General features: G+C 41.3%; 19 protein-coding genes, 14 long non-coding RNA genes and 2 pseudogenes across 48 annotated transcripts in view; 16 read left to right on the top strand and 19 right to left on the bottom strand.

Moving 5' to 3' along the window:
• Positions 1-15,315: 15,315 nt before the first annotated feature.
• Positions 15,316-17,165, bottom strand: LOC145448769 (uncharacterized). The gene is made up of 6 exons (XM_080327225.1): positions 16,544-17,165; positions 16,333-16,483; positions 16,187-16,271; positions 15,901-16,032; positions 15,537-15,602; positions 15,316-15,479 (listed from the first exon to the last, which is right to left on the bottom strand). Exons 2-6 carry the CDS (start codon positions 16,417-16,419, stop codon positions 15,316-15,318), a joined length of 534 nt encoding a protein of 177 aa, XP_080183351.1. The 5' UTR covers positions 16,420-16,483; positions 16,544-17,165.
• Positions 17,166-39,318: 22,153 nt separating this feature from the next.
• Positions 39,319-47,286, bottom strand: LOC145448369 (uncharacterized). Its single transcript, XR_013917886.1, has 4 exons — positions 47,148-47,286; positions 45,447-45,617; positions 45,305-45,384; positions 39,319-39,881 (listed from the first exon to the last, which is right to left on the bottom strand). It is a non-coding gene; the product is annotated as an uncharacterized LOC145448369 (long non-coding RNA).
• A 30,956-nt stretch (positions 47,287-78,242) lies between these two features.
• LOC145447740 (uncharacterized) lies at positions 78,243-106,166 on the top strand. 2 transcript variants are annotated; one of them, XM_080325996.1, is made up of 4 exons: positions 78,243-78,453; positions 93,394-93,519; positions 96,941-97,066; positions 105,911-106,166. In XM_080325996.1, the coding sequence occupies exons 1-4, from the start codon at positions 78,267-78,269 to the stop codon at positions 106,159-106,161; spliced, it is 690 nt and encodes a 229-aa protein (XP_080182122.1). In that variant the 5' UTR covers positions 78,243-78,266; the 3' UTR covers positions 106,162-106,166. The 2 variants fall into 2 exon arrangements, with proteins under 2 accessions (XP_080182122.1, XP_080182123.1); XM_080325997.1 differs by lacking the exon at positions 96,941-97,066 and having other exon boundaries at positions 78,252-78,453.
• On the top strand, positions 80,237-87,831 carry LOC145448383 (uncharacterized). Its single transcript, XR_013917889.1, has 2 exons — positions 80,237-85,057; positions 87,069-87,831. It is a non-coding gene; the product is annotated as an uncharacterized LOC145448383 (long non-coding RNA).
• A 14,589-nt stretch (positions 106,167-120,755) lies between the features above and the next one.
• Positions 120,756-353,159, top strand: LOC145447834 (uncharacterized). Of its 5 annotated transcripts, XR_013917715.1 has the most exons (5): positions 121,853-121,867; positions 351,720-351,830; positions 352,755-352,816; positions 352,917-352,973; positions 353,037-353,159. It is a non-coding gene; the product is annotated as an uncharacterized LOC145447834 (long non-coding RNA). The 5 variants fall into 5 exon arrangements; XR_013917716.1 differs by lacking the exons at positions 351,720-351,830; positions 352,755-352,816; positions 352,917-352,973; positions 353,037-353,159 and adding exons at positions 239,017-239,244; positions 239,789-239,848; positions 240,818-241,318 and having other exon boundaries at positions 120,788-121,867; XR_013917713.1 differs by having other exon boundaries at positions 352,917-353,159.
• Positions 235,253-238,647, top strand: LOC145447830 (uncharacterized). Its single transcript, XM_080326108.1, has 4 exons — positions 235,253-235,468; positions 235,661-235,749; positions 236,060-236,167; positions 236,235-238,647. The coding sequence occupies exons 1-4, from the start codon at positions 235,434-235,436 to the stop codon at positions 236,405-236,407; spliced, it is 405 nt and encodes a 134-aa protein (XP_080182234.1). The 5' UTR covers positions 235,253-235,433; the 3' UTR covers positions 236,408-238,647.
• On the bottom strand, positions 241,441-242,984 carry LOC145447838 (uncharacterized). Its single transcript, XR_013917720.1, has 2 exons — positions 242,489-242,984; positions 241,441-242,416 (listed from the first exon to the last, which is right to left on the bottom strand). It is a non-coding gene; the product is annotated as an uncharacterized LOC145447838 (long non-coding RNA).
• On the bottom strand, positions 243,024-243,756 carry LOC145448962 (uncharacterized). Its single transcript, XM_080327424.1, has 2 exons — positions 243,383-243,756; positions 243,024-243,267 (listed from the first exon to the last, which is right to left on the bottom strand). The coding sequence occupies exons 1-2, from the start codon at positions 243,679-243,681 to the stop codon at positions 243,117-243,119; spliced, it is 450 nt and encodes a 149-aa protein (XP_080183550.1). The 5' UTR covers positions 243,682-243,756; the 3' UTR covers positions 243,024-243,116.
• LOC145447847 (uncharacterized) lies at positions 287,113-574,662 on the bottom strand. Its single transcript, XR_013917729.1, has 3 exons — positions 574,505-574,662; positions 287,800-288,114; positions 287,113-287,740 (listed from the first exon to the last, which is right to left on the bottom strand). It is a non-coding gene; the product is annotated as an uncharacterized LOC145447847 (long non-coding RNA).
• LOC145448683 (uncharacterized) lies at positions 294,897-296,620 on the bottom strand. The gene is made up of 2 exons (XR_013918000.1): positions 295,374-296,620; positions 294,897-295,310 (listed from the first exon to the last, which is right to left on the bottom strand). It is a non-coding gene; the product is annotated as an uncharacterized LOC145448683 (long non-coding RNA).
• LOC145448682 (uncharacterized) lies at positions 301,495-302,875 on the bottom strand. The gene is made up of 4 exons (XM_080327152.1): positions 302,244-302,875; positions 302,081-302,184; positions 301,904-301,999; positions 301,495-301,830 (listed from the first exon to the last, which is right to left on the bottom strand). Exons 1-4 carry the CDS (start codon positions 302,519-302,521, stop codon positions 301,625-301,627), a joined length of 684 nt encoding a protein of 227 aa, XP_080183278.1. The 5' UTR covers positions 302,522-302,875; the 3' UTR covers positions 301,495-301,624.
• Positions 304,880-305,864, bottom strand: LOC145448691 (uncharacterized; annotated as a pseudogene).
• Positions 310,030-311,323, bottom strand: LOC145449162 (uncharacterized). The gene is made up of 2 exons (XR_013918158.1): positions 310,204-311,323; positions 310,030-310,140 (listed from the first exon to the last, which is right to left on the bottom strand). It is a non-coding gene; the product is annotated as an uncharacterized LOC145449162 (long non-coding RNA).
• Positions 327,209-328,799, bottom strand: LOC145449144 (uncharacterized). 4 transcript variants are annotated; one of them, XM_080327613.1, is made up of 4 exons: positions 328,657-328,799; positions 328,154-328,597; positions 327,988-328,078; positions 327,209-327,924 (listed from the first exon to the last, which is right to left on the bottom strand). In XM_080327613.1, exons 1-4 carry the CDS (start codon positions 328,782-328,784, stop codon positions 327,697-327,699), a joined length of 891 nt encoding a protein of 296 aa, XP_080183739.1. In that variant the 5' UTR covers positions 328,785-328,799; the 3' UTR covers positions 327,209-327,696. The 4 variants fall into 4 exon arrangements, with proteins under 4 accessions (XP_080183739.1, XP_080183737.1, XP_080183738.1 ...); XM_080327611.1 differs by having other exon boundaries at positions 327,988-328,597; XM_080327612.1 differs by having other exon boundaries at positions 327,209-328,078.
• On the bottom strand, positions 377,575-622,882 carry LOC145447823 (uncharacterized). The gene is made up of 8 exons (XM_080326098.1): positions 622,869-622,882; positions 379,369-379,769; positions 379,086-379,121; positions 378,929-379,024; positions 378,652-378,728; positions 377,888-377,949; positions 377,731-377,787; positions 377,575-377,667 (listed from the first exon to the last, which is right to left on the bottom strand). Exons 2-8 carry the CDS (start codon positions 379,757-379,759, stop codon positions 377,598-377,600), a joined length of 789 nt encoding a protein of 262 aa, XP_080182224.1. The 5' UTR covers positions 379,760-379,769; positions 622,869-622,882; the 3' UTR covers positions 377,575-377,597.
• Positions 385,060-387,338, top strand: LOC145449181 (uncharacterized). Of its 5 annotated transcripts, XM_080327652.1 has the most exons (5): positions 385,066-385,489; positions 385,542-385,596; positions 385,675-386,134; positions 386,187-386,327; positions 386,416-387,338. In XM_080327652.1, exons 3-5 carry the CDS (start codon positions 385,969-385,971, stop codon positions 386,589-386,591), a joined length of 483 nt encoding a protein of 160 aa, XP_080183778.1. In that variant the 5' UTR covers positions 385,066-385,489; positions 385,542-385,596; positions 385,675-385,968; the 3' UTR covers positions 386,592-387,338. The 5 variants fall into 5 exon arrangements, 3 of the variants coding, with proteins under 3 accessions (XP_080183778.1, XP_080183779.1, XP_080183777.1); XR_013918163.1 differs by having other exon boundaries at positions 385,060-385,489; positions 385,675-385,771; positions 386,006-387,338; XR_013918161.1 differs by having other exon boundaries at positions 385,066-386,134; positions 386,416-386,942; positions 386,999-387,338.
• LOC145447828 (uncharacterized) lies at positions 411,880-530,975 on the top strand. Its single transcript, XM_080326105.1, has 2 exons — positions 411,880-411,889; positions 530,317-530,975. The coding sequence occupies exon 2, from the start codon at positions 530,317-530,319 to the stop codon at positions 530,857-530,859; it is 543 nt and encodes a 180-aa protein (XP_080182231.1). The 5' UTR covers positions 411,880-411,889; the 3' UTR covers positions 530,860-530,975.
• LOC145447825 (uncharacterized) lies at positions 432,055-438,543 on the bottom strand. 2 transcript variants are annotated; one of them, XM_080326102.1, is made up of 10 exons: positions 438,094-438,543; positions 437,924-438,038; positions 436,884-437,554; positions 436,772-436,825; positions 436,621-436,683; positions 436,230-436,444; positions 435,685-435,847; positions 435,505-435,599; positions 434,474-434,527; positions 432,055-433,253 (listed from the first exon to the last, which is right to left on the bottom strand). In XM_080326102.1, exons 4-10 carry the CDS (start codon positions 436,779-436,781, stop codon positions 433,248-433,250), a joined length of 606 nt encoding a protein of 201 aa, XP_080182228.1. In that variant the 5' UTR covers positions 436,782-436,825; positions 436,884-437,554; positions 437,924-438,038; positions 438,094-438,543; the 3' UTR covers positions 432,055-433,247. The 2 variants fall into 2 exon arrangements, with proteins under 2 accessions (XP_080182228.1, XP_080182227.1); XM_080326101.1 differs by lacking the exon at positions 432,055-433,253 and having other exon boundaries at positions 433,300-434,527.
• Positions 452,447-461,506, top strand: LOC145448763 (uncharacterized). The gene is made up of 4 exons (XM_080327221.1): positions 452,447-457,723; positions 457,782-457,827; positions 460,525-460,693; positions 460,759-461,506. The coding sequence occupies exons 1-4, from the start codon at positions 456,503-456,505 to the stop codon at positions 460,895-460,897; spliced, it is 1,575 nt and encodes a 524-aa protein (XP_080183347.1). The 5' UTR covers positions 452,447-456,502; the 3' UTR covers positions 460,898-461,506.
• On the bottom strand, positions 462,774-464,541 carry LOC145447840 (uncharacterized). The gene is made up of 2 exons (XR_013917722.1): positions 463,502-464,541; positions 462,774-463,021 (listed from the first exon to the last, which is right to left on the bottom strand). It is a non-coding gene; the product is annotated as an uncharacterized LOC145447840 (long non-coding RNA).
• Positions 502,439-503,652, bottom strand: LOC145448690 (transcription factor Adf-1-like). Its single transcript, XM_080327156.1, has 4 exons — positions 503,168-503,652; positions 502,945-503,110; positions 502,808-502,881; positions 502,439-502,611 (listed from the first exon to the last, which is right to left on the bottom strand). The coding sequence occupies exons 1-4, from the start codon at positions 503,307-503,309 to the stop codon at positions 502,439-502,441; spliced, it is 555 nt and encodes a 184-aa protein (XP_080183282.1). The 5' UTR covers positions 503,310-503,652.
• LOC145448988 (uncharacterized) lies at positions 508,565-512,439 on the bottom strand. Its single transcript, XM_080327445.1, has 3 exons — positions 511,084-512,439; positions 510,602-510,782; positions 508,565-509,638 (listed from the first exon to the last, which is right to left on the bottom strand). Exons 1-3 carry the CDS (start codon positions 511,232-511,234, stop codon positions 509,488-509,490), a joined length of 483 nt encoding a protein of 160 aa, XP_080183571.1. The 5' UTR covers positions 511,235-512,439; the 3' UTR covers positions 508,565-509,487.
• LOC145449081 (uncharacterized) lies at positions 524,294-525,895 on the bottom strand. Of its 2 annotated transcripts, XM_080327553.1 has the most exons (5): positions 525,444-525,895; positions 525,309-525,381; positions 524,836-525,008; positions 524,603-524,744; positions 524,294-524,542 (listed from the first exon to the last, which is right to left on the bottom strand). In XM_080327553.1, exons 1-3 carry the CDS (start codon positions 525,647-525,649, stop codon positions 524,958-524,960), a joined length of 330 nt encoding a protein of 109 aa, XP_080183679.1. In that variant the 5' UTR covers positions 525,650-525,895; the 3' UTR covers positions 524,294-524,542; positions 524,603-524,744; positions 524,836-524,957. The 2 variants fall into 2 exon arrangements, with proteins under 2 accessions (XP_080183679.1, XP_080183678.1); XM_080327552.1 differs by having other exon boundaries at positions 525,309-525,856.
• LOC145447832 (uncharacterized) lies at positions 556,866-560,935 on the top strand. Of its 2 annotated transcripts, XM_080326111.1 has the most exons (4): positions 556,866-558,088; positions 558,960-559,061; positions 559,519-559,602; positions 560,652-560,935. In XM_080326111.1, the coding sequence occupies exons 1-3, from the start codon at positions 558,076-558,078 to the stop codon at positions 559,596-559,598; spliced, it is 195 nt and encodes a 64-aa protein (XP_080182237.1). In that variant the 5' UTR covers positions 556,866-558,075; the 3' UTR covers positions 559,599-559,602; positions 560,652-560,935. The 2 variants fall into 2 exon arrangements, with proteins under 2 accessions (XP_080182237.1, XP_080182236.1); XM_080326110.1 differs by lacking the exon at positions 556,866-558,088 and having other exon boundaries at positions 558,636-559,061.
• LOC145448768 (ATP-dependent DNA helicase Pif1-like) lies at positions 590,076-591,209 on the top strand. The gene has a single exon (XM_080327224.1). The coding sequence runs from the start codon at positions 590,076-590,078 to the stop codon at positions 591,207-591,209; it is 1,134 nt and encodes a 377-aa protein (XP_080183350.1).
• Positions 610,358-611,820, top strand: LOC145449213 (uncharacterized; annotated as a pseudogene).
• Positions 622,883-646,769: 23,887 nt separating the features above from the next.
• Positions 646,770-649,360, bottom strand: LOC145447846 (uncharacterized). The gene is made up of 2 exons (XR_013917728.1): positions 646,997-649,360; positions 646,770-646,926 (listed from the first exon to the last, which is right to left on the bottom strand). It is a non-coding gene; the product is annotated as an uncharacterized LOC145447846 (long non-coding RNA).
• A 9,965-nt stretch (positions 649,361-659,325) lies between these two features.
• LOC145447798 (uncharacterized) lies at positions 659,326-659,964 on the top strand. The gene is made up of 4 exons (XR_013917709.1): positions 659,326-659,518; positions 659,594-659,717; positions 659,776-659,839; positions 659,893-659,964. It is a non-coding gene; the product is annotated as an uncharacterized LOC145447798 (long non-coding RNA).
• A 62,856-nt stretch (positions 659,965-722,820) lies between these two features.
• On the bottom strand, positions 722,821-723,273 carry LOC145447811 (uncharacterized). Its single transcript, XR_013917710.1, has 3 exons — positions 723,148-723,273; positions 723,013-723,083; positions 722,821-722,957 (listed from the first exon to the last, which is right to left on the bottom strand). It is a non-coding gene; the product is annotated as an uncharacterized LOC145447811 (long non-coding RNA).
• A 64,944-nt stretch (positions 723,274-788,217) lies between these two features.
• LOC145447797 (uncharacterized) lies at positions 788,218-791,515 on the top strand. Its single transcript, XM_080326071.1, has 4 exons — positions 788,218-789,500; positions 789,559-789,604; positions 790,434-790,602; positions 791,355-791,515. Exons 1-4 carry the CDS (start codon positions 788,286-788,288, stop codon positions 791,491-791,493), a joined length of 1,569 nt encoding a protein of 522 aa, XP_080182197.1. The 5' UTR covers positions 788,218-788,285; the 3' UTR covers positions 791,494-791,515.
• A 13,030-nt stretch (positions 791,516-804,545) lies between these two features.
• Positions 804,546-806,073, top strand: LOC145447821 (uncharacterized). Its single transcript, XM_080326096.1, has 2 exons — positions 804,546-804,885; positions 805,177-806,073. The coding sequence occupies exons 1-2, from the start codon at positions 804,835-804,837 to the stop codon at positions 805,993-805,995; spliced, it is 870 nt and encodes a 289-aa protein (XP_080182222.1). The 5' UTR covers positions 804,546-804,834; the 3' UTR covers positions 805,996-806,073.
• An 82,852-nt stretch (positions 806,074-888,925) lies between these two features.
• Positions 888,926-1,002,103, top strand: LOC145447837 (uncharacterized). The gene is made up of 25 exons (XM_080326114.1): positions 888,926-889,166; positions 899,685-899,714; positions 921,524-925,286; positions 929,000-934,098; positions 937,614-937,726; positions 937,979-938,192; positions 945,039-945,168; positions 946,048-946,178; positions 947,085-947,294; positions 947,911-948,000; positions 953,359-953,471; positions 969,489-969,614; positions 972,198-972,276; positions 975,158-975,276; positions 981,353-981,580; positions 983,465-983,590; positions 983,653-983,787; positions 990,347-990,456; positions 990,956-991,052; positions 994,594-994,704; positions 995,805-995,931; positions 995,985-996,145; positions 997,365-997,535; positions 1,000,767-1,000,902; positions 1,001,542-1,002,103. The coding sequence occupies exons 1-25, from the start codon at positions 889,106-889,108 to the stop codon at positions 1,001,544-1,001,546; spliced, it is 11,685 nt and encodes a 3,894-aa protein (XP_080182240.1). The 5' UTR covers positions 888,926-889,105; the 3' UTR covers positions 1,001,547-1,002,103.
• Positions 907,707-912,003, top strand: LOC145447842 (uncharacterized). Its single transcript, XR_013917724.1, has 2 exons — positions 907,707-910,115; positions 911,788-912,003. It is a non-coding gene; the product is annotated as an uncharacterized LOC145447842 (long non-coding RNA).
• On the bottom strand, positions 911,834-912,933 carry LOC145447844 (uncharacterized). Its single transcript, XR_013917726.1, has 2 exons — positions 912,633-912,933; positions 911,834-912,157 (listed from the first exon to the last, which is right to left on the bottom strand). It is a non-coding gene; the product is annotated as an uncharacterized LOC145447844 (long non-coding RNA).
• Positions 1,002,104-1,050,242: 48,139 nt separating the features above from the next.
• Positions 1,050,243-1,050,410, top strand: part of LOC145447845 (uncharacterized) — a 1,549-nt gene continuing 1,381 nt past the window's right edge. The window contains exon 1 of the long non-coding RNA XR_013917727.1: positions 1,050,243-1,050,410. This exon is cut by the window's right edge and continues 317 nt beyond it. This is a non-coding gene — a long non-coding RNA (uncharacterized LOC145447845).

Here is a 1,050,410-nt window from a genome sequence, read left to right as displayed (position 1 = left end):
TGTGACTCTTGCATCGATGTGGTTCCTGTACTGAGAACTACGATACTCGATACCATTGTACGCTGACGTATCGGGAAAGTTCGCCCCGTTTCGTAGGATACTGGTGGACTAATTTCGCTGAAACACCAGTTTGGGAATATTTGGCGTTATAATTGAGTAGTAGAAGACTTATCTATATGCAAGTAGACGTACCTGCTGAGTGATTCTAGCTTGCGACCCAAATTCCCAATATCTCTGTCCATAACCGATTGTGAAGTGGTGTAATGAATCAGTGATCCGAATCCAGTCCGGAATTGCTCCTGCTTCTGGACCCGATCGTAATCACCTCCGCCCAGATGTGATCAACCTGTGGGCTGATATACAAACCTGCCATCGTTGCATGTTAAGTTGACGGAATAAGACTTGAGCAATCTGTAAGATCGATAGTAGCAACGTGTTTTCTGTTTCACGGTCATACAAATTGGGGTCCAGTTAAGATTAGCAAGAAATCGAGCAGTTTCATTCTCCTGGTACTGAACCGAAACGCGATAACCACTGGTCAGGCGTAATCATCTGCCATCTACAAAAGATGTTTCATTTTGGTATGGCTGCATATCAATTGTGCATATTTAACTTGTATTTCGGCAGTCGATGAAGAAAATACGTGACCCGTTCGGTAAATATATATGTTGTTTGTTTTAGGAACACAAGAAGTGAAGTATGCCAACAGTTTGATGTTGAAGAAAATATTGTCCATGACGCAGCGTGAATAATGACTTTACCCGCTGTGTGCCGAAATAGCGTAGTGGTCGATTCCGCAGCTACAACACCAATGGGTTGCGGATTCGACTTCGACTTTAGAATTCCTACCCTAGTGTTGGAGGTTTATCTAGGCTCCTATTTGTCATATAATCCGTGTAAGCGGTGTCTTCTAGAAGCTCAGAAGTGGGTCGTGCTGCAAGTCGGCAGCTACGGAATACAAATGACGAAAATTGGTCTGGTGTAAATGACCGTAGTAGTCTACAAACACCATTAATACCACAAACAAAAAAACAAACTTATTTACCCGCCACAATATCAACTCCAGCATGACATATATTCAATATATTGAGATATGTAAATTTCATTCCTAATATTTTCAATCTTGACCTCACGCAGTAAGTTTTTACAAGTGAACCATCTTTTAGGGCGGTAATAATACAAGATTTTTCGTTATCAGCTAACGTTCTCAAGGGCGATTTGGTGTATGGAAATGTGAATATTGATTACCACGGTGCGATCTTAGACGGTTCGCTGTGGTAAGCAATCCATCATATCAGTAAATAAATATGCGCAGTCTGAAAATAATGTCGAACATTCGTACCCTGCGGCAATACCAAGCACAAAGCGTTATTGAAAAGGACATTGCGATGAAGCGGTAATCGACATGCACCGTACAAAGACGTTACAATGGTCAAACACACACACAAACACACACACACACACACACACACACATTAAAATACTAGTCAGATTACCGAACCACGACATAACATATCGAGCTAGCCCTCCGTCCCATGCCACCTCATTTTGTCGCTTGCCTTTGATATTCTCTGCTTTCGTTTTTCATTCAGTGTGCATTCCTCTTCTCTACTTTACCTATGCCAAGATGGCTGTCCGATTTCAAAGACTACCCCAACTCGTTTCGACATCTTCCTGTCTTTCATTGCATCGCAGTTTTGTAGTGTTTTGAAATGATGAAAATATTAATAAACTGACACTGATACACTAAATTGTCCCAAGAACAGCTTCATTACAGTAACGTTTGAGGTCTATATATTTCCGATTTCTTATTGCGTGCGAAGATTTTGAAAAAGGGACTAGTAGAATAGGTAGGAAAAGACTGGAAGAGCAAGCTCAGCACTTAATCGATATTTCGTCCATCAGTATTGGTGTTTGTAAGATAGGACTAGAATCTGTGTAAAATGAAGAAAAGTACTATATTATGAATGCGAGGTATTAAATAACACCCAAACAGAGTTCTGAAAAACGTGACTTGAACTGATTGGACTCGAAAATGAACAATGAGCAGTGAGAACAATGACTCAGATCCGAGTCGCAACACTGTGATTCGGAGTTGAATATTCAAACCCTAAGTTGGACTCGGTGGTGAATGGAAAATGAGTCGACTCGGCTCGAGTCCTATCCAGTGTTGGGATCAAGTCACCATCTTCAAGTGAGGAGTTGGGCTAGACACAATCATTCGTGCACCCGAATCTGAGACGAGAAATAAATGTAACGATTTTAGTCGAGTAGTAAAAGACGATTTTTTCGAGTAGGCCTACTGAAAATATACGCTTCTCGCCACTAAAAGGTAATTCATCAACGAAAGTCATAGGTTCGATACTAGTTTCCAGTGTGGAAGCTGTAAAACTTTGATTGGTCGTATCATAGCATACGAAACCTACTGGACAATGCTACTAACGTTACTGAAAATAATAAATCGCTGGTTTGCCAGCTAGTTTTATGGCTCTGCAGCATCACCAGATTTTTATGACTCCATATAGCGGGTGTTTTCAATCCGGATCCAAACATCTGGATAATAAGTAGCCTGTACAAAATTAAGTAACTCCGTCGGTCGGAAGAAGCAGGCGTATCACGCGATATACTTTTCTCGTACCATTGATAATGATATCATGCAAATTCTTCACGCGATGTCTCTTGGAAGTGGCACGTGAAACGTTGTTGTTCCACCACCAATATATCTTCTGTTGATGAGATGTCTTATTCGTTTTGATATCTGTCGCGTTTGTGGAAATCTTCAGCAACTATTACTGTTCTGAGGATCATTTTCGTTGAGCATTAAAATATGGTCTCTTGCAGAGCGTGACGGTCAAAAAATGTGTGTCTCAAATATTCAGCGGAAACCGCGGTAAATGATTATACGAGACTCCTGACTTGGAATACAGCACCGATGTCTTGTAATTCAGAGGCTTCTGTATCGAGAGCGTCCATGGCAGTTGGTCGAATAACCATGTGAGAAGATGGTCAAATATGATTGTTTACCTCTCTATTATAAATATTTTATTTCCGAGTGTTTCCTTGTATATCCCCGAAAGCGACGACATAAAGTCGATTATTACTGATCTCCCGATGTGAGAATGAAACTCGTGAAAAGAAGCTTGTGATCTATAATGGATTACAGAATATTCCGATGTCAACGCTGACGTTCGTGAAAATGGTGCGATTCGTTATAGTTCTGATCTTGTGTGACTACCCCAAACAGTAGATTATCGACTATAAAACTTTTGTGAAGCTATAATTCGTATCCAAGTTGTTGAACTAAGACATATGACGGCAGAATCGAATGTCATACATAAAAAACTTATTCAAATACCTATTAAGAGTGACCATTACAACGTTGAGTCACTTGAAAAGTTGTAGTGGTAGCAGAATATTGTTTGTGAATCGATATGGTTAGTAACAGTCGCATTGTTCGCACATTTAATGCTATTTATCGATATCGGATCGCCTTATGAAATATCAGTGTGAGAACCAAGTGCGTGCCAACTGCCCTTTGTCGATGGAAATAAACACCTGTCTCCCGTATTGCTGTCAGAAAACAATATGTTTTCATGCAATACGCATATTTGCACGCCAAGTCCTGCTAATTTTGTTGTCCGTTCGTTTTTGTATCGGCATTAAGTGTCTTGTATCGCTCCTTTGGCGATGGTAATTTTCCAGAAAAAGTCAGCTCCTAAGATTAAGAATTGACCAAAGAACGAGCTGTTTCTTCGTGACCTTTCAATATTCACCTATGGTTTTGAATTCACAGCAAATGACATTATTGTTGCCAATATGTGAATTGTTATCGAAGATTCGTAGTAATGCTTTCGTCTGTTTTTAGGATGATATATTTCTCAAATAGTTTCCCAAAATGAGAGACTGTTATGGAAAGACACTTCGATCCGGATCCGCCAGTACAGGGATGTGTATATATCGCGTCGGGCTCTCACCGCTTCGAATTATATAGACTCGCAACGTTCGCCAGGTTTTCGAGATTATCATACCCAAAACGTGTAGATTTAGCATCTGACGGATATTACTGGCTAGGGTTCGAAGACAAAATTAAATGTTTCGGATGCAGTATTTCACTCGAAAAATGGGTTGAAAAGGATTCGAATGTAAGATGTCATGAAGTGAGTTGTGTTCGAGACGTATTCAATATTCCCGTTGAAAGATCGAATTTCAGGAGTCTATTACGGGAGTTTAAGCTCCAAATCGAGACACCGCAAGTCAATAACAGCGACATAAAACTTGCGAATATCATTGACCGAGAACACGCGTGTTTGATTAAGAACCTCGACTTGAAAAGGGAATCGAAGCGACGCGAAACCTTTAAGAAATGGCCTAGCTATCCAATACCCCACGCAGTAGGCGAGTTGGCGAAACAAGGGTTTTTCTATCTCGGTAACTTAGACAGAACGCAATGCTTTAGCTGCTTCGGTGTCCTTCGCAATTGGAAACCCATAGACGACGTATCGGAAATACACCTTACACATTTTCCAAAATGTAATTTCGCGCGTGGTAGCTTTTCAGGAAATATCGCACTAGCTGAGCACGACCGCGGCAATTTGGATGACTTACTTCACGACAAAATACGACGGCTCACTATCAATGTGAAAGAACCAGATGAGACCTCCGAGGATGAAAAACACTATCTTGCTGAACTATTCCCTTGTTTTAACCCCGCGAATCCTGTAATGTCGTCATTGTCACGAAGAATAGCAACCTTCGACGAAGGTTGGGATCCCGCTAAAATCAATGCTAGCGTTGAGCAACTAGCAAATGCGGGGTTTTATTACATCGATTCGGACAAGACGAAATGTTTTTACTGCAATGGTGGACTTCGGTGGGACCGGACAGACGAGGTTTGGACGGAACATGCTAAATGGTTTTCGCAATGCGAGAACGTACTTCGTATGAAAGGTATCGAATTCGGGCGACGCAACGAAAACACATATCCAAATCTCAATCGTCCGATTATTAGAAACCCCATCACGAAGTTGGAGTTGACTAAACGCCAAAATGTTCTGCGGAATCGTCAATCAAACGATGGATCATCTTTGAATTGCATCGAAAATGGGAGAGGCCGTGGCGTGTAAACGATGTGAAATAGACATAAATGAATATGACTATAGCATGTGGACATCTTTGCGTTGTTTCTAGACTTGTGGGACTGACGTAGAACGCATTGGTGGCAGTCATGAAGTACTTCTATTTATTTCTCAGAATTGTGGTAGGTTTTACCTAATTACACTACATACTCAAGTGCCTTGTGTTGGACTACTTCTATTTCTATCAGTTTTACAACCAGTTAGAATGCCCCGTCTAATCCAACTGATAGAAATAGAAGTAGTCCAACACAAGGCACTTGAGTATGTAGTGTAATTAGGTAAAACCTACCACAATTCTGAGAAATAAATAGAAGTACTTCATGACTGCCACCACTGCGTTCTACGTCAGTCCCACAAGTCTAGAAACAACGCAAAGATGTCCACATGCTATAGTCATATTCATTTATGTCTATTTCACATCGTTTACACGCCACGGCCTCTCCCATTTTCGATGCAATTCAAAGATGATCCATCGTTTGATTGACGATTCCGCAGAACATTTTGGCGTTTAGTCAACTCCAACTTCGTGATGGGGTTTCTAATAATCGGACGATTGAGATTTGGATATGTGTTTTCGTTGCGTCGCCCGAATTCGATACCTTTCATACGAAGTACGTACTCGCATTGCGAAAACCATTTAGCATGTTCCGTCCAAACCTCGTCTGTCCGGTCCTACCGAAGTCCACCATTGCAGTAAAAACATTTCGTCTTGTCCGAATCGATGTAATAAAACCCCGCATTTGCTAGTTGCTCAACGCTAGCATTGATTTTAGCGGGATCCCAACCTTCGTCGAAGGTTGCTATTCTTCGTGACAATGACGACATTACAGGATTCGCGGGGTTAAAACAAGGGAATAGTTCAGCAAGATAGTGTTTTTCATCCTCGGAGGTCTCATCTGGTTCTTTCACATTGATAGTGAGCCGTCGTATTTTGTCGTGAAGTAAGTCATCCAAATTGCCGCGGTCGTGCTCAGCTAGTGCGATATTTCCTGAAAAGCTACCACGCGCGAAATTACATTTTGGAAAATGTGTAAGGTGTATTTCCGATACGTCGTCTATGGGTTTCCAATTGCGAAGGACACCGAAGCAGCTAAAGCATTGCGTTCTGTCTAAGTTACCGAGATAGAAAAACCCTTGTTTCGCCAACTCGCCTACTGCGTGGGGTATTGGATAGCTAGGCCATTTCTTAAAGGTTTCGCGTCGCTTCGATTCCCTTTTCAAGTCGAGGTTCTTAATCAAACACGCGTGTTCTCGGTCAATGATATTCGCAAGTTTTATGTCGCTGTTATTGACTTGCGGTGTCTCGATTTGGAGCTTAAACTCCCGTAATAGACTCCTGAAATTCGATCTTTCAACGGGAATATTGAATACGTCTCGAACACAACTCACTTCATGACATCTTACATTCGAATCCTTTTCAACCCATTTTTCGAGTGAAATACTGCATCCGAAACATTTAATTTTGTCTTCGAACCCTAGCCAGTAATATCCGTCAGATGCTAAATCTACACGTTTTGGGTATGATAATCTCGAAAACCTGGCGAACGTTGCGAGTCTATATAATTCGAAGCGGTGAGAGCCCGACGCGATATATACACATCCCTGTACTGGCGGATCCGGATCGAAGTGTCTTTCCATAACAGTCTCTCATTTTGGGAAACTATTTGAGAAATATATCATCCTAAAAACAGACGAAAGCATTACTACGAATCTTCGATAACAATTCACATATTGGCAACAATAATGTCATTTGCTGTGAATTCAAAACCATAGGTGAATATTGAAAGGTCACGAAGAAACAGCTCGTTCTTTGGTCAATTCTTAATCTTAGGAGCTGACTTTTTCTGGAAAATTACCATCGCCAAAGGAGCGATACAAGACACTTAATGCCGATACAAAAACGAACGGACAACAAAATTAGCAGGACTTGGCGTGCAAATATGCGTATTGCATGAAAACATATTGTTTTCTGACAGCAATACGGGAGACAGGTGTTTATTTCCATCGACAAAGGGCAGTTGGCACGCACTTGGTTCTCACACTGATATTTCATAAGGCGATCCGATATCGATAAATAGCATTAAATGTGCGAACAATGCGACTGTTACTAACCATATCGATTCACAAACAATATTCTGCTACCACTACAACTTTTCAAGTGACTCAACGTTGTAATGGTCACTCTTAATAGGTATTTGAATAAGTTTTTTATGTATGACATTCGATTCTGCCGTCATATGTCTTAGTTCAACAACTTGGATACGAATTATAGCTTCACAAAAGTTTTATAGTCGATAATCTACTGTTTGGGGTAGTCACACAAGATCAGAACTATAACGAATCGCACCATTTTCACGAACGTCAGCGTTGACATCGGAATATTCTGTAATCCATTATAGATCACAAGCTTCTTTTCACGAGTTTCATTCTCACATCGGGAGATCAGTAATAATCGACTTTATGTCGTCGCTTTCGGGGATATACAAGGAAACACTCGGAAATAAAATATTTATAATAGAGAGGTAAACAATCATATTTGACCATCTTCTCACATGGTTATTCGACCAACTGCCATGGACGCTCTCGATACAGAAGCCTCTGAATTACAAGACATCGGTGCTGTATTCCAAGTCAGGAGTCTCGTATAATCATTTACCGCGGTTTCCGCTGAATATTTGAGACACACATTTTTTGACCGTCACGCTCTGCAAGAGACCATATTTTAATGCTCAACGAAAATGATCCTCAGAACAGTAATAGTTGCTGAAGATTTCCACAAACGCGACAGATATCAAAACGAATAAGACATCTCATCAACAGAAGATATATTGGTGGTGGAACAACAACGTTTCACGTGCCACTTCCAAGAGACATCGCGTGAAGAATTTGCATGATATCATTATCAATGGTACGAGAAAAGTATATCGCGTGATACGCCTGCTTCTTCCGACCGACGGAGTTACTTAATTTTGTACAGGCTACTTATTATCCAGATGTTTGGATCCGGATTGAAAACACCCGCTATATGGAGTCATAAAAATCTGGTGATGCTGCAGAGCCATAAAACTAGCTGGCAAACCAGCGATTTATTATTTTCAGTAACGTTAGTAGCATTGTCCAGTAGGTTTCGTATGCTATGATACGACCAATCAAAGTTTTACAGCTTCCACACTGGAAACTAGTATCGAACCTATGACTTTCGTTGATGAATTACCTTTTAGTGGCGAGAAGCGTATATTTTCAGTAGGCCTACTCGAAAAAATCGTCTTTTACTACTCGACTAAAATCGTTACATTTATTTCTCGTCTCAGATTCGGGTGCACGAATGATTGTGTCTAGCCCAACTCCTCACTTGAAGATGGTGACTTGATCCCAACACTGGATAGGACTCGAGCCGAGTCGACTCATTTTCCATTCACCACCGAGTCCAACTTAGGGTTTGAATATTCAACTCCGAATCACAGTGTTGCGACTCGGATCTGAGTCATTGTTCTCACTGCTCATTGTTCATTTTCGAGTCCAATCAGTTCAAGTCACGTTTTTCAGAACTCTGTTTGGGTGTTATTTAATACCTCGCATTCATAATATAGTACTTTTCTTCATTTTACACAGATTCTAGTCCTATCTTACAAACACCAATACTGATGGACGAAATATCGATTAAGTGCTGAGCTTGCTCTTCCAGTCTTTTCCTACCTATTCTACTAGTCCCTTTTTCAAAATCTTCGCACGCAATAAGAAATCGGAAATATATAGACCTCAAACGTTACTGTAATGAAGCTGTTCTTGGGACAATTTAGTGTATCAGTGTCAGTTTATTAATATTTTCATCATTTCAAAACACTACAAAACTGCGATGCAATGAAAGACAGGAAGATGTCGAAACGAGTTGGGGTAGTCTTTGAAATCGGACAGCCATCTTGGCATAGGTAAAGTAGAGAAGAGGAATGCACACTGAATGAAAAACGAAAGCAGAGAATATCAAAGGCAAGCGACAAAATGAGGTGGCATGGGACGGAGGGCTAGCTCGATATGTTATGTCGTGGTTCGGTAATCTGACTAGTATTTTAATGTGTGTGTGTGTGTGTGTGTGTGTGTTTGTGTGTGTGTTTGACCATTGTAACGTCTTTGTACGGTGCATGTCGATTACCGCTTCATCGCAATGTCCTTTTCAATAACGCTTTGTGCTTGGTATTGCCGCAGGGTACGAATGTTCGACATTATTTTCAGACTGCGCATATTTATTTACTGATATGATGGATTGCTTACCACAGCGAACCGTCTAAGATCGCACCGTGGTAATCAATATTCACATTTCCATACACCAAATCGCCCTTGAGAACGTTAGCTGATAACGAAAAATCTTGTATTATTACCGCCCTAAAAGATGGTTCACTTGTAAAAACTTACTGCGTGAGGTCAAGATTGAAAATATTAGGAATGAAATTTACATATCTCAATATATTGAATATATGTCATGCTGGAGTTGATATTGTGGCGGGTAAATAAGTTTGTTTTTTTGTTTGTGGTATTAATGGTGTTTGTAGACTACTACGGTCATTTACACCAGACCAATTTTCGTCATTTGTATTCCGTAGCTGCCGACTTGCAGCACGACCCACTTCTGAGCTTCTAGAAGACACCGCTTACACGGATTATATGACAAATAGGAGCCTAGATAAACCTCCAACACTAGGGTAGGAATTCTAAAGTCGAAGTCGAATCCGCAACCCATTGGTGTTGTAGCTGCGGAATCGACCACTACGCTATTTCGGCACACAGCGGGTAAAGTCATTATTCACGCTGCGTCATGGACAATATTTTCTTCAACATCAAACTGTTGGCATACTTCACTTCTTGTGTTCCTAAAACAAACAACATATATATTTACCGAACGGGTCACGTATTTTCTTCATCGACTGCCGAAATACAAGTTAAATATGCACAATTGATATGCAGCCATACCAAAATGAAACATCTTTTGTAGATGGCAGATGATTACGCCTGACCAGTGGTTATCGCGTTTCGGTTCAGTACCAGGAGAATGAAACTGCTCGATTTCTTGCTAATCTTAACTGGACCCCAATTTGTATGACCGTGAAACAGAAAACACGTTGCTACTATCGATCTTACAGATTGCTCAAGTCTTATTCCGTCAACTTAACATGCAACGATGGCAGGTTTGTATATCAGCCCACAGGTTGATCACATCTGGGCGGAGGTGATTACGATCGGGTCCAGAAGCAGGAGCAATTCCGGACTGGATTCGGATCACTGATTCATTACACCACTTCACAATCGGTTATGGACAGAGATATTGGGAATTTGGGTCGCAAGCTAGAATCACTCAGCAGGTACGTCTACTTGCATATAGATAAGTCTTCTACTACTCAATTATAACGCCAAATATTCCCAAACTGGTGTTTCAGCGAAATTAGTCCACCAGTATCCTACGAAACGGGGCGAACTTTCCCGATACGTCAGCGTACAATGGTATCGAGTATCGTAGTTCTCAGTACAGGAACCACATCGATGCAAGAGTCACGAGTCAGAAGAAAATGACTACATTGATGTAATTAATCCACACGTGTATTTTAAACCCCGACTGACATCATCACATCACGCTCGCTCGATCACGACTGATTTATGGCCATCACTTACCAGCGCAATTATTCCGCGAGTAGCACGTAAAATTTGAAAAATCCTGGTCCGGATGAGCGTAAATCCAAATGTAATCCAGTAAAAATCATCCAATGCGCTGTACTCCCATCCGAATTCACGCTTATATGTACAGTATACGAGCCCCGATTCGTCGGCGTACAATGGAATCGAGTATCGTAGTTCTCGATACAGGAACCACATCGGTGCAAGCATAGTGTCCTATATGGTGTCGACACAAGCAAATCGCACGGTTCAATGAAATTGTATCACGTCACAGTTTCCATTTGGCTACAGGCAATTTGACGGTGATTTTTGACCGGCTTGCCGAGCATTAAATTTGATGAATCGGGTATCAATCGAAAGCTGACTCTGCACTGATTACGAAAATATAAATTTTATTCCGCTCGCGGCCCTGGAACCCCCACAATCAGCCCCCAATTATCCATTGTCGAGTAGATTGGCACTGTGACGCATCAATGCTGTCTGGCGAAACGAGAGACTATAGCTCAAGAGCAAGGATGCGGCCGAGCGGCGAGAGTGGGATCAGCTGACGTCGCGGCAATAGCGATGTGCAAACGCGCCACAGAGAAACGCTGCGCTGTTGATACTTTTTCTATGCGTTTCGGTACAAGCGAGCACACACCAGCCTTTCCTTGACTTGTAAGGGTAGAACTGGGTCCGCGGAATGTATTAGGGCCCTACCAATTTTCGCGCAATATCCTTCAGCTGATAGAGATATGTAGGCTACGTCTAGTCTAGTCTACATTGGATATGTCAGATTATTATGATACCGATTGCCTTAGCCCGCTTGTTGCGTGCGTAGGGCTCCAGAGATGCGTGGCGCTGTTGATACTTTTTCTATGCGCTTCGCTAAAAGCGAGCACAAACAAGCCTTTCCTTGACTTGTAATGGTAGAACTGGGTCCACAGAATGTATTTGGTCCCTACCAATTTTCGCGCAATCCTTCAGCTGTTAGAGATATTTCTAGTAAGAAAAATATACTTTCAAGTAATAAGATTCACTCAAGACAGCAAATTTAGATAACGTAAATATATCATATTGTAGTAATACAACTACAGTGTTGAGTTTTCACTCTAGTCCCCATAAACACCACGTCGGTGACCTTGCCAAAATCCGAGAAGGCGAAAAAGTGCAAACTCTGTTGGGCCGAATGGACAATGGACATTCAGTTATTCACAGATGCGAAAAAAATACTGCAAATCCGTTTTACGTAAGTTACATTAGGAATATATATACAGGCTACAGAATGAATAATCTGTGATACCACTGTATTACTTTTGACGCAAAAGGTCCCCGGCATTCAAAAAAACTATTTGGTGATTGAAAAATGCTAAACCAAATTCCAACGTCAACGTTTATAGTGATATCAGATATATTCCAGTGAAAAACAAACGTATGAATTTTGTGGTAACATTTTGGAATCATTTGGCAGGTATGGCCCGCAAGCTTTCTAGTAACGGATTGAATCCGGACAGCGATACCAGTTTAATTCGACACTCCTGCTGTTAAACTTTATTCAACAATCAACATTTTACCTGCTGCATTCGCGGACCAAGTCCTACCCATACGGATCAAATAAAAGCTTGTAATGTATGCTCATGTTCAATGCTCCTTGCTCACACTTAACCATAAAAGCGACTATAGAAAGTATCGACACCCGCCATCAACAGCGCGACGTGTCTCTGGAGCCCTGCGCAACAAGCGGGCTAAGGCAATCGATATCATAATAATCTGACATATCCAATGTAGACTACTTAGACGTAGCCTACATATCTTTATCAGCTGAAGGATATTGCGCGAAAATTGGTAGGGCCCTAATACATTCTGTGGACCCAGTTCCACTCTTACAAGTCAAGGAAAGGCTGGTGTGTGCTCGCTTGTACCGAAACGCATAGAAAAAGTATCAACAGCGCAGCGTTTCTCTGTGGCGCGTTTGCACATCGCTATTGCCGCGACGTCAGCTGATCCCACTCTCGCCGCTCGGCCGCATCCTTGCTCTTGAGCTAGTCTCTCGTTTCGCCAGACAGCATTGTTGCGTCACAGTGCCAATCTACTCGACAATGGATAATTGGGGGCTGATTGTGGGGGTTCCAGGGCCGCGAGCGGAATAAAATTTATATTTTCGTAATCAGTGCAGAGTCAGCTTTCGATTGATACCCGATTCATCAAATTTAATGCTCAGCAAGCCGGTCAAAAATCACCGTCAAATTGCCTGTAGCCAAATGGAAACTGTGACGTGATACAATTTCATTGAACCGTGCGATTTGCTTGTGTCGACACCATATAGGACACTATGGTGCAAGAGTCACGAGTCAGAAGAAAAATGACTACTTTTATGCAATTGATACAAACGAATATTTTGAACTCCGACTGACATCATTGCATCACGCTTGATCGACCACTGCTGATTCATGGACAATGGACATCATTTGCCAGTGAAATTATTTGGCGAGTAGCATGTAAAATCTACAAATCCGGGTCCGGATAAACGTAAATCCAAAAGTAATCCAGTAAAGATCCTTCAATGCGTTGCTTTTCCATCCAAATTCATGCTCGTTTGTACCGTATACGAGGCTCGCTGCTGGCACAAACGTCATCTACTGTCCTGAGCTGCGGCAAGTAGCTTTGGATGTCGTCAACAACCGCTTGAAAATGGCGGCTAGCAAGTAGCAACAATCGAACCCCATATGGTTATTCAAAACTGTCTGCTTAAAATCATATCAATGTGATATACCATGGACTCAATGACACAAACGAGTTTGATTTGATAACGCGTCCGCCACACAGAAAGCTTGCAGTCACACTCGATTGAACCGGAAATCATTGATTGAGAGATACAAGACAAATCATGCGTCAGTTGAGTTTTTAAATTTAAACCGGAGCATGGTTTCAGAATACCAATTTTACATCCACTCGACTCTGCGTCTGACTGACAGCGGGTTACGTAAGTAGTCTTGGATGTGACCTTTGAAAACAGCCCCCGTTCCCGTCCCTCATCGAAGTATGACAATTCAACCAAGCTGGGCTTTACATCGATTCGTGACCTTGACCGTAGGCCTGAAACATAGCATACGTTGTCAGAATATACACATCAATCAACCAACCCGCTATTACACGACGAGTCACGCCAGGCGAATTTTTCCGTTCCGTCGGGTTACACACCATAGATATCCAGAAAGATTCGATGATCATACGTGGAAAATTACAGCAAAGAATACAATAACCTTGATATTACTCGCCTGATAATAAAACTATATTCACCACAGACGAGTTTTGACACGCAGATAGCAACCGTACTCAATTGAACCGGAAATCGCGACACGATAGGTCAGCCGCGCGTTTTGAAATCAACAGACAGAACAACTTTCCAATCCACTCATAAATAACGAGTCACGCTACAACCGCGAAAATGACGTCAAAAATATTACACCAGACTCATTTCAATCGGAACTCAGACAGCCACATATCGATCAAATCGCTTGCTGCAATCCGTCACGCGGGGAACTACCCACTGCATTTCTGCAAAATGCGTAACTATGTTATCCTTTGTTTCTTTTTCATATTGGAGAAGTTGGTTTCTTTAAGTGAAAAGACTGTATGCGGGCATCGTGCTCATTTCTCTACTACTTGTAGCTATATACGCACTTCCAGTTCTACTTGCGTGTGAGGGATACGTCTTTTGCAGATATATATTGATTGTCTGATATACTGATTTGACTTCAGCCAAGTTGGCAAAATGTAACGACTTTTCCACCATCACTCATACTTCTAAAATTCAATTTGACCTGAATCGTAACTTGACTCGAGTCAAAATGTGCAATAATTCGTGACTCGGAGGTAGTGACTTGATCCCAACACTGGCCAAACTATAAAAGCAAGTGCAGTAATGTCTCTATTTTCCTTCACTGTATGGCATATTTACGTTTTACAATCCGCCATATTTTAATAACGTATACAATCCGCTACAACTTCTCCGTATTGCTCTTCGACTAAGCTATGGGCTTTACAATATGGGATAGGGTGCCATGCCATTATACATTTGAAAATGTAGTGTTCAAGTACACGAAGGATTGGCATTGCATTTCCATGTCAATAATTTGCATCCCATGATGCGGACGAATGCGTATTCTGTACGGTTTCTTAATTTCTATGAACCATACATACATAAGGTGTATATAGTAAGTAGATTTACATGAATGTGGGAGAGAATATTGGTAGTGAGATAATTTAAAAATCAGTCAATTGATTTATTACGATTTGATTTCTGTAGTCAGTGAACTTCCACAGCTCTGATTTGACACACACTTCGAAAAAGTAACTCGCTTATCATTGATAATTATTTCAAATTGCTGAAGTCCTATTCTGTTAACAACAACAACAACATCTCCCAGATCGAATCAATTATCTGACTCCTTGTTATCGCATACCAATAACGCTGCAGTCTTTGATCCAAACTCAAGTTCTGAGTTGACATGTTATTGCCAATATGATAATAAATTTATTTTTGCATTGAATCTGCCAATCGAGTTATGGAAGACATAAATTGGATCATAAGGTCTCTGTCTGCCCGGCTTTCCTGCTGTATAGCGTTTAGCTCTTCTCGCCTCAGCTTCCGCTCTTCTTCGATAAGGCCCAGTAGTCTCTCTTCAAAACTTCCAGATCCTACAAGTAGTAACGCAATGCTTTTTTTGCCTCTATAAACCAAGAAATCAAACATACGTTTTCTCTTATGTTTCGAAGCTCTTTGTCTGGATCTTCCTCTGCTGCCAACGGTTGTGGAAGACCCTGGGATCAAAACAGTGATTGCTGCAACCTTCTTAACTGAATTACATGAAAGTGGGACCCTAACCTATAGCCTATCCGCGCAACGAGAGGATACAACTACGATAACTTTTCCTCAGTCCTCCTTGATACTTGACACACTATGACACTACTGATCTTATAATTTACCTTCTAATTTATTCTTAATCAAGTCATACTTCTGATCTTAATAACTCCTACAAAGATGCTGATAAAATAACATGAATGACTAGAAATGAAACTGACAGGACTACCTTCTAATTTATTTTTAATCAAGTCATACTTCTGATCTTAATAACTCCTACAAAGATGCTGATAAAATAACATGAATGACTAGAAATGAAACTGACAGGCCTACCTTCATTGTCACTTGCGATGATGCTGTCGTCAGGGTCTCCGCTTTGGCCAGCAGCAGCTGCCGAGCAGATTGAATAGAGATTATCACACGATATAACAAACCATATTTTTGAAAACAGCTTATAAGCACTCACACTTTGCAACCTAACAAAAATCGTGCTACACAGTACTGTGGGTGTCAACACATTCTGGATTGATACTTTACACCATACCTGTGCTTTCAGAGTCCGTAAGACTGGCCTCGTCCACTTCCACAGTCAGCCTTGGGAACGACTGGAGACCTTCAGTAACTAGTGCCTGTAATGGGTTACGCATGAGCCACCTCGCAAATATCTAATTTATTAAAAAATCAAAATACCGCAGTTCTCGGCCTAGTTCGAAGCAGCTCATCTAGTTGTGAAAAGGGTGGCCAATGTCGCCCTTCTGCCCCCATTCCTGATGTCATTAGCTGTTTCTTCACTTTGTAATACTGCTTCTTCAGGTACTTCCACTGGTTCTTGACCTCTTCCCTATATTCGAAATAAAACTGTTTATCTCCCTGACAAACTCAGAAGAGATATGTACTTAACCATGTAAATACATGTCCTGCCTCAGCTAGACTTCTGGCCAAATCTTCGAAAATCGGTCGATTCCTTTGCCGACGGGCATCTAGTTGGGACAAGAGACCACGCTCGTTAATCAACCCTAGCAAGGCTCGGATAGCCGCACTGTTCCATGTTTTCTAGAAACATGCGAATAATTATGTTAGAGAACTGTGTAAATGCATCAGAAGTACCTTACTTTTTTGGGGGTATGAATTTTCCCAGATTCCGACATTCCACAACCCACAACGTAACGTGCACATGCACAATAACTGTAATAAAGCAATAACTCTATATGCAAGTAGCCACTGAGCTGCAATAAGTAAACATACATCGCGTCAAATTCTTTGAAATTCGCCTATCAATTGATACATAATCTAGCAGCTAACATTTCCCGGTGAGCGATATTACCAACATCACCCGACAAATCACGAATCTCCTGCTCCAGAGTCGAGCGACAACCGCTCGATAAAAACGCCCGACAAAACCTCAGGTCATGACGTATTCTCTCGAATCGGTCACAGTTAACTGATCAACTGGAACTCGCTCGACGCGCTCAAATGTGTCGGGATATCAAATTGATGCATGTGAAAAGGCTTATTGAAGCAAGATAGTTGGAAGTGATCCGCGCATGGATATGATTCTGTGCGCAATTTTGGTCTTCACGGTGTTCCGCACTGTTCAGCTATAGGCGTCCGGTCGGCTGCCGGCATATGGCTTGTGAAAGCGATGTAAGGACACTTTGAGTACCGCATATTGCGTATTGTAGCAGCCATACGCGACATAACGTCTACCTCCATTCCTCGTCTTCTTAACAGCTTTCATGATCACACTGAAATACTCAAATCCACAGCAACAGGGGTAACCTTATGCAAACCAGGTATCAAGACTTCTGCTTTGTCAGTTACATGACGTCATTTCATGGCTGAATGGTTCCGTTTCCGTTTTTTGGCTTTTCGATTTATAATTTAAATTACTTCAAAATTATGCAGAAATTACAATTTTTATTATTTTATTCATATTGCCAGCGACATTATGTATGAAATAAGCAAAAGTCATTTTGAAGATGCAGTTGACCTTTAAATTGACTTTCTGCTTACTTACGTAAACAATCATCATACTTTCGTATTACCTGTTCGATTAGTGCGAGGCACGAGGATAATAGTAAATACAATCATCACAGACTCCCATTTGCAGGATACTGTAACGCAAATTTTACCCCTTCAATGGTTATTGAATTTTGGACTGCAAAAGGTATAATTTTGGGTTGACACGGTGCCAGAGTTATTTGTTAATATGTATGTAATATTTGTTGAATTTATTGCAAAAATTCTGCGATAGTTTTTACAAATCTAAGGTCACGGTGTTGGGTACTGGAGCGAATAAGCGAGACACGCAGAAAATATTGCTTTATCATGATAATCCAGGATAAGATTTGCCCGACTGGTTTTTCTGGAAAACATGGTCGAAGACAGTTGGGATGAACTACTGTAGGGACTAGGGATGTGCAACGAGCGAGTTCAGGTCTATGAAACTTATTCATTTCGAGGCCAACCCCTTCTGCGTCGGGTCACAGGAAGACGGAAAGTTTAGATTAACAAACCGCTGATAAAATGCAATACCAAAACATAAGGGTCGACAAACCCCTGGCCACAAAATGACCGATACAGGATGGCCAAACCATTCGTTCTTGCAATCTAATTAGACCAGGGGTGTCAAACTCAACTAACGTCGAGGGCCGGATTCAACACTTCAGATCGCTCGCGGGCCGCACCCAAATTCCCCATTCCCAAAATACCTCAAAAATTCATGTCTTATTTTTCATTTTCATTCTCCATCAACCAGCATATAAACACAGTAGTGTGTTACATTACATGACGGATCATAGGGATTCTATTCTAGCTGTACCTTTTATTCGCAAACGGTGTAATTGGCAATGATACCATGATTTGGCAGATGAATAAAGTTATAAGCCTATAATGCAGTGGCTCTAACGATGGTTGAAGTTGGCATATTTTTATGCTCCCTTCGTTTTAGTGATGTATTGGCATCAACTCTGCGAACGCGTTGTGAGGATAGAAACTGGGACGTTGGAATTTCCTTCATTGTATTGTATCGCGAATCGAGTTTCTCTAGAGTAGTGGTTCTCAACCTTTCTTTAGACACGCCCCTTTATGATAGTGAAAAATTTCTCACCCCCCTTATCGTGATATCACAAAATCCAACCGGGATGCCAGCAACCCCAACATATTGTTTGATGGCATGCAAGGTTATGACTGTTGGTAAGGGAATTAAACAATATTAAATTCGATCTATACATAGAGAAACACGCTTGAATTGGAGGTAAATCGGGTAAAGACTCTCCAGGTTGAGAACCACTGCTCTAGAGGCTGGAGACCTCTAATATATTTCCCATGTAACCTATATATCAGAACAGACATCAGAACCTGGTCATTCAAGCACTGGTAGAAGGGTTTTCGTGAAATAGTTGAAATCAAAACGAGCGAAATTAGAAACCTTTTTAATGAGACACTAAATATCTTGAGATACATAGTAGCCAATTTGTTGCACATCTGAGCAAATAAATGTTGTATTTTCATCTTCTTTTTCTATAACAATTTTCGGTTAGTTTGTGCGAATGAAATTTATTTTACAAAAAAAGTGCGAATGAAGCTCAAAAAGGTTGAAAAGCACTGACCTAGGCTATTTATTGTATATTCAGAAATCACCAACATACATATTATTCTGTCAGTTTAAGGTCGTAGCCATAAAACCACTGAAATTAGATTGGGAAAATCAAGTTGGTGATAAAGAGCTCATGCATGTGATTAAATAAGAAATCCCTTACCCACTAGAAGTCTGATTTCATCAGGCACATTTTGCCACTTGCTGATCACCAGTCGCTGAACTTTGTCCATATTGCTGGATTGCGTGAATATGTCCATATTGCTGGATTGCGTGAATGAACGAAATTTTTCCAATATGTCAATGCCAAGCAGTAATTTCATCTCAGTGAGTATCTAGGAAAAATTCATGCAATTTCAAATAGGCTATTTAGTGACTCTGGTAATCATCGAAATGTTCAGGTAAAGAGATTATTCTGGATTTTTTTGAAAAGTAGCTGAATAATTTCTCGGTAGCTATTACTGATCAACCTCTCTTGAAGTCGTACTAGATCAACCTAAACACAACTTCGCCATCAAAGTGATTCTAGCAATTGTGCACATTTTAGTCCGAACAAGGCAATCAGTCAAAACACTTTCTCCTTGATTTGGTCTGGAATCAAGTCACTACCTTCGAGTGATGAGTCATTTACATTTCGACTAGTAAAGTCAAGTCAAGTCAATCGTTTTTCAGATGAGACTCGAATCGAGTCAAGTCAAGTCAGGATTCAAGAAACATTGAATTTTAAAAGTACGAGTTATGATGCAAAGTCCTTAAATTTTGCGAACTGGGTGAAAGACAGATTAATTGGCCATTTATCTTGCATCAAAACGAATATGAAGTTGAATAAACATGCGAAAAGGTGTTGTATCGCTCACAAACACATAGAACTGATAATAAAATATGTGAGTAGCTGTTCAGCTACATGCTACAGTCTGTTATCATAGCTAAAAGTGACGATCGAATACGAGAAGTTGAAACAAATTGATATGGTACAGCACACTACTTTGATTTTAATCGTACAAGAGGGTTGGAACGTTGCTATTAGATTAATCTACGAGCGGTCCGGTACTACTGCGACAACACATGCTGTGATCTTTTTGTTTGCGGTGATGTGATGTACCAATGGGAGGATCAGTAAATTGTACAATCAGTGAATGACTGGTTGCTCTCATCCTGACACTGGTATATTGCGAACAAACCGGAACCACATAAGATAGGGTGATTTAATCGACACCGTTCACCTAATGACTTGAAATTGACCACCAGATTTTGCTTCAGGTTATGAGTCAATCCACACTTCTGAAGCGCCGAGTCAAGTCAATCCAGGGTTGTAATGACTCGATTCCGAATCGTGTCACGATTTTCTGTTAACTTGATTTGACTCAGATAATTTTCTTAAAATAAGCAAATAAGTCGACTTGTGTATTGACTCGTGTCATTGCGCACGACTCGAACCAAGTCGTTTGGCCAAGACCAATATTTCATTGTAATTGCAGAGAATAGTGAAGTAATCAAACTATTGGGAATTCGTGTATAGGTACTGGCACTGGAAAATATGACCAGAGAGTGATAAAAGTATATTATACATGCAAACCATCGATATAACCAAGTAGCATTATAAAAAGTGGGTTTAGCAATACTTTCACTGGAACCTGAGCAGTCAGACTCGGCTGTTTGGACTCGGATTCGAACTGGAGTCAGAATACCTTGACTCGGACTCAACCTCGCTGACTTTAACTAGCACTAGACTCGGTGTTGAATTGAAAATGACTCGACTTGACTCGAGCCAAAACTACAAAAGTGAGACTCACTTGTGACTCAGAGCCTTGTGACATGGTTAGAACCATGAATCAAGCCAAGTCATTTTAGCAAAGTGACTCTATTCAAGTCAACTCAAAAGTAATACGAGAAAGTCAAGTCATGACTCGATTTATCCATCTCTGGATCACAGTAGGGCTTCTGCTTACCTGATGGTAAAACATATAGAACAACCAGCACTGCTGCTAAAACTATCGCTCCCTATATCAAATAAACGTGAACATCACATACCCATTTTGCTTCAGTAAGAACAGGAAATTCGTTAATGACTTCTTGAGTCATTTTTCCTTCCGAGTATCTTTTGTCTGCGGTATAAGAATGTTTTAATCATTCTTTCTTCAATCACGGAGAAAGCCGGTTTGGTCTTTTTTGCTTCGATTTATATCGTCTTGATATGTATTGCAATGCTGAATTCATCTTCCATACTTCTAACCAACTTTGGGTAATACTGAGTTAAACAACAACTTGATAATCATATTGTATAATAATATTTGTATAATCATAATTCACCTGTGATACTCTTGGTGTCTTACAATGTTCCAATCTATCAGGTTCCAATCTTCTTTTATTATTTTTTGAATGCCCATATTTATTTCGCATGGCTTGTTGTGTTGATGATGCCTTGTTACGCCTTCTCAAATCTTTGAATCTATCGCGGAGGAATGATCGCCACGATCCCTGTTTTACAACTAGATAATTAATTTCAAAGCTTTCTACAAGAGAACGAACGGAAAATTGTTTGGTCCATTCCACAAAAAATACATGAATGCAAACCTGAGGAAAGTCCACATCAGGGAAGTAAGGCAGTAAGCGAGACATAACAAACTAAACATTTTTTTAAAATGAGCACACTTACATAAGTTTCTCCCTGATAGTTATCTTCATCTGTTAGGACAGGGTACGCATTTACGCAGTGGCGGCTCGTGACAATATCGGGTGGTGGGGAAAGGGCTGCATGCGACTTTTCATTAAGATGACGTCAAAATGGCGTTTTCCAACGTAAGCAAGTAACTTAATGATGGTACGGTAACATGAATTTGCCGGCAACGGTGATTTTAACGTATGTGCCACGAGAGGTCCGCTGGTGAGCTGTGACTTGAAGTGTGGTAACTGCCTAAACGGCGTACGGAACAAAGATTGAACAGTCAACACGGTTCATGTTCGCACTAGACCTGGAAATGACTATAACTCGAGATATAACGTAAGCGTAACTGGAAAGGTCAACGAGTTCGGACAGATACGCAATTGTTATCTCATAGACTGGGCCTGTCAGATTGAATCCAAAACATCATGCTGAAGAACTAAGAATAGCAGCATCGGAAATTAGGTAAGCATAGGAAATTTTGGCCTTGAAACTGGAGACTGTAACACGGCACATACGGCTAGGGGTGGTGTGAACCTCTGAAAGGTTCAGGTTCGTGTGAACGTGAACCTTTTTGAAAGGTTCGTGTGAACGTGAACCTTTTTGAAAGGTTCTGTGTGAACACGAACGTGAACCCCATGACGTCACGTGATGTCATATTGCTAACTTTAACACCATATTTCAATTAGGTGATTGCCTATATTAATCTGCTGTACACGATACCAAGCGACGACTCGGGCCACATAATAGCTCAGTACTTAAGTATACATATTGACGTTTTAAACGTCGCCAAATGTGTCAACTGAGGCAATCAAATGATATAAATAATAATCCCATAAAATCAGTATCTTGCGTCGCTTTGCCATATATTTCGACCTGATCGGACAATGCATTCGGCGTCTGAATATTGCCACATGGATATTAAGCATAGTGTAAAATAAGTTTCTATACTTGCTACCGATATTACCCCATTAACAAGTTATACAGCAGTATAGCCAACACCCCAGTCGCACGGATTTGGTTTTTATGATACAGTATACATATGTAGTCAAGATTGACCCCGTACGCCTGCTATATTTTTACATCAGAAGGCGATATCAATCTCATTGATTGGTTGAATTAGGATCATTTGCTGACAAAATACAGTGTATTTTGCTCTTGATGTCATGTGATTGCGGGTCAAGCTCACAGCACAGAGACACTAAATATGTACAAACGGAAAGCTGGGTATTTCAAGCAAACTTTTGTAACAATATTTTTTGAGATTGTCAAGGGCATATACTCGTTTAGTGTAGAATGTTTATGAGGCCAGCTCCATGCATAAAGTGGCCCGCAGTTGAAACTCCATAAACTTAAACCAGAAATGTTATAATTGAAGTGAAAATTGCAATATATGAAAAAGGTTCACAGTGCAGAACCTACCAAGGTTCTGTTGTGAACGTGAACCTCAAATTTTCCGAGGTTCACACACAGAACGCGAACGTGAACACGTTCACACCATCCCTATTTATTACTGTCTATACTCATTACGTCTGCTACGAAATCGCCTTTGGAAACTATATTACCGAATAAATACGTGGATGGAAGCTATAAACTTAGTACACTGTTACATGACATCATCGAGAAGTGGTCTCATGGCCCTTTTCGGTATGGTACACTGACAAAATTAATGCGAACAGACCAACACCGAATTTTCCGCAAAATTTACTGAGGAATAGGCTGATCAAGTGATCAGCTGTTAGCCGCCATCGAAAACGAAATAGCTATCGCGGTTGACAGCAGGGGGTTGTGACTTGTGAGCAAATGGCTTGAGGGCCACAATTTAACGGTGAAATTGACATTGGAGAATATAATATCAAAGTAAATATTTGAATGCAAACTGAGAATGACATCATCATCTCAGTTAACGTTACCGCAGATACACCGGCTTTTGCGTGAAATCCGCAATGCGTTGTATGCTAAAGTGTCAGATCGGAGCACATCTCTACCATACTCGACCTTGATAAGGAAATTACTGCCCTAATAACTGAGCGTCAACCTTGAGACTTGGCGCAGCGTTCGATACTAAAACCAAGACATACCGTGCAAAAGCTTATGACGGATCTAGGTAAGGTAAGGAGCCTCGTTGAAATCAAAAGATAACAATACCGGCTTTGCGTATATAATCTGTTAGCGATGAATGACGAGTTAGCTCTCATTCGAATTAGGAAACGAAATTGCCACTAACACAGTTCAGTGACAAACTTAAGACTTTGTACAGCGTTCGATACTAACATTAAGACTTACCGTGCCAAATTTCATAACCGATCTCAGTATTGAACATCGTCAAAATCAATGGATACCAATACCGGATTTTGAGTAAAATCTGTTTGCGATACATGACGGATCAGCACACACTCAACTTCGGAAACGGAATTCCTATCCTAAACTTTAAGTAGAAACACTGAAACTTGAGGCAGTGGTAAATACCACCATCACGACATAACATACCAAGTTTCAAGAGTTTTCATGGTGTGTAACACCATCAAAATCGACCTATACCAGCAAAGGTCGACTAAACGCATATTACGGTAATCGAGTTCTGATATAGATACGATTGTTACATCACACCTTAGCGGCGACCAGGCATATTCGCCCCGCTTGCTCGGCCATTTTACGAATAGGAGAGAGTAAATCACCGTTTCTTTATTGTGCGCGGCTTTGCGAGAATAGACAGGGAAAGCTTGTTATGAGCGCTACCGGGGCATGCCCCGGCTAGGCATTCGCAAAGCGAAAACACGAAGAGAAATCGATTTTCGCAGAGACTTCGCTATATATGGGCATTTACAGGCGAAAGGACAAGAAGAATACGATTTTCGCTGTGATTTCGGTATATATAGATTGGTGTGCGTCTATAAATGGTAAAGAATTGTTATTCAACAGAATATTGGGTGGGGCAATGCCCCAGTTGCCCTATAGGACGAGCCGCCACTGCATTTACGAGTTTTTTTACATAGATTGACATATCCATGTGACCCCGGATATCTGAAACAATTAATGTAGTACAAAAGAAGCAGGATTCCAGGATGGGAACTTACAAAGTGTATTCTTTTAGCTTGTTGAACAAGATTGTGACGATTTCTTTTCTGATATGTGGAGAGAGAGTACATGTTCTGTTTTTCGTAATGTCATTGAAATGATGACGGACATGGACTGGAAATGTTAGCAATTCACATTCAGCTGCCTTTGCAGCATCTAGTTCAATGCCATGATGAGAGTGAATACTTTCATCAGACTGATATGCACCTGTAGTATGAATAAGATCACATTGTCATATTAAAATGGACCATTTTATCATTCAAGCTTACCATCACAATCATCAGTGAAATTATAAATTTGAACTGAATGATCGGAAATTGAAGTCTCAGTGGTCGTAGATGCAGGCAGATCTGTATCAAAATTACCGGCTATGATAATGTCTGTGGATCGATGTTTGTATACCAACACATTGCATGCAATGTCACACACCTCCATTTGCGCGTATACTGGTGTGGGCAAACAAGCGCGACGTATGTCTGGATGGTATTTTTCGTGGAAACACAGGGTGTAACATGTTTACTTTGAATATTGTCCATTGGTTTATCGATTCACAGTTGATATCCGGATCCGGTTACATACTTTATCAGGGTTTCCGATTTCAAACTGAATGTCGATTCATACATTGACCAATAAAGACACAATATAGTAAACATGCGGGAGGAAAACTCGACCAGGAGTTGTTATCGCGATGGGTGACATAAATCCAACCGTTTTCCGAACACCTTTATCCACATACCAACCGTCGTCGAGGAGGTGTTTTATTCAGACATTTTGACTCTGGAAAATCCAAAGCACGAACCCGGACATCACAGAACTATCGAAGCCTATTGTCCAATTTTCCAAAACATGTATTTCGGTGTACAAGAGCATATTGTATGTGGTTAACCGATGATATTGATGTGATACGACTGATGGGGGTATACTCTGAAACCGGTAGTCTGTGTATATTTCCGTCACTGTTCGTTGTAATCTATTTCAAACTATCGTCAATACAACAAATACCAAATTGTCAGGTGTGTTTGTCAGATTTCAAAATGAAAATGGTTTTGTTACTCTAGGAAAAGCTAGATGGCCAAGAGAAAATGTATTGTTACACTAGGTAAACGCCAGATCCCCAAAGGAAAATGATATTTTTACTCAGGTAAACGACGGACCCCCAAGTGAAAATGGCTTGTTGCTCAGGGAAAAAGGTTTGTTACCCGGGGAAAAAGGTTTGTTGCCCAGAGAAAAAATATATTTCCAAGTGAAAAAGGTTTGTTATCCAGGGCAAAAATATATTTCCAAGTGAAAAAAGGTTTGTTAACCAGAGAAAAAATATATTTCCAAGTGAAAAAGGTTTCTTACTCTGGGTAAACATCAGATCTCCAAAGATTTTTGGTGTGACGAAACAAGATCGTTGTTTACATGTTAATGCATTTCGATTACCGAGTAGCTGCACAACAGAGAGGAGTCTACAGTTAGTTCGTGCTGTATGTCCCGACGAAAACCACAAGACCGCATGTAAATCTATTAGCACAACTCGATGATGTTGATATAGTGTTACTTGAATTATTACCTATTTACACAACATAAAAATAAAAATTCGTGTCGTAGCAGGTTTCGTGAACTCGTGCTTGATGAAAACGATTGGCGACAAGTATGCTTTTGAGTGAAAAATAAATATTTAGAGTAGTGACAGTTTGTGACCAACGAATGCAAATCGATCATGGTATTACAATATACACTTTCGTCAACATAACGACTTGGTGCAGGAGAAACACTTTAACGTTTTTCAATAACCAGAATCTTGAAACATGTTGCTTGTGTGATTTACAGTCGGTGCACAAAGGTTAGCGACGTTTTTAATATAGTTCCACTTTCTAGTTGTTTTGATGTGAGGCTCGGCGCTTCTCGTTAGTAAAGTAAATTGTTTTGTGTGTTAGATTTGTGGTAAGTAAGTCGAATACATACTCTTTTGTGGAAGTAACTGTATTACTGCAATATCATTGGTAGGTCTCTGAAGCAGTCACCGTGGTTTTAATTTTGAAAGATGTCGCGATGTCGGTATAATGTTTTCTAAAAGTCAAACTCGGACGGATATTATAGCTATGTAGAACTTACGATAAACATTATACTTATACAACTTTGTTACAAGAACTATGATATTTCTGTAAGGTGTGTTGGATTATTTGAATATTTAGATACGTAACCATTCGTATGAAAAAGTTCTTGTGACATCAGAACAGTTTGTAGAGTCAAACCAACCATTCAGTTTCGTAGTGTGAGGATATCGAGTAAAGTCGATTACTTTGTGTGATGTAAATATCCTTCGTACTTTTGTAAGAGTTGTCAGGATGATCATTCGTATCCTACGAGGTAGCTAGTTGATACTACAAAATATTGAATGATCGCTAACACACTGAGTTCATAACCCAAGATAGTGAAAATTGTGTACTCTTAGACTAACATGATTCGTATCCAGCAAACGATAGAGACCAAAGGTTCGAAGGAGTTTAAATCTAGATTGTATTAAGCGAAGTGATGAGTATCTCCAGTAATAAAATCGAAACGACCAAAACAAATTTTCTGTGTCTTGTAAATAACTATTTGGTATGATATTACTTGAGTGTGTGACAATTCGTATCCGTCGAGGTTGAATGTTTAGCCATATCGAAATGAATCCAGATCACATGAAGTATACATTAATCACAATAGAATCGACGAGAATGTTAACCACGTAGAGTGTGTTTGTTTAAAAGTTATTTCCAATACGGTTACTTCGATCGGTATTAATTCCATGTCACACAAAAAATATGAAACCATTGTACAGTTTCGTAGTACGGGAATATCGAGTGAAGTTGATTATTTTTGTGTGACGAAAATATCTTGTATTGATATTGGACACTGGTTTCGTTACCCAAGTGAGTGAAAATTGTTCTTGGGCGGACAGATATGATTAGTATTTAGAAAAAACGACTCACACCGATTAAGTGCCGCTGTTTCCTATCCAATGACTGAGTGAAATTTCTCAGGGTTTGATTTACCGAGTTAATTGTCGGCGATTCAATCACATACAAGTAAGGTATTTTAGTGACTGATTATTGTGACGACATTTACTTTGACGAACGGCAATGGGAAAATTTCCAATTTCTTTGGTCGTGAGCGCTCTACAAATATTTCCGGCATACATTTAGCAAGCAACCTACAATATTCTTTTGTTATGGCAATGACTTTCGCAAGTTTGGTGTTATGATTACAATTACTTATTCAAATGATAATTTATGATCACTAACAACAATAGAAACACATTTCGTAGATTTCAGTGTAGCGCCTATTGCGATTTTGTTAATGCTATGAGTTTTGTGTATTACTCAAGTCTAGTAGAATAGGATGCATCCAGTAAAGATATTCCAAATTGCATATGTGTTGATCAAAGTCTTGAAGTGTAAATCTGTAGACTTCACAACGTCTTAAAGAGTGCGAACGGAATTATGTATTGATCGCACGCTTCAAACGGTACTCGATACCCAAAGTGATATTTTCACACTCTGTAAGTTGTGTATGTTTCAATGCGCTGTCACAACTCCGACAACAAATTGTATCAATTGCTGGATTCAATAGTAACGACATGAAATTGTAATATACTGACTCTATACGTAGTCGTTTCAATTAGCCGTCACGAATTTGACCAATAAAGCATTTTGCATCGGGTGTTCAATGTTTGGATAACGAAATTGTTGTGCCATCTTTAGTGTTGGTTACTGGAAACAACTACATTTGTGAAAATATTTTCTGATATCCGTAATACGCAAAGTGATTTGTACAAACACGGAATATCTTTCAAATCAAAAACATTTCAGACACGCATAGTTTTACAGCTTAATATGTTAATAACATTGGTACTGAAAAGTTTGTTGCTGTCATAACATTTACCACAATGCAGATCTAATTAACGCAAATAATTTAATAATCAAGTCATGATCAACTATTACATATGTCAAATCAATGTGTCAATAAGGATGTTTACAACATGATAACTTTCAATGTAGCACTGGCGTTCGATTGTAAGAAATGAATTCTCAACTACGACGGTTAGACTGGCAAATCTCATTTACTCAAACATATTATGTTAATCCCAAACCGCACACCGAGTAGTATTTACTTTGTCTTACAAAATATACCGAGTAATAATTAGTTTGTCTTGCAGAATATACCGCGTAGTAATTCCTCTATCTTACAGAATAGTGACGACTTTCCAAGTTGAATAAAAAAGATGCGTTGGGATATGAATACAACCGAGTTTGTTATGGATTTTAGGTTTTAGTGATTGTATGGATTCGTGTATGTTTGGTTGTTTTTCGTATTGATACTGTTTGAGTTGGTCGGTTAACGGATTTACTTGATAATGTTTTCGTGGTTGATTCTTTGAATATGGTAAGATGGTAAGATGTCGAGACGTAATACTATTTCGTTAGCTCAATTACAACAAAACATAACCAGCATTCAAATAATCCGTAAGCTACGAGTGGATTTAAAACTTGATGCTGTTTTGTGGTTAACTCAAGTCAGTGGTCATATTTGTGTTGATTTCAGGGATGATCATGACGAGTTGGTCGGGTAAATTAGTGGTAGTAACTATGACCGTACAGAGTTGCTGACATTCAAACATCTTTTACGCTGTAAGATACGTATTTTATAGTGATAAATTATTTCTCAGTTATTGTTCAGACATTCAAATCTCGTATACTCAAAATATAATATGTTTATGTCAAGTCGTTTATGTGTCGATTAGTAAATAGCTTACTTTGTCTTCAGAATAGTAACGATCTTTACAATTGAATAAAAAAGACCGAACACACGAATACAACCATGGTGAATTAATTCAAATTTGTGAGTTGCGGTGATATAATCAAGTAAGTGAAACTAGATTTTGAACACTTGTTAATGTTGTAAATAATTCTTTTGAGTATGGTAAGATGTTAAAATGTCGCTTTGACAAACGAAAAGTCGGATCGCGAATAGAGTTGCAATGTTCCATTACTTGTTTCAAATCAATGTGCGTATAATATCAATATGGGACTGTGGGAAAGTTGATAGTCATGTTTGTCAATCCTATTTCAATTCACACTACGCCAAAGTCAAAATATTTCGTTTCGGATTATCTCAATTTACCTATAGAACATCTCGCGAATGGATTCCGACACCGTACTATAACTAGATCGCTATGTCTGATGCATTATCGCGTCACCGACGTAGGATTTTACAATTATTTCACACCTTTTTTGAATAAGCGTCAACTTCACAGAGGTTGGGGCAGAAATAAGTGAAAATTTGTCGGTATTCGAATCACCGTCTACGCCGGCTCTGTTATTCGTTACTTATTATATTTTACCAGTGAAATCCGGTTCTGTGACAAACTAAGTACCAAAATAGTATCTTGTGAGTGATTGCGGGGTTTGCAACCTAATTCACACCTTTTTGAAGTGTTAGTTTGTGAACGCGGCTATTGTTGGTTTCACCGTCTACGCCGGTTATGTGACAAACTTATTACCAAAATATTACTTGTGCGTGATTCCTATCTTTGTAACATCAAACCACGAGAGATGACTATTCTGATGTGCTATCTTGTGAGTGGTCGTAGGAAATATTTCACACCTTTTTGGAGTGTTAGTATGTGAACGCGGCTATTGTTGGTATTCGAATCGTCGTCTACACCGGCTCTGTGGTAAACTAAATAGCAAAACATTACCATGCGACTGATTCGAAAATTGCGCTATCGCGGTGAAGTCACGACTGTGAACAGCAGACTATTCTGTAGGTGCGAAACAGCGGTATACAGGGTGTGAATAATCCGATCTGAAGTCTTATTCAGCTAGCGATCAATAGCGAGGAAAGACTTAGAACACGATCGGTCATTTGTCACGACTGAACTATGCCATCATATATAATAATTTACGATATACGCATTAACTAAGGACCAACCACGTGACTATTTACTTGATACATATTCAACGCCGGTCGAGAGATGGCTATACTAACACCGGTTGAGTGATGCATATACCGAAAAGGGTTACCGGTCGAGAGATGCCTATACCCACAACGTTAGTCAAATCATTTCTCCTGAAAGGTCACCATGTCGCCGCAGCCTATACCCACAACGTTAGTTCACTACCAAACATTCCATGGCAGGTCATCGCCGCAGCCTATATCCACAACGTTAGTTCACTACCAAACATTCCATGGCAGGTCATCGCCGCAGCCTATACCCACAACGTTAGTTCACTACCAAACAATCCATGGCAGGTCATCGCCGCAGCCTATACCCACAACGTTAGTTCAGTACCAAACATTCCATGGCAGGTCATCGCCGAAGCCTATACCGAAAGGGTGGGGTCACCAACACGAGTTTTCAAGGTATATCATCGCCGCAGCCTATACCTGAAAGGGTGGTGTCATCACCGCACCCATAAGAAACAATGGCAGGTCACGACCGATAGGGGGGTCTCAAAGGGTGGGGTCATCACCGCGGGTTTTCAGGCAGGTCACCGCCGCACCCATAAGAGCCCCTGCCAGGTCACGACCGATCTACTATACTACTTGCGCAATAATGAATTCCAATTCGCATGCATAATTGCATACTCAATAACACTGTCCAATTTCGCGGCCCGATTACCCACAAAAGAACGAGTATTTGCTCATCCGATTCATATCAACGATAAGATAGAATTTCTCGACTCGTGCTCGTCATATCGACTTGTGCAACGAAATGACGATTTTATCCTTTCTCCCATTTCGCGTAATATACATAGTTATCATTATTTTCGAACATTACAATTGGCCAACAAAGTTGTGCTGATGATGAAATTGCGGGTATATCGAATACCCAAAATATTCACAGGGATATCTAGCATACCGAGGTTCGGAACTCATTTATGAAAATTGACCATTGAATATATGACTGCTATGCTGTTAAATCCCCAGGAACATGGTTAGTCGGAAAATGTAGCGCCAGAGGTAAAAAATGCTTAATTTCGCGAAGGCCTGCTGTTGAATTATGTGAAATCAGCATATATGGTTGTTGCAAATAGAATAGCATCTTATGAAATACGTCGGAGCCGGAGCTACCCCTCAAATAACTATCTCCAGCTCCGGCTCCTGCTCCAAACCCCTGATCACCACCGCAACAAATTACATTGAATTGGCGATTTTGGGGTATGTACTGTACACTGCGGTACGTTGTCGTACGCGACACCTTTTTTGGTGTAGATCAGTGATTCCCAACTACGGCTCTAAAGTAGCCTTCATGTGACTCGGATTGACCTCAAACCACAAAATTATAATTGAAGACACTAGTTGTTTGTTTCTATGAATATTATTAGTCAATTGTTGTATATAAATGCGAAAATGAGGGGTAATAGTTATTTCTGAAGCCATCGAAGGCCGCTTCGGAAAACCGGGGAAGAGAATTCTTGCAGACTAGCGTCAAATTCAATAACGAATAACCGTCCGACAAGGATATATCTTGAGTTCTGCTGGTGATAGAACTTTATATGTCGTCACTACGAAGAGTCTATTTCGACACAATTTTAGTAATATCAACATAACGGCTTATAGTCAAGTCTAAGTCCAATAATGATCAGCTTCAAATCCCCCACAAACTTGTGCTGGAATGAATGAAGAGCTATCACAGAATGAAGAGCTATCACAAAACGATATAATAATAGTATGCTGTAATAATGATATGCATTTTAAGGTTATTTCAATGAACAGCACTCGCCAACCTCCATATATCAATGCTAAAATAACCGATATCGAATCTATAGAAGTTTATGCATGGTATTGGATTAGCTGGATGGTGAGGTAGGCAATAGGCATAGGCTATTATATAGGTGACTTGAAATTTTCGTTATGAGTAACCTACTCGAGTGTTTACATGCGGCTCCGCTCTATGCGTACTCTTGAACTTCTAAATGCGGCTCCGACATCTAAAAAGGTTGGGAGCCACTGGTATGGAGAGTTAGGGCTGGCCAACATGGAGTACCTGAGTGATTCGATACTGAATCGCGCATTAGGCCAGGGGTTCTCAACCTTTTTAAGCTCGCGGACCCGTAAAATGTCAAAAAATATTCGCCGGACCGGGGGTCCCCTACCTTTTTGTGGTCGCGACCCCGATACGCCTAATTCCGATTTAAAACTGTTCTGCAACCCCACCTTTCAATCTGGCGTGCGGACTAGAAAGAATGCTAAGTAGGCTACCTCACTGAAACCTATATGGGATCTGACGACTATGTGCGAAGTAATAACGATTATGTAATTATGGACACGCCAATCTCCGTCTCCGTCCAGGACTACACCAATATATAGTTGTCGGCCGCGCTCAGCATGCTTGTTTGTCTGTTTGTTTGTGCTGTTAACTCGGTGGTTCTCAAACTGATTAGAAAAATTCAAGAGACGGTCCCTTGGCAATCTTTCGAATGACTCACGGTCCCTTACCAAAATACAGTCATCTCCCGGTTAAGTACGCAACTTGATCCTGACTAGTTTGTGCGAACTTATGTGGTAGGGCGAACTTAGCAGTTAAACAGCCACCTAGGCTACGCAATGCACTAATTTTGCATTTACGTAATTCACGATGCGTTGCTCGTGTGTGGCTTTGTATGCCATTCTTTTCTGCTAGTGTACAGTTCACCGCAAGTAATTTGTTTTGGTACAATTTTCTCGTTCGCATGATGTCAGGTAAAGGTAAGCGTAGCGTTAAAGTGAATCCCAAACATTGAAAGTCATCGCCAAGTTTTGTGTGCCGTCCTCTCCGAGTAAAAGAAGTATGGCATGAGTGAAGCTGCTATCCGAAAGATTTTGAAAAACCGCGAAGTTATTCGAAAGCGTTCTGCTTTGATGTCTGAAGAGACAAAAAGTTTCGAGCATCCGTTAGTCGGTTTCCTGAGCCGAAAGATATTCTGTGACTTTGGAATGATAGCATGCGCCGTGCAAGTCTTCCCGTTTCCTTGAAATGAATGAATTGTTTAAAAATTTGAACCCGTAATTTGTGAAGAATTTTTGCGTACTTATCTGGGATGCGAACTTAAACGGGTGCGTACTTAACCGGGAGTTAACTGTACCCCAAAACAACCGAAAACGGGGGTCCTGGTCGTCATAGCGCGATCAACTTAATTTCTGTGTGAAGAATTTTCAGACCTGTCTCACCGCTTCCGGTAATTTCAACAATACCTCTTATACCAGTGGTCGGGAACATATGGCTCGCGAGTCATATATGGCTCTTTTGGGTATATAAGATGTGGCTCTTTCAGAAATTTTTAATTTTGTATTTAATTTATCAATATTGCAGCAAATTTTTTCGTAAATTCTCGTGACGGTGAGAATAATTACTCTCGTGGCAGCGCAAACATGTCTTTGAGAGGTCAATACAGATCCATTGTTAGGTGCTCGTACCGCCCTCTTCAAAATCCCCAAATTTAAGTTGCCGTCTCACCGGCGACTAGCACCACTCGCAAATTCGATAAACCAATCATCGCGCGCCTAGAAATCTTGTATTGCACGATACCTTGATTCGAAATACACAATGTCTTCCTGCTCTACGCCGGGAAATGCAATTCCGAGGAAGTGACATTAACAGTTACAATTTCAACTTAAAACCAACGCGATTCCTATTCATTTTCTTGATTGGTTATTAGTTTTTCAGCACCGCTTGCAATGTAGGTGTGTAACGCAACGTAACGCCAAGAATTCTAGGAGTCGAATATTACTTGGATTTTAAGAATCAGCGCGAGGAGTCGATTAATACTTGAATTTTAAGAATCAGCGCGACAATTACCTTTGATCAATATCGGTGATTATAAATTCTAAGCCATTTACGATGAGTTTCGCTGTCATAGGTGAGGCTTGGCCCGCCTGCATGTGCCTCATCCGAGTCTTATCTATCCTTTCGCGCTTTATTTTCGAACAGTAAATAATATACATCCAAATTGCATGATTTTGGGGATAAAAATGTTGAAACTATAGTCAGCCATAAACGTCGATAGAAGATACCAATAACCATTGATGGGTTTACAATTTTCTCTCACTCATCCCTGGTGACATCGGAGGCACTGCCTCGCTATTGCCTCCCCTAACCCCACGACACTGACGTATTTACTTACGCCTTTCCCCAACAATCACTTCCGGTATCTCGTACCCCAACAATCACTTCCGGTGTCTCGTAACTATAGTCATATCCTAACCATAGTCATATCATATTCGTAACCAAATTGATACGAGTCAGAAGACGCCATCACCATTCATGTGGTTAATATCACCCTTTATGAGTTCGTAAAAGTAATTCGATGCAGCAATCAACACAATGTGGTGGACTGGAAAACTTTCATCGTCGACCTGGATTGTCATATCACAAATTTCTTCCCTGTCTCGAAGCGAAGATATGGTCGGCGTGAGCATTTTTGCATAGATCACCGCAGCGACTGGTTCATCTCTGAAAGTTTCTGCCGTTTTAGATATTCAAAACCATGATAGGAAAGGAAAGGACGTAGTTTATTTAGTCCTTGATGTTTTTGCGGCATATACACCGACTCATGATACACATACACACGATCTTTGCATATGCATATATGATGAGTGCATGATGTGCATATCAGTGTTGGGATCAAGTCACTACCTTAGAGTCACGAGTAATTTCGAGTCATTGCGCATTTTGACTCGAGTCAAGTCAAGTCAATCGATTTTCAAAGGTGACTCGAGTCAAGTCGAGACAAGTCAAGTCAAGTCACGAGTCAAGTCACAATTCAAGTCAAGTTGCCTTTTCGAGGTATGAGGCTTGATTACGTCATTGCATTTTGCTAGCTGTCTGAAATACAGATTGAGTGGTCGTTGATATTGAACCAGTGAACGAAGATAGAGGTAAATATACACGCATGAAGGCGCTATATCGCTCACATATACGTAGAACTGCTAAACTACGTAAGTAGTTCCATAGCCTCAAGTTATATAATTACCAGCCAAAATAGAGATTAGAGAAACGAATTGATAAGATGCAATACATTAACCATTTACAAATCGATATGATACAATTCGAGCCTGCGCCAATGGTTGAGGACTATATAAACTATCGAATTCAATTTCAATAGAACAAAGAGGTTTGGTTACGGCAGTGATTCTAAACCGTGCCCCTAGCGCCCCCAGGGGGCGCTGGCGATTTTGGAGGGGGGGCTTAGGTGGCGATATGGGGGGAACTGGAGAAAAATGGCTTCGCAGTAGAAGATGTGGTGATAGGACATATCCTTGATGAGTATTCAGAGCAAATTAACACCGAATACTTCGTTACATATTGCCTTCAAAATACATATAGGTTTAATTGTCCATGGGCGCCTAAATGACTGACACCGAATGTTCCTGTCTTGGAAATCTGAACCCCAGAAGACGAATTCCATCTGGCAGGGGAAAAGTTTATTTCAGTGAAGAAATACCAATCTAAAATCGTGCGCGTCTTTTAGTTTAGTACGATCGGGCGACAGGGATATTCCTGTTGGGCGGCGATATCCCCGTTGAGCGATTCTATATCTTTTGATATTGCAGACAGCGGGGCACGAAATAACATCGTGCAACGAAGTCATACCAACGGGTTCGCCCGCCCGAATATGTTTAAATATTAGTAACGGGCCCTACAGTTTCCAAGAAACCTCACAATGTTCGCTTCAAATTTTGATGAGTCTGCGCACACTCAACAGCTCACTGCTCTGACCCCTGGACAACAGTGTGTAACGACTATAAAGAAGGTAATAACTTCGGATTTGTTGTGCGCAACGTAGATTTTCTGTGCGCAGAGACCGTGTCAGCACTGCGCACGGGCGCAGCTTAGAGGGAAAATAGCACCTCACTCAGCTCTACTGGTAAATGTGTTTACGTGAGCAGAGAGAGGATAACAATTAATCTCAATTTACATGCAATTCCCGATGATATTGACAAATTCAATCATTAATTAGTGAAATCTTGCGCGCTTCGCGCGACTAGGCGAGAATAGCTGCCACGGTAAAGAGACACCCAACGCAGATAACCAATAGGCTATCAGCAAATAGAGGAAAGCCTAATGGGGGTCTGGGAGTAAAGTCCCCCGGAAGCTTGGTTTATCACCCGATGGGGGCCCAGGACCAACGTTTTTTTATTTTATTTTATTTTTATTTTGGGAGGGGGGTGACGAAGTGCTTTTACGGCCCTGATAACGAATAATTGTACCTGCGGTACGCCCGAATATGTTTAATTATTAATTACGTGCCCTTCATTTTCCTATACAACAGCCCACCCAGTGCTACTGGTAAATCTGATTACGTGGGCTGGGAGGATAAAAAGTTTATAGCGACATATATATGTAATTACCACCTATTCATTCATGCATTATAGAAAATTTTGGCATCTAGGGCGACCACGCCACACAAAGTTTGCTGACCATCTCAATCACGATATGGGGTTCGTGGTGGCGAGGCCCTCAGAAGTTCGGTTTAGCACGCTATGGGTGCGCAAGGCAATCGTTTTTAGGGGGTTGAGGAAGTGCCCTCCCTCTTACTCATTGTCGTTATTACATTCCTTACATTATGAAGTTGGGGGGCGCTGGAGCACGATAATTATTGGAAGGGGGCGCTGGAGGAAAAAAGGTTAAGAACCACTGGGTTAAGGTAAGAACAGAGAACAGAAATAGCCTATACATTAGTTTACGACAACGTAAGCTTCGATTACTTCGTTTGCGGTTGATTTATTTGTGAGAGAGCAATGGAGACCCGATCATCGAATGATTGGTCGCTCTCACGCGAGTTACGCCAGCGTTTCGCGAACAATCCCACCATTTGCAAGATATAATTATTTTTAACGACGCCGATTACTTTGTGACTTGAAATTGAATCGTGAATTTTGCTCCGAGTCACGAGTCAATCGACATTTCTGACACACCGAGTCAAGTGAAGTCATTTTAGCAAAGTGACTCGAGTCAGGTCAAGTCATACGAAAAAGGTGACTCGAGTCTTACTCGAGTCATGACTTGAGTCATCCCAACACTGGTGCATATGCAGCCGGACAAGGAAGTGCATATATAGCCTTTACGGCTTTCCAAGTCGCGACCACCCCTTCATGCTATCCCAGTAATGCCTGATCAGGTCTTTGGCCTGACCCGGCCGGGGACCGAACCCACGGCCTGCCGACCAAGAAGCCGGACGCTTCACCATTACGCTATCTTGTCGGTAAAGCCATTTGAAAAAGCTCAATCACTAAACGCCCTCCATAGAAAAAAGTATATTCTTGGATCGGACAAAGTGATCAAGTCGTCGAATCCCAGGTTGACTCAGCGCTTCGTGGATCTCTTGGTGGCTCATGTGTGGCTGGCCTGGGGACGAACAACAAACCCGAGACAGAGTATCAGGTCTGATATTCTTGGATCCAGGGCAGTGAATGATTTGATACTTTGGCGAACTTAACTCGAGTTTCCACTCAGTGAGCTTTGCATTTTTAATATTACTCGAATTGTCTTTTTTAAATATGAAATATACGCCTTTTTGTCCGTAATTAATGTATATTCATTTCGGTTCAAGAGATAATCCCATTTTCGAAGATTCTCGACTATGGCCAAAGCTTTCTTTTCTACAGCGGGGTAAACACGTGTCTCTGTTTTTCAGGCAATGGGAACACGACATTTTCACAGAGGGGCGTCACCAAGGTGGTAATGACTCGAGTCGTGATTTGTTGATGAATGCTAATGTTTGTAAAAAAAACTTAATGGTATAGGTCAGTGGCTCCCAAACTTTTTCGGTGTGAGGGCCAAATTTAGAATTTCGGGGTACGGTCGGGGCAGCCCGAATACTACGGAAATGAAACGGACCCAAACAGTCATCGTGGCTATTTCGGAGTAGTTTTATCACCCTTACGAGATTTCGAAACTGTACACTCCCAGCAAACACTCGATGTCCAGTTGACTTCCGGTGGAATAGCTGGCAGGACATCCGGTTACTTCCGGCCGTTACCTCCCTGGAGTGGGTTTGTCGACAACTAGAGACGTCCTGTCCACTCGCTGAGTACGTCCGCAATGACGTGCTGTGGACTTGGAGAGAGCCGTCATGGACGCGGCTGACCTGGCCTGGACGTCACGTAGTTACCTATGGACACGCCTGACATACTGTGGACATGACGTCACTTCCTATGGACACGCTTGACGTACTGTGGACATGACGCCACTCCCTATGGACACGCCTGACGTACTGTGGACATGACGCCACTCCCTATGGAAGTGTCATTCGCCCCCTTTATCATCTCCACTCCATACCTGGTTCAACGCCTCACGACTAACAACATGGGATAGAACATCATATCAGCTCACACACAGCGTATATTGGGTGAGTGGGGAATGAAACTGGCAAAATACAAATACGATATTGGTTATTATCAACGAAACTACAACTATCTAATTTACGAAACACAAAATGTGAAATAAGGCGAGAACTACTACCACTTAACACAGTCAAGGCTGAAGTAAAAAATCATATTGCGACAAGCAATCACAGAAAATGTGTCACAGGAGTTTAGCAAACAGCAACTGCTAATACCACTCAAACTAATGACAAATAGTCAGGGTAAAAAAGCATTAATTACATAAAAAAAGGTGTCACAGGAATATAAGACACTGCAACTGTTGGGACAACTCGAAGCTAATGGAACAGTCCATGTGCAAAAGATTGATGAAATGAAAGAATGGTATCGCAGGAATAAAGTAACCGCAACAATTTAAAACGAGCATTACAAAAAGCGTTCAGAACAAATTCATTCTGCAAGAATTAAATCAATGCACCGTTTGCAGATGACGAGTGCCTATTCTTTTTCTTCGTCGTCAATCACAAGTGGCTGCACCAAAACGTTTTTTCTCGGCGCTTGTGGCTGAAATATATACAGCAATGTCAGTGAATTCCGTATGTTGCCTATTTCTGCTCGATGTAGTTATACAACGCCTTGGAAAGTGCTACATATGCTTCACTACAGATTTACGTTACTTACCGGTACATGTCTGCTTGAGAACTAACTCCTGTTCGACGAAGACCACTTCTCGAGTACTTATCAACTTATATTTCTACTTCCACTTGAAATAATCTTGACATACCTTGAAAATTGCTACTTCTACTTCAGTTGAAATTTATGATGTTACTTCTACTTCAGCTTAAGTACCAAAAACAACTACTTTTACTTCGGCTACCCATGTTCGGACCATTACATGGTAAAAGAATGAAACATTACAACCCAATCTACCATTTTCAAACAACTCGAGTTCCTTTCAACTTCAATTTCAACTTGGAGTAGTTTTAACATACTCCGTAAATCATTACATACTCCAGTATAAATTCCTGTTACTTCTACTTCCACTAGAGTCCCAACGTTGAATACTTTAATTTGTTAAATGCCACTTACGGTTGTATGCAAAAATCAAGCGACACCTCGTCCAAATTTACGACATCACACTAACGGCTTCCTTGAGAGGTAGGTTTAACATGTCTTGTAAACCACTACATATACTTCACTAGAAATCATGTATTACTTGAGCAGTACTGACTACTTTTACTTCGACTACCCATGTTGGCAAGAAGCCAAATTCCATTACATCAGGGCTGTCAAACATACAGACCGCCCAGCAATTCTGCATAGATTGAACAATGCTTGTTTGATGCAATGCAACGTTTGAAATTTCCGTAAGAAATACTTCCATTAAATAATCCCTTAACACTGCAAATATCGATTGCGGAAAAATGCATATTGCGTTCCGAGTTCTATGAAAAAATTACCAAAAACAGAAGCACAAACGCCAAAACGGAACTGATACATGCAAGTTACATGGTGACGACAATAGTTTCACAAAAATATAATTACAATATCTGTTGTCGCACTAGTGCAGGGCTGGCCAACCTTTTCAGCCAAAGGGCCACATTCGAACGCCGAAATATTGCGCGGGCTACTAGCCGCGCGAAGCGCGAAAAGTTTTTGAAGTTCATAGCTCAATAATATTGTCACTTGACTATATTGCGGGCCTGCAGTATATCGCTGGGCTTAGTTTGCCAGGACTGGACTATTCAGCGCCTGGACATATCAATTTCGAAAGCTTCGACCAACATGCATCAATCATTTTGTGCCTAGGTTTCATTAGAGTTGTTCAGATTTGAAAAATTATCAGGAAACTTCGACCATTGTTATCCAAATGATGGTTTAGTACATAAAAACACTTTTATGAGCAATTTTGGTCATCTTCATCGTGATCTTCCTTTTCCGCAAAGCCCCCAAAGATCAGGGTCCAATTCTCCTAATTATTGGGGATTCCCCTGACTGTGTTTACCTAGCTCATAATGCAAAGCAGTTCTCAGCGGTGATGATTGTACCTTTAGGGAAGCTTGCAGTTGATAATAACAGTATAAATGCGGGAAATATCGAGTTAAGATATATTTTTTGACAATTGCACTGAACTACATATACCTGAGCTACCTTCAGGAATATGTGTTGTAATCTGTAGGCCTACTGCTACAGCTGTTGTATGAATGAAACAAATGCATGCATTTCCAGGTGACTTTTACTTTGCGACTGTTGGTGAAAGAACTATTAAGTAGGAATGTAATGTAGGAATGTCAGTGTCTCCGCCTCAAATTCGGTTCATTTGCAAAATACTGAGTAATCTCTTTCTGCTCGAAGACGACGAAAACGCAGGACTCTCCTGTTGCCATAGAGTGGAATATGACAAGGATATCTATGGAGCAACATTGTGAAAGTACTACAAGTTCATGATACTAGGCTTGCTCTTGAAACAAGAATAGAGTCAAGTGAAGAAGATGTATGTTTCTGAAACTCAATGAATTTATTGCGAGAACATTTTGCACAATCAAATTATGAAGCAGATTATTGCCAAAAATATCAGTAGGCCTACATCATAACATTTTCGTGGCTTGCGACAATTGTTATTATCACTGAAAATATGTTATGAATTAGTAAGCATAAAAACCAAAAAAAAATGGATCGCGGCATGCTCCAGTCACTTAAGCAAGTTTTAGGCAGGGCTTAAATGAATTTTAGTGCAGATTTTTTGAAGCTCTGATACTTCTGGCGGTGTTGCGCAACAACTTGCAGCAAACTTTTCTTCCGAAGTTCATCATCTGTGATGATAGCAGCATAGTCGGTGTTGAGTTTGACTCCTCGTTCCGCAGCGTCGTTCACGACTTTAACAGTACTAACAAAACGACTCATGATCTTGTATGATTCATACTCAGGCCATTGTTTCACAGGCTGATTCAACCATTCTCCAGAACACTTAAATTCGATGAACAAATGCCATGACTGAGGGCCCACTAAATCAGCCAAAGTGGTGCTCCCGTCTATAGTCCTCTCCGACGAGAAAACAGGTGGTCCCCGTCGATAGGTTTGCGGTTTTTCAACTTCCAGTAGCCGGCTTGCAATACTTTTTCTGGTATGGTAACTTTCTTTTTCCGAGAATAGGGCATAAACCACAGTTTCTTCCACAATGTACCATGGATGTTTCATCAACTTATTGCAAGCAGATTCAGCAACCTCTTTGTCGGTAGTTGTATATCCGTGCATCTCTTGAATGAAACGCAAGTCGTTCCCTGGAGCGTCGCGCCCAATGCTGCAATCCAGCCAAGCGGGAACATAGAATAAACTTAGAAACAAGTTCATGCGTTTCAGTTGACGAATGAAACATTCTGAATATTGCATCTGATCAGCCCACATGAACATATTCTGAGAATATAGAATAGTTCCCATCCACCTGGCATGATGAGTGGGACCCGGCCTTTGATGATTTGCACGAAACTGAGCACCTAAGATAGCTAAGGTGTTGATGACGCAGAGTTTATAGTCATCCCTAGTAAAGAAATCTTTTTTGTTGAAGGCTTGTGTCAAATGAGCTATGACATTGGCAGCTCTCTCACTGTAATCCTCTGGGACTTCCAAAATTCGAGTTGGAGCAGTTCTGTCTATTTTTGTCCAGTTTTTTTTTTGAAATTGTTGAATACTGTATTTTCGGGACCCGTGGTTTGACATCCAAAGATACATTTCCAAACACTCTTTACTACCAACTCCAATACATGATGGCGACAAGCATGATACAACATTTTTTTACCTATGAGGTCTTCCAATAACTTTGCAGCCCCCTTTTTCCACCCACTATTGCTCGATGTTGTGTCAAATACCAATGCAGAAATGGAGTTCTGCAGATTCCAATCCGATATCAATTGAAATGCAGTTTTTGCTTGAATCTCGCCTGTTGCATGATCAATCTTCTGAATTCCAAGTAACATCCCATCTGTATGCTGAGGATAAGAAGACAATATCATAGCCAATGCTTCATAGCTTGTTCCAAATCTGTCTTCTGTCAACTTTCCATCCCAGTGTATAGCAGCATGATTGGGTAGGTCTTGTTGGAATGATTCAAATATTTCATGCGAAACCTCAAGGCGATTAGCCTCTCTATGTCTCTTTATACTTGATCTGGATAGCACAAAGTCGTCAATATCCCCTCCGCATGCCTGTATGAAAGCACTAAGTAGCATAGTTGCTTGGTTATCAGTCAGTTTTAGACGGTCCAGCACATCACTAATATGTTTGTCATCTAACAAGTTTCTTGGGGCTTGAAGTTTAATAAATGATGGATATTTGATTGCAGCATCATATTCAGAGGGTGGAGTACTGGTTTCCTCCCCAGATGACGAGGACATTAATGTGACAAATTCATCACTAGAACTTGTGCTCGCAGATGCTGAAATTGGTATAGTCACTGATCTCAGTTGGAATCTGTGCCTGGCTTCTTTCAAAGATATTATCTTTTCCTGCGAGTCGTGCACTGCGAGAATGCTGTTGGTCCACATAAAATGCGACGTCTTCATTCCTTTGAGATGGCGACAACTGCGAATCATTTTTTATAAGTGATATTGCTTCGGAATGTCCAATGTCCCACAACTTATCGAGTTTATCACAAAATGCTTGGCGCTTCCCCCCAACATCACCTGACCGATCCTTGCTCTTTTTAAGATCATACCAAGTGTCATGAACTTTTCGCAGCATGGAAACAATGTTCTGCAATTGTTTCATGGGTATTCTTGCCATATTCCATACTTTGGCAACCTCTTTAACAGTTTGAAGAAGAACTTCTTGCGTTTTGGTAGTCTTAGGGCAGTTTTCTTTCAGATATAGCAAATACTGTAGAATCTGACGTAGAGTCGGTAACTTGGAATGACTTATACACTCAGATGAATATCCGATCAAGTAGTGACCCGACTTTGATCTTGTTTTTGGTGGGTCTGACACAACCTTTCTCCGCTTTTCTTCAGACATTCTTCTTCAACTAAATTGCACTATACCATCAAATTATATAACTTGTTTTTTTAAAGATACACTAAAATTGAGAAAAATATTACTGACATTACACATTACAGACCTTTCAATAGCATTTACTGGCTAAAAACTAGGTGCCTTTGTTCTCAACTTGCAACCCAACGGCGCTCACTCGATGTACGATCCATAACAAACAAGTGTTACCCGTGCAACTAATACATGCTTCCCATGAACACGATAGACAGATTTTGAAAAGGAAAACGGAGATACATCTGACATTTATAAGTCAGCATTCAAGTACAATTTTGAAAACAAATATATTACCTTGCCCTTTCTTATTTCTACACAACCGTTTTCAACTGACAACTGCACAAAAGCTACAAACTGGTTACACGGTCAACACTACGGAGCACTGCGTGAACGTAAACACTCTGGTGTATCAGCTGTAGTAAGGAGAAACGACCTCAGGATCTTTAGGGGCTTTGCGGAAAAGGAAGATAACGATGAAGATGACCATAATAGCTCATAAAAGTGTTTTTATGTACTAAACCATCATTTGGATCACAATGGTCGAAGTTTCCTGACAATTTTTCAAATCTGAACAACCCTAAGGTTTCATAGTCGACGGTCTTTCTGCGAGCGCAAACGCTAGGTCGCATATGTTGAATGACACTTTGTCTCGTAATCGAGAATATAGTTGGACTCAATCTGATACATTAGGCGTTCATTCATTTTCAAAAAGGGGTAACAATATTATTCATTTTCAAAAAGGGGTAACAATATTAAAAGCAAGAAATCGAATGACTACATGTTGCGCGAAGCGTGTAGAAAATATTTACTTTTCATAAATTTATCGCAAATTATTCTGCTTGAACTTGAGCAGAAATGTATGATATGATGCTACGACTGATTGAGTACCAACACTAAATTCTTTAACCACCTTCGGTTTTTGCAAATTGTATCGAAGCTATTCATTTTACCATCGTTTGCTCTCCAACTTTCTTGCCTGGGCCTGGCGCCACACTTCGTATTGCTGATGAATGGATTTCGTATCCCGTGCCTGAGAATAGATTCTGAACATTGATTTTCGCATATGATAGGTAGGCCTACCATTCAACTTACAGAAAATGATATTATACAGGCACCACTTGTTCCGTGCTCTTTTTTGTCAAGTTGAAGCCCATGATGTATTTAAGTACTTCATTATGTTGACGGTACACTACACACTTTATAATGCATTCTTCGTGCAGTCTGCTTGACGTGGTCATCACCAACGGCGGACATTGCTGATATCTAGGTAAAAAATCAGAATGGTTGTATTAAAGTCATCTGACAGTACGCGAAACAAAAACAAACCGATGCGGGTGCAAGCATGCTGCCTATAGTACATTTACACACTAATCAGTTATCAGGTTACTGTTGGCGAGAATATTGGCTACTGTGAATCACCCAGAATATGATTACGTCATCAATGGTAATTCGATAATTCATTTTGATAGCCGAGATTCGCTGGGCGATAAAGGCCAAACCGCGGCTCTTAGTTGAGGGTTTGATTGCGGCACATGCATTTCCTCAACTTGAAGAGGGAGTCAACATAATCTTAAATAATGCCTTTTATCACGTTTAGACAATGTGCTTGTATATTAACATCAGTTGTCACGCGAGCATTTATATCTCATCACGCCGATTAATGAATTCTGCTGACGTCACAAAGCGATATCATAGTCCAGATGCAGAATGAGGCGCTTGCGCTTTACAATGAACGCAAGCAACCGTGGCATTCGCGCAACAGCGAATATACGGTGTAACTTTAGTCCGGTGTATACCAGGTCTATTTCAGCACATATTGTCGTTCAAAAGTAATTCAGTATCGAATCAGAGCGAAAAATATTTCCGCCACGCGAATGAAATTTTTCAATCACGCGAGAAATGTGTCTGTCACGCACAACATGTTGTCGAAAACAACCACCGATTCCAGTCTGGGGTGCGGCTATATATACAGGGTGAATTTGGCCACGGCAAGAGCGTATCATGTACTACAAAGGGGCCGGAGTGGAATTGGTGGCAACGTCACGCAGGATTTTCTGTTTAATTCCTTAATTATTCTATATAGAAAAGCTCTCATCACGCAGGATTTATTTCAAAAAATGGAAAGAGATTCCATATAGGCAAAGGGGCATAGTCATTAATAATGAACTACATAATAATCAATCATGGTATCCTATCAAACAAGTGCAAGTTATACTTTGATAATCAAAGTATAACTTGCACTTGTTCATAATCAATTACTCATATAGGTTGTATATGGGACATACTTTTCAGCAAATGTACTCATTTTATCCGGTTTTTGAAGGAAAAGTCAGCAGAATACTTTTAGCAAGAGTTGTTAATTGGGAATAATCCACAATGGCGGCAATCAGTCTCAGGCGCAACCAAACTAGTACAATCCATATAGAGTTAGCCAGTGATCAAGCAATATATAAATGCCTTTGACCGCGCAAATACATGAGATATTTTTATCACTATCTTGAGGAACATTCAGTCTACCGACCAGCAAAACATTGCTATTGGAATGAATCACCAAATAGGTGTTTATGGCGTTTCAATCATACTGCAGCGTGTTCACACTTCACATGCAGTATGGCGTATCTGCATTCCAAGAAATAACGAGGCGTAACAAACAATGAGTGTTCTACCATTTATCGATATTGAACACAACCTATCAACGAAAAAGGAGAAGCTAAATTACGCTCACAAGAAGTGTATACGGTGGTTAAGTCTATTTACGCATCATTCTATATCATTATTAATTAGAACTCTTACCATTTCAAACTGTTTCACTGTTGGAGCGGTTCGGGTAGAGTTTCTGTATCAACAACACTAACAACAGACAGCAAGTCTTCAGCTTTCGCTTCGTACAGCTTCTCAATCTAATCAATGACTGTTTTGTCTGCGTCCATTATCTCTAAGAATTAAGAAACTCGTCGCATCAGTCACACAGACATCAACTCAGATTCAAATGCCAGAAGCACGCGCCGTCGCGCTGCACTGAGCAGGTATCACGTGACGGAGAAAGAAGAAGGCTGTCTGGGCCGCGATTGTTGAGATACCAGACTTGACGTGTTGTGTGCTACGCTACGAATGGTCAATTGGTCCAATGATATATATCATTGATTGGTCATGGCGTATCATGCTTACTGAATCACGTTGTAATGCCGCCACATGCATCAAAATTTCACCTTGATGCTCATATTTGTTCTTGTATTTCACCATATTGGGATAGTATACATATTCAGAACACGCATTTCGCCATGATGTGCACTGTGCAGTTGTGCAGGTGCACGCCTGGGTCCTGCTATATGTCTCTTTAGGCCTATAGTTCAGCTTATTAACAATTTCATTAAATCAATACAAAGCAGGATTGCGATATATTCTATTTAAAAAAAAAAAACAGGACACCAATAAATGGCTATATAGCCTATATGTCTTACGATTTCGTCCGCGAGATGTGCATGTGCAATTGTGCATCCCACGTGGGGATGAATAATGATAATATGCCATTTTGAACAGAGAGAGAGAGAGAGTCTTTATTTTGAACAAGCCAGCTGGACTCCATGAAAACGATATCCAAGTAGGGGCATCCTGATGAACTCCCATGTACGTGGCATCCAGGTGACTGACCACCATGACATCCTCTGGAATATTCATTGGTGACGGGAATAGGAAGATTCTAAAAATTTCTTCCACTGGAAGTCACCTGGAGTTACATAACTGGACGTCCAATTTGTGACAAACTGAGCAAGTCCTCAGTAACTAACCTTGGGAGGTGGGACGAGTTGGAACAATTGTGGACATACCAGTAAATCCATGGAATATCGGGTGTTTGCTGGGCTGTTTACCGCTACTTATCTGCTGAATTGGGTGTCCGTTGAGTGAGCTTACCTGGCCTAAACGCGCAAAGCGCGAGAAATTTCTTTAGTTTCATGACTGAATCGGTCAATATTATCGGGAATTGCGTGTATTGCTATCAATTTTCATCCTGTCTCTGTTCACGTAAACTGATTTACCGGTAGAGCTGAGTGAGGTGTGTTTTAAAAGGTATAGGCCCCCTCGATAGTAGTTGAACATCTTCGGGGGTATAACCGCTGGCGGGATTGTAACAGCACTTCGTCAGGACCCCAGACACCCATAGGGTGATAAACTGACCCCGCATCACGTTGTTCGCTTTCGCAACGAAATTAAAGTTGTACTGTTTAGTGAGACAGCGGGACGCGCGAATATTTCGATAATTCATGTAAAATCGGTGAATAAGATCGGGAATTGCATGGCTGTCCTCTTTACCCACGTAATCAGATTAACCGGTAGAGCTGAGTGAGAAGTGTTTTTGAAACTGCAGTCCACGTAAAATTAAACATCTTCGGGCGGACGGGCCCCTAAGTATGAATTCTTCACATGCTGTTATTTCGTGACCTCCTGTCTGCTCTATCAAAAAATGTAGACATGCCCAAACGGACTAAACTGAAAGATCACGCGATTTCAGATTGGTATTTCTTCACTGGCATATACCTTTCTTTCTTGCGGGATGGTATTTGTCTTGTGAGGTTCAGAGTGCCAAGACAACAACATTCGGTGCCAGTCTTTTAGGCGCCTATATGGACAATTAAACCTATATGTATTTTGTACATATAACGAGTTTTCTGGTATTTCGAAGTTTTTTGTCAGCTGCCGATCGTTCTGACACACATCTTGGAGTCTCATGTTACATGGCCTAAAACTTTATATGTCTTGGTGCGTTGTGGTGCTGTCAGGGCCAATGGTGATATGCCCATTTCTATAAATCTTGCGTATTTTTTCTTGGTGAAGAGTGCCTAATAATCAAGATATGTGGCGATTTTTTTTTAAAGTTGTATATTTTTTAAAAAAAATACTCTATAATTTATACTAACTCACGAAATAATGTTGTGCCCCCTTCGAGCTTGGCCCCCCTCAATTGGGGGGTTTGGGGTGCGACAGCTACGGCCCTGACTATAGGATTACTAATCATGCTGCTTTTAGCCGACGAAGCAGTGTGCATTTCGGCGTATTCAACCGCGAGTCACGTGTTGCAAATCTAGTTATCATAGAGTTTCCATAGGTCCTCTTTTAAGATGATATGTCTTCTTTTCGGATGATTTTGGTTACATATAAGGGTAAATTCGACTAATATACTTTACGTCAGCACTGTGGGAACGCTACGGTGACTATTTCGGGAGCTGGACCGGAAAGTTGACCCTTTTTTTATCAACCACCGGTTAATGTGAAAGATGAACTGTATTTTCCGGGAGTTGAGCTTCTTTTTCTTTTTTAGTCAAGCGACCACGAAATTGGAAACATTTACATTTTTTCAGAATTTTCCTCCGGTTTTGAAAGCTATAAATGCCTATTTATATCTATAGCTACTGCCCGTTCAACTGTATTTTCCGGGAGTTGAGCCTCTTGTTCTTTTTTTTTAGTCAAGCGACCACGAAGTGGGAAAAAATTACCATTTTTTCAGGATTTTCCTCCGGTTTCAAAAGTTATCAATAGGCTACCTATATCTATTATATCTATATGTACTGCTCGTTCAACTGGAAAGTTGGGCCACATTGCATTGAAACAGCAGTGACGTAACGTTAGCAGTCTACACTTACAACTTTCCTGCAATTCTGTAATTAAAAACTATAGAGGCCAAGTCAAGCAAGAGTACTTTATAAATATATTTTATATTTATATTTTATATTTATATTCTGTTGTCATAAATCGATTTCTTAATATATTTTGGGGGCGGCAAGAAGGCCATCTGGGAGCCGCATGCGGCCCTCAGGGCCGCACTTGGGAATCACTGGTATAGGTGCTGGTAAAAATCGCCATTTTGATTATTTCGGAATATAGAATAGATGACCAACTTCGTCAATCACCATAGGACCCATCATTCATACATGCATACTTACATTGTTTGGTTGGGGCTGTCTATCCTTATGAAGATGCTTGGAAAGAACGCGGTAAAGGCATTGAACAGCAGCAGTTGCGGAATTGCTCGCACCAATTACTAGGTACATCATAACACAAACACGTTGGTTCAATCCTGTTTCAAATTCAAGACAGTTTCAGTATTAAACAAAAATGGACCTTGAATACTACCTTTTACAATGTGAAATTTTCTATGCATAAACGAAGAAACGTCACTTTTACAATGGTTCAGTATGATTTCTATATCAACCCACTCTCGTTATTGGACTGCGGTGTGACACTGAGCTAAATCTCGATGCCTGGGCTTCCGCATTTTTTTTTTCGATTTATTCTCTGTCCTATGTAGATTTAACCTTAATGAAGGTTATTTCACTCATAAAATTTGAAATGCGTATTTGCTTCAGCTAAAGCCATAACGCTTGTAGTGAAACTGGTACAATTCATCAAGACCCCTGAAAAAAGTACATTACAATTCCACATTTTATTAGTGTATAATCGAAATACCACAAATTATGCTAACCTTCGGAGTTGTTAAGTAAAGAAGTACTCGTACTTCTTCAGAGTACCCAAGTAGTTTTTTTTTGCCTACGTGCACCAAATACTCTCAAGTCCCTATGATATTGGAGTGCTTCAACTTCATGATAGTTATAGTATTAAGCAGAAATATACTTGGAGTACTGACGTTTTACTTACTCGGAAATGACTACAAGCTTCTATCTTATTTTAAAGGATTCCTCGCTCGACGCGAAATTTTATGAGGTTTTGAATAATATCCATCATGTAGGCCCACTTTGAAGGGTACTTCGTAAAACTCAAATATTTCAAATTCTCGATGTATTTTTCGTATTTTTATTGCGGTAAGTCATTCTGCAGCGCGAAAATGCATCGTAGGATATAGATGAAACTGACACCGCTCACCAAGAGCACTGAAAAAAGTACATTTCAACATTTTAGTAGCGGTAAAGTCCTAGTAATGTACAAGAAGCGATGATTTCCGAGTGAGTTAAAAAGTAAGTATTGAAGGTATAGTTTGCTCGAAAACTCAGAAATAGAAGTAGATGCAGTATAAATAGTTATTCACTTGATTAAGTATAGCGCAAGCAGGCCAAGCCTGGTCAAACTAGGTCAAGTCAAAATACACTAGATCTAGTGTAAAAACACTAGAAGTGGCACCACTGACCACTAACAACGACAACGCATGCTATGTAAGTATTGCTATCATATACCGCAATACCGGGTTATAGGTATTGCAGTTGAACACAGCATAAATGCCACAAGCAACGACAATGCAGCCTATGCGAGTAGCTATCACATACCACAATTTAACGGAAATACATAACAGCTACATAAGTAAGGGAATGAATTTATATATAATTCCCACAGGACTGTTGTATTCCGAAATCGATTGTCCAATTGTTAGCGAATAGTGCCTGAGGCAGATTCGTTTGTGCCTCACCTGGCTATTGTTTCTCTGCTATGGCATTGTTTGTAATAAAGCCGAATGTCACCTACCTTGGCGATTTTTTGAGGGTTCTGGTGCTCTGACACTGTTAATATTTGGATTTTCGGAATCAGTGTGACGATAGCATTTGATTGATACCAGTTGTTATGAATTCCGAGCAATTTATGATGAATTGCATTGTCGCAGGTCAGGCACGACCCGCCCGTGCCTCACAGGCGCCCCAATTCTCCTTCCGCGCTGTATTTTTTGGGAGAGCTCATATTATCCATTCTCAAAACAGCTGAATACGGCTAGTCTGCTCATTAGTCTAGTGGTAAGCGACGTGTAATTACACCCCAGCGAAACCGGGTTCGATTCTAGCCAAGGTAAGTTTTGACGTGACAAACGGGCGAAGAAAGTAGAAAGTCAATTTGACGTCATTTTTCCAGCCTGTCGCAGGCTCAGACGGGCTCATATACTGTATGTTGATTACGTCATAATTATAGTGCTAAAATATTAATTCATTACGACTTGTGAGATCTGCCGTTAGTGGTCCGTCGTAAGCTGAACAAGTTTTTACAATTTCGTCGCCGCTAGAAAAGTTACACTGACCTTAAATTTCCTATTCGTTTTATTATAATTATTACACATTAGAAAAATCAACAATTATTCACGATTTTCATTTGCACTATTCGCACTGTTTTATGGTGGAATGAAAATAACTTTTTTTTAATCGAAAGAAGGGGTTTCTGTAATACCGACAAATGACCTAAAACTTGAAAGAAAAATTGATGTTAGGGGATTTCCCCTATTTCCCAGCTGGCAACCCTCCAATTTCTGCGTGTGAGGGAGTGAAATTCCCCATCTCGACAACCACTGGTCGTAGAGTTATGATATATAGCTCACAAGCTGCCAAGAACCCCCTTTTTTCGATTCGAAAAAAGTCATTTTCACTCCACCCTGTGTACAAATGTACAATACATAGATGAACGAGCAGGCTTCACGGATCAGTTTATGCAGTCTATGGTTTTAATTCGCACATTAGTTTAAAAAGTAGGTTTTACATTTCAACTCCTAGGCTACTTCCGGCTGGCCAGAAAGAGTCGCGTCCCAGGCGACATTGCATCACATTTGTACAGTGAGCGTCTTGAATGGGTACAAATAATGTAACCACCGATCATGCCGCTCAGAAATTTGTATGCTTTAATTTTTGTTACACGTCGAGCTTGTTACCAAATTTTCTGGCGGCACACCACCGGTTGAGAACCACTGCCTTTCATAATGTTCTGGAATTTCCCTATTATTAGCTGGAAAGTTATATGTATTTCAACCGCTCTGCAAAGTTCCATTGACTTCTACGTGGTTTCTATGAGAGCTTCATGACTGCAGCTGGCCTGATTAGCGCGCCAGCAGCAGCGTAGTCGTATTGCTGTTCCAGTATTCAGGTTCGTTGATTTGTATAGGTCAGGGGTGTCAAACGTACGGCCCACGAAGCAATTCTGAGTAGATTTAAAAAGAAAAATGTATTATCAAGTCCATCTCTAACAAATGTTGAGATATTATAGAAAGAAATACTTCCAACACGGCAGCAAGTGTCAAGCTTATACGTCACACTTTAGAATCATCCCCGACAGCGGTGTTATGGTTCACTCAGATGTGGTCAAAGTAGTCACTGTCGCTACTCTAGTAGAAGTAGAAGTACCGCCGGAATTTCGACTCAAGTAGAAGTAGGAGTGGTGGTTCACAAGTTAGTAAGTAGGTATTCTACGCCTATTTACGCTTAAAAACTGAAAGCTTTCATATAGAAGTAGAAGTAGTCTAAAATCATAACTACTTGATAAGTAGTGCGAGTAGGCAAAATCTACTTCAAGTACTTTAAAGAGTAGAAGTACTTCGTTACTGACCACCTCTGGGTTCACTCCATAGTCACCATCAAGAACAAATTAGCTACACTGAAATCTAATTCCCAAAACTCAAAAGAGTCCACATTCAGGGCCGAAAAGGAGTTATTCGCGAGCGAAACTGTTATATGCAGGTCGCATATGGACAATATAATAGTCACAAAAAAGTAGTATTCGAATATATTTGGTCGCACCGCTGTATCACTTCTGACTCAAAAGGTCCCAGACAGATAGAGAAACCCGAATCACGATTAATGGTAGTGAGCCAACTTACCAACTTATTCCGTCGTTAGAGTCGGTGTACTTCGAAATTTTGCCAAAATCCCGTTGTTTGCGAAAGGAGTTGTGGCTAGAATATAAGCCTATGATCCGTAATGTAATGTAATGGTAATAAACTATTATGTATACAGGATTGATAATAAATTTTTCGAGCGGATAGCAAGAGGTAACATATTGTGGCCATTTGACCAGCCAGCGAACTGTTTGGAGGTGTGAATCCGGCCCGCGACGCAAGTTGAGTTTTGACACCCCCGGTATAGACCGCGTGGTTATTTGCTATCTATTTCCACGCCGGTTGGGTGAACATAGTGAATGAACCGGTGGAATGCCGATCGTTCATTCTAAATTTGATATGCGTATTTAACGGTGCATGCCGACGTAACCGCATAAGTTAGATGTAGTGAAGTGTCGACGATTCGTCAAGTAATGAAAGTTAAGCAGGGTCGGCGAAGTGTTGAGGAAGGTGCAAATAGGTTGATGATTATGTTGAACAATATATTTGTTATCGTGGTGAGTCCAACTTGTGCTAAGTGGCCTACGTATCAGCATGGAAGAACACTGAATGACATGTATTATAGCGTTGTTCATTATTCTATTTCAATATGAACCCGCCATCACTTACCTGAGACACGATAGATATGCGATGTGTATATATACTATATGGGCCAGGGTATGAAATATCTTAGGTAGCTCAGGTGTGAAAGATGTGAGTGCATTTTATCGTCTGTGTCCCATATAGTCTTACACGGAATCAAGCGCGCGTACCAGTGACATCTTAGCGCACACAAACGTTTTATCATTCGTTCAACAAGATGATTTTTCACATAGGCTAAATCCCTTAACATATTGTCATATTGAAACCCAAAATCTTGCGATATTGCTGAACAAATGTGTAGAGAATGCTGTCACTCATAAATAAATAAGTTGTATTCCATTTATTGCAATTCTATACTTCAATCTCTTTATTTGCATATATAGCAGGAATCCTCATTCGCCTTAGCCAACATTTGATGAATTTCCGCGCGTTCAAGCGAAGCTAAACACCGCGCAATGTAGGCCGTCACGTTTGGGTGAGCTTTGCCAATTAACTATTTCACCTTGCCCTTATCGAATGGATTCGCGTTTGTTATATCCTTGGCAAACTTCCGGCGGTCACCATGAGGCATGATCAGGCTCACAAGCCTGTTTGAGCCTGATGTTTAATGCTCAAGAATGAAATATTTTGTGTTAGATTGAGACCGCGCTTATCGTTCCAGCATCCTCTCCGTTCATTGCATCGTAACACGTCTTGTGTATCGCATCGCACGTTTTGTGCAGTTATGGGTTACAAATCTTTTGTCAGCTGGTTTTGTTACAAAAAGCCATTCCAGCAATTCTAATTGTTTAATATGATAGTGGTGCTCTCAGTATTGCTGACTATAAATCCACGGATTACGAAACAGTTTAAATTCGATATTTGTGTTCCGTGTAACGGTGATTTCGTTAGTAATTCGTCCTTATACTGGTGAGGTAAATCGGAATATCGAAGGTGCTGATGATTACATTGGTCTGCAAATTTCAAAATAATTTTAGGACCGAAAATTTTAATGAGTGATTTAGGCTAATTTAAGGCTGCTGAATCCGATTCTGTGCTCAGAATTTCTCCATCGCGTCAATTTTTTTTCGTATGAATTTTTCTCATTTTGATAAATTAATCAAATTTCGGCTTTTGTTAGTGACATCACTGTAAGCATACAACAGCAACAGAACAAATATTGTTATTGAAATCATCTATCATCAAACCTGGGTTGTTGTAGTTCAGAATGAGTGAGTTTTCGGTGAACTTGAATCCAGTGATTCTCTATCTTCGTTTAATCAGAAGCTCTTTTCGACCAATAAATTACACTGGTCTAAAAATTTCAAAACCATTTTGTTCTAAAAATTTTAATGATTGATGTAGGCTAACTTTAGGTTGATGAATCCGATTCCGTCGTCAGAATTTCTTTATCGCGTCAAATTTTTTCGCTATGTATTTTTCTCATTTTCATAAATTAATCAAGTACTGGTTTCCGTTAGTGACATTATGGTCAGCGTGCAACAGCAACATATCAAATATTGCTATTGAGAGCTTCTATAATAATGAAACCTGGGTTGTTCAACAGAACTTGAATCCAGTGGTTCTCTATATTTTCGATCAGGACCTCTTTTCGACCCATAAATTCATATGTGGATGCAACTATTTTTAGTCGGTAGCAGTTATCTTTATATACCACACTTCGTTTAAAGATTGTTATTAGTAGCTCCGTACCTAATTTAGCTCCATACGTTATCTATCTTCATACATCCGTCCTGCAGACTTAATCGGTCAATGCATTTGGTATATCATGTAGAAGAGAATTGTTCACTTAGGTACATGACCCGAATATGTGGTCCTTTCAGCTTGTTCTGAAACATTAAAAGAAACAGGATGTCTGCTTTTCCAAAGAAAAAAGTGCTTATCATCATGACTTAAAAGAATTTATCATCATTAAACTCCACCTGTACTTATCATGCTAATTCTTCTCCTCCGGTTTCCATATATTGTCACATTTATCAAAATCGAGAAAAGCTGTTTCTGAAATGTTTTTCTTTTGGTTTATTGCAATGATATGAAGGCATTTTTTTGCATGGTCTATTATAGACAACCAGATGAATGGAGACCGCTGACGAACAACTCAACACGAAACCTGAAGTGCATGTTACTTCACAATAAAAATAAAAATGCATCGGTTCTAGGACAGTCTATCTCTCTCGACATAGGACATTCTGTGGCCTACAACAAAGACCGCGTTATCTATGCTGGAACAGACCCATAGATTAGCATTGCCTGATTTAGAGGCTTTTTGTTAGTGTGTTGCATGATTAAACGCCAGTTACAAATAATACAAAAAGCTCTACATTTTTTGTGGTTACTGCTTTGCCGTAATATTTTACTATGAACTAGAATAGGTCGAAGTGATGAGCGTTGCTACTCAAGTAGCACAAGTATCGACTCACATTTCTTCTCAATTTACAAGTAGAAGTAGTCATTTCTAAGACATGTCAAGACTACTTCAAGTGGAAGACGAAATTAAAGGTCTGAATTACTAAAAGTCAGTAAATATTCATGTATATTTGATCGGCGGAGGGTGGTCGCATACTTTTAACAGCTAGCTGTGGTTACATATGAAATTGCGAGATGTCTCAGCGCATATAACGCGAAATGACTGTAATGACACCACCCATGGTTATAATCTTTGAAAAAATATACTCAGGTACCGTGATCCAGAGGCTATTTTACGCTTTTCTTATGGCAAATTACCTCATGATAGTGGTGCAATATTATCCCTGAACTACTTTCTACTTTACAAAAACCAAATTGCAAAAGTAATTAGTTCATCCAGAATACAGTTCAGGTAGATGTTGAAGTAGTTGTAAAACATTACCACTCCAGTAAGTACTGCAAGTAGCCAAAATCTATTTGAGTACCCCGAAAAAGTAGAAATATTTAACATATATAATATCTCAAAAACGTGTCGTGATGGAGCAAAAATAACGTCAGATTCGTTTTCACCCCCCCCCCCCCAATTAGGTAAAATTGACCAAAAGAAGTCCTGGCGTGAAAATCGTGTAGACCAGTGTTATCACTCGATAAACTCCTAATATGTAGCTCTGAGCACCTAAATCCTAAAAGTTTTGTCACCGGAATTAAAACGCTGTAATGTGAATCGCTACTTCTGTCAGCTACTCGATGCCTAGTTTGTCACGATAGCGGATCTCAGTTCTAATGAAGTGACAGATATATTTGATTTCACGTAATCGGCTCATAATTAAACACCTAGTAAATCCATCAATTGCAGACTTATATCCGTCGATTCGTATGCCCCTTCGTAAAGAAAATGAATTAAATATTAAAAACATGACATAATCAAGCGCCATATTATAAGTTTGCTTTACTTTTTTGGTCTTCACTGAAGCCTCAATCGTATCATAATATTACGACAGGGTAATTCCATGACATGAAGCATTTTGTTCATAATTTTATGTTGGTAGACCTGATTGATGCCAATTTGAGTCGTTTTCTGGTGCTTCAAGTACCCAATATTTGAGAACCTGGAATATTTAAGTCATCATATAAAAGTTGTTCGCTTCACGAGCTTTCGCAACTCCGCCTATATAGGGTGTCTTATCCAAATCGCAGCGAATCGTCTCCTGCATGTAATTAGCTGATCATTCCAGTATTTATACAACACTCCGCATCATTGGACGTTGTTGCCGATTTTATTTATTTTGATACCGGAGCTGCCGACCTAGCACAACCCACTTATAGGTGTTTCTTTAAGACATCGCTTACGCGGATGAGATGGCGTGGAGAAGCCTAGATTAACCTCTAACAGTTACGTAGGAATTCTGGAGTCGACCTCGGTCGGACTCGAACTCGCTATTCATTCGTGTTGCAGCTGTGGATTCTACCACTACTCTATCTCGCACACATCACTTGGTGTTTCAGCAGATATTTGCAATGGTGCAATGTAGGAATTTCGAATTCATCTCTTACTAGTTAATATCGTTTAGAATGTGAAGTTAACTTACCGTCGCGACGAATATGCATCATTGAATATGCAGGAACTTCGGAGCCGAAACCGTGTCGCACTTTTAATCTTGATTTCTGCTTTCGTGGGTAAGTCCTCTTGTACAGTTATATCAACCTTCTGCGGGTACTGAATGTTGGATAACTACGAGATCAGCCTGAACAATGATCCACTGGGATCAGAACTAGCTAGGAAACGAACAGAAACTAGGCTTCAGATCCTATGTTTCACACATATTACAATGAAATACCGCTGAAACATAGTCTGAAGAAGTCGGTATATTATTAATTGCAACGGAGAAATAGGTTCGTGGTATATGTGCTGAGTTACTACGGCCACGCAAATCCCAACGAAAAATGTGGCGTAATAGTCCTGACTTCGCTGCAGTCGTAGTTCGCCGCTCATTATGCTATTATCGTTTTAGTACCTCTGACTTAGCTTCTGGAAAACTATAATGGTGGAATTCATCGATGTTTACGAACAGCAGTCATCTGTTACATTGTTATCATAGTTTCCTTTGGATATTTTCGAACGCAAGGCCTACTAAAATAGCACTTATTTATGTAATGGAAAAATCAAGATATACGCTGTATTTTTGGGCGAAATGTGCATTTTACTCTTTGATGCGTTCACCAGACGGTAAATCACCATAATATTGACAAATTTGTGCCCTGGTCGTAATATTGACATACCGACGAAAGCTTGTATGGTAAAGCTCGGCCGTTCGAGCAGGTTAGTTTTCAAAATATAAGGCTCTGGCGGAAACGAATATTGAGTGAAAGCTCACTCACACACCAACATAATCCACCAACACGGGTTCATAATCCACCGAGCAAGTAAAAATTACTTTCTCCTACGCTATTATAATTTGTATCTATGACATAGAAAAATGATCCACACTGATGGCGCGATGCTGGTCAATATCATAAATTATATGATTCATAATCTGCCGAGTGAGTAAAATGTCCTTGAGTTTGGTGTGTTCCAAACGATTCGCGTGTCACACAAAATCATTATTATATTATATGTCGTGGGATATCATGGAAATAATAACGCAACTAACAATTATTTGTGTTGATCGTTAGCGTCGTCACTTCAGGTATGTCGACAACTCAGTGATGCTCTTGCGAAATTCAATCACGGATCGAATTCATATTACCCGGTTTGAATATTTTTCATCCAATATGACCAATTTTCATAGTTATTTTTAAAAATACAGCGCGAAAGAACAGGTGAGGCACAGGCGAGGTACGAGCGGGTCGGGCCTCACCTACGACAATGCAACTCATCATATGCAGCTTAGAATTCGTAACAACCGGCATCAATCAGAAGCTACCGTCAAAATGACTCGCAAAATATGAATAGCAACAATCGTAGAGCACTGCAACCCCCTCAAATCGCCAAGGAATGTAAAATTCGGGTTTATTACGCACACACAATCGGACAATTGCAGCACAGTGAAACTCGCTATTGATTTCGGAAACCGACAGTACATTCAACAATGCTGTATGAATCGTATAGTAGCGACAGCTAATACGTAATGCTGAGCCAATACATCCCCTTACTGATGAACCTGTTATGTATTTTCCATAACTTAAATTGTGGTAGGTGATAGCTACTTACATAGCCTGCTTTGCCGTTGTTTGTGGCCTTCACAGTCTTTTCGGCTGCAATAGTCATTTACACCAGTTCGATATTCCATGTTAATAACTGAATATTTCGCCATAACGGAAAAATTAAAATATGTATTGTAGAATTGAAACGGCCAACACTAAACCGTTGCTCATAGTGTGCTACATGGATAGATGAGCGGCTGATCCAATCAGCTGATCCATGAGCCAAGGATCAGAAATTACGGCGAAACAGCGACGATCCATTCAGTAACAATCGACAATGAGCTCACACATAGCCGTGCTGGGTTCATAGTCGCTTTTTTACTTCGGTACAATTGCGTCTATCTTACATAACGGAATGATACAGACATACCGTTTTAGCGTTTTCTGCATTGCTTAGTACTGTATTTGAGGAATTACTGCAATGGTTTTAGGCCTATATATGTGTGTTTACCCAGTATTACAGTATACAGAATTTGTTGAATCGTTCGGTATCGAATTACTGAATGGTGTACTTATGACGGTATAACTATGTCATCAGTGCCATTACTTTCATATATAATTCCCCAAAACGATCTGTAGTAAAATGTAGATTTTAAAAATCAACTGAGAATCACGAAAAACCATTATTAAACCCCTCCTTAGTTACTTATAGCCGATAAAGATTTTTTTCAATTATTCCAATTTATTTTATTTTTTCAAATTTGGTAAATTTAACATCTTTTTTTTCTGGGTTTCCCACAAGAGTTGAACTTCAAAATTTTAACACATGTTATAAGAGACCTTGAAAGACATATTGGTGAAGAAATTGTTTGGTAACAATGTAGTACACAGATTTGTGAAATATTTCATAAAATGCCATTACTACAACGACATCACAGACGGCTATAGCCTACCCCGGATTGATATCGACTGCACAATTTATACATGGTTACGTAGTGCGACGTCGTTGCCTATATGATAAATAACAGATAAGTGACGTGCGGCGAGGTTCATTGCTGGTGAGGCACGGACCCCTCCCACCGCACGCACACACACACAAAATACACGTAAAGTAGCCTACCTGATAAACATATATATACAGATACACAGACACAGACTACACAGACACAGACATGTTAATACCAACAGCAGAAATATAATGTGGGTAGACGAGAACATTTTCTCCGCACCCTGTTGGCCAGTGGTTCCCAAACTTTTTCGGTGTGAGGGCCAAATTTAGAATTTCATAGTACGGTCGGGCCGCACAAATACTACGGCTATGAGACGGATCCAAACAGTCATCATGGCTATTTCGTAGTGGTTTTATTGCCCTGGCGAGATTTCAAAACTGTACACTGTTGACCGCTACTTATCTGCTGCATTGGGGGTCAGCTTTTCTCGCCTTAACGCGCCAAGCGCGAGAAATTTCTTTAGTTTCATGACTTCATTGGTCAATATGATCGGGAATTGCATGTATTGCTATCAATTTTCATCCTGTCCGTGTTCACGTAATCTGATTTACCGGTAGAGCTGAGTGAGGTGTGTTTGAAAAGGTATAGGCTCCCTCAATAGTAATTAAACATCCCCGGGGATATACCTATTGGCAAGAACGTAACAGCTTTTCGTAAGGACCCCGGGCTCCCATAGGGTGATAAACTGACCCAACATCACGCTGTTCGCTTTTGCCACGAAATTAAAGTTATACTGTTTAGCGAGACAGCGCGACGCGCGAATATTTCGATAATTCATGATAAAATCGGATTCAGATTTATCGGTAGAGCTAAGTGAGATGTGTCTTTGAAACTGCAGACCCCCTACAATTAAACATCTTCGGGCGGCGGACCTCTAGGTATGACTTCTTTACATGATGTTATTTCGTGACCTCCTGTCTGCTATATAAAATAATGTAGAATTGGCTAAATCTACTAAACTGAAATATCACACGATTTCATACTGGTATTTCATCACTGGCATATAATTTTCTTTCCTGCGGGATGTTATTTGTCTTGTGAGGTTCAGATTGCCAAGACAAGAACATTCGGCGCCAGTCATTTAGGCGCCTATATGTACGATTAAACCTATCTGTATTTCGTATATATAACGAAGTTTTTGGTATTTCGAAGTTTTTGGTCAGCATAAAAGCAGTCCTTTACGGCCAAGGCTTTCTCATTGCCAATCGTTCTGACACACTTCTTGGAGTCACATGTTACATGGCCTAAAACTATTTATGTCTTGTGCGTTGTGGTTTCTTGCGTATTTTTTCTTGGGAAGAGTACCCAATAATCAAGATATGTGGCGAATTGAAATCGCGCAGAGCGCGAAAAATTCTTTAAAAAGTTGCATAAATTTTGTAAAAATACTTTATAATTTATGCTAATTCACGAAATAAATTTGGGCCCCCTTCGAGCTCGGCCGCCCTCAATTGGGGGGTTTCGGGTGCGGCAGTTACGGCCAGGGTTGCCAGACACCTTTTGCGGAAAAGGGCCAAACAGCGCCGGAAAAGGGGCCAAAGAGCCAAATTGTTCAATAACGTCAATAACGTTGCAACATTACCCATAGACACCGGGAAGTCCAGTTATATATTGTTGATACTGTTGTAGGACACCAATTCTACTACCTGCAACTACACTGGATCCAACTATAATAACTGCTTCATTATTTCAAGCCTTTTCCGACCGAATATAAAATCGTAAATAAAACTTTTTGTGCTATAATAATAGAGTGATTTAATTTTATGAGTTTTATTTGAAAATTGACAGAATAGTTTCTTTACATTTGAAACTTATCCAACTTTTCACCAAAAAACTCTACGGTTATGTTGAATTTTTTTCTTTGAAATTTCTATAAATCCTCAAGTCTTACTATAAGGGTGCTCTTTTTCAGACTTTTTCTGTTACATAGCTTCCAGCCATGTTCGATGCTTTTTCGTCCACCTGTTCACAAATCTGTATTTACAATTCCAACACAGTCTACATTCTACGAAAACAAATCCAAATCTTCTACAGTGTTTCCACTCGTATCTTTGACATTAGCATAAACATTATCAGGTCAATTTGCGAGATAGATTTATTTGGATACTTAGTTTGACAGTATGTCTCAACTGCTTCCAAAAAGGGCAAAAAATTGAAAATAAAGGGCCAAGATGCCAAATTATTATTTTTGGGGCCAACTACCTCTAAAAAGGGCCAATCTGTCAACCCTGGTTACGGCCCTGACTATAGGACTAGCAATTATGCTGCTTTTAGCCGGCTAAGTAGTATTCAACCGTGAGTCACGTGTTGCACATCTAGTTTTATCATAGCGTTACCATACGTCCTCTTTTAAGATGATTTGTCCTCTTTTTTGATTTTTTTAAAAGTGTCCTCTGCGGACGCCCATATGTCTTCTATTTTAAGATTTTGTCTTCCTTTTTGATAATTTTGGTTACATATAGGGCCAAATCCGACTGATATACATTAAGTCAGCACTGTAGGAATGCTACGGCGGCTATTTCGGGAGCTGGACCGGAAAGTTGACCGTTTTTTCAGTCAACCACCTGTAGATGTGTAAGAAAAACTGTATTTTCCGGGAGTTGAGCCTCTTTTTCTTTTTTTTTAGTCAAGCGACCACGAAGTGGGAAAAATTTATCATTTTTTCAGGCTTTTCCTCCGGTTTCAAAAGTTATCAATAGGCTACCTATATCTATTATATCTATAATTACTGCTCGTTCAACTGGAAAGTTGGGCCACATTGCATCGAAACAGCAGTTATGTAACGTTAGCAGTCTATACTCACAACTTTCCTGCAATTATATAATTAAAAACTACAGAGGCCAAGCCAAACAAGAGTATTTTATGAATATAAATTTTATTTTTTGTCATAAAATCGATTTCTTAATATATTTTTGGGGCCGCATGCAGCCCTCGGGGCTGCGCTTGGGAATCATTGATCAAGAGGGATCTTTTACCAGCGCCCCATGCAGTCCCTGTAAGAATTCGTATAAGGTTGAGTCGTTGGCTATATTTATCGGCGATTTTGTCGATGTGGTATTTGTAGGACAATGTTTTGTCGAATGTCACTCCTAAATACCTCATCGTATCGTGTACTGAATTGGATTTGCCTCCGAGATGCAAGGACACCTGAGGTAATTGCGTTTGCAAGAGAATATCAAAGTCACAGTCCTGGATTCCGAAATAATGAAGCCCCACTTTTGGCACCAGTCGTGTATGGCGTTGAGGGATATTTGCGCATTATCAGCGAGCGTCGGGATGGATAAGCCACTGTCCCAAACAGCAACATCGACTGCATACATCGCATGGTCACATTAAATAATCTGTGGTAGATCATGAATCATAATCGAAAACAGAATCGGGCTAATCACACAACCCTTAGTCAAGCAATTTGCAAGGGTACAATAGGCGTACATAGATATGAGCTAGTTCCAATACTGGAACCGTTGGGCCCTGATGAGCTTTTGCCGTTCACAAGCTGTAGTTGTCATAAAGATTGCAACGACCGAATATACAGCATCAAGAAGAATGAGGACACATGCATTTCGGCCTGTGGACTATGTAAAGGCCTTATAATGCAAAATTGCATTCACGATGATATTGAGTCCGAAGAAGGCATAGCCGATGCCTGTTGAAATGTCTGATATTGTGCATGTTAAATAGGCGAACTCTTCAGTGAAGACATAGCTGTGCGAAATGAAGGCTATTTTGCGCATGAATATAGAAGTGCGTGTGGCGTTTTTCAATAAGCAGAGCTTGTAGTGAAATATAATTGTTAACAATCAATTGAGAATCATGAAAAACTATTATTAAACACGTCCTAAGTTACTTATGGGCGTTAAAGATTTTTTATACTCTATTTATTTTATTTTTAAATTCTTCAAATTTAACAGCTTTTTTTTTTGGGGGGGGAGGTTCCAACAAGAGTTAAACTGCAAAATTTTAACACATATTGTTACGCACTTTAACAAACATGTTGGTGAAGAAATATATTGGTAACTATTTAGTTCACAGATTTTCATAAGTTTCCCTTACTGTTGTGTATAAGGTGTCGGTGTACTCCTTATTTCAGGCTATTGTACATTCCATACGAAAAATTATAATTACACAGTCCAAAGATCTTATTTGTATTCTCACCACTGTCATGTTTGCTACCTTGGATGAGTATCATTTGACGATTACAAGGAAAGATAAGATGTCTATACTGCGTTGACTTGATCATGAGATTGGTCTACCAATTGCATGCACTTGAGTAGGGTAAAAACTAAAATTACCAACGACTTATACGATTTCTCGAAAGAGTCGTTTTCATTCCACTTTTCCAGCGTTGGCGGCGATGTTTGCTACGGCAAATCGCTGAAACGCATCTTTTGAGGCATTTTATTATCTTGTACTCCGGATAGCCGTGATGAAGGCAAATAATGATGGGATACCGATTTCGGTTTCGTCAAAAGCGAATTTGTGCTTGAGAACTTTACACTTCTCCATGTGTTGAGATTTTGACGAAAACATATTTAACTTTCAAATTCATTCACAGGTCTTGGAAGTACAATTACCGAGAATGACGGTGAGTAGCCTACCGTGAAAGTGTCTCTAAAACAAACGGGAAACTACTTTCTGTTCAATATCTAAATCAGTGGCTCTTTCGGCTTGTGGGACGCTGAAAATAATATTAAACACTCGCAGCACACTAACGGTAAAGTTATTTGAAAAACATACTTTCATGTGCTGATGCGATTGCTGTACTGATTTAGGCTAGTCAAGAAGATGCAAATGGCAATAAATTTTGATCGGTTTTGTCCCTATCATGGAAAGGAATTAGGAAGGAGACGGCCAACTTCATCCAATTTTTATTGTGGATTCAGCGCGGGATTTCGTAAATCAATGAACTGTTATTCTTCTTCTGAAGAAGTTAGAATGCTTCATTCATCACTTCCAAATGGAGTCAAAGAGGTCCCAGGCCAGGGTTGATATTATTGCCAACCATTGGATTGAAGTTTGCCGAAAACTGTCATTCTGTGGCGCAACAACACTTCAGCAGAAGTTACAAACTGAAGTGAACATTATTACTACTAAATTCAGGGTTGCGAGTCAATTTGACTATATAATAGCTTTGACTCCAGTCAAGTCGAGTCACTTTCAATTCAACACCGAGTCCGAATCATAGTGTGATGACTTTAGTCCAGGTCGTAGTCATATGTTTAATGTTCAGTATTGAGTTCAAAGTCAGGTTCGACTCACTTCTGTAAAACTCTTGCGTGATATCGAATGCCTCGGATTCATATTATATTCATTTTCTCACTCTATACATGTTCATTCAAACATAATAAAGTCGAGTCATTTCGCATTTTTGAGAAAAGAACTCTAATCAAGCTTGGTCAACGTCAACTTTTGGTCATTTTTTGTCCACAATAAAAGTTTTGGCCAGGGCTTTGTCACTTTATATCTTATTCCAACAGCGACTTTGATTTGTGATATCACATGACAGAACAATTCCACTCCTCCACAAAAGTCCTATCCTAATATCATATGATGCCATTCCCATCCTGCTGCAACGATTCTATCAGGACTTGTATTACTACCTACTTGTACTACTAACTTTGAGGCAAAGCTGCCTGTTTGCAACTGTTCTTGTTCACTTCTCGATCAATTGACAGACACTGACGAATGCAACGGAACGAATCCGTGTGGTGATACCGGAAGCTGTGTTAATCTCATCGGATCATATAACTGCACATGTTCATCGGGGTACGAAGGAGGAATCGGCGGTCCCTGTGATGGTGTGATAGTACTCTACCAATCATGGTTACTCATATGAAGTATTCTCAAGTTTTTATCATGCACAGCAGTTTTTGTGAATCTGTCCTCCTTCGGTAGGCAGGCAATGATTTTGGTACAATCCCGTGAAAGGAACTTACTACAGATTTGTACTTAGAATTCGAATCCCAACGTTTCTGACATTGTCATTTCCACTATACTCTAAAACACACCCTCGGATTAGTGTGGCGCGAAGCGTAGTGGTATAATACACAACTACAAGACCAATGGTTTGCTAGTACGGCCTAAATTTCAATGTCCAATTATTGATGCTGCGGCCCGCCGCACCATAAAAAAAAACTAGGAAATTGGCCCGCGAGCGAGTTTGAGTCGGAAACTCATGATATAAACAATGGTTCTTGTGTTAGGACCATGGTCGTCACACATTCGATCTATCGAAGATATTTTGACCTCAATTGTACTGTTTTTTTTTATGAAGACATCAAGATGAACTGTCACAGCATGCATTTGAGTATTTTCCGCGCAATACTGTGTATAATGCATTTACCATGCTATTTAACATGAAGAACCTTTGCATATTATTCGTTGATCGTCAATATGTATGAAAATTTTGTACCCTAAACACTAAAACTAAAACTATGCATTGTAAAACTATGTCGCGCATGCTGCATTTTACCCCTTTTTCTTCCCTAAAATTTCAAACACAGCCCTACTTCTTTTTTTAACATTGAAGTCGAAGTTGACTTTTCTTTATCATTTAATGTTCGGAGGCGTTTAATCCAAACGGTATAAACCGGAATCGACACGGACTTATAAAAACTATAACAAAAACTACAACTACTCAATTTTTTAAAACTAGCAACTAGAACTAGAACTAGAACTAATGGCTATGAAAAATCCCCAACTAGAACTAAAACTACTCAATTTTTCAAAACTCGCAACTAGAACTAGAACCACTCACTTTCAAAATCCGCAACGGGAACTAAAACTACTCAAAAAACCGTTAGTTAGTTGACCGTCAATTCAATGTTTATATCTCTTAATATTTATTTAAATTTTGCCTCATTCACTGCTACTTGGCCTCATTCACTGCTACTCACTGACCAGCATTTATTAACAATATAATTTAGAAATAACATTAAAATACGCTGAAGAATATAGCTAAAAATTTTCACGCGGCCCGCCTACCTATTAAATTTTCTCATTTGGCCCGCGGAGGAAAATAATTGCCCACCCCTGAACTAGAACTAAAACTACTCAATTTTTTAAAACTCGCAACTAGAACTAGAACTACTCACTTTCAAAGTCCGCAACGGGAACTAAAACTACTCAAAAAACCGTTAGTTAGTTGACCGTCAACGAACTAAATGGTTAGATTGTACAAGTCTGAATAGACAGTCAATTCAATGTTTCTATCTCTTGATATTTATTTAAATTTTGCCTCATTCACTGCTACTTGGCAATATATTCAAGGGGAATGTTGGTCCTCATGCCTGAAATTTTTGACATGCAAGATTTGGAATCATATGTAATATCATTCCCATTCTCCAGAAGTTTTTCCTAGTATGAAGGGTATAACTGGATTGAAGACATTAGAAGAAATTTATTTCCTCCTGCTTTATCCATCAAATAGGCCACAAATATTACTAGTGATTAGATGGGTTATAGCTTTAATTTATTGGTAACTTCATGTCTAACGTCTGTGCCATTGACAGATACTGACGAATGTGCAGCAACAGACGATCCTTGTGGTGTTACCGGAAACTGTACCAATCTCGTCGGCTCGTATAAATGTGCTTGTGTATCGGGATACACCGTAGGAGTAGATGGTCCCTGTACAGGTGCGATATTCAGATAAGCATGCTTGCTCTTTAATTAAGTTTCAACTGCACCTGTGCCCAAGGGTACGACGCGACAGTGGAAGGACCCTGCGCTGGTGTGATAATAATTCTTAACCGATGTGTTTTTATTGTTTTGTATTTTATGTGTTGTCTGCTGTTCTGGTGTCAAATTGACAGAATACAGAAAATCAGAAATTTGTAACACTCACACATGTCATATAGAGTCTATATGACATGTGTGTGTGTTACAAATTTCTGATTTTCTGTATAAGAGACAAACGATACCAACGTAAAATGCACGAACATAACAGTCTAACTGTTATGTTCGTGCATTTTACGTTGGTATCGTTTGTCTCTTATTTGTCTAGGATTAGTAATTACCGCCAATCATTATTTCCTCGTGTGTCGTGCTTCGTATTTATACCCCGTGTTCTGTTGTCTCGTGGCCTTTCGTTGAACTGAACTCTGGATCGTGTCGCCTGTCCTAAAGTTATTCTGGTGTTAATATGTACTGATTTCATATTGCAACCTCGTCGTATTGAGTTATTGTTCTAACAAGATCAAGAACATGACAATTGGTGTCAGAAGTCTGATTCATATTTATTTCTGCGACCGAGATACATCATGGAAGCAAGTATATTGAAGCTTCTAGAGAAGCAGCAGGAAATGATGGCGAAGCAACAAAGGCAGCATGAAGAAACCATGGCCAAACAACAGGCACAGTTGGAGCAGCAAAATGCTCAGCACAAAGAAGATTTGGCGCAGCAAAAGTTACAACATGAGGAAGTTATAACGAAGTTAACGCAGAGGTCGAGTCCCGGTGCGTCAACATCTGAAGCTACCGCTCCCAAGTTTGATTCGTTCGTAAAGTCAAAAGAGAAATGGGACCAATATCTGCAACGATTCAACCATCACCTTGCAATTTACGGCAATTCCAACATGGAGAAGAAAAGGGCGTGTCTACTTTCATGGGTTGGATCTGAAACGTACTCGCTCCTACGTAATCTGTTTGGTGCTGCTGATGTCAGTGCGCAAACTATCGACGCGTTGACTGAGAAGTTTGTCTACACACTTCAGGGACTCAATTCATGTGCAAGCAGCCAGGTACGAATTTTACAACTGTAAAATGCAACCGGGACAATCGATCGCTACTCTACCCGGAATCTCCAAAGATTGCAACTTCATATGCTCAAGAGATGGCTGTGATCAGAGCTACGTTGATGAGCTAATGCGCGATCTCATCATTAAAGAAACGCCGCACGCGGATGTGAGACGGCATTGTCTAACACAGTGGTTCCCAACCTTTTTCCGCCCACGTATCATTTCGAAGTTTTATGCAGTGCTCGCGTACCACCTACATCCACCATTTATGGCGTCATAATCAGGTATTTAACCTAAGCTAGGGGTGTTAACAAATTCTATTAAACTAGGCATCACCAGCAAGGGTTGATGGGATGTATGGAATTGTTTTTTCACCACCAGTCACAAGTAGAACAACATATTGAAATAACAACAAACAACAAAAGTCTATTTTATTTGATGCGATGGCTGCATTGCTTATTTTGAACTAGCCGGTCGATGCGTGGCATCATAGTGTCCTATATGGTCGGCTCAGTGAAATTGATCTACGTCACACTTTCCATTTGGTCATAGGCAATTTTACGGCCATTTTTGACCGGCTTGCCGAGCGCTAAATTCGGAAAAAAACGGGTATCAATGGAAAGCTGCTGCCGTACTGATTACGAAAATATAAATTTTATTCTGCTCTTGGTCCTAGAACCCCCATAAACCAGCCGCGAATTTTGTATTGCGATAGAGTGTTGAATTGTGACGCAACAACTCTGTTAGCTACACTCTCGGTTCGCCAGACATAATTGATGCGTCACAATGTCAAAACTCGATCATAATGCAAAATTCGAAGCAGATTTTGGGTGGTTCCAAGACCCTGAGCAGAATAAAATTCATAATTTCGGAATCCGTACAGTAGCAGCTTTCAATAGATACCCGTTCTATCGAATTTAGCGTTGGACAAGTGGGTCAAAAATGGCCATAAAGTTGCCTTTGACTAAATGGAAAGTGTGACGTAAACCAATTACACTGAGCCGTGAAATTTGCTTGTGTCAAATGTTCCCTCTAATTTTTGACGGGTCTGCGCACACGGACCAACTTGGAAAACAGTGCGTAACGACTAAAAAAAGTTCATCACTTCGGATTTTCTGTGTGCAACTTCAATTTTTTTTCCGCGCAGAGACCGTGAAAGCACTGCGCATTTGCACACATGCACAGCTTAGAGAGAACATTGCTTGTGTCCACACCATACAGGACACTATGGTGGCATACGTTTGCTCACACCGCATTGAAAGTTATGCATGGGCGCAACAAGTCGTTTCTTCGACGTAGGCTATACCTTACCGCGAACGCTCCTTACCACGACGACGACGACGGCTTAAAAACCTCGAAATCAACCCCACGTAAACTAATAACTCCCTTCGGACGAAAGAAAAAACAGAATCTACTCGCGTACCACCCGAAGGACCTTCGCGAACCACAGGTTGGGAATCACTGGTCTAACACAAACCAATCCGTCCCTTGACGACGTTCTCAAAGTAGCCGCAACATACTTGAGAACGCTGGAAACTGATAGGGTTATACAAGGCGAGAGTAGCGGTAAAGACAATTCCGTCGTCAAGAAAATGACGGGAAGTTATCAGAAGGGGAAAAACCTTCCATATCCAACCAAGGCAACTTTCCAGAAAGACTGAAATCCTGCAGCCGCTGTTTCATCGATCACCAGAGAAAAGACTGTCAATATCGACATTCAGTATGTCAGAAATGTGGTCGTAAAGGTCATATCAAACCTGTGTGCATGTCAACCAAACCTAGTATCACGCAACAGGTCACATCCGTCAATTTCTGCTCAGTGCCGCTCCTCTCCTTCGACATCGATCAACTATATCGACGCGTAGGAAACCAGCTCTGGATCAACTCCAGCATCGACGGCATTCCGTTGCCGACACAGTGGGACACTGGTGCACCATCCGCCATGGTGAGATTGACTGGGTACAAAACTTTGGGCTCTACGAAAACTCTCAGCATACCATTGCTCTTTCGTAGCGTATGGCGACAAGCCACTGGAAGTGAAAGGTATTTGCACTGTAACCGTGCAGGTGGGTTCTGAAGTTCGAGTTGGCTTAAAATTGGTAGTTCTCGACGAACACCGTGGGCAAAACATTTTTGGTCTCGATTGGAGCGATGCTTTCTCCATGACCGCTAAGCAGATTGGATGCAATTTCCTCGCAGATGGTCAAATCGCAATCATGAAATACTATTAACATTTGTGATTCGAGCGACAAATTGATATCGTGTCAGTCCAAATTTCCCTCCGTTTTCTCTAATGTATTAGGACGATGCACCAAGACGAAGGTGACAATTAACTTGAAACCTAATGCCAAGCCCGTATTCAACAAGCCACGCCCTTTGCCTTCCGCAAAACAAATCGCTGTTCAAACCGAATTGGATAGATTAGTCAATCAAGGTATCCTCGAACCAATCAATTACAGTGATTGGGCACCACCAATTGTTGCCGTCACTAAATCAAATGGATCAGTACGCATTTGTGGTGACTTCAAAGCATTGAATCAACAAATTCAGATAGATCAACATCACCTGCCCTCCTTGGATGAAATTCTTCACAAGTTACAGGGTGGTTGTATATTCACGAACTTTTATCTTGCCGATGCTTGATTTCAGCTAGAATTAGATGATGATGCGAAGAATTTGTGTGTCATCAACACGCAATTTGGTCTATTCCGTTATTGACGCATGTATTTCGCGGAGTCGCCTCTAGTCCCGCAAATTTTCAACGCTGTATTGATGCCATGATCGCCGGCTTACCCGGTGTTGCTAGTTTTATCGATGGCATAATTGTTACTGGCACTGATGAACGCGATCATTTTCGCAACTTATCGCTACTCTTTGAGCGCCTCACCTATTTCGGTTTCACCGTCAACTTCACTGAATGTGAATTTTTCAAAAGTAGAATCGAGTATCTTGGTCACATAATTGACAAGGATGGCAAACGCCCGTCTTACAAATCCGTTGAAGCAATCAAACAGTTGCCTAAACCTCAGGATGTTCGCCAGCTACAGGCATTCCTGGGCAGAGTCAATTATTATCGCGCGTTTATTCCTAATTTCACGAATAAAGCCGCTGCCTTGTACCGTCTTCTTAAAAAAGACGCGGAATTCATTTGGAATGCGGACTGTGACGAAGCTTTTCGCATTCTCAAAAACGACGTAATCGACGCTACGCAGTTAGCTCATTATGATGTAAACAAGCAGCTCGTTTTGTCAACTGATGCTTCTCAATCGAGCACAATGGCGAAGAGAGACCGATCTCGCACGCATCGTAAACGCTTTCCGATTCGCAAAAATCCTACTCTCAAATAGAGAAGGAAGCTCTGTCAATCATTTACGGAGTCACTAAATTTCGTCAATTCTTGTATGGTAGAAAATTTACGCTCGTAACGGACCACAAACCGCTTTTAGCTATTTTCTCGCCGGACAAGAAAATTCCCGTGGTTAGCCTACAGCGCAGCGATTACAGCGATGGACACTAACGCTCCTGGCTTATCAATACGATATTCGCTATAAACCGACTAATCAGCACGGAAACGCCGACGGTTTATCTCGCCTACCAAAGGGTCCAGACCGTTTTTACCGTCTTATACTATTAGGCAGGTTATAGTAATGCGATTGAAATACTCTGTAGCAGACCCCTCAAGTTTGAGTTGAAGTTTTTGAGCTCGTCGCCGCGTTTGAATTGTTACGGGATGATGCCGTGATTAGCCAAATGCTCCAGGAACGATATTCCGTATATAATGTAGTAGAAAACGTTTAGCTGTCGTTTTGACCGGATTACAGCGAAACGTAGGATACCGCTATGCAGTGGTTTAATAATTCTTTATGGTGCGTATTATGTATGTGGCGAAGAATTGGTGGCGAGCTTCATGTGGCGTTTCTTCCAGTTACTGTTTGTATATACTTGGTGACTCAGGTTTAGCTTAAGGTAAAATAATTGATAATGGTCAATAAATGCTGTGTTTATGGTTGTATGGCTGGATATTTGACAACTAAACAAAAAGTTTCAATTTCCATTTGAGGATTTGGAGGTACAAAAAATGGATATCTTTCGTGAATAGACGTGATTGGAAGCCAACGAAGAATTCTGTAATATGTGCGTTGCACTTCGAAGCAGCAAAGTACATTAAAGACTGTGGCTTTCGAAAAAAAACTGCTCTTGGATAGCAAACCAGTTCCTACCATCCGATCGGAGCCTGAGCTGCAACGGCCTTCATTGATCCTGACTATGACCCCTTGCAGAAAACCACCGAAGAGAAGGATATTTCAAAATGATCAGTTGAAAGATTTTGAGCTGTCTGATAAAATGAGCAGTTTATAAGATTTGACCGAGTCCCACACTCCAGAAAGCTATATAACATATACAGAAGAGGGTAATCAATATGTAATTTTCTACCGTATGGAATTCAATGATGACTAGGTGTGGCGTGGCGCATTATACAACTTCCCGAAATATCTCAAAAATGTATTAGACAAATCCGAGCACAATTTACTGGAAGAACTTTTTGAGCCAACTTTTCAGGTGTATCATCACCCGGCGGATTTATTGCATGGAGCGATCTTCACAAAATCAGGGAATCTCATGATAATGATTCGAATTTGCGGAAAGCGCCAAAAGTGATATATACCTCGTTACATCCAAGCAATAACAAGCAGAATGTCAACTTAGCTCTTGCTCCATTCTATGAGTCGACTATTGCAGCTTGCAAAAGTTACTTGCCTCTCACGGAAGATATGGCTTCATTCTCGAACCTGATTAATGCTTGGTTGACAATTCTCACGGTATAGGCAAATGTGTGGGGGAGGTGTCTGGTTGGTTTAATAGAAGTTACCAATTCTGAACAGATAATACTGCTCTGTTCCATCCTAAAAATTGACGTCAATATCGTAGGTCCCGCGCGGAGATAGTTCACGCTATTAATATGGCATTCGATGGCTTACCGTTAACTCGCAATGAAATTCGCGACTCGACGCTGAAGGACAAAACCATGAAACTAGTAAAATTATCTGTCACTCATGGTAATTGGAACCCAAAGACGCACATTGATGATTTCTCTTGGTTTTCGACTCGCAAACATTCGCTTTCTCGGCACGAAGACATAGTCTTGCTCAATATTGATGGTTTTCAGCGCGTAGTAATTCCGCAGTCACTTCGCTCGCGAGTCTTGTCATTATTGCACGAAGGACATTGGGGTATCGCGAAAATGAAGCAGATGGTTCGACGTTACATCGCATGGCCTTCCATTAATCGCGACTTAAGAGTTGCGACGCTTGCCGTAAGGTAATGAAAGCGCCTCATCGTCAGTATCGCGAATGGCCTAAAACTTCTGAAAGCTTTGAACGAATTCACTTGGATTTCGCAGGTCCAATAAACAATAAAATGCTTCTTATCATAGTCGATGCGCATTCGAAATATCATTTCGGTAAAGTAATGAATGTCGGAGCTACCACAACCTTGTGTGTGGTCAACGCTTTAAGGGAAGTCTTTTCTATTGAAGGCTTGCCCGTAATAATTGTCACGGATGGTGGGCCGCAATTCACATCGAATGAATTCGATACGTTTTGTTCTAATTTCGCAATCAGCCATATCGTATCACCGTCTTTTCACCCTGCCTCTAACGGGGATCGGAACGTTTCGTCCAGACTCTGAAAGCTGGATTGATAAAAAATTGCGACGGGGGAAAAGATCTCAACTTCGCGCTCCAAACGCTTCTCGCTACGTACCGATGTGCACCGCACCCGGGCATAGACTGGAAAACGCCTGCCGAGATTTTACATGGTCGACAGTCGCGCAATTTGTTAAGTTTGTGCTCGCCCTTCGACAAATCGAAACCCGTTACGCCTGGACAATCAGTCACTCATTTCGAGATTGGTTACTCGGTTTACGCTCGCAGTTACCGAAGCGGACCAAAGTGGGTTGCTGGCGTGGTGACGGAAATACTGGGGCGTGTTGTGTACATCATAAAAACAGATCATGGGTATTGGAGGAGGCACAAAAACCAACTCCAACCACGCTTGATTTCCACTGGTCATGATACAGCCACACAGGAAGCTGCTCAGCCGCAACAGTCACAAGCTGAGCATGAGCAACCATTGGTCAGACATTAGGGCACAACGTCCTGTAGCTAATCCTGCTCGAACGTCGGGCAGACGTTATCCGGTCAGAATAAGGAAGCAAACTGATTTCTATCGGCCAATGTAAAGTACCTTGTACCTTTAAACTTACAGGGGAGGACTGTTATGTTCGTGCATTTTACGTTGGTATCGTTTGTCTCTTATTTGTCGAGGATTAGTAATTACTGCCAATCATTATTTCCTCGTGTGTCGTGTTTCGTATTTATACCCTGTGTTCTGTTGTCTCGTGGCCGTTCGCTTAACTGAACTCTGGATCGTGTCGCCTGTCTTAAAGTTATTCTGCTGTTAATATATACTGATTTCATATTGCAACCTCGTCGTATTGAGTTATTGTTCGAACAAGATCAAGAACATAACATAGACCTGCGTGGGTTGAATTCACCATTCAGTTTCATCAAGAGTTCAAAAGACATTACGACTGCTGTGCCAATATTGAGAAACATGTAGCCACCTCTATGTTTAGAGCAGTGGTTCTTGACCTTTTGTCCTCCAGCGCCCCCTTTCAAAAATTATCGCGCTGCATAGCCCCCAACCTCATATTGTAAGGAATGTAATAAAGACAGTAAGGCGGAGGGCCGTAACAGCACTTCTTCAACCCCCCCTAAAAACGATTGCCTTGCGCACCCATAGCGTGATAAACCAAACTTCTGAGGGCTTCGCCCCCAATAACCCCGTAGCGTGATTTCGATGGTCAGCAAAGTTTGTGTGGCCTGGTCGCTCTAGGTACCAAAATTTTCTATACTGCATTAATGAATAGGTGGTAATTGCATATATAAGTCGCTATAAACTTTTTATCCTCTCAGCTCACGTAATCAGATTGACCAGCAGCGCTGAGTGAGCTGTTCTATGGGAAAATAAAGGGCCAGTGATTATTAATTAAACATATTCGGACGTGCCGGTAGGTACAATTAATTCGTTACCAGGGTCGTAACAGAACTTCGTAAGACCTACTTCCGTTTGTTTGGGCCCCCATCGGGTGATAAATTAAACTTCCGGGGGCTCATCATCATTGGTTTATAAGCAATTTTATCAGTTCAATACACCACAAAAAAATGCGATACAATGAAAAGACAGGAAGATGTCGAAGCGACAGGAGTAGTCTATGGAATCTGACACCCACCTTGGCCTAGGCGATGTAAAGAGGAGGCATGCACACTGAATGAAAGTGAAGAAGATAGTATAGAAAAAGAAAGCGACAATAAAAGAAAGCGACAATAAAGAGGGCGGCATGTCATGGCTTCGCCCCCGGCACACCCTTTCGGCTGTCCGGTATTTGCTGATACTAGTCATCTACATTGGGTGTCCATTTACTGAGGCAGCTACGCTCGCCTAGACGCGCGGAAAATTTCAGTAATTAATGATTGAATTGGTCAATATGATCGGGAATTGCATGCATATTGAGATCAATTTTTTCCTCTCTCTGCTCACGTAAACAGATTTACCGATAGAGCTGAGTGATGTGTGATTGAAAAGGTAGAACCCCTCAATAATAATTTATACATCTTCGGGCGTATACCCGTTGGCAGGAACGAAACGGCACTTCGTCAGGCCCCCCGAAAAAACTTGGGTCTTGAGCTCCCATAGGGTGATAAACCGACCGCCCCCCATCACGTTGTTCGCTTTTGCCACGGAATCCGCCTCTACAAAATCGCCAGCGCCCCTTCGGGGGGGGGGGGGGGGTGGGCTGGAGGCAAGGTTAAGAACCACTGGTTTAGAGCAATGGTCTCGCAATCTGCAGGCCTTGGTTCATATGCGTTTGGTGGTTGTCAACCCGAGGCGATTTCATGCAGTTCAGCAATGCCATATCCTGGACACCTAAGGACTCTGATCTGGCACGTTTCTCAGTTTTTATGGTTTGTTGTTCATATGTCGCATTTGGAAAAAAAGATCCAATAAAGATTTGGCAAAGGATGCACACAAGGGATGAAACTGATCAAAAATAGCAGCCATGATCTATAGCAATGACACTTTTGTCATTAGTACTGTATTTCAGTAGGCCAAGGGCAATGCTGGATTGCTCGTGTAGTTTCGACATTCTCCTATTTTTTCATTGCTTTTTGTGTTACATTGTATTGTACATTGTGTGCGTTGTGCAGATGAATGTAGTGGCGTTGCGGTCTATACCTGCCTTGAATTTAAACGAGACGTGGGCTTTGTGAATGCCATTTAGCTGGAAGTCGGTAATATCGGGATATGATCGTCACAAGTCTAAGCTTGTACTTGAGTGTTTCTACAGATAAGTAGTACTTTTGCATGTGCAATGTGGAATGGTATGCGGCGTCGCTCAGCGATTCATGGCCTCTGTCGCCCTAATGTTTTATCGCCTACTAACAGATACTGACGAATGCTTGACGGATCCGTGTGGTGACACAGGAATCTGCAACAATATCGAGGGCTCGTTTTTCTGCACTTGTGCGTCAGGTTACACCGGCGGAGCAGGCGACTCGTGCGTAGGTATGTAGTAACGAATGTAACATTACGAATCTTTACTATTTATGATACCGTCTTCGTGCATCTTTTACGCTTAATCATAAAAGGTAAATTATCGAATGTTCAGATTTTCGGATATACTCACAACTATTATATACACTTTGACTTTGTTTTTACGCCGTCTCTGTTGATGAGACGCGCGTGGTTTACATGCTGAAAATGGATAATTCAAAAAGTATGTGCTCTACCAAACAAAATTGACTGGATCGGGAATATTATAGGCATCGGAGAAAGTATACCGCGGTGAGGCTATATAAAAGGAACCTTCGTCCCGGTATTTTTTCGACCATACTGGTTTCATTGCACTTCTTGGCAATGTTGTGGGATGATCATGACTTCGCAAATGTGTTATTTCGAGCAACGTTCATAGCTTTTTTTATGTATCGTATGCTGCAGCACGGTTACTCAGGGTTACAAGGCTTCCTCGGTGGAAAATAGTATCAGAACTGTAATTCTCGTGACTGAATTACCTTTCAGTTGCGAGGAGCGTATATATAATGTCAGTACTCCAAAATATCGTCTTTTACTTCTCGACTCGAATCGTTAAAATTAATACTTGATTCAGATTCGAGTACTCGAATCATTGTGCCCAGCCCTAGTCTTGGATTCAGATACACTCCTATTGCAGGAGTCGACAACTCCTGACACGCGTGCCACGAGTGATGGTGATTTTCCATGACTCGCCAAATGATATGACGCACACGATTTATTATAACCAGCATGTTCATTGCAGAAAGCGGAAAAGAAGTTCTCTCTCAGGCAGTTTTACTCGAATAGCCCGGAATCAATATTAAATATGATGATGGACATAGCGAATCTATCCTAAAATTAGGCTTGTTGGTATCACGACTGTGGAGTCGGTAAATTTTACCACCGACTCCAGCTCCTACTCCGACTCCATTTTGATCATACCGGTTCATAATCCTACTCCGACTCCACATATTCTCAATATAGCGACTCTGACTCCTACTTCGACTACAAATCTTCAAACGTACCGACTCCTACTCCAACTCCAACAGGATTACCAATTTACTTCGAAAATTATATGCCACAGTGACGCGTATAAGACTATCATATACCATTAAACATATGTAAACATATGATTACCGTTGGCAAACAAAATTGTTTCATTGTGGTACAGCTCGAATTATATTCACTATACAATTAATATGGAAGAATGCATCACTTCCTTTTTCATATTTTATAAATTTTTATAGCATTCTATACCATAATATGTATGAATTCTTCAAACATGACATATATATATATATTAGGGTTGTTCCAAAAAAAAAAAAATTTTCAAATCTCACTCGCCTACTGACTAAATCGTCAGGTCGTCCATGAAAATGATGCACACCAAATTTGACTCAATTCCAACCAGTCAAGGCCGTGCAATCTTGAATTGAAATTTTTAATTTATTTAAAAAAATTGAAAAAAAAAATTTGTCAATTTTTTCTGTCAACCCCATGAAATTGTTGCGTAGTCTTCAAAGACAATGCAAAACAAATTTGAGTCAATTCCGACTTGTAGAAGCGGAGTTATTCGCGTTTTTCGTAGATATTTGTCGGATTCTCCTTGATCCGGGGATTATCAACGAAAAACTCAAATAGCTCCGCTTCTACAAGTCGGAATTGACTCAAATTTGTTTTGCATCGTCTTTGAAGACAGCTCAACAATTTCATGGGGTTGACAGAAAAATTTGAGAAATTTTTTTTTCAATTTTTTTTAATAAATTAAAATTTTCAATTCAAGATTGCATGGCCTTGACTGGTTGGAATTGAGTCAAATTTGGTGTGCATCGTTTTCTTGGACAACCTGACGATTTAGTCAGTAGGCGAGTGAGATTTGGAAAAAAAGTTTTTTTTGAACAACCCTAATATATATACATATATATATATATATATATATTTACCTATTAGACTACTTTGGTGGACAGTCCTGTTTTGAAGCAGTTGGGCGACAATTATCGCCAACAGAAGGAGACAAGTTAGGCGTCTGAAAATAACTGGATTGGTTTTGGAATATCGATTCCGCGCTTTGTCACTGGTGATTTGCGGTTTATATCGCAGCGTTTAGAATATACACGAAATGTCCTCCAACTGCGGTCGCCCTAATTTTTCCCAACTTTTGCAATACCTAATAGACCACTTTAGTGGACATTTGTTACTTAGGGAGACAATTCGCCATTTTGAATTACCAGACCATGACCATTGCTGTTACTGAACTAAGGTGGACATTGACGTCGTATTATATGACAATGTTCGGGAACCAGTTTCGTCAAAAGAGTCATTTACCAATGACAATCACTTTTGACGTCACTATTTGAAATCCACGACGTCATCCTTGTACGATATCGATGATCGCGATACATAATTCGCCGTTTGTTTGTTTTTTATTCATGGTGTTTTGACTAATTTGGTAGTTTTAGAGTATGCCTATATTCATTTTTTGATTCCGTATTCACCGACTTTTAGCACAGCCCACTCCTAGGCTTTTATAAATCACCGCTTACGCGGATCACATGACGACGAGGAGCCTAGATAAACCTCCAACACTTGGGTAGGAATTCTCGTGTCGTCCTCAGCCGGTCTCGAACCAACAACCCATTGGTGTTGCAGCTGTGGATTATACCAATGACCACGCCATTTCACCACGCACATATTTGCGTTTGAAAACTGCTGTGAAAATACGGAACATGTGTCTTTATAAGAAGCTACAGTTGGCCATGCTGCAGATTAGATCACCAGTTCTCTACGGCTAGTATGCAAATAACTACGACATTCAATAGCTACCTTGCTGCGATAGCAGATCTCAGTTACCATAAAATAATAAATATATATTCATTTATTATAATCGACCCTAATATCCATCGGAAGCTTCTTGTTTCATGGACTTGGAGTGTATTAGCAGGTATAAGGCAATTTTCGGCTTAACGTAAGGCACACTTTTTGATCAATTATTACTAGTGCTGCAAGACAGAAACCTTCGAATAAAGACCACTTTAACATGTCTCTACCTCCTATCTCAGACTCTCGTCATGTTAAAGCCGCTTCAAATCGTTACGGATTAGCTGGAAATTAGTCAACTTGATTAAAATAACTCCATTAAAGGGTGGTGGGATAATTTTTTGAAATTAAGGACGACGAAAATGAAATGAGCTGACAAGCAGGTAAAATACGGGTAAATATATTTCTCCAGTGATAGTAACATGTATTTTCGTCGGACCAATTTAGATTTCATGAAATCAATCCCAGTTATGCAGGGCACACCGATGTCTCTCTGCCTTGATTCGAAGTTTTTACTGATTGCAAAGTCGCCATTCCTAAAATCTCATCCACAGAGACATCAATTGCATTCCTCAGCAACTCAGCGTTCGAATATTTCTCTGCCACTTGACATTGACTGATCCAGGGCGTAAATGATGCCGATTGCAATTGAGAATGGGCTATGCCAATGAATGGTATTTATGAGTTGAAAAAGCATTTATGGTACTTCACTTAGGCGTTGATACTAGAGCTGTGTATGTGCTGGAAACTTTGCGAGCTTCAGGGAAACTAAATGGTAACCCACTGAACTTATAAAGCACATTAGATATTTTCTGGTCTTTCAATATCACCAGAACCCCCTTCTTGTCATAAAGTAATAAAAAACATTGGTGATTTAACACGATATATGGATACAATTAGTTATTAGATGGTATTCACCGAATGTGGAGGATGACATGAAAAAGGACGATGACTTTTGATAGGAATAAGATCTGTCACGATGCCAATTAGTCTTATAATCCGCCTGTAAGAGTACTATAGGAGTGCTGCAGAGCAAATGATAGAATATCATAAATATCAAATTGTAGCGTGAAGGAATGCACCTTGGACCGATAAAGAATATAGATATTGACTATCACTTGAAAAATATATTTACCCGTATTTTGCGTGCTTATTGTGGTCGTGAATTTCAGTGTGTAAACTACTCTATTGGAAAATTATCTCACCATCGTTTTAACGTGTCTATTTCAATGAAGTGGACTAATTTACAGCTAATATGTGTCATCAATTTCTTTCATTTTCTGGCGATGTAGGCCCTTGTCAAGATCAAAACAAGTGTAAAAGACATTCCTGCCTCTTCAGGCATAAATGGAACACGATTTTTGGTCATGTCGGTGTGACGAAATTGGTCACCGTAAATACTATTATTTCAAAAATGACCGAAATTTCCATTTGACTGGCCTCGGCTTCTACGCAGCGGGAAATCCAGCAAACCTAACCAAACATTCGCCGCATTCATAGACACGCCTAGATCTCCAATTCAATCATGCTCGCTACCGAGTGAGAGCGTGGCGAGATAGCGTATAGTGGAATAATCCACAACCGCAAGACCAGCTGGTTGCGGTTTCGGGTCCGACCGAGGTCGACTCCAGAATTTGTACTAAGGTAATAAAGGTTTATCTCGGCTTCTACGTAGCATCTCATTCGCGTAATCGTTGTCTTATGAAGGTAAATATGGCATAAAAAACATCGGCATGGTGTAAAATGTGAACAATGTAGTCGAGCACCGTGAATATCAAACAATAACGACCACAATTGTTGCGGTACGCTATATTGCGGCGTGAAAATTGCTTTCATGAATCGCATCGATCTGATGTCGTCTATGCTCACTGTTCATACTTTCGCAGTTGAAACACATTAACCTAGATTTACCGGCTCGGAGTCGAATGAATCTTCACTAATCTATACTACAACAGTCAGAGTGGGTTTGTTGATGCAGCCATCCACCAGTAAAACCAGATTCGAAATAGTGAAGTCATGTAATATTGACCTTGATACCGATAGATTTCCTTCATGTGTAATTTCGTAACTAAAGCTATATTTGTCGCCAATACTACGTTGAATACGCGTTTTGTAAGGTATCATAAATGTTACGGGTAATAACCCTGCTCGATCAATTATAATTACAATTATCAACATGGCCAAAGCGTCAAACCCTGTATAAACCAATCCCAACCTATCTTCATTTCGAATTGCGAACCTCCTTGATTACCTTGGCGCTTGATGGGGTCATCATCATTGTAACCGAGGTATTGCACGCGACGTAATATGATTTAATAGGCTCCAGGCTCCGCCCATGTCTGCAGGCCTGTGCTTCAAATCCCGCACTGATCATAAATATCATTTAAAAAAATCCGGATTCCAGCCATTCACTTATTAAATTGTCAGCTTACTCTAAAAAAACACTGCACACCAAATTTGGTTCAATTCTAACAAGCATAGGACTCCGCAGATCAAATTAGAATTTTTAATTTATTAGGTAAAATTTAAAAAAAATCAAATTTTTCTGCCAACCCCATGAAATTGTTGAGCTGTTTTCAAAGACGATGCAAAACAAATTTGACTCAATCCCGACCAGTAGAAGCGGAGTTATGTGAGTTTTTCGATTATAATCCTCGGATTATCCTGGATCGGTGGATCATCCGAGAAGTTCACGTTTTTCATAGGCGGGCTATCCGAGGTTCCGTCTCGGTCGTTCACACCACTGGGCCATACGAGGTACCGCTGCGTTCGTCTTCGGGCCCGGCGTAGACCGATACCCGATACGATCGTATCGGACTTTCAGCCGACTCGGGATCGGCCTTCAAAAAACAGCGTATAGCGCTTTTTTCAAAGTTTTTTTAATCACCGATTTCTCGCCAACCGAATATCGTAGCCGGATAAATTTGGTACCGGCAGACGCGTAATTCGATTACGATTCCAACGATGCCCGGGAAATGGGGCTGGGACGCGTAGAAAAAAGTTTTCTTCTAAAAACCCGTGATGGTACGCCAATACGGGTTACGCAATTGGTTTTTCAATCGGTCGGTATGAGAACAGAGATCGAAATACCGATCGACAACCGCTGGTCTTAGGGGTTCGACAGAGTTATCCCCGTTTTCCTCTCGTCGAACTGAACGCGATGATATCCGATTCAACGGCTTGGGACCCGGGGTTGGCCCGGTATTGGCGTTTGAAAAGTCGGTTTTTGTCTCCCAAAGGCTACCGAATTCGCAGAATATACAAATCGATCAGTAGCTTAGGAATAGCCTACTTTTATCACAAAAAATTCAACATGCCGCCTTTCTTACAGAGATCGGCACAATTCACAATGTTGAATTAGGTCGATGACTTTAGTATTGTATACGTACGCGCGACCAATTGCGTGCCATCAACTGGTAAGGTCTCATGTCCGCTGTCACCGAGTGATTGAAAGATTAGTTTCAGCGTATTAGCAGGTTATTGTAAATGGACGTTACTTTGGACGATGGACTAGCAGATGATGTTGAATGATGCAGAAGATGTATTAGCACCTCATGGCCCTAAAGTTTCATGACAAGTATATTAGCATGAATCCTATAAACACGAATCTTATAAGAAAAGTTTAAGATGCAAACATGCGTGAATGAGTTACTTCCCAATCAGTGTTTTCATCGAACGATTCGTTCTGCGTATTGAAGAGTATTCCACATAGCTGCTGAATTCTGCGTACAATAGCGTATAAATTTGGATCGCCACGCCGACTCCATTTCCATGACAAAAAGTGAGTATTGAATATAGAACGCATTTCTCTTCTGTTGTGTTATATTTCACGCGAACGGGTAAATACTGGACAGGACAGTCGCCAAACGGATACTGCGGCCTATGATCTTTCCCTCACTAATTCAATTCATGTCGTAATAGATTTTCACTTCGTAACGCGCTTTCTGATACATTTTTAAACGTCTATGTGAGTAGCAACGGATTCAGAATCCTCCTTGATAACGTGTTCACATAACTCAATTAGTAAAATGTTGACTGCCCGCTCAATATATCTGAGAATATTTTGATCGCGTAACGTTAACTTTATATTGTTTCCCGATTAATTTCAAATAATTCAACTAGATACTGATAAATATTGATATTGATAAATCGTATTTAAACGCTGTGTGAGGGAGCATATAGTTACGATAACATCTGCATTTTCGTTTTATTGATTCTTTTTAAAATCCAGTGTGTGGCCTATGCCTGATCGATACGATTGTCTCGGTCGTGAGACGGACGCAATTGTTCACTAACACGCCTCCTTTGATCTAAGATATCTGGCGTTGTACCGGTCATAGACGGTTACAGTCTTTTTGTAATGATAATTTTTATCAATACGCGTACATCAAGCTATATATCATATACGCGAGCAGCGTATAACCTGTTCAAATGCTGGTTGAATACAGAAAAACGAATTTTGCGCGTGTCGGCAAGACCTGACATGCAAAGTCTTCCCTGAACACGCTTCACCTAATCGGAGATATAATGCGTTATAATGGTCTTATGATGTTGCAGTACTGTGCTGTGGATGGCTTCTATCGACACACATGTACCCAGCCATTTATAAGCTATTTTATGATGATAAAACCTGTTCAAAGTGTGGGTTCTATACGGCAAAACATTACGCGGCTAACGATGTCGGCAGGCTTGATTGAATTTTCACAAATGCCCTTCCGACATGGCAACATATTTGCTTTTATGAGACTTTTAGGCACTTGCAAATTGTACAAGATAGCTGCAATTCAAAAGAATTCATTACTATCAATCTATTGGACACTGGCATAGCAACAAATTGCCAACGTGACTAGTGAGGCCGTACAAATGAGCCCGCAGACTTTGCCGTAATTTAGCTGACTGGTGTATATAATAACGCGCCATAAACAGCGATATCATAAGTTCTGGATGTCATACACTATAGCTGTTCCCGCCAATGATATATGCCGATCATGACGCCAATAAATCGCACGTGGTGATGTGTATTGCCTTTCATATTGATATGAAAGAAACATCACTTATACTGCGTAGAAACGACGCCCGCGTGTCACCTATGTGAGACAATATACCCTGTATTATGATTGTCTTTCGAATTGGCAGATTTGCTAGATGTCTAATGCCATGGATAACAATACTTTATTCGTTATCATTAGTTATCATTGATCACAAAAACAATAGCATAGTGACTGTGAAGTGGCTGCCGCGTTGTGTAATCGACACGCGGTGTGAGTCATCTTACGCAAACCGCAACACGCACGCTCAAATCGCATGTACTTCTGAGTTCATTACTTGATAACTGCATAACGTAAACACACGTCACTCAGGACTCTTTCGATAGATGATATAGCTGAGAATTCGGTCAAGCGATCACTATAACATAATAAGGATTAGAAAGGGCGTCACGGCCAAATGAATACCAGTTTTCTCTTTTCTCAGATGAGAAAACGAGAACACTCGGTACAATTAAACTATGATTTCCACCGCAGTCGCCGTCAAATTAGCTCGGTTGGTTGAGCATTGAAACGTAGAATCTGGCGATACGTTAGTCGTTGGATCAAGTCTCTGGGATCGGATTTTATGATCATTTTTGTGAATCCACTTAAATTTTTGCATATAGGCCCGCCGTTCAGTAGCTCAATCTTTATGAAGCAACCTGTCATGCTGCATTTTTGTTTTGAAATTTACTGAAGTTGTGTATCATCTCCAAACGCGTGTGTACTGTGCATGTAGTTACCAATCGCTGCATTATTTTTCAGCCACTACAAACAATCGAGACGTCAAGCAAGATAGCTGGGAACTCACTCCAATGAATTTGCCGTCGAGCTGTTCAATGCGTGACCGATAAGTGCAAGCGGACTGCGGAGGCTTCATATAATCAGACGCAAATGTGAATATCACTCCCTAGTCTGCCATAATGAGCAACGATGATGACGTTATACGCTCTGATCTCTTCAACATCAGTCAGTCAATATATGTAATGTTGCCTTGCCTTGACTTGAACTGACGGGGGTCGTAATTGATACCCGAATCTGACTGCTTCTTACCGTGTTTTATTATAGGGAAACTAAAATATCTGTACTCGTGGAAATTATTAGTTAGTGCAACGTATACAATGTAGAATTGTGGGCTGTAAGCCTATATTGAGCGTTGTAACCGACGCATTGTGCGAATTCGATCCTCTGGTATTTAAAGCTGATACCATAATATGTTTGATAAGTGTTTGATTTGACGCTCTCCTGCCTCAGCATTGTGACGTTATGAAATGACAAAACAATTCAACTAATTTACTACTTGCACTTGGCTGCTTTCCAATCCTATGTTGCCACATTTCAGCCTGATCATAATTATTTGTTTATGTTAGCTTTTGCAGAGTCATTTTATCCGTGTTTGTGATGACGAATAAACCAGCTCGATTTTTCTATCAACACTCCTGCATGGTATGAGCGGATGACATGAGCTACGTAGTTGAATTTAATGTTAAACGTATATGCTTGATTGATGTCAGGCGTTTTCGACTCAGATATGTGTTTCTGGTGACGATGATAGGTTGATTACAATAATTTATGGAATTGTAGCAAACTTACGAAGGTATGGAAAGCTGTTTGGGGTCACATAGTCCGTTAGACCTTGCGTATAATTCGAAAATTACGAGATATATTTTTATTTATTATGCTAGTTGGTGCTGTTCTCCTCTCTCTAGCAACGAAATTGTTGTGGATGTGGAGAGGGGATGATTACACCCGCAGCCATATTAGGTCACATTTTATATTTATCTGCTTTGACTACTGCGTTCTGAGCAATATATTATTCTTGTATAGGTAAAAGCCATCAATCCAGGGACTGTTACATAGCATCTCGCCTCACATTGATACAATTAAGAATCCTATATCTATTCGGTGATCGCCACTTTGACCGAATGTAGCACTTTTGACCTATGCAGTCTCCATTTAGATGCGACCACGTGGACCTGGTAAAATGTTTGTATAATTATTGATTGATTAGGTCAATAATATTGATAATTGCGTTTATATTGCTATAAATTGTTTATCCTCTCAGTCCGACTTCCTGTGCGGTATGTAATCAAACGATATTGAACTCGCCTATACGCAGGCTACTAAACTAAAAGAAGCGCACGATTCAAAATTGGTATTTTTTCACTGTTCAATAATAATTCGGGATGGGATGTCAGTTGCCCTGTGGGGTCCAGATTGCCACGACATGAATATTCGGTGCCAGCACTTTAGGCACCCGTACAAATACATTTTCATATCGAAGTTTACGGTCAACATAAGGGCAATCCCTTTCGACTAATGTGTTCTCGCTGACGATCTTTTTGGCACACTTCTATGAGACCCATGCTCGCCCAAACTTCATATCTTCTTACATCTTGGCGTGGTAATGGCCAACGCTTAGATGCCTACTTTCATAAATGATGCGTATTTTTTGTGGAGGAAGGGTGCCTAATAATCAAAACATTTATCTACATGAAATCGCGTATAGTGCGAGCAGAATTAAAAAGATGCAAAAATTTTCAAATAAATAGCGTATATTAATTGTTCATTCACGAAATCATATTTGGCACCCTTAATAAATACCGCGCTTTGTAGTTTCATCATTCTCCTCTTTGTTTAATATGTCGCAATGCATCTTTTGTACCGCACTGTACATTGTCTGGCTTGAGCGGAAACAATAATTTGAGCAAAATTAGAAATAAAAGTCGGGTGTCCGCGGAGGCTCGAGACGGTCCAAAGGGGGTCCGCAAGGACATAAAAGGTTGAGAATAACTGACGTAAGGTATATTCCTTATGCTCGCAACTGACAGAGCATCTTCAAGCGGCCTTGACACAAGCAAATCAACGACCTATCAGCTCAATATATTGGGTGCGAGAAATACTACAGAATATTTATCATGCTATAACCAATACATATATTTGATAGAGCTGTATTAAGGTAAAGCAGTAATTCTTTTTCACAATGTGTATCACGGGTGTTAAACAACATGTAACAATGATGTAGTGCCTTTTCGCCTTTGCTAAGAGCTAATATGGGCCCAAATATTAGGAGTCGACATTAAAATCGTACTACCCGCGGTGTCTACCAAAATCGCAACTAGAACTTATGTTGAGTCATCACAATGGTGGTCAGCATTTTTTGTGTCGTCATTTTTTAACACAGTGTATAAATGCCTAAAATCCCTATATATACCGGAATGGTTCGAACTGAGTGAATCCTAAACAAAAACTATCATGTATGCAAAGCGGTGTCATTTTATACACGCGAAAAGTGGGAGAAAATCCCCCCTATTGGTTGTCGACTTAATGCCACTTTTCAAAATACGGGCTTTATACAGGGGTCAAAATGTCGCCATTGTAACTCTAAATTCCTGCTACTTCATGGCTTGATTTCTTTTGTAAGGGGCAAATGAGGGACTAATGAGCGTGGTCCCAAACGGATTTGCTTAACAGACGATACCAACTGAGGGAAAAATGTCGTCAAGAATTAGGGGGACACAAAATTGTCTCCCTATTTTTTTCGTCCCCCAACTGCTACAAAAATAAGTACGATTGTCTCCCAAAGTAGCCTAATAGGTAAATATATCAAGAGGACTGCCCTTATGCTGACCGAAGACTTGGGTATATATACAAAATACATATAGGTTTAATTGTCCCTGTCCATAGGCGTCTAAATGATTGGTGCCGAAAGTTCCTACCTTGGCAATCTTAACCTCACAAGACAAATACCATCCCGCACGGAAAAATTATATGCTAGTGAAGAAATAACAATTTGAAATCGTGTGCGTCTTTTAGTTTAGTAGCCTGCGTTTGGGCGATTCTATATTTTTTTATATAGCAGACCATGAATAACATCATGTTACGGAGTCATACCAACGGGCCCTACAGCTTTCAAGACACCTCACTCAGCTCTACCGGTAAATCCGATTACGTGAGCAGAGAGGACGAAATATCGATAGCAATATATATCAAATTCCTGACCGATTTTATCATGAATTATCGAAAATTTTCTCGCTCTGCGCTGGCCCACTGGGCTGTACGGCTAATTTCGTGGCAAAAGCGAAAAACGCGATTGGGAGTAGTATTATCACCCTATGGAAGCCCAACTCCCAAGTCTTTGGGGGGGGGGGCTGACGAAATCCTCTTTCTTTCTTGCCAACGGGTATACGCCCGAAGATGTTTGATTATCATTGAGGGGTCCTACGTTTTCAAACACACCTTACTCAGCTCTACCTGTAAATCTGATTACGTGAGCTGATAGAAGATAAAAATTGATAGCAATATATATGCAATTCCCGATTATTTCGACCGATTCAATCATGAATTATAGAACTTTTTCGCGCTTCGCGCGTTTAGGCGGGATACGGTGACTCAGTAATTGGACCGCAATGGAGATGATAAGTAGCGGTAAACAGCGGATTGCCTAAGGGGTTCTATCGGTTTATCATCATATAGGGGGCCTAAGACCAGTTTTGGAGGGGGCTGACGAAGTACTGTTACGGCCCTGCTATTGTGTATGAGTCAGCAACTATTGCACACTATACCAGTGATTCCCAACCGCGGCTCCCATATACGTTTGGAAATCACAAAAGTAAAAAATAAATGTATAACAAAAATAAAATTAGGTCTGGTGTTTATAAGACCAATTCCCCTGTCGTGGAGTAGCGATACTCAGCAACGATTTCGTTACTTAACTCACGCCAAAAAGTATATTCTCACTCAAAGGCGTTGGATCGGCACTCAAATGTTAGTCAGCTCAACACCTGGTTTAGTGCAGGTGGTGTTACAACACATTTTCCCAGCGGTATCTGACCATCAAACCAATGGATCATTTGATGCATATAACGGGCATATCAGCAGCTTTATTGATGAGCTGAACCGCCGCATTGACGGAATGAATGCCTTTTTGCCCATCATCAAAATGTTTTCAAATCCTATCGCAGTTAATGTCGCCAATGCCCCTAATAATTTTCAACTTAGTCAGATATCCAGCTCAAGCAATTATTAAAAAGTGAAGACTTAGTTGACTTTTGGAGTCAAGTTCAAGAGGGAAAGGATCCCAACTTGACAACCAATACCAAGAAAAACGATTCTCTATTGTGATCAACTTATGTATGTGAAGCACTTTTTAGAAAAATGGTTAGAATAAAAAATCAATATCGCAATCGATTTACCGATGACCACCTCAAGCAGCTAGTGCGTACTGCATTCTTTGCAATTACGCCTCGCTTTGACACACTTCCTGAAGCTCAAAGCCAATGCCGAATTGGATATTAAATATATTTGTAATGAACATTGTTCAGAACGAAGTTTGAGAAGCAGTCAAACAGCACATGTCAAGTATTAAGGGACTAGGACTAGTACTAATACCCGAGCAGCTGAGCTACATTACAAATTATTTTATTTTTGTCAAGGGGGAAGCAGCGTTTGGTTATATTTACTAGGGATGGTGTGAACGTGAGGTTCACGTTCGCGTTCTGTGTGTGAACCTCTGAAATTTAGAGGTTCGCGTTCACAACAGAACCTTGGTAAGTTCTGCACTGTGAACCTTTTTCATATATCACAATTTTCACTTCATTTCAACTTTTTTTTATTCGAATTTATTGCATTTCAACTGCGGGCCACTCTATGCATGGCGCTGGCAGCATGAAATATCAACACAAAACGAGCATGCACTTTAACAATTTCAAAAATTTTACTTGATTTGTTATAAAAGTTTGCTCGAAATATCCAGCTTTCCCTTTGTGAATATTTAGTGACTCTCTGCTGAGCGCTTGACCCGCAATCACAAAACACCACGAGCGAAATAAACTACATGTAGTCAGCAAATGACGCTTATTCAACCAATCAATGCGATTGATATCGTTTTTTGATGTAACAAATCTAGCAGGCGTATAAGAGTATAAGAGGTCAATCTTGACTTCATATGTTTATTGTATCATTAAAACCAAATCCGTACGATCGAGGTGTTGGCTACAGCTGTATAACTTGTGGGGTAGCCTAATATCGATAGCAAAAATAAATCTGTTTTACACCCTGCTCAATATCAATGTAGCAATACTCGGACGCCGAATACATTGTCCGGTCTAGCCAAGACCGTTACGGCGTAAGCTTATATTCCCTGGCAAGTCCTCGTCGAAACTGTTGGCTAAGCGACGGATGATATTGATTTTATGGGAGTATTATATCATTTGATTGCCTCAGTTGATACATTTAGCGACGTTTAAAACGCCAATATGTACTTCAGCATTGTGGCATTATGTGGCCCGAGTCGTCGCTAGGTATCGTATATTAATATAGGCTATCACTTCATTGAAGGATAGGGTTGGTATTAGCAATATGACGTCGCGTGACGTCATGAGGTTCACGTCCGCGTTCACACAGAACCTTTCTAAAAGGTTCGCGTTCACACGAACCTGAACCTTTTAGAGGTTCACACCATCCCTAATATTTACATCAAGTTTACAATCCAGACGAGGTACACACTCTGTCGCCGTATCATGGTATAATTCCAAAAATTGCGTCAATATGTGACTGCATCTCTAAGATGCATTTTGCGATTTTCTTCCACTATGAAACTGAATTGCTATTGGCAAATAATGTCCAATTTTATCAATATCGTTACTAATAATAACTATTTAGTAATCATTAGTAATTTACAGATACCTTTGAAAGCAATTGTTTTCATAATAAAGAAGTTGGAGTCGGAGTCAGGGTCATTTTCAAAAACTCCGACTCCAGCCACTATAGTTTTCATTTCACGACTCCGAGTACGACTCCAAACATTTTGAGACCCCGTCTCCGACTCCATTAAGCAAAAAATCAGCCAAACTCCGACTCCTCTCGCCACAGTCCTGGTTAGTATGCTTGCGGACTAGTCGTTGAGTCGTACCTCAACTCCAGTTTGGATTCTCTTTCCCATTACACAAGTGCTTGTGTGGGTTCGCATGCTTTTATAGTTCCGCCATATCCAACCATATCGTGTCAAGAATTGACGCTAATATAATAGAGAATGATCCAAAGCTGTCTTTTTGCAATTTGTCATGTTTATCAATTGTGCAATTGACAGATATTGACGAATGTGCGGCATCTGATGACGCGTGTGGTGATACCGGAATCTGTGTTAATCGTGACGGCTCATATAACTGTACTTGTTCACCGGGATACGAAGAAGGAGTTGGTGGCCCCTGCGCAGGTAGCCTACACTATCACGCGTTAATGTTACATGCCTATTCATTTAGCGTCAATGTATAGCCCAATCATCCCGTGCACCAGAATATAAATTATATGGTATATCCAGTTCTCTGGGCTCGAAGGGGGCCAGAATTATGTCGTGAATTAGCATAAATAGGAGTATTTTTTAATCAGAGCAACTTTTTCAAGAATTTGTCGCGCTCGGCGCAATTTTATGTTACCAAATATATTGGATATTGGGTACTCTTCCCCCAAGAAACAATCCGCATGATTTATAGAAATGGGCATTTCGGCTCCGGCCATTACCGCGCCGCGACGAACCAGACAGCGATTGGTAGAAACGTACTGCCCTTATGCTGACCGAAAACTTCGATATACATACATATATGTTCAATTGTCCTTAGCTGTCTAACTGGCTGGCGCCGGATATTCCTGTCCTGGCAATCTGAACCCCACAAAACAAATGCCATCTCGCAGGGAAAAATCAATTGCCGGTGAAGAAATAACAATTTTAAATCGTGTGCGTCTTTCAGTTTAGTACGTTTAGCCGATTTCAATATCTTTTGACATAGCAGACAGGAGGTCGAGAAATGACGTCATGTAATGAAGTCATTATATCAACAGGTACCTTCCGCCCGAAGATGTTCAATTATTACACTGGTCGATTTTTTTAAAACTTTTTTTGTTTATTTAGAACGATTAATTGAGTTTGTTTATTTAGAACGATTAATTGAGTTTATCTAATTTGACGATGCTGATTCTGAATTTGCCGTCAGAATTCACTCATCACGTCACAATTTTTCCAAAAAATCGAATGAAAATTTTACTCAGATACGGCTGTATTAACGACGTTTAGGTCCGTATATGACACGAAACACATCCTACAACGTTCTCAGCTCACTTTATTGGATATGACGTTTGATTATCTTGCACTAAAAACCTCAAGATAATCAGGATCCTTAGTATTTCCAAAAAATTTAGATACAACTTCAATGAAGGAGAGTCGTGCATTTTTTTTCCAGATCCGCCTTCCTAATAAGAAACAGGGGGTTCTGGGGAGTGTTCTGATTTGAGCTCCAGCAAATACACCCTCTATTGTATTACCTCAAGTGAGGAAACCTTTCGTGAATGTATTTAGGACGTACTCTCTCTTTGATCAAAGCCTTTAAAAACTTTTTCATGAGACACAGTTCAATTATAGAAATTAAGCATGGGACGGCAACGACCGATTTTGCAGCTTCGCTCCCCTTCGCCGGGGCTGGAGTGGAGAATTGTTTTGCGTAAGCGACTGTAGGATTTCTGGCAATCCAAAAGCTATCTTCCCGGGCGCAGAAATTATTGAATCTGGTCTTGATCGAAAGCTACTGTTGCACCGATTCCGAAAATATAAATCAAAATATTGATCGGGCACTGATCCACCGAGAATCCGTCCTCCAAGACTGAAATATCGGCATTGTTCAAACAATTGGAGAGTCGCAACGGGTTATTGTTATGGTCATTGTGTTGCGTTTACCCGATTGTTCTAAACAATGCCGATATTTCAGACAGGCTATGCAAAATCTCCAACTAGAACAGACCTGGGCAAAGTGCGGCCCGCGGGCCAAATGCGGCCCGCGAAGCTATTACGTGCGGCCCGCGAGAGGTTGCTTGGAATTCAAAACATAAAACCTGCTTTTTCAATGAATAAAAACATAGGCTGTATCTAATGAACAGGAAATTCGTTTACTTTAAAGACTGTTTATAAATATGCCACTATTACGCTGCCTATATCGATTACGCTGCCTACATACTTGACATGCGTAATCCAAATTCAAAATAAAGGCAATGTGCCAAAGTATGACTAGCAATTGAAGTCACAAGAAATTCCTCTTTCCATATAGTTTAGTTCAAACCTTCCTTGTTGCCATTGTCACATTACGCAGTATACGGCATGTGTTTCAATTCGTTACATGTTTCCAAATCCCTAATTCGTAAAACAAGTGAATCAGTGCTCGCGATTACTATATGACTCATCATATCTATCACCCATAATGGATTAACGAAGTCGAAACTGAAATTCAAAGAAGGTACGATACGACCAATCGAGGTTCATAGACTTCCGCAGTTAGGTTAAGAATTTTGAGCACTGAATATTTGCATACTCGAGTCAGAGGTAAACCCGTCCTTCCATGTTTTTGGATTTTATTCAAAGTCGTATGACAAAATCACGAAACACTCGGTCAGGGGAGGACGAAGTTCAGAAAAACTATACTGTACAAGCTTCGCTCAATAGAAAGGCTATTTCAGCTGCACACTGCTCGGAAGACAGCGACCAAGAAAATAAGCTTTGTACTGTTGCATATGCATTTCAGTGCAGTGGTTCTCGAACTGGGAGACGTGAAAGCATTAGAAGGGTGGCGCGAAGCCGAAGATTACTGAAAAAACTTTCGCGCTGCTCGCGATATAACACCAGCTTATAGGTGTTGCTCTGTGTATTGGCCGACTTTGATATGTCACAATTCTCTCATCAACAGCCATAATCTTCCATGCCATCAAACTATCAGTTGGGATTGCTAGCATTCTGATTGCACTTTTTATTATTTTGTGATATCATGATAAGGGGGCGCGAAATTGTTCACTGTCATAAAGGGAAGCGTGCCTAAAAAATTTTGATAACCACTATTTTAGAGTCTTGATAGAAGAGCGTGTATAGGGGTTTAAAGAGACCCAAAATGTATCATGTTTAACATTGTTTCAAATCATGACATCAAATAGATAAATTTTTAATTAGCCGACACTTTCTCATTGCCGAATATCATTACATTCACTGACCAGCATTTATTAACAATATAATTTAGAAATAACATTAAAATACGCTGAAGAATATAGCTAAAAATTTTCACGCGGCCCGCCTACCTATTAAATTTTCTCATTTGGCCCGCGGAGGAAAATAATTGCCCACCCCTGAACTAGAACTAAAACTACTCAATTTTTTAAAACTCGCAACTAGAACTAGAACTACTCACTTTCAAAGTCCGCAACGGGAACTAAAACTACTCAAAAAACCGTTAGTTAGTTGACCGTCAACGAACTAAATGGTTAGATTGTACAAGTCTGAATAGACAGTCAATTCAATGTTTCTATCTCTTGATATTTATTTAAATTTTGCCTCATTCACTGCTACTTGGCAATATATTCAAGGGGAATGTTGGTCCTCATGCCTGAAATTTTTGACATGCAAGATTTGGAATCATATGTAATATCATTCCCATTCTCCAGAAGTTTTTCCTAATATGAAGGGTATAACTGGATTGAAGACATTAGAAGAAATTTATTTCCTCCTGCTTTATCCATCAAATAGGCCACAAATATTACTAGTAATTAGATGGGTTATAGCTTTAATTTATAGGTAACTTCATGTCTAACGTCTGTGCCATTGACAGATACTGACGAATGTGCAGCAACTGACGATCCTTGTGGTGTTGCCGGAAACTGTACCAATCTCGTCGGCTGGTATAAATGTGCTTGTGTATCGGGATACACCGGAGGAGTAGATGGTCCCTGTACAGGTGCGATATTCAGATAAGCATGCTTGCTCTTTAATTAAGTTTCAACTGCACCTGCGCGCAAGGGTACGACGCGACAGTGGAAGGACCCTGCGCTGGTGTGATAATAACTCTTAACCGATGTGTTTTATTGTTTTGTATTTTCTGCATGTGTTGTCTGCTGGCGGATGATTACAGTCTGGTGTCAAATTGACAGAATACAGAAAATCAGAAATTTGTAACACACACACACATGTCATATAGACTGTTATGTTCGTGCATTTTACGTTGGTATCGTTTGTCTCTTATTTGTCTAGGATTAGTAATTACCGCCAATCATTATTTCCTCGTGTGTCGTGCTTCGTATTTATACCCCGTGTTCTGTTGTCTCGTGGCCATTCGTTGAACTGAACTCTGGATCGTGTCGCCTGTCCTAAAGTTATTCTGGTGTTAATATATACTGATTTCATATTGCAACCTCGTCGTATTGAGTTATTGTTCTAACAAGATCAAGAACATGTCAATTGGTGTCAGAAGTCGGATTCATATTTATTTCTGCGACCGAGATACATCATGGAAGCAAGTATATTGAAGCTTCTAGAGAAGCAGCAGGAAATGATGGCGAAGCAACAAAGGCAGCATGAAGAAACCATGGCCAAACAACAGGCACAGTTGGAGCAGCAAAATGCTCAGCACAAAGAAGATTTGGCGCAGCAAAAGTTACAACATGAAGTTATAACGAAGTTAACGCAGAGGTCGAGTCCCGGTGCGTCAACATCCGAAGCTACCGCTCCCAAAAGAGAAATGGGACCAATATCTGCAACGATTCAACCATCACTTTGCAATTTACGGTAATTCCAACATGGAGAAGAAAAGGGCGTGTCTACTCTCATGGGTTGGATCTGAAACGTACTCGCTCCTACGTAATCTGTTTGGTGCTGCTGATGTCAGTGCGCAAACTATCGACGCGTTGACTGGGAAGTTTGTCTACACCCGTGGTTCTCAACCTTTTTTCCTCCAGCGCCCCCTTTCAAAAATTATCGTGCTCCAGCACCCCCCAAACTTCATAATGTAAGGAATGTAATAAAAACAATAAGTAAGAGGGAGGGCCGTAACAGCACGTCGTCAACCCCCTAAAAACGATTGCCTTGCGCACCCATAGCGTGATAAACCGAACTTTTGCGGGCTTCGCCTCCACGAACCCCCTATCGTGATTTCGATGGTCAGCAAAGTTTGTGTGGCCTGGTCACCCTAGGTACCAAAATTTTCTATAATGCATGAATGAATAGATGGTAATTACATATATAAGTCGCGATAAACTGATCGAGTGAGCTGTTGTATAGGAATATAAAGGGCACGTAATTGATAATTAAACATATTCGGGCGTGTCCGCAGGTACAATTATTCGTTACCAGGGCCGTAACAGCACTTCGTCAGCCTTCCCCCCAACAAAAACGTTGGTCCTGGGTCTCTGCGCACATAAAATCGACGTCGCGCACAACAAATCCGAAGTTATTACCTTTTTTTAGTCGATACGCACTGTTGTCCAGAGGTCAGCGCAGTGAGTTGTTGAGTGTGCGCAGACTCATCAAAACTTGAAGCGAACATTGTGAGGTTTCTTGGAAACTGTAGGGCCCGTTACTAATAATTAAACATATTCGGGCGGGCGAACCCGTTGGTATGACTTCGTTGCATGATGTTATTTCGTGACCCCCTGTCTTCAATATCAAAAAATATAGAATCGCTCAACGGGGATATCGCCAAACAGGAATATCCCTGTCACCCAATCGTACTAAACTAAAAGACGCACACGATTTCAGATTGGTATTTCTTCACTGACATATAATTTTCCCCTGCCAGATGGAATTCGTCTTCTGGGGTTCAGATTGCCAAGACAGGAACATTCAGTGTCAGTCATTTAGGCGCCCATGGACAATTAAACATATATGTATTTTGAAGGCTATATGTAACGAAGTTTTCGGTGATAATTTGCTCTGAATACTCATTAAGGATATGTACTATGACCACATCATCTACTGCGAAGCCGTTTTTCTCCAGCGCCCCCCATATCGCCCCCTGAGCGTTTCCGCCCCCTTCAACATCGCCAGCGCCCCCTGGGGGCAAGGTTAAGAACCACTGGTCTACACGCTTCAAGGACTCAATTCATGTGCAAGCAGCCAGGTACGAATTTTACAACTGTAAAATGCAACAGTGACAATCGATCGCTACTCTACCCGGAATCTCCAAAGATTGCAACTTCATATGCTCAAAAGATGGCTCTGATCAGAGCTACGTTGATGAGCTAATGCGCGATCTCATCATTAAAGAAACGCCGCACGCGGATGTGAGACGGCATTGTCTAACACAAACCAATCCATCCCTTGACGACGTTCTCAAAGTAGCCGCAACATACGTGAGAACGCCGGAAACTGATAGGGTTTTCCAAGGCGAGAGTAGCGGTAAAGACACTTCCGTCGTCAAGAAAATGACGGGAAGTTATCAGAAGGGGAAAAACCTTCCAAATCCAACCAAGGCAACTTTCCAGAAAGACTGGAATCCTGCAGCCGCTGTTTCATCGATCACCAGAGAAAAGACTGTCAATATCGACATTCAGTATGTCAGAGATGTGGTCGTAAAGGTCATATCAAACCTGTGTGCATGTCAACCAAACCTAGTATCACGCAACAGGTCACATCCGTCAATTTCTGCTCAGTGCCGCTCCTCTCCTTCGACATCGATCAACTATATCGACGCGTAGGAAACCAGCTCTGGATCAACTCCAGCATCAACGGCATTCCGTTGCCGACACAGTGGGACACTGGTGCACCATCCGCCATGGTGAGATTGACTGGGTACAAAACTTTGGGCTCTACGAAAACTCTCAGCATACCATTGCTCTTTCGTAGCGTATGGCGACAAGCCACTGAAAGGTATTTGCACTGTAACCGTGCAGGTGGGTTCTGAAGTTCGAGTTGGCTTGAAATTGGTAGTTCTCGACGAACACCGTGGGCAAAACATATTTGGTCTCGATTGGAGCGATGCTTTCTCCATGACCGCTAAGTGGACGTCTGCTTTGGATGCAATTTCCTCGCAGATGGTCAAATCGCAATCATGTAATACTATTAACATTTGTGATTCGAGCGACAAATTGATATCGTTTCAGTCCAAATTTCCTTCCGTTTTCTCTAATGTATTAGGACGATGCACCAAGACGAAGGTGACAATTAACTCATATCTTCATGTTGAAGATATATGGCATATGTGGCGTAAAATAATAGAATGCTGATACAACTGGTGCAGGATAAATAGATCAGCACTCACCTGGCAAGCCATCGGCTGACATTTAGTAATAAGCCAGCGCACCACGTCTAGTAATGAGCCAGCACACCACGTCAAGGTTTGAGCCACGCGCTGGATTAGGCAATATCTATTATTCCCTGTGTGCACTGTGCAAGAATAGACCTAATCAAATCTCTGCCGCATGCAGAGACGCGATGATTATCGGATATGGGACTTTTCTAAAAAAAATCAGAGATTTGATGATGATTGGCCCATATGTATCGAATTATGTTTTCTTGATCGATACACGTAATTCCACGTTTATTCGATATAATCCTTGAAAATAGTGCTTAGACCAAACAGGGGCCCCTCTTCGGCCAGGGGGAGCGACCGCCCACCTCACCCAACCCAAAAGCCACCCCTGGTTGTGGGTTCGAGTCCGACCGAAGTCGACTCCAGAATTCGTACGTAAGTGTTGGAGGTTTATCTGGGCTCCTCCTCGCCATCTCATCTGTATAATCGGTGTCTTACAAAAGCCTAGAAGTGTGCCGTGCTACAAGTCGGCGGTTACGAAATCTAAAAAATATCGGCCTGGTGCAAATGACAATTGTGGTCGACAAACACCATGATTAGCACAAACAACATTAGGGTTGAGTAGATCGTAAATGCCGATAAAGCAAGTCTTCTCGCCTCGACGCACTTACGCGCAAGCTCCACTCTCGCACGCTGCGCGCACACGTATATAATAACATACACTCACTAAAATTTGACGCAGTAAGCAAGTAGTGGAGGGGTTGCCAGTGAACCGTCCCTCGGTGAACCCGTCCCGTGAACCCGGCCCTCGGTGAATTCCGCCCTCGGAAAATTTTGAAATTGAGTGTATTAACTAGTATTAATATGAATTATTAAACTAATGTTATTATCAACTGATTTGTCGATCTTGTAAGGAGGCCAGGACATGCGTAGATCACGCAGTCACGGAGTGATCAGATCACGGGATCACGATTGCGTGGTCGGCTCATTGTTGAATTGACTTGGCGAGGGGCGGACGTGCGACGTTCGACATCCTCGTATCTGTTCAAGTGTTCATGACATCGCATTGGGTCTTATCGCATTGTATATTGTGTGTGACTTGTTCAGATAAAAAATATATCCCAAAGATTGTTATTGCTCACATATCAACCACGCGTGGTCTGCTCGTTATTGCAACTGTAGGTTGAGGTCGGGTGTTAAGGTTGGGTAGGGTAGGGGGAGGGAGACATTAGGGTTCGGGGAGTGGGACATTGTGTTCGGGTAGGATACTAGGGTTGGGGGAGGTGGCGTATTAGGGTTGCCGGAGGTGGGATATTAGAGGGTTGCCAGAGGTGGGATATTAGGGTTGGGGTGGATATTAGGGTTGCCGAAGGTGGGATGTTAGGGTTGCCGGAGGTGGGATATTAGGGCTGGGGGTGGGGAACATTAGGGTTGGGGTAAGATATTAGGGTTGCTGGAGGTGGGATATTAGGGTTGCCGATGAATACAAAATTTCCCGAGGGCCGGGTTCACCGAGGGACGGGTTTACGGGACGGGTTCACTGGTAATCAGTGGAGGATATCGGCATACTGGTAGACGGGAAACTGTCTACGGGCCGGACAAAATTCAGTCGCGCGCCGTATGTTGCCCGCCCCTGTTCTAGACCGTTGAACCAGTACCATATGTATGAGTTCAAAATTAACGGAAACTTTGCACGTTTGAGTACTATATTCCAAATTTGAAATCGAAAGTTTCATATTCTCGCAAGTCCCCTTGATGCAAGTTGTACCAGTTACAAGGATAGGAGCACATTGATTTGTATTGTGCGACAAAACAGCTTTTAGTCTTATGCCAATGTCTTTATAAGACCTTGAACATCGGTACAATAGACTAAAGAGGGTTCGCCGGCAAAGAAGAGCGTGTATTCACGATGACGATTCATATACCAAGCAAAAGTGGTATCAGTGCCAAGTAGGCTATATGTTTGACTTTCAATCTGGAACCTACAATAAGAGCAGATTCATTTGACACCTCAGGATGTTCGCGAGCTACAGGCATTCCTGGGCAAAGTCTATTATTATCACGCGTTTATTCTTAATTTTACGAATAAACCCGCTGCCTTGTACCGTCTCCTTCAAAAAGACGCAAAGTTCATTTGGAATACGGACTGTGACGCTGCTTTTCGCATTCTAAAAAACGACGTAATCGACGCTACGCAGTTAGCTCATTATGATGTAAACAAGCAGCTCATTTTGTCAACTATGATGCTTCTCAATTCGGAATCGGAATATCAAACGATCACAATGGCGAAGAGAGACCGATCGCGCACGCATCGAAAACGCTTTCCGATTCGCAAAAATCCTACTCTCAAATAGAGAAGGAAGCTCTGTCAGTCATTTACGGAGTCACTAAATTTCGTCAATTCTTGTATGTTAGAAAATTTACGCTCGTAACGGACCACAAACCGCTTTTAGCTATTTTCTCGCCATACAAGAAAATTCCCGTGATTACAGCGCAACGCTTACAGCGATGGGCACTGACGCTCATGGCTTACCAATACGATATTCGCTATAAACCGACTGATCAGCACGGAAACGCCGACGGTTTATCTCGCCTACCAAAGGGTCCAGACCCTGAGTTTGACGAACTGGAAATTCTTGAAAACGCGGAGATCGTTCACGTTATCAATATGGCATTCGATGGCTTACCGTTAACTCGTAATGAAATTCGCGACGCGACGCTGAAGGACAAAACCATGAAACTAGTAAAATTATCTGTCACTCATGGTAATTGGAATCCAAAGACGCACATTGATGATTTTTCTTGGTTTACGACTCGCAAACATTCGCTTTCTCTGCACGAAGACATAGTCATGCTCAATATTGACGGTTTTCAGCGCGTAGTAATTCCGCAGTCGCTTCGCTCGCGAGTCTTATCATTGTTGCACGAAGGACATTGGGGTATCGCGAAAATGAAGCAGATGGCTCGACGTTACATCGCATGGCCTTCCATTAATCGCGACATTGAAAATCTCGTTAAGAGTTGCGACGCTTGCCGCAAAGTAATGAAAGCGCCTGATCGTCAGTATCGCGAATGGCCAAAAACTTCTGAAAGCTTTGAACGAATTCACTTGGATTTCGCAGGTCCAATAAACAATAAAATGTTTCTTGTCATCGTCGATGTGCATTCGAAATACCCTTTCGTTTAAGTAATGAAGGTCGGTTCTACCACAACCTCGTGTGTGGTCAACGCTTTGAGGGAAGTCTTCTCTATCGAAGGCTTGTCCATAACAATTGTCACGGATGGCGGGCCGCAATTCACATCAAATGAATTCGATACGTTTTGTTCTAATTTGGCAATCAGCCATATCGTATCACCGTCTTTTCGCCCGGCTTCGAACGGGGAAGCGGAGCGATTCGTCCAGACTTTAAAAGCTGGATTAATAAAAAATTGCGACCGGGGAAAAGATCTCAACTTTGCGCTCTAAACACTTCTCGCTACGTACCGATGTGCACCGCACCCGGGCATAGACTGGAAAACGCCTGCCGAGATTTTACATGGTCGACAGCCGCGCAATTTGTTAAGTTTGTGCTCGCCCTTCGACAAATCGAAACCCGTTACGCCTAGCTAGACAATCAGTCACTCATTTCGAGATTGGTTCCTCGGTTTACGCTCGCAGTTACCGAAGTGGACCAAAGTGGGTTGCTGGCGTGGTGACGGAAATACTGGGGCGTGTTGTGTACGTTGTAAAAACAGATCATGGGTATTGGAGAAGGCATAAGAACCAACTCCAACCACGCTTGATTTCAGCTGGCAATAATACAACCACACAGGAAGTTGCTCAGCCTCTACAGTCCCAAGCTGAGCAACGATTGGCCCGGAATAGGGCACAACGTCCTGCAGCTAGTCCTGCTCGATCGTCGGGCAGACGTTATCCGCTTAGAATTAGGACCCAAACTGATTTCTATCGGCCAACGTAAAATTACCTTGTACCTTACTTAAACTTACAGGGGAGGACTGTTATGTTCGTGCATTTTACGTTGGTATCGTTTATCTCTTATTTGTGTAGGATTAGTAATTACCGCCAATCATTATTTCCCCGTGTGTCGTGCTTTGTATTCATACCCCGTGTTCTGTTCTCTCGTGGTCTTTCGTTTAACTGCACTCTGGATCGTGTCGCTGCCTAAAAGTTATTCTGCTGTACAATATACTGATTTCTTATTGCAACCTCGTCGTATTGAGTTATTGTTCGAACAAGATCAAGAACATAACAAACTTTAAATTTATGACGCAGTTATTTAGTTCAACTTGATTCAACTTTATATAGCTGCTGATCACCATCACACACTTGCTGAGAACATTTTTCAGACAAAGACTATTCACCAAGAGAATCTTATACAACTGATGGTAAAACTTGTGAAGGCAATGGAATTGTAACATTTGGTCCATGTGAAATCGGAATTGGATGATTTTTGACATTAAATAAAAAACAAAACACATGAGCAAGAGTAATAATCTTTTCCGTGTCCATGTGGCTCTCTCCAAACCATATTGGCATACCAAATGGTAAATATTTTTGTTTCCAAATGCTTCACAGCCTCAATGTCGCTTAATTATTTATTCATTGTGCTGTGCATACCTCTTCTTTACATTGCCTAGGCCCAGGTCTGATTTCAGTTTTCTGATGTCTGATTTCAAAGACTACTCCAAGTCGTTTCTTTGTCTCCTATCTTTTCATCGTATCGCAGTCTTGTGATGTCTTGAAAGGAAGAAAATATTAATAAATTGATACTGATATCAAAAACTATGTCTAGATAATGACTTTTTACATACTTATAAAAATTAACTTTACTTCTACTTGAGTAGAAATTGACGCCGTTACTTCTGCTTCTACTTGAGTAGAAATTGATGTCGTTACTTCAATCTTCTGGAGTACTTTTACCACCTCTGAGGACGTCACAATAGTGGTAGCTAATACCTAACAGCAAGGAATACGTCACAGAACAGGTTGTTTTTAGCACTAAAATGCAAAATTTTAAATCGCTGATTGTAAAAAATCTTAACGCGAGAGAAAAAAAGCGACTTCATATTCGTAATCAGCGTCGAAAATTGACTTAATATAGTCATCATTTTGGCCAGAAAACAAAAATCATGTTGACCAGTGTTATTTACGGGTCCTGCAGTTTCCCAGACACCTCCCTCAGCTCTACTGGTAAATCTGATTACGTGAGCAGAGAGGATAAAAATTTGATAGCAATATATATATGAAATTGCCGATCATATTGACCGATTCAAACATAATTATTGAAAATTTTCGGGCTTACGCGTTTAGGAGAAATAAGCCGTCTCACTAAACAGTACAAAAGAAGTCGATCATAAGTCGTGGCATAAAGTAACAAGGCAATTAGGGTCTGGGGATGACGCCCCCATCAGTTCGGCTCATCACCCTATGAGGGGCCAAAGTCCAACGTGTGTTTTTTTGGGGGGGGCCTGAAGAAGTGGTGTTCCGGTCCTGTAACCAATCCTGTTAAAAAGTGATGTTGCATGTTTCATTGACTCCTTAAATGTCATTTCCAGATATAAATGAGTGCGTTGTGGGACAAAGTAACGAATGTGTGGATAACGCTACTTGCGCAAACACCATTGGATCTCACGATTGTAACTGCGACGCTGGATACTCTGGAGATGGAAAAGTAAATTGCACGGGTATGCATTTTTATATCTCTTGTGGTTTACATCACATAAATTCGCCTGATTCAGTGAGTAATAGTAGGCTACAACAATCATCATCACAGACAGGGATAATTGCAATTGTGTTTCATCACTAGAAATATCGGAATTTCGAACTACCTAGAACTGTGGTTCCCAACGTGGGCGATATCGGGGGCCGATAGGGGGGCGATAGGGGGGCGAAAACGGACAAAGGGGGCGATGGCACGTTGAAATGGCCACATTGGCGTCCATGACCGTAACTGCCACACCCAAGCCCCCAATTGAGATGGGGGGCCCGAACTCGAAGGGGGCCCATAATTTTTTCGTGAATTAACATTAATTATAGAGTATTATTTTAAAATTTAGGGAACTTTTTCAAAAATAATTCGCGCGACGTGCCATTTCTCGCTTATTGGCTACCCTTCCTTCAAGAAATATTACGCATGAGGTATAGAAATGGGCATCTCGGCGTCAGCCATTATCACACCATGACGCACCAAGACATACGAAGTTTCGGGCCATGTAACATGCGACTCCGAGAAGTGTACCAGAACGAGAAAACCTTGGCGGAAAAGGACTGCATTTATGCTGACCGACTTCGATATATATACGATGTACATATATATTTCATTGCGCATAGGCGCCTAAATGGCTGGCACCAAATGTTCCGGTCCTGTCCAATCAGAACCCCACAAAAATGCCATCTCGCAGAGAAAAATTAATTGCCACTGCAGAAATACCAATTTGAAATCGTGTGCGTCTTTTAGTTTAGTACGTATGGGCGATTTGAATATTTTTTGACATAGCAGACACGCCACGAAATGTCATTACGTAGCGAAGTCATTATACCCACGGGTCCGCCCGAATATGTTCAATTATTATTTACGGGCCCTACATTGTCCAAGACAAGTCACTCAGCTTTACCGGTAAATCTGAATACATGAGCAGCGAGAGGATAAAAGATTGAGAGCAATATTTATGCAATTCCCGATCATATTGTCCGATTCAATCATGAATAATAGAATTTTTTCGCGCTTCGCGCGAATTAAGCCGACTGATTAAAGAGTCCAACAATTTTTGCTGAGAAGTAGCGGTAAAGAGGTATCGGGGGAGTTGGGTCTGAGGGGTGCAGAAGTTTGCTTTATCGCCCTATGGAGGGGTTCAAGACCAAGGTATTGGGGGGGCTGACGAAGTGCTGTTACGGTCCTTTGGCAATCAAGTCGAAGAAATCACCTTTTTTGTTAGTCAACTCACCAAAATTTAGCTGGAAAAGTGTAATTTCGAGGTCGAGACGAAAAGTTGACTTTTTTCTTGGTCAACTCGCCAGGGATTTCAGTCTGTATGCCCATTTTTGTGTTCCCAATATTTGGGGGGCGATGATCGGTGTGGAGTGTGAAAAGGGGGCGATGAGTCGAAAAAGGTTGGGAACCACTGACCTAGAACTACCAATAAGCTTTTTGACGCATGTTGAAATGCTCAGCGCCCAAATACATAGGATGCAACCGCACCCCTAGAATAAAGCATTCCGACGGCTTCAAACAGTGAAACGTATTTCCATAGAGCAGGGGTGGGCAATTATTTTACTCCGCGGGCCAAATAAGATGCAAAAAACCGTTAGCGTGGCAAGTCAAACATTTTAGCTGTATTCTCAAGCGTATTAATTTTATTTTTATATTGAAAATACTGAATTGAAAACGTCGAGTAAATGACGGTCAGTGGCTGTGTTGATTATAAGGGAATGATAAATTGACGGTTAATTACCAAAATGTAATTTTTATTTTGCCGCCGTATTCCGAAATAATGTTAAATATGATACATTTTGAACTCCGTGTAAACCCCTATCCGCGTTTTTCTATAAACACATTAAAGTGTAGTTGGAATACTCAATAGCTTATTGTCTTGATCACTGCTGACTTCCTTGCAGTGTTTGTTTTGTTTGTTTGTTTTGTGGTATTCATGGTGTTTGTCGACTACTATGGTCATTTACACCAGGCCGATATTGTTCATTATTTTCCGTATCTGCCGACTTATAGCACGGCCCACCTCTAGGCTCTTTGTAAGACACCGCTTACGAGGATGAGGTGGCGAGGAGGATCCTAGGGAAACCTCCTTGCAGTGTGCAGCTTGCCGAAATAGCCTTGTTGTTGATGGAAGCTTGCAGTTCTGAAATCCCCCACTCCGTCCGAGTGCCTGTCTCCGTGTTTTTGTCATATATTGAACTTCTTAAACACGGCGACCTCGGCGCCAACTACTTAAAACAGTGGTTCTCAACCACCGGTCCGTGACGTCTTTTGTGCGGGTCTGCGAGGTATATTAGGATTTTATACCTTAATTTCAAGATAAAAGATGTCGAGCTTGTTCATTGGTAAAATAAATAAAACTGACGCAGAACTTCGTGAGGTAATATGAGGCCCGGAAACATGTTCAAGTTGTCTCCGGTGACGAAATACTAGCGCCTCGCTGAGTACGAGCTGATGCGCTAAACCACCCAATTCATACGACCATTCGTTTCCTATTCATTAATTTTGTGGATGGCAGGGTTTTTTACTCGTAGTAGGCAAAGTCTGGTAGTAGTGGGAAATGAGACAGATAGCTCGACAAGGTGCTGGGTCCTACTTCAAAACGCTTCATCTCTGGATATTGTCAGAGAGAAGAATATTATTCGAGTTGACCCGGTTGGTTAATCCACGGCATTCGGCGTGAAATGATATTATGTCTATCTGGGCAAATCAATTTTATCTCGTCTCAGCACTCAGTAGACAATACCGTAAAATCATATGAATACCATCATAAACACACAAATTACGAACAAAAACCTGAAAATATCACTCTCTAGTACGGGGTGGCTACCCTGCGCGGCCGTAGATGGGAATCTGTGTGGCCGTGGACACGTAATTTAATTAGCATGTGTTGGCGGCCGTCGTCTTGAAAATTGAATTTACGAATTGGGTCTCAAATTTTTGATCAATTTTAATTAATCTTGAAATTTTCTTCACGCTAAGCGTGATTCAATGTGACTTCATTTTTCGATACTAATATAGTCGTAGATTTAAGTCACAGAAAGCGAAATACGGCGTCGTAATATAAATACCATTTTGGCGAAAATATTTGAGTATTGAGTTGTTATTAAGCCGTGCTTATACTAATACAGACTACAGAGTCGCTATTAAAGTACATTTTGGGCCTTTTCTGCGGTATCTACTTGTAGAAAGCCCCGGTGACCTGTACCGGTACTCATCAAAAAATTGGTATTTTTCTGAGAGGTTTACACTAATCGACAGATCTCGTTTATAACATTACACATAACGACCTGGAGCAGGTCTAAACCCAATTTCAGAGCAGATACAAACCCAGAAAGACCTGAAACTTCCGATTGTTCGCATTTCAGCGAAAGCATTGTCTGAGACTGACACAACAATACAGATTGGCTTTTCTGATTGTCTAGAGTCGGAGACAGACAATCGACTTGATTGTTTAGACAGTTTTCCTTTGTGTCTATAAATCCAGACAAGCAAGCACTAAATCCCGCGGTTGTGAATACCATTTATTAAAATCTCAGAACATAGCAGTAGGCCTATAACAGGGGTGAGATAAGGAAAGATGAGAGCTAGACCAAAATCTTTGGATCTAGTCTTCTCGACAAACATCAGTTACAAAGAAGTAGTCGAAATAATTCGGAACGAGCAAACACTGCAAAAATATGCGAGCGAAATAGTAAGTGTGTTCCAAATAGGCTTACGAACCTTCAATATCACATACAAAGATGAGGAAACCAGGCTGAAAATATACAAGGAAACAGTCGGTATGATAAAGAGAAATAACAAAGAAGCGAAAATATTTCTACCCAAAAAGAACAATTGGTTTTACATCAACATCAGAGCCGTACCAACTGAAGTTGAGGATGAGGAAATGGAGCAGCTATTGAGAAATTTGAATTGTGGTAATATTGTACAAATAGAAAGGATCAAACACCGCGAAACAGGTTACTATAACGGGTACCGGAGTGTCGCAATCGAAGACGTAAACCTGGATAACATCCCCTCCTTCCTAGACATTAAGCCCATTTACATGGTCAAGTCGTCTTGAAGCCAAGTCGTCTTGGAGTGACGTCATGAGACGGCTTGCCAAAGTGATCGAGTTTACATGGTCATGTTTCTCCCATCTCGAGTGATACACAGCACTTTGGGATTCAGCTCGGGAATATGCTACGGCAGTTGAGATATTCAGAAATACTTCAACACAATTCTAGAATGACCAAATACACCGTGTATATATTCTTTCTGATAGTGAGTTGGGCAAGTTATATTGTTGGCTGTACCCGCTTCATAAGTTGTGTGACGCTGAACAAATAAGACCACGTGCATATTATAAAAGCAGTATCATGTACTGATAGAGCTTTCACATTCACCCAGTTGAAATACGTGCCGGTTTCGTGAAATATGAACATGAAATGTTGGTATTTTGCTGTAGTCTGGATTCGTTCTCAAGTACCGGTACTGTTCAAGCCGTCTCCAAGCGACTCTGCGGCAGTGTTGCCAGGTTATTTTACAACAACAAGCAAAAAAATCTGAAAAACAAGCCCAAAACAAGCGAATTTTTAGCCGAGACAAGCCAAAAAACAAGCAACAATTTTTATAATGCAAAACATTGTATTTACAATACAATTCACTCAGATATAGGCCTAACATGTTAAACGATGTCATTTTCCTGTCCAACATCCACAGTATCCTGATACATGCTTTCATTAAACCGCCCCAGCATGCATTTCGTAGGTTTGAAGTCGGTAGAGCAAACATTTTGCCGTCTCATGCCATATCGCACATGCAATATTCCAGCAAGTGTTTTGTTGGTCATGCGATTTCGGAGCTTTGATTTGATCATAGTGTCCTATATGGTGTCGACACAAGCAAATCTCACGCCTCAGTGAAATTGTACCACGTCACAATTTCGATTTGTCTACAGGCAATTTGACGGTCATTTTTGACCGGCTTGCCGAGCATTAAATTTGATAAAACGGGTATCAATCGAAAGCTGACTCTGCACTGATTACGAAAATATAAATTTTATTCCGCTCGTGGCCCTGGAACTCCCACAATCAGCCTCGAATTTTTCATTGTTATGGAGATTGACATTGGGACTAAACAATGCTGTCTGGCGAAACGAGAGAGTAGCTCAAGAGAAAAATAGCCAGACAGCATTGTTGCGTCTCAATGCCAATCTCCATAACAAAGAAAAATTCGAGGCTGATTGTGGGAGTTCCAGGGCCACGAGCGGAATAAAATTTATATTTTCGTAATCAGTGCAGCGAGTCAGCTTTCGATTGATACCCGTTTCACCAAATTTAATGCTCGGCAAGCCGGTCAAAAATGACCGTCAAATTGCCTGTAGCCAAATGGAAATTGTGACGTGATACAATTTCACTGAGGCGTGAGATTTGCTTGTGTCGACACCATATAGGACACTATGATTTGATGATGTTGACTTGGGAGCGTCTGCATGTCATCTCCTCGCTTAATGGTGACACCTCATGGCCATGGCTCAAGGGTAGAGCTGTCACACACAAACTACGACTGGAAAGTGGAAAAACATTTAAAAATATCATAATAATTTTAATAATCATTTTTTAAAAAAGCCCAAAACAAGCAAATTAAAAAATCAAACAAGCCCAAAAACAAGCAACCCGCGACTCCTGAAAATAAACCGCGAATCGCGAAAACGACAAGCCCAAATTCGCGGGAAAACCGCGAGGTTGGCAACACTGCTCTGCGGAACGGATCGAGCTCAAGACGGATTGAAGCCGTCTGCCTTTTTCTCTTTTTCAAAAACGAGAGAGTCGGATTGACGAGTCAGCTTCGAAGCTGACCCAAACGGCCATGTAAATGGGCTTATTGAGGGGACCCACTGCAAGATTTTCTTGCCGTTGACAGCAGTGAAGAAATGCGCTAGGTGCTTTCAGTCCGGGCATCTGATATCAGAATGCACGAATGAAGTAGTGTGTCTGTATTGCAAAGCCACAGGACACACGCAAAACGATTGCCCACAAAAGCAATCGGATTATCCAAAACTCCAGAGAAAAGAAAATGAGAATAAAAACAAGACTAGAGCAGAAGTAAACCACGGCGAAAGCAAACAAAATGAAGAAAAAGAGATCGAAATAACGGAACCAAAAAAAGCAAATACGATGCAAAAAGAACTAGAAATACGAGGAGAAAATACTGTCGAGGTAATAGAATCCCAGTCAGAAATCCCAGAAACTAACGAATGGAAAGAGTTACTTCAGCAGCTCTGCTCGGACGGATCTGATTCAGAATCGGAACCAAACCCGAAATCGCCAGAAAAAGGGGAGAACACACGCCAAGCCGAATCGGACCCAGAAACTAGGATACACACTTTTTCTGAACAAGAACGTAATGATATATTAGCGAAATGGAAAACTGTAACTCCTAGGAAAAAGCGGAATATTAAGAACAGAACAAGAGCGTGGAATAAACAGAAAAGAGAATCTAACACAAATCGGGCGGCCAGAAAACTAATTCCCAACCTAATCAAATAAAATGGAGGTCACCATAGCATCAGTTAACACAAATGGCCTAACAAGAGTATGGAAAACCTTCAGTGAATTGATGATAAGAAAAAAATTCGATGTAGTTTGCGTGCAAGAGACTCACAAGATAAATAGACAGCGCCTAACGACTTGGTGCAATCTAAACAATTTCATCTTGTACGATAATAGTATTGACATTAAAGATAACCATAAAGATAACAGAGGTAAAAACAGGATATTTTCTCAAGGTACAGCAATTTTTCTACATAAAAGGCTGTCAGATCGTTTTACCATCCAACACAATGTACATGTACCGTACAGATTACAAAAATTAATCCTGAACAGCCAGGACGAGTGCATGGAGATCTGGAATCTGTACGGGCCACCCAAAGTAGGAAAAACCCAAACAGAATTCTACAAACTCCTACGCAATAAAATTAAACAAGGTCAAAACAAAAAAATAGTATGCGGTGATTTTAATATAATCCGAGACAGATTAGATGCAAAGTACACGTCATACTTCAAATTGACGGCCGCAGGAAAGATTTGGAATGAGATTTGCAGAGCAAACGGACTGGTCGACATCTTCAGTTCGAGGAATCCGTACAAACGTACCTACACAATTACAAAACATAATCAACAGAGACGCATTGACCGCATATATTGCACCAAAGATCAGCAACAAGATGTACATGACTTTAGATACCAGTTGAACGTGCTGTCGGATCACACATACATGTGTGTTGTTAAAATGAATAAACAAAAAATGAGAAGATGGGGAAAAGGTGTCTGGAAAAACAATGCTGAACATTACGACGACCAAATTACCCAAAGTGAAATTGAAGAAGCATATGATCTACACGTGATAGAAAAGAAACACTTTGATGAGATAGCCACATGGTGGGACCTCATGAAGTTAAAGTTTAAAGAAGTCCTATCAAGGAGAGGTAGGGTCATAAACAGCGAAGAAAAGAGTAGGAGGAGTGCTCTAGAAGAGAAGATCATTACCGCACAGAGTGACGAGGGTGAAAACAACCTTTTGAGAGAAGAACTCAGAAAATTAGATCTAAAAGAGTTCAAGAGGCAAGCTTTCCAAGCTAGACTAAAGGACGTCGAAAAAGATGAAAAACCGACGAAAGAATTTTTTAAAAGAGTGAAAACAGCCGTGGAGAGACAGAACATCGATGTCTTAATAAACGGCAGTGGAGAGATAGTAAGCTCCGAAAATGAGATTACCGAAGAAGTAACAGAATTTTATAAAAGTTTGTGGGGGACAAAAGCAATAACTAATTCGACAATGCAAAAACGATTCGTCAACGAAATGGAAAATAACCAAATATCAGATGAACAGAAAAGGATATTAAATGAGCCAATTGATGAAAAGGAAATTAAAGCCGCCATAAGCAATATGGAAAATGGTAAATCACCGGGATCCGATGGCCTTTCCGCAGAATTTTATAAAACGTTCTGGTGGAGGATTAAATCTGAATTGAAAGAAGTTTTGAACAACGCTTTCCTCTTCAAATCAACTTGCGAGTCTTGGAATAAAGGCCTAGTGAAGTTGATATATAAGAAAGGAGATGCCAAGGACCTGAAAAATTATAGGCCCATTACGTTGTTAAACACCGATTATAAAATTCTGTCAAAAATAATAAACACGAGACTCACCAACGTACTACCGAGTATAATATTGAACACGCAGAAATGCAATGTCAAAACCAGGAATATCTTCGACGCGGCGCTAAATATAAAAACAAGCGTAGAATACGCGACGGAGAAAGGCTTACCCCTTATAGTGATGAGCCTTGACCAAGAGAAGGCGTTCGATTTGGTCAATCATGATTTTATGATGAAATTGATGGATCGCCTGAACCTAGGCAAAAACATTTGCGGATACATTAGCAAGACTTACGAATCTGCCACGAGTAGTGTTGTCATAAACGGAAAAATATCAGAAGAGATAAAACTAGAGAGAGGTATCAGGCAGGGATGCCCAATGAGCATGGCTCTTTATGCAATTGTGGCAGACCCCCTGGCCAAATGCATAATGAAAGATGATGGGATCAGAGGCATAAGACTAGGAAATCATACGTTAAAAATTCAACAATATGCCGATGACCTCACTGCTTTGGTAACAAATACCGAATCTATCAGAAGAATATTCAAAAAATGCAATGACTTCCAAGAAGCAACCGGGCAAAAAATTAATAAAAGCAAAACACAACTGCTCCCAGTAACACCGAGAGCAAGAAACATAATTGAAAACTCAGTATTCAAAGAATTTAGTAGAAACCAAATTAAGATACTGGGACATCTAATTGGGAAAAATAACGAACAAGAGATGTGGGATAAAATTAGAGACAAGGTCAGAAAAGTTTTGAACATGTGCAAATGCCGCAGACTCACTTGGGTGGGAAAGATGACGATTATAAATAGCTTGGCGGCATCACTGTTATTGCACACCGCCCGTGTATACCCGCCCAAAGAAGAGCTGATTAAGAAGATAGAAAGAGATTTTTTTGAATTTCTATATTTTCCTGAGAAAATTGAGACAATCGCGAGGAAAACACTGATTAAAAGGAAGAACGAGGGTGGAATAGCAATACCCTATCCTCGAACAAGAATACTTGCAAGTAAGCTAATAATTCTAAAAGAATTAGCAAAGATTGATAAGCCATCAGAATTTTGGCATCGATACCTCATGTATCAATTCGGCTCTAAAATCAAGAGCATAAATTCGGAACTTTACACAAATGAAATACCTCATAAATACAAACCCGACAAGCATTGGCTTGATATCATCAACGAGAATAAAAAGCTGGTGTGGAATAGAGATGAATGGAGCGAAACGACTTTCAAGTCACTCTACTTAAACCTAACTAAACAGCACGAAAAAGAAAACGAATATACAGGAACAAACAGTTGCTGGCTAAAAGTAGACAAAATAAAAAGCAATGATAAAACATACTTAACGAACAAAGAAAGAGAAATAAATTTCAGACTTGCAAACAACGGATATATATTTGGGGACCTGAAATACAGAAGAGGAATGTTGAGGGTGAGGAATGGTAGAATGGAAATTTACCGCTGTAAATTCTGTGGAAAGACTGACACCATCGAACATGTCTTCCTATATTGCTCAACGACAAGAGACGTGCTATCGAAGGCCGAAAAGGTGATAGGTATAGATAAGATTGGGAATGAAACAATTCTATACAATGAGGGCGATCGAGTCGACATGGTGACGACGCTAACAGCAGTTTACAAAAAGAGGATATTAAAAACTAAAAGAAGCTTAGACATTGAAAACTCGATGATAAAACAGGAGAAGATTTGGAAGGAAAGTACAGTAGCAAAAATACTAACAAAAACGTATAAAAGACTGGAAAACGTGCACCAAAATCCAAAAGAAGGAATAATCATCAAGAAATGGAAAGAGAACATCGCAAAATTTATGATGAAAAAGAATGGAATTCATCAAATGCACCTCCTACCACCACTGACGAGCGACCGACCAGATGATCACCTGAAGCCGATCGAAACAGACGAACCTGTCGAAAGAAGGGAAAATGACGAACCGAGCCCGAGCTCGAAACACGACGAAATTGCAAACGACGACGAGCCGCGTGAAGAGCCCTTGCTCGTAACAAGTGATGCCGATTCGACAACGGATGACGAAGCGAGCGCGTGCCCGGACCGGACGACGACGTGCAGGGATGACGAATCCTGAAAGATGAAAAAATTCGATTTTTGCAATACTATATATATATTGAATTTATTTGTATTGAAATTTTAAAGCAATAAATTATGGCGGAAGGCCGAAAGAGAAAAAAAAATTATATCAAAAAGGCGTAGTTCTTGTTAGAATAAGCCTTGAAACTTACCTTGAATCCGTGAAACTTGCTCTGCGGTTCGTCCTGGACACCGTGCAGAAGATGTGAGATCCGAAGAACCTGGAAACAGGATAAACAAATAATGGAATATCCAAAATTACATGGTAAAAGACCACTATCGGTCGACATCAAAGGAAACAATGAAATAAATTTGAAAGAGATACTAGATATCTTCAACCAAAAAGATGAGCTAAAATCATACAAACAAAAAATGGAAGCAGCCTTCCAGATTGGACCTGACGTCTTCAATCTCACAATGGTAGACGAAGATGCAAGAAACGCGCTGCTAAATGAAAATTCTAAAATCCAGCACAACGGAAAGAGCTACACGCTCATGAAACCTAGAGACCAGCCGTCGGTAATCAATATACGCGCAGTGCCGTCTGAAGCTTCCAATGAATCCGTTGCGAAAGCACTGGATCAGTGGAAAGCCGGAGTTATAGTGGGAATAAAAAAACTCTACCACAAAGGTCTAAATCTCCACAATGGATACAGATCAGTGGCAATGGTAGAATATGAATCAGGAAAGTTACCGGCCTTCATCAACATTGATGGAGCAAGCTGTAAAGTATATACACCAACAGTAGAAAAAAGGGCGCAGCCCCCGAAAACTTGCACAAAGTGCAACAGAAAGGACCATCTGGCCACGAATTGCAAAACTGTACAATGTGACCAATGCCATAAAACAGGGCATACAAGAGATCAATGCGAAGAACTTGAAAAAGAATTCCCCGCATTGGGAAATATACAAAAACACACAGTAAACAGTGAAACAGAGAAAAACCTAGCATCCGATGTCGAATCAGAGGAGCAGGATAAAGAACAAAGCACGCATGAGGCAGCGAATGAGATGGTTGAGGATGTATTGGAACGTCTGAGCTCCTCTTCAGGAGCTTCGGACTCAGAGGACACTGAGGATAGTGATACACAAGTAACGACTCCTAAACGAGATGATGGCTTCACACGGGTAGAAAACAAAAGAAAAAGACTTTCCGCCGTAAGGAGAAGAAGTAACAGCAAGAAAAGGAATGTAAATAACTCAATTGAAAATAAATAGAAATGAACCGTCCCAACCAAGAGCTCAAAATGGCAAAAAAAATACTATCAGTGAACATCAATGGTTTAATGAGAAAGTGGAATAGGATAGCAAATATGATAAAAAAATACAAAAAAAGATTTCTATTGCTTACAAGAAGTGCATAGAATCGATAAAAAGAAAATTGAATTGTGGTGCAGTAACAACGAGTATGAAGCATATATGAACTGTTTGGATATAAATGACATCTGGGTGGACAATCCAAAGAAGTGTAAGAATTACTACCAAGGTACCGTAATACTGATGAGGTCTACGCTAAAGAAAGAATTCAATGTCACAGAAGAAATAATAATTAGAAATAGGGTGCAGAGACTAGCTCTGAAGAACAAAGAAGAAAAACTAGAAATTTGGAATATTTACGCCCCACCTGGGGTCTCAAAAATAACCAACAACTTCTACAAAGATTTGACAAGAAAACTAATTAATGCTGGAGAACGCACACTACTTATTGGAGACTACAATTTGATAATAAATAAATTAGACGCCAAAATAAATCATAACTTTAAAAACACAACAGCCGGAGATATTTGGAAAGAGTTCATTAGTGTTAATGAGTACCAGGATATTTTTCGTTGGAGAAATCCATACAGAAGAATATTCACGAAGACTACAGGGAATCAACAAAGGCGAATAGACAACGCCTATGCCACAGATGCCCTAACAAAGGAGGTAGTGAGATGCACCTATAGAATTAATCCACTATCAGACCACAATTACCTCATGGAAATTAGCATAATAAATCATTCGCAAGAACGATGGGGTAAAGGAACCTGGAAATGCAATGAATCAATCTTAAATAACAAGCAAACGAAAAGTAATATAACAGAAATCATAGAAATCATGAGATTAAATAAACACAGCTATACTCATATCTCGAGGTGGTGGGACGCCTTAAAGAAAAAGATTAAATCAGCCCTGCAAGCTTACGAGAAGGCAGAAAGCAAAGCTGAAAAAAGAAAGAAAAAAGAATTAGACAAACAGATAGAGATAGCCGAAGAAAACGGCGATAAAATTAGTAAAATCTACCTACAAAATGAATTAAAGAAATTAGAGTGGAAAACTCGAATTCACGATAGTTAAAGCTAAAATAAAAGATAAAGAAATTGGTGAAAAGCCAACGAAATCATTCTTTGATCGACTAAAGAAGCGAAACTCCTTACAGAAAATAGATAGCATTCTAGATAAACAAGCAAAACAAATAAAGGAGCCACAAGAAGTCAAGCTACGAGTCCAAGACTTCTATAATAACTTATGGAAGGCACAGACCGGGTTAGACGAGAAAGGCCAAGAAGAATTCTTAGACTTGATCAAAGAAGTTAGGGTGGAGGAGGAGGAGCACACTCTCCTTGAACAGCCTATAACCAAGGAAGAGATAAAAAATACGTTAAAAAGAATGAGCAGCGGAAAAACACCGGGTAGTGATGGGCTAACGAAGGCCTTTTATACAACCTTCTGGGTGGACCTCAAAGACCACCTGGAAGAGTTGTACAATAATGCAATCTTCCTGGGAGATACCTGCCAAACATGGAACAAGGGAATAGTTAAACTCATATATAAAAAAGGAGATGCAAAAAAATTGGAAAATTGGAGACCCATAACCTTATTGAATTTAGATTACAAAATATTAACAGCAATTATCGCAAACAGACTAAAAATGGTTACTGAAGATCTAATATTAAATACGCAAAAATGTGGAATCCAAAACAGACATATATCCGATGCACTAAGAAATATAAAAGCAGCTCTAGATCAAGCCAACAGGAAGGAATCGGAACTGATTGTATTATCCATAGACCAAGAAAAGGCCTTTGATAGGGTCCATCACGGATACCTTCATAAGATATTGGAATCTTATGGTATCCCGTATGGAATACGAAGACTTATAAAAAAACTGTACGACCAGTCGTACAGTAAAGTACAAGTCAACGGAAGCTTGACAAACAAAATACCAATAACTAGGGGGCTCCGACAAGGATGCCCCCTCAGTATGTGCTTGTTTGCCATGGCAGCGGATCCGCTAGCCAGGAAAATCATGGCGAACGACAACATAAGAGGAATAAAAATAGGCAAGGAAGAACTGCGCCTACAGCAATATGCTGACGACTTGACGGCCATTGTCAAAGATGAAAAATCTGTGAATGCAGTATTCGAGGACCTAGATTGCTTTGCGAAAGCGACGGGCCAAATAATTAATAAGAAGAAAACGGAAATCCTAACCACCAAGCCAATTCAGAAAGAAGAACTCAAACAATACGTTTCGCCAACAGTAGAAATTTTAGGTCGAAAATTTGGGAAAAATTATATAAAGCTAACATGGAACAAAAGATTAGAACAAATCAAAAAAATTACACATACTTACCGAAACAGAAAACTCACCTGGTATGGCAAAGCGGTCATTATAAACAGTTTAGCAGCCTCGAAGATTATCCACAACGCCAGGATAGTCGAAGTACCTGAAAAGATCAAAAAACAAATGGAATCACTCTTATTCAAGTTTCTCTGGGCCCCAGAGAAAATTGAGCCAATAAAGAGAAAGCATTTGCTCTCCAGGGAGCGAATGGGGAACTTAAAAATAACATGCATCAAGAGCAAGATTGAAGCATGCAAAATAGAGGAATACAAAATAATAATGAACTTGACAGAGCCAAAGGAGTTTTGGCATGACGAGGCCATTTATATCCTTGGCTCAAAGCTCAAGAAAATAAATGAGAAGTTGTACAACAACTCATCGCCTCATATTGACATAATTACAACGGGGTGGAGGGGCATATTGAGTTCAGCGGGGAGGCTTGAATGGAACAGGCAGGAATGGCAAGAAGCAGAACACAAAGATATGTGTGATAGAATAAGATACAAAGATACTCCAGTGCTCCCAGAAATAACCCTGGACACAGGAGAAAAGGTAGACTGGGATAAAATAACGACAGATAACAGAAAGAAGAATCCTTTAACAAATAAGGAAAGAATCCTGAATCTAAGAGTGGCAGCCAAGGGCTACTTCTTGGGAGAAGAAATCAGAAGATTGAACATATATAATATAGGGTCACAAAGATTGCCGATCACAGATTGCAAATTCTGTGGCCATAGAGAGGAGAATCTTGAGCATATACTCTTCAAATGTCGTTTTGCAAAAGATATTTTTGACAAACTCAAGGGACTGATGAAGAATAGAAAATTAACAAAAGATGCAATATTTTATAACAATAATAATAAAAACAGAACAGATTGGACAGTAATAACTATAATCAAATCAGAAATAATGAAGAGAAAATTTGGCTTTGACAAAATCAACCAGAAAGTAACAAATTATAATTTGGCCTTAAGAGCAGCAGTCGACAAAATTCTGAAGAAAATTTTCGAAAGAGTACAGAAATTTGATAATTCGAATAATGAAACTCTATTCAGGAACGAACTAGCGTTCCTGATAGAAGAAGATAAATAGATTTTAGGGAAACAGCCAGATTTGGTAGCAGTGGCTACAAATGGATTAAACAGAGTACCAGTTCCGGTACTCAAAAATCTTATCTTGGAATTTTTCAATAAAAGTTATGTCAAACGATAGATCACGATTAGAACAACAATATAATAACTTTAAAATAGATTTTGGATTAAAATTGTAGAAATTACGAGTAAAATTAGATAAATAACGCCGATTGTCGCAAAGTGGAAAGCTGCATTGCCCCAGACACGCGAAATAATGCGATACGACTTCGCCGATTGTCTCGATTGTGTAGAGAACAATCATAAGCGAAATCATGCCTCCAGCCTAGTCAACCGTCAAATACGGCCGAATAACCATGGATGTTAGTAATGCAAACGTGAATTAATATAAAAAAGAAGAGAAGCAGAGATAAAATTATAAATTCGACATATAATACGGAAGAAAACCAACGACAATGACAAGAAAAGTATACGAATTGAAGAAACGGGAACCAATTGAATAAAAATTTCGAAACACTACAAACGAAATACTGATGACGGATGGACGACGGACGGATGGACGAACGGATGGGCGATTCAATGAACACTGGACTGACGATGACCGACGAGATGAAAAGAAGAACCTGGACTGGAAGAATTTCAATTGTGTGAATGGTATGGTATGAACGTGTGCGTGAATGAATATTCTGTGTCTGAGAATTTTCTGAATGGTGAAGTGTGTCTGAAACAGAGATAGATATATTCCTTTTTATTTGTATTGAAATTCTTTCTGGAATAAAATTGGGATCGCTGTGGCGACCGAAAAAACAAAAATAGATTTGTTCATTGGAGTATTTGGTTGTATTAAGGTAAGCATTGGCTTACTGGACGCTGGCCGGTGCGAAACCCTAGCGGTACAACCGATACTTCCAATCACTGTCACACCCAGGAGAAGTATGGCCATCAGGCCTTCATGCTCCGACCCGGGATCTGAACCAGCTTGCCTGGTCAGTATCCCAGTCACAAGTACGGTGGCGGCGGGACAAGCCTCCGCAGACGCCCCCAGCCAAGGCCTGCTTGTGACAGCTACTTGCACCTAAAACAGAGAGAAACTGATGAAGGTAAAATAGTAGCAACAAAGAAGCAACCTTAAGGGAGCTCTCGGGTACCTTCTACCCAAGAGTGACCTAAAAGGCGCTTGTGGCAATAGTCACACGGTGTAATGCCTGTGGCTGCCACAAGCGTAACGGGGTGGTGGTTTACTGCGGTTCCACCAGGTTACCCCTAAAAAAAAATATATATTTGTTCAAGCACTCAAATTATAGGCTCCTAACTGGCTTTAAGAAATAGACTTCGCGACTTTACAAGTATCATCTGTGATCAGAGGTGGTCAGTAACGAAGTACTTCTACTTTTTCGAAGTACTCAAGTAGCATTCCTCTACTTTTGGTACTTACTGAAGTAGATCTGATTTTCGCTACTTCTACTTCGTAATATTTTGTGATCTACTTACTTACTTTTCGCTATTTTCAGTTTGTCAAGTAGAAGTAGTTCAATCCTCCAATCAGGAAGATAGCCTGAGGAGTTTCGGGGCTGTTTTCACGGAGTATCAACAATTAATTTTCATAAAAGTTGAGTAATGCCCCGAATTTTCGTCTCGCTTTGCGCGTAGTGGATACGGAGTAACCAGTATAATTTCACGATAGTATCAGTGAATATAATTTAGGTAGCGGGTTGGCGTGGTTCCATTCACACCACATTGTCGCCCTTCGCCTACATGAAATATTTCATCACAGTATATATGGCTCATCATAACGTTTGAAACTGATGTTTCGCAAGCTAACATTTACTTATATCGTAATGTAGCATGTCCATGGCGTGTTCTAATCAGGGAAAGTGGACTCAGACTTTTTGCTTTAGAGCTTTTTTAGCATACCACCTTTGAAACTTTCTGGACTGAAGACATGAAATACATATTCCGCTTTAAGAAGTAGTATTTATATTTCACTTTCAATTCCCATTATCCTTTTGAGTTCTAATTGATATCGGTTCTTTTGTCTGGATAACATACATGATGAAGTATAAAAGCAAGTGTACTAATGCCTTTAATTTACAGATATAAAGCTACACAATATGGCCTTTTTACGGTCAACCATATTTTTTATTAACGTATACTAATCGCAGAAGTGTTTACACCGTACCTTATACGACTTCTCCGTATTGCTCTTCGACTAAACTACGGGCCTTATAATATGGGGGAGGACGCCATACCATATTTTCTAAAACATGCTCTTCGAGAAAACAGAGGATTAGTATCTCATTTCCATATCAATACCATTATTTTCATCCCATGATGCGGACGAATGCTTATGATGTCGAAAATTGGATACCTCCTGGTATGCATCAATATGAATGAAGGTCGGAACCTTTCGCATAGCTCAATTTGCACTTTTTGACAATCGATGTGAACGAATTAGGTTCTTTTTCACAACTACTTACTTACTTGAGTAGATTTAAAGTCAGTCAATTCTACTTCTACTTCAAGTAGTTTTAGGTTGCTTATGAAATAAGTACTTCTACTCGTACTTGAGTAGATTTTTTCGTCGGTACTTCTACTTCTACTTGAGTAGCTTTCTTGACTACTTTGACCACCTCTGTCTGTGATCCTGACGAGTTCGAGCATGTCAGTATCAGCAGTGCTGTTGGGGTCAATGCTTGATATAGCATATTGTCAAAACAAAAAATTGTGCTGGCAACTAAAATCAAATAACTAGTCAACAAATTGTTTAGTAATAAACAAATACGAAGCTTTACAATGTGACTAAAAATTGCTGTCGTTGCAATATTCCCAGTTGCACTCCCCCAGTTCGATGATTGTCAAGTGCACCATATACTGCTGTAGTATTTTATGTTCCACGTGCAGATGTGCCTCAACGACACGGACCATCGATGATCGACAAGGATATTTCGAAATCTGATGATAAAACTAGAACTGTCAAGGACACCTTGCCCATTTGCAGGATATGAAAGGATCATGGCGACCCGGAGATCTTTCATTTTACCTGGGTTTAGACTTTGTTCTCCACGGTTGACACCAAGCCGCTCACTCCCAGTTGTGTACCGGATAGCTTTGTGCATAACTGGCTAGCTCCTAGCAAATGGCGGATAAATTTGTCAATATACAATACCCAACAGAACTGTTGAATGTTACTTGTTTTGTTTATCGAGCAGATAAATGAAAGGCTTAGCGATATAAAGCAGACTCGACTTGTGTTTATGTAGCCACTATGGCCATGTGGCGGGATACCAATCAGGCATTATTAACATGTGTGCTACCATAATTTCCCCATCTGAAGGATTGGGGCATATGTTCTCCAATTTTCTCTCTACTCAGCCAAATTGTATTTCCCAAGAGTAAAATATGAAAAATTTGCCCAAGTTATCGATAACCCGCTAACAGATGCTGTAGACAAGTTGAATCGAACACCAAGGTTTTTCACTCCAAAGCCTTGGTGAATTCGACAAACAAATGAAAACAGTTCGTCTTGCAACATTGGCAGAGTTTTTGAATTTGCCTTTGCTTGAAATTCTTCAATATACCACTTTTGAGATAATTTTTAACAGCTAATAAAAGTGGAACAGTTGCAGCTGTTGATGAGACTGTATCAAAAACTTCAAAACCAATCCATAACTTGAAAATGCAGAATAATACAGAAACATATATCATCGGATGCCTTGAATCGTGCACAAAATCAGCTTCTCCAGCTCGTTACTTAAATCCTGAATTATTCCCTTTGATTTAGATGATTTTTCTTCACAATGGCTGTTGCAGATGTGGAATCTGATCAGTGCTACATGGAGCAGGAATTTCGTCTGGAGTATAATGTCCACTACCAATACAGCTAGATGCATTAATAACGTGCCGACAGAAATGAAAACATTCATGGTTACGGTATATTTACGATCAACTAACAATGGCAGTTTTTCAAGTAATAGAGCTCCTTTTCCTAAATAATTAGTGCTGGTGGCATAACCAAGTACAGAAAAAAAAATTAAAGTAAACAATCACCTGAATCACAAATGAGCCGAATTGGATAAAAAGTCTGTCAGCTTGCCACATACAAATATCACTAATAATGTTTGTCGCTGTTCTGGAGATACAGTAGCTTGGGATTGAGCTCGGGATTTTTCTGCACTAATCATAATAACCAGAAATACTTCGCGATTCTAGAACGGCCAAGCACGCCTTCGACATATTTCCTGATACTGAGTTGTGCAAGTTATATTTTTGGCTGCAATGCAATGAATCTCTCACACATAAGATACCTATCTACCATGTACCAGTCATTGTTAAGAATTGAAAGTAATTTGTAGCCTCATATCATGTCAGTTTACATTGATCTCACCTCTGATGCTTGTGCAACACCCTTCTTGATGGTGTTGTTGACTTCATCCACTTGAATATCCCAGGAACTGCTCAAATTTTCAAATAGTGACGTCCGTAAGACTTTAGTCTATAATCCTCGTCATTAAAATGCTCCCCACAAACACGTGTATTTCCAGTTATCTAGACAAAAATCAATAGCAACATTATCACGATAGAACAAGAGAGAGTATGATCGGATTGAAACACTTCTGGTAATTTACTCACATCCAAATTCAACCCGACTACAGATCTAATTTTTTATATCCATTTCTTCATGTGAAACCATAGATTCATAGCCTTTCTTGAGTCGTTGTTGCATTTCAGAACACAACAGTCATAGTGTGATCTTCCTGCCATAGTCCACGATCCCGCATCTGCATTCATGTCTGTTATCTCACAGGCAATATAGTATAATAATATATAGATTGTTTATCGTAAAAGTTCTTCGCAAGAAATCAACCTGCCAATATCAAACATAAAACTTTATTACAGGAATAAATTCACTAATTTAAATTACATATATATATCCGTTATGACCAGCCATTTTACAAATGTATATGCGCTATTATCTTAGAAGTCAAGCTAATATGCCATGATGTTCTCGACTTCTCGTGTTGTCACAAACCAGTACCGAAGACTTCGCAAAACTGCTGAATTTGACTTTATTTCGCTAAAAAAAGATTCCTTGCTAATAATAAACGTGTTATTTATTTATCATAAGTTAGCATCGATACCCTGAACTGCATCATATCGACAACTCGCGGAGATAAATAGCGAAACCAACTCCAAAACTGCCATCTGCGAGCACGAAGCAAGATTCACCGACCGCCATCCCTTGGCCATAATGGCGGCGCTCGTGAGCAAAAATGAAAATCGTGCATTGAACCAAATTTGGTGAACATCGTTTCTATACACAACCTAACACTTTCAGGGGCTGAACAGAAAATTTTCAAATTTTTTGCTATTTATTTTTACATAATAAATAGAAACTTTCTTCTCCTGTGGCAATGCGGCTACTGGTTGGAATTGAACCAAATCTGGTGTGTAGACTTAAATTAGGTAACCTAGCAATTTTCAGTCAAGTAGGCAGTACGATTTGAGAGAAAAAGTTATTTTTGAAGAGCCCTAATAGAGATAATATGATTTCACGCCGATGGCCGTGGATTAACCAACCGGGCCAACTCAAATAATATTCTTCTCTTCGACAATATCCAGAGATGAAGTGTTTTGAAGTAGGACCAATAGGTCTCTTCAAGAATGACTTTTTTCTCAAATCGCACTGGCTACTTGATAAAATTGTTAGGTTATCTAATTTAAGCCGACACACCAAATTTGGTTCAATTCCAACCAGTGGAAGCGGAGTTATCTCCGTCGAAAAATTTGGATTATGAATAAAATAGTATTTATGGTGACCAATTATTAAAGTATTTAGTATAGTGGTGCCCAACGTAAATACTATTTAATTAAAATCCAAATTTTTCGACGGCACTATCTCCGCTTGTACTGGTTGGAATTGAACCAAATTTGGTGAACATCGTTTCTATAGACAACCCAACACTTTCATGGGGTGAACAAAAAAATTTCAAATTTTTTGTTATTTATTTTTATATAATAAATAAAAACTTTCTTCTCCTGTAGCAATGCGGCAACTGGTTAGAATTGAGCCAAATTCGGCGTGTGGGCTTAAATTAGGTAACCTAACAATTTTATCAAGTAGCCAGTGCGATTTGAGAAAAAAAGGTCATTTTCGAAGAGCCCTAAGGACCAAGCCCCTTGTCGAGCCATCTTTCTCACTTCCCACCACTACAAGACTTTGCCTACTAAGGGCAAAACACCCTGCCACAGCGATAACTGGTCATCCACAAAATTAATGAATAGGAAACGAATGATCGTACGAATTGGGCGGTTTAGCGCGTCAGCTGTTACTCAGCGAGTCGCTCGTATTTTGTCACCGGAGACAACTTGAACATGTTTCCGGGCCTAATCTTACCTCACGAAGTTCTGCGACAGTTTAAATTGGACGTTTTATTTATTTTATAAATGGACAAGCCTTCGACATCTTGCATCTTGAAATTATGGTACAAAATCCTAATATACCTCGCGGACCGGCACAAAAAACGTCGCGGGCCGGAGGTTGAGAACCTCTGGTGTTCATGACGTCATAATGGTGTATTCCGACGTGAAAATGTGACTTCGTAGTTGGCGCAGAACAGATGCTTTAGCAATGGAGACTTTGACACAACACATACGACTTCCTGTCTCTGTAATTCTGCTGCGAAATCGATATTGAAAAATAGATTACCGAATAAATATGTGAATGAAAGCCGTAAACTTCGAACACTGTTAGATGACATCGTCGAGATGCAGGATACGCAAACTCATCTCCCGTTTCGGTATGGAACACCGAAAAAGTCAATACAGCCAACAGCGAATTTTGCGTACAAAATATTGAGGTATTGGTTGATCAAGTGAAGTGCTGTTTGTCGACATCGGAAACGAAATAGCTATCGCACTTGACAATGCGGATCGTTACCAAATGGATTGAAGGCTGTAAAGTTCATAGTTAAACCCACACTGGAGAACATAAAAATAAATAAATAATTGATTGCAAACCGAGAAACTTAGTAAACGGTAACATCATATCATCGACGTATACCAGGAGCGGGCAACTTCTCCAGTCGGCGGGCCGGATACAGGAAAATTAGGTACTTGGCGGGCCGGATTGCTGAATCGACACATTATTCGCCCATTTATCCACATACACAAGGAATAAATCGTATTTAATGATTGGATTTTAACGTCAGTAGTGTCACTTCAAAGCCATTTCTCGCCGATAATGACGAGGATATAATGTGGATTTGAGAACAGCATTGTCATACAGGTGCCGCCATGTCTGCTTGTCTCTGATCATAGTGTGCTATATGGTGTGGACACAAGCAAATCTTACGGCTCAGTGAAATTGTTCTACGTCACACTTTCCATTTGGTCTACGTCACACTTTCCATTTGGTCAGAGGCAATTAGACGGTAGTTTTTGACCGACTTGCCGATCATTAAATTTGATATAACGGGGATCAATCGAAAGCTACCGCGGTGCTGGTTGCGAAAATGTAAATTCTATTCTGCTCGAGGTTCTGGAACCCCCAAAATCAGCCTTGAATGTTGCATTGTGACGGAGTTTTGTATTGTGACACAGCCATGCGATTTACCCTGCTCCTCACCTGCTCCCAGGCGGCATCGTTGCGTCACAAGGCCAAACTCCGTTACAATGCAACATTCGAAGCTGATTTTGGGGGGTTCCAGGACCACGAACAGAATAGAAATTATATTTTCGCAATTATTACCGCGAGAAAATGAAGGGAAAGTGTGACGTAGACCTATTTCACTGAGCCGTGAGATTTGCTTGTGTACACACCTTATAGGACACTATGCTGTGCTCAATCAACTCACGGTGCAATCCCTAATTAATATTTCAAGGTGTTCGATAAGCCCGGTACCCCAAATTTACCAATATATCAATTCATTAGGGCTGAGTAGGTGATGAGATAGCGTCGTTGTTCATCTGTGTGGCCTATTTTATCTCGATATTAAATTCATGCGGACTGCGGCATCTACACGAAATTTGAAGTGGCCCGCGACCCGTTTAGAGTTGGCGACCCCTGGCATAAGCGGTGTCTCACAAAAGCCTACAAGCGTGCCGTGCTACAAGTCGGCGGTTACGGAATAAAATATAGAAATATCGGTCTGGTGTAAATGATCCTACCAACACCATGATTACCACAAACGATATTAGGGTTGAGTACATCGTAAATGCCGATAATGCAAACCTTCTCGCTTCGACGAACTTACGTGCAAGCTCCACTCGCACGCTGCGCATACATGCAAATAACATACAGTCACTAAAATTTGACGTAGTAAGTAAGTAGCGGGATATCTCGGCAGACTGTAGCCGCGGGCCACATTATCATATAAGACGGAAAACTGTCCGCGGGCCGGACAAAATCCCTTCGCGGGCCGGATCCGGCCCGCGGGCCGTATGTTGCCCACCCCTGACGTATACCATTCGAAATACCATCATCTATCTCGGTATGAAACACAGCTAAAATCAGCACAGACGAATACCGGCTTTTGCGTGAAATCCGCAATGCGGTGGGTAAGTGTCAGATCAGCGCACATCTCTACCATACTCGACATCGATAACGAAATTACTGCCCTAATTCAATGTTGAGACTTGGCACAGCGTTCGATACTAAAATCAAGACATGCCATGCAAAATCTCATGACAGATCTGGGCTATGGAGCATCGTTAAAATCAATAGAGACCAATACCGGCTTTTGCGTAAAATCTGTTAAAATGATGATAAATGACGAGTCAGCTCTCACTCGACTCAGGAACTGAAACTACCACCCCTCATAGTTCAGTGACAAACTCAAAACTTGGCACAGCGTTCGATACTAAAATTAAGACATGCCATTCCAAATGTCATGACCGATCTCGGGATGGAACGTCGTCAAAATCGACGGAGACCAATACTAGTTTTTGACTAAAATCTGTTTGCAATACATGACGAATCCCCACACACTCGAATTTGGAAACGAAATTACCACCCTAATCCTTGATAGCAACCCTGAAACTTGGAGCTGTGTTAAACACCAACATCAAGACATATCATACCAAGTTTCAAGAATTATCATTGTGCAAAACACCATCAAAATCGACCTATACCCGCAAAGGTCGACTCAGCGCATAGGGTGGCAACGGAGTTCTGATATAGATACCATTGGCACATCACACTGGCGGGGCAACTCGCATAATTGCCCTGCATGGTCGGTAATTTGATGAATAAGAGAAAGTAAACCACCGTTTCTTTATTGTGAGTGGCTTTAAGGAAACAAACAGGGAAAGCTCGTATGAGCGCTACCGGGGCAGGCCCCAGTTAGGCATTTACGAAGCGAAAACAAAGAAGATATTTCGGTTTTCGCTGAGCATTTCACTACAGGCATTTACAAGCGAAAGCACAAGCCAATGTGATTTTCGAAGTGATCGATATGTATCATTGCTGTGCGTCTATAAACCATTATTATAGAACAGAATTGAAAGTGGGGCAATGCCCCAGTTGCCCTATAGCAGTGCTTCCCAACCTTTTCCAGTTCACGACCCACTTTTCACGCAAATTTAATTGCGCGACCCACTATACCAGATGTCTCAAACCCGCGGCCCGCAAGAGCATTTTGTGCGGCCCGCGACGGCATTTTGGATTTCGAAAATTCGCTCTAAAACTACTCCAGAAGCCTGAAACTACTCATCAAACTTCACTATTACATCACTTTCAAAAGTTACCACGCAGTGGAAGATCAACTATCACGTGGCATTACTTGTTTATGATGGTAAACATGACCCGTTGATGATTCGTTACTAGAAATTGTGATTTGGAATTGGGCGCGACCTTCTGTAGAATTACTCGTACTCGTACTCGTCGTGTCAAACGTTACAATCAGATGACTTTTGTGACTCGGAATGACGTGACTTGGTACAGACATGGACGCAACGAACTATCAAACTGGTAGGAGAAATAGTAAACTATCAAAAGGCCGTAGCTTGCGTTGCGTAGCTTATTTAGATATCTAAGCATAGGTCGGTATGCCAACCGCCATTGGCAATGTGTCGCCCCCTTGATGTATATAGTTGGTTACATCCTGTGTCATCTTTGGTACCGCTATATATGATATTATCGCAAATTAAATGTGAACAGTATTAAATAGTCGTAACCTACGCTTCACAGCTGTAACAAGTAACACCAATGGATTCTTCGACAATTGCACATTTCTATTGCTATGACACAGTATTCATTACGTTCAAGTTGCTATTGATCTGTTCCAATATATGAAGGTAAATCTAACGCTGATTCTATTTGACTTTGGTAATGATATGATCAATATAGCCTAGTTATCAGTAGGGCTATGCCCAGGGTTGTAATGACTCGAGTCAGACTCGAGTCACGATTTCTTTGTGACTCGACTTGACTCGAGTCATTTTCTTGAAATAGGAAACTGACTCGACTCGGGTCAATATTTGGATTGACTCGACTTTTACTCGAGTCATTACGCATGACTCGACCCAAGTCATTGACTCGGCTTATTTTATATGACTTGAAGATGAAAAATTTGAAAATCGTAATGGCCAGATCGACGCATCTGACGAATTCTGCCGCCATGGCTATTTATCACCACTGCTTTCGATGCACTCGTCTGATATCAGACATGCCGCCGTAAACACAACAGACAATGGTACATATTAGCAATGCATTGCACAAAATGATCCAGTAATGAAGGTGTAATAGATCCTCCGCAATCAAAGTACACAAGACTTTTCAATTATACAAGCAAACAATCGAAGCAAAGTTCAATTAAAGCCAATGCAATGACTCAGATGGTCAAGTACCTGGAGGACATAGACCAGTGCTGGGCAAACTTTTGAGCCAGCGGGCCGCATTCAACATCTGAATTCATTCGCGGGCCGCACTATATAAAAAATTCTAAAATAATTAAACTGGAGTGGCTTTTCTGAAATCACTCTCGTGATCCGAATTATGTAAATCTCGTTTAGGATTACTGTGATGTTTAGCAGTTGAAACTTTTCAAACTGCGTGGGCCTTCAGATCGGGCTGTCGCGCCAGAAATTGAACATAAGAAAGAAAGTAGGAAGTATATACCTTGGAAAAGTGGTAATCAAACTTTTTAGGACATCCTCCCTTCTGATGGTGAAATATTTCACGCACCCTTAATTCTCAAAATACGGAAATGACTCGACTCGACTCGAGTCAATTTCTGTATTGACTCGACTTGGACTTGAAACCTATCATTAAAGCTCATGTCTGAAGTTAAGTATATTTTTGTAGAACTGCAATGTGATCGATGTGACGACAACGCAAATTGCACCAGCAGTGATGGGAATGATTTGTGCACTTGTAATGAAGGGTACACTGGAAACGGCACTTATTGCGATTTGGATGAATGCCACAGCTTATACGAAAATGAATGTCATGCAAATTCGACTTGTTCCAACGCCGAAGGCAGTTATTTGTGCACTTGCCATGAAGGGTACACTGGAAACGGCACTTATTGCGATTTAGATGAATGCCACAGTTCTTACGGCAATGACTGCCATGAAAATTCGACTTGTACCAATACCGAGGACAGTTATTTTTGCTCATGTAATGAAGGGTATGCAGGAAACGGCACTTATTGCGATTTAGATGAATGCCACAGTTCGTACGTATTTCCATGCGACGTCAACGCCTATTGTAACAATACTGATGGGAGTTACGAATGTAATTGTAAAACTGGTTACACTGGTAACGGAACCTATTGCGATTTGGATGAATGCCACAGCTCGTACGTATTTCCATGCGACATCAATGCCAATTGTAACAATACTGATGGGAGTTACGAATGTAATTGTAAAACTGGTTACAGTGGAAACGGAACCTATTGCGATTTGGATGAATGTCACAGTTCGTACGTATTTCCATGCGACGTTAATGCCAATTGTAACAATACTGATGGGAGTTACGAATGTAATTGTATAACGGGCTACAGTGGTAACGGAACCTATTGCGATTTGGATGAATGCCACAGTTCGTACGGCAATGACTGCCATGAAAATTCGACTTGTACCAATACCGAGGACAGTTATTTTTGCTCATGTAATGAAGGGTATGCAGGAAACGGCACTTATTGCGATTTAGATGAATGCCACAGTTCGTACGTATTTCCATGCGACGTCAACGCCTATTGTAACAATACTGATGGGAGTTACGAATGTAATTGTAAAACTGGTTACACTGGTAACGGAACCTATTGCGATTTGGATGAATGCCACAGCTCGTACGTATTTCCATGCGACATCAATGCCAATTGTAACAATACTGATGGGAGTTACGAATGTAATTGTAAAACTGGTTACAGTGGAAACGGAACCTATTGCGATTTGGATGAATGTCACAGTTCGTACGTATTTCCATGCGACGTTAATGGCAATTGTAACAATACTGATGGGAGTTACGAATGTAATTGTATAACGGGCTACAGTGGTAACGGAACCTATTGCGATTTGGATGAATGTCACAGTTCATACGAATTTCCATGCGACGTCAACGCCAATTGTAACAATACTGAGAGGAGTTACGAATGTAATTGTAAAACTGGTTACACTGGTAACGGAACCTATTGCGATTTGGATGAATGTCACAGTTCATACGAATTTCCATGCGACGTCAACGCCAATTGTAACAATACTGAGGGGAGTTACGAATGTAATTGTATAACGGGCTACAGTGGTAACGGAACCTATTGCGATTTGGATGAATGCCACAGCTCGTACGAATTTCCATGCGACGTCAACGCCAATTGTAACAATACTGACGGCAGTTACGAATGTAATTGTAAAACTGGTTACACTGGTAACGGAACCTATTGCGATTTGGATGAATGTCACAGTTCATACGAATTTCCATGCGACGTCAACGCCAATTGTAACAATACTGAGGGGAGTTACGAATGTAATTGTATAACGGGCTACATTGGTAACGGAACCTATTGCGATTTGGATGAATGCCACAGCTCGTACGAATTTCCATGCGACGTCAACGCCAATTGTAACAATACTGAGGAGAGTTACGAATGTAATTGTAAAACTGGTTACACTGGTAACGGATCCTATTGCGATTTGGATGAATGCCACAGTTCGTACGTATTTCCATGCGACATTAATGCCAAGTGCAACAATACTGATGGAAGTTACGAATGTAATTGTAAAACTGGTTACACTGGTAACGGAACCTATTGCGATTTGGATGAATGCCACAGTTCGTACGTATTTCCATGCGACATTAATGCCAAGTGCAACAATACTGATGGGAGTTACGAATGTAATTGTAAAACTGGTTACACTGGAAACGGAACCTATTGCGATTTGGATGAATGCCACAGTTCGTACATATTTCCATGCGACATTAATGCCAAGTGCAACAATACTGTTGGGAGTTACGAATGTAATTGTAAAACTGGTTACACTGGAAACGGAACTTATTGCGATTTGGATGAATGCCACAGTTCGTACGGCAATGACTGCCATGAAAATTCGACTTGTACCAATACCGAGGACAGTTATTTTTGCTCATGTAATGAAGGGTATGCAGGAAACGGCACTTATTGCGATTTAGATGAATGCCACAGTTCGTACGTATTTCCATGCGACGTCAACGCCTATTGTAACAACACTGATGGGAGTTACGAATGTAATTGTAAAACTGGTTACACTGGTAACGGAACCTATTGCGATTTGGATGAATGCCACAGCTCGTACGTATTTCCATGCGACATCAATGCCAATTGTAACAATACTGATGGGAGTTACGAATGTAATTGTAAAACTGGTTACAGTGGAAACGAAACCTATTGCGATTTGGATGAATGTCACAGTTCGTACGTATTTCCATGCGACGTTAATGCCAATTGTAACAATACTGATGGGAGTTACGAATGTAATTGTATAACGGGCTACAGTGGTAACGGAACCTATTGCGATTTGGATGAATGTCACAGTTCATACGAATTTCCATGCGACGTCAACGCCAATTGTAACAATACTGAGGGGAGTTACGAATGTAATTGTATAACGGGCTACAGTGGTAACGGAACCTATTGCGATTTGGATGAATGCCACAGCTCGTACGAATTTCCATGCGACGTCAACGCCAATTGTAACAATACTGAGGGGAGTTACGAATGTAATTGTAAAACTGGTTACACTGGTAACGGAACCTATTGCGATTTGGATGAATGTCAAAGTTCGTACGTATTTCCATGCCACATTAATGCCAATTGTAACAATACTGATGGGAGTTACGAATGTAATTGTAAAACTGGTTACAGTGGAAACGGAACCTATTGCGATTTGGATGAATGTCACAGTTCGTACGTATTTCCATGCGACGTTAATGCCAATTGTAACAATACTGATGGGAGTTACGAATGTAATTGTATAACGGGCTACAGTGGTAACGGAACCTATTGCGATTTGGATGAATGTCACACTTCATACGAATTTCCATGCGACGTCAACGCCAATTGTAACAATACTGAGGGGAGTTACGAATGTAATTGTAAAACTGGTTACACTGGTAACGGAACCTATTGCGATTTGGATGAATGTCACAGTTCATACGAATTTCCATGCGACGTCAACGCCAATTGTAACAATACTGAGAGGAGTTACGAATGTAATTGTAAAACTGGTTACACTGGTAACGGAACCTATTGCGATTTGGATGAATGCCACAGTTCGTACGTATTTCCATGCGACATTAATGCCAAGTGCAACAATACTGATGGGAGTTACGAATGTAATTGTAAAACTGGTTACACTGGAAACGGAACCTATTGCGATTTGGATGAATGCCACAGTTCGTACATATTTCCATGCGACATTAATGCCAAGTGCAACAATACTGTTGGGAGTAACGAATGTAATTGTAAAACTGGTTACACTGGAAACGGAACTTATTGCGATTTGGATGAATGCCACAGTTCGTACGGCAATGACTGCCATGAAAATTCGACTTGTACCAATACCGAGGACAGTTATTTTTGCTCATGTAATGAAGGGTATGCAGGAAACGGCACTTATTGCGATTTAGATGAATGCCACAGTTCGTACGTATTTCCATGCGACGTCAACGCCTATTGTAACAACACTGATGGGAGTTACGAATGTAATTGTAAAACTGGTTACACTGGTAACGGAACCTATTGCGATTTGGATGAATGCCACAGCTCGTACGTATTTCCATGCGACATCAATGCCAATTGTAACAATACTGATGGGAGTTACGAATGTAATTGTAAAACTGGTTACAGTGGAAACGGAACCTATTGCGATTTGGATGAATGTCACAGTTCGTACGTATTTCCATGCGACGTTAATGCCAATTGTAACAATACTGATGGGAGTTACGAATGTAATTGTATAACGGGCTACAGTGGTAACGGAACCTATTGCGATTTGGATGAATGTCACAGTTCATACGAATTTCCATGCGACGTCAACGCCAATTGTAACAATACTGAGGGGAGTTACGAATGTAATTGTATAACGGGCTACAGTGGTAACGGAACCTATTGCGATTTGGATGAATGCCACAGCTCGTACGAATTTCCATGCGACGTCAACGCCAATTGTAACAATACTGAGGGGAGTTACGAATGTAATTGTAAAACTGGTTACACTGGTAACGGAACCTATTGCGATTTGGATGAATGTCAAAGTTCGTACGTATTTCCATGCCACATTAATGCCAATTGTAACAATACTGATGGGAGTTACGAATGTAATTGTAAAACTGGTTACAGTGGAAACGGAACCTATTGCGATTTGGATGAATGTCACAGTTCGTACGTATTTCCATGCGACGTTAATGCCAATTGTAACAATACTGATGGGAGTTACGAATGTAATTGTATAACGGGCTACAGTGGTAACGGAACCTATTGCGATTTGGATGAATGTCACAGTTCATACGAATTTCCATGCGACGTCAACGCCAATTGTAACAATACTGAGGGGAGTTACGAATGTAATTGTATAACGGGCTACAGTGGTAACGGAACCTATTGCGATTTGGATGAATGCCACAGCTCGTACGAATTTCCATGCGACGTCAACGCCAATTGTAACAATACTGAGGGGAGTTACGAATGTAATTGTAAAACTGGTTACACTGGTAACGGAACCTATTGCGATTTGGATGAATGTCAAAGTTCGTACGTATTTCCATGCCACATTAATGCCAATTGTAACAATACTGATGGGAGTTACGAATGTAATTGTAAAACTGGTTACACTGGTAACGGAACCTATTGCGATTTGGATGAATGTCACAGTTCATACGAATTTCCATGCGACGTCAACGCCAATTGTAACAATACTGAGAGGAGTTACGAATGTAATTGTAAAACTGGTTACACTGGTAACGGAACCTATTGCGATTTGGATGAATGTCACAGTTCATACGAATTTCCATGCGACGTCAACGCCAATTGTAACAATACTGAGGGGAGTTACGAATGTAATTGTATAACGGGCTACAGTGGTAACGGAACCTATTGCGATTTGGATGAATGCCACAGCTCGTACGAATTTCCATGCGACGTCAACGCCAATTGTAACAATACTGAGGGCAGTTACGAATGTAATTGTAAAACTGGTTACACTGGTAACGGAACCTATTGCGATTTGGATGAATGTCACAGTTCATACGAATTTCCATGCGACGTCAACGCCAATTGTAACAATACTGAGGGGAGTTACGAATGTAATTGTATAACGGGCTACAGTGGTAACGGAACCTATTGCGATTTGGATGAATGTCACAGTTCATACGAATTTCCATGCGACGTCAACGCCAATTGTAACAATACTGAGGGGAGTTACGAATGTAATTGTATAACGGGCTACAGTGGTAACGGAACCTATTGCGATTTGGATGAATGCCACAGCTCGTACGAATTTCCATGCGACGTCAACGCCAATTGTAACAATACTGAGGGGAGTTACGAATGTAATTGTAAAACTGGTTACACTGGTAACGGAACCTATTGCGATTTGGATGAATGCCACAGTTCGTACGTATTTCCATGCGTCATTAATGCCAATTGCAACAATACTGATGGAAGTTACGAATGTAATTGTAAAACTGGTTACACTGGTAACGGAACCTATTGCGATTTGGATGAATGCCACAGTTCGTACGTATTTCCATGCGACATTAATGCCAAGTGCAACAATACTGATGGGAGTTACGAATGTAATTGTAAAACTGGTTACACTGGAAACGGAACCTATTGCGATTTGGATGAATGCCACAGTTCGTACATATTTCCATGCGACATTAATGCCAAGTGCAACAATACTGTTGGGAGTTACGAATGTAATTGTAAAACTGGTTACACTGGAAACGGAACTTATTGCGATTTGGATGAATGCCACAGTTCGTACGGCAATGACTGCCATGAAAATTCGACTTGTACCAATACCGAGGACAGTTATTTTTGCTCATGTAATGAAGGGTATGCAGGAAACGGCACTTATTGCGATTTAGATGAATGCCACAGTTCGTACGTATTTCCATGCGACGTCAACGCCTATTGTAACAACACTGATGGGAGTTACGAATGTAATTGTAAAACTGGTTACACTGGTAACGGAACCTATTGCGATTTGGATGAATGCCACAGCTCGTACTTATTTCCATGCGAAATCAATGCCAATTGTAACAATACTGATGGGAGTTACGAATGTAATTGTAAAACTGGTTACAGTGGAAACGGAACCTATTGCGATTTGGATGAATGTCACAGTTCGTACGTATTTCCATGCGACGTTAATGCCAATTGTAACAATACTGATGGGAGTTACGAATGTAATTGTATAACGGGCTACAGTGGTAACGGAACCTATTGCGATTTGGATGAATGTCACAGTTCGTACGTATTTCCATGCGACATTAATGCCAATTGTAACAATACTGATGGGAGTTATGAATGTAATTGTAAAACTGGCTACAGTGGAAACGGAACTTATTGCGATTTGGATGAATGTCACAGTTCGTACGTATTTCCATGCGACATTAATGCCAATTGTAACAATACTGATGGGAGTTACGAATGTAATTGTAAAACTGGCTACAGTGGAAACGGAACTTATTGCGATTTTGATGAATGTCAAAGTTCGTACGTATTTCCATGCCACATTAATGCCAATTGTAACAATACTGATGGGAGTTACGAATGTAATTGTAAAACTGGTTACACTGGTAACGGAACCTATTGCGATTTGGATGAATGTCACAGTTCGTACGTATTTCCATGCGACGTCAACGCCAATTGTAACGATACTGATGGAAGTTACGAATGTAATTGTAAAACTGGTTACATTGGTAACGGAACCTATTGCGATTTGGATGAATGCCACAGTTCGTACGAATTTCCATGCGACGTCAACGCCAATTGTAACAATACTGATGGAAGTTACGAATGTAATTGTAAAACTGGTTACACTGGTAACGGAACCTATTGCGATTTGGATGAATGTCACAGTTCGTACGTATTTCCATGCGACGTTAATGCCAATTGTAACAATACTGATGGGAGTTACGAATGTAATTGTATAACGGGCTACAGTGGTAACGGAACCTATTGCGATTTGGATGAATGTCACAGTTCATACGAATTTCCATGCGACGTCAACGCCAATTGTAACAATACTGAGGGGAGTTACGAATGTAATTGTATAACGGGCTACAGTGGTAACGGAACCTATTGCGATTTGGATGAATGCCACAGCTCGTACGAATTTCCATGCGACGTCAACGCCAATTGTAACAATACTGAGGGGAGTTACGAATGTAATTGTAAAACTGGTTACACTGGTAACGGAACCTATTGCGATTTGGATGAATGTCAAAGTTCGTACGTATTTCCATGCCACATTAATGCCAATTGTAACAATACTGATGGGAGTTACGAATGTAATTGTAAAACTGGTTACAGTGGAAACGGAACCTATTGCGATTTGGATGAATGTCACAGTTCGTACGTATTTCCATGCGACGTTAATGCCAATTGTAACAATACTGATGGGAGTTACGAATGTAATTGTATAACGGGCTACAGTGGTAACGGAACCTATTGCGATTTGGATGAATGTCACAGTTCATACGAATTTCCATGCGACGTCAACGCCAATTGTAACAATACTGAGGGGAGTTACGAATGTAATTGTATAACGGGCTACAGTGGTAACGGAACCTATTGCGATTTGGATGAATGCCACAGCTCGTACGAATTTCCATGCGACGTCAACGCCAATTGTAACAATACTGAGGGGAGTTACGAATGTAATTGTAAAACTGGTTACACTGGTAACGGAACCTATTGCGATTTGGATGAATGTCAAAGTTCGTACGTATTTCCATGCCACATTAATGCCAATTGTAACAATACTGATGGGAGTTACGAATGTAATTGTAAAACTGGTTACACTGGTAACGGAACCTATTGCGATTTGGATGAATGTCACAGTTCATACGAATTTCCATGCGACGTCAACGCCAATTGTAACAATACTGAGAGGAGTTACGAATGTAATTGTAAAACTGGTTACACTGGTAACGGAACCTATTGCGATTTGGATGAATGTCACAGTTCATACGAATTTCCATGCGACGTCAACGCCAATTGTAACAATACTGAGGGGAGTTACGAATGTAATTGTATAACGGGCTACAGTGGTAACGGAACCTATTGCGATTTGGATGAATGCCACAGCTCGTACGAATTTCCATGCGACGTCAACGCCAATTGTAACAATACTGAGGGCAGTTACGAATGTAATTGTAAAACTGGTTACACTGGTAACGGAACCTATTGCGATTTGGATGAATGTCACAGTTCATACGAATTTCCATGCGACGTCAACGCCAATTGTAACAATACTGAGGGGAGTTACGAATGTAATTGTATAACGGGCTACAGTGGTAACGGAACCTATTGCGATTTGGATGAATGTCACAGTTCATACGAATTTCCATGCGACGTCAACGCCAATTGTAACAATACTGAGGGGAGTTACGAATGTAATTGTATAACGGGCTACAGTGGTAACGGAACCTATTGCGATTTGGATGAATGCCACAGCTCGTACGAATTTCCATGCGACGTCAACGCCAATTGTAACAATACTGAGGGGAGTTACGAATGTAATTGTAAAACTGGTTACACTGGTAACGGAACCTATTGCGATTTGGATGAATGCCACAGTTCGTACGTATTTCCATGCGTCATTAATGCCAATTGCAACAATACTGATGGAAGTTACGAATGTAATTGTAAAACTGGTTACACTGGTAACGGAACCTATTGCGATTTGGATGAATGCCACAGTTCGTACGTATTTCCATGCGACATTAATGCCAAGTGCAACAATACTGATGGGAGTTACGAATGTAATTGTAAAACTGGTTACACTGGAAACGGAACCTATTGCGATTTGGATGAATGCCACAGTTCGTACATATTTCCATGCGACATTAATGCCAAGTGCAACAATACTGTTGGGAGTTACGAATGTAATTGTAAAACTGGTTACACTGGAAACGGAACTTATTGCGATTTGGATGAATGCCACAGTTCGTACGGCAATGACTGCCATGAAAATTCGACTTGTACCAATACCGAGGACAGTTATTTTTGCTCATGTAATGAAGGGTATGCAGGAAACGGCACTTATTGCGATTTAGATGAATGCCACAGTTCGTACGTATTTCCATGCGACGTCAACGCCTGTTGTAACAACACTGATGGGAGTTACGAATGTAATTGTAAAACTGGTTACACTGGTAACGGAACCTATTGCGATTTGGATGAATGCCACAGCTCGTACTTATTTCCATGCGAAATCAATGCCAATTGTAACAATACTGATGGGAGTTACGAATGTAATTGTAAAACTGGTTACAGTGGAAACGGAACCTATTGCGATTTGGATGAATGTCACAGTTCGTACGTATTTCCATGCGACGTTAATGCCAATTGTAACAATACTGATGGGAGTTACGAATGTAATTGTATAACGGGCTACAGTGGTAACGGAACCTATTGCGATTTGGATGAATGTCACAGTTCGTACGTATTTCCATGCGACATTAATGCCAATTGTAACAATACTGATGGGAGTTATGAATGTAATTGTAAAACTGGCTACAGTGGAAACGGAACTTATTGCGATTTGGATGAATGTCACAGTTCGTACGTATTTCCATGCGACATTAATGCCAATTGTAACAATACTGATGGGAGTTACGAATGTAATTGTAAAACTGGCTACAGTGGAAACGGAACTTATTGCGATTTGGATGAATGTCAAAGTTCGTACGTATTTCCATGCCACATTAATGCCAATTGTAACAATACTGATGGGAGTTACGAATGTAATTGTAAAACTGGTTACACTGGTAACGGAACCTATTGCGATTTGGATGAATGTCACAGTTCGTACGTATTTCCATGCGACGTCAACGCCAATTGTAACGATACTGATGGAAGTTACGAATGTAATTGTAAAACTGGTTACATTGGTAACGGAACCTATTGCGATTTGGATGAATGCCACAGTTCGTACGAATTTCCATGCGACGTCAACGCCAATTGTAACAATACTGATGGAAGTTACGAATGTAATTGTAAAACTGGTTACACTGGTAACGGAACCTATTGCGATTTGGATGAATGCCACAGTTCGTACGTATTTCCATGCGACATTAATGCCAAGTGCAACAATTTTGATGGGAGTTACGAATGTAATTGTAAAACTGGTTACACTGGAAACGGAACTTATTGCGATTTGGATGAATGTCACAGTTCGTACGTATTTCCATGCGACATTAATGCCAAGTGCAACAATACTGATGGAAGTTACGAATGTAATTGTATAACGGGCTACAGTGGAAACGGAACTTATTGCGATGTGGATGAATGCCACAGTTCGTACGTATTTCCATGCGACATTAATGCCAATTGTAACAATACTGATGGGAGTTACGAATGTAATTGTAAAACTGGTTACACTGGTAACGGAACCTATTGCGATTTGGATGAATGTCACAGTTCGTACGTATTTCCATGCGACGTCAACGCCAATTGTAACGATACTGATGGAAGTTACGAATGTAATTGTAAAACTGGTTACATTGGTAACGGAACCTATTGCGATTTGGATGAATGCCACAGTTCGTACGAATTTCCATGCGACGTCAACGCCAATTGTAACAATACTGATGGAAGTTACGAATGTAATTGTAAAACTGGTTACACTGGTAACGGAACCTATTGCGATTTGGATGAATGCCACAGTTCGTACGTATTTCCATGCGACATTAATGCCAAGTGCAACAATTTTGATGGGAGTTACGAATGTAATTGTAAAACTGGTTACACTGGAAACGGAACTTATTGCGATTTGGATGAATGTCACAGTTCGTACGTATTTCCATGCGACATTAATGCCAAGTGCAACAATACTGATGGAAGTTACGAATGTAATTGTATAACGGGCTACAGTGGAAACGGAACTTATTGCGATGTGGATGAATGCCACAGTTCGTACGTATTTCCATGCGACATTAATGCCAATTGTAACAATACTGATGGGAGTTACGAATGTAATTGTATAACGGGCTACAGTGGAAACGGAACTTATTGCGATTTGGATGAATGCCACAGTTCGTACGTGTTTCCATGCGACATCAATGCCAATTGCAACAATGCTGATGGGAGTTACGAATGTAATTGTAAAACTGGTTACACTGGTAACGGAACCTATTGCGATTTGGATGAATGCCACAGCTCATACGAATTTCCATGCGACGGCAACGCCAATTGTAACAATACTGATGGGAGTTACGAATGTAATTGTAAAATTGGTTACACTGGAAATGGAACTTATTGCGATTTGGATGAATGTTATAGCTCATACGACGATGATTGTCATGAAAATGCGACTTGTACCAACACCGAAGACAGTTACTTTTGCACTTGTAATGAAGGATACGCTGGAAACGGCACGCAATGTCATGATGTCGACGAGTGCGATCCAATATATTTCAACAACTGTAGCAACAATTCAATTTGCAATAACACTGTAGGAGGTTATTTCTGCACCTGTAACGTTGGATACACTGGAAATGGTCGAGAATGCGAAAGTGTTGATGAAGGTAACTCGGTTATGTTATTCCAATTGTAAATATTCGTGCAGTGGTGTGGACAATGGAATCGAGTGGACTGCAGGGACGTCTGTTGTTTAGAAGTGGTTGAACCAGTCAGACGGCAAGATCTCTATTTTGCGTCTGGTGTCTGAATGAGTGAATCTGTACATGACGCTTGGCGTTTGCCGTTTTTCTATGCCTATTATCTGCGTGACGTTAGGCGTCCATATGGTTCTATGACCCAGTACAGCGCAATGGCGTTTAGTTTTAGCGTCCATGATTTTGAGATTCCGTGTAGTTAACCAGTTGCATAGCCCCATATCGGTATTGTGTAATATATTTTGTGGCAGACATACACTCCGTAAATTCATCATCAGATCTGCTGATGTATATGGAAATAATTGCTGAGGGATCACGTTGATGGATCACTGCTGTAGATATGTCGGCTATTGATCCAATCACAGTTGCAGACTCGTTTCGTTGGTTATCAAGTTTCTTCCTCGCCAGCGGGGAAGGGGCGATGGCTTAAAGGGGCACTGCACTCAAAAAATGATGTGGTCTCAAATTGAAGAGCAGAACGAAAAAAAATTTTGGCCGCAGCCGTTTTCTTCAGAACGCCACCGTAATAGAGCTGCAATTTATTGAAATTTCCAGAGTTGCAGCAGTCGCGGCTCCGGATAATCTCTTAACCCGTTACATGGCACGATGACTTCATCGTCGCACTTGCTCGACGCGATTACGCAGTCACGCAGAGGACGAGCTTCAGATAGTTGTCAGCCGATGTTCTGAAGCAAATATGTCTAACAAATATAATGTGTCTGTATCTTCCGCAAGACCACTACTCCAAAGGTTGTGCACTGTGCAGTCAATAATACATCTTGAAAATGACAGCTGTATCTGCATCAATATACAACTGTATCGGCATCTCAGTATCATTCAACTGGCAAATACTATAGAGTCGTGACAAGCTCCAGACACAAATCCTCCTGACCTAACACCGTACGTTGAGCGCCGCCTTGGTGTGCAAGACATGAGTCATTCATAACATCGACTGACAACTATCTAAAGTTCGTCCTCTGCGTAATCGCGTCGAGCAAGTGCGACGATGAAGTCATCGTGCCATGTAACGGGTTAAGAGATTATCCGGAGCCGCGACTGCTGCAACTCTGGAAATTTCAATAAATTGCAGCTCCATTACGGTGGCGTTCTGAAGAAAACGGCTGCGGCCAAAATTTTTTTTTCGTTCTGCTCTTCAATTTGAGACCACATCATTTTTTGAGTGCAGTGCCCCTCTAAGACGCTTTTTTTGCTCAATTGTCCCCACCATCCCGTACAATACTGATCTCCAAATCTAAACGGTTCATGGGTCAGTTTCGTAGATGCCGCGGTTTGCAAGAATGCAATATAGCAGTGGTCGGAAACCTATGGCTCGCGAGCCATATATGGCTCATTTGCGTGTAAGATATGGCTCTTTGACACATTTTTGATTTTGTACTTAATTTATCAATATTGTAGCGACTTGTTGGTAAATTTTCATGACTGCCCGAATATAATATTATCGTGGCAGCATAGACATGTCTTTGAGAGGTCAAGAGAGTGGGGTAACCCCCTTTTTAAAATCTTCAAATCTAAGTTGCTGTCGCGCCGGCGACTAACACGACTGGCGAATTCGAGATACCCGCCATCGCGCGCCTCGAATTCTTGGATTGCACTATATCTTGATTGATACTTTGACATGACGACGCTTCTACGACAATGCAGTTTTCAACTACACATTGTCCTCCTTGGAAGTGACATTATTACCTATTACAATTTCACATTAAAAAAACGCCATGGCTATCCAAGTTCTTCATTGGCAACGTAAGTAGCTTTCTATAACCGCCGTAAATGTAGACGTGTAGCGATATGTTACGCCGATTAATTTAGAAGTCGATCAATATTTATTCGTAAATATTATTCGGAATCGGCGCGACAATTGCGCTATTGCAGGTGAGGCACCCCCCCCCCCCCCCAAGTGCCTCATCTGTTGCTTAACTCTCCTTTCGCGCTTTATTTTCGAACAATATGTGAAAATTCCGTGATTTAGGTAATTGAAATGTTTCAAATCTAATCATTCATTTACATCGATATAAATACCAATAATAATCTTTCAAGGTTCCACAATTTGCCCTCTCATCCCTGACATGTGAGGCACTGCCTCACTTGCCTCTCATAACCCCACGTCACTGACGGATAACACCATGCATCACCTACGCACATAGGCAGAAAATATGGCGCAAACCACGAATCCTATGCATTATTCCCAGTCAACAAAATGGGAAGCGATCGCCCGGCGTATTTTACGCATTCGATGTCAAAATGATGCTTCAAAAGATACACTTTTCGCACTTCAGCCGCAGACTCATTAACCCTTTAGTTGCCGTTCATTAACCCTCTCGCTACTGCAGCTTACAACCGCTAGTAACCCTATCGCTACCTGAATCATTATTGCTTTCTGGCAGATATATTAACCCTATGTTGCAAGACATCACAATTTGACAATATATTTTCATTATCGTGTTAGTTATAATAAAATCCACCACGAGCATATTCAAAATACCGGTAAATACAGACAGACAGTCATATAAAATGCGTAAAACGACACAGTGATTTCAGTCGAGATACAGAGAGCTGTTCTTTCCGGGACAAGTTTGATACAACTATTCCTGTTCTTGAATTGAAATGCAGACAAAATCTGTTTTATCGAACAAGTCTGTACCTTGGCGGGAAGAATAGGGTCAAGGCAACGCGGAGCTACCATCAGCAGCCAGCTCACTGTGTGGGACGCTAACTTCATTCAGAGCCCAATTGTGAATGATAAAACCCACGTTCCGGCTTGGCTTAGTCTCTGATATCTGGGTAATTCCACTGGCCTCATATTCCTCGATGTACAGAAAGCGAGATATCATTAGTAATGATAATCAGCTGATCAAGGACATTGTCGCTGCAGGCTGAAGCAATGCTTAGAGAACGATATTTTATGAACTGTTGCCTTCGCCAACGCTGCATTTCTTTCAATTCACCATCAGACGTATACGGATATTTGGGCATATGGCAGTCACTTCATGGCTTCAGTCTCCATCGTAAAATAAAGGCTAAATACAGCAATAAAATAACTCGTAGATTAACTGAAATGAGAGTATCACATATTTGAATCAGAAATTATTACAAGATATAGTATTTGGCTGAACAGTTGAAATGGCAACCGATGTAACGATTGTAAATTCAGTCACAGATAATGCAGACAGAGAAACTATATGGTCGATCATATCCCATGTTTCGTTAATATACCTAGCCTACATTAATGAATGCATTAACAAATGATGTCAAAGCCATAACCACAACACGTCAAGATTCAGCGCGCGGTAATTTCACTCTTCCGCGGTTTAGCATTAAAATATATACCAACAAGTCCGTAGTACGCATAACGGTCAGAGCACTTGACAAGTATCACGCTGTACACTGCCGCCAACCTGACACCTCAGGCCACGGAAAAGTCAAAGTCAGCATTTACATCATGTCCTATTGTACAAGCCTAACGCAAACAAGCAATTAATAGGACTGATCTGCTATTCCCAAATCTCAAAAATAACCCGAACTATCTCTTTCCTCACTTATCTCAACAAAGAACTTCATTCACATTCCACTCCATCGCTACAGTCTCGGAAATACAATTCGCCGGTACGGACGATAATTCAAAATTCAAGTGTGTACCGTGCAGCCGTAAACAACATCCGATGACTTATGACATCACAATCACTCCACGCTCAAGTGCTCACGAACCTGGAAAAGCCAGGCAGAAGAACGTCACGTTGAAGCCGCGCGATAATCAAGCGCAATTTGATTGGTTAATTACGCTGACACCGATCTCGCTGGCCGACCGATGGAAAGGAGAACAATCGATCTTCTGAATTCGAGAGCGATCAGTTTTAGTACATCAAAGGTGCCGCCTCACTGTAGTGTCAAAACGGTTGCGTTCACCTCTCTCCTACACTTTCTTCGCCTGTTTCGGCATTGAATTTACACACTTTTGTTGACTGGGTTGGTACCAATACGTCACAAATTTTCGATTATGACGTAACAGTTGATTGTCATGTATGGCTCTTTTGGAGTTACAATTGTAAATATTGGGTCAATATGGCTCTTCGGTCGAAAAAGGATCCCGACCACTGCAATAAAGATACCAAATAGACCACACAGTATACGAATCACGTTTGTGAAAGCTTACGTCAGTACAACGTCGTGCTCTCTAACATGATCAACGGGAATAGTTACCACAAAAGAAACAGCATTTTATCAAATAAAGACAAATATCACAAAATATCATGGCATTACCATATGTCCTCCTTTAGTAGAATTTGTCGTTTTTCATGAAATCGAAAATGTCGTGCGAAGGCGCCTAAATAGCCTCCTTATTGGATATTCTTTCTGCTTTACAGCTTTCACAGCTAGGCTAATGGACAGAGTCAACAGAAAATTGACATAAACGAAGGCAAATGCGAAACGGGGGCGTTCGAGCTGGTAATTCGGCAGTCGAGTTTAAGTTATTACTAGGTCAAGTTTTTGAAACTTTTTTTACAGCTTCCGGCAGCTCCCTAAATACTCGGAAGTTATGTAGAATGCTGTTTTAAGATGTTTGAAGGAATCTTATATTGCAACTTTTGTCCATTTTTTCATGAAACTTTTTGCAACTTTCTCGATTTTTCATGGAAGTTTTTTCGATTTGTTTATGCAACCAACTTTTTACTGGAAATATTTTGCAATTATGTCTCTGTGTGGTAAAATACACGGCCAAATTCGACTGAAATACCGTAAATCAGCACTGAAGTAAGGCTCTAATGGGTATTTCGGCAGTTGAGCCGGAAAGTTTACCTTTTTTTAGTCAACCACTGGATAAAGTGAATGGAAAACTATGTTTCTGGAGCGGACCTGGGAAGTTTATCTTTTTTTTGCAGTCAGGCGATCAAAATGTGATTATTTAGTGCAACTTTTGGCAAAAATAAATGCAACTTTCCACTGATTCAACTGCAACAAAAACTTGCCCTATAGATTACCTTCTGTTTTCTTGTTTGTTTTTAGTCCTCATCGCAGAAGCGTCGTCAAAAAGTGGGTAATTCGGAAGTCGAATCAAAGTGACGACTTTTTTTATCAACACCGCAGAAATCTCGTTAAGAAGTGGGTAGTTCTTAAGCCGAGGGATGACATTTTTTATTCGATACAACAAGATTTTCAGTAAATAAATTATAATCAGCTGTTTTCAATTTCGATATACTAATTTTTATCTATACTTATTCCAAAATATTTTTAATATCATCACTTTTTGTTATCATCGACCCACTACGCTGTAAATATTGTAATTAAATTGAAAAAGTGAACTCAATGAGAATCGAATGGAAAAGATACGTGCCGTTATGTAGCCTGATACATGCCTTACACTTCACATTAAAATGGTTGTTGGTTTGCTCGTGTTGAAGGTTACAAAGAAAAATGTATAAGTCGATCGAGTTTATTTAACACCCCTCAAAACATGAAACAACTGTCACAGACCCCACTCACGTAGGTCGAATATATTTGCATAGTGAGAGGGAAGATTCTGCCAGCATGCAATCGTAAACAAACGCACGGAGTGTAATCGCGATATTATCGTGGAGAGTTTATAAAATATTTTCTGTCCCAGTGTCTCGCCGGTACTACATCTCCCGTAGTGATATTGGGCACAGGAAAATAGCTAATTTGAACAGCAGTAACGATATTTTAAAACCGAAATACAATTCGTAATTTCGAAATGCTTTAATGGGCCTCCTACCGAAATCTGAAATCAGATCGCGGCCGCAAAATATCACCTCTTTGCGACCCCTGCCCTATACGGAAAGAAGGGTGCGCGAGAAATTATTTCACCTTGAAACCGTCCGCAGAGCACTAAAGATTGCCGTCACAGGTCACAGCCTTATCATAATATTTGTTTCCAAGATATTTTGAAATTGCAAAGTTGATAGAAATGTAGTATCTATTGACTTTTATATTATATCCGCATCGGTGTCCGGATTTATACCAAATGTTTTATTCAATTCCATGCATTAATCAAAATACTTAGGTACGTATCGCTTGCTTTTGTGTTTACTTGTTAACGAATTATTCCTTGCAGCCACCATCCATATGGAGTTTATTATGACTTTGGCATTTAAAAATTGTACTGACGAAATACGTAACAGCACTAATGAAGAATACCAGAAAGCCGCTGAACTCTTTACCTTTATAGTGAGTCAAATTTTGACACAATTTTTGAGATATTACAGCTTCAATATATTTGATTAAAATCTGATACAGTGAAAAAATATTTTTCGAATAAAATGCATGAAAATTGTTTGGATAAAAATATCCCATTACTTACTTGAAATCGCGGTAATCCGGCTATACAGGTTTGTATGCATACCTTGTAGGCAATGTTCCTTCTAAGCTGCGCGCGTGCGCAAATGCGCAGTGCTAAAACGGTGTCTGCGCACAGAAAATCTACGTTGCGCACAGAAAATCAGAAATGATGTTTTTTTTATAGTTGTTGCGCACTGTTGTCCAATGGACCACGCAGGCGCGCAGATTCGTGAAAATTAAGATAGAACATTGCCAGGGCCAAATAGTGTTATCACTGAAGTCTGAAACCGAGGTACAAGTGCGCCCCGCAAAGGTAACTATTGCGCTCCGTGAGGAAATTAAAATTCACATTGACCTGCGCCTCACAAAAGATATTTTTTAGTGCCGCCTCGTACATGTGAGCGATACTGATATCATTTCAATAGCGCATTATTTTCTGGGAATGGCGAAATAACCTGGTTCAACAAAGTTATAAATAACAATGGGCTAGCTCGAAGTTAATCTGCGAGAAATTAACGAATGATAGTCTTCTTCGCGTGACATGAACATTGCGTGAGATTTACTCAGGACCGTAACTTTCGCACCCCAAACCCCCCAATTGGAGGGGCCGAGCTCGAAGGGGGTCTAAAATTATTTCGAGAATTAACATAAATCATGGTATATTATTTGAAATTTTTCAAGAATTTTTTCGCGCTACGCGCGTTTTATTATTGTAAGATATCTGATTATTGGGTACCCTTTCCCTACAAAAATTAGGCATGATTTAGGGAAATGGCAGTTGGCCGTCGGCCATTACCGCACAATGACGCGGCTAGACATACGAAGTTGAAGGCTATGTAACATGCGAATCCAAGAAGTGCGCCAGAACGATCAGCAGCGAGAAAACCTTGGGCGAAAAAGACTGCCCCAGTGCTGACAGAAAACTTCGATATACAAATATATGTGTAATTGTCCATGTCCATGGGCGCCTAAAATGGCTGGTACCGAATGTTCCTGTCCTGGCGATCCGAGTCCCACAACAAGACAAAAGCCATATCGAGGGAACATTATTTTCCAGTTAAGAAATACCAATTGGAAATCGTGTACGTCTTTGACTTTAATACGTTTTGGCGATTTCAATATCTTTTGACATAGTGGATAGGTGGTCACGAAATAGCATCATGTAACGAAGTCATTATATCAACGGGTACGCCCGAAGATGTTTTATTATTATTTAGAGCAGTGGTTCCCAACCTTTTCCGACTTATCGCCCCCTTTTCAAACTCCACACCGATAATCGCCTCCCCTCAAATATTGGGAACCGAAAAATGGGCATACAGACTGAAATCACCGGCGAGTTGACTAAGAAAAAAGGTCAACTTTTCGGCTTGACCTCGAAATTACACTTTGTCAGCCCAATTTTGTTGAGTTAACTAACAAAAAAGGTGATTTCTCCGACTTGACTCCCAAAGGACCGTAACGGCACTTCGTCAGCCCCCCTCCCAGTACGTTGGTCTTGACCCCCATCCATAGAGCGATAAAGCCAACTTCTGCAGCCCTCAACTAATTGTTGGAACCCTTTAGTTAGTTGGCTTGATTCGCTCGAAGCGCGAAAATTTTTTATCCTTCATGATTGAATCGGTCAATATGATCGGGAATTGCATATATATTGCTGCTAATTTTTTATCCTCTCTCTGCTCATGCATACAGATTTACCGGTGAAGCTGAGTAAGGTGTCTTGGAAAATGTAGGGCCCGTAAATATTAATTGAACATATTCGGGCGGACCGCAGGTATAATGACTTCGTTACGTAATGACATTTCGTGGCCTGTCTGTTATGTCAAAAGATATTCAAATCGCCCATACGCACTAAGTTAAAAAAAACACGCACGAGTTCAGATTGGCATTTCTGCACTGGAATTTTTTTTTTCTCTGCGATATGGCATTTTTGTGTGGTTCTGATTGCCAGGACAGGAACATTTGGCGCCAGCCATTTAGGCGCCCATGGACAATTAAATATATATGTATATCGTATGTATATCGAAGTCGGTCAGCAGAAAGGCAGTCCTTTTCCGCTAACGTTTTCTCGTTCTGGCGCACTTCTCGGAGTCACATGTTACACGGCCTGAAACTTCATATGTCTTGGTGCGTCATGGTGTGATATAATGGCTGACGCCGAGATGCCCATTTCTATAACTCATGTGTATTATTCTTGGAGGAAGGGTATCCAATAAGCAAGAAATATGTGACCACGAAATGACGCGCAGCGCGATTTTTTTTTTGAAAAAGTTGTCTAAATTTCCAAAATAATACTCTATAATTGCTGTAAATTCACGAAAAAATTGTGCGCCCCCTTCGAGCTCGAGCCGTCCATCCCAATTGAGGGTTTGGGTGTGGCAGTTGCGGCAGTTACGTTCTCGCCCCCCTATCGCCCCATTGGCCATTTTCGCCACTGATTTAGAGGGCATATCTATTCTAACACAACTCACTGGATCACCTCTACCGGCAAATCTGATTATGTGAGCCCCTGGATAAAAATTAATAGCAATATATATGCAATTCCTGATCATATTGGCCAATGCAATCATTAATTATAGAAATTTTTTCGCGCTTCGCGCGTTTAGGGACGCCACTACTAAACGGGCACCCCAAGTACATGATCAGTACCGGAAGAAGCCTAAAGCCGTAGGGGGGTCTTGGGGGCGAAGCCCCCAGTAGTTAGATTTATAACCCTATTGGAGGGTGGTTGCGCACTGTTGTCCGAGGGCCTGCGCAGTGAGTTGGCGTGTTTGCGCAGACTCTTGAAAAATTAGACGGAACATTGCTTGTAGGCCTATTGATCTCTTCAGTTCAATGACAGGAATCACGTATTCGTTTAAGATCGGATCAATTGGAACATTCCTCAGCATCCCTGTCGTAGGAATCGATCAATTGAAGTTTCTTTGTGGGAGTATCATTGGATCTGGTCGAATGCAATTACCAAACCGTGTCACAGACGACTCAATTCAAGTTTCGAATAAGTTCAATGACGTTATTCGGAATGACCTGGTACTGGAGATATCGCAATACAAAATTTCGTCAATGACGGTGTCAGGTAATGTCCATTCAATGAGTTTTTTAACATACGAATAGCTTTTCGCGTTTGACTAAATAAGTGAGAGTGTTTTGCTGGAGCTGGTACTTGGTATAGTCAGTACCGTAACAGTATTTCGTCAGCACCCCCCCCCCCCCCCAAAAAAAAAAAGAACGTTGGTATTGGGCTGTACGCTTTTAGACGGCACTTATCATCTACATCTTGGTTTTCCGTTCAGCGAGGGACCTGGTATCGCGTACACTATAAAAAAAAAACTAGATTTACCGCGAAATGTTTGGAAGCACGGTAGCCAGACATTTCGTGGTAATGTAACATTACCGTTAGTCAATGTAAATTTAACTTACACTCGTCCGGTAATCTCACTTTACACGCCAGACTGTAAAATTACAGTCACCTCTGGTATATCCAATCTACATTTTATCCTGTATATTTGCCACTCATACTGAAATTTTACCGCCTACCTACATACATGCTGTCTGCGTAAATCAGGATTACATACCAGCTTGTAAATTCATGTACATCCTGTACTTATCGCAAAGCAACCCGATGTTAAAATATCGCAAAAGCTTCTTCACACCCCGAAAACGACATTGGAACAAACTGTATATTCATTCATGATTCACGATGAGAAGATTATCGATGGATAAGTATTGCTGCTGGAGGTCTAATTCTTGTTAGGAGACATGCAGTAACACGAGCCGTCTCTCCCACCATCGGCCAAACTTACAATAGTTTATTTTTCTCGTCCTCATTTCTTCTGTGTAGCTAGTATCTTGCAGTTCCACTAAAAAGAATTCATGCGTAAGTCGCTATATTAAGCAAAGTTCCTAACCTAGACATGACATTATTAAGACTACCAAGACAAATAGGGTAACAAAAATATAACAATTTTTGAAGTACCGGTACTGGGACATTGTGTGGTGACGGCCCCGCCTTTTACATGATATAGCTGAGATTCATGACACACTTTATCAAATGCAACGGGCAAGTTATAAATGATAATGCATCTTCGTGAGGGCCAATTATTATTAGTCATGCACTTTATTGCATGCTGTTATTTCTTGACCCTCGATCAGGATTGTCCATCGTATCGGTAGTAGAAATATATTGAAATCGCTCAAATGTAACATAAAAAAATTTCTTCAATGCTGATTCCTGCTCAGATTTAGAAGGGCGCTACTGTATTAGAATCGAAAAATTAAGCTATGTTGAATTGCGTGGAGCACGAAGAAAATTTCAAGAATAATTGAAATCTCTAAAAATTTGTGAGTGAATTAGTAATTTCAATTTGCATGTTGACGGATGCTAACACATATAGTAATTGAATTAGGTGTTGACGGCCGCACAAATTCCCATCTACGGCAGCAGGTTGCCGATCCCTGATCTAATAGTATACATATGGTATGTCTTACGCCAAGTTTGAATCCGCACTCCAGTCTTCAACACTTTTTGAAAAATTTCCGTAAACTTGTTTGAAAATAGCAAAAACACATTGGACAGGACATCAATTTGTTTCAAGGTAGATTGCACTGAGACTAATCCTGACGCTGGTAGTGACTGCAGAGAACAAGGTGTCGTTCTGTACTGCCATGCCCAATTTGATCAGTTTAAATTGCATTGAATCAAATTGTGTTGATATCAGAGGTGGTCAGTAACGAAGTACTTCTACTTTTTCGAAGTACTCAAGTAGTTTCCCTCTACTTCTGGTACTTACTCAAGTAGATCTGATTTTCGGTACTTCCACTTCTACTTCTTAATATTTTGTGATCTACTTACTTACTTTTCGCTATTTTCAGTTTGTCAAGTAGAAGTAGTTCAATCTTCCAATCAGGAGGATAGCCTGAGGAATTTCGGATCTGTTTTCACGGAGTATTAACATTAAATTTTCATAAAAGTTTAGTAAAGGACAGAATTTTCGTCGCGCTTCGCGCGCAGTGGATAGGGTGTGACCAGTATGATTTCACGAAAGTATCGGTGAATATAATTTAGGTGGAGGGTTGGCGTGGTTCCGTTCACACCACATTGTCGCCCTTCACCCATGAAATAATTCATCGCAGTATATGGCTCATCATAACGTCCAAAACTGATGTTTCGCAATCTAGCATTTTCTTGTCATATCGTAATCTAGCATATATATGTCTATGGCGTGTCCTGGAAGAGTGTTTTAGCATACCACAGTAGTATAGGAAATGTGCGGAATGTGCCCATTCGCGATTTATAATAAACAAACAAAGATTATCAATATAATAAGTAATTAAAGAATTAGCTCATTCTCATTTTTGCAGCAATACTTTTATGACCCTGTGTGCGGCAATCAAAAAAGGGGGTATAATTAACGATAGAGAGAAAACGAACAAAGAATCTGGATTGACCTTTGTACTCAGACTTGAGTCATTCTACTTGTACTTTTCCACTCGCCTCCTGATTCTACCTTTATTCTTGGTTTGCGAATATATTGAACGTAATCAGCTTCCAAAATATCGATTGACCTTTTGTACTCTGGCCAGACGTGAAACTTATTGATTAGTAATTCTACTTTTCCACTCATGATTCTGTCTCGCTTGACCTCTGAACAAGGACACGAAACTACAGCTGACTCCGGTCGTACGCGACGGTGATAATAGTTGCCTGCCCTGACCCGTCGTCTCGTGGTTCAATTTCGGGCTTGGGGGCAATAACCCGTCAAACTGGTTGACTCGTCGTTCCGCGGTTGATTCAATTTCGTTGGTTCATAATTGCCGGACGTCAGTGTAGTTTTCTCCTGATCCGTTAGATTCTGGTGCGTGTTTTAGGTGTCCATACGTCCGGCTGTGTAAAGTGACGCTTGTGGTCTGTCTCATACTGTCGTACTTGTCCGCCTTTTGCTGTTTTGTTGACTTAAATAGTGAGGAGAAATGATCTGTTATGATTATAAATATGTGTGTCATTTCGAGTCATACCGAGAATCAGATTTGGTAAAAATTTGTATTAGGCGCCCCGACACGGATTGACTTCAATAAAGTAGTATTATGAAAATAATAAGTAATTAAACAAATAGCTGATTCCCAATTTTACACGCATCAACGTGTTAACTGCCGGCATTACGTACCTAGTAATCGGCATATCGATCACGAGCTCACCACGCACTTGTCGTTCGAGGGCGAGTAATTTCGCTGCAGACACTTGTGTCCGCGAGTACCGTAACATATCCTCAACACTTGTTATGCCAACACCTCCACGCATATTTACAATATCATACTCAGGAACTATTGCTTCGGCAGCCACGCACTGTCGTATGAATTCGACAAATTTCGCTGCAGACAGTCAGTTGTGTTCGCGTATGTGTCGTAAATATATCCTCAACACATGTTATGCCAATACCTCCAAGCATATCTACAATATCATACTAAGGAACTATTGCTTCGGCAGCCACACACTATCGCTCGAAGTCGACAAATTTCGCTGCAGACAACCAGATGTGTTCGCGTATGTGTCGTATCCTCAACGCATGCTATGCCAATACCTCCAAGCATATTTGCATCATACTTAGGGTTCTGGTTTAAATCAGGCTGATTTAAATCATCACGTGTCGACAATCGATCGAAGCCCGTCAACTGGTATTTTGAAAGCTCCCGGTATGGTGTATTATTGTGTATGGATTGTTGCGGTATTAGAATTGTGGTTACGGCTCGTTGGCGGTGCGAGGATCAGGTTTATAGCATAGTGTCCTATATGGTGTCGACGCAAGCAAATCGCACGGTTCAATGAAATTGTATCACGTCACAGTTTCCATTTGGCTACAGGCAATTTGACGGTGATTTTTGACCGGCTTGCCGAGCATTAAATTTGATGAATCGGGTATCAATCGAAAGCTGACTCTGCACTGATTACGAAAATATAAATTTTATTTCGCTCGCGGCTCTGGAACCCCCACAATCAGCCCCCAATTATTCATTGTCGAGTAGATTGGTACTGTGACGTAACAATGATGTCTGGCGAAACGAGAGACTCGCTCAAGAGCAAGGATGCGGCCGAGCGGCGAGAGTGGGATCAGCTGACGTCGCGGCAATAGCGATGTGCAAACGCGCCACAGAGAAACGCTGCGCTGTTGATACTTTTTCTATGCGTTTCGGTACAAGCGAGCATACACCAGCCTTTCCTTGACTTGTAAGGGTAGAACTGGGTCCACGGAATGTATTAGGGCCCTACCAATTTTCGCGCAATATCCTTCAGCTGATAGAGATATGTAGGCTACGTCTAAGTAGTCTACATTGGATATGTCAGATTATTATGATATCGATTGCCTTAGCCCGCTTGTTGCGTAGGGCTCCAGAGATGCGTGGCGCTGTTGATACTTTTTCTCTGCGCTTCGCTAAAAGCGAGCACACACCAGCCTTTCCTTGACTTGTAATGGTAGAACTGGGTCCACAGAATGTATTTGGTCCCTACCAATTTTCGCGCAATCTTTCAGCTGTTAGAGATATTTCTAGTAAGAAAAATATACTCAAGACAGCAAATTTAGATAATGTAAATATATCATATTGTAGTAATACAACTACAGTGTTTAGTTTTCACTCTAGTCCCCATAAGCACCACGTCGGTGACCTTGCCAAATTCCGAGAAGGCAAAAAAGTGCAAACTCTGTTGGGCCGAATGGACAATGGACATTCAGTTATTCACAGATGCGAAAAAAATACTGCAAATCCGTATTACGTAAGTTACATTAGGAATATATATACAGGCTACAGAATGAAAATAATTCAAATATCTGTGATACCACTGTATTACTTTTGACGCAAAAGGTCCCCGGCATTCAAAAAAACTATTTGGTGATTGAAAAATGCTAAACCAACTTCCAACGTCAACGTTTATAGTGATATCAGATATATTCCAGTGAAAAACAAAGGTATGAATTCTGTACCACCATCACTGCCGTTTGTTATGTATTTTGGTTCGATGAAAATAAAGACTCTCTCTCTCTCTCTCTGGTAACATTTTGGAATCATTTGGCAGGTATGGCCCGCAAGCTTTCTAGTAACGGATTGAATCCGGACAGCGATACAAGTTTAATTCGACACCCCTGCTGTTAAACTTTATTCAACAATCAACATTTTACCTGCTGCATTCGCGGACCAAGTCCTACCCATACGGGTCAAATAAAAGCTTGTAATGTATGCTCATGCTCAATGCTCCCTGCTTACACTTAACCATAAAAGCGACTATAGAAAGTATCGACACCCGCCATCAACAGCGCGACGTGTCTCTGGAGCCCTACGCAACAAGCGGGCTAAGGCAATCGATATCATAATAATCTGACATATCCAATGTAGACTACTCAGACGTAGCCTACATATCTTTATCAGCTGAAGGATATTGCGCGAATATTGGTAGGGCCCTAATACATTCCGTGGACCCAGTTCTACCCTTACAAGTCAAGGAAAGGCTGGTGTGTGCTCGCTTGTACCGAAACGCATAGAAAAAGTATCAACAGCGCAGCGTTTCTCTGTGGCGCGTTTGCACATCGCTATTGCCGCGACGTCAGCTGATCCCACTCTCGCCGCTCGGCCGCATCCTTGCTCTTGAGCGAGTCTCTCGTTTCACCAGACATCATTGTTGCGTCACAGTGCCAATCTACTCGACAATGAATAATTGGGGGCTGATTGTGGGGGTTCCAGGGCCGCGAGCGGAATAAAATTTATATTTTCGTAATCAGTGCAGAGTCAGCTTTCGATTGATACCCGATTCATCAAATTTAATGCTCGGCAAGCCGGTCAAAAATCACCGTCAAATTGCCTGTAGCCAAATGGAAACTGTGACGTGATACAATTTCATTGAACCGTGCGATTTGCTTGTGTCGACACCATATAGGACACTATGTTTATAGTATACTATAACTACTTAGCTCGGGTATTATACGACGCGCTGCTATCGTTGCTTTGTCCAAGACCTAATTCACGATAATCAATCTCGCTGTCGAAAATGACATGCGGCCGCGTAGACTGCACAGCGCCATTTTGTTTTGTGATCCATCCTGCTGTGCCGAGGATCGAAACATATCCCCAACACATGTTATGCCAACACCTCCAAGCATATTTGCAGCATCATACTACGGAACTATTGACTCGGCAGAGTGTTACCGTCAGAGAATTGCTGTGTCACGCCTTCGGGCCTTGCATTTTCCGCTCGGTAACTGCGAGTGCGATGTCAGATTCAATTGTACAGTGGCGAATCGGGGTGGCTCGCTTCATCGGGGATCAGTGGGCTGACCTTATTTGGCTGAAACGCGCTCGGTGGTGCAATAATGGGAATGAATTGTGACGGATCATACGTGATGCGATCTATAGCCTGCTTTCGGTGGGGTGTAAAGATGAGTGGGAGATTTTGAAGTCTTGACTCCACCCCGACTCGGGTTGCCAAATCAAAACAAAAAATCCGGGTGGCACGTAAAGTCCTGTTATTTCCACGTGTTGTGAGGGCAAAATATAGCATAGACCCGACTCTCAAGGCCATTTGGCTGCATCCAGTCGGGCGATAGCTCGCTTCACCGTCGATCAGCTGACTGACCTTATTTTGCTCGGCTTCGGTGGTGTAATAATGGGAGATGAATTGTGACAGATCATACGTGATGCAATCTAGTCTACATTTGGTGAGGTGTAAAGATGAGTGAGATATTTCGAAATCCGAATCCACCCGCCCCCCGACTCAGGCGGCCAAATTGGGGTTAATCCCGGGTGGTACGTAAAGTCCTGCTACCTCCACATATAGCGAGCGCAAATTAGAGCATAAATCTGACTCTCCAAGACTCTTGACCGTATCGAGCCCTGGCTTCGCTAAAAACCGACGAAATTCGAGTTCTGGATACGGTCAAGTGACCACCCCAGGCACGATAGTTCTACTATCTTTACACGATATGGAGATGCCGTTGCATATTCATTTGCGTGCAGCGAAACCTTGTATCGACCCATTGGCGGAATTATGTTCAACTATACAGGTGTTATTAGTGCAATCGGGTTTAGCACCACAAGAAGTATATTAGCAAAGGCCTATCCACCACAAAACGATAATACCTTTACCCTACCAACAAACAAACAAACTTGTCGTTCGAATACTTGTAATTTCAATGTGATGCACGCAAATCAGCTGTGATCAATCGAGCGTGACAAAATCGATGTCAGTCATCAATCCGCCTGTTTGACCAAACTCGCGTTTTCGGGTTGACAGCAATGCGATCCATTTGATGTCCTCGTCGACCCTCCTATTTAATAGGGTTACCATACGGCCCCATGTCACCCCTTCGCCCAAATGTACTCTCTTTCTGTCAATTTGTCCTCCTTTTTAGCTTAACATATCCAAAAAACACCACGAGTAACGTAAAATGGGGGCCTAGATTACAAAAGTCGGGTATGTAGCCAAATCGGAAAAATGACGCTATGATGGCATTGTGCAGGCTATTACGTGGATACGGTGGCCTGTGTAAACATGTGAATAGTAAAAGCGCCCCAAACTACCGTGAAAAAGATCGAGCGCACTCGACATGTCGGGCCCACCTCAGTACAGCCAAATGATCCAATGTCGTACCGAGAATAGCCGGGGTGGTCGTATATCATTCTCACAAGATGTACCTTGGACTGCGTGTGAAATCGACCGCTACTCGACTAAAGCAGAATATAGCCTTGAAGTACTCAAGTAGTTTTAAAGAAATGTCGGTATCGTGAAATCGCTTTCTATCCTAATTATAAAGAGTAGGTCCCCATAAAACTGTCGAAATACAGTTTCGAAGCGATCCAGTAATTTGTAAATCTTATTTATGGGTTGCACGGTGTGATTAGAGAGAAGCAGACACGGCGGTGCCTGTATAACAAGGCTGTTCTCAAATCCACATTGTCTTCGTTATTATCGGGAGATATGGCTTTGCAGTGACATTGCGGTAGTTAAAATATATTGGTTAAATACGGTTTATTCCTCATATATGGGGATCAACGGGTGAGTAATGTATCGATTCAGACAATTCGACCCGCCAAGTACTTAATTTTCTTATATCCGGACCGCCGACTGAAGGAGTTGACCGCCTCCTTGTATAACACATAGGTAAATGGTACAATAGCGACAGCTAACGGTTGTTAATCACCCATAAAAATACAGCTGACCGGTAATACAGCCCTCAAGGATAAACTAGGAATATCTGTGTGAGTCGCCTCGATTGACCCATGAGGCAAGTTTAGACACGAAAGTATTTTGAGGTGCGATATAACCCTAGTAATTGTACTTTATTTTTCCAAGCACACATACCACAAACAAAAACGGGGTTCGCCCATCTGATCCCCAGCGTTTGCCTCGAACAAAAGCATCGGAGTGATCATGCATCTACACCAAGTCTCCTCACCACTTTTGAGTAGGTATTCGGAAAGACCGGGTCGTGATCACCTCCATACAAGGCACAATAGTTCTGCGTGCAGCGAAACTTTGTAGCGACCTGCGGGCTGTGCATGTGTTGTTAGCGCAATCAGGTTTAACACAGCTAGAGCGTAGTCATTTGAGGATGAATAAAATCTTACCCCACAACGATACCAACTTTACACCCCTCAGCGACTCCAACGATATGTATTTATGTGGATTTCATATTTTTATGAAAAAGCTAATCGACCACAAGATACTGTTACGTGCCAAGGTGCCATCCTTTATTGGTAGAGTTGTTAGTATTGCAACATGAGCAATGGCCTTTTACACTATAGGTCTAAAAGGGTAGGGGAATTCGCTAGTGATACACCCGTCTGACGGTGGGGTATTCGACAAAATGACTCTGTTTTTACTACCTAAACGATGATCACACCGACGGGGTCACTTGTCGTACGAGTACTTGTAATTTCGGTGTGACGTGCGCAAATCAGCTGTGATCATTCGAGTGTGACGCGATCGACGTCAGTCCTATCAGCTATTTGAGAAAACTCGTATATTCAGTAAGGTTGGCGGCAATGCGATATATTTGATGACCCCATTGATACTGATGGGGGTTGCCGTACGTCCTCCTTCGCCAGGAAAATGTCCTCGCACAAATGTACTCCTTTTTGTGAATTTATCTCCCGTTTCAGCTTAATCTAGCAAAACAGACCAAGAATAACGCGAAATGAGGACCTACGAGAGACGGGTAGGGTCTATCTTACTGTGTCGCATAATCCTGTTATTCAAATATAGGATTCGGGTGTAGGTCTGATTGGTAACTTTGTACAAGTAAGGTAACTCGTTACAAAACTACTTTCTGCTTTTTAAAGTCAAACGTCTAAAGAGTAAGCCATTTCATCTGAAACGAGTGAGGAGTAAGTTAAAACGACTTGGGTATATAACACAAGTACCGAGTACTCGAGTCAGTAGCGTGACACCATTACTCAACCCAAGTCCACAACAGACAAACCGAAGAAATAATATACAGATATGGAAATAACCCACGATTTTTCCGCTTACACGTGTCAATACAACTCGACAGTCAAGGCCACCTGGCTGCGGCTTGCAATTTGAAAGAGTTTGAAAAAACCGGGGACGGTACCTAAAACGTGGTATTGTTTTGTGTATTTCAGTGAAGCAAATTTAATTTACATCTCAAACCACTTTATCCTGTGCCCGACCTCATTAAAAATCGATCAGAACCTGGTCACCACCTGCGTAATCAATCCGCTGTGTGTAAAATGGTATACCATGTTGGTGTCGATCGTATAGTAATTTTGCGATTTGCGTCGATCTGCTGTCGAACAGATATGCTTTTGCACACCCTTGAAATATACAGTGTTACCGCGTTGTCTATATTACGGCTCTGTGGTTAGGCAATAAAGATTAGCGACACCCCCAGACTGATCAATAGCGGGATACTCAAGCCCGTAAAACTCTCATTATCCTGTGAAATTATGCGACGCGTTTGGCGCCGCGACGTTGTCTTTGTAGATCACTATTCAATTAGATCCCTCTCACCAACATACATACCGCCTGGTTATCAAGTGTTTTTATGTATGATCGACCCCCACTGTCTAGCGAGACGAGCCCACGGATTTTGGTGTCTGATTAATAATGTCGTAATAGTGTGGTAAATTCATTTACAAACTACTTTACACATTTCAAAATCCCAACACCCGAATAGTAAGTAGCTAAAACTGTTGAAGCGGGGGCGGTCTGAAACATAACGACTCATATAGCACAGATGGACAAATCCTAATCGAGTACATCGGATAGAGTTGCATCCTTGAAATCGTTATTTCCTCAACAAATCGATACAAGAATGGATGGAAATAAGCCTGAATATGTTCTGGTGACACTCGTTATGGGAAGCTAAATTCGCCTGCTATGCCCACATCCCCAACAGAACATATTGGCAATTAATATCAGTCATATACTACAGAAATACCATGACTGAATTACTGTAGTGTAGGCGAATCAGCGTCTACTGATCCTCACAGTTACCGTTTAAACAGGTTTTTGCTGGGGTCAACTGTGATCGGACACGGCTCATCTGCTACTTGCAGACTTATACGCGCGTGGGTTAAAAAAAATGGCTCGGATGCTATGTCAGCTCAGGGCGACAATTCGAAGTTTTAAACGATACGGTTGGTACGTAAAGCCTCGTTATTCCCGCGTATTGTGGGGGTAAAACCTTAAAGACAGTTCCACATCGAGCTGATGAAAATGCGTGCCCGATTCGTGGTCAACTCTAGTCAAGCCTAACAGCTCTGCTATCGGCGCGTGATATGGCGGGTGTCGCTAAACTTTTATAAACTAGTAAAAGTAAGCGGCTTCCTAAAGAAGGCTAGCCACATTGATTACTTGGTGCAGTGCGAGTAGACAGAATCGAGTACCCGGATAAAAAGTAGCGGCATTGCTGACAACCTCTGCGTAGCTGGTGGCTTGTGCGTCTCGCACGGTAACCGTCTTTATTGTCCCGCACCGCGACCCGGCAGCTGCTGTGTGCTATTATGTTTACAATTTATCGCTCGTAATCACCACTGTGTGAAACAAACCTCTGACTTCGTCAAATAAAACACGACATCTTCAGAAAGGTATTAAAATCACCCGGTGCTAAAATAAGTCATCGGAAGGGTATACCGAAAAGCCTCTTTGCACTGTGTGATCAGACTAGATGACCTTCACGTTCTTGTCGATCATTCCTATCTAGTACCGAATACTGTGCAAAGTATATTTTCTGTACCACCATCACTGCCGTTTGTTATGTATTTTGGTTTGTTTAAAATAAAGACTCTCTCTGAGTTTTTACTCGTGTGGTATTGCAACCAACCCCCATTCGCAAATCCACATCTTTCACCGTCAGACGATAAATGGAATTTTGTAGTATTAGTGTTATCAAAACTGTCCCATAAAGTTGACCTGCTGTGGTTTACTAATACTCGACTAGGGCGAGTCGTATCTATTGCAATACCGTCTCTTTTATCTCTACACCACTGAATGACTATAATACCAACATTGCAGCTTCGGACACGCTCAAACAACACGAAATTATGCAGACGCGAAAAATATTTATTGATAGACTCGTATTACAATACGATCGGTTCACGCAAAGTGAGTAGTCTCGTGTTTACGGAGATTTGCTTGTGAACCAAAAGCTTTACCGCAAACACCGCATGGATATTTTCTGAGTCCCACGTGGGCCTGGAGGTGAGTTTCTAACCCGTATTGATGAGGAAACAGTCTCCCACACACCTCACATGAGTATCCTCCCAGTCCAAAGTGTTTTTCTACGTGTCTTTTCAACCCATTTCTCCGCGACAGAAGCTTACCACACACCTCACACTCGAATCTTTCTACTCCAGTGTGCGTGGTGGTCTTTCATCGTGCGTTTCCTTGCAAAAAAACGACCACAGACTTCACAATCGTACGGTTTCACACCCGAGTGTACAGCCAAATGGGTATTTAGGTTCTGTTTGGCAAGAAACCATTGTGCGCATACCAGGCATGCATGCTCTTTCTTGCCAATGTACCATAATAAATGACTTTTGAGGCTGCATTTCTTTGTGAACTCCCGCGCACAAATACTATTTGTTTCACTCGTTCGTTTATGGCCCCCAATTAGCAGACAAAATGGACCGTCCACAGCGCTAGACCGCTAAATTACGCCGCAGAGCTGTGAAATGCTATGCGATAAGTTCACCCGCAGTGCAAAGAGGCTTTTCGGTATACCCTTCCGATGACTTATTTTAGCACCGGGTGATTTTAATACCTTTCTGAAGATGTCGTGTTTTATTTGACGAAGTCAGAGGTTTGTTTCACACAGTGGTGATTACGAGCGATAAATTGTAAACATAATAGCACACAGCAGCTGCCGGGTCGCGGTGCGGGACAATAAAGACGGTTACCGTGCGAGACGCACAAGCCACCAGCTACACAGAGGTTGTCAGCAATGCCGCTACTTTTTATCCGGGTACTCGATTCTGTCTACTCGCACTGCACCAAGTAATCAATGTGGCTAGCCTTCTTTAGGAAGCCGCTTACTTTTACTAGTTTATAAAAGTTTAGCGACACCCGCCATATCACGCGCCGATAGCAGAGCTGTTAGGCTTGACTAGAGTTGACCACGAATCGGGCACGCATTTTCATCAGCTCGATGTGGAACTGTCTTTAAGGTTTTACCCCCACAATACGCGGGAATAACGAGGCTTTACGTACCAACCGTATCGTTTAAAACTTCGAATTGTCGCCCTGAGCTGACATAGCATCCGAGCCATTTTTTTTTAACCCACGCGCGTATAAGTCTGCAAGTAGCAGATGAGCCGTGTCCGATCACAGTTGACCCCAGCAAAAACCTGTTTAAACGGTAACTGTGAGGATCAGTAGACGCTGATTCGCCTACACTACAGTAATTCAGTCATGGTATTTCTGTAGTATATGACTGATATTAATTGCCAATATGTTCTGTTGGGGATGTGGGCATAGCAGGCGAATTTAGCTTCCCATAACGAGTGTCACCAGAACATATTCAGGCTTATTTCCATCCATTCTTGTATCGATTTGTTGAGGAAATAACGATTTCAAGGATGCAACTCTATCCGATGTACTCGATTAGGATTTGTCCATCTGTGCTATATCAGTCGTTATGTTTCAGACCGCCCCCGCTTCAACAGTTTTAGCTACTTACTATTCGGGTGTTGGGATTTTGAAATGTGTAAAGTAGTTTGTAAATGAATTTACCACACTATTACGACATTATTAATCAGACACCAAAATCCGTGGGCTCGTCTCGCTAGACAGTGGGGGTCGATCATACATAAAAACACTTGATAACCAGGCGGTATGTATGTTGGTGAGAGGGATCTAATTGAATAGTGATCTACAAAGACAACGTCGCGGCGCCAAACGCGTCGCATAATTTCACAGGATAATGAGAGTTTTACGGGCTTGAGTATCCCGCTATTGATCAGTCTGGGGGTGTCGCTAATCTTTATTGCCTAACCACAGAGCCGTAATATAGACAACGCGGTAACACTGTATATTTCAAGGGTGTGCAAAAGCATATCTGTTCGACAGCAGATCGACGCAAATCGCAAAATTACTATACGATCGACACCAACATGGTATACCATTTTACACACAGCGGATTGATTACGCAGGTGGTGACCAGGTTCTGATCGATTTTTAATGAGGTCGGGCACAGGATAAAGTGGTTTGAGATGTAAATTAAATTTGCTTCACTGAAATACACAAAACAATACCACGTTTTAGGTACCGTCCCCGGTTTTTTCAAACTCTTTCAAATTGCAAGCCGCAGCCAGGTGGCCTTGACTGTCGAGTTGTATTGACACGTGTAAGCGGAAAAATCGTGGGTTATTTCCATATCTGTATATTATTTCTTCGGTTTGTCTGTTGTGGACTTGGGTTGAGTAATGGTGTCACGCTACTGACTCGAGTACTCGGTACTTGTGTTATATACCCAAGTCGTTTTAACTTACTCCTCACTCGTTTCAGATGAAATGGCTTACTCTTTAGACGTTTGACTTTAAAAAGCAGAAAGTAGTTTTGTAACGAGTTACCTTACTTGTACAAAGTTACCAATCAGACCTACACCCGAATCCTATATTTGAATAACAGGATTATGCGACACAGTAAGATAGACCCTACCCGTCTCTCGTAGGTCCTCATTTCGCGTTATTCTTGGTCTGTTTTGCTAGATTAAGCTGAAACGGGAGATAAATTCACAAAAAGGAGTACATTTGTGCGAGGACATTTTCCTGGCGAAGGAGGACGTACGGCAACCCCCATCAGTATCAATGGGGTCATCAAATATATCGCATTGCCGCCAACCTTACTGAATATACGAGTTTTCTCAAATAGCTGATAGGACTGACGTCGATCGCGTCACACTCGAATGATCACAGGTGATTTGCGCACGTCACACCGAAATTACAAGTACTCGTAGGACAAGTGACCCCGTCGGTGTGATCATCGTTTAGGTAGTAAAAACAGAGTCATTTTGTCGAATACCCCACCGTCAGACGGGTGTATCACTAGCGAATTCCCCTACCCTTTTAGACCTATAGTGTAAAAGGCCATTGCTCATGTTGCAATACTAACAACTCTACCAATAAAGGATGGCACCTTGGCACGTAAAAGTATCTTGTGGTCGATTAGCTTTTTCATAAAAATATGAAATCCACATAAATACATATCGTTGGAGTCGCTGAGGGGTGTAAAGTTGGTATCGTTGTGGGGTAAGATTTTATTCATCCTCAAATGACTACGCTCTAGCTGTGTTAAACCTGATTGCGCTAACAACACATGCACAGCCCGCAGGTCGCTACAAAGTTTCGCTGCACGCAGAACTATTGTGCCTTGTATGGAGGTGATCACGACCCGGTCTTTCCGAATACCTACTCAAAAGTGGTGAGGAGACTTGGTGTAGATGCATGATCACTCCGATGCTTTTGTTCGAGGCAAACGCTGGGGATCAGATGGGCGAACCCCGTTTTTGTTTGTGGTATGTGTGCTTGGAAAAATAAAGTACAATTACTAGGGTTATATCGCACCTCAAAATACTTTCGTGTCTAAACTTGCCTCATGGGTCAATCGAGGCGACTCACACAGATATTCCTAGTTTATCCTTGAGGGCTGTATTACCGGTCAGCTGTATTTTTATGGGTGATTAACAACCGTTAGCTGTCGCTATTGTACGATTTACCTATGTGTTATACCATAGTGTCCTATATGGTGTCGACACAAGCAAATCGCACGGTTCAATGAAATTGTATCACGTCACAGTTTCCATTTGGCTACAGGCAATTTGACGGTGATTTTTGACCGGCTTGCCGAGCATTAAATTTGTTGAATCGGGTATCAATCGAAAGCTGACTCTGCACTGATTACGAAAATATAAATTTTATTCCGCTCGCGGCCCTGGAACCCCCACAATCAGCCCCCAATTATCCATTGTCGAGTAGATTGGCACTGTGACGCAACAATGCTGTCTGGCGAAACGAGAGACTAGCTCAAGAGCAAGGATGCGGCCGAGCGGCGAGAGTGGGATCAGCTGACGTCGCGGCAATAGCGATGTGCAAACGCGCCACAGAGAAACGCTGAACTGTTGATACTTTTTCTATGCGTTTCGGTACAAGCGAGCACACACCAGCCTTTCCTTGACTTGTAAGAGTGGAACTGGGTCCACAGAATGTATTAGGGCCCTACCAATTTTCGCGCAATATCCTTCAGCTGATAAAGATATGTAGGCTACGTCTAAGTAGTCTACATTGGATATGTCAGATTATTATGATATCGATTGCCTTAGCCCGCTTGTTGCGTAGGGCTCCAGAGACACGTCGCGCTGTTGATGGCGGGTGTCGATACTTTCTATAGTCGCTTTTATGGTTAAGTGTGAGCAAGGAGCATTGAGCATGAGCATACATTACAAGCTTTTATTTGATCCGTATGGGTAGGACTTGGTCCGCGAATGCAGCAGGTAAAATGTTGATTGTTGAATAAAGTTTAACAGCAGGAGTGTCGAATTAAACTGGTATCGCTGTCCGGATTCAATCCGTTACTAGAAAGCTTGCGGGCCATACCTGCCAAATGATTCCAAAATGTTACCACAAAATTCATACGTTTGTTTTTCACTGGAATATATCTGATATCACTATAAACGTTGACGTTGGAATTTGGTTTAGCATTTTTCAATCACCAAATAGTTTTTTTGAATGCCGGGGACCTTTTGCGTCAAAAGTAATACAGTGGTATCACAGATATTTGAATTATATTCATTCTGTAGCCTGTATATATATTCCTAATGTAACTTACGTAAAACGGATTTGCAGTATTTTTTTCGCATCTGTGAATAACTGAATGTCCATTATCCATTCGGCCCAACAGAGTTTGCACTTTTTCGCCTTCTCGGAATTTGGCAAGGTCACCAACGTGGTGCTTATGGGGACTAGAGTGAAAACTAAACACTGTAGTTGTATTACTACAATATGATATATATACGTTATCTAAATTTGCTGTCTTAAGTGAAGCTTATTACTTGAAAGTATATTTTTCTTACTAGAAATATCTCTAACAGCTGAAGGATTGCGCGAAAATTGGTAGGGACCAAATACATTCTGTGGACCCAGTTCTACCATTACAAGTCAAGGAAAGGCTGGTTTGTGCTCGCTTTTAGCGAAGCGCATAGAAAAAGTATCAACAGCGCCACGCATCTCTGGAGCCCTACCCACGCAACAAGCGGGCTAAGGCAATCGATATCCTAATAATCTGACATATCCAATGTAGACTAGACTAGACGTAGCCTACATATCTCTATCAGCTGAAGGATATTGCGCGAAAATTGGTAGGGCCCTAATACATTCCGTGGACCCAGTTCTACCCTTACAAGTCAAGGAAAGGCTGGTGTGTGCTCGCTTGTACCGAAACGCATAGAAAAAGTATCAACAGCGCAGCGTTTCTCTGTGGCGCGTTTGCACATCGCTATTGCCGCGACGTCAGCTGATCCCACTCTCGCCGCTCGGCCGCATCCTTGCTCTTGAGCTAGTCTCTCGTTTCGCCAGACAGCATTGTTGCGTCACAGTGCCAATCTACTCGACAATGGATAATTGGGGGCTGATTGTGGGGGTTCCAGGGCCGCGAGCGGAATAAAATTTATATTTTCGTAATCAGTGCAGAGTCAGCTTTCGATTGATACCCGATTCATCAAATTTAATGCTCGGCAAGCCGGTCAAAAATCACCGTCAAATTGCCTGTAGCCAAATGGAAACTGTGACGTGATACAATTTCATTGAACCGTGCGATTTGCTTGTGTCGACACCATATAGGACACTATGGTTATACAAGGAGGCGGTCAACTCCTTCAGTCGGCGGTCCGGATATAAGAAAATTAAGTACTTGGCGGGTCGAATTGTCTGAATCGATACATTACTCACCCGTTGATCCCCATATATGAGGAATAAACCGTATTTAACCAATATATTTTAACTACCGCAATGTCACTGCAAAGCCATATCTCCCGATAATAACGAAGACAATGTGGATTTGAGAACAGCCTTGTTATACAGGCACCGCCGTGTCTGCTTCTCTCTAATCACACCGTGCAACCCATAAATAAGATTTACAAATTACTGGATCGCTTCGAAACTGTATTTCGACAGTTTTATGGGGACCTACTCTTTATAATTAGGATAGAAAGCGATTTCACGATACCGACATTTCTTTAAAACTACTTGAGTACTTCAAAGCTATATTCTGCTTTAGTCGAGTAGCGGTCGATTTCACACGCAGTCCAAGGTACATCTTGTGAGAATGATATACGACCACCCCGGCTATTCTCGGTACGACATTGGATCATTTGGCTGTACTGAGGTGGGCCCGACATGTCGAGTGCGCTCGATCTTTTTCACGGTAGTTTGGGGCGCTTTTACTATTCACATGTTTACACAGGCCACCGTATCCACGTAATAGCCTGCACAATGCCATCATAGCGTCATTTTTCCGATTTGGCTACATACCCGACTTTTGTAATCTAGGCCCCCATTTTACGTTACTCGTGGTGTTTTTTGGATATGTTAAGCTAAAAAGGAGGACAAATTGACAGAAAGAGAGTACATTTGGGCGAAGGGGTGACATGGGGCCGTATGGTAACCCTATTAAATAGGAGGGTCGACGGGGACATCAAATGGATCGCATTGCTGTCAACCCGAAAACGCGAGTTTGGTCAAACAGGCGGATTGATGACTGACATCGATTTTGTCACGCTCGATTGATCACAGCTGATTTGCGTGCATCACATTGAAATTACAAGTATTCGAACGACAAGTTTGTTTGTTTGTTGGTAGGGTAAAGGTATTATCGTTTTGTGGTGGATAGGCCTTTGCTAATATACTTCTTGTGGTGCTAAACCCGATTGCACTAATAACACCTGTATAGTTGAACATAATTCCGCCAATGGGTCGATACAAGGTTTCGCTGCACGCAAATGAATATGCAACGGCATCTCCATATCGTGTAAAGATAGTAGAACTATCGTGCCTGGGGTGGTCACTTGACCGTATCCAGACCTCGAATTTCGTCGGTTTTTAGCGAAGCCAGGGCTCGATACGGTCAAGAGTCTTGGAGAGTCAGATTTATGCTCTAATTTGCGCTCGCTATATGTGGAGGTAGCAGGACTTTACGTACCACCCGGGATTAACCCCAATTTGGCCGCCTGAGTCGGGGGGCGGGTGGATTCGGATTTCGAAATATGTCACTCATCTTTACACCTCACCAAATGTAGACTAGATTGCATCACGTATGATCTGTCACAATTCATCTCCCATTATTACACCACCGAAGCCGAGCAAAATAAGGTCAGTCAGCTGATCGACGGTGAAGCGAGCTATCGCCCGACTGGATGCAGCCAAATGGCCTTGAGAGTCGGGTCTATGCTATATTTTGCCCTCACAACACGTGGAAACAACAGGACTTTACGTGCCACCCGGATTTTTTGTTTTGATTTGGCAACCCGAGTCGGGGTGGAGTCAAGACTTCAAAATCTCCCACTCATCTTTACACCCCACCGAAAGCAGGCTATAGATCGCATCACGTATGATCCGTCACAATTCATTCCCATTATTGCACCACCGAGCGCGTTTCAGCCAAATAAGGTCAGCCCACTGATCCCCGATGAAGCGAGCCACCCCGATTCGCCACTGTACAATTGAATCTGACATCGCACTCGCAGTTACCGAGCGGAAAATGCAAGGCCCGAAGGCGTGACACAGCAATTCTCTGACGGTAACACTCTGCCGAGTCAATAGTTCCGTAGTATGATGCTGCAAATATGCTTGGAGGTGTTGGCATAACATGTGTTGGGGATATGTTTCGATCCTCGGCACAGCAGGATGGATCACAAAACAAAATGGCGCTGTGCAGTCTACGCGGCCGCATGTCATTTTCGACAGCGAGATTGATTATCGTGAATTAGGTCTTGGACAAAGCAACGATAGCAGCGCGTCGTATAATACCCGAGCTAAGTAGTTATAGTATACTATAAACCTGATCCTCGCACCGCCAACGAGCCGTAACCACAATTCTAATACCGCAACAATCCATACACAATAATACACCATACCGGGAGCTTTCAAAATACCAGTTGACGGGCTTCGATCGATTGTCGACACGTGATGATTTAAATCAGCCTGATTTAAACCAGAACCCTAAGTATGATGCAAATATGCTTGGAGGTATTGGCATAGCATGCGTTGAGGATACGACACATACGCGAACACATCTGGTTGTCTGCAGCGAAATTTGTCGACTTCGAGCGATAGTGTGTGGCTGCCGAAGCAATAGTTCCTTAGTATGATATTGTAGATATGCTTGGAGGTATTGGCATAACATGTGTTGAGGATATATTTACGACACATACGCGAACACAACTGACTGTCTGCAGCGAAATTTGTCGAATTCATACGACAGTGCGTGGCTGCCGAAGCAATAGTTCCTGAGTATTATATTGTAAATATGCGTGGAGGTGTTGGCATAACAAGTGTTGAGGATATGTTACGGTACTCGCGGACACAAGTGTCTGCAGCGAAATTACTCGCCCTCGAACGACAAGTGCGTGGTGAGCTCGTGATCGATATGCCGATTACTAGGTACGTAATGCCGGCAGTTAACACGTTGATGCGTGTAAAATTGGGAATCAGCTATTTGTTTAATTACTTATTATTTTCATAATACTACTTTATTGAAGTCAATCCGTGTCGGGGCGCCTAATACAAATTTTTACCAAATCTGATTCTCGGTATGACTCGAAATGACACACATATTTATAATCATAACAGATCATTTCTCCTCACTATTTAAGTCAACAAAACAGCAAAAGGCGGACAAGTACGACAGTATGAGACAGACCACAAGCGTCACTTTACACAGCCGGACGTATGGACACCTAAAACACGCACCAGAATCTAACGGATCAGGAGAAAACTACACTGACGTCCGGCAATTATGAACCAACGAAATTGAATCAACCGCGGAACGACGAGTCAACCAGTTTGACGGGTTATTGCCCCCAAGCCCGAAATTGAACCACGAGACGACGGGTCAGGGCAGGCAACTATTATCACCGTCGCGTACGACCGGAGTCAGCTGTAGTTTCGTGTCCTTGTTCAGAGGTCAAGCGAGACAGAATCATGAGTGGAAAAGTAGAATTACTAATCAATAAGTTTCACGTCTGGCCAGAGTACAAAAGGTCAATCGATATTTTGGAAGCTGATTACGTTCAATATATTCGCAAACCCAGAATAAAGGTAGAATCAGGAGGCGAGTGGAAAAGTACAAGTAGAATGACTCAAGTCTGAGTACAAAGGTCAATCCAGATTCTTTGTTCGTTTTCTCTCTATCGTTAATTATTCCCCCTTTTTTGATTGCCGCACACAGGGTCATAAAAGTATTGCTGCAAAAATGAGAATGAGCTAATTCTTTAATTACCTATTATATTGATAATCTTTGTTTGTTTATTATAAATCGCGAATGGGCACATTCCGCACATTTCCTATACTACTTACCACCATGAAACTTTCTGGACTAAAAACATGGAATACATATTCTGCTTTTAGAAGTAGTATTTATATTTCACTTTCAATTCTCAGTATCATATACTTTGAGTTGTAATTAATATCAGTTCTTTTGTCCGAATAACATACATATTGAAGTATAAAAGCAAGTGCAGTAATGCCTTTAATTTCTGGAAATAAAGCTACACAATATGGCATTTTTACAGTCCACCATATTTTTTATCAACGTTCACAAATCGCGCAAAGTGTTTACACAGTATCCTATACAACTTCTTCATATTGCTCTTCGACCAAACTTCGGGCTTTATAGGGGGATGGCGCCATACCATGCTATTTTCCACCACGCGTTGTTTGAGAAAACTGAGGATTAGTATCGCATTTCTTTATCAATACTATCATTTTCACCCCATGATGTGGACGAATGCTTAATTGCTTATGCTATCAAAAATTGGATACCTGCTGGTATGCATCAATATGAATCAAGCTCGTCACCTATCACATAGCTCAATTTGCACCTTTTTATAATCCATCCAATCAGGATCGTTTTCACAACTACTTACTTGCTTGAGTACTTTTAAAGTCAGTCAATTCTACTTCTACTTCAAGTAGTTTTACGTTGCTCATGAAAGAAGTACTTCTACTTGTACTTGAGTAGATTTTTTCGTCGTTACTTCTACTTCTACTTGAGTAGCTTTCTTGACTACTTTGACCACCTCTGGTTGATATAGGGTAGCTTAATTGAGGGCGAAACCGAGCAACCTATATTGCATCCAAGTCTGTCTTACACAGTGCAGTTCGCCAGCTATTAACAACAGCTACCCAGCGCAACGAGTTTAGGCTACTGCCCAACCTATGAAGTAATGAATGACTTACACGTGGAAATTCCTCTAAATCTTAAAAGAATATTAAAAATTTGCTTAAATGAAGTTGAGCGCGACTGCTGGAGTTTGAATGTGGCGAGCTTTCTTGAATACGAAATAAGTTTCATCTTCAACAATCGTCTTCTGAAAATGGTTGCGAATCACATGTTTAGTCAGAATTCATACAGACTTAGACAATTTCTCGCGTTCCCCAGGTTGAGAACCACTGATCTTATGTATTGAAGCAAAAGGTTCCTCATTTGAGGTGGCATGTGTGCCGAACAAATCCAGCAGTGGATGGAAACATCTCTATGCTATGGCCAAAAATGACATAAACATGGCAACAGTTTCAACTACTCCGCGGCAGAGTATGTGGTGTCACAGGCCAGTATTTAGGTCGACTAACATCCCAAAATAGAACAGAGAATGCGGCGAATGAAATATTTCAATCATGAAATCAAATTCATCCCGGTGGTGTGCACAGACGTAGATATTCACGGCAACGAATACTATGTAGTACTTTACCTATTACGATGTGTATCCCAATCAGCATTCCTAGAAATCTTCAACGATCGTGTCCACTTTCTTCAAGCACAACAAGCTTCGCTCCACAGTTCACCCTCTGTTCAAATCTCTATGATGACCAGACGCCAGACGACGATATGACACTCTAACGATTTCGAAATAAGTGGTATTCATCCGCTGACATGCCACCAATGATATTTACTGGCTACTGCGTTATAATGTTTGATTGAGGTCGTTTTCTCATACAGAAACATATATCATTACATCTAGTCCGTTTCTTTTCCATATAATTGCGTATAAATAGATATTTATTCCATGTGTAGTCACTACTGACCAGAGATGAGCATTGGATTGGACTTGGATTGGACAGGATCAGGATTATGGGTTATTCTCGTTTGGTCCGGATCGGACCGGATTGTGCTTTTGAAAAATTAGGTTGGACTTGGACAGGGGTGGGCAACATACGGCCCGCGGGCCGGATACGGCCCGCGAAGGGATTTTGTCCGGCCCGCGGATAGTTTTCCGTCTTACATGATAATGTGGCCCGCGACCCCAGTCTGCCGAGATTCCACACTATACTTGCTTACTACGACAAAATTTAGAGACTGTATGTCATTATACACGTGTATGCGCAGCGTTGCGAGAGTTCAGCTTATGCGTAAGTTCGTCGAAGCGAGAAGACTTGCGTTATCGGCATCTACGATGCACTCAACCATAATGCCGTCTGTGGTTATCATGATTTTTGTCGACTACAATGGCCATTTGCACCAGGCTGATATTTCTTCACGGCGCACTTCTAGGCAAGGCACCGCTTATGCCAGGGGTCGCCAACTCAAAACGGATCGCAGGCCACTTTTCAAATTTCGTAGAGGACCCGGGCCGCATGAATTCAATATCGAGATTAATTGGCCACACGCAGTTGAACAACGACGCTATCCCGTCGCCTACTCAATCTTAATGAATTGATATCTTGGATAATTAATGTAACCGGGCCTATCGAACGCCTTGAAATCTTGATTAGGGATTGCATCGTATGTTGATTGATCATGATCAGTGAGATGCAGACATGGCGGTGCACGTATGACAATGTTATTCTCAAATCCACATTGTCTTCGCCATTATCGTTGTCGTTAAAATACACTCATTAAAGACGATTTATTCCTTGTATATGTGGATAAATGGGCGAATAATGTATCGATTCAGCAATCCGGCCCGCCAAGTACTAAATTTTCCTATATCCGGCCCGCCGACTGAAGAAGTTGCCCGCCCCTGGACTTGGACTTTGAGCATGCCAGAATCCGGACTCGGGTACGCTGATTTCGCAACCAGTAGTGCGAGGTTATTTTTATATAGATCAGTGTTTATATGGGTCAGTGCGGGCGGATGGAGAGAGGAATTATTCCCAGTGTTGCCAATTGACGTTGATTCAAGTTGATCGTTAATGTCTGGCGCAGTAGTAGTTGCGCACCTATATATTGTGATTTGGCTGGTTCTTTCGTCTAAAATATTTTATGTGCTCATGGAACAAACTACTATGGCAAGTTTGTTGTGTATTGACCCCGGAAAGTGAATATATTAGTTGTTTGTCTGGTATGGGTAGTAGGTATAGGGTTGGATAGATAAAACTTATATATATTTTTTAATTTACTGGCTAAAGAAAGATGCTACTGGTTGAATTCCAAGGTGAATTCATTGAAGTGGAAAATTTTGGGCTAGAAAAATAGTGTTGAATAATATGTTCATATTGGAATGAACCCGGATTTTTTCGGCTGTCATATTTTGTGATACGATTGTTGATATACAACGTTCTTTTCAATTCTCTACTAATTGCTGACGATTTTCTGCCGAAAATTTCGATATGAATATACTATTCGATAGTTTATTTCGATAGTTTATTTCGTTCATTTCGATATGAATATACTATTCGATAGTATATTCAAGTTCTGTACCTCCAAGAATCTCTTCAAAGTAGTGTTGCAGCTCTATAATTATTGACGAAAGAATAACCCACAGTAAATACCATGTTTGTTGGAATTGAGTCAAATTTGTAATGCACCATTTTCTTACAAAACTTCACAGGGACGGACAGCCAGTATAATTCGAAAAAGTGTGTATACTTTTTAGTATATTGAAAATTCTCCAGTTGTAATAACTCCGCTTCTACAGGCTGGAATTGAATCGAATTTGATGTACAGTGTTTGTTCAAACCGACCTAACAATTTTATCGAATAGCCAGTCAAATTTATAAAAAAAACTTAGTATGATCAACCCTGATGTCATTGTACAATGTACATGCGTTTTGCTCATGATGTGATGGTTAAGGTATTGATAGCCATCTAGCTAGTCTAGTTATTTTTATTTGTGTTGCTAAAATGTAAAATGAAAGTTGCTGTGTTATGTAGGCCCACTGCGGTTTCGAGTGAAGGCAAACATTCGAAAAATAGATCTTGTCATAGACCGGAGTTATATTTCAGCGAGCCTAATTATTCTCTGTAACATGTTCTTCTGATTTTTCAGTTATTGATTAGGACTTGAGATTTTGAAAATATTTTTGGATCAGGATGGAGTTGGACTGCAAATTTTGAAAATATTTTTGGATAAGGATGGAGTAGGACTGAGTTGAAAATTTTCAGGATAGGACTTGGACCGAAAAATATCACAGTCCGCTCATCACTGCTACTGACTACTTACCGTACTTACATAACCAGACGCTGCTTGTGATGTCACAGTTGTGCGTTGGTTGTTTACTACGAATCTCAGAAAAAGCAGTAACGCGTAACGGTAGCCTAAAGTAATCTATACAGTAACAGGTCGCTTTGTTCGCCATTAACAAAAGGTCAACTTAGCAGTCGGTGCTGATATTTCTAGTTTCCCGAACAATATTACACATCCTAAACCAGGGGTGGGCAAACTTTTGAGCTCGCGGGCCGCATTCAACATCTAAATCTATTCGCGGGCCGCACTATCCTAAATTGAGATTATTAGGCAAAAGGCAATATTGTTATTTAATCATATAGTAGTGATTCCTAAGATTTGTTGAAATATGGACATTGAACAATAGACAGAGCAACAATCCCGAACCCGAGGCAAATTGCGCGAAGCGCGAAATATTTCTCAGTTTACTATGGCTTTGCGCCTCCTTTGAGATGCTTCCACGCCCCCCGCCCCCAGTTTGAGAACCACTGTCATGTAGTGACCGAAGAAATATGGAGATAACATATAAGTGTATCGTCCTCATAACCAGTTTGTAAAGAAAAATACTGCTGGACCGAGCATTCAACATCTAAATCCATTCGCCTTCCGCACTATATAAAATTGGGATTATAAACCAAAAAGCAATATTGGTATTTGATTATATAGTGACGATGTGCAAGTTATACATATTTTTATATAAAATAAACCAACCATTGATTTGAGAATATGGTACACACATCAGAAACTTTGGCGAGATTTGATAAGCTGCTGGTCCACCTCAATATAACCTATTTATTTTAAAAATTTAGGGAGGTAAAGTCGGTAATCCCGATTCTCAGAACAGGATGGAGATTTAAATCGGTGTGCAGTATCTGCTTGTATATTTGCTGATTCTACTTTTGTTTCAACTCCGGGACACACAATACTGACGACTTCATAACCATGTTAGGTTCAAATATGCTGTATAGAGATTTTATAAATATAAATACTTCTGCACATATAGATAACGAATCTACCAACGACACGCGCGAATCGGTTTTACGAGTAAGCTACAGCACTAAAAGTAATACACTTGCTGGAGTGACCAATGTAAAATTACACTCGTGATCTCGAAGTCATTCCCATTTTGATTTTTATTAATGTCTAGCAATTGAAACCTTTTAAAATGCGTGGACCTTGAGGTCGGGCTATCGCACCAGCAATGAAATAAGAATATACTATTAAGGATATACCTTATAATTATCATGATGAAATATAATGAGAAACAGTTTAATCGAGTCCCTCCAGAAATTAGATCTTTGCTGCGCATTTTTGCAATATTTTGAATACGATTTATGAGCCTTTCGCGGGCCGCATAAAATGGTGTCGCGGGCTGTAGTTTGCCCACCCCTGTCCTAAACTGATATTCTAACTCATCAGTCCTCTCCGTGACAACGAATGTAACCAGCGAGACCGGCCGTATTGTCATAGCCTCATAATATAATATAGTGGCTATCTACGATTGTCAGTTGTTTCTTTTACCCTACTATGTACTATCCTGAAATTGGTACTAGGGCCAACAATTTCCGTATGACCAACCCCAGTCTCGCGAATGAGGCTGAATCAGGTCAAATCACCGCGAGAATGTTATCAGTGACATTCAGTTCCACGTATACATTGGCTGCAGAGATTTTCAAGCTAATCAATTTTGCCAATAGCCTGGTAAACTTCAGTAACGAGTAACTGTCAGTAAATTTGCGAAGAAATTCTGGTAACTTGAATTTAGAGTTAAATTGAGGTAATATTACATATCAAAATGTGAAATTACAAACTACACACAGTTATTGGCAGCTACCGGCAATTGGTTGCAAAATTTACAGAGATTTCCCAGTAAATCTACCAGATTTTTTACAGTGTATAATCTTTGACGGCTCGATGACCGCTAGACTGAGAATATTGATATATTTCATATAGCTTACACTTTATAGGTGCCAGATGCACCCTTTCTAGTTATTTCATGTTCAAGCATAACAATGGATGTGAAGATATTCCAACTTCTTTGGAATACCGGCTGAATGTATTGGAGTTATCGGTCATGGTGTGAGATATCGGTTTTATCGGTATCGACCCAAAATCCAATCTCGATCGGATTCTAGAATATACCAAAGATTTTTGCTGCTATCTTTGCGCTCGAATGTCCTGCTGCGATAAAGTGCCTTAAATCCCCACTGGAAGTCGGATATGTCTGTTGTAGATGTCCCTGGCACTAACATAATAACAAAAAGGGAAGTCAAATTGATGGATTAACTTTACCGGAAGTGCAAAAGAACATATATTTGAAGATTCATTTTCTAGCAAAGAATACCTTTGAATTGTAAATTTTTTCAATGTTTGGACCAGTGTCAAAAATTGAAGTTAGTTTGTGCGGATATTTTTTCGATTTGAACAAAATGATTATAATTTTATTAATTTATACCAAAATGTTCATCAATTCCTGCTACAGGCAATTTTTTTTCAATTCAGAACCCTAGTGTACACTCCATCTGAGCGGTACACCCTTTTAAAATTTTGTTACACCCTACTACAGCGTAAGACACGCCCGGTTGAAGGACCTGGCAATAGAGGTCCGGTAAAACTAGTTTTTCCGATTGTTAAATGACTGGTTGCTCACACAGGTCACATCTGCGTGACGAGAACATGTACAATTTGTAGTCTAGATGCACTGTGTACTCCGCCACCGATTAGTCAATGACTTGACGTTTGACCAGTAAATTTGGTTTCGTGTCACGAGTCCATCCACATTTAGGAGGTTTATCTGGGCTCCTCATCGCCGACCTCACTGCTTGAGCGGTGTCGTACGAAAAGCCCAGGCGGATAAAGTGAAGTCGAGCTTTCAATAATCGACAGCAACAGATACTGAAGTGGACGCACGGAAGCGAGGGTGAAAGATGGTGAATGCGTGCGAGACTGGAAGTCGTCCGCGAAGCGTACAGAAGTGACAAAGACCAACGAACTTTACAACATTCATGTTCTGGGCACAAATGACCAAATAGGCGATAAGTGCCAAATACTCTTCAATAAACAAACAAACATTTAGGAAACGGTATGGCAACTTGAGTTGGGCCACGTGAAAAATCTGAATCGAGTGAAGTCATCGCTACCATCATACTTAGACCATTACGTGGTATAACGCACCTAATGATATATTGTATTTATTTACAGATGTTGACGAATGTGAAACCGGAGACCAAAATTGCGATACAAATGCATCTTGCTTCAATCTTGATCCAGGGTTTAACTGCAGCTGTCATACTGGGTACAGAGACAAGGGAATATATAATCCTGGAACTAGGTAATCTATAGAAATGTTGACATTACTGCAGAGGGAAGATATTGCAGTACCATTTCTAACGATGTGAATTGATTATAATATCTTAATATGCTATAGCCTTCGTGACAAAGGCCAGAAATTCACACTGTATAGTAAATCACGAAATTTTGTGTCAGCCAAATGGAAGTGCACGCTGACATGACCAATATGACCCAACTTCCTACTCTCGGCCGTTGGACAATGTACATTGTACATGGTATGGTCTGCCCCGAGCACAACCCAATTTATACACTACTATAAACCAATAAACGTAGTCCGTTTCAATTGCTTTTCGCCGTTGTTAACGCAGGTTGAATATGAAAATTACAACCAATCACAATTCCTGTTACTTATATTAGAATATATTATGTAAGTTATGATTGGATACAACCCGGATACTATCGAGACACTCTTACTCATAAGGTGATAAATGAATATAGACTTGGAATGAAAAATCTGTCCGCATTGCAACAGTTACTGATTAGACGGCGTCTACGCTTTCTCATTTACTGTCACCAAATGCGACTGGCAGTAATTGCAGGAATGTGATTTCAAAATTTTGCATCAAGTTGAGATTGTGACTACGTAGGAATGATCAAGTCATTAATTTTAACTTGAAGCAATTTGGCTAATTGCAGTTTTATAATAATTTTATCAAGTTGCACAATTAAATCACTCTTTTACACTTTCTTTTTTTTACTGTTGCAAATCTATAGAGGTACTCACGCACTTTGTACAAAGACAAATTAAAAACTTGCAGCTTAAACATTGTGCCGACACTTAAAGCTCAAGCCCACTGTAACTCACATTCTTCATTAGTTACCGTTATAATACTAGTTGCTTTATGGAGAGACCAAAATCGTAAATCCTGAAACAATTTATATGCAGATGTGAATCGCTCTGCGACTTCAATGGTGCATCTTATTGTCTCCATAATAGTTCGTGTTCGATCACCAGAGACTCTAAACCTGCATGCAACTGCACGGCGCAATTTTCGGGAGAGCGTTGTGAATATGAAGGTGAAGCTTATTTTATTCATAGTGCTTTTTTCATTTAATCAGGTACTTATTGACTGACCTGATCACGTCTTGAATATATATAGATATATGTATATAGATATATGTACATAGATAGACCTTTGCTGCGGGCAATGACCCTTTGGAGCAGTGGTTTTAAAACTGGGGGCGTAAACGCATCTGAAGAGGGTGCGAAGCTAATGTCAACTGAAATTCATAGTTATTGCCCTGCGTATAGTGTATAGTCCGAAATTATTACTTGAGAATTCTATTATAAACTGTCATGCCACCAAATTACCCATCTGGATTGCTAACATTCTGGGTGCATGTGGTGATATGACGATGCGCTAAGGTTTTCACTATCGCAAAGGGGGGGGGGTGTCTAAATTAGTTTGAAACCATGGTTTAGAGCAGGGGCTGGCAACTTCTCCAGCCGGCGGGCCGGATATAGGAAAATTATGTACTTGGCGGGCCGGATTGCTGAATCGATACATTATTCGCCCATTTATCCACGTATACAAGGTGTAAATCGCATTTATGAATGTATTTAACAACAGCAAGGTCACTTCAAAGCCATTTCTTGCCGATAATGACGAAGACAAAGTGAATTTGAGAACAGCATTGTCATACAGGCGTCGCCATGTCTGCTTCTCTCTGATCAATCAACACACGCAGCAATCACTAATTAAGATTTCAAGGCGTTCGATAAGCTCAGCACCCCAAATGTACCAAGATACAATTCATTAGGGCTAAATAGGTGACGTGATAGCGTCGTTGTGTGGCCTCTTTTATGTCGATATTGAATTCATGCGGATCGCGGCTTCTACGACATTTGAAAAGTGGGCCAGATCCGGCCTGCGGACAGTTTTCAGTCTTACATGATAATGTGGCCCGCGGCCCAGTCTGCTGAGATTCCCCACTACTTGCCTATTACGTCAAATTTTAGTGACTGAATGTTATTATATACGTGTATGCGCATTGCGCATTGCGCAGCGTTGCGAGGGTGGAGCTTACGCTTAAGTTCGTCGCAGCGAGAAGACTTGCATGATCGGCATTTACGATGCATTTAACTCTAATGTCGTCTGTGGTTATCATGATTTTTGTCGACTACAATGGTCATTTACACCAGGCTGATATCCCTTATTTTTGATCACAACCGTCAACTTGTAGGATGGCACACTTCTAGGCTTTTGTAAGGCACTGCTTATGTCAGTGGTCGCCAACTCAAAACGGGTCGCGGGGCACTTTTCATATTTCGTAGAGGATGCGGGCCGCATGAATTCAATATCGAGATTAGGCCACACAGTTGAACAACGACACTATCTCGTCACCTACTCAACCCTTATGGGTTGATATCTTGGTATATTAGGGTTACCGGGCTTATCGAACGCCTTGAAATCTTAATCAGGGATTGCCCGCGGGCCGTATGTTGCCCGCCCCTGGTTTAGAGAGTCAGATTTACAAGTATATATGCCCGAAAAGGTAGCTGATTGAGTAAGCGACTTTTTTCTCATCACATTAGCACTATTCACACGCAGGCTACGCCAGTAGCTCCTACAGTGCTTGGCTCCCTTGACCCTGTGTGACTGATCCTAAATGTCTTATAAATAGAAAATGCCGGGAATTGCAACTGTAATTTTCAAAATATCGGTGGGAATCGGCTAATCACCGGTTTGGCCACTGTAATTTCCGAACTTTTCAAATAGTTCTGATAACATGTATGCTTCAAATTTCCAAATATGCATGAGATGTTTTATTTTTATCCTGACAACCACCATGTCCCTCCCGCACTTGCTGTGTTTATTTAGTGCCCCGCTGCTGCATTGGCAATATGAAGAGTGTTGTAAGGTATTTGAGTAATGAATGTGTTCAAATTTTCATTTCATTATATTCCTAATGCGTGAAAGATAAAACTTGGTAGGTTGATTACCGCGTCTCTGTTACAATTCTACAGTCAATGCAACGACAGTCATTGAAACGCCAAACGTGACAACAACTCTGGCTCTCAATCTGACCACACAGACAACAAATTCCATCATCAGTACTGTATCTTCGACCATGACTACCTTCAGTACACCATGGGCTATTACGAACGCTATAACAAATGAGTTAGAAATCACTACCGGGCAGTCTGCATTCACGACTACATCCGAAGCAACGGGTATGTTTATAAGCTACTTGGATATGGTGGAATTTTCTACTGGGAATTATTGCTCAGTTGTAATAATTCGATAGTATCCCCCTTCCTTAAGATTGATGGATTGATTCATGCATTTTACTTGCATACTTGAGTGAGCTTCGCTATAGCACCGTGGCGGTCCATCGGCTCCAAAGTCAGGAAATATTGATGGCATCTCAAATGAAACATTGGATGTTTCGAAATCATAAGCTCAAAATTCGATTTACATATATTAGCAATCTGCTTTCCTTATGAAACATTTGCTTCAAGGTTTGTTCAAGATTTTAAATTTTGTAAAATGTGTCATATCTGCTATCTTTGAGGTGGTATTTTCAATGGTATTCATTATCGCTTGGTGATTTGAACCAAATACGGCAATAAAAATAACACCCCTGCATTGGTACGGATTTGAAATTCTGATATCAGTTCAGAATACTCAATTCATGACTGCTGTTAGCTGCTGAATGTTGATATGGAATCAAATTTATTGATTCTACATCTCTGGATTTGTGACGTACCTTAATTCTCAAATAGACTTGTATTTTGTATGTGTTGCTACGTCTTAGCTTTCCATGTTTTCAGACACTTGCAGTATTGAACAGTCTGTGGCAAATTACACTTTCCCACGGACGCAGCCTGGTATCGTTTCGTACTCCAAAGAGACATGCCCAAGTATGTACAACAATTTATTGCGGTGCTACGAAATCCTACACTCGCGATTCATGTTTTGTGCTCAAATGAACAAAGTATTGTATTGTATTGATGAGATAAGATAGTGGTGCTTATAGCCTTATGAGGCTTTGTGCTCCACGACAATGGCACAATGGCAATTAAACAGTTCAATGCATTTTTCTTCTTTTGGCGACTTCTCTTGCTACCACGATTCAGTATCTCTCTCTCTTCTACACTCACTCATTCATCGGATCGTTGCTGCCGACTTTGCAGCTCGGCTTACTGTACTTTCTGGGCTTTTCAAGTAACTGCAATCGCAGTGAGGTCGGCGATGAGGAGCCCAGATAAACCTCCGACACATAGAAACTGGGTAGAGCCGAGGCTCGAACCAACAACCATTGGTGTCGTGACGGTGTCGCTTTGCACACTACGCCACTCGCTTCCCCTAAAAATGAACAAAGTGATTATTATCCAACATAAAATGACTATATCAACGCTTTACGTCTCCTGAAAAGTGTGGTCACCCTTCTGTAACTAGAGTTGATGCTTAAATGCATATTTATGATAATGTACCGGCACCTTTTGTCCACATTCCAATCAATGGCTACATATGAGCATCCTGGCCAGTGGTTCCCAACGTGTGCGATGTCGCGCCACCAGTGGGCGATGTTGGGGAGCAGAGTGGCGAAAACACCAAAGGGGGCGACTGAGGGGCGAAAATGTTAGAACGTCCAGTAAGATATATTTGACACGTCCTAAAATAAACGTGAAAACGGCTTATCCTGCATATGACGCGAAAAAAGGTCAACCCGGAAAGTGGGCGCGGAAACCGGGTTTCCGAGCACATACTAGAAAAAATAACCTTTTTTAGTCAATTCACCAGCGATCAGAGTTAGGTGGATAAATTTCCCGTTTATTTGTCCTCTTTTTCGGATCCGTAAATATATAGGGCAAAGATTTGTGTCGAGCTTGATAAGGGGGCGATGAGTCGAAAAGGTTGGGGTATCAAACATACGGCGCCAGATGATTTCATCCGGTCCGCGAAAATATTCTGGGTAGATTAAATTGTGCTTGCATTATCCAGAACATTTATAAAAAATATTGAGATAGTTAGTATGAAATACTTCCATTAAATAATCCCTCAAGATAGTAAATGTCGAGCATGTTCATAAGTTACATTTTAATCATCCGGTGTGGTATTGTTACTCTACTCAACATTCCTGGAAACAAGTCATTACCTTCGAGTCACGACTCACGACTCACAAGTCATATTATAGTCACGTCACTCGATTTTTCGAGGTGACGCTAGTCAAGTCCAGTCAAGAGTCAGGTCAAGTTGAATTTTCAAAGTACGCGACATGATTCGAAATTATTGCATTTTGCTATCTGTGGCAACTTTTATCACAATTAGAGCAACTTTTCAATGGTTTATAACCGCAATAAACCGGCCAATCACCGTATTTTTATCAATTCGTGTATTTGTGAATAATGGTGTTGCTAGAATATAGAACCCGTACTGATCGCCATTATGATATAATGCTTTATAATAAAGCATATTCAGGTGAAAAACAAGGTCATGGACTTCGAGGTAATATTTTGGAATCATTTGCCTGGTGCGGCCAACGAAGGATCAGAAGGTTTGAATCCAGCCCGCGACGCTAGTTGAGTTTGACACCCATGATCTAAACAAAATCATCTATAGATCCATCTCATAAAAATGTTGCCGGTTGGCTAAAAATGTAGGTCGAAATTCTTGAAATATATTGGCCTACTGTTACCGCATATAACTAAATTTTATTTCGCAGTCGGCCTATTGCAAATTTGCTTTTCCGTAAAATACGTAGGAAAAGACATTAGATGATGGCTTGATCCATTTCCATCTTTCTTTTCAGATAGCGAGAATCTACCTCTTGCCTCGATTATGTGTTCGCTTCTTGAAGACTCCTACGACGCGGACACGATAAGAGTGTCCGAATGTAAAGCTATACAGACTATCGTGAATCAGGTAATGCTGGTGAAATTCATATCAACTGATGCGTGACCCGTTTTACAATTTTGGCATAGTGTCCTGCAGTGGTGTAGACGCGGGTGAATCACAAGGCTTATTTCCTCTCACCTCAGCCCGGAAACGATGAGGTCGGTTCCAAGTGCTATCACGTCGCAGCAGGCTTGTAAACAACGCTGCGGGGTCAGAGTCAGAGATTCGTTCAATTTTCTCTTGTTGTAGTCAGAGTCGGTGAAATTTTGTAGCATTCTTTGGAGTCGGAGTTGGGGAAGCACTTACTGTCTGGACTCGGAATCGGAGTTGGTTAGAATGTTCCGACTCCGACTCCAAGTACTTTGAAATCGATTCAAATGTTACTAGCATCTCACGTTGTCGAACCATCACAAAATTATAATTACTCTCATTGACTACTGTTTAATTGGTATAATTTCCTAGCTGATCCTCAGGGATGTCGAAGTTGGGTTTCTGTGAAGATAATGTTAGGAGTCTGAGTCGGTATAGTGAAATCGTCTGGAGTCGGAGTTGGAGTCGGTGATAAAAGGAACTGACTCCACGGCCCTGCTTATAACCAGGTCACAAGGTTCCGAGTCGCAGGTTATTCTCATTTTTATAGTTTTGACTCGAGTCAAGTAGAATTATTTTCAATCACTGCCGATATAATATCATATATATTTCACGCTCATGTGCGCTCACATCTACCAGTTGGAATCGAGCCAAATTTGGTGTGCAGGGTATTTTAGGGAACCTAACAATTTAATCAATGAATCCGTAAAAAAAGCTATTCTTAAACAACCCTACAGTTCAGTCTCTAGTTAAAGTCATGCTCAGCTAATTTTTTGATTCAACTCATTAGTCTCACTCTTAACCAGAGACCACCATTAAAGAAATACTTCTTTGTTATCAAGTAGGTTTTGCCTGCTTGAGCTACTTTCTCAAGTGGTTATGATTTTAGACTAAGTCTACTTCACATTTTTCATTTTTTATCGAAAAATAGGCATTGAATACTTACTTTTTTGCGAACTTGGAAATCGCTACTTCGGCTTGTACTTGACTGTGAATGTACCTCGCTACTGCTACTTCTACTTGAGTACCAATGATTACAACTCCGACCAGCACTATTCCTTGTAGGTTTTATCCAAACAGATAAAATAGTGAATAGATTACAAGAAGATTCAATCCACAAAGTGACTCAAGTTTTGTCGGGTCATTCTGCACACTTATGAAAATGACTCGAGGCAAGTCGAGTCACAGAACAATTATGACTCGATTCATTACAACTGTGCATTCCAGATAAACACCAGTTAGCGTGATACGCTAAAGCAGTAAGCGCACTGTCCTAGAGTAGGGTTACCATATGTCCCCTTCTTTAGGAGGATTTGTCCTCCTTTTTCAGGAAATCGAAAATGTCCAACGAAGATGCCTAAATGTTCTCTTTTTTGGAAATTCGTCCTCCTTCATAGCTTTGACAACAAGACTAATGGATTAGCTCAACTAATAACGCCATAAATGACGCGAAATCGGTGGTGCGGACGTTCGAGCGGGTCATTCGGGAGTAGGACTGGAAAATGCCTTTTTTCAGTCAAAACCATAGTAGCAACTTTAAAAAGTGGGGTAATCCGGAAAGATGACCTTTATTTAGTCAACATAACAAAATTTCCAGTAAAATTTCAAAATCAGCAGTCTTCTAGTTCGACAATCGTACTGTTATCGTTTGTTAAAAGTGTCCTCCTTTCCGGATTCCAAGATATGCTGACCCAACCCCGCCATCCTCCTCATTGCTCCTGACCTATGGCATAATTTGTCGTCGGCACGGAGTTTGCGACTGATTTGACGGGGTTCCAGATCTTAAGCAGAATAAAATTTATGTTTCCGACATCGATGTCTCGGTAGCTTTTGATAGAAGCATTATCATCAAATCTCGCGTGCGGGTAGCCGGCTCAAAGATTGCCATGGTTCCCTTTGGTCAGACGGCGATAATGTCGAAGACTCAGGCGCAGTGAGCCGTGCGATTAACCTGTGTCCACACCACTGCAGGTGACTACGATTTTGGGCAAGGTCAGACGTCAGTTGCCAGGTCGGTTGGTGCAGATTGATTGTGATCGATTGGTGCTGGTCTGATTGTAGTTCGCAATTTATCATTTCAGAAGTAGAGTGTTGCATTATGTACAACGCTGTGTATCTCACTGAATTTGGTTGTGGGTAGGACTACGGTGTGAAGCAAGGGTTGGCGGATTTAATATTTTTGACGTAAACGCTAGTCCGGAATGGATTTTCAAATCCATATAAAAATAAAAATCCTCAATTTATTTTGTATCGAGTATAAATCCAATTCAAAATCCGGTAATGTCTGCATTGTTTTCGAAATTCGTTAGAGAATTTACAATTATCGGCAACCAAATTCAAATCTAGCTTCAAAATTTTCCGGGTCCTTATTTGATGCAGATCCACATCCAATACCTCGCATCTTCAACTTTACCAACCTCAAACACAACTTAGCGTCCTCTCTTTTTCAGACGTACACCAACACGACATTGGAGACACTGGAATTCGCCACGGCAAACGTCACGGCGTTGAACGAAGAACTAGTCGAAGATGTGGCGGATTTTTTGAAAAAGATATCCGACGACGATGAGACAGTGGTGAGCAATATCGCTCCGTCTACACTATGGGTTTTCAACCGGTTGGCCATGGCCCACTGGTGAGCCACATGATCATTTTGAGCTAGGCCACAAAGCCATTTCGAAAAAAAATTCTGGAGTTAGTAAAAGTTTAGTTATATTTATCATATTATCCCCGCAAAACATATATATCCTTATTGTCTAATTATACGTTGGCCACAGCAAGCTTTTCAGGTAAATCGCGTAAATGAGACTTAGTGACACGCTGGATTTCACGATGTACAAGTCAAGTACGTTTGAGCTAAGCCCAAGGGAGGCTATAGAAAGTATGAGGCACTAAAATCTCTAAAAATATATGTGCTACGTCCAGAGGTGGTCAGTAACGAAGTACTTCTACTTTTTCGAAGTACTCAAGTAATTTTCCTCTACTTCTAGTACTTACTCAAGTAGATATGATGTTCGCTACTTCTACTTTGTAATATCTTGTGATCCACTTACTTACTTTTCGCTATATTCAGTTTGTCAAGTGGAAATAGTTTAATCCTTCAATAAGAAAGATAGCCTGACGAATTTCGGGGCTGTTTTCACGGAGCACCAACATTTCATTTTCATAAACTTCAAGTAAAGCCCAGAACTTTTATTGCGCTTCGCGCACAGTAGTTTTGGAGTGTCAAATATATGTTTTCACGAAAGTATCGGTGAATATGATTTAGGCACCGGATCGCGTGGTTCCGCTCACACCGCATTGTCGCTCATTTCAAATATTTCGTTTCAGTAAATATGGCGGTCCATGACGCTTGAAACTACCGTTTCGCAATCTAGTGATTGCCTATCACTTCGTAATCTAGCAGCCCATGACGTGTCCTAATCTGGAAAAGTGGACTCAGGATTTTTTGAACATTACACCTGTTCTAGCAGACCACCTTTCTGGACAAAAGACGTGAAATATATATTACGCTTTTTTGGTATTTCTCTTTCAATTCCGAGTATCATACTTTAAGTTTTAATTAATTTCAGTTCTTTAGTCTGCAGAACATACATGTTGAAGTATAAAAGCAAGTGTAGTAATGCCTCTATTTTCCGAAAATAAAAGCTCCACTGTACACAATTTTACGATCCACCATACTTTTTATTAACGTATGCTAATCGAGCAAAGTGTTGAAACCGTATTTGATACAACTTCTCCGTATTGCTCTTCGCCTAAACTATAGGGGCTTTATAATATGGGGTAGGGCGCCATGTCATGATATTTTCTAAAACGGGGTGTTCGAGTAAACAAGAGGTTAGTATCGCATTTCCGTATCAATACTATAATTTGCAACCCCTGATGCCGACGAGTGCTTATTCTGTCGGAAATTGATACCTCCTGGGATGCATCAATGCTGATCAAGCTCTCTGTACATCCCGCATAGTTCTATTTTCAGCTTTAGACAGTCCATGCGAACGAATAACGACCGTTTTCAAAACTACTTACTTACTTGAGTAGACTTAAAGTCAGCCAATTCTACTTCTACTTCAAAGAGTTTTAGGTTGCTTATGAAAGAAGTACTTCTACTCGTACTTGAGTAGATTTTTTCGTCGCTACTTCTACTTGAGTCGCATTCATGACTACTTTGGCCACCTCTGGCTACGTCCTACAATTGCACATGATTACGTTTAATAAAATTTAGAATTTTGTTTCGCGTTCCGCGCGATTCACCTCCAGCTCTTATAATTATTGCTCTGTGCATGGTCCGAATTCCATATTTGAGAAGTGTCTCAACAGCCGTACTCCTTCCATGCCACCAAACAATTCGTTGGGATTGCAAACATTGTGGTTGCTTTACTTAATACTCTTTGATATGACGATAAGGCTATTTTTCACTATCATCAAGAAGGACGTGTCTAAAAAAAGAACCCGAAGTTGGTTCATTAATAGCGAACCAAATTCGAAAAGCCCACATTTACTATTAAATAGCGTAACCTACAGTCCGTCCAACTCATACGTAGTACGGGGGGGGGGGGGGCAGCGTCCCATCACAACTATACCCAGGGTTGACATACCGTCCTTATTTCTAAGATTTGTCCTTATTTTGAAGGGCCGCGTCTTAGAAAGCTCGACAGTCCTTATGTCTAAGAAATGTCCTTATTTTCAACCACTACAGGACTTCGATTGTTTTCCTCCGATATCTGTGTTGCATAATATTCTAAAATTATACTTTTGCGTCAAGATTTTATTACAAATTAAATGAAAGGAACTCTCGTGACGTACACACCATAAGATTTGACTTCTAAGTGGTGAGATAGCTAGGGCAGTGGCTGGTATAGCAGTTTCGTCTGTAACAAGCTACCGCAGCTGACATCATTTTAGCAGTAAACAGCAGTACCAGATTCCTGCTGTTTGGTCTGCAGCAGAAAAAGCTCAAGCTGTTGGGAAGGCAGCATATATTGCGTAGTGAAGAAAGACCCAGTGCAGTCGACACACTGGTTAAAAAGTAGTAAAGCTATAAATCATTGATAAATTTATCTAAATTATATTGCACTTGCGCATAGTTTCAGCTCCTATTAGGGCTAAATCTGATTACTTAAAATGAGCAGGAGTAAGAACGTTTTTCGTGGCGTTTATGAGAGAGAATTCAAAGGTATCTAACAAAGCTTGAAGGGCGAGTGTTTCGCACATTGCAATATCTGCAATTGTGACATTAACCTGGAGGCCATAGGAAAGACTGCTATTTCAACTCACATTGATACCCCAAAACTCAAGAAGCGTGTCATAATGATTAATTTGAGCCAGTCGATGAATAATTGTTCCACAAGTCGATCAGCACCAACGACCACAGACTACAAGGCAGTGGCTGCAGAGGGTACCTGGGCATTCCATACTGTCAAATATCAGCAATCATTCCTCACTAACGATTGCACATCGCAATTGTTCAAAGCAATATTCCAACATCGCGAATAAGCTTTCTTCAGCCAGGACCAAGACTACAAGCATTGTTACTGGAGTTCTTGCTCTATACGCACAAAAATGATTTTGTCTAAATAACCTGGAGGACGGCTGACGAAGTGTTGTTTCGTCCCCGTGTAAAGATAAACCTAGACCTGAGCTGTCGTGAGATTCATGAAGAACATTCTAGTAACACGGAGCTGCTGGAGCAGATTACTTCTGGCGAAAAGTATGGAATCTGATATGACACGTCTCGAAGGCTATAAATACAAAGTATATACAAAAACAATTTTTCATGCTAATCTAATTTTTCGACTGTCTTTATTTTTGGGTCCATGTCGATGGCAACCCTGACTATACCATACGCAGAATAAAAGTTTGCTCGTGGTTTACTACAGTACACAGTCGGTCAATTATATTATTTTTGGGCAACATCATTATTAGTTACTGTATGATCAGTAGTATTACATATTATATGTATGCTCGAAAATGAAACATCCTGCTGAAAAGCAAGGGATATGGAGATAAAAATTTCCATACACACATTTGATCGGTCCGGCTCATGTGCGATCAAAAGGTTAAAGTTTGACACCCTTCTGCACACTTATACTAATATTCCGGGCGCTCACATTAACATTTTGTGTATCACCAGAACCAGCATCCACTACATTCGGAAGATAGTAATAAACATTACTTAGCCAGCAAGTGTTTCGACAACATACTGGGTGAGAGAGACTAATAGAGTTTGGTCAGCACAAATATAATATTCTCATCCGTGTAAACTGTGTCTTATATGGCATTGCGCCGAATTTTGTCAGGCGGTCAATGGTCATATAAACTGTCTGGGCAGAGTTTGTTTGTATTGTCTGATATTCTTTTACCTGAGATTCATTTGCCACTACTCTTTCATGTATCACTTCTGTTTCAGTTTACGGAGAAGCAAATAGTCGAAGCAGCGGCAATTGTGAGCCATCTGACGGAGCATTACGTAAACAAAAGCATCAAACGTATGTTACAAACCAGTATTTCTCGAACCTTTCTACACAACGCCCCCTTTACCAATAACACCGGTACCAAACGCCCCCTGACCCCTATCATATCGTTCCTTCCTCACACAAGGACGTTTGCGCTTATGGCTTTATCCGGTTACTATAATTTGCGGGCACCATGCTACACGTTATTTTTTTAAGTCACAACTTTGTAGAGATGTCGTACCAATCAATTTCCCCTCAAATGTCATTGTACTTCTTTGTGATGCATTAGAATCTTTATAATTCATCAAACTCGTAGTACAGGCTGTTATCAATGAGTATTTGATAAGCCTTGCTGGCTATGAATTACATTTGACTCCGCTTGATTCCGACAATTTTTCGCTTAATTCGGATACAGGTTCGCAATTCTTATCGTTAGGTTATGACACAATAAACAGTGCATCGTTTGTTTTTACACAAGTCGAAAGAATAATGATTATGATGAAACAAAGGCTGTGTCAGCATTATAGCCGGATTACGTCGATGCAATTCCGTCCATTATGTAGGCTTAGACGAGAATGGTGCAGTTTACCGCCTGGAGAAAAGCGTTTTTCTTTTAATTTCCTTCTAATTTGTGGAGCAATATCAGGTGAAAATACTCGTTCCGCCCGAGAACAATTACTGGAATAATTGAACCCTAAATGTGTGTTTGGCACAGTAATATAGTAGTATATATAGTTATTCTTGAAGCGTTTGGTATCGAAATACAGTACTGTACGCAGCTAAAATTCTGTAAATACGCAACATGAGAGTATTTTTAATGTGCTGTTTGTCTTAACTACTTATGACCATGAAAAGAACAATTGATTTTCCGCTATATTCGGCCGAAAGTTCGCGGAGTCGACTGTATGGCCATTGGGGTTGATTGGTTAGAAAACTCAATATTGTGTGCTAGGAGATGCACAAATGTATTCATTGATTGATTGATTATTTAATTAATTTCCTACACTTATTTCTTTAGTGCATAACGCCCCCTTTTGATCTCAGCGCACCCCAATCGCCCAGTTGAAGCTACAGTGACCCAAGGGGGAGCCGGCGCCCACTTTGAAAACAACTGTTCTAAACAGTGCATCTTTTAGGCCAGTGTTATCCCAACTGAGTCTCGTATACTTCATGATGTCATGAAATTTTCTCGCATCCCCGGTCTGCAATGTTCGGTGGATGTAAATAATATTGTAATTACAGGAATTCATCTCATTGTCATGCATGGATTCATTCAACATAGACGAATCGTTTGGGTTAAATTAACGGGGGCTCTGCTCCGTCCAATTGTATGTTAATCTCAGATCCCGGAATCAACATTGGGACATATGTCAGAACGAAGAAGGATATTCAAGCGCCAATATAATGATTGTTTTTGAATAAACGATACAGTCTGCGTGTTGAATCGGAAGTTGGTCCTTGAATAAAAATCCAGATTAAAACGCAGAACTATACTAAACATTCTGTCGAATGGTTGATGATTGTCAGCGTGGTGGCCTTTGTGGTCAATTTGATGAGAAGTTATCGTTTCATGCATTGGTAAGTTACCTCTTTGATAAATTACCCATATGATCTTCAAATTATTCAAATTACTTCCTGACTTTCACCCCCATGTCGCTTATCAAAGTGGTCATCAACATTGTCAACTAACCCGTTCTAGACATAGCAACCTATCCTGTTACACATTCAACTCTCCACGTCGTACCGCCTACTTTGGCGCATCGTATCCCCGAGTGCTAAACCTATACCCCTGGTTCAAAACCACTGTAATTGTAGCGTATGCTTGCTATGTTTTTCAATTTCCCGTGTGTGTATTTTAGCGACGGCACGAGCCACAGAAAAACAAGATATTGTGCAGTCGATAACGAAGATTTCAAGAAATCTGGCATATGAAAACACTTCCACGACCTCTGCATTGACGCCAGACATCAATCTTGAGGTTGGTTATAGGTTGCTGGGGATCACGACGCAGTAGGATCGATATGGTACAACATGTCAATTTGATTACGGCGCTGTAAAATTGAATTTAGGAGCCGAACTTGTTAACACTACGTCTATTATACTGCAACCATGCCAATATTTGATTTTGCCTTAAAAACATGAACGACGAGTCAAAAAAAACAGTGCAAAAACTACAGCAGCGTGCTTGTCACAAACAGGTCAGATATGAATAAAACGGTAGCCACTGGGCGAACGATTATTTAACACGTATTTTTTAGTAGTCACCAAAATACTAAAACACTCAAGTGTTTATCGACTACTTGAAGTTATTGGCCAAGTGATTCTGGTTTTGTGTTATTACCAGGGCATGGTATGGTATGGTATGGAACGAAATTTCAGGATGGAATATGAAAAAGTGCAAGTATGATATTGTATGGAAAATTCCCAAGTATGGCACGGACTGTTCTTTCCATATTTCCATACTTTTTCCATACTTTGACAGCTTTGCCAGAATCACGACAACGATCCTACTTTCGATTTGTCAAATTTATTCCATACCTCAGAAAATCGCTCACTGTCTATGTTCACATCTAAAATTGCGATTCATGACGGACCCAGCCCGGTCGACATCTATTTGAAGACAACAAAGTTGCTCAACGCATATATGAAGGAAAATAATATTAATAATTATACTTCCAATATAAATATCATGAAACCTCTAGGGATGGTGCGAACCCCTGAAAGCTTCAGGTTCGTATGAACGCGAACATTTTCGAAAGGTTCTGTGTGAACGCGAACGTTAACCTTAGGATGTCACGCGATGTCATTTTGCTAATTCCAACCCTACAATTCAGTTTAGTGACATATTATTGTACACGATAGCCATAGCGACGACTCATATTGCTAATTCCAACCCTACATATCGGTTAGTGATGTATCAATGTACACGATAGCGATAGCGACCTCATAATCCTCAATGCTTAATAAGTACATGCTGACATTTGAAACGTTACCAAATGTATCAACTGAAGCAATCAAATGCTATAATAAATTCAATTCTTACGTCGCTTTGATAACAATTTCAACGAGGACTTGCAAGTGAATATAAGTTTATGCCTTAACGGTCTAGGGCAGACCGGACAATGTATTCGACGCCGGACTATTGCTACATTGATATTGGGCATAGTGTAAAACGGGTTTACTTGCTACCGAAATTACCCCCTAAACAAGTTATACAGTAGCCAACACCCCAATTGCGCGGATTTGGTTTTTATGATACAATAAACTTATCAAATCAAGTTGGATCCCGTACGGCTGCTAGATTTTTTACATTAGACAACGATGTATTTTGTATATCAATTTCACTGATTGTTTGAAAAAGCATCATTCGCTGACTTCAACATGTAGTACATTTCGTTCTTGATGTTGTGTGCTTGCGGGACATGAAAAATTGTAATATATGAAAAAGGTTCGCATTGCATAGCCTACCAAGGTTAGTTTGTGAACGTGTACCTCTAGATTACTGAGGTTCACAAACAGAACGCGAACGTGAACGTCACGTTCACACCATCCCGACTATCTTCCACAACATAAACTACCAAGGGGGATTTAAAATCGTAGGCTCCGAGAATGTAGAAGTTACATGGATATTTTTATCGATTTGTTGAGCTTGTAAATAATTTTCTGCGCTATGGTAGGATGATCAACACGCAATATCTATGTCATAAGCGTCATTATAATTCAAAAATATGTAGCTTGTCTTGGAACGACGTTACTATATGCCGGACTCCAACACGCAATAAACTTCATGAAATCTAGTTATCTCTGATAAAAGAATGGACAGTGGACATCCTGATGTTGGCTAATGGATCTAATGTGTGACCCACAGATTGACGGGGAAAATGGACATTTGATCCGCTTTACCAAAATGATTCTAGTGATGTAAATATATATTCTAAGATACATTCTAATGCAGTGATTTCTAACCGGTGGGGAATTTAGGGGTTTCTGGTTGGGAATAGACTCTATGTAAAAAAAATCTTTACATTATTAACCTCTTTTATTAAACGCCTGTATGAAATGCCGATCGTATCTTTAATATTTAGGCCTATTGGCTCATTTGCAATTCAGCAATCCGTATTATCAGTGCCTTCAATTAGCGAGAATCGACTGGACAGCGGCTCGCGATTTCCCGTATATATGTTTAGGTTGTTATTATTTGGCATTTACACATGTAAATTGATGCTACCTCGCTACCTTTGGAAATATTTCAAACCCGTTCCTATTTTTCTGTCGGCTCACACATACATTTACGGAGGCGCAACATTGCGTTCACCGTTGCCAGTTCGCTGCTCATTAATTTTATTGCGTGTTGTTCAATTCTGGGGCTCGTAACTTTCACCAATAGCAAGTCTTTGCAAAACAAAGTCTTACCAGATTTCAGGTCGTGGGGAATAAAGAAAAAAAGTTGGGACCCACTATTCTAATTTCGCCTTTGGTTTATGTAATTGTCATGAGATTCTGTTGTGATTTCCAAATTATCCCGTGCGTAGACATTGATGATGACATGTGATATATAAAAATTGGTGATATCATTGGTGCATCAGGGCCGTTTAAATGGGTAATTTCATCCAAAATAATTAGAATAAAAACGGCGGAACAATTCCGCATATCACAAAATAGAATATCACTTGAGAGGTTGGGCAAGTTGCAAAACTATGGAAAAAGTATCAAATATGATATGGAAGAATGTTGCTATGGTATGGAAACTTTTCAAGTATGGTATGGGACGATTGGGGCGGGTATGAAGTATGGAAAATTCCCATCCATACTATACCAAGCTCTGGATATTACTACAGAATACTCGTAACCACACCAGCGTGTCATTCGTTTTTTGGTGATCGTTAAAGCTGAAATTGAGTGTGCTTCGACATCTAACGGATATTGACTGTTTTCCATTACACATGTTATTTGGTAATCTTCAGATATTCTCAGATTGGGTGTTCTCGCCGCTATATAAAGAGTCCTCGAACCACCAAATGTTGGTTATTTATGTTGCAGTGTTGGGATCAAGTCACAACCTTCGATTTCCGGAAGTGACTCGAGTCAGGTCCAGTCACTCTATTTTCAAGGGTCAAGTCGAGTCACGTCAAGTCACGAGTCACGTCAAGTCACGAGTCAAGTCACTAGTCGAGTCAAGTTGAATTTTCAAAGTACGAGATATGATTCAAAGTAATTGCATTTCGCTGACCATTTTAAATACAGATGGAGTCCCCATTTATTTTAGGGTTACCATACGTCCTCTTTTAAGAGGATTTGTCCTTTTTTTTACTTTTTTGAAAGTGTCCTCGTGTGACGCCCTTTTGTCCTCTTTTTTGATATTTTGTCCTCTTTTTTGAAAACTTATGTCAGAACTAGAGCAAATTGCGAGTAATATGCCGTAAATTAGCACAGAAGTGACGCTCCGGGAGTATTTCGGAATGAAAAACAGTGATTTTAAGCTCTGGGCGGAAAGATTTTTTTTAGTCATCCACCTAGGTATGCGGGGAGCAAAACGGTATTTTGAGTTCTGAGTGGAAAAGATGACCTATCTTTATAGTCAACCGATCACAAAGTGGGAAAAATTCACCGGTTTTTGAGAATTCGTCTCCGGTTTTACAAGTTTCAAATTTCTGAAAAAGTGTCCTCTTTTTAGATTTCCAAAATATGGTAAGCCTAATTTATTCTTAATCGAGGAAGGAATCAAGAGTTGATTACGCATAAAAGCTCTGTATCGCTGACGCCTACGCGCAGGGCCGTAACAGCACTTCGTCAGGCCCCCCAAAAAAACTTTGGTCTTGGGCCCCCCATAGGGTTATAGACCGAATTTCTGGGGGGCTTCACCCCCCAGATCCCCCTCTGGCGATACCCTGATTACCGCTATTTATCATATTCGTTGGGAGTTTGTTTAGTGAATCACCTTTTGTCGCCTAAGCGCGCCAAGCGCGGGAAATTTCGTGAATTCATGACTGAATCGGTCAGTATGATCGGAAATCGCATATATATTGTTATCAATTTTTATCTTCTCTCTGCTTACGTAATCAGATTTACCGGTAGAGCTGAGTGAAGTGTCTTGAAAACGGGAGCAGGGCCCGTAATTAAAAATTAAACATCTTCGGGCGGGCGGACCCGTTGATATGACTTCGTTACATGATGTTATTTCGTGACTTCCAGTCTGCTTTATCAAAAATATAGAATCGCCCTAACGTAGGCTTCTAAACTGAGAGACGCACACGATTTCAAATTGGTATTTCTTCACTGGCATAATTTTTTTCCCAGCGGTATGGTATTTGTCTTGTGGGGTTCAGATTGCAAAGACAGGAACATTCGGCGCCAGTCGTTTAGGCGCCTATGGACAATTAAACCTATACGTATTTTGTATGTATAACGAAGTCTTCGGTCGGCATAAGGGCATAGACCTTTTCGGCCAAGGTTTTCTCGCTGCCGATCGTTCTGGCACACTTCTTGGAGTCGCATGTTATATGGCCTAAAACCTGATTGTATGTCTTGGTGGGTCGTGGCGCGGTAAGGGCCCAATACCCAATAATAAAGATAAATGGCTACTTGAATTTTGAAAACATTGCATAAATTTTCAAAAAATACTCTATAATTTATGCTAATTCACGAAATAATTTTGGGCCCCCTTTGAGCTCGCCCCCCCCCAATTAATGGGGTTTGGGGTGCGGCAGTTACGGTGCTGCCTACGCGGTATAGCCCCGCTCTGAAATGATCAGCCAAAATACAGGACAAAATACAAAACCTCAGAAAGTTGAAAAAATGATATGGTACAATACCCTCCCGCACTACATGTCCATGATATACAGTAATAAACGTATGGACGATATTCGTTCGATTTCAATCATACAAGAGAGTTGGTCTAGGTGAGCACTGGGCACTGTGAGCAGTTTATACAACAGCGATACATTGCTAATATATTGCTTTCTACTAGTTTACGACAACGTAAGCTGTAAGCTCCGATCGCTGCGTTTGTCATCAATTATTTGTGACATGACAATGGAGGCTCGGTAAAACGCACACTCATTGAGTGAATGGTTGCTCTCGCAGGTCGAACCGGCGCATCGTTAACAATCCGAACTTATACAAGATGCTGCGATTTCGTCGACATCGATTACTTGATAACTTGAAATTGACTCGTAAATATTGCTTCGAGTCACGAGTCAATCTGCCTTTCTGAAACGTCGAGCCAAGTCAAGTCAAGCCAATTTGGCGAAGTGACTCGAGTCAAGTCATGACTCGCGTCATCCCAACACTGTCACGTTGTCGCTAAATTAATTGTAAATCCGCTACCTTGCTTAGCTTAATTTCCTTACTTTCGCCCTACGTTATTAACTCCATGCAGTTGTATGTTGCTGTTGCTGTACTACTTGTCGATTGTATGTTGTAAATTGTAAATCCTACTTTCGCCTACGTTCTTTAATAGTACGGGATTCAGACTGCCGCGCAAAAACGTTGACAGGGGTTAGAATGCTCCTTGTTCCTGAACCCAAGATTGCTGCCTGAGACCGAAGTCTATCGCGGCCGATTTCTCCGGTAACAATCCAGATTACATCGCATTTGCACTCCTTTATTCAGGTGCGCGACATTGCCGAAGAGAAGAACGTTACTGCTCCAGCTGAGTACACATTCAAAGCGAGATTCTACGAAAATAAAAGCACAACAGTTTTGACATACCCGATGACAATTTCAATTCCACCTAAAACTCTTACTCAAGCGAGAGCGCTGATGAAATCGCCGTTGAGAATTGTGACCGTCGCCTTTCGATCCAGCGCTCTCTTTCCATCAAACAGAACAACGGAATGGGTGAGTCTATAGATAACTAACCTACGGATAGATACGCAACTGACGTCGTCACGCTAGCTTGCCCAGACTGATGTACTGCTCAGCAATCTATAAGCAACATAATTTATGAACCTATAGCGGGTGATCTAAGCGCCCGAAATGACGAAACTGATCTTATTCGAAAGCTGCTGTCGCACTGATTCCGAAAATGTACGTTACACGCTCATCAGCGCAATAGAACCACCCTAGAACAGCCCTCAAAATCTGAAAATCGTATCAATCCGTTGGTTAGTTGTCTATAGTGAGTCTGAAGATGTATGATTAAGGATGGTTGGTGACGAGGCACTTCTACTATCCTGGAATATACTCGGGTACGATTCGCGTAATTGTACTAGTAAGTAGATATGCTTTCAGACTAATTCCACTTCTTTTTATTTCGTAAAGTAGAGAGTAGATCATCGATAGGTTTCATTTACTTTTACGAGCGCAATTGTCATGAAAACTGAGCTAATATCCCCAGGATCATGTCAACTGAATGTTTTGGAAAAGTACACATATTTTCAGTGTCAGTAGTCGTTTTGCGTTAGTCCTCGTGATGTGTCTTTTAATTTAGAAAGCAGGGCCACCTCATTGACGACTAAAATTATGCGGAGTCTAGACCAAAGGTTCTTAACCTTTTTTCCCTCCAGCGCCTTTTTCAGAAATTGTCATGGTCCAGCGCTTTCAATATTTTAGGGTTTGTACTAAAGACGATGGGGTCTTGCCGGCTTTGAACTTAAGTATTAGAAATATATCGCGCCCGATAACTCACCTAATCTATGATAAAATCCAGTGATTCCCAAACTGTGTGCAGCCAACAAGCCACAGCTTCACGAGCTTGACGCGATTCTTTTCAAAATTTCGGTAGAGAACTGAATAAATATTTATTATAAAACATCGGGAATTGTGAACCCTGTAGGGAGAGGGGCTGAATTTTCGTTACATTAACTTGCAAATGTATGTAATTATTGTATTTACTACTATCTTCGTGCGGAAGCGAGTGGCGCAATGTGCTAAGCGAAACCGTCACGACACCAATGATTATTATTGCTTCGAGTTTCGGCTTTACCAAGTTTCTATGTGTGGGTGGTTTCTCCTCTTCGCTGAACTCACTGCCGTATAGCAGTGTTTCCAAAGCCCAGAGTGGAGGTGAGCCGAGCCAAAAAGTCGGCAACAAAGTAGGACTACAAGCTATGGGCGCATGAAACGCGAGACAGACCGATGATAAAAGAGAGCGAGCATGGAAGTCGTACGAAACATTACAGAAGCCCGATGGATGTCATTAATGTCGTGGCGCAAATGACCTTATCTGCGATAAGCCCCACTGTGTATGCGTGAATAAAACAACAGCTACTATATTCGTGTCTCAGGCTAATCAAGCCGGTATTACGAAACTATAATCATCGTTGAGAGAAATAAAGCATTAAGTAAATTTGACGTCAGGATTTCCCGCGTGTCGCACACTGAGACGTGCTGATGTACTGTATGCCTGCCACAACATCCGCATTCGAACCAGAATTTTGATTACGTAAAAATTTGCAGTGTGCTAACATTAATATACTGCAGCTGGTGCGAGGGGAGCCAGTGCATTTAAATTCCCTTTTTGAGGTTTACAGTAATTATTATTGCACGTCAGAAAAAGTAGCAATGATTTACGATCTCCACCCGCATTACGTTAGTCAACCGCGCTGCAATTTTTTCACCCACACCATTGCGTTCCATCCATCTGGTTGAAAAGCACTGCGCTAGACTATTACATCATGGTTTGTTATCCTTATTTATTTATCTATCGCCAATGAATTGACCAGGTCTGCACTGTTTATTCCAAACCTCTGGGCGACAAGGATGAATACTTTTTCATATCGGGACAACCAGCCGATATAAGCGTTTATGAATTGATCTATTTTTATCGCTGTTATTGCTGTACCTTATTTTGCACTCGACAGACGACGAAATAGATCTTACCTCTCTCTTTTTCTCTCTGTTGAACGCATAAACCGCGATTTCACTAACTGGCATGCAGTTTAGAGTGATTTTTTAAGCGATTTCTACGGGGAGCCGTAATAGACAGCTACTTGTATCTTATATACAGGTCATTGCCACGACACTCGGGAATTCGACCGACACTTTGGAAAGCATCAAGCTTGAAGTTCCGGTCGTAATAGTATTCAGTTATATCAAGGAAGAGGCTGGTGAGAAGCGACCTAATAGCTTTACGGTGGGAATGACATCTGCTTTTGAATCGGAAACAGCTTTCGACCAGAGAAGTGCGTCTTTCAGAAAATCATCACGGAACTAGAATGTGTTTTCTGGGATTTTGAAATCAGAGATTGGTCACACAAAGGATGCGTTTTACAGCCGGGACTCCCGGCTAGTTGTGAGTGCGATCACTTGACGAATTTCGCGATTCTTGTGGTAAGCAGGACTTTTAACCTATAACATTGTGGAGTTGAGAGTTAATTAACTAAACATCAGCAACAGTTTGATAAACGTCCTCTTATCCACCGAGTTGCGTATTTCACGCCATTGCGGCTGACGAATAAAATTTCTATATCGGACGTATTTGCTGCACCATTGCTGGTTCTGCGTTGGTGGATCGTGCCACATGTAATTGAGTCTAAGACAATCATTTTATTAATATCCAAACCACTACTTTGATATGATTTAGAATTAACCATATTACCTAAAGAAGTGTCACGCACTGGAGCTCTGAGATCCTTTTACATCTGCGACAAACTTTATAAACTTTCTGCATATGTCCATACAACTATACTGAAAATGTGATCAAATTGTATCAAAGAGAGGTTATCAATGTGTCAATAAAAATAATCTCTGTACATTTACATTTACTCAATGCCCGAAAGAGCGACTGAAGTTATTTGTTGATAACGCAGATTTAAAATTTTGACGCTCAATAATGTTTGAAATTTGGAATATTGTGTTTGCTTGTTACAGGGGTTGGCAAATTACTACCCGCGGACAGCATGTGGCCCGTGTGAACATTTTGTGCTCCCCGCGAAAAGTTGACAAAATACGCAGCATAAATCTAATTACTAGAGCGACTTGATTAAATTTTTTCCTATTATATTTCACCATGACATTGATTAAGACATAATCCTAATATTGTATTTTATTATTTTATTGTTGCCGCAAAAGCCCAACCTCGGGTCCATGCATTTTGAAACGTTTTGATTGCTGAACATCCAGAAAAATCAAAACGAAAATGACTTAGTTCGGATCACAATAGTGATTTTAGATTAGAACTACAAATCTCAGTGCTGTTCTATGAAAAACCGGTCCATGCGTGTGTTGGGTAAATCCTTCCCCTCTATATGAGCAAATGAGCATGAGCACTGAGCAATTAGGGGCAAATCATTCGTAGCTTCGATCTCAACTCAATCATAACATGGTTTCCAAATCAATACAAAAAGCGAAGAGTTGAAGATGAATGCATTGTAGTAAATAAATAATCAACTGATAGTTACTACTGTTTCGGTGTTGGAGAGGTAATGCAATAGGTCTATATGTATAACTTGTCATAATATGACATTATTATAATGAATTCGTTGCTACAATTTAAAACACCACTTGAATCCGAACATCCTCATTATAGGCACACGTTATCAAACAACGAGGTACAAAATAAGTCAACCGAATTGATCAAATGATTTAGACAACCGTAAATTATGTTGATATCGTCGTCAAAAGAACATGAACAAGGCAAGTTTAGCACATGCATTTTGCTGAAACGTATTTAAAGGTCATATGCTGGTTATGATGACGCTGACAGCATTTTGTGTGCTGAAGCTTGACCAAACGTAGAATCAGCATATCTATGAGCAGATCGCTGCTCCACATTCATCCTGTCCTAATAATCGGCGCAACCTATAGCCTACGTCCATCCCTAATTTTGACGAATTGATTGAGGATAGCCAGCTTATGAAATCTCGGTAATGTTTCTGACGCATGTGCGTTATCATCAAATCAATATTTAAATTATTTTTTTTTCTATAACTATATATTATCTCCATGTCTTCGGCGCCTAAATATGGTTACATATAATCAACTAAAAGCTTGCGTCCCGACTAATAATTCCGATTATACTATAATGCGGCCAGCGAACGGATTCATATGTTGAATGTGGTCCGTGCGCTGTTGCCCATCCCTGGCTCAGTACATTACCCGGCTCATTATAATTTTTTTGATATTGATATTTCAGCTGTAATCGAGTGATTGTATTAAAATGTGTTGGTAATTCTGGCCAGTTTTCATTATGAAGCATACAATTGAAATTGTCGAGTAAAAATTGAACCGAAAGTGCATTTATTTCCCCGATCATGCATGCATTGATAGCGGTCATTATAATCCACTTCCACCTTACCTTTTTACGCAGTTATGTAAGAATATAATGATACATGTGCAAACCGAGCCGAGTTAGAGTTGATGGATATTGTTTGAAGCCAAACAGAACTGTCAAAATCACTCCTAATTCGTTCATCAACCATGTCCACGAATTTCACAATATGCATTCATAAGAACAAAACTTTGGAGACCAACTGGAGCATGAGTCGACAACATACGGGATTTAGAGCGGCGCGCAGATAGTTCCTACCCTGAAAGTGAAACTCTAATCCCAAAGTATGGAAACAAATTATGCGTCACAGATTGAATTCAAGTTTGCTACCCTGAGTAAGATGGTCATGAAACTAGTTCTGGTCGGGTCTACACATATTTGCGAGGAAACATTCGCGACCATGAACATCAACAAGATAAGGCTGCGTTTCAATATAACTGATGTTCACGTGCTGTCTTTACCAAGGGTTTCTTTACTTTCTACGTCTGATATGCAGCCAGAGTTCAAAGAACTTGTTGAAGACTTCGATCGACCACAGATGTCTGATAGACTGCAGCTGCTATTCAAGTGCATTAGCTTAATAAATTCATAAAATACTGTTTTGGACTACATTAAATACGACGCATTCCATGTATACGTGAATAAATACGCGAATAATATATCGAATCTGTAATCCGGCCCGCCAAGTAGGCTTACTTCATTCGTCCATATCAGGACCGCCGAATGCAGAAGTTGCCCGCCCCTGTCGTATAAAAACGCTATATCGATGTCTATAGAGAAATGGCCGAATGATAGGGACTACTACTGAAATATTTCAACATCTCACACCCAGCATGATATTCAAAATAATTTTTGAAATGTCTTATTATTACACAGAAAAGTGATTTCCTAGTCTACTACGTTTATCACTTTTCTAATCGGTTTGTATTTGCAGAGTCGTTCCAAACTTAATGTGGACGTAGCCCTAAGCCTTGTGACGTACATCGGGTCCGGGCTTTCCATCGCCGGCCTCATGCTCACCTTCATCATCATTTGTCTTTCACGGTAAGGCTACTTTCATGTAAGCTCTGCCCTTTAGATATACGTTCGTCGACAGGTGTTCTAAGGAGGTCAAAGTATTCGCATTTTACTCAGGTAGAAGTAGAGTGATGCGATGAATTTTTACTTAATTACAAGTTAAAGTTGCCATTGCTAAGATATAGAAGTATATACAAATGTTCTGATAAGTATATTGGGTCGTGTGCTTCTAGCAGACAATCAGGGTGGACTACTTCGGAAAGATTCATCTCCGCACCCAACAAATATTATTGATGACGCTAAAAATCGGTGCAATATCCAGATTTCAAGTTGTGACACAGGGGTGAATTATGTCGCATGATTGTCACGATGGATACACTCGTAAGAGTAAACAATATGGAGTATCAAGTCTTACTATGTTTAGTAAATCGATGAACTCAACACCTTTCATCTACTGCACCGATAACGGAGTATCATATGATATGAAGTAGCCTACCTATATATGAACTCACGCTTCTTGCAGGAACAATCGCAGGACATATCAAATGCAGATCGTTGCGAATATCTGCATCTGTTTAGCCGTTGCACTTACAATGTTTGTTGCTGGAGTGGATTCACAGGTTTCTTGCATTCTCATTCTAAAGTTTTTATTACGATCATCTGCATCATGCCTTTATGGGCATTTTGCTTTTGAATTCTACACTATCAACATCTAGTACGGGGTTCCCGACATTTTTCGACTTATCGCCCCCTTATTAATAACGACAAAAATCATCACCCCCCCCCCCCCATATTTACGGATCCGAAAAACAGGACATCTGAACAGGACATTTATTCACCTGATTTCGATCGCTGGTGGATTAACTAAACAAAAAGTCATTTTTCCGAGTAGGTGCTAGGAAAAGAGGTTTCCTTGTCTACTTCCCGTCGAGTTGACCTCCTTCGTTCAGTCAACTTTGGCGTCATATGCAGAATAAGCCGTCATCACGTGCATTTTTCGCCCTTTTAATTAAATATATCTCATTGGATGTTCTAAAATTTTCGCCCCCCCCCCCCTCCCCGTATCGCCCCATTGTTTCTCAAAATCGCCCACAGGGGCGCGATATCGCCCACGTTAGGAACCACTGATCTAGCATAAAACGTTTGAAGTATTCCTTAGTTACATACTTCCTACACTGCTCGACTAGTTTTGACTTTTGAGAAGCCTTGATTGAACTCTTAGGCTGAGTGGCTGATTTTAACTAGAGGTTAAAACCTGTCGGAATTCCACTCAAATCAGAACATATTTTGGAATTCATACGAATTTCTCGATATTATTTTCATCGAATGTTTCAATCTTATCACTCACTCTCTTATGTGGCAAGCTTTTCGAGATTTGATATCATCGGCTGATTATTTTGCAACGTTTGCTTCTGTTTCAGGTCAAAACAATGCAGTGCACGATAGTAACTGCCCTTTTGCAGTATTCTTTCTTGTGTACTTGGTTTTGGACAGGTGTTTATAGTTACACTATCTACCGCGATATCGTTCAGGTGAGAGCTATAGTCAGCATCTTGCCGTATTAGTCTGCAGCTTCGTGGTCTTATGTGCAACTAACAACCATTCATTTAATGGGGTACGTATATCAGCATCAGCATTAAAGTGACATAACGTTTGCAGTATGTAGCGTATTGACGTGACGAATGGGTCGTGTATATCTGATATGTTTCTAAAAAATCCATTATATAACTAAACACAGTGTGTTCACTTGCTGTCATATAAATTAACATGAAAATGGTATACCCTATGAATGTGTTTGTATCTGCATTCCTGGTGAGCCAGTGTCGTACTCCATTTGTAAATATTCGAAGGCGATTATTATGGCAAGTTTATTGAACTTATGCAACTTTTTACATCTTCCGGTAGCTGCCTGAATACTCCGAATTTATGTAGTATGAGTGTTTTGTTTCAAGCTGTCTGAAAGTATATATTGCAACTTTTTTCTGTTTTTTCATGCAAATTGTTACTGAAAATTTTATGAAGTATTTCAAAAAATGTAAAGGTATGAATTAGAAAACTTGTTATCGAAATATTTTTAGGATATGGTTATCTAGCTAACATATATTTACAATCATATCAGGTAATGGAATCATTAGGGAGAAGGTTCAAGATTCAATTTGCAGCGTGGTTTGCGTATGGAGTTCCGCTTATCATCGTCTTACTTAACGCAGGGATAACACTTGGCCATATCGACCGAATCGACGCAGGTATTAGTCGTATGCGCTATGTGATAATCCCAATCATCAGCTGTTTCATTTAGGCGCTAGTACGTCCGAGTCGTCATACAGAGCTGGGAATTTCTGTTGGCTGCGATATTTCTCGCTTTATTTTGGATTTCTGCTGCCTGTTGGTTTACTGCTACTCTTCAACATAGTAGTTTTCTGCATCGTAATCCCGAAAATTAGCTGTAAAATGGCTCAGGTGAGGTTGGTGTTGACTGGTGCCCTCACTGTATACCTATCAGTGGCGTGCAGTGAGATTCATGGTTGGTGAGGCACTGGCTCCTCTGCAGACAGATTTACAAATATAGATAAATCCAAAATGGTAGCTGATTTTGTTAACTTTAATACATTAGCAGTCTTCACACGCAGGCTATGTAAGAAGATACTATACTTACCCACAATTGACGGAATCGCATCCAGGAAAACACATAACAGCTACATCAGTAAGGGACTGCATTTGCTTTTCATTACATGTTGGCCGTTGCAATTATACAATTTATTCAACACCGACGGTTCACGCATTGTTTTTAAGCGCTGCGATTGTCGGATTGCTAGCTAGCAATCGGTGAGTTAGATTCATACGATTTTCACCAGGTTTTTGTTTCTCTGCACGGTAGTTTTACAAATCAAAGACAATTTCCACATTCTTTGGCGATTTTGAGGGGGTTGTGGTATTCTGACATTATTAATATTTAGATTTTCGGAATCAGTGTGACAATACCATTCGATTACCACCAGTCATCGTAAATTCTGAGCTGTTTATGTGAATTGCGCTATCATATGTGATGCGTAGCCAGTCTATGTTTCACATATCCTTTCAAGGTATATTTTGGAACAATACATATGCGAATTCACTGAATTTGAGTGTAAAATGGTCAAGATTTAGTTGTTCATAAAAATCGACGCAACAGACGAATCAAGCTCGACGCAAATTTTCGTTCCCCATAATTTCGGAACCAAAAAGAGGACATATAAACGGGAAATTTTATACAACTAAACTCTGATCGCTGGTGAAGTGCATGAGAAAGGTCATTTTTCGACATGACTTCCAAAACACCCGCCTCCAGGTATAAATCGATGGAAGTGAACATTCTTTAGCAGATAGAGTGCATTTCGCGCCGATTAGTTAATATATCTGTTCTAACATTATCGACGCACTATCGCCACTTCGGTATTTTCGCCACTGTTTGTCAAAATCGCCCACTGGGTAGGGGGCGAGATCGTCCACGTTTGGGACCATGTTATAAGCTAATTATAAAGGAATTTAGGCAGCCCACTATTATTTAGTATGACGACAATTGACCCCCCGCATCACTTATCTTCCCTGACTGCACGCCACTGCTACCAGCTGAAGGAGTACATGCTACATTTTAATGTGTCTAGCTCAGGGGTTCTCAGCCCTTTCTTGGCCGTGGCCCATTTTCCGGTTTGAAAATGTGTTGTGGCTCACCTCTAATCTTAAAGTCATAATCCTGTTCAATGCGTAGTAATCGACGGCGCCGATATGCCTATTTCTCTAAAATATGCGCATTTTTCTCCTTATTTACTGATGAAATTAAAATATCAACACGGCGTGGTATGAAGTCGCGCGAAGCGCGACGAAAATTTTCAAGTTGAATGAATATTTTCCAACAAAGACCAAGGAAATTATGGGCTCCTTCTAGCTCCCCAAATTCGGGGTTTGGGTGCGGCAGTTATGGCTCTTGGTAGATCATATGCTAAAACTTCTGAATATTTTATGGTCGTCCGCTGCTCCATTCGCTTCGCGAAACACAATGATCGAATTTCCGCATACACTGTGTGATTGGGATTTTAGTTCCACTATTGATGGGAATAGTATAATCATTCTGGGCCAGTTCAAACAATTCATTGGTTAATGGGGTACTACAGAGGAGTAGAGAAAGATTTTCTCATTATGCATGCTGTACAATGTACATTGTATGTCACGTGCTGAACCAACTGAAGTTGCGATTCCGGAATATTCAATCCAGTGATACTATCAATTCATGTGACTCTTACTTTATGTAGGGTACATTGATTTCCAGGTATGACATTTTAAACAGACTCCAAATACTAGCACCCGCTGCGCCCCTCTGAATCCTCAATCCATTACTATTCGTTGAGGTGGTGCAGTATACCTCCACAAGAAGTTGCTAATAGTTTGCAAGTATGACCATTTTTAACTTACAATAAGACGCCCTGCCGAAGTACAGTAAATCTATACATCAATTACACTTCCTTCCGAGTTTACCCTCTTTCAACGACTTACCATATTATGACCCTGCCGGAATACTCGGTTACTTCAGCATTACCTTCCCGCAGGTATTATAAACTCGAAATTATTTTAGTTGCTGTTAGCCATAAGTAGTCATAGCCAGTGGAAAAAGCCGGCATTTCTGCCTCCCATTTTCGACTTGAAATGCTGACTCCATACGTACCACTACGTCTCATCAGAGTCGGATGAAAAGCTTTACGTAGCATACGTATAATCAACTAATATGAATTCATTTTTTAGCGATTAACACAGCAAATATTACTAAACTTACATTATTTCTAAAATTTTCCAAATAGCTCTGTGGCCCACCTCAAATGCTCTTGTGGCCCACCAGTGGGCCATGGCCCACCCTTTGAGAACCCCTGGTCTAGCTCTATTGTTTCACGCATAATCAATCCTATCGTCCTTTAAGATTAAATCCACAAAAAGGAAAAGGACATTACGACAACACATTGTCACGTCACTTTGTTTGGCGACTACCATGGGTCTCTCTTGGATTTTCGGATATGTGATGCTTATCTCTGAAGATCAGACATTTCTCACCGCAATGAGTTGGCTGTTCGCTTTGACCAATTCATTTCAGGTGAGGGACGTCTGGAAGTAATGTGTAGTTCAATATTGAAACTGGACTTGAAACACGACTCACATTTCATATTTAGTTCATTACAGTTTTAGCTACTTAAGTTCATAACATCACTGGATTTGTAGGGTTGTAACCAAGTCCCAATGGTCGGAGTCACAAATCAATCTCACTTTTATAGTTTGACTCGAGTCTTATTCAATTCACCGCCGAATCAAGTCAGCTAGTAGAGGGTCGAGTCCGATTCGTTGTGTTTTGACTCCAGTCCAAGTCATTGTGTTCACTGTTAAGTTTTCAGTTCTATCCAGTTCAACCCACATTTTTCAACTATGCTCGAGTGATATAAATTGACTCGCATTCATAATATGCTAATTTCCCCCCGCCTTAACAGTGTCATGCCGTATTTTCTAAGTATCAGGAAAGATAGACGAAATACCACTAATGAGGTGATTATACTATTCTTCGAAGTGGCAATGTCTGTCCTGACCGTCCATGACTTGGTTCCAGTCATGCACAATGACTCGAATTCAAGTCGAGTCAATATAAAAATTGACTCGAGCCGAGTCGAGTCATTTTATGCATTTGAAAAATATATTTGCGATAAGTGGAGTCACCAAAAAATCGCGACTTGAGTCATTACAACCCTGCTAGATTCTAATAACCACTATGTTGTGAATGACACATTGATTATGAGTCAGTTTATCGTCAGGCTATGTTACAAATGTAATACTATGGTTCGGTTACTGTACGGCGTTGGGCTCAAATTTGCAAGTTTCCATTATTTTTGTGAATTAAGTTAGAACTGCGTTATTTATGCGTGGATCTTCCGTTCATTTTCATCGTTTATCAAATAGAAGCATTCATTCGTTTCTGGTAAGAGTAACGACACTGTACGCATGTTTCGAGCCAAGAAGTCCATTAAAAAATAATAGTGGTCAGATTATTTATTTTCATCCGCTTAAGACAAACACAATGTACAATGTGATACAACTGCAATTTAATTAACATGAAGAACGATGCCAAAATGACCTATTACGGTAAGAAGTGGTCATGATCCGATTCAGGATTTCATTGATTTTCAGCCAGACTGGATCAGGATTTTAGCAGGGGTTTTCAACTAAACTATGTAAAATAGGTATGATATTGGCAGGATTCTTTCGGATTCCGAATTGGAAGCTTGCCAGCCGTTTTTTTTCGGACTCTGAATTTCAAATTTACAGCCGGAGGCGGATGGATTTGCATTCCGAAATTCGGATCACTACGCTGACTCTTGCAACTCTAAATTAGGGTCCAGAGATAAGACATATATTACCCACCAGCTCCCATGAAAATTCTCTTTGACATACTGGTAGTACTAGTTGTGACATTGCTCGATTATAACCTTGTAAATCTTCCGTTTGACGCTTCCTGATTATTAAGCTGCCACAAAATGTCAAAACTTCGTTTTCTGTTAGGGGGTCTTCACGTTCTACATCACCGCAATCAGAACCGGCGAATTTCGGAAAGTGTACGACCCCGTTGTCAGAAGATTCTCAACGGTGTCAGTGGTATCAACGGGATTTTCTTCAGTGGACAACAGAAGCGAAACAGGCAAGTCGGGCTAGTACACCTGGTAATTTACGCCAGGCTCTCAAACCTATAAAGGAGGACGAATTGCTAAAAAGGTGGACAGATCCTCCTAAAGGAGGGAGGACGCATGGTAACGCTAATTTTGAATTCAGATAATCTTGAATTTAGCTAGTGCCCTTGAATGAGCTGAGAAATCGGTGAGCGCCGTGGATGGAGATTCCGTGAATTAATTGTAAAATGCCAGGGTTGTATCCAATCAAGTCACAATGAAATGCATGTCGTCGCTGTATGAGTCTCAAGTCATGCGCAATGACTCGAGCACCAGTCGAGTCAACACACAAATCGATTCATTGTCCGCATTTTCAGAAAATGGACTCGAGTTACTGAAAAGTCGCGACGCGAGTCATTACAAGCTGTCAAATATGTGCACGACCATTTATTGAATGCTCTACGTTTGTAAATGTCAATTGATGTTAACATTATATAGCACAGAATTACCGGTGTGGCAGTGCCCCATTTTCCTCGCGACGAGCCTCCACTGACGAAAAGTACTATTACATGTACTCTGTATTATTCTGAACTCGTAACAACACAATATAGCCCATGCATCTGCGTTTGATTTTGTTTTTATTCTATTTTAATGTGGCTGTGTTTTTTTTAGAATGACCGAGTTGACTCTTGGCTGCATGACGGACTGGATTCTCAATCACACCCAAGCCGTGGTGTGGTTCCCGTTTACTTACTTAGGTAGACTATTTCTAGGATTTATCATGTCGGCTGTGTCAAATATCATGTGCTTATGCTGACTTTGCGACCTTGTATTAGATTGTATTGTAAAATATTTCATATATATCAATTATAAAATAATGATGATCGCTCATGGATAGATATTATATATATATATATTTTAGTAATAATAATAATATCAAAAATAGAACTTACTCCGTCTTCATCTGGTATTAGGGGCCTGATGTTGAGGAAGAATCGATCAATTTCTGTTTCACGTGAATGTATTTTTACTTGTATACACGTACACACTTAGTCAATCAAGTTGAGCTTCTTATTCAATCCGCTGTACAGTAAAAAATTTGTATCTATATTCAATTCAGTTATGATTGAAAGGTGAGCTATAAAAAGTTGAGTGATTGGGATGAATAGCGATTTTTATAGTTTAAAAAGAGCATTGGCAAAATATATCGTTCTCAATAGAATAGGTAGGCTACCTGCTCGTAGTGGATGCTTGCCTAATGTTTGCTTTAGCAAGTTTCGGATACGCATGGGCTTCGATTACAGATCCCGGTTAGTGATGTAATGCAATGTATCAGCAGTGGTGAGTTTCTGTTTTATGCGATCGGTTCCAGTGGTTCCCAAACTTTTTCGAGCTACCCCCCCCCCCCCTGGGCAACGAATTAAGTTCCAGCGCCCCCCGACACCCCCTTACCACGCTTAAATCATAAACGAAAGTTGTTCTGCATTTATTACAGCTAGTAATGAGGCGGATGAAGCTGATGTATTATTATTATCATCATACTCGTCATATTGCGTTTGAGTTTTGATAAGAACAATCTCATTATAAAATTTCCAGTCACGGCACTGACAACACATGAGCGGGAAATAACAACGACGAAAAAGTCAACCCGACTGCAATGAGAGTATTTCTATTTGATTCCATTCTGAATCCAGAACGAATGATTGGAGATATAGAACTTGAGGTTGAACTCAAAATTGTTTTACACGACAATGTAATCACAATCAGCTCCTCAATCATTTTATGCTCGGGAGCTTCACAGAATGGATTGGATATCCAGTGAGGAAATTGTAATTGGAATATATCCTGGAATCAATCATCATATCCGCGTGCAATTTTCAAAGATAATTTATTTATGTCTCTCCGTCAAAATCGGGTATTCGAGCAGGACCGGTAGCTCATGCAAGCTTGAGAATTGGGACAGTTCACGTGTCGCCAAATTTTGCTGAAATTTCACGGGCTTATCACTGAATCCGGGCAGTGATGCCCTTTTCACCTTTATCAGGTTTCATCATTACTGAGACCGGATATATTCTAGTCATAAATTTTGCAAAATATGCCCGTCAAGATGAAACGATATCGTTTCTCGCAACCGGAACGCCGTGTCGAAAGCGCTGTGGAAAATCCACGATCGTTTGAAACGGGGAATAAAAAAACGCAAGACAGGTAAAAAGCCATCCCACCTTGCAGTGAGCAATAACTGCTTAAATAGCAGAGGTGGTCAGTAACGAAGTACTTCTACTTTTTGGAAGTACTCAAGAAGTATTCCTCTACTTCTGGTACTTACTCAAGTAGATCTGATTTCTCTACTTCTACTTCGTAATATTTTGTGATCTACTTACTTACTTTTCGCTATTTTCTGTTTGTCAAGTAGAAGTAGTCTAATCCCCAATACGAACGATAACTTGAGGAATTCCGCGGCTGTTTTCATGGAGTACCAACATTTAATATTCATAAAAGTCAAGGAGAGCCCAGAAATTTTATTGCGCTTTGCGCATAGTAGTGATGGAGTGACAAATATGTTTTCATGAAAGTATCAGTGGATGTAATTTAGGTACCGGATCGCTTGGTTCCTCTCACACCGCAATATCGGCCATATCAAATATTTCATCACAGTAAATATGGCCCACCACAACGTTTGAAATTACCGTTTCGCGATCTAGCAATTACCTGTCATATTGTAATCTAGCAGCCCCTTACGTGTCTCGATAATCTTGAAAATCCAGCTTTTTTGAACGTTACACCTGTTTTAGCAGATGACCTTTTAAGCTTTGTGGACAAAATACAGGAAATATATTCTCCGTTTTTTAGAAGTGGTATTTGTATTTCATTTTAATTGCGAGTATCATACTTAGAGTTCTAATTACTTTCATGGATGTTAAAGTATAAACATTTTCCAAAAATAAAGCTAGCCTACACTAAATAACTTTTGCGATCCACAATATTTGTTATTAACGTATAATAATCACGCAACGTAATGTAACCGTATCCGATACATCTTCTACGTATTTCTCTTCGCCTAAACTTGGGGTCTTATAATATGGGGTAGGGCGCCATCCCATGATATTCTCTAAAAACGGGGTGTTCTAGTAAACAAAGGATAAGTATCGGATTTTCATATCAGTACTATAATTTGCATCCCATGATGCGAAACAATATTTATTCTGTCGAAAATTGATACCTCGTAGGATGCATCAATACGAATCAAGCTCCCTGCACGTGCTGCATAGCTCAATTCGCAGCTTTTGACAGTCCATGCGAACGAATTAAGACTGTTTTCAAAACTACTTACTTGAGTAGATTTAAAGTCAGTTAATTCTACTTCTACTTCAAGTAGTTTTATGTGGCTTATTGAAGAAGTAATTCTACTTGTAATTGAGTAGATTTCCCCGTCACTACTTCTACTTCTACTTGAGTAGCTGTCTTGACTACTTTGACCACCTCTGTTAAATAGTTCGTAGTTCTCACAGCGCACAATGAACCACGCTTATCAGGGATACTGCCGGCTGCTAAACTAGTTCATTGCATGGCTTGATCATCATTGTCGAGTAACAATGGACTTTTCCGGTACAGCTGAATAAATAGACGAACGACCCTAAATTGCCTGGACTGAATCAATTCTGCATATTTACTGCGAATTTAGCTGCATTTTATCAATAGTTTCAACACTACGCAGCAGTTGACTTCTAAACCTACACCGACCCCAGCATTTGCTCTCAGCGCCCCCCTACCGCGCCAAGTTTATATCCAGCGCCCCCAATCGCCAATTTCATGGCCAGCGCCCCCTTAGCGCTCGCGAACGCCCCCATGGGGACACTGGCGCCCACTTTGGGAACCACTGGGTTAACCGGTTGGCATTAGCCCATCGTTTACTGATAATGCATTTCAAGTAGCTGGCTTGTTTTTAAATGTACAAATCAAAAGTTCGCACGTAAAATTGTACTAATTTTATCATTTCAACAATTTTATTTTTGATTTTATTATCTGAAAATTGAATTGTTACGTCATCGATACAAGTCACAAAACGATGGCTTCTTTTGGGAGTGACTGTTTCGATTCAACATGTTCGCACTAGGGGCCTACGATATTTACGGCCTTATCTGGTACATTACACTTGCAAGAGCTAACAGGCCGATGCTCACAAAACAGAAATTCGCTATTACTCTTGACGTAATAATGGGCGAAAGTTTTGATAGGACGATTACTCTCAACGTGACAATCGGCGATTGTCTCGATTTCGCTTCTCATACCGGACTCTTCGCATTTTGAAGCGAGTTTTCGAGTTGAAGGTTGACAGATATGTTTTAAGCTGCCGTTTTTACCGTCTTTACTATTAGGCAGGCTACAGTAATGCGATTGAAATACTCTGTAGCAGACCCCTCAAGTTTGAGATGAAGTTTTTGAGCTCGTCGCCGCGTTTGAAATGTTACAGGATGATGCCGTGATTAGCTAAATGCTCCGTGGCCGATATTCCGTATATAGTGTAGTGGAAAACGTTTAGCTGTCGTTTTGACCGGCTTACAGCGTGATGTAGGATACCGCTATGCAGTGGTTTATGGTGCGCATTATGTATATGGCGAAGAATTGGTGGTGAGCTTCAGTTAATTTGACTGATTGTATATACTTGGTGACTCAGGTTTAGCTTAAGGTAAAATAATTGATAATGGTCAATAAATGCTGTGCGTATGGTTGTATGGCTGGATATTTGACAACTAAACAAAAAGTTTCAATTTCCATTTGAGGATTTGGAGTTACAAAAAAATGGATATCTTGCGTGAATGGACGTGATTGGAAGCCAACGAAGAATTCTGTAATTTGTGCGTTGCACTTCGAAGCAAAGTACAATAAAGACTGTGGCTTTCGAAAAAAGCTGCTCTTGGATAGAAAACCAGTTCCTACCATCCGACCGGAGCATGAGCTGCAACGGCCTTCATTGATCCCGACTATGACAACTTGCAGAAAACCACTGAAGAGAAGGGTATTTCAGAATGATCAGTTGAAAGATTTTGAGCTGTCTGATAAAATGAGCAGTTTATAAGATTTGACCGAGTCCCACACTCCAGAAAGCTATACCATGTACAAAAGAGGGTAATCAATATGTAATTTTCTACCGTATGGAATTCAATGATGACTAGGTGTGGCGTGGCGCATCATTCAACATCCCGAAATATCTCAAAAATGTATGAGACAAATCCGAGCACAATATACTGGAAGAACTTTTCGAGCTAAGAAATTTGTCTTTCCTCCATTCTCATTCGCCGTTGATTCTTCAGGTGTATATCTAGCGGGTCTAGCGGATTTATTGCATGGAGCGATCTTCACAAAATCAGGGAATCTCATGATAATGATTCGAATTTACGGAAAGCGCCAAAAGTAATATATGCCTCGTTACATCCAAGCAATAACAAACAGAATGTCAACTTAGCTCTTGCTCCATTCCATGAGTCGACTATTGCAGCTTGCAAAAGTTACTTGCCTCTCACGGAAGATATGGCTTCATTCTTGAACCTGAGTAATGATTGGTATAGACGATTCTCAGGGTATAGGCAAATGTGTGGGGGGAGGTTTCTGGTTGGTTCAATAGAAGTTACTAGTTCTGAAAAGATAATACTGCTCTGTTCCATCCTAAAAATTGACATCAAGCTCAACTCATTTTTATCATTCCAAAAAAGTCATTGAAGAAGTGGCTATTGAAATTACCGAATCATTTCTATCTCGTTACAGTGAGAAGGTGTCGTGTGTAGTTCCTGGGTAAATTGGAAAGCAACTTCTCGCTATTTCGACTTAATCGATCGTGGGGGACTCCTTACTCCCTCAGAACCACTTGCCGAGTTTGTTTCATCCAGTTTTTTAATCCTAGATTGTTCTGATAAAATCATCTGCCCTCACCCTAAGTCGCAGTGAATAAGTTTTGCATCGTTTTTTATTATTATTATTTTTTTTGGGGGGGGATTTGCACTTTGCATGTTGTGATCATCAATATCAAGTTTGAAATTGGCGACAAAATCATTGTGATTATATATTACAATAACAAGCAGAAGCTAGTTAATGCCTCTGTGATACAAATGCTTTAAAAACGGACGTTAAAACTACAGTTGAGCAAGACATAGCTTGCATTCTTTGGTGATGCATTTCATTCTCGTTACCGGTACTTATGGCCGTAGCTTGTATGCTGCAAGTTTGTTTTTGATACAAGTTGGTTATTGCAAGTAGTTTCTAATATGACATGTGTACTAATTCTTCTTCACGTGCTTGAATTCATTTTACCATGCAATAAAATGGTTTACATGAGCATGTCGGTGTTGTCTCACTACTTAGCCTACTTCTGCAATTGGTGGATAACCGGATCTGAGAGGTCAACTCTTGTCACTTTCTGACGGTAAGGTACTAATTTGACCTGTTGTACGAATACACACAGCTTATCTGAGGCGAGGCGTCTGGTAGCGAGAAGCGAAATCGCGCATAATCGCGAATTTCTGTTTTGTGAGCATCGGCCTGTTAGCTCTTGCAAGCGTAATGTACCAGATAAGGCCGTGAATATCGTAGGCCCCGTCGCACCCTTTACTGGTACTTGGGGTTGCATCCTGTTCTGGTAACATCATTTTGCAACACTGAGTTTGTTTTAACTAACCAGACGATCAATGAAACAAATAATAAATAGTTATCAGTGACACTAAACGAGCTAAAGGTAAGAGCACACATTCAAACAATCATGCTAACTCGAGCAGCCATTGGTTGACTACTCCGATCAGATATGGTCTGACCACACTTCAGCGTTGCTCCTGCGACATACTTCTGCGACGAAATTCATTGCGGTTAAATCGCGGATCCAATAGCGTAACACGAGACTTGAGAATTGGGTGGTTTTCCATATTTGCATAACGAGCATAAAGATTTTCGATCAACGATACAACAATTTCTACGCAAATTCCGACATCAGTGTTAAACAGATACGATCACTGCTTTTCCAGCAGAAATTTTCTTTGTCACACAGTCTCTCACGGCTGCAAAGTCAAACACAGCTCCGTGAGCGCTTCCGATTCCAAGGACGAAATATTTTCAATGCGATAGCGCAAAATTCCGAGGCTTGCCTAAATCACGGTTATCATGTTTCGAAAATCTGAAAAGAGGACACTTTTTCAAAATTTTCCGACTTACAAGACTGGAGTAAAAAATACTGAAAAAATGGTAAATTTCCCAACTGAGTGGCCCGTTGACTAAAAAAGGTCATGTTCCCGACTCAAATCCCGAATTATCGGCTTTCTATCAGATATTGCGTTGGTTGACTAAAAAAGGTCATTTTTCCGGCTCAAGTCCCGAAAACCCGTTATTCCGCCACTTGGCCGCTGAATTCCTTCATCTTAGTTCAATATCCATTTACATTTAACCAAAATTCTCAAAAAAGGACATTTAGGCGTCCTCCGATGACACATTCAAAAAAGAGGACAAATCCTCTTAAAAGAGTACGTATGGCAACCCTACCTCAATGGATTTCTGGAGAACCCTTGTTCTGTTGAGCATTTGATACGTCGAATTCCAACGTGAGACTGATTATTTATTTTAATTTTAATACCAGTGGTCCATTATTGATTTGGGATTGGAGAGATGTCGCAAAAGTGCTGCGATAGAAATGATCAAAAATCGTTCTATCTTGAGTGTAATAGCTTTCATATTTTGAATATCTCTATGAACTACCTACTACAATGTATGAGCGAAGCATGCTGGATGCTTGAAATTGCCACTTTTCACAACATTGACAATTTTTGAAGCATATGAAGCAACTACTTTGTTTTCAATGTCCCATATCCTGGCAATGCTTAATAATTAGTTTTTCAAATTTTCCTGTGTGTGTGTCAGCCGATGTTATGAAGTAAATATGTCTAAAGTTTGTTTTCTGCCTGACTGCCTTATCTCGTCGAGCAAGTGCGACGATGAAGACATCGTGCCATGTAACGGGTTAAGCAGCCGCGGCAGCTGGAGCGTGAAGGTCCTGTGGAAATTTCAATAAATTGCAGCTTCATTACGGTGGCGTTCTGAAGAAAATGGCTGCGGCCAAGTTTTTTTTTGTTTTGTCTTTCAGTTTGAGACCACATTTTTTGACAATTCTTGGAGGCATTGCGAATTCAGGAATTTCAATATGATTGGAACGGAAGTGAAGCAGTACTGGTACTGCTGCGAATCACCCCTAAGCTTCCGAAATCTTATTCTTGATCTGCTCACATACATTGCTGCCACAATTCGAAGGTTTGTTTTCTGTAGCATGTGTACAAACTACAATTGGACCATAAGCTCGGTGAACTTTGCAACTTATTCACAGTCTCTGAATTATGACGACGAATCAGTAGAACCGGTAGACAATAGGGTTACCATACGTCCTCCTTTTTCGGGTTTTTGAAAATGCCCTGCGAGGCCGCCTACATGTTCTCCCTTTTGAGATTTTGTCCTCTTTTTGGGGAATTTTGGTCAATTTTGGCAAATTCGACTGAGATGCCGCAAATCAGCACCGAAGTGAAGCTCCGACGGGTATTTCGGGAGCTGCAGCTGAGTGGAAAGTTGTCCCTTTTTTTAGTCAACCGACTGCGAAGTGGAGAAAATTTACCATTTTTTCAGTATTTACCATCGGTATTTTAAGTTCGGAAGTTTGAAAAAGTGTCCTCCTTTCCCGTTTCCAAAAGATGGTAACCGTACTAGACAACAAGTTACTAGTCTGCGCTCGAAATTATCTGACGACGATATCCCATATGTGTATCACCCATGCCACTTCATTTTCATATTTTCCAGTCTTATCCTATATTCTGTTAGTTTTAATCAAGTGGTGCATGGGCATTAATTTTACATGTTCCATTTAGGCCAACATGTTCCAGGTCTTGGCCGGTTGTTTGTTTGAATGACCGCTACAAGTCGTATCGGTTCATGACCTATTGAGTTATTTTGTCGCCATCTCATGTGGTGAAATTATTACTGAATCAGTCAGCCAAGAAAGTCATCACGACCTCTTCGGCCGCCTAGTTCGGCAAGTCACGATCGGATTACGCCTGGTCATGGAAACACGGCCGACATGTACAACGAATGCGTCATGACCTTTCGGTCGTCCGCCGGCCGCGCATGGAAACGAAGTATATGTGCCAAATTCACAAGTAATGGGATCTCCGCAATCAATGGTTGGTCACGCACGAGTCACCTCATCCAACGAGAGAAGAAGCGAAACCTCATTTCTTTCATTCGTTCGTAGGGCGGCCGCGAAGTACGTTGGGTCGTAGAGAGTTGCCCGTAGTATGTAGTAGCGAGTATAGCAGCAAAGATAGAATAGTAAGAAGAAATAGGCAGAATAGCAAACGGAAATTGCCATTTTTTATGGCACTTAATATAGAAACCGGTCAGTTTGTAATTGCGGCCGGTTACGACGCAGCAGTAGCATATTCTGTATCCATTATATCTAGCTTAAACCTAGTGAGCAATCAGGCGAGTGCCTGGACGTAATCGGCATACAAGAGTTACCTCTGCTGTCTGCCTTGAGGCGCAACTCTTGATAATGAACAATTAGAAAGAGATGGGTCCGTTAGCAACATCGAGGCATAGTTGTCACAACATTTGATCACACATAACCAGACCGAAGTGAAGTTATCGCACAAATTGAATGGTACCTACTAAATCTGGCATGTGGCAACATGAACGGTGGTATCATATTAATGGCACAATGGCGTATCCGGATTTGGACACTGACATATGATAGAACGTAGATATAACTCTTTCCATACCAAATTTGATGTAGGTCCTTCGCCAAAAACGTGTTCAAAATAGATAATTATGAATTAGCGCTTGTAATATTTCAACCAAATACGCGAGAAGCTCTCGTGTTACGATGAGCGCAGGTGCGGCAACAAACGATTATGATGAATGTCCACGATATCCCTAGAACAGGGGTGTCAAACTCAAATTGCATCGCAGGCCGGATTAAAGCCTTCAAATCGCCCGCGGGCCGGATCACACCTTTATTCGTGAACAATTGTATTGACAAAAATACGATATTTGTCCGGTTGAATACAGCTAAGAGCCGATAAAAACAGAAGCACTAACGACGATATGTGTAGGAATATTTCTGTCCTCTCTTTGCTGCAGTCGTAATTTGCCGTTGTGAGGAATACAAGATATTTAACTGTCAACGCGGGCGTACGAATTTGGGTAATAAAAATTAAATCGCAAGTCGGGATTTTCGTCCCAAGTCCGGGGACCTATATTGGATAGGAAGCGACACGACAATACGACCATAGATATCTGAATTTTATATTTTTATAAATTGCATATAACGGTTCCGCATTAGCTTTTTCACTATTGTGAATAGTTACTTATCGGCCCATTTTCCCATAAAACACTGAACTCAGTGTGCACTTTTTGCCTTCTCGAAGTAGAGGGAGTGAAAGCACAACGCCGTAGTCGGGTGGTTATAATGTGGCCTATGAACAATTGAACATTGTCCGCACTTGTTGCCTTGGGGGAATATTAACTGAAAGTATTTAGTGCAAAAAGGCTTAAAAAAGGTATAGGAAATGTACTTCAGGTCGTAAACAACGCCGACTTCTAGAAAAAAAGACATTTTGGCGAATCGCGTGTATGAGAATAGCCACGAAATCTCAAAAAGCTCTCGTTCTACAATTAGCGTAGTTCCGGGAACTAACATTTTTGTCAAACGTCCCATGATATCCTTAGACAAAGCTTGTACAGCACCTTATTCGTACCAGATATTATTGCCATAGCCAATATATTTCAGGTCCAAAACATCGACCATTTACAGAAAAAATTACATCTTTACGGACCACCGACGAAATCGCGAACTCTCATCGATATTTACCTTGCCGTTCAGGTTGGAATTACTGCTGTACTGAAGTCCCAATACTAGGGAAAGAAATGAACGCGTTTTTGCACCAAAGAGTCAGACTGCATGGCAACGAAATACGGATGTAGCCGGGATGTAGCCATCGCGCCAGGAATCCTGCTACCTCCAAACCCCACCCGATGTAAACGTGATCTTTGGCTATCATCCATCCTGGATATGGGATTGCAGTGCAATAATGAAATCTCACAAGGCATTATAAGCGAAAGCCGGACGTTTATTGCTTTCTACGACACAAAATGTAACAGGAATTGACGATATAACTCGTACCGGTTTTGTTACTCGTCACCTACATTACTGTGAAGTAATACAATGTATCATATCAGAGAATATGAATATAGGACAGTCTGCCTTGCAGGAAAGCAGAAGCACACATAGATTACTAAACACCAGTCAGTTATGGCAACATGCTCGTCATAGCAGCATATGGAATCAATTCACAGTGGCATAATATATCAGTGCACTATTCTTCCAATTGTACAATGTACACATATGTACTGTATGTACAATAGGGCTGTTCAAAAATAACCTTTTTTCCTGAATCTTGCTGGTTACTTGATTAAATCGTTAGGTTGCCTTAAAAGACGACGCACGCCAAATCTAAATTCATTCCAACCAATATCCGCGGATATCGTAGAGTTTGAAAATTTTGAATTTGCCTAAAAATGCAAAAAAAAAAATTTTGAAATTTTTCTGCCCATGAAATTGTTGCGCTGTCTTCAAAAACGATGCAAAACAAATTTGACTCAATTCGAGGCCGTAGAAGCGGAGTTATTTCAGTTTTTCTTTGATAATTCTGGGATTATCCTTGATTGGTGGATCATCCCAGAATTATCATCAAAAAACTTGAATAACTCCGCTTCTGCAGCTTGGAATTGAGTCAAATTTGTTCTCCATCGTTTTTGAAGGCAGCGCAACAATTTCATAAGGTTGGAAGGAAAATTTGAAAAAAATTTTGTTTTGCATTTTTAGGCAAATTCAAAATTTTCAAACTCTACGATATCCGCGAATATTGGTTGGAATGAATTCAAATTTGGTGTGCGTCGTTTTTTATGGCAACCTAACGATTTAATCAAGTAACCAGCAAGATTCAGGAAAAAAGGTTATTTTTGAAAAGCCCTAATGTACAAGGATGTGGCATCTGTATGTTTATACGAAGCATCATAAACTGGCATAGAATGGAATGGTTGAAGCTAAGCCGCAATAGATTTTACAGAGCAGAACATGGGAACTTGGCAACAATTACTGAATTACTAAACGTCATTTAGTGGACACAAACTCTCTAACAGAAGAGAAGAGAGCAGCTAACAAAGGACATATATTATCATGAAATTCAACAGAATCGCCAACGCTCAAAGACCCGGCAAAATTGCTGAAAGAGCGTGCTACTCAATATACACACGATTCCAGCAGCACAAAGTCTTAACAGGCTATAAGCACCACTGTTGTGTTATAATAAGTAAGCACCACTGTTGTGTTATAATAATAACTAATAATAATAAAAGTGAATGGATTCAACTTACACCTATGCTTCTGAGAGATTCGGTGCAAACAACCAGTCAACAAAACTGCAAAATATTATTCCAAGATGTCTGGCATCGAGGGGAGGCATAGTTGTCAAAGACATGGTGCGATTGGATGTTCAGTGAACAATAATCAACGCACAGGGTACTCAGAGATATAAACAGGCCCATTGTATTTGCGGCATAATATTATAATCTTATTCACTTACGAAGACCTGATTATGCATCAAAAATGATAGAAGAGCAAGAATATAATACTAATGTCATCCTAAGTCATGTCGCAATAAATTTCACTAGCGCCGAAAACGATAAATTTACAACCCAGACTCTCTAAGACTAGCAAGGCTGCTGCTGTCGTGCAGCAGAACTGCGAGATAGGAAACTATTATACATAGCTTCTGACAAAGCATACAACGAACTAGTCAACAAAACTGCAAAATATTATTCAAAGATGTCTGGCATCGAGGGGAGGCAGAGTTATCAAAGACATTATGCGATTGGTGAACAATAATTAACGAACAGTGTACTCATCTCATACCTATAAACAGTATTTTGCGACCTAAGAGAATATTAAATACTTGAAGACCAGGCAGGGTGTATATGTTGAAATGATAAAAGACTGGCCCAAAGCCACGAGAGGCCCACTGTGGCAGACATAATAATATAATCATAATTACTTACAGGAAACCAGACAGGGCACAGGAAACCAGACATGGTTTCAGAAATGATATAAGGGCAATTGGAGAATGGCGAAGAATATAGGGAGCTCCTCAAAAGTAACGAGTTAACAAACGGTTGTAACCAAGTCACAAAGCTCCCAGTCACAAGTCATTCTCTCTTTTAGGGTTTTGACTCGAGTCAAGTCGAGTCATTTTCACTTCACCACCGAGTCAGGTCCGAGTCCAAGTCATGGTATTATGACTCGAGTCCAAGTCCACGTCATTGTGTTGACTGCTCAGTTTACTGTTAAAGTCTTGTTAAACTCACTTTTTATACCTGTTTGGTGATATCGAATGGTTGCATTTATGATATACTAATTTTCCTCACTTTTAACAGTTTCTGGTCGCATTTTCAAGTACGAGTACCAATAGACGTAATCCCAATAGGGTGGTTACTTTACTGTTCTTCGAAATTACAATGAAATGTCGGTCGTGGCCCTCTGAGTCTCGAGTCATATGACTTGGTTCGAGTCATTGACTTGGTTCGAGTCATGCGCAATGACTCGAGTCCAAGTCGAGTCAATACACAGATTGACTCGAAACGAGTCATTTCCGTATTTTGAGAAAATGACGAGTCATCAAAAAATCGTGACTCGAGTCGAGTCATTACAACCCTGGGTACACATTATCGCGAAGAACGCGTACCCAAGAAATCTGCATTCCCAGGTGTCTCAATGTGTCAAAGACACGGAACGATTAGACGTCACGCGTACAAACTACTACATATAGCTTTAGCATAAATAGGGAGCCTGGAAAATAGATTCTCAAGTCACAGGGACAGAGTGGTCAAGGATATGCCTCGACGTGATGTAATGTGAGCCAATTACTACGTCTACGTGCAAATGAACGAAAATGCTGCGGCTAGATCTGATGCGTGCAAACTATCACACTATCATTCGACGGCCGTGTAGTTAGAATGGTCATGAGTTGCTCCTCGTTTGGGAGGGCACTGACGTTAATGTCTTCCATTTTACAGTATTTGCAAGTATTTTTTAACGTCTTGTTATTATAGCTGGGTTAGTTGATCCGTACTTACTGTTCGTCAATATTACAAACTGGTCGTCAATAATATAATACAAAGTACCGAAAATACGCTGTCTCTGGACTAGCATGCTAGTTAAGAATATCGGAAGTCAGTCAGTCATACATACTCAGTCATACATACTATCAGCCAGATACTCTCGTCCAGCTCGGTCAAAGAGCTGACACTCGTCCCTCAGGACAAAGTGCTAACAATGCAATTGGGGTGGTAATTGCAAGGGAGCTGGACAATTTCATCGACGATGATCAATATCAAATCAAGTCCGGGTCCCGCTCATCAAGACTGTTTCCTAAGAAACTACGAAAGGACACTGGCGCTGAATTTACAATATACTGTAAGGTTATTTTGTTTTGTCCAGATTCACTAAAACTACCTTGTTCGCTTCATGCCACCAATTTTGCAGTTGCAAGCATTGTGAACACTGCGGTATCACTTATGATCAAGGTTTTCCCTTCAAGTCACCACACATACCCTGGCTTCCTCTATTCGATTCTCTTACTTTCTGTAGTTTACTAACTAACTTCCTCGTGAAGAAGTGACCCACCACTCTTACAAATATGCCAATGGTGTAGTCTATAACTAGTTTGGAATGGACATAGCACACATCGCTCTGTTGATGCTGCTGGTGAAGTTGAATACGTATGAACTTTTGACAATTCTGTCCTGCAAAATTGAAAAAAGCATTAACTTGAGGGATTTGCTGCTTTTCCTTATAAACTGCGTGCACTCTGCACACCGGTGGTTCCAAAACGGTTTTCAACACGCCCACCTTGATGATAGTGAAAAATTCCGTTATATCAAAAATCTAATATAAGCTCCCCAGTCTTCTGCCCCATCGAGGAATTACTGTGCCAGAGAGCTAGTGTTATTCGTAAGATATTCAAGCAAAGGTCTAACTGGTCATTGAATTTTCGATTCGCCTTTCTCAAAGTAAAATCAGCCATATATTGTAAAATGTCACTCTCCCTTCAGAAATAATGGCAGATACTAATGAATCTGGCTGAGGTGGCTTTAATCTAGTTAAACCCTATAAATTTCCTATTCTCGAGCTCAAAATTTGCCTGAGTGAAGCCTGTCGTTTGATTTTGTGAATATTATTGAATCACTGTAAACCTTACTGTAGCTCATTTCTAGGGCAAGTTTTTGTTGCAGTTAAATCCGTGGAAAGTTGCAGTAAAAAGTTGCATTTATTATTTCACAAAAGTTGCACTAAAAAAAACGTCAATTTTCCGGCTCAGCTCCCGAAATACCCGTAAAAGCGGTAATTCGGTGCTGGTTTACAGTGTTTCAGCCATGTATTTCACCAAAATCGAAAATACTTCCATGAAAAATCGAAAAAGCTGCAACATGTTGCAAAAAGTTGCATGAAAAAAATGGACAAAAGTTGCACTATACGATTCCTTCAAACATCATTTCACATATCTTGCGAGTATTTAGGAAGCTGTAAAAAAATTGCAGAAGTTGCAAAAACTTGCCCTACTCATTACAATGTCATCTGGATTTCCGTTGGAATTCATACTTGTAACCCAACCAGTAGGTAGTTCAATACCTTTTCAGAGAGTTCTGGCGGGTCTTTGAAATCCAATGAGCGCAGCAATGGTGCAAGATCAACTGGTTTTGAACCGATATGCGGTGCCATGTCCAATGTCCACGCTTTCATCATAGTCGTTGAAGAGAAGTTCATGGGCAATTTACGGAGGAATATCGTACCATTCTTCAACATTCTCACTATCGTGCGAGGCCATAGTTTCAATAGATCTAGGCCTACTGTATAAATGAGTAAGCCGTGTACCTGATGAAATGAAAATAATAATGATGAAAACACAGATCCCAAGTTACCATTTTCCCACTATAGTATTACAACCACGGACGACACAACTGTTTGCAGGCATTTCCAATATTCGATAGCTGTAAATAAGCACCAAAGCAGATCTCCAAAACATACGGATATAAATAAAGTCATATGCTACAACCAATCGTCAAAGACTTGGACAACAGAAACTTTCTCAATGCCAACTTTGCCAAGGTTTTGTTACTCGCGCGACTTTGCTTCATGCTCACTATCATCCTACCTTAAATTATTGACAGGTCACGCAGTGACCGTTCTATCCCATTCAGTTTTCTATGGTACAACGTTATTTCCAATTTATCTACCAGCTGTTTACCATAACCCATCGCTAGTGTCTGCCGAATACATTCGTTTTTTTTTAAAGTATTCGAGCATATACTGTGCAGGAGTATATGGTAACTGACAACCTCAAAAACCTATATGAACCTACTAACCGCAAGCAGATCTCATTCGATCTGGCTTTCATTCGATCAGAGACAACCGCTGCCAAGCTGTTGCAATTTATACCGCTGATACAGCTGTGTACACAGCTGTTTGCGGGACTATATGATAATATCCAACATTGTGTATTTCACGTCATATTAGGATACGAATAAGACTTCCGATTGCAATGATCACGAGTCTATATAAGCGCATGCTTAGTTGATTCGAGATGAGACTTCATGCTAACCTACTGGAATACGTTTAATAAACTGTGTATGAACATTATATCTTATACGAAGAATATCACGACTACAACAGCAGGACAGCCTCTCAGTTAAGTACCAGACAGCTACAGCCTATATATTGGACATCTATTCCGTCTGAGTTATACTTACAGAGACATAACCATATAAAGTGTTGCAACAGCCAACGCAATTGCGAAAATCAAATTGACACAAAATCGGTAATCATAGTTATGTGTCCCCGCTTTCACCACCCTCTAATGCCCTTGTGTCTTGCTCTTTTATCATTTCTGAGGCTCCTCTTGGTCTTCCTTTCGCATTGGTTGCAGTGATGAGCACCGGAGCGGAGTCGGAGTGGATTAGGAGCGGAGTTTTGCCAATTTTGTGATACCCGGAGTGGAGTCGGAGTTTACAACAGATATTTTTCCGGAGTTTTCCGGAGTATTGTTAAGTTTTGCCCCCGATATCTTTCGATAGCTTCGACCAGAAGACACTATTGATTACAAACACAGACAGTTGACACCTTGTAAAGTTGTAATATGACCGGTAATATGATTGCCAAGTGCACAAAAATCAGCCATCTGCACTGCAATTGGGGACTGGAGAGTAACCTAGTGATCTAGCAAGGCATTTCCGTTGAGCAGTGTCTGTAGTTCACAAACTTGAAGGCACCCAATATCATTCGCAGTGCATCATTTGCTCCCTGCCTTGAGATGCAGTCTTTGAATCCACTGCTGAATGTCACCATATTATGAGATAAGATCTCCAGAATCTTCCACGTTGCTGTCATTGCAGTCTTCTATAGTCACATCACATTCCTCCTTGCGTATTTGTTTCGTGACTAATTTTCATGCTACCCCAGTAATTGTGCGAAACATTTACAATCAGCAACATACAGCGGGCTTCCCCATGGTACAGCCTGTAGCTACCCTAATTCTTCCAGCAAGTTCATGATCATAACGGAATATATCCCATTATCCTGATGACATTCAACATAGTAATAGGTCCATTTTGTGAAACAAGATAATATCCGATACCACTTTTGTGATAACTTTTCGCAACTTTCATCGTACTTGCAATTTGCAGTAAGGGATATCGATAATAAGTGTTGCATCAATATTACCTTTATATCTGTGAGAAATATACATACAACAAGCAAGTATCTGGATGGAAACAATAATAACTTATGCAATGTGTTACATGATTTAATGACATTGCGACGAATTTTCGCTAGTAAGATCCGCTTACAGAGGCATACCAGCATCTAAGATCTCAACAATACATAAATCACTAAGGTAAGCTGATCTTACCCTGTAAAAACAGAATATTCCGAAATTCTGAGCAGCCACACTAAATAACTACACCCGTCTGCTTTGCTCTGCTCGCATCAACTCAACTACGCTTCCTTCAATATTGATTGACGTAGTCAGTCATCCAGAACTCTTCTGAATTTTCGTCATGTAATGTTTGGTTTGATTGAAAAATGACTTTGATGTGATAAGAAAAATCAGCACCGCAATCAAGTTTCTGCTGCTGGTCTGTCTCAGACTCCAAATTCCAGATATCATGTATCAGCTTCAAAATTGGAAGTCACTAGTCATTTAGTCAACTCCAAGGAGCGTCGATCGGTGCGTCAGTGATGCATCATGTATGTTTAGTGCAGTGCAGTTCCATCAACTGGTTCATGGCGATGCTGAACTTAATTTACTGAAACCTGTGATGTGATCGATTTCAGTGGTGTTAGTGGTAGTTAGTTCGAACTGACTGGTCTTCCTTCGTCGTTTTAATATAATGGCTGAAGCACCGTCGACTTCAAGTGGGTTACTCACAAAGACGCAGAGAAAGAGTGACTTGTGGAAGGATTTCACTCTGATGCTGCATGATAATAACGGCCAGTATACTGGGTTTGCGAGATGTCAAAATTGCAATGTTCAGCTAAAGCATCACAAGTTGACACGTGGTACGTCGCATCTTCGAAGACATATCGAAGCTTGTAAGAAGAATTGATCGCAGTTGAAATGCAAGTAAGCGAGTAATCAAAGGAGAAGGTGATCATGGGGAACACTGATCGCCGGGTGGAGAATACCGAAGAAGTGCCGGTTTGCCGTGGTGCTGTGCAGAAGATGTTTTGCCATCCAGATTTACGGTGAAACGTAAGTTGGATGAGGAGGCTTCATCTTTGAAGCAGAAGCTGTCAGAGGAACTAAGAGTTGCTATCAAGTGTTATGAGCTGGCTGGCATCACCTCAGATATGTGGACCGATCTAAAGGGTCGCAGTTCTATTAGCTTGACTGTCCATTTTGTTGGAGAGAACTTGACTCTCAGAAGTAATGTTGTGACTGTTCGGCAATTCACGGATACTAAAAAAACTGGTATGAATATCAGACAGGCTATCGAAAACATCGATTGGGATTCTTCGACAATGGTCTGGATATATTTCGAAGACTGGACAAGATTCTTCGGGTTATCTCGGAGTCTGGGATTGAGATCCCCGGAGTCGGAGGGACTTTGCATCAGAGACGAAAATTGCCGGAGGGACTCGGAGTCTCGAAAAGCAGACTCCGCTCATCACTGGAAGAGGTCCTGGTTCACGGTACTAAGACCAGAGCTGTTGAGGAATGAAGCGGCCCAGAAGCAGCAATGGCCAGCCTTCTTCTTTCTATCAGGGACCCCTCAAAAGGCGATCGTATCAAGACGTTGCTCCATAAGGAGACGTGAATAAGAAGCTGTCTCAACTTTAACAGATTTAACAGAGTAATTTATAATAGAGCCGCGATCTGCGAGAATCGTTATCAGGGGAGTGATATCATTCAGCTCAAAGGCAGAAAGCAACTGAAATTGGGGGCTCTGCCTAAGCTAAATAAAATACGTGGTATTTCTCACTCGCATCAAGAAACCAAAAATGCACCAAACGATTCCAATTGATACATTTATTCATATAAAAAATGTCGATTACTCGGTGTCAATTTTCTAAGTTGGTGACGGGCGCTTATGCACTTTCCCGTGCTACTTGGGCTCCCTTACGGTGGGAAATATGGCTGCACATACATCACAACTGATTCATTTCATTCAATCCTTCGAAGCATTCGGAAATTTCCTCCTCAGTGATTGATCCCCAATCCCCGCCCCCCACAATGATTCTTTGGCCATTACTTTCACGTAACAGTGTCGGCTGTAAAGGAATCAAAACTTCTGTGCAAACATAATGCTCAGAACGTTATTTCCGCTGTGCTAATGAAATACCAATTACAATACTGAAACAGATTCTGCTGAATGACGCGCTTGAAATTACAGCATGATCTGGTATCCTACTTCGCCTACAATGACATGCCGTTTCATTTTCATCGCATATCCTTTCATTATTTATTATCTATCCTGTATCATCATATAATAACTAAAGCATCGGTCACATTTGCGTAAAATCGTACGGCGTATAGGGCGCGTAAAGCATTTCTTTAGTTTCTTTCCTTTCTCTGCTCTTCTCTCGTTTGCTCGGCGCGTAAAGAGCCTCTTTTCTCTCGTTTTCTTACGCGGACCTTACGCAAAAAGAGCGATTCGTACGCGCGTATTGTTGACTTGACTAGTTCATTTGTGAGAATTCACACTCGCAAGGGGTCGGTCACAAGCTTGACGTTCAGCTCATTTACGAAATTCATACTCGCAAGGGGTCGCAGATTTTATAGTATTTAATACTTTTGCTACGCGGGAAAATAACTAATGAACTGCGATCGAGTTCATTTGTGATAAATCAGATTCGCAAGGGATCATCTGCGCCTGGCAGGTCTGTTTTAGGAATACCGGTATTGTCTTGTTTCAGCTGTTTACGTTTATGGGTTGAGAAGCCATGTATCGTTGTACTATAGATAACTAACCAATCTATGGTTATACTGTCAAAGTATCCTATTTATGCAGGCGAGTAATATGGATAGTTTTGATTTGAATGAGAGGCTCGTTGAGGAGGTGAGACTGAGACCATTGCTGTATACTGTCTCACTGAATGATCATCACCTCAGGTCCAAATCGGGTACGGCGTGGAGGGAGATAGCGGCTTTATTAGATGTATCAGGTATGAGATGAGTGTTTGTAGTGTTGTGCATAGCTAGATATATTGCTTGTAACGTGGAGGCCCGGATTGCAGAGTTGGTGGCGAAAACAAGGTGGAAGACGCTTCGTGACCGTTATGTCAGGACGAAGAAAAATATTCCGTCGGGAGCAGGGGCAGATGCTTTACAAAAAAGTGGGCCTTCGGTTTTCTCATGACTTTTTTGGATCCACACCTTGAAATTCGCAGGTCTGTAATGATATGAGACTTTGAAAGAGATTTGATTAGTCGAGATTTACGGAGGATTAGCAGATGAAGTTGATCTATATTTGTAGTATATTCAGAGAGTTTGTGGTTTTTATGGTGGGAATTTTTATAAGTCACCATTTCTGGTATTCTTTTGCAATGATAAATGTATTGATTATTAAACTGTAATTACAGTACATCCGGCAACATGGCGGACTGTTCTTTGGAAGTATCCGTCACAGAGGGTCCATCGACTTCCGTAGCGGCCGACGAACCATCAACATGTAAGTATACTTATAATAGTAAACAGCAGTGTTGGGATCAAGTCACTGCCTTCGAGCCACAAGTCACCTCGAGTCATTGCACATTTTGACTCGAATCAAGTCGATCGATTTTCGAACATTACTTGAGTTGAGTCAGTCACTCAATTATATTTATATATACATGTACTCATAAATATACTGGCTAAAAGGCGTTGTATTGCTCACATATACGTAGACTTCTAAAGTGTACAATATCGGTCTATAATTATAATTATTACACAGTACAGGTAGTTTGCGGATCTGAAAATTTATGTATTGTATTGTCTTGTAGCAACTCCAGCAAGAAGACCGAAACGGAAAAGGAGAGCTGTGGCAGAGGAGGAAGAGGCGGACAGTGACATTCAGGCAGTTCTGAAAGTTATTAAGGAGGGTCACCAACGTGTGTAACCTACCGATCTTGAAGACACGCCAGGATTTAATCATGTAGCACATGTCGATATTTGCAGGACAAAGTGCTAACGATGCGGTTGGGGTGGTGCTTGCAAGGGAGCTGGACAAGCTTGGCACCGACGACGACCAATATCTAAATCAAGTCCGGGTCCTGCTCATCAACACTGCTGCCGAAGCCGTCCAAAGGAAGAGGAATTTCCCCACCATCAACCCAAATGCTTTCACGTGATTTTCTATTGCAGCATTGGTATCTGTACCTTGAATTGAGTGCTACCATTGGTATTTGTCCCCCTCAGTGGTACGAAAAAGTGTAGCGGCATATTTTGGATTACGTAACTAGAATGTACATGCTGATTTGTACTGTGGTCAGAAGTGGTTGGAATAACGCTGTTATTCAAGTAGAAGCAGTAATTACAAAGACGCGTCAAAACTGCTTATATTTGATTGATGGCTAGCATAGTTTCTGCAGGTAATCGGATGTGAAAGTAACTTTTTGAAAAACAAGTAGTTTGTGTCATTTGAAATATTTTATAGCATTTGCGGTGAGTAGCTTCTACTACTGACCAACATCTACCGAGCGTACAGATGCTTCATGTTGCAATAGTGAACCTAACATGTAAGTATGCAGATGAATATTGATTAGGATAGTTCTTTATGGAAATCAGTCAATATTATTGTTAATAAATTCCACAAGATTAAAAATGAAAGTTGTAAATGACGAGCGGTAAAAATGAGATGGTATGTGTCAGAAAGCCCAGTCAGTATATCGGATCATGGTCATGTAATTTCAAGAAGGTCATTTTAAGGTATGTAGTATACAGTGTTTCTCAAACCGCTCTTCAATATTTTTGATATCACAGTAAGGGGGCGCTAAATGATGAAGGTGGCCTTGTCTAAAAGTTTGAGAGCAAATGATGTAGGGGCTAGAACAGTCGAGACTAAAGGCCATAAGTTATTTAGCATTTTCTGCTAAGATATGAGTGGATATACTCTTGTCGCTATTGTGAGTTTTACTGTTATCTTTTAGGTACAAGCAATGGATGCGGCAGCAAGAAGCAATTGTCTGGATGTTGGGAAATAGCCATAATAATGGCTGGGAGATCTTTCATTTTAACCGGGTTTAAACTTTGGTCTCCCCGGTGTTTCTCCAACTCCTACAACCAGTTGTGCCCCGGTTTGCACTTGCACATATTGGGTATCCGGCAATTGTATTAATATAATAAATGAATGGCAACAATTCTTGTTCTTTGTCTTGCTCTACCTCCGCTAGCATTCCAAGTCATGGCCACATGAAAAGAGAGTTGACAAGATTTCCATCATCTCAATGATTTATTATTAAGATATACTGTAGTGAAACTTCAACAATAAAATGTTGCCTCAGAATATGTAGTCGCATCCCTGGCTATGAGACTCCCAGATCTAAGCCTCAGCATTCCTGACAATCATCATCATGGGCAAAGCACTTAAATATTATCAGCAATTGACCAGAGAACTGCACAGATGGTTATGACAATACACATGACCGGTGGCCATAGGCGGTCTGAAAAGAAGCACTACTGCCTAAGCAAGTAGTATGGGTTTAAAACTACTTCTAGAACAGTTTAGGCAAGATTGCTAAGTAAGACTACACTGTTTTTCAATTCATCGCTTTGACTTGATGTAGTATAGACAATCCATGGTAATCCCTAGTCCAACTTGAGAGTAAAATTTCAAATAACATCAATCAGTACTATCGCATGTATATATATAAATATAAATAATAAATATATATTATACTAATATAAATATATGTGAGAGGATATATAAGAAAACGGAATTAATACTGAATAATAGTTAAAATGTGTACATATATAATACATGGAGAGGAGGGAAAAATGAACTCAATGCCTGGGTACGTAAGCACCCCGCTGGCTATTGAAATACCCAACAAAATCATTTCTAATAATCCTAGCCTCCTCCGTGTAACGTCTTCCCGTTCTTGTAAGAGACTGCCAATGCGATCCGTGTTGCTCTGGAGGTTCCTCGCCTTCATCTGCCGCAAATTCAAGGTGATGTTGATCACCTGAAAGATAATTATGCAGGACAGTACATGCTTTGACTACATGGTCAGTATTTGCAGGAGTGATTGCCAACGGCCTGCGAAACATTCTAAACCGGGAGGACAAAATGCCAAATGCATTTTCCACAACATTCCTTGCTCGCGACAGTCTGAAATTAAAATGTCTCCGCTCTGGGCAATTCAATGAGGTACCTGGAAAAGGTCGCATAAAATGTGTCTCTGCAGTGGGAATGCTTCATCTGCGACAAAAACATGAGGACTTGGACTTACACACCCAGGCAAAGGAGGAGCATCTGATGGCAGATCTAATTGGCCAGAGGACAAACGTTTTCCGAAATTTGAGTTGCTGAAGCACTTACTATCGTTGACCCTTCCAAATTGACCTATATCAACAGCAATAAATCTCCTCTGAGCATCAACAACTGCCATCAGAACTATGCTAAGGGTGGAGGCCAAAAATATAGATCAAATAAAAGATCTGGGGATTTTGCACGTTGCTGGATTTTCTGCGGACCAGAAAGGTAGATTAGTAAGATTCTGCCAGGACCGACTGAGTATAGACTGCTGCTTCTTGATCCTGGTCGCCACCAGGATTAAAGTCTAGATTAAGGTACACAAGCATACAAGTTTGGCGAGGTTTGTAATAGTTATGACATTGTAGATTGAAATTGCTTATCTGAGGCTCATTATAAAGATAGTGAACATTGCATGTTAGCGATATTTTGTTACCGGTACTCAATTGCGCTTCTCCTTATTGACTGATGATCATGTTATTACAGAATGTTTAATGATAATTGCATACAAACTATGTAATAAATGAGTTCTGCCGTTCTCTTGCATTGGAAACAATCTACCAAGCCGTGAAATGCCACATCACCAAACATGGCAAAAACAGAACAGCAATTGAAGGTTGCTTCAAAACAAGAAAAAGTCTCAAAACTGAAAATGACAAGGCCTTCAGAACATTCAATGGCATTTGACCCGGTGACGGTGCTATTTATTGCAAGGTAAGTTTGTAGACATTAATTATATCCATAATATGGCGCATATCAGTAAATTAATGGTTAAAGCTGTCATACCAGCACAGGTTCAGCCATTTGAACATCATTTTGAAAGTGATTCCACCATATTGTCTGTAGTTACTGCAGAAAATAAATCATGTAAGTTATTTTGTGAGAGAGTAATGAGAACTTGTTCGATATATTGACCACATCGAGAAGTGTTCCCCATAATGAAGATCGGTTCGTGTCAGAGGCAACTCTTCTCGTTATTTTCATCACTACTTTTTGCTAACATATCAATTGTACAAGTGTAGATGTATATTATATCGATTTCTTACCCGGTGGTGTATTGAAGGGAACGCATTCACAATATCAAACGTTTTTGTCATACATTCAGCGATTTTATAATGAAATTTTTTGCTCGTCGTCAAATGATCGGTTTCAGTATTTTTCACCATCACTAGCAAATATGCATGTGCAATTGTGCATTGTACATGTGTAAACATACGTATAGCCTCAAATCCTTCTGAAACATTCACATTTTTTTCAGAAACAAGCTACATGGAATCGCAGTCAACATGCGTGACAAAGACGAGGGATCTGCCACCTGGTATGTAGCTTATACTCATTTGGATTTCAAGTCGAGTTGATATTTTAAAATATACAATCTTGCAGTTTCGGAGGGTTTGGCAAACTTTTGCTCCACTGCCCCAACCAAATGTAAAAATTTCCCACTTTGTACTTGATTTTCTAGTGAAGTGTATCTGCGAACGATAGAGTTGGAAATGGTGTTTGACGGCTCGAAAGATTGCTGATTACCAGTGCAATGCACATAGTTACAATCCGATAACAATTGATATAAGATGGTGTACAATGGAGCCTGGCCGATTATATCGCTTTGCCGATAATATAGAGTCGATATCACTCTTTGAAAGAATTATTGGTATCGGCCATTGGAAATGAATATATATGGGCAGTTTTCGTGAGGTTACAGCATGGTGATAGGAAGTCCATAAAATATAATCTTTGACCACTAGACTGAGAATATTGATATATTTCACATATATTACACTCTACAGGTGTCCTGAGCCTTTGTAGTTTATTTCCTGTCCAAGTATAGCATTGGCTGTAAAGCTGTTCAAATAGAAGCCCTGAAGTTGTTCGAATGCGCATTTTAAGGTATTCCACACAATTTGAATATAGGCTATAGTAGTTATCGGTGAAGGAGTTAAATATTGGTTTTATCGGTATCGGCCCAAAACTCCAATATCAGTCGGGCTCTAGTATACAAATACAATACAATGAAAACTACCAATTCTGCACTTTGTGATCAGCTGGTTGCAGAATACAAGTTTTTAATGACTAGAGACTGACCGATTATTGGTTCACCGCTCATATCGAATGGATACCACACTTGGAAACAGATATTGATATCAGGCATTAGAGGGAAAAATATCAGCCAACAAGGCAAGGAGAATTTCCAAATGATTTCTTTGTGATTGGCTTCCTAATACAAGTTTTAGTTTAATCATTGGTTACTACCTCATCGCAGAGTCAATATGAACTTCTTTTAATTCAGAAAAACAATGAGCTGAGAATTAAACTGATGGTGTCCAAGATTGAGGAGCTCAAAGAAAGAAAAGACACAAGAGACGAAGAATGATATTTCAGAAAGCAAGAATTCGAAATGCGTATTGAAGAACATGTGATAAAAATGGAAAAATATAGATTAAAACTTGGACAATTGAGGAATTAGTGACATATGTAATGCAATATTTCTTTGTTCAATTATGTCAAGTTATGTAAATAGCCGAATACGCATTTTCTGAAAAGCAACATTTCTTTATAATATTTCATTGTACCTGCCTGCAAATTGTTCCTCGCCTTATAGGCAACTTGGATTTTCTGTGCGCGGAGACCATGTCAGCACTGCGCATTTGCGCACGTGAGTAGCTTAGAGGGAACATTGCTTATAGGTATTATCGACGGTGCACATTTTTTGAAATGCAACATTTCTTTATAATATTTCATTGTGCCTGCCTGCCAATTGTTCCTCTACTTATAGGTATTGTCGACGGTGCAAGTATTTCGGTACATTTTTTCAATTCATATTTGTCAATTTGAATACAAATAATGGGACACCTGCCCTTTGTTTATTATCTACAGTGCAATTGTAGTTGAATCTTTCATTCCACGATGTCATGCACATTTCATTCTCTTTATTATTTTTACACCAGCACGGTTTACTGTGTTCGTTAAAATTTTAAAATAAACATAATTAGTAGAAATATGTGTTGATCTTATTTTCAAGATAGGCTATTGCGTCAGTGTATCCAACTTCAGATGTTGTATCCGCAGCTTCCTCAGGAGTAACTGCAATATCAGGAACTGGCTCATTGGTTTTTGCAGCAAAATTGTGCAAACATATTGTTGCAATGATTGCCACGACGGTGTTTTCGATTTGCATTCGCATAGGATTTAGCAACATCTGGAAACGCTGTTTGAGAATGCCAAAGCATTGCTCGATCAGCACGCGTGTCTTTGAGTGCATATAGCTGTATTTTTTTTCTTGTTCAGCCTGTGGATTTGTTAATGGAGTCATCAGGTACATTTTTAGAGCATAGATCCTCTGTCTCCCAGCAAAATCCCATTGTATTTTTCCTGGCCGAGCTCGTATTTTAATCTGGAATTTGAAAAAGTTCTTGAGTCATGAGTACTCCCTGGCCATCTCACAACAGCATTAGTCACTACCGGTATTCTCTTGGCATTGCAGTCCATTTGACAGTTCGAAGAAAAATATCCTCTCCTGCAACGATAAGCTTTTCTGGTACAGAGTCACCTGGGAACTTTATTGGGATATGGGTACCATCAATGCAACCGATGACATTTGGAACTCCACCTATGTCAAAGAAATCACTCTTTGTTCGTAACATATCATCCAATCGTGGGATAAATTTTCTCTGTTCTCTGATAATGCCCGAGAAATGCAGTGGATGATTCGGCGTGCAGTTTTCCGGCTGCCACCAATCAAGTCAGCATCTGTTTGTTGAAAATGACCGTAGCAAAAAATCGGAGAGCACAGAGTATTGCATCATGGGGTGCATAGCTTGGCACCGTACATCCAACCATGGGCTGTCTTTAATCATGTCCAAGAATTACTGTAGCTCCCTTGTAAAATCTGTAGCGGTAATCAACGAATTCATTTTCTGGGTATTTTACAAATGAGTCCGATATGTTTGCCAAGTAATACCTGGGCATGGCAATTGTATTCTTGCCGGTCCGAACTGCCATCTACGGTACGATGTCCAAAATATCCATACTACAGACAGTAATAACAACAGTACCAGGTTGCAATGCCGTCTTTAGAACTTATCACTGTCAATAAACTACAGAGTAATATGCATTAAAGCTGCAAAGTGGCTTCAAATCAATTTCATAAGCCTACCTAGGAAACAATGGTATTCATAGCACATGACCAAAATCGACGACATTTCCAATCAGCATTGCCAAAGCAATATTTACTACGAAGTCGATGGGTTGACATGGCAACCTTCCACGGATCACTACATTTTGCGTCATTTTGACGCAATAGCGTCCTACATCCTGGATTTGTAGATCTACTAACTTCGCACGAACATCCAATGTTTTGGCGTGCGGATCATCTACTTCTAAATCGGGAGATCTTGGTACTCGCTGATTAAGCGAAAATCCAGGATGTTTTTACTCAGCTTTTTGGCCTCCACCCTAAAAGTCTTCTTATAATTAAAATACAATGACCCAGACTTTGCAGGTTTCTGAAGGACCACATGCTTGCCATCAATACTGCCAATACAAGTAGGAAAGTTCCACTTATCTCTGAATTGTGATGCACTCTCTATTCATTGTCCTTGTGTGGGTTCTGGCATGTACTCCGCTGCTAAAGCCTGCCAAATAGCCACACAAGTCTCCATGATCAAGTTGACCACTGTTGACTTGCCGCACCGATACGAGAAAGCGATTGTTTGGAATGAATCGCCAGTAGCCAGGAACCTAGAACAGTGAAAAATGCAATCGATTCAGCTTTTATGTACAGGGCCAGTTCACCACGACTGAAAATTGATTTGAACAAGGTGTATTATAATGTTGTTGTGGATGTGTCATTTACCTCAGAGTGATTGCCAGTCGTTCATTTGGAGGAATCGGTTTCCTCATCGCTGTCGTCTGCTTCGAAATGAGAGGTCCAACAATTGACAGCATCTCGTCAAACTTCTCGGGTGTCATGCGAAAATATGTAAAGAAGTCAGCAGGTCTTTCATATCTCATTTCCTGCGTAAGCCTATACTCTCCCAGCTGATCTCTTCTCTGAAGAATGGGGTGAACCCAGCATTCACGTCTTTTCTTCTGTTTCTTTTTCCTCCTTTCATCCTTCTTCAACGCCAAATAAAGCAAAGCCAGCAGGTCCATTTGGCTGCTTACCCCAGCCAAATCACCCTGCCTTCGAACAATACTAATACTTTTCAGCGAATGTTCAAGTGCAGACCGCAAACGCCGAGAACATAGATTGCTTTAGTTTTCGCGCGAAAGTGGCTTTGGCCTCAAAAACGACAACATGCGGAACAGCGCCAAAATCTATTCTCACTTTTCGTTCAGCGATGACGTAATCTCTCGTTTTGGCCAATTTAGTGAGAGAGTGAGAGTCGTACGCGCGTACGATTTTACGCAAATGTGACTGAGGCTTTATAACTAACTCTTTGCTGGCTATCGACCGACCTTGGATTAAGAAAAACTAGATGTCGCACTCTGTCGATTGTACAATAAACAAACAGAGGGTCGATTGTACAATAAACAAACAAAGGGTATGTTGAGTCACAGTAATCCGCCGTCACGCATGAATTCCGCCTGCAGTAAGTCGCCTGTTGTAAAAAACAACTGGTTTCGGTATTGTGTTTACGTTTGCGGTGGGTAGAAGCGAAAGATTAAGTCATACAATGGACGGAGAATTATGGCAAGTAGTGATTTATATGGATGAAGAGGAGGAGAGCGGTCAGCCATCTGATGATAGTGAGATAGTCACTGTGAATATTTCTATTGAAGCGGATACCGTGAGAACTGTCGTCGAAGATTTTATGGCCGAAAATCCTTTCAATTCTTTATGACATAGAATCAGCATATGCCATATAAACAGTTTAACCCCAATTCGTATTTTTCTAAATATGGAGTGCTTTTGAATCGAGCAAATTCTCTCCCAGGGATCTGTTGCTCGTACTTCAGAAATTCTACCAGTATCTCAGCAGTGTTATTAATCCTCAGAATATAGGAAGGGACGCAGTTAAGGACATCAGTGACACGGACGTTGAAATACTTGAATATATTGCTGGATTCTTGTTGAGGAAGTTGTGTTACCACCCTTCAACCACTGAGTTGGACAAGCGCGTCATTATGAAGTTGAAAGGTGAAGTCAGGAATGGATCTTTAGCCAACCAACGCAACAGAAAATTTAATGGCACATCTGACCGGTTATGGGTGGCTGTTGCGAAGTGCATAGAATTAGTTATGCACTGCGAACGGTATTTTCGCAATCACGTCCGAGGAGCCTCACCTTAGACTGGATAATGAGTTTAAGACACGACTCATGTTATTATCTGGAGTTGTCGATTTATATTCCAAGCTCATCTCTGAAGACACCACATTGGACGAATTTACAGTCAAAGCTGTGTTTCAATAATTGTTTTTAAAATTTATTAAAGTGCGGGCTCATTCTTATTCCGTGAAATTGAGGAACGTGCTGAAAAAAAACATCAACATCGCAAGGACAAACAAGGGTCTCAGGAAGCAGTTGAAAAAAATGAATAACTGAATTTGGTATAAATAAATTGAATTGGCCTAAGTTTTGAGTGTTTTCATTATCAAATTAATAAAATTGGTTCAGGAACGATGACGTTTCTTTAGCGGATCTTCGTCAATTTTTCCGTTCAACGCTGTCCCCTTCACTGACTTCTTCATTGTTATTATTCGTTCGTTGTATCCGAAGCTCAACGCAGACGGATGATCTGCAGAAGTTTGGTCGTAGTTAATTGCATCAGCCCCACCGATTGCTCTTTGCATGCTGAAATGTCGTTCCAGACAGTCTTGCGAAATCCTTGCTAGGCAAACCCATTTTATCGTTGTGTGCTGGTGGAGGTACCAGTAGTTAGTATGATCGGTCGCACATCGCCATTGGTTCTTATGGACCCGCTCGACCGGTGCCGCGAAAACTCGTGTTGAACCGGTGACCCTTTTGACCCCTCTTTGCGGTGGTGACTCGTCTTTTCAGACCCCCCTTCCGCTCGACCGGTGCCATGTGTTCTTATGTGTGTGGTGATGATGGCACCCTTTTCGGTATAGGGCCCGCTCAACCGGCGCCGCGAAACTCGTGTCGAACCGGTAACCCTTTTCGGTGTATGCATCGCTCAACCGGTGCTAGTATAGCCATCTCTCGACCGGTAACCCTTTTCGGTATATGAATCGCTCAACCGGTGTCGCGGTGGTAATTCGTACTTTCGAGTATCGGCATCTCTCGACCGGTGTTGAATATGTATCAAGTAAATAGTCACGTGATTGACCGTTACTTAATGTGTATACCGAAGATTATTAAATATGACCAATTCGAGTTGATCCTAACGTTTACGGTGAGTGCGACAATGATATATCGTTATTCTTATGGGTGCGGTCGTGATTCGTACTTTCGGGTATAGGCTGCGGCGGTGAATCGTATTGAAATACTCGTGTTGGTGAATCGTATTTTCAGGTATAGGCGTCGTTGGTGATGTGCCATGTATTCTTACGAGATCTGTGGTGACTCGCCATGTGTTCTTATGGGTGCGGTCGCATGCGGCTATTGCGTCTTATGGCGGGGGTGGCGAGCGGCTATTGCGTCTTATGATGGAGCTGGCATGCGGCTATTGTTTCTTATGGGTGCGGTCGTGAATTGTCCTTTCGGGTATTGGCATCTCTCGCACGTCGTACTTTCGCATGTCGTGCTTTCGCGTATAGGTTGTGTTGGTGATTCGCCATGTGTTCTTATGGGCGTGGCGGTGATTCGTACTTTCGAGTATAGGCATCTCTCGCGTGGTGTTGAATATGTACTAGTCACCAACAATAACCCCACAAACGGAAACGTGGCTTGCAAGAGGATTAAGCAGTGCGTGCGACCTATATTTCGAATGACCTGCGCGCTGAATTGTTTCCGTGCAGTCGTGTGCTACTATCGATTATTACACTAGACCAGTCAGTGTGAAATAGTTTGCTAAATCTAGTAATCAGTCGCATGGTGTTACTTTAGTAATTAGTTTACCACAGAGCCGGCGTAGCCGGTGATTCGAATACCGACAAATTTTCACTTATTTCTGACCCAACCCTAATCCTCTGTGAAGTTGAAGCTTATTCAAAAAGGTGTGGAATAATTGTAAAATCCTAATCCGAAACCGATTATTTCGACTTTGGCGTAGTGTGCATTGAAATAGGATTGACAAACATGACTACCAACTTTCCCACAGTCCCGTTTCGATATTATACACACATTGATTTGAAACAAGTAATGAAACATTACAACTCTATTCACGGTCTGGCTTTCCGTTTGTCAAAGAGATATTTTTACATCTTACCATACCCAAAAGAATTATTCACAACATTACCAATTGTTAAAAATCTAGTTTTCAATTACTTGATTATATCACTGCAACTCATGAATTTGAATTAATTCATCCTGGTTGTATCCGTATGCTCGGTCTTTTTTTATTCGATTGTAAAGGTTGTTACTATTCTGAAGCCAAAGTATTTACTAATCGGTGCATATACGTTTTGACTTAGACATATTATATTTTGAGTGTACGAGATTTGAATGTCTGAACAATAACTGAGAAATAATTTATCACAATTAAATCCGTATATTACAGCGTAAAAGATATTTGAATGTCAGCAACTCGGTAAGATCATAGTTACTACCACATTACCTAATTTACCCGACCAACGCGTCATGAGCATTCCCGAAATCAACACAAACATGACTACTGACTTGAGTTAACCACAAAACAGCATCAAGTTTTAAATCCACTTGTAGCTTACAGATTATTTGAATGCGGGTTATGTTTTGTTGTAATTGAGTGTACGGAAATAGTATTACGTCTTGACATCTTACCATCTTACGATATTCAAAGAGTCAACCACGAAAACATTGTCAAGTAAATCCGTTACCCGACCAACTCAAACAGTATCAGTACGAAAAACAGCCAAACATACACGAGTCCATACAATCACTAAAACCTAAAATCCATAACAAGTTCGGTTGTAGTCATATACCGCCAAATCGTATTTTATTCAACTGTAAAAGTCGTTACTATTCCGCAAGATAAAGTAATTACTATGTGGTATATTTTGTAAGACAAAAGTAATTACTTCTCGGTGTCGGTGACTTGGGATTAACATATGTTTTGAGTATATGATATTTGAATGTCTGACCAATGTAGTTAAGAATTCATTTCTTACGATCAAACGCCGGTGTTACATTGAAAGTTATCATGCTGTGAACATAAGGATTGACACATTGATTTGACATATGTAATAGTTGATCATGACTTGATTATTAAATTATTTGCGTTAATTAGACCCGGCGTTGAGGTATACACGCATGAAGTCTGGAGAAGGATTTGGTACAGTTAGACTCACATCTGAATCTTTGACTATGTATCGTGTTCCGGTTAATATAATGTTCATTTATCGCCCGATAAGAATGTTCACCGTTGCACCCCCATTTCGCGAACAGGTGTGATGGATGGGTTCCTCTACCACTGACAACACTGCGTATACACATTATACATCAGTGCCCGCTTCTTCACGATATCGGTCGGCACAGTGCTATACCTTCGAAAATTCATGCATCATTATAGCATGGCCTACCACAGTTACGATTGCACGCGCTACTTCGAATCGTCGTTAGGGCCATCTTCATGCTTAATTAGACGCGTACACCCTAGTTTATTCCATGTGGCGAGATTTGTCCTCCGTACGCGAAACAAACCGCGAGCAACGCATTTGTCGCGCGCATCGTTTCAGTAGGCTTACACCACTCATCATCGGTCGATCCGACTTGGGCGAACTGACGGGCCACAGCGTCCTGTCCTATGCTGGGCACTGCCTTCACTCCCGTTTATTACATAGGCTGCCCGCCTGGATTGTGGTTATTAGGCTATGGTAATTGCATTGTTTCATGTACTGTATCTTCTGTACTTTGTCTAGGCTTAGTAATCGTTAGACTTATTTTTTTATTATTTATCACGTTATGCTGGCGCCTAGCTTGTTTTCAGCCTACCCGCTCAATTCCCGACCCGGACGACGGTACGCCGCTCACTGGAGATGACATTGGATGCTTGGGCCACCAGGATATATAACTGCGATCGGTCAATCATGTCTACCACTCGGACAGCGTGACACGTGGACACAACCTCTACTGATTCGCTCATTCCATTGCCGACAGCCGAACGACGCACAGTTCACGGCCCTGTCTCAAAGGCACGACTTCAACAACCAGTTGTTACTCCACGTTCGCCTCAAAGCTTCGTACGAACCGATTCCTCCGGGATTTGACACCGACGTACAATGGTCACGACAGTACAGCAGAATACGGCCACGGAGTAAGACGACTAGCGCGAATCGCCCGGTTTCGATACCGAGGTCCGAGATTCAACTGTCCACACGCATGCAATATGACGCCACACGCTCATGGCTTGGTAGCGACACCAACCACCGATCCAGCCCATTCCAGCATCCCAGCACGTACCGTCGAGGGTCCTGCACATATTGACTCATTAGTCACTCAGCATGGTGACTTTGTACGAACCTTGCCCCCACGCGCGGCGCGATCGATTTAACTATCGTATTGCCACCCCTGCGTGGGTGATTTACTTGCTATGATTTTTTTAAGAACCTTGCCCCCACTGCATGTTTTTGCATTTGTTGTTAGCTTTAAATCCACGCATTCGCTATCTTCCTTCATGGCGGATACCGACAACGGTAATTCATTAATTTGACTCTTCCGCGTCACCTAGTTCCGCTCCCTCTCAAAGGGGGGTCGGTGTAGCGAACCGCTGGTCCTTTTAACCCAATGTCCCTAGCTAACGTCAGGCATTCGTTATGAAGGAAATATACTTTGCTTGTATTAGGATTTTAGTATATCATGACAACTTGTAGAACTCTACTATCTCTGCTAGTGTTGCGCAAGCTTTGTAAGCATTGTTACGCCAAACATAGTCCTAGCTAGAGTACTGCCTTCTCCTGTCACTAGAACTTTACCAACCCGTTCTCATTGGCTAACGCATTACAATCGCATTCATTGTTACGCATTTTCGGGTATATAAACCCACGTTTCTCTGTGACGGCCCTTGAGATCTGAGATTCACCTCAGCGCCTAACGTATCTCTGCTGCAATACATCCGTACCGAGTGAAACTGTGAGTTAAGAAGTCGCCAACCTAACGACAGCAAGCCAGTCGCCAGTCAGCTATCTACTGCTCCAGGCACGACACAGCCACACCGTCACAATATCAGCGCTTACCCAAGCAGTGTGCATGTTACAGCCGATGCAGCGCCGGAATATTCATAGTGACACCAGTACTTGATAGTATACTAAGGTGCATCACAAATTTGGCGCATCAAATCAGAATTACTTTACTGGAGTCGGCCGACTAGATATATGGCCTGTGAAATGTTATAATCGGGCCGAGGCAAAACAGCCCGAGTAGGCTACCAATTGAGTAATTCGATCCAATGATGAGGAAGTAGATAAACAGCTCACTAAAACGATGGGTTTTGAGTACTTTCAGATGTAATTGGAATACGTGTATGGTCTATTATTAAACTTACCGCTGCGCGACAGTTGATGAGCAAAACAAGTCACCGGAGTACCGATCAGCGTTAAATCAAGGTACTGGATCAGTTTATTGTTCATGGCCACCACTACGGACGAGTTGGACTTGACAATACTCAACTTATGCACTCTTTTCGAGGCTGAATACTCCAGATGTGGTATCGTGATATCGACGTCTACAAGTACACAAAAGTATTAACAAATCATGCGACTTGACGTCTGAAGAAGGAGACTGGCGATTTCGGCAATGATGAAGATTTTTTTCGAATGTTGTGTCGCTGGACAAAAAACAGGAGCTCAAGTCGCCCTTCTATTTACGCTATGAGAAAATGATCAACGAATTCAAGCACAGTGAATCATACAGAAATGGAAATTGTAAAGAAAAATTCCCCGAGTAAAATGCACATTTCTCCGACAATTTTATGGAAAAATTGAAGTCGATATTTTTTCCAAAACTCACAGCCACGTCCGGTCTGTTGCTTGGAGACTTATCGTGGCACGTCAATGAAAATTCAGTCACTGCATTTTATGCCAAATATGCAAAATTTTACAACAATCATGAAAAGCAAAGTAATCATAAGGGAAAACAGTCTACATATAAAAACAATCGGATATGTGCAGTATGATATGGTTAAATTAGTCAGTGATTAATAAATAGTTTTACTACTTTATAGCCCGAGTGTCGACGGCATGCACTGCACCCTTTCCAGTACGCAGTAAATGTTGGCTTCCGCACAGCTTATTCTGCTGACTAGACGGCAGACACCAGTTGCTGCTGTTTACTACTAAAGTGACGTCCGCTGCGATAGCTTGGTACAGTTGAAACTACTATACCACTCATTGACCTTACTACCTCACCACATAGAAGTCAAATGGGGAAGCGAGTGGTGCAGTTGGTTAAACACTGCAGTCAAGACACCGGTTCGAGTCACGGCTCTGCCATGTTTCTACGTGTCGGAGGTTTATCTGGGCTCCTCATCGCCGATCTCGCTGTATACACAGCGCCTTGAAAAGCCCAGAAGAAGAGAGAGCTGAACTCTGGAAAGATGGCAGCAAACGACCAGAAAAAGGCCGCAAAAGACAATGATCTTAATGCAATTTCCGTGCCGGGCGCAAATGACCCAAGCTGTTAAAAGCGCCAATTATCTGTGAATAAAACAAACAAACAAATAGAAGTCAAATCCTGTGGTGTGTACGCCACGGCCCACGGGAGTTCCTTTCATTTATGATGTCATAAAATCTCGACGTAGAAGCATAATTTCAGAATGTTACGCAACACAGATACCAGACAAAGACGATCGAAGTTCTGTAGTTGTTGAAAATAAGACAAAATAAGGACGCAAGTCGAAAAGATGAGCATTTCTTAGAAATGAGGGTAGTCTCGAGTTTTCTAAGACGTGGCCCTTAAAAATAGGGACAAATCTTAGAAATAAGGACGGTATGGCAGCCCTGCCTATATCGGTGGACCGTTTGTGCCTCACCTGGCTATTGTTTATCTGCGATGGCATTCTCCATAATAAAGCCTAAAGCCGAACGTAACTTTCCTTGGCGATTTTGACGGAGTTCTGGTGCTCTGACATTGTTAATATTTAGATTTTTAGAATCAGCGCGACGGTAGCATTTGATTGATAACAGCTATTATGAATTCCGAGCTGTTTATGATGAATTGCATTGTCGCAGGCGATGTGCGGTCCACCCGTGCCTCGCATCTCATTTCGCGCTGCATTTTTTATATAATTATGCATATTGATGATGTTGGGTGAAGAAATTGTTCAACTTCAGTTATTTATGAACATCGATGGAAAATATCAATAATCAGCGAGGGTTTCACAATTTTCTCTTACTCGCCCTGACGACAGGTGAGGCACTTCACTTGCCTCATTTGACCGCACGTCACTGGCGTAACTACTTGTAGAAAACGTGCTGTCAATGGAAGTTCTTCGAAAATGGGTTCTTTATTTGATTCTATGATTCGAGCGCTAGGATCCGAATCGAGCATTATCGTGTCGTGTAGTGAGAAATGATTTTCACTCCCGTCCACCAAAGACTGTATTATCAATGAATTTCAAGTGTTTTCCTCGCAACGCAGAAGCCTTCATACCTTGATCGGACTAGCTACACACAAGAACTGTTCAAAAACACTTTTTTCCAGAATCTTGCTGGCTACGTGATTAAATCGTTCGGGGCATCCCTAAAACACGGAGAAGCGGAGGCAGCGGAGACAGCGGAGGCAGCGGAGAACGGACCCTAAAACGCGGAAGCAACGGAGACGGCGGAGAGAGCCAAAAATGCCGATTCCTAAAAGACGGAGACAGCGGACCTAGCGGAGAGCGGAGCTTTCGGTCATTAACCTTTATAGACACGCGCGACATAGCGGACGGATACTGAAAGCGGAGTCCGGGACCACGCGAAATGGACATAGCGGACAGTTATATAATATAGAAAGCGGAGATCGGGGCGTATCGGAAGATGTTTCGAAGCAGTGGAGAATAACGGAGAAGTCAGCCATGCTATTTCAAGGCCAATTTGGCGACTGATTGCCCGTCGATGAGATGACATAGCGGGCGGTTATATAGTACAAAGAAAGCGGAGTTCGGGGCGTATCGGAAGATGTTTCGAAGCAGTGGAGAATAACGGAGAAGTCAGCCATGCTATTTCAAGGCCAATTTGGCGACTGATTGCCCGTCGATGAGATGACATAGCGGACGGATACTGAAAGCGGAGTTCGGGGCCCCGCGAAATAGACATAACGGACGGTTATATAATATAGAAAGCGGAGATCAGGGCGTATCGGAAGATGTTTCGAAGCAGTGGAGAATAACGGAGAAGTCAGCCATGCGAGTTCAAGGCGACTGATTGCCCTTCGATGAGATGACATAGCGGACGGATACTGAAAGCGGAGTTCGGGGCCCCGCGAAATAGACATAGCGGAAGGTTATATAATATAGAAAGCGGAGATCAGGGCGTATCGGAAGATGTTTCGAAGCAGTGGAGAATAACGGAGAAGTCAGCCATGCAAGTTCAAGGCCAATTGGGCGACTGATTGCCCATCGATGAGATGACATAGCGGGCGGTTATATAATACAAGGAAAGCGGAGTTCGGGGCGTATCGGAAGATGTTTCGAAGCAGTGGAGAATAACGGAGAAGTCAGCCATGCGAGTTCAAGGCCAATTGGCGACTGATTGCCCTTCGATGAGATGACATAGCGGACGGATACTGAAAGCGGAGTTCGGGGCGCCGCGAAATAGACATAGCGGACGGTTATATAATACAGAAAGCGGAGATCAGGGCGTATCGGAAGATGTTTCGAAGCAGTGGAGAATAACGGAGAAGTCAGCCATGCAAGTTCAAGGCCAATTGGGCGACTGATTGCCCGTCGATGAGATGACATAGCGGGCGGTTATATAGTACAAAGAAAGCGGAGTTCGGGGCGTATCGGAAGATGTTTCGAAGCAGTGGAGAATAACGGAGAAGTCAGCCATGCTATTTCAAGGCCAATTTGGCGACTGATTGCCCGTCGATGAGATGACATAGCGGACGGATACTGAAATCGGAGTTCGGGGCCCCGCGAAATAGACATAGCGGACGGTTATATAATATAGAAAGCGGGGATCAGGGCGTATCGGAAGATGTTTCGAAGCAGTGGAGAATAACGGAGAAGTCAGCCATGCGAGTTCAAGGCGACTGATTGCCCTTCGATGAGATGACATAGCGGACGGATACTGAAAGCGGAGTTCGGGGCCCCGCGAAATAGACATAGCGGAAGGTTATATAATATAGAAAGCGGAGATCAGGGCGTATCGGAAGATGTTTCGAAGCAGTGGAGAATAACGGAGAAGTCAGCCATGCAAGTTCAAGGCCAATTGGGCGACTGATTGCCCATCGATGAGATGACATAGCGGGCGGTTATATAATACAAGGAAAGCGGAGTTCGGGGCGTATCGGAAGATGTTTCGAAGCAGTGGAGAATAACGGAGAAGTCAGCCATGCGAGTTCAAGGCCAATTGGCGACTGATTGCCCTTCGATGAGATGACATAGCGGACGGATACTGAAAGCGGAGTTCGGGGCGCCGCGAAATAGACATAGCGGACGGTTATATAATACAGAAAGCGGAGATCAGGGCGTATCGGAAGATGTTTCGAAGCAGTGGAGAATAACGGAGAAGTCAGCCATGCAAGTTCAAGGCCAATTGGGCGACTGATTGCCCGTCGATGAGATGACATAGCGGGCGGTTATATAGTACAAAGAAAGCGGAGTTCGGGGCGTATCGGAAGATGTTTCGAAGCAGTGGAGAATAACGGAGAAGTCAGCCATGCTATTTCAAGGCCAATTTGGCGACTGATTGCCCGTCGATGAGATGACATAGCGGACGGATACTGAAATCGGAGTTCGGGGCCCCGCGAAATAGACATAGCGGACGGTTATATAATATAGAAAGCGGGGATCAGGGCGTATCGGAAGATGTTTCGAAGCAGTGGAGAATAACGGAGAAGTCAGCCATGCGAGTTCAAGGCGACTGATTGCCCTTCGATGAGATGACATAGCGGACGGATACTGAAAGCGGAGTTCGGGGCCCCGCGAAATAGACATAGCGGAAGGTTATATAATATAGAAAGCGGAGATCAGGGCGTATCGGAAGATGTTTCGAAGCAGTGGAGAATAACGGAGAAGTCAGCCATGCAAGTTCAAGGCCAATTGGGCGACTGATTGCCCATCGATGAGATGACATAGCGGGCGGTTATATAGTACAAAGAAAGCGGAGTTCGGGGCGTATCGAAAGATGTTTCGAAGCAGTGGAGAATAACGGAGAAGTCAGCCATGCGAGTTCAAGGCCAATTGGCGACTGATTGCCCTTCGATGAGATGACATAGCGGACGGATACTGAAAGCGGAGTTCGGGGCGCCGCGAAATAGACATAGCGGACGGTTATATAATACAGAAAGCGGAGATCAGGGTGTATCGGAAGATGTTTCGAAGCAGTGGAGAATAACGGAGACGTCAGCCATGCTATTTCAAGGCCAATTTGGCGACTGATTGCCCGTCGATGAGATGACATAGCGGGCGGTTATATAGTACAAAGAAAGCGGAGTTCGGGGCGTATCGGAAGATGTTTCGAAGCAGTGGAGAATAACGGAGATGTCAGCCATGCTATTTCAAGGCCAATTTGGCGACTGATTGCCCGTCGATGAGATGACATAGCGGACGGATACTGAAAGCGGAGTTCGGGGCCCCGCGAAATAGACATAGCGGACGGTTATATAATATAGAAAGCGGAGATCAGGGCGTATCGGAAGATGTTTCGAAACAGTGGAGAATAACGGAGAAGTCAGCCATGCGAGTTCAAGGCGACTGATTGCCCTTCGATGAGATGACATAGCGGACGGATACTGAAAGCGGAGTTCGGGGCCCCGCGAAATAGACATAGCGGAAGGTTATATAATATAGAAAGCGGAGATCAGGGCGTATCGGAAGATGTTTCGAAGCAGTGGAGAATAACGGAGAAGTCAGCCATGCAAGTTCAAGGCCAATTGGGCGACTGATTGCCCATCGATGAGATGACATAGCAGACGGTTATATCGTTATAATCTACTGAAAGCGGAGTTTGGGGCGTAGCGAAATATATTTCGAAACAGCAGAGAATAACGGAGAAGTCAGCCATGCGAGTTTCAGGCCAATTTGGTGACTGATTGCCCATCGATGAGATGACACAGCGGACGGTTATATCGTTATAATATACTGAAAGCGGAGTTCGGGGCGTAGCGAAATATATTTCGAAACAGCAGAGAATAACGGAGAATTCAGCCATACGAGTTCAAGGGCAATTGGCGAATGATTGCCCTTCGATGAGATGACATAGCGGGCGGTTATATAATACAAGGAAAGCGGAGTTCGGGGCGTATCGGAAGATGTTTCGAAGCAGTGGAGAATAACGGAAAAGTCAACCATGCAAGTTCAAGGCCAATTGGGCGACTGATTGCCCATCGATGAGATGACATAGCGGGCGGTTATATAATACAAGGAAAGCGGAGTTCGGGGCGTATCGGAAGATGTTTCGAAGCAGTGGAGAATAACGGAAAAGTCAACCATGCAATTTGGTGTATTTCAAAGTATTCGATAATATATAACCGGCACATATTTTTTTCGATTTGAGAACTAATAATTCACTCCAAAATTTTCTAAAAACCCGAAACTGCTCATCTAATATTACTGTCACACAGGGTTGTAACCAAGTCACAAGGCTCCGAGTCACCAGTCAATTTCAGTTTTGACTCGAGGTCTGATACGATCTGAGGTTGGATCGATCTCAAAGTGCGGCGTTGGAGCATTGAGCAAGCGCTTTCCGAGTCAAGCCCTTTGACTCGAGGCCTTACTCATTCACTTTTTTTACGGTTTGGCCAATAATATTGAGTGCATGGAAATTGTGCTGTGAGCATGTTTGGTGCCTGAATTCACAATTTCAATTGTAATATATACAGAGGTGGTCAGTAACGAAGTAGCCTACTTCTACTTTTTCGAAGTGCTCAAGTAGTTTTCCTCTACTTCTAGTACTTACTCAAGGAGATCTGATTTTCACTACTTCTACTTCGTAATATTTTGTGATCTACTTACTTTTCGCTATTTTCAGTTTGTCAAGTAGAAGTAGCCTAATCCTCCAAACAGGAAGATAGCCTGAGGAATTTCGGGGCTGTTTTCACGGAGTATTCACATCTAATTTTCATAAAAGTTGAGTAAAGCCCAGAATTTTCATCGCGTCTCGCGCGCAGTGGATGCGGCATAAATAAAGCTACACTCTATGGCAGGGGTCACCAACCTTTTTGCAACCGAGGGCTACTTTTGCGTATTGATTGAAGCGGCGGGCTACTATTTACTCCTGCCGTTTACCCGTGCCACACTGAATTTCCGCTTTGATATTTATAGCACTGGGTAGGACTGGACATCATGTTATCTGTTTCTATAGCAGTCAGTGGGATGCCTGGCATTGTATGATATCAACTAGTGCGCTGTACTCTGGTATTTAACTTGACGCGGCAATTCTGAGTGAGTGTTCCAGAAGTGCAATAATTAGGCGTGTTTTGTGTTTGTTTTTGATGAAGTTCATGTCTGAAAAGGCTGATTCACAACGATAAGTTGAACCATACACGCTTGCAACCTTCATAGTTGATACCCATACACCACTGTACTTTGTCGTATCAATAATGCGCCAAACTTTTGCCGCACAGTGAGGTGGGGTCATTTTGCAGTGTTACAATTTCAAACTCCAACTGTTCAGCATCCAGAAATGACAAGATTTCATTATACCGGACAGCAGCAACGATTACAGAAAGTTAGAAACATGGTACATTAAACTGCGTTGAGTGTAACAGAAACAAGCTGTGCCAAAAAAAAGCCAAACGTAATGGGTATACAGATACTGCAAATCTGCCAGTACTTCACGGCTGTCTGAGTCCGAATAGTAATATTGTTTACTAGCGTTGTTCTGGTTGTCAAGCTATCGTAACGGAACCCCCGCCATTTCAAGAAGACCGTGGACAGCATTCCGTCATGGCACCTGTATAGGCAATGCGCCGTGTCTTGAATTTCTGGTGATACTGCCACATACATCTATATATTACTAATTGTAATTGAAGATATTTTTAAGTGTTTATATATGTAACTAACACGTTAGTGTGTTTTAAACAAGAACAGCTGAATCAATCAATCTATATATTTAAAAGCTCACTGGTAATAATCTGACGAATATTGGTAAATTCTGCTATTCCACCTATTTTTAGAATGGGCTCGCGGGCTACTCATCTAGTCCTCGCGGGCTACCTGGTGCCCGCGGGCACCGGGTTGGTGACCCCTGCTCTATGGCATTTTTACGACGCACCATATTTTTATTAGCGTTTACTAATCGCGCAAGGTGTTTATACACCGTATCCTATACAACTTCTCCGTATTGCGCTTTGACTATACTGCGGGCCTTATAATATGGAGGAGGGTGCGATACCATGATCTTTTCTAAAACGTGCTGTTCGAGGATACAGAGGATTAGTATCGCATTTACATATCAATACTAGCATTTTTATCCATTGATGCGGAAGAATGCTTATGCTGTCGAAAATTGGATAGTTCCTGGTATGCATCAATATGAATCAAGCTCGACACCTTTCGCGTAGCTCAATTTCCACGTTTTGACAATCCATGCGAACGAATTACGATCGTTTTCACAACTACTTACTTACTTGAGTAGATTTAAAGTCAGTCAATTCTACTGCTGCTTCAAGTAGTTTTAGGTTTCTTATGGAAAACGTACTTCTACTCGTACTTGAGTAAATTTTTTCGTCGCTACTTCTACACTTGAGTAGCTTTCTTGACTACTTTGATCACCTCTGAATATATAGCAATGTTACATAAGAAGTAAATCATGCTCTATCGCCGTATGACTTCATCGTTGGCTGTGTAGGCTATTCCCAAATAGGTGGACATTTTTGACCATAAGAAAGTCTTCCAAAAGCGGTTAATTGCTCATACAACTCACTGTTTTATCATTTAGGTATAAAACGTAGCATCAGGATAGGTAGAAACGACTGTATGATGTATGTTACTGAAAATACACACACAAATTGTTGTGTACAATATATAGCGATCTTCAAATCCTAACAAGAACCGGATCCTCGGCGATGCGGGTTGACGATACGGCGCCTCAGCAGACAAATGCAATACACAATGCGGTGGATGACCTGGCGCTTTATGAATGTACGCAATGTTAGATCATCGCAATACCCCTGATTAAACCGTCCGGCCCCGCGTATATGGCTGAAATATCAGCAACGCGGTGCGGGTACCACTATACCCATTATCAGTAAGCCATACCTATACCCATTAACATGTGCTTATGCCTGAAAACTTCAGGATTAAGTATGATGTTTCATTATTTGGAAATATTTGCTCTGGCTATTACAGTATGTCAAATAGTCCTTAAATTGTTATTGAGCTTGGGAGATAATATATATCTTTAGTCTTTACCGATTTGAAATGAATTGTATATGCGGCAAGCTATAGTTGAATAATTTGAGCTAGGTTGATATTTCGTGTGTGTAGCGATTACAGATAGCAGTAATTGAAGGAAATACTGGGCAACAAACATCACATCTAAACCCGCGGATCGCCAGATCACGAGCAATTAATAAAACCGCAGAGGTCTGCGAGCAGTCATCAGCTGTCAAATCTATTGAGAGACTCGAAACTGCAGAATGATCTTCTAGCCAGTGCCGGTCCCAAGCTCGTGAAATTAGGCAGGGTAAAACTTGAAACGCCACGAGTTGAGCTATCGTCTGCAATTACAGCTAATCGTCGAATATGACAGCCCTTTCATATACTCGAGAGGACAAGCACAACTCCAGGCAGATGCGAGATATGAGGGTCGTAGCAGTACAGTATCTCTAAATTTAATATTGAGTTATTTCTATGTAGACCGACTCTGATCACTTCAACGTTTCTTGCATTGATACAATTTATTGGGGAATTAGCATATTCAAGGTATGAGTTGTAAATGGGACAGTGTCGTCTTGAAAGTGGGCTAGCCTCCACTGATTAAAATGAAAATTTCATAAATATTAGGTAGCAAAACTGGAAACATAATATGGATGTGCCGCGACCCGTATTCCGGTGTTATTTAATCGAGTTCAAAATTGGACAATGTTGAAACTAGACAGGTATCGAGAAATTCTATTTCGCTGCCTCTCCTGTCACGATCTTCATCCCGCAATAGTTTACATTTTGTCGGTGCGAAAACTTGGAATGATCTCCCTGCAGAGCTGATACCATTACCACCATGGCAGTTTAAAAAAAATATAAAAATTATTTATTCCAAACGTACTGTTGATTCTTTTCTTTTATGCAATGCTTGTTCTAATGTTATCCTTTATTACACCTTTATTAGGGCTTAATATCGTGTCGTTAGTCGTATATTTACTGAATGTTGACTCTACGTATATGTGTGTGATTTAATATATATGTTACACGCATCAAACACGCCAAACGGGTGGCGGACTTGGACTCGGACTTGACTCGGTGGGAATTGAAAATGACTCGACTTGACTCGAGTCAAAAATATAAAAGTGAGATTGACTTGTGACTCGGAGCCTTGTGACTTGGTTACAACCCTGAAGCTTATATTCCCGTGCAAGTCCTCGTCGAAATTGGTGACAAAACGACGGATGATATTGATTTCATGGGATTATTATAGCATTGTGTACATCAGCGCTATTCAACCTGTGTGATGGTTCGCACTTGTGCGAATGAAAAAAATTGCTGTGCGAATGGCGAAGGTGGTGTGAATGAAAATTCGGATGAGGCATTGTACAATATGAAATTGGTGACCTGAACTGGGCTAAATATCTACAGTGAGGTTTTGCATGACCCCAAACCACAACAGCTGCTTAAAACCTGACATATATGGCATTTTAGTAGGATAAGTAAAATCGCGCCACCCAAATGTTAGGGGAATCACCCATTTTCAGCCGATACTGTTCCAGCTCAACATGCACATTGCACATGTACACAGATGCAAGGAATGAATTACAGAAAAAGTTGCTAGAAAACGTTTTTAAGGCATGGGAGACGTACTGAAAACCATTACTTTTTGAAAGCCGGTCAATTCTGAACAACCCTAGTGTGCATGCGCATGCAACGAGCGAGTTCATAATGCATATATTCGACTCATTCATTTCGAGGCCAACCCCTTCGGCGTCGGGGCGTGAGGCACTTTATAGCTTAAGCTATACATAGATAGCCAATTTGTTGCACATCTGAACAAAATGTTGTTCAGTATCTTCATCTTCTTTTTTGTATGACAACTTTCGGTTAGTTTGTGCGAATGAAATTTCTTTTGCAAAAAAGTGTGGATGAAACTCAAAAATTAATATACCACGTAACTGAAATGTTAGACATGACGTCATAGGTTCGGGTTCACGTTCGCGTTCACACAGAACCTGAACCGTTGCGGGGTACACACCATCACTAGAGCAGTTACTTACGACGTTTAGCATTTCTACGCGTGCGTCGGCTAAACAACGCTTTTTTGCATGCATATTAAACTCTATCTTCGTTCCTCGATTTCACTGACTTGCGTAGTGGACTTGCGTAGTGGTGCGGCGCGACTTTAGTACCATGTATTTCAAACATTATCACATAGCCAGTGTATTGAATCTATAGCCTACTTGCAATATATTTCATTAAAAATGCAATGATGGCCGTTTTTCTAGTCCTATAGATAGGCCTATGCAGTTTTGATGTAAAGTTCAAAGTATGCTTCAGCTTGGAAATAGATCTCTGAGTTACGCAAGAGCAAGAGAAATTTTGGAAAATCCTGAAAATGTTTGGGATAAACTGGCAGTACTACCCAAAGGTGGCGAAGGTTATTTGTATCGCTCTCCCTGTCAATCAGGACGATCCGACTTCCAGTGCGACCAATATAGATTCATACACAAGGGGAAATGTCGCGACGTTAAAGGAGAGGTATGCAAGCGATATTATGAATTGAAGGATCCAAACGGCAAGCTTAGAGAAACGTTGCCCGGGTTTAAGCGACACGTGTATTCACTGATTTTAGAAGAAGAAAGAAATACTGAGTCCGGCACCATATATCTGGTACACTATATGGGTGACAGTACTCTGCATCGAGACAGTTCACACGGCAATGCAATAAAGAAAAAAGATTCAGTGTTCGTACACACCTCGCGGGCGTGCCTGGACGAAATCAAAAAGGACGACAAAAATACACCCAAACAAACGTATGTCGATTTACAAGCCAAAGGAATGAGGCAATCGGATCAATCTAGAATGCCCACAGACAGACCGCGGGATGTGAAACAGTGTGAAAATATGAAATACGCAAATCGGCAGTCGCTTCGAATTTCCAAGGACACGGTTTATAATGCTGTAGAAATGTCAGTTCACACCGGTGACTTTGTCAGAAAGATCGAAATAATTCCCGACATAACTATCCGTATGGCACACAGCGATATGCTTGATGAGACTAGAAATATATTGAAAATCTCAATGAAGAATACGGAACTACCCCAAGTGCTATCCTACGATACAACTTTCTCCCTAGGGGACTTTTACGTTTCCATTTTAGTGTGCCGCAATGTGCTAATGAAGGGGGACCCAATATTCCCAGTTGCATTTATGGTGCATGAGAAAAAGTTCATGACAAACCATGAACAGATGTTCCGCGACATATTGCATTGCCTCGGTATGGATAAATGCTCAAACATTCCGTTTGTGACTGACCGGGAAAAAGGCACAACTAAACCACTCCATGATTACTTTCCAGACTTGCCAAAGTTTTATTGTCTGAACCATATCCTCAATGATGCAAAAAGATGGCTTCGCGAACACTCTTTTAAAACACACGAAGTGAGCATTCTATTAGGTGATATACGCAAGTTGGTTTTGTCGGATGGAGAAGATCAATTCAACGATAAATATCGTACGCTGGCAAATGGATGGACAGGCAAATTCAGAGAATATTTTGACAAACATTTGAAGGGTGACATTTCCAGAAATACCTGCAGATTCAGAACGAAATTTTTTTCCGCTTTTAGTGAGAGCCCACCCACTAACAATATCAGCGAGTCAATGAACAACGTTTTGAAGGCTGCGAGCGGGCGTAAAGAAATGACATTGGATGCCATCATATTATGGATGCATAATCTGCAGACGAACTACTTACATGATTTACGCCGTGCGGAATGCGGACATGGGGAATATCAACTTAAAACGGAATTTAGTTACATGAGAAAAAAACTCGAACATATCAAATTTCCTAAAATGTTGACGCTTGACGATATCATAAGTGAAATCAACAATGACCAAAATGTGACAAAATTCTTCAGGTCAAACAATAAGTTGAATCAAAGATTTTCCCCGCGCGCTATGGCGAGGTGGTGCGGGATAAATAATATGGTTGGATTCTCGTCGACCAATGGTGTGTTCACCGTTGCTTCAATGACTCAACGTCAAGTTCATTGCGTCAGGTATTTCCCAAAGCCTCCCTCATGTACTTGCCCAAGCACAACAATATGCTATCATATTCTAGCTGTAGCGATGTCATTAAGGGACAACAGCACACAGAAAGCGGTCCCCTGCAATTTGAGTCAGCTCCTGAAAAATCGCAAGGGTAGGACCAGGAAGTCCGGTCGGAAAAGGCCTCGCCGGGTAGATTTTGACTATACCGTAAATAGTACACCAGCTCACCATTCAACACCAAGAAAACAGCAACCCAAACAACCGCTATTGCATTCTGATCTATCAATGATATCCGACGAGCAGATGTCTGAAATCAATGAAGAAACAGCGCCATTGGACTTGACGACCGACTCTGTGAAGCTGCCCGCCCTCAATGATTACCCTTGGCTTTCGTCGTCAAAGGAAAATAAAGATCCGCAGCATGTGATACGCCAATGCTTGAAACCTGAGCAATGGCTAGATGATGAAACAATAGAGCGAGCGATAGAAGCATTTTGTCCGAAAAACCTTTGGTTTTGTTTTTCACCTCGTACAGGTATCAGTGGACTGGACAAGATCACAACGTGCCGTCGCTATGCCGATTTGCGCGTAAGCACCAAGCAGCGAACAAAGACTTCTTCATTTTTCTAGTGCATGTTCCAAATCACTGGATACTGACAGTAGTTAACTTGAGTACCAAAACTATACTGGTGATGGACTCTTTTATATCTCCTAATCGGACGAGATATGAAGGTATTTTTCGCAACTCATTCAAAATTGTCAGTGCTTGCTTCAGGGTTGCGAATGTGAGATGCACAATTGACGAGTGGCAGTTTTTTCTGTGCAGGGACGTTAAACAACAGGAGAACACATTTGACTGCGGCATACATGTGATAGCAAATGCTTATTGCGTGACAAATAATTTGCCTTTAGCGCGTGATTTTCCGTCGGGAAAGTGCCGAGTCTGGGTAGATTACTTGGCAGGGATTCGAGAACGGTCAACTGAGAACCAACTGCCAACCGGCCGTCGACCGACTGACGAAACGCAATCAGAATCCCGTTGTATTTTGGATGATTGGAATGCGATATCAGAAAGTGATATTACATATGCAGAGCTAGCCGATTCCTCATCTGCCATTGGTGTCATGAATAAATCGAAATGGGATAACTGCGACAGCAGCTTATGTAAAGGTAGTAAAGACCAAGATCAGCAGATAATGTGTGTGAAATGTCGAAGATGGTTCCACAAGTCCTGCCTAGTCGATGAAAAGGCTGATGAGATGACATACTTCATTTGCTACCGCAAAAACTGCTTAGCTGCTAAAATTCAGCCGTGAACTTTTATTTAACCTTTTATCATGACTGTATAGTGTATATATTTTCTTCGTTTCATTCATTGTTTCATTTTGGTAACATCTGTATATAATTTGTAAAAGAGATTTCGTTAATGAAGTGACATGTGTTAGCAAATAAGAAGAAGATCGAGTCGAGCAAAGGTGGATTGTTAAGGCCAGGCAAAATGCCCCGATATTGGGTTCATAGCAAGTAGTTACGGAGTTCGCACTATAGTCACTAGTGCAGAGGTCTCAAACTAGAATGTGCTCACGGGCTCACGGCCAATTTCCTGGTTTGATGGCGTCGCACGCCGCAGCACCAATAACGCTGATCTACAGGATTTTTGCGCCAGGACTTCTTCGGGTCAATTATGCCTAATTTGGGGGCGCTGAATACGAATCTGACGTTATTTTTGCTTTATCACATCACGTTGTTCAGATATTATATATGTTGAATATTTCTACTTTTTCGAGGTAATCAAGTAGATTTGGACTATTTCCGGTACTTACTGAAGTGGTAATGTTTCGCAATTACTTCAACATCTACCTGAACAGTATTCTGGATGAAATAATTACATTTGCAATTCGGTTTTTGCAAAGTAGAAAGTAGTTCAGTATAATATTCCACAACTATCAACAGTTAAATTGTCATACGAAACGCGTCCGCTATGTCATCTCATCGATGGGCAAGCAATCACCGAATTGGCCTGAAACTCGCATGGCAGACTTCTCCGTTATTCTCTGCTGTTTCGAAATATATTTCGCTACGCCCAAACTCCGCTTTCAGCATATTATAACGATATAACCGTCCGCTATGTCATCTCATCGATGGGCAATCAGTCGCCCAATTGGCCTTGAACTTGCATGGTTGACTTTTCCGTTATTCTCCACTGCTTCGAAACATCTTCCGATACGCCCCGAACTCCGCTTTATTATATAACCGCCCGCTATGTCATCTCATCGATGGGCAATCAGTCGCCCAATTGGCCTTGAACTTGCATTGGTTGACTTTTCCGTTATTCTCCACTGCTTCGAAACATCTTCCGATACGCCCCGAACTCCGCTTTATTATATAACCGCCCGCTATGTCATCTCATCGATGGGCAATCAGTCGCCCAATTGGCCTGAAACTCGCATGGCTGACTTCTCCGTTATTCTCTGCTGTTTCGAAATATATTTCGCTGCGCCCCGAACTCCGTTTTCAGTATATTATAACCGTCCGCTATGTCATCTCATCGATGGGCAATCAGTCACCAAATTGGCCCGAAACTCGCATGGCTGACTTCTCCGTTATTCTCTGCTGTTTCGAAATATATTTCGTTACGCCCCAAACTCCGCTTTCAGTATATTATAACGATATAACCGTCTGCTATGTGATATCATCGATGGGCAATCAGTCGCCCAATTGGCCTTGAACTGCATGGCTGACGTCTCCGTTATTCTCCACTGCTTCGAAACATCTTCCGATACACCCTGATCTCCGCTTTCTGTATTATATAACCGTCCGCTATGTCTATTTCGCGGCGCCCCGAACTCCGCTTTCAGTATCCGTCCGCTATGTCATCTCATCGAAGGGCAATCAGTCGCCAATTGGCCTTGAACTCGCATGGCTGACTTCTCCGTTATTCTCCACTGCTTCGAAACATCTTCCGATACACCCTGATCTCCGCTTTCTGTATTATATAACCGTCCGCTATGTCTATTTCGCGGCGCCCCGAACTCCGCTTTCAGTATCCGTCCGCTATGTCATCTCATCGAAGGGCAATCAGTCGCCAATTGGCCTTGAACTCGCATGGCTGACTTCTCCGTTATTCTCCACTGCTTCGAAACATCTTCCGATACACCCTGATCTCCGCTTTCTGTATTATATAACCTTCCGCTATGTCTATTTCGCGGCGCCCCGAACTCCGCTTTCAGTATCCGTCCGCTATGTCATCTCATCGAAGGGCAATCAGTCGCCAATTGGCCTTGAACTCGCATGGCTGACTTCTCCGTTATTCTCCACTGCTTCGAAACATCTTTCGATACGCCCCGAACTCCGCTTTCTTTGTACTATATAACCGCCCGCTATGTCATCTCATCGATGAGCAATCAGTCGCCCAATTGGCCTTGAACTTGCATGGCTGACTTCTCCGTTATTCTCCACTGCTTCGAAACATCTTCCGATACGCCCTGATCTCTGCTTTCTATATTATATAACCTTCCGCTATGTCTATTTCGCGGGGCCCCGAACTCCGCTTTCAGTATCCGTCCGCTATGTCATCTCATCGAAGGGCAATCAGTCGCCTTGAACTCGCATGGCTGACTTCTCCGTTATTCTCCACTGCTTCGAAACATCTTCCGATACGCCCTGATCCCCGCTTTCTATATTATATAACCGTCCGCTATGTCTATTTCGCGGGGCCCCGAACTCCGATTTCAGTATCCGTCCGCTATGTCATCTCATCGACGGGCAATCAGTCGCCAAATTGGCCTTGAAATAGCATGGCTGACTTCTCCGTTATTCTCCACTGCTTCGAAACATCTTCCGATACGCCCCGAACTCCGCTTTCTTTGTACTATATAACCGCCCGCTATGTCATCTCATCGACGGGCAATCAGTCGCCCAATTGGCCTTGAACTTGTATGGCTGACTTCTCCGTTATTCTCCACTGCTTCGAAACATCTTCCGATACGCCCTGATCTCCGCTTTCTGTATTATATAACCTTCCGCTATGTCTATTTCGCGGCGCCCCGAACTCCGCTTTCAGTATCCGTCCGCTATGTCATCTCATCGAAGGGCAATCAGTCGCCCAATTGGCCTTGAACTTGCATGGCTGACTTCTCCGTTATTCTCCACTGCTTCGAAACATCTTCCGATACGCCCTGATCTCCGCTTTCTATATTATATAACCTTCCGCTATGTCTATTTCGCGGGGCCCCGAACTCCGCTTTCAGTATCCGTCCGCTATGTCATCTCATCGACGGGCAATCAGTCGCCAAATTGGCCTTGAAATAGCATGGCTGACGTCTCCGTTATTCTCCACTGCTTCGAAACATCTTCCGATACACCCTGATCTCCGCTTTCTGTATTATATAACCGTCCGCTATGTCTATTTCGCGGCGCCCCGAACTCCGCTTTCAGTATCCGTCCGCTATGTCATCTCATCGAAGGGCAATCAGTCGCCCAATTGGCCTTGAACTTGCATGGCTGACTTCTCCGTTATTCTCCACTGCTTCGAAACATCTTCCGATACGCCCTGATCTCCGCTTTCTATATTATATAACCTTCCGCTATGTCTATTTCGCGGGGCCCCGAACTCCGCTTTCAGTATCCGTCCGCTATGTCATCTCATCGACGGGCAATCAGTCGCCAAATTGGCCTTGAAATAGCATGGCTGACGTCTCCGTTATTCTCCACTGCTTCGAAACATCTTCCGATACACCCTGATCTCCGCTTTCTGTATTATATAACCGTCCGCTATGTCTATTTCGCGGCGCCCCGAACTCCGCTTTCAGTATCCGTCCGCTATGTCATCTCATCGAAGGGCAATCAGTCGGCAATTGGCCTTGAACTCGCATGGCTGACTTCTCCGTTATTCTCCACTGCTTCGAAACATCTTTCGATACGCCCCGAACTCCGCTTTCTTTGTACTATATAACCGCCCGCTATGTCATCTCATCGATGGGCAATCAGTCGCCCAATTGGCCTTGAACTTGCATGGCTGACTTCTCCGTTATTCTCCACTGCTTCGAAACATCTTCCGATACGCCCTGATCTCCGCTTTCTATATTATATAACCTTCCGCTATGTCTATTTCGCGGCGCCCCGAACTCCGCTTTCAGTATCCGTCCGCTATGTCATCTCATCGAAGGGCAATCAGTCGCCAATTGGCCTTGAACTCGCATGGCTGACTTCTCCGTTATTCTCCACTGCTTCGAAACATCTTTCGATACGCCCCGAACTCCGCTTTCTTTGTACTATATAACCGCCCGCTATGTCATCTCATCGATGGGCAATCAGTCGCCCAATTGGCCTTGAACTTGCATGGCTGACTTCTCCGTTATTCTCCACTGCTTCGAAACATCTTCCGATACGCCCTGATCTCCGCTTTCTATATTATATTATCTTCCGCTATGTCTATTTCGCGGGGCCCCGAACTCCGCTTTCAGTATCCGTCCGCTATGTCATCTCATCGAAGGGCAATCAGTCGCCTTGAACTCGCATGGCTGACTTCTCCGTTATTCTCCACTGCTTCGAAACATCTTCCGATACGCCCTGATCCCCGCTATGTCCGCTATGTCTATTTCGCGGGGCCCCGAACTCCGATTTCAGTATCCGTCCGCTATGTCATCTCATCGACGGGCAATCAGTCGCCAAATTGGCCTTGAAATAGCATGGCTGACTTCTCCGTTATTCTCCACTGCTTCGAAACATCTTCCGATACGCCCCGAACTCCGCTTTCTTTGTACTATATAACCGCCCGCTATGTCATCTCATCGATGAGCAATCAGTCGCCCAATTGGCCTTGAACTTGCATGGCTGACTTCTCCGTTATTCTCCACTGCTTCGAAACATCTTCCGATACGCCCTGATCTCTGCTTTCTATATTATATAACCTTCCGCTATGTCTATTTCGCGGGGCCCCGAACTCCGCTTTCAGTATCCGTCCGCTATGTCATCTCATCGAAGGGCAATCAGTCGCCTTGAACTCGCATGGCTGACTTCTCCGTTATTCTCCACTGCTTCGAAACATCTTCCGATACGCCCTGATCCCCGCTTTCTATATTATATAACCGTCCGCTATGTCTATTTCGCGGGGCCCCGAACTCCGATTTCAGTATCCGTCCGCTATGTCATCTCATCGACGGGCAATCAGTCGCCAAATTGGCCTTGAAATAGCATGGCTGACTTCTCCGTTATTCTCCACTGCTTCGAAACATCTTCCGATACGCCCCGAACTCCGCTTTCTTTGTACTATATAACCGCCCGCTATGTCATCTCATCGACGGGCAATCAGTCGCCCAATTGGCCTTGAACTTGTATGGCTGACTTCTCCGTTATTCTCCACTGCTTCGAAACATCTTCCGATACGCCCTGATCTCCGCTTTCTGTATTATATAACCTTCCGCTATGTCTATTTCGCGGCGCCCCGAACTCCGCTTTCAGTATCCGTCCGCTATGTCATCTCATCGAAGGGCAATCAGTCGCCCAATTGGCCTTGAACTTGCATGGCTGACTTCTCCGTTATTCTCCACTGCTTCGAAACATCTTCCGATACACCCCGAACTCCGCTTTCCTTGTATTATATAACCGCCCGCTATGTCATCTCATCGATGGGCAATCAGTCGCCCAATTGGCCTTGAACTTGCATGGCTGACTTCTCCGTTATTCTCCACTGCTTCGAAACATCTTCCGATACGCCCTGATCTCCGCTTTCTATATTATATAACCTTCCGCTATGTCTATTTCGCGGGGCCCCGAACTCCGCTTTCAGTATCCGTCCGCTATGTCATCTCATCGACGGGCAATCAGTCGCCAAATTGGCCTTGAAATAGCATGGCTGACGTCTCCGTTATTCTCCACTGCTTCGAAACATCTTCCGATACACCCTGATCTCCGCTTTCTGTATTATATAACCGTCCGCTATGTCTATTTCGCGGCGCCCCGAACTCCGCTTTCAGTATCCGTCCGCTATGTCATCTCATCGAAGGGCAATCAGTCGGCAATTGGCCTTGAACTCGCATGGCTGACTTCTCCGTTATTCTCCACTGCTTCGAAACATCTTTCGATACGCCCCGAACTCCGCTTTCTTTGTACTATATAACCGCCCGCTATGTCATCTCATCGATGGGCAATCAGTCGCCCAATTGGCCTTGAACTTGCATGGCTGCCTTCTCCGTTATTCTCCACTGCTTCGAAACATCTTCCGATACGCCCTGATCTCCGCTTTCTATATTATATAACCTTCCGCTATGTCTATTTCGCGGCGCCCCGAACTCCGCTTTCAGTATCCGTCCGCTATGTCATCTCATCGAAGGGCAATCAGTCGCCAATTGGCCTTGAACTCGCATGGCTGACTTCTCCGTTATTCTCCACTGCTTCGAAACATCTTTCGATACGCCCCGAACTCCGCTTTCTTTGTACTATATAACCGCCCGCTATGTCATCTCATCGATGGGCAATCAGTCGCCCAATTGGCCTTGAACTTGCATGGCTGACTTCTCCGTTATTCTCCACTGCTTCGAAACATCTTCCGATACGCCCTGATCTCCGCTTTCTATATTATATTATCTTCCGCTATGTCTATTTCGCGGGGCCCCGAACTCCGCTTTCAGTATCCGTCCGCTATGTCATCTCATCGAAGGGCAATCAGTCGCCTTGAACTCGCATGGCTGACTTCTCCGTTATTCTCCACTGCTTCGAAACATCTTCCGATACGCCCTGATCCCCGCTATGTCCGCTATGTCTATTTCGCGGGGCCCCGAACTCCGATTTCAGTATCCGTCCGCTATGTCATCTCATCGACGGGCAATCAGTCGCCAAATTGGCCTTGAAATAGCATGGCTGACTTCTCCGTTATTCTCCACTGCTTCGAAACATCTTCCGATACGCCCCGAACTCCGCTTTCTTTGTACTATATAACCGCCCGCTATGTCATCTCATCGACGGGCAATCAGTCGCCCAATTGGCCTTGAACTTGCATGGCTGACTTCTCCGTTATTCTCCACTGCTTCGAAACATCTTCCGATACGCCCTGATCTCCGCTTTCTGTATTATATAACCGTCCGCTATGTCTATTTCGCGGCGCCCCGAACTCCGCTTTCAGTATCCGTCCGCTATGTCATCTCATCGAAGGGCAATCAGTCGCCAATTGGCCTTGAACTCGCATGGCTGACTTCTCCGTTATTCTCCACTGCTTCGAAACATCTTTCGATACGCCCCGAACTCCGCTTTCCTTGTATTATATAACCACCCGCTATGTCATCTCATCGATGGGCAATCAGTCGCCCAATTGGCCTTGAACTTGCATGGCTGACTTCTCCGTTATTCTCCACTGCTTCGAAACATCTTCCGATACGCCCCGAACTCCGCTTTCCTTGTATTATATAACCGCCCGCTATGTCATCTCATCGATGGGCAATCAGTCGCCCAATTGGCCTTGAACTTGCATGGCTGACTTCTCCGTTATTCTCCACTGCTTCGAAACATCTTCCGATACGCCCTGATCTCCGCTTTCTATATTATATAACCGTCCGTTATGTCTATTTCGCGGGGCCCCGAACTCCGCTTTCAGTATCCGTCCGCTATGTCATCTCATCGACGGGCAATCAGTCGCCAAATTGGCCTTGAAATAGCATGGCTGACTTCTCCGTTATTCTCCACTGCTTCGAAACATCTTCCGATACGCCCCGAACTCCGCTTTATTATATAACCGCCCGCTATGTCATCTCATCGATGGGCAATCAGTCGCCCAATTGGCCTTGAACTTGCATTGGTTGACTTTTCCGTTATTCTCCACTGCTTCGAAACATCTTCCGATACGCCCCGAACTCCGCTTTATTATATAACCGCCCGCTATGTCATCTCATCGATGGGCAATCAGTCGCCCAATTGGCCTGAAACTCGCATGGCTGACTTCTCCGTTATTCTCTGCTGTTTCGAAATATATTTCGCTGCGCCCCGAACTCCGTTTTCAGTATATTATAACCGTCCGCTATGTCATCTCATCGATGGGCAATCAGTCACCAAATTGGCCCGAAACTCGCATGGCTGACTTCTCAGTTATTCTCTGCTGTTTCGAAATATATTTCGTTACGCCCCAAACTCCGCTTTCAGTATATTATAACGATATAACCGTCTGCTATGTGATATCATCGATGGGCAATCAGTCGCCCAATTGGCCTTGAACTGCATGGCTGACGTCTCCGTTATTCTCCACTGCTTCGAAACATCTTCCGATACACCCTGATCTCCGCTTTCTGTATTATATAACCGTCCGCTATGTCTATTTCGCGGCGCCCCGAACTCCGCTTTCAGTATCCGTCCGCTATGTCATCTCATCGAAGGGCAATCAGTCGCCAATTGGCCTTGAACTCGCATGGCTGACTTCTCCGTTATTCTCCACTGCTTCGAAACATCTTCCGATACACCCTGATCTCCGCTTTCTGTATTATATAACCTTCCGCTATGTCTATTTCGCGGCGCCCCGAACTCCGCTTTCAGTATCCGTCCGCTATGTCATCTCATCGAAGGGCAATCAGTCGCCAATTGGCCTTGAACTCGCATGGCTGACTTCTCCGTTATTCTCCACTGCTTCGAAACATCTTTCGATACGCCCCGAACTCCGCTTTCTTTGTACTATATAACCGCCCGCTATGTCATCTCATCGATGGGCAATCAGTCGCCCAATTGGCCTTGAACTTGCATGGCTGACTTCTCCGTTATTCTCCACTGCTTCGAAACATCTTCCGATACGCCCTGATCTCTGCTTTCTATATTATATAACCTTCCGTTATGTCTATTTCGATGGGGCCCCGAACTCCGCTTTCAGTATCCGTCCGCTATGTCATCTCATCGAAGGGCAATCAGTCGCCTTGAACTCGCATGGCTGACTTCTCCGTTATTCTCCACTGCTTCGAAACATCTTCCGATACGCCCTGATCCCCGCTTTCTATATTATATAACCTTCCGCTATGTCTATTTCGCGGCGCCCCGAACTCCGCTTTCAGTATCCGTCCGCTATGTCATCTCATCGAAGGGCAATCAGTCGCCAATTGGCCTTGAACTCGCATGGCTGACTTCTCCGTTATTCTCCACTGCTTCGAAACATCTTCCGATACGCCCTGATCTCCGCTTTCTATATTATATAACCTTCCGCTATGTCTATTTCGCGGCGCCCCGAACTCCGCTTTCAGTATCCGTCCGCTATGTCATCTCATCGAAGGGCAATCAGTCGCCAATTGGCCTTGAACTCGCATGGCTGACTTCTCCGTTATTCTCCACTGCTTCGAAACATCTTTCGATACGCCCCGAACTCCGCTTTCTTTGTACTATATAACCGCCCGCTATGTCATCTCATCGATGGGCAATCAGTCGCCCAATTGGCCTTGAACTTGCATGGCTGACTTCTCCGTTATTCTCCACTGCTTCGAAACATCTTCCGATACGCCCTGATCTCCGCTTTCTATATTATATAACCTTCCGCTATGTCTATTTCGCGGGGCCCCGAACTCCGCTTTCAGTATCCGTCCGCTATGTCATCTCATCGAAGGGCAATCAGTCGCCTTGAACTCGCATGGCTGACTTCTCCGTTATTCTCCACTGCTTCGAAACATCTTCCGATACGCCCTGATCCCCGCTATGTCCGCTATGTCTATTTCGCGGGGCCCCGAACTCCGATTTCAGTATCCGTCCGCTATGTCATCTCATCGACGGGCAATCAGTCGCCAAATTGGCCTTGAAATAGCATGGCTGACTTCTCCGTTATTCTCCACTGCTTCGAAACATCTTCCGATACGCCCCGAACTCCGCTTTCTTTGTACTATATAACCGCCCGCTATGTCATCTCATCGACGGGCAATCAGTCGCCCAATTGGCCTTGAACTTGCATGGCTGACTTCTCCGTTATTCTCCACTGCTTCGAAACATCTTCCGATACGCCCTGATCTCCGCTTTCTGTATTATATAACCGTCCGCTATGTCTATTTCGCGGCGCCCCGAACTCCGCTTTCAGTATCCGTCCGCTATGTCATCTCATCGAAGGGCAATCAGTCGCCAATTGGCCTTGAACTCGCATGGCTGACTTCTCCGTTATTCTCCACTGCTTCGAAACATCTTTCGATACGCCCCGAACTCCGCTTTCCTTGTATTATATAACCACCCGCTATGTCATCTCATCGATGGGCAATCAGTCGCCCAATTGGCCTTGAACTTGCATGGCTGACTTCTCCGTTATTCTCCACTGCTTCGAAACATCTTCCGATACGCCCCGAACTCCGCTTTCCTTGTATTATATAACCGCCCGCTATGTCATCTCATCGATGGGCAATCAGTCGCCCAATTGGCCTTGAACTTGCATGGCTGACTTCTCCGTTATTCTCCACTGCTTCGAAACATCTTCCGATACGCCCTGATCTCCGCTTTCTATATTATATAACCTTCCGCTATGTCTATTTCGCGGGGCCCCGAACTCCGCTTTCAGTATCCGTCCGCTATGTCATCTCATCGAAGGGCAATCAGTCGCCTTGAACTCGCATGGCTGACTTCTCCGTTATTCTCCACTGCTTCGAAACATCTTCCGATACGCCCTGATCTCCGCTTTCTATATTATATAACCGTCCGCTATGTCTATTTCGCGGGGCCCCGAACTCCGCTTTCAGTATCCGTCCGCTATGTCATCTCATCGACGGGCAATCAGTCGCCAAACTGGCCTTGAAATAGCATGGCTGACTTCTCCGTTATTCTCCACTGCTTCGAAACATCTTCCGATACGCCCCGAACTCCGCTTTATTATATAACCGCCCGCTATGTCATCTCATCGATGGCCAATCAGTCGCCCAATTGGCCTTGAACTTGCATTGGTTGACTTTTCCGTTATTCTCCACTGCTTCGAAACATCTTCCGATACGCCCCGAACTCCGCTTTATTATATAACCGCCCGCTATGTCATCTCATCGATGGGCAATCAGTCGCCCAATTGGCCTGAAACTCGCATGGCTGACTTCTCCGTTATTCTCTGCTGTTTCGAAATATATTTCGCTGCGCCCCGAACTCCGTTTTCAGTATATTATAACCGTCCGCTATGTCATCTCATCGATGGGCAATCAGTCACCAAATTGGCCCGAAACTCGCATGGCTGACTTCTCCGTTATTCTCTGCTGTTTCGAAATATATTTCGTTACGCCCTAAACTCCGCTTTCAGTATATTATAACGATATAACCGTCTGCTATGTGATATCATCGATGGGCAATCAGTCGCCCAATTGGCCTTGAACTGCATGGCTGACGTCTCCGTTATTCTCCACTGCTTCGAAACATCTTCCGATACACCCTGATCTCCGCTTTCTGTATTATATAACCGTCCGCTATGTCTATTTCGCGGCGCCCCGAACTCCGCTTTCAGTATCCGTCCGCTATGTCATCTCATCGAAGGGCAATCAGTCGCCAATTGGCCTTGAACTCGCATGGCTGACTTCTCCGTTATTCTCCACTGCTTCGAAACATCTTCCGATACACCCTGATCTCCGCTTTCTGTATTATATAACCTTCCGCTATGTCTATTTCGCGGCGCCCCGAACTCCGCTTTCAGTATCCGTCCGTTATGTCATCTCATCGAAGGGCAATCAGTCGCCAATTGGCCTTGAACTCGCATGGCTGACTTCTCCGTTATTCTCGACTGCTTCGGAACATCTTTCGATACGCCCCGAACTCCGCTTTCTTTGTACTATATAACCGCCCGCTATGTCATCTCATCGATGGGCAATCAGTCGCCCAATTGGCCTTGAACTTGCATGGCTGACTTCTCCGTTATTCTCCACTGCTTCGAAACATCTTCCGATACGCCCTGATCTCTGCTTTCTATATTATATAACCTTCCGCTATGTCTATTTCGCGGGGCCCCGAACTCCGCTTTCAGTATCCGTCCGCTATGTCATCTCATCGAAGGGCAATCAGTCGCCTTGAACTCGCATGGCTGACTTCTCCGTTATTCTCCACTGCTTCGAAACATCTTCCGATACGCCCTGATCCCCGCTTTCTATATTATATAACCGTCCGCTATGTCTATTTCGCGGGGCCCCGAACTCCGATTTCAGTATCCGTCCGCTATGTCATCTCATCGACGGGCAATCAGTCGCCAAATTGGCCTTGAAATAGCATGGCTGACTTCTCCGTTATTCTCCACTGCTTCGAAACATCTTCCGATACGCCCCGAACTCCGCTTTCTTTGTACTATATAACCGCCCGCTATGTCATCTCATTGACGGGCAATCAGTCGCCCAATTGGCCTTGAACTTGCATGGCTGACTTCTCCGTTATTCTCCACTGCTTCGAAACATCTTCCGATACGCCCTGATCTCCGCTTTCTTTATTATATAACCGTCCGCTATGTCTATTTCGCGGCGCCCCGAACTCCGCTTTCAGTATCCGTCCGCTATGTCATCTCATCGAAGGGCAATCAGTCGCCAATTGGCCTTGAACTCGCATGGCTGACTTCTCCGTTATTCTCCACTGCTTCGAAACATCTTCCGATACACCCTGATCTCCGCTTTCTGTATTATATAACCTTCCGCTATGTCTATTTCGCGGCGCCCCGAACTCCGCTTTCAGTATCCGTCCGCTATGTCATCTCATCGAAGGGCAATCAGTCGCCAATTGGCCTTGAACTCGCATGGCTGACTTCTCCGTTATTCTCCACTGCTTCGGAACATCTTTCGATACGCCCCGAACTCCGCTTTCTTTGTACTATATAACCGCCCGCTATGTCATCTCATCGATGGGCAATCAGTCGCCCAATTGGCCTTGAACTTGCATGGCTGACTTCTCCGTTATTCTCCACTGCTTCGAAACATCTTCCGATACGCCCTGATCTCTGCTTTCTATATTATATAACCTTCCGCTATGTCTATTTCGCGGGGCCCCGAACTCCGCTTTCAGTATCCGTCCGCTATGTCATCTCATCGAAGGGCAATCAGTCGCCTTGAACTCGCATGGCTGACTTCTCCGTTATTCTCCACTGCTTCGAAACATCTTCCGATACGCCCTGATCCCCGCTTTCTATATTATATAACCGTCCGCTATGTCTATTTCGCGGGGCCCCGAACTCCGATTTCAGTATCCGTCCGCTATGTCATCTCATCGACGGGCAATCAGTCGCCAAATTGGCCTTGAAATAGCATGGCTGACTTCTCCGTTATTCTCCACTGCTTCGAAACATCTTCCGATACGCCCCGAACTCCGCTTTCTTTGTACTATATAACCGCCCGCTATGTCATCTCATCGACGGGCAATCAGTCGCCCAATTGGCCTTGAACTTGAATGGCTGACTTCTCCGTTATTCTCCACTGCTTCGAAACATCTTCCGATACGCCCTGATCTCCGCTTTCTGTATTATATAACCGTCCGCTATGTCTATTACGCGGCGCCCCGAACTCCGCTTTCAGTATCCGTCCGCTATGTCATCTCATCGAAGGGCAATCAGTCGCCAATTGGCCTTGAACTCGCATGGCTGACTTCTCCGTTATTCTCCACTGCTTCGAAACATCTTTCGATACGCCCCGAACTCCGCTTTCCTTGTATTATATAACCGCCCGCTATGTCATCTCATCGATGGGCAATCAGTCGCCCAATTGGCCTTGAACTTGCATGGCTGACTTCTCCGTTATTCTCCACTGCTTCGAAACATCTTCCGATACGCCCTGATCTCCGCTTTCTATATTATATAACCTTCCGCTATGTCTATTTCGCGGGGCCCCGAACTCCGCTTTCAGTATCCGTCCGCTATGTCATCTCATCGACGGGCAATCAGTCGCCAAATTGGCCTTGAAATAGCATGGCTGACGTCTCCGTTATTCTCCACTGCTTCGAAACATCTTCCGATACACCCTGATCTCCGCTTTCTGTATTATATAACCGTCCGCTATGTCTATTTCGCGGGGCCCCGAACTCCGCTTTCAGTATCCGTCCGCTATGTCATCTCATCGAAGGGCAATCAGTCGGCAATTGGCCTTGAACTCGCATGGCTGACTTCTCCGTTATTCTCCACTGCTTCGAAACATCTTTCGATACGCCCCGAACTCCGCTTTCTTTGTACTATATAACCGCCCGCTATGTCATCTCATCGATGGGCAATCAGTCGCCCAATTGGCCTTGAACTTGCATGGCTGACTTCTCCGTTATTCTCCACTGCTTCGAAACATCTTCCGATACGCCCTGATCCCCGCTTTCTATATTATATAACCTTCCGCTATGTCTATTTCGCGGCGCCCCGAACTCCGCTTTCAGTATCCGTCCGCTATGTCATCTCATCGAAGGGCAATCAGTCGCCAATTGGCCTTGAACTCGCATGGCTGACTTCTCCGTTATTCTCCACTGCTTCGAAACATCTTTCGATACGCCCCGAACTCCGCTTTCTTTGTACTATATAACCGCCCGCTATGTCATCTCATCGATGGGCAATCAGTCGCCCAATTGGCCTTGAACTTGCATGGCTGACTTCTCCGTTATTCTCCACTGCTTCGAAACATCTTCCGATACGCCCTGATCTCCGCTTTCTATATTATATAACCTTCCGCTATGTCTATTTCGCGGGGCCCCGAACTCCGCTTTCAGTATCCGTCCGCTATGTCATCTCATCGAAGGGCAATCAGTCGCCTTGAACTCGCATGGCTGACTTCTCCGTTATTCTCCACTGCTTCGAAACATCTTCCGATACGCCCTGATCCCCGCTATGTCCGCTATGTCTATTTCGCGGGGCCCCGAACTCCGATTTCAGTATCCGTCCGCTATGTCATCTCATCGACGGGCAATCAGTCGCCAAATTGGCCTTGAAATAGCATGGCTGACTTCTCCGTTATTCTCCACTGCTTCGAAACATCTTCCGATACGCCCCGAACTCCGCTTTCTTTGTACTATATAACCGCCCGCTATGTCATCTCATCGACGGGCAATCAGTCGCCCAATTGGCCTTGAACTTGCATGGCTGACTTCTCCGTTATTCTCCACTGCTTCGAAACATCTTCCGATACGCCCTGATCTCCGCTTTCTGTATTATATAACCGTCCGCTATGTCTATTTCGCGGCGCCCCGAACTCCGCTTTCAGTATCCGTCCGCTATGTCATCTCATCGAAGGGCAATCAGTCGCCAATTGGCCTTGAACTCGCATGGCTGACTTCTCCGTTATTCTCCACTGCTTCGAAACATCTTCCGATACACCCTGATCTCCGCTTTCTGTATTATATAACCTTCCGCTATGTCTATTTCGCGGCGCCCCGAACTCCGCTTTCAGTATCCGTCCGCTATGTCATCTCATCGAAGGGCAATCAGTCGCCAATTGGCCTTGAACTCGCATGGCTGACTTCTCCGTTATTCTCCACTGCTTCGGAACATCTTTCGATACGCCCCGAACTCCGCTTTCTTTGTACTATATAACCGCCCGCTATGTCATCTCATCGATGGGCAATCAGTCGCCCAATTGGCCTTGAACTTGCATGGCTGACTTCTCCGTTATTCTCCACTGCTTCGAAACATCTTACGATACGCCCTGATCTCTGCTTTCTATATTATATAACCTTCCGCTATGTCTATTTCGCGGGGCCCCGAACTCCGCTTTCAGTATCCGTCCGCTATGTCATCTCATCGAAGGGCAATCAGTCGCCTTGAACTCGCATGGCTGACTTCTCCGTTATTCTCCACTGCTTCGAAACATCTTCCGATACGCCCTGATCCCCGCTTTCTATATTATATAACCGTCCGCTATGTCTATTTCGCGGGGCCCCGAACTCCGATTTCAGTATCCGTCCGCTATGTCATCTCATCGACGGGCAATCAGTCGCCAAATTGGCCTTGAAATAGCATGGCTGACTTCTCCGTTATTCTCCACTGCTTCGAAACATCTTCCGATACGCCCCGAACTCCGCTTTCTTTGTACTATATAACCGCCCGCTATGTCATCTCATCGACGGGCAATCAGTCGCCCAATTGGCCTTGAACTTGAATGGCTGACTTCTCCGTTATTCTCCACTGCTTCGAAACATCTTCCGATACGCCCTGATCTCCGCTTTCTGTATTATATAACCGTCCGCTATGTCTATTACGCGGCGCCCCGAACTCCGCTTTCAGTATCCGTCCGCTATGTCATCTCATCGAAGGGCAATCAGTCGCCAATTGGCCTTGAACTCGCATGGCTGACTTCTCCGTTATTCTCCACTGCTTCGAAACATCTTTCGATACGCCCCGAACTCCGCTTTCCTTGTATTATATAACCGCCCGCTATGTCATCTCATCGATGGGCAATCAGTCGCCCAATTGGCCTTGAACTTGCATGGCTGACTTCTCCGTTATTCTCCACTGCTTCGAAACATCTTCCGATACGCCCTGATCTCCGCTTTCTATATTATATAACCTTCCGCTATGTCTATTTCGCGGGGCCCCGAACTCCGCTTTCAGTATCCGTCCGCTATGTCATCTCATCGACGGGCAATCAGTCGCCAAATTGGCCTTGAAATAGCATGGCTGACGTCTCCGTTATTCTCCACTGCTTCGAAACATCTTCCGATACACCCTGATCTCCGCTTTCTGTATTATATAACCGTCCGCTATGTCTATTTCGCGGCGCCCCGAACTCCGCTTTCAGTATCCGTCCGCTATGTCATCTCATCGAAGGGCAATCAGTCGGCAATTGGCCTTGAACTCGCATGGCTGACTTCTCCGTTATTCTCCACTGCTTCGAAACATCTTTCGATACGCCCCGAACTCCGCTTTCTTTGTACTATATAACCGCCCGCTATGTCATCTCATCGATGGGCAATCAGTCGCCCAATTGGCCTTGAACTTGCATGGCTGACTTCTCCGTTATTCTCCACTGCTTCGAAACATCTTCCGATACGCCCTGATCTCCGCTTTCTATATTATATAACCTTCCGCTATGTCTATTTCGCGGCGCCCCGAACTCCGCTTTCAGTATCCGTCCGCTATGTCATCTCATCGAAGGGCAATCAGTCGCCAATTGGCCTTGAACTCGCATGGCTGACTTCTCCGTTATTCTCCACTGCTTCGAAACATCTTTCGATACGCCCCGAACTCCGCTTTCTTTGTACTATATAACCGCCCGCTATGTCATCTCATCGATGGGCAATCAGTCGCCCAATTGGCCTTGAACTTGCATGGCTGACTTCTCCGTTATTCTCCACTGCTTCGAAACATCTTCCGATACGCCCTGATCTCCGCTTTCTATATTATATAACCTTCCGCTATGTCTATTTCGCGGGGCCCCGAACTCCGCTTTCAGTATCCGTCCGCTATGTCATCTCATCGAAGGGCAATCAGTCGCCTTGAACTCGCATGGCTGACTTCTCCGTTATTCTCCACTGCTTCGAAACATCTTCCGATACGCCCTGATCCCCGCTATGTCCGCTATGTCTATTTCGCGGGGCCCCGAACTCCGATTTCAGTATCCGTCCGCTATGTCATCTCATCGACGGGCAATCAGTCGCCAAATTGGCCTTGAAATAGCATGGCTGACTTCTCCGTTATTCTCCACTGCTTCGAAACATCTTCCGATACGCCCCGAACTCCGCTTTCTTTGTACTATATAACCGCCCGCTATGTCATCTCATCGACGGGCAATCAGTCGCCCAATTGGCCTTGAACTTGCATGGCTGACTTCTCCGTTATTCTCCACTGCTTCGAAACATCTTCCGATACGCCCTGATCTCCGCTTTCTGTATTATATAACCGTCCGCTATGTCTATTTCGCGGCGCCCCGAACTCCGCTTTCAGTATCCGTCCGCTATGTCATCTCATCGAAGGGCAATCAGTCGCCAATTGGCCTTGAACTCGCATGGCTGACTTCACCGTTATTCTCCACTGCTTCGAAACATCTTTCGATACGCCCCGAACTCCGCTTTCCTTGTATTATATAACCACCCGCTATGTCATCTCATCGATGGGCAATCAGTCGCCCAATTGGCCTTGAACTTGCATGGCTGACTTCTCCGTTATTCTCCACTGCTTCGAAACATCTTCCGATACGCCCCGAACTCCGCTTTCCTTGTATTATATAACCGCCCGCTATGTCATCTCATCGATGGGCAATCAGTCGCCCAATTGGCCTTGAACTTGCATGGCTGACTTCTCCGTTATTCTCCACTGCTTCGAAACATCTTCCGATACGCCCTGATCTCCGCTTTCTATATTATATAACCTTCCGCTATGTCTATTTCGCGGGGCCCCGAACTCCGCTTTCAGTATCCGTCCGCTATGTCATCTCATCGAAGGGCAATCAGTCGCCTTGAACTCGCATGGCTGACTACTCCGTTATTCTCCACTGCTTCGAAACATCTTCCGATACGCCCTGATCTCCGCTTTCTATATTATATAACCGTCCGCTATGTCTATTTCGCGGGGCCCCGAACTCCGCTTTCAGTATCCGTCCGCTATGTCATCTCATCGACGGGCAATCAGTCGCCAAATTGGCCTTGAAATAGCATGGCTGACTTCTCCGTTATTCTCCACTGCTTCGAAACATCTTCCGATACGCCCCGAACTCCGCTTTCTTTGTACTATATAACCGCCCGCTATGTCATCTCATCGACGGGCAATCAGTCGCCAAATTGGCCTTGAACTCGCATGGCTGACTTCTCCGTTATTCTCCACTGCTTCGAAACATCTTCCGATACGCCCCGATCTCCGCTTTCTATATTATATAACTGTCCGCTATGTCCATTTCGCGGGGTCCCGGACTCCGCTTTCAGTATCCGTCCGCTATGTCGCGCGTGTCTATAAAGGTTAATGACCGAAAGCTCCGCTCTCCGCTAGGTCCGCTGTCTCCGTCTTTTAGGAATCGTCATTTTTGGCTCTCTCCGCCGTCTCCGCTGCCTCCGCTGTCTCCGCTGCCTCCGCTTCTCCGTCTTTTAGGGATGCCCCTTCGCGTGTGGTGCAGAGAGCTCGATTCGTTTTGATGTATCCCAGGAGGTATCAATTTTCAACAGAATAAGCATTCGTCCACATCATGGGACGCAAATTATAGTATTGATATGACTATGCGATACTAACCCTTTTTTTACTCGAACACCCCGTTTTAGAAAATATCATGACGTGGCGTCTTATCCCATATTATAAGGCCACTATAATTTAGGCGAAGAGGAATACGGAGAAGTTTTATCGGATACGATTTCAACACTTAGCACGATTAGTATACGTTAATAAAAAATATGGTGGATCGTAAAATTGTATACAGTGGAGCTTTATTTTCGGAAAAACTTGACAAACTGAAAATAGCGAAAAGTAAGTAAGTAGATCACAAGATATTACGAAGTAGAAGTAAAAGTAGCTAAAATCAGATCTACTTGAGTGAGTACTAGAAGTAGAGGAAAACTACTTGAGTACTTCGATAAAGTAGAAGTACTTCGTTACTGACCACCTCTGGTTGATAAACATTATTCCTTTATTAATTCATATAATTACTTGTGAATACACTTAACTTCAAAATTTCCCGAGGAATTCACCGAGGGCCGGGTTCTCCGAGGGCCGAGTTGGTAGGGCCGGGTTCACCGGCAACCGTTACAATGATTTAATGACATTGCAACGAATTCTCGCTAGTAAGATCCGCTCACAGAGGCATACCAGCATCTAAGCCCGCTTTAAACATTTCAACAATACATAAATCACTAATGTAAGCTGATCTTACCCTGTAAAAACAAAATATTCCGAATTTCTGAACAGCCACACTAAATAACTACAACCGTCTGCTTTGCTCTGCTCGCATCAACTACGCTTCCTTCAATATTGATTGACGTAGTCAGTCATCCAGAACTCTTCTGAATTTTCGTCATGTAATGTTTGGTTTGATTGATAAATGACTTTGATGTGATAAGAAAAATCAGCTCCGCAATCAAGTTTCTGCTGCTGGTCTGTCTCAGACTCCAAATTCCAGATATCATGTATCAGCTCCAAAATTGGAAGTCACTAGTCATTTAGTCAACTCCAAAAAGCGTCGATCGGTGCGTCAGTGATGCATCATGTATGTTTAGTGCAGTGCAGTTCCATCAACTGTTTCATGGCGATGCGGAACTTAATTTACTGAAACCTGTGACGTGATCGTCGATTTCAGTGGTATTAGTGGTAGTTAGTTCGAACTGACTGGTCTTCCTTCGTCGTTTAATATAATGGCTGAAGCACCGTCGACGTCAAGTGGGTTACCCACAAAGACGCAGAAAAAGAGTGACGTGTGGAAGGATTTCACTCTGATGCTGCATGATAATAACGGCCAGTATACTGGGTTTACGAGATGTCAAAATTGCAATGTTCAGCTAAAGCATTACAAGTTGACAAGTGGTACGTCGCATCTTCGAAGACATATCGAAGCGTGTAAGAAGAATTTATTGCAGTTGAAGAAAGTTCCTTTCTTTCTTCCAACAAAAAAGTAAGCGAGAAATCAAAGGAGAAGGTGATCATGGGGAACACTGATCGCCGGGTGGAGAATACCGAAGAAGTGCCGGTTTGCCGTGGTGTCGTGCAGAAGACGTTTTGCCATCCAGATTTACGGTGAAACGTAAGTTGGATGAGGAACTAAGAGTTGCTGTAAGTCTTATGGGCTGGCTGGCATCACCACAGATATGTGGACCGATCTAAAGGGTCGCAGTTCTATTAGCTTGACTGTCCATTTTGTTGGAAAGAACTTGACTCTCAGAAGTAATGTTGCGACTGTTCGGCAATTCACGGATACTAAAAAAACTGGTCTGAATATCAGACAGGCTATCGAAAACATCGATTGGGATTCTTCGATAATGTATTTGAATAACTACCTCTACCGATATGGATGTTTCGGAGACTCGACCAGATTCTTCGGGTTATCTTGGAGTCTGGGATTGAGATTCCCTGAGTCGGAGGGACTTCGCCTCAGAGACCAAAGTTGTCGGAGGGACTCGGAGTCTCGAAAAGCAGACTCCGCTCATCACTGGTAGGTACCTTGCAGTGTCTCGGCTATTCAAAACAACCTATATCAGATTTTGGCATAATTACTAGCCTCATCAATTATTTATTTTTTGTAGGATGCTGTTGGCAATCCTGCATTTCAATGAAAATTGCTTGAAAACTCAGAAAATGTCGAAAGAAGGAGCACCGCGGTCAAATACCCGAAGTACAAAAATGGGGAATGTACGGTCCACAAGATACTTGAAAATTCAACATTTGGTAACTGCCGTTGATCTGACTGCATCAAATGATTTCGTCATATTGTTATGCCTGTTCTAGATTACTGCAATGAGCTTGTCGAAGAAGTTCAAGCACTCATCAGAACTGGACCAGAAACTGTTGAGTTGAGCGATTGTGCTGAGACCGGTCCACCTCCCCTGACTAGCAGCATAATCAAAATTAGCAGTGAGAAAGCTATTGCCCGACATAAAACCCGATATGCTTTTCTGCCTCACACACTGACACAGTAGTTATTTTGGTCGATTAGTTATATGCGTTTATTATTTAGAATACAACTGTACAGTGTACATTCACAATGTGGCGTTACTGAACTGGAATCCTTAGTAAGAATTTTACGTGAATTTTGTTCGGACAGCAGTAACAACGCATTCAGGCAGGATTTTCCGCTGTTTTTTCCACGGAATCCTCATATGGTTGGCGGTCATAAACTTGAGTATCGCTTTCACAACTACATTCATTGCAGTAAACAATTAATTACCTCGAAGACTTTTCGTGTGCCCCTTATCGAGAGTTAACGGCACAATAATAAGCATACAGAGAGAGATTCAAACGAAAATCAAATTGGCAAAGTATGACGTAATAATACAATAATAAGAAATTAACGCTAGGCAAGTCAGCTGTACCGGTAGTCATAACAAGAGACGAGAGAAAATCAAATTATACAATAATACACGGAAGACAACACACAGACAAATAGCGGTATATATTAATGGGAGATTTTGAGATTATATAGAAACTCTTTCTGCCGACATAAATCCGGATTGGTCAATTTTATTATAGTTGACTCCAAGACAGACAGATGGAAAGCAGATCTGAATTTAGCAATCATAGTGAACATACTGTCATTGTAATGACTGGCACACACCGGTTAGTTCATTAAATGTTGACCAATTGCAGAGTTAAACGCTGAGACCTGGTTATAGGAAGTAGAGTCGACCGCTTCCTTACACCGACGAACAAGTGCAGATCGATCGATAGGTTTGTTTACTGACCAATTTCTGTAGGCAGTATTTTTCAACTTCCTGAAGAGTGAAAACAAGTGTATTAGTGCGAGACAAGTATTTGGCAACCAAATCAGAGACTCATCCCATTCATGCATCGAACTCGATGTTATTATTCTGCGGCGATATTCCTGTTGATATGGATTCCAGTACGTCAACGCCAAGACATACTGAATTGAATCCTGGCAATTCTGTGGTAGGGGAGATGTGGTACCGATGGATCAAAAATTGGAAAATGATCGCTGGCCCCAAAATGTTCAGCCTAAAACAGCAAGTCTTTTGCTGGCTCAGCACTTTGATACAAGCTCTACCTATCGCGCACATATACATGAATATCCGTCTTTTCAAAAAATATTAATGGACGTTCAAAATTTGTTGCTCGAACGTGCCATCGGTCCCCACCCGGTGGGTCCAATGGCACACGACCCGGGGACCTATGACACATATACCCTAAATACCTCAGATGTGACAACTTTTCTTGCTCAGTATTATAATCTAAGCCACAGTAAGCCAAAGAAGAATGTTTGATCGCAACCGTCAAGAAATAGAATAAATATTAACTCAAATGTTGTCATAAAATCACGTTTCGATTTAGGCTCGGACTTATAAATTTGAGGGTACATGCATATTGCCCGAAAATCGACAGTGTGACTTCCAAACACCTCGTTATAGCGATAAAACATCATATGCAATTAGTACATAAAGATTTTCTGTACGTAGGCATGTTTTATTTGTTTTATGATTAGTATGCTTGATTATTTTGCTTGATTTGGCTACTGTATCATCGGTCCCCACCCTACGAATTTTATACATGAATCGAAAAAAATTCCACTCAAGGAAAGTACTGAAAAAATAATAGGTGTTATTATATAGCCTGATACAAGCCCTGCACTTCACAATAAAAATGATTGCTGGTTTGTTCGTGTTGAAAATTACAAAGAAAAATTTATATGTCGATATAAATTTACTTTACACCCCCCAAAACAAAAAACATCTGTGAGAGACCCCATAGCTCGCGCACGTCGAATTTTTTTGTATGTGAGGAAAGATTTTGCCAGCAAGCACTTGTGGACAAGTTCACGGAGTGTAATCATGGAATTGTCATAGAGAATTTTCAAAGTATTTTCGGTCCCAGTGATCCATCGGTACCACATCTCCCCTACACTTTAATTATGTCAGTAACTCTCGGAACCTCCTTACTGCACAAAATTATCAAGATACATGACTGAAACGAGCTATTACACTACAGACTATATATACAACTGTATTTCATGTAGTCTCGACGAGCGGCTTGCGCTGAGCAAGCTAGGTTGATCATGACCCATCATATGAAGCTGCAAAGGGTTCCACTGACGTGGGATCGAGCGCATCAACACCTGAACCAATCCGGCATTAAAACGGTAATTTTGTAAGTACGTGCAAAAATGATACTTACATTCGACATCCGAGTACTCGGACTCAGTCTCAATATCACTTGGCAAATCCGTTACAATGGAAACGTTGGCCATAACTGACTAGAATAAAAACTGCGAGAACACAAACAGCCGCTGTGACCGGTGTTGATAATATGTGTCACTCACTTGACGTCACAATGCACATTCTGCTTTTTCTGTAAACATGCCAATATTGGAACTTTCAGTCTAAATAACGGCAATTTCCGATTGAGTTGAAACACGGAAAGTCGGTAATTTCGTTATGAAAAAAAATTCTGAACATGATTCCGCAAAGTTGTCATGAAGATGCAGTGGACCTTTAAATTCCCCTGCGTGTCGCAGTTGTAATACTGTCTACTCGGATTGCAAGAACGGGACTATTCCGTGCCGACAACTGAGCAATGGGCATATCAAATCAATCCCGAAAGGTTTTCCCATCCAGCATCGGTCATATTCAGACCAAGGTTTTGTCGCCGCTTATGTTTTTGGCAACGCGTTTTATCAGCGATTTATTGGCCAAAACTTGACGTCTTCATGTTTCCCGACGCATAAGGGGCTGGCCTCTAAATGAATGAGTCTCATAGGCCTGAACTCGCTCGTTGCACACTCATACACTAGTCCATCCCAACGGTCTTCGACCATGTTTTCCAGAAAACAGTCGGACAAACCTTATCATGAATTCTTATGATGAAGACATATTTTCTGCGGTTCTCGCTCATTGGCTACAGTACCCAACACAGTGACCTTGGATATGTAAAAACTATCGCAGGATTTTTTGCAATTAATTCAACAAATATTACATACATATTTCCAGATAGCTCTCGCACCGTGTCGATCAAAAATTATAGCCTTGGTGGTCCATATTTTAATAACCCTCGAAGGGGTAAAGACTTGCGTTACAGTAACGTGCAAATGTGGGTCTGTAATTATGGTATCTACTACTATCCTCGTGCTAATCGAACAGTTATTACGAAAAGATGATGATTGTTCATGTTCATTTTCAGAGAAAGGAAGCAGAAAGTCAATTTGACGTCATGTTTCCAGCCTGTTGCAGGCTCAGACGGGCTGATATACCGTATGTCTGCCACTACACCAGCGTCCAAACCAGGCTTTTGGTTACGTAATAATTATAGTGCGAATATATTAATTCACTACGGGTTGTGAGAGCTACGATTAGTGGTGCGTCGTATTATGTTTATATAATTGCGTCGCTAAAACTACAAAAGCTACAGTGACCTTAAATTTCGTATTAGGCTTATTTGAATTATTCCATGTCAGAAAAAATTAACAATTAATCTCGATTTTCATTCGCACTTGATCCGGATTTTCATTCGCACCACCCTCGTCATTCGCGCTGCATTTTTTTTCATTCGCACAAGTGCGAACCGTCACACAGTTTGAAAAGCAATACAGAATGTGAAGGTTTATTCGTAAACAATGATATTGGCATAATTCGAGGGCAAACCGATTGAACACAGTGATGTACTGGTAACACAGTGGCTCTAACTTGCAGGTTACCACAATGTAAGTTAGCATACTTTCATGATACCTTGTTTTAGTCCTAATAGTTATAATGTGGCATGTTCGGCATTTGTCGTCTCGTGGGTTTATCGTAAATATATTCCTTATCACCTTTTGATAGAAATGTGCTGAATAGCTTCGCATGCTGGATGATTGACATCACTGGGTTTACTGTATGTCACAACTGAAAGGAATCGTTGATAGATGTTGACTAGCCAAATGTGTACGATGAACCTGTTTGTACATTGATTTTAGGTGATGTGATGAAAGATTTGAATGACAGAGCAGACCGGAGAATGGAGCGCATGATTGAGTTTCAGGTAGGCAAGAATCATCAAATATGAAACTAAGAATACCGTGTCTCAATCAGATGTTTATCTATTCAATACTAATTACATATGATGGTTACTAGCTTCCTACTTATCTGGATATGATCACATTTATTGACCAACTTTGTTTGGTTTTGTAGAGAGAGCAGAGCGAAAAGGACAGAGAACATGATCTCAAAATCATCCAGATACGGATGGGGTGAGTCAATTGAAAGTTTACTGACTTTACCCCGGATTTGGCAAAAATGTTATGACAACAGATGATCTTAGATGGTCAATTTTGTTACAGACAAAGTACAGCCAGTGATCAGGGAAATTACGAGCCACGGCAGAAGGGGGTAGGCTGCATCACCAATGATGTAGAAAGGTACTCGTTGGCTCCCGATCACGAAGTCGCCCTGAAAGCATGACTTTGGTGCATATTTTAGATAAGTAAAAATGATTGCCATATTGAAATTCCATTAAGTAAAAATGATTGCCAAATTGAAATTCCATTATCACAAATTCAGAAAATATAATAAATGTTCCGCAGGACTATTTGAGCAACTGCGCTTACTGGGGGGAAAAGTGTTCCATTTTGTGCCCGTTCCCAAATTTGCGAATTGTGTAGAACTCTGGAATCGTGAGCCTTTCCTGGAAAGCCGATCAAGACATCGATGAACCTGTAATTTTCAATGACCCTACGTTAAAAAAATGTTTCTGGCATAGTTTCAGACTTAAGATAATTTGAGTTTTGGATTTCACCTTTGTGGTTAACAACGGCTTGCATGTTGATCGAATGATATCCTTTGCGGTTCCAGTAGTCATCACCATTCACGGATGGCTTGGGAATTGCGATGTGACAACCATCTATAGCCCCCACACAGTTGGGTAAGCCGCGCTGCATGCAGGAGGCATTGGCAGCAGCTTGGAAATTCCCAGGCAGCGGAACGTATTTTATTAACAGCTCCTTGGAGATGACCAACCATACGTCTAATGTAATCTGTATAAAAAGTAGCGAAAATGACAATAAATTTGTTCATGGAAATTTGGCCTCACGCTCAAAAATATGAAAAAACAAGTGTCATATTAGCAGGTCATTCAAAATTTTGCCTGGATGCTGGTAATATACAAATCTACAGGGTGGAATACTAAGGACATTTTCCATGCGGTCAACGTTACTAGTCTGGATGCTTACCATATAAACACTTGATATACCCAGTCCAAAATGCTCCCCAATCTCTCGATATGTTGCTCTATTGGCTAGCCGCCAGAGAGCGATAGCTGCCCGGCAATCGGGGGATATTGGTTTTTTATAATTTGTTGACTGCTTTTCGAATTCAGGTCGAATCTTGTCACAAACTATGCCGAAAGTTTCTCTGTAGATAAGATTACATTTACACACACCAGTATTAGGGTTGTCCAAAATTTGGAAAATCTCAAGAATAATGGGTATCAATGTCTCATTCTATAGATTATTGATAAAAAACAACAATGAGCCTGGAATAAGCTCACAGGAACGTCGTTAAGATTTGTCGCAAAGCGTTTAAAAGTAGCTACCGACGAGTGGGCGTGCTAGCGACCATAGAACGGAATCAAGACTAGTAATCACGAAATCACGGCGCTCGATTGGCTAATAGGCTATGCTTCAATGATCACGACGGCAGTAGCTTGCTGATCAGTTGTTAAAGGAGTCTACTAACGGCGGTGATTCTGAAAGCGCATTGTAGGTTGGTTGGCAGATAATGATTTAAGATCGATGAAGGACATGTTCAGTGACTAGATACATGATGATGAACAAACAGCGGCTACTTCCCACAGACTTAAAGCATGACTGGCTTACTGTGAAGGAAACCGCCGTAGCCTACATGTCTGTTTTGACCGATGGATAGCACATAACCTGCGGAGAAATATTGCAAAGGCGCTTATGCAAGTGGTGAACGAATTTCTTGTTTCAGAAGGGATGCATCATCATTGAATACAAATATAAAACTTAACAATGACACTATACTTTGTCTGAAGTCTTGAATGCCCTAACGATTGACTGAATCAGCCGTATATGCCGGGGACTGTCAAAGTCGTCAATGATGCCGCCAAAAGAGTTAAAAGGTATAAGCACAGACTATGCTAATATGCCCATTAAAAAGACAGTTTGATTGTATAGCTTAACTTAGCCTTAGAGAATTGCAGGCATGACAGAGGTGAAACGGCGAATGATTGTGCTCTTTTAGAAATAGATGGCGAATGATTGTGCTCTTTTAGAAATAGATATTAATCCAAGAAATACCTAGTTATTGTTGCAAATACGTCAGACTGAGCGTAAGTAAAGTATTAGTCATCGCAAACTGGTACAGCACACCATACGTGAGATGGATGCCGCACAAAATATTATCTGCTCAGAAGATGTTAAATTTGCCGACCATATAGCTTATATACTGGAACCACGAAGAAATGTAACTATCGCACTGCTTCATTGCATTTTAAGCTCGTTTTACATTCCAGCATTTGTAGTGTTACAGCCGGTAATGATTCAAGATTTCTTCAGGACATGCTAAGATGTACTGTTGTTTTGCTGGTCATACCAGGAACCCAGCATAGTCTGTGCTTACCTCTACATCTCTTTCTACGGCATCATTGACGACTTTGACAACACTTACGAGTGAATTCATTTTGCTGTAAGAGTTTAATGAATTCATTTTGCTGTAAGAGTTTAATAAGTCCCCAGCATAAAACTGATTCAGCCAATCCTTAGAGCATTCAAGACTTCAGTTATACAGCACGACTGGAGCCTAATAAGATCAGACCAAGTAGTGTCATTGTTAAGCTTTATATTTGTATTCAATTATGATGCATCTCTTCTGAGACAAGAAATTCGTTCGCCTCATGCATAAGCGCCTTTGCAATATTTCTCCACATGTTCTGTGCCATCCATCGGTCAAAACATACATGTAGGCTACGGCGGTTTCCTTCACAGTAAGCCAGTCATGCTTTAAGTTTGTGTGAAGTAGCTGTTGTTTGTTCATCATCATGTATCTAGTCACTCAACATGTCCTGAATCAATCTTAAATCATTATCTGCCAACCGACCTACAATGCGCTTACAGAATCACCGCCGTTGATAGACTCATTTAACAACTGATCATCAAGCCACTACCGTCTTGATCACTGAAGCATAGCCGATTAGCCAATCGAGAGCCGTGATTTCGTGATTACTAGTCTTGTTGCCGTTCTATGGTCGCTGGCACGCCCACTCGTCGGTAGCTACTTTCAAACGCTTTGCGACAAATCTTAACGACTTTCCTGTGAGCTTATTCCAGGCTCATTGCGGTGTTTTATCAATAATCTATAGAATGAGACACTGATACCCATCATTCTTGAGATTTTCCAAATTTTGGAGAACCCTAACCAGTATACATATACAGTACGGTACGGTAGGAAAACTGACTTTTTCATACGCAGATGGGATGTGTAGTTTTTTTTTCATTCCAGGACTCTAGAACTCTATCCCAATAGCCTTGGTTAGCTTTTGGACGACAATAAACAAGCCGGGAAGACGAGCGTGCACTAATGGTACTGGTGCTATACGCCCGGTTAGGTAGTGAGCCATTGATGCATGACGTCCCTGGAGACTGAGGACGCGGCTTGCCTGGTCACCGCTATTGACATCATTTTGTGATTGTCCAAGTTCAAGTATGCTAGCGTATTTTTCTCTTTGCTACGGATTCGCCAATATCTACATTGCGTAATTGTAACATTCTTTTATCGCCAGGAGATATCTAACGTGTAATTATAGTAAGTTTGATTGCTGTTTAAACATGGCCACCGGAAATTTGGTCGAAGTCGTGTTAATCTATGGCATGATGAAATATTTCGATGATGCAAAAAATGCTTTCTGCAAGGGTGAATTAAAGTATAAGTCAGGATTTGTACTTCAAGTTACAATGCGTGGCTATACAATCCATGGAGTTGTCAGGGCGTCAATGAAGGATAGGAGTTACAATGTCGAGGTTCTTGTTGACGGCTGTGGGAATATTGTAGATGCAAAATGTGCCTGTCCCAATGGGGCGGAGTTTTGCAGTCATATGGTAGCGACAGCCATATACGAAAATTGCAAAGGAGTTTCAAAGACTAATTTACCTAATTACTGGATTTCGAAGGCGAAATCATCATTCTCTGAAATGAAACCAATTTCCCAGATATTTCCTGATACCAAACCTTTCCAAGCGATCTCACGGCCAGTTAATTCAACCAACAAAATGTATCTGTTTGAGCGTCTGAAAGCTGCATCCAGTGATTGCCCAATGACATGGATTGTTGGGCCAGAACCGGAACCAGCTCATGAAAGTGGTTTCAAACCACCACACATGGAATAGTTGATTCCAATCTACATGAACGATGCCAAAGAGTTTTTGGAAATATGTAAAGTTAATGCCGGACAAATAAAATGGTTGGAAACTGTGACTGCAGCACAACGGGAGTGTCCAATTTGGGGCAAGTTCAGGTCACTACGGTTAACGAACAGTAATTTCGGAAGGGTGATACACAGTTATGACCGGCATTATTTAGATATTGATTCCTACCCACCTTCTCTTTTCAAGACCCTGCAAGGAGAGTACAACCTCGCTAAAGATGCCATCCTGTGGGGACAGGTACATGAGAGTACAGCAATACATAAATATTCCGAAGTTACAGAAAAAGCGGTCAAAAAATTGGGTTAGTATTATTTCCTTGTGGTTTTCTGGGCAGCAGTCCTGATGGAGTGGTTCTGACCGAAAATGGCTGTGTTGACGTTGTCGTAGAAGTAAAGTGTCCATGGACTTATAGAAATTTCACAATTGACGAAATGGTCAGGAAAGAACTTTCAGGAAAGTACAGCAAAAAGGGTTTTTATCTAACATCAGAATGTGAGCTAAGCAGATCACACCATTACTGGTATCAGGTGCAGGCACAAATATATGCAACTAATGCACGAATTGCACATTTTGTTGTCTGGACCTGCAAGGATTTTCGGATCGTTCGAGTGGAGAAAGACGCCAGCTGGGCAATATCAAACATTCCCAAGTTGACGGATTTTTACATCAATGTATTATTAAAACGACTATTCGCGAACGACTCAGCAGATCGACATAGCAGCTCAATCACGGTCATTGTAACCGGATGACCCAGCTGCACCTTGCCTCAGTAGAGTTGTCTTCATATCATATTAAACTTTTTTTAGTTGATTTTTTGTTAGAGTTTCGATAAAGTTTAGCAACGCAAACAACATCAGAATATTGAAACGTAGTGTTTATTACTTAAATTTAAACCAGCAGCGAGAGAACTAAATGAGAATTGAATCAACGACGAGAAATTTGAAATAAAGACATATTAAAAACCACAGTACGAGTCAAATACACCTGCAATAGTGAGGGATTAGAAGTTGACTAATAATGCGCATACTTGGACAATTTTGTCGATGTATGGTCTCATCGGTGCGCTAATACAGTGCAATATTTTATAGTTTCTCATCCTTTCGATTCCACGTTCCACGTGTATTCTACTTCTGGCAATTCGCCTCGTGAATGCTGCCTCCTGTTTTGTGAACTGCTTTCGGGTACTCAAGAATGACGGCAAATTCAGGTAAATGCCACGAGGCAGGAGGTCGTATATGAGAAAGCCTTTATCAGCTAGTAGGAGATCACCAGCCTGCAATAAAATATGAAGAGCTTATGATGGATCATAATCGGTCATAAGTTACAGGCTACTTACTTGTAAATGAGTAATGAGTCCAGATTTAGCAGTTATTTCCTTGTCCGATATGCTTCCTGGGTATCCATCTGACACAAAAGTAATTGCACCATTTGGTGCAACTGCAATAAGATATTTCACCGTTAAAGCATGCTTGTAATTGCTGTATGTTGATGCAGCTGCATTGAGATCTTGCCTTGGGCTCTCTATTCGAATTTCTGTGCAATCAATTATCGCTCGGCAACTATTGAAATCCCCAAATTTTGATGGCAGAGAACATTGATTTTTCTTCAAAGATGGTATGGTATCCATGCAGCCCACAAAAAATATTTCATGGGATGCTTGATGATATGTCCGAAAAGTTTTAATGGCGGTGGTACGGCTCACATGAAATCGTATTGCAACATCAAAGTAAGGCGGATCCAGTTTAAGCTACATCAGGAACAGAAGCAATTGATCCTCGCTGGAAACTTTTGTAACTCGGTCTCCAGACCAATAAGAGAGGGGCTGGAATTGATCAATTATATCCATAATGATTATAAAATTGGTGCGTGATAGTCCTGTGTAACTGGTGATTGCAGAGTCCGACAGATTTCCATATCTAAAAAGTTTTTCGGTAATTAATTGGGCAATTTCGGTTGCAGTGTTGTTCAGCTTCTGTAATATGGGTGATAGCTCCGAAGAATCGGAAAGGTGAATACTTTCCTTGTGAGATTTTTTGAGAGGAAACAGCTTCCTTTTAGTACCGGTTGACGGCCCAGGCATTCGTTGTGCTGTCAGGACTAAATTGTTGCCTGCCAGAACAGAAGTAGCACTTGTCCTCGTCGTTTGCCTGGTGTCATGCACTTCACCCCTCAAATTGTGGCTCGGAATAGCAGTCCGTATCAATCTCATTTTCTGAAATTGTGATGGTGTGTCCGTCTTGGACTTAGCAAAATCCTCTTTGCTGAAGTAAAATGAGCAGAAAAGTGAGGCTTATGTTGGTATGAAATTCTGTCTCCTGATTCTATCCAGCCACGCTTTCCTCAGTTTTCCGTCCCGTGGAAATTTGTTTTGTGGAAGCTCCTGCCTATTCCAGTGTCGTTTACAGCGGTAGAGTTCGTGGTGCACTTATACTCGCAACAGTAATGCGGCATCCTTATGAACTGTAGGAAACTTATAAACGCACACCGATATTGATCCCTTGAGATTTGGAATATAATAATTACGCCAGACGGATATGCTAGAATTTATCGCAAAGAGAATTTGCGCTAACATACTTGAACCAGAACAGGAGCAAGGATTTTCATTCCTGATGAATATCAAGTCGAAGAAACGAAACCGACTTGTTGCGCCCATACATGACTTTCGATGCGCTTTAAGCAAACGTATGCCACGCATCGACATGCTAGTGGAAAATAAACAAATGCAGCAATCGCATGACATAAATTAACTTTTGTTGTGTGTTTTTAATTCATTATGTTGTTCTTCTTGTGACTGGTGGTGAAAAAAACAATTCAATACATCCCATCAACCCTGGCTGATAATGCCTAGTTCAGGGGTGTCAAACTCAAATTGCATCGCGGGCCGGATCGAAGTCATGAAATCGCTCGTGGGCCGGACCAGTCAACGGAATCCAAAATGTTGCCTCGTACCATTGCTTCTCGATGGAATACTTTATTAACAAGCATATATAGATAATACACGGACCGTAGGGGTTTCATTCTAGCGAGTCGCAACACCATTATTTGCGAGCAATAAAATTGGCTAAAATACGATGTTTGTCCGGTTGAATACAGTTAAGAACCGCTAAAACAGTAGCATTACCGGCGATACAAGTAGTCATATTTCAGTGTTCCCTTTGCTTTAGTCCATGGGTGGCCAATCTGCGGCCGTAAGAGGGAATGTGTGCGGCCGTAGACACGCAATTCAATTAGTATGTGTTGGCGGGCGTCGACATCCAATTCGAATTTACGAATTGACACCCGATTTCTTTAAAGATTTCAATTAATCTTGAAATTTTCTTCGCGCTGGGCGCGATTCAATGCAACTACATTTTTCGATTTTAATATAGTAGCACCCTTTGCAATCAGAGCCCCACAATACAGATGCGAACATCAGTGAAAATGATGCGCCTCACATGGAAAGATCAGCTCGGAATCATGTGCTCCTCACTATACTAACAATCCTGATGGGAGGTCAAGAAATAACAGCATGCTACAAAGTGACTAATACCAATTGGCCCACTGAAGATGCATCATAATTTATAACTTCCTTTAAATTTTCGAAAACACCCCTACATCAACTCTATACCAGTGAATCTGATCACACGGGATGAGAAAGGATAAATGTTTGATGGTAATATGCAAAACTGCTAATATCAATGACGAAATTCACTGGTGAATCTGAATTTTTTTCGCGCTTGGCGCGACTATGAGCACTTCATTCCGTTAACATTACCAGTGACCACTCGCGATTTTAGTGCGCATAGTCAGCCTATCATTAAATAGATTAGTTCGGATTTCACCTGAAATGAACATAGACACTTCAACCTGGGTATTTGGCGTCCAGCTCGTTCATTACGACTATGCCCTGGAATGCGGCCGTAGGCTACACGAGTGGTCGAAATGCGGCCGTGAATGACAAAAAAGTTGGCCACCCCTGCGTTAGTCATAATCTGGCGTTAGCCCTGCGTATGCGTTGTGATGAATACAAGATATTTAACTGTCAACGCGGATGTTGTAATTTGCTTTATTAATGTGGATGTGATGGAAAATATAATATTTTTTCAATGTACTCAGAATGGCTATGCGGGCCGGATAAAATCGTCTGGCGGACCGGATCCGACCAACGGGCCGTATGTTCGACATCCTTGGCCTAGTTTACTAGAATTTGTTAATACACCTCGCATAGGCCAAATACGTGAGTATGACGTCATAAATGGTGGAAACGCGCGTAACTTATATAGGTGGTACGCGAGCACTGCATAAAACCACAAAATGGTACGTGGGTGGAAAAAGGTTGGGAACCACTGCCTTAGGTGAGTTATGCGCTGTTATTTTGTTACTCGTTATGTTTATAGCTTAGTTGACTAGTTAATATGGATGAAGAAATGATGTGGGAGGATTGGGAAGAGGTATTGACGGAAGCAGAAATTAATTACTGCTTCGAAGGCTTGGATAACTGGAGAGGAGCTTCGTGCGAAGAATGTTCTGCCACCTTTCCCACAATAAAGGAGCTTAAAACATGCCAAGACTCATGATCATCCAACTCCCGACTGCAACATGGATGATGATAGAGCGATCTCCATACTGAGGAATGCATGTGAGTCGGCCAGATGCTTGATCAAAGCAGTACCGCCATTTGAGCAGCTTAACCAGGACTCTGTTTTGCCATTTGTAAAGGAGCTTAATTACAGATATTGTAGAGTTGGGGTGAACCAGTTTTACCAGTATTATTCTAACATCTGTCACCATTCACCAAGCTTCTCCGTTGCTTGGCTTTCCCCAATTAGGCGCCGTGATGGTTTTGCTAAAGGTTTTTGATGAGTTGGTGCGTGGAAAAGAGGAGGAGCCTATTACTTCTCCTCCGTGAGTCGGGTAAGGAAGTTTCATTTACAAAATATATTAATTGATGTTCAATAATTTAGGGTGCTGAGATGCATAATAATTCCGGAGCAAGCCAGTAACGAAGTATAGGCCCTATTTCTACTTTTCCTGAGTAGCCTACTCTACAGTAGATTTCGCCCACTTACTTCCAGTGCTTATGTTTTTTGTTACTATCTATTATTCTTAATGTAACTGAGTCAACACCTTACTTTCGAACTCTCCATTTTGTAAAGTAAAAATTTAGTTTTGGGATGTTTCCATCTTGTTCATTATATTGGCTTAAAGATGGATTGCACTAGAAACCAGTTACTTGAGTGCATTTCAGATCCTAATTTTTTACATCCACTTGAAGTGGTTTTGTCATGTCTTTGGAATCAGTACTTCGATCTAATAAACATAAAATTTTACTTATAAACAATGGCTACCTCTGTTAATTTCAACAGATAGTTTGGAATATGTTGATGGTGTCTTACTCAAGGCCATGGAAAAATCACATCCGTCCATATCCAGCTGCTTATCTGCTTAAAAACCTGCTGGCAAACTAATCCAGATAATGGAGAGGAAGGAAAACTGCCTCAAGTATCCGTCAGATAAGTATAGTGGTGTTCTATTCAGATTGTACATTCTCCACGGGAAGGAAGTATCAAAACAAGCCAAAAATATTGATTTCTTAAGTATCCTTGAAAATATTCGTTTAGACCCTTGGTATCAAAAGTTGATTGATTTATTAGTTTTACAGACTAATGAGAGTATGGAGATTGTGGAGGATGTATTGGACAAGTCCATGATGCATTTCAATCGGATTTTAACTCATAATTTTGTTCGCTATGTCCTTCATAAGAAGCAAGCAAAAAGCTCCAAATATTCAGAAGCGTTAAGGGACGGATTGAAGGAGGTATCCAAAGTAGTTAAAATTAGCTTTTCTCCTCACAGGTTTTTTTCCTATGGGACGAGTGCTGCCTATTCCCATAGGGGTCCTTCTGTCACCAAGGAAACCATTGCAATGGTTGGAACCTTGACGTGGTGCTTTGGCTTTTTACACTAATACCGAAGGGCAGCAACTCTGTATTAGAGTAATATACAGGATCTTTATTGAAGATTGAACAGAATCTTAGAGGAACAGAACTAAAGCATATGATTAAATATCAAATCATATTTAAATCAACCCGAATATTTTCGCCTGGCACTCGAAGGTAATTGCCAGCAATTCGCCAGTAGCTGCTGACAATTACCCCTGATAGGTGTCAGCAGAACATTTTCAGGTTTATTTCAATCAAATATATTATCTGATTATTAAAAATTTCTAATCAAATTTCGAACTAGTCAATGCTCATCCACATCATCAGTTGATTTCCTTGCTTTGGGCAAGGGATCATTGCAGACTGATGTCCATGGGTTTACTGACCAATATGCATATGTTGTATTTGCATCCTTCACCCGTTTGATGGCTTAACGTTGGCACAATGTTGTCACAATGGCACAATGTTGCTACCATTGTTAAATTTTTTTCATTTTCCTTTCGTAACTAAACATTTTTTTTACAGCCAGACTGTTCTGAGTCAAGTGTACCTGTTTGATGCTGGTGTGATCAGACTAGATGACCTTCACGGTCTTATCGATCATTCCTATCTAATACCGAATACTGTGCACGCATATTTTCTGTACCACCATCACTGCCGTATGTTATGTATTTTGGTTCGATGAAAATAAAGACTCTCTCTCTCTCTCTCACTGTATGTAGCCAACCTGCCTCGCATCGGGGTTGCGACAAAATCTCATGGATGACCGCTGTTGAAAAACAATGTCATTTAAACAGACAGAACCAATGTACCTTACTCACCAAAGAACTAATAGCTGCTGACAAGACATCTTGTGTCAAGACCCGTAAAGCAACAGTTTTTAACTTATTGGTACTGATCAGTCTCTTCGCTAACCTAACCATGTTCTTGGTGGTGAAAATGAGACCTTTCAATTTTGGCCTGGCGATAAGTCGCTTCTCCCCACCTGGGTGCTGAGTCGTCACCTCCATCTGCACTAATCTGTCAAGTAGCTACAAACCATCAAAGCAAGTGATTCATCTAGATTCAAACCTCCCAATCTTTGAAGTATTTTAGAAAAGTATCCTTAAGCCAAACTAATCTGGGATCGTTTAGATCCGAAATACTTCTGGATGTCACTATGTTGAGCCACCTGTCGAACAACATCACAAAGCTTGCAGTGCCTTGACAGCCAGATAGGTCCTATTCTAATGACTTCATAACTCAATACATCCTTCGCAAGAGACACCCTCATCTGAAAGTGAGCCTTCTTAGTACTCGTCACTCAATAAATAAGTATACCTTGTCTTCTAATTTACCTTGCTATATGAATCCAGCTCCACGTGGGCCCGTGTGATTTTATTTGGCAGATGCAGAGGTTGGTCTCGGTCATTTTTGTACAGCTCTCTGATATGGGTCCACAGAATGTCCTGACCATCTTTGCACATGTACTTTGTACCTCCTGGCTTGGAAGAAAATAATGAATTTTTGCTGTCTGTGATAACAGTTTCAAAATCCCCTCTCAGATAAAGGTGTGTTCACAGAAAGCAAAGTCCCGCTGATTACCTTCAAAAGGTGACTGGTGTCTGAGCATATCAGAATAGGTTCATCGGGTCGGGTTGGTTGAGGTGCATAAAAATTTAGGTAATTAGGGGTCGAAACAGCTCCGTGAAAAGAAATTACGATTGGTTGATACACCATCAGCCACAACTGCATGGATCTGAACATTCCATTTCTCACACACCATGACAGCTTTCATGAACATAGACGCAAGTGTGAATGCCTTTGTTGTTGTTGTTGGCCACCATGAAAATGGGATGGAAAGTTTACGATCAAATGACCGCAGATAAAACACTAAAAAGACAGATTCAGCAAAAAGTATTAACATGGTAAGCTAGTCCGTAAATTCAATAATTGTGCTCCTGACTGCAACTATGAGTTGCAATTTGATCCGGTGTATGACGGTCACCGTAGTCCACAAAACCAATGATGCGAGAATCTTGATAAACCAGATTCTCTCTAACTGAAAGTTGCAATACACATTATATTATTTCACAAAAATTTGCATTGTGATATCACATATGCAATATACACAATATCTTACTTTTCATATCATCAATGGTATGGTAGGCATCAACAGGGTCCTTCAGGCGTTTTAATTGCTCGAGCGCAATTTCGCATATGCCAGGCTTTGATGATGCCAAGTTCCTAAATTAAATACCTTGTATATAAGAAAATCAAGAGATAATGTGAATGTCTATGTGCACCTGTAATGACGCAGCGAGCCAGAAGAAGGCAATGTTAGCAGTCCTGTGGTTCGAAGCATGTGATAAGCTGATGGTGCTCGGGCTCGGGCGTAAAGCTCAATCGCCAATCTGATAACATCATGGTGGTATCTGCGGGCATTAGGATGGCTTTTTGCGTTTGAACACTGCTCTTTAAAAAACATCCTCTGCCATTCGTTCATGCTTTCCGCTACACTCTCAACAATATCCCTAAAAAATCCTTTGGTCAATTTTTTTCTTGTCGATGCGTTCATTAACATCAAAACCACTATAGCTGAACGAAGATCTTCCTGGACAGTTGAACAATCATCATCTGAACCACATGGAGTACTTTTTGAATATCTTCTGTTGTATCTTGTTTTTACATCATATTTTGTGCAAATGGTGCATGCAATAGAATAGTTCCAAACTGAATATAGATATATCAATTCTAACAACTCGGCACTTTCTTCAGTGCTGCTCACCGGAGATTTGACGTCACTCAAAAAAAAATTACGAACCTACAACTTCGCACGAGGAGCTCTTGAACAAATGACCTTTCCATGTAAATGATCCCCGGGCCCAAGATAAAGTCTTATGTTGATGTGGGCTTCGTGTCCTCTCCTGTACCCCGATACAAAGTCTCATTCCGTCAAGAAAACCTATACAACATTGGGTATGACAGATTCTGAAAATTGACCGACAGTAGTAATGGCATACTTAGAAATTGCTGAAGAGTTGAAAATTTCAAGTCATAATTCGGAAGCTGGTTGGGAGGCCGCTTCCATCCATGCAATGCCGCTGAATCAATCATCAGACTGCTTATAAGGGAAATCCTGAAACAATTGTTTCATAGCAATGTAACGTAAATTGATCACCCATATTCACTTAATTTGCAAGGTACCTCGATATTGGCACAATATCTTCAAAACATTCCCATTTTTCTATAAACAATTTATCATTTCTGTCACTCAAACTCCAGATATCTGCATGAAATGAGAAAAAATTATAATGGCATAATGAAAGATGGTTACAGCTGAAGAGATTCCTTATCCCTGTATGTTTTTTTTTTCAATTTGTGGTAAGACAGGACAACATCCCTAATATCTCTATGCAGAAGTTTGTCCGGAAGTTGCTTCCGAACGACCGGTTGTTTTCTTAACTCCTTTATAACAAATTCGAGTAATACACTTATTGGACAGTTTCTAAGGTAAATTAAATCGTCTTACCTTGCTACTTCTGCATTTGGACGCCAGATTGAGCCTTGGCAATGCTCCAAATTTCAATTCCTTGCGAGATTTATATTCTATTACATCCGATTCTTCAAAGTGATTTTCGCAAATTCCAATCCTGTAATTAGGTGAGGACAATACTCAGAAAAGAACTTTTGAGAATACTGTCACTTCAAAAGTATCTCCTTTCTGAACGATAGTATAATCAGATGAATCACAGCTCAGCAAGATTCTCACATGCCGAGGCAACCTGGGAAAAGAATAGGATACCGGTATCCGTGATAAATGGTCTCGCGTTTACTTATGAAGCATCACTTTAATTTTGTCGCCACAAAAGTTACACTGTCCTTGAATTTCCTATTAGGTTTATTCGAATCATCCCACGTTACAAAAATTAATAATTTACGATTTTCATTCGCACTTGATCCGGATTTTCATTCGCACTATTCGCACCGCCTTCGTCATTCGCACTGCAATTTTTTTCATTCGCACCAGTGCGAACCGTCACACAGGTTGAAAAGCACTGAACTAGCTCAACAAGAATCAAGTATGCAAATTGCACATTATACAATCATTACTGAGGAAATTAAACGCTACTGAGGAAATTAAACGCCTAACAAAAATACACATCTTATCATTCACCAACTCCAGCATCACCAAAAAATTCAGGTATTGTTGATTGAAAATCCTCGAGACCATATTCTAAAAAATGTTATAGTACGGTGTCGGAATCCATTCGCGAGATGTACTATCGGTAAATTGAGACAATCCAAAATGAAATATTTTGACTTTGGCATAGTCTGAATTGAAATAGGATTGACAAACATAGCTACCAGCTTTCACCCAGTCCCATTTCGATATTATACGCACATTGATTTGAAACAAGTAATAAAACATTGCAACTCTATATTCGTGATCCGGCTTTCCAGTTTGTCAAAGATAGGTTCAGAAATAATATCACTATGACATCTCGACATTTTAACATCTTACCATACTAGAGTCAAAATACGAAAACCTTTTCAAGTAAATCCGTTTGCAACGTACCAGACCAACTCAACAGTATCTGTATGAAAAGTAAACAAGATTACGCGAGTACATACAATCACTACAGCGTAAAATCCATAACAAGTTCGGTTGTATTCATATTCCGAAGACGCGTCTTTTTTATTCAACTTTAAAGGTCGTTATTATTCTGTAAGATAAAGGAATTACTACGCGGTATATTCTGCAAGACTAAGTAATTACTAGTCGGCATATTTTGTAAGACAAAAGTAATTACTACTCGGTGCACGCGACTTGAGATCAGTGTTGGGATCAAGTCACTACCTTCGAGTCACGAGTCATTTCGAGTCATTGTACATTTTGACTAGAGTCAAGTCAGAAAATATAATCACGACCGAGACATGTAGTGACTAAGCATTATCTACAATAAAATATAGGGATAGCTGTTTATACTTACTTTTGAATGAGGCACCAGCTACTGTCCATCATGCAAATGATGTGTTCCTTTCCATCAACCCTACCGGTAAGCTTGGAATAATGCGTGAACATATAGTGATCTTCAAACAGGATGGGCCACTTAATCCTGATTGCAGATACTGGCGCACGCTCATTGATTATTGATCGCTGCAGCGGATAAGTTGTCGCCATTAACGATCTCACTCTTCCAGTGTATCGTACGGCTTTCTGCTTTCTTCAAGCAGCCATTGCTGGTCTATTTCTAATTCTTTCATATTATAGGTAGGGGCGACCAATTAATGCAGCCGTATTTTTGCACATCATTCTTTTTCCTTTTATTAACATTTGAATTGTTCATATTCTGGTCCTTTGATTTATTTTTTCGCTGTTCATTTTCCACTCTATAATATAGTCGACTCGCAAGTGAATCGTGACCACTGCCGATGCGAACACCACTCGCGATATCTAGGAAAGAGCTTGGATATTTTGAGATAATTGCGTGGGCAATAGTCCCCAGTTATTTCTTCTTTGGGTTGTGTTTAACCTTCATTATTTTGTCCGCAAGAATACGAACCATCTCCCTGCGTTGATCATCTGGAGGAATCTTGTTATTCATACAGCATTTGATCAGTGGTGCGGGAAAAGACTGCCAGGATACTTCAAAGGAATAGCACCATGAAGCATCACAGGTTCCAGAGTTGGTGGACGTGTTCAGTATACTTTCCACGCAGGAGGCATCAGAATCTGCCGATGCCGCCGATTCGTTCAAATCATCTTTGAGTCCAGAAATTAGTTGCCGCGCCGGAACAGGAGCTAATACTCCTCTCAAGTCTCCTTCTTTTAGAAAATTGGCCTGTTTGGCATTTTCCACACCGAGTTCATGAAGGCGAGCTTTGATATTTTCATATACCTCACTAGGTTGATCGGGTAGCATTCTACTGATTACTAACAAATCCATTTTGCACTTGCCTGTCAAGAGGAGTATGTGTGTTATAACTTATCACATCAACATATGATAAGCTGAAAATTTGACATAAGCTGAAAATTTGACATATTCATGAAAACATACATATGGCATATCCCAAAGCATGAAAAAGGCAATAACCATAGTGTAATGATACGCAATTAGACTGCAACTGATACACGTTCGGGCTTGTTGAACACGTTCGGGCTTGTTGAATTCAAGCATTATGCTTAAGTAGTGTATACAGCGACATTCCAAAAAGAGACCCATGCAGTGGAAAATAATCCAACAGCTGCGAAAAATCAACAAACCTTAGTACAGTAGCATAAGGCCCATGAATCTGAAAACAGCCGCGATGCGGCAAAAACTCATCTTTGCAAGGAGCAACAATAAGCGACTTTTATGTTGTACCAACATTCTGATTTTTCCAATTTCCAAATCAATACTATCACGACTCAGGATAACATAGCAGTTCTCCAGCCTGTACTGCGTTCCTTTGTAAGTTGCTTCTCGCAACAATTGGTAATGCTCGCATATTCCTTGTCTGGAAAGAATCGGTACAAGCCACTCAGGACATGGATCTGTATTGGCCTTTTGATTACTCGTTTTCGTTGGAAATAAGGTGGAGTTGGAAATGAGATAGGCCAGAAAAAACTGACGGTGAAAAAACTGATGATTCTCACAGAGTGTTTTAATAATATTGATGAAGTTTTTGCTTACTCTCAAAACGGAGAGTCCAAACATGTACCAATGGCCCAAACTGGGTGATCAACCACGGGTAGTGAGATAAGAAGTGATGCTTTGGAAGAAATGTCAAGCTCTAGGATCACACAGCATGAGATGAAAATATTCAGATATATGGTGAATTAATAAAGCAATATTTTCAGTTGTGATACGTGGAGAGCAAACAGTCCTGCCTTCATATCCACCGTGACCAATACCCTCCCAAGACGGGAATAGTAGTGCTTTTCTGGGGTAAACACTGAAATCATTATGTATCTACCATGGTGCACTGCTTGAACGAGTGGGGATAGTGCATCACTTGATTTTTGTGCCAATTCCCGACAGCCATTGATTTTGCTATCCTTTAGAATTTTGTAAGAACCACTCGAAGAAAGACTCATCAAACTGGCATCTCTCAATTCCACATGGCTGGGATACACGATATTAGTCGGTACGACACACAGGTGCCTACACTGAGCCGCAGGAAAGCCACATTCCCACATAATCCGCATGTAATCCATGCATTCACTATTTTTCACATTCAACTGCAGACTCACCGGCTTGGAACTCAGACACATTTTTCCTGATGTGAACAGGGTAGGGAATTCCATCATGAAAGCTTTGTCTAACAAGGTATATTCCTTTTCTCTGATCGATGCAGTTCGCAACATTTTCTGTTTCGATGCCATTAATTGTTCTGCAGTGATGATGTATCGACCGGCTTGTCATAATTTTTTGACATACTGGACATTAAGCAGATTTTTCATTTCCAGAGGTGGATTTCTTTATTTGTTCAATATTTGGATCCGGATTTGAGCCTTCGTTATCTTGCAATGAGGCGTCTGACGCTGTAGTGGCGTGCTGTTTCAGGTGATGCTTGAAGTTAGGGCGTCGCGAAATTGCTTTATCACATACTGGGCAGTGGACATGTGTATTCACGGAAGTACCATTTTTGTGATCTGTGCTGCATGGAAAGCATACATAGTTTCCAAGCGATACAGATTTACTGTAATGCCGTTCCAAGAAGTGTCTTTTACAACGCGATTGATACTGGTATGAAGACGAGCACGTGCGACATTGGAAATGTTTGTTTTTTCTTAGTCAGTCTTTGGCACGTGTGACAAAAGTTCTTCGGTAGAAATTCTGTCTTCCAGCAACATCTTCTCGGCCATACCAATATGAGACACTAGACTCGTTCGTCATATCTTTCCTCAATTACTATACATAGGTTAATGCATCTAGTGCAAAAAAAGCACAAGAACAATCTGACGTGAGTCTGACTTGAGTCAAGTCATGACTCGAATCATCCCAACACTGATCTGAGCCTCACAGTACAGATGCGAACACCAGAGGAAAATGATGTGCCCCATACAAATACAAACTTGGAATCGTGTGCTCCCAAACCGACATTCCTGATGGGAGGCCAAGAAATAACCGCATGCGACAAAGTGACAATAAGACCAACGAAGATGCATCATCATTATCATTTATAACTTTGCCCCAAATGTTCGGAAACATTCTATCCATCAAATCTACCGGTGATTCTAATCACACGGGCAGCGCAAGGATAAATGTATGATAGTAATATGTTAAACTATGCCAATATTAATGACGACATTCATTAGTGAATCTAAAAATATTTTCGCGCTGACACGACCATAGCAAGTTACATACTATGATCACTCGCGATTTCGGTGCATATAATAAGCCAATATCATTGAATGTAGAGATTATTAGTCCGGCGTTAACCGGAAATGGCAATTAACAGTTTAACGTGATGGCAGTGGCGGCTCGTCCTATAGGGCAACTGGGGCATTGCCCCACCTAAAATTCTGTTCAATAACAGTTCTTTACCATCAATCTATATATACCGAAATCACAGCGAAAATCGTATTCTTCTTGCCCTTTCGTTTGTAAATGCCCATATATAGCGAAGTCTCTGCGAAAATCGAATTCTCTTCGTGTTTTCGCTTTGCGAATGCCTAGCCGGGGCATGCCCCGGTAGCGCTCATAACACGCTTTCACTGTCTATTCTCTCAAAGCCGCGCACAATAAAGAAACAGTGATATACTTTCTCCTATTCACAAAATTACCGAGCAACCGGGGCAACATAGCCTGGTTGCCCGTAAGGTGTGATGATCCGTCAGACTGAGCTATATAAACACTGGAGTGCGCTACTCGCGATATTTACGTTGTCACTAGAAACAGTTGCATTGTGGGGAATATAGGCTGGACGATTTAGTACAGGAGCTTATGAAAAAACGTCCAGTTTTAAAATATATTTGATTCTTATTGGGTTTGTAGTATTTTATACGAATGGAAGTTTGAATGAATAATCATAGTAACATTCAGGATTTGTTTCAGCCCAATATCTCGTGTTTATATCTGTGTTATCTGTGTATTTCGACATGTCGAAGATATAAGTGGTTTCGATTGTTCGTGGTAAAATAAGGTTGTCTATGTGTCATCGTATGTATTTTTGTGGTTATATTCCTGATGTAGATTGCTTTACTTGTTGTATCCAGCATATTTTACGTGTACAGAAATAACCAAGCTGTCAAAAGATGTATAAATCCAGTTCAGTTATCTTTCAGATATATGTATCTATAGGAAGTAAAAGCATCTACGATTGCGTGCCTCAGAATTACCTATCCTGGATTCAAAATCTTCATACTTCAATGGAGCTGATGTGAATGCTGTAACTGCCAGCTACGTGGTGGCTGTGAATATTGCTGATGGAGATAATTCAGCATCATGGGACATATCAAAAGGCGCTGCTGAAATCAATTGAATGCGATTGTGGTTATTCTACGTATTTATTGGTTCAGCGTATTTAAATAAATCCAAAAAAGAGAAAGTAAAGATATGTCTGCTATGTGTAGCGATGGGGTAGTGATTTCTGGAGAAGTGACTGAATGAGTTCATTGAATGAGAGAAACAAGAAATGCATGGGTCCTTATTCAGATGTAGCTAGAATTGCCCAATTCACAGTGAAATTGAGGCTATGTTGGTTGTAACAGCAATCTGTGCACTGTGGGAGTTCATAATAAATATTAATTTTATTGAATCAAAACGGCGCAAGATACAATCTAAATGGCGTACATGTATTTTATCATAATTACACCTATAGCTACCCATATACGTGTGTACATGAAGCTTGGCTCGTTTTGTACTTTCCTGAAACCAGAAATTAGATTAGATTCAAAACTAACTGGAGATGTGAACATTCCAAGTCAGTTTTTCTGCCCACGATACTTGCCTACCCTACTAGATGAAGCACTCGAAACTGGGCTTTAGATCAACCATTTCTGTGGTCACACGCAATACCGCGCTGTACTGCCTCGTCACACGAAATACCGCGCTGTACTGTCTCGTACCAAAATGCTGAACTTTCGTTTTCAGAAACACCAGCTTTGGTTATGAGAAACGAATTTTTCTATTAAAATAACAACATAAAAAATAAAAACAGAAATAAATTAATTGTTATCGACTTTACGTCGCCTTCGGCGTAATTAACGGTGATCTGAAAGTCAAATGTGGGATAAGTTAGGGCTTAATATCTGCGAACGAGGTATAATAAACGAACCGATTCTGATCTTAGTTCCAATTTGATGGAATTTCTTCTCTTCTTACGCGGCACAGGCACAGTCACATTCAAGGCCACCCCACTGCGGGCCTACGACGACGACGGCGTTTTGGGGCACTGTTCAAGATAAATGGTCGGAGTGGTCGGAGAGGCAGCACTAGCAAAGCACATATGCCCACTGATGGAGGAGAATGGGATGGTGAAATCTGAGCGCGATACTATGCTCCATAACAAGATGACCTCCTTGAGCCAAATACGTCCAAAACCATGAGAAAAATTCATTACCGCAGGGGCATATCTGACATCCGATATCACGAAGTATTGTCTTCAGATGAAAGGAGAAGCCGCCGCAATGACTGCAGATACACTGAATGACCTATTTGGAGTGAAGAATTTCTTCAATTGGTTACCTGAGTTTCTCCTCAGTCACTCGGTCTTAGTGGTTGATCCCTTTTGCCCCTCCGGACAATGCTGAGCCGACACCGTTACGCGATATGACAGGTGAGCACCTCATCATACATCACCCACAAGGAGGGATAGAAGGGCTTTGCCAAAAGATGTGGACCATAGACAGCATAATAAAGTGCAAGAGAGTCGCAGCAGAGCTAGGGCTCATAGTCATGGCAATTTTACAAGGGGATAATCAGTGTGTTGCAGTGACCAAACAGTATCCTCCGATGACTAATCCGCGAGAAATTAGTGAGGACATCACACAACAGGCAGAACGGTTCTCCCAGAGGTTGAGTGAGGTCCTCGCAGCTCGGGGACAAAATCTCAAGAAAGAAGAGACAATGGTATCATCGTCCACCTTTGTCTACCTACAGTAAACGCCTATTCCACAAGGGAAGTCTGCTGGGTCAGGGGTACAAGGCCGTCAGCTCGATGAGACTCTGGAGTGAGAAAATAGTTAATGAAACTAGATCAGGGATATCCACCTTGGCAACCACCGCCACGAAATCCATCAACCGGGGTCCCTCATCTGTCCTCGTGTATTACTACTACCACCTGCGAGCATCCGAGCGTATGGAACATGCTTTCCATATGACCCTCAACCCAGATATTGATACGATCGTACTTGAACAAAAGCAGCACCACCTCGGTGAGAATAAACGTAAGGCATTGCGGACCTGCGCTTTTATGTCAAGCATAATCTGATCTCGCAAGATGACTTCCTACGAGTGTTCTACCAGGAGCCTGGTCATTCACCCACTGGCCTGGTCATTGACTCTGTCAAATAAAATCGACGGCGGCTCGGCCGATGGCAGCGTTTGATACGGCCTTTCATTACTCGCAACTATACTCTAGTCCGGCTCAAGCTGAGCTGTTTCAGTCCTGTGAACAATCGCTTTCGAAGTCCCACGGGACATGAGAGTTAGAAAATATGTTGGCAAATACCTTTTTTTTTGCGGCTCTCCGGATAACCAGTCCATTTTCGGCCCTTCTCTCAAAGCATAAGGACCGGCTCTGGACTGGGGTTTTGTTACATAACCTAAGTTGAAATTAAATATAACTCTGTTACGATGGTATTTTGTATACCTTCATGCAACCAACTACTCCAACGTTTTTGGAGTGGAGGAAAGTAGTGTTTTCATTTGTGGGGCAAACCTTGACCACCCGAAGCGAGTGGTTAGTGAGATTTTGCATGGCCCCTCCTCACTCCCCTGAATGGGTTTTTTAAAACATTTTCTTTTCGATGGATTTTGATACACGAGTTTTATGTTTTTTGTTTTGTTTTAGGTTCGTGCCTCGACGGGGGAGGCTACAGAATCTTATTTTTAAGGTTTTCAAGCTCATTGCAGAGGTAGGTTTTATGGGCCAATCTTTTCCTTGCTGTGGATACTATTTTTGTATATATTTCCATCGTTAAATTCATTCTGTTCTTTTGGTTTTCATTGGTTCGGTCGAGTTCGATTCTATTTTTTAGTATTTGAGTTTTGTAGATTGCAATTAGGAATTTTGCCTGTTTTGGGTTTGTTTCCGTAGGTTCTGCGTACATTATATTTTCTTTCTGTAGGGTTATTGTTTTTGGGTTTTTTTCTAGGAGTTTTTCTAGGAGAGAGATACTTGGCTTGGCTGCACTGCATTCCCACAGGATGTGGGCAGTGGTTTCTAGATGGTGTCCACACTGTCTGCAGTGCAGCCTTGCCAATTCGCCGGTTTTTGTTGTTTTGATATTATGTTTTATCCGGGTGGCTCCGAAGAGGTCCTTCATGGGCCGCTCTATACCCCATTATTTTTTCCCTATTTTTTATTAGTTGCTCCTCTCCAGGGTTATCGTAGAGGATTTTTGTCCAGTTGGCTTGGGGGGTGTCGGGGTTGGTGTTCGTGTTAATATTTCGGACGGCCCTATAAAGATGTTTTTGTGTGGCCTCCTGCCATTCGTCGGTCTTCCAGTCGAGGGACTTTTTGATGGTGAGGAGTTCTTCCCACTCCTCATCGAGGAGGTCCCTGTTGGGTCTGCTGTTGTTATGCAGACTTGGGTCTGCTGTTGTTATGCAGACTTGGGTTTAATTCTTTTATTTTTGATCCGAGATAGTAGAGTGCGTAGTGGTGCCAGAACTGTTTTGGCTTTTCTAGTTTTGTTATGATTTTAATTTTTCAGCTCTACACGCTTGCACTCTGCTTCGTACGTGGGGGAGGTTAAAGCCCCCTTCTTTCGTTTCCCTGGCTAGAGTGTCCCTTCGTATTACCTCAATTTTCTCCGGTGCCCAGAGGAATTTACATATAAGGTTTTGGACCCGGTCGATGGTATCTCGGGTGGGCGGACAGGTTTTTGCCTGATATGTGACGTTGGGTATGATCACGGTACCCCTGTCTCCATCCAGCTCTACAATTTACCGTGGAAAAGGAAACTAATGCTACCCTTCTTCCCTTTTTAGACGTCATAGTTGAGAGATCAGGACAAACGTTTTTAACGTCGGTGTACAGAAAAGCTACCTTCACTGGCCATTATATCCGTTGGGATTCATTTCGCCCGAAGCAGCGTAAATTAAACCTCATTTCATGTCTCGTCAATCGGGCCCTGAGCATTTGTTCACCGGAAAAACTGTCACGCGAAGAGGATGATATCGGATATAGCTCCCAAATACGGACCAGAGAAATGCCCAGCATTTTTACACCTACCTTGGCTAGGTAACGTGTCCAACCATTTTGAAAAACTCATTAAATCAGCTGTCCACCGTTGTTATTACAGCGTAAACTGTAAACACGCATGTAGTGTACACGACGAAACCCTTGTTGCCCAACTCTCGAAAAGATGTACTTCCTGCCTTTAATGCAAGTAATGTTGTTCACCAATACAAGTGCCACTGTGATAGTAGGTATGTAGGACGTACATCTCAAAGATTGTTTGAACGTATTAAGCAGCATACCCCAAAATTGATTCGGTCAAAAACATGCGCAAATGATCCCAGGGAGCTTGCACGTTAGTGCAAATTGGGTGCCAAAACCGACTGCTATGACGATTACCAAGCATATGCTACGTCAATTGGTCAGCATTTGCGCGTGGTAGGTCTTTGTTTCATCTTAAAGTACTGGAGTCTACTATTATTTAGTTGAGCCGCGGCCTACGATATTCACGGCCTTATCTGCAGGCCGTGTTATTTTTGGCATATGCCAAAACTGCCAAAAATAACTTATTTTTGGCATTTTTCGATTTTTATTTTTGGCAGTTTTGGCATCGTCCTCTAAATAGATAGTTTCAGCCTCGAATTAGTCACAAAAACGCTTTATTTGGGCTAGTTTGTCAAAAGACATCACAAAATGTGCAGCATCCACGTATAATCAGTGCCAACAAACAATAAGAAGAAGAAAAAAACTAACGATTTCATAGGTTAATAATATCAAACGAAACCACAAAATGTGCAGTATCCATCGGAATCGGTGCCAATAAGCAAAAAAAAGAAAGAAAAGCCTAACAAACACGCTCAACCGCTGATTGTTACAGCTGTTGAATAGACTTAATTCGTTTGCACTGTAACAGTGCTTCCAAACTCAGGTCAGCTAAGTTTCTCCTAAATTCTTTTCTCGCCCAGCGAATCTGGGAAATATCGGCTTCAACAGTAGCCGTTGAGGGAAAGAATGTTGCCAGTCATCCACAAAAGGTTTTCAGAGCTTCAAAATCTTCGGAGGGCCGAACCGGCTTCCATGCATCATGAAAAGAGATCACTTCGCCAGTGCCATCGATCTTATCGATGAAAGAATTTTCTTCCCGATCCTTTTCCAGGAGTTTCCTGTGTTGTCTCTCAACACATTCTATTTAGTAGCCCGACTATCATTTCCCCTCCAGTCTACCGATATATTTTCGGAGGACTTTTGTCACTTCAGGTGGCTTTAATATTACCAACTCGCATGGAAGAGTCCTGGGAAAGTTAGCTTGTTCGAGAACATTGACGCAACAAGACTGTCTTGCAAAACGAGACTATGTAGCTCAGAAATAGCCAGACAGTTTGTTGCGTCACAATGTTCAACTCGATCACAATGCAAAAATTGTGGTCGATTTTGGGGATTCCAGTTCCATGAGCAGAATATAATTTAGATTTTAATAATCAGTACTGCGGCAGCTTCTCATTGATACCCGTTTTATCAAAATTAGTGCCCGACAAGCCGGTCAAAAATGGTTGTAAAATTGCCTTTCGACAAATGGAAAGTATGACGTAAACCAAATGCAGGCAGCCATTCAATCTCGCTGTGCCCACACCATTTAGGAGACCATGCTTTCCCCCCTAATGGGTGGCCTGGACCCATATTAAGAAACCTGCCTTTCGCAAACGCTCTTCTCGCTTGTAACGAGGTCCTGCTAACACAACACCATGAACGAAATACACTATTTGGCAGGCCGTGTTATTTTTGGCATATGCCAAAAATTGCTTATTTTTGGCATTTTCAAATTTTTATTTTTGGCAGTTTTGGCATCTGGCTCCTGAAATGCCGAAAATAACACGGCCTGCTTATCTGGTACATTGCGCTTGCCAGAGCTAACAGGCCGATGGTCGCCAAACTGAAATTCGCGTTTATGCACGATTTTGCTTCTCGCGACCAGACGCCTCGCCTCAGATAAGCTGATTTAGTGATTGTATTCGTATAACAGGCCAAATCATTATCTTACCGCGACAAAGTGACAGGAGACGTCGTCGTAGATGCAGTTACCCACCGATCGCAGAATTAGGCTAAGTAGTGAGAAACACTGACTTGCTCATGAAAACTCTTTTATTGCATGGTAAAATCAATTCAAGCATGTGAAGAAGAATTGGTACACATGTCATATTAGAAACTACTTGCAGAAACAAACATACAAGCTTCGACCACAAGTACTGCGAATGAAATGCATCACATGCAAGCTATGTCTTGTTCAACTGCTGATTTTCAAAGTCCTTCACAGCATCTTTTCTTACAGAAGTATTTACCAACATCTTCACCTTATTGTACCACATATTCACAATAATTTTGATCGTTAATTTCAAAGATCGATCTCGATGATCATAACACGCAAAGGCCCATCAAAATGATGCAAAACATATTCACCAGCTTCCCTCACTGCAGCGTAGGGGTGCGATCAGATGATTTTATCAGAACCTTCTAGGATTAAAAAACTGGATGGATACAACAAACTTGGCTAGCGGTTCTGAGGGAGCAAGCAGTCCCCCACGAGCGAGTAAGTTGAAATAGTGTGAACTTGCACCACCGGACTGATCAAAAAATAACTTGAAACATATCTATCTGTCAAGCCAATTTTCGAAAACCTTCTTAACAATGTACCCAGAAACAACATACAACACCTCCTCACTGTCAGGAGATATGGCAATTTAAATTACCGGGTCAGTTATGACTTGTTTGAAATGGTAAAAATGTGTTGTGTCTGAGGCCTGAGCGGAACAGTATTATATTTTCACAATTGGCAACTTCTGTTAATCCACCAGAAACCTCCCCTCACTCATTTGCTTGTACCGTGAGAACTTTCGTTCAATCGGGTCACTTTCGAATTTTCATAGAATATCATATACCTCTCTGCCAACCAGTCTGCCATAATCTGTAACTGTGACTGCAGGATTTCAATCGGAGGTTCTGAGGTTTGCTTTGACAGGGATAATTTCTGGGGTTACATCCGTTCCATTGTATAAACCAACTAGCGAAATCGCGAAGAAGATAGATTTTGCTATTTTGTGGAACCACTGATTCGGCCAAGCGGTTGTTAAACATCAATGTCAGCAATTGACAACTGTCCACCAAGCATTGGTAAGGCTCAAGAATGAAGCCATATCATCCTTGCGAGGCAAGAAACTTTAGCAAGTTGCAATAGTTGACTTATGGACTGGAGCTAGAGCAAAATTGACATATTGCTTCTTACTGAACAATAAGGTATATGTCAATTTTGGCGCTTCACGTAAATTCGAATCCAGCTTATCATCATGTTTCCTGATTTTGAGAAGATCTTTCTGAAATATTCTTCTCTTCGGTGGTTTTCATCGAGTAGGCTACTCACAGTCGGGATCAATGAAGGCTGCTGCAGCTCGTGCTCGGATTATATGGAGGGAGCTGCTTTTCTATCCAAACACACTTTTTTTCGCAAGCCACAGTCTTTGATGTACTTTGATTTTAAGCATGGCAGAATTCATCGTTGGCATCCAGTCACGCCAATTCACAAAATATATCTATCCATTTTGTTGCTCCAAATCATCCAATAGAAATTGAAACTATGGAAATTTTCGTGTAGTTGTCAAATATCCAGATCATTGACGATTATTTCCCCTCAAGCACAACGTGAGTCACCAAGTTACAAGTATACAATAGGGTTGTCCAAAATTTGAAAAATTTCGAAAATGCTGCGTTGTAATGTCTTATTCTATAGATTATTGATTAAAAACATCAACAAGCCTGAAAGAAGCTCTCAGGAGCGTCGTTAAGATTTCTTACAAAGCGTTTGAAAGTAGCTGCCAAAGAGTGGGCGGGCCACCGACGGCGAAATTGCAACTAGGCGGGCAATGACGAAACCACGATTCTTGATTGGGTAATCGGTTATGCTTCAATGATGACGGCGGCTGTCAGCTCTGATTTGGGTGCTTCACCGTGTTTGACAGGAGGAGTAGGTTTTGCTGCTGCTGAGTCTGTTGGTGACGGCTGTAATACTGTAAAAGCGTGTTGTGGTTTGATGAGTCAATAGTAGTAATGTAACAGTGGTTCTTCGAATGTATCAGTTGTAGCAGTAGTTTCTGTTTTGCGGAGGTCGAGTCTGTTAGTAGAGACGGGAATTTGTAAAGCGCATTGTGGGTTGATGCATCAATAGTTGTAATGCAACACTTGTTCCTTGCTCAATGTTTTAGTTGCAGCAGCATTTTCTGTTCTGATGAGGTCGATTATGTTAGTAGTGGTTGTGGTTATGTACAAGGGCATTGTGGGTTGGTGAGTTAATAGTCGTAATGTAACACTTGTTACTTAAATGTTTTAGGCGTAGCTGTAATTTATGATAGAAGGCAAAAATATTACTGTCATGGCAGAGGCAAAACGGCGGAAGTTGCCACAGAGAAGAACAAGATCTCGATCTGAGCATTACTTGGTCGGATATGCTTGCGATTACATCTGTGGCTCGAGATTACCAACCTTGCGAGAAGTAATGAGTTACTTTCTGCATCTGAAAGACCATTGCCCTCAGTCAACCCCTACTCGTGAGCTATGTAATGTGGTGGTTCATGATGTCATGACAGTGTGGCAAATGGCGAGAATTGCCACAATACTTAAAGGAAATGCGGTGAAATTACTTGAAAAACTGAACAAAAAATATATTTTTCTGAAGGCGACCATGAAACGGGAAAGTGATCCCAAGGGTAAGAGGAAAACATTCACGGAAGATTTGGACAAGTTGTGGGATATTGGAAGTACAGATGCGATAGCAATAATACAAAATGACATTTATCTATCACATGATAGAAAGCTCGAAGACATTGCATTCTATGAAGATCAACAGCAATCTCGCAAATGCATAATGTTTGGAAGAGACAAGATTCTCGCTAAAGACATCGAAAAGAAAACAGCAACCATGGCGGATAGAACTGTTAAAAACATTCAACATGACTCAAGTCAAAAACATTCAACATGACTCAAGTGATGACTATGTTGTTTTAGCATCTTCTTCATCTTCAAAAGAGGGTGATAGTTTGAGTTCAAGTTCTGATTATGATGCTGATGTTGGTCTTGGCACCTCGACAGCAATTAAGCTGATGGCACCTAAAAATATTATGAATAATACCCATGTGTCCCAAGCTCTGGATCGATTGCAAATAACAGACAACAAGGCAACAATGCTGATCGGAGCATTTATTACGGCTTGTGGCGGTGACATAGCAATGTTCTCTCTGTCAAGATCTTCGACAAAGAGAGCCAGGGAAACAAATCGTCTTGAAATTTCCAAGGATATTTCAGAAAAATTTGCAGAAAATAAACCTCAACATGTTGCTATTCATTGGGATGGAAAGCTCACAGAGGATAGATTAGGAAATCGGTATGAGGCTCTGTCAATTGTCCTATCTTGTCATCCTCAATACTCAGAAGGAAAACTACTTGGCATTCAAAAGATGCAAAATGCTGCAGGTCAGACGCAAGCAGAAACCACTTTCAACATAATTGAAAGTTGGAATATAAAAGATGCTGTAACAGCTTTGGTTTTTGACACTACAGCAAGCAACAGCGGCTGGAAGAAGGGTGCGGCAAAGATTCTTGAAGACCTTCTAGGAAGGAAGGTGTTCTACCATGCATGTCGGCACCATGTGTATGAGCTGGTAGTGAAAGACGTTTGGAAATCTTTATTTGGAAAGGCCACAACTGGACCAGAGAATGCATGGTTTGCCCACCTTAAAAGGAACTGGAGCAGTCTTGACAGGGAACAGCAATTCAAGACTCTGACTATTCCTCTATGTTTTGCTGAACGAGCTGCAATGATAGTTGATAAGTTCAAGCTACTGTTGAACAGAAAAGATTTTTTCACACGGGATGACTACAAGCAATGTGTGACTAATGCTCTTGCTCTTCTCGGTGCAGATGAAGATATACGTCATCACAAACCTGGTGCAGCACACCATGCGAGATGGATGGGTACAATTCTGTATGCTCAAAAGATGTTCATGTGGGCCGACCAATTAGATTACAAATCTGAAGAAGTTGAACTGCTGCGCCGCTTCAATTTATTTTTGGTTCTCTTTTATATCCCTGCGTGGGTGGATTCAAGCATTGGTCGTGATGCAGCTGGTAATGACTTGAGATTCGTTCAGCACATGTTGAGTTATAAGGAATATGATGAGCAAGTTTCCACAGCTGCTTCACGAAAGCTTTTGAAGCACGACTGGTATATTGTTGAGGAAACCGCTGTATACGCCTTGTTTTCACCGACGGAAAGCAAGGAAACCCGGGAAAATATGGCAAAGGCGCTCCTGCAAGTAGAGCGAACTTCCAGTTTCAGAAGGGGCCCACCCTCATTGAATGCAACTATACAGATCAACAAGGACAGTACGTTGTCTGACCTTATTGGGCCCCAGTCGTGGTACATATTTGAAGTTTTTGAATGCTCTGGGGATTGGCTGCGTCAACCGGTTGATGATTGGCACTTTTCAGATTCATTCAATAAAATGAATTGCTACGTTAGTTCTGTCAAAGTCGTTAATGATGCCGCAGAAAGAGGTGTCAAGCTAAGCACAGACTATGCTGCAATCTTGACTGACAATGAACAGCAAAGAGACAGTTTGCTTCAAGCTGTGGAACAGCATAGGAAGATTTTTGGAGACAGCAGGAAGTCTACTCTTATCAAAGGCCAGTGATCTGCAACACTGACCCTGCGATATACTTTTTAATGATGCCTTTTGTAAATAGCATTTTTGCCTTTGTTAAATCTCGAATAAAAAGTGTAATATGCGATCGTTTCAGAGAGAGACGTCGACTTACCATAACAAGCCATAAGGAGAAATTGACTACTGGTTTGCAATTTATGAGTTACAGTCGTTGTCAACTGGTATGTTTTAGAAGGCTCGAAGGTAGCACGATGCATGCATCTAGTTCATTCTTATCTTAATTGGCCAAGCTCCTGTGCAAGAAGTAACAAAACTGTTATACACAGTGTTCAGGTAGAAAATATATTACTGGATCGTTATGCTGTTGTCGATGGCAGCATTAACAACGTCAATTTACCATATCGCCAATGCCACGAACAGAAATGGCTGCAAACCAACACAACAGAGTAGAACGAAATCGTGACCAGCAATGATCACAAAATCAGTATTTCAGCCAATCAGTAGCTTATTATTACAGGTTCCAACCAATCAAAATTCTAGGTTCGTGATTGCCCGCCCACTTCATCGATTCCCCGCCCACATGCAGACGGCTACTTTCAAACGCTTTGTAAGAAATCTTAACGACGTTCCTGAGAGCTTCTTTCAGGCTTGTTGATGTTTTTAATCAATAATCTATAGAATAAGACATTACAACGCAGCATTTTCGAAATTTTTCAAATTTTGGACAACCCTAGTATACAATCAGTCAAAATTCACTGTAAGAAAGGCCACACGAAATACCACCACGAACGATTCGGCGATAGTGCTGTGCTTGCATAATACACACCACCAAGAACTATTTAACCACTGCATACCGGTATGCTACCTCATGCTATAGGCCGGTCAAAACGACAGCCAAAAAGCAACGCCATTAAACTCAAAATATAGTCCCTGGCATTAGCTAATCACGGCATCATTCTATAACATTTCAAACGCGGCGACCAGTTCAAAAACTTAAACGTGATGGGTCAGCTACGTGATGGGTCAGCTATAGAGTAGTTCAATCATATTACTGTAGCCTGCCTACTGGTACAAGACGGTCAAAACGACAACTTGAAACATCTCTGCCAACCTTCCACTCGAGAACATCGCTTCAAAATGCAAAGAGTCTGGTATCAGATGCGAAATCAAGACGATTGTCACGTCGGGAGTAATCGTCCAATCAAAACAATCGCCCATTGTTACATAAAGAGTAATCGCGAATATCTGTTTTGAGAACGTCGGCCTGTTAGCTCTTGCAAGTGTAATGTACCAGACAAGGCCGTGAATATCGTAAGCCCGGTTGAACAAACCTATTTTATGTAGACAAAAAGATTTCCTCTATAACGTACAAATTTCTCATTAGTGCGTGTTGTCTCATACGTGTATAACTGTTTATTTATGAATTGCGTTGGTACTATAGTGCCGTATGCACGTATACTTCATAGTTTGTTACTTTTGCCACTGGTACAATGCGAATGTCATGGTCTGTGATTTTGATTGTTGCGTCATACTTTGCCTTTTTGGTTTAGCTTTTAAATCGGTTTAAATCGCTTTAGTGTGCCGTTAACTCTTGAAAAGAGGCACCCGAAAAGTCTTCGAGTTCAATGGATATTATTTTACAATTGATATTGTATTGAAAGCTATACGCTATTAGAAGACAATAGAAATAGGGCCATGAACTTTTGTAAATCAACATAATGTAGCGTCCCTGATACGGCGTGTCAAACCTAACAGGAACTTTGTCGTGTTCGTGGGCTCGGGAACTTGCCTTTCCGTGATCGCACGCACCGGTAACACAAACCCTCATTGCTTCATACGCATATATTGATATAACGACATGACATCGCAAAATATACACTTTGACACAATAGCCAACCAACTACGTTACACACATAAATCACTGCACAAACCCCAGGAGCCCTGTTCGCCCGAGACACTTCCTACTGTACTACCCCGCTTGAACTACTACTTCAACTACAAACCCCGACAATACTCGCTCATAACCAGCAACTCCAGCCACACTCCGCTTCAGTGATTTTTATTCCAGTATGTACATAAAATATCAATAATTTCATTGAGAAAATCTTTCCCCTTCATCGGGTCATCTCGTCTCTGCCGTGTAGCATCATTTTTGGCATCGTTCGAAAGTCCCTATATTACCAACCATGACGGCCGAAACCTGTGAAAAAATTACTGGATTTGCAAAATAACAAACAACCAATCACGGTCAATTCATTACCTCTTTGATCGCATTAGATACAGTCGGCTGCGTAATACCTCCCAAATCAGCAGAAAGCAATTGAAATGACCCACTGCGTGAAGCGCAGGAATATGAGCATCTTATGCAGTATTGGTAGTGCTTGTGAAGCGTAGGAATATGAACATATTATGCAGTATTGGTAGAGCAACACTTTTTCTGGAATGCCTGAAGTCATTCTGAATGACGGCAATAAAGTCATGAAGCGTTGTCTAAATTCCGCATCTGTGTTCTTTTCTATCGGGTTCTGCAAATCCGACAGTCGACGTATTGCCACTCTTTCAACAGCTTCGCCAACATATTCCTCCTCACTTAAACTCAAACCTCAAAGTCCATGTTATATCGTCAGCAGTCGTCCAATGCATCTATCGGGAATCCAGACAATGATAGATTATTCCCGATTTGGGAATTGCATTTTAACAGTATCTGGGTCACACAAAGCGCAGAAATTGATTTCATAATACAATCGCGGCTCAGGTTCCGCTCGGTATAACGAAAGTCGGCGATGTGTGACTGCAAGTAATGCCCGCATTACAAAAAAACCTATTTTCATGCGAAACAGAGGATAACTCCGCAAATTATCCTTGATTCGACTGTTACATTCGTTTCGTAATACGCGCATGAGAGTGACATCACGAAACTGAATGCCATTGAATGTTCGCAAACATGTGCGTGCTTGCAAGCGTTATTGCTTTCCGCTGATACTTCGATTCGAAAAAAAATCGAAACCACCTCATTTCATTTCAAACACCCCCTCTCAATTTTCGGCTGACTACGCGCCTGATCATGTGAATCCCTCACGGAGGAATTAGAGCGAGATATCATGTCGGCATCAATTCCAGTATCAGCAACTCGTCCTTCCAGTACTCCAAACCCAAACAGAAAACCGTCAAAAAGGAATGTAAAGCCGTTGAAACTTCCCGGAAACGACCTGTTAACCTGTAGACTCTCTACGAAGCGCTGCTTACTATTCAAGCCACTTCTGTAGAAGTTGAAAGAGCATTCAATGCATGTGGACTCTTTGTTACAAAATTTCGGTCCCGGCCACAGGGTGGCCCAATTGATGCATTGTGCTTTATAAGGAGGGCGTTGCGGAAGCATTGAACAATTTATTTGCGTGATTTTTCTCGTATTAGCTCGTACTGCGCGTGTACACAATTACGGCTGCTGCACACTGGCTCTCGCGACCAGACATGGGGTGATTACTTGATGAATGTAATCGATTGCGAATCCGATTACTTCCGAAGGACGCGATTACGATTACATTGGAAAGTAATCCCGATTAGTCACGATTACATTTATTTTGCATTTTAGAATTTATATTGGAAGACAATATCTGGATTGCGCTGAAAAGGCCTAATGAGATAACAAACTTCTTTGATGCGTTATTTGCTTGTTACGTCATCATAATGTACCCATTGCCGATTTTTATAGAAAACGATTTACCACACCCAACGATTTGCATTCTCGCCAGGTTCCTGACTGCCGCGCCCCAAATTTTCCAATAGGGTGGGGAGCGAGCTTGAAGGTGACTCAGAAGTATTTCGTAAACCAACGTAAATTATAAAGTATTCTCGAGAGATTTAATTAACTTGAAAGTTATCTTTAGATAAGCTTCATTTTGGAATGCATACGTCTCCCCCTCAACAAAAAAGAATAAATAATTTACGATTGCATATAAAAAAAATGTTTGTTTAAAACACACGGTTTAATGTTTTAAACAAACAAAGGAAATCATGTCTTTTCAAGTTGTAAAATTATGCCATAATTGTGTAAAAAAATGCTTTACACAATTACCACCCGATTTAGCTGACGTACATAGATATGGGATAGTTGTAACCCCTCAAAATAGTCCGTTCAACAGTTATACTGCGGATATTTTGTCAAAGGAGCCATATGTACGCTATATTTTCAATTGTCTATGTCAATCCACATTCGTCACGTCATGGTTTGAAAAATAAAATAAAGAACATGTTTTAAACAAGGGCCTTGTTGTAAACATGCACTCTTTAAAATTATTTTTGTTTTAAATGCAACCCTATTTTATAGCAAATGAGGTTCCAGAATACCGTGCCACGACACACCAAAAGACATGCAATTTCGACCAACACGCGACTTCACGAAGTGTGCTACTAAAGAAAGACTTGGCCGAAACTTAGGGCACGTGTCCATTGTCAATAGCCACGCTGGGTGGGCGTGACTACTGGTCCGGTCCTTCCAATCCGAGCCCACAATGCAAATGGCCCCCGTAGCTAAAATTTACTGAATCCGGTGTTGATCGATAGCTACTGTCGCACTGATGTGGAAAATATCAATCAAAATATGGTGAAGCACCGTACTGAGATGAAAAACCACCCTCAACATCTAAAATCTGCATTGTACAGAACAATCGGATGACCGCAAAACAATGACCCATTGCGGCTCCTCGATTGTTCGGACAATGCCTATTATTCAGACTTGGAGGGCGAATTCCAAGCGGTTCAGTGCCTGATCATATTTTTATTTACATTTTCGGAATCAGTGCGACGGTAGCTTTCGATCAAGACCAGATTCGGTGAATTCTGAGCTCTGGAAGACAACTTTTGAGATTGCCAGAAATCCTACAGTAGCTTCCGTGAAATAAGTCAGAGTAAAGCTTCAGCGAAGCGGAAGCTTCAGCGAAGCGGAACGAAGCTGCAAAATCGGTCGCTGCCATTCCACGTTTACAATCTATAGTGGCTCACTTCCTGCTGACGAGACTTGATTAATTCGGTCGGTTTGTAAGCTGGATGATCATTTTGCAATGTATACTTCAACTGCGGGTACACTAAATTGAAGGAACCGTGCCTGCAACTCCCTTCGGAACTCTGCTCTAGCAAGAGATATCTTTGCTGTTGAATGCGGAATCGTTCAGTAGAGAGAGAGAGAGAGTCTTTATTTTCATCCAACCAAAATACATAACAAACAGCAGTGATGGTGGTACAGAAAATATGCTTGCACAGTATTCGGTATTAGATAGGAATGATCGATAAGACCGTGAAGGTCATCTAGTCTGATCACACCAGCATCAAACAGGTACACTTGACTCTAAGCAGTCTGGCTGTAAAAAAGGTTACAGTAGTTAAAAAAATAAAATAGAAGAAAAATTAAACGATGGTAGCAAATGATTAATGAAGCAATGTCTGGGCGAGGTAGGGCAACAGTGTTAGTGTAACGACAAGAGGTGATCAAGTAGGGCTTTTTTGAATCTATTATAAGGCAATTCACGGATGTGTGGTGGTAATGCATTCCAGATGATAGGTCCCGATAAGTCGATAGATCTCTTAGTTAGGTTGCTATTGGGTGGGGGTAAGTAGATATTTCCTTTAGACGAGGATCTCGTGTAGTGGGAGTGGAGTAGTGCAGCAACATCGACTGTAGCCTCCTCTTGATATCCGTTCCTCTGTTCGCTTCCTTTTAAGCACGAATAAATCGCTCCGCAGAACTGGTGGTATTGGGACCAAATGGAGCAGTTATAATGTGCATAAAGTGGCACTGCGCCCTAAAAATGACGTGGTCTCAAATTGACGCGCAGATCGAAACCAATTATATGGTAGCAACCATTTTCTTGGGAAAGCCATCGTAATGGAGGTGCAATTGAACTAATTTTACATAAGAACCGTTCGGCTACAGCTACAGCGTTTCTTAACCTGTTGCGAAATTTCTGGCACGATATCTTCACTTATATCGCACTTGCTCGACGCGTCCAAAGGCAACCAATTTAAAGGTCAACTATATCGGCGAAAAGAACTTTGGCTAATTCTATAGAGTTTTTCTTGCTGATTCCAACAAGGCATATCTTACCTCCCAAAACTAATTATTTTCTGAGATATGAAGCCGCAAAGATGGCAAAATCCCACCACCAGCAAAACGCTGGTAAAATCAGTGAGCCGTATCGATGACGTCAGCACCATGATGATTCCTGGCGCCGTGACGGTACTGTACTGGTATAATGTCAACATCTGAAGTTGTGGATGTGGAGGCTATGGACTGAACTTATATCGACATACGATCATACATGAATCCATCTCCACTGCATAAACTAGATTCACAGTTTTTACACCGTCGATCAATTCGCATGCATTCTGACAGCTGCATTTCTCTATCATTATTGTACACAATAAAATGATCCGATTCGCAAGATTTTACTTGATACTAATGCAGATAAAATATCAATGATCATCTCGTATTAGTAAGAAATTTGCGAAAAATTCTGGCAAATAATGCAGATTCTGATGCTCTGAGGATTGGACAGTATCTTCATTGGTTCTATGCGCCAGAATGATTTCCTCTTCCATGACCGTCTACCTGACTGAAATAACAATTTAATATCAGCAAATTCAATCCCCATGTACAATCAAGAACGTTTTGTAACGCAAGTTAGATATCTAAGCAGCAAAACTCAAAATAATAATTACGTATTGCGATCATGTATCTTCATCTGCTGTACCGGCTTCTCTGCTCCCGTGGCAATCTTACTCGTGCAGCAGCAAGTGGAGGGGGATCTGGTCTTACCTCCTGATCAGTGATTGAATGTCGGACACGCCTCCAAACCTCTTTCTGCACATTAGTACAGTATCCTTTGTGGTATAGAAAAGTGTTATCACAATATGCTTTCGAGCAATCAAAGACTGTAGCGGCTTACTGTATGTAGCATCCGTCAGCACTTTTTTTTTATCTGACACCCTTCCTTGTATTTGACATACTTCACCGCAAAAAGTTGTTCTCCTGACCTGCTTCTTTTGTGATCCCTGCAGCTATTCTCTCATTAAAATGCAGAACAGCTAGTCGCATCCTAAAGAGGTGGTGGTTCCATTGGACGGATATTCGATTGAAACAGAACTGCATAGGCCTACTTGCCTTGCACGCTGACTTCTGTATCTGTAATGATATAGCGTGGGAGCAAAGTGATTCAGAAGGGCGTTGAAAGTTTCATTTCCCGAAGTGTTGCTTGAGCCAGACAACTGCTTGATGTCATTCATCATACGTCTAGAATAAATCATGTCATGCAGCTTCTGGTATTGAATTGATTCTGAAACAATAGATTTGATCATTCACATATTAGCAGCATTCTGCTTTGGTTGAGCATCATTCCGCTTGTATTTAAATAAGTGGTGCCATCATTGAATTATTTTTGCATACCTTCACTGAACCATTGCCGTGGAATAGTCAACTCCCCATGTTCACAAGCAGGAAAATGTGTTATCTGGGTGAACATGTTGGTTGGTGATGTGGTTACCAACAGCCTTCCAAACTTCGGTGTTAACCTCTCCATTTCCATCCCCTCGCCTTGCACAGAAGTAAAGTTGTGCAGTCAAGGCCTTTTGCCACAGTGCAATAAGCTTACAGTGCTCTTTGACAAGGCAGATAATTTCTTTTTCAATCCTGAAACAGCGTACGACTATGTCACTATAGCTGATGTCGTCACATTGAGCACGGAAACATGGAGAGATAAATGAATATGATACCCTTTGCAATGTGCCAAGTGTCAAAAGAATGCTTGACTTCTGGACATTCATCACGGAGGTACTTTCGGATCTGTGGATGTCTATCAGTCACAAGCTCTTTTACTGTAGCGGATTGCATTACTGAAGCTAGACAACGCCGCAGACCTTCATTCTCCATGTACGAACTTCCTCCAGTTTCGTTGGACTTGGAAAATACAACTGTGCTTTCTAAATTTTTAAAAGTGCAATATATGCTAAACATACATACCTGAACCAACTCACAACATAGAATACTCTTTGTGGTTGTGTCCATCAAAGAGTAAACCATATATTTGGCAGAGTGCCCCGGACTGTCAGCTCTTAAAACACACCATGATTTGGACAGGTTTTCATGCCTAATAAACAAGGTTAGGTAAGGATAAAAAGCATCTAACCTTCCGTCACCCGAAAGGGTTAATGAGTGTCCTGCCACCCTTGCCATACATGCTGCCTTCTCTTCGTCATAAATATAATCAACTGATGGAATTATGAAAGTTTTTTGATGCTGCATGTATGCAGCATAGGAGATAACATGCATTCCCATGAACTTGAACATCTTCAAAGCCTTTGCAGGGGAAGATCCACTCATGAATATCGCATTACTTATTGCAATATTTCCTTCACTGGTTCCTCTGCTCAGTTGCTCCTGACTTTTACAAACTCGTTTAAATCTGCAAGAATCATTGTCACATAGCTGATGAATAGTCAATAAGCTGCCAGAACAGTTCTCCCGGAGCGAAGCTTCTGAGCTACAGACTGGGCACTGTGAAAATAGATTAACCAGCTTCTTCTTTTCTACCATGACAAACGTCAGCTGAACATCTTCATCCTCAGAAAGCCTCTAACAGAAATTCATCTTGTGATTCGAAACGCTACTTCAACATTTTAAACGACTTACTCAGAAGTTTCATCACTTTCAGGCAGGTAATCATCGACTTCTGATTCACTATCAGAATTGCTACCGCTGCTGATGTACTGACTGGAAGTCAAGAAACTTTTACCGAACTGACTGGAGAAATTCGACATAGGTGGGGTTGCTGTAACTCCTAGAAGTTGCTGTAACTCCTAGAAAACTAATACGTGAGGTTCTGCTAAAACTTCAGCAAGCAATTATTTTTACCCTTGCTCCTGAAATGAATGGACTGGACAGCATGTGTTTGACAACTTCTATCTAGCGTCACAGGAGGTGAATTGCAGTGTGCTTTTATTGTACCTACTTGAGTGAATTGCAGTGTGCTTTTATTGTACCTACTTATCTCATTGAAACTTCTTATTTTAATAGATTTCTTGCTACCGGAAATGACTACCATTCCCTTGGCTATAGTTTTCGGATACACCACACAACAATCTGTAAAATCGTCCCAGAAACATGTTAGGCCATATGGAATCGCCTTCAACCTATTGTTTTACCTCGACCTACATCTTCAAGATTGAAGAAGGTATCCATGCAATTTCAATCCAGGTGGAACTTCCCCAACTGTGTCGGCGCAATCGACGGAAAACATGTGGTAATAGAGGCTCCACCAAATTCCGGCTCTTGGTACTTCAACTACAAAAAGACCTTCAGCATGGTGCTAATGGCAATAACGGATGGAAATTATAAATTTCTGTGGGTTTCAATTGGCTCTTATGGACGAAATGCTGATGCTGGGATATTTAGCCATTCCGACTTCGGAAAGCAAATAATAGACGGGACATTGGAATTACCTGCTGACCAGCCATTAGTACCCGGACTACCCAGTATGCCACATGTTTTCGTTGCGGATGAGGCATTTCCGTTGTGCCGCAACTTGATGAGACCCTTCCTGGCAAAAAAGCTCACTCAGTCAAGAAAAATTTTCAATTACCGCTTATCAAAAGCCAGAAGGACAGTTGCAAATACTTTCGGAATTTGTCTGCTAAATTCCGCGTGTTTCGCAAGCCATTGTTGTGCTTGAAACCAGAAAATGTGGATGAAGTTGTGAAAGCGTGTGTCTGTCTGCAGAATTTTCTCAGAAAAGACAATTGCTCATCTCGGCGTGAACCTAGTATTCCCAAACACCCGTCTGCAGCCTTCGAATCCTTCGAACGGGTTGGAAGAGGTGTTTCAGAAGCAAAAGCTATACGCGAAGCCTTCATGCAGTACTTTACCAGCGCAGCCGGTGAAATAAGTGGTCAAGTTGAATATGTCAATCGCGTACGCTGATTCATTAATCGCATGACATTACAATTCATTTTTTGTCTTGTTTGCAATATGCTACTGCTTGAAATTTTGAACCTGCTCGAAAATTTCACTAAAATAATGCTGCACATGATCTGCATTTTTCAATTCTGTTTCAAAATTAGAACCTGCGCCAAACCTTCGCTAAAATAATGATGCACATTGTCTGCATTTTTCAATACAAGTTTATTGCTGAATAGCATGGCCATGTTCATTGAACAAAGGTTAAAGTATTTGGTGCACATCCATCTCAAATTGAAGAAGAACAGGTTGTGGTAAATTGATAGCTCTTTTCATTAAGCCCCTAAGAACTGGTGCTTTTTCAACTACCATATTTTGAGGGGCAGCTGGAGGAAGAGGTGCAGACGTACGTAGCTGACGCGATAATATTCATTGCTTTCTGGAGTTCGCTGATGTTATTGTTCGACACAGTAGATGACCTTTTTCGATTTCTGGGAGTTTCCAACTCTCTTGGAGTTCGTAAATCATGTGGAACCGTCTCCGAATCTCTTTCTGTTATCAAATTTAAAATGTGGAAATCTTCGTTAGAACTCAGATCCAAACTTTCAATATCGGAAGTACCAGTATCTAAATTGTTCGTATCATCGGTGTTAGTGATCGTTTTTTGGCTATCCAGAAATTTCATGGTTTCATAGTATTCCCATATCGGCGAGGTACTCGCTCCTGCTCCAGATTTGTAGCTGTCATTTATTTTATTCCTCATTTTCCGGTACTTGTCCCTCAAGTGTTCCATTGACTTTTCACATTTTGAATTTGCATTGGGATTGTAAGTGAATTGGTAACTGCGCTCCATGCGTTGCCCTTTACATTCTTGCTATGGTAGTTTCCGTCGCCAGGGTCGTAAAGGCAAGGATATTGCCTAACACCATTATTGATTATTTCCTCGAAACAATTCATTTTCGTCAGTACGTGAGTGCAATCGTAGAAAAATACCCACCGAAAGAAATCGAGAACCTCTTGCCATACTAGTAGTCGGCAATTTAACATAGACTGAATACTATGCGACTGTACGTATGGTTTTATTACAGGATAAATACCCATGATGCCTTAACTTTATACACAGAGCATGTTATGCACTTGTGTTACGTCTGGTGATCTCCATAACCGTGTACTAAATTCTCCATAACCGTGTACTAACATATTAGGTTAGGTCCAATTAGCTGTTATCTGGCAAGACTGTATACGAGCATAGCTTGGTATTCAGGTCATAGGTCATCAAAGACCTCTTGCCATACCAATAGGTACCAACATATGTAGTATGCATGTAGTATGCTGTCAAATGGAACTTGAACTGAGCCTTTATCCCTACGTTACACCCTAATGCCTAATGAGTCACTGTATGGGAAAAATTGAGAATAATGACGAGTTTTCAAAACTATACTGGAAATAAATATGTTATCATTGTTGGTCGGAGAAACTTTTCCAGAACGAACCGCTGAACGAAACAATTCAATGTAATTCAACTGCTCGCTTTGATATCAAATTTGAGAACCCCACTTCTTCCTGGAGTTGGTGCTCTGAATTTGCCAATATCTTAATTGAAGGAAATATTTTCCATATCAATGTTGGAGGGATAGCAAAATATACAGCCTGTTGGTGGCCGGCTGTTTGTAGCGGTTAAACTTAATCTCCAGTGTTTCTCCTCCACCCACCACATTTTCTACTGGGCCTAGAAACCTTCCCGTCGATATGGAATAACAAGCCAGTCTAACTCTTCTCGAAGCTGCTTGTAGTTTGATTGGCTTCTTCCTCCTCGTCAACGTGACTGGTCACAACTACTTTCGTTTTTTCACCGTCATGCGTTTTTTCACCTCTGCGCCGAGCTGTCTTACTGTTTCCTCCACTCGAGATGTGACCCAGCTCTTTTCCGATGTCAGAACCTCACTTGTTTTGGCCTGAACACTTCTCCGTTCTGCATTGTGAATATCTTAAGCAGTTCTGGTTTTATTTGAAAATATCTCGTGACATGACTATTCTAATTGCCCGTGTCAGATTTTTAACCACGTCGCTTTCTTTGACAATATTTCTTGCTGAACACGGTTAACTGCCTTGTTTTTTAGTATGTCAGCAATTGGGATCATTACTATGTCAGCAATTGCGATCAATCTCTCATCGTAATTATCAAGTAGGCCTACAGTTGAGGCTCCAATGAGTTTCTCCTAAAAATTTCATATGGAAGTACTGATTCTTTCCAGACTGTATAACAGCTCCCCCCTCAATTTCCTTCACAGCCTGTCTCAATTGATGTGTTGCATATTTAGGAGTTAGCTTTTTCTTATAATTCCTGGGCATATATCTCTGACTGTTTTAAAACAGTCAGAGAGTACAGTTGTTAAGAGCTGTTCACACCACCATTGACAATATCCATAACCAGACCCTGTAGTAAGATCAACTATCACTAAGTTGAGTGAGTAATTCGTTGAACCTATAGCAGACGATATAGATTATAATAAGATCTTGGTTTCTTTCACACCCTATTTAACGTCCACTTGCAAAGTAATAATTATATTTATTACACGAGCTTTCGGAGCGCCGCTCCTTCATCAGGTGTTAAAGTGAAAGTAACGCAAAAGATTTTGAATTCAAACGTATACGCATATTGTGACAAAAGTACTTTCAGATCAGAAAAATGTGTACTTTTATTACGTCATAAACAGGAGAATCGAAGTTCGTATTTCAAACGGCTAAAGCAAGTTGTGGCACTGAAAATGAGATTTGATAGAGTGTTAACAGTAATTGAATGTACACCCGCCGAATATATCAACTGCAGCTGGGCATGGTGTAATGTGACATGCAGCCTGGTCGATGTATTTTTGTTCTGTGGCCTTGCGCATGATTGAGTTCTCGATGTTCCCGGCCAACACGTTGATTATCATGTCATTTTCCGAGTGTCCTGCTGAAGAAAACTGCTCACCGACAGGCTTCGATCTGTTGCATTTAGAAATATCGTGTCGATAACCATTTATTCTCTTATGGAGTGGTTGACCAGTTTCTCCAACGTACCAGGCATTGTCACATTCATTTCGGCAACGAATTAAATATATCAATAAATATATCAAGTTATCGGACTTGCATGTGTAGTGGCCATTGGTCTTGTGCTTGGTTTGCCGTCTCCAAATCACGGTGCTGATATCGAGAATCGCACATGTCTTACACGATGCTTGTCCGCAATTTTCTACGCCGTTTTTCTGACTTGAACGAGGTAGCCTGCTGTTCACCAAGATGCTCCGCAAGTTTCGTGGCTGTCGGATGGCAAGGAGAGGCCTTTTTGGAAATACTTTCTACATTTTGGATCATTTTCCAATATCCGTTGGTGTTTCCGTGAAATACTGCAGATTTTTCTGCTCCAGGAAAGTATGTAGTAACCAGAGGCACTCTGCGGTCTTTTTTGTCGTCGCTATTATTATTATTGGTACTGCAATTGAGAAGTTCTTCGCGTGGAACGTTGATGGCCTTGTTGATTTGAACTTTTATCAGATGTTGATCATAGCCTGGTTTTATTAGTTCATCCGTTAAAACTTGCAGATGATTATCCCTGTCGTCTTTTTTCAACAAATTCTATGTATTCGGAGAACTTTGCTGTATATTATGCCTTTTTTACAATGCATCGGATGAAAACTGAAAGTTCAAACTTTTACCGGAGTCCGTTGGTTTGCGGTAAAGTGATGTGGTAACATACCCTTCTTCGATTTGGACGAGTGTATCGATTAATGAGACTGCGCTCGTCGAGTTTTCCATAGTCAGCCTGATATTTGTATGAAAGTCATTCATCGACTCGTGAAACCTTTTTAGTGACGCTTCTCCGTGGGTCCATATCATAAATATATCATCGATATATTCTACACAAGATAAGTCCGGACAGTTTTAGCAGTCCGATTGGCTCAAGACTAGATGGCTGTGTGTCTGAATGACCCGTTGTTCAATTCATAAGCATCCCCAATCCTCGCTCTCCAGAACTGCTCAGTTTGTTGTGAAAGACTCTTGAGCACAGATAAAAAGTAATCTGCTCATTTAGGCACCGCTGTTTTGATTGGTGTAGTTGAACAAGATCTGCAATATCTGGGGGTTGGGCCGATCGTCCATTCAAGATGGTTGACTCTTGCATGGCGAATTTTCAGGTTCTATGTGGGACAGTCATTCATCAAGCAATTCGAACTATCTTGCTCAATTCAGCATCAAGGTTTATTTCCCGTCATGGTTTGAAATAAAAATGAAAAATTAGATAGTTGATGTTGCTAAAAATTTCTGCTAAAAATTTCTACAACATAGCAGTATAGTCGTAGTTTTAGTTGTTACAGACAATGATTCAAACATTGTAGACGTCGTAAGGGGTGCGAATTTCAAACGCCTTCCCAGCTTCGCTCACACGTTGAATTTCGTAGCCCAGAAAGCTATTCAAAACATAAAATCAATTACACTCAAGATAAAAACGAATTTTCATCATTTCCCGGTAGCACAATGGTGGGATCGTAATTTGCATTACCCCAATCTTGAACGAATAACGGTAAACCTGTATTGAAACTGGGAAAATGATGTGATTACTCGATGGAATTCGACTTACCAAATGCTCGAAAGAGCAACCAACTGTTCTCCAGGAACCCTCGAAATTAGCGCAGTCCCATTGATTATCTTTCATCCTTGGAATTGGAAGCACTCCACCCGAACTATGCAGGATTTTGCAGCTGTTTGACTATGTGACGAGTGAAAATCTTTGCTGAGAAAACTGTAACTATTTCAAAAATCACAGCACTGCAACTATTTCAAAAATCATTGCGCTTGCGAACGCACTTCGATCAGCTTGTGGTCGTATTACTACAACACCGAAGTCGGAATTAGCGAAGAAATTGGTGCGATTGTTGATTGAGAATCACAACGCTTGTTTCGCGAACATGGAAGTCACGCAATTATTCTGTCTCGTGCGATCCTTCGTGCGATTCGTTCAATTAATGCACACGATCAGGCGTATCGGGGACTCGTCGCAGAAGTAAGGCTGCACTTGCCGATAACGATGCTCCTTGTCATAATGAGAATTCTGTTGATTTTGACGATGTACTTTCTGGCGAATTTGACCGACGGATCTCAACGACGTCAGAAAAGAAACAACACAACAATCACTAGCCATTGTAGAAATATGAATGACATTGTTTGTCGTACAAGTGACCCACTGCTTTTTTTGGAGAAATCGGAAATTGGTGTATCCTCATCCGTCCCAAATGGCAAATGAGTATGGCTACTTCTGTTCAGAGCGAAATAATTTTATCGAGGTGCAGTCAGATCGTATCTGATCGGAGAAGTCGATTAAAGGCCGATCGAATCACCATGATTGTATTTTTAAATTATAATTTCTAGTTGGTTCATACATACATCTTTAAAATATTTGTTCATACATCTTTTAAATATTTGTTAAGTTGAAAGTTGAGTTATGAGAACAGTCCTGTTCGAGAATATGAAGCAGTGCTCGTGTAAACTCATGTAGTTGCATCAGGGCCGTAACAGCACTTCGTCAGGCCCCCCCAAAAGTTTGGTCTTGGGCCCATCATAGGGTTATAGACCTAACTTCTGGGGGGCTTTGCCCCCCAGACCCCCCTCCGGCGATACACTGTTTACCGCTATTTATCATTACCATTGGGAGTTTGTTTGGTGGATCGGCTTTTGTCGCCTAAGCGCGCTAGGCGCGGAAAAATTTCTAGAATTCATGATTGAATCGGTCAGTATGATCGGGAATTGCCTATATTGTTATCAATTTTTATCTTCTCTCTGCTCACGTTATCACATTTGCCAGTAGAGCTGAGTGAGGTGTGTTTGAAAAGGTAGGACCACTCCATTAATAATTAAACATCTTCAGGCGTACACCCGTTGGCAGGAACGAAACAGCACCTCGTCAGACCCCCAAAAACGTGGGTCTTGGGCTCCCATAGGGTGATAAAACGACCCCCCCATCACGTTGTTCGCGTTTGTCACGAAATTAACTGTACTGTATTGTGAGCCAGCGCGAAGCGCGAAAATTTTCGATAATTTATGATAAAATCGGTCAATCAGATAGGTGATTGCATACATATTATGCTATCAATTTATTTTCTTCTCTACTCACGTAATTAGATTTACCGGTAGAGCTGAGTGAAGTGTCTTGAAAACGGGATGGCCCGTAAATAATAATTAAACATCTTCTGGCGGGCGGACCCGTTGGTATGACTTCGTTACATGATGTTATTTCGTGACTTCCGGTCATCTATATCAAAACATATAGAATTGCCCAAACGTAGGCTTCTAAACTAAGAGACGCACACGATTTCAAATTGGTATTTCTCTTCACTGGCATAAATTTTTTCCCGTCGGGATGGTATTTGTCTTGTGAGGTTCAGATTGCAAAGACAGGAACATTCGGCGTCAGTCATTTAGGCGCCTATGTACAATTAAACCTATGTGTATTTTATATATAGAACGGCGTCTTCGTTCAGCATAAGGGCATAGACCTTTTCGGCCAAGGTTTTCTCGCTGCCGATCGGTCTGGCACACTTCTTGGAGTCGCACGTTATATGGCCTAAAACTTGATTGTAGGTCTTGGTGGGTCGTAGCGCGGTAATGGCCTAATACCCAATAATAAAGATAAACGGCTTCTTGAATTCGCGCGCAGCGCGAAAAAATTTTGAAAAATTTTCAAAAAATACTTTGATTTATGCTAATTCACGAAATAATTTTGGGCCCCCTTCGAGCTCGGCCCCCCCCAATTGGGGGGTTTGGGGTGCGGCAGTTACGGTGCGGAGTTGCATACAGAATTCAATTCAAGATTTTGTGACTTTGGAAAATGAACTTGCTCTTTTTGCTACACCAATGACTATTTGATGTCGGATCAGTCACCTAGCAATATCAAATAGAATTGTTGGAACTTCAATGTGACTCGGCAATGAAGGAAAAGCATTCGGAAGTAACCATGCCCGAATTTTGAAAGTACTTGCCGCAGCACAAGTGACCGAAGCTTTCTTCGCACTTCCGGAAGATCCCCGCGACGTTTCTCGACCATGAAGATCAATAAATCAGCATTACGATCGCGACTGACAGATGAGCTACGGCGGATTGGTATAATGCACTTACGCTCTCGACGTCGGATAATCCAATTAACAATCATTGCTGTTGACTGTGCGCGACCATGTCTGGAGTCCGTCTATTAAAAGAGGAGCTTCATTCGATGCTGGGGAGGGTGTCGTTTTATACCTGACAAGTGCTGCCTTTTTATCTGACGATCGACCGCCGCTGTACGACCGATGCTGTTCATTTCATCCGAAGTTTTATCCTAATTCCGTTGATGTTTTCTGCTATACAATAAAGTGCAGGACCTTTGATGTTTTTTTGCTATACAATAAAGTGCAGGCCAACGTATTCGCCGACTCTCTGCTGCAGACCCTAGAGGGAACGCGACGTAGTCTATACTAAATTAGCGTGCCATAGCACATCTCAAAGGAATTTCGGGACTGGCGAAACCACCCAACGCTCGATCAACCATAACATTGATTCTTCAGTCGCTAGAAAGTCGCTGTTATATTGAAATTTCTTCGATTAATATTTCTTGTCGCTTCGATAAATATTTTTTGTAACTATGTGTCTATTGTCCACATTAGAAAGCACACGATGAGGTAGCAGACTCGACTATGTTCCATAAACATGCTTTCCAAACTGTATATACAGCTTGTTTGCCTCGATGTTACATCATTAAGGCTCTCGACCTCTCCGTAGTCTGAAAAGTTACTAGTAGTAGTTGGTCCTGCGAACGGCTCGACAGAGGGGTACGCCTCAACCTCTTGTGGAGTACATGAGTAGCTGATACTACAGGGCAGCGACCGACCTGTACGGGGAGTGCATTGTGGTCACACGTAGTGTCCGTCAAGGCGGCCCTAATTGCCGATTTCGTTCAACTTGGTGATTGACGAGGGCTTCTGTAGTCTCAAGCCTTTTGGTCCAACCGCCGAGGGTCACTTCGTGAGCGCCATGGGGTTTGAAGATGATGTCTCGCTATTGGTTAAGCCAGTGATGGGCATGCGGTCTCAGTTGAAGCAATTCACTCGTGCCCAGCCCTGAAGCGAATGCGGCTAAGTGCAGATCACTGTCCTTCCGCTCGGATGAACGCCGAAGGCGTAGGTGCGGTCGGTGCGTTTCGGATTTCTGGTCTCTTCGTTGGGTCCAGAAGAGGTTTTCCGTTACTAGGGGCAGAATGTGGGTGCGGGGGACGTCGGGCACCTCTTGGGGACACGCTACACCGGGGTCTGCGCGAGCTCTCCAAGGCCCCTCCAAGCCCCAACAGGAAGGGGGGAGGAAGAAGTGATATAGACCCGGTGTGTCCAGCTCTGGAGTGCAGGTCGCAGTGTTTTGATCAGATACGATGCCGTGAAATTGATGTAATCTAAGTTCATTCAGGTACATGGTGCAATACAGAACTATATTTGAAAAAGTGCAGATTGAGACCGAACTAAGCTGTAGCATGTGAGCTTGCCTCTAGAGCAGGGGTTCTCAACCTGGGGGGCACGCCCCCCTTGGGGGGCGCGGGAGGCTCTCAGGGGGGGGCGCGAGAAATTGACGAAGTCAGTATAGGGGGGGGCGCGAGAAATTGACAAAGTAAGTATAAATTGTACGTGTCTGAACATGTGTTTCACATCCATTATGAGAAGACGATTATTGAAGATGAAATTTAATCCATATTCAAGAAAGCTTGCAAAATTCAAACTCTAGCGACCGCGCTCAATGGAGTATAGTCTGATTTCAACTTCATTTGAGCAAATTTTTGATATTCTTTGGAGATATAGAGAGCAATTCCCACGTGTAAGTCATTCATTGATTCATAGCTTTGACAGTAGCCTAGAGCTTGTCGCGCTGCACTGCCTAAGACAGACTTAGATGCAACATAGGTTGCACGGTTTCGCCCTCAATTAGGCTATAAATCAACACAATTTAATTAATTTACAAAACTCATCAAATTTAGCCTGGCAGGACAGAACGACGCCTTGCTCTCTGTACTCACTACCAGCCTCAGGATTAGTCTCAGGGTGACCTACCTTGAAATTAATTAATGGATGTCTTGTTCAATGTTTTTTTGTTATTTTCAAACAAGTTTGGAGAAATTTTCAGCAATGTAAAAGACTCAACAACTGGAATGCAGATTCAAAATTGACGTAAGATATACCTTATGTATACTATTAGATCAGGGGTGGGCAGCCTGCGGCCGTAGAAGGGAATTTGAGAGGCTGTCGACGCCTAATTCAATCAGTATGTGTAGGCGGCCGTAGACATGCAAATTGCAATTACGAATTCACTCCCGCATTTTCGAGAGATTTTAATTAATCTTGAAATTTTCTTCGCCCTCCGCGCAATTCAACAAGACTTCAATTTTAATGCAGTAGCGCCCATCTTAATCTGAGCCGGAATGAGAATTGGCAAGAAATAACAATTCGTTCGCGGCCCTGAAAAATTTTCGCGCTCCGCGCGACAATATGCACCTCCCGGCAATTATTCATAACATTGCCACTCGCGATTTCGGTGCGGACAATAGGCCATTGTGAAAAGTAGAATAGTCCGGAGTTCACCGGGAATGGATATGGACAGTTTACCATAGGAATTTTGCGTCCAGATCGTTCATTGCGGCTATGCCCTGGAATGCGGCCTTACGCTACATAAGCAATCGAAATGCGGCAATGATTATCAAAAACGTTGCCCACCTCTGTATTAGATGATGTGCTCTTTTTGACATGACGATAAATGAAAGGGGGGTCAGGGGGGCGCGAATTTTTTGACCATCTCCAAGGGGGGCGCGTGTCAAAAAAGGATGAGAACCACTGCTCTAGAGGCTTCTACTCAAGTTGAGAAGGTATGGAGGTTTCAACTTCAATGACACTGTGGATCAATATTACCTTTTGCATTGCAGGCTGCTCGCTTAATGACAGGAATAATGATTTTGGTAGAACGTCGTATGTCAGGAGTACAGAGTTACCAGAGTGGCCCAAATTTGGTTATTAACCAGAGAATTTTGAATTATTCCACCACCACTCTCAAAGGATGCTCTATCGAGGCTTACTTTACTAAACTTTACTAAATAGTAAGGATCGAAGACAGTTTAATAGTTGGAAAAAAGATGTGCGTGAAGGCCTGTACAGCTTTTGTTGATTGAGACTGTACACTATTTGACTGAGACTGTACACTATTTCACTGCCATTGTTAAAGCATCGATGAAGAGGTATGTCAGTTATTGGAGCAAGATAAGTTGTAAGAACAGTGGATAACTCCTCTCTTGTTTAGTGACTATGAATGCTCAGGAGGAAGCGGTCCTAATGCAAATTGGAAACATTTATCATGTCTTGCCTTGTCAGTTGAAGACTGTTCAAATTTCAAAGGCATGCACAGAAACATTGCAAACGTTCCATCATCCTCCTCAAATAAGTTCAGGTATGACTTTATAGTTCATATACATATGAAGGTTGATAGCTGTCGGATTTTTCATTCAGGTAAAACTTACAAAATCAGTGACATTTTTGGGAACTCAATTTCGCCGAATGAAGATGAAAACTCTTACGATAGCAAATTCACCGACTCTGTACGGAGCAAGACAATCAATCATTGCAAGACCTCAGGATATCTTTCAAATATATATTTGAGAGAGCAAGCAAGCATGCTGCAATGATTGATCACCATTATTTAGAAAGGTCATTCGGGGAGTAATGGATTGATCAAGCTCTTGCTGTAAGTATATTTCTCATGTCAATGCTCAATCCCAATTATGTTGATAAATTTCAAGTGCTCAGAGGCAGAAATATGAGGCGACAATCAAGCAACGTCAATCCCCTCGGTGGCATTTTGAAAGAAAGTGGCGCTCAACAGCATCAAGGTTTGGAGGAATCCTGTCGGCCATGATCGACGTGACATGTGGAAATTGTGCGAATCGATGTACAACAATAGTGAACTAAGTTCAGATGCCATTGTATATGGGAGTTTGTATGAAACAGCCGCGATAGCTGTCTTCTCATATTTGTCCAGTCGAAAAACATCGAGGTCTGGACTCGTAATACAACCACAATTTCCATATATTACCACAATTTCCATATATTGCAGCAACACCTGATGGCCTGGTTCTCCCTGATAGTGTGTCGGAGTTCGAGTGTTTGCGATTGCGCATGGTATTTATTCTCCATTTTGATGTTTTCAGAGGAATCAGTTCTCAGTTCAACTGTCTGTATTTCGTGCTTGTACTAATTGTATTTCTACGATTTTAGTGACTTAATTGTTTGATTACTCTTTAATTATCTTTTCGCTAGTGTATAAATTGCCCTCGTTACCGTTATCCCGGTCTCCATACCATCGAGCAACGGACGAGCTAGCACTATTGCGAACCTCACTCTCTTGTAATGTATTAGCATGTTGATATTCTTAAAGCAATTCCGAAGATCACATTGGTTAATATTCGATTTGGATTGCTTGATTCTATTGAAATACAAGACTGATACGCAAGGTTTGCCTAGTCCGAGGTAGCAGATTTTAGTGCAACAGACAGGATTCGACGCCTGGTAAATCGGCATTCATTAGATCGGAGTGTCGCGTCGAAACAATTCGTAATAATGCTGGTCTGGAATCAATTCGCCATAGTGAGTCTGGAAGCGATTCGCATTAAAGCTCATTCAAGCCGTTGACAAAGAATTTCCTATCCGCAAAGTCAATCGTAACACCCGACGCCTAAAATCTAAGCCCTGGATCAGTCGAGAAATTCTGGCAGCCATCAAAACAAGAGATTGGATGCATAAAAGATATTATAGTAACGGAACTGAAGATGAGAAAAAGATCTTCAAACGATATGCCAACAAGGTAACAAAAATGAAAGAAAAGGCCAAAAGAGCATTCTACATGAACCGGTTTGAGCAGAGTTTCAAGGATCAAAAGCAAACCTGGAGAACCATTCGTGAAATTGTGAACACTTCCAATACCAAAAACGAATCACAATTACAGAACATTGAAATAGCATGTGGCCATACGGTCATCAAAGATCCTGATGTTGTAGCAGAAAAGTTCAACCATCACTTTTGCCAGATTGGTCCAGAGCTAGCATCTTCTATACCTCAAAGCCCGCATGATATCCTATCATTCATGAAGCCTCGCTCCATGAACTCCATCTTTATGGAGCCAACCGACGTAGGAGAGGTAGCAACGATATTATCTGGAATGAAGGACACAAAAGCAGTAGGACCTGACTCAATACCAATCTACTTCATAAAACTAGTATTTAATATTATAGGAGATACAATTTGTACGTTGTTCAATGGCTCCATGAACTTGGGTATTTTTTCTAGTGCTCTAAAAACTGCCAGGGTTATTCCAGTTCATAAAAACGGCTGCAAAAATTCAATGTCTAATTACCGTCCCATATCTATTCTGTCAAACCTTTCCACTCTATATGAGAAATTGCTAGATTATAGGCTCAAGAAATTCTTTGAATTGCAATCGGTATTCACTCCTTCCCAATTTGGCTTTAGATCGGGTCATAACAATAACCATGCCATCCTATCAATTGTGACAAATTACTACAAAATTATTAAAGATAAAAGAGTTGGCTGTAGTATCTTTATTGATCTTCGGAAAGCCTTTGATACTGTGAACCACGAGATACTGATACGAAAACTAGAGCATTATGGAATTAGAGGGATTGCCAAGTCCCTGCTCACGAACTACCTTGCAAACCGTAAGCAGTTTGTGAAATTGGGTCTGTCAAAATCGGTAGAAATGAATGTAGAGTGTGGAGTGCCTCAGGGCTCAGTTTTAGGACCGACCCTATTTTTGATCTACATCAATGATATTATTAACTGTTCCTCCTTTTATACTACACTGTTTGCCGATGATACCCATCTTTTTGCCGATGATACCCATCTTTTTCTTTCATCCGATACTATAAGCAACCTACAAAGTTCTGTGCGGAGTGAACTTAAAAAAGTCTCTCAATGGCTTGCTGCTAACAAATTAAGTTTAAATACCGATAAAACTGTGATGATGCTCTTTAATACTGCTTCTGATACTGTGAATCTAAATAATAACTGTATCTCACTGTGTGACTCAGCAAAATATCTTGGAATCATCATTGACTCTAAATTGTCATGGAAACCGCATATTGCTCATACCATAACACAGCTTTCTAGATGTGTAGGTGTAATGACAAAACTCAAGCACATAGTTCCTAGATCTGTGCTTAAGACAATTTACTTTTCGCTTTTTTATTCGTATGTACAGTATGGCATAATTGTCTGGGGGAATGCTTGTACTTCACATTGTTCTAAAATTCGTACCCTGCAAAACCGAGCCATGCGTTTGATGGCTGGCTTGCCCCATCGAACAAGATTATCCCAGTACTACCGCAAATACAATATTCTAAAATTTGACGATATTTTTACATTTGAAGTAGCTAAATTTATGCATCAATATTTTTCAAATGAATTGCCTCCTGTGTTTAATGATTTCTTCGTCCTTGCTCAAACTGTTCACTCACACAATACCAGATTTTCTTCCCAGGGTAACATCTATTTTCATCGACCCACCAGTAGCCTCACAAAGAAATCGATCGACTATGCCGGTCCAGTCATATGGAATGCTATACCCTCTTCAATACGAGACCTCCCATACCACTCCTTCAAAAAGGAATTATTCAGTCACCTCATCTCCCATTACCAATGATCCGCTTGTCTCCCACCAAATTTGTAGTTTCTTTAGTATTTTATTTTTATGCTGAGCTGAATTGATTGATCCCAACCAATGCATCCAAATTTATAACACAATATCTGTATTTGTTAATGCACGGTGTGATCAGACTAGTTGACCCTACCCAGAGTCATATCGGTCACACCCTGTCCTATACCGTAAGTTCATTTATTGTTGTTGCATGTGCCAATGATGTTTTCTTTACGGTTGGACAAATCAATAAATATATCTCTCTCTTCAAGACTCTCGTCGAATCGGGCGCAGTCTATATTCAGGACTCTGCTGCTCATCTAGGATTGGCCAACTCTCTGCTTGGCACCGAATCTGCTATATATTTTGTTACATTCAGTTGAATGATGTCGTTTTCTATTGGAACGGAATGGACGATTGCGACCAATTTCCCAATCTACGTTTACCGTTGCGACAATCAAGATTCATTCGTTTTCGTCTTACAACGTTTGGTGAACAGTCGTTTCGATTGACTGCTATATTCAAGATCGTTACACAGTTGAATGCTGTCAGCCCCGCCTCCACGATTGCGACGATGAATTCATATTCTCCAACGGCAACGAAGTTTTCGCGACAGTGACAGGATTCTTCTGACATTGATTACCGCTATCAAGACCTTGGGACAAACGTTCTCGTCGGAGCCCACGTTCTATTCCCCGTCATACAACGTTATCAACGCTTGCAGATCTGCTGGACGCCTCTCTACCATTTAAAGGTGGTATATTCTCGTCATATATTCTCGTCACTTGTAGAGTTGCTGGACGCCTCTCTACAATTTTAAAGTGATTGGTTTTCATCACTAGAGTTGCTGAACGCCTGTCTAACATTCAGGAGTGATTTATTGAACGTCGATATGGTCGAAGGTTGTACAGTTAACTCCCGGTTAAGTACGCACCCGTTTAAGTTCGCATCCCAGATAAGTACGCAAAAATTCTTCACAAATTACTGGTTCAACTTTTTCAACAATTCATTCATTTCAAGGAAACGGAAAGACTTGCACGGCGCATGCTATCAATCCAAAGTCATAGAATATCTTTCGGCTCAGGAAACCGAAAAACAGATGCTCGAAACTTTTTGTCGCTTCAGACATCAAAGCAGAACGCTTTCGAATAACTTCCCGGTTTTTCAAAATCTTTCGGATAGCAGCTTCACTCATGCCATACTTCTTTTACTCGGAGAGGACGGCACACACAACTTGGCGATGACTTTCAATGTTTGGGATTCACTTTAACGCTACGCTTACCTTTACCTGACATCATGCGAACGAGAAAATTGTACCCAACATACTTGTGGTGTACTGTACACTAGCAGAAAAGAATAGCATGGAAAACCACACACGAGCAACGCATCGTGAATTACGTAATAAATGCGAAATTTGTGCGTTGCGTAGCCTATAGGTGGCTGTTTCACTGCTAAGTTCGCCCTACCACATAAGTTCGCACAAACTACTCAGGATCAAGTTGCGTACTTAACCGGGAGATGACTGTATGTATAGCTTCTAATACGATGGGCATTTGTCATTTAACCTCATGTGTATTGTATTGAAATGTAACTGTAACAGTCGGGGATTGCATCATCTGTTCGCCACTTCAGACCAAATTTAGTCGATCTGGGGTCGAGTCGCTTATCCTGATGGCTTTAATCGGCTGATCCACCGAACTATTTTGTATCGACGTTGACTGGATGTGATAAAGTATTACTTGGCCCTTTTTGTTGCGCTCTAAAAACCCCATGGTTCTCAGAAGTTGTGACGTGAACCAAAGGAACGTGCCATTTCGAATTGACATTTGTATTGTACAGACGTCGTACCTGTGCGGTTACAGATTTGTGTACGCTTCTGAGTACTGACTCATATTGGAGCGATTCTGTTGACTGGGTTCAGTCAAATGGGGGAGTGTTTGCGATTGCGCATGGTATTTTTTGCGCATGGTATTTTTTTCTCTATTTTGATGTCTTTAGAGGAATCAGTTCTCAAGTCAACTGTCCTTATTTCTAGTTCGCTTTATCATTCTAATTGTCTCATTTAATCCTGATTATTTGTTTACTGTTCTATCATTCTAATTGTCTGATTTTAATCTTGATTTTAATCTTGATTATTTGATTACTGTTCTAATTTCCTATTCGCTTGCCTATATATTTTCATTGTTGCTGCTGCTGCATCCTGCTCCATTCCATCGAGCAACGGACGAGCAAGCACTATTACGAATCTCTCTCGATTGCGCATCTTCATTCTTCATGTTTGAACCTAAGCCTTGTTCAATTTGGAGCGCTTGGTTGTGTAAGATTTAATACAAGACTGATACGTAAGGTTTGCCTAGTCCACGGTAGCAGATTTTAGTGCAGCATACAGGATTCGACGCCTGGTAAATCGGCACTCATTGACAACGGAGTGTCGCGTCGAAACATCAAGTGCCCCTACACGGCAAGGGATGAGCTAATAAACCCGGAAATAATTTTCCATATTTGATGACTATCATTTGAAGAAAAATCATAAATGGTATGCCCGCCCAAGTACAAGGGCTTGCGCTGAAAAAAAAAACTAAATTATTTTGTAGTATAGAGATTTCGTGATGTCCACATGGAGTTAAACAAATTCACAAGAGGCAAATAATATTCATCATTGTATACCCATATATACTTATATTCTCGATATTATTATCTATCTCAAAAGACCTGTTTGCAGATCGACATTCTATCCATCATCATTACGACTTCAGCGTCATTGCAAATTATCCTAGCCATGACCTCATCCAAATTTTCATTTCCATATGGTGTTCAGTCTAGCTCAAATCAACCTTTTTTCAATTTCTTCCACTGGCGTTGCTGATGGAACCGGTAAATAACTTTTTCAGAGAGAGGTGACTGCACAGTAACGGAAAAATATTTCATCTGTTAGTGCTGTACAGTACAATGGCGTTTCTCATCAGGAACTGTTTGTTAGGAGCCTGAAATTTGTTGTATCGACGCTTTCCACCACTTCTGGGATATCAAAGCCGTGCTATCGACTCTTCATCACACTATTGCTTCTTACGTTCGACTCTGAAGTTTTTTCCCGACTTGAACGACCCCTATATGCACAGCGAAGACAGTCACTATACTATGCGAACGGACTATATGCGACATATTGAACTCCACACTATGACTCAATACACAAGCTATTGGACTGAAGGACAAATTTTGACTATTAAATAATTATTCATACAAAGCTCTAATCTTATAGCATACTGCAAATCTATCAAGGGTAAAACATATTTATTGAAAATTTACCCGCTTTTCCATAAGCTACTGTCCTAAACCACTCAGCTTACTACCCACAATGCACCTATCCATGGTGATCACGTCAATTTACATAGCCGGAGATAGTAGTTCGGGGCTTGTTATCAATCAGCCGGAGATAGCAGTAGTTCGAGGCTTGTTATCAATCAATGATTGTGTTCGGCAATCAACTTATCATTTCCGAGCTAGCAATAACTGCCGAGTTTGGGTCAAAAAATGTCAAGACTGCAGAGCTGGAATCTTCCATCAGCTCATTCTCATCAGCACTCGAAGGAACTGCTCTGCACTGCTTGAAGTATATTAAAGCTCAGTTTAAAACACCTTGCAGCTTAGATGGAGACGCGCCCTTTCAGTAAGTTTGATATCCTTCCAGTAATAGATTATCTGATCTTCTGGAATTGGATATTTCCGATTTCGCATGACTTCTGCACCATGCTATTCTGTACTATCCACAAGACCTGGGAAAATTCTCCCTCGTTCCCAAGCTTTACATACCGGCCCACTTTTTGATTTGCTCCCGCTTCAACTGTATCATGACTCGAATCTTCCTGAAATTTTTCTGCTTCTGAAGAATCGTCATCACTTTTAAGTTGAGTACTTCCAACTCTTTCTCGTTGAGATGTTGGTTGATCAACATTTTCTCTCCGTTTTGAAGTCTTTCCTCAAGGTTACAACAATTTTTCGCCATTGTCGTTTCATGCCAGTTGCTCGTCAATTTGCAAGTTCACTTCACTTACACTCTACAAACTATCGCGACGGTGCGGCACAGCATATGTGACTCATCTATTGTGAAGATGACTGCTTTTTCAAGTCCATACTTCAGACAAGAAGAGGTGGTCATACCTTCGTCGCCACCGATATCATTCCATAATTCACGAAGGCATAATGGAAAAGTATCTTTTGAGATGACGCTGTTAACATGTTTTTGGCTTCCACCCCATTAAGTTTAAGATCTTTCTTCATTTAGCCTTCATGCTGCTGAAATATGAGACATCCAATGGCCAAGTGAGATGAGTGAAATTGGGGGGGGGGGAGACACACAAAAGCAATAAAATGTCCGTGCTGGATTAAGAATCGCTGTGGTCATGTGACATGATAAATTACCTCCAAAAAGTTCTTCACACAACTTGTCTTTTCACAGTAGGTAGAACAATTCTGAAATACCAATTTTCGAAACCGTACTGGTCAAACCAGCCTGATTTTTATCCATCATGTCCAGCTCCTGTCGCCCCCCTTCTGTACATAGAGGTAATATTTGCCCTATCTAACGTTTCCGCACAACATCAAACGTGTTCTCGATTTTGATGTATCGAGGATGTGTACTGGGTACCTCCCACCCAATGTTCCCTCTAATTTTTCACGAGTCTGCGCAAATACGCCAACTCACCGCGCAGGCCCTTGGACAACAGTGCGCATCCACGCCCACCATAGGGTGATAAACCGAACTTCTGGGGGGCTTCGCCCCCCAGACCCCCCTCGGGCTGCACGCTTGCCCCCCGCTACTAATCATCTGTGTCTGGTCTTCGTTTAGTGGGCGTTCGAATTAAACGCGCCAAGCGCTAAAATTTTCTATAATTCATGATCAAATCGGTCAATATCATCGAGAAATGCATATATTGCTATCAATTTTAATCCTGTCTCTGCTCACGTAATCACATTTACAGGTAAAGCTGATCGAGTGAGAAGTATTAGTAGTATAATTGTTCGCTCGTGAAGCGTAAAATACCGGAAGTCAAGAATGTTGCATTTCGAAACCAGAAACGCACTATTTTGAGATAGCTAGCAGTCGAAAATCAGCCTATGGAGCTTCGGAAAAGCGTCATTGTGGTGCTTCATGGACGTGCATTGTGTATTTCGTGGAACTAATTACACTGTATATCTTGCATATTGTTGATTTTCCACGATCGGTTTTGAAAACAGGTGTTTTTAATGTGTAATGACCTACATATTCCGCGGGGACAAATGACTATGGTATCCTGTCCACTGAATCACTATAGTGGTTATATCGCGAATTGTTTCCCGTGGAACAGGTTGGTCTAGAACAGTGGTTCTCAACCTTTTTTTATACACGCCCCCCTTTATGATACTGAAAAATTTCGCGCCCCCTTATCGTTATATCACAAAATCCAACCACGATGCAAGCAACCCTAACAGATTGTTTGATGGCATGGAAGGTTATGACTGTTGGCATGGAAGGTTATGACTGTTGAAGAGAGTATTCGAAAATATGAAATTCGGTTTATATATGGAGAAACACGCGTAAATTAAGGGTAAATCGCGCCGGGCGCGAAAAAAATTACAGTTGAGTGCTTCTTCGTGCCCCCATTCAGATGCCTTCACGCCTCCCGAGGGGGGGGCGCCCCCCAGGTTGAGAACCACTGGTCTAGAAGCAATCCGTGAGCGTACACAATACGAACCAAATACAACCGCTCAGCGCAAAACTGACTCACTGTGTTAAGTATATCACGAATCACAGATGTATACATTTAATGTGTTTATTAGGCAACTGTAATCAAGCTCTTTACACAAACACGAACAATTTTATCATTCTCACATTTTTTATCATCAAAATAATTTAGATACTGTTCAGTTCAACCTTGAGATCTTTTAATTAAATATGAAATACAATGATCAGCGCACATATCAGAGTTTTTACTTTGAAGCTGTTGCCTGGTAACGGTGAAGTCCTCTGGACCTAGTAACTCGACTATCTGAGGTTTTAGGGGTGGGATCATAAGCATGTTAGCTTTAAACACGCTTCTACTATATATGTGTAGATTTCGCGCCCCCTTATCGTCATATCACAAAACGCAACCAGCATGCTATAGCCAACCTAACGGATAGTTTGGTGGCATGGGAGGTTACGACTATTGATGAGAGATTTTTTAATATGAAATTCATACTAAAATACAGAGCTATAATTATGAATTGGAAGTAAATCGCGCAGAGTGCGAGAAAATTTTTCAGTTGAGCTCAGCGTCGCGATCCCCTTCAGATGCTTTCATGACCCCAAGGGGCACGGGTCCCCCAGGTTGAGACCCACTGCCTTAGAATTATCATGGTGAAATATAGCCTACTAAGAATAAGTTTGGCACCGGCGTGTCTATTTTTCGACATGCCGGTACGAGAGAAGAGTGCCGTAATTGAAACCACGATATATTACATATTAATCGTGCTAGGTCGTTGTTGTTCATTTCTGTGAATAGATATTGTTCGTACAAGTTCATTGATACCTTGTTAAGTTCATTGATACCTTGTTATCTGATATTTATTATATCGAAGACGTCAAAATCGTATATCAAACACCGTAGATAAATATGTTGCAAAATGCACTGTGTCGGCAATTCGCGCGTCATTGACCACTCTCAGATAACGTTCTGTATGTTTCGTTCTGGTCGTCTTCGGGCATAGTTGTTTCATTATGTCAATAGCTAGTGTCCATACACGTCCACACATATCTTCATATCTGATATTAGTTACATCTAAGCTGATCAAAAGCTATGTGATAGGCCGCGTGACAAAAATATCCGCCGAAGCATCATTTCGCAGACACGCGCGTTCCTCATACCCGCCATATACACTGTCGTTTAGTTGGTTTTATTCGTCATAACCAGCTGAAGTTTGTTGCTATGAATAGCGATTGTCAGTTTCTGTTTATACTGTGCTAAAGCAACTATACTAGTTCTATACCGCTCGCGGTTTCATTTGAAAACCGGGAAGCGAATCCCGTCAGACTACCGTACCAGCTTCAAGCACATGGCTGAATACCCGTCACATAACGTGAAATATATCGTGTTCTAATAGGCATACACCTTCATCGATTGTGTCTGTGAATTGTTGTTGTCTATATGATTCTAAATAACGGCTAATGGTAAAGTATAATTCGGAATACATACAATATTACTCAGCGAATATACCTACGCAAAAGCGTGCGTCTGGGTATACAAAGAGCTGTCGTACATCGATATATATCTTACGTTGTAGTAATGATAGGCATTTGCAGTATATCATTATGGTAAGAACTGTAAATATCCGTCTACGAATACTAAAATGACTAATATAGGGTCACAACAGTTTGAGTTATAAGCCTTAGAAGTTACCATACGCGCGCGCATCACTATAGCCATGACTCGCTCTCTCGGCGTCCTGCCGCGAGCTGACTAAGGGTGCGTTCTAGGTGACGTTTTCGAAATGATTTCGAAACCAATCGCGAGAACACGACCGTTCGAAGTGGACCTGGTTTCGGTAGTGGTTTCGAAATCACCGCGTTCCGACTGGTGGTTTTCGCGCCGATCTTCTCGAAAACCCAACCGTTCGTAGTGGCTCTTGCTCGACTACCGAGGGCGTTCGTAGTGGCGCGAAACGCGAAATTATTATCGTGCTAGCAGGCTACTACGAACGTGTATTTTCGCGTTTGTTGTTGACGCGAAACTACCTGTTACAGGTGGTATGAACTTGTCGACATTGGTGATATTGCTTATGGAGGTGGCAGATATTGGATACTGGTACTTGTTCTATTCAGTGAACTTGTAGTTGGTCACGGTCACAGTATATATTTATGTACGTAGTGTGATCTGGTAGTTTGTAGGGGTATATATACTGTAGATATGCGGGTTTTCGTAGTTTATATAGTAATGATATATAGTAATATATAGTAATATATAGTAATATAGTAATATATAGTTTATATAGTAATGATATATAGTAATGATATATATGAGAGTGTTTTTATTTCACAGAGTTGATCATATGCTAGATACAAGTGTACGGATGTCGAGGGGGACAACTTGGAGTGACAGGGAAGTATTGCAACTGGTCATATCATGGTCCAAATCCGAGATACAAAATATGTTAGCATCAAACCAAAAGAATGCTGATATTTTCAAGATAGTATCCGAATTGCTGTCAGAACACGCTATATATCGAAGCCCAGACTGTTGCCTTAAAATAATCCAGGCCCTCAAACGAATTTACCGAAAGTACAAGGATGAGGGCAACAAGACAGGGGGTGGTGGAGATCGTTATGCACCAAAAGTGTTGAGCCCTGTTTACGAAATCCTTGATGAGGTTCTCAGCACCAAACCCCTCACCAAACCGAAATTGTCGGCGTCCTAAACATAGAAGATATGCGGAAACTAGAAATCGCCAAGTTTATGTATCAGTTCCACTGCGGCCGTTGCCCCGAATATTTCAATGACTTCTTTACCTCGGAATCAAAAGCGCACAAGTACAACACACGCGCGTCCACGTCGTCCAAATATCATATGATCGACCGAAAAGATCATCGCTCTATCAAATATGCCGGACCTGATGTGTGGAACAGTGTCCCGCCGGCCATCCGACAGTCGACGAGCATGTCCACATTCAAGTCGAAATACAAGCAATTACTACTAAATAAATACAGTCCATCCTCAAGATTACCGGACCACGACTGACCTATCGATCTCGCTTCCCATGACATGCCGCCCTTTTATTGTCGCTTTCTTTTTCTATACTGTATTCTTTACTTTCATTCAGTGTCCATGCCTCCTCTTTACATCGCCTAGGCCAAGGCGGGTGTCAGATTCCATAGACTACTCCTTGTCGCTTCGACATCTTCCTGTCTTTTCATTGTATCGCATTTTTTGTGGTGTATTGAACTGATAAAATTGCTAATAAACCAATGATGATGATGATGATGGATTTGGAAGTATAAATCATAAAGATTCTTTCCCATATGTATGGAAATGTTCACCTATTTTTCAAGCGATAAGTGAAAAACATTGGTATTTTAGGAAAAGCAAGAAGAAAAAGAGAGGGAACATCAGATGAGAATGATGGAGATGTTGATGCGAGGGTGAATATATTTCAGTTACCTATCAGTCATTTTATTGAGCCATGACAAACTTCGTTTTACTGGAACTGATGCCAATTCTTGACTGCATATATAATTTTAGCCAGCGGACATCGACGCTTACCACAGATGCTCCAGGAACTTCTGCGGCAGAACCAAGGTTCCGAGCAATCATATTTTCTTTCCTGTTCACCGTACCAACTACCTGCACTTATTTCCACAGCATTGTTTCGGTTATCCTTGAGGACGATGGGGAACTGTTTGATACTACTGAAAACTTGCCTGCTGAATAAAAAGTATTTTTCAGGGAACGAAATTTTTCGATTCTGTCTGGCGGCTAGTACTTAAACGCGTTGAAAATTCTACATATCAATTCAACGAGGATTAGTATCACAAAAATCGGATTCAAGATTTATTGGATCAACTGATCCCACCGAATTTTTTTCTTATACAATGAAATCAACTAATGCTTCTCTGATGCGTGTTGCAGCTGTATCAGCATCCAGATTTGCATGACTTTCGGCATTTTCTTCTACAACTGCATCCAAATCGTGTATAATGTCTCTCTGCGATTCGCAGATATTATGCAGCGTTACACAAGCGCCAATAATGATCCTTGCGTTGGTTGGACTAGCATCGCATCTTTTTAGGATGCATAGCCATCGAGATTTCAGACGACCGAAGGCTTGCTCCACAACCATCCTTGCTGAGCTGTGTTTCTGAAATAAATAGGCCACTATGTTACAATCTGGGTGGACATAGGATTTTCGAAAACCTGACTGGAGTAGCCTAAGATGTAGCAGTGATTTTATAGTCATCTTAAATCTTCACTGTTTGATGACAATTACTAGGTGGGCACTGTGCAGGACTAAGTAAATCATTTCAAATCAATGACTTTATAGTCAATTTTGAACCTCAACTGCTCCACGATAATTTTAGCTGTGCCCTTGGAAGCAATTTACCAACCTTAGTGCCACATCTCATCCAATACATCTTGCTTACCTTGTTAAAGGCAGATTTATTTTCTGTGTCACAAGTTTGAAATGGTGTGACACAGAAAGTCTTGAGAGGATATGCAGAGTCGCCAAGAAAATAGTATGGTATTTTAATACCTTCGTATTCCATTGGACTCTGAAAATAGATTCGTTGTTTGAGCAATCAGCATGAGTGAGAAACTGAGTATAGAATAAATGCTAAAACTTCAAGGACATATACAAGGGAATTGATAAGAAGTCAGTAAGTAGTAGATAAGTAGTATATCAGCTTCATTCGTAACAAAAATACCATAAGATGCTTACATCGGGAAACAATGTACCGCCTTGGCATTTTTCGAACAGCGTGCTGTTGGCAAATATTCTTGCATCGTGGCATTTCCCTGGCCAACCAATTACTACATCAATGAATCTGTTGCAAACATATACACATTTTATCCGAGCAATGCTCCATAACAGAAATCTATACCCTCACCTCCCTCTATAGTCTACCAAGGCTTGCATATTGATGGAAAAGAACATCTTCCTATTGAAATAGTCGTCCCCATCTAAATGTGGCCTCGGTATGGCGATGTGGCAACCATCAATCGCACCTATGCAATTCAGCAGTCCTCTCTTAGTTGAGAATGCCAAAGCTGCTGACTCTATATCTCTTGGAATCCGAACACATGTTGGCATGACTCTTTTCACTAATATTTTGCAAATTTCAATTGTGATCTAAATACAAAATGTATGTTAATAAGAAACACATTTAGAAACGAATAGGTAATATCACCTCAAAAACAGTTGTCTTCCCAAGTCCAAAGTGTTCGCCAAGAGCACGGTAGCTTGGTGCACTACCAAGACGCCACAATGCTATGGCAAGTCGACATTCCACAGAAATCGGAATGCAAAAGTTTGTTTCGACAGTCAAAACATGTGGTTTTATCATGCAACACAGCCGCTCAAATGTTGACCTATTATTGACAGTGCTTATAAGAGAACATGTATCACAGTATCAAAATACCATTTTCCACTCACTTGTTTAATCTTAAATGGTACCTATAATCTGCTACGGACCATCTTGTGAGCACCCGCTCCCAGTAGTTACTGTTTGCTTTCAGTTGTCGTGGACGACGTACTGTGCCAGTAATACAGCAAGCAATCAAGTGTAAATGCTGCTGACATAAATCCAACAGTATTTTATTCTGGTTCTTGCGACGAAACCTTCTCCCTTTCAAAATAGTCATTACCGCATACACATGTTGTGCATTTTGACTACCGATAGGCCTACTGGACATGCTAAATACTTGATTACTGAAAAAAATGGAGAACTTTACCATCTAACCAAGCAAGCCAACTGTATATTGCCGACTATCAAAACCTCTCATACCTATCATCTACACAGACGTGGTATACGGACTGCACTAAGAACGACAGCGCCTCGGCGCCGGTTTGACAATCATGGACGTCGAATCACGTCTGCGTTCCAAGTGACTAGTTCTTCGAAATAATTACCAAAACACCTGTCGTTCGTAGTGGTGGCGAAAACAGGCCTTGCGTTCGTAGTGAGGTGTTTTCGGCATCAGACTCGAAAACTTTTGGCACGAAACCGCACCTAGAACGCACCCTCAGGGCTCTCTAGAACGATGAATTCTGAGCCTATACAATACACCAGACTGTATGGTCGTCGAATACCTATACTAAGGTTCATAAGGTCCGCAATTTAGCATTTCTGTTTCCAACAAACGTTTTCTCGGCTTGCTCATGATATAAGTGGCCATACACTGAGCTCGAAATGATTTGAGTGGCGCAATCGGATCCGCGTTGAAATTCTGAATCGAACGCTACCTTGTTTACCGTGCTCCAATCCCATTAAGGCAGTTTTTCGATTTTGAAAATTGAAGTAAAATTTTTCGAAAATTGCAGCCGATGCCATTCGGTTAATAAAGTCCCCGCATTAATTCGATTTTTAGTACGCATTTTATCAATATTTTAGTAAGTTTCTTCAGACTATCGCGGGCCGCACAGTCTAGATATCCCTGAAAGAAGGTTTGGTTACTTCTTGTGACTTCAATTGTAACGGTATAATTCGCTACTTTGACTTTACTTTGAATCTGGATTAGGCATGTGAGGTACGTTTAGGCTGCGTAATCTCGGCATGTTAACGAATGGGCTTGATAGTAAACGAATTTCAGCTTCAATTTATACATCCTATGGTTTTAGTCCATACACAGCAACATTAAAAAGTAGGTTTTATATTTTCAATTTCAAGCAACCTTTTGCGGGCCGTACAGAATAGCTCCGCTGGCCGAATTTGGCCCGCGGGTCGCACTTTGCTCAGACCTGGTATAGGGTATCTTGGGTTTGGAGTGGTGAATAAGACTTTAGATTAGTTCATCATCTCCAATCCACTACTACCATATGCATCGTAGTGCTCCGACAAGGCAAAAGTTCGTTTAATCCTGAAAGTCGTCATTTTGTGGCTATTTCCCTGAAAAATTGCGTTAAATAATCCCCAAAGGCAACACGCTTTCAATATCAAATACTGCCGCTCAATATCACCTTTAATTTTTCACGAGTCTGCGCACACTCAACAACTCACTGGCGCGGTCCCTCGGAAAACAGTGCGTAACGACAGAAAAAAAGGTCATCACTTCGGCTTTCTTGTGCGCGGGATACGTTTTTCTGTGCGCAGAGACTTCGTCAGCAGTGCGCGGCCGCGCACGCGCGCAGCTTAAAGGGAACATTGCTCCCACCCCGTTTGCAAATCGCTTTTCTGGAGCTGCGATTGAATGAAAAAATGCTATAGATGCTTTGCAAATGCACTATTTTGTCTGTTGCTGAGTTTATTCTTACGTGCCGTCATGAAGCTGGTGCATGATATTGTCATTCCTGTGTGATGCATTCCGTATTGGCAAAATAAATCCATGTAGAGGCTCTAAGCATCTTCTGTTCTTCATTTTTTGCTAAATCTGACCGCAATATTCTGAGGTACATTGTGACAAAAAACTCTGCGACTGAAGTTGCCAAGTCGCCAGACTTTGGTAAAATTCCAAAGAAATCATGGACAGAGAAAGGTACAAATCAAATTAATTAAATATTTGACTACCCAGCGAAAATACTATTTATCAAGTCGTACACATCGAATCACCGCTGCAGTTGCACCAATACTAACAAAATGTATATCGGCATAAATACTCAACTTCGCTAACGAAATCACTACACCAATCCTTGCGCGACGATCTTGAAAATCGGCACAGTGCTTCGCTACATCATTAAGGGCTAAGGCCAGAAGCTAGTTTCAAAGAAAGCTAACTTGAGTCACGAATACGAACTCGGTTGAGCCGCGTTACGATTTGCAACTCCGCGCCTAAACTCGAATGGCCAGCCGACTCGACTTAGCAGTGGCTTATATGGTAACCAGCGTATTTACGTAGTAAAATTCATCTTCAGTTCGATATAGGCTTGGTGAGAACGAAGCTTTTGATATTGTGGAAATTGAGAACTAGGGGGCGGGGGGGGGGGGTGAAGAAGTGGCAAACCCGAACTCACGACAAAAATATTTACGGAATGTACTGACTCCTCTTGAAAATATACCTGCAGTGAGTTTAAGGCAGGTACCGTTTCAACAAGGAAGTGTTTTTACGTCATTCGTGATGACCATGACTTGTATAGCGGCAAACACGCACTGCGCCGTGTCATTCAGTGGGCATGTACCTTATGCTTCCTGGCAAATGAAAACTTTCAACGTACCGAAGGCGATCTCATAGGAGCTGCTCGCCGTACTGCACAGAGAAGCTTGCACAAAGTTGTGTTGGCAATATGCCGTAAAAAATATATATTCATAAAACTGCCCGATAACTTCTCGGAGACCAAGACAATTTTATATGTTATTGCTGGATTTCCCAATGTTGCGGGTGCAATGGCACGAAACCAGAAGCAGAAGCACAGTATATTTGGGACGGTTCAAAGATAGCAGGATGCATGCAGTGCATTTTACCTATATTGGCCGAAGCACCTGTGCAATGCATAGCAATACTGGTTTACACATGCTGCAAGAAGGAAGTAATTAACTATTACACACGGGTACCATTAACTGTCGGTGGCAAATTACGATATCTGCAGAATTGCTGGAAACCAATACTAGAGAGTAAAGCGCAATCGTTACCATCGACGATCACAAATCAGTCTTTCAACCAATCAAGAATCCAAGTTTGTGATTGCCCGCCGACCTCTGCTATTCCCCGCCCACTCGTAGAGGGATAATTTCGAACGCTTTGCCCGCAATCTTGATCTTGATGACCTTTTTGAGAGCATCTTTCAGGCTCGTTGATGTCTTTATCAATAATCTATAGAACGAGACAGTCTTTATCAATAATCAATACAACGAGACACAATCACGTGGCTTGCTTAAAAAAATTGAAATTTTCACAATCCTAATGCACATACATGGAGCTTGAGAGAGAGCAATGATAACTTGTTGGAAGAAAAATGGGCATGTTATGCCAATAATGAGGTACCTTGCGAATTGAGTGAATATGGGTAATCATGTCATGTTATATTGCTATGAAACAATTTTTTCAGGATTTCTCTTACAAGCAGTCTGATAATTGAATCAGCTGCATTGCATGGGAGGAAGCTCCAGAAATTACGATATGAAATTGGAAGCGCCCGGAATTATATCAGGAAATTTTCAACGCTTCAGCAATAAGTAGGCCTATGCCATTTCTACTGTTGTTCACTTTTCAGAATCTGGGTAATCTGTCATACCCAATGTCGAATAGATTATCTTGACTGAATGAAACTTTGTGTCGGGATACAGTAGATACGCGAAACACACATCAACACAAGACCTTGGGCCGGAGATCATTTACAAAAGAAGGTCATCTGTTCAAGAGTTCCTCGGTGGGAAGTTGTAGGTTCGTAATTTATTTTTTGTTGAAGGACATCAAATCTCCGGCGAACAGCGCCGAAGTAAGTGCCAAGTTTTCAGAATTGGTATATCTGTCTTCAGTTTGGAACAATTCTGTTGCATACACGTTCGCAGAAAATATGATGTAAATACAACACACAACAGAAAATATTAAAAAAGTACTCCATGTGGTTCGGATGATTATTGTCCAGGAAGATCTTCATTCAGCAATAGTCGTATGATGGATGTTAATGGACGTATAAACAAGATTATTGACAAAGTATTTTTTAAGGATATGTTCAGAGTGAAGCGGGAAGCATGAACGAATTGCAGAGGATGGATGTTTTTAAAGAGCAACGTTAAAACTTAAACAAGGCATTCTGATGCCCGCAGATACCACTCTAATGTTATCAGATATGCGATTAAGTTTTACCCCCGAGCAACATTAGCCTATCACATGCTTCGAAGCCCAGGAGACCTAACATTTGTAACCGCTCAGCTCCGGAGCCATAATGACTCCGGACTATCTGGTTGCAAGGCCAGTCATGCGTAAGGTAGCATGCGGGATGGGGAAAGAGGAAGTGATAACAGTATTGGTGTATGTAGTTGGGTTGGATATGGAGTTGGTCTTGGAGTGTCTTTGTGTGGAGTTGTTACTGTGTTAAGTCTTGGATTGGATTGGAAGTGTTGATGTGTTCATTGTGCCTGCTTTCCTTGTAATATATCCGTGGAATCTGCAATGTGTCTCTGGGTCCAGTCGAACCTGAAGTAACTTGACCGCATTCAGTTAGATAGCGAAGACTACGACCGAACGGCTACACATTGCCTTCTTCTGGCACACTGCGTCATTACAGGTGCCCATAGACAGGCATCCACATTATCTCTTTCTTTCTTACATATATGGTATTTGGTTTAGGAACTTGGCGTGATCAAGACCTGACAAATGCGAAATCGCACTCTAAAAATGTAAAAGCCTAAAGGGCCCTGTTGATGCCTTACTTCGCCATTGACCTTACCTTACCATTGACAAGGGGTGATAATTTCATGAATGTAATCGATTACGAATACAGCAAAAGTAGTCGATCACGATTACATCTATTTTGTTTCTTGGAATTTATATTCAAAGACACAATGGAATATAATATGATTGTGATAAAAAGACATCTTGGAGAACAACTATATTTTTAAATAGGAAGTCATGACGTAATTTACTTACATATACCCATTGCATAATTAATAGGAATTAACAGCCATTACAGCGCCACGACACGCCAAGACATGAAGATTCGGCCCACATGCAACTCCACGAAGAATACTACTTAAAAAAGGAACTTAGCCGAGACATAATTTGTGTACATTGTCCATAGCCGCCGCGATGGATGGTCGCGGCGAATATTACTGTCCCCTTAATCTGGGCCCCATAATACAAATGTCACTAGGGACACACACAGAGAAAAATGATGCGCCCCATGCAAGAATAACAATTTCTGTGTGCGTGTCACGAAAGCCGAGACATAATTTGTGTACATTGTCCATAGCCGCCGCGATGGATGGTCGCGGCGAATATTACTGTCCCCTTAATCTGGGCCCCATAATACAAATGTCACTAGGGACACACACAGAGAAAAATGATGCGCCCCATGCAAGAATAACAATTTCTGTGTGCGTGTCACGAAAGATTTTTTTAGTTTTCTTGTGGTATGCTACGTGTGGGCGACTCCAATATCTTTTGACCAATAGCTGGGAGGTCACGCGCTGATTACTAATAATATTGCTGAAAGTCAGTCAATAACTCAAATCGATTTTCTTGACAGCAAATTCATATTGTATCAAAACGCCTCTGCCACTTGTTGCGAAAATCCCGATCGTACAAGAGTTGTGGGAGGTACTTCGCCCACCAAAAGTTTTATTGATCAAACTTTTAGGGACCGACCACAGTCTGAGGGAGGAATATGTGCTGTTCCGGTCCAGATCCTAGCTGCAACCCACACTAACATGGTGTATAAGCGGATGAGTCAAAAATTGCGAAATAACTTGGTAACGTAGGCCTAATTCGGATCACGAGTGTGATTTGAGATTGGCCACTCCAGTTTCAATTATCTCAGTGATGTGCTTATAAAAACGATTTGCGCGTGTCTTAAATAGATTCGTTCTCTGTATGCGTTTTTTATGTGGGTATTTATATTTTATCTACACATATAGTAGAAGCGTGTTTGAAGCTAACATGGTTATGATCCTCACAGATTTAAATTTTAATCCTGTTCTAAGAATCCGGAAAACATACTTTCATCTCTATAGTTTTGATAACTTGGTTATTCAGGTCGACCAGCCTATGAAATGTTGCCATTGTTTCCGTCGCGTCTACGATATCATCATAGCAACGTTTAGTTTGTTTTAAATAAGCATACATATTATCTCCATTTATTCACTATATAGTCAAATACCAGCAATATTGCGTTTTGATTTATAATCCCGATTTCATATAGTGCGGCCCGCGAATGGATTCAGAAGTTGAATGCGGCCCGCGAGCTCAAAAGTTTGCCCACCCCTGAAATTGCCCACCCCTGAAATAGACATATATGAAGTCGTTACAGCGAAATCAGCAACAAGGTATCGATTTAGCTGTGTGTTGGTCGCCTTAGCGACTGCTGACGCTTTCGTGAGGAGGAAGAGTGGCATATCTGTAGAATAGCCATGTAATCCGGACCTGTATGCCGAATTATGTATGTGATTGCGACTATATTCGTGTTTCGGTGGACTGCAAGTCGGAGCAGTGTAGAATATGAATTAGACTTGGGCGTTGGATGATGTTTACCGCCAGTTCATCAATTTTAAATATGTGATGTATCTGTTGCAGCTAGATGTGGCTGGTAGAGGGGGTGAAACTTCATTTGGGGCCCACATTTTCCAAATATCGTCGAATTATATGGCGGATTGCTGTAACAAATTTAGACTTGTTACCTGAATAATAACATACATAAAGGAATTTATTGTTGTTATTTGGTAGCTGTATTCATTCGTAATTTTAAGCCATTTTACATGCGTCCATATTACCCCATGTTACATATACGTTTATGCTAAAATGCCGCGAAATTTTCAAAGAAAGAGTAATGGAGTGAGTTGGGATGAAAATGATATGAAAAAAGAAATAGATGAGGTTTCCAGAGGATCAAAAATTTAGGCAGCAGCTAGAAGTTTTGACATATTAAGGACAACTCTAATCCGTCACTTGTCAGGAGATTTGACAAAAAAGTCAGGTTCGAAAAAGGTAGGCAGGTTTTGTTTGTAGGGGAGGCTAATTAGTGAAAACTTTTGACTCATAATTTAGAATCTGAGAGACGAGGTTTCCCACTTACTGTTGAAGACATAAGAAATCGGATTTTGAATTTGTGGAAGAAAATCATATTCCACATAATTTCTCCACTGGCAAAAAGATGGCTGGATTGGATTGGTGGAGGGGATTTCGTGGGCGTCACAAGGACACTCTGACAATCAGAAAGCCACAAGCCTTATCTATTCAAAGGGCCATCCACTTGAACAAGCCAATTGTGGATACGTATTTCAAATTAATTCAAGAATTAATGACGAAATATGCGATTCTAGGGAATCCCGGACGGATATATAATGCTGACGAAACAGGACTGAATTTGGTTCCTGGCGTTGAAAAATGTTGTTGGTTGCAAAAGTTCCCGGTACTGTAGCCAAATAACAAGCGGAGAGCGGGGCCAACTGCAAACTGTGATAATGGCAGTAAATGCAGCTGGTCACTACGTTCCACCAAAGGTAATATTCAAGGGGAAGAGACCCAATGCTCGCTTGGAACGTGACATGCCTCCTTCTACAATTGTAAAATACAGTGAAACTGGCTACATAAATCGTGATTTGTTTCAGTAGTGGATGGCCATGGGTTGCATACAAGATGTGGAAAAGCTCTTGCGTATGCTGCGGAGAACAATGTGGAAATTGTGAGTATTCCTCCGCATACCAGTCATTATCTTCAGCCGCTTGATAAAATTCATTTTAAACCGTTCAAAGACTACTACAAGGAGGCTGCTCGAATGCACCTACGAAATAATCCTGGAATGGGTATTTCAAGGCTGGATTTTCCCGAGAAGTTCTGCAAGTCGTACATGAAAGTGGCCACTATGAGGAATGCTGTACAGTCTTTTAAATCAACTGGGCTCTTTCCTCTTGAAAAATCAGTAATTCCTGACGTCGCATATGAGCCATCAAGAACAACTGATGTACTGATCCGAAGCTCTGATCCTATGCCGACTGAAGACGCATGTTGTAGTTCCACCATTTCAACAAGCTTCTGTAGAGATGCCAACACCATCTCATCTCGTTCATTGGACCATGAAAATGCAGCAGCGAGTTCGTTTCAGAATATATTACCATTTCCAGTGTCCACTCAGAAAAGAAAAACAAGAAAGAAGTCGATTGAGACAGGAATTCGAGTATTGACGGGTCAGACATACAGAAATTAGCTTAGTGCCTTGCTGAAGGCTCAATCAACAAAACCAGTTCAGTCAGTCGAGCAAGTTGAGATAAATCGTTGCGCTAGTATCAATGCAGTAACCTCAAGTGTAAGTTCCGAAAACAATTGTGGTACTTGTGGTGGTAATTTTTATGAGGATGAGGAGAATGAGGGTTGGATTCAATGTCACATTTGTGACGCATGGTACCATGATATATGTGCTGGTGTCTATGGTAGAGGTGTAGTAACATTTATGTGTGACAATTGTGCATAAGCAACAAGCCTATTTGCTTGTATAATTCAAATGTTTTTTCTCTCTCTATTACAGGTCAAACCTTGCTATATGGTTTCTATAAATGTCTCAGATTATTATTTTATTTATATTAGCATTTTGTATAGTTCTCTTTGAAGTTATCTCTACTACTCATGATTGGTCCTTAAAACTTGCAGACATTCTACTTGATTGTTTACTACTTTAGTTCTATGCTTTAGTGCTTACAATCTTCCTTTTTAGTAGTACTATTTATGTATTGATGTATCTATATATTCAGAGATATTTTTAGGTTATTTTGTTATCGCAGTTTTTCAGAGATATTTTTAGGTTATTTTGTTATCGCAGTTTTACTGGAGTTATCTAAAGTTTTGACATTCACATTCCGACTTGCTCAGAGCATGCAATTTCCATTGTTTGACTGATTCTTCAATAGGTAGGCAGGAGATTGGGTAATATGGACACGCAGATTATTTTCCTCTCATTGTGTGGGCTGATATTTATGAAGGTCGTGCCAGTTGTCAAGTGTAAAGTATTCACCAGATCATTACATATTGTACTTTTCATAGGGTGTCCGTTCCATCCCATTTTGGAACATATTTTAAAATATTAAAATAATTACAAATACTTCGATGGAGCGGCGCTACGCGCGACATCGCGTGTCACAAGATTAATCCACTTAATCAAAAAACAACAACGAAAAACACAACCTTGTTCAAAGGTGTCCGTATTCGACCACCCTACTATACGATACGTCACCTAGCAGTGCGGCACCTTTCACTTCGAGAAGACCGAGGGCGAGGAGAGACGTTCGTTGCCACAACAAACGCATTGTACCTGGAAACACGATGGGCGAGCTAACGTTCCATAGGTTTCTCCAGAACCTATGTTCACAACGCCCTTATAATCTACGTTCCCTGTACTAAATATCTAAGCGCTCATATGGTAGCTCTTTCCGACGGCCATACGGCGCTTGGGACTGTTTCTGGGATCACATGATTGCAAAATGGTCATGTCCCACTGTATCCCTAGAATTTAAAGCTTCAATAGTGATGCATTTTGGCTCACATTCGATAGTTGTGCCAGTAGAGGTACAGATGATCGAAAGCTTTCGTTTTGTTCAGTGTGCACGGTCGCTGTTTAAACTGACCAGACGCCTACGCGTCCGGGCTGGTCAACGGCTTCTACATTCAGCCGACTCGCTGTCAAGCATAGGACTTGAAATCGCTGGGCTTTGGTATGTCTGCTGGCAGGCTAAACGATACAAGCGCATCGACAAACGTCCACTGTACATTTTGAGGTTTTATTGTGTCCCCTGACGGCCACAACTCACCCTACCGTGGGTGAGATAGGAGCGTCAGGGGTTACACATATTCTGTTATTGGTCTTACTCCAGTTCTACTGTTGCTTTATCATCACACTCTCTCTTCAAGCTGATGTTCGAGCTCGTCGAGAATTTGTTCTGTTACTTGTTGGTTTTCGAGTCTTTTCCCTTTTTTCAATCTTATTATGGTTGATTTGATTATCCAATCGTTGTCTATGTGTTTTCCCTCTTTCTTTTTGAGGTTTTGTCCCTTCCACACTGCTTGCTTGAAGACTTATTATTTTGATCAAGGCTATGGTTCGGCTGTGTGTCAAGGTTTTCGACGGGTTCATTCGGACTACTAGTTGGTTTCCTGGTGTCCTAATTTCCCTGTTTGTTGTGCTTTTCCATGCGTTCAAGATTTTGTTGAGCACGCTTGAGCTTTGAATACATTTCACGAAGCGGTGGTCGTGAGTTTCTGGTCTCAGGCCGCAAAGTTCGCAATATGTTGTTAAGGTTGCTAGATGCGCTTCAAGTCTGAAGTTTGTTGGGAGGAGTCCCTGTGCAATATCCCAATTTAAGTTCCTTTGTTCTTAGGTCAGGTAACTTTGGTGGATATTCTCCTAATTGGTGCCTTTCATGTCTGAGATTTCTCTCTTTAGATCCCTTTCTAGAGGGTCTTTGTATATGTCTTTCCTTTTTTGTGTATGTCCTCAGTTTTGATGCCCATCTTCTTCATGTTTTTTTCGAGCCGCTTCCAGTGGAAACGGTAGTAGTGTATGCGGTGTGTTATTGGACATGGCTTCTTTCTTATACCTTCTCAATTGGAAGGCAAGTTGATGTTCTAGCCTTTTTTGCCATTCGTCGCACTGCTTTTTGTTCATTCCTGATGTAGTGGATTCCTGGTTTTATGAATGCCAGGTCGGTTTGTCTCGGAATGTCGATCAGGTTTAAGCCTCCCAGGTTCTTGGTTGGGAGTAGTTGTTTGTATTCCTTTGTTTTTTCGTTTTTTTTAGTATGAAGGATTTGACCTTTTCCCTTAGCTTTTTGGCTATGGCACTGGGGCACAGGGAGGGAGGATGCTCAGTGCTTTTCTACAGCCCCCCTTCTCCTAAAGTTATCGAGATGTCGTCAGCATATGAAGGCGTGACGATCTTATTTCGAAGTCCTGTTAGTTTATATCCTTTTATGTCGTCAATCCGGCTTTGCAAGAGCGACTCTGCACTGTAAACTAAATAAGTGTAGTTTCGGGGTATCACACCCCACTTATCCACGTGAAGGGGTGGATTTGCAGTCGATACAAATTTTGGGTGTCACTTTTGGCAATTTCACCTTAAAAAATCAGGTGATAATTGCCAGAATACACCCATAAACGAATGGCATCGGGTGTAGGGCCACGCCCCACGGGGTGTATATTATCACCTGTATGGAAGAGGTGTGTTTCGTCAAAAAACAACCGACTACGTTGGACACGAGTGGTCGGGAACCTTTTATGTCCATATTGGACCTATTTTTGCATTTTAACTCTAAAAGAGCCATACATGTCAATCAACTGTTACGTCAAAATTTAAATCCGTGGCATATGGTTGCACTAATTCGAACTCACTACATGGGATTCGTCAAGTGCGCCACATTTCCTGTAAAAACTCGTACTAATCATGCTGGTTGCCTTATTGCATTGTGTGTGCGTGCGTTGGGCTGATGAAAATATAATCCGACGATTGATTGATTGATTGGCATGATATAAACGACCCCTAATGTCGCACGAGTCATGTACTTTATTTTGATTCTACTTAGTCCGGACTGATTCCGAAAATCTACAAACTGATCGAATTCTCCGTTCTCAAAGTATTCGGCGGTAATAGATAACGTTGCGTTACACTATAGATAACTAACCTACGGATAGAAACCCAACACCCATCGTCACGCTTGCTTGCTCGGAGGAAAATACTGCTCAGCAATCTGAACTCAACGTAATTTCCAATCCCATAGCTGACGACCCTAGCGCTCAAATTAAATAAAGTTGATCTTATTAGAAAGCTACTGTCCCACTGATTCCGAAAATATACATTAAACTTTCATCAAGACAAAAACATTTGTCCTCTTCTGACTTTTTTGAAAGTGTCCTCGGAGGACGCCCTTTTGTCCTCTCTTTTGAGGTTTTGTCCTCTTTTTTGAAAATTTAGGTCAGATTTAGAGCAAATTGCGAGTGATATGCCGCAAATTAGCACAGAAGTGAAGCTCCGGCGGGTATTTCGGAGTGAAAAAGGTGATTTCAGCTCTGAGCGAAAAGATGACCTTTTTTAGTCATCCACCTGGCTATGTTGAGAGAAAAATGGTATTTTGAGCTCTGAGCGGAAAAGATGACCTTTTTTTCTAGTCAACCGATCACAAAGTGGGAAAAAATAACCGGTTTTTGAGAATTTCACTCCGGTTTTGCAAGTTGCAAATTTCTGAAAAAGTGTCCTCTTTTTTGATTTCCGAAATGTGGTAAGCCTATTCTTTGGTCATACACTGGAAAAAAGTTGGAGCAAAGCAATCATCAAATCATAGTAATCAGCATAGCAATAATCAAATCCTAGTAATCAGCATCAAATCTCAACAAATTTCTTGACTCAGCTCCTAAATTGGGCTCCTGAAATATAGTGAACCAAGCAGTGCGATTTCCATGCGTGAAAGACTATGAAACCGCGTATTCCACATTGCAGCAGCTCCATCAATGATAATTCTGACGGGATGGATTCGGCTCCTAGTCAGCTGAAATCGAACTTCAAGGAATTTATTTAGAAAGCTCGAAATATTCCGCGATGTCTATCAAGTTGACGCACGACGCAACAGGCGGAGAACATTTACCGCGAACAGGATTTCGCACAGGGAGAGTGTAAATTAGAAAATCCCATCCACGAGATATATTGCCAGTTATACCGCATCGATATCGATAGCACTCAAACTATTGAAAGTTTGAACTCCCTATACTGGGTTTTCCCAAAATATCTCAGTGGCATCTCTGGACAGTTGAAATGAGCTCGCACGGCCAGATATTCTATCACAAACATCATTCTGCAGACGTGCGTTTTAACGTTTTAGCTCTTACAAAGCTAATACATTTATATTTTTATATTTAACTTCGCTTACAAATATCAAATAAGCTTAATTATCATGTTTCAAATCCAGATAACGACTAGGTCTTGTGCAGTAACTTCGTCATCATCCATCTGGAAATATATAAATTCACGTCAGGAGATGCTATTGAGCTCGTAGTTCTTCGGGCCCCTAGTGTTTTCACTTCTTGATGATTTCACATCTGCAGTGGCTGGTATTGTGCTGCTGGTAATTTTGTGGTTTGACTTCTGTTTCATCATTCGGAAAAATTGGCCAGGTTTGCGACCAAATAACAGGTTTTGGCGGTATTGCGTTTCTCGTTTTTTAAATCGCTTCAATCATTGTGCTTTGGCGCATATTTTCATTTTTAATTCTTCTTGCAACATTGTCACATTTTCTGTTGACTGCAGTTTGGTTTGGTGCTCCAGTTCTATTCTTTCTACTTTGCGGGAAACATTTCCTTTTAGTTCTGAGAGTATCGCAACATTACACCTCGCCACCTCGGTTTTGCGATTTTGTTTTCAATTCTACGTTGCCAAGCTTGCGTATGGCTTTGCCTGTTTGTTGATAGAAAACCACTGCAAGATACCAAGACCTGATATAACTGCTTCAGTGCTGTCAATGAGGCTGTGAATGAGGTTGTTGTTCGTTAAGGGACATTGTGGTCCTTCTTGTTTTTCATTTACAATGGCAGGTATGGTTTCAGTCAAAACTTTGTTCGCTACTGCAATACTAGTTCTCAGTTTCTTTGTAATTTGTAGGTCACCTAATAAATGCACTCGGTCATTTATATCCAATGTGGAGTTCATTTGGTCGATAATTTGATTTTTGATCTCCAATTCTACTAATTCCGTGTCCATGTCCCCAAAGTCAGATGTTGTTGGTTCATTCGGATGCTCGATGGTATTTCGTAATTCTACATCTGTGCAGTTCGGGTCGTCAAGTGGTTGTTGCGGATCTTGGATGAATTGAAGTTCTGGGGTATTGGTTCTTAACCTATTTCAGACACGCCCCCTTCAAGATAGTGAAAAATTCCGCGCCCCCCCATATCGTCATATCACAATTTAATTCAACTGGGATGCTAGCAACCCCAGCAGATTGTATGATGGCATGGGAGGTTATGACTGTTGATGAGAGAATTTAAAAATATGAAATTTATAGATACACGCGTGAATTGGTGGTAAATCGTGAATTTTTTTTCCTCCCCTTCAGATGCTTCCACGCCCCCCCCCCCCAGGAGGGCGCACCCCCAGGTTGAGAACCACTGTTCTAGGGCCTCAGAATGTTCATGATTTGTTGCAAATTTCGCTCTCGATTTATGCGAGTTCTTGTTCTGATATTTTTTATTACACAGCGTCCCATAGTTGCCAGGCTATTGGCAGTCATGGTTGGAGAGTTGTTTGGTCTCTTTCCGTTTTTGAAATGTAACATCTCATTACGTCTTCACACTCTTCTTTACTCCATCTGTGTATCTTGTTTTTGCTCTTTTGTAGCAGAGCTGGTTTTTGAGCCACAGTTCGGAGTTGCACAGGCGCCCTGTTGAGAAATATCTCTCTTTGGTGTTCCTGCGTTGTCGGAGTTGACGAGTTCTCTTGCCTGTTCCTATACGGGGCGGGCCCTGGTGCGATATATTTAGATCGTTTGGCAGGCATCTACAGCAGTGCTGCGTCAGTTGGAAGTTCTAACCAAATATTATTAATATTACTAATAATATAAATATTATTAATATTACTAATAATATATTCTTTATTCACAGTAAAACTGGTAAATACACACATAATCCGGAAGAAACCTGCCCTCAGAAGGAAAATTGCCGGAATGGAGTAAATTGCCGGAATGGAGTAAATGTTTTGAATTTCAGTAAACAGTCAAATTACAGAATTGCGGCAAATGAAGAATTGGCAAGGGTAGAGATGATTGAAATTGAAGAATCAAAATTACAGAAATTAGACTATGCTGTTATTCACGCGCACAAGTGTAATTTTAGTCCAGTTCTGCATTAAAGGCCTTCCGAAGAATATGCACACTTGCACAGTGCCAGATAACGTGACCTTTGCGAATCCTGTCGAATCGAACGTGACCCGGAATCTGTTGGATATTCACGAGTCTGTTATTATTATTATTATTATTTTGATGGTGGCGCTTATGACTATGACCGATTAGGTCTTTTTTCATCACGTTCATGTTTACTAGCGTACACAAGATTTTACAGGTATTTTGCACACGATAAAACAAATTCCGCCACCGGAGTTACCAGTTGGGGAGACGTGAGAACATTTTCAAGTGGAAATACGATGCTGCAATATGTGCACGATTCTACTAGAACCGACGGTGAAAATCAAATCGAGATCAGTATAACAATTGGGGGTAAGAAACTCCGTATAATCAATCTTGGACTCGGTACTAAATTAGTGCATTCTGAAATATTATTTGTGATAGCTCCTTGAGAGAATGCTGGAAACTTCCTCGCAATGAAGTCGCAACCATGGCGAATTTGATCGCCACGCAAGATCTTTTCAGAATACTCTCTGAGAGACTCTGCCCATCTGCTTTCCAAAGACTGGACTTGTCCAAAAGTACTTCCGTACTCTGAGTGGCTATCAATTGCGCGATATCATCTTTATGTACTTTGAGATCATCTGAAGTGCACCCATGTTTTTTTATCCAGAAATCCACATCACGTATTATGTGATTACTGCAAATGACGTTGGTGAGATTTGGGAAGTGATTTCGCAATGCTTTTGGTATTCCCTTTTCTCTGTATGTGATGACAATGGGGATATTGGTAACTTTTGAGAATCCCATACCACTGAATACGACATTGATGAAATAACAATGACGTAAGAAATACTTGTGTTCATGAATCCTAAATGTAACGGGGTATAGATTGCGTCACTTTTCAATAGCACATTCCGACAAACAACTATAAGTGTAAAAGTCCCAATGTTGAAAATGTTGTGTCGTAAGATAATTGCGGTGCTTTTTCGCATTATGGCAAATATTTTCACCCTGCTGCCGGACTTGTGGCCTGTCAATTGTAGCATGTAGGGTAGAGTGGGTCAAAACGCCTATTGTAAGGGAGAAACGCCATAAAATCCTCCGTGCTATTCGAGTTGTATCAACGCGAGATATCGTACCTAATTCAATATGAATGTATGGAAAGCTTATGTATGGAAAGTTTATCAGCAGTAACATCATGACTCATCCATGTTCGTCAAAACGCACACGAAGGTGTTTTGCCCTACTAGGTCTTACAATTTATCCAGTGATACTCTGTTACGGATTTCTTTTTCATTCGCATGCAATTATACATGCCCATCATAAATCGGATCCTATACAAATGTTGCAACCCAAACAGGTAATGGACAAAAATCTAAAATCAGACGTGCAAAGGCAAATACTGTGCTGAAGTCAGTCAGAAAGGTCGTGGTCCGCAAAATCACAATTTTGACAAATGATGTCCAAGCGTACATTATTGATGTACCCAACTACCCATAAATGACAAATCAGACACTGAATGCATTTTTCCCCGGGCCTACTATTACGGAACGGCTCACTGCAAATCAAGCAAGGCCATTCTTCGCCTCTTTTGTTTTTGGGTGGACATTTTTACTTCTCCTTTTTCGATCTCTTTCCAACCGGTTTCAGAGATTTAATTTTTTCTTGCAGAGCGTTTTAGTAACCGGCTTTGATGATTTAATTTTTTTGCAGAGCGTTTGATAAGGTGATGACGTAAGCACTTCTGAGTTTTCTGCTTTCCTGGATCTTTTTCGTTTTGTGACTGATTTAACCGGCGAACATAGCTCGTCAATAGCTTCCTTCCCTTGCCTCCGAATTTTTTTGAAGTTGAAGGCATGGGAGTGGATTTAACTACCTCACAATCCGTGTTTTGGTGGTTCCTCCCACTTCAAGTATACTTGGGTCGGTAGTGGAGGAATTATCTTGGCAGTTGTTAGCATTTTCGGCATGTGGGTCTGGCTCATCGGTCATTTCGGACAGTCTTGATATGCTCATCGGAGAAGCAAGTGAAATTTACGAGAGAGGTGGTAAACGAAGATACGAAATATGAAGGAGTTTTACGATTCTTTTTGTCTTTTATGAACTTGAAGCTCCGATTTGAGTCAAAGACGAAAAGAATCGGAAAAATTATATCCAGATTAAAAGAGATCGTGAACAAGCGAAAGCGTTAGGTCGGAGAGCGTAGCGGGAAATTCCGAAATGGAGAGCGTGGTCGCGTATGGTGCTTCTCGACAAACCTCGCAAGATACGAAAACGAGATAGGAAACTGGAAGATCTTTATAGGGCCTGCAGAAAACGATGGTGGATCCTGTGTAGCCCGTGGCATCATTTGACCAGCGGGCCAACAAAACCAACAGATTTGGTCCGCGAGAAAAACCGAAATATGGAAAATCATCGACGAATTGGGCATTGAATTACAAGATGTATACCTGAAGCCGTTAAAAGCAACCAAGGAAGACTACGTACGGTATCTGTGGAAATAGATATCGAGAACATCCCCAAGAATCTACTAAAATGGATAGTTAAAAAGCACGGGAAACCACTGATCGATCGGGAATGGTATTAATTGAAGAGTTTGGCTACACGGGCGTGTCAGCTAGACGAAGCTACGACCTGTGGCCAAGAACAAAAATGACAAGAAAAAACTATTGAAGATACTAAAGAACAGAGAAGTACCAGTCATGACTGGTATGGAAGCGTATAGTATAATCATGAAGATTTTACACAACGCAGACTGGAGTATGTATGGATCAGAAATAACTGCGAAGGAAGCAGAATGCGCACTGCTGAATAGCGTGCTAGGAGCAAGATCTGGCGAAGTAAAAAGAGGCCCCCATATTCTATTGGAGGGGGCAGCTGGAGCTGGGAAGACACTTTTGGGACAATTATTGTTCCCGAAAGAATTGGCATCCATTATCCCAAACGATAGTGAGGGAGTGGGGCAGCTGGAGCTGGGAATAGATCACTGTGTGGTCAAAGTAGACGACTCAACTGACGCTTTCTGTGGATCATCGCGTTTGCTGGGTAAATTGTACACAATGGCATTAATTGAAGAGTTTAAGCTAAACGGGCGTGTCAGAACTGACGTGTAGACGAAGCTACGACCTGTGGCCAAGAACAAAAAATGACGAGAAGAAAGAATTATTGAAGATATTAAAGAACAGAATGCACCAGGATAATTGGACAGTAAAAGTGTACAGCACGAAACGTGACAAAGATGTAACAATAGCCTTTATAACATCAAATGAGCTACCTAATGTGGACAAATTCGGAGTGGTAGCGGACTCCGGAGGAGCAAAAAGAAGATTTATGGTGGGGAAATTCCAAAGAAGAAGGAAGATAAGGAAAGAAGGAGAATAACAAGCACAACAACAGACGAGCTGCAGGTGATCTGGGTGCGAAAAATAGATATGCGAAAAGAGCGGGATTTTGCAGTAGCAGACTGCAATGAAGACGTAATAAAAATGGCGGAGAATATCCACGAAACCAAAGACGAAATGAACGAAGAAAACGGGATTAACAGAAGATCTAAACGAAATTGTATTACACAACTGAGACGTACCATCAACGTCATATGGAATAAACGAAGGAGAAAACACCCGAAGAAGGACGACATGGGACGACCTAGGAGATGGAGTGGAAGATGAAATGGTGAAGGTTGCGGAGAATGCTGAAGCAAAGAAAATTCTAGAAGATATATTCTGCGAGGAGACGCAGCAGACTACGTTTAATGGATTTTAGTTGTTGTTTATAATAAATTTGCCTACCCAAAGAAAAAGGTAGTAAGTTTTAAAAGTAGAGTGGGCAAGAGAGGAAGGAGAGATACTTACACTCAGGTGTTATAAAATCACGTGAAAAAAAGTGGGTGTGGGAGGGCGGGTGTGTTTTAGACAAACTAAGAAACTTCGATCATCGGTCCAGCCGTTCGCAGTGCAGTGGCCAATTGCTCCAATGTGTGCATTTCTCATTAGCCCGTCCGCTATTCGTTTTCTTGGAAATACAATCATAGGTTGTATGTACAATGTACATGTATGCTCCCGCCGCATTCGTTGCGCAAATTATAGTGAGTTTTCCCTCTTTGCCCGCTCGCCATTTTCCCAACGTCCCGCGCACCTTTCGTCGCAATGATATTGTCAGGCTTTTGGACATTTGTAATTCCGGTTTCGTCCATATTCCAAATACGATTTGGCACATAACAGTGTGAGTATAATACGCCCCGATAAGAAGTCGGCAGCTTGCACTGTGATATCTCCAAAAATGCCTAATTTTTAAAGGTAGGATGTATATTATTGAAATCAGCATAACAAACTTTACATGATGAGCAATGTTCCCTTTAAGCTGCGCGCGTGCGCGGCCGCGCACTGCTGACGAAGTCTCTGCGCACAGAAAAACGTATCCCGCGCACAAGAAAGCCGAAGTGATGACCTTTTTTTCTGTCGTTACGCACTGTTTTCCGAGGGACCGCGCCAGTGAGTTGTTGAGTGTGCGCAGACTCGTGAAAAATTAAAGGTGATATTGAGCGGCAGTATTTGATATTGAAAGCGTGTTGCCTTTGGGGATTATTTAACGCAATTTTTCAGGGAAATAGCCACAAAATGACGACTTTCAGGATTAAACGAACTTTTGCCTTGTCGGAGCACTACGATGCATATGGTAGTAGTGGATTGGAGATGATGAACTAATCTAAAGTCTTATTCACCACTCCAAACCCAAGATACCCTATACCAGGTCTGAGCAAAGTGCGACCCGCGGGCCAAATTCGGCCAGCGGAGCTATTCTGTACGGCCCGCAAAAGGTTGCTTGAAATTGAAAATATAAAACCTACTTTTTAATGTTGCTGTGTATGGACTAAAACCATAGGATGTATAAATTGAAGCTGAAATTCGTTTACTATCAAGCCCATTCGTTAACATGCCGAGATTACGCAGCCTAAACGTACCTCACATGCCTAATCCAGATTCAAAGTAAAGTCAAAGTAGCGAATTATACCGTTACAATTGAAGTCACAAGAAGTAACCAAACCTTCTTTCAGGGATATCTAGACTGTGCGGCCCGCGATAGTCTGAAGAAACTTACTAAAATATTGATAAAATGCGTACTAAAAATCGAATTAATGCGGGGACTTTATTAACCGAATGGCATCGGCTGCAATTTTCGAAAAATTTTACTTCAATTTTCAAAATCGAAAAACTGCCTTAATGGGATTGGAGCACGGTAAACAAGGTAGCGTTCGATTCAGAATTTCAACGCGGATCCGATTGCGCCACTCAAATCATTTCGAGCTCAGTGTATGACCACTTATATCATGAGCAAGCCGAGAAAACGTTTGTTGGAAACAGAAATGCTAAATTGCGGACCTTATGAACCTTAGTATAGGTATTCGACGACCATACAGTCTGGTGTATTGTATAGGCTCAGGGTGCGTTCTAGGTGCGGTTTCGTGCCAAAAGTTTTCGAGTCTGATGCCGAAAACACCTCACTACGAACGCAAGGCCTGTTTTCGCCACCACTACGAACGACAGGTGTTTTGGTAATTATTTCGAAGAACTAGTCACTTGGAACGCAGACGTGATTCGACGTCCGTGATTGTCAAACCGGCGCCGAGGCGCTGTCGTTCTTAGTGCAGTCCGTATACCACGTCTGTGTAGATGATAGGTATGAGAGGTTTTGATAGTCGGCAATATACAGTTGGCTTGCTTGGTTAGATGGTAAAGTTCTCCATTTTTTTCAGTAATCAAGTATTTAGCATGTCCAGTAGGCCTATCGGTAGTCAAAATGCACAACATGTGTATGCGGTAATGACTATTTTGAAAGGGAGAAGGTTTCGTCGCAAGAACCAGAATAAAATACTGTTGGATTTATGTCAGCAGCATTTACACTTGATTGCTTGCTGTATTACTGGCACAGTACGTCGTCCACGACAACTGAAAGCAAACAGTAACTACTGGGAGCGGGTGCTCACAAGATGGTCCGTAGCAGATTATAGGTACCATTTAAGATTAAACAAGTGAGTGGAAAATGGTATTTTGATACTGTGATACATGTTCTCTTATAAGCACTGTCAATAATAGGTCAACATTTGAGCGGCTGTGTTGCATGATAAAACCACATGTTTTGACTGTCGAAACAAACTTTTGCATTCCGATTTCTGTGGAATGTCGACTTGCCATAGCATTGTGGCGTCTTGGTAGTGCACCAAGCTACCGTGCTCTTGGCGAACACTTTGGACTTGGGAAGACAACTGTTTTTGAGGTGATATTACCTATTCGTTTCTAAATGTGTTTCTTATTAACATACATTTTGTATTTAGATCACAATTGAAATTTGCAAAATATTAGTGAAAAGAGTCATGCCAACATGTGTTCGGATTCCAAGAGATATAGAGTCAGCAGCTTTGGCATTCTCAACTAAGAGAGGACTGCCGAATTGCATAGGTGCGATTGATGGTTGCCACATCGCCATACCGAGGCCACATTTAGATGGGGACGACTATTTCAATAGGAAGATGTTCTTTTCCATCAATATGCAAGCCTTGGTAGACTATAGAGGGAGGTGAGGGTATAGATTTCTGTTATGGAGCATTGCTCGGATAAAATGTGTATATGTTTGCAACAGATTCATTGATGTAGTAATTGGTTGGCCAGGGAAATGCCACGATGCAAGAATATTTGCCAACAGCACGCTGTTCGAAAAATGCCAAGGCGGTACATTGTTTCCCGATGTAAGCATCTTATGGTATTTTTGTTACGAATGAAGCTGATATACTACTTATCTACTACTTACTGACTTCTTATCAATTCCCTTGTATATGTCCTTGAAGTTTTAGCATTTATTCTATACTCAGTTTCTCACTCATGCTGATTGCTCAAACAACGAATCTATTTTCAGAGTCCAATGGAATACGAAGGTATTAAAATACCATACTATTTTCTTGGCGACTCTGCATATCCTCTCAAGACTTTCTGTGTCACACCATTTCAAACTTGTGACACAGAAAATAAATCTGCCTTTAACAAGGTAAGCAAGATGTATTGGATGAGATGTGGCACTAAGGTTGGTAAATTGCTTCCAAGGGCACAGCTAAAATTATCGTGGAGCAGTTGAGGTTCAAAATTGACTATAAAGTCATTGATTTGAAATGATTTACTTAGTCCTGCACAGTGCCCACCTAGTAATTGTCATCAAACAGTGAAGATTTAAGATGACTATAAAATCACTGCTACATCTTAGGCTACTCCAGTCAGGTTTTCGAAAATCCTATGTCCACCCAGATTGTAACATAGTGGCCTATTTATTTCAGAAACACAGCTCAGCAAGGATGGTTGTGGAGCAAGCCTTCGGTCGTCTGAAATCTCGATGGCTATGCATCCTAAAAAGATGCGATGCTAGTCCAACCAACGCAAGGATCATTATTGGCGCTTGTGTAACGCTGCATAATATCTGCGAATCGCAGAGAGACATTATACACGATTTGGATGCAGTTGTAGAAGAAAATGCCGAAAGTCATGCAAATCTGGATGCTGATACAGCTGCAACACGCATCAGAGAAGCATTAGTTGATTTCATTGTATAAGAAAAAAATTCGGTGGGATCAGTTGATCCAATAAATCTTGAATCCGATTTTTGTGATACTAATCCTCGTTGAATTGATATGTAGAATTGTCAACGCGTTTAAGTACTAGCCGCCAGACAGAATCGAAAAATTTCGTTCCCTGAAAAATACTTTTTATTCAGCAGGCAAGTTTTCAGTAGTATCAAACAGTTCCCCATCGTCCTCAAGGATAACCGAAACAATGCTGTGGAAATAAGTGCAGGTAGTTGGTACGGTGAACAGGAAAGAAAATATGATTGCTCGGAACCTTGGTTCTGCCGCAGAAGTTCCTGGAGCATCTGTGGTAAGCGTCGATGTCCGCTGGCTAAAATTATATATGCAGTCAAGAATTGGCATCAGTTCCAGTAAAACGAAGTTTGTCATGGCTCAATAAAATGACTGATAGGTAACTGAAATATATTCACCCTCGCATCAACATCTCCATCATTCTCATCTGATGTTCCCTCTCTTTTTCTTCTTGCTTTTCCTAAAATACCAATGTTTTTCACTTATCGCTTGAAAAATAGGTGAACATTTCCATACATATGGGAAAGAATCTTTATGATTTATACTTCCAAATCCATCATCATCATCATCATTGGTTTATTAGCAATTTTATCAGTTCAATACACCACAAAAAATGCGATACAATGAAAAGACAGGAAGATGTCGAAGCGACAAGGAGTAGTCTATGGAATCTGACACCCGCCTTGGCCTAGGCGATGTAAAGAGGAGGCATGGACACTGAATGAAAGTAAAGAATACAGTATAGAAAAAGAAAGCGACAATAAAAGGGCGGCATGTCATGGGAAGCGAGATCGATAGGTCAGTCTTGGCCCGGTAATCTTGAGGATGGACTGTATTTATTTAGTAGTAATTGCTTGTATTTCGACTTGAATGTGGACATGCTCGTCGACTGTCGGATGGCCGGCGGGACACTGTTCCACACATCAGGTCCGGCATATTTGATAGAGCGATGATCTTTTCGGTCGATCATATGATATTTGGACGACGTGGACGCGCGTGTGTTGTACTTGTGCGCTTTTGATTCCGAGGTAAAGAAGTCATTGAAATATTCGGGGCAACGGCCGCAGTGGAACTGATACATAAACTTGGCGATTTCTAGTTTCCGCATATCTTCTATGTTTAGGACGCCGACTGTTAAACTCTATACTAAGCTATTTATTACTTGGAAAGCCATCCATTTCTGCATTCTCTCTTCCTGCGCATGCTCGGCTTCCTTGACAATGTTGCTAATATATGTCCCTATGAAAATGCATGATTTTAATACAATAATCCGGAACAATAGTCATCATATATATAGCCTATATGGACAATTTGTCGCTACTTATTTATAAACATATTATGCAACATCGATGGAAATCGTCAGCTAATACTTCCTACATGGCCTCAGGAATAATGTAGGCCTACTAGTCACCTGAGCAAGATAACGGGTAAAAACTTACTCATGTCAATTTTCTTTGAAATGGGGGTGTCTTGATAATCTCCTCCCCTTTTTTTAGAAGTATTTGGTGAATCAGTAGAGGTGGAGCTAAATGAACCTGGACAGAAAAGGACACATGGACAGATTTCCAACTGTATTCATACATCAAAATGCATTACCACTAAGCTTCTCCTCGTCTGAGATTTCTCCGTTCCCTGAAAAACAGTATGGTTATAATTCATGTGAATACCCTTCACGTCTGTACTGTGGGGCTATGATTGCAAAGGGCGCCACTATATTAAAATCGATAAACGAAGTCACATTGAATCGCGCGCAGCGGGAAGAAATTTTCAAGATTAATTAGGATCTCTCAAAAAATCGAGACTCGATTTGTAAATTCAAATTGCATGTCGACGGCCGCCAACACATACGCTAAAATTGACGGGCAACAAAATTGCTTACCCTCACAGACGTGAATTCCCTCTTCCATGCTGTTCAACAATTTCGGTTTGGTGAGGGGTTTGGTGCTGAGAACCTCATCAAGGATTTCGTAAACAGGGCTCAACACTTTTGGTGGATAACGATCTCCACCACCCCCTGTCTTGTTGCCCTCATCCTTGTACTTTCGGTAAATTCGTTTGAGGGCCTGGATTATTTTAAGGCAACAGTCTGGGCTTCGATATATAGCGTGTTCTGACAGCAATTCGGATACTATCTTGAAAATATCAGCATTCTTTTGGTTTGATGCTAACATATTTTGTATCTCGGATTTGGACCATGATATGACCAGTTGCAATACTTCCCTGTCACTCCAAGTTGTCCCCCTCGACATCCGTACACTTGTATCTAGCATATGATCAACTCTGTGAAATAAAAACACTCTCATATATATCATTACTATATATCATTACTATATAAACTATACATTACTATATTACTATATATTACTATATATTACTATATATCATTACTATATAAACTACGAAAACCCGCATATCTACAGTATATATACCCCTACAAACTACCAGATCACACTACGTACATAAATATATACTGTGACCGTGACCAACTACAAGTTCACTGAATAGAACAAGTACCAGTATCCAATATCTGCCACCTCCATAAGCAATATCACCAATGTCGACAAGTTCATACCACCTGTAACAGGTAGTTTCGCGTCAACAACAAACGCGAAAATACACGTTCGTAGTAGCCTGCTAGCACGATAATAATTTCGCGTTTCGCGCCACTACGAACGCCCTCGGTAGTCGAGCAAGAGCCACTACGAACGGTTGGGTTTTCGAGAAGATCGGCGCGAAAACCACCAGTCGGAACGCGGTGATTTCGAAACCACTACCGAAACCAGGTCCACTTCGAACGGTCGTGTTCTCGCGATTGGTTTCGAAATCATTTCGAAAACGTCACCTAGAACGCACCCTTAGTCAGCTCGCGGCAGGACGCCGAGAGAGCGAGTCATGGCTATAGTGATGCGCGCGCGTATGGTAACTTCTAAGGCTTATAACTCAAACTGTTGTGACCCTATATTAGTCATTTTAGTATTCGTAGACGGATATTTACAGTTCTTACCATAATGATATACTGCAAATGCCTATCATTACTACAACGTAAGATATATATCGATGTACGACAGCTCTTTGTATACCCAGACGCACGCTTTTGCGTAGGTATATTCGCTGAGTAATATTGTATGTATTCCGAATTATACTTTACCATTAGCCGTTATTTAGAATCATATAGACAACAACAATTCACAGACACAATCGATGAAGGTGTATGCCTATTAGAACACGATATATTTCACGTTATGTGACGGGTATTCAGCCATGTGCTTGAAGCTGGTACGGTAGTCTGACGGGATTCGCTTCCCGGTTTTCAAATGAAACCGCGAGCGGTATAGAACTAGTATAGTTGCTTTAGCACAGTATAAACAGAAACTGACAATCGCTATTCATAGCAACAAACTTCAGCTGGTTATGACGAATAAAACCAACTAAACGACAGTGTATATGGCGGGTATGAGGAACGCGCGTGTCTGCGAAATGATGCTTCGGCGGATATTTTTGTCACGCGGCCTATCACATAGCTTTTGATCAGCTTAGATGTAACTAATATCAGATATGAAGATATGTGTGGACGTGTATGGACACTAGCTATTGACATAATGAAACAACTATGCCCGAAGACGACCAGAACGAAACATACAGAACGTTATCTGAGAGTGGTCAATGACGCGCGAATTGCCGACACAGTGCATTTTGCAACATATTTATCTACGGTGTTTGATATACGATTTTGACGTCTTCGATATAATAAATATCAGATAACAAGGTATCAATGAACTTAACAAGGTATCAATGAACTTGTACGAACAATATCTATTCACAGAAATGAACAACAACGACCTAGCACGATTAATATGTAATATATCGTGGTTTCAATTACGGCACTCTTCTCTCGTACCGGCATGTCGAAAAATAGACACGCCGGTGCCAAACTTATTCTTAGTAGGCTATATTTCACCATGATAATTCTAAGGCAGTGGGTCTCAACCTGGGGGACCCGTGCCCCTTGGGGTCATGAAAGCATCTGAAGGGGATCGCGACGCTGAGCTCAACTGAAAAATTTTCTCGCACTCTGCGCGATTTACTTCCAATTCATAATTATAGCTCTGTATTTTAGTATGAATTTCATATTAAAAAATCTCTCATCAATAGTCGTAACCTCCCATGCCACCAAACTATCCGTTAGGTTGGCTATAGCATGCTGGTTGCGTTTTGTGATATGACGATAAGGGGGCGCGAAATCTACACATATATAGTAGAAGCGTGTTTAAAGCTAACATGCTTATGATCCCACCCCTAAAACCTCAGATAGTCGAGTTACTAGGTCCAGAGGACTTCACCGTTACCAGGCAACAGCTTCAAAGTAAAAACTCTGATATGTGCGCTGATCATTGTATTTCATATTTAATTAAAAGATCTCAAGGTTGAACTGAACAGTATCTAAATTATTTTGGTGATAAAAAATGTGAGAATGATAAAATTGTTCGTGTTTGTGTAAAGAGCTTGATTACAGTTGCCTAATAAACACATTAAATGTATACATCTGTGATTCGTGATATACTTAACACAGTGAGTCAGTTTTGCGCTGAGCGGTTGTATTTGGTTCGTATTGTGTACGCTCACGGATTGCTTCTAGACCAGTGGTTCTCAACCTGGGGGGCGCCCCCCCTCGGGAGGCGTGAAGGCATCTGAATGGGGGCACGAAGAAGCACTCAACTGTAATTTTTTTCGCGCCCGGCGCGATTTACCCTTAATTTACGCGTGTTTCTCCATATATAAACCGAATTTCATATTTTCGAATACTCTCTTCAACAGTCATAACCTTCCATGCCAACAGTCATAACCTTCCATGCCATCAAACAATCTGTTGGGGTTGCTTGCATCGTGGTTGGATTTTGTGATATAACGATAAGGGGGCGCGAAATTTTTCAGTATCATAAAGGGGGGCGTGTATAAAAAAAGGTTGAGAACCACTGTTCTAGACCAACCTGTTCCACGGGAAACAATTCGCGATATAACCACTATAGTGATTCAGTGGACAGGATACCATAGTCATTTGTCCCCGCGGAATATGTAGGTCATTACACATTAAAAACACCTGTTTTCAAAACCGATCGTGGAAAATCAACAATATGCAAGATATACAGTGTAATTAGTTCCACGAAATACACAATGCACGTCCATGAAGCACCACAATGACGCTTTTCCGAAGCTCCATAGGCTGATTTTCGACTGCTAGCTATCTCAAAATAGTGCGTTTCTGGTTTCGAAATGCAACATTCTTGACTTCCGGTATTTTACGCTTCACGAGCGAACAATTATACTACTAATACTTCTCACTCGATCAGCTTTACCTGTAAATGTGATTACGTGAGCAGAGACAGGATTAAAATTGATAGCAATATATGCATTTCTCGATGATATTGACCGATTTGATCATGAATTATAGAAAATTTTAGCGCTTGGCGCGTTTAATTCGAACGCCCACTAAACGAAGACCAGACACAGATGATTAGTAGCGGGGGGCAAGCGTGCAGCCCGAGGGGGGTCTGGGGGGCGAAGCCCCCCAGAAGTTCGGTTTATCACCCTATGGTGGGCGTGGATGCGCACTGTTGTCCAAGGGCCTGCGCGGTGAGTTGGCGTATTTGCGCAGACTCGTGAAAAATTAGAGGGAACATTGATGATGAGCCAAAGTTGGTTTGGTCGATATGGTTGACCTTTAATGAATCGGCTACGCTTCTCCATGCATTATCCTTACGAACCGTGTCCCTATACGCACTGATGCCCATGTTGTGTAGACACTCATAACCCTTAATTCCCGCCATTAATTGCTCTTACTCCATCTTCCACCTGGTCGTAACTTCATACAACTATCTCGCACCATTTTCTAAACTGTTTCGCGCCATTGTCTCGTATCGCGTGCTGGTGCCAGTGTAGCGATCACTGTCACGGCATCAGTGAAAACGCAAGGCTCGTTCTCGCTACGGCCCAGCAGACTCACTCGTTCCCCGTGAAAACAGGGCCCATGTTAAAAAGGCTGAGAAAAATAAGATGTTCATACCTAATTTATTCGCTCGGAAACCAAGAGGACTTGATGCACTTGGCCGCTGGAAAGCTACTGAATTCGGGCAATTTATATTGAACACGGGTAAGCTTGCTCTCAAAAGGAAATTTCGGCAAGACATATGAACATTTTTAACGATCAGCATACTTGTGTCTGGAAAATCAAGTGAACAATTGATATACAATATTCCCAGAACCTTATTGAGGGTTTTGTTTGCAAAGGCATTAATTAAGCTGTACGGCTCTAGTTTTATTTGGTGTGTACGATGTTCACATGCTGCTACATTTGTCAAAAGACGCAATCACTTTCCATGGCAGGGCCTTGACAAGTGTTGCGCTTTCAAATTTGAGAACTATATCGTTCGTAAAGAATAGAAAGGGCGTATGTCCATTTTTCACTTTTTTGATATTTTTAGTATATTGATACGGCTCTTTCTGATGGCTGTGGCACTTAATCATAAAACTAATCTAATCAGTGACTTGATGTGACATAGGAATAGAAGGGGCCTATGTCCAGGATTTGGACATTTTCCATCACCGCCCATCCAACTGAAAATTGGACATAGGCCCATTTCACATAGCAATCAATGTATTGCTGTAGAGGTTTTGTGATGGACAATCAATTTTTCTCTTTGAGTTTTATGAAGAATAATGAGCATTGTCAAGTTACAGAATGTGACTGAGCATGAGCCTACAGTTCATTCTTAGTTAAGCTGGATAGAAATTGGAGCTTCATAATCATTTTTGGTTATAAGTTCAGTTGTATTCTTATACAACATCACAGGCAGGCTACCTGGTTGCAGTAGGTGATTAGACTAGACCTATAAAGCCCTAGCTTCTTAGGGTTTATGCTGCCATGAGTTTAGGAAGTTATTGTGCAAGACACAGTACCGGTATAAAGGATAGGCTCATAGTTGATGTGGAATGTCTGAATTTTTCATTGATAGATCCTATATATGAGTGAAAGAGCATCGTATAATTTATAAAAATACATAACAAGATGTCAGAACAAGATGTCAGAGGTTTACCGTACCAGAAGCTGGAAGGATGATTCTCGACCTGATATAAGCCTACATACTGGAAGCACTGTGTACTTGTCAGCACATTATATCGACAATGATTCACTACATTATATCGACAATGATTCACTATCATACTCTTCCTCTTTTCCTAATAAAGAAGACACAATACTTGTAGGTACTGTGGAAAGCGTGTATTCCAATTCAGCAAAGGTTCGGTTTAAAATTGATAACGAAGTCACATCCTTCTCAAAGAAATATTTGATGCTTACTGTTCCTGACAGCAGACGTAATTTCATCATTAATTCTGCCGGAAAAAGTGACGATGAACTTGTCTCTGATTCCGAGGTAGATGACTCTCGAAATGACCCAGATTATGACTACCGAAAAGAACTGAAAGCTTCTAAAAGTAAAAACTCAACAGCATACTTGGATTCCGATGTTGAAAATGATGACAATTGAGAAACTTTGTCGACCTCAGTCTGCAATTTGGTTTTAAATGAGGAAGGTATTTTGACAAATGACAGTTTTGAGTTGTTCCTGAAAATTGGTTCTGCAAGATGTGCAAGATTTGTGGTGACGAAGGTTTTCAAGAAAGCTCTATTGTGGAAGGAGTTTAATAGTGATGTACATGCCGAGGGGTCATTTCTGAAGTGGAAATTAACAGATATGCGGAGATTGAACAATAACACAATATAAATGATGTTAATGCAGAATGCTCTACTGCGTATGAATTCGCAAATGCTCTTCCTGAAGAAGAGTGGAAGCTTCGTGGTTTGAATGTGTTCGAGAATCTGGGGAATTGACGGTAAATGTTTCTAAAGATCATGATTTTTTGAAGGTGTAGTGGAATGTCCAGCGACGCTTACATCAATCTGATAGCGCTCAAGGCCGACGATATGCTCCTTCAGTGATTAGGTCAGTTCTTCGTGTGTACCGGTATGAACTTTCTAATATTTTCTTAACATAGATATTGCTTGATGTTAAATGCGAAATCGCCAGCCGTTTACAGACTGGTTCAAAAGGTGATGGTATTGCCGTCAGCAAGGACACTCCACCATGACAAATCGAAACCACTAAATAGGTGTAAAACCGGATTTCAGGACGGAGTGGCCAAGCGAATTTCAGCTGCCATCAAGTGCTCAGAAAATTTCCATGAACAGTTCGTTGTATTATGCTTTGACGAAATGACCATCAAATGTTCGTATTGGCCAGGCGTCGCCAACTCAAAACCATCTCCACTATAGTGATGTTGGGAACAGGAGAGTAGCTTGCTTTGAACAAGAGAACAACAAATGCTTTACTAAATATGTTCTTCGTTAATCTGAAATCATGCCGCATGCGGCCCGCGGGCATCGTGTTGGTGACCCCTGTTATAGGGGATAGGTTATTCAATTATGTGGTGCGTACTATTATATTGTCTTCGGATTTTAGAGGATCTCGTGTTTCAAACCTCAAGTGGCAATGTGATAGGTTTTGTGGATTATAAAAGTGAAGATATCAATTGCTTGTCCTCATCATCTTCCAGAGTGGCTTCTCATATGCTGGCTGTTTTTATCGGAGGTATCATCGTGACCTTTTATCCTTGAATTAAATTTGTAAATACTGTTTCCAGGTGTTACAAACCAGAAACTAGATGGTGTAGTGGCCTTTTACCCAACGGTGGGGGCATCAACTGAAGATTTATTTCTGATTTCGAGCAACTTGCTGGTTGAAATTCCTTATCGGACACATGCTACAATTATAGGAGTGGTCTGTAAGTTACTTTCCAAAATTATTCAGGCTGTTCTTGTTCAGTGTATTTTTATCGTTATAACAGTAGAGACGATTTTTTCTTTATCAAGGTGATAGCTTGCCGGCTAACCGGTCAGTCATGAAGCTGATATGCAATACCGAGGAAGATGGCAGCCCACCATATCGGATGAATAATCCCATCGAGCCTTCCAGGTTGAAATTCTTGATCAATTACCACCATGGGTTCACACCTTGTTCGATCTGTTTGCTTGATTCTCACGTGTGATGCACCCTGTAGTCAGATGATATATAACTGCAGGAACATTGACTCCACTGTGTTTTCAGGTACATCTATTTTGTGCCAGACGCAATAACATATTGCACTCGAAGAGGTGCATGTGCAACGATGGATTTATAGTGATGGAGTCCATCAAAGAGTTGACGATAACAGGGATCTGTTACAGTGAAGGTGTGTTATGGGAATGATGGTATGATTGCATTTAAAGTTACAGGCAGACGTCGCTCGTGGTGACTTACCGTTCTATTCGCATTTAACGGAGTCGCACATTTCTCCAACTCCTTGGGACAAAATGAATGTCCGGCTGGCAGCGCAGACACTTACTTTCATTTACATTAGGTGGCATATGTATTTGAAAAAAAAATGCTTTGTTCGCAATCAACTCTGGTTTCCAGGTGTAGCCATAAGAGACAATGAACCCGTTCTGTCCAAATTTATCCTTCATATGGATAAGTGGTTCGACGCGATGAATTCGGGATTCCACGGATCAAAATTCAAACCTGAGCGTCAACCATTCTATTCCCCAGATGACGACCGTTTACATTGGCTAGAGAATGACTTCAAGAACTACCTCAAGCAATGGCATGCGCGGGCACAATCCCGAGTTCTTCCGGGTGACGTGAATCGCTCGCTAATGCTCCTTAGTCGCCCTACTGAGGAAGGGCTGAGAGTGGCTACCAAGTCGATGGTAGCAATTATCCGGGAATGTCTATTAATGGGGTCCAGTATATCCTTCCCCGTCAAACAGGATCCACTAGAGTCGCTATGCAGAATTGCTTCATTTTGCCCCTATATCTGGCGCTAATATACAGCAAGCCCTCTAGTAAACTTTCTACGTTTTTGGAGACTCCTGGGGGTACAGCACATTGTATACAATTGGATAATATATTCATATTAAAATAAACCCGAACATTTTCGACTGACACTCATCTGGGGTAGACCTAATCGTCAGCAACCTGAACACAATTGCAAACAACATATGGTATATCAAATATCCTATAACCAAGTAGGATGTAACGGCCTAGTGCACCAACCTATAGTTTGTGACAATAGAAGGAATTCGTGGTATCACATAAAATGTAGGCAATAGAAGGAATTCGTGGTATCACATAAAATGTAGGCCTATTGAGCTAAAACACTTTTAGATTCGGTTATTTGATATTTGACGCTGAAGCTATATACGATTGTTGATATGCAATATGTTCTTTCCAATTCCAACACTGCAAAGAGACTTGAGCAACCTGAACAACGACAGCCTCTTACAAGATGCATATGAAAAATTTGAGCAAGCGGTTAAAACACCACGTGTCAACAGTAACGAATTGAACAAAAAGTTCAGTAACTTTATTGAGGACATCACACTCGACGACAGCAAAAAATCAAATTGAAACCATGGCTCACACCTGGCATTCTTTGAGCAATAAAAACTAGGCATTTTTTTTATCAGAAGTTTATTAGAACAAAAAATGTACAAGATATGATACGTCGTAAAGAATATGCCAAAAAATTGTGTTCAATCAAGAAAAAAGCAAAGAAGCAAGCAAAGAAGCATATTTCCGAAAATTATTTTCAAGCTGTCATGGAAATCAAATATACTTGGTTAATCAATAACAAAACTTCTGCACCCCCATATCTGAAATGTGATGTAAATGGTAGTACCACCAAAGAACCAAAGAAAGTAGCAAACGAGTTCAACGACTTCTTCGCATCCATTGGTTCAAAGTTAGCTTCTGCTGTTCCACCATCCGCAACGAAAGCGCGAGATTACTTGAGAAGAAATACGTCATCAATGTTCCTGGAGCCATCAACAGCGGATGTAGTGAATCGTACTATACATACTCTTAAATATGCAAAAGTAACAGGACATGATCAAGTACCAAATAACCTCCTCAAGATAATTGCAGGCCCACTGAGTGTTCCATTATAATATTACTTCAACAAATCGCTTGAACTGGGATGCTTTCCGAGCTCCGTCAAAATAGGTAAAATATTCCCTGTCTACAAAGCAGGTTCAAGGTTCACGACAACCAACTATAGGCCTATTTCAGTTCTACCTAGTCTAGCAATTGTATTTGAGAAACTTTTACAAAGTAAACTCACAAGTTTTTTGTCAAAATACAAAATAATCAGCAATCACCAATATGGTTTTCGGGATCAACATTCTACTATTCATGCTATTCTTGAAATAATGACAGTATACCACGATGTACAATCAACCAACATTCATGGTGTGGCTATCTCGCTTGACCTCAAGAAGGCATTTGATACTGTCAACCATTCATTACTAATTGATAAGCTAGAATGTTATGGTGTAGGCCTACGTTACACTGCCCTCGAAATATTTCGCTATTATCTTACTGGCCGACAACAATATACAGTCATCGGCCAAGAGAAATCTGACCATCGTGCTGTTTCTATTGTATATTAATGATATAACTGACTGTTCAGAATTCGCCACCGCCCTTTTTGCAGATGACACGCACTTATTCAACTGACAACCAACTTGAACTTATTAGCAACTGGCTCACATGTAACAAATTGTCCATTAATGCTAGTAAGAGCCAAGTATTACCAATAGGCAAAGAAAAAAGGAGAACAGAACTCTCCAATACTAATCCCAAATTAATTATGTCTGGTCAAGCAATGTGCATTTGCAAATCAATGAAATATCTAGGAATTTTTATTGACTATGACCTAAGTTGGAATACCCATACAAGTCATGTTTCGTCCAAGATCTCTCGCAATACTGGTGTCTTGTGGCGACTAAATAGAATTGTTCCCAGGCCTATGCTCAGAAGTCTTTATTTCTCCATCGCTCACAGCCATTTGCAATATAGAATTATTATGTGGGGATCTGCAACCCAAACTATTTTGAAAGCAGCAGAAAGTACTGCAGAATAAAGCCATTCGGGCCATTGCTGGACTAACCATCTATCATCGCTTATCTCCATAGTATAAGAAACCTCGCATTCTTAAAGTTGAAGACATATATATTTTTGAATTAGCAAAGTGCATGTACAAGAAGTTCCAAATTCACTTGTAAACTACTTCGCATACTGTATGATTATACACAACTACGGTATTCGATCTAAGAGCGCTTCCAACCTATTTATGTCTAATTCCGACAATGCTTTTCCTCCCTTGAAGCGTGCTGGAATCAATGTGTGGAATAAATTGCCCCCGCGACTCATAAGTATGAGTTTTCCGTCATTCAAGGCGGAGTTCCTTGACTTACTTCTCAGTAAGTACTAATCGCCATCGGATGTATTCCTCATGTACTAGTGCATCTAGGCATCCACTGTGTACGTAAGTATGAGTTTTCCGTCATTCAAGGCGGAGTTCCTTGACTTACTTCTCAGTAAGTACTAATCGCCATCGGATGTATTCCTCATGTACTAGTGCATCTAGGCATCCACCGTGTACTTCATTGTTGTTTTTCGATTTTCGTTTTTCGATTTTCGTTTATTTTTTTTATTTTTTACAAACCACCATAACTAGTAAGCATGAGTGTATGTATCTATTCTATATACTTGTTTGTTACCTCCTAGGTTCCGGCTTGACATGAAGATCGTAAGGATCATATCGCCGGCACCCGTCTATACCGTTATAGAGCCAGTTACATGCTATTATTACTGTGTATGTGTTGCTATTATTACTGTGTTTTTTGTTTTGTTATGAGTACTTTTTTGCATACTCATTCTGTTTATTCCGGTTGACGGAGAAATAAATCTCTCTCTCTCTCTCTATCAATCATGGCAGAAAACGATGCTGACATGATCTACATTCTACGTCATGTCCATGCGCACTACTGTGAATTAGAGATCGACCGATATTGATTTTTACAGGCCGATACCGATACCGATATTTTGACGCTCACTGGGCCGATAACCGATATCATAGGCCGATATTAATATGGAAGGAGCAGAGAACTATTTCGCCAAAAATATTATATATTAGGCAAGGTGGCACTTGTTCATGCCACAGAAAGGTGAACAACAAACGAGAAAACTGAAATCGAAAAGACTTATTGCTTAATTGTGAACATTCGTTGAAATTTGGGATAACCCGAAAATCAAAACATGATACAGAATTGCAGATCAGTTCAGAAAAGGTAGATTGTAGTTAGGTATAAAATATCGGTCGCGATATCGGCCTAGATTGGCCGATACCGATATTCGAGAAAGTTCCAAATATCGGCGCCGATAATCGGCCAAGCCGATAATCGGTCGACCTCTACTGTGAATGGAATCAAAAACTTAAAAACAGAGCAGTTCATTGACTCAAAGTAATGCAACAAGATGCCCTTTAAATGTTGATCTCCTATACAAAAGTCAAAGATGAGATTTCTCCCATTCTTTGCGAAAAAAAAAAAAAAACAGAGCAACGACTGGACAGGGTTGTAATGACTCGAATCGAGTCATTTTCTCAAAATACGGAAATGACTCGACTCAACTCGAGTCAATCTGTGTATTGACTCGACTTGGACTCGAGTCATTGCGCATGACTCGAAGCAAGTCATTGACTCGAGATTCAGACGGTCAAGACCGACATTTCATTGTAATTTCGAAGCCAACACACTGTTGGGATTTCGTTTGTTGGTACTGGTGCTTGAAAATGCGACCAGAAACTGCTAAAAGTGAGGAAAATTGATATATTTCAGGGATAGACTTGGTAGAGCGTTCGATACTAACATTAAGACTTGTCATGACCGATCTCGGTATGGAATAAAGACCAATACCCGCTTCTGAGTAAAATCTGTTTGCGATACATGACGGATCAGCACACAGTTAACTTTGGAAACGAAATTAATACCCTAAAATTTTAAGTAGCAACTCTGAAACTTGGAGCAGTGTTAAATGCCACCATCACGAGAGCAGTGTTAAATGCCGCCATCACGACATTACATACCAAGTTTCAAGAATTATGATGCTGTGAAACACCGTCAAAATCGACTTTTAGCAGCATCGGACGGTAACAGAGTTCATATATATAATATATATATATATTAGGGTGGTTCAAAAATAACCTTTTTTCCTGAATCTTGCAGGTTACTTGATTAAATCGTTAGGTTGCCTTAAAAAACGACGCACACCAAATTTGAATTCATTCCAACCAATATTCGCGGATTTCGTAGAGTTTGAAAATTTTGAATTTGCCTAAAAATGCAAGAAAAATTTTTTTCAAATTTTCCTTTCAACCTTATGCAATTGTTGCGCTGTCTTCAAGAACGATGGAAAACAAATTTGACTCAATTCCAAGCTGCAGAAGCGGAGTTATTCAAGTTTTTTTATGATAATTCTGAGATGATCCACCAATCAAGGATAATCCCAGAATTATCAAAGAAAAACTGAAATAACTCCACTTCTACGGCTTCGAATTGAGTCAAATTTGTTTTGCATCGTTTTCGAAGACAGCGCAACAATTTCATGGGGTTGGCAGAAAAATTTGAAAAAAATTTTTTTTTGCATTTTTAGGCAAATTCAAAATTTTGAAACTCTACGAAATCCGCGAATATTGGTTGGAATGAATTCAAATTTGGTGTGCGTCGTTTTTTAAGGCAACCTAACGATTTAATCAAGTAACCTGCAAGATTCAGGAAAAAAGGTTATTTTTGAACCACTCTAATATATATATATATATATATATATACCATTACATCACACTGGCAGTTGCCTCGGTAATTTAATGGATAGTAGTGAGTAGTTTGCCATTGCCATTTCTTTATTGTGAGCGGCTTTGAGAGAAAAGACAGTGGAAACGTGTTACGATCGCTACCGGGGCAAGCCCCGGCTGGGCATTTACAAAGCGAAGACAGAAGATGATTTGATTTTCGTGGAGACTTAGCTGTATATGGACATTTCCAAACGAAAGCACAAAAAGAATGCGATTTGCGCCGTGGTTCCGGCATATATTGATTGCTTACTTAGTGTCCATAAATGGTAAATCATTGTGATTGAATTTTAGGTGGGGCAGTGCCCAGTTGCTCTAAAGGACGAGCCGCCGCTGTGACTCGTCAGCATACGGCGTATGCGTATGTATGTCAGCGTATATCTGCTCGCAACATCATCTTCAAACATGTTCACAAAATGAATTCCGTGGTAAAATCACTTGGGACTTGCTTCAACTATACATAACATCATCTCAATTTTACAGAATGCCGAGGTGGAAAGTGGGATAATCGTTCAAATTCCAGGACTCGTAAACTTGGGAAATACATGCTGGTTCAATTCCGATGCACAGGCATACTCTCATGTCAGGGGCCAATGGACGGCAGTGTGCAAATTCATCCGGAAGTCACAAATATACTCGTCCCATTGACAAACTTCAAGCCGGTTGCACGTGGAGTACTGATGAATGCTCTTCGAACTGTATGCAACAGAACTAATTTGGAATTTGGTAGTCAGCACGATTGTTTCGACTTCATTTGGATGTCACCTTTGCCAACATTATTGAAAGAGCTCGGATTAAAGCACGAATTGAAATATGAAAAGATAACACTATGTGAATCATGCAATACCAATCAAGCAGAAACGGGTACCATCGAATGTTCGACGTTGATTGCGGAGTAAAACGATAGCTGAGGCATTTGAAATCTTGAAACGATCATGTGTAAATGTGGTTAAATGATGGATACTAATGTCAGTCAAATTCAATGAGACTCCAAGGATAGTGACCGTGCGCCTTCACCGTTTTAGCGAAAAAGCTCAAAAGTTGGAAAATGTCGCCATTCCCGGTAGAAATCTAAACATCCAAGGATCTAACCAAATCCAGATTGTATATATGCCAGGGGTCGGGAACCTTTTTCGTCCGTAGAGCCATATTGGGCCTATATTTTCTACTGTAACTACCGAAGAGCCTACGATAAAATTACTGCACATTGTTGTTGCTTGTTCACCAGGAGGTAGGAATATCTTACAGCTAAAGCCGCGTATTCTCATACACGGCGGCAGCTTCCCTGGCTCGTAATATGCTATTAGTATTTTGTGCCGATCAAGTCAAGGACGTTTACCACTTTCCCGCACTGATGAAGCGATATTAGAGTTAATAGTTCCATGTCCGACGCCTCTGTTGGCACAGCGCGTATATTAAATGTCTTAATCGGCTCACTGGCACTTTTTACTCTTAACCTACCTGTGCATGTCGCAATACCATCCCCATAGGTCTCTAATATCTGGTTTCTCGCTTCCTGTGTGTTGGGAGTATCCTTGACCGTGATTTTGAATAGTTCAAAGATATTAAATGGATTCTGTCTCGTTTAGCAGGTTTCAATGGTTCTTGTGTTATCACGGCATTGAAAACCTCGCTTGGAACCGTGGGTGTTGGCAGGAATTGTTACGTCCAGCGAGCGCGGTCTTTGTCTCTTCGTTGTTGTTCGTCTTCTAGATGGTAACAGCTTTAAAACATGGTAACAGCTTTAAAACATAGTATCTGCGCTATGTTTTAAAGCTGTTTCCAAGGCGCTTCAAAGGCTGTTTTAAAGCGCGTTCTGACTCGCTCATATGCGCCTTGCAGGAACCGATACTGTAGTTTTGAAGAGATCGTACGACTTCTGTCTAGCTCTAGACCAGGAGGGGTCACCAACCTTTTTGCAACCAAGGGCTACTGATTGAAGCGACGGGCTACCATTTACTCCCGCCGTTTACCCGTGCCAGACACAATTTCCGCTTTGATATTCATAGCATTGGGCAGGTATCGCATAGCGGTAAGACTTCTAAGAGATTCTTTTAAATCAAAACATCTCATCTCAACCAGCTACTAAGACTTTTTAAGAAATCACGAATTACTTCCACTTCGCACTGTGTTTATATAAATCATATAACAGCTGTAAACTCGGATTTTAAAATAAATCTCCTCGCACGTTAGACTGGACATCGTGTTATCTGTTTCTAAACCAGTCAGTGGGAGGCCTGGCATTGCATGCTATAAACTAGTGCGCTGTACTCTGGTCATGTAACTTACACTGCAACTCTGAGCGAGTGTTCCAGAAGTGCAGCGTGTTCTGTGTTAGTTATTTGATGAATGTCGTGTCCGCAAAGGCTGATTCACAACGAAAAGTTGAACCAAACACGCTTGTAACCTTCATAGCTGCTGTGCATTCACCACTGTACTTTTCCGTGTCAACAAAACCAAAAAGTTTGCTGCAGCCTTGTGGGCTTTGAGATGGAGGTGATTTTGCAGTGGTACAATTTCAATCTCTAACTGTTCAGCATCCAGACATGACAGCTTTCATTATACCAGACAGCAGCATCGATTAAAGAAAGTTGTAAACATGGTACTATAAATTGCGTTGAATGTAAGAGAGACAAGCTGTGTCAAAAGTTGCAATACACATTATGCATGCATGCTGCATCTTCTAGTACGTCACCGCCATTTGCTACAGGATAGTAATGTTGTTTACTACTTTGGCATTGTCCGGGACGTCGAGCTACCATAACGGAACCCCCACCCTTTCTAGAAGACCGCGGATGGCATGCCGTTATATCGCCTGTATGGGCAGTACGCCGTAGGCCCATTCTACGTCTTCGATATCTAGTTATTCTATTAACGCCCCCTCGTCGTCTCCCAGTCTATACTGCAATATTTGTTTCGTATACTTCTTTATTTATTGATGTGACGAATAAAAGACTATCTATCTATCTATATTACTAATTGTAATTGGGGTTATTTGATATCATCATTTTAAGTGTTTATACATATGTATTTTCATTTCTAAGTCACATGTTATAGTGTGATTTAGACAACAATAGCTAAATCGCTCAATTTCTATATTTAAAAGCTCACTGGTGATAATCTGACGAATATTGGCAAATGCTGCTATTCGATTTATTTTTAGAACAGGCTCGCGGGCCACTCATCTAGTCCTCGCGGGCTACCTGGTGCCCGCGGGCACCAGGTTGGTGACCCCTACTCTAGACAGTGACGTACTATCTAGGCGGGTAATCAAGAAGTCGAGCTACAGTTCAAGAGATAACTTGCTGACTAGAAGAAGAGAAGACTCAACGAGAATTGACTCCGAAGAAGAGTCGAAACGCGAAGAGAAAAAATAGACTCAACGAGCTCGTTAAGTCTCGAGGAGGGAGAAGGTTTGAGTCAGAAGGTGAAGTCCGTGGAAAAAAAAGGGAGAGGGTAGTAATTTTAGCCTAGTACTACCAATAAACACGTCAAAAGTTAGCTACAGCTTAAGGCTTAAAATACAACCAAATACTTCAAACCGTTGAATGAACCGAAACGATGTTCACCAAATTTGGTTCAATTCAAACCATATTTTGTATTTTACGTTCAATAGTTGGAAGAAATGTGTCAAAAAGTTTGAGCAGAGCAAGGAAATTGAGATCGGGGTTCGTAAGAAACCCAATATCGAGAGCAGCAAAGGCAATGCAAACACTAAAAAAGGTGGAGAACGCTGTGGCAAATTTAGGAAAAGCAGAAGCAGAGAGTGGAAAATTAGAAATGAAAAAAAAAAATATAGTAAAAAGAGTTTGGAAAAAAGGGCAAAGAATGAGTGAGAAATTGAACGAATGGGGATCGGGATACAAAAACATACAAATGGAAATAAGTTTATTTGGAGCAGCAGCAGGAGACTTAAATAATGGAATGGAATATCCAAGAGCAATAACAGCGGTTATACAAACGTCAATGGAAAATTGGGAGGGAGACAAACTAAATGAAGGGTTGGAAATACTAGAAGTACCAATAAGTGAAAGAAGGAGAATACATGCAAAATAATTTGAGAATTGGAGAATACATGCAAAATAATTTGGAGGATGGAGGTCAAGAGCAGAAAAAACATGCAGCAGAATTACAAGAAGCACAAGACATATGGTATGAAGGATGGGTGGGAGCATTCAGAAATGCAAGGAAGAGAATATACGAACTAACGGCGGAAAATCCAATAAGAGATCAGAATGGAGTGCCAGGAATGCAGCACTTCCTGACAGCAGTAGTATTTATAGGGGAAACAAGCATGGGAAGCATACAAGAACAGACATACAAATGGACACAAGAAGACACAGTTCTGCGACAAATGATTGACAGTGTGTTCGTAGCAGACGACACGGGACAGTCAGATTATCATGACTTGGTGGAATACCGAGAATCAATAAGAGAAATAATGGCGCCAATAATAGCACCAGAAGATACACTGGCACTGAAAAATATAGGAGAAGGGGTGACAGAAGATGATCCAACGGGGATCACAGACGGAATAGAAAACGATGAAGGCTACCTATACGAAGACGAAGACTCGGACATAGAACTAGACCAAGAGGAATTGGGGGAAGGGAGAACAAATCAAGGAGGAGAGGGGATAACAGACGAGTTAAAAGAAAGACAGAGAGAAGAATTAGAAAAATACTGTGAATTCAGAATATCAGAAGTGGAAAGAGAAAACAGAAAGGCAACAGAATTCGAAGACTTCGGACAAAGAGTGGTAGACGCTTGGAATAAAAATGAAATAAGGTTACATCAATTTGGAGTGGCAGCTGGAGGGGGTGAAATAGCACACAAAATAAGATAATGGCAGATGTCACCAAACAAGAAAATATTGGAGGGAATTGCGAGAAATTTAAATGTGGAGATACCAAGGAAGCGGACAAGAAGAGGGTGGATGCCAGGCTATTGGCGGAGACGTGACGGCAAAATAGAAAAAAAGCGAATACCTCTAGAGTGTATAAATATCGCCAACGAGCGAAGAGCAGCCAAAAGAGCTAGAGATGCAGCAGCAGCAACAACAGGAGGAAGAGACGATCAGAATCTTCAGGAAGACACCGGAACAGAAGCAGCAAGCGTACCTAGCGACACTAACACTGCATCAACCAGTGCTGGAACAAAATAATCAACGAAAGCGCGGGATGGATACTGTCACCGAATCTGGGGAAGAAACCGCAGAGTTGCTTCGGGAAGCGAAGAAACAAGGGTCGTTATGGAGGCAGACAGTTTTCGTTTAGCAAAATGGGGGGCGATCCTGGGGGTTAGCCATCTGTCAGGAGTACGGAGGTGGCGTAGGCAGCGCTGGTGGCACAGGATTGCATTAGGTCGCGGGATATCTGTGGAAAGGCACAGAGACCGCAGAATACAGAATAAAAATCATCGCCAAATCCGATAGACACATAGTGGGTAGATACTAGGGTTGGGACTTCGGGATCAAATTTGAAATCCCGGGATCGGGATTTTCCCGGGATTGGCAAAGTAGTAAAATACACATACAAGCTACACAAACTACATTTATTTCTTGTAATATTGCCGCAGAAACATGAGAGCATCGAGAGTATCATCATTAAGACGGTTTCGTATTTTATTAGCGAACTATACAAGAGCTGAAAACGCACGTTTAGCCTTGACGGATGTTGGCTTAATAGTTTTCAGTGATTCATATAACTTATTCAAGTTTTCTGGCCGTTTTTTGCTGGCTTCATATAGCAGCATTTCTTTTTGTAGTACTCGTGCGCCAACATCTTCGTTTTGTTCTTGAAGACTTTCATCATCTGTCACGAAAGCATGCAGCTCTTGTGCCGATGTCATTTGCGGAATCTGGCTAATACCGGGATCTTCGTGCTGTTCCGTAGACCGTCGATCCATTTCTATAGTGTGGCTTGGAAACAATCTTTGAAGAGCATCAGTGGCCAGGGCAACGATTTTTTGACGTTTTATTTTATGACCAAGCTGATCTTTCTGTTCGTCAATGTAGGCAGGATTCTTGAGGTACTCAAAAAGGTGAACCAGTTCAACATTCCGACGCTGGTCGATTCGAGACCTAAAGCTTTTATTCAAATCCTTGCTAATTTCCGAATTTAGTTGTTCGAGCTTCTTTAAAATAAATGCGATTATCTTTTCTGATAACAGCAAATCTGCCCCCTCGCCCGATAGTGCTTCAATACCGGCTTTAAATGGGGCAAGAGCTTCAGACATGTCTTTAATTGCCTTCAACTCTGCATCAGACAAATCAAATTGAATGTCAAGCTGCAGCAACGCCATTTTGATCTGTTTCCTCAACTCGTAGAATCTCTCCAGCATTGAAAGCAAACTGTTCCATCTGGTCTTACAATTCAATAGAAGCATCTTCTCTTTTCCAAAAGCTTCCACAACAAACGGCTGAAGATTATCGTCATTTTTGACGGGAGAACGTCTAAAGATTTTGACAGTTTCGCGCACTTTCTTAATCAAGTTCTGCAGGTTAGGTGACAGTGAAGGAGTGACTTCGTCTTCCTCTTACGAAGCGGAATCAGTGACAATTTCACAGCAATTTTCATTAGTTGAAGGTACACTTCCCGTATGATTTACTTTTATATACAGAATGTCACAAACAGCTTAATGGATCGCGTTGGCATAACAAGTCACATGGTAAGGACTGGTGTAGAGGCCTTTGCTCAGATAGGAAGTTTATTCACTCAGAAGTATTTAACCAACCAGCAGCGACGAGACCCCAAACCAGAAGAGCGCCTAGCATGAAATCACTAGAGCATCCCAAGGGCGCCAACCCAGATAGTGGGCGCACGTGGGCTGCCACATCACCCTCCCATCAATTTTGAGAGGTGCTACTCAAGTAGACTCTCACAACAAAATACAAGCCGTAACCAAGCAACAGCCACAAAGCGAGAAAATAAAAAAAATAAAACTTTCACATAACATAGTCATTAAACCGCGAGGGCATTTGTCTGCTACAACCAAGTAGGACAGTCGGTAACTCTTCCGACACAGAGATGTCGGTCTCACCGACTAAACCGTCTCCCAGAGCTGGAAGCGAGTCAACATCATCCACGTAAGGATGTAAATTATCCACATGCACAATGCGATATCGTTCGAGTCCACATGTTTTATCCGATACAGGAATTGGAGTATTTGGTTGTATTAAGCATCTACGTTAAATATTGCACATCGTCGGAAACGTTCGCACCAAGACAGCAAGTTATTATCTCTGGCTTGCCTGTGGCCACTAATTTACGGATTAATTGGAATTAACGATGCATGGAATATAGGCAGAAATCAAATCCACGAATATTTGAGAAACAGGACTCGGGCTGCATTCACTGGCGTAGCAGCATGTGCTGCCGCCCCTGGCTCTCGCTTAAAATGCCGCCCCCTCAGTAGACCGCAGCAAATTTCTACATAGATTCATGTTCAAGCAATATTTTCAAAAAATATATTACAAATAATATGCCGCGTCTCAGCCTCACCGTCTCAACGTTAATAACGCCAAAAATAATAAAGACAAGAAATAGCGAACGAATGTATTTCATTTTCGAGTCCTAATTAACACTTGTATAAATTTAAGCCCAATCTGTCAATCTAACAATTATAACCAACTTATACAGTTCCTAGGACCGGTTTACTTTCACAGCTATCTCGGTCTGCTGTACCAAATCGTAACTAGGGCTATGGGCACAATGATTCGAGTACTCCAATCTGATGATTCAAGTCGAGTAGTAAAAGACGATTTTTTTCGAGTACTGAAATTATACGCTACTCGCCATTGATGTTAATTTATCAACGATAATTATAGTTTCGATACTATTTTCCACTGTGGAAGCCTTGAAACATTGATTGGCCGTATCGCAGCATACAAAACATGTAGTGCAAAGTTATTAAGTTTAGTGGAAATACCACATTTCAGAAGTCATGATCACCCCTCAACATTGTCACAAAATGCAATGAAATCAGTATGGTCGAAAAAATACCAAAGTATCTTTAATGTGATGTATAACAGGCATTGTATTCTTTGTGGTGGGATAAAAGGTACATATTTTAACTGTGACATATTGCATTCTGTTTTGACCTCATATAGAGGGATACTGGAATACTCGACTCGACTCGACTCGAAGCATATTATTATTAATAAGTGATTCAGAATCAAATCACTCAGGTACTCGATTTTGCCAAACCCCAATCGTAGTGTAGTGTACACTGTGCACTAGGGCTCTTCAAAAATGACTTTTTGTTCTCAAATCGCACTGGCTACTTGATAAAATCGTTAGGTTCATTAATTTAAGCCTACACACCAAATTTGTTTCAATTCCAACCAGTAGCCGCATTGCTACAGGAGAAGAAAGTTTCTATTCATTATGTAAAATAAATAACAAAAAATTTGAAAATTTTCTGTTCACCCCATGAAAGTGTTAGGTTGTCTATAGAAACGATGTTCACCAAATTATGTTAAATTCCAAACAGTGGAAGCGGAGTTATTGCCGTCGAAAAATTTGGATTTGAATAAAATAGTATTTACGGTGGGGACCACTATAATACATAATTAAAGAATTGGTGTGCACTGTGCATTGTGCAGCCTCATTTTGCCGCCCCCTTGGAGCCTGCCGCCCCTGGCGCAGAGCCAGAACCGCCAGGTGGCTGCTACGCCACTGGCTGCATTATCTGTAAATAGTTATGAAGAATCGGGATTATATCAGAAAAGACATCCTCTAATATTATCGCCTAACATACGAAGAACGGGTAACGTTGACGAGCCCGAAAACGCTCGCGAGATTCCGAAATTCATGCTCGACGTATTTCGTATGTTCGATCAAGACCATTCCCTGCAACCCACATCCAACATTATACGCAGTTTCCATAACATCGCAAATCAGACTGCCAGAAATACTTTTGCTTCAATCAACGATCTCTGCACAAGATTCCCAAGGACGACGGCCTGTCACCGAAAGTACATGATCCTGTTCAACACCTCTAAACTTCCCGCTCAAGAAACAATCACAAGGGCCGAGTTGCGTTTCCGGTACATCTCGACGTTATTGAGGTCACCCTCTAGTGGCGTTAACGTGGATATCAAGGTTGAGCATGTTTTCTGTGGAGAACACGAAGAAAGCGGAATGTGCGAATCTCTTTGCAGCAGCAGACAACTGATTAAAAGATAGTCGTTAACGACAGCAAAGGAAGGGTGGCTGACTGTCGATGTGACACATCTACTTCGGAGTTCCAGGGGCAGCAAGTGTCGACGTACTTGTTAAAAATAGAGAAAGCGGAATGGTAGATATTGACATCACTCCGATGACTGCCAAAGAACCCTTGCTCGTAGTCTTCTCGGACGACCACAGCAAGCACAATCGATTCGAGAAAGAATACGAAACGAGAAATCTGATGGAACAGGAGGAACTGTTCGAAAACGAGAAAAACACCGGGTACACTCGCGCGACACGAAGTAAAAGATCCACCGAGGAACGAAAGATGAACATTCGTATGGACGGGATCAAGATAGGCGTGCGGCGTAGAGTCGATCAGAACGATCGAGGGTCGAAATCCAGGCAAAAGCGATCGAATCATATGGGCAAATGTCACAGGGAAGAAATGGAAATAAATTTTTCCCAGTTGGGATACAGTTACTTACATTCATACCCCGCGGAAATATCAGGCGTACAGGTGCGTCGAACATTGCAAGTTTCCCGTTACTAACGACGCGACACATCACGCCGTATTTCACGCGACCATGCATTTTGGGGACGGAGTAGAACATCCGCCTTGCTGCGTCCCGATAAAGCTGGGCGGTATATCAATGTTATTTTATTACGAGGAATCGGACGTTGTCGAGTACGAATATGAATATCCCGAAATGACGGTGCAAGAGGGCGGGTGCCGTTGATTACCGGATACAACAATAACTAGAGCTATTCGCTGGTGAAGGCCAAGGAGTTAAACTTCAGAAGTAGAAAGTAGGCCTGTTGGCGCCGGCCGGCTACATTGGCGAGCACGCCAGGACCAGAATGGATAGTTCACCTCAGTCGTTAATTTCCGAGGCCAGACAGATAGAAGAAGAGATCGAGTCGCATCAACTAGACGTGCTGCGAACGAAAATTGAATACCTCGAGGTGAGAATGACGAACACCGAAAGTAGAGTATCGGGACAGATTGAGCGCATCTCAGGAAAAATTCTACTTGCTGTCGAAGAGATGATCGACCGAAAAATGCAGGTGTGGGAGACCAGGGTTCTTTCAATGATTAGAGAAATGCAACGTACTGTACCGGAACAGACTGGTTCTGACAAGGGCAGTGTTGATCGTCCATGTGTTTCAGCTCCGGATAGGAATATTCCCGACGATACAATAATTTCGAGCAGCAAGAAATCAACCGAAATACTAGTGCCTGGTAAGCCTATTCATCTGGAATCGAAAATGCCAAATGTTCTGCCTAATAAGTTCAGTGGAACATCGGACGTTACGTTAGAAGACCATCTAAGCCATTTTGAGTATGTTGTTGGCTGCAACCCATCTTGGGGTGTACGTGAAATTCTTTCATATTTTGGCTGGAGTCTGGAAGGTCCCGCGCTGAAGTACGCCAAGGAGGTTTCCGACGAGGATTCTCAGAACTTCGAACTTTTGGTGGAGCATCTCAGAAAATGTTTTGGGAATGAGCAATCAGGACAAAACTACAGAGCTAAGTTCAACAGCCGAAGGAAAAGCCGAATGAGACCCCTGCTGCATTTGCTGCTGCTATCCGAGAATTGGTTCGTAAAGGCTACAAGATGATAAACGGGAATGCTGCAGAGTTACTGGTACGTCAACAATTTTGTCAGGGGTTCTCTGATGTCACACTGTGTGCTATGCTTGCTGTGCGTGAGAGTGACAGTTTAGAGGAGTTAGTTCGTGCTGCTGAAAACTATGAGTCAATGGCTGCTACTCATGGGGCCAATGCGGGCACAATAAAACCTTATATGGCAGTGGTTAATAACTCTACTCGCAAGGCTGACTTGAACTCGAAATCAGAATGTGATGAATGTATTGGTGAATTGCAAAACCAGATTAAGTCTTTGAGAAATGAGTTGACCGAGTTATTTAATAAAAATCTTGTGCCAGACTATAATGCGAGTCGTCCGAATTCACCAAATAGAAACCGTGAAATTCGCAAGTCAAAATTCTTTGGTAAATGCTTCAGGTGTGGCAAGTCTGGTCATTCTGCACGTTTCTGTAAGGCACCCTTTAGTCCACTTTGTCGAAATGCAGGGCACTATGATTATCAATGTCAATATTCCAATCAGAATAGTTCATGGCAGCATGGGCCCAATGCGCAAACACAATATTTCCCTCAACCTCAGCAAACTATGGATAATAATGGAAATTGGAACGGTCGTTTAAACTCGCAGTAGCAGGGTGCGAAACCAGTAACCCCGCTTGTAATACAGTTGATATTGATCTTGATAACTTGATTTGCTCCCTCAATGCTTCAACCAACTGGTACACACTTGTTAGTATTGCCAGGGCAGATAATAAATTTTTGGTAGATACCGGTAGTCCGGTGACATTCATAGATGTTGGGTTACGGGAGTTTATTGATGTCGGTGAGCTAGAATCGAGTCCGGACGACAATCGATTTAGAGTGGCTAATGGCAGACACCTAGTAGTGCATGGAAGTTGCACACTCAAGATGTGTATAAATAAAGTTTGTGTGAGGATGCGAGTGTTTGTGGCTGAGCTCGGAGCGAAAATTGGTATTTTGGGTATGGATGCTCTGAAGGATTTTGATGTCACCTTGTATGCCAGACGTGGAGTAATGCAAGTGGGTGATGACTCGGTTCAATTAATGAGTTCCAATAATGTCACGTGCAGCCGTATAAACATTAGGGAATCAATTTCGGTTCCCGCTCACAGTCAATTATGTGTGACTGGAGAGAATAACCACCCTTGGCCAGTGGATGTTAAGGGAGTTACTGCTGTAGTTGAGCCAGTCAGGGATTTTTCGTGGGCACAGAATAAGTCGGGAGTGTATGTGTGTCCTGCTTTCGTTACCGCATCAGAATGCTTGGTGCCAGTTCTGGTTGTGAATGATTCAGATCGTGTGGTTGAGATACCCTCTGGCACTTTTGTTGGCATGATTTGCCCTGCAGACAACTTCCAGGATGTACATGGAAGAGTTTCCGGCATTGCCAGTATAAGGAAGAGTGAAGATGAAGAGGTGCCCCCGGGTGAAGCGAAGTCCTATTTAGGTGAAGAATCGAAATCGCAAACGGGCGAATTTCCAGGTCATCTGAGTCCCATGTTAGATGGGGTTCAGGACTTAACGGGGGAGCAGCAGTCGGCAGTGCGGGATCTTTTGACTGAATTCCAGGATGTTTTCATTGGGCCGGATGGGAAACTCGGACAGACACAAGTTTTGCAGCAAAGAATCACTCTCACCACTGAACAACCTGTCAAAGTACGTCCCCGGCGCATGGGCTGGGAGAAACGCAAGTTGGCTATTCAAGAAGTGGAAAAGCTGAGAGAACAGAACGTGATAGAGGAGTCTGATTCACCTTTCAATGCACCAATTATGCTGGTTCCTAAAAAATATAATTCCTGGAGAATTGTTCTGGATTACAGGAAACTGAATAGCGTAACGGTCAAAGATGCATACTCGTTACCTCGAATAGAAGATATTCTCGATTCGTTGGGAGGCGCCTCGTGGTTTTCATGTTTGGACTTGGCAAGCGGTTTTTTCCAAGTCACAATAGATCCTAAGGATCGCCCCAAAACAGCCTTCAGTGTTCCAGGTCATAACCATTACCAATTTACTGTACTTCCCATGGGATTGGCAAATTCGCCAGCTCTGTTTCAGATATTGATGGAGAAAGTTCTTGCTGATGTATTGTGGTCGCGAGCCCTTGTTTTCCTGGATGATGTTATGGTATTTGGAAAAACTTTTTGAGCACGAAATGGAGAACCTACGACACGTTTTCTCCAGGATACGCACGGTGGGACTAAAGTTCAAACCAACTAAATACAGGTTGTTTCAAAGACGTGTGGAATATCTTGGCCATGAAATTTCAGACGAAGGGGTTAGCTGCAGTGAGATAAAGATATCGTCGATTCATGACTGGCCGGTTCCCGGGAAGTTGAAAGATCTCCAGGCCTTCCTGGGCACCGCAAACTATTATCGGCAGTATGTGAAGTCATTTGCGTCCATCGCTTACCCACTGACACATCTGACAATGAAGAATGTGCCTTTTAACTGGGACGATCAATGTCAAAATGCCTTTGACACCTTGAAGGAGTTATTGACGAAATCTCCGATACTGCCTTACCCACGTGAAGATGGTGAAGTGTTCATTCTTGACACTGATTGCAGCGCTTTTGATGTGGGTGCGGTTCTCTCTCAGAAGCAAGAGGGTCTTGAGAGGGTAATCGCTTATGCAAGTACTACTCTTAACAAATCACAGAGGAATTACTGTGCTACATATCGAGAGCTTTATGCTGCAAGATAGGCAATTGAGCATTTCAGGCATTACCTTTGGGGAACTCCATTTATTCTGAGGACTGATCAATCTTCGTTGCGTTGGCTTCTCACTTCGAGCGAACCCCATGGCCCTTTGGTGGCACGGTGGATTGCGTTTCTGAGCAGCTATGATTATACGGTGGAACATCGTCCTGGCGTGCTCGCCAATGTAGAGGCCTTTGCTCAGATAGGAAGTTTATTCACTCAGAAGTATTTAACCAACCAGCAGCGACGAGACCCAAAATCAGAAGAGCGCCTAGCATGAAATCACTAGAGCAGAGGTCTCAAACTCAAATGTGCTCGCGGGCCAATTTCCTATTTTTTTACGACGTCGCGGGCCGCAACATCATCAATTACGACGTCGCGGGCCGCAACATCATCAATAATAGGGATATTCAATGTATATTATCGGAGTAGGCTTCATTTGACGGCACCTTGTAGACAGGCATTCTACAAACATCTTGAAAATGTAATTTACTACTATACTAGTTACGCTTGGCATGAAAAAATCACATTTTCAAATATCTGAATAAAATATTTTTGTGCTGCGCATAATTGGTTACAATAATGAGTTATAGACAACATCACGCGAGAGGACGCATAATGACATCGTAAAAGCTATCGGGTTATAATATTGCAGCTAGTGGACCTTTGACGTGCCACAATATTACGTAAAATATTTTAGAATTTACTAAATATTGATCTGATATCAGAGCATGTGAGCGATGTAGCCAAATCGGGGTTTCTGATATAGTCGTGATAAGTAGGCTATTGTTACTGTCATTGCCAAAGTAAAATTAAACCAGCGTTACATTCTCTCCGATTAGTATTGGAACAGATCAATAACAAATTAAATATAATCAGTATTGTACCATAGTAATAGCATTATTTCTTAACCTTTTAAGTGATCGTATCCCTTGTGGTTTCAATAAGATTTCCATGCCCCCTCTCCATTTTCAACGCAATTTCTGGTGGTACATGTATAAAAATCAGAAAGCCCAACTTCATTTGAGCAAATTTTTGATATTCTTAGAGAAATTCCTACGTGCAAGTCATTCATTTCTTTATAGCTTTGACAGTAGCCTAAATCTCTGTGCGCTGGGTAGCTGTTGTTGATAGCTGGCGAACTGCACTGTCTAAGACAGACTTAGATGCAATATAGGTTGCCCGGTTTCGCCCTCGATTTGGCTATAAATCAACACAATTTAATTCATTTCCAAAACTGATCGAATTTAGCAAGGCAGGACAGAACGACGCCATGCTCTCTGTAGTCATTACCAGCATCAGGATTAGTCTCAGTGCAACCTACATTGAAGTTAATTGATGTCCTTTTCAATGTGTTTTTGTTATTTTCAAACAAGTTTGGGGAAGTTTGTCAGCAATGTCAAAGACTAAACAACTGTAATGCGGATTCAAAATTGGCGTAAGATATACCTTATGTATACTATTATATCAGGGGTGGGCAGCCCGTACGGCCGGATGCGGTCGTAGAAGGGAATTTGTGCGGCCGTCGACGCCTGATTCAATTAGTATGTGTTGGCAGTCGTAGACATACAAATTGCAATTACGAATTCACTCCCGAATTTTCGAGAGATTTTATTTAATCTTGAAATTTTCTCCGCGCTCCGCGCAATTCAACAAGACTTCATTTTTCGATTTTAATGCAGTAGCGCCCTTCTTAATTGGAGCAGGAATGGGAAATTGGAGCAGGAATGGGAATCCTCAAGAAATAACAATTCATTCGCGGCTCTGAAAAATTTTCGCGCGGTGCGCGACTATATGCACTCCCAGCAACTATTCATAACATCGCCACTCGCGATTTCGGTGCGTACAATAGGCTGCTGTGAAAAGTAGAATAGTCCGGAGTTCACCGGGAATGGATATGGACAGTTTATCATAGGCATTTTGCGCCCAGATCGTTCATCGCGGCTATGCCCTGGAATGCGGCCTTAGGCTACATAAGTATTCGAAATGCGGTCACGATTAGCAGGAAGGTTGCCTGCCTGTGTATTAGATGATGTGATCTTTTTGACATGACGATAAATGTGATGTGATCTTTTTGACATGACGATAAATGTAAGTGGGGTCATGGGGGGCGCGATTTCTTTCGATCATCGCCAAGGGGGGCGCGTGTCAAAAAAGGTTGAGAACCGCTGTGTTATAGTGAGCTTTAAGTCCTTAAATTTAAAATAGATATATGACACTTGAATATGTTGTCGAATACTTGAAATTCCAAAATGCCTTCGCGGGCCGCACAAAATGTTCTCGAGGGCCGCATGCGGCCCGCGGGCCGCGTGTTTGAGACCTCTGCACTAGAGCATCCCAAGGGCGCCAACCCAGATAGTGGGCGCACGAGGGCTGTCACAACTGGTGTCTTTTCCAAATTTTACCATAAGACTTGCGCCATCGGTGACTGTTGCCACTACATCTGTGTTCAGATTCAGGCCAAAGGATTCCAATCTTTCGTCAACCAATTTGATGGCCGTTGCCGAATTCATGCTCCCGTGGATATGAATGAATCCTAGCGATCGAAAGCCACCTTGATAATGAGCGTTCAAATTCATATACCGCATGTTTCGCGTAGAAGTTGATTCGTCCAACGTGATTGAAAAACGCCCATTATTCCGTTTCATTTCCATAGTTTATTCTCCCACACATTTGCGAATTATTATATTGTGCTCGATAACCAAGTCCCGAACCCGTTTGTGAGATCTTGGCAAGTCATAGCCGTCAGCCTTGAAGGCCCGACGAATTCGCTCACTTTGGGCAATTTGATTGAATGTTAGCCCGTCCACAGCAGTTAGTTGGCTAAGAAGTTGATCGAGAGGAGGTTTATGCGTTTTATAAAAGGAATCGATCTTCCCGATCTTCATTTTTGGCTGATCTTTCTTCGACGGGTCCGATTGAGGCATGCATGATTTAACTACTATCTTGTGTACGGACCTTAAATGCGTCATCAGTCCCTTTGTGCTTGACCCTGAAGCTGTCAAGATATGTTGACATAAATTGCATTTGGTATTTTCTGTCGATCTACAAAACAAAAAGTATTGCCACACATCAGACTTTCTCTTTGCACTTACATCTTCGAAACTCGCCATTGTTCCGACCTGTATTCCACCTCAACAGCACAGCCTTTTTAACGCTACGGTACTCAGTTAGACTGCTGCTACGCTCCGTAGACTACGACGTCAGTGATTGTGTAGTTCAGAGGTCTCAAACACGCGGGCCGCATTCGGCCCTCGATAACATTTTGTGCGGCCCGCGAAGGCATTTTGGAATTTCAAGTATTCGACAACATATTCAAGTGTCATATATCTATTTTAAATTTAAGGACTTAAAGCTCACTATAACACAGCGGTTCTCAACCTTTTTTGACACGCGCCCCCCTTGGCGATGATCGAAAAAAATCGCGCCCCCCATGACCCCACTTACATTTATCGTCATGTCAAAAAGATCACATCATCTAATACACAGGCGGGCAACCTTCCTGCTAATCGTGACCGCATTTCGAATACTTATGTAGCCTAAGGCCGCATTCCAGGGCATAGCCGCAATGAACGATCTGGGCGCAAAATGCCTATGATAAACTGTCCATATCCATTCCCGGTGAACTCCGGACTATTCTACTTTTCACAGCAGCCTATTGTACGCACCGAAATCGCGAGTGGCGATGTTATGAATAGTTGCTGGGAGTGCATATTGTCGCGCACCGCGCGAAAATTTTTCAGAGCCGCGAATGAATTGTTATTTCTTGAGGATTCCCATTCCTGCTCCAATTAAGAAGGGCGCTACTGCATTAAAATCGAAAAATGAAGTCTTGTTGAATTGCGCGGAGCGCGGAGAAAATTTCAAGATCTCTCGAAAATTCGGGAGTGAATTCGTAATTGCAATTTGTATGTCTACGACTGCCAACACATACTAATTGAATCAGGCGTCGACGGCCCCACAAATTCCCTTCTACGACTGCATGCGGCCGTACGGGCTGCCCACCCCTGATATAATAGTATACATAAGGTATATCTTACGCCAATTTTGAATCCGCATTACAGTTGTTTAATCTTTTACATTGCTGACAAACTTCCCCAAACTTGTTTGAAAATAACAAAAACACATTGAAAAGGACATCAATTAACTTCAATGTAGGTTGCACTGAGACTAATCCTGATGCTGGTAATGACTACAGAGAGCATGGCGTCGTTCTGTCCTGCCTTGCTAAATTCGATCAGTTTTGGAAATGAATTAAATCGTGTTGATTTATAGCCAAATCGAGGGCGAAACCGGGCAACCTATATTGCATCTAAGTCTGTCTTAGACAGTGCAGTTCGCCAGCTATCAACAACAGCTACCCAGCGCACAGAGATTTAGGCTACTGTCAAAGCTATAAAGTAATGAATGACTTGCACGTAGGAATTTCTCTAAATCTTCAAAGAATATCAAAAATTTGCACAAATGAAGTTGGGCTTTCTGATTTTTATACATGTACCACCAGAAATTGCGTTGAAAATGGAGAGGGGGCATGGAAATCTTATTGAAACCACAAGGGATACGATCACTTAAAAGGTTAAGAAATAATGCTATTACTATGGTACAATACTGATTATATTTAATTTGTTATTGATCTGTTCCAATACTAATCGGAGAGAATGTAACGCTGGTTTAATTTTACTTTGGCAATGACAGTAACAATAGCCTACTTATCACGACTATATCAGAAACCCCGATTTGGCTACATCGCTCACATGCTCTGATATCAGATCAATATTTAGTAAATTTTAAAATATTTTACGTAATATTGTGGCACGTCAAAGGTCCACTAGCTGCAATATTATAACCCGATAGCTTTTACGATGTCATTATGCGTCCTCTCGCGTGATGTTGTCTATAACTCATTATTGTAACCAATTATGCGCAGCACAAAAATATTTTATTCAGATATTTGAAAATGTGATTTTTTCGTGCCAAGCGTAACTAGTATAGTAGTAAATTACATTTTCAAGATGTTTGTAGAATGCCTGTCCACAAGGTGCTGTCAAATGAAGCCTACTCCGATAATATACATTGAATATCCCTATTATTGATGATGTTGCAGCCCGCGACGTCGTAAAAAAATAGGAAATTGGCCCGCGAGCACATTTGAGTTTGAGACCTCTGGTGTAGTTTATTGTTACGGCATAAATGGTTTTGGAATCACATAATTGCGAATCGTTTTAGACAATCAGCAGAGTTTGTGATACTGCTTTATCACTAAATTAAGAGATGTGGCGCTACTTCAGCCTTGGTAGATGCTGTTTACAAATCCCGGGATTCCATTGGGATCAATCTCGGGATCGGGATTTCCCGGGGTCCCAACGCTAGTAGATACGTATGGTGATGGCCTCTTCACAGAGAGTGGCATAAGAAAAGAATGATTCGCATTACCAGAAGAAACAGGGTCAACATCGACGCAAGTAAAAAAAAAGAAGAAAAAGAGTGGCCATGGGACACGGAAAGAGGATTTAATCCACTGAAGATGTACAGATATTTCAGAATAAAAAGCTACAAAACAACATTACGGCCTCCGTATACGTTCGTGCCAAGGCCGAAAAAATCGACGACAATATACAACTATAGCGCAGAAGGGCGTATCACAAATACAGTGGCATCAAAAGATGGAGAGTTCACTGGGAATAATGGTCCACCAATGATGTGGCTTAATGAGTGGACCGATGAAGATAAATCAACACTAAGAACGGGATGTACGACAGACGCAGTAAAAGAAACCTACCGGTAGAATCTATAAATGCAGAAATAGGGGCAACGGATGAGCCCGAGTTGGGGATACTAGGACAAGAGGGGGAAACAAAAAAAGCTTTCGGATTCGGATCGACGTGACGAGAACACGAAATGAAACTGGAAAAAAGTATATGTGTAGTGGACAGCTCGGAGCCAACAAACAAATTACTGATGGACAGCGAGGGAAATCCGTGGATGCACGTGACAGACTGGCATAAATGGCGTAGCCATAATTACTACAGCGGGTTATCGGTGTGTACACAAACATGGCCGAACTGGACAGGAGAATCAACAATGACGGTGGCAATACCGATGTATTTGGTTGTATTAGGGTAAGCATCGGCTCTCTGGACGCTGGCCGGTGCGGAACCCTAGTGGTACAACCGATACTTTCAATCACTCTCACACCCAGGAAGAGTACGGCCGTCAGGCCTTCATATTCCGACACCGGGGATGCTGGCAGATTGGTGTCCCTCTCCCCAGGCACAAGTACGGTAGCGGCGGGACAAGTGTGCGCAGACGCCCCCAGCCAAAGCCTGCTTGTGCCAACTGTTTGAACCCCTAACCCAGGGGTGGGCTAACTTTTGAGCACGTGGGCCGCATTCAACATCTGAATACATTCGCGGGCCGCACTATATCAAATTGGGATTATAAACGAAAACGTAATATTAATATTTGACTATATAGTGAGGATATGGCGATAATATACGTATGTGCTTATGTGCTATGTGCATCATTTTTAACTCTCTGACGCCATCCTGGGGGTCGGTATTGAAAAATGAAAGAGAAAGATTTTTCAGAAAAAAAGTTCGTTTGTTTAGTCTTGTAAAAAACCCTAGACATGTCTTGGGGTGTCGATCGAAGGCGAAAACGGCAGAGGCATATAGTCCGCCCACTTTTAAACTGAAACAACCCATATTTGAGTCTTGCTGAGGTCACGGTATGAATTTGAAAAGTGATGGTCAGTTTCGCGAAAACTGACCCGATTTCAAAAGGGTTAAAGGTCAACTATATCGACCAAAACAACTTTGGCTCATTTTGTAGAGTTTGTTATGCTGATTCCAAAATTAAGTATTTCTTGAGATATCGCAGTGCAAACTGCCGACTTCTGAGAAACGGCTATAAAATCAGCAACCGTGTCGATGACGTACTACCAGGATGATTTACCGATACATGGAAAACTGAATGGGATGTCTAAGTCAATCGTAGGTTGTTGTCTTCGCCTAAACTGCCTGATGCTGCGTTGTTTTGATCCGTCGTGCCCGACCGGACTATTCCATCTTCATTTTATGGTACTTTAGGTTCATATAATTTGCGATGCCTAGTGTACAGTGTACAGGGAGTACAGAAACGAACGTGCAATGCAAGAATCCAGTTCTGTTTACATCTCATGTATTGATTCCATGGAAACGCCACCCTTTTGGGATGAGGGCGGCTAGCTGCCCTGCACTTCAATGAAAACAGATGCTGAGAGCAGAAGAAAATCAAGCCCGGAGAGACGTTTTTTTGCAGAAAAATATGTAAAATATAAGGAAGGCTGTCTCGTTAATAAAAGTGCTCACTGATGTACAGTATTATTCAGTAAGCTGCTATATATAGTCATTGATTACTTTGAGGAGAACTTTGTCATCACACTTCCTCTACCACAAATGATTCTGTACAAAGGAAAAGAACGAGTTCTGAAGTCACATCTGTCATTGAATCGTTGACCACGAGGTGTGACCATAACCCCCTTCTCTCGCTGCTGCTCGCGCACGATGGTAACGAGATCAAGCCAACAGCAGAGAACTTGGTTCAACAAACACATCATGATGACGTGGTATCACAGAAGGTAATTATTATTTCAACCTGACTTTCACTAACAACTTCAGAGTTTTGTAACTTCAAACAACCACCCCTGTTATAGGCTTACATAAAAACACTTGTTCTTGCTGCTGGCTTTCACTTGGATGTTGAACCGGTGTTACAATAAAAAGAGTAAATCGAGTGTTAGTGAGTGTATATGATTGAATTTCTGCTGTAAATGATTATTTCAGCGACGTTGACAATCCTGGCTGAGGGCATCATGCTGAAGCAGAACATCAAGAAAATAAAAATCCTGGAAATATCAAGACTTATTCACACAAATTTATTGGGATGATTTCCTTCTATGACATTATAAATCTTGCGATTCTGTATGTATTATAACCTAATAAAAGGTTCTGACTGTTCCATATGTATTAGAATCGAGTAAAAGCTTTTTAGTAAAGTCATTTTATTACACACACAGATGAAGTGAAAGTAGCAGACTGTGTGAAAACTGATCAGCGGTGTCGAGATACTTCGAATCCGGTGCATGCAGCGGAGCTGAATTCCTGTCTGAGTGAATCTAATCGGATCGAGCGTCTCTGAAAAGTCGATATGTACAAGTTATATGCCTCAAGCTAAGATCCTCAGCATACCGCACCATCGTACATGCATACAGTACACCTATTATTGTTTTAGACGTGCAATACCAATCATTTGGCAAACGGTACGGTACTTTCGTCGTCCAGGAATGCCCAATGAATTGTATATACCACTCAATGGCTTACCTTTATATGAGAATTCCTCAATAGTGTCAAAATAAGATTTACTGGACACCGTGTCGCTATCAGTTGACTCCGCAGCTTCTGCAGAAGTTGACATTATCCCACTTCAATACATACACCACGGCCGCAGCATCAGAAATGCTCCTGGTAGTACGTCATCGACATGGTTCATTGATTTTACTACCGTTTTGGTCTGTGGTGGTATTTTGCGACTTTTGCTGCTCGATACCTAATTTTAGAAGATACGAGGTATATCATTGGAATAAGCATGTGAAACTCTACAGAATGAGCCAAAGTTGTTTTGGTCGATATAGTTGACCTTTAAAACAAGCCAAACATTGCTTTGATGGCATATTGTACACGCGTCAGAAATATATAGTGGCGAGATTTCCTCAATAACCAATTTGTCAAAACTATAGAGATGAAACTCGGTTGGTCCGATTCTTAGAACAGAATTGAAATTTAAATCTGTGAGTAGTGATCTGTTTATAGATTTACTAATTTCGCTTTTGATTCAGTTCCAGGACACACAATGCTGACAGCATCATAACCAATGTTAGCTTCAAACATGCTTCTAATATGTGTAGATAAAATATAAATTCTACGCACAAACGAATCTACCTAAGACACGCCCGGATCGTGTTTTATAATCTCGTTGCAGCTATCCCGCTTTGATTTTAAGTATTTACCTTAGATCAGTGATTCTCAAACTTCTCAAGACACGCCCCTCCCCCTTATGATGGTGAAAGATTTCGCGCCCCCCTTATCGTTATATCACAAAACGCAATCAGGATGCTAGCAAATCTAACGGGTAGTTTGATGGCATGGAAGGTTACGACTGTGGATGAGAGATTTCTTAAATGTGTAATTCAGACTAAATACAGAGAGCAATAACTTTGAATCGGATGGAAATCGCGTTCGTTCAGTTGCTCTCAGCTTCGCGTCCCCCTTCAGATGCTTTCCCGCCCGGGGGCGTTTCCACCAGTTTTAGAACCACTGTCTTAGAATTACCATGGTGAAATATACTAAGAAATAGTTGTTAACCAAGTCCCTGCATTAATTCGATTTTTAGTACGCATTTTATGAATATTTTTAAACAGTTTCTTTAGACTCTCGCTGACCGCACGGAACGGTGTTGCGGGCCGCATGCGGATCGCGGGCTGTAGTTTTTCCACCCCTGACCTAGAATATGTCCTCCAAGTCTGAAATATCGGCATTGTTCAGAACAATCGGGTAACCGCAACACAATGGCCATAACAGCGACCCATTGCGACTCTCTGATTGTTCGAACAATGCCGATATTTCAGACTTGGAGGACGGATTCCAGATGGATCAGTGCCTGATCTATATTTTAATTTATATTTTTAAATCGGTACAACCGTAGCTTCCGATCAAGACCAGATTCAATAATTTCTACGCTCGGTAAGATAGCTTTGGGATTGCCAGAAATCCTACTGTCGCTTACGCAAAACAATTGTCCACTTCGGCCTCGTCGAAGCAGAACGAAGCTGCAAAATCGGTCGTTGAAGTTCCATGTTCAATTTCTATACTGGTAAATTCCGCTAATTGCAAGAGCAAATGAAGGATAAAAATTTAATTGGATCTGCGGAGCCCTATACTTGTCAGAATTGAACCAAATTTGGTGTGCAGCGATTTTAGCGTAACGTGACAATTTATTGACTGAATGGCTGGAATCCGGAAAAAAAAGTTATTTTTGAACAGCCGTACTGCACAGTTAACATTATGCAGCCTAGGATTTGGGCTCATCCTGCAATTCTTATAGCATCAGATCAGTTATTAAAAGTATAACGTGATCAATACTAAATCATCCTGAAATGAAATTCTCAACATTCCGTTACATCCTGATATACACTTACGCTTTATCAATGTGGCAAAACATACCCGATATCGTACCGGCATACTGGTACTGCCGCAGCTGAACCTACGCAATCAATACTGCTAAAATTATCAACTACATGAACATCACAGGTGTCCGCTAGCTTAATAAACGATTGTAAATATTGATATCGTACGCATCTATCACCATCACCAATCATGCTGTTCGACTGTCTTCATGCGAAAAGCTCAGATAAACATGCTGTACAAAATATTCCTTTGCTTATTGCACAGCTGCGTCACTGTCACCAATGGAAATCGGGCATAAACCTTTTTAATGCACATGAGCCTTTTAATGCAAAGCCAGCAATATACTCCAGTGTTTCACTTTCGAATCGTCCAATTTCTCCCCCTACTAATTTTTCTCTACATTTTTCTAAGAGCCTCGAGTAACAATCTTGGCGCCCTCTGGTCTGCTGACAATCCCTCAAAATAGTTGGCAGCTGTACAACATTCTTTGGAGTACTCTCTAGCAACTTCTAGCAGCTGCAGGAATGTAATGTGACATGAAATGCGTCAATTTTTGCTGCCAAACGGGGTTAAATTGATCCGCTCATCAATCTTTCTGATTATCTATCTCCTCCGGAGAAGGTTGAAGAATATTGACATTCATCTTAATAACAACAGATTTAGGATTAGGGTTGCTTCTTTAGGATTAGGGTTGCTTCAACTCGGTTCTTCATCAATGTCTATATGTAGAAGCTCATGAATTATATCATCTGTCAGTAATTCCCAGCTAACCTCGTCCATGCTCATGCTATAAGTCCCGACCGTTATTGAATAACTGTTTCCTGCGGGCATAAAATAAGATAATGATATATATGAAAGTGCATTGTCACAGTATATGATGGTGCAAGAAACAGGCCTGCTGTCTGTAACATGATAGTGGCGCACAAAATGCTACAAAATATTAAAATCCCAAATGAAATAATCTAAATGACCAATATATTTGTGCAACAATATATAATGTTATATGCATTGCCTATATTTTGAACAAGAAATCCTGAAATGTGTCTTCTTAATAACTGGATCGTTTACAAAAATGATATGACCGAGGTTAACTCTTTCAGATCCGACCCACTCAATAGAGTCTGTGACATGAAGTTTACGATTAGGACGACCCGCCATTGTGGCTTAGGTGTGAAACATCCTCTAACACAGTGCTCTTCAACCTTTTTCGACGTGTTACACCCTTTTAACGTTTGCTCAAAACTCGTACACCCCTGTTCATTAGGGGTCTTCAAAAATGACTTTTTTTCTCAAATCGTACTGGCTACTTGATAAAATTGTTAGGTTACCTAACTTAAGCCTACACACCAAATTTGGTTCAATTCCAACCGGTAGCCGCATTGCTACGGGAGAAGAAAGTTTCTATTTATTATATAAAATAAATAACGAAAAATTTGAAATTTTACTGTTCACCCATGAAAGTATTAGGTTGTCTATAAAAACGATGTTCTTCAAATTTGGTTCAATTCCGACCAGTAGAAGCGGAGTTATTGCCGTCAAAAAATTTGGATTTGAATAAAATAATATTTGGTCACAGAGTCTATTCGCAGCCAGTTAAGCCGCCCGCCACGCAAATTGGAATTTATTTCGTGTCAGCCCCAAAACAGTATGACATTACGAACGATAATCAACCTAAATGTAACAGTATTGGGGAGAGAGTAGGTAAAGTTACTGCTGCAGAAGCGGTAATTCAGATCAGCGATGATAGCAGGCGCACCAGCCTACTGCGTATCAGGCCTGCCCCACACCACACACAGTCGATAGTAGCACTTGGGCTGCAAGAGATGTCAGTAACCTCAGCTCGTATGCCGCTATACACAGTCTATTGTCGCTAATTTGCATCACTAATAACAAAATACTAAATTGCAAATGTATGGCGAAATATTGGACATAAAATCGGCATTTTAAAACAAAAGGTTTTCGATTTCAACATGGAAGCTGTTTCGACCCTGGCTGGCTACGTCACTTCATTTATGTGCATTGCGGTATTTATTAACGTCGGGTAGGAAGTACCGATTCAAGAAGTCTGAGCTGTCGCGGCGGTTCCCTCAAAAATCACTAAAAGACAAATGACTAGCTGAAAACATGTTTGTTAACTGCATACTTTCCTACACCAAACGGATCCATTGGTCTATTGCCGACGGCTAAATAAATAGGAGAAATGCTTATGACATCACAGTCAAGCGGTGTACAGTATTACACTTGAGATAACATCGTACCATATTGCTCATTAACCTGTGCGTCAACCTGTACTGGCCCATAAACCTGCCTTTGTGATAGCTAGCCATCGGCTCATTGTAATTCGGATCTGGTACACCCCTGTACACCCCATCCGAGTGGTACACCCTTTGCAAATTCTGGTACACCCCAGGGTGTACGACCACCCCGGTTGAAGAGCACTGCTCTAACATTTTCTTACAGTAATGGTATTGTAACTTACGAAAATATAACCGTCACGGGATACCTTAAATAAATGCAACATAGAAAGGTCGCCGATAGTAGGTGTCAGGTATCAGTCGCCGATAGTACGTGTCAATCATGCTGAAGTATCGATCTTCTTGTTAACGCAAAATCAATAATTTGCTTTCATTGATGAACTAACAATGCCGACATGCCACGACTTTTCCAACTTCAAGTTAATTCATTTGACCGATAAAGACGGAGGGAGTAATGGATAAACGATCACTGTAGTAGTGGAAGTGAAGAGGTCGTAACTGACGATTCGAGCTCCAGTGACGAGGAGATAAGGGCGATATCACCGATCAAGCACGCGAAACCGTCAGGTGCAGTTGCTTCAGCGATCTCGCCGTTGCAGCCTGACGATTATTATCGCGGACTATCCTCACCTGCTGCGAAGAGACGAGTTAGGCCTACGGTCTTGCGAACCGGCGCAAGAGTACCTAGCCCACAGCCTGCTGATACAAACATTCTGCATCCGTATCATTGCCAAAGCTATACGGGCGCCTGGATGTGCAACTAATAAATCGCTTCACAAAAGATTTGGTGTTCTAAAAACTTATAAGATATGAAAAAGCTAGAAATTGCCAAGTTTATTTATCAGTTCTATTGCGGTCAATGTCCCTCAAATTTCAACGACTACTTCACTTCGGAGACAAAAGCGTTTAAGTACAGCACACGCGTATTATTATTATTAAAGGTTTTCAGTGACACTTATCACCTGGTCTTGTGTGCCACGGACGCAAATAGGATCCGGAAAATTCAAGAAAACGGCACTCAGATGTATCTACCACTTGATAGAACAAATTAAACAACAGCGGGCGATAAGGCTGGGTTAGGCAACACTTGAAACCGAGTAAAAATGAAGATTGAGCCTAGTACACAACCGCCGTATGATCAGGACAAAATACAAGAAAACGCATTGCTATATCAAGTATGCCGGACCCCGATGGTGGAACAGCATCTCGCCGGATATCCGACAGTCGTCGAGCATGTCCGCATTACAGTCAAAATTTCAAGCAATTTCTTCTAAATGAACACTAGCCAGTCTTCAGGATTACCGGACCACGACCAAACATCGACCTTGCCCTCCGCTACATGCCACCTCATTTTGTCGCTTGCGTCTTATATTCTCTGCATTACTTTTCATTCAGTGTGCATGCCTCTTATTTACTACGCCTAGGCTAAGGTGGGTGTCTGATCTTACAGGCTACTCCAAGTTGTTTCGACACCTTCCTATCTTTTCATTGTATCGCAGTCTTGTGATGTTTTGAAACCATGAAAATATTAATAAACCTGATTGATTGTGAAAACAGAAGTTGGATGAATAAGGTCACGTCAATTCGAAATGTTTACAAAATCCATTTTTGCTTGTGATATACACAAACACTTTTCCATAATACCTTCAAGATAAGCTGCTACATAGAAATGACCATGCTTGACAATATAGCTTCATTAAAAAAATGTTCGTCAATTTTGGTGTCATATTTGTTGCGATACCCAAGTTTGCGATACCCAAGTTTCTTCGGAAGCCTTACGTGTTGATATCAGATTCGCCACCACCTATATTTGCGGAAATAGATTTTCGGCAGTCATATCAAAATGACGGCGCGGATTTTCAGGACCGCGTATTTCAAGAAATGCAGTTGTAGCAATCTCTTTTTAAATAATAGAAGTCAACCCAATTTCTACATGAAATATTATGATCATATTTTCAAGAAACGTCATTTTTGCCGATTATCTAACTAAGCCTACAGTAGCCATTTGCGCGAGACATAACGATTGCACGATAATTGAGCTAAATTTGAAGTAGAACTTTCCGGGGGTTCGTGACGATCCGAAAGGGGTCCTCAAAGACAAAAGGTTGAAAAACACTGACCTAGGCAGTTTGCCCGCGTTGCCTCGCCTGTCACACTCCCCGAGTGCGAGTACCGGCATGCTTTTTTACCTCGATGCCTCATTCTAATCTGCCGACCCTGTGGTGTCACCGCGTACTGCTGAATACCGCTCCCTCCACTGCCAGCAAGATACGCCCTCGATGTTACATTCAAATCAATGAATGGTCTGACGATCCTGCCGCAAAACCTCAAATAATACCGTTTACCGGTGCGCCATGCTGCCGCCTGGATAACTTATATCTATCACCGGCAGTAGTCTTTGATGAACTGCTGCCCGAAGAATTTTTCAGACACATGTGCGAACAAACTAATATTTACGCAGAGCACGAAATAAAAAAGGAAGGTGCCTCAAACTAAATAGCTATGCCTTGATCTGGCGGTCCACAACAGTCATAGAAATCAGGAAGTTTTCTAGTCTGGTATTGTCCATGGGCATTAGGGTTATTCAGATTTGAAAAATTGTCAGGAGAAACTTCAATGCTTGTGACCCAAATGCTAGCTTAGTATATAAAAACACGTTTATATGCTATTTTGGTCATCTTCATGGTGATCACTATCCCTGAAAAGCCCCAAAGATCTACGGGGCAATTCTCCTTACTACTGAATCTGTAATGTTGACCATGTCAGCGGTTTATAGCTTTTGTCACATTATCAGTTGAAACCGGCCATGTAGAGATGAGATATTGCAATGAAATAGATGTTTCCAAAATTGTACTTGAATGCAGTCCTATAAAGGCCGCATGCATCTCTGTTTTGCTCTGCTTAATCTGTATATCATATTCATGGGAATCATGTATTGGTTGCACGGTTGACATCGGCTTGTTTTGGATCGTACATTGAAGAAGCGCAGTTGGGTTGCAAATCGAGAACATTCATCAGTATCTGTAATAGCATGTCCACATTGTCCAGCTAGCTCACTCTTTGTATTATGTATCGGCAGTTTAGCCATTAATTCGCTTGGTACTAAATCCTTGCTTGATGTCGTGCAGGTAACACTAGATGTAAAGGTATAATTATCGGCCCATGTGTTTTGTCCAGCATAGTTAAGAAATGAATCAGATGCCGCACAATGCTGTTCAAATTGCAAATTCCGTAGTCGAGTTCATTATAGCTGACGTTCGATTTGTTCTAACAAATGTTTTTCTAGGTTTTTACATTTGGCTTTGGCCAATCGTCTGCTTAAACATCTTCTGGTATCCTGTTTTTTGTACATGACGGATGATACTTAATTTCGCAATTCGTACACTGAATATAGGAACCGTAGTTCGAGAGTCTGCACTTTCAGTACAAGTTGACCGACAGTTTTCCCGAGGCTCTTTGACTCTTCTAGTCATTTCTGAAGATAAATTAATCATAGTTTTGTCCCTGAATCCCGCAGCAATGAATTCGCGTATATCAGTTTCACTGACACAGCAAGTTGTGGGATTTTTCCCCGGCACAGGGCTTCTGCGAAAGCTATTGCAAATGCTCCATAGTTTCCTGAGCCAGCCTTCTGCATCTGAACATGTGGGATATTGATCTCGACTTTGTCCATGGTTGGTTGAAGCAATTTTGTTATTTCATAAGGGGCCGGAGCACTACACTATCGAAAACATCGACTGTCTCGCAATTATTTGGAAGTGAAAATATGTTGGAAACGGTGGTCGGTCACCCACCCCGTTATTCTGATGCACGTTGATAATCTGAATGAATTATTCCTTTGGTGTGTAAACAGCACATTCCGTTGTTATGTAAGCATTGGAACTCTGCGGACCATCATTGTCTGGATACATCGTTGTCAAGATTTGTATGGATGTCAGGAAGGGGGCTTTGTACACCACTTGTAGCGTCTAGATACAGTATATCCCATTTAAAGATGTCATGGTATATACGCACAGACTCCTCAGAATGCAAAATGATTATCTGTGAGGTTCCGTTGATTCGTTTTTTTTCGTTTCCGTGTCCTGTTGCTCGCATTTCAACAATGTCAGCGATGTCCAGATGTTTTGATCTTTCCGACCGCTTTTAAGAGCTTCATGTCTTATTGTCTTTAAAACATCTTTCGATGGAACATGATCCCAGTTCCCCCCGAGTTATATTTTTCCGTGTCGGAGTTTTCAGTTTTTTCAAATGCAAGACTCTGGGAGTGATGTATTCAATTTCATCGATCATTTGTTTCCTCTTTAAATTTTAAATTTTTCTTCCATTCCTTCCTCGATGTTCAATTTCTCCGTGATATTATACATTGTAAAGTATGCCGTTCATAGTTGTAACCCTGACAGTGTTATCGCAATCATTTATCGTACAGTAACCATAGCAGCAGAACCTTACTTTTTTAGATACGGCGTTGAAGCGATGACGCTTGAAGGCAAAGGAGCACCATGGATTACTTGCACGGTGGTTTGCAATGACATCAGTCCATCCTGAATATGTGATGGTATTGCCTCGATCGCTTCTTATGAATCTCTCCCATGTACCAAAATCCATATAAAACGAAGAGCTTTTGGTTAGGGTAGTATAGCGGGCCGACAGGCGCGAACAGTCTTAAGAAACTCAAATACCAGTCCAGCGTTTTTGGATCATTATCATTCTCGTGCATTGTCTATATGTTTGATCCCCGGTAGCATCTACATGTAGTCCGTCAGAGTTTTTCATTCGGATATTGGAATCGATGGCGCGAGGCGTCGTAAGACCCTCAAATTCCCGTCCAGCGTCTCGAGTAGTATCATTCTCGTGCGTTGTAGAACCGACGGAAAAGTTCACTGACAAGAAATATCCATATTTCCGTCGGGGATCCCTTGAGAAATTGACTTCATTTCTTCACCAGCCTGTTCAAATTGATTCAGATCAATCGTCACGACACTGCCAAATCTGCCTCCAGACAACATTAACTGCCTCCTTCGAATGGATATATTAAAGAATTGAAGTGGATTTTAGTTTTAATTCACTGAGATGTCTTGCAACATCTCTTTGTTCAATATTCATATAATGGCACCCGTATCAATACGAGACGCCTTCATTGGGTTTCGCCATTGTTTTGTTAACGCTAATTATGTATGTTAAGTGGCTTTCCTTTATTAAAGCTGGGTATGTATCATACTTGGACAACTAGATAATTCTAGGTGTCTAATTTCACTAAATTAGAGCAAAATGCCAGTAGTCTAAATCTAATCTAATTTGTGATATGTTCCTATGCTCTAACTAATTCTAATCCAATGTGCCAAGGGCCAAAAATTCTTAACTTCGCGTTCTTCCAAATTCACAAATCACATCGCCGTCTGCATGTAGCCCGCGTGCTGGTGACCCCTGGTATAGTGGAGCTAAGCTTGGTGTGCAGACGTTAACCATTACGGAAATGCACTGTGATTTGATGTGAACTGAAGTTGATTTTGCTGTATTCACTTCTAACTCACAAAAAACTATATGTGTAGCTCTAAATCTATTCTAATCTAATTGAATTAGAGCCAAATCCTAAAACAGATTTAAGCAAAAGACTATATAGGAATTGCGTTAGTTTTTAATGTGTTCCATCATGAAATGGGTGACGCCATTTGGTTTTATTACTAAGTTTCGAGCTGGGGAGTCAATGATTAGCATGGTAATTCCCTTGATAAAGTTGATGTTTGACGGCATTACTTTTGAAGGTGTTCATCATGAAATAGGTGACGAAATTTGGCATGGTGCATTGGCAAAATGTCATACAACCGCGTACCAAGTTCACGGCGGGGACACAATGTTCAGCATGGCAATGTTTAGCATGGTAATCCCGTTATTAAATTTGAGTATGTATAGGTGCGTGCTATGCTACCGCAAACAGAATTAACGGAATAGTCGATGTTGTACGGCGTTGGTTTTGAAGGTGTTCCATCGTAAAACGGGTGACGAAATTTGGTATGGTACTCCTTAATGATGTTAGCTAACACCATTCCTAGTTTCGCAATTGGGACCGAATCAACAGAATGGTGAGTGTACAACAGTGATAAGCATCGGACGAACTCGCACAGCGTTCGGGCCGGATATTGGCCCATTTTGTGGCAGTCGGACAGGAGTCGGATATTACCAGAGATATTTTTCGGATATTGTCGCATAGTTATACGGATATACGGATATTTCCGGATTGTTGCAACCAGATGTAAGTTTTGATTACAAGACCACAGAAAAAAATCATCAATCCGAAAACCAAATACAGACAGCTGACACCTTGCAATATGACTGGTTGGTAGCACTCTAAAATGTTTGCCAAGAGTCCAAGAAAATATACAATATTATGAGGTCAACCATGTCATCACATTAATCTGCTGAAACATCAAGCATACCAGTCTAACGATATATATTATGTGAACAGATAAAAAAAAAACAATACCCTGCAAACAAAAATACGTATCGTCGACGTATATATTTGGTGGAAATTGGGGACCGTAACGTGACGCTGTATCGTCCTCTCGACGTAATTCTGTGTATACATGGGAACGTCACGTAGACGTTACGGTGATACGTTACAGAGACGTACAGCTATCCCCATGTTGGTCCCGAAATACGTTCCTGATACGTAACCTTTCCACCAATTTCTACGTTCTGGCTGTGCGAATGCTGAGTCACAAAATTGCAGTGGAAAATTTCAGGAAAATGAGTTTATTACCAAACGTTCACGAATAATCACACAAGAAACATGGCCCATTCCACGCATAGTAAATAATGGTACAAAGAGTAAAAGGCAAGCATTGTGCGAGTTTAAACAACAACATTGCAGTCTTTTATACTTAAGGTGCCGAACTCGGAGGTAAAATTGAAATATTACAGAATACCAGCTCATGGGTATTAGATAAAAATCACAGGACTTGTACCAAAGCATAACACTAGGGTTGCAATTACTGAAATATACCACACATGCACATTTATCAGAGGTGGTCAGTAGCGAAGAACTTCTACTTTTTATAGAACCGTTTTTTTGGCTACTTGCACTAATTACTCAAGTAGCCATGCTTCATCATTTCTTTTACTTACATTTTACATTGAGGATATTGTAAATTAGAATTATTTTTGGGACATATTTGTATTGTTCTCTGAATAACTGGTCTAAATTTTATCCTTAACACATGAATATGTAACTGAATATATTTTCGAGAGCAGCCACCTCTTATTTTAATGGCAACAGCTAGGCCGAATCTCAAGTACCGAAAACTATCCACTATAGTAATTTTACTACCTTCTTTTTTCATTTCTACTTGACTTAACTTAACCATGTCTTGTATATGGCTGCTTCTTTTTTCGACACCCCGCTTTGTGATCGTAAAAATTCCTGCGCCCCCTTATTGCGATATCAAAAATTATTAAATATAGCAATCAGATTGCTAGGAATCCCAACGGACTACTTTGACAACCTCAGACGATCGAATCAAGGTTCAGTTTTGAGACACAAACCTCAGGAAAAAAAAACATGAAAGGTGCACCTGATCAGGAGTAATCTCGGTTGTACTAGTAGATCATGGTCGTTTTTATTCAACAGTGTAGGACGTGTTGATAAACATGACAATATAGTGAAGAAATTCCAGTATTGGTTGGGGAAACACTTTACCCTAAGCCAATCGCACGTTACTGATACATGAAAAATGTTAGCAAAATCACTTATTTACATTTTTTACTAAGCAGAAACTTGAAGAAACGCTTTACCCTGTGCCAATGGCACGTTACTGTACATGTAAAATGAAGAAACTGTCGTCTTCTCTGAGACTACAAACGCGACTTTTAAGCTCAATCGCCCACTTCATTCTTCTTAACATGAGAACAAGCTCATCAAATCTTATCATATTCATTCCTGAAATGAAAATGTGATCATTGGTAATTCAGAAATAGGCAGTGTTGGGATGACTCGAGTCGCTTTTTTTTGTATGACATGACTTGACTCGAGTCACTTTGCTAAAATGACTTGACTTGACTTGACTCGACATATCAGAAATGTGGATTGACTCGTGAATTTTGCTCCGAGTCATGAGTCAATCCACAAGTCATCAAGTAATCGGTGTCGATAAAAATCATTGTATCTTGCATATGTTCGGATTGTTCGCGAAACGCTGGTGTAACCCTTGAAAGCGATCAATCATTCAATGATCGAACGTTTCACTGAGCCGCGATTGTTCTCTCATAAATAAATTGACCGCAAACGAAGTGATCGAAGCTTACAGCTTACGTTGTCGTTCACTCTAGTAGTAAAGCAATAAAATAGCAAAATGTCCATTTCCGTTCTCTGTTCTTATACCTTTGCCAAACATCTTGTTTTATTTGAATGAATTCGAATATAGTTTATATTGTCATCAACGCATGCTCGAATTATAACATATCTATTTGTAAATGGGTAATGTATGGCATCTTATCAATTCGTTTCTCTATTCTCTATTTTGGCTGGTAACTATAAACTGAGGCTATGCAATTACGTACATAGTTTAATAGTTCTACGTATATATGTTTTGAAACCATGAAAATATTAATAAACCTGATTGATTGTGAAAACAGAAGTTGGATGAATAAGGTCACGTCAATTCGAAATGTTTACAAAATCCATTTTTGCTTGTGATATACACAAACACTTTTCCATAATACCTTCAAGATAAGCTGCTACATAGAAATGACCATGCTTGACAATATAGCTTCATTAAAAAAATGTTCGTCAATTTTGGTGTCATATTTGTTGCGATACCCAAGTTTGCGATACCCAAGTTTCTTCGGAAGCCTTACGTGTTGATATCAGATTCGCCACCACCTATATTTGCGGAAATAGATTTTCGGCAGTCATATCAAAATGACGGCGCGGATTTTCAGGACCGCGTATTTCAAGAAATGCAGTTGTAGCAATCTCTTTTTAAATAATAGAAGTCAACCCAATTTCTACATGAAATATTATGATCATATTTTCAAGAAACGTCATTTTTGCCGATTATCTAACTAAGCCTACAGTAGCCATTTGCGCGAGACATAACGATTGCACGATAATTGAGCTAAATTTGAAGTAGAACTTTCCGGGGGTTCGTGACGATCCGAAAGGGGTCCTCAAAGACAAAAGGTTGAAAAACACTGACCTAGGCAGTTTGCCCGCGTTGCCTCACCTGTCACACTCCCCGAGTGCGAGTACCGGCATGCTTTTTTACCTCGATGCCTCATTCTAATCTGCCGACCCTGTGGTGTCACCGCGTACTGCTGAATACCGCTCCCTCCACTGCCAGCAAGATACGCCCTCGATGTTACATTCAAATCAATGAATGGTCTGACGATCCTGCCGCAAAACCTCAAATAATACCGTTTACCGGTGCGCCATGCTGCCGCCTGGATAACTTATATCTATCACCGGCAGTAGTCTTTGATGAACTGCTGCCCGAAGAATTTTTCAGACACATGTGCGAACAAACTAATATTTACGCAGAGCACGAAATAAAAAAGGAAGGTGCCTCAAACTAAATAGCTATGCCTTGATCTGGCGGTCCACAACAGTCATAGAAATCAGGAAGTTTTCTAGTCTGGTATTGTCCATGGGCATTAGGGTTATTCAGATTTGAAAAATTGTCAGGAGAAACTTCAATGCTTGTGACCCAAATGCTAGCTTAGTATATAAAAACACGTTTATATGCTATTTTGGTCATCTTCATGGTGATCACTATCCCTGAAAAGCCCCAAAGATCTACGGGGCAATTCTCCTTACTACTGAATCTGTAATGTTGACCATGTCAGCGGTTTATAGCTTTTGTCACATTATCAGTTGAAACCGGCCATGTAGAGATGAGATATTGCAATGAAATAGATGTTTCCAAAATTGTACTTGAATGCAGTCCTATAAAGGCCGCATGCATCTCTGTTTTGCTCTGCTTAATCTGTATATCATATTCATGGGAATCATGTATTGGTTGCACGGTTGACATCGGCTTGTTTTGGATCGTACATTGAAGAAGCGCAGTTGGGTTGCAAATCGAGAACATTCATCAGTATCTGTAATAGCATGTCCACATTGTCCAGCTAGCTCACTCTTTGTATTATGTATCGGCAGTTTAGCCATTAATTCGCTTGGTACTAAATCCTTGCTTGATGTCGTGCAGGTAACACTAGATGTAAAGGTATAATTATCGGCCCATGTGTTTTGTCCAGCATAGTTAAGAAATGAATCAGATGCCGCACAATGCTGTTCAAATTGCAAATTCCGTAGTCGAGTTCATTATAGCTGACGTTCGATTTGTTCTAACAAATGTTTTTCTAGGTTTTTACATTTGGCTTTGGCCAATCGTCTGCTTAAACATCTTCTGGTATCCTGTTTTTTGTACATGACGGATGATACTTAATTTCGCAATTCGTACACTGAATATAGGAACCGTAGTTCGAGAGTCTGCACTTTCAGTACAAGTTGACCGACAGTTTTCCCGAGGCTCTTTGACTCTTCTAGTCATTTCTGAAGATAAATTAATCATAGTTTTGTCCCTGAATCCCGCAGCAATGAATTCGCGTATATCAGTTTCACTGACACAGCAAGTTGTGGGATTTTTCCCCGGCACAGGGCTTCTGCGAAAGCTATTGCAAATGCTCCATAGTTTCCTGAGCCAGCCTTCTGCATCTGAACATGTGGGATATTGATCTCGACTTTGTCCATGGTTGGTTGAAGCAATTTTGTTATTTCATAAGGGGCCGGAGCACTACACTATCGAAAACATCGACTGTCTCGCAATTATTTGGAAGTGAAAATATGTTGGAAACGGTGGTCGGTCACCCACCCCGTTATTCTGATGCACGTTGATAATCTGAATGAATTATTCCTTTGGTGTGTAAACAGCACATTCCGTTGTTATGTAAGCATTGGAACTCTGCGGACCATCATTGTCTGGATACATCGTTGTCAAGATTTGTATGGATGTCAGGAAGGGGGCTTTGTACACCACTTGTAGCGTCTAGATACAGTATATCCCATTTAAAGATGTCATGGTATATACGCACAGACTCCTCAGAATGCAAAATGATTATCTGTGAGGTTCCGTTGATTCGTTTTTTTTTCGTTTCCGTGTCCTGTTGCTCGCATTTCAACAATGTCAGCGATGTCCAGATGTTTTGATCTTTCCGACCGCTTTTAAGAGCTTCATGTCTTATTGTCTTTAAAACATCTTTCGATGGAACATGATCCCAGTTCCCCCCGAGTTATATTTTTCCGTGTCGGAGTTTTCAGTTTTTTCAAATGCAAGACTCTGGGAGTGATGTATTCAATTTCATCGATCATTTGTTTCCTCTTTAAATTTTAAATTTTTCTTCCATTCCTTCCTCGATGTTCAATTTCTCCGTGATATTATACATTGTAAAGTATGCCGTTCATAGTTGTAACCCTGACAGTGTTATCGCAATCATTTATCGTACAGTAACCATAGCAGCAGAACCTTACTTTTTTAGATACGGCGTTGAAGCGATGACGCTTGAAGGCAAAGGAGCACCATGGATTACTTGCACGGTGGTTTGCAATGACATCAGTCCATCCTGAATATGTGATGGTATTGCCTCGATCGCTTCTTATGAATCTCTCCCATGTACCAAAATCCATATAAAACGAAGAGCTTTTGGTTAGGGTAGTATAGCGGGCCGACAGGCGCGAACAGTCTTAAGAAACTCAAATACCAGTCCAGCGTTTTTGGATCATTATCATTCTCGTGCATTGTCTATATGTTTGATCCCCGGTAGCATCTACATGTAGTCCGTCAGAGTTTTTCATTCGGATATTGGAATCGATGGCGCGAGGCGTCGTAAGACCCTCAAATTCCCGTCCAGCGTCTCGAGTAGTATCATTCTCGTGCGTTGTAGAACCGACGGAAAAGTTCACTGACAAGAAATATCCATATTTCCGTCGGGGATCCCTTGAGAAATTGACTTCATTTCTTCACCAGCCTGTTCAAATTGATTCAGATCAATCGTCACGACACTGCCAAATCTGCCTCCAGACAACATTAACTGCCTCCTTCGAATGGATATATTAAAGAATTGAAGTGGATTTTAGTTTTAATTCACTGAGATGTCTTGCAACATCTCTTTGTTCAATATTCATATAATGGCACCCGTATCAATACGAGACGCCTTCATTGGGTTTCGCCATTGTTTTGTTAACGCTAATTATGTATGTTAAGTGGCTTTCCTTTATTAAAGCTGGGTATGTATCATACTTGGACAACTAGATAATTCTAGGTGTCTAATTTCACTAAATTAGAGCAAAATGCCAGTAGTCTAAATCTAATCTAATTTGTGATATGTTCCTATGCTCTAACTAATTCTAATCCAATGTGCCAAGGGCCAAAAATTCTTAACTTCGCGTTCTTCCAAATTCACAAATCACATCGCCGTCTGCATGTAGCCCGCGTGCTGGTGACCCCTGGTATAGTGGAGCTAAGCTTGGTGTGCAGACGTTAACCATTACGGAAATGCACTGTGATTTGATGTGAACTGAAGTTGATTTTGCTGTATTCACTTCTAACTCACAAAAAACTATATGTGTAGCTCTAAATCTATTCTAATCTAATTGAATTAGAGCCAAATCCTAAAACAGATTTAAGCAAAAGACTATATAGGAATTGCGTTAGTTTTTAATGTGTTCCATCATGAAATGGGTGACGCCATTTGGTTTTATTACTAAGTTTCGAGCTGGGGAGTCAATGATTAGCATGGTAATTCCCTTGATAAAGTTGATGTTTGACGGCATTACTTTTGAAGGTGTTCATCATGAAATAGGTGACGAAATTTGGCATGGTGCATTGGCAAAATGTCATACAACCGCGTACCAAGTTCACGGCGGGGACACAATGTTCAGCATGGCAATGTTTAGCATGGTAATCCCGTTATTAAATTTGAGTATGTATAGGTGCGTGCTATGCTACCGCAAACAGAATTAACGGAATAGTCGATGTTGTACGGCGTTGGTTTTGAAGGTGTTCCATCGTAAAACGGGTGACGAAATTTGGTATGGTACTCCTTAATGATGTTAGCTAACACCATTCCTAGTTTCGCAATTGGGACCGAATCAACAGAATGGTGAGTGTACAACAGTGATAAGCATCGGACGAACTCGCACAGCGTTCGGGCCGGATATTGGCCCATTTTGTGGCAGTCGGACAGGAGTCGGATATTACCAGAGATATTTTTCGGATATTGTCGCATAGTTATACGGATATACGGATATTTCCGGATTGTTGCAACCAGATGTAAGTTTTGATTACAAGACCACAGAAAAAAATCATCAATCCGAAAACCAAATACAGACAGCTGACACCTTGCAATATGACTGGTTGGTAGCACTCTAAAATGTTTGCCAAGAGTCCAAGAAAATATACAATATTATGAGGTCAACCATGTCATCACATTAATCTGCTGAAACATCAAGCATACCAGTCTAACGATATATATTATGTGAACAGATAAAAAAAAAACAATACCCTGCAAACAAAAATACGTATCGTCGACGTATATATTTGGTGGAAATTGGGGACCGTAACGTGACGCTGTATCGTCCTCTCGACGTAATTCTGTGTATACATGGGAACGTCACGTAGACGTTACGGTGATACGTTACAGAGACGTACAGCTATCCCCATGTTGGTCCCGAAATACGTTCCTGATACGTAACCTTTCCACCAATTTCTACGTTCTGGCTGTGCGAATGCTGAGTCACAAAATTGCAGTGGAAAATTTCAGGAAAATGAGTTTATTACCAAACGTTCACGAATAATCACACAAGAAACATGGCCCATTCCACGCATAGTAAATAATGGTACAAAGAGTAAAAGGCAAGCATTGTGCGAGTTTAAACAACAACATTGCAGTCTTTTATACTTAATGTGCCGAACTCGGAGGTAAAATTGAAATATTACAGAATACCAGCTCATGGGTATTAGATAAAAATCACAGGACTTGTACCAAAGCATAACACTAGGGTTGCAATTACTGAAATATACCACACATGCACATTTATCAGAGGTGGTCAGTAGCGAAGAACTTCTACTTTTTATAGAACCGTTTTTTTGGCTACTTGCACTAATTACTCAAGTAGCCATGCTTCATCATTTCTTTTACTTACATTTTACATTGAGGATATTGTAAATTAGAATTATTTTTGGGACATATTTGTATTGTTCTCTGAATAACTGGTCTAAATTTTATCCTTAACACATGAATATGTAACTGAATATATTTTCGAGAGCAGCCACCTCTTATTTTAATGGCAACAGCTAGGCCGAATCTCAAGTACCGAAAACTATCCACTATAGTAATTTTACTACCTTCTTTTTTCATTTCTACTTGACTTAACTTAACCATGTCTTGTATATGGCTGCTTCTTTTTTCGACACCCCGCTTTGTGATCGTAAAAATTCCTGCGCCCCCTTATTGCGATATCAAAAATTATTAAATATAGCAATCAGATTGCTAGGAATCCCAACGGACTACTTTGACAACCTCAGACGATCGAATCAAGGTTCAGTTTTGAGACACAAACCTCAGGAAAAAAAAACATGAAAGGTGCACCTGATCAGGAGTAATCTCGGTTGTACTAGTAGATCATGGTCGTTTTTATTCAACAGTGTAGGACGTGTTGATAAACATGACAATATAGTGAAGAAATTCCAGTATTGGTTGGGGAAACACTTTACCCTAAGCCAATCGCACGTTACTGATACATGAAAAATGTTAGCAAAATCACTTATTTACATTTTTTACTAAGCAGAAACTTGAAGAAACGCTTTACCCTGTGCCAATGGCACGTTACTGTACATGTAAAATGAAGAAACTGTCGTCTTCTCTGAGACTACAAACGCGACTTTTAAGCTCAATCGCCCACTTCATTCTTCTTAACATGAGAACAAGCTCATCAAATCTTATCATATTCATTCCTGAAATGAAAATGTGATCATTGGTAATTCAGAAATAGGCAGTGTTGGGATGACTCGAGTCGCTTTTTTTTGTATGACATGACTTGACTCGAGTCACTTTGCTAAAATGACTTGACTTGACTTGACTCGACATATCAGAAATGTGGATTGACTCGTGAATTTTGCTCCGAGTCATGAGTCAATCCACAAGTCATCAAGTAATCGGTGTCGATAAAAATCATTGTATCTTGCATATGTTCGGATTGTTCGCGAAACGCTGGTGTAACCCTTGAAAGCGATCAATCATTCAATGATCGAACGTTTCACTGAGCCGCGATTGTTCTCTCATAAATAAATTGACCGCAAACGAAGTGATCGAAGCTTACAGCTTACGTTGTCGTTCACTCTAGTAGTAAAGCAATAAAATAGCAAAATGTCCATTTCCGTTCTCTGTTCTTATACCTTTGCCAAACATCTTGTTTTATTTGAATGAATTCGAATATAGTTTATATTGTCATCAACGCATGCTCGAATTATAACATATCTATTTGTAAATGGGTAATGTATGGCATCTTATCAATTCGTTTCTCTATTCTCTATTTTGGCTGGTAACTATAAACTGAGGCTATGCAATTACGTACATAGTTTAATAGTTCTACGTATATGTGAGCGACGCAGCGTCTTCTTGCGTACGTATTTAACTCTATAGTTGTTCATCGGTTCGGAATCAATGACCACTCAATCTGTATTTCAGACAGCTAGCAAATTGCAATGACGTAATCATGCCTCATACTTCGAAAAGGCAACTTGACTTGAAATGTGACTTGACTCGTGACTTGACTTGACTTTACTCGACTCGAGTCACCTTTGAAAATCGATTGACTTGACTTGAGTCAAAATGTGCAATGACTCGTGACTCGAAGGTAGTGACTTGATCCCAACACTGGAAATAGGTGACCAGCTTGTACTATGTCATATCAAATTGAGATAAAGGAGCTGTGTTTCAAAAGCAAAGCAGAAAAAATAGAATCCCATAGCAAGAATATGCAAGGAAATGGTGTGACAGGACCAACATTCAGATCTTGGTTGCTTTTAGACATTATTTAACGTCCATTTGCAAAGTAATATTTATATTTATTACACAAGCTTTCGAAATGCCACTCCATCAGGTGTTAAAGTGCAAAAAGGACCAACATTGTAAAATTCATCATGATTTCATATTAAGACCAGGCAATGCATACCTCATCCACCACTAATTCTTCATCAGCCATGCTTCCATTAGGTGATCTTGATTTCTGCAAGAAGTTCATTGTTACGGACTAGGACTTCGTAGAACAGTATATATGTACGACTAACTTCAAAAACAATACAATGACCTAAATCTTGTGTACAGCAGAATAATTTAATACTATCGAGCACTAATGAACATTATATTCATTGTAATTTAATGCACTTAAAGGGGCACTGCACTCAAAAAATGATGTGGTCTCAAATTGAAGAGCAGAACGAAAAAAAATTTTTGGCCGCAGCCGTTTTCTTCAGAACGCCACCGTAATGGAGCTGCAATTTATTGAAATTTCCAGAGTTGCAGCAGTCGCGGCTCCGGATAATCTCTTAACCCGTTACATGGCACGATGACTTCATCATCGCACTTGCTCGACGCGATTACGCAGAGGACGAACTTTAGATAGTTGTCAGTCGATGTTATGAATGACTCATGTCTTGCACACCAAGGCGGCGCTCAACGTACGGTGTTAGGTCAGGAGGATTTGTGTCTGGAGCTTGTCACGACTCTATAGTATTTGCCAGTTGAATGATACTGAGATGCCGTTACAGTTGTATATTGATGCAGATACAGCTTTCATTTTCAAGATGTATTATTGACTGCACAGTGCACAACCTTTGGAGTAGTGGTCTTGCGGAAGATACAGACACATGATATTTGTTAGACATATTTGCTTCAGAACATCGGCTGACAACTATCTGAAGCTCGTCCTCTGCGTGACTGCGTAATCGCGTCGAGCAAGTGCGACGATGAAGTCATCGTGCCATGTAACGGGTTAAGAGATTAACCGGAGCCGCGACTGCTGCAACTCTGGAAATTTCAATAAATTGCAGCTCCATTACGGTGGCGTTCTGAAGAAAACGGCTGCGGCCAAATTTTTTTTTCGTTCTGCTCTTCAATTTGAGACCACATCATTTTTTGAGTGCAGTGCCCCTTTAACACCAGCTGGGGTATAACAGAATGATTAACCAACAGCGAACTGCGTACCGTCTTGAAAAAACGATTGTAGGACTTCAGGACTTCACTAATCGCAGTTTCTATCTCTTGCATCGTTGCTTTGCCGTGGGCCTTTCTGCATGTACCTACAGTGACAGAAATATAGGGTTAGAGCTGCTTAATTACAATTCCCGCTGTCTGGGACCCTTGCCCTAAAAATTCAATACTTACAGAGCAAAAGGCTATAGATGATCTTATGGTCTTTAAAGCGTTTCTTTCCTTTCTGTCCATTCTTGGAATATTGAACGAGAAGACGTTTTGTTGCAATCTTTTTCAGCACCTCTCGAATTGTCGCCTTTACATCTCGTCCGCCAACCAGCGACAAATACGATACCTGGCAAAACAAGTAATGGAAAAAATAATGAAAATAGATCTCAAATTATATCTTTCAATACAACATCCATTGCAACAGAATATTTATTAAAATTAAACTCGAAGACTTTTCGGGTGCCTCTTTTCAAGAGTTAACGAAAAGTCTTCGAGTGTAATAAATATTCTGTTACAATGGATGTTGTATTGAAAGCTATATTCAAGTTCTGTACCACGAACCAGCTATTCAAATTATATCCTTGGAAATTGAAGTTATAGTAGCATTTTTCAGTGAACGAACAATTACACAAAGAGACATTCGGTAAATTGATCAGATGACATTATATGTTAGCAATTGCATACTTGTTTAAAAACCAGTGGCTCTAGTAATTATAGCAGCTACTTACTGCAGCATCCTTCACTGCTTTATCCTCAAGTTTCTCTTCGATGCCTTTCAATTCATCTGTACTAGTTGCAGGTTTCTCGATAATGCATTCCAAATTCTGTGTGCTGGACTGCGCTGGTAGACACTTTCCAAGTTCAAGCCGAACGAGATGCGCCTTATTTTCAACTACCTTTTCCAAGATGGTTTGCATGCAGATCAAAATTTTCTTCAAGATTTCTGAATAAAATCAAAAATTAACTATCACGCCACTGAGAACCTTCTGACAGACCACGGGTTGGCCATTCGTCTTTAATCTAGGCCCGTATGACATAAAATTGAGTTCGTGGAGTCTTCGCTTGTAAAAAGTTGACAAATGTCACTTTTTATGAAAAAAAATCATTCATGGAACATACCACTATCTGCAGAGTTTGGCCTTTCGGATACCCCGGCGCTTGACATTGCAAACGAAGAGCAACCTATAATAGATGAACAAAACAATACTATTTATTTAATAATTTAACAAAGCAAGTAAACAGCTCCCGAATAGAAAAATTTCAAACGAACCTTCCAACATCGTTTCTATTCGGTGGCGATCAGTACGTCTTGGTGTTGATGTGACTGAAGAAAGTACACAGTCGCATATCGAATGGTTTAAAAAAAAAATTATAACACAAACCTCCCCGTTTCTCCTTGGAGGGTAGCTGTGAACGTTGTTTTGAAGTAGACAATGATGGTTGCGAATGAACTGAAGTATCAGCAGGAGCTACCTCATTGTCAGGAATAACACTGACATTATGGATTCATTGTTTATTTTTATACTACAAATGAAGGTAGACACATAGAAGCATAAAATCAAAAATAATATGATTTTAGCATACCAGAGGAATCGCTATCTAGAATGTCTGCATCTCCAGAAGAATTCATTTTTCTCTGTTTCAACTCTGGTTCACTGATGCTTTCAGGTAGCTGAGGCCATATCAGTGCCGCACTATCAGATGAATCAGCGGCATTCTTGCGCTTAAGTGGCAGAGGTTGTTGGTTGGCTTCCTCGTTATCTACATGTGAACATTTTAAATCAAGATAAAATATAAAGTTAAATGTAGATTTGATTGTAATCCAGGCTGTGGTCAGTAATTTTTATAGGATTTGAAGGTGGTTGAACTGGGAACCTGGACTATTGACAAGAATACCACAAACCTGTGGATGTATTTGCCAACCCATAGGAAAATTCAGGATGCTTTTTCTTTTTAATTTTTCTCTTTCGCGATATTAGCGTCTCACTTTCACTCTCGAGTGCGGATGTAGACTCCGCTCTCTTATTCGCTGCGAGTGCAGCAGCGTACGTGTCTGAAAAGTGGAACAGAGGTGACGAAGTATAGACACAGAAGTGGTCAGCAACCATGTACTTGTACTTTCCTAAAGCATCCGAGTAAGCCTGGCCTACTTGCACTAATTAATCAAGGATAGGCATTCGGGGTACTTCCACTCTGTAGATAACAACTATGCATATGCAGATCAGGACCAGCACCTATTTGTAGAGTCAATAATCATGATACATGTGTCGCGAAAATGCACATAGCAGTTACAAAATAAGCCACCTCTTCTGTGGTAATGCAACCCCTCTACTTGTTTAAAGTACTCAAATCAATACTACTGCTTGTGATTAACTGCATGTATATATTGTATACACTATATCATAAGCTATTAATCCCATACCAGTCTCATATAATTTGCGAACTGCATAATTATCCCATGTCTGCGCATTGGGCGGGATATTCTTCTGAGCATACTGAGCGGATTTAACTGTCCCTGGCCAATAACACCACAATGTCTAAAAAATAGAAGGTGAGGATCGTCAGAGCTAGCTAGCCATAAGACAAACTTACTTTATCAGCATCAGATTGAAATAACCAATCGCTGGATACAATTGCACATGAGCAATCTATTATAAATTCTACCACAGAAAACCGCATTGTCAGGAAATATAGAACTCGAGAAGATTTAGGAAACCTGAAAATATATATAATTTTGTTAGGACGAATTTCACATATTTTTCGCAAATTCACGATATAAATCTCAAACATGCAATATTGATAAAAATAGTATATGAAAATCACTTTGCTTTATACGGATAGCCGGTGTTCTAATATCACAATTTCGTACAGATTTAATTACATATTGTCGAGAGTGAACTTTGTATACACCAATTAACCGGGAATCCATGGGTGACTTGAAATATGGCATAGCATTCAGGTACACTTTTCAGTAGCTTACATCAGAGGGGCCAGTGCTTATAACTTCACAACATGCACCACTGATCGATACAAAGGCATTTTCTGGGAATACAAGTTGTTCGAGTTTTTCGTCCATCTGCCAACTTATTAATTATTTGAATCAAAGGCTCTTTCCCAGATCGTACCATTTTTTTTAATTGGTGCAGGTAGTTTTCGAACGGAAACGCGCTACAATTGTCCAAACCCAAAAATAATTTTGCATCATCTGCAAGATGAATTAGGGCGTGAACATTGTAGACTAGAAATTGATCACCATAAAGTGATTTGCAATTCTCCACAAATGACACTAATAGTTCTTCAGCAAAATCAGCATATTTCCTTACCAAGGTTGGTGATATCAAAATACAAAGGGCAGAGCTGAATTGAAGAAAGTGATTAAACAGTTCGGGACCGAGTATTCCTTTCAGAACCACCCTACCAGTGTATAGCATAAATTGCCTGTATTCTGTGGCTTTCCAGTGTGCAATTTCACTTAATGACCTTGGCTTACGTGCAAACCACTTCGGAATGCAACTTCTCAGGTATACCAACTTGGAACTAATTTCTGCAATGTTGCTATTCGAAAGCCTCGTTTTTTTGCTTCCGTTGATCCAGGCATGCAGAAGTCGTTTCGTGACACCAAGACATGCTAGGTGCATATATTCTATAGGAAACTGCCTCACCATGTCTATTGCTAATGAAGAGAATGGGGTTTGGCCATGATGATGTTCAGGCTGTTCATGATTACGAAATGAGGCATCTGTCCTCGGAGTTATATTTACAGTTTCACGGTATATTACTTTTCCGCACCAGTCTCCCTTCTGCGTACATCTGTCGCAGCCATAATAGCCAGAACACAATTTCACGTTCTTGACCATAGCCCGGGCCGGACAATCACAAACAATACATCGCAAAATCACACGGATATTACGGTTCTTAACAGTAATGCCATTTTCCATAACATCCTTCATGTCTGAAACACAGTCCTTCAGAAAATCAAGATTACTGGGCTTAGCTAGTCCATAGCATATAGCAATGGGAACCACTACAGTGGGATTCACATGAATGGCACATAGAATGGGCCAAACACACTTTGGACTGCTTTTGAACAGAGGCAGTCCATCTATATTAAGAGAGATTTCAATTTCCCCAAGACTGCGAATTGAATAATCATCTAGTGCGACTTGGATCTGAGAACGTAGGCCAAGATATACATAGCAGACATGGGGTGATTGGACGATTAATCGCACCCAGCTATTTGCATTCTTGCCAGGTCATTGACTGCCGTACCCCAAATTTCCCAATAGGGTGGGGAGCGAGCTCGAAAGGGACTGAAAAGTATTTCGTAAACCATCATAAATTATAGAGTATTTTCGAGAGATTTAATTAACTTGAAAATTGTGTTTTTTCAAGTTGTAAAATTATGCCATATTTGTGTAATGCTTTCGAAAAGACATGTTGTATGAGCCTATGGACAATTGCCGCTCGATTTAGCCGACATATATCGATATAGGGGGTTGGAACCCCTCAAAATAGTCGGTTCAACACTTATATTAAAGATATTTCGTCAAAGAAGCTATATTTACCCTATATTTTCAATTGTCAATGTCAATTCACATTCGTGACGTCATTGCTTAAAAAAGAAACAATGAAAACATGTTTTAAACAATGGCCGTCTTTTAAACATGTTTGCTTTATATTGATTTTTGTTTTAAAAGCAGCCTTAATTTATAGTAAAAGGGATTTAGGTTCCAATCAATAACGTGCCACGACACACCAAAGACATATGCAGTTTCGACCAACACGCGACTTCACGAAGTGTGCTACTAAAGAAAGACCTTGGCCCAAACCTAGAGTATGTGCCCATTTTCAATCGCCGCGCTGGGTGGGCGTGACTAATAGTCTTGTCCTTCCAATCTGAGCCCACCATGCAAATGCCACTCCTGGGCACCCACAGAGCATTAAAGACATGACAATTTGTGTGTGCGTCGAACGAAAGTCTGCTTTTAGTCTGCTACGTTTTGGATACAACAATATCTTTTGATTATATAGCATACCGAATGCCATGAATTAACAACATACACCAAATTAATTATAACAAGATACCTGAACGTAAATCTGACCATCGGGGGCAGAGATAGGATTGAAAATTAATAATAATATAATGCAATTACCAATATAATGTTATTGACGGCATTCAGTCTTCAACTTGAAAATATCACCCTATGGGGGCCAAAGACCAACGTTTGGACTGGGAGACGAATTGCTGTTTTGGTTCTGATTCTAACTATATCCCACGCTAACATGATATATAAGCCCATGGCTATGACGGCAGGTCCCTATGTTGAGTAAAGGATAGTGAAATAACGATTGGCACCCGTTTCAAGTAGAGTCATATGAGAATAAGATGAAGAGAGCATAAAACTCTGCCTTCAACTTAATACAGATACTGTACTGCAAGCGGCCGTTACGAAAAACGGCAAAAACGGCTCGGTTATGATATTAAACAGTAGCTGTTGATGTTTAATGCTTCGTTTTATTTGACGAGTACAAAATTTCAAATCTTTGTCCGGTGTACGTACAGTCGTACATACGTACTACATGGGCCTACTGCTCGCCAATCAGTAACGGTCAGACTGCGTCTAACTAAGCATAACGAAACATCAATACACAAGTTACTATTTTAAACTAGGCAAGTGGTGAATAATTATCCTGCTGCAGTGGCGTGTGGAACGTGTTGATAAGCTGATAAACAGCACGGCGGGTGTTCTTACAATCACACTAATGTACGTACATCGAATATCTATTTACTGTGGATACTTGTTACGCAATGACTAGCAAAGCTGATAGGCTACTTCTGACGTAATAATGAGCAATGGCATTTGAAAATAAGACGTTTGTGCTATCACGTAATTGGTATAACTATAACATCTCTTCCTTGTTCACGAATATTCATTTCATTTCATAGTCCTTGTACGAATAAAAAGTAATCGTTCTTTCACCAAAAAATCGATTAGATATGGGAAGTAGTCGATTACGATTACGATTACTTGAAAATGTTGTAATCGTCGTAGTCGATTACGATTACTAATCGCGATTACCCCATGTCTGATACATAGTCAAGAGATGATCTGGTTTCTATAGTCCTTATAACACTGCTTTGATCAGGTCTTCTCAAAAGTGTAGCTGCCGTTAAAGGGAGGGTATCGAAACCATGTTTGTTCCGAATTTTCAGCATCGAAGTGACATGAGCATGAGGCACATGATTTTGAATTGCCCAATTACGCAGGTCTTCTTCTGGAGTCTCAGATTCATCAATGTCAACGGATAGCGAAGCATCAAATGACAATGTTGGGCAACTATCCGAGTCAGAGCCCTCATAAGGAGTTGAATCAGACAGAGTGACGATAGGAACAGCCGGCTCAGCATGTAATGGAGTGACAGCATGAAATTTACCAGATGGTGGACTCTCACTACCTGTAGATAAAGCAACACATGGTCATTTCAAGCATTTATCTACATAATGAAATGTTTACAACAACTGAGGAGCTATTGCAAGAATGAGCACCTAAAACATTACGTTTATCTCAAGTAAATGTGTTGTCACTCAATTTCTTTCTTTTAATATTGTTAGCCCCTCCTGATAAAAAATACCGCCTAATAAACCAGATTGAGTCGAACTATATTCCCAGCAATTGCGAGAGAAAGTGTCGCCCAATATGCGACCTCACGTTTGCGCTCGCAGAAAGACCGTCGACGATGAAACTTATGCGAGGCCGCTACTTATCTGAATGCGAAATTATAAGATCTTCCAATGTTGCGTTAATTGAAATATGATCTGCGCGCGCGTTGACGATGTCGTAACTCACTCTCAGTAATTTGAGGCGCGCCTACGAAGAGACATACTCGGGATGCTATTAATCGTAGAGTACAACATTCGCGTTATATTTTAATATAACAGGGATATGCATATGCGTATAGAGTTGTTAACACGGGCGAGGTTATCTGATTCTTGTAGTAGAAGCATTTGAGCATACAATTAGCCCCATAAATCAGGTAGAATTCAGAACATGCTTTGTTGACGAAACATCCCCCCCCCCCCTTATCCTCGGCTGGCTACGTCCAGTACCCCTGATCTATGGGCTGGGAGAAAACAGTTTCATTCCAAAATTTACACAAGTGATTTCATACCACCATCAAAAAATGATCAAGAACAATACAGTGCCAATATCAGTTGGTTTATAGAACTTGAATCGTTATTTGCAGAAACACCGAATAAATATCAACACTTATATGATACTTGATACTCTTCACACTGTGAAGTGTCATTGTTTTTGTTAGCTGAAGACTGCTTCAGTAATTTAGTAGCAGCAGTCCATCTCCTTTTGTAAGCCAAACGGCATCTTTTCCGACATTTAGGCATACTAAACTGTAGCTGATTCAACAGGGTAGAATATTATTGAGGCTGTTAGAGACTGGGTGTATCTATTTGTGTACATATCAAGACTTCACGAGTTATCAATAGAAATCCACTTTCTACTAAATATCGATATCACCAATAAATTCGACATGTTTGAAAGGAACACTGATTGGTAATAATCAATGATAATGTCTTTTTGGATAAGGAGGCATCCTTGCACACCCCATGAATTAATGTGGAACAGATGAATAGGCTACAATTACCGAAGAAATCACACACCTACACTACAAAAAAAGTTAGACAAATTTGGTCTCAAATGTAAGATAAGAGGGTGATTTGGTCTGATTTTCAGCAATTTCAGTCTTGCTGATGAAGTGAGGTCTTAAAATTGAGACTGATTCAGCTTTTCAAGACCATATAAAATTGTCACAATCATTCGGTCTTAAAAATCAGACCAATAAAGCGCATCTTATAAGACATATTGTGCTCTCTTTCATGCTTCCACTTTGCTCAACATTGAAAGGGATGCCTCCAAATCGTTGCTACTATTTTCGATCAATTGTTGTCTTACTTTTGAGACAGAAAGTATTTGGTAAGACTAATTGGTATTTAAGACTTTTTTTGTAGAAAATCTATTTGAGACAGTAAGACAAAATTTGTCTTAATTTTTTTGTAGTGTAATCATTAGTCTCGATACATTATTGCGCAAAATTCCCTCTTCAGTCTTCACTCACGCAGGCTAACACGGAGAGAATAACAGCTCTCAGAGTATACTGTTACTGCGCCCCTAAAAGCTGACTGGTAGATTCTAATCAGGTCAAGATTCAAAGTTCAAAATACTTCTTGGAGTTAAAATGCCTAGCAGGCTGGACATCCCTGCCTTTGGCTGTCATTTCAACAGATATTGCTCCGTACTTGAAAAAAACCGAATGCACTTTCATAGACACACAATTCAAATAATTAAGCTATTTTAATAAAACTCGACAGTGAAATACTAGAAAATATTGACAATCATTGTTATGTCGAAAAGACTAAGGTTTGCAAAGAAGATTGGCCTTCTTAAACTATGTGAATACAAAACGACACAAGCAGCTCACCTTCCCTGCAGTACTGTGCCTATATACAGCTCATGTGAGAGACAGTATATTAATGTCTATACTTATAAGTAACCGAACTATGTTTTATACGTAGAATATATAAACTACTGTAGCATGTACCGTTTACTTTCCGGCATTACTTTATAGCTAAATTGTTGCTCGAGCAGCAATAACTGCGATTAAACCCTGAACGCAACTAAGACCAAACCCACGGACACAACTGCTGCAAGCCACCGTAGTAAGACCGCGCTCTTTGTCTGGCGGCATCAAACCTGCGCGCCAAAATTGTTCGCGCGGGTAAAAGGCCCTACGTCACTCAGCAACATCTCGTGAAATCGGAAAAGTGAAGAATTTCAACGATGGTAGCCGCGGTACGTAATGCAGTGGATCTCGGGGCCGTGCGTGAGCATGTTGGATTTTCGTATTTGGCATTCAGTGAATTGGATCTGAATACTACAATTGCAATGGAATGAGATGGAATGACTTATCGTCTACAGGAAAAATATTGCATGATGCCTTAATTCCAGGATGCTGTGACTCGAATCATGATTATCACCGTAATGTCACTTCCGGATGACATGCGCGCTAATTTACACTCCCCCAAAGAAATATTATCATTAATTTATGATTCGCAAGCCTCACAGTTTGAATTAGCTACCAACGAAATATCCGTCACCAATTTCCCCGTTTCGCTACCTTTTTGGTAACGTGACAAAACGAACATATACGTAAATTGTTTGCGGGGTAGTGGTCGTATATGATTGTGATTGAAGCATTTCGCATATTTTCGAAATTTTTTCCATCGTGGTGACAACCTTCAGTGACTTCACGTTTTTCAACACCCTGCAAAAAGAACGGGCACCTTTTATAAAATATATAACAGTGAAGTGAAGACAGTTGTCTGCAAATATTCACAACTCAATATTGAAACGCAGCTAATTTTGAGGAGCTTTTCTCGGCGTCAGACTATGTAATCACGATCGAGATATGAAGTGACTAAGCATTATCTATATCAAAATATAAGGATAGCTATTTATACTTACTTTTGAATGAGACAGCATTTACCGTCCATCATGCGAATGGTGTGTTCCTTTACATCAACCCCACCAGTAAGCTTGGAATAATGCGCAAGCGCAACCATATACTGATCTTCAAACAGGATGAGCCACTTAATCCTGATTGCGGATGCCGACGCACGTTCACTGATTATTGATCGCTTCAGCCGATAAGTTGTTGCCATCAATGATCTCACTCTTCCAGTGTCTCGTACGGTTTTCCTGATTTCTTCGAGCAGCCATTGCTGGTCCATTTCCAATTCTTTCAGATTATTACAGTAGTATAGGGGGCAACCAATTAATGTAGCCGTATTCTTGCACATCATTCTTTTTTATTTTATCAACACTTGAATTGTTCATATTCTGGTCCTTTGATTTATTCTTTCGCCGTTCATTTTTCACTACCTAGCTATTATATAGCTGGCTCGCAAGTGAATCGTGACGACTGCCGATGTGAACACCACAGGCGATATAATAATTCCCCGATTCATAGCTCCGTTTACATTTCACAGCATTGGTATCAAGCATCCGGTCGTCTGCAATTGAACTATTCAATGCATTTTCAGTACTATAGTAAGCAGAACCATATTCTGATGGTGTTCAATAACGGTAGGATTTCAGTTAACGTGGCTCGAAAACGACGAAACCACAGCATACCTTTTAAAACCGTTGCAAAATGGACATTCAACTGTAATTCCAGATCCAATATGGCCTTTCAAGTGACAAAACAGCCCATGATGACCGGAGTTTCATTCCACATATTCTCACAGGGCATCGCAAATCCGCTTCCGTTTGTTTGTGGAATGCCACCAAATATACCGCGCCACCAGCATGAGTTTCGTTTCAATCCCAGGGCCCAGGCTAACAAACGCCCAATACTAAATTCGCGGTACGGTATACTTGAGCTGCGTGAACTAAAACTTCTCTGTTTTTCAATCAATCTTGGCGAATACTCCAATCGTCACGAGCAACCTTCCATTTAGTTCCTTATTCTGGGAAAGCAACCCTTCTGTCACACACGCAACCATTTGCTGAAAACAACCGCTGTTTCCACCCTGGTGATTCCTAACCTCAATCTTCATCGCTAATCCCCAGAGATTTTGAGCAAAAGGACTATCGCTGGGTTCCCGCCTGAATAGTTCCTGTTGTTATTAAAGTTGAAAATGACGATAAGCCTTAAAATCGATGTCCCACATTACATTCTATTCTGAAGCCTACTTGGTGTTGGAACGGCTGGCCTACAGAAATTATGTCAATATGAACCTATTGATTGTTGCGATATTGAATTCCTATTTCTATTAAATGCCTATTTTCAATATGCTGATTTTCAGCAATCTCTGACACGCCCTGCTAAAACCGCACTGGCAAGATCGTAGCACTCTACGCGTTTGTGTAACCCTACTGTATATGGAATTACAATTTTATCAAAATCTCTCCTTCTTGACCACAAGAAATGCCAACACATACATGTGACAAATGAAATAATTTACGGATTGCTTCCGTGAATCGAGTTATGATCTCATGTCCGTAATTGAATACAGCGTAAAGAACAGTAAATTTCCTTACGTCCACGTATGTAAACTCGTTTACTGCTTAAAAAGGTGTAAATTTACGGATTTTTCTAACAGTGCAGTCTCGAGTCATTTGACTTGGTCCGAGTCATGGGAAATAACTCGAGTACAAGTCGAATTAATGAGTCGAGTCATTTTTGATTTTTAAGAAAATGACTCGAGTCACCAAAAAATCGCGACCCTGCATAAGACCAACTTCAATTATGCTTCTTAAACGCGACAACCCGCTCCGCATCAACTACTAAATAACGGGTTTACCCCCGACTCCAGTAAGCAAATATTTGGCTGTACAAAACTTCTTTGAATTTAAACTTTGGGCTTCCTATTTATTTATGACATGCCCGCTCGTCCTTTATGGGTGATGAACAGAGATGGCCACAGTCCGGTTCAGGAGCCGGAGCCGGAGCAGGATTTTAATGAATTTTACTGTGGCCGGATCGGAGCCGGATTCTGAAATTGCCATATGAGCCGGATTTAAACAGGATTTGATATTCATAACAAATATTGGGTGATATATATTCAATGAAAAAAGCTGCTTCGATATTATTTCCGTAGTTAAATGCATTCATTGCTATGGATCAAGCCCAGGTTGGTTCCGACAATAAATGACAACGTTGAAACCGCTGATACCGGTCACGGCGTTGAAATGAGTAAGCAACATAAGTAAAGTTTCTGCAATGATGAGATTGCTGCTGGATGAGATGAGGACGAAGGCAGGCTCCAGCGAGCGAGCTGCAGAAGTGTTTGTTGGAATTAAGTTGTTCCTCCGATATTGATTCTTGTACTTCATGTTCATCAGCCATTAGGGTACTTGATATCAGTTGTCAGGATGACAGAAAAGCGAGGTATCGGTATTGTTGCAGAATGCTGGTGGTTCTGATTTCTGATGTCATTTGGAATGATTGTGTGGTGTGGTAATGTATGAATATATGCTGGCATGGTCAATTGGTCATGTTTATGATTTCGGAAACACACTAGAACTGAAGTACCACCGGTACTCTATGATTGATTGTGCACATCAATATGCTGATTACCGTATATAATATTATATATATTTCCTATTCATTGCTGCTCTATCAAGTGATCATTTTGATTGATTCATTCAATTTGTTTGATACATGTCTGTTCTGTGAAAATTTAGTTCCATTCTTCAGTAGTACTATAGGCCTAGTTGTCTTGGCCAAGTCACAATGCACAATATCTGATTTTGTTGTTGGCATCATGGCATGCCTGGGTTACTATGTTTACTCTCTCCGTAAAGCAACTAATATTGCTTTTTCTGTTCTCACAGTTTTTTAGCTCATTTCCCCTGCCTAGTTCCTACTACTCGTATTTATATTCAAGATACATACCGTACCTAACATTGTTGATTCGAAATGTGATATAAATCAACCCTTGTAAGGCATTACTTGATACTAATTTGTTGATTATAATGTACTTGATACTAATTTGTTGATTATAATGTTCATATCTGTTTTGCAGGCTATAATTAATGTGAAATAGCACTAAAGCAATAGCAGGATTTTTTCGGATCCTAATTTTGTTGCTCAACTGTCGGACTCCGAAATGCTATTTGACTGTCGGATCAGGACGGATACGGATTCCCAAAATATGGAATCCGCCCATCTCTGGTGATGAAGACACATAGTATTCACGCCACTGATTGACTTCATTTATGAATATTAAGCACAGACCGTGTAATTCCGATTCGGGATATGAGAATGGTGATAAGGAAGGTTTGGTGACTTCTGGTGACAATAACTGTTACGGCTTAATTTGCTACATTGACATTATTTTGATTCTGGATTACGCATCCGAGGTATGTAGGCTGCGTAATCGCTGCATATTAATCAACAGGCTTCGTTTGTTTGTTTGTTTTTGAGGTATTAATGGTGTGTGTAGACTACTACGGTCATTTACACCAGGCCAATTTTCATCGTTTTTATTCCGTAGCTGCCGACTTGAAGCACCGCCCACTGCTAGGTTTTGATAAGACGTACAGTCGTACACAACTTAGACAGATGATATGGTGAGGAGGAGCCTAGATAAACCTCCAACACGTGAGTACGAATTCTGGAGTTGACCTCGGTCGGACTCGAACCCACATCCCATTGGTGTTGCAGTCATGGATTATACCACTACGCTATTTCGCCACGATGAGCAGGCGCGAGAGTAAACGAATTGCAGGTTCAGTGTGCACAGCCTTTGGCGTTAGTGTACGCAATAACAGTAAAAAGTAGGCTTTATGTGTTGAATTCCAATCAACTTTTCGCGGGCCGCACTTCGCTCAGGTCTCTCGAAGACCATACTTGCAAATAAACGGTTGCATAGTTTATAAATTTTTGGTTGATTTCAATTTTTGAAGGTCCACCGGTCCACCAGCTATTTTTTGAAATTTCACCGGTCCGCGAGGTGAAAAAGGTTGAGAACCAGTGGTCTAAAACACCTTCCGAGCAATGTTCTCTGTGAGCCACTGGTCCTCAAACTTTTTACGACGCGCCCTTCTTCATGACAGTCAAAACTTTCGCGCCCTCTCTATCGTGATATAAAAAATGATAAAGAGAGCAAGATAGAACCTATGGTCCCTGACTTACCGTGTCTCAATCAATCATGTCTGGCCCACGAGTGCTCTGCAGGTTTGAAACCAGCCCTCGACCAGAGTCGAGTTTGACACCCCTGATGTAAGTAAAATCTAGCTGCGCACTCCAAAACAGCAGTACCTCGTTACTGACCATTGACCAACTCTACAGGTCAAGCTATATGTGAGCCAGATAGACCCTTTCGAGAATATATGTAACAACTGAGAAACTTCTTCAAGAAGAGAAAGACTTGAACAACTGATTTGTTCTCGTATATTGACCGATAGCAATATGCTTTCTGAAGCTTCGACCTACTAGGTTATTGTAGAATATCGACTCAAGAAGAAAGGCTTTCTTTGAAATTTCAATGAAACAAAAAGTCTAAAACAACGAATGAAGAATAGTAGTGTCAGTAACAAAAATGAATGAATTAGTAACAAAAATGAATGAATTCAATAATTCAATGTTACAGCACCTGATAACACACTGAAGGTTATGAATCGCAGAAATTGCAGATTAGCAAGATTTTCCTAAATAATTCACCTGTGGGGTTCAGATTGCCACGATAGAATAATTAGACACGAGCCATTTAGGCAGCTATGGACAATTAGATAGGCTTATATTTATTTCGAAGTTCACGGTCAACATAAGGGCAACCCTTTTCGGCAAAGGATTTCTCTCAGGCGATCTATTGGCACACTTTTCAGATTGCTATATTGAAAAATACGTCCTATGTTTTTGTGCATCGCGGCGTGGTAATGGTAGAAGTGCCAATTTTTATTTTCAATAAATCATGCTTTTTTCGTGAGGGAAGGGTACTCAATAATCAAAAATTTGGCCACATGAAATCCCGTCCAGCGCGAAAGAAATTGAAAAGAGATGCATAAATTGTCAATAAGAGATGTATAAATAATTTATGTTCATTCACCGACTAATTTAGGGCCTCCTTCGAGCTCGGACCCCCAATTGGACGATTTGGGATGCGGCAGTTACGGTCCTGGTAAGAGATCAAAGTTCGGTCGCTGGTTGCTTGTTGAGATTTTACTATTGGAAATATTTTGCGCTTCAATCCCATATATATATATTATTTGCATGTGCTGGTATATTCGTTGTCAAGGTTGTTATAACAGCCATCGCGGTCGGGCTCATACCCTGTGCTACGTACGAATCAGATGTACACAATCCGAATCCCCATCTGTGATTGGCAATACGGGAAATAAAATGTATTGGGTTTTGTTTTAGTGCTTTGTGTGACTATAGTAAATCAACTGGGAATGTCATGGAGATATCTGCCCACTTTGAATTTGGTACTGCACCCAGTTATTCATTTTAACGCGAATGTATTCCAAACAACGCTCCGCTCCGCGACTATGTTGACTGCATATGATTTCTTAAATATAGTAGCCTTAACAGCCCCTAAAGCACGGTAACGTAATATATTTTCGAATATTCCAACAATGCATGGGTATTGTGTTATTATAAACATTTTGCGTTAGCCGAGAAGATACACTGTAAAAAATCTGGTAGATCTACAAAGATATCTCTGTAAATTTTACAACGAATATCCAGTGGCAGCCGATAACTGGGCGTAGCATGTAATTTAACATTTTGGTATGTAATATTAACTAAATATAGCTGTAACGTCAATTTACCAGAATTTCTTCGAAAACAACAAAAAGTTTCTCGTTATTGCAGTTTACCATGCTGCTTGTAACATTGATTAGCTTTTGAATCCTTGTAGCCAGGGTATACCTGCAATTGAATGTTACTATATCATTCCCATATGGTGATTCGACCTGGTTTAACCTCGTTCGCGAAACAGGGGTAGGTTATACGGACCCGATATTGGTATAGTACAGTACAACAAATTACTGACTGGCAGCGAAGTTCATGTTGCGACATTACTGGCCTGGCGGTTGCAATTCGCGCTGGCTGTATTTCCATATACCCACCCTTGCAGGCACTGACGAGCAAAACCATTGCTTACCATGCTGCAGTGCTAGGACTAGGGCTGGGCAAAATCGAGTACCTGGGTGATTCGATTCTGAATCACGTCTTACGCTTCGAGTCGAGTCGAGTATCACTCATTATGCTGCTGACGTCACAGCAGAATGTGCTATGTCAAAGCCTCAAATATGTACCTTTTATGCCACAACAAATAACATAATGTCAGTTATCCGTCACATCAAAGATTCTTCGGTATTTTTTCGACCATACCGATTTCATTGTACTTCTTGACAATGCTGTGGGATGATCATGACTTCGGAAATGTGTTATTTCCAGTCACGCTCGTAGCTTTGTACTATGTCTCGTATGCTGCGACACGGCCAATCAAGGTTTGAAGGCTTTCTCAATTGGAAATAGTATCAAAATTATAATTCTCGTTAGTAAATTAACTTTCAGTGGTGAGGAGCGTATAATTTCAGTACTCGAAAAATTCATCTTCTACTACTCGACTCGAATCATTAAAATTAATACTCGATTCAGATTCGAGTACTCGAATCATTGTGCCCATCCCTAGCTAGGACCCGTGTCTGCGTGAATAGGTAAGGTAGCGACGGAGGAATGAAATTCACCGTAAAATCTAGAGCAAAATCAATAATCCGCTTTGGCAAGCCCATACGCACGCGAGAAGTCGAAAGATGCAGTAAATGACGGCGTAGAGGAGGGCTGCTTATAACCAGATATACCTAATGGAAATATTGCCAATATTTGCGCTGTAACGCATGCTTTCGTAAACTTATAACGATCTGCGTGAGTTGAGTCTATCGACTAGATGAAGCAGATTGTATTACTAATGTTACGACGATACGGGTTGGTCTGACACCGTTGACTGAACACTGAACAGTAAACAACCAAAACACCACTGTGACATCATAGACACGGGCTGCTCGTTAGGTAAGTAAGTAGTGAACAATACATGGCGCAAATCTAAGTTTATCGAATATTACACGAAAAAGAAAGGGAAATATGTATAGTTCATCTTTCCATATTGTAAAATAACCTAACTGACACATTATAATGCAACCAGTAGATATTATTGGTGGCGTAGGTTAAGCGGATGAATATCGCCGATTAATAGGAGTCTCAACAGATCGAATTTGACGTGCCTTTACTGCCTTCGATATTGTAGACTGTGGTGAGCTTTGAGCGCAGGAGACGTTAATCTTATCATGAAGAAAGTTGACATCATCCTCAAAGATTACAAGAACTGGTAATAGGAGACTCGCCGCATAAGGTACAATATCTCAATATAAGGCAAAGTAATAACTTTGAAAAATTTACGATAGATTGCAAGGGCCGGTCGATTCTATTTCCATTGTACCGATATCGGATCCTATACTGTATATTTTCCCAACAACTGACGTGATTTTTTGCAGTTGTACGTTACACGATATTGCATGTGTGGGAGGTAGGCTACTAACAAATAATTGTACTTCGGAAATGTTGGATGTACAGTGTATGCCCGCATGGATTGAATGAATGTATGTAAAAGGATAAACCGTGACACATTATACGAATATCATCGTAGAAAATATCTTCATCGTCTGTTTGATATATCGATGGTTGGCTCTAAGCTGTTAATAATCCTAGCAGTAGTGAGTGATGATATTTTTGGATCATTTCCGCGCCCACTTCATCATCAGAATAGGCCTAGTTATGATTCCCAAACTGTCTTTTGGGAATTTTGGTATAAATATTGAAAGTCAAGAATTGGCCTACAGCTAAATGGACATAGGTTTCAGTTATGATCATTTCGTATAATCAGACTCTTTCATTGTGATTAACACATGAACATTTTTGTGAATGAACTGTTTTGTAGCAAAGTGCATTTGCTGCAAAATGTTTAGAAATTGTCTAGTGTGCCAGGCTGAAAAGGTTATGAAGCACTGTTATATGCCTATTCATGACATTTAAAGACCTATTCATGACATTTAAAGACTTATTACTAGTAATACATACATGTTTTAAGAGTTTTGCAACTTGATTGCTGGTTATAGTTGGTCATTCAATCAAGTCCTTCATAGTAAGTTCATTTTTGCCAATAGAGTGTAGGCTAATTGCCGACACGCCATTTGGATGTATTTCAGAAAAAGGAGAAGTTTCTCTGTTTTTCTTTGGTCAGCTACTGTGTTGATTGTGTGCTCCATATTTGAAAACAAATCTGTTTGTGAAATATTTTTATTGCTTATTTATGAGCAAGTGATAACCTACATATGGAAATATGTAATGAAAATACCCATTAAAATTAACTATCGTTGATGAATTTCAAATTTTTTTTTTAGATTGTAATGACTGCCTTGTAGTCTGCCTGTGAATGCAGCTCGGTGGCCATGGATATAACTTCTTCGTATTTAGTTTTGCAATTTGTCCTGGACCTATAAAGGTGTCTTGTAGATATAGCTAGACCTACCCTATTTATTACTAGGCCAACTACCACAAACCAACTCACCATGATTATTTGATACACTTCTCAATTGACAGATCTTTTAGACATATATTGGTTTGGAATAAAAATGGAATTGTGTGACATATGTAGCTTCCCAATTAAAAAGAGTATCAGAGATCAATATCTGCGCCATATGCGGTTGCATATTGGCATGAGGAAATGTCTTTTCAAGTGCCAACAAAGCAACTGTCATGCTTCCTACAGCAGTTTTGGATCATTGAAATCTCACTATGCACGGAAGCATCGAGTCGTGTACGAACGGAGTCACAAACTGTATTCTGCTTCTGACATAAACATGCAATGTAAAAAAGAAGGTTGCGAAGAAATTTGTGAGAGTTACTCCGCACTTGTAAGTCATTTGAAGAAACACTTGAAAGATGGTGTCAAAGTGGAGTGCCCGCACCTGGATTGTTGTGTGAAATACAGTATTGTATCTTCGTTTACCTGCCATTTAGCCAGACATCATGGCTCTCCAAGTCATGGCAGTTCAATCACAAACCAGCAAGTATTGCCGAGAATATCCAGCGAAGAAACTGTCGCAACAGGCAGCAACCATTTACAGGTTGACTATGAATTTCCTGCTCCGCCAGCACACCTGTGTGAAGACGATTTGCTTGTATGGTCCATAGCGCATACTCTGCTAGGTTTGGAAAGCTCACATCTTGTTGCAAATTCGGCTATTCAATATCTAGTGGACAAGTTTTCTACATGCTTAGATATCTCATTCACTAATATTGAAGAATCGCTGTATGGTGCTTTGAGGAATTCATCTATCCCATTGGAAACACAACGTTCTATTATTGATATTGTGAACCGCAACAAAATCAAGTGCTTCCAGGACACGGGTCTCTTGTCTTCCGCTTACCGGCGTCGTCAGTATTACTCTGCGGAATTCAACTTGGTGGCACCCGTACCCTTGGTACTAGGTCAATCTGGCAGAAGACAATGTACGGCGTATTATGTACCAATCCGGAAGACTTTGCATACAATTTTAAATGATAGTTCAGTAAAAAATGCCCTATCACAGGACAATAGACCATTCCCAGCAACGGTTTTGCATGATATTAAAGACGGTCTGCGATTTAAGAGTGCCTGTTTTGACGATAACGACTTGCAATTATTGTTATTCCAAGATGCATTTGAACCATGCAATCCTATCGGATCAAGTAAAGGAAAGCATAAATTGGTTGGTGTGTATGGCATTCTTGGAAATCTGCCACCCGAACATAGATCCAATGTTGATTCCATTTTTCTGATCATGCTACTTGAAGAAAAATGGTTGAAAAAATTCGGTCAACGTGTTGTTTTTCACAGGTTGGTGAATGACTTGACAGAATTAGAAAATGTGGGTTTGGATATTGATGGAAATACGCTGAAATGTAAGCTTTTTTCCATTATCGGAGATAACCTTGGTTCTCACGCTATTGGCGGTTTTTTAGAAAGTTTCAGTAGTAATTACTTCTGTCGTTACTGTTTGGTAACTAGGCATGCCTTTTTAGAAAATGAATTAACAATTGGTGAACCACGAACTGAGGAAACATATAATGATGCTGTTGCATCTGTCAAAGCGGATTCTTCACAAAATTCTGTTATGGGGATCAAGTTTGATTCTATTTTCAATAGTCTGACCTCCTTTCATGTGTGCGACTATGGCCTCCCGCCATGCCTGGGTCACGATTTGTTTGAAGGAATAGTGGCCTATGATATGAAGTTGATAATTGATTCCCTTCAGAATATGCATTGGTTTACTCTCGATGTTTTGAATGAGTGCATTTCTAATTTCAATTATTTGGGAACAGACAAATGTGATAAACCAACTCTGATATCAAAAAAGTCTGCGAAATTGTCGGGACATGCTGTACAAAACTGGACCCTGTTGCGCGTCTTTCCACTCCTGGTATGGGATTATGTCGTCAACTCAGATCATCCAATTTGGCATTTATTGTTGCTGTTACGTGACATTGTGGCACTTGTTTGTGCTCCTGCCATTACTCAGGGGCAAATCTGCTGGCTTGAGGTTTGTGTGAATGAATATCTCTGGGGTAGAAAGCGGTTATTTGATGTAAATCTGCGTCCCAAGCATCATTTTCTCTTGCACTACGGTGACATGATCAGGCAACTGGGCCCATTAATTCGGGCGTGGACGATGAGATTTGAAAGTAAACATGGATATTTTAAAAAGTGCGCAAGAAACTCCAAAAATTTCAAAAATCTCTGCCAAAGCTTGTCGTATAGGCATCAACTGAATTTTTCATACATATCAGTTTCCAATTATTTGAAAACTGATTTGACATTTTCCGATAATGACATTCTGCCATTTGCTTCCTGTGGTGAGGAGATTCGACATATCTTGGAATCTTATGATTTGAATCCACATAACTGTACGTGCCTGAAAAAAGTACAGCAATTTGGCACCGTTTATGACCAGTCAATGTTTCTCATAGACGGCAATCAGGTATCCTTTGATCTGCTATTCCAGAGAATTGTCATAATTGTTGTGGCACGTGTGAATACTCTTTTTTTCATTACACAACCTGTCTTGGGTAGAAAACTAGTAAACATGGGAGTCTACCAGTTGAAAGAGTGTCCCTCTCCCCTACGCATGCTGCGAGCGAATGATATGATTGATACGACTCCGTTACATAATTATAGGGGCTTTGTAGTTATCAAGCATTTCCCTCCGGATGAATGAATCACCTTTCTGATGCTTATGGATATTGGGAAGATTTTGATGACATGATCAAAATTGAAAGATGTTCATTCCTGCAATTTTAAACTCATGAATGTGAATATGTCAATATTTTTGTTTTACTATCAACCCATTTCAATTTTTGGTTGCCGCTATCTCAAATGATGTCTATATTTAACCAGTCTGTTACAGAGAGTTGTGTACTTGATGGTGTAGATTCTCTGCTACCAAAAATTATGTCGTATAACACTATTGATTTGCAGTCCTTTTTGGATATCATCAGGTCCTGTGAAATATCCGCGACAAGAGATCAAGAGGAAAAATTGTTGCAATTTATTATCGAAAGTGGGGCGGAGACCATTCGTGACCTCGATTTTATCGATCCAGATGATATCGGTGACATCCTGCCTCTTGTGAAGAGAAAGAAATTTATAAAACATATCAAGAATTGCATAACTTCCCAACCATTGGAAAATGTCTCCGTCGACGATTCCTCCACTAGTGAGTGTATAAGCAACCACAGTTATGACAATGACAGCTCTACTACAGACCTAGAAACTGATGAAGAATCAGCTCGAGATTTTCAATTTCCATGGAGCAGGATTCCCTTGAGCATGAAAAGTTGGCTCGGAACAAGGAGACCAAGTCCTGCTGAGAGACAAGCTTTCGTCCGCATTGTTACCGAGGCCATCATGGAGCAAAACTCAAATCCATCAAGGGGTAACTTGAAGCCAATTGCCAAGAAAATGGTTTCGCTATTCCCAAAATCACTGCGAACTATTCCTTTTGGTAGTGCAGCAAACTCGGAGTCCGACTATTATGGTCTTTTATGCCAATTGGAGCAAAGAGTGCGTAACGTCAATAGATCAATTTCAGTACGTGATGGCCTGATAAACAAAGAAGACCACGGATGTAAGAGGTTCAATCCACCTCTTACAAAGCCTGAGGAGGAACTTGAGAGTGTAAGATTAGAAATGCTTACACACTTCCAAGAGACAAGCAATGTTGCAACAAGTGTTACATCCTCAAAATTATCTGAGGTATTCGCCAATTTGCGTAGAATAATCAATTCGGGCGTTAGCGTGTGCGAAATACAACGCAATTGGCCAATGCTTTTCACGTATTCCGGATATTGCTGTCATTACAACGACTTGGTGGATGGCCATCCTCTCGAGGACTTCAGATTCAATTATATGAAGGATGCCTTGGAGATGGTGTGTTTCTTACAATCACTTCAATCAAAAAACATAGCAATCCGCCGACTATGTGTGGAGATGCTGAATGTCAAGAAATCAGAGCAGAATCCAGACCCAAACATCCTTGGTCTCATTCTCCTTATAATCATGTATTTTAAGGAAGATGTTGGAAGTTTATATAAAAAAGTAAGAATGATCTGGTTTCTAAGATTAATCAATTCTAATGTATATTGATCAATTACAGAATGTTTTTGATGACACACCACCAACTCCTTGTATAATTACGAATGGTAAGTTCTTCAAATTTATCATCTATTGAATAACTTGGTGCATTAGTTGTCGTTTTCTTGCTGTGATTGAGATGTCATTATGCCAGGGTTGACTTTTTGCCATCCGTATCTTTCGTTGGAATAAAGCTATGATTAATCCAACGGTCAGATGCTACTTACGGGTTTACTAATATCATACTTCCAGCTAATTACTCATGTCGTTGATGATCGACTATTTATCGTCACTTCATATGTAGAACCTATAGAAATTATTGTACAATTAGTTAAGGATTCATGTATAGGGGTGTTCAATAAACCTTTTTTTTCAAATTTCATCGGCTTAGTTGTCAAATCGTCAGGTTACCTAAAACAAAATGTTGCACATCAAATTTGACTCAATTCCAACCAGTAGATGCCAAGGTCAGTCACATTGAAATTTCGGTCATTTTTGAAATAAAGGGATGTCTTATCCACTTGTTTTAATATTGACAAGGGCCTATGGTGGAGTTTGGATGAATAGATCGCCAGTAAACGAAAAAAAGATATGACATTGCGAATGGAGTAGATTAGATTTCACTTTTCGTTGTCGTTAATTTCAGTGCGTCAAGTACTCTATTTGAAAATTATCTCACCATCCTTTTAACGTGGCTGTTTCAATGAAGTGGACTAATTTCCAGCTAATCCATGTCATATCTTTTTGTCGTTTACTGGCGATGTTTTCATCCGTACTCCACACCATAGGTCTTTGTCAAGATCAAAACAAGTGGAAAAGACATTCCTACCAATTCAGGCATACCTGGAACATGAGTTTAGGTCATGTCGGTGTGACGAGATTTGTCACCGTAAATCAGAGGTCTCAAACGCGGCCCCTGAGAGCATTTTGTGCGGCCCGCGACGGCATTTTAGAATTTCAAGTATTCAACAATATATTCAAGTACCATATATCTTTTTTTAGATATAAAAACTTGAAGTTCACGCTAAAAGTACTATAAAAATCACTGAAATCTCGAAGAACTTCACTATCACATCACTTCTAAAAGCTACCATGCGGTAGAATATCAGCTGTTACGTCACATTTCTAGTTCATGATAATAAAACATTACCAGTTGATGATTCGTAACTGAAAATTGTGATTTGGTTTGGTGCGGCCTTCTCGTAGAATTACTCGATTTCAGATTTACTGGGGATTAAATAAAAATGACTCGAGTTGAGTCGGGTCAAACGTGAAAATCAGAGAAGGACTTGCGACTCGGGTCGGTGACTTGGTAATCCTAAGGACGCAATGATCTATGAAACTGTCATGGGGAGTAGCAATATATCAAAAGGTCGTAGCTTGCGTTGCGTAGGGTATAGAGCTATCTAATCAGGTCAGTATGGCAACCATTGGTATTCTGTGACCCCTATGACGTATAGTTGTTTGTTCTCTTTGTCCATTTTATTATCGGTGGCGAGTAAGGTAGTAGTACGCTCTACAGCTGTAACACCAATGAATTCCTATTCCAGGGGTTCTTAACCAGGATCCGTAGACCCCATCGAGGTACGGGGCACCACATCAGGGTGCACAAGATGCATTATGCAATTAGGCCTCTATGTAATGGAATATTATCTTGGCCAATTTATTCAACTAGAAAATAGTTTTCGCGCTAGGCGCCATTTCATGTGGATGGGCTTTCTGATTTTAATATAGGTACGGTACCAAAAGAGATTTTGTTGAAAATGGACAGGGGCTATAATAAATGTTATTGGAAGCACAAGGGGTACAATTGCTCAAAAGGTTAAGAAGCAATGCTATTTCTATGGCTCAATAATGATTATGTTTAAGTTGTTATTGATATAATAATAATCAAAGGCAAAATCAAACGCTGATTTAATTTGACTTTATCAATGACAGTAACAATAGCTGATACTTATCACGACCAATGTTCCCTCTAATTTATGACGAGTCTTCGCACACTCACCAACTAACTGTGCAGACCCTTGGACAACAGTGCGTAACGACTAAAAAAGTGCGCAACTTAGATTCTCTGTGCGAAGTGACCGTGACAGTGCTGCGCATGTGCGCAGCTTCGAGAGAACATTGATCGTGGCTGTGTCAACACCAGGATTAGGCTACACTGCTCAAATGATCTAATATCAGATCAATCGTCAGTAGATTTTCAATAATTCTACATGAATTGTGGCACGTCAAAGGTCCACTAGCTACAATATTTTATTACGACAGTTTTACGATGTCATGATGCATCCTGTCGCATGATGTCTATAACTCATTAATTAAAAAAATGATGCCAGGCACAAACATAAAAATAATTCGATTCACATTTCCACTATGTTCGTGGTGTGCCTGTCTGCAAGGTCCCGTCAAATATGGCCTTCTTGGAAATTTTACATTGAATATCCCTATTTTTGATGCTGCGGCCCACGGCGTCATCAAAAACTAGGAAATTGGCCGCAAGCACATTTGAGTTTGAGACCTCTGGTGTAAATACTATTATTTTAAAAATGTCCGAAATTTCAATTTGACTGACCTCGGCATCTACTGGTCGTTTGTTTAGGTAACCTGACTATTTGACAACTAAGCCGATGAAATTTGAAAAAAAGTTTTTTTAACACCCCTATTCATGTACAATGACTTTCCTTCTCTCACTGAAGGATTTAGAAAACTCACTAAATTTAATTTATCATTTTATTTGGCACTGTCTGTAAGTATTCTGTTTCAAGGTGAGCCGATTCTGCAAGCAACAAACTTTTCACTAAGTGTGGACAAAAGCCTGGTAATGGAGGGGATTTCGTCACCGCTGGAAGCGCTGACCGTTTTGTTTGCAAGCTACTATATCTTTAATATAGCGTACCCAGACAATCTCTCCTTAACGCTGCAATTCTTGGAAAGGTATGATTTAACTTATTTCTTCGCTCCAATTGGACATAAATCTTGAATTTATCAATGTTTTGCAGTCAAGTTGCTGGGATCAAGGCGTCTAGTGGCTTCAAACGAGGGAGAGCGAAGAAAAAGAAAAATAGCATTGAGGGAATACCAATAGCTGTCATCGGGTTATTGGACCGTTTCCAATTTTGGAAAGATTCCCTGAAATGAATGCTGTGAAGTTTTGGAAATAAGATCTAGCTAGTTGCAATATGATTTGAATATCGGTGTGAATAAGGGTTCTTTTCCCTTGCTGCATGAATATTAGGGTTGTTTAAAAATATTTTGATAAAATTGGGAGGGTGGCTAAAAATGCTTTACATCAGAGTTTAATAATATGATAATTTCCCACTGTACATGGTATTTTTTATCTAATCCTATAACTTTTACTTCCACGGATGCGGCCATATTTCTTATGCACTGTCTTCCCAGAGAATTCCATGGTGCAGCAAGTATACAATTTGAAATACTTTTTTCATGTTGAATCAAAAGTTTTCTTCTATAATAGCCTCACTTAAACAGACTGCATTAAGCCAAATTTTATTTACAGCGACTTTTAGCTAACTTCACAATTTTATCAATTAGCCAGTAAAATTTGAAAAAGAAGTTGCTTTTTAACAGCCCTAATGAATATGCGCTTTTGTACTGTAACTTAGTGCTTTCGTTGTTATTTGTTCTTATCCAGCCTTGAGAAGGGTGATTTCGTTATAGATTACTAACCTACGATGGTGAGTAATAATTTCATCTTCCAGCATGAATAAATGCAGTTGTATTTTCCAATGTCGTTTTGGGAGTGTCAAGAATTTTTTTCGATTTTTGGACATCACGTTGCTTCGCGATACATGTGGATGTCGGTTAATTTACATCCCAGCAGGTAATCATGCGTTACATCGACAGCTTGTAGAACTGCCCAATAAGTGGTTATTTACAGTTCCAGTTTGCAAATGTACCAGCAAGCATGTAGGCAGGATCTACGTGAGGTATCTGTAATATTACAGTCTGACGTGTAAAGTGAGATTACAGGATTGTTGTAAGTTTGATTTACATTGGCTGACGGTAATGTTACATTACCGCGAAATGTCTGGCTACCGTGCTTCCAAACATTTCGCGGTAAATCGCGTTTTTTTTTTACAGTGTACATGTTGCAATTTCGTATGTAGCCATCCTCCGACGAACTGTCGAAAGTATGCAACCACCCTCCCCCGACCAAATATGCTTAGATATTTCTGCCACTTGAAGTAGTTTTCACATGTCTTAGAAATCACTACTTATACTGTTAATTGACTAGAAAATACATGGCGTTACTTGTGCTACTTGAGTAGCAACACCAATCACTTTTACAATCTCTAGTTCAGTGGTTCTCAACCGTGGGTCTGCGAAGCCTCTAAATTTACAAAATAGTTGATAACCTAATTTATATTTTAAAAATTAGTAAAATCACGAGGCTGCAGTTTTGCTTCATTACAGTAGAACACATTATCAACAGGAAGGCCGTCTGAGATGGAATATCCTGCTGTGTGGACTCATTTTAGTTGCCAAATTGCCAATAGCCAACTGATACAAATATTTGGCTGTGTAAACGTGTTTTGTTGGGCATTGTGTGAAAAATAAATGGTTGGATTAGTAAAGTCGATCACGAAGACTTCGTAATGTTCGCAAAAATCCGTTTTCTCCTGTGATATAGGCCTACATAACCATTTCCCCTAATAACTCCAAGGTGAGCTGCTACACTGTAAAAAATAAAAACCTCGATTTACCGCGAAATGTTTGGAAGCACGGTAGCCAGACATTTCGTGGTAATCTGACATTACCGTTAGTCAATGTAAATTTAACTTACACTCGTCCGTTAATATCACTTTACACACCAGACTATAATGTTACAGTCAACTCCGGTACATCCAATCTACATGTTCTCCTGTACATTTATTACCGATACTGTCATTTTACCGCCTACCTACCTACATGCTGTCCCTGTAAATCAGGATTACATACCAGCTTGTAAATTCACGTACATCCATACCTATCGCAAAGCAACCCGATACTAAAATATAGCAAAATTTTCTTCACATTCCCAAAACGACATTGGAACAAACTGTATATTCATTCATGATATCACAATGAAGTGGTTATCGATGGGAAAGTATTGCTGCTGGAGGTCTAATTCTTCTTTAGGAGACATGCAGTAACACGAGTGGTCTCAAGAAAAGGTGAATTAATTCCACCACCGGCCAAACTTCCAATTGTTCCTTTTTCTCGTCCTCATTCCTTTTGTGTAACTAGTATCTTGCAGTTCCACTAAAAAGAATTCATGAGTAAGTCGCTATCTAAAGCAAAGTTCCTAACCTAGACATGACATTATAAAGACTTGAGACAAATAAAGACTTGAGACAAATAGGCTAACAAAAATACAACATGTTTTGAAGTACCGGTACTGGTACATTGTGTGATGAAGGCTCCGCCTTGTACATGATATAGCAGAGATTCATGACTAACTTTATCTAATGTGTTGAGGTGGCATGTGTGCCAAACAAATCCAGCATTGGATGAAAACATCTCTGCGCTATGGCCCGAAAATGACATAAACAAGCCAACAGTTTCAACTTCTCCGCGGCGGAGTATGTGGTGTCACAGGTCACTATATAAGTCGACTAATATCCCAAAATAGAACAGAGAATGCGGCGAATGAAATATTTCAATCATGAAATCAAAGTGGTGTGCACACTGCACAGTCGCAGATATTCACCGTAACAAATACTATGTAGTAGCCTACTGTACCTTTTACGATGCGTATCCCATTCAGCGTTCCTAGGAATCTTCCACGATCGTGTCCACTTTCTTCAAGCACAACAACCTTCGCTCCACCCTTTGCTCAAATCTCAATAATGGCCAGACGACGATACGACACTCGAACGATTTCGAAATAAGTGGTATTCATCCGCTGACATGCCACCAATAATATTTACTGGTCACGTTATAATGTTTGACTTAGGTCATTTCTTTTTCATACAGAAACATTTACCATTACATGTAGTCCCTTTCTTTTCCATCTATTTTAGTATAAATTGATATTTATCCCAAGTGTTGTTGACTACTTACTGTACTTACTTAACGAGACGCTGCTTGTGATGTCACAGTTGTGCGTTGATTGTTTACTACGATTCTCAGCAAACCAGTAGCGCGTAACGGTAACCTATTGTAACCTATTACAGGTCGCCTGGTCCGCCATTAACAAATGGTCAAATGAGCGTGCGGTGCTGATATTTCTAGTTTCCAGAACAATATTATACATCCTAAACTTATTTTCTAACTATCAGACCTATCCCTAACAACGAATGTAACCAGCGAGAACGGCCGTATAGCCATAGCCTTAAAATGGCTGTGGTGTGACCACTGACCACATTAGCTACGATTGTCAGTTGTTTATTGTACCCTACTATGGACTATACTGAAATTGGTACTAGGGGCCAACAATTTCCGTACGACACACCCCAGTTTCGCGAACGAGGTTGAATCAGGTCAAATCACCACGAGAATGATATATCAGTAACATTCAGTTCCACGTATATATTGGCTGCAGCGATTATGAAGCTAATCAATCTTCCCAATAGCCTGGTAAACTGCAGTTACGAGTAACTGTCAGTAATTTTGCGAATAAATTCTGGCAACTTGACTACACAGCTAAACTAAGGTAATATTACATATCAAAATGTATAATTACAAACTACGCACAGTTATTCGCTGCGACCGGTAATTCGTTGTAAAATTTACAGAGATTTCTCAGTAAATCTACCAGATTTTTTACAGTGTAGATATAAATTAACAGGCTTGACGTTATATGTTCAATAAAAAAAATAGTTTGTCAATTTTGGTGTCATCATTGTTGCGATCATACCCAAATGTGTCGTCGGAAGCTTTGTGCCCTATTATTACATTCGCCACCACCTCTCTTTGTCTAATGGATTTTCAGCACTCGTTGATATGAAATCGAAGGCGCAGATTTTAAAGACGCGACCACGTATTTCAAAAAAACGTAGTTAAATAATTAGCTTTGAAATAATAGAAGTCAACCCAATTTCTGCATACATAGAATGCTGTTATGTTCAAGAAAAATAATTTTGTTGCTGTTTATCACTAGCCTACAGTTATCACTTGCACATGACAGATGACGATTGTACGATAATTGGGCTAAATTGGAGCTTAAACTTCGTAGAGGGGTCCGCGGGGTCCGTGACGGTCCAAAAGGGGTCCGCGAATACAAAAAGGTTGAGAACCACTGCTCAAGTGCTCAAGTATTACGGCAAATTAGATAGAAACCGCCAAAAATGTAAAGCTTTTTGTATATAGAATTGGCGTTTCATATTGCAAAACACAAACAAAAAGCCTCGATACCATTTAAAAACATCTCTGCCTCGGTTCTAATATGGTATTTGGTGTGGGTTTTTGAATTTGTTTACCAGTGTAATTTTATGGGTCGAAAAAGGCTTCTGATTGAACGATGATATAGACAATCACTGTAGCCAATTTCACCGAAAACTCACTCATTCTGCATTACAACTTTACAACAACCCATGTTTCATGATAGATGATTTCAATAACAATATTTGAATTTTTGCTATTGTATGCCAACCGTGATGTCACTAACGAAAGCTGAAATTTGATTAATTTATGAAAATGAGAAAAATTGATACGGAAAAAATATGACGTGATGGAGAAATTATTAGCACAGAATCGGATTCAGCAACCATAAATTAGCCTAAATCAACCATTGAAATTTTTGACCCTAATTTTTGGTCGAAATTTGTAAACCATGCAGTGTTATCTCCGTCTCGGTCAACTTTTGCCCCCTTAACGTATGATAAATACCTCTTAAATAAAGTTATGTTTCATTGTTTTTCTGTTCGATTGGTAGTTTGCTTTACTGGGGGTGATATTCCTATTTATGGTGTTGTATTCTGATACGAAGGTATTGTATTTTTAGCTTATAATTGTATTTCAATGTTAGGCAATAGTGCTTTATCCCCTGGCACGTTTTTGGTCATAACTTTTTTTCCCCAAAGTAAAAAAAGTGACAAAACCTATCATTGAAAAGCTGATAAAATTATCTTTCCAACGGTTTATAATACGTCTTTATAAGAATTTTTTCTAGGTTGACCGGAAATTCTACAGGACTATAATCAGATTTTCATACCACTCGTCTCTCGTTTTTGCAATGCGAGGGGAAAATCGAGGGAAGAATATTGATGTGTTGGCAGCAACTGCAATACTGATAGCTGAAGTGTCGATTAATAGCGAAGAATTTGTACAGAATTAGCCACTTTTTTATCGTTTCGACACATTCCGCACATAATTTAACCATTTCAAACGGGTTTTCGCCCCCTTAAATACCATAAAGGCACTATATTTGCCTCAATATGCAAAAAACTACTATATTTGAACAGAAGGCAAATATAAGAGGCTATGTTTGTCATATACTTTAGGGATTTAAAAAGGGCGTCCTGCATTAGGATTGCTCTTATGTTGAGCGTAAACTTCGGTGTATATAAGTCTAATTGTCCATAGGTGCTCAAATCGCTCGTGCCGAATCATCATGTCGTCGCAATCTGCACCCCACAGGACAAATAACATCCATAAGATAAAATTATTTGCCAGTGACGAAACACTAATTTGGAATCGTGTGCTTACTTTAGTTTAATACATTTATGCGTTTCAATATCTTTTGACTATTAGCGGACAAGATGTAACAAAATATCAACTTGCAACGCAGTAGTTGTACCAACGGGCATGCCCGAATATGTTTAATTATTAATTACGTGGCCTTCATTTTCCAACACAACAGCTCACTCAGCGCTACTGGTGATTACGTGGAATGAGAGGATAAAAAGCTTATAACGACATACATATCCAATTACCACCTATTCACTCATGCATTATTGAAAAATTTTGCGCCTAGGCCGCACAAACTTTGCTGACCATCGAAATCACGCGACGGGGATCTTGGGAGCTAAGCCCCCAGAAGTTTGGTTTTTCCCGCTATGTGTGCGCAAGACAATCGTTTTTTAGGGGGGCTGACGAAGTGCTGTTATTGCCCTTCCGCTTACCCATTGTCATTATTAAAGGCTTTACAATATGTAGGGGGGGCGCTAGAGGCCGATAATTTTTGAGAGGGGCCCTGGAGGAAAGAAGGTTAGGAACAACTGCTCTAGTCGGTGATTTTGTATATACTTTGGAATGAGGACGATAAAACTTGGTGGTGATCGTTAATTCAGAAATTAAATATGTGCGTGTGTAATTTACTCTTTCGAAGTCTGAAGCGGCGCTTGAATATATTTCAATGGATCTCGTCTCCACGTAGGTTCCGAATCTTGAATCTGCTTTTTAAATGTTCTTTGGGACCCCTTCTATTCATATTAGAGTAATAAGTTCTTCCTACCAATGCTATGATTTAAGGTGAAAGTCGTCATCACGTATGGCACATCTGAATTCCCGTATTGGGCAATTTCCTACATAATTAACGCTTGGATATATTTCGATGGTTCTCGTTTCCACGCAGGTTCCGAAGCATGAAACTGCTTTTTAAATGTTCTTTGGGACCCCTTCTATTAATAATAGGGTGATAAGTTCTTCCTACCAGTTCTATTAAAGGTTAAGAACTACATCACGTATGGCACATCTGAATTCCCGTATTGGGCAATTTCCTACATAATTAACGCTAGGATATATTTCGATGGTTCTCGTCTCCACGCAGGTTCCGAAGCATGAAACTGCTTTTTAAATGTTCTTTGGGACCTGCTTCTATTAATAATAGGGTGATAAATTCTTCCTACCTGTTCTATTAAAGGTTATAAACTACATCGCGTCTGGCACATCTGAATTCCCATATTCGGTAATTTCCTACATAATTTACGCTTGGATATATTTCGATGGTTCTCGTCTCCACGCAGGTTCCGAAGCATGAAACTGCTTTTTAAATGTTCTATGAGACCCCTTCTATTCGTAATAGGGTTATAAGTTCTTCCTACCAGTTCTATTCAAGGTTAAAAACTATATCGCGTCTGGCACATCTGAATTCCCGTATTGGGCAATTTCCTACATAATTAACGCTAGGATATATTTCGATGGTTCTCGTCTCCACGCAGGTTCCGAAGCATAAAACTGCTTTTTAAATGTTCTTTGGGGCCCCTTCTATTCATAATAGGGTGATAAGTTCTTCCTACCAGTTCTAATAAAGGTTTAAAACTATATCGCGTCTGGCACATCTGAATTCCCATATTAGGCAATTTCCTACATAATTTACGCTTTGATATATTTCGATGGTTCTCGTTTCCACGCAGGTTCCGAAGCATGAAACTGCTTTTTAAATGTTCTTTGGGACCCCTTCTATTCGTAATAGGGTAATAAGTTCTTCCTACCAGTTCTATTAAAGGTTAAAAACTACATCACGTATGGCGCATCTGAATTCCCGTATTGGGCAATTTCCTACATAATTAACGCTAGGATATATTTCCATGGTTCTCGTCTCCACGCAGGTTCCGAAGCATGAAACTGCATTTTAAATGTTCTTTGGGACCCCTTTTATTCATATAAGGGTGAAAAGTTCTCCCTACCACATCTGGATTCGGGTACTAAGCAATTTCAGATATAATTTGCAGCTACATATATCTTGATATTTCTCATCTACGGAAAGGTTCCGAAGATTAATATGAATTTGTAAGTGATATTTAAGTACATTTCTATTCATAGCACGGTAAGAAGTTCTTCTTTCTTTGACTGTGATATGTTAAAAACGACATCAAGTCCGAGAAATCTGAATTCGTGCATTAGGGAATTTCCGACGTTATATGCGGCTATATATATATTATATAATCATTGACTTATATTTTTCATCTGAACAAGTCACACACAATGTACAATGCGATAAGAGACAATGCCATGTACTGAACAGATAGGAGGATGTCGAACGACACGCAGTTGTGATCCTTTTAATTTCACATCCACCTCGGATTAGAGTGCTCGATGTCACAGTTCTCTTTGATGTTGATCTTTTTTTTTGAAGTCGCGGCGCATTCTACTAGTTCTTGCTCATTCCTTGTGAGTGACTTCTTTTGTCGAGGCTTTTTTTCCGCCGTAATAACGGCGACCGCGGGGAAGTGGGGCCCAGATAAACCTCCGACGGGTCCCCAGAGTGGTAGGCGCTTATCGTCACTACTACGCAATGTCCCTCGCGATATATTTCGATGGTTCTCAGCTCCATGAATCTTCCGAAGTTTGAAACGGCTTTTAATATGTTGTTTAGGTTACGTAGTATTCGTAAAAGGATACCAAGCCATTCTAACCCTGGCTATAATGTATTAAACACGACATAAATGCAGGTTAAAATTATCATAAAATTCGAAAATTTTCCAATCTGAAATATATAATGCTCCCATCGTAATAATCAGTGTTTCCCATATCGCGTACTTTTTCTAATAGAATCACGGTGGTCCTTATTTTGCATGTCGCGACTGACCTTATTTTGCATGCTTTTCACCTTATTTTGCATGTCATCGCACCAACCCTGTAGACTCTGGCACTGCGGAGTGCTTTGAGAATAAGAGGGAATGACCGGCCTCGAACCGGCAGTGAGACTATGGGAATGGATGATGACGAAGTTCCAGCTCGGCTTTGCGACCTGCAGCTGACCTCGTTAAGGATGAGGCAGAATAACTACTCGATGATTTCTTTGAAGTTGTTGGCTTGATGCAGTCAAGATTGACATGTGAAGAAAAGTTCATGTTATCTTCTAGATATTTCTTAGAAACGTGATTGGCTCCACGCTTTCCCATGTAGATCGTGGACCAGACCAGACCAGAGCTCCTGTGACGGCGAGAGGCTGTCGCGGAGAGATTCTGCTTTAATAAATTCTCTAAACAACCGGTCCAATTCGACGACGATTTGGTCGCATACTTTCGCGAATTCATCTTTACATATGGTGAAGTATAGTGGCGGCACATTTTGTATGGCGTGTGAGAGACCGTGCTTAGCTCTCAGGTACGCAGCGCTGGAAATTAGGATGACATCGTCGATATGCTGCTGCTTGCTCAACGCCTGTCGACTGGCGGCTTGCTATGTTCGATCCATATCGATGTCAGTCAGCTCTCGTATTTTTTAACGTATGTCCTTGTTATTGACACATTCAGACCTTCACAGAACTGTTACAACTCGACACCAGAGTGAAGTTATCACACAAAATTCTATCACACAAATCGAAGGGTACGTACTAAATGTGACATGTAACAACATGAACGGTTGTATCACCATATTGATGAAACAATGGCGTATCCGGATATGGTATCCGGATTTGGACACTGGCACATGATAAAACCTATATAAAACTCTGTCCATAACAAATTTTATGCAGATCTGTCACGGAAAACGTGTCCAAAACAGATAACTATGATTATTTCAATTATCACTACCGCATCATAACGCAGAAACGCTCAGTAGTCAAAACTCGTTCCAAATTATAATGGAACCGAATTTCAGCCGATTCAACCGTTTAGTTCGAGTCGAATTTCATCTCTACTTTTCAGAGAAATTGCGCGAGTATCATCACCTCGTTAATATTTGTCCAAAAATAGCACATGGCCGTCTGATTTAAGATTTCACCATTTCAATTATCGATACGGCATCAAAATGTAGACACGTTCACGAGTCGAAGCTTGTCCTGAAGCATGTTCGAACTAAGTTTCATCGAATTTTACCGTCTTGTTCCGGTTGAAATTAGAGTGTAGTTTCAAAAGAATCCGTGCGATTATCACCTGGCCAACGTCTTTCCCAAAATTACACGTATAGCTCTCGGATTAAAGACGCCGATATTTTTATCATAGACAAGTGCTACACTTTTAATCACATTCAGGAGTCCCGAAGCTTAATAGAATTAAGTTTTGTCGAATTCTACCGTCTCTTTCAGGTCTAAATTCGGGTCTACTTGGATAAGAAATTGTTGCTGGTTCGAGTCTTGGCCCCGCCATGTTTCTATGCGTTGGATGTTTATCTGGGCAGCTCTACGCCGATACCGCTGTAAATACATCGCCTTGAAAATCCCAGAGGAAGAGAGAGCCGAACTCCAGAACGATGTCATTATCAAATACCAAAAAAAGGACGCAAAAAAGGTGGAAAGACCTTACGAAGATTATTGTGCGGGGCGCAAGTGACCCAAATGTTATTGTTTTACTAAAACAAATAAACAAACTATGTCTTTTGGAATATCACGCGTGTAGCTCTCCAATAAAAGACGCTGATATTTCTATTCCAGACAAATGGCGCGAGTTGGGGAGCCAGCTCGAAGACTCTTTTGTGTGTCTACCGTTCACTCGTCAGATCTATTATGGACTCTGGATTGCCTGCATACTTCCTGGCGCCCGTAATATATCTTAAAAAGATTCAATCCATCCAGATTAAAGCCCTTCGAATCTGTTCTACTGCGATGACCAGAGGATGAGTGCATGATCCACACATTGGCGGCGAATCGGACATAACGAATTTATCTGCCTTTCAAATAATACAATTTGGCATGTTGTAATACGATAACACAGGGTTCTTCAACCGTTCGTCTCGTACACCCTGTGTACTGAAATTTCAAAAGGGTATTTCACTGAGGGTTGGTATATCAGCTCCGCGGTAAAATGGACCAATGACTATAGTTATCACAATAAATAGGAAATATTATTCCTCAGAACATGCTGACCGGGTGTGCAATATCGTACAATGTTCATTTCAGCTGTGCGCAGCTTGTAAATAGTAACAATTATTATCTGTACTTTCCTTGATTAGTTGATTGATTCACGTTGATTACGCTCACTCTCCTTGCGTTGTTGTACGTAATGCGTTGTCAGTTGCTTTAGGTGTTGGGTCTTGCGTTATCGTATTTGAGCTATTCCTATACTCATTTGTCGTTTGTTGCAGAATAAGTTTAATAAAGTCTATCTCTAGGTTGGACCAACATTCTCTTTGGAATGTCACAAGCAAATGCTTCCCATCATTTAAACGTTGCTAGTGGAGCTATTGATTCTTTTTGGAGTGCAATAGGCTGAAGTTGATATGTGTTCACTGTTCAGTAGGGCTGTTCAAAAATAACTTTTTCCTCGGATTCCAGCCATTCACTGATTAAATTGTCAGGTTACCCTAAAAAACGCTGCACACCAAATTTGGTTCGATTCTAACAAGTATAGGACTCCGCAGATCCAATTAAAAGTTTTAATTTATTATGGAAAATTAAAAAAAAAAAATTCCCAATTTTCCTGCCAACCCCATGAAATTGTTGAGCTGTCTTCAAAGACGTTGCAAAACAAATTTGAGTCAATTCCGACCAGTAGAAGCGGGTTTATGTGAGTTTTTCGTTGATAAATCGCGGATTATCCACCAATCAAGGATAATTCGAGAAATTTCAACGAAAAACTCCAATCACTCCGTTTCTACTGGTCGGAATTGACTCAAATATGTTTTGCAACGTCTTTGAAGACAGCTCAACAATTTCATGGGGTTGGCAGAAAAATTTGGAATTTTTTTTTTTAATTTTCCATAATAAATTAAAAATTTTAATTGGATCTGCGGAGGCCTTTACTGGTTGGAATCGAGTGAAATTTGGTGAGCAAGGTTTTCTACTGCAACCTGACGATTTAAGAGGTTACCGGCTTGAATCGGGCAAAAAAAATTATTTTTGAACAGCCCTACTGTTCAGCTGCAATATCCGTCTACATAAATGATTCTTCAGGAAACCGCCGCGAGAGCTCAGATATTCAAATTGGTACTTCCTGCGAGAGCGCAGTGTACGTAGTTGCAGGCAGGGCTGTGGAGTCGGAGTCGGTACGTTTAAAGACTCAGGAGTCGGAGTCGGTATATTGAAAATGTGTGGAGTCGGATTCGGAGCCGGAGTCGGTGGTAAAATTTACCGACTCCACAGCCCTGGTTGTAGGGACGAAGACAGGGAGTAACAGGGCTGTGATCGAGTTTGAGAACCACTGTTTTAGCATTTGCAATGCGTTGCCTGTACAGTGTACACATATGTTAAATTGGGCTAATTTAATTGAGTATATATGACGTCCAGATGGGCCACGACGACTCCGTTTGAGTGTGGCCGTATTTGCCATATATATAATCAAAACACGACCGTGAATAAGAAATAGGCCCTGGATTGGGCTTACTATACGGAATGATTGTGCCATGTTGAGGGGGTGTACTAGTTTAGAGTGAATGTTGGAAGAGTGTACTACGACAAAACAGGTTGAAGAGCACTGAAATAATAGCGAAGGGACGACTGGTTCAGAATCTAGAAAACAAACTTCCGGGCTGCAGGTTAACCCGTCAATCACAGCCGAAAACAGCTACTGCATATTTGTCAGCAATGACACCTCGTGGTGGAGCAACCAGTTAATCGGGGGAAAACGGTAATTATTCGAATAACAAACGTTCGTCAAGTTCACTTGTGACGTCATAAACCGGACCACGCGCGTCGTGCAGTCAAGAATCCCAAAATGGCTTGTCTCATTGTAGGGTTGTTGGTCGCGTATTGATATATCTACGAGAGTTGTTGCGAGATGTTTTAATGTATTGAGTTCAAGTATAGAGAGATGATGAGGCATATGAATAATTGCAGCTTTATATGACGCATACCGGCGCGCTTGAATAGAATATTTGTATTAGCTTCTAACATCCTTTTCGTTTTTATTCACAACAGCAATCTTACGCTCAGCGAAAACCTGATAAAATGCGATTCCAAAAAACCTTTTACGAGAATAAAGCGATTGCCGAAGTCTTGGCGAAGTATACCGAAGAAGAAATAGGCTAGTCGTCAACGTGGAGTTCTGTCGTCAAGGAACTTAACCGTGCTTATCTGACGAATGCTGCCACGAAGAAACAATACCCACGACTCAGGAGGGAATTTTCCAAAAACAGAGAAGAAATCATGAACATCAGTGCAAGTATACTGTCGCAGAAGGATTCTTCCTGCGCAGACGAGGTAAGTAATTTTGCCGCCGGAGAATTCTTCCTGCGCACAAGAGGTGAGTAGTCCCACATCGCCGCAAGTTGAGAAATCTTCCTGCGTACAGGAAGTTGAAGTTGAGCACGATCTCGCATCAACTTTTACATCTTGTGTAAGTGATCATTCTGTAGATCGGGTCTGGACCAACGAAAATCCTTCTACGAAATGTTCATTTACAATTAGTCAAACTGATTGGTCCTCCATCGTCAACTCTGTTGATGGTAGGAGTGTTAAATTTTGCGAGTGGAGGGATATTGTACGAAGCGGGCTTAAAAAATTTAACAAATTTTGTAGTATCGCTTTCAATCCCCACTATTTCAATGGACTAAAATCAAAGTCAATATTTGTTTGTGAAGCGTACTGTGCCTTCGACTCATGTCCGACAAAAATCAAAGTCATTTGTACTAGGCCAGGGGAATTTGAGGCCAATTATGAGGGCAATATTCGACATATTGGCTTAAAAGCAACCAAATTGTCTGGTGAGCGCAGGAAACAAATGAAAGCCGTGATGAAAAGCAAATTTCCGCGCCGAGCTGCTTTGGACTGCTTGGTTAAGATTCCAGACGATAGTTTGCTGTCGGGTAATCGGGACTCGTGCCCCTCTCAGGGCGTTTTTAAAAAGTTCATCAGGAGGCAACCAAAATAGATCTACCCAATAAATCCGATATTGCGGGCTCACTGGCCTCACTTCGAGCCGAGCAAAAGGCTCGTGATTCATCTAAAAAAATTCCCGGCACTCTTCAGAGAACGTATTTGGACCCAGTGGGTCTTATGTTCTGGTCTTCTGAGACACTAAAAGTTTTTCATTACCGCGCTGCCGTTGACGCCATATTTCTAGATGCTACGGGCAGTATCTTAAGTGGCTTGAAGAGTAAATATTATGCCTACGAAATTGTTGCTCGTCACCCTATAAAAGGAAAGTCCCCGATTGCCGTTGGGACTTATGTAACAAATAAGCACTCAACCGAACACATAACCGATTTCATAAAGCAGTTTCACGCCGACGAAAAAGAACTATTCAAAAAAGACCCTATCTCTGCGCGGAAGTTCATCTGTGATGGCAGTGTTGTGCTAATTAAATCTATACTTATGGTATACACGGAGGAACTGCTAGCGATGTACCTGTCACGTTGTCATCGTGTCGTCACAGGCAAGGCAGAGGCCGGTGACCTCAAAAAACCGTTAAATTCGTCTTTCGAAAATCACCTAATAAGAAGCGCACAGTGACAATGCACATTTTTGGATCGTTCGTTGTCGCAAGTAATTTCGCTACCCTATTACAGCAGGTTCATAACTTGTGCATCCTTCTGAATACTAGGAATGAAGGTTTGGCGACTGTATCGGTAATTTTTTTTACGTCATCATTCACGATGATGCGAGGGACCTGCTGGTGGATGACGAATCCGTAGAGCCGGAGACTGAGGTTTTGAGTGAGATCGGCAGTGATCCTTTTGCTAACCATTTCGGTGAAGTGATTTCCTCAGCGATGCTCAAAGTACGCCAAGCACCCGATAACTTCGAAAATGATTTTTATTCCCCAGATCTGTTTGAATCGTTTAAGCGAAACTTCATTCACAGAATCCCGCTATTTTCGGGGTTATTATCGGGTGACTTGTCGCGCTTTGGATTTTGAGAATTTCTACCGCGACCTTCAGTCAAGCGAATTCCAAAATCTAACTGAGAATTGCCGAACCTCGGGAATTATGGAAAAGTCAAATCAGGAATTGAAAACCACGAGAATGCCTGGACGAAAATATTCTAACTTGGCTGAAATTGCAAAAGTGTATGACGAGCTGAATACGGCCTTAATTCGCGAGTATTATGATAACGTTTCTGCGTTCCGCGACAAAAAAAGGAAGGCGGAACGAAAAAAAAACGAGTTACCGCATGTGCCGAGCCAGAAATGGAAATTTGGAAAAAGAGAGGTAGAGCTGAAAAACCGAAAAACATGTTTGGACGATATTTACAGTCGCCAAAAACGAAACTTCGCGGCTTCGAAAGGACGGCCGAAATTGAGGTGATTGGTGACGAGCCTGCTCCACCCCTTGCAAGTCGTTTTGAAATGATCCGGACGACCCGTGCGCCTAGATTATGCCGAATTGATCAATGCCGTAATATTCTGCTTTCTCCAACTAAGTGGCTAAATAGCGACACCATAGATCATTTCATGTCAATGATGAATACACAATTTCCTGAAGTAGATGGATTGACGTCTTGCGGGTATTATAGTCGGGACCGTGCTGGACCGGTTTACGCCCCAGCACAGGAATCAAAATTTATCCAAATAGTTAATATAAATAACAATCATTGGGTCACCGTTTCGAATATGTTTTGTGAAGATGGCCAGATATGCGTGTATGATTCCGCCTACAATTCTTCGGCATATAACGATGAAACTATATGTTCGATCGGAATGCTGTGTAGACCGCGTTCGAGCACTCTCAGCATACTATTTCCAAGGGTCCAACAGCAAAGTAATAGTAGTGATTGCGGTGTCTTCGCTATAGCCAATGCCATAAGCCTGTGTTTTGGGTTCAATCCAGAAACGGTGGTGTATGAGCAACAACTTCGGCAGAAGTGCCTCACAATGATTGAAAGAGATCATGTCGATTTACTGGATTTCTTTGTCGTGGATCCAACACCAATCCCCTTCTCAGCTATAAACCTGCCAGTATTTTGTATATGCAAGTTGCCTTATGCCCATTCCCAACCTGAAATGGTAAAATGTGATGCATGTGACACATGGTATCATGGTAAATGCCATCCTCAACCGATTCCGAAGGTGTTTGGAGTGAACCATCTTTTCTATGGTTTTGTTCTGAGTGTGAAAAATCCAGTACTTCCTAAATATAATATATATATCATTCTACTCTACATATTAAGGTGTACAAACCGCGCACGCGACGACACATATCACTCGCAACATTCACAATTTTCATACATCGCTCATCTCCGGCGATCGAGCCGAATCGTAGGCGATCGAGCCGAATCGTAGGCGAACCAGCGGGCCACAGCATCCTGTCCTACGCTGGGCACTGCCTTCACTCCCGTTTATTACATACCCCGCCTGGATTGTGGTTATTGGCTATAGTAATCGCATTGTTTTATTTACCGTGTGTTCTGTGCTTCGTCTAGGCTTAGTAATTGTTAGGCCGTTTTTTTTATCACATTATGCTGGCGCCTAGCTTGTTTTCAGCCTACCCGCGCAATTCCTGACCCGGACGACGGTACGCCGCTCATTTGAAGATGACTTCGGATGCTTGGGCCACCTGGACATTGAACTGCGATCGGTCAATTCTGGCTACCACTCAAACAGCGTGACGGACGGACACAACCTCTATATTGATTGGCGAACGACAGCCGAACGACGCACAGTTCACGGCCATGTCTCAAACGCACGACTTCAACCATATACGACTCCACGTTCGCCCCCGACTCGCAACCGCTCATACATACGGCAACGGAGCAACACAGCTGGCGCGAATCACCACGGTTTCGACACCGTGGCCCGTCATTCAATTTCAAACCTTGCTCATCGATCACCCAACGTCCACGTCTACACGCACGCAAATATGACGCCACACGCCGTGTCTTGGTAGCGGCACCAACCCCCGATCTAGCCCACTCCAGCATCCCAGCACGTACCGTCGAGGGTCTTGTATATATTGACTCATCGATCCCACGCAATGTGGTGATTATTTTTTAAGAACCTTGCCCCCACGCGCGGTGCGATCGAATTGTACATCGCATTGCCACCCCTGCGTGGGTGATTTACTTGTTATGCTCATTTTATTTTTGTTGTTCGTTGCTTTTGTGTATTTTTCCTTTAGGCTAATAGTGTATGTTGTAATAAATAACATAAAACTCACTCGGTACACCTATCAACCACAACTGCATGTTTTTGTATTTTTTTATTCGCTTTATATCCTCGCATGTGGCTCCCTTCGTAGCAGATACCGACGATGATAATTCAGTACTGTGACTCTTCCACGTCACCTAGTTCCGCTCCCTCTCAAGGGGGGACCGTGTAGCAGACCGCTGGTCCTTAACTGACGTAACGTACCTAAATAACGTCAGGTATTTGTTGAGGGAACTACATGCTTTGCGGTAGTACTGCGATTACCATGTGACCCACATACGATTGCACAATATCCTGCCTCGCTATCTTGCCGCGCACTGCGCAAGTCTATACCTTTTTTCTCGTATCGCTCGTCTATATGCGCCGACCTCTCGCGCACGCCTTCAGACTCATTTTACTACGCTACCTGACGTACGTATTCCTGCTGCAATACATCCGTACCGAGTGAAACTGTGAGTTAAGAAGTCGCCAACCTAAAGACAGTCAGTCGCCAGCCAGCTACCTACTGCTACAGGCACGACACAGCCACACTGTTACAAAAGGCAATGTTTTGAGCGAAAAACCGAGCCGGTTTGAGGTCGTTTTACAAAGTTTTCTCCTGTGAAAACTTATCACTCATAAGAAGTCGAGAACAAGGCATACAAGGTTGACTTTCACGCCGTAGCTTGATCATGTCTGTCAAGGTCATGGATGTACAACAGTGAATTTATTTGACTAATATATGTTTACCTTTTATATGGACAGGGTAATTTGCCAAGTACCGTTATAAAAATATTATATAGCTTAAACGTCAGCGCCAGTGTCCTTTATACTTTCTAATATGTTATTATATTTTCAGATTCACGTGCTGTATCTGCACTGCTGTCTCTACGCTGCTCACTGTCTCTCTGGGCTGCTATCGATTGACAGACTGCAAATGCGATCGCAAGGTCTTGAGAAACGTTATTTCAAGTATGACGGTTTAATGACGATGCGTATATCAAGAAATCCTCTACCACACTGAAGGGAGGATTTACACAAGTCTTTCGGTATTGTTGACTGCTATTCATATTCGGAAAGCAATCCTTTCATTTTCTGTGCAATAAAAATACAATTTTCAATCGTCGTGTGCATTATGCTTTGCTATTTTTCGACAAACATTGGCGAGGTGATGATACTCGTGCTATTTCTCTGAAAAGTAGAGATGAGATTCGACTCGAACTAGACGGTAGAATCGGCTGAAATTCGGTTCGATTATGCTTTGGGACAAGCCTCGACTCCTGAACGTGATTAAAAGTGGAGTACTTGTCTAAGTTAGAAATATCGGCGTCTTTAATCCGAGAGCTATACGTGTAATTCTGGGAAAGACGTTGGCCAGGTGATAATCGCGCGGATTCTTTTGAAACTACACTCTAATTTCAACCGGAACAAGACGGAAAAATTCGATGAAATTTAGTTCGAACATGCTTCAGGACAAGCTTCGACTCGTGAACGTGTCTACATTTTGATGCCGTATCGATAATTGAAATGGTGACATCTTAAATCAGACGGCTATGTGCTATTTTTTGACAAATATTGGCAAGGTGATGATACTCGCGCAATTTCTCTGAAAAGTAGAGATGAAATTCGACTCGAACTAGACGGTAGAATCGGCTGAAATTCGGTTCGATTATAATTTGGAACGAGTTTTGACTACTGAGCGTTTCTGCGTTATGATGCGGTAGCGATAATTGAAATGGTAACATCTTCTTGCGTATTGTATTTGGTTGAAATAATCTTGCAATAAATCATAGCTGTCTGTTTTGGACACGTTTTCCGTGACAGATCTGCATAAAATTTGGTATGGACAGAGTTTTATATACGTTTTATCATGTATCAGTGTCCAAATCCGGATCTCATATCCGGATACGCCATTGTTTCATCAGTATGGTGATACAACCGTTCATGATGTTACTTGTCACATTTAGTACGTACCCTTCGATTTGTGTGATAGAATTTTGTGTGATAACTTCACTCTGGTACATTTACTCTATATTACAAACTTAACCCTAAACTTGAATTTGGCTCGTGAAAAACACTACACCATATTGAATTTCAAATATAAGAACCCAAAATTGTCCAGCAAACCAACTGAATAAATTACCCTCTACTGCCAAGACATACATGACCTCTTCACTACCACACACCATAATACCACGGAAAAATTCGATAAACCTCGCCCTGCTTTTCACAATTTCACAACATACACTCCTGATTCCACTCTGTCTGATATCTTAGGTTTACGCCCCTCCTCCTTTATACCCAACCAACAATTTCGATCCCCAGATGAATTCAAAAAGTCACCCGTGCAGTAAATAAATAGCTCACTTTTCCTAAAACCCGTTCCGCTCCCAATCTCCAATATATTGAATTCGACTATATCCAAAGTGCAAACCTCATTCGCAATATACTACAAGCCGTGTTCTGGATGACGTACTAAATACTTTGGATAACTTGAATGGATTAAGACCCTAAAAATTTTTTTGTTACGATCTCGCTTCTCACTCTCGCGATAAACTCGCAAATCATCGTCGTACAAACGATTTCAATGCCGATCTCGTGCCCTTGGCGCACAACAAATACAGTTCTCATGCTCGCGATAAAGTCGCTCCTACTTTTAGTTTTATCTACGAACCCGATTGCGTCTTTGAGCCCGTAAATGTAAATCCTAACGATATCGACTCCGCTCGCTACTGTACCGACAGCACCGCAATGCTCCGCAGCATTCGAACGACCTACGCTCGATTCAACACGTTCACCCGTCAAGGACCGCCTTGAACCAGGATCGCTCCGCGCGCGCCTTACCTGACATGTTTTAATTTTATTCTGTCATATGTTTCTTTTCTGTCCCGACTTGAATCGTTCTCGGCTTCCTTGAGAAGCATAAAAACCCACGACTTTACCGCACAAATGTCACTCGCTTATAATAATACGTCACTATCTTGCTACTGCAAGTTCTGTCCCCAATTAAAAACAATATAATTTCTGGATCATGAGAGAACAGATTTCCACTCGTAAAATACTGTTTTGTAAACCAACCGGCACTCATCGTTGCATCCGAAATAGTGGTGCCTTGAATTGAATAACTCTTGCTTACTCATACTGCGCATCTTCTATACATTGCCTTCGCTTACTGACGCTGTTTCCGCTTTCTATACATTGCATTTGCCTTGCATATTTCTTCATGACCCGATTGATTGTCTTCATAATTCAAAAAAACACCATTCCTTCATTTTTTTGTGGCTCACCGATTACTGCCTTTTTGCAATTACGCTTCGCCACGGGGGCGGCTTATGTCACGGTGGATTTTTGTCCGTATCAATGGTTGGTTACGCTCGAGTCACCTCGCCACACGTGAGAAGAAACTGAATCACAAATCATTCTTTCCGAAAGCGGTCGTGCCGTAAACAGGGCTTCCACGCCGCTCTGAATCTGACTCTAATTAATGTAATTTCTCATTTAGAGTATTTGCCAGCGTATTTTTTAGCTGTATGATATAGTCTGGGTTGTTTGATCGACATTCTACAATACACACAAGGGGAAACTCACTGTGTCCGGACTTATTAGCCAGTTAATTATACTCAGTCAGTCATTACTCGCAACGATTGCTCCAGTCCAACTCGCCGTCGAGTTGTAACAGTTCTGTGAAGGACTGAATGTGTCAATAACAAAGACAGGCTACATTTTGCATTTGATGACAGCTTTTCAATCGACTTCGAAATATCAGTACGGCATTTATGTTGCAATTTTCGCGGGGTTTCAAATCGTGTCGGTGGAAATTTTCGCGCTGTAGGTTTGGGTGAATTGAATTTTTCGTCAAGGATTCGTCGTGTATTTCTTGAAGCTGCGTCGGATTTAGTTAGATAGTTCAACATTTAGGTAGCGGTCGCGAGTCGTTATGACTAGTGAATAATCCCGTGTATCCTCTGTTATATTTTTCGCCAGAATTATATCATACTTCGTCACGCATAGAAGTCGGTATCATGGCTGATTCGGCCGCACACTTTCTTTGACCTTTGGGGATGACTGGGAGGGACTAACTGATATGGAAATTGAAGAATGTTTCGAAGGGCTCAATAACTGAAAGGTGTAGGTTTTGTGAGGAATGCGAAGCATCCTTTCCTACTGTGAAAGCTTTGAAGAAACATTACAAAAATCATAAAGTTCTCACCAGTAATTGGAATATATCTGAGGATGCTGTAATTGCTGTTTTGAAGAGCGCTTGTGTAAATAGCAAAAAATACTTTGAATGCGCGCCATCATTCGATGAACTAGGCATGACCAAAGCTGTTCCATTGGTGGAAAAACTCCATTCTGAATATTGTAAACTTGGTGTTGACGGATTTTATCAACATTACTCTAATATCCTGTCATCAAGCTAACAAGTTTCTGGGTTTGCCACAAATGCCAGCTTCAGCATTACTTTTGAAGATTTTTGGTTCTCTCGTCTGCGGTAAAGAGCAGCATCCAATCACAGAGATTGGAGTCAACAGCAAGGAATCTGGTAAGTAAATAGCCTATACTTTGCCTTTCCATCGAAAAACTTTGACGTGTTTTTAGACATACTTGAATATATTGGTGGAGTACTTTTGGAACCCAGTTCTAAGCAAGCCAACGAAGCAATTGCCACAGGCCTAACAACTGCAGCGCCATCGGGAAACCTCATTATAGTGATGCAGAAGAAAGACGGTGGATTGGAGAGCCCGTCTGAACAGTTTCATGGCATGGTTCTCCGCTTTTATGTTATCCACAGTAAAGAAATGGCAAAACCCCTGAAAAAGATGAATTTTTTCAGGGTACTTGAGGCAATTCAATGCGATCCATTCTATAATAAATTGACTCTTACTGTATCCCTTCAATCTGTTTTAGACCTAAATGAGGTTGAGGATGTCACCAGGGTTGTAATGACTCGAGTCATGACTCGACTCGAGTCACTATTTTCGGATGACTCGACTCGAGTCATTTTCTCAAAATACGGAAAATGACTCGACTCGACTCGAGTCAATCTGTGTATTGACTCGACTTGGACTCGAGTCATTGCGCATGACTCGAAGCAAGTCATTGACTCGAGATTCAGACGACCAAGACCGACATTTCATTGTAATTTCGAAGCCAACACACTATTGGGATTTCGTTTGTTCGTACTGGTGCTTGAAAATGCGACCGGAAACTGCTAAAAGTGAGGAAAATTGATATATTATAAATGCGAACCATTCAATATCACCAAACAGAGTTAGAAAAGTGGGTTTATGAAGACTTTAACTGGAAACTGACCAGTCAACACAATGACTTGGACTCGGACTCGAGTAATAATACCATGACTCGGACTCGATCCCCTGTTCGCTGACTTGGACTCGGACTTGACTCGGTGGGAATTGAAAATGACTCGAGTCAAAAATATAAAAGTGAGATTGACTTGAAGCCTTGTGACTTGGTTACAACCCTGGATGTCACGGACAAGACAATGAAACACTTGAATAACATCTGTTCTCACAATCTTCCAAATGTTTGCGAGATTGATTGAAAAAAATGAACAATATGCTCTTTGAAAGTCTGTGCTTTTTTGTTATTGTTGAAATTGTATAAGCCATGGTATTTCTTCACCAATCTGACGATTGCTACTGCTATGACTGTGGGGTTTACTGTAATGTAAAGCAGGGGTGTCAAAGATACGGGCCGCATCCGGCCCGCCAGACGATTTCATGCGACCCGCGAAGCAATTCCGAGTAGATCGAAATAACTACTCGGATACCCCAAAGTAAGCAGTCTTGCTCGACTGTCAGTTCGTTCCTGCGCAAATAAAACGGTTGATATTCTGGAGATAAGCCGCCAGCGGGCCATCCGTTAATCACATAATAATGTACACGAGATAAAAGCGGGTCTCGGCGCGTCGCAAGGCCAATCCTTTTCACCGTTATGGGTAGATTGTCTACTTGTATTGAATTTATCTCGTTGGCTTCCTGCGTTGATGGATCCACCTCGGCTGATGCAATCGAGGGACTTCTCGAAAGCCAATCTGCAGTAACATTCTGCTTACCCGGTTTGTAACGAATTTCGTAATTATAACACGCGAGTTTGATTGCCCAACGTTGCAACCTGGATACGGATAGCACGGGTATACCAGTCTTTGGACCTAGAATCATCGTCAAGGGTTTGTGGTCCGTAAATAGGGTAAACTTCCTCGCGAACAAGTAGTGATGAAATCTCTGTAACCCGAATATTATGGCCAGAGCTTCTTTCTCGATGTGAGAATAGTTTTTCTCGGCCGGTGACAATGTTCGAGAGGCGTACGCAATTGGGCGATCACGCTCTCCATCGGGTTGCATGATTACTGCTCCTAAACCATCAGGGGACGCGTCTACTGACAGAGTAATCGGCTTATCAGGGTCATAGTGAGCCAACACCAAATCGGAGGTAAGCCAATTTTTCAAAGCTCCGAAGGCCTTTTCACAAGCATCATCCCACTTCCACTTCACGTCATTTTTAGCAAGTTCACGTCATTTCTTAGCAAGTTCGTTAACGGTTGCAACAGACTGGATAGGTTCGGTATAAATTTTCTATGGACATTTACCATCCCGAGAAAAGACCGCAGTACACTCACGTTGTCTGGGCGGCAAGCAGAAGTCACTGATCGCAAATTTGAGTTGCTCGGTCGAATGCCATTCTTGTCAATGACATAGCCTAAATATTCCAGGGACTCTTCCAGGAAACAACATTTGGACTTTTTAGCTTTCAAACCATATTTATCCAAACGATTACATACTGTCGATAGCAGCTCAAGATTTTCCTTCTCCGAAGACCCGGTGATTAAGATGTCGTCCAGCAAACACGGTACATTCAGTCCTTGTAGCACCTGATCCATCAATTGCTGAAAAATCGCCGGCGCTGATGCCACTCCAAACGGAAGTCGAGTGTATCTGAACAATCCCAGATGGGTGTTAATCACCACGTACTTACGCGAGTCGTCATCAAGCTCCACTTGCGTGTACGCTTGTGATAAATCGATCTTGCTAAAATACGAACTTCTCCTTCCGTTAAGAAGCGCCAGCAAGTCGTCGGGGGTCGGTAATGGATATTCTGGTATATCCAACTGCGGATTAATCGTAACTTTAAAGTCGCCACAAATACGAACTTCGCCTGACGCCTTAAGAACAGGCGCAATTGGACTCGCCCAGTCGGAGTGCTCAACCTTTTCCAACACTCCAGTATCCACTAACCTACGGATTTCTGTTTCCACTTTATCAAGTAAAGCGTATGGCACCTTACGCGCTTTGTAAAATTTCGGAACGGCGTTGGGCTTCATGTTGAGCCGTGCTTTAATGCCGACAACTTTCCCTAGTTGCGTTTCAAAAATACTGGTATCCCTCGATAGCCTGCTTAGGCAATCTCTCGAATTCCCACTCTGACCGCTATCCGAGACCAATCCGATTAATTTTGGCAAATTCATTTGTATTTTACGCATCCAGTTCCTACCGAACAACGGCGGAGCTTCCATATCCAAAACAATCAAAGGAAATTTACAATCATGTCCCTGACAGCTCACCATCACCACGGCTTGATCACCTTGTTCCTGAGGGTAGCAGGAACCCAACATTCACGGGCTCCGGGGCGGCAAATGGACCGGAGCCTGAAGACCCCGCGGCCGGGGCGACAATGGTTTCGTTTAGCCGGGCGATGGGAGACGGCGAATCCCAAAGCCAGTACAGGTCGGCCGAAGCTCGAGATATCTGGGAGGAACGTCTACGTGAGACCCTATCCTCTCTGGAGCCTCGGGATCCCTTGGACCCTGGCGAGGAAGGCATCCTGGATCAGTTAGTTGCTGAACGTCTTCAGGGGGCGGCTCTGGCGGGAGTACTTACGGCGCACGCGGGCGATTTAATGGAACGCCTTGGGATCAGCATGCCGTCGAACTCCTGGACTAAAAGGAAGTCCCCGCGGGAGGGATTCCGATCGGAGAGATCCCTACGGAGGGATAGATACGCAGTCGTGCAGCGGTCGTACGGCAAGTCCAGGAAGGCGTGTGCGAGTCTGGTCCTGGGGGGTAGTTGGCGGAGTTCGGGGGCCCTGGGGCAACCGTCTCGGTCAGAGATGATCGCCTTCTGGCGCAAGATAATGAGTGTTGAGGCTGGAGCGGATAATAGACGGACGACCCCGAAAGGGCCAATCGACTGGGATCTGTTATCCGGGGTGACAGCAGAGGAGGTGACCCATGCTTTGCGAACCTCTCGACCTTCGGCACCAGGTCCGGACGGGATGACACTCGGATGCGTCAAGAAGCTATCCGTCAACTACCTTGTGAAGTTATTCAACCGGTGGATCCTAAACCGTGCCCTGCCTTTGCCGCTTCGCTCAGCCCGAACCGTGTTGGTTCCAAAAGTCAATAACCCCAAGTCTCCCGGAGAATACCGACCGATTACGATCGGTCCGGTGCTCGTCCGGGTGTGCCACAAGGTATTGGCCAAACGTCTCAGCATGAGCTTTAAACTAAATCCCATGCAGCGGGCCTTTCTCCCTACTGACGGTTGCGCGGAGAATGTGACGCTGCTTGACGCGATGATCACTCAGGCCAAGGCCAAGGGGTCCAACCTGTGTGTCGTCTTCCTCGACCTGAGGAAGGCGTTCGACTCCGTCAAGCACGACAGCATTCGAAGGGCGGCCCGACGGATGGGAGTTCCTGAGCCCCTCGTGGAGTACATTAGTAGTTGCTATGAGGGGGCAACGACCGATCTGTACGGGGAGCGCGTTGTCGTCACGCGAGGTGTTCGGCAGGGCGACCCCCTATCGCCGGTGTTGTTCAACGCGGTGATCGACGAGGCCTTGTGTAGTCTCGAGCCTATTGGTCCGACCGTTGAGGGTCACTTGGTCAGTGCACTAGGGTTTGCTGATGACGTCGCGCTAGTGACTGAGACCGAGCTGGGTATGTGTGCGCAGTTGATGCGATTCTTCGGCGCCCTCGCCCCGACCGGTCTGGAAGCGAATGCGGCTAAATGCAGGTCCCTGCTTATCCGGGCGGACGGAAGGCGTAAGCGGAGTTGTGTAGGTGTGGCTGCTGCGTTGCGGATTTCTGGAGCGCCGGTCCCTTCACTGGGTCCGGACGAGGGCTTCCGTTACCTGGGGCTGGAGGTGGGCGCGGGCGGCTGTCGGGCACCCCTGGGGGATACTCTCCGCCGGGGTCTCTGGGAGCTGGCTGAGGCCCTCCTGAAGCCCCAACAGCGGCTGTACTTGTTACGCAACCATCTGATTCCCAAGCTGATCTACGGTGGCTCAATTGGAAGGCTCACGCACGGAATGTTGGAAACTTATGACATCGAAATACGTGGGTATGTGAGGAAATGGCTCCATCTTCCAAAGGACACGACGGTGGCCTTTATACATGCTGACGTAACCGATGGTGGTCTCGGAGTGCCCTCCCTGGCGTCTCGCCTTGTCCTTTTGCAGAGACCCCGTCTTACCCGAATGCAGGACTCCAGCGAACCTTTGGTGAGTGCGCTTGGACATGGTCGGTTCGTGTCGAGAGTGCTTGCGAGGCTTGGTCAGCCTAAGGTTCAAGGGATTGGAGTCGATGCCTTGGACGACGAGAAGTCGGAGTACGCCAGATCACTCCACCGGTCAGTCGACGGTAGGGGCCTGGCGGAGGCGGACGAGGTTCCCGCGGTTCACCGATGGGTAACGGACGGCACGAAGTTGCTCACCGGTCGCGGGTTCATCGAAGCTATCAAGATTCGTGGTAACTTGGTTAAATCCCGTGCGAGAGGCGCCAGGGGACGAAGTGACGTGGACCCAGGGTGCCCTGCCCTTGGGTGCAGGTCTCGCGGACGCCGGGAGACTTTGTCTCATATAAGCCAGACCTGCCCTGAGAGCTATCACCTTCGGATAAAGCGTCATAACGCGGTCCTGAGGATTTTGACCGAGACAATCAAGAGGTCCGGGTTCCGGACGGTTACGGAACCCCGCATCCGCCTGCCCAGCGGACTGCACATCCCTGACCTCATCTGTTGGAAGACAAACGGTCGAGTAGCGTGGATAGTCGACGTCCAGGTTGTTTCGGACTTCGGCATCACTTCCCTGAGTGCTGCGCACCAGAGAAAGGTTGCCAAGTACGACAAGCCGGGTATCCTTAACTGGACCCGGGGGAGGACCGGAAGACCCTCGGTGCGGGTGACCTCAGCAACGCTGTCATGGCGGGGATGCTGGTCGGCTGACTCCGTGTGCGACTTGAAGCGACTCGGGATCACGAACAGGACGCTGGTCGTGGCCGCGCTGCGCGCGCTAAGCGAGACCAACTGGATGGTCGTAAACCGGTTCCGTACGGGGAGACATTCCGGGTGAAGGCCCCCTTGGGTACGGGCAGGTAAGCATAGACGGAGATGAGGAATCAGAAGTTTCTTCTCGGTATCGCGAGGTATCGGGCCTAGCGCTGCTAGGGACGCATTGGCGCTGTGAGAGTGCTGGAGTATGACCGGTTACGGCTGGTGGCAGGACTATGACCGGCCCCGGGCACGGGCTCAAGGGGACCGGAACGGCGGTGTGACGAGGTGGGTCATCGGCATCGGCGTGTAGGAGTCCGCTATAGGCCACCATGCGCAACCCGAAACTCAAAGATTAATTGACGTCGTCATGGTAGCCGCCTCTCATTGGGGTGGGGCACCCTTCGACCTCACATTTCCTCGTCTACCTGAGCGAACCTCCCGAACCCTTGGAAGGCCGAAGTACCCGGCACGCAGAAGTTAGGGCCAGCAGAGCCCTCCTCGATGCGCGAGACATCGAGAACAGACGCCTTGGTGGACCGAACGACTCTAGGTCCGACCGTGGAAGAAACTTCATCCCGTGACAAATTGCTCGCCACGAAGATGATCGTCTCACCCAACCAAAGCGCCCACGTGGGGTGGCTGAGGTGGTAACGGTGAGACCGTTGCGAATGTGCGCTTCAAAAATCCGCAGAGATCGCCCCAGAGGTGGAGAAGATGGCGCCTGAAGGAGTTGGGGTTCTCCCTATCAACCTGACCGGCAAGCCTGAAAGATCCCTCGGTCCCCACGGCGGCTTGCCCGTCACAACTCTGCAGCGTGCTAGACACCCCGGCAGAGTGGTCCGCACCCATCATGCGCGCATAGTGAGAGTCGCGACGATCCATGAGGAAAGGTGCAGGACGGCTAGGTCTCTGGGAGCCTTGGCTCACTCTCGAAACAAACCCCCGTAACCCTTTGTCGGCCGAGCGGGCGGGGTGGAATGCACCGGGCTTTAAAGGGGGTGCCCCCCGAGTGGGCCCGGAGGTAGGAACAGACTCTGGGGAGCTGGTGTGGGATCGTAGGCTAACCATGCTAGTCTATGAAACATGTAAACCTTAACAACCGTTGAAGCCCCCTAAGGCGGAGGGCTGGCGGGACTTGTCCTGCCGGGTGCTGGCTGAGGGTAGGTGCGGGGACCCGTATGGGTGCCCCCAGTACCCAGCAGCACTGGCCCCGATCTCTCGATCGGGGGCCTGAGACTCCTGTGTCCCTGTCTGCCTCCGGCCGAACGACTCTAGGCTGGAGGGCTTGCAACCCCGCCGGAGATGAACCGGTGTAGAGTTGGGGTGAAACTTGTCCTAAAGGAGTATAAGCCGTGGAGCCTGCGGGGGGCAGGATGGAGTGTTATGCCGCCACGCAATACCCGAATAAGTGGCCGCCTTGTGTCCGCCCGTCTAAAAACTCGCACCCGCCCACCGGTCGGAGCTCCTAGGATGAGCAGAATACCCCGCGAAGTCCGAAGTCGAAGGTGGGCCTTTCCGGAGGCCGAAGGCGAAAAGTGCTGGGGGTATATACCCCGCCTGTAATTCCTGAGGTGGCAGTGCCCGGGACCGAACCGGATGTGCAGTTCGCTGCCATCATGCCTACGCGGGGCCAAGCTCGACCCACTTTGAGTAAACCGAGCACAAGAGAGGCGGCGAAGCTAAGCAGGTGCGAGCATGGGTATATGATTCGAGCATCTGCCGGAATGGCCAATTTGGCCGGTGACCGCTGCCTCTATGAGGTAGAAATAACGAAATTTTGGAACAATTGGAAAGCAGTATCAACTAAAAAAAATACAAAAAATATTGGCCTGATATTTGCGACGGATTTGGACAAAAAATAAAATTGAATGGCTATTGGTGTGGTAGGTTCGAAGCAATTTTTAGCAGTGTATTTTGTTTGGTCGACTGCAATGTCAAGAAATCGCCTTCGGCCAATATTAGCGATATTCCATTGTAACGACAATGAAAATGCATTCCCTTTTTTATGTTCAAGTTGCTGCCCGTAATCGATTAGTAACACTAATTTAATTACACCCCTGGGGAGATTTGAGCTTGTAAGAAGGGACATGTCCTTTCAAGGATCGTCTGGCATTCAAAGCCTCTATAACCCAATGAAGCCAAAGAAGTGGCGACTTTATGCCTGGTAAAAATAAGGATTTGGTTCTATTCTTGATGGAAAACTACAGTGAGATGGGGGCATATTCTTAATAGGGAAAGGTACTATACAAGCTTGCCACTTATCGAAGGCTTGCTGGTAGTTCAGACGCATGCCATTGGAACGAAAGTTTACTCGTCGCGAGAAGACACCACATCGCAAAAAAACAGAATTTTTCACAATGTGTATAGAGCGCTCTATTAACGTGACATATATTTATATTGCATTGCTATGATTACCTAATCAATGTTTCATTTTATATATCTTTCGTTATCATTCTACGTAAGCCGACACATCTTCCGTATTTGTATTTTTAAATTCATGCCAACTATTATGCTGTCGAAGTAACCAACCCGTTACATATTCGTTGAGTTCTATTGTGTCAAGGACTTTCCAATACAAAACACTTCCTTCAACAGGTGCGGGCAACTTCTTCAGTCGACGGGCTGGATATAGGAAAATTGAGTAATTGACGGGCCGGACTGCTGAATCGATACATTATAAGAGCGTAGTGGTATAATCCACAGCTACAACACCAATGGATTGTGGGTTCGAGTCCGACCGAGGTCGACTCCAGAATTCCTCCTAAGTGTTAAAGGTTTAACTAGTCTCCTCCTCACCATGTCTTGCACAAGCCTAGAAGTGAGCCGTGCTACAAGTCAACGGTTACGCAATCAAAAATAAGAAATATCGACCTGGTGTAAATGACCATTATAGTGGACAAACACCACGATTGCCGCTTCGACGAACTTACGCGTTAACTCCACTCTCGCACGCTGCGCATACACGTATATAATATCATACAGTTACTAAAATTTGACGTAGTAAGCAAGTAGTGGGGGATATCACCATACTGGGGCCGCGGACCACATTATCGTTGAAGACGGGAAATGCGGGCCAGATACCTTTAATCTGCACTGGAATTAATTTGACACGGCCCAGACCAGCTTCAGAACGAACTGATTGCATTGTAACTATAAATTTACCTTATACTATACCATTTCTTTCCAAAAATGAGATTTGTACTTCGTGAAAAGTTTTTTTGAGGTGTTTGCTAGTAAGGTGCGAGTTGCAGGAAAATTAATGGCCATACAAGAAGTATGGTGCCTGCATATATAGGTGATTTGCATAGCCAATATTTGAAATCATTTCCTATCTTTTCGACGGTCTTGTATTAGTCTGAATATTGGCCCGTCTGATATTGTGTCCTTCGAACTCTCTGGTTCTACTATGCCTGTACCATCGAGCAATGTAGACAGTGACGTGACAAATGAAGAGGAGTCGTTGACAGAGGATTTTGTACCGGTGCGAACATGTTGACTGTCAAACAACATTATAAGAATTAATCATATCTGATCTGTTCTCGGGAGTTGAAAAAGGAGGATGCAATGATATCAAAATCCACCAGTATCGGTGAAGAGTTCGATTCAGCAACAAATTTTGCGTTGGTATGTTGGTCCTTGATATAATGGACATGCTCGTCATGATACCTTCAACTTTAGATATCTAACCAGCCAAGGTCAGTACCACCTGAAGGCAATACTGTTGGCGACCAGTTAGAACATGATGATCTGGAATTTCATACCAACCACCGTAAAGACAGCCAAATAAATTTTAATTCCAGAAGCTGCATGCATGAATACATGACATAGTCACCTGGTACTAGCCAAGAAGTGACCTCATCACCATCTGGTTCCAATATACCTCTTGGAACAAAATCATGCTCTTAACTAAATTCCGTCGCTGTATTGAATCGGCATTGCGCAAGGGTGATATCACATACTGCTTACATAATGTTATACACGAATGTGCTTATCATATCCTACGTCATGTTGATAGAGTACTAATGATAAGTACGATATCAGTACTAATGATCAGTATGCAGCATTCTGCAGAAGATTATGCGAAACATACTCCTGCCTCATGTACCCCTAGCAAACATGATTCTGTAAGCAAACCTACTTAATTTTATGCATCCCCACCAATCAAGTAATGTGCTACTTCAACAGTAAAGCCTGGAATAGACGATGCGTTCAGAACGCATGCGTTTAGTGAGTTAGTGAGATTGCGTCATCGCACCGGTAGTAAACACTATGCGCTCAGTCGTGACTGTCACGTATGGATGATCATCACCTGCACAGTTGGGATTGTTGTGAATATAGCTCAGTGATATTCACGGATATTCATTGAGTCTAGTTGAGGGGTTATTAATATAGAAGTATGCCCCATTTTAAAAAAAGTGGTTAAAAACTCAAGCCGTAGGAAGAGAAATGTTAAAATTTTGTCTGTTCTGGCTGCAATTTTGGCCGATGTGGAGGAGCAGCCAAAACGGAAACCAAGAGAATTTTGGGTTCATCCTGTGCTACAGAAACGGGATGAGGCAGGTAATGTTCAGTTCATCATTCGTTGATTTTTCTCTTTCAAATGATTTGTATTTGCAGGTGAATTTCATGCGTTGTGTAATGATTTGCGATTATTAAGAAGAGCGCATTACCGCCAGTACTTCAGGATGAATCCAGAAACGTATGATTACCTGGTGTACCGTATAACTCCATTCATTCAAAAGCAATCCACGGTAATGAGACAACCAATAGGTCCTGACGAAAGACTTGCAATAACACTGAGGTATAGTGAAGAATTACCGTATTTGTGCAAGAAGTATACTCCAACTAAATTCTTGTTGCAGATTTCTAACCATAGGTGACTCGTACCGTACTATTTCCTACTCATATCGTTTTGGAGCATCAACCGTTGGGATAATTGTACCAGAGACATGCTCCGCAATTTGGAATGCACTTGTGGCCGAGTTTATGCGTATGCCAGTTCCAGAGTCGAGTGACTGGAAACGAATATCTTCTCAATTCTACGATAACTGGAATTTCCCAAACTGCATCGGCAGCATCGACGGCAAACACGTAGTAATACAGAAACCAGCCTCGACTGGCCCCCAGTTCTACAACTACAAAAAGAACTTCAGCGCCGTACTGATGGCTGTGGTGGACGCTGAATACCGTTTCATATCTATTGATGTGGGATCGTACGGTCGCTTTAGTGACTCGAATATTTTCAATAATTCGGTATTTGGTAAACGTCTCAACTCGAATCAATTGCAGTTACCGCAAGACGCACCAATGCCTGGATGTGACAATACCACACCTCATGTTTTTGCGGCCGACGAAGCCTTTCTACTGAAAAGAAATTTGAGGAGGCCATTTCCGGGTTGTTCACTGAATCGCAACCGCCGAGTATATAATTATCGTCTCAGCAGAGCAAGACGTACGGTGGAAAATGCTTTCGGGATATTATCGTCTCGATTCAGAGTATTCAGGCGTCAGATGACCATTGAAGTCAACAATGTGGACACAGTGGCGAAAGCATGCACTGTTCTGCATAATTTTCTCATTGGAAAATGGGAAACCCTTGAAGATTGTCCTATGGAAGGTTTGGATGGATTGGCTCGTAGGCCATCTAATGACGCGCTCAACATTCGCCAGCAGTTTGTGAACTATTTCTGCAGTGCCGCTGGATCAGTATCATGGATATCAGAATTTATTTAGTACTGCTCTATCATAAAGTCATACTGCTCTAATAAAGTTATTAATCGAGTTCTCCAAACTTGTCTCAGTACGAGTAGTACACTAGCTACTGAACAGCCTCTGGCAACAACTCTGATATATAAATCCAATATCAAAACAGGCAAAACGAATTTATTGCAATATCGAAGTACAGCTGAAGGAATGAAATTAACACAGTACATCAAGCACAGTTAACTATCGTCGCTGCAGCATAAAAGCTTATCGATCCAATATCAAAACAAATTTATCCCAATCTCGAAGCATAGTTAGTATTTGGTTGTGTTCGAAGATTTAAAGTAATCTAGACTATAACCTAGGCTATAGATCCATCCAAGAAACAAAACGGCAAAGTCTGGAACACATGAAGATGCCATCTTGGCGAGACTGAAGAAGATGGACAGTAAACTGGAAGATACGCTCAGTGAAGTCAAAGGTTTGACACAGTTGAATGTAACATTGCAAAAGCAATATGAAATATTGCAATCTGTGCTTGATAAGACCAACCAAGAGGTTAGGAAACTAAAGGAAGAGAACAAGGAACTCCAGAAAGAGGAAACTTGCAAGACAGGAATGGAATTCATGAATGCAGAATTTGAGAGTAAGAAAGAAAGTCTAAATCTCGCCTCGCAAGAAGCCATGCTCAAGGAACACGACAAATTTGAATCAACTATGAGTATCCTGAACAAAAAAATATCTGGCCTAGTACGCACCAACGACAACCTGGAGCAGGAATCTCGAAACAACAACCTGGAATTTCATGGTGTTCCCTACTCCAAAAATGAAGATCTGCCGGAGACCACCATGAAAATAGCTAACGCCTTGGAAGCTGACATCACTGCGCCACAGATTGTGCACTGCTATAGAGTGCGCTTCAAAAATCCAGACAAAACAGGACCCATTGTAGCTAAATTCTCTTCAGACCAACCAAAAAGAGAAATCCTCAAAGTGAGAAAGGACAAAAAGGATATCAAGGACTTCGGTGTAGAAGGAATGACACAACTCTTCCTAAACGAAAATTTAACAAATTACAGAAGAGATGTCTTCTTTGAAGCGTGAGCTGCGAAAAAAGAAAAAAGATTCAAATACCTCTGGACTGCAAATGGGAATATCTACATGAAAAAGAATGATGGCGCACCCAGAATCCACATTGAGTCAAAGGATGACCTCGATAAACTCAAATAGAAGCTGCTGTACTGCCCTCTCACTGCAAACGCAACCCACACTAAAAAATGGCTCAAAACTTTTTCAACATGAGCAACTGCAGATCTATCAATACAATGAACAGTAGTGATATCCCATCATCTCAAGGAATTTTACTTGCACACTTAAACACAAGATCCCTCCAAGCTCATCTAGATGAAATTCCCCCCCTGTTTGAGATGTTTAATTGCTCACCAACCATCATCGGAATCTCTGAGACCAAGTTGAAAGAACATCCAACAATTAATGTTAACCTGACAGGTTTCAACTTTTTACACTCGCCATCTAAAACGAACGCTGGTGGTGTTGGACTATACATTAATGAAGGTCTGAGATATGACATGATGCCCGACGTAAAATTTGAAACCGAAGGCGTAGAATATATATTTGTCAGAGTACATGTACAAAAAGCTCTCACAGTGGCAGTCATCTACAAACACCCAGGAACAAAGCAAGAGACTTTTCTTGACGAATTCTCAAATATACTGGAAACGCTAACGGCAGCTAACGAACAAATATTTATTATGGGAGACATAAATATTGATTTGCTGAAGACCACCAACTTCAACACAAGGTACCGTGAAATGCTTGATTCTTATGGAATAGCTCAGATAATTACTGAACCCACAAGAATAGCTGACCAATCCAAAACTCTACTAGATCACTTCTACTGTAACACTCATCAATATCACCTGTCCCCTTTTGTGCTCCAACACAGTATGACTGATCACTATCCAATCATCTGCCACATGAAATTGGCCCTGCCACAATGTGCTAAAGAATTTGAATCTCGAACACCCTTAAACCCACGCGGTATTGAAGAGTATATTGAAATTGTCAGCAATACCTTCAACAACTACAAAATTCCTCCACTCACAATTGACAACTACAATTGCCACTTTGAAAAATTTATTGAGGAACTGCGGGCAGCCCTCGACACATCTTTCCCAATTAGGAAAGTCAACCGCAATGCAAGGCGCTTGAAATCGAAACCCTGGATTGGTCATGACATACTAGTTGCGATCAAAACAAGGGATTGAATGCATAAGCACTACTATCTGCAAGGCACAAGCGAAGGGAAAAAAGTGTACAAAAAATATGCAAACCAAGTGACGCATATGAAAGAAAATGCCAAAAAAGCATAATTCCAAAAAAGATTCGAAGAGTGCTCCAAAGATCCCAACAACACATGGAAAACCATTGGAGAAATTATCAACCTAACTAAAGGCAATGCTCCCAAGAGTGCTGATGACGTCGAGCTACTCGAGAATGGCAGCATGATCAAAGACCAGCTTGCAGTAGCAGAAAAGTTCAATCAGTATTTTTGCAACATTGGTCCGGATCTTGCAGCTTCAATACCAAACTCATCCGATGACTTTCTCTCGTACTTGAGTCCTGGCCCTCAGAAATCCATTTTTCTTGAGCCGACAAGTGAAGGAGAAGTTGCGATCATATTATCTGAAATGAAAAGTAACAAAGCAGTAGGACCCGATCTCATCCCAACACACTTTCTGAAGCTAGTCTTTAATATTATTGGTGATGTTATATGCATTTTCTTTAATGAGTCGATACGTCTAGGCATTTTCCCAGATGCACTGAAAACTGCCAGAGTAATGCCAGTGTTTAAGAAAGGCTGTAAAAAGCTAATTTCGAACTACCGACCAATATCTGTTTTGCCAAATCTTGCCACGGTTTTTGAGAAACTGATTGACTGCAGACTCAAGAATTTTTTTGAACTGAATGCAGTACTGTCCCCGACTCAGCATGGATTCAGATCAAACCACAACACCAACCATGCAATACTATCAATTGTAACGGACCATTACAAAACCATCAAGCAAAAAGAAAGTGGCTGCAGCATTTTTATCGACCTCCGCAAAGCTTTCGACACAGTTAACCACAGAATCTTAAGATACAAGCTAGAGCAGTGCTCTTCAACCGGGGTTGTCGTACACCCTAGGGTGTACCAGAATTTGCAAAGGGTGTACCACTCGGATGTGGTGTACAAGGGTGTACCAGATCCGAATTACAAAGAGCCGATGGCTAGCTATCACAAAGGCAGGTTTATGGGTCACCAGTACAGGTTGACGCACAGGTTAATGAGCAATAGGGTACGACGTACGATGTTATCTCAAGTGTAATTCTGTACACCGCATGATTGTGATGTCACAAGCAAATATTTCTCCTATTCATTTAGCCGTCGACAATAGACCAATGGTTCCGTTTGGTGTTGGAAAGTATGCAGTTAACAAACATGTGTTCGGCTAGTCATTTGGCTTTTAGTGATTTTTGAGGAAACCGCCGCGATAGCTCAAACTCCTTGAATTGACATTGATAAATACCGCAGTGCATATAAATAAAGTGACGTAGCCAGCCAGGGTCGAAACAGCTTCCATGTTGAAATCGAAACCCTTTTGTTTTAAAATGCCGATTTTATGTCCAATATTTCGACATACATTTGCAATTTAGTATTTTGGTATTAGTGGTGCAAATTAGCATCAATAGACTGTATAGCGGCATACGATCTGAGGTTACTGACATCTCTTGCAGCCCACGTGCTACTATCGACTGTGTGTGGTGTGGCGCAGCCCTGATACGCAGTAGGCCGGTGCGCCTGCTATCATCGCTGATCTGAATTACCGATTCAGCAGCAGTAGCTTTACCTACTCTCTCCCCAATACTGTTACATTTAGGTTGATTATCGTTTGTGATGCCATGCTTTTTTGGGCTGACACGAAATAAATTCCAATTTGCGTGGCGGGCGGCCTAACTGGATGCGAATAGACTCCGTGACCAAATACTATTTTATTCATATCCAAATTTTTTGACGGCAATAACTCCGCTTCTACTAGTTGGAATCAGGGATATGTATCCCAGGTCGGAATTGAACCAAATTTGAAGAACATCGTTTTTATAGACAACTTAATACTTTCATGGGGTCAACAGAAAAATTTATAATTTTTCATTATTTATTTCTATATAATAAATAGAAACTTTCTTCTCCCGTAGCAATGCGACTACTGGTTGGAATTGAACCAAATTTGGTGTGTAGGCTTAAGTTAGGTAACCTAAAAATTTCATCAAGTAGCCAGTACGATTTGAGAAAAAAAGTCATTTTTGAAGACCCCTAATCAACAGGGGTGTACGAGTTTTGAGCAAACGTTAAAAGGGTGTACCATGTCGAAAAAGGTTGAAGAGCACTGAGCTAGAGCACTATGGAATCAGGGGTATTGCAGCAACTCTACTTGAAAGCTACCTGGCAAACCGCAAACAATTTGTTAAACTGGGGACATTAAGAACGACTACCAGAGATATAACTTGTGGAGTGCCACAAGGCTCAGTCCTTGGACCGACTTTTTTCGACTTTTTTCCTCATTTATATTAACGACATTGTTAATGCATCTTTATTCCGCACAACGCTATTTGCTGATGATACTCACCTCTTCATTACCTCCAACACTGTCGATGATTTGCATGCATCTGTGAATAGGGAACTCCCAAAAGTGTCGAGATGGCTGCAAGCAAACAAACTAAGTTTGAATGCAGATAAGACCGAGATGCTCCTTTTAAATAATGCCAATCATGGTTTCACCATAGTGTCCTATATGGTGTCGACACAAGCAAATCGCACGGTTCAATGAAATTGTATCACGTCACAGTTTCCATTTGGCTACGGGCAATTTGACGGTGATTTCTGACCGACTTGCCGAGCATTAAATTTGATGAATCTGGTATCAATCGAAAGCTGACGCTTTACTGCTTGCGAAAATATAAATTTTATTCCACTCATGGCCCTGGAACCCCCACAATCAGCCCCAAATTATTCATTGTCGAGTAGATTGGCAGTGTGACGCAACAATGCTGTCTGGCGAAACGAGAGACTAGCTCAAGAGCAAGGATGCGGCCGAGCGGCGAGAGTGGGATCAGCTGACGTCGCGGCAATAGCAATGTGCAAATGCGCCACAGAGAAACGCTGCGCTGTTGATACTTTTTCTATGCGCTTCGGTACAAGCGAGCACATACCAGCCGGGGCCTACGTAGGCCCCGCACCAGCCTTTCCTTGACTTGTAAGGGTAGAACTGGGTCAACGGAATGTATTAGGGCCCTACCAATTTTCGCGCAATATCCTTCAGCTGATAGAGATATGTAGACTACGTCCAAGTAGTCTACATTGGATATGTCAGATTATTATGATATCGATTGCCTTAGCCCGCTTGTTGCGTAGGGCTCCAGAGACACGTCGCGCTGTTGATGGTGGGTGTCGATACTTTCTATAGTCGCTTTTATGGTTAAGTGTGAGCAAGGAGCATTGAGCATGAGCATGCATTACAAGCTTTTATTTGATCCGTATGGGTAGGACTTGGTCCGCGAATGCAGCAGGTAAAATGTTGATTGTTGAATAAAGTTTAACAGCAGGAGTGTCGAATTAAACTGGTATCACTGTCCGGATTCAATCCGTTACTAGAAATCTTGCGGGCCATACCTGCCAAATGATTCCAAAATGTTACCACCAAATTCATACCTTTGTTTTTCACTGGAATATATCTGATATCACTATAAACGTTGACGTTGGAATTTGGTTTAGCATTTTTCAATCACCAAACAGTTTTCTGAATGCCAGGGACCTTTTGCGTCAAAAGTAATACAGTGGTATCACATATATTTATATTATATTCATTCTGTAGCCTGTATTTATATTCCTAATGTAACTTACGTAAAACGGATTTGCATCATTTTTTTTCGCATCTGTGAATAACTGAATGTCCATTGTCCATTCGGCCCAACAGAGTTTGCACTTTTTCGCCTTCTCGGAATTTGGTGTTAAGGTCACCGACGTGGTGCTTATGGGGACTAGAGTGAAACCTCAACACTATGATATATTTACATTATCTAAATTTGCTGTCTTGAGTGAATCTTATTACTTGAAAGTATATTTTTCTTACTAGAAATATCTCTTTCAGCTGAAGGATATTGCGCGAAAATTGGCAGGGACCAAATACATTCTGTGGACCCAGTTCTACCCTTACAAGTCAAGGAAAGGCTGGTGTGTGCTCGCTTTTAGCGAAGCGCCCATAGAAAGTATCAACAGCGCCACGCATCTCTGGAGCCCTACGCAACAAGCGGGCCTAGGCAATCGATATCATAATAATCTGACATATCCAATGTAGACTACTTAGACGTAGCCTACATATCTCTATCAGCTGAAAGATATTGCGCGAAAATTGGTAGGGCCCTAATACATTCTGTGGACCAAGTTCTACACTTACAAGTCAAGGAAAGGCTGGTGTGTGCTCGATTGTACCGAAGCGCATAGAAAAAGTATCAACAGCGCAGCGTTTCTCTGTGGCGCAGTTGCACATTGCTATTGCCGCGACGTCAGCTGATCCCACTCTCGCCGCTCGGCCGCATCCTTGCTCTTGAGCTAGTCTCTCGTTTCACCTGACAGCATTGTTGCGTCACATTGCCAATCTACTCGACAATGAATAATTTGGGGCTGATTGTGGGGGTTCCAGGGCCATGAGTGGAATAAAATTTATATTTTCGCAAGCAGTACAGCGTCAGCTTTCGATTGATACCCGATTCATCAAATTTAATGCTCGGCAAGTCGGTCAAAAATCACCGTCAAATTGCCTGTAGCCAAATGGAAACTGTGACGTGATACAATTTCATTGAACCGTGCGATTTGCTTGTGTCGACACCATATAGGACACTATGGTTTCACTGTGGACATCAATCATAAACAAATCTCCATATGTGACTCAGCAAAATATCTTGGCGTCACCATTGATGCCAAAATGTCCTGGAAGCAGCATATTGAGTGCACAATATCAAAACTAGCTCGGTGTGTGGGAATAATGACCCGTCTGCAATCTTTGGTTTCCAGATCAGTACTACGAACCATCTATTTCTCTCTTTTCCACTCTCACCTGCAATATGGAATCGTAGTATGGGGAAGTGCATGCACAACATTTTTGTGCAGAATTCGAACCCTGCAAAACCGTGCGATACGGCTGATCTCATCTGTACCTTTACGTACCAAACTATCGCCTTACTACCGTAAGCACCGAATTTTGCAAGTTGACAAACTATATCGCTTCGAAGTATCAAAAGTCATTCACAAATATTTTTCCAATAGTTTGCCTCCTGTGTTTGATGACTTTTTCATACCTGCCAAAAATGTCCACTCCCACTACACGAGATCCTCGTCTAAAGGAAATATCTACTTACCCCCACCCAATAGCAACCTAACTAAGAGATCTATCGACTACTCGGGACCTATCATCTGGAATGCATTACCACCACACATCCGTGAATTGCCTTATAATAGATTCAAAAAGCCCTACTTGATCACCTCTTGTCGTTACACTAACACTGTTGCCCTACCTCGCCCAGACATTGCTTCATTGATCATTTGCTACCATCGTTTAATTTTTCTTCTATTTTATTTTTTTAACTACTGTAACCTTTTTTACAGCCAGACTGCTTAGAGTCAAGTGTACCTGTTTGATGCTGGTGTGATCAGACTAGATGACCTTCACGGTCTTATCGATCATTCCTATCTAATACCGAATACTGTGCAAGCATATTTTCTGTACCACCATCACTGCCGTGTGTTATGTATTTTGGTTGGATGAAAATAAAGACTCTCTCTCTCTCTCTACACGAATAAATATCGACAAGAAATGAAGCACAGTTATCTATCGTCGCTGCAGCATAGAAGCATATCGGAACAGTAACAAAACTGAGGGATCAGACCATATCGTCACTGTGGAACCAGGCCATATCCTCGCTGCGGAATCAGATTAGATTATCGAATATATTCACAACATCGAAGAAAGTTAGGTTAATTCATAATTCTTATGTGATCGTTTCCGTCAGGTTTTCTGCAGGCTACTCTGATTCCACAGCGCAACGAAGCAATGCAAGAAAATACAGAAACAGCAACTTGAACCTTACCAAAAAGTATGGCAAAAACACTAGTGGAGCAAAGCCATATCTTCGCTGTGGAATCAGAGCAGATTATTTACTAAATGCACAACATCGAAGAAAGAAATTTTATTTTGAATACCGGTACTTCATATTTTCATGTCATCGTTTCCGTGAGATTTTATGCAGGCTACTCTGATTCCACAGCAATGATCTATCACAGTGACTAATTACATGCCACCATCAATCCCAGATGATTGCTAGCGTGTCACAAGAAAGCGATGCCAAGAAATATAAAACGACAACTCAGAACTCGAAGGTCAAAACAGTAACAAACTAAAGGTTGATTCCATGTCAAATCGACCCTACTACTCTTCTTTAATATCTGGTGGTAGTACTAAATCAACTCTACAAAATATTTTTCAAGTTACTGATATTTTCAAAATTCGGTTAAAACATCAAGGCCAAAATATAAACATTTGGTTGATTCGACATGGAATCACTGTTAACGAAATTTACAAAAACTTGTCCATCTACTCCTCTTCAGAACATTCACACACCAATGTGTGTATTTGCAGCCTGAGTAGCTGTTTTCTACGTGGATTTTTTTTATTTTTTTCACCTTGCGCGACATCGATAGCATGAAGAGGTCGTATTCGTCCTCTGATCGAAATAAAAGCATGTATTCATGAGTATGTTGGTAGTGAAAGTATCGTATAAATCTCACCTGTGGCATTTTTCTCAACAATGTCGAGAACCCGATTAACTTCTGTCTGCAGCCTTGACGAATTCTTGCGTGCAGGGGTACGCGACAGTGGAATTGCAGACCTAGCAGGAGTCTGGCAGGTGTCCGATTCACCTGAAATTTGAGTATTATTTGATGAAACACAGAAAATCACTTATTCAAAAATGTGACTGGGTCCAGACAACTTTCCTATCCACAAGATTAGATGATATTCATTCAATCAGAGTTCTACCAGGAAATGGCAAATTATTGCGTTTGCAATCGATTCAAGGTTAGTCATCTTGTCATAAATGAGAATGTACAAACTTACGCGCTGACATATGGTCTACCCCTGCCACCTCCACGCTCGAGCTGCTGCCGATGATGGTCATGTTTGTCGATGTGCTGGATTGTATTATTACAATGTTGAAACGGCCCATTCACGTCTACACAAGTAGAAATACTCACCTACGATTGTGCATAGAAGGTTCCAAGAACCTTAGTAGTGGCATCAGCTGCCAATTTGAGCCCTCCGCATTGGTAGCTGACCCAGAAGGCACGTACTTTCGGCGCTCTCTAACGTACCTGTCACGGAGATACCGCCATCTCTTGGCAAGGTCTTCCCCGTTGGATTCTGAATGTTATTGTGTACAATGACGAGCATGAAAAAGTCTCTGCATACTTTACATACCTCCAAGTCCAAATTCTTTAGCTATGTCCCGCCATATTCTGTTCCTGACAACCTTGTTGTAGTAGTCAGGATGGCTTTGATTGTATATCTCCGGTCGCAATTGTACAGCAGTAATTAGATGTTCATCTTCAATTAAACTCATTTTGTTTTACTACTGAAAATAGCATAAAATCCCCTGATTAATCAGTGCAACTTCACAAAGCGCGTCACAACCTCATATTCCCGATCATTACAGAGACAGATCTGCTAGCAGCTAGCTGAACGCATGGAAAATACGCGTGGAATCGAACGCGTGCGGGTTCTCACACTTTTGCTCTTTCTGCTCCTCATTTTTTCCTCGTCCCTCTTCTCACTCGCACGCATCCGTTTGAGCAGAGAAATAAGGAGAGAAAGATACGGACGCGTTTACGGATCGTCTATTCCAGGCTTTTAATACTTCTCTAAAACTATCACAAAGGATTCGGACTTTCGCTATGGCCGGAAAAGAGCTTCACCTGTTATCACCGGTGTTCTTGAAGATAATGAGCTTGTTTAGCTTCTACTAATATTTATATTCATTGCAGTGTTGGGATGACTCGAGTCTGCAGTGTTGTGATGACTCGAGTCATCAGACTCGAATCACTTTTTCGTGTGACTTGACTTGACTCGAGTCACTTTGCTAAAATGACTTGACTTGACTCGGCTTATCAGAAATGTGGGTTGACTCGTGACTCGGAGCACAATTCACGAGTCAATTTCAAGTCATCAAGTAATCGGTGTCGATAAAAATCACTGCATCTTACATATGTTCGGATTCTTCGCGCAACGCTGGTGTAACCCGTGAGGGTGAGAGCGACCAATCAGTCAATGATCGTGCGTTTTACTGAGCCTCCATTGTTCTCTAAAAAATATATTGATCGCAAACGAAGTGATCGAAGCTGACAGCATACGTTGTCGTAAACTATAGTATAGTAAAGTAATTTAATAGCAAAATGTCTATTTCTGTTCTGCGTTCTTAACTTAACCAAACCTCTTGTTTTACTGAAATTGAATTCGCAAATAGTTTATATAGTCCTAAACCATTGGCGCAGGCTCGAAGTGTGTCATATCAATTTGCAAAAGGGTAATGTATTGCATCTGATCAATTCGCTTCACTATTTTCTATTTTGCCTGGTAACTAAGGTTGAGAATGACTGTCCCTGAGTGATGCGCGTTACGGAGTTATCAAGATGTAGTGACGGGCAGCTACGGTCTAGAATAAATGCTTGCCTGTCCATGTCCATCGGTCAATGTGAACGGGCCAAATTGCCGCATGCAACCCATATACGGGACTGGCACCGTAGAGTAATTGCAGGACCGCAACAGCACTTCGTTGCAGGGCCGGAACAGCACTTCGTCAGCCCCCCCCAAAACGTTGGTCTTCGGGCCCCACATGATGATGAACTGAACTTCTGGGGATCCCCGCCCCCCAGACCCCCTCACGCTATCCGCTGTTTACCGTGATACTCGTCATCTAGGTTGGGCGCCTTTGCCTGGGCCAGCTTTTCTCACCTAGACGCGCCATGCGCGAAAAATTCACCCGTTGGGAGGAACAAAACAGCACTTCGTCAGGTCACCCAAATAAACTTGGGTCTTGGGTTACCATAGGATGATAAACCTACACCCAATCACGTTGTTCACTTTTGCCACGAAATTAGCCGTACTGTGCAGTGAGCCATCGCGAAGCGCGAAAACTTTCGATAAATCATGATAAATCGGTAATAAAGATAGGGAATTGCATATCAATTTCTTGTCCTCTCTGCTCACGTAATCAGATTTACCGGTAGAGTTGAGCGAGGTGTCTTTGAAACTGTGGGGCCCTTTGGTATGACTCCGTAACATGATGTTATTTGGTTAGCTCCTGTACCTGCTATATCAAAAAATATAGAATCGCCCAAACGTAGGCTACTGAAGTAAAAGAAGCACACTATTTCAAATTGGTATTTCTTCACTGGCATATAATTTTTCTCTGCGGGATGGTATTTGTCTTGTGAGGTTCAGATTGCCGATGCAGGAATATTCGGCGCCAGTCATTTAGGGGCCTAAGCCTATTTGTATTTTGTATATATAACGATGTCTTCGGTCAACATAAGGGCGGTCGTTTTCAGCCAAGGTTTTCTCGCTGCCGATCGTCCTGGCCTACCCTGGCCCACTTCTTGAAGTCACATGTTACATCGCCTAAAACTTCATATGTCTTGGTAAATCGTGGCGCGGTAATGGCCAATGCCGACATGCCCATTTCTATAAATCTTGCGTATTTTTCTTGGGGTACTCAAACTTCAAGACAATCGGCAACATGAAATCGCGTCGTGCGCGAAAAACTTTTGAAAATGTTGCATGAATTTTCAAAAAATACTCTATAATTTATGCTAGTTCACGAAATAATTTTGGGCCCCCTTCGAGCTCGCCCCCCATTGGGGGTTTTGGGGAGCGGCAGTAACGTTCATGGGTAATTGTTCATATTGTGTTACATTCCAACATATATATTAGCATATATATTAAATGCAAAAAGTATATAGATATGTAATGTGTCAAACTCATGGAAGAAGATACGTCAATGACTGCAAACAGTTGTCAGGACGGTGGTGAGTTCGTACATTGTGATACCCTAATTAATCTACATTGTGCGACCTAAATTAATTCATCCAGCGTTGTATTAAATGCATTCTTACTGACGATTTCAGAGATAAAAGTTTTAATCGCCAATTCGCCAATAGCCACGCCGACGAGAACATCAGGTTGGTGTGAATTATCTTACATGCTATAAGCCATGTATTTTGTAGAGCGAATAGCAGAAGCCGAAATCCTAAAAGAAGGCAAACGATAACAAAAGCGCAGATCGCTGAACGAGCTGCAAGAAAGCAGTCCGTTGAGATGAAGGTACACGACCTCGTCGTCTCATACGACGCGTAGACACCGCACCAATAGCGACTATGTTGAAAAAACGCGTATCGTTTAGTATTTTTCGACGATCGTCATTCTGTACTGGTGCTGCATGTTGTCTGTACTGGTGCTCCATGTTGCCCAGTTATATTGATCAACTGCGGCGATGGAGATTGCCGTGCTTGACAATGCATGATGAAATACGGTCTGTTTAATCCCAGTGGCCGACGTGGCGGTCGTACGTTACAAATTCGTTGAGTTTACACGCGACACGCCATCCAGTCAACCGCGCACATAGCGATTGGGTACCGAGTCGTCGTGTAACTTAGCAATAAACATCATGCAATGAAATTGTCTTGCTGCTGATATTTTCTGCCCATGCTGGTGGTCGCTATTATTTTGAGGAAAACGATGCGAAACAAAGCCAAGAGTGTGGCATCATGTGCGGAGACGTAGGCTATGTTACGCCAAGTTCGATCATAAGCCGGTGTATGTACTGTCGACGATCCCCTGCCTGAACACGCGACAACAACAACAACGGTCAACAGTCTACTCTCAATATCCACGCGGAGAATTTCAATGCCGGCCGCACAGCGAAGAAGATTATAATAGGCTTACCATACGTCCTCTTTTAAGAGGATTTGTCCTCTTTTTTGACATTTTTGAAAGTGTCCTCGGAGGACGCCGTTTTGTCCTCTTTTTTGAGATTTTGTCCTCTTTTTTGAAAATTTAGGCAGATTTAGAGCAAATGGCGAGTGACATGCCGCGTATTAGCACATAAGTGAAGCTCCGGCGGGTATTTCGGAGTGAAAAACGGTGATTTTAGCTCTGAGCGAAAATATGACCTTTTTTTTAGTCATCCACCTGACAATGTGGAGTAAAAAACGTTATTTTGAGCTTTGAGCAGAAGTGAAGACCTTTTTAATTTTTTTTTTTTAGTCAATTTTTTTTAGTCAACCGATCACAAAGTGGGAAAAATTAACCGGTTTTTGGGAATTTTACTCCGGTTTTGCAAGTTGCAAATTTCTGAAAAAGTGTCCACTTTTTTGATTTCCAAAATATGGTAAGCATAGATTATAATCAATTCATGGGTTGCGTGGATGCGAATGAAAAATTGTGGAAGTCATACGAGCTCACCCGAAAGTCCTGCATCTGGCTCCACAATGTCATCCTATATGGCCTGGAAATATGCATTCGTAATGGCCGTATAGCATATCAAAATGCAACGGTCCCGTGATAAGTTAGTTACGGGACTATTGTGAGACATTATTACCACAAAGGCTGCCGAATATCGTCTTACAACTTGGTCATCGAAAGGGATTCGTTTCAACGCTTCCCTGCCCCATATGCCTACGCATTCGGAGACGCGGCGAAATTGCGTCTATTGCACTGAGCGAGCTGACAAAACGATCCCTATATCTTCAGGTGCGAGGTCTATGAAGTTCATCTCTGTGAGAAAAGTGTAATAGAATGCTTCCGTTTGTACTACAAATGCACACGAATTTTGCACTGTTATTATTTCTTGTACGCGAATAGCAGATATACCTGTCCGTTCATCTTACTTTGCTTTTTAATAGTGTTTCGTTCGTTCAGTGCGTGCAATTGGCATTGTATTTTGTGTGCAATATATTATAACACAACGCAAAGTGTCTAATAATGTACAGAAATAGTGACGAGGCAGCCGCATCGCGAACAGTTGGGACGAATGTGGAAATCGGGCCAGCCGAGAGCGGAAAAGCTGCTCAGTGCTCATCTATACGAACCTCGGGTTACAATTTAAAGCAGCGGTTCTCAACCTTTATGGACATGCGCCCCCCTTGGCGATGGTCAAAAAGATTTCGCCCCCTTCATTTTTATCGTCATGTCAAAACGAGCACGTATCTTACACCAAGTTTGAATCTGCAGTCCAGTTGCTGAGTCATGCTATGCTGTCTTTTAAATTTATGCCAAATGTCCCCCAAACTTGTTTGAATAGGACATCAAATTCATTTGAAGGTAGGTTGTTGCACTGAGACTAATCCTAATGCGACTGCTGTGACTGTTTTCGCGCAGGTAAGTGGATTAAAATGGAAGAAGTATGCGTAAACCTATAAGCCACATCACTTTACCCTACATATTGTCTTCAGGGGTAGTGATGAATATAAGTTGAGCTGAACAAGCTGGGTCGAGTGAAAAAATTAGTGGAACCATCGGTCTAGCAGATTCCAAACTTACTCGTTTCTATATACGAATGCAGTGTACTATTGAGACTGCAATTTCACCACCTCACAGTAAAAAAAAGCTATTGAAAATCGCCCTTGAAACCAGCTTCCATATCAGGGTTGGGCAATTATTTTCCTCCGCGGGCCAAATGAGAAGAAGTTGAAAATACATTGGCGGGCCGAGCGAAAAATTCTAGCTATGCATTCTCAGCCCTCTACCCTCTTTGAGCCCTCAAAGGCAGATAAAATTCAAAGTTCAAGTATGGAAGCTCATCGCAGAGCTAATGTAGGAAGATATTGAAGCGAACGACTAGACACGTCTGTCTCAATTAACTCTGAATAAATCTTGTGAAACTAAGAAACCAGTGCCTTCGTAAATGTCAGGAACATGCAAGGCAATAATAAATCATAGTAAAAAAACAAGTGTAAGACTGAACAGCAACATAACACAAAACGCGTGTTGCTCTCCTATATCAGAAGTCCCATCAAGTTCCAAAGACATGATCTGACTGCCAAGGCACAGATCCTTCACTACCCACGAAGTAATCAGCATAGGCAGCGCGAACTCTTGCAGCTTCAGAACTGTATGGTCTCCCCACCATCCGGAGCCTAGTTAAGTCTGTAGCGAGGTATGCTGATTCTTCATTGTCTGTAGGTTCAGGCAAGCCAATTTTTTCATCGCATGAAAAATTTTGAAGGACTGTGCTTGCTTTGATGATAGTGTCGACATGTTCAGGTGCTGCATCAATGCGTCCATACAGCACTTTAAATCGGGCAACCAATATGCCAGTTGGCCATTTCAACGACTCGGCGCGCATGAGAAAGTCTGTAATTGAAAAATACTTTTCTCATCATCCAGATTAGAGCTGGAATAAGGATGGAGTAGATTCCGCTGTGAAGGGAACGCCTCGTCCCCAATAAACACTGGTGGAACGCATTCAGTCTGATCAGTTGGAACTTTATCTGAAGGCAAGCTAAACTATTTTAATGTTTTGCCAAATGTGCATGATTGTAAGATGCGAGAATCAGGACACTTTCCGAAACCACCAACATCTACCACAACAAATTTACAGTTTACATCGGCTACCACAAGAAGTACGACACTGTAAGTGTTTATTGTAATTGAAATACATGGAGTCTGAATTTTTTGGTGCACGGATTTGGATGTGTTTTCCATCTACTGCCCCTAGGCAGCTGGGAGATTGGCGGCATTTTCTTTCAAATTCCTTGGCGATCTTCGCCCATGATTCTTTTGTTGGCAATGGCATCACAATTGGGTGCAGGTTTCAGGAACAATTTTTGACAAACTGTCTTGCTCATCCTATACCTTGTTTCAAGATTTGTATAGGATCCTCCGTGAGCTACAAAGCTGTAAAATATAATTCAAATTTGAGGACTTGACATTTTAAAGCACGGCAAAAAATCGTGTTCACGCGGCCATGATATGCAGCCAATACAAATCAGTCTCATACAGGTCGGTTCCCAGTAAGAACTGTCATTGGAAGTTAGCAATGGAAAGCGCATCAACAAGTATAACGCAGAGCGAATGCTTGGGGGTGTTATAATTGTATATCTGACTCCAAGATGTATTATTGACTTCAGAAGGTTGCGGTTACGATTCGCTGCGTGTTCCCTTGCGTTCGACGACCGGCGGAACCACGCCGTACGGCCTTGTTGGCTGATGTACCACGAAGCCTGTCTATTGCACACGTATTCGATGTATCACTCTGACGAATATATTTTGTTTCTGTCTCCACGACTTGTAACTTTATTGAATCACGTACGGCAATGCAATCGACTTCCGAATCAGCGAAAATAGTTATGAATAAATGTGAATCGATGTCTCTACGTGGTATTACCTACGCATGTCTCGAATAGCCACGAGAGAAATGTTCACAAAACATCGTACGATTTCATATTTTGTTATCTACGTTCACACGACAAACTATACGACTCACAATGGTATTATCAGGTTTCAGTTCAGGGAATTAAGTCAGTTCACAACACTCCCTATTGCTCAAATCTTAAAATGGCGTGAACAATATAGTTCGTTAAAACAACAATGAGGTCATCCGATGTTGATTCGATTCATACATGATGAAAAATCATTTAATTTAGGACAGTAGCCTACTAACGAACCTCAATATATCTCTTTAGCTAATCTGCAAGCTTTCAAGAAACCACTGTCATAACAACAAAATCTTGACCTCTTGTTAAGTTACTCTGGTTCAAAATTAGTGATTTGTTTTACCCACCCCAACAACAATTGAAAATCTTCCATCCATTCCCAAAATAGAATTTCAATGATCACATCAATAATCAATATACGTACGGCAGGGTTACTCCCAGGCGCTCTTCAGCACTGATAGGCTTCCTCATGTTTGTTGTAATCTTAGCTATAGATTCTTTGACATGATCAAGGAGTTTATAGAATGCAGCTGGCATTCTAAAATATGTCCGGTACTTTTCCGGTCGGTGTAATCTCATGTCCGGCACTAATTTATGATATTCACCTGTAAATCAAAAAGAGAATATGTATATCAAGGTATTCATTCAAAATATGTTGTTACTACGCAATAGAAAGATACCCTGGCCGACACGTTTTTTGTGTTAGATTTTACAGGAAATTGGCCACCAACGCTAATTTATATATTACCGGTATATTATACAAATTAATGCACATTCGTTTGTAGCAGATCATTTAACATCATTGCAAAGCCCATAGCAGAATTCCTTATCGGAATGATTTCAGTTGACAATCATTGCCGATGCAACGACGAAGAAGTAACGGTAAGGTCAACAATTTCGATATACCTTTTTGTTTCCTGGTTAGAAGATCTTCACCAACCCTGAATCTCCTCTTCTGTCTTTTTTTATGTTTACAATAAACACACGCAGCTACCAGCACCAATACTTTCTCCTGGTATTCATTCCAGCAATTTTCGAAACTATATTCCACTTTCATAGCGGTCTAGAGAGGTCTACTTCTCTAGCAACGCTCGGAAATTTCTTGTTGCGATACGTTCTCGAAACGCACCACGACCGTGCGGAACGTGAAGAAGTGAGCGAGTCAACGGAAATCTCCAGCGAGGCGTGAAGCAAAGAAATGAACAACGACATTCGCTCACTGTGAGAATGCACGCTCCCCGATAAAACAAAGCCTAAGATCGGCATCGCAGTCTCCTGATTCTGAAAATGTCACTCAGCAACGTAAACACGCATCAAAATCCCAATCGTACAGCCAGTGTTGGCATGCAGTTCTTCAATTGGCCAGCATTTGATCGACAACCCGTCTTGCGCCTCAAACTATTCAGACGGCATGGATCCAGTTTTATCTGAGGGTAGATCGATATTTCATTCAACAGCTTTGGAATCCACTTTCATCAAATTAAACAACCCGGTCCTTTGTCGCCAGGAAGAATTTTTGTATAATTTCAAAATCTCACACTAGTTGTCGCTGCTTAGCTGTTCGTCAGTACTTTTGTACCATTTTTTCTGTGTTGCTGCCAGGGCTGTGGAGTTGGAAAATTATACCACTGACTTCAACTCACAACTCACTTCCACACATTTTCAATTTTTGCTTATATTCAGAAATATTCATTCATTAGAAACCATTTGATATAATATTTTATTTCTAGGCAAATTTCATCGACTTGGGAAAGTGCTTCGACACAATCATCGTGACCGATTCAAAACGTACTTTCATATGACACCCGAAACCTTCAAAATCACAACAAATCTGCGAAAACCCATTGGTGCAGCTGAAAGGCTTTGGGTGAAGTTGAGGTGAGATTAGTATTATCTTCTCTCTGGCATCCCTCATTTCTATATTATATTTCATTTACAGATATTTAGTGACTGGGGATTCCTTCCAGACCATTCATTGGCTTTCCATACCGAATCAGCAAATCTGTCGTTTCAGAAACTGTTCCAGAGGTTTGTTCGGCTATTTGGGATGATTTAAAACCTTTGGTCATGTCACCTCCATCGCAAGTTGAATGGGAAAAGATCGCTGAAGAATTTAACAGAATATGGCATTTTCCAAATTACCGCGGATCAATTGACGGGAAGCATGTCATTTTGCAAGCACCAGCCAACTCTGGTTCACTATTCTTAAACTATAAGAAGTATTTTAGTATTGTGCTACTAGCAGTTGCTGATGCTTCATACAAAATCAGAGTGGTTGACATGGAGCGTATGCTGCTCAATGCGGAGCTACCGTAAACAGGTATCTGGAAAAGGCAAGAGATAAATCATACACGAAACTGATTTCAAAATCTTTTGCAAAATCTTTTGCAACGACTGTCTTTAATGAATAGGAGGAACGTTCGTTAGCGCAGCAAATGCTCCAAGATGTTTTAGGGTTTATCAATTGACAACCTATGTAGACTTGAATGGCAGTTTGGAAAGACACCACTACCAACTGCATGGTCCAAAGATAACAAGGTGGGAACGGCTTGTACACGAGGATTCCGAAGCAGGCATTCGCTTTTACTCCGCATTGCTGAGAGTACAAGCCTTGCTCGAGCATTAGCTTTCAACGCCACAAATGTCCAGCTTTTTTCATTAAGTACACCAACAAGCTTTGGAACAGTTTCCCTTTGCAGCAATGAATGTATACAGGTCGGATGAGACTGGAGTGTCTACTGTAACAAAAATACAAAAGCACATAGCTCAGAAACGAGATCGTTAGGTCGGAGGCATCTCATCTGTAGAACGAGGTACCCTAGTCACACTTTGCACCTGCGTAGCGTAAATGTATCTGGACGTAACCTTGCGCCAGTGTTGATCTATCCACGAAAGAAGGTGCAATCATTTTGGGCAACAGCTGCACCCCCTGGATCTTTTGAACTTGGCGAATGAGTAGCTGGATGACAAGCATGCTCTTTCATGAAGTATTGCATCATTTCATTCAGCAGATGGGAGCAACAAAAAAAAACTCGCAAATTTTGATTTTCCACTTTCTCAGCTTGCACATCACCATCGAGGTAGTCAGCATGGCGCGTGATTCAGGCGTGGCGATTGTTACTCCCGCGAAGAGAGAGATGCTGTTTGCATGACGCAGCTTAAAAGAAGATACACCAACCTTGGATCATTGAAAGCTGCAGCAAAGAATATCACAGGTACATTACTGCATTTATTACACTGCATTTATTACAATGGATCATAACATTATGTAGAGTTGCAATGTACATGTCAAGGTTACATGGAATTTTTTTATTCGCCCATGTTTCACGTCTTCAATTATTCTGGTCAACTCTTTGGTGTACCGGTACGGTATTGTATTTTCATAGGCAAATTCTGATATGGTGGGTTACGACATTCACCATATCAAAGCTCGAATGGTGCAGCGGCGCGACCGGCCATATGCACTCACCCCGAAACGGATAAAGTCGCGAAACGGGTAGAGTCGCAATCTTGAAGAATTGCGTTGCGGTTGATTTTATAATCTCTCGATAAGCACATGCAATGCCTAAGCACGTGCAATGCTTCTAAGAAAGGTTGTTTTAGATATCAAGGACCACTGTATGAGATGGGGACGTTGAAGCACACCCATCCCAATGATGCAGACTTGTCCAATAGACTTCAATGCGTGGATTAATCACCTATTTTTTTAGATGACACATTCTGTGGTAGCGATGAATGTCAGAATATTGTGTGGTCTGAAGTGGTTTGTATGTCTGTACTAGGGATGATGTAAACCTCTGAAAGGTTCAGGTTCGTGTAAACGCCAACCTTTTTGTGTGAATTCCAGTGGCGGCTCGTGACAATATCGGGTGGTGGGGCAAGGGCTGCAATCGACTTTTTATTAAGATGACGTAACAATGGCGTTTTCCAACGTGAACAAGTAACTTAATGATGGTACGGTAACATGAGTTTGCCGGCAACAGTGATTTTAACGTATGTGCCACGAGAGGTCCGCCGGTGAGCTGTGACTTGAAGTGTGGTAACTGCGTAAACGGCGTACGGAACAAAGATTCAACACGGTTCATGTTCGCACTAGACCTGGAAATGACTATAACTCGAGAGATAGCGTAAGCCCAACTGGAAAGGTCAACGAGTTCGGACACATGCGCAATTGTTATCTCATAGATTGGGCCTGTCATATTGAATCCAAAACATCATTCTGAAGAACTAAGAATAGCAGCCTCGGAAATTCGGTCTCGGTCCAGCGTAGGAGATTTTGGCCTTGAAACTGGAGAGGAGATTTTGGCCGTGAAACTGGAGACTGTAACACGACACATACGGCTTTATTACTGTCTATAGGTCTGCTGCGAAATCGCCTTTGGAAAATATATTACCGAATAAATACGTGGATGAAAGCTTGAAACTTGGTACACTGTTACATGACATCATCGAGAAGTGGTCTCATGGCCCTTTTCGGTATGGTACACTGTCAAAATTAATGCGAACAAACCAACACCGAATTTTGGGCAAAATTTACTGAGAAATAGGCTGATCAAGTGATCAGCTGTTAGCCGCCATCGAAAACGAAATAACTATCGCGCTTGAGAGCAGGGGGTTGTGAGCATATGACTTGAAGGCAGCAATTTCACGGTGAAATTGACATTGGAGAATAGTAAATATTTGAATGCAAACTGAGAATGATATCATCATCTTAGTTAACGTTACCGCAGATACACCGGCTTTTGCGTGAAATCCGTGCGTTGTTTGCGTTGTATGCTAAAGTGTCAGATCGGAGCACATCTCTACCATACTCGACCTTGATAACGAAATTACTGCCCTAATCACTGAGTATCAACCTTGAGACTTGGTACCGCGTTCGATACTAAGACCAAGCAGGGTTGTAACCAAGTCCCAAGGATCCGAGTCACGAGTCAATCTCACTTTTATATGTTTGACTCGAGTCAAGTCGAGTCATTTTCAATTCCCACCGAGTCAAGTCCGAGTCCAAGTCAGCGAACAGAGGATCGAGTCCGAGTCATGGTATTATGACTCGAGTCCGAGTCCAAGTCATTGTGTTGACTGCTCAGTTTCCAGTTAAAGTCTTCCTAAACCCACTTTTTTAACTCTGTTTGGTGATATTGAATGGTTCGCATTTATAATATATCAATTTTTCTCACTTTTAGCAGTTTCTGGTCGCATTTTCAAGCACCAGTACCAACAAACGAAATTACAAAGTGAATCGAGTCAAGTCAAGTTACTCGATTTTTGGAGGTGACTCGAGTCAAGTCACGAGTCAAGTCACAATCCAAGTCAAATTGCCCTTTCGAGGCACGAGGCATGATTACGTTACTGCACTCTGCTAGCTATCTGAAATACAAATTGAGTGGTCATTGATTTTGAAGCAATGAACGAATATAGAGTTAAATATACATGCAAGAAGTCGCTGTTTCGCTCACATATAGTAGAACTTCTAAACTACGTAAGAGATTGCATAGCCTCAGTTTATATAGTTACCAGCCAAAATAAAGAATAGAGAAACGAATTGATAAGAGGCAATATATTGAACATTTACAAATTGATATGATACAATTCGAGCCTGCACCAATGGTTGAGGACTGTGAACTATATTCGAATTCAATAAAACAAAGAGGTTTGATTAAGGTAAGAACAGTTTGCTATTAAATTACTATATACTCTACTACACTAGTTTACAACAACGTAAGCTTCGATCACTTTGTTTAAGGTCAATTTATTTTGGAGAGAACAATGGAGGCCCAGTGAAACGCACGGTCATTGAATGATTGGTCGCTCTCACGGGTTTCGCGAACAATCCGACCATATGCAAGACGGTGGTTTTTATCGACACCAATTACTTTATGACTTGAAATTGACTCGTGGCATCACGAGTCTGCCACGAGTCACGAGTCATTTCACATTTTTGATACGCCGTGTCAAGTCAAGTCATTTTAGCAAAGTGACGAGTCAAGTCAAGTCATACGAAAAAGGTGACTCGAGTCATCCCAACACTGGACTTGCTTCGAATCATGCGCAATGACTCGAGTCCAAGTCGAGTCAATACACAAATTGACTCGAGTCAAGTCATTTACGTATTTTGAGACCAAGACATACCATGCAAAAGCTTATGACGGATCTAGGTAAGGAGCATCGTTAAAATCAATAGATACCAATACCGGCTTTGCATATAATCTGTTAGCGATAAATGACGAGTCAGCTCTCACTCGAATTAGGAAACGAAATTACCACTAACACAGTTCAGTGACAAACTTAAAACTTGGTGCAGCGTTCGATACTAACATTAAGACTTACCGTGCCAAATTTCATAACCGATCTCAGTATTGAACATCGTCAAAATCAATGGATACCAATACCGGTTTTTGAGTAAAATCTGTTTGCGATACATGACGGATCAGCACACACTCTACTACGGAAACGGAATTACTACCCTAAACTTTAAGTAGAAACCATGAAACTTGTGGCAGTGTTAAATACCACCATCACGACATGACATACCAAGTTTCAAGAGTTTTTATGGTGCGAAACACCATCAAAATCCACCTATACCAGCAAAGGTCGACTAAACGCGTATTATGGTAATCAAGCTCAGATATAGATACGATTGTTACATCACACCTTAGGGGCGACCAGGCATATTTGCCCCGCTTGCTCGGCCATTTTACGAATAGGAGAGAGTAACTCAACGTTTCTTTATTGTGCGCGGCTTTGAGAGAATAGACAGTGAAATCTTGTTATGAGCGCTACCGTGGCATGTCCCGGCTAGGAATTCGCAAAGCGAAAACACGGAAGAGAATTCGATTTTCGCAGAGACTTCGCTATATATGGGCATTCACAAGCGAAATGACAATAAGAATACGATTTTCGCTGTGATTTCGGTATATATAGATTGGTGTGCGTCTATAAATGGTTAAGAATTGTTATTGAACAGAATATTAGGTGGGGCAATGCTTAAGTTGCCCTATAGGACGAGCCGTCACGGGTGAATTCCCACCCTACAATTCAATGAGTTGATCTACTAATGTACACAATGCGTAGCGACAACTCGGGCCACAATGCTGAAGTGCACAGTGACTGTTTGTTCAACCGTCGCCAAATGTATCAACCCGAGCAATAAAATGATATAATCCCATAAAATCAATAACTTCCGTCGATTAGCCAAGAATTTCGACGAGGACTTGCAAGGAAGCATAATCTCACCCCTCGACGGTCTAGGCCAGACCGCACAATGTATTCGGCGTCTAAGTATAGCTAAATTGATATTGAGCATAGTGTCCAACGGGTTTCTATTCTTGCTACCGATATAATCATATTAACAAGTTTCACAGAAGTAGCCAACACCCCAATCAAACGGATTTGCTTTGTATGATATCAAATCAAGCTGAAGCTGGAGCCCATACTCCTGCTAAATTTGCATTAGACAACGACGTGTTCTTTATATCACGGAATTTTCATGTCGTAGTTGTATCAAATTTGACCGATTCTTGCGCCCCTTAAGATGCTTTCACGCCCCCCCAACGGGGGCGCGCCCCCCAGGTTGAGAGCCCCTGTCCTAGAGGCCTCATATTGGTTTGTACGAAAAGCTAGCAATCTCCTGATTTATATTATCCCTAATTCGAGGTATAAGGCATGGCAATTTTCGCAGCTAACTCCAAAAAGTCCACCTCGTCGTCAAAAGTGCTTCTAAAAGCGCTGGTGAATATATTGTGACTTTCGCTTTGCAGCAGCGCGTGGGAATTCAAAAATCCAAATATATCGTTTAACGATTCAAGTGGTGTATGCCGGTAAACCTAGTTTCAGCTTCAAGTTTTAATCTGTCCTATATGCTTGAAACATGCATCGTCTAAATTCTTCAACAACACTGAGGCCACCATCTTCTGTTTGTTCGCCAGGCATTCTCCTTTTTGTGTGAACTCTCCGAACAATCGGCCGTGACGGCTATTTCAGAGTGATTCCATCGCCATGTTAACATATTAATTCGTGTTTTCGGAATCGGCGCGACACTAGCTTTCGATTGAGACCTGTTTGATTAAATTTTAGCACACGGGACGCCAGCTATAGGACTACCAAGCACTCTTCTTTTAGCCGGCTGTCTACGCGCCGCACGAGATAGTGTAATGGTGATGCGTCCGGCTTCTTGATCGGTAGGTCGTGGGCCCGATCCCCGGCCGGGTCAGACCGAAGACTCGAAAACTGGTATCCGCGGTTATCCCGCTAGACGCCCAGCAATCACGAAGGAGAAAAAAAAACGGGGTGCAGACTAGATGACCTTACTATAAAGTCCTTATCGCATCTCCGTCGTCAAAGCTTCACGATGATGCAGGCATCTCTGTCACTGTGCAGCCTCATTTTGCCGCCCCTGGCGCAGAGCCAGAACCGCCAGGTGGCTGCTACGCCACTGTTTGGCACCGCATTTTATCAGCGGTTTGATGACCATAACTTTACGTCTTCATGCGCCCCGACGCAGAAGGGGTTGTCCTGGTATTGAATAAGTCTCATATGCTGGAACCCTCTCATTGCACACCCCTACTCTATAGTTCATCCCAACGGTCTTCGTCCGTGTTTTCTAGAAAAACCATTCGGACAAATCTTATCATGAATTCAAACCCAAGGTCGGCAGATTCTCATGATCAAGTCATCTTTCTGCGTGTCTCGCTTATTGGCTACATCACCCAACACAGTGGCCGTGGATATGTATAAACTATCGCAGGATTTTTTGCAATAATTTCAACAAATATTACATATACATATTAACAGATAGCTTTGGCACCGTGTTGACCTAAACTTGTACCCTTCAATAACCCCATGAAGAAGTTGAAATTTGCGTTAGCGAAAGGAACCAAAAAGTTAGTTTAACGTCAGTTTTCCAGCCTGTCAAAGGCTCAGACGGGCTGATATACTGTATGTCTGCCACTAAACTAGCTTCCAAACTAGGCTTTTGGTTACGTAATAATTATAGTGCAAAAATATTAATTCACTACGGTTTGTGCATATTCATAACGGCATGCGTGGTATCTCTCACTCAGATGAAGAAACCAATGCACCAAACGATTCCAATTGATATGTATATTCATATAAAAAGAATGGAAGATCCGTTTTCCCAGAAAAGAGTTGCCAGTGACAGAGAGGCACAAACATATTCCAGATTTGGTTCAATCAGCTACGAATTTGAACAGCAAAATTTGGGGTATAGCAGGCCTAATGGTTTGATATCACAAGTAGATATGCCATCAGTACCAATGTCACCAAAATCACAACATTCAAGCGCCTGACAAGTGGAACAACAAGATTTAAATCCAATTCCTCAAGCCGTGGCCCAAACTTGGAAATAGAATGACGATTGTGGTAAGCAATCTTCAAAATGTCCATTACTCGGTCGATGTCAATTTGCTCACTTGGTGACGGGAGTTTATGCACTTTCCCATGCTTCTTGAGTCCGTCCCCCCACGGTGGGGAATATGCCACACGCCACAACTGATTCCACTCCACTCATCCATTCCTTCAAAGCATTGGGAAATTCCTCCTGGTCGATTGATTCCCAATACTCCCATAACTATCACGTTTAGTATAGGTTATAAAGGAATCAAAACTTCTGTGCAAGCATAACCTTCAGAACTTTATTTCCGTTGCGCTACTTAAATAATAATTACAATACCGGCTCGGTACAAGAAGATGGCTCACTGGTTCTAGATAATATCACAGCAATGTCCGCTAGCAGATATGATCGAAGTAGGCAACAGCTAGATAGCCTATAGGATCAACAACATTGAATGCGGTAATAATGACTTCTATTTTCTCGTCGGCAAGTTAAAATACATGGCAGATTCACGAGATTAAACGCAAGTCCTTCACGCACGTATTCAAGATCAGCCTACACCAGGGGTGGGCAAACTACGGCCCGCGGGCCGCATGCGGCCCGCCACGCCGTTCTGTGCGGCCCGCGAGAGTCTAATGAAACTTATCAAAAAATATTGATAAAATGCGTTCTAAAAATCGAAATAATGCAGGGACTTGAGTTAAACTTTTTCTTAGTATATTTCACCATGATAATTCTAAGGCAGTGGTTCTCAAACTGTGGGGGCGCGCCCACCTTGGCGGCGTGAAAGCATCTGACGAGGGTGCGAGGCTGAGCTCAACTGAAAAAAAAATTCGCGCTACGCGCAATTTCCATCCAATTCAGGATTATTGCTCTGTATATAGCAGGAATTTTAGATTTCAAGATATATTATCCACAGTCGAAACTTTCCATGCCACCAAACTATTCGTTAGGTTTGCTAGCATCCTGGTTGCGTTTTGTGATATGACGATAAGGGGGGCACCGAATCTTTCACCATCATAAGGGGGCATTTCTTCACTATTCTAAGGTAAAATACTTCCTATAATTATTGTTTATGTTTAATTTTGCTGCGCGACAGCCCGATATCAAGGCCCACGCAGCTTGAAAGGTTTCAACTGCTAAACATCACATAAATAGTATAGGAGATTGACATAACTCGATTCACGAGTGTGATTTCAGATTGGCCACTCCAGTTTTAAATATTTCAGTGAATTGCTTATGAAGAACAAACGATTAGCGCGTGTCTTAGGTAGATTTGTTGTATGCGTAGAATTGGGGTATTCAAATTTTATCTACACATAGTAGAAGCGTGTCTGGAAATGCGTATGATGCTGTTAGCATTGTGTGTCCTGAAACTGAACCAAAATTGGAATTAGTAAATCTATGAATAGATCGCTGCTCAGTGCTCAAAGATTTAAATTTAAATCCTGTTGTAAGAATCGGGACAACCGACTTTCATCTCGAAAGTTTTGACAAATTGGTTACTCAGGTCGACCAGCCTATGAAATCTCGCCATGTTTGGCACATATATTATCTCCCTGTCCTCACTATATAATCAAATACCAATGTTGCAATTCGGTTTTTAATCCCAATTTTATACAGTGCGGCCCGCGACTGGATTCAGATGTTGAATGCGGCCCGCGAGCTCAGAAGTTTGCCCACCCCTGGCCTACACTTATACGACCATATCATGACATCGAATTTGTATGACATTCCTTTATAACAATTCAACCTCCTATATGCCGACCCATTCCATCGACAAATATGCGTTATTATGACCTACTTCTCCAACTTTCACCGTCTGAATTCCACAAGGGATTGATAGTCGTGCTCGTAACAATGAGTTGTTCACTACGCAAAGCAGTGGTGCTTAACTTTTTTTCTTTCAGCGCCCCCTTTCAAAAATTATCGTGCTCCAGCGCCCCCCAACTTCATATTGCAAGGAATGTAATAAAGACAATGAGTAAGAGGGAGGGCCGTAATAGCACTTCGTCAACCACCCTAAAAACGATTGCCTTGGGCACCCATAGCGTGATAAACTGAACCTCTGAGGGCTTCGCCCCAAAGAGCCCCATATCGTGATTTTGATGGTCAGCAAAGTTTTTGTGGCCGGGTCGCCCTAGGTACCAAAATTTTCTATAATGTACGAATGGAAAGGTGGTAATTCCATATATAACTCGCTATAAACTTTTTATCCTCTCAGCCCACGTAATTGAGATTTACCAGTAGCACTGAGTGAGCTGTTGTATAGGAAAATGAAGGGCACGTAATTATAATAATTAAACATATTCGGGCGTGCCCGCAGGTACAATTATTCGTTACCAAGGCAGTAACAGCACTTCGTCAGCCCCTCCAAACAAAAAACGTTGGTCCAGGGCCCCCATCGGGTGATAAACCAAACTTCCGGGTTACTTCACTGATTCACTCCCAGACCTCCATTAGGCTGTCCGCTATTGGCCGATAGCCCATTAGGTATCTACATTGGGTGTCCATTTACTGAGGCAGTTATGCTCGCCTAGTCGCGCGAAGCGCGAAAAAATTCACAAATTAATGATTGAATTGGTCAATATCATCGGGAATTGCATGTAAATTGAGATCAATATTTATCCTGTCTCGGCTCATGTAAACACATTTACCGGTAGAGCTGAGTGAGGTGCAATGTTCCCTCTAAGCTGCACACGTGTGCAGTGCTGACACGGTCTCTGCGCACAGGAAATCTAGCCTACGTTGCGCACAACAAATCCGAAGTTATTACCTTTTTCTAGTCGTTACGCATCGTTATCCAAGGGTCAGCGCAGTGAGTTGTTGAGTGTGCGCAGACTCACCAAAACTTGAAGTGAACATTGTGAGGTTTCTTGAAAACTGTAGGGCCCGTTACTAATAATTAAACATGTTCGGGCGGGCGAGGCCGTTGGTATGACTTCGTTGCATGATGTTATTTCGTGACCCCCTGTCTGCAATATCAAAAAATATAGAATCGCTCAACGGGGATATCGCCCAACAGGAATATCCCTGTCGCCCAACCGTACTAAACTAAAAGACTCACCAATTTCAGATTGGTATTTCCTCACTGATATATAATTTTTCCCTGCCAGATGGAATTCGTCTTCTGGAGTTCAGATTGCCAAGACAGGAACATTCGGTGTCACTCATTTACGCGCCCATGGGCAATCAAACCTATATGTATTTTGAAGGCTATATGTAACGAAGTTTTCGGTGTTAATTTGCCCTGAATACTCATTAAGGATAAGTCCTATCACCACTTCATCTACTGCGAAGCCATTTTTCTCCAGCGCCCCCCATACCGCCCCCCTGAGCCCAGCGCCCCCCATATCGCCCCCTGAGCGCTTCCGCCCCCCTTCAAAGTCGCCAGCGCCCCCTGGGGGGCGCTGTGGGCAAGGTTAAGAACCACTGATCTAAAGGGATTATTATTGCGCGATGTGTAAATAGTGCAGTTTAATTATTATGAGTATTTCTGTGTGAATATGCACTAATACTATTACAATGTCAAATATTAAAAGTAATACCTGCAATAATACCATAAATATTCATTCTAACAAGATAGGTACTGCAAAATCAATCCAACAAAATATGTCGCGGATGAATATCAATTGGGCATTTAAATCAGTCGTCGCTCCATCCTACAATCTCTATAGTTCCAGTGCCCGGAACCAGATAAAAATTATATATTCGGAATCAGTATAACAATAGCTTTCGGATATTACCGGTTATATTGAATTTTGAGGTGTGGTCGCCAACACTAAGATTACTCGAAACCTTCTAACCCAAACCAAGAAAAATTCAACGCGGTCAGTAGTGGAAAGGTAGGGTATATTAGCATATGTAAAGAAAGACTCTTACGTAGGCTATATATATATTCATTGAACAGAGCTTTTGGAGTACTGACGCAGAGATGGAGGATACTCGATGCAACGGGGGGTCATCTATGTTACTCACCGACGAAAGTTTGTAAGATTTTTGTGTGCTGCGCTATTCTGCACAACATCTGCCGCAGAAAGAAAGTGCCGCTGCTAAATTGCAACCCAGTCATTGAAACTGAAGAGGACCAAGATGGCATCATCTTGGGTGCATCTGCCACCGCAATGGCATTGCGTGACAGAATCGCCAATATGCTGGGAACCGAGTAGTCGACCTCATTCGCAACGTTCTATTGCTCACCATTCATTTCGCTATTTTTATCGTTACACGCAAGTCAATGGTGTTGACGGTTCGCGGTAGGCGTAGTGAACCTATCCTTACCTAACACAATATGATTGACATACTGAAATGGAATGTTTCCGTGTAATTGCATCGATCACAGATAGAATAAACTGTAGCTGTCTATCTTGATAAGTTTTTGCTGTAAGGAGGTTCCGAGAGTTACTGACAGAATTAAAGTGTATCACAGAATTGCCAGGATGCAATTCAGTGTGTCTGGACGTTGACGTATTGCAGATTTCCTACTATGGATATCAACAGGAATATGGCCACAGAATAATATCATCGAGTTCAATGCATGAATAGGATCAGTCTCTGATTCGGTCGCCAAATACTTTTCTCGCACTAATACACTTGTTTTCACTTTTCAGGAAGTTGAAACATACTGCCTACAGAAATTGTGTTCGCTGGGTATGGGGATTCTGTGGCAAAAAGCAGCGGAAAATCCTGCCTGCATGCGTTGTTACTGCTGTTCGAACAAAATTTACGTCAAATTCTTATAAAGGATTCCAGTTCAGTAACGCTACATTGTGAATGTACAGTTGTATTCCAAATAATAAACGCATATATCTCATTGACCAAAATAACTACTGTGTCAGGCAGAAAAGCATATCGAGTTTTATGTCGGTCGGGCAATAGCTTCCTCTCTGCTAATTTTGATTATGCTGCTAGTCAGAGGAGGTGGAACGGTCTCAGCACAATCGTTCAACTCAACATCAGTTTCTGGTCCAGTTCTGATGATTGCTTGAACTTCTTCGACAAGCTCATTGCAGTAATCTAGAACAGGCATAACAATATGACGAAATCTTATGATGCAGTCAGATCGACGGCAGTTACCAAATGTTGAATTTTCAAGTATCTTGTGGACCGTACATTCCCCATTTTTGTACTTCGGGTATTTGACCGCGGTGCTCTTTCTTTCGGCATTTTCTGAGTTTTCGAGCAATTTTCATTGAAATGCAGGATTGCCAACTGCATCCTACAAAAAATGCATAATTGATGAGGCTAGTAATCATACCAAAATCTGATATAGGTTGTTTTGAATAGCCGAGACACTGCAAGGTACCTACCTGGCTTTTTGACTGAAATATGGTTGTAGTGATATAACTTTGGCAGAAATAATTGAGGAGGGCATTGAATGATTCACTTCCAGCAGTGCTTCCATTCGGCGATAGATGGCGTATGTCATTTTTCATTCGCGTGGAGTAGAGAACATCGCCAATCCTTTCATATGCCAATGAATCTGAAAATGGATTGTCATAATGGTAAACAACAGAATCAAAGATGCTATTCATTGTAACTTAAATTTAGGCCTATATGTATCATGTATATATGCTGAATGGAGCAGTTTGTTTCTTTTTGATACAGTCAAGTAGGCTATTTCATCTTTAAAGGATGTAACGGCATCTACACTACCCGTAAATCAAAATCTGGAGTATGAGCAGTTTGTGCAGTCTTGCTTGATCCTCAGTGTGCTACCTAAACCAGACTCTTGCACGTCCGACTCTCATTGACACATTGGACAATGCTGAAAAATGCTCACCAGCTTATTTCTGTCCACAATCACAAACTGGGTCTTCTTGCTATTCTCCAGACATTCCTCTGAATCTGAATGCCTGCAAATCAATATATTGGTGAAGACTTGGTACAAATATGATTACACTGTTCAAGTACTCACTCTGACTCGCCATCTAACTCTGTTGGGTGGAAGCTATCATCAGTTGACAGGGATTGGATATCACTTTCACAGTCTTCATAATCCTCTCCAGCAATAGGGTTTGGACAGCAATGAAAAGACACTTTGGGTACCGAATATCGCATATTCGAGCAACCATACGCGACACCAGATGTACCTCCGTGCCTCATCTTCTTCATACCTTCCATATTCACAATCAAATCCAGTATCAAAATCAATCCCAGCACTAATAACTATCTGTTTACCATACTGAGCTATACCAGGACTTTAGCCGTGTCACTCACATGACGTCATTTCATAGCTGAATGATTTCATATCCGTTTTTCAGCTTTTCGATTTATAATTTAAATTACTTGAAAACTATCATGTAATTTCAATTTTATTATTTTATTCATATTCCTAACCACATAACGTACGATATAAGGCAAAGTCATTTTTAAGATGCAGTTGACCTTTAATGTGATGTGTATGAAATTACAGATAATAAATAGGCTTACAAACGATCGGAAAATCGTAAACACTAGATGGTGCTCGCACTGGATTAATCTCGACGCAGTCAACTCGGTCTTTCCGACCTGGCCGTCGCAGCGAGAGGATCTCGAATCTGCGCTCGTGAATATATTACCAATATACACGTGTAAGTAATACACTGATCTTATTCAATAAACCAAAGTTTGTGTTAACGCGATGTTTTCTTGCTTCATCGAAACAGAGAAAGAGAAGAAGAATCAAGCCCAATCATCGAACTTATTGCATCGGTGAGTTCTCTGTTTTTTACTATCTTAAGTTGGTGAACATAATTTTGAGGAAGGTTGTTTCTTTGCTTACCAGGTGAAAAAGAACTCAAGATTTCAAGAGAAAAAATATAAGTAAGTATTACTATCTCGTTGATTATTAGAATACAGAGTGTGAAATTGAAATCGAATTCAATGTTACAGATGAGCCGTCGCAGAAGACACCGTATCCGTGAGGAAGATGAATTTCCACCAGATATTGGTGATGAACGTCAAGAAATTTTAACACAGAACTGGCAAGCCATAAAATCGTATGCAGCAAACATAGGCAGATCTCGAGTGGTGTACAATATTCGGATTATAAATCGTCAACTCTCGGCTGTTCGCGAGGACATCGAAGCGATATTCTTCTCTGAATCGTGTAGATTTAAAGTCAACTATTCATATGGCTGTATTCTATACCACACCGAGACTCTAAGATATCGTTATTTTCATGCATCGTCAAATATCGATCGTGTTCTGGATATGCCATTGGCTATTTCATCATTGATACAGTTTGAAAAATTTGTAGAATCCATTAGATTGGAAACTGCATTTGATGTATTGCGTAAAGCCCGACCAGATACTAAATCACAGCCTGTTTGTCTAACAAATATACAGTTTTACGTATTCCCTAGCGATAGGTTATTGATAGGGTGTGCTGATGTTAATCTTCCTCTGTGGCTTACAAAATCGAAATGTGTCATGTCACTACTTCGTGATAAAAATCGTAATCGGTATATCGATAATCTGTGTGTATTTCTTTGCATTGGCCACTCGCTCGATCGTGATGCGAAATCATTGGCTGAACAGTATACCCAGGTTTATGGTGTGAACGTTGTTGGTGGTGTAACTTTTGAAATGTTACCTGACATCGAAACATTGTTTGATGTAGCGATATCTATCTATCGTAAGACCGATGGTAAAGCTATTGCTGTCCGACGTAGTACTTATGTAGCCACTCCTGTTTATTTACACCTCGAAAATTCTCATGCTTGCTTGATAACTCAGATCAATCGATACCTCGAAAGCTATCATTGTGAATCTTGTGGAAAATTTTTCGATCTTGCAACTCATCTGACCAGGCACAACTGCATCACTGAACCTGTCGAGATATTTCCCGGCGGGATATATAGACCACCTTTGACGGTATTTGAACGAATGGAGATTGAAGGCATAATTGTCCCAAATCATTTACGTTTTTTCAAATATCGGATTGCCTTCGATATCGAGAGTATGTTTCAACAATGTGATTTTGATCCCTCAGCTAAAACGACTTACGAGTGGAAGCATATTCCAATTTCCGTTAGTATATCATCAAATGTAGACGGGTATTTGGAACCACAGGTAATTGTTTCTAATGGTGACTCAATTCAGTTGTGTGAAGAGATGGTAGAGATTTTTCATACAATTCAGAGTCGATCCTTCAGTCTGTTGCTAGTTGAATACCGTCAATATCTGGATTTGTTTGAATCTAAAATCACAGAGATGAAAGTATTAGACCCCTCGGACAAGCCTTTACCATTGGAACGTTTACTACAAGATGAATTCATGTGCTATCTAAGGCAAATACCAGTTATATCTTTTAATGGTGGCAGATACGACTTGAACTGTCTTAAGGTATACTTGCTGCGTTTTTTCGTTGATGAAAACTTGAATGTTTTGAAGCGTGGTTGAAGCGTGGTAACACATTTCTCTCGCTAACTACGAACAGGCTTCGTTTCCTCGATATCGTCAACTACTTGGCACCTGGTTTTTCTTATGAAAAATATCTGAAAGCGTTTAAATGTAGTGGTGCAAAGGGTCATTTTCCATATGAATTTCTGACTAGTATTGAACTGTTAGATTACCCTATGCTCCCGAATCATCAGTCATTTTATAGCTCGATAAAACGTTGTAATATATCGAAAGCTGATTATGAAAACTGCCTCAAGGTTTGGAATGATCATAATATGACATCGCTTCGTGACTATCTAAAATGGTACAATGCAATTGACACTCACTACTTCATTGAAGGGTTAGAAAAGCAATTCGACTCTTTCAAGTCTCAATTTAATGTGGATATATTTAAAGAAGCTGTCTCGCTGCCGGGTGTTGTTTCGAGGTATATATTCAATTCCATTCCAAGGTGCTTCACCTTGTTCAGTGAAAAGCATAAAGATCTAGCTTTACTTTTTCGTGAAAATCTTGTCGGTGGCCCGTCAATTATCTTTAATAGGTATCAAAAAAAGGATGAAACTCGCATAAAACAACTTTTCTATGGTAAAGACGCGAAAATAACGCAGTATATAACAGGTTTGGACTGCAATTCGATGTACCTCCGATCAATCGCGCTTGCGTCACCGGCAGGCTATCCCATTCATTGGAAAAGCCTTGATAACGAGTGTTCTAAATTTAAACCGGTCAAGACTGCTCCTACCTTTGGTCATAAAGCGCATGAATGGATACAGTACTATTCTCATGTTCATGGTGTACATGTCCACCATGCTTTCAACGGGTCAGAAGTAAGGATAGGTTCCAGGGGGTACCCTGCAGATGCATTCTACCGTGACTCATCGGGTCAAGGCGTTGTGTTATCATTTCTAGGATGTTTCTTCCATTCTCACAGTAAATGTCGCTTTGCATATGACGACCCCGTGCGTCGAGAGCGAACAGAACGTGTATATTCATATTACAGAAGCCTAGGGCATCGTGTTATCACGATGTGGGAATGTCACTGGGATATCTCTAAACGTGAAAACTCGGAAATCGCTCAATTTATAAACAGTGTTCGACCTCGATTGATTCGCAACAAGTCACTAACAGCTCATAAGTTGATTGAAATGGTGTTAGATGGAACGTTCTTTGGGGCTTTACTGGTTGATATTTACACTCCTTCCCATTTGAAAAGATATTTTTCTGAACTGTGTCCAATATTCAAAAACACCCTTGTCTCACGTAACGACTTGAAAGGTCACATGAAGCAATTTGCTATTGATCACAACCTATTACCAACACCAACACGTATGTTGGTTGCATCGTACTATGGCCAGAGAATTCTTTTGTCATCGACATTGATAAAATGGTATATAGAACATGGTCTAATTGTTTCACGTATATACGAGGCAATCGAGTTTACAAAATTAACTTGTTTTGAAGGGTTCGCAAAAACTGTCTCTGACGCGAGACGGCTAGGTGACCGGGACCCGGACAAGGAAATTATATCCTTGACTCATAAGCTCTCAGGCAACTGTGCTTATGGGAAGATGATAATGAAGCCCCTCAAATTTAAACGAACCAGTTTTTGTGATAAAAGTCAATTGCGGAGAAATGTCAATGATCCGTTTTTTGTGAATGTAGAAGAGTTGAGCTCCAATTTATACGAAGTAACCAAAAGGCCTAAAAAAATAAAATGGAATTCTTGCATCCATGTCGGGTGGTTCGTCTATCAATACGCGAAGGAGCAATTACTATCGTTTTTTACGACTGTCTCTGTACGTACTTTGACGACAGGCAATGGACCATAACTATGTGCGATACTGACTCGATCTACGTCGGGCATTCAGCTTCTTTCGATGATATGCTAATCCCAGAAAAAAGATCTGAATTTTATCTGAATTACGAAAAATGGTTCCCGCGTTATTTTTGTGACCAACATAGAAATGAGTTCCTGTCCAACCCAACCTCATTCGATCGAACGAGGCAATGCTGTAAAGATGTTTATGCATACTTTCTACGGGAACCCGGTTTGTTCAAGGTCGAATATGAGGATGGTACTGCATTTTGTGGTCTCCAATCAAAAAATTACTTTTGTGATGGTCCAAAACAAAAGTATGCCTCGAAAGGTCTTCAGAAATCTGGTCAAGTAAATTTTGAAACATTCCTTGAAGTATTGACATCTCAAAAACCTATGGGAGGTCATAATAGAGGGTTCAGAGTTCATAATAACGGTATTTACACGTACCAGCAGCATCGCGATACCTTGTCTTATTTTTACGCCAAGCGTCATGTTCTGGACGATGGCGTCACCACTATTCCCTTGAATCTGTAATGTGTAATTGCTTTTGTATATTTCTGATCATGTTTTTTCTTGTTTTTCACAGATGAATAGTGCAAGTTCTTTCATCAAATCTGTTTTAATAGAGTTAGATTTGGATACTTTGCATAAGCAAACCATTGGCTTGGAACAGGATTTAACGCAACACTCTATAGTCGGGACCCAGGACGAGCCACTCACCGGTACGATATCCGACCGTCATTACAGGGAGCGCCTGAACCAGCTCGAACAAAGATGGAACTCTATTCGTGAAATATGCATGGAAGCACTACTACAACTCCGATTCCCAGACCGCAAGCTACCGAGTGATCACCAAGACATTTTCAATCGAGCCAAGCTGACGAATTATGTCGTTTTGGGTAAAACCAGGACTTGGATTCCACTTTTCGATAGGGAGGAAAAAAGAGCCAACTTCAAGAATTGTATGCGTGGGCGTTCCTTGCAGCTCTTTCTCGACCAGCATCGTGCCGCCAACTCTAAAAAACGATCTCATTCAGACTCGGAAAGCAGTGATGCTGGAACACAACCTTCTGAGTTGAGAAATGATGGCTTCCCCGATAACTATAACTGTGCCGATCCCAATTTGTGATTTTTTGCTGTTTAGTGATAATGCTTATCAATTTTAGGTGTTCAAATGTAATATCTAACCAGGTTAAAGACCAGTTTTGTGCTCGGATGGTTAATGTATTTGTGTTTTGTTTTACAGATGGCTACTAACTACTTAAAATCTATACTACAATATTCCAAACTGGATCAACTACATGACAAGACACTGTGCCGTTATCACGATCGCATTCAAGTCGTCGACATGTATTTGAGACATGATATATCGAATGAATTCTACAATCGATGCGTTTCAAGACAACGCGAGGATTTAGAACAATGCTCCCATGGTGAGATAGCATGTATGATTTTGTGTTCTCATGCTAGACATTTTCACAAATAACTTTTCTAGACTGGGAACAACTGCTGGACGACGATCTTCAAAAAGCCTTCGTGACCTTGCAACTACCCTTGACGAAATTACAAGCCAGTGATGAGGACTTTGTCACACGCGGCAAACTGCTGAATCGAACTTTGCTGGGACTATACATTCCACTTGAAGATGAATACAACAGTGGATTCTCCCAGTCCGCGGACTCGTGATATATATATATATATATATATATATATATAAATACATTCGTTTTTCGAGTTTGAATAAACAGCAGCATCGAATTCAAGCATCCTTTCTCATTCATCCTATCCGGACCATCTCGTAGTGGTAAAACTACTTTCATCACTAAACTGATCAAGAATGCAGCCTCAATGATCAAACCTAATATTTCTAGAATCGTGTACTGTTATAATAATTATCAGAGTATTTTTGAGACCATGCCCCAGGTTGAATTTTACAATGGACTGGAGATTTTGGAAGATCTTAAATCAAGTAATGAGGATGTATTGACAATAGTAGACGATTTTATGACTCAGACAGAAAAATTGGTAGAATATTTTATACGTATATCGCATCATAACCGAAAGTCAATAATATTCTGCACACAAAACTTTCATCATCAGGGCAAAGGCGCTCGCGACCTCAGTCTATCAGCTATGTATGTCTGCCTGTTTAAAAATCCCAGAGATCAGAACCAAATATCTGTCTTGGGGCGTCAGATGTACCCAAAGTCCAAGTTTCTAACAGAATGTTATAGAGACGCTGTCAAGAGACCTCATTCGTATTTGTGCCTCGATCTCACACAAGAGTGCCCCGATGATAGACGGGTCATGACCAATATATTTCCAGGCGAAACATTGACTATTTACACTCAACCGGTATAAATACCGGGTGTACGATGTTCTGGTTTCAAAATGACTCCGATTCCGCGCAGAACAAGAGACCATTTGCCAACATTAGCATTCTTGCATCAAGCTAAACCCGCGATACGCAAAGAGATTTTATCTGGGGCTAGTGAAGGTCTAATACGCTGTATTTGTGAGTGTGCGAAAAATTTATTACACGGAAATATACCACTGTCACCGTCTCAGAAGAAACGCTCGTGTTGCCATAGGAACATCTTGAGGAAGCTTACCAACAAAGACGTTTCATTGCGCCGTAAAAGGACTCTTGTTACTCAAAATGGGGGGATGTTCATGTCTCTAATATCAAGTATACTTCCAATGGTTACAGGATTACTAGGGAATTTATTTAAGAAATGACACATTTTAAGAAAATTTACGTCACGCCGAATCCACTCAACCATGTCGACATTCAAAAACTGTATTCAGACATCGATAAACGTATATATGAAATATTACAAATGAATATTCCGCGGGATCAAAAATTAGCGTTATATAACGACGCGTTGAATCGGTTCCAGAACAGACACGATGTTCTGAATCAACCGATGAAAATCGATGTACCAGATCAACCTAACCTGTTTTCTAATGCTGAATTGGATGCGTTACGCCAGATGATAAAAATTAAACCTGAATCTTCAAAGATCCCCGTACCGAACCAGTCACCTGCTAGACCCAGAACTAAAATCCCTTCGCCCCATGTCACAACGAAAAGGGGGCGGTCTATCAAGACACCGGCGCGATTCAAATGGAACGTTTACTGAATATTTCGCTCCGGATCGACCTGGTAGCTATCGTGGAGCGTATGTGTTCGGCAGGGGGCGCAATAGAGCCGCGGTAAAAGACTTTCTCAGGCGACACGAGACCTACACCAGACATTTTCCTGTCCGACAAAAGTTTCAACGTCCAAAAGTAATTACATCAGGTTTAGGTGTCCAATATCAAGCTGACCTCATGCATATGGAAAACCTAGCATCGGAAAATGATGGTTTCAAATACATCTTATTGGTTGTGGACATATTCAGTAAATTTCTATATCTTTTCCCGCTTCGAGATAAATCTGGAAAGGGTGTTATTCGATGTTTCAAAGAAATCTTTACCCAAATTAAACCCCACATCATTCAGAGCGACCAGGGAACTGAGTTTACAAACCGCTCCTTCCAGAGTTTTTTAAAACAGAACGGTGTAAAACACTTTTTCACACATAGCGATTTGAAGGCCTCGATTGCCGAGCGTGCCATCAGAAGTGTGAAGCAAATATTATTCAGGTACTTTACACATAATAAAACGTTAAATTACGTCAATGTTTTATCGGAAATATGCCTAGGATTTAACTCAACTTACCATACCAGTTTAGGCCGCGCTCCGGTTGATGTTAATTTTTCAAATCAGGAAGATGTCTTTCATCGATTATACCAGGGGTGGGCAACATACGGCCCGCGGGCCGGATCCGGCCCGCGAAGGGATTTTGTCCGGCCCGCGGACAGTTTTGCGTCTTATATGATAATGTGGCCCGCGGCTACAGTCTGCCGAGATACCCCGCTACTTGCTTACTACGTCAAATTTTAGTGACTGTATGTTATTTGTATGCGCAGCGTGCGAGTGGAGCTTGCACGCAAGTTCGTCGAAGCGAGAAGACTTGCATTATCGGCATTTATGATGTACTCAACCCTAATATCGTTTGTGGTAATCATGGTGTTGGTAGACTACAATGGTCATTTACATGAGACCGATATTTCTAATTTTTGATTCCGTAACCGCCGACTTGTGGCACGGCACACTTGTAGGCTTTTGTAAGACACCGCTTATGCCAGGGGACGCCAACTCAAAACGGGTCGCGGGCCACTTTTCAAATTTCGTAGATGCCGCGGTCCGCATGAATTTAATATCGAGATAAAATAGTCCACACAGTTGAACAACGACGCTATCTCATCGCCTACTCAGCCCTGATGAATTGATATATTGGTAAATTTGGGGTACCGGGCTTATCGAACACCTTGAAATATTAATTAGGGATTGCACCGTGAGTTGATTAAGCACAGCATAGTGTCCTGTAAGGTGTGTACACAAGCAAATCTCACGGCTCAGTGAAATAGGTCTACGTCACACTTTCCCTTTGGTCAAAGGCAATTTGGCGGTAATTTTTTACCGGCTTGCCAAGCATTAAAATGGATAAAACGGGTATCAATCGAAAGCTATCGCGGTATTAATTGCGAAAATATCAATTCTATTCTGCTCGATCGTGGTCCTGGAACCCCCCAAAATCAGCTTCGAATGTTGCATCGTAACGGAGTTTGGTATTGTGACGCAACTATGCCGTCTGGGAGCAGGTGAGGAGCAGAGTAAACCGCAAGCGTATTGGTCATTGTTGCGCAACCGATTGAGCATTCACACTCTTACTTTCGTGCGCGCTTGCTCCTGAGCTGCTCAGACGGCATGGCTGCGTCACAATACCAAACTCCGTTACAATGCAACATTCAAGGCTGGTTTTGGGGGTTTCAGAACCTCGAGCAGAATAGAATTTATATTTTCGCAACCAGCACCGCGGTAGCTTTCTATTGATACCCGTTTTATCAAATTTAATGCTCGGCAAGTCGGTCAAAAACTACATTCAAATTGCCTTTGACCAAATGGAAAGTGTGACGTAGACCAATTTCACTGAGCCGTGAGATTTGCTTGTGTCCACACTATATAGGGCACTATGATCAGAGAGAAGCAGACATGGCGGCGCCTGTATGACAATGCTGTTCTCAAATCCACATTATATCCTCGTCATTATCGGCGAGAACTGGCTTTGAAGTGGCATTACTGCCGTTAAAATACATTCATTAAATACGATTTATTCCTTGTGTATGTGGATAAATGGGCGAATAATGTGTCGATTCAGCAATCCGGCCCCCAAGTACTTAATTTTCCTATATCCGGCCCGCCGACTGGAGAAGTTGCCCGCCCCTGGATTATATGGTGATATCACACCAAAGCAACCAACACTATCCATTGGTACCCCTGTGCGGATTTCAAAAACACGACAACGATTCGTAAAATCAGCATTGGCTGGTTGGAGCGAAGAAATATTTTTCATTTCGAAATGTTTTTCTGGGGACCCGGTTAGTTACCAACTGAAAGATTATGCAAACGAAATTATATCCGGCCGCTTTCAACGCGAGGAAATTCAACCTGTGATTATTGATAATGACATTTTCAACGTCGAAAAGATTCTGTCTACACGTAAGAAGGCCGGGAAAACCGAGTATCTGGTCAAATGGTCTGGATACCCCGAAAAATTTAATTCGTGGGTTTCGAATTACTATATAAAGCCTTGAGCAATGTTTTTATATTGAAAATATGGATTCGCAGTCCACGTCAAGCCGCGTTACTGAATTCAAACTTGAAATAAAAAATCAGTGTGTATTTGTCGTACAAATTTTTATGCTAGTCGGAATAATCATTTTTTCGTTATATCAAATTTCTGTGAAACCCGATCGCGAAATATATTTAACGCTGTTATCGAGCTGTCTAGGATATTTACTCCCACAACCGTCCCCTCATCGTGTGCGCTGAAAATACAATAAAATGCTGTTAACCTTACCATCCAATGCTAGTATGTCAATTTTTGAAAATTCACCATCGAATTTTGAAACAGAACTCTACAGTGAACTAGAAATGCCACAACACCTTGTCGGTCTTTCTGAAATAAGTTTTGAAAATAATTTTCAACCCCGGATTGAAGTGGCAAGAAATACTATGGGGTTCAGATTTGGTGATGAAAATTCAGGTGTCAAGCAATATTATATTCCAGAAGGATCTTATCACAATGTCGCGGAAATGCTAGAATCTTTTGAAAAATACTACATGGGTGTAATATTCATCATTCAAGGATATGACGAGTTTAGAATCGCTTTTCGATATTTACCATCGCACAGAGTTAGACACACGCGAAGTATGTCGACAAATAATAACATCGGGAGTATGGTTACAAGACCGAAAGACCTTAACACCGAGAAATCAATAGAGACTTACGGATTGTCACCTATTGGTCCCGTGTTGAGTAAATTAGCTTTTAAGCGCGTATATGCCCCGCATTCTACTATGCCGATAGAATTCATATTTTCCCCTGCTGTGAAATTAGATCCCATCGATCAAATTTATGTATATTCTGATTTGATTCAACCACGACCCCGTGGTAATCAGTTACAACCACTCTTACCAGTCATCACAGTGACATGTGATCCAAATCAGAATCAAACTAGTGTCTTTCATAAACCATACTATTTTCAGTTGGCGAAAAACAAATTTCGCTGAATAAGAATATATTTACATGATAAATTTGGCAATCCAATTAAATTTCAAAAAGGACCTGTCACTGTCAGTCTTTTATTCCGCCGAAAAGCTGTGGACTCGATATGACATACGTCACAATTTCTGGAGATCATGCGGGATTCTCAGTCGACCTTACCAAGACTATCATTTGCAACGAAATCTCACTTATGGACATAAGCTTTAATGTTGAGTTAAACAATCAAATTATAATTGAGCGTGATGAAAAATTTTGGGAGTATCGTAATTCACAACAATTACTAAATACATACCTTACCCCCATTGGAAATTATGCTACCCCGAAGCAGTTGATGCATAGGATTTTATCTGAAAGATTTCCATATAATACTGTTTATAACATAGAGAAAATCAGTGGAGAACTATTCCGAATTCTAACCCCGATACATATTACAATCCACCCCGACAGTATTCTAGAAAAATATTTCAATGTCACACGCGACCTAACATCACGGTTATGTAATTCCACATTAATCAGGTGTAAACCGGTGCCCACTGAGATAAGATATCTTTTTGTTTATTGTGACTCAGTCAAGCATCGTCACGTGGGTGATTATATGAGTCAACTACTGCGCGTTATTCAAATCAAAACCACTCCACGTTACCGCGAAGAGATCATTTATGAGAAACCGATATATTTTCCAGTATCAACAAATCACATCCAGAATATAAAAATCTCCATTAGAGACCAATTCGGTCAGTTGATCCAGGGTATACACACTACGTTGACACTTCATTTACGATGATTTTAACGCTGACCAATTCTAGGAATGGTATAGGTTTCCAACACTGGCTGTCCACTGTTAACGAAATCTCTACGAGATACCGTGAGATAGCGCTTATGGAGATGAATATGACATTGACCAAACCTATACCAGGACGATATTTGTTTGTCTATTGTAATATTATCAATCCACGATTGGTCGGGGACACATTTGCTAATTTACTCCGCGTCATCCCGTTACAAAATAACACTATGTCACAAAATTGGATATCGACGAATCCATATTATTTTCCGATATCGCAAGATGTTATACACTCCGTTTGTATTTCATTGAGAAATGAATTTGGTGACCCTATAAATATAGACAACCAATCATTGCAAGTCACATTTAACATTAGGAAGCAATTATGAAAGTTGCGTACACCTGTGACCATCACTCGGTATACAACCATTATAATCAAACAGGGAATGGATTTGGATATTTCGCTGGTGGCCACCAAACAGGGTCTGGTATTGGTAGCTTGTTTAAAACTCTTGGTCGTTTCGTGACCCCTGTTGTGAAATACGCTGGCGGACAATTGTTACGTACCGGTGGTGAGATAGCCAGAGATCTTTTGAACGGACACTCCATCAAGTCCAGTGCCCTCAAAAGAAGTAAGCAAGCTGGGACTCGCGTTATTGATCGAATTTTGAAACCCAATAATGGTATAAAAAGAAAGAAAAATACTAAATCAAACATTTCTAAGAAGCGACGCCGCAAAGAGAAGGACATCTTCGATTAACATGATGATGCATGAAGATTCCCATGAATGTCATAATAACGGATTAAATATATTTAGTGTTCCTCATACCCAAACCTCGATAGAGAATTCACAATATGTCATCGTTAAACCACACAGTCTGGGAAATGTAATGGAAATTTCATTACCTAAAACAGACAGATACATCGACCTGCAAAACTCATTCTTACGATTATGCCTAAAGCTTACTAAACACAATGGAACAGATTTAGCAGATGCCGCGGAAGTAGCATTTGTCAACAATATATTAGATTCTCTTTTCAAACAAATTGATGTAACTATCGGGAATGAAGTAATCACCAATTCAGACAATTGCCACGCATACAAAGCGTATATCTATCGACTGTTGAATGACACACCCGCTGGATCTAACAGTTTTTTATTCGTGGCCAGGGCTTCCACAAAGACACCGCAAAATTTATGGATACTATAGGCGCTGAAAACACAGGGTACGTAACGCGAAAAGGTCTTACGCAAAGTAGTAAAGCATTGGAGTTGATTGGTAAAATTCGAATGGGACTTTTCGAGCAATCAAGATGTATGCTGGATAATGTCGATATGAAATTACGATTCACATGTAACGACGACAAATTCTGCCTTATTGGAACCACCGAAGACGTGAAAATTGTAATCACGGATATGGAACTATACGTCAAACAAATGAAAATTGCAGAGAGTGTCAGCTTAGCTCACAAGTCGATATTACAGAAATCGAATGCTAAATATCCGTGGTCTCGTCTTCAAATGTCAACTCATACATTCGCAGGGGGACTGACGAAGCTTGACCGCGAGTTAGTTAGCGGGACTTTGCCGAAAAAAATTGTAATTGCCTTGGTTGAAACCACAGCGTTTAACGGGGCTAGAAACAAAAACCCATTCAACTTTAAACATTATGATATTCAGAATATGTCATTGGCTGTTTGTGGTAATCAATTACGAGGTAGAGAATTTCATTTCAATTTCGAAAAATCAGGGGGTTTAGAAGGTTATATGATGCTCTTTTCTGAGACAGGGAGGTGGGAAGGTGAGGCACCTTTAAATATATCACCTACCGACTATATGAATGGTTATACTCTGTTCGTGTTTGATTTGACCCCAGACAATAGCTTAGGGTGTTACCAACTACACAAAACCGGAACCGTACACCTGGTTTTGACAACCTCCAAGCCCCTACCAACGTCTGTGACATTGCTGTGCTTAAAAGAGTACCAACACCTCTTACAACTGAACCAGAAAAGACAGGTCGTGGAAATATGAACACGGATGAGATTAATAATCAATCATCCTGACACGAAAAATCTATTCTTAGGGACTTACGCTGTGGATCAGCTACCGAAAAAACCAAAATACCAGAAATTTGCTGTTGTCATCAATTACGACGAATCAACGTTACCAGGTTCTCATTGGGTGTGTGTATATAGCGATAACTCCACTCATTTTCATGATTCACTTGGTTTCACACCCCCAAAACCTCAGATAGTCGAGTTTCTAGGTCCAGAGGACTTCACCGTTACCAGACAACAGCTGCAAAGTAAAAAAATCTGATATGTGTGCTGATCATTGTATTTCATATTTGATTAAAAGAGCTCAAGGTTTTTCAACTGAGCAGTATCTGAATTATTTCGGTGATAAAAAATATGAGAATGATAAAATTGTTCGCGTTTTTGTAAAGAGCTTGATTACAGGTGGATAATAAACACATTCAATGTATACATCCGTGATTCGTGATATACTTAACACAGTGAGTCAGTTTTCCCGTGAGCGGTTGTATTTACTTCGTATTGTGTACGCTCACGGATTGCTTCTAGACCAACCTGTTCGACGGGAAGCAATTCGCGTAGTGATTCAGTCGACAGGATACCATAGTCATTTGTCTCCGCAGAATATGTAGGTCACTTCGCATTAAAACACCTGTTTTCAAAATCGATCGCGGGAAGCGCACAATGACGCTTTTTCGAAGCTCCGTAGGCCGATTTTCGACCACTAGCTAGCTCAAAATGCACCGTTTCTGACTTCCGAAATACAACATTCTTGTTTCCGGTATTTTACGCTTCATGGGACCACAATATAACTACTTACGTGTATGGGCTTGCTAATTTTAGTACAGGTACAATCAGAAATTGTGTTGAAAATGACAGGGGCTACGATAAATCTTATTGGAAGCACGAGGGGTACGATCGCTAAGGTTAAGACACAATGCTACTATGGCTCAATAATGATGCACAACTGCACAATCTAAACATAGATACTACGTCTCTAACACTCTGCTCTACGTTCTGAATCATCTTCGATTTCAAAATCTTCATTATTAGGCCTGTTATCCCTAAGATCTTCATTTTGATCCAAATTATCGAGCGTATAGCAGTTTCAAGTTACACTGGATAAGCTGAATGATACATTGGAACTATGATAGTAAACGTAATGTTTATTTTTCTTGCCATATGCACCAAGTATGTGTGTGAAATATCCTCGGATGGTTGCATCCTTTAACCAAAAATGGGTGAAAGCTTCGGCCTAGATCGATACCACTCATACCTGTACTTTTTTCTTAATAATTCAATTGAGCCCTTGGCTATATAACTCATTATATGGTAAAAGTGTGGATTTTTATATGGTATGTAAAAAGTGCTATTGGCAAAATTCGTGAATACTTGCCCAGGGCGTATGTGGTAGAGCAAAAACTTGACGTGATAGAAGAAAACCAGTGGCGTTTTGGGAATCAGCACGCCAAAATTAGCCTAAATCAAGTGAAAAAATCAAAGTCAACAAATTTTACGTTAAATTGTTGTCCAGTGTTATTGTTCTATTTTTTACTTAGTGACTCTCGAGTCTCTAATTTATTAGCATGACTGTGACTTCGTAGTAACGTGTTTCATCTTGACTCTTTCTTTTTGTCATTTATGTTCAGGCCGTTTCCGTGGAACAAATATTTATTCTGGTTACTCAATCTTGCATCTTCTGTTTATCATTTTTTATTGTACTCTTCAGGCGGTTCCAATTTCTGTATATTCCGTTGACATTTTAGAAGGTTCTGGTACGTCAGGTTCATAGATGAGTCTCAAGGGCAGACAAGAGAAAAAATATGGGTTTTTATACCCAAAAGTAACATTGTATGTAATTGTAAAGCTTAATGAGCCAGTAAGAAACGGGTTTGTAAAGTTCTAGCGATACAAAAAGGTAGAACTATGTTTGGCGTAACAATGGTTACTATAAGCTTGCGCAACACTAGAATACACCGCAAAAATTGCGACACAATCAAAAGAAAGGAAGGTGTCGAAAGCGCTTGACTAAACCTGTCATGCCGGCCAATTCCGGCGGGAAACGAGCGCTTACAATAGTTCGCGATTAGCAGCAGGACGAGTCAAAGAATTAGCCCCAGTCGTCAGATGCAAATATCATATAGAAGTCACATCCAAATTGCTTATCCAATTCGCTAGTTGTCTTTTAAAGATTTTCGGCTTCAACGCTGCTGCATTAATTCAGTTGACGAAATTATAGGCTATCTATCTTATTGAATGAATCAATTTCTTGTCTTCGGAATTTGCTAACCCTACTGTTGGTCAGCTAAAAGAGACGTGTGTGGCTAAATGGCGGAGCAATCAGGTCCTAATATATTGGGAAAATTTATTCTTTCCCCACGAGGAAATATGTTGATTGCCGTGGGTGACAGATTTCGAAAAACGAAATTGTCTCGTACTGGATTTGCACTCATTACCACAAAACTAAATGTCGGTGTGCCTTTGGATTACTTCTTTGGCCTCTACTGTGCCAACATTAGCACCGTGAATATGTTCTTAGGATTGCTGTATGATACATGATGGATCCAGCCCATTAGTTACTTTCAAAGGCACACAAGCACGCCGCAGAACCCTAAACAATACCATTTGCCGGTGCACCAGGTTGCCGCCTGGATAAATTATATCTATCACCTGCAGTAGTCTTCGATGAATTGCTGCCGGAAGAATTTACATGCACATGTGCGAACAAACGAATATTTACGCGGGGCAAGAAATAAGAATGAAAGGTGCCACTGTGCAACCAAATACCTCTACAAAATCTTATTGGTGTTTTTGGCACCAGATTGAGGCAAAGTACATTGGCCATGGCATAGATGTAAAACCTCAAATTTGGCAGTACTGGTGCAGTCAAATTATGCACCAAAATGTCATGTCTAGAAATCGATTTTCTGCCATCATCATGTCTTTCCTGCATTGCGGTGACAATGACAATTACACATCCAATGACAATGGCGGGCGTGACCCTTTATTCAAACTGGGGCCAATGATAAAGCATCTTGAAATATTCAAAACAAAATTCGTCCCACGGAAGGAACTCAGTTTGGATGAAGGGACATGGCTCTTTCAAAGGCCGTGTGGTTCTCAAGGTCTATAACGCCATATATTGGTATAACGCCATTTTAATGATATTCAATAAGGAGTTGGTAAACCTTACGTAATTCCCTGAACTGAGACCCGATAAGACCTTTGTGAGTCGTATATTTGTCGTGTGAACGTAGATAACAGAATATGAAATCGTACGATGTTTGGTGCATATACTCTCTCGTGGCTATGACAGATATGCGGATAAAATATCACGTAGAGAAATTCGTTCATTCATTATTCGCTGATTCGGAAGTCCGTGGCATTGTCGTACGTGATTCATGCTAGCGATGAAATTGGAGGACAATAAAGAAGTGTTCCTCTTGTCGGTTAAACAGAAACACTACATGATAGAGGGCTAAAATAAGTGCGGGAGGTACTAGCTTTGAGAAAACTTAGGTTTGCATTTTTTCAGATGCTTTCAAAGTCAGTTGGCGGATTTTCCGAAAGTCTCTTCGGCCTCGCTCAGGAAAACCGTGGTAAATGAGGAAGATATAATAAAGAATATGTTGCCTTTGCTGATAGAAAACCTCACAGGAGAGATAAACAACATGATGCAAACGAACAAAGATCGAATGTTGCAGGAGATTGCCACCATCAAAAGCAATACCTCCGAAATATCTAATAAAATGGACAAACTCAATACAAGATGTCGAAACTAATCGAGAACGTATTGAAACTGCATTTAGTCGCACTGACGAGCTCTACCGCATATCTCGCCTTGATTTATTGGAATTCCAAGGCATTGCGAAGAAAGAAAACGAGGATCCAAAGAAGGTTGTTGTGGGTATCTGTAAAGCGATCGGGGTAAGATGACCTATTATTGTGCTACCGTAAACCTACAAAAACATCCCCGAGCATGGTGAAATTCCGCGATCGAACTATTCGAGATGAGATGTACTTTGCGAAGTTGAGCGCAAAGCTGGAAAATGCCAGCTCAATGTTTATCGTGGAAAATCTCAACGAGAGGACCCTGAAGTTATTGTATGACGCTCCTCAACTGAAAAAGAAGCCAAAGTCCGATTTTTTTATGGGCCAGACATGTGGAGATCTGGGCAAAAGAGAAGGTTGACTCATCAGCATTTCTAATCGAAAAACAGAGTGCATTAAACCAGCATGAATTAGAAATTGGAGCAATATTTATCACTTTCGTATGTTAACATTCGTACAGAATAAAAAGGTTTCCGTCACCCTTGGGTTGTACGTACGCTAGAAACAATCGAGACCCCTTGTTGGAAAGTTTACGTTAATAATACGAATACTTCTTTTTAATTTTTCTACAACCAAATCTTCCTATGTTTTTTTCCCAGTGTCGGACTTCAACTTTTTTTGACCGTTTTCGAAAAATGTCACCAGGGTTCTAGAAAAATGGCGCCTATGGGGGCCGCCCGGCGCTGCCTGTGTCGACTTCTTTTGAGACAGTTTCTGAAAAAGGACTAATACGAGGAATAGCCTCTGGACGCTTGTCGGTCGTGCTTGTGGCGGTCTAGAGTCAAACCGACGAGAGGTTGGCACGCCGCGTGGAAGTTACCTTTGTGCCATCGCGAATGTGTGGTAAACCGTGTTGCATTGGTGCGGAGATGCGGGCGTGTGGGTTTCGAGTCTGACGCGAGGATATTAGCCCTGTCATAACCGTCCCCTTTGGTCCTGTAGGCTAACCCGAGCGTCTTTGCCCTGACAGGGCTTAGCGTCGGTGTGAGGAACCGTCGCGTTCTTGTTCTTTGCCTGACGTCCGTTTTCGAGCCGTGACATATGTTGCCGTCGGGTCGGTCGTGGTCATTCATGAACAACGTGAGTCGGTTGAATATGCGCATCGTGCACTGATACCTGCGTTCGACTACTGTTTTTTCAGGTCGCATTCGATTGCGTGGTCGGTCTGGTGTAACAGGTGAGTTTTGCGTTTGTAACGTGATTTTCAAGCCACTGGCTGGTGTCGATATTTTTTTCTTGTTACGTGCGTCGTGCGCTGACGTCCTGGCGATGGTGCGGTCGATTGATATGACGTCATTCTTCAATCGACTCTCGATATGACGTCATTATAGAAATTAAACACGGAACGGCAACGACCGATTTTGCTGCTTCGTTCCACTTGACTGGGGCTGGAGTGTAGGCGGTTGCTCGTGTCTTTTCGCACCTGGTTCAGTGTGAAAGGGCCGATATTTTGATCGGTCTTGGGGCACGTCCTAATCATTGGAACTACGCTCAATGTAGCGGTATACATAGTGTAAAAGCAGCTTTTAGGGATATACTTCAAATACGCGAGTAGCAAATTACATGCTGAGTAGAGCCATCAATTGTCAGGCTTAGTGGTAAACTGCCAGTATTTTGGTCGGTCTTGGGTCACGTCTTACTCATTGGAAATACGCTCAATGTAGCGGTATACATAGTATACGTTATGTACATAGTGTAAAAGCAGCTTTAAGGTATATATCTCAAATAGGCGTGTAGCTAACTACATTTAATTTCTATAGTGTTAGAAAATCATTTGTGGACGTACCATGTCAATAGATTTTGCGTTATTTGCAGATATAGTTAACCATGCCTCCAACGCATTGCACAATTCCTCATTGCAGTTACGACAGGCATCAGTCGAAATCCATCGCTCCTTTTACATTGAAGAGCCCGGAGTTTGCCCGCAATGAGGTAGAAAGAAGTCACAGGGAATTTTTGAGAACATTTGTTCTATCTATTCGAGGAGATAATAGGGAGTGGATTGCCAGCATGCTTCACGGAGAAATGTGAGATGAAAAGCACTCAGCTGATTTTTTCAGGAGTTGAATCCTTTGTGTTGTTTATTGATATAGATATGTTTTAGTTCAATTGATTTAACGTCACATGTTTTGACCGCACAATAAATCTTCATGTGAATTATGCATTTCCTTCTAATAGGATAGCAATATGTGAGAAGCATTTTGAAGAGAGTGACATAATCGTCAATACCACCAGAAAGACTTTGCAACTTGGTGCTGTGCCTAGCAAGCGCTTACCAAAAACTATGTCGAGTGCCTTCACAAGCCCTATGCGGAAACGTCAAACACCCAGAATTGGATCCCGAAAAAAAATTTATCTCACCTTTGCCAGGCTTTTGATTTACATGTATTCTTCAGAAAATTGGTCATTTTATAAGAAAGGGGGTAAGCTAATTGGCATCTACGAAACCCAAGAAAATACAGGATTGGCACCGCAGATAAGGTAATTTTGAATCTGTGAAATAAACCATGCAATATGCAAATTTCATTTTACAACTTATCCAGCCTGTCTTTTGATTTGTGTGGCATGGATCAGCTTCATGTGTGCGGTTGGCCAGTTGAACTAGATCACCTGAACGGAAAAGCTGCACTTCACAAATCATTGTCGTCAGCAATATGTGAGGTATATATGCTCGCATCAGGGTTGTAACCAAGTCAATCTCACTTTTATAGTTTTGACTCGATTCATTTTGAATTCACCCCTGCGTCAAGTCCGAGTCCTAGTCATTGTGTTCACTGTTCAGTTTTGAGTTCAAATCTTGTTTATCAACTCTACTTGAGTGATAGAGAATGGTTCGTATTCCGATTATCAAAATTTTCCTCTGTCCTAACAGTGTCTGGCCCTATTTTCGAATTATCAGGACTGGTAGACGAAATGACTCGAGTCATTACAACTCTAGTCCACATTGCCACTGATCCTGTCATCTGGCATTAGGCCTATTAATTTAATGGCAGTACGTAACATCTCATGGCTTGATAATAAACCTTGATTAGAGTACTTGGAGCAGCTACATTAGGGTTGTTCAGAATTGGCCGACTTTCAAAAAGTCCAGGTTTTCAGTCCGATTCCCATGCCTTATACCTTAAAAACATATTCTGGCTACTTTTTTTGTCATTCGTCCCCTGCATCCGTGTGCATTTTGAGCTGGAAGAATATCAGCTGAAAATAGGGGATTCCCCTAAAATCTGAGTGTCACGATTTTCCCTAGCCTAGTCAAAGTAACATATAACATGGATTTATGCAGCTGTTGCGGTTTGGAGTGCTACAAAACCCCACTATATAAGGCATTCCTAGTTCAGGATATCATTTCCATGTCCCACACTGCCTTAGAACTGCTCAAACCTACCTAAAACTGAAAGTCATTCTGTTGGATCACATATCCTACACCCCTCAAACCTACCCGGCACTGATCATCAATTTCCTGGATCCCATGTGCAAGAATACAACTGTAAATGTAACATCCACTCACAGCCACATAATAAACATCACAGGAAACGAAAAAACAAGGCAAAGAAAGAGATCAACTTGGCAAGATATTACATAAATCGGGTGGATGAAATGGTTGCTTTCGAGAAATCTGCATATCTGTTCCGGTGATCTTCCACAGCTTGTAGGAGGCTCGCTCGCTGTTTTTTGTCATCCGTTATGAACGCAGCATAGTCGGTATTCAGTTTTACCATACGCTCTGCTGCATCATTAACTACTTCAACAGTATTCATAAATTCTTGAGCAGTCACGAAATCCGGATCAGTATGCCATTCCGAAACTGGAGGACTCAACCAATCATGTTCCACATGTATAGCATCAAATAGAAACCACGATTCTGGCCCAATCAAATCAACTATACTCATTGACTCAGAGACAGAGTCAGAGATCAGACTGAGAGGCATACCTCTGCGAAATTTTTCAGGGATTGGCATTTTCAGCAATTTAGCAGCCATCGCTTCCTTCAGTTTGTCAGGAATCTTTGGATTAGCCGAGAACATGGTAAATACCACCATTTCCTCAGTTAGATACCAATGATGTTTTCGCAATTTCTTGTATGCCACATCAGCAACAGTGAGATCGCATAATGAAAAGTTTTTCATGTCATGAAGGAATTTGAGATCATTCCAAGGTGCGTCACATGCAAAACCAGTTTTCAACCAAGCTGGAACATAAAACAAAGCAATGAATGTATTGATTCGTTCCAACTTTTCAATAAACTCTTCAGAATAGTCCATTTGCTCACTCCACATGAACATTTTTTGACAGTACAGGACTTGACTCATCCATCTAGCGCTATGAGTAGCACCAGGCTTGCGAAAACGATGATCAACATATTTGTCATCCAAAATCGCCAAGGTGCCTGTTGCACATTCTCTGTAGTCATCTCTTATCAAGACTTTTTTCTGCTTTCCATCATTGGGTTTCATAAGTGGAATTATTTCTTGCTTTGCTTCATCAGCTTTCATCGCCAACCAGCTGCCTTCAATAAACTTCAGCGTTTTATAGCTTCTTGATTTATCAATATGTTTTCACTTCTTCTTGAAGGTATTAAAATCCGTGTTTTCAGGGCCTGTGGTTGTCGATCCAAACAAACACTTCCAAACCTCTCGAATGACCAGTTCATAAATATGATGGCGACAGGCATTGTAGAAAACTTTCCTGTTAATCAATTCTTCAAGTAACGGAACCGCACCTTTGTTTTTACCAGTGTTTGAGGATGTTGTGTCAAACACAAGAGCTCTAACAGATTTTGTTAAATTCCAAAGTTCCAGCAGTTCAAATGATGCATCAGCCTGTGCTTTTCCTGTAGCACTTTCCAGAGTTTGAATGCCAAGAAGTTTCCCTTTCTTAAATGCACCGGAATACGCAGATGATGCGAGCACTGCCACGGCCTCAAATTGATATCCTAGACGACTCTTAGTGAGCTTTCCATCCCAGTGCAATGCAATGTGCTCTGGTGGATATTTTTTCAAAGATAGATTCGGAAATTTTCAAACGATTTGCAATGCGTCGTCGATAGGTCCCAGATCTTGAAAGATGGAAGTCATTAGGGTTGCCATCGCAAGCTTTAATCAGTGCTGCAGTTATCATGGTAGCGGCATTATCACTGACTTTCAAGCGATCAAAATCCTGGCATAGGTCTTCGTCGCTGAATAGGTTTACAGGAGCTTTTAGAGTCACAAATTTAGCGGAATGACCAGATGTCGACTGTGCAAGTTCAAAATCAGTGCTGTGAGAAGTGTCAGCAACCTGTGAAGATATAGATGAGCTCTCTGTAAATTCACCTTCGCTACTTGATGCTGGTGCAGACTCTCTTGCACTCATGGTCCGTCTCTTTTGTTACATGATTTTCGCTTTCAACACTTTATCTTTGCCACCGATCGTTGCTAATCTCGGACTCCTTTGATCCTGATAAAAGGCTATGTCTTCACGTTTTTTATCGTCAGAAAGAAGTCTACTTGCTTCAATTGTCGCTATCGCGTCAGGGGCTCCTATATCCCATAGCTTACTCAGTTTGGCTTCAAAGTCGCTTTGTTTTTTTGATACATATTGCCGGCCTGCAGTTTTCTTTAGTGACAGCCATTGTTTCCATACTGTTTCCAATCTTTTAGTGGCATTGACTTTTGTGATAGTCTTTATGCCAGCAAGTAACCAAAAACCGATTACTTCATCTACTGCGATCTGGATGTGTGACTTGACTGGTTCATTTTTAAAAATGAATGCTCTCTCAGGTGTAGCACATATTGCATAACTTGCCTCAGAGTGGGCAACTTCGATCCCGTAATGGCTTCCTCAGATGGCCCAACTAAGAAATGTTGTGTCTGCGATCGTGTTCTTCTAGTTTTCTTCGGTACTGCTGCACTAGATGACGAATTTCTTTATTTTTCAGACATTTCGCACTACAGCTAATCCTAGAAAAACAGATATACATAAACTCAGTCAAGCAACAAAGAATAGTGGAAAACATTTCAGTTCTTTTAGAGTTTTAAGTCGAACACATACTGCATAACTTGCACAGGAGTAGCCAGATTAGATTCAGTTATAGATTATCGAAGATAATTATTCCTAAATTGAAAAAACTCATACCAGTATATTGATATCTTGGGATATAACAAAAAATTTAGAGCAACCGACTGGCGGTTTTCCTCAGTCACTGGAATAGACATTTGCAAGCTTTGTTTCTATCCCAGTAGAAAGGAAAAGAGTATCAGGTCTATTATATCAAATAGTTGTATACTGCTATAATACTATGTTCACTAATCACGCGCTAAACTCGCTAATAGCATGAGTCACAACGCCGCCTGATAAGTCCTTCACCTCAATCGTAAACACAGTCAATCAACAACAAAGCAGCAAGGCACATGACTAATCAATGATCCCCGTTTCACAGCCGTGCTCAGCGCTTCATCAGCGCTAGAACATACGCGTCACGTCAATGAGAACACACGCCATTCCTGTCGAGTCACTGACAACGGGGGAATCCCCTAATTCCGAAGAAATTTTTAGGTGCATGAGAAAACGGCAATGTGCACACGGATGCAGGGGATGAATTACAAAAAAAAGTTGCCAGAATTTGTTTTTAAGGTATAAGGCATGGGAAACGGACTGAAAACCTAGACTTTTTGAAAGTCGGTCAATTCTGAACAACCCTAATGTTTATGTAGGGGTATTTTCACTAGGCCAGCATGCTGTGAAAGCGTGCATGTAGCTATGTGCAGTGACAAAAAACAGATACCTTTTGATATTACTAAAGGTTTCCCAGTTGCATTACAGACTACACCGTAGTTACAGCATTGGAGAAATAATTGGGGCTGTTAAAACATTTTTTTCCAATTTTACGGCTACTTGGAATAGTTAGATTGCTGTTAGAAAGTAATGCTTTGAGAGAAATTTTTTTATTAATCACGAATAGAGATTTTCGAATTTTACTGGCTACCTCGTGATATTGTTAGATTGTGTAAAAATATGATTCATAGCAAATTTATCTCTATTACAACAAGAAGAAGCGAAGTTTTCAGAATAGGTTATTTTGGATATGAAAAAATAGTCGGCTTACCACTAGTATGTAATTCTATTATATGAAAGAATTTCTCACTAAAAATACTCCATTAATTTTCAAATCCAACATTTTCTCTTCTCATATCATTGATTCTACTTTTCGAAATTTAACCAGATATAGTGTTCTTTTAATGCAGCATTAAAATTTTATCAAGTAGCCTAGCCATAAAGTAAAATAAAAAAGAAGTTATTTTTGAACAGCCCTACCGTACAAACATCACACAACATTGGCCATGCATTATTACTCACGTGTACAATGCACATACCTAATAAAACGTCAAATGGACGGGGGGTATTGTGTGTTTTCACAGACGGCAGATCAAATCAATGATGAGAAGGGCGATTTTTTTTGACATGTCAAAAAAAGTCAAAATAAGGTCAAAATTGTAGCGTTAGGTCAAAAAATGTCAAAATTGTTTAAAAAGTTGAAACTTTATTGCAACCTGCATTTCGTGTGTATCGCAGATTTGGCACTGTCGGTGAACTTGGGTGGGTCCGTTGCGTGGGCAATCCCGATATCGCGACAGATAAGGAGATGCTAAGGCCCTACCTACATCTTTATACCCCTGACGACGTAAGGTGCTATGGTAGAGTAGCTTTGGAATGAGTCAGTATCCATTTTACTATATTCATTCCCTCTGCTTATATTGTGTTTTCACGAATTTATATATGTTTTGTTTTATATTTACGCACATAAATATATCTGTTTGCAACATCCCACACTTTCATATTTAAATTCTGTACCACATGGAACCTAGGGGAGAGGAGGCCAAGATGAGACACTTTTCTGGTAATTCAAGGCCACTCAAAGAGTAATGCCTTCTGAGGATTAATTTTGGTACCAATGGAAAGCCTGTGATCTCTACTTTCTATGACGATGGCTTGAGTTATACTGATGGATTTCTTGGCCCTCAAAAATCCTTGCTTAAATGTCTCAACTTACCCCCAGGTCAGGGTAAGATGAGACACACTGTGTTCAAGATGAGACACCAAGCAATTCATGCTCATTACACCACCAATTCATCCCAAATGATGAATCAACCAGCAACATTGTGAATAAAATATAATAATCATGAAATAATTCGTTTTTAAAAAGAATTGGTACATCATATACAAATATAAATGACATCGAAAACCAATTAACCATGAGATCCAGCAACATTAAGAGTTTCGTTATTATTTTGTTTTGTAATGTCACATCTGGTAAACTACTAGATAAATAATACATTTTGTGTGCCTTCAACAGTAAATTTTTAATCTTCCGAGGCCTTCAATAGAAAAGCCCTCTGATACCCATGTCTCATCTTACTCCCATGATTTTGTCTCATCTTACCCCCACACCTAAATTTACATATGAATTTGAATAAAAAAAAATCTGTCCCATACTTTTCATAGGTAAGCGCATGATTACACTGCTAATATTGCACTCAACCAGCTCCAGTATTCTTGTTTTATAATATTAAGTACTATGATAGGTATGCCCTTACAAACATGAATTCACATAACCAGGGCTTTGGAGCCGGAGCCGGAGCCCCGGAGCCGTGCATTTTTACCGGAGCTGGAGCCGGAGCTCTATATAAAATTCAGCCGGAGCCGGAGCTGGAGCCAGTTATTTGAGGGGTAGCTCCGGCTCCGACGTATTTCATAAGATGCTATTATATATGCAACAACCATATCTGCTGAGTTCACTGAATTTAACAGCAGGCCTTCGCGAAATTAAGAATCTTTTCCTCTTTGGCGCTACCTTTTCCGACTAACCATGTTCCTGGGGGTTTAACAGTAGAGCAGTTGTATGTTCAATGTTCAATTTTCATGCATGAATGCCGAGCCTCGGTATGCGACATATACCTATGAATAGTGTGGGTATTCGGCATACCCGCAATTTCATCATCAGCACAGCCTTGTTGGCCAATTGTATACGGTTCGAAAATAATGATCACTATGTATTACACGAAATGGGAGAGATGATAAAAACTTGATTTCGTTGCGCATGTCGATATGACGAGCACGAACCGAGAAATTCCATCTCATCTTTGCTATGAATTGGATAAGCAAATACTCGTTTTTTCGTGATAGTTCTTTAGTCGGGCCGCGAAAGTGGACAGTGTTATTGCGAGTATGAAATTATGCATGCTAATTGCAATTCATTACTGCTCCGCATTTTCATTCACTCCAGTAAGGATTTTCGAGCTTAAATAGGGGATGACATAAGAGTAGGCCAAAACCCCATGGTATTCTGTGTTGGAGACAAACTACTGATTTGATACGCGATTTCCAATTTGGAATCATCTGTTTCGTACACTTGTAAATGTGCAATGTGCATACTGCATAGTTTAATTCGTTATGGGCATGGCGCAATGTGCATGGCACAGTGTTTATTTCGATTATTCGATTCTTTTCAACAGGAAGATATTATTCCGATAAACTTGATCGACATCGGGTGGACTGATAACGAGTGCACCAATATCGAACGTCAAACCATTGGCCATTTGGTACAAATCGAATTTCTATTAATCACGTCGTTATATCCGCCCATTTTGCCCTTATACTACAGTTACAGTTGAATAATAATCGCACATTTAAAGATTGAATTGAGCTGGCCTAATGGTAATGAGTGCAGTGCCAGTGTTAAAACGCCGCATCATAATTTTAATGCTGTGGCACGGAGTAAAGTGCTTTTTTAGTTTATTGTAATATACGTCGATTTACTAAAAATGTGACTGGACCCTGGATCTGCCAATGCGTCGAAACTGATATTTTAGTCCAGTCATCAACATTCCAAGTGCCGCGGCCAGACTAATCATATTTTTTGTTGGCCTAGCGAGTTCACAATCTGAGCCATTCAATTTCGATAATAACATAATTTCGATAATATAATGGGAAATTAGCTCGCGGGCTACGCAATGCCTTCTCGCGGGCCGTATATGGCCCGCAGGCCGCGGGTTGCTCGATCACCCCTGATATAGACAGACACCTTCGATAGTTTTCAGAGCCGGAGCCGGAGCAGTGGTAATAATGCTGCTCCGGAGCTGGAGCCGGAGCTGATGTATGATAGAAGAAAGCTCCGGAGCCGGAGCAATGCAAATTTACGGCTGCTCCGAAGCCCTGCAGATAACTGACATAGGCTAATGTAGTTTTTGGCATTTTTCTGCCCAACCTCAAATCTGTTTGCCTTGTTAATATGGTAGGACTATGGAATGGCATTATGGGAACAACATAGTTGAAGGAATCTGTCCACCAGAAAATATTTCTGTGAAAAAATTGCATGTCTCATCTTGCCCCGTGTCTCATCTTGGCCTCCTCTCCCCTATATATCTTTTTGTTGATTATCTACTACGTCATACACCTATACTACAACTCCTTCACTTGATTACATTATAGATAACTAACCTACGGATAGATGGGCAGCACGAGAGTCACGGTCGAGTGATGCGACAACGGCAGATTTGTTGTCGCTTCATAGCATGAAACGGGAGCGTAATTGCTAATCCCATAGATGACGACCCGAGCGTTCAAATTAAATAAAGTTGATCTTATTTGAAAGCTACAGTCGCGCTGATTCTTATGATATACATTGAATTTTCATCAAGGCAATGGAACCACCCCGAAATAGCCTTCAAAATATGAAAATCGGCATTGTTCTAAACAATCGCAACCACGCACGGACCGTTGTTATGGTCATTGTGCTGCGCCGTTGCAATTGTTTTAGAACAATGCCGATTTTCATATTTTGAAGGCTATTTCGGGGTGGTTCCATTGCCTTGATGAAAATTGAATGTATATTATCAGAATCAGCGCGACTGTAGCTTTCAAATAAGATCAACTTTATTTAATTTGAGCGCTCGGGTCGTCATCTATGGCAGTGCTCTTCAACCTTTTTCGACGTGGTACACCCTTTTAAGGTTTGCTCAAAACTCGTACACCCCTGTTCATCAGGGGTCTTCAAACATGACTATTTTTCTCAAATCGTACTGGCTACTTGATAAAATTGTTAGGTTACCTAACTTAAGCCTACACACCAAATTTGGTTCAATTCCAACTAGTAGCCGCCTTGCTACGGGAGAGGAAAGTTTCTATTTACTATACAAAAATAAATAACGAAAAATTTGAAATTTTTCTGTTCACCCCATGAAAGTATTAGGTTGTCTATAAAAATTATGCTCTTCAAATTTGGTTCAATTCCGACCAGTAGAAGCGGAGGTACTGCCGTCAAAAAAATTGGATTTGAATAAAATAGTATTTGGTCACAGAGTCTATTCGCAGCCAGTTAGGCAGCCCGCTACGCAAATTTAGGCTTACCATATTTTGGAAATCTAAAAAGAGGACACTTTTTCAGAAATTTGAGACTTTCAAAACCGGAGAATAATTCTAAAAAACCGGTGAATTTTTCCTACTTGGTGATCAATTGACTAAAAAAAGGTCATCTTTCCGCTCAGAGCTCAAAATATCGTTTTTCTCTCCGCATTGCTAGGTGGATGACTAAAAAAAGGTCAACTTTTCACTCAGAGCTAAAATCACAGTTTTTCACTCCGAAATACCCGTCGGAGCGTAACTTCTGTGCTGATTTACGGCATATCAATTTGCTCTAAATCTGACCTAAATTTTCAAAAAAGAGGACAAAATCTCAAAAAAGAAGACAAAAGGGCGTCCTCCGAGGACACTTTCAAAAAAGTCAAAAAAGAGGACAAATCCTCTTAAAAGAGGACGTATGGTAACCCTACGCAAATTTATTTCGTGTCAGAGCAAAAACAGCATGATATAACGAACGATAATCAACCTGTCCTAAATGTAACAGTATTGGGGGGAGAGTAGGTAAAGCTACTGCTGCAGAAGCGGTAATTCAGATAAGCGATGATAGCAGTCGCACCAGCCTACTGCGCATCAGGCCTGCCACACACCACACACAGTCGATAGTAGCACATGGGCTGCAAGAGATGTCAGTAACCTCAGATCGTATGCCGCTATACACAGTCTATTGTCGCTAATTTACATCACTTATAACAAAACACTAAATTGCAAATGTATGGCGAAAGATTGGACATACAATCGGCATTTTAGAACAAAACGGTTTCGATTTCAATATGGAAGCTGTTTCGACCCTGGCTAACTACGTCACTTCATTTATGTGCATTGCGGTATTTATTAGCGTCGGGTAGTAAGCACGGATTCAAAAAGTCTGAGCTATCGCGGCGGTTTCCTCACAAATCAATAAAATACAAATGACTAGCTGAACACATGTTTGTCAACTGCATACTTTACAACACCAAACGGAACCATTGGTCTATTGCCGACGGCTAAATGAATAGAAGAAATATTTGCTTATGACATCACAATGAAGCGGTGTACAGTATTACACTTGAGATAACATTGTACCATATTGCTTGTTAACCTGTGCGTCAACCTGTCTGTACTGACGTATAAACCGGCATTTGTGATAGCTAGCCATCGGCTCATTGTTACTCGGATCTGGTACACCCCTGTACACCCCATCCGAGTGGTACACCCTTTGCGAATTCTGGTACACCCTAGGGTGTACGACCACCCCGGTTGAAGAGCACTGATCTATGGGATTAGCAATTACGCTCCCGTGTCATGCAATGAAGCGACAACAAATCTGCCGTTGTCGCATCACTCGACCGTGACTCTCGTGCTGCCCATCTATCCGTAGGTTAGTTATCTATAATTACATCTTACATTTTATCCACTACTTTTCCAGATTTTATGTTACATTATATCTACCCAAAATACCAATCTTTGGATTTTTGTCGGTAGGGTTAAGCCCGCCTATGACAGCTTACGGAGGAAGATCATTTGACTAAAACACCAAATGTCTTGTTTATCGCTATATTTTAACGACATATCTACAAATAAAATTCAAACAAAAACTTTGGTGGATCCATCGCGCTTTCTATATACTGCGCATTTGCGGGCGCAGCTCATTGTTTTTGTAGCAATACGATGAATTGTGTTATTAATGGTGAGGCTTGGCCCGTCTGCGACTTACCTCTCGTTACGAGCTTTATTTTCGAAGAGTAAATACCAGTTTTACTGAGAAAATATGAAATCCTGTGTATCGTGAGTTTGAATTAGTGCTACGATGATGTCACAAATTTTCAATTGTGACGTGACAGTTAATTGTCATGTATGGGTCTTTGGGAATTGAGATGGAAAAATAGCGCCAATATAGCTCTTCGAACAAAAAAGGCTCCCGACCGATATTTCTCCCAGCCTTGATCGACTTTTACTTTTGATTCGTTTGTCAGTTGATACTGTTCCTGATTATTGAATAAAGAAGGAACTTCTACTGTGCACAAAAATTTGTCAACCACACTGTAAAAAATAAAGGCGGATTTTAGGGTGGAATTAGGGCGGAAATATTGTTTCCACTCATGATAAAAGGAGGGTGACTATAATACACCTCCCGAAAGGTGATATCCTTCTTTCCACCCCTATTTGACCGTGGATGATGAATCCGCCTATACGCGTGAGGTGCGCATACGGGGTTGTTGTCGCGAAATTTAATGCGTGTGCCCAAGGTGGCTGGTTAAACACACATATGAAGGCCGGAAGGACATTGGTATGTAATATGTGACCCTCATATCGGTACACAGAGACAGCGAGATAATAGTTCAGGGGTTCTCAACCCGCGGCCCGCAGACGATTATTTTGCGGTCCGCGACATCTTTCATTATGAACGCAATTACTACAATTCTCTGATGGAAGGGTTTGGAGGTGCACATACCGACTTGGCAACGAATACAATGCACGCTACATTAAGGGATTTAATTGCGCCGCTGGAAGATTGATATTCTCACAAAAAAAAGCAACCGCAAACTTACGAACGCTGTTCATTAATGCTTTTGAATGCATAAAAATGTACTAAATGCCCGTGTAAGACCGGTATATAGCCTACAGTAGCCTAAATTTAATAGTAGCCCACAAATACATGGTGATAATGTTCTGCGGCCCGCAGGGTCTTTTGCTGGTAAAATGCGGCCCGTTATACGAGGGAAGTTGAGAACCCCTGTAATAGTTATAAGCCAACCGCGCAACCGTGCACATAATCATTGAATGAAAATCTCTATCTTCATTGCGGGGAGCAGATATTTGTTCAATGTTCAGTTTGAAAGTGTTGGAATCAACAATTATTCAATCGTCCGTTGGTCGTCCGCTGTACTAGTAGTTCGTCCGTTACTATATAGGTTACTACGTATATTAGTTATATGCCGTTACCGTATATAGTTAGAAGTTTGTTGTTGCCATTGTTACGGTGCGAGTTACTAGGTCTGTGATTTTTACTGTGACGTCAGAATGATACAGACGGTGAATGAAATCGTCAGACTCATGCCTGCTTCTGATTGGTTGTTGTATCACTAAAAAGTTCGGGTGGTAAAAAGATGGCGCCGACAACACAGTTGTCTTCGACAAATTTTGTAGTAAGAGAAGCGAGTTTTTGTGAGTCCATGGAGTATACGAGAGGGAGATAGTTGGCTTTGGATTATGGATTGGCGTTGTCATGCTTGTATTAGAAATGCGTTATCGTGTTGGACATACTTGCCCAGCCTGTCAAGTCTTCGGCTGTGAAATTAGATCGTGCAATCACATTGCCACGGCATGCAACAGCTACAGATGCCATTTAGATTCTCATCACATGACGGTGCAGGCCAGATACCAGCTATTAATGAACCTTTGCTAATCAATCTGTCTGTTTAGGTAGCCATGAAATTGTTAGTTAAGCTATCAAATTATTGTCCGCTGATTACTGTCGACGACGCTTCTGAGATAAGAAGAGAGGTTTCGGAAATACACAAAGGTGAACTCCATGATCGTGACTTCAAAATCCAGTGTTATGACAGAAGATTAGGCCAGTATCTAGATCTGGAGTATGCAGATGTCGGAGATGATGACGTCTTCAAAGGGGACATTGCAATATGTCAAGTAATTGTAAGTAAGCACACACTGAATTCACATCATTTACTTGCTGCTAGCTGAACATTTTTTAGTAGTCCAATTCTAGTGCGATAGTCGTTACATTTCTATTGTCGAATTTATCCAGCGTATAATTCACTGGTAGCCGTGGCCCGTCGGCATACATGTTTTGTAGGACCGAATTCTGCAGTACGCTTCTTGTTTTGTAATGCCACCCCTGGTCTGCTCATATACTAGGCTTACCATACGTCCTCTTTTGAGAGGATTTGTCCTCTTTTTTGACTTTTTTGAAAGTGTCCTCGGAGGACGCCCTTTTGTCCTCTTTTTTGAAATTGCGAGTGATATGCCGCAAATTAGCACAGAAGTGAAGCTCCAGCGGGTATTTCGGAGTTAAAAACGGCAATTTTAGCTCTGAGCGAAAAGATGACCTTTTTTTTTAGTCAACCGATCACAAAGTGGGGAGAATTCTATTCCGGTTTTGCAAGTTTTAAATTTCTGAAAAAGTGTCCTCTTTTTAGATTTCCAAAATATGGTAAGCCTACCATATACCTGCTTTTGATTGCGTTTGCGTGATATTGATAGTACATTGACTCTTGCTGGTGCGAGACAGCATTGTTGTGTTTAAGAACTACGATTGGTTGTGTGTCGCACGTCCAACAGCTTTCAAAAATGCTTCATGAAGACTAAGTTTTGGTGTCACTGTACTGAATGTCCTATCAAGTTAATTTGAATTATTCCACGCCCGCAAAAGTAAAGTATATGCATATTGCATATTGTATATCCACACAAGTGCATGCCATCTCACAGTTTGAAAAGCAATGCTGCAAAGCCAATTTTAGTTCCGTCAGTATTCCTTGCTCCCATAAGTACACATCTCTTTACCCAGGTAAATATTGCATTGCCGTGAAAATGAGTGATCCATTGGATGTGCTGTCGGAAATCGCCCTCAATTCGACGCCAGGTACTCATGACGGAAACGACAGTTCTGGTGAGTTATACTAAATTTTGAACTGAGCTGTTGGTTTTAACAGAACTTACGATCTCGTCAATTATGCAATCAAGTAATTAATTGTGATCCATTATTAGCCATATGTGCTCATTAGTCATGTTCAATTGTACAGCAATCAACATCAGGACTTGCCATGAGTTTTTGTGCCGTTTTTGATCTATGCCAGGGGGATCAACCTGTAGCCTTAGAAGCCGATATGAATAAATAGGTGAGCTCGGAGTATAAAATAAATGGACATAATCGACAATTTAATGCGGATATTTGGCTTCAAGTTGGTGCATTACGACTGTGCGCTGGAATGCGGCCGCATGCTGTTTTAATATTAGGAAATCAGGCCGTGAATAGCAAAAAGGTTGGTCAACCCTGATCTACACCAATGCCTCCATAGCTAACAACACACTTATGCTCTGTAAGTTAGTTGTATTTTGTATTACAGAATCTGACGATCTGGACTGGATGGTTACATTGGTTAGTCTACCTGCCATTTTCCTCAAAAATAAACTTCTTCCTGTCTGATCAAGTACGAATATTTATCGATATTATCAAGCAGTTGTTTGATTTGAAGTATACATAATTCGGGACTGTCAGAACGATTCGACAGTCCTAGTCGAACTTTGCATTTTATAGCAATAATGTAATTGTAGTTTAAACACATTTTTTCAACGGTATATACATCCCATTGCTATTAAATCGTTTTTAGTCTGGCAGCCTTTCATAACTAATCATTTGGCTGGGAATTCGACAGCAGAGCAGTCATATTTTTTATAGCTGCAACCGATGAAATAAGATCAGATAAGGGCATTTGAATATTTACTCCTTCTCAAACGCCCTGCTGTTGACAAGCCCGTGCACCCTTTTCATCGCAGTCGCAGTGAAGCAGTGGTGTACAAATGGCGTTTCGCAAAGCAATTTCTGGGTGTCCACACACTCAATTGGCAACATGAATGATAACCTAATTTTTAGGCCCAGATTCAGATCATCACGCCATATATTTACGCGATTACAAGTATATAAGTGGTGATCTGCAAGTCATGTTAGTGTTATATACTTCAAGTGGACATCTTGAGTAGTACAGCTTTTTCAAAAAGTAGAACTAAACGCATAATTTTAGCTGTATTTCGAAGGTGGCCACTTTTCAACTAGATAGATGCATATTCGCAACTTACTCAATATGAGTAATAACATGACAGTTGCAGTAAAACAGTGTTACAAATTTAAAAACTTTTGAGGGTGTCCAGCCCGCAGGACTGGACAGTCAAAAAGAGGTCGGCATGGTGACGATAAAAAGTTGGTGTCAGCGTGAGCTGCTGACTAACACCTGGTTGTCAAGTCCATCTAATGTTCATATGCCCGAGCCAGAGGCGTTAAACGCAGTTAACAAGGCTATACTGAAGTAGAAGTAGGAAGACATAATTTTACTCGGTACGAGTTATGTTGTAAACCAGCTACAAGTAGAAGTAGTTTGACAGTCTTTTGATACTACTCAAGTGAGCATGTATTTTTGAATAGTTATAATACACTGCCAATATGTATGTTTGACCTGTTTCACAATACCAAACCTTTCTTCAGATGCCCAGATCAGCCTACCTTACAATTTGTTCTGCTGTGGAAAAGAAGGAGTGGGCCATCTACTTTGATGGGGAGACAGTCCGAGATATCAACAGCTTCCATGAGGGATTTGCAGTGATGCTTTCAGTCTACTGGATATTCGACATACAGTTTTCGACAAACATCAGAAATTCCCTCACTTTCATGTCAGTTCTAGCACACTGTTGAAAGAGACGAGTTCTGCTGTTCGCACCAAACTTGGTAAAATCTGGGACTAATTTGAAAATAAAGTTTTGGAATACAGGCGATATTGTGATTTATGTCAACGTGGATTATGAAGATTTAATTTGGATGTTGTGCGCATCGAAGTCGTTTGACGAAGATATCCGGATAGGATGAGGTGGTATCTGGATAGGCTGATGAGGTGGTTTACCGATAGCATAGGGGAGGAAAATTTTCCACCTAAAATAGGTGGGGGAGCCCACCACCCTTTACGGGTGGAGAAAATACCACCTCCTTTGGGTGATTTTTGAAACACCTCTGTAAGGTGGCCACAGTTTTTACAGTGCAAGGGATCGTTGTTTGGCTTATACAACTCTATGACCATGTCAATCTATCAGTTTATGCCATAAACCGACCATACAAATTGGTTTTGACGAAGTTCACTGTGCTTTTCCGTGTCTTCGTTCAACTCAACTCCTAATGCATACTGTTCGACTTGGCTGACACGTTTTGCTTCTAGCTGTGTTAATGACAATGGCCCAAAATTATGAAAGGCTTGAGTAACTTTGACTGTGGCACCGAGCTGAAATCGAGATTCCAGAAAAGATTTTGCAGTATGCGATTCGTGCTTTGAGCAATTTTATAAATTTAATTTTTTCAAGATTTCGCACGCAATTAAACATTCTTTCCACATTCGAAATCTGATCATTCAGTGGGTGTCTCAGACTTTTTCCATTGTTGTAGCTCGTTTCATAGTGCTACCAACTCCATTACATAGTGATTTACCATGGCTGGAGACCAAAAAAGGTCCACGCAGCATCCACTCCGAAGTAATCTTTTTTATTCTTGCACAAATTGTAAAATGATCTTCTGTGTTCGCACTGCGCAGCACATGACTAAAATATTCAACATCGTTCAAATTGGGATAGTTTAAAACTAAATCAAATATACCATGACTGCATCGTGCAGCAACTATTCGGATAGAAAACAAAGACTAAAATGTGAAATTTCATTTGCTTGCAGACTTGTATTAGCAAACTACACTACTGGGTTCGTAGTGTATTGGTGGGTGGTGGGTCCAATGATACCCCTGTATGTGGAAAGAGTAATTTTCTGCAAAATCCATTAATACCAGACCTGTTTGATGATCCATACCTTGTTTTCGGTTTTTCAAATACAAAGACTGAATGCGAAACGTGATATTAAAGCTGCAAGCTTTTTAAATGCTAATTGGATAAATTCGGTTTCTGATAAGGTCCAAGTTATAAGATATGTTCGGTGAACTGACGCCCACTGTTTGAAATGAATGAGTGCTCTTTAAATTTGGAGTTGAGCAACTCTTGAACTGGTTCAAAACCCGGACAATTGGGGGGAGCTCGAAAGGGCGCAAATTTCATTGGTCGTTTGTGGACCACGGGAAAAGAACGTCGGGAAAGCCCCGCTGAGTCCAGATGGACCTATGATTTCGCCCTCCTACCATTGCCTATTGACTTGCAGCGCCGCTCACGTCGCGAACAACCAAGAACATACAACTATGGTGTAACAGGTGTAAAATATTAGCAAATCGCTTAAAAGTTAAGCTCTTCAAATATACCAGTATCAGTGGCAATTACCTGCTAACCCAAGTCAGATATGCCATAATCAGAACTTGAGCACGTAGTCCTGTGATTCAATGCATTTATCTCTGTAGATCTATATGGTTTTTCATTATTCGACACACCGGAGCCACTACAGTACAGCCTAAACCAGGCAACACATCACATCCGTGACAATAGCAGGGTGAGCTTATCCTCAACCACGACCTGGTTTGACTGAATGGCATCTACGGTTGAAAAATTAAATGCAAATCAATCTAGAACGGCATACGGTGGCCAATTTGTAACCTATCCATGAATGTTTCTTCAAGCTTTTAGTCATGACTAGAAAATTCTTATGGCTCCGCATAATCATGAATACAATCATGGTTAGTTTGAAGCTGTAATCAAAATATCTGCGCCGTATCCTTACATAATAGCCTCATCACTAAAATAGTCAATTAGCTTTGCACTGATCGTTGTCTTGGAATGAGACATGTACAATAACCATCTTGATCCATTTGGGATTTTCTTCTTCGAAAGATGCATTCTATTCTGAGAGCTTTGTTGATATTTCTTTGAATGGCAGAAATTTATTGAATGCAGAGCTTGCGTATTAGTTAACTACCATAACGGTGCCCCTTTAACTACCATAACGGAGGTGCAGAATTGCCGGCATTCTTTGGAGGCTCCAACACATGGATTGCATGCAGGTTGTAACCTTTTTCCGCAAACCGACCAAATGATTTATATCATTTTCCTCCAACCCACACAATAATTTATATCATTTACAAATATTTTTGGTGATGTGTTTGACGCATGACTGTGCCCAATGGTAATATATGCAGATGTTCAATCTTTTTGCAATAAGCTGGAACTCGCATGTCCTCAGGTCTCACTAACCGGCATGTACGATATTGGTGATATATGTCTACGGAATTTGCGACGGCATGATCAAAATAAATGTCAGAGTGTAAACCATGACGGCAAGCTGATGATTTCTGTCTGGATTTACTACTATTCGCCAATTGTTGAAGGGTCCGATTAATCTCTTGCAGGGCCATCATGATATTGTGAATTTTTTAGAATTTGTATTTGTATTGCCCCAAGAGTCGGCAAGTGAATGTGTGAGAGTATCTATCTTTCTGAACAGTACACTCATAGTGAGATTACGCGTTGAAAACAATTTCCATCCATTCGTGCAGATATTGATTGATATTCATTAAAAACAATGGAATCGTATTTTCGAGAATCTTCATTGCACAAGGTTAACCGAAGTGCCATCGATTAGAGCTAAATTGACAACGACGGCCAAGCCTGTCAAATCTGCAATATATAAACTGTGGTGTAGGTTGAGGAAAATCAGTTGGGAACAGTTTAATAACCTGCTCCGCGTCTAATCTATCTCCACTCCATTCTGCTGCCTTCAATTTCTGTTAGACTAGAAGATTTGTAATTTGTTATATACTAGAAATTCTTCAATCTTCTTCTTTAGCCTACGCTCGTCTTATCTTAATTCACTCTCCTTCTCCATCATTTTGTTCTCTCTTAACCTCAGCTCGTACAGCCACATTTCTTTCTTCATTTTTTTCTTTCATGTATTCAGTCTTTAACAAATGAAATTCAATTAAACTCTCGTCTAAAAAAATACAAGTTCGTTGTTCAAAACTGAGCCGCATCCACTCACCACGGCAATTAGAACTACAGCTGTGGTTCATGTTGAAACTCTGCCTTCCATGTTCATATTGTTCGTTGTCATCCCGTTTATTAATTATGCAATGACTACTGTATCAGATGTATAATTACTCACAGGACGTTATGCCGTCGTCGTCGAATGGATTGCCGATATCTTGAATTTGACCCGAGACGACTGCTATGAAACAAATTTTCATTTCAATCTACCATTCAAATCCTGTAATCCAAAACATACATGACACCCCCTCACCAAAAGGGGGTCCATTTCAACTTCAATCGGCGCTCTTTCTTGAGGTACGCGGTATCAGCCTTCGAACGGTCTTTCATGTTCTTCCATCGCTTTTCAAGCACTTGACTGTTCTCTGGCAGCTGATGCCGACAGCAGTCAACTCCGGAGCCAGCTCCCATTCGCGGTCTTTGGCCGCTGTACAGACCTTGTCCGTTTTTTATTCTCTAAAATCGGGTTCTGCTTAACCAGCTCCAACAGCAGAGCTTCATCTTTTGGAAGGGAGTTCTAGGCTCCCTTTTCACGTTTTTGTCGAGACTTACTTTGTTTGTGGCCATTTTTATATCTGTCACAAAAGCTCCAATTGCCTTGATTTCTATATAAAAGTTTATCCAGTACATGCATATAAAGTTTGATAATGATAAAGCAACAGCATGAATTTCACACAGTTCGTATACGTTGACGGGCGTGTAAATATCCGTACTTCCCCCGGCAGAATCCTCACCTCCTCAGTCAACACAGCGACTTCCGCCGCGGGTTATCCGTGCCAAGGTTACGGCCGTCGATTGGCGACTCGACTGTGAAAGTTGTCACTCAAGTCTGGTGGTGCGCTGCCTTACATTTCAGTGATGAGCTGAACGGATTTGAATGTGAGTATACTTCTTGAGAACTGATTTTGTTGCTTGAATATAGAATCGCTACTCGGCAGAGGAATTAGGCTCCACTCTTTGCATAGTATGCGGCCTTTCTGTCATCGCGAAAATATTTATTTAGCTTCGTAATAGGAGTTCTTGGCAGTCTTTTCCCGCCTGACAATTGTCAATAATTCACTACGCATTTCTGACTTTCCACATTCTTCGGTGATGCAAGCGAAAACGAAGTTGCCCTGAATTCTATATCGCTCATACATAGTCAGGTCATGTTATTTTTGCCATTTCAGGAGCCAGATGCCAAAAATAAAAATTTGAAAATGTCAAAATTAAGCAATTGTTGGCATATGCCAAAAATAACAAGTCCTGTCAAATAGTGTATTTCGTTCATGGTGTAGTGTTAACAGGGCCGCGTTACAAGCATAAAGAGCGTTTGTGAAAGGCAGGTTTCTTAATCTGGGTCCAGCCCACCCATTAGGGGTGAAAGCATGGTGTGGGCACAGTGAGATTGAACGACTGACAGCATTTGGTTTACGTCATACTTTCCATTTGTCCAAAGGCAATTTTACGACCATTTTGACCGGCTTGTCGAGCGCTAAATTTGATGAAGTGGGTATCAATGAAAAGCTGCCGCAGTACTGATTATCAAAATATAAATTATATTCTGCCCCTAAAATTAACCACGATTTTTGCACTGTGATCGAGTTGAAAATTGTGACGCAACCCAGCAAACACAGAACCGTAAAAACCTTTCGGGATGGTTTCGAATGGTTATTTTAGGGTTTCGATTTTTATGTTTCAGAAGTATGTTTAAAATACGTAGGAATGATGATCATGAGGACCAAATTATTCGGAATGAATTCCAATTTGGTGGTAAGTATTCTGATGTGGGAAGTTATTTGGAACCTGTAGATACCGTTGCACTTTGACAGAGTGCTGTCATCAGTATAAATTCGTTTCTCGTCTGTTTCGCTAGCTGAACATGAATCCAAGTTTTATTCCGAGTACATATAACTAAATGAGTCCAATGGGTGCACTTAATTGTACGTGGTTATCCGAGCGTGACTACTAGATTATTCTGTAAATTTGAATCGCGCTTCGTGGCGGGATAACTGTTTCGGAATGTGGTTGTAGTTATTTCTGGAAGGTGGAATTGCGACTGGTACGGCGGGATGTGGGTAAAAACTAGGTGTACCGTACATAATTTAGCGAGTAATATGCTATTTTGAAAGAATACCCTATGGCCTATAGTTTATGACTCCGAGAGCTGTTTGACTTGCTGCTAACAGTTCGAAAATTACGTCCATTTTGTTTCGCTTGTTTCGGTGGCTGTAATAATAATAATACAAGCGTTTTCAGCTATTTATAACATTATAATGTAGCATGTTATCAGACACAATCACTAAGCCTGAATATCCCTAGTTTTTGATTACTGTCGTCGGTGAAGAAAATTACTGTACTCTCAGTATAGTGGTGAGTGACCTGTTGATCCTGCCGGACTGCATCCTATATGAGTTGCTCAATGGCTTGATTGATCGCTTGCAGTTATCCACGTAAGTTTCTAAAATTATGCCTATTTGAGTAAATTCTCGACAGGAGATTATATGACACAGCCTACTGGGTATATAATCTTAGCGCTGGCGACCAGCTATATCAACTAGTTTTTCACTGATTCCTAAAATACTGAATAAAATCTCGTCCGGCCACTAAAACCCCTAAAATCTCCCACAAAGTTGGAAAATATTCATTTTACTGAACGGGGCCGCTCGGGGCGCCCGAGCTGAATGCCGATTAACACGTGGCACGGTACCGATTGTGACGCCATGCCATTGAGCGTCTTGGCGAAGTCAAGCCGTGCTCCCGGTGAGGCCGTGACCCTCTGAGTATGTTGCTAGAGATTGATGTGATGCCAATATACGTCCCATTCAAGTAGTTTTCGTATTTGGCGTGATAGCACTGAAGCCAATGCATATTGTAGACTTTACGGGTGGCCGTGGTGCCAACGCTCAAGCAAGACCGATTCCACAGCAATGGATTTTTGGAGGCGTGGACCTTACGATAAAGTTTGTATACAGAAAATAGAAATCTAACGTCAGCAAAACTTGAAGTATATAATGTTTTATGCGATTCGTCGATCGCCGGGACGCAAGTACCTTGCTGCCACTCATTCGACGATATATTGCTCCGGGCACCGAAATTTGGTCGGATGAATGGGAAGCGTATCGGGGCATAACCGGTAAATGAAGTCTTATAAAGCGATAATGGTGAATGTTATCAAAACATTTACGTTTGCTTATCAGGAATGGGCAACGGCTACACGCATAAAACAGTCTGCCACAAACGCCTGTTTAAGACTCCTCAAGGTGTTCACACCAACAATATTGAGAGTCTTTGGCAAGACTGCAAACGAAAGTTTAAGCGAATGAATGGTACGATACGGGGTTTTGTACCGTCATATATCGATGAATAGATGTGGCGTCGGACCAGAGAAAAAAACATTACTTCTCGGACATTGTTAATGAATTTGGCAGACAATACCTAGTGTAAAATGAGCACGTAAACTGGCATTTCGCTTTAATTTATTGAAATTGGACTGCTTAGAATTATCTCGTTTTCGAAGTCTGCCTGCAATTTCATGATTTCGTTTTTCTTTTCAACATCTCGTTTCGCAGTAATTCGTTGATAAACGTGCTGCCATTGGCTATAGTTCGAGTCTTATCTACATTTATGTTTTGACCGGAAGTTGGAGTAGGAGTCAGGGTCATTCCATAATATGCGAGTGTCTGCACATAAGTATTCCCAGCTAGCACGCCCACTTGGTATACAGGTGGAATTTAAGTGGTTAGGTGGGATGGATAATCGGAATTGGTTAGTAACATGTAACCCAAATCGAAACCAAGCGGGATTTCCATCCATGAAGATGCGTGGTTATACCATACCAATCCCAGGTAGGTTGCAACAAGTCTCTTCTCATTGTATCTATCAATTTGAACTCGGGGAAGTTTTGTTTGATGAGTTTTTGATGATGAAACATGAGAAATCCACTTATAGAGGAGATCAGATTTCCCATATATCACCCACACAGGAACCAACATTATTTTCAATCAATGTTATTTGGTTTATTTCATCGAATAATGAAGGTGGTCTCGTACGTAGTAAGGTTTTCTAGCTATTATGCGATCCCTGTTAGTTGCTCGAACATCGAACATTAAAACCCATACATTGCTTTACTTCGTCAATGTGATTTGAACTATTTAAAATTGACCGTTTGTCACACTGAAGTGAACTTAAATTTCCGCTGCTAGAGTACTGAATTCCTCAAAGCGTGCCTTATAGTGTTCTTTCGTAGATCCCATTACCTTTATCCCTTATCTGTATCTATTATTTTTAACTCAGGAATAATTTTACTCGTAAAATTTCTGTGATCAAATAATTGGAACTTGTTATTTTCGTCAATGACCGCGGTTCGATTTTTCATACAGCTCCCACATGTGACCGAGTAGTTTTCCGAAATAGATGCCTCTTTTACATTTTCCTACAGCAAGGTTTGTTCATCTATATAGTGAAGTCATAATATAATCGGTATCCGATTCATTCATTTGCGATGATGGTCGCTGGGACACTTCCTAATTGAATTCCATCTCCATATGAATTGAATTCATGTACTGGTGACGATGAGCGCCTAAGAATCGGGCGGCCTCGGTTCGATTCCCGTCGGAGGTTTGTCCGGGCTCCTGTTCTCCCGACATGAGACCCGAGAATGACTCGAAAGAATGCACCCGCAAGTTATGGAAATCGCTAGCACGGGCCGTGGCCTCGAGAATGATCAACCAGTGTTGCCACTCTAGGTTCCCGAAAAAACACAAGATTATGTCGTGAAAAAACACTAGATTGGCGAAAAAACACTAGATTAGTAAATTGCAGGAAAAATTTGCCCTTACCAAGTAATCATGATGACCAAGGTACAAATCTACAGGTAAGAAGTGTTCCACTCATGAATTCAATACATATGAATGATATACTGCATGATTATTCAACTAAAATTAATGAAACGAATTCAACAGCGCAAAAAAAAATCAAATTTGTCGCTTTCATATTGTGCGGCATCATAAAAATTATCTTTCGATTTTACACCATCTATTAGACCAGGGGTGGGCAACATACGGCCCGCGGGCCGGATCCGGCCCGCGAAGGGATTTTGTCCGGCCCGCGGACAGTTTTCCGTCTTATATGATAATGTGGCCCGCGGCAATAGTCTGCCGAGATACCCCGCTACTTGCTTACTACGTCAAATTTTAGTGACTGTATATGTTATTTGTATGCGCAACGTGCGAGTGGAGCTTGCACGTAAGTTCGTCGAAGCGAGAAGACTTGCATTATCGGCATTTATGATGTACTCAACCATAATATCGTTTGTGGTAATCATGGTGTTGGTAGACTACAATGGTCATTTACACCAGACCGATATTTCTAATTTTTGATTCCGTAACCGCCGACTTGTAGCACGGCACACTTGTAGGCTTTTGTAAGACACCGCTTATGCCAGGGGACGACAACTCAAAACGGGTCGTGGGCCACTTGTCAAATTTCTAAGATGCCGCGGTCCGCATGAATTTAATATCGAGATAAAATAGGTCACACAGTTGAACAACGACGCTATCTCATCACCTTCTCAGCCCTGATGAATTGATATATTGGTAAATTTGTGGTACCGGGCTTATCGAACACCTTGAAATATTAATTAGGGATTGCACCGTGAGTTGATTGAGCACAGCATAGTGTCCTATAAGCAATGTTCCCTCTAAGCTGCGCACGTGCGCAAATGCGCAGTGCTGACACGGTTTCTGCGCACAGAAAATATAAGTTGCGCACAACAAATCCGAAGTGATGACCTTTTTTTTAGTCGTTGAGTACTGTTGTCCAAGGGTCTGCGCAGTGAATTGGTGAGTGTGCGCAGACTCGTCAAAAATTAGAGGGAACATTGCCTATAAGGTGTGTACAGTGTACACAAGCAAATCTCACGGCTCAGTGAAATAGGTCTACGTCACACTTTCCCTTTGATCAAAGGCAATTTGGCGGTAATTTTTTACCGGCTTGCCAAGCATTAAAATTGATAAAACGGATATCAATCGAAAGCTATCGCGGTATTAATTGCGAAAATATAAATTCTATTCTACTCGTGGTCCTGGAACCCCCCAAAATCAGCTTCGAATGTTGCATCGTAACGGAGTTTGGTATTGTGACGCAGCTATGCCGTCTGGGAGCAGGTGAGGAGCAGAGTAAACCGCAAGCGTATTGGTCATTGTTGCGCAACCGATTGAGCATTCACACTCTTACTCTCGTGCGCGCTTGCTCCTGAGCTGCTCAGACGGCATGGCTGCGTCACAATACCAAACTCCGTTACAATGCAAAATTCAAGGCTGATTTTGGGGGTTCCAGAACCTCGAGCAGAATAGAATTTATATTTTCGCAACCAGCACCGCGGTAGCTTTCGATTGATACCCGTTTTATCAAATTTAATGCTCGGCATGTCGGTCAAAAACTACCGTCAAATTGCCTTTGACCAAATGGAAAGTGTGACGTAGACCAATTTCACTGAGCCGTGAGATTTGCTTGTGTCCACACTATATAGGACACTATGATCAGAGAGAAGCAGACATGGCGGCGCCTGTATGACAATGCTGTTCTCAAATCCACATTATATCCTCGTCATTATCGGCGAGAACTGGCTTTGAAGTGGCATTACTGTCGTTAAAATACATTCATTAAATACGATTTATTCCTTGTGTATGTGGATAAATGGGCGAATAATGTCTCGATTCAGCAATCCGGCCCGCCAAGTACTTAATTTTCCTATATCCGGCCCGCCGACTGGAGAAGTTGCCCGCCCCTGTATTAGACATTAATAAATATCTGTTGTGGGGCATCTTGCTCGCTACCGCACATCATCAAAAAACAATGGGGAGGCTTCCATATGCAGCATACTTCAATTCCACGAATACAGTGGAATGTGGCAATGCCAAGAGATTCGTCATGAGCTCTCCCAGTAAATGGAATTTTGATTCACCGAATCCATTGTACACAGATTGACTGATTGACTGACTGGCATTGACTGATAAACTGCAGCTCATTTTGCGATCTTGCCACAGTTCAAGTTCATCATATAATATCACAGCTAGGGAAATTGCGCATAGCTAGAGGAATTATTGATTTTACTATTCTTCTTCTTCTTACTATTCTTCGGCCTGCTTACATTTTTCAATATTTATTATTGACGCGAGACTCGAATTGAACAAGCAGCCGCTGTAGCTGGTCTTGTAGAAATTTCAATAAAATGCAGCTCCATTACGGTGGTGTTCTGAAGGAAATGGCTGCGGCCAAAAATTTTTGTTCGTTTTTATTTTCAATTTGAGACCACATCATTTTTAGAGCGCAGTACCCCTTTAATTTGCACTCCATCAATGCAGCTGGCGGGATGATCCACAGGAATCCCGAAAGATCGTAATGCTGCAGCATGAATTATATTTTTATTGCAATTTTGTTCAATAAAACTGTCCGTCTGCCTCGGCAAATGTAAATCTTGCCCGAATCTGCAGACTGAGTTCAACAGAGCGAAATCGCTCTGTGAATTTGATAAGGAAGTGAATTATTCCAGTAATTCAACTTCGCTGCAACCAAGCTCTCCACCATGTGAAAGTGATGAAGCGGCCAAATCTTTGAAAAATACCCGCTCTGTCAGTACACCAGATAATGATGAAAGAGACTCGCAGCTATCGTTGGAAATTCATCATGGCCAGGAAATTCCTTCTGAGCAACAGCCAAATCAACATCCAGCCCCGGAGACGTCTCATCCGTTCGGAAAGACGCCTGTCTGGATTGGCGAAGATCTGCCAAACGAATGCTCATTTGAGATATCTCAGGACGATTGGAAATCGATCTCCGACTCCGTCGTTGGACGGACCATAACATTGAATAGCTGGACCGATATTGTGCGGGCTGGCTTGAAGGGGTCTAATCATTACTGCAGTTACGCTTTCAAGCGACACAATTTCAATGGAATAAACTCCAACCATGTTTTGGTGTGCTACGGCAAATGCACGTTCAAATCATGCCTTGGCAAAATAAAAATTTTATGCCATCGTGCAAATCCTCGCAAATTTTAAGTTTTTTTTTCACTGGAAAAATCATACATGTTGGTATCAAGTCGACAAGGCTCTCCGGAAACCGCAGATTAGAGTTCAAAAAACTTTCAAGAAATGGAAAGCCTCGTGAAACAGCGCTGCATTTTCTTGGGAAAATACCCGAGCATGTTTTTCAATCAGGAAACAGCGATGGTTCGCCATCTCAAAGTGTCCTCAAGAAGGCTAGGCAGGAAGCGAACAAAATTGACGTACCCGATGCTGACCAATGGTCCGCTCTGGATATGATTCGCCAGAGACAGGTAGCTCGGGACCAAGACAAAAAAATCTACGGTACGCTCCAGGACTATTCTCGCAAGGCTGGGTTCATACTGCTTTGGTCTGAAGAATCTTTGCGCATCTTCCATAAACTTGGGGCAATAGATGCCATGTATCTTGACTGCACAGGTAGCATAATGCGGGGTATGGACAAAACGTATTATATATACGAGATCGTCGCTAGACACCCAGTACCTAGAAAAGCTATCGCACTTGCGTCTTTCGTTAGTTGTCATCACGATACTATCAGCGTCACATCATTTCTATTACAATTCCGACGTGACGAGAAAGAACTATTCGGACCCAAGCATACAGTGAGACTCTTTGTTTGCGATGGCAGTATGGTTCTTATAAAATCGATTTTGATGATTTTCATGGAAGAGCTTTTAGATCATTACCTCGAAAGATGCTATCGAGCAGTTATTGGCAAAGCAAAACCGAATGACTTGAAGAAGCCTTTCATCAGGCTGTGTGCCAGTCACATAATGAAAAATTTCAAGTACCTATATGTAAAAAAAATCCAAAACGATTTTCGGAGATGATGTATATCTTTGGATTGATGGTGATTTCATCCGATTGGGAATCGATTCGATCTCAAGTTTATCACCTGACAGTGTTGTTGAACACTCGCGACGAAAGTTTAGCAAATACCTCTCTTTCCTATTTTAATCAGAACATTGCGGTGGAAAAATCAGAGATAACTTTGCTGTTATCAGAAAGCCCTTCTGAAGAGGAGGAAGAAGACTTTGAATTCGAAACAGATTATTCCTTCGTTCAAGAATTCAAGACAATTATTTCATCGGCTCTGAAACTAGTGAGTGACACGGCATGTGAGGGAACAAATCTTTTCTACAGCCCTGCGATATTCGCTCATTTTGAGAAATATATTTTACCTAAAATCCCACTCTTCACGGGTCTTTTATCTGGAGATTTGTCTCGTTTGGGAATCGGCGATGAGTACCGCAACTATGCTGCCTTTTATAAATCCTTACAGGCGTCGCCATTCCAAAACCTAACAAAAGAATGTCGGACGAGTGAACCTATGGAGAAATCTAATCAGGAGTTGAAGTCTACTCGTTTGAGGGGTCGAAAATGCTCTCGTCTCGACGAATTCGCCATAATTTATGACGAACTGAATACTGCGCTCCTCAGAGAATTTCAGGACAGCTGCATATTACCCCTTGGCAAAAAACGCATTCGCAAATCAATTCCTTCATCTCCGAAAGACGAATACAAAGAGGAGGTGGAAGTGTGGCAGAGGTCCGACCCCAATAGGCCACCGATTAATACTGTCGGGAAATATTTCCAGCCGCCCGGTAAGGATTTACGAGGGGTTAACAAGGCTAAATTCGCTGGTATATCCAGGGATAAAAGACATCGCTTCACGCTGAAGGATCGTTTCGACTGTGAATGGGTCGCAGCACCACGGCTGAATGGCGTTCCGACACCATCTCGGAGCATCCTCGTTTCCAGTTCGAGATGGTTGAACAGTGACATCATCGATCACTTCATGTGGATGTTACATTGCAAATTTCCGGGTATTGATGGCCTCTCATGTAGTAGCCTTTATCTTTCCAGCTGCAAGCCTGCATACACACCTCGCTCCAAACTTGTTCAAATAATAAATATTAACAGAAATCATTGGATCACTGTCTCGAATGTCTTTTCGTCCCAAGAAAACGAAGTGCATATATACTATTCGTCATTCAACAGATCTGCATATAGAACGGCTGCTACCCAATGCTCAATCGCGAAACTTTGTCGACCAGAATCCCAGGACATAATCGTATCTTTCCCGCAAGTTCAGCAGCAGAATAACACAAGCGATTGTGGTGTTTTCGCAATCGCATTCGCAATCTCCCTTTGTCATGGAGTGCGGCCAGAATGCGCAGAATACCCAAGCCCTTATCTCCGACGATCATGTCTTGCAATGATGACGAATCAGGCGATTCAACAATTACAAATCTCAACAACTGAAACGTTACCTGCTGTGTGGACCTCGTTTACCATAAAAACGTATTGTGTCGGTTTCCTGCCATTTGACAGTGACAATCAAGAAGACATGGTGAAATGCACTCAGTGCAAGCGATGGTTTCATATAAATTGTTCTGTGGTTCCTATCTCGCATGAAGTCGTGGAAAACGAAAGTGTTCCATGGTACTGCTCCGAATGCAAATAATGAGATTTTTTGTTGCTTTTTGTTGTTTTTGGTTTGTGGAGCGATCATGTTAACAGAGAATCTTCATCCTCGGATCTTGGCCCTATTAGGTTGCTGTTAGAAGTCAAGACTCGGTGTGTGATTAGTGTGCTAGGTATTAGTTTTATTCGTTCTGAATTCAAGATTCGACGCACTTTATTTCTTCCACTGTAGAGCGATAATGTTACTTAGTCTTAACAGAGAATCTTCATCCTCGGATCTTGGCCCTATTAGGTTGCTGTCAGAAGTCAAGACTCGGTGTGTGATTAGTGTGCTAGGTATTAGTTTTATTCGTTCTGATTTCAAGATTCGACGCTCTTTATTTCTTCCACTGCAGAGCGATCATGTTACTTAGTCTTAACAGAGAATCTTCATCCTCGGATCTTGGCCCTATTAGGTTGCTGTTAGAAGTCATGACTCGGTGTGTGCTTAGTGTGATAGGTATTAGTTTTATTCGTTCTGATTTTAAGATTCGACGCTCTTTATTTCTTCCACTGTAGAGCGATCATGTTACTTAGTCTTAACAGAGAATCTTCATCCTCGGATCTTGGCCCTATTAGGTTGCTGTCAGAAGTCAAGACTCGGTGTGTGATTAGTGTGCTAGGTATCTGTTTTATTCGTTCTGATTTCAAGATTCGACGCACTTTATTTCTTCCACTGCAGAGCGATCATGTTACTTAGTCTTAACAGAGAATCTTCATCCTCGGATCTTGGCCCTATTAGGTTGCTGTCAGAAGTCAAGACTCGGTGTGTGATTAGTGTGCTAGGTATTAGTTTTATTCGTTCTGATTTCAAGATTCGACGCTCTTTATTTCTTCCACTGCAGAGCGATCATGTTACTTAGTCTTAACAGAGAATCTTCATCCTCGGATCTTGGCCCTATTAGGTTGCTGTTAGAAGTCATGACTCGGTGTGTGCTTAGTGTGATAGGTATTAGTTTTATTCGTTCTGATTTTAAGATTCGACGCTCTTTATTTCTTCCACTGTAGAGCGATCATGTTACTTAGTCTTAACAGAGAATCTTCATCCTCGGATCTTGGCCCTATTAGGTTGCTGTCAGAAGTCAAGACTCGGTGTGTGATTAGTGTGCTAGGTATCTGTTTTATTCGTTCTGATTTCAAGATTCGACGCACTTTATTTCTTCCACTGCAGAGCGATCATGTTACTTAGTCTTAACAGAGAATCTTCATCCTCGGATCTTGGCCCTATTAGGTTGCTGTCAGAAGTCAAGACTCGGTGTGTGATTAGTGTGCTAGGTATTAGTTTTATTCGTTCTGATTTCAAGATTCGACGCTCTTTATTTCTTCCACTGCAGAGCGATCATGTTACTTAGTCTTAACAGAGAATCTTCATCCTCGGATCTTGGCCCTATTAGGTTGCTGTTAGAAGTCATGACTCGGTGTGTGCTTAGTGTGATAGGTATTAGTTTTATTCGTTCTGATTTTAAGATTCGACGCTCTTTATTTCTTCCACTGTAGAGCGATCATGTTACTTAGTCTTAACAGAGAATCTTCATCCTCGGATCTTGGCCCTATTAGGTTGCTGTCAGAAGTCAAGACTCGGTGTGTGATTAGTGTGCTAGGTATCTGTTTTATTCGTTCTGATTTCAAGATTCGACGCACTTTATTTCTTCCACTGCAGAGCGATCATGTTACTTAGTCTTAACAGAGAATCTTCATCCTCGGATCTTGGCCCTATTAGGTTGCTGTCAGAAGTCAAGACTCGGTGTGTGATTAGTGTGCTAGGTATTAGTTTTATTTGTTCTGATTTCAAGATTCGACGCTCTTTATTTCTTCCACTGCAGAGCGATCATGTTACTTAGTCTTAACAGAGAATCTTCATCCTCGGATCTTGGCCCTATTAGGTTGCTGTCAGAAGTCACGACTCGGTGTGTGATTAGTGTGCTAGGTATCTGTTTTATTCGTTCTGATTTCAAGATTCGACGCTCTTTATTTCTTCCACTGTAGAGCGATCATGTTAATTTTTGGTGGCGTCAGTAACCAGAGGGATATGCAGATCGTGTTTGTTACGTCAAGCGAAATATATTAGGTTATGTCAAGGTTGAATTACCATAATCAACCCTTAAAATGTTATCAATATAGGGTTGTAGGCCAATGCTTTGGTTTGATTTCAAGAAAATACCACGTGTGGTGTTTGAGATTTACAGATCATGGTCGATATTTCAAAAATGGTGATCCATTGGATTCATGCTGTCGTGAGTATGTTAGTTGGTAATTTTTAATTTGAGGGCCAAATCGTTGAGGGCTAACTTCACCCTGGTCATATCGAGGTGGTACACTACAAAAAAAAATCAGACAAATTTGGTCTCAATGTCTAAAATCGACTTATTACAAAAAAAGTCTTAAAGACCAATTAGTCTTACTAATTACATTCTGTCTCAAATCGATTTTTTACAAAAAAAGTCCTAAAGACCAATTAGTCTTACCAAGTACTTTTTATCTCAAAAGTAAGCCAGAAATTGATCGAAAATAGTAGCAGTGCCTTGGGTGCATCCTTTTCAATGTTAGGGGTCTGAGCGGAGGAGGGGAAGGATGAGAGAGAGACCAGAAATTGCAGTGTTGAGATGTTCCTGTACTAAGTTTACAAGATATTCACTAGATATAGTTATCAAGGTACATGCCACTTACTACTCACATGTACTATTCAGATCAATATATATATGGTTGTCTTAGTCGAAAATAGCATTTATGGTGAGTGAGTAAAATGAGACCAAAAATACTGCACAATTCGTCTTGAAAACAAGACCAAAAATACTGACACATCAAAAACTGTCTTAATAAGCACAATATGTCTTATGAGATGCGTTTTATTAGTCTTATTTTTAAGACTAAATAATTGTGACAATTATATATGGTCTTAAACAGCTGAATCAGTCTCAATTTTAAGACCTCAATTCATCAGTAAGACTGAAATTGCTGAAAATGAGACCAAATCATCCTCATTTCTTAAATTTGAGACTAAATTTGTCTAATTTTTTTTTGTAGTGAAGAAGTGCAAGGTGTGTAAAGATCTTACCGAGTATATAGCCATGTTGCATTCCTCAGTGAAGAATCTCTACTCGATTGTGATTTATGGGTAATTGACTGAGTGTTAAAAAGCTTGATATTATAATGGCTTGCGATTACTTGAAACTGGAATTCATGTTTTGAGGCACTTTTCAGCAAAATCTGAGACTTGAGAGTGAACCAATCTCTGCTTTGGTTAATCTCAAATTGAATTGTAACCGGTAGGCCTACCCAATGGATTCAGAAGTATTTGTGTAAAGTTAATTAATTTAGAGGTAGGCTACTTATACCCATCAAATATTAGTTAGCAAGACATGTCAGCGGAGTCAGCCATGTTTCTCTTTGAACCAGCTTTAATATGACATGTTACTTCCCAATTTTCGTGTAGACATAATTGCGCTAGTTCATGTTATGCATGATCGATTTGATTGGGGGAAATTTTTCCTTCAATATATTCTATCATTGTACACTATAATCCACTCTCAACTACTTGGCTATCCTGTTTTATGACCGTTACAGTAACAGGGATCTTAAAAGCGATTAAACTTCATGTGTGGATGACCACGAAATGGTCATTTTTTAAAAGGTGATAACTCTGGTGCATGGACCGATTTTGATTAGGTTTACTGCACTCAGGGCTATATACCAGATTTACCTAGCTCCGTTTTCATTGCAATCTGAGACCCGGGTTGAAATCCTGGTACATTCAGCGTAATATATTTGGTGAGAAACACCGATTCCATATTGGTCTGAGACCAAGTGGATACGAGTGTGGTTGATTTGACATGGATTTACCCTTGTGTATCTAATTGTATTCACAGATTCCAGGCTATATCGTACCATGCCGTTTGAAGTGTATGGAACGTATTGGTCAGGCCAGAGGCAGGAGTCACTACCACTGCCATATCTGCACTAAAGTTCTTCGTCGACGTGGTACATTTGAAAGTCATTTACAAAAAGTATGTGGCAATCCGCCACCAAACAAGGAAAGCAAGACTCGTTTAAATCAACCGACAGATAGCAAAAGTAAAAAGCAATGCACCAAATGCGACAAGTCATATGCAAGGTCTCATGGCTTGACAAGACATGAACGAGATGCCCACGGCCTTCCAGCAACCCTTCCTGCAGTTTGTATTGATCCGAAAAATGGTGTGTTTATGGTCTCCCAAGGATCATCAGGCCAAGCTGCTCCTTTGCACGTTACGAAGTATTTATTAAGAAGCCTGATTTGGTGTGAAGACAAAGACTGTATATCAATTTTTGGGACCCTCAAGGACAAAAATCCCGGGGTCCAATGTGATCATCATTTGACATGATCATGTGCAAACATTGATTTAGATGAAAAGGTTTTGAACACCCTCGTTGAAATGAAGATAATATCAACCGCAACTAAGGGAAAAATGCAGCAATGAAATAATGAGGAGTGTGCAATGCAATGCTCCACTCGTGGTGCATGCGAATTCTGAAGCATTCAATATTTCGAAGAAATACAAGTATTATTCTATCTTCACTGCCGAGAAGACATACTATAGTCCTAGTGAGAGAGTGCGGGTGACATATGACGTTGACGGGGGCTCATGGTCATGTCTGTGCTCATGGAAAACTGGAACATTCTTGCACATCACACTGGCGAAATGGTATGTGTTCCAGACTGAACCAGATCTCATATCGCGAAATGGTATGTGTTCCAGATCTCATATCATGTATGTCGAGGTAATCTTCATTGCATGACTTTCGAAGATTCCATATTTAGTTTCTTAATATTTGATTTACAGTACTCAACCTCCTACTGATTACATGCAATTGAATATGAAGTATTTTCTCAAGCATAAACTGATCCCGGAGAAGATACCTAATGAATATTTGAAGGAAGGAATAATTTCAGAATTGACGCCAGAAGAAACTGTTTGTGCAAGGTGTGCTGGAGTCCTTCAAGTGAGCGGAATGCGAAATGCTCAGATTTATGGAGTCGGTTGTATGTGCTTGCTTATTTCTATGAGTTTTACTGTGGTTGACTTTTACTGTGGTTCCACTGCTTATTTCTTTGTGACTTTTATTATGGTTCCAATGCTTATTTCTCAGTCATTTTTACTGTGGTTCCACTGCTGATTTCTCAATGACGTTTCCTGTCGTTCGATTGCTTATTTAAATAGTATATTCACATTGAAATGAACCCGAATATTTTCGGCTGTCACTCGTCAGGGGTAATCGTCAGCAACTAATGGAGAATTGGAAAGAACACAGGGGTAATCGTCAGCAACTAGTGGAGAATTGGTGCTTATTTCTTAATGACTTTTACTGTGATTTTGTAGCGTACCGCTCCACGACTACCCTAATTACCCTCGCTGATGACTGATTACGTTACTGCTACGTCTTGTTGTGTTGTACTCTTTTATGCAGTCGCTTTTAGTCACCGTCCGAGCCAGTCGGTCTCCTAGTCTTCGTCTGACGAGCATCGTTATGTTTTAGTTGTTTGATTAAAAGAGCAATGCTGACTTGTATACTTTGACTTATTGAGCCGCGGACCAAGAAGAACGCGCGCCCACGACAGAGCACGCTATATTTTGGTGACCCCGACGTGACATTCATACTCGACGTGATTTCGCTAGCCTTCCTAGCCGACGTGATATCGCCAGCCGATTCGAACCCGACGTGCACTAGCCGACTCGAATCCCTTGCTCACTCTCTGCTGTATTTGAAATGTCTTCTCGACGACGACGACGACTACAATCGATGGACGATATTGCAAGCTCAGCGAATTTCAATGGTACCCCGAGGATGCCGCCACCGGTGGTCAATTTCTGGTCCCATTCGCCGGAGTCGTGGTTTGTTTCGGTGGAAGCCGGATTTGTCAGTTATGGAGTTACGGACTCTGCGTCGAAGTATTTCCATGTCCTGAGATGTTTAGACGGCAACCAGCTCGAATCGATTCGTTTGAAGTTACCTGGCACAGAAGACGACGACTGCTACGAAGTATTGCGAGATCTTCTGATGCGTGAGTACGCTGTTCCCTTACGAGACCGTGTTAAGGAACTTTATAGTGATCGTTGTAGGGATTTAAAACCCTCTGAACTTCTGAAAAAATTGCGACATGCGATGGGGGATCTGTCAAACACACCAGGTTCCGACTGTTATTTAAAGGAAACGTTCCTTCACCATTTGCCAGATCATATTGCTGGGATATTGTCGTCACATGTAGACGATACCGTGGAACAGCTTGCCCTACGAGCTGATAGTGTATACACTCGCGCTTCTCCTTGTGTGGTTTCAAATCATTACAGTTATCCTCCCACAAATCAATTAGAGGAATTGCAACGAACTGTTCAATCGATAGCTCGAGAGGTCAGGGAATGGAAGGCTATACCTTCGACACGACATTTACCTGCATCGGGCATACAAAGCTCGCACAATCTCAATCGTAGTTCCGTTCCTCGCCATGAACCCCTTAGAGGTGATCGACCAGCTTTTCGGACGCAGTCAAACCGTTCAGAGACACGTGGTGAGGTAACTCGATTTGCTCATCTGCGTGGTACGAATCAGTTGTGCTTTTATCATGATAAATTCGGTGATCGAGCTCGAAATTGCCGTCCACCCTGTTCCTACTCAAATCGCCCTTTTTTTAGACGGAGGCCTCGTGAGGGATCGCAACAATTTTCAACAGTGAATGCCAACTTCGAATGTCAAAACCCTTTATTGCATGTGCGAGATTCGATTTCAGGGCAGATTTTCCTCGTCGATACAGGAGCATCCGTTTCTGTTCTACCGACTTCGAGTAACGTTTTCAAGAATAAACCAGGACCAAATCTGTACGCAACAAATGGATCAAAAATTGCGACGTTTGGAACGAGATATTTACGGATCGAGCTCTCCGGTAGACACAAGTATGGATTTCGATTCTATATTGCCGCTACACACATTGCCATATTGGGGGCTGATTTTATTGAGCGATTTTCTCTCGTCGTTGATTTGAGGAACAATTGTCTGATTGATACGGTTTCAGGAGGTTTCATTCCTGGCTGGAAGTGTAATCCAGTAGTTCGCGGTTTGAACTTTATAGCGCCTGATCACAATACGCCATATGTAGATCTTTTGTCGAGATTCAACGACATTACCATCCCACGGAATGCAGCAGGACGAGCTAATCACGGTACTGTACATCGAATTATTACTAATGGATGTCCCACTCGATCTCGATGTCGCCCATTGCCGCCCCATTTGAAACAGAAGGTGAAGAATCGATTGCAAGAGATGTTGAAGTCCGGTGTAATCATTCGCTCAAAATCGCCTTTCGCCTCTCCCATCACTGTCGTACCGAAGGGGATAGACGATATTAGAATCTGTGTCGACTATAGGAAATTAAATAATCAAACGGTCAAGGATCGCTGGCCTGTCCCATTTTTGCGTGATTTTACCAATGAGCTGTCGAACTGTAATGTTTTTAGCAAAGTTGACTTAGCGAAGGCGTACCATCAAATTCCTCTTCATCCGGACGATCAAGAGAAGGCTGCTTTTATTTGTCCCGAAGGACTATTCCAACCAACGACGATGATGTTCGGCTTGACCAACGCTTGTAGTACTTTTAGCCGTTTTATATCTGAAGTAACCGAAGGACTGGAGAATATTTTCGTGTTTTTAGACGACATTTTAATTGCGACTCGGACTGAAGAAGAGCACATGGCAACATTGTCGAAATTGTTTTCAAGGTTTCGTAAGTTCGGACTGGTCATAAATGTTGATAAGTGCAGTTTCGGTAAGGAAGAAATCGAATTTCTAGGTCACCTTGTTAATGCAAGGGGAATTAGTCCCTTACCATCTAAGGTTGAAGTAATCTCTAATTATCCTCGTCCCGAAAATGTAAAACAACTACGTTCATTCCTTGGACTAGTCTGCTATTACCACCGTTTTGTCAAAAAGTGTGCCGAGATTTTGAAGCCACTGTATGACGTGGCCAATGCAGCATCAAATAAACGCGATCTTGTAAAATGGACAGATAGTGCTAACACAGCTTTCGAACGCATCAAGACCGAACTGTCCGATAATGTCATATTGTTCCACCCGATTCATGATGCCGAACTGTCACTCGTGGTAGACGCTAGTCAAATCGGAATTGGAGCTGTTTTGCAACAGAAACGTGATGATTCGTGGTTACCCTTAGCATTCTTCTCGAAAACCTTGAACCCGACACAACGCAAGTACTCCGCATTTGATCGCGAGCTTTTAGCGGCTTATTCAGCAATCAAGCATTTTCATGTTCAACTAAAGGGTAGGAAATTTCAACTGATTACCGATAATGACGGCCTTGTAAAATCGTTAAGGAATCCAACCGACAGACTTCTGGATCGTCAAGCAAGACAATTGGAATTCATCACGGAATATACCGACGACGTCAGACACAGCAAAGGGAATCTGAACACGGCTGCGGATACTCTCTCCAGACTCGAGGTGAACGCAATTTTTCCGAACACTGTTCCCATCACAGCGGAAGCATTACTACAAGCCCAGAAAGACGACGATGAGCTCAAAGACCTCCTCGCCAACACCAATAACCACTCGTTGCATCTCGCGGAAGTACATTTCGTAGAGTTGAACGATCCTATAATTTTCGACAAGTCGTTACCTGGTAGAGAACGTCCCTACGTTCCTGCGGCGTTTCGAGATACTGTAATGCACAGTGTGCATGATATTTCGCACCCCGGTATACGCGCGACCACTAAATTAATAGCTGAACGTTATGTATGGCCCGGCATGAAACGACATGTGAACGATTTCGTCCGTCATTGTCAGCAGTGTCAACGATCGAAGATTCATAGGCATACTCGAACTGCAATTAATAATCTTCCCGTCCCTTCCGAACGCTTTCATACGGTTAACGTGGACATTTTGTCACTCCCGAATAGTTGCGGCTACTCGTATATTTTGATGTGTGTTGATCGCTATACTCGCTGGCCTGTATGTGTTCCCATGATGGACATTCGTGCGCAAACTGTTATTGATGCGTTTAGTTTTGGCTGGGTGTCGAATTTCGGCTCACCCCGTAAAGTAATAACCGACCGAGGAAGTCAGTTTACCTCGCTGGAATGGACTCAGTATATGCAATTCCTGGGTATTTTCCATATCACAACCTTGGCGTATAAGCCGGAACAAAATTCTCTTGTCGAACGCTATAACAGAACTTTGAAAGCCTCCCTCCGCGCATTAGAAAGTCCTCATAATTGGTATCATCACTTAGGCTTAATTGTTTTAGGTCTGCGATGTTCTCTCAAGGAAGATCTCGGTTATTCACCAGCAGAGCTTGTGTATGGCACTTCCCTTCGATTACCCGGTCAATTAGTCAATCCTTCTTCCAGTGGTAATAACGCTAATGATTTCAACTACGTAGGTGAATTGAAACGCTTTTTCTCAGCCTTGGGTGAGATGCCGACTAAGTTTCATTCGAATCAAAAATCTTATGTCCCGAACGATTTGAATAATTGCACGCACGTTTTCTTGCGGATAGATGGTCATCGTAGATCACTCGATCCGGTATATTCTGGTCCACATCAAGTTTTAAAACGCACTCATAAATGTTTCACAATTCAAACGAATAAAGGTCCGTATGACGCCTCAACCGACAGGCTTATACCTGGCAGACTTCCCATCGAGCGTCTCGACGAATTGACGCCACCGCAAGTTGACACTCCGCGAACAAACTCTGTGTCGGCCAGTGGCCGTTTTATTCGTACTCCACATCACTTGGATGATTTTGTGTTGTCACCAGTATTTAATATGGATATTTAGTGTGTTACTCATTCACTTTTCCGCCATCACTTGTATTTTTTCGCAACAGGCTCCTTCATCTCCTGTATGTTCTATAAATCGTGTCTTGGGCCTTTCTCATTGTAAAGTGCATCATTATCGCTAAACGAACAATTGTGTCGTTAATAGCTTCACCACCACGGCCATCTCACTTTCATTAGTCGTTAGAACATTTAGAATCGTACTCGTATTTCGAAACCTAATCTGTAATCATTACCATGTCATGCTGGTAGCGTCATTCATTCGTAGTTATATCGTTGACTGTGTCCATATTATATCCTAAAGCTTTTACCAACCAGGGGGGCCCTTGTAGCGTACCGCTCCACGACTATCCTAATTACCCTCGCTGATGACTGATTACGTTACTGCTACGTCTTGTTGTGTTGTACTCTTTTATGCAGTCGCTTTTAGTCACCGTCCGAGCCAGTCGGTCTCCTAGTCTTCGTCTGACGAGCATCGTTATGTTTTAGTTGTTTGATTAAAAGAGCAATGCTGACTTGTATACTTTGACTTATTGAGCCGCGGACCAAGAAGAACGCGCGCCCACGACAGAGCACGCTATAATTTCATTGCCTTCTGCTGTGGTTTCGTTGCCTATTTCATATTGTGGTTTCATTACATACTGTATCTGCAGAAATTCATTGCCAGTGTACAAATATGGGGTGGTGACAGGGTTGTAACCAAGTCACTAGGTTTCAAGAAGTCAAGTCGAGTCGTTTTCAATTCACCGGCGAGTCAAGTCCGAGCAATCCCCAACGAGTCAACCCGAGAGTAATGGGTCGAGTCCAAGTCATGGTGTTTACTGTTCCCCATCGAGTTCAGCTTCAGATCACTTCTGTGGAACTCGCGGGGGTGATATCAAAGGCCTCGGATAATTTTATGTTTATTTTTTTCCATTCTAAACATGGTTATTGTAACAGATAAAAGGCAGGTTTGGGCCCATTTATCAGTCCTAATACACCATTCTTGAATACGTCATACAACGAGTAAATCCATTTTTAAGAAAGAGACTCGAGTCATCAAAAAAATTGTGAGTCGAGTCATGAATCGATTCATTGCATGCAACCCTGGATGGTGATACAATAATTTAATACAGCTGAACATACAATAGATCATTTGGGATTCTGCCACCGCTTATTATGACAAAAAATTAACAATATGCAATCTTAGATATCACATAGTTGCGAGAACTTGATAGTCGCGCCATGAAAGGAGTTAGCCTCTGCTCAGTTTACCTAGGCACCAAACGCCGTATCGCTACTCGGCGTCTCAACATAACAGACGCCAAACGCCGTATAGCTACTCGGCGTCTGAACATAACGGACGCCAAACGCCGTATAGCTACTCGGCGTCTCACCACAACAGACGCCAAACGCCGTACAGACATTTGGCCGCCGCTCGGCGTCTGGCGTTTGGCCTCTGAGCGGGTTTAACCCCTACTCCAGACCTTTATCCAGATTTTACATTCTCTCATGCGTGTTTTTGGCTTAGGAAAAGATATGGAGTGCACATCAGGATTACAGTCTGGGTAGAGACTGCAACTGTTACAACGATCATAGGAACAGTGTTTTTGCGGCATTTGTCTTGATAGATTTATTAAATAAGCTAGAAAAAAATTACGAATTCATTTGCTTATATACATATGATGTGCTTTAGTGGCTACCTATTGGATTCCTTAAATATATACCTATTATTTTGAGCCACATAATGTATACCGTATACTCATTTCGACTCAAGCCACCACTAACATATGCTATTCAGTACCGCTATGCTGCAGTACGGTTTACGAATAGCCAGAAACACCAATACTTGCTCTATCCGAAAAGTTGTCAAGTACCGCTGCGTAATTGCCATCATTGCAGGGTCTTTTGAATAGAAAACTGTAAATACATACTGGATCTATGTTATTGCCATTCATCTAGATCAGATATGCCTGATACAGTGTACTTGACCTGACTTCATCGGTCAATCTTTTTGCCATCAGAGAGCTTGCCCTACATCGCTGTTTGTTTACATCGCGCTGCAATTTGATTGGTCAGTGTCAAAGTTCACGTAAGTGTCTATTGTAAACTAGTCTCATTATAGTTGCTGTTGCCTGTCTGTACTGTGCACATTCACTGTCTCAAAAGCAGATATTGAGCCGGGATGTGTTAAATGTATCTGTACCGAGCGCGGCATTGCGAGGGGTGTCGCTTTTGGTACTAAGCTTCGACCACGGTACGGTCATTTATAGCGAAGACGTGCTGCCGAGCCCGTATTTTCCAAATATTGATGTTCATGCGGCAAATGTCGATATCGTCGCAGCATGCGATCATCTCAGCCACATTGGCATTCCGATCGCTCCTACAAAATAATGTTGATCTCATTGTGTGTAACGATTTCCTCGTGAATTTCCCCGGCACGGCAGTAAAATCGCCACAGAATGACCTGTCAGGTGTCAAGCTATCACTTTTCGGCCGGTGCTTGGGTGGAAGTGATAACATCACTTTCCAAGAGGGCCCCCATACGTGATTCTCTTGATTATGTAGACGCAACACGTGTGTCGCCTGCATTCCCAATATGTTCGGTTGTAGTGGCGATTTTTCCGACATTCGGACCGATCTCAATCGAAGACTTGGAGGCCCTCACCGCTATTAACGAGTTCGCGCGCGTCGTAAACGGTCGATTTCAAGTTGGCCTTGGTCTCCCATTGCGGACGAAGGAGGAAAAATTGCCCTACAACCGGGGAGCGGCTAAGAAATCGCTCGAAACTCAGCGTTCCAAATTCACCAAGATCCCGAACTATTCATCAAGTACAAGAAAAAGATGGATGAAAATATTGCGCAAGTCATTTCGTTAGACTTACTTCCTCCTACAGCACGAACGTTCTACTTGATTCACTGTCTCTGTCTGGTTCGAAGAGGGTCATCTCAAGGGAAATGTGATAGATGTCTGGTTCGAAGAGGGTAATCTCAAGGGAAATGTGATAGACTATCCAATCACTTTTCGTACCTATATCACCCCTAGGGTTGTCCAAAATTCGGAAAATCCTAAAAATGATGGGAATCAATGTCTCATTCTATAGATTAATGACGAAAACAGCAATTAGCCTGCAACAAGCTCATGGGAAAGTCATCAAGTTTTGTTGCAAAGCGTTCAAAGTAGCTATACCGACGAGTGGGCGTGCCAGGAACCATAGAACGACAAGATATAACCACGGCTCTGGATAGGCTAATCGGCTATGCTTCAATAATCACGACGGCTGTTGCTTGCTGATTAGCCGTGTTGTTAAAGGAGTCTGCTAACGGCGGTGATTGTGTCTTGTAGGTTGGTTGGCAGATATTGATTTGAGATGAATTCAGATGCGAAATAAATGATAATGAACAGACAATATAGCTGCTTCACATAAACTTTCAAGGCATGACTGGCTTATTGTGAAGGAAATCGCCGTAGCCTACATGCCTGTATTGCTGTATTGACCGACGTTGTTTATGCAAGTGGTGAATGAATATCTCTTTCAACTTTGCTGTACGACTCGTCGATGACGCCGTAGAAAGAGGTGTGAAGGTTAACAGAGAATATCTGGTGTGACCAGCAAAAAGACAGCTCGCTATATATTCGCTTGGTCACGCGTCCTAGGTCTCTTACGTTTTGGTCACGCTCGTTTAAGGTTTCGTCGGTCGGTCACGTTTCCGTTTTTTTTACTATATAACTTTTCTGACCCCGACATGTTCCCGACCACGTAGGAAGTTCGTTTTGGTCTCGTTGGATAGCTATCAACAATACCTGAGACTGTTTTTGGAATTGAGGTTACACCGCCACCTAGTGGTGGAGAATTTTACGAAAAGTTTATAGCTCGATTTTGGCACCGTACGAAAAGGTAGCACCGCCATATTCACGTCGTAGTTCAAGGGTCATGTGCCACACCTACCTGCAAAAAATTGGAATCGTACTGCCACCCAGTGACGATAAATTTTACGAAAAGTTTCAAATTCGATTCTGGCTCCGTACTAAAAGGTAGCTCCGCCATATTCCTGTCGTAGTTTAAGGGTCATGTGCCACACCTACCTACCAAAAATGTGAATCGTACCGCCACCCAGTGACGAGAAATTTTACGAAAAGTTTAAAATCCGATTCTGTCACCGTACTAAAAGGTAGCGCCCCCATATTCACATCATCGTTAATCGGTCAAGTGCAGTACCTCGACATATCTCCGGAATTGATATCCGGTATCCGGCTCCGGCTAAATCCGTATTTTTGTTTTCCGCATGTGTTCGTGTGGTATGCAAATGAGGCGAGTCGGTGTGACGCGGAGTCTAGCGTTGCTCGTGTCACACCCCATCATTTTGTTCGCGCGTTTTTCTACGCGCGCATTTGTGACACACCTAATTTGCATGCCGCCTTTTACATAACAATGTTTTGTGGGCACTTCTGTCTCACTTTGTCTACGCTCTCGCACACGCGTCACACGTGCATTAGGACCGTTACGTATATTGTTGCGTCTACTACTTCGCGCCCGAAAAGGTACGATTCGAAGCTATCATTCGCCTTCGCACTGCACGGACAAAATGAGCGATACGTCAACATCTTCGTGCACTTCGTCCACGCCATCGCCGCCATATGCGCCATCTGTGTCGTCTGAGCAATATACGTCGTCAGAAACATCAACAACGCCGTTATCTTCATCGTCGCGATCACCGCCGCCAGCTTCATCAGCGTCATTGGAGCGAGCGGATATGTTTTTGCCGACCGACATCTTGCGGCTTTTTGGAGATCCGGTACGCAGCTATTCGAAATCCGATGTGGATGAGGTTTTAAAAAAGTACTCATGCGATTGCAAAACGAGGCCCGTTGTCGCTATCTCCGAGCTCGCAGAGGAAATCGCAAGCTTTAGAGATGCGAACGTTGACTACGAATATTTCAGCAACGCTGACGTACGTCGTGAATTTATGGAAAATCTCAAGTGTGATAAGGCCGTTTTAGAATCACCCGGCTATTCGAAACTCTCCTACGAATTTGTCGAGAGAAGAGCGCGTGACTCGACTTGAGCACGTAAAAGGCTTATTGAGCTCAAAAACTGATAACGGCGTGTTTATGGACACTCTAAAATGCTGTGTTAAGCTTGGTAATGCGATGGCCAGATTGGGCGTACAGGCTCAAGTCGCAGCGTGGGCGTTGTCGACTTCGATCGATGGTGACGAAAGATCGCATTCAAGTGCGCGGTCTAGTGGCGCTGGCCGGATTGTCGCCAGTTTAGGCGACTCTACGGCCCGTGCCTCGAAAAGGAAATCGGTAGACGGTGACCTCGATTCCGTGGAGCTGAAAAAGAGCAAAGTTAATGATTGTTACGTTGATTTAGGAGAAAAGTTGTAGCGTTTTTGTGTTCGTTGTGCTAATCATTTTTAATCATCAAATTTGCCATCAGAAGTGTTGCCGTGCTAATTACATTTTCACGTTTTGGGGGTATTTAGTTAGTCTTTTTCAAGTTTGGAACGCTCATACTCGTGGGTCGCTGTCATTCCCAACAATTGGACCTTACTGATTTCACCGTTCAACCCGCCACTACTTTGTCGCCTATACAAGCTGGGTTTGTCAATTGTGTTATTCATCGTCTGAAAAACCGCATGGATCCTACCATTGACGCGGAGGACGAAGAAGACGCGAACCGGTACCATTTACTCTGCGGGTCACAGGGTACGGGGAAATCCGTCTGCTTGAAAGAAATCATACGTCAAGCGATCAACCTTTCATGCGCAGTTCTAATGCTTGGTCCTACTGGGCTTTTATCAGCTACCTATAAAGCCTTGTTCGGCAATGATTTGACGACTGACACCGTCCACGCGGCGTTTCATATTCCCGTGGACGAGAATGACAGGTCCTCAGTGAACTGGGAATTGCGTCGGTATGACCTCATAGTGATTGACGAAATTTCCATGGTATCGTTGCGCCACGGTGATCATATACTCACCACGCTTTCCTATATCTCTAATCGCTCTGTGATTGTTTTATGCGGTGACCGATGGCAATTGCAGCCGGTCCCGGTTGCGGGTATTGTCGGCAGTCTTTTTTCCCACAGAGCCATCATGGGCCGATGTGATCGCACCACCGACTTCCGTCTCTCGCTGTTTCTAAGGGAGTGTCGCTTACGGAAACCAACTGCGCAATCGCTCTCGACGTTTGCGCAAGGCCTCGTCTTGTGCGATTCGCCATATCCAGATAACGACGATCTCGTTCGCATATACAATGAACACCCGAACTATAAAGTTCTCACGTTTACGCGCGATGCGTCCCGGAGATTCAACCTGGCCGTCCGAGAAAACATCTTCGCAACATCGCAACCGGCCATCCACGTTCGATATCCGACTTGGGACTCCGACTCCGAGCCAGTCTATATCGGTATGCGTGTTATTATAACCGAGAACAGGCAGAAGAAGCGCGGCTATGTCAACGGACAATGCGGTGTCATTCATTCCGTTATAGGTCGTACTATTTTGTTACGCATTGCTAATGGTCGCCTTATTCGCATGTACCCCATTACGGCGCCTAACGGGATTTACTATCCGTTCGCTTTGGCCTACGCTTGCACGATCCATAAGGTACAAGGCCAAACTTTAAACAAAGTCATCGCTTGGTTCAATCGCCCGCAACTTTCCGCTGGTTGCGCATACGTCGCCGTTTCACGCGTGCGCCGAAGGGACGATTTACGCTTCCTCATCTCACCTCGCGTCAACCATTTCGTGCCAGCCGCTGGCAATTGATTTATAAGTTTTTTTACAATTTTGTGTGTGTCTTTTCATGCTAGGCTTTTTTATTTACTGTTCATCACCTTCTTTTAATATTTCGTGTTCTTTTAATCGTCTGCGTCGCATTGTTTTCACTATTGCCTTTTTCATCTAATGTCCGTTTTCAATATAATTTTTGCACGCCATGTGTCAAACAGTGTAACAAATTTGGTGATTTTCAACAACGTACGCCTCATTCGCGTACCGCGCCAACTACGTTTAAGTCACTCATCGAATCGATTACACTGCGAGCGGACGCGAACGAGACAGTCACTGTACGAGCGGACGCGAACGAAACAGTTACATCACGAGCGAACGCGAACGAGCCGGTCACTGTACGAGCGGACGCGAACGAAACAGTTACATTACGAGCGAACGCAAACTCGAACTCGAACTCGTACTCGAAGATGTACGATGTTTTGTATCCAAGTCACGTTCTAGAACGACGTTTTGAAAGTAATTCCTCTTTAGAGGGGGCTGGTTCTGGTGCAATGCTGACTGGATGCACACTTCTTGAAATGTTACTGGGGAAGTTGATGCCAGTGCGATTCTCAGCAGTTCGCCTCAAAAGCTCTCTCGCATAGTGGTTCGTCTGCTTTTCAAGATCCACTCTTTTGCTGACCGAGAGTAACTTTTTTTTGTATCGTAGAACACCTGCTTAAACAAATATAGAGTAAGTAACTGAGTACCCTGACTTGCAAACATTTCATCGGCACAGCAAACCTTCTTGTGTCACCGCAGGAAATCTGCCAACATTCTCATTGTGGTCCAGGACAGCCAGTTTGGTTCGTGCAAGCATTGTGTCATAAGTAAAATGAAGACGTTTAGGTGCAAATTTCAATATCGTCCGAAGAACGCCGTATCTACACCACCTTGGCGTGTAGGACATATTTGCTTCATAACATCGGCTGACAACTATCTACAGTTCGTCCACTGCGTGCCTGCGTAATCGCGTCCAGCAAGTGCGACGATGAAGTCATCGTGCCATGTAACGGGTTAAGAAATTACCCGGAGCCGCGACAGCTGCAGCCGGGTGCGTTTCTGGAAATTTCAATAAATTGCAGCTCCATTACGGTGGCGTTCTGAAGAAAACGGCTGCGGCCAAAATTTTTTTTTCGTTTTGCCCTTCAATTTGAGACCACATCATTTTTAGAGCGCAGTGCCCCTTTTATGTCATCTCTCAAAAGCGATTTCTGCCAGCAACCGTTTTTCATTCGCGGAAAATACGCTGTATTTTGGATAGGAGTGCAGAACAGTTCTTGAGACCTGGCCATCAAGGATTACGGTTGGCGTTATTGTACAAGATCTGCCGAGAAGCGTTTTTTTTTAAATCAAAACGAAGGAAAAGAGTTACCTTTTTAATGAGACACTTCATAGCCTAACAGCTACGGTAGCCAATTTGTTGCAAATCTGAACATAATATTCCTATGTATTTTCATCTTCTTTTTGTATACCAGTTTTCGGTAGGCGTGTGCGAATGAAATTTATTTTCCAAAAAAAGTGCGAATGAAGCTCAAAACGGTTGAAAAGCACTGGTATAGATCAACTGTAAGGGGGACGTCAACGTCACTCCCCGGTCCGCTGACGGCGTCCAAAGGGGAGGATGCAATTTCCACGATTATCTAGCCACCGAGACCGCGCGATCCGCGGCTTTCAGTGAAAGAGATGTTACCCCGGACATTAACAGCCTGGATGTAGTCCCTTCCAGTGAACAAAGACGACCCGTCAGAGACACAGTCATGTTGCCACACTGGGTCCTCGCTCGCTTCCCGTAAGCCGGCTCCGTCAACAGTCTGATGGAGCCAGCCGGCAAATTCCCCATCTGCCGCCGGTAGGCTGCTTACCGGTCGGTGTTCCATTCAAATTTGGTATTCCCAGCTTACGAAGCAGCTCTGCGACATGCTTGTCACGTGTGGCGAGATAGCGAAGTGGTATAATCCGCGGCTGCAACACCAATGGGTGCGGGTTCGAGTCCGACGTCCTAATTCCGATACTTAAGTGTTGGAAGTTTACCTGTAGGCTCCTCCTCTAGGCTTTTTGTATGTCGGCAGTTGCCAAAAATAAGAAGAATGTCGGCCTGGTGTTAATGACCATAGTAGTCGAAAACACCATGAATAGCCCAAAACAAACATCCACTAAAGCGTCCACTACTTTACATGATAGCTCATCATGATATTGAATAGCAATCGCGAGACATTGATTAACGGCGATGTCAGTACCTTCATCTATTAACAGAGAGAGAGAAACTTGTTCCGTAAATGTTGGGAATTTCCTCCTCATACCATGCTATCCCATGTTGCATCAAGTATGAGGCCTTGGTTTTCTTCAAAGTCATGCTTCTAAGCATTTGGCTGTCAGGAAAAGCTTTTTTCATTGTCTCAATAAGATGATCTGCCTGCCTTAATGGAGTGTCATGCTCTGCCATAAATTGAATTAATAATATTAATTAATAATTAATTAATAATTCTGCTATTGACATGTTTTCTCCTACAGAAATAGGAATATCTTTCGGTTTCGAATTATGATTGAGTCTGGATATATCAGCAGTACCCTATCGGGCATTGAAATACGTCGGTGTTTTGCGATTCAGACTGGCGAATTAGCCCTCACAGAAGTGACTTTTCAGGGTTGTAGATCAAAAACTGCAGATGGTGGCAATGTTGCGACTGGATTCGTCCTCTCTCAGCCACTGCTGGAAAATAGGATCATTCAGCCATTTTCTGGTAAATTGTTGGTAATGCCTTTTTTTGTAGATGAGGTCGAAGTCAAAGCAGGTTCTTTCTCAAACTCAACTGACTATGTTCAATATGCTAGAATAATGATAGCTAGAACATTTAACTGTACAGTTACTCATACTGAAACGGCATGCTAATTGGCCTTCGACAAGAGGTGTGTACAAGAGTACAAACACTGTATTCTGATCTCTTATATACGATACTCGAAGACTGTAGATGCCATAGTAAATGTCCTGTCCAGTCAGTAACTAACACTACCATGCTTCACAATTAAATTTAATGAGATGCTAAGCTTTCAGTACACGGATCAATCCAAAACTGCACCTCAGATACTAGTCTTGAGTAATGCTCCAACTTCTCAAATCTGTATCACTTACAGCTTGTCCTATCACGGTATGCTCAAGTACGATTAACAAAGTCACATCTATCACAATTCACAAATACGGATGGTCTGAGCGCTTCTGCGATGACATCGGGAATGGGAAAGACATCTTTTGGCAATTGAGGCGGAAGGTTTTCATAGAGTGAATCACTCACTGCCTGTCACCTGTGTTATACAACAAAACAATTTCAAGGCTTATAACCTCGCGTCATCCAGAAATCGTTTCGTTGGTCTGCCGATCAACATTATGTTGCGCCGTTTAGCCTGATAGATACAGGCGCACCAACGAACAATAACTTGACTCTCTGCCGTAGGTGGACTCAAATTCTTCCACACCTCGCGGAGATAATCATTCATTGGAATGCCTAGTTCTGAACTGTCACCTTCCTGTCACTCTCAGCCTCAACCTCAGCTATCTCAGTTTCTTTCTGGCTCCTTTTCCTTGACATGCCGTCCTTCCCTTTCTCTTTCTATGCTAAAGCATTAGCAATCTCCTCATATGGTATTACCTTCGCCTTAAAATCTATATTGCGACGTTTCTGTGTTTTGTTTCTGCATTGCCCTTTTATCTTTTCTAAAATCAATTCCTAGAAGCTAGCATTTTCGAGCTCCGAAGACGTCGAGGCTTAAGCCGAATTGTTGAGGGTTGAACAAAATTGTTCTTGTCGATGTGCTGGAGCCCACTCAGTCCAAGGGACAACGAATTCTGGTTTCGGGCCAATTTGCTCATACAAAGAAGCGCAAGAGCACGGTTTAGGCCAGAGGTCGCAAAATCAAATATGCTAGCGGGCGAATCCCTACTTTTTGATGGCGCCGCGGACCGCAGCACCAATAATAGGGGAATTCAATGTATTTCAAAGTAGGCAATGGCCAATACGCTTGCAGCTTGCGGTGCTCCTCATCAGCTCCCAGACGTCATTGCTGCGTCACAATACAAAACTCACAATGCAACATTCGAAGCTTATTGTCCTTTATTTATTTTTATTTTTTCAAGTTCTGATTGTAACGTTCGACGCGACGAGTACGAGTAATTATACAGAAGGTCGCGCCCAAGTCCAAATCACAATTTTCAGTCACGAATCATCAACGGGTCATGTTGTACGATCATAAACAAGCAATGTCACGTAATAGTTGATCTTCCACTGCGTGGTGAATTTTGAAAGTGATGTATTAGTGAAATTTGATAAGTAGTTTCAGGCTTCTGGAGTAGTTTTAGAGCGACGTAAGTTCCCAAATTAAAAAATATATTGTCGAATACTTCGAAATCCAAAATGACGTCGCGGGCCGCATTAAATGGTCTCGCGGGCTGCGTGTTTGAGACCTCTGGTTTAGGTGGTGAAAATCGAATTTCCCGAGTGCCTCTGTCTGAAGTTACTTAATCCACGCTGCCCTCTAACACGCATTTTGTGAATTTATTTTGAGTGGTCACATCCGTAGCCAGGGTCTCCATCATGTCCTCGGGCTTGCCTTCTTCCACCCATGCCTCGTATCTCCGAATCAATCGCTTGTCAAAGCGATCATTCGTATATTTTTCTTTATTTACCGGGTTTATACCAGTTGAGGAGAAGCCAGATATCACATTACTTTATGACGGACCACTCCAAATTTATCCCAATTGCTCAGCGAAGTTTACCCTCCTCACTTGTACCACGAATATTCACTCACCCAGCTATTTCCCCGGTGTTTTTTCAATGGTCCAAAACACGCTACGTCGAGCGGTTGCAGTACATCCCTCTCGTGCGGTGGTAATTTGAGTAGGATTATATTTTCCTTCATGGCGTAATCGATCATTTTCAGTGATCCGTGGCTCAAATGGCCATCGAAAATCAACAAAAGTGGTCGCTTCACCACGTTCCTACTAAATTTTTCAAACCAGTCGGCATTTATCTCGCTAGTTATCCAGCTGTTGTCACTTACTGCATATTGCGTCCCTGGTAAAGCATTAGGACCGCGCCAGGTGCTTTGTAAATTTTTTCCGCTATATTCGATGAGCAGGGGCATGGCGGTGCTATCCGCACAACAGTAGGACAATAGCGTACTGTTAAGGCGACCTGCGCCGCAAGTATTTTTATGGACGACTTAACCCGATTCGTCGCAATTCCAAATTTGACTTGCCGACAACTTATTTTTATCCACAATCCTGCCCACTGACATTGATTCATAGAAATCCAATATTATGAAGGGATTTGAAGTGACTGATTTCCTTGCGGAACTTGGACCAGATCCATTAACTCCATGTGCTTAGGGATGAAACCAGCTTTGCAAAGAGTGTCGATGAACTTTGCCAGGCTTAGCTCCACGTCGCTGCTGAAAACTGACTTTCGTCCTGGTTAACTCGGAGCATTTTGCTATTCGGCTTCGCAGCGTGCTAACGGCGATCCCGTAATTTCTTCTGACTTCCCTTGCGCATTTTTCCCGGTGTGCCACTTCATTCAAAGCAAATTCCATCTTCGACGCACTCCTCTCCATCTTAATATTCCTAATCTCCTCAATCTCGGCCTCAGGAGTCTACTAGCCTACGAGTTTTATTCATGACGGAGCCTCGTGATGTCGTCATAATACATTCGGTATAACGCGTTATCATATTAAACTGGATTGAGTTCAGTGTATACGGCAGCCTGCGGAAAGCTGGTTATCGTTCAATTGACAATGACTTCGATCTGCAGGGGTTATAGGCGATTCGGGCTGAGGAACATTACCGGAAGAAGATATCGTAATCTCCCTTTAACGTTTGTTGATGATCATAACATAGTACAAAGCAAGCCTAGGATTGACATTCGTGCACGCCGCTGGTAGCAAAGTTGCGGCTGCTGGTAATCAAGTTTTTTTTTCGTCGAAAATAACGGGGCATAGAAGATCGCTTGTAGGTACAACTATGAACGCAAGCAATGGCGAATTAGTACTTATTTGTGTAGTATACATTTCTCTTGCTAAAAGTTGACCTAATTTTATAACAAAAAGCGATTGATATATTATTAATTCGACTTTCACCCATTACCCTGGAATTCGGAAAATCGTTCTTTGCCTCAAGTTACTATATCAAAGTCGTGCGTCTGAATCCAATGGATTCCGAGCGTTGCCAAAGAACTTGGGCTATATCTCGCTCCATAGACCCCGATGAACCCACATGATTTATTCTATATGATGCTGGATCACGATCCTCACACTTTGTCAATTCTCCCTCATCTGTATACTTTTTTGATTGATATTACCAACACCGCTATATTTTGACTTTACTTTATAATCGAGAACAATTCCTGTGCTCGGTTCCATCACAAACCCAATTCCATACTTGCTAACATGTACCATCGTTTGACACACTATCCGTCAACGTCGTAGTCTCAGTTGGATCGTAGATATTTTTGAGTGACAGCCATCCTGAATTCAAGGAATCCTTCGGAGGTCTTATTAGATTTGATTTGTTTTCATGCGAATTCTTCCCAATCCCTTTCTCCACGCCCATCATTCAAGTGAATTAATTCAGCTCACGAAGGTGCAGCTGATTCTGCATTGCTGAAAACAGTGGTGTTCATCTGGTGATAAGAATGCCTCTTCCCCTTCTCTTCCACGTTATTTTTTGCAGAGGTGTAATGACGAGAAATTTCTTTGCTGCAACACGATACTCCAATCTTGCAACGATCAACACATTCATATTCGCAATTTATTCACTACAAGCTTTTCAACTGACCCTCACCGGTAGTGGCCGTCAGTATAATACGGAGATTGCAATTCGGAATGTAAAGATGAAATAGGTAGTGTGACGAAAGAATGGTATAACAACAACAACGAGAAAATTCACAAAACGAGAGCGTTAAGCAAAAATGCAATTAGTACAATACATAGCCACAGACGCATCACTAATGAAATACAGGGAAAGAATAAAGTCGGTCCAATGATAATATCTGCAGCAAAGCCATTTTGCTGATTTCTACTCCAATACGGCCGGTAAGGTGAGGAGCCATTGATGCATGACGCCCTTGGAAACTGAGGAGACCGCTTGCCTAGTAACCGCTGCGTACATCGTTTTGCACTTGCCCTTTGCAGTACAGCGCATTCCTCATGCGTCAAAGGTACCAACAGAAAGCTCATCCCTGTCCAAAAAAAAAACTCATAAGGAAAATATTTCAGTTTCTAATTCTACCGAGCCATCGCCCACATCCCAGAAAGTGGCTCTGTTATTCAAGATCTCGTTGATTCAATCTTAGATTAAGAAAAATTCGATTCTCATTTAGCTCTCTTGCTGCTGGTTTTAACTCCAGTAATAAATACCATGTTTCCATACTTTCAAGTTGTTTGCGTTGCTAAACTTTATTACAGACATACACAATAAGAAGTACTCAAACAACAAATCGACTATTTGAAAAAAGTATATGATGCTATCCGAAGACAACACGCACTACGTGAGGACAGCTGCGGTTCGGTCATCCGGTTACGATGACCGTGATCGCACTGCTATGTCGATCTGCCGAGTCGTATCAATATCAATCAGATTATATTATATCTGAAAAAAACACACAGTACGCACCAATGGCTGGCGCGGTCGACTTCGCCTCTTTTGCCGAAGATGCCGCCTCCCGAGATGCCCATAGGCCGATACGCCTCCTCTTGCGAGATGGTAATGAAGTTGCCATAATGCACGCATCGACGAACGGCTTTCGAACTAGCTTGATTTAGGTTTTGCATAGAACATGGTTGTTCGGTGAGTAATAATCATATCAGAACCAGCATTCACAAGAACCGTTGCTCAGCGAAATACAGCTACTAATTACCACGCGGACATGATATAATAAAGGGATTCCCACCTCAGGGGTCGCGAAAACAATGGAGTCGTGTGACTATTCTCTGGGGATCTCGTAAACGAAAATTACATACCATGGACTGTTACAAGAATGCTAATTAACCGGATTCTATCGGCGGATAATTACTGAAAATATTATTTCATTTTTCAAAATAGAAAAAATATCTTTAAGGAATGCGATTCCTGCAAACAAGGTATTAGATCAGTGGAACTATCACAATTAAACGCTCCCTACTAGTACTACAGCGCAACTAGCCACCTCTATGAATATTAAAGAGTCATATCAATAAGGAAAACTAAAAGCGACCGGTAGTGCTGTTTGTTAACAGTATACAATATACGTACAAGCCGAATAACTTAGCACTTCTAACGTAGCACTTCTTGCTTACTGCGATAGAACTGGGTGCCATCACAAACAAATGGTGTTTTAAAGCGCTTTGTTTAAAACATGTATCAAATAGTGTCCTTGTAATACAATCTTTTTTCAAACGTTGCATAATTATAACACAATTGTGTAAATACTTTCGAAAAACATGTAGTATGTGCCTACGGCCGATTTGCACCCGATTTAATCGGCGTATACAATGTGGAGTGGCTGAGAACTTCAACATCGTCGTGGGTTCAACACTTACAACAAGCATAGATATAGATCATTGGTTTGGAATGGGTGTTTGATGACGATGACCACCGACCGGAAGATGCTGCATAACGATCTAATCATTTGTAAAGAGATTTTTGGCCTGTTTATGCCTGTGCTAGGAAGCCTTTTTCGTCGAAGGGGTCATGTTTGCGTTATATTTTCAATTGTCAATGTCGATTCACTGTAACATCACAATTAAGGATGCATGCCCCTCCTGACTAAAAAATGAAACAATAAAAATTAAACAAAGGTCACGTTTGAAGCATGTTTGTTTTAAATTGATCTTCATTTTTAATGCAACCCTGGATATAGAGCTATACTCGTTGCCAGTCTTGACCGACGGAGGTTGACCAGTTCATAACTGCATAATTGATATTACTACGCATAACATAGCCAGCTTCCCACATATATGTATTGTAGAGCAGTAGTTTCGGGTGAAGGTGATGACCATTTTTTGTAATCATCACGCCAAATGGAGTGGTGGATTGCGGAACTTTTCTAATCGAAATTTGGGGTCACGACTATAAAAAGGTCGCGAGCCCCTGGTCTGACGGTAACGCTATATATATTTAACGATCAAATATATTCAATGCAACGATGTAAATAAATCCTGTCGCCTTGGAAATGTTAATTTATTAACATGGTCAACTTGAGTCACAATTCAGAATACATATCTTATTGCATACTGCCAATAGTGGCTACTTCATCATTTATGTTGCTTCAAATTACCAAGCGGCCCGGTCCGCTATATTGATTTAACTATAAAATACCTTCAAGGAAACAATAGCAATATAGCCTGCGGCGTGACAGCATAACAAATGATAATTTAATATCTAGTTCCACTCAAGTCACAATTCGGAAAGTATAAACTATTGCACAGTTCATCAAATAGTTTGCTTCACGGACAGACGTGGAGAGACTTTAATCCGAGTCGAGTATAGTTCGAAACAACGCCTGTAAACAAACGCAACGCAAAATACTGAATGACGAATGATGATGATGAATACTGCACAGAGCCACCGGTCATAAAAGATTACACGAAGCAGGATGTTTTAGACGATTTTGCTTCGTTAGATACTTACGATAGACAATGATACGCAAAATATATGTACTTCACAACGCTTCCATTATGTAGCGACAAAACATATCAATAAGAAAGGTCCGACTCGTTACTCGCGTGATAAATAGCTCCTACTAACGAGGAAAATTGTCTCCTTTCCTTCTACATTATTCTATTCTACGCTGACTGTCACCAGTAATCGATCCATGTATTAGTAAGAAGCTTTAGTTCGATCTCCACAGGTACGACATCATAATATCATCCTTTGCGTCTGCAATATCAGAGGAAGCTATACCTCCGCATTGTATCTCCAATCCGACCAGACTTTGGTGCTCTTAGGCCATTATGAGAGGAATACGCCTACTTATCGTGCGACACCACAATTGCCATTATTTCACCACGCCGTAGCCAATTATATGTATTGGAATAAATACACAGAATCGAGGAGGTAGATCGATTGCATCATATATTCAATATGGAACGAAGTCGAATAGTTTCGGCTGACAATGGTTAGAGGTAATCGTCAGCAATTTATGGAGAATTCAAAATAACATTCTTTGTCAACAATCGTATCACCAAATCTGACGTCAGCGGCACTGTTGGTTTCATTGAATCCATTTTCTATTCTAAAATGTGTGATTTAGAACGCGTAATTATCCAATTGCGCACACTGGAAATAAAATGTTCGAAGGTTCTCATTCGGAGCTGTGTCTAGTGCAGTGGTTCCCAACCTTTTTCGACTCATCGCCCCCTTTTGAAGCTCCGCACCGATCATCGCCCCCCAAATATTGGGAAGCGAAAAACAGCACTTCGTCAGGCCTCAAAAAACGTTGGTCTTTGGCCCCATAGGGTGATAAACAAGACCCCCCTCAGTCAGTGGGCTTTTTGTCGCTACATATCGGCTATACCCTACTTCATGTACTGTCTGGTGGGAATCACCGTATTTCCCTAAACGCGCGAAGCGCGACAAATTTATATTATTCATGTTTGAATCAGTCAATATGATCGGGAATTGCAGAGATATTGCTATCAATTTTACATCCTCTTTCTGCTCACGTAATCAGATTTTCCGGTAGAGCTGAGTGTGGTGTGTGTTGGAAAAGGTAGGACCCCTAAATACTAATTTAACATCTTCGGGCGGAATCGCTGCTATATTGACTTCGTTACATGTTACTCTTTCGTGACCTCCTATATCTGCTATGTCAGAAGATATGGAAATCGTCAAAACGTACCAAACTAAAAAGACGAACATGATTTCAAATTGGTATTTCTTTACTGGTAAATAATTTTTTTCCTTGCGGGATGGCATTTGTCCTGTAGCGTTAAGGTCGCAAGGACAGGAACATTCGGCGCCAGTCATTGAGGTGCCTATGGACAATTAAACATATATCTATCGAAGTTTTCGGTCAGCACAAGGGCATTCCTTTTCGGCCAAGGTCTTATTGCTGCTGATCGTTCTGGCATACTTCTCGGAGTCGCATGTTATGGCCTCTAACTTCATATGTCTTGGTGCGTCGTGACCCAGTAATGGCCGACGCCGAAGTCTCCCATTTCCATAAATCATTTGTATTTTTGTTGGGTGACTGGTATCCCAAAATCAAGATCGATAAAAATATGAAATCGCGCCGCCCAGCGCGAAAAATTTTTGAAAAAGTTGCACGAATTTCTAAAACAGTTACTCCATAATTTATGTTAATTCACCAAATCATTTTGGGCCCCCTTCGAGTTCCGGCCCCCACCCCAATTGGGAGGTTTGGGGGGCGGCAGTTACGGTCCTGACTCCAAAATAGCCGTTTTAAACGCGCCATCGCCCCCTATCGCCCCCTTCGTTGTTTTCGCCCCCTATCGGCCCCCTCGTCCGTTTTCGCCCCCCTATCGCCCCCTTCGTTATTTTCGACCCCCTGGACCGCCAAATCGCCCACGTTGGGAACCACTGGTCTAGTGCAACGTTCCATTTGATTATCAGCAGTCAATCTGGTACTTCCGCAGGCCAACGTGTAATATAGTATTTTAGGTCATACGTCTTTAAACTTGAATATTTTCTTCGCGCATGAATACAAGGTTCAACTATATTTTAAAAGGAATAATTGTGGACTGCAAAACGGCAAAGATCTGCTGTGCTTGGATCGATTTGACAACATGCCTAGTGAAAATGCAAGCTAGAAGTTAAAAAAAACAGCCAAGCACGAAGGTGCCTCAACTATCTGAAATAGTTCGCTTGCTTGTTTCACTGTCGTTTCAATTTGAGCTCTTTTCCCGTCTGATGGACGCCTAGATGGGACCGCGCAGGTTTGCAACTTAGGAGGGACAGTGTATAACCTGTATAATACTTTACAATGCATGTCGGACCTACCCCCTGATTTGATTCTATATATCCCATAGTCAGCTGTCAGGCAAACCGGGTTAAAAAAAACTGTCTCATCGACTAGTTTCGTTGCGTTGAATAATGTTGGGGGGGGGGGGGTTTGTATTTGATATTGCATCAGAAGACTAGCTCCATACAGAAAACCGCTTGAATACAGAGGTTGTGACGAAATGCGGAAACTCCTACAAACATACACAAATACACAAACGGTGGAAGGAAGAACATTGTATATTTTGCGGCCTTCGAAATACTATATTAAGTAGAGCCCGATATCACACTTTGAAAGAATTATCGGCATCGGCCATTGGAGGTGAAAAATATCGGCAATAATTGCCACATCACAGTATGATGATAGGAAGTCAACAACAAGGGTTGTAACCAAGTCATAAGGGTCCCCGTCACATGTCAATCTCACTTTTATAGTTTTGGCTCGATTCAAGTCGAGTTATTTTCAATTCACCACCGAGTCAAGTTCTAGTCCAAGTGAGCGAGCAGAGGGTCGAGTTCGAGTCATGGTATTATGACTCGAATCCGATTCCAAGTCATTGTGTTGACTGCCTAGTTTCCAGTTAATGTTTCGCTGAACCCTGTACTTTTTATAAATCGGTTTGGTGATATCGAATGGTTCGCTTTTATAATATACTGATTTTGCTCACTTTTAGTACTTTCTGTTCGCATTTTCAAGTACTAGTACCAAAAGATAAAATCGCAATAGTGTGGTTACTTTATAGTATTCTTCGAAATTACAATCAAATGTCTGTCTTGACCATCTAAGACTCGAGTCATATTACTTGATTCGAGTCATGTGCAATGACTCGAGTCCAAGTCGAGTCAATACACAGTTGCGTCGAGTCATTTCCGTATTTTGATAAAATGACTCGAGTCAAGTCGAGTCATCAGAAAATCTTCATCTTGAAAATGACAGCTGTATCAATATAGCTTGTACAGTGCGTGCGCATGCTCTTAGTGATAGTGCTTATCTCGTGGGTGATATTCGTGTGTTATGTGTGACATGAGACTCCGAATGAGCTCTGAAACCTAGGCCTGGGGAACATGTGAACTGCGTGATTTTCACGCATAGTGTCCCATTAGTTTTTTTCTTATATCCGATATAATAAAACAGCAAAATTTATCGCAATTCAACAGATCCTAGTTGTCTAAGCTATTGATAAATTTACGCAGTCCTGGACATGCGCGCAAGGATGAGCGAACCGACTATTCTGCATTTTAAGCTGAGTGTGACGAATAGCAACGTGGTTTATATCACCACTTACCCAAGCAGTGTGCACGTTACAGCCGATGCAGCGCCGGAATATTCATAGTGACACCAGTACTTGATAGTATACTAAGCTGCATCACAAATTTGGCGCATCAAATCAGAATTACTTTACTGGAGTCGGCCGACTAGATATATGGCCTGTGAAATGTTGTAATCGGGCCGAGGCAAAAGAGTCCGAGTAGACTACCACTTGAATAATTCGATCCAATGATGAGGAAGTAGATAAGCAGCTCAGTAAAACGTTGGGTTTTAAGTACTTTTCAGATGTAATTGGAATACGTGTATGAATATTGGAATACGTGTACGGTTTATTATTGAACTTACCGCTGCGCGACAGTTGGTGAGCAAAACAAGTCACAGGAGTACCGGTCAGCGTTAAATCAAGGTCTTACTAAAATGTTTCACCAAAAGTACCAATCCGTTTAACCTATTCTACCTACCTTCATGATATGAGGCGGTACAGTGCGCAAAACATCGTACATAGGAATCACGGCATAGAATGTCAAGTGAAACTAGCACTTAAATATGCTAAATATTGCTATAATTTTATTTGGTCATTGCTTTGATCTCGTCCGTATGGTCGGTGTTCCGGACAAAATACGACGGGTTTGGATATAAAAATGAAATGGACATGTTCTTAAATTATCGTAATTATGTTGCGTAGCAGTGTTTCATCTGAAATACCTTATATTTCAATATTTCCACTCACCGTAAATAGTAGTATAATTTTTACCGACGGTATATAACGAGGTGAATATCTGTATGTTCGTGTGCTGATTAGGGTCAGTTGCTCTACATGCACGCGCATGCTCTTAGTCAGGGGCGGGCAACTTCTCCAGTCGGCGGGCCGGATATAGGAAAATGAAGTACTTGGCGGGCCGGATTGCTGAATCGATACAATATTCACCCATTTATCCACATATACACGTAATAAATCGCCATTTCTCGCTGATAATGGCGAAGAGAATGTGGATTTGAGAATAACATTGTCATGCAGTCGCCGCCATGTCTGCTTCTCTCTGATTAATCAACACGCGGCGCAATCCCTAATTAAGATTTCAAGGCGTTCGATAAGCCCGGTAACCCTGATTCACCAAGATATCAGTTCATGAGGGTTGAGTAGGTGACGAGATAGCGTCGTTGTTTAACTGTGCTGCCGATCATTAATCTCGATATTGAATTCATGTGGCCCGCGTCCTCTATATACCAAATTTGAAAAGTGGCCTGCGACCCGTTTTGAGTTGGCGACCCCTGGCATAAGCGGTGCCTTACAAAAGCCTAGAAGAGTGCCGTGCTACAAGTCGGCGGTTACAGAATCAAAAATAAGAAATATCAGCCTGGTGTAAATGACCATTATAGTTAACAAAAGTCATGATTACCACAGACGACATTAGGGTTGAGTGAATCGTAAATGTCGATAATGCAAGTCTTCTCGCTTCGACGAACTTTCGCGTAAGCTCCACTCTCACAACGCTTGCGTGTGCGCAGCCGCATACACGACACGTATATAATAACATACAGTCACTAAAATTTGACGTAGTAAGCAGAGTGGGGAATGTCGGCAGACTGGGGCCGCGGGCCCATTATCATGTAAGACGGAAAACTGTCCGCGGGCCGGACAAAATCCCTTCGCGGGCCGGATCCGGCCCGCGGGCCGTATGTTGCCCACCCCTGCTCTTAGTGATAGTGCTTATCTCGCGGGTGATATTCGTGTGTTATGTGTGACATGAGACTCCGAATGAGCTCTCAAACCTAGGCCTGGGGAACATGTGAACTGCGTGATCGTCACGCATAGTGTCCCATTAGTTTTTTTCTTATATCCGATATAATAAAACAGCAAAATTTATCGCAATTCAACAGATCCCAGTTGTTTAAGATATTGATAAATTTACGCAGTCCTGGACATGCGCACAAGGATGAGTGAACCGACTATTCTGCAACGTGGTTTATAACAGCGCTTACCCAAGCAGTGTGCAGTGTGCACTAGGGATATGACTAAAAAAATATTTTTGCCTGTAGCAGGAATTGATGAACATTTTGGTATAAATTAATAAAATTATTATCATTTTGTTCAAATCGAAAAAAATGTCCCGCACAAACTAACATCAATTTCGACACTGGTCCAAATATGGAAAAAATTTAAAATTCAAAGATATTCTTTGCTACAAATTTAATCTTCAAATATATGTCCTTTTACACTTATTGTAAAGTTCATTCATCAATTTGACTTCCCTTTCTGTTATTATGTTAGTGCCAGGGACATCTACGACGGACATATCCGACTTTCAACGGGGTTTTTGGGCACTTAATCGCTGCAGGACATTCGACCGCAAAGATAGCAGCAAATAATCTTTGGTATATTCTAGAGCCGATAACTCCAATACATTCAGCCGATATTGAAAAGAAGTTGGATGTATACATATCAGCACATTTTCAAATCTTCAGAGGGCATTTATTTGAACATCTTTGCAGCCATTGTTATACTTCAACATAAAATGAACTAGAAAGGCTGCATCTGGACACCTGTAAAGTGTAAGCTATATGAAATATATCGATATTCTCAGTCTAGCGATCAAAGATTATAGTTTTCTGGCTTCCTTCCGCCATGTTGTGACGTCACACGCAAATTGTCATTGATTTTTCAGCTCCAATGCCCGATACCGATAATTCTTTCAAAGTGTGATATCGTCTTGATGTTATCGACGAACCGATAATCGGTCGGGCTCTATTAGTATATTCCATCTTTAGACATCTGGTTAGAATACCAGTCTTCCTGACACGCATTTGCGATAAATAAGCATCTGTAGAGTTATTCTCTATCTGGGGAAGTGGAAGTACGCAGTAATGGCTCTTGAGCACCCTCTCGCATTGCGTAGAGATGGAAGTTTATGCCATTTGATCAGTGGTAATCTATACTATTTTCTTTGAAAGAACGGCATGTTCTGCACATGCCATGGATAAACTTAAAATCAGCCCTATTATTTTCATCTGAAATTCGTGCTTGGTGGATTGCACCTAGTTTTCGTAGTGTTTTATCACATCATCTCCAAATTTGTAGCTGAGAGTTGGATTTCTTGAAGACGTTGGATCGAAGAACTATAATATATGCTTTAAGAATCGATAATATGATGTTGGCAAGGGATATGAAAACCCATGCTCATCATTGCATTTCGCAGTTTCGAAACAACGCCATTCTGCCGTCCAGTATCAACAGATGCTACTGTGTAACATATGATATATAAGACTTTCAAATTTTCCTGTAGATCATATTCTTCTAAGCGGTTTTCTAGACCGCTGAAAATACCTAGAGTTATTCTACTTTCGCCTTTTCGAACACCCAGTTTGATTTGTGCCAGACAAATTGAAATTATACGATGTATACAGTCTACATCTAAAATCAGCATTAATAATTATTTAATAATTATTTAATATTGACTGTAAACAAGAACACGATAGGAATAATTCAATCTAAGCGATCAAAATGTTCCAAAATACTATTTTAAATCTTCGCAATTGGAATTGGGTCAGTTAAATTCAAATCAGTCGATAAATAAATTATATAGTCCGTATCTATAAAAGAAAGCTTATCCTCCATACAGTGAAAACTGGAAAATTTTTGTGCGGGAGGTTTTTGTTCAAACAGTCTTAACTTTTGTGAGTTTTGAAATTAGGACACAAAAGCTCATCATTTGTGACTACAGGACACACAAAATTTTGATTTTTTTTCTAGTCATAACCCTAGTGTGCACGTTACAGGCGATGCAGCGCCTGAATATTCATAGTGACACCAGTACTTGATAGTATACTAAGCTGCATCACAAATTTGGCGCATCAAATCAGAATTACTTTACTGGAGTCGGCCGACTAGATATATGGCCTAAATGTTATAATCGGGCCGAGGCAAAACAGCCCGAGTAGACTACCACTTGAGTAATTCGATCCAATGATGAGGAAATAGATATGCAGCTCACTAAAACGTTGGGTTTTGAGTACTTTTCAGATGTAATTGGAATACCTCTGTGATGCTGATACCACATCAGCAGAAATATGATGACCGGGTGAATCATTGTGAATGTACATGGATAACATGATTTTTTTTTCTGTTTATAAAATTTAGGAACAACTGGAATATGTGTTGCCAGATTTCAAAATTCTCATAAAAAACGATTGCGAGCTCTTAATATATAGAGGTAGTCAACAAAAAGGATCCTGTTCCGCCAAATAGACATCCAAATGCCTATATTTTAACGATAAAACCAAAAAATCATATTCGCCCCTCTGCGGCCCCAAGGGCAGATTCACTCATTGCTACAAGTCGAAATGACTATCCCAACATTACCCCAAAAGATATTTCAGTCTTCGGAACAGAATAGGGGACCTAGCAGAATCTTTTGAAAATGGATATTTTTTCAAGAAATAGATATGCCCGTAATGATATTATAACGGATATTTAAAAATCATTTTCACCCCTCTGCGACCCTAAGGGCAGATCCACTTCTTGCCACAAGTTGAAATGACTATGCCAACATTATCCTAAAAATTATTTAAGCTTTCGGAACACAATGGGGGACCAAGCAGAATCTTTTGAAAATGGATAATATTTCAAGAAATAAGGGTGCCCGTAATGATATTATAACGCAGGGGTGGGCAACATACGGCCCGCGGACAGTTTTCTGTCTTACATGATAATGTGGCCCGCGGCCCTAGTATTCAGAGATTCCCTACTACTTGCGTAAACGTAAAATGTTAGTGACTGTATGTTATTATACACATGTATGCGCACTGCGCAGTGAGCGAGGGTGGTGCTTACTCGTAAGTTAGTCGAAGCGAGAAGACTTGCATTATCGGCATATACGATGTACTCAACCCGAACATCATTTGTGGTAATCATGGTGTTTGTCGACTACAATGGTCATTTACACTAGGCCGATATTTCATATTTTTGATTCCGTAACCACCGACTTGTAGCACGGCACACTTCTAGGCTTTCCACTTTGAAACTTCGTAGAGGCCGCGGGCCGCATGAATTCAATATCGAGATAAAATAGGCCACACAGTTGAACAACCACGCTATATCTCATCACCTACTACACCAGGATGGCCAACCTGCGGCCGTAAGGGAAATTTGTGCGGCCGTGGATAAGTAATTCAATTAGTACCGTATGTGTTGGCGGCCGTCGACATGCAATTTGAATTTACAAATTGAGTCCCGATTTTTTGAGAGATCCTAATCAATCTTCAAAATTTCTTCGCGCTGCGCGCGATTCAATGTGCCTTCGTTTATCGATTTTAATATAGTGGCGCCCTTTGCAATCATAGCCCCACAGTACAGACGTGAACAGCAGAGGAAAATGATGCGCCTCATATAGAAGTACCAACTCGGAGTCTTGTACTCCTCACTTTACGGACAACCTTGATGGTAGGTCAAGAAATGACAGGTTGCAACCAAGTGACTAATTATAATTGGCCCACCCGAAGATACATCATCATTTATGTCTTGTCCTAAATTTTCGCAAAATCAAATCTCCAGTTGAATCTGATGACATGGGAGGAGAAATAATAGGAAAAATACTATTATTTATGACGAAATTCATAGGTGAATCAGAAAATATTTTCGCGCTTCGCGCGATTATGTACGGCCCATAACATGACCACAGTGACCAGTCACCAGTGACCACTCGCGAAGTCGGTGCGTATAGTAAGCCTATGTGATTGAATAGATAAGTCCGGAGTTCACCGAAAAAGGACATGGTGTAGCGACTCTACAAGGCGCGCTCGTCAATCGTCTGATTATTTGATTGCCAATTTGTGAATGTTTGCGCGTCGCTTTTCAATGCATGCATGTTGATGCGTTTACTGGCCAGTTACTAACTTCGCTCGCAATAAACGGAGCTCTCGCTTCATTGGTGACCCCGACGAGCAGGAACGTATTCCTGCACTACGAGCATGGATCAGCAAGCAGGCAAGCAGAATGCAGTAGCTGTTAAGCTTCCAACCTTTTGGGCAGAGGAGCCACGAGTTTGGTTTCGACAGGCGGAAGCACAGTTCGCCTTGAAAGGAGTAACTGCAGATGAAACCAAATTCTATTACGTAGTTTCAGCTTTAGATCAGACCACAGCAAAACGACTAATAGAACTCTTGGACAATCCTCCACAGGCAGAGAAGTATAACACGATCAAAAGCAAGTTATTACTGTCTTTTGCCTTGTCTCCACAAGAGCGAGCTGCACGTCTGTTAAATATGTCACCTCTTGGCGACAGAAAACCGACAGAGATGATGGACGAAATGCTCGCACTGCTAGGAGATCATCACCCCTGCTTCCTTTTCAAACACTTTTTCTTACAGCAAATGCCGGAAAACATACGGATAGTGCTGGCAAAAGAGGATCTAGATAACCCCCGAGATTTGGCTCAGCGGGCTGATCAAATGTGGCTATCGAGATCCAGCGATTACTGAATTAGTAAATTGAGTAAGAACAAACCGACCAGTCCTAATACGATGGAAACGGCTTCAAACTTCTGCTTCTACCATCGACGATTTGGCAAGAAGGCACGACAATGTTGCCCTCCCTGTGCTTGGCAGCAGGAAAACGACGAAGCCGGTTGTCCCCAGTAAACGGAGCAACCGGCAACAAATTATTTTACCTGCAAGAAGACCTGAGGTCCAACTTCCTTTTTCTTGTCGATACCGGGGCGGAAGTAAGCGTATTCCCACCCACCAGGCTCGAACGGAGACACAAAACCTCTGGTCCGCTGCTTACGGCCGCGAACGGAAGCATCATACGTACTTACGGAACCAAGCGTCTTTCTTTGGTTTTCCCGTCAGGCAAATATGGTTGGGAATTTACCTTGGCCGACGTGTCCCAGCCGTTGCTGGGAGCAGATTTCCTTAGGGCGCAAGATTTGCTGGTTGATGTCAAACACCATCGCCTTATTCATTTGCATTCCCTAACCAGCGTTCCTCTCGGTATTAGTGAACATGTTTCGCTTGGTCTTAATTCGGTCAGCACGGGAAGGTCTTGCTACGCGCAAATCTTAGCCGAATTTCCCGAGATTATTACCCCGCATTTTACGCATGTACAACCCAAGCACAAGGTGGAGCATCTCATCTCAACTACCGGACAGCCTATTCATTCTCGTGCAAGACGGTTGGCACCTGATAAACTCGCCATCGCACAAACTGAGTTCAATAAAATGCTAGAGTTGGGAATCATCCGCCGTTCTTCGAGCCAATGGTCTTCGCCTTTGCACATGGTGCCCAAGGGTTCCGGAGGGTGGCGGCCTTGTTGAGATTACAGGCGTCTTAATACCACCACGCAGCCAGACCGTTACCCCATCCCACATCTTCAAGACTTCACCGCGCGTCTCGCAGGATCAAATGTATTTTCTAAAATCGACCTGGTGCGAGGTTACCATCAGGTTCCCGTGGCACCTGATGACATTCCGAAAACGGCTATTACCACACCATTCGGATTGTTCGAATTCCTACGCATGCCATTCGGGCTTAAAAACGCAGCGCAGACATTTCAGCGAATGATGGACATGGCTTGCCAGTCACTTGATTTTGTCTTCGTCTTCCTCGACGATATCTTGGTAGCGAGCGAGTCGCTTTCGCAACACAAACGACATCTTCACGAACTTTTCGGAAGCTTTTCCGGAAACTTTCGGAAACTTTTCCAAGCACGGACTTGATAAATGCCAGTTCGGAAAACCCGTCATAGATTTCCTCGGCCACCGGGTCGATAATCACGGTGCTAAACCACCACCCGGAAAGGTAGACGCAATTTTGAAATCCCCCCGGCCCACAACAGTGAAAGGCCTTCAGGAATTTACGAGGATGATCAATTTTTATCATCGGTTCATACCCGAGGCAGCGAAAATCAAGATGCCTCTCTATGGTGCTCTTTCTGGAAATCCAAAAACGCTACTTTGGACAACTGAGATGGACACTGCAATGGCAAAAGCAAAAGAAGCTCTAGCCAGCCCCACACTTCTGCATCATCCTTTACCAGATGCAAAGACTGCTTTTACGGTCGATGCCTCGCAATACGCAGTTGGGGCAGTTTTGGAGCAATTCATAGACCAACGCTGGAGGCCATTATAGCGTTCTTCAGTAAACACCTCCGACCACCGGAGCTCAAGTACAGTGCTTTTGATCGGGAATTGTTGGCTCTGCACCTTGCCATTCGACATTTCCGGTATTTTCTTGAGGGCCGCAACTTTACAGCCTTTACTGACCACAAGCCACTGACGTTCGCATTTGCGAAGATATCAGAGCCTTGGTCGGCGCGTCAGCAACGTCAACTGTCGGCAATCTCCGAGTTTACCACAGATATTCAGCACATTGATGGGAAAAACAATCGTGTAGCTGACGCTCTTTCGCGAATTGCAATTTCTAATGTACAGAACCCGTTACTCGACTTAGATTATGAGGCAATGGCGAAAGCCCAGCTTGACCCGGAGGTACAAGCATATCGTACGGCAATATCAAATCTACGCATCGAAAACCTTCCGCTTGGAACGGCCGGCCTTACCTTACTTTGCGACACTTCTAGAGGTACGCCACGCCCAGTAGTCCCTCGCTCTTGGCGAAGGGAGGTCTTTGAAGTTGTACACGGACTCTCGCATCCTTCGATCAGAACAACACGAAAACTGGTGGCATCAAAATTTGTATGGCATGGGTTGAAGAAAGAGGTCGGATTATGGGCAAAACAATGTGTTCCGTGTCAACGCGCTAAAGTACACACACACATCCGGGCACCGCTAGCGGATTATCCACCTACAACTTCTCGTTTTCAGTCGGTAAACATTGACATCGTGGGACCATTGCCAATGTCACAAGGTAAAACGTACCTGCTGACAGTAGTAGAACGTTTCACTCGCTGGCCGGAGGCGATACCAATGGAGGACTCGACGACATTAACGTGCGCTAGGGCATTCATCGCCAACTGGGTGGCGCGCTTCGGTATTCCAGCACACATTTCCTCCGATCGAGGACCGCAATTTACTTCGCATTTATGGGCCCAACTCAATCAGCTACTAGGCGTGATCCTACACAGAACTAGTTTTCACCCGCAAGCCAATGGCCTCGTTGAACGCTTCCATCGACATTTGAAAAGTTCCCTTATGGCAAGACTCACTGGTCCAAACTGGCTGGATGAGCTACCATGGGTTCTTTTAGGCATCCGCACAACACCCAAAGAGGATTTGGACGCCTCTTCGGCCGAACTTGTGTACGGTGCTCCATTGACGGTTCCCGGCGATTTTGTTTCTTTTTCAGGAGAAAGCGCACATCGGGATTTGCCAACGTTACAGGAAAAGATTCGCAATCTCCTTCCACGTCCTATGTCACGACCAGGGCTGTGGAGTCGGTAAATTTTACCACCGACTCCGGCTCCGACTCCACACATTTTCAATATACCGACTCCGACTCCGACTCCTGAGTCTTTAAACGTACCGACTCCGACTCCGACTCCTGGGTCTTTAAACGTACCGACTCCGACTAGACGTACCGACTCCCGACTCCGACTCCGACTCCAGCATTATTACCAATTCACCTCGAAAATTATATGCCACATTGTCGGTTGAATGACTATCATACAACCATTAAACATATGCAAACATATGATTAACTGTAGCATGCTAAATTGTTTCATTGTGGCACAGCTCGAATTATCCATTATGCAATTAACATGAAATAAAGATTTGCTAAATATCCTTCCTTATTCAATTTTTATAACATGGACTCTCTAATATCCTGAAATGTATGAATCATTCAAATATGGAAGATATCCAATCCTGTATTATAAAAATGTAGATAAAAAATCCAAGTGTAGCTCTTGTGTATGACTCAGCAACTAATAAAGAAATCGAACTTACTAATTTTGTCATTACACACTATCCTGATTACAAGCACAAACACTCTTACTACTAGTAATAGACATTGGTCATGAATGGAATTTAGTTGAGTAGTCAACATGTACTTAATCAAGTATTCAAGGATTGGGACTTGCAGTCTTTTTTAATCATTTGTTCGACCCAAACAGCTAAGCTACACTACAAATATTTTAAATTTTGTCAAATGGGAAGCATCGTTTGGTCATTTTTACAATTTACAAAACCAGCCGATGCATTTTCTCTGTCAGAGTATCATGGTATAATTCCAAAAATTGCATCACTTTTGACTGCATCGCGAAAACGCATCTTGCGTTTTTCTTCCCCTCTGCAACTGAGTTGTAATTTGCAAGTAATGTCTTTTATCTATATCAGGGGTGGGCAACTTTTTCGGCGAAAGGGACACCTGAGATTTACGAACCATTGCGCGGGCAACGGGAATGTTGATAACCTTTTTTTAGTCGTCGATAGGAGCGAACCGAATTATGAAACAATACTTATATTTATACGCTCTAAAATTGATAACATTATGTCATGCAACTGTGCAGTGCGCAATCAGGCCCTGGCCGCGCGAAGCGCGAATTTTTTTTGCAAGATAACGACTGAATTGGCTATAGCTATATCAATAAGTATGTCGCTAACATACATTGGGGGTCGCATCTGTATACCACTGGGCTCATTTGGCAAGGACAGGATTATTCGACGTTTAGACATAGCAAAATCGACGGTATCAGTGAACATGCCTCTATCATTTTGTGCAAATTTTTTGTCGACGATCTCACTGCGAGTGCACAAGCAAAGCCGTATTTCCTAATTGCGAATATTGGTTGACTCAATTCTGTGAATAATATGTATTCATAATTTTCTGAAGGGGGCTCAAATACTGAATGCAAGAAATCTAGTGACAGTAAATCATGCGAAGTACCGAGAAAATTTCAAGTCAAATAAATCTGCTATGAAATATTCTACTTCATGGTTATATACGAAGATCTGGGATAAATGTGGCTGACCCCTGGATACGTCTATGCCTCAGAACTGTTGTTTTAGTCATCATCAAATTTCGCGGTACTGCTAACCAAATTTTGGTTGGCCTTGCAATTGTACCTCGATTTCATAAATAATTTCGAGAATTACCTCGCAGGCCACACCTAACCTTCTCGTGTGCCAAATTTGGCCTGCGTTCCACGGGCTGGCCGCACCTGATCTGTATGGTTAATATTAACAGTGATTGATGGTACGTGAAAATTATATTGAAAATTCTTTGAAAGAAAATGTTTTCATGATAGAGAAGTTGGAGTCGGAGTCGGAGTCGAAGTCAAAGTCATTCTTACAAACTCCGACTCCGACTCCAGTCAGTATTTTCCCATCGACTCCGACTCCGACTCCAGCTATTATAGTTTTCACGACTCCGACTCCGACTCCGACTCCATCAAGCGAAAATTACCCCGACTCCGACTCCGACTCCACCGACTCCGACTCCGACTCCACAGCCCTGGTCACGGCACGGCACGTCAAAAACCGCAGTTCCCGGAAGTTTGAAAGAATGCACATACGTGTTCATTCGAAAGGATGCACACCGACCACCGTTGACCAAACCTTACGACGGACCGTACAAGGTTCTGAAGAAATCGACGAAATCATTTACGCTATCCATGGGCGGCAGAACAGAAGTGGTGCCCGTCGATCGTCTAAACCCGGCGTATATGGATCTAAACCAGTGGTTCTTAACCTTGCCCCCAGCGCCCCCCAGGGGGCGCTGGCGATGTTGAAGGGGGGCGGAAACGCTCAGGGGGCGATATGGGGGGCGCTGGGCTCAGGGGGGCGGTATGGGGGGCGCTGGAGAAAAAGGCTTCGCAGTAGATGATGTGGTGATAGGACATATCCTTAATGAGTATTCAGAGCAAATTATCACCGAAAACTTCGTTACATATAGCCTTCAAAATACATATATGGTTAATTGTCCATGGGCGCCTAAAAAACTGACACCAAATGTTCATGTCTTGGCAATCTGAACCCCAGAAGACGAATTCCATCTGGCAGGGAAAAATTATATGTCAGTGAAGAAATACCAATCTGAAATCGTGTGCGTCTTTTAGTTTAGTACGATTGGGCGACAGGGATATTCCTGTTGGGCGATATCCCCATTGAGTGATTCTATATTTTTTGATATTGCAGACAGGGGGTCACGAAATAACATCATGCAACGAAGTCATACCAACGGGTTCGCCCGCCCGAATATGTTTAATTATTAGTAACGGGCCCTACAGTTTCCAAGAAACCTCACAATGTTCGCTTCAAGTTTTGATGAGTCTGCGCACACTCAACAACTCACTGCCCTGACCCGTGGACAACAGTGCGTATCGACTAAAAAACGGTAATAACTTCGGATTTGTTGTGCGCAACGTAGATTTTCTGTGCGCAGAGACCGTGTCAGCACTGCGCACGTGCGCAGCTTAGAGGGAACATTGCACCTCCCTCAGCTCTACCGGTAAATGTGTTTACGTGAGCAGAGAGAGGATAAAAATTATTCTCAATTTACATGCAATTTCCGATGATATTGACCAATTTAATCATTAATTAGTGAAATTTTTCGCGCTTCGCGCGACTAGGCGACAGTAGCTGCCTCAGTGAATGGACACCCAATGTAGATACCTAACAGGCTTTCAGCAAATAGAGGACAGCCTAATGGGGGTCTGGGAGTGAAGTCCCCCGGAAGCTTGGTTAATCACCCGATGGACGTCCAGGACCAACGTTCTTTGTTTGGGGGGGGGGGCTGGCGAAGTGCTGTAACGGCCCTGGTGACGAATAATTGTGCCTGCGGGCACGCCCGAATATGTTTGATTATTAATTACATGCCCTTTATCTTCCCATACAACAGCTCACTCAGTTTATCGCGACGTATATATGTAATTGCCACCTATTCATTCATGCATTATAGAAAATTTTGGTACCTAGGGTGACCAGGCCACACAAACTTTGCTGACCATCGAAATCACGATAGGGGGTTCGTGGGGGCGAAGGGCGTGGGTGCGCAAGGCAATCGTTTTTAGGGGGTTGACGAAGTGCTGTTACGGCCCTCCCTCTTACTCATTGTCTTTATTACATTCCTTACATTATGAAGTTTGGGGGGCGCTGGAGCACGATAATTTTTGAAAGGGGGCGCTGGAGGAAAAAAGGTTAAGAACCACTGATCTAAACGAACCAGTGGAAGTAGCACAACCTGCAAAACGGGGCAGACCACCGCGGCAACCAAGTGAGATCGAGCAACCGCGCGATTTTCAAAATGCAAGAAGATCGTAACGCAACAGGCATCCTCCATCTCGCTACGGTTCCTGAGGATCCCCGCCGCTGGAGGGGGATGGTGTAGCGACTCTACAAGGCACGCTCGTCAATCGTCTGATTATTTGATTGCCAATTTGTGAATGTTTGCGCGTCGCTTTTCAATGCATGCATGTTGATGCGTTTACTGGCCAGTTACTAACTTCGCTCGCAATAAACGGAGCTCTCGCTTCAATGGACACTTTAGCATGTGTATTTGGCGTCCAGATAGTTCATTATGACTATGCCTGGAATGCGGCCGTAGGCTACATGAGTAGTCGAAATGCGGCCATGAATGGCAAAAAGGTTGGCAACCCCTGTACTAAATTCTAATGAAGAGATATCTTGGTGAATTTTTGATACCGGGCTCATCGAACGCCTTCAAATCTTAATTAGGGATGGAATCGTGTTGATCGATCAGAGAGAAAAAAACCACCACATTGTCTTCGTCACTATTAAAATACATCCGTCACTATTAAAATACATTCATTAAATACGGTTTATTCCTTGTGTATGTGGATAAATGGGCGAATATTGTTTCGATTCAGCAATCCGGCCCGCCAAGTATTTAATTTTCCTATATCCGGCCCGCCGACTGGAGAAGTTGCCCGCCCCTGTCATAACGGATATTTAAAAAATCATATTCACCGCACTGCGATCCCAAGGGCAGATCCACTCCTTGCTACAAGTCGAAATGACTATCCCAACTTTACCCCAATAGATATTTCAGTCTTCGGAACACAATAGGGAACCTAGCAGAATCTTTTGAAAATGGATATTTTTTCAAGAAATAGATAGATATGCCTGTAATGATATTATAACGTATATTTAAAAAATCATTTTCACCCCTCTGCGACCCCAAGGGCAGGTCCACTCTTTGCTACAAGTCGGAAATGACTATCCCAACATTACCCCAAAAAATATTTCAGCTTTAGGAACAATAGGGGACCCAGTAGAATCTTTTGAAAATGGATAATATTTCAAGAAATAAATATGTCCGTAATGATATCATAACGAGAGAGAGAGAGAGAGTCTTTATTTTTCATCAAACCAAAATACATAACACACGGCAGTGGTAGTGGTACAGAAAATATGCATGCACAGTATTCGGTATTAGATAGGAATGATCGATAAGACCGTGAGGGTCATCTAGTCTGATCACACCAGCATCAAACAGGTACACTTGACTCTAAACAGTCTGGCTGTAAAAAAAGTTACAGTAGTTAAAAAAATAAAATAGAAGAAAAATTAAACGATGGTAGCAAATGATCAATGAAGCAATGTCTGGGCGAGGTAGGGCAACAGTGTTAGTGTAGCGATAAGAGGTGATCAAGTAGGGCTTTTTTGAATCTATCATAAGGCAATTCACGGATATGTGGCGGTAATGCATTCCAAATGATAGGTCCCGAGTAGTCGATAGATCTCTTAGTTAGGTTGCTATTGGGTGGGGGTAAGTAGATATTCCCCTTTGACGAGGATCTCGTGTAATGGGAATGGACATTTTTAGCAGGTATGAAAAAGTCATCAAACACAGGAGGCAGACTATTGGAAAAATATTTGTGAACAACTTTTGATACTTCGAAGCGATATAGCTCATCAACTCGCAAAATTCGATGCTTACGGTAGTAAGGCGATAAATTGGTACGTAAAGGTACAGATGAGATCAGCCGTATCGCACGGTTTTGCAGGGTTCGAATTCTGCACAGAAATGTTTTGCATGCACTTCCCCATACTACGATTCCATATTGCAGGTGAGAGTGGAAAAGAGAAAAATATATGGTTCGTAGTATTGATCTGGAAACCAAAGATTGCAGACGGGTCATTATTCCCACACACCGAGCTAGTTTTGATATTGTGCATTCAATATGCTGCTTCCAAGACATTTTAGCATCAATAGTGACACCGAGATATTTTGCTGAGTCACATATGGAGATTTGTTTATGATTGATGTTCACAGTGAAACTATGATTGACATTATTTAAAAGGAGCATCTCGGTCTTATCTGCATTCAAGCTTAGTTTGTTTGCTTGGAGCCATCTCGACACTTTTGGGAGTTCCCTATTCACGGATGCATGCAAATCATTGCCAGTGTTGGAGGTTATGAAGAGGTGAGTATCATCAGCAAATAGGGTTGTGCGGAATAAAGATGCATTAACAATGTCGTTAATATAAATGAGGAAAAAAGTCGGTCCAAGGACTGAGCCTTGTGGGAATCCACAAGTTATATCTCTGGTAGTCGATCTTAATGTCCCCAGTTTAACAAATTGTTTGCGATTTGCCAGGTAGCTTTCAAGTAGAGTTGCTGCAATACCCCTGATTCCATAGTGTTCTAGCTTGTATCTTAAGATTCTGTGGTTAACTGTGTCGAAAGCTTTGCGGAGGTCGATAAAAATGCTGCAGCCACTTTTTTTTTGCTTGATGGTTTTGTAATAGTCCGTTACAATTGATAGTATTGCATGGTTGGTGTTGTGGTTTGATCTGAATCCATGCTGGGTTGGAGACAGTACTGCATTCAATTCAAAAAATTTTTTGAGTCGGCAGTCAATCAGTTTTTCAAAAACCGTGGCAAGATTTGGCAGAACAGATATTGGTCGGTAGTTAGAAATTAGCTTTTTACAGCCTTTCTTAAACACTGGCATTACTCTGGCAGTTTTCAGTGCATCTGGGAAAATGCCCAGACGTATCGACTCATTAAAGAAAATGCATATAACATCACCAATAATATTAAAGACTAGCTTCAGAAAGTGCGTTGGGATGAGATCGGGTCCTACTGCTTTGCTACTTTTCATTTCAGATAGTATGATGGCAACTTCTCCTTCACTTGTCGGCTCAAGAAAAATGGATTTCTGAGGGCCAGGACTTAAGTACGAGAGAAAGTCATCGGAGGAGTTTGGTATTGAAGCTGCAAGATCCGGACCAATGTTGCAAAAATACTGATTGAACTTTTCTGCTACTGCAAGCTGGTCTTTGATCATGTTGCCATTCTCAAGTAGCTCGATGTCAGCAGCACTCTTGGGAGCATTACCTTTAGTTAGGTTGATAATTTCTCCAATGGTTTTCCATGTGTTCTTGGGATCCTTGGAGCACTCTTCGAATCTTTTTTGGAAGTATGCCTTTTTGGCATTTTCTTTCATATGCGTCACTTGGTTTGCATATTTTTTGTACACTTTTTTGCCTTCACTTGTGCCTTGCAGATAGTAGTGTTTATGCATCCAATCCCTTGTTTTGATCGCAACTAGTATGTCATGACCAATCCAGGGTTTCGATTTCAAGCGCCTTGCATTGCGGTTGACTTTCCTAATTGGGAAAGATGTGTCGAGGGCTGCCCGCAGTTCCTCAATAAATTTTTCAAAGTGGCGATTGTAGTTGTCAATTGTGAGTGGAGGAGTTTTGTAGTTGTTGAAGGTATTGCTGACAATTTCAATATACTCCTCAATACCGCGTGGGTTCAAGGGCGTTCGAGATTCAAATTCTTTAGCACATTGTGGCAGGACCAATTTCATGTGGCAGATGATGGGATAGTGATCAGTCATACTGTGTTGGAGCACAAAAGGGGACAGGTGATATTGATGAGTGTTGCAGTAGAAGTGATCTAGTAGAGTTTTGGATTGGTCAGCTATTCTTGTGGGTTCAGTAATTATCTGAGCTATTCCATAAGAATCAAGCATTTCACGGTACCTTGTGTTGAAGTTGGTGGTCTTCAGCAAATCAATATTTATGTCTCCCATAATAAATATTTGTTCGTTAGCTGCCGTTAACGTTTCCAGTATATTTGAGAATTCGTCAAGAAAAGTCTCTTGCTTTGTTCCTGGGTGTTTGTAGATGACTGCCACTGTGAGAGCTTTTTGTACATGCACTCTGACAAATATATATTCTACGCCTTCGGTTTCAAATTTTACGTCGGGCATCATGTCATATCTCACACCTTCGTTGATGTATAGTCCAACACCTCCAGCGTTCGTTTTAGATGGCGAGTGTAAAAAGTTGAAACCTGTCAGGTTAACATTAGTTGTTGGATGTTCTTTCAACTTGGTCTCAGAGATTCCGATGATGGTTGGTGAGCAATTAAACATCTCAAACAGGGGGGAATTTCATCTAGATGAGCTTGGAGGGATCTTGTGTTTAAGTGTGCAAGTAAAATTCCTTGAGATGATGGGATGTCACTACTATTCGTTGAATTGATAGATCTGCAGTTGCTCATGTTGAAAAAGTTTTGAGCCATTTTTTAGTGTGGGTTGCGGTTGCAGTGAGAGAGCAGTATAGCAGCTTCTATTTGAGTTTATTGAGGTCATCCTTTGACTCAATGTGGATTCTGGGTGCGCCATCATTCTTTTTTATGTAGATATTCCCATTTGCAGTCCAGAGGTATTTGAAGCTTTTTTCTTTTTTCGCAGCTCGCGCTTCAAAGAAGACATCTCTTCTGTAATTTGTTAAATTTTCGTTTAGGAAGAGTTGTTCCATTCCTTCAACACCGAAGTCCTTGATATCCTTTTTGGCCTTTCTCACTTTGAGGAATTCTTTTTTTGGTTGGTCCGAAGAGAATTTAGCTACAATGGGTCCTGTTTTGTCTGGATTTTTGAAGCGCACTCTATAGCAGTGCACAAGCTGTGGCGCAGTGATGTCAGCTTTCAAGGCGTTAGCTATTTTCATGATGGTCTCCGGCAGATCTTCTTTTTTGGAGTAGGGAACACCATGAAATTCCAGGTTGTTGTTTCGAGATTGCTGCTCCAGGTTGTCATTGGTGCGTACTAGGCCAGATATTTTTTTGTTCAGGATACTCATAGTTGATTCAAATTTGTCGTGTTCCTTGAGCATGGTTTCTTGCGAGGCTCGTTTTAGATTTTCTTTGTTGCTCTCAAATTCTGCATTCATGAATTCCATTCCAGTCTTGCAAGTTTCTATCTCTTTCCGGAGTTCCTTGTTCTCTTCCTTTAGTTTCCTAACCTCTAGGTTGGTCTTATCAAGCTCAGATTGCAATATTTCATATTGCTTTTGCAGTGTTATATTCAGCTGTGTCAAACCTTTGACTTCACTGAGCGTATCTTCCAGTTTACTGTCCATCTTCTTCAGTCTCGCCAGGATGGCATCTTCATGTGTTCCAGACTTTGTCATTTTGTTTCTTGGATGGATCTATAGCCTAGGTTATAGCCTAGATTACTTTAAACCTTAATACAACCAAATACTCCAACGGATATTTAAAAATTCATATTCACCCCTCTACGACCTCAAGGGCAGATCCACTCCTTGCTACAAGTCGAAAATGACTATCCAAACATTACCCCAAAAGATATTTCAGTCTTGGGAACACAATAGGGACCCAGCAGAATCTTTTGAAAATGGATAATATTTCAAGAAATAAATATGCCCGTAGTGATATCATAACGTATATTTAAAAATTCATATTCACCCCTCTGCGACCCCAAGGTCGGGTCCACTCTTTGCTACAAGTCGAAATGACTATCCCAACATTACCCCAAAAATATTTCAGTCTTGGGAACACAATAGGGAACCTAGCAGAATCTTTTGAAAATGGATAATATTTCAAGAAATGAATATGCCCGTAATGATATCATAACGTATATTTAAAAATTCATATTCACCCCTTTGCGACCCCAAGGGCAGATCCACTCCTTGCTACAAGTCGAAATGACTATCCCAACATTACCCCAGAAATTTTTCAGCCTTCGGAACATAATAGGGGACCCAGCAGAATCTTTTAAAAATGGATATTATTTCAAGAAATAAGGGTGCCCGTAATGATATTATAACGGATATTTAAAAAAAAATCATTTTCACCCCTCCGTGACCCCAAGGGCAGGTCCACCCTTTACTACAAGTCGAAATGACTATCCCAACATTACCCCCCAAAATATTTCAGCTTTCGGAACACAATAGGCGACCCAGCAGAATCTTTTGAAGATGGATAATATTTCAAGAAATAAATATGCCGGTGATGATATCACAACAGATATTCAAAAATTCATATCCACCCCTCTGCGACCCCAAGGGCAGATCCACTCCTCGCTACAAGTCGAAATAACTACCCCAACATTACCCCAAAAAATATTTCAGCTTTCGGAACACAATAGGGAACCCAGCAGAATATTTTGAAAATGGATATTTTTTCAAGAAATAGGGATGCACGTAATGATATTATAACGGATATCCAGTGGTGTAAATGTGTTTGGTCCATTGGGTATTTGACGGTTCCTGCGGAGCATATCACCCAGCGACAAGGCGAATGCAAACCCCGCAGCTGCTGTTATCTACCTGCTTCAACACTTTCCCTATCTTGTTTCGTTTCTTGAATACTGATTTGATGAGTTGGTGATTTGGATCGGAAGTTTTAGCTTTCGATGAAGACGATCTCTGAAACATTTTTTGCGTTTTATTTGATTTACCGTTTATACTTTGTATGGAAAACTGTATCGCAACATCTCTCACAAGTCCTTGACACTTCGTTGCGATATGTTAGGATAAATTTATTCCAGTGAGCATTTCGATGAGGTATGTTCAAAGTAAATATTTTTGAAATTGGAAAAAATGTTCTTCAACTATTCCTTGGGTTCGAATGTTTTTACCAGTGGCGGCTCGTCCTATAGGGCAACTGGGGCATTGCCCCACCTAAAATTCTGTTCAATAACAATTTAACCATTTATAGACGCACAGCGCACAATATATACCGAGATCACAGCGAAACCCGCGTTCTTCTTGTGCTTTCGCTTGCAAATGCCCATACATAGCGAAGTATCTGCGAAAATAGAATTCTCTTCTGTGTTTTCGCTTTGTGGCGCTCATAACAAGCTTTCACTATCTATTCTCTCAAAGCCGCGCACAATAAAGAAACGGTGATTTACTCTCTCCTATTCGTAAAATGGCCGAGCAACCGGGGCGAATATGCCTTGTCGCCCCTAAGGTGTGATGTAACAATCGCATCTATATCTGAACTCGGTTACCGTAATATGCGTTGAGTCGGCCTTTGCTGGTATAGGTCGATTTTGATGGTGTTTCGCACCATGATAATTCTTGAAACTTGGTATGATATGTCGTGAAGGTAGTATTTAACACTGGTCCACGTTTCAGGCTTGCTACTTAAAGATAAGGGTAGTAATTTCGTTTCCGAAGTATAGTGTGTGCTGATCTATCATGTACAATCGTACATTGTACAGCAAACAGATTTTACTCAAAAGCCGGTATTGGCCTCCATTGATTTTGACGATGTTGCATACCGAGATCGGTCATGACATTTGGCAGTTTGGTACGGTAAGTCTTAATGTTAGTATCGACCGCTGTAACAAACAAGTTTTAAGTTTGTCACTGGACTATGTTGGTGCTAATTTCGTTTCCAAAGTCGAGTGAGAGCTGACTCTTCATTTATCGCTAACAGATTTACGCAAAAGCCGTTTGGTGTTCGTTTGTTTGTATTGATTTTGACAGTGTACCATGCCGGAATGGGTTATGTATGAGACTGCGTAGGCCTATGCTACTTCTTGATGATTTCTTGTAACAGTATACTAAGTTTGCGGCTTTCATTCATGTATTTATTGATTAATATATTTTCCAACGGCGATTTCGCAGCAGACTTATAGACGGTAAACCGTATGTGTTGTGTCACAGTCTCCAGTTTCAAGCCCAAAATGTCCTATGTTGTTCCGAGACCGAAGTTCCGAGGCTGCTGTCCTTAGTTCTTCAAAGACCATTCAAATTGATCATCTGGATTCAATATGACAGGCCCAATCTATGAGATAACAATTGCGTATGTGTCCGAACTCGTTGACCTTTCCAGTTAGGCTTACGCAATCTCTCGAGTTCTAGTCACTGGAATTAGTCAGGTCAAGTCAAGTGCGAACATTGATCGTATTGAATCTTTGCTCCGTACGTAGTTTACGCAGTTGCCTTTTGAGCGAAAATTAGAGGTCTAAGTTGTCCAGTCCATTGATCCAATCGTACGCCGGGTGCCTCCGCTTTGGTTGCCTATCACCTGGTCGTAACCACCAGCTCAGTGGTCGTAACACACCAGGATCGTGTACGAAACACTCTCGGACGGGCTTAGAAAAATTAGAGATTTTGCAAATCGATAGGCCCTAACTCTACCATGAAATCATAACGCATGCTACTAAGGATGACCTGATAATTGATTCGTGGCACAGGGACGATTCTTAGTTCACGTACATTTTGTAAAATAATCCTTTGATTAAAAAAAAAATGAATAAAACATTTGTTCCACACTTCAAGTCACGGCTCACCGGCAAACCTCTCGCGGCACCTACGTTAAAATCACTTGTTGTTGGGAAATTCATGTGACCATCATAAAGTTACTGTTTTACATTGGAAAACGCCATTGTGACGTCATGTTGATAAAAGTCGCTCGCAGCCCTTGCCCCACCACCCGATATTGTCACGAGCCGCCACTGGTTTTTACATATACACTGTATTACCTTATCATTGCTTTGCTTTTCGAGATTGTTGTAGAAATTGGAATATTTTGCATAGAAAGCAGTCACAGAATTTTCAATGACATGTTGCGATAAATCACCAAGTAAAAGGCGGGATGTTTCTGCGAGTTTCGACATCAATTTTCCATAAAAATGTCGGGGAAGTATGCATTTTCCTCGGATAATTTTTCTTTACCATTTCCGTTTCTGTATGATTCACTGTGCTTGAGTTCGTTGATCATTTTGTCATATCGTAAATAAAAGGCGACTTGAGCTCCGGTTTTCTGTCCAGCGACGCATCATTGTAGAAAAAATCTCCATAATTGCCGGAATCGTCAGATTAATATTCTTCAGATTAATATTCTTCAGACGTCAAGTCGCGTGATCTGTCAATACTTTTGTGTTCTTGTAGACGTCGATAGCACGATAACCACTTCTGGAATGTTTTGTCTTGATAAGAGGATACCGATTAAGAAACCGGACATATCGCCACGACACTATCTCGTTCGGTATATGGTAACCTGGTTTCCCTGCTATAGAGCTATAACACTGAATTCCACAGAGTAAGAGCCACATCGATCAAAAATAGTCCAGGATTCGCTTTTGGGGGAGCAGCATCCTTGAAACGCAGTAAAAATGTTACAATACCTATAGTCGCGTGTGATGCTGTTACAAAAGTAGCAACAGGCAAGCCAGGATAACCCTCATATGGATATCGCATAACCAATGGACAAATTTGGCATGCAGGGTGGCCGCAGCGAGAGCGAATTACACTCGATGTGCCGTCAAAATAAACTCCGCCCTTCCGACATAAGTCGGCGAATAGTTCCAACTGCGCTTCGCTGAAGAGCGTTGCCCCTGGTTCGGGAAATCCTTGCCAGTGACGCAAAAAGTTAGAACCGTCGTTTTTATAATCCTCGGCCAGAATATTAAGATTTTGGAAGACAATTTAACGAAATATATTGGTATAACGCCATTTTAATAATATTCAATAAGGAGTTGGTAAACCTTACCCAATTCCCTGAACTGAGACCCGATAAGACCCATCTTAGTCGTATATTTTGTCGTGTGAACGTAGATAACAAAATATGAAATCGCACGATGTTTTGTGCATGTACTCTCCTTCGTTGCTAGGAGAGATATGCGTAGGTAATACTATGTAGAGATATTTATTCATTCATGATTATTCGCTGATTCGGAAGTCCGTAGCATTGCCGTACGCGTACGTGATTCAATAAAGTTACAAGTCGTGAAGACAGAAACAATTGTGATCCATCGAATACGTGTGCAATAGACAGGTCGTGGTACGTCAGCCAACAAGGCCGTACGGCGTGGTTACGCCGGTCGTCGAACACAAGGGAACACGCAGCGTATTGTAAACGCAGTCTTCTGGAGTCAATTATACAATTACAAACATTCGCTCTGCGTTATTGACAACATGTGTACAGTTCTGAGGCAGTCCGATACTAGTCTCTACCTGTTTGAGATCAGATGCAGATGTGATATTTGTATTTGTACCTTTTGATAACCATTCTCCATACCAGTTTGATAGTTTGTTGCGTCGGTGGTTGTGCTAAACTAAGTTTGTTGCGTCGGTGGATGTGCTAAGTTTGTTGCGTCGGTGGTTGTGCTAAAGTCCAGGGGTTCTGATTCATAATAATTCCTTCCCTGCTTATAACGTTTGGCCCGACTCAACTCATTTTTATTTTATCACACATTGTGTCCGGGATCGAGTAATTCTACAAACATTCGCGCCCAAGTCCTAATCTCAATTTTCACTCACGATTCATCAGCGGGTCATGTTTTACCATCATAAACAAGTCGTGTAACGTAGTAATTGCTCTTCTACTGCGTGGTAACTTTTGAAAATGATGTAATAGTTAAGTTTGATGAGTAGTTTCAGGCTTCTGGAGTAGTTTTAGAACAAATTTCCAGTTCTCAAATAAAAAATATATATTTTGCAGTTAAATATTGTCGAATACTTGAAAATTCGAAATGCCGTCGCGGGCCGCACGAAAAGGTCTCGCGGGCCGCGTGTTTGAGACCTCTGATTCAAGGTCAATTGTCAGAAACTGCGAGAATTTGTGGCTCGAATACAAAAGTTCTTCTGCACCTGTTCTCAGAGAGTAAAGAGTAGTATTGGACTGCCTGAGAACTGGACACGTGATGACTTCCAAAATATTAGAATTCTGGCCGAGGAATATAAAAACGACGGTTCTAACTTTTTGCGTCAATGGGAATGATTTCTAGAACCAGGGGCAACGCTATTCAGCGAAGCGCAGTTAGAACTATTCGCGGACTTATGTTGGAAGGACGGAGTTTATTTTGACAGCCCATCTGGTATAACTTCCTCTCGCTCCGGTCACCCTGCATACTGTTGTGTTCCTCTTAAACTATTTCTTGATCATATACCAAAGAAGGCTATACCGATGCAGTACAAGCACGACCACGTTTATTCACGACCAAACCTTAACAGAACTACGACACACGAAATACTAACGACGGTAGGAACACAGGAAAACAATCAACGAGCACGAGTCATTATCGACAATCGCAAAGTAATTCCACAACACCTCCCTTCTAATTTGAGAGTTATTACAAATCAAGAATAACTCTCGGTTTACGAGTTCGTTTCGAACGTCTCGGGTTATGAGGTCCATATTCCGGTAATTCATGGACTTCGGGAGAGGCATGACGCATTGCCACGATATTGTTTCTCGGAGGGCTTACTACCCTTCGATAATTAAAAGCAGGTACATCAGGTGTGATGCCAGGCTCGCTGTCTTCTTCAATTCCATACCTTGGTCGAAGTTGATCAATGTGTCTTCTCCACGTAGGACCACGCGGATGAACCATAACATTGACGCTGCGAGAACCAAATACCTTGGTAACTGTCGCAGGTACCCATTTGGGCTTTTTATTCTTCTTCGGCCCATAATACAGAGCATAACAAGGTGTGCCAACCGTGAATCGATTGACTGAAGCCTTTACTTGCTTCTCAACTTCTCTCACTTGCTTGCCTTGAGCTGCATGAGCTGGAGATGGCAGTAGCGTATCAATCATTGTTCGAATTTGTCTGCCATTGAGAAGCTGACTCGGAGATAATCCACTTGCAAGCGGCGTTCTCCTGTACAACATGAGGAATTCCTGTAATGCGGCCTTAGCCGGCAAACTTGATTTGCGTAGTGCGCGTTTGAATGAGTCGACCAGCTTTTCTGCGGCGCCATTCGTAGATGGGTGATACGGTGCACCTGAAAGGTGGATAATTCCTCTTTCTTTACACCATTTCTGAAACTCTTCAGACTTGAACGTACTTGCATTGTCAGACACAATGGTAAACGGATATCCAAAATGTGCAAAGTCCTGTTCAAGTAATCCGATCGTTTCCTTGCTTGAAACGGAATTGGTCGGGTGGATGCAAGGATATTTAGAATACGAGTCCGTCAATACGAGCCAATTGGTTCCCATGAATTCGATTGCATGGTCGACATGAACTCTCATCCACGGCTTCTCAGGTAACATCCAAGGATGGATGCTTGCCTTCTTAGGAGCGTTCTGATTTTCGCAGCATGAAACACATCTGTGACACGTGTCCACAATATCATTGTCCATTCGCGGCCAATACACAGCACTACGAGCAAGTTGCTTCATACGTTGCATTCCAAAATGTCCCAAATGAAGAATATCCAACACCTTTCTTTGCAGACTCGAGGGAATTACGATTCTCGCTCCAGAAAACAAACATCCGTTTTCAACAGATAAACATGTGGATATCTTACGAAAATCTTCAACCGAATATCCTTGATCTTTGGTGCTGACAACATTTTCTGGCCAGCCCACTCTGGTGTATCTCATCACAGCAGAAATGACAGGATCTTTGCTGGATTCTTTTGCCAATATACCAGGATCAGAAGGATTAATCTGTTGGCTCACAGTACGTACTGTGCTAACAATGTTCATATTGTCCTCTTCCTCCCCTTTATCAAATACGGAGTCATGACTGAACGGGAGTCGACTCAATGCATCAGCATTACCGTGTTGCTTTGTATTACGATATTCAATATCATAATCGTATTGGTTCAAAGTCAGTGCCCATCTTGCCAGACGATTTGCTGCGAGGGCCGGTATCGCTTTGCTTGGTCCAAACAATGCCAGTAGAGGTTTATGGTCAGTAACCAATATAAACTTTCTTCCATACAAGTATTGATGATACTTCTGGAGAGCAAAAATGATAGCCAAAGCTTCTTTGTGAATCTGGCTATACTTTCGTTGAGTTTCCGTCAACGTTTTGGACATGTAGGAAATTGGCTTCTCAGAACCATCTTCAGAACGGTGAAAAAGTACGCAACCAATTCCTACTTCCGAAGCGTCACATGATAATCCTAACTTCTTTGTTGGATCAAAGTGAACCAGGAGCAAATCTGCACATAGCATTTTCTTCAATTCTTCGAATGAATCTTGCGCATCTTTACCCCAAAACCACGGGATTCCCTTTCTTGTAAGACGGTGTAACGGTTCCGTCACCGCTGACAGATTGGGTAAAAATTTACTGTAGAATTGTACTTGGCCCAGAAATGATTTGAGACCAGAAACGTTAGATGGAGCAGGCATTTTCAACACTGCCTCCACTTTCGAACCTTTGGAAATACCGGCACTTGATAATTTGTGACCTAGGTATTCGACTGACGGTTGTGCGAATGTGCACTTTTCTCTTCGGCATCGGAGACCTTTGTCTTGAAGTCTCTTCAATAACGCACGGAGATTATTCATGTGATCGGCGGCGTCGACGCCGCTGACCAAAATGTCATCCAGGTAAACAGCTACACCTTTCAAGTCGGCAGTCAGCTGATTCATGATTTCAGTGAAATAACCTGGTGCTGAAGAGATTCCGAACGGTAACCTCATTTGCAGCAAGACCCCACGATGTGTGCTGAGAGCAAGTCTCTTTTGACTCTCTTCACTCAGTTGAACTTGGTTATAGGCATCAGCCAAGTCAATCTTCGTAAAACCATATCCACCGCCCAATTTCTGCATGAGCTCTTCCGCGAGTGGAATAGGTTGTCTATGCGTTTCAAGTTGCGAATTAACTGTAACAGAATAATCGCCGCACACACGAATCTTTCCCGATTTACTACCAGGAAGCGATCGTTTACGAATTGGAACAACAGGCGTACCATAATCATTAAAATCGACAGGTTGCCACACACCTTTGGCTATCCCTACATCATACGCTTGGGATAACTCATCACGGATAGCAAACGGTACTGGGCGATATTTACAGAAAATAGGTTTCGCATCATTTTTAAATCGAATGTCTAGCTTAACATCCTTTAAACAACCCAATTCAGATTTGAAAAGTTCTGGGAATTCGTTACTGATATCCTCGCAGCGTTTGGCCAATTCCGAAAAATCAACATTGGAAAGTGATTTTACAACACTGTTACCGTATAGCAGAGCATCGATTGAAATTCCTAACTTCAATATTCCACTACGGCCTATCAAGTTCAAATTCGGTATATCGGTAACTATAAATGAGAAATCGGATATTTCTGACCGATTGTTCACATCTGTCAGTGAAACATTCTTAGGTGTGAATGTACCTAGAGTGTTCAGTTTATGCAAGGATGCAGATTCGAACTCAGCATTCACCTTTAGCAAAGCAGGTCTTCCCAGAGCGATCCATCTGTCTTTGGACATGAAATTTTCTCTCGCGCCAGTATCCAACTCAAATGACTGGATGTCTTCATTGATATACACGTCGATTTCGATTTCTGGATACGATCGTGTATGTTTAACACTTCTAACGCGACGGTTCTTACGAACACATTTCTCCGTCAACCTATCTTTCTTTTTGATACGACATGCTGGTTGAATGTGACCTCTTTTGTCGCAGTAATGACAGACAGCATCTACATATTTACATTCATCAGGAGAGTGTCCGCACTTGTCACATCGAAAACACGCCTTTTCAGAGAGGTTTCTTCCTTCCCCTTCATATCCAGCAACTCGACTCTTGGAGTTCTGGGCGTCTCCTTTACTTTTCTTTGTATAAGAAGACTTAACCACGTTAGTTTGAAACGGGTTTTCGGATTTTGCACCATAAACGGTTTCTTTTGCTACCTTGGCGGCATCTTCCGTATCAGTTGCTGTTTTGACAACAGTCTCGAAGTTCAAAGAATCGCTTTTCAGTTTAAATACTGCCTTTAGAACAGCTTCATTTCCCGCCGAACACATAAATCGCGTGGACATCGCTTCGTCCAACGGATTTTTAATTGAAGAAAAGTCACATGTGATCGCGTCTTGCCTGATACGAGCAGCTAATTGTGGTATGGTTTCACCAGGTTTGCGCTTCATGTCACTCCAAAATTTGTAGCGTTCTCTAATCACAAATTGCTTCGGATCATAGTGCTCTTTCATAAAAGCGTTAATTTCTTCAATGGAAAGATCATTAATCTTCTTAGGATCGGCCTGCTGCGCAGCTATGTTCTGCAACATCTTGTAGACCACTGGACTTTGATTCGTAAGGAATACATGGGCCACTTTATCATTCGGCACGGAGTGTGCGCTCACGAATGTACTGAAGCGTTCCCAATAATCGGTCCAGAGTTCTATTGTCGAGTCAAATGGCGCAAATGGCTGAACTAACACATTGCTGACCGGCGCAGTGGAGACCGCCTGACAAGATATTTGACGCAGTGTCTCCATCCATGCTTTCATCTGCTGTTCGTTATGTGCCCTCTGCTCGTCCATCTCTTTACGCTGCTGTTCTAACTGTTCCTTAAGAACGTTAACGAGTTCTTCGGACATGTTGGGTGTGGTAGTCACGCACTTGAAGTATGTACGTCTCACGAATAAAACTTAGTCGCACTGCAACCTCTTCTTGGAAATGTTGAAATAGCTCAGATCCCATATATATCACAGGATCCCATCCTCGTCGCCAGAAACGCTTTGTTGTGTTCCTCTTAAACTATTTCTTGATCATATACCAAAGAAGGCTATACCGATGCAGTACAAGCACGACCACGTTTATTCACGACCAAACCTTAACAGAACTACGACACACGAAATACTAACGACGGTAGGAACACAGGAAAACAATCAACGAGCACGAGTCATTATCGACAATCGCAAAGTAATTCCACAACACATACCAAATTTATTCAATTCTTGTGCGATGTCCATATCAGGGTTATCCTGGATTTCCTGTTGCTACTTTTGTAACAGCATCACACACGGCCACAAGTATTGTAACATTTTTACAGCGCTTAAAGGATGCTGCTCCCCCAAAATCGAATCCTAGACTATTTTTGATCGATGGGGCTCGTGCACTGTGGCATTCAGTGTTATGGGTGTATTGCAGGGAAACCAGGTTACAATATTATGAAATGTTGTACCGAATTGCGACTGGCAATGCCCAGGAGCACGATCTTGATCGCAGTTTCGTTTTAAATTGTTTGAGTCACTGCACGAAGGCTGCGTCACGGATGTGTCATAAACATTACAAGAAGCATGTAAATTGTACATAAGGATGCAATGCACTGGATCAGTTTGTTTATGGCCACCAATATGGACAAGTTGGACTTGACAATACTTATGCACTATCCTCCTTTCGAGGCAGAATACTCCAGATGTGGTATCGTGCTATCGACGTCTACAAGTACTCAAAAGTATTAACAAATCACGCGACTTGACGTCTGAAGAAGGAGACTGACGATTTCGGCAATGATGAAGATTTTTTACGAATGTTCCGTCGCTGGACAAAAAACAGGAGCTCAAGTCCCCCTTCCATTTACGCTATGAGAAAATGATCAACGAATTCAAGCACAATGAATCATACAGAAATGGAAATTGTAAAGAAAAATTCCCCGAGTAAAATGCATATTTCTCCGACAATTTTATGGAAAAATTGATGTCGATATTTTTTCCAAAACTCATAGCCACGTCCGGTCTTTTGCTTAGAGACTTATCGCGGCACGTCAATGAAAATTCAGTCACTGCATTTTATGCCAAATATGCAATATTCTACAACAATCATGAAAAGCAAAGTAATCAAAAGGGAATACAGTCTATATGTAAAAACAATCGAATATGTGCAGTATGATTTAGTTAAATTTGTCAGTGATTAATAGTTTTACTACTTTTTAGCCCAAGTGTCGACGGCATGCACTGCGCCCTTTTCCAGTACTCAATAAATGTTGGCTTCCGCACAGCTTATTCTGCTGACTAGACGGCAGACACCTGTAGCTGCTGTTTACTACTAAATTGACGCCCGCTGCGATAGCTTGGTACAGTTGAAACTTCTATACCACTCATTGCCCTTACTACCTCACCACATAGAAGTCAAATCCTGTGGTGTGTACGCCACGGCCCACGGGAGTTCCTTTCATTTATGATGTCATAAAATCTCGACGTAGAATCATAATTTCGGAATGTTATGCAACACAGATACCAGAGAAAGACAATAAGACAAAATAAGGACGCAAGTAGAAAAGAAGGGCATTTCTTAGAAATGAGGACAGTCGAATTTTCTAAGACGTAGCTCTTGAAAATAGGGACAAATCTTGGAAATAAGGACGGTATGGCAACCCTACCTATATGGGTGGACCGTTTGTGCCTCACCTGGCTATTGTTTACCTGCGATGGCATTCTCCATAATAAAGCCTAAAGCCGAACGTAACTTTCCTTGGCGATTTTGACGGAGTTCTGGTGCTCTGACATTGTTAATATTTAGATTTTTAGAATCAGCGCGACGGTAGCTTTTAATTGATAACAGCTATTATGAATTCCGAGTTGTTTATGATGAATTGCATTGTCGCAGGTGAGGCACGACCAACCCGTGCCTCGCATCTCATTTCGCGCTGCATTTTTTTTTATATAATTATGCATATTGAAGATGTTGGGTGAAGAAATTGTTCAACTTCAGTTATTTATGAACATCGATGGAAAATATCAATAATCATCGAGGGTTTCACAAGTTTCTCTTACTCCCCCTAACGACAGGTGAGGCACTTCACTTGCCTCATTTGACCGCACGTCACTGGCGTATACTTGTAGAAAACGTGCTGTCCGTATAATTTCTTCGAAAATGGGTTCCTTATTTTATTCTATGATTCGAGCGCTAGGATCCGAATCGAGCATTATCGTGTCGTGTAGTGAGAAATGATTTTCACTCCCGTCCACCAAAGACTGTATTATCAATGATTTTCAAGTGTTTTCCTCGCAACGCAGAAGCCTTCATACCTTGATCGGACTAGCTACACACAAGAACTGTTCAAAAAACACTTTTTTCCAGAATCTTTCTGGCTACGTGATTAAATCGTTCGGTGGCCTTGAACCCCGACGCACACGAAATTTGAATTCGTTCCGACCGGTCATCGCAAATTTCGTACTGGCTAAGAATTTTGAATTCACCCGAAAATGCGAAAAAAATTGTTTCTGGCAACCCCATGAGATTTGTTGCACTATCTTCAGAAACGATGCAGAACAAATTTGACTCAAATAACTCCGCTGAGCTTTTCTTTGATAATTGTCGGATAGTAAGCTGATCAAGAAGCCGGATGCATCACCATTACACTATCATTTCCCGTTATATTTGGTAATACCTTTGTTAATCTACAATAGAATGTGCTTTCCAATTCCATCCTTTGTGACAATGACCCCCGACTAGTGTCAGCCGAAAATATTCGGGTTTCTTTAAATATGAATGTATTATTCAATTTCTCGTCATATCCTTGATTCTATTTGACAGCTACTCCTGCCGTCGAAGCCAACGATATTCCAGTTGTACTAAGCGAGAACGAAATGCTTCAAGAAATTGCCGAATGCCGCCCGACTGCAGGCAGCAAGCCGTACCCCATTGGCTGGTATGTTTCATATTACAAAATCTATTTGTAACATTACAGGGTGCCCTTCCTAATGTCAGGTATGACTAAAATGGATTCTTGTGGCCAATGCCGTCTCAATGGTGCATTGGGGAGAAATCAAGAGCTGAGTGCGCATCTTCCGATTTCGGGTTAGAGAACATGGATGTTGCATAGATATAGCAACAGTAATGATTTCCTTGGGCGAAGGTAATCTCAATCAACTAATGACAACCCACTAAAATAAAGATGTTACTTGCGCTTCAAGTGACTGTGCACAAGTGTTCATTAAATCTCGGACACACTTACCATAACCATTTTACCATTACCATTTTCTGGAGTAGGGGATATGTGGTACCGATGAATCACTGGTTCCGAAAATACAGCGATCGATAGTTTTCTATGATCACGTTGTCGTTACACGTCATGTAGATTTATTAGCTGTTTTATGTTTTTTTGGGTCAATAGTAAGTAAATTTAGTTACGGTAAAATTTGTCATTTAATATGATGAAGTGGCCACTTACGATTTTTGTAGCGAATTTAAAGGTCATATTAGGTTCCATTTTAGCGAGAACTTCCAGCAATATTGGATCAAAAAGTGAAGAATTCTTCTGAATTCAGAAATTTTTGTGTTAGGAAGCCGATGATACAGCGCCCTAAAAACGTCATGGTTACATAAAACTTTTTTAAACATGAGCTGCAGTTTTTCTATCATGGCAAAAGAGATTCTTGGATATTTTAGTCAGTACAGAGTCAATTATTGAGTCAGATATGCTCATAGAAAACTGGATAATATTTTTGTCAGTACAGAGTCAATCATTGAGTCTCTAGATTAAGCCAACTTTCGAAAAAATATAAAACTAAGAGAGCTTCATTATCTAAAGAGGACTTGAATGACGCCTCACGAAAAAGTATATGAGAAAGGTATAAGTTTGAGAAAAGCATCGGAACATTTAAAAATTCCATTCGCTACTTAAAAAAGGAGGTCGGACAAGGAAACGTGCAAAAGTTTTCTTACGTAACAACTCAGGTATATGCAAATATAGTTGATTCAGCAGATTGGTGAGGGTAGCAATAAGTTTGACAAAAGGTCATATAAAAGGTTTTGATAGTTAGGAGTCATGAGTATCAGCACTTATCAAATTTGCAACTTCGTGAATTGGTACAATATTTCATTTGTAATTTACAGGTCGCCGAATGCCGCCCGACTGCAGGCGGCTGGTATGGTTTATATTACAAAATCCATGCATAACATTACAGGGTGCACTTCTTAATGTCGGGTATGACGAAAATGGGATTCTTGTGGCCAACGAACGCATCAGACCTGTCAGGGTCAGCCAACGCCGACAATCAGGGGTTTGTAGACTTGGAACTTACGCTGGAGTACGTCGTAGATACCCTTCGACCACGGGAAGGAATACCAATGCCGTCTCAATGGTGCATTGAGGAGAACTCAAGAGCTGGATGTTTCTTTCGATTTCAGGTTAGAGAACATGGACGTTGCAAAGATATAGCAACAGTAATGATTTCTTCGGGCGAAGGTTATCTCAATCAACTAATCATAACCCACTAGATGTTACTTCTTTCGATTTCAAGTTAGAGAACATGGATGTTGCATAGATATAGCAACTAGGGATGGTGTGAACGTGAGGTTCTCGTTCGCGTTCTGTGTGTGAACCTCGAAAATTTAGAGGTTCGCTTTCACAACAGAACCTTGGTAGGTTCTGCACTGTGAACCTTTTTCAAAATTACATTTTTTACGGCACTTGAACGGCTGTGGTTGAAAGTCTTCCTATTTCAACTTCGGGCCACTCTCTGTGTGGAGTTGGCAGCACAAAAAGTGACTCTGCATTAAATGAGCATACACCTTGCCGATTTCAAACACTTTATTTGCTTTGTTACAAACGTTAGACCAAAATATTGAGCTCTCCGTTTTTAATATTTAGCAACTCTTTGCTGAGGGCATGGCCGGTAATCACATAAATCAAGAACGAAATACACTCGCATGAAGCTAGTCGGTGAATGGTGCTCACTCAATTATTGACATCAACGAAATTGATACAAATAAGGTAAGTTTTCTAATTCAAAAAGTCCAGCTTGTGCAAGTTCACATGTAGAAATGTCAGGACTTGAACGTTCTTCGGAGTGAGACTGTTGCGCAGAGGTGAAACAATATTCCCAGCAGAGCTGAACAGCCGCTCAGCCATTGATGAAAAGCACAAATAAATATAACTTTTATTTTGTCTTAATAATTTTGGGGGCCGCGGTTGGGAATCACTGGTCTAGACGTGATACATGCTCTACCTGAGTGATGCCTGAAACATGATTGCGTGGTTTGCGCGTTGCTGAAGTCTCCCTGAGTGGTTCGTTTTGTTGCTGCTTCAAGGGTAAGTAAATCTCTCTTCTACAGCTGGACTTGGTATCTTTCTGGTGTTTCACAATAAAAATCTACAATACAGTGGTCCCAACATTTTTCATCTTTACGGCCCCTTCAGCCAAATTTCGGCCTCAACAAAATGCAGCCCGGTGACTAAAAACGTCATTTTTCCCATGGAAGCGATGGTCGGCTTAAGATTAAGACACGCGATTGGTGACAATCAAGCTCTAGAACAGATATGCCCGAACTAATTCGAATGCAAATGAAAAATTTGGTGCGACCGGGCAGTAGCTTATCAATCCTTTCAAAATCTCAAAAGTTATCTATTTTGTCGCTGTGTAATTGAGCAGCTTACGTTCATTTTTCACATTTTGAGAAAATCTAGTTTTTGTGCAATGTTGAAGCAGTCTCAGTGGTACGCATTTAGGCCATTCACTAATTGTTTGGAATGTTTCATAATTATACCCATTCTCTCTCATAGGATGCACACGGAAAAGTTTGTGAGAAGAGTCATCCATTCCCCAGCAAAAGCATCCAGCATAATTATATACACCGACGACCAAATAACGGACATTAAAAAGAAGTGTTGTACTGGAAAAACTGTACTTGGAATTGATAAGACATACACAACATAGGCAATGTGTACGCTATTGTAGCAGTTGTCAAAAACGCGAATATGGTTAGCACCAGAACTCGAGAAAATGAGATTTTCATCGGTTCCCATATATATATATCCACCATAGGTCAGATCAAAGGACATTTACCGACTTCTTCAATCATCTTAGCTCCATTTTAGGAGGCACTTACTTGCGATGGGCTTATCGTGGGCACAGATGATGAAATTGCGCTACACTCAACAATAGAAAATTCGTTCAAAAACTGCAAGTACGTTCTCTGTGTCAATCATTTAAAGACAAGCATTCGAGAATTGTCTGGTAAACCAAGTCATCTGTTGGATAGCAAGTACGAAATTGAATTTAATCGAAGAGAAGAAGACCTATTCACTAGGTGCCATAGCATAAGCCCAATGCTGTTCCCATACTTACAAAATAGATTGTTACCTTTGTTGCGAAAAAGGTCAGGCGTATGCGTAGCGTTATAGGCGCCGATCACGAATGGCTCACCGATAACAACTGCGAGAGAATGAACCATGCTCTCACGCGATTGACAAATTGGTAAAAGAAAAATTCACCAGATCTAATTAATTAATATACTCAAATCAGCGATCGCAATACTTGGATATACGAAAGCGTATCACAGGCCGTGGTACTTTAACCCTCGCCAAGAACTGTAAAAAGTATTTGGTATCTCCTTGGGATTGGAACGACATGCCAGAAAACGAGCAAGACCGTTCATTTCAGCAGTTAATGGATTTCCCCGCCCGGCAGCCTGTAAGCTGTCACGATTATTATCACTCTCCAGTCTCCACTGATGGGCAGTTGATATCACGTAATCTTTCGAAACGAAGTGGCAGCAAACCAGGAGAAACTAAATGTAAAAGAAAAATTCGTTGAACAAAGTTCGTTGAGTTGTAACGAACGAAAATCGAGTTTATATAAATGCACTGTTCACTTGCAGCAATTGTGCCTATACTACCAGCAGGAACATATACAACATGTACATTGTTGTATTTATAGTGGTACTTTAAATACCGCTGCAAGTTTCGATTTGCATTATATGATATTTACGCGTGGTGGAAATCTTCTGCTATTTTGATTTTCTGTCAGCAAGTACTGGTAGCCATATGCAATGTGCATATGGTCGTGTTTCCATTCTTTGTGGTAATTTTCTGCAAGTGAATGCTCAGTGTCGTTGTATGTTGCTATAGTTTGCAATACAGTGTTACGCTTACTCGTGTCACAAAACTGAAAATTATCAGCCAAGGGAATGAACATCAAGAATGAGACAGCGTATTTCGGTGTCCCCCGGCTGCGAGGTTACCTCAACGATCCGGTGATCCGCTAAATGAGTTGACAGATGTTTTCACGACTGATTTCTTTCCTGTCGTCATCGTATCTTTTTACCCAGGCTGGATATCGGGGAATGGTATTACGCGTCTGTGGCTATGGGTTGTTGGGACAGCGATCGTTTGCTAGACTTGAGGTTTAAGGGGGGGAAGGTATACACCCAGATAATCAAAATTTTCCATATTTTTTTATTGCAGAATTACATTATTGCAGAATTACAAAGTATGAGACTGGCTCTTTCCAAAAATGTAATCATCTTGTGTGATTTCAAACTATAAGTAGAGTAAAATTCCATTTAAAATGACTCATTTCAGTAAAAATTCGAGAGCCCCCCCATATTTTTTAACCAGCTCAAAACTGTGACTAAATACCCTGTCCTCATGATTTTGATAATTATAAGAAAGAGCCATATCTGTAATCATTGAAGCATGAACATCATATCATTCTCGGCATGGAAAACTGAATGGGATAGAACGGTAACTGCGTGGCCTGTCAATCATTTACGGTTGAATAACAATCAGTAGATAACAATCTATCAACCCAGAATGTTTTGGTGGTTTGCTGTGATGCTACGGCTTACGTAACAGCCATACATCGGGTTAAGTAAGTGTCATTATTATCGTTATCGTGACTAGTCTAAATAATTTCCATGTAGTTATAATGACTGTACGTCGCTATCAAGTTGATCATCGACTCCAGTGTCCTTTGTAGTTTCTAATATGCTATAGTGCGGTACGATGTGTAGTATTTAGGCTGCAATGCTACCTGTTTGAATTGCATCATAAATTGTATAGGAATTGGTTATCCGACCAGCTTATACCAACTCCGATCACTTTTGATCCATCTATACAGGATAGTGTTTAATTATGTCGCTAGCATCTAGACCAGGAGTTCCCAAACTTTTTATAGTCGCGACCCCACCTCTCAATTTGGCGTGCTGGTTACTAAAAAAGGCCAGTGAAGCTGGCGACTATATTATGTGCGTAGTAGCTCGTCAACTTCCTTCCCTAGATTAAACAAAATCAATCAAAAATGTAGAAACATATATCAGTATTTTTAAGCGACTTCTATCTATATCCAATCGAAGTAGCCTAAGTTGAACGAAGTAGCCTAAGTTGAATAGATAGAAATACAGATAACGATTTATAAGTTATTATTCGACTGCGCCGAGCCTGCAATTGTTTATATATACTGTTAGCGCATCTGCATAGCACTACCGGCAGCTAGTTCTTATTGAACGTCATATTGATTTTTATTATGCTCTCGACACTTCGTAGTTTCTAATATTATCTTGTATTATTTTCAGATTAACACATTCTATCTGCCCTATTGACTGTCTCCCTGCGCATCTAATGATTGTTATCAGTTATTGCACGGTCATTAAGGAACGTTATGAACACTAAAATCCGAGATATTGTTGACTGCTATTTATATGTTTGTAAGCCTCTAATTTTTCATCTATTCAATAAATAAACTACTCTCAATATTCATGTGCATTGTACAGGATTGTATATTGACGAATTAGAAGGAATCTTGTCAATTAATCAACAACATGCTAGATGCCTGCCAGTTCTGCAAAGCTATTCGGGGCACAGCTGGATAGATGAAGACGCAGATACCAAAGTATAAACACGGTTAACATGAAAGATAGCCATGACCCTTCATATCCAGCAAATGGGTTGGGTGTCAGTGACAGTTTCAGGTTCTTTAACATCAGACATAGTAACATCCACGTCCATCAGTGCACGGTCTGTTGCGTTCTATTATGGCTTGTCGATATTGGACATTTTCATCTACATCTGAAAAATAAATCCTGATGATCACAGGTATGGACAAGAACGTATCATCGGTCCCCAACCGGTGGGTCCAATGGCACACGACCCGGGGACCTATGACACATATACCCTAAAAAACTCAAACGTGACAACTTTTCTTGCTCAGTATTATAATCTAAGCTACAGCAAGCCAAAGAATAATGTTTTGTCGCAACCGTCAAAAAATAGAATGAATATTAACTCAAATGTTGTCATAAACTCACGTTTCGATTTAGGCTCGAACTTATGAATTTGCGGGTACATACATATTGCCCGAAAATCGACAGTGTGACTTCCAAATACCTCGTTATAACGATAAAACGTCATATGCAATTATTACATAAAGATTTTCTGTACGTAGGCAGGCATGTTTCACTTGTTTCATGATTAGTATGCTTGATTATTTTGCTTGATTTGGCTATTGTATCATCGGTCCACAGAGATTATAAAGTCATATAACTTGAAGAAAACCTGTATATCATTGAAAACGGACGGTGTCGCCACAAAACAAAAAAGGAAGCCTGGCAGACAGTGTTTGGAACAGTATGGAGAGCCACAAATACTGGTGACCGGTTGGTCAAATTCAGAACCTGTAGAAAAATCCAAAGCGAAGGATGAAAAGAGCTTATTCTAGTCAGCGGAGAAAACGCGTCAAAACTGTTGGTTCTCAGTATGAACCGTAGTAGTATTTTTTCATTGATCAGATAAAGATATTGAATGGTAGCAGGTAGGTAGCACGAAGCAAAGTTGCAAAAACTTTCCCTGCTGATTACTTCATTTCCAGATTCTTTTCAACCAACTTATTGTAGGTGGTATATACTGGCATTGGCAAAGGCTAAGAAGACCTACATTTGAAATATGTCGAAATCAAAATGGTTGTAAAAATATGAAAATTGCATTGAAGAGGAGAATGCAAGGTATGGCTTAAGAATTACATGCTGCAAAAATGATGAAGTACATGTAAAAAAACATTTTGGGTATTTTGTCAGAATAACCTGGCATTGGATGACACGCTATTTTGAAGAACCGCCTGGTCACGCTATTTCGAATAACCGCCCGGTCTGACAGTTCGGTCTTCAATTTTCGTCGACAAATTTTGCTCCACCTCCATTGCTTGGCATCACTCTTCAGTAGAACTGGTGCAATAATCGAATCTGAATTAACTAATTTGAATTTGACCAACCGTTCTGTGGCTCTATACTGGTCAGTATTTTCGCGTAATGTGATGTAAAACTTGCACTATGTTATTTGTGGTAGTATAAAATATACACGCACTATGTTCTTTGTGGTAGTATAAAATATACACATTTGTACACATCTGTTGTACACATTGAAAATTCGAATTCGGTACACATTGAAAATTCGAATCGAAAAATCGAATTCGAAAAATCATGAATGTGCTTTATGCGGGAAGTTGTTTACTTATAAGAGTCAGCTGAAGGTTCATATGGAGATGCATGCTGGCGTCAAAAATCATGAATGTGGCTGTGTGTGGAAAATCCTTTATTCTCAAGAGTAACCTCAAAGTTCATATGAAGATCCACGCTACATGTTTCAACGGACGAGCTCAGCACAGCAAACTTGCCATCCACCGATGGAAAATCGCGAGCTGTGTTTTACTATGGTGAATCTAATACACAGGACCGATTTTGAGGTGCGACTTTACTGAATTGCAATGCAATTACCGCCGAAGAACGATTCTATGCGCCAAGATTGGCCCGGTGACGTTACCGTGGCATTGCGGATGCTAATACAATGCAAATATTTTTTCTTCGCTGTTCGTTCAAAACCAAATCGATTCTGGAGTTACCCGAATATTTTGCCGAAATCGTGCTTTTAATATGAGTTGTCGATCTCTCATGTATGCTGATGCTAAGACTTCGTGGCAAATTTTTCAAGTCACAATATTCCGTGGTTGTCCAGACATTGTTACAAGTTGAAAGCAGAACAGAAGGCAGCGAATGCAGTAAAGAAGTTTTTTTAAACCGCAGCCACGCTTTCGGGTATACCAATCCGATTGAAAACTGCGCATTTTCTTCTTTCCCATATTTTGAAGCAAATCTTTTAGTTGCGGCGTTGGTCTTCCGTTGCTGATCACTTAATTGCTGAAGCTCCAGATTTGAGAAATTCCGAAGCTCTAGGATATATATACTCCTCTTTTATTTTTGGAGCTACAACGAGCAAAACACTAACATAAATAGATCGCAGCAGTGTGCTTGACTCGCCTGACGCCTCTGCGACGAAGGAGAGCAGCAACAAGCGTCCTGTTTATTCACTGCGTTTCTGTTTTCGATCAACAAAACTTGAAATGTCATTCACTTGTATCAAACTTGAATGGTTAGACACCAGCCTGTGAAAAATCAGGGTGAGATACATGATTGGAGATACACATTTCATTAGAATAAGATTTGACATAATTTTGAAGAGACTAATATAATACGTAATGCAATACTTCAATTTTATGTCAAGTCATTGTATGGTTACAATACCCTTTGTTTCAACAGATTTTACTGGTTAAAGTAACGTATTGAAATACCATAACGTAATGCCCAAGCTAGACAAAAAATCCCGCGATTCCGAATGCAAGGGGTTTAAAGACACGATTGGAGTCTTGAACGCGCCTAACAAATACGATGAAAAATATCCAAGCAATCCAAATGATAAGGAAACATCAGAACCGGATTATGAAGTAATTAATGTGGAAGGAATGACACATTTGGCGGCGAACAACATAACAGCAAGGCAAAAATATGCACTATAGAAATAGAAAAACAACAGCATGGAACACTGGCCGTCAACCACAACGTTGAAAAAACAACCACAACGTTGAAGAAACAACAACCACAACGTTGAAGAAACAAAGTCTTTTTGTATTTCACCTAACGAAGCGAGCATATTTCTACCACGAACAGTAGAGAGAAATTTTCAAGCAAAATGGAAGGCCGCTGTATTCAACCTTTGCCCTACTGAATTGCGCGAATCTGTTTTCTAATGCGATACGGAACCGGCCCCTAAATGTCGGGAATAATGTAATAGCAATCCAACGACGTTTAGATACGAATTATATGACTATGTGTGTTGAAAATTCACTTAGTCACATCTTCACCAAGTTTTTGTAACATTTACTTCTTCCTCATGATTCAATCGACTGGTGGCGTACAGTATCAACATATTTCATATTCATTATTAACTACGTAGCAAGTCGGATATGTTTCGAAATTGGCCATTCAAATTTGATATCAGTTGGTACATATCCTTCATCTACTCTTGGTTACCTCGAACAATATCACTAATATGCAAACTCAATCTCCACCCCAATGATGAAAAAGAAATAATATTTAATTATCGATCAAATTTATTTACTTGGAACTTCCTGTCGTAGTGTTTATCTTATCATATTTCGACGATACGGAAGGCTCTCGTATCATAATTCTGGATTGATTTGCGTTACTGACGTCTTAATGTTATTTTTGTATTGATTTACGTTACTTCCGTCTTCATTCCAAATTCATTGTTTGGTCAGTGGTCACCTTAGCAGAGATGAGCGGATTTGAAATTTCTATGTCCTAATCCAATCCAAATCCGAACCTTCAAATCCAAATCCAAATCCATAACTTTTTCATATTCAAGTTCATGTCCAATCCTAATCCGATTCCAACTGGAAATTCAGAAAAAAACTAATTTATGCAATGGAGGGATTCGAAAATTTTCTTTCACAACCAACGATTCACTTGATTCAGGATAACCTAGTAACTATAAGTACATTAATAACTGGTCTGAATAAAGTTTGTCGCCATTTGCGACACGTCATTTCAATCTCCCAGAAAATACATAAATCCAATCCAAATCCTAATCCGTTCTGAAAAAAATGTCTAATCCAATCCAAATCCGACTAAATTTCACAAATCCTGTTTTTTCAAAACCTAATCCTAGTCCATGCTCATCTCTGCACCTTAGTGATCGATTAGCTCTTGGTCCTCATTCAGGGTTGTAATTGAGTAAAATGTCAATCCTATTTTTATATTTTGATCTGAGCTAAGTCGAGTCACCAAAATATCACGACTCGAATCATTGCAATCCTGTCAACGTTTACTTCATAAAGTATGAAGTTTTTCCTTTTGAGTTTCCATTGCCAATCTATTTGTGACAACTTTCACGCATGAAAATCACATCTTGAATGACATAGTTGGCTGTTGACTTTGATTGACTGTATAGTAAACAGTAATTATAGTAAACAGTTACATACAGCATAAACATTCCCAAAATTTTGACCGAGTCGGTTCACATGCAAGATATATAAAACCCAAGAAGCTGCGTTTATGGATAAATGCCCCCCCGGAAGTTTCGCCTAGCGCCACCACTGATGCGATTCCTCATCGGTTCCGAGTAGAGGTGTCGTACAAAAGCCCCAGAAGTCTGTGCAATTCTTAGCTTGGCTAACTAACTAGCCCAACGGATAACATACAAAATCTTGTCTGTCAAGTTCCTACTATTGTCCTGCTACCTTCCTCATAAAAGAAGTTATTCTTCTTGCACGTTCTGCATGCATTCCAGTAAACTACTCATCTACAATTATATCTCTACCCTCACCACAAAATTCCTTACGACAATGCATGATAACTATTATATTGGCGCGAAGAACGACTGAATAAAAAACGCTGAAACCTTATTCATACTACAGATTATTCACAGCAATGGACAGGAGCTTTATCTGGAACAAGACACGTTCTTAACTCACTTCGCGCCAAGAGACGGAGCATGTTTTAACGCTGTTGTTGATCAACTACAATTCGTACAAATAGAAATATGCTTGCGCCAAGAGACGGAGCATGTTTTAACGCTGTTGTTGATCAACTACAATTCGTACAAATAGAAATACGCAAGCAAAGAAATTTATGAGACCTGGGGCAATCTGAAAGAATTTTTTGAACACAATCAACGGAACGAATACTCGAAAAAGATCGAAGAAGATGACTTTCACGCGCACCACTTCCTGATACAAGCAACTGCTGATATTCTGAAAACAAGAACAATTTTTTTTAATTTACGGGCACCAACACACAAAGTTATATATTTGACAACCATACCGATTCTCCCACCATCACCCTTGCCCTACAAAACCCTCACTTCTGAAGCCTCCGCCACCGTGCGCCCTAGCCAACCAAACACCCTTGCCAAACCGACACCACTCCCCTTCTCACTGGTAAACCCAGCCGATCCTGACCCTCCCACATCCACCCTCACATTAGAGTGATCGCAAGCTAAAGCTATTTCGTCTTCTACTCTCAACTTGGAAAAGAAAACTATCAAGAAGCTATTCGGAACTATCCATACCCACTTATATTAATTTCATTTCACTGCTTCTTACCTATTCCGATACCGACATTACCACAGCCCACCAACAAAACTCCTTCGAAATCTCCAACCCATCACGTTTACTCTATATTACAAACCTAACCAAAACTTGAATTTGGCTCGTGAAAAACACGACACCATACTAAATTTAAAATATAAGAACCCAAAATTGTCCAGCAAATCAACTAAATAAATTACCCTCTACTACCAAGACATACATGACCTCCTCACTACCACACACCATAATACCACGGAAAAATTCGATAAACCTCGCACTGCTTTTCACAATTTCACAACATACACTCCTGATTCCACTCTGTCTGATATCTTAGGTTTACGCCCCTCCTTTATACCCAACCAATAATTTCGATCTCCAGATAAATTAAAAAATGAAATCACCCGTGCAGTACATAACTTACCTTTCCTAAAACCCGTTTCGCTCCCAATCTCCAATATATTTAATTCGACCATATCCAAACCTCATTCGCAATATACCCAGAGTCGTGTTATGTATGTCGTACTAAATACTTGGATAACTTAGAAAATTTTAGGGACTTAATCCATAATCCATTTTTGTTACTCGTTCCGTTTAGTCTCACCGCCAAATTCCAATCGATTCTGCATGAAAATGACCAATTACGGCAGTCTGTCGCATGAATGAGTGTAGTTTTAGGTTGCCTGGTTAATGTGTTTTCGATCCCCACACCTTTGCATTTTTCTTTGACAGATGCAATATTCATATTCGGCGTTGCTCAAAGCTTGACAGAAAACTACAAACGAGCAGTTGGTAAAATCGCTTGATGACTATCTCTCTAGCAGCAAATCGGAAATTGTGGTCGGAACAGGAGACGCTGCAGAAAAGGAGAGGCTAACGCCCTACACACACCTTCACTACCCCTGACGACGTGAGGTGCTATGGTAGAATTGCTTACTGAGTCATATCCATAGTGCTATATTACTTTTCTTCGTTTAACTGTTACGTTCATAGTATTATTATTCCTTCAATCACATCCAGAATATATCATAATTTGCTTCGTGACTCTTACATTCGATCGGCTCAACGCCTCCAGATTTTATGTTACGTGATTATTCTTCTAATTACATTCGGTAGAGGCTATATTGTAATGTACTTCATTATTGTTAAAACATTCTATCGGATATATTTCCAGATTTTATGTTACATGATATCCACCCAAACATCCAGTTTTCGAATTCTTGTCGGAAGAGTCAAGCCCGCCTATGACATCTTACCGAGGAAGATCCTATCGTTAAACACCAGAACGTCTTGTTTATAAAATTGTTGTGCGACATTCACTTTAAAGCCAGACAAGGAATCTGGTGGATCCATTCGCGGAAGCCCTAGACTGCAACCTTGCGGGCGCATTTTTAAAGCTTTCACCGCTTTGCTGCCTTCGGCAGCTTACAATCAAAACAGAATATTGACCTGGTGTAAATAACTATTGCAGTTGAAAACACTATAACGACCACAAACAACGATAACGCAGGCTATGTTATAGTTTTATAGCTATTGCATTCGAACACAGCATAAAGGCCACAAACAACGACAATGCAATGCAAGTAGCTATCACATACCACAATTTAACGTAGCTATGAATGGAGAAGAGTCGATTATTTGAACTACTATACTACTGAGTAATATGAAAACTCATTCTGAGATAAACTGGGACCGGAAAAGCTCAACGAGGCGGCGTGGACTGGCTGATGTGTGACGACGTGTGGTGATACAGCTGGTACGATAACCGTTATACTAAATGACCTTGATGTTGATACTTTATCGACCAGACAATACAACGACAACATCTGTAACATGCATAGAAGATGTTGATAGTAATTCAATATTTGATATCGGAAAATCTTCAGCTACATGTTAGAAATTACGAAAGCTCTGTCGGCTGCAAACAAAATGCGTGCAGATTCCGTGAGCTGATCACAGCCTTAGTAGGAGAAAAACCGTTGGAGTCGTCGACAATTACGATACGGCCAGATAAGTAGCTCCCGGTTCAATAGTTTGTTATAGATGGCATCAACCCACCAAAACACCCCGACAAATGGCGCGTTTAATGCTGTAGGAGGACCCCCTGGACGCATCCAATCACGGAAATGTGAAGTATGAGACTAGCTCTTTCCGTACCTGTATTCATTTTTACTGACTTCAAGCTGGAAGTATGCGAAAATGACGTTTGAAACCATCCATTTATAATAAAAATTACCACCCCCTAGATATGTTTGAATACTCGCCTAAAATAGCCACTCAAGACCCTGTCATACTAATTGGAACAGTAATAAAAGGAGCCTTATCTGTAATCGTTGAAGCGTAGCTTTCAAAATATTGGGATTGTCAATGGTCATGGTCAGGCAATGCACGATTTTCATTTTTGCTCACGAGTGCCTCCATTATGGTCAAGGGATGGCGGTCGGTGAATCTTGCTTCGTGCGCGCAGATGGCAGTTTTGGAGTTGGTTTCGCTGTTTATCTCCGTGGGTTGTCGATATGATGCAGTTCAGGGTATCGATGCTAAATTAAGATGAATAGCATGTTTATTATTAGCTTGGAATCTTTTTTAGCGCAAAACAGCCGATTCCAGCCGTTTTTCGAAGTTTTTCGGTACTTGTTTGTGACAACTCGCGAGAAGTCGAGAACATCATGGCATATCAAAGATAATGGTGCATATATATTTGTAAAATGGCTGTTCATAACGGATATATTTATGTAATTTAAGTTAGTGAATATATTCCAGTGAATATATTCCTGTAATACAGTTTTATGTTTGATATGGACACTATGGACAGGTTGATTTCTTGCAAATAACTTTTACGATAAACTATATATTATTATACTGTATTGCCTGTGAGATAACAGACATGAATGCAGATGCGGGATCGTGGACTGTGACAGGAAGATCACACTATGATTGTTGTGTTCTGAAATGCAACAACGACCCAAGAAAGGCCATGAATCTATCTTTTCACATGAAGAAAAGGATATACAAAATTAGATCTGTAGTCGGGTAGAATTTTGAAGTGAGTAAATTACCAGAAGTGTTTCAATCCGACCATACTCCCTCCTGTTCTGTCGTGCTAATGTTGCTATTGACTTTTGTCTAAATATCTGGAAATACACGTGTTTGTGTTAGTTCAGATCAGTGCCAGTAGCGAACTATTTTATGAGAGTGTGATATTTGAACTTTTAATTGTTCCCAAGAATATAATTGTGAGATTCGGAATAGTTATTTAGTGATGGTGGGAGTGAAGATGTCGACACGGCAGGCATTTGGCAGAAGGAAAAAAATAATACGACAAAAAAAAGCCTCGAAGTCGAAAAGATCCTTTGAGAAAAAGATTGGAACTTTCATCAGGTTCACATGCCAGTGCAAGTCGGGGCTCGGATGAGACTTTTTTACTGACAAGTCATGCGTTTTTTTTTGATAGTATGATAAAAAATATAGTGACTTGCCGGGAATGTGGCTCAACAGGCACGGGCTATTGGAGTATAAATCAGCAAAATGGTTTTGCTGCAGATATGGACCGACTCTATTCTCTCCGTGTATTTCATTAGTGTTGCGTGTCTGGCTATATATTATAGCTTATTTGTATTGCACTAATTGCATTTTTGCTTAAAGGTCAACTGCATCTTCATAGACAACTTTGCGGAATCATGTTCAGAATTATTTTTTATACCGAAATTGCCGACTTTACGTATTTCAAACTAATCGGAAATGGCCGTAATTTGGACTGAAAGTCTCAATATTGGGTTGTTTATCGAAAAAGCAGAATGTGCATTGTGACGTCAGGTACATGACATCTCTTCTCACCACCGCAGATGTTTGTGTACTCCCAATCGCAGGGCGATTATTTTAGTTGATGGCGGAGGTTTTGCTTGTAACGGATTCGTCAAGGGATATTGAAAATGAGTCTGAGTTCTCAGATGTCGAATGTAAGTATACCTTTTGCACTTACCTACGAAAATAATGTGGAAATGCAGACGCGTTTCTGGTGTTGATTCGCTCCATCTAACATCAGTGGAACCCCTAGCAGCTTCGTATAACGATAGGTCTTTTGCGTGTGATTATACATTACTAACCGAAGAAGGTTAGTAATCAATAGTATGATCAGCCTATAGCTTGTTCAACGTAAGCCGCTTGTCTATAGTGGTATTTGTGAGTTAGTGCATCACCTCTTTACAGTTAGGAATCTTGGTATTATCAATTACAGGTGTCAGTATGGACTATGGAGGTTGTCAGCTTATGATAAATATTAGGGAGAGTTTATGCAGCAAGAAGGTCCCCCCGAGTAAGTGACAGAAGAATGCATCACAGCATTTCAATCAGTGTGTCCTGATGTTGATGCATTGGACATGACTTACTGTGGATATCAACAGGAATATGGCCACAGAATTATTACACCTCATTCGATGCATGAGTAAATGAGTTTAATTCAAATGAAACGTCGAGTGAGCTGCCAAATAATTTCCTAACGCAACAATTACACTTTTCAGGAAGCTGCGAAACACTGCGTAGAGAAATTTTGTTCGCTGGCCTTGTGGATCCCACGTAAAAACAACGAAACGAAGAATCCTTACTGCGCGCGTTGTTACCGCCATCTGATCAAAATTCTCATCCAATACTTTGATGAAGAGATTTCAATTTTGCAATGCTTCCTTGTGAATGAATAGTTTTATTGAAAATAATACATGCAACATAACTAATCCATCAGGACCACTACTGACTACTGTGTCAGGGAGAGAAATATATATCAGGTCTTGTGTTTGGCAATAGCTTTGTCCCAGCTAATTTTGAAGACGTCAGTAGTCGCATGAGGATGAACAATCTTAATAGAATTGGGCAACTCCGCCGTCCCTGATCTTGTTTTGATGAGTGCTTCAACTTTTTCATTGAAGTAATCTAGAACAGGTAAAAGTATATTACAAAGTTTTGGTAACAGTCAGATTGAAGCCAGTATACCAAATGTTGTCAGATTGAAGGCAGTGTACCAAATGTTGTATCTTAATGATTCATTAGAATGAAGGATTGCCAACTGCATCCTACAAAAATGCATATGAAATCTGATAAGGGTTGTTTTGAACAGCCATAATATTACACAGTACCTAACATTCAAACTGTTATGGTGATAGCGGTACCTTTTCATCTCTACTGAGATGTCAACATATTGAGAGGTATGCCTACAAGTCAACATATTGAGAGGTAAGCCTACAACTACACAGATTACGATATATTAATGGATCATCGATATTATCCTCTTAACTTTTGCTGCCGACATGACATGCAGGCTTTCCGGCTCAAACAGCTTCATCAGTGAATGATTTTGAGTTTGAGAACGTGTATCTCTTCCGTGTACCACCTTTTGTTCTTCCTTGAAAACTTGTTTTCGAAGATAAAGCCTAGTTTTCGAAGATAAAGCCTAAATCGATGTAGTGCTAGTAATGACTACCAGAGGTGTTCAGTCAGGGATATCTGACACTCCCCATTCAGTAAATAAAATGACTTATACGACTAAACAAACAGAATTTCATTTTCAAAACTAAGAGTATACCTTTTCCATAAAAAGCTGGTTAGCCACGTAACCGTTCTGAAGTAGGCTGGTCAGTGGTCATAGACTCCATTTTCAGTAAGTAAAGCCCCTACTTTTTCAATCAGTGAAGTGGATTTATTTCAGACTAGTACACTTATACTTCATAAGTTTTTCAAGGCATAATTGTTTCTACATGTACTCGAGTGAAAACAATATAAGTACAAGAAGAAACGGTTAGTTACACTCTTACAATACTGGCCGACACAATACATTTCCACTTAACGATTCCAGACACTTAGTAGGTTTATAGCATTCCTCTGACATCTTCTTTCCATAATTTCTTTGTTGCAAGAATATGACGGGGTTAAACCAGTGTTGCCAACTCCGGATGGAAGAAAATCGCTAAAACTGATGTCAAAAATCGCTAGATATCGCTAAATATTGAAAAAAAAGCGCTAAAAAATAGCGCTAAATCTACATTAATTGCTAAAGGTGTTAAATTGAACCATTATTTCAATGCATTCTTCTCAGCTATATTTCACTCGTCTAGGACCAAAGTCACTTAACATATTTCTAGTTCAAAATAAGTAATAATAGTCATCTCTAAGCGGGACAAAACGTGCAGTGCATTTCGATAAAGCAGATCGCTTTGCGCAATGATCGCTATACGTGACTGATGACCAGGTGTGCAGGCATACCCGCTCACTATATAAGCGCGCGCCTTGCTCGTAAATACGTGATGCGATGTACCGCGGAAATGCTCTTGACTTCTTTTCTAAACTGTGTTGGAGTACTTGAACACGACATGCGACTTGACACACGTGCACACGACATGCGACTTGACCCGACACAACACGACATGAACCGGGTTTGCCAGCCACTATAAGTATAGAGACATTATGAAAAAAATCTGAGGACCAACCCGGGGTATGAAATGTAATTACTCTGGTCCTAAACGAAAGCTCGTGTCACACTGATTCCAACAATACGAATTAAATTCATGTCAAGACAATGGAACGACCTGAAAATCGGCATTAATCAGAACAATCGCTGGACGAAATTGGTCATTGTTATGTTCATTGTGTTGCAGCGGTGCCATTGTTGGAGCAACGCCGGTTTTCAAACTTTGAAGGCTGTTTCGGGGTGCATGGTTCCATTGTCCGGACAAGACTTTATTTTGTATTTTCGAAATCACTGCGAAAAACTATCTTTCGATCGTGGTCAATTATATTAAATTTCACTGCCAATTATGCTACTCAGCAAGAAGAGATACACTGTTTGCCCATGCGTAACCGCCAGGAGTTGCGTATCTCTACTATCCAAAGTCACTCAACTATGACAAATCGTCCGAAAGTATTTTTATGGAGCAAGAAATGCTCCACAACTTGAAGTTATGTCAGCCAAAACTGATCTTTATTGGTTATTTTCGGTAAAAAAGCGCTAAAAAATCGCCAAATACTTTTTCAAAAATCGCTAGATTTATCGCTAAGCGCTAGATCCATATTTTTTGGCGCTAAACCAGATGAAAAATCGCTAGATCTAGCGCGAAAATCGCTAAATTGGCAACACTGGGTTAAACTATAGAGACTGTAGGATGGAGCGACGACCCATTGTTCTAAGTTTAGATCCGTCACGCTTGACTTTGCGTAGTAAAATTCCATTCGCGAAAGTCCGATTGTCCTATTTTACATGTAAAAGTATAGGCGATTTCGGAAATGCATGGACGAATTTGAGTGCCGAAAAAGGGTGGAAATATTCTGGCTAGACGGTTCAAATTTCGCATGTTACGAGGAAGCATCAATATGTTCTCACTAAAAAAATTTCACAACTGTCCTCCACCCAGAACACGTTTAAAATTAATTTCCCGCAATGCCTTAATCAGTGACAAGTTCTCCGCGGCCGAATCCCGTAAACACGTAGACAATGCTATAATTGATAAGGCTTTATGCGGTAATAATTGAGTGGCCGTTGAAAGCCGCTGATACCGATACCAAACTATTTTCTGTGCATAAGCAACCGATGAAAAAACGAATAGCCTACACGTAAAGCGGATGAAAAATAGCGACGAAAAGATTATCAATACATTCAAAAGATCAATATCGTACACTGTTTCATCGGGCATTAGGCCTATGTTACATTGGAAGACTGTACTTGTTTCTTTTCTGTTCACTAGGCTAAATCGCATTGTCTTATATCCAGTTGCACATTTCGCGTCTTTAGCAGTAAAAATAATAGAACCGCCACGGCAATTATGGTCAACAACTGCGCCATCCCTGGATGTACCTATGTGAACAATCCGCGTAGTGACCAATCTTGTAAGAGATCCTTATTCACGGTACGAAGACCAGAGCTATTAAGGAATGAAGCGGCCCAGAAGCAGCACGCAGCAATGGCCAGCCTCCTTCTTTCCACCAGGGACCCCTCAAAAGGAGATCGTATCAAGACGTTGCTCCATAAGGAGACGTAAATAAAGCAGCTGTCTCAACTTCAACAGAATTAACAGTTTAATTTATAATAGAGCCGCAATGTGCGAAAATCATTTTGAGGAGAGCAATATCATTCAGCTCAAAACCAGAAAGCAACTCAAAGTGGGAGCTCTGCCTAAGCTAAATTTGCCTGAAAGATGTAGCACAATCATAAAGGTATGCGGGGTATCTCTCACTCAGATCAAGAAACCAATGCACCAAACGATTCCAATTGATATATTTATTCATATAGAAGGTCGGCACACGGAACTAGAATATTGATTGGTATGCTGTTAAATTTCATTATTAACACCACACATTCAACAGAATTGCATATTATACCATTCCCTCCTATTGATACCAGACATTCTTGCAGTGGAAACTTTTTCCTCAGCTTGAACAAGTGCATCAACAATCTTCACGAGCAAAGATGCAGCAAGAAGCTGATGCTGCAGTCCAAGAAGTTTGCTTCCCTGCTGGCAAATGTTGGAGTAGTATTGATAAATACCATCAGTACCAACGTCACAGAACGCAGCATTCAAGCGTTTGACAAGTGGAACAATAAGATTTAAATCCAATTCCTCAAATCGTGGTCCACACCTGGAAATAGAATGACAATTACGGCAAGCAATCTTCAAAATGTTGATTACTCGGTCGATGTCAATTTGCTCAGTTGGTGACGGGAGCTTATGCACTTTCCCGTGCTTCTTGAGTTCCCTTACAGTGGGAAATATGGCTTCACAGACGTCACAACTTATTCCACTCCACTCATCCAATCCTTCAAAGCATTGGGAAATTTCCTCCTCGGTGATGGATTCCCAATCCTCCCACAATGATTCTTCGGCCATAACTTTTACGAAAAAGTATCGGTTATAAAGGAATCAAAATTTCTGTGAAAGCATAATACTCGGAATTTTATTTCCGTTTTTCCGTTTCATTTTCATCGCCTGCCCTTTTATTGTTATCTTCTATCATCATATAATACGCCACTATAATAGCTATTATATCATAAATCATCGCTGGTATTCACCGACCGGGCGCATTGCTCAGCGATATACCGGCATATTCATCGCTTCGTACGGCAACAAACGCAAGACCGTCACGCAAGTATCCAAGATATTCGCTAATCCGGCCAAACATATTAGGACGTCCAATTAGTAACAGAGTCCGTTATAAGTATTCATCCTCCAATACTCCGACCCACTCCCATCGACAACCATGCATTAAACCAACAAAAATTCAACTTTCCACCGTCTGAATTCCATGTTGGATTAATAGTGGTATACGTAACAATGGGTAGCTCCCTACGCAAAGCGGAGCGTGACCGATCTAAAGGGAGTTGAAAATATTATTGCGCGCAGTGTAAATAGAGTAGTTCAACTTATATAGATATTTCGGTATATCAATGCACTAATACCAGTATAATATAAAATATTTATAGTAATATGGGCAATAATACCATAAATATTCATTTTTACAAGATAATTGCTGCAAAACCATGAAAACAAAATATGTTTCGGATGAATATTAATTAGGCATTTAAATCAGTCGTCACTCCATCCTACAGTCTCTGTAGTTAAACCCGCTAGACGCCAACCCGCCACACGCCAAACACCACCCTGCGGCTGAGTCTCTACTTGGCGTCTGGCGTCTGAACGTGTTGAAACGCAGACTGGCGGCTGGATCGCTACATGGCGTCTGGCGTGTGAACGTGTTGAAACGCAGACTGGCGGCTGAATTGCTACATGGCGTCTGGCGTGTTAACGTGTTGTGACGCAGACTGGCGGATGAAGTGCTATATGGCGTCCAACATTTTAGGACGCTGTACTGCAACATAGCGTTCGGCAATTTTGTGACGCCGCGTTAGATATCGGAATCATGAACTGAACCACAATTTTGTATTTCTTTCTAATTAGAGATATAATTCTATTGCCAGGTTTATATAGCTCAGTGGTTGAAACGTAGACTGGCGGTTGAATTGCTCCATGGCGTCTGGAGTGTGATTGGCTTGAAACACAGACTGGCGGATGAAGTGCTATATGGCGACTGGCGTCCAACATTTTAGGACACCGTACTGCGACATGGCGTTCGGCGTCTGGCAATTTCGAGACGCTGTGCCGTGTGTAGATAGCCAGTTGCATAGCGTCCGGTGTATAGGATATGATTTATAGGCAAAGTTACTCATCGAGATGGAAGGGGGTGCTGGTGAATCAAAGTGATTTATCGCTGCAATATTATCTTGCTCGATGGAGGAATAATGTCTGGTACCATAGTGTCCTATATGGTGTTTATATGGTTGCCCGACATATGAGCATGCGACACAATGCAAAACGACAGTTGAGCATGCGACGCTACAGCATGGGGACACATTAGCATGGTAACACATGAGCGTAGGGACACATGAGCATGGGGACACATGAGCATGCTATTGTGTCGCATGCTAATATGTCCACGGACCGTTTATATAGCTCAGTGGCGTCGACACAAGTAAATCTCACGGCTCAATGAAATCGGTCTACGTCATACTTTAGTTACATTTAGTCAAAGGCAAATTGACGGCGATTTTTGACTGGCTTGCTGACCATTCAATTTGATGAAACGGGTATCAATTGAAAGCTGACGCTGCACTGATTACAAAAATATAAATTATATTTCGTTCGTTGCCCCGGAACCCCCATAATAAGCCTCGAATTTTTAATTGTTTTGCAGAGTGACATAGTGACGCAACAATGCTGTCTGGCGAAATGAGATCGACACTATGCTGCTACAGTTATTTGTTTGGTTACTGGATGAGTTTCCTCGTAGCAATGGCAGAAATGACTTTAGCTGAGGACTTGACGAACCTTATCAAAATCGTTACAGTTGAAGAAAATAGTTGCAGTCCATGCGACATCAGTTTTGAAACTGTGCAAAAGCTACATGATCATATTGAGGTAGTACACTGGGCTAACCGTGTAGATTGTAGAACATACCGTCCGGCCAGATTTACAAGGTTTGTCGAGATTTTGCTTTAGAGCCTACTTGCATACCGTCCTTCGCACTTCGTAGAACTAGCCTTTTTATTCATAATCTCATGACGTAGCTGGCTAGCGACGTAGTTACGTAGATTACATCAGACGCAAGACGTCAGCACGTACAAATTAGACGCAGCCCGTGGCGTCTGCCTAGTTGATATGTCCGACGCCAAGTTGATATACCAGACGCAAAGCGTCGGAATGTAGAAATTAGATGCATCCTATGGAATCTCGAAAGAGGATAGACGATATACATACAGACTCGTAACGGCGACAATCGACATGCACAAATTAGACGCAGCCCGTGGCGGCTGCATAGCTGATATATCCGACGCCACGCGTCGACATATACAAGTTAGATGCCCCCGTGGCTTCTGAATAGTTGATATTCCAGACGCAAAGCGTCGGAATGTACAAATTAGATGCATCCTGTGGAATCTCGATAGAGGACAGACGATATACATACAGACTCGAAACGGCGACAATCGACATGCACAAATTAGACGCAGCCCGTGGCGGCTGCATAGCTGATATACCCGACGCCACGCATCGACATATACAAGTTAGATGCACCCCGTTACATCCACTGCAGCAGATGGCAAACGCCAAAATATCAATTTATCCAATACTCAGTTTGAAATTCTTCTTCTTAAAGTAATTGTAATTGTATTTGCAGCATGTGTGGATGAAATACTAAGTTCAGGGGTATCCTTGAAATACTAAGTTCAGGGGTATCCTTTGCCCTCTCAATTCGGAGTTTGACATTTTAATAGGCCAGGAGCACTGGTACAAGGATATTTTAACGAAGTTTCGGTGAGTTAGTGTGATGCTATTCACGGGTCGTATCTCATTTCTATTTTACTCAGCCAATTTCAACGCAAGTACTCCAAAAGAAAGTTTGTGACAAGTCCAAGGACTGAATTGGACAGGACTGATGTACAAAAAGATGGATATAATTGTGGAGTACTTGCTTTGAAGGTATTTGATACTTTCATGTATAATTATGTAGTATGGCTCGAATCAAATAAATGATTTGTACCCTACTCTCACTAGGCTGCTGAACTCTACTGCACAAGTGGGGCATCAATTCCTGATATAGATCTACAGTTCGATCATTCTGCACGAGCTTGTGAAGAGTACCGAAAGTACTATGGCCAACTTCTACTTGATGAGACCGGTATGTTACTCCATATCACATGCAAAATAATAATAATTTCAAGCTATTTTCTGTACAGATGACGGAGAATTGGCAAATTATTGCAATAAATGAAGAAGTCAAATGCAATGATCACGGATTGGGTATGGATTTGAAAAGTTGATTTGTCCAGTATAATGATCCAAGTATTTTATAGGTTGCATGTGACGGCTGGGACCCGCGGACATACCAGGATTGTTGTTACCCAGGGCAACAGCTACAAACTGGTCATTTTTCTTGTGCTTGTTTCACTGCAGAATAATTTGAATATAGTTACTTGAATACTCGTTCATCTCCATGCGAGTGTAAGGAGGGGCAGCAGAGACTAGCCAGGGGTAACCGGAGCTATGCAGTTGTTTTTAATTATTAGGATTACTGATTTCGTAAATCCTGGCAATAGAATGATATCTCTAATTAGAAAGAAATACGAAATTGTGGTTCAGTTCATGATTAATTCCGATATCTAACGCGGCGTCACAAAATTCCCGAACGCCATGTTGCAGTACAGCGTCCTAAAATGTTGGACGCCATATAGCACTTCATCCGCCAGTCTGCGTCACAACACGTTCACACGCCAGACGCCATGTAGCAATTCAGCCGCCAGTCTGCGTTTCAACACGTTCACACGCCCGACGCCATGTAGCGATTCAGCCGCCAGTCCGCGTTTCAACACGTTCAGACGCCAGACGCCACGTAGAGACTCAGCCGCAGGGTGGCGTTTGGCGTGTTGGCGTTTAAGCGGGTTTAACCCCTGTTGGAGAACCGGCAGTACGTGTGAGAGTATCAACCATACGCTACATGACATCTACCTCGACGCCTGCTGATCTTCTTTACAGCTTTCATGACCACGCTAAAAGACCCAAATTCACAGCAAAAAGTGTATACTCAATCCCTATAACTGACCAAAATGTATACCTTTCTGTTTACCAGGACTTGTCGTGTCAGTTACATGACGTCATTTCATGGTTGAGTGATTTCGTTTCCGTTTTATGGCTTTTCTATTTGTAAATTAAATTACGACCAAACTATTGAGTATTCGCAATTTTTATTATTTTATCCATGTTCCTAACCACATAATGTACGAAATAAGGGAAAGTCTTTTTGAAGATGCAAAGTCTTTTTGAAGATGCAGTTGACCTTTAACGCTCTCGTTTTGTCAAATCTCCCGTTGTTGTTGTTATACCATTCTTTCGTTACACTACCTATTTCATCTTTACATTTCGAATTGCAATCTCCATATTATACTGACGGCCACTACCGATGAGGGTCAGTTGAAAAGCTTATAGTGAATAAATTGCGAATATGAATGTGTTGTTCGTTGCAACATTGGAGTATCGTGTTGTAGCAAAGAAATTTTTCGTCATTACACACCTCTGCAGACAATAACAACGTGGAAAAGGGGATGAGGCATTCTCATCACCAGATAAACACCAGTGTTCTCAGCAATGCAGAATCAGTTGCACCTTCGTAAGCTGAATTCATTCACTTGAATGATGGGCGTGGAGAAAGGGATTGGAAAGAATTCGCATGAAAAAAATCAAATCTAATATTTGATGAGACAAAAAGATCTCTGAAGGATTCCTTGAATTCAGGACGGCTGTCACTGAAAAATATCTACGATCCAACTGAGAGTACGACCTTGACGGATATCAGTGTGTCATACGATGGTACATGGCAGAAAAGGGGACATGTTAACAAGTATGGAATTGGATTTGTGATGGAACCGAGCACAGGAATTGTTCTCGATTATAAAGTAGAGACAAAATATAGCCGTGTTTGTACTATCAATCAAAAAAGTATACAGATGAGGGACAATTGACAAAGTGCGAGGAACGTGATCCAGCATCATATAGAAGAAATCATGTGGGTTCATCGGGGTCTATGGAGCGAGATATAGCCAAAGTTCTTTGGCAACGCTCTGAATCCATTGGATTCGGACACACGACTTTGATATAGTAACTTGGGGCAAAGAACGATTTTCCGAATTCCAGGGTAATGGGTGAAGGTCGAATTCAAAATATATCAAATTTATAACAAGAGAAATGTACTACACAAACAAGTACTAATTTGCCATTGCTTTCGTTCATAGTTGTACCTACAAGCGATCTTCTATGCCCTGTTATTTCCGACGAAAAAAAAAATTGAGTAGCGGCAGCCGCAACTTTGCTACCATCGGCGTGCACGAATGTCAATCCTAGGCTTGCTTTGTACTGTGTTATGACCACCAACAAACGTTGAAGGGAGATTACGATATCTTTTTCCGGTAATGTTCCTCAGCCCGAATCGCCTATAACCCCTGCAGATCGAAGTCATGGTGAATTGAACGATAACCAGCGTTCCGCAGGCTGCCGTATACACAACTCAATCCATTGTTATATGATAACGCGTTATACCGATTGTATTATGACGACATAACGAGGCTCCGTCTTACATAAAACTCGTAGGCTTGTAGAGTCCTGAGGGTGAGATTTAGACTAAGATAGAGGAGATTAGGAATATTAAGATGGAGTGGAGTGAGTCGGATATGGAATTTGCTTTAAATGAAGTGGCACACCAGGAACAATGCGCAAGGGAAGTCGCAAGAAAATACGGGATCGCCGTTAGCACGTTGCGAAGCCGAATGGCAAAATGCTCCGAGTTACCGCGGCGAAAACCAGGACGAAAGCCAGTTTTCAGCAGCGACGTGGAGCTAAGCCTGGCAAATTTCATCGACACTCTTTGCAAAGCTGGTTTCAGCATTAAGCACACGGAGCTATTGGATCTGGTCCAAGTTCCGCAAGGAAATCAGTTACTTCCAATCCATTCATAATATTGGATTTTTATGAATCACTGGGCAGGATTGTGGATAAAAATAAGTTGTCGGCAAGTCAAATTTGGAATTGCGACGAATCGGGTTAAGTCGCCTATAAAAATACTTGCGGCGCAGGTCGCCTTAACACTACGGTATTGGCCTGCTGTTGTGCGGATAGCACCGCCATGCCCCCGCTCATCGTATATAGCGGAAAAAATTTACAAAGCACCTGGCGCGGTCCTGATGCTTTACCAGGGACGCAATATGCCGTAAGTGACAACTGCTGGGTAACCAGCGAGATATTTGCCGGCTGGTTTGAAAATTTTAGTAGGAACGTGGCGAAGCGACGACCACTTTTGTTGATTTTCGATGGCCATCTGAGCCACGTATCACTGAAAGTGATCGATTGCGCCATGAAGGAAAATATAATCCTACTCAAATTACCACCGCACGTGACGGATGTACTGCAACCGCTCGACGTAGCGTGTTTTGGACCATTGAAAAAACACCGGGAGAACGTTCTAAACAGCTGGGTGAATATTCATGGTACAAGTGAGGCGGGCAAACTTCGCTGACCAATTGGGAAAGATTTGGAGTTTGGGTCTGTCAAAAAGTAATGTTATATCTGGCTTCTCTTCAACTGGTATATACCCGGTAAAGAAAATTATCCGAATGATCGCTTTGGCAAGCGATTGATTCGGAGATACGAGGCATGGGTGGAAGAAGGCAAGCCCGGGGACATGGAGACCCTGGCTACGGAAGTGACCACTCCAAAAAAGCTCACAAAATGCGTGTTAGAAGGCAGCGTAGATGAAGTAACTTCGGACAGAGAGGCACTCAGGAAATTCAATTTTCACCACCTAAACCATTCAATTTTCACCACCTAAACCAGAGGTCTCAAACGCGGCCCGCGAGACAATTTTGTGCGCCCCGCGACGGCATTTTGGATTTCGAAGTATGCCTGCTGTACTGATATCATAGTAACCAATAATGATTATGAATAGCAGGTCCGAATGTAGTTAAGTATAGTGCTTGGTAAGTCCAATTACAACAAGGGACGTACAACAAGGGACGTCTAAGTTCAACTTTGCACCTATAATGCAGGAACAATATAGTAGAAATAGAGTTAAGTCACTACTTCAGCTGTCTGTAAAGTGGCGGTTATTCATGGTGGACATAAAGTGGCGGTTATTCGAGGTGGACAAATTCCTAGATATGCGTTGTGAGGTTGGTGGTCAACTCAGCTTGTTTCTTGTTTTGGTGCATTGTTTTGGTGCAGTGCTTATATCAATCTGCGCAGTTGCATACCCGGACAGTGGACACGCTCGTTTACGCTACGACACACATGAGACGCGATAAGTTGAAATATTGCATCGGCACATGCGACACACCTATGTTTTACGAGGCAGTAACGTGCACGATACTCGTGCATATGAACAGACCTGATCTACGGCCCTTGCTCTGACGTGTTTGGTGTGGTGTGACATGTCCATAAACTTGTATTATTACTTTTCCGATCCTGGATCGTAATTGACTTTACGTGATTGGTGTAGTTGTTGACCGTCGCCAGTTCGTCAAACAAACGCCAATCGATTTAATGCACGCACCGTCTTAGTATACGCGAGTGATATAGTGTAGGAGTGTACGAGAGTTAACAGTACAGTTCCAAGCTTGATGGTGCGATGCCAAAAGCGTTGAATGTGTGGTGCTTTAGCCCTGTGCATACCTATCAGTGATGAGCGGAGTCTGCTTTTCAAAACTCCGAGTCCCTCCGACAACTTTGGTCTCTGAGGCAAAGTCCCTCCGACTCCGAGGATCTCAATCCCAGACTCCGAGATAACCCGAAGAATCTTGTCCAGTCTCCGAAACATCCATATCGGTAGTTATTCAAAAACATTGTCGAAGAATCCCAATCGATGTTTTCGATAGCCTGTCTGATATTCAGACCAGTTTTTTAGTATCCGTCAATTGCCGAACAGTCGCAACATTACTTCTGAGAGTTCAGTTTTCTCCGACAACATGGATAGTCATTAGAGGTCGACCGATTATCGACATGGCCGATTATCGAGGGCCGATATTTAGAGCTTTCCCGATTATCGGTATCGGCCTATGAAGGCCGATATCGCGGCCGATATTTTATATATAAAAAACATTCGAAAATTTTGGAAATTCAATGCTCCGTGTTTTCAATCTCAAGAAATCGACGACGCAAAGGGTGATATATGACAGATTTACCATTGCAGGACGAGTTTAGCTGGGTGAGCATGCAGAGAAACTAGCTTCCTGCATTACAATCTATCTTTTCTGAATTGATCTGCAATTCTGTATCATATTTTGCTTTTTGGGTTATCCCAAATTTCATCGAATGTGCACAATTAAGCAATAATTCTTTTCAATTTCAGTTTTCTCGTTTGTTGTTCAGCTTTCTGTGGCATGAACAAGTGCCATCTTGCCTAATATATAATATTTTTGGTGAAATTGTTCTCTGCTCCTTCCATATTAATATCGGCCTATGATATCGGTATCGGCCTTCTGAGTGGCCGATATATCGGTATCGGTATCGGCCTGTAAAAATCAATATCGGTCGACCTCTAATAGTCATGCTAATAAAACTGCGACCCTTCAGATCGGTCCACATATCTGTGGTGATGCCAGACAGCCCATAAGACTTGATAGCAACTCTTAGTCCTCTGACAGCTTCTGCTTGAAACATAAAGCCTCCTCATCCAACTTACGTTTCACCGTAAATCTGGATGGCAAAACGTCTTCTGCACTCAATTTGCCATGCATTGTTTCGATCAAGGCATCAGCCACCTGCTTAAGGCCCTTCCCCTCAACAGAGCTCAGTGGTCTCATATCATGGGCTACAAAGGAGACAACACAACGGCAAACCTTCTCCTTTGATTTCTCGCTTACTTTTTTGTTGGGAGAAAGAAAGGAACTTTCTTCAACTGCGATCCATTCTTTTTAAGGCTGCTGCACACTGGCTCTCGCGACACGACAAAACGAGAGAATCGCGCCTGTCTGTGACAAAACCATGTACACCGCGTCGCCAGACTACGCAACAAAGCGTCGGCGAGTGGGCTGCGCACTCAGTCGCAGTAGAAAATAAGCACGCGCTCTTTCGACGGTGCTGTTGCAATCACTAATCGTTCAACTTCCTATCTAACATTCTCTTTTACCAGATGCGTAATTTATCTTGGGTTACACGGTGAAGGCTGTGCGGGATTGACGCAGTGCGCTGTATGGTATCCAACAACCCCCGAAAAAGAATGATTGAGCCTCAAGTTGATAACTTAAAGTTGGAAGAACGAAATGAAGATATATTTGATAATTAGATTACTATATGTTCACAATACAAGATGAATAACAGAACATAACATGACCGCTAGCCCGCCAATGCCACTGACATTACGAAAGTACCGGTAGGCCAAGAAGAGTAGGCCTATATATAAAATGTATGATTGATTGACTATGTCAGGGCGTTTCAACGATTAGACACCTTCTTGTTTATATTCTTTGTATCTTGGGTACTGCATATTGTGCATATGCGTCTTGAGTTGAAATAAAAAACTGAGTTTTCGAATTTGAGAATATCTTAGTGGCATTACAGTGTATCCCTTATCAAAATTCGGAGCATCAGCAAAATGCTGTCTGTACAGATAGAAAACACATATGTGTAGGAAGTATCTTGATGTGTTCTTCAATAGTAATAACCATCAAGAATCTATACTGTTACGAAATCATTAAGTTGGTACAGAACAGATATGCCTACGTTATGACTCGGTGTCCCAGTGTGCAGTAGAACGCAACTACCGCGATTATGAGCGCGACATGATCTGGGAATTACCTGTTTTAGTCGTGTCGCAAAGCCAGTGTGCAGCAGCCTATACACGCTTCGATATGTCTTCGAAGATGCGACGTACCACTTGTCAACTTGTGATGCTTTAGCCGAACATTGCATTTTTGACACCTCGCAAACCCAGTATACTGGCCATTATTATCATGCAGCAAGCAGCATCAATCTTTTTCTGCCTCTTTGTGGGTAATCCACTTGAAGTCGACGGTGCTTCAGCCATTATATTGAAACGACGAAGGAAAACCAGTCAGTTCGAACTAACTACCACTAACACCACTAAAATCGACGATCACATCACAGGTTTCAGCAAATCAAGTTCCGCACATTGATGATTTTTCTTGGTTTTCGACTCGCAAACATTCGTTTTCTCTGCACGAAGACATAGTCATGCTCAATATTGATGGTTTTCAGTGCGTAGTAATTCCGCAGTCACTTCGCTCGCGAGTCTTATCATTGTTGCACGAAGGACATTGGGGTATCGCGAAAATGAAGCAGATGGCTCGACGTTACATCGCATGGCCTTCCATTAATCGCGACATTGAAAATCTCGTAAAGAGTTGCGACGCTTGCCGCAAAGTAATGAAAGCGCCTGATCGTCAATATCGCGAATGGCCCAAAACTTCTGAAAGCTTTGAACGAATTCACTTGGATTTCGCAGGTCCAATAAACAATAAAATGTTTCTTGTCATCGTCGATGCGGATTCGAAATATCCTTTCGTTAAAGTAATGTATGTCGGTTCTACCACAACCTTGTGTGTGGTCAATGCTTTGAGGGAAGTCTTCTCTATCGAAGGCTTGCCCATAACAATTGTCACGGATGGCGGGCCGCAATTCACATCGAATGAATGGACGATTTTCATTTTTGCTCTCGGGCGCCGCCATCTTGGCCTATGGTTGGCCAGAGCTGAATCGAGCTTCATAGGCGCAGGTGGCTGTTTTGGAGTTGATTACGTTAAAGCCTTCGCTTTATGGTGGTTCCGCGTTTTGGTGCAAAATAAGTATTGATAACATACTCATCAATACTATACAATGTTTTTGAGCGAAAAAACGAGCTGGTTTACAGTCGTTTTACAAAGCTTTCTTGTGCCGGTGTGTGACAACTTTTCACTCACAAAAGTCGGGGAACAAGTAAGGCCCTGTGGATATGCAGCTGCATCACTCAAGTATCAGCTGTACCACAGCCAGGGCGGTAATGACACTAGTCATGATTTTCTGATGACTCGACGGCCGTATATCCACAGGATCAAAAAGTAATACCAGATAGACTTTGAGGCCATAGCATAACCCTATCTGTGAAATAGTTGATCATAACGCATATAAAGTAGTGAATTTATTCGACTAATAATCATTATGTTTTATGTGTACAGGTTGATTTGCAAAGTACCGTTAACAAAAAATCTATAAGCCTATTTTATATAGCTTATAGGAAATCGGATATGAATGCAGATAAGGGACCGCGGACTGTGAAAGGAAGATCCCATTTGCACTGCTGCGTTCCAAAATGCAACAATGACTCAAGAATGACGATGAATTTATCTTTTCACTGGTTTCCTGTTAAAGAAGAAACAAGGAAAAATTGGGTACAAAACATTCGACGTGAAGTTGGGCCAAATTTTAAAGTAAGGAAATCATCACAACTGTTTCAGTCTCTCATATGTTCTGTCCAGAGATAACTCTTGACATTTGTATAGATAACTGTAAATACGCGGGTTTCTGGCGAGCATTTTCATGAAAAGAACTATAGACTAATTTCTAGCGGACGTCACTTTTTGAAAATGGGAGCGGTTCCTGGCATTTTTGAGTGGACGAAGTCAAGAGCACCAAGAAAGATGTTGCTCAGGCATCAGAGGTGACAAGAATAAATAAATTATCAATTTACAACAGATTACAATTGCAACATATATATGAGTAGCGAAAATCATTCCCATCAATCTGTAGCAAGCTTACTGACATGTTATGTAATCCGACTCATTTATGATTTGACCAATTTTATAATTGTTTGATATTTTTTGGTTACATCACTGGGACTAATTATTGAGTCAAAGCTCGATTACTTCAAGTAAGTAAATTTAGACCTATTTCATAAACTGCCATATTTGCTTAATTCCATGGCGTAGTTGTGCATACTTTAATTTCTGTCACGTGGCATGTTCCGCCATTGGTTACATGTCATTAATTTTTGCATAACTGTATTTGCAGTGGACATGGACATGACACTCCAGAAGAAATGCCGGGTTCAAGCAGCACTGATCAGATCACACACCTGCAAGAGCCATTGTTGGATCACAGCTATTGTAAAGAAGATTTACCCCTTTCCGAAGAGTTATGTAAAGCAAAGGAACGAATACAGGATTTGAGTGAAGGTTCAATAACGGTTCAATGACGATGCGTACATTAACAAATAATCTAGCACACTGAAGGGAGGATACACACAAGTCTTGAGGCATGGTTGACTGCTATTCTACCATAGCATGCAATCCTTGCATTTCCCATCTGTTCAATAAATAATCAACTTTCGACAGTTCTGTGTGTGTTTATAGTGACAAATTAGGCGCGTAGACAATGGACGAGTTATTGACAATGTATTGGCCATTTGCTAGAAACCAGCCAGTTATGCAGAGCTATCTGGGGCACAACTGGAAGTGATGGGTTTGGTACATGAGAACACCATGGAGACCAAAGTATAAACCCGGTTAAAATAATGATCTCCGGTTCGCCATGACCCTTTCATATCCAGCAAATGGGTTTGGTGTCACTGACTATTCTAGGCAGTTCGTCATCAGATCTTGAAATAATGTCCATCGTTCCATGGTCCACGGCGTTGTGGTTGGTCAATATGGCACATCTGCACCTGGAAAATAGGAATGTGCGGCAGCATTTTGTACTCGTATTTAAAGCTTCGTATAATTCGTTATTATTTAGGAAAAATTTAACTGCTTATACTTCGCTTTACAAGTTATTGCTTTACCTTACTACCGTAAGCACCGAATTTTGCAAGTTGACGACCTATATCGCTTCGAAGTATCAAAAGTCATTCACAAATATTTTTCCATGACTTTTTCATGCCTGCTAAAAATGTCCACTCCCATTACACGAGATCCTCGTCTAAAGGAAATATCGACCTACCCCCACCCAATAGCAACTTAACTAAGAGGTCCATCGACTACTCGGGACCTATCATCTGGAATGCATTACCACCACATATCCGCGAATTGCCCTTTAATAGATTCAAAAAAGCCCTACTTGATCACCTCTTATCGCTACACTAACACTGTTGCCCTACCTTGCCCGGACATTGCTTCATTGATCATTTGCTACCATCGTTTAAGGGGGGAGGGTACTGCTGGACTCGGAAAAAATTTCATTTTTTTTTTTATTGCAGAATCCAAATGTATAAAACTAGCTCTTTCAAAAAATATGCTTACCTTGCCTGATTTGTAATTAGAAGTTTGTTAAAATGATATTTGAAATCTCATGTTTTCGTATAAATACCCCCCCCCCTCCTCTCATTTTCAAACAAGCTCAAAATTGTCTGTAAACAATCAGTAATCATCATTTCATACAGTGAGTAGAAGAGCCATATCTGTAATCGATTAAGCGTGACGTTCAAAACATTGTAATCCTACTACTCCTGGATTGCGATCAGCTGTTCGCTCACAAGAGAAGAGGTGAAAGTTATCCATTTTCTGTGTTTTGTTTATCATATTGGGAAATTTTCAAGATTGCATTGGTAGATTATTGATTGCTAATCGTTGTATTGATTATGAGGACAAAGATAACCACTAAGAAGGCATTTGGCAACAGGAAAAGAAAATGCTATAATCGCGGAAAAGTACCGGTAGTTCCTAAGAAATCTTTTGAGAAAAGATTGGACCTTTTATCGCCCTCAACATCTGGAAGTGGTGGTTCAGATTCTGCAGAGACGTTTTTCCTCGCAAGTTTTGCATTTTTTGATTCAGTTGTTCAAAAAATTGTGAATTGCCCCGACTGTGGCTCAACTGACAAAGGCTATTGGAACTGCATACAGCATAAAGGATTTGCAACTCAAATTATTATCGGAGTATCATGCTGCAAAAAAGAAATTTTTCGACAATACACCTCCGAAATGAAAGATATCGTAGAACTCGACGGTAAGAATCATTCCCATCACCAAATAAACACAAGAGCTGTGTTCTCTGCTCTGCAAAATTCTATGCACTTGGCTAAGCTGAATTCGTTCACAGAAATGATGGGTATTGAAAAGGGCATTTCCAAAAAATCATTCGAAAAAATTTCAGCTCTAATCTATAACAGGACCAAATCTACTCTGAAAGATTCCATTGATTCATCCAGACAGTCTGTAAAAAATATATATGATCAAAGTGATGAAAATGGCCTGACCAATATCAGTGTGTCCTATGACGGAACCTGGCAAAAAAGGGGGCATGTCAGTAAATATGGCATCGGCTTCGTCATAGAGCCGAGCACAGGTTTTGTGCTCGACTATGAAGTAAAATCTAAATATTGGCGTGTTTGCGATACCAACGAAAAAAGGTACAAGGATGAAGCATTGAAAAAGTGGAGAGAGGAACACCAGCCAGTATGCTATAAAAACCACGAGGGATCATCGGGGGCCACGGAGAGAGATATAGCCAAAATTCTTTGGCATCGTTCTGCAGAAATAGGATTTCGTTACACTACAATGATTTCAGATGGAGATTCCTCAGTGATGGCAATGCTGAAAGAATCAAAACCCTATAGGTCCATCGCTGTGGTAAAGGAGGAGTGCATCAACCACGTCAATAAAAGAATGTACACCAGATTAACAAAGGTCGTACAGACGGAAAAACTAAAAAAACGTAAAATGGGAGGGGTCGGCAAATTGAGTATTCCCAGAATAAAAAAGTGGAGTCAGTACTACCACAATGCCATTGTGAATAGTGCACCCGATGCAAAAGAAGCCTCAAAAAAAGTTTGGGCAATACTGTTGCACAATTGTTCAACCCCGGAAAAACCCACTCATGGTTATTGTGATGAGGCGTGGTGTTTTTACAAAAAAGCTAAACGGGAAGGAGCTAGTGATCCGATACCACTACCAAAAAGCAAGTACCATCCACTGACACCTCAAATGTTCCAAGCAGTAAAACCTGTATTTCAAGATCTTGCAAGTTTAGATTTGCTTTCTAGGTGCATGAAACTGCAAACTCAAAATGCGAATGAGTGCCTCCACAGCACATTATGGAAGCGATGCTCCAAGGAATCTTTTTTTGGTAAAGACTACATGGAATTTGTGGTGGCTCTTGCAGTTATACGATGGAACAATGGTGCAAAAGGTTTGTTCAATGTGTGCAATTCTGCAGGAGTTCCAATGAGTCCCCGCGTCAAAGATGCGGCATCTAGAGACGATGCCATCAGAATTAAACGATCTCACACTCAGGCTGACACAACGCGGGAACGGAAACGTAAAAGATTGGATGATTTATCCAAGGATAGAGAGTCTGAGAGACACGAAGGCACTACTTACAGTGCAGGAAAATTTTGATTATATTAGTGCTGCATCATTGATTCTTTCCTCACTGTTGCAACGTTCGATATTGTTTGTTTCGTTTTTTTTTATTACATTTGATGCCGAAAATTTGCTTGTTTGAAAGATCTCGGGAGGTAAATGTGGGTGTAATATCTTCCCTCGTACCAAATGCGATCGGTATTGACAATGTTGCAGTATTCACAATATGTTATTTCGTCTATACAACATCTAACTGATGTCTGATTTAGGATTTAGAAAATTTTCAAATTTGGTATAGCAATTTTGAGTGAAAAATCATCAAATCGCACAAAATTTGTATCTTTTATTTCGCATTTAGGATCATTCAATTTCCTTCAAATTTGGCTATATACTCATTAAAGCATGCCTACAACATTTAAAGGCAACAGATTTCAAATACCTGCTCTACTTTTTCACCAAAATATTTTTCAATTTTCAAAGTTGATTTTCTCTCATTTTTAGTTTTTGGTAATATGGGGTCACGAGGACAAGAAATTTTTATATCAAAAGACCTTCAATCCTGATCAAACTTGGGTTAGTAGTAGCGGTAGGACTGCTCTACCTGCTGAAACTATTGTTTTTGCTACCTGACATTTAGTATACGCACTATGCTACTTATAATCTGAATTTTACGAAAAAAAATCGAAAATTCAGCACCTCACTAGCACCAAACGAATATTCCGTAATTTTCTTTTTGATATCGGAAGTTTCAAGCGTTTCAGCAGGTTCTTATAGGCCTCGGGACACTTTATAAAGCATTGCTTAGAATCTCTCAGCATCCATCGATGAGACAGGCGTTTTCCCGTGCTACTTGTTCGATTCGCCAATCTCCCCCCCAATTTGGGCCCAAGGAGTCATCGTAAAATGCTGAAATTCTTGCAGTATATGAAGTTGAGTCTAAATAGCTCACACACCAATTTTTAGGAATCCAGCATCAATTGGTTATGAAATATCGCAATTTGAAAATTTTGTGAGTCTAGCAGTACCCTCCCCCCTAATTTTTCTTCTATTCTATTTTTTTAACTACTGTAACATTTTTTACAGCCAGACTGTTTAGAGTCAAGTGTACCTGTTTGATGCTGGTGTGATCAGACTAGATGACCTTCACGGTCTTATCGATCATTCCTATCTAATACCGAATACTGTGCATGCATATTTTCTGCACCGCGACCACTGCCGTGTGTTATGTATTTTGGTCAGTGGCGGCTCGTCCTATAGGGCAACTGGGGCATTGCCCCACCTAAAATTCTGTTCAATAACAATCATTTACCATTTATAGACGCACAGCAAACAATATATACCGATATCACAGCGAAACCCGCATTCTTCTTGTGCTTTCGCTTGTAAATGCCCAAGCCCATAGCTCGCGCAGTCTCTGCGAAAATCGAATTCTCTTCTGTGTTTTCGCTTTGTGAATGCCTAGCCGGGGCTTGCCCCGGTAGCGCTCATAACAAGCTTTCACTGTCTATTCTCTGAAATCCGCGCACAATAAAGAAACGGTGATTTACTCTCTCCTATTCATAAAATTACCGAGCAAGTAGGGCAACTTGCCTGGTTGCCCCTAAAGTGTGATGTAACAATCGTATCTATATCTCAACTCGGTTACCGGCACACGCGTTGAGTCGACCTTAGCTGGTATTGGACGATATTTGCGATGTTTCGCACATTGAAAATTGTTGAAACTTGGTATGTTATTTCGTGATGGTGGTATTTAACACCGCTCCAAGTTTCAGGGTTGTTAATTAAAGTGTAGGGTAGTAATTTCGTTTCCAACGTTGACAGTGTGCTAATCCGTCATGTATCGCAAACAGATTTTACTTAAAAGCGGGCATTGGTCTCCATTGATTTTGACGATGTTTCATACCCAGATCGGTCATGACATTTGGCATAGTTAGTCATAGTGTTAGTATCGAACGCCGTACCAAGTTTAAAGTTTATCACGGAACTATGTGGGTGGTAATTTCGTCTCCTAAGTCGAGTGAGAGCTGACTCGCCATTTATGACTAACAGATTTTACGCAAAACCGGTATTGGTCTCTATCGATTTTAACGATGCTCCATACCTAGATCGGTCTTGAGCTTTTGAACGGTATGTCTTGATTTCAGTATCGAACGTTGTGCCAAGTCCCGAGGTTGACACTCAATGATTTGGGCACTAATTTCGTCATCGAGGTCAAGTATAGTAGAGATGGGTGTAGTAGAGATGGGTACTGATCTGACACATGGCCTAATACTAATTACCGCATTGCGGATTTCACGCAAAAGCCTGTGTTGGTATGTGCTAATTTTAACTGTGTTTCATACTGAGATAGGTGAAGAGATGATGATCTCATAAAAGAGGTTACTAAGATTCGCGGTTTGCATTCAAATCTTTACTTTATTTTATATTCTCCAATGTCAATTTTACCGTGAAATAGTGGCCTTCAAGCCATTTGCTGACATCACTATGTCAAGCGCGGTAGCTATAGTTCGTTTTCGATGACGGCTAACAGCTGATCGCTTGATCAGTCTATTCCTCAGTATATTTTACGCTAAAATCGGTGTTTTTACGCAAGACTCGGCCATTATCAGCCTGGAAATTATCCATTGATCTAACCGTACACGGAAGGAAAGCGCACTCTTACCCTTTTCCCAACGTACTTCGATAAAAAAATGAAAGGCTGACGTATAAGCGAGGATAAGGACGCCTTGTTATACACTTTTACACTGCTGGTACAAGGGGACAGTGTCTCTAGTGCGACCGAAATTGGGTAACGTGATCTGAACCATGCGGGCTACAGCAAACGGTGTCTCGATATTACCCGATGGTCGACATTGCTCAACTCGAGTTGACTTGTTTATATTCCAATACATCTTTTTCCGAAGTAGTAACCACTAGTGAACTTGTAAAATTCCCATAGTTGAAAAATCGCTTTTTATCAACTTTGCTGCAGTGATTAGGCTCGATGCGTTAGATGTGCTCACGATTCTTACGCTCTCATTCTGGGTATTCCAGATTTCAATGAACTCGTCGTTGAACATTTTTCAACTATGAAATCACGCCGCGCGCAATAGGCCTACTGTTACGAACGTTAAAATGTGCATGTATGAACTATACTGTACTTCATATTTTCTCTCGAATAATTTGAAATGCTTAATCATTGTTAACCATGTCTAATGTCTATACCCCATTCAAATTGTGTGTGGCCATCACGAAGTCACATTTTCACGTCGCAATACACTATTGTGACGTCATTTAGACAATTAAAATCGCGTACACCCCTTGCCCCACCACACGATATTGTCACGAGCCGCCACTGATTTTGGTTTGATGAAAATAAAGACTCTCTCTCTCACACACCAATATCACGCATTGACGGCAGCGAGAGGCAAAAAAAATTCACTGGCAATCCTGTCTACATCAGCAAAACTTAACGTGGGTAAACCCGTCAACAACTCAGAATATGCTAGTTACATACTATCGGTACGAGTACTGTCTAAAATGTTCCTGCCATTTGTGACATTGGAGATAAACATTGGCATCAGTGCATTTTGGCAAAATGCAGTTCAACGGATAAGGATTCTCAAACAACTAGTGAAGAAATAGGGTTCTGATTTTGCTAGCAATGACCACCCTGATTTTGCTAGCAATGACATGAAATCAGTCATAAGGGCTGTAGCAATAACTAAGAACTCATACGCTCGCATTAAAGCGTCGCCAGAAGGGCAAAATAATGAGATTGCCTTTTGCTGACAATGCTAGCCTTATGGAGGCGAAATCACTCTGGCCAACCATCCACAAGGGGCGCTGAAGCGGTGAGAAAGGGGCGCTGAAGCGGTGAGAATCGTCCATTCCAGTGCTTTTCAACCTTTTTGAGCTTCATTCGCACTTTTTTTGTAAAATAAATTTCATTCGCACAAACTAACCGAATATTGATATACAAAAAGAAGATGAAAATACTAGGGATGGTGTGAACGTGAGGTTCACGTTCACAAACGAACCTTGGTAGGTTCTGCACTGTGAACCTTTTTCATATATTACAATTTACACTTCATTATAACATCTTTGGTTGAAATTTATTGCATTTCAACTGCGGGCCACTCGGTGCATGGCGCTGGCAGTATAAAAATCATCACTAAACGAGCATGCACCGTGTCAATCTCAAATATTTTACTTACTTTGTTACAAAAGTTTGCTCGGAATATCCAGCTTTCCGTTTGTAAATAGGCCTATTTAGTGACTCTCGGCTGTGAGCTTGACCCGCAATCACACGACATCAAGAACGAAATACACTACATGTAGGTAGTCAGCGAATTATGCTTATTCAACCAATCAATGAAAATGATATCGTTGTCTGATGTAAAAAATCTAGCAAGCGTACGGGGTCAATCTTGTATCATTGTATTATATCACTTTATCATAAAAACCAAATCCATGCGATTGGGGTATTGGCTACTGCCGCATAACTTGTTAATGCGACAATATTGGTAGCAAGTATAGACGCCGAATACATTGTCCGGTCTGGCCTAGACCGTTACGGCGTAAGCCTATCTGCCCTTGCAAGTCCTCGTCGAAATTGTTGACAAAGCGACGGGAGATATTGATTTTCTGGGATGATTATATCAATTGATTGCCCCAGTTGATATATCTGTAGACGTTTAAAACGTCTATATGTACTTCAGCATTGTTGCATTATGTGGCCGAGTCGTCGATAAGGTATCGCAAGGCTATCACTTCACTGAAATATGGAGTTGGAATTAGCAGTGTGACGTCACGTGACGTCATGAGGTTCACGTTCGCGTTCACACAGAACCTTTCAAAAAGGTTCGCGTTCACACGAACCTGAATCTTTCAGAGGTTCACACCATCCCTAGAAAATACAACATTTATTTGCTCAGATGTGCAACAAATTGGCTACTATGTATCTTAAGCTATCAAGTGTCTCATGAAAAATGCTACTATTTTCGCTCGTTTTGATTTCAGCTATTTCACTAAAAACCCTTCTACTAGTTAACTAGTGCTTGGATGGTCAGGTCTTCTTCTACTAGTTAACTACTGCTTGGATGGTCAGGTCTTAAAGCAGGGGTCACTAACACGCGACCCGCGGGTCGCATGAGGCCCGAGATGTCATATTTTGCGGTCCGGGATCTGTTTTCAGAAGAACGCCCAGTACTGAAATTCATTTCTGTTGAAAAAATATTGTCGACGTTGTTCAAAATGTGCTATTCTCCCTTTAGAAACGCGAAACCCCCTCCTTAAACGTGAAACCCCATCCTTTCGAAATGGCCCTTCAGACCCTAATACTCGGTTGCAATTCAATAAGTCGTATTATCAGTGTTGCGCGCGGCCAAATAACGAAAGGAGTGATACCAATTAGCGAGATTCGTCATTGCGCATTGCACTGCAAATGTAACGTAGGCTTACCATACGTCCTCTTTTAAGAGGATTGGTCCTCTTTTTTGGCTTTTTTGAAAGTGTCCTCGGAGGACGGCCTTTTGTCCTCTTGTTTGAGATTTTGTCCTCTTTTTTGAAAATTTAAGTCAGATTTAGAGCAAATTGCGAGTGATATGCCGCAAATTAGCACAGAAGTGAAGCTCCGGCGTGTATCTCGGAGTGAAAAACGGTGATTTTAGGTCTGAGCGAAAAGATGACCTGTTTTTTAGTCATGCACCTGGCAAAGTGGAGTGAAAAACGGTATTTTGAGCTCTGAGCGGGAAATATGACCTTGGTATGGTAAGCCTAATGTAACGTGACACGATCTCCCGCTGAGATAATTGCGAAATCAGGTCATTTATTGCCACGCGTTAGGCAATCGTCGCTAGCCTGATTTATCGCGTCTCCAACAAGCCTAGTTCCGCTGGCTTGAATAATCGCATCTGCAATTGGCCCTGTGTGCCCGATATCATCGCTGGTCTACACAATCGCATCTGCATTGGCTTGTTGCGCACGATATCATCGCTGGCCTGCACAATCGCATCTGCAATAGGCCTAGTATACGAAAGATATTGCTAGCCTAACTACCGCGTCTTGGGCCTACCATACTTTGGCCGGGGCTACGTAAGACGCATTGGTCAGCGCGCGTATTTTATTGTTCGATGCCTTGATAAGCGCGCGTATTCAATTGTTCACGACAGATCAGGGAGTCGCTAATTAACAGCTCTTTCGGACTCGTCGACAAGCTTATCATACGCGTATAATCGTCAACACAAGGATGTTGTATAATCGTCATTTACGCATGTACTTAACCCTAATGAATTGATGCTATATAACCAGGGCCGTAACTGCCGCACCCCAAACCCAATTTATGCAATATTTTCAAAAATATTTCGCGCTAGGCGCAATTTCAAGTCGCCAAATATCTTGATTATTGGGTGCTTTACCCCCAAGAAAAATAGGCAAGATTTATAGAAATTGGCATATCGTCGTTGGCCATTACCGCGGCACGAAGCACAAAGACATATAACGTTTTAGGCCATGAAACATGCGACTCCAAGAAGTGTGCCAGAACGATCGCAGCGAGACAAACATACAAGACAAATATCATCCTGTAAGAAAAAATTATATGCCAGTGAAGAAATACCAATCCGAAACCGTGTGATCTTTCAGTCTAGTACGTTTGAGTGATTCTATATTTTTGATATAGCAGACAGGAGGTCACGAAATAACATCATGTAACGAAGTCATACCAACGAGTCCGCCCGCCCGAAGATGTTCAATCATTATTTACGGACTGTACAGTTTCAAAGACATCTCACTCAGCTCTACCGGTAAAACTCATTACGTGAGCAGAGAGGACAAGACATTGATAGCAATATATATGCAATTCCCGATCTTATTGACCGATTTTATCATGAATTATCGAAAATTTTCGCGCTTAGCGCTGGCTCACTGAAGTTCGGTTTATCACCATATGGGGGCCGAGGACCAACGTTTTTTTTTGGGGGGGGGGGGCTGACGAAGTGCTTTTACGGCCCTGCATATTACTAAATTCGGTAAAAATCGAACCCGCTCTTTTCTTTCAACCACCCACCCATTTTATCGGCTGGCTACGCCGAACACATAGATAGTCCTGGCACTGTGTCGACCCAAAATTATACCCTTTGCGGTCTATACTTCAATAACCCCTGAAAGGGTAAAATTTACGTTACTGCAACTTGCAAATGGCAGTCTGTAATGATAGTATATTTACTACTGTTCTCGTGCCTAGCACTAATCGAACAGGTATTACGGAAGTATTGATGATTGTTTAGCGAAAGTAAGCAGAAAGTGAATTTAACGTCATCTTCCCAGCCTCAGACGGGCTGCTATATGTCTGTCACTACACCAGCTTCCAAACCAAACTTTTGGTTACGTAATAATTATAGTGCGAAAACATCAATTCACTATACGGCTTGTGAGAGCTACGACTAGTGGTGCGTCGTAAGTTAAACAAGTTTTTACAGTTGCGTCGCAACAACTAAAGTTACACTGCCCTTGAATTTCGTATTATGTTTATTTGAAAAGCAATTATTATTCACGATTTTCATTCGCACTCATCCAGGATTTTCATTCGCACCGTTCGCACCACCTTCGTCATTCGCACTCATCCGGGATTTTCATTCGCACCGTTCGCACCATGTTCGTCATTCGCACTGCAAATTTTTTCATTCGCACAAGTGCGAACCGTCACACAGGTTGAAAAGCACTGGTCCATTCGATACGTTTTGTTCTAATTTGGCAATCAGCCATATCGTATCACCGTCTTTTCACCCTGCCTCTAACGGGGAAGCGGAGCGTTTCGGCCAGACTTTGAAAGCTGGATTGATAAAAAATTGCGACGGGGGAGAAGATCTCAACTTCGCGCTCCAAACACTTCTCGTACCGATGTGCACCGCACCCGGGCATAGACTGGAAAACGCCTGCCGAGATCTTACATGCTCGACAGCAGCGCAATTTGTTAAGTTTGTGCCTGCCCTTCGACAAATCGAAACCCGTTACGCCTGGACAATCAGTCACTCATTTCGAGATTGGTTGCTCGGTTTACGCTCGCAGTTACCGAAGCGGACCAAGGTTGGTTGCTGGCGTGGTGACGGAAATACTGGGGCGTGTTGTGTACATTATAAAAACAGATCATGGGTATTGGAGAAGGCATAAAAACCAACTCCAACCACGCTTGATTTCCACAAGTAATGATACAGCCACACAGGAAGTTGCTCAGCCTCAACAGTCCCAAGCTGAGCAACCATTGGTCAGGAATAGGGCACAACGCCCTGCAGCTAGTCCTGCTCGATCGTCGGGCAGACGTTATCCGCTTAGAATTAGAAAACAAACTGATTTCTATCGGCCAACGTAGATCACCTTGTACTCTTAACTTACAGGGGAGGACTGTTATGTTCGTGCATTTTACGTTGGTATCGTTTGTTTCTTATTTATCTAGGATTAGTAATTACCGCCAATCATTATTTCCTCGTGTGTCGTGCTTCGTATTTATTCCCTGTGTTCTGTTGTCTCGTGGTCTTTTATTTAACTGCACTCTGGATCGTGTCGCCTGTCTTAAAGTTATAAAGTTATACTGCTGATTATATACTGATTTCTTATTGCAACCTCGTCGCATTGAGTTAAGTTCAAACAAGATCAAGAACATAACAAGAACATGGTGTATCAACAATCGTATCACAAAATATGACATCACCTGCATGAAATTTCGAAAGAGAGCGTTCAATGTGTATTTTTAGGTGGTACAATTATCTTACCCACGCCAATGGAAAGAATTTTCGAAAATGCAATCATGCAATTTACAGATATCTGGAACTATTCATATAGAATCCGGGTAAAGTATGAATATGCGATGGAAGAGCATGCAGGCTCATCTCCTGGGCTGGACCTAGTCCAGTACGTGGCCATGGTAACAATCCACTCAACAACTTTTGAGGGCATGGGGCAGCTTATACAACATTTTTCATGTGTACTCGGACCAAACTTTATCGTCAATATTAACGAGAGCATTTCAAGTTCCGCGTTATTACGACTTGACTTCATTCATGCTGCTGAACACTCTCTCGATTCATGCTGCTGAACACTCTCTCGATATCGGCATTCGAGTGCGGCAGCACCAAGGTGCTGGTTGCAAATTCTGCTATTTCTTGAAATGGATTAGACCCCGACGAACCTTGGCAATCCAGTACCTCGGACCAAAATCTTTCGGTGTCATCTGTGTAACGCTAACTATTTAGACATTCACAGCAAATGCATTATAGGTGCAATCGGCGGTTTATTGGGATGCAGTATTGATAATAACGAGATGTTTTCAAGCATCTCTAAATTCTGCGGTAGTCGCTGTTTGAGTTGCCGTAATAGCTGCAAACACCGGAATAACTCTTCTCGAATCCGGAATACGTGCGTAAAATTTTACAAAGTTTCGGTGACTGAGTGTTTCCAGTACACTTTCTTCAGTGGATTTTCGCTGAGATTCATTCGTCGGCGCTTCACGAAAAGGAATTATCTTAACGGCATATTCCTTTGCAAAACCTCTACCAGTGAACCTCTTGACGGTCGAGGAAGTGCAACGACCGAGCACTTCACACTCTTTATTCGACCCAACTCCGTCCACATTGGCTCTTGATAGACCTCCATGCGTCATCCTTATGTTCTGAAATGCCCTGTTGAGTCATCTACGAACTGACTAGGAACTGTTGCGACCGCTATCAGACACTTTTCTTCTGCCGTCCATTCTTCTCATCCGCCAAGTGTCACCTTGTGCTCAAATCCATGCGTCAAATATGGGCGTGCGTCGAGATATTCTTCGATGTTCTCGTTGAAGACATCAATACGTGCTGTGGGTACAATCAGCTTTTTAATCAGACACTGAAAAAGCATTGATAAGTCTTCAAAAAGCTTCAGTTTGTCGACAACCTTTCCTTCACAAGACTTGTTAAGATGTTGACACGCTGCACTTCTGAAAAGATGGGATGTAAGAAGAGAAGAGAAGGTATGCCAGGTTCCTTTCGTCACTGTACGTGTACATATCGGCCAATATCTCAGCAGTGGAAAATTTTTCTGGCCATCTGACTATTCCAAAGTGGGTTTTTAGTTCCACCCATTGATCAATGATTCGTCGGACAGCCGGTTCAATCGACAGCCATCTTGTTTTGCAATTATTCAATATCTTCAGTGGTGTTGGGCCATCGTTGATTGTTTCGTAGAGACGATTATAAGCAAGCTGCCTTTGCGATGAATGTGCGAACCATTTGTAGGTCTCTGACAACAGAACTTCCTAATTTCTTGGCAATGAGTCAGCTGAGGACTGGGACACCACCAGTTGTAGGGAATGACAAACAATTTTCTCTAGAATTTTATGATGGGGCATCATTCCTCAACCTTTGGTACACACCATTGTTCACTCCGACCACTACACTTGCATTACTAGTCCCGATAGCAACACGATGTTTTTGATTGAGGTTCCATTCTCATAGTTCAGCTTTCGCCGCATTAAGTTCAGCTTTCATGGCATTAATTATGCCATCCGCATCACAAGACTCGAGCTCTATAAAATTTCAATAGGTCACTTTCTTTTTTTGTCTGACTGAAATAAACGATGGCAATACCGAGCATCGTATGCGTGGTGATCATATAGCATATCCTTCAGAAGTCGAGCCTCTTGTACTTTACATCCATCTTCTTTGTGGCTGATTCAGAACAGGTGAAGTATGAGCTCCTGCCAATTCATTGAAATGTTGAACATCACCTTCCCACGTACTTACTAACCATCAGGTAGATGACAGTTTTTAAAATGGAAGTGCAATACTTGACAATCTTGACATGAAATCAACAGCTGTTATGGTTTTATTTACGAAAAAATCTTGACCCTACTTCAAAGCCTTCAATATTCCGGACATTTAGGCATATTTTAGAATTTCCTCCCGGACGCAGTTAGACTACCCTAATATATATGTATATGTATGTCTAGCTCCGTCTGCGTTCAGACTAGCACCATCACTGAGGTCATGGAAGTATCCATCGAAAAAAAGAGAGCATCAAAGATTTCAATTATAAAAATTAAATTTCCCAAGTTCAACCCTAATATCCCTCTCCCCCAACCCTAATGTCGCCCTTCAACCTGCTGCTTACCAGCTACCTGTGAAAAAATCACATGTTGTAATCTAATCTCATAGACTGATCTCATAGACTAATCCCAGTCGTTTCGACACCTTCCTATCTTGTCGACACCATCCTATCTTTTCATTGAATCCCAATTTTTGTATTATTGAACTGACAAAATTGCTAATAAACCGAACCATTTCGAATAAATAAAACAACAGATATAATCAGCGAATACAAAATGAAGTAGACGACGACGCTTCCCCATTCCCAAGAATAAGGCCATATTATGGCATGTTGCGCCGTCCCCGCATGTTTAGGCGAGTGTGCCACCCCTTGACGTCATTGTTGGTGCGGATTGTCTTTTTGATAAGCACTCCAACTATGTGGCTTCCAATCCTTCGAGTGTGTCCATACGCTCTGCATATGATTCAACGATATCATCTTGCTGCAAATAAAATATATAAATTTGATTACATGCAATTGCATAGCACTTTTAGACTTACCTGGTTGTACGTACAATGGTCCCACTTCGATATCACATACAACGCAAATATCCATCTTTCAAGACTTAACAACGCACGTCAGTCCTTCACGCCGCCAAATTAGCAATAATACCGACAGACGGCATTGTTGCGTCACCATCCAAGAGCCGAGTCCAATGGTAACTATTGAATTACTGTATATCAGCTTCTAGTGAATCTTCTATATTCCAATTAACTTGGTCGCCGCTGGTAGGCTGGTAACATATGCACCAATATCAAATTTCAACTAATTGCGCATTTGTCAGAAATCGGATTTCAATTTGTGTGTATGATCAATGAAAAAGAAATTGGTAATAGAAAACATGGAGAAAGTAGTATTTGGGAACGGGGAAAACTGCTGAAACATAACATGGCGCATTTTGTATTTATGCATTTACTCAAGTTCACAGAAAAGCAAAAGTACTCAGTTGCAGCTGACATCTATCTTTTAGGGCAGTAATGTTCGGTCGATCCTTTTAGTAGTTTAGGTAAAAAGTAAAAATAGTTTATGAACCTATATATATATATCGACTTTTCAATTAGATAAAATAAAAAGGGCAAAAGAAAACATGAAACAAAAGAACACCGAGATAATCAGTTTTGGGCTCGTGTTATGCGTCTCCAACGTAGGCGGTTGTGGGCGTCTTCAAGCGACAGCCCGCGTTGCGCTAGATCAGTCTTTATCGTCTAGCGCCATGTTTTCCGATTCCAGCCACCTCTGCGCCATGACTCCGTGGGAATGTGATTGATGATGGCGGCGGCCGATTGCTCGTCTTGATGCCGCACTAGATGACTGATTAGGCGGAAGCGTCGTTCAGCTGCCAGTACACGGCACGGGACCGTTCCTGTGAGTTCTCGCAATGCATTCGTGGATATATGCTTCGGCTGGTGAATGCCGAGTGCATAGTGGAGGAGTGCGTCGTAGTTAGTGTTGAGAGTCTTAGCCAGCTTCTCTGTCAGCGTGAGGGCCACTATTCCGTAGAGAAGAACCTGCTCGACAGTGGTACGGAAGATACAGGTGCAGGGAAGATACGGGTCTTGAGCTGGGTTGAGGCACTTGAATGGAAGAGGCTATGTAGCCGTCTTGCCGCGCCCCAGGCCTTTGCTCGCCTCGCCTTGAGCGCTTTTCCAGAGTCAGCGACGTCAATACCAAGGTATACAAAACTCGTTACATACTTGAGATCGATTTCTCCCAGTTGAATTGGTGTCGCGTTCTCCAGTAGAGCTTGTATGGCCAGAACCTCAGTCTTCGTGGCGTTGATCTGGATGCCAACAAGAGCGGCGGCGGCCTTTAGCTGGGTAATGAGGCGCTGTTTGATGCGGTGTTCGGGGCAAGCAAGGCTAGGTCGTATGCGTAGGCAAGAATACCTACGTGGATTGCCTCGCGAGTCGTACGCGTGCGCGTTCATTGCCGTGGCCGCCATTCAAAGAAGTTCGTATTACCCGGAAGGCCGTTCGTAGCACGTTCATGCCTAGGTTCATGCTAAAACGACACAAGGAACTATATTAAACATTGAAAGTGAAATTAGCATATCGGCAAGGAAAAAACTGCTGAAGTACAAAGTTAAATGCAGACAATTAAATGGTCAAGTGGAGCAGGTAGCAGAAACCTACTCGAGTTTTACTGAAAAAATGCGCGGCCAATTTGTTACTGATTTTGAATCTAGGCCAAGCAAAATAGGATCTATATTCCTCATTCAACACGAAGTACATGTAGAATATAATGATGTAAGATTGAAAGTCAAATTAGTATTTGAGCAAAAATATAAGCAGAATGTTGAGTTGCATATGCTAGTCTCCATGTCTCATTAAAAGAAGTTGAAGTCTTTTTTCCAAAAATAGAAGATTCGCGGCACACTTCGGAATATGTAGCGGCACATAATTTGGGAATCACTGCCGTAGATCATAAAGTTGGATTGATTAGTGTGATGAATTTTGATATCACGATCGCGACTTTCGTATTCCAGTCATTCGAGCTCCGCAAAAGTAGGCCAAACGCTTTTCCTGATCATAAATCCACCTTATAGCATATCACGTTGACAGTTTTTGATTGATACATGCAAGGTATAAGGCGTTGGCGTCATAACCTACTACATTCTTGACGGTTTTAGCGTTGTCACCGTAGGGAAGACTGCGTATTTTCGTTTCATCCATGACATAACGTGTCGTGTCGTTATCTGTGATCAACCTATCAAATTGTTCAGAATCGTTTCGTGAAGGTCGGCATTGGCCATATGGAGGAGAGTGATATCGTAGCAATCCCGAAACATCAGTTTACTCTCTATATTCGGATGCTCGCGTTACCTTTAAACATATCGATGCCAAGCGTTTTGTAAAATTCGAAATTATTATTCAACGTGCTCAAGAAACCAATGACGTCACTTATATAGCTACAACTTACAAATCTATATCAGTGGTTTTCGACTGGTTTTCCCGCGAGGCAATGGCGCACACTAAACTCACATGGTTTTAGGGCTGGGCATAATGATTCGAGCACTTGAATCTGAATTGAGTATTATTATTATTGTTGTTGTAGTATTGTATCAAGACAATAAGCATCGTAGTATCCGAAATACCTTTTAATGTCTTAATATAAAAACCTGGATTAAAGAGAATTCAAAATGTATTTCAACATTATTTCGAATTATGAGGGAAAATGAAGATATATTTTCATTTTGTTAATTTACCATACTTTTCTCATTATCTAATATCAACACATCCCCAGAGAAGCATTCATTAACAATGTAATTCACTGCTTATATATATATATACGCTTTATATTGCATTTACGACACTGTCACGGCGTGATTTAAAAGTTCTTCTCATTCTATCTCGCAGTATCTCTTTATCTGGCACCCTCTTTTCCCACTCTACTCTTATTTACTTTTGATGCTCGTCGACGCTAAGTTCGTCATCAGGAGGGTGGATGAGTTGACTTTGCAAAAACCTTCCTTTGCAGAATTAAAGATTGCTTCCTCTGCACAATTATAGAAGAGTTACGATGATACTTGGTTTAGCCATGGAAATATCTCTTCAGCGCAAAAATAGCAACATGCTTGTAGGAAATCAATTCCAAGGTTGAAGTTGAAGGGGCACTTCATATGATGTGGTCTCGAATTTAAGATGAAATCAAGACAAAAATCTGCTGCAGCCATCTTCTTCAGACATCCACTGTTATGGAACGGCAGCTGACTATCCACATTGCACTCAAGTTGCGTGAATAAAGTTTTTATTTCCAAACTACATTCATTGAAGTAGAATTTATTAAACTCTTGGGAAGAAATTATGTCGCTAGAATAAATGGAGGTCGCGTCGAGAAACTGTGCGAACGGAGGTCGCGTCGAGAAACTGTGCGAACAAGTACATTAAGAAATCGTGCCGCAGAGATGCGGACCTTGACCTTTAAAATTTATTAGTGCAACTATCGTGCAATGGCGATAGTTGGAATTTTGTTTAAGATGCAATTTCTTTATACAGTGCGTTCCTCAACGAAGTAGCCGCAGCTAAAAAAAAAAATTTCCCGATTCGAGGCCGCATCAGGTTTAGCTTACAGAACATCTAGGAGTCGTTCCAGGGGTTTTGATGGTCGCTGATAACGAACATCAGTTAAATAGATAATTGACTATGAAGACCAATCATGTCGAATGACCTGATTCATGATGTTCGTTTGTGAAAAAAGCCTAAAAAGTGTGCTTTCGCACAATGAACATTATGTTTAGTGTTTATCAATGTAGATAATATCCATAAAAAAACTAAAATTACGATGAATCTATTTACCCTAAATATATTTATTTCACTGTATTTTGATTTAATACAGTGTTCAGTATTAACAAGTAGATTGAATTTCTCAACTTGATGAAACGACTTAGTATGGTCAAGATAAAAAAATGGCATGGTCCAGATACAAAAAACGTCTATGAAAATATGTGATGTTAGTCAAAATAATCCCATGAGTTATATCCATAATTCTGAGACTCCGGTATATCCGAATTCCTCAATCAGCGCTTGTCTCGATTGCGCTTCGCAAGGCTTGGTGTCGAAACGCCCTTGCAGATCTGCTATTTTTTTAGCCTCTAGTGGTTTGCCGTGTTGTTTGTCTATTGCAGCAGTAGTGTGGTCCTAGGTTGTCCTGTGTACTGTTGCAAGCTCTTCAATTCACAGCAAAGTTCTCTGACACGAATGTATTTGCGTGGAAACGACAAGAAAATATGTTCGTCCTAGTAGCGGTTAAATGAGTCTGCATCACGAGATCAAGCGATCGAGTTCAAGGGATCGGGTTTATACTACAGTAGTACGAAACAATCGTTGTAACTTTTCGAAACAATCGTTGTAACTTTTAGCCAATGAGGAAACGAATTGCGGAAAACGTCATGAAGTATTTAGCCAACAGGAATACTGATCACGAAATAGTCGCGGCATGGAAAAAGCCAATGAGGAAACGAATTGCGGAAAACGTCATGAAGTATTTAGCCAACAGGAATACTGATCACGAAATAGTCGCGGCATGGAAAAGGCAGAGATATCTATGTAGAACTTGGTTTTACGTAACAGAGATGGTGAAGTTTAGCCAATAGGAATACGAATCACAAAATAGTCGCGGTACGAAAAAGGCAGATGTATCTTTAGTTTTACGTAACACAGTTTGTGAATTTTAGCCGATAGGAATACGGATCGCGAAATAGTCGCGGTACGAAAAAGGCAGATATATCTTTCCAAAACTTGCGCAATACACAAAACGATTATGGCTTTGACTAGTTACAAGATGTATACGATACAATGTAAGTTGGCCACACATGATAGTCCTAATAATACTCTGAAGTCCAATTCACGTTGACAGAGTCACTACATTATCCCCTCAACGGAAAAGGAATTTCACTTGGTTTCAATGAAAGGGTAACAATGAAAGGGTAAGGCAGGTTAATGTGAATTGGTATATAAGTCAACAACAGACGATTATACAACAGTAATGTTCATAACGTAATTAAGGAACGAGGCCAAATACAGAGGATAATATTTGATCATGTCAGAGTAAGTTTTTTCTTTTATAATAAACACCGCTAGCCTATAAACCAAAACACAAAATAATAATTATAACTACATAATTATAACTACACCGACGCGGCGCAAGAGTCAGTCGATCAAAGATCGTCGCGCGGCGAGGGGGCTAGACAACTAGAAAGTAAAGGTCACCATGTAATACAGGTGTGACCAGTTGCATGTGTCATAATACCTCGGTCGGTAATTGCAACGGAAACGCGATGTGCTACTCATTCGCGGAAGCGGAATTGGTATATTCGTCGTGAGCTGGTGTCGTCGTCGGCCGTCAAGTAACGAAATTGTGTGTTCTTGAGACCTCATGGCTACGCGCGTATAGACTTCCAGCTGAACAATACGTGTGTCAGCGGAGCAGATGCGATCGTGGCGGTCATCGTCTGAGATAGAGCGTTCCGGACCGGACTTTCGGCTGGATGCGGAATATGCATCAGGCGGCGTAGATCGGAGCACTCAGTCGCTGGCATCTTGTCGATTTAGCGCGAGGTCACACAGTAGAATAAGGTCGCTCAGCATCGTCACCCGAATCGTTGCCCGACGAAATCGATATCCGCGAATGTGGAGTAGTATATCGGGTGTTGCAGTGTGCATGAACATTTGGACGGACCGGTTGGTCTGAAATAGCTCACGACAGCATCACGGGTAAAAGGACATATAAACTAAAAACAGCCTAGAACGATCAACAAACTAATGGAGAAAAACAAACTAATAGAGAAATATAAACACTTAAATAGCCCCCATGGCATAGCAATAATAATAAGTAAGCCTGTCAAAGAAGGTATAGAAGTAAGGTTTGGTGTGGTGTTCGACAACATGGTAAGAACGCTAACTTTATGGTCTCAGTGATAGTACCCGCGTCCAAGTCGTTGTATAATAAAAAAAAAATATTTTGTTTTTGCACGTGTTAAAATGGCGCGAAGGCAAATGTGCCTTGCCATATCTAATTGTTGAGCAGTAAGACATATAAATCCTAATTACGCATTGATCTGACGGGAGGTCTGGAACGAGTCGGAGGTTGGACACACGTTAACCTCAATCGAAGTAATAAAATTGCCTCCCTTCACTAGGGGTGTCTATATCCACCCTCAGGAGGAGAAAATAGAGCATTGATTGCAAAAGATCCGTGCTGGTCAAATGGCTTCGGTTTGCGAACACTGCGACCTGCTCTCGTTATGACTGGCGTAATTACGGAGTTTCTGGAAGGAGAAGTCGCTACATTAGCTTCGTCAACAGTGTTTTAAATCCGCCTCATAGGAATCCACAGGATTTTCTGATGCAAAATTGCCTGGAACTGAGTTCTCAGCAATCTAATGCGAGTCAGGCTATAGATAACTAACCTACGGATAGATGCCCAACACCCGTCGTCACGCTTGCTTGCTCCGAGGAAAATACCGCTCAGCCATCTGAACGCAACGTAATTGCCAATCCCGTAGCTGACGACTCGAGCGCTCAAATTGAATAAAGTTGATCTTGTTTGAACGCTACTGTCGCACTGATTCCGAAAATATACATTAAAATCCGATCGGGGCAATGGAATCGCCTCGAAATGCACCTCAAAGTCTGAAAATTGGCATTGTTCTGAACAATCGAAGACACGCAAGGGTCATTGTTATGGTCATTGTGGTGCGTCGATGCGATTGTCTGGAACAATGCCGATTTTCAGATTTTGGACGCTATTTCGGTCTGGTTCCATAGCCCCGATCGGATTTTAATGTATATTTTCGGAATCAGTGCAACAGTAGCTTTCTAATAAGATCAACCTTATTTAATTTGAGCGCTCGTGTCGTCAGCTATGGGATTGGCAATTACGTTAAGTTCAGATTGCTGAGCAGTATTTCCTCCGAGCAAGCAAGCGTGACGACGGGTGTTGGGTATCTATCAGAGATGAGCACGGATTAGGATTAGGTTTTGAAAAAACAGGATTTGTGAAATTTTGTCGGATTTGGATTAGACATTTTTTTCAGAACGGATTTGGATTGGATTTATCTATTTTCTGGGAGATTGAAATGTGTGGCGAATGGCGACAGACTGTATTCAGATCAGCTATTAATGTACTTATATGGTTACTAAGTTATCTTGAATCAAGTGAATCGTTGGTTGTGAAAGAAAATTTTCGGATCCCTCCATTGCATAAATTAGTATTTTTTCTGAATTTCCAGTTGGAATCGGATTAGGATTGGACATGAACTTGAATATGAAAAAGTTATGGATTAGGATTTGAAGGTTCGGATTTGGATTGGATTAGGACATAGAAATTTCAAATCCGCTAATCTCTGGTATCTATCCGTAGGTTAGTTATCTATAGTCAGGCATCGCGTTGGTGGTAAAATTTCCAGCGCGACCTGCGTGAGGTGTGGACACGTCAACCACATGTTCCTTTGAACCGTAAGAACCAGATGCCGTAGGCGTGTTTAGCACGGGGTGCGAGAAATCAGACATTCCATCGCCGGCGTAGTACGCGACGAAATTTGAGCCTGTGTATGATGGCGGGTGAAGAAGATCGACTTCGTTTATCACAGGAATGTCATCGACCGATTTCACCCCAATCAAAAATTTTGATTCTGATTTGAAGTTGTCATAGCTTTATGGTGTGCCTCGGATTGGCATGTGTCCGGGGCGGCGCATTACTGTGCCTTATGTCCATATTTTCTATGAAACCAGCAGAGGTTGTGCCTGATTTTAGAAGCATCTGGCTCTTTCTTGTAAATCCCATTCCGTTTGAAGTCGCTTTGCAGCTGTTTGAGCATTCTCTCCAGAGTAGCGGTTCTCTCGGTCTGCGTTCTGTCGGACTCCCTCGTTTCATACGTGGTGTTCGTCTGTACTGCATTGATGTATTGCGGTCTGTCGGCTATTCTGGCAGCGACGAGTTGGGCAATGGTTAGCAAGTCGTCCAGCGATTTTTCGGCTCCGTGAACGATCATTGACGGCTTGAGGGGATCGTCTAGAAGAGTATCAAACATCGATTTCATCGTGCGTCTTGTCGCGTCACAGTCAACAAAACCAGCGTGGTATTGAACGACAGTGTTATACGCTTTTTCAGGGGTTAAGCCGACTGACTTTGCGATTTTTTAAATTCCGCCAAAATTGTACGCCAGGGCGCTTACTGGGGTCTGAAATCTGCGCAATAAAGCCCGCTTTGCGGAATCATAACTGTCAATTTTCTTAGTATCAATGGCCGTTGCAAACATGCGTTGGACGATGTCATGATCGATAGTCAACATCAGATGGGATGACTTAGCGTAATTGGATTGAATGTCGTTGGTCTCAAAAGCCATATCAGCTAGTGCAAAAACCTGTGACGGGTGACGGACATCGAATTTGACACGAGGCATTTTATTGAGAACATCCCTCAGCTCTCGGCGCTCTCTGTCTATGTAATCTCGATACCCTGTTGTGCCCATTTCAGAGGTATGGCTGTCGGAATGTGCTTTGATTGGTGTCGGCACAACTGGTGCCGGTTGTGGCGTGGCAACTGGCTCTGATCGGGGCCGCGCGCGCCCAGAAGTATTGACATTAGGATGATCCGATAAAAGCGTAAGGCGAGGCGTATGCAGCAAGGTATCTACTTCGTTCTCGTAATGTCTATGATCAGAGTGGGGATTGGAGTCCGGATGGTAGCCAATACCAGTTCCACCTTCAGCTCCTACAGCCCGATTCAACAAAATTGCTGCGCCACGATTATTCTGGTCTGCGAGACGCTGTACAGTGTATACGTATTTTATTGATAACTTCTACTTGGTTAGCACGCATAATAACGATAGCCAAGTAGAAGTTAGTTCTACACCAGCTGACGTAGATGATAAAATACGTGTGCAGCGTCTCGCAGACCAGAATAATCGTCTCGCAGAAATCTTCACCCAGTGAGCTCGACGACATGGTTAGCACGCATAATAACGATAGCCATGTCGTCGAGCTCACTGGGTGAAGATTTCTCGAGCTTAACATATTTTGAGCTCTCAACGTCAGGGCTTAGGGCCCGGAACGGGCTTAGTATCATCATTACTCGCCATGGAGAAATGCGGTGAAACACGTTTATAATAAAAAGATTCTTAGGTGACATGCACTAAAAGGTACACTTCAAGAAATGCCGTATATGATACCCGAGATTCTGCTGTCGTGAAGCGTACTTCAGAATTGGAAAATATAAATAAACGGGTCACCGTATAGAATGTCCTAGATGCGATGTCGAACGATAGCGAACGTCGGCTTCTTCCGTAAGAAGTGTTAGCTGGAACTAATCTCACGCATAGGCACCATGCAGCAGTAGTGTGGTCCTAGGTTAGGGTTGCCATACGTCCGGAATTCCCCGGACATGTCCGGAATTTCACTGAAAAATCTGCTTCCGGGAGGAATTTCTAAAATATGTCTAAATGTCCGGAATTTTGAAGGCTTGAAACAGGCTCAAAAGTTTTTCGTAATTCAGCATAAACAGTATTATTTTCAAGCAGATTTATGCTATTCAAAACTCTTTTTCGCTCCGCGTGCGAGTTAATGCAACGTATAATGATATTAGTATGGGCACCAGGCACCACCCTCGTCAACAATGAAATCAAAACAAATATAAATAACCATCATTTACTGAAATAAGTCTGGTTGTAATCGCAATTATAAGCTAACGGTATATTCCTAGAGTTGCGCTAAGGCCGATTGGATGCTTCAGTCACAGACAGTGGTTCCAAATCTTGGGTTCGTTTGCCTTTATCTGGGGATCGCGATGACGTTGGACATAATCAGCTTCCTAAGCCGTGAATAAGTTTGGACAAGCTGAATGTTTTTTAGTAATCAGCTTATCAAGTTTTGAGCTTTGCCACGGAACATTTTCAAGTTGGAAATGAGGTCGCGACCATGAAAGGTTGGAAATCACCGGATGTGCAAACATGCTGGTACATTTTATAGTACCCTAATATACGGAAGAATCAGAATCAATATTATTAACAGAATTCATTCATAAAATTTAACAGTCAAATGCATATAATAAGTGCACAACAAGTTACATCGACTAACCCATAGTGGGCCCAAGATCAGTGCTCTTTTGGGCGGAAGGGGGCAGAAAAATGATGTTTCGGACTTGATTAAAACACATAACCAGATACCCGCACCGACCTAACAGTATAGCAGAGCTGTCAAACACAATCCTGGCAGGCGAAATACGGCACGTCATACGATTTCATCCGGCCCGTGGGGGAATCTATTGCAGACCCTAGCAAGCAGCAATCTCCAGAGCTCACATTACAAATGGCTCATTTCATGACCTATGTTCCATTCCATTCCTGTATAGTGTCTGCATACAGTCGATGGGCATTGGGCAATGCTTTTCTAGTGTGACGTCATATTGCCAGACAATATGTTACACCTCATTTTAAAATCCGCTAGTGTGCGCTAAAGAGTGTCCGGAATTTGCTTTTCAAAGATATGGTAACCCTATCCTAGGTTGTCCTGTGTACTGTTACAAGCTCTTCAATTCACAGCAAAGTTCTCTGACACGAATGTATTTGCGTGGAAACGACAAGAAAAGACGTTCGTCCTAGTAGCGGTTAAATGAGTCTGCATCACGAGATCAAGCGATCGAGTTTATGCTACTGCTACAGTAGTACGAAACAATGGTTGTAACTTTTAGCCAATGAGGGAAACGCCATGAAGTATTTAGCCAATAGGAATACGGATCACGAAATACTCGCGACATGGAAAAGGCAGAGATATCTATGTAGTGTAGAACTTTAGTTTTACGTAACAGAGATGGTGAAGTTCAGCCAATAGGAATACGGATCACGAAATAGTCGCGGTACGAAAAAGGCAGAGATATCTTTGTAGAACTTGCGCAATACACAAAACGATTCTGACTTTGACTAGTTACAAGATGTATACGATACAATGTATGTTGGCCACACATGATAGTCCTAATAATACTCTAAAGTCCAATTCACGTTGACAGAGTCAACTACACTATCCATGCCAGCAAGCTGTTCGGTATATATTATATGTCCGACTTCCACACATAGCAAGTCCACTTTGCTTTTCCGTAGCGGTTGTAAGTAACCGTTGTGCAGCTTAATACCCAATTTGTCTATGATTTTGAAGTTTCAGCTTTCTCGCGCACCAGATCTTTTTGTTTTGGGCCGTAGGCCCAATATTGCCATTGGCTACAAAGGACCCGGAGTCGTTCTCTGCAGGCCCGATCAAAATTTTCCAGGTTCCAATCTCCTTTTCTTACTTCTCGACGTTTGCTGAGGTAAAGCACCAGACTCGCCCACGCTCGGAACTTCCCGTACTTACTGCTGCGCTGTTGCACTTCTCGCTTTCGCTCATTCGCGATCTCTTTGAATCGGGCAATGATTTTCCCTGCCCGTTCGTCTTTGACGAATTTGAAGCTTCTACTGCTGTCAAATTCCTCTTCATATTTGGTATCTTCGTGGTAACGCTCGTTTTGAAGACGGGCAATGATATAGCACCGATACCACGCCGCCGAAGAGAGCTGTAGTCGGCGTTTTGAGATACCATTTTTACAATTCTCTCGTTTTTTGACGGTACTGGTAAATCCGCGCGACATATACACCGACTCATGAGTGCATGATATGCATATGCCGCTGGACAAGGAAGGTACAGATATAAGCCTTTGACGGCTTTCTAAGTATGGCACCACCCCTCCATGCTATTTCAGTAATGCATCAGCGCCAAGCAGGGAAGTCATGGATACCAGTGTTACTAATCAGGTCTTTGATCTGACCCGGCCTGGGATCGAACCCACGACCTACCGATCAAGAAGCCGGACGCTTCACCATTACGCTATCTCGTCTATCGAAGAGCCACAATGGGTCATTGTTTTGCAGTCATCCGATTGTTCTGAACAATGCTGATTTCAGATGTTGTGGGGGATTTTTGGTCAGGTTCTGAGGCTGTGCGAAGTATATTCAAAAGATAAAAACGGAAAATGATACAACTGCAACGCAACAACAACAAAGCGACATCTCTCTCCACGGGTCACACGAGCTCTGTGGGCCAATATTCACGACCATCAACCAACACCATTCGAACTAATCAACGAGCAATCAATCAGTCGCACGCGCTATGATCAGCGTCCGAGGTAACAGTCAGTACACAAAGACACAGAGGCCCTGACTATAATTCAATTAATATTTTCGGAATCGGTGCCGCTGCCGCTAAACAATTAGAATCCAGACTTGGCAACGACCGATTTTGTTGCCTCGTTCGCTTACCTTCGGGCGGCCCACGGGGGCCCCCAGAGGCCGGGGAGCCGTCACGCTCACTTAGCCATTTGGCCTCGTTCGCTATATCAGTCCATCTGCGGATAAAGAGATGCCCTTAGATGGACTGACTGACCCACCCTAGTTTTAAAACTTGAGCAGTTGGGTGGGTCAGGAAGGATATAAATAAAGAAATGGATAAAAGACGTCATCAAAATGAATTCGTATGAGGAGCTTGAGTGGACTAGTAAAAGACTAGAAGCATACAGAGCAGCTTAAGTGGAGCTACCTGGTAAAGGAAATATTGAATATATTACTACTGGTAGAAATTGTGGGACTACTGTCAGTAGTACTATAGATAACTAACCTATGGATAGATGATACCTAACACCCGTCGTCACGCTTGCTTGCTCGGAGGAAAATACTGCTCAGCAAGCTGAACTCAACGTAATAGACGATTTCCACTGGCTGCGCATGGGTGGCGCCATTGTTTCGAAAGGCTGGCCAGATGTCGGATCGGAGGTTTCGATGCTCCATCACTTTTGAAGGGGCGTAACGTAGGTCATTATAGTTGTGGGTCTATATGTGCCGGTGCCTGCATATAGCATGTAAAAACGAAGCCGAATGGTGTCTCACACCTTCATTGTTGCGTCCCTATGTGCATTATGCAGTAATGAGAGAATGGTGAATGGTACCGGTTGCTTCCTTCGCAAAGGACAAGAAGCTACAAAGAAAGATTGTATTACGTTGGAACATAGAAGAGGTTACTGTGGAAAGGATTTTATTTAAGGTTTGTGTAACGCTGGCATATTTGTGAGAAACTTGTTATTTATAACATTCATTTCCATCTACTTCTATCATAAACATCATATTATTATGACAATCTGCATATTATTATTGCCTCGACTCCTATTTGTGTTTCTTCTTCTGTTACCTCCACTGAGCTATATCCTCTGTAAAAATGAGTGCACTGTATTAGTCCACTGCAATAGTTGCGACGAGTACTATAAGACCTTTACATGTGATTTCATGATTTCCAGTCAAATTTGTATATTTTTGACGAAGCAATAAATTGTCGATATGTGTGTAGCTTGTGATTTACATTTCTAGATCACTCAGAGAATATAAGAGTCTGTGAAAGACATTTCCACGATAGTGATATCAGGCTTGTCTCAGTTTCATCCAGTAGAAGTTGACCATAGTACTTTCGGTAGCCTTCACAAGCTCGTGCAGAATGATCGAATTGTAGATCTACCCCAGGAATTGATGCCCCACTTGTACAGTAGAGTTCAGCAGCCTATGTGAGAGTGTGATGTCAGACATTCCTGTTTTGGGGTGCGGCAGTTATGGTCCTGGTAAGAATATAACTTATTGTCACCATGTTGAAATATATTGAGAAAAAGTAATTTCATTTTTGTACGCATTTTCTCAATTTTTTTACGTTTCTTCAGGCTTTTTTTTACAACGTTTCTTCAGGCTTTCGCAACAGACATTTGCATTCACTTGAGTTGTAAATCGGGATTCCTATCTCCTCCACCAACCCATGGTAGTATCATGTCAATGCCATTTTCACGTCAATACACCAATCTACCGAAAGTAGCCCTACGATGAAAAACGCCGTTTCTCATGTTCGAAAGTGAGATATCTTCGCTCTCTTCCCAAGTAATACTTTCTCAATTCGCGAGGATGGTAAAAATTCCGAATACTTCTCTTCCAAGTCCCAAAGCCTATTGCAGATCATTTAACATGTATTGATGGACTACTCAACGTTCTGAATCATCTTCGAATTCAAAATCTTCATTAGGCCTACCATATCTAAGATCTTCATCTCAATCCAAATTAATGAGCTTATAGGAGTTTCTCAAGTTCCACTGCATAAGCGGAATGGGGCAGTGTTCCTATAGCTGTCAGTAAATGTAATCTTTATTTATCTTGCCATATCCTGCAGTTTACATCAAATATGTGTCTGAAATATCCTCGGATGATTGCATCCTCTAACCAAAAATAGGAGAAGCATCGGCGTAGATCGATACCGGTACATTTTGTACCCAAATAATTCAATTGACCCCTTAGCTATGACTTGTTTTATGATAAAAGTGTGGATTTCTTTTATGATAAAAGTGTGGATTTCTATATAGTTATGAAAAGTGATGTGGCTAAATTCGTCATGGTCTGCATATTTTGGGCTGCTGTCGCTGAGCAAAAACATGACGTTATAGAAGAAAACCAGCGTCATTTTTGGAATCAGCATACCAAAATTAGCCTAAATATAGTGCAAAATCAAAGTCAACAATTTTTTCGTTCAAAATTGTTGCCCAGTGATATAGATTCAGAAACCATTGTTTCAATATTGATCGGAAATTTCCATGGAAAACAGTATTCCTGGTAATTTAGGTAAATCTGAAGCATTGCCGTAAGGTAGTGCAGTCTCTTCAAATTAGTCACCGCGGTCCTCGATTTCCTAGTGAGTTGGGTTGTGCCTAGCTATGAGGCTGAATCGAAACTCTCGAGATCCTATCTTTTATACACCATTTGTGAGTCCTGTTGCATTGTATTCGAAATCCTACAATCAAAGTATATCTCGCTCATAGTGATATCTCGATGACCAGGCAGTAACCGCATGCGATGTTCTGTCGATCATCTGTAATGTACCTTGTTTTGGAAATGATGAACCCTATGCTTCCGCTTAGATTACTCTATACCAGTTACCAGTGGTTCTAAAACTTCAGGTCCCTTGCAACATCAACACAACAAAGCGCGTCGCAAGTTATGTTTTTGACTTAAGGAATCAATATTGTATTTCTTGCATGTATTTTGATCCTTTCCCGGCGCACTTAAACAGCCACCAGTAGAACTAATGTCTTCCAGATATTAGTGTGAATTATTATACATCTTGAGCCAAGTTCATGCCTCAGAAACGACGTCGGAGTTTTACGCGCGTTAGATTCAAGGGGTCCATTTTTGATAATTACTTCATTGAGGCATATTGTAATAACGTGAACTCGCTACACGAAATATATTGAAATCGATCACACGTACACGTGTACGACAAACAAAATGAAATATTCCTTTTCAATTGGCATTCCAAATCGGAGCATTACTTTCCTCAACGGGTCGTATTTGTACCGCGCGGTGGCTCAGATTCCAGTGACTAGACTACTCAGCAGTGTTTGGGGTGGCTCGAGCCATATTCCATTTAGGTGTCAAATGTTGACGGTACGAAGTCCGCATAAATTTTTAACAACACTCTAGTCACCTTGGAGTTTCAAATCACCTTGGATTTTTGTGTTTTGAATGAGGCCGCTTGTGCGGACTTGGGCTTTTGCGCTTGCGACTTGGCTTCGTGAAGACTTGGACTTTGGCGCAGATAATGATACCGCAGGTTCCTCGATATGCGGATTACCCCCTGGAACCCTGTTTGTTGTACGCTTGTGCTGACTTATGCCTTTGCTCATGCTACTTGGCTTTGCGACTTGAATTCGTGAAGACATATGGCCTTTGGCGCAGCCACTAATACCGCAGGTTCCTCGATATAGGACTTTGGCGCAGATAATGATACCGCAGGTTCCTCGATATGCGGATTACCCCCTGGAACCCTGTTTGTTGTACGCTTGTGCTGACTTATGCCTTTGCTCATGCTACTTGGCTTTGCGACTTGAATTCGTGAAGACATATGGCCTTTGGCGCAGCCACTAATACCGCAGGTTCCTCGATATAGGACTTCAACTCATAAACGTAAACAGCCTAAACAGCTGATCAAGACAACAACGGGCATTCGTAAAACGGTTGGTTACCAGTGAACTCGGCGCTTCTTCGTTATTGGGCAAACTACATTGTTTTACGAATACTACATTGTTTTACGAATATGACAATACAATGTTACATACAATACAATATATATATATTGGTCTTGCTCCGTCTGCGTTCAGACTAGCACCAACACCGAGGTGATGGAAGTCCATCGAAAAAAATAGCATCAAAGATTTCAATTATAATTAAAATTTTCCACGTTCAACCCTAATATCCCTCTCCCCCAACTGACAAAATTGCTGACAAAATTGCTAATAAACCGAACCGCTGAACCATTAAATAACCAATAAATAAAACAACAGCTAATACAAAATCAGGATTGTTGTGGTGTATTGAGCTGACAAAATTGCTAATAACCCCAACCGTTGAAGTAATGAAATATTCGACTGGCAACTTGTCAGGGGTAATCGTCAGCAACTATAGTTCAGAACTCAAAATATCATCGTATATCAACAATCGTATCTCAAAATATGACGTCACCAGCATGGAATGTCGAATACGAGAGTGTTGATATTCTGCGAACAACAGGTGGATGTTTTTATCGGCGGCATGAATTTTCTGTGCGACACGGTACTGAGCAAATGGTCCACAAGTTTCAAGGTCCTAGATCAGGGGTGGCCAACCTTTTCAGCCAAAGGGCCACATTTGATTGACGAACTATTGCGCGGGCCACTAGCCACACGAAGTGCGATAATTTTTCGAAGTTCAAAGGTCAATAATATCGCGGGCCTGATTTATATCATACCTGGCTCCGTTTGCAAGGAATGGACTATTCGGTGTGGACATATCGATATCGAAAGCTTAGACCAGGGGTTCTCAACTTTCCTTGCGTAGCGGGCCGCATTTTAACAGCAAAAAGCGCTGCGGGCCGCAGAACATATTACCGTATATTTGTGGACTATACTATTATATTTAGGCTAATATAGCCTAGCATTTAGTTTGTATGCATTCTACAGCATAATGGACAGCGTTCGTAAGCTTTCAGTTGCTGTTTCTAGTGATTGTGTCATCTTCCGACGGAACAAGTAAATCCCTTCATGAAGCGTGCATTGCATTCGTTCCCAAGTCGGTATGTGCACCTTCACACCCTTGCACTAGAGAACTGAACTCTCTGTTTCAATGCGTGAGCGAGCAAGTGTAAAACTACGGTAAAACTACGGTAACTTTTTCTTTACAGAGGCCATTGTCACTTTGGGCTCTCAGTGATATGAGAAGAAGTCTCATGTCCGGGGTAATTTCTGAGCAAACCAATCAACCATTCTCCTTTTCTTCCATGGCTGATGCCTTGCACCTATAGTTACAGAAGTCAGCTTTGTTAGGTTGATGTTGTTTGCTAGTCCGCTCTCCCCACGTTTGCCCAGCCAGCATTACGTGTACAAATATATCCCCTCTGATAGAATACCCCAATACAATTAGCGTTGCAATGTCCGTAGACTTTGTCCAATGCTAGGTTAAAGTAGTCTACGGGGCAACGTGTTTCAAAACATGCGACAAAAGATTAAATGTTACTCTTCTTGTCACGGTTGAATCAGACAACTGCAGCTTCGAAATTCGTTAGGTGAAGTTGTCCTTGCTGCTAAATTCCGGAAATAGCGGAGATTCGCACGTTTTGTTGGAGAAACATCTTTTCTAACCGATTTCATGGGTTTAGCGATATACCAAGCAATTTTGAACCATGCGTTTTTAACGTCGTCGGCAATCTCAACAATGCCTCAAAATATGGATTGCTTAGCCTGAGACCTAGCTCGCAACGCTTTTTCCTAAGATCAGGGGATATGTGTAACTCGAGATGGAGCTGTCCGAAGACCTATTCAGAAAAATAAGAATCTAAACTCGACCATATCAAGAAACCAGAAAACATTGAAGAATGAGAATAAATCAAACGAAACACAGACGGAGCGATAAGAGAGCTTTAGTAGCTAAATTGATACCGCATGCAACAATACTGTGCCGGTAGTAATTGCGATCATATTGAAAGATCTCGCGGGCCACAAAAAAAGCCTCTGCGGGCCGCGGGTTGAGAACCCCTGGCTTAGACCAACATCCGTCAATCATTTTGGGGTCCGGATTTCATAGTAGATGGTCTTTCTGCGAGCGCAAACGCAAGGTCGCATATGTTGAACGACACTTCGTCTCGTAATCGCGAATATAGTTCGACTCAAATCTGATACACTAAGCGTTCTTTCATTTTCAGAAAAGGGTAACAATATTAAAAGCACGAAATCGAGTCGCAACATGTTGCGCGAAGCCTGTAAAAAATTTACTTTTGATAAATCTATCGCAAAATATTCTTCTATTGTAGTGTACGATAGTACCAAAATCTGCCAAAATGTGACTGGTTCATGAATCTGCCAATGCGTCGGAACTGATGTTTTAGTCATCACTAGGGCAAGTTTCTGCAACTTTTGCAACTTTTTTTTAAAGCTTTCGGCAGCTTCCTAAATACTCTGAAGATATGTAGAATGCTGTTTTAAGCTGTTTGAAGTAATATCTTATAGTGCAACTTTTGTCTATTTTTCATGGAAGTTTTTTCGATTTTGGTGAAATACACGCCCGAATCCGACTGAAATACCGTAAATTAGCACTGAAGTAACGCTCTTACGGGTATTTCGGGAGCTGAGCCGGAAAGTTGACCTTTTTTTAGTCAATCAATACAGTATGCGGATAGAAATCTGTATTTCGGAAGTGAAACAGGGAAGTTGATCTTTTTTAAGTCAACCAAGCAAATAGTGGTCTTTTAGTACAACTTTTGTGAATATATAAATGCAACTTTTTACTGCAACTTTTGTCAAAAATAAATGCAACATTCCACGGATTTAACTGCAACAATAACTTGCCCTAGTCATCACATCTCAAATGTTGCGGCCGTCATCACATCTCTAATGTTGCGGCCAGACCAATCAAATTTTTGGTTGGCCTTGCAGGTTCACAATCTGTGCAATCCATTTTTGATAATATTTCTAATTTCGGAAATTACCTCGTGGGCTACTCAAAACCTTATCGCGGGCCACGAGTTGGCCGGCCCTGTCCTAGATTGATCTCATGAGGGAACAAATCGTGACGTAATTGCAATGGTGTGAAAATTCGGTGGGAACTATATGGACTATATTTCTTGAAGAAATTTCAATATAACAGCGACTTTTCAGCGACTGAAGAATCAATGTTATGGCTGATCGAGCGTTGGGTGGTTCGCCAGTCCCAAAATTGCTTTGAGATGCGCTATGGCACGCTAACTTAGTATAGACTACGTCGCGCTCCCTTTAAGGTATGCAACAGAGAGTCGGCGAATACCATGGCCTGCACTTTATTGTATAGCAGAAAACCTCAACGGAATAAGGATAAAACTTCGGATAAAATGAACAGCATTGGTCGTACAGCGTCGGTCGATCGTCAGATAAAAAGGCAGCACTTGCCAGGTCAAAAGGCCGTAACAGTCGTCAGGTATGAAACGACCCCCCCCCCATCATCGAATGAAGCTCCTCTTTTAATAGACGGAATCCAGACGTCGCGCTCAATCAACAGCAATGATTGTTAATTGGATTATCCGACGCCGAGAGGGTAAGTGCGGTATACCAATCCGCCATAGCTCATCTGTCAGTAGCGAGCGTAAGGCTGATTTATTGATCTTCATGGTCGAGAAACATCGTGCGGTTCTTCCGGAAGTGCGAAGAAAGCTTCGGTCACTTGTGCTGTGGTAAGTACTTTAAAAATTCGGGCATGTTTACTTCCGAATACTTTTCCTTCATTGCCGAGTCACATTGAAGTTCCAACAATTCTATTTGATATTGCTAGGTGACTGATCATACATCAATCATCATTAGTGTAGCAAAAAGAGCAAGTTCATTTTCCAAAATCACAAAATCTTGAGATCTTGAATTGAATTATGTATGCAACTACATAATTTTCACGGGCACTGCTTCATATTCTCGAACAGGACTGTTCTCATAACTCAACTTTCAACTCAACAAATATTTAAAATATGTATGATATTTAAAATATGTACTAGAAATTATAATTTCAAAATACAATCATGGTGATTCGATCAGCCTTCAATCGACTTCTTCGATCAGATACGATCGACTGCACCTCGATAAATTTATTTCACTCTGAACAGAAGCAGCCATACACATTTGCCATTTGGGACAGATGAGGATACACCAATTTCCGATTTCTCCAAAAAAGCAGTGGGTCACTTGTACGACAAACAATGTCATTCATATAGTGCTGCATTTTTACAATGGCTAGTTATTGTTGTTTTGTTTCTTTTCTGACGTCGTTGAAATTCGCCCGAAAGTACATCGTCAAAATCAACAGAATTCTCGTTATGACAAGGAGCATCGTTATCGGCAAGTGCAGCATTACTTCTGCGACGAGTCCCTAATACGCCTGATCGTGTGCATTGAACGAAATCAATTGCGTTCGCATCGCACGAGACAAAATAATTGCGTGACTTCCATGTTCACGAAACAAGCGTTGTGATTCTCAATCAACGATCGCATAAATTTCTTCGCTAATTCCAACTTCGGTGTTGAAGTTATACGACCACATCCTGGTCGAAGCGCGTTCGCAAGCGCAATGATTTTTGAAATACAGTTTTCTCGGCAAAAATTTCCTTCGTCACATATTCAGACAGCTGCAAAATCCTGCATAGTTCGGGTGGAGTGCTTCCAATTCCAAGGACGGAAGATTTTCAATGGGGCTGCGCAATTTTCGAGGGTTGCCTCGATGGGTTCCTGAAGAACAGTTGGTTTCTCTTTCGAGCAGTTGGTAAGTCGATTTCCATCGAGTAATCACATCATTTCCAAGTTTACCGTTATTCATTTTTAAGATTGAAGTGACCCAAATTTCGATCCCACCATTGTGCTACCGGGGAAATGACGAAAATTCGTTTTTATATTTTGAATAGCTTTCTGGCCTACGAAATTCAACGTGTGAGCGAAGCTGCGAAGGTGTTTGAAATCCGCACCCCTGTAACAACTAAAACTACTACTATACTGCTTTCTTGTAGAAATTTTTAGCACCATTAACTATCTAATTGTTCATTTTTATTTCAAACCATGACGACAAATAAACCATCATGCTGAATTGGGCAAGATAGTGCAAATTGCTTGATGAATGACTCTATCCCAATCAAATCAGCTGTGCTTAGATGAGCTGATTACTTTTGATCTGTGCTCAAAAGTCTTTCACAACCAACTGGTCACAACCAACTGGGGAGTTCTGGAGAGCGAGGATTCGGGATGCTTATGAATTGAATAACGGGTCATTCAGAAACACAGCTATCTAGTCTTGCGCCAATTGGACCGCTAAAATTGTCAGGACTTCTTGTTGAACCATTTGATTCTGTGAAAACATGTCACAAAGGGAGCTCATTACAATGAAGCAAGCAAATTGCCTATTGAAGTAGTTTGTAGAAGTTCTTCCATTGTACGAATGCAGCCGCTGAATCGCTCAGAATATCGGCGTCGGTATGCTCTTGGGTTTGGGAACTATGCCTTTACACGATATCGTGGCGTCGTGCTCGATAAGTGTCAAGTTCATCACGCTTGTTCGCAACTTGGCGTCACTTTCGGAATGCTTTGAATTAACGATCGGTTCCGGTCGGTCGGCGTTCTCATTGTCAGCGACAACAGACGGTGCCGATAGCACGGTGATATTTGCGCCCTGAATCGAAAGAGTCGTCACTGTGGTGGTGTTGTCTGATTGTCTATATTTCCAAGTAAAATTTAATACCCTGTAGGTTAGGTAGGGTCAAAGGTTAAATTGAGGGGGAATTTGGTCAAAGGTCCATAATCTGTCAGGCGTTATGCGATTTAGACTGCGGATTGTTCAAAAACATATCAAAATATTTTTGAAAATTGGGTCCTAAATGAAAGTTTGCTTCAAGGGGACTTTGTGCATAGCTGTTTTATTTTGTTTTTTAAACTGTAATGTGATGAAATTGCAACTTCAAGAGCACACTTCATTTGCACATGGAAATTCAGTAGTAGTAGGCTGTGTTCGGACATCGAGTCTGGGGTGTGTTCCGACATCATGTCTTGGGTGTTTTCGGACTGTGTTGTCATTCGAATATCGTGTCTGGGGTGAGTTCGGACTGTTTTGCCCCTCGGACATCGTGTCTGGGGTGTTTTCGGAAATCATGTCTTGGGTGCGTTCGGACAGTTTTGCAACTAGGACATCGGGCCGAGGGTGTGTTTGGAATGTGTTGCCATTCGGACATCGTGTCTAGGGCGTGTTCGGACATCATGCCTGGGGTATGTTAGGACTGTGTGTGTTGTCACTCTGACATTGTATCTGGGAAATGTTTGTGTTGCGCCAGACATAACTCAGACCTGATGTCTGCTCACTATTTTGATCTGGACATGCTCCGGAGCTGATACCTGCGCACTAAAGACCCCCAGGCATTGTCCGAACCGGATATATGCGCGGCTGCGCGCTTAATGGAAACAGACGTGCGTCAGACCTCAGACGTCATACGTCCTAAACAACGCGTTTTTGCTGATATCTGCGATAGCTGGTTATATCCACAGTAGTGGTAGCTGAGTATATCCAGTATCCACATTCACAGTAGTGATAGTTGAGTACTTCCATAGCTATCTCTACTGAGCATAGGCGCCGAACGCTAATTTTCCTTAGGTATGCGAGTTCGATGACGTCACAAATTAATGACGTCATGGTCCAACGGAATTGATAATTAGAGATAATATAGTGACCCTTTTTTTCCTAACGACTAATTCGGCGCATAACTCCAACATTTTGTAGGGGTATTAGACCCCCTAAATAACATTAAGACGCCATATTTGCCTTATCATACGAGAAAACGAATATGTTGACCGACCTGATAAATTAGCAAATATTAGAGGCTATATTATTTGACATCAATTTTGGGGATTTTGAAAAGGGGGGGTTCCGACCCCCCCTGGATACGCCACTGGTTGTTGGGGCTGCAGGGTATGTGAAGTGTCCCTAGTCTTTGAGAAATGTCACTTACCCCTTGTTTGCAGGATGACTCCTGGTTTTTTGCCAACAAACTTTCTCTCACTTCCAGATGTTCCGGCAGATTGCGTTGCAACATATTTCGGACCTTGCGCTTGCAACATATTTCGGACCTTGCGCTTATGAGAACTGAGTGTTCTCCAATCAGCTTTCCCGTAGCCCTCGTACAGTTCTTTAAAGATGTCTCCCCACATTCCAACGGTGATACTGTCTCGTGGATATTTTGTCAGAATCTTGGCTATTCTTTCAACCGTGATTCTTCGTTCAAAAGGCATTTTTTATCAATGGGCCTCTAGGGTGGAGTGAAAAAAAGAAAAATTTGAATTTCAAAAAGTGCCTTTGATATTTGGTCCCAAATCTTAAATGAATTACTACTATCAGGTTTCAGTACCCTCTAGTGGCCGTGCAATTTTACCAAATGAGCCGAAAATAGCTAATTTTACCATATCTGGATAACCGCTTATGTTAGGAAGCTAATATCGCGCTTAAAAGCTGCGGAAGCAACATGTTTCTATCTCACTTCCATAGAACTTTGTCTTGAAAATGTATAGAAAAAAAGTTACAAGTAAATTATCGATTTTTAGACCGCCATTAACAAGTAAATTATCGATTTTTAGACCGCCATTAAAATGTTGGTTGGTTTTACCTAGTTTGCAATGCCAATTTGCATGTTAAAATTTGTTACATTGTTTTTTAACAACAAAATCTTGTTTGGTGGACCAATGAGTTGATTTTTACACCAACCTAGCATAATTTTGATCTGTAGAGAGAATGATTGAACTTTCATCATATTACATCTTCACAAACCTTTATGTTATGAACTTGGTGGGACAGGTATTTTCCGTTCAACTCAACAACAAACGATAGGCCTGGATTGTTCAAACTGTGAATCAGTAGCAGTAAATCAGCTATATAAGTAGGGCTGGTCAGAATGATACGAGTAGGCTACTTGAATCTGAATCGAGTATTAATTTTAATGATTCGTCGAGTCGAGTAGTAAAAGACGATTATTCCGAGTACTGACATTATGCGCTCCTACCAGCTAAAAGTTAATTTATAAACAAGACTTATTGTTTGGATCGGATACTATTTTTGTTATGTTCTTGATCTTGTTTGAACAATAACTCAATACGACGAGGTTGCAATACGAAATCAGTATATTTTACAGCAGTATGACTTTAAGGCAGCGACACGATCCAGAGTACAGTTAAATGAAAAAGACCACGAGACAACAGAACACAGGGTATAAATACAAGCATGACACACGAGGAAATAATGATTGGCTGAAATTACTAATCCTATAGAAATAAAGAGTTCTACGACACCGAGCGTAAATGCACGAACATAACAGTCCTCCCTTGTAAGTTAGAGGGTTGCCCACATTTACGGTCTATAGAAATCGGTGGGTTTCCTATTTCTAAGGGGATAACGTCTGCCCGACGATCGAGCAGGACTAGCTGCAGGACGTTGTGCCCTATTCCTGACCAATGGTTGCTCAACTTGGGACTGTTGAGGCTGAGCAACTTCCTGTGTGGCTGTATCATTGCCAGCTGAAATCAAGCGTGGTTGGAGTTGGTTTTTGTGCCTCCTCCAATACCCATGATCTGTTTTTATGATGTACACAACACGCCCCAGTATTTCCGTCACCACGCCAGCAACCCACTTTGGTCCGCTTCGGTAACTGCGAGCGTAAACCGAGGAACCAATCTCGAAATGAGTGACTGATTGTCTAGGCGTAACGGGCTTCGATTTATCGAAGGGCGAGCACAACCTTAACAAATTGCGCGGCTGCCGACCATGTAAAATCTCGGCAGGCGTTTTCCAGTCTATGCCCGGGTGCGGTGCACATCGGTAAGTAGCGAGAAGTGTTTGGAGCGCGAAGTTGAGATCTTTTCCCCCGTCGCAATTTTTTATCAATCCAGCTTTTAGAGTCTGGACGAAACGCTCCGCTTCCCCGTTCGAGGCAGGGTGAAAAGACGGTGATACGATATGGCTGATTGCCAAATTAGAACAAAACGTATCGAATTCATTCGATGTGAATTGCGGCCCACCATCCGTGACAATTGTTATGGGCAAGCCTTCGATAGAGAAGACTTCCCTCAAAGCGTTGACCACACACAAGGTTGTGGTAGACCCGACATTCATTACTTTAACGAAAGGATATTTCGAATGCGCATCGACGATGACAAGAAACATCTTATTGTTTATTGGACCTGCGAAATCCAAGTGAATTCGTTCAAAGCTTTCAGAAGTTTTAGGCCATTCGCGATACTGACGATCAGGCGCTTTCATTACCTTACGGCAAGCGTCGCAACTCTTAACGAGATTTTCAATGTCACGATTAATGGAAGGCCATGCGATGTAACGTCGAGCCATCTGCTTCATTTTCGCGATACCCCAATGTCCTTCATGCAACAATGATAAGACTCGCGAGCGAAGTGACTGCGGAATTACTACGCGCTGAAAACCATCAATATTGAGTATGACTATGTCTTCGTGCAAAGAAAGCGAATGTTTGCGAGTCGAAAACCAAGAAAAATCATCAATGTGCGTCTTTGGATTCCAATTACCATGAGTGACAGATAATTTTACTAGTTTCATGGTTTTGTCCTTCAACGTCGCGTCACGAATTTCATTGCGAGTTAACGGTAAGCCATCGAATGCCATATTAATAGCGTGAACGATCTCCGCGTTTTCACGAATTTCCAGTTCGTCAAACTCGGGGTCTGGACCTTTTGGTAGGCGAGATAAACCGTCGGCGTTTCCGTGCTGATTAGTCGGTTTATAGCGAATATCGTATCGGTAAGCCATGAGCGTTAGTGCCCATCGCTGTAAGCGTTGCGCTGTAATCACGGGAATTTTCTTGTCCGGCGAGAAAATAGCTAAAAGCGGTTTGTGGTCCGTCACGAGCGTAAATTTTCTACCATACAAGAATTGACGAAATTTAGTGACTCCGTAAATGATTGACAGAGCTTCCTTCTCGATTTGAGAGTAGGATTTTTGCGAATCTGAAAGCGTTTTCGATGCGTGCGCGATCGGTCTCTCTTCGCCATTGTGCTCGATTGAGAGGACAGCGCCAATTCCGAATTGAGAAGCATCAGTTGACAAAATGAGCTGCTTGTTTACATCATAATGAGCTAACTGCGTAGCGTCGATTACGTCGTTTTTGAGAATGCGAAAAGCTGCGTCACAGTCCGTATTCCAAATGAATTTCGCGTCTTTTTGGAGAAGACGGTACAAGGCAGCGGCTTTATTCGTGAAATTAGGAATAAACGCGCGATAATAATTGACTTTGCCCAGGAATGCCTGTAGCTGGCGAACATCCTGAGGTTTAGGCAACTGTTTGATTGCTTCAACGGATTTGTTAGACGGGCGTTTGCCATCCTTGTCAATTATGTGACCAAGATACTCGATACTACTTTTGAAAAATTCACATTTAGCGAAGTTGACGGTGAAACCGTATTCGGTGAGGCGCTCAAAGAGTAGCGATAAGTTGCGAAAATGATCGCGTTCATCAATGCCAGTAACGATTATGTCATCGATAAAACTAGCAACGCCGGGTAAGCCGGCGATCATGGCATCAATACAGCGTTGAAAATTTGCGGGACTAGATGCGACTCCGAAACACATCCGTCGATAACGGAATAGACCGAATTGCGTGTTGATGACACACAAATTCTTCGCATCATCATCTAATTCTAGCTGAAAATAAGCATCGGCAAGATCAATTTTCGTGAAAATACAACCACCCTGTAACTTGTGAAGGATTTCATCCAAGGATGGCAGGGGATGTTGATCTATCTGAATTTGTTGATTCAATGCTTTGAAGTCGCCACAAATGCGTATTGATCCATTTGATTTAGTGACGGCAAAAATTGGTGCTGCCCAATCACTGTAATTGATTGGTTCGAGAATACCTTGATTGACTAATCTATCCAATTCGGTTTGAACAGCGATTTGCCTTGCGAAAGGCAAAGGGCGTGGCTTGTTAAATACGGGCTTGGCATTAGGTTTCAAGTGAATCGTCACCTTTGTCTTGGTGCATCGTCCTAATACATAAGAAAAAACGGAGGGAAATTTGGACTGAAAAGATGCCAATTTGTCGTTCGAATCAGAAATGTCAATAGTATTACATGATTGCGATTTGACCATCTGCGAAGAAATTGCATCCAAAGCAGACGTTCCCTTAGCGGTCATGGAGAAAGCATCGCTCCAATCAAGACCAAAAATGTTTTGCCCACGGTGTTCGTCGAGAACCACCAATTTTAAGCCAACTCGAACTTCAGAACCCACCTGCACGGTCACAGTGTTTCAAATACCTTTCACTTTCAGTGGCTTGTCGCCATACGCTACGAAAGAGCAATGGTATGCTGAGAGTTTCGGAGAGCCCAAAGTTTTGTACCCAGTCAATCCCACCATGGCGGAGGGTGCACAAGTGTCCCACTGTGTCGGCAACGGAATGCCGTTGATGCTGGAGTTGATCCAGAGCTGGTTACCTACGCGTCGATATAGTTGATCGATGTCGAAGGAGAGGAGTGGCACTGAGCAGAAATTGACGGATGTGACCTGTTGCGTGATACTAGGTTTGGTAGACATGCACACAGGTTTGATATGACCTTTACGACCACATTTCTGACATACTGAATGTCGATATTGACAGTCTTTTCTCTGGTGATCGATGAAACAGCAGCTGCAGGATTTCAGTCTTTCCGGGAAGTTGCCTTGGATGGATTTGGAAGGTTTTTTCCCCTTCTGATAACTTCCCGTCATTTTGTTGACGATGGAAGCGTCTTTACTGCTACTCTCGCCTTGGATAACCCTATCAGTTTCCAGCGTTCTCACGTATGTTGCGGCTACTTTGAGAACGTCGTCAAGGGATGGATTGGTTTGTGTTAGACAATGCCGTCTCACATCCGCGTGCGGCGTTTCTTTAATGATGAGATCGCGCATTAGCTCATCAACGTAGCTCTGATCACAGCCATCTCTTGAGCATATGAAGTTGCAATCTTTGGAGATTCCGCGTAGAGTAGCGATCCAATCGGCGTACGATTGTCCCGGTTGCATTTTACAGTTGTAAAATTCGTACCTGGCTGCTTGCACATGAATTGAGTCTTTGAAATGTGTAGACAACTTCTCAGTCAACGCGTCGAAGGATTGCGCACTGACATCAGCAGCACCAAACAAATTACGTAGGAGCGAGTACGTTTCAGGTCCGACCCATGAGAGTAGACACGCTCTTTTCTTCTCCATGTTGGAAATGCCGTAAATTGCAAGGTGATGGTTGAATCGTTGCAGATATTGGTCCCACTTTTCTTTTGATTTTGCGAACGAATCAAACTTGGGAGCGGCTGCTTCAGATGTTGATGCACCGGGATTCAACCTCTGCGTCAATTGCGCCATCTCTGTCATGACTTTTGCCATTGCTTCGTCATGCTTTGCTTGTTGTTGCACCATCATCTCTTGCTGCTTCGCTTGTTGTTGCGCCATAATCTCTTGCTGCTTCGCTTGTTGTTTCATCTCTTCTCTGTGTCGAGCATTTTGCTGCTCCAGCTCTTCTTTACGCTGTGCGCGTTGTTCTGCCATCATTTCCTGCTGCTTCTCCAGAAGCTTCAAAATACCCGATTCCATCATATATACAGTATTCGTCGCAGAAATAACTTTGAATCCGACTTCTGACACCAATTGTTATGTTCTTGATCTTGTTTGAACAATAACTCAATACGACGAGGTTGCAATACGAAATCAGTATATTTTACAACAGTATGACTTTAAGGCAGCGACACGATCCAGAGTACAGTTAAATGAAAAAGACCACGAGACAACAGAACACAGGGTATAAATACAAGCATGACACACGAGGAAATAATGATTGGCTGAAATTACTAATCCTATAGAAATAAAGAGTTCTACGACACCGAACGTAAATGCACGAACATAACAATTTTCTACTGAGAAAGCCTTGAATCCTTGATTGACCGTGTCGTAGTGGTACAAAGCTACGAACGTTGGTGGAAATGGCACATATACGAAGTTATGAGCATCTCACAACATTGTCAAGAAGTACAATGAAATCTGTATGGTCGAATAAATACCAAATTATCTTTAATGTGACGGATGACAGGCAATATGTTTGTGGTACCAGCGAGTAGCCTACACGCTGGTGGTACCATTATGTTAAGGTGGCATAAAATAAACATATTTGAACTTTGTTATGGTGCATTCTGATATGACGTCATAATGAGTGATACTCGATTACTCGACTCGAAGCGTAATAGCCAATACGTGATTCAGAATCGAATCACTGATGTACTCGATTTTGCCTAGCCCTATATATAAGTTATATATACCTCATACCTGTATGTTTTGTAGAAAATGGTGATTTTCCGTAACACTCGAGACATTGTAAACTGCTTTATATATTATACATATTGTGCAAGCTTCTGTAGCATACTCATCTCAGGATTATTCTGGAACTTTGATAGTCAACTTCAAGTCTGACAGTAGGAGTGATGATAATTTATTTTAAAAGTGTTCTGGTGTAGCTTGGAGTTGATCATATAATTACCGTATATGTTATATCTGGGTTAAAACTGACTCCTCCTTGAGCACTGTTGCAGTGTCTGGCTCGTGGGCCACTGGCTGAACGAACAGAACAGCCGGTTGCTGTAATATACTTTGCTAGGTGTGTGAATTGAACTTGCATTGTCTAGTACAATCACTGATTCAGAATTTCATTATATTCTACTTATAGCAGATTGTGTTTTATCATATGACCAAGTACTACAAGTAATTGACATAATGTTAACAAGAAAAACATCCAATTAAATAGTATATTCATATTGAAATGAACCCGAATATTTTCGGCTGACACTCGTCAGGGGTAATCGTCAGCAACTAGTAGAGAATTGGAAAGAACATTGTATATCAACAATCGTATCACAAAATATGACGTCCCCAGTATGAAATTTCGAATGAGAGAGCGTTCAATGTACTATTTTTAGGTGGTACACAAACTCCTTCTGTTGACAGAGTTTTGGTTGGTGTATTTTGATAAAAGTTGATTCCAAGGCACACAAGTGAAAGTGTCGAAACCGAAAACAGTTTAACAATGTCTCAAGTGATATGAATGGTTGCCGGTGAACCCAGCCTTACAAACCCAGCCCGGCCCTACCAACTCGGCCCTCGGGAAATTTTGTATATCAAGCACGCGTGGTCTACTTGTGGTATTCACGGTGTTTTTCGACTACTCTGGCCGGGTTCTCCAAGGGCCGGGTTCTCCGAGGGCCGAGTTGGTAGGGCCGGGTTCTCCGGCAACCGTTAACAATGATTTAATGACATTTCGCTAGTAAGATCCGCTCACAGAGGCATACCAGCATCTAAGCCCGCTTTAAAGATTTCAACCGTTAATGTTTTTGTTCCATCCCAATTCGGCCATGTTTGTGTGCATATACGCTTAGCCCACTGTAGTAATTTTGGCTTCTCCACTTATTCCAGTCTGCGCAATGCATCCATGGCGACCCTTCCGAATCCAGCTCTATCTTATTTCCTGTTGACGAACTGTCCACGATATTGATACTTTTTTTCTAATTTCATTTCATGATTTCTCAATGTAGTCCCATATCCGAAGTGCTTTTTGATGCACCTTCCTGACCCAGTATCCATAATTCCGGTTCATCTATGTAGGCTACTGATGTAGATTGCGATGTCACCGGTAGGTATGTCTCTTTTACTGCCTCTGCCGTGCATGATGCTGTAAGTGCGCTTTTATCTTTATCTGTCCATTCTGTAAGCCACATCATCTGCGGGCCGTTATTTCCTGTAAATTCTCCATCCGACGCTGTTGTTGCTGATGTCATTTGCCCGTTCGTATATGCGTAGGTCGTTGTCGCCTTTTTCGGTCGAGGCACGAATGCGTACGGATGCCGTAACGTAGTTTTGTAACTTTTGATTCGAAAATATCTGTACATTTTCAGCGGGTTGAATTTTTTCTGAGTATCCCAAGGCCATACTCTCTTTCTTTTCACGTTTTTGAATGCTTCCGCATGCTCCCCTTCTTGTGGCAGTGCGAATGTTTCCTTTCTTATTGCACTTTATCTGAAATGTCCATCTCCATATGTGTCTGCCCATTGATGGTCTTCTTCTCCGAATGGCGCTGTCGTTCTTGTCGATGCTTTGCATGCGAAGTTTGCTACTTCATTTATTTTTATTCGGTAGTTTGCGTGCTCCGTTCCCTCCCACAAGTATCCTGCGACTTTATGCACTCCTGTGCCCCCTGCACTGCCGCCACCAGCAGCGCCGCCTCCGCTACCTCCGGCACTCCCAGCCTCTGCCGAGAGCGAGATGTGTGGGTGTAATCGCGTGTTCGTTCCTCGGGTCGGATCCCAGATGAGTCGACAGATATCTAATGTGACATGATTCAACGTCCGTTAACACAGTATACAGCTCAAATAATGTCAATTTGGCCTTGCCGAGAACTTTTCGTATAGGCTCCTTTATCGACCTATTCATCCGTTCGTAGAATGCGCCACGATGAGGAGCTCGCTTTGTGATATATTTCCATACGATCCCGTTATCAGTGAGGTACCTTTGCAGCGCATCGCCTTCCGCGACGGCCGTCCGTATATGCTGATACCTGAAATAAACTAGTCCATGATATTTGAAATAAACTAGTCCATTATATTTGAGGTAGTTTGCGATGGGCTTAGATCAGTGGTTCTCAACCTGGGGTCCTCGAAGCATCTTGAAGGGGTCTGCGAAACCTCTAAATTTGTAAAGTGATTGATGACCCGATTTCAATTTTTTGTAATTGGTAAAAGCATGAGACAGTTCCGCTTCATGATTGCTAAAACTTCAGGACTCGCTTCATTAAAATGGTCGTCCGAGACGAAATATCCGACCGGGGCGTACGATATTCACGGCCTTATCTGGTACATTACGCTTGCAAGAGCTAACAGGACGATGCTCACAAAACAGAAGTTCGCGATTATGCGCGATTTCGCTTCTCGCTACCAGACACCTCGCCTCAGATAAGCTGTGTGTATTCGTACAACAGGTCAAATTAGTACCGTACCGTCAGAAAGTGACAAGAGTTGACCTCTCAGGCCCGGTTATACACCAATTGCAGAAGTAGGCTAAGTAGTGAGACAACACCGACATGCTCATGTAAACCATTTTATTGCATGGTAAAATCAATTCAAGCACTCGAAGAAGAATTGGTACACATGTCATAATAGAAACTACTTGCAATAACCAACTTGTATCAAAAACACGCAATAACCAACTTGTATCAAAAACAAACTCGCAGCATACAAGCTACGGCCATAAGTACCGGTAATGAGAATGAAATGCATCACCGAAGAATGCAAGCTATGTCTTGCTCAACTGTAGTTTTAAAGTCCGATTTTAAAGCATTTGTATCACAGAGGCATTAACTAGCTTCTACTTGTTATTGTAATATATAATCATTGTAATATATAATCACAATGATTTTGTCGCCAATTTCAAAGCTTGATATCGATGATCACAACATACAAAGCCCCCCCCCCCCAAAAAAATAATAATAATAATAATAAAAAACGCAAAACTTATTCACTGCGACTTAGGGTGAGGGCAGATTATTTTATCAGAACAATCTAGGATTAAAAAACTGGATGAAACTAACTCGGCAAGTGGTTCTGAGGGAGTAAGGAGTCCCCCATGATCGATTAAGTCGAAATTGCGTGAAGTTGCTTTCCAATTTACCCAGGAATTACACAGGACACCTTCTCACTGTAAGGAGATAGAAATGATTCGGTAATTTCAATAGCCACTTCTTCAATGACTTTTTTGGAATGGTAAAAATGAGCTGAGCTTGATGTCAATTTTTAGGATGGAACAGAGCAGTATTATCTTTTCAGAATTAGTAACTTCTATTGAACTAACCAGAAACCTCCCCCCCCCCACACACATTTGCCTATACCGTGAGAATCGTCTACCAAGCATTACTCAGGTTCAAGAATGAAGCCATATCTTCGCATTACTCAGGTTCAAGAATGAAGCCATATCTTCCGTGAGAGGCAAGTAACTTTTGCAAGCTGCTATATAGTCGACTCATAGAATGGAGCAAGAGATAAGTTGACATTCTGCTTGTTATTGCTTGGATGTAACGAGGCATATATTACTTTTGGCGCTTTCCGCAAATTCGAATCATTATCATGAGATTCCCCGATTTTGTGCAGATCGCTCCATGCAATAAATCCGCTGGATGATGATACACCTGAAGAATCAACGGCGAATGAGAATGGAAGAAAGACAAATTTCACGGCTCGAAAAGTTCTTCCAGTATATTGTGCTCATACATTTTCGAGATATTTCGGGATGTTGGATGGTGCGCCACGCAACACCTAGTCATCATTGAATTCCATACGGTAGAAAATTACATATTGATTACCCTCTTTTGTACATGGTATAGCTTTCTGGAGTGTGGGACTCGGTCAAGTCTTATAAACTGCTCATTTTATCAGACAGCTCAAAATCTTTCAACTGATCATTCTGAAATACCCTTCTCTTCAGTGTTTATGCAAGTGGCCATAGTCGGGATCAATGAAGGCCGTTGCAGCTCATGCTCCGGTCGGATGGTAGGAACTGGTTCTCTATCCAAGAGCAGCTTTTTTTCGAAAGCCACATTCTTTATTGTGCTTTGCTTCGAAGTGCAACGCACAAATTACAAAATTCTTCGTTGGCTTCCAATCACGTCCATTCACGCAAGATATCAATTTTTTGTAACTCCAAATCCTCAAATGGAAATTGAAACTTTTTGTTTAGTTGTCAAATATCCAGCCATACAACCATACGCACAGCATTTATTGACCATTATCAATTATTTTACCTTGAGCTAAACCTGAGTCACCAAGTATATACAATCAGTCAAATTAACTGGAAGAAAGGCCACATGAAGCTCGCCACCAATTCTTCACCATATACATAATACGCACCACAAACCACTGCATAGCGGTATCCTACATCACGCTGTAAGCCGGTCAAAACGACAGCTAAACGTTTTCCACTAGACTATATACGGAATATCGTCCCTGGAGCATTTAGCTAATCACGGCATCATCCTGTAACATTTCAGACGCGGCGACGAGCGCAAAAACTTCAACTCAAACTTGAGGGGTCTGCTACAGAGTATTTCAATCGCATTACTGTAGCCTGCCTAATAGCATAAGACGGTAAAAACGGCAGCTTAAAACATATTTGTCAACCTTCAACTCGAAAACTCGCTTCAAAATGCGAAGAGTCCGGTATGAGAAGCGAAATCGAGACAATCGCCGATTGTCACGTTGAGAGTAATCGTCCTATCAAAACTTTCGCCCATTATTACGGCAGGAGTAATAGCGAATTTCTGTTTTGTGAGCATCGCCTGTTAGCTCTTGCAAGTGTATTGTACCAGATAAGGCCGTAAATATCGTAGGGCCCGATCCGACTGTGCAAAGTCATTTTAATTTTCAAATTACAAATAACCTGCCGATGCAAACATATTGCTGTTTAGAGATCATATCGTTCATCCTTTCCCAATTTGAACTTTCACTTTTGAAATAGTTCTGACACAAAACATATATGTACGAGTCGAGAGAAATGGTATGGAAATGTTTAAAATTATTGATCTTTTCATCGTGAATCTTCTGCACTGCTGAAGGATCGCATGCAATCGCCGTCATCGTCAAAAAACATTATGCAATCATCATGGCCGATTTCTTTTTTCATTTCTTCCGATCTTTATGCAGCTTTCAGAATATGCCAATTGATAAGCTCATTCGAATAAAAGTCATTGTTGATCATTTGTTTCGACTCCAAGACTTTCTAAAAATGCCGGCGAAATTCGGCAAAACTTCGAGACAATCGGGCAATTGTTCAGCTCTCTGATTTTTCTCGAACGTAATTTGTCTTCGGACATGTCTGGCTTTCTGTTAGCATTTCGCGCATCGTTCCAGAAAGGCACGAGAAGGTCACTGATTTGTTCGGGTTTATCAACCAGAGCGACCTGCACACTTCATCGGTTAGGAGTTCCGACTCTGGTGTGATATTCTTGCATTTCAGTCCGGTTTCGGCTAGCCCAGACGCGCCATATCCTGGCCAGGACAGACACTCGCAGGAAAGCGTCTTCAAGCGCTCCATTGTTACCTCATTAGTCAATTCTTGCATATCCGTAGGCAGACCATATGGTCTCAGACAGAAAGTCTTGCGTTTCGCCCGTTGTTGTATTGGATGATACGTCACCGCCACATGCAGCGTTGCGAAATCATGTATGTAAGTACAATATAATTGTAGTTGGTAATTGTAATTATAGCAACATATTTTTCATTGTCAGAAGTCAACGTGCTATTCGTTGTTTCGATATTTATAATCGCGAGTTCAATCCGTTGTATACCAGGAACAACTAAAAGCTGTAGTCCACCCGCGGCACATGGCCTTGCAAAAACCTTATACGCTCATAATACAGCGAATTTTCGTAAATGGCTCCGAATCCGAGCTTCCACCCACAGCCAAGCAATTAGACAGTTTGGAGTGTAGCGTACCATCCCGTGAATCCAGTGGCGGCTCGTGACAATATCGGGTGGTGGGGCAAGGGGTGCGAGCGACTTTTATCAACATGACGTCACAATGGCGTTTTCCAATGTAAAACAGTAACTTTATGGTCACATGAATTTCCCAACAACAGTGATTTTAACGTAGGTGCCGCGAGAGGTTTGCCTGTGAGCCGTGACTTGAAGTGTGGTAAAAAATGTTTTATTCATTTTTTTTTTAAATCAAAGGATTATTTTACAAAATGTACGTGAACTAAGAATCGTTCCTGTGCCACGAATCAATTATCAGGCCATCCTTAGTAGCATGCGTTATGATTTCATGGTAGAGTTAGAGATTTTGCAAATCGATAGGCCCTAATTTTTCTAAGCCCGTCCAAGAGTGTTTCGTACACGGTCCTGGTGTGTTACGACCACTGAGCTGGTGGTTACGACCAGGTGATAGGCAACCAAAGCGGAGGCACCCGGCGTACGATTGGATCAATGGACTGGACAACTTAGACCTCTAATTTTCGCTCAAAAGGCAACTGCGTAAACTACGTACGGAGCAAAGATTCAATACGATTCATGTTCGCACTTGACTAATTCCAATGACTAGAACTCGACAGATTGAGTAAGCCTAACTGGAAAGGTCAACGAGTTCGGACACATACGCAATTGTTATCTCATAGATTGGGCCTGTCATATTGGATCCAGATGATCAATTTGAATGGTCTTTGAAGAACTAAGGACAGCAGCCTCGGAACTTCGGTCTCGGAACAACATAGGAAATTTTGGCCTTGAAACTGGAGACTGTGACACAACACATACGGCTTACTGTCTATAAGTCTGCTGCGAAATCGTCGTTGGAAAATATATTAATCAATAAATACATGAATGAAAGCCGCAAACTTAGTATACTGTTACAAGAAATCATCAAGAAGTAGCATAGGCCTACGCAGTCTCATACATAACCCATTCCGGCATGGTACACTGTCAAAATCAATACAAACATACGAACACCGAACGGCTTTTGCGTAAATCTGTTAGCGATAAATGAAGAGTCAGCTCTCACTCGACTTCGGAAACGAAATTACCACCAACATAGTTCAGTAACAAACTTAAAACTTGTTTGTTACAGCGGTCGATACTACCATTAAGACTTAGTGTGCCAAACTGCCAAATGTCATGACCGATCTCGGTATGCAACATCGTCAAAATCAATGGAGACCAAATACCGACTTTTGAGTAAAATCTGTTTGCTGTACAATGTACAATTGTACATGATAGATCAGCACACACTATACTTCGGAAACGAAATTAGTACCCTTATCTTTAAGTATAGCAAGCCTGAAACTTGGAGCAGTGTTAAATACAACCTTCACGACATATCATACCAAGTTTCAAGAATTATCATGGTGCGAAACACCGTCAAAATCGACCTATACCAGCAAAGGTCGACTCAACGCATGTTACGGTAACCGAGTTCAGATATAGATGCGATTGTTACATCACACCTTAAGGGCAACTAGGCATATTCGCCCCGGTTGCTCGGCCATTTTACGAATAGGAGAGAGTAAATCACCGTTTCTTTATTGTGCGCGGCTTTGAGAGAATAGGTAGTGAAAGCTTGTTATGAGCGCTACCGGGGCAAGCCCCGACTAGGCATTCACAAAGCGAAAACACAGAAGAGAATTCGATTTTCGCAGATACTTCGCTATGCATGGGCAATGGGCATTTGCAAGCGAAAGCACAAGAAGAACGCGGGTTTCGCTGTGATCTCGGTATATATTGAGCGCTGTGCGTCTATAAATGGTTAAATTGTTATTGAACAGAATTTTAGGTGGGGCAATGCCCCAGTTGCCCTATAGGACGAGCCGCCACTGCGTGAATCCCTGATTACACGATTGCTGATTAATAGGGGGCGAAAACAACGAAAGGGGTGATTGTTATGTTCTTGATCTTGTTTGAACAATAACTCAATGCGACGAGGTTGCAATACAAAATCAGTATATTATCAGCAATATAACTTTAAGACAGCGACACGATCCAGAGTGCAGTTAAATGAAAAGACCACGAGACAACAGAACACAGGGTATAAATACAAGCACGACACACGAGGAAATAATGATTGGCGGTAATTACTAGTCCTAAAGAAATTAGGAGATGAACAACACTGAACGTAAATGCGCGAACATAACAGTCCTCCCCTGTAAGTTAAGGGATGCCCACATTTACGTAGGTCTATAGAAATCCGGGGGTTTCCTGTTCCTTAGAGGATAACGTCTACCCGACGTACGGACAGGACTAGCTGCAGGACCTTGTGCCCTGTTCCTAACCAATGGTTGCTCAGCTTGCGACTGCGTAGGCTGAGCAATTTCCTGTGTGGCTGTATTATTATGGCCAGCTGAAATCAAGCGTGGTTGGAGTTGGTTCTTATGCCTCCTCCAATACCCATGATCTGTTTTTACAATGTACACAACACGCCCCAGTATTTCCGTCACCACGCCAGCAACCCACTTTGGTCCGCTTCGGTAACTGCGAGCGTAAACCGAGGAACCAATCTCGAAATGAGTGACTGATTGTCTAGGCGTAACGGGTTTCGATTTGTCGAAGGGCGAGCACAAACTTAACAAATTGCGCGGCTGTCGACCATGTAAAATCTCGGCAGGCGTTTTCCAGTCTATGCCCGGGTGCGGTGCACATCGGTACGTAGCGAGAAGTGTTTGGAGCGCGAAGTTGAGATCTTTTCCCCCGTCGCAATTTTTTATCAATCCAGCTTTTAAAGTCTGGACGAAACGCTCCGCTTCCCCGTTAGAGGCTGGGTGAAAATACTGACCGAGTGTGCAATTGTTATTGTACCAAGACGTTGCTAGCTGGGAGAATGTCACACTTGGGATACTTTATATGAGCTACCACACTGTAAAAAATAAAGGTGGGTTTTTGGCTAAAATCGAGGAAGAAACTATAATCCTTCCTTTTACGAGAGGTAGAGTATGCCATACACCTGTCAAGAAGGTATAATACATTTTCCTACCTCCAGAAATACATATTCCACCTCCCAAAACCCTCCTATAAAGTGAGAGGGTTTTGGGGGTGGAAGATATATTTTCTCGGCATATAAAAAACTGCATCATGCTGCGCATAATAGCTCCGATAGTTATCAAGCATATTCCAGTCAAAATACATACAATTTCTACTGAATCAATACCATAGTCAAATCAAGATTACCGGACCACGACCTCACATATCGATCCAATTTTTTTTCATCACCTGTCCTTTTATATTATCATTCTTTTACTCTTCGCAGTGCATATACCTCCTCCTTACATAGCCTTTATAGGCCCGCGTGATGTCTGATCTCAGACCATACTCCAAGTCGTTTTGGCATCTTCCTTACTTTCATTCTATTGTAGTCTTGTGATGTCTTCCAGACTGTTTAGAGTCAATTACCTGTTTGATGCTGGTGTGATCAGACTATGACCTTCACGGTCTTATATCGATCATTCCTATCTAATACCGAATACTGTGCAAGCATATTTTCTGTACCACCATCACTGCCGTGTGTTATGTATTTTGGTTGGATGAAAATAAAGACTCTCCCTCTCTCTCTCTTGAAAGGATGAAAATTTATCAATAAACTTGAACTTGCCGATGGCTAGTCCCTGCGCTGCCTCACTCGTAGAAATCTCACCTGAGACTGCAACATTGCAAAATACAAGGAAATGAATGACAATTGAAGTATCTATATTCAAATTAATTTACAGTGCAACAAACACAATAAAAATGATCAGGTTGCAGCTCTTTTAATTGCCCTGGGTAACAACAATCTTTGCATGTCCGCCGATCACAACTGTCACATGCAACCTATATAAAAGACTTGGATCATCATACTGGACAAATCAACTTTGCAATTACATACCCAATCCGTGATCATTGGATTTCGTGTTCTACTCTTGCATTTATTGCAATAATTTTCCAATTCTCCCTCATCTGTACAGAAAATCGTTGAATTTAGAGTTTTTGCTTGATTCATCTCAATATTATAGTAACATACCAGTTTCATCCAGTAGAAGTTGACCATAGTACTTTCGGTAGCCTTCACAAGCTCGTGCAGAATGATCGAATTGTAGATCTACCCCAGGAATTGATGCCCCACTTGTACAGTAGAGTTCAGCAGCCTATGTGAGAGTGTGATGTCAGACATTCCTGTTTTGGGGTGCGGCAGTTATTATCACCATGTAGAAATATATTGAGAAAAAGTAATTTAATTTTTGTACGCATTTTCTCAATTTTTTTACAACGTTTCTTCAGGCTTTCGCAACAGACATTTGCATTCACTTGAGTTGTAAATCGGGATTCCTATCTCCTCCACCAACCCATGGTAGTATCATGCCAATGCCATTTTCACGTCAATACACCAATCTACCGAAAGTAGCACTACGATGAAAAACGCCGTTTCTCATGTTCGAAAGTGAGATATCTTCGCTCTCTTCCCAAGTAATACTTTCTCAATTCGCGAGGATGGTAAAAATTCCGAATACTTCTCTTCCAAGTCTCAAAGCCTATTGCAGATCATTTAACATGTATTGATGGACTACTCAACGTTCTGAATTCGAATTCAAAATCTTCATTAGGCCTACCATATCTAAGATCTTCATCTCAATCCAAATTAATGAGCTTATAGGAGTTTCTCAAGTTCCACTGCATAAGCGGAATGGGGCAGTGTTCCTATAGCTGTCAGGAAATGTAATCTTTATTTATCTTGCCATATCCTGCAGTTTACATCAAATATGTGTCTGAAATAACCTCGGATGATTGCATTCTCTAACCAAAAATAGGAGAAGGATCGGCCTAGATCGATACCGGTACATTTTGTACCCAAATAATTCAATTGACCCCTTAGCTATGACTTGTTTTATGATAAAAGTGTGGATTTCTATATAGTTATGAAAAGTGATGTGGCTAAATTCGTCATGGTCTGCATATTTTGGGCTGCTGTCGCTGAGCAAAAACATGACGTTATAGAAGAAAACCAGCGTCATTTGTGGAATCAGCATACCAAAATTAGCCTAAATATAGTGCAAAATCAAAGTCAACAATTTTTTCGTTCAAAATTGTTGCCCAGTGATATAGATTCAGAAACCATTGTTTCAATATTGATCGGAAATTTCCATGGAAAACAGCATTCCTGGTAATTTAGGTAAATCTGAAGCATTGCCGTAAGGTAGTGCAGTCTCTTCAAATTAGTCACCGCGGTCCTCGATTTCCTAGTGAGTTGGGTTGTGCCTAGCTATGAGGCTGAATCGATACTCTCGAGATCCTATCTTTTATACACCATTTGTGAGTCCTGTTGCATTGTATTCGAAATCCTACAATCAAAGTATATCTCGCTCATAGTGATATCTCGATGACCAGGCAGTAACCGCATGCGATGTTCTGTCGATCATCTGTAATGTACCTTGTTTTGGAAATGATGAACCCTATGCTTCCGCTTCGATTGCTCTATACCAGTTACCAGTGGTTCTAAAACTTCAGGTCCCTTGCAACATCAACACAAAAAAGCGCGTCGCAAGTTATGTTTTTGACTTAAGGAATCAATATTGTATTTCTTGCATGTATTTTGATCCTTTCCCGGCGCACTTAAACAGCCACCAGTAGAACTAATTAAAGTCTTCCAGATATTAGTGTGAATTATTATACATCTTGAGCCAAGTTCATGTCTCAGAAACGACGTCGGAGTTTTACGCGCGTTAGATTCAAGGGATCCATTTTTAATAATTACTTCATTGAGGCATATTGTAATAACGTGAACTCGCTACACGAAATATATTGAAATCGATTACACGTGTACGCCAAACAAAATGAAATATTGCTTTTCAATTGGCATTCCAAATCGGAGCATTACTTTCCTCAACGGGTCGTATTTGTACCGCGCGGTGGCTCAGATTCCATTGACTAGACTACTCAGCAGTGTTTGGGATGGCTCGAGCCATATTCCATTTAGGTGTCAAATGTTGACGGTACGAAGTCCGCATAAATTTTTAACAACACTCTAGTCACCTTGGATTTTCAAATCACCTTGGATTTTTGTGTTTTGAATGAGGCCGCTTGTGCGGACTTGGGCTTTTGCGCTTGCGACTTGGCTTCGTGAAGACTTGGACTTTGGCGCAGATAATGATACCGCAGGTTCCTCGATATGCGGATTACCCCTTGGAACCCTGTTTGTTGTACGCTTGTGCTGACTTATGCCTTTGCTCATGCGACTTGGCTTTGCGACTTGAATTCGTGAAGACATGGCCTTTGGCGCAGCCACTAATACCGCAGGTTCCTCGATAGGAGGATAATCCTCAGGAACCCTGGTTGTTGCCGTTTGTCCGGACTTGGGCTTTTGCGCTTGCGACTACTCAGCAGTGTTGGGATGACTCGGGACACTTTTAGCAGTGTTGGAATGAATCGGGACACTTTCTTCGTATGACTTAACTTGACTTCACTCGGCGTTTCAGAAATGTAGATTGACTTAGGACTTGAAGCAAAATTTACGAGTGTCGATAAAAATAACAGATCTCGCCTATATATTCTAGCATAATTTATAAGTTTATATTGCTCGTCTACCATCGGCTCTGGCCTAAATTGTATTTCACGGATGTATAGGTGGCTAGCAGAGGTGGTCAGTAACGAAGTACTTCTACTTTTTGGAAGTACTCAAGTAGTTTTCCTCTACTTCGGGTACTTACTCAAGTATATCTGATTTTCTCTACTTCTACTTCGTAATATTTTGTGATCTACTTACTTACTTTTCGCTATTTTCAGTTTGTCAAGTAGAAGTAGTTTAATCCCCAATACAAAAGATAGTCTGAGGAATTTCGGGACTGTTTTCACGGAGTACCAACATTTAATGTTCCTAAAAGTCAAGTAGAGCCCAGAAATTTTTGCGCTTCGCGCACAGTAGTTATGGAGTGACATATATGTTTTCACGAAAGTATCAGTGAATAGATATAATTTAGGTATAACGGATCGCTTATGGTTCCGCTCACACCCACATTGTCGCCCATATCAAATATTTTGACGCTGCAAATATGGCCCACCATAACGTTTGAAACTACCGTTTCGCAATCTAGCAATTACCTATCCTATCGTTATCTAGCAGCCCATGACGTGTCCTGCTAATCTGAAATATCCGGCTTTTTGGAACGTTACACCTGCTTTAGCAGATCACCTTTGAAGCTTTATGGGCAAAATACATGAAATATATTTTCCGCTTATTAGAAGTGGCATTCGTCCCTCCAATTAAAAGAAATGGCAGCTTTCAAACAGCTATCAAAATTCATAGCGAAATTTTGCCTCGTACCTACAAACCTTGAGTGACTCGACTAGACTCGTGTCGAGATTGACACGTGAATCGAAGGTAGTGACTTGGTCCCAACACTGCTAATAAGTAACGGATATTTCGGTGCCTGGACATATCAATATCGGAGCTTTCGGCCAACATGCGGTGATATCATATTGGGCCACTGGCGTTTTGGCAGCCCGCTTCTTGGAAATCGCATGTTTGTAAAACCGTTATGCACTCTAAGCGAAAAAGTATTTCCACCCCTGATACGGGTGTGAATGAAGACTGAATGAATATGCACCCGTGGCATACGAAACCAGAACCTAGCTCGGACTTATATATCGCGGTATCAAATCAAGAACATTAATCCAAATGATGCATGCATGTAGGAACCTAAGAAAGGTATGCATGCAGGCGTGTAAGATTTATGAAAGCGATAAAATTCTGACATTCGTACCGGGTATTCAGGATCAAATTCGAAATCCTGGGAGCGGGATTTCCTCCCCTCAATCCCGGGATTAGCAAGGTAGTAAAATACACATACAAGTTAGACAAACAACATTTATTCCTTGTAATATTGACGCAAAAACATGCTCCCGTGAATACGAATTAAATCAGCGACCTAAAGCGTTTAAATTCATGTGCCGCCTGTTTCGTGTAGAAGTTGATTCGTCTGAGGTGATCGAAAAACATCCATTATTCCGTCTCACTGTCGTTAGCTCTTCTTCCATACACTTGTGGATTTTTTGCTGTGCTCGATCACCAAGTCCAGAACCCATTTGTGACATCTTGGAAGTCATAGCCGTGGGCCTTGAAGAAAAATGGTCTCGCGTTCACCATTTTGTCAGATCTGTAGTAAAGGTCTCAAATATTCCTCATCAAAATCAACTACTTGTTGAACATTTTTTGATTCGAAGTATTTTATTCATCCATGAGATCACGAATAAAGAATATAAATACATGATCGACTTGAGTCACATCGACAGTACATCACATAAAGTCGGAACAATACCCGCCATTTACGGGAGCGGGATTGCGAGTTCAACGTATATAAACAAATAGGGCGAAATCACAATATGAAAAATGCGAAATTAATGAATAGGGCCTGTTCGCCGGAAAACATGAAACAGATAGAAAAGCAATGGGATCGCTTGTACACCATACGAAACTAAATGAATATCTCCTTCCGAAAGACGAGCACGATGCCAAATTCGCATTTCGACATGGGCTCAAAATTTTCTCGGCAGTTTTCATTTGATGCGGGCGCTGGACTATTTGGCGCTGGTCACTTCGGCGCCTTGAGAGTGGGTATATAAATGTCGAACGCTTTGCCCAGCATGCGGCGGATATTTTGTCAATCATTTTGGCACCGCATACACCGCATGCGGGTAGCATGCTGTCCGAAACTTTATGCATAGGCCGTGTCTTCTATAGCGTGATAATTACCAGCGCCAGAATGCCGGTTCATAACTTGCGCTCCCGTAGACTGCACAGTGAATATCACTCATAGACTAAAACATCCCAAAGATTCATACAATATTCGGTTGACGTTCTTTCATAGCTGCTAATACCGTTGACTCATTTCTGTACTACGTTATGCATATTTTTCAAAAACATTTTTTTCCATATAGATATCTTTATTTAATTATTAGGGGTTTACACATTATAATCAAGACATCAGGTTCCAAGAAACCGCGCAAGGCGCGGAAAAAAAATTCAAGATGTAACAATCTGCCTCAAAAGACTCAATTTTATGTTGATTTACGAAAGAATTTTAGGCTCGCCTACGACCTTTTCACTTCTTGCAAAAACATGGTCTCAATATTTCGTTTGCGTGAAATCATTTGGCATGCCATGAAAAATGATCTCGCGTGCCATTTGTGCCGGGATTTGCAGACCCCTGCACTTGGCAATACCCTAAGAAACTTGTTAAGCAAAGGATGAACATTATTGATAATGCATACCGCATCGCTTGCAGAATCTTTGTTTTCCAGCAATCTGTTTTCAAATTGCTCTAAACCAGGGGTTCTCAACCATTTTCGGGCTGTGGCCCATTTTCCGGATTGAAAATGCTCTGCGGCCCACATCTTAGAGTCATAGTCCTGTTTAATGATTGTAGTCGTCGCCGCCGATATGCTTATTTCTGGCCCGCTTCTAACAATTCTTAGGCGAATGGGATACTACAGAGATGTGGGGGATATATTTTTTCAATATACTAGCTGTATATGTCTTGTACCTGTTGAAGTTGCGTGGTCAGAATATTATATCCAATTATACAATCAATTAATGTTACTTCTACATAATGTACAATAATTTCAAGGCCGGACATTTTTAGACCGACTCCGAAGATTAATAATGTGCTGCGCTAACTCCTCAATCAATTACAATTCGTTGCGGTACTGCCGTATACTTACACAGGAAGTTGAAAATTGATAATAAATTGCAATTATGGCTATTATGTTACTATAATACGACCTGCTATAGTACCGTAAATCTACATCAAATGCACTTCAGTCCGAGTTTAATGCACACACACCTTTTAAGGGCCGACGACGCATGACCCTGCTGGAATACTTGGTTAATTCAGTATTAACGTCCAGTCATATCATCGAAATTATGTTCGTTGCTGTTGGCCGCAGGTTGTCATAACCCGGGGGACAAAAGCCGCCGTTTCCTCTCCCATTTCGACTTCTACATTGTGACTCCATGCGTGCCACTGTACATTGTGACTATATACGTCCCACTCACTAAGTCTCATTCATCTGAGTCGAATAAAAAGCTTTATGCATCAAACGTATAATTCGATAATATGAATATATATTTTTGAATGTCTGAACATAAAAAATGAAACCGAACTTTTAGTAATTCTACGATTTTCCAAATAGTTCTGTGGTTTACCTCAAATTCCACCCTTTGAGAACCCCTGCTCTAAACCCACTTTACTAGCTATTGGCACTGGGATAATATTTTCAGCAATTAATTGTGATTAATGGTTGTTTTTTTCTTTTGCTTATCATGCTCTGCAGTATTTCCAGTATCATAGGCTCCATTCTAGCCAAAGTGTCCTGGATTTGTTCCAAAGGATCTTGAACGCGTGCTGCAAAAATAACATTGTTATCAAATGACAATTCTTGATATTCAGCATGGCAATTACATACCGATCCAGCCAAATGGACTGTCGCTGAAGCTGTCTTCTGTTCTTGATATTTTGGAGCTGATTGTACTACATGACATGCTACAAAAAGCGTCCGCGTTTATTACTTCACTAAACTGTAAAAATTAAATTATATTCTTGTAAATTTACAAGAAAAAATATGCTGGACTCGAAGACAAGCTTATACAGGGTTATATTCTTGTAACTCAGTACAAGCTAAACAGGAAGCTAAACCATTCTTCTAGTACAAGCTAAACAAGAAGCTAAACCAGTGCTCTTCAACCTTTTTCGACGTGGTACACCCTTTTAAGGTTTGCTCAAAACTCGTACACCCCTGTTCATTAGGGGTCTTCAAACATGACTATTTTTCTCAAATCGTACTGGCTACTTGATAAAATTGTTAGGTTACCTAACTTAAGCCTACACACCAAATTTGGTTCAATTCCAACTAGTAGCCGCCTTGCTACGGGAGAGGAAAGTTTCTATTTACTATAAAAAAATAAATAACGAAAAATTTGAAATTTTTCTGTTCACCCCATGAAAGTATTAGATTGTCTATAAAAACTATGTTCTTCAAATTTGCTTCAATTCCGACCAGTAGAAGCGGAGGTATTGCCGTCAAAAAAATTGGATTTGAATAAAATAGTATTTGGTCACAGAGTCTATTCGCAGCCAGTTAGGCAGCCCGCCACGCAAATTTGGGCTTACCATATTTTGGAAATCTAAAAAGACGACACTTTTTCAGAAATTTGAGACTTGCAAAACCGGAGAAGAATTCTAAAAAACCGGTGAATTTTTCCCACTTGGTGATCAATTGACTAAAAAAAAGGTCATATTTCCGCTCAGAGCTCAAAATATCGTTTTTCTCTCCGCATTGCTAGGTGGATGACTAAAAAAAAGGTCAACTTTTCACTCAGAGCTAAAATCACAGTTTTTCACTCCGAAATACCAGCCGGAGCGTCACTTCTGTGCTGATTTATGGCATATCAATTTGCTCTAAATCTGACCTAAATTTTCAAAAAAGAGGACAAAATCTCAAAAAAAGAAGACAAAAGGGCGTCCTCCGAGGACACTTTCAAAAAAGTCATAAAAGAGGACAAATCCTCGGTATGGTAACCCTACGCAAATTGGAATTTATTTCGTGTCAGAGCAAAAACAGCATGATATAACGAACGATATTCAACCTAAATGTAACAGTATTGGGGGGAGAGTAGTTAAAGCTACTGCTGCAGAAGCGGTAATTCAGATCAGCGATGATAGCAGGTGCACCAGCCTACTGCGCACCAGGCCTGCCACACACCACACACAGTCGATATAAGTAGCACATGGGCTGCAAGAGATGTCAGTAACCTCAGATCGTATGCCGCTATACACAGTCTATTGTCGCTAATTTACATCACTTATAACAAAATACTAAATATGGCGAAAGATTGGACATACAATCGGCATTTTAAAACAAAAGGGTTTCGATTTCAATATGGAAGCTGTTTCGACCCTGGCTAGCTAGTAGCTACGTCACTTCATTTATGTGCATTGCGGTATTTATTAGCGTCGGGTAGGAAGCACGGATTCAAAAAGTCTGAGCTATCGCGGCGGTTTCCTCACAAATCAATAAAATACAAATGACTAGCTGAACACATGTTTGTTAACTGCATACTTTACAACACCAAACGGAACCATTGGTCTATTGCCGACGGCTAAATGAATAGAAGAAATATTTGCTTATGACATCACAATCAAGCGGTGCACAGTATTACACTTGAGATAACATTGTGCCTTATTGCTCGTTAACCTGTGCGTCAACCTGTCTGTACTGACCTATAAACCGGCATTTGTGATAGCTAGCCATCGGCTCATTGTAATTTGGATCTGGTACACCCCTGTACACCCCATCCGAGTGGTACACCCTTTGCGAATTCTGGTACACCCTAGGGTGTACGACCACCCCGGTTGAAGAGCACTGAGCTAAACCATTCTTGTAACTCGTTACAAGCAAAATCTTGTAAACTCAAAACTTTCTCTCATTATACCTAAATCATGCACCTATACTGGCAGTACTTATAAGCCGAAAGACCCAATGCATTCGGTGGCCATGATTGTTCGGAAATGTATAGCAAAAGGCTCATTTCATTACAGTGAATTAACAACGGCAGCAGGCTCAGGCACAGTATGCAGTTAAAAAGAAAATTGATTGTGCAATAACAATATTCGCATGACTTGGCCTGCAGCAGACCCAGCATGTTACTCGAATATTCCGGCAATTAGCAATAATATCGAAGCGGTAAAAGGTGTAAAGGCAAGCTCATGAGCGTTGGAACTATATTTATTCCACATGAGTGCAGCTTGAAGACAGCATGCTGAAGATGAATGGCTTGACAAGAACTCATGTAGCTTTGAAAGTAAATTATTAGGTCCAGTACAAACCTATTCCATAACTATTTATACTTTACAACGTCAAAACTTTGAAATAATGAAGTATGCTGAAAACATAATCACTTGACGCAAAATCTACTTTAACACCTTAAAAATGCAAAACTACTTCGTAACTTACCAATTTGTACATCAATGATCAAATGAATTTCAAAGCTGCACATCAATTTTTATCACACATTGAAGCGACCGCAGGCGGCATACGCAGCCCTTTTGATTTTTGCAATGTAGATGGACAAGAAATGCAGAGTATTATTCACACCAGGAGCGAACTGGATATTGAATACCCAATACAGTGAGAAAATGAGATCTAAAGCTTATGTGAAATCTCCTACGTCATTTATCACTAGCCCGTCGAAGTGCACCGTCCACTTGATTTCTTGAGTGTCAAGATGTAGGCTATGATTGGGTTGGGTGATTCTGAATTATCCCGAAAAAATGAGGGCACGCAACTGTATACTGAAAGGCAAATAGAGTATGAAATCATATAGCCTATATTACTACCAGAGTAATAATGGCTGATGACTATGATAGCACTTATTCCAGGTCAAAAAGATGACAATGACAGCACTCAATATTTTGACAAGGGTGGCCAACCTTTTCGGCCAAATGGACACACGCGATTTAGGAACCATTGCGCGAGCCACTTCAATGTGGTAACGTTGAAAAAATTACTTAAATAACTACGCTTTACATTTGACACAATTACGACATGAAATCTCTGTGCAACTGTGTATTCATGTCCTCGAATTTTTTCAAAGAGAATGAATGAATCGATCAATAAGTGTTACTTGCATATATTTGTGATCCGTGTTGCCAACTCCGGATGAAAGAAAATCGCTAAAACCGGTGTCAAAAATCGCTAGATGTCGCTAAATATTGATAGAAAAGCGCTAAATCTGCATTAATTAGGGTCTATCAAACCACTATGTGTCGCCTGCCTTTGTTACGTATGCGGTTGCCGTATTCAGAAACCCGTAGGTTACTTTCTCGATTGTGTAAGGGTATTTTATATGGAAAAAATGGCTACAACATATTCTACGGGGACCGTGAACTCGCTATAAAATGAACTAAAACTTCGGAAAGCTTCTACGGAAGGAAATAAGGCCGATTTGATAACTACGTGAGAATGTGAAATTGTCAACTAAATGTCGGCTACCAGCTCCGCACCAGAAGTTTTCGAAGTTAAAGGTGTTAATTGAAACATAATATCGATACATTCTTCTCAGCTATATTTTCCTCGTCTGGGGCCAAAGTCACTTATCATATTTCTAGCTCATAATACGTAATAGTCATCTCTAAGCGGGACAAAACGTTCGATGCATTTCGATAAAGCAGATCACTTTGCGCAATGATCGCTACACGTGACCACTAACCAGGTTTGCAGGCATAACCGCACAATATATAAGCGTGCGTGCCTTGCTCGATGAATACGTGATGCGATCAACTGTGGAAATGCGCTTGACTTCTCTAAACTGTGTTGGAGTACTTGAACACGACATGCGACTTGACCCGACTTGAACCGGGTTCGCCAGCCACTATAAGTAGAGGCCTTGAGAAAATAATCCGAGGACCGACCCGGGGTATGAAATTTAATTAATCTGGTCGTGGACGGGAACTGGTGTCGCACTAATTCCGACAATGCGAATTGGGTTCTTGTCAGGACAGTGGAACGACCTCGAGGCGGCCCTCGGGGTCTGAAATCGGCATTGATCAGAACAATCGCTGGACGAAATTGGTCATTATTATGTTCATTGTGTTGCGGCGGTGCCATTGTTGGAGCAATGCCGGTTTTCGGACTTTGGGGCTGTTTCGGGGTGCATGGTGTCGTTGTCCTGGCGAGATTTTGTTTTGTGTGTTTTGTTTTCGGAATCACTGCGACACTGGCTTTCGATCGTGGCCAATTATATTGAATTTCAGCGCTCAGGTCGCCAGATGTAGCACTGCCAATTATGCTACTTTTAGATTACTCAGCAAGAAGAGACACTGTTTGCCCATGCGTAACCGATAGGAGTTGCGTATCTACTATATATCTGTAGGTAGGTTAGTAATCTATAATTATATATCATCGGAGTCCGCACTCTGGTGAATGGTATAGCCAAGAGGTACCGTGGTAGCTTTCCATTGATACCCGTTTTATCAAATGTAGGCTAATGCAGGACAAGCCGGTCAAAAATTACCGACAAATTTCCTTTGACCAAATGGAAAGTGTGACAAAGACCAATTTCACTGAGCCGTGAGATTTGCTTGTGTCCACACCATATAGGACACTATGAACAAACTATGAAACTGGTAGGAGACATAGTAAAATATCAAAAGGTCGTAGCTTGCGTTGCGTAGCTTATTTAGATATCTAAGCATGTTGTGTTGGTATGGCAACCGACATTGGCATTATGTTGGCCCTTTGATGTATAGTTGGTTACATCTCGTGTCATATTGGGTATCTTTATATATGTTATTGTCGCCAATTTAATGTGGCGAGTATTAACTAGTCGTAGCCTACGCTTCACAGCTGTAACACCAACGGATTCTTCGGCGATTGCACATTTCTATTGTTATTGCACAGATTCATTATGTTCAAGTTGTTATTCATCTGTTCCAACATTCGAAGGTAAAATCAAACGCTGATTCCATTTGACTTCCGTAATGACATGCCAATATAGCCTAGTTATCAGGAGTAGACCTATGCTCGAAACGCGGAAATAAGGCCTACTTTGAAATACATTGAATTCCCCTATTATTGGTGGTGCGGCCCGCGGCGCCATCAAAAATAGGAAATTGGCCCGCGAGCACATTTGAGTTTGAGACCTCTGGTATAGCCAATGCAGTCGTCGACCAGAACTGATCTTTATTGGTTATTTTCGGAAAAAAAGCGCTAAATAATCGCTAAATTCTTTTTCAAAAATCGCTAGATTTATCGCTAGGCGCTAGATCCATATTTTTTGGCGCTAAACCGGATGAAAAATCGCTAGATCTAGCGCGAAAATCGCTAAATTGGCAACACTGTTTGTGATTGCCTTTGTATATCACTGGGCACATTTGGCAAGGACAGGATTATTCGGCGATTATTCGCTATACATGTAATTAGTCGGCGAATGATGCTTATTCAACCAATCAATGAAATTGATATAAAGAATACCTCGTTGTCTGATGCAAATTTAGCAGGCGTATGGGCTCAACCTTGATTTGATTTGTTTATCGTATCATACAAACCAAATCCGTTCGATTGGGGTGTTGTCTACTCCTATGTAACTTGTTAATAGGATCATATCGGTAGAAATATATTGGTAGCAAGTGCTATATATCAATTTAGCAATACTTAGACGCCGAATACATTGTGCGGTCTGGCCTTGACCGTTAAGGGGTCGGTCTGGCCTAGACCGTTAAGGGGTAAGATTATACTCCCTTGCAAGTTTTCGTCGAAATTCTTGGCAAATCGACGGAAGATATTGATTTTATGGGATTATTATATTATTTGATTGCTAGTTGATACATTTGGCGACGGTTAAAAGTCAGTATGCACTTCAGCATTGTGGCCCGCGTTGTCGCTACGTATTGTGTACATTAGTATATCAACTCATCGAATTGTAGGGTTGGAATTCATACAGAACCTTTCAAAAAGGTTCGCGTTCACAAGAACCTGAACCTTTAAGAGGTTCACACCATCCCTAGTACAGACATTCATATACCACTTCAGACCACACAATATCGTGATATACATCGCTACCACACAATGTGGCATCTAAAAATCCTATTTCCGTGTTTTAGGTGCATAATGCACGCATTGTAGTCTATTGGACCAGTCTGCATCATTGGGATTGGTGTGCTTCAATGTCCCCTTCTCATACAGTGGTCCTTGATATCTAAAACAACCTTTGTTAGAAGCATTGCACGTGCTTAAGCATTGCATGTGCTTATTAGGAGATTATAAAATCAACCGCAATTCTTCGAGATTGCGACTTTGTCCGTTTCGGGGCGAGTGCATACGGCCGGTCGCGCCGCCGCACTATTCATTAGCTTCTTTGATATGGTGAATGTCGTAAGCTACCACATGAGAATTTGTTCGCCGTCGACCCATTTGCCTCTGAAAATACAATACCGTACCGGTACACGAAAGAGTTACCAGAATAATTGCTGTTTCTCAATAATTACTATCACCACCGTCAGCGAACAACCATCCACCTGAAGATGGGAAAACACGGGCAATTAAAAAAATTATATGTAACCTTGACAATTATATACAATCATAGCCTGCATTGCAACTCTACATAATGTTATGATCCATTCTTATAAATGCAGTAATGTACCCGTAATATTCTTTGTTGCAGCTTTTAATGATCCAAGGTTGATGTATTTTCTTTTAAGCTGCGTCATGCAACCAGCATCTCTCTCTTCGCGGGAGATTTTTATTGGAGGCAGATGGGAGTGTGGGGGTGGCAGTGACGTGCGGTCCAATGAGGCAAGTGAGACAGTGCCTCACCTGTCGTCCGGGTGAGTAAGTGAAATCCCTCGATGTTTATATCGATATTTCCCATCGATGTTCATACATAAATAACTAAATTTAAATTTTTTCATCCTACATCATGCAACTATTATTATTCAAAAATATAGCGCGAAAAGATAGGCACGGGCGGGTCGTGCCACACCTACGACAATCCAATTCATCATAAATAGCTCGGAATGCATGACTGGAATTGATCAAATGCTATCGTCGCACTGATTCCGAAAATCCAAATATTACCGGTCTCAGAGCACCAGACCCCCCCTCGAAATCGTCAAGGAAGGTGACATTCGGCTTTATTACAGACAATGCCATCGCAGATAACAATAGCCTGGTGAGGTACAAACGAATCTACCTCATGCACTATTCGTTAACATCGCAGCACACTGAAACGCCCTATCGATTTCGGAATCCAACAGTTTTGTAGGAATCGTGTAGTAGCGACGGTCATACGTAATGCGTAGCAAATACATTCCATTACTGGTGTAGCTGTCATATATTCTCTATCCACAGCTATGTGGTAGCTACTTGCATAGACTGCATTTTCGTTGTTTGTGGCCCTGTGTTAAATTGTGGTATCCTGCATCAGGGTGAAAAGATTTTAAAGGAAATAACTTCAACTTTGGTGACGACAGTCAAAATTGAGAAAAAATCGTTCTAAGGCCATTTTCGGCAGCCGTGAATTATCATTCCAAAAAGTACCGGTAATGATAATTTCGCATAGCATTGGCATTCTGACTAGTCTTACGCATCCATCATTCTCCTTGAAGGTGAATGCAGTCAACGTGTCAGGCACTATTAGAACGGTCGACAAAGTTATAAAGAGACGGGGGTGACTTGAAATTGACGGCCCAAGGCCAAGGTTTCCAAGCATCTCCAAAAGGCCAGGGATCTGTGATCGGGATGGAATAGGTAGTTAGAATCCCCGGTCTGGCGGACATTTTTTGGCTAGGTAATAATTGTTCTATTTTCATGACTGTGAGCCTTTAGCTAATTATTGGTTTCACCGTGCTGTTCATATCAGACTTGGTTCATCTTGCAGATGTCTCGGTTACAATCTAATGACGTGGATGACCTCGATGGGATACAGCTGCAGCCGTTAGAAACCGCACAGGAACAGGATCTTAGTCAAGGTAGCTTTATTTGCCGAATGTCCTGTCCACACTAGGCTTGATACCACTAATTTTATTACGCATATAGCCATTAGCCTGAACGTATAAATATAGGCGTTAGCTGAGAATACGTCGTCCAACAATGCTGGTTGTCGTTGCATTCACAGGCGCCTAGACAGCATTGCAATCTTGCGAGGAAGGCTGCAGCAGTGCATCGTTGAACGAGTGTGTAACGGACTTTGTTAATGCGAAATATTCAGCCTCCCGAAGCGCAGGGATGACGAAGCGCAGGGATGAATCGACGCAAGAGGAAGAGACTGAAGAAATGGTGGAGATGCAGAGTAATATTAGTGATCTGCTTGCTCAAATTGTGGTGAATCAACAAAAGTTCTTGGAGATCTTTAGTGAGCGTGTTGCTCTTTCGGCACGGTCAACATGAATTACGTTACAGTTGATTCTATCTATGATCGATTCAATTACACGTAAAACATTCAATTTCTGTATGTCAAGTTTATTATATTAGGTAAGGGTAGGTTCACTGTGCCTACCGCAATTCGTCAACAACATTGACTTGCAGTGGTAAAAACATGAGTGGTGAGCAATAGAACGCTGCGAATGAGGTCGACTACTCGTTTCCCATCATATTGGCGATTCTGTCACGCAATACGATTGCGGTGGGAGATGCACCCAAGACGATTCATCTTGACCATCTTCGGTTTCATTGACTGGGTTGCAATTCAGCAGCAGCACGTTGTTTCTGCGACAGATGCTGTGCAGAATAGCGCAGCACACAAAAATCTTGCGAAGTTTCGTCGGTGAGTAACATAGATGACCCCAGTTGCATCGAGTATCCTCCATCTCTTTCAGTAGGGAAGAGTTTGTCGGTATGGGCCACTGTTTAGGGGGCACTACTAGTTAGAAATGAATTTCACAGTTGTTCACGTTTGTGGTCATATCTCCCACAAGGTAGATGCTAGCTCCATGATCTATATATTGTTGGAAAAGGCAATAAATTTCTTTTCCGAATATGGCCTTTATTTTGAACCACGGGGCTCAAGGGGACAAGAACTCGAATTGATCTGTAAATTATCACCACCCGTTCACTAAAATCCTAAGAAGTCAAAATGCTCTGGAGATATTCCTTTCAAAATTGGTGGAGGAATAGTACAGACATATATCCACAACCCCATGAAGGGATGTTCAAAAAACGTGTTATGAAATTTTTGGCTGCGAACCCTGAGTTTAGCTTTTTTGCAACATTTCTGCTTGGTGAAAATTTTGAAAAAACGCTCCATGGGATTTATTATATATACCCTAAACATCATTCGTACCAAATTTCAAATGAATCGGATTAGCAGGTGCGGAGGAGATAGAATTTGTCGATAGAAAACGTCAGTTCTGAGAAAAACGCATTTAAAAAATTACAACCACAATAACTCCGAAAAGCAAGGATATAAACGGTGCTAATGACGTAAATGATCATATTAGTTTATTGGTATCAGACAGTGAAGCATCTATAACAAAATATCGGCATCAATAGCCGCCATGGACATAGTCAGATGAGAGTCTAAGGACTCTCGAGCTCTTCGAATTTTCTTTTTTTTACTGCAGAAGAGCGTTGAGATGCGTTTCGTCTTTTCATGTCCTTCAAAAACAGCAGTGAACACTTTCACAAAAAGCACTAAGTCCGGGCTTTCAATTACACTCGAGAGCCCACTGCAACCAACGTTCCAGCTTAGTACTGACAGAGCCAGGGCAAGTTTTACAGCCCCAGTTCCGAAGTATCTTGCCATAGGACATCTTTGCCATATGGTCGCGTTGAATGATTCATTCTGGTTTTGGGTAAGTCCACTGATAGATCTTTTCAATAGAGATTCTTCCGACAACCTGTTATAAAGGAGAAGGAGGTGTTGCAAAAAAGACTGTGGCAACTGTTTTCATTGTTTTACCTGTTGGTTCAGTGGTGGGTCGTTCAACCTATTTTTATAGGTGCACCAGTCAACATTGTCATTCAGACGGTACTTGTGTTGCTCCAGTGGGTCTTCATTTTGCTTACAGCTTCGTCAAAATCGTCAGGATCATTAGAAGTTGTGGCGTACTTCCTTATATGGTTGCGGTAGTAGCTACTTAGCTTCTTCTTCGTGACTGAAGTCAATCCACCAGTCACACCTTTGACATCTTCTTCGTGACTGAAGTCAATCCACCAGTCACACCTTTGACATGAGGACATTCCTGTGGCAAATTTCTCAGGCCAGTGCCCATTCGTTTGTGGATGTGATTGACACATTCTGATTTCTCAATCGAAACATCGTAAACTTTCATGTCATTCAAAGACTGTAAAGTTTTGTTGTCCCCATCACACAATATTTTTGTATATCGCATCTTGTGCTTGGCAACCGAGCGAGACCAAATAATTTTGCTACAGCGGTCTCCATGCTTGAACTTGGTTTGTCATGGTTGCACAATGCACAAGCACTTTCCCTTTTCCTTATGAAAGTTTTTCCACTCCTCATATTCCGAAGAATTTTTATCTTTGAGTCTTTTGTAGCATATTTCACAGGTTTTGCTCATAACGACAGTATCTGAAATTTCCCCAGCGTCAACCGAGAGTGATCGCAACCTAAAGCTATTTCGTCTTCTACTCTCAATTTTAAAAAGAAAACTATCAAAAAGCTATTCGGAACTATCCATACCCACTTTTATTAATTTCATTTCACTGCTTCTTACCTATTCCGATACCGACATTACCACAGCCCAGCCCACCAACAAAACTCCTTCGAAATCTCCAACCCATCACATTTACTCTATATTACAAACTTAACCCTAAACTTGAATTTGATTCGTGAAAAACACGACACCATATTGAATTTCAAATATAAGAACCCAAAATTGTCCAGCAAATCAACTAAATAAATTACCCTCTACTACCAAGACATACATGACCTCTTCACTACCACACACCATAATACCACGGAAAAATTCGATAAACCTCGCACTGCTTTTCACAATTTCACAACATACACTCCTGATTCCACTCGGCGGCGGCCACCTCGTGCAAAATGCTCAAACGCCCAAGTGATTTGTGACCAGTAATTAGTAATCAAGCGAATCGATGCGACCTCGTTAAAGACGTCTTCGATTTCGGTACGCGCGTGTGCCAGGCGCGTAGCCACGGGTTTTCGGGGGTCGAACTTCCCTACTTGAAACGCGAAACCCCGTCATTTTGAAATGATCATTCTAACTCTTGCAATTGCTACAGTTGCAATCCAATAATTGTGTAATCAGTGTTCCGCGCGGCGGGTTTGCGAGAAACGTGTTGTCAATTAGCGCGAAGAATCTGCGATTATCTCCCGCTGAGATGGTCGCGAAATTAGGTCATTCATTCCCGTGCGCGGGACAATCGTCGCTAGCCTGATTTATCGCGTCTCGATCGAGCCTGGTTCCGCAGGCTTCAACAGTCGCATCTGCAATGGGCACAGTTCACACCATATCATCGCTTAACTGCGCAATCGAATCTGCATTGGCGGCTTCGGCCTGGTGTGCACGATGCCATCGCTGGCCTACACAATAGCATCTGCAATAGGCCTCGAGTAAAAGATATAATTGCTGGCCTATGGCCTAACTATCGCGTCTCGAGCCTAGCATGCTTTGGTTCCTGTCTCTCGCTGGTTTCGAGACAATGCGGCCGAGTTTACGCTACTTAGTTATCGTTTCATGTCTAATTGATTAAAAAGCGACACCGCGAACCTGAATATAATCAAATTGCTGCAAACAGACTTTAACGTGCGAAATTGATTCCCGCTAATACTTGAACGTAACGACCAGAAGATGTGTATCATGTCTCGAGTTCTGAAATACGTCAAAGGTTTGAAATCGGTGCAATCAAGTTCGGACATTTTGATTTGCAAAAACTGTAGCCGAGACTGCGTATACTCGCGCGTATTTAATTGTTCACCAGAGATCAGTGACTCGCTAATCGGCAGCACTGCCTGACTCCGGCAAGCTTATCATACGCCTAAAATCGTCGATACGAAGATATTATATGATAGCCATTTACGCATGTACTTGACCCCTAATTGAATTGATGCTATATTGGTAAATTTGAAAAAAATCCAAACCCCCTAATTTTTCGACTGGCCACCAGTGTTGGGATCAAGTCAGTACCTTCGAGTCACGAGTCATCTCGAGTCATTGCACATTTTGACTCGAGTCAAGTCAAGTCAAGCGATTTTCGAAAGTGACTCGAGTCAAGTCAAGTCACTCGTTTTTTGGATGTGACTCGAGTCAAGTCAAGTCAAGTCAAGTCGAGTCACGAGTCAAGTCACAATTCAAGTCAAATTGAATTTTCGAAGTATCAGTGACGATTCAAAGTAATTACATTTTGTTGGCTGAGTGAAAGACAGTATAATTTGCCATTTATCTTGCATCAAATAACTAATGTATACATACACATACTTTATAAAGTTGAATATGCATGCAAGAAGGCGTCTATCACGCAGACGCAGAACCGCAAATAATATACGCGACTTACTGTATAGCTATGCTACAGTCTGTTATTATGTCAGCCATTAGGATCGAATACGAAGCCTCGAGACGTTGAAACAAATTGATATGGATTTGAATCATACAAGAGGGTTGGTAAAGGTGATCACTGATCACTGCGCAATGTTAGCAGTGAGCCGTCCAAGAAACATAGATACGTTAATTGCTATTGTATTCTTCTTCTACTACTACTACTGCTAATACTACCACTACAACTACAACGTAACCTGTGATCATTTCGTTGTGGTCAATATATTTGTGGCACATAGGCGTATCGCGAACAATACGAACATATGTCCAAATTATACTGATTTGATTGATACCGTTAACTTGATGACTTGAAATTGACTCGTAAATTTTGCTCCGAGTCACGAGTCAATCCGCATTTTTGAAGCGCCGAGTCAAGTCAAGTCAAGTCATTTTTGCAAAGTGACTCGAGTCAAGTCAAGTCATACGAAGAAGTGACTCGAGTCTGACTCGAGTCAAGTCATGACTCGAGTCATCCCAACACTGCTGGCCACGCGCCTAGCGTGTGCTGAGAAGCACCATCCTAGATCCGTTCTGCTTTTCTGAAATCTAAATTATGTGCACCCATATTCGTTTACAAAACCATTCATGAGCTAGGTAGCTTCGTGATAGGTAATCGGAGCGCGAGATTGGAGGGTGTGTTGGTGTGTGCCTGCAAATTGGAATTAATTTCTTCGCAGATTCGCTTTGCCCGTGACATTAATCGGGAGATGCAGCAATGCAGCTTAAACACCGATATAATGAGAAAACAATTGTCGCGACAAAAGCCACTCAATTCAGTGTCACACTCAAAACCCATTCGTGGCGATACTGATTAGATTACACGCTTTCTTATTTGCCATCATCCATATTTCTTGTTATCTACTTGATACATTCGTACTCCGAAATTGTCGCCCAAAGTCATTTTTCAGTTTTCCTCTCATTTATTAACGTAATGCATCACAAGATTATGGGTGGCGCAATTTCTGATTTTATTCGATTCGTTTGAACAGGGAACATTCTACATTCCGATAAACTTGATGATTGCTGGATGTACTTGTATCGATAACAACATTATCGAATATTAAACTATTAGGCATTAGATAGACAGTGGATTTCTATTGGTAAAAGATCGCGGCATGCGTCCGAAAGTGGAATTAATTCTAGCCCAAGGGTGGCCAACCCGCGGCCGTAGAACGAAATTTGTGCGGCCGTCAACACGTAATTCAATTAGTATGCGTTGGCGGCCGTCGACATGCAGATTGAATTTACGAATTGACCGATGTACTCCCGAAATGCTTCGCGAACTTGAATGGGTAAATGCACCAATGTTTTAATCATGAAACAATTGCCGCGAAGCGAGTTGGTCAACGCGAAGGAAGAAACCGCAAGAGACAATTATTGATTGGCTGCGCGATTTCGCGTTTGTAATCATCATTATTGTCTGGTTGAAGTATTCGAGAGTCGTCGTGTGTTACTTGCAAGGCCAGTGCGTTAGTCACAATGGGCATTGCGCGTGAATAAGATCGATGCAATTGCAGATTCCGTCGGACGGACTGGTAGCGCAGGCACTTCAAATGATCTTACCGTTTTAAGATTCCATTTAATATCTCGACTGCATGGTTTGATATTAATGAGTGCAAGCCGCAAGGCCAGTATTAAAATGTCACGCGAATGGTTTAACGCTGCACGCACGTCGCACACCACCGGCATGTAGTAAAGTGCGTTTTCGTGCGACGATGACGTCATCGATATGGAGCAATTATGACGTCACAAGACTTCGCCACCTCGTAAAAAAATAAAAGTCGGCGCCTATGTCCCCCATGACAGTGAAGGTGTGGGGCAACTGGAATTGGGTATAGACCAGTGCGTCGTAAAAGTTGATGACGCTACAGATGCCTTTTGGGGGTGTAGCAGATTGCTTGGAACGTTGTATACTATGTACCAAAATACGTGGACGGCGGAGGTGCCTTGCTGTCGACCTTTTCCTCTTCTGGCAAAACTTTTGCTGCTTCTGTGCAGATAACCTGTGTATTCATAAAGATTGAAACCTGTGTATTCATAAAGATTGAAAGTTATTACTCCCCACAATGTGCTGATCTCACCCTCTCCATTTTTGAAGAAAATTTGATATCCCACATCCATTTTTGAAGAAAATTTGATATCCCACATCTCCACAATCTGGCCGCTCCTCTTGTTCCGTCGTTATCTAGATGGCGGAATCAATAATACCAACCCACCCCACCCTCCCTACTTTATCGAATGCATCACCAAGATTTACCCCAAACATTTCAAAATTACCTTCGAATGCAACCTCATCCGCAACCAATTCCTCGACCTCACCCTCCGATTAGATACAAGAACCTTAAAAAAGGCATCGATCGGCTTCAACGCCTATTTCAGACCCACCTCCCTCTACACCTACACCCATTTCAACTTCAATCACCCTCCTACACCAACACCGGTATAATAACCACCGAACTCACCCGCTACCATCGAACCGATTCGGATCGCCACCTCCCTCTACACCTACACCCATTTCAACTTCAATCACCCTCCTACACCTACACCGGCATAATAACCACCGAACTCACCCGCTACCATCGAACCGATTCGGATCCCCACTACCTCCTAAACGCCTTCCATCGATTTCGAAGACGACTCATTAGATTACGATACCCCATCAAACTTCTTGGATCATGACTGAAATTACCCCTCAGAAACAATCAAAAACAGACCATCCTCACCTATTCGACCTATACCACGTACCCATAATCCAAGACTTAGAGTTCCAACCTGAACTTCTTACAAGATATTAGCATAAACTAATAATAAATCACCTTATATTTACGCGGCTTCCTTACATTCCAATGGCGTGGTATTCACTATTCAGAAACGTCGGCGAATAACCTCGTCAGGGGCAGGGCATGGTATGGTATGGAAGTATGGTATGGTATGGATCGATATTTTGGTATGGAATATGGAACAATGCAAGTATGGTATGGAATGGAAGATTTTAATCTATGGTATGGAACAACATTTCCATACTTCTATACTTTGGTGTTTTATACATTTTATCGTGATCTGTGCAAGCTCCATTAAGCGTACGTTGTTCGCTGTTCACGGAATACGATCACTTCTGTTATGTGTGAACGTGAACTAGCGAACGCTGTGTAGGATCAAATACACGCATGTGCAACGGTTTTAGGAGCACTTGGAATGGCATGTTTTTGTGATGTAATAATGACAACAGTAATGTTGATCCGATATTCTATTGAGTCTAGACACGACGTCTCCGAGCATAGTCTATCATGTGACGTAATAATTGGTAATGTCGGCTACTCCAACTACATCATTCCTTGAGTGACGAGAACTTACAAGCAATCATGATGCAACGTACTTTATGCTCAATGTGATTGATAATTACATTTCTTCTGAAACATTATCCGCACATTTATACTATTTACATACCGAGATATCTTATTGGTCATATTTCAAACGCTCTCGCATTAGGATTATAGATCATGGAGTGGGGTAGATTTAGTTTGAAATTCTCGCCACTAACCCGAACCAAATACTGTACTGATAATCACGCAGATCGCTGCAGTATTGATCGCCTGCAGCTGGGATATTTTATGGGTGCGCCTATATTATAAATTATTTTGCGAGTATTTACTTCAAACTTGCATGTGCCTCATGCCAATGTACCGGAAATGCGATGATATTCTTATGGAGCAGGGGCGTGCAACTTCTCTAGTCGGTGGGCCGGATATAGGAAAATTAAGTAGGCCTACTTGGCAGGCCGGATTGCTGAATGGAAAATTATTCGCCCATATTTACAAGGAATAAATCGTATTTATTGAATGTATTTTATCGACAGCAATGTCTCTTCAAAGCCATTTCTCGCCGATAATGAAAATACAATGTGTATTTGAGAACAGCATCGTCATACAGGCGCCGCCATGTCTGCTTCTCTCTGATCAACTAACTCACAGTGCAATCCTTAATTAAGATTTCAAAGCGTTTGATCAGCCCCTTTCCAAAAAAATTACCAGGATATCAATTCATTAGGGTTGAGTACATCGTAAATGCCGATAATGCAAGTCTTCTCGCTTCGAAGAACTTACCCGTAGGCTCCACTCTCGCACGCTGCGCAGACCTATATAACATGCGGTCACTAAAATTTGACGTTTAGGCAAGTAGTGGGGAATCTCGGCAGACTGGGGCCGCGGGCCACATTATCATGTAAGACTGGAAACTGTCCGCGGGTCGGACAAAATCTCGTTGCGGGCCGTATGTTGACAGTCCCTTTTATGGACGGTCCTAGATAAAAATCTGCTGACTATCTCAATTTGCTCGCGGAAGCTGTAGAGTAAAGGTACACGGCACCTCACCAATGTGAACTAAACCTCACCAAAACAGACTCTGTGAAACTAGGCTATTACCAGGAGTTAGATTCGCATCATGGCTAGTTTAAGCAATAATGTCATCCGAAATATCAATAATATAGGTGCTAGAAAAGGTACTATGCTTATGATATTGAAGTATTTGAAAGTATGGAATATGTATCAAGTATGGTATGGAACAATGTTGGTATGGTATGGAAAATTGCAAGTATGGTATAGAGAGAGTAAGGCAAGTATGGAGTATGGAAAATTCTCGTTCCATACCATACCATACCATGCCCTGGTCAGGGGAGCAAAATGTGGCTGGTTCTAATCTTGGCCAGTCATACACTACTGGCGCCAGAGCGCTGGAAATCGGCTATAAAGGATAGGCTCATAGTTAATGTGGAATGAGGCTTATAGTTAATGTGGAATGTCTGAATTTTTCATTGATAGATCCTATATATGAGTGAAAGAGCATCGTATAATTTATAAAACTACATAACAAGATGTCAGAGCTTTACGGTACCAGAAGCTGGAAGGATGATTCTCGACCTGATATAAGCCTACATACTGGAAGCACTGTATACTTGTCAGCACATTATTTCGACAATGATTCACTAGCACATTATTTCGACAATGATTCACTATCATACTCTTCCTGTTTTCCTAATAAAGAAGACTCAATACTTGTAGGTACTGTGGAAAGCGTGTATTCCAATTCAGCAAAGGTTCGGTTTAAAATTGATAACGAAGTCACATCCTTCCCAAAGAAATATTTGATGCTTACTGTTCCTGACAGCAGACGTAATTTCATCATTAATTCTGCCGGAAAAAGTGACGATGAACTTGTCTCTGATTCCGAGTTAAGATGACTCTCGAAATGACCCAGATTATGACTACCGAAATTCGACCCAGATTATGACTACCGAAAAAAAACTGAAAGCTACTAAAAGTAAAACTCAACAGCATACTTGGATTCCGATGTTGAAAATGATGACGATTGCGAAACTTTGTCGACCTCATTCTGCAATTTGGTTTTACATGAGGAAGGTATTTTGACAAATGACAGTTTTCAGTTATTCCTGGCCAAGTTTAATGAAAATTGGTTCTGCAAGATGTGCAAGATTTGTGGTGACGAAGGTTAACCAGAAAGCTCTATTGTGGAAGGAGTTTGATAGTGATGTACATGCCGAGGGGTCATTTCTGAAGTGGAAATTAACAGATATGCGGAGATTGAACAATAACACAATATAAATGATGTTAATGCAGAATGCTCTACTGCGTATGAATTCGCAAATGCTCTTCCTGAAAATGAGTGGAAGCGTCATGGTTTGGGTGTGTTCGAGAATCTGGGGGAATTGACGGTAAGTGTTTTTAAAGATCATGATTTTTTGAAGGAGTAGTGGAATGTCCAGCGACGCTTACATAAACCTGATAGCGCTCAAGGCCGACGATATGCTCCTTCAGTGATTAGGTCAGTTCTTCGTGTGTACCGGTATGAATTTTCTAATATTTCCTTGACATAGATATTGCTTGATGTTATATGCGAAATCGCCAGCCGTTTACAGACTGGTTCAAAAGGTGATGGTATTACAGTCAGCCAGGACACTCCACCATGAAAAATCGAAAGCACTAAATAGGTGTAAAACCGGATTTCAGGACGGAGTGGCCAAGCGAATTTCAGCTGCCGTCAAGTGCTCCGAAAATTTCCATGAACAGTTCGTTGTATTATGATTTGACGAAATGACCATCAAATGTTCGTATTGGCCAGGGGTCGCCAACTCAAAAACATCTCCGAATTCATATCAACTATAGTGATGTTGGGAACAGGAGAGTAGCTTGCTTTGAACAAGAACAACAAATGCTTTACTAAATATGTTCTTCGTAAATCTGAAATCATGCCGCATGCGGCTCGCGGACATCGTGTTGGTGACCCCTGTTATAGGGGATAGGTTATTCAATTATGTGGTATTATCACCGTATGACCAGATGTGATCAGTACGAAGCTCGGTACTTCCCAATTTTGGAACTATAAACTCGCAACGTTATTTCTTCTTCTTCGTAGTATAATATAGTGTACTACATCATAATTGATGTGAGCTTGCTATGTTAATGTTCAACTATTTTTTAGGAGAACCTTCGATATTCTCTGTGCCGAAACGACGTCTCGCCTCATTAAAAAAGAAACAAATTTCAATTTGCCAATATCTCCGGAATGCAGAGTGGCCATTGTCCTCTGGAGATTGTCCTCTGGTACGACGTATCGTGAAATCGCAGTCACGTTTGGATTGAGGCAATCAAGCGTCTTCGAAGTGAGAACCATATATTCAATATCTATTCTATTTGACAGCAATATCTGTTGGACAACAGATACCTATGGATGTTTGTCGGCATATCTCGGTTTTCGTGATGTGCAAGTACGTAAGGATGCTCGAGAATATCCACCTAGCTGCTGCCCAAGCCGTTTCCATTGCTTATCATATCCCGAATTGCGTTGGCGTCATAGATGGGTGTCATATTCCGATTTTGAAGCCAGTTAATGACGGAGAGAATTACTGGTGCAGAAAAAGGCTTTTACTCAATCAACATGCAAGCGGTAGATGACATCAAGGGAAGGTTTGTGTAGACTAATCCGGCATAAGTACAATTGGTAATTCAAAACTCTGTCAACAGATTGATAGATGTGATCGTAGGCTGGCCAGGAAAAGCGCATGACGCACGGGCATAGGCTGGCCAGGAAAAGCGCATGACGCACGGGTGTTTAAGAATTAATCGCTTTATCAGAGAGCACAAAATAGTTATCTTTTTCCCTTGGTAGATGTTGAAGCATACATACTGAGTTCGTCAGGTTTCACTTCCTTCTAAACATGATATTAATGTTTTTGCAGCCTGATAACCTGTGATACTAGTACAAAATGTTTCTGTTTCCCATACAGATTTAGTTGATGTATGTGTTTTGAATGTGGATTTCTAATTTTAGTGTTTTCAATCAGGAGGTTTGTGATACAACAAACCCTGCAACAGCATGTTAGTAGTAAATCTATAGACGGTCACTGTTTTAAACTTATTGATATCGCGAGGCCGCACTACCGATAAACGCCGCTGTAAATACAGTTTTAGCGGTCACTATTCGATGCCCGAGCCCGATTCATACTTGGAGGGGGCTTCATTTGTTTGAAAAGTAGTTGTAATTGATAGGGTTTCTCAGTCTCATAAGATCAATCACGACACGCTTTGTGCATCCTACCCAATGTTTCAGTGCTTAATTTCACCTATAAATTCAGTAATTTACTAATTTTTTCAGTAACTTTTTTCTGTTAATTTTTAAGAGTAAGTTCTACGGAAGTGAGATAGAAACATGTTGCTTCTGCATCTTTCAAGCCCAAAACTAGCTTTCTAGAGTAAGAGGTTATCAAGATATGGTGAAATTGGCTATTTTCGGCTCGTTCGGGGAAAGTGCACCACGACAACCAGAGGGCGTATGAATCCAAAATGTTGCTAGAATTTATTATTTGCTATTTGGCACCACATATGAAGACACTTTTTTGAAATTCGAAAATTTTCATTTTCACTCCACCTAATAACCATGGATATCCATGCACAAATGTGGAATATGGTGTCGCAAAGAGGGGTGATGATAAAATGTTTGCGCCGATTAGAAGTGCATGCTTTGTTTGAGTACCGTACTCCATTCATTTTGTAATTGGATGAAAAGCTTCTAAATGCTCTTGAAGGTTTATTATCATGATATTCGAGTCCACCGCCCGGAATCCTTGCAGATTTTGGTATCGCACTAATTACTCACTCACCAAGTATTGACATAATTTTGAAGAGAACAATATAATACGTAATGCGATACTTCAATTTTATATGTCAAGTCATTATAAGGTTACAATACCCTTTGCTTCAACAGATTTTACTGGTTAAAGTAACGAACGCATTGAAATACCATAAACGTAATGTCCAAGCTAGACAAAAACTCCCACGATTGCGAATGCAAGGGGTTTAAATACACGATTGGAGTCTTCAACGCGCCGAACAAATATGACTTAAAACATCCAAGCACTCCAAATGATAAGGAAACATCGGAACCGGGATTATGAAGTAATAATATGGAAGGAATGACACATTTAGCGGCGAACAACAGCAAAGCAAAAATATGATCTATAATAGAAAAACAACAGCATGGAACACTGTCCGTCAACCACAACGTTGAAGAAACAAAGTATTTTTGTATTTCATCTAACGAAGCGAGCATATTTCTACCACGAACAGGAGAGAGGAATTTTCAAGCAAAATGGAAGGCCGCTGTATTCAACCTTTGCCCTACTGAATTGCGCGAATCTGTTTTCGAATGCGATACGGAACCGGCCCCTAAACGTCGGAAATAATGTAATAGCAATCCAACGACGTTTAGACACGCATTATATGACTATTGACTATGTGTGTTGAAAATTCACTTGGAAAAAAACTTGTCCACAATAACTATCAATCCTCCCTAAGTTTTTGTTGTAACATTTACTTCCTCAAGCAACTGCTGATATTATGAACACAGGCATATTTTTTTACGGCCACCAAGACACAAAATTATATATTTGACAGCCATACCGATTCTCCCACCCTCACCCTACAAAACCCTCACTTCTGCAGCCTCCGCCACCATGCGCCTTAGCCAACCAAACACCCTAACCCACCCTTACCAAACCGACACCACTTCCCTTGTCACTGGTAAACCCAGCCGATCAGTTCCTTACACTTCCTCACCAAACATTGGAGTGATCGCAACCTAAAACTATTTCGTCTTCTACTCTCAATTTTAAAAAGAAAACTATCAAAAAGATATTCGGAACTATCCATACCAACTTTTATTAATTTCATTTCACTGCTTCTCACCTATTCCGATACCGACATTACCACAGCCCACCAACAAAACTCCATCGAAATCTCCAACCCATCACATTTACTCTATATTACAAACTTAACCCTAAACTTGAATTTGGCTCGTGAAAAACACTACACCATATTGAATTTCAAATATAAGAACCCAAAATTGTCCAGCAAACCAACTGAATAAATTACCCTCTACTACCAAGACATACATGACCTCTTCACTACCACACACCATAATACCACGGAAAAATTCGATAAACCTTGCACTGCTTTTCACAATTTCACAACATACACTCCTGATTCCACTCTGTCTGATATCTTAGGTTTACGCCCCTCCTCCTTTATACCCAACCAACAATTTCGATCCCCAGATGAATTCAAAAAGTCACCCGTGCAGTAAATAAATAACTCACTTTTCCTAAAACCCGTTCCGCTCCCAATCTCCAATATATTGAATTCGACTATATCCAAAGTTCAAATCTCATTCGCAATATACTACAAGTCGTGTTCTGGATGTCGTACTAATACTTTGGATAACTTAAATGGATTAAGACCCTAAAATTTGTTTTGTTACTCGTTCCGTTTATAGTCTCACCGCCAAATTCCAATCGATTCTGCATGAAAATGACCAATTACGGCAGTCTATCGCATGAATGAGTGTAGTTTTAGGTTGCCTGGGTAATGTCTTTTCGATCCCCACACCTTTGCATTTTTCTTTGACAAATGCAATATTCGGGGTTGCTCAAAGCTTAACAGAAAACTACAAACGAGCAGTTGGTGATATCGTTTGATGACTGCAAATCGGAAATTGTGGTCGGAACAGAAGACGCTGCATGAACTGGTGGGTGATTCGTTGTGTTATTTAGGAATTCAATGTTGTCTACTGGCGTTCTGTGACATGACCTCTCTGATACACATATAAGGCTCTCTTCTACACTGCCCCCCCCCCCCCCCCCCCCCCCCGATCAATCACCATCATACCGGTTACGCAGGTTTGCTTGCCGCACAGCATTACGCAACATATTTTCCGTTGTAGCACTTCACGATACGAATGCGCATGAGAGACGTTATGGATGTGTGGCGTAAGCCCGAGCGGACAAAGTAGCATCCGATGATCAGTATTGAATCAATAAATGAGGACGTGCTGTGCTATGGTGCGCAATCACGTATTTCAGGTTTCCCGTTTCATTAGGCTGTCTTGTACAGGCCGTGTATATCGGTTCTACGGGCATGTGGTAAACTCTCGGTTGGTAATTGAGGTCTGTAGTTGAACGCTTAGGTATCGTGTCTGCAGTAAGTTTAGTTACTCTTAAGGCAACATATCATTCCGAAGTACGTCATGCTTCATGTTCAGTATTCAGTATTGAATAGTAGGCTACTAGTATTAAAATACGATTAAAATACGATTGCCAAAAAAAAACAGGGTCGTCCCATATCAAGCGCCATTCCGAACATTGCAAGCCTGGGCCTCGTGGAAAAAAGAAGCAGCAGCTAATGTTACAGTTCGCAAATAAAACGCTTAGACTAAGCGAATCTGAAAAGCTGGACATAAAAACTGCTGAATTGGAGTTTTGCGTTCGTGGCTATCATGCCTTTTATTCAGTTGAAAATGACGGCCTGATGATGACAGCAATTTGTGAACATGTCCGCGACGCATGGACGTTTTAATGTATCAGACATGATATATGGACGTAAAACTATATCGTTATATTGCAAGGAAAAAGCAGCAGTAATAAGGAAAAGGATAACAGAGGTTTTAGTTGAACCACAGTTAGCCGAAGCCGTCGCAGCATCGTTGGACTTGTGGACGGACGAATACAAGCATACGTCATACCTAGACGTTGTAGTTGACTCTGTCAACGTCAATTGGACTTTAGCGTATTATTGGGACTATATGTGGCCAACGTACATTAGAGCCAGAATCGTTTTTGTGCATTGCCCAAGTTTTAGAAAGATATCTCTGCCTTTTTCGTACCGCGACAATTTCGCGATCCGTTCTTCTATTGGCTCAACTTTACCATCTCTGTTACGTAAAACTGAAGTTCTACATCAGTGGTTCCCAAACGGTGGGGAATTCCCACTGGTGGGGAATTTGGGGATTTCTGGTGGGGAATAGACTCACTTTTGAAAAAATCTTTACAGTAATATTCTACTTTATTACATGTCGTTTTGAAATGCCGACTGAATATTTCATAGCTCATTTGCAATTCATATTATCAATGTCTCCAATTAGCGAGGATCGCCTGGATGGCAACACGCGATCTCCAGAATTGTTTTTAATCATTTGTGCACCGTCATCGGCCACGAAATGTAGTGGTAAAAAATTCTGATTCGTTGTAATAAGAGCTCATATTGCTGAACTGAACATGTATTCAAGGGAGATCGTGGACTCGCTAATTGATAGCACATCCGGACTAATTACAAATGAAATTACATATCTATGTTCTTTCAAGTAATTTTAGCATTGTGCGAAAGTGTAGTTTACCGCGGCTTGTATATATATCGCACACATGAGTGCGTCAACATCAGGAAGTTTATTTGACCATGTATTATTCGGCATTTACGTATGTAAAGTGATGCTACCCCGCAACAACGTCAAAATTTTCAACTATTTCTCTGTTGGCTGCGCGCCGGGTAGATACATATATTAACAGAGCTGCGTTTGCGGTTACCAGTTCACCGCTGCGTTAATTTTATTGTGTGCTGATAAATTCCGGGGATCATAACAATCACCAATAGCACGTACTATTTACGAAGCAAAATCTTGCAAAATTTTATTAGAGGTAGCACTTTGAGGGTAGATATAGATATCGAGATTTAGGTGGGGAATGAAGGCTCGGAATAAGTCGGAAGTGGCGAATTAGGATAAAAAGGTTGAGAACCACTGTTCTACATGGATATCTCTGCCTTTTTCGTGTCGCGAGTATTTCGTGATCCGTACGTAGGCTATTCATATCGGCCAAACTTCACTACCTCTGTTACGTAAAACTGAAGTTCTATATAGATATCGCTGCCTTTTTCGGACATCGACTATTTCGCGCTTCTCATTTCTATTGGCTAAATACTTCACAAATACATTTTTTCGTCCTGCGACTTTTCCGCAATTCGTTTCCCCCATTGGCTAAACTTTACAACCATTGTTTCGTACTACTTTAGTATAAACTTGATCGTTTGATCACGTAATGGGAGACTCATTTAACCGCTTCTAGGACGAACATCTTTTCTTGTCGTTCCACGTTTTTCTACGCAAATACATACGTGTCAGAGAACGGCTGTGATTTGAAGAGCTTGCAACAGTACCGGTACAGGACAACCAAGGCCTGCACACTACTGCTGGAACGTACACGTCACCTGGATTGATAAGTCCTTTGAAATGAAACATCAAGTTTGGGCGGTACATCATTTTGGGACTGAACGTCACACTGCTGAAAATATTTCACGGGCTATACAGACTATATTGGCTGAATATGCTATTGATGCTTCAAACATTACGGCAACTACCGACCATGGTGCAAATGTTGTCGCTGCGTTTCGAGTAGGAATGTTGGAAACGTCCGCACGCCTTGACTGTATAGCACATGGGCTACACACTGGCTCCTCAACCATGTGGTCACGGGTATGCACTTCACAGTCAGAATTGCTCGATTACGATAACAATGCATCTTCTCTGGTGAAGTATTGTAATCAAGCCTCCGGTGTGCAGGAACAACTGCCCGTGTCGCTGACAAAAGGCTCGTCAACTCGGAGATGGCAAGGCTGTCAACTCGGAGATGGCAAGGCTATATTGATAGAGCATATTCCATCAACGAAAGTTATGAAGCTTTGGTGCGCATTCTTTCAGAACCACACAGAGACCGCATGCAGCTCATAGCATCTGTTAATCGAAGAATGAACGCGGAAATTTTACAATTCATGAAACCATTCGGCAATATATTTGATATTATGCAATTTAAATCCAAACCAACGATAAGGCGTTTTAACTAGCAAAACCTTGCCAGAATGACCATCCTCTTATCAAGGCCATGAAGACAGAACTTAGACAACTTTTAAACACAGTATATTTTAGATCTTCGCTGAAGGCCCATCATTGGCTAGCTACCTTTCTCGATCAAAATTTCAAACGATTTGAATTTCTGCCACTTATTAGTAATGAAGAGGTCTCATTCAAGATAAGATTGCTCTCGGACATTGATAAATGGGTAATTTGAGCACATGGAAACGGTTGCCGACAATAGCCCAGAAAATCAAGACTATGTTCGATCAGAAGCATGAGAAATGCGACCAATCGAACTTGATGATCCATTCTCCCAATTTCGTGACGGTCTTGACAGACATTTTGCTCCAAGCCTCGCTTCGTCTGACATTATCAAGCGAAACTTACTTCGGGAACTTAAACGGTACAAGGAATACCAAAATGCATCATCGCACCCCCAATTCGCTGGACTTCTGGAGAAACCCTGAACGGGACTTTCCAAGGCTCCCCAGAGTGGCTAGAAAGATGTTTGCAGCCCTGTGCTCAAGTGCGCAATCAGAAAGAGATTTTTCATCGTGCCGTCTGACCTTGTCGCAGAGACGAACCCGACTGCCTCCAGTAACTGTTAAGGCTATTGAAACAATCAATTCTTCGTATAACGTGTGAATGCAACGCCCTCTCTGTAAGGATGACAGTTGACTTGTATTTTGAACAAACTATTTTTTTCTTATCTTGGCCAATTTCATTCCTTCATTTCTTTAATTTAGTTTGGTATTGAACCATTGAACAGTTCAAATTTTGTAGAAAAGTTTGGTGGAACTAAGTTAATAACAGTGGGGCTGTTTTCAGCGTATTCTCATTCAGATATATTAAGCTCTCTTGCCATATGCAAGATTTCTTTCGAAAGAAAACAAAGTGAGATCATTGAAAGCGTTAAAAAGCTCGAAGTTTGAATCGCATATCAGCTTATTTGCTCGCAACAGTTGAAAATTGCTATTTGAACTTGGCTTCGGGCCGAAACTGGCTCAAAACTCAACCATCGGGTTCGGGCTGAACTTTTCGGGTCCTGCCCACCCGGCCCGCTTCCATCCCTGAAGGACAGAACATTTACTCCCCTAATCAACTTCGCTTCGAAACGATTTTACATGAGGCTCTCAATGCTACGAAAACTGAGAAACATGCTGAAACCTTAATATCGTTGAACGATGCGTTTTAGAACTTGGAACTAAAGAGGACTGCCACATCCCTTCTTTCAACCTTTTACCAAAGCCTCTTAAATTAGGACTAGGCCCATTCAATCATATAGAAGACGGATCAAAACTTGAAGGGAGACCCATCAGTTCGGCTCACGCTTGGATTACTCTAGAGCCCCGCAATCTTTTAGGCAATATCCTGGCTGAGTGGAATAACGATTATTACATCGAACACCTCGAGAGTCATGGCATTACACCCACACTATCAAAGAACAGTAGTGACATCGCAACCGTTCTCGAAAACGATTACCAGCACGCCGTTCGAACGCAAATTATTTATTACCTTGATCCTTATACACAAACATAAGAAATGAGGACGTGATGTATGCCGTTAATCAGCTTAAAAGCACCATACCCATCCCGCATCCAATCTTCAGCCTTGCTGTCGACCTTTTGCTCTTCTGGCAAAACCTTTGCTACTTCTCCTCTGCTGATAACCTGTATATTCAAAAAGATTGAAAGTTATTACTCCCGCCAATCCGCTGACCTCGCCCTCACCATTTTTGAAGAAAATTTGATATCCCCACATCTCCACAATTTGGCCGCTCCTCTTGTTCCGTCGTTATCTTCTCCAGATGGCGGAAACCAACTCATCCCACCTTCCCTACTTTACCCAATACATCACCAAGATTTACCCCAAACATTTCAAAATAACCTTCGAATGCAACCCAATCCGCAACCAATTCCTCGACCTCACCCTCCGATTTGATACAAGAACCCTAAAAAAGGCATCGATCGGCTACAACGCCTATTTCAGACCCCACTCCCTCTACCTACACCTACACCCATTTCAACTTCAACCACCCTCCTACACCTACACCGGCATAATAACCACCGAACTCACCCGCTACCATCGAACCAATTCGGATCCCCACTACCTCCAAAACGCTTTCCATCGAGTTCGAAGACGACTCATTAGATTACGATACCCCACCAAACATCTTTTGAGATTACCCCTCAGAAACAATCAAAAACAGACCATCCTCACCTATTCGACCTTTACCACGTACTCATAATCCAAAACTGTCGACCATAGGAAACGTATTCGGAGCATTACCTACCCTCCTATCCCTTCCTTTTTCACATCGGTTCAAGTTCAAGAAATAAATTGCAACAGTGTCTAATCAAGAAAACATGTCCATATATATTTGTAAAATGGCTGTTCACAACGGTCATATTTATGTAATTTAAGATAGTGAATATATTCCTGTAATACAGTTTTATGTTTGATGGACATGTTGATTTCTTGCAAACAACTTTTACGATAAACTACTCTTTCAGCTGGAAGAGAACCTTTGATTCTTACCATTCCCAAATTAACGGGGTCTGAATCATAGTGCAGATTTAAGTTCATGTATCTTCCGCTTCTTGTGCTCGTATATTCATCAAGAGTGACAGAACAGAACTTCCCAGTCTCTTTTTTTATTTTTATTTTTTCCTTTGTATCGTTTTTCAGTGTTTGAAAAAATATCATGATAATACTTCGGACATTTTGCACCGTTTGTGGTAGCTTGTACCCTCTTGCTGAAAATGCTCGTCTCAGCTGCTTACTAGTAGCTATAGTGTTGAAAGATATTCTGTCCACAGCTGCTAGCTCTGCAACAACCCTCTCCAGTGACTCTTCGGCAGGCTTAAAATAGCTTTTAATCTTGCTAGTACCTGTGTTCCCCAAAGAAACTTGCTGTTTTGCTTTCTTTGTATCAAGAACAATCTTATGTTTTAAAGCAAGGTGGTTTCGCATTGCTCCTGTAGATCCCCCTTTACAAGATATTGCGTTTTCGCAGGTTTCACATTCTGCCCTCTCACCATTTCTTGATCTTAGAAAGTAGCCCCAAACTGGATTATCACTTTTGAAACGTTTAAATTCCATCTCTTGAATTCAGTCACTTCAAACTAGCTTGTAGTAGTCAAAACCTTTCAACTGACACTTCACAGACTTTATCTTCTAATGAGAATGAAGTCTTGTATTAATAGAATCATCCATTATGCTTATTTGTATTAAAAGAATCATCGATTGTGCTTTCTTGGTGACGTGATAGCGACTTTCACTTGTCCATTTTTACGAGTTCCGGAACCGATAGTTAAAAGTGTAAGTCAATAGAAGTGTGAACTAAGTGTGAACTAAGTGTGAACTAAGGTTTAATTGCGTTCAGCGGAAGTGCGCCTCTTACGTAACAAAGAACGTTCAAACTTATTTAAAGGTGTAAAACGCATTAGTAACGATAATCTTTTATCCGGTTAACCGGCGGAATAATATCCGGATATCAGATAGAGAAAAAACCTGCGGTTAACCGGTTAACCGTTATCCGGATAATCCAACCCTACATGGTATACAGCTTTCTGGATTGTGGGACTCGGTCAAATCTTAACTGCTCATTTTATCAGACAGCTCAAAATCTTTCAACTGATCATTCTGAAACATCCTTCTCTTCGGTATGGTTTTCTGCAAGGGGGCATAGTCGGGATCAATGAAGGCCGTTGCAGGTCAGGCTCCGATCGGATGGTAAGAACTGGTTTTCTATCCAATAGCAGTTTTTTTTTCGAAAGCCACAGTCTTTAATGTACTTTGCTTCTTCGAAGTGCAACTCTCAAATTACAGGATTCTTCGTTGGCTTCCAATCACGTCCATTCACGAAAGATATCCATTTTTTTGTACCTCCAAATCCTCAAATGGAAATTGGAACTTTTTATTTAGTTGTCAAATATCCAGCCATACAACCATAAGCACAGCATTTATTGACCATTATCAATTATTTTACCTTAAGCTAAACCTAAGTCACCAAGTATATACAATCAGCCAAAATTAACTGGAAGAAACGCCACACGAAGCTCGCCACCAATTCTTCACCACATACATAATACGCACCATAAAGAATTATTAAACCACTGCATTGCGGTATCCTACGTCACGCTGTAATTCGGTCAAAACGACAGCTAAACGTTTTCCACTACACTATATACGGGATATCGTCCCTGGAGCATTTAGCTAATCACGGCATCATCCTGTAACATTTCAAACGAGGCGACGAGATCAAAAACTTCAACTCAAACTTGAGGGGTCTGCTACATAGTATTTCAATCGCATTACTGTAGCCTGCCTAATAGTATAAGACGGTATAAACGGCAGCTTAAAACACAGCTGTCAACCTTCAACTCGAAAACTCGCTTCGAAATGCGAAGAGTCCGGTATGAGAAGCGAAATCGAGACAATCGCCGATTGTCACGTTGGGGGTAATCGTCCTATCAAAACTTTCGCCCATTATTACGTCAAGAGTAATAGCGAATTTCTGTTTTGTGAGCATCGGCCTGTTAGCTCTTGCAAGTGTAATGTACCAGATAAGGCCGTAAATATCGTAGGCCCCGACTGCAACCATTTTGGGTATACAGCTGATCAAATGTCCGTTTTCCCGCCAATATGTTGGTCACACATTAGATTCATTAGCCAAGATCAGACTGTCTAGTGCAGTGGTTCTCAACCTTTTTTGACACGCGCCCCCCTTGGAGATGGTCAAAAAACTCGCGCCCCCCCCCCCTGACCCCCCTTGCATTTATCGTCATGTCAAAAAGAGCACATCATCTAATACAGAGGTGGGCAACGTTTTCGATAATCATGACCGCATTTCGATTGCTTATGTAGCGTAAGGCCGCATTCCAGGGCATAGCCGCAATGAACGATCTGGACGCAAAATTCCTACGGTAAACTGTCCATATCCATTCCCGGTGAACTCCGGACTATTCTACTTTTCACAATGGCCTATTGTACGCACCGAAATCGCGAGTGGCAATGTTATGAATAGTTGCCGGGAGGTGCATATTGTCGCGCGGGGCGCGAAAATTTTTCATGGCCGCGAATGAATTGCTATTTCTTGCCAATTCCCATTCCGGCTCAGATTAAGAAGGGCGCTACTGCATTAAAATAGAAAAATGAAGTCTTGTTGAATTGCGCGGAGGGCGAAGAAAATTTCAAGATAAATTAAAATCTCTCGAAAATGCGGGAGTGAATTCGTAATTGCAATTTGCATGTCTACGGCCGCCAACACATACTAATTGAATTAGGCGTCGACGGCCGCTCAAATTCCCTTCTACGGCTGCAGGCTGCCCACCCCTGATCTAATAGTATACATAAGCTATATCTTACGCAAATTTTGAATCTGCATTCCAGTTGTTGAGTCTTTTACATTGCTGACAAATTTGTTTGAAATTAACAAAAAACATTGAACAAGACATCCAATTAATTTCAATGTAGGTCACCCTGAGACTAATCCTGATGCTGCTAGTGAGTACAGAGAGCAAGGCGTCGTTCTGTCCTGCCAGGCTAAATTTGATCAGTTTTCGAAATGAATTAATTGTTTGATTTATAGCCTAATTGAGGGCGAAACCGGGTAACCTATGTTGCATCTAAGTCTGTCTTAGTAGCCTAACAAGAGCTGCCCAGCGCGACAAGCTTTAGGCTACTGTCAAAGCTATGAAGCCATGAATGACTTACACGTGGAAATTGCTCTCTATATCTGCAATGAATTTCAAAAATTTGCTTAAATGAAGTTGAAATCAGACTATACTCAGTTGAGCGCTGTTGCTAGAGTTTGTATTTTGCAAGCTTTCTTGAATATGGAATAAATTTCATCTTCATTAATCGTCTCCTCATAATGGATGTGAAACACATGTTCAGACGCGTACAATTTATACTGACTTTTGTCAATTTCTCGCGCCCCCCCCCCTATACTGACTTCGTCAATTTTTCGCGCCCCCCCAGGTCTAGTGTCTATATTCTTTTATCAGAGATAACCAAATTTCATGAAGTTTTGATGCGTATTGGAGGCCGGCATATTGTAATGTCGTTTTAAGGTTATGTCAAATAGATATTGCGTGATGATCAACCTACCAAAGCGCAGAAAATTATTTTCAAGTTCAACAAATTGATATACATATTGATGTAACTTTTAAATTCTCAGAATCTACGATTTTAAATACGATTTCAAAACTCCCTTGGTAGTGGACGGACTGGTAGATACGATACGATACACACCACAAGATTTAACGTCCAAGCTAAGTAGTGAGATAGCTAGGGCAGTGAGTGGTGGTCTAGCAGTTTCGTCTGTACCAAGCTACCGCAGCGGACGTCAATTTAGCAGTAAACATCAGAAGGCTACCAGGTTCCTGCTGTTTAGTCAACAGAATAAGAATAAGCTCAAGCTGTGGGGAAGGCAGCATGTATTGCGTAGTGAAAAAAAGAGCAGTGCAGTCGATGTATTGGTTAATTACCAGTAAAAGCTATAAATCATTGATAGATTCATCTAAATTATATAGCCCTTGCGCATCTAGTTAGGCTAAGTCTGATTAGTTAATGAGCAGGCGTAAAACGTTTTTCGTTGCGATTATGAGAGAGAATTCAAAGGTATCTAACGAAGCTTTAAGGGCGAGTGTTTCGCACATTGCAATATCTGCAATTGTGACAGTAAGCTGGAGGTCATCGGAAAGACCGCTATTTCCACTCACATGCATACTCCAAAACACAAAAAGTTCGTCCTAGTGATTAATTTGAGCTAGTCGATGAATAATTTTTCCACAAGTCGATCAGCACGTACGACCACAGACTACAAGGCAGCTGCTGCAGAGGGCACCTGGCCATCCCATAGTGTCATACACCAGCGATCATTCCTCGCCAACGATTGCACTTCGCAATTATTCAAAGCAATATTTCCCGATTCCAACATTACAAAAAACTTTTTGTCGGTCAGGACCAAGACTATAAGCATTGTTACTGGAATCCATGCAACAAAAAATCATTGTAGTCAATTTCATTTTAATTTGAAGTCTGAGCTGTGCACTATACCTGAAAACACATTTCAGCGACTGAGGAATCGATACTGTGGCTAGCGAGATACGTTACTAGCTGAAAGACCATCTCCACGGAAAGCTAGGGTCAGTATTCTCATTAATGGTCTGCGCGGCAGTCATTTAGAACCCAAAACACAAATGTGCAATCAGAACTAGAACTACATTGCTCTGTTGCATAGTTACCGACTGCAATCAAAAATGGATGGTTCAGCACGTCTGCGTCTTGCACAGAATCGTCCCTTGGGGCAATTTTCTGAAAACAGATATACATCACAACCCAGAACACGTTTCATTCGAGTTCACCAATCGAGCACCTAAACTAAGGCTTTACTAAAGACTATGGGGGTGATGGCGAAGCATGATGGTCGGGGCTTGTAAAATATTATGAGCCCTGAATAATTAGTGAAGTACATAGTAATGAGGGCAGCTTGTATTGTGCTTACCGCATACTTGAATAATTCAGATGTTCGTTCTTCAAAGAACGCACAGAGCAGTTCAAGCGTACCAACAGAGAAATGATATTCGTCAGTGACTTCCCATTTTTCTAGGACTTCAAATTGGTGTATTACGCGCTTCACGTTGTCAGACTGCGATTCATTGAAAGTCCTGTGAAGAATACGGGTTACCATATATTTAGGATAATAGCAAAGATGACAGGTATCCTGTTGGCATAAATGACATCAAAATTTGCGGACAGCGTATATTTATGAGATTACAGAAAAATGTTTCTTACTTTTCAAGATCTGGTCAAGAATCATTCATCTTACGAATTATGGATGCTTTTGGGTCAGGTGTCCCAGTAAGGATGGAATAATGCTGAAACAGGTAATCTTCTTCGAAGAGAAGCGGCCAATCCTTTCTGAGTCTTGACATTACGCTTTCTGCTTTTCTTGCCAATGTTCCCGCCGTTCAATTTGCCACGCAACTTTTTGCGTCCAGCTAACGCTTACGGTGTATGCATTGCATTTTCATTGCAATCATAAGGCCTGGGTTATCAATTGTAAATCGCTGTTCCAGGTTCTCAGCGTCGTCAGTGAAAATGTCATTGGCCGGCGTTACTGGATGCGGACCAGCAATTCCTTGACGCTGCGTCAAGAAGAGATGAAGGGAACAATCACTAATTACCTCTGCGTGATGCATTGTCCGTATTATGACACCATTGTAGATGTGAATGGGATCAGATATACCAAAGCACTGAGACATGAAGAGAGAATAAGAATCTGCGACCATCAATTACCAACGATATAGCTCAAATTGGAACACGGCGAAGAGCGTAATTCTACTGAAATTAAGAAGCGGCCATTGCAGACTGAATCAGCATCTAGATAGATAGATAGATAGATAGATAGTCTTTTATTCGTCTCATCAATAAATAAAGAAGTATACGAAACAAATATTGCAGTATAGACTGGGAGACGACGAGGGGCCGTTACGCCTTCAGAGTCAGTCGCCACCCGTTTGGAGTGTTTGATGCGTGTAACATATATATTAAATCACACACATATACGTAGAGTCAACATTCAGTAAATATACGACTAACGACACGATATTAAGCTTTAATAAATGTGTAATAAAGGATAACATTAGAACAAGCATTGCATAAAAGAAAAGAATCAACAGTACGTTTGGAGTAGATAATTTTTATATCTTTTTTTAAACTTCCATGGTGGTATTGGTATCAGCTCTGCAGGGAGATCATTCCAGGTTTTCGCACCGACAAAATGTAAACTATTGCGGGATGAAGATCGTGACAGGATTGCGGGATGAAGATCGTGACAGGAGAGGCAGCGAAATAGAATTTCTCGATACCTGTCTAGTTTCATAACCATGAGTTTTCGCAAAAGTTGTAAAATGCGAATTAAAGTATGACCTGTTTGTGTGGAAGATGGTGTGCATCATCTTTGCCTTCTCGTACTGAATTAGTTCGGCAACTCTGAGTATACCATGACGTCGATATTCCGGGAGAATTCGTTGCCTAGGAGGCAATTTACTAATGACACGAAGAGCCTGGTTCTGGAGAGTTTTGATTTTTGTAAGGTATGTTACATTTGTATGTCCCCAAATATTTATTGCATATTGAAGCTGAGATTGAAAAATAGCAAAATACACTGCGCACAGTACTTTTTGTGGCATTAGATATTTCAATCGTTGTAGCATGCCCGTAGCCCTTGACAATTTCGAGGTGACTGAGTCGAGGTGACTGAGTCGATCTGAGGTTTCCATGACAATTTCGAATCGACAAGAATTCCAAGATAGCGAACGTGATCAGCTGGGGCAATGACAGTTTGATTGATTCTTACAGAAAATGGATTGGTTTTTAGCGAATTGGAATCATTAAATAAGAGAAGTTGGGTTTTACTGGGGTTGATGGAAAGTTGATTACTTCTCATCCAATTACAGATCTTCGTCATTTCATTAGATGTCAATTCTTGCAAGGTCCGCAAGGATGTTGAGGATGCTGAGAAACAGGCATCATCAGCGAATAGTACGGTTTTCAGAGAGGAGACTTTGCTAACATCATTGATATATATATATAAGAAATAATAAAGGCCCCAATACAGACCCCTGAGGGACCCCACAAGTTATAGTTGATGGAGCGGAGATAGTACTATTGACATACACACATTGTCGGCGGTTTTTCAAGTAGTCATATATAAGTTTCGAGGCAATACCACGTATGCCAAACTTAACAAGTTTTCTAATCAGTATCTGGTGGTTAACAGAGTCAAATGCTTTGCTGATACCTAAAAAAACACAGCATGATGGTTTTTTTGTTATCAAGTGACTTGAAGTGTCTGGATGTCATGTCGGCTAGGGCCTACGTAGTGCTTCTATTGACTAAAAAACCGAATTGCTCATCGGATAATAGTGAATTTTTCATAACAAAGTCAATGATTCTACGGTAGAGTAGTCTTTCAAATGTAATCGCAATTGAGTTCAAAACTGAAATTGGTCTGTAGTTTCCAATTTCTAGCCTGTCATTCTTTTTGTAAACTGGTACAACCTTGGCTTGTTTGAGATGGTCTGGAAATATTCCATGATTGATTGAAAAGTTGAAAAATGTGCATAGATGTCTGGCAATAGCAGGTGCAATGAATTTGAGCAGTTTTGCCGGGATCGTATCAATGCCAGAGGATTTGCCGTTTTTAAGCGAGTGTATACTACACATCATTTCTGACTCGTTGCAATCTTCTAAAAAGATAGAGTTGGGACAGGAGAAGGTATAGGAACTTTGTGTCGTTGGATTGACAATAGGAGATGGGAGTTGTGCAGCTAGCACGGAACCAATTGAAGTGAAGTAATTATTAAAGCAGTTGGATATCTTGGTGGGGTCAGAGGTCAAACTACCGTCACTGAGACGAATCTGAGTTGGATAGGTTGCTGAAGTATCGCCCCTATTTATTAAACCATTTATTGCCTTCCAGGCAGATTTTGGGTCACCCTTGAACCGTGTGAAGAGGGACATGTAGTATGTTTGCTTAGCTTTAGTGATAGTTCGCGAAAGGTTGTTTGCATATGATTTATAGACTATTTTGTCTTCAGGGCTCCCCTTTAGGAATAATGTACAATACATCTTATTCTTTATACGAATGGATCGGAGGATAGATGGAATTAACCATGGCTTACGTTTCAATTTACGCTGTTTGCGAGATAATCCTGTCACTGGTGAGTACACATTAACTATTTCTAATATTGAATTGACAAACATGTTGAATCGCTGATTAAAATTCAACTCAGTCAGAGGTATTGGTTCATACTTACGCATCTGCGTAAGATCCGTTGTTCTGAGACTCCACTATGTCAGCAATGCAATGCAGAAGTATCTGTGGAGCACTATTGTGTGAGATATCAACATCGAAGAAGACAACTCAACTCCATCATGCTGCGCGAATGAGCCGAATAAATTGGGAGATGAAAGACGTTTTAACAGATCCAACGATATTGGATAATGTTGTAGCCTACATACAGTTCGTGATATCTTCGGGACGACTTGTATAGTACATAGCTAGTATATTTAATATTTGTATAACCAAATGTCGTGTGTGTATATTGTCGGCTAGCTCCATATGTTGAATGAGCATGTTTGTGTATACCAATAGAACGGAGCGATGCTGTCTATATTTGGATGATGCAAGTTTATTGTTAAAACAAGTATAGAAGTGGCGCACAAAACCTGTGCCGTGATAAGCCCCACTATCACGATTTTTACTTATTATAATAATAATCTAAAAACGTTTTATATTATAATAATAATAATCTAAAAACGTTTTATAACACTTGAATATATTGTTGAATACTTGATATTTCAAAATGTCGTCGCCAGCCGCACAGAATGCTATGGCGGGCCGCATGCGGCCCACGGGCTGCGTGTTTGAGACCTCTGCGCTAGTCGCAGTTCTTCCACTTCCGCCACGGCCGCAAGCGTCCTTGTTCATACACACAAGTGTGCCCACTCGCTAGCACCTGAGACATCTTAGGATTGGTAGTTGTCGCACCAGAGGTGATACGCTGAATTCCGTCGTAATGCGAATTTGCAACATCCAGGGAATGCGATGACGATGTTGCGATTTCATTCCTCTCACGTATCGGCCGACCGCTGGCAATAATGACTACGGCCCTTCGTACATGTACGTGATATCTAGCAGCCCATGACGTCGGAGGTAGGTTGAAATCGCAACGTCGGGCCATTTGGTGGTTCAAGTTGGAGGTTGTGAAACTATCATACCTACAAATTTGTTACGGTTTCGGTTATGACTATGTTAGCACATGAAATAACCTCGCGCAGACACATCAGTACCTTTTAACGCGAATGTACAATGTACATATTGTACAGGTGCACTATATGATTTTCAGGTTATATTGGATGTTTAATATTAATTGGTGGCCGCGAGTTGGATGGAGAAATGAAATGCTTAGTGGAATCGCTCTGATCCTGGGCAACACGGCAATTATCGATGCACATTTACACACGTGCACTGTTTGGGCGTCGCATATTTGATAACTCATATGGAGTAATTTCACGAATACGATCACGGCAAGGAAAGCGGCATTTTTAGCTCCGACTTTAAGGATGAGGGCTCGGAACTACATGCTGTATTCAGGTCGTGCCGGTGCCGTACAAGGCCTGTTGATTTACGGACCTTGGTACGGGATGGGACGCCACCTACCACGGGACGAATATTCAGCACCAGCAGCCTATCTGGGGGGCCTTCAACCAGTCAAGGCGCTCCCGTGCATAGACCTACTACCACCGAATCCTCCATTCCTATTCCTAGGTTTATCAGGCCCTACACTGAACTTGATATAGCTGCCACTGCAACAAACGTGTTCGACCAGATTCTGAGCGAAAGTTTTTTTTTCGAATTAATATCAAATGAAGGATCAGGCACTCGACTCAAATGACAGCTAAAGTAGAAATAACGAAATTTTGGAACAATTGGAAAGCAGTATCAACTAAAAAAAATACAAAAAATATTGGCCTGATATTTGCGACGGAGTTGAATGGCTATTGGTGTGGTAGGTTCGAAGCAATTTTTAGCAGTGTATTTTGTTTGGTCGACTGCAATGTCAAGACATCGCCTTCGGCCAATATTAGCGATATTCCATTGTAACGACAATGAAAATGCATTCCCTTTATTATGTTCAAGTTGCTGCCCGTAATCGATTAGTAACACTAATTTAATTACACCCCTGGGGAGATTTGAGCTTGTAAGAAGGGACATGTCCTTTCAAGGATCGTCTGGCATTCAAAGCCTCTATAACCCAATGAAGCCAAAGAAGTGGCGACTTTAGGCCTGGTAAAAATAAGGATTTGGTTATATTCGTGATGGAAAACTACAGTGAGATGGGGCATATTCTTAATAGGGAAAGGTACTATACAAGCTTGCCACTCATCGAAGGCTTGCTGGTAGTTCAGACGCATGCCATTGGAACGTAAGTTTACTCGTCGCGAGAAGACACCACATCGCAAAAACCAGGCTATCGCTAATATAGAATTTTTCACAATGTGTATAGAGCGCTCTATTAACGTGACATATATTTATATTGCATTGCTATGATTACCTAATCAATATGTTTCATTTTATAAATCTTTCGTTATCATTCTACGTAAGCCAACACATCTTCCGTATTTGTATTTTTAAATTCATGCCAACTATTATACTGTCGAAGTAACCAACCCGTTACATATTCGTTGAGTTCTTTTGTGTCAAGGACTTTCCAATACAAAACACTTCCTTCAACAGGGGCGGGCAACTTCTTCAGTCGACGGGCTGGATATAGGAAAATTAAGTAATTGGCGGGCCGGACTGCTGAATCGATACATTATTCGCCCATTTATCCACGTGTTCAAGGAATAAATCCTGGTGGTACCCAAGATTTACCCAGATATCAATTCATTAGGGTCGAGTAGGTGACGAGAGAGAGCGTAGTGGTATAATCCACAGCTACAACACCAATGGATCGTGGGATCGAGTCCGACCGAGGTCGACTCCAGAATTCCTACCTAAGTGTTGAAGGTTTATCTAGTCTCCCCCTCACCATCTCATCCGTGCAAGAGGTGTCTTGCACAAGCCTAGAAGTGAGCCGTGCTAGCTACAAGTCCACGGTTACGCAATCAAAAATAAGAAATATCGACCTGGTGTAAATGACCATTATAGTGGACAAACACCACGATTGCCGCTTCGACGAACTTACGCGTCAACTCCACTCTCGCACGCTGCGCATACACGTATATAATATCATACAGTTACTAAAATTTGACGTAGTAAGCAAATAGTGGGGGATATCACCATACTGGGGCCGCGGACCACATTATCGTTGAAGACGGGAAACTGTATGCAGGCCAGATACCTTTAATCTGCACTGGAATTAATTTGACACGGCCCAGAGCAGCTTCAGAACGAACTGATTGCATTGTAACTATGAATTTACCTTTTACTATACCATTTCTTTCCAAAAATGAGATTTTTACTTCGTGAAAAGTTTTTTTGAGGTGTTTGCTAGTAAAGTGCGAGTTGCAGGAAAATTAATGGCCATACAAGAACTATGGTGCCTGCATATTGGCCATACAAGAAGTATGGTGCCTGCATATATAGGTGATTTGCATTGCCAATATTTGAAATCATTTCCTATCTTTTCGACGGTCTTGTATTAGTCTGAATATTGGCCCGTCTGATATTGTGTCCTTCGAACTCTCTGGTTCTACTATGCCTGTGCCATCGAGCAATGTAGACAGTGACGTGACAAATGAAGAGGAGTCGTTGACAGAGGATTTTGTACCGGTGCGAACATGTTGACCGTCAAACAACATTATAAGAATTAATCATATCTGATCTGTTCTGTTCTCGGGAGTTGAAAAAGGAGGATGCAATGATATCAAAATCCACCAGTATCGGTGAAGAGTTCGATTCAGCAACAAATTTTGCGTTGGTATGTTGGTCCTTGATATAATGGACATGCTCGTCATGATACCTTTAACTTTAGATATCTAACCAGCCACGGTCAGTACCACCTGAAGGCATTGCTGTTGGCGACCAGTTAGAACATGATGATTTGGAATTTCATACCAACCACCGTAAAGACAGCCAAATAAATTTTAATTCCAGAAGCTGCATGCATGAATACATGACATAGTCACCTGGTACTAGCCAAGAAGTGACCTCATCACCATCTGGTTCCAATATACCTCCTGGAACAAAATCATGCCCTTAACTAAATTCCGTCGCTATATTGAATCGGCATTGCGCAAGGGTGATATCACATACTGCTTACATCATGTTATACACGAATGTGCTTATCATATCCTACGTCATGTTGATAGAGTACTAATGATAAGTACGATATCAGTACTAATGATCAGTATGCAGCATTTTGCAGAAGATTATGCGAAACATACTCCTGCCTCATGTACCCCTAGCAAACATGATTCTGTAAGCAAACCTACTTAATTTTATGCATCCCCACCAATCAAGTAATGTGCTACTTCAACAGTAAAGCCTGGAATAGACGATGCGTTCAGAGCGAATGCGTTTAGTGAGATTAGTGAGTTAGTGAGATTGCGTCATCGCACGGGTAGCAAACACTATGCGCTCAGCCGTGACTGTCACGTATGGATGATCATCACCTGCACAGTTGGGATTGTTGTGAATATAGCTCAGTGTTATTCACAGATATTCATTGAGTCTAGTTGAGGGGTTATTAATATAGAAGTATGCCCCATTTTAAAAAAGTGGTTAAAAACTCAAGCCGTAGGAAGAGAAATGCTAAAATTTTGTGTGTTCTGGCTGCAATTTTGGCCGATTACGAGGAGCAGCCAAAACGGAAACCAAGAGAATTTTGGGTTCATCCTGTGCTACAGAAACGGGATGAGGCAGGTAATGTTCAGTTCATCATTCGTTGATTTTTCTCTTTCAAATGATTTGTATTTGCAGGTGAATTTCATGCGTTGTGTAATGATTTGCGATTATTAAGAAGAGCACATTACCGCCAGTACTTCAGGATGAATCCAGAAACGTTTGATTACCTGGTGTGCCGTATAACTCCATTCATTCAAAAGCAATCCACAGTAATGAGACAACCAATAGGTCCTGACGAAAGACTTGCAATAACACTGAGGTATAGTTAAAGAATTACCGTATTTGTGCAAGAAGTATACTCCAACTAAATTCTTGTTGCAGATTTCTAACCACCGGTGACTCGTACCGTACTATTTCCTACTCATATCGTTGTGGAGCGTGAACCGTTTGGATAATTGTACCAGAGACATGCTCCGCAATTTGGAATGCACTTGTGGCCGAGTTTATGCCAGTTCCAGAGTCGAGTGACTGGAAACGAATATCTTCTCAATTCTACGATAACTGGAATTTCCCAAACTGCATCGGCAGCATCGACGGCAAACACGTACTAATACAGAAACCAGCCTCGACTGGCTCCCAGTTCTACAACTACAAAAAGAACTTCAGCGTCGTACTGATGGCTGTGGTGGACGCTGAATACCGTTTCATATCTATTGATGTGGGATCGTACGGTCGCTTTAGTGACTCGAATATTTTCAATAATTCGGTATTTGGTAAACGTCTCAACTCGAATCAATTGCAGTTACCGCAAGACGCACCAATGCCGGGATGTGACAATACCACACCTCATGTTTTTGTGGCCGACGAAGCCTTTCCACTGAAAAGAAATTTGATGAGGCCATTTCCGGGTTGTTCACTGAATCGCAACCGCCGAGTATATAATTATCGTCTCAGCAGAGCAAGACGTACGGTGGAAAATGCTTTCGGGAAAAATAAGACGGCGGCGATTGCTTAAAAAAAGGCTACCGGTACACTCTAAGAATTGCCGTATGATACACGAGTTTCCGCTGTCGTGAAGCGTATTTCAGAATTGGTAGAAATAATTATAAAACGGGTCACCGGATAGAATGAACTGGTTGAAGTCGCACAACGGCGATAGATTTCGAATGATGGCGGTCGATGGAGAACGTCCATAGTCTTCGTAAGAGATGCTAGCTGTGGTTGATCTCACGCATAGGCACCATGCAGCAGTAGTGGTGGTCCTATAGGTTGTCCTAATGTCCTTACTGTTGCAAGCTCTTCAAATCACAGCAGGTTCTCTGACACGTATGTATTTGCGTAGAAATACGTGGAACGACAATAAAAGACGTCCGTCCTAGTAGCGGTAAAAATGAGTCTTCCATTACCTGATCAAATGATCAAGTCTATACTAAAGTAGTACGAAACAATGGTTGCAACTTTTAGCCAATGAGGGAAACGAATTGCGGAAAACGTCATGCAGTATTTAGCCAATGAGGGAAACGAATTGCGGAAAACGTCATGCAGTATTTAGCCAATAGGAATACGGATCACGAAGTATCACGAAATACTCGCGACACTAAAAGGGCAGTGATATCAATGTAGAACTTTAGTTTTACGTAACAGAGGTTGTGAAGTCTGGCCAATAGGGATACGGATCGCGGAATAGTCGCGGTACGAAAAAGGCAGAGATATCTTTTTAAAACTCTTAGTTTTACGTAACAAAGTTGGTGAAATTTAGCCAGTAGGAATACGGATCGCGAAATAGTCGCGGTACGAAAAAGGCAGATATATCTTTCTAAAACTTGCGCAATACACAAGAACGATACTGGCTTTGACTAGTTACAAGATGTAAGATACAATGTATGTTGGCCACACATGATAGTCCTAATAATACGCTTAAGTCCAATTCACGTTGACAGAGTCAACTACAACAGTAATAAAGCCGTATGTGTCGTGTTACAGTCTCCAGTTTCAAGGCCAAAATTTATGCTGTACCGAGACCGAATTTCCGAGGCTGCTGTTCTTAGTTCTTCAGAATGATGTTTTGGATTCAATATGATAGGCCCAATCAATGAGATAACAATTGCGTATCTGTCCGAACTCGTTGACCTTTCCAATTCGGTTTACGCTATCTCTCGAGGAATAGTCATTTCCATTTCTGCAGATAATTAGTCAGGTCTAGTGCGAACATGAACCGTGTTGAATCTTTGTTCCGTACGCCGTTTACGCAGTTAACACACTTCAAGTCACAGATCAACGTCCTCTCGTGGCACATACGTTAAAATCACTGTTGACGGGAAATTCATGTTACCGTACCATCATTAAGTTACTTGTTTTCGTTGGAAAACGCCCTTTGTGACGTCATCTTGATAAAAAGTCGCTTGAAGCCCTTGCCCCACCACCAGATATTGTCACGAGCCGCCACCGTTTTAGGGTATTCAAGGTCCCAGGCATAGTAACAAGACATACGGTCAATGACCATGCCTAGGATTCCTTGCCCTTTTGTGCATGATATAGAGGTATTGTCAACAAATAGCCTACTCATCCTTGATGTACGCCCCACTAGTGACGGACGATCAGTAGGTGTGGTGGATCCAATTTCTAGCATGCAACCAATGATATATATACAATGATTGGAAACTGCCACGCCCCCTAACACTGTAAGGTTTACTCCCGCCGAAATCAGCGTGTGCGCGGATAAGGTTGACTGCATACACTTCATTGAGTAATGTTGACCGTGGTGGAGTACTGCTACCGCCTTTGCTGGCAGTTATTCCACTGTTTTTTCGTTTGTTGGTTGATTGTTAACAGGTTTTGCGAGCATAGTGAGACAGTACTGCATACTAAGGTCTAATAAAACTTCCGCCAATGCGCAATATTCAGGTACTGACTAGCTGCTTAGGTTTTTGCACCTGTGGTTGAGCGTAAAAAAGCTTGGAAAATTAGGACAGATGAGATTCGAACATTTGTAAGCATCAATTACGCCATCTGATATCTTGAAAGCGAAACTGATTAAGATGCTTTTGTGAGTAATCTTATTGCTGGTGGGTGGCCAACCTGAAAATTCGATTAGACCCATTTAACAGAAAGCAATTTTATTGAAGGCTACTATAATATTTATAACTCTTTTTTTCTCACAAATAGTTGACTGATAAATAGTTGGTTGCGTCAGATGTTAGATAGTGTTGCATACCAGGGTGTGCTAAAACATCGGCCAATGCGCATTTGTTTGAAGTTCCAGCAAAACGTTTTTGCACTGGCGCCAAATATGAATGGGCGGAAAACCTTGATCGTGGCTGGATCAATTGTACAAAAAAAGAAGATTTAGAGATTTGCGAACTTCATTTGCGTCATCTGATTTGTTGAAAGGTGAGGAAATGATTCTATACTGTAGCCTACTCTTCATCATTGCATAAGCACTACAGAGTGGTGGGCTACCTTGACTATATATTTTGATTCCAATGGTAGTTGAATGGTAAGCTGATGTAACGAGTTTAGTTTTAATGTCTAATGCATTTGCTCTTGCGTATAGGACACAAATCGATCAATTTGCAAATTGGAGCAATTCCAACTTTAAATGTGCCTGTAAATTGGCTAGATTGTGTTCTCATGACTTTATAGCTGTGTCGAAAACTTCATCGCGAATATTTCAGCAATGCTGATCACGGTGACGTTTCATGTGTCTGACTACTTCTGATTTTTTGCATTTTCAGTGAAAGAGAATATTGTATGCAGTACAAGGAAAGACGGAATGGTAGGATTCGTTGATCTTGGGTAGTCGAGACCTGTAGATGATGATGAACCAGCTACACACGCTCTTCAAGTTTATGCCAGTGGCCTGGTAACGTCTGTCTCCTAACCCTTGGCATAATGCGCAATAAAGTCGGTGGCTTCATTTCGACTTTCGAGTAGGCCTATATTCTGGAAATGTGTCGGCATCTTGGAGGATTGTGGATTTCGGGTAGCTGCGATTGTTGCTGATGGACTCAGTGCAAATCGCAAGATGTTCCAAGAGCGTACGCAACAACCTCTACGCCAGCCGCACTGGTGGTACGAAACTTCTCAACAAGGATGATGGTAAATTTATTCGATGGCGGCATTTTACGGCTGTTTGAACTGATGGAATTGAGATGCGGCAAATTGACGGATGCACATTTTCGTATGCAAAGCTTGGCAAAGATGCGGGAGATTTTTGCAGCTCAGCTTCTGTCTAATAGTGTTGCGCGTATTATGCGAGCAGGAGAAGTGACGCTTAAGAAGCTTCTGCGTGGTTTGCAGGTATTTACAAGTGGTTCGACATTATGAATACATCAACCAAGTTCAGCTACAACGCCGACTTGAAGCCATATTACAGTCCAGACGATTCACGCTTGGACTGGCTGGAAAATGATTTCTTGCCCAAACTGCGAAAATGGATAGATTATTGTGCTGAAGGAACAGCAACTTAAAAAACCAAAAAATACTTGAGTCTCGATAACCATTTATGCATTTAATAACCATGGACACTGGACAGGTACGGGCAAATAGCCGAATCCTTATTCTGCACTACAGATATTAATGAATTTGGTGACACCTTGATATCTTATAAAATTACGGAAAAAGAATGTTCCCCATCCTACCAATGATTCGGGCAAGAGCAAGCAAAGATGGACAAACAGCTAAACAAGGCAGATTTCATCAAGAGTAGATACGGCATCGTTCAGGTCGTATTTGGCCATTCTTGAGCCAACGAAAGCGAGTGTACTGCTGCATTATCAAGGACATCATCCAAATAATTTTCCCAAGTTGAAGATGACAAAAATTGATATCTAGCACTGTTATTGCTTAACAAATCACGCATAAACTGTTTTTGTTGTCCACATGGTTATTTTTGCATTGGTCTAGTTCTGTACAGTTGCATATTAATGTTACTTTTTTCAAATGCCTGCATCATTAATTCGGTCATATACACATGAATTAGGGATTTGAGGATTAAATTATGTATTCGTAAATGTTCTATCTGTGAAGGGTATGGTATCTTCCTCATTTCTTTACATAACATGATGAAATCCTGAAAATTCAATACTGTATTGTAAGGCATCGAGATTCTGTGGAATGATCATGGATAGGTGACTTTTTTCAGAGGTGGGTGATGTATGCATCGTTGCTACTGAAGTAGTGGAAGTATTGCTACAATGATTTACTCAGGTTCAAATAGAAGTAGCGAAAATATTAATGTGTATAGTACTTTTAAAAAGTTCTAAAAGTAGATTTGGTTGTTCGCTCGGAGTCAGTTGGAAGTTGGAAATAGTCACTTTTGAAATTGCAGGGTTAAGCTTAGTGACTGCCGCAAAATGGCCATTGAATATGTGTGTGCTATTTTCAAAAACCTTCAAAACTCAGGAGATCTAGATATCCCCGAAAAAAAAACAAGTTGTGATGTTTTTGTTTGGTGAGTAGTATGAAAACACAATCACCCGCGGAAGTAGGCAAACCTACTCGAGTACTCAAAATAACTAGAAATACTCCTTTAAAAACTACGTCTGCTTGGTATTCAATTATATATGATGTTATTGATGTAGGAATATGATGGAAAAGCGACCACTCAAGTTGGAATGAAGGTTGTGTCACTTGTAACGGTTGTGTCACTTGTAACAAGAACATAAGCCTCGTTGGTCGTCGCAAGGCTACATCACGGGGATTGCGTATAATTGCGAGTCGTCAATGTGTGAATTGGATTTACGATACGCGCATGACGCGCGAAATTTATCTTGTGAACTAGGTGTACGAAGTACGTGTACGTGAATCAACGTTTATATGGCAGCGGTCCGCTAGCATAATCAGAAGAAAAATGCCAGACGCGAGAAAGAAATGCGCTTTTAAAGCTATTCAACACGTTAACGCTAATTGCCACTGATAAATATACCCAATGAATTATATATCATCGCTAGTTCCTCAAAGAAGTATTGCTGAGGAAACCTTTGTTTACAGCACAACTGTGTATGCGATGAAGCGTGACCAGGAACACGCTGAAACGCAGAGCTCACGGTAGTTTCCAATCATTGTATATATATCATTGCATGCAACCTGAAACCTGAAATAATACGAATGCATATAAATCATATAGTCTGCATATGAAATGCTGACCACCACTATCGAATCACGACAGTTCAAGGGAGTGCTCAGCAAGAATAAAAAGGAACACTCTTAGATCCGACTTCAATCCACGAAGCTCAAAAGGGCACGCTCAGAATAACGTTTGTATCAAAGCAATTTCAATCATTTCTATAAAGCAGTTTTACTCCATAATTAGTAAAATTTACGGATGGCTGTCTGAGATGAGATAATATACTGTGCAAACTAATTTTATTCGTCTATTATAGGAAATTGTTGCAGAGATTGAGATTTATGGGAAATTGTTGCAGAGATTTAAACTGCACAAAAATATCCAGAAGACTGAAGAAATGGACAAGAAAAATCTCAGCCTTCTTGTCCGAAGAAGAATAAATAATTGGACAGGAAATGTAAATGCCTTCCTGTCCAAAAATGAATGAAAGCGGACGGAAAAGGGCAACAAACCTGACGAAACGACGACGACGCCTAAAGGGGAACAACGAAACGATGAGACAATGAAAAAGAAGACGAAACTGGAAAGATGCGTGGCGATTTCATGTCATTTTGTGCCCGCACGCGTTGTATAATTTCAATATAACAGCAATAAATATTCGGCGGATAGCCAAAAGAAAAAAAAGGACGCAGAAATAAAGCTGTCTTTAAACTTTGGTGAATCTCTTTACATCGACTATATTAGGAGGTCACCCACACACACTCACAGAACGCGGATGTGAGCCTCACGTTTACACCATCACTACTAATGAGTGTTATAGGTCTGTCCAGAGATGCCAATGAGATATTTTGGAAAAACCCAGATTTGGACGTTAAAAAACCAGATCCTCTATTTCACTCAAATTTCTATGATATAGCTGTAAAACAGTGACTGAGAGTCATCAATGACATTTATACGGACATAGAAGAAGTTTTAGCCCTTGATATTGAAATCCCAACGGTTCATTTCCATACTATAATATGCATGTTGCTCAGTTAAATGAGCAAATCCTCTCGACACATTGAGGCATTCGGTATAGGGGATCAATACGTAGTGTATTATATATTCGTTATGTTAGTAACAATGCTAATCCCCACCTATCGTGCGGATGATTGTAGGGTAGTTCTAGTGCAGAGGTATCAAACTCAAATGTGCTCGCGGGCCGGTTTTCCCGTTTTGACGACGCCGCGGGCCGCAGCACTTATAGGTGCATTCTATATCTTTCCAAGTAGGCCTTATTTGGCGGGAATGAATTGTCCTATTGCAAGTGAGCCGATCCAGCAGACCGACAGTAAATACAGATCGTCAAAATGTGATTTACTCTTGTATTAATTTAGGCCTGACACGAAAAGAATCATCACATTTATAACTATTTGAATAGAATTGTTGTTGTACTTGATATACATTAATCATAAGATATATACACCATATGGGCGGACAAATGTATGATGCCATCATAAAAGTTATTGGGTTATAATTTCGCAGCTACTATGAATATTTTGAATTTAACAGATTGATAGGCTAATAGAGAGACTGATCTGATATCAAAATATTTTTAGGTTGAGCATTGTATGTCAAATCCAGGATTCGGGTGTACTTCTGATATGAAGGCTATTAATCTCATGGCCAGATATCTTCAAATACAGGAGCAGGAAAAAAACATAAATATAATATAAATATATTATTTATTTAATGTGTCTTAGTGATTGAAATGTCGGAACGCCGAACGGCCCATTGTTGTTACATCGTTGGAGCGTACCACTACGGTACTGGGTACCTTGAAGTGGCCCTTATAACCTGGTTTAGCGACCAAAGATGAAACGAGCAGATTGCCAATGGTTGCCTTAACTACATGCTTAGTTAGCGAAATACCAATCTGCGACCTTTCGATCTATTACTATTCCACTGATACGCGCGATTAGTTTGTCACGTCCATGGTTCTAACAAATTCACGGCATTCCGAGTCACTCCAAGTCCACCCGAGTCATTTTTATTTTGATATCGAGTTAGCCCGAGTCTGAGTAATTCTAAGAAAGGTCGCGTCCACGTCCAACTCACACATTGCAGTCACGAATCGTCTAAGGGTCAGGTTTTGTTATCATGAATTGGAAATGTGGCGGAATAGTGAATCTTCCCCTGCATGGTAGCGTTTGCAATAGATGTGATAGTGAAGTTTGATGAATATAGTTTCAGGCTTTCGCAGCAATTTAAGAGGGAATTTTGACTTTATAACCTGAAAAGATGTATGTGACACGTATATATTGTCAAATTATTAAAAATCTAAAATGCTGTCACGGGCCGCACAAAATGCTCTGGCGGGCCGCATGTTTGAGACCTTTGTTCTAGTGACTGCGATCTGACCAGATAGATCGGAAATAGCTTTCGATTCATTAAACCTGGGACAAACACTTTTATCTGGGATGTTTAGTCGAAAAAGAAACTTCTAAATCATGAAATTAAGAGAACGTTTGCATTTAACAAACCCCTATTACTCTGAATAACTTGCCCGGTTGCCCAAACTGTCTCTCCTTGAATAACTTGCCCGGTTGCCCAAACTGTCTCTCCTTTAGTGACCCTGTTGAAAGTGAATATACTCTGATGTCAACATGGTAAATTAGTTAGATAACATGATCTTGGTTGCTTTCACACCTTATTTAACAACAATTGGTCTTTCCATGTGAAGAAATTGCATATTTTACAGCAGTTACATACTATTTACTGACACAAAACGAATTTGTTGCAGCGCTACAGGTAGGGCGGTAGCATTCAAGTCCTAAATCAGAGTTGCCCTGTGAACATGACTTCCAGCGACCTAGTAGTCAGTATCAATGAAGCTCTATCGCATCACGTCAAGACCTCTCATTAGTAAATGGGTCTTTTGGACTCTGCCGTTTCAATCACAGTGGAATCCGTCGACATTAGAAGATCTTACTAATCTAATAATCAATTTTGCGCCGTAAAATTGACCTGACAAACATGATGTTGAAAAAAAAAAAACAGATTTCAAGCACAAAAACTCACACACAAAAAATCTGGTAAATTTACAAATATATCTGTGTAAATTTTACAACGAATCACAAGTGGAAGCCAATAACTGCGCGCAGCTTGTAAATTAACAGTTTTGTGTGCAATATTACATTAATATAGCTGTAACATCAATTTACCAGATTTTTTTCGCAAAATAACTGACAGTTACTCTTTACTGCACTTTACCATGCCACTTTGTAACATTGATTTGCTTTCAAATCCTTGCAGTCGATGTATACATGCAACGGAATGCTACTGTGCTGTCACTTTCGTGGTGATATGTCCTAGTGTAACCTCGTTCGCCAGACAGAGATAGGTTATACAGAACCGATTTTAGTATAGTACAGTAGGCTACATCAAATTACTGTCAGACAACGAAGCAAATGTTGCGACATCACTAGCCTGGGTGTTGCAATTCGCGGTATGGCTATCCTGTCTTTCCACATACCACGGCACCGACCAGCAAAACCATTATGTTTGCCAGTGCTCGGTCCCTTGTCTGGGTTAATAGGTAGGGTTAGCGATGGAGGAATGACATCCGCCATAAAATCTTGAGTAAAGTCATTAATCCGCTTTGGCTGGCCCACGCACGAGAGAAGTCGAAAGGAGCAATAAATAACTGCGTACCGTAGCGCTGCTCAACCAGAAATACCTAATGAAAATATTACCAATTTTTGCTTTGTAACGCATGTTTTGGTAAAGTTATAACGATCTATGTTACATTGCTATATTGTCTTTGTTGACTCCATCAACTTGGAAAATCAGGGCAATTTTAATAATGTACGATAAATTAGAATCATCCGCACGCCCAGTTTACTATCCACCAATGGGGGACACACGCGACTTGACGAAACAGACTGCGTTTCGAAAGTTACGGCGACACGGGTTGGCCTGATTACTCTGATACCGCTGACTGCATAGTAAACAACCAAAGCACGACTGTGACATCATAGAAACAGGCTGCTAGTTAGGTAAGTAAGTAGTGCACAATATATATGCGAAAATTGAAGTTTATCGAATATTATAGTTCATCTTTCCATCTAGTAAAACAACCTAACTGATATATTATAACGTATCCAGTAGATATTATTGGTGGCATATATTAAGCGGATGAATATCAATAAATCATGCGAGTTGCAGCAGACATCGAATTTGACCGCCCTGTATGCCTTCGATATAGTGGTGATCTTTGTTGAGCGTGAGACTTAATCTATAGTGAAGAATGTTGGCATCATCGTCAAAGATTACAAGAAATGTTAGATAAGAGACTGACCGCAGAAGGTACAATATCTTGATATAAGGCAAAGTAATAACTTTGATAAATTCACAATAGATTGCAAGCCCCGCTCAATCCTATTTTCGTTTTACCGGTATTGTAACCTATACTGTGCATTTCCCCAGCATCTGACGTGATATTTTGCAGTTGTACGCCTGGGGAAGGTTCTAAATGTACTGCATGGGGGAGGTACTAACAAGTAATTGTACATCAGAAATCATCAGAATACTCGCATGGATTGAATGAATGGATAAAAATGAAACCGTGACATATTTATCGTAGAAATCGTCTGTTTAATATATCAGTGGTTGGCTCTAAGCCAGTGGTTCCCAACCTTTTTCGACCCATCGCCCCCTTTTCAAGGTCAACACCGATCATCGCCCCCCAAATTTTGTGCACCGATAATTGGGCATACAGACTGTAATCACCGGCGGGTTGACTAAAAAAAAAAAAAAAAAAGGTCATCTTTCTCCGCTCAGAGCTGAAAATAACGTTTTTTCGCTCCGCATTGCTAGGTGGATGACTAAAAAAAAAAAAAAAAAAAAAAAAAAGTCAGCCGTTTTACGCGTCATCGCCCCCCTATCGCCCCCTTCGCTATTTTCGCCCCCCGTCGCCCCCTTTGTCCATTTTCGCCCCCCTGTCGCCCCCTTCGTCATTTTCGCCCCCCTAGATCGCCAAATCGCCCCCTGGGGGGCGATATCGCCCACGTTGGGAACCACTGCTCTAAGCTGTTATTCTACACAACAGTAGTCATGGTATTCTTGGATCATTATTCCACCCACCTTATTCATCCCCTAGAATAGTCAACCCAAATTGTGTCTTTTTTACAATTTTAGTCTAAATATTTAAAATTAGGCTTTGCCCTACAAACAAACGCTCTTAACAGCCACAACAACTAATAAATGGACATAAGTTTCAGTCGTATGTTTTCATATAATATGGCTCTTGTACTGCATTAACACCATTTTTTTGAATATTTTGTAATGAAATGCATTTGCTGCAAAATGATCACAAATTTTTTAGTTTGCCAAGGTGAGAAGGTCTAGGAACCACTGTTATATGCTTATTTATAACATCTTTCAATCAGTTGAAGACTTGTTACTAGTACAGGTGTTTACGTGTTTTGCAACTTGATTGCTGGTAAAGAAATAGTTGATCATTCACACAGTCCTTGGTAGCAAGTGCGTTTTTGCCAATAGAGTGTAATTGCCAACACACCATTTGGATGTATTTCAGAAAAAGTAGAAGTTTCTCCGTTTACCTTTGGCCAGCTATTTTGTTGGTTGTGTTCTCCATATTTGAGAACAAATCTGTTTGTGAAATCTTCTTATTGCTTATTTATGACCGAGTGATAAGCTACATATGAATATATATTATGTAAACATCCAATAAAATTAACTGTGGTTGATGAATTTGAAATTATTTCTTGTGTTGCAATGTCTGCCTTTTTGCCTACCTGTGAATGCAGCTCGACGGCTTTTGGCACTTGTATTTAGTTTTGCAATTTGTTTTGGACCAATAAAGGTGGAAAACTTGTAGATATTGCTAAAACTACCTGGATTATTACTAGGCAAACTACTACCAACTAACTTCCCATGATTAATTAACACACTTCTCAATTGACAGATCTTTTAGATTAAAAATGGAGTTGTGTGATATATGTAGCTTTCCAATCGAAAAGAGTACCAGAGATCAATATTTACGCCATATGCGGTTGCATATTGGTATGAGAAACTGTACCTTCAAGTGTCAACAAAGGAACTGCCATGCTTCTTACAGCAATTTCGTATCGTTGAAGTTACATTATGCTCGGAAACATCGAGTCGTGTACGAACGTAGTCACAAACTGTATCTTGCTTCTGACTTTAACATGCAGTGTAAAAAAGAAGGTTGCAAAGAAATTTATGAGAGTTACCCCGAACTTATATGGCATTTGAAGAAGCATATGAATGATGGTGTCGAAGTGGAGTGCCCGCACATAGATTGTTGTATGAAATACAGCATTGTTTCTTCGTTCACCTGCCATTTATCCAGACATCATGGCTCTCCAAGTCATGGTAGCTCAGACACAAACCAGCAAGTAGTGCCACAAATATCCAACCAAGAAACTGTCTCAACACACAGCAACCATTTACACGTTGACCGTGGATTTATTGTTCCGCCAGCACACCTATGTGAAGACGATTTGCTTGTGTGGTCCATAGCCCATGCTCTGCTGGGTTTGGAAAGCTCACATCTTGTTGCAAATTCGGCTATTCAATATCTAGTGGATAAGTTTTCTGCATGCTTAGATATCTCATTCACTAATATTGAAGAATCACTGCATAATACTTCAAGGAATTCATCTATCCCTTTGGAAACTCAGCATTCTATTATTGATATTGTTGACCGCAACAAAATCAAGTGCTTCCAGAACACGGGTCTTTTGTCTTCCAGTTACCGACGTCGTCAGTATTACTCTGCGGAATTCAACTTGGTGGCACCTGTACTAGGGTTGGATTATCCGGATAACGGTTAACCGGTTAACCGCGGGTATTTTCACTATCTGATATCCGGATATTTTTCTGCCGGTTAACCGGATAAAAAAGAATCGTTGCTAATGCATTTTACACGTTTTAGTAAGCTTCAATAAGTCGTATTCAGTGTTGGCGCGGCCGATTAACGAGAAGCGTGTTGTCAATTAGCGAGATGCGTCTGTACACATTGCACAATGTGATGTGACGCGATCTCCTGCTGAGAAGATCGTTAAATTAGGTCATTGATTGCCGCGCGCTCGGCTATCGTCTCTGGCCTGATTTATCGCGTCTTCAACAAGCCGATAGTTCCACTGGATTGAAGAATCGCATCTGCAATAGGCCATGTGCAGTGTACACACTATTCCATCGCTGGCCTGCACAATCGCATCTTCATTGGCTTGGTGCTCACGATATTATCGTTGACCTACACAATCGCATCTGCAATAGGCCTACGAACGATATAATCGCTGGCCTAACCATCTCGGACCCAGCACGCATTGGCTCCTATCTCTCGATGGCTTGTTGACGATATGCCGTTAAGTGTATTCTAATTAGTGATTCTGAGAGTGACACCGCGAAACTGAATGACATCGAATGTTCGCAAAAATGTGCGTGCGTGCAAGCGTAATTGATTCCCGCTGATGATTAATTCGAAAAAAAAATCCAAACCCCCTGATTTTATTTCAATCCCCCTACATTTTCGGCTGGCTGCGTGCCTGATCACGTGAATTAGAGCGAGGTATCATGTCGGCATCAATTTCAGTATCAGCTAGTCGTCCTTCTAGTACTCCAAACCTAAACATGAGGATGGTCAAAAGGATGTAAAGCCGTTGAAGTTTCCGGCGTACGACCTGCCAACCTTTTGACTCTCTACGAAGCGCTGCTTTCTATTCAGCCCACTTCTGTGGAAGCTGAAAAAGCATTCAATGAACGTGGACTCTTTGTTACAAAATTCCGGTCCCGGCTACAGGATCCCACAATTGATGCATCTGTGCTTTATAAAGAGGGCATTGCAGAAGCAGTGAACATTAAATTTGCGTGGTTTATCTCGTATTCGCTCATACTGCGCGCGTAGGTAGGTACTCTACAATAACACTGTGTAATGATTTTTCGATCCGTTTTACATGCAGACCTAATGAAATGGATTGTCTCACTTAGCAGTTATTATCCGGTTAACCGGTTAGATAAATTCCAAAATATCCGGATATATCCGTTATCCGGATAGTGAAAATTATTGATATCCGAACTAACCCTAACCTGTACCCTTGGTACTAGTACAATCGGGCAGAAAGCAATGTACTGCATATTATGTACCAATTCAGAAGACTTTGCATACGATTTTAAGTGATAGCTCAGTAAAAATTGCCCTATCACAAGACAATAGATCATTGCCAGCTAGTCTTTTGCATGATATTAAAGACGGTCTACGATTTAAGAGTGCCTGTTTCGATGATAACGACTTGCAATTATTGTTATTCCAAGATGCATTTGAACCATGCAATCCAATCGGATCAAGTAAAGGAAAGCATAAATTAATTGGTGTGTATGGAATTCTCGGAAATCTGCCACCTGAACATAGATCCAATGTTAATTCCATTTTTCTGATCATGCTACTTGAAGAAAAATGGTTGAAAAAATTCGGTCAACGTGTTGTTTTCCACAGGTTGATGAATGACTTGACAGAATTGGAAAATGTGGGTTTGGATATTGATGGAAGAACGCTGAAATGTAAACGTTTTTCCATTATCGGAGATAACCTCGGTTCTCATGCTATTGGCGGCTTTTTGGAAAGTTTCAGTAGTAATTACTTCTGTCGTTATTGTTCGGTAACTAGGCATGCCTTTTTAGAAAATGAATTAACAATTGGTGAATCACGAACTGAGCAAACATATAATGATGCTGTTGCATCTGTCAAAGCCGATTCCTCACAAAATTCTGTTAAGGGGATCAAGTTATATTCTGTTTTCAATAGTCTGACCCAGTGGCGTATCCAGGGGGGGGGGTTTAGGGGGTCGGAACCCCCCCCTTTTCAAAATCCTAAAAATTGATGTCAAATATAGCCTCTAATATTTGCTAATTTATTAGTTTAACATATTCGTTTTTACGTATGAGAAGGCGAATATGGCGTCTCAATGTTATTTACGGGGACTAACACCCCTACAAAATATTGGAATTATGCGCCGAATTAGTCGAAAGGATAAAATAGGTCATTATAATTCGCTAATTCCATACGAATTCTGCGCTTGTTCAGCTACATTTCAGCTGTGGCAATTGCTGACGTTCTCAACTTTCTTCCCACGATTTCTCTCTCGCCTTGCTAAAACGAGAGACGTATTTTAGGAAAATCTAATCTAATTGGCCGACGCGATACGTAATTGCAAAGACGAAGTTGTCGGCAATCAACATCGCTCGCGAATTCGCTGCACCTGCTCGCCTTGAAATCCTAATTAAGAATTGCACGCGGCGTGTTGATTGATCAGGGAGACGTAGACACGACGGCACCAGTACGACAATGCTATTCTCAAATCCACATTGTATTCGCGATTATTGGCGAGAAATGGCCTAGGATTGACATTCACATTTCAAAATACAAGCCTAGCAATCCACGTTCCCGATTGTTAGGTGGCTTGCTGTCATCCAAATACAGGCCTATGTTGTCGCTGAACGGGAGAATTGAGTAGGCCTAGTAGTAAAGTTAACCTAATTATATCGGCTGACAAGTTTCTCTGTCGATCAAGTTATTATCCCAGTGTGTACTCTGTATTAGTTGACTGACTTGCGTGCTTGCAATTAAGGTCTAATTATATTCTCGCGTACTACACGCTCAGCCGTATGGCTAGTAAAGTCATCGAAAAGCACACATTCGTGTACGACGTACACTGTTCACACCACACCTCTCTGTGGCGATCGCCCTCGTTTATGCTACCGCTCTATTCCGCGCTTGTTCGTCCGCTGCGATACTACCGACCGTGCGCATAATATCGTCAAAACCCAACAAAATCGCGCATCTCTCACCGGAACTAGGCGCTTGAAGACGGGCGGCGTTTGCCGGCTCATGACTAAATGTGAGCATTTACGAATATCTTTCAATCATACCGTAAAAGAAACGCGATTTTCAGGCAATGTCCGTATCGTGTTCGTACATCTCCCACTCACCGCAAATCTCTGTTTATTATTAAACTATAATATATTAAATATTCGCCATGGCGTGGAGACGATTGATCGTAATGATGACGTCACAATAGCCAATTTCGTAACGCAAACCCCCCCTTTTTCGCGCTCTGGATACGCGCCTGGCTGACCTCCTTTCACGTGTGTGACTATGGCCTCCCAGCTTGCCTGGGCCATGATTTATTTGAAGGAATAGTTGCCTATGATATGATGTTGATAATAGATTCCCTTAAAATATGCATTGGTTTACTCTCGATGTTTTAAATGAGCGTATCTCTAATTTCAATTATTTGGGAACGGACAAATGTGATAAACCAACTCTGATATCAAAAAAGTCTGCGAAGTTGTCGGGACATGCTGTACAAAACTGGACCTTGTTACGTGTCTTTCCACTACTGGTATGGGAGTATGTTGTCAGCTCAAATCATCCAATTGGCAATTATTGTTGCTGTTACGTGACATTGTGGCACTTATTTGTGCTCCTGTCATTACTCAGGGGCAAATCTGCTGGCTTGAGGTTTGTGTTGAAGAATATCTCTGGGGTAGAAAGCGGTTATTTGATGTGAACCTGCGTCCCAAGCACCGTTTTCTAATGCACTACGGTGACATGATCAGACACCTGGGCCCATTAATTAGGTTATGGACGATGAGATTTGAGAGTAAACATGGCTATTTTAAGAAGTGTGTAAGAAACTCCAAAAATTTCAAAAATCACTGTCAAAGCTTATCATATAGGCATCAACTGAATTTTTCATACACATCAGTTTCCAATTATTTAAAAATTGGTTTGACATATACCAACAATGACATTTTTCCATTTGCTTCCTGTGATGAGGAGATTCGACATTTCTTGCAGTCTAATGATTTTAATCCAGACAACTGTTCATGCCTAAAAAAAGTACAGCAATTTGGTACCGTTTATGACCAGTCAATGTTTCTCATCGACAGCAATCAGGTATCCTTTGATCTGCTACTACAGAGAATTGTCAAATTGTTGTGGCACGCGTGAATACTCTTTTTTTCATTACACAACCTGTCTTGGGTAGAAAACTAGTAAACATGGGAGTCTACCAGTTGGAGGAATGTCCCTCACCCCTACGCATGCTGCAGGCAAATAATATGATTGATACGACTCCGTTACATAGTTATAAGGGCTTTGTAGTCCTTAAACATTTCCCTCCGGATGAATGAATCACCATTGTGATGCTTATGGATAGTAGGAAGATTTTGATAATATGATCAAAATTGAAACATGATCGTTCCTGAAATTCTGAACTCGTATATTTACGTAGGCTAATCAATCTGAATATGTCGATATTTTTTGTTCTACTGTCAACCCATTTGTTTTTGCTATTGCGATTTTTTGGTGGCCGCCGTCTCAAATGATGCCTACATTTAACCAGTCTGTTACAGAGAGTTGTGTAATGGATGGTGTAAATTCTTTGCTACCAAAAAATATGTCGGATAACGCTATTGATTTGCAGTCCTTTTTGGATGTCATCAGGTCCTGTGAAATGAAGGCAACAAAAGATCAAGAGGATAAATTGTTGGAATTTATAGTAGAAAGTGGGGCAGAGACTATTGATGACCTTGATTTCATTGAGATAAATGATATCGGTGACATCTTGCCTCTTGTGAAGAAAAAGAAGTTTGTAAAACATGTGAAGAATTACATTAATTCCCATTCATCAGTAGATGTCTCTGTCGACGATTCCTCCACTAGCGAGTGTGTAAGCAACCAAAGTTATGAGAGCTCTACTACCGACCTGGAAACTGAAGAAGAATCACCTCAAGATTTTCAATTTCCATGGTGGAGGATTTCCGCGAGCATGAAAAGTTGGCTGGGAAAAAAAAGACCAAGCCCTGCTGAGAGACAAGCTTTCGTCCGTGTTGTAGCGGAGGCCATCATGGAGCACAACTCAAATCCATCAAGAGGGAACTTGAAACCAATAGCCAAGAAATTGGTTTCGCTATTCCCAAAGTCACTTCGAACTATTCCTCTTGGTAGCGCAGCTAACTCGGAGTCTGACTATTATGGTCTTTTATCCCAATTGGAGCATAGAGTGCGAAACGTCAATCGATCAATTTCAGTGCCTAAAGTCTCGATGAAAAAGGAAGACCATGGATGCAAGATGTTCAATCCACCTGTCACAAAATATGAGGAGGAACTCGAGAGTATAAGATTAGAAATGCTTACACACTTCCAAGAAGCAAACACTGTTGCAACAAGCATTACGTCTTCAAAATTATCTGAGGTCTTCCCCAATTCGCGTAGAATAATCAATTCTGGAGTTGGTGTATGCGAAATACAACGCGATTGGCCAATGCTATTCACGTATTCCGGGTATTGCTGTCATTACAACGACTTGGTGGATGGCCATCCTCTCGAGGACTTCAGAGTCAATTATATGAAGGATGCTTTGGAGATGGTGTGTTTCTTACAGTCACTTCAATCAAAAAACAAAGCAATCCGCCGGCTATGTGTGGAGATGTTGAATGCCAAGAAGTCAGAGCAGAATCCAGACCCCAACATATTTGGTCTCATTCTCCTTATCATCATGTATTTCAAGGAAGATGTTGGAAGTTTATATAAAAAAGTAAGAATGATCATGTTTTTAATATTATTCAATTCTAATGTATGTTAATAAATTACAGAATGTTCATGAGGACACGCCATCCACTCCATGTATAATTACGAATGGTGAGTTCTTCAAATTTGTCACCTCTTTAATAAGTTGTTGCACTAGTTGTTATTGCTTTGCTCTGATTGATATGTCATCATGTCAGGGTTGGCTTTCTTCGCTCCGTATCTTGGGTTGAAATAAAGCTATAAATCAGTTTTTTTCAAGTACCGGTATATGACCCGATGGCACCCAAGTGATCTTTACTATAGATGTAATATTTGTGGAATCAATTGCACGGTAAAAAATTCTTCGCAGTTCGCACGATTTCCTGAGGATATTTTATAGCCTACATATTCAAGGTCACTTTCTTGAGTACTATTGACAATAAGTGAAACACAAAGAAAAGTCTTGACCAGAACATGGCTTGATCATGAAAATGTGTCTACCTCTGTATTACGCAACTGTTTTTTGCCCTGTCTGTGTCTTACATAATCGTGAAAACGTAGCATATAAATATCAAAAATGCATTCTGTTTGATGTGTGGGACTTCGTTTGCTAGTTGCCACAACACTCAGATTTGGGTCGTGGCCGTGAAAGTTTGATAGCCCCTGCTATAAATGATTAACCAACGGTTAAATGCTACTTACAGGTTTCAAATATCATACTGTGAACGACCATTGATTAACAGCTAATTACTTACGTAGTTGAGGAGACTGTTTTTATATTCATTCCATGTGTAGCACCTATGGAAATTATTGTATAATTGGTTTATAATTCATGGAAATTATTGTATAATTGGTTTATAATTCATAAAAATGACTTTCCATCTTTCAGTCGAGAATGAAGAAAACTGATTGAATTTAATTTATCATATTATGTGGCACTGTAAGTCTTCTCTGTTTAAAGGTGAGCCGATTTTGCAAGCTACAAACTTTTCACTAATCGTGGACAAAAGCCTGATAATGGAGGGGATTTCGTCGCCGCTGGAAGCGCTGACCGTTTTGTTTGCAAGCTACTATATCTTTAATATAGTTTACCCAAACGATCTCTCCTTAACGCTGCAGTTCTTGGAAAGGTATGATTTGACTAATATCTTTGCTCAAATTGTACATTGAGGGCGGAGATAATAAAGTTAGCCTATCCTGGAGAATGCTAAGCATGTGAATAAAAACTGCTGATCTGGACGCATTTTAGGCAGAGATAATAAAGTTAACTGATCCAGAACAATGCTAATCGTGTGATTAAATACTGCTAATCGCAACACGAAAAAAGTTGGAAAAGGTTAGGCGTGATGTTTATACTCGAGGTGTACCGAGTTTTCAATCAACTGGCGTTATCTGTTGCATCATAATGCGAAAACGCGTTATAGGCTGTCACTTGACAAATAGTTGAATGAAATAGCAGCCTCCTGATAACGATACTGCCTCTGTAATAAGTAGAATTATCCTCATCACGAAATGAAAGTCATGTCCAATTGTACAGCTAAGTAAGGGATTATGGAAGATTGGTATCGCTCTGCAATGGTGGGTACTTTATTCGTTGATTGTTTAGTGCAGCCATTACCTAGTAGACAATCATTATCGGAAATATTTGTGCGTAGGAATGGTACTCAGTGTACGTAGTTATCTATAGTTTGTTCCGGTTTGCTAAAACCTGAGATTAACACTAACTTTATGCGCTGCGATCAACCGGTTTCCTTAATCCTAGGTTGGGAAATCTTTACGAACGCGATAATCGACTTCATTGCTAATCCAACTTTATTATCTCCGCCCTGAATCTTGATTTTTTAACGGAATGTTTCGAACTCAATGTAATAATGTTTTGCAGTCAAGTCGCTGGGATCGAACTGTCCAGTGGCTTCAAGCGAGGAAGAGCAAAGAGAAAGAAAAATAGCATTGAGGGAATACCAATAGCTGTCATCGGTTTATTGGACCGTTTCCAATTTTGGAAAGATTCCCTGAAATGAATGCTGTGAAGTTTTGCAAAAAGGCTTTTGCTCGTTGCAATATGATTTGAATGTCGGTGTGAATAAGGGTGAATTCACCTGGCTGCATGAATACTAGGGTTGTTCAAAAAAATTTCTTGAGTGTACTGGCTAGTTGATAGAATTCTGAGGTTGGCTAAAATGCTGTAGAGATTTTATTAATATGAGAATTTCCCACTCTACATGGTTTTTTATTTCTAATCCAAATATTGTACTAAAACTTCTACTTCTACGGGTGTGGATGGAGCCAAATTTCTTACGAACTGATTTACCTAGAAAACCAGATAATTCCATGGACAGCCAGTTAAATTTGTAATACTTTTTTTCGTATCAAATCAAATGTTTTCCACTCCAATCAATAGCTACACTTCAACAGGCTGCATTTATCCAAATTTACTGTGCAGTGTTTTTTAGCCAACTCTACAATTTTATCAAGTAATTTTTTCAACCATTTTTCTTCAAGTAGCATGATCAGAAAAATGGAATTAACATTGGATCTATGTTCAGGTGGCAGATTTCCGAGAATTCCATACACACCAATTAATTTATGCTTTCCTTTACTTGATCCGATTGGATTGCATGGTTCAAATGCATCTTGGAATAACAATAATTGCAAGTCGTTATCATCGAAACAGGCACTCTTAAATCGTAGACCGTCTTTAATATCATGCAAAAGACTAGCTGGCAATGATCTATTGTCTTGTGATAGGGCAATTTTTACTGAGCTATCACTTAAAATCGTATGCAAAGTCTTCTGAATTGGTACATAATATGCAGTACATTGCTTTCTGCCCGATTGTACTAGTACCAAGGGTACAGGTTAGGGTTAGTTCGGATATCAATAATTTTCACTATCCGGATAACGGATATATCCGGATATTTTGGAATTTATCTAACCGGTTAACCGGATAATAACTGCTAAGTGAGACAATCCATTTCATTAGGTCTGCATGTAAAACGGATCGAAAAATCATTACACAGTGTTATTGTAGAGTACCTACCTACGCGCGCAGTATGAGCGAATACGAGATAAACCACGCAAATTTAATGTTCACTGCTTCTGCAATGCCCTCTTTATAAAGCACAGATGCATCAATTGTGGGATCCTGTAGCCGGGACCGGAATTTTGTAACAAAGAGTCCACGTTCATTGAATGCTTTTTCAGCTTCCACAGAAGTGGGCTGAATAGAAAGCAGCGCTTCGTAGAGAGTCAAAAGGTTGGCAGGTCGTACGCCGGAAACTTCAACGGCTTTACATCCTTTTGACCATCCTCATGTTTAGGTTTGGAGTACTAGAAGGACGACTAGCTGATACTGAAATTGATGCCGACATGATACCTCGCTCTAATTCACGTGATCAGGCACGCAGCCAGCCGAAAATGTAGGGGGATTGAAATAAAATCAGGGGGTTTGGATTTTTTTTTCGAATTAATCATCAGCGGGAATCAATTACGCTTGCACGCACGCACATTTTTGCGAACATTCGATGTCATTCAGTTTCGCGGTGTCACTCTCAGAATCACTAATTAGAATACACTTAACGGCATATCGTCAACAAGCCATCGAGAGATAGGAGCCAATGCGTGCTGGGTCCGAGATGGTTAGGCCAGCGATTATATCGTTCGTAGGCCTATTGCAGATGCGATTGTGTAGGTCAACGATAATATCGTGAGCACCAAGCCAATGAAGATGCGATTGTGCAGGCCAGCGATGGAATAGTGTGTACACTGCACATGGCCTATTGCAGATGCGATTCTTCAATCCAGTGGAACTATCGGCTTGTTGAAGACGCGATAAATCAGGCCAGAGACGATAGCCGAGCGCGCGGCAATCAATGACCTAATTTAACGATCTTCTCAGCAGGAGATCGCGTCACATCACATTGTGCAATGTGTACAGACGCATCTCGCTAATTGACAACACGCTTCTCGTTAATCGGCCGCGCCAACACTGAATACGACTTATTGAAGCTTACTAAAACGTGTAAAATGCATTAGCAACGATTCTTTTTTATCCGGTTAACCGGCAGAAAAATATCCGGATATCAGATAGTGAAAATACCCGCGGTTAACCGGTTAACCGTTATCCGGATAATCCAACCCTAGTACAGGTGCCACCAAGTTGAATTCCGCAGAGTAATACTGACGACGTCGGTAACTGGAAGACAAAAGACCCGTGTTCTGGAAGCACTTGATTTTGTTGCGGTCAACAATATCAATAATAGAATGCTGAGTTTCCAAAGGGATAGATGAATTCCTTGAAGTATTATGCAGTGATTCTTCAATATTAGTGAATGAGATATCTAAGCATGCAGAAAACTTATCCACTAGATATTGAATAGCCGAATTTGCAACAAGATGTGAGCTTTCCAAACCCAGCAGAGCATGGGCTATGGACCACACAAGCAAATCGTCTTCACATAGGTGTGCTGGCGGAACAATAAATCCACGGTCAACGTGTAAATGGTTGCTGTGTGTTGAGACAGTTTCTTGGTTGGATATTTGTGGCACTACTTGCTGGTTTGTGTCTGAGCTACCATGACTTGGAGAGCCATGATGTCTGGATAAATGGCAGGTGAACGAAGAAACAATGCTGTATTTCATACAACAATCTATGTGCGGGCACTCCACTTCGACACCATCATTCATATGCTTCTTCAAATGCCATATAAGTTCGGGGTAACTCTCATAAATTTCTTTGCAACCTTCTTTTTTACACTGCATGTTAAAGTCAGAAGCAAGATACAGTTTGTGACTACGTTCGTACACGACTCGATGTTTCCGAGCATAATGTAACTTCAACGATACGAAATTGCTGTAAGAAGCATGGCAGTTCCTTTGTTGACACTTGAAGGTACAGTTTCTCATACCAATATGCAACCGCATATGGCGTAAATATTGATCTCTGGTACTCTTTTCGATTGGAAAGCTACATATATCACACAACTCCATTTTTAATCTAAAAGATCTGTCAATTGAGAAGTGTGTTAATTAATCATGGGAAGTTAGTTGGTAGTAGTTTGCCTAGTAATAATCCAGGTAGTTTTAGCAATATCTACAAGTTTTCCACCTTTATTGGTCCAAAACAAATTGCAAAACTAAATACAAGTGCCAAAAGCCGTCGAGCTGCATTCACAGGTAGGCAAAAAGGCAGACATTGCAACACAAGAAATAATTTCAAATTCATCAACCACAGTTAATTTTATTGGATGTTTACATAATATATATTCATATGTAGCTTATCACTCGGTCATAAATAAGCAATAAGAAGATTTCACAAACAGATTTGTTCTCAAATATGGAGAACACAACCAACAAAATAGCTGGCCAAAGGTAAACGGAGAAACTTCTACTTTTTCTGAAATACATCCAAATGGTGTGTTGGCAATTACACTCTATTGGCAAAAACGCACTTGCTACCAAGGACTGTGTGAATGATCAACTATTTCTTTACCAGCAATCAAGTTGCAAAACACGTAAACACCTGTACTAGTAACAAGTCTTCAACTGATTGAAAGATGTTATAAATAAGCATATAACAGTGGTTCCTAGACCTTCTCACCTTGGCAAACTAAAAAATTTGTGATCATTTTGCAGCAAATGCATTTCATTACAAAATATTCAAAAAAATGGTGTTAATGCAGTACAAGAGCCATATTATATGAAAACATACGACTGAAACTTATGTCCATTTATTAGTTGTTGTGGCTGTTAAGAGCGTTTGTTTGTAGGGCAAAGCCTAATTTTAAATATTTAGACTAAAATTGTAAAAAAGACACAATTTGGGTTGACTATTCTAGGGGATGAATAAGGTGGGTGGAATAATGATCCAAGAATACCATGACTACTGTTGTGTAGAATAACAGCTTAGAGCAGTGGTTCCCAACGTGGGCGATATCGCCCCCCAGGGGGCGATTTGGCGATCTAGGGGGGCGAAAATGACGAAGGGGGCGACAGGGGGGCGAAAATGGACAAAGGGGGCGACGGGGGGCGAAAATAGCGAAGGGGGCGATAGGGGGGCGATGACGCGTAAAACGGCTGACTTTTTTTTTTTTTTTTTTTTTTTTTTAGTCATCCACCTAGCAATGCGGAGCGAAAAAACGTTATTTTCAGCTCTGAGCGGAGAAAGATGACCTTTTTTTTTTTTTTTTTTAGTCAACCCGCCGGTGATTACAGTCTGTATGCCCAATTATCGGTGCACAAAATTTGGGGGGCGATGATCGGTGTTGACCTTGAAAAGGGGGCGATGGGTCGAAAAAGGTTGGGAACCACTGGCTTAGAGCCAACCACTGATATATTAAACAGACGATTTCTACGATAAATATGTCACGGTTTCATTTTTATCCATTCATTCAATCCATGCGAGTATTCTGATGATTTCTGATGTACAATTACTTGTTAGTACCTCCCCCATGCAGTACATTTAGAACCTTCCCCAGGCGTACAACTGCAAAATATCACGTCAGATGCTGGGGAAATGCACAGTATAGGTTACAATACCGGTAAAACGAAAATAGGATTGAGCGGGGCTTGCAATCTATTGTGAATTTATCAAAGTTATTACTTTGCCTTATATCAAGATATTGTACCTTCTGCGGTCAGTCTCTTATCTAACATTTCTTGTAATCTTTGACGATGATGCCAACATTCTTCACTATAGATTAAGTCTCACGCTCAACAAAGATCACCACTATATCGAAGGCATACAGGGCGGTCAAATTCGATGTCTGCTGCAACTCGCATGATTTATTGATATTCATCCGCTTAATATATGCCACCAATAATATCTACTGGATACGTTATAATATATCAGTTAGGTTGTTTTACTAGATGGAAAGATGAACTATAATATTCGATAAACTTCAATTTTCGCATATATATTGTGCACTACTTACTTACCTAACTAGCAGCCTGTTTCTATGATGTCACAGTCGTGCTTTGGTTGTTTACTATGCAGTCAGCGGTATCAGAGTAATCAGGCCAACCCGTGTCGCCGTAACTTTCGAAACGCAGTCTGTTTCGTCAAGTCGCGTGTGTCCCCCATTGGTGGATAGTAAACTGGGCGTGCGGATGATTCTAATTTATCGTACATTATTAAAATTGCCCTGATTTTCCAAGTTGATGGAGTCAACAAAGACAATATAGCAATGTAACATAGATCGTTATAACTTTACCAAAACATGCGTTACAAAGCAAAAATTGGTAATATTTTCATTAGGTATTTCTGGTTGAGCAGCGCTACGGTACGCAGTTATTTATTGCTCCTTTCGACTTCTCTCGTGCGTGGGCCAGCCAAAGCGGATTAATGACTTTACTCAAGATTTTATGGCGGATGTCATTCCTCCATCGCTAACCCTACCTATTAACCCAGACAAGGGACCGAGCACTGGCAAACATAATGGTTTTGCTGGTCGGTGCCGTGGTATGTGGAAAGACAGGATAGCCATACCGCGAATTGCAACACCCAGGCTAGTGATGTCGCAACATTTGCTTCGTTGTCTGACAGTAATTTGATGTAGCCTACTGTACTATACTAAAATCGGTTCTGTATAACCTATCTCTGTCTGGCGAACGAGGTTACACTAGGACATATCACCACGAAAGTGACAGCACAGTAGCATTCCGTTGCATGTATACATCGACTGCAAGGATTTGAAAGCAAATCAATGTTACAAAGTGGCATGGTAAAGTGCAGTAAAGAGTAACTGTCAGTTATTTTGCGAAAAAAATCTGGTAAATTGATGTTACAGCTATATTAATGTAATATTGCACACAAAACTGTTAATTTACAAGCTGCGCGCAGTTATTGGCTTCCACTTGTGATTCGTTGTAAAATTTACACAGATATATTTGTAAATTTACCAGATTTTTTTGTGTGTGAGTTTTTGTGCTTGAAATCTGTTTTTTTTTTTTCAACATCATGTTTGTCAGGTCAATTTTACGGCGCAAAATTGATTATTAGATTAGTAAGATCTTCTAATGTCGACGGATTCCACTGTGATTGAAACGGCAGAGTCCAAAAGACCCATTTACTAATGAGAGGTCTTGACGTGATGCGATAGAGCTTCATTGATACTGACTACTAGGTCGCTGGAAGTCATGTTCACAGGGCAACTCTGATTTAGGACTTGAATGCTACCGCCCTACCTGTAGCGCTGCAACAAATTCGTTTTGTGTCAGTAAATAGTATGTAACTGCTGTAAAATATGCAATTTCTTCACATGGAAAGACCAATTGTTGTTAAATAAGGTGTGAAAGCAACCAAGATCATGTTATCTAACTAATTTACCATGTTGACATCAGAGTATATTCACTTTCAACAGGGTCACTAAAGGAGAGACAGTTTGGGCAACCGGGCAAGTTATTCAAGGAGAGACAGTTTGGGCAACCGGGCAAGTTATTCAGAGTAATAGGGGTTTGTTAAATGCAAACGTTCTCTTAATTTCATGATTTAGAAGTTTCTTTTTCGACTAAATTTCATGATTTAGAAGTTTCTTTTTCGACTAAACATCCCAGATAAAAGTGTTTGTCCCAGGTTTAATGAATCGAAAGCTATTTCCGATCTATCTGGTCAGATCGCAGTCACTAGAACAAAGGTCTCAAACATGCGGCCCGCCAGAGCATTTTGTGCGGCCCGTGACAGCATTTTAGATTTTTAATAATTTGACAATATATACGTGTCACATACATCTTTTCAGGTTATAAAGTCAAAATTCCCTCTTAAATTGCTGCGAAAGCCTGAAACTATATTCATCAAACTTCACTATCACATCTATTGCAAACGCTACCATGCAGGGGAAGATTCACTATTCCGCCACATTTCCAATTCATGATAACAAAACCTGACCCTTAGACGATTCGTGACTGCAATGTGTGAGTTGGACGTGGACGCGACCTTTCTTAGAATTACTCAGACTCGGGCTAACTCGATATCAAAATAAAAATGACTCGGGTGGACTTGGAGTGACTCGGAATGCCGTGAATTTGTTAGAACCATGGACGTGACAAACTAATCGCGCGTATCAGTGGAATAGTAATAGATCGAAAGGTCGCAGATTGGTATTTCGCTAACTAAGCATGTAGTTAAGGCAACCATTGGCAATCTGCTCGTTTCATCTTTGGTCGCTAAACCAGGTTATAAGGGCCACTTCAAGGTACCCAGTACCGTAGTGGTACGCTCCAACGATGTAACAACAATGGGCCGTTCGGCGTTCCGACATTTCAATCACTAAGACACATTAAATAAATAATATATTTATATTATATTTATGTTTTTTTCCTGCTCCTGTATTTGAAGATATCTGGCCATGAGATTAATAGCCTTCATATCAGAAGTACACCCGAATCCTGGATTTGACATACAATGCTCAACCTAAAAATATTTTGATATCAGATCAGTCTCTCTATTAGCCTATCAATCTGTTAAATTCAAAATATTCATAGTAGCTGCGAAATTATAACCCAATAACTTTTATGATGGCATCATACATTTGTCCGCCCATATGGTGTATATATCTTATGATTAATGTATATCAAGTACAACAACAATTCTATTCAAATAGTTATAAATGTGATGATTCTTTTCGTGTCAGGCCTAAATTAATACAAGAGTAAATCACATTTTGACGATCTGTATTTACTGTCGGTCTGCTGGATCGGCTCACTTGCAATAGGACAATTCATTCCCGCCAAATAAGGCCTACTTGGAAAGATATAGAATGCACCTATAAGTGCTGCGGCCCGCGGCGTCGTCAAAACGGGAAAACCGGCCCGCGAGCACATTTGAGTTTGATACCTCTGCACTAGAACTACCCTACAATCATCCGCACGATAGGTGGGGATTAGCATTGTTACTAACATAACGAATATATAATACACTACGTATTGATCCCCTATACCGAATGCCTCAATGTGTCGAGAGGATTTGCTCATTTAACTGAGCAACATGCATATTATAGTATGGAAATGAACCGTTGGGATTTCAATATCAAGGGCTAAAACTTCTTCTATGTCCGTATAAATGTCATTGATGACTCTCAGTCACTGTTTTACAGCTATATCATAGAAATTTGAGTGAAATAGAGGATCTGGTTTTTTAACGTCCAAATCTGGGTTTTTCCAAAATATCTCATTGGCATCTCTGGACAGACCTATAACACTCATTAGTAGTGATGGTGTAAACGTGAGGCTCACATCCGCGTTCTGTGAGTGTGTGTGGGTGACCTCCTAATATAGTCGATGTAAAGAGATTCACCAAAGTTTAAAGACAGCTTTATTTCTGCGTCCTTTTTTTTCTTTTGGCTATCCGCCGAATATTTATTGCTGTTATATTGAAATTATACAACGCGTGCGGGCACAAAATGACATGAAATCGCCACGCATCTTTCCAGTTTCGTCTTCTTTTTCATTGTCTCATCGTTTCGTTGTTCCCCTTTAGGCGTCGTCGTCGTTTCGTCAGGTTTGTTGCCCTTTTCCGTCCGCTTTCATTCATTTTTGGACAGGAAGGCATTTACATTTCCTGTCCAATTATTTATTCTTCTTCGGACAAGAAGGCTGAGATTTTTCTTGTCCATTTCTTCAGTCTTCTGGATATTTTTGTGCAGTTTAAATCTCTGCAACAATTTCCTATAAATCTCAATCTCTGCAACAATTTCCTATAATAGACGAATAAAATTAGTTTGCACAGTATATTATCTCATCTCAGACAGCCATCCGTAAATTTTACTAATTATGGAGTAAAACTGCTTTATAGAAATGATTGAAATTGCTTTGATACAAACGTTATTCTGAGCGTGCCCTTTTGAGCTTCGTGGATTGAAGTCGGATCTAAGAGTGTTCCTTTTTATTCTTGCTGAGCACTCCCTTGAACTGTCGTGATTCGATAGTGGTGGTCAGCATTTCATATGCAGACTATATGATTTATATGCATTCGTATTATTTCAGGTTTCAGGTTGCATGCAATGATATATATACAATGATTGGAAACTACCGTGAGCTCTGCGTTTCAGCGTGTTCCTGGTCACGCTTCATCGCATACACAGTTGTGCTGTAAACAAAGGTTTCCTCAGCAATACTTCTTTGAGGAACTAGCGATGATATATAATTCATTGGGTATATTTATCAGTGGCAATTAGCGTTAACGTGTTGAATAGCTTTAAAAGCGCATTTCTTTCTCGCGTCTGGCATTTTTCTTCTGATTATGCTAGCGGACCGCTGCCATATAAACGTTGATTCACGTACACGTACTTCGTACACCTAGTTCACAAGATAAATTTCGCGCGTCATGCGCGTATCGTAAATCCAATTCACACATTGACGACTCGCAATTATACGCAATCCCCGTGATGTAGCCTTGCGACGACCAACGAGGCTTATGTTCTTGTTACAAGTGACACAACCGTTACAAGTGACACAACCTTCATTCCAACTTGAGTTGTCGCTTTTCCATCATATTCCTACATCAATAACATCATATATAATTGAATACCAAGCAGACGTAGTTTTTAAAGGAGTATTTCTAGTTATTTTGAGTACTCGAGTAGGTTTGCCTACTTCCGCGGGTGATTGTGTTTTCATACTACTCACCAAACAAAAACATCACAACTTGTTTTTTTTTCGGGGATATCTAGATCTCCTGAGTTTTGAAGGTTTTTGAAAATAGCACACACATATTCAATGGCCATTTTGCGGCAGTCACTAAGCTTAACCCTGCAATTTCAAAAGTGACTATTTCCAACTTCCAACTGACTCCGAGCGAACAACCAAATCTACTTTTAGAACTTTTTAAAAGTACTATACACATTAATATTTTCGCTACTTCTATTTGAACCTGAGTAAATCATTGTAGCAATACTTCCACTACTTCAGTAGCAACGATGCATACATCACCCACCTCTGAAAAAAGTCACCTATCCATGATCATTCCACAGAATCTCGATGCCTTACAATACAGTATTGAATTTTCAGGATTTCATCATGTTATGTAAAGAAATGAGGAAGATACCATACCCTTCACAGATAGAACATTTACGAATACATAATTTAATCCTCAAATCCCTAATTCATGTGTATATGACCGAATTAATGATGCAGGCATTTGAAAAAAGTAACATTAATATGCAACTGTACAGAACTAGACCAATGCAAAAATAACCATGTGGACAACAAAAACAGTTTATGCGTGATTTGTTAAGCAATAACAGTGCTAGATATCAATTTTTGTCATCTTCAACTTGGGAAAATTATTTGGATGATGTCCTTGATAATGCAGCAGTACACTCGCTTTCGTTGGCTCAAGAATGGCCAAATACGACCTGAACGATGCCGTATCTACTCTTGATGAAATCTGCCTTGTTTAGCTGTTTGTCCATCTTTGCTTGCTCTTGCCCGAATCATTGGTAGGATGGGGAACATTCTTTTTCCGTAATTTTATAAGATATCAAGGTGTCACCAAATTCATTAATATCTGTAGTGCAGAATAAGGATTCGGCTATTTGCCCGTACCTGTCCAGTGTCCATGGTTATTAAATGCATAAATGGTTATCGAGACTCAAGTATTTTTTGGTTTTTTAAGTTGCTGTTCCTTCAGCACAATAATCTATCCATTTTCGCAGTTTGGGCAAGAAATCATTTTCCAGCCAGTCCAAGCGTGAATCGTCTGGACTGTAATATGGCTTCAAGTCGGCGTTGTAGCTGGACTTGGTTGATGTATTCATAATGTCGAACCACTTGTAAATACCTGCAAACCACGCAGAAGCTTCTTAAGCGTCACCTCTCCTGCTCGCATAATACGCGCAACACTATTAGACAGAAGCTGAGCTGCAAAAATCTCCCGCATCTTTGCCAAGCTTTGCATACGAAAATGTGCATCCGTCAATTTGCCGCATCTCAATTCCATCAGTTCAAACAGCCGTAAAATGCCGCCATCGAATAAATTTACCATCATCCTTGTTGAGAAGTTTCGTACCACCAGTGCGGCTGGCGTAGAGGTTGTTGCGTACGCTCTTGGAACATCTTGCGATTTGCACTGAGTCCATCAGCAACAATCGCAGCTACCCGAAATCCACAATCCTCCAAGATGCCGACACATTTCCAGAATATAGGCCTACTCGAAAGTCGAAATGAAGCCACCGACTTTATTGCGCATTATGCCAAGGGTTAGGAGACAGACGTTACCAGGCCACTGGCATAAACTTGAAGAGCGTGTGTAGCTGGTTCATCATCATCTACAGGTCTCGACTACCCAAGATCAACGAATCCTACCATTCCGTCTTTCCTTGTACTGCATACAATATTCTCTTTCACTGAAAATGCAAAAAATCAGAAGTAGTCAGACACATGAAACGTCACCGTGATCAGCATTGCTGAAATATTCGCGATGAAGTTTTCGACACAGCTATAAAGTCATGAGAACACAATCTAGCCAATTTACAGGCACATTTAAAGTTGGAATTGCTCCAATTTGCAAATTGATCGATTTGTGTCCTATACGCAAGAGCAAATGCATTAGACATTAACTCGTTACATCAGCTTACCATTCAACTACCATGGGAATCAAAATATATAGTCAAGGTAGCCCACCACTCTGTAGTGCTTATGCAATGATGAAGAGTAGGCTACAGTATAGAATCATTTCCTCACCTTTCAACAAATCAGATGACGCAAATGAAGTTCGCAAATCTCTAAATCTTCTTTTTTTGTACAATTGATCCAGCCACGATCAAGGTTTTCCGCCCATTCATATTTGGCGCCAGTGCAAAAACGTTTTGCTGGAACTTCAAACAAATGCGCATTGGCCGATGTTTTAGCACACCCTGGTATGCAACACTATCTAACATCTGACGCAACCAACTATTTATCAGTCAACTATTTGTGAGAAAAAAAGAGTTATAAATATTATAGTAGCCTTCAATAAAATTGCTTTCTGTTAAATGGGTCTAATCGAATTTTCAGGTTGGCCACCCACCAGCAATAAGATTACTCACAAAAGCATCTTAATCAGTTTCGCTTTCAAGATATCAGATGGCGTAATTGATGCTTACAAATGTTCGAATCTCATCTGTCCTAATTTTCCAAGCTTTTTTACGCTCAACCACAGGTGCAAAAACCTAAGCAGCTAGTCAGTACCTGAATATTGCGCATTGGCGGAAGTTTTATTAGACCTTAGTATGCAGTACTGTCTCACTATGCTCGCAAAACCTGTTAACAATCAACCAACAAACGAAAAAACAGTGGAATAACTGCCAGCAAAGGCGGTAGCAGTACTCCACCACGGTCAACATTACTCAATGAAGTGTATGCAGTCAACCTTATCCGCGCACACGCTGATTTCGGCGGGAGTAAACCTTACAGTGTTAGGGGGCGTGGCAGTTTCCAATCATTGTATATATATCATTGGTTGCATGCTAGAAATTGGATCCACCACACCTACTGATCGTCCGTCACTAGTGGGGCGTACATCAAGGATGAGTAGGCTATTTGTTGACAATACCTCTATATCATGCACAAAAGGGCAAGGAATCCTAGGCATGGTCATTGACCGTATGTCTTGTTACTATGCCTGGGACCTTGAATACCCTAAAACGGTGGCGGCTCGTGACAATATCTGGTGGTGGGGCAAGGGCTTCAAGCGACTTTTTATCAAGATGACGTCACAAAGGGCGTTTTCCAACGAAAACAAGTAACTTAATGATGGTACGGTAACATGAATTTCCCGTCAACAGTGATTTTAACGTATGTGCCACGAGAGGACGTTGATCTGTGACTTGAAGTGTGTTAACTGCGTAAACGGCGTACGGAACAAAGATTCAACACGGTTCATGTTCGCACTAGACCTGACTAATTATCTGCAGAAATGGAAATGACTATTCCTCGAGAGATAGCGTAAACCGAATTGGAAAGGTCAACGAGTTCGGACAGATACGCAATTGTTATCTCATTGATTGGGCCTGTCATATTGAATCCAAAACATCATTCTGAAGAACTAAGAACAGCAGCCTCGGAAATTCGGTCTCGGTACAGCATAAATTTTGGCCTTGAAACTGGAGACTGTAACACGACACATACGGCTTTATTACTGTTGTAGTTGACTCTGTCAACGTGAATTGGACTTAAGCGTATTATTAGGACTATCATGTGTGGCCAACATACATTGTATCTTACATCTTGTAACTAGTCAAAGCATAGCCTTTATAAGATAGTCGTTACACTCCATTGTCAACTATGGCGGGACAGCAACACCTAGTGGTCGTACGGTACCGCGAAACAGTCTGATACAACTTAGCGTTATTTGCCTATAGTTTGCCTACTGCCGGAGATTTTCATTAATGTTTACGATGGATATATCAGATGAGGAGCTTATGAAATTGTTTTGTAATGTGAGTACTGAGTATATGCGTTAACTAGCAACAATTCGAAGGCGTCGATTGCTAAAATATTGTAAATTTGTTGTCTACAACGAGTATTGATACCGTATGGCGTACACCAGTACCGATAATACCAACTGTTACCCTTTGGTTGGTTTGGTGCTCTTGCTACAGTTGCTGGCCATTCTATTTTTAGCCGTCTCATATTATCTGTTCCTAATTGATTTTTGTACCTTTCTCATTGCGCTTATTGACCGTAGAAGGATGCAACTACCTACATTCACCGAATATTTTCGATTTTAGGACGAAGAGGAAGAAGAAATTTGTATAGAGGACCCAGGGTCTGGTCTTTCTGCAGAAGACACTGCAAATCCACTTTGCAATGTCGTTGAAGTCTTGGTTGGCTGCGATAAGACCTACTGTCGAAAAGCCTTGGATGAAGCTAAAAAAAAATTGGATATTGAGTTACCAACCATTCTCCAAGACCAAATTCTCGAAGATGTGTGCTGTGTAGCTGAGTGCCATACGAAGCAACTGATGATGCTCGAGTACTCGAGGAAACTTCAAAAGCACTATTCGAATAATTTGGTTCAGGAGACGTCTATTAAACGCGTTTTAAAGGAATGCTGCCCGACTATCATCCAGCAACAGCTTTCTTGGAAGAAAAGCAAGTGTCGTCGGGAGATTGGTTTAACGGCCGATGATGAAAAGGTATTGAAGTACCTTGCCGGGGCAACTCTTCGATATGGGTTGAAGAAATTTCAGGGGGAGGACAATCAATGGTGCCGAAATCAAATTTCAAAAAACGGTAGCCTGCCAGAGGAGTACGAATCAAGAAATAGCGGAAGTTTGATAGTCCCAAGAGATGACTACTTCCGTATGTTTAAACAAGTGGAATACAATTTTCGTAAACAGTTGCCTGCCAGACTTATTGATATGCGCACTATCTTGTGTAGAACAGATTGGGCGCAATATTATAATGAAAGAGACCGACATGTGGTGGAAGCTCTGATACGGAAGTATATTCGTGCAAGGGCTTATATTCACTGTCGTACACGTACAGGCACTCTGTCATCATCATCAGCAAGTCTGCGGGACAACCTGAAGAAATATTCCCACTAATACAACAAATGATGAATAAATATCTTTGCCATTTTGTGACTATATTGTGTTCAAAATAGTAACATGTTAAAACCAAATGTAGTTCTGCGGGACAACCTGAAGAAATATTCCCACTAATACAACAAATGATGAATAAATATCTTTGCCATTTTGTGACTATATTGTGTTCAAAATAGTAACATGTTAAAACCAAATGTAGTTTACACCGGTGTTGCACCATCGAAGTATCTTGTACTGCTGTACTGATAAGTGATAACTAGGGCGATATTTTTTGACACGTCAAAGTTGTAGCGTTAAGTCTAAAAATTGTCAAAATTGTTCGCAAACTCAATATTTTCTAGCAACCTACATTTCGTCTGTATCGTAGATGTTTACACACGCTATCGGCGAACCTATGTTGATTCTTGAAGTACCGCAATATCCTAACTGAAGCAAGACTGTACTACAACAAATTTTAATTATTTCTACCATGCGTGATGTAGATTGGAATTCTTCCTAGGGCCAGATTTTATAAAAATATAGTTTTTTCATGTAAAAATGTGTCAGTTTTTGAGTCAAAAAATTTTTTCAGGCGAAACTACTTTGTAAGGACAGACGGTTCCAACCAGAATCAAGGTAAGTAGTACAATTCTATCATCATGTGTGAAAACACCTAATTTGCATGCAATGAGGTAAAAATATAGTTTTATGGGGTAAAAAAATCGCCCTAGTGATAACACATGAAACGCAATCAAAAGTATTCAACAGAATACAAATTTTGGAGATCAAAGGGATTTTTTCACGCTTTTCTGCACGGCTATATTTTTGTTATTGGACATGAATGCAGAAACCGAAGGATTTCGGGTGCGAGCTGCATTTTCTCGTTGTTTACCAAAATATGCCTCAAGAGGATCTTGATTGATCCGGCGAGGCAACACATATTCCGCCCCACTCTGGAGTACCAATTTGATCACGGCTACAATGGAGAGAGTTGCGATCTGCAGTCCATTTCTTGTGGCATTGGACAGAAGCATCATCTCTCTATTGACTTTGCCTGCAAGTGGCCGAGAAGCTGCAGAATGTTTCCAGCTTTCCATATAAGTAAGAAAGTCAGTTGAGAGCCAGGACAGGCGTTCATCTTCAATGCTTCTGTAAGGTGTCCTAGACTCTTTGAAAAGTCTTCCCTGGAAGCCGGCGTTCACATAATCGAACCACTGATCCATTGTTAGTATAAACCGACCAAGGGCAGTGTAGCCCGATTTCTCCATTGCAGAACCTAGTGATTAAATATAATAAATAATTTGCAATAAGTTTGTTCCCCATTTATATAAAATAAATAGTTTCACATATCACATACCTACAGTATGAGACAAAACCTGAGCAGCCAATCTTACATTCATTTTTTGCCACGGGTTTGGGTCTACATGCGCCTCAGAAAGCTTTGGGTAGATGCGCAATTCACCTCGTGCTAAATCATCCTGTTTGAATAAGAAGCATGCGATTTCATGATAGTCACAGAAATTTAATGCCTAACTTTGAGTATTTAAATCTAATTTAATCACAGATTATTGATTCCCTTGCACCATAGTATAGTGGCATGAAACTATAAAATTGATACCTACTCTGACCATCTGCTTAATCGGATCCATATATATATGCCCATTATTCCAAAGACATTTCTTCTTATTGAGCAGATTGTTTCGGGTAGTTTTCAGCAAATGAGGTGGATCAGGAATGAAGTATATAAATCTGCACCAGAAAAGAACTCCAATGATTAGGTAAAGTTTTTGCACTGCATTGGAAGCAACAACCTGTCCGGGTGAATTGGGTTTGTCATCCTATAAGGCACGTCTGAGTTATCGTCTGGAGATGCAAGAAGGTTGATTACCGCCCTGTTAGCAGCAAGACCATCAACTGTTGAATACATCCAAGACATGATATCTGGACAAAAATGAAATGACAGGGCACCCAGCTCATACTTACAAACAATTCCAACTATAATGGCAGAAGTTCTGTACTGAATTTCGACGAGTAGGTCAGACAGTATAAAAAAGAGATCTGATGAGTCAACGTTGGCAGTAGGGTAGAAGGCCACTACACCGTCCAATCCATTGTTAGTTATTCCTGAAAGCATACAAGTTATGACTGCTATGAGCATGTCAAAAAGGAGCACTGGTGCTCACCTCTCGCATAAACAGCAAGGATATGATTGGCCACTTTACTTGCATTTTTTGAAATGTCATTATAGACCTCATTATCGAAGTCCACATAACCGATTATATCGTCGGTGAAAGATCGATAGACAAGCTCCTCTGAAAAATTTGATGAACTTGTAAACCAATGTGAATATTTTAAGAAAGAAAATGCATAATATCATTAAATCAAAAATATACCTTTGATTGATAATTCATCAATTGCAATAATCATGAATTTGTCACATTCTTTTGTAGATTTGCTTACTGATTCGGCTATTTCATCAGCGAATTTCTCCTGAAAGCCAATGTTACACGACCCAAAATATTGATTCCTTCTCAAACAGAGAGTCTTTTTTGATGGCAAGACAATTATTTTTTTCAGATAATTGTAAGCAGCCGGCGATTTGGCATAAAGACTCAAACAATATCTGAAATATTAAATCAGGATATGCAATGATAGTAGATGTACCTGATATATTCCTAAAGAAAATATTACCGAATAACAGAAGGGGGATATCTACGGCAATTTTTATTTCCTGCTTGCTGTAAAGTCCTTTGAATGTGACGCCATTCCTTAAGAAAACTATCGGTACCGGCTAATTCATCAACAGCTGAAGCAAGCTCATCTGAGACTTCAACTCCATTAGTTTTTAATTGATCTTCAAGAACGCTGATGCTATGAATAAATTCAATGTAAGCGCAACATTTGGCAAAAAGTCAACAGCCTACCGTTGCTGACTAAAATCCAATGATGCTTCCAGCCTCTCTCTACAGACATTCGATAGCGAAGATCGCTTACTTATGGGAACCGATACCATCTGACTGAGCTTCTGGAATCTCTTTTTCTCATTATCATCCTGCTTGACATGAAGACGAGAGCATGCTTGGCATGACACACCCAAAACTGATAAATCGGCAACCATGCAGTCATTACTGAAATATCTGAAATATATACAGTAAAGAAACACCTTGTCATTGTCATGTAAATATTTTCTAGAGAACCTTGTTTTTAAGCATACGATGGCATTCAACTTCTTTCTGGATTGCTGTACTTCCTTACCTTGTTTCGGTTTCCACTTTCTCATGTTCTGCCTGTATGTTATATATCTTCCTCGATAGCCAACTTTTTTTCTTGTCACTAACACTAGGATATCCTCTACATATCTTGTAATTTTGGAGTTGACGCAAAAGATCTTGAAGGCTACAATCGTCCAATCTCATAGTTGGAATGTCCTTAATGATTCCGTTGAAACTGAATGACATCGAAAATTCACCTCCTCTTTTCCATACAAGAAAGCTGATCGAGCTATATGCATGTAATAACGGATTTTCATAATAGTTGAAGTGAAGCATATTCTCGTCTACTCGGTAGCATCGCCAATTCCTGACTACATTGCAACTGAATGTTGACATAATATCATCAATGCTGTCATAATGAATAGCTTTCTTTCGCTTTTCCGGCAAAGGATGCTTTATAATCACTCGGCGAGGCTGTGGAATGACTGTGGGATGATGTTTTTGTGGCAAGCGTACTTTTGGTATAGCTCCTAGCTTTATCCAGCTTCTTTGGCTTGAGACATGAATGTCTGATGCTTCAAAATGTTTTTCACAAATGTATGCTTTACCAGAGTCGACTTTGTTTTTAAAGTCAGTGTTGTAGCGGACTTTGAAAATAACCTGAAATGAGGATATTATTGTAATTTTTATAATAGTATCATATGGTAAAAAACTGTAGGGGTTGATCATCACTTTCTTCCTTCTGGTATGTTTTAAACTTTTGAGACTATTGATTACAAATAATGAAAAAATGGTGGTATGCAAAATCACTGCAAAAATACTATATTGTAAATGAATTTATCCGTGTGATGTTGTAATATTTCACACTGCTGATCTAAATTTGCAACATGCGGTATCCCTTCATGCCGGATGACCAACCGCACCCGTTCGAATATAAGACAAGATGATTAAATATGCAATGAACATCGAATAAAACATGAAAACACCGAGTATAATAACTCGATCCGCACACTCACCTGCTTAAATTTATTGGCCCATTCTCTAGTACTAACTCCAAACCGAGGTTTATCACCAGTTGGAACAACGTATAGACGAATTCCGCTTGCAGCAGCACTAGAACATTGCGGAATACAGCAATACTTCCCACTCGTTAGCTTACTACTTCCCGATTTTGCAGCCATTTGTTTTTTCGTGGCTCGAAATACCTAGGAACAGCGTCCTATGCAACAGATCTAGGGGATAACCCTGGACTCAAAATAAAGATTTACACCTCTATCGCTAGGTGTCTCGCTCCCGCCTATAGTTGCCACGGAAAACAATGGGGCGTAACGACTATCTTATAAAGGCTATGGTCAAAGCCAGTATCGTTCTTGTGTATTGCGCAAGTTTTAGAAAGATATATCTGCCTTTTTCGTACCGCGACTATTTCGCGATCCGTATTCCTACTGGCTAAATTTCACCACCTTTGTTACGTAAAACTAAGAGTTTTAAAAAGATATCTCTGCCTTTTTCGTACCGCGACTATTCCGCGATCCGTATCCCTATTGGCCAGACTTCACAACCTCTGTTACGTAAAACTAAAGTTCTACATTGATATCACTGCCCTTTTAGTGTCGCGAGTATTTCGTGATACTTCGTGATCCGTATTCCTATTGGCTAAATACTGCATGACGTTTTCCGCAATTCGTTTCCCTCATTGGCTAAATACTGCATGACGTTTTCCGCAATTCGTTTCCCTCATTGGCTAAAAGTTGCAACCATTGTTTCGTACTACTTTAGTATAGACTTGATCATTTGATCAGGTAATGGGAGACTCATTTTTACCGCTACTAGGACGGACGTCTTTTCTTGTCGTTCCACGTATTTCTACGCAAATACATACGTGTCAGAGAACCTGCTGTGATTTGAAGAGCTTGCAACAGTAAGGACATTAGGACAACCTATAGGACCACCACTACTGCTGCATGGTGCCTATGCGTGAGATCAACCACAGCTAGCATCTCTTACGAAGACTATGGACGTTCTCCATCGACCGCCATCATTCGAAATCTATCGCCGTTGCGCGACTTCAACCAGTTCATTCTATCCGGTGACCCGTTTTATAATTATTTCTACCAATTCTGAAATACGCTTCACGACAGCGGAAACTCGTGTATCATACGGCAATTCTTAGAGTGTACCGGTAGCCTTTTTTTAAGCAATCGCCGCCGTCTTATTTTTTTTAGTATACGTGCTTTTTTAAAAACTGCATTCGTCTATGGCGAGTACTGATGAATATATGTTTGTTACGTCCCTAGCCCGAGCGATTCTCCCAGTGAGTCACGCTGCTATATTCATGCAATATCGCTATATTCTTCATTTTCCCATCTCTCCCTTTGACATTAGCACAAACTCTCAGGACTATTAATCACACCACCGTTTTTACGTGATTTCAATTCCTTAATCAGGGATATCTACGCACACTTGCCACGCACTTTCCACGCACACTTGCTACGATACTATATATCACCTGGCAGTGCGTCCACACTTTCAACGATCTACTTACTACGACCCCCTTACTACATAACTTAACGCTCATATGGTAGTTTTTTCTGACTGCCGTACGGTCTTAGGCAATTGCCTTACGGCGCTTGGGACTGTTTCTGGGATCACATGATTGCAAAATGGTCATGTCCCACTGTATCCCTCTAATTCAAAGCTTCAATAGTGATGCATTTTTAGCTCGCATTCGATAGTTGTGCCAGTAGAGGTACAGAGGACTTTTAAGCTTTCGTTTTGTTCAGCGCGCACGGTTGCTGCTGAAACTGACCAGATGCCTACGCGGGAAGCGTCGGCCTGGTCAACGGCTTCTACACTCAGTCGATTCGCTGTCAAGCATAGGACGTGAAATCGCTGGGCTTGGGTATGTCTGCTGGCAGGCTAAAAGATACAAGCGCATCGACGAACGTCCGCTGCTCGCGAAATTTCAGCAGTTACACGGGAATCGTTCGAAAGGTATAGAAGTTTAATGCCTCACTCAAATAACTTAGAGTGTGTGGTGGAAATTAACCAGTTTATGCTGTCAATAGCCATTGATACCTATGGCACGCAGTCTTTTCCACCATCACTTTCTCTCCTCAAGTGGCCCACGAATGAGAATTCTTGGAGACTTTTTTTTTTGTACTTAAATAACTGCATGTATTCAGCATACGGTTACAGTCCATGATAACTCATTTTTGTGGATGGTACTTCAGCGCCAGACCAATAGCGTAATTAGGATGTATATGTCTTACGGTTCAACAATTAGATATGGCAAGGCACATTTGCCTTCACGCCATTTTATCACGTGCTAAAATAAAATAAATATTTCTTAATTATACAAAGACTTGGACGCTGGTACTATCACTGTGACCATAATGTGCGTTCTTACCATGTTGTCGAGCACCACACCCAATCTTACTTATACCTTCTTTGGCAGGCTAACTTATTATTATTGCTATGCCATGGATGCTGTTTAAGTGTTTACATTTCTCTGTTAGTTTGTTGATCGTGCTAGGCTGTTTTTAGTTTATATGTCCTTTTACCCGTGATGCTGTCGTGAGCTATTTCAGACAACCGGTTCGTCCTAATGTTCATGAACACTGCGACACCCGATATACTACTCCACATTCGCGGATCGAAATGTATTCGTCCACTTCCGTCGGGCAACGATTCGGGTGACGATACTGAGCGACCTTATTCTACTGTATGACCTCGCGCTAAATCGACAAGATGCTAGCGACTGACTGCTCCGATCTACGCCGCCTGATGCATATTCCGCATCCAGCCGAAAATCAGGTCCAGAACGCTCTATCTTCAGACGATGACTGCCACGATCGCATCTGCGGCTGCTCCGCTGACACACGTATTGCTCAGCTGGAAAACTACGAGCGTAACCACGAGGTCTCAAGAATACACAATTTCTTCACCCGACGGCCGACGACGACGCCAGCCCACGCCGATTCCGCGAATGGGTAGCACCCCGCGTTTCCGTTGCAAACTACCGACCGAGGTATTGTAACACCCCAGCGTTCGCGTTTGTAATTACCGACCGAGGAATTGCACGTTTCGCATGGCAATTACCGATCGAGGTATTATGACACATGCAACTGGTCACACCTGTATTACACGGTGACCTTGACTTTCAAGTTGTTTTGCCCCCTCGCTGCGCGACGATCTTGGATCGACGGACTCTTGCGCCACGCATGCGTCGGTGTAGTTTTAATTGTTATTTTGTGTTTAGGCTTAACTGGTTTATAGGCTAATGTTGTTTATTATAAAACATAAAACTTACTCTGACATGACCAAAAATTATCCTCTGTATTTGGCCTCATTCCCTAATTAGATTATGCACATTACTGTTGTATAATCGTCTGTTGTTGACCGATATACCAATTCACATTAACCTGCCTTTCACTTTCATTGAAACCAAGTGAAATTCCTTTTCCGAGGAGGGGATAATGTAGTTGACTCTGTCAACGTGAATTGGACTTTAGCGTATTATTAGGACTATCATGTGTGGCCAACATACATTGTATCTTACATCTTGTAACTAGTCAAAGCCAGTATCGTTCTTGTGTATTGCGCAAGTTTTAGAAAGATATATCTGCCTTTTTCGTACCGCGACTATTTCGCGATCCGTATTCCTACTGGCTAAATTTCACCAACTTTGTTACGTAAAACTAAGAGTTTTAAAAAGATATCTCTGCCTTTTTCGTACCGCGACTATTCCGCGATCCGTATCCCTATTGGCCAGACTTCACAACCTCTGTTACGTAAAACTAAAGTTCTACATTGATATCACTGCCCTTTTAGTGTCGCGAGTATTTCGTGATACTTCGTGATCCGTATTCCTATTGGCTGAATACTGCATGACGTTTTCCGCAATTCGTTTCCCTCATTGGCTAAATACTGCATGACGTTTTCCGCAATTCGTTTCCCTCATTGGCTAAAAGTTGCAACCATTGTTTCGTACTACTGTAGTATAGACTTGATCATTTGATCAGGTAATGGGAGACTCATTTTTACCGCTACTAGGACGGACGTCTTTTCTTGTCGTTCCACGTATTTCTACGCAAATACATACGTGTCAGAGAACCTGCTGTGATTTGAAGAGCTTGCAACAGTAAGGACATTAGGACAACCTATAGGACCACCACTACTGCTGCACTGTCTATAGGTCTGCTGCAAAATCGCCTTTGGAAAATATATTACCGAATAAATACGTGGATCAAAAAGCCTTGAAAACTTAGTACACTGCTACATGACATCATCGAGAAGTGGCCTCATGGCCCTTTTCGGTATGGTACACTGTCAAAATTAATGCGAACAGACCGACCAACAGCGAATTTTGCGTAAAATTTACTGGGGAATAGGCTGATCAAGTGATCAGCTGTTAGCCGCCATCGAAAACGAAATAGCTATCGCGCTTGACATCGGGTTGTAAGCAAATGGCTCGAAGGCCACAATTTCACGGTGAAATTGACATTGGAGAATATAATATCAAAGTAAATATTTGAATGGAGAATATAATATCAAAGTAAATATTTGAATGCAAACTGAGAATGATATCATCATCTCAGTTAACGTTACCGCAGATACACCAGCTTTTGCGTGAAATCCGCAATGCGTTGTAGGATTAAGTGTCAGATCGGAGCACATCTCTACCATACTCGACCTTGAAAGCGAAATCACTGCCCTAATCATTGTGTCAACCTTGAGACTTGGCACAGCGTTCGATACTAAAATCAAGACAATAAGTAAGGAGCATCGTTAAACTCAATAGAGACCAATACCGGCTTTGCGTATGATCTGTTAGCGATAAATGACGAGTCGGCTCTCACTCGAATTAGGAAACGAAATTACCGCTAACACAGTTCAGTGACGAACTAAACTTGGTACAGCGTTCGAAATGTCATAACCGATCTCAGTATTTAACATCGTCAAAATCAATGGATACCAATACCGGCTTTTGAGTAAAATCTGTTTGCGATACATCGGCTTTTGAGTAAAATCTGTTTGCGATACATGACGGATCAGCACACACTCTACGGTAGGTATTCCCAACTTCGGAAACGGAATACCTACCGTAAACTTCAAGTAGAAACCCTGAAACTTGGGGCAGTGTTAAATACCACCATCACGACATGACATACCAAGTTTCAAGAGTTTTCATGGTGTGAAACACCATCAAAATCGACCTATACCAGCAAAAGTCGACCAAACGCATTTGCGGTAACCGAGTTCAGCTATAGATACGATTGTTACATCGGGCACCGAGATATTGTGCCCCGGTTGCTCGGTAATTTTATGAACAGGAGAGAGTAAATCACCGTTTCTTTATTGTGTGCGGCTTTGAGAGAATAGAAAGTGAAAGCTTGTTATGAGCGCTACCGGGGCATGCCCCGGCTAGGCATTCGCAAAGCGAAAAACACAGAAGAGAATTCTATTTTCGCAGAGACTTCGCTATATATGGGCATTTACAAGCGAAAGGACGAGAAGAATAATACCATTTTCTCTGTGATTTCGGTATATATAGATTGGTGTGCGTCTATAAATGGTAAAGAATTGTTATTTAACAGGATTTTAGGTGGGGAAATGCCCCAGTTGCCCTATAGGCAGGGTTGCCATTGACATGGACCAAAAATAAGGACAGTCGAAAAATTACATTGGCATTTAAAAGCGTTTTCGTACATACTGTGAATTTATACGAGGCGTGGCATATCATTTTCCATACTTTCGCCAGAAACAATCTGCTCCAGCCATTCTTTATTATCAGAAAGTGCTTCATTGATCTTACGACCGCTCAGGTCTAGGTTTTCCATTTACTCAGGGCCGAAACAGCACTTCGTCACCACCACCCCCAAAAAGCAATACGATGGTCTTGGGCCCCATAGGGTTTTCACCTCGCTGTGATTGGAGGGGTCAACCAATATGGGAAAAGGCTGTACACCAAGTTCAGACAAAATCATTTTTGAGATGGAGCAAGTCTTGGTACTGGCCGAAGCAAACTCCTTGCGATGTTATAATCGGGAAATATTGCGATGTGCAATCGTGGTGAGGAATGATTGCTGGTTTCTGTCAGCATGGGATGCCCCAGGTATCCTCAGCAGCAGTTGACACACTTCTTGTGTTTTGGGGTATCAATAGCCTATAAGTTGAAATAGCGGTCTTTTTCATACGGCCTCCAGGTCAATGTCACGATTGTAGATATTGCAACACAGATAGCAGAGGAAAATGATCGAAGTTCTGTAGTTGTTGAAAATAAGACAAAATAAGGACGCAAGTTGAAAACAAGGACAGTTGAGTTTTCTAAGACGTGGCTCTTCAAAATAAGGAAAAATCTTAGAAATAAGGACGGTATGGCAACCCTGCCTATAGGACGAGGCCGCCACTGCCCTAAAACGTTTGTGGTCCTTGGATTTTTACAAAAGATGATGATCGGGGACGAAAGAAATGCTGTTCACGAGACCGCCAAATATGTTCAATTTGAAATAAAATACCGCGAGGCGTGTTAGTAAGATTGCCAAAAATGCAATAAGGGTAGTGGTTCACAAACTGGAGGGCGTGTGCATCTGAAAGAGGTGAAAACTGAAAATTACGTCATGAAATGACGAAAAAGGGGGCGCCTGTTGCCTGACATTTGAGCATTGAACAGTATTTTAAGTGCATGCAGCACAATAACCGTATTTTGCAATAAAATTCGTTATCATTTCAAGATCTGTGTCGTTTTTCAGCATGACAGAGTAGCTATTTTCATTTAGAGCTCGGCGTCGGTATCTAACGCATGAACGTTTAAATATAGAATGTAAACGTGGAATGGCAGCGACCGATTTTGCAGCTTCGTTCCGCTTCGCTGAAGCTTTACTCAGACTTATTTTAAGGCAACTACTGTAGGATTTATGGCAATCCAAAAGTTGTCTTCAAGACTTCAGAATTTACTGAATCTGGTCTTGATCGAAAGCTACTGTCGCACTGATTCCGAAAATTTAAATAAAAATATGATCAGGCACTGAACCGCTTAGAATTCGCCCTCCAAGTCTGAATTATCGGTATTGTCCGAACAATTGAAGAGACGCAATGGGTCATTGTTATGATCATTGTTCTGCGGTCATCCGATTGTTCTGAACAATGCAGATTTCAGATGTTGAGGGTGGTTTTTCAACTCAGTACGGTGCTTCACCATGTTTTGATTGATATTTTCGAAATCAGTGCGCGACAGTAGCTTTCGATCAAGACCGGATTCAGCAAATTCTGAGCTCTGGAAGACAACTTTTGGATTGCTAGAAATCCTACAGTAGCTGCCGTAAAATAAGTCTGAGTAAAGCTTCAGCGAAGCGGAACGAAGCTGCAAAATCGGTCGCTGCCATTCCACGTTTACATTCTATAGTTTAACTAAAACGTAAAAGTGTGAGACGCAATATGAGACACAATCGGACAGTTGAAAGGGGCTAACTTTTGGCGTTTAATTTTCCGTTTCATAGACGCTTAGAGTGCATATCAAAGTAATCGTACCGAAAAACAAGCTGACGACAGAGGCTGAAGCGAAGTTCTACCATAAATGCATAGTCTAATGTGCTTCCTTACCTGATTGGTGATCATCATGTTGTGGTTAACACCAGCCATAGCCACACCCTAAACCCGAACCCTAGTCTTGCGACATTCCGCGACAAAAACTAAGCCCAATTATTATTGTGGTCATCACTTCGGTAAGAAAGTACGCTTGACAAGAATGGTGTGTGTGTCATGAAGTATATTGTATCGTTTGCTCCTAATTTTGAATATGTGTTGCAATCCAACCAATACCGGTAGTGACCAGATGAATCATATAATGTCAATATCATCAAAATTGTGATAAATTATACAGACATATATATAGGCAATGGAACTGCTGATGATGTTTATATTCAAGCATTTTCAAATCAATGCACAAAAATATGAAAAAATGATTACTGTTCGGATGAAGACAATGTGGCTCGGCCTTCTAGTTGGTGTAATCTTCTACCGTATAATAGATTTCGAAGCATGGGTGAACATGTAAAGCCTCACCACATTCCGCGCACATGTAACTTGTTTCAGTCGCTTATATTTTCTTTGCAGCAGATTCTCCTCCACGCAACTGTCTAGCACGCTCTGTGTGGGATAGCAGACATGACGCTCCTTCTGCAGATGCGGACTGTTGACACCTGTTCCAAATGAATTGACTAAGCTGGATCAGCAAAGAAGTATGTCATGTGGCTGCCTGCTTTCTTCTTTGACATGTTGCTGCCTGCTTTCTTCTTTAGTCAAGTGCTCAACAATGAGCTCTAGAAACCTCAAATGCGGTAATTTTGCACATTTGGTCATCCTCCGCAGATTCCGAATATGAAATATATGCGTGGGTTGTTGCTAGGCTGAAGATGTGAAAGAAAAGTTTTTTTCCACCGACGCTCAAAGCTGTTATGCGACATCCTTTGATCTGAACGCTCGCCTCCGTTAATGTACTAAGTCATCCACACATTTGGACTTAGATATTTCTTCAGCCCCCCGCACTTCTTATTTTGACCTCATCTATCATGTCGTTATTATGTTTGGCCGACAATAGTAGCACTTCTTTTTTATCCTTCCATTTCATGGCTAGTGGGTGGCCACGTCTAGCACTTCTTGTCTCATCTTCATTCATCAGCTTCTCCTTAATTGTAGGTTGGAGTCCTGTGGGAGTCTTCGTCTGTCACTTCGACAAGTTCCAACGCTGATGATGCTACGCTGGCATAATGCCGATCGGTATACAGCTCGTAACCTTCTCCCTAATATTCATCGACCATATCGAGGACAAGTAGAGCAGTTATCCCTGGGCCACAGTCTTGAGATAATTTGCCTGTTGCTACTTCATATTTCCAACAATACCAGCTTCGTGACTAGCACAACTGGAATAGTTTCATCCCCCATTTTTTGGTTGGGAGGGTTATAGACCTTGAAAAAGACTCAGCCTTTAAAAGGGATGTCCCTTCATCCAAACTGAGTTCCTTCTCAGGGACGAATATTGTTTTGAATATTTCGAGATGTTTTATCAATGGTCTCAGAATGAAGAACCATGTCCGTCATTGCCACCTGTGACGTAATTTGCATCGTCATTGCGATGCAGGAAAGACATGGTGACAGAAAATCGATTTCTAGACATGACACCTGGGGAAAATCCATGTTTATGTATAATTTGATTGGACCAGTACTGCCTAATTTGAGGTTTTACATCTCTATGCCCATTGCCAACAGCCAATGCCACACCAAAAAAAACTTATTGATTTCTATGACTGTTGTGGGTCGCCAGATTGAGGCATAGCTATTAGGTTTTTAACAGTGGCGCCTCTCTTTTTTTCATTTCTTACTCTGCGTAAATATCCGTGCAATGTGCAATGCACATGTGTCTGAAAAATTCCTCCGACAGCAGTCGACAAAGACTACCGATGCGATGATAGATATTAAATATCAAGGCGGCAACCTGGTGCAACGGTAAATAGTATTATTAGGGGTCTTGCGGCAGGATCATCAGACCATCGATTTGAATGTGGTATCGAGGTCGTAGCTTGCTGGCAGTTGAGGGGGCGGTATTCGGCAGTACTCGGTGACACTACAGGAGGGTCGGCAGAGCATTTATTAGAATGCTGCCCCGAGGCCGTAGCTTGCCGTTACTCAGACTTTGGAAGTGTGACAGGTGATTCAACGCAGGTAAACTGCTTAGGTCTACCTCTTGGGCCGTTTCGCAAAACCGCAGGCCTACCTCGTCTCTTCGCAGCATGTGAGGATAGTCCGCGACAATCGTCAGGATGCAACGACGAGACCGCTGAATCAACTGCACCTGCTCGATCAGAGATATCACCTCTATCTTCTACTCACTGGAGCTCAAATTTTCAGTTAGGACCTCTCCACTTCTATGTTGATAGGTCCACTTCTATGTTGATATTTCATCCATTTTTTCTCCATCTTTATCGGTAAAATGAGTTAACCCAAATTTGGAAAAGTCGTGGCATGTCGGCATTTTCAGTTCATGAATGGCGGCAAATTATTGATTCAATTAGATACGTCGGTTTGATTCAAGCCCTATGCACACTGAGTTCACGATTCGCGCTATCGGCGACTCGTTAAATCGTGACCGAGTGCACACTGATCGATAAAATCTAGCGGTCATGGTCGTATATAAACTCTATACAGACGTTCACGGATTTGAGTCACTCAAAAAGAGTGAAACGGATATATTTTTCATGATATCATTTGCTTTTTCTTCAGGTATAGCTCTAACTGGCTTGCAATAAATTTGCCGAAATAGGTGAGATCAAGTCTACGAAATTGACTATAAATTGACACACCTTATTCGACAAGATGACAACATAAATCATCTCGAAATTAAACGACTTCATTTCTGTGAAAATTTCTTTTTACTGAGATCTTTAGTCATTAAGTCGGGAAGAGTATCTCATTGTATCAGGATTTTACTCCAGTATTGTAAATATAAAGATTTTGTAAAAGTGTCCACTTTTCAGATTTCAAAAATATGGTAACCCTCTCTCATAGCATCCTATCATCGTCGACTAATGTATCCAACGCAGCGCCCAATATAAGACTTCTACGCAGCCTTATTCCAGTATTTTACTCGGCGCCACCGTACTATATTCACTTTCGAACATCATGGGATCGCTACCACAAATGTCGAGACAACACAAGAACGTCTGGTCTACTGTGGCCGGCGTTTCGTGCCGTCACGTGTTCAAATCAAAAAATTGGTGTTTCATGATGTCGGACGTCGACAAGCATTGCCGCATGTCTTCTCTTTTGAATTACTGGTGATAATATGATGCCAGCACAACTTTCCGAAATTCTCGCCATTTTTAGGGGCGTATTAGAATACGTCTGCCTCATCCTTCCGCATAGATTTCGAACTGTAGTTCATGATATACGAGAACTGGAAAAAGACGCGTGGGATCCGTCACTGACAAAACGTTCTCGTCCTTTGCTGTACCGTGCCTGTCATGTTCACGCAAACCGTTTTAAACCGTGCGTTATTCAAAGTAGCAACCGTTTTTAAAATTCATCCCTCAAGCGTTGGGTCATCCATCACTTCCACTACCAATCATCCATCACTTCGACTACACATTTTGAAAATCAACGAATAAACCATATATCACCATAACCGGTAAGTGATGAGAATAGAGAGAACGTTTTTCTCAGAAGCAGCTCGGCGATGCGATATGATGTCGCAAATGATTCCGGAATCATATTTTAAATCATCTACATTACGGTTGTAGTCGTCCCGTTATTTCTTACCCGTCAAAGGGTCTGATTGACGGTTAGCGGTTAGTAATGGTTCGAAATTCGATATTGAATCTGGGTAAAAAAGTGATAAAAACATGGCATCCTTGTAAAGGATGTCCGACCAGTTATCCAGGACCGACTGCCGCCGAAAGCGCACGTGATCGGCGTGTTCGCGCATCTTTATTGCGCAAAGTTCTGGCCGGGCGTTTATGAACCCCCCATCATCATCAGCCCTCAACGCTTTGCTCACGTCCATCGTCTTCAGACGCGCCCTCGCACCTCCTGCTGCGATATCATTTCCTGAGCGGCAGGATTCTTGTCGCTTACCCAAAATAATGCCTTGGTTTCGACGACTTATGCAAGATGAACCTGATGAGCTGACCTTGAAGCAGCCGGGCAACATCCGGCCCGCGGACAGTTTTCCATCTTACATGATGGTGTGGCCCGCGGCCCCAGTCTTCCGAGATTCCCCACTACTTGCTTACATACCTCAAATTTTAGTTACTGTATTTCATTATACACATTTATGCGCAGCGAGCGAGGGTTGAGGTTACACGCGTAAGTTCGCCAATGCGAGAAGACGTACTGCATTATCCGCGTTTACGATGTACTCAACCCTGATGTCATTCGTGGTATCCATGGTGTTTGTCGACTACGATGGTCATTTACACCTGGCTGATATTTCTTCTTTCCGAAACCGTCGACTTGTAGCGTGGCGCACTTCTAGGCTTCTGCTTATGCCAGGGGTCGTCAACTCATAACGGGTCGGAGGCCACTTTCAAATTTCGTAGAGGCTGCGGGCCGCATGATTTCAATATCGAGATAAAATGGGCCATACAGTCGTCACCTACTAAACCCTGCTGAATGGATATCTTGGTAAATTTGGGATACCAGGCTTATCGAACGCCTTGAAATCTTAATCAAAAATTGCGCCGTGTGTTGATTGATCAGAGAGAGGCAGAATATTGTGGTTCCTGCATGACAATGCTGTTCTCAAATAATCCACATTGTGTTACCAAATCCACATTGTGTTCTTCATTGACGAGAAATGGCTTTCAAATTACATTGCTGTAGATAAATGGGCGAATACTGACTGTACCTATTCAGCAATCCGCCCCGCTAAGTTCCTAATTTTCCTATTCATCATCAGCAATTGGTTATAATGTAAAATTCGGAATCGGAAAAACGGAAGCATTCTATTACACTTTTCTCGCAGTCATGAACTTCGTAGACCTCGCATCTGAAGTTCTAGGAATCGTTTTCTCAGCTCGCTCAGTGCAATGACACAATTTCGCCGTGTCTCCGAATGCCTTGGCATATGTGGCAGGGAAGTGTTGAAACGAAACCCTCTCGATGGCAGCCTTTGTGCTAATGTCTCCCACAAGTCTCGTAGCTAACTTATCATGGGACCGTTGCATTTTGATATGCTATACGAGCATTACGAATGCATATTTGCAGGCCATAAATTATGACCTTGCGGTGCCAGATGCAGGACTTTCGGGTGAGCTCGTTAGACTTCCGCATTTTTTCATTCGCATCCACGCAACCCCATGAAAGGACTTCCGCATTTTTTCATTCGCATCCACGCAACCCCATGAATCGATTATGATAGAATGGTTACCATATTTTGCGATCCGAAAAAGAGGACAATCTTCAGAAATTGAGAAAGCCCGCCAAGAAAACTGATGTGTTCCAAAATTTTTCTACTTTTGTATTTACTCCCGAAAAAAGGCTATTCTACAATACTTATGTGGTGTTGAATAAAACAAATGTCATCATTATGATCGACTCCCGCATTACTTTCAATTCTTCATAGACGTCGACTCTCTTGCATTCTAATACTTATTCTGAAAAGAAGAGAGTAGCTTCCTCTCTGTTCTTTTTTCTCGGGTCTGCGTCCCCCTTTCTTTTTTCCCGGGTCTGCGTCCCCCTATCTATGAAAGTTTTAGCCATTACCATTTCATTCGATTGATGTCCGATTGAAGATTCACCAATCTGCGACCCATGATTTTCGATTCAGCCGATATAACTGTAACATTAAATAATATTTTTTTGAATATTATGCATCTGCTGAACATCAAGACAATACACACCAGGATTGTATTGATTTGTTGAGGATATAACTGAGGAGGGCACTTCTTCACCACTATCATTATCACTGTTGTCAAGGAACCGATCAGGCTCATTGTATTGCCTGTCCGAACAGCGAGACTTGGTGAATGATGCGGGTACTTCCTCAATAGGATCATCTTCCCTGTCACCGAGGGAACGGTCAGACTGACTATGTTGCCCCTCCAAGTAGCAATACTTTTTTGCTGAAAAATGAAAGAGCATTGTGCTAGCCATCAAGTTACCGAATCAGAAATGGGATAATTGATTTGATCTGTACCTGACTTCTTAGAATTATTTGGCCACACAGGTGGTGGACATATGATCGGGCTATCATCATCATCGGTGTCACTGCTTGTCTCTTCTATCAATCTTCTCTTCCGAGAAGGGATCACACTGAAACAAAAATGGAATATTGACCGACTAAGTATGCAGGGCAGACGTACCAAGATAACGGTGGGAAATAAGTGAAGTATGGAGTTACTAAACACAATTTTTGAACCATTACCGATGTATAAAGATGAAAACTGCCACCATCTAAAAGCGCTGCGTCGACATATATTTTCAAAAGTCGAAAAAAGGAGAAAGACTTATCACCACCATTTTTTTGTTTGTTTGAAATTTGTAGACCTGTGTTATCATTAGTCATATTTTGAAGTTCTATTCCATACAGAAGACTTTTAAGAGTATTTTGCTTTACTTCCGTTTAGCTTTACTTCTATACTAAGTGGGCGTGCTAGCTGTGAAATAGCTTTCAATACCGCAGCGTCACCGTATATTGTGTCATTGGCATGGCCATTGTTTTTCAAGCAGTCTCGATGAGGTAGCGATACTGGTAGCTGCCTTTTTCGTTTCTGTTTCTTTCGTTCCAGTTTCTGCGCGGCTTTGATTACCCATTTCCAGGTGCAGAAGCCTATCTAATCTTGGGATACCTTGACGCAAAACTGTTGCAATTCAACTGTCTGGCACTCTCCAATGTTAAATACTGAAGAAATGTATTATCGAAACGTGACGTACAGAGCAGGATTCACAATTGATTAAGCGTCATCAAAAATATCGAACTTTGAAATGTCCAATATACGCTTTATACACCCCAAAAGACGCGACAAACAAGATTACTAATAATTACATTACTACAACGATTAATTGTTCAAGAAAAATAATGAATTGACAAATCGTAAACACTCCTCCCCTTGGCTGATCTCAGCCAACAATCGATTTCTCCAACAAATGGAGTTTCTGAATTGGTCTCGTGACCAATCCCCGCGCCGTTTGTAACCTGAGTGTTCGGATGAGAGCGTCTCTACGCTTCGACTACTTTTCCGGTCCTCCAATTCGAGCGTGAATACCCGTCAACGGCAATAAGGCAGATGTGTCCGATTTCCGGAACGGAATGCTCTTTACTTCTGTGGAGTATTGTTGGCAAATACTCCTTGGTCCATCTAGTCCAGAAGTGTTTCAGCAAGGTCTGAAGGTAGCGAAACCGGTTCGAAACGTTCACAGTAGACTTGACCGGAAAATTCGGTAGTAGGAACGTAACGCACGACCGCGAGCGAGATGTGCGGGTGTAATCGCTTGTTTGTTCCTCGGGTCGGATCCCAGATGAGTCGACCGATATCGAATGTGCCATGATTCAACGTCCGTTAAGTCAGTATACAGCTCAGATAATGTCAATTTGGCCTTGCCGAGAACTTTTCGCATAGGCTCCTTTATCGACCTCTTCATCCGTTCGTAGAATGCGCCACGATGAGGAGCTCGCTTTGTGATATATTTCCAGACGATCCCATTATCAGTGAGAAACCTTTGCTGCAGCGCATTGCCTTCCGCGACGGCCTTCCGTATATGCTGATACGTGAAATCAACTAGTCCATAATATTTGAGGTAGTTTGCGATGGGCCTAGATCAGTGGTTCTCAACCGGGGGTCCGCGAAGCAACTTGAAGGGGTCTGCGAAACCTCTAAATTTGTAAAGTGATTGATGACCCGATTTTAATTTTTTGTAATTGGGAAAAGCATGAGACAGTTCCGCTTCATGATTGCTAAAACTTCAGGACTCGCTTCATTAAAATGGTCGTCCGAGACGAAATATCCGACTGTGCAAACTCATTTAATTGTCAAATTACAAATAGCCTGCCGATGCAAACATATTGCTGTTTATAGATCATATCGTTCATCCTTTCCCAATTTGAACTTTCACTTTTGAAATTGTTCTGACACAAAACATATGTACGAGTCGAGAGAAATGGTATGGAAATGTTTCAAATTATTGATCTTTTCATCGTGAATCTTCCGTACTGTTCCAGTTATTATGCTGAAGGATCGCATGCAATCGACGTCATCGTCAAAAAATATTATGCATTCATCATGGCCGATTTCTTTTTTCATTTCTTCCGATCTTTTTGCAGCTTTCAGAATATGCCAATTGATAAACTCATTAGAATAAAAGTCATTATTGATCATTTGGTTCGACTCCAAGACTTCCTAAAAATGCCAGCGAAATTCGGCAAAACTTCGAGACAATCGGGCAATTGTTCAGTTCTCTGATTTTTCTCGAACGTAATTTGTCTTCGGACATGTCTGGCTTTCTGTTAGCATTTCGCACATCGTTCCAGAAAGGCACGAGAAGGTCACTGATTTGTTCGAGTTTATCAACCGGAGCGACCTGCACACTTAATCGGTTAGGAGTTCTGACTCCGGTGTGATATTCTTGCATTTCAGTACGGTTTCGGCCAGCTCGGACGCGCCATATCCTGGCCACGACAGACACTCGCAGGAAAGCGTCTTTAAGCGCTCCATTGTTACCTCATTAGTCAATTCTTGCACGTCCGTAGGCAGACCATAATTATGGTCTCAGACAGAAAGTCTTGCGTTTCGCCCGTTATTGTATTGGATGATAGATACGTCACCGCCACATGCAGCGTTGCTAAATCATGTATGTAAGTACAATATGATTGTAGATGGCAATTGTAATTATAGCATTGCTATAACATATTTTTCATTGTCAGAAGTCCAAGTGCTATTCGTTGTTTCGATATTTATAATCGCAAGTTCAATCCGTTGTATACCAGGAACAACTAAAAGCTGTAGTCCACCCGCGGCACATGGCCTTGCAAAAACCTTATACGCTCATAATACAGCGAATTTTCGTAAATGGCTCCGAATCCGAGCTTCCACCCACAGCCAAGCAATGAAACAGTTTGGATTGTAGCGTACCACCCAGTGAATTCCTGATTACATGATTGCTGATTGATTGCTTACGCCGATCCAGATGCCACGTCTTGCAGTTGGCGAGGTGGTTCTGTGCAGATCGTTTTAGTCAGAACTCGTGGCGAGTCGTCTCTTCACAGCGAGTGCCTCATCCATGGCAGTTTTTATTTTGTTCCGAGCATCAAGGAGGTCAATTGAGACAGTGGTATCTAGGAGTTCTTGTCAGTGTATACAATCAGTATGAAACAGGTCTTCGGCAGCATTGCACCTCGCCTCGACCTCTTTCTTTCAAGATTGTTAGTCACTATAACTCTTACGCAATACACCCAACGACTTGTTAATTTGGTCGCAGTACTTTTTCTCCAGTCGTTTTTTTCTTCTTGACATCATCACGTCTGGTGGTAGATCATCACGTCTGGTGGTAGGTCTAACGCTGACTTTTTTGATCTTTCTCGTTTGAGTTCATCGGGATTTCATCTTGCTGGCGGCAAGTTCGTCTCTGATGAAAATTAATCTCGTCGCATCATGACGGCTCGAAGACAGTTTCCTTTTACGAGACACGTTCATTCTAGGGCAGTGCTTCCCAACGTGGGCGATATCGCCTCCAAGGGGGCGATTTGGCGGGAGAAAATAAGGAAGGGGCGAAAACGGATGAAGGGGCCGATAGGGGGCGAAAACAACGAAGGGGGTGATGGCGCATTAAAACGGCTATATTGGAGTCAGGACCGTAACTGCCGCACCCCCGCCGAACTCGAAGGGGTCCCAAAATTATGTAGTGAATTAACATGAATTATAGAGGGTTCGGGGTTGACTTGACGAAGTGCTGTCACGGTCTTGATTGGAGAACTTTTTTTAGTCAACTCACGAAAATTATGATTTAAAAGTTTAATTTCGAGGTCGAGACGAAAAGTTGCCTTTTTTTGTTATTAGTCAACTCGCCGGTGATCCCAGTTTGCATGCCCATTTTTCGGTTCCAGATATTAGGGGGGCGATGAGTCGAAAAAGGTTGGGAACGACTGTTCTAGGGTATTCTTGTAGTCGTTGCTTTTCGCGAAGAACCCGACTTGATCACGTCGTGTATAGTCACTGATCAGACTGTTGAGAAACAGAACTTTTCGCCGAACTTTTCCCTACAAAGAGAGAGCTAGTGGAAGGGGTATTCGTTTTTCGCCTGTACCATCGAGATACTTTAATGACGAAAGATCACCTAGTCTACACCACCGTTTATTTCTCCGTGCTATCCGTGGAGACTGAGCGCCCTGCAGGATAGCCGCGGATACCAGTCTTCGCGTCTTTGGTCCGACCCCGCATAAACTTATGTCTCGTAATAAATCGAACACTGCTACACACATAATCTTTGTGCCTAGTTAACATACCTGGATTTGTCTTTGGCAGACTGTCCCACAGGAAGCTGTTCAGGTGCCAAATCCTGTTTTCCAGCCAGTTAGATCAAAAGTGAGATCTCCACTCATCAACTTTCGGCACGAGGTTATCGCTATATCCAACAGTAGGTAATACCTGTCACAGCCAAGTTTCGTGCAACATCCTTATCGTGAATATTATTATCGACATTGTCTTAGAAACATTATTCTCGTCGATTAATGTATCCCACTTGGTGCCCAATAAGACTTCTACCCAGTCTTTTTCCAACATTTTACCTAGTACCACCGTACTACATTCACTCTCGAACATCGTACATGTGGTCGCTACCCCAACTTGACAATAAAAACGTCCACGCCACGGTCTATACCAGGGGTGGCCAACCTTTTCGGTCAAAGGGCCTCATAGAAGTGACGAACCATTACGCGGGCCACTAGCCGCGCAAGGCGCGTAAATTTTTAAAAGTTTATAGGTCAATAGTGTTACTTGAGTATATTGCGGGCTTGCTGTATATCGCTGGCTTGAGTATATTGCGGGCTTGCTGTATATCGCTGGGATCAGTTAGCAAGGTCTGGACTATTCGGCGCCTGGACAAATCGATATCGAAAGCTTCAGTCCACATTCGTCAATCATTTTGTGCATAGGTTTCATCGGGTGTTGGACGACACCTTCTCTCGTAATTGCGAATTTATACTCGATCTAGAACATTAGGCGTTCTTTCATTTTCAGGAGGTGGTGACAATATTAAAAGCAAGAAATCGAGTAACAGCATATTGCGGGAAGCGTGAAGAAAATTTTGACTTAAATCTACCGCAGAATATTCTGGTTTATTGTAATGTACGACGAACTATCAAAAACGTAACCGGCCCATGAATCTGCCAATGCGTCCGTACTGATATTTAGTCGTGACATTACGAGTTTTGCGGCCATACTAATCAAAATTTTGGTAGGCATTGCGTATTCACAATCTGGGCAATCGATTTTTTGATGATATTACTAATTTCGGAAATTACCTCGCGGGTCACGGGTTGGCCACACCTGGTGTATACTGTGCACTGCGTTTCTTGCCGTTTCGCTGTTCAATTGTATCCATACATCTTGGTAGGATATTCTTTTCTCGAATTCTGATCAAAATAATGGATGTTTCAGGATGACGGATGGCGACAAGCATTGCCGCATGCTGTCTTCTATATCACCTTCCCAAGTTCTCTCGCCATTCTAGGGAAATTTTCGAATATGTCTGCCTCATCCTTTCGCATAGATTTGGAACCGTCGTTCCTGATATACGAGATCTGCAAAAGGACAGGCGGTATCTGTCAATGACAAAACGTTCTCATTGTTTGTGAGCAACTTCTAGGGGTGTGCATACAAGCACGGAACAGCAAACTCACCCCATTATCAGAAGGGTAGGGTGGGCTGGTATACCAACGCCACAGGGTGGGTTGGATCACCCACCCTTTCCCTATCCAGATACCAGCTACGCCGACCCTATCCGGATATATCAACCTTCAAAAACAACGTCATTAAAGACAACAAGCTCACCGGCACCTTCGCTTATCTGGATAATATTACTGTTTGCGGTATGGATAAGGACGACCACGATCTAAATCTCGACGCGTTTCTCAATGCTGCTCAGCGATTCAGCCTCACTTTCAATCATTCGAAGTCGATCATCCGTTCTACGGAAATAGACTTGCTCGGTTATCGCGTGTCGCATGGCGTGATCAAACCGCACCCAGAAAGACTAAAGCCGTTAATCGATTTATTGCCGCCACGTAACAACCCAGAACTAAAACGAGTGTGTGGTATGTTTGCCTACTATGCCAAATGGTTGCCCAACTTTTCCGACAAAATCCGTCCTTTGTATTCAGTCGAAAAATTTCCGCTTTCCGAAACGATTTAAAATGCGAGTTAGTTGACGCGTCTCTTGGTAGGATCGACGAGACAAGTCCGTTCACAATAGAGTGTGATGCTTCTAATGCAGCCATTGCAGCTATCCTCAGTCAAAACGGTCGACCGGTCGCGTTCATGTCAAAAGCACTATCGCCAAGTGAAATACGCTACTCCTATGTTAAGAAAGAAACGTCCTCAATTACCGCGGCAGTTCGTAAATGGGCTCATTTTTTACATGGCAGACATTTCACTCTTGTTACAGACCAGAGATCTGTCGCGTTCATGTTTGACGGCAAATCTAAAGGTAAAATCAAAAATACCAAAATCCAGCTGTGGCGTGTCGAACTTGGTCAATTTTCGTATGATATCGTACACAAACCGGGGGCACTGAATGTTGCGGCTGATATGTTTTCGCGGACCACATCTTCGTATTGCGCACCGATTTCACCATGTGAGTTGGGTTCTAATCTAAATCGCATACACGACACTCTGGGTCATCCAGGAGTCGCAAGGCTGCATCATTTCGTTCGTTCGAAAAATCTCTCGTTCTCCCTAAATGACGTCCGTGAGACCTGCGCTCGTTGCCGCATTTGTGCTCAAATCAAACCAAATTTTTACAAATGCAATCCGCAAGTGCTTGTGAAAGCAACGAAACCTTGGGAAAGAATCAACGTAGACTTCAAAGGGCCTTTGAAATCTAACAAATCCCCTTTCATGTTCGTTGTCATAGACGAATATAGGCGTTTTCCGTTCGCCTTTCCATGTCGCAACACTTCCCGCGCTAACCGTCGTTTCGTGTTTGTCGACACTATTCGCTGTTTTTGGACTTCCGGGATACGTTCACAGTGACCGAGGCACCGCTTTCGTGTCCAAGGAAGTCAAGGACTATTTACATTCTCGCGGGGTTGCAACTAGCTTTACTACGCCTTACCACCCAACAGGAAATTCGCAGTGCGAACGCCTTAATGGCTTAATCAAACATTATGGCGAACTATCAAACTCATTTTGAAATCAACCGGAGTCTCGGAATTATGTTGGGCTGACGCCCTTCCTCATGCGCTACATTCAGTTCGATCGCTACTTTGCACGTCAACTAATTGAACACCGCATGACCGATTTTTTTCCTTTCCAAGAAAAGTATGGTGGGGAATAGCGTGCCATCCTGGCTATTGACACCGGGGCCAGTTTTCTTACGCAAATTCGTCAGAAACAAGGGCGACGAACTATGGTCTGAGGTCGAACTTCTTGAAGCCATCCCCGACTTACGCACGTGTTCGTTTTCCTAACGGCCGCGAGTCCAACGTCCCACTCAACGATTTGGCCCGTCTTCCTATTGGAGAAGAAACACCATCGACTAATCCTGAAACGAAACAAGCTGAACCTTGTTCTGTTAATATCGATGGCCACGAGCCAAGTCGCGAAGTTTCTAACGTTGAGTTGAAGTCATCTGATGAAGAACCTCAAGAATCTAACCATTCAGAGGATGTACCGGATGATTCGAGTAGAAATCTACACGTCGAGTTTCGGCGTTCAACTAGAGTTAGGCGCCAGCCGGATCGGTATGGTAATTTTGTTAGTCATTGATGTTTTTGTGTCATTTTTATATGTGAATTTACAAAATGAAAGGGGGGTAGAATGTGGTGATCCGCAATTAGGCAATATTCTACTCTAACAAGACTTTGCCAACTTTTATCGGGAAATACAACAATGCAGCTCAAACGTCGTTATAATGAGCAAACAATTTGTCGCGATGTCAGACTCGGAACCCGATTGTGCTGTGTGCAAGTTGAGGAATTACTGATTAGATGCGCCCTTTCTCGTTTGCTATCATCTGTAGCCGGCTACTAATTCGGCCGTAGGCCCCGGGCTGATATTAACTAGCGCGTTGTCGGTATTAAGACCCTACCTAGGTGCGTAGCCATGGAGTTTCTCATTTATAACTAGAAATCCCGTCATTTTGAAATGCCAATTCACTAATTCGTATTATCGATACTGCGTACTGCAAATTAGCAAGAATCATATTTGTATGCGAAATGGGTCATCGATATCTCATGTGCACTATCGTCGGTGGTTTGATTTAGCGCGTCCGCATGCAGGCCCGCTACCGTCCGCAGAAACACTTTCGCCAAACAGTAACAATCTCCAAGTCATTGGTTCCCAACCTTTTTCCACCCGCGTACCATTTCGAGGTTTTATGCAGTGCTCGCGTCCCACCTACATAAATTACGCGCGCCGAAGGCGGTCAAAAATGTATCCACCGGGTTGAGCTGCCGAAGGCAGCGAAACAGAAAATAAACTGCCCATTTTAAGGTGCAGTATATGATTTCTGTAGTGGATCCATTTGGACCTTGAAAACCACACCGCCTTGTAAAGGGCGAAAACCTTGTGAAGGGCATGTCCCTTCAACTAAACTGAGCTCCTTACTCGGGACGAATTTTGTTTTGAATATTTCAAGGTGCGTTATCATTGGCCTCAGTTTGAATAAACCGTCATGCCCGTCATTACCACTGGGGACGTAATTAGTATTATCATTGCGATGCAGAAAAGACATGATCGCAGAAAATCGATTTCTAGACATGACGACACCTGGGAGAAATTCATTTTTATATATAAGTTGATTGGACATGTATTGCCGAATTTGAGGTTTTACATCTATGCCCATGGCCAATACCCAAACCAAAAAAACTTCTTGATTTCTATGAATGTTGTGGGCCGCCAGATTGAGGCATAGCTATTTGGTTTAAGAGTGGCACCTTTCTTTTTTACTTCTTGTTCTGCGTAAATATTGGTTTATTCGCACATGTGTCTGAAAAATTCTTCCGGCAGCAGTTCATCAAAGACTACTGCCGGTGATAGATATAGGTTATCCAGGCGGCAGCCTGGTTCGCCGGTAAATGGTATTGTTTGAGGTTTTGCGGAATGATCATCAGACCATTGATATGAATGTATCATCGAGGTCGTAGCTTGCTGGCAGTCGAGGGAGCTGCCCATTGCCCGGTAGCATCAGCATCCTACCCGGTGTCCAATATTTCACTCGGTAGCACTGTACTATATTCACTCTATAACATCGGTCATGTGACCGCTACCCAAAATGGCAAACAATATAATAGCACGTTCATGCCAAGGTCTACTTGCGCAAGGCATTTCTTGCCGCCAGCTGTTGAAACGAATCCATGCATCTCAGTAGGATATTTCATTTTCTTTGACTTCTGAGTAAAATTCATAACACTCTCCTTTGCTCCGATGTCGACACGCACTGCCGTCAATACTGTTAATTACATGATATCAGCATATCTTCTAAAGTACACGGCGGGAGTTCTTACCGTTTTCAAGTTCCACGCAGTGTGCTTTTCACTCAACTTCAACTGTTTTCAGGGGTCTTCGACTTTTACATACCGATCACCACACGACAGGACAACACAAAAGTTCTCCCTTGCAGATGAATACATTGCTCGATACAATATGTCCAATTGTCCATGAGCTTTGTACATTTGATGAAGACTCCAACACCATTAGTAATCTCTTAGGTCAGTTCTTTTGTCATATGGTGACAAATATATTTCCAATGCACTCACTATCCTTCAAGTGATTGTATTATGTGTCCAACGATCCAATGCTCGACTCTCCAACTCCTGACTTCGACATTCTCAGTACCGACTTCAACATTAGCATGCTGGTAACTATCACCCGGAAATCTATCATGACTGGAGTCTAATCAGCTACCAAGATAACTGTGATGATCATGCTACTCGTCTTGCTCCGATATTATCGAGGAATCTTCACAAGTCCAGCACATGCCGTTACTTGCGCCTTCCAGGTCTGTGCTTTATTGCTGTTATTTCAGTCGATAATATTACATCTGTTGAAACAGGAATACACACATTACAGGCAAGCAGATCTTGTCATGCTGATCAACCACGAGAAAAATTTATTGGAGTATATAGAAATATGTCCCAAATTCTTCAACTCGATGTCCTAAATTCTACAATTCGAAAGAAAAAAGTGGCCTGTTACGACCAAGTCCCAACACACATTAGATGTGTATGAAAATGTGTCAAAGCGAGCGATTCATGCATGCACAATTGCACATTGCACAGCAATTGCGCATCCCAAAGCCAATAGTAGACTCTCTGCGACAAAACTGAATTGACAGAATCATTCGTATGTAGCATAACGTTTCCCGAATTCGGCGTTGCTCTAGCTTGATACATTATCGTGTCACTGTTCTCAGGTCATTTGATGTTCTGTTCCGACTGGAATAGTCGAAATTTTACGGAACATGCAAAATCGTAGGCAACACGCTCACAGTCATTATTTATTTCCCGATGTCTCCTACCAATTTTTTTCCCAGAGCAGTGGGGTCCTTTTGTCTGCCCCCAACAATGTTCGGAGGGTGATAAGTGCTGGGAACAACTCCGTCCAAGAATTGTGGCCAACAACAGTCTTGCGCGCCTTTCTCGCCGGGTGGCATTGGTCTAATTTCGATACAACCATTACCAACACTATTGGGTCATTCACAACCTGGACAACAAGTTGTAACCACCGCATTCCTAAATCTTCTGAAATTTGGCACAAGCACATATGAGTTAATTTCGAACACACTCAAGTTTATCTGAGGAGAATTGAATTCCTGGTCCAAAAGTTACGTCATTTTGAAAAATTGACGATTTTATGCTCATTTCAACTCGGCAGCATTCAGGTTTTTATCATTGTGAAATTCAAAAAGGTGTAAACAGATGTTGGATTACAGTTGATATTTGGCAGTCGGTTTTCTGAGTAGCTAGTCTATTGGTGTATATCTCCATGTGGTATTAAATGCCATGCGGGTGCGGTGTAGTGTTAAAGGATAAATTAGGGCGAAACGTGATCGATGGTATGAAATCGGTCAAGCGTTGCACAATTTAGATAGAACGTGAATGGTTCAAAATAAAATTATTCAAGCGAGTAATAGGTTATCATATGAAACAGACCTGGGCAAAGTGCGGCCCGCGAAGCTATTCTGTGCGGCCCGCGAAGGTTGCTTGGAATTCAAAACATAAAACTTGCTTTTTGAATGACTGAAACCATAGGCTCTATCAACTGAACAGGAAATTCGTTTACTTTGAAGCCTGTTCATTAATATGTCACGATTACGCTGATTAAATACCTGACATGCGAAATCCAGATTCAAAATAGAGGCAATATGGCAAAGTGTGAGTTGCAATTAAAGTCACAAGAAATCACTCTTTCAATGTAGTTTAGTTCCAACCTTCTTTGTTGCCATTGTCACATTACTTATACGGTATGTGTTTCAATTTGTTACGTGATACGTTTCCAAATCCCCTATTCGTAAAACAAGTCAATCAGTGCTCGCGATTACTATATGACTCATCATATCTATCAACCATAAAAGATGAACGGGCATGTCATAAAAAAAAGCCGAAAACTAAAATTTGAAGGTCTAGAGCACTAAACATTTGTATACTGGAGTCAGGGGTAAACCCATCCTTTTAGTTTTTGCCGAGCATGTCGCCAAGATTGAGGATTTTAATCAAAGTCGGTCTTGTGACAAAAACACGAAACACTTGGTCAAGGGAGGGCCAATTTCAGAAAAACTGCAAGCTTCGCTCAACATCAAGGCTATGCTGCACACTGCTCAGAATGCAGCGGCCAAGACAATAAGCTTTGTACTATCGCATACACATTTCAGTGCAGTGGTTCTCGAACTGGGGGGCGTGAAAGCATCTGAAGGGGGCGCGAAGTCGAAATTTGAGGAACAATTTGTTTCGCGCTCCGCGCGATTTTCTGTCAGCTTATAGTTGTTGCTCTGTGTATTGTCCGACTTTGATATTTCAGAATTATCTCATCAACAGCCATAACCTTTTCCATGCCATAAAACTATCCGCTGAGATTGCTAGCATTCTGGTTGCACTTTTTAATATTTTCTGATATCATGATATGGGGGAGGCGTGAAATTTTTCACGATCATAAAAGGAGGCATGCTTAAAAATGTTTGAAAACCACTCTTTTAGAGTCTTAATAGAAGGACGTGGATTGGGGTTTAAAGAGTTTTATAAAATGTATCATGTTTTTAACATTGTTTCAAATCATGACGGCAAACATATTTTTTGATTAACCGTCACTTTCTGATTACCTAATTAACCGTCACTTTCTGATTACCTAACATCAACACATTTACTGAGCACAATTTATTAACAATGTAAGTTAGAAATAAAATTAAAATACGCTGAGAATGCATAGCTAGAATTTTTCACTCGGCCCGCCAACGTATTTTCAACTTCTCATTTGGCCCGCGGAGGAAAATAATTGCCCACCCCTGATATGGAAGCTGGTTTCAAGGGCGATTTTCAATAGCCTTTTTTTACTGTGAGGTGGTGAAATTGCAGTCTCAATAGTACACTGCATTTGTACATGGAAATGAGTAGGTTTGGAATCTGCTAGACCGATGGTTCCACTAATTTTTTCACTCGACCCAGCTTGTTCAGCTCAACTTATATTCATCACTACCCCTGAAGACAATATGTCAAGTTTCAACAACCTATTTTAAACCAAGAGCTGTTCCTTAGGTATATAGTAATGAGAATAGCTACCCATTGCTCCCGCAGTATATAGTAATGAGAATAGCTACCCATTGCTCCCACAGTAAGAAGCTTGCGGCGATTTCTCTTTCTAATTCTACCATTAAAAGAAGCATAGGTGAGCTCGCAGAGGATATTGAGTGTCAAAGTTATATAGATAAGATTCACGCATCACCTTATTTTGCCATTCAGTGTGATGAGACGTCTCACGCTGCCCAATTGTCTCAGTTGATGGTCTCTGTTCGCTTTGTTTGGTCTACTTCAATTGAAGAAGACATGTTATTTTACAAACTCTTACAGAAACGACTACTAAATCAGAAGATGTATTCAAACTTGTCGCCACAGAAGATGTATTTAAACTTGTCGCCACACTTTTTCATAACAATAGCTGCAGCGTATGGTCTCTTTCGGAAAATCACAGAAACGTCCTGGATGTCTGCTACAGACAATTTTTGCAAAAAATGGTACACGGAGGCTACACTCGAAAGGGAGCCGATCACGCCTTTAAAATTAGCAATCAGAATCTTCATAGAATCTGTCGCACTGAAGACCTCTCATCATTCATTGATCATCAACAAGCTAAATTTCTTGAACACATAATTCGAAAACCTAACTACAGTGTCGTGAAGTCAATAACGTTTGAAGATGAAAGGAGAACGAAAAAAGGAAGACCCTCTGCAACGCTGATGACCAATGTTCTCAATCGGAACGACACCGACATCAGGACAATCTCGAAAGCAGCACTTTCACGGGAAATTTAATGGCTCTCTTTTCTCGATGGATACTTCCATCACCTCGGTGATGGTGCTCTTAGTCTGAACGCAGACAGAGCTAGACCTATATATATATACATATAAAAGAGGAGAAACTTGTTGGCGTCAGCACTGAGGGTGCCCCAGCAATGATTGGATTGGATGATTGGATCACGAAGTGGATTCTGCAGGTTAAAGCAAAGATGCACAAAAGCGGTAGGATCTCACTGCGTGATTCACTGAGAGGATCTTGCTTCAACTCCTCTACCTGCTGCAATGAAGGATAATCTTGCAACAATCATACGAGCCGTTAACTTTGTCGAAGAAATTGCAGTCAATACGAGATTGTTTACTAAATTGTGTCAGGATATGGATTCCGATCATGAAGCTTCAATGTTTCATACATCTTGTTCGGTGGTTGTCAAAAGTTGATATGTTAGCTCGAAACTGTGAAATGAGAGAAGAACTGAAGCTATTTTTGGAAGCTTATGGTAAAGAGGATCTGCTTCTGTCATTTACATCAGAGAAGCATCAATTGCAGTTGGCCTACTTTGTGGACATTTTTTCAAGCCCTTAATAATTTAAATTTGAACCTACATGGGAAGGATACGAATCGCATAGGAGACTATGATGCTATTCACGCTTTCATAGAAAAACTTGGGCTGTGGTATCGTCGAATTCAAAAAAGAAAAGGGGCTTCACTTTACAACCTTGATACTATCCTCGACAAGAAACAGATTGAACTGAAGGTCAATCTCAAAGCAGAGGTGAAGAAGCACCTTTATCTTATGATACAAGAATTCGAACGCTATTTTCCAGACTTGAATGACACCGAGCATCCGGAATGGCAGATGACAAGGATTTCCTTTCGTCTGAATGAGGCTATAATTCCGGACCATTTGCACAAGGAGTTTTTGGATCTAAAATGCAATTCTACTGCAAGAGACGACATTGAAGCCCACCACTTACCGAATTCTGGGCGATATACACATTTGCAAGAGTGTGGGTGATGTGGCTTATAGGTTTACGCATACTTCTTCCATTTTCATCCACTTACCCGCGCGAAAACAGTCACAGCATTCGCATAAGGATTAGTCTCAGTGAAACAACCTACCTTCAAATGAATTCGATGTCCTATTCAAACAAGTTTGGGGGACATTTGGCATAAATTTAAAAGACAGCATAGCATGACTCAGACTCGGACTGCAGATTCAAGTTTGGTGTAAGATACACCATATGTATATTATTACATGATGCGCTCTTTTTGACATGACGATAAAAATGAAGGGGGCGCAATCTTTTTGACCATCGCCAAGGGGGCCGCATGTCCAAAAAGGTTGAGAACCGCTGCTCTAAATTGTAACCCGAGGTCCATATAGATGAGCACTGAGCAGCTTTTCCGCTCTCGGCTGGCCCGATTTCCACATTCGTCTCAACTGTTCGCGATGCGGCTGCCTCGACGCTATTTCTGTACATTATTAGACACTTTGCGTTGTGTTATAATATATTGCACACAAAATACAATGGCACACAAAATACAATGCCAATTGAACGCACTGAACGAACGAAACACTATTAAAAAGCAAAGTAAGATGAACGGACAGTTATATCTGCTATTCGCGTCCAAGAATTAATAACAGTGCAAAATTCGTGTGCATTTGTGGTACAAACGGAAGCATTCTATTACACTTTTCTCACAGAGATGAACTTCATAGACCTCGCACCTGAAGATATAGGAATCGTTTTCTCAGCTCGCTCAGTGCAATAGACGTAATTTCGCCGCGTCTCTGAATGCGTAGGCATATGGGGCAGGGAAGCGTTGAAACGAATCCCTTTCGATGACCAAGTTGTAAGACGATATTCGGCAGCCTTTACAGCAGGGGCGTCAAACATACGGCCCGCGGGCCGCATCCGGCCCGCCAGACGATTTCATCCGGCCCGCGAAGCAATTTTGAGTAGATTGAAAATTTGTACCAAATGTTGAGATTTTTTCCGTCAAATACTTTTTCATTAAATATTCCCTCAAGGCAACAAATGTCGAGCATGGTCATTGTTCATAGGCCACATTATATCCACCCGACTAGGGCGTTGTGCTTTCACTCTCTCAAATTCGAGAAGGCAAAAAGTGCAGACTGAGTTGAAAGTTTTATGGAAAAATGGACCAAAAAGTAGCCATGCACAGAACTAAAAACGCCAATGCGGAACCGTTATATGCAATTTACATGAAAATATAGTGGTTACATAAATATATGTAATTCAAATATCTATGATCGCACTGCTTGGGGAGAGTAACCCGATGTGCGATCCAAATTCATACGCCCGCGTTTACAGTTAAATATATATTGTATTGCTCACAGCGCATACGCGTGGCTAACGGCAGATTGCGGCTATCGCCACTGTTGTATCGGCTCGTTGTAACCGGACAATCGTCGTATTTTTCCTAATACAATTCTTTACGAATAAAGGTGTTGCAACTTGCTGGAATATAATCCCTATGATACGTGTATTGCTTGATAATAAAGTATTCAATTGAAAAGCAAGGACACGAGTTTGCATTTTGGAATCAGGTGATTGATCCGGCCCGCGGGCGATTTGAAGGCTTGAATCCGGCCCGCGACGCAATTTGAGTTTGACACCCCTGCTTTACAGTCTCACCATAGTCCCGTAACTAACTTATCACGGGACCGTTGCATTTTGATATGCTATACGGCCATTACGAATGCATATTTCCAGGCCATATATGATGACATTGTGGAGCCAGATGCAGAACTTTCGGGTGAGCTCGTATGACTCCCGCAATTTTTCATTCGCATCCACGCAACCCATGAATTGATTATAATCTTCTTCGCTGTGCGTTCGGCATTGAAATTCTCCGCGTGGATATTGAGTAGACTTTCGTCTGTTGACCGTTGTTGTTGTTGTTGTCGCGTGTTCAGGCAGGGGATCGTCGACAGTACATACACCGGCTTATGATCGAACTTGGCGTAACATAGCCTACGTCTCCGCACATGATGCCACACTCTTGGCTTTGTTTCGCATCGTTTTCCTCAAAATAATAGCGATGACCAGCATCGGCATAAAATATCAGCAGCAAGACAATTTCATTGCATGATGTTTATTGCTAAGTTACACGACGACTCGGTACCCAATCGCTATGTGCGCGGTTAACTGGCGTGTCGCGTGTAACAACTCAACGAATTTGTGACGTACGACCGCCACTTCGGCCACTGGGATTAAACAGACCGTATTTCATCATGCATTGTCAAGCACGGCAATCTCCATCGCCGCAGTTGATCAATATAACTGGGCAACATGGAGCACCAGTACAGACAACATGCAGCACCAGTACAGAATGACGATCGTCAAAAAATACTAAACGATACGCGTTTTTTCAACGGAGTCGCTATTGGTGCGGTGTCTACGCGTCGTATGAGACGACGAGGTCGTGTACCTTCATCTCAACGGACTGCTTTCTTGCAGCTCGTTCAGCGATCTGAGCTTTTTTTATCGTTTGCCTTCTTTTAGGATTTCGGCTTCTGCTATTCGCCCTACAATATACATGGCTTATAACATGTATTATTTAAAAGATAATTCACACCAACCTGATATTCTCAACGGCGTGGCTATTGGCGAATTGGCGATTAAAACTTTGATCTCTGAAATCGTCAGTAAGAATGCATTTAATACAACGCTGGATGAATTAATTTAGGTCGCACAATGTAGATATTAATTAAGGTCTCACAATGTACGAACTCACCACCGTCCTGACAACTCTTAGCAGTCATTGACGTATCTTCTTCCATGAGTTTGACACATTACATATCTATATACTTTTTGCATTTAATATATATGCTAATATATATGTTGGAATGTAACACAATATGAACAATTACCCATGACCGTAACTGCCGCTCCCCAAAACCCCAATGGGGGGGGGGGGCGAGCTCGAAGTGGGCCCAAAATATTTCGTGAACTAGCATAAATTATAGTGTATTTTTTGAAAATTGATGCAACATTTTCAAAAGCTTTTCGCGCGAAGCGCGATTTCATGTTGCCGATTGTCTTGAAGTTTGAGTATCCCAAGAAAAATACGCAATATATATATAGAAATGGGCATGTCGGCATTGGCCATTACCGCGCCACGATTTACCAAGACATATAAAGTTTTAGGCGATGTAACATGTGACTTCAAGAAGTGGGCCAGGACGATCGGCAGCGAGAAAACCTTGACCGAAAACGACCGCCCTTATGTTGACCGAAGACATCGTTATATATACAAAATACAAATAGGCTTAATTGTCCATAGGCGCCTAAATGACTGGCGCCGGATATTCCTGTATCGGCAATCTGAACCTCACAAGACAAATACCATCCCGCAGGGAAAAATTATATGCCAGTGAAGAAATACCAATTTGAAATCGTGTGCTTCTTTTACTTTAGTAGCCTACGTTTGGCCGATTCTATATATTTTGATATAGCAGGTACAGGACGTCACTAAATAACATGTTACGGAGTCATACCAAAGGGCCCCACAGTTTCAAAGACACCTCACTCAACTCTACCGGTAAATCTGATTACGTGAGCAGAGAGGACAAGAAATTGATAGCAATAGATATGCAATTCCCTATCTTTATGACCGATTTATCATGATTTATCGAAAGTTTTCGCGCTTCGCGCTGGCTCACTGCACAGTACGGCTAATTTCGTGGCAAAAGCGAACAACGTGATTGGGTGTAGGTTTATCATTAGGGCTGGGCACAATGATTCGAGTACTCGAATCTGAATCGAGTATTAATTTTAATGATTCGAGTCGAGTAGTAAAAGACGATTTTTTCGAGTACTGAAATTGCACGCTCCTCGCAACTGAAAGTTATGAACCAGCGAGAATTATTACAGTTTTGATAATATTTCCCACTGAGGAAGCCTTGAAACCTTGATTGGCCGTGTCGTAGCATGATGGACATAGTACAAAGCTACTTACGTTACTGGAAATAACACATTTCCGAAGTCATGATCGTTCCACAACATTGTCAAGAAGTGCAATGAAGTCGGTATGGTCGAAAACATACCGAAGTATCATTAATGTGATGGGTAACAAGCATTATGTTCTTCTCGGTGGCATAAAAGGTACATCTTTGAACTTTGACATAGTACATTCTGTTGTGACGTCATCATGGGTGATACTCGAATACTCGACTCGACTCGAAGCATTTTACGTGATTCAGAATCGAATCACTCAGGTACTCGATTTTGCCCAGCCCTAATTATCATCCTATGGTAACCCAAGACCCAAGTTTATTTGGGTGACCTGACGAAGTGCTGTTTTGTTCCTGCCAACGGGTAGACGCCGACGGTGTTTAATTATTATTGAGGGCTCCTACCTTTTCAAACACCCCTCACCTGTAAATCTGATTACGTGAGCAGTGAGAGGATAAAAATTGATAGCAATATATATATGCAATTCCCGATAATATTGGCCGATTCAATCATGAATTATAGAAAATTTTCGCGCTTGGCGCGTCTAGGTGAGAAAAGCTGGCCCAGGCAAAGGCGCCCAATCTAGATGACGAGTATCACGGTAAACAGCGGATAGCGTGAGGGGGTTCAGTTCAGTTCATCATCATGTGGGGCCCGAAGAACAACGTTTTTTTTTGGGGGGGGCTGACGAAGTGCTGTTACGGCCCTGCAACGAAGTGCTGTTGCGGCCCTGCAATTACTCTACGGTGCCAGTCCCGTATAGGGGTTGCATGCGGCAATTTGGCCCATTCACATTGACCGATGGACATGGACAGGCAAGCATTTATTCTAGACCGTAGCTGCCCGTCACTACATCTTGATAACTTCGTAACGCGCATCACTCAGGGACAGTGATTCTCAACCTTTTTTGACCTTGTAGCACCATTTAAAAATGACGAATAGCTCGCGGCACACATGGTTCTCGATTTTACTGGCTTACGGCACCGGAAAACTTCCAGAATAATTACCAGCACCCACAGTCGTGGAGAGGTGGTCTCTCTGACGAATTACTTATTTTCGGAGCACTCAAGTAGGCTTTGCTGTGCTCAAAAGAATGAATTAAATGAATTACAGTATCTTCTTTCTGCGGATATGCTACAAATACGTCTACGAATAGTCTCATTTGACATGGGAATCGTTTTCAATTTTTCCGCAGCTAGGGTAGCAAAGATTTTTTAACAATTCTAGTACAAGTCTGAAAAATAACATCCGTGTTTTGAGGTTTTGAATTTTGAGCTATTACCTCTGCGCCCAGATAACCACCTTCTTCGATCTCGTTGAAATTTCGATCTGCGCTTATATACTATTTCACAGATACTTAATACAATAAACTCTACCCACTACCGCATTGTCGATGTAATTTACCGCCGCATCGAAGATGCCAAGCACGATCACCACACACACAGACGCATAGAGGCATAGGCCTACACAAGGACATTAAACACATTTCGACGCAGATCGTGCAGCACGCGTGAGTGAAGCAATACCTCAATAGTTCTACTGGAACGGGTAGCCACCCGCAGTTACATTATAGTTTCAACAAACCGGGACAATATCGACAGCGGCGGGGAAATTTGGCAGCTGATATACTTTCATCAACTTTTTGGTTCTCAGTTCTCAAATTTGTCGTCGGTAACATAACGTTGCGCTCCGGGCTTACATTTTAACGACAGTGCCAGCACGCTGCCTAACAATCGCAATGTGGATGGCTACTGTTTGTAATTCGAATTTGTGGACGTGAACGTCACTTCCAAAGGAGTTAATTGCTCGCTGGTGATTAGGAAGACGATTATGATTTTAAAAATGCATTACCCAAAAGTAGGGTCACCATATTTAACGATCCGAAAAAAGGACACTTTTCAGAAATTCAGAAAGCTCCCAAGCTCTAGTACCGGCCAAGAAAACTGGTGTTTTCGTAAATTTTTCTGCCAATGCTTCTGTCGTATAACTTTGTCTCGACCCCCGACGAAATGCTATTGTACGATACTTATGTTGTGTTAAATAAAAAAAATGTCATCATTTTGATCGAATCCCGCATTACCCACTTTTCTACAATACTGCATAGAAGTCGACTCTTTTGCATTCAAATACTTTTTCTGAAAAAATGAGGACAAATTCCCCAAAAAGAGGACATTTAGGTGTCCCCGGATGGCACTTTACATTTTGTGAACAAAAAAAGAGGACAAATCCTCTTGAAAGAGGACTGGTAACCCTACATAAAGGCGCCGCTAAATCTTGTCGTCTCTGCGTTCAATCAACGCCATGTGCAAAACTGCTCAGCCGTCATGACAGGCTATATGTCGGGTGAAGCGAATTCGTGGGGGATATTGATTGCGGGCATGACCGCAATTTTGATTTGCCAAATGTTCAAACTTCACATCGAGCCCGTTTTATTTAATATTGATCGTTTGCTATGATGTTGACATCGTCTGCTATGAGTAACGCGTCTTCTATGAGTAACGATACATTACGAGGTCTGTCATGAAGAACTTGGATTGTCGATGGTAAGTTTTCGTATAATTGTTAATTATAGAAATTAGACAATAACATTATATCCGCATATGAACACGAATCAATTAACACAGTGGTTGCGAACCTTTTTCGTCTCGTGGACTATACTCGGTTGATATTTAAGCTAAAATTCCCCATATGACAAAAAGTTGCCTGTGACTAAAAAGATGCTTTTTAACGCACAACCAGTTGTTGACGGAGCAATATATGGCCGAACATATTCAAATATGTCGAATGTTTACCGCACTTTGTGAAGTACCACTGAATTTGACTTGTTTTTTACCGGTCGGGGAGCTGCTGACGAAAAATAAATCACCTCGCTTGCTGTGGACTTGAGTTGAATCGATGAATTTGGTATGTTATTCACGAGCTCATATGTTGTCTTAAAAGGTAAACTTTTTCACCAGCGGTCTAGTGCCGAATTCGGCATGACTTTTTCCTGCTTAGTAGCAATTTGGGCGAGAGGCTGACACGGGCCCAACGGAATCGTCTCGCGAGCCTCACTTTATCAGGGGGTGTAATATCTACGGAAGGCATTTAAACATACACCAAGCTTAATATCCGTCAAAGAAACATACAATTGAATAGTATATTCATATTGAAATGAACCCGAATATTTTCGGCTGACACTCGTCAGGGGTAATCGTCAGCAACTAGTAGAGAATTGGAAAGAACATTGTATATCAATAATCGTATCACAAAATATGTCGTCACCAGCATGGAATATCGAATAAGAGAGCGTTCAATGTACTATTTTTAGGTGGTACACGAACTCCTTTTGTTGACAGAGTTTTGGTTGGTGTATTTTGATAAAAGTTGATTCCAAGGCACACAAATGGAATCAACTTTCATCAAAATACACAACCTCTGTACCTCCAAGAAGCTCTTCAAACATACAATTGTGAACTAGTTTCATACTTAACCTTGTGAACCCAGCGTATCTTCCGACACAACATTTAAGCCAGATTGGGAACCGCTTACTTAACAGGATAAAAATCAGGATAAATATCTATGTTACTTGCTAAATGATAAACAGCAACTTGTCAAAGTACAGGACATTATTATACTAGTTTAGTTATAACGTACCCTCCGGTAGTTCCAAGATGTATTGCATTTCCCTCTTTTTGGATAAAGATGGAATAGTGTAGACATCGTCTGTTAATTAAATAGAAATTGCGTATTTTGCCAGTACATATTGCCAGGGCCGTAACAGCACTTCGTCAGGCCCCCCAAAACTTTGGTCTTGGGCCCCCATAGGGTTATAGAGCCCCCTCCGGCGATGCACTGTTTACCGCTATTTATGATAGTCATTGGGAGTTGGTTGAGTGAATCAGCTTTTCTCGCCTAAGCGCGCGAAGCGCGGAAAATTTCTAGAATTCATGATTGAATCGGTCAGTATGATCGGGAATTGCATATATTGTTATCAATTTTTATCTTCTTTCTGCTCACGTAATCAGATTTGCCGGTAGAGCTGAGTGAGGTGTGTTTGAAAAGGTAGGACCACTCAATAATAATTAAACATCTTCAGGCGTATACCCGTTGGCAGGAACCAAACAGCACCTCGTCAGGCCCCCACAAACTTGGGTCTTGGGCTCCCATGGGGTGATAAAACGACCCCCCATCACGTTGTTCGCATTTGTCACGAAATCATCTGTACGGTATTGTGAGCCAGCGCGAAGCGCGAAAAGTTTCGATAATTTATGATAAAATCGGTCAATCAGATCGGCGATTGCATATATATTATGCTATCAATTTATTGTCCTCTCTACTCACGTAATTAGATTTGCCGGTAGAGCTTCGTGAAGTGTCTTGAAAACGGGAGGGCCCGTAAATAATAATTGAACATCTTCGGGCGGGCGGACCCGTTGATATGACTTCGTTACATGATGTTATTTCGTGACTTCCAGTCTGCTATATCAAAAAATATAGAATCGCCTAAACATAGGCTTCTAAACTAAGAGACGCACACGATTTCAAATTGGTATTTCTTCACTGGCATAAATTTTTTCCCGGCGGGATGGTATTTGTCTCTTGAGGTTCAGATCGCCAAGACAGGAACATTCGGCGCCAGTCATTTAGACGCCTGTGGACAATTAAAATATGTGTATTTTATATATAGAACGAAGTCTTCGGTCAGCATAAGGGCATAGACCTTTTCGGCCAAGGTTTTCTCGCTGCCGATCGTTCTGGCACACTTCTTGGAGTCGCATGTTATATGGCCTAAAACTTGATTGTATGTCTTGGTGGGTCGTGGCGCGGTAATGGCCCAATACCCAATAATAAAGATAAATGGCTACTTGAATTCGCGCACGGCGCGTAAAAATTTTGAAAAAATTAAATTTATGCTAATTCACGAAATAATTTTGGGCCCCCTTCGAGCTCGCCCCCCCCAATTGGGGGGTTTGGGGTGCGGCAGTTACGGTGCTGCATATTGCACTTCACACTCTTTGGAAGAGGATGGCATAGGCCCGTATTCAAGAACCCCACTCGGTGCTCAAGCATCGCTTGAGTGCCTCAAACAATAAATGGTAGAAAAACAATAATAAATGGTATTCAATAACGTAACTCAAATCTCAAGTTCAAGGTCGGTTTGAGGCACGCATTCTTGAGTGTGAGTTTCTTGTGAGAACTCACGGTATTCTAGGAGACTCGGAATCTGCATGCTTGAGGGTATTTCGCTGAGTTTGAGCACTTTTTTCAAGTTTGATCATAGAGAGCTAACTAGCTCTCTGACTGATAATGGACATTGCAAGTGAATGTAGTCGTTCTCGTAGGAGAACCCAAAGACAGAAGGAGTTGCTGCATTCTCTCGTATACAACTTTATGAGGGTTGTCGAATCGAAAAAAAGTGATGCCAAATCAATCCAACATAAGAATGAAGCTTGGGAGAAGATCAGTAAAGAATACAATGCGATGCCTGATGTGCAGAAGTTGACAGTCATACAACTAAAAAAACTATGGCAGAACATGAACACCAGAGCAAAAACTGATATCTCTAGGGAGCGCATGGCAACGAAAGCTACTGGGGGAGGTCCACCTCCACCCGAAGTTGATGAGATTTCTAAAATATTCTATAGCGCAATTCCGTCACAGTTTGACCCTTTGCCGAATGACTTTGATGGTGATTTTAGCAGTTCTACCCAACATGTCCAAGGGGTCATAATCCATGTGACGGATGCAGAGTGTATGGATAGTACAGACATGGACAGCAGTTCTGTATCCAACTCTGGTTAGGTTCCTATCATTACAACCGCAGGGAGTAATGTTATCCTCAATAGTACAATGATATCTCAACAAGAAAATGCTAGCTTATCGGAATCTACTCAGCATACCAAGAAAAAATTGAAAGTACAAAACGAGATCAATGATTTTATTTTGAGGAGTTTATCTGAGCAGCATGAGGCGAAAATGAAACAAATAGATCTGCAGATAGAACAACAAAAACAGGAACAAGAAGTTAAAATGGAGAAATACAAAGCTGAAATGAAGTTTCTTGAGGAGGAACACAAAGCAAGAATGAAAATTTACAAAAGGAAAGCAGAAAACCTAAATAAATGAAGCCTGTACCTAATTTTCATTGTGACGACATGTTATGACAGATCATAATCAATACAGAATTTTGATGAGTGGTAATCAATAATCATGTTACGGTAAGAAATACTATTTCTTGTGGACAAGCTGCTCCGTTGTGATCGCTGTCAGGTACAGGTACTTCCTCAGATACTTGACTAGAAGGATCAAGTTCGATGGATCTAAATAGAAATTCAAGTTTAGATATAGATGTGCACTGGTTTAGTGGCATGTGTCAAGGAATTAAGACGTGAGCCCGGGTTAGTTAAGCAAAATCAGTTTACACTCCTCAGGTATGACGAAATAGCTTAGAGACGCTAGATACGTACTTCAACACTTTATCGGAGTTGACTATCAAATGGCAAGATTTATCTTCGTGGCAACCCAGAATGAACATTGACACTACTAATTGTTATCGATAGGATTGAAAGGGTGTCTAGTAGGGTTGTTCAAAGAATTTTCACTTGCTTCGTGATAAACTTGTCAGGTTTCCTATAAAAACGCTACACACCACATTTGGGCCAATTACGACCAGTAAAGGCCGTGCAATCTTGAATTGAAATTTCGACTATTTTTGAATTTATAGTATTTACAGTGGCAAATTTCGACACTTCGATGTGATCAAACTTCGTGTTCCAAGCATGACTGAAGGGAAAGTGATGCTTTTTTCACATATTTGCATCTTGATACTGGCCTGTTATAGCGTAGAGATAATGAAATTCCTGATTAATGAAAAATTAATTTGACACCGATTTGCTGAAAATGAGTCAACAAAATTGGAATAGTCTCGCTTAAACGATGGTGATATATTAGCAAATAAAATACTTTTAAGGCAGAAATCGTGCACTACGAAGAGAAAATGAACTGAGGCACAGGTAAAATACAGCAAAATATATTTCCCAGGTTAATATCGATGCCCGAGAGTATCTTTTGTAGTGCCGATGTAGATTTGACGACGTTGTGGCTGTTTTCTTCGTAATACGTTATGATATATGCTTTACACGATTCCTATATGCCTCTACAAGGGGGATGACGAATGCTAAGACATTATTTTCGAATTTAGGCCGACCTGCATCATCATAGGGCAGGTGTATGTACCGTAGTGAACCATAGTGTTTAGTTCAGTTATGCAATGATATCATTGAAACATTCAACAAAACTGGTTTCTATTTCGCAATGTAGAACAAGTACGTTTGGCCAACAAAACTTGAGTAGAAGGTAGGTAGAATTCACCACTTGATTACATTGTGCAAGTATAGGCAATACCCAATTAAGTATGGTACTCCTAAAACAGTAGCTACTTTGTTACGGACTAGTGACGACTTCTCATTTGTACGTATGCACCCTTTGGCATACTGCCATCATTCTGCCTAGCCATCTAGCATATTTTTAACATCGACATGAATTCAAACGGTGGAAACATAGTTGTTTTTACCTGGTACGTCTAGCATAGTTGTACAGTATGGCTGTAGCCACAACGATCCCCATGGTGGTGGAAACTTTTGTTCGTATACCCAGTGATAGGCAAGGAAAAACCCTCTTCCAGACTCCAAAGGTCCTCTCAATTGTGATCCTGGCCTTGATGAGCGCTTTGTTGAATTTTCTCTCGCCAACATTTTGTGGAGCCAAAAATGGGGTCATAAGATATGGTTTGCAACCATACCCATTGTCACCCACTAGCATACCATCATTATATTGTCCATTTTCAAAACACTGCCTCAAGTTTGAATTTAAAAAAATGCGCGAGTCATGTACAGAACCCCTCCAACGTGCCACTACATTGGTGAACAACATATCGGAGTTGCAGACGGCTTGAACATTTAGGGAAAAAAATCTCTTCCTATTTCTGAAGAGTTCGGCATCTTCACCGCCGGGAGATTGAATTTTTATATGAGTGCAATCAATTGCACCAATGATGCCAGGAAATTGGGACATTTCATAAAACTACACCTTTCTCTTCGGGCAAGCTCTCCTTCGGGGAATTTGATGAAGGTATCATATTTTTTGGCAATGAGAATACTGATTGTTTTGACGATCCTGCTAACTGTTGGCTGCGAGACTCCTTCAAGGTCTCCAGTGACGACTTGGAAGCTTCCAGTTGCATAAAACCTGAGCACGGCTAGGAATTTCAAGATAGGTGGCAGTGGATGACCTCGATCAGTAACCGAGATAAGGTCTGCCATCAAATATTCCATGAATCCAACAACTGCCATCTTTGTTAAGCGATATCTTTCAGTCAATTTCTCATCAGAAAACGTCTCCATCGGGTTGGTATAATCTAGCAAATATTTTCTTATGGCAGGTGCGCGGCTGGTGGTAAGATATGGGTTGACAATTTCTTGCAAATCTAGTGTATCGAGGAAATCCATCTGTATAAATGAAAAGTATTCGGATATCTGTCAAGTCATCTTTATTACCAGGTCCACCATAATCATTAGAGTATATTTTGATGGCAGCTATAATTGTTTGTAGAATTTACAGATATTATAATGCCATATGCTCCCCGAAAAAGCGCTGATACTGACCTTTAGCTGATTATGCTACAATTTTACAATCGCTGTGATGTACATTGTGCAAGTACATACACACCTGAGCCTGCGACAAACTACGAACAGCATAGCAATACAGCTTTTCAACCCTAGTTTGCATTTTGCAGCAACACTTCAAGCATTCTGCCAGTATTTCACAACTTCATATTCTATGCAATATAACAGTTTCCACCAATCATAGTTCGAAAAAGCGGTCACCGATGAATGAACACTCAAGTCTCAACTCTATCTTGAGATCGGTCCAAAATGGACCTTGAATACCGCATCCGCTATAAATATGAGGTGATCTCAAACTGATCTCAGATTGTGCGATCTTGAGCTCGTCTTGAAGTACCGTTCTTGAATATGGGCCACAGTGTTGGTAACGTCTGTTAACATTGACTATAAGTTGTGCGTTTTGCCAAGACATAATTGGATTGTGCATAATTATTTGTCGTCACAATATCATAATCACCTTCAACATTCATAGCTACTTATGAACATTGACCATTTAACAGGATAACCAAACATAAATTGTTGATAGTAACAGCGACTGCAAACATTCAAATCCATTCAGAGTTTTGTTACAACGTACCTTCTGGTAGTTCACCGTTGCAGTGTACTTATCTCTCTTTGGAGGAGGTCATAGTGCTGACATGGTCTGTTAACATTAGAATAGATTAATCGTTTTTTCTGCCACGAGATGGTTGGATTGTCCGTGATTAATTTTATTCACGTTGTTTATTAGAAGTACAGTAATAGCATAAATACCCTAAACTTAGATATTTAAATATGAATATAATTACATGCAATAGCTCAATTAATATTTTCTCTTGTAAGGGCATGTTAGATGACACGTAACAGTATAATATAAGGTTTATTATAACATAATGGTAGTTAAAACTTATATCTTGTACTTTACATACCATCGCTTTGTGTGTTCGGCGATGTTGCCTATGACGACGACTTTTCACAGTTTTGTGAGTGTCTGAGAATTCAAGATATATTTCCGTGTTTATTATTATCCTATTCATGTTTGTATTACGGACAATCAATTATTGATTATTTATGTAATTGGGATTGGGATTTCATGTTCCATAAATACAGAGTAGCTTAATCTTTTGCTAGCATAGTAAATACCTTTCAATGACGCAGTGTCACCGTATATTGAGTCATTGGTATGATGGGCATTGTCATTTCAAGCAGTCTTCAGGAGGTAGCGAGACCGGTAGCTGCCTTTCGTGTTCGGCCAGTGCCGTCATAGTACGTGGGTGCGATTTCTGCGCTATGCGCGGACGACATTGCCACATGCCCTGCTTTGTAGTCGTCCAGCGTGGCGATCATTGTTGCAACAATTTTCCTTAGGTGTTGATATCGCCAAGAAAGGTTGCCATGTTTTTTGAAGTATTTGGTCACGCATACGGAAAGATTCCCGTATGCTTCCCCATTAGAATTCCTCAACGTTGATTATCTTGGCGATTTCACACCATTCTTAGTGAACAAGCATATCTGAATTAGTCATTATCATATACAAATCACATTGATAAACCACAATAAATGCCTACTTAAATCTTTCGTAGCCCTGATTGCCCGTGTCTTTCTATTTGCTTACATGAAGGATAACGGTATCAGTGTCGTTCACGGATGTCAATAGATTGGAGAGTTCTGATGAGGTTAGGTTCTCTTTAAGTACGACAATCGAGTTCCAGAATTGAGTCCTATTTTACTATGGAGGCTGCCCAGTAGCTGCTAATATTCCTGTCATTCAACTGCATATTCAGGTCCTGTGAATTTAATCATCCTGAAAAGTTGATCGAGTTGATATACATCCTAATGAACATACTGTCATGAATTCTTATCTTTTCAAATTAATCCAGTTCTCATTCATCAGATCCATGTCTTCATTTTTGGTTTTGTTGTTTGCGCTTAATGTTTGAGCTGCGTGAGAATGTGTCAATCCAGAACACTCGCGTTGAAAATTAAGATGCGTGAAACGGTTTTTTCTTCATTCGCAATGTAGATCAAAGAGTTTATTGGTGACGTAATCCTTGAAAACAACAGATTTTAATTTGCTGAGTATCATTTGGGTATTGGCAGGGCCGTAACTGCCGCACCCCAAACCCCCCAATTGGGGGGGGGCGAGCTCGAAGGGGGCCCAAAATTATTTCGTGAATTAGCATAAATTATAGAGTATTTTTTGAAAATTTAAGCAACTTTATTAAATTTTCGCGCTGCGCGCGATTTCAAGTTGCCAAGTATCTTGAATATTGGGTACTCTTCCCACAAAAAAAAATACGCAAGATTTATAGAAATGGGCATATCAGCATCGGCCATTACCTCGCCACAACGCACCAAGACGTGTCAAGTTTTAGGCCATGTTACATGCGACTGCAAGAAGTGTGCCAGAACGATTGGCAGCGAGAAAACCTTGGCCGAAAAGGACTGCTCTTATGCTGACCGAAAACTTCGTTATATATACAAAATACATGTGGGTTTAATAGTCCATATAGGCGCCTAAATGACTGGCACCGAAATGTTCCTGTCTGGACAATCTGAACCTCACAAGACAAATACCACCCCGCAAGGAAAAATTATATGCCAGTGAAGAAATACCAATTTGAAATCGTGGAATCTTTTAGTTTAGCACGTTTCGGCGATTGTATATTTTTGATATAGCAGACAGGAGGTCACGAGATAACATCATGTAACGAAGTCATACCAACGGGTTCACCTGCCCGAAGATGTTTAATTATTATTTACGGGCTCTACATTTTCCAAGACAACACCTGACTCAGCTCTACCGGTAAATCTGATTACGTGAGCAACTGAGTGTAGAGCAGTGATTCCCAACCGCGGCCCTGAGGGCCGCATGCGGCCCCCAGCTAGCCTTTCTGCGGCCCCCACAAAAATATTGAGAAATCGATTTATGAAAAAAAAAATTATATTTATAAAATACTCTTGCTCGGCTTGGAGTCTGGAGTTTTCAATTAGGATTGCAGGAAAGTTATGAGTAGACTGCTAAGATTATACGTCACTGCTGTTTCAATGCAATGTGCCCTAACTTTCCAGTTGAACGAGCAGTACCTATAGATATAGGTATAGATGTAGGTATTGACAAGGCCGTAACTGCCGCACCCCAAGTCCCCCAATTGTGGGGAACGAGCTCGAAGGGGGCCCAAAATTATTTAGTGAATTAGCGTGGATTATAGAGTATTTTCTGAAATTTTATGCAACTTTTTCAAAAATTTTCGCCCTGCGCGCGATTTCAAGTTTCCAAGTACCTTCATTATTGGGTACTCTTCCATCAAGATAAAATACGCAAGATTTATAGAAGTGGGCATATCGGCGTTGGCCATTACCGCACCACGACGCACGAAGACATAAAGTTTTAGGCCATATAACATGCGACTCCAAGAAGTGTGCCAGAACGATCGACAACGAGAAAACCTTGGACGAAAAGGACTGCCCTTACGCTGACCGGAAACTTAGTTATGTATATACAAAATATATATATAGGTATAATTGACCATAGGCGCCTAAATGACTGGCGGCGAATATTCCTGTCTTGGCAATCTGAACCTCACGAGACAAATAGGCTATCATCCCGCAGGGAAGAATTATATGCCAGTGAAGAACTAACTACCAATTTGAAATCGTGTGCATCTTTTAGTTTGGTACGTTTGGGCGATTCTATATTTTTTGATATAGCAGAATGGAGGTCACGAAATAACATCATGTAACGAAGTCGTACCAACGGGTCCGCCCGTCCGAATATGTTTAATTATTATTTACGGGCCCTACAGTTTCCAAGACACCTCACTCAGCTCTACCGGTAAATCTAATTACGTGAGCAGAGAGGACAAGTAATTGATAGCAATATATATGCAATTCCCGATCTTGTTAACCTATTTTATGTTGAATTATCCGAAAATTTTCGCGCTCCACGCTGGCTCCCTAAACGGTGATCCTGATTTCGTGGCAGAAGCGAACAACGGGACGGGGGGGGGGCGGTTTATCACCCTATGGGAGGTCAAGACCTAAGTGTTTTGAGGGGTCTGACGAAGTGCTGTTGCGATCCTGCCAACGGGTATACGCCCGAAGATGTTTAATTATTGAGTGGTCCTACCTTTTCAAACACAACTCACTCGGCTCAACCGGTCAATCTGTTTACGTGAGCAGAGAGAGGATAAAAATTGATATCAATCTATTTTCAATTCCCGATTATATTGACCGATGCAATCATGAATTATAGAAATTTTTCGCGCTTCGCGCGATTAGTCGGGAGCCTAACACGGACACCCGATTTAGATGATAAATAGCGGTAAACAGCCATCTAGCCCGAGGGGGCCAAGAGCAACGTTTTTTTTGGGGGGGGGGGCAACGAAGTGCTGTTACGGCCCTGGGTATTGATAACTAATTTACGGATAGATGTGCAACAAGTGACTCCCGATTGAATACGCCAAGATGCGTACTGCTTAGCCGGCAAAAAATAGCATAATTGGTCCGAATAATTTGATATGACGGTGTTTATCGAAAGGAGGTGTCGCACTGATTCCAAAAATACGAATTGAAATCTCGCCAGGGCAATAAAACTACTCCGAAATAGCCAGCAAAGGTTGATTTTTCTGAACAACGGGAGCGTGGCAACACAATTTCCAATGGCGTCAAGCGAATGATCGGAACAATGCGAATTTTCATATTTTAGTGACTATTTTGGGTTCCTTTCATTGCCCTGGTATTCGTGCGGCCCCGGCCGTACTCTAAAATTCTAAATTTGGCCCTGCCACCGAAAAAGGTTGAGAACCACTGGTGTAGAGGACAAGGTGTAGAGGACAAGAAATTGATAGCAATATATATGCAATTCCCGATCTTATTGACCGATTTTATCTTGAATTATCGAAAATATTCGCGCTTCGCGCTGGCTTACTACGCAATACATCTATACTTTCGTGGCAAAGTGAGCAACGTGGTGGCGGCCTGGAGGGTCGGTTTATCACGCTATGGGAGCCAAAGACTCCATTTTTTTTGGGCCTGACGAAGTGCTGTTTCGTTCCGGCCAACGGGTATACAATACATCCAGAGATGTTTATTTATTATTGAGGGGTCCTACCCTTTCAAACACACCTGACTCTGCTCTACCGGTAAATCTGATTACGTGAGCAGAGAAAGGATAGCAATATATATGCAATCCCTGATCATATTGCCCGATTCAGTAATGAATTATAAAAAATGTTCGCGCTTCGCGCGTTTAGGCGATAAAAACTGACTCACCAAACGGACACCCAATATAGATGATAAGCAGCGGTAAACAACGTATAGCCTGAGGGGGGTCTGGGGTTATCACCCTATATAGGGGGCCCAAGACCAACGTTTTGGGGGGGGCTGACGAAGTGCTGTTACGGCCCTGGGTATTGGCCTCATCCAATTGCTTCGTGGTCCTGTAGGCGTTGTATTGTGGAAGCTGTGAATTAAGAATAATATGTATGTATAATAAGAATAATATGAAACCCGCGTCATATGCATAATGAACATGTATAAATCATGCGTCGGTGAGGTCGAATTCGAAAGTTATTTTGTGGAAATTGGTTATACGTTTTAGAATCAATGCCACTACCTTCTCCAATTTTGTCCGCGTGGACCGTTCGCTAGTGGATAGATATATACGAGGTGCTTGCAGAAGTTGCACAGAGATCGCACAATGATCTTGGATTTTATGTCCGGTTCCCGAGTATATCGCACTAACCTTTAAAAGACAACAAAACATGTAATCTGTATTTCTAAATATACCACCTACTAGTAATACTCTGAAATGTGACTTGGTCCACTTATGTACATTTTGTAAGTGCCTCGTACTGTGAGTACAAGTGGGAAGTCCACAATTGTGGCACTAGTTGGCTCGGAACCCCTTCTTTATCTCTAGGCGATCAATTCTATGAAAAGTATTGGTAACGTTACCGCCACATGCAACATTGCTAAAACAGGTATGTAAATATGTAAATTGTTGTTGTAACTGTAATTGTAGCGTTGCTAAAACATGCGAGTACAATATACTATTTCTTTCAAAGTTAATGTGAATTAGTTACGACGGGACCTCTTTTGGGTAAGAATTCGCTATTACCATTCTCGATATTGGGTTTTATCCGGTATTTGTGTCTCGGTCGTAGCGGCATAATGTTTCATGAAAATATATATGAATTATTGGCGTAGGGTGCTAGAGCTATCACGAGTGTTAATTGAGTAAAAAGTACATTAATTACGGGCACACGCAATGGTTTCGCGATGGATTGCGTTTGATCGGATGCCGTCGTTGAGGTTGCAATACGGAAACAAACATATTTAATGACGCGCTGGAGCTTTGTCATTGCCAGAAGTCAAACGTGTCAATTATTCGTCATTTTGATATTTATAATCGCATAGTTCAAATACATCACACTAATTTACTCGCATTTGAGTTTCGTCCGTTGTATGGAATCAGGACCTAATTAAAAGATTTGTTCCTCCCACGGAACATCGCCTTGCAAGAACCTTCGACGCTCATAATACAGCGATCTTTTCGTAAGTGGTTCCGAATCCGAGCTTCCACCCACAGCCAAGCATACTGACAATGAAAGAAACAGTTTGGTTTGTAGCGTACCACTCCGTGAATCCTTGGTTTGTAGCGTACCACTCCGTGAATCCCTGGTTTGTAGCGTACCACTCCGTGGATCCCTAATTACATGATTGCTGATTGATTGCTTACGCTGATCCAGATGCTACGTCTTGCAGTTTGTGAGCTGGTTCTGCGCAGATCGAGACGCTTGTCCGTTATTGTCAGAACTCGTGGCGCATCTCTTCACAGCAAGTGCCTCATCCATAGCAGTGTTTGTTTGGTTTCGAGCATCAAGAAGGTCAATTGAGACAGTGGTATTTAGGAGTTCTTGCCAGTGTACTTGCAGCGGTCGCCTCTCGTTTTGCAGTATGCGTATTCACTTTTCCATATCGGACGTTATGTATAATAGACCAGTCTTCTATCGGGATGAAACCGGCCTTCGGCAGTAACTGACCTCGCCTCTCATATGCAAGATGTCGACCCCATTCTTTCAAGCTTGTTAGTCACTATAACTATTGTTAACAGACATTCTTGGATTTGTCTTGCGTTACCTTTTTGGATTTGTCGTCGGTAGACTGACACCGGAAGCTGTTCAGGTGCCAACCTGTTGCTACTAGGAATCGCTTGGGAGAAATCCTGTTTTCCAGCCAGTTGATGCTGATCTAAGTGACATCTCCGCTCATCAACTTTCGACATGAGGTTATTATCGCTATATCCAACAGTAACTAATACCTGTAACAGCCCCGAGTGCAACATCCTCATCGTGAATATTATTACCATCAACATTGTCTTAGCAACCTTATCCTCGTCAAATGTATCCCACGCGGTGCCAAGTAAAATTTCTACGCAGTCTTATTCCAATATTTTACTCTTACCACCGTACTATATTCACTCTCAAACATCGTTCATGTGGCCGCTACCCCAAATGGCTAGACAATAAAAAACGTCCGCGCCACGATCTACTGTGCACGGCGTTTCTTGCCGTCACCTGTTCAATTGTAGGCTACTCGTGCATCTTGGTAGGATATTATTTTCTCGAATTCTGAGCAAAATAATGGATGTCGGATGTCGACAAGCATGGCTGCATGTCTTAATTATCAAACTACTGGTGATAATATGATCTCAGCATACCTTTACCAAGTTCTCGCCATTTTAGGGAATTTTTCGAATACGCCTGCCTCATCCTTTTGCGTAGATTTGGAACCGTCGTTCATGATATACGAGAACAGCAAAAGGACAAGACGAGATCCGTCAGTGACAAAACGTTCTAATTCTTTGCTGCACCGTGCTTGTATCATGCACTGTAAAAACTAGGTCCACCCTGGGTGGTTCACAAACCCACCTTCAATACCAGAAGGCTATATAGCTAAAAAGGGTCGGTGCCCACCCTGTCCGGGTACCACCTGGCTACCTATACGGTTATAAGGATATCCTTTCGAAAGCCCAACCAAGACATTCCAACCTATGTATATATCCTACCCTACTTCGCCATAGATACCGCAATTCATCGGAAATAGCTTAGAATTCAAACTGTTGCACTGATTTCGAAAATCTATATACTGATCGACTTCTCAATTCTCAAAGTATTCGGCGAGAACATAAAACGTTGCGCTACACGCCTACATTTTATCGCTGGCGTTACACAGCGACTTACCGATCAAGAACGTGGATATCTATGTCGTTGCTTGTAATTGAGAATGTCACTTCATCGCCAGTTCATTTCCCGCCGTAGATTAGGAAGACGGTGACTTTGATTAATGAACGTATCAGGCAATGCAATATTTCGAGTCGGGTATACGTCGAATTCGCGAGTGATATTGGTCGCCGGCGCGACAGTAACCTAAATTTTGTGGATTTTGAAAAGAGCTGTCCGATCCTCAGCTTGGAGACGGCACTGTCTTTACCTCTCAAAGACATGTTTATACGCTCACGAACATTTAATCTGGTCGCGATGAAAATTTAATAAAATGTTGATCGATTCAGTGAAGAAATATATTCATTTGGCAAATAGCCATATCTTATACCCAAAATAGCAATATATGGCTCGCGAGCCATTGGTTATCAACCGCTGATGTATGGCATGATATAAAAACTTGGAGTATATTGTTGAAGTGTAAGTTGAATTCTAGACAATATGTGCTCGTGGATTGTGGCACGATTACTAGTTTTATGAGCTGGATCAGAAACGACTCGAAGAATTTCATCCAGACATAGCCGTCAAGTATATAATGTGGATATTACCCTATCCATCGTTTGCCATGATTAGTCTCATGGACAATTGGACATGATAAGTTGTGCTTACTCATTAGCCTGCTGAAGAAGGTAAACCGCATTCTAGTCTATGCATGCCTTTTATGTTGGATATTATATAATTTTTTTCAAAATCCGCGGCACACAGTTTTGAAATGAACTGGAATAAACTATGCAGATTTGACAGTCAGGTATGAGTGATATTTTTTTAGTCACCAACATTAAACGAATTATATTAGTTGTGGCAGAAAAATGCCAGTGGTGCGGCGTAATTTACATAGTGGAGTTGATACTCGATTCTGATGCTACTCGATTCCGATGCTAATAACATTGATAAAGTTCGTACTTCGTACCTGATCAATCAGTACGAAGTGGCAATACTTTTCATGAAAAACGTCATGTATAGCAACCATCCTTAGGTTAGGCTCACCATATTTCGGAAATGAAAAAAGAGGACACTTTTTCAGAAATTTCAGACATGCAAAACTGGAGAAGAATTCTCAAAAACCGGTAAATTTTTCCCACTTCATGATCGGTTGACTAGAAAAAAAAAAAAAAAAAAAGGTCATCACTTCCGCTCAGACCTCAAAATCACGTTTTTCACTCCACATTGCCAGGTGGATGACTAAAAAAAAAAAGGTCATCACTTCCACTCAGAGCTCAAAATCACGTTTTTCACTCCAGGTGCCAGGTGGATGACTAAAAATAGGTCTTTTTCTCGCTCAGAGCTGAAATCACCACTTTTCCCTCCGAAATACCCGCCGGAGCTTCACTTCTGCGCTAATTTGCGGCATATCACTCGCAATTTCCTCTAAATCTGACCTAAATTTTCAAAAAAGAGGCCAAAATCTCAAAAAAGAGGACAAAAGGGCGTCCTCCGAGGACACTTTCAAAAAAGTCAAAAAAGAGGACAAATCCTCTTAAAAGAGGACGTATGGTAAGCCTACCATAGGTAGCCTATAGAACCATCCAATCTGAATTCTGAGATTCTGTAAAAAAGGACAACATTGAAGTCGGGAGATGGTTACTGCGGGGATCGAGTTTACTAGTTTATGACAACATAGCTGTAATCACATTGGTTACGGTCAATATATTTGTGACACCCAAATGGAGAGGAGTCGAAATGTTGGTAGCGCACTCTTTCAATTACTGTATAGTTCAGGAGGGGCGACCAGCCTTTTCGGCCAAATGGCCATAATACATTTACCACTGCGAGTGTCACTTTGGGACACACCAAAATCGAACATTTCAGCGAGTGCAAACGCGAAGTTGCATGTTTGACGACACGTTCTCTAATGTTTTTGAATATATTTTTATTCGGCGTACTGAAAGCAGTGACTATGAGTGACTATGAATCGCGCGAATGTCTAAGCAAAATTTCCAAGTCAAATCTGCCGCGAAATATTCTACTGTATGGTCACGTACTAAGATCTCCAAAAACGTGTCTGGCTCCTGGTTACACCAATGGCTAGCTGCAGTGGTTCTCATCCATTTTGACCTCGCGGCACCCTTTAAAAATGACAAGTAGTAGTAGAAGGTCTGTTATAGCCGACCAGAACAGGCCAATGAGCTAACGCCACGTGTCGAGCCACGCCCGTTCATAATTGAATATTTTCGCATTTTTTTTTCAAATTTCGCATCGCTCTGAGCGTCATTTTCTTCAGAAATCTTCGCAGCATGTAAACGCACCCTCTCCTAGAGGACCGAGGACCCTATGACTTATAGAATAGTACTATCGAGTTCGCTGAAATTCCTTGTCGGTATTGAATCTTTTAAAATGCTATTAGCAGCTGTCTAACAAGGCACAAACAAACATTGAACATGTATTTATTAATATAATATCGTGCCAATCACCATTTAGTTTTCGAGATATTTACGTGATAATAATCTCGATAATGTTTCTCGTCGGACTCGGTAAATGGCTCCGGTTTAATTTCCGGTCTCAAGAAAACCGAGAGGCTACCGACTTCTTTTTCCACAGCTGGTCGAATTTCCACATTCCCTTCGGCCTCAGGCGATGCGCGTGACTGATAATGGTGCAAATAGGCTTCCAATGCCTCATCGTCAGGAACAGGCTCGATTTTAATTATCGCTGTGGAAAGAAACTGATACGCCAGCGCTCGCCTCTCCAGATTCCGTGCTCTCGACTTTAATCGGCATTGGTAAGTGGGACAACATGTTCACTCAACCATTGCCTGCTCGAACATAGTCGCTCGAAGCTTTGAAATTTGTTCATTGTGTCTTTCGATTTTTTTTATAAACGAAAGATTCTTTCTATCTTTTTCGCAATACTGTAGACTTGTAATCTTCCTGAACGCAATTCCAGATTGCTTCCTGAACGCAATTCCTGATTGAAGCTGTACCGATCATCCTATCGCTATATTTGCAGAGCGTCTTCGCCAGACGTTCATTAGTAAATTCTTCTCGCACCTTCCTAGCTGCGCCAGGTCTTTTCATCGTCACTCATGTCTGACAAATAGGACATAATATACTTCATTAACTGTGTCCCGTGCGCATGCTGGATGATATGTTCGGCTGCATCCTTGGCACCTCTCCTGTAAAACATTTTATGGTATATATATAGAAATGGTAGTTGTTGTATCGTACGGGTATATTTTGTTCAATTAATCTAGAGGAGGGTGAATTATGGAAGGATCATACCCAGGATTAGTCGAGCGATGATGCGTCAGCACAAAAGCTGCAGATATCGGCGATTGGATCTGAATGTGGAATGCATAAGATTTTTAGCATAGATATATTACTCCCATAACAAGATAATACGACTTTGCAACAATCGATGAAACCGATTCATTGCGCATGATGTTGATCGACACAAATAACTCTTTCCATGTTTCGAATTCGATATAGATCTCCTTGCCTGATTTATCCAATATTTGCCTGCCGATTTCGCAGCGAAATCTCCGAGGGTCAGTTTTTTCATTTGGCTGACGAAGATGTGACCTGATTTGTCTAATATTTGCCTGCCGATTTCGTAGCGAAATCTCAGAAGGTCAGTTTCTTCATTTGGCTGACGAAGTTGTGTTTTTCAAAACTTGTTTCGCAAACTTTTGAAAATCTGATCTATGTCTGTAATTTTGTGAAATGAAATCCAAAATTTGGTTACCTTCAGGACATATACGCCGCAGTTGTAACCATCTTGTTTATTGGAATGGTCGTACATTCTGATAACCCATTGCTTAGACGTCATGGATCGGCAATCGACCAACTCGCTCTGGATTCGCAGAAATTTCCTAGTAGAGGATGAATAAGTAGGGAAGATGTGGTACCGATGGATCAAAAAACAGACTTGGTGCTCTACATCCAAGCAGTTTTCCACTGGACTTACGATCTTTTTGTTTTTCCAACACTTGGGCCCTAGTGCTACTCAATCCACCATACCGCGAGCATCCCTGATATATCAATGAATATCAAGAAGCGTTCAAAGTTGGCTACTCAAATGTGTATCCGGTGGGACCCTTGACTCACATACATGGGACCGATGGAACAAATTTCTTTTTTCATATTTCGGTTCTCATAACATGAAACGTTTAGGCCTACAAAGCACTGCAGTCGCTTACATTTACTAGCGTCTTCATTGTATTTGGCAATACCCTTTCTCAAAGTATAATTTAGCATAGTATTATGCTGCCGAACTTTTTAAAAAGGGAAAGAACTGCATGTCAATTTCTTCTGTTCGACAAAAGAATGAATGAACAAACAAGGCTGCACGAGAAGCTTACAGTATGCTTAAGAAGGCTATACCAGAACGAAAATAGAACTTCAACAACGAAATGATGTTGGCTAACAAGGTCAACAAGTTCTGAATTCAAAGTTTGTTCGGAAGCAAGAGTGCTCCTTCCTCTTTCCAGCTCTGCCGTGCTATATTCCATAGCGAGCAAGATTTATACTAAATTTGTAAACATTGCATACCCGTTTGCTTTTATCAAATAGGGTTTGGAGATGGCAGGAGCAAAATTACATCCATCTCAGATATGGATGCCTCATCGGGTTCATCTGGGAACGGGAATGCATCCTTGATAGTACGAGATCGCCTCATGAAGCTGACTTCAAAATCTCCCTCAACATCTGGGCCCTCTGTGATTTTTGCGGCCTTCAACTTCAGAAAAGACTGACAATAACAAAGTCTCCGTCGACTGCTTGTTTGCTTCCTTTTGTTTCGCCAGGTTCGCCATGAAGGATTGATTTTCTTTGTTTCGACTGAGTTACGGCTGGCAGTTTTTTTCTGCTCGACCTGTCACATAAGGCGGAGAGTGATGATTTTCTTTGTTTAGACCTAGCTAAAAGGCGGAAAGTGATGATTTTCTTTGTTTAGACCAGGGCTGGCCAACCTTTTCAGCCAATGGGCCACATTCGATTGACGAATTATTGCGCGGGCCACTGGCCGCGCGAAGCGCGAAAATTTTTTGAAGTTTATAGGTCAATAATATTGTCATTTGACTATATTGCGGGCCTGTTGTATATCGCTGGGCTAAGTTTGCGAGGACTGGGCTATTCGGCGCATGGACATATCGATATCGAAAGATGCGACCAACATGCGTCAGTCATTTCGTGCCTAGGTTTCATAGTTGACGGTCTTACTGCGAGCGCAAACGCAATTTCGCATATGTTGAACGACACTTTGTCTCGTAATCGCGAATATAGTTAGACTCAATCTGATTCATTAGGTGTTCTTCCATTTTCACAAAAGGGCAACAATATTAAAAACAAGAAATCGAGTGACAATTGTTGCGCCAAGGTTGTAGAAAATTTTTACCTTTGATAAATCTACCGCAAATTATTCTGCTTTATTGTAGTGTACGAAGATATACCAATATGTGAATGGCTGATGGATCTGTCAATGCGTCGAATCTGATATTTTAGTCATCACATCTCAAGTGTTGCGGCCAGACTAATCAAATTTTTGGTTGGCCTTGCAAGTTCACAATCTGTGCAATCCATTTTTGATGAATGATGATATTAGAAATTTCGGAAATGACCTCGCGGGCCACTCAAAACCTTCTCGCGGGCCACATGTGGCCCGCGGGCCACGGGTTGGCCGGCCCTGGTTTAGACCTAGCTACGACCGGCTGTGTCTTGGTGCGCAGCTTGTCACATGAGACAGGAAGCATAGATTTGCGGCGTTTAGGTTGAGCTTAGGGATTTTGACTTCTCTCTAAGATCTCTTTCCCTGGAGTATCGGTTATGACAGCAGATTTGCGCCTTTTCCTATTTGAAGGCCTCCTCACAGTATCAGTCTTGGGATAGGGTGAAACATGCTGTAGCGCTGTACTTATGACAGATTATATTTGACTCAAATCCGAGCATGCTGAACTTGATGCAGAGATTGGGCTGCCAAAGCTGAATGAAGATGAGGGTTCGTCTGCTTCACCATGATCCAAGTTGACCAGTGAATTCAGATTCAACGGACTTGCTACTCCGACTTTTCTTGAAGTATCGATATCGGCTCGATACCCGTCCCGGATTCTATGCGATAGTCTGTGGAAATGTGCCTGTCAGTAACACTTGCAGGCAGAAATGAGTCATCACCAAAGATGCATGGATTGTAGGGGTGTATACCACTTGACTTGAAGGAAGAAGTAATGTTTTCCATTGTGAATGATTTTACAAATGCTTGTCCTGAGAGCTCAGCAACATCATATCTTCAGGCTCTTACCGGGATTAGTTGTCATCCAGGAGTCGCAAATTGATGAATAGTATTTTTAAATGGCCCATACACTCCTATATCAAGAGGCTGTAATCTGTGGCTGCAATGCGGCGGAAATGTAAGAATCCTCAATCCATGTCGAAGTAGTTTTGACGTGTCCTGGACTGGCTATTCTACAAGTTATTGCGTACAAGCATATACGTTATCTGTGCTTGCATTTGAGAAGCAACACTGATTAATCTGACCAACTCTGCATGCAACCAATTACGCAACTGTAACATGGGGTTTATCAATTGCAGTTTTTCATACTAAACGAATAATCGCATTTACCTGCAATACCCCCTCGCTGCTAGAGACCGACTACTGGCTCAACGCTGATAAGACTCATCGAAGTGAATAAAGGCGCATCTAGTTGACGAAAAGATATAACCTTTAATTGGTCAAGACATGGCACGGCGACAGGAAAATTCCTACAAGGTCACATTGCTCCGGGTCGGTGTTTAGAGGTGATTTTCGGGAGTGTGTCTCTTGCTCTGGGACTAGCCGGCAGCAACATCATCAAAGAACGGTTCAGGTCGCGGCGATAATTAATTTTTTATCCGGAGCGTATGCTGTTGGTCTCCACAGAGCGCCGCCCGTCGCTGCCTACTATGGCGGTGCGTTTGCCGGCTGCGTGTCAGCAATCGGCGGATTCGTTGTTGCGATGACGGGACACGACGGCTCGACTCCCGTCATTCTTTTCCTTGTTATTGTAACGACCATGACATTCGGCATGGTGGCTAGCGAGATTCACATCATATACGCTATCGCGGTGGTTGTAGAGACGCATATTCGAAATCACGACCAAGTAAGAACGCCTCGGCCTAACCTGGAAACAGTTGAAGTCGACCGTGTTCCGGCGGGGTGGTGTTGGATCGTTAATTGGCTACACAATTCCATGAATCCAAACAGGACGCAGACCAGAATACAAATCATGCCACGCGACGCTGAAAGCAAGACTGGTCAAAAAATTGGAGCCGACGCCGCGAAGACTTCTTGCGATCTTTTAGCGCACGTCATCGCTTCCTACGATCCTGGGCCGCCTTGTTATGATGACATTACCGAGCCCCACCGCCTTGCAGTTGAGAAAGTCTGGGCCGCAATTGTTCGTTGTTTGTAATGCAGGCAGCAACTCGGTGCGATAATACCTGGTCTGCTTTTCCGAACATGCCGTAGGCCCAATTGCGGTCGCTCCTTGAGAATGACAGCTAGTACATACCGGACATTGATAGGCCCTGTTGACACCTCTTACAGAGACGAGCCAAAACTTTTTTTAGCGCTTGTCCTTTTGTGTTTGTAGGTTGCCGACCTATGGTATACTTGATAGTTTGTTATTGTTGCCATTGGCACAATGCGAATTTCATGGTCTGTGATTTTGATATTGCGTCATACTTTGCCTTTTTTGTTTTGCTTTTAAATCTGTTTAAATCCCTTTAGTGTGCCGTTAACTCTTGAAAAGAGGCACCCGAAAAGTCTTCGAGTTTAATAAATATTCTGTTAGAAGTTGTATTGAAAGCTATATTCAAGTTCTGTAGCACGAACCAGCTATTTAAGTATCTCTGTATTAGTTGCTGACTCGTACACAAGAGCTACACTTCGGTTGTTTTATCTACATTTTAATTATACAGGATTGGATATATATCATGTTTGAATTATTCATACATATTAGGATGAGAGTCCATGTTATAAAAAAATTATAAAATATGAAAAAGGATAAAAAAATTATAAAATATGAAAAAGGAAGGATATTTAAAAATATGGCATTCTTTCATATTAATTGCAGAGTGAATAATTCGAGTTGTGCCACAATGAATCAATTTTGCAGGCCATCGTTAATCATATGTTTGCATTCGTTCAATGGTTATATGATATTCATATAAATAAACGCCACTGTGCCATATAATTTTCGAAGTAAATTGGTAATACTGTCGGAGTCGGTACGTTTAAAGACTCAAGAAGCGGAGTCGGCATATTGAAAATGTGTGGAGTCGGTGGCAAAATTTACCGACCCCACACCCTGGTAAGATATAACATACCATTATCGTGGAGGAATATAATAAGCAAAAGTTTTAGCGACTCCTGCAGTAATTGATATTTATTACGCATTTTATCAATATTTTCAATACGTTTCTTGAGCCTTTCGCGGGCCGCAGAAAACGGTGTTGCATGCCATACTTTGCCCACTCCTTGCCCTGGGGTGTACGATAATGTTTATAGGGTGTACCACTCTGATGGGGTGTACTTAGCAATAAAATGGACCTATTAACTAGCTATCACAATAAATAGGCAATTACATGCTTCAGAACAGGTTGACCGGATGTGCAATATCGTAGGCCTACATTTTTCATATCATCGTCCGTAAACTACGCAGCTGCTATATTATAATCATTTAGGGATGCCATCAAATGTTTCTCCTCGGCATTTAACCGTTGGTAATGGACTTTTTGGTTCCCTTTTTTAGTAGAACAGGATGGAGTTAACATGTACGTGTATGGTATTCTTTTTCGCCTGCACCATCGAGATGCTTTGACGACGGAGATGCGATACGGCCTTTATAGTAAGTCTGCACCCCCGTTTTTTTCTCCTCCATGCTATCCGTGATTGCTGAGCGCCTAGCAGGATAGCCGCGGATACCAGTTTTCGAGTCTTTGGTCGGACCCGGCCGGGGATCGAACCCACGACCTACCGATCGAGAAGCCAAACGCACAACCATTACACTATCTAATTCGGATTTAACCGTTCAACGCAGTGTCGGGGTTGAAGGCTGTTCGAAAGAACTTTTGCAAGACAAAATGGATAACACTGGGCAACAATTTTGAACGAAAAATTTGTTGATTTTGATCCTGCACTTGATTAGGGCTAATTTTGGCGTGCTAATTCCAAAAATGCCGCTGGTTTTCATCTATCACGTAAAATTTTTGCTCTACGACATGTGCCCAAAATATGCAAATTTTAACGTATTCAGCCATATTACTTTACCATATTTTTATTTTACCATATAAAAATTCACATTTTTATCATATAACAAGTTGTATAGCCAATGGCTCAGTTCAATTATTAGGAAAAAGGGTGCTGGTGTCGATATAGCTAAATCAATTGTCTGACTAAAAAGTCAACGACAAAAATTGTGTTCACCAGTGTTTTATAATAACTGAAAGTTGATGCTGAAGTAACCAAGTATTCCGACAGGGCCATATATCGCTCAAGAGGGTGCGCATCAAACTAGGACTGAACGAGTGAACGTATATGATGTAGATTTACGGTACTGTTACTGTAAAATTGAAAATAGCCATAATTGCAATCAATTAGAAAATTATCAACTTCTTGTGGAAGTATTCGTTACCACCGCAACGAATTATATTGGATTGGCGATTTTGGGGTAGGCTATGTACTGTACACTGGCGTACGTTATCGTACGCGACACATTTTTGGTATAGATCAGTGATTCCCAACCGCGGTTCTAAAGTAGCCTTCATGTGACTCGGATTGACCTCTAAATATGCCACAAAAATATAATTGAAGACACTTGTTGTTTGTTTCTATGAATATTATTAGTCAATTTTTGTATATGAATGCTAAAATGAGGGGTAATATTTATTTCTAAAGCCGTCAAAGGCCGCTTCTGAAAACAGGCAAAGAGAATTCTTGCAGACTAGCGTCAAATTCAATAATGAGTACCCGTCCGACAAGGATATATCTTGAGTTCTGCTGGTCATAGAACTTTATATATCGTCACTACGAAGAGTATATTTCGACACAATTTTAGTAATATCAACATAACGGCTCATAGTCAAGTCTAAATTACAATAAGTCCAATGTTAGTCTGCTTCAAATCACCCGCAAACTTGTGCTGGAATGAATGAAGAACTATCACAAAACGATATAATAGTATGCTGTAATAATGATATGCATGTTGAGGTTATTTCAATGTACAGCACTCGCCAATCTGCATCTATCAATGCTAAAATAACCGATATAGAATCTATAGAAGTCTGTAAATGCTATTGGATTAGCTGGATGGTGAGGTAGACATAGGCCAGAGGTCTCAAACTCAAATGTGCTCGCGGGCCAATTTCCTAGTTTTGATGACGTCGCGGGCCGCAGCATCAATAATAGGGATATTCAATGTATAATTTCTAACTAGGCCTTATTTGACGGGACCTTGCGGACAGGCATTCCACAAACATCTTGGAAATGCAATTTACTATTGTACTATTTGCGCTTGATACGGAAAGTAATCACATTTTCAAATATTTGAATAAAATTGATTCTGTGCCGGGCATAATTTTTTTAATTAATGAGTTAAAATACCATGCGAGAGGATGCATCACGACATCGTTATAATATTGCAGCGAGTGGACTGTCGTCTCCAAGTAGAGACTTATGAAGAATGTAATTGAAGTAGGCTGACTCTGGATCTCCTCTCTCAACTGGTACGAAACAAGAACTCCAAATGGACGAATATCTTATTAAAATACCGTTGAAAAATTGCTGGTGATATCCTGGTAAGACCAAATACTCCAGTAAATAAACAATAAATGAACAGACCAAAAACAACAAAACAATGCTGGCTACTTTCACCACGTCGCTCACGAAATGAGTGCACGTGCGCTCCAAAGCAGTCCAAGTGGCGAGTGAGCCATAAAGAAAATAATATCCACCGTGACATGGACCTTTGACGTGCCACAATTTTATGTAGATAATTTTACAATCTACTGAAGATTGAGCTGCTATCAGAGCATTTGAGCGATGTAGCCTAATCCTGGTTTTGATATAGTCGTGAATCGTGATAGGTATCGGCTATTGTTACTGTCCTTGCAAAAGTCAAATTAAATCAGCGTTAGATTCTGCCTTCCATTATTGGAACATATAACAACTTGAATATAATCACTATTGAGCCATAGTAATAGCGTTGCTTCTTTATCTGTTTAGCGATCGTGTGCTTCCAATAAGATTTCTTGGAGCCCCTGTCCATTTTCAACACAATTTCAGATGGCACCTATATTAAATCAGAAAGCCGATTCACATATAATCGCGCGTAGCGAAGACTATTTTCTAGTTGAATAAATTGGTCAAGAAAATATGCCACAGCTGTAGAGTGTACTACTATACCTTACTCGCCACTGATGATATCATGGATAAAGAGAACAAACAACACCCATCATGTAACCAACTAGGGTTATACGTCACAGGGGTCACAGAATAGCAATGGTTGTCACACTGACCTGATTAGATAACTATATGCATTACAACTTAAGCTACTACCTTTTGATATATTACTATTCCTCATGGATTGTTGCGTCCGTAGGATTACCAGGTCACCGTTCCGAGTCGCAAGTCCTTCTCTGATTTTAACGTTTGACCCGACTCAACTCTAGTCATTTTTATTTAATCACCCAGTCAATCCGAAATCGACTAATTTTAGGTCACTTCGAACTAAATCACAATTTTTCAGTCACGAATCATCAACGGGTAATGTTTTATCATCATGAACTAGAAATGTGACGTAATACTTGATCTACCACATGGTTGCTTTTAAAAGTGTTGTGATAGTGAAGTTTGTTGAGATTTCAGTGATTTATATAGTATAGCTTTTTAGCGTGAACTTTAAGTTCTTATATTAAAAAAAGATATATGGCACTTGAATATATTGTCGAATACTTGAAATTCCAAAATGCCGTCGCGAGCCGCACAAAATGCTCTCGCGGGCCGTGTGTTTGAGACCTCTGACATAGGCTATTATATAGGTGCCTTGAAATTTTCGTTATGAGTAACCTACTCGAGTATTACATGCGGCTCCGCTCCATATGTACTCTGAACTTTGAAATGCGGCTCCGACATCTAAAAAGGTTGGGAACCACTGGTATGGATAGTTAGGGCTGGCCAACATGGAGTGCCTGAGTGGTTCGATACTGAATCGCGCATTGGGCCAGAGGTTCTCAACTTTTTTAGGCTCGCGGACCGGTAGAATTTCAAAAAATAGTCGGCGGACCGTCGTGTCCTTACCTTTTATGGTCGCGATCTCGAGACGCCTAATTCCGATTTGAAAATGTTCCTCAACCCCACCTTTCAATCTGGCGTGCTGACTTGAAAAAATGAGCACCTCGCCGAAACCTACTCACGGCCTATATGGGAATCTGACGACTATGTGCGAAGTAATAGCGATTATGCAATTATGGACGCGTCAATCTCCGTCCAGGACTATGCCAATATATCGTTGTTTTGAAACGATTTTTTATTTATATTGAATCAAAGTAGTCAAGTACTGCTACGTGAAATTTTGCTTCGCGCGAAATGCACACAACAATCTGTAAGTTGCTCGGCCGCGCTCAGCAAGCTTGTTTGTTTGTTCTGTTAACTCGGTGGTTCTCAAACTGTTTAGAAAATTTCACGAGACGGTCCCTTGGCAATCTTTCGAATGACTCACGGCCCCTTGCCAAAATATCGCAAAACAACCGAAAACGGTGGTCTTGGTCGTCATAGCGCGATCAATTTAATTTATGTGTGAAGAATTCTTCAGACCTCTCTCACCGCTCCCGGTAATTTCAACAATACCCCTTATACATCCGATTTAAAAACGGTGTTACGAGATGCACCAACGAGTCGAATTAGCTAACGGCATACGCAAGACTTATTGATTTATTTCTCGGCTTAGTAAGCACCAACTAGTGTTATGAAAATCAGTGTACAGTTATTTTCTTGTCGCACCAAGTTTTTAGGGAGTAAAATTTGTCAATATTGCAGTAATTACTTTGTCGAAGCATGTTTTTATTTCGTAAACGCAGGTAAGGATTGTGGCAACTCGAATGATATATTGGAGTCGTTCACACTAACCAGACGAAACTATAGGAAAAATCAATTTTCAATTCTCATTTCAACACTGGGAGCATTATGTTGTTCATCCACGGGTCGCATTTGTACCGTGCGCAGCTTAGATTAGGACTATCCGGTAACGACCATAACGGTGCCTGAAAATATCAATATCAAAGGTTCCGGCAAACATGCCGCCAGAGATCTTTTTGCCAGCGCACTTCACGTGCAGTTGCGTGTTGGCCGAACCGCCATATATCCTGGTGTGTCCTGACGCGGAAACGGCCAGCACCGAAATGCCGATAATGCAGATGCTCTTTACGCGTCCCTAGATTAAAGTCTTTCAACGGCCTTAAGCGATGCTCTCATAATTGCGAATACAGGAAGATTCTGTAGATTTCAATTCTGTACTTTTATGCGTATTTTGTTCTGGGGTGGGTATACGCACAATAAAATCGAGAAATGCATAGTGACACTTAGCGCGCGAAGCAAGATTATAATTTGAAATTGACTAATTTAGCACCCAAATATTCGGTGTCCGGTCAATACCGAGAAAACCATTACCGAGAATGCCACTACCGAGAATGGACACAACCGAGAATGGACACCACCGAGAATGGACATTACCGAGAATGAACACCATCGAGAATGGACATTACCGAGAATGCAATATATGCGATGCAGGCATGTTATGCATATGAACAGGTCGTGTGTGTGCACCACGGCGTTGCCACATTCGGCATCGACACTCAGGTATAAATTTCTCGACAATGTCAGTCCAGTGAGCTATATTCTTGACATTGGCCATTTTCGGTAATGTCCATTCTTTTCGGTAATGTCCATTCTTTTCGATAATGTCCATTCTCGGTGGTGTCCATTCTCGGTAATGACCATTCTCGGCAATGTCCATTCTCGGTAACGTCCATTATCGGTAGGGCTGGGCAAAATCGAGTACCTGAGTGATTCGATTCTGAATCACGTAATATGCTTCGAGTCGAGTCGAGTAGTCGAGTATCAGTCATTATGACTTCATAAAAGAATGTGATATGTCAAAGTTCAAATATGTATATTTTATGTAACAACAAAGAATATAATGCCTGTTATCCATCTCATAAAAGATACTTTGGTATTTTTCGACCATACCGATTTCATTGCACCTGGTGACAATGTTGTGGGATGATCATGACTTCGGAAATGTGCTATTTCCAGTAACATGCGTAGCTTTCTACTATATGTTTCGTACGCCATGATACGAGCAATCAAGGTTTTAGGGCTTCCACAGTGAAAATTAGTATCAAAACTATAATTCTCGTTGATAAATTATCTTTCAGTGACGAGGAGCGTATAATTTCAGTACTCGAAAAAATCTTCTTTTACTACTCGACTCGAATCATTAAAATTAATACTCGATTCAGATTCGAGTACTCGTATCATTGTGCCCAGCCCTAATTATCGGTAATGGCATTCTCGGTAATGTCCATTCTCGGTAATGGTTTTCTCGGTAATAGTATAGAACCCAAATTACTTTATGCTGATTAACGATATTATGTCGGCGCCGTCGAGTTTGATTTAACAATAAGTTGCCTGAAATTTTTGATAATCCAAAAATCGTTTTTTTTCTGGATAGTATGAATTTTTCATAACGTGCTTCGCGGTCCTAATGAATTGTCTCGCGGACCCCAAATGAGCCTCGGACCCCAGTTTGAGAGCCACTGTGTTAACACATAGCGCTGTCGGTCACTTGTAGTTTTCCTGGAAGGAAAATGACCATCCCATTCATTGCTATGCTCACGACTAGGGCTGGGCAAAATCGAGTACCTGAGTGATTCGATTCTGAATCACGTATTATGCTTCGAGTCGAGTCGAGTATTCGAGTATCACTCATTATGACGTCACAACAGCATATACTATGTTGAAATTCAAATATGTACCTTTTATGCCACCACAAACAACATAACGCATGTTATCCATCACATTAAAGATAATTTGGTATTTTTCCAACCATAATGATTTCATTGCACTACGTGACAATGTTGTGGATTGATCATGACTTCGGTCATGTGTTATTTCCAGTGACGTTCGTAGCTTTGTACTACGACTCGTATGCTGCGACACGGTCAATCAAGGTTTCAATGCTTCCTCAGTGAAAATTAGTATCAAAACTATAATTCTCGTTAGTAAATTACCTTTCAGTTGCGAGGAGTTTACAATTTCAGTACTCGAAAAAATCGTGTTTTACTACTCGACTCGAATCATCAAAATTAATACTCGATTCAGATTCGAGTACTCGAATCATTATGCCCAGCCCTACTCACGACCAGTGGTTCCCAAACTTTTTCGGAGTGAGGGCCAAATTTAAAATTTCAGAGTACGGTCGGGGCCGCACGAATACTACGGCTATGAAACGGACCCGAATAGTCATCGTGGCTATCTCGGAGTAGTTTTATTGCCCTGGCGAGATTTCAAAACTGTACACTGTTTACTGCTACTTATCTGTTGCATTGAGTGTCCGTTGGGTTAATCAGCTTTTCTCGCCTAAACGCGCGAAGCGCGAGAAATTTCATTAGTTTCATGACTGAATCGGTCAATATGATCGGGAATTGCATCTTTTGCTATCAATTTTCATCCTGTCTCTGTTCACGTAATCTGATTTACCGGTAGAGATGAGTGAGGTGTGTTTGAAAAGGTATAGGCCCCTCAATAGTGATTAAACATCTCCGGGGTATACCCGTTGACAGGAACGTAGCAGCACTTCTTCAGGACCCCGGACTGCCATAGGGTGATAAACTGACCCCGCATCACGTTGTTCGCTTTTGCCACGAAATTCGAGTTGTACTGTTTAGTAAGACAGCGCGACGCGCGAATATTTCGATGATTCATGATAAAATCGGTGAATAAGATCGGGAATTACATGGTTGTCCTCTTTGCCCACGTAATCAGATTTACCGGTAGAGCGGAGTGAGAGGTGTCTTTGAAACTGCAGACCCCGTAAAATTGAACATCTTCTGGCGGGTGAGCCCCTAGGTATGACTTCTTTACATGATGTTATTTCGTGACCTCGTGTCTATGCTATATCAAACAATTTAGAATTGCCCAAACCTATTAAACTAAAAGATCACACGATTCCAGGTTGGTATTTCTTCAATGACATATAATTTTCTTTCCTGCGGGATGGTATTTGTCTTGTGAGGTTCAGATCGCCAAGACAAGAACATTCGGCGCCAGTCATTTAGGCGCCTATATGGACAATTAAACCTATATGTATTTTGTATATATAAAGAAGTTTTTCGTATTTCCAAGTTTTTGGTCGGCATAAAAGCAGTCCGTTACGGCCAAGGCTTTCTCGCTGCCGATCGTTCTGACACACTTCTTGGAGTCCCATGTTATATGGCCTAAAACTTTATATGTCTTGGTGCGTTGTGGTGCCGTCATGGCCAACGCTGATATGCCCATTTCTATAAATCCTGCGTATTTTTCTTGGGAAAGAGTACCCAATAATCAAGGCATGTGGCAAATTGAAATCGCGCCAGCGCGAAAATTTTTTGAAAAAGTTGCATAAATTGTCAAAAAATACTCGATAATTTATGCTAATTCACGTAATAATTTTGGCCCCCTTCGAGCTCGGCCCTCCTCAATTGGGGGGTTTGGGCTGCGGCAGTTACGGCCCTGACTAATGGACTACCAATTATGCTGCTTTTAGTCGGCTAAGCAGTATGCATCTCTTTTAAGATGATTTGTCCTCTTTTTTGTTTTTTTTAAAGTGTCCTCGGAGGACGCCCAAATGTCTTTTTTTAAGGATTTTGGTTACATATAGAGCCAAATTCGACTGATATACACTAAGTCAGCACTGTATGAGCGCTACGGCGGCTATTTCGGGAGCTGGACCTTTTTTCAGTCAACCACCAGGTAATGTGAAAGAAAAACTGTATTTTCCGGGAGTTAGCCTCTTTTTCTTTTTTAGTCAAGCGACCACGAAGTGGAAAAAACTTACCATTTTGTCATGCTTTTACTTCGGTTTTGAAAGTGATCAACACCTATTTATATCTATAGTATAGCTGCTGCTCGTTCAACTGGAAAGTTAGGGCACATTGCATTGAAACAGCGGTGACGTAACGTTAGCAGTCTATACTCAAAACTTTCCTGCAATTCTATAATTAAAAACTACATGAGGCCAAGCCAAGCAATAGCATTCTATAATTTAATTTTTTTTGTCATAGATCGATTTCTTAATATATTTTGGGGGCCGCGCTTGGAAATCACTGCTCACGACACTTAAATTGTCATAGAAGTGGCCAGACACCAACCTTACGTTATAGTGGGTGGCGCTTTAACGGTTGCCCGACATATGAGCATGCGACACAATGGAAAACGACAGTTCAGCATGGAACACATCAGCATGCGTCACTTCAGCATGTGACTGTATAACCCAAAAACTTACCCTAACCCGAAACATAGCCTAACCTAACCTAACCTAGCCTAACCTAACCTAAACCCTAACCCTAACCCAACCATAAACCTAACCTAACTTACCCCTAACCCGTAATTTAACCCACATGCTCATGTGTCGCATGCCAAATTGTCGCATGCCGAAGTGTCGCATGCTGTAATGTCGCATGCTCATATGTCCACGGACCCGCTTTAACATGACGCTACGACTGCTATGAAACCTTGTATGCCGGGTTCGTATTTGTCAGAGGTCGTTTTCTCTTCTATTTTGCAAAATTAACTAAAATAATCATAAATGAACTGCTGATAGTATCCGATTCAATGGCATTCTTGATATGGTCATTGGTATTTAATTTCTGTCCCCGCGACTCCATAGAATAAGAAAACGGACCTGTTGGGGTCGCGACCCTAGGTTGGGAACCCCTGGAATACACCAACTCGAATATTCGGCTCATGGCACTTTTATGCGTCCACTATTCGAACAATGCACGTGACGCGTCACATTCGAAATATCGTGTTGAGTTCGGTTGCCTGACATATGAGCATGCGACACAATGGAAAATGACAGTTGAGCATGGGACACTTTCGCATGCGTCACTTCAGCACGTGACTTTATAACCCTAAAACTAACCCTAACCCTAAACATAACCCCGAAATTAACCGCTATATATATATATATATATCCCAACCTCAAACCTTACCCTCCCTAATCCAAGCCCGAATTCAACCCTAACCCACCCCTAACCCGTAATTTAACCCACATACTCATATGTCGCATGCCCAATTGTCGCGTGCCGAAGTGTCGCATGTTATAATGTCACATGCTCATATGTTCATTTTCCATGTACTAAGGAGTTATGTCAGACTACAGGGACAGCTTAACGTGGGTATTTGGCCTCCAGTTAGTTCATTACGACTATATGTGCTGGAATGCGGCCGTGAATAGCTAAATAGTTTTCCATGCCCCTGCTTTAGTTGCTGAAGAGTGCGCAGCTCATAGTTCAAAATGGAATGAAAGTGATGATCATGATATTTTGTTGTTGTATTTGTATTTCTCCAATAAAATATTATATCTTTTGTGCTAACTATGCCCGTCGTCACCCGTGACAGCACAGAGTTGTACTGACGTAGGGTTACCAGTACAAGACGTGGTTGTTAAAGTGCTTTGCCTATGTTTATCACGATATTGGAGTTATGCGGCCCGCGGCCTCTACGAATTTTTTTAAAGTGGCTCGCGACCTGTTTTGAGTTGGCGACCCCCTGGCGTAAGTGGTATCCGCACATAGCAAATAGATATTCAATGTAAAACGTAAATTATAGTGTGATTGTAAGAACAGCCGCCGTGCTGTATACATTATCTTCTCGGCAGGATAATGATCACCACTCTGCCTAGTTTCCAGTGTTGGGATGACTTGAGTCACCTTTTTCGAATGACTTGACATGACTCGAGTCACTTTGCTTAAATGACTTGACTTGACTTGACTCGACTTGACTCGGCGCATCAGAAATGTGGATTGACTCGTTACTCGAAGCAAAATTCACGAGTCAATTTCAAGTCATCAAGTAATCGGTGTCGAAAAAATCGCTGTATCTTCCATATGTACGGATTGTTCGCGAAACGCCGGTGTAACCCGTGAGAGCGACCAATCATTCAATGATCGTATGTTCCATTGTTCTCACATGTATAAAATGACACAAACGTAGTGATTGAAGCTTACAGTTTACGTTGTTGTAAACTAGCAGTGAAGTAATTTAATAGCATAATATTCATTTCTGTTTTCTGTTCTTATACCTTAACCAAACCTCTTGCTTTATTGAAATTGAATTCGAATATAGTTTATATGCTCCTTAACCATTGGCGCAGGCTTGAATTGTATCACATCAATATGTAAATGAGTAATGTATTGAATCTTATCAATTCGTTTCTCTATTTTGGCTGGTAACTATAAACTGAGGCTATGCAATTACTTACGTAGTTTAACAGTTCTACGTATATGTGAGCGATGCCGTGCCTTCTTACGTGTATATTTAACTAATCGGGTTAGAATCAATGACCACATCAATCTGTATTTCAGACAGCTAGCAAAATGCAATGTCGTGATCATGCCTCATACTTCGAAAAGGTAATTTGACTTGAATTGTGACTTGACTCGTGACTTGACTCGACTTGACTCGAGTCACCTCCAAAAATCGAGTGACTTGACTTGACTCTAGTCAAAATGTTCAATGACTCGTGACTCGAAGGTAGTGACTTGACCCCAACACTGCTAGTTTCATATAGTAAGTTTTGTATTGATGTTTGGTTATGCTGCATTGTACTGAACTGTGATGCTCAAAGATGACACAAAGGACCATCAAGAAAAATGTGGATTATGAGACCATCCTGTCAAAGCTGGATATACTGACAGAGAAAATTGACGAACAAAAAGATCAAACCGGACAGAAATTTGCTGATCTGATGAATGAAGTGCAAGAACTTAAAAAGAGTGCTGAGTTCCTAAGCGCGAAGTATGAAGAAATCAAATAAAAACTCGACACCTCAGACCGGGAACTATCCGAAGTCAAATCTCAAAATTGTGAACTAAGGAAAATGGTTTACGACCTACAGTCTTCAAATAATGAAGCATGCAGAGTAATCAATGACCTTGACCAGTATGGGAGAAGAGAATGTATAGAAATAAAAGGAATTCCCTACAACAAGAATGAATGTACTGACGATCTAGTAATCACTGTAGCTAAAAAATTGGAAGTGAACATCAGCAAACATGACATAAGTGTATGCCACAGACTTGGGAAACCCACCGAAGACTATCCACATCCGGTCATACTAGCCAAAACCACTGGTTCAGTTTATTGAAGCTCTTGAGAATTGCCTAGAAAAGCTTACTGCACAGCATAAGAAAGTTTACCTGCTAGGAGATTTCAACATAGACCTTCTTAAAACATCAAATAAATACTCTAGGGAACTAGCTGATCTTATAACTAACTATTCTTGTCAATCACTGATAAATGACCCTACTAGAATAACTCAAAAGACTCAGTCGCTGATTGATCATATCTTTACGAACAACTACTCTCAGCACGACTCTGGTATATTGATCAGTGATATATCTGATCACCTGCCAATATTCTGTAAGATTGCTAATACCTCTCCAGGAGTTAAACCAAAAATATCTTTTATTCGCGACTATAGAAGACTCTCACTTGATTTGTTTTCATCCGAACTTACTGAAGCGTTAACTGACCTACAACCCGTCTGCAGTTCCGAACCCAATACCATTAACCAATGCTTTACCTCATTCATTAGTTGTATTAATTCACTTTTGGACAAATACGCACCTCTTCGCAAACTAACGCGCAAAGAACGCCGGTTCTCGACCAAACCTTGGTTCACTCATGCAATCCGTAAATCCATAGCAACTCGACGTAAACTATATAAAAGTCACTTTTTATCAGGCAATGCTGATAAAATAATTTTTTACAAAAAGTACACTAATATTCTTACCAAATTGAAGAAAAAATCTAAAAGTAATTATTACCGGGACCAATTCCAGAAGATTCAGGGGAATCAACAAGAAATCTGGAATCTCTTTAATCGATTATTCAAAACCTCCAAACCAAAAAAATTTCCATCGAAAATCAGTAATGAAAATGTCATTATTACTGCTGAGAAAGACATATGCAATGAGTTTAATCAATACTTTGCGAACATTGGAAAAAATCTAGCAGATAAACATGTGTTATCTAGAACCTACAAGAACTACCTAGGTAGGCCCCAACCTAACTCAATTTTTATTGAGCCAACAACAGAGAATGAGATCATAACAATTGTGCACAATCTAAATAAAACTCGGCAACGGGGCCTGATGGTGTTCCTGTTAATATTTTGAAGGAAACCATATTCATAACAGCGCCAACCCTCACTGTATTGATTAACAAATGTTTCGAACTTGGGATCTTTCCTGATTGTCTCAAAGTAGCACGTGTGACTCCAGTTTTCAAAAAAGGAGATCCACTCAAGTTATCCAACTATAGACCAATATCAATATTACCAGTCTTTTCTAAAATTTTAGAAAAATTAATGCTCATTAGATTAACCAACTTCACAGATGAATTTAATATATTATCTAAAAACCAGTTTGGGTTTAGAGAAAACCACTCAACCTTGCATGCTGTAATTGACAGTGTTGATAACATCTATCAGAGCCTGTTTAAGAAGCTATCAACCATTTGTGTTTATCTAGATCTGCAAAAGGCATTTGACACTGTCGATAGAACTATACTACTAGGTAAATTACATCACTATGGATTTAGAGGAGTGATGTATAAACTATTGGAGTCTTACTTGAATAATAGAAGTCAATTTGTCAAAAGTAACGAATTTTCATCTGATAAATCAATAGTTGAAATGGGTGTACCACGAGGATCCGTTCTAGGTCCCTTCTTGTTTTTGATCTACATAAATGACTTAAATAATGCCTCTGAGTTTACTATCCAGTTATTTGCAGATGACACATCTCTGATGCTGTCGTCGAACAATATAACTGACTTGGAGTCCTCTTGCAACTCAAACCTGCAAAAAATATTGGATTGGATGAATAAAAATAGATTAACCATAAATACCTCAAAAACTCACTGTATGCTCTTTGGAAGGAACTCGAATAGTAAGATTGATATAAGGCTGAATAGGGAAAGCCTGATTCTACAGAAAAGCATACATTATTTAGGTATAGTTATTGATAACAATCTGACATGGGGTGAACATATAACCTCTATTTGCATCAAGCTATATAGAACCATAGGTATCATTCGAAAGTCACGTTTTATCTTACCACAGTCCACTCGGATAATGATTTATCATACCTTATTTCACTCTCATCTAACTTATGGTATCATTCTCTGGGGATCCACATGGGAGAAACATTTGAATCGAGTTAGGAGCCTGCAAAATAAAGCCATCAAGCTAATATGCCTTGCCAACCGTAGAGATCACGTTAACCCTTTATATTATAATTTAAAAATTTTGAAAATTGATGATATTTATAGATTTGAAGTCGGCATCTTGATGCACAAGTTCTACAATAACACCCTACCTGACATTTTCTCGGACTATTTTACACCTATCAGTGAACATCATTCTCATTTTACAAGAGGTTCTGTTATGAATCTGTATTTACCTAAGGCTCATCACAAAACCATTGCCTATCAAGGTCCTCTGATATGGAACTCCATTCCTTCGCATATTAGGAGCAATACTTTATATGTATTTAAAACCATGTATCGTGCCTTCCTTATTGAATCATACAAAAGCAAAAATATATTTTAGTGCGAACTAGTACCGGTCAATCTATCTTGTTTGTTTCAGACCAGTACAATTTGTTCTTTTCCTCCATTTATCCTAACATGTGCTCTTACATTTACCCAGTCAGTCTTACAATTCACTGTTGCAGTACGATGTATGCAATTTATAGCCAATCTACTTCGATCAGCTGCAGCATACTCGATGATCAACAGATCACTTCGCTGCAGCTTCATCTTGCAATCGTAAAACATATTGGCCAATTCTATGAACTGTATATCATATTCGTACACATCTCATTTGCTTTGAAATTGACACTGTCACCATTTTTTTGTATGTGTCTGTGATTCTGAAGTTTATGCTATTTTTTTTTACTGTTTTGTTATTTTGCGATGATGAATAAAAAATTCTCTCTCTCTCTCTCTCTCTCTCAGCAACTAGCGGAGAATTGAAACGAACATCATATATCAACAATCGTATTACGGTTTCTACAACGAAGCATTAAGAATCAACAGCCGCTGATATATATCGTAACCGAGCTGTTCTTCGCCGTTTCTCGTAACGGCAGCTTACAACATCTGTATTGAGTTGAAGGTCTAATTTTATGTTATCTTCATCTGCTCTGTACCTGACACGGGCGCCAGTCGTTATTCCACAATTCTGGTACTTTAGCCACCAACAGCCCAAATTTCGCGGTCAGGCTAAAGTACCAGTTCCGACGCATTGGCGTAGCCAGCGACCAGACACATTTATTTGTAGATCTTCGTATATGAACGTAAAGTAGAAAATTTCCTGGGACATTTATTTGACTTGATATTTTTCTTGACACGTCGTGCGATTTATTGTCACTCGTTTTCTTGCTGTTAGTATACGTCCGGTACCGAAAATTAAATCACCGAATTGAGTCTGACTACATTCTCAATTATCTGAGAACGTGTCATCCTATATGTTACTTCGTGTCTGCACTCGCATAAATATCGTCGACGATGAAAGCTTTGCACCAATTGATAGACACGCATCTTCGCCTAAATCAGGCCTGGCCGAAATCTTCGATATTTGTATGTCAAGTCGCCGAACAATCCTGTACTTGCCAAATGAGCCCAGCGGTATGCAGAAGCGACCCGCCATATATGCAAGTGGCATTATTATTGACGCAATTCATTCATTAACTTTGAACGTTTATCGCCCTTCGCGGGGTTAGCACACTGACTTTTCATTGCATAATTGTTATCGATTTCGATGCGTAGGCCTACTAATTTTGGTTTTGTTTTAACTGTTACCTAATCCAATTCACTCCTATCGGAAGACTAAAAAAGGTCATCAGGCTCGAGCAATGGTTCGCAAATCTCATGTGGCCCTTTGGTCGAAAGGTTGGCTGCCCCTGTCTTACACCATGTTGTTCTTGGGCTCACATAGGATAGTCAATTTTCAAGCTGTAGACTGAATTTCGTCAATAATATTGGTAATTGCATTATATTACTATTCATTTTTAATCCTCTCTCAGTCCCCGATGGTCAGATTTACCTGTAGAGCTGGGGGCACGTAATTTATAATTATAACATCTGGTATGCTATTATAATTACTTTATTCTATGCTATTAATTCGTGGCCTACGGTCTGTTATATAATCGATATATATTGTAGTCGCCCCCAAACGTAGCAGACTAAAAAAAAACTTTCGTCGTATTGTCATGTCTCATGTCTTCGGTTGGTGCCTCGAGTGGCATTCGCATTGTGGGCTCAGATTGGAAGGACAGGACTATTAGTCAAGCCCACCCAGCGCGGCTATTGACAATGGACACACACCCTAAGTTTCGGCCAAGGTCTTTCTTCAGTAACACACTTCGTGGAGTCGCATGTTGGCTGAAACTGCATAAGTCATTTGGTGTGTCGTGTTGCGGTAATGGCCGGCACCGAAATACCTATTCCTATAAATTGTGCATGCTTTTTTCTGGAGAGGGGGTTATGCATTTCAAAATCAAGCTATCTAGAGACATTCAAATCGCGAAGCTCGAAGGAAATTTTCAAGTTAATTAAATCTCTCGAAAATTTATGTTGGTTCACGAAATACTTCTGAGTCCCCTTCGAGCTCGCTCGTCCATTGAGGAGTTTGAGGTGAGGCAGCTACGGAACTAGCGAGAATGCAAATCGTTGATCGTGTTAAATCGTCACATTACCAAACTCCATTACAATGCAACATTCGGGGCTGATTTTGGGGGTTCCGGGACCACGACAAGAATAAGATTTATATTTTCGCAATCCGTACCGCGGTAGCCTTCGATTTATACCCGTTCTATCAAATTTCGCGGTCTGCAAGCCGGTTAAAAAGTAACGTCGAATTGCCTTTAGCGAAATGGAAAGTGTGACGTGGACCAATTTCACTGAACCGTGAGATTTGCTTGTGTCCACGCCATATAGGACACCATGGTTGTGCAATGTGTACATTATGACGTAACAAGCAAACGACTCATCATTTATAACAGGGGTGGCCAACCTTTTCAGCCACCTTTTCAGTAACCAATGCGGTGCCCATGGGGCCACGCGTAGCCCGCAAGGACCAGGTGAATCGCCGGCTGGCCTGTTCTAAAGATAGATGGAGTAACAGTCCTTACCAGTGAGCTTTTACATAATGAGATTGATTTATTTAGCTGTTCTTGTGGAAATCACACTAACATGTCACCAAGTGACTCCCGCCATTTACCCGCTTCAAAATTTTAGTGTTTATTGGCTGTAACTCATTGTGTTCACAATAGAAAAAACTTTCCTCTTAAGACAGATAGAAACATAATGTTTTGGCAACTTTTGAGCTATATACCTTGACTCTTGACTTTGTGGTTGCCGAGATGAGCAATATTACCCCCTCTCGCGCAGAAATGGGGGTTTGCAGGCTGGAAAAGGGGGGAAATCCCCTAAAATCAATTTTTATTGAAGTTTAGGGTCATTTGTCGGTATTTAAGAACCCCCTTTTTTCGATTCGGAAAAAAAATCATTTTCACTCCACCCTGTGTACAACTGTACAATACATAGATGAACGAGCAGGCTTCACGGTTCAGTTTATGCAATCTATGGTTTTAATTCGCACATTAGTTTAAAAAGTAGGTTTTGCGTTTCAACTCCTAGGCTACTTCCGGCGGGCCAGAAAGAGTCGCGTCGCAGGCCGCATTGCATCACATTTGTACAATTGGCGTCTTGAGTGGGTACAAATAATGTAACCACCGATCATGCCACTCAGAAATTTGTATTTTTTAATTTTTGTTACACGTCGAGCTTGTTTACCAAATTTTCTCGCGGCAACCCTAACCAGTTCAATCGACGCACCACCGGTTGTGAACCACTGCCTTTGATAATGTTCTGGAATTTCCCTATTATTAGCCGGAAAGTTTTATGTATTTCAACCGCTTTGCAAAGTTCCATTGACGTCTACGTGGATTCTATGAGAGCTTCATGACTGCAACCGGCCTGATGAGCGCACCAGCGGCAGCGTAGTCGTATTGCTGTTCAGGTTCGGAGATTTCTATATGCCGGGGGTGTCAGACATACGGCCCACGAAGCAGATTGAAAAAAGTAGATTGAAAAAACTGTATTATCCAGCCCATCTCTAACAAATGTTGAGATTTTATAGAAAGAAATACTTCCAACACGGCAGCAAGTGTCAAGATCATAGGCCTCACATTAGAATCATTCGACAGCGTTGTTATGGTTCACTCTAGTCACCATCAAGAACAAGTTGCCTACACTGACATCCAATTCCCAAAACTCAAAAAAGTGCACATTCAGAGTCGTAAAGACTTATTCGCGAAGCGAAACTGTTATATGCAGGTCGCGTATGGAGAATATAATAGTCACAAAAAAGTAGTATTCAAATATATCTGGTCGTACTGCTGTATCACTTCTGACTCAAAAGGTCCCAAGCAGACAGAGAAACCCGAATCACGATTAATGGTCGTGAGCCAAATTCTAACGTCCACGTTTACAGTTAACATTTACCAACATATTCCGTCGTTACAGTCGGTGTACTAGCGGTTAATAATTGAATTCAAACTACTAATCTTCGAAATTTTGCCAAAATCCCGTTGTTTGCGAATGAAAGTGTTGCTAGGATATAACCCTATGATCCGTAATGTAATGTATTGGTAATAAACTATTATGTATACAGGATTGACAATAAATTTTTCGAGCGGAAAGCAAGAGCATGCATTTTTGATGTCACATATTGGAACCATTTGACCGGCCCGCGAGCTGTTTAAAGGTGTGAATCCGGCCCGCGACGCAAGTCGAGCTTTGACAACCCCGGTATAGACCGCGTGGTTATTTGCTACCTATTTCAACGCCGGTTGGGTGAACATAGTGAATGAATCGGTGGAATGCCGATCGTTCATTCTAAATTTGATATGCGTATTTAACGGTGTATGCCGACGTAACCGCATAAGTTAGATGTAGTGAAGTGTCGACGATTCGTCAAGTAATGAAAGTTAAGCATAGTCGGTGAAGTGTCGAGAAAGGTGCAAATAGACTGATGAGTATGTTGAACAATATATTTGTAATCGTGGTGAGTCCAATTTTTGCTAAGTGGCCTACGGATCAGCATGGAAGAACACTGAACGAGATGTATTATAGCGATGTACATTATTCTATTTCAATATGAACCCGTCATCACTTAGTTGAGACATGATAGATATACGATGCGTATATACTACATAGGGTATGAAATATCTTAGGTAGCTCAGGTATAAAAGATGTGACTGCATTTTATCGTCTGTGTACCATATAGTCTTACACGGAATCAACCGCGCGTACCAGTGACATCAACAAGATGATTTTTCACATAGGCTAAATCTCTGAACATTGTCATATTGAAATCCCAAATCTTGCGATATTGCTGAATACATGTGTAGAGAATGCTTTCACTTATAAATATATAAGTTATATTCCATTTATTGCAATTCTATACTTCAATCTCTTAATTGCATATATAGCAGAAATCCTCATTTGCCTTAGCCAACATTTACTGAATTTCCGCGCGTTCAAGCGAAACTAAACACCACGCAATGTAGGCCGTCACGTTTGGGTGAGCTTTGCCAATTAAATATTTCACCTTGCCCTAATCAAATAGATTCTCGTTTGTTATATCCTTCGCAAACTGCCGGCGGCCACCATGAGGCATGACCAGGCTCAAAGGCCTCTTAAAATTTCCAGTTTAATGCTCAAGAATGAATCATTGTGTGTTAGATTGAGACCACGCTGGTCGTTTCGACATCCTTCTTCCATTGCATCGCATCGCGTCTTGTGTATCGCATTGCACGTTTTGTGCAGTGATGGGTTCCAAATCTTTTGTCAGCAGGTTATGTTACAAAAAGTCAGTCCAGTATTGGTAATCGTGGAATATAATAGTGGTGCGATCAGTTGGGCCTACACTACACGAAGTGAACTGACTATCAATCCACGAATTACGAAACAGTTTTAAATTCGATCCTTGTGTTCGTGTAACGGTGATTTCCTTAGGAAATCGTGCTTAGTATCAATTTTAATGATTCGTGTCGAGTTGTAAAAGACGATTTTTTCGAGTACTGAAATTATACGCTTGTCGCCATTGAAAGTTAATTTATCAACGAGATTTACAGTTTCGATACTAATATTCACAGTTGAAGCCTTGAAACCGTGATTAGCCGTATCGTAGCATACGAAAAATATAGTACAAAGCTACGAACGTTACTGGAAATAGCACATTTCCGGAGTCAAGATCATCCCACTATATATTGTCACCAAGTGCAATGAAATCGGTATGGTCGAAAAATACCAAAGTATCTTTAATCTAATGGGTAACAGGCATTATATTCTTTGTGGTCGCATAAAAGGTACGTATTTCAACTTTGACATATTGCATTCTGTTATGGCGTCATAATGATTGAAACACGATTACTCGACTCGACTGGAAGCATTTTACGTGATTTAGAATCGAATCACTCAGGTTGAGTTTCGATTGATTGATTACGCCCAGTCCTACTGATGAGGTAAATCGTAATATGGAAATTGCTGATTATTAAATTCCTAATATATGACTCTGAGCAGCTCAATCCTAAAAATTATGACACCGGACTTGAAACGCTGTAATGTGAAACGCTACTTCTGTCAGCTACCTGATGCCTAGTTTGCCGCGATAGCGGATCTCAGTTCTAATGAAATGATAGATATATTTGATTTCACGGAATCAACTCGTAATTAAATCCCTAGTCTTACAAAAGCCTAGAGGTGGGCCGTGCTATAAGTCGGCAGTTACGGAAATTAAGAAGGATAGCGGTCTGGTGTAAATGACCATAGTAGTCGACAAACACCATGAATACCACAAAAACAAACAAACAAAATCCCTAGCAAACTCCTCAATCTGCATACTTATACCAGTAGATAGGTATGACCCTGTCGTATTGCACACAATGAAAGCCATGGCTAAAAGAAAATGGAATAAAAAATTTCATAATCAATCATGTTCTAAACATGTCTGCTTTATTTTTTTTGGATCTTTAATGCAACCTCGATCGTATTATAATCTTACGATAGCGACATAGCGTGATTCCATGACATGAAGCATTTCCGGGATGACGGATACCTTTTCATAATTTTATCCTGATAGACCTGATTGATGCCAATTTGAGTCGTTCCTTGGTACTTCAAGTAGCCTACCCAATATTTGAGAACCTGGGATATTTAAGCCATCGTATAAAAGTTGTGCGCTTCCATGAGGTTTCACTACCTTACCTAGTCAATATCGAGTACCCGATCAGAATCGCAGCGAAGCATTACACACACTCCGCATCAGTGGGCGTCCTAATAGTCAGTCAGCATAATAACAGGACTTCTGGGTGTTTCAGCAGATATTTCCGATAGTTAATTGTAAGAATCCCGTATTCATCTCTTACTAGTCAATCTAGTTTAGAATGTGAAGTTTACCTACCGTCGCGACGATTATGCATCATTGAATATGCAGGAACTTTGGAGCCGAAACCGTGTCGCACTTTTAATCTTGATTTCTGCTTTCGTAGGTAAGTCCTCTTTTACAGTTATATCAACCTTTATGCAGATACTGAATGTAGCATAACTGCGAGATCAACCTGAACAGCCATCCACTGGGATTAGAATTAGCTAATAAACGAACAGAAACCCAAGATCCTACGTCTCATATATGTTAAATGAAATAGCGCTGAAACATAGTCGGAAGTATTCGGTACATTATTAATTGCAACGGAAAAATAGGTTCGTGGTATATGTGCTGAGTTACTGCGGCCATGTAAATCGCAGCGAAAAATGTGACGTAATAGTCCAGACTTCGCTGCAGCCACACTTCACCACTTAAAATGCTATTATCGTTTTAGTAGCTCTGACTTTGATCGGGGAAATCTATAATGGTGGAATTAATCGATGTTTACGAACAACAGACATCGTCTGTGAACAATGGCCATTGTTTTCTTAGTTACCTATAGATATTTTCGAACGCAAGGCTCACCGAAATCGCGATTACTTAAGTAATGGGAAAAATCAAAATATTCGCTGTATTTTTGGACGAAATGTGGATTTCCCTCCTTGATGCGCTCACCAGACGGTAAATCACGACAATATCGAATTTCGTTTACAAATTTGTACGCTGATCGTAATCATGGCTTACTGGCGAAAGCTTGTAACGCAAATGCGCAGTGCTGACACGGTCTCAGCGCACAGAAAATTTAAGTTGCGCACAAAAAATCCGAAGTGTAGACCTTTTTTTTGGTCGTTACGTACTGTTGTCCTAGGGTCTGCTCAGTGAGTTGTTGAGTGTGCGCAGACCAGACATGGGGTAATCGCGATTAGTCATCGTAATCTATTACGACGATTACAGCATTTTCAAGTAATCGTAATCGCAATCGATTACATTCGAAAAAATTCCGAAGTAATCGTGATCGTAATCGACTACTTCCCATTTTTGTTCGATTTCTTTGGGAATGAACGATTACTTTTGATTTGTACAAGGTCTATGACATAAACTGAACATTCCTGAACAGGGAACAGATATTATACGAGGTTAGTGATAGCACAAACGTCTGATTTTCAAACGCCACTGCTCATTATTACGTCAGAAGTATTAGCTTTGCTCGTCACCGCGTAAAAAGTATCAACACATAGCAAATAGATGTTCGATGTACATTGTGGTGTGATTGTAAGAACACCCACCGTGGTGAATATCAGGTTGTCAATACACTCCAGACGCCACTACCTCGCATCAGGATAAGAATCACCACTCTGCCTAGCTTCAAATAGTAACTTATGGATTGATGCTTGGTTATGCTCAGTTAAACGCAGATTGACCGTTATTGCTTGGCGAGCAGTAGGCCTATGCACTGGCGTAGCAGCATGTGCTGCCGCCCCTGGCTCTCGCCTAAAATGCAGCCCCCTCCCCTATGTAGACCGCAGCAAATTTCGACATAGATTCATGTTCAAGCAACCTTGTCAATAAAAATAATTACAAACAATATGCCGCGTCTCAGCCTCACCATCTCAACGTTAATAAGGTCAAAAATAATAAAGACAAGAAATAGCGAACGATTGTATTGTGAAAATAGAAAATCAATAGCCGCCTCAAAGCAAAATCAGTGATAATGTCCTCAAATTCAAGTTTTTGAACGTAGTCTCTTTTTATAGACAGAATGGATAGAGCTGATAACCGATCATCATTCATGGTAGTACGTAAATAAGACCTAATCAGTTTGAGCTTTGAGAAGCTCGCCTCACACAGCTCGCAATTGAAACACCAATGGTCGGATAAAGTTTCAGACACGAGCATAAATATGGTGTCGAATCAAGTACCTTTGCATTAACTAACCACTGTAAAACATCAAACGCTGTTGCACTACGATCAAACGTGGTTTCACTTCTCCGCACCAGCCTCTTAACCCTTTTAAAATCTCAAATTGAACAACTTCGTATGATCACATCTTAATTTGTGTCCGTTCTAGAGGCCTCATATTGGTTTGTTCGAAAAGCTAGCAATCTTCTGATTTATATGATTCGAAGGTATAAACTATAAAGCATGAAAATTTTCGCAGCTAACTCCAAAAAGTCCACCTCGTTGCCATAAGTCAGGGGTGGGCAAAGTACGGCCCGCGGGCCGCATGCGGCCCTGCACACCGTTCTGTGCGGCCCGCGAGAGTCTAAACAAACTCATTAAAAAATATTGATAAAATGCGTACTAAAAAAGGAATTAATGCTGAGACTTGATGAAACTTTTTCTTAGTTGTATTTCACCATGATAATTCTAAGGCAGTGGTTTTCAAACTTGGGACGCACCCCGCTGGGGGGTGCAAGCATCTGAAGATGGGAGCGGAGCTGAGCTCAAATGACAAGTTTCTACATCCCATTTATACTTGTTCCTCTATATTTTTAGTATGAACTTCATATTTAAAAAATATCTCATCCACAGTCGTAACCTTCCATTCCATATAACTATCCGTTAGGTTTGCTGGCATCGTGGTTGCGTTTTGTGATATGGCGATAGGGGGGCGCGAATTTTTTACCGTCATAAGGGGGTGGGGTGGCGTGTCTTAAAAAGTTATTGTGAGTTCTGGAATTGATCCAAAAGTGGTAAATCTATGAACGCATCGCTGCTTACAAATTTCAATTTCAATCCTGTTCTAAGAATCGGGACAACCGACTTTCATCTCTATAGTTTCGACAAATTGGTTATCGAGGTCGACCAGCTAATGAAATCTCGCCACCGTTTCTGATGCCTGTACGATATATCATCAAAGCAATGTTTAGATTGTTTTAAATAAGCATATATACATAGGTGGTCAAAGTAGTCATCGTCGCTACTCAAGTAGAAGTAGAAATAATACCGGGATTTCCACTCAAGTAGAAGTAGGAGTGGTGGTTCACAAGTAAGTGTAAGTAGGTATTCCCCGCCTATTTTTTCCTACAAACCTGAAAACTGTCAAGTAGAAGTAGAAGTAGTCTAAAATGACGAAAATATCAGTTCCGACGCATTGGCGTCGACAGTGGTCAGCCATATCATTCGTATATAATCATATGTGACCATAAAGTGGAATATTTCGTGGCATATTTATGTGACCTGATCTTTCTCTTATCGCTGCGTGCGATTTATTGTCAGTCGATTCTTGCTTTGGTACCCCTTCCTGAAAATTAGAAATACGCCCAATTTACAGAATTGAGTCTGACTATATTTGCATTTATGAAAGAACGTGCCGTCCAACATGCGACTTTGCGCGTTCGCTCGCAGAAAGATCGTAGGTTATGAAACCATTACACAAAAGAATATACTTATCTCCGAAAAAATCTTCGATATATTCATATCTGCCCAAAGCCGAATAATCCTGACTACCCGCAATATGTGCAAATGACATTAATATTGACCGAATCCATTCATTATAACTTTGAAAAATGTTTGCTCTTGGCGCGTTTAGCACAAGGATGCACTGCACAGTTGCACACAGACTTTTCATGACATAATTGTTGTCAATCTTGGTGCGTAATGACTGGAGTCTTGTTTTCACCATTACCTTATCCGGTTCGCTGATATCGGACGACTAAAAAAGGTGATCAACATTCATGTGGCCCGCGCAATGATTCGTAAATCTCACATGGCCCTTTGGCCAAAAGGGTTGGCCGCCCCTGCTCTACTTGAAACGGGCGACAATCGATATTTCACAATTCGTTACTCAACATTTGTACCTGCCGCCATAGCCATCCGCTTATACACTATGTTAGCGTAGGTTGTAGCTAGAATTAGAACCAAAACAGCAATTCGTCCCCCACTCCAAACGTTGGTCTTGGGCCCCTACAGGGTGGACAATTTTCAAGTTCAAGACTGAATTTCGTCAATAATATGGTAATTGCATTATATTATGCAAGTCATTTTAATCCTCTCTCGGTCCCCTATGGTGAGATTTACCTGCAGAGCCGGGAGGGAGGAGTAATTCATAATTATAACATCTGATATGTTGTTATAATTAATTTATTGTATGTTGTTAATTTGTGACCTCCGGTCTGATATATAATAAAAATATGTTGCAGTCGCCCAATCGAAGCAGACTAAAAGAAACACTCATTTTCATGCCTTTATTCCTCTGTGGGTGCCCCCGGGTAGCATTTGCATTGTGGACTCAGATTGGAAGGACAGGATCATTAGTCACGCCCACCCAGCGCGGCTATTGGCAATGGACAAATACCCTTAGTTTCGGACAAGGTCTTTCCTTAGTAGCACACTCCGTGGAGTCGCATATTGGCCGAAACTGCATATGTCTTTTGGTGTGTCGAGTCGCGGTAATGACCAGCACTCAAATGCCTATTCCCATAATTTATGCATGTTTTTTTTTCTTGAGGGGGAGATGTATGAATTTCAAAAGTAAGCTATCTAGAGACATTTGAATCACAAAGCTTGAAGAAAATTTTCAAGTTAATTAAATCTCTCGAAAATACTCAGCTATAATATATATTGATGTACGAAATACTTTTGATGTCTCAAGAGCTCGCTCCCCACCCTATGGGGAAGTTTTGGGTGCGGCAGTTACGGACCGCGCAAGAATGCAAATCGTTGGGTGAGATAAATCGTCCCCTATAAAGTTGGGAAATGGGTACATTATGACGTAACAAGCAAATGACGCATCCTTAATAATCATTAGGCCTTTTTTAATCGCAATCCTCTACTGTCTTTCAATATATCTTCCAAGATTAGTTCTAAGAAGCAAAATAAATGTAATCGTGAGTAATCGTGATTACTTTTCAAATGTAATCGTAATCGTAATCGACTACTTCCTGATTTTGCTGTAATCGTAATCGTAATCGCGTAATTCTGAAGTAATCGTAATCGCAATCGATTACATTCATGAAGTAATCACCCCATGTCTGGCGCAGACTCGTAAAAAAATAGAGGGAACATTGCTTGTAAGGTAAAGCTCGGTCTTTCGAGCGGGTTAGTTTTCAAAACAATAGGATCAAGCGGAAACGAATATTGACTGAAAAGTCAATCACACACGATTTCATATTCCACCAAGCAAGTAAAAATTGCTTTTTTATTCACTAATATAATTTGTATCTATGACATTGAAAAACGATCCACACTGATGAAGCGATGCTGGTCAATATCATAATCCTACAAGTAAGTAAAATGTCCGTGAGATTTGTGTGTTCTAAACCATTCTCGTGTAACTCAAAATCATTAATATATTACATGGTGTGTGCTGATATCGTGGAAATAATAACTCAACAAACATTAATTTGTGTTGGTCGTTTGCGTCGTTGCTTTAGGCATAGAGATTAGTCTATAGTGGGAGTAAGCGATATATTCAAATACCTGTACTATGTCAACAACTCAGTGATGCTCATGCGTCTTGCGTCGGTAAATCAGATCTGTAGTATAGTCGCGAGTAAATTTCTAAGAATTCAATCACAGCTCGAATTCATAATACCCGGTCAAGGTCTTTTAGGGGTGAGAGTTTAGTGATGACAATTATTTTAGCGGATGGAAATGAAGTAAATTGTATCAATAGTACTAATGTACAAAATAGAATACGCATTCCCAGATTTCGGTGTAGGCTGTGTTTCCATTTCTTTGTGGTTCTGCGTTCTACATTAACTCCAGCCTACCGACTAAGATCTATTTAGCAAACATCCTACAAATTATTTTTGTGATTATGAAAGCGTTTGTGAAAATATGTAGACCTCGCAATATTTTGCATTTAGCGCGTTGGATAATGTTGCAAGGAATCAACCCGCTGTACGCGAAATCGCACGAATCTGGGTCATACGCACCGTTACGCATAGCGATATCTTAACACTGCGTAAGTGCGTATGTGTTCCAAATCCCCGTCACAGATTCCGACAATAAAGCATTGCACCGATTGTTGATTGTGACATTAGTAAGATTACTGCTTCATCTTTGGCGTCCAGATTATTTTAAACAATTGCATTTTAAAAATATTAGCTAACAATGGCATTATACCATCCTGTAATACAGAGGTCTCAAACACGCGGCCCGCGGGCCGCATGCGGCCCTCGAGAACATTTTGTGCGGCCCGCGAAGGCATTTTTCAATTTCAAGTATTCGACAATATATTCCAGTGTCATATCTTTTGTTAGATTTAGGAACTTAAAGTTCACTCTAAAACTACTACAAAAAACCTGAAATCTAAACAAACTTCACTATCACATCACTTCCTAAAATCTACCATGCAGTGGAAGATCGCTATTACGTCACATTTCAGGTTCATGATGACAAAATATGAACCGTTGATGATTCGTGACTGAAAATTGTGATTTTGTTTGGTGCGACCTTTCGTCAATTTAATCGATTTTAGATTGACTGGGTGATAAACTAAAAATGACTCGAGTTGAGTCTCTGGTCAAACGTTAAAATCAGAGAAGGACTTGCCTCTCGGAATAGTGACTTGGCAATCCTACGGACGCAAAAATCTGAGAAGCTGTCGTGGGGAATAGTAATATATCAAAAGCCCGTAGCTTGCGTTGCGTAGGGTATATAGAATATAGAAATCTAATCAGGTCTGTATGGAAACCGTTGGCATTCTGTGGCCCCCGTGACGTATATTTGGTTACATCCTTGATGTTGTTTGTTCTCTCTGTCCATGTTATTATCGGTGGCGAGTAAGGTAGTGGTACGCTCCACAGCTGTAACACCAATGGATTCTTCCGCGATTAGTCATTTCTATTCCAGGGGTTCTTAACCAGGAGTCCGTATCCCCTTCGTGGTACAAAGCACCACATCAGGGGGTACCAGATGCATTGTGGAAATTGGCATATATGCTGTGTAATATTTTCTGGGTTAATTTATTCAACTGGAAAATATTCTTCGCACCACGCGCGATTTTATGTGAATGAGCTTTCTGATTTTTATAGGTCCTATCAGAAATTGTGTTGAAAATCGACTGGGGTCACTGGAAATCTAATTGAAAGTACGAGGGATACGATAGCTAAAACGGTTGAGAAACAATGCTATTACTATGGAACAATAGTGATTATATTTAAGTTGTTATTGATCTGTTCCAATATTATTCGAAGAAAACGTAACGCTGGTTAATTTGACTTTGGCAATGACAGTAACAATAGCCTATACTTATCACGAGTATATCAGAAACCCCGATTAGGCTACACCGCTCACATGCTCTGATATCAGATCAATCTTTAGTGAATTCTAAAATATTCTACATAAAATTTTGGCATTTCAAAGGTCCAATAGCTGCAATATTACAACCCGACAGCTTTTACGATATCATCATGCGTCCTCTCGCATGATGTCTAAACTCATTATTTCTAACAAATTATGCCCGGCACAAAAACTATTTTATTTAAATATTTGAGAATGTGATTTGTTCGTGCCAAGAGTGAATAGTATAATAGTAAATTACATTTTCTTGATGGTTGTGGAATGCCTGTCTGCAAGGTGCCGTTAAATAAGGCCTAGTTGGATATTATAGATTGAATACCCCTATTTATTAATGCTGCGGCCCGCGGGTCACCACAAATTAGGAAATTGGCCCGCGAGCACATTTGAGTTTGAGACCTCTGCTGTAATACAAGGGCTGGATTGTGGGATATGTATAAATTTCTAATCCACTATAAATCTAACATAAGAATTTGTTTCTTCAAATCAGGAAGCTAATAATATTGTTTCGAAAATGTTGCTGACATCATAATACCCTTCACCAGTCACCACTACACCAGGTATAGTTTACGTATATAATTTACAATCAAGCACTGATCGACTAACAAAATCTCGCATTTCAAATTGATGTGCTAATAAGAATGCGTCCAACATGTTGGCAGACGTCATGATAACTTTCAATATGATGCAGGTTTCGATCGTAAGAAATCAATTCCCAATATAGCATTGACAAAACATTCGAATCTGATATACGTATTCAGCATCCAATCTGTTGATCTCAAGTCAAACTCATCGAGCAATAATTGATGTCAGAAGACCAACGCCTTTTACAGTCGAATAAAAATGACAGGTCTTTGTAGTATGTATACAACCGAGGTTTGCGGGTTGGAGTGATTGTATATGCTCGGTAATCTTGTCTCTGTAGCATACAGACATTGTTTGATTTAGTCGGGTAAGTTACAAGTGGTTACAACACTTTGTGATATTTCAGTGATTGGCTCTCTTGTGCGTTATACGATTTCGGGACGCACTTGTGATAGGATTTCCAGAAACTCAATTGCGGCAAAAATAAACAGATCGCTGATAGAGTTGCAAGGTTCAATCCTTGTTTCACATCAATATGTGAAAAAATCTGAAATGCACGCGAGAAACACTATTCATATGATTGGATATAACATAGTACCATGTTTATGACCTTGAAATAAAATCATATAGATTTCAAGATGACAAATTAACACGGTGATTGTATATACTCGTGATTCTATAATTGTCACACAGCTATAATCGGTATTGGGCGATTGTGTTAGTGCGAAGACAACGGAATGCAAATTGGGATTGTGCGAATAACTATTTGAAAATGCAACTGAGTGGAAAGTCATCAATCATGTTTGTCAACCCTACTTCAAATCAAAGTATGACAAAGTCAATTGTTATAAAAAATACTGATGTCATGATTCAACTTAGCAGTTGCGCCGCGCGCTCGATCGCACTATGTGCAAAGGTTTGCGGTTAAAAGATAGTACCTCGCAAAGGATCAGGGTCATGACAGATTGAGTCGCCACCACCGACAGCACTTTCTGTGACACCATGACTAATTTTATGTATTATTATTATTATATCCTCACGATCGATGGTGCCATCACCACCGATAGCGCTTTCTGGAACGTCACAAACTAATTACCTGCTTGTTTATTATAGCCTTACACCCGAAATCGGTTCTATGACGTCGTAATTACTTGTTTGTGTATTATCAAGTCACCAGAGAAAGTCGGTTTTTGCTGACGTCAATGTAATATGTTTGGTTAGTATTTTGGAAATCTAAAAAGAGGACACTTTTTCAGAAATTTGAAACTTGCAAAACCGGAGAAGAATTCTCAAAAATCGGTGAATTTTTCCAACTTTGTGATCGGTTGACAAAAAAAGGTCAACTTTCACGCTCAGAGCCCAAAATACCGTTTCTTCCTCCACATTGCCGGGTGGTTGACTAAATAAAAAAAAGGTCAACTTTTCGCCCAGCCGGAGCGTCACTTCTGTGCTAATTTACGGCATATCACTCGCATTTTGCTCTAAATATGACCTAAATTTTCAAAAAAGAGGACAAAATCTCAAAAAGAGGACAAAGGGGTGTCCTCCGAGAGCACTTTCAAAAAAGTTAAAAAAGAGGACAAATCCTCTTAAAAGAGGACGTATGGTAACCCTAGGTTATTATCAAGTAGCCGTGGAGCATATATACGTCGCTGTAATAATTTGCATCTAATTCTGAGATTTTGTTCAGCGAAACAGTCTCAATGTCGTTCATCGTTTTCATATCATGTTTTGAGTGGCGTGTCAAATACGAAATAGAAGACTGAGTTAGGACGTCTGAATAAATGTTGTGGTAGAACATTCTGACTGTCGAATGGCGCTGTTGCTAGTCTCCCGATCGCCTTGCACGTCTGCCTGTGGTTCGCGGCAAAGATGACATTTGTCATCATGTTTCAGTAGTAGATTTCATACAACCTTGAAACAACACAGATGTCTCATTTTACGTTCCTGCATTCTACGAAATTCTCGATCAGGTGGTTTCCAACCGTTGAAGAAGTCGTCCAACACTAACTCCACTTTTTTGAACTTCTGTGTCAACAAGGTTTAAAGTAAATTTTCAACATATTTTGCGGGCTCATGTATATATTTTTCGAAGGTGTTTCGCATCAACAACGTGCTTCGGTCTCAGAAAATTGTCCCCCAGACCTCAGTTTGAGAACCACGGGCCTATATACACTTCGCGACAGCGGATGCAGCTCTATTCGCTATTTCATTCTCCAATTCAATAGATCTATTATTTCCCATATAGCCAGCGACATTTCGTAACCAGGTATAAATTGTGCAGTCGATATCAATGCAGTGTATAAGCCGTCTGTAATGTCGTTGTGTATATGATATTGGTATACTCACCATTTCAGGCTATTGTACATTCCGTACGAATAATTATAATTACACACCCCACAAATCCTGTTCGTATTTTCACCACTATCATGTTTGCTACCGTGGATGAATATCATTTGACGATTACAGAGAAAGCTAAGATATCGATACTGCGGTTGACTCGATTATGAGATTGGTCTTCCAATTGCATGCCCTACAGCAGGGTGAAATTAACACCGCCGTAAATGATTTCTCGATAGAGTCATTGTCAATCGACTTTTCCAGCGTTGGCTGTGATGTTTGTCACGGCGAATCGATGAACCGCATCTTTTGATGCATTGTATAGAGTGGCGTCCAAAACTACGGATAGCCCTGGTGAAGACAAATAATGACGGGATAACGATTTCTCTTGCGACATTATGCTAGAGAACTTTACACTTCTCCATGTCGTGAGATTTTGATGAAGATATTCAACTTTCAAATTCATTTACAGGCCTTGCAAGAACAAACACCGATATACCTGGTGAGTACCGTAAAACTATCTCGTCGAGGAAAACAAACGGGAAACTAGTTTCTGTTTCACTATCTACATCAGTTGTTCCCAAACTTTTTCGGCTTGTGGGACGCTGGAAAAATCATAAAACCACTCGTAGCACAGTAACAACAAAGTTATTTAAAAAATACTTTCACGTACTGAGGGGATGACTGTATTGATTTATGCATAGCCAAGAACAGTGATTCCCAACCGGGGAAATTTCTGAAGTCTAAATTTAATTGTATTTGCGCCCATAAGCGTGTTCAACCGAATTCTTGAGCTAGTTTCTTGATAGTCGTTTTAATCGAAACGCGAATTTGGACAGTATGATTGTGTATGCCTGCGAATTGGAATTCATGACAGCGCATATTCGTTACGCTAATATGACTTTGCCAACAATAACCGGGAAATGCACAAAGGTGGTCAAAGTAGTAAAGAAAGCTACTCAAGTAGAAGTAAAAGTAGCGACGAAAAAATCTACTCAAGTAAGAGTAGAAGTACTTCTTACATAAGCCACCTAAAACTACCTGAAGTGGAAGTAGAATTGACTGACTTTCAATCTACTCAAGTAAGTAAGTAGTTTTGAAAACAGTCTTAATTCGTGCGCATGGACTGTCAAAACCTGCAAATTGAGCTATGCGGAAGGTGCAGAGATCTTGATTCGTATTGACTCATCCCAGGTGGTATCAATTTTCACCAGAATAAGCATTCTTTCGCATCAACAGCAATGTTCCCTCTAATTTTTAACGAGTCTGCGCACGCTCACCAACTCACTGCGCAGACCCTTGGACAACAGTGCGTAACGACTGCTGACCGTGTCAGCACTGCGCATCTGCGCACGTGCACAGCTTAGAGGGAAAATTGATCATGGGATGCAAATTATAGTATTGATATGAAAATGCGATACTAACCCTTTGTTTACTAGAAAACCCCGTTTTAGAGAACATCATGGCATGGCGTACTACACTATATTATAAGGCCGCAAATTTGGGCGAGGACTAATACGGAGAAGTTGTATCAGATACGGTCCCCACACTTTGCGCGATTGTTATACGTTAATAACAAATACCGTGGATCGTAAAATTTATTTTCGAATAATAGAGGCATTACTACACTTGCTTTTATGCTTCAACATGAATGTTCTGCAGACAAAAGAACTGTAAGTAATTAGAACTCGAAGTATGATACTCGGAGTTGAAAGTGAAATACAAATACCACTTCAAAAAAGCAAAAAATAAATTTCATGTCTTTTGTTCATAAAGCTTCAAAGGGGATCTGCCAAAACAGGTGCAACGTTAAAAAAGCCGGATTTTCCAGATTAGCAGGACACGTCATGGGCTGCTAGATTACGATATGATAGGTAATTTCTAGATTGCGAAACGGTAGTTTCAAACGTTATGGTGGGCCATATTTACTGTGATGAAATATTTGAAATTGGCGACAACGCGGTGTGAGCGGAACCAAGCAATCCGGTACCTAAATTAAATTCACTTTCTTGAAAACATATTCGTCACTGCATAACTACTAATGCGGAGCGGATTAACAAATCATCTGGTCCGACTCCGATCCAGTTTTTCAATTCTCTGGTCCGGCTCCGATCCGGTCCGGCCAAAATTAAAAAAATCCGGCCGGATATCCAATCCGGCTCCTGTCCATGCTCCGCACTAATAACTACTGTGCGCGAAGCGCAACAAAATTTCTGGGACCCGAAATTCATCAGGCTATCTTTCGCATTGGGAGATTAAACTACCGCTACTTGACAAACTGAAAATAGCGAAAAGTAAGTAAGTAGATCACAAAATATTACGAAGTAGAAGTAGAACTAAAGAAAATCAGATCTACTTGAGTAGGTACCAGAAGTAGAGGAAAGCTACATAAGTACTGAGTACTTCTAAAAAGTAGAAGTACTTCATTACTGACCACCTCTGGAAATGCAACAATACAGCTTAACATTATTACCACCGATATAATGGGAAAAAGTCGCAAGGCGAACTACTCAATACGATGCCACAATCAGAACTAGAGCCCGACCGATCGGGTCACCGCTAATATCGAGTCGATGTTACACTTTGAAAGAACTATCGGTATCGACCATTGGAGGTGAAAATATATCGGCAATTTTCGTGTCGTCACAACATGATGGTAGGAAGTCAGAAAACTCTCATCCGTGACCGCTAGACTGGGAATACTACTATATTTCATATAGTTTACACTTTCAAAGTGTCCAGATGCAATCTTTCAAATTTATTTCATGTAGGTAAGATAATGGCTGTAACACTGTTGAAATAAATGCTCTGAAGTTTTTAAAATGTGCCTTTTGAGGTAGATTCCACCTTATTTGACTATTGGCGTAATATATCAGTGTTATCGGCGAAGGTGTTGTATCTTTTTTGCTGTTCAGCAATCGTATACAATGTGTTTCACTGTTTCCAGCTGGTTCCCGCATTGCCTACACTCTGTGATTGCTATGTCCCCTGTTCTTGTGTTTAATATATATTTTTCCTTCCTCTTGGCCGCTCCTAAACAATCCCATGGAGCGGTCAAAGCCACCATAAATTAGAGTCCTGAACATCAACGTCAATGGACTCGAAAGACATTGGAGAAGCTACATAGAATTTATCCGCAACGAAGAAGCGGACGTCTACTGCATTCAGGAGACGCATAGGATTAATTTCAACAAATTAGCTAAATGCGCAAAAAACTAAGGTTTTATATATCACTCCAATTGCTTTGGGGTAAACGATGAGAAAACATCGAAGGGAAGTATTACTTTCAGGTAACCCTCGTCTTGATAAGAGGAGAATGGTTAGGGAATGATAAAATAGAACATAAAATACATGTAGACCATAGAGTGCAGCAAATCATATTACGTTCAAACCAACAAGAGGCACTAGTAAGCGTAATCAACCTATATGCGCCACTGTCCGGAACAGCAACCAAAATACTTTTACGAGGATACCATTAACAGTATTAAAAATATCGACTACTCCTGCATCATCGCCGGAGACTTTGATATGATCGTATCAGAAAAAAGACGCCGAAAAACAGCATACCTTCAAACTCACACCTGCAGCAACGTTGTGGAAAAACTTCATCCACCAACACTACATGGTTGACATCTTTCGACGGTGAAAACCTTTCAAACGACTATATACGGTAACAAGATGGTCGAATTCAAGACGAATAGACCTGGTTTACGTATCGAAAGACCTAGCTATCACCAAGAAAGGATGTGAATATAAGATCAATCCAATATCCGATCATAATTACTTCATGGTCGTAAAAATATAGGATAGAAAGCAAACCAAGTGGGTTAGAGGGACCTGGAGGAACAACACGGACCATTTTCAAAATGAAAACTTCAGGGCAACAGTCGGAAACCTCTACAACGAGTTCAGTCTTCGTAATTGCTAACACAACAGCCTAGGCGAGTGATGGGATCACCTGAAACTCAAGATAAAACAAACCTCTATACGTTACGGCATAAACGAAACGAAGAAACGCTCCGAACACCAAATACAAACACGCCAAGCACTAGAAAACCCGAACATAACGCCAGAGAAAAGAGAACAGATAATCAAGGAATTGAAAAAGATCAAAAAAGAGAAAATGAATTTTCTTATGACACTTCACTACAGAGAGGAAATAGAGCAGGGAGAACAACCCAGCAACTACTTCTACTCAAAACTGGACAAGAGGGAAACCTATAAACTTATCAACAGCATAAAAACGGAAGAGGGCAGGAACACGAAATAACCATCAGAGATACTTGGTACCACGTGGGAATTCTACAATAGCCTTTGCGGACGAGCCTGCGACGGACTGAAAGAAGAGAGACAGAAATTAAACGACTCCCTACCAAAGAGCCTCACCAAAGAACAGGCAAATACGAGGGACGATGCTATCACGCTAGAGGAACTGAAACTTGCCGTTTCGTCACAGCATAACAACCGGTCACCGGGGCCAGATGGAATAACGGCCGAATTCTATAAGACCTTCTACTACTTGATTTAGAACGACCTACTTCTACTCTATAACATTTCAATCGCATTTTCGGGAATCGCAGAATCCTGGTTTGAATTTGCGGTAAAGCTAATATACAAAAAAGGCGACCCGGAGCACTTGGAGAATTCGAGACCTATTTCAGTTACTAATGTAGATTACAACATCCTTGCCAAAATTATCGCAAATAGGATGAAGCAGGATCTGCTGGACGTAATCGGACAGTCCCAAAAGTCCTCGATTCCCGGCAGATCGATGACGGACGTACCACGTAACGTAAATGCGACGAAAAAAGAACTCCACTGGTCATCGCAAACTTTGATAAAAAAAAGCTTTCGATATGGTATCACACAAATATCTTTTTGATATAATGGAATGACTGAATTCCGGGACTAAAATTACTAGACTAATACAAACGATATACCAAAATTCGGACAACACAGTGTACCTAAATGGAGCTCCCACAGAAAAAATCAGAATAAAGAGAGGACTCAAACAAGGGTGTCCCCTAAGTACCTACCTTTATACGCTAGCGGCTGAACCGATAGCGGAAAGAATAAGGAAAAATAGAAACATAATAAGAATGAGGATAGGAAAGTGCGAAGTGAAGATAAAACATTTCGCAAACGATGTTACCACACTTACGAGAGATTAAGAATCAGTAAAGTGGGTGCTGGAATAGTTCAGATTACAGCGAGCCGCAACCCTAGATGCAGAAGAGCGAGCTAAAACCTGAAAAATCAACTTAAGCCAGGAATAGAAGTATTGGGACAGTACATCGGAGAAAACCAAAAAGAAGAAAACTGGTCCAAAACTACGCAAGCAATAAAAAGGAAAATATATGACTACAGTAAAAGAGACCTCAGCTGGTATGGCAAACAGCTAATACTCAACACCGTGCTAACGCCTAAGATCATACACCAAGCGAAGACAAGCACACCCACCAACGAGATGATAGCGACACTGAACAACCTGTACTTCAACTTTGTGTGAAGTGAATAGCTGTATTGAAGACATTAGAAGAGAGTAATTTCCTCCTGCTTTACCAATCAAATAGGATTTTAATATAGTAGGGTTATTTGCAATTAGAGCCCCACATTACAGATTCGAACAGCAGAGGAAAATGATGCGCCGCATATTGAAATCCCAACTCGGAATCGTATACTCCTCACTATACCGACAATCCTGATGTGAGGTCAAGAAATAACAGCATGCAACAGAGTGACTAATAGCAATTGGACAACCCGAATGTGCCGAATTTATAACTTGCCCTAAATTTTCGAAAAGACCCCCTACATCAACTCCACTTATGTATCTGATCACATACACTGTAAAAAATCTGGTAGATTTACTGGGAAATCTCTGCAAATTTTGCAACGAATTACCGGTCGCAGCCAATGACTGCGCGTAGCTTGTAGTTTTACATTTCGATATGTAATATTACCTCAATTTAGCTGTAAAGTCAAGTTGCCAGAATTTCTTCCCAAAATTACAGACAGTTATTTGTTACTGAAGTATACCAGGTTATTGGCAAAATTGATTTGCTTGAAAATCTCTGCAGCCAATGTATACGTTGAATTGAATGTTACTGATATCATTCTTGTGCATAGTTATTTGACCTGATTCAACCTCGTTCGCGAGACTAGGGTCTGTCATACGGAAATTGTTAGCCCTAGTACCAATTTCAGTATAGTATATAGTAGGGATGGTGTGAACGTGAGGTTCACGTTCGCGTTCTGTGTGTGAACATCGGAAGTTGAGAGGTTCACGTTCACAAACGAACCTCGATAGGTTCTGCACTGTGAACCTTTTTCATATATTACAATTTACACTTCATTACAACATCTTTGGTTGAAATTTAATGCATTTCAACTGCGGGTCACTCAATGCAATAAACGAGCATGCACCTTGACAATCTCAAAAATCTTAGTAGCTTTGCTACAAAAGTTTGCTCGACATATCCAGCTTTCCGTTTGTGAATATTTAGGGACTTTCTGCTGTGGCTTGACCCTCAATGACACAATATTAAGAGCGGAATACAGAACATATAGTCACGAATGATGCTTATTTAACCAATCAATGGAATTGATTTCGTTGTCTGATGTAAAAAATGTAGCAGGTGTACGGGGTCAATCTTGACTTCATATGTTTATTGTATCATAAAAACAATATCCGTGCGATTGGGGTATCGGCTACCGATGTCTATATAACTAGTTAATGGGGTAATATCGGTAGCAAGTATAGAAAGAAACCCATCTTACACTCTGCTCAATAGCAACGTCGCAATACTCAGACGCTGAATACATTGTCCGGTCTGGACCAGACCGTTAAGGCGTGAGCTTACATTCCCTTGCAAATCCTTGTCAAAATCGTTGGCAAAGCCACGGAAGATATTGATTGCTCCAGTCGATACACTCGGTGACGTTTAAAAGGTCAATATGTACTTCAGCATAGTGGCAATATGTGGCCCGAGTAGTCGCTACTCGCTAGGCATCGTGTAAATTTACATAGGCTATCACTTCACTTAATTGTAGGGTTGAAATTAGCAATATGACGTTACGTGACGTCATGAGGTTCACGTTCGCGTTCACACAGAACCTTTCAAAAAGGTTCGCGTTCACACGAACCTGAACCTTTCAGAGGTTCACACCATCCCTAGTATATAGCAGAGTTGGATCAATTACATTATTTGAGTTCAATTACAATTACAATTACAATTACTTTCATGCATGTTTCAATTAAATTACAATTACAATTACTCCATGCTAAAAATATCAAATTACAATTACAATTACTCCTTGCATGCTTCAATTACATTACAATTACAATTACAATTGCTGCTGTTGAACATGTAATTGAATAATCATAAATTCAACCGTGCTCCTTGACAACCGTAGCGTCGTAATTAACAACAATTCAAGTATTCATGTTTCATTCATGATGCGCAAATACCCGTTAATTAATAAAAAGAAAAAACGTTTTCGAACTATATGCAGTATGTCGTTGAAAAAAGTATTATAATATATGCACGCGTTGGATTTGCGTATATAGTATATAATTAAAGAAATAATATTATTTTTATCGAGGGACGTAGGAATTAGGATGAGGAGTTAAAACAAAACCGTGCTCTGTCAGATAAGACGTTATATAATATCCAGTGATCTGGTTAGTTAGCCAGACGAAGTAACGATGCAGCATCGTGATCTGAAATCGTATTGTAGATTGCCAACCCACGGATAGATGCGCAAGATGTGAGTCACGGATGAATGCACCGACAAACGTACTGCAGAGCCGGCTAAAAGCAGCAAACCTTGTAGTCCTAGAGCTGGCGATCCAAGCGTCCAAATTTGATGCATCTGGTCTTTATCGTACGCTATCGATGCACTAATTCCGAAAATACAAATTAAAATCTCGTCAGGGCAATGTAACTGCTCCAAAATAGCCGTTTAAGGCCGACTGTTTTGAAAAGTGAGAGCGCCGCAGCAGCATGACCACGACAATGACCAATTACGAGGGCGATTGTCCAGAACAATGCCGATTCCCAGACTTTCACGACTATTTTGGGATGGTACCATTGCCTGGAAATATACTTTTATTGCGGAATCAGTGCGACACTAGCTTCCGATTAGGACCATACATATCACATTTCGACGCTTGGATCGCCAGCTATGGGACTATCAATTCTGCTGCTTTTAGCCGGCTCAGCAGTTCGCTTCTCGGCGTATTCAATCGTGAGTCACGTGTTGAGAATCCATCCGTTGGTTAGTAAGCTAATAATTGTATACAATGGCAGCCGAGGCCAGCATAGCGGTAAAAATAAAAAAAACTTCGCCCGCAAGGGCGCAGTCAAGGGCTTCCGCAAATGGATCCATCAAATTCCTTGTCGACATCTAAAGAGAATGCATTATAAGTCAATTATTTTATGTTGTGTTTGTCAGGTCTCAATAGCAATTTAATGTAATTGAAATTGTAATTGAGCAAAATTTTTGTCAAATTACAATTACAATTACACAAAATAAAAATGCTTTAATTACAATTACATTACAATTACATTGAAAAATGTAATTTATTTACATTCAATTACAATTACAAATTACAATTGATCCAACTCTGGTATATAGTAGGGTAAAAGAAACAACTCACAATCGTAGCTAATGTGGTAGCCTACACCAGCCACTATATTATATTATAAGGCTATGGCTATACGGCCGGTCTCGCTGGTTACATTCGTTGTCACGGATATGACTGATGAGTTAGAATATCAGTTTAGGCTGTATAATATTGTTTGGGAAACTAGAAATATCAGCACCGCATGCTCAGTTGACCATTTGTTAATGGCGAACAAGGCGACCTATAATAGGTTACATTAGGTTACCGTTACGCGTTACTGCTTTTTCTTAGATTCGTAGTAAACAACCAACGCACAACTGTGACATCACAAGCGGCGTCTGGTTAAGTAAGTACGGTAAGTAGTGAACAACACAAGGAATAAATATCAATTCATACGCAATTAGATGAAAGAGAAAGGGACTATTATGTAATGATAAATGTTTCTGTATGAAAAAACGACCTAAATCAAACATTATAACGCGGTGGCTAGTAAATATTATTGGTGGCATGTTAGCGGATGAATACCACTTATTTCGAAATCGTTCGAGCATAGTGTCCTATATGGTGTCGACACAAGCAAATCTCACGCCTCAGTGAAATTGTATCACGTCACAATATCCATTTGGCTACAGGCAATTTGACGGTCATTTTTGACCGGCTTGCCGATCATTAAATATGGTAGAACTGGTATCAATCGAAAGCTGACTCTGCACTGCTGGGATACTATGGTTCGGCTGTCGTGTCGTCGTCTGGCCATTATTGAGATTTGAGCAAAGGGTGGAGCGAAGCTTGTTGCGCTTGAAGAAAATGGACGCGATCGTTGAAGATTCCTAGGAATGCTGAACGGAATACGCGTCGTAAAAGGTACAGTACTACATAGTATTCGTTACCGTGAATATCTACGACTGTGCACACCACCGGAATGACTTTGATTTCATGATTGAGATATTTCATTCGCCGCATTCTCTGTTCTAGGTTGAGATATTAATCGACTTATATAGTGACCTGTGACACCGCATACTCCGCTGCGGAGGAGCTGAAACTGTTGGCATGTTCATGTCATTTTCTGGCCATAGCATAGAGATGTTTTCATCCACTGCTGGATTTGTGTGGCACACATGCCGCCTCAAATGAGGAACCTTTTGCTTCAATTCATAAAATCAGTGGTTCTCAACCTACCTGGGGAACGCGAGAAATTGACTAGGTCTGTATGAATTCTGACTAAACATGTGTTTCGCAACCATTTTCAGAAGACGATTGTTGAAGATGAAACTTATTTCGTATTCAAGAAAGCTCGCCAAATTAAAATTCAAGCAGTCGCGCTCAACTTCAATTGAGCAAATTTGTGATATTCTCTGAAGATTTAGAGGAATTCCCACGTGTAAGTCATTCACTACTTTATAGCTTTGGCAGTAGCCTAAAGCTCGGTGCGCTGGGTACCGTAGCTGTTGTTAATAGCTGGCGAACTGCACTGCGTAAGACAGACTTGAATGCAATATTGGTTGCTCGGTTTCGCCCTCAAGCTACCCTATATCAACACAATTCAATTCCAAAACTGATCAAATTGAGCATGGCAGTACAGAACGACGCCTCGTTCTCCGTAGTCACTACCAGCATTAGGATGGGTCTCAGTGCAACCTACCTTGAAATAAATTGATGTCCTGTTTAAAGGTCAACTGCATCTTCAAAAAGACTTTTGCTTATTTCATACATAATGTCGCTGGCAATATGAATAAAATAATAAAAATTGTAATTTCTGCATAATTTTGAAGTAATTTAAATTATAAATCGAAAAGCCAAAAAACGGAAACGAAACCATTCAGCCATGAAATGACGTCATGTAACTGACACAGCAGAAGTCTTGATACCTGGTTTGCATAAGGTTACCCTTGTTGCTGTGGATTTGAGTATTTCAGTGCGATCATGAAAGCTGTTAAGAAGATGAGGAATGGAGGTAGACGTTATGTCGCGTATGGCTGCTACAATACGCAATATGCGGTACTCAAAGTGTCCTTACATCGCTTTCACAAGCCATATGCCGGCAGCCGACCGGACGCCTATAGCTGAACAGAGCGGAACACCGTGAAGACCAAAATTGCGCACAGAATCATATCCATGCGCTGATCACTTCCAACCATCTTGCTTCAATGAAGTGTCCGAGATACACAAGCTAGTTAACTACCGAACACAGGCAACTATCGCATGTACTCCCGTACACACTTTATTTTCACGGAGGAATACCGGTACTCCTCTAAAGCTACGTACTGTCCGAAATCGGTAAGTGAAAATGTATTGAGTCAGCTAGTACTATAAAACTGTAACTAACCGTTTCTATTAGTATTGACTGTGGTGGTAACGAAAGTAGTTATTGTTTGCACTCAAGTATACATGTAGAATTAAGTATATGCCTTCAAAAACTTTTGAAGTGGAAGTATTCTAAAATTAAGCCACTTCACTCATTGAATGAAGTAGTGGCATTAGTTACTGAAAAGGGAGTATGTAACCAGCTGACTCCATGACCTGATGGTTACATCGCAGCATCGCTGACCCCATTTTATGGACTCCAAGGATAATTGAAAAAGACGCGACTTGAGCCAAAACTATAGAAGGCTAATTCCATTATAATTTAACAGGGGCTGTAATGCATACCCTCAGAATTGTCCAATATTTACAAATGTTATTCTTTTTTGAATTCCAAGTTTATTAAAAAAAAAATTGAAAAATGTTCAGCGGTTCAAAAGATATTGCGATTTAAAATCCTCTCGTCACTAGGTGGCGCTACAACAATAAATATGTTGAAAATGCATTTTGTCTCTTAGTATTGTCAAAAGTCAAAAATCCGAACATATTTATTGTTTCGTGTTTGGCATGCATTTTGGATCGTCGACTTGCCACATTTCAAGATCAATTGTAAATATGTCTTTTGTTACTTGCTTCTAATATTGTTGATGCGGTGGTTCATCACGGATTCTACTTGAAAAATTTCAAAAACCGATACAAATAAATTTATTCATATATTTGACTGGTGATAATAGTATTTACGGTGAGCAGGGATATGGGTTGGGACCATGAAATTTTTATGTAATGCATATTTCATGGTGGAATAAATATTAAATTTAAAATCAAGCTTTTTATCAACCATACTCCTTAAAAGCACATTTCACAATAATTTTTTTTGTGTAGGCCGTATCCCACAGACATTTTCAAGCCCGTCCCCCCCATTTTTTTTTTCATCCGTAACTTTTTTTTCATTGAGTTTAGGGCGAAACAGTTGGTTTTATTGAATTCCTTGGCCCCAGAATTGGTTCATTGGACATTTTAATTGGTTCTCTACCATCATTTAAGCGAAAAATATCGATATCAAAGATTTTTGAAAGTAGCGCCACCTAGTGACGAGAGGATTTTAAATCGCAATATCTTTTGAACTGCTGAACATTTTTCAATTTTTTTTTTTTTAATAAACTTCGAATTCAAAAAAGAACAACATATATAAATATTGGACAATTCTGAGAGTATGCATTACAAATCTCAAAAAATTTGCTAAATTATAATGGAATTAGCCAGAAGTGAGATTGACTTGTGACTCGGAAATTAGCCACTTGGCTACAACCCTGATAAAATCATCGACTGAAGAAGCTGTAGCCTATGAGTCAGGAAGCCTACTTATCATGTAAGCAGCAAAAGCAACACGATAATACCGATGATCCATTACTATATCGTAATCTATGTCCCTCTCAAGATGTTGGCAGCTCAGCGGAGATGAGAAAGTACCAGTATCACCATAACTGTCGTAAAGTACTGTGTTAACTGTTCAAAACAACCATACGCATCATTGTAGGATGCAGTTGGCAATCCTTTATTTAATGATACTTGAGAATACAGCGTTTGGAATACTGCCTTCAATCTGACTGTGTTATAACACCTTGTGATATTTTTTTGCCTTCTCTAGATTACTGCAATGAAGAAGTCAATGCACTCGTCAAAACACAACCAGGAACGGCAGAGTTCATCAATTTTATTTGAGTAGCGGCATCGTCAAAATTAGCTCGGATGATGATATTGCTGGACACAAAACCCGATATGTTTCTCTTCCTGATACAGTAGCAGTGTTGATGGATTAGTTTGTTGCATTTACTATTTTCAATAAAACTATTTTCATTCACAAGGAAGCATTTCAAAATTGAAATCCTTTGAAACTACTGGATGTGACTTTTGATCGGAAGGCAGTAACGACATGCGCAGGCAGGATTTTCCGTGTTGTTTTCTGCAGAATCCCCATAGCAATCGGACGAAATTCCTGTGCAGTGTTTCTCAGCTTCCTGAAAAGTGTAGTGTTAGGACATTACTTGGCAACAGACTCGCCGTTTCATCTTAATGAGGCTCATTCACTCATGCATCAAACTAGATGTTATAATTCTGTGGCCATAATCCTGTTCATATCTATAGTAAGACATCTTCAATGCATCATCAATTCACCATCCCAACAAGCTGATTGAAATCATGGTAATGCTGTGATTCACTCTTATTCTGTCAGCACAAACTCTCCCTGATAGTTGGCATTTAAGCTGGCAACCTCCATATTTACACCTGTGATTTATTGTAGCAAGATTCCTAATTGAAACGAGGTCACCCACCAAATTATACATAGGCCGCTACCATACTGCATTTCATTTAGCTTTTACGCTGATCACACTACAGATTACCAACCGACCCATCATACGAAGCTGATAGGGGTTCCACTGATGTGGGATCGAGCGAATCACCACCTGAAGCGCGTCCGCATTCCATACTTACATTCAAGTACTCAGATTCAGTTTTAACACCATACAAGCGAGTCCTTCGCCATACAACCAACTCAAATATTCGACCAGCGCCTTGGCGAACACACACATCCGCTGTGGTGAGAATAGAGATGTCATGTACTTGACGTCACAATGCACATTCTGCTTTTTCTGTAAACATGCCAATATTGGGACTTTCAGTCAAAATTACGGCAATTTCCGATTGAGTACAAACACGGAAAGTCGGTAATTTCGGTATAAAATAAAGTTCTGAATATGATTCCGCAAAGTTGTCTATAGAGATGCAGTTGACCTTTAATGTTTTTCTGCTGTTTTCAAACAAGTTTGGGGAATTTTGTCAGAAATGTTAAAGACTTAAATACGGATTCAAACTTGGCGTAAGACATACCATATGTATACTATTAGATCAGGGATGGGCAACCTGCTGCCATAGAAGGGAATTTGTGCAGCCGTTGACACCTAGTTCAATTAGTATGTGTTAGCATCCGGCGACATGCAAATTAAAATTACTAATCCACTCCCAATTTTTTTAGGGATTTTTATTAATCTTGAAATTTTCAACGCGCTCCACGCTATTCAACATCAGACATGCGACATCGCGATTAGTAATCGATTACGACGATTACAGCATTTTCAAGTAATCGTAATCGCAATCGATTACATTCGAAAAAAATCCGAAGTAATCGTAATCGACTACTTCGCATATCTAATCGATTTCTTAGTGAAAGAACGATTACTTTTTATTTGTACAAGGACTATGACATAAACTGAACATTCATGAACAAGGAAGAGATATTATACCAGGTTTGCGATAGCACACACGTCTGATTTCCAAGTGCTATTGCTCATTATTACGTCAGAAGTAGCCTATTAGCTTTGCTCGTCATTGCGTAAGAAGTATCCACAGTAAATAGATATTCGATGTAGGTAGCCTACATTAGTGTGATTGTATGAACACCCGCCGTGCTGTATATCAGGTTATCAACACGTTCCATACGTCACTCCCTCGCAGCAGGATAATTAATCTCCATTCTGCCTAGTTTAAAATAGTAATTTATGTATTGATGTGTGGCTATGCTTAGTTAAACGTAGTTTGACCGTTGCGTCTTGGCGAGCAGTAGGGCTATGTACTACGTACGTACAGTCGTACACCGGACAAAGATTTGAAATTTTGTACTCGCCATTACGGTTTCCACAAGGAAGCAGTAAAAATCAACAGCTAGTGATATATATCATAACCGAGCCGTCTTTGCCGTTTCTCGTAACGGCAGCTTGCAGTACATTATCTGTATGAAGTTGAAGGCAGAATTTTATGTTCTCTTCATCGGGCCCCGGCTTCATCTTATTCTCATATGACTCTACTTGAAACGGGCGTCAATCGTTATTTAACAATTCTTTACTCAACATTGGAACCTGTCGCCATGGCCATAGGTTTTTATACCATGTTAGCGTGGGTTGTAGCTAGAATTTGGACCTGAACAGCAATTCGTCCCCCAGTCCAAACGTTGGTCTTTGGCCACATAGGGTGGTATTTTCAAGTTGAAGACTGAATTTCGTCAATATTATTAGTAATTGCATCATATTACTATTAATTTTTAATCCTCTCTCAGCCCCGATGGCCAGATTTACCTGTAGAGCCGGGAGCACGTAATTCATAATTATAACGTCCGATATCTTGTTATAATTACTTAATTTATGTTGTTAATTCGTGACCTCCGGTCTGTTATATAATTAAAAGATATTGCAGTGGCGCAAAAACTTTGATGAGGCGCACGCACAAATTGTCATGTCTTTAAAACGCTGTGGGTGCCCGGGTGGCATTTGCATTATGAGGTCAGATTGGAAGGACCGGACTATTAGTCACGTCCACCCAGCGTGGCTATTGACAATGGACACATACCCAAAGTTTCGACCAAGGTCTTTCTTTAGTAGCACACTTCGTAAAGTTGCATGTTGGTCGAAACTGCGTATATCTTTTGGTGGGTCGTCGCACGTATTGACTCGCACCTAAATGCCTATTACTATAAATTAGGGTTGCACTTAAAACAAAAATCAATTTAAAACAGACATGTTTAAAACAAGGCCCTTGTTTAAATTTTTTTTAAACCACGACGTCACGAATATAAAATTGTGATGTCCTAGTGGATTGAGATTGACAATTGAAAATATAGGGTAAATATAGCTCATTTGAGGGTTCCAACCATCCCATATCGATGCACGTCGGCCAAATCAGGTGGTAATTGTCCGTAGGCTCATACAAAATGTTTTTTGGAAAGTGTTAATTATGGCATAATGTTACAACTTTAAAAACACAATTTAGTTTTTTTAAAGCCTTTGTTTTTAAAACACCGTTTAAAACATGTTTTAAACAAAGTGTTTTAAACAACCATTTGTTTTAAATGCAACCCTACTATAAATTATGTATCCTTTTTTTAGGAGGGAGACGTATGCATTTAAAAATCAAGTTATCCAGAGAGAATTTTCGAGTTAATTAAATCTCTCGAAACGACTGTATAATTTATGTTGATTTACAAAATACTTTTGAGGCCCCATCGATCTCGCTCCCCACCCTATTGGGAAATTTTTGGGGCGGCGGTTATGGACCTGGCAAGAATGCAAATCGTTGGGTGCGATAAATCGACCTTTATAAAAATGGGCAATCGGTACATCATTACGTAACAAGCCAATGACGCATATTTTTTTAAAGGAAGATTGTCATCTCATTAGCCCTTTTCAGCGCAATCCATATATTATCTTCCGATATAACTTCTAAGATGCAAAATAAATGTAATCGTGATTACTTTTCCAATGTAATCGTAATCGACTACTTCCTGATTTTGCTGTAATCGTAATCGTAATCGCTTCATTCAGAAGTAATCGTAATCGCAATCGATTACATTCATGAAGTAATCACCCCATGTGTGTTCAACATAACTTGATTTTTCGATTCTAATATAGTAGCGCCCTTCTAAATCTGAGCAGGAATCAGAATCGTGTGCTCCTCACGAAATAAATTTTTTTATGGTACATTCGGGCGATTTCAATATATTTCCACTACCGATACGTTGGACAATCCTGATCGGGGTCAAGAAATAACGGCATGCAACAAAGTGCATGACTAATAAAAATTGGCCCACACGAAGATGCATTATCATTTATAACTTGCCCTATATTTTCGAAAGCACTCCCTCCATGAACCCTACCGGTGAATCTGATCACATGGGCTGAAAAAGGATAAATATTCGACAGTAATATGTGATACTGCTACTACTACTTACTAGGGATGGTGTGAACGTGAGGTTCACGTTCGCGTTCTGTGTGTGAACCTCGGAAATTTAGAGGTTCGCGTTCACAACAGAACCTTGGTAGGTTCTGCACTGTGAACCTTTTTAATATATTACAGTTTTCACTTCATTATAACATTGCTGGCTTAAACGTATTACATTTTAACTGCAGGTCAATCTATTCATGGCGCTGGCAGCATAAAAAATCGACACTAAACGAGCATGCACCGTGACAATCTCAAAAGTTTTGCTTGCTGTGTAGCAAAAGTTTGCTCGAAAGATCCAGCTTTCCGCTTGTAAATATCTAGTGACTCGATGCTGCGAGCTTGACCTGCAATTACAAAACATCACGAGCGAAATAAGCTATGTAGTCAGCGAATGATGCTTATTCAACCAATCAATGAGATTGATATCGTTTTCTGATTTAAAAAATCTAGCAGGCGCACGGGGTCAATCTTCACTTCATGTTTATTGTATCATTAAAACCAAATCGGTGCGATTGAGGTGTTAGCTACTGCTGAATGACTTGTTAATGGGGTAATATCAGTAGCAAGCATAGATACCCGTTTCACACTCTGCTCAATATCAATGTAGCAATACTCGGATACCGAATACATTTTCCGGTCTATCATACGAAAAAGGTGATTCGAGTTTGACTTGAGTAAAGTCATGATTTGAGTCATCCCAACACTGCTACAAGGCTGTAATCTGCATCTTCCTTGCCTGGCGGCATATGCACATCATGCACTCATGGTATGCATATGCGCAGATAGTGTGTACTTATGTCATGATTCGGTGTATATGCCGCACAAATGGACAAAAATAAACTACGTCCTTTCCTGTCCTTCTATTCTCTGGTAAGTCCTCGTGGAAATTGTTGGCAAAGCGGCGGAATATATTGATTTTACGAGATTATTATATCATTTGATTTCCTCAGTTGATACATTTGGAGACGTTTAAAACTTCAGTATATACTTAAGCATTGAGACATTATGTTGCCCGAGTCGTGGCTAGGTATCGTGTACATTAATGTAGGCTATCATTTCATTGAAGGATAGGGTTGGAATTAGCAATATGACGTCACGTGACGTCATGAGGTTCACGTTCGTGTTCACACAGAACCTTTCAAAAAGGTTCGCGTTCACACGAACCTGAACCTTTCAGAGGTTCACACCATCCCTACAGTACTTACCATATTTATTCGTGAATCTAAAAGTCCGAAGTTCACCGGGAATGGATATGGACAGATTAACATAGCCTATCTCTATATTAGAAGATGTGCTCTTTTTGACATGACGAAAAGTGCAGGGCGCAATTTTTTTAATCCATCGCCAAGGGGGGCGCATGTCCAAAAAGGTTGAGAACCGCTGCATTAGATAAAGTAAGTCATGAATCTCTGCTATATCATGTAAAAGGCGGAGCCGTCATCACACAATGCACCAGTACCGGTACTTCAAAAATTGTTATATTTTTGTTAGCCTATTTTTTTCTTAGTAGTCCTCATAATATAATGTTCAGGTTAGGAACTTTGGCAATGTAGCGACTTACGCAAGAATTCTTTTTAGTGGAACTGCAAGAAACCAGTTACACAGAAGGAATGAGGACGAGAAAAAGAAACAATTGGAAGTTTGGCCGCTGGTGGGAGACCCCTCGTGTTACCGCATATCTCCAAAAGAAGAATTATCATCATCATCATTGGTTTATTAGCAATTTTATCAGTTCAATACACCACAAAAAATGCGATACAATGAAAAGACAGGAAGATGTCGAAGCGACAAGGAGTAGTCTATGGAATCTGACACCCACCTTGGCCTAGGCGATGTAAAGAGGAGGCATGCACACTGAATGAAAGTAAAGAAGATAGTATAGAGAAAGAATGCGACAAGAAATAGGGCGGCATGTCATGGGAAGCGAGATCGATAGGTCAGTCGTGGTCCGGTAATCTTGAGAATGGACTGTATTTATTTAGTAGTAATTGCTTGTATTTCGACTTGAATGTGGACATGCTCGTCGACTGTCGGATGGCCGGCGGGATACTGTTCCACACATCAGGTCCGGCATATTTGATGGAGCGATGATCATTTCGGTCGATCATATGATATTTGGACGACGTGGACGCGCGTGTGTTGTACTTGTGCGCTTTTGATTCAGAGGTAAAGAAGTCATTGAAATATTCGGGGCAACGACCGCAGTGAAACTGATACATAAACTTGGCGATTTCTAGTTTCCGCATATCTTCTATGTTTAGGACGCCAAATCTCTTCAGCAGCGACTTATTGGATGGGCAGCCAGGCCCCTTTGGAGCCCTAGCTATGATTCGGAGTACTTTATGCTGTAGTTTCTGCAGTGGCTTGAGTGCAGTTTTACTGGCAGCCCCCCAACAGAGGATGCCATAATGTAACTTCGATTGGATTAAGGATTTAAAGAGTATCAGAAGAACCCATGCTGGCATGAAGCGCCCAAGGCTGTAGAACAGGCCGCACTTCGGTGATAATTTAGTTTCTAGGGACTGAATATGACTCTTCCAGGACATGTTCGAGTCCAGTAAAACTCCGAGATATTTGGCATTATCTGTGTTGGAAACGGGCTGACCAGCGATATTAACGGTTAGGTTATTTTTTGAATTTACTGTCAGCAATTGCGATTTCGAGGCGTTTATGCAAAGGTTGTTCTGGGCCGTCCACTCATGGACTTTGGGCATTTGGTCACCAGTCAGGGCATCCAGCTCTGCCGTCGAAGATGCAGAAGAGAGAAGGTGAGTATCATCAGCGAACAGTGTGGTGTTCAATGAGGAGGTTTCAAAAATGTCGTTGACATATAAGGTGAAAACGACCGGTCCAAGTACTGAGCCCTGGGGCACACCACAGGTCACCGGGTGAGGAGAGGACAAGGTGTCTGAGATCGCAACCATTTGTTGGCGTCCAATGAGGTAACTTTTCATGAGCTCAAGTTGTGGGCCCCGAAGTCCGTAACGCGCCAATTTTGAGATGAGAATTTTATGATCTACGCAGTCAAACGCTTTTTTTAGGTCGAGAAAAATGCTACATCCCACATTTCGCTTCTCTGAGATATCATAGTACTGTTCGGCCACTGTTAGGAGGGCATGAGCGGTTTGGTGTTTGTTTCGGAAGCCAAATTGTTGAGGGGAAATGACAGACATTTTGGCGAGGAATGAGGACAGGCGGGAGAGGAGCAACTTTTCGAATACAATCCCGATGCATGGGAGAACGGATATCGGACGGTAGTTGGTGACATTAGTTCTATCCCCAGCTTTGTGTACAGGGACTACTCTGGCTTTTTTTAGATAGCTTGGGTAGACTCCATTTTCTATCATGAAGTTGAAAAAATGGGCCATATATTGACCGATATGCAGGCTTATCATTTTTAAAAACCATGATGGGATTTGGTCATAGCCGTCGGCCTTGTGCGATTTCAGTTTGTGGATGGCTACTTCTACTTCGTATTTGGTCGTAGGTTCAAGCACAATTGACTGGGATATCGATCTCACCTCTGACCTGGCCGACACAGGTTTTGTAATAGAAGAAGCAATATTTGGGCCTACGTTACAAAAATATTCATTGAAGTGATTCGCGATGGCCGCCGGGTCTGAAAGTTTGTTTCCGGTATCCGAATTCACGATTTCCGAAACAGACTTATGGCCTTGTTTTCGATGTAGGAGAGAGTTAAGTCCTGACCATGTTTTTCGAGTGTCCTTTATGTGTCTGTTGAAAAATCTCTCATTGTACTTTGCTTTTGCCTTGGAAATGAGATGCACGGTGCGATTCCTGAAACGTCGAAATCTTTCTCGTTCATGTTCTGGGCAGTTCTTGGTGTCTATTCGGTTATGCCACCGGTTACGTTTACGGATAAGTTGAATCAGCTTTGTGGTCATCCACGGATTTCGCTTCAATTTTCTTTGACTTCTCGAAAGGCGCTGTAGAGGTGCAAATTGTTCCAGCAGTGATTTGATAGCAGACATAAACTCTACAAATTTTTCGTCAAAGTTGTTTACGGAGATGTGGGGGATGGCTGATGTTTTAAATTGATTGAATGCGGCATCATCGAGCGCTTCTTCGTCCACTAACTCTCGTCGTCTGCAGAGGTGATATGTTTCGGGGGATGTCCTTTGTTGTTCTTGTGATAGAAAACCAATATGGTTGTGGTCACTGATTTTTGCCGAAATGACAAATGGAATGATTTCCATGTCGCGCGAGTTGGTATATATGTGGTCGATCAAAGTCCTTGACTTTTCGGTTATGCGTGTAGGCTCGGTGATCATTTGGTAGAGACCGGCGGATTTGACGGCGTTGGAGTATGCGTTGCCTTTGTGTTTTAGAAGGTTTATGTTAATATCTCCCGCAGCAATACTTTTACATCGATAACCTTCTAATCGTGAATCATGAATGAATATACAGTTTGTTCCAATGTCGTTTTGGGGGTGTGAAGTAGCTTTTGTGATATTTTAGCATTGGGTTGCTTTGCGATAGGTATGGGATGTACGTGAATTTACAAGCTGGTATGTAATCCCGATTTACACAGACAGAATGTATGTAGATAGGCGGTGAAATTACAGTCTCGGTGGCAAATATACAGGAGAAAATGTAGATCGGATATACAGGAAGTGACTGTAACCATAACAGTCTGGCATGTAAAGTGAGATTACCGGACGAGTGTAAGTTAAATTTACATTTACTAACGGTAATGTCTGACTACCGTGCTTCCAAACATTTCGCGGTGAATCGAGTTTTTTTTTACAGTGTACATGGGTGGAGAGAGGACAAATGATTGATAGTATTATGTAAAACTTCTAATATTAATGACGACATTCATCAGTAATTCTGAACCAATTGTCGCGCTTTGCGCGAAAATGAACACTCCCATTACATGACCCTAACCTCTTGCGATTTAGGTGCATATAGCAAGCCTATATAATTAAATATATTGGTCCGGACTCCGGAGTTCACTAAAAATGGACATAGACACTCTAACATGGGCATTTGGCGTCAAGCAAGTTCGTTACGAGTATGCCCTGGAATGCGGACGTAGGCTACATGAAAAGGCGAAATACGGCCGTGAATGGCAAAAAGGTTGACCACCCCTGGTCTTGATTAACGAAAAAATCTATTTTACAAAAATAATTAAGTCTGGATCATGTGAAATATTTGTAAGGTCATTAGCGATCTCTCGAAGAATTGCCGATACAAGTTTTATAACCGCTTCATCAGCCGATCGATGTAAAATGCTACGAATTACTGTGAACCTTCTGATATTTAGCATCCATCTCTGATGGAGAATGTTTGGAAGCTTTTTTGTATTTTGCTTCAGATCTTTTGAATTTGAATTTGTCTGTGATAACTAGTGTTTTAGATGAATCAAAACTCGCCGGTCAAATTTTATCGATAAAATGGCAAGATCATCATCATGCCACGATACTCCGAGGATCTAATACGTATGATCCGCGGTAATGCATCGGTCGAGATAAATGAAACGGACCGCTGAAGTGATAGTTCAGATATGAGCTGAGATTTGGACCTAATAACCAAAACGTAGGTTAAATCAATCATTCAAGCTCATATCTAATATTATCTATATTTTGTAGACCAGCAATGTGATCGATGTGACAGCAACGCCAATTGCACCAGCGCTGATGGCAATTATTTTTGCACTTGCAATGAAGGGTACGCTGGAAACGGCACTTATTGTGATTTCGATGAATGCTACAACTCATACGACGATGACTGTCATGAAAATGCGACTTGTACCAACACCGATGGCGATTATTTTTGCAATTGCGATGAAGGGTACGCTGGAAACGGAACATATTGCAGCGATATTGATGAATGTCACAGCTCTGTCGACAATATTTGCCACGATAACTCCACATGTATCAATACCGAGGGCAATTATACTTGCAATTGCATCGACGGTTACACTGGAAACGGGACATATTGCAGTGATATCGATGAATGTCAAATCTCACTCGACAATGACTGCCACCATAACTCCACATGTACCAACACCGACGGCAATTATACGTGCAATTGCATCGAGGGTCACACTGGAAACGGCACTTATTGCGATTTAGATGAATGCCACAGCTCTTTCGTGAATGACTGCCACGATAATTCTACTTGTACGAACACCGAGGGCAGTTATTTTTGTACATGCAACGAAGGATACACTGGAAACGGCACGCATTGCAATTTAGATGAATGCCACAGCTCTTTCGTGAATGACTGCCACGATAATTCTACTTGTACGAACACTGATGGCAGTTATTTCTGTACATGCAACGAAGGATACACTGGAAACGGCACGCATTGCGATTTAGATGAATGTCACACCAATTACGACAATGACTGCCACGATAATTCTACTTGTAGGAACACCGAGGGCAGTTATTTTTGTACATGCAACGAAGGATACACTGGGAACGGCACGCATTGCGATTTAGATGAATGTCACACCAATTACGACAATGACTGCCACGATAATTCTACTTGTACGAACACTGATGGCAGTTATTTCTGTACATGCAACGAAGGATACACTGGAAACGGCACGCATTGCGATTTAGATGAATGTCACACCAATTACGACAATGACTGCCACGATAATTCTACTTGTACGAACACCGAGGGCAGTTATTTTTGTACATGCAACGAAGGATACACTGGAAACGGCACGCATTGCGATTTAGATGAATGTCACACCAATTACGACAATGACTGCCACGATAATTCTACTTGTACGAACACTGATGGCAGTTATTTTTGTACATGCAATGAAGGATACACTGGAAACGGCACGCATTGCGATTTAGATGAATGTCACATCAATTACGACAATGACTGCCGCGATAATTCTACTTGTACCAACACCGAGGGCAGTTATTTCTGTGCATGCAATGAAGGATACACTGGAAACGGCACGCATTGCGATTTAGATGAATGCCACAGCTATTTCGACAATGACTGCCACCATAATTCTACATGTACGAACACTGATGGCAGTTATTTATGTACATGCAATGAAGGATACACTGGAAACGGCACGCATTGCGATTTAGATGAATGTCACATCAATTACGACGATGACTGCCACGATAATTCTACTTGTACGAACACCGAGGGCAGTTATTTTTGTACATGCAACGAAGGATACACTGGAAACGGCACGCATTGCGATTTAGATGAATGTCACACCAATTACGACAATGACTGCCACGATAATTCTACTTGTACGAACACTGATGGCAGTTATTTCTGTACATGCAATGAAGGATACACTGGAAACGGCACGCATTGCGATTTAGATGAATGCCACAGCTATTACGACAATGACTGCCACCATAATTCTACTTGTACCAACACCGAGGGCAGTTATTTTTGTACATGCAATGACGGGTACACTGGAAACGGCACCTATTGCGATTTAGATGAATGCCACAGCTATTTCGACAATGACTGCCACCATAATTCTACTTGTACGAACACTGATGGCAGTTATTTATGTACATGCAATGAAGGATACACTGGAAACGGCACGCATTGCGATTTAGATGAATGTCACATCAATTACGACGATGACTGCCACGATAATTCTACTTGTACGAACACTGATGGCAGTTATTTATGTACATGCAATGAAGGATACACTGGAAACGGCACGCATTGCGATTTAGATGAATGTCACATCAATTACGACGATGACTGCCACTATAATTCTACTTGTACGAACACTGATGGCAGTTATTTATGTACATGCAATGAAGGATACACTGGAAACGGCACCTATTGCGATTTAGATGAATGCCACAGCTATTACGACAATGACTGCCACTATAATTCTACTTGTACCAACACCGCGGGCAGTTATTTTTGCACATGCATTGTCGGATACATTGGAAACGGAACTAACTGTGATTATAACGAATGCTACAGTTCCAATGAGAATGAATGTCATGAGAATGCCACTTGTACCAACACCGAGGGCAGTTATTTTTGTACATGCAATGACGGGTACACTGGAAACGGCACCTATTGCGATTTAGATGAATGCCACAGCTATTTCGACAATGACTGCCACCATAATTCTACATGTACGAACACTGATGGCAGTTATTTATGTACATGCAATGAAGGATACACTGGAAACGGCACGCATTGCGATTTAGATGAATGTCACATCAATTACGACGATGACTGCCACGATAATTCTACTTGTACGAACACCGAGGGCAGTTATTTTTGTACATGCAACGAAGGATACACTGGAAACGGCACGCATTGCGATTTAGATGAATGTCACACCAATTACGACAATGACTGCCACGATAATTCTACTTGTACGAACACTGATGGCAGTTATTTCTGTACATGCAATGAAGGATACACTGGAAACGGCACGCATTGCGATTTAGATGAATGCCACAGCTATTACGAGAATGACTGCCACGATAATTCTACTTGTACGAACACTGATGGCAGTTATTTATGTACATGCAATGAAGGATACACTGGAAACGGCACGCATTGCGATTTAGATGAATGCCACAGCTATTACGACAATGACTGCCACCATAATTCTACTTGTACCAACACCGAGGGCAGTTATTTTTGTACATGCAATGACGGGTACACTGGAAACGGCACCTATTGCGATTTAGATGAATGCCACAGCTATTTCGACAATGACTGCCACCATAATTCTACTTGTACGAACACTGATGGCAGTTATTTATGTACATGCAATGAAGGATACACTGGAAACGGCACGCATTGCGATTTAGATGAATGTCACATCAATTACGACGATGACTGCCACGATAATTCTACTTGTACGAACACTGATGGCAGTTATTTATGTACATGCAATGAAGGATACACTGGAAACGGCACGCATTGCGATTTAGATGAATGTCACATCAATTACGACGATGACTGCCACTATAATTCTACTTGTACGAACACTGATGGCAGTTATTTATGTACATGCAATGAAGGATACACTGGAAACGGCACCTTTTGCGATTTAGATGAATGCCACAGCTATTACGACAATGACTGCCACTATAATTCTACTTGTACCAACACCGCGGGCAGTTATTTTTGCACATGCATTGTCGGATACATTGGAAACGGAACTAACTGTGATTATAACGAATGCTACAGTTCCAATGAGAATGAATGTCATGAGAATGCCACTTGTACCAACACCGAGGGCAGTTATTTTTGTACATGCAATGACGGGTACACTGGAAACGGCACCTATTGCGATTTAGATGAATGCCACAGCTATTTCGACAATGACTGCCACCATAATTCTACTTGTACGAACACTGATGGCAGTTATTTATGTACATTAGGGTTGTCCAAAATTTGAAAAATTTCGAAAATGCTGCGTTGTAATGTCTTATTCTATAGATTATTGATTAAAAACATCAACAAGCCTGAAAGAAGCTCTCAGGAACGTCGTTAAGATTTCTTACAAAGCGTTTGAAAGTAGCCGTCTGCATGTGGGCGGGGAATCGATGAAGTGGGCGGGCAATCACGAACCTAGAATTTTGATTGGTTGGAACCTGTAATAATAAGCTACTGATTGGCTGAAATACTGATTTTGTGATCATTGCTGGTCACGATTTCGTTCTACTCTGTTGTGTTGGTTTGCAGCCATTTCTGTTCGTGGCATTGGCGATATGGTAAATTGACGTTGTTAATGCTGCCATCGACAACAGCATAACGATCCAGTAATATATTTTCTACCTGAACACTGTGTATAACAGTTTTGTTACTTCTTGCACAGGAACTTGGCCAATTAAGATAAGAATGAACTAGATGCATGCATCGTGCTACCTTCGAGCCTTCTAAAACATACCAGTTGACAACGACTGTAACTCATAAATTGCAAACCAGTAGTCAATTTCTCCTTATGGCTTGTTATGGTAAGTCGACGTCTCTCTCTAAAACGAACGCATATTACACTTTTTATTCAAGATTTAACAAAGGCAAAAATGCTATTTACAAAAGGCATCATTAAAAAGTATATCGCAGGGTCAGTGTTGCAGATCACTGGCCTTTGATAAGAGTAGACTTCCTGCTGTCTCCAAAAATCTTCCTATGCTGTTCCACAGCTTGAAGCAAACTGTCTCTTTGCTGTTCATTGTCAGTCAAGATTGCAGCATAGTCTGTGCTTAGCTTGACACCTCTTTCTGCGGCATCATTAACGACTTTGACAGAACTAACGTAGCAATTCATTTTATTGAATGAATCTGAAAAGTGCCAATCATCAACCGGTTGACGCAGCCAATCCCCAGACCATTCAAAAACTTCAAATATGTACCACGACTGGGGCCCAATAAGGTCAGACAACGTACTGTCCTTGTTGATCTGTATAGTTGCATTCAATGAGGGTGGGCCCCTTCTGAAACTGGAAGTTCGCTCTACTTGCAGGAGCGCCTTTGCCATATTTTCCCGGGTTTCCTTGCTTTCCGTCGGTGAAAACAAGGCGTATACAGCGGTTTCCTCAACAATATACCAGTCGTGCTTCAAAAGCTTTCGTGAAGCAGCTGTGGAAACTTGCTCATCATATTCCTTATAACTCAACATGTGCTGAACGAATCTCAAGTCATTACCAGCTGCATCACGACCAATGCTTGAATCCACCCACGCAGGGATATAAAAGAGAACCAAAAATAAATTGAAGCGGCGCAGCAGTTCAACTTCTTCAGATTTGTAATCTAATTGGTCGGCCCACATGAACATCTTTTGAGCATACAGAATTGTACCCATCCATCTTGCATGGTGTGCTGCACCAGGTTTGTGATGACGTATATCTTCATCTGCACCGAGAAGAGCAAGAGCATTAGTCACACATTGCTTGTAGTCATCCCGTGTGAAAAAATCTTTTCTGTTCAACAGTAGCTTGAACTTATCAACTATCATTGCAGCTCGTTCAGCAAAACATAGAGGAATAGTCAGAGTCTTGAATTGCTGTTCCCTGTCAAGACTGCTCCAGTTCCTTTTAAGGTGGGCAAACCATGCATTCTCTGGTCCAGTTGTGGCCTTTCCAAATAAAGATTTCCAAACGTCTTTCACTACCAGCTCATACACATGGTGCCGACATGCATGGTAGAACACCTTCCTTCCTAGAAGGTCTTCAAGAATCTTTGCCGCACCCTTCTTCCAGCCGCTGTTGCTTGCTGTAGTGTCAAAAACCAAAGCTGTTACAGCATCTTTTATATTCCAACTTTCAATTATGTTGAAAGTGGTTTCTGCTTGCGTCTGACCTGCAGCATTTTGCATCTTTTGAATGCCAAGTAGTTTTCCTTCTGAGTATTGAGGATGACAAGATAGGACAATTGACAGAGCCTCATACCGATTTCCTAATCTATCCTCTGTGAGCTTTCCATCCCAATGAATAGCAACATGTTGAGGTTTATTTTCTGCAAATTTTTCTGAAATATCCTTGGAAATTTCAAGACGATTTGTTTCCCTGGCTCTCTTTGTCGAAGATCTTGACAGAGAGAACATTGCTATGTCACCGCCACAAGCCGTAATAAATGCTCCGATCAGCATTGTTGCCTTGTTGTCTGTTATTTGCAATCGATCCAGAGCTTGGGACACATGGGTATTATTCATAATATTTTTAGGTGCCATCAGCTTAATGGCTGTCGAGGTGCCAAGACCAACATCAGCATCATAATCAGAACTTGAACTCAAACTATCACCCTCTTTTGAAGATGAAGAAGATGCTAAAACAACATAGTCATCACTTTGAGTCATGTTGAATGTTTTTAACAGTTCTATCCGCCATGGTTGCTGTTTTCTTTTCGATGTCTTTAGCGAGAATCTTGTCTCTTCCCAACATTATGCATTTGCGAGATTGCTGTTGATCTTCATAGAATGCAATGTCTTCGAGCTTTCTATCATGTGATAGATAAATGTCATTTTGTATTATTGCTATCGCATCTGTACTTCCAATATCCCACAACTTGTCCAAATCTTCCGTGAATTTTTTCCTCTTACCCTTGGGATCACTTTCCCGTTTCATGGTCGCCTTCAGAAAAATATATTTTTTGTTCAGTTTTTCAAGTAATTTCACCGCATTTCCTTTAAGTATTGTGGCAATTCTCGCCATTTGCCACACTGTCATGACATCATGAACCACCACATTACATAGCTCACGAGTAGGGGTTGACTGAGGGCAATGGTCTTTCAGATGCAGAAAGTAACTCATTACTTCTCGCAAGGTTGGTAATCTCGAGCCACAGATGTAATCGCAAGCATATCCGACCAAGTAATGCTCAGATCGAGATCTTGTTCTTCTCTGTGGCAAGTGCACAGTCTTCCGCCGTTTTGCCTCTGCCATGACAGTAATATTTTTGCCTTCTATCATAAATTACAGCTACGCCTAAAACATTTAAGTAACAAGTGTTACATTACGACTATTAACTCACCAACCCACAATGCCCTTGTACATAACCACAACCACTACTAACAAAATCGACCTCATCAGAACAGAAAATGCTGCTGCAACTAAAACATTGAGCAAGGAACAAGTGTTGCATTACAACTATTGATGCATCAACCCACAATGCGCTTTACAAATTCCCGTCTCTACTAACAGACTCGACCTCCGCAAAACAGAAACTACTGCTACAACTGATACATTCGAAGAACCACTGTTACATTACTACTATTGACTCATCAAACCACAACACGCTTTTACAGTATTACAGCCGTCACCAACAGACTCAGCAGCAGCAAAACCTACTCCTTCTGTCAAACACGGTGAAGCACCCAAATCAGAGCTGACAGCCGCCGTCATCATTGAAGCATAACCGATTACCCAATCAAGAATCGTGGTTTCGTCATTGCCCGCCTAGTTGCAATTTCGCCGTCGGTGGCCCGCCCACTCTTTGGCAGCTACTTTCAAACGCTTTGTAAGAAATCTTAACGACGTTCCTGAGAGCTTCTTTCAGGCTTGTTGATGTTTTTAATCAATAATCTATAGAATAAGACATTACAACGCAGCATTTTCGAAATTTTTCAAATTTTGGACAACCCTAATGTACATGCAATGAAGGATACACTGGAAACGGCACGCATTGCGATTTAGATGAATGTCACATCAATTACGACGATGACTGCCACGATAATTCTACTTGTACGAACACTGATGGCAGTTATTTATGTACATGCAATGAAGGATACACTGGAAACGGCACCTATTGCGATTTAGATGAATGCCACAGCTATTACGACAATGACTGCCACTATAATTCTACTTGTACCAACACCGCGGGCAGTTATTTTTGCACATGCATTGTCGGATACATTGGAAACGGAACTAACTGTGATTATAACGAATGCTACAGTTCCAATGAGAATGAATGTCATGAGAATGCCACTTGTACCAACACCGAGGGCAGTTATTTTTGTACATGCAATGACGGGTACACTGGAAACGGCACCTATTGCGATTTAGATGAATGCCACAGCTATTTCGACAATGACTGCCACCATAATTCTACTTGTACGAACACTGATGGCAGTTATTTATGTACATGCAATGAAGGATACACTGGAAACGGCACGCATTGCGATTTAGATGAATGTCACATCAATTACGACGATGACTGCCACGATAATTCTACTTGTACGAACACTGATGGCAGTTATTTTTGTACATGCAATGAAGGATACACTGGAAACGGCACGCATTGCGATTTAGATGAATGCCACAGCTCTTTCGACAATGACTGCCACCATAATTCTACTTGTACGAACACTGATGGCAGTTATTTATGTACATGCAATGAAGGATACACTGGAAACGGCACGCATTGCGATTTAGATGAATGTCACATCAATTACGACGATGACTGCCACGATAATTCTACTTGTACGAACACTGATGGCAGTTATTTATGTACATGCAATGAAGGATACACTGGAAACGGCACGCATTGCGATTTAGATGAATGTCACATCAATTACGACGATGACTGCCACGATAATTCTACTTGTACGAACACTGATGGCAGTTATTTATGTACATGCAATGAAGGATACACTGGAAACGGCACCTATTGCGATTTAGATGAATGCTACAGCTCTTTCGTGAATGGCTGCCACGATAATTCTACTTGTACCAACACCGAGGCCAGTTATTATTGTACATGCAATGAAGGATACACTGGCAACGGCACGTATTGCGATTTAGATGAATGTCACAGCTATTACGACAATGACTGCCACTATAATTCTACTTGTACCAACACCGCGGGCAGTTATTTTTGCACATGCATTGTCGGATACATTGGAAACGGAACTAACTGTGATTATAACGAATGCTACAGTTCCAATGAGAATGAATGTCATGAGAATGCCACTTGTACCAACACCGAGGGCAGTTATTTTTGTACATGCAATGAAGGATACGCTGGAAACGGGACTTATTGCGATTTAGATGAATGTCACATCAATTACGACAATGACTGCCACGATGATTCTACTTGTACGAACACTGATGTTAGGTATTTATGTACATGCAATGAAGGATACACTGGAAACGGCACGCATTGCGATTTAGATGAATGCTACAGCTCTTTCGTGAATGGCTGCCACGATAATTCTACTTGTACCAACACCGAGGCCAGTTATTTTTGTACATGCAATGAAGGATACACTGGCAACGGCACGTATTGCGATTTAGATGAATGTCACAGCTATTACGACAATGACTGCCACCATAATTCTACTTGTACGAACACTGATGGCAGTTATTTGTGTACATGCAATGAAGGATACACTGGAAACGGGACTTATTGCGATTTAGATGAATGTCACATCAATTACGACAATGACTGCCACGATAATTCTACTTGTACCAACACCGAGGCCAGTTATTTTTGTACATGCAATGAAGGATACACTGGCAACGGCACGTATTGCGATTTAGATGAATGTCACAGCTTTTACGACAATGACTGCCACTATAATTCTACTTGTACCAACACCGCGGGCAATTATTTTTGCACATGCATTGTCGGATACATTGGAAACGGAACTAACTGTGATTATAACGAATGCTACAGTTCCAATGAGAATGAATGTCATGAGAATGCCACTTGTACCAACACCGAGGGCAGTTATTTTTGTACATGCAATGAAGGATACGCTGGAAACGGGACTTATTGCGATTTAGATGAATGTCACATCAATTACGACAATGACTGCCACGATGATTCTACTTGTACGAACACTGATGTTAGGTATTTATGTACATGCAATGAAGGATACACTGGAAACGGCACGCATTGCGATTTAGATGAATGCTACAGCTCTTTCGTGAATGACTGCCACGATAATTCTACTTGTACCAACACCGAGGCCAGTTATTTTTGTACATGCAATGAAGAATACACTGGCAACGGCACGTATTGCGATTTAGATGAATGTCACAGCTATTACGACAATGACTGCCACCATAATTCTACTTGTACGAACACTGATGGCAGTTATTTGTGTACATGCAATGAAGGATACACTGGAAACGGGACTTATTGCGATTTAGATGAATGTCACATCAATTACGACAATGACTGCCACGATAATTCTACTTGTACCAACACCGAGGGCAGTTATTTTTGTACATGCAATGACGGATACACTGGAAACGGCACCTATTGCGATTTAGATGAATGCTACAGCTCTTTCGTGAATGGCTGCCACGATAATTCTACTTGTACGAACACTGATGGCAGTTATTTTTGTACATGCAATGACGGATACACTGGAAACGGCACCTATTGCGATTTAGATGAATGCTACAGCTCTTTCGTGAATGGCTGCCACGACAATTCTACTTGTACGAACACTGAGGGCAGTTATTTTTGCACATGCATTGTCGGATACATTGGACACGGAACTAACTGTGATTATAACGAATGCTACAGTTCCAATGAGAATGAATGTCATGAGAATGCCACTTGTACCAACACCGAGGGCAGTTATTTCTGTGCATGCAATGACGGGTACACTGGAAACGGCACCTATTGCGATTTAGATGAATGCCACAGCTATTTCGACAATGACTGTCATGGAAATTCGACTTGTATCAACACCGATGGCAGTTATTTTTGCACTTGCATTGTCGGATACATCGGAAACGGAACTAACTGTGATTATAACGAATGCTACAGTTCCAATGAGAATGAATGTCATGAGAATGCCACTTGTACCAACACCGAGGGCAGTTATTTTTGTACATGCAATGACGGGTACACTGGCAACGGCACGTATTGCGATTTAGATGAATGTCACAGCTATTACGACAATGACTGCCACGATAATTCTACTTGTACCAACACCGAGGGCAGTTATTTTTGTACATGCAATGGCGGGTACACTGGAAACGGCACCTATTGCGATTTAGATGAATGCCACAGTTATTTCGACAATGACTGCCGCCATAATTCTACTTGTACGAACACTGATGGCAGTTATTTGTGTACATGCAATGAAGGATACACTGGAAACGGGACTTATTGCGATTTAGATGAATGTCACATCAACTACGACAATGACTGCCACGATAATTCTACTTGTACCAACACCGAGGGCAGTTATTTTTGTACATGCAATGACGGATACACTGGAAACGGCACCTATTGCGATTTAGATGAATGCTACAGCTCTTTCGTGAATGGCTGCCACGACAATTCTACTTGTACGAACACTGAGGGCAGTTATTTTTGCACATGCATTGTCGGATACATTGGAAACGGAACTAACTGTGATTATAACGAATGCTACAGTTCCAATGAGAATGAATGTCATGAGAATGCCACTTGTACGAACACTGATGGCAGTTATTTTTGTACATGCAATGACGGGTACACTGGAAACGGGACTTATTGCGATTTAGATGAATGTCACATCTATTACGACAATGACTGCCACGATAATTCTACTTGTACGAACACTGAGGGCAGTTATTTGTGTACATGCCAAGAAGGATACACTGGAAACGGCACCTATTGCGATTTAGATGAATGCCACAGCTATTTCGACAATGACTGTCATGGAAATTCGACTTGTATCAACACCGCTGGCAGTTATTTTTGCACTTGCATTGTCGGATACATCGGAAACGGAACTAACTGTGATTATAACGAATGCTACAGTTCCAATGAGAATGAATGTCATGAGAATGCCACTTGTACCAACACCGAGGGCAGTTATTTTTGTACATGCAATGACGGGTACACTGGCAACGGCACGTATTGCGATTTAGATGAATGTCACAGCTATTACGACAATGACTGCCACGATAATTCTACTTGTACCAACACCGAGGGCAGTTATTTTTGTACATGCAATGGCGGGTACACTGGAAACGGCACCTATTGCGATTTAGATGAATGCCACAGTTATTTCGACAATGACTGCCGCCATAATTCTACTTGTACGAACACTGATGGCAGTTATTTGTGTACATGCAATGAAGGATACACTGGAAACGGGACTTATTGCGATTTAGATGAATGTCACATCAACTACGACAATGACTGCCACGATAATTCTACTTGTACCAACACCGAGGGCAGTTATTTTTGTACATGCAATGACGGATACACTGGAAACGGCACCTATTGCGATTTAGATGAATGCTACAGCTCTTTCGTGAATGGCTGCCACGACAATTCTACTTGTACGAACACTGAGGGCAGTTATTTTTGCACATGCATTGTCGGATACATTGGAAACGGAACTAACTGTGATTATAACGAATGCTACAGTTCCAATGAGAATGAATGTCATGAGAATGCCACTTGTACGAACACTGATGGCAGTTATTTTTGTACATGCAATGACGGGTACACTGGAAACGGGACTTATTGCGATTTAGATGAATGTCACATCTATTACGACAATGACTGCCACGATAATTCTGCTTGTACGAACACCGCGGGCAGTTATTTTTGTACATGCATTGACGGGTACACTGGAAACGGCACGCAATGTCATGATATCGACGAGTGCGATCCAATATATTTTAACAACTGTAGCAGCAATTCAATTTGCAATAACACTGTAGGAGGTTATTTCTGCACATGTAGCGTTGGATACACTGGAAATGGTCGAGAATGCGAAAGTGTCCATGAAGGTAACTCGGTTATGTTATTCCAAATGTAAAAATTCACGTAGTGGTATGGACGATGGAATTGGGTGGAGTGCAGGGACGTCTGTTGTCAAGAAGTGGTTAAACCAGTCTGACGCCAAGGTCTCGATTTTGCGTCTGGTGTCTGAATGAGTGAATCTGCACATGACGCTTGGCGTTCAGCGTTTATAGATGCCTATTATCTGCGTGGTGTTATGCGTCCATAATTCCCTGACCCAGTACAGCTCAATGACGTTTAGTTTTAGCGTCCATGATTTTTAGATTCCGTGTCGCTAGCCAATTGCATAGTCCCATAGCGGTATTGTGTAATAGATTTTGTGGCAGACATACACTCCGTAAATTCATCATCACATCTACTGATGTATTTGGAAGTGAAGGTTGACGGATCACGTTGATCGTGAATGACGTGGATCACTGCTATAGATGTGTCGGCTATTGATCCAATCACAGTTGCAGACTCGCTTCGTTGCTTATCAAGTTTCCTCCTCGCCAGCGGGGAAGGGGCGATGGCTAAAGACGTGTTTTTCTTTGCTCAATTGTGCCCACCATCCCCTACAACACTGATCTCCAAATAAAAATGGCTCATAGGCCAGTTTCGCAGAGGCCGGGGGTCGCAAGAATGCAATATAGCAGTGGTCGGGAACCTATGGCTCTTTCGGGTGTAAGTAAATTTTCATGACTGCCCGAATATAATATTATCGTGGCGGCATAGACTTGTCTTTGAGAGGTCAAGACAGTGGCGTAACCAGGGTTAGGGGTTCGTATCCCCCTCATCAAAATCCTCAAATTTAAGTTGCTATCGTGCCGGCGACTAACACGACTGGCGAATTCGAACTAACCGCCATTTCGTGCCTCGAAATCTTGGATTGCACGATATCTTGATTGATACCTTGACATGACGACGCTTGTACGACAATGCAGTTTTCAACTACACATTGTCTTCCTGCTCTTCGACGATAAACAAACATCCTTGGAAGTGACTTTCTATAACCGCCGTAAATGTAGGTGTGTAGCGTTATGTTACGCCCGTTACTTTAGAAGTCGATCAATATTTAGATTTTCCGAATCAGCGTGACAATTTCATTTGAATAATATCAGTGATGATAGATTCTAAGGTATTTACGAAGAGTTGCGCTATCGTAGGTGAGGCTTGCCCCCTCTGTGCCTCATCTGTTCCTTAACTCTCCTTTCGCGCTTTATTTTCGAACAATATGTGAAAATTCCGTGATTTTGGGCATGAAATACTTCAAATCTAATCATTCATAAACAATGATAAAAATACCAATAATAATCATTGAATGTTTCACAATTTCCCTCGCTCATCCCTGACATGTGAGGCACCGCCTCACTTGCCTATCTTAACCCCACTTCACTGACGTAGCTCACCCTGCAGTGGGTATGTACTGCTGTAGAGACCATGTTTGGCACCAACTACGCATCTAGGCAGAAAATGTGGCGCACACCACGAATCCTGTGTATTAGTGCTACCAATACGTCACGAATTTTCAATTTTGACGTAACAGTTGATTGACATGTATGGCTCTTGGGAGTTACGATTGGAAATATTGGGTCAATATGGCTCTTCGGTCGAAAAAGGTTCCCGACCACTGCAATATAGAGACCAAATCGACCACACAGTATAGCAATCACGTTTTTAAAAGTTTACGTCAGTACAACGCTGTGCTCTCTAACATGAGCAACGGGAATAGTTACCACAAAAGAAATAGCATTTTATTAAATAAATACAAATATCACAGATTATCATAGTATTACCATATGTCCTCCTTTAGTAGGATTTGTCCTTTTTCAGGAAATCGAAAATGTCCTGCGAAGGCGCCTAAACATCCTCCTTATTGGATATTCATCCTGCTTTACAGGACAGGGTTAACAGAAAATTGACATAAACGACGCCAAATACGAAACGTGGGCGTTCGAGCGGGTCATTCGGCAGTCGAGTTTAAGTGATTACTAGCACAAGTTTTTGCAACTTTTGCAACTTTTTTTACAGCTCTCGGCAGCTTCCTAAATACTCGGAAGTTATGTAGAATGCTGTTTTAAGCTGTTTGAAGGAATCTTATAGTGCAACTCTTTGCAACTTTTGTCCATTTTTTTCATGAAACTTTTTGCAACTTTTTCGATTTTTCATGAAAGATTTTTCGATTTTTCATGCAGCCACCTTTTTACTGGAAATATTTGGCAATTAGTGAATGGAAAACTGTATTTCGGGAGCGGACCTGGGAAGTTCATCGTTGTTTTTTTGCAGTCATGCGATCAAAATGTGGTCTTTCATCGCAACTTTTGTGAAAAAATAAATGCAACTTTTGGGAAAAATAAATGCAACTTTCCACGGATTTAACTGCAACAAAAACTTGCCATAGTGATTACCTTCTTTTTTCTTGTTTGTATTTAGTTCAACATCGCAGAAGCGTCGTCAAAAAGTGGGTAATTCGGGATTCGAATCAAAGTGACGACTTTTTTTATCAACACCGCAGTAATCTCGTTAAGAAGTGGGTAATTCGGAAGCCGAGGGATGACCTTTTTTAATCGATACAACAAGATTTTCAGTAAATAAATTATAATCAGCTGTTTTCAATTTCGATATACTAATTTAATAAGGTAACTCTACAATATCATCACTTTTTGTTATCATCGACCCACTACGCTGTCAAGATTGTAATTAGATTGAAAAAATCAACTCAATGATAGCATCGAATGGAAAAGATACGCGCCTTTATGTTGCCTGATGCAAGCCCTACACTTCACATTAAAATGGTTGTTGGTTTGCTCGTGTTGAAGGTTACAAAGAAAAATGTATAAGTCGATCGAAATCTATTTAACACCCCTCAAAACAGGAAATATCTGTCACAGACCCCATAACTCACGTAGGTCGAATATATTTGCATAGTGAGACGGAAGATTCTGCCAGCATGCAATCGTAAACAAACGCACGGAGTGTAATCGCGAGATTATCGTGGAGAGTTTATCAAATATTTTCGGTCCCAGTGTCTCGCCGGTACTACATCTCCCGTAGTCATATTGGGCACAGGAGAATAGCTCATTTGCACAGCAGTAACGGTATTTTAAAACCGAAATTCATTTCGGAATTTCGAAATGCTCTAATGGGCCTCTTACCGAAAGCTCAAATCAGATCGCGGCCGCAAAATATGACCTCTTTGTGACCCATGCCCTATACGGAAGTGGTATAATTCATTTAGGTAGATATTAAAAGAAGGGTGCGTGAGAAATTATTTCACTTGGAAACCGGTCCGCAGAGCACTAAAGATTGCCGTCACAACCTTAATATAATAAATGTTTCCAAGATATGTACTTTTAAAATTGCAAAATTGATAGAAATGTAGTATATATTGACTTTTATATTATATCCGCATCGGTGTCCGGATTTATACTAAATGTTTTATTCAATTCCATACCATAATCAAAATATTAAGGTACGTATAGCTTGCTTTTGTGTTTACTTGTTAACGAATTATTCCTTGCAGCCACCATCCATATGGAGTTTATTATGACCTTGGCATTTAAAAATTGTACTGACGAAATACGTAACAGCACTAATGGAGAATACCAGAAAGCCGCTGAACTCTTTACCTTTATAGTGAGTCAAATTTTGACACATGTTTTGAGATATTACAGCTTCAATATATTTGATTAAAATCTGATGAACTGAAAAAATAATTTTCGAATAAAATGCATGAAAATTGTTTGGATAAAAATATCCCATTGCTTACTTGCGAATCGTGGTAATCCGGTTATACAGTTTATATTCGAAAGACAGGTAATTGTATGCATACCTTGTAGGCCTATTGGTCCCTTCACTTCAATGACAGGAATCACGAATTCGTTTAAGATCGGGTCAATTGGAACATTCCTCAGCATCCCTGTCGTAGGAATCGATCGATTGACGTTTCGTTGTGGGAGTATCATTGGATCTGGTCGAATGCAATTACCAAACCGTGTCACAGACGACTCAATTCAAGTTTCGAATAAGTTCAATGACGTTATTCGGAATGACCTCGTACCGGAGATATCGCAATACAAAATTTCGTCAATGACTGTGTCAGGTAATGTCCATTCAATGAGTTGTTTAACTTACGAATAGCTTTTCGCATTTGACTAAATAAGTGAGAGTGTTCTGATGGAAGCTGGTACTTGTTATAGGCAGGACCGTAACAGCACTTCGTCAGTTCCCCCCAAAAATGAACGTTGGTATTGGGCCCCCATATGGTGATAAACCAAAGTTATGGGTGGCTTCGCCCCCAGACCCCCCCCCCACACTGTACGCTTTTAGACAGCACTTATCATCTACATTGGTTTTCCGTTCAGCGAGGGACCTGGTATCGCGTAGAGGCGCGAAGCGCGAAAAATCTGAATAATTCATGATGAATCGGTCAAAGACCCGCAGGAAAGAGACGCGAACAGATAATAACATCGAAAAAGGAACTGAACTCTGGCACTGGACCATAGGTCTCAATTTCCAATGTGCTCGCGGGTCAATTTCCCAGTTTTTGATGACGCCGTGACCGCAGCATCAATGATTAGGTATATTCAGTGTATAATTGCCAAGTAGGCCTTATTTGAAGGGACCTTGCAGGCAGGCAGGCATTCCACAAACATCGTGGAAATGCAATTTACTATTGTAATATCCACGCTTGACACAGAAAAAAACACATTTTCAAATATTTGAATAAAATTGTTTTTGTGCCGGCCATAATTTTTTTAATTGATGAGTTATAGTCATCCTGGGAGAGGATGCATCATGATATCGTATAACTTTCGGGTTATAATATTGCAGCTAGTGGACCTTTGACGTACCACGATTTTATGTAGAATATTTTAAAATCTACTGAAGATTGATCTGATATCATAGCATTTGGAGCCTAATCCTGGTTTTGATATAGTCGTGATAAGTATCAGCCATTGTGACTGTAATTGCCAACGTCAAATTAAGTCGGCGTTAGATTTTGACTTCGATTATTATTGGATCATATCAATAACAACTTGAATATAATCATTATTGAGCCATAGTAATAGCATTGCTTCTTAACCTTTTTAGCGATCGTACCCCTTGTACTTCCAATAAGATTTGTCGTATCCCCTGTCCATTTTAAACGCAATTTCTGATGATACCTATATTAAAATCAAAAAGCCCATCCACATCCAAATATTTTATCTCCGGTCAAGTCATGGATCACGATTATTGAAGGTGACACGAGTCACGAGTGAAGTCAAAATCAATTCAATATTCGAAGTACGAGACGAGATAAAAATAATATAACCGCTGATTATACTGCTTCTAAAGTCACATTTAGCAAGTTGATTGCAACCAAGTTTCAGTTGGTAATTACTGTTATTGAGTAACGAATATATATAGAGTTAATTATTATTGCGAAATGGCGCTACATCGCTCATGCTGATGTAAAACTGCTATAATACGTATTGTCTATATCCGAGGTGGGCAATTAGTTTCCCCGGCGTTCCAAATGTTAGGCAAAAAATACGTTGGCGGGGCGAGACAAAAGTGTAGAGTGTAGACTATATTCTGCGGCGTGCAGTTTTAATTCTAAATTGAAAGCAGTCAATTGCATTGTGAGCACAGCATGCTGAAAAATGGATGGGTTAATACCAGGCTGCGTCCCAAGCTCAGTGTGGCTTGGTAAATAGCCCTGCGGTTTTGGCGAGTGTATGTATTTCACTGCATGATTTTTCTCATAATACCGACTCCAATTATATTTCTTACACGAAGACCTGCTCCGTGCTCACCATAAACTGAAAAGACCGGTTCACGGCTGACATCATTAAAAATATGTAGTGCTCCTAATCGTATTGAAATGTCGGCCTTCAGTCGCACTTCTCATTAGTCATTACTTGCAATGATGGCAATGATTTACGAATTAGGATTTAGAAACGTACGTAAGCACAGACCTTTTAATTTCTCATGTAACAATGACAACAGAGAACATTTTAATTTCATTATGGAAACAGTGACTTGTAACTTTAATTGTTACGGCAGACTTTGCTAAATAGACTTTATTTTGAATCTGGATTACTCATCCTTCGTGCGTAGTTTGCGTAATCACGGTACACTAGACTTCAAAGTAAATGCATTTCCGATTCATTTTATACAGCCTATAGTTTTTGTCCACGCATTTACATTAATAAACATATTTTATGGTTAAAATTTCAAGTCACTTTTCGCGGGTCGCTCATAATAGCGTCGGTGGCCGCATCTGTCCCGTAGGCCGCTCAATGCCCAGGTTTACAATCTAGTGTGCACTCTGGTGTACAGTCCATAATTACCAGCCCAGATATAGAATAGAATACGAAGCCTCGTTTAGTTTGAACGAATCGATAAGATGCAATACCTAACCCACTTACACAACAATAAGAAAAATTCATGCCTGCACCAATTATCAACAGAGTAATATATACTTAAGGTAAAGTAGTTCGTTAAGTGAGCAATGAGCACTGAGCATACTATAGAACAGAAATACATTGCTACATATAGATTACTTTGTCTACGACACCTAAGTCTCTGATCAGTTCGCTTGCAGTTAAAATTTTTGTGACAAAACAATAGAGCAATGCTCTTCGACCTTTTTTGTCGTGGTTCACCCTTATAACGTTTACTCGAAACTCGCACACCCCTGACCACATGCCACACTGGTTTTGTATATAGTAAGCCTAATTAAAGCCGCATGTCGATTACATACGTAGCAGGGGTGGTTAGGTCATACCGCGGCCCGAGATGGTGTTGAGTGGCCCGCGAGTAATTTTTCGAAATTAGTTATATCATTGCCCAGGTAATCAATAGTGAACTTGCTAGGCGAACACAAGAATTGATTTGCGTCATCGCGAAATTTGGGATGTTGTCGACCAAAAGATCACTTCCAATGCATTGGTGGGGCCATTTTCGTAGATCTTGGTATAGTATAATGAAGTAAAATATATCGCGGCAGATTTTATGAACATTAAAATACGCGAAATTTACAGAATCGAGTCTAGCTATATTCGCAACTATTTGAGAACTTGTCCAACAAGCGAATTACCGTGTGCGCTCGCGGGGAGGTGGTCGGCGATGACACTGCGGCACAAAATGATAGACGCATCTTGACCGTAACCTTCGGTATTGATATGCGCAGGGGCTGAATAGTTTTGTCTTTGCAAACTGAACCCGGCGGTATGCAATACAGCGGCGAGTAACAATATTATTACTTTCACACCCTATTTAACGTCCACTTGTATGAATATAACTTTATTAACTTTAGTAGTAACTAATAACTTTATTAGTAACTAATAAAGTTATATTCATACAAGTGGACGTTAAATAGGATGTGAAAGCTATCAAGGTCTTACGTTTATATATAACGTCTGCTATCGGCGCAACAAAGTATTCAAATATTATTACTGACCGAACTCTTTAATTAAATTTGAAAAATTCTCGCCCTTCGCGCGGCTAGGTCATTTCTTAACTGTTATCATGACATAAATGTTACCTATTTTAAAGCGTACTATAACAAGTTTCGTTTTCATCGTTACTTAATCCGGCTCGCTCATATCGGATGACTAAAATTGCATCACCATTCAAGTGGCCCGCGCAATTGTTCGTAAATTTCATGCGGCCCTGTGACCGAAGAGGTTTGCCACCCCTGATATATAGCATACGGTCACATTCCGGCGGAGAGTCGTCATCGCCCATCTGGACGTGATATACTCATGTTAAATTGGCTACTGGGAACTTCGTACCGCGGAGATCCTTGTAGTGTGCTGGGCCAACACTGATTTCTTGAGATATACTTTGCGATAAGTTTTTACTGTAGCAGCAGAACATCCCTGCAGGCTTACTATATATGCATCAGCATCGAGAGCATGAATGCTAGGATTCCTATTCTAGTCGCAAATGGCGCAAAAATTCTTCACCTGGAAAATTAATTTCGTCGATAATATTTGTTGTTTCATATATTACTGTCCAATATTTATCTTAGCCCACGTGATCATGCAGATTAACCGGTAAAGCTGATGCAGGGGGTGTCTTCGAAAATTTTGGCACAGATTAATGATGATTCATCTTCCGGTTATTCTTCATCACTTTGTTTTGGGTTGTTATTTTTGACCTGCCATCAGGATTGTAGACATAGTCAAAATCTCTCAAAGATTTGGGAACCAATTCGGTAATTCAAATTGCATATTGACGGTCGCCAACACACGCTAATTTGATTATGTGTGGAGACTGGAGAGCCGCATATTGTTTAACGTCTGCATGCGACCGTACGTCTACAGGTTGACCACCTCAGGTCTGTTGGAATAAGTATGGGTAAGGCTGCCACGCATTGAAAATACTTAATACTAATCGGGGCTCGATGTTACCGGACCACCATCTAGCACAGTGGTTTTCAAACTCGACGCCCCGTGAGGCCCCCTGGCTACGCCCCTGCAATAATATACCTGCATTGCGCTGTTAGGCATCTCGTAGGAACTACCAATTCAAAGTGTCTGAGCTCTCGCGGTGGTTTCCTCATTTATCATTATAGAGGGACATAGCAAGCTTGACACATGTCAACTCCAGCATGTTCTACTACGAAATGCACCAATTTGTCCATTACCAACGTTAAAATGACGAGGAGAAGCATTTACTTATGACATAGCAAAACGAATTTAATTTACAAGCTGCGTACAGTTGGAATGAACATTGTACGATGTTGCACACACGGTCAATATGTTCTGAAGCATAAACGTGTCTATTTATTGTGATGGCTAGTCGTCGGTCCATTGTAATGCGGATCTGGTACACCCCTGTACACTAGAGTTATGACTTAAAAAAAATTTAAATTTTGTGTGTCCTGTAGTCACAAACGGTGAGTTTTTGAATCCTGATTTCAAAATTCACAAAAGGTAAGACTGTTTAAACAAAAACCTCTCGCATAAAAATTTTCCAGTTTTCACTGTATGAAGGATATGCTTTTTTTGTAGATACAGAGTATATAATGTATATAGCGACTGATTTGAATTTAACTGACACAGTTCCAGTTGAGTAGATTTAAAATAGTATTTTGGTAAATTGTTATTGCCCAGATTGAATTAATCCTATCGTGTTCTGTTTACAGTAAAAATTAAATTATTAATAAATATTTTATGATTTCGATATTAGATGTAGACTGTATATATCGTATAATTTCGAATTTCCTAACACAAATCAAACTGGGTGTTCGAAAAGGTGACAGTTGAACAACTCAAGATATTTTCTGCGGTCTAAAAAACCAATTACAAGAATATGATGCCTAGGAAAATTTGAAAATGTCATATTATATGTGACACAGCATCTGCTGACAATGAACGTCGGAATGGCGTTGTTGTGAAACTGCAAAATGCAACGATGATGATGAGCAAGGGTCTTCATAAACCACAATATATTGGTTGCTAACATCATATTATCGATTCTTAAAGCATATATCAGAGTTCTTCAATCCAACGTCTTCAACAAATCCAACTCCCATCTACAAATTTGGAGATGATGTGGTAAAACAGTACGGTACAATCCATCAAGCCAGGATTTCAGATGAAAATATTAGAAAACCGTGGATGGAGGGATGGTTTCAAGTTTGCATACCGCTCTTTCAAAGAAAATAGTAGATTACCAATAGTCAAATGGCGTAAAATTCCATCTCCACGCAATGCGAGATGGAGTTCAAGCGCCATGATTGCGTACTTTCACATCCTGGAGATATCATGCTTATTCATCGCAAATTCGTGTTAGAAAGCCTGCTATTCTAACCAGATGTCTAAAGATGGAATATACTAGACTACTAGAGCCCAACGATTATCGGTTCGCCGATAATATCGAGACGATATCGCACTTTGAAAGAATTATCGGCAATTTCCGTGACGTCACAACATGGCGGTAGGAAGTCGGAAAACTATAATCTTTGACGGCTAGATGACCGCTAAACTGAGAATATTGATATGTTTCATATAGCTTACACTTTATAGGTGTCCAGATGCAGCCTTTCTAGTTATTTCATGTTCAAGCATAACAATGGATGTAAAGATGTTCCAACTTCTTTTGAATATCGGCTGAATGTATTGGTGTTATCGGTCACGGTGTGAGATATCGGTTTTATCGGTATCGACCCAAAATCCAATCTCGGTCGGGTTTTAGAATATACCAAAGATTATTTGCTGCTATCTTTGCGCTCGAATGTCCTGCTGCGATCAAGTGCCTTAAATCCCCACTGTTTGTTGTAGATGTCCCTGGCACTAACATAATAACAAAAAGGGAAGTCAAATTGATGGATTAACTTTACCAGAAGTGCAAAAGAACATATATTTGAAGATAAAATTTCTAGCAAAGAATACCTTTGAATTGTAATTTGTTTCTATATTTGGGCCAGTGTCGAAAATAGAGTTTGTGCGGGACATTTTTTCGATTTGAACAAAATGATTATAATTTTATTAATTTATACCAAAATGTTCATCAATTCCTGCTACATGCAATTTTTTTTCAAGTCATAACCATAGTGCACACTCCCTCTGAGCGGTACACCCTTTTAAAATTTTGTTACACCCTACAGTTTATACGACACACCCGGCTGAAGAACCCTGCAATAGAGGATCCGTAAAACCAGTTTTTCCGATCGTTCAATGACTGGTTGCTCACATAGATCACACCTGCGTGACGACAACATGTACAATTTGTATCCTAGATGTACTGTGTACTCCGCCAACGATTAGTCAATGACTTGACATTTGACCCGTAAATTTGGTTTCGTGTCACGAGTCAATCCACATTTATGAAACGGCATGGCAACTTGAGTTAGGCCACGTGAAAAACCTGAATCGAGTGAAGTCATTGCTACCATCATACTTAGACCATTACTTGGTATAACGCACCTAATTATATATTGTATTTACAGATGTAGACGAATGTGAAACCGGAGACCAAAATTGCGATACAAATGCATCTTGCTTCAATCTTGATCCAGGGTTTAACTGCAGCTGTCATACTGGGTACAGAGACAAAGAAATATATAATCCTGGAACTAGGTAATCTGCACAAATGCTGACATTCCTGCAGAGGGAAGATATTGCAGTACCATTTCTAACGATGTGAATTGCTTATAATATCTTAATATGCAATAGCCATTGTGACAAAGGCCCGAAATTCACACTGTAGTAAATCACGAAATTTTGTCTTAGCCAAATCGAGGTGCACGTTGACATGACCAATATGACCCAACTTCCTACTCTCGATCGTTGGACATGGTATGGTCTGCCCCGAGCACAACCCAATTTATACATAACCGTAATCCAATAAACATAGTCTGTTTCAATTGCTTTTCCCCGTTGTTAACGCAGGTTGAATATGAAAATTCCAACCAATCACAATTACTGTTACCTATATTAGAATATATCATGTAAGGTATGATAGGATACAACCAGGTTACTATCGAGATACACTTACTCATAAAGTGATAAAAGAATATAGAGTTGGAATGAAAAATCTGTCTGCATTGCGTCTACGCTTTCTCATTTACTCTCACCAAATGTGACTGGCAGTAATTGCGGGAATATGATTTCAAAATTTTGAATCAAGTTGAGATTGTGACTACGTCGGAATGATCATGTCATAAATTTTAACTTGGAGCAATTTGGCTCATTGCAGTTTTATAGTAATTTTATCAAGTGGTTGTACAAAGGCACAATTAATTCACTTATTTACACTTTCTTTTTTTACTGTTGCAAATCTGTAGAGGTACTCACGCACTTTGTACAAAGATAAAGTAAAAACTTGCAGCTTAAACATTGTGCCGAAACTTAAAGCTCAACCCCACAGTAACTCACATTCTTCATTAGTTACCATTATAATACTAATTGCTTTATGGAGAGACCAAAATCGTAAATCCTGAAACAATTTATATGCAGATGTGAATCGCTCTGCGACTTCAATGGCGGATCTTATTGTCTCCATAATAGTTCATGTTCGATCATCAGAGACTCTAAACCTGCATGCAACTGCACGGCTCGATTTTCGGGTGATCGTTGTGAATATGAAGGTGAAGCTTATTTTATTGATAGTGCTTTTTTATTTAATCAGGTACTTATTGACTGACCTGATCACGTCTTGAATATATAGATATATGTACATAGATAGACCTTTGCTGCGGGTCTTTACGGCCGGTTGGTGAGGCAATGACCCTTTAGAGCAGTGGTTTTCAAACTGGGGGCGTAAACGCATCTGAAGGGGGTGCGAAGCTAATGTCAACTGAAATTCATAGTTATTGCCCTGCGTATATTCCGAACTAATGCCTGAGAATTCTATTATAAACAGTCATGCCTTACATGCCACCAAATTACCCGTTTGGATTGCTAACATTCTGGTTGCATGTTGTGATATGACGATGCGCCAGAGTTTTCACTATCGCAAGAGGGGGCAGGGCGTGTCTAAAATAGTTTGAAACCACTGGTTTAGAGAGTCAGATTTACAAGTCGAAATGGTAGCTGATTGAGTTAGCGACTCTTTCTCATCACATTAGCACTATTCACACGCAGGCTACGCAAGTAGTTACTACACTGCTTTCCTCCCTTGACCGTATGTGACTGATCCTAAATGTCTTATAAATAAAAAATGCCGGAAATTGCAACTGTAATGTTCGAAATTTTGGTGGGAATCGGCTAATCTTCGGATAGGCCACTGTAATCTCCGAACTTTTCAAAATAGTTTTAATAACATGTATGCTTCCAAATATGCATGAGATGTTTTATTTTTATCCTGACAACTACCATGTCCCTCCCGCACTTGCTATGTTTATTTAGTGTCTCGCTGCTGCATTGGCAATATGAAGGGTGTTGCAAGGTATTTGAGTAATGAATGTGTTCAAAATTTCATTTCATTATATTCCTAATGCGTGAAAGATAAAACTTGGTTGGTTGATTCCCGCGTCTCTGTTTCAATTCTACAGTTCATGCAACGACTTTCGTTGAAACGGCAAACGTGACAACAACTCGTCTGGCTCTCAATCTGACCCCACAGACAACAAATTCCATCATCAGTACTGTATCGTCGGCCACGACTACCTTCAGTACATCATGGGCTATTACGAACGCTACAACGAATGAGTTAGAAATCACTACGGGAAAGTCTGCATTCACGGCTACATCCGAGGCAAGGGGTATGTTTATAAGCTACTTGGATATGGTGGATTTTTCTACTGGGAATTATTGCTCAGTTGAAATAACTCCAATAGTATTCCCCTTCTTTAAGATTGATGGATTGGCTCATGCATCCATGCATTTTACTTGCATACTTGAGTGAGCTTCGCTATAGTACCGTGGCGGTCCATCGGCTCCAAAGCCAGGAAATATTGATGACATCTCAAATGAAACATTGGATGTTTCAAAATAATAAACTCAAAATTCGATTTACATTTATTAGCAATCTCCATTCCTTATGAAACATTCGCTTCAAGGTTTGCTCGAGATTTTAAATTTTGTAAAATGTGTCATATCTGCTTATCTTTGAGGTGATATTATCTATGATATTCATTATCGCTTGGTGATTTGAACCAAATACGGCAATAAAAATAACACCCCTGCACTGGTACTGATTTCAAATTCTAATACCAGTTCAGAATACTCAATTCTTGAACAGCTGTTAGCTGCTGAATGTTGGTATGGAATCATATTTATTGATTCTACATCCCTGGATTTGTGTTGTGACGTACCCTAATTCTCAAATAGACTTGTATTTTGTATGTGTTGCGTCGTATTAGCTTTCCATGTCTTCAGACACTTGCAGTATTGAACAGTCCGTGGCAAATTACACTTTCCCTCGGACGCAGCCTGGTATCGTTTCGTACTCCAAAGAGACATGTCCAAGTATGTATCACAATTTATTGCGGTGCTACGAAATCCTACACTCGCGATTGTGCTCAAATGAACAAAGTGAATATTATCCAACATAAAATGACTATATCAACGCTTTACGTGTCCTAAAAAGTGTGATCACTCTTCTGTAACTAGAGTTGATGCTTTTAAATGCATATTTTTGATAATGTACCGGCACCTTTTGTCCACATTCCAACCAATGGCTACACATGAGCTGAGCATCTTGGCCAGTGGTTCCCAACGTGTGCGATGTCGCGCCACCAGTGGGCGATGTTGGGGAGCAGAGTGGCGAAAACACCAAAGGGGGCGACTAAGGGGCGAAAATGTTGGAACGTCCAGTCAGATATATTTGATTAACACGTCCAAAAATATACGTGAAAACGGCTTATTCTGCATATGAGGCGAAAAAAGGTCAACCCGGAAAGTGGGCGCGGAAACCGGGTTTCCGAGCATATACTAGAAAAAATAACCTTTTTTAGTCAATTCACCAGCGATCAGAGTTAGGTGGATAAATTTCCCGTTTAAATGTCCTCTTTTTCGGATCCGTTAATATATAGGGCAAAGATTTGTGTCAAGCTTGATAAGCAGGCGATGAGTCGAAAAGGTTGGGGTGTCAAACATACAGCGCCAGATGATTTCATCCGGTCCACGAAAATATTCTGGGTAGATTAAAATGTGCTTGTATTATCCAGAACATTTATAAAAAATATTGAGATAGTTAGTATGAAATACTTCCATTAAATAATCCCTCAAGAGAGTAAATGTTGAGCATGTTCATAAGTCACATTTCAATCATCCGGTGTGGTAATTTTACGCTACTCAACATTCCTGGAAACAAGTCATTACCTTCGAGTCACGACTCACAAGTCATATTATAGTCACGTCACTCGATTTTTCGAGGTGACGCTAGTCAAATCCAGTCAAGAGTCAGGTCAAGTTGAATTTTCAAAGTACGCGACATGATTCGAAATTATTGCATTTTGCTATCTGTGCCAACTTTTATCGCAATTAGAGCAACTTTTCAACGGTTTATAACCGTAATAAACCGGCCAATCACCGTATTTTTATCAATTCGGGTATTTGTGAATAATGGTGTTGCTAGAACAGTGGTTCTCAACCTTTTTCACCTCGCGGACCGGTAAAATTTCAAATAATATTTGGCGGACCGGTAGACTTTCAAAGATTAAAATGAACCCAAAATGTAAAGTATTCAACCGTTTTATTGCAAGTATATGGTGCTAGAGTAGGCCTGGGCAAAGTGCCGCCCGCGGGCCAAATGCGGCGCGTGAAGCTATTCTCTGCGGCCCGCGAAAGGTTGCTTCGAATTCAAAACATAAAACTTGCTTTTTGAATAACTAAAACCGTAGGCTGTATCAACTGAAGAGGAAATTCGTTTACTTTGACGGCTGTTCAGTTCAGTGTTCATTAATATGCCACGATTGGCTACGCTGTCTATACGTACCTCGCATGCGTAATACAGATTCAAAATACAGGCAATGTGGCAAAGTATGAGTGGCAATTGAAGTCATTAGAAATCACTCTTCTCATATAGTTTAGTTCAAACCTACTCCGTTGCCATTGTCACATTACGCATACGGTATGCGTTTCAAATTCTCAAGTTTCCGAAGTCGTTCTTATGACCAAACCACGAAACCCTCGGTCAATGGTGGGCGAAGTTCAGAAAAAACTGCAAGCTTCGCTCAACACCAAGGCTATTTAAGCTGCAAACTGCTCGGAAGGCAGCTACCAAGATAATCAGCTTTGTACTATTGCATACACATTTCGGTGCAGATGGCTATCGAACTGGGGGCGTGAAAGCATCAGAAGTGGGCGAACCGCGCGATTTACCGCGTGATTATAGTTATTGCCCTGTGTATTGTCTGACTTTGATATTGCAGAATTCTCTCATCAACAGCCATAACCTTCCATGCCATCAAACTATCCGTTGACATAGCTATCATTCTGGTTGCACTTTTCCATATTTTGTGATATCATTATAAGGGGGGCGCGAAATCTTTTACTAAAATAAAGGGAGGTGTGTCTAAAAAGATTTGAGAAACACTGTTTTGGAGTCTTAATAGAAGATGTTTCTGCGCGGCACACGAAATGAGTCTGTGGCGACTAAGGCACAGAAGCCTGTCTAATCTCGACGGTAGAATGTAAGGCCGGTGTAAATCAAACAAACTTTTTAATCCAAATTAACGCTTAGTAGAACGTGAACAGCACAAATGGCAGCACGCAGTACGCAGAAATATAAGGTGTAAAGTAGGTACAAACTACAAAGTAGGATTTACAACGATGCTTTATCCCAAGAATCTTCCAACCGTCTGTTCAGCAAAGTAACCAACGAAAACGAGTCTAGCAATTGAATATATACGCAGAGAAAACGCGACTGATAATGATGATGATCAACACACGAGACAATTAAATTAAATACACCAAGATTTCACGAGACAATGCGAAGCCGTACGCGCGCGCTAACAGAAGGTGGATAGGGGTCCAAAGAGAGTTGAAAATGTATCATGTTTAACATTGATTCGAATCATGACGCAAATAGATATTTTTTCAATTACCGTCACTTTCTCATTACCTAACATCGATAAATTCACAGAGCAGCATTTATTAACAATGTAATTTAGAAATAAAATAAAAATGCGCTGCAGAATACAGCTTAAATTTTTCACTCGGCCCGCCAACGTATTTTCTAATTCTGATTCGACCCGCGGAGGAAAATAATTGCCCACCCCTGTGCTAGAGAGTGACATTTAGAGGCTACTGATCGTAATTAATTATTTTTAGGATGGCATCCATGTGATTTAACGGTAGTGAGTCTGCTGAGTTGAGGTAAAATTGCCTTGTCCAGATAAACGTGCTACAGTCGAGAGTAGTTTGTAAATAGTCTTTCGCGCCGAAGGCCGTGGGTTTAACCGACCACGCCAACTCGCATGATATTCTTCTCTTCGACAATATCGAGACAGGAACCGTTTCGGTGTCGAAACAAGCACCTTGTCCTGCTACCTTGCCCATTGCCCATTACCACCAGACGTAGGCTACTCTGGCTACTACGAAGACGATGCGCCGTACGAAAACGCCTGACAACAGCTATACAGGCTATCCACAAAAATCCTGGCCGAAAAAGCACTTCATCAGCCACCCCCCAAGCATGTTGGTGTTGAGTCCCATACGGCGATAAGCCGAACTTATGAGGGGCTTCGCCACCATTCCATACAGTCGGATGGATGATTTCACCAGTACTCGTGAGCACATTCATTCTACTCTACTGGGAATTGTTAGATTTTCCTGTTGAGCTGAATGAGGTATCGTCTTGGAAAATTTATGGCACGTAAAAAATAATTGAATATTCGGGCGGGCCTGATGAAATAATTTCTTCGTTGCATGTCATTATTTCGCGACCTACTGTCTGTTATATAGTGAATAGATTATGAAATCGCTTATTCGTAGTAAACTAAAAGCCGCACACGATTCCTGATTGATATTTCTTCACCGGAAAACAATTTTTCTCTGTGGAATGGCATTTGTCTCGTGGGGTACTAACAGATTGCCAGGACGGCGAGATTCGGCGCCAGCCATTTAGACACCTATGGACATTTAAACACGGATCTATCGGTTTTCGGTCAACAAACCTTTTAGGCCCAGGTTTTCTCGCTTCCACATGTGGCCCGCGAGAAGGTTTTGAGTGGCCCGCGAGGTAATTTCCGAAATTGGTAATGTCATAAAAAATGAATTGCACAGATTGTGAACTTGCAAGGCCAACCAAAAATTCGATTAGTCTCGCCGCAACACTTGAGATGTGATGACTAAAATATCAGTTACGACGCATTGGCATTTCCATGAGCCAGTCACATTTTGGTAGATCTTCGTACACTACAATAAAGCAGAATAATTTGCGATAAATTTATCAAAAGTAAATATTTTGTACACGCTTCGCGCAACATGTTGTCACTCGACCTCTTGCTTTTAATATTGCTACCCCTTTGTGAAAATGAAAGAACTCCTAATGTATCAGATTGAGTCTAACTATATTCTCGATTACGAGACAAAGTGTCGTTCAAATATGCGACCTAGCGTTTGTGCTCGCAGAAAGACCGTCGACTATGAAACCTAGGCACAAAATGATTTACGCATGTTGGTCGAAGCTTTCGAAATTGATATGTCCAGGCGCTGAATAGTCCAGTCCTGGCAAACTGAGCCCAGCGATAAACTGCAGGCCCACAATATAGTCAAGTGACTATATATTATTGAGCTATGAACTTCGAAAAATTTTCGCGCTTGGCGCGGCTAGTGGTCCGCGCAATATTTCGTAGATCGAATGTGGCCCTTGGCTGAAAAGGTTGGCCAGACCTGGTCTAAACTGCATAATGGCTGGTGTGTCGTGGCGCGGTAATGGCTGACGCCGAAATGCCTATTTACGGGAAAAGAATAACCCAATAGGCAAGACATTTAGTGGCCCTAAATCGCGCAAGGCGCGAAAAGAAATTTAAAATGTTTGGGAAAAAATGCAAAAAATACTCTATAACTTATGTTCATTCGTGAAATAAGTTTGAACACCCTTCAAGCTTGGCAGCTATATCCAATTGTCCAGTTTCGAGTACCCAAGTTAGGCTACGGTCCTGCACAAAATGAATAAATTGAAAACGAATTATCGCGCAAACTGTGCGGTTTAGCGAGGAAGCTCGTACTTGTCGTTCGCATGTCGTCAAATGACATGTCTTGAACTTCAAGTCAAATCGAATATGTTTCCAGCTCTAATGTTACCTCACGAAGTTCTGAATCAGTTTAAAATTCGATGTTTTATATATTTTATAAATGGACAAGTCTTCAACATCTTGCATCTTGAAATTAAGATAAAAAATTGCAATATACCTCGCGGACCGGCAAGAAAGTCGTCGCGGACCGGCACCGGTCCGCAGACCAGCGGTTGAGAACCACTGTTCTAGAATATAGAACCCCTACTTATCGCCATTGTGATATAATGCTTTATAATAAAGGATATTCAGGTGAAAAACAAGACCATGGACTTCGAGGTAACATTTTGGAATCATTTGCCTTGTTTGGCCAACGAAGGATCTGAAGGTTTGAATCCAGCCCGTGACGCTAGTTGAGTTTGACACCAATGATCTTAACAAAATCATCTAGAGATCCATCTCATAAAAATGTTCCCGGTTGGCTAAAAATGTAGGTCGAAATTCTTGAAATGTGTAGGCCTACTGTTATCGCATATAACTAAATTTTATTTCGCAGTCGGCCTATTGCAAATTTGCTTTTCCGTAAAATACGTATGAAAAGACATGAGATGATGGGTTGATCCATTTCCAGCTTTCTTTTCAGATAACGAGAATCTACCTCTTGCCTCGATTATGTGTTCGCTTCTTGAAGACTCCTACGACGCGGACACGATAAGAGTGTCCGAATGTAAAGCTATAGAGACTATCGTGAATCAGGTAATGCTGGTGAAATTCATATCAACTGATGCGTGACCTGTTTTACAATTTTGGCATAGTGTCCTGCACTGGTGTAGACACAGATTAATCACAAGGCTTATTTCCTTTCACCTCAGCCCGGAAGCGATGAGGTCGGTTCCAAGTGCTATCACGTCGCAGCAGGCTTGTAAACAACGCTGTGGGATCGGAGTCAGAGATTCGTTCAATTTTCTCTTGTTGTAGTCAGAGTCGGAGGAATTTTGTAGCATTCTTTGGAGTCGGAGTTGGGGAAGCATATACTGTCTGGACTTGGAATCGGAGTTGGTTAGAATGTTCCAACTCCGACTCCAAGTACTTTGAAATCGAATCAAATGTTACTAGTATCTCACGTTGTCGAACGATCACAAAATTATAATTACTCTCTTTGACTTCTGTTTATTTGGTATAATTTCCTAGCTGATCCCCAGGGATGTCGAAGTCGGGTGTCTGTGAAGATAATGTTAGGAGTCGGAGTCGGTATATTGAAATCGTCTGGAGTCGGAGTTGGAGTCGGTGGTAAAAGGAACCGACTCCACGGCCCTGCTTATAACCAGGTCACAAGGTTCCGAGTCGCAGGTTATTCTCATTTTTATAGTTTTGACTCGAGTCAAGTAGAGTTGTTTTCAATCACCACCGATATAATATATATATTATAATACCGATATAAAATAATATATATTTCACGCTCATGTGCGCTCACATCTACCAGTTGGAATCGAGTCAAATTTGGTGTGCAGGGTTTTTTAGGGAACCTAACAATTTAATTAATGAATCCGTAGAAAAAAATTATTTTTAAACAACCCTACAGTTTAGTCTCTAGTTAAAGTCATGCTCAACTCATTTTTTGATTCAACTCATTAGTCTCACTCTTAGCCAGAGACCACCATTAAAGAAATACTTCTTTGTTATCAAGTAGATTTTGCCTGCTTGAGCTACTTTCTCAAGTGGTTATGATTTTAGACTAATTCCACTTCACATTTTTCATTTTTTATCGAAAAATAGGCATTGAATACTTACTTTTTTGCGTACTTGGAAATCGCTACTTCGGCTTGTACTTGACTGTGAATATACCTCGCTACTTTTACTTATACTTGAGTACCAATGATTACAACTCCGACCAGCACTACTCCTTGTAGGTTTTTTCGAAACAGATAAAATAGTGAATAGATTACATGAAGATTCAATACACAAAGTGACTCAAGTTTAGTCGAGTCATTCTGCACACTTATGAAAATGACTCGAGGCAAGTCGAGTAACAGAACAATTACGACTCGAGTCATTACAACTGTGCATTCCGGATAAACACGATAGCGTGATACGCTAAAGCAGTAAGCGCACTGCCTTAGAGTAGCGTTACCATATGTCCCCTTCTTTAGGAGGATTTGTCCTCCTTTTTCAGGAAATCGAAAATTTCCTACGAAGATGCCTAAATGTACTCTTTTTTGGAAATTCGTCCTCCTTCATAGCTTTGACAGCAAGACTAAAGTAGTTATATAGATCGCTCGCGAACTAGCGTTGTGGCTTATGGGCGCGGTGGCACGGTGCCGCGAAAACTCGTGGTGGCATGGTGACCCTTATCTCTTATGGGTGCGGTGGCACGGTGCCATTGTGTCTTATGGCGGGGGTCGCATGGTTACCTTTTCAGGTATAGGCTGCGGCGGCACGGTGTCGTGAAAACTCGTGGTGGCATGGTTACCTTTTCAGGTATAGGCTGCGGCGGCACGGTGTCGTGAAAACTCGTGGTGGCATGGTTACCTTTCCGGGTATAGGCTGCGGCAGCACGGTGTTGTGAAAACTCGTGGCGGCATGGTTACCTTTTTAGGTATAGGCGCGGTGACATGGTGACCTTTCCGGTAGAGATGATTTGACTAACGTTGTGGGTATAGGTGGCGGCGGCACGGTGTTGAAAATGCATCAGGTATGGTAAATAGCCATGTGATTGGTCCTTAGTTAATGTGTATATTCCAAATTACGGCGAGTACGACAATGATATATCGTTATTCTTATGGACGCGGCGATGATTCGTACTTTCGGGTATAGACTGCGGGCGGAATGTCGTACTTTCAACAAAAAAGGCGTGAAAATAGTTTGCAAAATCTAGGAATTACTCTCATGGTAATGTTTGAGTAATTAGATTACCCCAGAGCCGGCGTAGACTGCGATTCGAATACCAACAATAACCACGTTCACATATTAACACTCCAAATAGGCGTGAAATAGTTTGCAAACCCTGCGTTCGCTGACAAGATAATGTCTCGGACATAACCATCTTTAGCGACTTGGTGTTACAGTCATATCGATCACTCACGCGGTGAAATTTATGTAAGCAGTTTGGCACGGAACTTGATTTCACTCGTAAGATTTAATAAGTATCGAATAACAGACCGCCAGTGTCGGTAACTTGAATAGCGACAAATTGTCACTTATTTCCGCTCTAACCCTAATCCTTTGTGAAGTGAACGCTTATTCAAAAGGGTGTGATATAATTTTAAAATCCAACGACCGCTCACCGGATAATACTTCAGACATAGCAATCCCTCATGCCCGCTCACAAGGTAATATTTCCGCAATAAGTTTGTCACAGAGACGATGATTCGAAAACCAACAATTTCACACTTTCTGGTGGTTGCTATATGTTTCACGCCTCCGGAATAGTGTCTGACTTTAGTTGCGTGATAAGATCCATGAAAATATTCAATCAATGCGTTAGTTCGTCAACTTGAAATGAAACTTACTACACAGCTCTAGTTGATTCGTATCTGAATGTGTTAATTCGGTACAATTCTAATTAATTTGAGAAATCTTTTCGTGATCTTTTGATTCGACTGTAACCTGAATATTACTGACGCCGACTTTCAGCCACATTGAATTATTCGCACATTCCGCGCCGCTGTTTTCACACCTATAGAATCAATACCAACTATAACTCTACAAGAATCAAGAATCACAAGTATGTGCATTATACAGTTATTATCTTTATCAACATGAATTTAAACTCTTACCAAAAACACGCAACTAATCATTTGCCAACTCTAGCATTACCAAAAAATTCAGGTATTGTTGATTGAAAATCCTTGAACCCGTATTATTAAGAGTGTTATAGTACGACGTCGGAATCCACTCGCGAGATGTACTAAAGGTAAATCCAGATAATCCAAAATGAAATATTTGGACTTTGACATAGTCTGAATTGAAATAGATTGACAAACATGACTAACAACTTTCAACCCAGTCATATTTAGAGATTATACGCACATTGATTCGAAACAAGTAATGAAACATTACAACTCTATTCGCGACCTGTCTTTACGTTTGTCAAAGAGAGTTTCAGAAATATTATCACTATGACATCTCAACATTTTAACATCTTGCCATCAACAAAAGAGTAAAATACAAAAACCTTGTCAAGTCAATCCGTTTGTAACTCACCGAACCAAAGCAAAAAGTGTCTATACGAAAAGTAGACAAGACTACGCAAGTGATCACTACAACCCACAAACATATCAAGTTCGGTTTTAGGCATATGCCACCAACTCGTCTTTTTTGTTCAACTGTTAAAGTCGTTACCATGCCGCAAGACAAAGAAATTACTATGCGGTATATTTTGTAAGACAAAAGTAATTACTTCTCGGTGTCGGCGACTTGAGGTTAACATAATATATTTGAGTATACGACATTTGAAAGTATGACCATCGTAGTTTCTTACAATCGAACGCAGGTGTTATATCGAAAATTATCGTGATGTAAACATAAGGATTGTCACATCGATTTAACATATGAGATTTCGTAATGGTCTATCATGACTTGATTATTAAATTATTCGCGTTAATTAGACCCGGTGTTGTGGTAAAGGTTATTATGACAGCAACAAACTTTTCAGTACCGTTGTTATTAACATATTGAGTTGTAAAACTATGCGTGTCTGAAATGTTCTTTAATGGAAAATTATTCCACCTTGGAACATATCACCCTGCGTATCGCGGATATCAGAAAATATTTTACAAATGTAATTGTCTCCACTAACCAAGACTAAAGATGAAACAACAATTTCCTTTGTTAAACAATAACCGGTACAATACTTTATCATCGTAATCAGCAGTGAGAATTGAAACACTTTCGCACATTATCCGGTGTCAAGATATCACACTGGGTGAATTGACATACAGCCGCTTGATTAATACCTAATCCATTCGCACCATTTCACATACTTTGATCATTACAAAAGTAAATTGGAATATGTTTGCTAGATGCATTCAATTCAGTTAGAAATATCTGGTACACAACAATCGTAATATCAAGGAAGTACTTGCTACGCTGTAATCCACTTAACGTGTTTTGCATTGTTGTTCATTTGTAGTATTGATTGTTTTTGAACCCCCAAATAATAATTCCAGACATGAAACCAAACCGCTGAAAGTCGTTACCATCACAACGAAACAATTTGTACGATGTTTTTCAAATGCATCCTATAGTTAGGTGTACTAGAATTATTTGTGTAACACATACACCGACAATGCAATCGAAAATTTTTCCGTTGTCATTCGCTAAAGTAAATGTCATCACAATACTCATCAAGCTGTCATCTGTAAATCAAGATTACATCCAACTTGTAACTGTATCGTTTAACTACCGGGTTGCATCAGTTTGCTATTTTTGTCATTTAGTGACTGCTGAACATACCAAACGATACACATTCACTTACGAAATACTGTGTTGGTCGTAATTTCCATCATCGTGATAATCGAAGTACATTTGTTTCGAGTTCATAACAACCGACTACTTTTCTATGACCCGATATATTTTTGACAAGTTATGCTTAGAAGATTGGTGCATCTCGCGAAAAATAATATACCACTCATATTGATACTGCTACTCCATCGACCGGTATTTTCAAACGAGTCGATTTTCAACCGAGCAAAATTTATTACTCGAGTTGTCCTGCTTACTATATTTAAATGTAAACTCACCCGTCTTTCAACAACAAACAATGATAAAAAGTACACAAGCAAACACAACAAGTTTTACTTTTGTAGGACACTAATTATTATTCCACGCATCTCATTTCATACTAAGTGTATATGAAAGATATTCATGGTACACGAATATATTCGCTCATGCTACGAACATACGCAATGATTGGTGACGCTTTCACACTATTTCGATTTAGTGTAACAAAAACAACAACAACAATTTTCACTCTCTTGACTTATGAAAACAACAGAAGAATCTTTATTCAATATTTTTTTTTTTTTTTGTCAACTAGTTACTTTTTCATGAGACCCCCACTACTCTTACAAAAGTACGAAAGATATTTACATCACACAAAGTAATCAACTTTACTCGATATTCCCATGCTACGAACCTGTACAATGATTGGTGACGCTTTCAAACTGTTTCGTTACCTCAAGACCTTTATTGTCTGAATGGTTGTTCATGTATCTTATTAATCAAATAGTTCAACACACAACAATAGTACGAACAGAAACATCAGAGTTGTTTACACAAAAGTTTGTATGCGTACAGTATGCGAATACCATGTGTAAGTCGAGCGCAATTGCGGTATCCATCCAAGTTTAGTTAACACAAATTCATTACAACGGAGCCGCGTAAACTTTCGTGAAAGAAAAGCATACCCACTTCCCGAGGGGTCTGTCAATGTCATAACAATAAACCAGATACTCCAACAACAGAGTACATATGTTTCTAGTCACGATCCTTACATCTTTCACATAGATCAATCTACTTTGCTATCGAAAAGTACTGAGTCATCATATGGTTATCCTCACTAGTAAAACATACTATCATACAAAATGGTCGTTATAGTTTGCACACCAACGGTACATCGTACAAGTAACAAGTCTCGAGAATCCAGTTATTCAAAAAACGTGAAAGTATTTCTAGCCAAGTCGTTATGTTGACGAAAGCGTATATTGTAATATCATGATCGATTTGCATTCGTTGGCCACAAACTGTCACTACTCTAAATAATTCTTTTTCACTCAAACACAAACGCATACTTGTCACCATTCGTTTTCATCAAGCACGGGTTCAGGAAACTTACTTACTACGACATGAATTTTTATTTTTATGTTGTGTAAATAGGTAATAATTAATTCAAGTAACACTATATCAACATCATCGACTTGTGCTAATAGATTTACATGCGGTCTTGTGGTTTTCGTCGGGACATACAGCACGAACTAACTGTAGACTCCTCTCTGTTGTACAACTACTCGGTAATCGAAATGCATTAACATGTAAACAACGATCTTGTTTCGTCACACCAAAAATATGTTCACTATCGCGATACTCCGCACAAGACGTGCATAGCCTTTTCACACTCGTAATAGTATACCAACGTCAAGCGATAACGTTTAACAAGACCAACGACACTGAACCCACGACGTTTACCTATGTAAAATTACCACTTTCACTTGCCAGTCCATCGTTTACCTGACTAAACATATTATTTTCCTTTGGAGATCTGACGTTTACCCAGAGTAAGAAACCATTTTCACTTGCCAGTCCATCGTTTACCTGACTAAACATATTATTTTCCTTTGGAGATCTGACGTTTACCCAGAGTAAGAAACCATTTTCACTTGGAAATATATTTTTTCCTTGGCTAACAAACCTTTTTTCACTTGGAAATATATTTTTTCTCTGGTTAACAAACCTTTTTTCACTTGGAAATATATTTTTTCTCTGGTTAACAAACCTTTTTCACTTGGAAATATATTTTTTCTCTGGTTAACAAACCTTTTTCACTTGGAAATATATTTTTTCTCTGGGTAACAAACCTTTTTTCCCTGAGCAACAAACCATTCTCACTTGGTGATCCGTCGTTTAGCCGAGTAAAAATATCATTTTCCTTTGGAGATCCGGCGTTTACCCAGTGTAACAATACATTTTCACTTGGAAAAATACTTTTACCTAGAGTAACTAATCATTTTCTCCTGGGTAACAATCCCTTTTCGTCTGGAAACTATCATTTAACTGAGTACCAATACCGTTTTCACTTGGAAATACATTTTTTCCCTGGGTAACAATACCATTTTCGTTTTGAAAACTGACAACCACACCGGTCAATTTGATATTTTTGTATATTGTTACAACAAACAGTGACGGAAATATACACAGACAACCGGTTTCAGAGTATACCCCATCGGTCGTATCACGTCAATATCATCGGTTAACCACATACAATATACTCTTGTACACCGAAATGCACGCTTTGGAAAATTGGACAATAGGCTGCGATAGTTATGTGATGTCCGGGTTCGTGCTTTAGATTTTCCAGAGTCAAAATGTCTGAATAAAACACCTCCTCGACGACGGTTGGTATGTGGATAACGGTTGGATTTATGTCACCCATCGCGATAACAATTCCTGGTCGAGTTTTCCACCGGCATGTTTGCTATATTGTGTCTTTATTGGTCAATGTATGTCTCGACATTCAGTTTGAAATCGGAAATGATAAAGTATGTAACCGGATCCGGATATCAACTCTGAATCGATAAACCAATGAACAATATTCAAAGTAAACATGTCACACCCTGTGTTTCCACGAAAAAATACCATCCAGACATACGTCGCGCTTGTTTGCCCACACCAGTATACGCGCAAATGGAGGTGTGTGACATTGCATGCAATGTGTTGGTATACAAACATCGATCCACAGACATTATCATAGTCGGTAGTTTTGATGTAGATCGAATGTCACCCGATAACAATACCAATAAGCCACATTGCAATGACTCTGAGTCAATCTGAAGCAGGACATACAGACACACAAACATGGAACCGTAACATGGTTTATTCGCACGACGGTGAAAGTGAACTATACAGCATATACCAATAGAGCGTTCACAGTCGAATATGCGAACCACGCACAATCACATACCCTGGTTTTTGTTGGATATGTACGAAACCAATAAATCGATACATTTCTGTTCCTTCTACGTCAATAATACAAGCGTCATTCCAATGCATCGTTCGAATGTAAGGTTCGTCGGGTGTAAAATCCATGTCAAATAACACCAAAGTGTGCTTTCCGTGTTTTATTATTCCCACCGACGCTTCTTGTCTGTGTCGTAACACTATGGTGCGGGGAGTTGAAAAACGATGGATTGTGAAACGGATTGACATGACCAACAGAATCGACGTCAATAGACTTGTGACGATGTCGTTTCAAAATGATACCGATCTCTTGTGGCGACGACCGTTTCGAAATGTCACCGGACGAACTGGACCCTTACGATGATGTGTTTTATGATTGTGTGTGTGAAATCGCGAGGTAGTGTTCTATTGTGGTGTACGATTGCAGTCTTCATTCCACAGAAACATACCTTATTGGATCACAGTATCAGTCCGAGATTTTCAGAATCACTGTTCACGATATTTATCTGGAGTCGTTATGTGGGAGTAGCGACATCCTTGCATCGTGACTGAAAGACTGATCACAATCATTTCGAGCACCGTACTTCGATAGTTCACATTGGTGAAACGCTGCAGTCTCAGCGGAAAACTTCGGTCTCGACAACACGATGGATATTGACCCATGTATCCAATTGATCTGGGACGTCTGTCCGGAGATAGGGTCATGACTATCTTGTAATGTTAAAACGCGATAAAACCATCGAGTAAATCAGTGAACGGTGTCTGTATGTCCTGCTTCAGATTGACTCAGAGTCATTGCAATGTGGCTTATTGGTATTGTTATCGGGTGACATTCGATCTACATCAAAACTACCGACTATGATAATGTCTGTGGATCGATGTTTGTATACCAACACATTGCATGCAATGTCACACACCTCCATTTGCGCGTATACTGGTGTGGGCAAACAAGCGCGACGTATGTCTGGATGGTATTTTTTCGTGGAAACACAGGGTGTGACATGTTTACTTTGAATATTGTTCATTGGTTTATCGATTCAGAGTTGATATCCGGATCCGGTTACATACTTTATCATTTCCGATTTCAAACTGAATGTCGAGACATACATTGACCAATAAAGACACAATATAGCAAACATGCCGGTGGAAAACTCGACCAGGAATTGTTATCGCGATGGGTGACATAAATCCAACCGTTATCCACATACCAACCGTCGTCGAGGAGGTGTTTTATTCAGACATTTTGACTCTGGAAAATCTAAAGCACGAACCCGGACATCACATAACTATCGCAGCCTATTGTCCAATTTTCCAAAGCGTGCATTTCGGTGTACAAGAGTATATTGTATGTGGTTAACCGATGATATTGACGTGATACGACCGATGGGGTATACTCTGAAACCGGTTGTCTGTGTATATTTCCGTCACTGTTTGTTGTAACAATATACAAAAATATCAAATTGACCGGTGTGGTTGTCAGTTTTCAAAACGAAAATGGTATTGTTACCCAGGGAAAAAATGTATTTCCAAGTGAAAACGGTATTGGTACTCAGTTAAATGATAGTTTCCAGACGAAAAGGGATTGTTACCCAGGAGAAAATGATTAGTTACTCTAGGTAAAAGTATTTTTCCAAGTGAAAATGTATTGTTACACTGGGTAAACGCCGGATCTCCAAAGGAAAATGATATTTTTACTCGGCTAAACGACGGATCACCAAGTGAGAATGGTTTGTTGCTCAGGGAAAAAAGGTTTGTTACCCAGAGAAAAAATATATTTCCAAGTGAAAAAGGTTTGTTAACCAGAGAAAAAATATATTTCCAAGTGAAAAGGTTTGTTAACCAGAGAAAAAATATATTTCCAAGTGAAAAAAGGTTTGTTAACCAGAGAAAAAATATATTTCCAAGTGAAAAAAGGTTTGTTAGCCAAGGAAAAAATATATTTCCAAGTGAAAATGGTTTCTTACTCTGGGTAAACGTCAGATCTCCAAAGGAAAATAATATGTTTAGTCAGGTAAACGATGGACTGGCAAGTGAAAATGGTTTCTTACTCTGGGTAAACGTCAGATCTCCAAAGGAAAATAATATGTTTAGTCAGGTAAACGATGGACTGGCAAGTGAAAGTGGTAATTTTACATAGGTAAACGTCGTGGGTTCAGTGTCGTTGGTCTTGTTAAACGTTATCGCTTGACGTTGGTATACTATTACGAGTGTGAAAAGGCTATGCACGTCTTGTGCGGAGTATCGCGATAGTGAACATATTTTTGGTGTGACGAAACAAGATCGTTGTTTACATGTTAATGCATTTCGATTACCGAGTAGTTGTACAACAGAGAGGAGTCTACAGTTAGTTCGTGCTGTATGTCCCGACGAAAACCACAAGACCGCATGTAAATCTATTAGCACAAGTCGATGATGTTGATATAGTGTTACTTGAATTAATTATTACCTATTTACACAACATAAAAATAAAAATTCATGTCGTAGTAAGTAAGTTTCCTGAACCCGTGCTTGATGAAAACGAATGGTGACAAGTATGCGTTTGTGTTTGAGTGAAAAAGAATTATTTAGAGTAGTGACAGTTTGTGGCCAACGAATGCAAATCGATCATGATATTACAATATACGCTTTCGTCAACATAACGACTTGGTGTAGAAATACTTTCACGTTTTTTGAATAACTGGATTCTCGAGACTTGTTACTTGTACGATGTACCGTTGGTGTGCAAACTATAACGACCATTTTGTATGATAGTATGTTTTACTAGTGAGGATAACCATATGATGACTCAGTACTTTTCGATAGCAAAGTAGATTGATCTATGTGAAAGATGTAAGGATCGTGACTAGAAAACATATGTACTCTGTTGTTGGAGTATCTGGTTTATTGTTATGACATTGACAGACCCCTCGGGAAGTGGGTATGCTTTTCTTTCACGAAAGTTTACGCGGCTCCGTTGTAATGAATTTGTGTTAACTAAACTTGGATGGATACCGCAATTGCGCTCGACTTACACATGGTATTCGCATACTGTACGCATACAAACTTTTGTGTAAACAACTCTGATGTTTCTGTTCGTACTATTGTTGTGTGTTGAACTATTTGATTAATAAGATACATGAACAACCATTCAGACAATAAAGGTCTTGAGGTAACGAAACAGTTTGAAAGCGTCACCAATCATTGTACAGGTTCGTAGCATGGGAATATCGAGTAAAGTTGATTAATTTGTGTGATGTAAATATCTTTCGTACTTTTGTAAGAGTAGTGGGGGTCTCATGAAAAAGTAACTAGTTGACAAAAAAAAACAAAATATTGAATAAAGATTCTTCTGTTGTTTTCATAAGTCAAGAGAGTGAAAATTGTTGTTGTTGTTTTTGTTACACTAAATCGAAATAGTGTGAAAGCGTCACCAATCATTGCGTATGTTCGTAGCATGAGCGAATATATTCGTGTACCATGAATATCTTTCATATACACTTAGTATGAAATGAGATGCGTGGAATAATGATTAGTGTCCTACAAAAGTAAAACTTGTTGTGTTTGCTTGTGTACTTTTTATCATTGTTTGTTGTTGAAAGACGGGTGAGTTTACATTTAAATATAGTAAGCAGGACAACTCGAGTAATAAATTTTGCTCGGTTGAAAATCGACTCGTTTGAAAATACCGGTCGATGGAGTAGCAGTATCAATATGAGTGGTATATTATTTTTCGCGAGATGCACCAATCTTCTAAGCATAACTTGTCAAAAATATATCGGGTCATAGAAAAGTAGTCGGTTGTTATGAACTCGAAACAAATGTACTTCGATTATCACGATGATGGAAATTACGACCAACACAGTATTTCGTAAGTGAATGTGTATCGTTTGGTATGTTCAGCAGTCACTAAATGACAAAAATAGCAAACTGATGCAACCCGGTAGTTAAACGATACAGTTACAAGTTGGATGTAATCTTGATTTACAGATGACAGCTTGATGAGTATTGTGATGACATTTACTTTAGCGAATGACAACGGAAAAATTTTCGATTGCATTGTCGGTGTATGTGTTACACAAATAATTCTAGTACACCTAACTATAGGATGCATTTGAAAAACATCGTACAAATTGTTTCGTTGTGATGGTAACGACTTTCAGCGGTTTGGTTTCATGTCTGGAATTATTATTTGGGGGTTCAAAAACAATCAATACTACAAATGAACAACAATGCAAAACACGTTAAGTGGATTACAGCGTAGCAAGTACTTCCTTGATATTACGATTGTTGTGTACCAGATATTTCTAACTGAATTGAATGCATCTAGCAAACATATTCCAATTTACTTTTGTAATGATCAAAGTATGTGAAATGGTGCGAATGGATTAGGTATTAATCAAGCGGCTGTATGTCAATTCACCCAGTGTGATATCTTGACACCGGATAATGTGCGAAAGTGTTTCAATTCTCACTGCTGATTACGATGATAAAGTATTGTACCGGTTATTGTTTAACAAAGGAAATTGTTGTTTCATCTTTAGTCTTGGTTAGTGGAGACAATTACATTTGTAAAATATTTTCTGATATCCGCGATACGCAGGGTGATATGTTCCAAGGTGGAATAATTTTCCATTAAAGAACATTTCAGACACGCATAGTTTTACAACTCAATATGTTAATAACAACGGTACTGAAAAGTTTGTTGCTGTCATAATAACCTTTACCACAACACCGGGTCTAATTAACGCGAATAATTTAATAATCAAGTCATGATAGACCATTACGAAATCTCATATGTTAAATCGATGTGACAATCCTTATGTTTACATCACGATAATTTTCGATATAACACCTGCGTTCGATTGTAAGAAACTACGATGGTCATACTTTCAAATGTCGTATACTCAAATATATTATGTTAACCTCAAGTCGCCGACACCGAGAAGTAATTACTTTTGTCTTACAAAATATACCGCATAGTAATTTCTTTGTCTTGCGGCATAGTAACGACTTTAACAGTTGAACAAAAAAGACGAGTTGGTGGTATATGCCTAAAACCGAACTTGATATGTTTGTGGGTTGTAGTGATTACTTGCGTAGTCTTGTCTACTTTTCGTATAGACACTTTTTGCTTTGGTTCGGTGAGTTACAAACGGATTGACTTGACAAGGTTTTTGTATTTTACTCTTTTGTTGATGGCAAGATGTTAAAATGTTGAGATGTCATAGTGATAATATTTCTGAAACTCTCTTTGACAAACGTAAAGACAGGTCGCGAATAGAGTTGTAATGTTTCATTACTTGTTTCGAATCAATGTGCGTATAATCTCTAAATATGACTGGGTTGAAAGTTGTTAGTCATGTTTGTCAATCTATTTCAATTCAGACTATGTCAAAGTCCAAATATTTCATTTTGGATTATCTGGATTTACCTTTAGTACATCTCGCGAGTGGATTCCGACGTCGTACTATAACACTCTTAATAATACGGGTTCAAGGATTTTCAATCAACAATACCTGAATTTTTTGGTAATGCTAGAGTTGGCAAATGATTAGTTGCGTGTTTTTGGTAAGAGTTTAAATTCATGTTGATAAAGATAATAACTGTATAATGCACATACTTGTGATTCTTGATTCTTGTAGAGTTATAGTTGGTATTGATTCTATAGGTGTGAAAACAGCGGCGCGGAATGTGCGAATAATTCAATGTGGCTGAAAGTCGGCGTCAGTAATATTCAGGTTACAGTCGAATCAAAAGATCACGAAAAGATTTCTCAAATTAATTAGAATTGTACCGAATTAACACATTCAGATACGAATCAACTAGAGCTGTGTAGTAAGTTTCATTTCAAGTTGACGAACTAACGCATTGATTGAATATTTTCATGGATCTTATCACGCAACTAAAGTCAGACACTATTCCGGAGGCGTGAAACATATAGCAACCACCAGAAAGTGTGAAATTGTTGGTTTTCGAATCATCGTCTCTGTGACAAACTTATTGCGGAAATATTACCTTGTGAGCGGGCATGAGGGATTGCTATGTCTGAAGTATTATCCGGTGAGCGGTCGTTGGATTTTAAAATTATATCACACCCTTTTGAATAAGCGTTCACTTCACAAAGGATTAGGGTTAGAGCGGAAATAAGTGACAATTTGTCGCTATTCAAGTTACCGACACTGGCGGTCTGTTATTCGATACTTATTAAATCTTACGAGTGAAATCAAGTTCTGTGCCAAACTGCTTACATAAATTTCACCGCGTGAGTGATCGATATGACTGTAACACCAAGTCGCTAAAGATGGTTATGTCCGAGACATTATCTTGTCAGCGAACGCAGGGTTTGCAAACTATTTCACGCCTATTTGGAGTGTTAATATGTGAACGTGGTTATTGTTGGTATTCGAATCGCAGTCTACGCCGGCTCTGGGGTAATCTAATTACTCAAACATTACCATGAGAGTAATTCCTAGATTTTGCAAACTATTTTCACGCCTTTTTTGTTGAAAGTACGACATTCCGCCCGCAGTCTATACCCGAAAGTACGAATCATCGCCGCGTCCATAAGAATAACGATATATCATTGTCGTACTCGCCGTAATTTGGAATATACACATTAACTAAGGACCAATCACATGGCTATTTACCATACCTGATGCATTTTCAACACCGTGCCGCCGCCACCTATACCCACAACGTTAGTCAAATCATCTCTACCGGAAAGGTCACCATGTCACCGCGCCTATACCTAAAAAGGTAACCATGCCGCCACGAGTTTTCACAACACCGTGCTGCCGCAGCCTATACCCGGAAAGGTAACCATGCCACCACGAGTTTTCACGACACCGTGCCGCCGCAGCCTATACCTGAAAAGGTAACCATGCCACCACGAGTTTTCACGACACCGTGCCGCCGCAGCCTATACCTGAAAAGGTAACCATGCGACCCCCGCCATAAGACACAATGGCACCGTGCCACCGCACCCATAAGAGATAAGGGTCACCATGCCACCACGAGTTTTCGCGGCACCGTGCCACCGCGCCCATAAGCCACAACGCTAGTTCGCGAGCGATCTATATAACTACTGACTAATGGATAAGCTCAACTAAAAACGCCATAAATGACGCGAAATCGGTGGTGCGGAAGTTCGAACGGGTCATTCGGGAGTAGGACTGGATATCCCTTTTTTTAGTCGAAACCACAGTAGCAGCTGTAGAAAGTGGGATAATTCGGGGTAATCTGGAAAGATGACCTTTTTTTAGTCAACATAACAAAATTTCAAATTTCAATTTCAAAATCAGCAGTCTTCTAGTTCGACAATCGTACTTTTATCGTTTGTTAAAAGTGGCCTCCTTCCCGGATTCCAAGATATGCTGACCCTACCCCGCCATCCTCCTCATTGCTCCTGACCTATGGCATAATTTGTCGTCGGCACGGAGTTTGCGACTGATTTGACGGGGTTCCAGATCTTAAGCAGAATAAAATTTATGTTTCCGCCATCGATGTCTCGGTAGCTTTTGATAGAAGCATTATTATCAAATCTCGCGTGCGGGTAGCCGGCTCAAAGATTGCCATGGTTCCCTTTGGTCAGACGGAGATAATGTCGAAGACTCAGACGCAGTGAGCCGTGCGATTTACCTGTGTCCACACCACTGCAGGTGACTACGATGTTCGGCAAGGTTATACGTCAGTTGCTAGGTCGGTTGGTGCAGATTTCTGTTTGATTGTAGTTCGCAATTTATCATTTCAAAAGTAGAGTGTTGCCTTATGTACAACGTTGTGTATCTCACTGAACTTAGCTATGGGTAGGACTACGGTGTGAAGCAAAGATTTGGCGGATTTAATATTTTTTGACGTAAACGCTAGTCCGGAATGGATTTTCAAATCCATATAAAAATAAAAATCCTCAATTTATTTTGTATCGAGTATAAATCCAATTCAAAATCCGGTAATGTCTGCATTGTTTTCGAAATTCGTTAGAGAATTTACAATTATCAGCAACCAAATTCAAATCTGGCTTCATAATTTTCCGGGTCCTTATTTGATGCAGATCCACATCCAAGACCTCGCGTCTTCAACTTTACCAACCGCAAACACAACTTTGCGTCCTGTCTTTTTCAGACGTACACCAACACGACATTGGAGACACTGGAATTCGCCACGGCAAACGTCACGGCGTTGAACGAAGAACTAGTCGAAGATGTGGCGGATTTTTTGAAAAAGATATCCGACGACGATGAGACAGTGGTGAGCAATATGGCTCCGTCTACACTAGGGGTTTTCAACCGGTGGGCCATGGCCCACTGGTGAGCCACATGGTCATTTTGAGCTAGGCCACAAAGCCATTTCGAAAAAAATTCTGGAGTTAGTAAAAGTTTAGTTATATTTATCATATTATCCCCGCAAAACATATATATCCTTATTGTCTAATTATACGTTGGCCACAGCAAGCTTTACCGGTAAATCGCGTAAATGAGACTTAGTGACACGCTGGATGTCACGATGTACAAGTCAGGTACGTTTGAGCTAAGCCCAAGGGAGGCTATAGAAAGTATGAGGCACCAAAATCTCTAAAAATATATGTGCTACGTCCAGAGGTGGTCAGTAACGAAGTACTTCTACTTTTTCGAAGTACTCAAGTAATTTTCCTCTACTTCTAGTACTTACTCAAGTAGATATGATGTTCGCTACTTCTACTTCGTAATATCTTGTGATCCACTTACTTACTTTTCGCTATATTCAGTTTGTCAAGTGGAAGTAGTTTAATCCTCCAATAAGAAAGATAGCCTGACGAATTTCGGGGCTGTTTTCACGGAGCACCAACATTTAATTTTCATAAACTTCAAGTAAAGCCCAGAACTTTTATTGCGCTTCGCGCACAGTAGTTTTGGAGTGTCAAATATATGTTTTCACGAAAGTATCGGTGAATATAATTTAGGCACCGGATTGCGTGGTTCCGCTCACACCGCATTGTCGCTCATTTCAAATATTTCATCACAGTAAATATGGCGGTCCATGACGCTTGAAACTACCGTTTCGCAATCTAGCGATTGCCTATCACTTCGTAATCTAGCAGCCCATGGCGTGTCCTAATCTGGAAAAGTGGACTCCGGCTTTTTTGAACATTACACCTGTTCTAGCAGACCACCTTTCTGGACAAAAGACGTGAAATATATATTACGCTTTTTGGGTATTTCTCTTTCACTTCAGAGTATCATACTTTAAGTTTTAATTAATTTCAGTTCTTTAGTCTGCAAAACATACATGTTGAAGTATAAAAGCAAGTGTAGTAATTCCTCTATTTTCCGAAAATAAAAGCTCCACTGTACACAATTTTACGATCAACCATACTTTTTATTATCGTATTCTAATCGCACAAAGTGTTGAAACCGTATTTGATACAACTTCTCCGTATTGCTCTTCGCCTAAACTATAGGGGCTTTATAACATAGGGTAGGGCGCCATGTCATGATATTTTCTAAAACGGGGTGTTCGAGTAAACTAGAGGTTAGTATCGCATTTCCGTATCAATACTATAATTTGCAACCCATGATGCCGACGAGTGCTTCTTCTGTCGGAAATTGATACCTCCTGAGATGCATCAATGCTGATCAAGCTCTCTGTACATCCCGCATAGTTCAATTTGCAGCTTTAGACAGTCCATGCGAACGAATAACGACCGTTTTCAAAACTACTTACTTACTTGAGTAGATTTAAAGTCGGCCAATTCTACTTGTACTTCAAAGAGTTTTAGGCTGCTTATGAAAGAAGTACTTCTACTCGTACTTGAGTAGATTTTTTCGTCGCTACTTCTACTTGAGTAGCATTCATGACTACTTTGGCCACCTCTGGCTACGTCCTACAATTGCACATGATTACGTTTAGTAAAATTTAGAATTTAGTTTCGCGTTCCGCGCGATTCACCTCCAGCTCTTATAATTATTGCTCTGTGCATGGTCCGAATTCCATATTTGAGAAGTGTCTCAACAGCCGTACTCCTTCCATGCCACCAAACAATGCGTTGGGATTGCAAACATTGTGGTTGCTTTACTTAATATTATTTGATATGACGATAAGGCTATTTTTCACTATCATCAAGAAGGACGTGTCTAAAAAAGAACCCGAAGTTGGTTCATTAATAGTGAACCAAATTCGAAAAGCCCACATTTACTAATAAATAGCGTAACCTACAGTCCGTCCAACTCATACGTAGTACGTGGGGGGGCATCGTCCCATCACAACTATACCAAAGGCAGAATAAAAGTTTGCTAGTGGTTTACTACAGTACACAGTCGGTCAATTATATTATTTTTGGGCAACATCATTATTAGTTACTGTATGATCCGTAGTATTCCATATTATCTGTATGCTCGAAAATGAAACATCCTGCTGAAAAGCAAGTGATATGGAGATAAAAATTTCCATACATACATCATTTGATCGGTCCGGCTCATGTGCGATCAAAAGGTAAAAGTTTGACACCCTTCTGCACACTTATACTAATGTTGCAGGCGCTCACATTAACATTTTGTGTATCACCAGAACCATCATCCAATACATTCGGAAGATAGTAATAAACATTACTTAGCCAGCAAGTGTTTCGACAACATACTGGGTGAGAGAAACTAATAGAGTTTGGTCAGCACAAATATAATATTCTCATCCGTGTAAACTGTGTCTTATATGGCACCGCGATTGGCATTGCGCCGAATTTTGACAGGCGGTCAATGGTCATATAAATTGTCTGGGCAGAGTTTGTTTGTATTGTCTGATATTCTTTTACCTGAAATTCATTTGCCACTCCTGTTTCATGTATCACTTCTGTTTCAGTTTACGGAGAAGCAAATAGTCGAAGCAGCGGCAATTGTGAGCCATCTGACGGAGCATTACGTAAACAAAAGCATCAAACGTATGTTACAAACCAGTATTTCTCGAACCTTTCTACACAACGCCCCCTTTACCAATAACACCGGTACCAAACGCCCCCTGACCCCTATCATCGTTCCTTCCTCACACAAGGACGTTTGCGCTTATGGCTTTATCCGGTTACTATAATTTGCGGGCACCATGCTACTCGTTATTTCTAAGTCACAACTTTGTAGAAATGTCGTACCAATCAATTTCCCCTCAAATGTCATTGTACTTCTTTGTGATACATTAGAATCTTTATAATTCATCAAACTCGTAGTACAGGCGTTAATAAATGTGTAGTTAATAAGCCTCGCTGGCTATGAATTACATTTCACTACGCTTGATTCCGACAATTTTTCGCTTAATTCGGATGCAGGTTCGCAATTCTTATCGTTAGGTTATGACACAATAAACAGTGCTTCGTTCGTTTTTACACGGGTCGAAAGAATAATGATTATGATGAAACAAAGGTTGTGTCAGCCTTATAGCCGGTTTTACGTCGATGCAATTCCGTCCATTATGCAGGCCTAGACGATAATGGTGCAGCTTACCGCCTGGAGAAAAGCGTTTTTGTTTTAATTTCCTTCTATTTTGTGGAGCAATATCAGGTGAAAATACTCGTTCCGCTCGAGAACAATTACTGTAATATTTGAACCCTAAATGTGTGTTTTGCACAGTAATATAGTAACTAGTATATAGTTATTCTTGAAGCGTTTGGTAACGAAATACAGTACTGTACGCAGCTGCAATTCAGTAAATACGTAACATGACAGTATTTTTAATGTGCTGTTTGTCTTTAGCCTACTACGCATGACCATGAACAGGGCCGTAACAGCACTTCGCCAGCCCCCCCCCCACCCCCCCAAAAAAAAAAAGAAAAACGTTGGTCTTGGGCCCCCCATAGGGTGATAAACCGGTAGAGCTGAGTGAGGTGTGTTTGAAATGGTAGGACCTCTTAATAACAATTAAACATCTTCGGGCGTATACCCGTTCGCAGGAACGAAACAGCACTTGGCCAGCCCCCCCCCCAATAAAGCTGGGGTCTTGGGCTCCCATAGGGTGATAAACCGACCCCCCCATCACGTTGTTTGCTTTTGTCACGAAATAAGGGTCACAGTTTAGTGAGCCAGCGCGAAGCGCGAATATTTTCGATAATTCATGATAAAATCGGTCAATAATATTGGGAATCGCATATATATTGCTATCAATTTCTTGTCCTCTCTGTTCACGTTATCAGATTTACCGGTAGAGCTGAATTAGGGCGGGCGGGCCCGTTGGTATGACTTCGTTTCATGATGTCATTTCGTGACCTCCTGTCTGTTATATCAAAAAATACAGAATCGCCCAAATGTACTAAACTAACGACGCACACGATTTCAAATTGGTATTTCTTCACTAGCATATAATTTTTCCCTGCGGAATGGTATTTGTCTTGTGAGGTTCAGATTGCCAAGACATGAGCATTCGGTGCCAGTCATTTAGGCGCCTATGGACAATCAAACCTATATATATTTTGCATATATAACGAAGTTTTCGGTCAGCGTAAGAGGGCAGTCCTTTTTGGCCCAGGTTTTCTCACTGCCGATCGTTCTGGCACACTTCTTGGAGTCGCATGTTACATGTCCTAAAACCTTAAATGTCTCGCCTACATGTCCATTTCGATAAATCTTGCGTATTTTGTCTTGGGGAAAAGTAGGCTACTAAATAATGAAGAAAGTCGGCAACTTTAAATCGCGCGCATAAATTGCATAAATTTGCATAAATTTTTGAAAAATGCTCTATAATTTATGCTAATTCGCGAAATAATTTTGGGCCCCCTTTGAGCTCGGCGCCCCCCCAATTGGGGGGTTTGGGGTGCGGCAGTTACGGTCCTGACCATGAAAAGAACAATTGATTTTCCACTATATTCGTCGAAAGTGCGCGGAGTCGACTGTATGGCCGTTACGGTTGATTGGTTAGAAAACTCAATATTGCGTACTAGGAGATGCACAAATGTATTTATTGATTGATTAATTAATTTCCTACACTTATTTCTTTAGTGCATACCGCCCCCTTTTGATCTCAGCGCATCCCAATCGCCCACATTGAAGCTACAGTGACCCAAGCGGGAGCCGGCGCCCACTTTGAAAACGACTGTTCTAAACAGTGCGTCTTTTAGGCCAGTGTTATCCCAACTGAATCTCTTATACTTCAAGATGTCATGAAATTTTCTCGCATCCCGGGTCTGCAATATTCGGTGGATGTAAATAATATTGTAATTATAGGAATTCATCTCATTGTCATGCATGGATTCATTCAATATAGACGAATCGTTTGGGTGAAATTAACGGGGACTCTGCTCCGTCCAATTATATGTTAATCTCAGATCCAGGAATCAACATTGCGACATATGTCAGAACGAAGAAGGATATTCAAGCGCCAATATAATGATAGTTTTTGAATGAACGATACAGTTTGCGTGTTGAATCAGAAGTTGGTCCTTGAATTAAAATCCAGATCAAAACGCAGAAGTATACTAAACATTCTGTCGATTGGTGATGATTGTCGGCGTGGTGGCCTTTGTGGTCAATATGATAATATGTTAGCGTTTCATGCATTGGTAAGTTACCGCTTTGATAAATTACCCTTATGATCTTTAAATTATTCAAATTACTTCCTGACTTTCACCCCCATGTCGCTTATCAAAGTGGTCATTAACATTGTCAACTAACCCGTTTAGACATAGCAACCTATCCTGTTACACATTCAACTCTCCACGTCGTACCGCCTATTTTGGCGCGTCGTATCCCCGAGTGCTAAACCTATACCACTGTTTCAGAACCACTGTAATTTTAGGGTAAGCTTGCAATGTTTTTCAATTTCCCATGCGTATATTTTAGCGACGGAACGAGCCACAGAAAAACAAGATATTGTGCAGTCGATAACGAAGATTTCAAGAAATCTGGTATATGAAAACACTTCCACGACCTCTGCATTAACGCCAGACATCAATGTTGAGGTTGGTTATAGGTTGCTGGGGATCACGACGCAGTAGGATCGATATGGTACAACGTGTCAATTTGATTACGGCGCTGTAAAATTGAATTTAGGAGCCGAAATTGTTGACACTACGTTTATTATACTGTAACCATGCCAATATTTGACTTTGCCTTAAAACATGAACGATGAGTCAAAAAACAGCAGCGTGCTTGTCACAAACAGGTCAGTTATGAATAAAATGGTAGCCACAGGGCGAACGATCATTTAACACGTGTTTTTAGTAGTCGCCGAAATACTAAAATACTCAAGTGTTTATCGAATACTTGAAGTGACTGGTCAAGTAAATCTGGTTTTGTGTTATTACCAGAGCATTGTATGGCATGGTATGGAACGAAATTTCAGGATGGAATATGAAAAGTGCAAGTATGGTATGGTATGGTATGGTATGGAAATTTCCAAAGTATGGCACGGAATGTTCTTTCCATACTTCCATACTTTTGCCATACTTTGACAGCTTTGCCAGAATCATGACAAAGATCCTACTTTCGATTTGTCAAATTGATTGCATACGTTAGAAAATCGCTCAGTCTATGTTCACATCTAAAATTGCGATTCATGACGGACCCAGCCCGGTCGACATCTATTTGAAGACAACAAAGTTGCTCAACAGGTATATGAAGGAAAATAATATTAATAATTATATTTCCAATATAAATATCATGAAACCTCTAGGAATTGTGCGAACCCCTAAAAGGTTCAGGTTCGTGTGAACGCGAACATTTTTGAAAGGTTCTGCATGAACGCGAACGTGAACCTTAGGATGTCACGTGATGTCATTTTGCTAATTCCAACCCTACAATTCAGTTTAGTTACATATTATTGTACACGATAGCCATAGCGACGACTCATATTGCTAATTCCAACCCTACATATCGGTTAGTGATGTATTAATGTACACGATAGCGATAGCGACCTCATAATCCTCAATGCTTAATAAGTACATGCTGACATTTGAAACGTTACCAAATGTATCAACTGAAGCAATCAAATGCTATAATAAATTCAATTCTTCCGTCGCTTTGATAACAATTTCAACGAGGACTTGCAAGTGAATATAAGTTTATGCCTTAACGGTCTAGGGCAGACCGGACAATGTATTCGACGCCGGACTATTGCTACATTGATATTGGGCATAGTGTAAAACGGGTTTACTTGCTACCGAAATTACCCCCTAAACAAGTTATACAGTAACCAACACCCCAATTGCGCGGATTTGGTTTTTATGATACAATAAACTTATCAAATCAAGTTGGATCCCGAACGCCTGCTAGATTTTTTACATTAGACAACGATGTATTTTGTATATCAATTTCACTGATTGTTTGAAAAAGCATCATTCGCTGACTTCAACATGTACTTCATTTCGTTCTTGATGTTGTGTGATTGAGGGTCAAGCTTACAGCAGAGAGTCAGTAAATATTCAAACACGGAACGCAAAAGATTTGAGATGGCCAAGGTGCATGCCTATTTAGTGTTTATTTTTTATGTTGCCATGCGCCATGCATAGAGTGGTCCGAAGTTTAAATGCCGAGATTTTTAACCAACATGACATGAAAAATTGTAATATATGAAAAAGGTTCACATTGCATAGCCTACCAAGGTTAGGCTTACCATACGTCCTCTTTTAAGAGGATTTGTCCTCTTTTTTGACTTTTTTGAAAGTGTCCTCGGAGGACGCCCTTTTGTCCTCTTTTTTGAGATTTTGTCCTCTTTTCTGAAGATTTAGGTCATATTTAAGAGGAAATTGCGAGTGATATGCCGCAAATTAGCGCAGAAGTGAAGCTCCGGCGGGTATTTCGGAGGGAAAAGCGGTGGTTTTAGCTCTGAGCGAAAAGATGACCTTTTTTTTTTTTAGTCAACCGATCACGAAGTGGGAAAAATTTACCGGTTTTTGAGAATTCTTTTCCAGTTTTGCATGTCTGGAATTTCTGAAAAAGTGTCCTCTTTTTAGATTTCCAAAATATGGTAAGCCTAACCAAGTTTCGTTTGTGAACGTGAACCTCTAGATTACTGAGGTTCACAAACAGAACGCGAACGTTAACGTCACGTTCACACCATCCCTACTATCTTCCACAACATAAACTACCAACGGGGATTTAAAATCATAGGCTCCGAGGATGTAGAAGTTACATGGATATTTTTATCGATTTGTTGAGCTTAGAAATAATTTTCTGCGCTATGGTAGGATGATCAACACGCAATATCTATTTGTCATAAGCGTCATTATAATTCAAAAATATGTAGCTTGTCTTGGAGCGACGTTACTATATGCCGGCCTCCAACACGCAATAAACTTCATGAAATCTAGTTATCTCTGATAAAAGAATGGACAGTGGACATCCTGATGTTGGCTAATGGATCTAATGTGTGACCCACATATTGACGGGGAAAATGGACATTTGATCCGCTTTACCAAAATGATTCTAGTGCTGTAAATATATATTCTAAGATATATTCTAATGCAGTGATTTCTAACCGGTGGGGAATTTAGGGGTTTCTGGTTGGGAATAGACTCTATGTAAAAAAAATCTTTACATTAATAACCTCTTTTATTAAACGTCTGTATGAAATGCCGATCGTATCTTTAATATTTAGGCCTATTAGCTCATTTGCAATTCAGCAATCCGTATTATCAGTGCCTCCAATTAGCGAGAATCGACTGGACAGCGGCTCGCGATTTCCCGTATATATGTTTAGGTTGTTATTATTTGGCATTTACACATGTAAATTGATGCTACCTCGCTACAATTGGAAATATTTCAAACCCGCTCCTATTTTTCTGTCGGCTCACACATACATTTACGGAGGCGCAACATTGCGTTCACCGTTGCCAGTTCACTGCTCATTAATTTTATTGCGTGTTGTTCAATTCTGGGGCTCTTAACTTTCAGCAATAGCGAGTCGTTGCAAAACAAAGTCTTACCAAATTTTATTGGAGGGAGCAATTTTAAAGGGTGGAGATATAGATTTCAGGTCGTGGGGAATAAAGAAAAAAAGTTGGGAGCCAATATTCTAATTTCGCCTTTGGTTTATGTAATTGTCATGAGATTCTGTTGTGATTTCCAAATAATCCCGTGCGTATATATTATACGTTCGGTCTTGGATGGTTAGCCAACAGACAGTGATGATGACATATGATATATAATGATGATTGATGATGACATATGATATCATTGGTGCATCAGGGCCGTTTAAATGGGTAATTTCATCCAAAATAATTAGAATAAATACGGCGGAACAATTCCGCATATCACAAAATAGAATATCACTTGAGAGGTCGGGCAAGTTGCAAAACTATGGAAAAAGTATCAAACATGATAGGGAAGAATGTTGCTATGGTATGGAAACTTTTCAAGTATGGTATGGAACGATTGGGGCGAAGTATGGTAAATTCCTATTCCATACTATACCATGCTCTGGATATTACTACAGAATATCGTAACCACACCAGCGTGTCATTCGTGTTTTGGTGATCGTTAAAGCTGAAATTGAGTGTGCTCCGACATCTAACGGATATTGACTGTTTGCCATTACACATGTTATTTGGTAATCTTTAGATATTCTCAGATTGGGTGTTCTCGCCGCTATATAAAGAGTCCTCGAACCACCAAATGTTGGTTATTTACGTTGCAGTGTTTGGATCAAGTCACAACCTTCGATTTCCGGAAGTGACTCGAGTAAGGTCCAGTCACTCGATTTTCAAGGGTCAAGTCGAGTCACGTCAAGTCACGAGTCAAGTCACTAGTCGAGTCAAGTTGAATTTTCAAAGGACGAGATGTGATTCAAAGTAATTGCATTTTGCTAACCATTTTGAATACAGATGGAGTCCCCATTTATTCTGAATCGAGGAAGGAATCAAGAGTTGATTACGCATAAAAGCTCTGTATCGCTGACGCCTACGCGGTATAGCCCCGCTCTGAAATGATCAGCCAAAATACAGGACAAAATACAAAACCTCAGAAAGTTGAAAAAATGATATGGTAGAATACCCTACCGCACTACATATCCATGATATACAGTAATAAACGTATGGACGATATTCGTTCGATTTCAATCATACAAGAGAGTTGGTCTAGGTTAGGGTTGCCATATTTCTGCAACCTAAATTTCTGACACTCTTTAGCGCCCACTAGTGGATTTCAAAATGAGTTATGACGTCACACTAGCAAAGCTTTGCTCATAGACCAGAGGTGGTCACGATCCGGTTCAGGAGTATGTGGATGTGCGTTGTGTAACCGGGACCGAAGGCACATGTTTTCAGCCCCTTCCCGCCCAAATAAACAATGATTTTGAGCCCACACTATAGGGCAATCGATTCAACTTCTGGGTGGGAGGTGCTTGCTATGAATCTGATTTCTATATGCAATATGCATCTGGTCTTTGAATTATTTGAATGAATTCTGTCAATAATATTGGCTGTTCCATATACTATATAGATACTACTCTCCGACCTCATGATCAGAGTTAGCGGTAGAGCTGGTGGATGATGATGAGTTGGAAAATACAGGGAGCGTAATTGCACATCGTTAAGTCATGTTCATGTCCTAAAGATAAGATTGTTCATCAGCCTTATGCCGGTGCTCACCACGGAGCTTTATAAACACCCCACATCCAGTGGTTTCCAACCTTTTATGGTCGCGACTCCATCTCCAATTTGAAAATGTTCCGTGGCCCAGATCAAAATTTGACGAGCTGATTACTAAAAGAAGTCAGCACCTTGGCCCAGACTTACTCACGGGCTATTTTGGAAGCTGATTACGTTCAACATATTCGCAAACCCCAGAATAAAGGCAAACGACCCCCCATTTGGAATCACTATCTTTGAATAAAGCATTTAAATGGCCTTAACGATCTCTAGGAATATACCGTTCTCCTATAATTGCGATTACAATTAGGCTTATTCTAGTAAACGAAGGTTGTTTTTATTTACATTTTATTGCAGTTTTTGCGAGGGTGGTAGTCTCCATATTAAAATCAATAAATGTGATGGTAAATCGCGCGCAGCGCGAAGAAAAATATCATGCATCAGCATAAATATTCCCAAAAAATATTGTTTTATGCTGATTAACGAAAAGTCTTCAAAATTCCGGACATGTCCGGGAAATTCCGGACGTATGCCAACCCTAGTCTAGGTGAGCACTGGGCACTGTGAGCAGTTTATACAATAGCGATACATTGCTAATATATTGCTTTCTACTAGTTTACGACAACGTAAGCTGTAAGCTCCGATCGCTGCGTTTGTCATCAATTATTTGTTACATGACAATGGAAGCTCGGTAACACGCACACTCATTGAGTGAATGGTTGCTCTCGCAGGTCGAACCGGCGCATCGTTAACAATCCGAACTTATACAAGATGCTTCGATTTCGTCGACATCGATTACTTGATGACTTGAAATTGACTCGTAAAGATTGCTTCGAGTCACGAGTCAATCTGCCTTTCTCAAACGTCGAGTCAAGTCAAGTCAAGCCAATTTGGTGAAGTGACTCGAGTCAAGTCATGACTCGCGTCATCCCAACACTGTCACGTTGTCGCTAAATTAAGTGTAAATCCGCTACCTTGCTTAGCTTAATTTCCTTACTTTCGTCCTACGTTATTAACTCCATGGAGTTGTATGTTGCTGTTGCTGTACTACTTGTCGATTGTATGTTGTAAATTGTAAATCCTACTTTCGCCTACGTTCTTCAATACTTGGATGACGATCCTGACTTTCGTATTACCTTCATTCGGTCGTATGTTGCTGTTTCTGCTATGCGGGTCAGATTTGTTTATCCGAATCCGACATGAACGTATTATCAAACTCTTGGTAAACATGTATGAATTACATCGATTAGCATCCCATAATAACCCGTTAGACATGCTTATGCGCCTATAACCGGCAGCGCGGGATTCAGACTGCCGCGCAAAAACGTTGACAGGGGTTAGAATGCTCCTTGTTATTGAACCCAAGATTGCTGCCTGAGACCGAAGTCTATCGCGGCCGATTTCTCCTGTAACAATCCAGATTACATCGCATTTGCACTCCTTTATTCAGGTGCGCGACATTGCCGAAGAGAAGAACGTTACTGCTGCAGCTGAGTACACATTCAAAGCGAGATTCTACGAAAATAAAAGCACAACAGTTTTGACATACCCGATGACAATTTCAATTCCACCTAAAACTCTTACTCAAGCGAGAGCGCTGATGGAATCGCCGTTGAGAATTGTGACCGTCGCCTTTCGATCCAGTGCTCTCTTTCCATCAAACAGAACAACGGAATGGGTGAGTCTATAGATAACTATAACTAACCTACGGATAGATACGCAACTGACGTCGTCACGCTAGCTTGCCCAGACTGATGTACCGCTCAGCAATCTGTAAGCAACATAATTTATGAACCTATAGCGGGTGATCTAAGCGCCCGAAATAGACGAAACTGATCTTATTCGAAAGCTGCTGTCGCACTGATTCCGAAAATGTACGTTACACGCTCATCAGCGCAATAGAACCACCCTAGAACAGCCCTCAAAATCTGAAAATCGTATCAATCCGTAGGTTAGTTGTCTATAGTGAGTCTGAAGATGTATGATTAAGGATGGTTGGTGACGAGGCACTTCTACTATCCTGGAATATACTCGGGTACGATTCGCGTAATTACTTGTACTAGTAAGTAGATATGCTTTCAGACTAATTCCACTTCTTTTTATTTCGTAAAGTAGAGAGTAGATCATCGATAGGTTTCATTTACTTTTACGAGCGCAATTGTCATGAAAACTGAGCTAATATCCCTAGCATCATGGTCAACTGAATGTTTTGGAAAAGTACGCATATTTTCAGCGTCAGTAGTCGTTTTGCGTTAATCCTCGTGATGTGTCTTTTAATTTAGAAAGCAGGGCCACCTCATTGACGACTAAAATTATGCGGAGTCTAGACCAGAGGTTCTTAACCTTTTTTTCCTCCAGCGCCTTTTTCAGAAATTGTCATGGTCCAGCGCTTTCAATATTTTAGGGTTTGTACTAAAGACGATGGGGTCTTGCCGGCTTTGAACTTAAGTATTAGAAATATATCGCGCCCGATAACTTCTCACCTAATCTATGATAAAATCCAGTGATTCCCAAACTGTGTGCAGCCAACAAGTCACAGTTTCACGAGCTTGACGCGATTCTTTTCAAAATTTCGGTAGAGAACTGAATGAATATTTATTATAAAACATCGAGACAAGCATATTTGACTTGATGATGCAGCGTTTTTCAACAATTGAATCTCCATTGAATCTCCATTGAATCGTATATGGGAATTGTGAACCCTGTAGGGAGAGGGGTTGAATTGTCGTTACAGTAACTTGCAAACGTATGTAATTATTGTATTTACTACTATCTTCGTGCGGAAGCGAGTGGCGCAATGTGCTAAGCGAAACCGTCACGACACCAATGATTATTGCTTCGAGTTTCGGCTCTACCAAGTTTCTATGTGTGGGTGGTTTCTCCTCTTCGCTGAACTCACTGCCGTATAGCAGTGTTTCCAAAGCCCAGAGAGGAGACGTGCTGATGTACTGTATGCCTGCCACAACATCCGCATTCGAACCAGAATTTTGATTACGTAAAAATTTGCAGTGTGCTAACACTAATATACTGCGGCTGGTGCGAGGGGAGCCAGTGCATTTAAATTCCCTTTTTAGGTTTACAGTAATTATTATTGCACGTCAGAAAAAGTAGCAATGATTTACGATCTCCACCCGCATTACGTTAGTCAACCGCGCTGTAATTTTTTCACCCACACCATTGCGTTCCATCCATCTGGTTGAAAAGCACTGCGCTAGACTATTACATCATGATTTGTCATCCTTATTTATTTATTTATCTATCGCCAATGAATTGACCAGGTCTGCACTGTTTATTCCAAACCTCTGGGCGACAAGGATGAATACTTTTTCATATCGGGACAACCAGCCGATATAAGCGTTTATGAATTGATCTATTTTTATCGCTGTTATTGCTGTACCTTATTTTGCATCCGACAGACGACGAAATAGATCTTATCTCTCTCTTTCTCTCTCTGTTGAACGCATAAACCGCGATGTCACTAACCGGCATGCAGTTTATAGTGATTTTTTAAGCGATTTCTACGATGAGCCGTAATAGACAGCTACTTGTATCTTATATACAGGTCATTGCCACGACACTCGGGAATTCGACCGACACTTTGGAAAGCATCAAGCTTGAAGTTCCGGTCGTAATAGTATTCAGTTATATCAAGGAAGAGGCTGGTGAGAAGCGACCTAATAGCTTTACGGTGGGAATGACATCTGCTTTCGAATCAGAAACAGCTTTCGACCAGAGTAGTGCGTCTTTCAGAAAATCATCACGGAACTAGAATGTGTTTTCTGGGATTTTGAAATCAAAGATTGGTCACACAAAGGATGCGCTTTACAGCCGGGACTACCGGCTAGTTGTGAGTGCGATCACTTGACGAATTTCGCGATTCTTGTGGTAAGCAGAACTTTTAACTTATAACATTGTGGAGTTGAGAGTTAATTGACTAAATATCAGCAACAGTTTGATCAACGTCCTCTTATCCACCGAGTTGCGTATTTCACGCTATTGCGGCTGACGAATAAAATTTCTATATCGGACGTATTTGCTGCACCATTGCTGGTTCTGCGTTGGTGGATTGTGCCACATGTAATTGAGTCTTAGACAATCATTTTATTACTATTCAAACCACTACTTTGATCTGATTTAGAATTAACCATATTACCTAAAGTAGTGTCGCACACTGGAGCTCTGAGATCCTTTTACATCTGCGACAAACTTTATAAACTTTCTGCATATGTCCATACAACTATACTGAAAATGTGACCAAATTGTATCAAAGAGAGGTCATCAATGTGTCAATACAAATAATCTCTGTACATTTACATTTACTCAATGCCCGAAAGAGCGACTGAAGTTATTTGTTGATAACGCAGATTTAAAATTATAACGCTCAAATAATGTTTGGAATTTGGAATATTGTGTTTGCTTGGTACAGGGGTGGGCAAATTACGACCCGCGGGCAGCATGCGGCCTGTGTGAACATTTTGTGCGGCCCGTGAAATGTTGACAAAATGGGCAGTATAAATCTAATTACTAGAGCGAATTGATTAAATTTTTTCCTATGATATTTCACCATGATATTGATTAAAATATAATCCTAATATTGTATTTTATTATTTTATTGTTGCCGCAATAGCCCGACCTCGGGTCCACGCATTTTGAAACGTTTTGGTTGCTGAACATCCAGAAAAATCAAAACGAAAATGACTTAGTTTGGATCACAATAGTGATTTTAGATTAGAACTACAAATTTCAGTGCTGTTTTATGAAAAACCGGTCCATACGTGTGTTGGGTAAATCCTTCCCGTATATGAGCAGTTCAGCATGAGCAGGTAGGTGCAAATCATTCGTAGCTTCGATCTCAACTCAATAATAACATGATTTCCGAATCAATACAAAAAGCAAAGAGTTGAAGATGAATGCATTGTAATAAATAAATAAATAAATAATCAATTGATAGTTACTACTGTTTCGGCGTTGGAGAGGTAATGCAATAGGTTTATGTTTATAACTTGTCATAATATGACATTATTATAATGAATTCGTTGCTACAATTTAAAACACCACTTGGATCCGAACATCATCATTATAGGCACACTTTATCAAACTACGAGGTACAAAATAAGTCAACCGAATTTATCAAATGATTAAGACAACCGTAAATTATTTTGATATCGTCGTCAAAAGAACGTGAAGAAGGCAAGTTTACTACATGCATTTTGCTGAAACGTATTTAAAGGTCATATGCTGGTTATGATGACGCTGACAGCATTTTGTGTGCTGAAGCTTGACCAAACGTAGAATCAGCATATCTATGAGCAGATCGCTGCTCCATATTCATCCTGTCCTAAGAAACGGCGTAACCTACAGCCTACTTCCATCCCTAATTTTGACGAATTCATTGAGGATAGCCAGCTTATCTCGGTAATGTTTCTGACGCATGTGCGTTACCATCGAATCAATATTTAAATTGTCTTATATATCTATGTATAATCTCCATGTCTTCGGCTACTATATGGTTACTATATAATCAACTAAAAGCTTGCGCCCCGACTAATAATTCCGAATATACTATAATGCGGCCAGCGAACGGATTCATATGTTGAATCTGGCCCACCCCTGGCTTAGTACATTACCCGGCTCATTATCAATTTTTTGATATTGATATTATGTATATATTTCAGCTGTAATCGAGTGATTGTATTAAAATGTGTTGGTAATTCTGGCCAGTTTTCATTGTGAAGCATACAATTGAAATTGTCGAGTAAAAATTGAACCGAAAGTGCATTTATTTCCCCGATCAATTCAGGCCGTGTTATTTTTGGCATTTCAGGAGCCAGATGCCAAAACTGCCAAAAATAAAAATTTTAAAATGCCAAAAATAAGCAATTTTTGGCATATGCCAAAAATAACACGGCCTGCCAAATATAGTGTATTTCGTTCATGGTGTTGTTCATGGCGTTTGTGAAAGGCAGGTTTCTTAATCTGGGTCCAGCCCACCCATTAGGGGTGAAAGCATGGTGTCCTAAATAGTGTGGGCACAGCGAGATTGAACGGCTGACTGCATTTGGTTTACGTCATACTTTCCATTTGTCCAAAGGCAATTTTACGACCATTTTTGACCGGCTTGTCGAGCGCTAAATTTGATAAAACGGGTATCAATGAGAAGCTGCCGCAGTACTGATTGTTAAAATATAAATTGTATTCTGCTCATGGAACTGGAACCCCCAAAATTAACCACGATTTTTGCATTGTGATCGAGTTGAACATTGGGACGCAACAAACTGTCTGGCTATTTCTGAGATGCATAGTCTTGTTGCGTCAATGTTCTTAAACAAGCTAACCTTCCCAGGACTCTTCCATGCGAGTTGGTAATATCAAAGCCACCTGAAGTGACAAAAGTCCTCCGAAAATATATCGGTAGACTGAAGGAGAAATGATAGTCGGGCTACTAAATAGAATGTGTTGAGAGACAACACAGGAAACTCCTGGAAAAGGATCGGGAAGAAAATTCTTTCCGCGAATGAGATCGATGGCACTGGCGAAGTGATCTCTTTTCATGATGCATGGAAGCCGGTTCGGCCCTCCAAAGATTTTGAAGCTCTGAAAACCTTTTGTGGATGACTGGCAACACTCTTTCCCTCAACGGCTACTGTTGAAGCCGATATTTCCCAGATTCGCTGGGCGACAAATGAATTTAGGAGAAACTTAGCTAACCTGAGTTGGAAGCATTGTTACAGTGCAAACGAGTTAAGTCTATTCAACAGCTGTAACAATCAGCTGTTGAGCGTGTTTGTTAGGCTTTTCTTTCTTTTTCTTTTTGCTTATTGGCACCAATTCCGATGGATACTGCACATTTTGTGGTTTCGTTTGATATTATTAACCTATGAAATCGTTAGGTTTTTTCTTATTATTATTGTTTGTTGGCACTGATTATACGTGGATGCTGCACATTTTGTGGTGTCTTTTGACAAACTAGCCCAAATAAAGCGTTTTTGTGACTAATTCGAGGCTGAAACTATCTATTTAGAGGACGATGCCAAAACTGCCAAAAATAAAAATCGAAAAATGCCAAAAATAAGTTATTTTTGGCAGTTTTGGCATATGCCAAAAATAACACGGCCTGCCGATCATGCATGCGTTGATATAGGTCATTGTAATCCACTTCCACCTTACCTTTTTGCGCCGTTACCTAATGATAGATGTAAGAATATAACGATAGAGGTGCAAACCGAGCCGAGTTAACGGATATAGTTCGAAGCCAAACAGAACTGTCAAAATCACACCTAATACGTGCATCAACTATGTAAACGAATTTCACAATATGCATTCATAAGAACAAAACTTTGGAGACCAACTAGAGCAGTGGTTCCCAAACAGTGAGGAATTCCCCACTGGAGGGGAATTCAATGGTTTCTGGTGGGGAATAGACGCATTTGTTCAAAATTATCTACAGGACAGTCTACATCAGTGGTCGGAAACCTATTGCTCGTGAGCCATATATGGCTCTTTTGGGTATAAGATATGCCTCTTTGACATATTTTTGATTTAGTAATTAATTTTATCAATATAGCAGAAACTTGTTAGTAAATTTTATTAACGGCCAGAATAGTTATTCTCGTGGCAGCATAAACATGTATTTGAGATGTAAAGGCAGTGGCGTATCCTGGGTTAAGGGCTCGAACCCCTTAACAAAATCCTCAAATTTAAGTTGCTGCATATCCCTCGCGAATTCGATGTACAATTGTACATGGCATACCGCGCTACGTAATCTTGGATTGCACCATACGTTGGTTGATCAAGGGAATAGCAGACATGAGGACGCCTATATGACAATCTAGTTTTCAAATACACATTGTCTTTCTGATCCACGCCGAGAAATGAACTGTCTTGGAAGTGACATTCCAATTATAAATCCAAATTACAAATAACTCTTCACTATCCACGTCCAAATTGATAAATAGCTTTCTAGTACTGCCGTTAAAATGTAGGCGTCTAGTGCAACATTTATGTTACCGCCGATTTGAGAGGTCGATCAATATTTGTATTTTCGGAATCAGTGCTATAGTTATTTTGATTTTTAGAATCAGTGCCATGGTCATTTAGATTAATACCCTGTGATATAAATTCTTGACTTTTTACGATTAATTGCGCTATCGCAGGATGATTAGTAGCCTACGAGTTTTTACAGAGAAAACATTGCGCCCACGACGAATCACATGTACTGAGTTCGAATTAGTACTACCATGACGTCACGAATTTTCAATTGTGACTTAACAATTAATTGACATGTATGTCTCTTTGGGAGTTGAAATGGAAAATTTAGGGCTAACATGGCTTTTCAGACGAAAAAGGTTCCCGACCACTCGTCTACATATTCACGGAGACACATGCGCAATTACCATTACCAGTTAACTGCTCTGGAATGTATGCATCGAAAATTAAATTGCGTGCTTTTCACAAAACCTCATTTTTAATTCTAGATGGCCAATGATGGCGTCACAAACGCATCCAGCACGACTACAATTTAACGTGAAAATTTTGAGCGTTACTGGTATAGGTTTACAATACATTTTATGTTGCAGTTATAGGCGATTGTCTTGTGTGGTTATGTGTATTGTGTAGTCAAACCAGCAAATAGTTGCTCTGTGATGACAAAAGTGCTGGGTAGCGACGAACAGGACCGTAACTGCCGCACCCCAAACCTCCCAATTGGGGGGGGGCGAGCTCGAAGAGGCCCAATATTATTTCGTGAATTAACATAAATTCACGCGATTTAATATTGCCGAATATCTGATTATTGGATACCATTCCCCCACGAAAATACGTAGAATTTATAGAAATGGAGACTTCGGCGTCGGCCATTACTGCGCCACGATATACCAAGACATATGAAGTTATAGGCCATGTCACATGCAACTCCGAGAAGTGTGCCAGAACGATCAGCAGCGAGAAGACCTTGGCCGAGAAGGAATGGCTTCGTGGTGACCGAAAACTTCGATGTATACAATATACAATGATACATATGTTTAATTGTCCACAGGCGGCTAAATGGCTGGCGCCAAATGTTCCCGTCCTGGCGATCTGAACCCTACAAGGCAAATGCCAAATGCCATGCAGGGAAAAATAATTTGCCAGTAAAGCAATACCAATTTGAAAGCGTGTGTGCCTTTTAGTTTTGGCGATTTCCATATCTTTTGACATAGCAGATATAGGACGTCACGAAATAGCATGATGCAACGAAGTCAATATACCAGCGAGTCCGCCCGAAGTTGTTTAATTCTTATTTAGAGGTCCTACCTTTTCCAACACACCTTACTCACTTCTACCGGTGAATTTGATTGCATAAGCAGAGAGGGGATAAAAAATTGATAACAAAATATATGCAATTATTCCTAATCATATTGACCGATTCAAACACGAATTATATAATTTTTTTGCGCGTCGCGCGTTCACTCGATATAAAGCGACGCACTAAACAGTAGACCCGATGTAGCTGATAAGTAGCGGGGAAAAAGCGTACAGGCTCAGCCGGGCTGAAAGGGTTCTGGCGGGCTCCACCCCCCAGAAGTTGGGTTTATCACCCTGTGGGGCCCAAGGCCAATGTTTTTTTTGGCGGGACTGACGAAGTGCTGTTACAGTCCTGGTGGGGAATGAAGGCTCGGAATAAATCTGAAGTGGGGAATGCAGACAAAAAGGTTGGGAACCACTGAACTAGAGCATCATGAACCGACAACATAAGGGATTTAGAGCGGCCCACAGATAGTTCCTACCCTGAAAGTGAAACTCTAATCTCAAAGTATTGAAAATTTTTATGCGTCACAGAATGAATCCAAGGTTGCTACCCTGAGAAAGATGGTCATGAAACTAGTTGTTCTGGTCGGGTCTACATACATTTGCGAGCAAACATTCGCGACCAGGAACATTAACAAGATAAGGCTGCGTTCCAATATAACTGATGTTCACGGGCTGTCTTTACTAAGGGTTTCTACGTCTGACATGCAGCTAGAGTTCAAAGAACTTGTTGAAGACTTTGATCGACCACACATGACTGATAAACTGCAATCAATATCTATTGAAATACATTAGGTTAATAAATTCATTAAATACTGTTTGGGACTACATTAAATACGACGTATTCCTTGTATAGGTGAATAAATACGCGATTGATGTAGCCCATCTATTCTGTAATCCGGCCCGCCAAGTAGGCCTACTTCATTTTTCCATATCAGGCCCGCCGAACGCAGAAGTTGCCCGCCCTTGTACTATGAAAACGTTGATATATCGATGTCTGTAGAGAAATGACCGAATGATAGAGACTACTACGGAAATATTACAACATCTCACCAAGCATAATATTCACAATAATTTTTGAAATGTCTTATGATTACACAGTAAAGTGATTTCCTAGTCCACCACGTTTATCATTTTTCTAATCGATTTGTATTTGCAGAGTCGTTCCAAACTTAACGTGGACGTAGCCCTAAGCCTTGTGACGTACATCGGGTCCGGGCTTTCCATTGCCGGCCTCGTGCTTACCTTCATCATCATTTGCCTTTCACGGTAAGGCGACTTTCATGTATAAGCTCTGCCCTTTAGACATACGTTAGTTGACTGGTGTTCCAAGTGGGTCAAAGTATTCGCATTCTACTCAGGTAGAAGAAGAGTGATGCGATAAATTTTTACTCAATTACAAGTTAAAGTTGCTATTGCTAAGATGCAGCAGTATATATAAATGGTCTGATAAGTATATTGGGTCGTGTGCTTCTAGCAGATAATCAGGGGTGGACTAGTTCGGAAAGATTCATCTCCGCAACCAACAAAAATTATTGATGACGCTAAAAATTGGTGCAATATCCACATTTCAAGTTGTGACACAGGGGTGAATTGTTTCGCACGATTATCACGATGGATGTACTCGTAAGAGTGAACAATATGGAGTATCAAGTCTTACTATGTGTAGTAAATCAATGAACTCAACACCTTTCATTTACTGCACTCTTTACAGAGTATCATATGATATGAAGTAGCCTACCTATATATGAATTCCCGTTTGTTTCAGGAGCAATCGCAGGACATATCAAATGCAGATCGTTGCGAATATCTGCATCTGTTTAGCCGTTGCACTTACAATGTTTGTTGCTGGAGTGGACTCACAGGTTTCTTGCATTCGCATTATAATATTTTTATTGCGATCATCTGCGCCATGCCTTTAGGGGCATTTTGCTTCTGAATTCTACACTATCAACATCTAGTACAGTGGTCCCCAACATTTTTCTACTCATCGCCCCCTTATCAATCACGACACCCATTCCTCCCCCTCCCATATTTACGGATCCGAAAAACAGGACATATAATCGGGACATTTACTCACCTAATTTGGATCGCTGGTGAATTAACTAAACAAAAAGTCATTTTTCCGAGTAGATGTTCGTAAAACCGGTTTCCTTGTCTACGTCCCGTTGAGTTGACCTCTTTCTTCCAGTCAACTTTGACGTCATATGCACAATAAGCCGTCATCGCCCTGTTAATTAAATATATCTCACTGAATGTTCTAACATGTTCGTCCTCCGTATCGCCCCATTTGGTATTTTCAGCCCCTCGTTACTCAAAATCGCCCACTGGGGCGCGATATCACCCACGTTGGGAACCGCTGATCTAGCGTAAAACGTTTAAAATATTCGTTTGTTAGATACTTCTTACACTGCTCGACTAGTTTTGACTTTTGAGAAGCCTTAATTGAACTCTTAAGCTGAGTGGCCAACTTTTACGAGACGGACTTTCAGCATTCCCGTGGCCACTTACTGGCCACGGATAATTTCGTGGCCGGCCACAGATATTCCGTGGCCGGCCATGAAAAGTGCTATTCTGTGGCCGGCCATGGTGATTTTCATGGCCGGCCATGAAATTTCGGTATGGCCGGCCATGAAATTTCCGTGGCCGGCCATGTCAAACTCATTCTCATGTCATTCTGTGGCCGGCCACAGAACAGCTCGGAGCTCGCTGTGGCCGGTGCTTCCCCCATTCTGATATTGATTTTCAACCGTAAGATGTGCATTGTGCAGTTGCAATCGATTGTAGAGTTAGTTTTATTTTGTAATTATGCAAACCTACCATTAAACAATGTGATGATGATAATGTCCTTTTTTCAACTCCATATTTCAACTATGTTTATCGTTTATGATGAGTCTGCGATGCGAATAAGTGATACATATATATCTGATCATGTAGTTTAAGGATGTAGGGCAGGGGCAGTTTAAAATCTTTCGTGGATTGCCCTGATGAATTTATGAATAATACAATACTGTACTGGAAATTTGTCTTACTTCACTGCAGATTTTTTCGATTTACGCTTTAGTAGATTCGACTATATACCTCCTTGAATATAATCTATGTTTCATCGAGATACTGGATCGGTCAATATGCGGTCATTTTACCTGTTTTCTTGTTTTAAATACTAAATACCGTAATCAAAGTACCCGAAAGAAACAATTAGGGAATCAAAGAACCAAGAATATGTGGAAAATACTCTTTCAAGTTCCAGAAAAGCTGTGAAATCCACATAACATTCTGTGGCCGGCCACAGAGCAGCTCGCAGCTCGCTGTGGCCGGTGCTTCCCCCGATCTGATATGTCTTTCCATCGGTATAGAGGACATGTAGTTGCAAACAATTCCATAGTTTGTTATTCTTCGTATAGCTGAATAGCTGTGAATTGGATAATGCCAGGCTGATACAATCCTTCCTTTCTGTATCCGGTCTATGATGAGTCCGCGATATACGGTTATATACATATTTGATTATCGTACTGCTATACAATACATACTTGATTATCGTACTGCTATACAATACATACGACGTTCAAGATCCTCAACATCAATGGAGCTTGCACTCATTTGCACGATGAGAATTGTGTCGATGAATCTATGAATATTTCTATGCTGTAGCAGCACTTGAACTTGACACACTGCAGATGTGCTGTAGATGTATGAATAAAGGCAACGATGTAACCTAACCTAACTGTAATATTGGTAAAATGTGGGGCTTTGTTCCCACAAATTTGATTTTGGTCACGTTTCCGATCCTATATAATTTGTAAGTATATCCACCTAGGTGCCGTTCTTCCAGGTTGAAACAAATAATGTACGAATGAGATGCATGTCGCAGTCACTACCGATGCCATGTAAGCCAGAGCTGGATACTTGATTACTTGGGTGCAAGGATCGTTTTGTATCGCAAGTCGTTGTTAGATCAAGCTGCTAACCGATGTGGTGGGCATAGGACGTAAATTTGCCTGCTATATAATTAAATTACTGTTACAATAATAGATAACTCCAGATACTTTGCGTCATCTAATGCAGCACCATCGATCGATGTGACATCAAATGCAGCGCCATCGATCGATGAAAAATGCCTAGATGCCAAGCCTGCGAATTGGCCAATAGGCATGATATTTGTGGTTGATGCAGAGAACAATGGAATGTTCCCCAATCAATGTTCAGGGAACAATCTTGATGACACAGACACGTCCCAATCGTTCATTATAATTCGACATTTGAATGCAGTGCAAATACTTATAGCCGTTTAAAGTGCATTTGATCTCTCGTGCCCATGGGTGTTTTCTGTGAAAAGCATGTATTGGACATATTGCATTCATGCAACTACTTGTATATGAATTGTGAATGATTGTAATCATATCTTCAATTGCTTCAGATTTTGTGAAATTGGTAACGGAATAAACAAACTTTTTGTAGCAGAATATGCCGGTTTCTTTATGTAGAAAAGGAAAGGGGGCAGGGAGTCAGGTTATCTACGTTTGCGTCACTAATGGGCTTGGGCGATAGAGATGCGAAGAAACTGCAAGGCTATCGAATCTGTACCACGGTTTTATCTTTCCACACAATCCCATTGCGTTGATCGCCTGGCGTGGAAGCTGTGTGGACACCAGTTTTAATGTAAAGACGTTTGTCTGACCGAGCAATAAGATGTACGCTCATACATTACTCTATCAAATATTTATCTAGATTCTAGGAAGTTCAAGGAACGTATGTTTAGGTGTTAGTTTACAACGCACCGCCTCAAAGTACTTTTTCAATAGTCAGTGGGAATTGAATTCATTTCTACAGAAGGTAAACGCGTGTAAAGCTGTGCAAATTTTGAACCCATCCCTAAACTACTCAATAAAGTGGTAATGTAACTTAGGTACGTGCGATAATAGTGGAAGTCGTCTATACAAACCTTGCCGCCAGCAAGTTCGTTGCAAATGAAGAAGATCTACTTGACTATTGTCAAATTGGATGCAAAGGGCCGATTTTGATCCAACTAGATATGCGAAAATCACGAACTGGCCATGAACTCGTGGCCGGCCACAATGAATTCTTATGGCCGGCCATGAAATTCACTGTGGCCGGCCACGAGACAACGCAGATTCATGGCCGGCCACGAGATATTCGTGGCCGGCCACAAAAAAATCTGTGGCCAGTGAGTGGCCACGGGAAAGCTGAGACCCCTACTGACTTTTACTGGAGGTTAAAACCTGTCGGAATTCAACTCAAAGCAGAACATATTTTGGAATTCATACGAATTTCTCGATATTATTTTCATCGAATGTTTCAATCCTATCACTCACTCTCTTATGTGGCATGCTTTTCGAGATTTGATATCATCGACTGATTATCTTGCAGCGTTTGCTTCTGTTTCAGGTCAATACAATGCAGTGCACGATAGTAACTGCCCTTTTGCAGTATTCTTTTTTGTGTACTTGGTTTTGGACAGCTGTTTATAGTTACACTATCTACCGCGATATTGTTCAGGTGAGAGCTATAGTCAGCTTTAAAAAAGCATCTTGCCGTATTAGGCTGCAGCTTCGTGGTCTTATGTGCAACTAACAACCATTCTTTTAATGGGGTACGTATATCCAGTGGTGGCTTTTGGGGTGGGCGAGGTGGGCGGTCGCCCGGGCCCCCCTGATCGAAAGCCCCCCCTGATCGAAAGGGCCCCCCTGGTCGAAAGGGCCCCCCTCTTTGGTTCATGCACTTTTTTTCAGGGATAATAGCGAATAAACATGGAAATCCCCGTGTACCAAGCAAGAATATGATTCCGTACAGATGTGTCAATCATCATCAAATCGCTGCATTTGTTAGAAAAGTCCCGTATCCCTATAATCAGCACGTCTCTGTATGCGGTAGAATTACTTAGTTTTGATGTAGTCTATCGTTGCACACATGCAATAATAGATATGGGCGAATCCAGCATCTGGCCAAACCTTGACGCGGTCAAAGATAGCTAATTATAACATATGCGGAAGGGGGGTCTGGGGGGCGAATCCCCCCAGAAGTTACGGTGAGATACTTATAGGGCCCCCCCGGTAAGTCTTGCCCGCCGCCCCCCCCCCCCCCCGTTCATAGGGCCACCATTGCGTATATCAGCATTAAAGTGACATAACATTCGCAGTATATAGCGTAATGACGTGACGAATGGGTCGTGTAGATCCTATATGTGTCTAAATAATCCATTCTACAACTAAACACAGTGTGTTCACTTGCTATCATATAAATTAACATGAAAATGTTATATCCTATGAATGTGTTTGTATCTGCATTCCTGGTGAGCCAGTGTCGTACTTCATTTGTAAATATTCGAAGGCGAATATTATGGCAAGTTTCTGGAACTTATGCAACTTTTTACAGCTTCCGGTAGCTGCCTGAATACTCAGAATTTATATAGTATGGGTGTTTTGTTTAAAGCTGTTTGAAAAGTTTATATTGCAATTTTTTCTGTTTTTTCATGCAAATTGTTACTGAAATTTTTATGAAGTATTTCGAAAAATGTAAAGGCATGAATTAGAAAACTTGCTATCAAACTATTTTTAGGATATGGTTATCTAACTAACATATATTTACAATCATATCAGGTAATGGAATCATTAGGGAGAAGGTTCAAGATTCAATTTGCAGCGTGGTTTGCGTATGGAGTTCCGCTTATCATCGTCTTACTTAACGCAGGGATAACACTTGGCCATATCGACCGAAACGGCGCAGGTATTAGTCTTATGCGCTATGTGATAATCCCAATCATCAGCTGTTTCATTTAGGCGCTAGTACGTCCGAGTCGTCATACAGAGCTGGGAATTTCTGTTGGCTGCGATATTTCTCGCTTTATTTTGGATTTCTGTTGCCTGTTGGTTTACTGCTACTCTTCAACATAGTAGTTTTCTGCATCGTAATCCCGAAAATTAGCTGTAAAATGGCTCAGGTGAGGTTACATCCATGATGTTGACTCGTGCTCTCATTGTATACCTATCAGTGGCGTGCAGTGAGATTCATGGTTGGTGAGCACTGACTCCTCTACAGACAGATTTACAAATATAGATAAATCCCAAATGGTAGCTGAATTTGTTAGCATTAATACATTAGCAGTCTTCACACGCAGGCTACGTAAGAAGATACTATACTTACCTACAATTGAAGGTATCGCACATAACAGCTACATCAGTAAGGGACTGTATTTGCTTTTCATTACATGTTGGCCGTTGCAATTACACAATTTATTCAACACCGTCGGTTCGCGCATTGTTTCTAAGCGCTGCGATTGTCGAATTGTTAGCTAGCAATCGGTGAGTTGGATTCATCTGATTTTCACCAGGTTTTTGTTTCTCTGCGCAGTCATTTTACGAATCGAAGACAATTTTCACATTCTTTTGCGATTTTGAGGGGGTTCTGGTATTCAGACATTATTGATTTTTAGATTTTCGGAATCAGTGTGACAATACCATTCGATTACCACCAGTTATCGTAAATTCTGAGTTGTTTACATGAATTGCGCTATCATATGTGATGCCTAGCCCGTCTGTGTTTCATATATCCTTTCAAGGTATATTTTGGAACAATAAATATGCGAATTCACTGAATTTGAGTGTAAAATGGTCAAGATTTAGTTGTTCATAAAAATCGACGCAACAGACGAATCAAACTCGACGCAAATTTTCGTTCCCCATAATTTCGGAACCAAAAAGAGGACATATAAACGGGAAATTTTATCCAACTAAACTCTGATCGCTGGTGAAGTGCATGAGAAAAGTATTTTTTCGACATGACTTCCAAAGCACCCGCCTCCAGGTATAAATCGATGGAAGTGAACATTCTTTAGCAGATAGAGTGCATTGCGTGCCGATTACTTAACATAGCCATTCTAACATTATCGACGCACTATCGCCCCTTCGGTATTTTCGCCCCTGTTTCTCAAAATCGCTCACTGGGTCGGGGGCGAGATTGTCCACGTTTGGGACCATGTTATAAGCTAATTATAAAGGAATTTAGGCAGCTTACTATTATTTAGTCTGGCCAGAATTGAACCTCGCATCACATATGTTCCCCGACTGCACGCCTCTGCAACGAGCTGAAGGAGTACATGCTACATTTTAATGTGTCTAGCTTTATTGTTTCACGCATAATCAATCCTATCGTCCTTTAAGATTAAATCCACAAAAAGGAAAAGGACATTACGGCAACACATTGTCACGTCACTTTGTTTGGCGACTACCATGGGTCTCTCTTGGATTTTCGGATATGTGATGCTTGTCTCTGAAGATCAGACATTTCTCACCGCAATGAGTTGGCTGTTCGCTTTGACCAATTCCTTTCAGGTGAGGGACGTCTGAGAGTAATGTGTAGTTCAATATTGAAACTGGACTTGAAACACGACTCACATTTCCAATTTAGTTCATTACAGTGTTAGCTACTCAAGTTCAGAACATCACTAGATTTGTAGGGTTGTAACTAAGTCTCAATGTTCGGAGTCACAAATCAATCTCACTTTTATAGTTTGACTCGAGTCTTATTCAATTCACCACCGAGTCAAGTCAGCTAGTAGAGGGTCGAGTCCGATTCGTTGTGTTTTGACTCCAGTCCAATTCATTGTGTTCAACCCACGTTTTTCAACTATGCTCGAGTGATATCCCAGTCAACAAAAGTGTGTACATTCAATGCCGAAACAGGCGAAGAAAGTGCAGGAGAGAAGTGAACGCAACTGTTTTGACACTACAGTGAGGCGGTACCTTTGATGTACAAAAACTGATCGCTCTCGAATTCAAAAGATCGATTGTTCTCCTTTCCATCGGTCGGCCAGCGAGATTGGTGTCAGCGTAATTAACCAATCAAATTGCGCTTGATTATCACGCGGCTTCACCGTGACGTTTCTTCTGCGTGGCTTTTCCAGGTTCGTGAGCACTTGAGCGTGGAATGATTGTGATGTCATAAGTCATCGGATGTTGTTTACCGCTACACACTTGAAGTTTGAATTATCGTCCGTACAGGCGAATTGTATTTCCGAGACTGTAGCGATGGAGGGGAAGTGAAGTTCTTTGTTGAGATAAGTGGAGCAAGGGATAGTTCGGGTTATTTTTGAGATTTTTTACATGCTTGCTTAGATGTGTATTGGTAGTCAAAAGGTGTTTCGAATAGCAGATCAGTCGTATTAATTGCTTGTTTGCGTTAGGCTTGTAAAATAGTACTTGATATAAATGCTGACTTTGATTTTTCCGTGGCCTGAAGTGTCAGGTTGGCGGCAGTGAACAGCGTGATACTTGTCAAGTGCTTTGACCGTTATGCGTACTACCGACTTGTTGATATACATTTCAATGCTAAACCGCGGAAAAGTGTCGTTACCGCGCGCCGAATCTTGACGTGTTGTGGTTATGGCTTTAACATCATTTGTTAGTGCATTCATTTATGTAGGCTAGGTATATTAACGAAACATGGGATATGCTCAACCATATACGTTCTCTGACTGCATTATCTGTGACTGAATTTACAATCGTTACAACGGTTGCCATTTCAACTGTTCAGCCAAATACTATATCTTGTGATAATTTCTAATTAAAATTTGTGACACTCATTTCAGTTAATCTGCGAGTTATTTTATTGCAATATTTAGCCTTTATTTCACGATGGAGACCGAAGCCATGAAGTGACTGCGATATGGCCAAATATCCGTATACGTCTGATGGTGAATTGAAAGAAATGCAGCGTTGGCGAAGGCAACAGTTCATAAAATATCGTTCTCCAAGCATTGGTTCAGCCTGCAGCGACTATGTCCTTGATCAGCCGATTATCACTACTAAGGATATCTCGCTTTCTGTACATCGATGAATATGAGGCCAGTGGAATTACCCAGATATCAGTGACCAAGCCAAGCCTAAACGTGGGTTTTATCATTCACAATTGGGTTCTGAATGAAGTTAGCGTCCCACACAGTGAGCTGGCTGCTGATGGTAGCTCGGCGTTGCGTTGACCCTATTCTTCCCGCCAGACTTGTTTGATAAACCAGATTTTGTCTGCATTTCAATTCAATAACAAGAATAGTTGTATCAAACTTGTCCCCGGAAAGAACATCTCTCTGTATTTCAACTGAAATCAATGTGTCGTTTTATGCATTTTATATGACTGTCTGTCTGTATTTGACCGGTATTTTGAATGTATGCTCGTGGTGGATTTTATTAAAACTAACACGATAATGAAAATATATTTAATTGTCAATTGTGATGTCTTGCAACATACGGTTAATATATCTGCCAGAAAGCAACAATGATTCAGGTAGCCATAGGGTTACTAGCGGTCGTAAGCTGCAGTAGCGAGAGGGTTAATGAACGGCAACTGAAGGGTTAATGAGTGTGCAGCTGAAGTGCGAAAAGTGTATCTTTTGAAGCATCATTTTGACATCGAATGCGGAAAATACGCCTGGCGATCGCTTTCCATTTTGTTGACTGGGATATATTGACTCGCATTCATAATATACTAATTTCCCCCCGCCTTAACAGTGTCATACCGTATTTTCTAAGTATCAGGAAAGATAGACGAAATACCACTAATGTGGTGATTATACTATTCTTCGAAGTTGCAATGTCTGTCCTGACCGTCCATGACTTGGTTCCAGTCATGCACAATGACTCGACTACAAGTCGCGTCAATACAAAAATTGAGCCGAGTCGAGTCAAGTCATTGTATGCATTTGAAGAATATACTTGCGATAAGTCGAGTCACCAAAAAATCGCGAATCGAGTCATTACAACCCTGCTAGATTCTAATAACCAGTTTAATCAGTTTTAACCAGTAATAATCAGTTTATCGTCAGGCTATGTTACAAATGTAATACTATGGTTCGGTTACTGTACGGCGTTGGGCTCAAATTTGACGGGTTCCATTATTTTTGTGAATTAAGTTAGAACTGCGGTATTTATGCGTGGATCTTGCGTTCATTTTCATCGTTTATCAAATAGAAGCATTCAATTCGTTTCTGGTAAGAGTAACGACATTGTATGCATGTCTCGAGCCAAGAAGTCCATTAAAAAATAATAATGGTCACATTATTTATTTTCATCCGCTTAAGACGAACACAATGTACAATGTGATACAACTGCAATTTAATTAACATGAAGAACGATGCCAAAACGACCTATTACGGTAAGAAGTGGTCATGATCCGACTCAGGATTTCATCGATTTTCAGCCAGACTCGATCAGGATTTTTGCAGGGGTTTTCAACTAAACTATGTAAAATAAGTATGATATTGTCAGGATTCTTTCGGATTCCGAATTGGAAGCTTGCCGGCCGTTTTTTTTTCGGACTCTGAATTTCAAATTTACAGCCGGAGGCGGATGGATTTGCATTCCGAATTTCGGATCACTACGCTGACTCTTGCCACTCTAAATTAGGGTCCTGAGATAAGACATATTACCCACCAGCTTCCATGAAAATTCTCTTTGACTTACTGGTAGTACTAGTTGTGACATTGCTCGATTATAACCTTGTAAGTCTTCCGTTTGACGCTTCCTGATTATTAAGCTGCCGCAAAATGTCAAAACTTCGTTTTCTGTTAGGGGGTCTTTACGTTCTACATCACCGCAATCAGAACCGGCGAATTTCGGAAAGTCTACGACCCCGTTATCAGAAGATTCTCAACGGTGTCAGTGGTATCAACGGGATTTTCTTCAGTGGACAACAGAAGCGAAACAGGCAAGTCGGGCTAGTGCACCTGGTAATTTACGCCAGGCTCTCAAACCTCTAAAGGAGGACGAATTGCCAAAAAGGTGGACAAATCCTCCTAAAGGAGGACGCATGGTAACATTAATTTTGAATTCAGATAATCTTGAATTTAGTTAGTGCCCCTGAATGAGCTGAGAAATCGGTGAACGCCGTGGATGTAGATTCCGTGAATTAATTGTAAAATGCCAGGGTTGTATCCAATCAAGTCACAATGAAATGCATGTCGTCGCCGCATGAGTCTCAAGTCATGCGCAATGACTCGAGCACAAGTCGAGTCAATACACAAATCGATTCATTGTCCGCATTTTCAGAAAATGGACTCGAGTTACCGAAAAGTCGCGACGCGAGTCATTACAAGCTGTCAAATATGTGCACGACTTTTATTGAATGCTCTACGTTTGTAAATGTCAATTGATGTTAACATTATATAGCACAGAATTACTGGTGTGACAGTGCCCCATTTTCCTACGCGACGAGCCTCCACTGACGAGAAGTACTATTACATGTACTCTGTATTATTCTGAACTCGTAACAACACAATATAGGATAGCCCATGCATCTGCGTTTGATTCTGTTTTTATTCTATTTTAATGTGGCTGTTTTTTTTAGAATGACCGAGTTGACTCTTGGCTGCATGGCGGACTGGATTCTCAATCACACCCAAGCCGTGGTGTGGTTCCCGTTTACTTACTTAGGTAGACTATTTCTAGGATTTATCATGTCGGCTGTGTCAAATATCATGTGCTTATGCTGACTTTGCGACCTTGTATTAGATTGTATTGTAAAATATTTCATATATATCAATTATAAAATAATGATGATCGCTCATGGATAGATATTATATATACATATTTTAGTAATAATAATAATATCAAAAATACAACTTACTCCGTCTTCATCTGGTATTAGGGGCCTGATGTTGAGGAAGAACCGGTCAATTTCTGTTTCTCGTGAATGTATTTTCCCTCGTATACACGTACACACTTAGTCAATCAAGTTGAGCTTCTTATTCAATCCGTTGTACAGTAAAAAATTTGTATCTATATTCAATTCAGTTATGATTGAAAGGTGAGCTATAAAAAGTTGAGTGATTGGGATGAATAGCGATTTTTTTAGTTTAAAAAAAGCATTGGCAAAATATATCGTTCTCAATAGAATATGTACCTGCTCGCAGAGGTGGTCAGTAACGAAGTACTTCTACTTTTTGAAGTACTTGAAGTAGATTTTTTCTACCCACACTACTTTTTAAGTAGTTATGATTTTAGACTACTTCTACTTCTACTTGACAGTTTTCAGTTTTGCAGGCACAAATAAGCGTAAAATACCTACTTACTTACTTACTTGTGAACCACCACTTCTACTTCTACTTGAGTAGAAATTCCGGCGTTACTTCTACTTCTACTTGAGTAGCGACGGTGACTACTTTGACCACCTCTGCCTGCTCGTAGTGGATGCTTGCCTAATGTTTGCTTTAGCAGGTTTCGGATACGCATGGGCTTCGATTACAGATCCCGGTTAGTGATGTAATGCAATCAGGGCCGTAACTGCCGCACCCCAAACCCCCCAATTGGGGGGGCCCGAGCTCGAAGGGGGCCCCAAATTTTTTCGTGAATTAGCATAAATTATAAAGTATTTTTTTAAACTTCATGCAACTTTTTCAAAAATTTTTCGCGCTGCGCGCGATTTCAACTTGCCAGGCGTTATGATTATTGGGTAGGCTACTCTTCCTTCTAGGAAAAATACGCAAGATTTATAGATATGGGCATATCGGCGCTAGCCATTACCGCGCCACGACGCACCAAGACATATACAGTTTTAGGCCATGTAACACGCGACTCCAAGAAGTGTGCCAGAACGATCGGCAGCGAGAACCCTTGGCCGGAAAGGACTGCCCTTATGGTGACCGAAAACTTCGTTATATATACGAAATACATATGGGTTTATTTGTCCATAGGCGCCTAAATGACTGGCGCTGAATGTACCTGTCTTGGTAATCTGAACCTCACAAGACAAATACCATCCCACAGGAAAAAATTAGATGCCAGTGAAGAAATACCAATTTGAAATCGTGTGATCTTTTAGTTTAGTAGGCCTACGTTTGGGCGATTCTATATTTTTTGATATAGCAGACAGGAGGTCACGAAATAACATCATGTAACGAAGTCATAGCAACGAGTCCGCCCGTCAGAAGATGTTTAATTATTATTTGCGGGCTCTACAGTTTCAAAGACACCTCACTCAGCTCTACCGGTAAATCCGATTACGTGAGTAGAGCAGTGTTGGGATGACTCGAGTCATGACTTTGACTCGAGTCAACTTTTTCGTATGACTTGACTTGACTCGAGTCACTTTGCAAAAATGACTTGACTTGACTTGACTCGACGCTTCAAAAATGTGGATTGACTCGTGACTCGGAGCAAAATTTACGAGTCAATTTCAAGTCATCAATAAACAAACTGTGTCGACTAAATCATTGTATAATGTGCACGTTCGGATTATTCGCGATACGGCGCTGACACTTGTGAGAGCAACCAGTCAGTCCTTCACTTATTGTACGTTTCACTGGTCCTCCATTGTTACATCACAAATAAATTGACCGCAAACGAAATGATCACGGCTTACGTTGTCGTAGTAGTAGTAGATTAATAAAAACGTATCTCTGTTTCTTAGTCGACTCAGCGCTTACATTGAGCAGTGCTCACCTTTACCAAACCTCCGCTATGATTTAAATCGAATGAATATAGTTTATGCGTTTATATTCTGACGGATGTGCGTAAATGTGTAGTGTATAGTACCATATCAAGTTGTTTAAACTTCTCGAAGCTTCGTATTCGATCCTCTATTTTGGCTGATAATAACAGACTGTAGCATGTAACTAGTTAATCACGTATTTTATTAGCAGTTCTACGTGTGCGCGTGCGATACATCGCCTTTTTGCTTGTATATTTAACTATATATTCGTTATTTGATTCAAGCTAAATGGCCAATTAATCTCTTTCACGCAGCTGGCAAAATGCTATGACTTTGAATCATCACTCATACGTCGAAGATTCAATTTGACTTGAATTGTGACTTGACTCGTGACTTGACTTGACTCGAGTCACCTCCAAAAATCGAGTGACTTGACTTGACTCGAGTCACCTTCGAAAATTGAGTGACTTGACTTGACTCGAGTCAAACTCTGCAATGACTCGAGATGACTCGTGACTCGAAGGTAGTGACTTGATCCCAACACTGGAGTAGAGAGGACAAGAAATTGATTGCAATATATATAAATTGCCGACCTTATTGGCCGATTTTATCATGAATTATCAAAAATTTTCGCGCTTGGCGCTGGCTAACTGAACAATACAACTGTAAGTTCGTGGCAAAAGTGAACAACGGGATTGGGGGGGGAGTCGGTTGATCACCCTATGGAAGCCCATGACTCAAGTTTTTTGAGGAGCCTAACGAAGTGCTCTTTCGTTCCCGCCAACGGGTATACACCCGGAGATGTTCAATTACTATTGAGGGGTCATATACCTTTTCAAGCACACCTTACTCATCTTTACCGGTATATCAGATTACGGGAGCAGAGAGAGGATAAAAATTGATAGCAATATATAAGCAATACCGATCATATTGACCGATTCATTCATGAATTATAGAAATTTCTCGCGATTAGGCAAGCAAAGCAGATTCACTAAACGGACACCCAATGAAGAAACAACGTATAGCCAATGTAAACACATAAACAGCGTATAGTTGGAGGGGGGTCTGGCCCAGCAGAAGTTCGCTTTACCACCATATGGGGGCCCGAGACCAACGTTTTGGGGGGGGGCTGACGAAGTGCTGTTACGGCCCTGAATGCAATGTATCAGCAGTGGTGAGTTTCTGTTTTATGCGATCGGTTCCAGTGGTTCCCAAACTTTTTCGAGCTACCCCCCCCCCCCCCCTGGACAACGAATAAAGTTCCAGCGCCCCCCGACACCCCTTACCACGCTTAAATCATAAACGAAAGTTGTTCTGCATTTATTACAGCTAGTAATGAGGCGGATGAAGCTGATGTATTATTATTATCATCATACTCGTCATATTGGGTTTGAGTTTTGATAAGAACAATCTCATTATAAAATTTCCAGTCACGGCACTGACAACACTATCAAATATGAGCGGGGAAGAACAACGACGAAAAAGTCAACCCAACTGCAATGAGAGTATTTCTATTTGATTCCATTCTGAATCCAGAACGAATGATTGGAGATATAGAACTTGAGGTTGAACTCAAAATTGTTTTACACAACAATGTAATCAGCTCCTCAATCATTTTATGCTCGGGAGCTTCACAGAATGGATTGAATATCCAGTGAGGAAATTGTAATTGGAATATATCCTGGAATCAAATCACCAAAGATAATTTATTTATGTCTCTCCGTCAAAATCGGGTATTCGAGCAGGACCGGTAGCTCATGCAAGCTTGAGAATTGGAACAGAACAGTTCACGTGTCGCCAAATTTTGCTGAAATATCACGGGCTTATCACTGAATCCGGGCAGTGATGCCCTTTTCACCTTCATCAGGTTTCATCATTACTGAGACCGGATATATTCTACTCATAAATTTTGCAAAATATGCCCGTCAAGAAGAACCGATATCGTTTCTCACAACCGGAACGCCGTGTCGAAGGCCACGTGTCGCGCCATGTCGAAAGCGCTGTGGAAAATCCACGATCGTTTGAAACAGGGAATAAAAAACGCAAGACAGGTTCTCGTAAAAAGCCATCACACTATGCAATGAGCAATAACTGCTTAAATAGTTCGTAATTCTCACAGCGCACAATGAACCACGCTTTCCAGGGATACTGCCGGCTGCTAAACTAGTTCATTGCACGGCATGATCATCATTGTCGAGTAACAATAGACTTTTCCGGTACAGCCGAATATACAGACGAACGACCCTAAATTGCCTTGATTGAATCAATTCTGCATATTTACTGCGAATTTAGCTGCTTTTTATCAATAGTTTCAACACTACGCAGCAGTTGACTTCTAAACCTAGACCGACCCCATTTGCTCTCAGCGCCCCCCTACCGCGCCAAGTTTATATCCAGCGCCCCCCAATCGCCCATTTCATGGCCATCGCCCCCTTAGTGCTCGCGAACGCCCCCATGGGGACACTGGCGCCCACTTTGGGAACCACTGGGTTAACAGGTTGGCATTAGCCCATTGTTTACTGATAATGCATTTCAAGTCGCTGACTTGTTTTTAAATGTACAATTCAAAAGTTCGCCCGTAAAATTGTACTAATTTTATCATTTCAACAATTTTATTTTTGATTTTATCGTCTGAAAATTGAATTGTTTCGTCATGGATACAAGTCGCAAAACGATGGCTTCTTTTGGGAGTGACTGATTCGATTCAACATGTTCGCACCTTTTACTGGTACTTGGGGTTGCATCCTGTTCTTGCAACATCATTTTGCAACACTGAGTTTGTTTTAACTAACCAGATGATCAATGAAACAAATAATAAATAATTATCAGTGACACTAAACGAGCTCAAGGTAAGAGCACACATTCAAACAATCATGCTAATTCGATCAGCCTTTGATCAGATATGGTCTGACCACACTTTAGCGTTGCTCCTGCAACATACTTCTGCGACGAAATCCATTGCGGTTAAATCGCGGATCCAATAGCGTAACACGAGACTTGAGAATTGGGTGGTTTTCCATATTTGCATAACGAGCATAAAGATTTTCGATCAACGATACAACAATTTCTACGCAAATTCCGACATCAGTGTTAAACAGATACGATCACTGCTTTTCCAGCAGAAATTTTCTTTGTCCCACAGTCACACGGCTGCAAAGCCAAACACATCTCCGTGAGCGCTTCCGATTCCAAGGACGAAATATTTTCAATGGAACAGCGCAAAATTCCGAGGCTTGCCTAAATTAGGGTTATCATGTTTCGAAAATCTGAAAAGAGAACATTTTTTCAAAATTTTCCGACTTACAATACAGGAGTAAAATACTGAAAAAATAGTAAATTTTCCCAACTGAGTGGCCGGTTGACTAAAAAAAGGTCATGTTCCCGGCTCAAATCCCGAATTACCGGCTTTCTATCAGATATTCCGTTGGTCGACTAAAAAAGGTCATTTTTCCGGCTCAAGTCCCGAAAACCCGTTATTCCGCCACTTGGCCGCTGATTTCCTTCATCTCAGTTCAATATCCATTTACATTTAACCGAAATTCTCAAAAAAGAGGACATTTAGGCGTCCTCCGAGGACACTTTCAAAAAAGAGGACAAATCCTCTCAAAAGAGTAGGCCTACGTATGGCAACCCTACCTCAATGGATTTCTGAAGAACCCTTGCTCTGTTGAGCATTTGATACGTCGAATTCCAACGTGAGACCAGATCATTTATTTTTATTTTAATACCAGTGGTCCTTTATTGATTTGGGATTGGAGAGATGCCGCAAAAGTGCTACGATGGAAATGATCAAAAATCGTTTTATCTTGAGTGCAGTAGCTTTCATATTTTGAATATCTTTATGAACTACCAAGTACAATGTATGAGCGAAGCATGCCAGATGCTTGAAATTGCCACTTTTCACAACATTAGGCCTGGTTACATGTTCGACTCGACTTGGCGTTCAAGTCGTCTCCGGTGACGTCACGTCTCATCTCCAAGCTGACTCGTTAAAGGGCCCTGTTTACATGATCTTTCAGGAAGCTGTATCGTGGAAGACCCGGTGTCGCTTTACCCCTTACAAATATATATTCGTAGTAAGTTTGGTGGGCAAAGGTACAACAACAATGTGTGTTTGGTCGTACTCTGAAACGTTTCTTATCCTCGAAATTAACGAGGATGATGAGATACTCATAATATCGATATTTGTAGAGGAAAATAATCTTGTTCATATCATGATTGTAGAGGAAGACAACAAGTATAAGTTATCAGCTAGCTTTTTCGGCGTCAACGAAGATGGGCCGTGGAGTATAGGCGGGAGTAACGACTGTTTTGATATGTCAGGCATCACTTGTCGATGCGATTAAAATAAGGTCATTAACACTCAAGTCACCCACTTGCAAACCCCATGTGGCCTCTAGTTGTTCGGCCGCTCCTCTGTAACAGACTACCCCATGTATGCCTGTGACTTAAGAGTCAGTCACGATACAGGAACTACTGCAGAGATTTTATTGAAGCATCTTGTCGGCATGATTTACCAATTAGGAAGTTAACAATACCAAGAATGTCTATAAAACCTGTCATAAAGAGCAATATAGAGCACTACTACTAAATTGCTACCCACCAATTAAACTTTGAGAAGTGCCAATTTCAGCACCCTCACAAACCCATAGGCTACCATGAATACAATATCAAAACGGCAAGCTGAAAATCGTGAACATCCGCACGACCGCATCATATCAGCAGAACACTAGCACCTGCCGGTCCGCGAGGTATATTACAATTTTATACCTTAATTTCAAGATGCAATGTTGAAGGCGACAAGTAGGCTACAGAACATATACGAGCTGACTCATCGCTAAACAGCGCAGTTTGCGCGATCATTCGCTTTCGATTCATTCATATCGGGCAGGACCGTAACTGGGGCCCACCAAACCGCCCAATCGGAGAAGGGCCGAGCTTGAAAAGGGCCCACACTTATTTTGCCATGCCATGCTTATAGGTGCCCTTTTCCGAGAAATACGCATGATTTATATAAATAGGCATTTCGGCGTCAGCCATTACCGCGCCGCGACGTACCAACACAAGTTCAGGCTAACATGAGACTCCGAAGGTTGTGCCAAAAATTCGGCAGCGAGAATACCGATTCAGTCATGACTCATGAATCATCGGAAATTTTCGCAATTGGCGCGATTAGGCTACATAAACTCTCTGCTTACACTGAGTAGAATGAATGTGCTCACAATTACAGGTGAAAATCTCCACTTAACTGTAGGGTCTGGGGGCGAAGCCCCTGGAAGTTTGGCTTATCGCGCTGTGGCGGCCCAAGATCAGCGTTTTTTTGGGGTGAGCTGACAAAGTAATTTTTCGGCCCGGGCTTGTGCATGGCCGGTATAGCTGCTGTAAGGTGTTGTCTTGCGGCACGCATTGCATTCGTAGTTGCCCGAGTAGCCTGCGTCTGGTGGCAGTGGACAATGAGCAAGGTAGTACGACAAGGTGCTTGGTTCTACTCCGAAACGCTTCTTCTCTCGATATTGTCAAAGAGGAGAATATTATTCGTGTTGGCGTGATCGGTTAAACCCACGGTCTTCGGCGCGAAAAACTGTAAACGACTCTCGGCGGTAGCACGTTTATCTGGACAAGGCAATTTTACCTCGACTCAGCAGACACACTACCATAAAATCACATAGATGCCATCATGAAGATAATTAATTACGATCAAAACCCTGTAAATCTCACACTCTAGCACAGGGGTGGGCAAACTTTTAAGCTCGCGGGCCGCATTCAACATCTGAATCCATTCGCGGGCCGCACTATATAAAATTGGGATCATAAACCAAAACGCAATATTGCTGGTATTCGATTATATAGTGAGGACATGGAAAAAATATATATGCTTATTTGAAAGAAACCAAACATTGCTATGATGATATCGTACACGCGCCAGAAACAATGGCGAGATTTCATAGGCTGGTCGACCTCAATAACCAATTTGTCAAAACTATGGAGATGAAAGTCTGTTGTCCCGATTCTTAGAACAGGATTGAAATTAAAATCTGTGAGCACACTGAGCAGTGATCTGTTCATAGATTTATCAATTCTGCTTAGGGTTCAGTTCCAGGACACACAATGCTGACAGCATCATAACCATGTTAGCTTCAAACACGCTGCTACTATATGTGTAGATTTCGCGCCTCCTTATCGACATATCACAAAACACAACCAGGATGCTATAGCAAACCTAACGGATAGTTTGGTGGCATGGGAAGTCACGACTATTGAAGAGAGATTTTTCAATATGAAATTCATACTAAATACAGAGCAATAATTATGATTTGGAAGTAAATCGCGCGAAGCGCGAAGAAAATTTCAGTTGAGCTCAGCTTCGCGATCCCCTTCAGATGCTTTCATAATCCCAAGGGGCGCGCGTCCCCCAGGTTGAGACCCACTGCCTTAGAATTATCATGGTGAAATATACTAAGAAAAAGTTTAATCAAGTCCCTGCATTAATTCGATTTTTAGTACGCATTTTATGAATATTTTTATTGAGTTTCTTTAGACTCTCGCGGGCCGCACAGAACGGTGTTACGGGCCGCAGTTTGCCCACCCCTGCTCTAGCACCATATAATTGCACAAAACGGTTGCATACTTTACATTTTGGCTTCATTTCAATTTTGAAAGTTCACCGGTCCGCCAGACATTTTTTGAAATTTTACCGGTCCGCGAGGTGAAAAAGGTTGAGAACCACTGGACTAGACAATAGGGTTACCATACGTCCTCCTTTTTCGGGTTTTTGAAAATGCCCGCCGAGGCCGCCCAAATGTTCTCCCTTTTGAGATTTTGTCCTCTTTTGGGGGAATTTTGGTCAAATTCATAGCAAAATTCGACTGAGATGCCGCAAATCAGTACCGAAGTGAAGCTCCGACGGGTATTTCGGGAGCTGCAGCCGAGTGGAAAGTTGTCATTTTTTTAGTCAACCGACTGGGAAATGGAAAGAATTTACCATTTTTTCAGTATTTACCATCGGTATTTTAGGTTTGAAAAAGTGTCCTGCTTTCCCGTTTCTAAAAGATGGTAACCGTACTAGACAACAAGTTACTAATCTGCGCTCGAAATTATCCGACCACGATATCCCATATGTGTATCGCCCGTGCCACTTCATTTTCATATTTCCAGTCTTATCCTATCTTCTGTTAGTTTTAATCAAGTGGTGCATGGGCATTAATTTTACATGTTCAATTTAGGCCTACATGTTCCAGGTCTTGGCCGGTTGTTTGAATGACCGCTACAAGTCGTATCGGCTCATGACCTATTGAGTTATTTTGTCGCCATCTCATGTGGTGAAATTATTACTGAATCAGTCAGCCAAAAACGTCATCACGAACTCTTCGGCCGCCTGGTTCGGCCAAGTCACGATCGGATTACGCCTGGTAATGGAAACACGGCCGACATGTACAACGAATGCGTCATGACCTTTCGGTCGTCCGTCGGCCGCGCATGGAAACGAAGTATATGTGCCAAATTCACTAGTAATCGGATTTCCGCTATCAATGGTTGGTCACGCACGAGTCACCTCATCCAACGAGAGAAGAAGCGAAACCTCATTTCTTTCATTCGTTCGTAGGGCGTCCGTGAAGTACGTTGGGTCGTCGAGAGTAGCCCGTAGTATGTAGTAGCGAGTATAGCAGCAAAGATCGAATAATAAGAAGAAAGAGGCAGAATAGCATACGGAAATTGCCATTTTTTATGGCACCTAATATAGAAACCGGTCAGTTTGTAATTGCGGCCGGTTACGACGCAGCAGTAGCATATTCTGTATCCATTATATCTAGCTTAAACGGCACTTCTTCGTTATTCCCCACACATCCAGAAGTGATCACCATGAAACTAATAAATGATTCTCATAAACATGTGAAAATTTATAAACGTCTAAATGAATTGTTTTTCACGTTGGGATCAGAGCTCAGGGAATATTAGGGTCGGGGAAGGGAATATTAGGGTCGGGTGGGAGATATTAGGGTCAGGGAAGGGGATATTAGGGACGGGTGAGAGATATTAGGGTCGTGGGAAGGGGGTATTAGAGTGGGTTAGGGTCAAGGTTGGGATATCCGAAGATTAGGGTTGGGGAAGGGGATATCCTAAGGTTAGGGCTGCGGGACGCAGGTGCTAGGGTAGGTTAGGGTCAAGGTTGAGGTAGGACACCCCAAGATTAGAGTTGAATTTGGGGTCAGGGTATCCCAAGATTAGGGTTGGGAATATTGTCATCTTCAACCCCAATCTTAGGATATCCTAACCCCATCCTTGACCCTAACCCACCCTTATATCCCTCATCCCTAATATCCCCAACCCTTATCTTAGGATATCCTAACCCCCCTAATATGCCCTCCCCTCCCCCATCCCTAATATCTCCCGACTCTAATATCCCCAACCCTTAGGATATCCTAACCCTAATATCCCCTCACTCCTCCCTAATCCTAGGATATCATAACCTAACCCTAATACCCCCCCTCCATCCCTGATATCTCCCAACCCTGATCTTAGTATATCCTAACCCCAACCTTGACCCTAACCCACGCTAATATCTCCCTCCCCCATCCCTAATATCCCCAACCCTAGTCTTAGGATATCCTCACCCTAACCTACCCTACCCTAATATCCCCCTCCCCACCCCTAATATCTCCCGACCCTAATCTTAGGATATCCTAACCCACCCTAATATCCCCCTCCCACACCCAAACGCGAAAAACAATTCATTTTGACGTTTATAAATTTTTTTGTTATTGTTCATGGGAAGCATTTACTGGTGTCATGGGGATCATTTTTTCGATGTGTGGGGAATAACGAAGAAGTGCCGCTTAAACCTAGTGAACAATCAGGCGAGTGCCTGGACGTAATCGGCATACAAGAGTGGGTAACCCTAAAAGGAGGGAACGCGGAAACTGCGGAAAACTCGGAACTCGCGGAAACGGCCCCTAAAACGCGGAAACTGCGGAAAACCTCGATTCCTAAAGCGCTGAAATAGAGGAAAACGCGGAACAGTCGGTCATTGACCTTTATAGATCACACAGTAGGCACTAAAACGAGGAAACAGCGGAACGCGGGACAGTCCGAAGATTGGGGTTGGGGGATATTAGGGTTGGAGAGAGGGCATGTTAGGGTTGGGGATATATCAGGGTTAGGGGAGGCGCGATATTAGGGTTGGGGTAGGTGGGATATTAGGGTTAGGGGAAGGTGGGATATTAGGGTTGGGGAAGGTGGGATATTAGGGTTAGGGGAGGTGGGATATTAGGGTTAGGAGAGGTGGAATATTAGGGTTAGGGGAGGTGGGATATTAGGGTTGAGGGAGAGGGTGATGTTAGGGGAGGCGGGATATAGGGTTGGAGAAGAGGGTTAGGGACATGATATCCAACCCTAACATCCCCCTCTTCCTCAACCCTAATATCACCCCCTCTCCCCAACCCTAATATCCCACCTCCCCTAACCCCAATCATGACCCTAATCATAACCTTAAGCTAACTCTAGTATCCCACCTCCCCTAACCCTAATATCCCGCCTCCCCTAACCCTGATATATACCTAACCCTAACACCCCGCTCTCCCCCAACCCTAATATCTCCCCTCTCCTCAACCCTAATATCCAGGGTTATGAGATCTACAAATGTCAATGACCGACTGTCCCGCGTTCCGCCTTTTCCGCTGTTTCCTCGTTTTAGTGCATACTTTGTGATCTATAGAGGTCAATGACCGACTGTTCCGCGTTTTCCTCTGTTTCAGCGCTTTAGGAATCGAGGTTTCCCGCTGTTTCCGCGTTTTAGGGGCCATTTCCGCGAGTTCCGCAGTTTCCGCGTTCCCTCCTTTTAGGGTTACCCTACAAGAGTTACCTCTGCTGTCTGCCTTGAGGCGCAACTCTTGATAATTAACAATTAGAAAGAGATGGGTCCGTTAGCAACATCGAGGCATAGTTGTCACAACATTTGATCACACATAACCAGACCGGAGTGAAGTTATCACACAAATTGAAAGGTACCTACTAAATCTGGCATGTGGCAACATGAACGGTGGTATCATCATATTAATGGCACAATGGCGTATCCGGATTTGGACTCTGACATATGATAGAACGTAGATATAATAACTCTGTCCATACCAAATTTGATGTAGATCCTTCGCCAAAAACGTGTTCAAAATAGATAATTATGAATTAGCGCTTGTAATATTTCAACCAAATACGCGAGAAGCTCTCGTGTTACGATGAGCGCAGGTGCGGCAACAAACGATTGTGATAAATGTCCACGATATCCCTAGAACAGGGGTGTCAAACTAAAATTGCATCGCAGGCCGGATTCAAGCCTTCAAATCGCCGGCGGGCCGGATCACACCTTTATTCGTGATTAATTGTATTGACAAAAATACGATATTTGTCCGGTTGAATACAGCTAAGAGCCGATAAAAACAGAAGCACTAACGACGATATGTGTAGGAATATTTCTGTCCTCTCTTTGCTGTAGTCGTAATTTGCCGTTGTGAGGAATACAAGATATTTAACTGTCAACTCGGGCGTACGAATTTGGGTAATAAAAATTAAATCGCAAGTCGGGATTTTCGTCCCAAGTCCGGGGACCTATATTGGATAGGAAGCGACACGACAATACGACCATAGATATCTGAATTTTATATTTTTATAAATTGCATATAACCGTTCCGCATTAGCTTTTTCACTTTTGTGAATAGTTACTTTTCGGCCCATTTTCCCATAAAACACTGAACTCAGTGTGCACTTTTTGCCTTCTCGAAGTAGAGGGAGTGAAAGCACAACGCCGTAGTCGGGTGGTTATAATGTGACCTATGAACAATTGAACATTGTCCGCACTTGTTGCTTTGGGGGAATATTTACTGAAAGTATTTAGTGCAAAAAGGCTTAAAATTTGCTACAAATGTGCTGGATAATATAAGAATTTCTTGGTCTACTCAGAATTGCTTCGCGGGCCGGATGCGGCCCGCGGGCCGTTTGTCTGACACCCCTGCCTAGATGAAGCTTGTACAGCACCTTGATCGTGCCAAATATTAAAGGTATGGGAAATGTACTTCAGGTCGTAAACAACGCCGACTTCTAGAAAAAAAGACATTTTGGCGAATCGCGTGTATGAGAATAGCCACGAAATCTCAAAAAGCTCTCGTTTTACAATTAGCGTAGTTCCGGGAACTAACATTTCTGTCAAACGTCCCATGATATCCTCAGACAAAGCTTGTACAGCACCTTATTCGTACCAGATATTATTGCCATAGCCAATGTATTTCAGGTCCAAAACATCGACCATTTACAGAAAAAATTACATCTTTACGGACCACCGACGAAATCGCGAACCCTCATCGATATTTACCTTGCCGTTCAGGTTGGAATTACTGCTGTACCGAAGTGCCAATACTAGGGAAAGAAATGAACGCGTTTTTGCACCAAAGAGTCAGACTGCATGGCAACGAAATACGGATTTAGCCGGGATGTAGCCATCGCGCCAGGAATCCTGCTACCTCCAAACCCCACCCGATGTAAACGTGACCTTTGGCTATCATCCATCCTGGATATGGGATTGCAGTGCAATAATGAAATCTCACAAGGCATTATAAGGGAAAGACGGACGTTTATTGCTTTCTACGACATAAAATGTAACAGGAATTGACGATATAACTCGTACCGGTTTTGTTACTCGTCACCTACATTACTGTGAAGTAATACAATGTATCATATCAGAGAATATGAACATAGGACAGTCTGCCTTTGCAGGAAAGCAGAAGCACACATAGATTACTAAACACCAGTCAGTTATGGCAACATGCTCGTCATAGCAGCATATGGAATCAATTCACAGTGGCATAATATATCAGTGCACTATTCCAATTGTACAATTGTATGTACAAGGCTGTGGCATCTGTATGTTTATACGAAGCATCATAAACTGGCATAGAATGGTTGAAGCTAAGCCGCAATAGATTTTAAAGAGCAGAACATGGGAACTCGGCAACAATTACTGAATTACTAAACGTTGAGAACTCGGCAACAATTACTGAATTACTAAACGTCATTTAGTGGACACAAACTCTCTAACAGAAGAGAGCAGCTAACAAAGGACATATATTATCATGAAATTCAACAGAATCGCCAACGCTCAAAGACCTCCACAATAAAGAGCCAGCTACAACTGTGTTTGCTAACTGGATTGCCTACAAACTAGGCACTCCTCTTTCCTGCATTTCCCCCTCCACGCGAATACACATTGTATGTAAATTTTACAACTGTATTGACCGGAAATGAATCAATTTGTCATTATCGACGGAAACACTTTCGCAGCGGCTGCGTGTCAGCCAACTGCTGAACTGTTGCTTGGCGAACCCTAGCGCCATCATGATGCTGGTTTTCGCTTTGTGAAAGTAAATGTGTTGGCGGTTGAGGAAAACAGTGGTGGTCAATCCGTTTGGGTGTGCAATTTGCATTCTTTTCGCGCCAGTTGTACTTAGCACAGCATGTTGACACAATTTCGGGTACCATTTTAATTGATGCACCTATTTTCTTTCCCAATATTCGCCACCGCGACTTCAACCTTCGAAAAGCATTCTCAACACTGGCATGGTAGACGTTAAAAGACTCTTGATCAGGGGGCAAGCCAAAACCGATGAATGGCTTGATAACCAGGGTTGACTTCCCGCGGAATAGCCAGCAGGACGTCCGGTAACTTCCCGACGTTACCTCCCTGGAGTGGAACTGTCGACAACTAGAGAAGTCATGTCTGCTTCCTGAGTTAGTCCGCAATGACGTACTGTGGACATGATGCGATCTCCCTATGGACAAAGCTGACCTGGCCTGGACGTAACGTGATTCCCTGTGGACACGTCTGACCTACTGTGGACGTGACGCGACTCCCTATGGACGCGCCTGACGTGCTGTGGACATGACGCGAATCCCCATCGACGCGCCTGACGTACTGTGGACATGACGCGAATCCCCATCGACGCGCCTGACGTACTACTGTAGACATGACCCGACTCCCCATGGATCCGCCTGACCCAATGGTCGCGTCTGGCCTACTGTGGACATGACAAGACTCCTTATGGAAGTGTCATTCGCCCCTTTATCATCTCCACTCCATAACTGGTTCAACGCCTCAGGGCTAACAACATGGGATGCAACATCATATCAACTCATACACAGCGTATATTGGGTGAGTGGGAAACGAAACTGGGAAAATACAAATACAATATTGGTCATTACCAACGAAACTACAACTATTAACGAAACACAAAATGGCAAATAAGGTGAGACCTACTACCACTTAACACAGTCACGACTGAAGTGAAATATCATATTGCAACAAGTAATCACACAAAATGTGTCACAGGAATATAAGACACTAACTGCTAGGACAACTCGAAGCTAATGAAACAGTCCATGTGAAAAAAACATTGATTAAATGAAAGAATGGTATCACAGGAATAAAGAAACAGCAACAATTTGAAACGAGCATGACGAAAAGCGTTATGTAAAAATTCTACAATGATAGAATTAAATCAATGCACCGTTTGCTGATGTTGACTGCCTATTATTTTTCTTCACCATTCACAAGTGGTTGCACCAAAACGTTTTCTTCCGACGCTTGTGCCTGAAATATAACAGCAATGTCAGTGAATTTTTTATGTTGCCAACTTCCGCTCGAAGTAGTTATACAACGCCTTGGAAAGTGCTATATATACTTCACTACAGATTTACGTGACTTACATTTCTACTTAAGAACTAACGACCCCTGTTCGACGAAGACTACTTTTCAAACTACCCGAGCACTTATCAACTTATATTTCTACTTTCACTTGAAATAATTTTGACATACCTTGAAAATCGCTACTTCTACTTCAATAGAAATTTAAGATGTTACTTCCACTTTAGCTTGAATAGCCAAAACGACAAATTTCACTTCGGCTACCCGTGTTCGGACCATTACATAGTAAAAGAATGAACATTACAACCAAATCTTACATTTTCAAACTACTCGAGTACCTTTCAACTTCAATTTTCACGTGGAGTAGTTTTAGCATACTTCGTAAATCACTACATCACTACATACTTCAGTATAAATTTCTGTTACTTCTACTTCCATTAGAGTCCCAACGTTGACTACTTTAATTTGGAAATTGTTACTTACGGTTATATGCTAAAATCAAGCGACACCTCGACCAAATTTATGACATCAAACTAACACAGTTGCAACCACAAATTACATTCGAACCAGAGCAAAGAAACATTTCACAAATTGGGATAGAATTGCAATCTTAGCGACACAGTTGTTTTCGCAAATTAGATTCTAATTAGAGCAAAGAAACATTTCACAAATTGGGGTAGAATTACTTTCATGGCTACACAGTTGTTTTCACAAATTAGATTCTAATTAAAGCAACGACACATTTCACCAATTGGTTTAAAATTAGAATTGTAGCTACACAGTGGTTTTCACAAATTAGATTCCAATCAGAGCAAAGAAACATTTCACAAATTGGTGTAGAATTAGAATTATAGCTTCACAGTTGTTTTGTCAAATTAGATTATAATTAGAGCAAAAAAACATTTCACAAATTGGGGTAGAATTACTTTCATGGCGACACAGTTGTTTTCACAAATTAGATTCTAATTTAAGCAAAGACACATTTCACCAATTGGTGTAGAATTAGAATTTTAGCTACACAGTGGTTTTCACAAATTAGATTCCAATCAGAGCAAAGAAACATTTCACAAATTGTTGTAGAATTAGAATTATAGCTTCACAGTTGTTTTCACAAATTAGATTCTAATTAGAGCGAAGAAACATTTCACAAATTGGTGTGGACGGAGAGATTTGACAAATTGCCATCAGGTCTTTTTAATTCAGATTCCAACTTCGCCTTTGCTTCTTCGGGAGTCAAAGAAGGATAAGCTTCTGAATTGCACAAAAATTATCAACAATGAAAAAGGACTAATAACTATGTAAATAACTTGATGTGCTTGAACACAATTTTGGTGAACTCCAGCATGAAGACCCGCCAGACGCTTTTGCCGGAGATTCCTCAACTTTTTGTGATAGTTTTTTGAGAAGTAATACTGAAAATCATATGATCACCAATTTACTTGTTACAAAATATACCGAACTCTGTCAACTCACCGAAGGATGTTTTCCGTCAATATCAACCTTGATGTACGGATATCTTTCGCACATAGCCCGGGAAAAATTGGAGTAGTCTGTTTTTTTTTGTCATGTCCCCATTTCGAAGAACATGATAAGCAGATTCCTCAACAAGTCTATTTTCGAGAGTGAAAATAGAGTTTGATTGAAGGGCTGTTCGCACTTTATCACTGAATGATGGCAACGGCATCATTCTTCTGCGTCGGGTATATTCAAACGGTGTAATGCTTCTCTCGTCTGCATCAATCTGAATTGTCAACATTCTGGATTTCAACAAATCACAATTATTCCAAATTGAATAACTTACACATGTCGAAGACATTGCAGAGACAACATAGCTGAAGTTTTGAAGGTTCTAGAGATCGACTGAATCGGCCGGTTATGCTTGGCAGTTATACTTACAGCAAATTGAATTCACTTATAAGAATTGTCAAAGTCCTAAATGATGCTGCAGAAAAGAGGTGTAAGGTAAGCACAGGCTATGCTAGATATGATATCCAAACTATGCTGGATACTATATGCAGCATAGTCTGTGCTTTTCTTCACGCCTGTTTTCAGCGCGATCAATAAGGACTTTGGCATACCATATCCAGCATAGCCAGCGCGAGTATGCGTACATTACCACCTCTTTTCTGCATTATCATTAATGACTATAACAACGCCTACAAGTGCATATTCAATTTGCTGTAAGCATCTGATAAGTGCCAAGCATAACCGCCTGATACCGCCGATTCCTAGAGCATTCAAAACGTCACCTATATACTACAGCTTCAGCCCAATAACATCACACAAAGTATAGTGTCATTGTTAAGCTTTATATATTTGTATTCACTGATGATGGATCCGAACTGAAACGGTGAATTCGCTCAACACTTGCATAAGCGCCTTTGCTTTACCTCGATGAAAACACGGCATGTAGGTTACAGCCGTTTCCTTCATAATAAAGCAGTCATGCTGTAAAAGCTTCTGTGAAGGTGTTGTTTGTTCATCATGTATTTCGTAACTCAACATGTCCTGAATTAATCTTAAATCATCAACTGCCAAAATACTAACAATGCGCACTCATCCCCGCCGGTAGCAGACTTCTTGAACACCTAATCAGCAGCTGCTACTGCCGTGATCATTGGAGCATAGCCGATTAGCCAATCAAGAGCCGTTGTATTTTGATTAATAGTCTTCTCGCCGTTCTATGGTCGGTGGCACGCCCATTCTTGAGCAGCTACTTTCAAACGCTTTGACCGAAATCTTAACGGCATTTCTGTAAGCTTCTTTCAGGCTAATTATTGTTTTTTTTATCAGTAATCTATAGAATGAGACACAATCACGGAGACTTTTTAAGATTTTCCAAATTTTGGACAACCCTAATGTAGATGAAAAATCACGTCTTACAAGATTTCCTAAAATTGCCTCAAGAACGTCTTGAGTAAAGGTGCCTAGAGCGATTCTTGGCATTTCCATTAGTAGGCGATCCGATAGGCCAATCATATTATTTGATGTGAAAATAAGCCCTTCCATTGTGGGCGTCATCATTCTTTTTGGCTCTTTTCTGCGTTCAGAATCTCTCTGCACATAGTTGGCGACCGATAATGCTCATCTAACCTTCCATGCTAGAGTTTTCGCAGCAAATTCCTTGAGCCAAGTTATTCTCTCATCGTCCATAATGGCAATTGGGTACGTTATTTTGCATGTGACAATGTTGAACCACCTGCAAAATGACTATAATTTCGGATTCTGCGCAAGTATACCGAGAGGAATAATTTGCCTACCTCTCCATCATCAGCACAACATCCGCTGTACCTTCATAGCTCATTCAACACGTTAAGTTTTCGGGTCACCACATACCACTTTCTGTCGTAGCAAATAAGATCACTAATCTGACCAAACTCAATGCCTGTTTGAGAAGTAGCAAGCACAAGTACATCGTCGACATTGTAGTGCTTAAAATCAGTATATAAATATTTTACAAATTCAGCATTTCCTTCAATTTGTAGATGTGGAAACTGGTGATTGAATGCCTCGATGATATATGGGGATATTTGAGTAACCTCGGTGATTTCAATACCACCACACTGGTCTGGATCAGAGAGCACATGATCAGGCAGTTGTTCCCAACATTTCCGAAGCAGGATTCGTTTGCCAATAGTATAGGGGAGATGTTTGAAATTGCGAAAAGACTGAGCAATTTTTTTTTAACTCGTTGGTGATAGGACTCGAAACGCATGCACCAGTAAAGACGCATGGGGCCGGGATTTCGTATTTAAGTTGGATAATGCAGTAAAAAATGGAATTTGGGCTTGATCTTTTCGGGGGATATTTGCAAAAACAATTGATAGAACTCACTGACAATCACATCTAAAGTCGCTATACCAGTAAGTGAAATAGCAGGTGCAAAAACCAAGTCACAGATGCGAGACACATGTATAAGGCTTCGATTCAGAAAATCCTTCAGACATGTATCAAGCTTCCATTCAGAAAATTCTTCTGGGGCAACATCATATAGTATATAAATGGCAAATTTCTGAAAGGACACCAGCTGTCAGCTGCACTTAATGAACGTAGTGGAAGATGAGCATTTTTAGACACATTGCGGGAATCGTTTATGCCAAAATGGAAACAGTCAATTTTTCTTGATATTGAGCTTTGGACAGATGACCCTGATGGCATAGTCTATCAAGTATGACCTCGACAGTGACTGGGATGATCGACTCGAAAATATCATGCATCAAATCTGATGGAAATATGTCAATAACACAGAATGATTCAAGAGAGCTAAATGGTGATTTGCGTTAACACCATACGGACTCTCAAGGGAAGGGTCATTCAAGACAGCTGACACATGCTCACCATGAGCTGCCTTTGATCTCAGAACGAATGAGTTTTTCAGAACATTTACTGACATCTCTTAATTCATTATACACTCACATACAAAACCTATAAATTCGGCTGAAGCATTTTTGAAAGCCTCCCAAGTCATGACTGCTAAGGCTGTCTCCACAAACAGCAGCAATAACAACCCGGAAATGTTTGTTGGTTGATTTGAAGATAACATTTAACCCAAGTGTTTCTAGTGTTTCCATGTCTTTCAAAGGAAGAACTTGCATCATTAACGGAATCATAAAATGGCATTGATATAGGTTCAACCATGTCTCTGGCAATACAAAACTGGCGATATCCAGATTCAGACAGAATTGCATCCCAAGTATCTTTGAAACACCTCCCTCGTGATTCTATCATGTTGCCATCCAGCATGTAAACAAAATCGTCCATGATGCTATTGCATGTAGAGATCGGAAGAAAATTCTGCTCTCATAAAGACATATATTACATCATACCAAATTCGACTTCCAGACGAATGCCGGGGTTCACTCCAGCCTCGTGCTGTGAATCAGGTTGACACTGACTTCCATCATTTGCAGCCCCATCATAGTAGAGATGTTGGGGTGAGAAACATGGCGAGCTGAAATACCTGTTCTCAAACCATGGCGCCGGATCGCATGAACCCGATAGCTTTGGAATGTACGGCATATCGACGTGCAACCTCCAATGCCACATTGGAAGTGCGTGCGCAAGTTCTGTGATTAATGCGGATATGATGAAACATTTCAGTTTTGTTTGGAAATAACAAAAGACATTCCAAGTCAGGAAGGACATCTTATGTACACCATGTTATCAGTTCAAGTTTTAAATCTGTAAATGTAAATGAATCGTCATTACTCTGACATAGAAAAAAAAATGGTTACACTGGTGTTGAGCGATTCGATGACTACATTCATGACTTTAACATTCAAATCGATTCTGCTTCATCCAATATCACAAGTGATACCAGTGTGTATCTTGGTTAACTGAAGAATTTGCCAACTCAATTGAGATCACGACTGGGGCTGTTCACAATGATTCCAGTACTCGGATCTGAATCGAGTATTAATTCCAATGATTCGAGTCGAGTAGTCGAAATATGAATTTTTGAAAATTGTAGTTTGTGTAATATTTTCCAGTGGAAGGCTATTTGCCACGGTGGAAGGCGTAAGCCTTTAGAGCAGGGTTGGCCAACCTTTTCAGCCAAAGGGCCACATTCGATTGACGAACTATTGCGCGGGCCACTAGCCGCGCGAGGCGCGAAAATCTTATGAAGTTCATAGCTTTGTAAGTCTTTGAACCAAGAGATTGCTCAATACAGAATTTATTCGTAGATGTTTGCGGTAGGTAGCGTAAAATGAGTCTGGGTCTATACGAGACAGACGCTGGAGTTTGCAGTCTCTCGAGCGAGTGAATGGCTTCGTGCAATATTGCATAATTATTATTTACTATAGCATGCACATTGCACACTGTGTAGTACGTGGTATATCTCCATGCTAAATATTGGTTGGGTGCATGCTAAATATTGGTTGGGTGTTAACTTAAAACCCTCAAGTTGCCGAGCAACTGCGGCACCAAAAGATGAATGTATGATAAAATTATATACCGACCACGCTATGTTCATACCTGACGACAGAAAACAGCAAACCTGTCTCTTACCAGCCGTGGAAGATCTCTGGCAGAGTTAAAAATTTCGAAACAAACACAAATTGGTATTGGATTTTTGTCAAATTAATTCATTCCTTTGTTATGATGTTTCGCTTCGTTATCCATTTCCCCATTATGTTATTACGCGTCATTGAATAATAAGATATGTACAATGTCGCTGGGCGATTGGATGGTGCATTCACAGTTGTAGGCCTACTCTTTCACTTGGTGAATCGTGTAAAATAGTATTCAGTTTTAGGTAAATTTCAGGATTTCCAAGGCAGTGTGCAATATGAAAATGGTGTCCTGAACTCGGAAAAATACATACAGTGGGGTTTTGCATCATCCCAAACCTAACAAATGCTTAGACCATGTAAAATCGTGTTACTCAAATATTAGGGGAATCCCCTATTTTCTGCCAGCTTAACATGCACACAGATGCAAAGGGGTAAGTTACAGAAAAAAAAAGTAGCTAGAATATGTTTTTAAGGCATAAGGTACGGGAAACGGACTGAAAACCATGACTTTTGAAAATCATTCAATTCTGAACAACCTAATTGTATATAGAACTTCTCATTCATTGCTCATACATTTCTGTTTCTGGGCTATATAGAGTACCGTGTCGATTCATGTGTATGCAACGCGTGGCCAACCACAGAAGTCCCAATCAACGGATGCCCCGTTTGCGCTAAACTTCTCGGGCGGCGCGAATCAATTTAGTATCATTCAACTAATGTCTGTGGCAATCTGCCACCGCGCAAGTATAGCAAGACTCTTAATTTTATTGTGCCGGCGGAAAGAAAAAGTAAAAAGCAATGTAAAGAATGCCAGAAGACATATTCCAGGTCTCATTGCTTAACTAGACATTGACCAGATGCCCACAAACTTCCAGCAACACTTCGTGCAATCTGCACCGATCCAACAAATGGTCTTTTTATGGTTTCTCAGGGATCATCAGGCTCTGCTGCTACATCATTACATGTCACAAAACACTTGATAAAAGGGAATATTGTGTGATGTGAGGACAAAGATTTATATGCTAATTTTCGTAACCCTCGAGGACAAAAATCTTGGAGTTCAATGTAAGCATTTAGATCAGAGGTCTCAAATTCATATGTGCTCGCGAGCCGATTTCCTAGTTTTCGATGACACCGCGGGCCGCAGCATCAATAGTAGGGGAATTCAATGTATTTCGAAGTATAGGCCTTATTTGACGGGACCTTGTATACTGGCATTACACACACATCGTGATGTAATATCGTACTATCGCCTGGCCTGAACATTAACACATTTTTAATATTTGAAAAAAATTGTTGTAGTACTTGACATAGCTTGGCAAAATAATGTGGTACAGACACAATGCAAGGGGACAAATGCATCATGACACCGTAAAAACTGTTCCGTGACAGGTTAGCAGCTAGCGGACATTTGATGTGCCACAATCATAGATAGAATGTTTTAGAATTTACCAAGGATCGATATGACATCAGAGCGTTTGAGCAGTACAGCGCAGTCCAGGTTTCGGGCATACTACCGATGAAGTAGACTATTGATCATGTCATTGCAAAAGTCAAATTAAATCAGCGTTCGATATACCTTCGAATCTTGGAACAGATAAATAACAACATTAATTCAAAATTAATTTGTCATACTAATGAAATGCCCAACCGCCATCGGTGTCACAGCTGTCTAGTGTACCGCTTTGTTACTCGCCACCTTCAATTGGCGATAATAACATGGATAGAGAGAACCAAGATGTAACTAACTATATACAGCGGGATGGCAACAGCATGCGAACGGTTGCCATCGACCTGCTTAAAAAGCGAAATCCGTTACGACCTTTTGATATAGGCTATTACTATTCCTCACGACAGTTTGTTGCATCCATGGCTCTGCGAACCCACGACCTCCCAATTCACGAGTCCTTCTCTGATTTAACCGTTTGAACCGACACCACTCGAGTCATCTTGATTTTATCACCTAGCCCAGTGGTTCTCAACCATTTTGTCTTCACGGACCCCTTTCGGAACGTCACGGACCCCCAATATGTTTTACTTCAAATTTAGCTCAATCATCGTGCAATCGTCATCTTGTGCAAATGATTGCATTGCTGTAGGCAGTGATAAACAGTAACAAAATGACTTTTCTTGAAAAAAAGATCATACTATTCCTGAAGACTTTGTTCAAATCGAATTCTGCAACTGCATTTCTTGAAATATATGTGGTCGTGTCCTGAAAATCCGCGCATTCGATTTGATATGAACGAGTGCATCAAATCCATTTTCACAAATATATGTGGTGGCGAATGTAATAATAGCACATAACGCTTCCGACGACGCACATGGGTACGATCGCAACAAATATGGCACCAAAATTGACAAACAAATTTTTTAGTGAATATATAACGTCAAGCCTGGTCTTTTCTATCTGGCATTCTAGCAGCTCATCTTGAAGTTATCATGGAAAAAATGATAATGTATCAGGGCCGTAACAGCACTTCGCCAGCCCCCCCCAAACTTTAGTCTTGGGCCCCCCATAATTTTATAGACCGAACTTGTGGGGGGCGAACCCCCCTCCGGCGATACACTGTTTACCGCTATTCATCATATTCATTGGGAGTTTGTTTAGCGAATCAGCTTCTGTCGCCTAAGCGCGCGAAGCGCGGAAAATTTCTAGAATTCAGGGTTTCATCGGTCAGTATGATCGGGAATAGCATATATTGTGATCAATTTTTATCTTCTATCTGCTCACGTAATCAGATTTGCCGGTAGAGCTGAGTGAGGTGTGTTTGAAAAGGTAGGACCAATCAATAATAATTAAACATCTTCGGGCGTATACCCGTTGGCAGGAACGAAACAGCACCTCGTCAGGTCCCCACAAACGTGGGTCTTGGGCTCCCACAGGGTGATAAAACGACCCCCCATCACGTTGTTCGCGTTTGTCACGAAATTATCTGTGCTGTATTGTGAGCCAGCGCGAAAATTTTCGATAATTTATGATAAAATCGGTCAATCAGATCGGCGATTGCATATATATTATGCTATCAATTTATTGTCCTCTCTACTCACGTAATTAGATTTACCGGTAGAGCTGAGCGAAGTGTCTTGAAAACGGGAGGGCCCGTAAATAATGATTAAGCATTTTCGGGCGGGCGGACCCGTTGATATGACTTCGTTACATGATGTTATTTCGTGACTTCCAGTCTGCTATATCAAAAAATCTAGAATCGCCCAAACGTAGGCTTCTAAACTAAGAGACGCACACGATTTTAAATAGGTATTTCTCACTGGCATAAAATTTTTCCCAGCGGGATGGTATTTGTCTTGTGAGGTTCAGATTGCAAAGACAGGAACATTCGGCGCCAGTCATTTAGGCGCCTATGGACAATTAAACCGATATGTATTTTGTATAGCTCAGTGCTCTTCAACCTTTTTCGACGTGGTACACCCTTTTAACGTTTGCTCAAAACTCGTACACCCCTGTTCATTATAGGGGTCTTCAAAAATGACTTTTTTTCTCAAATCGTACTGGCTACTTGATAAAATTGTTAGGTTATCTAACTTAAGCCTACACACCAAATTTGGTTCAATTCCAACCAGTAGCCGCCTTGCTACGGGAGAAGAAAGTTTCTATTTATTATATAAAAATAAATACCGAAAAATTTGAAATTTTTCTGTTCACCCCATGAAAGTATTAGGTTGTCTATAAAAACGATGTTCTTCAAATTTGGTTCAATTCCGACCAGTAGAAGCGGAGTTATTGCCGTCAAAATTTTGGATTTGAATAAAATAGTGTTTGGTCACAGAGTCTATTCGCAGCCAGTTAGGCCCCCCGCCACGTAAATTGGAATTTATTTCATGTCAGATCAAAAACAGCATGACATTACGAATGATACCACTTGTCAACAGGCAGACAAAGTAAGAGTGGTTTTGGGGGTTCTGAAGGGCACTGATTCCGAATATGACCTTAGTTTTTTCAAATTGGCTCTTGTTGTGGAGATAACCCATGGGGCTGTTTTGACCAAAATCTCCCATTTTCGCGATAATGACTAGATATAAAATCGGCTTAGTGGTACTATAAAGTTTAGAAATTCAACCTACTTGTTATTTTTACACACAGAAGACTATATTAAATCAAGATACAGCAACAGCACTATATTTTCGGTATTAGATTTATCATAGTTACAGACTTTCACGGATATCATGTACATAAATAAACTCCAGTCAGGCATAGAAGTAGCCTATTTACCCAGATACTCAAATAACGTGGCATTAATTCAATCAGCTTTACGTCAACCACCTATTGTAAATTTGACATAATCAGTTGGAATACAATATTATTGATATATTTTTAATCGAAATTGTTTTTTTTTGTACAATTTGCGCCTGTAAGCTATTAGTGCAGTTTCTCGACAGGTTCCGGCAACGGTCTGACATAATATGATCAATGGTTCATCTCATCTGCCCTGGTATCTTTCTATTGTTGTTCTGATGTCTTGTTAGAACCTGTCCCCTTGCTAATCAACTTGATGATCGGGAAATATATCAAGATGACTGAACAGGAAGTGAACTTTTATGCTCATGCTTGTTCCAAGTTTTCGATATGCAGACCTGAATTTTCGGACCAACTGTTTGTAGTTGGGTGTTTTGTGATCAGCTAAAAAGTTTTATTTACTACATCTTAGGAGAAATTACATGCTGTGAACTCATCCTAATGTCAAATTGGAATCTTTCATCGGTATTCGAATATACCAGATACCAGATTTAAGCTTCTCGTTTGATAGGGTTACTAGGTATACCCACTTCGTTGACTCAGTGGAAAATTATCCATTTACCAGCCAAAAGAAATGAGACACATATAAGTATTGTTGTTAAGCCTTTCAAAGACGAATTTTATAGTTTTATACTCCTCTTTAATCTTAGTGATACAGGAGAAGATTAATTTCCGTTTTGGAAAAGTTCAATTTTTAGGCTTGACAAACTGCTTTTTTGACTAACATATATTTCGCATTATGTCATGTTAATATTGATAGAATGACATGTGGGTTCTTCATAATCAACTAGCCATTTATGCGCAGTATAAAATGAGAAAGAAAAAACTAAGATTTTCTTCTCACCAAGTGAAATATTTAAGGGTAAATACAATAATTTTGGGCTTTTTTAGGGGTATAAATATCTTCTGACGGAGAGCCAATCTGACAAAACTAATGTGATATTCGTAATCAGCAACATCAAAAACGGCTCTCAGATGTTCTGCCTGAAAAAAAAATCATTTTGTTGACCAGCGTAATCAACCTAAATGTAACAGTATTGGGGAGAGGGTAGGTAAAGCTACTGCTGCAGAAGCGGTAATTCAGATCAGCGATGATAGCAGGCGCACCAGCCTACTGCGTATCAGGCCTGCCCCACACACAGTCGATAGTAGCACATGGGCTGCAAGAGATGTCAGTAACCTCAGAACGGATGCCGCTATACACAGTCTATTGTCGCTAATTTAGATCACTAATAACAAAATACTAAATTGCAAATGTATGGCGAAATATTGGACATGCAATCGGCATTTTAAAAGAAAAGGGTTGCGATTTCAACATGGAAGCTGTTTCGACCCTGGCTGGCTACGTCTCTTCATTTATTTGCATTGCGGTATTTATTAACGTCGGGTAGGAAGTACAGATTCAAAAAGTCTGAGCTATCGCGGCGGTTTCCTCAAAAATTACTAAAAGACAAATGACTAGCTGAACACATGTTTGTTAACTGCATACTATCCAACAACAAACGGAACCATTGGTCTATTGCCGACGGCTAAATGAATAGAAGAAATATTTGCTTATGACATCACAATCAAGCGGTGTACAGTATTACAATTGAGATAACACAAAGAGACGCTTAGGAGTACAGAACTTCATGACACATTTGACGATATTCCCCTGACGAGGGTCAGCCGAAAAGCTTCGGGAATAAAATGAATATTTTATTCAAATGTGTCATGAAATTGAGATAACATCGTACCATATTGCTCATTAACCTGTGCGTCAACCTGTACTGACCCATAAACCTGCCTTTGTGATAGCTAGCCATCGTCTCAATGTAATTCGTATCTGGTACGCCCCTGTACACCCCATCCGAGTGGTACACCCTTTGCAAATTCTGGTACACCCTAGGGTGTACGACAACCCCGGTTGAAGAGCACTGGTATAGCCTATATAACGAAGTCTTCGGTCTGCATAAGGGCATAGACCTTTTCGGCCAAGCTTTTCTCGCTGCCGATCGTTATGGCACACACTTCTTGGAGTCGCATGTTATATGGCCTAAAACCTGATTGTTTGTCTTGGTGGGTCGTGGCGCGGTAATGTGCCAATACCCAATAATATAGATAAATGGCTACCTGAATCGCGCGCAGCGCGAAAAAATTGCATAAATTTTCAAAAAATACTTTATGATTTATTCTAATTCACGAAACAAGTTTGGGCCCCCTTCGAGCTCGGCCCCCCCCCAATTGGGGGGTTTGGGGTGCGGCAGTTACGGTGCTGAAGTATATCACAGGAGAAAAACGATTTTTGTAAACATTTCGAAGTCGCCGTGATTGACTTCAGTCATCCAACTTTTTTTAACAATTCCCAACAAAACATTTCTAAACAGTCAAATATATAAGAGATATGTGACAGTTATTATCGAATACTTGAAAATCGAAAATGCTTGTGCGGGCTCCACAAAATCATCTCGCGGGCCGCGTGTTTGAGACCTCTAGTTTATAGGAAGCCCACATTCACAGGTCATTACCTTCGATGGAACTCTGTTAGCCCCAAAAGTCTTGAAATCAATTAAATTGGCACATTGGCCGGTCATTAATGATTTGTTCTGAGGATCACTTGAATTGTGAACTTGCGTGCATATGCAAAATATTCATTGACAACGGATACCCAGAGTATGTTATTATCAAGCGGACAATAGATTATAGGTCAAGTCCTGCGGCGACCAGAAAAGACGTTCTCCAGGCTTTTCAACAAAGTAACGAAAATTTATGAAGTCAAGTGGAACTTCCAAACGGTTGCAGGTCCGTATCAAAGAACACATACCCACCGTCTGTCCAATCTTTTTCATCTCGAAATCGTAGCAAAACAATCCGCTTGTTCTCGAACATAACCGGACCAATGGCTGTCGACGTGCTGTTTTGGTCCTGCTTGCCACGAATTCCTTCAGTTTCAATTTGCATACTATTTTGATGATTTAGCTCAGCAGAAAAGTCTCAATGAATGAAGAGCATGATTTATGTGTTCCAATATTTCTAAACTGCAAAGAAAATGTTTGTGCAATGAAGATTCTTGAAAATACGATTTAACAGTTTTGGATGAACCAATATCCGTAGGAAAGGATTGGCAATGTTTGTAACGCGCTATCTCTTCATTAATACGCGGTTCAGAGAGTATAGTATACACATCCACTCTGGGACTCTTGGAGCACTAGAAATACTGAAAAATTCACAATATCATGTTGACACTGCACAAGATTATTCGGACCCCTTCAATTATTGGCGAATAGTAAATCCAGGAATTATAGGAACTGATATTATCAGCTTGGACGCCATGGTTCACACTATGACATTTATCATGCTCATGCCGTTGCACATCCCGTGGGCATATCATTAATATCGTTCATGCCATCAGTGGGACATGAGGACATACGAGCTCCAGATAATTGCATAAAGCTAGGAAATCTGCGTTAATTACCATTGGGAACACATCACCAAAAGCATATGCAAATAATATAAATCATTTTGTCGTGTTGAGGAAAAGGCTTCAACCTGCATGCAATTGGTTAGAGCCTTTAAAGAATTCAGCTTCCTGAACCGCGGCAGTTGTGGCCTGTGGGTGCAGCAAACAGGTAATTCTGCACCTTCCGTTATGGTAGTTCAGTGGTTCGCAACCGTGGGTCCGCGGTTGGTCGTCTGAGATGAAACATTCTACTATACAAATGCATAGTAGGGTTGTTCAAAATTTGGAAAATGTTTGGAATTCTGCGTGTCCATCGCTTATTCTGTAGATTATTGTTAAAAAACAATAATGGGCTTGAAAGAAGCTCCCAAGAAAGCCGCTAACATTTGTCTAAATGCGTTTGAAAGTAGCCGTCGGCGAGTGGGCGGGGAATCGATGAAGTGGGCGGGCAAAGAGAAGCCATTAATCCTGATTGGTTGAAGCCGGTAATAATAAGCTAATGATTGGCTGAAAGACCGACTTTGTGAACACTGCTGGTAACGATTTTTGCGTGCTGTTGTGCAGTCGTTTCTGTTGGTGGCATTACAGACATGATATATTGCCTTTGTTAATGTTGTCACCAAGAGTCCATAGTACAACATCGCAACCTCCTAAGTTAATATCTACCTGCAGAAAGTGCTATGTATTGCACAGGTGCTCTCGCTAGTTGAGATACGAATAAACTAGATGCATGCATATTGCTACCTTTCCAAAAGTTACTGACAGTGAGTGAAACTAAAAAATTTACCACCAGGAGTCAACATCTCAGTAGTACTTGTTATGACTGGTCGACGTCTCACCCATAAACAAACGCATATTACACTTTTTATTCACAATTGAATGAAGGCGAAAAGCACTATTTACAAAAGACATTAAAAAAGTACGTTGCAGATCAGTGTTGCATTGTCAGGCACAAGTTGCAGATTACAGGCTTTTGATTAGAGTTGACTTCCTGCTGTCTCCAACTGTCTTCATATGCTGTTCCACAGCTTGAAGCAGACTGTCTCTTTGTTGTTCATTGTCAGTCAAGATTGCAGCATAGTCTGTGCTTAGCTTTACACCTCGTTCTGCGGCATCATTAACGACTTTGACAGAGCTGATGTAGGAGCTCATTCTGGTGTAGGAATCTGATAAGTGCCAAACATCAACCGGTTGAGCTAGCCACGCCCCAGAGCATTCAAAAACATCAAATATGTACCACGACTGTGGCCCAATAAAATCAGACAAAGTAGTGTCCTTGTTGATGCGTACAGTTGCATTCAACGAGGGCGGGCCTCTCCTGAAACTTGAAGTTCGCTCTACCTGTAGGAGCGTCTTTGCCATATTTTCTCGGGTTTCATTGCTTTCACTCGGCGAAAACAAGGCATATACAGCGGTTTCCTCCACGATATACCAGTCATGCTTTAAAAGCTTGTGTGAAGAAGCTTTGGAAACTTGTTCATCATGTCCCTTGTAACTCAACATGTCCTGGATGAATCTCAAGTCATCACCGGCTGCATCACGACCGATGCTGGAAGCAACCCAGGCAGGGATATAGAAGAGAACTAAAAATAAATTGAAGCGATGCAGCAGTTCCACTTCTTCAGATTTGTAATGTAACTGATCAGCCCACATGAACATCTTCTGAACATACAGAATTGTGCCCATCCACCTTGCATGGTGTGTTGCACCAGGTTTGTGATGATGTATATCTCCATCTGCACCGAGAAGAGCAAGAGCATTAGTCACACATTGTTTGTAGTCATCCCGTGTGAAGAAATCTTTTCTGGCAAGTAGTAGCTTGAAGTTCTCAACTGTCATTGCTGCTCGTTCTTTAAAGCATATAGGAATAGTCAGAGTCTTGAATTGCTGTTTTCTGTCAAGACTGCTCCAGCTCTTCTTAAGGTGGGCAAACCATGTGTTCTCTGGTCCGGTTGTTGCTTTTCCAAATAAACATTTCCAGACGTCTTTGACTACTAGCTCATACACATGGTGCCGACACGCATGGTAAAAAACCTTCTTTCCTAGAAGGTCCTCAAGGATCTTCGCTGCACCCTTCTTCCAGCCGCTGTTGCTTGCTGTGGTGTCAAAAACCAAAGCTGTTATAGCATCTTGTATATCCAGCTTGTGTCTGACCTGCCGCATTTTGTATCTTCTGAATTCCAAGTAGTTTTCCTTCGAGTATTGAGGTTGACAAGATAGAACAATTGACAAAGCTTCATATCGATTTCCTAATCTATCCTCTGTGAGCTTTCCATCCCAATGAATGGCAACATGCTGTGGTATATTTTCGGCAAATTTTTCCAAAATGTCCTGAGATATTTCCAGGCGATTTGTTTCCCTGGCTCTCTTCGTTGAAGATCTTGACAGGGAGAACATGGCTATATCTCCTCCACAAGCCTTAATAAATGCTCCCATCAGCATCGTTGTCAGTTACTTGCAATCGATCCAGAGCTTGGGAAACATGCGTATTTTTCATAATATTTTTAGGTGACATCAGTTTAATGGATTGGGTCGAGGTGCCAAGTCCAACATCAGCATCATAGTCAGAACTTGAACTCAAACTGTCACCCTCTTTTGAAGATGACGATGATGCTAAAACAACATAGTCACAACTTGAGTCGTGTGAAACGTTTTCAACAGTTTGATCTGCAATGGCTGCGGTTTTCTTTTTGAGGTCTTTAGCCAGAATTTTGTCTCTTCCCAACATTATTGACTGGCGAGATTGCCGTTGATCTTCATAAAATGCAATGTCTTCAAGCTTTCTTTCATGTGATAGATAAATGTCATTTTTTATTGTTATGGCATCTCTACTTCCAATATCCCACAGCTTGTCCAAATCATCAGTGAATTTTCTCCTCTTACCCTTGGGATCACTTTGCTGTTTCGGATTCTTCTTCAGATCACGCCATCTTTCGTGCAGGTTTTGAAGTGATCGCACCACATGTGATTTCTGCATTGTCGCAATTCTCGCCATTTTCCACACTGTCATTACATCATCCACCACCACAGTACATAGTTCATGAGTAGGGGTTGACTGAGGACAATGCTCTTTCAGATGCAGCAAGTAACTCATTACTTCTCGTATAGTAGGTAATCCCGAGCCACAGATGTAATCGCAAGTATATCCGACCAAGTACTGCTCAGATTTGGATGTTGTTCTTCGCTGCGGCATGTGTGCAATCTTTCGCCGTTTTGCCTCTGCCATGACTGCACTATTGTTGCTCCAAAGCATAAACTACTGCTATCGACTGTGAAGCATTCAAAGAACACGTGTTACAGTACTACTAATGACTCATCAACACACAACGCGCTTGTACAGAACCACAACCGCTACTAACAGACTCTACCTCAGCAAAACAGACTTTCAATTTAGTAAAGCGAAGCTCCCGAATCCGAGTCAGCTGTTGCAGTAATCAGTGAAGCTCAGCCGATTACCCAATCAAGAACCGTGGTTTCGTGATTGCCCGCCTCTGCTGTCGGTTGCCCGCCCACTCTTCAACAACGACTTTCAAACGCATTTAGACAAATGTTAGCGGCTTTCTTGGGAGCTTCTTTCAGGCCCATTATTGTTTTTTAACAATAATCTAAAGAATAAGCGATGGACACGCAGAATTCCAAACATTTTCCAAATTTTGAACAACCCTAATGCATAGTCAAATTCAGGTTCCCAATAGCCTACCGATACAAACATATTGTCGTTGATGGGTGTTATATGAAGTTTGTGGAAAAAATAGCAAGTTACAGCAGTAAGGTCAATGTGGGTGACTTCGAATGGTCTGCAAATCATCTTGGATTTCAAGTGTCAGCAAATTAGTGAACAGTAGTTTGAAATAAAAATTCCTGAAGTTTCTATTCCTAATATGGCCCAGTAACGGGATTGAAACCTCTCGATGGAATCCATTTTCATCTGTAGGCTGATATACATTAACACAATTCCAGAATAAATTCAAGGTGAGCTGATACACGGAAATGACGAGGCGCGATAGCGTAGTAGTAGTAAAATCCACGGCTGAAACACCAATGGGTTGCGGGTTCGAGTCCGACCTAGGATGAGTCTAGAATTCCTAGCTATGTTGGAAGTTTACCTAGGCTCCTCCTCGTCATGCGATCCGCATAAGCTGTGTCTTACAAGCTTATTAGAAGGGGGTCGTGCTGCAAGTCAGCAGTTACGGAGCAAAATGAAGAATATATGCCTGGTTTAAATGACCGTTGTAGTCGACAAACACCTTTAAATGACCGTTGTAGTCGACAAACACCATGAATACCACAAACAAATCACAGTAAAAAATCTGTATCTCAATTTTGGTGCTATATATGTTGTGATCATACCCAAAGGTGTCGTCGAAAGCGTTACGCGTTAATATTTCATTCGCCATCACCTACCTTTGTGAAAATAGATTTCGGCAATCGTTTATATCAAATCGTCGGCGCGGATTTCCAAGACACGCCTGCGTAGTGCGTACTGATGCCGAGTTTATACACATAGTATGATGTTATTTCCCCGAAAAGCAATCTTGTTGCTGTTTATCACTAGCATATATAAATAATATTTGCACAAGACAGATGACGTTTACGTGATTATTCAACTGAAACTTGAGGGGGTCCGCGGGGATCCGTGAAGGTCTAAAAGGGGTCCGCGAAGACAAAAAGGTTGCGAACCACTGTGGTAGTTGTTTGAGGCCAACTAATATGCCAGCTTTGCCTTAGTGCCATTCAAACCTTTCTCAGAATGATGACATAATCGGAATCACCAGCTACTATACAAAACTTGAAGCAAACGGCACATACCAGAGAAGGATAATGTGGATGGAGACTGGAGAGTAATATCTCTGTGCAATAGCAGGATATATATTGGAAAATTTCGAGGGCACAAAAAGCAGGACAATTCCAAATCCATAGGCAGAACCGTCACTGCCGCACCTCAAACCCTCAACTTGAGGGCGACGAGCTCGAAGGGGGCTTAAAGTACTTTCGTGAATGAACTCAAATTATAGAATATTTATTTGAAAAATTATGTGACATTATTAGAAAATCCATTCCTTGGGTTGTTACAGAAGTGCCCACCTTAATGCCGTCCTTGACAAATATGCATTCAATTTTTCAACCGGATGTGTCATTCAGTCAAATCTGAACTCGCTATTGTTACGAATGTGCTGGCGGTCTGGTTGAGGATGTACTGTAGTCACGCTGTTAAAGCATCAGCCATGCTGTAAAAGTTTTTGTGAAGCAGCTGTTGTTTGTTCATCATGTATTTCGTACCTCAACATGTCCTGAAATAATCTTAAATCATCATCTGCCAACCTACCAACAATGCGCTTTCAGAATCCCCGCCGGTAGCAGACTTCTTGAACACCTAATCAGGAAGCGCTGTCGTGATTATTGAAGCAAAACCGAATAGCCAATCAAGAGCCGTGGTTATGTCATTACTAGTGTTCTCGCCGTTCTCTGGTCGGCGGCATGCCCATTCTTGGGCAGCAACTTTTAAACGCTTCAAGTGTCTTCTTAACGGCTTTCCTGTGAGGTTATTTTGGGCTCGTTTTTTATCAATAATCTATAGAATGAGACACAATCGGGGGTGTTTTCAAGATTTTCCTAATTTTGGACATTCCTAATGTACGCATTCATACTTTCACGAGAAACTTCACGATGTGAGTGTTGCTGCGGTTTACAAGATGGGAGGGCGAAAACGTAGCAACATCTGGACTCTACATAGGGAGATTCCCGCATTACTGATGCCTAAACGGTGCAAAAAGCCACTTGCAATTTTGCGGTGTCGAGATGATGGGCCAAGTAGCTAGAATGCCAAAACATACGCATTTAGGATACCATATGTTATTATACGCATTTAGGATACCATATGTTATTATGAGTGAAACCAAATAAGGTAATTGTGATATGCTACGATTGTGGATATACGATGTTCTTTTGAATTCTCCTCTAGTTGCTGACGATTACCCCTGACGAGAGTGTCAGCCGAAAATATTCGGGTTCATTTCAGCATATAGTGCTTTTGTATATTACCACTCCCCTAATTTTACTCATGTCACTCAGCCATTCAGTGGATGTCAAATTTTTCGAAGCATGAAGGCAAAATGGAAAAAAATCTTGACGGAGTGGAAACTAAAAAAAGTATGTAAGAACTTAAAAAAAGAGTGTGTAAGGAGTGGAAGCAAAAAAAATAGTGTACGGAGTGGAAGCTAAAAAGCATGTAAGCAGCGTCATATCAAAAGATTCTTTTCCTAATCGCCTTCGTAAATTATGGAATGAAATCGTTGGCAACGGGTATGGCCACTTCTTTTTACCTGAAGAATGGATTCAAAAAAGCTGGGATCTTCGCAACAGATGGGTTACCTGTGCTAGCTTGCATCTGCTCTCTGATCAGACATCACCAAAACAACCGTTGACACCGATGACGAAATAGCACTCCAGTCAGGCATCGTTAGTTCGTTTCTCGAAGCAAACATGTACTTTGCTTGACTCATTTGAAAAACAATCTTACGGAGAAGCCGCAAAATGGGATTGGAGCCAACATTTAGAAAGAGTTTAATAAGTCTACGGCGTTTTCCGTCTCTCCAATAATATCACGGATGCTGAGTTCGAGCATCGGGAAAAACGAATCATCGCTGCTCACCTGATATATCAGACAACACACGTATACCGAATTCCAGTAGGGCAAGTTGACATCGATTCCATACCGGGAGTGTTAGTGAGGATGGAGAAACAGAGCCAAGCATTAAATCCGGGCTGTATTGTTGAGTTGGCTTTGTGCAGGGTTATCGACAAGGTCCCGAGTCATAAGTCAATTTTCATTTTGTAGTTTTTGACTCTATTCATTTTCATTTTTCCAAGTCATGGAGCTACAGGTCGCTTGGATTGTCTGTTCTGATATTCTGTTGCCACCTGTTTTTATGATTTTCTGGATTTCTTGGTTTTCCAGGTATCGTATTTGTCGCTGGTTGGTGGACAAACTGTGACCACTACAATTCCAGGCGTGTTGGACAAAATTGCAACCAAGTTACTACTTGCTCAGTATTCCAAAGACGGACGAAAAGGGAAGCATCGCTATAGAAATCATGAAATGATCTACCTTCTGATATGTGAGTATTGGATTTATAGAGCAATGCTCCCAGACAGCACAAGGTGTAATAACTTGCCCCAACCGTATCTTCTTGTAGCTGTATGCAGCAAGACCCACAGCAAAGTGACGGGGAAAGAAATAAAAATGCAAACCACTTCAGTCTTGGTCTTTTTCAGACAGCATCTGTTTGCGCTTGCGCATTTCATTTGTTAATCCTGATTTTAGTAATCATTTGTAATCAAGCCTTTTCAGATAGGCTGTTCTTACCGCTATATAAAGCGTCTGCGAACCACCATTTGTTGGTTATTTACGTTGACGCAAAATTAATTGTAAATCTTACATTAGTTACGTTTATCTTGATTCTGTTACGTTCGCTGTCTGTATGTTGCTGTTGCTGTGCTAAGTGTCAGCTATCATCATCAAGTTGGGCGTGCTATTGTGTTATTAAAGTCATGGATCACGTGTATGAATTACAACGATTAGCATCCGTAGATAACCCCGTAGACAGGCTTCTGCGCCTATAATCGGCAGCGCAAGATTCGGACTGCCGCGCAGAAACAGCATCTACTACTTGATATACCAATCCTATTCAATCGTAGATGTATCGCAATTTTCAAAGATTCCAAATTAATATCTATCAATAAGTTCATGTCGCCACCGATTGATTTGTGTTGATTCGCCACGTATCCATTATTTCAGAAAACCGTTTTTCGTCTGTACAAAATAGAAATAGAATGAGCAGTCAGAAACGCGTCTGCTTGGCGTGTGACTATAGAGCAGGGGTTCTCAACCTGGGGGGCGCGAGAAATTGACGAAGTCATTATAGGCGGGGCGCGAGAAATTGACAAAGTCAGTATAAATTGTACGTGTCTGAACATGTGTTTCACATCCATTATGAGAAGACGATTAATGAAGATGAAATTTATTACATATTCAAGAAAGCTTGCAAAATACAAACTCTAGCAACCGCGCTCAACGGAGTATAGTCTGATTTCAACTTGATTTGAGCAAATTTTTGAAATTCTTTGGAGATATAGAGAGCAATTCCCACGTGTAAGTCATTCATTGCTTCATAGCTTTGACAGTAGCCTAAAGCTTGGCGCGCTGGGCAGCTCTTGTTAGGCTACTAAGACAGACTTAGATGCAACATAGGTTGCCCGGTTTCGCCCTCAATTAGGCTATAAATCAACACAATTTAATTAATTTCTAAAACTGATCAAATTTAGCCTGGCAGGACAAAACGACGCCTTGCTCTCTGTACTCACGACCAGCATCAGGATTAGTCTCAGGGTGACCTACCTTGAAATTAATTAACGGATGTCTTGTTCAATGTTTTTTGTTATTTTCAAACAAGTTTGGAGAAATTTGTCATGTAAAAGACTCAACAACTGGAATGCAGATTCAAAATTGGCGTAAGATATACCTTATGTATACTATTAGATCAGGGGTGGGCAGCCTGCGGCCGTAGAAGGGAATTTGAGCGGCGGTCGACGCCTAATCCAATTAGTATGTGTTGGCGGCCGTAGACATGCAAATTGCAATTACGAATTCACTCCCGCATTTTCGAGAGATTTTAATTAATCTTGAAATTTCTTCGCGCAATTCAACAAGACTTCATTTTTCGATTTTAATGCAGTAGCGCCCTTCTTAATCTGAGCCGGAATGGGAATTGGCAAGAAACAACAATTCGTTCGCGGCCCTGAAAAATTTTCGCGCTCCGCGCGACAATATGCACCTCCCGGCAACTATTCATAACATTGCCACTCGCGATTTCGGTGCGTACAATAGGCCATTGTGAAAAGTAGAATAGTCCGGAGTTCACCGGGAATGGATATGGACAGTTTACCATAGGAATTTGGCGTCCAGATCGTTCATTGCGGCTATGCCCTGGAATGCGGCCTTACGCTACATAAGCAATCGAAATGCGGCCATGATTATCAAAAACGTTGCCCACCTCTGTATTAGATGATGTGCTCTTTTTGACATGACGATAAATGCAAGGGGGTCAGGGGGCGCGATTTTTTTGACCATCTCTAAGGGGGCGCGAGTCAAAAAAGGTTGAGAACCACTGCTATAGAGGATGGAACACATCCTCTATAGTGTGACTAGTACAGCTAATCTATACATGTGTATACTGGAAGATCCCACCACTATTTCGCGGCTACAATGAATTCTGGACAAATAACTACAACGAGAGTATGAACCATGTATATTAAAAAGACTATGAAAACTCGAACAAACTATTGAACTGTCGATTCCTTTCATACGGAAATATCTTAATGCTCGGCGTAGCAAAACTGACACGTTCACGTACCTGAAACGGTGTACCATTTTATTATTGTATGTCCGGAATACCAATTTTATCGCAGATTTCTGCGCGACGAGTGTACTAGGCTCAATCTTCATTTTACTGTTTCAAGTGTTGTCTAACCCAGCCTTATCGCCCGCTGTTGCTGAATTTGTTCTATCAAGTGGTAGATACATTTGAGTGCCGTTGTCATGCTGAGTGCCTTTTTCTGGAGTGCCTTTTTCTTGAATTTTCCTGAGTGCCTTTTTCTTGAATTTTTCCCCGATCTTATTAGCGTCCGTGGCACACAAGACCTTAACAGGTGATAAGTGCCACTAAAAACCTTTAATTTTAATAAAACTGACACGTGACCCTGTCGTATTGCGTGTTACTAAGATAAATCTCTTGTTCCGTGGTAGGAGTGAATCATGATCATCAACAGGAAACGATTTTCTGAAGTATACTTCTCGAGTAAATTTGCAAAGTGATAAGAAGACTTCGAACGGTTTCCGGCGATTGCAAGCTAATCAACAAACTCCAGCAAAACACAGTGTGAGTAAACCAGGACAATATCCGCTGTCTTCGATCGAACGAAAAACCAAGGAAGAAATTTATATGATCAATCGTTGTTCCACAGGTAGCTACTTTACTCATGTTGGTGTTCGAGAATAAGATCCGTTTCGTTTCGATAGTGTTATTTTGGAAAAGGCAGTGGTCAGTCATCGGAATGATTGAACTCTTTGATGCTGGATTGTAGAGGTTTGCAAAATATTTTCATAAGAACGCTGCACGCGCTACTGAGCGCAATGAACAATGCTTCTGTGCCCTGGTCTCGCTAGGCAGTTTCGAGCATTGTGCTTTCGTTTTCGTTTTATTCAAGTTTGAAGAATGGGCAGAGAAGAACGGGCGTCTCAATTTCATGCTAAAAGTGGGCCAAGATATGACTTCACATACGATGTGATGACTTATCACTATGGTTTAAATGCCTTCCACGTGCCACGAAATTACAAATGATAGAGAATTTGGACGCATGGCGAGACGATTCACGCGATTAATATTGCGAAGAAGAGAAAACTAATGAGAGTGACAGAGCACCAAAAAAAGAAATGCTGATATATTCCGCTCATTGCAAGAGCAAATGATGGAGAGGACACGCTCTCACTACGTAGTGGGAGAATGGTGATCTCCGAATACACGTCCTTTATGCATCTTCCAATATTTCGATGCACAGCTAAGACGGAACTGACATGCACGATATAACAGGAAGTCGTCCAAGGTGTAGACTGTAGAGTGAGTATACCATTAATTAATTTATTGCCTTTCCCGCTTACTGTGACATGCTCATATGTGGGTCCAGCTCGCATTATTATTGGCACATACCGCATACCAAACAAATATATAAGTCAGCAAATCAAGATGCAGGATATGCGAGTAGTCCGGAGCTGCCAGTGCTACATCTAATGCAGCAGGAATCAAATTTCATGGTGACAGTGCACTGCAATACCAGTAGAGCATCGAGTCCAAGACATCACAGGAATTTCAACCATTGATATCCCGACATGTTAGTTATTCAGGGTAATTCGTCAGATGTATGAGGTATCGCGTATGCAGGATGTATTTTAAATAATTTTTCATCATTCTGCAGAACATCCAAAATAGAAAATCGTCATCTAATGGTGGAGTCCGAAGTTAATAAACATTGCGAAAGAAATAAGCGATAAGCAGCTTGAATTCTCAAAGAGGAAAGGCACATACAATAAATTATCAGTATTGATGCTTTAATGCAGATGACAACCATAAAAAAATATTGCGGCTTCTATTACAAACCAAAATAATGTTTGAAAACTAATGTTTAAGTGAAGATATATATATTATTAAAACAACTTGCACTGTTTAAAAAATTTTCTGGCAGATATTGGCTGAAGGGATAAGAAAGAAGAAATGTGTCAAAATATAAAATATACTTGGATTTATCAACAACCAACCTTGAAAGACGTCCGTCAACACATCATAAACTACGATCAGAAAATATATCTGGTAACACAGGAAAGAAACTGTGAGTTTTAGAAGATGAAAGTATCCTGAAAGAGTAATAAACCACTTAAAATCTGCAACAAGCTTGATGTTTGCCGGGACCGCCAGTGGGGCAATCTTGCCACTGTATATGTTGTACATAAGCCTAAAGATTTATGGACAATATGGATAGAATGCGGGCCAAAGGCGGCACGCTACAACAGATCAAGAAGTGTTGCCGTATGGCGAAAAATTAACTTGAAAAAAGTTCTGATTGGTGACAACTTCTCCAGCCATATTTAAGTGTGCTTGATAATTCGGTACTGAAAATTTCACGGTCAACTGTGGTGCGGTAATATGCACTGATCTCCTCGATTGACCGGGCAAAATGGTGCCGTTATTCTGATCAATAGTAGCAATTCGATCATCAACGTAGGTAGGCTCGTTTTTTAACAACGCTGATAGGAAACCCGTGCCCTCCTTCAACGGCAATACCGGGTAAAGCAGTTTTGTGCTCAACAATTTTAGCGTGGCCGATTAGTATTTTATCAGCGTGTTTCTCATTATCATTACCTGCCATTTAGATACTTTATTAAACACTTGTCTATGGCAATATCGAATCTGTAACAATATAACAATAACACATACACAATAGGGATATGTGCTGTACTGTCAACCGCTGTCACGATAGTTTTCAAGAGAAATTGACAATAAAATCGTGTTACCGTGTTTGTCCGTATACTGGAATACTTAGCCGAGATATGAAGTCCTGTTGCCCTTGGAGAAGCTCTTCGTAACCGATATACTCAAAACAATGGTCTATTCAAGCGTTGATGCAGTAGTTGCGTATAGAGTCTCATAATAATAGTACTCTAACACGTGTTTCATACACTTATATACGAGTCTCGAGTCATCACAAGACACTTATATACGAGTCTCGAGTCATCACAAGAAGTAGTCTCTTTTGCGAGACCTAGCGGAAGAATACATCATGGGCGAATGATCACGGGATATCTCCGCAATGGGTAGGCTTAGGCTACAAATGTCCTCGCAAAAACTAAAATAAAAAAAAAATTTAAGTAACTATCAATCCCTGTAATGAGACTAATTGTACCATTTAACCATGTAAAAATGGACCATTTTTTTAGTAATCAGCCTACCCAATTTTGAGGTGGGTCACGGAAAAAAAATCCACTCCTGTATTCACAATCAATAGGCAAAACATTGCCAGTGTGACGCCACAACTGGTCATACGTAATTTTAAAACTGGCTTAGAGCACTAAAGAGTGTCCGGAATGTGGGCCACAAAAATATGGTAACGCTAAATAGGGGTGCCGCATTTTCAACGAAGCCATGGTTGTCAGCACATGCTGCTACGCAACTGCGGGCCGCACAAAACTTTGGTAAAGTGCAGTTAAATTTGACCTGTTTTTACCGGTCGGGTAGCCGCTGACGAAAAATAGATCACCAAGTCCGCTTGCTCTCAATAACCTATTACATAAAATCCTAACAGACGAAGTCACTCTAAACTGGCGGCAGTCACTCTACTGCACAGTGTACACTATACAGCCTAGGACTTGGGGCTGAGGCCAATTCTTCTACTCAGTAACGATTCTCTACTCGGCAACGAATTCGACAAAAGTATACTCACACTCAAATCCAAGTCACCGCACCACCAGACTTAAGTGTCGATTTTCACGTTCGGGCAGCCAACCGCAGAAAGTAACCGTGGCAACACCCGCCGCGGTTATCCGAAATAGGCCAGTAGGCCAATTGAACGAAACAAATCTGCTGAATGCTGCGGAGCTATACCATAGCGTTTCGTTGAGTGGAAGAGAGTTGGTTGTGAAGGGTATGGTATGATGAGTGGGTATGTACGTGGACTTCTACTACAGCATTTCGAACTTTCTTGCATCACGGTATAGAAATAACGGTTAATGGTGTCATTTAACAGCTATGGCAGTGGCTATTCGTCCGGAACCGGATGAATAGCCCGCAGCCTTAGTCCACCAGGCTATACGTCCGGAACTGCGTGACGTAACTAAGCACCGCGAGCATACTGATGTGTGACGTAATTATGCGCAGCACGCATACTGACGTTGCTGAGTAGACGCCCGACGGACTTCGGCTCGACTGTAACGTTTGCATGTTTAGTTTATCGCTGTATAATACCGGAACATAATACCGTCACTGGTTACCTAGCTCTACTATTATCCAAACAAGAGAACTCTATCGTAATGGGGACTTCCGCCACCTACAACGCTAGCGGCTTGGGTTCAATGGGAGACATTCACATTGTAGTTGACTCTGTCAACGTGAATTGGACTTTAGCGTATTAGTAGGACTATCATGTGTGGCCAATATACATTGTATCTTACATCTTGTAACTAGTCAAAGCCAGTATCGTTTTTGTGTATTGCGCAAGTTTTAGAAAGATATATCTGCCTTTTTCGTACCGCGACTATTTCGCAATCCGTATTCCTACTGGCTAAATTAAATTTCACTAACTTTGTTACGTAAAACTAGAGTTTTAGAAAGATATCTCTGCCTTTTTCGTACCACGACAATTTCGTGATCCGTATTCCTATTGGCTAAACTTCACCGTCTCTGTTATGTAAAACGAAAGTGTTCTAAGGTGGTGTAGACACTACCGATCGTTCCGCTTCGTCAATTTGGAAAGGCTGTCGCCAAGATGCTATCTCTGCCGCTTGAGCACAGGGAAAAGATGCGTTCTAATCAGATCTAGGAGGTTAATTGGTTAGCGCGGTATGTTTTCTGTACGCAATTCATAATGCTGAGATATCACTTCGTAGGTTAAGATGTCAAATTTTGCTGCTGGTAGGGTTTTTCAGGCAGTGCCAGCGGCATGTTATCGTGTTACATTGCGACTGGAGTAGCCTGTCATGGATTAGTTGGTAAAGTTATCGTTATCATGCTATATGTTTTTGTGTCTGCTGTATGGAATCGACGTGAATATAGTGGGCACACAATTCCCTGTTAGCGCATTACTTTACCTTGGAAGATTATTGCTGGTCGGCCGTTATATTAGGCATATCGTACATGAAATTACTTGATGGCTGATGACACAATTTTCATGAGAAATTTAGTGTTGTAGTGTTCTTAACTGGTTGGAGAAAATAATGTCAGGCTCCAATTGCTGCGTTCCTGGTTGTCACTGGCATTCACAAAAGGCTCGGAAATCCGGAACACAACGATCGTTTTTTCAAATTCGAAGACTAGATTTGGCGAAAACCAAAGAAGAAAGGAAACATAGGGAGGCTCTGCGTAAAATTGTATTACAAATTAGGGATCCAACACAGGGAGACACAATAAAGAAGCAACTTCACAAGGAATCGTGAGTCATTGCATATATGTGAACTATACCCTATATACCGTATATCTCTTTGTTTGATTTTGGATGATGATTCTGTTTGAAGTTTATCGCATTTCAGACCTACCATGTCAATCATGATTTGTACTTTCAATAGAGCCACTATCTGTGATGTCCATTTTCGCCCTGATGACATCATGAGAAATGGAAAAAGAGTAAGTCTGAAGCTTGGTGCCGTACCCATCCTGGAAACGCCGGAAAAATTCAATTCACCCAAACCTACCCTGCGAAAATTACCACCGACACAATTTGAAACCCCGCTAAAATTGCAACATAAATGCCGTACTGATATTTGGAAGTCGATTGAAAAGCTGTCATCAAATGCAAAAGGTAGCATATATGCTTACCAAACGCAATTTTGCTCGTTAATCCCGAGATGAGTTAAGATCGGCACTTTTCACAGGAAATTGGGTTTTCTATGACAAAAGACAGATGTTTGTAGCAGAACTGCAATGTAGCGATGAAGTATCTCCCAAGATTAAGTATTGATATTTCCATCCCTTGAATAAATTCATGTTTGAGTATTTTTGCAATGTTTTTGATGAAGTAAACGTATTCTCAGCGGCAGGGACGCGATACCAACAATGTAAGACCGTCCATTGACAGCAGTTAAAGGGGCACTGCGCTCTAAATATGATGTGGTCTCAAATTGAAGGGCAAAACGAAAAAAAATTTTTGGCCGCAGCCGTTTTCTTCAGAACGCCACCGTAATGGAGCTGCAATTTATTGAAATTTCCAGAAACGCACCCGGCTGCAGCTGTCGCGGCTCCGGGTAATTTCTTAACCCGTTACATGGCACGATGACTTCATCGTCGCACTTGCTGGACGCGATTACGCAGGCACGCAGTGGACGAACTGTAGTTAGTTGTCAGCCGATGTTATGAAGCAAATATGTCTTACACGCCAAGGTGGTGTAGACACGGCGTTCCACGGACGATATTGAAATTTGCACCTAAACGTCTTCATTTTACTTATGACACAATGCTTGCACGAACCAAACTGGCTGTCCTGGACCACAATGAGAATGTTGGCAGATTTCCTGCGGTGACACAAGAAGGTTTGCTGTGCAGATGAAATGTTTGCAAGTCAAGGTACTCAGTTACTTACTCTATATTTGTTCAAGCAGGTGTTCTACGATACAAAAAAAGTTGCTCTCGGTCAGCAAAAGAGTGGATCTTGAAAAGCATGTATGAAAAGAAGACGAACCACTATGCGACAGAGCTTTTGAGGCGAACTGCTGAGAATCGCACCGGCATCAACTTCCCCAGTAACATTTCAAGAAGTGTGCATCCAGTCAGCATTGCACCAGAACCAGCCCCCTCTACAGAGGAACTACCTTCAAAACGTTGTTCTAGAACGTGACTTAGATACAAAACATCTCTATCGTACATCTTCAGATACAAAACATCTCTATCGTACATCTTCGAGTTGTATGGCATGTGGTGCAATGCTGCGTAGCTTACTAGTTCAATTTCATTCTTCCACTGCCTGACTGCCCCGTTGTAATACCCTGGCTATGTAGTCCTCGGATGTTTCTTTTATTATTTATTTTAATAAACGACTAAGCAAAGTGGTGGATGTATCAGGCACAGCAGCCATTGGTGGAATATAGAATGCAAACAGTTCCAGGTCACTGTCTAATGATACAGTAACAGAACTGATTTCGACATATATAGCAAAGCTGCAGTGTTATCAATCACAGTTCGTTTTCTATCGGCCATTTGAAACCGACATACAGTCCATCATCACTAGGGTACTTTTGCCTTGTAGCAGTCACAATGCACGCTGGCAAGGGCATCCTGTTTTTGCTACCCAAAACATCGGCATCAATAATCCATTCCAGTATGTGTCGATAAGACACCAAGCGATATTGTCTGCAATTGGAAAACATCAAAGGATATTGCAGCAACCAAAAAATGCTGAAAACTAATACCAGCATATATACGACGGAGAGTATAATGCTCCCAATTTATAAAGTGTAGGCATATATATAAAAGCATGCGAGAAAAGGTGAAGAATGCAGGAAATTGTCGTTTATATCCAGGAACCATGTCATAAGTCCAAGATCCTGTCGTAGGTCCAATACTAAACAACACAACATGTTCTAGGACCCACTTGTTAGAAAGCCTTCTGCCAGGACCATGTGGTTGATTGTTATTATTCCAGTTTTTTTCTGTTCACTTTGAAAAACGTTTCAAGAATGGAGGGATGTATAATTGTATATGTAGGAGAAAATCGTCATGTTCTGTTATGCAAGTCGACCCTCCATTCCCAAGAAGCTTCATTATTTGTTGTATTTCCCTGCAGCAGACGCGCTCATTCTCGTTTGTCATGGATGCACAGTTCAAGCAACTGCACCAGTCATTGTCTAGTGTCCGAAGTTGACTCTGGTTTTCTGACGATTCCTTTGACCAATACAATGAGATTGATGAATTGCATTCAAGAAACACAGGTACAATACTTACAGAGACATGAGTTCGTGCATCTAGAGTTGCAACAAGACGGGCGAATTCCTCCTCTGAATATTGTGGCTCGAATTGATACGGCAGGCTCTCACCAAATATCGTGATATCATCGAAATCTTCAACATCTGTATCTTCATCAGAAGTTACGTCATCAACAAGATCTTCTTCCATACCATTATTAATTTTAACAAATTTTACGTTATCTACGTGTCAAAGGAATTGCATGAATGAACTGATGGAGACAGAAGATTCGTTTGTGAAACTGAGAACAACAATGTTACGATAAAAATTTCCACAACAATATTGGAACTTTGATGAGAATGAAATAATGATATCTTTGTGTTGACTATCTATACATCTGTGTCTTGAACAAGTAAACTGGACCGTATCAAGATAGTTGCTATGTCATGGGTAAATGATGCAAAATATCTTGTGTCTGTCTATTCCACAAGACCACTACTCCAAAGGTTGTGCACTGTGCTGTCGTTAATACATCTTGAAAATGACAGCTGTATCTGCATCAATATACAACTGTAACGGCATCTCAGTATCAGTCAACTGGCAAATACTATAGAGTCATGACAAGCTCCAGACACAAATCATCCTGACTTAACACCGTACGTTGAGCGCCGCCTTGGTGTGCAAGACATGAGTCCTTCATAACATCGAATGACAACTATCTAAAGTTCGTCCTCTGCGTAATCGCGTCGAGCAAGTGCGACGATGAAGTCATCGTGCCATGTAACGGGTTAAAGGGGCACTGCGCTCTAAATATGACGTGGTCTCAAATTGAAGGGCAAAACGAAAAAAAAAATTTTGGCCGCAGCTGTTTTCTTCAGGACACCACCGTAATGGAGCTGCAATTTATTGAAATTTCCAGAAACGCATCCGCCTGCAGCTGCCGCGGCTCCGGGTAATTTCTTAGTCCGTTACATGGCACGATGACTTCGAGAAAGGAGGACATTTATTCAAAATTTTCAGAAATAGAATAGTGGATCAAGTATAGAATCCTGAAAAAATAGTAAATTTTTCAGACTCCGTGGTCGGTCGACTAAATAAGGGATAACTTTCCAGCTCAACTCCGGAAATACAGTTTTTCTTTCACACTCAACATTGGTTGACTATTTGGTTGAAATTCTTTTCACTCGCACAAGTACGAACCGTCACACAGGTTGAGAAGCACTTTATGCTATAGCCGTTTTTCAGGGTAACCGTATTTCAGGGTAACAGTAATTTCTTATCCACAACACGAATACCACCAGTCAGGGTTCCCCATGAACATGACAAAATTCATGGCATTCAAAATTGGTGGTTCGGGTAGGCTACTGTAGGAAAATTCATCATCCCTAACCAAAATCCAACGGTACGCAAACCTAACCTGAACCCACAACTCCGCAGCTGACCCTAAAACATATTATTCATTATATTATAATCTTACTAATCCCCAAGCCATCATCTTATGATTCTCCAACCTGAATGCGAAACCAATTATGACCGCTCTGAATTTTGAAATGTTCAGAGGGCACACTGATTGGTGATGGTAATGTTTTATACATAACATAAGAATAGGACAGGATCTATTCCTGCCCTCAAGAAATAGAATACACTAGGCCCAATTAAGAGAAAAATCTGCTGACTGAATATCGTCCGTGGAACGCCGTATCTACACCACCTTGGCGTGTAAGACATATTTGCTTCATAACATCGGCTGACAACTATCTACAGTTCGTCCACTGCGTGCCTGCGTAATCGCGTCCAGCAAGTGCGACGATGAAGTCATCGTGCCATGTAACGGGTTAAGAAATTACCCGGAGCCGCGACAGCTGCAGCCGGGTGCGTTTCTGGAAATTTCAATAAATTGCAGCTCCATTACGGTGGCGTTCTGAAGAAAACGGCTGCGGCCAAAAATTTTTTTTCGTTTTGCCCTTCAATTTGAGACCACATCATATTTAGAGCGCAGTGCCCCTTTAACGACAGCACAGTGCACAACCTTTGGAGTAGTGGTCTTGTGGAATAGACAGACACAAGATATTTTGCATCATTTACCCATGACATAGCAACTATCTTGATACGGTCCAGTTTACTTGTTCAAGACACAGATGTATAGATAGTCAACACAAAGATATCATTATTTCATTCT

This window comes from Botryllus schlosseri, chromosome 10 (genome assembly GCF_051294905.1).
Source record: "Botryllus schlosseri isolate E-star chromosome 10, Bs_hap1, whole genome shotgun sequence".
Lineage (NCBI taxonomy): Eukaryota > Metazoa > Chordata > Ascidiacea > Stolidobranchia > Styelidae > Botryllus > Botryllus schlosseri.
The sequence above is the reverse complement of the archived record's forward strand: the minus strand, read 5'-3'. Positions and strand labels throughout refer to the sequence as shown.

Excerpts from the sequence above, each read along its gene's own strand:
- LOC145447821 (XM_080326096.1), top strand. The coding sequence starts at position 804,835 with ATGTTTACGATGGATATATCAGATGAGGAGCTTATGAAATTGTTTTGT. Across the intron at positions 804,886-805,176 it reads TTATGAAATTGTTTTGTAAT|GACGAAGAGGAAGAAGAAAT; the intron begins GTGAGTACTGAG and ends TTTCGATTTTAG.
- LOC145447837 (XM_080326114.1), top strand. The coding sequence starts at position 889,106 with ATGCAGGAACTTTGGAGCCGAAACCGTGTCGCACTTTTAATCTTGATT. Across the intron at positions 925,287-928,999 it reads GATGGCAGTTATTTATGTAC|ATGCAATGAAGGATACACTG; the intron begins ATTAGGGTTGTC and ends ACCCTAATGTAC. Across the intron at positions 934,099-937,613 it reads ATGCGAAAGTGTCCATGAAG|CCACCATCCATATGGAGTTT; the intron begins GTAACTCGGTTA and ends TATTCCTTGCAG.
- LOC145448768 (XM_080327224.1), top strand. The coding sequence starts at position 590,076 with ATGGATCCTACCATTGACGCGGAGGACGAAGAAGACGCGAACCGGTAC.
- LOC145449081 (XM_080327552.1), bottom strand. The coding sequence starts at position 524,954 with ATGACATACGCCATCTATCGCCGAATGGAAGCACTGCTGGAAGTGAAT. Across the intron at positions 524,745-524,835 it reads TATTTCAGTCAAAAAGCCAG|GATGCAGTTGGCAATCCTGC; the intron begins GTAGGTACCTTG and ends CATTTTTTGTAG. Across the intron at positions 524,543-524,602 it reads ACTTGAAAATTCAACATTTG|ATTACTGCAATGAGCTTGTC; the intron begins GTAACTGCCGTC and ends TGCCTGTTCTAG.
- LOC145447825 (XM_080326101.1), bottom strand. Across the intron at positions 435,848-436,229 it reads AAGCAGTGAAGGATGCTGCA|GTATCGTATTTGTCGCTGGT; the intron begins GTAAGTAGCTGC and ends TTGTTTTGCCAG. Across the intron at positions 434,528-435,504 it reads ACAATCGTTTTTTCAAGACG|AAATCAAGATCACCTAATGG; the intron begins GTACGCAGTTCG and ends AACTTCTTGCAG.
- LOC145447830 (XM_080326108.1), top strand. The coding sequence starts at position 235,434 with ATGACTTTTTTGGATCCACACCTTGAAATTCGCAG. Across the intron at positions 235,469-235,660 it reads CCACACCTTGAAATTCGCAG|TACATCCGGCAACATGGCGG; the intron begins GTCTGTAATGAT and ends CTGTAATTACAG. Across the intron at positions 235,750-236,059 it reads GGCCGACGAACCATCAACAT|CAACTCCAGCAAGAAGACCG; the intron begins GTAAGTATACTT and ends ATTGTCTTGTAG.
- LOC145447828 (XM_080326105.1), top strand. The coding sequence starts at position 530,317 with ATGAATAGTGCAAGTTCTTTCATCAAATCTGTTTTAATAGAGTTAGAT.
- LOC145448763 (XM_080327221.1), top strand. The coding sequence starts at position 456,503 with ATGATGTCTATATTTAACCAGTCTGTTACAGAGAGTTGTGTACTTGAT. Across the intron at positions 457,724-457,781 it reads TTGGAAGTTTATATAAAAAA|AATGTTTTTGATGACACACC; the intron begins GTAAGAATGATC and ends GATCAATTACAG. Across the intron at positions 457,828-460,524 it reads TCCTTGTATAATTACGAATG|GTGAGCCGATTCTGCAAGCA; the intron begins GTAAGTTCTTCA and ends TTCTGTTTCAAG.
- LOC145449181 (XM_080327652.1), top strand. The coding sequence starts at position 385,969 with ATGTGGTGCGTACTATTATATTGTCTTCGGATTTTAGAGGATCTCGTG. Across the intron at positions 386,135-386,186 it reads GCTGGCTGTTTTTATCGGAG|GTGTTACAAACCAGAAACTA; the intron begins GTATCATCGTGA and ends TACTGTTTCCAG. Across the intron at positions 386,328-386,415 it reads TACAATTATAGGAGTGGTCT|GTGATAGCTTGCCGGCTAAC; the intron begins GTAAGTTACTTT and ends TTCTTTATCAAG.
- LOC145448769 (XM_080327225.1), bottom strand. The coding sequence starts at position 16,419 with ATGACATCAGGAATGGGGGCAGAAGGGCGACATTGGCCACCCTTTTCA. Across the intron at positions 16,033-16,186 it reads TACGGACTCTGAAAGCACAG|CTGCTGCTGGCCAAAGCGGA; the intron begins GTATGGTGTAAA and ends TCTGCTCGGCAG. Across the intron at positions 15,480-15,536 it reads TTCGAAACATAAGAGAAAAC|GATCTGGAAGTTTTGAAGAG; the intron begins GTATGTTTGATT and ends TACTACTTGTAG.
- LOC145447740 (XM_080325996.1), top strand. The coding sequence starts at position 78,267 with ATGGTATGCGGCGTCGCTCAGCGATTCATGGCCTCTGTCGCCCTAATG. Across the intron at positions 93,520-96,940 it reads AGTTGGTGGCCCCTGCGCAG|ATACTGACGAATGTGCAGCA; the intron begins GTAGCCTACACT and ends TGCCATTGACAG. Across the intron at positions 97,067-105,910 it reads AGTAGATGGTCCCTGTACAG|ATATAAATGAGTGCGTTGTG; the intron begins GTGCGATATTCA and ends TGTCATTTCCAG.
- LOC145447823 (XM_080326098.1), bottom strand. The coding sequence starts at position 379,759 with ATGCTAGATACAAGTGTACGGATGTCGAGGGGGACAACTTGGAGTGAC. Across the intron at positions 378,729-378,928 it reads TTCAAAGAAAATTGACATGA|GGACATATATTAGCAACATT; the intron begins GTAAGTTTTTAC and ends GCATTTTCATAG. Across the intron at positions 377,950-378,651 it reads AGAAATGGATGGCTTTCCAA|GAAAAGCAAGAAGAAAAAGA; the intron begins GTAATAAATAGC and ends TTGGTATTTTAG.
- LOC145447797 (XM_080326071.1), top strand. The coding sequence starts at position 788,286 with ATGATGCCTACATTTAACCAGTCTGTTACAGAGAGTTGTGTAATGGAT. Across the intron at positions 789,501-789,558 it reads TTGGAAGTTTATATAAAAAA|AATGTTCATGAGGACACGCC; the intron begins GTAAGAATGATC and ends AATAAATTACAG. Across the intron at positions 789,605-790,433 it reads TCCATGTATAATTACGAATG|GTGAGCCGATTTTGCAAGCT; the intron begins GTGAGTTCTTCA and ends CTCTGTTTAAAG.
- LOC145448988 (XM_080327445.1), bottom strand. The coding sequence starts at position 511,234 with ATGAAAGTGGAATATAGTTTCGAAAATTGCTGGAATGAATACCAGGAG. Across the intron at positions 510,783-511,083 it reads TCTAACCAGGAAACAAAAAG|GTGAATATCATAAATTAGTG; the intron begins GTATATCGAAAT and ends TTTGATTTACAG. Across the intron at positions 509,639-510,601 it reads CGCCTGGGAGTAACCCTGCC|CTTTGTAGCTCACGGAGGAT; the intron begins GTACGTATATTG and ends TATATTTTACAG.
- LOC145448682 (XM_080327152.1), bottom strand. The coding sequence starts at position 302,521 with ATGTTAATGAACGCATCGACAAGAAAAAAATTGACCAAAGGATTTTTT. Across the intron at positions 302,185-302,243 it reads GGCTCGCTGCGTCATTACAG|GAACTTGGCATCATCAAAGC; the intron begins GTGCACATAGAC and ends TATTTAATTTAG. Across the intron at positions 301,831-301,903 it reads AATTGCAACTCATAGTTGCA|TGTTTTATCTGCGGTCATTT; the intron begins GTCAGGAGCACA and ends CTGTCTTTTTAG.
- LOC145448962 (XM_080327424.1), bottom strand. The coding sequence starts at position 243,681 with ATGGACCTGCTGGCTTTGCTTTATTTGGCGTTGAAGAAGGATGAAAGG. Across the intron at positions 243,268-243,382 it reads CGACTGGCAATCACTCTGAG|GTTCCTGGCTACTGGCGATT; the intron begins GTAAATGACACA and ends TCACTGTTCTAG.
- LOC145448690 (XM_080327156.1), bottom strand. The coding sequence starts at position 503,309 with ATGAGTTTAATTGAAGATGAACATCTAATTACTGCTGTACAATTGCGA. Across the intron at positions 503,111-503,167 it reads TAAAGAATTTGGACTTGGAG|AATCCAACGGGGAAGACCTT; the intron begins GTATGTAAAGTA and ends AATAACATTCAG. Across the intron at positions 502,612-502,807 it reads GGTAGACCATATGTCAGCGC|GTGAATCGGACACCTGCCAG; the intron begins GTAAGTTTGTAC and ends CTCAAATTTCAG.
- LOC145447832 (XM_080326110.1), top strand. The coding sequence starts at position 558,999 with ATGTGCTGTCGGAAATCGCCCTCAATTCGACGCCAGGTACTCATGACG. Across the intron at positions 559,062-559,518 it reads TGACGGAAACGACAGTTCTG|AATCTGACGATCTGGACTGG; the intron begins GTGAGTTATACT and ends TTTGTATTACAG. Across the intron at positions 559,603-560,651 it reads ACTTCTTCCTGTCTGATCAA|ATGCCCAGATCAGCCTACCT; the intron begins GTACGAATATTT and ends ACCTTTCTTCAG.
- LOC145449144 (XM_080327610.1), bottom strand. The coding sequence starts at position 328,784 with ATGTCGAATTTCTCCAGTCAGTTCGGTAAAAGTTTCTTGACTTCCAGT. Across the intron at positions 328,598-328,656 it reads GAAAGTGATGAAACTTCTGA|GCTTTCTGAGGATGAAGATG; the intron begins GTAAGTCGTTTA and ends TTTCTGTTAGAG.